Source organism: Mesocricetus auratus, unplaced genomic scaffold (genome assembly GCF_017639785.1).
Source record: "Mesocricetus auratus isolate SY011 unplaced genomic scaffold, BCM_Maur_2.0 Super-Scaffold_100676, whole genome shotgun sequence".
Lineage (NCBI taxonomy): Eukaryota > Metazoa > Chordata > Mammalia > Rodentia > Cricetidae > Mesocricetus > Mesocricetus auratus.
In genome coordinates, this window is record NW_024429266.1 from 88,232,432 (window position 1) to 89,385,864 (window position 1,153,433).

Below are 1,153,433 nucleotides of genomic sequence, written 5' to 3' on the forward strand. Positions count from 1 at the left end.
GCAGAAAGAAATCAAGGTTTGGATATCCCTTCTCTGTACTAGGAAGCCGTTTATCACTTGGTCGGGTTAGCTTCGCTCTCCTTTCCGCTGTCCCCTTCTCCAGGCCAGGCAAACGAGTCTCTTGCTCTAAAGCAGGTCTCCCGGGGTCAGTTCGCTCTCTCGCGGTCAGACTGTCCTCTCCCCCTTTACTCCTGGGAGCACGTCTGAAATTGTTTGAAGTCAGTGACATTTCCGCGCAGAAGGAAAGGCGAGTAGGCGAGATGGGTGCAGGTGCGGGGGGAGCGACTCAGCAGGCGCCCGGGGCAGCTCGACTCCTGCAGGGTGTGGAGCCCGCTCAGGGCACGTGGCTCCCGGCGGCTGCCGTAGAGAACAGAGGCCGGGGATCTGCCGCTGCGAGCACCTCCCGTCCGGATCCCCAACTCAGTGCCCCCCGGGCTCCGGGGACGCTCTGGCTCTACAGCTCCCTGCGGCTAAGAGAAGCCTGGAGGCACCCGGCGCGGGCCGACGGAGGCGGTGAAACCGGTGCTGCAGGGTCGGGTCCCACGGATCAGCGCTCCCCGGGGCCACAGAGAAGAACCCCGGGGCCCTGGGGGCCGGGGTGGCACAAGGTCCTGCGGTGGACGCGGGCTGCCTCCAGTGTTTGTGCAGCTGGGATCTCCGCCACCCCCGTGAGCGACCCGACTGGCACCGGCGAAGACCTGCGGGGAGGGGGAGAGAGGAGGTTAGGGTGATCAAGAGGTGGTGAGTGGTGGCGTCCATGCTGGGGGTGGGGGTACGGATGGTTGGGGGAGTCGGCCTCCGGGCAGATCTAACAGGGAAATGCACTCGGGTGTTTTCCCCTAGCTTTTCCCGCAAGCCCTCCGGCAGCAGATGCCAGGGTGGCGGCGTCCCCGGTTGTGGTTTCTGGCCGCTGGGCAGTTTCGCGGCTCCTGGTCGAAGCTTGGGGCCTGCCAGGGGCTCGACCTCTCGGTAACCTGGGGCGCACAAAGTGCGACATACGGTCACCAAGCTCCCTCCCTGGTTTGCAGTGCTAGGTTTCTTGCCCAGGTCCTGCGCTGGAAGAGCCAAGCCTCCCTCTCTCCAAGCAAGCTAGGTTTGCCATTCCCGACGCCAGGCCTGACCGTCTCCTACTGGTGGTGGCCCGGAGAGGTCACCCACAGACTCTTTTAGGAAGAAGCAGTTAGGCCCACGGTGTTGTGGACACACTGAACCAGAATCCCCGCACTGTTTTCAATCCCAGGGCCTCTGGATGGCTTGGGTGGTGAACTCGGTGTCCACCTCATCCCTCGCCACGTTACTACCCGTGGGCGGTGGGCGCAGGGAAGGACCTGTAAGTGGAGAGGCCGCCTTCCCTGGGGTCTCCTCTGCCTGTCACATCTGCATTTATTTAAAGCTCAGCTGGTGGTCCTCAGTCTCCGGAATGCCACTTGTGGGCCTGGCCCAATACTACTTGGGACTTGCGTTGATTAGCAAGCTGGTCTTGAGGGTAGTGCTGTGGAAATATTTTGGAAACTAGAGGTACAGACTATTCAGCATGTCCCCATCCTTCCAGTCAACCTAGGCTCCCAGTGACTCCTAACTTCGAGAACGTTCTGCTTGTAGAGACACTGACAGTTGCCGTTTAAAGTGCAGTAGTTGAGTGTGTTACTTTTGATGTTCTGTTCACGAGTAGCACAGACCTCAGATCTCTGGAGGTGCCCTCGCTGAATCGCAGAGGAGGAGATGAGTGCAGTCAGCCCATCTTAAAAGCCTGTAGGTAGTACTGGATTATTCACCTTTCTCTGTGTGAAACTAATACGTTTTCGCTGGTGCAAGCCCATACATTACATGAAGAGCTTGGCCTGCCTCGCTTAGAATGCTACACACAAAACATTAAAAAAGGCACCGAACAACCTGCATTGGAGAACCAACCCGAGGTGCAAACTCCTCAGCGGTTTGCTTTCCAGTCCGCGAGACTCTTGGAATGGCAGAGTTAGTCAGGAAGGGAAGATTGGAAGCTTTCTTATTTTATAAGGTTCAGGAAGTTTGGTCTGATTTTGCCTTTGCCTTTGGACTCAGCATAACTAAGGATGAAAATAAGCCCTCTCTGTATTTCGATTGCTTTGGGAGGAAAGTTGTTTTAGTAATCTGGGAAAGAGGAACCATGTGCTGAGTCAGCAAAACTTCGGCACTGGGCCAGCTCAGTTCAATAATACTGGTATATGTAACATACACACTCTATATACCTTTGTGGAAGTAATCAAGAATATATTGGAATTTTCATGGCATAAGACATGCCCGCAACGCCCATTAGCAGCTGAGAAGCTAGGCTGAGTAAGAGCTAAGCCTTCTGACACGTGGAAATACGTTCTAGACAAGTAACAGTTGCATTTACTATGGGAACAAAGGAGAAATGCAACTTTCAACACAAAATGTGATTTTTTTCCTCAAATGCTCAGGTTGTACACTGTTTAAACATTCCCTCTGCCTGTCTTTGTGTGACAAGAGTTCAAGGTGGCTCCAGTGGGCACAATCTTTATTTTTAAATTTTCGCATCAATAAAATTGTTTCTCTAGAATGTCTCCTTAAAAGGCTGCTGGTAGATCCCACTAGGACCTTGTTGACCTGCCGAGCATGAAGCCCATGTGTGTGTGAGAGAAATATATGTGTTTTAAAACCACTTGGAGGACACAACTCCGCAGGAATGATTGCTTTTAAACATTCAAAGGTTAACCTGAACTTGAAAACTGAGAGCATTTCTACTGTGAAATCAAAGTCTACGTTGCATCGTCAGCAACAGATACTCAGTATTTCTGGGAATATTCTTCACGGTTCTTCTAGATCTTACAGTATGGTTGCAATGGGTGTGACTTAAAGACAAAACAAAACAAAAAACAGTATATTGCATCAAGAAGCAACCCAAAGCTTGCTTCTATTTCCTTTGTTGCCCTAATCACCTCAAAACCTCCGTTAGTATACCATTTATGATTTTAATCGTTTGGGATATAGCTGATCTTAAGTTGTTTCAGCATAATGCAGAAACATCAGGATATGAAGTGAAAAACTTAGTCTGACACCCAGCTTCCAGATGTTTGATGCTGTATAGACAAAACATCAGAATGACTGACTGGATTTTTTTTCTCTCTCCACAATCCAGATGGTTTAGGGCCTGACATCTCCATAAGGAAACACAGTTTCCTTTCTCTAAACATTGCATCCTATCTTGGGTATCCCACCTCTGGCATGGTTTGCACCTTTTCAACTACAGAATGCCAGGCCTTTTGGAATGTAGCAGAGCAATCAGTAAACGAGATGATGATTACGTACATGTTTAGGTGAATGTAGTCCAAGTCTAATGTGCTCCAAGGCAGGGGGTAGGACAGGGTGGGATGGTAAAAGAGAAAGATCTTTGTTCTCTGGGAGAATGGTGTGGCTGACGGGACACAATTTTCCAAAACTCCATCCGTGGCATCCCATAATCTTACATGGATGAAGCATAGCACCCATCAGGCCGCAGCTTGCATTTGCCCATTATGCCACTGCATGGTGAATGGAGGCCTCTTTCCTCCACAATTCTTTGAGGACCATTGTCAGACGCGTGGATGTGATACTGCATTAAAACCATGCAGGAACACTGTGTGGATCAAGCAGGTGAAAATCTATATTTAGGATGGGGGGAGAGATCAATCAAAGAAAAAGAGGCCATGATTTGAAAGACAGCAGGGGTATGTACATGGGAGAAACTGCATAGAGGAAATGGAAGGGAGAATGACATAATTGTGTTTTAATTTCAAAAACTAAAAGAAATTATTAAAAGGCGAGGCCCGCTGAGGGCTGAAGCTCCGGGTGGGAGCAGGGCTTTCTTTTGAAAAGTCAGCAGTATGGTAGACACTACCTCGAAGTACACCGCCGACAAGCAGGTTTCATAGAGCGTTACTGTATTTTACAACTGTCAGGCTTGGGGGTGATGGCAGGCAGCACGATTTTTTTTCCTTCCCACAAAGTCCCAGAGATTTAAGATCATAAACAGAGTCATAGCTGGTCCAAGTGTCTGCCCTGCTTGAGGAAGAAGGGCCCTATTGGAGAAGCCTCCCATGGAATTAGCAGATGAAGTCAAATTAGAATGGAGTCTGGGCTGCTTATCAACCTCACATTGCCTGACTACAGGAGACTGTTTAGATGATGAATTTTGATGAATGCTAAAGCATTGTTAAGACCTACCACTTGACAGTCACTGAAAGAAAAACCATACTGTTTAAACAGGCCTCCCTACAGCTATGAATCAAGACCTTGAATCAGAAGATACAGCATTTTATCCTGGTCCCAAACCAATTTTTTAAAAATAGTTTACAGGAATCTCATGGAATATCATAGTTACACACATTGAATAGTTAAGAGATTGGAGAGTCAAACAGGACTCTTCAGCACCATATAAAACAGAAACCGATTTATTTTTTCTAGGTTGCTATAATTGGATATTTTAATGACTATTTTTTTGTTTTGGTGACTCATGAACTTGAACACTAAAATGACAGACTTGGGCCAGTGAGACAGTTCAGGGACTTAAGGCACTTGCTGCGAAGCTTTATAAGCTGAGTTAGACTCCAGAGTCCCACATGGTAAGAGGAGATAATTTGACCCTAAGTTGTCCTCTAACCTCCAGATGTTACAGCATCCACTCCCCCCCATACACACACATAAAAAAGCAATAAAATTTGAGATAAATAAATAATAAAGTTGACAGAGATGGAACAGACCAAGGGAGCATACAGGTCTCTTTGGTTCTTTTATAGAAAACTGAGTTAGCAACTCAAACTATGAACGCATATCGAAGGCCTCACAGAAGTTAGAGGAAGGGTCAGAAATAGACTCACTGAGTTCCAACTGTGACTCACAGAGTCCAAGATTCTCTCCAGGGCAGCTTGCTTTCATAAGACAGCAGTACTCCAAGTTACAGACTCCGTAGCATCCAAGAATGTGACAGTGATTGTTACGGTTAGAAGCAGCTCCAAAGGATTCGTTTGTTACACATCTAAGAACTATAAAGCAAAGCCAGAACGAAGCAATGTTTTCCTCTCTTTGCCTCTGGAGTAAGACTATTGTAAAAACTAGAGCTAATAAAACTGCTTCTTCTTCAACCATTTGTCCAGTGGTCCTGATGGTGGCAAAAGGCAGCTTAGCTTTTTTTTTTTTTAATAGAGAACTTACAGTGCTTGGAAGAATGGCATGTGCAGAAGGTCACATTCATTTTTCTCTGACGATGACAAGTGACTTTGGTAAGGAAGGGGGAGGAGGAGAGTTACAGACACCCAACTCGACTCTTGACAGAAGACATGGGTGTCAATGGTACTTCACCAACCCAGAGAATCTTCACTTCCTACTGCAGTCGCCTGTTTGAAGTGACAGGATGCAGGGGAAGCTGGAGGGTGAAGGATAGAGGTGGGCAAGTCTGGGAGATGCTCTGCTGACAGAAACGTATATAGCAGTAGGAGTGTACATCCCCAAGTCTGAGGATAGGGCATCTCCATAGGCCTTCGCGGTATAAGCCAAGGAAATGGATGCAACAGGATGTTAGCTTATGCTTTCATGCTCAATTTCATATTTTAGTCAATGTTTTGGTTTTTGTTTGCTTGTTCAAAATAGGCTTCCACTATGAAGGCCCAGCTCACCTAGAACTCACTCTGTAGATCAGGCTGGCCTCAAACTCACAGAGATCTGCCTGCCTCTGCCTCCCGAGTGCTGACATTAAAGGTTTGTGCCAGCATGCTTGGCATATTCAATACAAATAGAACTGTAAGAACATTACTTTTAAGGGGGGATGTTGAGAGTCCTCCATGGGCCTTGGGCTCAAGCAATGCAAAGGAGCAATTAGAAAAGACGAGAGTGAGACCAAAGCCTAGCACGTGGAGTTGAGACGAAACTGCCTTTGGTTGGATTGGAGGAAAGCGGTCCTGGCAAGGGTTTTCCTTCAAGCTAATTCCAGGTCAGTCAATGCCATCTAAGAAGCAGGACCAGATCAGAATCTGGGGAGGAGGATGCTGGCAGAAGAGGTCTGATAAACTCTACTCTCCTTTTGAGATGCTCAGGAGAGTGACCAGAGCACAGCAGAAGTTAAACCAAACAAAACCCGAGTGCCTACTTACCTCTTTAATTTACTCTCCCAAACAGATCATCATTCGGGCTATTCCCCTGAAGTCAAGCATGAAATCTATTTAGCTGGATAGCTACCCATTTCCTCTGACCTGAGAAAGAGATGCCCTGTTCTGTTAAAATCTCCGGAATGCCAGAATCCAGGGAAAACTGAAGCCACATGCTTGGGCCCACAGAGACACCCCACCCCCCATGCCAGAATGCCAAAGGCGCAAAAGCAATAGACAGAGTGGACTTTCAGCAGCATCCAGCCCAGACCTGTTGCTGTCAGGTCATCGGTGTGGATCGCCCACCTGTTTGAAATGGACTCTTGCGCTGTCCAGAATTTTCTTTAAATCTCTCTGATGCCTAGGGCCCTTTGATAATTTTGAAAACACCATGTACTGCTTCTCAGAATAAAGTGTTTGAAAGGATAAATTATAATAAAGTAAAGTTACCAATATAGTTTTAGAAGAAACTTTATGATCTGGTGCTGGTATTACAGTTCCTTCTTTTTTTTTAAAGATTTATTTATTATATGTACACTGTTCTGCCTGCATGCAGAAGAGGGCACCAGCTCTCATTATAGATGGTTGTGAGCCATCATGTGGTTGCTGGGAATTGAACTCAGGACCTCTGGAAGAGCAGTCAGTGTTCTTAACCTCTGAGCCATCTCTCCAGCCCCTACAGTTCCTTCTTTATTAACACATTAAATACAAAAATCTAGCAGTGCACCTAACATTTATAATGCTGAAATAATGGTCAGCGTGAATAACAACTCAAGACAACAATAATATGTTACAAAGGTGTCCACAATTTCTGCTGCTGACCAAGTCACACATGCTGCTAGTTTGTTGCTCATAGCCAGTTAAAAGAAATCTTAGTTTTTAAACAAAGCTTGCAGAAATGAATATGTGCATCTTCTACACCCAAACTTTTGAATTTCTGCTGTTATTTGGTGGTTAGAACCCCTTAGAAGGAGGAAGAACAGCCCTTCTGACCATGCCTTAGTGGTAGGCTGTAAGTTGACATGGACTTTTTATTGGATGATACTGGACCCAAATTTGGAGTGTAAATGTTGAGCCTGTGCTATAGAACCTTGTCCCTAAGGTGGAAGTAACTCTATATTGTAATCCCAGAGAGTTGAGAGATTGAGAAGCATCTCTTACACTGAAGACACTGGAAGGGTGTCAGGGTCTCCTGCCCCAGCAGGGAGTGCAAGGAAACCAGAGCCATGAAGGACTTGATAAGGGTGCTTGATAAGGATGAACTGGTTACCAAATGAGCCCAGAGTTGATTCAGACCCAAAAGTGAACTTTAGATAGAGTTAAGGAAGGAGACTAGCCTACTGCCTAACAGCAGGGCCCTTCCCCTGGGAGCAGAGCAGATATCCACCCTCCAAGTCCCGAAAAGAATAGTTCTCCTGAGGAAAGCCTAGCCTCAGTTGCCTTGCAGGGATCCCAAGTGAACGAGCAGGTCCCCGAGGAGAAGGAGGAGAACCGCACTGCCGGAAGAGAGGAGGTGACATGCAAAAGTCAGAGCAGCCTACAAACTAGAGCAGAGACAGGGATGGCACCACACGAATATTCATGAAGGTCAGGCAAGGTGACAGCTGATCACTGGACCTTCTCTCTAATATATCTGAAAGAAGAGTCTTTCCCAGAATATTCAGAGCTCTCATAAATAAAAAATAAGAACACAAAAGATAAAAGCGAAGCCTGAAATTTATTGGTAACCGGAAGACTCACCAGGAGTTTCTTAGAAGTGGAAGCCAAAGGCCATCAAACATTTAAAGATGACCAATGTATGTAACAATCAGTGAAAATTCACCCATACACAGATCACATAAGAGCTAAAAACAACAACAACAACAACAACAACAAAAAACCAAACACCTGTACTGTGAGTATAGGAAAGCCTGTAGAACAACAAACTCCCACACACTGTATGTGTGGGACTGTAACTAGGCACCAGGATAAAATATCAATATACTCATTTATATATTATCACATTCTTTATGTCGTCCAGTTGGAAACAAACAACCCAAACTGTAGCATATTTATACAACACATGCTCATACAGCACCAAACCCAAAATAAACCATAACTGCACAGAAAGTGGATGAGCCTCATAAACACATTGCAGAGCAAAAGGAGCCAGACATGGGAGTGCATACCATGCGCTTCCAATCATATGAAGGACAAGAACAAGCAGGACGAATGTGTGGCAATGTAGGCCAAAACAGAACCTGCCTTGGCGGGACTGGATATGGATTGGGAGGCGGTACAAGGGCACCTTCTGTGGTGGTGAACGGTAAATATTATCGACTGTTGGAAAAGCGATTTGCAAGCGCCAAGTCCAGTTAAAAGCAGCCCCTGGTGCTATAGATCCCCTCCGGCTCACTGCGGTTTTGTGTTACAAAGATTACTCTCAGGCCATACGCATGAAGCAGGTTCAAGAGAAAGCTGCAGATGCACAGATCTCTGTAACAGATAGACCTAAGATGAGCTTGTTAAAAATATACGAAGGGCTGGGGATTTACTTTGCAAGAGGACAGATAGACGGACAGGAAGCAGATGGAAAGGTATCACTCCAGGGAAATGTGAATTAAAATAAGGACATCATGCAAATACATCCCCATGACAATGACTGGCTTTCAGCAAGGTGACTAGCACCCTGGGCAATGGCACTCTCCTCTTGGCTTAGTTACGGTGGGTTTCTATTGCTGGGACTAAACACCATGACCAAAAAACCAGTTGGGGGCGGAAAGGGTTTATTTGGCTTACACTTCCATGTCACTATTCATTATGGAAGGAAATCAGTCAGGACAGGAACTCAAACAGGGCAGGAACCTGGAGACAGGAACTGGTGCAGAGGCCACAGAGGTTGCTGCTTGCTGGCATGCTTCCCCTGGCTTGCTCAGCCTGCTTTCTTATAGAACCCAGGACCACCAGCCCAGAGCTGGTACCACCCACCATGGGCTGGGCCCTTCCCCATTGGTCATTAACTGAGACAATGCCTTACAGCTGGATCTCATGGAGGTGTTTCCTCAGCTGAGGCTCCTTCTTCTGATGACTCTAGTTTGTGTCACACAAAACCACTCAATACACCTATGCTGCAAATGGGACCACAAAGTGGCATGGGTCAAATTGAAGGCCAGTTGTGTTCACTGATGCTGAACAGGTGCCTATATCAGACTGGGGCTCTTCTAGGCTGGTTTAGGAACCAAACTAAGCAAGAACAGGGATATTGTCTCATGAGACTGTCCAGCTCTGGGAACCCTATTCCAAATGGTTAGATTTCTCCTAGGGTTTCTACATAGTTCTTTATGCAAAGCCCTGCTGTTATTCTGGCTTGATTAAAGAGAAAGAGGAGAGACAGTTGATAGACTGTAGTGACTGTGGCTACAGCAAACTGTGTACTTGAAAGTTCAGAGAGAGTGGACCTTGAGTGTTTTAGTCACACCATATACACATGCCTACACAAAAAGAAAGAAGGAAAAGAAAACAAGAGAAAAGAAAGACAAGTTTGTGAGGCAATGCATTTGTTAAATAACTTGGTTTGGTCTTTCCACAATGTACACATATACAAAAAGTATGTGTTTGTCTATGTGTATGTGTGTCTCTGTGTAATTTTTGTCAGTTAGGACCTTTTTCTTTTCAAATATAACAAAGTCTGAAAAATTCACACAGTTATACAATATATTCATGTATTTTTCCTTTTATTTAAAATAGTATTTACTCACATAATATATCCTAATTATTTTTTCTCCTCCCTCTACTCCTCTAAGTTTTCCCCCACCTCCCCTCTCATCCTGATCCAATTCATTTCCGTCTCCCATTAAAAAGGATACTAAATGATGATAATAAAAAATAACAAAATAAAATAAAAACTGTCACATTGGAGTTGGATTAGTCAAACAGAAGGAAAAAAGAGTCCAAGAGAAGGCGCGAGAACCAGAAACCCACTCAGGGATCCCATAGAAACACTAACCTGGAAGCCATAATATGTGTGTAGAGGACCTGGTGCAGACCATTGTGCGTGCTGCCTCGGTCTCTTTGAGTTCATAGGCGCTTTGATCCTTTTGATTTAGAGGTCTTTGTTTTCTTGGTGTCCTCCTTACCTTCTGGCTCTCACCCTCTTTCTGCCTGCTCTTCCACGGGGTTCCCTGAGGTCTTAGGGGGATGATTTGAGGGAGACATATCATTTAGGGTCAAGTGCTCCAAGCTCTCCAACTCTCTGTGTAAGTTTGGCCGTGTTCTCTTTGTTTGTTCCCATCTGCTGCAGGAGAAAGCTTCTCCGATGATGGCTGACCACTGATCTATGAGTGCAGTAAAAGTTATTAAGAGTCATTTTATCATTACATTTTTTTAAGATCAGCAGTATTTGGTTTTACCCTAGGTCCCTGTTTAATCTTGTCTGTGGCTCTTGGTCACCAAAGCAGTGTCAGGTATTGGTTCCATGTTGTGGAGAGGGCCTTAAGTTAAATCAGATACTGGTCGTTTACTCCCAAAAACTTTGTGCCACCATTGCCACAGCATGTCTTGCAGGCAAGACACCATTGCCAATCAGAGGGCTAGTGGGTGGGTTTGTGTTTCTGTTGTTTTTGAGAGTGTGAGTGCTTTCCTGTTCCAAAGACTCTAGAGCGTAGGGCTGAAGGTTCTCTGTGAACATCAGCTTATCTTCTTCATGGGCAGTGAGTCGTGTAGGTGTTGTTTGCAGCAATGGGGCCTTGCTATCAGTTCGTGGAGAGCAATCTGTTGTCTTGGCAACAACCTGGGTTGTCTGGGGATTCCCATGGGACTGCTTTGGCCAACAACTCAATTAGATGTAATCCAGTCCCAATACTGGAAGCTTTATTTGGTGATAAGAGGTGTCCAGTTGGGGCTCTGTCCTCCCTAGTATTTGGCTATTTCAGTTAAATTGCCTTCATACATGTATACATTTTAAGAAGCTTCTACTATATTAGGTTTCTATACTACCCTCCAAATGGCCCTTAATTTTAACTGTCTCTCCCCACATTTCCTCTCTCGTTCTTCTCTCCCCTCCCCCTCTTCAGTTGATCCTCCCATTCTAGCCCTCATCCATCCATAAACTATTCTATTTCCTTCTCCTAATGAGACCCATCTGTACCCTCTAGTCCCTAACTGTGTACCTGCACTCTGTGGTTCTGTGAATTTTAGCTTGCTTATCATTGACTTAGTTCCTAATATCCACATATAAGTGAATACACACCATATTTGTCTTTCTGGGTCCGGGATATCTAGCTCACTCATGACTTTTTTTTCTGAACTAAATAAAACCCATTTACCTGCAAATCTCATGGCATTTTTTTAATGGCTGAGTAATATTCCATTGTGTAAATGTACCACATTTTCTTTGTCCATTCCTCTGTTGATGAACATTTAGGTTGTTTCCAATTTCTGACTATTACGAGTAGAGCAGCAGTGACCATGGCTGAGCAAGCGTCTTGATGGTAAGATGAATTCTCCTTTGGGTGTATGCCCAAGAGTCAGTACAGCTGGATTTCTGTCTTCCTGGGGAACAAACAAACTGATATCGATAGTGACTGTACACGTTTTCAGTCCAAACAGCAGTGGAGGGGTGTTCCCCTTACTCCACATCCTCTCCAGTGTGAGTTGCCACTTGTGTTATTCATCTTAGGCATTCTGATGAATGTAAGATGAAATCTCAAAGTAGTTTTGATTTGCATTTCCCAGATGTCTAAGGATGTTGAACAATTTCTTTAAGTGTTTCTCAACCATTTGAGTTTCCTCTATTGAGAATTCCGTTTAGATCTGCACTCCATTTTTTTAAGTTGAATTATTTGGTTTTTTTCTAAGTCTAAATTTTGAGTTCTTTATATATTTTTGATATTAGATCTCCATTGGATGTGCAGTTGGAAAAAATCTTTTTTTCATTCTGTAGCCTACAGGAATGATGTTGTCCTTTGCCTTACAGAAGTTTTTCAGTTTCATGAGGTCCCATTTTTTAATTGTTGGTCTTAGTGCCTGTGCTAATGGTGTTCTTTTCAGAAAGTTTTTTCCTGTTCCAGTGAGTTCAATGAGTTCCACACTTTCTTTTCTATCAGGTTCAGTGTCTATGATTTTATGTTGAGGTCTTAGAGTCATCTGGACTTGAATTATGTACAGTGTGATAAGTATGGATCTATTTACATTTTTCTACAAGCAGACATCTAGCTTGACCAGCACCATTGAAGGTGCTTTTTTCCTGGTTATATTTCTGGCTTCTTTATCAGGTGCCTATAGGTGTGTGGATTTATGTCTGGGTCTTCAATTCAATTCCATTGATCAATGTGTCTGTTTTTGTGCCAATACCATGTTATTTTTATTATTACAGATCTGTAGTACTACTTGAAATTGGGGAAAGTGGTACCTCCTGCATTTATTTTATTACTCGGGATTGTTTTAGCTAGTGTGTGTGTGTGTGTGTGTGTGTGTGTGTGTGTGTGTGTGTGTTTCTATGTGAAGCTAGAACTTGTACTTTCAAGATCTGTGAAGAATTGTGTTGAGATTTTGACGGAGGTTGCATTGAATCTGCACTTTGCTTTTGAAAGGATGGCATTTTTACTATATTAAGCCTACCAATCCCTGAGCACAGGAGATCTTTCCATTTTCTTATACATTCTCCAATTTCTTCCTTCAAAGACTTAAAGATTTTATCAAGCAAGTCTTTGACTCACGTGGTTAGAGTTACCTCAAGATATTTTATATTATTTGAGGTTATTGTATAAGGTGTTGTTTCCCTGATTTCTTTCTTAGTCCATTTGTCTTTGTATACAGGAGGGCTACTGATTTTTGTGAGTTGATTTTATATCCAGCTATTTTTCTGAAAGTGTCTATCAGCTGTAGGGGTTTCTGGGAGGAATTGTTAGGGTCACTTATGTATACTATCATATTATTTGCAAATTAAGATACTTGGACATTTTCCTCTCCAATTGGTATTCCCTTGATCTCCTCAGTTGTCTTATTGCTCTAGTTAAGACTTCAAGTACTATATTGAATAGATATGGAGAGAGTGGACAGCCTTGTCCCTGATTTTAATGGAATGGCTTTGAGTTTCTTTCCATTTAATTTGATGGTGATTGCTCTTACTGTTAACTGTCATTATTATGTTGAGCTATGTCATCTAAGAAAGTAATAGATTGATGTAATTCTATTTTGCTGTCTTGACATTTTCTCCCAAGGACTTTCTCCAATGGGGAGAGTAATGCAGTTGCACTTGGAGAAAGAGTATGTTGAATGCCCATAAAAACAAATTCTGGGGTGCACAAGACAGAAGTTTGCAGGGGTCTAGTGTTTTGGGTGCACGGGGAGTCAAATTAAAGGAAGACTTGGCAGAATTCTCTCTCAGACTGAGCAGATGCAATGGCGGCCACATGTTGGGAAGTATCACCCTCCAGTGCTCTGCAGAGCTTTGATCTCAAATAGGGGAGCAACTACAGCTCAGAACTGATCTTTAGAAGATGACTGTAGAACAGAAGATATGGGAAGGAAAACCAGAAAGACGGCTGAAGAGGAGGCGAGAGGATGGGGAAGAGGGAACAAGAACAAAAGGATGAAGGTTTGGTGGGCTATGGAACCCTGGGGTGGCTGTCTCCAGATTAGACCGCCTGCCTTCTCCACCCTCGGCACCCACCTTCATGTCTGCCCCCTTAAATCTCAGGCCAGTTAATGATGCTGACATGGCTGGACTTGCCTGTGATAGGCTATGCTGCTCTCCTTCAGGGTTGAGTGGTTTCCCCAGGCTTCTCACACTCAGGGAACTATGAGGCTATCTGCCAGATGGTCACAGAAGCATCAAGGCACACACCAAACAGGCCAGTGGCTCTTAACCATGTCCTTTGTGCCAACTATGCACTTCGCTGGGTGATAGGGACATGCTGTGACAACACAGAAGAGTCCTTGCATGCTGTGTCCTACAGCAGTGGTTCACAGTGTGGTCCTGAGACAGCAGCATCATTGTACTGCGGACTAAAGGGAAGCTCAGACACACACGGAGACTGAGGGTGTGCCCTTGCTCCATGCTCAGAACTCAGGAGGTTCTTAGATGCTTAACGTGCAGACACTACTCATGAAATGGCATGCAGCTTTTTGTCTTCCAGTTGGTTTATATGGTGGGTTACATTTATTAGTTTAGGAAGGTTGTACCTTCTGGGATGAAGCCTACTTGATCGTGTGTATGACTTTTTTTTTAATGTGTTCTTGGATTTGGCTGGCAACTATTTAGAATTTTGCAACTGTTTGTCACAATGTATGCATAAATCAAAAGTGTGTGTGTACATGTGTTATTTTTGTCAATTAGGACATTTTTATTTCATTTAAAATTTATTTTATTTTTGTATGTGTATGAATGTTTTGTCTGCATATATGTTTGTGCACCAAGAGCATGCCTGCTGCCCTAGTTGGTTAGAACAGGGTATAAGAATCCATGGAATTGGAGTGATAGACAGTTATGAGTCACCATGTGAGAGCTAGAAATGGAACCTGGGTCAGCAACAGGTGCTCTTCACTGTTGAGTCATCATGCCAGCTCCTAGAACATTTTTAACGTGAAGGAGGGAGGAAAGGAGGAAGGGATGGAGGGAAGGAAGGAAATGGGGAAGGAGGGAGGGAAATAGGAAGGGAGGGAGGGAAAGAAGAAGAGAGGGAGGGAAAGAAGGGAGGGATAAAGGGAAAGAAAAAGAGAGGGAGGGAGGGAGGGTGGGAGGGAGGGAGAAGGAGTTTGTCCATGCCATTTGGAAAATTGAGACAAAAGAAGTCACTGTGGAAAGCTCTCCTGGACCCCAGGGGAGAAGGCCACCTCTTTCTTTTGAAGAATCAGGCACCTGCAATGGCAAGACCACAGGTGTAGCCTTGAGCTACACTCTGCAACCCACTTCCACCTGCAAACAATGAGTCAGTCCTGGGGCCTGACTTGTGGACCCAGCAGAAGAGGCAAGACTCCAGCTCCAGGGGGCCGGGTGAAGGGGATGGAGGATTATTGGGGGAATTAAGAGGGAAGGCAAAGTGGGGCCAGTGAGAGTCCAAGGCCCAGCCTCCCAGCCTTTGTCTTCCAAGCTCACCATTTAGCAAGTACTGCTGGCCATGCCTCTGTGCTTCCCTTGAAAAGTGGTGTCAGGGTGGACAGGCTCCAGTGACTTACAGCACACAGCAGGAAGCAGGGCTGGGGACTGGACATTATGTGTCACTGTCAAAGGATTTTTTTTCTGGTTCTAGAATTTTCTCAGAAGATGCAAGTAATGAATCTGCTGCCCTAGTATTTACCAGGCTATGGGTCAAAGTGCCAAGTTTTCATTGCCTCATGGCAGTTCAGACCTGACACAAAATATGAAGTACAAGATACTAGCCTTTTTGCAAACAAATGAAAAAATAATGTTAAAAAAGATACTCTTACTCTGAAATCCCATTCCTGTTCTTGGGTCTGTTCCCTTGGCTTAGAGATTTGAGGGGATTGCCTTGCCAACCTCATGCTCATCGGTGTCATTATCCACTGTTCCAGATTAGGTAACTACTGTGAGTAGAATTGTATTTACTGTAGAAGGACTGTGTGGGAACTCATAAGAATTGTCAGCGGAAATGGCCCAAGTCTTGACACAAAACCCCAAGACACCATGTACTCATTCAAATAACGTTTACTGAGTCTCCACCAGATGCCTGGCACCATGAAGCTGTTGCTGACACAGCTGAGAGCAGAAATAGTTGCTGCTGCCCCAAAGATGCGCAGAATCATCATCATCATCACCATCAATCTTCCTTCAACTTTTTATTTGTTCTTTGTGACTTCCACGTACATCATGGATCTCAGTCCCATTCATCTCCCCATCCTTTCATACCTGCCCCCTTGCAAGCCTTCCTCCCTGTATGCCATCCCTCTGAAACCCCAAACTACCTCAGGGACACTGTGGTTTAGCTTTGGATGAACAGGGACACACAGTGGGGTATCTGTTCCCTGTATGGTAAGAGCATTCGATTGGTGGGGATGAATGGGCCAAGAGTCTTCAGTCTGATCTGGCCAGGGACAGCTGGCTATGAGCTAAGAGGCCCAACTAAGGGGTATTTTTGGTTCTGGGAGGCTGCCTAGGCCCAGGTGGGGTCGAGGATCCCCAAAGGTGACGTCACAGAATAGGTGGAATTTGGGGTGATGTGGGAAGTGTGTAATCTGAGTGACTGGAAGCAAGGAGAAATTGTCTCTCACCTTGACCTCCCCACACATACAAACCAAAACAAAACAAAGGACAAGAGTTTGGCTAATGTTGCTCCTACTGGGTGACAGACATACGTAGTCCCTGCTCTTGACCAGCCCCAGAACATCTTCTTGTGGGTGATCTGGTCTTTCCTCCTTGCAGCTTTGAAAGCAGGCAAGGCTGGCCATTTTGCAGACACAAAACGGAGGCTTCCATGGCATAGGAACGCAATGTAGAGCTACTGTCTGGAAATGATAGAGTCTAGGGGGCCTTGGCTGGGTTCATGTTCTCAGCCAGGTAAAATATTAGAAGATAGGGGGAAGAAAATCTGAAGTGCCACAGGTTTCAGCAGAGAACCCTCATGCACCACAGACAGGGCTGGCAGTTAAGAAAGGCCTTTGTTGGGGGTGAGGAAACACACACAGGCAGCAGACACAGAGGAAGAAAAGACGCTCTGCAAGTAGTTTCTTGCCCTCCAAGCCCATCCTTTAGCAGGTCCTGCTGGCCAGACCTCAGTGCTCCCCTTGAGTACTGGTGTCAGGATAGGCAGGCTGGGGGCCGTTAAAGCCACTGAAGAGTCTCCCTCTCCTACTTTTGGGTTGGTCAGTTTGAAGACAGATAGCATGGTGGATTGGCCATGTCAACTGTTGTGAGATCAGGCCTTGACCTTGCTGAGCCAGTCCGTCAGCACAGTGCCTGCTGGTGACAGACGTCTCTAGTCAGGAGACTGAGGGAGAAGCTGGCCGTCTTGGGGGATTTGTCACCTTTATTTTCTAGCAATGGCCCCTCTCCCTATCTGTCCTATCTGTCCATCAGAGAGTCGGTCTACCCTGTGGTCGATGGGTAGTACATGGAAAAGGGCCTTTAGAAGCCTTGTTTCTTTCCCACAGGTACAGATTTATATTTGCAAAAGCACTCCAGCAAGAAGGCCCTCCATCATTAAACCCAGAAGTGAAAGTTTGCATCAAACATGGCAAAATACCCCTGAAGATGCCCTGGGAGTGAGGCTTGTGTTCAAGGCCTGTCCCAGCATGCTAAAGAGAAGACTGGGAAGCCTTTCCTTGATCCCCGCATTCATGCTACTCTGGTTCTCTTCTACAAAGGGAAGAGACAAAGGGATTCCTGCTTCTCAGACTGGGCCAGTTTTAGGCACCCAGGAAATAACATAGCTGTGCCCATCATGTGCTTCTGCGGGTGGGGTCAGCTGTAGAGGATCAGCCAAGCAACTGTTTTAAGCTTTTTGGCCACATGCAAGTCTCTGTTACTACTACTGAACTGTTGTTGAGGCGTGAAAGTGGCCACAGATGTGTGTGAATGAATGGGCATGACCGAGTACCAGCGCTAAAACGCCTATCTCCATGTTGAGATCGTAGAACGTTGTTTTGATGATTTTTATCAACCTCTAAAAGTGCAAACATCATTCTTAGCTTGTGGACCCTACAAAACAGGTGTTGGAGCCATGAGCAGTGGTTTGGGGCCTCCTGCTCTAGAAAAACAAATAGATGGCTCAGTCAATTCCACTCCTCAAACTGGGTATCTGGGATTCCTCTACATGTATTATTTCCCCCTCTGTGTTAAACCTTACTTACTAATGCTTTCTTTTAAGAAAGAGGCATTCTGGAAGGAGAAGCCTATTAAATTTCAAATGCATCCACCTCGAAGTTGGTGAGTTCAAACTTAAATTCCATGGGGTCTACGGCCTTTCATCAGTCTGGCTCACAGTGAAGTTCATCGTTACCAGCCTGGCCAATAAATGAAATTTTAGCAATACCCTGTAAATACTGAGGAATGGATAAGTGAACTTTCATTCTAACTTGAAAGATGGATGATGCCAGCAGGAGGGGCTGGGAGCAGGCCCTGATGACGAGACTAGAGCAGCAACAGAATGACCCTTGTTGACCTCCAGAGCAGTGTGGCACTCAAGTCCACTAAAGCCTCGGGCAGCTAGCAGGCTTGAACCAGGCAGAGCCCGGGGAGTGCCAGTGTCTGTGCAAACTGGAAGCGTCCCAAAGCCATGTACAGTGCCTGGAGAAGCAGCATCAAGCCCAGTGGACTCTGCTGATCCATTTCAGCAAAGCAGTATAGTTCTTGCCAAGGAAAACATTAGGACTTGACAAGCTCTGGCAAGTCCCCGAGACATGAGTTTGTGTGGCGTAAAGTTAGAAGGGCCTTTGGGAAGACAGGGTGAATCTGAACAGACCATGGGAAAGTGAAGCTTCTCCCTGTACAGAAATGCCAAGAAAGGGCTAGAAGAGGATTAAAAAAAATAGAGACCCAACCCTTTGCCTAGTCCTCTTACACTGGTCCAAATTTCCTAGCCAGGCACATCATAAAATAGCAAAGGACTCGATGATGTGGTGTGTATTACTAAAACAATTCAGGTTTGTCTTTGTGACTGCAGTGAAAGTATCAACTGGAGTGTTTACTGCATGGCCAAGTTCTTGGGGATAAACAAGTCAATCAAGGGGTTCCATGTTGCTGTAGTATTTTCTGTCCTGCCAGGTCCCGCCACTGCCTTGCTTTAGCCCCAAGTAAACACACAGACGCTCTATAAATTATGAAACTGTTGGCCATGGCTTGGCCTTCTTATTGGCTAGCACTCTCTAGATTATTATCCCATATCTGTTAATCTATGTATTGCCACAAGGCTGTGGCTTACCCTAAACCAGGCATGCTACTCCTTCGGCAGCATCCCTGCCTGCCTTCCCTTTCCCAGCATTCTCCTGGTCTGGTAGCCCCACCTATCCTTCCTGCCTGGCCACTAGCCAAACAGTGTTTTATTCCTCAACCAATAAGAGAAACACATACACAGAGGCTTGCTCTCTCACTCTGAGTCTCTCTGTGCAGAGAAATATTAACAACCAGCTACTGAGTTGACCCTTATCTCTTTCTTACGGACATTTACATCAAACTCGATGGGTCTCAAAATAGCACATAAAGGTACCAAAAAATCGATAATTTAATCTCTGGTTAGATAAACCAAGCCGGTGTTCTGTGAGATCTCCCTAATGATAATACGGGGTATGGGTCCCTGGCATACTTACCCAGGAGCCCTAACATGAGAAGGAAGTCCCGAGACAGACTGAGTTTCCATTCAAGCTGGGGTGCTGTACCTGCAGCAGTGAAGGATCACATTTGGGGCCAATAAGAATCATCTTTAGGTAGGACCTGGGAAGGATGGGGAAATATGGGGGGGAGTGTTTGTTTGTTTGTTTGTTTGTTTTAAGACACAGTGTCACAGCAGCCCAGGACAGAACCCTAGATCTGGATCTTAACTGCCTTTTTGAGTTCAGGAAATTATTTTATTGCACCATGATTTGATTTCATCAGTCATAAATCAGGGAGCCACAGGCACTTCATCGATTTGTTGAGGGTTAGTTGAAATAAAATGTGTAGTTCAGCTATTACAATGTCGTGGTTAGCTGCATTGCAGCACACTACATGCCAGTGTCCTAAGGAGTGTTTGCTGTTGTTACGTTTTAACAGCAGCTTAATAAAACTATGTCTAGCTGCTACTAATTAGCAAGACTTCTACTTTCCATTGTCCAACCTCCTGTTTCCTGACATCCTATCGATTCACTCCTCAGATTAATATAGGCAAGTTCTCAGTAAGGAGGGATGCAAATAGGTATCCAGGTGGGTATGGCCCAAATCGGCATCCATTCTCAACAAATTGCTTTGCAGTCTCAGCTTTAACCATTCTTGGCAATTTTGCATTTTAATACAGAAAATGTTGTTGTGAACAAGGTCTTATAAGTTTTTTCCTATGGAATTTCTGGGTAACTTCAAGGCTCTGAGAAACACTCAGTTCAAGCACACATCTCTGTTGGATCCTAGACTAACAGGACTTCTGTTATGGAAAATTCAGTGGGTCAGGGGAAAGAGGCATGACAGTCACATCTTCAGTAAAACAGTGAGGCCTGCGCTAGCCTGGAAGGCCTTGGGCATATTGAGGAGAAAAAGACAGATGGGCGTTGGTGGCGCATGCCTTTAATCCCAGCACTCGGGAGGCAGAGGCAGGCAGATCTCTGTGAGTTCGAGGCCAGCCTGGTCTACAGAGCGAGTTCCAGGACAGCGTCCAAAACAATACAGAGAAACCCTGTCTCAAAAAACTGAAGAGAGAGAGAGAGAGAGAGAGAGAGAGAGAGAGAGAGAGAGAGAGAGAGAGAGAGAGAGAGAGATGTCTTTAGTAGAGGTTTGGAAGTGGAATACACAAATGAGACTCTCAGAGAACCTTGAAGAAACTTGGTTCTAGAAATGCTCAGTCGGGGTTCTTTCTCTCCTGAAAGTCACTGATCTCTACAGCTTAGTCCAGTCAGACTCCGATCCCTCCGGAGCCAGATTTGCCATCCCAAGCCCATCAGTCACTTTCAGCAACCCAAGTCTCTTCTCACCCTCCTCTCTCATTCCCTACACATTTTCCATCTGGACTAGAGCGCCCGTGCAAGCTTGGCTGGCGCCAGGCACTGCTCACATGCCTCCCTCAGGAGTTATGGTCATTAAGAAATTCTCATAACTTGCACATTGGCTCCAAAGCACCCAGGCTTCCCTGTCTGTCTCAGCAGCCGGCCTTCGGCCGCCACCCTCCCTCATCGCAGACCAGGCACCTTCCTACTGTGGGAATTGCCCCGGCTTCTTTCCTTCTCCTCTTCCTTCCTCTGTGGGCCTTCCTTTCTGGAAGTCTAGCAAGGGCTCAGGGCCAAGGAGAAGATGAATTATAACGCTCAATCAGTTCTGCTACATAAAGTGTGAATGGCCTCAGAATGCTAACCTAACACGTGTCTTACACCAGGCGCTTCCACTTTCCTTTTCTAATTTTAGCCCTCTTCCTTCAGCCTCACACAGTGACATTCAGGCAGCAAAGTGAGCGGATCTAGTGGGAACCCTAACACACACACACACACACACACACACACACACACACACACACACACACACACACGCCCTGCACATTATTGCCACCAGTGAAGAACTCTAACTAGGGACTTAGTAAGGGGACACCAGTTCACTGGGTACCTAAGCGTTCCTTATTCCCTGAGGTTTGTTATGCATTTTAAAGTGACAAGCAGAGCTTCTGAGGCTTGGGTGCTGAGAAAGATATGGCTTGTGGTGTTTTACTGTGTATCCTCAGGCAGTAGCTAAGGAGGGGTTTCTTTCCACGGTGTCTGCCTTCTGGGGAAAGTCTCAGTAACACATGAGAATGCTACTGTTTCTCAGCCACCGTATTTAGATTTGTCCTCTTCCTCAGGGACCCACATGGAACATCAGAACAGGGAGACTACCCCTGCAGCTTGGAGACAGTGGTTGCTAAGGGCGGTGCTGCGTTACAGGTAAGTAGCAGATGAACACAGAACAGGCTTAGGCTCCAATCCAGAGCTCACCACACAATTCACAATTCCCCATCTGTAAACATGGGGCTGGAGCTACTTAAGTAACAAGAACACCCTGAGACAATGTAGCCAAGGGGTTAGAACATCACAGTTTGCTAGTCATTTACCTTTCCTGCTCTTGGACTGGCAGTCATCATGTTCAAATGGTTGAAAGTAAATGGCTCACCTAGAAGCTAATGGAATAGGTGCCTCCATCAGGATGGTGACAAGTCACCTTTAGGACACACACGTTTTAAAGAATAATGGTATTGGTTGAGAATTTCATTCGGTTTGTCTTGGTCATATTCATTCTCCTCTCCCTGGACACTTTCTCTTCCTAGGTGTGGTCCTCATGGAGAAGACAAGAGCACATGGGGGTATTTGGGTATCTGGTTGTCCGGAGCTCAGTCCACTCAGCCCACCGTTTGCTCTCTGAGGCTGCAATGGACATTCCTTGCAGTTTCAGGGACGTTCTTCCCAGTCTCAGGCGTCTCCACGGTCAGAGCTTCTAGGATAGGCAGAACTCAGGGTTGCCGAAACCACGGAGATCTTCCTTGGGTTTTGAGCTTCTTGTTCCTCTTCTGACAAACTCACCACAGCACACACTTAATATTAGCAGGACATAAAGGTAGCTTCAAAAGTTTCCTCAGGGCTTTGGGGAGGGAGATTGAGATATTTGAAGAGGATTAAAAAGCAGAGCCTATGGAACCTCTTGATAGTCAGGTGAGGCAGGATGGATGGCTCCCATGCTGTAGCAATTTTTATTCTAAAAACACCAACATGCTGCCCATCCCAAGCAGGGGAAGAAACCACCACTGGAGGCAATTTTGCCTGAGGCCAGGATTCTCTATACATGTGACGTGTAGTCCAATAGTGTCTAATGTCCAAAACCAATTGGTAACGGTGGTTCTCTTTAGTTTTAATAACCTTGATTGAACATCAGGAATAATCATAATACCAGCAAGGCAAAATATATAGTTTTGTGGAATCAAACCTATCAGTGATGTTGTCTTTATTCATTTTTAATTAGTTTGTGATTGTTTGTGTGTGTGGTGAGGGGGGTGTTTTGAGACAGGTTTTCACTGTGTAGACATATTTGTTCTGGAACTCACTCTGTAGCTCAGGCTGGCCTCGAACTCACAGAGATCTGCCTGCCTCTGCCTCCCGAGTGCTGGGATTAAAGACATGAGCCACCACCCCAACAAGCTTTTAAATTACTTTTACTTACATGCACACACACACACACACACACACACACACACACACACACACACACACACACACACGGGAGTTAGAGGACAACCACAGCACAACTCCTTTTGCTATGTGGGTTCCAAGAATCAAAATTCAGGCCATCAGGCTTGGCAGCAGGCACCTTATGTAGCAGCATCTTGCCTGTGAACCTGTAACAGTGACCACACTCTTTGGGCATGGTTTCATGTGCGGATGTGACCTGTTTAAGGTAGAAGAGGTGGGGACAGAACCCCCCTTGGGTTGTGGAGAGCATCGGAGAGGCAGGGTCTGCATCCTTCGAGCAGGGATGTCATAACAGTTACTTACAGTTACCTGTGTGAGTTCATCCTCAATAAAACACCTATTTATCATTTATCTTGGGTCTGGTGAACTCATTTAAACCTCACCTTCAACCTTAACCTGCTTATTGGTCTTTGTTTAAACACCTAATTGTCTTCCACAGACACCACATGGAGCAGCGTAACAGAAACATCCATTCATTGTGATCTGGAGACCAGCAGGCAGCACATCACAGTGTTATAGACGGGCAGTAGATGAAACACAGAGCAGCCTGGGCTCTTCATCAGAGCACAGCTCAAGTAAGGCAGAGAGGTACGGCGTTTGGCGAGGTCTGCACTGATGACCCAGATCACACAGCACAGGGAACCCAAAAGGGAGAAAAGGGGGTTCCCCCTCCACCTCCGACGTTACAGTTTATACATCATTGTGTAAAAAGATGAAGCTTACACATACCATTAAGAAAGCCCCTCCTGCTGCAAACATCTCCCTAGTTGGCCCTCAATGACAGTTGGGGTGCCATCTATAGCCAGACACACACTGTGGCCATGTCCTGTGCTTCTGAGCCTGTTTTTGCTTTGTGGGGAAAGGCTGGGGTAAATATCATGACCACACAGATGGGGATGCCTGCCAGGGTTCCATCTTCAGTGGGGTTCTTGGGCTGGATGCCACTACTTGTTCCTGCTTACGACCCCTTTTCCTACCTACCTCACACCTCTAAGCCACCCTCTCTCCCATCACCTCACCCCTCACCCCCAACATGATGTCACTGTGCTTTCTTGGGATGCTGCTACTGCTGCTGTCTCCTCTTGCCTTTACCCCGTGTTTCTTCTCTGGCCAACACCCCATCTTTCCTCTGCATTATGAGGACACTCTCTCCACCTCCTTTTACACAACCCCCTGCTCCGCCGCCGCCGCCCTGCCATGATCTTACCACTCAGAGTCCTCTTTTTGGTGCCATTTTAATCTCCCCTTCTGTGGGAGCCCATCTTTGTGGATCCAGCCAACTTGCCTGATTTGTACCTGGGAGGGGGAGTGTAAGGACAGTAAGAGAAAGACAGAGATACAGGATAGAGTCAGGAGGGCAATTCAGTGAATACTGAATGCCCCAAGTTTATTCACCATTTTTGAATACCCCAACCAAAAAGGGGAACATGGTATCATGCACACGGAACAGACTTTCTTCCTTAAATCTCCAAACATTTGGTAACCACACCTTATCTGGCCTTGAGGGTCAAGATTAACCACACTTCATACCAAGTCTGTTGTTATTTAGATAAGACATCCGAGGCCAATATCAAACATCCTACTTAGATGTTTAGACACGTCTTAGACCTTCAGGTCTTAAGACTTACAAAGGACAATTTTGAACTCTCTGCCTTTGAGTCAAGATGAAGCAGAGCCGTCTTTATGGGCCCTGACACCCTTCTCTACTGATTCTTCCTCCATGACGATCTGTGGACTCCCCGCTGAGGAAGCTTTCCTTGCACAAATCACTGTGAAGTTCCCTGAAACCCTGTACTTTTGAGACCAGGAGAGTCTGACCCAGGGAGGTGTGGTTTCCAAAACCAAATAGTCGAACTTATTTTTCTTTTGTTCTGTTAATTTCCACTGAAGGAGCCAAGAGATTTTTCTTAGCTTTTTTTTTTTTTTTGGTTTGCTATAATCGTGAGAAAAATCAAGATGTATAGACTTCTGTGGGACCCTATTTCTCTCTCTCTGCCTCTCACAGCCCTCTCAGCTTCCTTTCATTCAGCCAGTTCTTCAGGGGTAAACAGCAGCCTCTCCATTGCAGAACCCAAGGGCCTCACCTTCTTGGGTCTCATTGAAACACAGCAATGCTCAGCCTTTCTCTGACCTCGGCTCCCCATCTTGGCTCATCTGACCCTATTGCACCGGCCTCGGCTGTTGCTGTGGCTGCTTTTGACGTAGACATTCCTTGGAGTTCCACGTTCCATCCATTTTGGTCCATTTTTCCCCCTACTGACCCATGATAATTCTTCATAAAATTCATAAATCCAGTTAAAGCTAGTGTTTCCCTTTTTTATCTCTCTCTCTCCCCAAATGTGCTTTGCTCAAGATTTCCTCATCTGTTGTTGACACACACGGGCTTCTTCTGAGGAGCCCTGAAGAGAAACCACTGGCTGGTGGTTCTCTTCCTCCCACCGTACCAACTGGTTGTGAATGCACACCGTCTCTGTCTCTGAACGTCCCTTCCTACTGACCTGAGTTATCAAAGTTGGCTGTGGTCTGCTCACACCCAGTGGCATTTCTTCTCAGCTCACCCTTGTTTATCAAGGCTTATTAATAAATGCACAGATAGATTATAACACCACTCCTCGGTGATCCACCTCGGTCTCCATAGTTCTGGTATCTTTAAATAGTGCCAGGGGTTTATGAAGACCTTTGGAGCTTGCTAAACAAGGGCTTCTACGTACCCTATCTCAACTCCTCAACTTTATTCCCACCCACCATACACATCACATTCAGTTAAGACTCCATTCATGTACAAGCACAAATCATTCTCCTTTCTGGAAGTTCTATTCACCTTCCAGAGCTCACCACTTCCAAGAAGCTTTCTCCTATCTATCCAAACACAGATCACTTTGACCGCCCCAAACCCACATGGCAATTTGTTTGTAGCTACATCACAGCACAGATTTCCACAAGAAGCCAGTATGCTTTTGTAGTGTCTACACCTCCAATGAGCCTAAGATGTGGGCATACATCGAGAAATCGTTATCAGCAGAATAATTTGTTATACTGTCACACAGAAAACAGCAACTAGCATGTCAGTGGCAGGCTGTCTGCAGTGATTGCGTCCATGTTTTTGTACATTAGTTTCTTAGGATCCTAGGTCAGACCTAGCCAGGCCCATTTTAGTAGCCCTGCAACTTCACTCCTCCCTATTTCCCTCCTTCTGGGCCTAGGCCTCTCTGCTTTTTCATAGACAAGTTTCAATCTTTGCTTCTACCAGCCGCCATTTAGTCGAGAAACGAGATTCAAACTAATTCTTCCTTCCTTTTTCCGTCTAAGGATGGGCTTCACCTTGCAAATCACATGAGTGCTAATCTCATTTCTCATTCCTCCTCCCCCAAGCACTGTAGCATCCAAAGCGGTGAAAAGCAATTTTGGAGTTTGGAAAATGGACAGGGCAGTCCTAAGGAGATGAGCCAGCTACAAACGTTCTCTGGAGCCCCCAGCAAACAACCTTTCGGACGAAGAGGGCCTCTGAATCTTCAGTCCAAGTCTCATACCTGCGCAGGCGCACAGCCCACCACAGGCGGAAGTGGAGCTAGCATCGCCACCTTCACCCCTGCAGGTTTCCATGCTAGCAGAGGCATGAGGGTGCTGCACGTCCTAGCTGGGGCTGGAAGTGGTTTGCATACAGCGAGCAGAGTTATGTCATAGCTATTCTCTCTAATCCGTATGAGGAGTTTCAAAGATTTAGCTGACAGAGTAAGTTAAAAATAAACAAACCAACAACAACAACCAAACTTAGGGGCAGCCTTTTTGCTGGCTTCCTGCCAGGGATTGAGGCGTTGAGGCAGCCAGTCCTTCCAGAGGAGAAAGACAGCTGCAATGTTCCAGGTGAAAAGTCAGCGAATTTCCACAGATCCTGCTGCCAGAGACCACAAAAGGTTTCAGACAACGGCTCAGCTGATGATCTGTGCGGGTGAGCGCGTGCGCGCGCGTGCGTGTTTGTGCATGCGTGTGTGTGTGTGCATGCATGTGCGTGTGTACGAATGTGTGTTCCTCTTAGAAGGTAAAGGCAGGGAGGGTAGACATAACAGAAGCTGCAAAGTGTCCTCACACGGCCGGCCGAGCAGGCAGGGGTGTACTTACAGTGCAGATTAATGAAAATGTTTCGCTGGCAGGAGGGGTTTGATTGGCCCGCTGTAAAATTGCTTGCAGATTCGAAAACAGCATGTTTCATTTCAAACTCGTTCTCTTGCCATACATTAGCACTTGTCAATGTAACCATTAAGCGCAGGCAGTGCAGAAATTTAATTACAAAACCATTTATTTTATTGAAAGAAAAATAAACTCAAGCTACCTCAAATGCATTAGGTAGGTTCAAAACATGTTCAGCTGATAACACCCAAGGGTAGGGAGGCTGCTGCAGGAATAAATGCCCCTTTCATGTGTGCTGAGGCCTCGGTATTAGAAACAGCTGCCTGTAGGTCGCTCTTTATTTACATTCAATTATGAATTAAAAAACAGCTGATTTAATGAAGGGACCTTTTTATATCTGAAGTCACTGGGCTGTGGTACCCATTCTCGTTCCGTTTTTTTTTTACCTCCCTTTTTAATCACTGGAATTAAAAATGTTAATGAAGCGAACAGAACTTTTTATTGAATGGGTTTCCCCTCCCTACCCACCCTGGAGCCCCATCTCAGACCTGTCTTTAGTTCCCTAATAGTGGAAGAATGCAAGGTCTATGGTATTAAAGGAAGTCACAAAAATGTGCTAAACACATCAGAAAGTCTCCAATCTGTATCTTATTTGTGCCTCCTGGCCTCTTCCCCACGCATGTCTTCCCCGCAGTGGGAAAGCCGGCAGAACACAGCTCTCTGGTGAAATACTAGATTTGGGTCAAGTGGTGGACTGATGTCACACTCCAAAACGCCTCTCCTTAGCACTAATGGGCTGCCGATAAAGAGTCTGTTATACTATTCTGCTGGTGGTTGGGGAAAGAGTTATAGCCTCAGTGGTTTGGACTGATTTGTCCATTTAAAGCCCCCCTCGCCCCCCCTACCCCATCTGAGATATCTACCCACAATTTTGTAGACATCTCCTCATGCAATCCACCCAGAGGAGGGATCTGGAAAGAGAAGTTCCTTTTACTTTAATTTCCCCGGTGACAATATGAACTTCTAAGATTTCAAGGAGCCATCATTTGCTCATATGTGGGGCCAGTGGGGGAGGGGGGAGGCTCCCACTGAAAGAACATTTTTAGCTCTTTTAACTAAACCCATGTACAGCAGCAGACTTTTGTGACATTGGCCCAGTGATGGTCCAGCATGTACCCATACCTCCTAGGAGGGCTTCCTGACCTTTTTCAGTCAGGGGGCTTGGACTACCAGAGCATCCTGGAGAGCCACTGCCAGTGCTCAAGGACACCCACATCATGACTTACAACAATGCCTCTCCGTTAGGAAAAAGAGACATTCATTGCCAGAGTGATGCCAACTCTCACCTGGATACATGGCTGCCTCCGGCCCAGCTGGCCTGTCCTGTCTAAGACCCTAGGAATCTTAGAAAAAGACATTCAGAAATAGAACAACTTACCACTCCAGACAGACAGTCCTTAACCAACAATCTTTTGTTTGGAGGATAGGTAGGAAGGCAAACCAAAGAAGCCCCCAAGTCAAGAAACCTTCATCAAGAAGGCGTTACCTTAAAAGAGGGGGAAAATAAAGTGCTGGGGAGAGAGCAGTGGCTAACTCACCACTGCAGACATCCCAAGCATGGCTAATGCACCTAATGCACCGCTGCAGACATCCCAAGCATGGTTAACTCTCTGCTGCAGACATCCCAAGCATGGTTAACTCACTGCTGCAGACATCCCAAGCATGGTTAACTCACCGCTGCAGACATCCTAAGCATGGTTAATGCACTGCTGCAGACATCCTAAGCATGGTTAATGCACCGCTGCAGACATCCCAAGCATGGTTAACTTACTGCTGCAGACATCCCAAGCATGGTTAACTCACCACTGCAGACATCCCAAGCATGGTTAACTCACTGCTGCAGACATCCCAAGCATGGTTAACTCACTGCTGCAGACATCCTAAGCATGGTTAATGCACCGCTGCAGACATCCTAAGCATGGTTAACTCAGCACTGCAGACATCCTAAGCATGGTTAATGCACTGCTGCAGACATCCCAAGCATGGTTAACTTACTGCTGCAGACATCCCAAGCATGGTTAACTCACTGCTGCAGACATCCCAAGCATGGTTAACTCACCGCTGCAGACATCCTAAGCATGGTTAACTCAGCACTGCAGACATCCTAAGCATGGTTAATGCACCGCTGCAGACATCCCAAGCATGGTTAACTCACTGCTGCAGACATCCCAAGCATGGTTAACTCACTGCTGCAGACATCCCAAGCATGGTTAACTCACTGCTGCAGACATCCTAAGCATGGTTAACTCACTGCTGCAGACATCCTAAGCATGGTTAATGCACCGCTGCAGACATCCCAAGCATGGTTAACTCACTGCTGCAGACATCGTAAGCATGGTTAACTCAGCACTGCAGACATCCTAAGCATGGTTAATGCGCCGCTGCAGACATCCTAAGCATGGTTAACGAACCACTGCAGACATCCTAAGCATGGCTAATACACCGCTTCAGATGTCCTAAGCATCTTACTCCACTCAGTAAAAGTCCACACTAGTTTCCCATGGTTCTGCTGATGTCTCTTCCCACTTCAGCTTGGAGTGCTGGAGAGGCTCGTCAGGGGTTACAACTTCTATTATGTGTACATTTGCTATTATACAATGTTTCCAGACCTGGGTTTCAGACAGGGGCATTAAAAAATATATCCAACTTTAGAAATGGCATAATAATAAAAAATTTTAATTAAGTAATGCAACAGATTCCTTAAGAATGATTCTATTGCTGTTGTTTTGTCTTGTTTGTTTTTCAAGGTTTTTCTGTGTAGCCCTGGGTGTCCTGGAACTCACTCTGTAGACCAGGCTGGCCTCAAACTCGGAGATCCACCAGCCTCTGCCTCAAGTGCTGGGACTAAAGGCATGTGCCACCACCATCCTGCACTGCTGACTCCTTTTTTATAGTCTTGTAAGTAAGAAGTCTCTTTTCAGGGGACAGACTAGATTTCTTCTCCTGAGAGTGTTGTGACAAAGTAGATGAAGCAGGCATATCCTTCCAGAACACCCTGTGGCCCAAAAGCGAGAGGAAGGAAAGATGGAGCAAGTCTCCATGCAGAGGCCCTCCTGGGGGAGGCTGAGAGGAGAGCATGCTCCGGGAAAAGGGAGGTAGATGTTGTACGTAGAACATCTATCTCACAGTCAAAGATACTCCTTTTCCCTAAGGGTCTTTGGAACCCAGAGCTGGGTCACGAGAATCCCCCTTTTCAGGCAGGCTAGTGACAGCAGGGCCAGTCCTTCAAACGGAGCTTTCTCTCCCTGGTCTTTCATCTTTACTCAATGTCTTCTTCTGGGATCCATTGAGCTGAGCTGATAACATAATTATAGCATCTAGCTATAGCCGTTTATTGACATCTGTATCTTGAATATTTCCTACATGCTGGGCACTATGCTTGCATTGAAAGAACACTCAAAATGAGGAGAATAGCTTTTTAATCATGTTTTATTCAATATCATGGTATTGCATGGTTAACATTTATATATCTTATCATGACAGATGTCTGCTGCACTTAAAACCTGAGTTGTAGCCTTAAGTCTGGATGGGAAATAGAATTAGTAGAACATTACGTTCTTCTGATGAATGGCTGAGTGAGTGAACTGGAAGAATAATCAACAGAAATTATCCTGTCTGAAAATAAGAAACAACAACAACAAAAAAAGATTTGGGGAAAAAAGAGAACAAGTTTCAAGTACATGTGGGACAATGTCCAAAGTATGTAGTTAATTACAGTTCCAGATGGAAAGGAAAAAAAATGAGGCAGAAATATATGTGAGAAAATACTGACTGAAAACCTTTCATATTGAAACATGTAAATTATACATCCCAAATCACAATAAAACCCAAACAGCAAAATTATGAATAAAACTTCAACATTATTATTAAACCATTGAAAACTAGAGGCAAAGAGAAAAATCTTGCAAGGACCAAAAAAAAAAAAACATGATACATACAAGGTAATGATGCTACGTATGTCTGTGGACTTATAGTGAGTGGGAAGGAATGACCAGTAGGCTGTACTGTCCCAGGTTTTTACACTCTGTGATGAGATACAATATTAACCAAGTGTACAAACCAATGTCAGATCATTTAAAAAGGAATTCAAGATGCTGTAGCTAAAAATATTAGTATGTAAGTTAAAACAATATAAAACACATTCAAGCCATCCAAAAGAAGTAAAAAGGGGGCGTGGACAGAGGAACTAAAGGCAGACGAACTAAACACTGTGCTACTAAAAATGTAATCATAAAATCATATTCATAATTACATTAAATGTCAGCTTGGTGTTCTTGTGGGACTCCTAACCACGGGACCAGTGTATCTCTGGTTCTTTTGTCTGCTCTTGAGACTCTTTTCCTCTTATTGGGTTGCCTTGCCCAGCCTCAGTATGAGGGCTTTTGCCTTGTCTTATTGTATCTTGTTTTGTCCTGTTTGGCTGCTGACTCGTGGAGGCCTGATCTCTTCTAGAGAAAAAATGGAGGGGAAGTGGATCTGGGGAAGAGGGGAATAGGGTGGAGCTGGGAGGAGTAGAGGGAGGGGGAACTGTGATAGGGAAGTATTGTACGAAAGAAGAATCTATTTCCAATAATAAAAAAGCAAAAACAATGCCCTCCTCTCCCCTCACCCCCAATGGGGGGAAATCCTTCTGTGTGTATGTTTGTCTGATTGGTTGATAAATAAAGCACTGTTGGCCAATAGGAAAGCAAGATTTGTGGGACTAGCAGCCCAGGAGGATTCTGGAAAATGTAGTCAAAAGGAGTAGGTCACCATGTGATCCTGGGAGGAGAGAATGCAAGTCTGGCATTCTCAGTAAGATAAGACCTTATAAAAATATATATTGGTAATTATGGGTTAATAATTAAGTCAGAGGTAGCCATTAAGAAACCATAGCAAACAGCCAACAGCTTCATAATTAATATAGTGTCTTGTGTATTATTTGGGGACAGAGACAGCTGCAAGACCCAGGCGGCTGGCTGGAAGAGTACACGTTACATGCCCCTAAGTATCCAAATAAGGGGACAAGATTACCAGGACAGATTTGTTTGTTTGTTTATTTATTCTTCTGTCATACAATACATCCTGACCACAGCCTCCCCTCCCTCCACTCCTCCCAGCCAAATTTGTTCTTTAAACACAACTCATTAATATACTGACCAAGGAGATTAACTTGAAGAGTCAATTAGCAAGGCAGCACGATAATTCTAAGTGCCCATGTGCCTAAAAATAGAGTTTCAAGTTGGGCCTAGTGGTCCAGTCTCAGATCTTAGTGACTTGAGAGGCCGAGATAAAAGGACCATAAGTTCACAGCTAAGCCTGGGTAATTTAGTGAGATCCTGTCTCAAAATAAAAGTTAAAAGAGGATTTGGGATATATATAGCTCAGTGATAGAGATTTTGACTAGCATGAGTGAGGTCCCGGGTTCAATCCCCACTGCTGGACAATAATCCCCAAAATACTTGAAGCAAAGGTTGACAGAATAAAAAGAGAAGCTGAAACTATTTCAAGTCTAGTGGGGTAAACAATCCCTTCTTTGCCATTGATACAACACAGACAAAAGATTCATTGAAGTAATAGAGGGTTTCAGCAACTGTGTCAGCCCCTCATCCCAACTGGTATTTAGAGAAAATAACCTGTCTGCTGGTTAATATGAGTTCTTCCCAGTGGCACAAATCCATCAAGGGAGATTCTAGACTGGTAGAACCAAAGGGTTGAAACAACAGTATTACGTGTCATAATGTGCTTACACTAGTCTAGGTGCCGGTAACTTAACAAAATACAGGAAGACAAGGTTCTTGTGTCATGATATGTTACACAAGAATCAGACACACAAACAAAAGGCCATATATTGGTTCATGCTTTGCACCAAATAAATTGAACATTGTGATATGAGAGATTCTGAGGACAAGGAGGGTGTCAGAATGAAAAAGAAAATCAAAAATACTACAAGTGTTGTAGGATATTTGAACACACCCTTCTTTCCAATAAGCTAAGAAAAAAATCCCAATTAATATTTATTTGCTATTGCAAATAAAACACACACTTGGAAGCAATATGTAGACCAAAGAAGAAATTAGAAGTTATAGAGTATTTAAAACTCAATGGCAGTGAATACACAACAAATATTGTGACATGCAGCAACAACTAATTCAAAGAAATTTTATGACTTTGGATTTTCATGTAAAAAAAGAAAGGTGTAAAATTAATGACATTTCATCCCAAACCCAGAGTAAATCAAAGTGGATAAATAAAACATTAAATGAATGAACAACACAATCAACCTAATATGAAACAGACACACAACAAGGAAAATTAACTAAACCTATTGGTTCTTTCCAAAGAACTATACCCTCTTCCTAAGAAGACAGATTTGTAACACAGCTCAAAACCAGAAAAGACAAATTAGTAATGTCAGGAATGAAGAGGAGACATCACTATAAACGTATACAGATCTTAACAGAGAACTTAAGAATGCTCAAAAGAACTTTATACCGATAATTTCCACAAAATTACAAAAGGAGACATTTAAATACATATGTATAATACTAATACTTGGACAAATTGAAATGGAAAGTTTGAATTCTAGACTCTAAATTTTATCAACCATTCAAACAAGAAATAATACCAAATGTATTCAAACTCTTTTTTTAAAACTGGAGTCAAATAGGTTATACTTTGCAGTTTGGTTTATGGGACAATTAATATTCTAGTGCCTAAATATAGCCGAGATGTTATTTTTTTAAAATGGAATATGACAAGTTCATGACTCCTGTCATGAACACAGATACAAAAACAGTAACAGTGTAAGCAGATTAAAACCAGTAATATATTAAAAATAATAATATATCACAATCCAAGTGGGTTTCCACAAGGAATGCAAGGTTGGTTTAATATTTAAAAAAAACAATCAAAGTAACTCACTGTACTAACAGAAGGAGGGAGAACAATTATGCAATCATTTCAATACCTGCAGAAAAAACATTTGACAAAATTGAATGCGTATTCAATATAAAAACTCTCAGCAACCTAGCAAAGAACTTTAACCTAATAAAAATAATCTTAAATGATATAACATTGAACACAGTTTTCCTTGCAGGTTTGGAAGTAAAGCAAGAGGGCCTTCTCATCACATCTCTTTGTTCTTAGCCATTGCTCTAACACAGTGGTTCTCAACCTTCCTGATGCTGCCACCCTTTAATACAGTTCCTCATGTTGTGCTGACCCCCAACCATAAAATTATTTTTGTTGCTACTTCATAACGGTAATTTTGCTTTGCTTCTGTTAGGAATCATGATGTAAATTTCTGATATTCACCTCTGTGGGCCACAGGTTAAGAACCATTTAAAGACCAGAAAGAATACAATTACTCCTGGAGAAACATCTAAAGATTCTATAAAAATCACTACAAGGCCTAGGATATGGTTTTTATAAGGTCCTATGTTGCAAGATGAATATAAAAACTAATTACATATTTTATAGGTTTGGCAGTAAACATTTAGAAAGTGACGTGTAAAGATTAGCTTATAAGTGACAAGAATACTCATAAACTTGAAAGAAGGAAGGGAAAATAAGAGTCTCTGCTGTCACTCTCTGCCTGTAGTGTAGTCAAGGTTGAAAACGGAGGGTAGATCTAGATACCTTAAAGTGTACAGCATGTAGAAGAAAACCTCTTATGAACTTGGCAAAGATTTTGTTCAACTATGGCACCAAAGGCATAATCCGTGAAAGAAAAGATAAACCTGGCCTTCACCCAAATGAAGCAGGAAGCCGAGTAACATGTTCTTAATAGCTTTACAATTTATGCTTACACAAGTCACACAGCAGCCAGTGGCAGAGGCTAGAAATGAACTCAGAGCAGTCTGTCTCCAGAATCTGTGTCTGTATACATAATGTTCTAGAATAAATTATGCTCCAGTTGCAAGCTGCCGTGCACGGAGCAGACTCCGGCAGCACTGCTGTACCTTGGGACTAATCAGTCCGGGATGCCTTCAGCTGTAGCCTCCTCCTGGCTCTGGGGCAGGAGTGCTGAAGCTGCAGTGACGCCCAGCTTTCAACAGGTCCAGCAATGCTTCATCACCAAAGAAAAATGTTATGACGGAGGTTTCGACAGACTGTCTCCCCTGAAGCCTGCTAGCCTAATCTTGATGACTTATTTCTGCTGCAAACAAAGGCTGTCCATGTGACTTGTGTCACCCCAGGGGCTGCACTCAACTGAACAGTTAGGCAAGAACCTGCTCCATGGTCAGAGTAGTTCTTGGAGGCATGGAGGTTTGGTTTGAACTCAGGCTGTGTGGGCCCTGACCAGCTGGGTGTACTCTGCTTTCTTCTTTTCTGCCATGTCAAAGTGAGGACAAAACTCACAATAGGCTTCAATAAAACTTGTTGGAGAGATGGCTTGTGGATGCCTTTCTGAGTATTTCCTATTTGTCTGTGTTCTATACTCCAGACCTGAGATGGCTATGGCATCACCTATGTTCCCTAAATCAGTACATACACCTCTCTTTAAAGTCAAGGCTCTGCCTCGGTAGATCTGGGATTAAGTGCTGAGACTCCTTGTTCTTTAACAAACTTTGAAGTAATGCTGGTGCTGCTCACACATGGACCACACCGTGACTGGCCAAAAGACATAAGTTCCCAAGCACAGCGTCTCTCTTCCAAGTTAGAACTCAAGAAGAAGGTGTCTCAATTCTTTCCCTCCTGGGAAGAAAGACTTGCCTAATTTATTTCTACTCCTTTGCACATTCATTTGCTTTTGAGAAAGTAAGAAAGGGCATCCTGTGTCCGTAGGAATGCCACCAGGCCAACTAGAGAACTTGGATCCCTGAGGTCAGGCTCATCACTTGCTGCCTGGCATGGTCTGAATAATTGTGCTCTCCACCTACCGGGTTCATATATTGAAATCTCTTCTCTTTTCCTCCCTGCCCCCTCCTCTCCTCTTCACGGGGTAGGGGGTATATCAGACATGAAGGCAAAGCCTTCACCCAAGGGATTAGTGTTTCTGTAGAATGGGCCTCCGAAAGATCCCTCACCTCTTCTACCATGTGAGGTCACATCAAGAAGGTGCAGGCTATGAACCAGGTGCACACCGGACACCAAATACATCAGTCCCTTCATCATGGACTTCGAACCCTCTAGGATTATGGGAATTGTTTCTGCTGCTCATTATCTACCTGGTCTGTGGTATTCTGTTGCAATAGCCTGCACAGACTAAGAAGGGTTCTTAAACAAAATGATGCATGTGCATTTTGAAGGCCATGCCAAGTTTTGCCTGGGGAAAGTGAAATAGTGCAGGCTACCTTCTGTTGGTCAAACCCGAAACCCCCTAAAGATATTGAAAGTGTCTGTTGAATGTCCTCCAAGGTATCACACACGAGATACGTGGATGCTGCTGCTACCCTGCCCATGCTCTGCAGAGAATTCAATGAATGCAGGGCTTCCAGCTTGGTATTTGGCCCTAGACCACCCTGGGAAAGTGTTACCTACCTACCTTTTATTCAGACCACCCTGGGAAAGTGTTACCTACCTACCTTTTATTCAGTGTAGTCGTATTTCTCTTGCTGACACTCTACTGCACCGTGCGATGGTAAGAGATATTTTTTTTTTGCTTCCAGGGGACTTCCCACCTGCTCAGAAGCAGAAGGTCTGTAGCTAAGCAAGGGGAGTGGGTAGTGAAACCGTGGGTTATGCTTCATGCACTATGGACCACTATGTGCGGAGGGTCCAGACACTACAGCCTGGAGGAGCTTCATGGAGGGAGCTGGGCCAGGTTTGATGGACAGGAGCGTAGGGTGAAACCAGATGCTGTGAACCAAAATCAAGGAGAACTATGCGAGGAAGCCTGAAGGTGGTCGGGACACAGTTGCCCACGTTTCAGACCCTTTCTGGCTGAATGCTTCCCTTACCAGTGCCCGGCCAAAAGTTCCACAGAACATTTCCACCTTGCTGTCGGTCAGGCTGGGGTAGTTCATCCCACCAAAGGGAGGAGCCGGAGGATTTGACCTTAAAGAACAAGACGGAGGTGGAAAACAAACAGAAAAACCCAACAATGCTTGAACTTTCCATTCCAAGAAAGAACACAGCCACCAGTAACCTGGAAATTCAATAGAACAGCAACAGGAACTAGACCGGTGACCTGTGAAGCATCTCCCACCATTCCTAGGGGACACAGCCTTAGGAACGGGAGTCTGCCTGCTGTAGCTGATGCTAGGGTTAAAGCTCTAGGCCTTCTGGCCCATGGAACCATGGTGAGTTCCTGCCACTCTTCTGCCTCAACAAGCTGTGAGGTCATATTTATTAATATGTCTGTGAAAAAATGCCTTAACTATTTGGCAGAAGATGGGGGGAACCTGGAAGCAGAGTGGCTGGAACCCTCCTAGATGATGGGGTGCTCTTTACAAGAACAGGGAGGCCTACCCCCCTTAGGGTCAGCTTCCAACTCTGGAGAGATGCCTAGAGCCTCTGCCTGGTAGGTAATTTCTTTGGCATTGCAGCTGAGTCATGAAGAAGGCCATGGGGCAGGGGGCGGGTGCCAACGACTGGAGAATCAGAGCCACACTTACGGGCGAGCTTCCACAAGGACAGCCATGAGTCCAGCTCTCACTGCTCAGAGCTTCTGCTCAAGATGACTTTGAGGACCTGCAGATTTAGGGAAAACATTACAATGGCAGGAACAGCACTGCAGTCACCTGTTATAGATTCTTCTGGGTTATGGGACATATTACTAACACATAATGGCCAAGAATTCAAAGCCTGCTCACACTGGCTACGCCCTCGCACAACATGCAATAGTTTTCTGCAAAGTCACTGTTCTCAGTTCCCCACTGTTTTCCATCTGGGGTCCTGTCTTCAACTCTGACTACCATAAGACCCATGAGGCTTTCCAACTCTATGTTCACGATAAGCTTGTCTTTCTCCATGGCTTGATTATCCAAACTGTAAACCTTGGTAGATTTAACATAAGCAGGGCATGGACAAGAATACTAAACTAATCAAAGTGGGAAAATTGACCTTTCTTGTATTTTTTCATTTTATTTCATTGCTTATACTATTGCTTATTTTTTACTTACAGAAGAGGGTGTAATTTTTTTTCAAGGCTTAAGTCTCCCAGATCTGAGTTCAGCCTATCATTTGCTGATCATCTGTGGTGTTACTTTGTTTATGATCTAAGAAATAAAGCTTGCCTGAAGATCAGAATGCAAAACTAGCCACACTAGTGAGTCACAGAGGCCAGGCAGTGGTGGCACACACCTTTAATCCCAGCACTCAGGAGATAGAGGCAGAGGAAGCTCTGTGAGTTCAAGGTCACCCTGGGCTATATGAAATGGATCCAGTCTAAAAGAGAATCAGAACTCACACAAAGGTGATCCCAGCACTTGGAGTCACACACCTTTAATCCCAGCACTAGGGAGGTAGAGACAGGAAGGGGTGTGGTCCGGCAGAGAGAGGACTATAAAGCGGGAGGAGACAGGAAGCTGGCCATCAGTCTGAGGTGTCGGTCTGAGCAGCAGTTAGTCTGAAGCAATCAGTCTGAAGCAGTCTGAGGACAGGATCACCCTTTCGGTCTGAGGTAGAGGTAAGAGCTAGTAGCTGGCTGCCCTGTTTCTCTGATATCTCAGCTTTCTCTCCCATCCCCATACCTGACTCTGGGTTTTTATTATTAAGACTTATTAGAACTCATGGTTCAATCATCTACCCAGCAACACTGTGTCTCATAATAAGGGCTCCTAACTATGTCTTACCAGTGGTTGTGTAACCATTTCATTTTGATTCTCAATAGATCGGAGTCTCCTTTAGAGCAGTCATAAGTCATGTGCAAAGCTAAATGAAACTGTACATGTAACACTACACTGTTGGGATAGAGCCTAGCACACAGAAAGAGATGATACATGTCAGATATTGCTGTCACCACCACCACTGCCATCAGTATAATACCATCATCATCATCATCATCACCACCACCACCATCATCATCACCATCACCACCACCACCATCATCACCATCATCACCACCACCATCACCACCACCATCATCACCATCATCACCACCACCATCACCACCACCACCACCACCATCATCATCATCATCATCACCATCATCATCATCATCACCATTCCTTGCATCACACCAGAGAAGGGACTTTTATTTTCTCTAACTATCGGACATAGACAATGGATAGGAGCTAAATAAGAGCTCATTGAACTGTATTGCAATAATACAGTACCAAGCAAGCTGAGTGGAGGATTGAAAAGTGGCATAGCGTTAAGGTCAAAGGCAGAGTGTCGATGTGGCCTGGTGACATAGGCCTGCAACCCCAGATGCACTGGAGGCGGAGACAGGAGGATGTCCACTTCAAGGCTGCCCTGGATAATTAGAGAGACCCTGTCTCAAAATAAAAGGGTTTTCTTTTCTTTCTTTACTTTAGACTGGGGATACAGTTGAAGCGTCTGAGCACTTGCCCAGCAAGTGTGAGATCTTCAGTCTTTGTGACGGAAACTAAGTGAACAAATAAAAAGCAGGGATCCACAGACGCCATATTCGGGATCCAAATGCTGGCACCACCGTTTGAACCAGTTGGCCATCCTTGGGGGACCTTTGCTTCCTTGACTGTGGTGTCTCACTCCACAGGTTTGTGATGAGAATTAAGTGGGTGATTATCCGATGGTGCCCAGCCGTGCCTGGGCTGCAGCAAGTCTCACATAGACAGACATTACCAAATAGGATTAGGGAGAAATTTACCTTAAGGAAAAAGAAATCCCAAATCCTGATGACATCGAGAAGACTGGTGATATGTTTTGATTTAAGAGACGAAGTTGCTTTTTCTTTTGGTTGCAGACAAGCTTCATGTGTTAGTTTCATGCCCTTGTAGCTCATTGTCCAGACAGATGTAGACAGGCTCACTGTAAGGTCTGTATGTTTATAGATGTATGTACTCAACCTCTCCTCTCCCTTAGGTAGGGAATTTGTGGGATGCCTCCTTCATCCTTTTAAGACCTGTGTGAGTACAGTAGAAGTCAACACTTACCACAAATCTGCTGTCAGCTGGACAGCTCTCGGGGATGGCTACATCCTAAGACGGCAGCTGTGGAGAATGGAAGCCCCTGATCTTACCTCAACCTGGGACAACTCCACAGATCACCTGGTCCCAGGTGCCCTATGAGGTCAGCTGAGGCCACTAATGGGGAAGCATGCCTACCAGTAGCTCTGGATGGGACACCTCCCTCCCTTCCAGTGGGACTGTTAGGGATGCTCTCTCATAGATGTCCTGCCCACTAGAATCCACCCCAGGAAACTCAGCGTGGAATACCAATTGAGGAAAATCCATTTGCTTCCACTCATTCTGATTTTACCCCTAGTGTATACTTACCCGGATTCTATCTATATCTAACTATAGTCTGATTTTCCTGGGACAGTCAGTGACTTGAACTACTAAAACATGTCATTGCCCCAAGCAGAGCCTTTCACTTTCAAAAAATTCCAAGTTTGAACAATAAGTTACACAGGACACCGCCATGTCCCCAGGCATCATTGATGGTGAGGAGAAACGGGATCATGTTGATAGAATCTGAACTTGCCGGGTTTGGACCTCTTCACAAGCATAACTTGGGGACCTCAGCATCCTTGAAGGCTTTATGGGCTGTCCCTATCTGCCTTCCTCCCCAGGATGTCTGCGTGATCTTAGGGAACCTACACACTTCCTCTTGATCAAACTGTAGCTCAGCCCTGTCTTTAACCTCCTTTGAGTTGGGCTGGTAGCCTGGTGTTGATGGCTTCCACACCTCTCCAACTGCAGAGTTCTACAGCTCATGGGATCAGATAACCTCTGAGTGCGTCACCCCTGTCACAGGCCCAGACAGCTGAGGGAGGCACTCTGGATGCTCATTCAGCCTGGGGTCTGCCTCTGTATTTCAACTCTTTCTTCAGATATCGATAGCTCATTAAATAAACGAATGGCATTCACCTTATCCAGTACCTTCCCTCGGCAGAAGAGCAGACCCTGTTTGGGTGTAGTCTGCCTCAGTTTACCTATAAAGCTCAGTCTAAGAGCCTCCAATTATATCAGAAACCCTTATTTTTACCAAATGTAATGGCTCACCCCCACCCCAGAAGTTCCCTCACACTCTATGGGAGTGAGCTGTCACAAACAGATGTAGGGAAATGGTAGTGCAATTCTACCTGAGCCAGGTCTCTCTATACAGACAGACCTTGCTTGGCACAGAAGTGCAGGGACCATAAAAGTGACAGAGTAATTGAAACCATACAAAGTAACCTTAATAATCAGGAGGGGAAATCACAATTGCCCTGTGACCTTTAAAAGTTTTGGTCAAAACATTAAAAAAAACCCTTGCTGTTGGTTATAAATGCAGGGGGAAATGAAAAATTAGTAGAAATAATGATGATTTTATTAGCCTATAACTTAGAACATTAGAAACACTGATAATTAAAGTGTTTTATTTCTGTGTAAAAAGCGTATCAAAGCTAGTTTGAACAGCCCCTGCCTTCTTCCTCTCTGCATATACCACGGTAGCAAAAGCAAGCATCTCTCTTGCCCTGCAGAATGGTGGTGCTTTGCTGAGAGTCTATCAGCCTCTGGATTTTTGTCTTTGCTCTTGGAAGGCATAAACTCCCCCAAGAGGATTCAATGGCCTATAGTCTTACGCTGGCTTCTCTTCCTTTGGGACCACTTCATTTTTTTTTCTGGGATCCGTGGTAGCCTGTATCTGACACCCACCAATCTATCAAGGAACCCACTTTGCTTAACAAGGTTCTTTCTCCATCTACATATCACCACCGGTTTCTCTCAGTGCAGCGGCTGCTTTCATCGGTCAAGCCAAGCCGTGTCTTTAAATACCAGTTGCTGAGCCATAGAAGAAGAAAGCACCGGACTCTACCTTCTACCCCTACAGTGATGGAAACCGAGGGATGTTGAGGCGACAGCATCTTGTTTGTGGCAGTCATTGGACGCTTCTAGTGTGGCTTGGATCAATCTTTCACACACGTCCTCCTCATGGTAACTTTGCTCTGTTACCCCGTTTCCAATCCCATGCGATTTCTTTTCCAGCATGCCTCACTTTGTTTCTTTGTTTTAGTTTTGATTTTGGAAGCTTACCTTCTAGGACCCATCATACACTTTTTTTTTTAACCTCCACATGTCTTATCACTGGGAGACAAGGTGGTCTTACCAGCTCCCATTTTGCTGTCTGTGCTTGAACTAACAGATGTGCGGCAGCCAATCACAGGAAGACGCTGAAAGAAGTGACGTATTTGGTCACGCCCTGGTGCGCCGACACTGTTTGCCTCATGGTTTGCGTGCTGATGGCGAAGCAAATGGTTAACCTCACAGCACAGGCTCTCTTTGCATGGAGGGATATGTTTCGGATTAGTTAAATACCAGCCCCTGACAGCTTGGTTCAAATTGCAGTCGAGCTGGTACTTCGTGCAGTTACAGTTAATGCACTGCGGGGACGGCAATTTGAGCAGCTCGTTGGAAGTGATATTAGTTGGCAAAGCCGAAACTCTCGAATATCAGTGCTGGCAATGCAAGGAGTGTTTTATTAATATTATTTACCAAACATCTGTAGTGCATTTACAGCCCTGTGCTGCAGCCTCCTTGTGGTTGAGTGGGTCAGCCCTGGCAATGAATAGTGAGCAGAAACTACAAATAACAAGTGAGACCATCCCAGGAGGACATCTAGGTCTCTGAGCAACTCCGATGAGGAAATCGCCACCAAGCTTCCGTACAACAGGTAGCATGAGCCAGGAACAACCCTTTGCTTCCAGGTGGTAGGGTATTGGGGTTGTTTGTTTCTATAACATAATACCCCATTCATTCTAACTGATATGAAATGCTTAGGCGAGAACCCAAGGAGAACAGGAGAGCCTGATGGATTCAGAACCCAGAAGCTGTCGGCTGAGTCTAAAAACATCCATAACTAATGAGAGTTCATGTCTTGATGGGAGGGCTGGTGGTCTAAGGAAGCCTGCTGCAGCACCACCTGTGTTCCTGCTGCCTGCGGAGGTCAGGAGAAGGTGCTGGGTCCTCTGGGACTGAATCTATGAATGGTTGTGAAGGACCATGTGGGTACTGAGGACTGATCTTGGGTCCTCTGCAGAAGCAAGAGGTACTCTTGGCCACTGAGTCATCCTCCCTTCTTCCCACTAGTTTAGTTTTTATTTTTTAGATCAGGGTCTTACTAATGTGTGTGTAGGTGTGCATATGGATGCCAGAAGACAGCCTTAGGTGTTGGTACTAACCTGCCATCCACTCTCTCTTTTGAGTCAGAGCCTCATTGGCCTGCAGCTCACCAAGTAGGTTAGGTTGGTAGTGGAGCCCCAGAGACCCACCTGTCTCCACGTCCCCAGTGCTAGGATGAGAAGTGCAGCCCATCACAGCCTGCTTTCTTACCCCTGGGGGTCTGAACTCATACCCTCATGCTTGCAACCACTTTAACAATTATGCTACCACTCCAACCCACCAAGGATTGGCTTTAAAAAAAATTAAGACCCTCTGGTGGTATAACCATCTCCTCCACCCTCCTTCTTCCCTTTGTGTGTATTTACTTGTGGGTTCATCTGTAAAGCCTCCCACCGTTAAGACTTCACAGCTTATGTCCCGAGCTGCTATCAGTGTTGTTTCCTTTTATTTCCTGTACATTGCTCCCTGGATCTGTAGGCCACATCCAGTTTGGATCTTGTTGTTCAATGTTTTGGCTCTTTTTGTTCTTTTGACCTTTTTGAGGGTCTTTTGAGGAGTCTTTTGAGGCTTATTCTTTGTTATGAGTTCCCAGCCTTAGCTGGGCTTATTTCTAGCCAGCTTTACTTAAGGTAACCCGTCTGCCTTTTCCCTGTGGGCTTTTATCTTTCTTATTTCTGTATATCTTACTTTCTTACGCTGTGGCTGGCTGGGTGGCGCCTCCCCACCCCATTCTCCTGTCCTTGTTCTCTTGCTGCTCCTCTCTTTCTCGTTTCTCCTTCTAATTATACTCTGCTCACCAGTCCCACCTTTCCTGGTTCCTGCCTCGCTATTGGCCATTCAGCTCTTTATTAGGACCGTCACGTGTTTTAGACAGGCACAGTAACACAGCTTCACAGAGTTAAACAAATACAGTATAAACAAAAGCCACACACCTTAAAATAATATTCTACCACAGGGTCTGATTCTTTCCGTCACGATAACCTCATAAATGGTGAGTGTCACGTCTTCTGCGCGGCCTGTGTCTGAGAACGTGCGGAGGGTGTCGGGGATTGACAACACAGAGACTTGTTCAAGGATGTAAAGAAAACTTTAAGCAGGCTCCAAAAAGGTTCAAGAAAACTTCCCAAGAAAGGCTCCCACCAGAGAAGCTTCTGCTCTCTCCTCTACCCTGGCTGGTTCTGCTCTGACCCCAGAAACTGATCTGGGCGTGGCAGAAGAGGCGGTTAGTCTCTGGACAAGGTCGAGCTCAGGGTGGTTTCTGCAGGCAGGCCTTTTCCAGGAACTTAATGCCCCCAGGCATTGTATTGTTTTTAGTAAACATTGTCTTACAGCTGCCTACTCCCAGGCAGAAGGGGAAGTGGGTCTCTGCTCAAGGTCTGGTGTTCCCACAGGTGAGTTACATAATCATCTACAACACACGCACATACACAGACACTCACATAGACACACATACACACACGCACATACACCATGACACTCACCAGTGTTTACTTCTAAGATTCTGCCTGGCACTCATTTCTTGGACTTTCAGAATGGTTCTATTCTATTTGATTCACCGCTGCAGTCCATATGGGAAAACGGGGAGGAATACTTGATTGTCTGCCCTTGAACTCCAAGCTTTGCCATACTTGGGTCAGTTTTTGAGCCCAGAATTTGGCAAAAACACTTAATCAAGGCCGGGACATTGTCATTAGCCCAACCTTCTTTTTGTAAGTCCTCTCACCCTGTAGAGGTTAAGCTAGACCCTGGGCATCTTCAGGACCTTTTCCCTCCCCAGGCTTTATCGGAGGCTGAATAGCAAGGCCCCTTTCTCCAACCCCTCACACTATCCTTTTGGGTTGCAAACAAGTCACCTCAAGCCCAAACCCACCCTGCAGGAATGTCTGGCTTGGGCCTGCTTTTGCTTGCTGCTTTGTTTTGTTTTTAACTAACACAGAGACTGCAACTAAGTAGGCGCCATGTTCTCCAGAGGCAGCTCGTACTCCCCACCTCTCAAGCATCGTGTCTGTCCTGTCCTCTCCAGCCAGCGTTGCACAAATTGAAACCCACGTTCCCTTTTCTTTTATTTCATGAGGACAACTCAAAGAAGCATGATAAAATGAGGCCTAAGATAATATTCGGTGGTGCAGGGGTTGGGGGTGGGGGGTGGGGAGGTATTTTCTTTATGGTCTGTTTGCATTACACATCAGGAAACAAGGTAAAGAAAGACCCGCACGGCAGGCTGGACGTGCAAGTCCAGTGCCAACAGCTAGAACTTTAAGTGGCTTCATCACACTTCCTTTTAGAAGACATTTCTTCTTTCCTTTACCTGAGGTACTCCAAGAGGAGATACGCAGGTGAAAAGATGGGAGGAGAAACTCCAGTGGGCCAGAGCGGGCATGGTCATAGGACCGTGCTTCCCACTCCTGGAATGAAAACTTTTATTCTCACACTTGACTTCAAAACTTCAAAGCTGCAGAGATCCAAATGTTGTGGTGCTGACACAGGGAGGTACACACATAGCTGAATGGAACAGAACAGAGAACCCAGGCTGGAACTTATACCCAGACCAATGATTTTCAACAAAGATCCCAAAGGCTACACTGTGACGAAAGTGACCACTTACCAGATGGAGTTGGAAAATCTGGATATTCACATGCGAAAAAGTGATATAAGACCTTTATGTTACACTGTACACAAAAGCCAACCCAAATGGTTTAAAGCCTTAGGCATAGGACCTGAACCAAGAATCTCCTAGAAGGAAATGTAAACAAACAAAAATCACTCTATGAGATCAATGAAGCAATCTATACAACAGCAAAAAATATTTTCAAAGTATCTATCTAATAAGGGGTTAATTATTCCAAAATATGTAAGGAGGTCCTGCAAACTCAACAACATTAATACACTGATTATGCAAGGAACTCAATATTTTTCCAAAGAAAGCATACAAATAGCTGCCAGTTCTAAGGAAAAGAAAAAAAACTGTAATCACTATCATCGGGGAAATCAAAACCACAGGAGATATCATGCGATATCACCTGTTAAGATAGCTATTGCTTAAAACATACAGCCATAAAAATGGAAAATAGCAAATCCCCGTGAAATATGGAGCAATCAGAACTTGGGAGCCCCGTGGGTGGGAATATAAGCGCAGTTGTTATAACAGAAGGGATGGCAGCTCTTCAAAATTTAAACGTAGGACTACCACAGGGTCCAGCCATCTTCTTTGGGTGTATCTCCAAAAGAAAGCATGACCTCAAAGAAATGCCTGCACCCCCATGTTCACTATAGCATCGTTCCCAGAGACAGACAAGAGGCAGAAATAACCCTGTGTCCTCAGAGGAATGGACAAAGAAGCTGCTATATCCATGTAGAACCTGTTCAGTCTACAGGGATATAGACTAGAAGGGAATCATGTCATGTGCCACCTCGTGGATGAAGCTTGAAGACTTGAAGACATCCTGCTAAGTGAAATAAGCTGGTCAAAGAGTAGTATCTGAGTTAGACATCCAGAAGCAGAAAGCGATGGCTAGAGACTAGGAGGGGGACGAGCTAGGGAGCTGTTGTTCAGTGAGAGCACAGTTTCAGTTACTCGAGAAGAGAGAATTCTAAAAAGCTACTGCACAGCAACATATGTGGAATACTGATTTTTTTCAGAAGTTATATTTCACATTGTGTATTTTACCACAGTAAAAAGGTATTAATAGAAGAAAAATGGTGCTGAAGAAGGCATAGCACCCTGTGTCTCTTGATGCCATGTAGGGTTCTTAAACAGATGGGTAGGGTCCTATTCTGGATCAGGAATTATCCCGGACTTCTGTAGTCACACCCAGACCGAAGTGTGGGCCTCCTTTTCCAATGGCTAACATATTCTCTCCCTCTTGTTCCAACCCAGTCTGCCAGTAGAGCTGTGGCCAAAAGTTAGATCAGCTAGACACTATGCAGGGGACAAGCTCAGTCCCTAACCCAAGCAGCCTTTCATTCTCGAGGTATCAGAAATTGAGGCAGAGAAGGTCCTTAATTGGGTAAATAAAAGAAACCCCTAGGAAGAAACAAAAAAGGATGTCACACATCCTGGCCACTTCCTGCAGTCACTTTCTGACAGAGCAGTTTGACTTCTGGAGGGAACCCCAGAGAGGCCTAACTCTCTGCTACGGATCTCTGCTGGGCACGTTGGCCCTTCCAACCCAAGCTGTAAGGCCAAAAGTGAACCCTGCCTCTAAAGGTCCACTGGCCAAAAGCTTCCTCAACCCTCACCCCAGGGAGGGCACAAGGTCTCCCCAGCATTCCCCAAACCTCTTTGTCAGGTGGACAAGTCTCTAGGAGGTAAACCCAGGGCAGGGACTTGGGAACCAGTCAACACAGTTCCCTCCCTCGCAGGAAAGTCCCAGTAGACATGTCACTCACTACCCCAGCCTCAGCTGCAGTAGGAGCTGGGAGAAGTAGCTTTATTTTCCTAGAGGAAGAAACACACACACACACACACACACACACACACACACACACACACACACACACACGTTGAAAACATCCTGTCAGGAGAACATGGATTTTTCTCGTCATGCTCCTTTTTTCAAACTGTGTGCCCTGGGTAGTCTCTCCAGACCTTGCTGTCAGTTCTGATGACATGCTATCAACCGCTCGATGGGACCCTTACAAACCACATCTGTATGCTGTGAATATATGTTTCTCTTATTGCTTGGTCAATAAATGCTGATTGGCCAGTAGTCAGGCAGAAAGTATAGGCAGGGCTACCAGACTTGGAATGCTGGGAAGAAGAAGACAGAGAGAGAGTAGCCAGAGAGGTGCCATGTAGCCCCCTTAAGAGTAACACGCCAGAGGATTATGGGTAAGCCACAGCCTCTCAGCAGTATATAGTTTAATAGAAATGGGCTAATATTAAAAGAGAGCTATCCAATAAGAAGCCTGAGCCATCAGCCAAACAGTTTTTTTCAGTTTTTATTTATTAATTTTAAATAAATTTTTATTTAAATTAAAAACAATCTTATTTTACATGCCAATTCCCTCTCCCTCCCATCCTCCCATTCCCCCCACCAACCCCCTCATCCCACCCCCATCTACCCTCATGCAGAGTGAGGTCTCCCATAGGGGATCATCAAAGTCTGCCACATCATTTGGGGCAGGACCTAGGCCCTCCCTGTGTATCTAGGTTGAGAGAGTATCTATCCATAGGGAATGGGCTCCTAAAGCCCATGCGTGCATAGAGATAAATACTGGTTCCACTGCCAGAGGCCCCATAGACTTCCCAGGCCTCCTAACTGACACCCATGTTCAGGGAGCTGGTTCAGTCCCATTCTGGTTCCCCAACTGTCAGTCTGGGGTCCATGAGCTCCCACTTGCTCAGGTCAGCTGTTTCTTTGGGTTTCCCCAGCATGGTCTTGACCCCTTTGCTCATCACTCCTCCCTCTCTGCAACCGGATAATTAGGATAAGCCTCAGTGTGTTTATTTGGGACTAAACGGCTGTGGGACTGGGCAGGACAGAAACTCCATCCACATGTTCCTTCAGTGGAAAATAGAGGCCAAGTCTAGTGCTGGGCTTGCCTTGTAACTCTGCCCCTCCTATACCTCAGTCTTCCATGGGTGAGGGGCACACAATTCCTGTCTTGTGTGACCTAGCCATTTGCAGATCCAACGAAGTGACTTAACGCAGGCTCTCAGAGCAGGTTCTGGCATTTGCTAAGTACAGCCACTGTCCAATCCGCTGATGCTTAGGGGCCCACAGAGTTCTCAAAAGCAATGTCTGAGCTAGCAAAAAGTCCAGGCTGCAGATCCCAAGGATGTTGTTACCTTGGGAAAAGATGCATTTCTGGCCAAGCTGAGGCCAGGAAGAGGTGGACTTTGGATGTTCTTGCCTTCACCCTAGAAGCTGAGAACTGGTACCGTCCTGAAGATTGGACTCTCTGTGTTCCAACTTCAGGGGCTTTGGGAACTGTGTCAGTCCTGAACTGTCACACCCCACATTTCCCTGGCAGGTCCTGACAGGCCGGATGTGGCCTCATTCTCCAGCAAGCTCATGCCAGGCGCAGCTCGATTACCACGGGGTCTGTTACAGAGCTTCTCACCATTATCACTTTCAGCTGCCAGATGAAGCGGGAACATGCCTTCCTCCTTCGTCCCTCCCGCCTGGTGTTTGCTTTCAGGGCAGCGTGACCTGGAGAGATGAGTTATCCATCCTCCGTCCTCAGGAAGGCCCTGCTCAGACACACCCAGACATCACCACTTACCTGTCATCCCTCCTCTGGGCACATCTCCAGAAGAATCCAACTTAAACAGGCACGTGGGGTGCTGACGGAGACTCTACCTAAGTGTTTAGTGTCCGGCCCATGCCATAGCAGTCTAACTCTCTGAAGGAATTATCTTTTCCTGACTAATGCAATGAGAAAGATTCAAAAAGGAAAACAAAAAAAAAAAGCCAAAGGAAATAGTAGAAGAAAAAAAAAGCAAAATGCGAAGTTTACCCTCAAGTTAGAGACATTAGAGACACCAAACTGGCCACCTTCCCTTCTGCTCCCTTCCACCGTGGTGTGGTCCTCTTACCTCGCCCTTCACAACCTCATTAGCTGCTCACTCCATGCCTCCTCCCCAGATGGAGCAGGGGACCTCAGTTCTTTCCAAGCTCAGGAAAACTCCCTTCTGTCAGACTACTGCCCGAGAGTAGGCACAGGGGAAACTTCATCTTTGAATAAACAAACCATTCTTTCACTCACTAAAGAGCTCCAGAGTGAGGCCTTCCAGGGCCTTTTGGTAGCTGATTCCTACCCCTCCCCTGGGTTTGCTGTCCCCGTGACAACACTCAGCTTTCTCGCTGCCACCAAGTTCCAGTCTGCCTTGATCTCCTGCCCAGGTGTGGGCTGCACCCCTACTGTCCCCTTTAACCGAGTTCAGACAGGCTGGAATTCTCCAAAAATGACCTCAGAGGAAACCAATGAGATGAACAAAGAGAATACAAACAACAGAACGCAGAGCAGAAGAATTCTTACCCAGATCGGGTACCCAACCCTAACACAACAGAGCCATGCCACCAATGGGCTAGTTCCGGGTCCCTCCTGCCAGAAAAGACTTCTATGTAACAGTTTGTAAAACTGTCCCAGTCCCCTAAGCAGTCATGAGTGGACATAAGTAAGGCAGATGGTATACAGGGCACAGTAAACAGCTGACACGTGTGTGAGCTAAAGCCAATGGGCCCTGTCCTAGTTTGCTTCCCGTTGTTGTGAACACAAGCAACTTGGAAGACAAAAGACTTCATTTTAGCTTACAATTTCCAGGTCGCAGTCCCTCTCAGAGGATGGTCATGGCGTGGTCTCAAACTGATCCAGAGCCCGTAGAGGAGGGTTGCTGCTTACCGGCTTGCTAAGTTTGCTTTCTTATAGAACCCAGGACCACCTTCCCAGAGAAGGTACAGCCACCAGTGGTCTGGGCCCTTCAGCATCAGAAAATGCTCCCACAGACTCGTCTACACGTCAATCTTCTACAAGTATTCATTTACTCAGTTGTTACTCCCTATTCCAAGATGACTCCAGCTTATGTCAAGTTGACAAAAACCTAGGCAGCACAGACTCCCAAACTGCCAAAAGGGAAAAGAAGGCAGTTGTTAGTATAGTCTTTGGAGAGCTGAGGCCAGTGGACATTGGGCACAGGTGCCTGGTTACAGCTCTGCCTCTGTCATTCTGGGCCTCCGTTTCCCCACTGATAAAAAGAGAAAGTTGGAATAGGTAACCTCCAATGTCCTTTCCACCTCCACTGCCCTCCAGTTTATGTTCCAATGTCAATCACCAGTTCTCAGAGGCTACCAAGCCCAGTATCACTGTTCATGGTAGGTCGGTGAGACACGCATGAACAAGCTCCCAACACAATGGCTAGCCTTCCTGAATGCTGAGCGGGGGACCAGAAAGCTCTGGGTCTATTTTAAGTGTACCAATACTTGCATCTCCTGCTTGCAACAGCCTGAAACCTGGCATCCGCATGGCACAGTGAGAGACAGAAAAACACCCAGGAAGATGAAGGAAAGGACAGGGTCTGAGGCAATGTAGTTTCACGGTCTGGGCTCTGACCTCCTAAATCAACTATGTAGTCTCTGGCGTGTGTCTCTAGCATCTGTAAGACACAAGACCCCAAACCAATGCTTATGGACAGAGGGATAAAGAAAGTGTGGTTTGTGTAGCCAATGGAATACCATTCTGCCTTACAAAGAATGGAAATTTTGATACATGGTGTAGCACAGATGACTCTTGGGGACCTTATTCTTACTTGAAATGGGACAAATGTGAAAGGATAAATACTGTATGACTCCACTCTATGAAATACCTAAAATATCCCAACTCCTAAACAGAAAATGGGCTAGAGGGCAGTGGACACAGGGGGACAGGGAGGATAGGATGGGCAGTTAGTGGGGACAGTGATTCTATTTGGGACAATGAAAATGTTCTAGAAATGGATCATAGTGATGGTTAGATGTTACAACACTCCTGAGGTTAGATGCTTAAAAATGGCTGAAAGACTAAACGTTATTAAGAATCTTGTAAGACCCTATTATATTGAGTGCTTTGTAGGTCAATGTATTTGACCTTTCCCACAATCCCATAGGGCACCTTCCCTGTCATTGTACCTGAATTTTAGCCAAGGGGACAGGGCCTCAGAGAAGTGACTCTCTAGGGGCTGCAAGCAGTGAGTGGCAAAGCTGATATCTAAGGCCAGTGAGCCCTGGGAAGAGGATGGAGGGAAATCTGAGACAGCTCAGAACAAGCTGAGACAAACCAGACCGGAGGGAGGGGGCACCTCCACCCATCCCTACCTGTGCCTGCCAGGTACCCCGAATTCCACATTTGTCCCTTCTCACATTTCACCCCGCATGTATGCCTTCCTTCTACACCTAATCAACACCTCCGTGAACACCACCACCTCTGCCTTCCATCTGTCCCTGCCACTCCCCACGCCACCCAGCCTCTCAGGGCTCTCTGGTGGGAGCTGGAGGTTGGTGGAGGATTCTGGATCTGTGGAGGTGCATTAGCGCAGAGGGAGAGGGTCTCATCTACTATGGGAGACCTGGAACAAGCAGGTTCCCCCGAGGTCCTATAGTAAGCTGGCTCATTACTGATTGTCCGCCCCCCCCACAGGAAAACCCCTTGCTTGGCAAGTGATTCTATGAGGTACCATGCAGGCTGTGGTGGGTTCTAGCCCATTCCAGTGTCAGCTCACCAGCTCACCACCCATAAAGTCAAGGCAGTGAATTTTCTTGGTCTCTATTAAGGGCCGAGGGACACTGACTTCCACTGAGACAGGACAAACATATCTGCGCTCAAACATAGCACGTGTCTGAGTCACCTATCCAGGTGCAGCTTCTGAGACTCTGGACTAGTCTGAAGTCTTTGGAAACTCTTCCTGGTGAAATCACCAGATGCCACAATTCTTTCCACCTGTGCCCAACCTGCTCTCCCGAGCCCCGCATCCCCTGGCATTTTGATTCCTAGCACCTGAGCCCAGGGTGCTGACTAGAAGTCTCCAGAAGATGCCCACTGATGAGCTGTGACTCCTCTTGTGGAACCCTGAGCAACCGACACCAGCCCCCAAAATGAAGCCCACAGGGGTTGCAACCACAGCATAGTGGAGGGGAGAGATTTTTAAAGTGAACACCCCTTTAATCATATCCAGGAAACGTGATCGCTACCAGATGGTGGATTCAAAGCACAGGCCCCATACTCCAGGGAGTCACTACTGCCTAACAGGGAGGACTCTGGTGTCTGATGCCTGCTACTAGCTGACTCTGCCAGCTGTGTGATCTTAAGCAAACTGTGGCTGAAACCAGAGATGACCATGATACCCACCTCTGTGTCAACCAAGGCTATATTTTTTTCTTAGCTTGGCATTTGGTGCCCCCCCCACCAAACTTGAGCCCTGGGCTTCTCTACTTCTGAACCTTACTCATTTTGATGCCAATACATCGGAGATCCGAAACTGGCTCCTAGTTCTGCCATGCATGATTTTAAATAGCTTCCCTGGGACTCATGTACTGCAAAATTTACACCCATTAAAGCGCATCGTTCAATGTATTCAATGACATTCAATGTATTCAGAGTCGATCACCATCATTGCTTTTGGAATGGTATTTCATAACCTTTCAAATCAAGGGACGGTTTAGCCCCTCCCTTGCCACCAGTTTCCCCACCCTTCACCTCTTCTAGACAACCTCGCATCTGTATCTGCATACTTAACATAAATAGAGTCATGTGACACACGGTCATTTGTGATTGGTTTCTTTCACTTATACTATGGGATATATATTGTTTTCAAATTTCACCATGTCAGATCACATGTCATGCCATTTATTGCTGAACACTATTCCATAATACAAATATAGCAATATATATATAGATACATATTGCTATAAATATATATATGTATATATTGCTATATATACATATACATATATATATATCAGTCCATCAGTTGATGGACTTTGGGGTTGTGACAAATAATGTTATCAATTTTGTTTTTGCTTTTGAGACAGAACCCCATCTATCCTTGTACTTACTATGCAACCCAGCCTGACCTTGAGCTCTCTGTCCCCTTTCCATAGCTGCCCAAGTGCCGGGATTACAAGCATTCACCATCACACCCAGCACTTCTATGTTTATGTTCTTATTTATCTCAGGTAGGTAGATACCTAGACATTGCTGTCAAATAAGGGAACTCTTGCGTAGATCTTTGAGAAGTGTCAGAATGACATCCAAGCCAACACAACTGTCTAAAATACTCCAGCAGCCTATGAAGGTTTGATTTCTCAACATTTTTGCCAATGTCAGTTATTTTTCTTTATGTTTTTGATTATGCATGCATGAAATGATATTTCATTGTGGGTTTGACTTGCATGACTAATGACAATGAATCTCTCATTGTGTATTTATTGGCCAATTGGGGAATCTTCCGAGGAAATTATCTATGTAGAACTTTCGCTTAACTTTACTGTTTTAAAAATTGTATTAATAGCATTCTTTATACATTCTAGATTCATATATTTAGATTAAATACACGATTTGAAATTTTTCTCTGTTTCCCCTTCCAATGGTATCTTTAATTTTTTTTACATCATATGTATGTGTCTTTGTGTATATGTGTGTATATGACTATGGGTGCCTGCGAAGGCCAGAGGTGGGGCAGCAGATCTCCTGGAGTTGGAGTTACAGGCAGTTATGAGCCACTCCACTTGGGTACTAGGAACCTAATTCCAGGCCTCTTTGAGAGCAGAAGTGCTCTTAACCACTGAGCCATCCCCCGGCCTTCAAATGCTTTAAAAATTGATGTCATTAAGAGTAACTTTTATATGTGATATAAAAGTCAGAGACAAGACTATCATAACTTAAACATACCATGATTTCATATCTTGAAACCTCAAGGGAACCTCCTAAAACTTGTTGTAAGCAAGAAAATTCAACAACAAAATTAGCCATAAAGTAAAAAATAGTCTTTATACACATGTACAATGTTGTAAACAATAGCCTTTATATACATATACAATGTTGTAAACAATAGCCTTTATACACATGTACAATGTTGTAAACAATGGCTTTTATACACATATATAATGTTGGAAACATTAGCCTTTATACACATATACAAATAAGGACCAGTTAGAAGGCACACTAAAGGTCTTAGAATCAATGGCTACTAAAATATAAAATGGCTGACAATAACCCTGATAATGTGTACGAAATGCATGAAGAAAGCTTCAAAAACACTCCCAGGGACAAAGGGGAAGTAGAAAAAACTAAACGGTATATCATATTTCAGACAGGAATAGTCTTCATCATGGAAATGTCAATTCAAAGCTCTCTGGAGATACCTGTAGGACCTTTTCTGTGGAACTAGAAGAGCGGCTTCTAAAGGTCTATGGAAGTCAGATGTGGTGGTGTACAGCAGTGACCCCAGTACTCAGGAGACAGAGACAGATGACCCCTGCAAGTTCTAGTTAGCTAAGGCTACATGGTGAGTTCCAAGCCAATCAGAGCTACATGAAGAGAATGTCTCAAATAACCAAAACACAAATTAAATAGTTTTAAGAAAGTTCATTAAGAACTTTTATTAACAAACAGTGGGACTGGAGTGTCTGAGTGTATAAGAGCGCTAGCTGTTCTTCCAGAGGACCCAGGGTTTGTCTCCCAGAACCCACATGGCAGCTTGCAACCATCTATAACTCTAGCTCTATGGGATCTGATGCTTTCTTCTGGCTCCTGCGAGTGCTCCATGCTTGTGACACACAGACATACATACAGGCAAGACACACAGAAAGGGGGTAGGGAGAAGAAGAAGGGAAGAAAGAAGGAAAGAAGGAAGGAGAAGGAGGAGGAGAAGGAGGAGGAGGAGAGGGAGGGGGAGAAGGAGGAGGAGGAGGAGGAGGAGAAGAAGAAGAAGAAGAAGAAGAAGAAGAAGAAGAAGAAGAAGAAGAAGAAGAAGAAGAAGAAGAAGAAGAAGAAGAAGAAGAAGAAGAAGAAAGGGCACCGTAACAACTAGGCTTCAAAGAGTAATAAGCATGATGAAATCATTTTTGGAGAACCAAGAACTCCAGGCTCGGGTTGTTTCAGCCTTAGCAAACTGAAGGTGCACTTACCATTCCTAATGGGGCTTGAGCTCCTCCTCAGTACAGAGAGGCACACAGGTTAGATGGTGTCTAATCTTGCTTTCAGTTCTAGAATGTTCTGATTTCTTCTGTTAGAAGACTCCTAGTTCAAATATTCTCTACCTAGTTGCCATATCCACTCTAAATAAGTCCAGGGAAGATCAGTGTGGCAAGGGTCCTAATCGTGTTTTGGAACACAGGCTATCTTCTGGGGACCTTGGAAGTCACTTTGTCAGGAAGTGGGTTGGTTAATCAGTCTCTGTTCACTATGAGAAAAGCAACTTGAGAGAGTGTAGTAGCTATATTTCTTATTGCTATAGCCAAACATCTGACAACTTGAGGAGAGAAGGACTGATTTGGGCTCAGTTTGGAGTGTCATAGCCCTTTATAATAGGGATGATGGCGGGACAGTGAACACTGGGTCACATCATGTCTGCAGTCTACAAGAAAAGAGAGGATAGAACATGTGGTCCAGCTACCAAACCTCAAGGCCCACCTCCAATCCTCACATCCCCCAGTCAGGCTCCACTTCCTCAAGGTTACACAACCTACCAAAATGGCACCACCCTCTGGGGACCAAGTATTTAAATGCATGCGACTTTGGGGACATTTTACATTCTAGCCACAATAGAGGAATGTTTCACAGTGTCTGAGGTACTTTATGACCTGGTGGGACACAGAAGCTCACATCATGGCAGCCAGGAAGAGGGAATAGCTACACTGGAAACTTTCCATTTGTATCCTTTGTTCTGCCCAGGATACTCAGCCTATGATGGAAAGTTGACCATGTCCATAGTTCATGTGCCTTCACTACTAATCTCTTAGACAATTCTCAATGCCGTCAAGTTGACCATCAAGATTAACCATGACAGTGTTTCTCTCTCTGTCTCTCTTCCTGTCTATGGAAGGGTCTTGCTGCAGCCCCTGCCTTAGGAGTCAGTCGAGATGGGAGACAGGAGAAGACAGTGACCAAGAGAGCCACAGAAAAGTGAGACATCCAGGGCAGAGAGAAGAGAAAACACAGACAGATGGCAAGCCCTGCAGGCATCTTACCGAGTCCACTCTAAGAGGGTCAGCCTCTGGGTTTTGTTTGTTTGATTGTTTTGTTTATGTTTTTCCAGACATGGTTTCTCTGTGTAGCCCTGGCTGTCCTGGAACTTGCTCTGTAGATCAGGCTGGCCTTGAACTCACAGAGATCCGCCTGCCTCCACATCTTGAGTGCAGTGCTGGGAGTAAAGGTGTATGCCACCACTGACTGACAGGGGTCAACTTCTTTTATCTGATTTTTTTTTAAAAGTACATTTAAGCAGAGAACAAGAGGAAGGTTCAAGACAAACAGCCAGACTGGCATGGAATTCAATGAGCCAACAGATTTATCCGCGGGAGAAGAAGTGCATTAGGGCCTTGTGGGCTGGGTGTAGTTTTTGTCACCTTGACAGGAGCAGAACAGTTTGCACAAGAAGAAAGGGAGAGGGTGGAGGGATGGCAAGGTGTTAAGAGTGCTTTCGCCTCTTCAGGAGGACCTGAGTTCGAGTCACAGCACCTAAAGGCAGCTCATAAACAGCTGCAATCCTGGTCCCAGAGGCACAGACATGCCTTTCTGGCTTCTGCAGGCACACATATGCACACACACACACACATGCACACACACACGCACACACATAGATAAAAATTTTTTAAATTAATCACAAAAATGAAGAAGAGAAAGTGGAAAACCATCTCTGCTCTACCTAGCCAGGAAAGGCTTTTCTAGGAAGGCAAGATAAGAAAGCATCCCTTGAAGGAAAGGAAAGGGATACTTGGCAAAAGCTGTTACATTGTTCTTTTCCCCAAACCCATGGAAGAGCGGCAGAAAGAACAAGTAAGCAACTAGCCTCCATGTAAAGACGAGGGAAGGACTGGGAAACTAGAAAAGAAATGCTGGCCTACTATAGTCAAACACAACAGAGGTTCTGCACCTGCCCTGACAACACCGAGTACATTGAGCAACTTTTCCCAGAGAGGGTGGATCAGTAGATTCCCTAGTATAAGCCCCTGTCTGGGAGTTTTGGAGGTAACATCTGGGGACCATTGAAGTTCCCTATGTTGGGATGTATTAGGCATCTGGGGGACTCATAGTCTAACCACCTCCCATCATACGTCACCTAACCTCAGAAAAGCAAGTTTGGGGTTGGAAATATGGCTCAGTGGTTAGGAATGCAGGTTGCTTTTCCAGAAGACCCGAGTTTGACTCCCAGCATCCATGGCAGGTGGCTCAGAATCTTCCGTAACTCAAGCTCCAGTCGATCCAATGCCTCTGGCTACTGGGGGCACCTGCACACAAGAGGGCAAACCTGCATACGTGTACATATAATTTTTAAAAAGAGAAATATAAATTACAGTGTCATTTTGGTAGCGGTAGGGCAAAGGTTTGTGTGCAGGTCAACTGAAGTCGTCACTAACTCCTGCTCTGAGCTCAGCCTCGTGCCAACAGCAATGGCGATCAGAAACTTAAGCGTGAGGATCGCTCTTGCTGCTGGGAAGTTTATATCTGCAAAAGAATTCCATATTGAAAAACGAGTGATTTATATAACTCACCTAAGTCTACAATTAAATATAAACACATGGGAAAGAGGAAAGGAAACAGGGGTTTGAAGGGACAAAGAAGAACACCCTGGGCAATGTGGAACTTGGCCCCATTATGTACTTAAGAGTGAGGGCTCCCTCCTTCCTCTCTGGTCCAGGCACTGCAAGCCTGACCCAAAAGCGTAGGACTGGAAAAATCAGTTGTCTTCTAGAAGCTTAGTGGTGGAGCCTTCAGGGAAAGCTATCTCCAGTCCTATCTTTTCCAGTGCTGTTTGTTTGAAAAGTGGACAGAATCTCTCCCCCATCCCCGTGATAACCGCCAAAATCCAGAAAATAAATCAAAGCCGGAGTGGTAAGGATGGGCCTGGAAATGAAGTTAGAGTAGCTAGGCTTGGTGAAGATGGACAGCATACCATCCTTCTCCCCTCCCAGAGGCTGCTCGGTCTGGGAGGGAGGGATGGCAGATGCAGCTGCACTAATGGATCTGGGGACAGAGCTTCGCCCTGACACCCCACCCCACCCTTCCCTCTTCCCACCGGCTCTCCAAAACCCTTTTGCAGATGGAGCCGTTCAGTTCCCAGAACCAGTCTGGAGCAACGATTAAAAGGCCGAAATTCCAAGAACCCTCTTCCCCCTCCTTCTTTGCATTTTGGCAAACACGCTACACCAAGACCCAGTGATTCATTTAAGAGCGGCAGTCATAACGCCAGAGATGAACGAAGGATTCTGCCGGGAATCCGGCCAGTCCTCAGAAATGTGGTCGTTTGAGGGAGAAAGATAGGATTCTGGAACATTCTCTGTGGGAACTTTTCGTCCCTGTAGGTGCTCAGGCCTCCCTCCTTTCTTGCTATTCTTTCCTTCATTCCTCATTTCCGTAAACAAGAACCATTTCCTATTTCTCACAAGTCATATACTTATAATGCCACATGAGAAAGAAATGGTACCCTTGGAATCCTCTAGAACCAGATGACCCAATGGGTCTTCCCTACAACACGCACGATGCTCTGGGTCTTTTGTCATTTCAGTCTTTTTTATGTGTACGTGTGTGCACATGAGTATATATATATATATATATATACACACACACACACACTTTATTTAAAAGAACCCTAGAGCCAGTAAAATGTCTCAGCAGGTAAAGGGCCTTGCCACCAAGCCTGAGAGTCTTGAGTTTGATCCCCAGGACCTGTATGAGAGGAAAGGGAGAGAGCCAACTCCTGTAAGGTACCCTCTGGCTCCATATGCATGCCGTGGCACACAGGGATACACAAAATAAACAAACAAATGATAAAAATGTAAAACGAAAACCTTGCATCTGCAAGACATACCGACGATATTTTCATTTTTCTAACCTTTCCACAGCACATTAGGTAAATATGGGACTTCTATATGAGGATAAAATGGGCAGATATAATTAAATTGCAGGCAAATCTCTTTCTTGGGACTTTCAAATCTAAATGTGAGCAATGACTACAAATAGCTTTTCTAGTCATCCAACCAATTTTGCCTAAACCAATTGATCTAATTGGATCAACTATCAGTCATTAAAAATGACATTTGGTGTGATTTTGTTATACAACTGGGAAGGAGTTTAAATGATTGGTCATCACTACTGTAAAGAAGTTTCTTTTATGTCCGTTGTGGCTCATGAACACAATTTCTCAGTCTGTATAGCTCGTAGGAGGCAATGGGACTGAAGCATAGCAGAGTCTCAGGCTGATACTAGACAGTACTGAACTGAAGTCAGGAGAGAAAACCAACAAAAGAAAGCAAACATATTTCTAGAAGCATTGTATTTTATCTATTTATTTAAATTTGCATTATATTTATAATATTTTGTTCAATTACAAAAAATAGTCTTATTTGATATTTGGTTAAAAATGAACACAGAGAGCTTTGAATCACAAAAGATTTGTCAAGTTGGTTTCACTACATACACTTATTTTATTACAAAGAGTATTAAAACTATAAACATGTGGCAATGACATTGTCTAGGGGAGTGGCTATGAAGATTTAGGGAGAAAGGGAATTACGGTGACTGAAAAGGAAAGGACCTGTACCCGTGTTTGAAGAGGTATTGATGGGTTAATATTAAATCTCTGTAGTATTCATAGCTCATTGGACACATTCAAGCAGAAACACAACAGTTTTATTTCATAGCTGAATTTTCAGTGAACCAGAAATCCCACCTCTTGCAATTACTAATTTAAGTTTATGATTAAGAAAATTGCCGTAGTCAGTATGTGTCTGCTTTGTTGGTCTTGGCTTGGCCCTTCCTTTTACCCACAATACTCTTCTCCCCCGTCATACAACGAGAGAACAGGGGTCCAACACTGAGATTGTTGGGAACAAGCAGAGAAAGGGGCTCACTGAACATGTAGAGAATGAACGATGGCCTTGAGTCTAACCAGGCCTTGGTCCTTCTGATGCTTGCTGGCAGCTGTTCCTTCTACTCTCGGACAGAGTCAGAAGGGCCAGAGCCCACCCAGAGCTCAGGCAGAAGAGGTAGCCTCCTGCATAGTGGCCCGCTTTGGTGTCGCTATGGCTGAAACTCTACAGTGAGCACATCCATCACCACAGCACTCCCCAGGGGTTAAGGACAAGCATGGAGGGTTGACAAGAGGAAAAAGGATGAAGGTAAAGAGAGCCCAGCACAGGGACCTCCCCACCGGACCTTGCCTCCCCAGAAGTGATATTCATACTACTTCGAGTCAAAAACACTGCCCTGGGACCACAGAGAAACACAAAAATATTCTGGAAAATCTTAATGAGAACTGGCAAGAACCCTTGGCTCCCAGGAAGTCTCAATTTTGTCCGAACAGATAAGGGTTTCCCAAAAGAGGTGCAGGGAGACAAGGAGGGACCTCTGTGGTGTTCTATGTACAGGTGGCTCATTCAGAGAGACTTGGGAAAGAAAGTAGCATATTCCATATTGACAAGTGAGGAATCTAAGGTAAGCGTGCTCAAAATTACAGTGCCAGTAGCTACAGGTTCAAGTTCAAGGTCATCAGGTGTCAAGCCTGGGCAAATTCCCTCTGTATATAAATGATGGGCATTTATCCCAGGGTGAGACACAGATCATGCCCCTGGTCACTTCTACTGGGCCCAGGCTTTTCATCATCTGGACTCCAGATGATGCAGGGCAGACACCTGTAGGGATGCTGTGTCAAGGATCCCAAGAAGTCTACTGCTGAGACTTCCAGGTAAATATGACCAAGAAGTCCACTATCTATAAACTTTATAATAAAAAAATTACTATCTTAGGTAAGTTCTTGTTGCCAGCACACTCATTACCTCCATAATTCATTTTCTCCTTAGAAAGGATCTATTTGCTTCTCTGTTTTTCACAAAACAGGGGTGCTCCCGTAATTATAACTGTCACCAGAGCTGCTGACAACCAGGAATTCTGCAGCCTAAAGACAATTTCCCACAGTAGACGACTTCTCGCGGGTCCTCATCAAGCCTTGCAAGGCAGTCGGTTCTAAAGCAAAGACAATTGTTTCTTACGAAATAGACAATTTTAACATGTTTGTGATGTTTCATTCTTGGCTTTTGTTCATCCTCTCTTATAAGTAAATTTATTCTTAACTAGATGTTTTTGAATGAATTATTCTCCTATTGACCCAATTAGACAAGGAAATGCAAACTGACCAGGGTATCTTCATGCACATACACATTTCTACACATCAAGATGATGAAATTGAGGTCTACTTGGAAAGATTCCCAGTTAAAAGGCCATTTGGATAAACTTGAAAGAAACAACTCTTTTTCTCACTTAATAAAAGGTTTTGCAGAAAACACTTTTGGCACCTCAAGTTGTCTTGTTGCTAATCAGCTATTATTATAGGGTTTATACCGGCCTGTGTGCCAGAAGATCTTGGTCTCGGTTACATAAGCAGAATGGTATTTCAGAACCTCATTTTTAAAAGGCATTAGTCACCACTATAACAAAACACATGCTCTGGACCAATAAAATTTAATGTCAAATAAAAAATACTTGTTTACATGCATTTTTATTTGCCCTTATACAAAAGAAACCATGTTCTCCTTAGATCACTGGGTGCTGTCTCCCAGTCCTCTGTTGAATGGGAAACCCACCCATTCCACCTTCCTCTGGAGAGAAGGCTAGCTTCCTGGAGAGCAGGGCAAATTCAGGAGTGAAGACGTTATGATCTGAAACTTACCGTTGACTCTCCCTCCCCACTCGGCTGATGAAGTCAGTGGAAGAGGCCGTTTTTAGACAGGGTCCTGGAATGAGATTTATCATATCTCTGCCCAAATCTCACTCACTTGTGGACTTTTCGCCAGAGGGTTCATCCCTCTCCGCTAGCAGTGAAACAGTTGCACACAGTGTGACGGAACAGGAACAAAGGGTGGAGACCCTCCGCCCCAACCCACCCTTTTTGCAGGATCGAATCAAATCCAGGGTCTTGGGTTTGTGAGTACACACATAGTTTACCCATGAGCTTCACAATTAGACACCATTTCTCTCCATTCAAGGGAATTTTCCTAAGGTCCAGTCCGGAGGAACCCTCTGCCCAAACAATCAATGCATTTAAGATTCCCCGCATGGTCTGGGGGAGGGGCTGTAGAGGTCCAAACCCTCGCTGCTGAGTGGCTATTAGTGGTTGATTGTCGATGGTGGAGGGACAGTGGCCCCAACATGACACCTGGGCAATAAAACAGAGCTGGCCCGGTGACGGTCCAGGAGTGGGAGAGACTACCCTGAGGATATTAAAAACAGGAGAACTGGCCCCGCCCCTTGCTAGTCCCTGTAAGGGCTGAACTAGTCAGGGCAATGCTGAAGAGCTCACCCTAGCCCTGAGGATGGGGGAAAGCTGACAGGATGGCCAACCCTGTAACTCCCCAGGCCCACCCCGACATCTATGATCTGCGGGAGGACATGATTTGGGTCCTGCAGACCCAAAGCTGCATCTCCACGACACAGGGCAACAATAGAATATCCAAGAGGAGCCCCAGTGAGAGTCCAGCATGGATAGTGTAGCAGAAACCAGAGACCTCAAACCAGACCAATAACTCTTTGCAATGAACACTTGCAAATAAAGCCATATATATAGACAAAGCGGGAGGGGGGGAGTCAATCCCTTGTCTTTAGAAGTGCAGTCCATGGTGGGCTCCTCATGCTCCAGTATGGGTAGCACTAATTGGCCTCCATGAGTTCAATAAATAAATATGAAAGAGGACATGGAGTTGGAAGGGAGATGGGGGGTACTCTACGGGGAGTTAGAGGTGAGGGAGTGAGTGGTGGATATGATCAAGATGTCCTTTTTGTTGTTTTGTTTGTTTGTTTTCTTGCTTTGATTTGCCTGTTTGTCTTCTAGAGAGAGAGAAAGGGAGATGGTGTGAAGTCAGGTGTGTGGAACGGTGGAGAAGATCTGGGAAGAGATGGGGAGGGGAAAATCTGTGACCAGAATATACTGTGAGAATTTTCAATAAAAGGATACCTTGTATATATGCATAAAATTTTCGAGGCATAAATGGAAGTTCAAAAGAAAAAAGGGAAAGGAAACATTGCTCTTTAAATTTAACTTTTTATTTCATCCATAAAAAAAAATGAAACCCTCAGGGTAGAGCATTGCTCAGGTAAGACACAGTAGCTCTATCTGGTACCTTCAGACTCAACTCTCCCTTTGCATCAAATTTAATCTTGCCTCGGAGAGTCTCAGGCCAGCAGTTTCCAGTTCTCATCTGATACTTGGTTTGGCATGTTTCTCGCATGCACACACTATAAGCCTAAAAGAGGATCACTCATGGATCACAACCATTTCCTATGGATAACATTGCTTTTGGTGCTCTAAAAAATAATTAGGAGTTTAACTTTTTATTCAAAGTTTAAATAATTCACTACATTAGATTTATTAAGTAGACATCAAAGCCTTAAAAAATAAAATTAATTAAGCTTATCAGTGAAAAACAGGGGGACCACAATGTCAAAGAAACACACCCTGGAAGGCATTTTTTGTGTGTGCAAACAAGTGCAGCCACTGCTAATTTTTCTTTTCCTTGCCTGGAAGCCTAGCAAATTCTAGACAACCAACTCTTCGGTCAGGGTTCAAAAAGTGAGTGAAAAAAATAAAACTAAACTGACACCATTTTTTGCCCATGATGTCATTTTCTGTCTCCCAAAGCCCGTGGGGCTGATTTTGATGTCGGAGTTCGGGTAACTCTGCAGTGACAGCCCCAAACGTGTTTGAAGAGGAAAATACCCTTTCAACTCCACAGCACTCATTTTCCCCCGTGAAGACAAATACAGCTTGGGCTGAAATCACTTAGTGTCAATCAAGGTAACCAGATCAGCTCAGCGTTAATAATGAATTCGATCACGTGCCCCTGTGGAGAGAAAAGTGTGAGCTAGCTGAGTCCTGCTTCCATGTGACACCCACCAGCTTCTGTGTCACACCACGATTCTTCCAGCCCAGCTGGGAAGCAACAGAGTAATTTAATCTGCCACCCACTCTAATTGCTAAATTGAGAGAATTGTCAGGGTTGCCAGAATAGGGCCCTCCAAGCACTGGGTCCAGACTTGGTAGTTAGCCTGTAAACAGGGCCATTATGAGGGGGACACTACGGTTTTTCAGGGTCTAAAGTTTGTACAAATTGAGGTTTCTCTTTAAGGAAACAAACAAAAAAACCAACTGGAAAAACAGAAAATGAGATGCAAGAAGCTGGACTTTAAGGGGGCTTGAAGCAATGAGAAACCTGCAAGCTAAGCTCCCTTAGCATCAAAGGGAAGCCACCTTTGGTTGTCATGGAAACCAAGAGTTCATCAGTCTCCTGCCTAGATCCTGGATTCTGGATTGTCTGCTTCCATGGTAGTATATTCTCTCTGCTCTTGTGGAACTACTTGTACTTTTCTACATTTTTCTCAGATAAAGACAAACTATGCTGTCTGGGATCATAAGTAGAGCCACTGCCTACCCGGAGCAGATCTCACATAAATGTTGGCCTATATTGCTGACAGGTACCAACCTCCAGTTGGTATGCTCCAGTTATCCTTTTATGATATTGTCTTTTAAAAGTTATGGGTGCATTCCACAAACACCCTTATATTCTCCTTGTGACCTTCAAAAAAACCTCTGAAGAGAATGACCATGTGTAGGAGTGAATGCCACAAAGCTACCCGCCCAACAGAGCGGGGTCAAGGTAGAGATAAAAGGAAGTGAAAGGAAAAGGGGCTTCCCTTTTTTCTGCTGGAAGCCAGCCACGCTTCTGACTCCTGGTCAGTGCGACACTCTCTCTCTCTCTGGTAAATAAATATATTGTTTTCCCTATATAGTATCGAGTATCGTTATAACCATGGATCCTGTCACCAAAAGCCAAATGACTGAACGACCGAGTTGGTGGAGGACAAGAAAACAGTCAGCTTTCTGGTGAATCAAATACTGCTGGTCCGGGTTAGGATTTGTAAGCAAACTAAAATCACTCTCAACACAAATGAGAAAAATCAAACAGAATGTATTTCCTAGGATGTCATAGTGGGTCAACATTTCAAAACAGTGTTCAATTAAGAAACTAGAAAGAGAAAAATATGTGACCATCTCAACAGAAGCAGAAAAATCATTTCATGAAATGTAACACCCACAGCAAAGCAGTTCCTGCAGGCTGGGAAGACTTTTCTCCCTGAGACAGAATGTCAGCTAGAAACTTGAGCAAATGTCACATCCAAAGATGAAATACTGTAATTACTGCTTCTGGTGTTCGAAGTAAGAAAGACTGTCCGTGACGGTGAAGTCATACTGACCTGGGTGTCGGTCCTAGACAACTGAAAGATGAAAAAAAAAAAAAACAAGCAAAATGTAAAGATTTGAAACTAAAATATTAGTGTGGGCGTGCAATAAAATTATATTCCTCGAAAGCTTAGGCGATGCATCTGGAATAAACTACTGGGAGCAGAGTTTGTTCAGTTAGAAGGTCAAACACAATGTTAACCTGTGAAAACTCCAGCTTGCTTCTACTCTACAACTGGTACAAAACATCATGAAAAAGACCGACTGGTGAAAACACTACAACTGCAAAACACCTCAAAATACTCAAGATCCAACTGAAGAAAAATGACAAAGTTTTATCAAAGGGCATACAGGAAAACCCCGGTGAGTGAAGAGAGTGTTTGTGCATCCACGTAAAAAGATGCTCGCTGTTCTCCAGTTACTCTGTAAATCCAGTGAGCTCAAGATCAGTTCACAGCTGGATGTCCAGCGGACTTATAAACAGGGCCTAGCACTCCCCTGGAAGAGGACTGGCACACTCCCTGAGGCCATCTGGGGGAGCTGGAGAAGAGAACATGCTGTTCCCAGTTTCTGAGGCAGACCTGGAGCAGCTGGTTGGAGGGTGGGTGAGAAGGACACACAGAACACACACTTTATGACTTTAAATGGCACGTGATGTCGATAAGCACGGAAGCTTGGCCTTTTGGTTTTTCCCAAACTCTACCATGAGAGCCAGGCTTGAGTGCCAGCCATGGTGAACGGCCAGGAGACGCCTCCAGGAGACAGGAAACCCTCAACAGGGTTTTGTCCCCAACGTAGAAGTCCACAACACTGCCAAACTCCAGGATGATTTTACAAGCCACATTAACCAGATCACGATCAAGTTCAATCAATTTCTGCCATATTGCTATCATGCTCCCCCTCCAGCCTGCTGCACTAAACACAAAAGAAATGACAATGAGCAGGCGCCGCACGCCTGGAGGCACTAAAACCACACAAACAGGCCTTATGGGATGCCTGGCTAGCATCACTATTCATCCTCAGGCCCATCTTCTGCTGGAATACTTGAGAAAAGTAAATGAGCACGCTCTCCCCTTTCGAACCCATGTTTTCGAAATGTCAGACACAACCGTCCATCCGCTAAGAGGAGCTGATGGGAGACAAACCTGGCCACTGTCTGTCATAACACCAAAACAAAAACGCAACGTGAAACAAAACATCACTATATTGGTATAAGGACTCAAAAGCAGCTCAACAGAATAGGAAGGGAGCCAAGCAGCAGAGCCAGGAGGATATAGGCGTGCATGATAAGACAATGTGGAATGTCACATCGGTGGCAAAGGAATGGCCACTCAAAGAATGGCATTTGTCCATTTGGAGAGATTAATTCACATCGTTGCATTTAGTTATTCGAAAATGTAAGCTCCGAAGGACCAACGCTGAACACACAACGAAGAGATGCGCAACATCACGAGAACACAGAGAACGTGACGTAGGGAAAGCCTTGAGGAAGCCTGTAGGGAAAAGCGTTTCAGTTTTGCTCTGTCACCTCTTAGAACTCTATCAAAGGAAATTGCCATAAATGTATCTGAAGAAATTGATCTGATTAGGAAACGATATTTGCTCCATTTCAAACAAAGAGTTGGAGTTCAGAATATCTAAGAAACTCTGAAAAAAAAAGATAAGTGGTCCAATAAAGAAATGGATGAAAGATATGAATTGGTCATTTGCATAAGAAATCTTATCCCCAAAAGAAAATAAAGCATGCATACAAAATGAGCTATGATATGCTAAATATCAAATAACTATCACTAAAACTCAGGGGAGTTGATCCAGTAACTTAGTGAATTCCCCCAGGGAGGTGACAGCCAGTGAGACCTTTCAGGAGGGAAGAGGTCACTTCTACCAGGACAAAAGTCAGACATGGAAACAGTAAAGGCCAGTCAGGCTTGAGTTAAGGTTGCAGGTTAAGCAGTACAATAAAGCTGGAGCTGGCTGCAAAGTCTCTCACGCCAGCTTAAAGAGCTGGGCTTTTTGTTCGTTTGTTGTTTGTTTTTTAAAATTCAGGATGCAAAAAGGAATCCCTGAGTGACTTCAAGAGGTGTATGAATAAAAAATGAAATCTGGGGGGTTGAGGTGAGTGCTGAAGAGATGATTCAGTGGTTGGGAGCACTGGCTGCTCTTCCAGGGGACCCAGGTTCAATTCCCAGCGCCCACAGAACAGCTCACAACTGTCTGTAACTCAAGTTCTGGTGGCTCTGATGTCTTCACATCAATTTACATAAAACAACAAAAAGTTAAATAAACCGTGTGTGTGTGTGTGTGTGTGTGTGTGTGTGTGTGTGTGTGTGTGTGAGAAGCGTCTGACTATTTAACCCAAGGTCAGGCAAGACAAGAGCAAGCAGATGAAGCCCCGGCTTTACTAGGAAGCTTACCCTTATGATAGAGGTACCCTGTGTGGGAGCAACAAGAACCCTCTGCCAGTCTGAGTCCGTGCCGGTGGGGGCAAACACTGTGACGTACAAAGAGCAAATGCAAAAAGAAAATCCTGTTAAACAATTTATTCCCCATCTCAACAGTTGGGAGCCTAAGAAACAAACAGGAAGAGGAGGAAGGGAGGCCATTTGGCAACTCTTTTACTGATCAAATAAGCTCTTAGGAACATCCCTACTGTGGAGACTGGAGAGAAAATTAAGTTTTACAAAGGCCAGTGTCACCCCTGGTTTGTAGTGGTTTCAATTGTAAGATAATTTTCTTGCTAAAACTTTTCTTTCCAACTACAAGGTCAAAACTACACCCAAGTTGGATGAATGAGGTTTTCAACAAAAATGTCTTTTAAATAGAGGGGGGGCTGCAAGCGGAATTTCTGCCCCCACTCTACTTTAATTACGGTAACAGTATGACAATTCCTAACACCTTTCATGTGAGGTGATCAAAAGCCATTTTATCACACGCGTGCTTTTATTTATATGAAGAAAACCTCTCCAGATTTCAGTGAGGAGGTGCGATTTATTACATATTTGCATCAAAGCTACCAACTCGGACACCCGACAGCAAGTCATATTTTACCAGAAATGAAGCCTTAAAATTTTACTGTCATAAGGCTCCCAGTTCCCGGCTGTATTTTAGCATTCCTGCCAAGCTTGCCAAGAGGGAAGGGCGCCTTGAACTTTCCTGACCCTGTTGTGTCAAACACATCTTCCATGTGCTTCGAGCCCTGCCTAGCTTCTTTTTGACAGTCATGTCTGAAGTTTAAGAAATTCTCCACAGGAAAAAACCCTCCAAACTCAGCGCACGCCTTCACTCACATCTGGAGCCAGGCACAGACCTCCCCACCCCCCACCCAGGCTTGGCTGCCTTTTCCTGACAGGAACGGGGAATGACCAGGAGCTCGCTCTCCTGGGCCTTAGTCTTTTCCTTCCTTCTTTCTTACCCTACTTCTCTCTGCCTTTAGAGTTCTCTTCTCCCTTCTAGGGCTCAGAGTCCTTGAATACACTAGAGACCCCGATATACCAAGAGCTCCACAAATATTTCATCAACCAAACTAGTTTCCCAGCAGGGTTCAGGGGGTGGTGACCCCCCATCCTCAGAGGCCTCCTTGTGAAGTCCAATGGCAGGGTAGAGAAAGAACATGGCCGTGTTAAATGCGGAGACCCAGAGGTGAGGGCCATGTTCAAAGCAGCCCGAGCATTTCTGATCTGCGGCCAGGCTTCTGAATCACGGGTCCCATGGCCTCTCAAGTCGGCCATCTGGACAGTCCACAGCTGACGGCTAGCTAGCGGGTTACGGGCGGAAATCTCCCTCCCTTCTTCCAATCGGCAACACGAAGCATGATCGCTGGTTCTGGAATGGCAACGCTGAGAGTGGTGTCTAGAGCTCTGTGCAGCTCTCTGGGCAGAATGGGAAAGGGCTGTGGTCAAGCAGCAATGTCCTCCATGAACACAGAGGAGAAAGTCGATCGCAACAGTCCTGTTGGTCAGTGCGGACAGGGTTGTTCAAAGGACACCCGGCTCTTCTCTTATCCATATGGTGCTACGGTAGGATCTGGAGGACCCAAGGTACCCTCTCCTTCTCATGGCCGGCACACTGGCTGTTGGAGTCCAGAGTTAAAGCCCAAGTAGTGGGAGGGTGAAGCTGAGATTGGCTGTCTGGTTTGTTCCTTCAGCACGTTAGACTTCATCAGTTGGTGGTTCAGGCGCTTAGGACAGAAAAGAATAAAAGCTTCAGGCCATATAAGGGTCTCTTGCAAGAGACTTCTTTAAGCCACAGCAAATAACAATGGCGGCCAGGCTTAATGGGAGAAGTAGACTCCACTTCTTAAAACGTGTTTATGTGTGTGTACATACGTGTGTATACTTTTAAATTAATTTATCTATTGCATGTATATGCTGTGTCTGAGAGTGTGAATGTGGAGGTCACAGGGTAACTTGCGGCGTTATTGGCCCTTTCCTACGACCACGTGGGTCCCCAAGATTGAACTGAGGATGGCAGGCTTCTGCGGCAAGCCCCCTCACCTGCTGAGCCAGCTTGCAGGCCCCAGGTTCTTCTTGATGGAAGGTCCTGCACCTGGAGGGACACAAGGAATGGCTGACCATCATCTTTGCAGAGAAGTTGCCCTAGTTTTTATTCAGCCCATTTGATGAGCTGGAAAACTGGTCTGAAAAAAATCATATTATGAGATAGGTAAGGGGTTATGTTGATGTTCCTGAAGATCCATCCGTAATTTAAATTGTTTATATGTCACTATAGCTGCTTACACTCAGGTGTGTTCACAAACACATATTTAGTTAGTATCTAAATGTTGTCAAATGTGATCATTTGTTAGATTAGTGACGATCCTCGTGACTATCAATAAATGACAGCGTTAGAGGGATTTTTACTGTTGTTGACTTTGAGAATGCAATGGGAAATAGGAGATCACAAATACAATGAAGATGGCAGTTTCTTTCCACGGCTCTCTTGCCCCTTAAACAGTGCAGAGCAGTGAGGGGTAGAGAGGGAAGTTACAAGCCTGGGCCCAGGAGGGTCCTCTGAGTGCCACACACCCAGCTTTCCTTTAGGGCTTTTGCTCACTTGCTCAAATCATTTTGTACCAAATTATACTGTTTGGTCCCCATGACGTGGTTGATGATAAAGGATTTCTTTTCTTCTTTTCTTCCTTCCCTCCCTTCCTCCTTCCTTCCCTCTTTCCTTCTGTGCTTTCTTCCTTCTTTCCTTCCTTCCTCAGTTCCTTCCTTTCTTTCTTTCTTTCATTTTTAAGCTACTTTTCAGACAGAAGCCAGCCTGGACCCTGTTCTGGAAACAACATCAAGAACAATGTGGCAGAGACCACTGGTTGAGTTCACTTGTTATGCTCGGCCATGTCCAGGAGACACTGTTTTGCTCTGCTCCCCTCCAACCACCAGCTCTTACAATCTTCCCACTTTCTCCTTCTCTACGGTCCCTGAGCCTGGTGTGTGTAGGTGACACAGATGTCACTCTGTGACCCAGCACTCCACTGACACTCTGTACTTCGTTCAGTTGTGAGCTCACAGGACCAACCCTCTTGCCATTGTTCTGTTAATGGACACAGCACCAAACCACCCTCTAAATTCATATCTCTAACCCACAGATCAGTTCAGCTCTCATCAGGGAAGTGTCTGTGTGCAGTGAATGGTGATCAGTGAAGAAAGGAAGGACTCAGTATTTTTAAAGCCAGAAGACAATTCATGTGGTGGTCACCACGGTATAGTGAGCGAATCGCTTGCCATGTGAAGTTAACTGAGGAGAAATACCATGAATAAAGTCACAGACATCATGTCACAGTCACAAACATGACTCCGTAGAGGATGTCAGCCATTGTTCCAGCACATGAGTACTGAGAACATACTATGTCCCTGTGTTAACTGCTCAGAAAAGCAGACAGCAGGCCACGTCTCCAGTACCATCTACTGCATTTCACTATATCCTCCATGGCACAGCCTAAAACACGGTAATAAAACATTAGAAATAACAAAGGAGATGTATGTCGCACTTAAAAATAAGACACTGCTCCACAGCTTCAGCCTATCCTAACTACTGTTTCTACTTTGTCAACAAGGAAACTGAGACACAGAGAATCCAGATGACCCCATGCCTGTAGGCTGGGACTGCTGCTTTCCTGGTCTGGTTCTAGAGATCTTTTTAATGACCACGACATGGCATAGATGGCAACTTAGCAGCCTGGGGGAGCTGAGGACAGGCCTGAGGATCAGTCAGCAATGTCGCCATGGCGAGGACGAGAAGAGGCTTTGAAGGACTGGAGGACAGGGGCCTCCTGGGGGCAGTGACGTCAGCTGGGCTGTGATGGAGCTCCACGGCAGGAGTGTGTTCAGAGTGAAAAGTCCTGTGTCTCTTGATGACACCGTTACGGACAGCCCGTGTCCTCTCTTCAGAGACCTTCCCCCGGCAACACTCACTGAACCTGAATCCAACTCCAGAGTCAAGTTCCCAGATGTGACACAAATAGAATCTGGAAATGTGAGACGGGAAATCATGGTCATGAAATCCCCTTGTTGTTATCGCTCCTATGTTTCAGTTGTCTGAGTTCTCCTGTCCCCTCATACCAACCCCCTCCCATGTTTTTACAATAGTGAGGACAGAAGGGTCACTGGGTTGGGGAGATAGTTCAGTCCAAAACAGAAAAAAAAAAGCTTGATGACAAAGCAGGAGGACCCGAGTTCAGATCTTCAGCACCAACACAGAACGTAGGAACCCTGGCAAGGCAGAAACAAGAGACTCTCGAGTTGGATTCAGGTTCAGTGAGTGTTGAGGGTGACCCTGCTCGGACACCCCTTGGGGGAGGGGGTGAGAAGACACAGCAACAAAGACTCAGGTACTGAGGGTCAGTGAGTGGCAGAGCAAGCGTGCTGCAGACTCTTACTAAGGAAGCTAGGCCTGCCTTTACACCCCCTCCCAAGGCTCCACTGGCTCAGGCGCTGACTCTGCTGCATGTCCTTTCCTCATTGGTGTCTCTGGGTCAGGTGTCTCCCCATCAGCAGTTTCTGGGAGTTGAGGCAGGCTTGGAGGCGTGGCTCAGGGAAGCAGTGCCTGCCCCGCGTGCGCATGCTCATGTGGCCTGGCCCGTGCACTGGGGGGCGTGGCGACTGCGGCTTGTGTAGACTGGCCTCGGTTTCTCCTACAAGTGAGAAAACCTGTTTCCTAAAATAAAGTGAAGAGCAATAGAGGAAGATACACAACACCAACCTCTAGCTTCCAGGTTCCTGTGCGCACATGTATATAAACACACTTGTATGCACATGTGCACTTAAGAACATGCACACACCACAGGATGGGGGAGGGAGGGAGGAAGAGGACAAGGGGCGACGGAAAAAGAGAAAGATATTACCTGGTAAATGAACCTGTGGCCCAAATCCGATGTCTGAAAGAATAACAGTCTTCCTCATCAGTGAACTCTCAAAAATGCCCCCCCTCCAACGTGTCCATCCTGCTAGTCCTGGGTCCACAATGAAACTGTCACACAGAAAGGACAGTGAGACACATCTAGTAACCCCTGAACTCCAAAAGAGGCAAACATTCATTTGTCAGTCAAATGGCACTGGAGTGAGAGACACTGAATTTGAAATTAAATCTCATCGCCGTCTTAAAGTCACCAGCAGGCATTGGTACCATCATCTATACAATAAAGGAAGAATCAAGATGAACTCTGAAGGACCCTGGCAGCTGGAACCTCCCACCCCCAAGACTCTTCTGCACGTAGTGGGTGGTGCCTGTTCTGTTTGAAACAGGGTTGCACTGGCAGGCTGTGCTCTCAGAGCTGGAAACTGGGCATCCGGTACCCAGCTCAGGCATGCCTGTATTCCCATGGAGCCTCCTGGTTTAAGCATTTTCATGCCTCACTGCAGGATCTCCTTTGTAACCTGAAATGAGATACCTGTCTCCCTATTAATATCCTCACACTGTCTGAATGCATTTTCAAAGCTCATGGGGCTTGGCCACCTGTGGACCTGGCTTTGTTACTGTTGGTTGGAGTCTTGCATATTTGACTTAAAAACTAGCACTAGCACAAATGTGGGTTTATCTGAGCAGGAAAACATGACATAGAAGGAATGGGTAAATTTCCTTTGCAAAACAGACAGCTTTGGATGTGTTTTCCAGGCTGGGGATTTGCACGAACTTGAATGAGCAGCCCCTGTGGTTCTCAGTAGGCAAAGTGAGTGGCAATGAGGTTACAGGGAAGGCAACAAAGGAAAGGGCACTGGACAGTCACTTGGATCCCCTGGTCACTGCTCATCTCTGCATGATTCTTCAGTTTTTAGATTCTCTTAGTCCCTATTTCATTCTGTCATCGCAGTGCTGGGTAGAAGAATGGACCACAGACAGTTTGCTGTTATGGAGAGGAAGCTGAAGATTTGGGAGGGTGGACTACCACCACTACAGACACACACACACACACACACACACACACACACGCACGCACGCACGCACGCACGCACGCACGCACGCGCGCGCCCTCATTGCCTCCTACTGAAGCCCCCTCCCTCTTGACGAAGCTCCTCCCTTCTGATGAAGCCCCTCCCTCCTGCCAAAGCCCCTCCCTCTTGCCAAAGGCCCTCCCTCCTGCTGAAGTCCATCCTGGGATTTAAATGTGAACTTACAAGAGCAGGCAGGCTGCTTTCCTCATCCATGTGACTTTAGGGCTTGGCATGCAAACTCCAAAACATGTGTTGAATTTCCTAAACTCCAGTTTGACCAATGAAAGAGACTGGCCTTTATCAGTTTACTCAAATAGGGACAGAAAAAAATTTGCCTAACTCCTCCCAGTCCCCAAGGGTCCCATACAGTTTGTCTTCTGTTAGGTTCCAATTGCTTTCTTCACTTGGCCTCTCTGACCCTCTTCTATTCCTTTAGCTATGCCAGACACACTACTTCTTCCTCAGGACCTTTGCACTGGAGATTTTCTCTTCCTCTTCCCCAAAGCAGTCTGCTCTAACTTTCTCCTTTCCCTCACGTTTTATAAAGCTGTTATTGCCGTCTGCCCAAGGCTTGTGTGTGAGCATGCCAGCCAGCCACTCTCTGCCCCAACATTTATTATTTTTGCCATCTCTGTTCCACACAGTGACATTTTGGCTTCCTGTAGACTCTTCTTATGTTGTATGGGTATTATTTATCATCTGTCTATACCTATTAGGAGGTAAGAGTTTTTAATTCACTGATTTATCTCAAGGACTTATCACCATGCCTGGCATTTACCAGACAGTAGTAAATGTTACCCAGTGAATGGATGAGTTGGTGATTGGATAAATGGATGGATGAGTAGGTTTGTAAAATCACAGTAAATGCTTATTTCATGGAGACATTTTGTTTTGTTTGTTTGTTCCTTTGTTTCTGGCATATCCAATGCATCCAAGGTAAACTGAAACCAGATTGCTTAGTGCTACTGGGTCACTGAGATTAGGGACTAACTATGCTGTCTTTGCCCAAGGGAGGGGAAACTATGGCTTGGGTCACTGATCCTGCACTGACCTTTAACCCCAGATGTGGTTCTTGGAAACAGGAATGGAGGGCAGACTGCAAAACAGAAAGAGCCATTTCTCATGATGGCTATTCAGAGGGACTCCCCGCCCAATCGGAGTGAGGGTGTCATATACAACAGTCCTAGATGTCAAGGAAGAGTCAGGCTGTGTGCCCTCAGAGCCAGTGAGGGACCAGTACAGGTGCTGAGTGGGGATGCAGGAGAGATCTGATGGGTAGGTGTCTTAGGTAGGGTTTCTATTGCTGTGAACAGACACCATGGCCAAGGCGGCTCTTATGAAGAAAACATTTACTTGGGGTGGCTTACAGTTCAGAGGTTCAGTCCATTATCATCATGATGTGGAGCATGGCGACATGCAGGCAGATGTGGTGCTAGGACAGTAGCTGAGAGTCCTACATCTTGCAGGTAACAGGAAGTCTACTGAGACACTGGGCAGTATCCTGAGCATAGGAAACATCCAAACCCACCCCTACAGTGACACATTTCCTTCAACAAGGCCACACCCACTCCAACAGAGCCAAACCTAATAGTGCCATTCCCTATGAGATCATGGAGGCCAATTACATTTAAACTACCACAGCAGGTGTGGCTTCTCCTGAACCCAAGGAAGCACTGAGCAAGGGTTTGGTGGGCAGGATAGAAGGAGGAATTCCCAGAAGCTGTGAAATCTCAACCAGGATGCTGAGGCCAAATGCAGGTAAGCCAGGGACATCTGTGTGGAGCAAGCCTTGTGGATGGGAGCCGAAGCCCTTAGACTGGTCAATTGGCAGCATCCAAGAGGAAGCAGTCAGAGCCCAGAACCAGGTAAACGAATCCCCGGAGACCAGATGAGCAGCTGAGGAAGACTCAGCCAAACACCTTCCTTCAGTATCTCCTACCTAGGTCTGTACTGGATGGGGACTGAGGACAAGCCACACTGGATGAAGGAGGTGGCCAAGGCCAGGCACAGCTATGGAGAGAGGAGGGCCACAGGGCAGAGACGCTGAGCAGGGCTGACTCTGGTACCCAAAGGCTTCTTGAAGAAGATGGCTGAGTCCAGATCCTCCTTATTTGACAAGGCATCACAGAGAGCCACAGGCTCTCTGGAAGTTGTTGGTTTAAAACTGGACAAGTCCTTACTGCATCCATTCCCATCTCCTGAAGGAGAGCACAGGGTGGGGGAGGGGGGCCTGAAGCTGATGCACGCCCTCCCTCCTGCTCCATTCCCCATCACACTGGTCTGCTGGAACTAAACTTCAGAAACAAAAATGCAGCATCCCTTCACCTCTCCTCCCACTGAGCCGAGGGGCCAGCTGCAGCAAGAGCGTCCTGTGTAGAGATCCTATCGGCCGCGAAGAAAGCAGAAATATTAGACGCGGCTAAATAAGAAAACACAGATTATTGCTGGAGACCCCTAAGGCCTACTTTGACTGTGCCATAGTTTGTTTTACTTTTCACAGAATTTATTTTGGCTGCAGCCAGATTGATGGTGATTATATCTGAAATCCCTCCCACATATCTGTCACATAAACACTTCGTTTAATTCACATTTGTAAAAATCTACAGGCCAACTGGGAGCCGGCTTTTGGATTAATTAGCAGACATTAATACTGGGCATCTTGTCACTGAGGGCCAACCTGGTGACTTTCTCGGGAGTCTGAGCCTGTGAGCCGGATAAGAAACACCAAGGAGGGAATAGAAAGGAAAGAAAAAACCACACTGTAACTGACCTGACTAGGGAAACAAACTCCCCGCCTGCAGAGTAGACTGAAATCGTCCATCCCGAAGTAGCCAGAAAAGGGGGATTCACAAGCGTCTTGAAGTGGATACAAAATAAAGCCCTGCTTCCTGGAAGGTTCTGTTCATACCATCACTAGATCCAACACCTCCAGGGAGGAGGAAGGGCCTTAGGGGCCAGGGCTGGGAGGGAGGCCCCTGACTGAGTACTTGAAGGGAGTTGGGAAACTAGGACTCCTAACAGCCATGGCTGTGAATAGAAAGCCCCAGACCCCTTTCCCTAGTGGTTACCCTGGATCTGCCAGCTCCAGGCAGGATTTCCTCCTGTCTGAAGGGAGTGTGCCCCTAACAGGCTGCACATGCCCAACAGCTGCTGCTTTCCTTCTGCCACTGCCGCTGAGACAAGAAAGGCTTTATTTCCTACAGGTTTTCTAATCTGCAGGCCCCCTGGCTCCACAGGCCTGCTCTGGGCATGGTAACTTAGGGCCTCCGGGGCCAAATTCCCCTTTGCTTAGAAAGGGCTCTTTTCTTCTCCCTATTCCTTTTGCTTTCGATTTAGGGTGGGGCTCCTCCACCAAGGGAGCTGTGCTGAAAGTGCCCTGGGCTTGAGCAGCGGGCTGTATGGTTCTCAAATGCTTTCCAGATACACTTTCTGCTTCAGGAAAGTTGTTCCCTTCCTCCGTGGATAGGCCCAAGCCTGGAAGAACTCTATCAGCCAGAAAAAAAAAATGTGTGTGTGTGTGTGTGTGTGTGTGTGTGTGTGTGTGTGTTTATGTGCATGGGGTGTGTGTGTATACATGCATGTATGCACACAAGCTTGTGTAGCTTGTATATGGTGGCCCACACTGCTTGGGTTTCTTCCTACATCGATTTTCATACTAGTTTTCTAAAACAGGGTCTGTCACTGAACCTGGAACTCACCAATTAATTGGCCAGGCGTGCTGGCCAATGAACTCCATCCAGGGACCTTTGCCTTTCTCCAGCTCTGGGGTCACTGATGCTTGCTACTATGCCTGCTTTGAAGCTCATGCTGGGCGTCTGAACTCAAGTGCAGGGACAGGCACTCAACCAACCAGCTCCCCAACTCGATCTGTGTCCCCAGCCGAGAATAAAAATTACTGAATGCTGAAGCCTTTGGACTATGTGTACACCATCCCAATTAACCCCAAATCCCAGCTATTGAACCCTATGTGGGCCCATTTCACAGAGGAGAATGATTAATGGTGAGGTTGAATGATGTGCAGGTTTATTCCAGTCTAGAAGGACCCAAAACAGGGCGTGAGTGCCTCCTTTGCTGGGACCTGCTTCTATACTCCACCCTGATTTCCAGAAGGGGCACAGGGTCTGGAAACCTGTCACTCACCCTGTGCCAGAGGGACATCAGACCAGAACCAGGTCCCCAGGCCTCTGCTTCTCTCTGTGTAAAGGATGGGTGTGCAGCATTGCCCTGGGCCCTGGCTTCTCGGGCTGCTTGCCTCTATTCCAGCGTCTAACAGCCACAAGAACTGGGCCATCCCACAGTGCTCAACCTGCAGAGGGACAGGAGGCCAGAGACCCGCTTCCAGCCGTATCCAGTTACTAACCAAACACTTGTCTTTCTTCCCGGCTGAAACTGAATGTGCCTGCCTGCTGCTTGCCGTTCTTCACTAAGAAAGCTAGATTTTAACCCCTTACCAACAGCAGCTTTTCCTCCCCAGTGTACAAGACACAAGGCACCAATCTGTCTGGCTGATTCTGCTCAGACTTTAGACTTCTTGCAAGGAGAGAGGCTTTTGGGAGCCCAAGCAGAACACACAATTTTTAGCTTAGCCTGCCCTAATTTTTCACTGTTCTTTTTTTTTTTTTTTGTCCGTGTCACTTTGGAAGTGTGATTATTTCACCTCCTCTTAAAACAAAGGGTGCCCTTGTCTAGAGGGCAGGGAAAGGGGCAGCTAGTTTGGAGGAGGGTAGAGGAGGGTGGGACAGGGCGGGGAATCAGTGTCGGGGGTCACCCTTGGTGCAAGCATGGGTATTCTCCAAGGTAGACACCCCAAGTGTGTAGGATGTTTCCATCTACACCATTCACAGGGCTGGGAGACCATTAACTCTTTGTCTTCAGACTGTCTTCTAGGGAAGAGACCATCTTAGTATTTTGTGCTTTTGACTGAAGATTTTTAAAAGCTATCCTCACCCAAAAAAAAGCACCACCAGGGGGTAATATGTAGCCACAATGAGAACCCCAATACTCCCCACCCCAGGGTTGAGGACATTAGTGAAGGCGAAACGGCGAGTCAGAGGACCAGTTGTCAGACCACATTGCCAGATGCAAGCCTTCTGCCTTCAGCACAGACTTTTTCTATAACAAACCCACTTTGGGGTCATCCATCATTGCATAAGTACACACCTGGGAGACGGGGGACAAGTCCCCATTTTTTTCTGGTTTTGTAAATACGGAACTCATGTTTCTCCCGATTGACATCTGCAGAGGAATGATCGATTAGAGCACCTTCCCTCCCAGGGCAATTGCAAGCAAACTGGTGCAGACTTCTGCACCCCACACCCCACAGAGGAAGCAAGCCTCCCCTGCCACAGTCTTCCTCCTCTGAATCCTGAGAAGTGATCTTGCTGCAAGCTTTTCACCCAGTGAAGCAGAGACTCTTGTTCATTGACGACTCCGTAAATAGGGGGACCAGGAGTTCGGACACAGCACTACTGCTAGGAGGTCTCCTCCTATCACTAGCAGTGGAGACCAGAGGTGATCTGGTTCAATGAACAAGGACTCTCGAAATGGAAAGATCTGAGAGGGCTACTGGCACTGCTGCCCAGCCTGAAATACCAACTGACCTGTTACATGTTGGCACCACAGAGACATCTTTCCTTGGGTTAACATCTTCTTTTTTTATTTGATGATTTATTTTTATGTTATGTGCATTGGTGTTTTGCCTGCATGCATATCTGTGTGAGGGTGTTGGATCCTCTGGAACTGGAGTCACAGACAGGTGTGAGCTGCCATGGGGATGCTGGGAACTGAACTGGGATCCTCTGGAAGAGCAGCCAGTGCTCTTAACCACTAAACTATCTCTCCAGCCCTACTTTATTCTTACTAAGGCTGCTCGTTCCAGAACAGATTTCCCAGGTAGGAAAATACTCTTTGGAGTGAACATGCCCATCCAACACTTTCCACATCGGACCGGAAGAAAGTCTGTTATTGCACAATCATGGCTTTCACTGCATGTCAAGCATGGTGGATGCTGGATAAGTTGTCTAGACTGTGGAGTCAAAGCAGACATGGCCTTGGATTCCATGAGCCTATAGTCTGTCTCCTATAGAAGAGGTTCACATAGTCACTGCCACTGTGCCTGGGTGGAGAGTCCCTAAGAGCCAGGAGCAAGATCATGAAGACTTCCCATCCTGCCTTTGAGAGATGTGCTGGCTAGTTTTATGTCAACTTGACATAAGCTAGAGTTACCAGGAGAGGAGGGATCCTCAATTTGAGAAGTGCCTCCATAAGACAGGCTGTAGGCAAGTCTAGGGCATTTTCCTAATTAGTGACTGATGAGGGAGGGCCCAGACCATTGTGGGTGGTGCCATCCCTGGGCTGGCGGTCCTTGGCTCTATAAGAAAGCAGGCTGAGCAAGTCAGCAAGCGGCTCCCCTCCATGGTCTCTGCCTCAGCTCCTGCCTCCAGGTTCCTGCCCCGTGTGAGTTCCTGTCCTGACTGCTCTCCATGATGAATGGTCATATGGAACTGGGAGCAAAGCAAACCCTTGTTTTTGGTCACCATGCTTCGTCACAACAGTGGTAACCCTAAGACAGGAGGGGAGCCGCAAGCTGACTCTTGAAGGATGACCTGGGGAGGAAGGGTGCTCCCTGGAGGGAGAGAGTCCTGTGGGGAAAGGTCACGTGAGGTGAGCCCCCACAGAGCAGTGAGGGGAAGCAGAGGAGCTGGGGCAGTGTTGACAGAGTGTCTTAAATAACCCCCCAAACAGGCAAAGGTGAGATCCCTCCCGTGGACACAGAGCCCCTCCTGATGGCAGTCTCCACATCCAAGGGGCAAGTGTGACAGTGACCTGTGACCTGTGGGCAATTCTAATTGTGCCGAGTGGCCGAAACTATCGGGGCTGGGCATCCCTAGGCTGAGCCTGGAGCAAGAAGAGGTCCTGTGGGACCGGTGTGTCCCATGCTCCCGTGGGAGGCTCTGTGTGTTGGGCCGTTCCACGGCTGCTACCTTTACCTGCTGGAGTTCTCGGCTAGAGGCCTCCATTGCTGTCATTTGCGGCTGACAGAGAAGCACATATCTGGAATAGCTGTGCTGATGGCAGGCCTGACACCCCCACTCCTGCACACCCACCCACCACCTCAGGCAAGCAGCGCCTGCAGTTTGACAGGCTGCTTCAGCCTCCCACTTAATTATACTGTCACACAAGCTTCCAGAGACTCCACGAAGACAGTTTTCTGAACGAAACTTAATTCTCCTCCCAGACCATTCACCAGCTCCACTCGCCCGCCCCTCGCTTAGGGCTCCAGGGAAAGTTTTTTTTGAGTCTGACTGCCTGCTCGGTGTTGAAAGAGGGTGGCAGGGGGAGGCTCCCCCAGTCACCTCCCTTTGTTTTCCAGTCTCTCAAGGCTCAAGTTTCTATTTTCTGTGCTGTACAAATGGCAGAGGTGGAGAAGCCACCATTAGCAGAGTTCTGGAGAAGAGCAATTCGGGGAGCGCGGGTGGGCGGGGCCAGTTTTATCCGCAGGCTTCGCACTTGTCCATTAATCACCAGGACCCCCAGGACCCTTAATCTATGTGACCCCTGCTGTTCCGAGGGTCTCCTCGAATATGATCCATCGCACGGCCTTCTCAGAGTCCACAGAGCTCCCCAGGGCTTCTCTTGCTTGTCTAGGCAGAGTTTCTTCTTCAACCCACGCTTGGTTAGGGGAAAGGCCCCCTTTCCACTCATTCCTTGATTCCACACTTGCAGTGTGGAACAACGTTGTTGAAGGTGCCCACGACCCTCCAGTTTTAATCCCAGCATGCTCCCGACTCCACGGGTTCTGCTGTCCTCTAACTCACCATTGTCTCTCCCCAGCACCCCTTCCCATGCTCCTCCTCCACCTCCTACCTCCGTCTCCCCCACTCCCACCTCCTCCTAGACCTTCCCCAAGTTCACGCCCCACCATGCCGCACCTCCCTGGACCACCACCCCACAACTGATCAGGGCTCTAACCTTGGCCAAGACTTCATTCGCATAGCACGGCTCAGTAGCTGTGGTACCCCTTAAATAAATGTCATTACCGTTGACAAAAGCTCACGTGTGTAGAGATAAATATATGTGTGTTCTGGCTCCAAGTCACCCTAAGTAAAAATGACTACAACACAGCTTTAGCTCCGCGGACTTTTTTTTTCTTCTTTTCAATCAATATTGCCTCCAGCTAGCAAATGAGGAAGGAAATCACTGGGAAATGCATTATTCATGAGCTCGCCAGAGCGCTGATGACTGGCAGCGATAAGAGCCCCAGCGTGAGCTGGGCGCGGGCTGATAGCTCCCTATCAAGTCAATCTATCCAGCTTGCTTCCTGTTTTCCCGAGCAGGAGAGCGGCTCTCATCACTCTTCTCCTCGCCTTCATTTAGGAGAGTGGGCCGTGCACCTGTGGGAACTGAGTTTGTCTACTGCCGGGGTCACGACACGTGGTGGGGGGAGGGGAAGAGGGAAGCAGGATGGTGCTCGGGAAGGAGCCCCTGATTTCCTTCAGGGGACAAGCTGATGAGAGCTAATTAGAGTTCTGCCTTGCTGCTCTTTAACTCAGTCTTTAACACACGGCCTTCTCCTCAGCGTGGGAGATTACCTCTCGGTTCCTGAGAAGTCCCAGGAAGAAATCTCCGGGTGTTCATCAATACGGAAGGAGCTCTTCCCTCAGTGGACTTTTCTGAGAGGGCCCCAGAAGCCTAAACAGAGAGCCAAGCTTAGGGTACCCTGTCCTGTGTGCGCCTAATTCAGCGGCTGCTAGGGGAATGAGGGAGCGCTGAGGGGCAAGGACTCTTGAGGTTACCCAAGATCTTCTGCTCACTAAATTACCTAAGGTGGGGTACGCTACTCCACCTGAGCTCAGAAGCCCGCATTCCCCCATTAAGATGGAAAGTGAGGAGGCTATAAGAAAGGAGACCCAGATTGTTTCTGAAGAGCCGGATGACTTTTACAGTGTAAAGGGGGAAACCAAGGAAGAAGAGACTTGTTGGGTCCAAATTAAATTCCAGATCAACCTCATGCATAATTTATATACACCTGAGAAATATGTTATGTAAATGAGCCCAACGTTCCAGAGAGCTTCAGTCAATTCAACACCACATGCCTGGCGCTTATGAATCCCAAGACTGAGTATATAGATCATAGGGCCTTTCCAACTCTGCTGAAAACAAAATAAATAAGTAAATAAATAAATAAATAAATAAACAAAACCCAGCCACACCCAAGTTGGAGGATTTCATTTGCTCCTGAACCCCTAACAAGCTGGGAGATTTGTACTGAGAATGCAGAATTCACATCAGAGATCAATGGGTAGACTTCCAAAGCCGTGGGGGGGGGGTGCTAGACAGGACTGCATTCAAAGATCCCACCCTCCATCCTCCTCTGTACAATTATAAGACAGCCCAAGTGGTAGCCTCACCTTTTAGCCACGCAGAGACAGAGTCTCAGGTATGGGTGAGTCAGAGAGCAGCCAAGGCACACGGGGCCAGCAGCACTGAGTAACCATGAAATAAAAGAAGGAATAAGTGTCCAGCCACTCCTGGGAAAAGCCCATCTCCCCACTCTTTCTTTGCCATGTCGGTACCGATGTTTTCACAGACACGCAAGGCCGGGGACAAGGACCGGAAAGTACGACGATAGCCTGCTTACCAAACAGAGGAATAGTCGCATCAGGACCACTCTCCTCTAGCTGAACCAGGGTCCTCTAGATGAGCTACGTATCAGCCTGCCATTTATCCATACCACAGACAGCAGTTACCTGAAGGAAAGCCTTGCAGGAGGAGTCTCAGTCACAAAGAACCAGGATACCTCCCCCTGGGCAGTGACAGGAATATCAGAGACACGAATACCTTTCCCCAAGCCCATGTACCTTGTCCTTCAAAAGATGCTGTCCTTCAGCCTCGAGTCCACTCAGAGCCTGGCAGTTTGCCAGACCAAACCGTCTGGGAGCTGTGAAAGCCCACAGCCCAGGAAAGTCCTTGGAGATGGTTTGGTTGTTTATTTTCTTTGTGCATCACAAAGTGGGCGTATTTTGTGTTGGAATGGAAAACCATGACCCAAAGCCTCTCCTTCCCCGAATAGTCCCAGGATACATGTACTGCTACAAAACAGCATAGGATAACAGAACTATTAAAGCGATTCTAACATCACACACACACACACACACACACCATCAAGCCTACACATGGGTTTACCAGGACACTCTTTTTTTCTAGGAACTCTTCAACAGCAGAATGCATAAAAATAACTTCATTTTCAAATAAGACTGAGACATTTGTCATAGTCTTCTTATGTGTCCAGTGCACACTGGAATGTTGAAGGCACTGGTTTGTAATAACCAGACCTTAACTTTGATATATCCAGCATCTCACCTTTACTTAAGAATGGACATTTTCTTCTCTCTTAGCAAAGCAATACCTGCAGACTGAGATTATTTTAGCTAAACATATATCGGCCTTCCTCTTTCCCACTTGTCCCACCAAAGTTTCTTCTCCCCACCTCACCGAGATAAAGTTAAGACCCTAAAAATGTTAGTTGAGCAGCTCAAATCAGCCCCTTGGAACACCTGCTTGCCTAAGGCAGGTTTTAGCCTGTAGGTCGTAGTTTTAATGGTGTACCCTGACTATCCCATGGTCACTTCGCAAGTTTTCTTACCCCATGGCTTGCGTAGGCCTACCTCTACCCTACTCTATCTCATGTGCCTAGGTATGACAGTGTGCCAGTGTAGTGACCAGTCCCCCACTTTAGCAGCCATTACAGGCTAACATGTGCTTGCATGACCTTGCTGCTCCTGTCCTGGTCACTAGGAAGTCAGATACCCTCCTCGTGGCAAGGAGCCAATCGGAAGTTAGCTGGTGGGGCTGTGCTTTAGGGCTCTGGGTGTGCTTTACGGACAAGTGCACAACAGTGACATGCAGAACATAGCAACCGCTCTGGGAGGGCCTATGGACCATAACAACCAGTTGACCAATCAACACAGGGCGGGTCACCCGAACCTGGAAGCGCACCAATCCTGAGACTGTTTCATGCTGCCCTTTAAGATCCCTGCCTCGAGGTTGCTCTGGGTCTTTCTCCAGCCATTTGCCATGGTGGCGGGGTGAAGGGCCCGAGCTAATGGGGTTAAGCATCTACAATGAAAGACTCTTTGCTTTTGCATTGAAACAGGCCTCTTGGTGACTTTGGGGTTCAGAATTTGGGCACAACACCAGTTCCCAGGCTGGCTCCATGAGCTGGGTGGCTCCTCTTTCTCTTCCCCCCTGTGTCATTGCCACGAGACCATTGCCAGGCTGGCGGGTTGACAAATGAAATGACAGGTAGAGCAGAACTGAGTCACCCTTGTTAACCCGAATGAGGCCAGCCTGGATCAGTCAGGGACTGTCAGCCCACCCCTGGACATATGAATGAGCCTAGGAAAGAGGCAGGTGACTCTAAGTAAACCCAAGGGACGAGCAATACGCACTGATCACTGAACACCCCTTGTCATCATCACACATCATTGTGGAGGTGATGGGCAACTGACATTTCCTAATAGAAATAGCAAGGCCCGTGGCGTTGGTATCAGCTGTGTTTAAACCTAGCCACCTTGCCTGTCAACTGTCCATACCTGGGTATGTTACACAACTTCTTCAGCCTCCGTGTTGAACGAGGTGACCTCTGAATAGGAGCATCAAAACCAACCGAGGTGACACAGGAAAGTGCCAGAACAGGGCCCAGTCACACAGAAGGTGATGGACTTTCTTCTGTCTGGATTCCTGGTTAGCTGAGTACGGAGAACTTCCGGCTATGACTGCATACATTGGATTCTTCATTCATAGACAGGAAGAGCCTTCTGTTCGCTGTTCAAGCTTGGCGACCAGAGTTCACTTCGTGGAATCCATGTAAAGTGGAAGGAGAGGACCAGTTCCACAGAGTTGCCCTCTGACCCCCTCACACACTGTGACAGCACATGTGCCTCATCCTGCCTCCATATCACAATTCCACAGAGTTGCCCTCTGACCCCCTCACACACTGTGACAGCACATGTGCCTCATCCTGCCTCCATATCACAATTCCACAGAGTTGCCCTCTGACCCCCTCACACACACTGTGACAGCACATATGCCTCATCCTGCCTCCATATCACAATTCCACAGAGTTGCCCTCTGACCCCCTCACACACTGTGACAGCACATATGCCTCATCCTGCCTCCATATCACAATACAAGTAAATAATTACTAAGGCTAAAACCAAAAATGAATAATACACTTGAAACCAGAGCCCACCCGGATTGACCATGGGAAGAGGCCATCCTGATGTTCCCGTGTCAATGCCAGTGACCTTCCATGTCCTTTCTAACAGCCACAGGGAGACACACCGAGTGCACATCTTCATATCCTTTTCCTTTATCCCAAAGAGTAAGCATACATTAAATACCAGGCTACCTTTTCTTGTCGCTGTAATACCCCACGAGGAAGATTTATCTTGACACACAGTTCAGAGGAACACAGCCTATCACGGCCAGGGAAGGTGTGGTGGCTGGGGTTCCATCCATGTTGGCAAAGTCACGAAACGGCTTATCTGGAATGGAATGGGTTTATAATCCCCATGGCCTGCTTTAGTAGGCCTAATCCACCATCACCTACCACAAGAGCACCACTAGCTGGGGGCCAGGGGTTCAAAGCCTGTGGGGGATTTTCCACACTTAGCTATAGCATGATGTCATTGTAAAATGCCACATAATGAAGAAAGGCATAGCCAAGACAGTTTTCAAAACTGACATGTGATGTAATAATTCTGCACCATCAGTAAATATTTTATTTCCTAAGCCTCAGAGGTGACTATTGAAGAGAAAATGTATGTAATACATTTTTCTGAAACTGCAGATTCCCAATGACTAGGAGAGAAGCTTCACTGCCTGAAGAAAAAACAAAAACATGTCAGTTGTCTGAGAACTTTCCTTTCTGAGGTGTGCCAAAGCCAGGGAGCTCAAGCTGACCTGTAGACTCCAGAGAATCATCATGCAGAACCGTCTTCTAAGCCTGCAAGAGTTCAGGGTTTTGAATTGGTGACACTGGCCTCTGTGATGTCCCCCACTCCAGCCTATTTCTTATTCCCGGTGCTCACAGGGTATCAAACAACAGACACTGTCTGGCTTGGGCCCCACTTAAAGCTTACAGCCCCTCCTCAGGCCACTCCTGGTTTCTGAACCTCACAGTGAAAACAGTGAGGGAACGTGAAACAGCGTCTGCCAACCAGTCCTAAGGCAGCCACGCGCCATCGGCATGAAGCCCTCGCTCATAGAGGAAGTCATAGGGCCCTGCAGCGGAAGTCCATTTCCAGTTATTACCTCTAGACAAATGGATTTTAAATTACACCCTAAAAGGCTAACAGGCCATTTGTCTTTGCAAGTAATGGCAGAGAAATACAGTGGCACTGCTGTCCCCGCCCTGCAAGCGGGAGGTGTGGGGTGCGGAAGGAAAAACGTTCCAGGGACTGTAGTCAAAAAAAAAAACTTGGTTGCTTTTCTGGAGTGAGACTGGGACTTGGGGTAGGGGCTAAACCTCAAAGAAGAATTGAGGTACCAGAGCTGCAGAGAACTGGACAAATCCTGGGGTGGGGCAGGGAGGAACACTGGAGTGTCGAAGAGCAGACCAGAAAAAAACAAGTGATAACCACCACTGGCTCCCAAGCAGGTTGGCAACCTGGCCTTAAAGGTTCAAAAGAAAGTGGCCATCTCCCTGGCCAGCAGAGGGCGCTGCCCAGGTTGCCCGCACAGCCTCTCCTCATCACACCCAGGGGATGCTAAAAGGCAGGAACAGCCTCCCTCTGACAGCAGGCATTATCTCTGTGGTGTGTTATGAACAGGAAAACATTAAAGAAAGAATTCTAGCATTCCTCGTCCAAGCTCTAAAGCCTTTGTTTGCCTTATTAGTCGAGGTCTGTCAGCTCCTCAAGAGCTGAAAGGTCTAGAAGGTGAAGGAAGCTGTCACTGCATGGTTTCTACACTGACAGTCTGTCTCAATGCCATTTCAGCACATAGCCAGCCTGGAGGCACCAATTCACAACCCATCTTTCAGATCGTGGCCTCCCTGGGGTACCTCAGGTTCAGAGCCCCCCTATCTGGAGCCCAGGGAGTCATCCTGAGGCGGCCTCTGGGAACAAAAGCTGCTAATTTTCAGGGATGAAGTTATCATGGCCTCATATTGCTGGCTTCATCTACTTCCTCTGGGGAACTGCTACATAAGTATAATTTTTCCCTCTCCCTCTTGTCTTTTTTCCTGGAAGGATCCCACAGGAGCAGTCAACTTCCAACTGTTAAAAGACACTCCACGTGCTAACTTCAAGTCCCTCAAACTGGTCTTCCATACTCACAGATATTCCCAGCATTCAATGAATAAGCATTATGTGTGTCTTGAAGAGCTGATGTTAGAGAAGACACAGGTACATTAAGAAAAAATAGGGGGGCTGGAGAGATGGCTCAGAGGTTAAGAGCACTGACTGTTCTTCCAAAGGTCCTGAGTTCAATTCCCAGCAACCACATGGTGGCTCACAACCATCTACAATTCAATTGGGTGCCCTCTTCTGGCATGTAGGCAAAATACTGTATATGTAATAAATAAATAAATCTTTAAAAAAAAAAGAAAAAATAGGATGCAAAGTTTTCATGCATTTGCCAACAGAATGCAAAGTCCAAGGTAGTCAACTGTTCTGGAAGAAGCCAGATCCCTCAGTTCTTAGAGATCTGACTCTACTCATCTCAGCAGTTAGGGAAACTTCAGCGAAAATATAAGAAACACTTTCCCAACAAGACAAGTTGCTAACAGCATATTTCTCAAATTCTTTATGACAATAAGAAAAGTGGCATTCATGTGCTTGGCTTCATGCTAAACCCTTCATTTGGGTTATCTCCTTAAGCATGGCAACTACACAATTAGCCAAGACTAATACTGGAGGCTATCAGAGTTGGAGGAACCTGCCTAAAGTCACACAGCTTCAGGGTGCTGACAACAAGATCTAAAGTCAGCAAATATGACACTTGATCCCGCTTTTGCAGCTGACCATCTATTTAGACTAACATGGAGGAGTTGGGCATACTATTTCAGAGGTCTCCAGCTAATGCACCAGGCACACAACAAAACAGAGAAGTATCTCTAATAAAGATAAATCCAAGATGATTCACCCCTAACTACTCAAGTATGGTATTTTTATAGGTGGAAATTTTGAGCTGAGTTTTCCACTAGAATCAAGTCAGGCACAATGGAATCTGAGGAGCATTCCGGAAGGAAGCTCTTGGTATAGGTTCAGAGGGTGTGGACCTCAGGACTTTGCAAGATTGACACAGTTCTGTTGCAGGACCCATTTCTACAGAGGCAAGTGGCTTCTGGGTAGGCAGCCAATGAGAGAGATGACAGTCAAGTGTACAAATGGGGACCCAACTGAAGAGAAATCCTGTTTTTCCCATGGACTCCTAAGGGACTCTGGACAAAATGGCTGGAAAAGACAAGAACCCATTCTCACTTCCAAAAACTACTTCCTGGCACGGTATGCTAGCCCAACACTCTGCCCTCTGGAGCTGTCTTTATATTAAGAAAATAAAGGTTGGTTTGACCCACAGGATCAGGGGAGAAGGTAATACCCACACAGGAGGTCTAAGAGAACTCAAGGGAAAGATCACAATACAAGATCGTGCGGCTTTGGTGGGGAAATGTGCATATGTAGTGGGGAGAGACTCCATCTTTCTCATGGTCTATGGACCGCTGTGGACAACAACAGGCAGAATTACAAGTCCCTGGCTGGATCCCCGAGAACACCCAGCTTCTGATTAGCATTGACCTGAGCTTTCTTTGTTCACCTGCGGCTGAATGCTCACCACCCCCCACCAGTGGTCAAGCCTGCTTTCTTCTGCCCCAAACTCCCTTAAATCCATACTCAAGATGAGACCCCCAAAGGTACCCCAGGGTACCACTTAGTCAAAGATACGAAGTTGGGAAGACTTTTTAAAACATGTGAGCATTGCTATGTGTTAGGTACACCAACTAGTCAGAGCAGGACTCTATCACAGCTAGGTACTTCTTCTGCCTTTTCCATCTTAACCTTAGGTTTGTCTTCTCAAACATATCTGCCAAGAACTGCCTGCACGGACAGCACCAGCCTTTTGGCCCTCAGTCCCTCCTCAGACCTCATGTGCTTCTTCCAACTCCATGTCCTCCAACACAGGCCACCAAAGGACACGATATGGAATCACTCATTCTGGTCTCCAAGGTACAAGTCCATCTTTTGCCCTTGAATGTGCTCCCCCTTCTCTCCTTCTCTGACACCAACTCATGCAATGCATCCCTCGTCTGTCAGTGTTGGAATCTCTCCCGGGATCATCACTGATGTCATGAAGCCCTGCCTACACTCAAGTGTGCTTTTGACTCCTTCAGCCATTAGTTGTACTGCCCATGCCTTTGAGGCTGGTTGAGCATTAAAAGCAAGCTCTTTTTACAGTCCCACCAAGCAGGGAAGGGAGAGCATTCTGCAGGTGTTCAAACAAATTAACAAGTGTTTGATTATGAGTTGGGTCCCGACACTGGCAGTCTCCTCCAAAGATGGGGCCTTGGCTTCCTCGTCTGTATAATGAGACGCTGAGCTGTAGTCATGTGTCCAGTATTCCGTTAGACTCACCAGGGAACTTAGTCTCCACAGCAAGGGATGTTCCAGGGGTTACGGTTGGAGAATACGGAGTCAGACTCAACATGGATTTTTCACCTATTGTTTTGTTTCTTGTTTTCTTATCTTAAGCATTCCAAGTGATTTCAAAGTGTAGGCAAGGTTTGAAACTGCTGGGTAAAAGCATCAAAACAGTCCTGTGGAATTTCATGATTCTGTGGGTAGAAATGACTAGGATGGCATTCCCCATGTAGTCTTCCAAAGTAAGTCCAGCCCAGAGCCCTGGTGACACACGGGTATGTGAGGGCTCCACTGGAAGCTGTGCTGAAGCCTGTGTCAACACTCCATCCAGATTGTCACCAGTGCCTGTGGCGGGAGCTTCAGGGGCTCTGTTCTGCAGGAAGGCTTGTCTCCCAAGGACTCTCAGACCTAAATGAAAGGGTTAAGGCTTCCCACCAAATCAGTCATTCCCCACATCCCACAACACATTGCGTGCTCTTTAAAGTGTCAGGGAAAGTTCAGGATGGCTGCTGGCAGGTTGTGCCAAAATTCTTGCCCGAACATATTGGATTATAAAATATGTGGGTATGACAAGCATATCTGACAGATCGAATGCCTAGTACTAAAATGATGTTTAAAAGAAAGGCATGCTTTTTTTCACTGTTGTGGTTTCGGGTTTGGGTTGTTTTGTGTGTTTCCTGAATGTTTTTATTCTTTGCTCCTTCTTAAAATACTGTCCCGACTTTGAGTTGTGACATCAATTAAAAACTAAGCTAATAAAAACCCTAAACCCACAGGAACACATTAGAGGCCACTTAAGAAAGCAGGTTCCGGCTCCTTTTCAAAACCAGATCTCAGACACCAGACCATGCCCAGCTACAGGGCTGCATTATTCCCTGAGTCTAGAGTCTTTTTGTAACCCACGCTTACTGCGGGGTTCATAAATGGGGCAAATTCATATTCTCTCTCTCTCTCTCTCTCTCTCTCTCTCTCTCTCTCTCTCTCTCTCTCTCTCTCTCTCTCCCCTCCCCTCCTGCTCTCTCCCCAACGTGTTGAAACAAGCACAGTAATTGCATTACCAGATTTTCAGGGTTACCTTTTGGTTCAAGGGAGAGAGCCGAGCTGGAGCTCAGATCTGTAATTAGTGTAGGAGGGTAATTAGTGAAGCACAGCAAGCAACGCCTCTGTCTACAAGGGGCCCAGAAGACAGGTCTATTTGTTCTGTTTCATCAAACAATTTAATCAGACACTGAGTGCTTTGCTCAGAGGCCTCACAAAACAAATATTTGCTGATTGATTGAGTCATCAAACAACTGGTCAATTCAGTTAAACCAGCTCTCTTTGCTGTCTGGTAAGCCAAGGAAAGAAAAATAATTGACCTAAGTTTTCCTTTTCAGATGGCTGGCTGCTCTGCTGCAGAGGGGCTCAGGACAGACTCTTAAAGCCTTTCCAAAGTAAATAGCATTTAAAAAGCAATAGGCTGCGAAACGGAGCTCAAGAGACAGGTCTACAAGGGATGTTCATCCCTCGGCGGCAGGCACGAAGGCTCACATCCTGAGCAGTGTGTTCCCTGGGCAGCTCCCCCATGAGAGGTACGAGGATCATGTACCACTCCCCAAGCCCCAACCCCTCCCCCCACAGTGGAGTAGCCCCAGACCCTCCGGCATGCTCTCTAGGTGCCAAAGCAAAGATGCAGTTGCCTCCCAAGTGTGGACAGGATGCCAGCATCTCGGTGCAAAGGGGACAGCAAGACTATGCGCTATGTGCTACCTTGCCTTCTCTACTGCCTTTCCCACAGTTAGCGGAGTGCCAGGCCCCTCTCCACCCCTGGTGGAAATGCCCAGCAGGGAGCAGAGTGCTTCACCACACTTCTTTTTCCATTCTGGAGCCGCGGACCAAGAAGATTTGTCTGTGTTGGGGCCAGAAGAAAGCAGCTTGCCCCACAGCAACGCGGGACTGCAGCTGCATCCAGAACAGCTGCCTGGCGGCTCTCTGCCCGGACGGAGGAATGACAGGGCCACAGCTTTTTATAAAAAGTAACTTAAAGTGACATGATGGTAAAGTCCAAGAGTCCAAAAAAAAAAAAAAAAAAGGCAAACAGCCTGTCACCTGTGAGTGATCTCCTGAGCCGGGCACATTTTTGAGAAATCCATCTCACAAATCTTCTAGTGCTTAACTTGAAGGCCATTTGTTAATTTGGTAAACACGGACACGATATTGACAATATTTCCTTAATCCAGGCAGGAAGGAAGTATCTAGTGTCAGGCAACCCTGGTCCTCTCCAGTCCCCCTCACCTGAAGGCTGGCTGGGGTGCACCTGGGGGTGACTGGGAGGGAGGACCTTAGACAGGGTGTCGAAGAGCATGGGTCTATCCAGGGGCTGTTGAGCCCTCCATGTACCAGTACTCTTGCCTGGGGGTACAAGGACAGCCCACAGAGTCCCTCATATCAGGAGAGAAGCTTGCAGAACACAGAGGATTTCTTCCATTTCCTGACTAATTAAATCTCCAAGCCTGTCCTCTGGGACCGGCTGTGATGATTAATTTTATATGTCAACTTGGCAGGATATGATACTTAGATAGTTGGTCTAACATTCTGGATGTCAGGTGAGATTAATGTTTACATCAGCAGAGTCTGAGAATGACAGTATATACTCCAAGACCAAGGGCAGCCTTGTCCAATCACGTGAAGACCTTGTAAGAGCAAAGATTCATCCCCACCAAGAACAAGGAACTCAGAAGGCAGACTGCCTTTAGACCAGTCAGAGCTCTTCCCTGAGTCTCCTGCCTCCTGGTCTACCCTGCACACACGTATTGTTGGCTCTATCTCTTTGGAAAACTATGGGGAATAGTGGGTGTTTCCAATCTCATTTTACAGATGGGGAAATAGGTTCCTGAGATTGGGTGCCAAGACTGGGCTATTGTGACACACATTGATCATTTGGAAACAGTGTGATGAAGGCATCCATACCCAAGATGACATTATCTAAAACCAGAAATGGCCAGAGTTCAGAGGTCAGGCTGTTAGCTGCCATGTCAAGTACTGTCTTGAGTATGTCACTCTGTTCTTATTATAAGGTCGTTATCTGCTTCTGCTCCCTTTACCCATGGTGTCTCTTCACCAACCCCCCACCCCGCCCCCCCACTGGAAATTAGATTTCTCCTCTCTCTTTTTTTTTCTCTCAGTGCTACTACCCATTCAAGAAGTTGAAAATGTTTGGCTGTGTGGAGGCCATTATAGAAAACCACAGCTGATCAAAATGCAGTGTTATGGAGCCCAAGCTCAACTGATCCAACTACAACACAACCCTTGTGCCTAAGGCTGGGGGATCATTGTGGAAGAGGGGGGCAGAAAGACTGTGAGAGCAGAGGAAAAGGAAGTGTGCTCTGAGATAGCATTTCCTAGAAATTTCAGACGCTCTACACATGAACATAACTCATCCACGTAGCTGCCCAAACATGGTCTGTCTGGACAAGAATAACACAGATAGACATGCCAACATTTGAGGGGGGAAGTTCATGAGGCCTCAAGCCCCGACAAAGAACTACAGGCAACTAAGAAATGCTCAGAGTTACAGAAATGGTCTTCCCCAGTGAAAAGCACGCCAATTAATTATCCAATGCCAAGTGATCAGTTCTGAAAACATTTGTACAGCATAATATGACATATATATCATATATATAAAACCTGCAAATATATATATATTCAACTTGCTTAGTATATACAATGCATATATATATGGATATATATATATGGGAATACATATACACATGCATGTAAAAATAAAAAGAAGCCATGAATTTGAATGACAGCAAAAGGGGGGATACATGGGAGGTGTTTAAGGGTGGAAAGGGAAGGGTGGAAATGATGTGATCATATTGTACTTTAAAAAGTAGAAAATTGTAAGTAAGTATACAAAGGTAATAAATATAAATCACCTAGCCCATCACCCTCCAAGCAAAAGGAAATGTCTGTCTGTGAAGCTTCTGGTAGCAGCTTTTAAAATAGCACAGGGCGCAATGCTCTCAAACAAACTCGGAGAATAATAAAGCAGTTTTGTCAGTGGCTCCCTGCACATGTGTCTGGGATCTGTGAATGCTCAGATGTCCTGGCAATGGTAAAGTGCTGTCAACCTTGTTATTTGGGCTGTGGGGCTGAGTAACGCTGAGAGACACAGTACAATGAGCTAAAGAGAAGATCCCAGAAGGTCCAAGTCCAAAGTTGAGGCTGCTCCAAACTAACAGCAAGTTTAAGTAAGATGGTACAAGACTGAAGACCCTGAACATAAGTAAGCAAACATCAATCATTTACCCACTCCCATGCTTCAGATATGAGAGTCCCCCAATGGCTTGTGTGCAGAAAGCTTGGTCCCTAATGTAGCTAGCAGTGGAATCAAACCATTGATGTTTTCAATTTTTGCTTCACTACTGGAAGATGGTGGAAATGTTAGGATGTGGGCCTTGTTGGAGGAAGTAGGTGCTTCAGGGGAAACCCTTACAGCATGCCCTTAAGAGCTGTGCATTGAGCTTCGTGGTGGTGGCGCACACCTTTAATCCCAGCACTCAGGAGGCAGAGGCAGGTGGATCTCTGTGAGTTCGAGTCCAGCCTGGTCTACAAAACTAGTTCAGGGACAGGCAGGGCTATACAGAGAAACCCTGTCTCGAAAAACCAAAAAAAAAAAACCAAAAAGCTGTGTAAGTGTGTAAGCTGTGTATTGCCTCCGTCCCCAGCTCCTGCTTCCATCCTCTCCTCCCTTGATGGCGGCTGTACACTAGGCAGCTATGTTCCGCCATGTGCTCCACTTAGCTCCTCACACCTACAGTGACAGGGCAAAACAACCCTACAAACTTCAAGACCGTGAACCAAAGTAACTCCTCATCCTTTGAGTTGTTGAGGATTTCATTGTGGCAATGGAATGCTCGGTGACACATTCTCTAAACTAAACCCTTGAGTTTTCTTGTGAAACTTTTTTAATTTTTAAAACTTATATTTATTATTGTGATATGTATGAAAGAGTATAGAAGTGTATACATATGTATATCATGGTACACATGCGGAGGTCACAGGATGGCTTTCAGGACTGTCCTCTCTTTCCACTGTGGTTCTAGGGATTAAATTCATGTTAAGCTTGAGCTGCAAGCCATTCTACCTGCCAAGCCATCTTGTCGACCCCAGAATTTTCATAGAAAATAAATAATTTCCTCTCCTTTGTTAAGAAAAACTATTTTGTTGTGAGAAATCAGAAATGAAATCAAGATAAAAGTCTATAAATTGGGATCTCATGTGGTGATATATTATTTATGATTCAATGAAGCTTGCCTGAGGATTCAGAAAGCAAAGTCATCCTCAAGCTATAGAGATCAGACAGTGGTAGTACATGCCTTTAATCCCAGGACTCAGGATCAAGAGGTAGACAGATCTCTGTTAGTTCAACACCACACTGACAACATGAAATTGATTACACAAAGGTGATCTCAGTATCTGAGATCACATGCCTTTAGTCCCAGCATTAGGGAGGTATAAAAGGTAGGAGCAGGATCTCAGAGCTGGCATTCAGTCTGAGAGTTAGTCTTCAGCCACACTGAGGAGAGCATAGCAATCTGAGTGAATCTGAGGAGCAGTGAAGTTGGGAGCAGTTTAAGGATCACCCCTTTGGTCTAAGCTGAGGTAGAGGTAAGAACCAGAGGCCGGCTGCTTTGCCTCTCTGATCTTCAACTTGAAGCTTAAACCTCAATATCTGTCTCTGGGGTTTTATTTTTCATGCTACAGTCTCATGGAAACTGGAGGTGGGAAAAGTTGAACCTAATGAGACAAGAAAATAAAGGCATGGCGAAAGCAAGGAACAATTTTGCTTTATTTTTTCTCTCCATGAAGTCGGTGCACATAGTAGACTTACATCTCCTCATTTAGGCTTCTCCCTTGTTCAAGAGTAGCCAAGAATGAGGTTGCTAGGTTCTTATTATAGCAAACAATTCTGAGGATGGACATTTAAGCCAGATGTCAAGATCTTATTCAATCGTGGGACCATAGTGACACCAGTACAACTAATATGGTGGTAGGCAGAGACCTACCCTTGTGGCCAATGGATGTAAGATGTGTAAGATGAAACAGGAGTGTCAATCCCCAATTGTCAGAAACACTACTGTTTATCACACGCATGTCTGCTGTAGAAATCACAAGAAGCCTCAGGAAATTCACAACTTCCCTCTAAGGCCCTAGACCAGGAGCTCCATCTTTCTCCATCCCCTGGAATTGCCTAAGCACAGAACTAGATAATCAGTGCACTTAACAATAGCCTCCTCAACTCTTCTGCCCCCCCCTTGCTGTGGTTTGGACGTACAGTGTCCCCTCAAAGGTCCGGGAGCTGAAAAGTTAGCTCTCAGATAGCAGATCCAGTCATGGAAGGGATCATGAAGACCTTGAACTAAGCAATGGGTTCATCCCTTGATGGATTCAAAATCTCCCGGCATCATTGGAAGTTGGTGGAAAACAGGAGGTGGGATCTTGGAAGAAATAGGTCATAGGGGCATGCCTTCGGGGCTGACTTGTCCTATGGCCCTCTCTGTCTTGCACTCTGCTTCCTGGCTGTCATGAGGTGAACAGTCCGGCTTCACTATGCCCTCTCTGCCCTCTCTGCCGTAATGTTCTGTCCCACAACAGACCCACAGCAACCATGGACTGAAGCCTCTGAAGCTATGAAGTAACACTAATTCTTCTTGTACTTTTATAAGGTTTCTTCTTTGTGAGGATGTTAGTGGTACTGGGGATTGAACCTAGGGCCTCACACACTTGTTAGGTAACTGCTCCACCATCAAGTTACTTACCCAGATATTTTCTTTTATTTTGATAGAGTCTTACCAGGTTTCCCAGCTAGCCTTGAACTCATTCTGTAGCTCTGCTAGGTTTGATTTAACTGATGACGCTCTACCATAGCTTTCCCAAGTACTTAGAATTGCTAGCCTGCTCGATGTCTGGATTCTCCTTTACTTATGACACAGCATTGAGAAAGGTAACACCCTATTGCCAATATCAACAAACAATGTAAGAAACTAGGAATAGCCATCTAACGACCTGTACAGCCATTTGCTATATAGTGAAGTGGCATCTAGCCTTGTCAGTGAACTTGCAGTGGTGGCCACACCCTTTGGGTATAGTTTCAGGTGCAGGCCTGGCCCATTGTAAGGTAGAGGAGGGGCTGAATCATCTGACTGAGTGAACCCAGGGAGACTGGCTTGGTTAACTCTGGGTCGTGGAATGCCACGGCTGGCCAGCCTCTCAGGCTGATTGTGGGAATCAACCTATGTGGGCTCCAACTGAAGGCAGGGGTGGGGGTGGGGGTGGCATATTGGGGGGGTGTTAAGTGATTCCACTTATTTATTTGGGAAGCACTTACACAGTTGCCTCGGTCTTCCTGCTCCAGAAGACGAGATCTCTGCCCTTCCGATGTTCTCTTAAACCAAGAGAGTGTGAGCCAGCCCCTCCTCTATCTTATAATGAGTCAGGTCTACACCTGAAACCACGCCCAAAGGGTGTGGCCACCACCACAAGTTCACTGGCAAGGCAAGATGCCACTGCAACACAGCACATGCTCTCCCTCTTATACACTTCCTGCTAGCTGGTCGCCATGCTGGCTGAATAACAAGCATCAGCCCATTCCACCCTACACGAGACGAAGATAATCAAGTTCGGAGACGTTAAGTGGTTTGCTCTGACTTGCCAGGCATTACAGTACCTGCTTGTCTCTCCTTTAGTTCCCCGAGGTCTGCGATGGTATGTACCAGCTTGTGCTCATCCCAACCCCTAGGGAAGAAGCTCAATAGTTTGCACAATGAAGACTGTGTATACGAATAGCAATCTGGCACTCTCTAGGTTAGACTGTTTCTTGTGTGTCTAGATTTACCCCCAGGCAACCTTGAGTGACTTTGTAGGCCCCATGGGTCATGGATGAACCATGTGACATAGCCTCTTAGCCTCTAGAGCAGCCAGAGCCCTTGGACCAGTAGCTTCTTCCAGATCTTTTAGGGAAGATGCAGTCTCTTCCTCCCTAGCCAAGATGGGTGCCAAACGATTATCATTAGAAGGTAAAGATTCCCCCGTCAATCAAAAACTCAGAAGGTGGGCTGTCACCTTACCCTAAGCTATATTGTTCATCCAAACACAATTCTATAATATTTTTATATTGTTCTATGCCCTCTGTCTCCGGAGAATGCCACACAAGAGTCCTCATGAGCCACTGGTTTCCTGTCTTCAGCTAGAGAACCCCAAGACTTCCCTCCTCCTTTTCCAGATTTCGACTCCGGTTGGGGGATGGGGAGGCGGATGTTTCCACTGGTGCAAAGATGCTAAGCAAGGAGAAGGCCAAGGCCAGCAGCATCTGGCATTCCTCGCATGAAACCCGGAGGCTCTGAGCCTGATGCCAGGACGCCGCGATGCCTTTCCTGCCAGGAGATTATGTTCATTTGCACAGGATCTGAGACAGAAATTCCAAAGAGATGATACTGGAAACCGAAGGCCTATATCATATTAATAATACAGACAGGAAGGCTCCCTCAGCAGCTGGTAGCAAACATGTATTAAATAAAGAAAGGAACCTGGCTCTAGCCCAAGACCCAGCAATGCAGCCAGGTCATTTTAGATTACAAATAGGAACAATTAAACCTTATTGGGTTTATTATAGACTTTGTCTCTGGTTAGCTATTAGGTTTCTGCACTTACATGCTAATTTTTGAGTCAAGGAATCAGAAATCTCCCCAGATTAGGCATCTACCCACAACTCAGCAGGCTGCACAAATCAAGGAGTATTTATGCTTTCCTGAATGCCCCCTGCCCGTGTGGAGTGCAGGATTGAGAGGAAGCCGGTCAAAGGAGGAGAAACCTCCATGCTGGAGCCACAGGGGACTGTGGCTGGAAGACCCAGGAGAGGCAGAACCCACATTCCAGTGGCTCTAAAGGCAGTCTACCTGAGTACCTCAGCCCTCACCTTCCCCAGATCCAATTCCCACATTCCCATACCCACCGTTCCTCAACCAGCAGATAAACCAACTATGCTAACGTCAAAAGCAATCACATGGTGAAGCAATGTGGGCTGTGATGGGGACAATCAGAACCCGAGGCCTTTCATCTTTGAGCTAAGATTGGTGACGACCCGCCTTGGTTCCTCTCCCCACCGAGGTCACAAGTTGCGTGATTTTAGTTACTTGGCCTCAGCTGCCTCATCTGTGAAATGGGACTTCCTTCTGGACAGAAGCAAGACTATGGTGTAACTACCTCCTCCACACACTTCTCACTCTTAAGTCCACTTTTATTAGGGGACTTTTATTCTCCATTCAGGCTCTAGGAAGAAAGTGCCTTTGTCTTACAACAGCACATTGCTCATGACACTCTCGTACTGTGCTCTCAGAGTGGCCCTCATCGGGTCCAGGACAGGCATTTCTAGGTCATTCACAGAAAGAGAAACTGAGCCTCTGAAGTTTTATGTTTCCTATAAAAATACTAGACCAGCTGGGCATGGTGGCACATGCCTCTAATCCCAGCCATAGGGAGGCAGAAGAAGGCAGATCTTTTTGAGTTCAAGGCCAGCCTGATCTACATAGTGAGTTCTAGGCTAGCTACAGATACCGAGTGAGATCCTTGCTAAAACAACACAAATAAAACACCAGGCAAACCCAGAGCAAAGATCTGGGCTCTTGATTTCTACTTAAGCTACACATTCACTAACTCTGTACTGAGACCCACTTCATGCTGGGCCATTGGTTATGAATCTGTTCTATCTGAAGTTCCAGGTACTCTTGGGGTTCCTCAACCCTTCATTTACCCAGTGAACCCTGGAATTTCTGGGACCAGAGTCTCAAACTGAAAGGACCCTGGCCTCAGTGGCACATGTTGGGGTTTTGGAAAACGTCTCTATGTCTAAGAAAATAGAACACGCTTCTGTGAGCAGTTCAGCCAAACAGCTGGCTATAACAGCCCTGCCCCCATCCCCTGCCGTCTTAGCTTCGGCCCACGCACAATCCTCAGTCCATCTGATAGCTTAAGAGGTTTGTGTGTGTATGAAATACCTTTGGTTTCACTGCCCCATTTGAAAGCCCTTCTACATTTGAGCCCATGCTAACTCAGCAAGACAAGCATAGTTCGGTTTAGGGCTGGCAGGAAGGAAGACAATCCTGAATGAAATCCAGTTAGTTCACTGACAGCCAAAACAGCCTCTAGTGGGCTCTGTCTTCTTCCCATTCTCTCTCTCTCTGTCTCTCTCTCTGTCTCTGTCTCTGTCTCTGTCTCTCTCTCTCTCTCTCATACACACACGGAAACATATTCATTCACACATACATACACACATACACACACACATAGAAACACTCATACACATACATACACAGAGAAACACAGATACAGAAATACACTCACAACAGACAGAAGACACACACACACACAGAAACACACTCACACCCATGTGTACAAACACCTACCCGGCAACAAGGACTATTGAGCCACCCTCACAGTAGTGAGTCCACAGAGGTGTAAGACGTAGCGAGGGCCAGCAGCCACATGGAGCTCAGAGCTCTGGACCCTCAATCTACCTTGGCATCTTTGCCCCAGGAACTACTCCCTCTGGAGAAGCTCCTAATCACTGGCTCTGTGGTAACTGAGCTCAGACACAGGATCAGATGTCTGGAGGTCCCCACACTAAACTGTAGGGCACATAATTCACCATGATCCCTCACTCCAGCCTACACTTTATGTGCTTCAGGGGACACACAGCTGATGGTGAGAGAGATAGGTCCCTGCCAGGGGGCTGTGAGGTGAAGGATTGCTCTAAAATGGAAAAAGTTACTTGGGTCCAAAGGGGAGCAGCTGGTTCAAGGAGCTGCTCACAGAGGAGGAGAGGGAGCCATTCCAGGGGTACCCCACTCCAAGCCTCCGTTTCTGTCCTCAGAACCCCACAAGGAAGACGCACACGGCCCTTCTCTCTCTGTGGTTCAGGCAGGCTCCTCAGAACGGTGCCTGGGAGTTCTGACCCTGAGTTCTCCTGCCCTTGGGTCTCAGGGTGATCTGTCCCCAGGAGCACCACTAGGCCCGGCTACTGGGGGTTCTTTGCTTGCCCACAGGCACAGCCAGACAAGCCGAGGGTAGGAGCACTGCAGAGAAGCATGGTAGACACATCACTAACTGTTTCCAGCTGCCCCCGAGGACCCCGTGCTATATGAGGTGAGACCCTGCAAGGTTTCACTGTGGAGGCGAGGACAGCCAAAGGGCATTCCCTAAGCTTTTCTCTATGGTCTTCCTCCTGATGAAAGAGTCGCGGTTAAACCTTTATCTTCCATAAACACTGAAAATGTGGTTACCTTGATTTCCACGTCTCGTTTTCATTTTACTTAAAAAATGGCTTCCTTGCAGTAAAACATCTGATACTCTGGATGTTGGGCCGAAAACAGATGTTTCTCCATGTAATAGACGTCAGTGGGCCTCTGTGCGCCCGCCCGCCTCACACTCACACTCAGACACACGTGCACACACGTGTGTCTCGTGAAGAGCCAGGGCAGAGCTGGCCCCCAAAGGGCCGTAGAATACGAACAGCCTCAAAGTCACAGGGCTGGAGCCCCTGCAGCAGGGACACCTTTGAGTCAAGAGGTCAGAGAAAACACAAAAGCACCAACCAAAGAGGCCAGGAGGCCTGGGACAGCCACTGGGGCTTCTAAGTTCCTGTCTCCTGCAGCTTGGTGCCTTCCCGGGTCTTGTCAGACCCACAAGGGAGGAGGGAGGCACAGTTGAGCTCTTTGCTGTTTCTGCTTCTGTAGGAGACAGCGCAGGGTTTAAAACCAGGCAGGCACAGTAAAATACCAGAAAAACCCCATCTATTTTCTCCAAAACTTCCAACAGATTCCTCTGTCCAGCTTCCCTCCCTTATTTCCATGTCACAGTCTTAGGCTGAATAGAGGCTCACAGGGGCCCTAGACCTTCAGGAACCCCCCCACCCCCACACCCCGCCTCACACTACCACCAAGGGGCACCAACTTTATACTTCTGGCATCAGGATAGTCTTGTTCACTCATTTCCCCATGAGTTTGTCTCCCCACTCCTTCTGAAGGCTTCCCTAGAACTTGCCAACCCACTTGAAGCCTGTTGATGCTCTGAAAAAGAAAATGAATAATTATGAAAACCCCAAGGAATGGCATACAAACTGCCTTGGGTGTTGGGAGAGCTGGTTCTGGCAGGAAGGACTCTACTTGCTGGAGGTGGTTTTTTCCAGCTACACCGTGCCCCTCAGGATACCCGTCTCCTCCCCAGCCTGGTTCTCTCCATCGCATGCCATCTCTGTGTCTCGGGCTCCTGTAGGCTGCTCACTGCTCCCTAGGAGCTTCTGTGTTTCCTAAAGGCTGACATTCAGTTGCAAGGGTTTCCATGAGTCCATCTCCCTGACACAAGCTGTGTTTATGTCCATATAACCTCATTCTCAATAGGATTTGTGGAAGTTTACAGAAGTTCACATTAAGACGGGCAGAGGACAGCAGGGGGAAGGGGCTGTCATAGCAAACAAGAGACAACCAGGCAGAAATGTAAGAAGAAAAAGCATAAATCCTCACTAAGAAGAACTATAAATTTGACTCTGAGCTTCCAGATGCTCCAGAAAAGAAACAATTCTACCAGTTACGGGAACCACTGCCCTGCTAAGGTAAAATACAAACACAGAACAATCACAGCTATTCCCTGGGGCTGAGATTACAAAGTAGCTTCTCACATGGATTTGCAACTGGAATCCCAAGGGTTGTGGTAGGCTGTTGGTTTTCATCTTGAAAAACAAAACAAGACTAGATAAGCCTTCAGACGAAGTTCATTTTATAACATAAAGAAGGGATCCATGCTGTATTCAGGCTGCCAGAGGACATATCATCATCTATGCCCCGAGTCCCTCAAATGGCCCAGCAGACCCAGCAGGCACTGCAGGCTCACTGTTTGGAAATCTTGTCCCTCTAGGAGGCTAAGTCAGAGTTCCCACAGCCGGAAGCAAACAGACTCCTTCAGAATCTTCAGGACAGAGGAGGAGCGTGCTGTGTGGCCTCAGGTGATCTCATGCCCAGGCAAGCTTTGGAAACCAGGCCACACCCCGGCCCCTTACTCACTGGCCAGCCTGGGTGGTAAAACTCCGTCTTGGGTAGACAGCCTTCATTGAAAGTGGGCCCCCTGCGAATAATGGCTCTGGAAAGAGAAACAGTTGGGGACAAGAAACTCTCAGCTATGAGCTACAGGAATTTGGGAGTGGGAGGGAGAATCCCCCTGCCTCCATTCCAGCAATATGTCTCCCACCTCCGCACGGGCTACCCTGGCTCATCCTGTCCTCCCGGATGCAGGTGAGGCAGCTCTTGCTGTCTTCTCCTCAAAGAGAAGCCAGGTATCAGTGCCCCACCCACCCTGAAGGGCACAATGGCAGGGCACTACTCCTAGTCCTGCCCACCCCACAGACCCTGCTCCCCACAGGTCACCTCCACTCTGCAAAGTGCTCGAACGATCTCGCACACACACGAACCAAGCTGTTTGTCAGCTCATCTCACGTGCAAGAGCTAGATCCTGGGTTCAGACCCTGTGGCTCCTACCTACAACCCGTGTGTCCTCGGAAAGGTCTTCACTTGGTCAGAGGCCCATTCTCTTCACTTGTAAAATGACTTGGGGTCCCTGCCGAGGGCTCTGCCAGGCAACATACGCTGCATTGTACTGCAACAATAAGGGACCCCAAGTGTGGGAAGATTAAAACAGAGGGTTACTGTTTTCATTCAGGCAGAGCCAGATCCTCACCCAATTGTCCTCTGCACGAAACCTCCACAACATAAGCTGTTTCAAGCATGTGTCTGTCACCTGTCAACTGCATGCTTCCCAGAGACCACTCAGCCCATTAGCCCAGACTCATCACTTCCATGCATGAGCCGTCAGCCAAAATTAACCACAAGGTCCTGTCTCCAACAAGGGAGTATCCAAGGACAGTCATAGAAAAGATCCAGCTACAAGGAAGCCTTAAACATAGTGATGTTGAACAAGGTACTGAGAATAAAGAAAAAAATAGAAAGTCATATAAATCCATAGCCTGGCTCTTGCTGGAAGCTGGGTGAATGTCAGTCTCTTGACTTTTCTTCTGTTCTGTTTCTGGTTTTAAGGAAGAGTCCTACTTCTTAGCCTGTCTCTTCTTTCACCCTCGGTTTTCTCATTTCTCCTCTCTCTCTCTCTCTCTCTCTCTCTCTCTCTCTCTCTCTCTCTCTCTCTCTCTCTCTCTCTCTCTCGTGTGTGTGTGTGTGTGTGTGTGTGTGTGTGTGTGTGTGTGTGTGTGTGTGTTGGTTTCTCAAGACAAGGTTTCTCTGTGTAGCCCTGGCTGGCCTCAAACTCACAGAGACCCGCCTGCCTCTGCCCCCGCCCCTCCGGTGCTGAGATCAAAGGCGTGTGCCACCACAGCCCAGCCATCATTTCTCATTTCTATGATGCTTAGTTCTCATCTTGAGACTCACATCAGCCACTGCAAGAACACTGGATGCTACAACGGCAAGAGGCCAAGGAAGAGCCACCACCTAGCACACAGCCACACAGGACACACTTACACTTGCCAGAGAGCGTGTCCCAGAGGTTGGCCATTGATGTTTTCTCAGCTCCACCACCCTGAGGAGAGAACACTAAACAGAGAGACAAGAACGTTCCTCGGGGAATGAAGTGCTGAATCTTGATTCCAAACCCCTCTATCTTACATGGTGCCAATGTTCCTGCCCAGCTTGCTGGACTCAGGATGGGGCCCTGAAGAAGGGCAGTGTTTTAGGCTTGGGCTAAACGCTGACAGGTGCCAGGTCCTTTGGTATGTGTCCCTAGGAACACTCACCAGCAGAGTCCTTTGAAGATTGCAAATGATTCTCTCTGCCCCTCAGGGTCTCTCTGTCTCCCACCCCTAATTCTCATTACAAGGATAATGGACATACCAGCAGAGTACACAAGCCAATATCCTCCTACCTCCATCTAGCTCACTGGAAAGAAGTTGACAGATGCATCTGGGGTATGCAAGGCCTCCCTAGGCTTTCCCACTGAAGCCAGAACTCTGGGTAACAGCTCACAGCCGCACTAATCGTAACAAGGCTCCTTCTACCATTACCCCACTTTAATGCCAGCTTTTATGCGGGCATCTGGGGATGTGTGTGCTTACGAGCAATTTGTAATGAAAAAAAAAAAAGCCAACTTATAGTGGAGCTGGGAAGAGAGGGACCCAGAACACCAGCAAAGACGGGCCCCTTCACAGAGGCCGCCCCAGGCTCTGGGGACAGGGCAGCTGCCCTGGGATGTTTAAGATACCATTTGATCTCTTGCTAAGTCCCACATGGCTTTAATTTCCATGTGCTCTGAAAAAGAATGGAATTAAGAGTCAACAGATCCACTGTGTCTTTCATTAAAGATGGGCCCTTAATCTAAAAGGAGAAGGAGAAAGGGGGAATTCTACTCATGCAAAACCTACTATGTGCCATGACCGTCCTGAGAGCTTTACCATCTCATACAAGCCTTGCAGTAACCCACAGAATGAAGGTTTGTTATTATCTATTGTGGTGTGTTGCGAAAAATTAAAAATAAAATAGTCACAGTATTTTGTATCATATTCCATTGAAAATTGGAGTCATTTTCTCCATCCTTTGGATCAGGGTTGAGCATCTTTCTCTAGCCAGTGGGACATTCACCAACACCATGCAAGCAGGATGAATGGTCAAAGAAAAGACAGTACAGCTAGTTCAACCTTCAAAGCGTAGGAGTAGGCTATCTTGAACCATCAATCTCCATTGAAGATACCCAGGTATAAAACATTGCCTACTCAACCTACAGAATCATGGGATATACTCCATGCTTATTGTCTTAAGCTGTGTTTGGGGAAGTTTATTTTCATCAAAAATTGCTTGATGCAACCCTTGTGGTTCAAACAGTTTGAGTCACTTCTAGCTGGCGCATTAGAAAAGCATCAGAATGGGGACTTGAACTTGGGTTATACTCCATGTACTTGACAGTTTGTTTCAATCTAGAACACGCTATCAATGGAGGAAAATTTCCCTGAGGGGATTAAAAAAAAGCTAACTCTCCAACAACATGGTTACCACTCCATATTGAAGAATACTGGGACCCTCTAGTTCCCTGAAGCCATAGATGCTTGTGAGGACTTCACTTCTTACAAAGGACACAGCACAGATCTACCAACTTTTCTCCAGGGAGACTTCCCATAAACAGAAACTTCTCCTTAAAGAATTCTCTATCCTAACCTTGGAGAAAACATCTTCAAAGGGTTATGGCAACCCTGCTGGGCCTTCTGCCCCTCAGGCTAAGAGATCCACCTCTGGCCATGCCCTAAGAAGTTTAGTTAACCTTCAAGTGGGCCTGGGTCACTTCTTGCTTAGCAGTTAGATTGAGGGGACTCATTATGAAAATCTGCATTTACCTCATAAGGAAATTGTTTCTTCTATGACATCATGCCTAAGAAGAGCCTGTAGGAGCTCAAGGTCACCAGTGATGAGTTGGTTATGTCCCAGCAGTAAGCTCATGGCCACAGATAGCCACAGGAAAGACCTGGTAAGCTTGCTGGCATGGCCTTGGGCAGCCTATGCACCCTCATAGGAGCTCCAAATGCACATAAGGCCAGCGTTGCCTTTATCCTGATGCCGGGGTGATTTTAAACAGAATCCGGAAACAACAAAACCACTGGATGCATCAGGACTTCTGAGCTCCCTCTCAAGCGCCTGCCTCCCCCACTTTTGAGTGGGCACTAGCTCTTTCCTCTTGTAGTCTCATGTCTTCTGTTGTGGGCAAGAAGACCTCCACGGGGGCTTGCCTTCACCTTGGGGGCTGGTGAAATAGGGTCTCAGCATAACCCCGGCTGATTCAGACTCAGTAGCTCAAGCTGACCCCAAGCTCACATAGAGCCACCAATCTCATCCTGATTACAGGTGTAAGCCAGCACACCCTGCTTTGTTTCATTTTAATTATTTCTCATCCTCCACTTAGACTAATCTGTGGACAATGTAAAATTGGACTCTAATCAGGTCTGGAATTTTAGATATAAGCTCTCTCATCTACAGTGAGAAGGAAGATTGTACGTTAGTATATTTCATTACTTAAAAGGTGAAGTCTGAACCCGTTTTGAGATGCATAAGGAGAAAGAAATCTTTTGATATGATTAATGGGATACATATGGAGCCTGGGACATATGCTTGAAAGCAATTGTGTGCAAAGAAATTAGCAGCTACTAATTGCTTTCAGGAGAAAATTGCATCTTATTACAAACTATTGGATTTTTTAAAATGAGCTTCTTCCCAGCAGTGTGAACATCTGGATTCCCAGGAGCCAGAGGCACTGGCAGAGCCTCCCTCCAGTCCAAAGGCAGCTTCTGGCTATCAATAGCTTTGTGTAAGGGGTAGGGCAGACGGAAACTTGTCTGATAACTGATTTTACATCACAGAGCGAATCCACGGAGGGCCGGTAGGGAACAAGCAGTCCCTTAAAATCACCGCCACAAGTCTGAACTCAGCGTGACATTCCAACCCTCTGAAGCCTGGGCCTGCTGGCCTCTCTTCTCACCACCTTGTGTTGGAACCTCACCCAGTTCACAATGAATTCCTCACCACTGGAAACACTCTCCATCCATTCTTCTCTGATCTAATCCTGCAGCCTTCAAGAGCAACTTCTTCCCCACCTGCTCCCGGCAGCCCTCATACATAAGGGCCTGAGCCCCTCCCTAGCACCAGAGTGGATGAACTCCCGGCTGACTCTCCTGGGCCTGCCTCCTGCTCACCCTAAGGAAGGAGAAGGCGAGGCTAGAAAAGCCAAAGTGCAGACACCTTCACAGACAGCATCACATGGCCAGCAGGCACCCCATGCCTCTGGCTCATGTGTCAGGTTGAGGACCGTAGGTTTCTAGACCCCCTCCTGGGCTCTGCAGCACAGCAGGAAGCAGCAGGGCAGGAGCCTGGCAGGTCACCTTCAGCCACACTGAATGGCCTGTCCCGACCTGTGTGCAAGGGCCCAGCGAGTTCCACAGCCTTGATTACAAACCGCAGCCAAGCAGAGCTAACTGCTCAAGGAGAGGAGATGAGGCAGTCATGATGGAGGCATCTTCTGTGCCAGAGCACCCCACCTCTCCTGTAAGCATGAGTTCTCTGGTCCCCAGGTCGAGTGGCCCTTGAGCCCCAAATGAACACACAGACGCTGTATTAATCATAAATCTGTTGACTGTGACTAGGGCTTCTTGTTGGCTAGCTCTGTCTTAACCCATTTCTATCTAACTATGTATTGCCATGAGGCTGTGGCTTACCTGGTAATGCCCAGCATGGTGTTACTCCTCCAGCAGCAACTTGACTCTGTCTGGTGGGTTCACTGTGCCTACCTTACCCAGAATCCTCCTCCTCTCCTAGCCCCGCCTATCTTCCTGCCTGGCCAATCAGTGTTTTATTCATCAACCAATAAGATAAACATATACAGAATAACATCTCCCATCACTCTCCTCCAAATATAAGGAGATGGACAGCAGCTGTGTTGTCGGCCACCCAGGTATGTACTGTTTCTAACCAGGACTCTGTTGACACAAAAGAGGTGACCTGCCTTTCGATCCCTGGGCACCCCTGTCTTTCTCCTGCTCACGGGAAAGGTATGAGTTGTCCACACTGGACTCCAGAGTTTTTCCCTGAAGTACACACCCCACCAGAAGGGCAGTCACTCCAGCCCTTCACAGTCCTCATTCAGGCCAGCGGACTGAGCTCCCAAGTGCCTGTGGTCAACATTCCCTCTTGTTCCTGGAAGTTTACGAGACCCAGGCCACACACTGGAGGCCCAAGCTCCAGGGCCATCCTGGACAATAGCTCTAGGTCACCACTTGCAGAGGAAGACAAGCTGGACCTCCACAGAGACCCTACTCTCAATGAGCCCTGCCTGAGGCACATCTGACTCTCAGACTCTCAGACAGCCCATGACAAAAATGCAGAAATTGAGAGGACAGCCCTTTTCCTACCTGACTCACTCCTAGGATAAGCGAGTTTCTCTAGGGGATGGGGACAGTTAGCAGTTAGTGGAACTCTGAGGCCGACCCGCTATCTTCCACACTATGGTTTACATTCTGTGCCTGCAAGCCTGAACTCCACAGAGAATGGACCCATTTCCCAAAGCCCCACCATACTGAGCTACAAGCATCTTCCCTTCATGTGCTCCAGCACCAGGGTTCCCTAAATGCTGCTGGTCCCCAGCACCTCAGAGTCCTCTGCCGTGGGCTTTATGTTCACACCTTACTCTGGTCACCAAGGCCAGACTCCTGGCAACGTTCCCCACCAATTAATGGTTGTAATTTTAAAAAAAGCCAATTTCAAATATTATCAAAAGTTTAAAGTCCTGTGCATCACACATATGTGGTATACATATATATATGTATGTTATATATGTAGGCAAACATTCATAAACATAAAATATAAATAAATCTCTAGAAAAGTTCTGTATACCAAAGGAGAAAAAAAAAAGCAGTAACCTCAGAAAGAGAGGTATGTTTATACATCACAAATTTAATAAGTGCATCACATCCAGGATGTGTAAATAATCCATCAATAAGAAAACAGTTTTAGAAATGGACAAAAGACCTTTCTCCACAAGGAGCCACAGAAACAGCCAATCAACAAACACATACAAAGATGCCCAGTGTCACTGCGAGATGCCACCTCCCAACCATTCCTGTGGAAGCCACTGAAAATGAGTAAACAAGGAGCCGGTGTGAGCAAGGACATGGAGAAACTGAACCCTGTTCATTGCCAATGGGGACACAAAATGATGGAGCTGAGACGGCACACAGTGGTCCCAACACACAGTGTGACAGAGTCACCAAATGATTCGGCAGTTCCACTTCCAGGCATACACACAAAGAACTGAACATGCATCTCAATGAGATATCTGTGTGCCCATGATTACAGGACAGTCATGCATTGTACAAGCGTGGGCGCAACCAAGTGCCCTCACCAAATACCAAATACCACACCGTCACTTTGAGGATAGATTTCCCAGTCTCTGAAACTTGGAGAAACACATCTTTGTTGTCATTGTTTATGTACCACCCAGCACACTGTAGCTTGTTATAGCGGCCCAAATGGATTAAAATGCATACACAATGGATTATTATTCAGCTTTAAAAAGGAAGGGAATTCTGACACTTGCTACAACCCAGACAACCCTTAAGAACCCTATGAAAAAGGCAAACATTGTATGATTCCATTTACCTGGGGTATCTACAGCAGTAAAACTAACAGGAAAAAAAAAGTAGATGTGTTTTCAAGGTGGCGAGGGCAGAGCTGAGGAGAAAAGGAAATATGGGATTTCTGTTTAATGGTCATGAAACCAGTCTTGCCAGAATTCCCCAGATTGGATGAACAGCCACATGAGCATACCTAACACTACTGAAGTCCACACTCCAAATGACGATAAACAGTAAACGAACCAACAGCCATGCTGACAACTTGTGTTAAACCATCCCAAAACATGCCTCGGGCACCGTGATGTGTTCTCGGTACACCCAACAGCTACCCAGGACACTGTCTACTAAACACAGCATCATGAGCAAGGCACCAAATGCTTCCCGTCGGCTAGAGTAGAGAATGCCTGGCCACATCCTGTGTGGGGACTTTGAGAACCCGTTACCCCTGTCTGTGCTACCTTGGAAAGCCCTGTTTTATGCATGATTTGACACAGGCTTTTGGTTTTAAATGGCTATTCCACCCAAAGGCTTCTCTTTGGGGGTTTGTTTAATTTCAGATAAATAAAGCATGAGTCATTTTTAGTCTAATCATGCCCCCAGTATTGCCCAGGACAGGGCTACCCCCTGAGACGCTCTCCTGCTGTAGAATACAGACTGAGCTCGTTAACGGACAGTGTTGGGTTCAGAAGGGAGAGCTGCTGTCTTCTAAGATGCCTTCATTTTGAGGAGCCTCCGATTTCTTACCCATAAATGCAACAAGGGAGGACACAGCGTGCAGGTCAGTTGTGGACCCCAAGGCAAAGAGTTCCTTCTTCTCTAGCCTGATCATCTCTCACCCCTAGCACTGACTGCCATGACCCTGACTGTGGTGTCTTCTACTTCAGCTCAGGAGCCTCAAGCCTTGTTCCCAAATCAACACTGCCTCCTAACCAAGCGTTTCCAGGGACCACCAGCTCTGACTGGCCTGCCCTCCACACCTCGATCACCCGCTCTCCAGGGTGGATTGTCTCCGTTTTCCTAGAACTATCCTCTGATGCCCCTGGTAATTACTGGGCATCCAAGGCCCTGCCAGAGCATTCAGCTTCCCCAGTTCAGCACAGACCCACCTTGACTTGTAGCAACAAGGCCTCGGGTCCCCAAAACCAGAATGTCTGCCAGGAGAGCAAAAGAGGGAACCCTGTAAACAAGCATCTCACCAGGTCAGGCTCTGCAGACACCTTGCAAGATCTCCAGGCTCTGTAAGACACAGACGAAGAAGGAAAGTTGAGCTGGGCCAGGGATCCCCAGAGTCAGGGTACAGTGGAAGACAGGAAATAGAGTCTGAAATGCAGGAATGTTCTCCAGCTCTGGGTGACAGAACTTGCTGCAGCAGGCATGCTGATAGAAAGATAAACACAGGCTCATCTTACTCTCAAAGCTGAAAACAAAAGACAGGAAATAGAAACGCATCCCAGAATCCTCTCTGGTTCTGCTTCTTCTTAAGACAGAGGCAGATAATGTCTCCTTAGCACCTAGTACACAGCATCCCCCCAGATGCTAACATATAAGCCGCATGTGAATGGACAGACATGTGGGGGTGGCTGCCTTGCTAGAACCCCCTCTTCACTTGGAGCCAAAGCAATGGCTCAAACCCCAGCACCACCGGTCCTATTCCTGCAGACCTTGAGCGGGCATTTGCTCTCCCCAGTCTCATGAGCTAAATATGACAGTGTCCATAATTACCAGCCTCACCAAACAAGAAATACTGGATGACAGGACAGAAAAAGGAACATGCAAACTAAAGCTAATGTCTGATACTAACTGGCAGAAAATGCAGTCTTCCTCTTGAAACAGTTTACTGCCTAGTCCCCGTGTTGCCCGAAGCAGTAGCCACCAGTCGCCATTGTGCTGATACCTTGCTTGTACAAATAAAGCCTGTCTGAAGGTCAGAAAATGGAGCTTGCCACTAGCTAATCATAGAGGTCTCGAGGTCTGTACAGACAGACAGGAAGTAGGATAACTGGGCAGAAACAGGATATAAGCAGGGAGAAACAGGAAATATATTCACAACATACAGAAGGACATCCCCCATCACGCCGGGACTTTTGAATCCCTGAAATGTGTCATACAAAAAAAGTCACCTGTGATAAGTATAAAATCCACTTTGGGGCACTGGGAAAATGGCTCAGTCGGTAAGGCCATGTAGACATGACAACCTGAGATCCCCAGCATCCATCTGAAAGCCAGGAGCAGATGCATACTTCTGTAACCCAGATCTGGGGAGGTGGAGACCATTTGATCACGGGAGCTTGTTGACCAGAAAGTCTAGGTAATGAGCAAGCTCCAGGCTCGATGAGAGACCCCCCCATCTCAAAAAATAAGGTGGCTGGGTAGTGGTGGCACTTGTCTTTAATCCTAGCACTCAGGAGGCAGAGGCAGGCAGATATTTGGGTTCAAGGCCAGCCTAGTCTACAGAGTGAGTTCCAGGACAATCAGGACAACACAGAGAAACCCTGTCTCAAAAAACCAGAAAAGATTATGGAGAGCCATAGAGGAAGACACCTGTCAATGTGGACCTCTGGCCTCCACATGCACTCTCAGCCATACATGTGCATGTGCACATGTGCGTGCATGTACAGACGTGAACACACACACACATAATTATAATGGGAGTGTGTATGTTTTAATATAACCACAAAGGACACCTTGCTTTAAAATAATATAAAAGGTTATATTGAATAAAACATTACTAAAATGTCTCAGGGTCTTTTTGTCTTGGTTTGTTTTTTTTTGTTTTGTTTTGTTTTTGCATATCTTAGTGTGGCTACTGTGACATTTTCAATAGCATACTATGGTATTGTCCGCAGACAGCATCAGTCTAGATGGACCACAAGACACGGGAATAGCCAAACAATAAAGCATCACCAAGCACCAAAGTCAAGCTTGTCGGCTGAGAGTAGTGATTTGTTAGCACACAAGCACTGGCGAGTCTGGAAATGCAAACTATTTGCTCTTGTCTCCGTAAGCCTCTTCTCATGAGAAAAGCCAGCAAACATTCTGAACTCCTTGCAAGTCTCGGGAAAACCCAGCCCTACACTTCATCATTTTTCCCCAAAAGAAAAACATAAAGTTCAGAGAGGGTTGAGACTCAGCCAGCATCACACAGCATGAGCATTGACCAGCGTTTTCCATTGCACCAGTACGGCTTGTAGAACTCGTCAAACCTTTTTATATTAAGGTTCAATAATAAACTTCCATGATGTTTCTGGAAAATAACCACGTCTGCATTAGACGGATGAGAAATTGAGGCCCTAAGTGACAAAAGCAGATTCATGGCATCTCTAAGGTAGCTGTAACCCTGACCTTTCACCTCCTGTTCTCCTCCCAAGACAGGTTTCCTCCCCAGACTGAAAGGACTGCCCCCCCCATGTATCCTCCCACCCTTATTCAGGAAGAATTGCCCATGAGCATTCTTCCACCTAATTAAATAATGGCACCACGCTGATCCTTTCTTCAAGATCCAGGGGCACTGTTTCCTCTCTGCCCCAGATTTGCTTGGGAATGTTGATTTTGGAAAATGGAATGAAAAACACCTCAGCTGCAATTTTCAAATCAGCTGCAATTTTCAAATCAGAAACAGCCTCTAAATCCTCACTTAGCAGAGAGTGAAAGGCCTCGGAAGGACCACAAGAGCCTGGGACGGTTTCTCCCTTGAGAAGTGGAGCTTAGAGAGATAGAGAGGTCATCAATCCGCACATAGGTACCAGCCAGGTGTCCCAGGATGCAGACAAATAAGATGAAGCTTTACTTCTCTGTCATCCCTGATCTAACACAGGCAGAAGATGTTGAGATTAGCTGGCCAGGAAACTATTGCCAGACAGGAGCACACCAGAGTAGAAAAACAATAATCCAAGCTGGTTTCCTAGAGCAGCAATCTGACTGGGGTCTCAGAAAATGGCAAAAGCATTGTAGGCTACTCCTGGCAGGAAAGTGAGTTCATAATATGAGGACATGTGACCTAGGCTGAATGCTCCTTCCTGGGGCTCTCCCAGGCTGTTCCCTAAGCCCAGCATCCATGGTAACCCCCGGCCTCTCTTCAACCCATAGCACAAGCCCCCCAGGAGACAGCCAGGCAGGCATCATCACATTGGCTTTCCGAATCAGGAAAGCCACCCTTGAGGAAGTTAGCATCCTGACTGATGTCATCCGGTAATATCAGGGAACCGAAAAGGGCTGAATTCTGCAACTCAGCTTTGCCCTATCCACACAGCTCAGCAGCCATGCATGTGAGTCCAGACACAGTTTCCTGTACCTCCCTTTCAGCTAGTGCCCGACACCGCTCCAGGGCACCTTACATGTGTGACTGTGCCTGACACCACTCCCAGGGCACCTTACATGTGTGACTGTGCCCGACACCGCTCCCAGGGCACCTTACATGTGTGACTGTGCCCTGTGGCTCTGATCACGGGCCCTTTATCTTATCTATCTCCATAGAGCTCGTCTTCCCTCTCACAATACCAACCCCAGTGCTGGGCACACAGTAGGTGCTCAGCAGACTAATAGAGCAATGCAGAGATGGCATTACAAAAGAAAACCGCATTAGAGAAGGATTTCAAAGACCACTGTCACCATGACAATCCACAGACACTCATTGGTATGGCCACATTGGTAAGGAACACAGGCGGCTCAGGTAGCATTTCTTTCGTATTGTTCTGACCCGTAGAATGGAAGGGAAAGGATGTGGACCAGGCACCCAAGTGAATCCGGTGCACAGGGAGCCAGGCCTCATCCTAACACAGCACAGGAGCAGCCTTTGCCATCACCTCTGCTTGTCCTCAAATCCCCTTTAGCAGGTCCGCTTAACTACTTACTGCTTATTTTGCCCAACTGCTGCCTTACTAGCCATGGTGTAGCACGCTGGTTATATGGTGGTCCCCAACAGTGGGAACGCATGGTTGATAAGGCAACAACTGGACAAATAGAGAATCTAGTGTTGGCCTTTCCCCTTTCGTTCTGCTGTACACTATGACACATTCTTGTATGTTTTGTTAGTTCTGAGACTTCTACCTTGTAACTTTAGTTGGGCTCTAGTCACGTGATTCCTATGTCAGCACCCAAAGAATTCTTGACAGATAATTGATTCTTCTCAATGCCAAGCCAGAGTCTCATGTCCTTCAAAAAGCCCCCAAGGGTGGTGATATATTGTTTATGGTTTAATAAAACTTGACTGAAGGATCAGAACGCAAATCCAGCCACACTAGATTATCATAGAAACTGGGAGGTGGCGGCACACACCTTTAATCCCGGGACTTGGAAGACAGAGGCAAGACTAGGAGATGAGGAGAATGGTGGGAAAGATAGGCAGAGAGGCACCGGAAGGAGTAGCCATGTGAAGACCTGGCAGATAGGACTTGTCAGGCAATCTCCAGTAAGATAAGGCCATGTAGAAATACAAAGATTAGAAGTTATAGGTTAATAATTAAGACAAAGCTAACCAATAAGGAGCCCTAGTCATCAGCCAACAGTTTTATAATTAATATAGCATCTGTGTGTTCATTTGGGGCTGAAGTGGAAGGACTTGGTAAAACAAGAAAAACTCCAGCAACACATTAACAAAGAAGCAAAGGGTCTCATTGTGGCAATTAGTCTCCAGCCACGTCAAGGAGAGCATAGCAGTCTAGGATTCTGAGGCCTGGTGGAGGGCAGTGCAGTCTGGAGATGCAGTCTGAGGACATGATCACCCTTTCAGTCTGAGCATTGGTAGAGGTGAGAACTCCTTAGTGGCCAGCTGCTTTGCTTCTCTGACCTTCAGCTTGAACCCCAACATCTGTCTCTGGGTTTTTGTTTGTTTTACAACCAAGATCTCACTGTACCCCATTCTTCCTCCCAATTCCCAACACGTGCTATACATATAGCGAGACAAGCTACATCATAAGTTTTCTTTGTAATTATTTTATCAGTATGAATCCTCCATTCCCTTTAGTCTTGTGTTAGTGTATTAATTTCTTTTCTGTTGCTATGATAAGACACCACGGCCAAGGCCACTTAGGGGAAGAAAGAGTTTACTTTGCTTTATGGTTCCAGTGGGATAAGTGTTCATGATGGCAGAGTAGAGGTATAGTGGCTGGCGCAAGAAGCTGAGAGCTTGGATCTTCAAGCCACAAGCGTGAGGCAGAGACAGTCAACTGAAGGTAGGAGGAGGGTTTTAGCTCTGAAATCCCACACTGAGTGAGGTCATTCATCAAGGATGCTCCTCCTGAACCTCCCCATACAGCAGCATCACCTGGGAACCAAGCATTCAAATACAGGAGCCTACGAGGGCCATTCTCATAGAGACCAGCACAGCTATAGTTTGTATATTGAATGTGCCCAGAACGACTTGGTCCTGACCTTGATGCTGCCGGCAGGGGTGGGGTGGGGGTGTCTGCAGGTCATTGGGAGTTTGTTCTTGAAGGAGATACTGGGACATTAGCCACTTTCTCTTTTCTCTCTTTTGCTTCTCATCCATGAGGAAAGTAGTTTCGTTTTGCCACAAGTAACCGTGAAAATAAAAACACAGAGATAGATATTGGGATTCAAGCTTCAAGCTGAAAGATCAGAGAAGCAAAGCAGCCAAACCAGTAGCTCTTATCTCTACCCAGGCTGAAGCAATCCTCAACATGACTGGAGACCAAAATGCCCCAGACTGAATATCTGTTCCTGTCTTATAGACCTAAAGTGCTGGGATTAAGGTGTGTGAGCTGTTTCTCTTTTAAACTGGATCAACTTCATGTAGCTCAGTGTGGTCTTGAACTAACAGAAATTCATCTGCTGGTCTTGTGAGTCCTGGGATTAAAGGTGTGTGTCACCACTGCCTGGTTCTATGGCCTGTGGCTAGATTTGCATTCTGAACCCTCAGGCAAGCCTTAATAAATCATAAATAATATGTCACCACAACCACATGCTCAAGAATGATGGGTTGCCTTACCCCAGACCTAAAAGCAACAGGGCACTCCCATTGTTGCATCTGAACCTCCAGAACTGTGATCCAAATAACCCATCTCTGAAACCTTTTAAACTCTAGCAAACAGTAACTGTCCCCAGAAGACAGGTCCACTGGCCATTTGGAGGATGCAAGTCTATGCTTGAACATCTTTAAAAGAGACTTTCCTTTTTTGAGACAGGGTTTCTCTGGGTAGCCTTGGCTATCCTGGAACTCGCTCTGTAAACCAAGCTGGCCTTGAACTCATAGAAATCCATCTGCCTCTGCCTCCTGAGTATTGGAGTTAAAGATGTGCACCACCACCTCCTGGCTTGAGATTTTTTTTTGAGATTGGCATCAGGATTTCTAGCTCCCTTCTCTATTCCTAGCATTCAACTGTGTTCCATTTAAAATAAAAAGCATTCAAATAAGATAACTTCAAAGGATGAGTGACACACTCAGAACTCCTCCCTGCTGTCATTTTTCCTTGTTACATACTCTCTCTGAATTGATTGATGTGTCTCCATGGTAATGAGCACTTCAGCCTGAGACTTCTGCCAGGAACTTCTGAAAAAGTAGATATTGACTGAGGCTTGCCCACGGTGCATCAACTCCTACACCAATGAACAGGGCTGTGAGAGGACCCAGCCAGGGCCAGGAAGTCAGATGGGGATCCCAAGAATGTTTCATAAAACAGTCCTGACACTGCTGTCATTGCCCACTAGAACCCCACTTGAAAGAGCCCACTAGAACCCCACTTGAAAGAGCCCACAGAAGACAAAGACTTGTTTCCTCAGGGCCAGCCAGCCAGCTGGCCAAGATATACCCTTAGCCCTCCATGTTTTGTGCATTCTGGGTGGTTCTGGCTCTGACTCCTGGCTTCCCAGAGAAGCCTCCTGTTGAGCCTCCCATAGTCTCTTCCTGTGACTTCTTGGAAGGGAAAGGGGACCTTCACCTTTGCAATTGTATTAGGCTTCTCTGCCTCTGTCGCCACAGGTTGCACTTTTATCCTGAATCTTGGAGCTTCCTGTGTGCCACTGTCCAGCATGGCAGCCCTAGCCGTAGACAGAATGACCAGTATTTGAAACAGAAGAGACCTAGAGTCGAGTTCACAGGTCCTGCCTGGACCTCAAGGGCTCCGTTGCCTGGACCTCAAGGGCTCCGTTGGGAGCCGCTCAAGAAAACCAGGTGTAGCTCTGAAATCAGGCCCAGGAATCTCGTATGCTCCTAATGGAACAATAGTCCACCAGACCATCATCATCATGGTTCCTCCAGGTTCCACAGGCCCTAGAGACTGGCTTTTATCCCATATTAGACCTCATTTAGCATTGAGACATTTCTCTCTTGGCCTCAGTAATCTCCTTCAGCCAGAGTGTAGATGGCCAGTTTGTCACAGGGCTGAACCCTCACTACTGTCCCTTAAGATTCCCCCTGTCCTGCAGCTGCTGAAGGGGGTTTGAGACTTCCCCCTTGAGTCTATTTTTAGTTTTTTAAGGGCATCAGTGGAGTCCGGTCCCTGTAACCGTGGCGGTCTGCCTGTCCAGCAGCTGGCTCACTGATCACGCTCGCCTAGCCACACTCACTGCTCCTGCCCTCCTCCACACACTGTCACTGAGTTCTTGGGGTTCCTCCAGAAAGCTAAGAGGTGGGGATCACACAGGTCTGCCGCTAGTCCTTCCGACGACTGTTCTCCACCATCTCAGAAAGCCCGGTGTGAACGAGAAGGTCACACACTCTAGGGAGAAAGAAAACAGTGAGCTACCCCTTACCCTCTTAGTGGCATCCAGGAGCATGGGTGCTGTCTCCTCTTCAGAGGCCCTGTCTCTTCTCCAGATGCCCACCTTGTTCTGTGGGACCATTCCTGGGTATGTACAATGTTAGTCTGTAACGGTGGAGGCAGGTTTGAACACACAGCGTCCATTTAAAAAAGACTACCCATGTTCCAAGTATACATGTGGACATTCTGGATAGCTTCGGGGGCAGCCACAGCTGGGCAATTATTAAGACACCCAAGAAACCTGAACTCTGTGGACACTCTGATTTTGTTTGAACAACACTTTGTTCAGCCAGTATGCAGGTGGTACATAGTTATGGTCTTTTAACACACGTGGTCTCTCTCTCTGTAATCCTGGCTGTCCTGGAACTCATTTTGTAGGCTGACCTCAAACTAACACAGATCTGACAGCCTCTGCCTCCAAAGACTGGGATTAAAGGTGTAAGCCACCATGCCCCCACAGCTTTGGAATTTCTCACCAAGGATTCTGTGCTTTAGGTCTCTTGGGGCTAAACTAAGACAAAAACATGGGGAACCTGGACTGTAGGCATCATCTGCCATGCTAAACGCTGAAAACTATTGGACTTAACTGCATTCTATGTTTTGAGTATAGGAATATGCCTATATATCTTGTATCTAGTATCCTTCCATTGGCCAGGTAAACTATAAAAGTTCAACGAAGACTTACTGGTTGATAAAACATCAGCTCGTAGGTAAATTTATTAGAGATTGACTTGCCTGATCTGATGATACAGGGATGTCCACAACTACACACCCATTGGCCACAAGATGAGCCACATTTGTGCCCCAGGAGCCCAGAACATTGCCCTGAGATTAGTGCGCGCGCACGCGAGCGCATGTGCACGCGTGCGTGCGTGCATGCGTACACAGATATGTGTTGGAGATCTAGAAAGGGGGAATGTCAGAGGTCCAAACCCAGATATCCCCCATGGCCTGAAGGATTCTGATTCTACACTGGGGAAATAGATTCAACTGTCTTTGGATCCAATACCAGAGAGGCCCCTTACACAAGATAGACCCAGAGATACTGCTGTGGCCCCATGAAACCCTGGATAAATCAGATCCCTAGCAAGGGGAATGGAGCCAACAAAGCTCATAAAACACAGGAGACAGTGCAGATCTAAGTCCTGAGCAGAGCCAGCCGGCTCGGTGGCCTCGTGCTGTGATTGTCCAGAACCCTCAGTCGAAGCAGATGAGTCTAAACATCCAGCTGAGACTGAGTTTAAGACTCGGGACCCCCCCTTCATCCGCAGTGTTAATAGGAAGGCAATGTGGACAGGGAGCCAGCATATCCTTCCCACAGCCAAATAGAAGTCACTTAACAGTGACTGGCCCTGGGACATCGGTGTGCCTTCATCCCAAATTCTGAGGATGCCTGGCACATGCCACCATCCTGCTAATGGGACACATAGACTTTCAACATTCCTGCGGCCTGGTGTCTCTGAAGTCCTTGGTTTTGGGAAGATTGGAACCGCTTCAGAAGCATGAGTCTGCTGATGTGTGTGGGCACACACCTATCTGAGACACTAGAAGGGTCTTCATATTTATGCTTTTTTACTGTCCTCTCAAGACTTTCTACTGAGGCTACATTTTTCTGACATTTTATTGGAAGTAAAAGAGATACATGAATGTGCAGTGTGGAGTCACTAGCGTGTTCAGGATATACAGGGGACATTAAAGGCACTGTTAGGATTTGATGACAGCTGCCAAGAATCTTTTTTAGAGTCATAAATGAGATAAAGACAAAGTAATGAAGACAACATAAATAAAAAAAAAAAAACCTGGCATAGAGCAGGGACAGGTGTTTCCCCTGTTGGTGCTAACGACCCGAGGGAGTCTAATCATACAGGCCTCCAGAAGCCTGGGGCTCAGGGCTGTGCAGCCACAGAATGCCTCCCTGCTGATGTCCATTCTACCTATACATAATTTCCCAGGGTCGCATCCTGGCTTGGAAAGCCTCCTCTCCCATGGTCCCAGCTGTTTGAATCCCTTCCAACCTTCAGTAGAGCCCATTTCATCCCCAGAAGACTGCCTTACTCCCCTCTCCCTCCTCCCCCTCCCTTCCCCTCCTCACTCCAAACCCTTCTTCTCCTCTTCCCCTGCCCATCCCATCCTCTCTCTTTCTTCCTCCCCACCCCTCCCCCTTTTCTTCCCCCTCCCCCTCCCTACCTCCTCGCTCCCCTCTCTATCCCTTCCCCTGCCTCTCCCTCCCAGTGTGCTGCTGGCTTGCCCATTTCCTACTCTGGACCTACCAGTGGGTCCTGGATTACTTGACCAGCAACAGAACATTCCCTGGGTCCACAGCCAGGCACTCAGCTCATTCGGGGAAGGGTCAGCTGCACTCTTGTGAGTACACACTGGGTTTCAGCATTATGGTTTGAATGTCTCTACCAAAATCTGTGTTAAAACTTAATCCCCATTGTGAAGAACTAGGAGGTAAGATGTATAAAAGCCGATTAAGTCATGGGGGCTCTGCCCGCCTGAATGGATTGCTCCATTTATGGATTAATTGACTGATGGATTGGATATTTGAGACCCTGGAGAACCAAAAGCTGTTTGGTTCTGTCGCCTGTGTGCCTCCCTATTACCGTGTGACACCCTGTGCTGTCTTGGGATTCCACAGAAACTCTTCACCAGCAAGAAGGCCTTACTAGATGTAGCGTCTCAGTGTTGGACCAACCTCCACCACTGTGAATGGAGTAAGCCTTTATTGTCTATGAATCTCCCGGTCTCTGATGTTCAGGTATAGCAATTGGAAATACACGACTCACCCTGGACAGATAGACCAGGCCTTACAGGTACTGTAGCTCTGCCGTTCTTTATCCAACAGCTACCTTCTCTTCCAAAGGTGCTTCATTCTGAAACTCAGAATCAAATTCTTCTTCACCACACACCCAGGCTGCTGTCTCAATGGAGACACCCAAGGAAGCCCAATCACAAAAGCTGCGTGGCACACAGAGAATGACTTTTACCCATTTGTGTCTTCTTCATCCACTCGACTTATCTCTGTCATGCCTGATGTCATACTACTGGGGAATAGAGGGGGTGGGGGTTGGGTGGGGAAGCAAGGGAGAAGGGTTATTTAGTGCCTAGCCTGTAGTCAGCTTCCGTGGGGCAGCATTCAGATACCCCAGGAAACCAAGGGGGCATAACTGCTCCTCAGTACCCTGCCCTTGCCCAGGACTGCTAATGTCATGATGACCCGGGCAACACAGTCCCAGCTGGATTGGCACCACCCCTAGGGCCCGGCAGGGGGTGTAAGAGGCCTGCCCATACCCTCAATGAAGAAGTCGGCTTTTGCTTTTCACCTGGCTCTCAGGGTCTGCGCCCCGCCCATTGATTCTGAGCCTTCTTACCCCTCCCCCAAGAGGCTACCCACTTGAACTCTTCCCCTGCAACACTCCTCAAATTATTCCATAAAACAGAAACAGAAGGTGCATTGCCAAATTCATTTTATGAGGCCACAGTCACCCTGATACCCAAACCACACAAAGATTCAACAGAGAATTACAAATTTCCTTCATGAACATTGATACAAAAATACTCAACAAAATACTCATAAATAGAATCCAAGAACACATCAAAAAGATCATCCACCATGATCAAGTAGGCTTCATCTCAGAGATACAGGGATGGTTCAACATATGAAAATCTGTCAAAATGATCTGCCATATAAACAAACTGAAAGAAAAAAAAGCACATGATTATTTAATTAGACACTGACAAAACTTTTGACAAAATCCAATCCCTTCATGATAAAAGTCTTAGATCAGGGATACAAGGGACAAACCTAAACATAATGAAGGCAATTTACAGCAAACCAACAGCCAACATCAAATTAAATGGAGAGAAACTGAAAGCAATTCCACTAAAATCAGGAGTAAGACAAGACTGCCCACTCTCTCCGTATCTATTAAATATAGTACTTGAAGTTCTAGTTATAGCAATCAGACAACTAAAGGAGGTCAAGGGGACATAAATTGTAAAGGAAGAAGTCAAAGTGTTGTGGCATTCCTAACATCAGGCAGAGTGGTGGGGGCTGTCTGACTCTTTCTACCAGGTACAGTCTTAATGTGATTGTTTATACCCGTTCTTATGGTAGCATATAATCCCATGTTTAGTTGATGTCCTTGGGAGGCCTGCTGTTTCCTGAGGGGAGACAGGGAGGATGGATCTAGGGGTGAGGGGAGGTGAGAGACTGGAGGAAGGGGAGAGAGGAGAAACTGAGGTCGGGACATAATATATGAGAGTAGAATGAAAACATAGTAACCAAACAAACAAAAAATAAAGAAAAGTAACTAAGACAGTGACTGTCCGTAAATGATTTATTTGCAAACTCATTTTCTTATATACCTAGGGCCTCATAAAAATTCTCAGGTGAAAGGAGTCACAGGTGGAGAAAGGTAGGGACGCTCTGCCTAGATCGCAGGATGGGTGGGAAGAGAAGCACACGCAGAGGCAGTGAAATCTGCTCTGTGATTGTCACATCCTGAGACTTCCCTTCCAGGACACATGTGAACGGATACTTAGTGCAACAAGTCCACTCAGAGCACTGTGTGGGAAAGACCAAGGCCAGGGTGAGTCACCCCTCATTCCATGGCCCTCTCCACACAAGACTGTCTTGTCCGGTAGCCCTAGGCCAAGCCCACTGAGTGCGCACGGTAGACAGGAGGTAGGGAGATATTCAGCGCGCTTCTCCTTGAAGCTCCCCTCTCCATCCTTCCCAGAGATGTTAACAGCACACCCAGATGTGATGCTGTGTGTCAACACCTTCCACCCCCTCAACCCTTCACGGGATGACAAAACAAAGAGAAGCAACCCGGCCAGAGTCTTGGGTCTGCTCTTCACAGGAGGCCTGGTTTGTTTGTTGTGCTGAGCTCTGGGCCAGAGTCTTGGGTCTGCTCTTCACAGGAGGCCTGATTTGTTTGTTTTGTTGAGATGGCCAGCTGCAAGCTGTTCGGTTTGGGGCTAAGGGATTAGTATTGTTTTTCTTTCAGCATTTGATGAAGTCAGGTGAGAGAAAAGCTCCAGGGTCGAGGATGCCCAGGACATGGACTCTTTCCCCTCCCTCTCTCACTACGGCTGCACTGCAAGGAGTTTCTCTCCCCCAACAAAGGGGGAAGATATTGCCTTTCAAGGGAGGGTAATTCCTGGCTACAGACAGCTAGAAGTCTGTCTGCCTCATGGGTGAAAAGACTTCTAGCCCTGGGGCTCTACCCTACCCCCAAATACCCCCACCTGGTCTCCCAGTGGGAGTCTTTGTCTGGTGGGGGAGGGGCGTACAGGACAGGGACAGAGCAGGCAGAAGAGCAGCTCCTCTCAGGGCTGCCAAAAGCAGGTTCTCAGCACAGCCAGGGCACGCACCGAGGTCCCCAAAGACACTGTGTTCTCAAACCTTGAGCTACTACTATCTGACAAGGTCTACACTTCTAGTTCTACATTAGATGAACAACAGTTAAATTCTGTTTACTGATTCATCTGTGTGGGCTTTTCCTCTTGATTTGACCAAAAGTTCTTTTTGGGGTGGAAGTATTTAGGGTGGAACCAAAGAATTGGTTGAAAAAAAAAGATCAAATCATACTTGATGGAAGATGAAGCCAGATGATGGACACACAGGTGGATAAATGGACAACTGGATAGCACTTATCTTTCACGCAGCAGGATTACCTTGCCAGGGTTCCACAGGCATCAGTGCTAGGCTGCAAGAGCCATCTATTCTGGACTGATATCTTTAGGGCTGTGTTCGGAACCAGGCGAACAGCCCCAGGTCCGACCCTGAGTGGGGGAGTGTGGATCAGGGAAGTCCTAGCTACCCAATGGCGTTAAGAACGAGACAGAGACATCTTGTTATTTCAGGAGGGCTCTCAGTCAATACTGAAGACCACAGTTTATTCAAGCATCCTCTTAAATAGCTTTCCAAAAGCGGGGGGGGGGACTGGCAGAAGACATATATTATCATGTATATAGGGCTGACTAGGAAGTACTTCCTTTAACCCTAGAGATGGTCCTAGAGTGCATGTACACAAACCCTCAGACTTTCTGTAATGACACATCTCACCAGTCTTCAGACACATCCCACTAGTCCTCATGATGGGCGTGTGGCCTGTCTATTGTCACACAAACTATAGGCATTCTCCACTGTGGCCAGGTCATCCGGAGGTAACCATCCAACAACTAAAAGACAATAGGAGATTCGAGCTCCTGGAACTGAGCTGAGGTCTATGTCTGAAATGTCATATTTGGGCCCCAACACTACCTTTCCTGTGCAATCGCCATGCGCTAGCTATAGCTTTAGGTCTCTGGAATGAATTCATGACAAAACAAAAGTCATTGTCCTCATGGAACTAAGTGTTAGAAACCCCAAGTAATAAACATTTTAAAATAAAGACACACAGGATGTCAGAGTGGGATGTGTACTACGGCAACAACAGCCCAGAACGGGTGAAATGACTTGAGGTGGGGAGGCGGGTGCAGCAAATGGGGGTGACAGAGCAGGTGCAGATATGGCAACATTGAGCAAAGACCAAGGAGGACGAGAGTGGAGCGTGGGAATGTCTGGGGATCATTCAAGGACAGAATGATAGTATAGCTTGTCAGTTGGAGCATGCCTAGGGTGTTGAAGAGTTTCAAGGGTACTCTCATTGGCTAATAAAAAGCTGACTGCCTGTAGCTAGGCAGAATTTTTGGGGAGAGAGGACACTGGGTGGAGGAAGGGCAGAGTCTCAGGAGTCTCAGGAGTCTTGAGGAAGCAGGAAATAACCACGTCATACTGAGATAAGATACTGACCCACATGGTAGAACATAGCTAAAAATATGGGCTAATTTAAGATGCAAGAGCTAGTTAATAACAAGCCTAAGCTATCTGCCGAGCATTTATAATTAATACTAAGTCTCTGTGTCATTATTTGGGAGCAGGTTGGCAGGACAGAGCCAACTGGCAGTACCAACAAAAAACTTTACCTACACAAGGGTATCTGTGGCTGGGGTGGAGTTACTAGAAGTGGGGTAGGAGATGAGTTTGGAGAGGTAGAGTGGGGTGGACTAGCTAGATGATCCCGTAATGCCTCAGGGAAATGGAGAACGGACTAGAGGATGTTGAGAAGAACGGCATAATCTGTTTCTATTGGACTCCCTCTAGCTGTCTTTTTTTTTTTTAATGGAGTGCAGAGAGATAAGAGTGGAAGGCCACTGAACAGTCCAGGTGAGGGTGATGCAGTTCCAGCCAGGATGGTAACCGTACGGGTGATGAGCCTGGGTAACTAGGAGAATGGATGGGTACCAAGTGTGATAGAGACGGCTGAGGATCAGCCTTACAGGACGGAGGGAATGAAGAGGGCCAGCAAACACAGCCAAGAAGCAGCAGTTCCAGAGACTGAGAAGAAGAGACCGTTGTCCTGAGGCCGAGGAAGAAAACAGCACAGTAGAGAAAACAAAATACGTGAAACACAGGTGAGAGGACTAGACACTCCCAGAGCAACACGCATGGTGACAAATGCATGATGGAAACTGAGACACAAGGCTGGAAGACCCTGCCAAAGAGAGACTTCGAGGAGACAAGGGTTAGAGGCAAAACACAGAGAACTTTCTAGAGCTTTGTGTGTGTGTGTGTGTGTGTGGCATTGGGAAACACACAAAACGTTTTAGGTAAATTAGAAGTCACGATTCCACGTGTGTATGCTGTTAGGAAAGATGAGTAAGTAAGTGAACAGTTGAAGATGAGTGAAATGATGGCTGAAGTGATATCCATGACCAGAAACAAAAGCATGAGATGAAATACAGGTGGAGATGTTGGCTTAGCAGAGGCACATGCCAAGTTCATCCTTGATATAGTCAAGGAAACAGGACACTAGGGCGGTGTGGAGGGAGGGGGGGGGAATAGTGGCCTGACCATGAAGAGGGAAAGGGAAGCGAGATGATCATCCAGGAATGATGAAGGAGGAGGGCATTATGGGTTATAGTCATCACCTTGGTGAGTGAGAAAGCAATGAATTCAGGCCATAAGTGTGTGATAACCTGTAGGCATGAGTTGAAGATGAAAACATTCAACATAGTTGTGGTGTCCACCCCCACCCCACCCCAAACAAGCATGGATTAAACGGAAAAATTGGATTTAACCGTGGATGCGGCTTTGCAAGGAGATGAGGGGGACAGGGGCGTCAAAGGGACACAAAAGGCAGCGGTTATAATGATTGGCCGTCGAAGGTAAGTTGCATTCTAGAAAGGAGGGTTTCCGTTTTAGTAAGTGGGAACATGTGAGGTCTTTTGCTTTGCCAAGAGTGAGCTGTGGATGGAAAAAGTCTGAGCCTCCTTGCCCGGAGCCATCATTAACTAGTGGCTCCCTGATGACTTCATGGAAGTGACCTGCTTCTTGAACCTGCTCTCCTAATCAGCTCTCCAAGAGACGGGATGCAGCATATGGGTTGGCAGAGGAAGAGAGGTAAGGGGCTGTCATATTTTATTAAACTTGCCATCAGGCCACCATGGAGCACCCCATTCAGAAAAAAAAAAATAGTTTCCTGCCTCATCAGCCGGTCTGGCTTCACCAGGAGTAACCCCGGCTGCAGCCTGGACTTTGGCCAGGCGTCTCAATCCACCCATTGAGTTGAAGCAACGCCACCGTGCGGTTGTCCACCTGCCTTCCTGTAAAGTTGACCCCCTCCCCCTTCCCTCTCCCTGCCCCCAGTCTGTAAGCCCTACCTCAAAGTCATGTCCCCTAAGCAACATCAGAATCTCTGTCCCTGGCTTCCAGTAGCAAGTCCTTGGCTGTTCTGCCTCACTGCCCCCCCCCCCACTCTCCCTTACCTGCCTGGTCCTCATGAGAGGTGTAGATGGCCTTCAGCAGCAAGCTTCATCCTCCTGCAGACCCAGAACTTATTGACTCAGCCTCATCTAGCAAGTTCCAGATAGCAAGAATAGTAAACATCACAGCGAAACGCTGTGCAGGGAAGAAACTGATCTCAGCTCTGCTCAGAGCCGTATACACTTCCTTTTTCTTTGTCCCCACTCCCCGCCCTGCCCCCATATGTGTGCCAGGAGGTATACGTATGTGTAAAATATACATATGTGTATGCATACATGCATGTGGAGGTCAGAAAGTGATTTCGGGTGCCTACCCCCATCGCTGCCCACCTTAGATACAGAGACAGCATCGCTCACGAAACACAGAGGGTACTGCGGTTGTTAGACTGGCTGGCCTGCATGTTCGGGGTGTCCTGTTTCCATGCCTCCCCCATCCTCACCCAACCCCACTGTGTGCTGGGATTATGCCAACACTGGAGACCCAAATTCTGGTGCTGATGATTGCATAGCAAGTGCTTTACCTGCTGAGCCGTTTCCCCAGACCCTAGGGTGTTGAAGTCTTAAGAATGAACAAAAGTCTCTCTTATATATTAATCTCATTTCATTCTTCTAACAACCCTTAATAAAAAGCTGATACTGTCCTAATTTTACAGATGAGGAAGCCAGGATAATAAAGAACCACAAGGCTAATGTGTGATTAAACTAGAAGCCAACCCTGTCTGCTTCTAGAACCCAGTACCTCATGGGAGGAGCAAAGCCACTCTGAACCCACCGAAGACAGAACCGCAGGTTACAAATACACTGGAGAGCAGGCCCAGTGGTTGATGGGCCGGGCTCATCACATGACTTTGCCTCAGAGACGCCAGCTGACCAGCTAGAGCTTTGGAGAAGGGTTCAGAAGTTCCTTCCTCCAGTGGTCATCCTCAGGCTTCCCTGATGACCCATCCCCTATGTGCTCAGATGCTTATCTCAGACACCCATGGGCTGTCAGCCCAACTATCTGAAGCAAGTACACACACCACCAGCTGGCGCCATGTGTTCAGTCACTTTAGAAGAAAGGTAACTGTCTGGCTAAGTTCTGTCACCTGAAGCAGTGCATGCCTTTTCTGCATCAACATAACTGTTGGTGACGTTGCTTCCCAGACGGCGTTGGGCAACGTCTACTCTACAGACATTCCTCATTGTCACACCTGGAGGATGCAACTCCTGATATCCGGAAAGGTAGATTCCAGAGTTGCGAAGCACGCTACACTGTTCAAAACAGCCCCCTTACACAAGTGTTCCTTGGCATACAATGTCATCAGTGTTAAAGTTGCAAAACTCCCTTCTGGATCATGTCCTGAAAAGGAATGCACTGGTCCTCCCTTCTCCTCCAAGCTACAAGGTAAGATGAGAACATTCTCCTTGAGTTTACTTATTAGCAGAAAGCACAAACTTGATGCCATGACTTGGGATACAGCGTCTCTTTGAAAAGGCGTGTGTATTGGAAGTTCAGCCATCAGCTCACGGGTCATTGGGAAGCAATTCGACTTGGAGAAGTCTGGTGTACCTGGTAGGTGAATCCGTGAGCTCTTAATTTTGATAGGGTTGCTGGGAAGTGGGGGGAATCCAGGAGGTCAGGCCTGACCGGAGGAAGCTGGTCCCTGGGGATCTGCCTCTGTCTCTGGTCCCTTGTTTTCCCACTTCCTCAAGCTGTGTCCTGTATCCTGTGATAATCTACCATGCCTCAGGCAAAAAGTCATAGAAGCAACTGGTCTTGGACTGGAATGTCTGAAGTTGTGAAGCCAGAATAAATCACTCCTCTCTTACTTTATGTTGTACAATTTGTCACACCAATGGCAGGCTAATTAACACACCCAGGTGTGTTGGTGTCACCAAGGCAGCCCCAGTTGCTTATCTCCTAAACTGCCACAAAAGAAGTGACCTTGGGGAAGGATTGATATATAAATAAGGTTGTTTCTAAAATTAAAAAAAAAAAGTGGAAAAAAAGAAAGGAGAAGTGATCTTTCTTGTATGCAGTGCTCCTTTTGGTATGTATGTATGTATGTATGTATGTATGTATGTATGTATGTGTGTGTGTGTATGTATGTAATTATTAATGTATGTATAGTAGCTTAGGCTTCTCCACTTCACAAAAGGCTGGTCTGCAATGACAAGTTCCTAGAACTGCAAATGCCATTTGGCTTTCCATAGCATGCCCTAATCGAGGCAGTGGAATCCAGGAGGACAGCAATGTGGAAGTCTCCAAATGGCTTCCAGAGTCACCAAGCAGTCCCTGCCCTTTGGCTCACTTTCCTAGAACATCTGGTCATTGCCTGAGATGCTCTTTTATGCGAGGCACAGAGGACTTCAGGTAAGAGTGACTTGGTGGATTTCTTTCCTCCTTTTCTTCCTCTTTCTCTCTGCAGTAGCCCGTGGCATGCAGAAGAATGCCCCCCACCAATATCAACATTCCAGTCTCTAAAGTTCAGCAATTCCTAGCGCTAGAAAGCGGGCCCAACGCTTGACAAGCTCTCTCACTCGGGGATGCTGACTGGCCACCTCAAGCTTGGAGAAGGGCCATCCTCAGGCTCCCCGTGCTGCATGTCCTCCATGTGTTCAGGTACATGATCCCAATACCAAGTCTCAAACTACCCACAACAGCCTGAAACATGTGACTGTGTTTTGCTACCCAGCAGAAGGCATTGCTGCAGGTTACCCTGCTCCAACACCCCTTGGGGGAGGGGGTGAGAAGCCGCAGTACCATGGACTCAGGCACTGGGAGTCAGTGAGTAGCAGAGCTGCTGCAGACTCATTTATTAAGGAAGTCAGGCCTGCCTTTACACCCCTCCCAAGGTCCCATTGTCTCAGGCTCTGACTCTGCTGTATGTCCTGTCTTCATTGGTATCTCTGGGTCAGGTGTCTCTCCATCAGCAGTCTCTGGGTATTGAGGCAGGCTTGGCTCAGGGACAAAGTGTCTTCATTGGTATCTCTGGGTCAGGTGTCTCTCCATCAGCAGTCTCTGGGTATTGAGGCAGGCTTGGCTCAGGGACAAAGTGCCTGCCGCCATGCGGGCTGGCCTGGGGGAGGGGGGCAGGGCGACTGAGGCTTGTGCAGGCTGGCCTCAGTTTCTCCCACGCAATGTCATCACAAAGGTACTTGTAAGAGAAAGTCAGAGGACACACGAGTAAGACTGGACTGGTCATTGCTGGTTTTGGCAAACTGGGGGTTGTGGAAAGATTCTGAGAACTGGGAAAGAAGAAGGAATTCATTCTTTCCACAGCTTACAGAAGGAATCAGTCCTACTGGCACCTTGATTGCCACCATGAGACCCACTTAGGACTTCTGACATCCACATCTGTAAATTTCAGTTGTTCGGCACCAGATGCTACAACAGCCGTAGGAGAGGAGAATCACCAGGCACCCCCGCCCTGACCCCCCACACTTTGGCCTATTCCTCTTCCCCGTGTAGCTTCCGAGGTTCTACTTCTCTGTGAAGGTCTGAACCAGTTAAGAGGAGACACCTGGGCCAAGCTGGCCTCCGCAAAAGCCCTACCAGGAGAAAGGAAACAAGATTGGAAAGAAGAAACTGTGCTCTCACTAATCGGAGAAAAGAATGGGGTCCGGCGAGTCGCAAACTGAGGACCAATTCTTCCTAAGATGCACTTTCCGAAATGCACTGCACACTGCATGCCCCCTGGGGTTCTGTAAGAAGCTGCCCACTCTGCTCATGTGGAGGGCTGCTCATCTGCTTCTTCAGGGATAGCCTACTTCTCAACGGCCCAAAGCCGAGGAACCGGTCGGTATGAGTTAAATGGAGGTGGAATTAGCCAACACTCTAATTCCAAAGTGTTTAGCTTTGGAGCACAAAAAGTTAAACACCTTCTAGCAACACATTGTAAACATGTCAGTGTGTTTAACATGTTAACCGTGCTCTGTTCTCCTGCCCATGTGTTTAGAAAAGAAACAGGTTATGATGTTTAACTAGTAAATGGATGTATGTGCTCATAGCAGCTAACACTTTTTAAACACTTGTGGATGCTTAAAATTATGATGTGTTTAAGATTCGAACACGTTTGCTTTTCTACACTCTTAATCCAATGAGAGCTGGCCACGCTCTTAGCTGCTCACAGGACTTGTTCACCTTGCTGGGGCCAGTCTGCAGAAACTTCCTCCAGCTGCTGGCTGCCCTCTCTTCTTTCTCTGAGCGTTTTCGTCCACACATGGACCCCTTCTCAGGTGACAACATCAGGGACAAAGTGTAAATACTAGTCACTCTTCAGAGGATGTCTAGAACTCTGTTTAAAAGGGCTTTCATGGCGCCCTCTGTGGGACCTTACCAACTCCACTCTATGATTCAGGAAATGAAAACCGAAAAGACCTCAAGTCCCACGCAGGCCACACAAAGTGTGTGCAGGAGCAGAGCAGGGATGAGGCCAGACCTCCAGATGCAAACCAGGCTCTGCACACTTGTCTTCTCAATCTAGTCTTTCCAAACCGGCATCCAGGAAAGGTCATGACGGCCATCTTTGCTCTTCTTGGCATGAGTTTACACTACACAGTCATGGAAGTCGGTGGGAGAGGTGGGCGCCGATCTCTTTCCTCTGTCCCTCTGTCCTTCTGTCTTCTCTGAGGGTTCCAGGTATCTCTCCAATGGTCTCCCTTGCCTGCCTTATTCATCTCTTCTCCATGCCGTATCCTGCCTCTAGGCCTGACATTACCTACCAACCCTAACCACCCTGTTCCTTGCTAGTGTCTCCAGCCACCTTGGCCTCCTTTCCACTCCTGACAGTTCCTGCTCTGGGGCACTTAAATTGCTGTTCCAGGGCCTGAAAACCATTCCTTTCTTTGTCCTCTCCCATAGACTGTTTTGAATAGCAGAGCCTCAAAAAAGCTTTTTAGCCCAGGTCTGATTCCCCATTTCTTTGCTATCCTAGCCTAACACCCACAGAGTCTCCCACCCCCCCTTGTAGCACCTAATTACCATTTATTTAGATTTGTTTTCCACCACCGAGCTCAGTTTCCAGTGAGAATGGGTCTGTGGCTGTCTTGTTCACCATTGTACCCCAGCGCCCAATGCCTGACACATAGTTAGCACCTAATGAATGTGTGTCCAATGGCCAGTGGGACTTCCAGCTATCCTGTTAATCTTGAAGGAATGGAAAGAAAGGTCGCATTATGTGTTGGGGGGCTATGAGGGAGTGTAGATTCCCACCTGGTGCAAGCTGTTTAATTTCTCCAACTCACAGACTGGCGGCGGGCCAGGTGGGAGCTAGCTCAGCTCAGCAAATGTTTATGAAGCTGGCCAAGGGGTGAGAGCTCTGCTGGACATTCTGGCCGAGACTCCCAGTTCTTGCCCTCCAGGAGCTTGTAGCTTAGTGTGCAAGACAAGGCTCCAACACAACTTAGCTTAGGACAAGGCAAATCCAATACTGTCCCAAGGTAATTTAAAAGGTAAGAGATAGTGCAGAAGGAAGAAGTCACTTCAAAATCATGTAGGGGAGCTTCACAGGGAGGGGCATCTGGGCAGTGCTTACAACAGGCAGGACTTCAGCCTAACAAAATGTAGGGGCACAAGAGAACCCTCTCAGTGATACAGAAACTAACAGCAGAGACAGAGGGGCCTGGAACAGACCTCACGCACTTGGACCAGCTTAGAGCAACCTGGGTTCGAAATGAGAACATGACACAGGATGTGTGGACCAGGCACCATGGGGAGATTTATTCCAAACCTATGCAGTGGTAGCTAGTGGCAGGCTGTGTACCGGGAGGGATAGGTAAGAATCACACATTAGTGTGCATCCATTACTTTCCTGGTCACTGAGACATCCATGACAAAAGCAAACCAAGGTAGTTCACAGGCCATTGGGCAAGGCAGCCCGTTACAGTGACAACAGTCAAGAGACCAGTGAACATTGATGCTCAGGACCCCAGCTGGATGACTGATGCTGCCCACGTGTAGGGTGGGTCTTCCTTACACAGGTAAACACACCTGAAAGGAGGGGTAATCAGCTGACAAATTATAGAAAGGAAAGAGAAAAGTCTGGCGTGGTGTCACATAGCACACCTGTCCCAGGACATCAGAGGACAGAGACTGAAGAATTCTCACAATGGGAAACAAGATGCAAGATAAGGACCTACACCCAAGATTGTCCTCTAACCTCACAAGTGTTCTGGCATGTCTGAAGCTACACTCACACAGCCAATCACACAGGTACACAGGCAAGCACACAGGCACACACACACACACACACGCACATCACACAGACGTGCACACAGAGATTTTAAAAACGGGAGGATGAGATCAGGAACTGGTTGAAAACATAGCTGTTGATTAGACATAATGGCAAGGGGAAGAAAGAAACCCAAGGAGCATCCCAAGGCTGCAAGCCTGGGTCATTGGGAGCACGACACTCTAGCCCGCACAAAACCAGGAACCATGGGAGCCAAGAGAAGTATGCAGCTCAGACAGGCTCCCTGCTAAGCTCTGATGACACCTCGGCAAACATCTTTACAGGCCACAGGAAATGCGAGTCATGAAACTAGAACTTTTACAGGCCACAGGAAACTAGAGCTCGGGTTGATACCCACACACCTAGGACAAACAAAAGGAACTTACAAAGCAGCAGTCATTCTGGGACATACCCAGCCACCACTGCAGGAAAGGAGTGGGTGTATGCATGTGTAACTCTGTGGCAGATACATATTGTCATGTCTAATCGTTTTCTCTCTGTGTTTGGAGATTAGAGTCCCAACACGTAGCGGCGGCCCGCCTTCCTGGGTATTGAAACCAACCCATGAGCAAGCCCAGGGAAATACTAGAATAAGAGAGTATGGCGTTCAGATCTGGAGGTAGTGGCAAAAGAGCTGAACATTCTCTGGGACACAGGACAGGGAGACGGGGGAGGCATGGGTGGCCTCACCTACCCATGCACTTTCTAGGGACCCTGATAGAAAAGTCTTCCCATCTCTTCACTGATGACCCTTCTCAGAGCACAGGTTCTCACACCTGAGCCAGGTGTGCACACACGTGTGCACACTCCCACACTGCTACTGTCTGCATCCTACCTGCAGAGAAGCAGCTTGGACTTCAGAGTTTGACCGCAGCCTGCGAGCCTGGCTAATGGGAACTCTGCATGGGAACAACATACTCACAGCCAACAAGACTGAGCTCCAGAACCACTGCTAGCCAATTTGCCCCATGAATTAGTGGAGAGAGACCTGGGTCAAAGAGAAAAGAATGGGCTCAGGAAGGGAACAGTATAGGGGTAAATGATAATCAGGCTTTCAAAACCAACCTTAAAAAACTTATCACAGCCAGGATGGGGGTGGGTGGGTGGCACGTGGCTTTAATCCCAGCACTAGAGAGGCAGAGGCAGGCAGATCTCTTTGAGTATGAGGCCAGCCTGGTCTATAAAGCGAGTTCTAGAACATCTAGGGCTGTTACATAGAGAAACCCTGCCTTGAAAAAACAATTAACACTAAGAAAAATAAAGACGGCACTTATTTTCCGACAGTAACAGTCAACCTATTTTTATGACTAATGATTCTTGGGAAAACAGAGAACCCCAGACAGAGTGTGCCACCAACACTTTAGCGTATTTGGAATGGGCTTTCATTTTCCTTGTCCCCAGGAAGTGTACAATATCCGTCCTTCACACCCACCAACATCTGGGGTAACCTCAGTAGACGGCAGCAAAGCCGTACCCCAAGTGTGATTTAGATGCCATTTTTCCCCTGGCTTTCCATTTCTCTGTCATTCCACTGGCATTGGGTGAGTGGGGGGCTGGCTCCCTGCAGGTGGTCCTGGAGGCAGTTGGCTTTGGAGCACTCTGTGGATTCTCTGCAGTATTTGGAACCAGGTAACGTCTTGGGAGGTACATAAAAGTGTTTAAACTTGAGATTGAAAATAAATAAATCATTCATTTCCTGAGAACAGCATTACTCCGTGTATGGTGTGGGCTCAGATTTCAGCCGCTGATGCCCATCAGGACGGGGCAACTCTCAGCTGGTGAGTGGCGGGGCTGGTGAGTCTGTGTGCAGAGCACACGGGTAACTTGTGAGTGTGAGCTAACACAGCACTCAAGGGACAGTCATGGCCAGGGCAGGGGGCACACGGGGTAACTTGTGAGTGTGAGTTAACACAGCACTCAAGGGACAGTCATGGCCAGGGCAGGGCAAACTTTACCACCACTCTCGAAGGCACCATATCTGTGGACACTGTAGATGCTTAAAATGAGTTTACTACAGTTTAATCGATTTGTCTTGTGGAAGGGGCACACATCACAGCGTGCATAGAGAGGTCAGAGGAAACCACGTGGGATGTGGGACCCAAACTTTTGAAACTTCCGGAGGCTGCCTGCATTCCCTGGCTTGTGTCCCCCTTTTCCACCTTCAAAGCCAACAGTGTGCCATCCTCAAGTATTTCTTTCTTCATTTTCACTTCTGCAGTCACACGGTCCTCTGAAACTCTGACCCGTATTCCCCCCTCTTATGAGGATACATTGGACTGTCCAGGGCTCAGCTGGAGAACTCTGGGTACACTCCTGGCTCCAAATCCTGAACTGAATCTGCCCACAATGCTCCTTTACTATGCGACTCATGACTCGACTCAGGTTCAGACAGGTGTCTCTGGGGGAACCTTACTCAGTCTTCCAGGAGACCCATGTGTTTGCTTTTCTAACTGGTCTCTGACCCCACTCTGCAGGAGATGGCCAGAGGCAAGGGACCCTCTCCAAGTAGTGATCTTCCCTACGGTCTACAAGTGATGCACCTTGTCTTCTGAACCGCATATGAGAACTGATGGTGGAAATACTGTACATAAAGGAAACACCTAAATCTGTAACGAAAGGGAAATGTACAAGTAAGTTCCAGAACATTCCATGTATGAATAACATGCAGCCACTGTGAACGCTCTAGACGTAACTGCGCACCTAAACTTTATGATCATTTTAAAAGCAAACCGTGAGTTTAAAAGATCTCAACCCCGAGACAGACACACTAGAGGAAACTGGGCATGCTCATCAAATATCCATGCGGGCTCTTTATTCTTTTTCCTGCTGGCTACTTGCCTCTTTTTTATACTTATTACACTTTTTAAGTATCTGCAAAGAACAGGGATGCCTCGGCCACCAGAAAGCTCGCCTGGTGAAAACGGGGGAGGGAGACCCCAGGAAGTGACTCACTGTTCCTTGGAGGAGGGACTATGCCAGCCCTCTGGGATCTTCTGTGGCTAGCGAGTCCTGCTGCCCTGTGCACACAGATCCTAGGATTCCCTTCCTTCTTTGCCTCTTCCATGACAGACAAGTCAGGACTTCTGAGGAAGGCAGGGGGGCCCACTGAGCCATCTTGGACAATGGGGCTCAAGCTCCAAGATGTATCACTGATGTTAGCTACCCATAGGTTCCTCTTCAGGTCAGTAAGACATGATGGAGGCAAAGTCCGGACATGCAACGGTTCCCTGTCCTGCGGCGTGGCAAGGGGATACGTGAGGAACCAAATTTTGAGTAGGAACCCCGCAGCAATGAAGCAGGGCAGGTCTGAGGCCACCACGTTCCTGCGGTGAAAATGAGTGACAGCTAGTGTCTCTCTCTCTCTCTCTCTCTCTCTCTCTCTCTCTCTCACACACACACACACACACAGCCCTTTCGGAGATGGCAAGGGAGTCTGAACCACTTGAACAGCAGGAGGGAAACTATCACAGAGACATCTGTCTAATGCAGTGTTTCCACTTGAAGGAGTCCATCTTAGCATAAGAAAAAAGGCACAGGGTCAGAACAGAACCGTGAGAGGTCGGGGGCGGGTGGTGACCTTGAGGGAGGACAGCAGAGCTCACGTGGTATGAGAGTGCAGTGGGGAATACTAGGACTAGAACGGCTTAAACAGGGATGGGGGAGCGGCCAAACTTAGGATGTAGGGAAAATCCAAATAGAAACACACTAAATTATACTGTAAACTAATTAATAATAATAATAATAATAACCTCTCAACAGAGGTAGTACCCTGGATGAATAGACAGTGCTGCTCCCAGAAGCCAGGTGTCTTAAATACGAATCGCTGTGCTAAGGGTGGGCTAGCTCCCCTTGAGTGACTAGCCAGAGAGCCCCCCCCCAGAGGTTTTCAGAACAGCGAACGTTACTGCCATTGCTCTTGGTCAGCCACCAGAACTGGGTGGTAAGACCCCATTGCTGACGACCAACACCACATGCTCGGGAGGGACACCCAGATGAGTCGAACCGGAACTAAGATGGAAACCTCCCCACTGCTGGCTAGCGTTCATGGTGCCAGAAGGCGCTATGGAGGCTGCTGGGAGGGGAAGGTGTTGACCATCTCACCCAGCTGTGGATGCTAAAGACTAAAGTTCTGGCCTGCCCGGCAAGGTGCAAACAACCACTTTCTCACTGGATTTGGGGCCCACCCCACAGGAAGAAATATGCACTATAAACCAAGCACAGGTCTACGGTAGAGGGTGTTGCAAGCCTTGAGACGGAACTACTGAAGCAAAGCTGGGTAAACACTAGCCTAACTGCCTTCTAAATATTTATGTTCTTAGACTAGCGCAGCTATCCACACAGGGTGGGGAAGCTTGATTTGTGAATGGATGACAGTTGCTACTACGGAGATACGGAGGCTCCTCCTAACTGATCAAATGCAGAGAATAAATGACTGCTGAGTGCTTGATGCTAAACTGTACCCAGGGAACATCACAGAAAAGACGCTAGAACAATAGCAATAGCTGGAGGTGAGTGTGTGTGTGTGAGAGAGAGAGAGTGGAGAGTGTGTGTATGTGTGTGTGTGTGTATGCGTGTGTGAGTGTGTGTGTGTGTGTGTGTGTGTGTGTGTTGGAGTGGGGTGAGACCTTTGAAACATCTGCTGACTGTGACATGGCTGACGTAAGGTGAGGACGAAAGGGTGTGTCCACCCACACAGGACCCTGTACACGAAAGTAAGACACAAAAGTAAAAGGAGAACAGTTGGGAAGAAGGGAGTCTGTGGGACTGGACAGTGGATAAGAAAGGGTAGCCTGGGTGTATATGTTTATGATACAGTATACACACATATGCATATATAAAGTATGTGCATATACATGAAATTGTCAAAAAAACCCTAAATTTTAAAAAAAGCAATAGTCCTAATGTCCAGATTTGTGAACTCCACTTAGTAGAATACCATCTATCCTCTGACATTGCTTTTGAGAGGATACTAAAAAAGAGAGAATCCTCACACGGTTAGGTTTTAAAAGCAGGATACAGAAAGCAATATATAAAATTACATAGTATAAACTGAGGCCACACAAATAAGTAAGTATGTGAATAGATGTTCGGGAGGCAGGGGGGATTCTGCTATTCTGTTCTCACGATCACTACACCAAGCGGCTGGTGTTACTGGCCCCCCCACCCGTGTGCACTGTCCTTCCTGGACGCGTCTGAGTGGGTAGTGGATAATGTGAGCTCGGACAGGACTGCCTGGCTTTGCACGGTCCTTCCTCCTGCTACAACACCAGGTGCCCAGGCATGAATTTAAGTACTGAATGTGATTATTTTAAAGTCAGGCTTACGGTTCATTTGTTTAGTTATTTTTTAAAACATACATTTGAAATGCATTACCTTCTGGTCACCCCATGTATAAAACAAAACTGAAACTACCACTAAGGTCATATAGAGTGGGGTGGTTCAGGGGTAAAGTGGCTTTACAGTGTTCAGTGGTAAAGCATTACCCAGCATACACGAGGCCCCTGGTTCAATTCCCAGTTCTACAAGGAAAAACGGTCACACCTAAAGTTCTCATGTATTCCTAGTCCTCAGACCCAAAGACTGATCCCAAAGGTGCTGGCTGCCGGCCTCTGCCAGTGTTCCCGGACTAGCAACAATTGCCTTGTGGCCATGTGAAACCAGTTGTAGGTGGGGAGGAGCCCCCAGAGCCCTCCTCTCATCCCCCCCCCCATGGGCTCACCACCATTGTGACAGAACCCAAACCTGAGCCTTCATTAAGTCAACAGCTGCTTAAATCCCACCAACCAACTCCAGGCTTCAGTTTCAGGAACAGAAATGGTTGTTTGTTTTTGTTGTTTTTGTTGTGTTTTGTTTTGTTTTGTTTTGTTTTGTTTTGTTTTCAACCCAGCAAGGCTCCAAGTCAACTGAACTTCCACCTCCAATTCAGGCTTCAGGAGGGGAGAGCAACACAAAACCACACCCATTCCCTCTGCCTTCCCAGGCCAACTAACCTAAGGCAAGGCTGATCACCTTCCTTTATAGGATTTAGTAAACACAAAAGACACGACTCCCCACACCCTGACCATCCCTCCAGTTGTCACAACCCCAGGCAGCACATGATCTCTCTTCTAACATCAGAGAGTCCCATCAAGTGTTTCCCTCTGTCTACAAGAGCAGAAACTGGGGCTTCACTGCCCAGCACACCTGGCTCCTTACGGGGACAAGGCAGAACTTGTAGCAAAGCTTGCCAGTCCCAGGGAATGCGTGGTACCTACTTTAAAGGGGACAAGCCTCTCCTGGCTGTGCATGTTTTGTAAACTTAGTTTTAAAGATGTCTCCCTCACTATCCAATCAGTTATACTTAATAACTTCCTGCTCCATGCCCACTGAGGGACTTCCTCATGTTAATTGTTACTTGGGTCTCTGAGTCAAAGCCGGAACTTGGAGATACAGCAGGTTCTGCCAGCTAGCTTGCTCTGGGGGATCCTATATCTCTGCTAAAGTTGAAGTTATAGGTGGGACATGGTGCACCCTTGGCTTTTAGGTGGGTTTCTGGGGATCCAAACTCCAGTCCCCACATTATGTGGCAAGTATTTTAACCCCTGAGCCACATCCCCAGCCCTCTCTTACCCTCTTGAGACAAGCCCTTACTATGTAGCCCAGGCTATCTCAAACTCGTAATCCCTCTGCCTCTCTCTCCTGAGTAACTAGCCTTACAGGCATGCCTCAGCACACACAGTTTGTCATGTATCAGTCACACCCATGTCCACTGTGTCCCCTCCCCCTGGTCTTACTGCCTACCTTTGCCTGCATCCTGTCTCCTGCATTTGCGACTTGCGGCTAGACCTCCATCGCAAGCTGTTCTTTTCCCCTCCTTGTGCTAACTAACGGGCTTTGACTGGAGCCTTGATTGATTGGGTGACAGAGTAGCCAGGGTCTGAGGCACCCTGGTGACTCTTTGCACAAGAAAGAGGAGTCCAGGGCACATTCCAACCCTGTCAGCATTGGCTTAGCCCCTTGCGGTGTAAAATCTCACGCCTGGAGCCCTGCGAGCTCCCGGTACCAGCTGCAGTTTTATTGGTGGTCTGTGACTTCAAAGGCCTCTCCTTTTGCATGGCTGGCCCAGGCAGTCTGCCGAGCAGAAGGCCTGTCTGTGCCAGGGCACTGAGGAATCCCCTGGGAGCTGGACCCAGCTTGCCTTACCGCTTTCTTTCATATCAAAAAAAAAAAAAAAAAAAAAAAAACCAACTCTGTGCCGGCCAGGGCACACAGAAGGCAGCTGCCTGCTTAGAAGGCTTTTCATAGACCAGTGTGTTCCAGGTTTACAGGCAAGATTCTTCTAATGAAAGATGCGTTCACGGTCGCAGCTAGCTAAGGCGCTTTTCACATTAGAGAAAGCCCTCTCCAGCGTGTGGTCCGGGTGGCTCCGGATTCTCACTTGCCATCCCTCTTGCCCATCCATCAAGGAGGGAGACACGAGGGCCTGGCCACAGCCTCACACCTGTTCACAGGCTAAATATGGAGAGACAGGCGGCAGAACTCCTGGCAGACGGCATCGTTCAATCTACAGCCCTGGAGTCTCCCGGATGTTCTGACACTCAGCCAAGCATTGTATTCAAGATATACCCGGTGTCTGAATCTCCAGTCTGACATGTCCAGTCATGGGGGAAAGTAACCCAAGCCTCTGTGCCTCGGTTTCCTTGTGAGGACTAGTTAACAGTGGTGAAACACTCTCGTGGTCCCTGCTAGCACAGGTGCTATGCAAGTGCTTGCTGTTATTGTCATGCGTCCACATGTATGTCTCATCCTGCCTGCTTATTCCACGTGAAGACGCATGACCTGCCAACGAATGAGATGGCCGTCTTTCAGTGTTTCTTCTTTCTTCCCACTTCTCCACAGTACAAACACGCATCCCAGGCTGGCACGGACAGTGAGAGCGGCCCAGCTTCTCTCTGTCTTTACTTATTTGTTCAGTGAATTTGGGCAAGTTTAGTAAGCCCCGCAATCCCACTGCCTCCTGTGTAAAGGGGGCTAAAACAACTGGGTTCCTCGAGCCATATAGAATTTACATGGGGTTTCAGTAAAGCTACCATGAAATATGAGCAGAACAGTGCACCTGGCCTCGAGTAGGCATCTAGTAAGTATTCATTCTCCCCACAGCATGGAACATGATAGCTCCGTAAATGCGTGGTAGGTTGAGGTCCTTTCTGGACAGTATGTGTTCACCAGGGAAAAGGCATCAATGTAGCTCTATTCTCCATCACTGCCATGCCTTCCCCAGTGGCCTCACTCAGAATGCTGTCAGATAGGCTGATGGCAAGTGCCAGGTCTCTCCCTTCACACCTGGCAACATCTGGCACAGCATCTGGTACAGCTCCATGCACAAGCCCGCAGAAGCAGTCCTGGGCCGCCTGAAATGCTGTCCAAGGGAAGAGTGAGAGAAGCTACAGAAGGCGGATCGACCCTCCGCTCTGCCCAGCATCTCTCTGGAGATGGAGACTAACAGGAATGGAAACACGACAGAAGGGAAATACACAGCATTTTGAAGTCTGCCCACCTGGAAATCAAGCCACATTGAAAATCAATAAGACACTCAAGGCTGGGAGCTCAGAGAGCCGATTGGATACCTGTCCGGGCCTCCTTTAAAGTCGGGAAGCCTTTGAAGTTGCAGATGACCAATAAAAATACAGCTGGCGTTTACTGCTTCGACCCCTTCTGCCTTGGCTTTCCCAGCATTGCTAACACTGCACACGAAGCTACCCCAGGCAAGAACCTTGGCTCAGGACCACAGGGACCCTTCCTGCACATTCTGCCTGCAAGGGCAGGCCATCTCTTTGGCTCCACTGGTAAGGAATTGATAACAGACTAGGCACCTTCCCAGAGTAAACTTGTCAGGTTTGGGCCACTAGCGGCAAGGTCGAGTGTCCCCAAAGCATTCTAAGTTGTGGCGGAGATCCTCAGGAAAGCCAGCGCTTTCCCCATGGGAGACTACTGCTCCAGTGTGTGTTCTCACCACTGTCCCGCTCTGCATTTGTTTAGGGATGGGACACCAGAGACGCAGCAGCTACAGAGAGGAGTCTACAAAAGCAGAGGAAGCTACAGGGAATGGAGCGAGATCCTGACTCCCAAAGGAACCACAAGGTCTAAAGGGTTACTGGGAGTTCTCACTTCATTTCCCAACTCAATTCATAATAAATTCTGTGACCTTACTTTTCCTTCAGTAAGCACACAACAATTTTTTATTTGTGTATAGCTATTTCAAAAATTTTTTCGCATGAAATTCTAAATGCTATGTAAATTTTTAAAAATTGATTCTTTGTGGGTTACACATCATACATTCCGATCCATCCATCTCCCCATACCGTCATATCTGCCCTCCACCCTTGCAACCCGCCCAAAGACAAAGTTCAAAAGAAAAAACAAAAATGCAAAAACAACAAAACTAAGACACACACACACACACACACACACACACACACGTCTCTGTGTAGAAGTTGTAGTGTGACAGAATGAGTCACACCATATTCCATTGAGTCCATACACCTTTGCTTGTAAGCGTTCATTGCAATGTGTCATTGGTCTGGTTCAAGGCCTCTGGCTTCTGCTGGACCCTCAATACTGGAGTTCCTCTTGGATACCCTGTCATTGCCCTGTGTCCTGGAGACCCTGCGGATTTGAATCTACAGGTCCAGCCCCTCACTTGCTCCAGAAGTCCATAGATGAGTTCACTGTTGGCATGGGCCAACTCATAGCACTGGTTCTGGCCCTGGGTGGATCAGCCTACCAGCTTTCCTTCATCAACATCACTGTCCCAGAGAGCTCACCCACTGCATCAGGCAGTAAGGAGCGGAGCCCGTTCTCCTGCTCATGCCTCGGGCCCGGGTCACCTGCACCTGTACCACCAGGGCCAGCTCTACTGTTTGGCCAAGCGAGGTGCAGGGCCCACTCTCCTTGGAACTAAGGTTTATGGTCCAGTGAAGAACACGAGGCTCAGAAACATAAAACGTACGGGGAGAATGAGCAAAAGCCGCTGCAGAATGAAGGGATGTTATACTACACGGTCTATATAGGCGACACCAGGGCTAATGACCAAGCTCTGCTAATGTCAATAAACACAGAACTATTAGGAAATTCATTTATCAAGGTCTTGTTTATACTCCTATTTGTCAACCAAATTATTTGTTTGACTTGTGGCCTCCTCGGTTTCTTACGGTCACTTCTGTCATCAGCAGGGCAGAGCTGCCGGAGGTTCACACGTGGGCTCACGGAGCAGTAGCGGTCAGCTCGCGCAGGTTAGCAGAGCCGTCAGCCTTCTCAGAGGTCTGTCTTCAGTTAACGGCCACTCTTTATAACCCAATGACTGGCTGGACCCTAATTGATCTGCTAATCACTGCTTCCTGCTTCCAGAAACCAGCAAGAGACGCTGACCTCCGAACACCCTCCTGCTCTTGTGGGCTTGCCGCCAGGAAGCAACTGCAGGCTGAAAACCCAACAGCCGGGTTGAGAGGGGACTGGCAACTTTCAGAGAATGCCAGGGTCCTACCCCACCTGATTGTGTTCTCCATAATGTCACCTCTCACTGGTCCTCATATCCCCCATGCATCTGTACCTTGCCTTTCTCTTTGCGGGGCCCCCCCGTCCCCCCCCACACTAAAGGTCAACCTCCTTCAGAAAGTCAGAAAGCCAGGAAGGATTTGTCACTCCTCCACCTTCTTGGGGTATAACGGCCGTCTGCTCCACTGGCACCTTCCAGCTATGGCCCTGTACACTATCCTGGTCAACGGGGTAGGTTCCCAGAGGGCCACCAATCTTCCATGCCTCATGGTTCCGAGTTCTAATTCTCAGCCTTGTTCCTCCATCAGCACGGATGCATCCGTATGTTCAGGTGTAACGCTGGACTAACATAGCATGCTACTCAGTGCAAATGTAGCTGTCAATCGGAGGCTGGCCCCCAAGGCGTCCCTGTTTAAGGCCCTGCCCATAAAAACAACGGGGAATGATAATCAGGTTGGCAATAAGTAGGTCTTTGCCCTCTTTTGTCTCCTCCGCTGAACTAACTTCTGGGGCTCCCACCTCTCCGAGCCTGTGCTTCCTGTCCGGGAAATAAATATGAAATGATTTCTCCATTCCAGGTGACAGATCACAGTAGGTTTCTGAGTACCAGGCAGGGGAGCCCACCTCATAAAAAGTCAACATCCTTCATTACTTTGAAGGGAAAAGGGTGAGTGGGACCAAGGATTCCATTTCTCTAGAATCACTCGCGGTAACATCTCTCCTCAGCAGCCACCCTATGGATCCTGACAGATCTCAAAGACGAGTCTGGAAAAGGCAACCAGAATGAATCCCTTACCTTCTGCAAAAGGCTACTGTGCAGCCTGTCCCTTTGTAGTTGGGGGGGGGGAGGAAAGAAAAAAAGGAAACGTCAAGCCATCTTGGAAAAATCAGAATGCAGATGCGCCCATAATTGAACCTGGCAAGGGCAATAGAAAACTTGTTATGAGTGTTACAGGCACTCGCACCTCAATTAACCTGGGGGGCCGAGGAGCTGTTGGCTGTTTTGCACACATGTCTGGGCCAAGAGATCTAGGTGTCAGAGACACTCCACAATCTAAGGACCCAGGACCCCTTCTCCAGGCTTTGGAGACTCGGGCCCAGAAGAGTCGCCGGTCTCTGGTGCCTTTCCCGTGAATCCCCGGCTGCCTGGGCAAACAGGCCCACCCCAGAGCCAACCCAGCGTAGCCTTGAGGCTGGCTTTGCTCCCACAGCCACGACCTGTGCTGAGTTTTACTGTCCGTCATTTACCATTCTGACGGGGAAAACAAATTTAAAACACCTGGAAATTTATGTCTCTGATGGGTCGAGTTGCACTATTCCATTATATTAAATAATCCAGGCTGTGGGCTTCAAAGGAGGCCGGCCTCCTGGAGGCCGCAGGGGCACAGAGCCTTTGTTAGCTGAGTGGGAGCGGGTGGCAGGTCTCACCTGCGCCTGCGCGGAGCCCAGAGCAACCGGGTCCAAGCCCCCCTGCCCCCGTCCCCCAGCCCCGCTCCCCACCCCCCCGACTGCGCTTGCAAACTTGGACCCAAAAGGCCAGGCTGAAGGCCATGGTGACCCTTGGGCCCAGCCACTTAATGCTTTTCATTCTTCCCGACACCTGGCTGCACTCTCCACACCTGAGCGCACCTGGGCTTGGGCAGGTAAGACCTGCCATTTGCAAGGGCTTGAGTTCAGAGTCTGAGGTCTCCCCTTCTCAGGGAGAGAGGCAGCGTTTGCTGTCTCTGACTCAGAGAAAGGGTTCCCTCTCCTGTGTTAACAACACCTTTGTGGCAGGCAGCTGCACTTCCCAGCCACGCACCAGCCCTCAGACACGCCTATGAAACAGAGCTGAAGACTTGGAGTGAGCCCCTGTGCTGAGGGTCGGGTGGGTAGGGAGGTTGGGGGAGTGGGGGAGGTGGGGGTGTTACTTGTTTTTGTTTTGTTTTGTAGACACTCTGTAGTTCTGACTGTCCTGGAACTCATTGTGTAGACCAGACCGGCTTTGAACTCACCTGCCTCTGCCTTCTGAGCGCTGGGTTAAAGGCTTGCACTGCTATGTCCATCTAGCTCCTGTATGTTTGGCTTCCCCTCCTGAGGTGGAAATTCTAAGAACTCATAAAGTCCTAAAAGTGATTATGGCTCTGAGAGTTAGTACGTCACTGGCAGGTATAGACAAATCACAAGAGGACCAGTCCTGGTCTGACGTTGGTTGGGCTCACACAGAAATATGTAAATAAATTGTCTTCAAGGGAAACAGGGGTGGAGTCAGCACCTAGACAACACCCTTTTACTCAGGTTTCAGGTTGTAGGGAGCTTTGACACTTCATGCCACCCAGGATGGTATTCCTGACCAGAAGTGTCCAACGCTGTAGTCCTCAACAGTCTTCACATCTCAAGGAAGCCCTGGAGTTTTGAAGTGGTTTGTTCTGGCCCCTGGCATATGAGAAAATATCCCCCCAAGTCACTGTATGGACTCAAAGACATCCGAGGGCAGTAGTTGGAGACGGAAGAAGACTCCGGAGAGCTACTGGCCCAGGCAGGAAAGGCCTTCAGACCTGAGGAAGGTGCCGAGCATGGGCAGCCCATGGGTTTGCTCTGATGAGTGAGGAGTTATCTTGGACTAACCAGACAGCGTGGATGTGTGCAGCTGGCAAGCTTCCAACGTTTTCCTATCTTAAGGACTAATGATAATACTTGTTTACGCGATGGTTTCCAATGATCTCACGTGGTATCATTCTGCGTCATTTCATGAAGCAGGTGGGCGGGTGTTTGTAGCACTGCGGTTTAGATTCGGTATGCGCTATAACGCCAGTGAAACGGTTCTGCAAGCCGGTCCCTACTACCTTCCACAGTCTTACCCTCAGCCAGGTTGCTGTTAAGCAGTTCTTGCCCCGGGGGACGAGCAAACTTTTGTCGCTTGCTTTGCCAGCTATTTTATTTTTATTAAAGGCATAGCTTGCATTCCCCAATATAAATATAAATCTCGAGATGAAAGATTATGTTTGAAGGATGATTCCCAACTTTGAAACCACGTAGGTCATACTCACATAGAGTAAAATAACCAAAGTAAAGCACACCCAACTTGTACACTACCGTTAATTATGAGAATGCAATGTGGTTGATTTTCACTGTCATCCTTCACCTTTTCCTGTCACTTAAGACCTTTAAAACAGCATGTGCTAATTTTGAGTTTTAAGATAAGATACTTTGCAAATTGAGTTTTGGCTCAGCAAAGCACACAGGAGTTAAGATTCAGCTCGGGCCCCATCTGCATCATTGTGAGCTTCAAAATGGCACCAGTCCAGTTGGGGATGGCAATTACCAAAGGGGAGCTTGTACTTTAGCACCCCGAGGAAAGCCCCAAATTAATGGCTGTTAGCCATCACAATGGCCGATTTCTCAGGGATCACTCCAATTAGGATCTTCTCCGAGGCTTATGGCACCAGCCCTCCGACTTCAGACACAGAGCATCTGTGTCACAGCTGGAGCAGCTGGCTTGGAAAGTCAATCACTGCCCAACAACTGTGCAACTGATGGCCCATCAATCAGAAACATAAGGCGTCCGCTCCGATTATAAAGCACATACATTTGCTTGCAAATCTGCAAATGCGCTCAGCAGCCCCAGCACCTTCAGCACCCCCGATAAAGGGCAGCGCTGGTCATTCATTTTAGCCTGTTAAGAATCACAGCCTGGCATCCCTATGGGGAATGCTCCCGCCTCAAGAGTCTGCCTGGCAAGTCTCCCTGGTCCTTTCCCCACTGGTCCTCGAATCTCCAGTCATTCCCTTAGGCCTCCTAATACAGGTGGAGTTGGCTTTAAGGATTTTACAGACCCTGAAAACTGGCCCGCTGTCATTCTGTGAGAAGATGGCCATGCAGGCAGAGTTTAAGGCCTTGGAAAGTGGCTGTCCTGCCTGCCTGCTTCCATTGTCCCTTCCCTTCTAGCATCCCAACGTGGAAGGTACAGCACACACCTCTAATCCCAGTCATTGGAAGCCCGAGGCAGGAGGATGAAGATTTTGAGAGCAGCCTGTGATACTCAGGGAATTGTCAAGAGGGAGAGAGAGAGAGAGAGAGAGATAGAGAGAGAGAGAGAGGGAGGGAGGGAGGGAGGGAGGGAGGGAGGGAGGGAGGGAGGGAGTAGAATATCTTCTCCCTACATCATGGTTGGGCGAAGAACAGACTTGGCTGTCTTAAACACCCACGCATGAGGTGATTTCTGGGGTGTATTTATTTTTTCAGGCCCACTAAACATTGCTTCACACATTTCGGAAGTCCCTAGTAAGTAAACTTGAGTAAATACATGAACAAACGACTCGTGTCCAACTCTGCCCATTTGGAGAAATACTGCAACCACCCCTCTTCTTTCTATCCCCTTACTGACCCCTGGAGGAGGTGGGCAGGCACTAGGCTTTGGCTCCACTAGGCTGGAAAGGTAGCCCAGACCGTTTCATACATGTCTCCTAATAACTATGATAACAATTATTATATAACACACATTTAATCCCAGAACTTGGGAGGCAGAGGCAGGCAGAGCTTTGTTAGGCCGAGGCCAGCTTGGTCTACATAGTGAGTTCTAGACCACCCAGGGCTATGTGGTGTAAGACCCTGTCTTAAATGATAAGTAAGCATGTAAAGAAAAATAAATCGTATATGCAACTTAAGAGACCTGGAGAGTAGATTGGCTAATGCAGACATATTTAGTAGATGCTCCATGTTATTAAGAAGAAAGGGAAGGAAGGAAGGAAGGAAGGAAGGAAGGAAGGAAGGGAGGGAGGGAGGGAGGGAGGGAGGGAGGGAGGGAGGGAGGGAGGGAGGGAGGGAGGAAAAAGTAACATGCAGAGGGAGAAGGTTCTAAGAATTTCCCAGTGGTAAGGAGATACATCTCATCAGATTTAAAGTAGTCACTGAGTGCAGGCACGCTAAATAAACCTGGGCATCACTGTGGAAATGGAGGCCATTGGGCCAAGAGGATCCTAAAGATGTCTTGGACCTGATTCCAACAGAACTCAGGAAATGGCCATTCAAGGAAGCCTGTGCCTAGAGGCAAGATTCTCTGGTTGTTTTTCTTTTTAAACATTTTAAATCTTATTTTGTGTGTGTGCATGGGAGAGGTGCATATGTACCAGCTTGCAGATGGTCAGAGGGCGACTTGTGGGAGTCCTACCTTCTACCGTGTGGGCCCTGGTTATTGAACTCAGGTCATCAGGCTTGACAGCAGGTGTTCTTAGGGTGAGGAGTATGGCTAGACCAGGAAAGAGCAGGGCCAGCGAGCTGCCGCCGCCATGCTGGGGTGGGATGGTGGTCCAAGTGTACAGCGAACAACACCATCACAGCCTAAGCCGTCCATGGAGCCAGTAGACCCTCCCTGTATACCCAACCCCACATGTTCTTTACAGAAACTCTCAGATTCCTGATAGCTCTTATTTCCTTTTGCAACGAACACAGATTCCAGAACTTTCTGCTTTAGAGTAAATTGCGATTCCTAAAGAAACGGGTCTTCTGGAAGGCATCTGATTAACTTGCCGGGTGCTGTTTTTCTTAACTCTGTAACTTCCGGTTCTTCCCACAGTTTGTCCCCCTGGAAAGAATGTAGAGACGGGCTTTTCCATGTTTGAGAAACAGCACAGACTCCTGTTGGAAAAAAAATGAAATCTCCAACCTGGAGCCCCAGGCGTGAGTCAAGCTTTCCACAGTATCCAAACCTCTCCTTGCAACTTGAGAGGCAAAAATTAAGTTGTAATATTCCAGAAAATAGCCAGGGCCATTCAGAATTCTACTCCCGGATTCTTGGCTGGATCACAAACCAATGTAGAGGCAAAATTTAATTACCTGTCAGGAACTAAATAAAAAGTCCGCTTCATCCAATACTCCCAGTGTGCAGGACAGCTATGAAAGCAAGTCCAGCACTCAATCGATTTGCTGTTTACAGAGGCCTAAAGAGGCACCAAGACACAAGAGCGGGATACCTGGAGCTGGAAGTTTTCATCGTTGTTTAAATGCCTTTGCCGACGGCTCTGTCTTCCCCGCCTACACCCAAAGCCACTGCCTGCCCGTGAGAGACCTTGCATCTATGTCTTTAAAATATCCCATACTCTTCCTTTTCAGAGGTAAATAATGAATGGCCTCTAAGGCGAGGCCAAGGGCATTAGGTTATACATACACAAGAACACCCTCCTTTCTAGACAGAATTCTGCTTTGTGAGATCTGGTGTTCGGCATCACATTCCCCAGGCTGTCCTTACTCTCCGTAGTAACAGCCACCAGTGAGTCACGGGAGAAAGACTATCTTGGTACCAGTCTGGGAAGCAACGCTAGGTTCAATCCATCGCTTTAGAACTCAGTTTCCCACAACTGCCACCTGGAGAAACCTACCCTGCCCAGTCACAGAGCACTAGAGAACCTGGGTGTCAGTTGATGAACAGAAATACAAAATGTCCCCAGCAGGCTCATGTGTTGACTGCTTGGTCTCCTGCTAGTGCCACTGTTTTGGGAGACTGTGAAACCTTAGGAAGTACCGCCTAGCTGGAGGAAGGGTCCCAGGCGGTGTACCTTTGAAGGTTGTCCCTTGTCCTTTGTCTCTGCCTCCTGATCTTGTGAGGTAAAGACTCTAGCCATCATGATGGTCTGCCCAAGCGCATGGGGTCTGAATGCACCCTCTAAAACCGTGAACTAAGGTAAACCCTCCTACCCTTAAGTCACTAGCTTAGGAGTTTGTTCACAACTAAGTCATCCTACAGGTGTGCAAGAGCTGGGCCACCTAGACAGGCTTTCCCTATGCTGACCAGGGTTACTTTTATCATCTGGCGTTGAGGGTCAGAGGTCAGGGAAGCAATTACCATTTCAGGAAGGGGGTGCCACACTTGGGAGCTCCTTATGCTGGGATGAAGCTTCTACACTGGGCAGGAGGCGACAGCTCCCGGGAGAGCCTGTACTGGGCACTACCTCCAAGAGGGTTCTTCAGAAAGCAGTGCGGCCCGGAGATGAGCTTGACACTATCCTCTTCGGTGTCAGGAGAACCCAGAGGAGGTTTCAAAAGCAGCAGTTTCTCAGAAAGAAAGTCACACTCAAGACTAGAGGCAATAGAGTTTTTCTAAATCTTCCCTTCCCAGCCTGAAGTCAGCAGTACTGGTTTTCAGAGCCAGGTGAAGGGGAGCAATGGGATGGTGGGGGTGAGGGGGGATGAGGGGGGTGAGAGGTGAGGGGTGAGAGGGTAGGGGGTGTGGGGGTGGAAGGGTGAGGAGGCGGAGGGTGGGAGGCTGTGTGGGATATGGGGGATATGGGGATTGAGAGGGTTGGGGGATGGGGAGTGGGAATTACTGTTACACCTGGACGCACTGCTTAATGTCTCTGGACCTGAGTTTACTTATAAAACAAATCTGAAAACCACTGTGAGGATAACTTCTGAATCATCGTAGTTTCTCCTTTCTACCCAAGCACCTGAAGGACTTCAGACCCTCATTAGTCTCTCAAGTGAGGACACACATCAACTTGAAGACCCTGGGAACTCAGCATGAATGTTGGGAAAGTAAAGCAGGTTTTCCCCCTCTTCCTGCAGTCCTGATGTCCGGGCAGTGTCACGGCCCAGAGCAGGACTCCCAGAATCCGAAAGCACTAATGCCCCCATCCACACTTCCTCACAGACGCTGCAGGGGTGTAACACAGCCTAGCTGGAACGAAACCTGTGACTATACCACCTCTCCTGTCCAGACATCATTGCGGTGGCACTACCTACATCTCCATGCTCCTGCCCTTCACAGACCAGCTTCATGTCTGCTTCTTCTAACCCCAGAAGAAATACCCTGCTCTCCGGTCCTCCAGTCCACCGACATACAGAAGACCCAGGTGACCTGAGTATAGCTGGCTCTGTGCTGAGGATGGGATGAATGACATACACAGCCTTGCTTGCGTGCAGAGCATAGGAAGCCGCTTCCCACGCCTCTTTGAGGATCCGATGATCACGAAGATACCGAATTTCTAAATTGCTCTCCTTGGTGGGTTTTCCTAAACAGTGCTAATAAAATCTTAAACCCACGTGGCAGCCCCAATGCTCATCAACCATCCGCTGCCCTCAGGGTACACCAGTCTGTTTGTATTATAAATAAAGACTAAAATATGCAGCTCGCTCCACACAGGCTCCTTGGGGTCCATGGGAGGGGAGCCAGCCTCGTCCCTGCTGCCTGCTGCCCCCAGTTGGGGGAAAGCCGTCCCTACAGAGTCCTTGCCTGAAGGCAGTTCCCTTGGACGTTAACAAACCACTACAAGGACCCGCGATCCATCCCTGGAATCCTGGTTTAATTATTTAGGAGGAAAAGAGCATTTGCTTCCCCCCAGCTCCGCAAGCCCCCAGAGCCCGCGGAATCATTGTTCAATTCTTATTACCGCTGCAGGCCCCCCAGGCCCAGTGTTTGCAGAGACCTCATTTCAATATTTACCACTTAGATCACTTAAGGGCTGTCAGCTTTAATAACATTTTATCAATTGGATACTTATATTATTCACGGCTTCATAAAAATAGCAAGACCGGCCTTGGCATTTCAATCATACCCCCACTAATTTCGGTGACTGCTCAGGGATTTCATTTTTATTAACATTTAGATCGGGAGTGGCTGGTTCCCTTCCGATGCAGTGTCTGGGGCAGGCAGGCTGTGGGGCGCTTCCTCAGAGCTCTTCCACCAGTGAGCTGGTGTCAACCAGGACTCAGGACTAGTTCTCAGTGCTTAGGACCACTTGGAGGCGGGTGAAAACTCCCCCTTCCAGACTTTGAGGAACTGGTCCTGGATTCTCTCTCCTTCCCACTCTCTGCAGCATCTGCTGCAGGATACAGTCTAGACGCTCTGCTTCAACCCTGTCTGTCTGTCTGTCTGTCTGTCCACAGGTCACCTCTGCCATAAAGTCCTCCCCTGCTCTCTGAGAGCCTGCAGCCAGGCAGATGCTCAGTGTGTATCTGTGCAGCAGTGATGGCCCCTGGCTTCACCCCTAGAGCATATTCCAATGTCCCCATCTTTCTCGGGCAACGGAGATCTGGCCTCCCCTGAAGCTGCCCTTCTTTCTGCCATGACTCAGAAGCATGGACGTGCACCAGACTTCTGCATTTTGCTTTCAGAGAAAGCTGGTGACCTGATATCGGACTCAGAGGCATTTGCTGTTGCTGGCGACTGCGGGACAGTTTCGTCTCGGCCACAGCTCCAAAGATGTCATCCTTTCAGAGGACACACCACTTTGTGCGGTGGCTCCTTCATCCCCAGTGGCTTTCAGCGCCTATCACAGACTCTTTTTCTGCTCTCAGACTGCAGTTCCTCCTCTTGTCTCCCACAGTCTTCTTCTGCTCTGCTGAGGCAGCCTCTTCCCCAGGCTTGTGCTCCCTTCTGGTCCTCCTCAAACCCACTTGCCCCACTGAGCCCTACGGTGAGGTCCTACGTCCTGGCGTAAGGCCCCATGTACCTTACTTGCTCTCAGCCCCAGTTCCGAGTTTTCTATAGAACAAGCCCGTTCTCTGCCGTCAGGACTTAAGGGAAGTCAGTTTCTCCAAACTGCCCCCAATGAAGGGTTGCCATATCCCAACAGCCATAGCACAGCCAGTGCCAGGCAGAGAAGGGGCTGGCTTCTCCATCTCCCCTCTGGGAAGGTGGTTTGTGGCCCTCTCTTAGCAGAGTCCCCTGACCACACACTCCAGGGCTGCCGGCCTCAGTTTACCTCCGTGAGTGGCACTGTTAGTAAATATGTCTGTTGCTCTCTGACTTCCGTCTATCACAGGGTGTCGGGTGCCTGGCAGACTACAGGACTGTGTATGCCTGCCGTGAGGGGTGCTCTGTGGTAGACGTAACTCTGTGCCACCCAGGTTGCCTGGTTCTGTCCTCCCGAAGGTTACAAATTGCAGGAGTCATCGCTGAACAAGACCCTCCCACCCACAGACCGGTCTTTTGTTACTGACACAGGTGTTGATCCTTCCCTAGTCAACAGTTTAATTAAGTCCTTTGAAATGAAAGAGTCATTTTGTTCTTTGGGAGCTGATATTTATAGACAAACCTCCCAGCTTCCCCATACTAGAGGTGTTAACAACTTGAGGGCTAAATCAAATAAAAATTATAAAACTCATTTCTTCACTCTACAGAAATTACCAGCAAACACAGGACCCTCTGGACTCTGGGCTGCCTCAGGAAGCAGTTTCACGGAAGCCCCAGCATTCAGCACAGGCTTAGGCACAGGTACAGAGTGGCGACTTGGGAAGCATTGGCTGAATTTTGAACAAGTTATTACATTTTATTTATTATCTGGAAAAGGAATTGCTCTCTCCTTCCACCATGTGGGTTCTGGGAATTAAATTCAGGTCAGCAGACTTGGAGATAAGAGCCTTTCCCTGCTCAGCCATCTAGCCAGACCCATTTGTTGAATTTTGCATGGTTTGTTTCTCTGGCAGAGGCCACTATGGCATTGTGGTTAAGAGCCTAGATTGGGACTTGACTTGTAATCACCTTGTCACTCAGTTCCATGCCCTTGGGCAGGCTGTTTGACATCTCTAAGCCTCAGCTTCCACAGCTGTTAAATGGAAAAGCAGCACTACCCGCCCACCCCTCCCCAAGTCTATAGCACTGTCTTTGGAACACAGAAGCATATCTGGCACTGGCTACTTTGAGCAGAGATGGCACTAACAAATACACTCTGTTTCTATAGAGACCTTTGGCTTCTTTGAAGATATTCCTTAAATGGCTCAGTTCTGTTAAGATTAAATATTCAAAGCTCTGAGTTTGATCCCTGGAATGACACACAAAAAGAATATATTGGGGTTGAATTGGGTGTAATAGCACACACTTATAATCCTAGCCCTTAGGAGACTGGAGGATCAGGATTGCTCAAGGCCAGCCTGGGCTACATGGTGAGAGCTTATTTAAGGGAGGAAGGAAGGGAAGGGGGATGGATGGAGGGGGGGGAGGAAATAGTTAATCCCTCATTTGGGAAGTGAAAATCAAAATCAGAATCCACTTCATACCCACTAGGCCAACTATAATAAAGAAAACTGGAAAATAACAGTGTTGGCACAGCCACTGAGAAACTGGAAGCCTCAGGCATGGCCGGTGGGTGTGCTCAATGGCGCAGCTACTGTGGAAAGGTCTAGTGATGCCTCATGAAGAAACAAGGAACAGAACTTGGTGCTGCCTCTGGGAGAACAGGGCAGGAGGACTGTCAGGTCGGTCAAGATCAGCTTGGATGCATAGCAAGTTCCTGTGTCAAAAAGCAAACAGGCAACCATCACAGCGCTCTGCATCTGGGCTCCTCCAGATGTGTTTCAGCCTGTTCATAGACTGGGACACCACACGCTATAGCTTGCAGTTCCTTATGTGACATGTCTATAAGAGACAAATCCACAGAGAAAGGAGTCATGGCTGCTAGCCTCTTCCCCTACAATTTTGGAATACACCAATGGGCATGAGGCTTCTTTTTCATTTTCTTCTTCTGAGACAGGATCTAGGATCAGTCTAGACTATGTCGCTGAAGATGACCTTGAACTTCAGATTCTCTCCCCTCCATCTCAGGCTGAGTTCACAGGCGTGCACAACTGTGCCCAGGTAATGTGGTGCTGGACTTTGTGCATCCTAGGGAAACGACTCTATCAGCTGAGCTACATGCCTTATCCCCAGACATGGAGTTTCCACTTGGGTTGATAAAACTCTTCTGGTATTAGTGGTGAGTTTGTCCATCAAAGTAATTAGACCCAAATCCACTGGAATAGAGTCTGTAAAGCAGTGAGTTTTATACTACGTGAAGTATGTCTCAATTTCAAAAAGAATGTGGGTCCCAGTGACCCACACCCAGCCTTCACTCCTGCCATACTTGTGTAAGTATGCTTGGCATAAGGCCCCCTTCACCAACTTGTTGCTTGAGACCAGAATTTAAAAAAAAATCTTTTAAAGGCAAAGCCTATGCAATATAAAACTTTTCCCAATACTTCACAATTTGCAAACCACCTTCTCATTTGATCCTTGGAACTGCCATGAAGGCATCTCTTGCTGCTGCTAGTCTGCAGATGTAGAACACATTTAGAGACATGAAATAACACAGCCTGGATCCTTCAGCTAAGTGGATGAGGTTGAACTGATATTCTGGCCTTCCAACTCTAGCGCCTCCCGCTTTCCCTCCAACCAGACTCAAGCTTTATGTCATCATAACCAGGAGCCATTTCTAGAGTCCTAAGTTGCCTCTGGTTTCAGCCCTTAGCTTCCTCTACACACATAGCTTTCCTTGACATTAACCACCATAAACACAAGGGGACAGAAAGTCCCTGTTTGTTTCTGTCTGTCTCCTCCCTTTGACCTGTACATTGGCTCTACTCAGAAGGCTTCCCCTGAAGGTCTGCAACTTTACACATGAAGGTGAATGGATGAGATGCTAGGGGCACCCAACTTGTTGGGTCAAAAAAATTAAATTAAATCTAGATGTAAAGAAGCTGAGAAGAGCATAGCGAGCTCTCTGTTCTGGGTGTTGGGGTGTGGGGTGAGAGAAAGGAGGAAGGAGGGACCCCGGGAGAGCATTGCGAAGGAGAGTACAGGCTGCCTGGGACAGAGATAAAGCAGTGACGCTGTAATTACCAGGTGACAGGCAGCAGAGTGAGGAGGAAGGACCATTGTGTGGGCAGTGGCAGCGCATCCAGACCTCCTGAGCAGAGGACTGATAGAAGCTCAAAGGTACAAGTCGTCCATGTGGAGAGCTAAAACAAAAACAAATAAACAAACAGAAAAACACTTACTTGTGACACAGATACTTCGAGCAGTCGGGAGGCATGGAGGTCACTGTGTGAGAAATGGAGGCATGCCTAGAGGAGCTCATACTAAAACTTCTAGACACCTCCCACCCCGGCACATTATCCATTATGCAGATAGAACGTGATCTTGTTTACAAAAATAAGGGCTTTGTCACGTGCTTCTTTGGTAACACCAAACTGGTTCTTGCTAGGCTACGAGTGACCTGAAAGTCACCAGTGTTCTCTTATGTCACCCAGCCTCTGAAGTGACATCCTTACCAAAGTGCTTGCCGTCTTGCCTCTGCCTGAACCCTGGCAGGACAAGGTTGTCACAGGTGAAAGCCTGTCTTTAGAAAACCTGGCTTTTCCGGACCACGCCCTTGGACAAATCGAACATTCAGCTCATTGGTCTCTTTCCACTTTGAGAGCTGTTCAGAAACACCTTAGCTCATTCTCCCTCACGTGGCTTCCTGTTCTGTCTTCTAGTGCAACCCCAGCCCCTGCTCAATGAGTTGTCTTAGTAGCTCTCACAGGAATGGGGTCTTGACGCTCTGACCCATCCTAGTCACTTGATATGTGGTGTTATGTATGTGCTGTACCTCTAAATGACACCCTCGGCTCCACTTAGACATTTCACAACTCTTAGAAGGCACTTTAAGCACACATGCATTATTTATTTGTGTGTGTGCAGGGGGCGAGCACGTGTGGAAGTCAGAGAGCAGCTTGTAGGAGTCAGTTCTCTTCTATCATGTGAGTTCCAGGAACTTGGCACCGAGCACTTGGCACCGAGTGCTCTCTCCTGTTAAGCCGTATATGTGACCATTATGAGGTACTTTCTAGAGGAGAAAAAGTTTACAATGTGACATCAACATCTAACAAGCCTGGGAGCAAGCAGTAGTGACCAAGGAAATAGTTCTCCAATGACAACTGCAGGGGGCTGTTATGGTTTACACTAAACACTCTTAGCCAAAGAGCGGGCCTCTGAGAGGTGATTGGATCACGGAGGCAGGCTTCTGAGAAGTGATTGGATCATGGAGGCTCTTAACTCATGAATGGGTTCATCCGTTGATCTGGATCCCTTAATGGGCTATTTGGTGATGGTGGTAGTGATTGCTAAGAGGGGAGGTGCAGTCGGAAAAACTGGGCAATTGCGAGTATGTTCTTGAAGAGTAGTTTGTTTCTAGACTCTTCCTCGGCTCTCTTGCTGCTGTTGGAGGGAAGCAGCTTTCCCCTCTCCTTCCGGGACTAGTGAACCAGGCACTGACATTTCTAAAATGATGAGTCATATTAAAGCTCTTCTTAAGCCGATCAAACAGAAAGCTAATGGGACTCTCCAGAGACAGCCCAGGCACCTAAAAATGACCACCCCAAGACCTACAGACAATGGCATTGGGGAGGCTCTGCAGCAAGTGGCCAGCAAACCTTGGGGCCAGGATCTTTGTCTTGAGATTGGCGTTCTATGAAGGCCATCCAAAGGCAAGAACAAAGGCAGGGACACTTGAGCCTACCATCTGCATTTGGATAAGGGACTTGGTCTCTTCCAGGAGGTGTGCCACTCCGCCTGTTGATAGAGACTTCTGGGGCCCTGGTTCTGCAGCGTAAGAGTCTCCTTCCAATGGCTCTTGTCACCCTTTTGCTACACGATTGCTGGAGCCTCATGAAATCATCAGCACACTCTCCACCCTATCCTTTCATTCTCTTCGTCCTCCTTTTCTCCCACCCTCCATCCCAACATCCTTAACGGAACGTCCTCTCCACTATTCTCAACATCTTCACATCTCTTCCTTTTCCTTGACCCGGATGATTGGTGCTCCTGCTACTGTAATCACCTAGACGTGGGATTCCAAGTTGCTGAGAATGTTTCCAAACAGGAGGTTCGTGGTTGATTACCAATGTCACTCCAGGCATAGGAGAGAGGTGTCAAGGAATATGTATTTACACCGTAAAGATGTGTCTCTGCTTAAGGCGCTTTGATTGGTTTAATAAAGAGCTAAATGGCCAACAGCTAAGCAAGAGACATAGGCGGGACCTCTGGGCAGAGAGAGGAAACTCAAGATGAATCTAGATGCAAGATAGACACCATTGAGATTTGGAAAGAGTATGACATGTAAAATAGGAGAGAGGTAAAAGCCATACCATAGAACATAGATTAATAAAAATATGGGTTAATTTAAGTTCTAAGAGCTGGTAGGGCAAGCCTTCATAAAAATTAAAAAAAAAAAAAGGCTATGTATCCATGCTGTTATTTGTGAGCTAGCGGCCCAAAGGCAAGTCTGGCTACAGAGAGGAGAACCGCCACTGAGTGCTCAGTATTTTCAAACTAGTAACTAAGTCTGGCATCGGAGGGGGAAGAGCATCAAATGGTACTCGAAGCTGTTGAATTCAAAGTTGGTAGGACTCAACCCCTCCTACCAAAGCACAAGGCTGGGGTGGACTGCAACATATCAGGGAGGCATTGCCAAGCTTGAAGGAAAGGCAGAGCTCAGCCAGAGTCTCCAAGCTAGCACGAGGCTCCGACTGCTTACAACTCCTCCAAGCTGCACTGGTCCTTGGCTTTCCTTGGTTTAGATGGGAGAGTGGCAGATTCGGGAATGGCTCCCTGGAAGGGATTTTTTTTCAACGTCAAAAGGAGGATGCCGTGTGTCTCAAACCCCTCCCCCCAAACCTAACAACTAGAGAGGGGAAGTGAGCAAAGGTTTGCACAGGAGTGGATAAAGCTAGCAGAGAGACTGACTTCTATAATAAGCAACTGGAAAAAATATGTGAAATTTCACTGTGTATTTAAAGGGCTCCGATCACAACTTGGACATGGTCCTGCATATGAAACCTTGTAATAGGAACTGGCTGGGCTTGCTATATGTGTTCTTATTGTAAAAATACCACACCCTTAATGAATCGTTGGAAAGTCCAAGGAGGCCACCCGGATGGACCACGGCCAGGAGGAGGGCAGAGTATCTGGGAAGGATTGAAGTCTATCAAGGCATCCAAGCAGGATTTTATGCAAATATAATCAGCTCCAAAATCAAATCACAATTATTTAACCCATTATCTCTGGCCCTCAGTAATGTCAGCATGTTACCCTCACCAGTCCCTTGCCCTGTCTAGGAGAGGAGAAAATAAGAGTGTTTACTTTTATTATTACACATCCTGTTACAAACCCCACTGTTGCTAAGTATGTACAGAACCTTTAACTAAAGGAACTAATTGCAAGGCACTTTCAATATCTCTTGTTTTTTAATTTAATGCCCTCAGAGAGACATAATTGGGCTGGAGGGAAGAATTTTCACTGAAGTCATGAATTTGCTATATAAATACAAACAAGAAAGAAAGCTAATACAGTAAGGGAATATGGGATTAATTTTGAAATTGTCTGATTAGTGGATTGCTGCCCATCAATAATTGCCTTATATTTTCCCAAGGCCCTCTCTTTATTGGAGTTTGGCACTGCATCTGCCCACAGTCTGTCAATCAGCCTGTGCAGCTGGGAGGGTCTGGAGACGCCAGCCTGCTGGGGCGCCTTGTTAGACAAAGCAATATATCCCAGACGTGAAACCACTCCATCTCAAGTCAGCTGCTAACATCTTTACATCCAGTCCTCCTAGGCTGGAGTCTGGCCTCCGTGGGACAAGGTCGGACTTTTTTAGAGGAAAGGGGGGAAAATGTCACAGTGGCCCATTTACGTGTATTTTATGTCCCTGGGCTCTCGCGGAGTCTGAGGTCAGAAACACTTCCTCCTGCCAGCAGCCAGGTTGTTCGGCACTGTCATTAAGATGAGCTGCGCAACAGCTGGAATTCCTGAAGTCGGCACCAGCTTTGTGGGGGACGGCTAAATGTGTTTCCTACATTTGAAAATTAAGAAAGATGATCAGAGGGATAGGAGCAAGTACACAGATGGCAAGTTTCTAACTTAATTAATGCCGAAAATCTGGAATGTTCTTCAAGGCACCCCCCCCCAAACATTTCCTGACTCTCATCCCCAGGCCTGAAGCTCCAATCAAGACTGATCAGAGAATGGAGAGGAGTTTGTTGACTGAAGGCACCATAAACATCTCTTCAAACCGCACTTGCTATCACACACACACACACACACACACACACACACATACACACACACACACACTCATACAGAGTTGCAGCCTGGCTAATGATATGTTTATGCCATGTCCGTTTCCAGAAATATTTACGTCTCTCTATCTTGCCAGCAATCAGTCAAAATATACAAAATGGTTCGCATGCGGGGATACTTCCTTGGGAAGACAAAACATAAGAAGACAAAGATGGCTCAGACCATGCTCGCTTCTGCTTTGTTTTCTCTTTGCCTACTGTTTGCCTTCTCTGTTTGATAAACTGAACATTTGTTTTCAGCGGGGAGTTTGTTCTTGCTAAGTAGGAAATACATGACCTGGAGCAGGGTCCCTGTGGCGACGGGATGGGTTGATTAACTACTCAAAGGCACCATCCCCTCAAAGTCTAGGACCCTGCTTTGTCCGGTGGCCCGGACTAGTTTGGGGTAGCATCCTTCCTTCATCCTGTACTGTGGACACCGGTGGTGATGGCAGCCTAAGCGGGGATACACAGGGTCTAGTCCTGGACCTCCTCCAGCTCCGCCCCTGGCTGCTTGCTTTGGACAGACTGAGAGACACCAGGTTAGTCTGTAGGCTCCTGGATCTTTTAGAAGTCACCTTCCCAGGCACAGGACTCACAACTCCAGCACGACAGAGCATCTTCTCAACCCCTTCTAAGCTTTTCCAATCTATTATCCCTCCAAGAGCCTCCAGGTACTGGGTCCGTTTCTATTCCAACCTGAAGAAAGTCCGTTGCTTCTGTTTATGATCTAGGTCCTCCTTGAGAAGTGGTGACTGGCTAAGTCCCTCCCTCCTAATTCGTTTCCAGGAACTGACAGTGTGTTCTTCCCCGGAAGTGCTCACCGTTCCTCTAAGCTGTCATTGCTCCAGGCACAGGCAAGGTCCCCCTTTGGGTTTGCCCTTCCGTCATCTCTTGTTTCGCCTCTTCTTCCTTCACCAGTGACAACCTGCTTGTCTGTAAAGCCCAGCATTGATCTGATGGCTTCCTACGGCGTTCCCTCCACAGGTCCCAACATCAGCCCTTGCCGTCTCCTTCTCCTCCAGTCTTGTGCCATTTGTGGTGGGCAGATATCACTGTCCATGTGGATTGTTCCTTTCACGTGTATTGAGGATTTCCTGGTATTGTGTACCAGGCCTGATTCTGTCTGGAACCTGAGAGACGCTTGAGGGACATTTTCTTTGAGTTGTTTTTGTTTTTGTTTTGTTTTGTTTTGTTTTGAGCCATGGTCTTGTCATAGAGCCTTGGATGGCCTGGAACTTGCTAAGCAGAACAGGCAAGTTGGCCTTGAATTTGTGGTGGTCCTTCTACTTCTTCCTCCCCAATTCTGGGATTATGGGATTTTGTCGCCAAGGAGCACCTGCTGAACCAGTAAATTAATATGTGAATATATAAGGGAATAAGATCTCAGGAAATGCAATATTGTTCTCAATATCACATACACAATAACTTTCATGGGGTTATTTAAGAAACTTTAGTGTAGGGGGGACAGGGAGGGTAACAGTGGTTTGCCAAAAGAAAAGCACACAGATTGATATCCTAGATTATAGAGAGAATTCCTAGCTCCCCATAACTGCAGTTGGTTCTTTGTTTGTTTCTTTGTTTTGTTTTTGTTTTTTAAACCCTTTAGGGGCCTGACACCCAGTTCCCAAATAAATACACAGAGACCTTTTTTTAACTTATGAATATTCGGCCTTAGCTTGGATTGTTTCTAGCCAGCTTTTCTCACTTTCATTATCCAGTTTAGTTATGTTTTGCCTCTGGGCTTTTTACCTTTCATTATTCTGTAGATCTTTCTTCTTACTCTGGGGCTGGCCATGTGGCTGTGTGGCCCCTGGCATCCTCCTCTCCTTCTCCTTTTCTCTCTCCTTGCCTTCTTCTCTAGATTTCTCCTCCTATTTATTCTCTGCCCACCAGCTCTGCCTACTTCTCCCTCCAGCCTTGCTATTGGCCACTCAGCTCTTTATTAGACCAATCACGAGTTTTAAGCAGTCAAAGTAACACAGTTTTCAGAGTTAAACAAATGTGACATAAAAGAATGCAACACATCTTTGCATCATTAAACAAATATCCCACAGCATAAACAAATGCAACACATCTTCAACTAATATTCCACAACACAAAATGAGACTCGGGTCTAGTGGGACTGGAAGAGTGTGCCATGGGGAGGGGTACTGAACCTGCCTTCCTGCTTCTCTTCCTGTGAGTCCTGCGATGACTTCAATAAGAATGGTCCCCATGGCTCATATATTTGAATGCTTAGTCACTGTTAGTATTCAGGCATCTGTACTGGTGTGCCCTTGGGGTTCTGACAGGATATGCCCTCAGCTGCAGCCACTAAGAGCACCGCCTGTGTATATTCACTATGCTCTTTTTTAAAAGGGCCCTGCCCACCTCACCCCCTTCCCCTCTGTCTCTCTCTTCTCTTCTGCCACTCCTGTCCCCAGAGGCGGGTCTCCCCGCTCCCCTCCCCATTTCTCCCCCAATAAAAAGCCCCTCCACCCAAGTTCTGTTGCATGGTGTCTTTCTCTCATGCACAGCTTTTTAAAATTATAACAGTCACCAGGGAGTGGAACTATTTGGGAAAGATTAGGATTAGTAGATGTGGCCTCCCTGGAAGAAGTGTGTCATTGGAGTAGGCTTTGAGATTTCAAAATCCTATGCCAGGCCCTCTCTCTCTCTCTCTCTCTCTCTCTCTCTCTCTCTCTCTCTCTCTCTCTCTCTCTCTCTCTCTCTCTCCTGCCACCTGTAAATCAGAATGTAAAACTCTCAGCTAATGCTCCACCACCATGCCTGTCTGCTTTGCTTTCTTTCATAAGGACTGATGTGGTCATGATGCCTCTTCACAGCATAGGACGGTGACTAAGACAGGTCCCATCCCTCCTCTAAGAGTTCAGATCTAGCACTGATTTTTCCTTAACTCCAATTTCTTGCAGCAAGGGCTGAGACGGGACTGAACATCTAAACAGGACTTTACAACAGTCCTGAGACCCTGAAGAAAAGCCTTAGTCTACATGGAATGACATCTCCGACATTGTACGCAGCGCACAAACAAGAGCTTCGAGTGTGCTCTTTCTTGGTACGCTGTCTTTACCTTATGAGACAGGTCACTCTGAGGAAGGTGAGGTTGGGAAGGCAGAGGGAGGACTTTAAAATGGAGTTTGAACCGGTTTGCTCATGTCAGTCTTACTGTTGACTCAGGTTGGACACAAACACCACAAGTAAACGTTATGCGTGGAGGGAAGAATTGGAGTCAGGTCTCCCGGACGGGAAGGCTGAGGGGGCCTGGAAACACGTAGCAGCTCTGTCCCTACAGATGCCGTTGCGAGGAAGCCCTGCTCTCCAGCGTCAGCCTGAAGAAGATTGTGGGAGTCCACTTACATTGCAAACACGTGCTGTGGCTCGTGGTAAAACAAATGGCATCGCCTTCGACCCCCCCCCCACCCAGGGTTATCACTCTAAAATGAGTGAAGAGAAAGTTCTGAAGCAAAGCCGCTCCCTAACCATAAGGCCGGAACCGCGCGTGTGACTGATGATGTGACAACGGGGCGTGGGCCAGAAGAAAACAAAACAGCAATGTCAAGGTAACCGGTTACATATAAAGAGCTAGGGAGCAGCGTGCATATTGGAAACAGTTCCCACTTATCCACGTGGAACCAAACACTCGGCGGCATAAAGGCGGAGTAACGTTTGGCAGGCTCTCTGCGAGCCGAAGAAGAGGCATGGGAGGAGAGAATTCCTGAAAGGGACCCTAACTTAATCAATCACCCAAAGCGGGAGGCTGAAATACATCAAAAGGGCTCTATTGGCCCAGGCATGCACATACCGTATCAATCTCTGGCCCAAGCGTGGAGGCTCCAGGCATGGCCTCTCAAGCATGCCCAGAGCAGCCTGATTTTATTTGTAAACGTATGGGGAAGGCTTGAAACACAATCCCAGGCGAGGCCTACGGGCAGGGGCCATGTGAGTCGAGTCAGGACCAAGTGGAAATTCCCTTGGATTTATCGTCTCAATGATTCCATTCCTGTGGTGCTCATACTAAATCCATCCCCCAATGGACAAATTAGTGAGGTTCCATCTAAGAGGCAGAAAAAGGCCCAAGGTGAGAAAGAAAAGCCTGTGCCAGTGACAGAGGACTTGCCTAGTTGGCCTATATCTGCATGAACTCAACTCTCAGTGACAGAGACCTTTCTGGTCTCCTAGCTCAGCATTCAAGGGTCTGGCCCAACAGCTAGCCTTGGCTTGTTTAACTCCCTGAACATGTAAGCAACACCACCCAAGGCTTTTTAACCTACATAAAAAGAGAGCTAATTTTCCATGTTGCCTATTTTTCTCACTTTATATTACAATACCTTTAACCTTTGTTCTCTCCCTTGAAAATATTTTCATAGAAACTTTGTATGCTTTGAGGCAGCAATCAACATCTTCTTGAGTTCACTTCTCTCCGCTACATTTGGAATGACATAGTAGTTACATCCTGGGAAGAACTAAGAGCCATTCAAGTCAACTTGAGGTTGGGTAAGAATGAACCTTGCACCACAGTTGAGAATGTATTTAACATTCCCCAGTTCCTAAGTGGCAAGCTGATCTTGAGTACACTTTTTTTTTTTTTTTTTTTTTTTTTTTGGTTTTTCGAGACAGGGCTTCTCTGTGGCTTTAGAGGCTGTCCTGGAACTCGCTTGGTAGTCCAGGCTGGTCTCGAACTCACAGAGATCTGCCTGCCTCTGCCTCCCGAGTGCTGGGATTAAAGGCGTGCGCCACCAACGCCCGGCTGAGTACACCTTTTTAAAATACTATTTTTTCTTCTCTTTGCTCCCTGGAATAGTGTGGTCTTATACTCGGGCATCGGCTCACACTGGAAATGTGATTTCCAGGACTCCGAAGTGTGATGTCAACGGACTCCATCCCAGCTCTCCCCTCTGACTCACTCTTCTCTGGTGGGTAGCTGAGGGCACTTTTAGAATCCGGCTAAAAGAAAATGGAGTCGGGGACATGATTGGTTGGGGTTTGGTGAGATGTACTTGCTTGGTTCACAGCCTCCGCAATGGAGAACTAAGTCACGGCTAACTGCACTCCTGAAAAAGCAAAAGAAAGCCAAACCCTTAGTTTTGCTAAAATAATATCAAACAAATCAAAGAGTTCACGGGTCCTGGGAAAAAGCTGGGTAATCCTAGGAGACATGTAACCAAAGGCAGTCTACCCCAACTGTCCAAGATAATTACTTTCAATTATTTTGACATCTACTCTAACGTTCTCTTGACCTTTATCTCCACGCTTTCAAACAAAATTCTAATGCTTCATTTTTTCTTTAAATAAAAAAGAAAACCAAACTCGTGGATACATAAAACTTCCTTTACATAAGTACTCTAGTTTCTATATAAGAAAATACCTCTATTTGGTTTTGAATATTATAAAATTTACAAATTAGGTTGTCATGTAAATATTTTATTATGTTTCTTTATTTGTAATGTTAGATACTAGCCACTCAATTTCAGCCCATCTGTTTCTTCTCTCCCATTTTCTTTGTGTGGTTATGCTATTTTTGTTTTTGTTGTTGTTGTTAAATTGATGAAGTTATATTTTGGGAGGACTGAGACAGGGTTTCTTTGTGGCTTTGGATGCTGTCCTGGAATTAGCTCTTGTAGGCCAGGCTGGTCTTGAACTCACAGAGATCTGCCTGCTTCTGCTCCCAAGTGCTGGGATTAAAGGCCTGTGCCACCACCGCCCGGCAAGATGAAGCTATATTTTATAATGGGTTAACATCTTTGTAAACATTAAACTGAAGCATCTTAGCATCCTTCTATATAATTATTTCCAACTTAAAAGCTGAATATTTTCATCAAGAAGTTAAGTGCAAGAATATTCATAGCAAAGTCACTCATAGCATCCTTTTACTAAAACTCACCCATGACTGTCAGCAGTAAAGTGGGTAATCTATGATATGCAATTAAGCACTCTGTATGTATGATAAAGCATGAACTATTGTTGCATGCAACAACATGTGGATATGAAAAACAATATTTAACAAGAGATGAGACAACATAGCATGTGAATCTTACATAAATACATAAAGATATAGCTACTGTATTTACTTGGAAACTAGTAGAGTGGATATTTTGAGGGAGGAGCAATTACTATACAGAAACCTGAGGAAGGCTTCTGGTTGATAGAAATACTGTATTTCTGGGCAGGCCCTTTTTACATAAGTATATTCATATGCTTTCCCTGTAAAATTTAACAGTGTGTATATGTATAATTTCTGCATTTTCTATGTATATTCTCCTTCCATAAAAATTTAAATATAATTATAGGAAGTTACATATCTGATATTAAGTGATACATTTGACCTCCTAGCATCTAAGCTTTTGTTCTATTTAAAATATGTCTTTATCCCTGTCCCAAATCTCTGCCATTTCATTCCAGTTTCAAAGTATCTTGCTTTATATTTACATTCTCTCCTGTAATCAAAAACTCCAGTTTGTTTGGTTTACTCCTGCGGTGAAACAGATCACCCTGCACTGGCTGTTCTCCAGTTTTCTCTAGGAGGTTAAAATGCATCTCTTACCCATTACGAAGTCTCAAGGACACAACCACCCTCAAGTGTCCCAGGGTTTTACTTTAGGACCATAGCTTGACCAGCAAGAGGAGTCTCGGGTCGCACTTTCTCAAGAAGGTATATTCTGTCATCTTTAATCGCTGTGAGGCATGTCTGGTAAGACCAGTAATTTAGCTCCCACAAGTGCCTCATTTTCACTTGCCCACTTCTCCAAGGAAATCTTCGACGCTCAGCAGCTTTTGAATGTATTATCGCCATGGTGACAACTCTGGCTCAGTATTTCCTAGTACTTTTTCCTCATACAGTTTTATACTTTTAGGAGTTTTTTTTTCCCCTCTGAATTCTGTCTTTAAATATTTGTTTTGTCTGTTATTCCTGATGCCTTCTTTGAATAGTCTGCCTAGCCTGTCTCCTTTAACTGTCATTTCTCCCCCAAAGCGTTGCTCCTCGGCGATTTGTTCTCGTTTCATTTTGCTCCCACTTTTAGCTCTGTTGGTTGTCTTAGCTGAGTATGTGTCTCCCCCCCCCCTCCCCCCGGGCAGAGGCTATCTAAGGGATGCATAAGCATAGTATGTATTCTCCCCCCCCGCCCCCCCCCGCCGCCCCCGGCAGAGGCTTTCTAAGGGACGCATAAGCATGTATCGTTTGAAGAGCAACACTTTCTATCCTCTCCCTTTTCCTATGTGTTCTTTTCAAACACTGATCTGACAGGAGGCCCATCTGAAGTTGAGATGTTCTTCCTGTGAGTTATTTTTCCCATCTCTGCTTTCACAGTCGTCACTCATTGTCACCGGCATTGGCAAAGCCTCCTTTAATGAAGGACCATAACCCGTGTTAAGTCAATTAGATTGGCTTTCTTCACCTGTGGCCAACGTGCTTGCTTCTTCCCAGAAAGCTAAGGTCTCTTTGGGGAGAGGCTCATACTTTGTCTGGTGGCTGGCTGACGTGGCTATGGCAGTGCCAGCACTGCCCCTGAGGCCTCGGACTCAGTGCTCACTGCAATTACTCTTTCCTCTTCTTGTACAACTCAGTATAAAGATTGAGACACCCCCCCCTACCCATCCCACCTCTATCCGTAAAGCAGCTGGTATAAGTGATGGACCTCTCTGGTCTGACTCAATTCCAAAGCCTCTGGCCACTCTCAAATTTGAGGGCTATGTCTGCTACACAGGGGCTGGTGGACCGCTCCAGCAGCTGGTCCTGGGCCAGCAGGACATCTTGCTCTTCCATCACAACAGCCCTGACTAAGGAGGCAGCAAAGGCAAAGAAGGAAGAATTCGAGGATGACCCAGAGTTTGTTCTCTGCTTTCGGCTGATGGTGTCCTCTTTTAACCACACCTCTCTTGTAATATGTTCATTAAAAGGCTCAGCTCTGAAAAACTGAAGGGAGATGACCGGGGCACGGCATTTGAGATTGAACATTCTGCCTGAGTGGACATATTCTGAATCTACTGTAGCAGAAAGACCATGGACTTTGTCTGTGACTCTCATCTCTTTTAATCCATAACTGTTGTCAAAGAATACATCACTCCAAGAAGAATCTTGTGAAAGCATTCAGAAAATAAGTCTATACGTGATCTAACCTGTTTCCATTAATCCAAGAATTTTGAGTATCAAAGTGATGCATCAGTCTACAAATTGCCGTTCCTGAATCTGTACCAATCTTAGTGATGGAACTTGGAGAACCTCCCATTCACCCATTCCTTGGTCTCCGGAGGTCTTGAGGAGAAAATGAACAAATCTCCCACTAATTTCCCAATGCTTGTAGCAGATTAGTGTTGCCTCTGGAGATAGGAACTATATCTAAATTAGCATTTAATGTTTTCTTGAACTTTTATTCAAAACAGGGGACTATGTGATCTTTCACTAATAGATTATGGAACACAATGAGCTCATTTTTACCTGGGCATATGCACAAATATGTAAGTTACACACCACTCAATCATCCTTTTCCAGTGTGCACTTAGTAGATATGGATGCTAGTAGTAGGAATATGTTCTAGAGTCCACTGTAGATAAATGCAAAGAGCAACAATTTCTAACACTTTGTAAGTCCTTTGCTTATTGATGGCCCAGTGCTCTCCACAAAGGAGTTGAAAATGCATTCTAGAAGATAGACAGCCTCCTCTGTACAGGCCTAAGGTAAAATGTTCCCTAAACACACTAGAACATGATACCCGGAACTTTTGTTGGCTGATTTTGCATAATCAGGGATAACGCCTCCATTTCCATGTTGATACGCTTTTTTAAAATCATGCCAGAAGCATAATTACAAACATGCTCCTTTTGAACCATTAAGTGAATTTCAGGCTGATGCTACTTCACTCATAACATTTGACCATTCTTTCTTGAACTCTCTAAGTGGGCAGAGTCTTCGGAAAATAACCAGAATAATTCACACAAATGTGGTAAGTCTTGAAAAGGTTTGGAAGAGGGACAAAGTGACCAGAAACTGAAATAACTGGTTGGTTCTAAAGCTTGGGAACACAATCTTTTGTCAGTTGGGTGGGTTCTAATTCTGGATTTTTGACAAAATGAAGGGATCAAGTTATCAGTTATAGATACTTAAAGTAATGTGTATTATCACTGTACAATTTTGGTATAGGGATGCCCAAATTTTTGGTGGCATTAAAACATTTATGATTGTCTACTTACTTAAGTGAAAAAAGGGGGTAGGGGTCCCCAGCTCTTACTTCTATTAAAACCAAAAGAAGGAACAGGACTGATGCTAAGTCTGCCTCAATGGGGAAATCAGTCATTTTTAGCTATGTGAAGTTAATTGGAAAATGTTTTGCCCATTATCGCTGAGTGATCGTTTTCTAGCCAACTTTTGCTTTTAAGTATAATCATTATTGATCAAAATTTATAACATTTACTTAGCTTAACTGTATTCTGCTAATAATCATAGTAACTGGTTCAAAGGAAAAAGAATACTTAGGGGGCTTATAGATATGGTGCATTATAAATGACTATATTTTAATTTACGTGTAGATTTTGTTGCAGAGAAATATGACAGGGTGAGAAATCGTTTCTTTTAAATGTAAAGAAGTTGTGCTGGGATAAAATGCTATAGAAGAAGAAAGGAAACGGACTGAAGGAAAACAGAAATGGTGTGAACAAGGCATCTTCTACAAGGGCTCCCTTGCATATTTTGGCATGTGTCAAAGTATTGTGATAGTTTATTTTTGAGTCAGGCTCTTCCTACATCACCCTGGATTCTCTCTGTAGACCAGGTTGGCCTGGAACTCACAGAGATCCATGTGTCTCTTCCTCCCGAGTGCTGGGATTGAAGGTGTGTGCACCGTGCGTGATGCACTGTGATATTTAGACTTGGCCAGAGTTAGAACTTACGCAGTTCCAGGGGGCTCTTGGGCTGTAGCTTTCCAGTCCCTCATCTAGATCTCAGAATGTTAATAGTGAAGTTGAGACTAAAATGCGTGCTGTGTCTGCAGCCATTGGGGACTGTAAAGAGGAAAAATGAAAAGAAAAAAAGAGAAAGGGAGTATACATCAGTAGTTTCCTCCGTAGCCCAAAACATACCCAACAAAGGAGTCACCCACGCCGCTGGCAGCTGGTGAGCAGCGGAGTTGTGCTCTCTGTCCCGACTGTGTCACTTCATGTCACCGATGGGCAGAGAACCCACAAGCCGGCATGTGAGAGACGCACTGGCCAGCTGGGTTTTACACATTCCCAGCTGCACACTCAGGCCTGTGCCTCCTTGTTTGGCCAGTTTCCTTCCTTTCATATCTCCAAAGGTAAGGCTCAGGAGCCTTCTGCCCCAGCCAATGCCTTTCTCCGCTGGTACGTGAAGACCCTAAATGTCCCACTTCAGGATGTGGCCCTCGGCTCTGAGCCTGTGGCGATGGCTTCTCTGATACTTTCTGCCTCCTGCCATCACCCACAGCTTCTAGTTTGTCTTTATTAGTAACCTCTGCCTTCGAATCAAAGAATGTTTAAAGTAATTGCTGATTATTTAGGGCTTAAAACCAGACCACTATTGCTTTCTGTTTGTCCCATCCAAAGGGTGCCTTCCGGTCTGCTTTATTTCATTTTATAAGAAAATTAATTGAACACATTTACCCGTATATTTCCTTTTAGATTCATTTGTTAATTGCACAGTATCTACTAGCTTTTTCTTGGTTGCTCTAGAGATTTCAGCATGCCCCTTGACTTGCTAGAACCTGTTAGAAATTTCTATTTTTAATCAGTGTGAAGATTATATAGAATTCTTCGGTTCTCTTGATGTTAGCCTAGAGAAATCAAGCCAGACCAATCTGAAAACTTCCTGCTGGATGGCTATCATAAAGCCAGAAGGTGCCGTGCAGGCCACTGCTGGGGAAGAATGTGAGGAGCGTAGAAAAGCTACCAAAATAGTAGCCAGCAGCGGACCCGCTTAGTAGTGGGACAGAGGCAGTGCGGACCTCCCGGGCAAGACGTGCTCCCTGTGCCGTGGTGGTACAAAGGTTACGAGGATAACCACTTTCAGACTGGATTAAGACGCGTTCCAAGGACAGAATTCATCCCTGACGTGTAAAACTGGCCAGCAGCCCATGGATCAGGAGGTCCCAGGCTCTAGGGAGGAACTTTCTATTGCTGTCCTGCTACGTGGTCATGTTGTCAAACTGCCTTCTAAATATGTATGCTCATCCGTGCAGATTAGCGCCACCTTCAACCTTGGGACAGAGGAGGTTCTTCCTGCCACGGTCATCAGTTAATGCAAAGACTCCTAACCAGTCCAAGTGCCGCGAAAAAGATGACTACTGGATGGTCATCCCTAAAGGGGACGTCTGCGTGAGTCCTTCCTCCCTCCAAGGCTCAGGGAACATTGGGAGGAAGGAGCAGAAAGTAAGGACGGGGGGAGGGGGAGGAGTGCTCTGCAATGCTGCCTTGCCAGCGAATGCGCTGCCGCTACCATGACCTGAACAAGACCAAGCCAACAAGATCAGCCAACATTCCAACAGGCAGCGCTAATGGGACTTAGTAAGTTTCAATGGAAAATAAAAGAAAGAAAGAAAAAGGAGGAGAGATCGTGACGTAAAGGGGGGGGACTGCTGGTTGAGCCTGAAAGAAGAGGGGTGGGGGATGTAGGTATGGATCTGATCAAGATACATTGACTGCGTATATTAAATTGTCAAAAATATAAAATATATTCTGTTAAAAATTCTTCTGTTTTTCTTTATTTTGTCTCAGCATGTCAAATCCTCTGTGTCTAGCAATTCCAGTATACGTGGGCTTCATCGTATGCGTCTTATTTCTGCCTTTATTTTTTCCTGTTGTTTCCTCTTCAGGGTGGCTTATGTATTGTTTGGGTTTGTTGTTCGTTTTTTTAAATTCAGGGCTCTGATATCATCCCTTGAACTTAGCTGGGTGAATTCTTTCAGATTGTGTTCATTTCAGCAGGCATCAAGAACACGGTTATTCTAAGCCATACCCTTGGCTTGAGGATTCTTCGGTTACTCGGGTCGTATAAGACCAGCAGCAGGAAATGGCATTTTTTGATAGGATGCATTTTTCTTTTTTTTTTTTAAGTTGTATTTTCTAATTTTTCACTTTGTTTTTTATTGGAAGAACTTAAGACTCGTGATGCTACTTGTTGATTTTTTTGCTATCTTGGGTCACCTTTCTGACCATTCTGCAAGTGAATGCTAAATCCCAGCCTTCATTGGACCCCTGGTTCTCTGTTGCTTGCATGCACTAACCACTGCATGTTGTTTCTAGCGGCACCATTGTCTCTATGCTTAGGGGTGAACACTCTTTGTCCTTGGGTTTGTTTTTGTTTTTATTGCACATAGTGGCAGGTCTAATCCAGATCTTACAAAATTACTCCAGAGGGGAAAAAAATTCACAGACAAAACCTCCTGAGGACGACATCAGTGATGAATGGACTCACCTGAAACAATAGAGTCCATTGAAGCAGGGCGGCCAAACCTGCCTCCTCCCAGGACAGAGCTGATTTGTTTAATTTCTGAAAGGTCATCTGCCCCGGGAAGAGGAAGGGAATTCTGCATTCTTGCCGTCGGTCTGTAACTTCATCCTTGACAGCTGCAGGGACACGTGCACAGGGAGCCCCTGCTTCTTGGCTGGTCACACAAAACTGCTTGGCACTTTGCTTTCATCAAAATGGCCTGGGATGGGCTTTACATGCTCTCCACAGTGAAAAGCTGCTTTTGAGCTTTTCAAACGGCCAGACCAGGTACCATTCCCTTCCGGGGTCCAGAGTGGGACTGAGCTCAGCGCATCTAGTCCTGACGAGTGTGGTCATCCATCCTGATGTCGTCTCTGTGTCTAATCACCCTGATTTTAAAGCTGCAGTATTCTGTTCACCAAAGCAATTGACCTAGAGTGTCAGATATATCGAAAAGTCTCCTGCTTGTCCTGCCCGAAACTTCAGAAGGCCAACTTTCCTAAGATATAAAGGAAGCGAACCAGGGATGGTAGATACAAACATAACAAATCCTAGACAAGTACTTACATTCCTTTCTTAGTGTCCCTGATGGATATTGCATAATAACTACACCAAAGTGTGACTGGGTTTGTAACACATAAGGTTGGAGCCATCATACCATGTAATGGCACAACACAATAGAACAAAAATTGTACAAAAGAGTATCAGAGAGGGCAGAGTTGCACAGGAGTAATAACGTTTCTGTATCTCAGTGGTATTAAGTCAGTGTAGTCTGAAGTCAGTTGTGCTAGGTTAAGATACAGGTGGCCAGTGTGGAGAGACACTAAGAATGTATAAATCCAAACAAAGACATCCCGTGTAAGGAAAGCGGAAAGTCAACATCTGTTATAAATACAGATGTAAAATCCCCAACAAGCTACAAGCCAGCCAAAAGAATAATATATAAAAAGGATCACATATCATATAAGTTTCCCAGGATTTCTGTAACAACATATCAGAAATGAGTGTTCAAGTATCAGTTCTGGGAACTAAACGTCTGCAATGAACAGCCCCATTCTAGAACTGTCTTCCACCATGGTTCCATGGCATATGCCAGCCTAACTTAATTATTCACACATCATCCTCCCTAGGTCTGTCTGTGTGAAAAATCTTTCCCTTTTAAAATAATGTCAGTGATGGTGAATTAGGATGCATTTTAATCTAATAGGACCTTATTTTAACTAATAATATCTGTACTGATCTTATTTGCAACTGAGGTCATATTCTGAGGTACCGGGGAACAGGACTGCAAAATATAAACTTTTAAGGGCACAATTCAACCCGTACCATAGGTCTTGACCAGTGGAATTAGATTTGGATTAGCATTTGAAAATTAATTAATGTAACACTCTGTGTTAGAAGATTAGAGATCAGAATCTGTGTGAATCAATCTCAAGATGAAGGAACATTGGCGGACTTCAACATCCTTTACCAAAAAAGAAAAAGAAAGACCTTAAACCTCACAAAGTGCACGCACGTACATGCGTGCGCATGCACACACACACACACACTCATACACACATATACAAATGTGTACACATGCATACATGTGTGTTCACACACATATATGTGCATGCATGCACATGTGTGTTCACTCTCTCTGTCTCTCTGTCTCTCACACACACACCAAAACTTCTACAGCCAATATACATAATGATGAAAAAAACCTGACTATTTTCCCAAGATTATGAATAAGGCAAGAACAACCACTCTCAATTTTTTCTCAACTACATTCAGTCTCTAGTGAAATCAACTGGTTCCCCCCAAAATACACTAAAGAGAATGACTATTTATTTCTATTCAATAAAAGTGGGATCTCATACATAGAGAAATAGCAAGAAATCTACTGAAAACAAATGAGTTTAGCAAGGTTGTAATGTACAAGACCAAGACTATAATAAAATGCCAGAGGAGCTGGAGAAATGGCTCAGAGGTTAAGAATACTGGCTGCTCATCCAGAGGTCCTGAGTTCAATTCCCAGCAACCACATGGTGGCTCACAACCATCTACAGTGGAATCTGATGCCCTCTTCTGGCATAAAGATGTCCATACAGATAGAGCACTCATACACATAAAACAAAAAGTCAATCATATTTCTACAAACTTGCAGTGAGTGTACAGAAATAAGTATAAGAAACACCCTCATTTTTAATTGCACCAAAATGAGTAAAATGGGAATAAAAGTAACAAAGATGCAAACTTAACCTCTACAAACAACAAAACCATTTTGAGAGGCATTTAAAAATAAGTAAATGGAAAGACATTTCATGCTCATGATCGGAAAGCTTAAAATTGTTAAGATGACTACAGCCTCCAGCTGGTCAACACGAACAGTCAAATCCCTACTAAATCCTGAGCAGGTATCTTTGCAGAAATTTGTCCTCAAATGTGTAAGAAAACTTTGAAGCTTGCTCTAATACTGCAGTACCCAGGGTGTATGCTCTAATACTACAGTACCCAGGGTGTATGTTCTAATACTACAGTACTCAGGGGTGTATATATGCTACTGAGTATCACTTCTCTCTGATAGTCTCACTGGGCGCATCAACCACACTTCAGTGCAAGCCTCATGCCCAAAAGCAGTTGCCAACAGGAAATGGACTACTAGATGGTATATTTATGGACTTTTTCTTTCTTTTTGGCATCTTTTTGTCTGATTGGTCTTTTTGTTTAGATTTTTCTTTCTTTGTGTTTTGGTGGAGTTTTTGTTTCTTGTTTTTGTTTTGAGAGAGAAAGAACATGAAGTTGGGTGGGTAGGAAGGTGGGGAGGATCTGGGGAGTTGGGAGAGAGAAAATCATGCTCAAAATATATTGTATGAAAATTTTAATAAAAACAAAAAAGAGGGAGGAGTGTGTGGACTGACATAAAAGTCTGTGGGATAGAATTGCTCTATAGAGTAGAGACCTCACTCTATGGTTGACTGATTATTGACAATGTCATAAGACAACTATGGAAGAAATGTGATTTTTTTGACAACTTAATACTAATATCCCAAAGAATTAGTTTAGGCTCTGGCTTACTCCGTATGTAATCACTGTGTTTGTGAACTAGAAACCTGAGTGTCTGAGCTAAAATTATTAAACATCTTTTGAGACAGGGTTTGGCTGCAGCATGGCAATTTCTTTTAATCTGGCAATCCTACTTCTCAGCCTCCTGAGCAAGGGATTATAGGTATAGCATCGCCACACATGGCTTCAAATAATTAAAATCCTAAAAGAAAAGAAAAATCTGGTCATAAATCTTTGGGATCTTGGGCTAGGCAACAGTTCATTAAACACAAAGTAATATACAAGCCAAAAGCTCAAAGTAACACAAATTAAAAACAAAAAACAAACTATGTAAATTAAATATGGAAACTAAAAACATGCTTCAGAAAACATCATCAAGAAAGTGAAAGGACAGGCACTAAAATCGGAATGTTGGTAAAAGTTTTATGTCTGAAGAGAAGTCTTTCTATAGACTGCACAGAGAATGCTTACAACGTAAGGAGGTATCCTAATTAAAGAGTTACCAGTCTAAGTAGACATTTCTTTGGAGCAGAGATATGTACAGTCAGAAAGCACACAAAAACATGACATTGTCTGTGAGACAAATGTAAGTTGAAATCACAATGCCAAAACACTAGAGTGGCTACAATTAAACATTAGTAATCACAAATGCTGACGAAGATGTGAGAAAATGTAACCTGTACAAACTGCTGGCCAAAATGTAGGGCAGCTGGGCTTGATGTCTCAGACCTTTAAACCCAGCACCTGGAGTGCAGAGGCAGATGGGCTCTGTGGAGTCAAGGCCAACATCGTCTATATATAATGAGTTTCAGGCCAGCAAGGACTGCATAGTAAAGCCCTGTCTCATATTTTAAAAAATCAAATAAAATAAGTGACATGTCCAGAATGGCAAGCCACAGACACAATAAGTGGATTAGTCATCACTTGGAGCTGGGGTTGAGGGCTAGATGTGGAGCAGCTGCTATTGGCAGTAAGGCTGTCGAGGTGATGAAAGTTCCAGAGAAACTACTGTGGTAATAGCTGCAAAACTCTGTGACTGCACTAATGGCCACCACTTGTGCCTTCTATTATTGTTTTGTTGTGTTGTCTTTAAGGTGTGGTCTTGCAGTATAGTCCAGGCTGGCTTTGAACTCAAGAATCACCCTGCCTCTGCTTCCCAAGGGATGACAGTAGAGGCATGTGCCACCATGTCCAGCTTTGTCTGTATGTACCTTTTCTATGGGTGGCGGGTGTGTTGTGTATATTTGACCGCAGTAAAACTGTTAACTGAAACTAAAAGCACAGGGTCCAGTTTCTGGAGGTGAAGCGTGGCTGCAGACTGTTTTCTTTGGTCCTGGCCCTATTCTCCGGGGCCAGCAGACTGCAGTAATGAAGGGTTGGCCAAAGCCCAAAGGAACTCTCCTGCTCCGTACTTTGCTTTGAGCGATTTATTTTGAAATAACCCTTTGTCAAATTAGACATACACAGTCTAGTTTTGCATATCCTCTCCTAGGGGTTTTGATGTTTTTATCTTGGGGATGGAACAGACACGGAGAGTGTTTTCCTCTTTGAAAGATGTGGGTTAAGGGCCGTTTGTCAGCTTTAGTTTTCTTGGCCCTTGGACTCACATCCATTTTCAGCTACAGCAGCTTCCAGTATCAATCACACAGGAGCCAAGCTCTCCCTGAGCCAGAGCCCTCTCTCCCTACTGCTCTGAGCTTCTCATTTTCCTTTGCGGATGTGCAGCAGCTGCTCAGTGCTCTCAGAGGGCTGGAGTGGGCTAGGCAAAAGGAACCAGAGGGACAGTGAAGATGGGCAGGCTCTGGCGGCTGAGCTACCTGGGGCCAATGGCATGGCTTGCAGTTGAGGTCCACAAGTACAGGATGGGGACAAAGGGATGATGGGGGAAAACTGGTGTGATGAGGCACCATAATATACAAAAATTAAGTGTGCTGGGTGAGACCAGTTCTAAAGTAGTTTGTGCCGCTGTGTTTGTGGGGCTCCTTCATCACCTCCAGCCCTTTGGTCTCAACCAGTGGCTTCATGGGAAGCCTGGAAGCTACTGTGGTCACATGGGCAGCTGTCTTGCCTTAGCCAGGCATGAAGACGGGAACAATGAACCAGACTTCAGCATGGTCTCCATCACAACGGTTGCCATAGGGATTCAAAGTACTTCCAGTACAGTGATCCAGCTGTCTAGGACCCATCTCCTCACCCACTTGTCAACAGAAACCAAGAAGTAAAGCCTAGAAACATATGGGTAAATGGTGTGTGGTCAGGTGAGTACCGACAAGCCAGAAAGCCAGTGAATAAACACTGAGTCTTTTTACGTTTGCTTTTTCCTTCCCGTCCTGAGCTACCACCATCATTTCACACATCTTCTTCTGACGTGATGACTAAGACCCTGATCATGTTCTCCTATGAGGCTGTGAGCATCCCTTTGTGTTTTGTCTTTTCTGTTTCCTGGGCTCTTCAATCTTCTCTTCCTATTCCTGCCCTGGGATGGTAATCCTCAACGTACCCTGGGCATGTGAGATTTCTCTGTGCTCTATTTTCTACAGAAAGTGAGATAATGGAGAGCCCCAGATGAACACGCCTAGGGGAACCAACGGAAGAAGATGGAGAATATTGCTCAAAACCAGGTGGAATGGATGAGAGGGAGGATCAAGATGTCTGGATTGGCATCAATAGTGGTGGACATTTAAGGTCACAACCCCCAAGGAGAATGCAAAGGAAGGCGTTCACTAAGTGCTGCTGAGTCGTGTAAGTGGCTAGGAACTGAAGGCTGGTTATGTGGCACAAGGAGAGCCTCTGATGCTCAGCTTGATTTATGTAGCCTAGGAGTTCAGTGAGACTCTTCTGACAAGATTTAATCTGGGGTGAAATCGTCCCTGGGATCGATGGAGGAGTGGGGATGGATGTGAAGAGAGGTTGTCCCAGGGAGAAGGAGTGACTGCTCCGTAGCCGGAAGTGTGATAGTTATCTTCCTTGTCAAGTGGACTGGATTTAGAATTGCCTAGGAGACACACTTTTGCCAGTTTCTGGGAGGGCATTCTCAGAGAGGCACAACTGGAGAGCCTGGACGCAGGCAGTCCTATCTCATGGGTTAAGCTTCCAGAAGCAATAGAGAGGGAAAAAGAAGACAGCTGAACACCAGGATGCATTGCTAGCTGACATGTGACTCGCCACCTCATTGTCCACCCTTTAGACTCTCCTATCATGAAGGACTATGCCCACTTTTAAAGTATGACCCCACATGAATCCTTCCCCACATTTGGTCATAGTAACAAGACTCATCAGTTACCGAGAATGTGGCATCATTCTTACTCCTGAAAGATTTCTCCCAGGCTTGACTTTCATTTGTGAAATGTCAAAACCTCAAATAAGTAACACATCTGTGGTGGTTTGGAAGAAAACTAAGGGAATGCCACTATTAGGAGGTGTGGCTTTGTTGGAGAAGATTTGGCATGATTGGAGGAAGTGTATCACTGTGGGGGCGGGTTCTGAGGTCTCTTTTTCTCAAGCTTCACTCAGAGTGGCAATCAGTTGACTTCCTGTTGCCTGCACTATGTAGCATCCTCAGCCCAGCACCACGTCTGCCTCTGTGTTGCCATGATCACCATCATGATCATAATGGACTGAACCGCTGAAACTGTAAGTGTAAATGTTTTGTCTATGAGTTGCTGTGGTCATGGTGTCTCTTCACAGCAATAGAAACCCTAACTAAGTGACGTCATATTCCACATCTTAACCCTTCATCAGCACACACAATGGGCATACGGAACTGAGACACACTTCACAAAACAGTATTTATCCTCAGTCCTAGGCATCTAACTATGTTTATATGGGTCAGAGTAATCCCTTCAGGACCATATACCAGGGTTCCCAGCGACTGTTACCATAGACAGCGCTTTTCTCACTGTTGTCACAGAATCCCAGACAGAATGATTAAGGGAGGGGAGGTTTGGTGTTTTGTTTTGTTTTTGGTTCAGGTTTCATATTCAGTCCATCACGGTAAAGCCGTTATGGCAGGAAGCGCAGACAGCACAGGGCCAGAGCCAGAGCAGGTCCAACCTCCAAAAGCCCGTTTTAAAGGACCTGTTCTGTCATACAGGCCCCACCCCCTAAAGGTTCCACAGCCTCCTGAGAGAGTGCCACCATCTGGGAAGACAAGTGCTCAAATGAAAATTCTGCCAGGGATATTTAAGACTCCAACCTGGACCCATGATGAGGCTGATATGTAGACTTGATATGAAAATACCATCCATGCTACACATTTTATGGAGGAAAAAGTGGAAGAGTAGAAACAACTCCAGTTTGGCAAAACAGTGGTTAAGACCCCCAATCTATTAAGTTTCCGTAGGAACACACAAGGTCTGGGAAGTACATCAACTATAAAAGGAGCTACTTTTCACACTGTGGGTTTTTAATCTCATTACTTGTACATTTTATACCATATTGTGTTCCTTTTTAAATCAGGACAAAGGGTCATAAAATCATGACAAAATGGCCCTGAAGAACTTCAAGTGTGTTAGCTAACAATGACACCTAAGAATTCAGTCGTTTGGGGTATTAAAGAGCCAAACTACACATACTTGACCAAAGGAGATTCTTGTGCTCTAGCCTCAGGAATTCCCTGGCGGTTTGAAGCAGAGAATTTTAGAAAACCGTTTTTCTCTGGTGCTACCTTCTTCATTACTGAGGGACTGAACCTGGGACATGTGTTAAGCGATCCAAGGGGGCAGACATCCAAACGCAGGCTGTCTTACAGTGAGCTCTCTTCCTGATGTGAGGGGTGGAAAGGTTAGTCTGCAGTGACAGTACTTAATAAGCAACAGGCTCTTGTGTGTTACTTGAACGCTTATGGGAACCTGTCTTTGTGGGCCTTTTGTCGGAGCCAGCTGACTTGCCCGGTTCATGCCTGAGATGGGGAGTGTGGATTGAGGAAGGGTAGGTAGGTAAAGACGGTAAGAGGAAGACAGACACAGGATAGAGTCAGAAGGGCAATTCAGTGAATACTAGGGGGCCGGGGGGCATGACAGAAGACTTCTATTATCTTAAGGAGCAAACAGACTTACTTCCCTTAATCCTCCAAGCATTTGGAGCCACACCTGTTATTCGGCCTTCAGGATCAAGAGTGAACACACCTGAGCCCAAGTCTGTTCTTGTTTAGATAAGAGATCCACTATCAAGGCCTAAACATCCTGCTGTAGCCAAGCTTTAGGTCTTTAGGTCTTTTGACTTAAGACAGTTTTGAACTCTCTGACCTTGAGGCAAGATGGAATGGAGCCATCATTATGGGTTCCAATAAACTCTGCGAAATACTGCAATGAATCCAAAATTGTCCTTGGCCGGATTGCTTAGATAAAACAGGGTTCTCAAATTTTGATTCTCCAATGACGCAAAGTTATCACATATACACCCTGTTGTCTCTTTAGCTGTAGATCTGCCTGCTAGACTCAGGCTGCACAGCAGCCCAGGCCTGCTAGATGACAATTCTGTTATGAAAAGCCCAGTGGCATTTCACTGTGGCATTTAGATTAATACTTCCCTTACTTCAGTAGGAGGGTTTTTCTCCTCTGAGATGTTTGAGGGGTGGGCATCAGTTCTTATCTAGAGGCCTACTCCAGGGCAATGAAGCCACACATCTTTTCTGGGGGTGATTCCTAACTTCTAAATGGTAATATAATTAGTGCTGTTAGGACCCAAGTCTGCTAACTCTCTTGCCTAAATAAGAAAGCCAGCCTGTGAGAGTCATCCTTGCCCTGTAAAATGAGTGAGTGAGAAGAAATCCTATCTTTCTTCCTGTGGAATAGACGATGTTGGCAAGGAGCCCGGTCATTCAGGAGTTCTCCATGATCTGTTAATAAAACCTAACTCATAATTATGGCTGGCTTTAGGCAGGAGGCCAAAATGAGGAGACTGAATTTATTTCTGGTTTTTCCATCCCGTTCCTTCTTGCCGTTTCCAGTTTTAAGGCAAGTGTTAACTCTGAGGTGGGAGTTAGAAGAAACATAGACCTCCCTGCCTCCACCTGAGAACTCTATTAATCCAGAGTTAAGCCTTCTAAAGTCTCGTGGCTTCCAGCATGATGACACCAATGTTCTGCAGGGGCCAGCAGGCTGTCGAACTCTAAAATGCCCACAATATTGAACTTAATGAATCTGACAGGTGATTAAGTTTCAGGACCACTAGGCTGCAGACAAACACCAACGACACCTTCTTCATCTGGGGTTCCTGGCATCTGTCACAGGACCCCATCACAACTGCCAGGGAAATGTTCTGAGTAGAACTTTTAGGGTCACAGATCCATGCTTACCCACATTTTTTTCTTGTATTCCACAAAGCCATTCTCTATTTGCTTGTAACCTTTAGAAGAAATTGTATTCGTGTATAACCCACCTGGAATTTATATATAATTTTGTCCCAACTCAAAATACCACTTGTTTAATACTCTGCCTTTTATTAAGTTGTTTTATTTTGTCCTGTTTGTCCAGCCCCTCTGCTAAAATAACAGCTTTAGAATATGCTTTAATATTAGACATTTCCCTCAAAATTTCCAGATTAGTTGTTCTTTTGAAGTATTGTTTTGCTGTTCATATGATCTTCAAAATAAATTTAAACAAATAACAGCTATTTGATGTGGAATATTCCTTTACACTGTGTGAATATATGTCACTGTGATTGGTTTAACAAAGAAGCTGACTGGCCAATAACTAAACAGGATAAGGGTTAGAGACTGAGAATGCCGGGAAGAAGAGGGGCGGAGTCTGGAGTCTCCAGCAGAGACAGAGAGAAGCAAGATGGGCATGCTGTACTGAGAAAAGGTCCCAAGCCACATGGCAGATCATAGATAAGAAATGTATGTTAATTAAATTTAAGAGTTAGCTAGTAACAAGCCTGAGCTATTGGCCCGAGCATTTACAGTTAACAAAGCCTCCATGTGTCTATTTGGGACCTGTTGGAAGGACAGAAATTTCCACCTACAAGTTGGAGCTTCAGCAAATGTGTCTATATAATCTGCTTTTTACAGGTGCTAGTTTTGAAGCACTGGTGCTTTTAATTAAAAAAATTATTACTTCTTGTCTGGGTGCTTTTGTCTGCATATCATGTCTGCCTACTTGTGTGCTTGTTACCCACCGAGGGCATCAGATCCTGCCCCTGGAGTACAGAAGGTTGTGTGTTTCTATGTGGTTCCAGAGAATAGCACCCTGGTCCTCTAGTCTTCTTAGTCCCTGAGCTGCTTCTCCAGCCCAGAACTGGTCTTTCTTATAATGCAGAGCCTACCACTCAGGAACCTGGTAAACCTTAAAATAGCTACTCTTTATCTTTTTATATACTCAGTAGTAAAGTTTTATAATTTTTTTTTTTTTTGGTTTTTACGAGACAGGGTTTCCCTGTATTGTTTTGGAGGCTGTCGGTCCAGCCTGGCCTCGAACTCACAGAGATCTGCCTGCCTCTGCCTCCCGAGTGCTGGGATTAAAGGCGTGCGCCACCACCGCCCGGCAATTTTTGTCATCTTTTAAGTTGTTAAATATTTGACATTTTGCAGTGTATGATTATAAACAGGAATCTAGGGTCACTGCCTAATTGATTTTACAGTTTTTTTTAGATGTTCACTCATTCATTGACTTTTATTGAATACCTATTATACGTGGGGTAGTTTTCATGAAAGGGAAGCTGGGAAGAGTGGCATGTATTAGGGAATGCACTTAACCTCCCGTCTAAAGGAATGAGTTTTGCTCTTTCTCACATGGTGTGCAGCTCCAATGAGGCAGTCTAGGGGTATTTTGGCTTCTCCAAAGTACCAGGCAGAAACGTGCCATCTCCACTGAGCTCTCACCATTAACCTGCAGCTAGCACACCCAGCACTCCAAGCAGGAGAGAGCACGCTGGCCGCACCTGGCCTCTTCACTCCCTCTGCCTTTCCCAGAACCCGCTCCATGGATCCAGTCTGCCACTACCAACTGGCCAGACCATCTTCATTAGCTAATTCTTTGTTCTCTTTGATCAGCCTTCTCTTAGTACAGAAGAAATAGTCTTAGGGAGAGATTTGAGAGTTTATGACTGAATGCCATGGATTTCTTGGCGCTCCTTTTTGCATTATATTCACCCATTTTTACTAGTGGTCTCACCCAGTCTCATAACTTTAACTAGTTAAAGGTTTTCCCATGGACTTCAGTATACGATAGTTAACTGCCTGTCCATATTCTGTTTTAACTGTCCACTTGAACCAGTCTAGAATTACCAGCAAGAGAGTCTCTGTTAAAGTGTCCAGAGTAGGTTGATCTGTAGACATGTCTGTGAGGCTCTTAAGTACGTTAAGAGGTGTCCACTCCGGGCTGCGCCATTCCCTGGGCTTTGATTGAAGGTGAGTTGAGCTAGCATGCATACATTTATTACTTTCTTCTGACTACAGACATATGTGACCAGTTCTCTCCAACTCCCACCATTGTGACTTCTCAGTCATGCCATTGTGGTGATATATTATTTATGATTTATTAAAGCTTGCCTGAGGGTATGGAAAACAAAGCCAGCCATAAGCTATAGAGCCAGGCAGTGGTAATATACACCTTCAATCCTATTAGCCATAGATCCCGGTGGTGGTAGCACACACCTTTAAACTCAGAACTCAAGAGACAATCAGATAGATCTCTGTGAGTTCAAGGTCACCCCTACATGAAATTGATCCAGTCCTAAAGAGAAACAGAGTTTACACAAAGGTGATCTCAGCACCTTTGTATAAAAGGAACAAAAATCAGTCTTTTACCACTTTGAGGAGAGCATAGCAGTCTGAGTGAATCTGAGGAGCAGTGAAATGGGGAGCAGTTTGAGGATGGCCCCTTTGGTCTGAGGTAGTGGTAAGAGCTAGTGGCTGGCTGCTTTGCCATGAGGCCTATATCCTGGAATTGTGAGGCAAGTAAGCCTCTACCTAACCCAGCATGTTCACTTGGATATACGCTATTTTGATCACATTCCTTCCCCATTCACCCACAAAAAAACAAACAAAATACCCATATAACAACAGACCTCCCCAATCTGAGAAAACAAAGTAAAACCACATCAAAAAACTATCGAATTGTAACCAAATAAAAGCTCTCACACACAAACAAAACAAAAATAATGACTAAAACCCTGCAGAGCCCATTGTCCACTATACGTTGGTCAGTTACTCCTGAGCATGAGGCCTGTCCTGGAGTGGTCGACAGACTCAGTGTCTTTCTACTGGAGGAAACCGACTTTCCTTCTTCTAGCAGGTATAAGTGACAGTTCAGTTGTTACTGTGTCCCTATCTTAAACCACCCCCTGTGAGCTGGATTCTATTTGAACTGATTCAGGAATTTTCCTGACTTCTGTATCAAACTCCTATTTTTACACATTATTTCTTTTTTCCCTAGAAATACACAGAAACTCTCTTGGGTCCGTTTCACCTTCTAGCCATTATACTGTTTCACCCCCACCTCTACAGCCAAACTCTGCAAAAGAACTGGTTATGGCCATTGTCTCAGTAGGAGCTGCACTGATGATGGAGATATGGACGTCTTCTCCTAGGATGGGCTGTGTAGAGTTTCCACCACCACCTCTGAGATAAAAAGGGCAGTGGACATGCTCACTGCGATGTCCTCTAGGACAACGAGCACTCATCCCCTTCATGCTCATGAAGGCTTAGCTGTCAAGGGCTCAGAGCTGCCCTGGCTCCTCCAACCAAAGTGCCCAGGAGTAGGAGAAGCTTCCCGAGAGCACTCTGGGAGCTCACCACACTGTGAACCAGAGAACTGACTGAAAATGATAACATTACCTTCCAGTGCCAGCTGAGGACCAGCAAGCAGCAGAAAAAGCACACCAGGAGCGCAAGTCAGGCAGACAGGACTTCAAAGACACCGAGGTATGCTACTTAGAAAGCTGAGTGTTTGAGAATAGCTCTGCTACCAGGCAGAACCATCACGAGATACACTACCTCCCGACGACTACCACTGGCTGACTGTATTTTCCCAAACTGGGCATCCCGAGAACAAGAGAAACATTGCTGACAAGACTGCAAAGATAATGGGTGCTTACTTACAAATAAAGGATTATTTGCCCAAGACAAATGCACAGGGCTGGCCACACCTTGGTACTCATCCTTCACACTTTACCCAGGGAAACGGTCAGGTCCTTGTTCACACAAGTACTCTACTGGGCAAACCATGGCAGCAGCAGTTCTCAGGGTGGACTCCACTTACCGCATTTGACCCTGAACCATCATGTAACACTTACTTCTCCACTGAACAACAAGGGAGCTGGGGCACTTACTTTACCACGCCTGGGACACCTCACCTGATGCATGTTTAGTCTTTTTGAAGGCCATTTTTATCCTGATTCGAAGTTTATTACTGATGGTTAAGAAAGAATATGCCCCCTGTGATAAGCTAAGTTAATTAATTTTTGAAATTTTCAGAAGCTTCCCTCTTCCACAGAGGTACAGTTCCACAAATTACATCTTTAATTCAGTACGGTATCTAGTATTCAATCAATGAACACAGCACACCGAAGTCACCAGCCAGTCATTTATTGCAGGGGCCAATACACATGTTCTTCTGAGGAACATATTGAATCATTCACTTGATGGTCACAAACATGATAATCTCTTTTACTGGTATATTTTCACTAGGTTTGGTAAGGAAAAATAAAAATTATTAAAAAATTATGAATTATGTGCAAAAGTTCTAATTTAACAACTAATAAAATGGCAGGACTAAGGACTGCTAGTGCTAATGTGTCAACCAACACCATGCATTTCAAATAAAGAAGACAACACACCCAGGCACGAGACAGCAGATGCCAGCAGGGCGAAATAAAGCCGCCTGCTACAGACAGTGCAGTCAGTGAGGAATTACAAAAGGCAAGACAATTGCTGTCATATGACGTCATGTGACCACATCAGTGGTCTTTTTCAAAAGAAGTCAGGATGGTGCGACAACACTTCTACCTAGGACTCCCTCTCATCTGCTGTCTAGGTCCCATGAGCTTTGGCTTGTCCTTGTCAAACTGTAGAAATGAGGGGACATACTGGTGGTTTGGTCTTCAGTGGGAATTTACAGCACCCGAAGGAGGTCGAGAGAAATTCTAGACCGGGGGATGTCAATGTTGAGGACCTTCACTTCCACTCTTTCTCCAGGGCCCAGGCCCAGGCTCCTTCTCTTCTTTGTTTTAGACAGCTTTGCTTCTGTTATGTTTCGTATGGGAATCAGTCCAGACTTCCCCACTCCTATATCCACGAAAACCCCAAACATGGTGGCATTCTCCACTTTGCCTGTAAGAACTGTCCCAACCTGCAGATCTTCCAGACACACTATGCTTCTCTTGAAGTCAGGTTTATCAAAATCTACGAGGAAAGAGAGTAAACGTTAGTTTAACCAAGAAGTCACTATACTTGGCATTTGCTGTGTATTGATTAATACAGATGCCCAGATCAGCATGGGCCTTTGAGGGAGAAACTGTTCACACAGGCATTTACTTCTCTCTGCAGCCTGTGTCACTGATGTGAACGTGAACACAGTCTGCAAGGCTGTGGACAGATGGTCTCACTTTTTTTCCTGCAAAGGACCATCAGATTGGACCTTTGCTCGGTGACCACACCAGACAATCACAAATGCTCAGAAAGGGAGAGCTCTGGAGACATGAGAGGTGGTGCTAGCTTTCAACTCCTGGATTCTTAAATTGTTTCAAGGTGGTGAAATTCCCACTAGCTCTTGGACAAATGTGGGTGAAATCAAATGTTCTCTCTACTTCTTCCCACAAACTGTGAATCCAAGAATTCTTTCTATTTCAAACACATTTATTTAATCAGGAGGTACGGGCTTTTGATTGCCTGTGGCTCAGAAATCCACATCAGCCGGAGCGAGACTCCTCTCTTCCTCTAGTTCAGCTGATTGAATGTTTACTGCCTTCTAGCGTTACCTTGTAGTCAGGTGCTCTGCTGGATGCTAGATACAGAGACGAGACACCCAGGTCCCCATTTCACGGTCTCCCCCCCCCCCCCCCGCCCCTGCCCATCCCACTATACGCATTTCTGTTTGCCAACACCAGCCCTTAAGAAGTGAGCACAACTTGGGGCAACCATGGGTCCAGAGAAAATAAAACAAAGGCTTTGTGAGGAGAAGAGATGAAGAATCCAAATGGGGCTTGTGAGCTATCCACGGCCTGCGTTTGCTTCCACAGGCCCAGCCCCTTCCCATGGACCACTAAATGCTGACTCTCAGGACAAAGAACACATTCTAGCTGGGCTCTCCTTCTCTGAGTCCTCACCCTCCCTTCACCCAGTCCACTTCCGCTTCCTCCAAAGCTATCGGCTTTACTCTGATAACTGCTCACTTATCCTTTGCTTTTGTATTAACAACTGCTCACCTTTGTTTTCCTCCCTTGGTCCAACCACCTCAAGATCAGGATTTTTTAGGATAAGTTCCCCCACTGCTACTAAACAAGACAAAACCCTGTAAACCCCAAACCTCACTGTCCTCATTAAATACACTGATGTGAGAAGTAACTATGGAATTTTACCTGACAATTCCAAAGCAAGAAACCTCTGGTAATTTGACCCACACAGGGAGAGGGTTACTCAAAGCCAAGTGAAACTCAGGTGCCCAGGGTTGCGGCAAGGATGGACCCCAGGTCCACGAGGCAGGTTTTCATGCTGGGAAACTCTCTCCCACTCTTTTCCTTGCAAGAAGTCCAGCTGCTGCCAAGTCCCATGGGGCTCTGATCAGCAGCTCAGCTTAATTTTGCATGAAAACCAGAGTTGAGAACCACTCAACATGTTCCCCAAGACAGCCTGGGCCACTGAGAAACCAAAAGTCCTCCATGCACTATGCAAATTTTAACAATTTGAGAGCCAAGGCAACACATACAGTCAGGTTACTGTCACAAACTTGTTCCTAAGTAAGGAAACTAACTTGCAAGGATAGCTTCAATAAAAGGAATTGATTATGTCACTGAAGAAAAAAAACCCTGAAATCTGATGAGTATAAAGGAAAGAATGAGGCAATTAAGACAGGAAATACTTTTGAGAAAATGGAGAAAAGAGATGGAATACAAATACTATAACACGGAAATGCCCAAAATACTGTCTATCTCCCTCTTCCAAAGTATGACTCATCTGCATCTCCCCCTTGGGAATGTGTTCAATAGTAAAATGATAGTTCTCAAATACCTTGAAAATAGTGACTTAACCAGGGCAAAGATTAGCTGCAAAGTTTGCTTAAAGAGACCTATTTGAAACTGTACTTGTCACACTGCAAAGCCCAGGTCCATCTGTGTTCTGCCCAACAAGAGGCCAATTAAGGAAGGGCCTCTGCTTAGTTAGGTTAAGTGGGTGTATGCCTTTGTTTTGAGTCCCTACTGTAACTGAGATAATGAAGCAATCAACACCATGACAGAAAAACCAAGATGGACAGGAAAAGCCAGTACAGGCCACCTGTAGCGAAATTGTCTTTGTCAACCATCCAGGTAGTGTTTAGGCATGCCACCAATCTCACCCTGCGTGAGAGACACTGAGCTTAGTGTTCCTACAAGGGGAAGCCATTGAATCCACATGAAGACAAGCAGGCTTCTTGGCAAGTTTATCTGTGGGAACAGTCACTTTACATGAAGGACAACTGGAAGGCTTTGGTACCCACTGGTCTTATTCAGTGTTTTATTTTCTCCAGCTGCAATTCTGTCTCAAGGGGCCATTGCTCTCAACAACTATGGCTATTATACTCCCTTCACCCTCTACCTGCACAGAAAGCAGGAGCACTCTACATGAGAAAGTCGATCAACATGGAGGTATCATCCTATTTCTTCACTGTGCTAGGTGACATGGAATCCAGAGACCAGGAGGGCCGTTATTTTAGGAAGAAGATTCACTTTTGGGGGTGGATGGAAAGCTTTCCCTTCCGGCACTTCAGAGATAAGAGAGTTTATAGGACAGTCAGGGAGAGCAAGTCTCCACGCACAGTGATGCGTCTATCCTGGTGCACTGCAAATCAACATCGAGTGGGCAAGGAGTCAGAGCCCCGCCTCTATTGACTCCAGGTACCAATGCTAGTGACCGCCACAGACACACGCTGACCCTCAGCTCTCTCATGCATAGGGTGACAGAATCTATCTACTTCAGGCATTCATTCGGCTGCTGTAAGGGTCAAAGGCGGTGACGCGAGCCACACTCAGGCATGGGCTACAGCTCATGTTAACTTACCTGTTCGGAAGTCAAAGCTTTCAGGCTGACTCAGACCATCGATGATGACCTGTAAGGTGTGGGTGGTTGTCTCTAACCTTTCTGCAGTTTTCTCTATGCCTTCTTTCCCGAGAGATGAATTTATCTTGTGTTGCATTTCAGGCTTTCCAATCTCATGCAGTGTCCCTCCGATGAATGACAAAAACCTTCAGTGGGGAGAAAAGCCCAACGTTTATCACTAATATTACTTTTTATATTTCCTTGCACAGGTCATTTTCAGATTCTCTTACACCACTCGGTCTCTACGGAGAGTAGACGGTATGTCCTATGTTGTAGTAAGTGACTTAGCTGAGGGGTATGTGGGCAGGCTCGGAGGAGGCGTGTTTAAGCTCTAGTGCTATTTTTCAAGTGCCTGTCCACGGTTGGGCCAGGGACATTTTATAGTTTAGCGTCACATGCATATTTTCTGGATAAGGCTATCTACATTTACCTCATGTTTCCTACAATTTTCAGTTAGGAAAACATTAGAATTTAGATTGACAGTCAAATACAATGTATTGGTGATACCACAATCTAGTATGGCATGCATGTATCAGGTATTTCCGATTTTCACAAACACTCCTCACGTTCCACATCCTTGCTGCATGTGTACATCTACATGATGGGAAGCTGACCTGCCAGACTGTCAGTTTCAAGGACACAGATGCCACTGAGCCACACATAATTGAAATCACCTAAAAGCATGGAGTATTCAACAGGAAAATAGCAGAGGGCAGCTGGGTGGCTGCCTGCTCAGTAGTAGCATATGAAAACAGCATGTGTAAGAGAACCTGGACTCACCCCACAGCAACAGTATGGGGGCGTGTGAAAGAAAAAGTGATTTGTTTTTCAAAAGGAAAAATCCCTCAAAGATACAATCTAAAGTTGAATATTCTTTATACACTTTATATACCACATAGCTATAATGTTTGCCATTGCCTTGCTTGCACATATGCTACCCAATTGCTGAGCTGCAGGAAAACCATAATAACACAAAACAAAAAATGAAGGTTAGATGCAGTTCCCTCCAGTTTTATGTGAGTTCAGGGTCATGGCTCCCTTTCTTGATGTTCCTTGGCTGGGCATTTTTCTCCATCATTAAGCTCCATTTCCTATGATTAATGGCACTTTAAAAATGTCAACACAGTAATGAGACAGATAGTGATACTAGTGCCCTCGAATTCCTTCCTCTAAGAATGCCTCTGGAATACAGGAAGGGAAAAGGAAACTGCTGGAGGTGGTCTCTGGACCTGCCTCCCGTGGCAGGCACTGCACGGGGCAGAGGGGTTGCCTGTTCCGATTCTGTGTTTGCCTTGTGCTCTTCCTTGATACTCTGGTGCTGATCCCCTCATATCTGCTGGGGAAAGGCCTCTCACCTCCCACTTAACTAGGGTGTCTCTTGAGTTCAGATGCACAACCCTTCTACATTTCTAGAGCCCTATTGTTTATTTTAAAAGATCATCTAGCATCCAACAAGTCTCTTGAGGGTATATTTTAGTTAGCAGTCTAATATGAAGACAAAGAGTGACACTTCTTTGGGCAGGAGTACCATCCGGAGGCCAGGGAGATTCACCTCTTCAGCCTATGACTATGGCGTCCCCAGCAGGTGGAGAGGCAGCCTGTGTGGTGTTGACTGATGGACAGCAGCACCATGGGCTGGTGACAGGGCCCAGACGCTGGAGCTCAGACTGATAGGGCAGCTGTGACACCTGCTCCTTCGTTGGACAGCTCTTTTGGGTACTCACTAATATGGCTTTCCTGGGGTGCAACTGGTTACTGCTATGGCAGAAAACTTCCCGAAGCACCCACCCTGCAGGCCACTTGGAGTATTAAGATGTACTGTATATGCATATGCACAGGCACACATACGATGGAGAGGCGGTGACTGCTACAAAATCTCATCCTTATAAAAAGTCTGTGAAGAAGAGAATCGGTTGTTTAACCTGGGAGTGTAGTTCATATATCTCGTCACCCTCACAGAAGCCCGAGGGCAGTAGTCACTGAAATCAATAACAAAGCATCACGTTGCTTCCTGCTAATGCTCTGTATTGATCAACTCTATTTTTAAACAATGAAGGAACGAAGTGAAGTAGTTCTTGCATTTTGAACACTTTGTTAAAGTTGCCCAGGTCACAGAAAAAGCCAGCAAAAAGGAGGGAAACTGGGAGAACAGGAACTGTTGTATTTGGTAAGATAAAACACAACGTGTTGGGTAATATCTCACCAGCACAATTTAATGGAAGATCACTTCTAAACATTAGGCAGTTAACACCAAGTAAATCCCACTGAGAACTTAGCTTCTAAACGGACAGTTCTCACAAGTCAATGAGTTATTACAGCCATCGTCTTGCTTTCTCTACTGTCTCTGGAAGGCCTTTTCCATTTGCTAAGGACTGCTGTTGGAGCTGCTGTTTTTATTTAATATGTAATTTCATCCATCTTACTTAAAGTAAGAAAGTAGCATAAATGCAACAAATAAGCACATCATGTTCTTTTAGCACACATCTGCATGGAGTTAAAACACAGACCTTGCAGCAGAGAGCACGCTTACCCTTCAGACACAAAGCTACACTGCTGATGTTTTCTACAGAAGCTTGCAACAAAGGCCAGGCCTTCCTCCACAAAGAGAAAAGAAGTCTTTGTGAGATTTTTCCCTCAAAGAGGAAGAAATGCTTCAGATTCACAAGACTCCACAGATGGCCATCCAGATTCCCGTAATCATTTTCAGCACAGGGAGTTAGAAGCCAAGGGGCTTGTTACACAGAGCAACGTGACACCCTGCGGAGCTCACAAGAACCTCGGTGATATAACACCATCTCTCTCTCTCTCTCTCTTACACACACACACACACACACACACACACACACACACACACACACACACACACACACACACACGGGGAGGGAGGGAGCGCGGAGGGGGAGGGCACTCGAGCCATGCTACCATAGTAAAGTCCAAAGACTTTTATCCAATCATTTTACAGGGATTTCGTCAACAAGCAAAAAATGAAATGCAAGAGTGCAGCCATTTTGGAATGAAAGGAAACGTGGGGGGGGGAGTAAGTCGCAACTGGTAATGCATGGAGAAACTCGATGACACGGCTTTTAGAGTGGGGTTGTGTGTTAAATGGTGGGGCACTGACTCAAAGTCCAGCGATGGTTTGCTACTCTAGAGACTCCAGATATATAGTTTCAAATCTATCAGTGTAAAGGGGCCAGAAGAAACTTGAACTCAGTGTGCCACTGCCTAGTCAAGCTGCTGTACCAGGTGCACTGTGCACAATGAGTTCAGTATGGCTTGATGGAGACGGTGCCAACGTGGCTATATCAGATTATCTTGTGAACACCATCAGGTGACAGCCATGGGGACTGCATTCTCATCACTAAGAATCCTTCACATTTCTCCTGGGCTAAAACAAGGCACAGACCTGGGCCAGAATCCTTCAAAATCTGTGCTGGTACAAACTCCGAAGCAAGTGACGATCCGAGGAAAGCGCATTTATGGAAGGTCCCGGAGTTGCCAGCAGCTCCACGGAAGCTAACAGAGTCATAATGGAAATGGTATTTCAGTGGCTTTTCTTAGCATTTGATCAGCCACACAAAGAGCAGAGAACTCTCCATAAGAATGTACGGCTGACAAGGTTTTAAAATATGGTAGAGATAAGTATCCTGAAAAATAGACTTGCTGTGAAGACTCCCACACTCTGCCTTGGGAGCGCAGTATTAAATGGTATGCACAATCTGGACCAGAGAGGGGTCCCTGTAGGGTCTTTTGTGGTGACATTTCCAAAGTCTTCAGACTGTTTCCTGCATCAGGGAGCAGCAGCAAGTCACTGAAAATGGAGAAACTCCTGCCAGGGATTGAGGAATAACTGCGGGGCTTTTTGTGAGCACCTGCTCTCCCTCCTGCGGATGGACGAGACACTTCCTGGTGTCTAAGGGAAGGTTAGACAATGCGCAGAAGCGGAACTACTGTATGTCACAGTCACAGTCACTGCAGGGAGAAGCCGTTCCCTTGCAGCTGTTTCAGTAAAACTTTACATGCCTCTGCACTTCAGCACAGGGAATTAACTTCACTTAAAAACAAGTGCCAGTTAATTGTCTTTACAGCCTTCTAGAAGTTCAAGCATGAGGATGACCATCCATTTAGAGCCAGCTGAAGATGACACTCTCAGTTTAACCAAAGCATCTAAGATTGGTGAAGCAATGACCAGTGTCATAAAAGGCACTGATTCCTCAACATCCAAACAACTTACTGTGAGCCACATACTGTGTAAGCATCACAGTTTAACTTAAACCTCTACACACAATTTTAAAGAAACTGGCGCATCCTTCCACAAAGTGAGCTCAATGGGGGGGAGGGGATGAGGGCAGGGTGGCAGCATCTTGTTTGCCCCACCTCCTTCAAATATACAGTCCTATCTCAAGTGATGCGGATCTGCTAAATTCAAAGCCTTGTGAAAAGATGTTGAGGTCAATTAAAAATACACTGGAAAAGCATGCTCAGCTTTGTTCAGCAAACATTTATTTCATGTGCACAGATAGTACATTACGGAAACAGAGCCTTGGCCTTGAATAAGCTTCCAGAGGACTCGGGCAAGAGGAGGCCAGTTGGGACAGTTTCCGTCCTGCTTGTCCTCTCCAAGGCGGGACTTCACGTTCAGATGGGCACATACTTTCAAAGCACTCGATAAAACATGCATTTCACTCTCTGGAAAATCTCACTGCAGATGGAGCTTTGCAGATAAGACAATCAAAGCCCTGAGAGAAAGTGACCAGTGCAAAGAGCTGAAGCCACACGGTTGGAGCTCAAGTAAGTTACAGTCCTCCACATCTTCACGAATACTTCGACCCCTTGACTTTTGAGGAGCTTCAATGCAGACAGAAGATTCAGATTGCAGATAAAATTTGGCACCCAGAACTACTGCCTGGGAGCAATTTATTATTATTTTTTAAACTAAATTTGAAAGAAAGAAACTTTGGCTCTTTTTGAGTTATTGAGTAAGGGTTGAACAAAATTAAGTTAGTGGTTTCAAAGGCTGCAGTCTCTATATAGTTCAAAAACACTGTTTAGAATTAATATAATTTAATTTACTGCCTGTAAAGCCATAATGTGGATTAGTGCCTGTGACTATTTGAAAGAGAAGGGTAAATAAAGCAACAGTATTCAGAAGCATACAGGGGCCGACGGGAGGAAAAGCTGAAGCAGACCACTCTAGTGTCGCTTGGAGCAAGCCCAAGTGACAGGGAAAAACTAAGAGACAGATTCGTACCACAGGGCCAACAGTTAGTAACGTTACTTTCCAGAAACTAGCAGAAGAAGCTTATTAACATTGGCCATTTGAGTAAATCTCCGGCTGCCCGCTCAACGGCTAGGGACACCGCTACAGTGAGGAAGGGAGGTGGCAGCAGCTCAGTTATGATGACACAGAATTAGAAGGCAGGCTGAGACTCCAACCCACAGCTAGACTGGGAGCAGGAAGCTGAGGGAACAGGAGACAGAATCAATACCTGAGTGTCAGGCTCCGGATTGAGGGGTCTAAACTTGAGCAAGAGAGGACAAGGAGAAGGAGGAACAAATACTTGTATAATTCCACCGCTGGCCTGCAGCTCCCTCTTTGTTTTTCTCCAGTGGGAGTAGCAGGCTGTTCTACATATACACAGCAGAGAAACTGGCCTTCTCCCCAGTGCCGGGAGCTGGTATTGATATGAATTAACAATGCTGCATGTGCAAATTACATCCAGATCATAGAGCAGAACAAGAGCTGCCCCCACACCCTGAAGCTCGTGTGACTTCTCCATGCTTTTTCAATAGCACAGCTGACAGCACCTTCATGATGACAGCAAAAGTTAACAGTGGCCATTGCGGTCACTACCATGTTCCAGGAGCTAAGTATATGACACGCATTAACTTATATAGTTGCTACTCTCTAATTTAACAGACAAGAAAACTAGGGCCAGGAATCTGAGGTCCAACAGCCAGGATCTGGACAGGGAGTCTGAGGCTCTTTACTTCTAGGGCCCTCCACTACTCTGTCAGGAGCTTAATGTGGGCTGTGTGCTGGAACAATGTGTACTATATTTCTAGGAGTGCCATGGCCTGGCCGTCCATTTCTTCAACAGGCAGGTTCTCTTTCATCATCCCCCTTTTGTGATGGCACTTTAGGTACGCTGAGTATAACTTCCTGGGAACTACAGTGAGATATTTAGATTAAGTAAATGGTTATCTATTATTGGCTAATCTTCACAGTCTGCTTTCTCTGGGGACCCACTGTTTCCATCTTTCCGAGGCTGGGATTACAGGCTGGCCATTATACCCCATGTAGCACTTACTTGGTTCTGCATATCCAAACTCTAGTCCTCACGTTTGTGTGTCAAGCACTTTACACTCTGAGCTATGGCCCCACACCACCTATTTGCTTCACACACACACACACACACACACACACACACACACACACACACACACACACACACACACACACACACACACACCCCTTAAACTCCCTGCACTACATACAGCTGCTTGTCAGTTAGAAGCTTAGAAGCTTTGCTCCTAGCTGGTCACAACTTAGTATAAGGTCCCAAAACCTCTATAGACAGCTCTGAAAGAGCAGCTCAGGAAGCACAGAGGACCTTCACTAAGGGTATTCAGTACTGGGGTTGTGCCATCTGCGCCACGTAAGACAGGGCCTCCAAGAATTTCCTCAGCTGTTCTACTGCTAGCCCACAGGTGCTTGTCAGGATCCTTCTACTCACTGCATCAGATGGAGTTATTCTAGTTTGGGTCTTAAAAACCTACTACAGACAGGTGGTGGTGCACACCTTTAATCCCAGCACTTGGGAGGCAGAGGCAGGCGGATGTCAGTGAGTCTGAGGTCAGCTTGGTTCCAGGATAGCCAGGGCTGTTAAACAGAGAAACTTTGACTTGAAAAACAGTTAAACAAACAAACTAACTACAACTTCTCAACGAATCAAAAGTCAGAACTGCTTGATTTTTGCACATAAGTTCCTTCCATTCCTATGGAAGCAGGGTGCCATGCTTGTGATTATACTTAACCTAGACCTAAATGTTAAATTCACACTTGTTGATACTCTCAAAATATACTTTGCTGCACAGATTGTAAGAGACAGAAACAGGCAGATCTGCAGTAATAAGGCAACTTTCCCAGCTCCAGGACTTGAGTACTGAGCTGGCAGAAACTACTCTTTGTGTAGTGTGCTCACCTGGCACATGACAACGGCACCACACACCTTCCTCCTGCTACACTGGCTCTTCTGGAAACCAATCTCCCGAAGTTCTCCCTAATGGCCCCAATGGAAACAGCATACACTTTATCAAAATGAGTGCTGAGTGAGTCTTGACATGAAATTTCCTGGCATTTCTCAAGTTAAATTGAGAGCACGGGCGCGTTGGGGCTTAACTATCGGCTGTGAATTGGATTCTGAACCCAGCCTTCTCTGGGCCAGTGCCAGGTCTCATGTGATGCAGAGGGCTCAGCAGAACCTGCAGCCAGAGCTCCGTCCTCTCCTAACCAGAGAAGGGAAATCAGATATGTGTGTAGCTCCGAGACCAACCAAAATGGTAGGACAAAGGGAGAAGGGGCATGGAGGAGGCGGGGACCCTACCCACGCTTTCGCTGGGTCTGCTTCCACTCACAATGCAGCAGCAATTTTACTTACAGCTACAGTATCCAACACAAATGAAACTACACACACGTGGGTTTGTAAGGATTTCTCCACAACAAGAAATGCAGAAAGAAATGGCCTGTGACTTTCCTAGGCTTATTCGGTCTGTAAACTCTGAGACGGCGCTGGAAGCAGACACAATGCTCTGTGGAGATGCATGGGATGCTGTTTGGAGGGCTGACACCTTTTTGGCACACTGGGCTTCTCAAAGAGGTACTTAGTTGGCATGTAGATGAGGCAGGAGAGGCGGGAGAGGATGAGCCAGTGTGTTTTAGCAACAGCTCTGCTTGTACCTTGATCTCAGCAGTTTTAGACTACAGAATCAATTGTTGGAACAAAGCTAAAATTACGCCTTATTCTGTGAAAGGTCATTCGTATGGCTTCCTTTCCTCGGTGATCTCTAAAAGTGCGCTTTCACTCTCCATTCTGCCATTTATCCCTTCACACTGCTGGGTCAGTCTTTGGTGGGTGCTTTGGGTACAGGGGTAAGCCGGGTTCCAATAGTCTCTAGCTACCTGGAGCTCACAGCCTCCAATAACCAACCTTTAATTGAATTGCTACCAGCCTAACAAATCTCATGCAACTTTTCAGATGCATTTCTATGTTAAAGGTTCAAGAACAATTATAGAGGGTTAGAACTTTAACTACGCTATTACACTGTGGGATTTTTTTGTTTGTTTTTTGCCATCCAAGTCTATTATGAATATGTAAGAAAAAGTGGAGAAAAATACAATCAGAAGAAGGTGCTTAATGACAAAATTTAAATCTAATTCATTTTTTTCTTGATTTTATGCAAAAGGAGTCTTTTTTAAAGACCTCTAAGATCAGTTCAATATCTGTTTTTAAAGACTTATTTTTCTTGCTTTTTATCTATGTATATGAATGTGTGTCTTTATGTGTGCGTGTATGTGCATTGCATGTTGCTCACCGAGGCCAAGAGATCCCTGAGAACTGGAGTTACAGGTGGTTGTAGCCACCTGATGTGGGTGCTGGGAACTGAGAGTTCTCCGGAAGAGAACTTAATTACTGAGCCATCTCTCCAGCCCCTACCTTTTTTTTTTTTTTTTTAATGATTCCAGCATTTACCAGATGAATTTTGTTGGTGATGAGTTTATTCATCATTTGGGGTGTGTAGCATACTGCAACAGGGTGTGTAGAACAGAAACATGAATAGAGATGATTGATGTTCTCAAGAAGTCCACCACTGAAGGGGCACATAGCACTCTTAGATGCTGGACTGCAGGCCGGTAGTTAGCAAGTGGCTGCTATTTGGAGTTCACAGGTATCTTTAACAGGACTTATAAGAGCTGGCTCACGAGACAATGTCCAAGCCTTTGACCTGAGAAGCTGAAAGGATGACCAGAAACTATCTGATATGAAGAAGGCTGTGGCTGGAGCAAGAGTTCAGCAAAGATCCAGCTTTCAACTTTAAACATGCTGGACTGGAGCTGCCGAGGAGGCAGCTGGATGCCGTGTGAGCTGTAGAAGAGTGGTTTAAAATATGAGCAGGTTTAGGAGCCAGGCACAGTGATGGTCTCAAAGTCTTGGGAGTGAAGAGGTCATGGGGCAGTGATCACTCTGTATCTTTTCTACATCTCCCTTCTGCATCTCCTCCACAAGTGTCCCTGGTGTCCCTATTGTTCTCGTCACCCATAACTTATTACTGTATTTCATGTAATCTGTCAGTGACACTTATGGCTCCATTCTCAAAACCCACAGAGAATGTGCACATGGCTCAGCACGGCTCCTATGGTCTGGGTGTCAGCATTATCTCTTGACTTGGACACTGCACTTTGTCTGTCTGGTCTCCATGTTTCTTCCACTGTCCTTACAGTCCATACCTAACATAGCAGCCTTTTCATTGGGATTATGCTCCAGCTTTTAACCTAGCTACTGTTCTTACTAAATATTAAGACCCATTCCTTCTGATAGACTCAAGTTGATGGTGTCAAATACAGCAAGTGGTTTAAGGATGGTTTTGATAAGCAGGTCACTGGGTAAGAAAGTAATTTATTTTTTATTTAAAAATTATTTTTCATTTTATATACCCTAGTTCCCCCCTCCCCTTCTCCCATCCCCTGCCACCCACTCTAAGAATATAATTTCAAGAGAGGAATGAATAAGGTAGAAAACAAAAATGAGAGGAAGAGAAGAGTAAGAATTAGAGGTAGATACTTCTAAGACACTCGGCAATGAAAGGCAGGCACAATGGGTAGCTCTTAGCTGTCCATAGGAGCCACTGGGTCAAAGCATTAAGAAGTCTGAGCTAAATCAGTAAGCAAGGTGGAGGAGACAAGAGGTATAGGGGCAGTCCTAGAACTTCATAGCAGTAAAACACGTTATTCATCTAGCTGTTACTTCCTCACTTTCTTTAGAGGTAGGGCAGTCAGACCACTACAATAGCCAGGGCTAAGAGTCTTCAGCAGTGGCATGGAAGGAGTGAAGGTGGAAACAGAATCCCGAAGCAGAGCTGCTAGGAAAAGAGAGGGCAGAATGAATAAAGAGAGGGTCCAACTAGAAGAGAGTGTGGGGTAGCTTGAAGTGCTTCCGTGAGGAAGGACTGACGTCATCCTGTGAGTGGGAAACGACCTGGAAACAAGTTAAAGGGAAACAGAAGACAGTGTCCTTAAAGGGCTGACAGAATGTTGGTTTTCAGGTTCTAGGTTCACCTCTATCTTCTAGGGTGTGAGTTCTTCCACAATGTTTCATTAAATGCCATCAGTCCTCACACTTTCTGAAAAACCCCTTTTGCTTAGGTTCCTCTAGCTTCTTCTCTTAGCAAGGAAGAAAGCAAATAAATGTGGGCACTAATGGCTTGCTTATTTTACTTATTCTAAAGTACAAGGCAAAGAAGCTCTTTTTCCTGCAACATCCAGGAAACACATCTTGAGCAGACAGTATAAAACTCCCCCTGCTCTTGAGAACACCTATTTCATGCAGACCCCTCAATAAAACAAATAGGCAGAGCTTCACTTAGGAGACGGGGGATGTCTTCTTGAGAGGTAGGACAGATGCTATTAGCCAAGGATACAAGACAACCCAAGGCAGATACTCCCAATACTCACTTATGCTAAGGGGTCACCTTACTTTCTGTGAACACCACCCACTGTCTTTCAGAGAACACTTTTAAAAGACACGACCACATTGATAGCATTCAAATCTGGCTCCAGTTTTAAAAGTACAATCCAGTTAACAGCCTAGGCTTTGAGTGATGGTACATCCATCTTAAATCTTGGTTCTCCTAAGCTAAGTTATGTCAGGCAATTTGCTTTCTCCCTCTGAGACTTGGCCAGCCTGAAATGGGAACAGCAACAGCACCAATTTCCTGGGGTTGTTGTGAGGTATACACACCCTGGTCCATCTAAAATGCCTGGTAATGAGGAAGCAGTCAATGAATGTTTGTTCTCACTGGTCTATCAATAACTCCTTAAATTAGCTTTAACTACATTCTCTACTCTCCAACCTATTAAACACCATGTTCCTCTTTTTGTTCCCCCATCTACATGAACCTAAAAGACAACTGTGTGTGGAAATGAGCTCTCCTTGCCCCAGAGTTTAAATTCTGTCTTGTTTTAGTGTGTTCCTTTATAGGTACAATAAATACCTCTACTCATCTTTATGTTCTCCAGGCCCTACCACATTCCAGGAGGTGAATAAAGCCACACCAACAAAACCCATGGAGTAAATATTGGAACCATAAGTAATATGAAAAATTAAGGAAACACCAGGCTTCCCTGAGATGAGGGTATTAAAAGAAGAGCCATCTTACATAATAGGAAGAAAAACACTGATTCATATTCATTAAACATTCCCATTTCCAAGCTCATTGAGAGTGTTACAATTACAAGGTGTGGTGTTGTTGGAGAAGATGTGGCCTTATCGGAGGAAGTGTGTCACTGCGGGGGCGGGTTTTGAGGCCTCCTTTGCTCAAGCTACACTAACTGTGACACTCAGTTCACATCCTGCTGCCTTTGGATCAAGATGTGGAATTCTTAGCCTCTTCTCTAGCACTGTGTCTGCCTGCATGCAACCATGCCCACCATCATAACAGACTAAACCTCTGAACTGCAAGTCTCCCCAGTTAAATGTTTTCCATCATAAGAATTATTACGTTATGCACAGAGATTAGTGAAAAGTACACTGAAGTCTGCAATGTTCTTATTTCAGTACCTAAATAAGCTCATGGGTAAACAGATAGACAGATATGGATGGACACACAGAAAAGCAGGTGCACTGGTATGCTGATATCTAGATGCACCAGAGAAGAATTCTCTGCATGTGTCAATGAGTCTCACAATCAAACACAGGGAGGACAGACTGCAGTGGCATTGGTGGACAAGCTTCACGTCTGCTTTTCTCAGTTAGTCCTGAATCTTTATAACAGCAAACATTGTTGAAGGAAACAAGCCAATGGCATTTACCACAGTGAGCAAATACAAGTGACTTCAAAGCGCTCTATAAATCCCATATTTTAGAATGAAAGTTAAAGCAAACGGGTCCTAAATCCACTACTGTATTACTCAGTCAGAACCTTAGGAATTTTTGGTTATGTATCAAGTCATGGGCTTTGAACTGAGAGTTTTAAAGATAATTAAACATGCAATGGAAAGTTGTTTTGGGGTCAGTACAATGGGTCAGTGAGTGAGTCTTGCTGTCCAGCCTGGTGACTGTTCTGGCCTCAGGACTCACATGGTAGAAGGGGAGAGAGCTGATTGATTCTTCTTGCCAGTTATTCTCCAATCTCACTCCCCACATGTACATACAAATAAATAAACATAACAAAACATTTTAAAGTCATTTCCTTTAATCACTTTATATCAAGCTTCTCTTGTATTAAAATAATCTCAGCATTGCTCTCTGTTAATGTGTCCCCACGAAAAGTACATTAGACTCTAACAATCCAACAGATGTTAATTTTGTGGGAAAGCTGGCTGTCTATAATTTTAAAAAAGGCTTTGTCTTTCTAATAGCTCAAGTTAACACCAGGTACCAGTCAATTGAGTCATGCTAATTTCCTAAATAGAGAATGCCATGCAATTACCAGTCCACTGACTTCTCCCTAGAACCAGGACTTATTGGTCTGACACGGCTCCACAAGAACAATAAAATAATGTGGCTAACTCAGCAATGAGGAACTTCTGAAAACTGCTGTCATGTTAAGCATGGCCACTATGCCCACCCAAAGGCCACGCTGTACGGAACTCACTGTGCACATGCAGAGTTCTGGAGCTGGCCCCTGGCTCACCTGACTGCTATGTCGTAGGATTCCGGATGGATGCAAGTCTGGTCCAGGGGGTTTGGTGTGAGGGTGACATCTGCTTTGCTCTTCTTTTTGCCCAGCTTCTCACTGGTGAGAGAGGCAGCTCCCTGGCTCTGGCCTGAAGAGTCAAAAGGCTGACTACGGTAGTCAGGAAAAATCATGAGGAAAACAGGAAGTGGGGCAGAAAAGTAAAGAAACACGAATTAAACACACACTTAGTCCTCTGCTATGCAAACCACATACACAGCAACCATTCACTTCACAGACACTGCCACACTTGACTTAAAATACTATCAATACAATTTTCTGTTATGATTCAGTCCCTGCAACTGGCATTCTAGGGGAAATGAAGAAACAAATAAAATCATCACCATCACAGTAAGATGGCAAAGATGGTTTCTCAGAGCTGAGGACAATCAAGTTCCCAACAGAACCTACTGAATGCAGAATGAGACCACGAAGACAGAGTCACCCCTGGCACATCAACAGGACACTTCAGTATATCTATCTATTTGAGAAAAGACAATGGCTCCCAAGAGTAAAATCAAACATATCATTTAAAGATAGGGCGAGCCTCCCTGGGTGTGGATGGTCTCTTCTTTCTGGACTGCCAGCTCACAAAAAAATGACACGGAGACAGTAATAATTATGAAAGCTCAGCCTTAACTTAGGCATGTTCCTAACTAGTTCTAATAACCTAAATTGATCCATACCTTTTAAAGGGTTGGTTACTTTACTCTGTACTGACCGTCCTGCTTCCACAGCATCTAGCTCGCAACCCCCCTTTTCTTCTTCCCCGGGTTCTCTCTCTGCAGAACTCCCAGCCATACCTCCTGCCTAGCTTTGGCCATTTGGCTTTTTATTGCCCCAATCACAGCAGTGCATCTTCATGCAGTGTGTAACACCTGGGCTTTAGTGTGGTGTGGGGACTGGAACTTGGGTCTCCGTACTTGTTCTGCAGCACTGACTGAGCTGCCCCATCAGGCCCAGCTTCTGGGTTTTGCCATCTGCTCGGGAAGAAGTCCTACCGTCCTGTTCTGCTCGAGCCCCCATGCCTTTTGCTGTCGATTTACAGTTGCCCTCTTTACACAGAACTCTATGAGCTACCTGGAATTTACTTCATGCATCAACTCTCTGGGTTACATTTTTCTGTGATTTTATAGATCTATCTTCTACCAGTATATGAAATGTCACCTCATCATAAGCTAAATTCCAATTATGATATAGTGGATTTGAGGTTTTACTCTGTTTCACTTATCAAAATCCAACTGTTTCACTATTGCACTCACAACTGGGCTTTGCATTCTACCATCATATGGGGCTAATGTTAGTTTAACCTATTCCAGAATGAAACTGTTTCTGCATGAGCTTTACTACAATGTTGTGAAGAGAAAGAAGTATGCCTCAATGAACCAGGAATTCCCAAAGGAGCAGATGCATAAAGGCTATTCCTTCATGTCTATAAAACGCCTCTAAGTTTATTCAATTTCTTTGCTTCTGGGCAACTTGGACTAAAAGGGAAGGATTCAATTCAGCCTACACAACTGGTGACTGGTGGTCAATGTGAAGCCAGCAGTGCAATGTGGAGAGATCAAGTCTCTACTATTCCTTCTCCTGCCATGTTGCTGTCATGCGGTGAGCCTTGTTTCTGAACACATCAACCCTGGCCCTGCCACGAGACTTCTCACACTCGACGCTTGCTCTGATCCCTGCACAGCTGGCTCCTTCATTTCACTCAAAAACTTACTTTAAATAATTTTCTGATACATAATACACCCAAAGCAGCTGCTTGACTCCTGAGGACAATGCCAAATCCCTTCATTTTTACAGCACTTATTTACCATCTGAAACTACTTCTTCTACTGGCTGGCTTATTGTCCTTTCCAAGCATTAAAATATGACTGCATGAGAATAGGCAAATTTCTGCCTTACTGACTGTATTCCCAGCCTAGCACAGAACATACTCAACCCCTATGGGGTAGTGAACGGACAGTGGGCATCTAGAACTTAGCTGCCAGCAGGGGGGGTAACAAGAACAACAGAAAAAGCTGGCAACACCATCAGAGCTGTGGGCTTTCCAGTCACCTGCAGAAGGTGCGGACGTAGTCCTGGTTGATTCTGATGAAGCCAGCACACTGCTGGAAGGACTTTGGACCGAGTCCCTTTACCTTCTTCAGCTGTTCTCGGTTGATGAAAGGCCCATTTTTCTCTCGCCACTCAATGATATTTTTGGCTCTGTTGGCATTAAGTCCTGAAATATGCCTAAAAAGTAAAAAGGTAACATAAAACAATAGAAATAAAGTAAGAAAAAAGAAAGATCTCACCTAAAAAGATAGTGGTGCAAGTCACCTGCACCGTAACATCAACTGCAATTGCACACCGCCACATGTCTACATTTATCAAAGAAGGGCAGGAGACGATGCAAAGCAGTGACAAGCCAGTTGCTACTCATGATACCAGCAGAACAGAGGCAGCAACAGAGAGAGCATCTGCTTCTCCACATGGCTCACAATCTCTGCATTTCCTGACCCAGGGAAAGTGCATCCATCTCTGCTCAGTTTAGAGAAGGGCTTTGGTTAGCAGTCCTTACTAGACTCTTCCAGTCTGCTGGGTCCACTGATGTATAAAATTGAGCTACAGGGAGGGCTTCCCTGTGAATGGCATGGTTGGCATAAAGGCATGAAAACTGTATCAATAAGTAGTTTGTTTGGTTTTCATTAAAAGATTACTATTACAGAGAACCCTAATTCTACTGTGCAGTTCCAAGCATGGAATTATGACTCACATGGCTTTGGTAGGAAGGTGGTCTCTTAGAACGTAAAGGGTATTTTCCACTAACATAGTTTTGGTGAGAAGTGTCTAGATCCAGGAACTTCTTGGAGCACCAGCAGACCTGCACACCCAGAGCAAGAGTGTGAAGCAAATTAAGGAAAAGGAAAGAAAGAGGAATTCTTCTATAACTGCCATGAGAACAGTCAGTCAGTGTTGACAGGTGACATGTGTCATACCTTGGACCTTCAGAAGCCCTCACCTTTTGGTTACCTTCAGCTTTGACAGGTGCATGCAAGAGTCTAGGCTAGTGAAAGGCATCTATTCTGCAGCTGGGGACAATGGCACTTTTCCACACTAACCTTATTGAAGTTCTATCAGCAGCACTGATGCAATCAGTGGTTACCATGAACTATTTCAGATGCGCACTATTAAATATAATAATGTGAACTTTTGCAATTCTTTCTTTAAATGACACCTTCCTCTCTGGGTATTCTACAGGAACATATAAACCTATAGATTTTCTGTTTGACAACTTTATATACACACACCCCCTTCTCTTAGTTAGCAAGTGAAACTCTTGTCTCACCGTAACAAAACCTCAGAACAGATGTTGATGTCCACTCCCACAAAGCTGACACATTCTTCCACAACGCTGTCCAGGGTTGCCTTGAGTAAAGTCTGGGACACATCATGCTGAAAAGACAAAGATGAAGTGGCAATCAAAACGAAGCCATGCCACTCGCAGACTGTTTTATTTCTGCCCATATTTATTGATAGTTGACTAACACACACCATGGGAAATCCCTTTATTCCTCTTAAGCACACTGTTAACAGATGTAACTGAGCTGAAATTAAGGGATCTGTTTCCATTCTAAACCATGCATACACGTTCATATACTACACAGGAAACAGGGAAAAAACCTGATAGACTGAAGGTGTATCTTAGGTAATGATATTCTTGTAGATGCCAGCTTTAAAACTTCAAAATTTAAAAACAAACAAAAACATTTTATAGTATTCCAACCATAAATATTGAAATAAAACTGGTGGCAAATACCAAATAATGGTAAAGGTGCAGACCAGAGTGCTTGAAGCATTATCATCAAAAGTGAATTTTATATCAAATATATAAAGCAAGGCATTTTTTATGGGGGGCTTAATTTTGTGCCATTAAAATGTCACTTTACATAAAACTTAATCAGACATCTATATAATGCAAAAAGTGCATTGCCAGCCATTATAAATTAAACTACAAAGGAATAAAAGAATTAACAAACTCCCTAGGAACTGACCCTAGAAGAAACCGAACACCTGAGAAGACCTATCAGGAGATTCAAACTCTAATTCCTCCAATAAAAAGACCTTGTGTTCAGGTGCTTCATTGTTGAATGTGACTAAACATTTCCAAGAATAATTACTGTCAATACTTCTCAAAATCTCCTAAATTAGAGAAGGGCAGCTTCTACCTCATCCTACAAGGTCATTACTAACTTAACACCAAAGCTAGACAAAGACACCGCAGGAAAATGCCTTATGAAAATGGGTGCACACAATGCTAGTAAACCAAATCCTATGAGTATAATGGCAGCAGCTTACTAGGAACCCTTCTTGTGTAAGGGGTGGGAGCCATTCTGCAAAAGGTGCAGCTATTGGTTAATGCAATGTAGTATCATTAGATATACATTTCTGAGTCCTTATCTGTTGCAGCTCTGTCCTTTTCAATAAGTAAAGGTGTACTTCCCTGCAATTGTGGTAGTGACTAGGAATAAACAAAAAATAAGGTATTTTTAACTTTAAAAACTCCTACTTCGCACCATGGCACACACATAATGCACTCAATAAGAATGAACTCAAGAACCAGATACACTCGTTTTAAAATTGCAAACAATCTATGGCATTTTAACTTTTATAGCATTAGTGTAGAATGTTAGCTTCAGAGCAGAATGTCCCCACCATCTTGATCAGGGCACTGAAGCTGGAGCACTTCTTGCTCTTACCCTCCCAGCTGATATAATAATTCTCTGGGTTCTTAGTTGCCTTTGGAGGGCATGTGGGAGTTTAGTGGGGGTCCTATCTATGCAGTTATGGGGACGCTGTCACCCATGTTTAGGTGACGACTGTCAGGGATGCACTGTCTGGGCATCAGGCAAGCTCCTGTGAGTGGGCCTAAGTAAAGAAACTCACTGGTTCACTGCACTCATCATGGGTGGAATCATTGCTTTGGTCTGTCGCTAGTGCCCTATCTGGGTGAATAAACATTTGTCTCTCCAGAAAAGTTCACAAAAGCAAGAAGAACTTCTTCATAATCTTCCACCAGATACCCCAGTGCATTTTCCAAATAGCAAACATTACCACACACATTCACAAAACAACTATTGAAAGCAGGAAATTTATTGACACAACAAAATTATCTAATGCACAGCCTGTATTCAAGTTTTCTGATGTATTCTAATCATTTTTGTAGACAATTGTTTTACTCATCCAGAATTCAATTTGGGATCATAAACTAAATTTAGTTGCCTCATCTTTACATACTTTGCTAGTGATGGCTTCTAGTGATCCCTGAACTCTACTATTCATGCATTTCTGTAAGTTTCTATTGAGTATTGGGCACACTAATGACTCTTAGGCAGACCAATTACTATTAATGTTACTTCACCAGGTACAATGAGTGTGAATCTAACAAGCGAATGAACAAAGCTTGAGTGTACCATGTAGCTTCACAGCATTGCCCTCACTTACGTAAGACTGGAAAAAGCTCACCAACAGCCCACCCACATTAAATCTTTCCTAGTATTTTTGTGTTTTGCTACTAAATATACATTGCAATGCTGTTAGTCGCTTTTACACTACATGCTGGTAAATACCTGATACAAACAGCTTAGAGGAGTATATGTTTCAGCTCATGGTTTCCAGGGTGGTGGGGAGGTCATAACAGGGCAAAGCAGTTTATATCATAGCAATTGGGAAGCAAAGAGAGATGGAAAGGGACCCAGGACAACATACAACAGCGGTGACACCCCTGTGTTCCCTGCCCCACAACCTCATCCTTGTAGTTGTGTCTACACTACTCTTATGACAGAGGATGAAGCCTTCACTACACGTGCCTTTTGCCATCTATTTCATACACAAACCACAGCAGGTGGTGGAGTTATTAGACTATTTTCAGGACATGTTTTAAAAATCAGAGTTCTTTGTACAGAGTGACAGATACACAGTCTCAAACAAACAGGTAACATGACCACAGTACAAAATACATTACCTCTGATGGGTCCAAAGGAACGAAAAACAATAGTCTAAGCCAACCATGCTAGTCCTATTCCACATATTTAATGATGCTAAATGAAATGTGAGGGTAAATCTGCCAGGGGCTTAGAATGAGATGCAGGAATACAGACCATTAGGAGCTTTGCAACCTGTGACGGGACAACCTTGAGAGAATCCACCTCACTGAGGATGGTATACACAGAAAGACGGGAGCTCCAGAGTGAACCAGCTCTGGACTCTCTCCTTTGGGTTTATGGCAACGATATTTCCTTACTGCTTAGGAGAGAATAATAGACTTCCTTACTGTTGAAGCCACTTTGAGCTGAGTCACTAACATTTTTCTAACAAAAATCCTTATCTAGAGGCTCAAAGTCTAGCAAGAAAGACAGAGACAATGAAAACAAGAAGCATACTACCTTTGACCTTTGACAGTCCGGTGTTACTTAAGGCAATGTGACATCATCTCACTGAATTTTCACAACAATGGACAGGACGCTTCTATGATTTCCTTCACATAGTATGTTCACAATAAGACTATATTCTAAGGAAATGGCGATACAAATTAAGGTTGAGTGTGTTGTTTGTATGTGAACATGTGTATTCACACATGCAATCTAAGAGTCTACTACCCACAGGGGACTCAGACAAATACATGATAGAGCTACACAGTGACGTATTATGAGACTAAAAACAAACAAACAAAAAATCAATCAACCAACCAAATGAAAACCAGAGTAGTCCAACTACTTCTCCAAAATACCATCCACAAAAACCATCCACAGTAACCCTGAGGTAAAACATCACCCTAGCATCTCCTTAGGTAAGAATCTGCACAAGCACTACTGGCTACGCTCGCCAGGGTTAGCATCCTCTTCCACACTGTGCCCCTTCATTGGCTGAAGCAGAGGTGTTTGCCCTGCTCTCTCCCAGGCTCTGTGCTCACAGAGCTGTAGGTGCTGACAGCACTGCAAGTGATGTGTGTGCAGTGTCTCTCAGAACTCTGCTGAGGCTTGCTGAAAGCCAGGGTGTGACACACAGTGCTATCTACACTCACTGGTCCAAGACGCGAGGCCTGCTCAGGACTGACTGCTAATAATCCCCAAGGACTCGTGCCAGGAAAAATGGGCCATTCTATTTTCAGAGAGAAGTTACCCAACTCTGCATTTTTTTTGGCAAGTTATATGAATTGTATAAACAGACGCCTTCAAATTCAAGGACATACTTTTTGGGCCATTATATTTTTTACATAAACTTTATGAGATTTTAAAAGAGGATTATAAATGGTCATTTATGCTAGTCAGCTTTTTCGAAGTCAGAATCCACATTTTTATTATTACTTTACCACAAACTTCTGAAGAATTACTCATCAGACTGCTTGTTTTATTCTCCTCTGAAAGCATCAAAACTATCTCACAATTTTTCTTTTTTAAAGCCCTTCCGGATGCAATACTGGAGACTCAGCCTATAAAGCAACAAAATTTCACTTTACATATTTCACACTAAATTTCAATTTTATTCCCTTGTCGTTCTCTGGAACAGTATTCTTTTAGAGTCTTTGTTTTATCATCAGTCAGGTCCTTTTCCTGCCCTTAAACATGACCCAAATATAAAGTACAGCTGGAAACTAACATGCAAAAGAAGACAATGAAACAACAATACTGTACAAGGAAGTCTACCCCATTTTAAACAAGGCAAGTTTTCCCCCTGATTTTCTCATCTCTGCTCTGATTGACACATGGCAGTTTTAGAGTCATCGGGGGAGTGTGTGAGTGACCCATAAAGGAAAGAAGTGACAGGAGAATGGGAACCATTTGAGAAAACAGAAGAGAACACAATGGCTTTTATGAGGTCCTGTGAAAGAGGACAGAGGTCTCAGAGCCACTGCGTTCTAGCTTTCTCCCATCACAGAGAATTGCTTTTGCAACGAGACAACTGATTTTGCAGAACAACATGGACAAGAGTTCCTCCTAAACACATTCCTTAAGACACACCCACTCCACTCCACAAAGCAGTTCTGGGTTTACATGAGTAGACTGCTGGGTGAACACCTCACTGTGCTTATGGGGCCCCGGGATTAAGAGGGCAAAGGGCACTGGTCTTTCAGCACCAGAGGGATTTTCAGGATCTGGAAACAGACTGAAATATGGCCGGTGGTTAGGAGAGGAAAAAACAACACAGAAGGAAGTCCCTGCAAATCCTCCTGGTGAAGCATGGGAAGGGATGCTGGCAACTATTGATGTGCCGTAAGCACGCAGCTCACATAAGCTTTTACTATTTAGTGGGAATCAATTATTCAAGCCAATTTGACAGAAAAATCCTGGGGTCTACAACTTATTTGTTCTGCATAGGACAAATTGATAAATTTAAAAAGCCTAACCTTTCAGGGCATCAAATGAGTATCCACAGATGTTCAGAGAGATTCCTTCACTCTGCATGGCCCGACTCCTGTTTGCAGGACACAATGTGTACCTTTGGAAATCTCCATGAGGCTCACACATCTCCAGCAACTTTTCTGTTTGGCTTCATGGAATCTTGTCATATATACACCTTAATATTTGACAGCTGACATTAGGTAACAGGCAACACAGTACTATTATCTGAGATGAGGACAGTAACAGGTAAAGCCTACTGCTAATATCATATTTAATGTTAAGAAACTAGGTTTCTTACTATTGTAAGAACAAATTCAGGACACCCCTTCTCAACAGTAAACCTCTGAAGCCCAGCTAACATAGTAAGACAAGAAAAAAGGAGGTACATATTTGGAGAGGAAAAAATTAAATTGACCTTGTTGAAGTCACAGGAAAGATGCAGGACACAGATAGGTATATTAATATAAAGTTCAGTCACATTTCTACAATCAATGAATGAATGACATGTGAAATTAAAAAGACACCATCATATACTTTAGCAGTTCAGAAATAAAGAAGTTAGGTTCAAACCGAACAATCTACCCAAATACTTCCCCCACCCAACACCACCCATCTCTGTGTATACGAAGAAAAGCACAAGAATTTGGCAAAATATACTGAAGAATTTAGTGAGTGAACCTTATTCCACGTTCATGGAAAGGAGAACTCAATATTGTTAAGAGTCAGCTATTCTTGTTTTGAGCTATAAAATTCAAACCAATTCTTGTTTTGAGCTATAAAACCAATTCTTGTTTTGAGCTATAAAATTCAAATCAATACTAGTCAAAACTGTACCACATTACTTTAGGGATACCAAAGTGGTCTTCAGATTTATACAAACAAGGTAAGACTCAATGGCCAATATATTAGTGAAGGAAAAAAAGACTAGAGGACTGACAAGACCCAACTTGCTATAGAACTTTAGTTATCAGAAACAATGAGGTACCGGGGAAAACAAACAGACTAAAGAAACAGAAAGCCCAGGAACAGTCCCATACAAATGCGATGGACTGCTCTTTGACAAAGGAACAAAGGCTGCAACACAGTGAGCAAAGACCATCTTTTCAACAAGCTGTTGCTGTAGCATCTAGACACAGACAAATATTAAAGATGAATCTAGGCATAAAACCAACTCAAAGTGCATCACAGGCCTAAAACGTGAAATCTGGAACTATTAACCTCTTCAACAATCACAGGGAAGACATCTAAATGACCCGATTTACAATGGAAATAAACTGACAAGTTGACATCATTAATTTTAAAATCTCCTGTCCTGAAAAGAACACTGTCCAAAAGAGAGAGAGAAGACCATACACTGTGAGAAAATATTTGAAAAAGTTTAACAAAAAGTATAAGAATCTCTTAAGATTTGATAATAATTATTAAAAATGGACAAAAGACACATAGATGGTATGTAAGCAAATGCAAGATGCTTTACACCGTGTCACTTGGGAAATCCATATTAAAACGTTACCAAGGTCGGTCTGAACATTCAAATATTCTGTTCTGTGGTCCTCACCCAAATGAACTGAAGCTTACAGCAACTTTTCTAAAATGTAGATGCACCAAGACAGTAACATATTAACCCAGTAATAAAAAGTGAGCTAGCAAATCATGAGAGGACATGGACAAGCCGCCAATGTACACTGCCTGCCTAGTGTAAGAAGTGAATCTCAAAGGGCTACCCCCAGTGTATGACTTCAATGCACGCCCCGGTCAAGGCTGCTACATGAACAATGGAAAAATGTGTTTATGGCCGGCTGAAGGTGGAATGAACTGGGATGGCACAAACAACTCCTTGGGGAGGTAAAACTATTCTGCAAAATTTTACAATATTAGATATATGCCATTACATCTATGTCAAAATCTATGTACTTTAGTGATAATGTAGAAGTATGGGTTTATCAGTTATAGTAACACCACTCTGGTACAGGAGGCCAGTTGTTTGGGAATCTGCACTTCAATGCAGGGGAAAACACATGAGAGCTTTCTAGCTTCTGCACAGATTTGTTGTAAACCTAAAACCTCTGAAAATTCCTATCAGCTTCAGTCTGACTGGCTGCTAAGTTACTTGGCTGACAGAACAAAACTCTGAGGAAAACAAAATTTGCATTGTGTCCACCATATAAAGTAAAATAGATGGGTATACTAAGAAGTGAGCCAATGTGATCTATAACAGAGATCATTAGTCATTCAATAGACAACGACCTGGTATGGACGACCCAGGTGGCACAGAGGGCAGAGAAGGACTTTAAAGAAGCTTGAAGCTACTAAGAGGGCAATATGATTACAAACAAACCAACAAAAAAGCAAACAAACAGATAGAAAATGGAAAAGAATTAGTGGCTATAATTACCACATACTTGCAAAAATGTATCTGAAGTAAAATAAAATGAATGGAAGCAAAGTTATTAAGTTTAATAGTGGATTGAAGGAGAGATGAATTGGTGAACACAAAGATTAGCAGATATTATCCTACTGGAAAAGCAGGATTACAAGGAAGAGATGGGGTAGGGACAGGATGGTCTCAGTGGCCTGCAGGACAAAAATTAAAATGGATAAATGTGTGTCATAGAAACCTCAGAACAGAGAGAGTACAGAATAAAAATATGAGCAATTGACAGGGAATTTTTTTCAATTCTTTTGAAAACCATTATATAGATTCAAGCAGCAAGTTGAACCTCAAGAAAGTAAAGAAAACTATTTCTAGGAATATTGTAGCCAAGCTACCGAGGAACAAAGTAAAAGGAAGTTGGTGCAGGTAGTGCAGAGAGAAATGGTTCATTGTAGCATGGCTGAATTATCAGAAACAAAATAGACAGCAACAAGACACCTTCAAAGTGCATGATAAGGGAAGAAGACACAAAAACCCTGTCAACTTCAAATTTATCTCTCAAAGATAAAGGGGGAATAAAAGCACTTTCAGATAAATGAGAACTTGCTGCCAGCAGACCTGCAGTACAAAAAAAACGCTGAAGGGAATTCTTCTGAAGAAAGAAAATTGACAACAGATGGGAAATGAGTACACATATAAAATGATGAGTTTGTGTGTGTTCTGGTTTTACCTGAAAGATAAAGGAGCACTTATAGCAAAAATGTCATGGTATCCGGAGATACATGTCATATACGTGCCACATACATGCCCATGTCTATGAAAACACAGGAGGGGGAAAGTGAGGTAATGGAGATGGTTCAGTGACTGTCTGCCGTGCAAGCATGAGGACCCAAGTTCAGATCCCCAGCACCCACAGAAAAGCCAGAGGTAGTGCTGTCCTCTAGAGCAGGGAGATCCTGAGTTTCTCTGGCCAGCTAGCCTAGCCAAACTGATGAGCTCTGGTTCAATGAGAGACCCTGTCCCAATAAATAAGGCAGGAAGTAATGGAAGGAGACACCTGATGCTGACCTGTGACTTCCACACTCGTGTGCACGGCACACACAGAACTATAAATAAGTCAAACTCCAACCGAAGTCTCTAAACCATGGGATCAGAGAGCTGATCATTTAAGCTAACAGTTTAGAAGGGAACACTGATACTCAGCTCGGCTCTCTTTAGCTCAGGGTTCACAGCTCTACAACACATGACTGGGTATAAAACAGAGACTACTCTGGGGTTTGTCCACTGGACTAACAGTGCATGACTCCCCCAGATCCTTCACACCCCTGACTTTGAAAGAGGATTTTCTTCTATGTAAAGCTAGAATCGTTCTGGTCACAGCCTTCAGACCCAAGAACTCAAAGCAAAGGAGCACAGTTAGGTGGCACAAGCCGCCTAGTTAGCTGTGGGTTTGCTCCCATCCTTTCACGGTGCTGACCTCACCTTCTAAGTTCCCCAATGGTCACAGAGATCTAAGCAGGGTTCATAGCTTCTCTATGAACATGAAAATAAGAACAGAGTCTTCTTATGCTATCCCAAGTGCTCAGCGCTTACGTTTTAACAGCTCAGGCTTCCTTCCACTCTGTCCTGCAGCAGGTGCTCTCATGTCCCCTAGTGGATACAGGATGATATAGAGGAGAAAAGACGGGTGATGTTGGCTCAGGAAAGGCCTGTAAATCCTAAATGCCTGCCTTGCCCACAGACTTCTCCAAACTAAGGCTTTGTATGACCCACTTGATCATAACAAGGAAACATTAACTGGACCACATCTACCTGCCCCATGTGTGGCCACCCAGCTAAAACTTAATCTTGGCTCATGACATAGGCATGAACAAATACACACCAATTAGTGACAGATTCTGACCTGACACAACACAAAGGAGTCGACATTTCCACTGTAAACCTTTATTTTTAGCGATTTATGGCTTAGTTATAAAAGCAGGCTTCAGAAAAAAAAATGAGAGTGAAAAGATTAACCACAACAGAGAAATTTTTCCTTGTAATAAACTAAAAATAAAACCACATAGAAAATCTGATCTGAGACTATGGGAGATGGAGGGAGAACCTTTGTGGGCACGGATACCATGTCAGCCCGGTGTGTAACTGTCTCTCTGAAGTGACTCAAGAGGAAAGAACCAATGCAAGGTTTTTGTTGCTTCTGAATATGGAAATAAGGTTCCCCAATGATACCTCGAAGATCTAAAGACACAGGCTCTCTCCTCAGATGCGTTTCCCATACACTCTAGTGGCCATGCACATTGCTGTCTATCAACTGGCTTCTGTTGATCATTACTAGAGATGGTTTACTTTCCCCAGTGAAACCAAAGGCTGCCCTTGCCAGCATTTGATCCACGACAGCACATTTCCACAGAGTTGCAGTATAAATACAGAAGGCAAGGTTCCCTCTCTCCAAGCTGACACAGCAACATGGAGCCCAGGGGCGTCGTGTGGTCTTCAGTACTTCTGCAGCTAGCCCAGCTTTCCACACTGCAGCTAGCCTCGCTTTCCGCATTGCTAGAAGTGAATAGTGGGCTCTATAACTCTGCCCTCTCTTTTCCTGTTTTCATCTGTGTAAGGAGCATGGAATGCACACACCTATGCAAAGTGAATACCTTCCTTTTACTTAAGGTGACTACTGAATCCTGTCATCTTCATTTGGACTCTATCAAGCACCAGACGAGCTGAGGGGGTTTTGCTGAGTTTATGAGCCACCTAGACTACTCTCTGTATCTTCCCTTCCTAATGCCTTGCTGCCTGTTACATGGAGAAAGAAAAGGTCACCTGGGGGCAAATTTCTTGCCGTTCAGCCTTTGGATTCTTCTAATAGGAGTTGAGAATTGATTTAAAGAAAAAGAGTTGTTCTCAAGTAAGACTGGTCCCTGGGACAACTTGAGGGGATGGCAGCAGTATTACGCCCCTAACGGATATTAGAAAAACTCTTTGTAGCAGGCACAATCAACAGCAAAGTCAGTGTGAATAAAATAAAACAATAAAACTCGAGACATTTTAGCACGGGCCCTTGCATTCCACACTCACCAGGTCTTCAGGGGAACGGTGGCCAGCAAGGTTCCAGACTAAAGAGCCCCTGCTACTTCCCACCCCATCAGACAGCCTCTGGTGCTTCGCCCTCATCTTCCTCATGGAAGGCCAAGGAAGCTCAGCACCTCCCGTCTTTGAGCTCACTTAACGTCTATCATCTTGAGCTTCACTAATTTGACATAAATCAAGAGACAAAAGAAACTGGGGGAATCTGAAACCAAATACATAGAAATACTACCAAGTTCTCACCTGGGCAGCTCTCAAGTCAGTCTTCAGAACTCATTTACAGACACCCCTTACCACAGCCAGTGACATTATAAGCAGCACCAAATAAAACCAACTCAGTGCCACCACTAGAAAGGCCAAATAGCCGTGGACCCTGACAGGCAATTGGCAGGTGCAGAGACAGTCTGGTTTCCAGCATCAAAGGGTTGCATTTAGATCTATTATTTTTCTGGGCACAGTATGTTTGTTATCTCAGCTCCCAGGAGGTCAGGACATTAGAGTCTGAAGTTCATGCGCCATCCTAGGGAGGGCTGTGTAAGGAGACCAGGCTGTCTTTTCCTTTTTTCATTCTTTTTGAAAGATACAGTCTCTGACAGTTTCATGTATGACAATTAACCCTTTCCTAGCAGTATCTTTATGGGTCATGACAGGATTAGGCAAAAAAAAACAAAAATGAAAACCCACACCTATTTGTTTGTCTCACAGAGTGATGGCTTGTAGGGGAGGGGCAGAGACACTCTAAAATTCAGAAAAGTAATACAGATGTTACCAGCATTGGGAAAGGAGGACAAACCAACAAACCCAAGCACTCACAGGCCACCTAAGGAAACAGAACGCCTAAAGCAACTCTCAGTGACACTCACCACTTGTAATCCGGTCCTCTTGATTATGAGGGGGAGCCTGTGGTTTGCTTCTGAGTAGCATGCGGCTGGCATTCCTGGGATGGAGTCACATTGTGGGAAAAGGACAATTGTCTAATGTGGATGGAATTGGCAGTCACCAGGTGGCAAGAAGTTGGGTGGCCTCTAGGAAGAGCCCAGGCTGGTCTCAGGCCTTTAATGCAGAGGAGCTTTAATGAGGTTTGGAGCTTCGCTAATTGGGTCAACTATTCAACTGGGTGTGTGGGGGTGGGGGCTGAGGCCTTTTTTAGGCATTAGTCTGGGATGTCTATTAGGTTTCTAACTTATAAGCTATAGGTAGCTATGTTTAGGTTAGGGCTCAGAGATTTAAAGGATGGACCACCTGTTCTATAAATGGGAGAAGAACACTAAGTGTGAAAGTCTTAGAGGAGACGCAGTATAGCAGGACAAGGGTCCTGAAGCGTTGAGGCACAAAAGTGGAAATGTACACTCTGTAAGCAAGAGAGTCACCAAAACCCCGAGTATACTATAGTTGCTATGTACAAACGATACTGAGAAACCCATCTGTGAAAGAAAGGAGGTGACGTTCTGCTGGTTTATAAAGCACAGTCCCCAGAATCATCACATGCATCCAGTGGCATCCACTGGACCAGATGCTTAATCTGTACCGGCAGGTACTCTGTAGGTGACTCTGACAGGGAACCTACACAAGGCTGCCAAAGTTCACCCAAGTCTTCAAAGAAGATGCACTTTAAGCAACGATCTAGAAAACATTAATGCTGGTTGTTAGTAGATGCATACCATTTTAGGATACTGTCTGAGCCCATCCCCACCAAGCTGTGGTATAGGAAACATTACCTCTCCATGTTACAGGAGAAGAAACTGAGGTACAGGTAGGTTAGATACATAGTCTCTATTTGCAAGGCAATGGAGCTGAACACAGAGGCTCTATCTGTGGAGGCCAAGTGTTTAAACATGTTCCTATTAAGGACTCGGGTACCCCAGCTTGTTTGCTTGAGTTACAAAGAAAACCCACTGACTTTACCTGTGTTTTTTAAGGGTAAGTTTTAAAAATAATCATCAAAATACCTTTCTTGTTATAATATTTCCACTCATTCATAAGACTTGCTATGACTAAAGGTTATGATAGATAAACCTTTAAAATTCTGTATTACAAATCTTACATAAGTGGTAGCTGTGTACAATTTTAGGAGAAAAAGAAAGATAAGTGATTTCTAAAGAAACTACATAGTAGCAACTTGCTTTGACAGGGTACTAGTCTGATCTATCACTAAACTATAATTTACTTTCTCCTGTCTCCCTTCACTCTAATTTTTCTATCCTTCGTCACTAAGAAGGATCAATTGTAGCATTTTATCTGACATGCTGAAAATAATTATGATTAGCCACCTAAGCAACTAAACTATGAATGACAGATGTATTTCTTCCTTCAAGGAAATGAGTACTTTGGGACATTTCTATTACTGGTTGGTTCCTTCACAGAAGAACAGTGTATACAGAGGTGAACATGTACAGATGCACAAAGCAGAGTCAGGGAGAAAGAAGAAGAAAAATGTCTCATCAACTAGCATTTACTTGTTGGTCTTTCTCCTTCTGGGTAATTATATATGTCTTGGTGAGATTTCTAAATTTGATTTTAAACAATTGCATCTTTTTTTTTTTTAAATGGAAGGGATATGATGGCACACATATTTAGCCCCACAACTCAGAAGGTACAAACAGGTGGATGTCTGTGAGTTCAAGACCATCATGGTTTACAAATCAAGTTCCAGGACAACCAGGGCCACAAAGTGAGACTCTGTTTCAAAAATAAAACAATACAAAATCCAAATAAAAAAATGGGAAAAACAGAAATTTGTAATGTCCAAGGGTCTTGGTTAGATCTCAGATTTTAGAGCTAGAAAATCTTGCTAGGGATTATACCATAGGATCCAAGCACAATGAAGAGAAGCTGCACCTTCTACCACGAGAACAAATAACACCACACTACTTGGTTTAGCTATTCTAGAGCTACAATTCAAATGACAACAGTTTTCCCCTTTATCTAGAAAATACCTATAAAACAAGGGCAGAGTTGAAAGTCATCAGCTGAAACACAGCATGAATAAGTGCCGGCTGATGACAAAGTTGTCAGTGCTCAATAGCAAAACAGAAAAAAGAACAGTGTGACAAGTTTTTCAACAAGATAATTTCCCTTTAAATAACTGTCATTTACTATGTAATTATGACATCCCTGCTATTTTGATGCTAAGACAGTCCTTTTTCATCTTCTCGTCTCAAACCAGGGAAAACTTTAGATCTCCACAACCCACTGCCTTAGTTATATACTGCTGTGTAACAAACCACCCACAGCAAGCGCTTATCTTCTCAGTTCAGAATGGCTTAGTAGAGCCTCTCGGGAGGGTCTCCTATGAGCTTACCGTCAAGGGGCAGGCTGGAGCTACAGTCAGGCTAATGGTTCCTTGCACGATGGCTCACATATGTTACTGTAGGCAAGAAGCGCTGAGTTCCTGCCCCACTCGGGGGCTGCTGTCCCCATCAGAGGCACCAGTACTCACCACATGGGTCACAGCACATGGCTGCACATGACTTGGGAGCTTCCTTCCCAGGGAGTGAGCCACAAGGAAGGATGGAAGTGGTGTTAACTGAAGTAGAGGTTACCCCGGATAACTGGGTGTCAGAGACACACGGCCGCTTCCCTCCCCTGTGAAGCCTGGGTAGAGAGACGGGTGCAGTGGAGGAAGAGATGAGACCAGGATGTGAGTACCAGGAGTCAGGGACCAAGGGCAGGTATCCTGAACTCTGGAGGCCACTGTAGACTTCTAGATATTACCAGTCCATGAAATAAAGCATCACTAAGCTGAGGCTGTATAGCAGACGCAGTGGAGGAAATTAGAGAACACTAACCAGTGGCAGATGGACAGTCATTTAGCTTTCGAGACTTTAACTACTGTAGGTAAAATGATGTGCTTACCAGTCCTTACATCTGTAATTCTATGGGAGGATGGTGCAGCTGACATCTGAACTCAAGCTGGAAGGCGGAGTACCAGCACTCCTTCATGGAGCTATTCCCCAACCCTTTCTTCCCTTTCCATCCAGCCTGTGACAGAACCTTGCTAAGCCACCCAGCCTGGTCTCCAGCTTGTGAGCTGCTTGCCTTAGCCGATGGACAGTTCCTGCCACCCTGATCTTACATAAATTAAAATGAAACCTAGACCTAGTAAGACACAGTAAGTGAAGCACTCTTTAACACGGTGCTGTACAATGGAGAAAAATCCTGTCTATCCCCTAAGAACTTTTCTTTTTCACCCTTCACTGTTGTAGCTTAAGTGGCTTTGTTGTAGGAGGTCTAAGAAACCTGTCATTTTATCAACTTGTATAACATTTTTTTTCTATAATGTGGTGTTCCCTCCATGAAATCACCATGCTATTACACTACTCAGGCAGCCCCTCCCTGAAGTCTTGGAAAGAGAAGACTGCTAGCATCCATGCTTGCACTGGCGTGAACTTGTGCTAAGTTTTTAAATCATGTTTTCCTTTGTCCTCTCCTTCTTCCTAGGAACTTTTAATTTCTCACAGAAACTTTATGATGGCTTAGTTTTTTTTTTTGGTTTTACGAGACAGGGTTTCTCTGTATTGTTTTGGAGGCTATCGGTCCAGCCTGGCCTCGAACTCACAGAGATCTGCCTGATGATGGCTTAGTTTTTAATTAGTCCTTTTTGTTAGCAGTTTTCAAGAAAAACATCAAAGGTTATACAACACAAAGACAAAAATAAAATAATTTTTAAAAGTTCTTTATCCTCTTTGTTAAAAATAACAATATAAATGTGCTACTTGGCATTAGATTTCCTCTGAGTGTACTTCTCAGCCACCTAAACACTGATGTCTTCCACCTGAAGCCGGAAGCAATGCTTGGTATCAGTAAAAACAAGGAGAGGCCCTTGCTCTGTGGCTGCTCAGTGCACGGCAAACACAAACTTCTGACATAAAAACAAGGCCAGAAATCAATCAGAAAGAATGATGCAAATTTACTCAAAAATATTGTCACAGTGGCTGGGAAGATAGCTTAGTAGTCAGAGGTGTAGGCCACAAATCCCCATGACCCAAGTTCCTGGGACCCACACATAGAAAGGGAAAGCCAACTCCTGCAAACTGTGCTCTGACCTCCACATGTGTGTGGACACATACACACACACACACACACACACACACACACACACACACACACACACACATTATGTATAATATAAATTTAAAAATATTGCCAGAGGACAAAAGAAAAATAAAAGCAAAAAGCACAGAGCAAACTTTCTCTTCATTTTAGGAACTGAGGGCAATTGAAAAGTCACCGTGGGCCTGATAGACAGTGCTTCTGCTGCTTTTAACTGATATTGTAGAAAAACACCAACGCTTAGGGCTCCAAAGAATGACAGTTGTCTTTCAAACAGCTGCAAAGGACTTGACAAACATTTGTTGGAATAAATGGAATGTGTCTTGGCTTCTGTGGTCAAAATTTCTGGGACTCAGCTGAACATGATTTTGGCTTAAGACTTCCATGGTTTTCAACACCCCATAAACATTAACATTATTGATGCGGATCTGCCACTTGAAATATTCTACCCATATCCTCTCTGGAAAGGAATTCTCTTTTTACCCATTAGTCTCTGGTGACATATTTGTAGCACTTACAAATTTAAAAGGCTGTCAGAGTCTAATAATGGAGTCTTGAGGAGAGTCACGTGGGCACAGATCAGAAAGAACCAAAATTAATTTCAGAGGATTTACTGCATAGGCTAGGGGTCAGGGAGGCAGGTTTCTCCCTACAATGTGAAATTACAGAAGCAATACCTTTGGAGGATAAAGAGAAACCAGAGGAGGAGTTAGTAGTAGTTAAGACACAAAGCCCAAGTTAGAAATGCATGAAAGAAACCAATGCATGGAACAACATGGAAAAGACACTCAAGGTCCGTGACTTAAACCATGCCTGGACCATATCTGCTTTTAATGATGACTATTACAAAAGCAACAGACAAAATTGTCACCCACCGAGAACTCATTTATAAACCCTTTCCATCTGAACAAGGACTAAATATAAAGATGGAAGCTCTAGACCTTTCCTCCAGTGAAATTTAAGACAACACACAGGAAAACTACAAAGAATAGGTACTGGGGTTTTATTTTTCCTTGCAAACTGTCTATGGTACGCCTGTCACTAGAAAATGTCAGCAGCATGGGACAGATGTTTGCCTTAAGAAGGAAGCTGCAGGCCTGCACACTGCAGTGGGAATAAGACTGAGGAAGGGACTTTCTAAATCCCATAGACCCCCTCCAGAGTTCTGGCTTGGGATGCGTCAGCAGCCATACTGGATAAGACCTGGGCATTTATTCAAAGTCAGGCTATACAGTGCTTGACTTCCAAGGAGAGTCAGAATTAACAGGCCAAAGAATGGAGCCTACACAGGAGTGCAGCCTTTGTGCAGTGTGGGAATAGTAGCCAAGGGAACATGATGACTGTAAGGAAAAGGGACCAGTCAAAGAAACACACCCTGAGCAGAGCCAAAGAAACACACTTTGGCCCTGCAACCAGAACTAAAGAAATATACTCTGACCCTGAAAACCAGTGACAAAGGAACACACTTTGTCCCCAGAATCAGAGTCAGTGAAAGAAATGCACCCTGGCCTTAATCCTGTGCAGAAAACTCACCAATCCTTGAGCAGAGCTCTAGCCAATCTGATCTCAGCATTGAAATCGGACCAATCCCTACCCTGGAAAAACTTCCCCGCCCCCAAGAATCCCTATATAAATCCTGTGTATGTTCAGCTTGGGCAGTCCAGCTGCTTCCTTCCAATAAACCCCTTCCATGAGCTTTGGGTGAAGATCTTCTTTGGTGGTGACAGAGCAGAGGCGACCCTGGACAGAGCAGAGGCAACCCTGGGCAGAGCAAGCAAGGCTGTAACACTTTTGCCAGGGAAACCTTCCCTTGGCAGGTTACACCCTGCTCTCCACTCTCAGGAGCAGAGCTGAACTGTAGCAACTTCACCGGAGAAACCTCCTGCCGAGCAAAACTGCTACACTGGGTGAACACCCCTAGCTGGAAGACCCTGTCCTGCTGGAACGGAGCCGATACACTGAGGAAGCCTTTTCCTGAGGCTGGGCTGTAAGCTGCTAAATTTACTACAACCTGTAGTGGTCCTTGGCTCCCGAGCTCCAAGATACCTTTCCATCTGAGCTGTGTAACACTCAGTATTCTGTGGCTCCCAAACTCCAGGATACCTTTCCACCTGAGCTGTGTAACACTCAGTATTCTGTGGCTCCAGAGTGCCAGAATACCTGACCCATCCTGATCCGCCCGAAACGCTTACAATGGCCCTCACAGAGACCACTCCAGTTCCTGTGTTCTGTACATGGTATTGTTAGTCTGTTGTCAGGAGGACTTTGCTCTCTTAAGGACATCAGTCACTGGATCAGGGCCCATGCTAATGCATTACAGCTTTATTCTAACAAGCTGTATCTCAGAGATTCCCTTTACAACTAAGGCATGAATCTCCACAGGGATACCGCTGTTCAACCATGACACCCAAAAGACTTAACCCCAAGTGGCATGTAAAATATTTATTCCACCTTCCTCCATCTAAGGGGAACATGTGTGCACACAGACACACACACAGACATGCACACGCATGCATACACTTTTTTTTTTCACTAAGGAGGACCTATAAAGCCACCAGATACAGTCCCCCTCTGTGTGGCAGGTAGACACTTTCCCCTCAAGAGATCCTGGCAAAGTAGAGCCTGCTAATGAAGTGAGCCCTGCTCCATATGGCAGAGCTCTTGTCTGCTCTGGAAGACTGGATTTTTATTAATTCTTTGGGAATTTCACATAATGTATTTTGATCATATCCATCTCCTCTCCCCCAACTCCTCCCAGATTCACCCTCATCTTTCTACTCAGAGTTTTCATTCTCTTGGAAGGAAGGAAAACCATCAAGTCCAATTTGTAGTGCCAAACTATTCATGGGTATGGGGGCCTATCCTGGAGTATGGCTGACCTACCAGCGATTACAACAAGTTAAAGAAAATCAAGTCCCTGTCTCCCAGAAGCTATCGATGCCAATAATTCCTCAGCCAGTGCTGGGATCTGGTCTGACTTGAGCTTTCACGGGTCTTGTGTATGCAGTCACAGTTACTGGGAGTTCATGTGTGCAGCTACCCTGTTGTGTCCACAAAACAGTTTCCTTGAAGCCATATACCATGCCTGGCTCTTGCAATCTTTCCATCCCCTCTTCCAAGAAGATGCTTGAGACAGGTGTGAAACACACCTCTTGAGGGTTGAGCCTTTCACAGGTCCTTACTCTCTCTATGCTGACCAGCTGACATCTGGGCTGACTGCCATCTACTGCAAGAAGTTTCTCTGCAGAGAGGGATGAGAGGCACACCGATCGATGGTACAGCAGAAGTCATTTTAGCACTACATCCATTCACCATGACTGGCTTTTTAAGCTGCAAGAGAACATCAGACTTCAAAAAGCTGGGAAATATCTTCACTCTAAGAGGCATCAAGATGATAGGTGGAAGGAAACTAAAGATAATATTATAGCTAAAAAAATAAGATCATAAAAGGGCTATTAGAACTCGAATATATTTTCAAAAATTAGAAATAGGATTACCAAAATAATACTATTAGAAGAGAAGCTAAAGGACTCACTAAGCATAACAATACCACGACTACAAACCAAGAGTTAAACATTTACTTGTAAAAAGGAGAGAGACAAAGATATTCCGCAAAGCACATTCACTTAGTTGAGTTGGACCATAAGAAAACAGGGCCCATAAATACAGCAAAAGATGGTTTCCCAGACAGGACACTATCAGACGCTGAGAATCCCTGAAGAAGTGTGCACCCACTGAAAGGAAAAAGACACGGTAGCAGGAAGGTGTGAACAGCAGCAATAACATCTTAGTCACTGCCATGTTGCTGTGAAGACACACTGAGACCAAGACAGTTCACAGAAGAAAGAGTTTATAGTTTCAGAGTGTGAGTTCATGACCATTATGGAGGGGAGCATGGCAGCAGGCAGATAGCCATGCCACTGGAGCAGTAGCTGAGAGTTCACATCTTGACCTACAAGCATGAGGTAGAGAGAACAGTAACTGGAAATGACATGATGAGCTTTTGAAACCTCAAAGCCCCAAGACACACCTACCTCCTCCAAGGCCATACCTTCTAATCCTTCCAAATAGTTCCACCAATTGGGGACCGAGTGTCCAAATACAGGAGTCTATGGAGGCCATTCTAACTCAGACCATCAAACCCTGCTCCCTGGCCCCCATAGGCTTATGGCCATATCATAATGCAAAACATACTTAGTCCAACTTCACAGGTCCTCACAGACGTTCAGTCTTAACTCAGTTTACAAGTCCAGTTGTTTCTGTAAATCCCTGTAACACCAAAAGGTAGATCACACATTTCCAACAAAAACAGCACAAACTATACCATTCTAAAAAGGAGCAGCGGAGGCACACTGAGGAACTACTGACCAAAGCAAGAATAAAACTCAGCAGGGCAAACTCCATGTCTAATGCCAAAGAGCTAAGAGGGATCTGACCTTCCAATTTTGTTGACTGCAACCCACTGTTCTCTCTCGGGCTGGTTCTCCTTGGCAGGTGTCTCACAGCTCTGGCATCTCCAACATCTTGGGATCTCTAATATGATCAGGGTTCACTTTTACAGCCTCATACAATGGCCCCTCTAGAACTCCAAGCAAGACTCCCCTGCCACACATGTGGTCTCAATGGCTTTCCTGAACAGTGGAGGAAGATTCCGCAATCCCTTTACTCCTGTATCCCACAGGACTCCAAAACCAGAACCACATAGCCTATTCAGCCACGTTCAGCTGCCTCACTGGAATGGAACCTGGCCTTCCTTGACCTACATTTGCACAAGGTCTCCTTGTTGATGCTCTTTAGGCACAGATAATTCTTTAGCTCTTTTCATAAGCTACTGGCAGTTGGGGGGTGGGGTCTCACTCCAAGCTCACCACTCCCTTTTCTTGGCATTTGGTCCCCCTTCCCCCCTGTTCTTTCTTTAAGTTTTGGTCAGCACAAGCCTTGACTCCAACATTAAATTTCCTGATGTTCCTTTTTTTTCCCTCCACAAACTGTACATTTTGCATTTCTTTTTGCCTTACTTGCTATTTTCATTGCAAACCTGAATAGGAAGCATCACTATTTACCAAGCAGCAGTCAATTTTAGGATATCCTGAAATCTTTGCCAATAAAATTAGGCCAAAACTCTCCAATTTAGCCTCAGGGCAGATTCTTAGAACAAGGGCAAAAGCACCATATTCTTTGCTAAACATTGTCCCGTCTGGAACCTTCTGAGCCAGGCCTCCATTGTCCACTCTGTTCTCACTACTACTGTCTCCCAGGCTCCTACTTACAGCATTCAACTGCTTTCCTAATCCAAAGTCCCAAAGTCCTCCACATTAATTTCCCAAATAGCATAGTTAGGGCTGTCACAGCAATAGCCCATACCCTGGTACCAGCTTTGGTCTTAGTCGTTTTTCTACTGCAAAGAGACACCATGACCAAGGTAACGTATAGAAGAAAAAAGTTCACTGCTCCTGTTTAGAGTTTAAGGTGAGTCGATGACCATGACGGCAGGGAGCTCACATCTATATGCAAAAGCATGTGGAAGGAGGCTGCGAGCACAAGCCCGTTCACTGGGAATGGCACGGGCTTTTGAAACCCCTGGGCACTCCACCTCCAACAAAGACATCCGTCTCAATCATTTCCAAACAGTTCTACCAACTGTGGACCTGGATTCCAAATACTTGAGCCTTCGGGGGCCGTTCTCATTCAGGCCACCACAAGCGACAACAAACCAGACGCTCCAAGTACAGACTACTACTCTTCAAGGGAATGCAGATCAAATCACCATGGATATGACTGATGGTAGATAATAGAATGTGTACAGGAAAATCTCTAAGGAAAAATTATTTTCAATCCGAGCGTCTGTATCTAGAGAAACTATCATTCAAGCATCAAAGTACAATATTTTTCAACATGCCAAACATTTACACACCTCCCATAACTTTCCGCCAGGGTAGACAGGTGCCGTTTCCATCTTCCTAGTTTCCCATGTATAGTGGAGTACACGCTTGTAGTAAACTCTTTACACAGTCTACACGAGTAGAGATCACTCGGTGCCCTCCCTCTCCACCTTTCCCCAGGATTTGGAAATCATTGTTTTTAAAAGGGTATGTTTCATTTCTGAAAAGGGGTTTGGAAAAGAAGTGACTTAGCCTTCACGAGGTTGTTAAAATTTTTGTAACATAGTTCCTTTTTTTCCACAGAGTCGCCAAATTTCTCCCTCTAACCAGAATCTCCAAGACAGCCTCTTTTGCCAAAGGAAATACCAAGTATCATTTGTGATAGCAGGCATTAGGCAAACAAAGCTTCAGTGGAAGTCTATTACATCTATCACAGGATTATCAAAGAGTTTGCTTGCTGTTCAGGTTATGACTCTCAATACATTGCACCACACAAGCTGAGCACACCAGACTTAGAAACTTGAATCTAACATAACTTTACATGAGCAGTAAGCACACTGTTTCTGAGTATGAACACAACATGTGTATCAGGTTTTTGCTGTAAACAGCATTGTTTCTTCTCCACATCTCAACACATATAAAAGTCACAAGAAAATTAAGCAACCGGATACTGGTTAATGAGAGTATAAAGAACAATACCAGGAACAATAGGTATGGTTTTGGTTGCAGCATATAAACAAGAGGAGCAACTGTGTTTTGTTTATTTGTTTGGTCAGTTTTGGTTTCTAGAGACAGGGTTTCTCTGTGTAGTCTGGGCTGTCCTGGAACTTGCTCTGTAGATCACGCTGGCCTCGAACTCAGAGATCCACCTGTCTGTCTTCCGAGTGCTAAGACTAAAGGCATGTGCCACCAGCAAGCAAGCAGCAACTGTTTTAAGTGCTCTGTTCTAGGGGTATCAGCATCTATACATGTAAGTTAGCTACTGAGCACACAGATTTTGAATCCAAGTAGACTTAGCTTCAAATCTTGCCTCTACTATTAAAAGGTGCTGAGTTTCAGTTATTTTATAAATAATGAGGGGGAATATAGTCCCTACCTCACTGGAAATGGAAACGTTTAAAGTCCAGGGAGGCACAGGGAGAGTGCAACTTCAAAGCTACACTGCTTTATAAATTAACAAGGCTTCACTAATGTTCTGAAATCTTCTATATTAATACAGTTGGATATGGATAATTTTATTTCAACTATATAAATTGTCAGGGAGCAAAATTTGGGTAGAATACTAAAGTCCAAGGATATTAAAATTGTCATTTTTGTTCAATACAAGAGTATTCCTTATCTGCACTTATGCCTTACACAGCTTCAGTTTGGTGGTTAACCTTGGCCCAAAATTTAAATGAAAATTTTCAGGAAAAAAAACAAAACCTTCAGTTTCAAATTCTGCTCTCTCCTGCCTGGCCCTGGACATGGCCGCTGCTTGGTCCAGGCCATCTGTGCTGTATTTTCTGCCTGCCTGTGAGTCACTCTGGGGCTACCTTAGGCATCAGGTCACTTGTCCCAGCATCTTGGTGCTTATGCTCAGGAAACCCATACTCCTTCCACTTGTAACAGGTAATGTAGAAGAGAATTTATACTAGCAATTTACATATGCCAAAGAGAAGGTACAAAGTATTTCCTTCAAGTGTAAAAATAAATGTGAAATAAGGGATTTAAAGGGAAGACCATATTCACATGTTTTACAGTGTAAAATTGGTCCTCACCACTATTATTGTTAATCTCTCACCTTGTTCAATTTAGAACTTAAATTTTTAACATGGGTGTGTATAGGATAGAAAAAATAAAGGACACATACACAAATATATAGGGTCTGCTACTACACGTGATCTGGAATCATCTAGGGTTTTCCCAAACTAACTCTGTGGATAAAAGAATTACCATATTCTCAATGAAGGTCAACCCTGAACTTAATATAAGACAAAACACTAACCACTGTTATCTTAGACCATTGTCTCCCTGGCTCACACTCTTATAGGCATGCATGCTTCTTTTCTAAGGGTACCCCAGCAATGCTAAGCACGTACAGTAATACAAGTTAGGTAAGATTTCTGGAGTCAGGTGAGCAATCGAAGTAAAAACCCAGGCTTCCAAAGGCAATCTGAGCTGGGCATTAGGGTGTGTCTACAATCTCAACACCTGGAAGCCCAGACAGCAGTGTCTCAAGTTTAAGGCCAGCACGGGCAACAATGCAAAATTCTATTAAAACAAACCAACTAAAAAATCCCATAAAGCTATTACACATAAGCAGCCTTCCTATAACACAACAGTACTTTGCGGGGGGGCGGTATTTACATTTTCCAAAAGATAGCAGAGGGTCATAAAAAAGTACAATAGACACGTTTTCATATTAATCTCATGAGAATGTTACTACAAAGACATCAAATCTAGGAACAGCGAGGTAACTTGAAAAGGGAAAAGACTTTAGCAGCTAACAGCTTTATGAACTGGCAGTTCCGTATAAGACACTGAATTAAAAGTTCCTTTGAAGTTCCGTCCATGCCCTTTCCTACATAGTACACTGCCCTTGACATCGTCCACTGGTTAAGTAAGCAGCTGAATAATGTTAAACTATATTTGCACACTATCATATACCAAATAGGGTTGTATAACCATATGTAACACACTTTCCCATAAGGAACAAATATATACCATAGCAGGAGTATAGTTCCAAAACTTTTAGGTCCTTTATACCAGGAAAAGACAAACCCTTAAAATATTTAACTTTTTTTTGTGCTCTGTAATATGAGTTGCAAATTAATAAGTTCTTCTCAATTAGTATTGTATCTAAAAATGAAAACCTGTCCTGATCTATAGATGGCCAAACAAAGATGAGTGTATGTCAATTAAAGCAACTATGGAACAGAAGGATGTTGGGATGAATACCCATCAAATTCATTTTAGAACACATAAGAAGCATCAGTCTTGGAGGAAAAATAAAAGGCAAAGTGGCCTATCTTGGCCGAGTAGACTATTAAATTCAGATGCAGGGTTCTATTTAGTTTGGACAGGTCCCAGCCACAGAACAAAGTCAGTCTGTCCTAGTGCCATAACTGAATTCTACAAGTTAACAGCTTTTCATGAAAAGCTGCCATTTCAAAATGTCAATCAAATCTGAGCATAAGTGGGAACTCCTGCAGAAATAACCAGCTGCAGGTTTGAAAAACATTTTCCCCTGAAAGTGGAAACACAAAAGATGTTTGAATGGGGTCTCTTTTCATTCCTGTAACAGTAGACAGCCATTTTCACAACATCAAGGACAGAAAGCAGAGGACAAAATTGCAAATAATGTCTTGAAAGGGTTATTTGCAGGGGTGATGACTGATTCGAGTTACAAATGACAGAATTATTGGCAAATGGGTTCTCATTAATATGAAATTGTTTGTTTCTCATTACGTGATCATAGTCTCAGACTGTGTTTTAAATTACACTTGAATGATTATGCCACAAAGAATGGGCTGTAGACTTAAGTTTTGACATTTATTCTCTACTTGTTTATAGAAATTGATGATGGTATCCCCTGGCTTTCTGGGAGAAAAATCTACTGACTGAGGCTTATGAACATATAAAATAACCTACATCATTTTACTGCTCAGACTATCAAAGACAATAAAAACATTACAAATCAATATTAAACCTGTCTTCAGGAAGGATCCTCTTTTAGGCAATTACATAACAGAAAAATCTAAAGGACAAATTCTAAATAAGAAATATAGTTAGGTGGAAGGCCTGCCAATCATGTATCTTCAGTGGTATTCAACAGTAAAAGATCAATCAAAAAATAATGTTTAGAGTAGGAAAGGGAGTCTAGTGGTAGTGTCCATACCTTGTTAATTCAGGCCCTTGGTTTGATATCCAGCGCACACACGCACACGCACACACACACACACGTACATTCAGTACACATGAAGAGGGAGAAGAGAGGGACAGACAGAAAACGGTGAGGGAGGATGATTTATTTTTTCAAAAGAAATTGATAGATTACAGATCTTCCAAACAAAATCTCTTTGTATCACACTTCATTTTTTTCTTCATTTGCTGGCAGCAATTAGTGCAGTGTCAGTTGAGCGATGGTGACCCCTTCCCAACACCAACTGAATGGTCAGTCTGTGCAGCAGAGCTGGCATTGGTGTTGATTTTCTTTAACAGACATGAAGCAAGGCTACCACATTGTACACATCCTATTAGAATTCTGCAAGCCCCTAAGTTAGCTGTTTTTATTTACTTCCAAGACTTGAGAATCTTTTTGAGCTGCATTTATATATTTAGTACACCCTATGTTGGTGTCACTTAAATATAAAAACAAAAAGGAAATTAGAATCTGATCTACAAATAAATACTACAAACTGTTGGAACCAAAAGATGCTTTTGTATGGTATGGCATAACTCATTAGAATTTGTCTTTATTTTTTTTTAAGTTCAATTTTCTATTTTTCACAAATTTAAACTCCTACTATATTGTCCACACACCACACACACACACACACACACACACACAAAACCCCTAGCCACATTTACTTCAACAGCAGATTTAATTTTAGTAGGCATAGTCTAGTTAACACACTTATCATCTGGTCAAATAAGGATTCTTGGGTTTCACGCACTTGAGATACTTCCGAATTTCTCTTGGGCTTATGATCAGGGACAACAGAGCCCTAGATAAACACTTAGTAATATCTACAGTATTAAATATACAACATTGATAAATCTCACTAATCTCCCTTCTTTACCAAGAGTCGCAATTAAGTCACCATTTCAAAGAAATCTGCGCAAATGCATTTGATGCCAACAGACATGTTTCTCAACACGGACACTTGCATCTTGACATGATGGAGTCTTCTGTGGTACCTGGAGAACTTTTCACTTACTACTGTCACATTCCCAGATCCTCCTCAGAGAATAGCTAATATTTATCTCTGAGTGCTTTGAATTCCTGCATGTTCAAACAGCTGTATAAGGTCTGAGAGCTTGTTAAAAAAGTAAAATTGGCCACGGTGGAGAGCAGGAGTTTGTTACCAGTGTCACCCAAACACAGGCGTTGCTGTCACTGGGACATTACAAATGCAAATGGCTGACGTGGCATAAACTGCACACTAGACTTTGGTCAGAATGTCTAAAGCTATCACATTAGGCACCCATCTGCAGTCCCTGTTTACGGGATTGAAATATGTAGTCATTTGAAGTTCACAATATGTATACTGTGTTTGTAATAACTGCAGATTTTACAAGCACATTATTCTTTCCATTAGGATTAAAACCTCACCGAATAGCAATTTGTGAAAGAATTCTAGCAGGGCCCAGAGCCCAGAACTCTGACCTCTGATGAGATACTTGGCAGCAAACAAACTCTAGATCTAGGCAAAACATCTGGTTTGAGTTAGACTTCCTGAAAAAAATAGCCCCTGTACTGGGGAAACTGGTATTCACTCAGCTTTGTATATATACTTTGACTGACTCCAACATTGCTAAGGGGGAAAAAAGAGGAAGAAAAAGAAAGGACTCCACTAGATGCTTGTCAATCACGACCAAGCTCCTTGGTGGCCCCACCAGACTTAAGTACTCTTAATACACAGAATAATCTATTTCATTCCATATTGTTCAAGTTATTTTCTATGTTACAGCATACACAGTCTACAACAACATTAAAGTGAGTCCAACTTTGCTACTAACAAATAATGCATTTATTTAATGGCTATAGGAGAGGAATTGGTGCATATATTAACCTCCATTCTGTTTATATGAACAGAGGAGGAAAAGACAAAATCCCCGCACTTGAGAGCGGTAAAGTTTGGGAAGAAGTTCTACTTCGAAAATCTGATTTATTAAAAAAAAACTTGAAACTTGATCTTCTAATATTATAGTACAGAAAAAAGTCCTGCATTACTTAAAGATATGAAAACAACCCAGAGACAGGGCATGATCTAAGGGTTCCAGTCCTCTGCCTTTCTGCTAAGCAGTTTTAGGGAAACAAATGTGGCAATTCACCCACTGCAACGAACAAATCTCTAGTTTACTTCAAAGTCATTCAGGGGGCAGTTTCGAAACTGTCCCACCTTCTTACATAATAAACACATGGCCTTTTGAAAACATGTTCTTATATATGAGACTGAAGATGGTCCCAAACCACAAATGAGGCTACAGGCAAAAGCCTATCGAAGGTTGGTGGGCTGCCTCAACAGGCATGTAACAGTGAGATATTTCAGGACAGTACTGCCTACCTTGTTGGTGATTTATTTTGAGCATCTAGTAAAAGTCAATGTGTAACCCAATTTGCCCCAGGTCACACAAGATAATCATGGGAGCATGATTCAGGACCTGGGAGAGTTTTGTTAATCTTAGGTGGTGGCAAATTGACATTTTACCTTCCTATGTATCACCTTAATTTAATTATTACTTTTGTGAGTAGAAGCAAAAAAAGTATTCAAATTCTGCCTTTTGAAAGAACAGCATGGAACAGAAAGCAAATGAATAGTTGTGCAGTTTTCTTTAAGTACAAATTAACTTTTCCACTCATCGCCATTTGGAAGGACCCTACTGAATAGCTACACGTTATAACACATCAATATCCTTCTCTGAGAAGTATTAAGTTCTGCAAAACTCACCTCTACTACACTGCAGGGAGCAATTTCAGAACAAGTATAATTCTTTACATTCTGCTAACAAAGGTACAACTAACCAAACTGAAGGCAGATTCTGCACAAAGATCCTGAGAATTTGCACGATACTCATTTACCAGTCCAAGTATAACGAACACCATAATTCTGACATATTTATGACTGTTATTTACCAAGTTACAATATTTGTGTCATCTTAATGCTATAAAATTTTTAAAAATTTATATTTCTGCTAAAGTCTTGCTTTTTTCTATTCTAACATGAGCCAAGAAAAAAGAGAGAATCTTGTTTCTCTGAGTTTAGTTTCTTGATTGTGTAACTTCTACATAAATATTCTATTTGCCAACTTTTGTTATATGTAGCTCAAATTCAGCACCTCTTATTTCCACATTCTGGAGACCTGTTTGTACACATAATCTCTGTATTGTCTTAGTTCATGATAAAATTAACACTTCTCTAAAAATACTCATGCCATTCCAAAAAAAAGTAAACAAAGTCAAACAAGACAAACTCCTCTCATTTGAATTTAATTTTCTGAGACTACGTTGTAAAAGCAAAAATGCTTATTAGTACTTTCCCACTTAGAAATGAGATGAAGTAAATCTGTTTGGTTCATTTCAGAATAAATGGCACTGCAGAAACATCATTAAGAATGCATGCAGTATCACGAAACATGCACTCGTAACCACACGTAGGGAGTGAGTGATAAAATTTTAGAATAATCAGAATCCTCAATGCCTACTTTAGTTCTAGGTGAGAGATCACTTTCCCTCAACAACATGACCATGTAACCATCTGTACTTGGGATCAGAGAACAGACATGCCTATGAACATGACATCTAAAGAGTTTTCGTCATGTCTGAGGATGATAAAGCAGAAAGCCACACTCCCAATTCTGAAAGTGGAAAATGAATCCCAGGGAAAGGGACAGTGCTGTTGCTTCCCTGTAACGACAGTAGCAAGTAAACCATCTCCCTGGACACTGTGCACAAGGCAGAGAGCTGGACAACACTGAACAGAAGGAACAAGAAACAGAGCTGATTCTGTATTCTCAGACTTCTTTTATCCTGGAATTAAGCAGCCAACTCTCTTTCCAAAAGGCATAGAGAGAGCACTCCACGGCTAACCTTTTAGAAGCTACAGCCACAAAGGCACATTTATGAAATAAGCCCTGACTTGTTAAAATGTAATACTGCCACCACCACTGGAGTTTACCTTAGTGACTTAAATAAATATAAACAGAGTTATAAACACTATATGTTTTATAGGGTTCTATGACCCGGGGTGGGGGTGGGTGGGAGGGGAGTCACCTTGCTAAGTAACCTTATGGCAAATGCAAAAGGAAGCTAAATTTGGTTTGCTCATATTTTCTGAGTTCCCAAAATATAAGCAGCAGTGTGTGGAACTTCACTCCATTAGCTGGAAGACCACTCGTTTCATTTTGCACACTGGCCTTTCAGGGAAGCAAGAAGAAAGGGTAATACACAAGAATGCACCAAAGAACTCCAGGAGCGCAAGCAATAGTGTAACAATCACTTGGTTGTTTACCTGCATCTCTTGTGTTTTCACAAGAGCTTGCCAGAGATCTTTCCACGCACTGACGCTGAGGGTAGAAAGATCTGGAAAATGAGTTCTGTGACAAGCAGACACAGCTAGCTAGCCCGGGTGGCCAAACCGCCCAACAAGTTTCTAGATCAGCAAATGACTGTCAAACATTTCCAAATACTGCGCTAGTTGATGCTGTCCTGGAAAATGTTTGCTTAGAACATGCTAGTAGGTACTATCCCATAAACAGCTTTTCAAAGATACATTGTTTCAGATGTGTTAATATACTAGTGGAGATTTTGTAAAGTTTGAATATAGTTTTTGAGTCATCACCTGGAAGACATCATCAACAACACTTTATTTTAAATAAGCCCAGATTATATTCAGTTGAGTAAATTTTAATTGGTTTTAATTTAAGGTCCTCTAAAGTTAAGGCCAGCCTGCTGAAGAAAAATATTAAACTACCTAGAACCCTGTGTCAACACATGATGCTACTGGGAATGGTAAGTGAATTAATTTTCCAAGGAAAATTAATTACTTATGACTTACAGTTGTAAAAGCAAACAACGTAACTCTGGATTAGGGCACATTCAATTTCTGTTTGTAGTAGCGATTAAATTAATTTCATATAATTCATGGTATGTAATGGAAAGCTGAGCAAATCTGAAATTCTAGAAAATGACTGACAGAGAAAAATATATGTATTTATTAATCTGATTCAGAAATAAAGGCCATAGATGTTCATCACTGGATAATAGGTCAGCATTTTCTAATGGATTGACAATAACGGATTTTTAGCACAATTTTTGAGAAAGCATTACCAAACAGTAACATCTAATACAGAAAGTGAACTAGAAAGGTATTATAATATTCTATGATGTCTCCTGGCACCCTGTCCTCCCCCCGAGTAGGCCATTAGAATCAGGATCTGCACACTTTTCATTTATAACAGACTGATGTTTATCCACCTAAACTTGGAGCAGCTGAAATGTAATACAGCATTAAATGATTTGGGGATGAAGTTCTCAGAATTACCTGATAATCCAAGCAGTAAAGCGCCTTTGAATGGATCATCTGTGGCTCATTTGTGCGAACTGTGCACCTGAGCTCCACTAAAGCAACAGGTCGGGGCTAAGGGAACCCCACCACGGGCACAGCTGCATGCCGGAGAAAGCCTACATCACCTCCTACAGCTGCAATCAGGGCAGGATTAATCTCTTGGTTTTGGATTCCAACCTAGTGGTATACAGCTAGTGTTTTAAGTAAGGACTAAATCATGATGGTAACTGTAATTGAACAGTTTAAAAGCAGCTAAAAATGTTATTTTCTTGGTGTCATAAAGCTCACAAAAATCACATTCTGGTAATGACCCCCAAGTACTAACTGTTATCAGGAACCTGATGACATCACTTATGGTCTAATTCCCGTTAATAGCTGGGTTCATTTGGCTAGGCAAGAGGAAGACTTTTGACAAATACTTTTAAAGTAAAATATTTTTATGACTTACATTTTAGAAAAGAGACTGAACTTTAGATGAAAGACACATTATGAGCAGAATGAAAATATGTACTATAAAATATGTATTCCACAATTTGTCTTTTCACACATTTTAAACTAACACATTCCTTTTCTTAGTGTCTCATAAAGAGAATTACTATCCACTGTAGCTTTTAAAATATGCCTTCATACAGAGAATAATAATTTATATAATACCTTTATACCAGAGGGAGAACACTACCGCAGGTATCTTAAACTCCATTTCAAATGTATCAAGCCAACAAGCAGAGCAACAGAAGACACTCTTGAAAGGTACAAGGAGACCACACTGCAGTTGGAAGGGGCTTTCCTAAAGCCCCCTCCTCTCCTAGAGCGACGTCTCGTCTAGGATGTGACTGAAACAGGATTAGAAACATTAGGTTGTATTCTTCGTAAGATTGAGCGGAGCAGCAGCAGCAGCTCACCTTTCTGGCTTCTCCTAGAGCACAGTTTCCTCATTTGAAATGTGCTCTCTCTCAGCAGTGCAGAGCCAAGAGTCTGTTTATAAAAGGGCCTGGAAACGTCTCTACAGTAAGAGGCACATTCATGTTCCTTTCAGCTGGTAAAGCCACCCTGGAGGCTGAACCATCATTGCCCATGCAAAGAACTTTGATTTAACTTCATTTCCTTCCACCCCTGGCTTCACCGTCAGAACAGTATTCTAGGAGATGTCAGACAGGCAGCGGACAAGCAAGGATGGCCTTCTGGACGAGAACAAACCTTCCCTACATGTCTGCAGACTAAAACAACCTTTTCAGATGGGTGATGGGTCCTCCAGAAGGTAAGTGTTACTTCAAGACCCCCACTAGCACTATTCTCAGAAAACATGCATAAAAAGTCCCTCTGCACTCCCTTCCGCTTAAAATGCACTCAGAAGTTTCTTCAGGCAGCTCTCTTTCATTACAACCCACATTCATATTTCAGTAGAACGACTATAGAAGAATTGCTAATTTCTTATCTAAACGATGACGTCTGGCAAACATTATGTAACCAACTATAAATCTACAACAAGCCCCAAACACTAAAGAGCTAGTAATTACATGATTAGAAACAGCTTGATTAAGGGAGAGGGAAGGCAGGCTGTCAACAAACAAACAGCTGCTTCTTATTGACAACGCATTACCAGATCGTGGGTCCCGACAAACTAGGGAGTTTGTTTCTGTTGTAGCGGCTGTATTTGTTTTTAAGCATTCTACTCTCTTCTGCTCCCACCTCCAGAATAGTGAGTCAACTTAAACACTGGATATGAACCACAACAGAAGACTCAGATGTACACGGATAACAAGTAAAGCACTACAGACTTGGATAAAAGCCTCTAGTTAATCACTAACAGAAGCCTCACGTGCGAGCTCCAATTCAACTCCCAACGCCTGTCTATCTCTCCCTGGGCAAGACATTCTGTCACTTCTATTGGTGAGCGGCAGCTCAGGCCTCGCTCCCTCATTATGACCACTGCAAAGCTGCTGCTCTGGTCCTTTGTTCTGGAAGTTTCTCCTACAGCCTCTTCTGTCCTCCTCCCTCTGGGCAGACAGGAATGGACATGTTTCTGTGTGTCAGTATAAACTGAGTGACCTTGACATTCAATGATTCTATGAGTACTTGATAAGCTTATCACATGAATAAATAATTTGTAATAAAATGGATTCTAAAAACAACAACAAAAGGGCCAAAGATTTCTAAAGTCCATGGAATTTACTTAATGTCTCCTAAGAAACAAAAGCACACTTTCATAGCCCAACCTTCAGGCATTTTCATGCCCACTTGTTCTTTGTCTTTCTAGTTCTTCTAGGAAACATATAGGTATCCTTATTTTCCAACAAAGCATGAAGAAGTGGAATTATTTCCCCAAGGAGACATGGCAAGGTAAAGCCATGATGCCCTAGGCTGTGTTCTCTTCACTGAACCACGCTAAAAAATGAGGACGGTGCCATGAGGATGTTTATGTAATTTCAGTTTAAGACAGGCTCTGTCTGTGTAAGAATTTTAGCTCTCAGGGAAATTTTGATTAAACACACCCTGAATTACAGCTATTCAATTGCAAAGATGGGCATAGGTCAGTGAACATATACAATGATTAACCAAGAATTTTAATTTAGAATTCAAATTTCCTTTTACAAACAGAGTGATAAATATAACATTTCCCACAATTTTCCCCCCTCCTGTCTCACTCTCAATTTGCAGGGTGACAATTATTTAGGCCATGCTCACAGAGTAGACTCGGTAGGACATGGTCTGTATTCTACTGCCATCACAAGGCCTGGGAGCAGCTCATGTTGCTAACTTTCATTAACACATCCACAAATTTATATATTAAAAAGCTGCCTAAATTTGTTAACGCACATCTTTGTAAATTTCAAGTTATAAATGATGGCTGGATCACTTTTTTTTTTTAAAGCCTGACTGTATTTCAAACTGGGGAGTGGGGCGATTGAAGTAACCAGGAAGCTACTTGTAGCCTATCAGAAAGAAGAAGTGCGTTAGTTAGGCAAGCAGGCCTGGCAGCGTACAGAGAAGAACTGAAGGTGCACTAGGAATCCAGCCTTATCCAGGATCCAGGCATCAGAAAAGAGATGCTCTGCACTGAGCTGTGGTGGGTACCTAGAGAAGACAGACTTCCAGAATTAAAAACAACTCCCAAGAATACCTGTTAAATTTCAATCTTCTAAAATGTAGCAAAAAGAAAAAAATTATGGAGAAGTCCACTTTTACTAGGTCACATATTGCCCAACAGTGTCTTCTTCCAAAATGGTTTTGTCTACTAGTGAGAAGACACGGGAGATGGAGAGATGCAATTAGTGTGGCCAAAATAACGCTTGCCTACTGCCCAACTTCTTTTAAGATTAAGTTTCTGCCTCGGGTGGGGCTTTCCTGATGGTCACTGCTGAAGAGGAAGCTGCAGCAGCCTGCCATGTCTGGGCACACACAATCATGGGGACAGCTTGGCTGTGACGACTGAGCAGCATCTGCTCAGGTGCCAGCACCCTTCCTAGCCACACTTAGAGACGCTGCAGCCCACACTGCCCTCTGCATTCTCAGACGCCACGAATGACGTTTCTCCTGCCCTTGCCAACTCTTCCCGGAAGGTATGTTATGGGGTGATCATTTCTGGAGTGAATTTAGGACTCTGAGGAGAAATGTGGTCTGCTGGCTCCCAAAGACAAGACAAACTAGAAAGGGCATTGTTATTCTTACTTGGTGGAAACTGGTGATGTCTCAAATATTAAATGGCTTCGTTTTCTTGTCAATACAATGCCTGACTGATTTCTAATTTTATTTTATTATTTTATTTTGTGTACTGGGAAAATCTGGAAGATGAATGAGTCTTTCAGAAAATGCCCAGGAAGGATGACCTACTTTCACTCACCTTCCAGGCAGACTCACATCGCTACATTATGCTGGATGTGGCTTGGCTCCAGTGAAAACAACCTTCCTCAGCCATTCAATGGCTGTTTATGAGTATACAACAGGAGCTTTATAAGCACTCTGAGCTTGTTAGATGCTCAGGCCCCCTTCCGACCTCACTCTGTAGCACACACACCTCTGTGTGGTGGAAGGCTCTCAGCTCCTCTCACAACTCCCCTCCAGTCACAAATACACACTTGTCAGGGGCTCCTGCAGGAGACTTTCCCACTGTGGTTGTGTGCAGACGTACAGTAGGAAGAGGAAGACCTCCGACGCCTGACTTTCCCCCAACTCCTGTCTGCTACTACACAGTCATCTTCATTTACTCAAGCATAGAGGTGTCAATTTATTCCATCAAGGCCTCTTTTTTAAGGTACACACAGGGGTTTGGAAACTGTTGAGATAGGCTACCTACTTCCCTAATGGCCCCACACATAGATTCTCAGCCCCACCTTCCCCTGGAGGTCACTGGCAAGGACTGTTTGGCTTAGATTCAGTAAGAGCTCACAATAAAACAAAGGAAAATTTCAGGTTTAAAATGAGACAAAAACATTACAGGGAAAAAGAAAGAATTGTTTTGTAGATAAGCTTCACACTCTGGTGTTGAAAGTTAAGGTCCACAAATCAAGCGTCAGAGCTGGGCTGTTCCCCTGCACTCTCAGTGAATCACGCTGCGGTTAGTTGAAAGTGCTGTTCACATCATAAATTAACCACCTCATTTCCTTCATCACCAAAATATACACAGCACCCCCATACAGATTTGTTTTAATAAAAGTAATAAAGGCAGCCCGGAGGCCATGGCTGTTATGACATAATCACACCTCTGAGATTTAAAAGCACTCCTTTGCACATCATGCCTCAAAGTCTCTGCCCCCAACAAAACCTAACTGAACTCATACCTTCTGTGCCCATTTATTCCAAATAAATAAGGAAACAAAAGATGTAGACACATTAGGAAGACTTCTCTTTCAATTACACATTTGAAAGCATACAATGCTAAAACTGTACAACAAACAACACAGATATCTGCTCTTGGTTATTGCAAAATATATCTCATCCCAGTCAACAGTGTCCAACAACATCGAACAAGCAGCACGCTCACCTCCAAGCAAAGGTGTTTCCTAAAATCAGGCAACACACTCTCTCCTTCCCGAGGACTGAAAGAGGTAATTCTCTACAACTCCTAGCAAATGAACGTTCTTGCTAACAAACAGTATCAAACAATGAGAATAATTGAGAGGGAAAGAAAACTTTCATAAATTCACAGTCTTCTGGGCTTGATCCATTTTTAGCTCCTTTGGATTCCTCTCTTAGACTACCAGAAAGATACTGCAATGCAACTGTCCACAAAAGATGGATTTGGTAGTGTCGCATGCTACTGGTGAACTCACAGTAACTCAGCGTGTCCAGCTCTCATGCACTGTGTCATTTTGCAGACACAGGGTTCTTTTCTAGAGGACCATAGATTTAATGTGTGCTATCACTCTGCTACTGATGATGCCTCCCTTTGGATGTAAAATGGAATGGATAATTACCGGTGCAGCTTTTTAAGGACCGTGGTTAACAGCCCTCCACATACAAAGTTATGATTGACGTTTCTGAATGTGCCAGATATCATAAATTCAAAATATACCATTTTACATGTCCAGTTCAGAAGTGGTCCTTTTAATATTTATACATTTTCTCTCTTTTCTCGGTATTAATTAACTAGTACAAATTTATAATCTTATAGTTCAGGGAATTGAATCCACGACATTCCACACTCGAGGCATGTATACCACTATACCAACAGCCTCCCAACTACCTCCCCATGAATATATTACATTGCAGACAGTTTTCTGCCTAATTTAAAAATTGTGTTCAAGATTCTCCATGGTATGCCAGTAACTAAGACAAAATTATATCTATATAAATACCTAATTGAACATTTTAGAGTAATCTTAAAGCAACTTAAGATCACACCCATCTAAAATAACCTTTCTATGATTCCTATTCAGCCTCCGGAGACTTGGTCTGACTAGGGGGCAATGAGGGAATGAAGCAAAGACAGAGGGACTGACACAGAGAAACAGGAAAGTTGGGACTAGGTGGCCTGGGTTCTGTGATGAAGTCTTGGCATTCCAGAAGTTTAGCATGTTTATTATATTGAGTTGAACCGAGGTGAGACTACTACATACAGCTGAGCGAGGGGTGGCTATTCCATACAAACAGGGAGGCGGGGCTTATGGTATACAGCTGGATCAAGGGGACAGGTTTGTCTAATCGTGGTAGGGGCAGACTCCGTAGTGGAGCAGTTGAAAGCATAGAAATTATGGATTCACCAGACTCAGTATAAATGACAAATGGTGTTTTATTGGGGGAAGAACTTACACAGAAAACAGTGATTGTCACGGCATTGCTGCTCCAAAGATACAGACCCTGCCTCCCCATGCTCTCTGCGACCTCAGCCCCACCCCATCTCCGATCCTCCCCTTAACGGGTCATGTCCACACCTGTAACCACGCCCAAAAGGCGAGGCCACTGTTACAAGTTCACAGGCAAATACGTTGCTACATAGCAGTCTTCCATCTGTAAACATCTGTAAACTATGGTGGACTTTTTCTGCACACACTATCAACACATGCTTCACTCCAAGGGATGGTTTTTATATTTTCTCTGGGTCCTTGACATGGCTGGCTCAAGTCCACAGCACACATCCACTCAGCACATCACACACTCAGGGCTTCCTCTGCTCCCAAGGTTTTCAATTGCTGATTTTAAGTGAAACTCACCATAAGGAAATGATGTTAGAAAGCATCTTTAGAAGACATTTTATGACCTCAGGTTATTGGGTAGATGGCAGATTCAGTAAAGAAAGAATTACTTTCCTAAAAGTTTAACTAGTATTGCTGCCATGTACTGGACATAAAGCACTGCTATGACAAGGAGACAAGAATAAAGTGGCATTAGTCGTTTAAGTCACTACCTCAGCTTTGGGACAAATCACACTTAGAAGCATGTAAACAAAGCATATGAACTAATCCAAAGGCCTGCAGTCTTCGGTGGAGGAAAATCAGCAAAGCTCAAAATCAGAGGAGACCACATGTAAATGAGACAAAACATCTTCAGGACATCAAGGTCTTAGCAAATAAGGCTCTTTAAAAGGAACATGCCCATCATAACTTACTAAAGTGGGGTATGAGACGGGAAGACTTTATGACATACTAAACTCATGCCGTTCGTCTTAAAGAGTGATGAAAACACAATGGTTGAAGAACCTGCAGACATACACATGCATACTCACACCATGCCCCCTTCTCTCCCCCCACACACCCCTATGGCAGTCAACATCCTGATGGGAAACAGTTCTGATTGCAAAGGTAGATTTCTACAGCCAAAGAGCTGAACTCATTTGTAAAACAAACATAAAGGAATGAGAACTTTTAAGGGTCAAAATGTAAGACTAAAGGATAGGAGGATTTTTAAAATATGTTTGTCTGAATGGCATTTCATAAATGTATCTCGAGTGCGTGCGTGCGTGTGTGCGTGCGTGCGTGCGTGCGTGCGTGTGTGTGTGTGTGTGTGTGTGTGTGTGTGTGTAAATGGCTATGGATAGTAGAACATTTACCTAGCATGTGCGAGGCCAGTGAGCTTCTCAAGTCCCTCTTCCATTTCCTTGCTTAGGCCATTCCTCCTGTGTATGTGTCTCCTCACACACGCTGCTTCCTCCTTCCTTAGCCTCCAACATCTCCCTCTTCCAACTCTCCCTTCAAAAACAGTCTAGTTTTGACCTTCTTTAAAGATCTGTAAATGTGTGTCTCTATCAGGTACATTTCTCATTCAGTCCTCCTGTCATAGTCAAACTATTCCTGTTATGGTCGCCACTGAACTTTTCTTTATATCAATTTTATATCTTGAAAATTTACTTGCCAATAAATAAAACGTACATATTAACGAGGTTCTAGATGACGCCTGACATATGCATATTCTATACATTTTTTAATCAGGTTTGCTGTATCTATCTCTTCAAATACCATTTCTTTATGGAAAAAGCAGTCAGAAGCCCCTACTTCTCTACCAATCATGAAGTACGCATCTGCTGTCTGTGGTCTCCCTCTGCACCAGGGCACCAGTGCGTCTTCCTTAAGTTGAACGTAATACTCCTCACCAAATCCTTCCCATTTCTCTCTCCCTCCTTCCATTTGAAAGATGAGACATTAAAGGTGTGTCTTCAGTTATTATCCTGCTTACTCCCTGTAATGGTTCATAGAATGTTGTTTGCTTCCTCCGATGCTTGGGTTACCTGATGGGAATTCCTGATTATCCTGCTGTTACTGTCCCTGTAATGTGCAGTCAAGATACTAGCAGTCTTATGAAAAATCCTATTCTGACTCAGTAGCACTCAATGGAGTCTGGGAGGTTTTGAGGTGGCTGTCTTGTTATAATCTGGGTGCTTTCTGAAAACACAGAATCTCGCTGCACACCCCAGATGCACTGAACCGGGGTTTGGATTTTAACAAGACCTCCAAGAGGCACACAGGGGTGGGGTTACAGCACATCCTAGATGAAAACCTGAGTGGACTGGACAGGCTACAAGGCTCTTCCCCCAAATTCCCTATCCATAGGCTTGAAATAACCAATTCCAAGGAAGTACCAACAGCCTATGGGGTCCCACAGGGCCTGGGTACTAGAGTCACAACACCTGTTGCCATGGGAGACCAAACCCAGACCAAGCAAAATAAAATCTGAGGAGTGTGGCCTAAGCTGGGTTGTTTTTCTTTTTAAAGTTTTCCTGCTCAACCCGAACATTTCTAGTTCAGATCATTTCAGAGTAAGAGAAAGGGTTAGTGCTGCAACACTAATGGTACAGGCTACGCAGTCAGATACAGATGCCATCCCAAAGAAGTCCTCAGCGGCCCTGTAAATGGAGAGAGCTCTACAGTTACCAAGGTGTAAAAGAAATATTTAACCACAAAATTCACTGAAGATGGTTTCTGTGAACTCTTTCTCAGGACACTATCAAAGCAAGCACTAAAGACTATGGAATTCTGTACAAGATTAGGTCTCAAAGAAAAACATCTATATTAGCATTATGAAAACAAACACAACCTATGATAATACATTTTTTCATTTTCATTGGAAACTGAAAATTATTTTGATTCTATATTTAAAAAATCCTCTTAACTCTCACACATTTAGACACAAATATATGACAAATTAAAAAACTAACTGAAAGTCAAAGTTCTCAAGTTAGGGCATGTTTAGAATTTGACCCAATTTTTCTGCATATTTTTGGTAGTATGAAATATTTAGCAAATGTGCTAGAGTACAAGACAGTGGAAGAGAGACTGTGAACACCCTCCTGGTGTGCCTGTCCCCGATCCCTGCTTCTCCCCCTCCAGCTGCATTCCAAGGAGCTACAGGCTTGAGCTCCTGTCTTGATACATGTCTACCCAGAAATGCAGAAATGGCAGGGCTGTTCATTACGTTTCAGCTGTATGCTCCCAAACACACTCCACAACTCACTCTCTTCCTCTCCGCCCCCCCCCCCCACTCTGTAGTATCTCCCAGGAGATACTGGGTCATTTCACTGCAGACAACACTGTCAGTGTCAGTATATTATAGTAGTTTATCTTTCCATTTTCCAGACAAAGGACACATGTCTGTACATTTTTACTACTATAAATAGTGCTTCAAGAAACGTCTTGTGCCTGACTCCTTGCACCAACACGAGGGGATTTTCTAGGCTATACACTTCTAGGCACAGGACTGCAGAGTTGAAGTGTCCACCTGCAGCTTCAACATTGGCTCTCTGAGGGGTTGCACCAATTTACACACCTACAAGAAATCGTCTGGTGGCCCATAGAAGATTTTAGATTCAGACGTAGTTTAATTTTTCCTTTTATGGTCACGTTTTAATATAATATGACTCATGTTAACTAGTTTTTAAACACTGAAAATATAACTCATAATGGATTTAAATGTTAATATACAAAAGTCGGAAGAAGTAGAAACTGGTTTTACTACCAAAGTTAATGACATGCAAAGGTCAAGCAAGCCCCAGATAAAGGAAAGTAGAAATGCCACTGTTAACTCAAAGTATTACTTGTAAGAGGTTCTTCAAATAATACTAACACTTTACACCAGGGTACTTCGGTATGTATGCATTGCCTGAAAAAAAATTGAAGCTAATATTTCAGTGTAGGGAGCTTAATTTACCCAGGTGTAAGAAAATTACCCAGGAGATAATTTTTATGTATGTGAGTGTTCCATCTGTATGTATGCCTTTATGCCAGAAGAGGGCATCAGATCCCACTATAGTGAGCTATCAAGTGGCTGCTGGGACTGGAACTCAGGACCTCTGGAAGAGCAGTCTATGTTCTCAACTTGTGAGTCATCTCTCCAGCCCCAGGAGCTAATTTTTAAAACTAAAATTTTTAGTAATAATGAACAAATTCTAATATATGAGTTTGGCTCACACTGTGTCAAGGTCAACTACTTGTTTACATTTAGTTAAATCATAATCGAAGAAAGCTCTGACGACCAGGCTCTTTTAAATGTCTTTTGTAAATCTGTAAGCAGGACAGCCTACTTAGCCAAGGGATGAGACTGCAAAATCATTTTGGCAAGGAATTTACCTAGACAGCTGTCTTAGTTAGGTTTCTACTGCTGTGATAAAGACCAAAAGCAACTTGGGGAGAAGCGTGCTTATTTTTGTTAGAGGTTACAGTATATTATTAGGAGGGACCAAGACAGGAGCCTGGAGCAGAGGCCATGGAGGAGTGCTGCTTCCTGCCCTGCTCCTCATAGCTTACTCAGTCTGCTTTCTTATAGAATCCGGTACCACCTGCCCGCCCAGGGGTGGCATACCTCAGTAAACTGGTCCCTCCCACACCAATTATTAATCAAGAAAACTTGTCTACAGTCCAGTCTAAGCGAGGCATTTTTTTTTCAATTGAAGGTCCTCTTCCCAGATAACCCTAGATTCGTGTTAAGCTTACACAAACCAGTCAGCACTGTGGCTAATGCCTTGGTTTGGGAAGTGTTCTGTTTCACCTCTGTCTTATTATCCGCACTAACACTGGTAACAGTAACAACCTAAACAAGTCACCCAGATAGCTACTCCTTGACTCAAAGGAGTCTCCTTCTATAATGATACATTACTCTAACAGTAACAACCTAAACAAGTCACCCAGATAGCTACTCCTTGACTCAAAGGAGTCTCCTTCTATAATGATACATTACTCGAGAGTTCAAATGTGTTTTAAAATAGCTAAGCAAATGACATCAAAAAGATGAGAAGCCTTACTTACCTTTATAGACCTAAACAGCATTACACCTAGTAAGTGGCCCTGGAGGTTAACTAGAGGTGTCCAGGTGCTTTCTCCATGAAGAGCTGTCTGTTTTGTTTTAATTTACTTGTTTGTTTTTACTCAGAATTGATCCCACAGATGAGGAGAGGAGAACATGCAAATTGCTACCTGTGAGGTCCTACCAAGAAGACAGGCAGCACCATGGCAAGGAGACTTTCCTTTTACAGTGACCCTTCATGATCCTCAGGAGTGAGGAATGGATGGTTTGGACAACCATTTCATTCTGTAACGTCACCAAATGATCTAACAGGCAAAAGTGGGGAGGAAAGAGGGCTGTTGCAACTCCTTGCTACTTGACTGGACAGACGCTTTACCAAACGTAGGTGCTAATGAGTGGGAAAGTGGAAGAGCACAGTCCCAAGAAGGAATAAAGAACCAGTAAATCCAACTTATTTAAGCTTAAGCTCAGGGTATGACAAGGCCAAGTTAAGCCATCATTCCCCACATCCCACACAGTCCAACCCGGACAGCCCTGCGTCATCCCCCTCTCGACCGGGAGTGTTTTCTTGGGAGTAACACCAAGCCACTTTCCAGCAAAGTCTTTAGGGGTCAATCAAGGATATGTTGTCATTCGACCACAGTGGCTGCCTTGCTCTCCAGAAATAATGACAGGCATGTTTTTAAAATCAACTCTCCTCATTTTCTCAGACAAGAATTGGAGCACTGCCGCAAGGATTTCAGCTGTCATTAAACCAAAAGCATCTTAGTTTCCACTGAAATAACACCGTAGTTCTGCTATTTCATCTAACTTTCTGCGAACACCTTTCATTTTCCCAGTTGGCAATGTTTATATGGCTGGTCTCGTGTTTTAAGGCGGGATGAAATTTACATCAAAATCACAGAGTGGTCCCAAGTAAAAGAAAAGTCAGTCCTACTATGATTGTAGTAGAAATACATTGTACAAAGATGTAACATTATGTGGTCCATAGGCTGGGATATAGAAAATTTGAAAATCTCTCATCATATCCAGCCTGCCAGGAATTGTCTTCCACAGAAGTTCACAGCTGCCTTCTGCCTTCTGAAACTCAGTTACCACTGCATTATCAACTCTGTGTAACTTGAAAACATCACATCAAGAATGACTTCTAGTGTTAATAAATCTCCCTTAAAAACCTCATTTGTTGTTGTTGTTGTATTTGAGACAAGGTCCTGCTACAGTACCTAGGGAAGCAATGTACTCTTATAAGTCATCTTAGTATCTGGGATGATAGGCGTTTGCAAGTTTATGTGGCTCAAAAGCCTAAACTTTTAGTGATGCCATGAAACAACAGACAGGCTCTAAATATATTTCACTAAATGTTTCAAATAAAACAACATATAAATGTCTACAAATCAACAAGGAAATAACCCAAACTTTTAAAAGTAAAATATGTAATTATCATACAACATATATGGCAAATAATTTCCCTAATGTATTTGGCTTCACGCTTTTGTGTTAATAAATGACTTGCATGTGTTCTGGGCTATAGCTCCACAAGGCTTTTTCTATTATTATTATACTATTACTGTATAATATACTATTATCATGTTACATTATAATTATTACATAATTATACTATTATTTGTGCTTAATATCTTTCAGAAATTCCCAAGTTCTACTCACTGACAGGATCCCTTCTTACTTTTGCAGCTACTCACAGAAATAAGCATTTCCCTGGCTACAGACTCATGTGCATATACCTTTTTTGCCATCTCATGGGATGTGAGATGTGGATACACTGGGGGTTGTTAAAAAAACACAGTGGGTTCAGTCTAGCATCTTAATCACTTTCATCATTTGTTAAACTATGTGCCATCTCAATTAGTAGGACTACTTCTCTTAGTCTCAGACAAGTAGACCCAATTTGGTAAATCTCTCCTCGGATTATCTCCTAGGCATCTCAAATCAACATGTCCAAGGTGGAACTAATGATCTTCATCTGTAAAGTTTCTATACCAAGGCATAAAACATATATCAGAACAAGTCTTCCAACAAATGCTTACCAGTTTCTCTTGCCCTACTTACCAAGTATTCCCTACAAAACAGATTCCTTTTCAAGTTAACTGTCACCAACGTTGTCTAAGCACCCTTATCTTTCACATGGACTAGTAAAAAGCTACTTTAATTAGTTCTCTTGCTTCTCCTTGACTCCTTTTATTCATTCTCACTAGACCTGACAAGTTAATGTTTAAACACAAATCATCCATTACCTTGATTAAAATCCTGCTGTGACTTCTCAAGTGCTGTTGGAATGAACTGAAAGCCCTTTGAAACTAAAGACTATTTCTGAATTCCAATCTGGAGGTCAGTCTTCCACTAATGACTTAGACATGGTAGGCTTCCTAGGTTCCATAAGTCTGAAACATTTCTCTTTTCTATGACCTTGAGGTGTTCCAAAACTTCAACTGCATGTGTTACAAAATCACTCTTTAGATACCAGGCATTTCTAGCCACCCCTTAATGACTATCATTCCAAATGAACAACCCCAGTTAAACATTTGTGTTAGTCAGACTTTTACCACTGTGAAAAATATCCAGGGAAAACTATTTAAAGAAAGAGAGATTTATTTGGCTCAAGGTTTCCGGAATTCCAGTAGACCACGAAAGGGAAAGAATGGTGGAGCAATGTGACCCACCTTTCATGGTGTCCAGGAACAGGGGAGAGCATGCAAATGCTGCCTGGGCCTCCCTTCTCTACTCCTTTTTCTGTACTCTAGTCTATTAGGTGGTGTCACCCACAGAAAGAACACACCTTTCCCACATTAGCCCTCTCTGGAAGTGTACCCACAGACATATCCTGGTATATAACTAGTCTCAAAGACTCTCTCAACCCCATCAATAATAAACATCACAGGAGTAGTTAACTCTACCACCAGCCAGCATAAAATGCTCATACTCTCAGTTGAATCTCAATGTATGTGATGTGCCAATCCAAACTTTGCCACCATGTGATTCTGGGGCACAGAACATTGTTTGTTATATTGCTTATATTGCTAAATGATGGGGTGGGGCTGAATGATTTCTAGAGTTTCTTCCATTTCTGGTAGTCACAGGTGCCATGACTAATGTTTCATTGCTCAAATCCCGTGAAAATTCCAGTGGGAAATACTATATTTCAGATCTAAGAAGGATTGCCTAATTTCCAGCACTTAAGAAACTGAGGCAGGAGGATTTCCATGACTTTGAGACCATCCGAGACTACCTAACTTCCAGGCCAGCCTAGGCTACAGTAAGGCCCTGTTACCAAAAACCAAAACAAATAACAAGGACTACTTAGGGGGTGTGGTAGGACAAAGTCTTGAATATTGGCCAGGCTGGGCTCAAACTTATAAACTTAAGGACCCTTCTTGTCTCAGCCTCCTGAGTAGTTAAGTTCAAGAGTACATCACACGAACAGTTTAGGAAGGAATTTCAACAAAAAGGAGAATACTTTTGACGAGTCTTCTGGAATCCATATACCATAAGCTCTCTATATATTCTTATGTCACCATGGAGCCAAGTTGCCAAGGTTTATTGCAGCCCTCAATCATTTAGTGCAAAACTACAACCTCAGTATCTATAAAATACAGTATCTACAAAAACCACAATGATGACAGCATTGGAGAAACAAGTAGAAGACTTTAGACTGTTCTGGGTCAAAACCAAAAAACGAATAATGACCAAATAGAAATGAATGCATAACAAGTCACAGTAAATACCAAAGGCTTCTCCTGGGAGACCAGAAACAAGCAAGAGTTCATTCTGATTTAAACAAAGAGCCACATAGTCCAATGGTCCACAATCCCTCCATTTTTAGAACAGTGTTGAAAAGATTTGAAAAACTCTCCAAATCAAGTACCTAGTTGTACCTGATGTTTCTACACCACCATGCCTGGCCTATTTTCAAAATGTTTAAATCTGGCGTTAGCCAATTTTGAAACCCCATCAAGATAAGTCAGAAAGTGTTCTCTCTTTCCCTGACAGTTGAAACTTTTAACTACCTTCCTATCAACTGTAACTTTTGAAAAGCTACTTCCAGTAATGGTTAAGTACAATGCCAGGCTTAGGCATACTCTTTGTATTGATGGATTTCAAAACTTGAATGATCCACACTGCTTTACCTGGTACATTCCAACTCCAATGTGCTTCGGCTCAATTTTCACTAGCTCAGCTAATGGATCTTGAACACGCCTTGCTATGGAAACTGGGGTGGGGGGAAGGGGAGGGGAGGAAAACAGAATCAGAATCAGAAAACAACTGTGACTTAATGTGAAAAGCAGTGCTCAGGTTATAGCAGGTTAGTTCCTCATGATACAAATATTTAATCCTATCCCCCTAGTACACACTTCCAATTTAATTACGTTTCAAAGTTCTCTCTCTTTTTCTTTCTATGCAAAAAGAAATGAATGCAATACTTCAGGCCTAATTGTATCAGCAGGACCACAGACATTATTTATTATTATTTTGAGACAAGGTCTCCTTCTGTGGCCTTGGCTGGAACTTACTATGTGGCATGATAATTCTCCTGCCTTAGCCTTCTAAATGCTGGGATGATAGGCATGAGCCACCACACCTGGCTAAGACTCCCAGGCATTATTAAAACACACATACGAAGGACTACAGATTTGGAAAAATAAACAAAACATTTTGTTCCTTTTCTCACACTAATATCTCTTCATTCTTTAAATAATACATAGGTACAGTGCTTCTTGCTTTAAAGAGTATGGGGATATTTGCTTCAAATAATCTTTCATTGTTATCAATATGACACATCTAAATATTCTTATTAAAAGTAGACTGGTAGTAATAAATGGATGTAAGAATATTACGAGAACGCAACCATGCTATACTGGCTAGTAAAAACACTTGGGTGGTTTACATATGACTATAGGGTAAACTGAGTCTGCTACCTGTTGGCTCTAACCACATCCCTTTCCACACCATCACAATTCATGATCAAGAAACCTGGAAGCATGGAAACCTACTGCAGTAGAAGTTTCGTAACACATACATATAAGAAAGGAATCTAAAAGGAGTCACCAAATAAAAGGGGTTACAACAATGTGCCAAGACATCTTTTGCCACCAATTGTTGACTCATTGGTCAAAGGGGTCCCATGGAAACCTCCAAACATCACAGGCTACTGCCAAGGCTATTGGTTACTCTCCACAACCTCATGGTAAGGCCTTATTGCTGAAAACAACACTTACATATGCCATCTAACACGGAGAAGTCCCGCTGCAGTCTAACTAGAAGCTTGCCCCCTTCTGACTGGTGTTCATGGTACTGGAAGGCACCCTGAATACTACTAGAGGAGAAAGATAATAATATCTCTCAACTACAAACACTGCTACCTAAAACAGTGATGTCACTACAAGACTTGCTGGTGTGACAGTGGCACAAGCATTATAGGAGTAACCAAAATACTTCATGGTTCAATTAAAGCCCACTCCATGAAATGGAGCCCAAACCTGACACTGCTGATGTAACCAAGAACCTGAGACTGTGTAGGTCATGGGCCCTGGGGGAAAACCTAGTAGTATTATTCTGCTAAAAGAATATGGCAATGGAATGACTCCTAATGTTATGCTCATAGATCAGTGTCTTCTTCAACTCTCATCAGAGAAGCCTCTTCTTGCAGTAGATGGGGAGTAAAACAGAGCCCCACAACTGGACAATGTGTAGAGTCCTAAATAGGATGTCTTGTAAGAGCCAGAGGTGATGGATTATTCCAAGGAAAGTGTCTTCCAAACACAACAGTACTGATGTATATACGAATGCACAGAGATTGTGTCAACACTTACAAGACTTGCACAGGTTCAAGCCAGATTGGGCTCTGGCACTGAAAGGACATGGACTCCTACCCCTAACCTAGAAGCTATCTGCAATTGATACCTACTGTCAAAGGAAAATCAGTTTTCTCCAACAAAATCTCACTGGGTATATTAACTGTACTTCAGAGCAGGTCCCCAAACCCAAGAGTAGTTAGCCAAAATAAAACAAACATTATTTTTATAGACTTTTTGTCTCATTTTGCTGTATTTGAACATGTTTTTAATCTTTTGCTTATTTTGAGTTCCATATTTGGAAACAACTTTTGCGTTTTTGTGTTTGTATGTGTGTTTATTTTTTGCTTGTTTTTTTAAAAGACAGAACATGAAGTCAGGTGGGTAGGGTAGAGAGGATTTTGGAGGAACTGGGGGAGGGGAAAACACAATCAAAATATATTGTATGAAAAGAATTCATACAAAAGAAACTTCAAATATTCCTTTATCAAAAGCCTCCATTCCTTTATCTACATCATGATTTGTATCAAAGCAAAATTATTTCCAGGTATAGAGTTAAAAAACCTAAAAAGTCAGTGAAAATAAAGGAAAAAAATAAAACTTAAATTAACTTTTAAGAAAGTAACAAAGCTATTCTCCATTACATAAAAAACTACTCTAAATTTGTATTTATACCCATTAATTTCCCTAGATGTCTCTAAGTCTCTAAGTCCACTTACAAATTTTCACTAATCCATATCATAGACACCAAAGCAACCAAGTACAAATAAAAGAAAGGCACGCTATTTAAAGCAATGCATTACCACGACAGCCTCAATAAGAAAGAACAGTCAATTGCCAAGCTTTCTGCATTAAAACAAAAATCTACACACTGGCACTGAATTTTTTATCTTTATGTTGCCAAGGAAATACTATGATGACCATTTTATAATAATTCTATTTTCCTTATTATTGAACTCTGGAATTTAATTTTAATAAGACTTTTATGTTATATTTTCACTAATTCTAGAGTACTGCCAGGTATTTAAAAACACGTTTTTCAAAATTCCTAGTATTAGTTTAATGTACATGAATGTGCCCAGTCTTATACATGGGGCATTGCTTTTACATTTTCATGGGTATGTAAGATATTTAGTTTGTCACATATGCAAATCCAAACTATCACAATCCTATGCCATGTGGTGAAGCATGGCTGCTCACCTGCACTTCTCAGGTTAGGGTCCAGCCCGGGCATCTCTTTATTAGCTTCAGGACTGACGCTGTAGATGGAGGCCCCTGCTTCACTGACGATACTGAGAAGACAGAAAGGGGGAACATTATATTCCAAATGATCCATGTGGTCAAAGAGAAAAAAATGAATGAAACAAGGGCATTACAAGAAAATACCAAGGCAAGGTGCTCTCTTCAGAGCTCAAGGAAACCTGCATTATCGACTATTCTACCATATAAACTAGCACTGAGATATGTGTGCCTGCTTTTCTTGATAGCAAATACACAGGCTTAGCTCTCCTGTGTTTAGGCGGCCTTCTGACTGACATGTATGAATTCCACCTGAATCAATCACCCTAAGGATCTTGGAAGTATACAGTCATAGGTGTGGCAGTTATGTGCATGGGTGGACATGCAGGAGGGGCACTGTCAGAACGCTACAATTGTCATCACCTGGCTCTAGTTACCACGGACATGAAGAAAGGTCAGATAGGCTACCTCCCCATTTCAGGAGGGCTGGAGCCATCCTTTCAGTAACCCTGAAGCTGTCACTTCAAGCAGGTACTCAAGCAGTCAGTTCATCGTCTTCTTAATCAATGCACCACACAAATCATCCTCTTTCTTTCCTCTGTGGCTCCAAGTACTTTATAAACCACAATGAGAACAGACTCGAAGACACCATTGGTGCAGTGGTTGGCAGTGTGTGGTTCATCAAACATTTTAAATTAGAGCAAAGAAATAGTATGCACTTTTCAGCACCCACAGGACCATCAGCTCTGTCACAAGACCATCCAGGTGTGAGGATTCAAAGTATCAGGTCACTGTTTAATTTTTATTCTTCTTTTAGCAATCTCTCTTATTCTGGGTTCCTCAAACTCAACTTTAACCATTGGAGACAAACTTTGATACAGTTTAACATGTTGCCCTTTGCTAATAATCAAACCCTGAGAAATCAGATGGAAAACTCTTGATTGAAATGTGACAACTGTAAGTCACTAACACTTGAGGTTATTCTGTAGCAGCAGTTCTCAACCTGTGGGTCTCAGGATATCCTGACATCCTGCATATCAGATATTTACATTATGATTCAGAACAGTAGCAAAATTACAGTTATGAAGTAGCAATGAAATAATTTTATGGTTGGGGGTCACCACGACATGAGGCACTGTATTAAGGAATGCAGCATTAGGGAGGTTGAGAACCACTGCTCTAGAGTCTGAAGACAGGAAATAGGAGCGCTGCTGGTGAGAAGCATGGATGCTCTTTGTTCCTCAGTAACACCACAATCAAGACAGCATAAGAGGTAGCAGAGCAAGCGTCCTCTGAAGCACAAACCAAGTCCTCCATGGAAATAAGCTTATTAGCGAGCTAGATCCTAATTATAGGTAGGCAATGTGTTCAAGGTTACAGCTGATGAGCAACTGGGCTGGATTTGTATGCTGACCTGCGCGGTCCCCATATGTGAGCTCTGGGCCACCACAACTGAGTGGTGGCACAACTACTCTCATTAACATGAGAACCTAGTTCTCTGGGTCCCTCTCCTGAGAGCCACTTTCCTAACAGCAGATCCCAAGAATACATACCTCACCCCCATCTTCACCTAATACTCAAAGGGAAACTGAGTTTGTTTTCTTTAGAACCTAAAGCATGTCCAAGATCAAATGAGATTCCTTAATCTGAAACCAAGTTTAAACTAAAAGAAACTTGTGCTTTTTCCCTCCAACATAAGATCTAGATTATTCTCATCTTCTACTATGTAATGATCAAAGGTAAAATGCAACATTAAATAAAATGAGGTGAAGAAAACACAGGCTGGTGAAACCGGTCAGCAGATAAAAGGGCTTGTCACCAAGTTTGATGACCAACCTGAGTTCAATTGCCAGAACTCGAAGGGGGGAAGGGGTGTGTGGAGGGAGGGAGAGGGAGAGGGAGGGAGAGAGAGAGAGAGAGAGACAGAGAGAGAGAGAGAGAGACAGAGACAGAGACAGAGACAGAGCACCTCTGAAAAGAGTTCTCTGGCCTTCACCAGCAAGCCAAGGCACATGTGCCTGCATGTTCTCACAGTCATATGAATAAGATTTAAAATGTAAACCCATGAATTGAAGAATCTTGGTGTGGATCAGCAAGATGAAGCTACTGTCACATATTAGGAAGGATTTCACTTTCAACACAGCAGTTTTCTGGTTGGCTTTTGAATGACAAGGCAGTGAGAAGCAGGTTTAGTTAAAAGTACACGTGGAATGCTTGTGCTTGTGCACACTGTGCACACTCTGGGGTAAGGGGCTGATGAGGTAAGGAGATCCATGGTCTCCAAAGGTTATGAAACCACAGCAGGAGAAGACTACTCAGCAACCAGCTATGGAAAGCACCACTGCAACACAAACCAACACCAGCCCAATAAAGTCCTTTCTAAAACATTTCATATTGACGGGACCCATTATCAAAAGAAAATAATATTTTTTTAAAAAAATCTTTCTACAAATGTACTTTATATCATTTCCAGAAATTTCCAAAGTTGTAATTATTTAAGTGAAGGGAACTTAAATGGTAAACTAAAAATTTAATTAACTGTTGCCTTTAGTAGCTGGGTACCTGAGAATTTGCCAAGTGATTCACTGTCTTTTGGAAGTCATACTTCTTAATAAACTGAGGGGAAACGGTTGCCAAAAAAATAAATAACCACTCAGATAATAAATATTCCTCCAAATTCCATACTGCTACTTCTTTTATTTTAAACAGAGGAATACAAAACAGATGTGACACATTGCACCCAAAGATTTTAGACTAACATTAATACTAAATCAATACAAAATGTGAAGACTTCCTATCCATACTTACTGAATAGTGCAAGGAGAGATGTAGGTACCTGTGGCTCCAACCACGCCCATTTTGGGCACAGTCACAGGTGCCTACAGGCATGTGGAATAAAGGCCTGAGGAGAGGGCGCTCACTCTCTTGCAGGGTTCCGGTTGGGTCTCGAAAGGCTGCGGAGACTAACCTGGGTTTTCGGGTTCTCACATAAGTAATTTCCCACAATAAATAACCAAAAACACCCTTATTCCACGTACTGTTATATTTCCTCTACAGAATAATATGGGCCCAATAAACAGTCAAGTACTAGCTATGTATCAGAAAGCTACATAATCTAGATGAACAGAGAAACCTTAACAGATTACTCCAATATAAAACATAGATGGGCCTAAGATGTGGATGTGTCTAAAATCAAAACAAATCAGAGTGGTGATAATTTTCCCAAGAGAACTTGCTGAGGATAAGAACTGTAATGCCCTCTCCCACCTTCCCATTCCTGTTCCAAGTTCAAGGGTAGACACTCAGCAAAATGCACACCAGATTTATCAGGCATTTACTGTTTAATGAAAGTCTCCCACTCAGCTACAGAGAATTATCCCAGTGGTCTGTAAAATTCAGAAATATGAAGAAAACATCAAACTTTGTAAAAGCATCATGTGTAAGTCTGATTAGTATATATGTTTGACCATAAAGCCAACAGGAATAACCTAAACTTATTATTTGGGGGAATTTTATGTGAGAAAGTTGCAAATGAACCAAGGCTTTAAGAATCTTACAGTATTATGAAGGTCCTTCAAAGTATACAGCTAAGACAAACACCTAAACAGAGACATTTGACATCTTGAGTTTGTAATATACGAAGGCATATTTTAGAAGCCGATAGGAGCTCCATTTTCCCAGATCTGCACACTAGTGTGCTGACTCACTAGAATTAAATAGGTAATTTTAGGAACATTTTACCTAAACACTATTTTGGGGTCTTCTGTGTTTTTTTATACTATAAAAAAAATAATAAGCCACACCTTCATAACCTAAAAAGTCAGACATCTACAATACAGAAACAATTATGTTCAATTCATTAAAAAATTTCCCCCAAAACTCTCTAGGTAAAAATGCTGTATTTTTTTAAATTTCTCAAGTAAAATTCAGTGATATTGTTTATGTAAAATAGGCCACAAATCCACAGCTGATTCTTTTCCTAAAGAGCTGCTTCAGCTTCAGATCTGCAATCTCTCAGCTCTAATGTGACAGACCACATGGACAGTCTTGTGAGTATGCGTCTCAGGGTCTCAGATCCTAAGAGAATGTGGCACCTTTTGCTTTCTTCTTTACAGAACTGAGATGAAAAGAGTCAGACCGTCTTCATGAGAAAAGGTTGGTCTCTTGGCTTTTCCTGACGTTAATAACAGTGTCCACATTCATTTGACAGGTACATGAAGTTTTAGCAGGAGTCTCTTCCCTTCTCCCCATTTTCCAAACAGAAAAACAGCTTTGCTGGTTCCTCTGATCTTAAAATAAGTTACTTGCTTCCTTATGCTAGTGGAAGAATTTAATTCAAAAGTAATTTAGTTAAATAAAAATGTAATTACTGAGATTTTAAAAAGTCAGTGAGGGCATGATTCCTCCACTAATACAGAGTGGTGTGTTTCTAACCATTCCTAAGACTGTGATCTAACATTTCAAGCCTAAAAGCAGTTCTCCCAAGACTGGAAACATTCATAGGGAAACGAATGAGTCCACGAATCTAAGTCCTAGGAAGCACTGAGTCTCTGATTCTGTGTCTCCTCTTGGGATCTTTTCCTGCTGTTTGTCTGCCTGGTTCAACTCCACTGTGCTAGTTTTTATTTTATCTTATTTCTATCCTATTTTATTTATTTTATTAATATCACTAAAAAATGCTAACAACATAGTGAGTGATTCCTTGCTCTGGCCATGAGGTAGTCTATCATGAAGTATGAATAAATAGTGGTTTTTATTTTAAAAACAGGTAATAAACCCAAAACTCAAGCTCCACTAACAGAAGGGGCTCTAGGACTGAATGCTCCTTTAAATCCCTTTACTTAGTGGGGCTTACCTCTTCAGAGAGTTCTCAGTTGCTACTAGGTCACTGTTAACACCAGGTTATCTTAGCTAGGCATGGCAGCACACACCTGTAACTTCCGCACAGGGAGGCTGATGCAGGAGGCTCACAAGCCAGTTAAGGCTATGTAGGGAGAGACTGTCTCAAAAACCAAAGGACAAAGCAAATAACAATAAAAACCAGGGATAACCTGTTATGATGAGGAAAATGATGGAGAAAAACACAAACACTGGTAAGGACATTTAACTATAAAGCTTAATGATAAAATAAAAACTTGAGCAAAAGTTACAACAACAATCCTTTCTTCTTGATTTAGCAATCATATTTTTAAAATTCATATGAAATAAATTAAGAATCACAAAAAATTAAATGGCACTGTTCACAGTCCAGAGGTAACCAAAAATAAATGAAAAATCAAAATGCCTATCATTTAAAGGGTTCAATGAATGGAAAATTATGCTGTCAATCAAAATTATTATCTAAAAAATTTTGACTTCATGTAAAATATTCATGATAAATTATTAAATGAAAAACTAACAATAAAACTATTTGGTCATTAAAAAGATGAGCTTTAAAGTATATGTATAAACAAAAAGAAAAAAGTTTCATGTACTAAACAGAAATTATTTCTTTTGTTTCTACAATAGCCAAGTAATAATTATCTGTAATTTTTAAAAAGCTTAAAATATAATTGCTAACTGATAAGGAAATCTGCGACTAAACAATGGCTAATATTTTGAAATTTAGCAAATTTAAAATATTCTATTTCAACTTAAATGTGGATAGATATATTGTGTTGGTAATGACCTCTGAGCACTACCTTTAGATTATTGTAAACATGGTATTTTAATGCTTACATACAAGAAAGGTAAAACTCAAGTTGTCAGTTTTACAAGCAGGCCACATGAGAAGCAAATACACGAAGGAAACTTTCACATGAAGGACAAGTTATGGAGCACTAAGTTTCCATCACAACTTATCCTTCATGATCGCCGAGGCTCCACTTGTCTCACTGATTGCAACATCAAACATGGGAATCCATACAGAAGCACCCCAGGAACGACATGGATGAAGAAAGCACTGCCAGTAGAAAGAGAAAGAAAATACACCTAGCCTCCACATTTCAACAGCACAGTGAGGTTGCTTTGCCTTTAGGTGTGTAACACGAGCACCATCTGGTGGTAGGCAAGCCAGGAACAATTCTTCAATTACCAACAGGGAAAAGTGTTTGAAACAATGGTATGGTTACCATGCGGAAGATCCATAGTAAGCCTGGGTGGATTCAGAGTCTACCACCCATGAGACCGCCACACACTCCCAGGTGGATAGCTATCAATTGTCTACAGAGCAATTTCAACAGAACTGAGTTCCCCTGGCTAATTTCCCTGCAGTGTCTCACAGCACAGTGAATGAAAAGAAGTCCAGGAAGGGCAGGTAGTTGAATTTGGAGTTTGAGGTTTCCTCACAGCACTAGCAATCAATCTTCTCATACTATTCACAAACAAAACATCAAGAAAAGGTAAATTAAAAGGCTGGGCACTGTGCTTAAGTACAGTCTTTCCTATCACAACAACAATGGGAATTTGTCTGCTAATAAGCATGATGAAATCACATTGCTATAGTCATTCTCAGTGAAGTTTATTTCAAAATGTTTTTTACTGTGTATCTAAATTTTTAAAAAATCAGAATCTTAGACAAACAGAAAATACTCTACCACTCCAATAAGAGCTCAATCCCGAGCAGTTAAAGCTCTGGCTAAAACAGTATAAGCAAGCCCTAAACGACTGGGAGACACAGCCAGAGAGCAAGTGGAGACTCACGCAATCTCAGCATTAGGGAGGCTGAGGAGGGCAATCAAGAGCGAGGATGAGGCAGCCTGGACTACTGCAGGGACCATAACTGAAAAATAAAACACAGGAAGCGGGGGGGTGGGTGGGGGGTGGGAGGGGGAGGGGGCACTTTAAAAGAGATATACAGAGACAGAAAAGATAGAGTTTGCAGTAATAACCCTGATCTCACACTTGCAGTTAACAAGGTTTTAGAGGTAACAATGGTTTGCATCACACTCTTCAATATTTTTTCCCAACTATTCACAACCCTGATCCCACAGACAAGAGACCTCATTTACTATTTCTGTGCCCTGGTTCCCCCATGACCTTTGCTCCCCCCCGCACCGCCCCTTTTGGAGCTCTTTTACCCCACCCAACACTTCTATTTCCCCACAAAAGGAACCTAAGCCTCTGTTCAGAGAGGTCACATGTCAAATGGCAACTTCCCCAACACCCAAGATAAGCAAGACTAAGTACTAATTCAGCCTACCGCCCTCCAAGAGTATCTCCAGGCCCTTGTGGAGCAGCCTCTACCAGCAGAATTCCTCCCCAGCCAAAGCTGCAAAGAATCCCCAAAGCACATGCCATGTAGAAGCTCTACCCCAGATCAAACCTCTTTGTAAGTGGGGACTTTGGAACAGCCTACGGAGTGAAGGAGAATGACAGCTCAGTGCAGACAGCTGCTCCTCTTCTTCCTTATCAATAGCCAGATCTTCACTATTCTAGGGTCACTGAGCACATCTAGCTCTGCTGCATTATTCTGTGTAAATATTTAGGAGAAATAACTCTTTTCAAGGATCTAAACTTCCACTGTTGTTATGGCAAATGAACCTGTTTATGCTATGTTCGTTAACTAACGCGAGCCTAAAAGAGCACAGGAATTTACTAGCATGTGGTACACAAACATTACAACCATAAAGCTTCTTGGGAGAACATATCAAGAACATGAAAGAAGTTTATTTTTACTCACATTGCCCTGTAATTTCCTTTAACTCTACTAGAACAGTCCTTAATTTAAACCTTTCTTGCAGTTACACAAACAGGGTACAATGAATGCACAAAAACAGCACTCTGCCTACATCTCCAATGACCTTCTCTTGATTCTAGAGTAGCAATTCTCAAACTTCAGCCTGCATCAGAATCAGCTGGACGGCCTGCTTAAACACAAATGGCTAGCCCCACCATCACAGGTTCTGCTCTATGGAAATGAGACTGCACTGCTAACAAGTTCCTTGGCAATACTGGTGCTACTGGTCCTAGGAACATGGTTTTGGCTTTATTAAGCACACTAGTTTTCTAATGCTCTGATAAAACACCACAACTTGCTTATATAAGGAAAAGCTTACTTATGATTTCAGAGGGTAAGGGTTCATTCACTGTGGCCAAATGAAGGCACAGTGGCAGGAGCAGGAAGTTGAGGACGTGCATCCTAAACTGCAGCAGAAAGCACAGTGCCCTGGGAATGAGGCACAGGCTTGAAGTCTCAAAGCCCACCTTTAGCAATATACTTCCTTCAGCAAGATCATGCCTCCTAAGTCCCCCAACACAGTGCCACCAATTGAGGGCCACGTACTCAAATGCCAGTGAGGAAGGGGGACATTTATCAATTAAACCATCACACTGAAGTATAACTTCCACTTCAAAAGACTCACCTGTCAGAATGCTTCTATCTCAAACAGATGCTCTGCAATTATGTGTGAGTTCACTTCTTAATTGGTAGCCCTAGGTTCCCATCAATATACCCTCTCCACATGCTTCCTTTTTGCACACTTCAGATTAAAGGAAGCATACAGTGCTTGGTCTTCTGTGACTACCTTGTTCTAGTGCCTCCCCCCTATTGCTGAGTAATATCCCATTGTTGCAAGTGTACATTTTTAATCCATGCTGAGGTAGACTGCTCCTGCTTTTTTGGTTATGTGAATACTGCCACCGCAGACACTTTCATATCTTTGAGTAAGTAAGCCATACCTCTCAGTCACCTTGAGTGTATTTCTCAATAGTAGAAATGTTGGGCTATAAGCTTCAGTCACCATCTGGGTACAATGCAGGGGAACTCCAGTCTGTTCATACCCTTGGTAATTCTTGGGGTTTTGTTTTGTTTTTAATCAAAACTACTCTGTTGGCTAGAAAATAGTATTATTAACCTTTTCTTTCTTCTTCAGTAAAACAATGAAATCTTTTATCACAGCTTAGTGGTGCAAATCTGTAATTCCAACTACTTCTGAGGCCGAAGCAGGGGGATCACAAGTTAAAGGCGAGGTTACACAGTGTGTCAAGGCAAGCCTGGACAGCTTAGTGAGACTTTGTGTCCCAAAATAAAGAGCGAAAAGGAGCTGGGGTGCAGCTTAGTGAGAAGAGCACTGGCCTATGAGTTAGGGAGCAGTTTAGTGGCAGAGCACTCACCTATGAGCACAAGGCCTTAGGTTCATCCCCAGGACTGTTGGGGAAATCTGTTGTTCATTTTGAATTGGCTTGGCTCCTTTTTCAATTTCTAATGTTCTCTGTTCTTAATACAAATCCTTTAACAGACATATGCTTTTCAATTATTTAAACCCATTATTAGTTTGCCATTTTATTCTCTTCACAGTGGTGAACTACAAAAGTTTTTAAGTTTGATGAAGTCTTGAACACTACACTTTGAGAAACATTGTTCTCAAGCTTCAAAAATGCAAAAGAAACCCCAAGTCCTTGGAAAATGTGAAAGCTTGTGCTCTTCTGTAGACTCAGAGCATCCATACACAATGTAACATGTTTGATGGGGGAAGTCTCTCTGTATATATGTTTGCCTGATTGGTTGATAAATAAAGCACTGTTGGCCAATAGGAAAGCAAGATAGGTAGGACTGGGAGAGGTGGAGGAGTCTGAGAAAAGGAGGCATAGTCACCATGTAGGACACGAGAAGTAAGAGGTTCAGACCCTTTCTCTGGTAAGAGAAGACTGTGTGAAAATACTCAGATTAGCCCTTATGGGTTAATAATTAACTCAGAGCTATCCAATGAGAAACCATAGCAAACAGCCAACAGCTTCATAATTAATTTAGTGTCTCCTGTGCTATTTTGGGGGTGAGACAGTGGCGGGACCCAGGCGGGAATCCCGCAACACATGTTATTTACAGCAACTTTCCTAGTTTGTCTTAGCAAAGCCTAGTCACCAAGGTTGCTTTTCTGTTGCTGTGATAAGCACCATAAGCAAAAGCAACTTGGGGAGGAAGGGGTTAATTTTAGCTTACAGAACATAGCCTATCATTAAGGGAAGCTGAGGGAGGACCCTGGAGGTAAGAGCATGAATAACTAAGGAGGAACACTGCTTATATGCTTACTGCCCAGGTTTGGTCAGCTATCTTCCTTCCACAGCCCAAGCCTACCTGCCTAGGGATGAACTGCCCACAATGCAATGACTCATCATTGCACACATCAATTAGCAACTGAGAAAATGTGCACACAGACCAATGGGATGGAGACAATTCTTCAGCTGAATCCCTTCTTCTTGGTTGTGTCAAGTTTACAACTGAAGCTAACAATGATATTATTTCAAGCTATCATCCTAAGCAGACCTTTGTAGGAAGAAGAAAGGATCAAACCTGCTATTGGTTTTAACTTACTACATAATAAAACCCCCTTCCGGTAGTATTTTAAACTCTGGAGACAATGCTGACAATGAAAAATACGAACTTCTAACTAAGCCAATTACTGGTCAGTCCTATGGCTGACACTATGCTTAGTTAAGATTACTAGGAAGAAAGACAACACACAACAAAGATTACAAGTAACCCATTATCTAAAGGGCACAACTGGTTGATCTTAGGGTGGCTGCATGTGTTGTTGTTTAAGTGCATTGCTCTTCTTCACTTACAGACCTTTAAAAAAAATTTTACATGCCTTTATCAGACCTTAAATTAAGAGTAACCAAGAACAAACAGAATTCACACTTGTCTATAGTGCTAACCTGCAAATACATAAAATGTTCCAAGATGCATTTGATTCAGGTAGGAACCATATTATGACAGTTTTACCCCCAAGGTGAAACCCAAAATAGGATGTTTATTCTTTGATTTATTTATAACCAAAAATGTAAATCCTAGGATGAAGAGACTATAAATGCTGTACTATTACTGAAGATACATATTCTGGATTTTTTTTTTTTTTGGTTTTTCAAGACAATAACTCTGAGGAACAAAAACAAAATTAGTATCACTTTCCTGCCTTAACTTACCAAACAACTATATGGCCCTAAAATGCTAAATGATGGAAGGAGAACAAGAGAGGAGGGAGGACAAGGACCTGGAACTGGAGCTCTTATTCCTGGGACCGCAGATATAAAGGCCACCAGGTACACATGTGATGGTAATCCCACCATAGACTAACCCGGCTTCTAAAGCTGCAGTTTCACAATTAGGTTCTTGATAAGCACAAGGAGTGAGAAAGAAACCCTGTCTGAACTCTTTCCATTTATCTAATGAAATCTAGAAATGATTATTAAAGCATCTCCTTATCCAAATAGCATTTTACTGTCATACCAAAACAGTCTGAGGGAGACTAGGAACACATAAACACACCGAAATCTTGGACACAGATTTTGTGAAAGCGCTCCCAAAAATAAGGGAACTGCACCACTCAGCAATTCATCCACAGACAAATGCCCTCAGCCTCCTTCAGGGATGGAAGGATCATCAGTTATATCTGTCTTCATCTTATCTGAAAACCCTGACATTTCCCAGCAGGTACAGAGAACAAATGGCAGGTGTCAGAAGGCCTTAGCGTCGCATGTGCAGCTGGAAGGAAGAAGCAGCAGCAGCAGCAGGAACTCACGGCGGGTGGCAGAGCCACGGAAGCTGCCTAGAGAGCAGCCTGTAAAAGCAAACCTCAGACACACTTAGATCAGTCCAGTGCCCGATGTCAGTCTCAGAACCAGGTGCTGTGTTGGCCATGGCGTACCTGCCTGGATAAACAGTCAGCTCAAGGCTCTTACAGACTGCAAAGGCATATCCATGCTCTGTCTGCGTAACAATCTGGCCTTTCTTAGGCAGAGAAAATTGTTGGAGAACTCTTTGTTTAGTCTACAAATGGGTATTACTTTCTCAAGGTCATCTGTTATTCTAAGGTAAATAATACAAATCTTTTATCCTTACATAATGTAGTTTGTGTCACTTGACAACAGGGACATGTGACAAGTACGTCAGTGAGCAACTGGCATTTCCTGACGATCACAGATCATACCTGCACCAACTGTAATGGCTTCAGCCTCACTGGACAATGTGACCTACGGCACCACTGCTGCATCCTTGACCAAAAGGACTTACTAAGCACATGACTACATATAGCTTTCTAAGAGTACAAGACCCATTCACTAAACTAACATATGTTCATATTCATGGCCATAGATCAAGTGTGCATCATAAACAACCCTAGTTTTGAACAGAATACCAACAAAAAGGAATAAAATGAATATCATCTGAAATCAAGTGGTAAAACCAAGATTTAGAAAGGAAAAAGAAATCCAGTCTCTGGATTAGCACTGTTCCACTCAAGTTCACCCTCCTAGCCATCACTCTCCACAATCTTCCCAAAACAAAATGGCAAGATGCTCTACTGCGTTCCCTCTCTGAGCAGGACCTCAGGAACTGTAAGGGTGTTGGAAGCTTAAAAAGCTGAAGATATTGGGAATAAACAGTGTTTGCTCAGGGAGGCGTGTTCACCATCAACTCATTAGGTCAAACACATCAAAAGTAAACTAATGCAAATTCCCTCAGCTCATCAGTATATGGTTAACGATACAACCCATCCATGGAAAAAGCAAATTCAGTATAATTTAGGATTTTGGACCCAACTAGAATCAACAAAGACCAGATTTCAAACCCACCTGATACATACCAACACCTTACAAGACAAAGCATAAATGAGGTCTCCATGGACTGAGGGTAGCAATGCTTTAACATGAAAGGACCTAAGCATCAGGAGTCAGGTGGCCTTCTAATGCCCTTGACACAGCTTTTCCCCCATGAATGTATCACTGATCTTCACGCATTTGCCACACATTTGTACCTGTTTTTCCATAGACACACCTCAGTAAGGCTTCCATGATTTTGTCTTGCTGCCTTAGCAGCTGACAAACACGGTTCATCAACAGCTACACAAATATCTCTTGCCATCAAACGTTCAGATCTTCTAAGGCTAGTTAAAATAAACGGCATGGGGCTGGAGAGAAGGCTAGGAGTGTTAGAGCATTTGTTGTGCAATCATAAAGACCCTAGTTCAAATCTCCAGCACCCACGTTAAAAGACCAGACATGCTGCAATGGCAGCGCTGAACAGGATACGGAGGGTTGCTGGGGGAAAGGGGGATTTTAGGGGAATGGGGGCCCCAAGTTCAGTGAGTGACCTTGCCTCAAGGGAATAAGGTAGACAGTGACAAAGGAGGACATTCTATGCCTTCCTCTGATTTCCACACATGCATGCAAAGGCACCCTGCATACACATATACACTACATGCATACACACACAAACACAAGCACTTTCACACACAAATAAAATACATACAATGAAACAGAGAAAAACACTAATTATCACAGAACTGCATTTATATAAAGATTAAAGGTATTCTCATACATAGTCTATAGTTCAAAAATTATTAAATAAAATTAAACCTAAATAAAAAATAAAGGTAATTTTTCTAAATTAATTTAATTTCTTGCTCACCATGTACTTTGCAGGTTTATATTTCCATGTCTGCTGTCTTTTCTATGCCCTTTACTGACTTAAATGATTCCAGACTTCCCAGAATTACTTGCTCTTCTGTTTTACCCATTCAAATGGAAGGGTCTTCTTTTCTTGCTTTCCATGAACCTGGATAAGAACCAGTTTGTGCTCATTACTAGCAGATGAGTGTGGGTGGAAAGACAGGGGGATGCCACTTGCAGAGATGTCCACTGCTCGAGTCAGGCAAATGACATTCACACGAGGGGACAACTGCTGTCCTAGAGTCAGACTGATGCCTATTGCAACTGAAACACAGGCAGAACAAAGACAAGCTAGACTTACATACAACCCGGGTGCTGGTGCAGGGTCACAGTAACAGCATCAGTGATCCAGTTACTTAGAAAAGCAGACAAACGAGGACACTTAAACATTACTAGGCTAAGGGCAGCCATAGCAATCTCCTTGATCAAACCAAAGCACGGAAGAATACCATGTTTACTAAAGTCACGGACCATTCTCTAAAACAAAATCAAGCCCAAAGACACTCCATTCTCCTCTCAAGCTACCAACATTTTCTAATGTCTTTTTGGATTTTCCTGACAATCTTAAAGCTTTATTTTGTTGGACCTAAATTTTGGCAAATAAATTTTATCTCAATAATTCTCAGTGCTAAGATAAAAAAGTGGCAAGAAAAAATGGGTGGGGGGCTATGACCAATGAAGAAGTAAACATACATTCTGTCTAATCTTATATTTTTGATTGTGAGCCTAGCCTTTAACGGCTGAGCCATCTCTCCAGCCCCATTCTGTCTAATCTTATGTTTACCTGTCTCTGGGTTACCTGCTCCACATAGTTAAAATATGACCAATAGAATTTCGCAGAACTTTTTTTCATATATACAGCATTACTAACAGAGAAAGTTATATATTATGCAAAACAAGAACAAGTATTAAAACACGAGAAATTTCCAAAGGGAGGAAAAGTTACAGCTGTCACTAACATGTACTTAATGCAATGTATAAAAATCTGTGATATAACCTGACCCTCGAGATTTTAAACTACAGACTTCCTGAGGCCCCAGAGCTGGAGGGCCCACCAACAGCAACCATGCGCAATGGCTGAAAGAACTTGTAAGATTATTTTAGTTCTCCTAAGTCTGATTTAAATAAGAGTCTTCATTCCAAATTTCAAACAACGTAATGTTGTCTCAAAAACATGACATTTATAACTATGGGCTGCCATTAATTTTTTAATATTAATTTCAAGTTTTCTAACTCAAACTTTTAGAAATTGAAGTAACATTATAGTCTTTTGAGATCATATTAAAACACTTATAATCATATTCCAACACAGTTTTCATTTCCAAATTAAAAATGAAGAAATTAGAATATAAACCCAAGTCTATAAGATACTATGTTCACTCTGACTTTTTTCCTTATAGAATAGTGGCATTTTTATGAACAATTTTAACCAATGGAATGCTAAATGTAATTTAAAAGTGACTCTGTGGTGGTTTGAACAGGAATGGACTTATAGATTCCTGTGTGTGAATGCTTGACCCGTAGGGAGTGGCACTTGTGTAGTGTGTGACCTTGTTGGAGTAGGTGTGGCTTTGTTGGAGGAAGTGTGTCACTGTGGAGGTGGGTTTTGAGGTCTTATAAGCTCAGTCTGCCCAGTGTGTCACAGTCCCTTCTGCTGCCTAAGGATCAAGATGTAGAGCTCTCAGCTTCTTCTCCAAAACCATGTCTGCCTGCATGCTGCCATGTCCCATGATGATGATAATGGTCTAAATATCTGAAACTGTAAGTCAGCCACAACTAAATCTTTTCTTTTTATAATAGTTGCAATGGTCATAGTGTCTTTTCACAGCAACAGAAACCCTAATTAAGATCAGCCCTTCCAAGACCCCAACCTCAGCGAGTCCAGCTTCAGGTGAGATTGGGTCTCCGGCGGGACGCCCCCCGGGCAAAACACCCATCCCCCTTGATCTTCCTGGGCGCTCCTGGCATCCAGAAGACCCGCCCACACAGGAAAGACATCAGCCCTTCCAGGCCCCAAACCCCAGCGAGTCCAGCTTCAGGAAAGACATCAGCCCTTCCAGGCCCCAAACTCCGTGTCAGCATCCCCAGCTTCAGCTTCAGGAAGGAAGGAGACCAGTGCAGACGGAAAGACCCCACCAGCACCCACTGGAAGAAGAGATGGGAAGAACACAGAATAAGAGCTCACTCAGCAATAGAAAGACCAACATGACCCCACCAGAATCTAGGGATCCAACACCAGCAAGACCCGAAAAGCACTACATAGATGAAGAAGAGGAGACAGACCTTAAAAATTATTTCATGAAGATGATGGAGACCCTCAAAGAAGAAATGAGAAAATCCCTTAAAGAAATAGAAGAAAAAAACAAACAAAAAAATCCATGAAATGGGGGAAAAATTCAAGAAATAAACAAATCTCTCAAAGAATCTAAAGAGCACCAAGAAAAAACAACCAAAAAAATGAAGAAAACAACTCAAACAGTTGAAGGATTGAAAGCTGAAATAGAAACGATAAAGAAAACATGGAATGAAGTGATGCTGGAAATAGAAAAGCTGGGTAAACGATCAGGAACTATAGATGCAAGTATCACCAATAGAATACAAGAGATAGAAGACAGAATCTCAGGTGTTGAAGACTCATTAGAGGATATAGAGTCGTCAACCAAAGAAAATCTCAAAACCAACAAATCCTTAACACAAAATATCCAGGAAATATGGGACACTGTGAAGAAGCCAAACCTGAGAATAATAGGTATAGAAGAAGGCGAAGAAATACAACTCAAAGGTACAGAAAACATATTCAACAAAATCATAGAAGAAAACTTCCCTAACCTAAAGAAAGATATGCCTATGAAAATACAAGAATCTTACAGAAAACCAAATAGGCTGGACCAGAAAAAGAAGTCACCTCGCCATATAATAATCAAAACATCAAACCTACAGAGTAAAGAGAAAATATTAAGAGCAGCTAAAGAAAATGGCCAAGTAACATACAAAGGCAGACCTATCTGAATTACACCTGACTTCTCAATGGAAACGATGAAAGCCAGAAGATCCTGGACAGATGTCCTACAAACGCTAAGGGAACAAGGATGCCAGCCCAGACTACTATATCCAGCAAAGCTCTCAATTACCATAGATGGAGAAAACAAAATATTCCATGACAAAGCCAGATTTAAACAATACATATCCATGAACCCAGGTCTACAGAAATTGCTAGAAGGAAAACCTAGATCCAAGGAAGATAACTTCATTGACAAAGACACAGGCAATATATAATTCCACTTTACAAAACACCAAAAGAAAAAGGGAGGAAAAACTACACAAAATAACTTCACTAACAATAAATCAAGCACAAACAAGAATCATCAATCAATGGTCATTAATATCCCTCAATGTCAACGGCCTCAACTTGCCTATAAAAAGACACAGACTAGCAGAATGGATACGAAGACAGAACCCTTCCTTCTGTTGCATTCAAGAAACACATCACAACATCAAAGACAGATGTTATCTCAGAGTAAAGGGTTGGGAAAAGATCTTCCAATCAAACGGTCCCAAGAAACAAGCGGGTGTAGCAATCCTAATATCTAACAAATTAGACTTCAAATTAAAATCAATCAAAAGAGATGAAGGACAGTTCATATTCAAAGGAAAAGCACATCAAGATGAAGTCTCAATTTTAAACATCTATGCCCCAAATACAAAGGCACCTACATTCGTGAAAGAAACATTACTAAAGCTCAAAATGCACATAAAATCTTACACACTAACAGTAGGAGACTTCAACACTCCACTCTCACCGCTAGAGAGGACCTCCAGACAGAAACTTAACAAAGAAACAAAAGAACTAATAGAAGTTATGACCCAACTGGGTTTAACAGACATCTATAGAACATTCCACCCAAATACAAAGGGATATACCTTCTTCTCGGCACCACATGGAACCTTCTCTAAAATTGACCACATAATAGGAAACTTAGCAAACCTCCACAGATACAAAAAAATTGGAATAACCCCCTGTATCTTATCAGACCACCATGCATTAACATTAGAATTCAACAATAACACAAATCGCAGACACCCTACAAACTCATGGAGATTGAACAATGCACAATTGCACCATCCCTGGGTAAAGGAACAAATAAAAAAAGAAATTAAAGACTTCCTCGATTTCAATGAGAATGAAGACACAACATACACAAACTTATGGGACACTTTGAAAGCAGTGCTGAGAGGAAAGTTTATAGCACTAAGTGCCCACATGAAAAAACTGGAGAACAGTCATACTAGAGAATTAATAGCACAGCTGAATGTTCTAGAACAAAAAGAAGCAAACTCACCCAGGAGGAGCAGACGCCAGGAAATAATCAAATTGAGGGCTGAAATCAATCAAGTAGAAACCAGGAAAACACTGAGAAGAATCAATGAAACAAAGAGTTGGTTCTTTGAGAAAAAAAATCAACAAAATAGACAAACCTCTGTCCAAACTAACCAAAAGACAGAGAGAGAGCATGCTAATTAACAAAATCAGGAATGAAAAAGGAGACATAGCAACAGACTCTGAGGAAATCGAGAGAATCATCAGGGCATACTTTGAAAATCTGTACTCCACAAAATTTGAAAATTTAAAGGAAATGGACAATTTCCTGGATAGATATCACTTGCCAAAACTAAATCAAGAGCAAATAAACAATCTAAACAGACCTATAACCCCTAATGAAATAGAAGCAGTCATCAAAAGTCTCCCAAACAAAAAAAGCCCCGGCCCAGATGGCTTCAGTGCAGAATTATACCAGAAATTCAACGAAGAGCTAATTCCAATACTCCTCAAAGTATTCCACACAATAGAAGCAGGAGGCTCACTGCCAAACTCTTTTTACGAGGCTACAATTACCTTGATACCCAAGCCACACAAAGACACAACTAAGAAAGAGAACTATAGACCAATTTCCCTCATGAACATCGATGCAAAAATACTCAATAAAATCTCGCAAACCGGATTCAAGAACACATCAGAAAAATCATCCACCATGATCAAGTAGGCTTCATCCCAGGAATGCAGGGATGGTTCAACATTAGAAAATCTATCAATGTAATCTACCATATTAACAAACTGTGAAAGAAAAACCACATGATCATCTCACTAGATGCTGAAAAAGCCTTTGACAAAATCCAGCACACCTTCATGATAAAGGTCCTAGAGAGATCAGGGATAACAGGAACATACCTGAATATAATAAAAGCAATATACAGTAAACCAACAGCTAACATCAAACTAAATGGAGAGAAACTCAAAGCAATTCCTCTAAAATCAGGAACAAGACAAGGCTGTCCACTCTCTCCATATCTCTTCAATATTGTACTTGAAGTTCTAGCTACAGCAATAAGACAACAAAAGGAGATAAAGGGGATACAAATAAGAAAAGAAGAAGTCAAACTTTCACTATTTGCAGATGATATGATAGTTTACATAAGTGACCCAAAAACTCCGCAAGGTTACTCCTAGAGCTGATAAACACCTTCAGCAATGTGGCAGGATACAAGGTAAACTCAAAAAAATCAGTGGCCCTATTATATACAGATGATGAAGTGACTGAGGAAGAAATCAGAGAAATATCACCCTTTACAATAGCCAAAAATAGCATCAAATATCTGGGGATAATGTTAACCAAGGAAGTGAATGACCTGTATATCAAAAACTTTGTGTCTTTAAAGAAAGAAATCAAAGAAGATACCAGAAAATGGAAAGATCTCCCCTGCTCTTGGATTGGTAGGATCAACATAATAAAAATGGCAATCTTGCCAAAAGCAGTCTATAGATTCAATGCAATCCCTATCAAAATTCCATCACAATTCTTCAAGGACCTGGAAAGAACGTTAATCAACTTTATATGGAAAAACAAAAGGCCCAGGATAGCCAAAACAACCCTATACAATAAAGGAACTTCAGGAGGCATCACCATACCTGACTTCAAGCTCTATTATAGAGCTATAGTCCTGAAAACAGCTTGGTATTGGCACAAAAATAGGCAGGTAGACCAATGGAACCAAATTGAAAGCCCTAATTTTAACCCACACACCTATGAACACTTGATTTTTGACAAAGAAGCTAAAACTGTACAATGGAAAAAAGAAAGCATCTTCAACAAATGGTGCTGGCATAACTGGGTACTGGTATGCAGAAGACTGCAGATAGATCCATGTTTATCGCCTTGTACAAAACTTAAGTCCAAATGGATCAAAGATCTCAACATAAGTCCAGCCACACTGAAACTTTAAGAAGAGAAAGTGGGAGATACTCTTCAACGAGTTGGTACAGGAGACCACTTCCTAAACATAACACCAGTGGCACAGGCACTGAGATCGACAATTAACAAATGGGACCTCCTGAAACTAAAAAGCTTCTGTAAGGTAAAGGACACAGTCAACAACACAGAAAGGCAGTCCACAGAATGGGAAAAGATATTCACTAACCCCACAACTGACAGAGGGCTAATCTCCAAAATTTACAAAGAACTCAAGAAACAAGTCTCCAAAACACCAAAGGATCCAATCAAAAGGTGGGGTACAGAACTAAATAGAGAATTCTCAATAGAGGAGGCTACAATGGCCAAGAGACACTTAAGAAAGTGCTCAACATCCTTAGCCATCAGGGAAATGCAAATCAAAACAACTCTGAGATACCATCTTACTCCTGTCAGAATGGCTAAAATCAAAAACACCGAAGACAATTTATGCTGGAGAGGATGCGGAGAGAGGGGAACACTACTCCACTGCTGGTGGGAGTGCCAACTCGTACAGCCTCTTTGGAAATCAGTATGGAGATTCCTCAGGAAAATGGGAATTAATCTACCACAAGACCCAGCAATTCCACTCTTAGGGATATATCCAAATGAGGCAAATTCATACAACAAGGGCATCTGCTCCACTATGTTCATAGCAGCATTATTTGTAATAGCCAGAACCTGGAAGCAACCTAGATGCCCCTCAACTGAAGAGTGGATAGAGAAAATGTGGTATATTTACACAATGGAGTATTACTCAGCAGAAAAAAACAATGGAATCTTGAAATTCGCAGGTAAATGGATAGCACTGGAAGAAACCATCCTGAGTGGGGTGTCGCAAAAAGACAAACATGGTATGTACTCACTCATATATGGATTTTAGACATGGATCAGGATAGTGCCAGTCTGCACTTCCACTGATAGAGAGTCTGGGAAACAGGAAAGAACCTAAAAGATATGCATGTATGCATAGTACCCAAGAGAAGAGGATTGAGGCAAGATCCTCTGAATGAATGGGGAATACGGCGAGGGGTGGGGGGGAGTGGGAGCTGGGAAGAAGAGAGGGGGAAAAGAGGAAGAGAGAGTAGGTCATGGGGGAACAGGAAGTTGAGTGGGAGGGGGTAATAGGGGGAAGAGGGAATCATAGGATCGAATACAGATCAGGCACCAGAGTGACCTCTAGTGATCTAAAGGGATAACACCAATTGGCAAGCTAAGCAATAGTGGAGAGACCACCTCGAATGCCCATTCCTGATAATGAACTTGATGTCTATAACCATTCGGGAGCCTTCATCCAGTGGCTGATGGAAGCAGAGGCAAACACACAGTTAAACACTGAACTGAACCCAAGGAACCCAGTGACAGAGAGAGGAGTGATGGGTAAATTGGCAAAGAATGGGCTGGCAAAACCAGCAGAGACAGCTGATCTGAACAGGGGAGAGCTCTTGGACCCCAGAGGGACAGTGGAGAGGCCAGCATGGGACTGATCTGGACCCCCCAAATGTGAGTGTCAGCGAGAAGGCCTGGGCAACCTTCTCGCTGCCCTGGAATACAAACAGTCATCGTGTGCCCATAGCACAAAGAGGGATGCTCTCTCAGCCTGGACTCTTAGGGGAGTGCCTGGACCCTACCCAGAGTGAAATGACAGACTCTAGATATCCCCTATGTGGAAGGATTTGGCAATAGGGTGGGAGGCTGGGGGGGGGGGAGTGCGGGAGGAGGGGAGGGAGAGGGAACTGGGATTGACATGTAAAACAAGCTATTTAAAATTAAAATAAAAAATGATAAAAGGAAAAAAAAGAAACCCTAATTTAAAACACTCTTTAAGATAAAACTTATCTATATCCCAAGTCTTTGTAGGAAAAGAAGGGAAAGAACAGTTATAGGCATGCCACAATGGTAACCAAAGATGTTAGTTCCTCCCCCATGCTCACATGAGAGAAAGAAAGGGAAAGCAGACAGGAGAAAGGCCCATTCATTTTCAACTTTGGATAAAGTGATGTCTTAGGCTGCTCTTCCAGAGAACATGGGTTCATTTCCCAATGCCCACATGGCAGCTCACCCTCCGTAACTCCAGTTCCAGGGGATCTGAAACACTCTTCACTCTTCTGGCCTCTGCAGGCACTGCATGCAAATAAAACTTCCATATATATTTTTTTAAATAAAATAAATCATCTTTAAAAAATTAACCATGATATATTCGAATACAAACTAGTGATGCTTTGTAATGGGAAACAGCGTGGCCAATCAACATCGAGCAGCCCACTCATCTGCTCCTCTTACTCCTAGAGAACATTTGGAAAGTCAAACAACATGTTTTTTTCACCCAGAACAAATCACGCCTTTACTGGCGAGTTTGAGACTATTCATTTCTAATTACATCTAGTAGATTAGAAACAAAATGTCACATATTAGGAACATGCAGAGACAGAGAAAAACATGTGTGTCTAATGTGTATGCTGTGTTTCAAGGTTTAATTTCATTGCTTTTCCATATTAAGTCACAAAAAAAACCACCCACCCAAACACACACACACACACACACACACACACACACACACACACACACACACATGCATGCACTCGCATGCACACCCTGCCATTGAAATCAACCCACTTTCACATACGGGATGCTAATAGTACTGTTCTAAGAAAACTGCAGGCTGAGCTGCCTCCTGGACCGAGTACCTGCTCAGCTCAGGTGAGGACCTGGGCTCCTCCCAACCACCACAATGAAAACAAGGCATACAATTTACATGCTGTATACATCAACTTACTGTCCTTTTCGAAAGCTTTCTCACAAAGAACTGTTTACATTCTCTATGCCACACATAGCCTAATATCAAGAGAGCAATGTCCATTAGTCTAAGAGTCACTGATCAAGGCACGTATACAAAAGCCTACCAAGCAGCTGGGACTTGCCTACGAAATGGCTCACAGGGGCTCCCAAAGGCAGTTCCCACACTGAGTTGGCAGCCACAGCTAGAGAAGCCTCCATTTCAGGAATGTGTCTAAATTTGTTCCCCGAATTGTTTCTTGTCAAATTAAAATGTCAAAAATTATTCTATCAAATGATGTCCCTAAGGGACCCAAAGCTCAATCCAAAGAGCAGCTACCAATTAGCAAAGAGGGGCTTATGAAGGGAGGGGGTGTGCATTTCTATTAGTATGTGAAATTAGCTGGGCCCAAAAAGGAAAGTTTCATCTCAGCAGTTAGTTTAAGTGCTACTGATAGCTATAATCACACGCAGGCTGCAATTCCAACTGAAAGGCTTTTCAAATGAACAAACACAAAGAGAAAGGATTATACAACTGTAAGAAGCCAAGGCTAGAGATCCAAACACGCCTGAGTATTGTGAACTCACAAACCTGAGTCAAACGAAGCCTCATTCACTCTTCTGACAAGGTCAGTGCGCCTATCCCTTAGCACAATAACCAATTGAATTTTCATGAAAAGAATGTGCTTGGAGGAAATGAAATCCCCCACAAGTCACTTTGTGTTGTCTACTGCCTTCTGAGAAGAGCATTCTCTCCTCCTCACCTTGTTTACAAAGCTGCCCATCACTCACCTACAGGCTGAGGTGTCCACTTGTGGGCAGGGACTGTGTGGACTGTACAGAGACACACTCTCTGACACTCAACGCACTCCCAGGTCGGGGTGAGGTTTTTGGTACATTTATAATTTAACCACACAAGTACAGGAAAAATATCTATTATTATCTACAATCGTCCTTCCAAAACTTCTAAAATGTTATTTCGAAGGCCAGAAAAAGGAAGCTCAGGACAAAATATAAGATTCTCAGAATAAGAGTTTATACAGAGCATGCTTGAGTGATGCCTAACTTACAGTGCAGCAAAAATCTTCCGAAGCCATGCCAGATCACCTAGAGCTCCTCCCTGTGGCACAGGGCAGGGCTGACAGCAAAAAGCTCAGGGGTATGCATTTCTGTGCATACATCCCTTTCATAAAAAGCCCCTTAACTTGAGTATCAAACACTTCTCTCTGCTGAAGCCTTTTAAGGTCTCTTTCCGGGTAGCAGATTTCCTGGCTCTGTGCTCAAGTGATGACAAACAGACTGTTTCCTATTCAATCTCTTTACCTCATCAAGACTGCGAGGACCCAGTTATGTAAAGAATTATTTTCAACAGCCACCTTCAATTACAAATGTTTGACACGATCAGACTTCAATGCCAATCTCCTTTCATGTTTAAATCCCCACACAAGGGCTCTTTGAGACACTCAGCATGGCTGTTTCCTCTGCTCTCCCTTACCCTGCAAAGAGCCTGAAGTGCACTGCCATGTCTGTCTCTAGCAGGGCAGAATGGAGAACCACAGCCTTGACAAAGGGGCACTCATGTTAGGACACAGCTTTCCTATGTGCACTTCCAACCCTGAATGTTATTTAAAGAAAGGAAACAACATTTTCATGGGATTTATCCATTTCTCCAGGCTTTCCACCTACAGAGCATACATGACCTGTATGTACTCAGCATCCTCCTACTGGTCCAATTCCAGCTGTACAAACATTCAGTATAGTTTAATAAGGAAGAACAGGTACTGTTCACTCAGTGACAAGGCAATCTGCATCTATGCAGGATAATGTCATCAAGGGGACAAGTTTTACCCAGTAACAGAAGGTACCTTAAAATGTTTAAAGAATAACTTGTTATTGGCACACCAAATTCAGGAACTTTTAAACTGATATGTACTGAGCTCTTTGCTATTTGTGTGGGACCACTGAGACTTTAGACTCGAATTTTAGGCTTCCATGTTATGTGTGGGTCGGTTCAGAAAAATCTACTTTTCTTAAGGATTTTCAAATCCACATTTCCTTCTCAATGCATTTTATTATACACAACTTGGGAGCTCACCAACTATCTGATCCAAAGTAAAATTTTTGCAGTGCAAAGGCATCAATGGTAAAGCAAATGCTTGCCTCTCCTTTTGTGAACTTTTAACTTTGGCATGTCTGTGGAGAATTTTTGAAAGAGAACAATACTTTTCCTTGTGCCTATATCATATTTATGCTAATGATGGAAACAGGAGTCCTTCTTGTTATGTGGGGGGAACAGAACTTACACCTTAATCTAAATGGAGCTTCTGTCCGGGGAAGTGAGAAGCAGTACAAGCCCCACGCTGAGATGGTCCAGCCAAGCACACAGCACGGCTCACAAGCTCCCGCTGCAGCATACACGTCCTCTCAGGAAACACAACCGGAAAGTTAGCAGCCCAGCTCCGTCCCAGGTGCCTTCCTTGGGGGTCACATCACTATTCTGTCACAGCAGAGCTGCAGTCACAGGACAGAACACCAAATGTGGCAGGCAGACTTCCCATTTCTTCCCCTGCATCCTGCATAGTAGTGCGTTAGCCCGTAGGTAATCCCCAATGACTGTTTCCTGACATCAGCTAAGATCACAGGCTCAAAAACTGTCAAGACAAGGACATGACACACAAACCTATTACACACTGAAAGATCCACTTACCCAGAAGGCGCAAAAAACAAACAAAAAACCTGACCAGTTAATGAAATAAAGAGTTTCAAATAGCATGGAGATAAATTATGCTCATGTTGAATTCCAAAAATGTTAAAGAAGATGAAAGATTTGAAGGAGGCATTATATTCTACAACTTTAATAATTTCTAAAACTATTTAAAATTTGAGGACATATACAAAACCAAAGTTTCCTTCTGGAGAAGGAGAGGTTGGACTAGATCTGAAGGCATTCTGGCTCCTTTCTCACTCTGTAAGTGAGCTAAACAAATTCCTTAATGTGGAGAAACGTACAAATTCACCTTAGTGTCATTCAGGAGTTTCTTTCTGTGCTCGAAGGAAAAGGCTTTCCGACTTTCAAGTCAGGCCTTCTGACCACTGCCACCGTATCTGAACGGTGAAGGTGAGAAGCCTGCAGGGTAGGAGAAACAGCTGGGATTTAGGGTCTGGCCTCCAGTCTCCCTTCCCCTGGTTCTTTAATCCATATTAGGCTGCAACTGGGTTTCCTAGATACATTCAGGGTATTGCTGTGAAAATTAAGTGAGAAGAGGTATATAGGTACTCAGTATGCAGCAGTACACTCAGTGGCTATTAAAGAGTTTACTAAAAACAATCTTTATCCATCTCTAAGCACATCACGGTATACACAACACACACACACACAAACACAACATGACTTACTATCCAGTAAAAATGCTCAAGTATAAAGTGCAATATCATCAACTAAGGGCAAGCTTTCTGACTTTTTAAAAATCATAATAACCTTTATTTATACCCAAAGAAACAAACCATCTGACACTCTTAGTAGTTTTCCAGGCATGGGGCACATGCCTGCAATTCCAGTGTGCAGAAGAAACACCAGTGTGAGGCCAGCATGGGCCATTTGGAAATGCTGTCTCCAAATTCCCAGTTTAGGAAAAGAGACCACATTCTACACATGGTAAACTAGTAGGGAATAAAGCAGCGAGAGAGACACTGTGGAAAGCAGAGAACAGCATAACACGCAAGTCTAAACAATCCAGACAGAATCCCACAAGTAAACAAGAAACAAATGTGAGAAAAGAATTACCTCTAGCTCATCTATGAGAGGAAGAGGGAGAAGATTATTTTACCAGTACACTTGTCTCTTAAAGAGAAAAACACAAGCAAACACCATTCAGAAACATATTCCAACAGAGATATTTCAGCTGACTTTCATGGTAAAATGAGGCAGGAAAGTCATTTTCTTTCATGCTTACAAGAATCCAAGGCTAAGGAGAAAACAAATAAGTCACACTTCTAAACGTGGTGAAAAGAAAATGACTTGGGAGAAGCTGAGACTGCTCCCATCCTGCTGGCTCCATCACTATGGAAACCAGTGAATTGTCCAAGATGAGTCAGACTTTCCAAAGGAAGTATCTGTTTTCATCTCAGTGTCTCCGAGATAAATACTTTCCAAAATGTTCCACATTCTACTTAACCCACTAAAAAAAGTTATTAACAACTTCCTTACATTTACAGATTTTATAGCACTGGCAATTTCCAAAGCATTTTCAACCAAACATTCCAGGTCTGTTTTAGGTGATAACTAGCTAAGAAAGACTACATTCTTCACCACACACCATTATCCAAACCTCTAGTCTCTTTAATTGTTAAAGGTAATTGTTTTCTGTGTAAGGAAACACACTGCTAAGTAATGACAGACACCTGGACATTAAAGGCAGTTCAAAGTAACCAGTCTGTGATAGAGTAGGAGCAAACGCAGATCAAGCCATATCCTACTATACATAAAATGTGGAACCTTGCAGAATTAGACATTTCCTACTTGCTACCGAGAGCCAATGGTTTCTAGAATCTACTATAATTATACAACTAAACGATGCACTGGCTAATAAGAATACATGTGTACCAATTTCTAAAACCTATTACTAGCCTACATAATGAGGAAACTGAAGCAGTTCAGAGGTCATGGAACTATGAAGGTTATACAGTTACTGATACAAGTAGGATCTGCAGGTGTCAATCTGATCCAAGAGCCCAGATTCTTGGCCATTACTCTGAACTGCTTGTTCTATTCAAATATAAAGATCTTGCGTGACCCACAGACTCCTGGAAAGCAGGGATTATATTTTCATTTTACTAACTAGATAACTGAAATGAGGGGAGATTACGTGGCTTATCCAAGGTCAGCCAGCTAACAAGGCACAGAGGAACGGTACAAACTCAGAGTTGTACAGCTCAGAGGTATATGCTTAGACTAAAACGTTGGAATGACAATGGCAAAGCAATGAGGGAAATGTGGCTTAATGATGTTTGAATTCATTTAATAAAATGTTTAGGTAGTACTTCTGCAGAGTGTTGGTGAGCTGGAGACGCTTGTGACTCACCCCGCTTTCTGGGAAGCTCCTGTGTGGGAGTCTAGGCTTTTCTGCAGTCACAGTACACGTTACTAGCAGGCTGCATGTAGCTTTAACTATCAAAACAAGGACTCCCTTAAAAATGCAGAGAGAGAGAGAGAGAGAGAGAGAGAGAGAGAGAGAGAGAGAGAGAGAGAGAGAGAGAGAGAGAGAGAGAGAGAGCGCTGAAAGATATTACAAAGTGTTCTGAAGGAAAAGGCAGTTTACAAATGAAAACATGCTAGCACTGTTCCGTCGTGGAGGTACATGAATGAGCATGTGACCATTCCCCTTTGCATCTGTGGAACTCCACATGTGAACAGGTATTCACTAATCCTTAAGTTTACACAAGAACAAAAGCCAATAGTTAAAGCTACATGCAGCCTGCTAGTAACGTGTACTGTGACTGCAGAAAAGCCTAGACTCCCACACAGGAGCTTCCCAGAAAGCGGGGTGAGTCACAAGCGTCTCCAGCTCACCAACACTCTGCAGAAGTACTACCTAAACATTTTATTAAATGAATTCAAACATCATTAAGCCACATTTCCCTCATTGCTTTGCCATTGTCATTCCAACGTTTCAATACTTAGCTCTGGTTTGACATTTGTTTTGTTAACATGCACTCCTTTGGGGAGTGTTCCCACTGTTTTCTGATATGCTTGCTGAATTTCAACTTTTTCTCTCAGTGAGAATTCCCACTGAGAAATGCTCTGGTGGGAGGCCAGTTTAAATAACAGGTAGGTTACAGTGGGGTAACTGGGAGCCGGATGAGCTCTAGAAAAGATGAAAGCTACTTCAGAGCAAAGAGGAGCTGCTTCGACAGGCTTTGAGCAAGTCTACCCGCTCAGCCTCGCTGCATCAATTTGTCAGAAATCGCCTGCTGACTCAAAGGCAAACTTCACTCTCAACTGAGTCTTTGAATACATATAGGGTTTCAGAAATAATTTGGTCAATCTTATTTAACATTTTTATTATGAGTAATTTATGATAGAAATTTATGTCTAGACAACTCAAAACAGCTCTTGGTGATGAGAAAGTGCAATAATAATTTAATAGGCAGGATTTTAAAGTTATACAAATAGGGTGTGTCTTAAATTAACAGTGTCTCAGATTCACTGAAATGCATTCATGTATTTAGCCTCCACAATAATCCTATTAGTATTGTTATTGCCCCCATTTTTACAAGTTGGAAAACTGAAGTTTAGAGCATTTACCTAGGGATACAAAACTAGCAAACTATCAAAGTTGGCCTGGAACACACAACTCTAACTCTGCTCTATTATACCTCTGCTAATTAGCTCAGTTGACACTGCCCCTTCAAAGAGTTTCCTAAATATCTAAGCAATTATCACCATTATCACCTCTCAATTTACTTGAACACTGCTGTTTGAGGGGATCTCAAGAAAAATGAGTCAGAGAACATGATCAAACCACATGTGGTGGTTCACACCTGTTCTACCAACATTTGTTGGGAGAGACAGAGAACGATCAGGAGTTCAAGCTCAGCGTTGGCTACCTGGCAAAGATGCCAACATGAGATCCTACATCAAAAAAAGAGACAGTTTTGTACATGGATCTCAAGCAAAGGTAGCCGCTGCAGTCAGTTGCTTTGGGAAAGAGAATGGAGAGGCTGGCAGAGACTCCAGCCTCAGGTCATGCCTCTCACTTCCTTAATCCACAGCATCTTGCTGAGAAGCAAGAGGAAGGATAAAGTAGCAATCTTTTGCTCACACTTCTACAACATGCCCAGGCTTTCTTCGGAATCAATCAGGGAAACAGCCTCTTTATGTTTCAGATGGACTGTAAGGCCATAGCTTGGAAAGGCACAGACCATAAAAGAATGCCTGGAAGCTGGGAGTTAGTGGCGCATGCCTTTAATCCCAGCATTCGGGAGGTAGAGGCAGGCGGATCTCTGTGAGTTCAAGGCCAGTCTCGTCTACAGAGCAAGTTCCAGGACAGACTCCAAAATACAGAAAAACCCAGTCTCAAATAAATGAATGAATGAATGAATGAATGAATGAATAAATAAATAAATAAATAAATAAATAAATAAATAAATAAAACAAAATGTCCAGAAAGGTTCTTGTATCAAGGAGTCGGCCACAGTTAAAGAAGTGCGTCTATTTCAACACAATGTCTACAAGGCTTACATTAATGAACTAACAAGTTACAACATTAAAAGTGAGCTTTTAAAAATGTTTAGGTGGCATTAAGCATTTTTCTCAGGAAAAAACAGCAGATTTGGCTTTATCTACCCAAGGACCGAAGAAGAGGTGGCAGCAGCCTAAAAAAGTGTAAAAGAATACAGAAATTTAATATAAGAAGTAAAAACTTAGGCTCGCAAACTACCAAACATTGTTCAAATAAATTAAAGGGGATCTATGTAAATAGAGAGATAATCCGTGCTCATCAGGAAACAGGAGGGAGGAAGAGATACGGTCCCATCCCCTTCATGGGCAAACCTCTAATGAGCCAAGACTAGGGACCAGGACCCACCCCTAAAGCTTCTACCACTTGCCGAAGTATCACTCTGGGAGCTATGGCTTAACACATGTAGCTTTAGTGGACGCTCACCCAAACCTTAGCAGTGGTTGCTTAGAGCCAGAAGGAGGGGGAATGGGGACCAGGAGGAAGTGATAGCCAAGGGACACAAGGGCTCTTCTTAAGATGATCAAAAGCTTTCTAAATCAACGGCTGTGACAGTTACATTGCATGTGAATATATTAAAAATCACTGGATTGCATATTTCAAGTGGAAGTATACTGAACTGTGTACTTCAAATGGAAAAATACTATAAAGTGTGTGGTTTATCTCAATAGACTACTAGTTAGAAAATAACTAACTTAGGCATTCAAAAACAAAACCAAAAAAGTAAAAAACTCACCCAAACCTCCATCAACCCTAAAATAAAAGACACATGTAGCTATGCAAGGCAACACCGGAAGTGAACAAATCACTTTGTTCAGACAGCTATATACACGGGCATTTATCAAAACAAATGTAAAATAATCATGAGGGAAACGCAAGTCCCAGAGTAGCACAGGGAACAGGGCTCTACATGTAAAAAGGAGCCAGTTACACAAAATAGCAAAGGAACCATCAGCATAGAACTCAAGAGAGGGAGGTGGCTGCAGGAGAGATGGGAAATGTGAAAGAAGACAGACGAGGCTTCCAATGGCCTAATAATGTTTGTCTTAAACCAAGTGTTGGGCACACAGTCCATTACACACCCCACTCCCTTCCTTGTTCCACTGATTTCTTTTAAGACAGCACTGAGTAGCAGGCTGACCTCAGTTCTGTGGCTGAAGATCACTATGAGCTTCTGGCCTTCCTGCTTCCATCTCCCCAGTGATGAACCTCAGACACACGCCACCACACCCAGTTTATGTGGTACAGCAGAGTCAAACCCAGGACCTCCTGCATGCTAGGCAGGCACTCTTAGCTACCTTCCCCAGTCCCTGTATGACATTTTCAAAACATCTTAAAATGTGTAAACAATACGAGGTTTTAACTTAGACAGCATACCATTTACGTTTTGTATTCTTCATAGCCCTCTGAGGGCTAAAAGTGTGTGTGTGTGTACACATGTGTGTGTACACATACAATGTATGCAAACAACAGAAGGAGTAGTTTAAATGAATTCAAATCTAAGACTGCCAAGTTGAGCAAAGCAGTTACTATCTGAAGGAATGAATAACGACCCACTGGAATAAACGATCACCCAAGTCACAATTACATAACAGATACAGTGTAATGAACATTATACATTAAGTATCTCCGAAGAAGTATATACAAAGCTTTGGGGGAATTTAGAGGAGGGACGTTTAATTGAAACCTGAAATACCTAATAGGATTTCATTGGAGTGGAATGCGCAAGAGGCTCTGAGGACTATGGTAAGACTGTGATAGGTAGGGATGCAACAAGGGTACTGCAAGAAAGAAACAGTAGAGCAATAATAGACACCATACATCTAGTCACTACATAAAAACAAGAGCAACTCATGGTTATTGGTTGTGTACTACATCCCAAGAACAACTCTTGGGTATTTTTAGTGCCTTACTCAATTTAATCTTCAAAACGAAAACAATCCTATAAAATGGATAATCTTATTATTTCCACTTCATAGATGAAGAGACTCAGACACTGAGGAATGGGTGGCAGCACAGTGAAGAAGTCACAGGAAGGATGTCTGCAGAAGAGACAACGGATGAGGGCCATGCATGTACATAACTAACTGTGAGGGAGAGCTCAAGCGTGCACGGAACACACGCTAACAAAGCAAGCCACACTACTCAGAAGGGGCCGGAGGCCAGCCTGAGCTAAAGAGCATGCTGTCTTACAGGATGGGTAAGGCACATGGGACCAGGAAGCTAGAATTTGGGAGTTGCTGATGGGCTGAAGTCACATGGGCACTTGACACGATTTGATCGACTTTCACGTCCTCCGAGCGTAGCAGAAACTGAGGTTCTCAATAAATATTTCCTTAATTGATGAGGAGATGAATTTTGATAGTCAGAACAGAGCACAATTGTCTATTTCCTGAAGTACTAATCAAGGCGAAAACAACAGTGACACTACAGTACAGTCGACCATTCGACTGTGGACAAGAATTCCAATGAAAGCACTTCACTTCTATAAAATGCCAAAAAGGCAAACTTCCAGCAAGATGCGGAATTCAAGAAGACAAATACATTTTACATCCCCGTGAAGCACAAACCTGTCAGATCTCACTAAGGAAAGGTAAGCAAGGACAAAGTGGGGGAGGCAGTAACATAAAAGATGAGTAGAAGCAAATCAAACCTGAAAGATCTGAGACACCGCAGAAGCCCAGCACGGTCCTGAGATACCCTCAGACCGGCTGTCTTTATCTACTTCTTGGGTCTCCCTGCCAAGATTCAGGAATGAGAAAAATGTCAATCCCTGATGTGAAAAGTTGAGTCAGGGTCCCTAAGAAAATCTTCATGAGGAAAAAGTAAGTCCCAGAACAGTGCATGCAACAGGGTTCTATTTGTAAAAAGGAGCCATCAGGCAAAATAGCAAAGGAATAATTAACACATACAGAGAGAGAGAGAGAGAGAGAGAGAGAGAGAGAGAGAGAGAGAGAGAGAGGGAGGGAGGGAGGGAGGGAGGGAGGGAGGGAGGGAGGGAGGGAGGGAGGGAGGGAGGGAGGGAGGGAGGGAGGGAGGGAGGGAGGGAGGGAGACAGAGACAGACAGACAGAGACAGACAGACAGAGGCAGAGGCAGAGAGAGAGATTGGGGAGGGGGAGGGAGAGGGAGAGATCTGTAGGACAGACAGGAAATATGAAGTGTCTTTCTGTACCCAGCTAATTTCTTTAAAATCAAAACAGTTATTCTTTGGTTCAAATTTTACCTATTGCTTTTCCCACTGAAGTATACATCATCTAAAAGTGACATTTCTTAGTGAAATTAGACATAGGACAGTCTCAAAGGCTTGGCAGGTACAGAAGACTTGCCAAAAGAAGAGATAAAGACAACAGGTGCCTGACTTCCTCTTGTATGAGTAGTGAGTTCTAATTTAAAAGTGGCCCAGGAGCCTGAAGAGAAGTCACTGAATGCTACAATTAGAAGCCATGGTTCCAACAGGCATGAGTGAGTATTCCCTAAGTATTTCTTGTTACTGAAGATATAATACAGGCTTCTTTGCATTTACAGAACAGCAAGTTCTGGCAATACCGACATCTGAATTTTAAGTCAGAAACACCTTAAATACATTACTGAAAGTAACTTAAAATACTAAATGAAAAACGACAGTTTCAATGGAGGCAGCAGCACGATTTCAAAATCTCGAGATACCTAATTCAACCCTGTAACTCACTGAGGTAGGTCTATCAAACTTCTTATGGTCCTTTGTAGTCCTTTGAGTCATGAAAATCACAAGCTGAAGGGACAAACAAAATGTTTTAAAGAACCATAGTAATTTTAGGTAAATAAAGCACCTACGTGTGGTGCCCAATTTCAGTTGTGAACTTGACTGTAAAAGGCAGAGCTGTAAGCACTGCAGGGGGAGGCCTGCAAGTGTCGGGGAGGGGACGACTCACGTGAACGTGGGCAACAGCAGGAAGGAAGCCAGAAGTGGATACAAGGGAAACGCAGGAAACTAGATGATCATGAGCATTCATCTCTTTGTCCTCACTGTGGTCCCCACATTACCTTATACTCCAACCTCCCACCTGCCATAATGGACCCTTGTTCCTCAAGACAAAGTAGACATACGAATCAGTCAGAAATATACTGATAACTGCTAAGCTGGTGGTTCATTTGCAAATTCAAGTTGCTTACTACCAAGCAGGTAACAAATATCACTTCCTAATCCCTGGCTATAATCACCCTTGTCAATCTAGAATAACTTGTAATTAATATAACACTAGGATGAACTTAAGTGCTTTAACTATGTTGATCACCAATAAGGTGGAATACATAAAAACTCAAAATCTTCAATAAAAAAACTAACCAGAAGAAAAAAAGTACTTTCTAAGGAGCACTGGTTCACTATAAGCCAAAACAACTTCTTGTGAGGCATGATGAAGCACAATTATAAAGCAACTGGAGGCTGAAGCCATAATCATGTTTGAGGCCAGTCTACATAGCAAGACCATCTCAAAAAACAAGACAGCAATCTATCCTACACAAAACTATTAACTAGAGATACAGGGTTGGTTGAAGGCCAACGGAAAGAGAACGTTTCTATCGTCAGCCTTCACCCTGTTACCTCTTCTTTAACATGCATCTTTTCTTACCCCAGAAGCCGCTCTTGTAAAGGCGGAGAGTCACACGTGGAATACGGCAATGATGGCAACAAATTCCACATCGCCTTTTTTGGCAGGTGAGTTAGATGTACCTCCCCCACCTGCCTGTCTTCATCAGAGTCTGACTTCCCAGTAAACTGCACATATGCTCACTGAACTAGGCTATCTCCTTTCATAAAATCTGGAAAGAGACCTCAGCAGCTCATTTTGTGTTGATCACTACAGAGTGTCAAAAAGAATCTATTTTTCTGGAAAAGGCGATTATTAAACTCCTCCATGTCACTCAAGTGTGGATGTCTTATAGTCTACAAGCCAAAATATTTTGGTCCAATAAACTGCCAAGACTAGGTCTTGGTTGAAATATATTTTCACATCACATGAGAAAAAAATAAGCAGATAAGCACACAGAAAATTATAAAATATAAAAATATGCCGGGTGTTGGTGGGGGAGGTACATCTAGCTCACCTGCCAATAAAGGCAATGAGGAATTTGTTGCCATCATTGCCATATCCCATGTGTGGCCTTTAATTCCAGCACTCTGTGGAGGCAGAGACAGGCGATCTCTATGAGTTCGAGGCCAGCCTGGTCTTCCGAGCGAGTTCCAGCACAACCTCCAAAGCAATACAGAGAAACCCAGTCTTGAAAAACAAAAACAAACAAAAAAAAGTAATTTGGGGGTTAAGGAAATGGCTCTGCAGTTAAGACAGCTTACTACTTTTTCAGAGGATTGAGTTCAGTCCCCAGTACCATCACACAGCCCACAGTGCCTTGTAACCCACTTCAGGGGATCTGATACCTTCCTCCAGCCTTCTCGGGCACCTGTGTGCATACACACACATAAACTCACACAGGCACATAAAATAAATCTTTTAAATGTATATATTATATGTACACACACCAATTTTCCAACATTTTACTTGCACACAAATACACATTAATATATAATGTTAACAAGAGATCTTACTATAATAGATATTATTATAATCTATTATAATAGATTATGAAAGCCCTTTACAAGTCAGTGTTTATGCTGGCATGTTCAAAATAAAAGTTTGAAGGCACATAAACTTTACTTCCTAAAGCAGGCCATAATTTCTATTTTCTATTATTTGGATAAGGAAAGGCTACAGTTAAAAATGATGGGTATAAACCCTGGCAAACTGGTGAGAGCCTTAGAAGAAAACAGCTTTTACATGATTCTTAGGTAGGAACAAAAACAAAACAAGAATCAGTTCAAAACTTAGCTATAAGAAGTTCTACCCTCAGACACATGGCCCCCAAGAAACCCCGACCTCTAAGAGATGTATCTACAGGAAATCTATGCCACAACACACATGGTCAGCCTTCTCTGGATCCCGATTCCTTTTTTCCTAGCCTCGCAGTCTGTTTCCAATGCAAACAGGCTGTGACGTTCAACTGTCAAAAGATCTCTGGAAAAGATACTGACACTGCCTTTTATTTATCCTGTCACAGAAGTCCGAGGATTTTCTTTGACCACCCTTTTCAACCTTGATAACCAAGGTACGTGCTTGCTCCACTGACCCATAGCAATGTTCTGCTCTGAAAACCCTCACTCACCGGCAAGCATAAAATCAGACTGGGAGAAGCACAGCTGGAGGAGCATGCTCTTAGCCTCTCATTTACTCCTGTCTCTGGCTCAGTACTGTCCCCATCACTACCATCACTACCACCACCACCCCTACCACCCCACCCCCACCTCATCCCATGAACACTTGAAACAACTGCTTTAAATGTCGTTTAGTGCAGCATGCAATAGCTTGTAAAAGGATGCAAACCAGCTGAAACATTTGACAGACAATGTTAAATACCAGGGAATTCCTATCAACCATTTTACTTTAAAAGGAGCTTTGATGTTGGCTATCTTTCATGTACCTCTTTCATGGTACATTAATAAAAGAAGACGGAGCCGAAGTAAATCAAGACCCAAGGTCACTGATGTCTAGAATTACAGCACTATAGGTACCTGATGAAATGCGGATTAACACTGCATGAGTAGTGAATAAATAAAAGTACCTCAACCCACCAATCAGGCAAGCTTTACAAGCGCTTCTGAACTTTCTTCTGCAACTAGACCTGCGACACCTTTAATCCTCCGTGTCCCGGAACCTCATTATCATAATGTGAACCCAAATGTTAGGGTCCCTTCAATATGCAAGTGCTATGAAGCAGAAAAGTAGTGGGAATTAAGTTGGGTGTAATCTTAGAAATGTGCGGATGTGGGGAACTTAAAAGTAGTATTTCACTAAGTTAGGAGTGCCTAATACAAAGATCCAGCCACATAAAACACATTAGGATCAAAACCTACCATACCATTCCAAAAACCATAAATAAGGTGGATTCAAGAGCTTGATTTTCAACTCAGAAGTTCTGCTCCCTAAATCTACAAGGCCTACAAGCCAAATGAAAAGGATCTTAATAAAGGATTCCTGCAATTCTGAATCATTCTAACACAAACTGCAAAGACAAAGAACCTAATGCCTCAGGGTGACCCACACAGGAGCAGTAAGAAACAACCTACATGCTTCTGAATGATCAATGGAACTTCCTTTTCAAAAGTGACGGGAAACTGCAAGGTGTCCAATGTCCCAGAAAAGAATACAACGTGAATGAGAACAGCTATCTCAAAGTATAAGCAGTTCCACCATTTATCACCGAGCCTCACATGGAATTCACATACAACTATGAGCAAACAGAGCTAAAGCTACTCAATCTTCTGTCCCTGTGTTCCCTCTAACACAGAATCCAGCACGACTGCACTGGACTCTATGAATGGCTATTAAAAAGGCCTGAAAGGCAGGTTCTCCATCTGCTGTAATACAGTTAGTTCCCAGTACTACCAAGAATCCCATCGACGGAAAGGTAATAATTCCACTCACCTATTTATAACCATTGGAGTCTTTAAAACTATTCTTATAGTCAGCTAACATCTCCAGAATGTTATTTGAAAGTAGCAGAAATTAGTGCTTATCTGATATGCTTACTCTAAGAAATAACTGAACTACAGACATGAAACGGAGAATTTACTATTTTTAAAAATCACAGTAAAATGTCAGATTACAAGAATGTAAAATGATGGATGCACAAACTGAGACTGAAGATAAAAATATAAAATAATTGTTGAAAACAAGCACCATTTCTTCTATAACCCAGAGGTTATCAGAAACAAAACTCAAAGTTCACCATGGATTATAGTAACGCTGAACACTTTGCTGTTTAATTGACATCTACATTCTGTTACAGCATGTACACTTGTCTAAATAGAACATCTGTTTTGGTTACACTACACTGTATCTTTGGCAAGAACTTACAATAAAAATAACAAAAACAATCAAGAATCTATATTGGAACTGGCAACAAAAGCAGATTTGTAACCAAAAACCTTAAGATGCAAAGTGACCATCCCTGGGCTCTAGGCCAGTTCTAATCTAAGTCAATAAACAAGGATCTACAAGAAGGGATGGAGTTAGGGGTGGGCTGGAGCAACTCCTGCAGATATTTAAATTGGACTTTAAGACAAAAACACATGGGTTACAAAATTGATAAAACACATTTTATTTTTATCAAAAACTGTCAAACTGAATCCAAATCTAAACATTATTTTGAAAAAACTTTCCTCTTATTATGTATTCCTTATGCCTCCTTTCCCACTCTACTTTGCTGAAGCTGTCTATTTAGCTACATGTGTTTAAAAGCATCCTGGCCTTTCAACAAAAGGAACAGAATTTTATTTTTAATTTGATTCAATAGCACAAATATTCCAATAAGAAGCCTTATTAAGAAGAGTCCAGTGTTTATGGCAAGTGTGGGAATGGAGAGAATACTGAGATGTCAAAGGAAACAAAATTTGGCAGTGTCTTAATATCTTTCCAGGCTGTGACTACAGAAAAAGCAGAACTGAAATACTACATCACCTTACCTTGTCATGACTTATAATGACCATGTTGAGATTCATAAAACAATTGAGGCCATTCCCAGTTCATGCCAGACATGGCAATGCATGCCTGTGGTCTAAGCATTAGGAAGACTAAGGCAAGAGGATCACAAGTTTGAGCCCAGCTAAGGTACATAGTGACGTCATGGGATGTCCTTCTTAATTGCAGAGAGAGCTCCCCATGTTAAGCAGGGAAGGAAATGTAGTCATGAGGAAGAAGTAAGAGCAACCACGTTTCCTCACACAAAAGAGTACCGACCTCATAGCATCATGGGATTTACACAGCTAAACACATCTCAGTTGTACAGCAAAGTTCACTAACTCATTAGAAGGCAAATTTCTTTCAACTAAAGCAAAAGGAGAAGGTTCAGATGGTTTGTATTATTTGAAGGAATCACTCACAAACAGAAATCAAAGAAAACTTGGAAATCATCCAACCAAAACCTCTAACACTGCAAAAGTCATCTATCCAAATGACAGTTCACACAAGACTGTTTCTAAAACCTAAAGCCCTTCAAAAATTTTCAGGTACTGATTCTAGCATTCACAGATTTGAGCCGGGCGTTGGTGGCGCACGCCTTTAATCCCAGCACTAGGGAGGCAGAGGCAGGCGGATCTCTGTGTGTTCGAGGCCAGCCTGGTCTACAAAGTGAGTTCCAGGACAGCCTCCAAAGCTACAGAGAAACCCTGTCTCGAAAACAAAAAAAACAAAAAAACAAAACACAGATTTGAAAAGCATGCCTCCAAACGTGACTGTGATAACCAGCCCCATATATGTGGCAAGGCACTGCGGCCCTCACACCAGGCCTTAGTCAACATTCCTTGGGGAGCCACATCGCCACATCTTGCCCACATGGTCTAGAAAGGCTATCAAAGAGTGTGGCTTTAAAATGGGAAGTGCCCACTAGTCCAATGTTTAATTGATAAATGTACACCCACTTCCAGCGGTTACTGCTACCATGCCTGTCAAGAGCACAACCAACAGTCAATTTTCAGAACAGCAAAATTACAGTCATTTTTTTTCCAGTTTCCATAGTACCGCAGCAATACACTGTGCTTTCACAATGTTAGTTATAAATCCAACCAAAACATCAGGCAATGTTTCATCTGTACAAGATAATGAAATAAAAAGCAAAATCTTTCTTTTCTTAGAGAGGCTGTCCTATTTTAATTGCAATCCTTTCTTCTTTTGTGATACTTGTTACAGTCTTCAGCACTGAAGTCATCTATTTCCCATGTCTGAATGAGAGGTGAGTAATTCTACTTTGTCTTGGTCATTGCTGAGGCTTATAGCAATCAGAATTATCTACAAGCAGTTTAGTACTCTTTCTCTTAAGATAATCACTAAAAGCCTTTTATGTTATACTTAGCACATAGGAGAAGAAAAGGGAAAGCATTTGAGCCTTAAGCTTTAGTCTCAGAACAATTTTTGATATCCCCTCTTACATACATCCTTGGCTGCTTACACTTTTTTCGGCTTTGTTTATGTCTTTGTTAAAGTCATGCTTGGCAGGAAGTCTGCAGTCAGTACATACAAAGTGGTTTTCACTTTTACTTTTTTTTTCTTCCTAGTGGTAAAGCCCTGAAAGTCAATGTAGTCTATTCAGAGCATGATGGAATATTTGCATATAAAACAGCATGATTACATACATAAGAGCTAAATCAGATATAAATGCTAGCAGATGTCAAAAGAAAAATGTTTGACTGTAAAAGAAAATTTGTTCCAATCTTAGTTTGAGCAGAGAAAACTCAAACTCTTTAAAAAAATTACAGCATTCTTAATACACTGCTTAAAGCAATTACCCGATACATTTTAATGGACATAAGACTTAATTCATGAGCCAATCACCCAGTTTTGATTTTCTAGGATAACAATTTTATAGTTTCTTTTGAATAAAATCCTACTTCCAAAAGTTCATCTCAGTTGGTTTACTAGAAGGCTTTTCTCTTGCAATGAAATCACAATAAACCAGGATATGCCACTAACCAAAGTCTTTAAGAAATATTTGTTGGCATGAAGGGTCTTACTGAGAAAATTCTATCACTAATTTAAATTTCCAGGAACCCTTGCAAAGGGCCAAGGTTTGTGGTGGCACAGGTATAGCCTAGCAGTCTGGGTCACATGCACTGTGTTTGTGAACTGATAACCTGTTAGCTTTCATAGCGAGATCTTCCAAGTTCTCTTTCTAAAAACTTTCCTCCTGCTCACTAAAGAGTATTCCTGGCCAACTTTCCCTCCCAGTAGCTTTCAAGGTTTAAAAGTTTTTAAAGCGTTGCCATATTTCATACAGCAATGATTCCCAAACTTGCCAGACTATGCCACTAAAAATAAAAGCACACTGCATGCCACAGCCCAGTATCTAATCCATACCTGCAAATTAAACGGTCATGAGATGATGCTCGGCCTATTGCATAAGATATGCATTCTCTCTTCAACTAATGGACGGCAATCCACATTATGAAAAGCTGGCTCTAGAGAGTTCACATATATGGCCAAATCAGAACACTCAAGAGTAGAAGTCTGAACGACACAGATGAATTCACACATGCCTTCCTTCAGCTTGGGGGTGGCTTTCTTAAGTCCATGAAGAGAGCATCTCCTCTACCTGAGACCTGCACTTGGCGTCCTGCTCTAGAGTGTCACTTATCACTAATCCATACAGCATATGTAAATCCATGCACATTTATCTGTAAGTTTTCTCCACTAAAATGTAAGCTTCTAGAGCAGTGGTTCTCAACCCTCCTTTTAATACAGTTTCTAGTGTTGTACTGATCCCCAACCATAGAGCTATTTCATTGTTACTTCATAACTGCAATTTTGCTATGTGAGGATTCCTAACGTAAATATCTGATATGTAGGATATATGATGTGTGACCCCCAGAGGGTTACGACCCACAGGTTGAGAACCACCGCTCTGGAAAGAAGGTACTCTGTATTGTTCATTGCTTTCATTCATAGCATACAGAACTGTGCCTGTGAGTGTGGGTGCTAAGTGACACGTCCTGATTGCACGGAAGACAGCACCCATTGTAAGATGTGTTTGTTAGGATAAAAGTCACAAGACAATCACAAACATTTGCCACAAAAACTGGCCATGTCTGGGTATCAGGGAGAGAAACTGTCTTTTGCGAGGTGGATCGCGGCTCTTGTTGCACCATCATCTCAAGGGAAGGGCATCTCATTCAGTGCATGCTGTGCCAGACGTCTTCATGTGGACAGTATCTGAGCTCCTTCTATGTTCCCTGGACTATGGAGACCCTTAGAAGCATGCTTTGGAGAAGCTGACCACTCCTTTAAGGACAAAGGAAGAAAAATAAGGCAGGGAGGGCAAGATGAGGAAGAAACAGAATTATTACAAGCACAAGTTTATGAGAGAGAGACTCAAAAAAGACAGAACTGTGCCCAGAAGAAGTAACGGGCCCGCTTTTGAATAGAGACAAGAATAATGGGATAAAATGGGCCTGGGTGCAAAAGTGTGTATGTTAGGCTTAAAGAGATTCTGTCTAGGGGTCCAGTAAAAGTAGCCAAAAGCCTGATCCCTAAACAAGTCACAAGTGGCCCAATGGAGCAGATACCACAGACAGTTTCCTGGTGGGTGGAATCTAAGCAAACAAGCAAATAGAAAAATTCTTGAAAATATATGTGATCCATCCAGAGGGTCTAAACTCCAGATTACGCCACCCCCACTTCCTAAAAGCATCTTTATTTTCCTATCCCTGTAAACTATGAGGCCTCCACTTAGGGAGGATCAAGCTACCGAGACTGGAATAGAAAAGAACACCAAGAAAAAGAGGCAAGGCCAACCATAACAAGAGCAAGTTCCTACAGTAGTGTTTTCTGGAGGGAAGCAGGCCTGCTATAACACTAACTCATCAACCATGGAGCCTTGGTGACCGTAGTGGAGAAACAGTTCACTTGCTGAAATGGCATGGTTGTAATGACTGAGAAAGAAAGAAAAGACTCTGATGTCCTCCTATTCAGTCAGGGATGAACCTGAATTCATTTAGGCAGGTTAAATAATGAGTTGGGATTTGGTAGAGGGGATCCTTCTCCACCCTTCATTGAGTCTAGCTGACTAAATTTGAATTTGGTTGCAAAAATACTTGTAGCATGAACACATAAATAAATAAATAAATAATAAATTAATAAATAAATAGAAAAATCTATTAGAATATGAATGCCAATCGCTGAGTAGTAGATTACAGAATAGTTTTGTTTTCCTTTGTATTTTTATGAGTTAAAAAAAACTTTTCTTTGAACAAAGTTACAAAGAAGAAATTTTAGACTGGCAGAGAATAAAAGCTATGCCATGTACGTATTTCCATAGGTGGATTATAACCTGAGCAAACAAGTAATTCTGTAGACTGTAAACTAAGGTGGTTAAAAGTGATCATCTTCAAATTTCCTTCTATGATCCGATTTCTTTGGTGCCTAAAACCCCAAAAAATTAAACTTAAAGGAAATTTTAAATAGAAAACCAAATGACTTTTCTTTCTGAGCAGTATGAAAGATTACACAACTGTGTTAACCTGTTACAACTAGAAGTCATAAATAAAATAGGCATCTGAGTCAACATGGAGGAGATGAAGTACATGCAGACAGTTCTGCTGTGAAACTCATGGCTGACAGCATGTGCTGAACCCAGTGATTTTTATGTTCCCCCAGGAACAGTAGACAAAACCGGACGTCCACCAAAAGTGTTAAGTAGAGATTTCTACCACTGGAAGACTGGAAACCAAAGGGGTTAAGCCCTTGCTATAAGGGTGAAATAGAAATTATTCATTACATCCTGCACCCTGAAGACCACAGTGAAAACAGACTGTCTCAAATCTTGTTACAGACATCACTTATGAGAATACAGAGTCTTAAGTCAGTGTTCCAGTTTGCAGGTTAAATTCACACTACCTGGGTGGTCAGAAATCAAACAACCCTCCAGCTGAAGCAAATGCAAATTTTTGAAAATATACACAATCAATCCAGATCTTAGTGAATTCTCACAAAAAGAGCCCCTGGAAACCAGGATTTTCAGTAGAAACTAAACAGCAAAGGCAACAAAGGACCACAAAGAACCAACAGATATGACAGATGGCAGAATGACTTACTCTCACACAGACTATGAAACTCCAAGCTTTCCATTACTAAGGAGACAAAGGCAAGCCTCATGAAGAGCTAAAACCTGGAAGCAAGATTAAGCAGATGAAACACGTGAAAGTAAAAATTAAATATCGATTCTTTAAGCATTAAATGACACATTTAATGAAGGTTATTAAAACGGAATTTCAGCTGGGTGGTTGTGGCATGCCTTTAATCCCAGCACTTGGGAGGCAGAGGCAGGTGGATCTCTGTGAGTTCGAGACCAGCCTGGTCTACAGAGATACACAGAGAAACCCTGTCTTGAAAAATAAACAAACAACAACAACAACAAAAATGACAGACTGAACTTCTGGACTTCATCAAAATTAAACTATTTTGCTATTCCAAAAAGAAAAAGTCAAAACTAGCATGTATTTTATAAAACATACCTAGTAATGGACTTAAACATAAAAATAAACTTTAATACTTTCATTAAACAACAGGAAATAAAATATTTTAATTTAAAATGTGTTCTTATATTTATTTGAGGGGAATGTGTGTCTACGGGCACATGTGGGAGTCAGAGAGCTTTCCACTCTGTGGGGCCTGGTCAAACTCAGGCACCCAGTGGGCCGCCTCACTGCATCCCCGCCCCACACCAAGCTGCCCCCAGCTACCTGTGACTCCAACTCCAGAGGATCCAATGCCCTCCGTGGACACCATCATTCACACGGTACATACAGAGACACATATAAATTAGGTTATTTTTTTTATTTAAATCCTTAAAACTTAAGTAAGTACCAGTTACACGTGCTAGACAGATACGGTACACAGAGTCAATAAAAGAAAAAGTGTGTGAAGAGGCCTTGAATCTGGGAGCAAGGGCACAATGAGCTGTAGTTCATAATTCAAAAATGCTCTATTTTCTTCCAATCAGATCTAATCCTTTGAGTGCCCTAATGGTGTAATGTTTCTAAACAACAGAGCCCTAAATGGCAGGTTTTAGGAAGAGGGAGAAACGGTGTACAGAGGTGACCTGGGACAGTCTGCCGTGCCAGCATTTCTCAGTCAAGAACAGTGATGAGATGCTTCTTTGGATCTTCATTCTGGTGCTAGAATGTATTCAGTATGTATTGCAAGTATAAGAAAATGTCTTCAGAACAAATTCATTTTAAAAATCTGTATTACATTTCTAGAATGCATTTCAAAGAAATAAAGGTATGTGGGAAGACCAACACATGAAATATTTGAGCTAGCTTCATTAAAATGATCATAACTAGGAAGCTTCAGTTGTCAAGTAAGGAATGATGACACCTGGGTGCAATCGTACAAAAGCCGTGTGTAAATGTGGGCTTGTTGACTGACATGGGAAGATGACAGCATACTGAGAAAAGGCACATGAATCACACAGTGGGGACTCTTTCTCTTGCCATATTACAAACCACATACATACTAGAATAATCATCATGTAAGACATAAATTACATTTTAGGCAATGGATTTGAAATTCTACCTCATAGCCACATTCTCCAGCTAATCTGCAGCAATATATGTACTTTTAATGTTTTTAAGTTGACTTTTTCATCTTAAAGTCTTTTATTTATTTCCCAAGTGAATTAATCTTTTAAGGCCCATCCAATTCCTATAATTGTTAATGTTTCTAGAAGGACCATCAAGTTACCTCAATCAAAAAAGTTAGGATTCCTCAAATTATGTTTTCCTCCGAGTAAAAGTTGCTAACCCACTGGAATGAAAGGGGAGTAAGCTTCAGTGTGTGTTTCCCAGGTGGCTGCCGCCAGTGCTTTCTTCCTGGTGGGATCTGGCCTGGTCTACACCTAACTTCCAAACCTCATGACCAGACCTCACTACAGCTCCTCTCTTTACTGCCTTTTATCACACTGTACATTCTCAACCCATGCCAATTGCTAATAAAAGAGCTCACTGGAAAACAAAACTGTTTCTTCTTTTTGAGATTTGCCTGCTAACATCCATGTACAGAGTAAAGCTTTTGGTGCAGAAACATAAACACCAAGTCAAACAACAGCACAAACTGTGCTGCATTTATAAACACCAGGCTTGGAATGACCTCACGCATCTGTACTGCTCCAAAATACACACAATGCTGTGACATAGAGCAATCTGTAGCCTAAAGCTTGCCAACTGGAGATTAAAACATAAGATATCAATATTAAACATCAGCTCCAGTTATTTCATAGTTTAATTATACAACCCTATCATATCATAATTTTATTTCCAAAATCAACATCTCCCTTTGAGAAAATATTAAGTCTATAAAACTCTAAATGCTCAAAAATATAAAAATTTTTAATGCTGACATGACACATGTGAAAAATTCCACAAGTGCTTTTATGTGATAGGTCCTGGTCAAAGCATAAGTAAGCACATTACTTTTAGGCTTTGTGTATAAGGTGTAGAGCTTGTAACAGGCTATAGTAGGTAAAGTACTTGCTCAACCATGAGGACTTGAAAGTGGATCCCTAGTACTCATGTAAAAGCCACTCATAGAGCCACGTGCCTGTGACCCCAGGGATAGGTTGAATGGAGATGGGAATCCCAGGGATTTGCTAGCTGGCATATCTATCCCAAATGTCTAGTTCCATATTTAGTGAGAGATTCAGTCTCAAAAGATGGAGTGGTTGGATAGATGGTTCAGCCATTAAGAGCACGTGTGGGTCTTGCAGAAGACCCAGGTTCAATTTCCAGCAACCACATGGCAGTTTCAGAACCAACTGTAACTCTATCTCCAGGGGATCCAATGCCCTCTTGGGGTCTTTCTGAGCACTGCATACGCGCGCGCGCACGCACACACGCGCGCACACACACACACACACACACACACACACTCCTACGAGTAGACCTATAAGTGACGAGCTTAATACAAAGGCATCAGAACACAATCCTTTGATTTGAGAACATGTCAGTGAAGCAAACACTGCATATACATAATCAAAATGTCTCCTAATGATTGAGCCATTTTTACATTTCACCATTGTTATAAAAAGGGAAATGCTAGCATTTGCCAAAAAATATACCAGTGTAAGATTAGGAAATACTTATGTGGCAATACAACTTGAAAGGAAGCAGTCAACAGTAAAGAACAAGTGCCAAGGAGACTTGGTAGAGCATGCAGCGAGCTCTGCTCAGTCTAGGGTGCTGACTCACCTCTGTTCACTCCTGCTGAGGAACAAGTCAGTGGGGAAGTCAAGCCGCAGCTTTTAAAGACACTGGACGCCCATGGAAGCACAGGAAGCACGGGGCAATTCACCGAATTCAAACCACGCTCACCAGCGCCAACATGAAACCACCAGAGAAGCTGAAGCAGTGTGCCAATTGATCAGAGGCGCCAAGGAGAAGAACCGGAAAGAGAAATGTCTGCACATAGGCCTGCCCGCACACTGAGAAGCACCACAAGAAAAACGCCTTGTGGAAATGTCAGGGAATACTATTTTGACTAGGCAGAGATGTTTATGCTGTGGAAGATTACTTTAACTCTGCAAAGGTGTACTACATTTGTTTGATGAGGTTAGGATGGGCTGCATTTGTTTCACCTTGCCTGCCTAAGGCACCTGCTTGGTCTAATCAAAAGCTCAACAGCCAATTGCCAGGCAGGAGAGGGATAGGCTGGGCTGGCAGGCAGACAGAGTAAATAGAAATCTAGGCTCCAGACAATGAGAGAAAGAGAAGAATGAGTGAGAGAGAGAGGAGGATGCCCAGTACCAGTCAGACAGACACAGAAAAGTAAGACAAACAGAAGGAAAGAAAGAAAAGGGAAAAATCCCCTAGGCAAAATGTAGATAAAGAGAAACAGGTTAATTTAAGTTAAAAGAACTAACCAGAATCGAGCATAAGCTAGGCTGAGCACTCGTAACTAACAAGTCTCTGTGTTAATGATTTGGGAGCTGCTTGGTGGTTCAAAAGAAAGCCAAGTACAATGAAGACTCCAAAATATGGGAACATTTCTAAATGAGAATCCGCAAGTGACCACTGGCTTACACATTCCTTCTGAGATCGTTACATTACCTTCATCATTAGTGAGCCAGGAGTGGGGGTTAAAATAACCATTGCAGATGCCTAAATCAACTATTTTTTTAATTCTTATTTTTAAATTTAAATTAGAAACAAGGTTGCTTCACATGTCAATCCCAGGTTCCTCTCCCTTTCCCTCCCCTCCTCCCACACCCTCCCACCAACCCCCCCAATACCCCCTCATTTCCCCAGGAAGTGAGGCCCTCCATGGGGGGTGTCCGTAGCCTGTCATTTCATCCAGGGCAGGGCCTAGACCCTCCCCCAAGAGTCCAGGGTGAGAGCACATATCTCATTATTGGATGGGCACCCAAAGTCCATTTGTATGCCAGGGATAAATACTGATCTACTACCCAAGGATCCACAGATTGCCTAGGCCTCCTCACTGACACCCACATTCAGGGAGTCTTGATCAGTCCCATGCTGGATTCCCAGCCATCAGTCTGGGATTCAAGAGCTAACCCTTGTCAGGTCAGCTGTTTCTGGGGGTTAAACCAGCCCAGTCTTAATCCCTTTGCTCATTAGTCCTCCCTCTCTGTCACTGGGTTCCTTGAGTTCAGCTCAGTGTTTAACTATTTTAATAAATTGTTTAGTAGGTTAAAAACAACATGAGTGCCTACTACAAGTCATAAATATGAAAAACACATCATTCTATCATAAACTATAAATGACATCGACATCTCATGCATTTTCAACTTTAAATATGTGACCAATTGAACCCCAGTTAAATTCTGCCACTTGGAGCCAGTTAATTTTTTTCCCCTTTGGCAGAATCATCAACCCGTGCATGATTTCCCCCTGGTAAGAAGTACAGGGTTTACAAAGAATCAAGAGTAGGGACAGAAATACATGAGAGGAGGTGAGTGGTTATGACATAAGTGTAAGACGGGATAGAAATCATGGCACATTCTAACTTATGGCAGCAAATTAGGACAAAAGACACTGGAATGATGGATAAGGAATGTTCTAGAGGGTTCATTATGATGTATTGGAAAGATTTAAAAGCAGATGATAAGTATCTGACAAGGTTATAGAAACACATAAAATAAAGTACAAAAAAAATGACAGACAGGGAAAGCATGGAAACAAATATGGAAGTCACACAAGGTGAGAAAACAGGGTTTTCTCAGACACTTTAAACTGGCAATGACCACAAAATGAAATCAAAACTGAATTTCCTAAGGCAAGTCACTCAGGCAATTTATAAATTCTGGTTAGAATCTGTAACATTTGAAGATTTCAAAGCCCCTGAGAAGGGGCCAGCAAACAGATTCTACAAGAACACTAGGGAATAACACTCTATGCTGAAAAGAGCTAGGATAAGAAGCAAAAGGGTGACTCAACTGCAGAACAGATACTACAACACCCCACCCAAAGGTTAAAAGCTCTACCTGACAGTTTCCAATATTCTGAAAAGGGACAGCAGAAATGAACCGTGAACAACACTCTATGTACGTGTCAGGGCACAGCCATTCTAACACAGTACAATGGAACTGTACATTTCTACAGTGTCTCTGGAACACAGCTTGGTAAATGACCAATACCGCAAACCCATGTGTCCTCTCGCTTCTACTAACTTACACATCTCAACTAATGCATATACCAAATGGCTTAGCATGAGTCACAGTTGTTTAACAATCACTGATTTTTATTCCATCGTTTAACAAATCCAGATGTGTGTGGCCTGTGGCTCATTTTTCCTAATATATACTGCATAAAGTTCAATGAAGGCATGCTCCATGAGCAAATTCAGATCAAATTTAAGATGTTTTCACCATTTTATTTTGGCATTTTTGAGACAGAGTCTTACTGGGTAAGCCCAGGCTATCCTCAACTTATAGTTATCTTCTGAGTTGTATTTGTAATCACTACAACTATTCCTGAGATACTTACATTCAATTAGGATGAGCTGATAAGAGGGAACTTGGCTGCAATAAACATAATCAGCTAGATCCAAGGGGTTCAATCAGCTTCCCAAAGGTCCTGGTGCCCTTTGTAGTTTTCAGAACAGGGAAGACATGCAGGATGACCAGGCCAACTTAACAGCGGCAAAGGGCACAGATTTAGTTACCTTTTCAATCTGCTTCTTTCCTGAACCACATTCCCACAATGCATTGTTTTCCCTGACTTTCTTTCTACCTGTTCGCTACCCTGACTACTTACTGGCTTCTTTGACTATGCCCTCAGCACATGGATGACTAACTAGCCCCTCCGTTCAGCCTTTCTTAAGGGAATCCTAGAGTTCTTCTCTTGGGAGGTTTGCTTCTATTTGCTTTGTTGATCCTGTCTGGAGCCTGCTCATCAACTGTTCTGCTACTCAGTTCTCACCAAGCAGAGGTGGATGGATGGCTCTAGAACAAGCCTCCTTCAGTACCAGCCACCGAATTTCTCTCTTCCAGAACTGAACTCTAAGGACTTCTTACCCACAAGAAGGGTAGCCTTAGCTGTGTGAAGCCCAGAGAGGAAGAAGAAAAATGGTGAAAAATGAAAGCAGAACTACTCTGAAATGCAGGGTGAGGCCGAAGAAGCAGGAGCATAATTCACAACAATCTCCCAGCCAACTGTCCGCCTGTATGGGACGGGAATGCTTCAGGAAGAGAAAATGAGAAGAGAACATCAGAAATGCTTCCATTTGCAACAGTTACTTTGGCTCTCGGTTCCAGGTAACAATGGTTCATAGGCTTAACATTCTGGCAGAAAAAGGGTAAGCTATGCAGTCAGTGGTTGCTAATCAACACTTAACTAGAGTCCTCATATCAAGTACAGTCTGGGAGACTCTGTGGAGTGAAATGAGCTCTGTAGGCTGCTGGGAGTTTCCAGGGTCTTGCCCTGCTCTAGTTACGCCTTTAATATCCTTATTAACAGCAAGAGGTGGTTTGGGAGGCAACAAGACAGATGCTTTCAAAAAGGAAGGGAAAACACATCACAAAAGGAGCCTGAAAAGTTCCTATCCCCCGAGAAGGCAGGTCTTACTGTACTCACCAGTAAACAACATCCAGTGGTGCAAAGTAATTTCTCGTTATCAGGTCAGCAAAGTATGCTTCCGTTTCCCGGCAGGCAGTTCCATTTCCAATCACCACTGTGCTGCAGCTTCAAGAAAGAAACAGAATGAAAACTTGAATGAGCGCAAGGCTCACTCTGAAATCAACCAGAGAAAGCATACAAGATGAACAGTGTTAGACACTGCTCTTACTCTCGAGTATATTCATGCAACCTCTCCACTACTCTAGACTAACACTGCCCTGCATTTGGGAAGGGGAGGGGGAAGAAACAGTTTACTGTCATCTTAAGAACAGACAGGCAGTGTTTTCTCGTCTATAAAGAGCCAAAGTAAACGTAAGTAAACAGGGCTCATTCCAAACCATAATAAAGACACACAACTAAATCATCCAATGTTAATTTCTGAAGTTCCTAAGTAACACAGTATCCGTTCTTCAGATGGGGGGTATCCTAAGGGAGGGAGGAGGTTGTAGGGAGGATTTCCCAGGTACCCACATCATTGCCTCTACTTGAGAGATGGCAAAGAGAGGGAAAAGCACTTCCCTACTGTCTCCACACATGAGTTCTTGAACTACTGGCTGAGCATTGTGTACAAGGTTCCTTCTTTCTCCCCAGGCATTTCTCTTAATCCCACGTTCCAAATTAGGAGCTTCAAAGGTACCTATGATGGCAGAGCCATCAAAGCACTCAACAGGGTACTTATCTCCTTACTTGAAATCCAGCAAAAGTCTCTTGATCTTCTCTGCCTCTCGGAAGCCTTGTCCACAGTGCAGATAAACCACATCAGTGTGAAGAATCTGACCTTCAAAGGAGGGTCGGAGGGCGGGTTGTAAAAAGACTCACTACTGCTCCTAGTAAGCGAGTCTCAACAGGAAATGGAACTGGCAACCTGAGGGTCTTCTTGAGAGATGTCTCAGAAGGTAAGCATGCTTGCCACCAAGCATGACACGCTTATTTGGATCCTGGGGCCCACACAGTGGAAGAAGAGAGATGACCTCTGACCTCCAAGAACAAGGGCACATGCACCCATCCACACAATTTAAAATGTAACAAAGATCATTAAAATGCAGTCTAAATCATTCATACTCACTAGATCAGGCTCTCCCTAAGGATTCAGAAAAAGCTGCTACCTTCAAAGTAAAAGAACTCCACTTCCCCACACAAAACCATTACTAGTTGGATATTATGCTAAGGCACCTACAGGAGAAATGGTTTTCAGTAATGCCTAATATGAACAGCAGTTACAGTTCACACTCAGTTACAGCTCACACTTACTGGATGGCTGCTACAGATCAGGCTCGATTATACTATTCTTTTTCTTTTAGTTGTCAATATATAAACTTGTTTATGCTGTCAATTTCTTTGAGAACTTCGGGCTTTTTCTATCTTGCATTATACATAAAGTATTTTATTTTTAAATTAAAATTTTTAGTTGACTTAAAAAGTTTCAGGGTGATCACTCAATGAACAGAGATAAATGAACTAACACAACCGGGAGTTAGTAAAAAGGTATCACAGGATAATCTTCAAGAGAGTTGAGGGTAAGAAATGAGTGATACAATCTAGCACTAAGAAGGCTGGGAGAGTGCTTCAAGCTCCAGGTCAGTTACCCTCACCAAAAATAGTTAATGAAAAGGGGGAAAAGAAATAAGTATAACAGAAAGATCAATGAAATTTAAAGTAAACTATTTGTAAGAGAAAATGCTTTTAACAGTATCAATTAAGAAAAGGAAAATACTAATATATTACAAATAAAGAAGCTGTATAACCAGAGCTACAACAGTTTCAAAAGAAATGGGACCCAGAGCAAATGAAACAGAGATTACACAGACTGAGAAAACACTTGTGCTTCAAATTCTAAGAACAACTAACTACAAACCTGAAAACTCACCTATCTACAAACCCAGAAGAATGGAGCATGGCCAAGTGGACGTTATCTTTAAAAAGAAGTGCAATCTGACATTCTCAAAACAAATCAAAATACCTAGCTGGGCCCAGAATCCCAGTACTCAGAAAGCTAAGTTGGAAGATCTCATCTGGGGCTAAGTAGTGAGTTTAAGGCTAGCCTGGGCTATGGAGTGAAGGCATGTTTCCGAAACAAAACAATAAGGAAAACATCTAAATGCTGTAAGTTATCACAGTAGTACAGTAAGGGACAAGCATCTCAGTGGTTGCAGGAAAAAAACTGATATTGTCAATTCTTCCTATATGTGGGAAAAATTAATAGCAAAACAAAAAGCAAAATCCCATGGCTGTATTTTTAACAAAGGTAACAATTCCCAAAAAAGCAAAAAGTCAAGCAGATGGGAATGACACGGCTCAGCTGGAAGACATCTCCAAGCGGCATCTGAGGCACAGAGCAGAAGGGAGCAACAGAGGGTGGGACGGCCCAAGAGAGGAGGCGTTCCCACGCTGGAGAGCACAAGAGCCAGCATGAGAAGGAGCCCACACTGGCACTGACCCAGTGCAAAGGCTGCCCAGGAACACTCAAGACTGAAAAACTCATCCAGAGCGTCAGAGTGAAAAGAAAGAGCTAGAACCCGATTGATCAAAAAAAACCGAGCAAGTCAAGCACAGGATGCAAAAGACCCAGATTAAAGACAGAAAGCAACAAAGCCCATTCCAGAAGTCCTCGGGTCCACTGTCCACCCTGCGTGACAGCTGACATTTCTAGTGACTTGGGCAAACAGAAGAGAAAGGCAGGTTTTGTTGCTGTTGTTTTCCAGGAAAGTTAGTTTCAAACACCACAAAGCCTTTCCAGACCCAGCTCACCTTCTTGATGGTACCTGAAATGTAACTTCATGTAAAACTAAGCAAAACAAAAGGACAGCAAAGTATATATCAGGAAGAAGCCGGGCAGTGGTGGCACACGCCTTTCATCCCAGCACTCGGGAGGCAGAGGCAGGCAGATCTCTGTGAGTTCGAGGCCAGGCTGGACCAACAGCCTCCAAAACAATACAGAGAAACCTTGTCTCGTAAAACCAAAAAAAAAAAAAAAAAGTATATATCAGGAAGAAAATTTAAGTGTACCATAACATGCCCACAAAACAGAACAAGATATATGAAAATGAGATTTTTTAAAAAATAATATGAGAGAAACTCTGAGTGTAATACATATCAGAATTGTAAAACCACAGGAATGAAAGAACAAGAGTTAATGTCATACGGGAGAAAAAGAAGTTCTGGATTCAGCACCGAGTGTGCCAGCACTGGACAGTGTGGAGAAGACCAGCACTGGACAGTGTAGAGAAGACCAGCACTGGCGTGCACAAGAGAAGCACTCCAGAAATGAAAACCCAGCCTATGGGACACAGAACAGATGTCCTCAGAGAAACAAGGCAAAGAGATATCAAAGACAACAAAATTAAAAGTGAAGACGCAGACCAGAAAATTATAATGTATAACTATGTACCAAATAGAAACTATAGAAAACTAAAGAATTCAAGAAAATGGATTTAACAACGAACTACAGAAAACTAAGTAAAACATTACAAAACAGAAGAAAAGGAGAACTATAATAATACACTGGCAACTGAAGTAGAATTCAGGCAGACACATATACACTGTTAAACACAGCACACAAAAACGCTGAAAATCACAGAGAAATGTTATCACCAGAAGAAAAAGGATGCATTTATTTATTTATTTTGGAAAGAGTTTCTCTGTACATCACTGGCTGTCCTGGAACTCACTCTACAGACCAGGCTGGTTTTGAACTTGACAGATCTACCTGCCTCTGCCTCTGCCTCCGCGGAGCTAAGACATTACTTTTTAAAGGGAACACTTATAAGAGACTCTAGGCTCATTACAGAGGGTAAAAAGGTATCAGTCAAAAAGAAAAAGAAAAATAGATGACGCACACCCTTAACCCCAGCACTCAGGAGGAGGCAGAAGCAGGCGGATCTCTGTGAATCCCAGGACAGCCAGCGCTGCACAGTGAAACCCTGTCTCAAATAAGAACAGGAAAAGTAACAACATGGGGCTTTTCAGGCAATATGAAGGTGTTCTCAAATGAGAACACAGAAATGCAGAAAGAACAGTCACAGGAAGGATAACTACACGGGACAGGAGAAAAATATTAACTGAATATTCACAGCTGTAAAATGTCTGATTGTAAAGAATTAAAGTTGAGAAGAGCTAAAAGTTCAAATCTGAGCACCTGGGTTATATATATGGTTCAGTCGGGAGAATGTTTGCCTATCATGCACTGGGTTTGAAGCCCGGCACCACAAATGCAAGCTATGATGGCCCATGCCTGTTGTCCCACACTCAGGAGGTACAATTTCTCCTTAGCTACCTAAAGAGGTCAAGGCTAGTCTGGGCTATATGAAAGTGTGTCTGACACGCATCTCTCTGTGAGAGCTCTGATCTAGAAGTAAGGGAAATACTCTGACTCCCACAAACCCATAAGCAGACAATTTCTACATCTCAAAATAAACATTATTTACAAGTCTCCATGAAATCTATAAAGTGAAACTTAGGGCCCCCAACCAGCTCTTGTACTTAAAGCTGAAGAACTTACTAGTAGGAGAAATGATGGCTAGTTTGCACCCATGTTTGTAACCAGGGTCTACTCCCATCAAGGTGCGACCCGGAACAGGACTTGTCAAAAGCAGCTGGCGGAGGTTCTGCCCAAACATCATCACCGATTGCTTCTCTGCGTCTGATGTCAGTTTGGCTCTTAGAAATGCAGAGGTGAGGGGAGATGAAAGAAAAAATACTTAGTTTTTTATTCAATCAAATTTTCATTCCAGAAAAAGAGCACAGTGTGTTCTGTGCAGTTAACCACAGGGAAAACACCCCATCTCTGAGTTACACTGAGTCTACTTTTGCTAACCATAGCACATGACACCACAATTTTGAAGTAAACTGTCTGAATCTTCATACCTACCTTCTCTAGCTGCTCTGTTATATATAAGTCATAAGTTAAATATGTATGTATACACATGAGAAAGAGCCTGTAAAGATTTGCAGGTCAAATGAAAGCTTATCGGATCATTTAAAATATAAACACAAGAATGACAAGGCCATAGGCTGCCTCCACCATTATTTAGTTCAATATTTTGACTTCCAGTCTCAATGTCATTGTGTATATTCCTCTCCACATCCAACTCCTTGTCATTCTCAGACATTCGACAATGCCATAGATCTTGACAGCTGGTACAGAACCATGCCTCATGGAATACTGCCTCTGTTTTATCCAGAAACTGTTAAAAGTGTCATTTTAAGACTTCACAGGCGAAAATACAAGCCTATGATAGGCTTAAAGGCAACTGGAAACCTCAAGTGCTCAATGTATCATCTTCAAATTCATAAGAATTATGCCATCACAAGTATTTCTTCTATACTGAACCAAATAAGAAATAAATGTCATTGGCCACAAGAAAACTGAATACAAAGCAATTCAAAGTGTGCTTTGTGTCTCTGTGGCGAGGGACTACATATGTCAAGATGTGCACTGCTACTGTCTGTTCTGTCTGTTTCTCTGGCTTAATTTTGTTTGTAAAGATCTTCTCTCATCTTCTCTAACATGACACTGTAATTATCTGACTTCCTAAAACCAATTTTTTTTAAAAAAATCATTATTTCTAAGTCTTCATTTTGAACCCAATTTACTGTGAAATTGCTGGTTGGTAGTCTTTTCAAGGAACCATGATTGGTTTAAGAAATACAAAGCTGAAAGGCCACGTGCCTGCCTGAAGATCCTGCATGATGGAAGAAGCCGACTACTAAACAGGAAAGGCTAAAGCAATGGGAAATGCTACGTGAGATAGGAACCTGTGCCAGGAGCAGCTCTGATGAATGAGAGCTTCACTAACAAAGGTGGGCATAGTAGATGGGTGACTGGGAGAAGATACCACACACCATGAAAATGGCTTTGAAAGTGAGTTCACGTGCTAAGAGAAAAAGAAATAACAGACTGTGGGAGCCACAGATTTTATTCCATTCCATCCTGACTTAAGGTCAGAGAGTTCAAACCTATTCATGATCCTCAAGGCCAGATAACAGGATGTTTAGCAAAGGGTGTGGTTACTGGATGCTTTGAGAATTAAGAAAGTAATTCCACTCATTTGTTTCCTGAAGCATGGTGAGGAAGTCTTTTGTCCTCCCCTTTTGCTTTGGGTATAAAAGTGCTAGGGAAAATAAAATTCGGGGCAGCTACAGTATTTACTGAGAGCTCTCCAGACTCTATCTTCTGTTTCTTTTCTCAATCCTCACTCCCCGTTTCAGGCACATTTCAACAGGTCGGCAGGATTCCAACAAAAGACATAATAACTGGAGAGATGAGATAAAACCCGATGGCACCAAGTCAGCAGGCTCTTCTGAAGAGCCTCAAGTTTACCTTGGACACAAAGACCTACAGGGAAAAATTTTAGGAGACTACTGTGAAATAACGAGATGGGATTTTTAAATGGTAGTGTGGGGCAGAGAGATGGCTCAGTAGGTGTAGTAACTGCCAAGCGGGCATGAGGGTGTGAGCTCAGGTCATCATCACCCACATAAAAAGTCAGGCATGTAGACTGAAGGCATGCACCTGCAACCATAGCTAAGAACAGGAATGAAGTATTAATAAAAACAAGACAAATTTTTTCTGAATTAAAGAAACAAAATAGTTTTCTTGAAAACAACAGGGAAGGCATCGCTGCCTTCCCTCATCAGCTGCTGTCCAGGTGAGTATTTCTAAGGAGACCCAGCTCTGGGAAATATCTGCAAACTAAGTAGGAACTGAAAGGAGCTATATTGCTCTACCATAGGCATTTCAGAAGAGGAACACGCTCTTGCTTACCTACAATGCATATCAAAATGGACCGTGCCCTATAGAATCCCACACCACACTGCTCAGTTGAAATGAAATCATTCAAAGCAAAATGTCAAAACACCAATGGATGCTAAATGAAACATGGAAAAAAAAAACATGCAAAGAAGATGTACCACATTGAAATTTTACATAAGATTATATTTCCCTTTAAAACAGAAGGCTCAATGGTTCAGATCACTTGCTCCACAATCATGGCAATTGGAGTTGGGATCCTAGGGATGTCTTGCAATGCCTTCACCCCAGCATCAAGGAGGGTGTAGACAAGAGTATTGCTAAGGCTTGCTGGCTTCCAGCCTAGCTCAGACACAAGTCCCAGGTTCGGGGAAGGACTTCCACCCCAAAGGAGCACATGCAGGTCACAGGAGACACCCACAACCTTCTTCTTGCCGCCGTACACATGCAAGTGTACCACAGCTATACACTAACACGCAGCCACACACACACAGATAAATGAATAAATAAAAGAACAGGTCCCTTAAAGCTTATGCCACAGCACAGAAACAGCAGCCTTACATCACAGAGATGACACAGAGTTCCAAACACAACAGGATGTTTAGGGGCCACCTAGACAACAAAGGTTGGAGCAAGCCAGGGTGGCAGGGAGCAACAGAAACTGAGCAGTGGGGACCCTCATCTTTATGATGTTTGTTCCCTGCTCTGGTCACTCTGAACTCAAAGACCAAGTGTACAAGGGAGGAACAGAAAACCATCAGTCCCTAGGAACTTCAGAGCTGACCACTCAGCTGCAATACCACCATTCCCAGGAAGCCTGGCTGAAGCTTCAAAAAAAGTGAGGACGCGGATGAGCTGATCTACAGCACACATGAAGGACCGCATGAAAGAAACCATGCAGTCTGGAACCTAACTACCAATACAACAGCTAGAGAAAATCAAGAAAGAAAGTGAGGTTCTGCCAGCGCCAGACTCTTCCATCTTCTCGGCTAACTCCCATGAGCCCACTGGCACAGTTCCTTAAATCACCTCCTCAGTGCTTGTCACTGCTCATCCAGACAATTCCCGCTGGGAGATGAACGTGCATAATTGCTCTCTCTCCTCAGAGCAGTAAGAGTGTCTCACTCTTCACAAGATCCTTATGCTTTCTTTGGCTCTGTTACCTCCAGAAAATGCTTCCAAGTAGCCTCTCCATTAACTTCTCAGTTTGTCTTTCCCAAGCCAAATGTCTAATCGATAAAATCATGTTTGGCTTGGTTGCCAAACTGCAACATCAGCAATGCAGAATTGGAAGGGTGTGGACACTAAGGGTTCAGGACTAGACAGTGTATCACAAGAAGAATGCTGGGAGATGTATGCATGAGAAGGAATCTAAAGATTAAAACCAAGGCTCACACTGAAGACCCGGTTTGACTACGTTCTTTGGCTTGGTTCATGCTAACAAACATTTACTCCATATTTCATGAAGACCATATTTGATGGTAAACAGTACACACACTTAAACAAGATACATACCTGAACTCTCTACAGAGGAGAGGAACAATAAGGCGTTTAAAGGAGTCATCCAGTGAATTACGTAAGATCTGCATTAACTCTGGCCGAGCGAAGCCACGTGGTCTCCACCTACAAGAAGGAAAAGCTAATGATAAAATGAAGTGACAATGAGGGACCATGAAAGGGCGCCTGGATGCGAGGAGCTGGGGAACAGGGAGAGCCTTTACCGAAACCACAGGAGGATAATCTGGGAGAGGCTGTCCTGAGGCCGTGGTGTCTGAAATGTATCATGTGGCATGTGGAGGGGAGCATTTTTTGAGGGGGAAGACTGCTGACTGCTATTTTGTTTGGAGGGTTTTTTTTTTCATTTCCTGAGACAGGATCTCTCTGTGCGTAGCACTAGAGGCCCTAGAAGTCACTATACAAATTATACCGCCTTCAAATTTGCTGTGACTGTCCTCTCCAGATATTACTAGTGAAGGCTAAACTCCTGAGACAGCTGAAAGACACCAAAACATCCTTACAGCCCTAGAGACTGAGTTTCACCCTTTCCCATTCCACTTGTGGAAGCCCTCATGTGAGGCATCTACAGATGGGGCTACAGAGAACATCAGGAATAGATAAAGATGGAGGGGATTACAGAGAACATCGGGAATAGATAAAGATGGAGGAGGCTACAGAGAACATCGGCATTAGATAAAGACGGAGGGGACTACAGAGAACATCGGGAATAGATAAAGACGGAGAGGGCTCCAGAGAGCATCTGCATTAAGACAGTCATACAGTAGACATTGCCCTGACTCCCTATCCACTGTGACAAGAGAAAGTTGCAGAAGACAGCCCCACAAAGGGCTTGAACTGTTAGCAACTTGATCTTCTAGTCCCCCACCTCTAGGACTGTGAAGAAAGTAATTTTTTGTTGCTCATGCCACTCAGTAGTGTTTAGTTGTAACAGCCTTTCCCATTGCCTTACCTCTTCCAGGAGAATGAGGAGGCTATACAGAGAACCTGGGTGAACCTTGTTCCCAGGCACTCTTTTTCTAAGTAGCAAATTTTGACTTAAACCTTACATATCTCAAACTTAACAAAAAGCCAGTGCAATTCAATGTTAGGTTCTTCCTCTAAAACCCAAGTATCTGTCCTAAATGGACCCTGCTCTCTCTTGCCCGCTTCTGGACTCTTAACTTCACCTCTTACACCGTCTGCTTTTCCATTTGTTGTGCAATACACCGGTCAGGATATTTGTGTCACTGACAGTAGGGTTCTCACCCTCTTCTTTCCCACCTCTCACATTCTCAGAAGAGAGGGATAGTGGGAATACTGTCCAAAAGCTTGGCCCAATTTAAAAGTAAGCACACGTGATAAAAAGAAAAAAAAATAAAACCCCCACAGTGAATCCTGCTGAAATACATTTAAAAAAATAAATGAAATCTTCATTATTTTAGCTCAAAACTCATAAAATCAAAGCTAGCCAATTCTACAAAGAAGGGGAGCATCTCCGACTTTGTGGCACCTTTTTTTGGAACCTTATCTGGGTACTGCTGACAACTGACCTCCTGCCAGCAGCATGTATGCACACTGTCTGACCTCCTGCCCAGGACATACCATCTGCCCAGCAGCATGTACGCTCACTGACCTCCTAACTACAGGCTCTATGTTTCCATCCACATTCAGTATTTCTGCATTTGTCCTTCAACACCCTCTTCCATAGAAGCCATTAGCAAAGTATGAATAGCTTTTTAATATAGCTAATGTATCTTATGGTAATCTCCTCTCCATAACTTAGGCTGGAAATGAAACTTCAGAGAACACACACTAAAGATCACACAATAGCAAATAACTGAATCTCTTCCAAAGGATGTTAGGTCAGCAATATATAGTTTCGTCTTCCGGTTTAAACAAATGGGCTTTTAGGCAAGACACATAATATATCATTCTTTCTACCCAAATCTCTGTCATGCCCCACAGTCCTCCCTCCATGAGAGGTGGGAAGGAAAGGATAAGAATTAGACACAGGTCCCATGTCACTTAAACCTAGAATGTTACCAATAGACTTGTATTTCCAGCATTTTTGCTTCCCAGGTTTGGGCACTACTCTGCAGGCCATGGGACCTTCGGGGAGTGGGGACTGGCTAGAGAAAGGAGGTCACTTGGGAGACTCTGAGGAAGGTACTTCCCCTGCTTCTTGCCTACTCTCTGTCCCTGGGTCTGAGGCCCTGAGACTAGCTCTTGCTCCCCCGCCATCATACGCAGTGTTTCTGCCCTGATGGACCGACAGTCCCTGATGCCTGACCCAAAATAAACCATTCTTCTCGTTAGTTGTTTCTGCCATGAGTTTTGGTCACCGTGATACAAAGAGCAGCACACTGCTTTCAAGGAGACAAGCATTGTAGCCAGGCATGGCGGTATACACTTGCTAGTCTAACACTTGGAAGCTTGGGGGCAAGAAGACTACCGGTTCAAGGACAGCCTCAGATACATAGTGAGCCCACTTGAACCACATGAGATTCTGTCTCAAGACAAAAATAGACACATATACAATGTATACCAAAAAAATACAAAAAATAACTAAAAGATGTAGAACACCTAAAAGTACAGATAAGGGCAGTACACTATATTTACTAAAAGTAAAATCTGAGACAAGTGCCCTTAACTACACACAAACGAGCTCATAATGCTAGGGCATCAAAGTGACAGCATCCAATTGGGATGATGAGGCTAAAAATATGGTAGTGACCACATCATGAAGGCTCTCACACATCAAGCAATGGAGAGTGGCTAGTTAGAAGAACATAGTTCTAGGTCGTGAGTCAACAATGCTAGAAACAGTGCTTAGACACTAGAAGGCTAACAGTGACATCTTGCTTAATGAATACATCCATTGTCTACTGTCTATAGGGATGGCTCCCTTTAAGCTCCAAAGTTTTACCACTGTTTTCCAAAATAGCTAAAAATTTGTATTACCTCTCGTCTTAAAGCCATAACCCCTGGTAGAGCTTTCAAGTCACAAGACCCTACTATAGCCTAGAGCACTCTACTCTTCTCCTGGTGAATAGCCCTGGATGTGTTTCCATTGTACCTGCTCAGAGGTCATTCAAGTGACAAGAAAGTCTCAATTCTGAGCAGCCAAGCCATTAGCCACTTAATTAGATACCTTGCAGATTCTGCAGAATGCTCAAACCCATCTGCGATGTGTCACTGCTAGCACAAGTCTAAACTGCCTTCTCTGCTCTTGGTTCCTTCTAAACAATTCTCTACTATAGTAAATGTGATCTCAAAAACTGGTCATGTTCTACGGGACAAAAGCAATTCTTGTCAAACAAAAGAAAACTGAAATAACACTGTATTCTACCTGACCTCAGTCGAATAGAACTACCTATCAATAGCAACAGAAATGACAGAGAGTACAAACTCCTGAAGACTAAACAATACACTACTGAATAACTCAATCACCAAACAAATCAACAAGGGGAAAAAAATCCTAGTACTGAATGAAAATGAAAATACAACATATCAAGACCTTCCATGTCTAGATCAAATCTATGATTAAGGAATCACGGGTCCTAGAGAGGAAACTAATGCTGTTATATTAAATGGCCACAATGTCAAACTGCCTTCTAACTACTCATGTGTTGCTTCCAGCTTTAGTCAGAGAAGCTTCTTTTTGCAGTGGAGAGTGGTGAATGACTCAGAACATGTCACAGTGCCAAGCGAAGCAACTGTGACTGCTGTAGGTGACCTCCCACCCCACCCCCACTCAAGGCTCAGAGAACATCCCAGAAAAGTGGATCGGAGATGAGTACAAGCTCAGAGATGAGGAGAGCTGCAGAATGCTGGCTCTGGACATGACATGGCTACTGCTAACATCAACTCACATCAGATGTGGCTGCCTGCACAACATCAAGCAGTCAAAATTCTAGCATGAAAGGGGAGTGGCCCCATCTTAGGAGGAGCTACGGAGGTGGATGACTATAAGGGAGAGGCAGTCGCTTTCCTTTGAGGATGTCACTGGTAAATTGTCCATATGCCAATGGATGGTCCCACATCCACGTTCAGATGCAAGGCAGGAATTTGGCTCAGAGGGTTACTAATAACAACAATAACAACAAAAGAGGCCATGAAGTTGAGAGGGAGACAGAATAGAAGACATTAGAGGGAACTGAAGGAAGACAATGATGGGTTAATATGATCAAAATACATTGTATAAACATGTGAAATTATCAACAAATAAATAAAACATATTATTTAAAAAAGAAAAGGATAATTCTACAGAAAAGCAAAAGACAGAGCACTAAAACTTTCACACTAGAGCTAAGGAGTAAACCATTTATTACCTTCTCAGATATTTTCTTCTATGCACATAAGCAGATGACTCATCACCACTGAGGTCCTATCATAAATGCTTACCACAAACCATGTTTGGATTGTTTGGGGTTTGGTCTGGGGGTGTTATTTGGTTTGGTTTGATTTTGCCTTTTGAAATAAGGCCTCATTCTACAGTCCAGGCTGGCCACAAACTCACAATCATTTGGCCTCATTCTCCTGAGAGCTAACAAACTGTCTTTTTCACCTTGCATATTTCCATCTCAACTTTAGTTCCATCTCCATGCTTTTTTTTTTTTTTTTTTTTTTTTTTACAAAATACTATTGCCTGGCTACAGCATCACTGCTTAAGCATCTTATCTACCAACACAGACTCCTGCTTTACTTGATGGCTGCCTTCATAGCATTATTTGAAAATTCAGCAAGTCGATCCTTGATGAAACTGGTTTTAAGCAAACTGGCTTCCACTGAGCTGAAGGAGACTGCTAATTCCTAGGGGACATCTGGTCTAAATTTTCAGTTAGATTCCCTGCAAGCTCTCCCAAGAGGGTTAGTAATCAGCATATACAAAATTCAGCAATGTGAGTAACTTTATGTGTTGGCATTGGCTTTCTCAACAAAATGGTAGCTATAAAGATCTGCTATAGCAATCAAATGGGCTGTTGTGAGGCTCAAACACATGAAGCAAAATTTAAACTAAAAGACAAAAAACTATACAAAAATAGCTGGCATCTTCAAAGGTTCTATTAACAGATGAAAAGTTTAATTTTAAAAATTAAGACTTTTTTAAACACACCCAATAAGTTTAATCATTATTTCAATAGCCTTAATGTACAAAGTATTTTAGATAAATCACATAATTTGTTCAATTGTACTACAATATGATATAAATTGCATTAGTGTTTCAATTTTTAGTGTTTTAAGTGTTTCAATTTTTAGCAGATAAACATATCAGACATGATATATAGGTAACATTTTTGTTATTTTGGTTTTTTTTTTTCCACAAGGAAGAACATTCAAGTGGCATAGCAAGGTACTTTATATATCACCTAATAATAAATATGGATTCTGAAGACTATATTAAGTAATGATGTCATTGTGCAAACCTCACAGAGTGCGCCTATATGAGCCTACAAGGACAGACTATTGCATGCAGACTGTGAATCTGAGGGTTTGTCATTACATTATATACTATATCAAGTATAACAAAATGGGATTTATAGATGTAAACACACAAACACAGAACAGGCACAGTAAAAGTATGGTTTAGAGATATACCTTACAGGGTGCTTGTGGAGGTCACGCACTCACATGGCACTGGCAGGTCTCTAAGTGTTTGTGGGTGAGCCAGCAGGCACCAAGTGATGGTATAGGCTACAGACATGATTCCACACTTTGAATACTGCGCTTTTTTTTTACTTCAATAAAACAGTTTGAAATATAACAAAGCTACATGAAAATGTTTCCTTTATGCTCTCATTCTACACATTTTTTCTACTTGAAAGGTTTATTTTCCCTACTAAGTATTTTGTTGCTGTTGCTAACAACTCACATATTAGCTGCGGGTTACACTGTGTCAGAACCATCAGTATTGCTGCTTCTACCTCCACATCTTGTCAGTGGAGGATCTTCAGGGCTGTAAGTCATAAGAAGCTGCCATCTGCTAGTCCACAATAACAGGGTCTCCCTAAAAGCCTTCCCAGGAGCCTGGGGCTCTCTTTGAGGGAGTGCTACCTGTTGGTGCTGGGGCTCACACTTTTAGACTTTCTGAGAAGACCATTGAGGCCTACACAAGCTTCTATGGCATCATTCACTGTGAATTTACATGGGCATTCTTTTTTATTTTCTTGCAGCTACTTTTATTCTTGGAGCTTCTTGAGTTTTGAGTTCAGTAAGCAACAGGGATTTTTTGACTCCATAATAATTACAGAACTAAAATCATACCCATGTTTTGTCAATGATCATTTTATAAAGCGCATGACCATACTGAATTAAAAGTCCTCTCCTCAGAGACAATCATCATTAATAAGTCTTAGTCCCTTTCATGGATTATTTCCTATTTAGGTATATGTCTCCAACATACTTATTTCTTTAAACATTAACTTATTAGACACACATAGAGGACAGCTTCTAAGAGTTGGTAATCTCCTACTAGGGACCAAACTCAGGCAGCAAATACTATTACCCACTGAGCAATTTCTCTGCCCCATACTTATTTTTTAATGCAAAATGGAGATAATATACATTGTTGTCACTTGTTTTTAACATAGTATATATCTTTTCATATCAATATACAATAATATCAGTATAGTATTTTGGAAAGCAAAATTGATGGGAAAACAGACCTGTTTTGTATGCACCACCTACAGAATTCATTCTTCACTCCATCAGAAATGTTGACCTTGACTGTCAGTATCTTCAGGTTCTCTCCACGGTTAATGGCTAGAATCTAACACAAACATATGGCAAAGACCGATGATCAATGAAACGATGGTAAACTTTGCCAGTCTATATTTATAAAACAAATCAACCGCCCATCTAGCCAAGAACAGTATTGCTTTTATTTTTTTATTTACAAAAGAATGTATTAGAAACAATTTGTACTTCCTTCAAGCAACACATCTCTCAAATAAAGAAAATCATAACAAGGGCTGGGAAATGAGTCAGCTGGAAAAGTGTTTGCCACACAAGCATGAGAACGTAAGTTAAGATCTCCCAAGCCCACATAAAGGCAGAGGACAGAGACTTGTGCCTGTAATGACAGCACCAGGGTGGCAGAAACAAGCATGATCCTGGAGCTTATTGACCATTCAGCCTAGCCAAACCGATGCGCTCCATGTTCAGTGAGAGACCTTATTGCAAAAACTAAGATGAGAGGCTGCAGAGATGCTCAGTGCTGCTGTCCGGGCGACTAGAGTTGGGTTCCCAACCCCCACATCAGCCAGCTCACAACTGCTTCTAACTCCAGCTCCAAGGGATCCTACTGCATGCATCAAGCAAGCATGTGTGGTGCACGTGCACAAACACACTCAGGCACATGCCCTAAAATCAACTGATACATTAAATTATGTCAACTGACTAAAAACAGCTCATGATCATCTCAATAGAATCAGAAACATTTGATAAAATCCAGAACCCCTTCCTGATGAGAAGACTCAACAAACTGAGAGAGTTGAGCACATTTTCTTAAACACAGAAATCAGAAATCGAGGCAGAAACGGAAGCTACAACTCTGTAGTGGGATAAGGCAGAATGACTACAGAAAATAACGGTAAGGAATAGAGACCAAAGTCAGCAGAGGAAGTGGGTCAACAGTGAGAGTAGTGACAGAAAAAAGCAAGAATGCAAGGTCTCCCGGAAGGATGCAGAGGCAGAGGTATAAATCCAAAAGCTAAGGACTAATTTGCAGAAGGAAGGAAGCAAATGCAGGTGAACGATTAACGTGGACAACAGCAGCTACAACAGTGCTGTTTTCTCAAGGTCTTTGGGCATCTGTCCATCTGTCTTCCGGGGGATTATATGCAGACATAATTACATGGAATTTAAAAAGTATGGTTCACCACCTCAGAGACTAGAAACCGTAACCAGCAGCTCCCCTTATGCACACAAGACCCTAAAAAGTTCTGAAAACACCAGATTGTTCTCCAAACTAACATTCTAAAACTACTCTGCTTTCTCAGGCTTGAGTACTGTCAAATCCAGGAGACTGTATCAATCATAAATTTAAATTCATCCACAAACTCAGGTATAAACTTTACAAATTATGTGTTTCATCACCTATAGCAGATCCAGTGCACAAAGAAGTAAAATAAGCAACGTTAGACAAAAAGGAACAGGAGCTGGAGAGATGATTCAGTGGTTAAGAGCACTTGCAGAGGGCCAGAGTTTGGTTCCCAGCACCCACATGGAGGCTTACAACCATCTGTAAACACCACTTCCAGGGAATTCAGTGTCCTCTTCTGGCCTCCGTGGGCAAACAGGCATGTCATGTGGTGTGCATACATACATGAAGGTAAAACATTTATACACATAAAAATTAAAAAGCATTTAAAATAATAGTGAACTATTTCAAGTCTCTATACTCCAAAACCCATCACAATATAAATATTCAAGAAGTATTTGTGGGATATGAAGACTCTTCATGTCATGTTACAATGGGAAAAAATTGAGTTTCACGTTTGCATAACACATCTTTCTTGAAAGTTACATAGTAATAATCAAATAATTATCACACAAAAGTAAAGAATTCTAACATGTTTCATTGACCCCTCTACACAGCTGTGAAATGCAGATAGGGAAAAATACATTTTAAAATGATTATCGAGAACTTTCACTTTGGGAGAATATTGGCAGCCTCCTAATTCAAACCACCACCTTGCCTCTCAAAAGAGCCATAAAACCAATAAAAAGAACAAATGAAATAACAGGACATCTTTAGCATTCATAGGACACAGAGAATTAGACTGGCACCAGATTTCTCAAATATAACGCAGCACTCAGGTTTTGGGACAGCCGGTTCACAGCACTGTGAGTCACTAAATACCATACACATGAAGAGAACACATTTTGTACTGTGGACATTTTACTACAGGTCATTTAAAAAGAGAAACGAATTATGACTCCCCACAAAATAAAATCTATAAGAGCCTGACTCCACTTGAAATATTAGTGTCGTTAAGGCTGGCAGGAAAACACACACACACACACACACACACACACAAAACAATAGCTCAAAGCCATAAAAAAGGAATAAAGAACACTGGCTATGGAAACTAGTTATGTAAATAGAAAAACCAGTGCTATTGTAATTTTCATTTGCAACACCTCTCCTGCCACCATGCTATTTAAATTACATTCTGCATAGTGCACAGCCAATGACCACTTTTAGTAAAATATATAAATATTGAGGTAGATAAGCTGAAAAATAAAATTAGAAGGCTGAGGTATGGTGACTATGGCTTATAAAACCAAATGAGACCATATACACTGCATCCTAGATTGGGCATTGGACTGTAATTGTTTTGGGAATGATCTGTGCTCACACCTAAGCATACCGAAAGCAGGGTCTAATGGACCTCACCAGACAGAAACAAGAAACGTGGGTTATCACACTGCCAACTCTATAAACAATTTTCAGTGTCACTAACTTCTCCGGGTCTTCAGTTCTCTATTTGTGAAATCAGGAAAATGTGACAATATTTACAAGTTTTATACACACTAGTAATAAAATAGCTGACATAAAACATCTAAATTCTTAATAAAGTATTATCATTATTGCTACTATCAGAGACGGTGTTCTTAATTACCTGGTGATGGTGGATGTTTCTTATGTTGCAGGAAAAGTTCTGGTAAAGTTGAAACTTACCAACATCTTTTTCATTTACTTTTTTTGAGGATACTTTTGCAAGAGATGACTGGATACAAATGTATCTATGTTGGCACCTGATCAGATACACAAATGTTAAAAAAGTTATTTATGTGTACATTTTACAAATTTATATGAAATGAAGGAAAGAAAAAAAAATTAAACCATTACCAAATGAAATGTGGTTAATGATGCCCAAATAAGAAACTGGCACTACTACCCCATCAAAAGGACTCTGCCAGCTGGGCATCTTTAATCTCAACACAGGGGAACTCTGTGAATCAGAAGTCAGTTAAGTCTACATAGCAAGTTCCAGGACAGCTAGGGCTACACAGAGAAATCCTGTCTCAAACATATAAGCAATCATACTAACATACACCCTGAAGGTCAATTTATGCATCAACACAACATCCAAAATGTATTTGTATCTATGAACACAGAAGACTGAAATCACTGATAGGAATCAAACCAATCATCCAGGCACCCTTCTCTCATCAATCAGACAGTCATAATCAACTTAAAGAGAAAAGGAAGGGGCAAAAGGAATACCAGGACAATTTGTAAAACTGGTACACTGGGCTAAGCAGTGGTTCTCAACCTGTGGGTCTCAACCCCTTTGGGTCTGTGTATGACATATTTACATCATGATTCACAGCAGCAGCAAAACTACAGTTATGAAGTAGCATTAAATAATTTTACGGTTGGGGGTCACCACAACATGAGGAACTGTATTAAAGGGTCACAGCCTTGGGAAGGTTGAAAACCACTGGGTCAGATGTGGGCAGCACCCCATGATGGGGCATGGATCCACACAGATGGCTGAATAAAAGGGAAAAAAGAAGAAAGTCAGACAGCACCACTTTCCCTTGCCCAGGTTTCCTGGCAGTTATCATGTGACTAGCTCGGCTCCACCACACCCTCTCTACCAGGACGGCCTGAGCTCTTTGAAGCCGTGAGTCAAAGTAAAACTATCTCACCACAATGATAACAAGATGAACCAATGTAACAGGTAAATCCCAGAAACAAATTACAAGCCTAGCACACACAGCATAACTAACATGTTTACAAAGCAATGGTACCTACTCTAAAGGAACATGAATCCCTCTCAAACACACACCATGTCAAGCACTGGTTCTAATCAGAGCCTCCACTGGAGTATCTGAAAATAAAGAGACAAGAAGGCAGGGTTCCAGGGCGCCTTCCCATAGCCCAATTAAAACAACTTTAACTACTTTACATATTAGGGTTCTGTTGTTTGAACAAAGAATTCTAGTTTAAAAAAAAAAAAGCCTGAATACCAGTTTTAAATGAACACTGGGTTAACACTAACCATGGGACTTTAATAGCATGAGTCCCACAAAACAGAAAGCCACCAAAAAAAAAAAAAAATTAACTTACAAGTTCCGAATGAAGTCGAGCGTATCTTTGTCTTTAGCAATCATGTCTGCTAAAATGTGCTGTACTCCTGTTTCAATATCCTTGAGCTCGGAGAGTCCTTTAGGAGGGAAGATGGAGACCATAAACAGAAAGTATAAGATTGGCTGTAATTAAACACATCAAACTAAATTCCAGTTAATATAAAATCTTACATTAACAAACAGGACAGAAAGGCATAATGGAAGTGACTTACATCCACACCCAAAGAAAACATATCACCAGAAGCAATATGTAGGCTCTTTCCTAACACACTGATGAATACACAGCTTTGGACTCAGCTGGTTGACTTTTGGCTCTACCAATTAACAATTCTGGGACCTGGAACAGATTATTTGCCTTCTCTGCCTCAGTTCCCCGTAAATATGGAGCAATCATTATTTCCCTCATGTAGTTACAAAGATTAAATGTTGCAAGAAACATGTATTTATCAATCATATCCCAAGATATGGAATTTTATAGGTTATAAAAATTTGCCCTTTTAAGCAATGTTATTAATACTGCTATTTGAGCAAGAGGCATTTCCAGGTTGTAAGTGACCCATCTGAATTTCTCAAGTCTCACAAAGACAATGGTAGATGTTCATCTTCACAGTGAAACGCCTACAGGCAGTCGTGAAATAGCTATAAGCACTTTCCACAGAAAGGTCCGTGCGGCATCAGCTCATATGCTGACAGAAATTTGAATTGTGTTCCTTCATTTCTCTTGTCTTTATTGTTCTAGTCGCATTTCACATTGTTGATTTATATCAAGACTTAAATTACAGAAACACTGAGTGTCATGTGTATGTTTTCTGCAAACACAGTTTTCATGAGTAAAAGGTAGAAAAACCAAAGAGAACAGGAGAACAAACTTATTCTGGCATAATTAATAAAGATAAAAATAGCCATGAAGTTGTGTTATAATAATTTATGGCAACTACTGAAGTAGTACTGTAAAGAAACATGAATTGAAATGAATAAGAATTCTATTTACATATGAAAAGAATCTCTATATGAGGAAAAATTCAGTGACAAATTACTTTTATAATACGGAAACCTGTATATGTCAAGGATATAGAACAGCTATAGCACACAATATATATTCATGTGCTACTATTCTCCCCAAATGGCTCTTGAGCTAAGAAAGGTATTTATTCACTAAGCACTAAGCCCCAGAGCCCCAAGCACCTGAGAGTGTCACTGCACAGAGAAACTGCAATAGCAGGGCATAACTTGGTAGGAAAAGAGGCCTACAATGACAACCACTACTGAGAGCAGCAAAGAAAGTGCAAGCGCACATGGGAGAGCACCATTAGGAAGTCCTACCACTCAGTGAGTCTTTATAATCAAAGCAATGCTCGTCTAAGGACTGTCCTTGGGTCAAAGATGCAGACTCTTAGACCGTGGGGGCATTGCAGATGGCTCTGACAGAAGCCTTTTAAAATCACTGCTAAGGAAAGCCCCCCAGTTACCTCTCTGGAGGAGTGGTTCTCAGAGGGAGGTGGGCATTACCAGTCATTTGGACAGCCTTTTCATATTGCATGCCTGCTTGCTCTCGTCAAAGACTGGAGAAGACGCCTGCATGTTGGAAAAGTCCCACTCCTGGTTGCTCCAAGGTGAGTATTTCAGTAAAATTGACAAAAAAGGGAACGGTGAACCAGAAAATCAAATCCTAAGACCTATACAGTGACAGAAGCTGAGACATCTGGAATAACAACTGTGACTGTAAAAGAGACTGAAAAGCTGGTGTTTCTACGTACTTTATCTGTACTCAGAGCACCAGAAGAGCCAGCAGGCCCATCGGCACAGAGATTCTCAGACCCCAGCACAAAGCCCAGCAGTGGTACAGTACAGGTTTTCATTCAGATCAAGTTCTCAGTCTGTGACAAATAAGGAATATCTTCTACTGAGATACAAAACCAAACCAAAAGATCTGGTTTCTAAAAATATTTCTCTGAGGAATAATGGGAATTATTAAAATACTGCTTTAGAAAAAACACTATTAAAATTGAGAGTGATCATCTATATGTGTAGAGCATAAAGAGTGAGGGGGAATAAGGAGGCAGAAACAAAATTTCAAACAAAATTTAAAAAGCAGCATGTAGTGGTTTGAAAGAGAACCCCAGTCAGTGGCCTTGCTGGAAGAAGTGCTCACTGGGACAGGCCTTGCGTGTTTAAAGCCTCGCCCAACACTTGGTTTGCTCTGTGCTTCACCCTTGTGGTTGAAGATGTAAGCTCCCAGCTTACTGCTCCTGCAGCCATGGCTTCTGCACGGTGCCACACTTTCTTGCCGTAATGGACTCTCATCTCTGTGGAACTGTAAGCTAACATAAACTCTTTATACCAGAAGTTGCTTTTGATATGGTGTAAGTAAGTAGGAACTAATTATAATTCTTTGTATTTGAAGTTAAAATAAAGCCAAGAGAAAGTCCTGCCCTACTGTGTCTGTCAGATCCACAGTGATGATACTGGCCCTGGGTCAGCCATAAGATAAGAAGTGTCACCACCTGGTGCCAATGATAATGTATCCCACATACCACCATATGTGACAATCAAAAGGGATATGGGTCAGGATTTATGTTTACATCATAGAATAGTGCTGCTCTTAGCTCATCCTGAGATGCACCTGTGCAGTAGGCTGAAGCTCACAGAGACTCCTAACTAATCAAAGTGTTGAGAGTAAGTGACTGTGGGGTGCTTCCCCTTAAGTGGACCCTGTGTATCTACCCCACAAATGTCAGAGAACAGGAAAGGGGGCAGATAGGGAAGGGTGCTGTGAAATGAAAGGTCTGGGACAGGACATGGCCTTGGTACTTATGACCTCACTGCAGTTATGGAGATCTGCACAAGGTCAAGCCAAGAAGACCAGTCACTTTTCCAGCAAGCACCAGCAATGGACACAGTGAATTACGCAACAAAAACACAAAAAACAAAAACCAGCAACAAAGGACCAAACCAAAAGGAGGTATCATGGGGGATGAAGATGGGAGGAGCACATGTTGAGGGGATCACAGAGGAGTGAGAGGGGGAGTTAGGGTGGAAATGATCACTGTCTATATGAATGACCCTGTCAAGGAACAAAAGAATTTTTTAAAGAGAGATGGGTATCACAGGTCTGTTTGGTAGGAATGCAGTATACGTAGGAACCAAGGACACTGCTGTACCAAAGGAAACAGAAGGCAAAGAATCAGCCACAAGGAACCACAGACCGCAAATGTCTCCAGGCACACAGACTGTCCCCACCGACCACACTGAATCTCAGCACTGGGCTACTCAAGCTCGGCTGTCATTAAATAGGAAATGCTATCAACAGAAGACAGCCCCGGATCTGCAGGAAAGGCACGCACAGGGACCTGGGTCCAGACACCAGCACCCTACCCAGAAAGGAAATGGAATTAGACTTTGTAAGATGGTAATTGAATAAAACAAAGTACAGCAAATCAAAAATTAAAAAGCTAAATGTAAATAAATCATTAAAATGTAACTATAAATAAGCATTAAAAATTAAACAAATTTGGGCCTGGCGTTGGTGGCGCACACCTTTAATACCAGCACTCGGGAGGCAGCGGCAGGCGGATCTCTGTAAGTTCAAGGCCAGCCTGGTCTACAAGAGCTAGTTCCAGGACAGCCTCCAAAACAATACAGAGAAACCCTGTCTCGAAAAACCAAAAATAAATAAATAAACAAAAAATAAAATTAAACAAATTTGGATCGTGCTTATTTTAATCCATCTCTAACTTTAAATAATCCTTTACATTACTGTCCTTTCTCAAACATATTGAAATGTATGTTTCTGTGAACAGACAGTTTGTACTTTACAGACACATAGACTCAATTTTTAAAATCATAAATTCGCATCTGCTGGAATATGGCTAATACACTGTATTTCTCTAGAGTCATGTAAATGCTATGGATTTTGTTAGCACAGACTGCCCCCTGTTGACATGTACATCTCCCAGTTTAAAGAATCAACAGAAAGTCAAACAGAAACTAGAACTAGGATGGAGAAAGACAGGCTAGAGTTGTATTGGCTAAATAAGCCTGGAAATCTAACGTACGTAATGAGGATTTCACTCATTATATATAGCATGCTGTAGTTTGGCTAAGAAAATAAATTTTAGGTGCTCTTATCACAAAAAGAAGAAGTAGCTGTGTGAGACAACACACATATTAGTTTTATTTCAGGTCAGTTTTCTCTACTACAAAAACCACTTAATTCTGCATATGTCTCAAAGCACTGTATATCTCAATACAAATAATTACTTAAACATGAAAGAATCTATTTTTTGAGAAATCTATGATTTCAGCTTTAAGATGAGGCAAAAAAACTGCAAATTCAAATCCAGCCTGAATAGTAGGGCTCCAATGAACAACAATCTTTCAAATCTTTCTGTTGTGCCCTGTGGCATTCTCTCTCATACCCAAAGGCCAGAATACATTTGGAAGCCAATTTTAGAAAAAAGTCTCATTATTTAGAAACAGAAACATAAGAGCAGGCTCCAATTTGTACTTTGTATGTTTCAGAAGTGTTAAAATTCTTTTGTGAAGAGGAGATCTAAGTTACATGTTTAAAAAAAAAACAGAAATAAAACAAAATCTTTGGAAGATAATAGAAGAATCTTAATAATCTTGGGATATGGAGGGATTTCATTTAAAAGTAAAATTATCAGTTATCTTAAAATATTAATGCTAAAACCGAGACCTATTTCCCAAAGATGGCATTAAGAAGGACCAAGGGGACACGTGTCTTGAGGATATACTTGTAACTGAAGAAGAAAAGTGGCAGAGGCATGACTAGAGTGGGGAGGTCATCAGAGGCAAAAGGTCAGCCAGGCAGGACCTGTTAGACTCACCTGCGACAGTCATACAGTCATTAGTGAAAACATGTGTAATGCAAATATTTGCGTTCAAAAGCTAAGCAGCAGCAGGGCTGACATCTTGCAGGAAGCCAGTACCTTTAACATCAGGCCTGACGTAAGACAACAGGTTGAGCTGCCCTGGGCTTTCCAGCAGTGTCCGTGCTGCTCCTTCTAGGCCCAACTGCTTCGCTCTCTGGGCTTTGGTGCCTTTGCTCCCCGTTTTATACGGAGCAGACTAGGGAAAAAGGCAGAGAACATATCATAGGAGTCTGTTTTCAAAGCCAAAATTACAACGAGGCTACAGGGCTAGAGGACATGCAGAGAATGCCACAGACATCCTTCTCTCTGCTCTGCCCTCTCCTCTCAGAGATGAATTCATATTAACTAGCTAAGACTATGGGGGTGAGAGTGTCATATCATTATCTTTCTATGTGTTTAATTAGTTCTTTGTTTGGATTTACTCATTAAAACCTCCATCATCTGGATCTTGAGTTTCCTTACTCTCACCTGACTCCCAAGCCTTCTTCCTCCTGGTCCACATACCATCACCTCCTGATCTATTACTAGGCTCTCCCTAGCAGACCTGAGGCCTTTTGAATTTCCCCTATAGTTTCCCGATCATTCTTTTCTGCCTGTCCTCTAGATTCTGCCTCCTCACCTAAACTTCAAATGACTGTTTCCTAGTGGTGAACCCTGACGTGCTCAGCCAAAAACCCTTCCTAAAGTGAATTCTTCCAGGCTCATGGCTTCTCACAAAACCCTACCACAGAATCCACGGAGCACCAGCCTCGTACTGTGAATAGCAAATCCCCTATAGAAAACATAGTAGTGCTTCCATGCAGCCTATGTACTGTGAATAGCAAATCCCCTATAGAAAACGTAGTAGTGCTTCCATACAGCCTATGTACTGCTGCCTGTAAATGTAAGTCATCTCCAGACTACTCACGAGTAAGGCAATGTAAGTGCTATGTGCGCACTTGCTAGACCACATTAAAAGGCATGTGCCTGCTTACTAAGACCATGTCCTTCAGATACTCTCCACCCGTGCTTGACTAAGCACACAGACGTGAAGCCAACAACTAACCAAGGTACCAACTGAGCCAACTACAGGCTGAAAAATTCAAGTCTTGGTCTCTGGCTGCGCCATCGCCTTTGCATTCCACTCTTGTACAACCTACTCTGCTTCCTTAAGTGACTAGAGACTCCTTGAGGTCAAGAACTATTTACTACCCTACATGTAAACCCAAGTTCCTGACACACACGAAAAGGCATTCAGCAAATATGTATTGACGAAAGGATAAACCCTGATGAATTAAATAACAGAGGTCGATGGCTTTAGTTTTTTATGGCATGGTCTTCTTTAGTGATAAAAAGATGCCAAATCATAAACATTCAGGTATTACATTAAAAGATAAAGTTCCTTACCACATGTTCTAGTTCTTCAAATGTTTTACAGTTCAGCAAGGCTTTCAGCAAGCACTCAGACATCTTCCCCTCCTTCTTAATTTTCTGGATTGTACTATGAACCTTCTTTGCAACTGCCCTGAAATTAAAAACTTACATAATAAATACAACCTATATGTCCAACTTTTTTTCTCAAGGCTATCATCTCACAGTACAGAAAAGGTACAGGGAAAGTAAAAAAAAAAAAAAAAAGGTATCACAAAACTGCTTTTTCTTTGACTCAGTTAATAGTAACTTTGCCCAAGTACTTTAGTACGCATTTCCGAGAAAGAACAATGTATAAATCACAATAAAATGATCAGTATTGGGTAGTTACCTCTGATCTATCACTATGCTCTCCCTAGCAGACCTGAATGTTCCGGGCTCTCCAGGCTTCTCAAAGTCTCACACTCAGAAATGCTTCCTATCAGTTACCCTGTAGTTTCTTCAAGTCTGGGCTCCTGTGGTGTTACCTTAAGGTTAAACTCTGAGGCCTCCTGACAGGAATATCATACAAGTGAGGCTGCCCTTTCCACTACATCTCATTGAGAGACAAAAGATTTCAGTGTAGCCTATTACTAATGAGAAGATGACGTGTAGTTTCTGACATAAGCATCCTCTTTTTCCCTTTGTAACCAACACATGTTTTATGTAGGGACACTCTGAGACCATCTTATTCCTCACTAAACTTCGGATGTATTCATTGATTTATTCATGTCACTATAGACTTTGGTTTCTTATTTTTTATTTAGTGGTTATAATTCGCCATTGTGACATACCCAGCTCAGATTATTACTGGCTTGGCCAGAAGTAACTCTTTCAAGCTAACTGCTCTAGGTTTTTGACTTGTCCCTCTTACTCTCTGGGTACTTCTTTACTCTCTACCACAAGATATCCCAGCTCATCTTTTACTTTCCCTCCTGAGTGCTGAAATTGTAAGAATGTCACTTGGACAGCTGACTATTTGGACTATTAGATGTGCTCACTGCTACTGGAGCGATGCTGCTCAGGACGGGTACATCTCAACACATAAGTGATTCCTAAATACCATTCCCCCAGGTATTACACAGAGCCAGGATTCCATGGAGAAGAGCTGATTCTAGAAATCAGTGCAGATGAATCAATACACAGATGGGGCAAGGGGAAGGGTAGGCCCAGCAGTTCCTCTAATTTTCAATAATATTTTTCATTGTGAATGTGCAATTCTGCTGTATAATGTCATACTGACTGTTCTTATTTACAGAATCTGCCCAGCAGTGGTACTGGGAGCATAAAGGAGCTCAGAATCAACATATACACTAACCCAAGGCTCTTGACTTCAAGTTCCTGCTGCCTTGATTTCCCTACAGTGCCAGCCCAGGATAAAAATAAAGAAATAAATTCAAAATATTCAAAGTAGAATTTCTATTGAATGCTTATAGTTTTGACTATCACGAGGTTGAGAAATTAAATTACCCTATTGTAGGTTAAAGACTATCTATACTGGCAAAAACTCTCCATTTGGGGACTGTGGAGTGGCAAAAGGACAGTGTTATACAAGCTGTTGAAGACTTAGAATAACATTTTCAGTTTCCTATCAGCAGTCCTGATTCTGCCATTATAGCCAATCACATCAATGAAAAAAGATGCTGATCAAGTCCCATATATCCACACCTAAGCTAAACATGCAGCATCGGGATTCCATGATCTAACTAAGAAAACAGAGCTGACTTACTCTGGCAAAAGAGGACTGCACTTAGATGACAATTAATAAAAACAAAGCACTGGGATTCTCCAAACAGTAATTCCTTCTTCTCCTTTCCCCTCATGCGCTCAGAGCCTCTGTCTCCCACCTGATCCACCCCTCCCTCAGGTTTCTTACCGTAGCTCGTCTAGGGTTTGGCGAACTTCTCTCAGGGAATCAGCATCGAGGTTGTTAATGAGCTCTTTTCGATAGCGTATGATGAAGGGAATTGTGTTGTCATCATTAAAAAGGCGTATGATGTTGGCACAAACCCAAAGTTCAATATTAGTTCTCTCAGATAAAACCTGCAAAGGAAGAGAAACAGTAATTCAAAATACTAAGGCCTGTAATCCCAACACTTGAAATTCAAACTAGAAAAGTCATCCACCTCCAAATCTTTTTTTTTTTTTTTTTTTTTTTTTTGGTTTTTCGAGACAGGGTTTCTCTGTGGCTTTGGAGACTGTCCTGGAATTCACTTTGTAGACCAGGCTGGCCTCGAACTCACAGAGATCCACCTGCCTCTGCCTCCCAAGTGCTGGGATTAAAGGCGTGCGCCACCAACGCCCAGCCCACCTCCAAATCTTAAGTCTGATTCATTGTAAGAACCAGTCAATTCATCACAAAACATTTCTTTATTCTCTTCATTTCTTCCACCCCACAGTACAGTCTTGTTCTATGTCACTGAGACAGCCTTTAACCATTCTCCCCGCAGTCACTCCAGTCTCAATATTCCTAGTTCTGTAAGGAGCACGGTGAACACTCCTTTCAAAATATATACTAAGTCATGGCTTCTAACTGGTCAGAACCATCACTGCTGTCCCAAAGCACTTGAAGTCCAAACTCTACTGTTGGACGGTTAAACGGGAATTAGCAGTTTTGGAAGCTTGAGGGCAGCCCCCTCCCTCATGGTTGACTTTGGACCCACCTCCCATTTACCTGGTAATCACAACTTTCCTTCTTTAGGTATCTTGGCCAAAAAAAAAAAAAAATTCCACCTCTGGCCCTGGGAGATATGATGTTCTGATCTGCCCTAATGATTAGACCATTGCATTCTGTTGTTCCTTCCATGAGAAGCTAATCTCAGCTGGCCCTATCAATCATCATTCAGGAATCTACTCCCCAAGCCCCAGAAAAGATGATACACCTGAAAACATGTAAAGAGGTGGGGGGAATAATTATTTCCTTAATAAGATAACATACTAACCCTTCTCAAAAGCCCCACCCTGACATACTAACTTCCAGATTGTCAGTGTTGAGCATGTTTCGAGTTCTATAAAGCATTTCTTTCTATGTCTTTTTCTAGAACCTAAGCATGCTTACCCAGTTGAGGTATGTTTCCGTGACAGACTGGGCAGGCTTTCTCACTTATTCTCTGCAGGCCACCACACCCTTCAGCCATTAGCTGCTTGCCAAACTTCATTGTTGAACATGATGGTTTTCTTAGACCCTAACTAAAAACGCCTCTTAGGCCATGCTAATTCAGTGATAATCAAAACATTTAAAAAGAAAAAGAAGTCCCAGGGAGATGCTGCCAGATATTTGTTTCCACTTTGTGAAGATGTGCCTATATTTTGCCTCACATGCCTAAGGCACCTAACTGGTTTAATAAAAACCTGAATGACCAATAGATAGGCAGGAGAAGCTAGGCAGGACTTCCAGTAGAGAGAGGAACTCAGGGGATGAATCTAGGCATGAAGATTTCATCAGCCACACAGAAAGGGGTTGGTCGTACAGAATGGAGGAGAAGTGAAACGAGTTAATTTAAATTAAAAGAGCTGTTTGGGAACAAGTCTAAGCTAAGGCCAAGCTTCATAAGTAATAAGAAGTCTCCATGTCATTAATTGGGTGCTGGAGGTTCAAAGAAAGTCTGACAAGAAAGATCTGCTACACCCAGGACTGAAAAACAGCTCAGTAGAAACGTGCTTGCAGAGTCTACAATAAGGCCCTGGGTGTAATTCGCAGCATCGCAAAACAATGAAAACCAACCCTCTTCCCAAAAAGCTAACTGGGAAGGAAGCCAGGCAGCACCTGATCTCTCCTTGCTCCAGCTCAGCAGCTCAGCCAACTTGCACCTGCTACACTTGAGAGTCCAAGGGCTCTGTGGACTACAGCAGTAGTTCATAGTCTGTGGTCCTCAAGCAACAGCATAAACGTCATCTTCGACCTTGCTGAAAATGCAAATTATTAGGTCCCACCTAGAATACACTGAATCAGAGATCCTAGGGAAGCCCTGACCATCCTGTGTCTTAGACAAATGAGGTAAACTACAACAACAAAGCAGAGAGCAGCCCTGCAGGCTATGGAAAGACGCAGCAGGGAACTGCAGACTTTACTTTTAAAGCGCTTGAATCAGTCATTTATTTATGTACTTACTTATTTGTTTTCTTAACTAAAGTAGACATGCACCTATTAAGAGAGCAGCCCTGCAGGCTATGGAAAGACGCAGCAGGGAACTGCAGTCTTTACTTTTAAAGTGCTTGAATCAGTCATTTATTTATGTACTTACTTATTTGTTTTCTTAACTAAAGTAGACATGCACTTATTAAGGAAAAAGTCAGAAAGAGCTGGGGGGACGAGATACCCTAACTGCTACTTTGTGACTGCTGCTTGATGCTGACACAAGGCTTACCATGTTCTAAACGCTTACACATTCAGCATTAACTCACTTAAAGTATATGAGATAAGACTTAATATTCTCATTTTATACACAAAAAAACTTGAGCCCAAGAAGTAAATTGCCCCAAGTTCCACTAGCCATATTCCTCTTCAAAAATTCAATTTATATGCAAAGCAAAGGATTTATCAGTCAAAAGTACAAAGGACTTAAATTGTCTGCTCTTCTGAGCACTGGAGCAGGTAAGACAGAGTGCCTGTACACTGCCCTCTAGCTGTGAGAAACATCTGAAAAGATGCCTTTGTCCCAAGAACACTAAAGGGGAAAGCCCATCTCCTCAATTAAAAAAATGAACATCTGGGCATCAGCAAATCACCCAGAAACATCTGTACTTTAGAAGAGTTGACATCAAATTCAATGGCTCACTAATGAGTAAAAGTGAGAGAATTTTCCATTCAGAATCATTCCCAAGCCAGCAACTTCAACAGTTCCTTTTTGAAAAGCTGTTCACCACCTGACCCAGAGAGCTGATTATGTCACTGTGTCACAAATGCTTTTGTAAAGACGGGAGTGGGGGCACCTATATACACTGCCAGAAATCAGAAAAGAGGTTACAGGAGAAGAAGGGGGGATTGTTTACAGCCTGGAAGTAGCTTGGTCATACTTTTGAACATCCTGAGCAACCTCATATATGTATGGAATACAACAGAGTTTGTTGATGTTAAAGCCTATAATGAATACTATCAACTAGTCTATACTAATAAGAAAAAGCACTACCTTAACCTCTCCCAGAGCAAATGGGCTGCCTCTGCTTTCACCTGTAATTAATGCAGAAAATGGCAGTGAGGTTGCCGGCTCAGAGACGCTGGCTCTCTTTTGTCTCTGTCTTCACTTACATCCTCTCTTACCATCTCTTGAAACAAAGGGAAAAGAGCTAGCACAAAGGGTTTGCTTGCTTTTCTACCTAATTGAGACAATGTTACTAAGATCCACAGCTGTTCTAAGTGCCTCCGTTTACCCTCAAAAGGAAACTGTATCACAGCAGCAACTGCGGCAGTTTAACAATTCCAACATCTGACTGTGCTGGGCACTTTGTCAATTCTTATAAACACACATGTATGGATATAAGGAGCTTTCGCAAAAACAAATTTCCCATATTCACAATTTGGGAGGCAGATGAAAATGGGGAGGTTGCTTCTGTTCGAGAGAGCAGTCCTCCAACCCTGGCCAGGAAATAGAAACTATGTGTGAACTCTAACGTCTAAACACTGATCAAATGTAGGCTATGGGCTTGCCCTCCTCACACAAAGATCCTTGAAAAGCCAGTGGAGTTTCCAGAGTTAAGACACACACCTCAAGGGAAGAACAGAAGACCAAGGCAAGGTGGTGAGCAGGGCCGTGGGAAACAGCGCTCAAATGGGAGCAACAAATGACCCTGCCAAAGTGTTCAGTTAGTAATAACAGTACCTCTCCCTTCTGGACAAGGCACTATCCAGGGTTTGCCCCCCAAACTTGGATATATATTTTGTGGAAGACGGTATGCATATTAAAGACACTTCTTTCAGTCTGATCTTCACATAAATATTCAAGACACTGTCCCCTAATACACACACAGCTGACTCTGACTTGTAGTATCTGCTTTCCTCATTTCCGTAGTATTCTCAGCTACGTTTAGAAGAAGCAATACAGCAATTCCACAGACAAAACCATTTTCCATCCCATAAAGGTTTGTTTGCTTAGTTTTGTTTTGTTGTTGGTGTGGGGAGCTGAGATTTACAAAGCATAAAAAAGGAAGTCCACACAGAAAATAAGAACTAACTGGAGAATTAAAATTAGGGAAGGGTTTATTAAGTTAAATTAAAAGAAATAAACATGTAAAATCCTACTTGATTATTCAGGCAAGTTCTCTACCTGAACTATGCTCAATTGTAACAAAGCTGCCAACAGGCTGCTCAGCAGAGTAAGACAGTTCTACCACCACCCTCCAAAGCCACAGACAAGGAGCTAAGATTCCCTGAGAACAAGGGCTTAATCCCGACCAAGAAGCTATCTGCAATTGATATCCACTAACAAAGGAAAAATTCACTTTCTCCAATAGAGTCTCACTTGGTATATTAACCACATTTCAGGGTAGGCCTCATGCCCAAGAGGAGTAGGTGCCTATCAAAAAACTAACTCAATGGTATTTTTATAGACTTTCCATCCCATTTTGCTTTGGGCACCTTTTTGTTTTGTTTTGTTTTTGTTTTATTGTTCTTATGCATGTAGATTTCTGGCTTCTATTTTTGTGGTTTTGTGTTGGGGATGTGTTTCTTGTTTGTTTATTTGTTTTCTAACAAGAGTGAAAGGGCTTGGAGCTTGTGTGTGTTGGGAGGATCTGGGAGGAGCTGTGGTAAGAGAAAAGAGTGATCAGTATGTATTGTATTTAAAACGTGTTTTCAACTAATAATAAAATCACTTCCAGCCGGGCGGTGGTGGCACACGCCTTTAATCCCAGCACTCGGGAGGCAGAGGCAGGCGGATCTCTGTGAGTTCGAGGCCAGGCTGGACCAATAGCCTCCAAAACAATACAGAGAAACCCTGTCTCGTAAAAAAAAAAAAAAAATCACTTCCAATTAACAGGAGGGAAAACTGCTTAGAATGTAAAGGAAAAATGAGCATATCTATATCCTCCAAGCAGGCCAAGGCCATGAAATGTTCCTAAGACCTTAAAGAGAGCGAGCATTTTTCCAGCTGCTACTGGACTGAATAATGGTGGTATGGAGCCTAGATCACAAAGTCTACTATAAATAAATGGCAAACATTATTACCTTTCAGCAATTACAGACCTGTAAGCAAACACCTGAGATTACAACAGGGGGCGTGTGTGTGTTCACAAGAGTCCAGTCATCACCAAGATTCATAACTTTACATCCTTTACACTTATCTCTGGCCATACTGCCATAAAAGACACCTGATCTCACCTAAAGCTGAACCCTGAAGGACATCCTTTTAGCAGCCTGTTCATACCATCCTCACAGAATCCCCACCCAACACTCTAAATAAATAAATGTAAAATTAAAACAAAAAGAAGTTTCTATCCCTTGTAATCTAGAGAAAAATAGCGAGGGCGCATCTATATTCATCTCTTCTCCCATGACAAAGAAGGGAGGATACGAGAGAAAGCAGTGTCCTACTCTGAATGACTTACTATCATCTCTGGAAGCTCAGAGACTTCAGGGACTTTGAAACTCTCCTTTCTTCCTCCTGTACACTGTCAACTACCAGAGGTAGATCTACCTTGGGAAAAGCAGTAAGTTTAGCAGTGTTCAGAAAGGGCAAGGCAAGGAAAGGGGGACACGCCCATTGCCCCTACAGCTCTGGACCAAGGATGGAGTTTAAACAAAGCCTTCAGAGTGCTTCGGTGTGGGTGGCCTATGACTCGTTCTGTGAAAGCACTGCCTTATAGATTTGAATGAACAGTGCAAAGGAAGACCTTCTCAAAGACTCTGAAAGGCACGCTTCAGTAAAAAGACAGAGAGAGCTGTAAGGCAACACACTCGATTCCTCAGTGTACCAAAGATATGAAACATAATGACTAAAAACTACTGGTGACATCTACAGGTAACAGAAAAAGCAACATAGCCCAGAACATGACCCTCTGAAGAACAAAGGTGTCACACAGCCACAGTCATAGGACCCCAAAAAGTCTTGAACTCTACAGCAGCAATGTATAGAAAGGAGTCCATTTGAGATGACCTCAGGACATACAGGAGAATAGCCCTCATCTACCCGGATGTGGCCCCAGAATGTGTTGGAGCACACAAGGTTAAGGCTCACTGCTCTTGAGCCTCCTTTCTAGTTCCCTCTATCATGCCCAAAAGCAGCTAAAAAGGAAGGGTGGGGGGCAGAGAGGAAAGGCAAGGAGGCATCCTCAAATTACAATTACTAAAGAACTTGTCTTTGAAGTATTATGGGTCTTGTTCCTCATATACTGGATGCATGAACAGCCAATGACCTACCTCATCACATATACTGCTTCTACGGAGAAACACAATCCAAACTCACCACAAAAATTTAGCAATGAGCCTTCAAGGCCTCCATCTGTTGGTGTGAAATACCTATACCATGATGTGTAAGGATGTACCAGGGCAACCACCTTTCTTGACTGAGGCAGTTCTTAGCAAAAGAGCTGGTGATAAGCCAGACTGCAAACCAGTATAGCCGAGAGTAAGACAGTGGCCAAAGCTTGATTCCAGAAGTCACTGGCAAACTGAAAGAGCGAATTCAAAGCTGCCAGCACTTCCCTTAGTGAGCAGCCTGTGTGCCCGCCCAGGCCCCACAGCACACAAGTGAGTGACACAAGGCTGCACTTACCTGTACTATGTCCCAGTTCATTTCCACCTCCTCTTTAACGCTGCTGGCACCTTCAGGGAAGGTGACAGGCCTCCCCTGGGGACACGCTTCGGTCTTCATCCTCTTTAAAGGAGACTGATGGAATGTGAAGTCGTCTTCACTTTCTTCCTTCTTGCACACGTCTCCCCATGTGGTGCTTGTTGATGGCATCTCCAGGTTGCTATCCCCACACTCTGAGGGGCTGGCTTGGCTGGTTTCCTCATCAACTTTCAGCTTTTTTCTGGCCCTCTGAGCTGGGGGTTTTTGTTTTCTCGCTGCAGTTTTCAGAGTCTTAGTTGTACTCAATTTGTGATTTTTCTCTTCCAAATTGGCATTGCCAATAGCTACAGGGCTATTCTACGGAATCACAAAAAGAAAGCATGAGAATTACAAGACTGAAAACCAACTGCCCTGGAATATTGCTGAGAAGTGAAAAGGAACAAATTATCAACACATGTAACAGCAACTGCAAAGAATCACATACCTGTGTGAGTGCGTTTACATAACTTTCTCAGCAGGGCGGAGCTGAGGTGAGTAGGTGGAAGGAGGGCAGTGATGTGGATATGAGAGGGCGACGTGAAGCCCGGGGGTGGTAGCGCACGCACACCTTTAATCCCAACACTCAGGATCTGTGAGTTCAAGGCCAGCCTTGTCTACAGAACGAGTTCCAGGACAGCCAGGGCTACACAGGGAAACCCTGTCCCAGAAGATGGATGGATGGATGGATGCTAGATAAGTAGATAGATGATAGATAGATAGATAGATAGATAGATAGATAGATAGATAGATAGATAGATAGATAAGAGACAGGCGGGGGCAACATGAGGGATCCTTTCGATGGTTGTACAAACCCACATATTTAATAGAACTGTACAGTGCTAAATACAAATACCCACACAGAAATAAACACATGGAAAACCAGAGAACTGTAAATAAACGAATGATTTTACCAATGTTAATACCTTCATCGTTACATTTTAATATACCAACATAAGGCACTAAAATTTTACCACTGGGGAAAACTAGATAAAGGGTATATGTAATCCCTCCCTGTTGTTCCTTATAATTGCATGTGGATGATTTATAAATAAAGTTTAATTTCATAAAACAAGGAAGTGATATTTCTACATGTTCCAGAAAAGCAAGATTAAGTTATAACCATGGGCTGGAGTGTGAGCTTGCCTGGCATACATGCCTAGCACATGATATCCAGCATCTCATGAAAACTAGACATCGTAGTCTGTGCTTGTAATCCAAGAACTTAGGAGGTAAAGGCAAGAGAGATCGAAGTTCATGGTCACCTCAGTTGCATGCTGACCAGACTTAGAATAAATAGATTGACTTGTTTATCAGAAACTGATAAACAACATAATAAAATCAAAACCAACCATCTAGAGGGAGAATAGCATTCACATACTTGTGAAATTCAGCAGACTACACCTGCCACCTGCTCAGACAGAAAACGGGGGCTGGAAACAGAGCAGCAGCAGCCAAAGGCAGGAATTTGTCTTCTTTTGTTTAGTTTTGTTATGTTTAACATGGGGTCTCACAACTATAGCCCTGACTGCCTAGAACTCATTCCCAGACTAACTTTGAACTCAGAGTAATTCTCTTGCCTCGGCTTCCCAAGTACTAGGCTAACATCATGGTCAACATCCTTTTTCTTTGAGAGGTACTCAGGAGCAATCTGAACCACCATTGCTCCCTACCAGTGTGCCACACTACCTGACAGCCACCTGGGGTGGTAGCAATGATACAAAGAGGTACCCTTAAGGAGCTTACAGCCGCAGGATGGCTTGTCCGTCACTCAGGTGACACAGATGGCACAAACACAACTCACAAGAACATTTCACTCAAAATTAAACTTCTAACACTAAGTACCGAGAAGCACAGTAAGGACACTTCTACCCAATGCCAACCACCACACGTCCACTTGAAAATGCACAGGAGACAGCGCTTGAGCACTACAGCTACACTCAAAACATAATGGATCCAAGCAGAGACAGGAAGAGGAAATGACTGAGTCTATAAGTTGTAGGAGTTGGCATTAACTTAAGGATGTGTCTATCATAAAGGAAGCTGTCAAAGAAACAGGAGGGGAAAAAAACCTACCCCCAAAAAAAAGAAACAAAAAAAACAAGTATCAGTTTTCTTCTATCTATAATAAAGAGAAAAATCAACAAACATCCTGAGTGTTTCATTCCCAATGATAAGAGCCTGCTGTGAGATGGCTGCTTCAGACTACCTTAACTCCACAAAATTACAACCTGCAAGTGTCACTGTGAGGACCAGAGCCAAGACCACAGGAGGCAATCAATAAACCCAAATGGGCTTGTCTAATTCCCCTCCTCAGGCCATGCTCATCAAGCAAGTTTCTAACTATTTAATTCCCTCTTCAGCCTCCACGAAGGAAAGTGCTGTCTGTAAGAGTTTTGAGTGCTTTTGATGACTATTCCTAAGTATTAATTATTAAACTAGCACTCTATGTATGCACATCACTCCTGCAGGCATGGCTGATATAAAAGTACTCCTGGGAGGTATATCGGCTTTTGAACTGCTGACTTAGAAATCCAGTTGCATCACTCACTATCTGTGTTCTAGGAGTAAGTCACTTAACATCTTTGCCTCAGATTTCTTATCTACAAAATCAGGATGGCAATCACAGCTATTCCCAGTGGTGATGAGGGTCAAGCAGATCTTCAGAGCGAAATGGCGAGCACGCTGCCTGGCTAACAACATGCACAGGTATTTGCTGACATCACCATCGAAAGCAGCATTTCCACACTAGCCCACCTCCTTGAAGAGGACACTGAAAGTGGCTGAAGATACAGTTGCTAGAATGGTGAGTGTTCCTGAGACTGACAGGGGATACCACTGCCCTGAAGTGTTTGCCATTTACACCATCTGCCCTACTCTCTGTAAGGAGAAAGGATCAGCCCCTCCCCATCTGGAAAATATGGTGGCCTCCCCCACATCCAGCAGCCACCTACCAACTCCTCCTTAACGGCTACGTCTTTTGACACATCATCCACCTGTGCAGTGTTCTTCTTTGCCCGCCGCCCAGGCTTTCGGTTGGGTTCCTTGGTGGCAGGCTGCTTACGGTTTCTGGGGACCTTCTTCTGAGGTTCCCAAATACTATCTTCCTTGTCGTCTCCTTCAGATCCAGATGACCTAAAAGTAAATTGACAGGAGAACTTCCATGGAAAAAACAATGAAACCAAATGACAAAGGTCAAAAGAGGTCAATGTTTCTTAAATGATAACTGGAAGCATGTGACAGAAGATGGAGTTATATGGGCATAGGGGGTGCACAATTATTGCCAAGAACTGAACAGTGGCCGGCAACCAATGTAGACATGCCCTCTTCCTACCACCCACTGTCATAGGTCTCTCCACTCTTCCTCCCCCACATGGGGAGCACACACACACCAACATGACACAGAAGAGCAACCATTGCCTCAAGGCACTTACTGGGTCATGCCGCACCATTGTCAATGTGAGCCTTTCAATCTTAACAGTGTAAGTACTTAGGTTCCTAAATGCCAATCAAATCCATTTAGAATGTACTAAGTTATTCAAACCAATGAAAGGACCGAGAAATAGCTTTTAAAACATCCTAAACTGCATAAAAAAGCCATCACCGAGATCCTTCAACTATTTTATCAGCCCTTTTTCCTTTCACAGAATAGATCTGTGCCCTGAACAGACTGGGTCAGGTGCAGCCACACTGCTTTTCTACCAAGAATCAAACCCACATCAGGAGCAGATAAGGCCCAGCCTTCCACCCATCTGGTTCACTCTATTTCTCCTCCAAAGAGGTCAGTAGAGGTGGGAAGAATGACTTGAGATTAATCAATGAGGCTGTCTGAGTTCCTGAATGGCCTCAGCTTTGTCTGGAGGCAAAAACATCACTGGATAAATTCTGAGCTGAATTGTGTCCCAAGAAAGAAAATGATAGCAGGCTCAACCACCGACATCATCAAAGAGGTCAGTAAGCACCCTGAGACTAGGCAAAACAAAAACAAAATCACTCAAACAGTAGAGTCAAAGGGAACTATCATTGAAAACCTGTGTTCTGTCAGGTAGTCCTCTGAGTACTTGGAGGTCTGAAGGCCAGAGGATGACAAGTTCTGACCATGGGTACACACACACACACACACACACACACACACACACACACACACACACACACACAGTGGCAAATTACTGTATAAATTAAGAGCTCTATCCTAAAGCAATGTAAACAACAGCATGACCTCCTTCAGCCTGGTTCCACTGTAATATTGTGTAATATGCTCAGTTCGCTATTTTCTCTCCTGGATCACAACATGAGCTCAACAAATAGCTGTTGCATGTGTAAAGGACACGTGTCTTCAACCCAAATGACTTAAGTTTCTAAATGACAGAATCATTACTCCTTAAAATAGTCACCATTCCTGCAACAACATGCTACACCAATATGCTTACAACTCAGAGAAGAAAGAAAATTCATCTTTGGGTTCCACATTCTGGGCCTGTAGTTTTGCTCTTCTTGGCAATGAGGACATCTGGAAGAAGCAGAACATGAGGTCAGCATGGCATGGGGAGTTTTATCACTTCGTTTGACTACAAAATGGTTCTCCATTCAAAACTAACACTCCAAAAGCTTTGCTGTCAGAAATGCCACAGAGGGGAGAAAAATGTAAGGTTTATTCACAGGCCCAACACTGGCTTTCCATAGGAAGTAGCCAGCTGCTCAGAAGAAGACCCCGAGGCCTTCCACTGGTTTCAAATACCTTATGAATATGGGGCCTTTTTTTTTTAAAGACAAGATTCTGCAGGGTAAAACGTATTTTAGATTTAAATGTTTGAGTATTCTGTAAGTATCATTTTATAGTGACACTACCAGTCAACAAATTATAAAGTTATCTATTAAAGTATTTATCAAATATAAGAAATATTTTTCTCTCTTCTGTATCCCTGGTAATATTAAAGTAGAAGTGTCTTCACAAAGTTAGGAATAAAATGATGCCAATATACTGAGTAAGTAGCAAGATTATTCCTAAAACAAAACAAGCATCCTCTTGCAATATAAATGATTAACCACTATGCTACCAAAAATATTTACCATATTCAAAGGCTCAGCACATCTAAGACAAATAGCAAAAGACATCACAGAACACAATAAGTAAATAAATTTACTTAAACTGACAACATTTTTTATCCCCAAAAAATGTTTGTCAAACCATAAAAGCTAGATTGGCATGTTTAGAATCTTTGAGACAAGTCCCTGGACCCATGTGATATCGTAAGCGTCTGGTTTTAACACCACTTGTAGAGGAAGTAATACCTCAGACAAATATTACAGGGATTGTCACAAAGAGGAACATGATTTCCAGCAGTTCCATCCAGTGAGCACAGAACAGTGAGGCAGACCGTGCTAGGAAGGAAACAGAACAGGGAAAACAGCCTCCTGGCATCAGACAGGACACTCTTCCCCTCTCTTCTCTCTCTCTCTCTCTCTCTCTCTCTCTCTCTCTCTCTCTCTCTCTCTCTCTCTCTCTCTCTCTTTCTCTCTCAGGATTTCTATGGTTATGGAGATTATCCTATCTCAAGTAAGTATTTGAGGTAGCTATTATCACAAGGGAGCAGGCAAATAGGATTTCTTATGGACATTTTACCACAATAAAAATACAATGTAAAAAGCGGACTGTATGGGAATGTGGCACACCTTTCTTTAATCCTAGCACTAGGGAGGCAGAGGCAGGGCAGGCCAGCCTGATTGGTACAGAGTTTCAGGCCAGCCAGGGCTACATACTAAGATCCTTTCAACAAATAAATGAGTAAATAAATAATAAGAGGAAGCTGGTGTTTGACAAGGACATCACTTCAAACCAGGTCAGGGAAGAGCATGCATGCACTCTATAATGATAATAAGAGGAAACTGGTGTTTGACAAGGATGCCACTTCAAACCAGATGAGGGAAGAGCATGCATTTACTGTATAATGGCAGCCACTCCTCTGAAGGAAAGCAAGTATTTAACCTCCACACCCTCCTGGGGGGGGGGGCATGTTCTAACATATCAAATGACTTTAAAGTTCTACAAAAAGAAAATGTAACTCTTCAGAGTGTTGAGTAGCATGAGAAAATGCAGATGCCTCTAGGCATGTCTCACACCCCAAACCCAAAAAGATAAACAGATTTTACTACATAAAAATTAAGATCCCAAGCCAGTAATTGGGGCATTTTAGAACCAAACCAAATTAACCTTTAGAATCTCCTTTTAAAAAAAAAATAACGTTTTTAACAGTTAGGAGGGAAGGAACAAAGGAAGTAAGGACAGACAACAGAAGTGATTCCAAGGGTGTGGGGCCTGGGGCTGGGTATCTCAGTCTGACAAAAGAATCTTTCTATGTGCCCTAGTTCACAGGTTACTAGGCACCTGATCCGCAAAAAAGTCTAGAAGGTTATTTCCCAGAACAGAGTCAATGTCCTAGTTTGTTGTCTATTGCTGTGATAAACACCACGACCAAAGAAACGTGGTGTGGAAAGGATTTATTTCCTCTTACAGCTTATAGTCAGTTCATCAAGGGAAGCCAAGCAGAAACTCTAGGCAGGCGCTGGAGGCTGAGACCTCAAAGGAAGGCCGCTACTGGCTTGCTCCCAGGCTTTCATTCCGCTACCTTCCCTGTACAAGCCAAGCCCATGTGCTTAGGGATGGCATTGCCCACAGTGGGCTGCCTCTCTTCCAGAGACACACCCATAGGGCAATTAGATGGAGGTAATTACTCAACTGGGGTTCCTTCTTATCAGGTCTGTAAAACTGGGAACCAAGTTTAACCACCACAGTTAGTATATAGATTAGCCATGGGCCTTTAAAGTTTTCCCTAAACACATACGTTGAACCACCTCTTTAATAAGTATCCTAGAGCCAATGAAACATGGAAAATTAGATAAGACACAAGCATCTATTTACAAACAGGAAAGACAGATGAGAAAGGAAAATACATATGAACACAAGCAATTTCAGGCAGACCTATTTTAGAAAGTATAAGCAGAAAAAAACTAGAAAGTATTACTACATTTGCAAGCATCCCCTCAGAAATTTATACACTCCACTTTAAAGACCTGTTTCTCCACTGCCACTCCTCCCATGTCTACATAACTTGTTGGGATAACCAAATCTCAATGACTGACATTGAAGTGCAATGATTGCTTGAAGTGCAAATAGCATAACATATAACAGGGATACATTCTGAGAAACACATCATTAGGCAATTCTGTCATCTGAGCACTTTCTGTAGTTGTGTATGTCCTGTTGGCCTCCATCCCAAGCATCAATAATCAGTACAAGACTGTACCTATAGCACCTACTTATTAAAAAATCCTAATTCGGCCGGGTGGTGGTGGTGGTGGTGGCGGCAGCGCACGCCTGCCTCTGCCTCCCGAGTGCTGGGATTAAAGGCGTTTGGACTACTGCCTGACTTGGAGACCCTTTTTAGCAGCTTCCCTGAGGAAGCTAACACAAAATACCCTGTTCATGCTTAAAATGTTCAAATCTGCTAAAATTCTGACAATATTTACACACATTTTCACAATCAAGATAATGGATATACCTATATCCCCCACCAAAGAGCCACTTGGAAAGCCAACACTGAGAACCCTTTTCTCCATCTCCAATACTCAGTCTATTAGTAAATCACATGAATTCTTCCTCCAAAATATATCTTATTTCATCGGCATCTCCAGTGAGCCCCTAGTTTCTGTCTTCTATTGCTATAGCAGAGGAAGAGACTGGATAATTAATTAGGACAAAATTCCTTCTCACAATTCCAGACACTGGGAAACAGGCCTTCTTTCTGCATCATCCCAATACAGAAAGCATCACAAGGCCAAAGAAAAGAAACTTTTGGCTGAGCTTCCTCTGCCTCTGCCTTTTATCCTAGTGTCATCATGGGGCCCTACCCTTATGGCCTCGACTAATCCAAATCACCTTGCAAAGGTTCTACCTCCCTGTCTATCTGGGGGTGACAAGGGTGCTACCTCTCACCCCTTAGATCTCAGCATCCTTTCACCTAAAATGTGCTTTTATACCATTTCCCTCTTCTCTCCTGGATGCTGTAGTAACTAAAACAGCCTAAAAGTATAATAAACTCTGTTTCCTGTCTGTTCTTCTCAACTCAGTAAATTCAGGGAAAAGGGAAACGCTTACTTAAGTATCCGAGAGCCCAGAATTTAATAGTACTGATCTATAAATATTCACTGAATAAATACGTGTGCAAATATTGTCTCTATAGAGAAAAGAAACACTTTTCTATCACTCTTAGGCAGTGCCACACATTACATTCCCCGCTGCTTGGAAACGGTGGTGGCACATAAGAAAGATCCTATTCTTTTATGATTGGGAATATTCCCTCTTCTGGATTATTTTATCTCTGCGGGGGTGGGCACATTCCAAATTAGAGGCTGGTGTGATTATCACTGAGGAGGTACCATAAACTAGGGAAAGTGAAAATAGGAAGAAAAGACCACACACACACACACACACACACACACACACACACACACGCACGCACGCACGCACGCACGCGCACACACACACACACACAATTTAGAAGGGGAAACAGCATTTAAACTTCTAGAAGAGAGAACTCACTCAAGAGGAATCTAAATGTTTCCCTGAGGGAACGAAAGGAAGTGCTTCAAATGTTAGCAGACATCCTCAAGTGATTATAATAATAGTAATAATAATAATCCTGCCAGGCAGTGGTGGTACACGCCTTTAATTCTAGCACTTGTGAGGCAGAAGCAGGCGGGTCTCTGTTCGAGGTCAGCCTGGTCCACAAAGAGAGTTCCAGGACAGCCAGGGCTGCACAGAGAAACCCTGTCTCAAAAAAAAAAAAAAAAAAAAAAAATCCAACAACCAAAAACCTAGCAGGAGAGTTGCATACAGCTCACCCTGGCGATGAGAAAGCCCTGCTGCATTATGAATGAGAATCGGGAGACTCAATGGGATGATACTTTAAAGGTACTGGGCAAAGGTCCTAGAACTCGGAGCCACAAGTACCAAAACTGTTCTCGTCGCACACACAGTAAAGACAAGCTGCCGTGCGGGAAGACGGAGGAAAGTTGCCTAGCCTTCTCATTCATCCCTGTCCTCAACTGTTGGAGCGCCCCCCGTGTGCCCAGACGCTTCTGACGGCGCAAGCGATTCTGAGACGGTGCTGGCGCCCTCACCTCCGACTCTAAGGGGTTAAGACGCAAACAAACAGAAACAAAAGTTGGCCCTGGCTTTCTCGCTCACACCTGCCACGCGCCAACAGCTGCAGCAATTAAAGGACGCGCTGGGAGATTTTCCAGGTGTAGACTGTCAGACAGAGCGCTGCTGATACCTTTTTTTTAAAAGCTGATCTCTCCCAAATGAACACTTGTAACGTTAGTGGCCCTCAAACTACCGGGGCGCTGACGCAGATTCGGACCAGACCGAAGCATTACCGCCAGGGCAGACATAAAGCTCACCTTCCGGCGCGGCGAGTCAGTAGACCAGAGTTCTGTGACAGAATCTTCCGGTTCCCGCCGGAAGTTTTTCAAATGCCGGAAGTCCCGCCTTGCCTTCCCGGAGCGGACTACCGGGGCGGGGCGGGACGTGAGCCAGGCGGGCCGGAGAGGGGCGGGGCGCCCGGGAAGGAAAGGGGCATGGGCGGGGCGTGGGCGAGACTGCAACTTGAGTCTGCGGGGCATTTGGGTACGCCCCTACCCAAGGGAAGGAGTAAAGGCTTGCCTAATGTGCGCCGTCGTCTTCGCTTCTTTGCCTTCCTTTTTCTGGCCTCTCTTGGACTACTTTACGCTCTTCTCACCCACCCTTGACTTTTGCTTTTTGGGTTTGTTGGTTTTTTTTTGTTTGTTTGTTTGTTTGGTTTTATGGCAGACTCACTCTATGACCCAGTTCAATCTAGAGCTCGCCACGTTGCCCCTGAGGGCCTCGATCACGCCTCAGTCGACTTGTCTAGGCTCATTTTTTTTTTAATTGCATCATTCATTTGTAGTGAGAAACAAAAAGGAGTTAGGCTCTATTGTTACTTTAAAATGTTAAGTGACGTCCACAGGGTGTTTATAGCATATTTATTTTCTAAACTCTGAAATAAGGGGTTTTGCACCACGCTATGAAATCTCTGAATTTTTCCACCTTTGGTAAATCCTCATTCACCCCATGGGGAAACTTACTTTGTGAGAGACATTAGCTGGAGAGTCATCTGCATCTTACTCCGGTCTCAAGCATTTTGGTATACTGCCAAGTACATACACTGGGAAGCCAAGCTCTCTTAAAAACTTCCTAGAAGATTTGTATAAGTTGCCTTTTGCCTTTGGACCTGCTTCCCCAGCCCATCTCTATCCAACCTCTTAAGATAACACAGCACACTGGAAGTGATAGCCACTGGATCGTTAACTTGAGGCAAATGCAGATGTTTCCCAGAGAGTGGGAGACCCTGCCCTATTTCACATTCAGAGTCATGGAAAGCTCAGTGACTACAAGCCTGATAAACTAGCTAGGCACGTTTTCCTTTGCATTCAATATCCCTGTTTTCCTTGCTCAAAACATAAAAATAGAGCTGGTGATAGAGGTCAGGTGATCCATAAATGTACTTGCCAAGGAAGTCTCATAGCCAGCCGGGTTAGATTCCTGGAACCTATGTAAAGAAAGAACCAACAACACAAAGTTGTCCTCTAACACAAATAGCTTCTGCCCTTTTAATTAAATTAGACTTAAATAACTTTGTCCACAAGGAGGCAGATTTTGTTTTGGTTTGGGTTGGGATTTTTTGTTGTTGTTTTGTTTTGTTTTGTTTTTGTCTGTTTTGTTCACATCAAATGCCTAGGCTGTTGCATAGTTCCCATGTGAACAGAATAACAAAAGCTATATCTTAAACAACAGAAAGTGCCCATGCTGCCCTCTGGGTTAAGAACAAGCCTAACCCACTGTGATACCCTGAATTCCCCACTGTGATACCCTGAATTCTACCTTCCCCCCACCCCCAGTCATTCCAATTTAAAAGCTATAAAGAATTCTCCAGCAATTCTTCCTGCTTACCTTGAATATATCTCAAAGTCATTCCCCAGAAGAAATTACAAATGACTTGTCTTTTTCAGTGACATAATTTTTATCACACCCACTAAAGTCTTAAGCTCATATAAATAACCTAAGAAGGCGAGTTTTATGTTAGAGAATGAAACTGTTGTTAGTCTAGATTAGAATTTCATATATCAAGCAGAGCATGGCCTGGAATCCCAGCACATAAGAGGTAAGGGTAGGAGGATCATCCCCAGCTACATAGTGAGTTAGGGACCAGCCTGAGCTACAGAAGGTTCTCTCTCAAACAATAATTTCACAGGTCAGCCGGGCGGTGGTGGCACCTGCCTTTAATCCCAGCACTTGGGAGGCAGAGGCAGGCAGATCGATGTGAGTTCAAGACTAGCCTGGTCTACGAGAGCTTGTTTCAGGACAGGCTCCAAAGCTACGCAGGGAAACCCTGTCTCAAAATGATGATGATGATGATGATGATTTCATTGGTCAAAGCCCATGGATGGGTTGACAAGACAGCTCAGGGAGTAGAGGTGCCTGCCACAAAACCTAATGAACCCGACTCCACACGATAGGACACAAGAGGACCAGCCTAGTCAAGTCGCCCACTGACCTCCACACATGTGCACTCACACAGACACACAAAAATATAAAAGTAAAATGTAATTGGAAAAATGTTAAAGATGGATTTGTTTTCAAAGAGTCGAGAAAATGTCTTTCTTCTACTAATCTCTCATTACCAGGGACTCTGGTAATGAAATGCAAGGTATTGAAATGCCCCGGGAGTGGGCTTTGCTGTGGATCCATCCTCAGTGAACATATGTTTTGCTAGATAATTTTTGTGTTAGGAAGAGCACAGGGCTCTTCTTAAACAGTAAACCGAGTTGTGCTAAACCATTGGCCACCTGGGATTGCTTAGAGCATTGTTTTTTCTTCTTAACATCCAGGTTTTTTTTCTTATTTTTTTATTTTTTCGAGACAGGGTTTCTCTGTATCGTTTTGGAGGCTGTCCTGGAACTTGCTCTGCAGACCAGGCTGGCCTCAAACTCACAGAGATCCACCTGCCTCTGCCTCCCGAGTGCTGGGATTAAAGGTGTGCGCCACCAACGCCCAGCAATGTCCAGTCTTATGTTGCCTGTTGCAATTAGTTCTAGGAGCTCCAAAACTGTCTGCTGGAATCTCAGTCTGCTCCTTGGTTTACAGGCCTACAAGATTGCTAGGAAGAAAATGCAGGTGATAACTCTACAATGTACTGTTTGCTATTCAGTTCCTTTTGGGGTTGCAGTGTGCTAGACATTTCTAAGATAAGGAAGATGGTAAGAGTCCAGATCAATGACTGTTCTACAAAGTATTTCTCTTTCTTTCTTCTGTTTGTTTGTTTTTGAGACAGGGCTTCTCTGTATACACCTGGCCGTCCTGAAACTTGCTTTCTAGACCAGAACCAAGCTAGCCTTGAACTCAGAGATCCACCTGCCTCTGCCTGCTAAGTGCTGGGATTAAAGGTGTGACTCTACTAAGGATTTCTACAGGATTCATTCACTAAAGAAATTTGAAAACAATTCTAGAAACTTGACACAAGCAAAGCAAGACAGCTAGATTCATGGCTTGAATTAAGTAGGTAAAAGGCACACTACACAATGGGGAGGAGAGTGTGTGTTGACCCAGAATATTGTTAAACCTCGATCAACAACAGGATTATTTGCCTTCCTCGTGGGATATAGAAAAAAATATTCTAAACTAAAGTAATAAAACTGGTAAGGTTTTAGACATCAGACATCTGGGAAAAATAAAAGTTGGGGAAGAATCATCTAAAATAATATGTCTGGGTGGCTTACTCCAAAGGCAAGCGAGACTATCCAAAGGACATTCCCCATGGAATTTTGCAAGAGAGCCACTCCCACCACAAACTGTCAAGGGGAATTTGTAATCTCCCTTAGTAGAAGCCAGGTCCCACCATTAAAACCGTCTTCTCTTGCCCAATCTCTTGTTTACCTTTGGATGTTAAGTACTGAGTTCCAAGAAATTCATTGGTTTAGACTCACAGCCTGGGATACTTTGGACACCCACCTGAGACTACAAAATAAAGTTCTGAAGTAATTAGAACTCTGGGGGAATTTATTTGACTGTTGTTTATTTTATCATTCCAAAACATACCGCTCACTCTCCCATGGTGCTCACTGGTCTGTTACCATTTGTGTGTTATTGTCTTGTTTGTCCAATCTTTCTCTGGGGAGAACATAAAATAATATTAACAATGTACCATTATTGGATACCCGCTTTATGCCAAGAACTAATTCTTTTTGCATGTCCCTGTGTATTTAATTCACATATGAACTAAAGGAGATTTTGTAATCTCATTTTTATATATGATAAAAAGACAGACTAAAGAAAGTAAGATAATTCATCTAAGTTTACATGTTGATACTAAGCTGTAGACCCTGGATTTAAATTCATTTATCTATTTTGCTTCCTAAGAAATCCATATACCACCAACCTAAAGCAAAAACTGTTTCTGTGTCAACTCTGGTAGCCCCTGAATGTTTTGAATTTTGAGTTGCTCCATAAACACTGAACTTCTCTGGCACTAAATAAAGTCCTATCTACCCTTTGAAATACAATGAAACTGGGTTCTTTATTTGCTTAATTCTTAAGGTAGGCACAGCTGGTCCATCAACTGAATTTTAAAACTAGGCCTTGATTATTTTTAACATCTGCCCCATTTTCTATCTGTATGGTAACTAATAATGTTTGATAAATAATTCTCATTAAACTAGTAGACCAACCCCTAGACCAGAGTGAAGGAAACCTTTCCTCATACTAAAAACCTGGCTGAAACTCCTGCTGCACAGAGAGTAGGGCCATTGTTTAAAATATACTGGACTTTTGAAGATGCAAAAAATAAAAAATTGTCCCTAGAGTCAATCACTTAGTTTGACGATTGATTTTGGATATCAACTTGACTCAGTTAACAGACACCCACTATACAGAAAGGAATCATTTTTGTGTGTGCCAGTCAGCATGTTTTCCAAGGACAGTGACATTTAACTTGGTAGGCAGAAGAAGAACCTTCATATGATGTGGGTGAATACTATCCAATTGTCTGTGGGTCAGAATAGAACAAAAAGGTGAAGGAAAAAGGAATGGTCTGTTTTTTGTAGCTGGAGCATCCCTTTTCTCCTGCCTGGGATGCTATACTATATTCCAGAGTCTCCGCCCTTGGAATCCTAGGACTTACATCTGTTTGCCCACCATTTTTTTCACTTAGATTCTGAGGCCCTTGGATTTAGAGTGAGCCATGATTCCTGCTTCCCTGATTGTCTGGACTGTAGATGTACTATTTCAGGACAGTCTCTATAACTGCATAAACCAATTCCTGTAATAAATCTCCTGTCTGTCTATCTACCTACCTAATCAATATCAATAATAAAGGCTCTGTTTCTCTGGAAAGACCTGATGACTATACATAATAATAATGGAACAGTGTTTCAAGTTATACAATACACAAATTGAAATGGGTCTTATTTCATGAATGTGCATATTAGTTCCCATTCCATCAGGAGTTCTCAGTCCTAGAAAATAAAACAAATTGACCTCAGTGAACTCCTTTGAATAATTCAGTCCATAATTTAGAGATTTATTGAAAAAAATCTAAGAGGTTGGTACACAAAACTGGACTACCTCTGTCTCACAAGTGAGAAAGGGATTTCTTGGCACACCTTTTCTAAGTCTTGTTAAGTAAACAGGACTGATAGATGGGGAGTTCTCAGACTTGGCCTGGGGCTTGTCATGTTATTCTTTCGATAAGACAGGAAGCAAGGCTTTGATCTACAACTGACAGTCAAATATTAAGACCAATTTTTAAACAATATATGCTTGTTAGTCTCTCCTCTAAAAGAAGAAAGATTCGAGGGATCAAAATCTTGAGACTTGATTAAATGTTAAACAGATCTGGAGGCGGCATAGGTTAAACCTAAAGAAGCTAATTGTGAACCTTTTTAAGAGATTGGAATCAAAGGGATTACATGTGTTTAAATTTCTCACATAAAGTAAGTGTTGAGGCCTACACATTGAATCATATTATAGAATGTAATTTCTATTTGGAGCCAACAACTTTGAATTTGCAATGTTTTATCCCACTTCATTTTTATATATATATACACCAAAGTATTTTGTACTGGATAAATTAGAAACAAAACTAACACTCACAGAGGCTGGAGAGAGGGCTCATCTCTTAAGAGCTTACTTACTGCTCTTCTTCCAGAGGACCTGAGTTCAGTTCCTAGCATCCACCTGACAGCTCACAACCATCTGTAAGTACTGTTCCAGGAGACCCAATGCCTCTTCCGATCTCTGTGGGCTACTGCTCAATAAAAAGCATAAACAGTAGATAAATTACTATACCTAGTGTGGGATCCACTGTCCCACTCATCGCTTGTCTGACAAATTCGAATGCTAGGAAGCATTTGGTTGGTTGCAACTAGACATATACAAGTTCCTCCTGGCAAATTACTCATTAGGGACTACCTCAGAGGTCTAAATTCACTAAACAGTCTGAGAACTAAGAAGGAGAGCTCATTCAGATCCTAATGCTGCCATGGCTGGTTGAGTTGCAGGGAATAGGTGAATGGCAGCATAGTGAGTGTGGACTGACTTGAGTTCGTTTGATCTAGACTAACCATAAGGGGACGTATCTGGGTTTTCTGTATATCTGAACTGGATTTTAGATATATCTAGTAGTTTGGGCCCAAATTCCAACTTAGTAAACTTAGTAAAGATGACTCTGGAAATAATTTACTTGAGAGACTAGAGAGGTGATTCAATGGTTAGGAGCCTTGCTACCCTCACCAAGGACCTGAGTTTGGGTCCCTCGCCTAGTGTCGGGCAGCTCACAATGGCTAGTAGCTCCAACTCCAGGGGGTTCTGATGCCCTTTCCTGGTCTCTGTTGGAACCTGCACATGTGTGTATACATACACAGGGACACTCTCAAAATAAATAAAAATGAAGCAAAATTTATTTGAAATGTATTTGAAACATTCAGGAGTTCTTATAGTAAAAATTTTAATACTAAAGCATTCGTACAGTAACTAGAATTTCAATTTAGGAAAACACTATTTATCAGATTAGTCTATGTCTAAGTAAATGTGGACTTTTTTTAAAGCCAAATTTATTAAGTTATAATTTACATAAAGTAAAACTCAACTTGGTCTTAGAGACAGAGTCTTTCTCTGTATCTCAGTCTGAATCTGAACTTGTGTTCTCTCTACCTCAGCGTTCTGAGAGCTATACAGAAGTACACCACCATGCCAGGCTGAAATTCAACTTTTTATTCTAATAAACACATACAGTTGTATAACCAACAGTACCCTGTGTCAAGTTATGGAAAATCACCATCATACCCCTACACACACACACACACACACACACACACACACACACACACACACACACACATTAAATACATAGTACATTTATAGTTTTTAATATCTGGCAGAATAGAAATATAATAAATGGATAATTGTAATTCATCACAGGAAGCTACCAACATGGCAGCACATGCAAAAAAATTCCCCTTTGTTTATATAGAAAATTTGAGCATATCCAAGAGCCCTTCAAGAGAGTCACTGGCAGGTGTACTCAAAAACACCTGTGACTTTCCCAACACCAGCACCACTGCAGACAAACATTCTTCATACAACGATGGCCTAATTTTATGGTGAACTATGATAAAAGTACAAGTTTAAAAATGCATTAACTTATCAACATAAAGGAATGGTTTCAAATAGTGAAAACTGACTTCTGGAGGTGTGGATTGTAGCCTAAGTCTATAATAATATAGATTATAACTTATAGCTTAAGCTATAAAATGGGTATGTTTAGACTGGACCATGATCTGAATATGAAGACATCCAGATAGTTCACCTGGAAACTGCTATTGAATGCTGGAGTCAGACTTTAGAAGAAGGAGGAATTGCATATGTAAGGGCCCTCATAACTTCCTACAATGAGATTTGTCAATTTGGGAATCCCAGGTCTACAGTTCCTGTAACTGTCAGGCCTGTTTCCAGAAGTCATTAGCTAATGTTTCTCAACTTTTATGCACAGAGTACTGTCACCGTCACCAGAGACTCTCTTATATGGTGATTCCCTGCCCCCACCTCCAGCTCTTCATTTTGAATTCTTGTTACCTTCCTGGCTTTGTCTCCCTCTTTCACTTTTCTGGCCATAGGGAGCTATTTTGTAGCTTACATTTTCACCAAAGGATGGGCAGGAGAACCTCAAGAAGTAGTTTGGTTCTTAAATCCCCCTCAAAAGTCTATATGGCAAAGGTTCGATCCCCACAGTGGTGCTACTGGGAGCTGCTGGACCCTTTAGGAGGTGAAACCTAACCAGAAGTCTTCACATCAGCGGTTTATAGCCTTGAAAGGGCTGCAGAACTTCTGTCTCTGCCCTTGCTTGTTGGCCATAATGCTGAAAGCCTTGTCCCACCACACATCCCCATTGTGACAGGGTGTCTTACCAGAGGTCAAAAGGCAATGGGGTCAATGGGTCATGGTTTAGAACCTTTTCTCTTTGTGAGTTGTCTCCAGTGTTTCTTATGCTATAGGCCAGGTAAGAGAGTTACAAACCATCACACATATAAGGCCATGTTAGAGTTATTTATTTAAACTGGAGCAGACTAGTGCCTCAGGAAACCTCTTGGCACATAGCTCATACAGAGTTTTTAAAGTCAAAACCCAGAGTGACATTATTGCCAGGGTTAGCTCAGGGGGAGCTGGTGACATTTGTTTGTGCTATATGTTGAACAGATATTTTGGTTATGTATTTGCACCATGGTCAGGGTCATGGAAAGTCCCTAATATGTTGTCAAGGTGGATGTGACTGTTCAGGGTCAGGGACTAAAAACCACCTGAGCAGACATAAAGTGAGGGTAAGATCAGGACAAGATGGCATGACTTCCGTCATTTCAATTACAGTGACAGGAAGCTGTTTAGCACATGGTAGCTGTTAGGTGCTTTGTTCAAAAACAACTGAAATTGTGTTTGTGTGATTGGGCTTTGAGGATTCAGCAAGACTTCCAGTAATAGTCAAGTATAAAAAAAGTCAACAAATCTCCATCAAAACCCTATAAAATGGAAAGAGAAGCCACCAGAAAGAGTCATTTGAAGGCCCTTTGATATGTGCTACAAATCTTCCCTCCAGCTTATCATCTGACTTTTATTTGTTTGTTTTCCTAGCTATTGGCATCTGCAGTGACATTTTCTTACAACGATTTTTCCATCTGAAACAGTCCGTGTTTATACCGTCAGCCTCTGAGATTCGTGTCGTATTTTTAAAGGGCTTCTCTTTCATCGAGGAGGCCCCTTAATCACTGGAAGACAAATCCAAGCTAGTCATTATCTTGCATGAGTTTCTCCCAGTTGTAGTTCTAGCTTCTTCATGAGATTTGTTGGCATCCTGGTGGGAAATTGGAATGATGTTCCAGTCCCTTGGTTTGGGGGAAATAAAAACCACTAGTTTTGTTAGCAGGACACTTAAAATACTGTCCTCACGTGACAAGTTCCTCTGCTTGATCTATCCAGATGCCAGCTGCACAGCTCTCCAGGCTCACTGCCATCTGCTCCCTCCACCCCATCCTGCCTGGGTTCCAGATTCTTTCCAGAAAGGTGCTTGAGTCTGGGACTCAAGGGCTCACAGGAGCCAGGCAGGCTTTGTAACGTGGAGCTCTACCCGTGCTCCTCATGGAATCTACGCCATTTAGTCAGATTCCAATGACTGTGGTGTGACTAACTTACCAGATACCCATTTTCAACCCCTGGCTTAAAGGGCATCTTTCTTTTTCTATTCTTTCTTTTTTTCTTTTTGTCAATTTGGCCCAATTCCAGCCAGATGTCCTATAGTAGATTATATGAGTCAAAGTCTCAACATGACGAACTATTTGCAAGGGCCTGGGACTGAGTGAGGAGATCACAGGGGAAGGAAGAGAAAAATACTACAATCCCTGGACAGGAAAGGATGAAGGGAGGGAATGCTTACTACAGCTCCAGAGAGTCTTGTACAATTGGCCTCGTTGGGAGAGACAGTGACTTTTGGTCTAAGGACACAGCCAACCTGGATTGTTAAGAACAGACCAGTAAATAAATGATACCCCTATGTCAGTAAATACTGTCACTATTCCATCCTCCTCTTTTGATTTTCCGCTTGAAACCTGCAGGAACCAGACCGAGAAGAAACCCAGTGGACAGAGTTGTTCCAGACGGCAGCCTCCTCGGGTAGCAGGGAGGCTGCAGGGAGGTGCCAAGCGGCCGTGGAAGAGCACAGAAGAGTCTGGCACGAGGCTCATGGAAGAGTTGTCTCATGGCGTGGAACGTGTGTGGCGGGAAAAGAAAAGCCACAGTGGACCAGGTTGCTCAGTGACTCCCGAAGTTCTTGCATGAGAGGGAGCTGGGGTGTGGCTCTGCTGGTAGGGCACTTGTGTGTCGTGCAGGAGGCCCTGGGTTTGATATCAAGCATCACACAAAGCCAGCCAGGGTGGAACATGTCTTTAACCCCAACATTCGGGAGAGGAGGCAGGAAGCTCAGCTCAAAGTCACCCTTAGCTGTGTACCAAATTCAAGGCCAGCCTGGGATACACAACACATGGAATCCTGTCTCAAACAAGAAAGAAACAGCAAGCAAAGACAAGAGCAGCATTTATGATGTAGTACTTAAGTAAGAAGCCCAGCACTCGGGAGGCAGAGGCAGGCGGATCTCTGTGAGTTCGAGGTCAGCCTGGTCTACAAGAGCTAGTTCCAGGACAGCCTCCAAAAACCTCGGAGAAACCCTGCCTCAAAAATAAAAAAAAAAAAGAAGACTACATACCCTGTAGATTGGAACACATTTCTATTCTTTAACTTTGGAAATCACTGTAAGAACTACTTCATGTTTGTTCCACGTTAAGATATCAACTTCTCTTTTTCTTTTTCTTTGCAATGCTGAGGATTAAACTGAAGACTTCATCATGTATGCCTGGCAAGCATTATATTCCCAGCCCTAAATTTTCAATCAAGTTAAAGAATAAATTTATGTAAAATTAGGTCTGTTCTAGAAATTTGAGGTCTAGCTGAGAAAAATTAGGTCTACTCTAGAACTTTTGTCTACACTGCAGCTGCATAAACCACAGAGTTTGTTCTTTTTTTAAAAGATGTGTTTTTTTTATGTATACAGTGTTCTGCCTGCATGTATGCCTCCATGCCAGAAGAGGGCATAATATCTCATTACAGATGACTGTGAGCCACCATGTGATTGCTAGGAATTAAACTCAGGACCTCTGGAAGAACAGCCAGTGCTCTTAACCTCTGAGCCATCTCTCTATCCCTGTTCATTTTATTTTGAGATTTAATGCTTGATTTGGTTTGCCCTGGCCAGTTGTTTAAGAGTGAACCACAAAAGCCATTGGAAAGTGATGCTAATTGCCCTGGAAGCTGCCCTCTTCCACACCCAACTAGCACAGACTTGGATTCCATTTCTAAGCTGCAAATCCCTTGTCTACTCTATTTGATGTTATTACTGCTTGAGACTTGACGCCAGCGACTCTTACTTCTCAGGGATACTGAGATTAATTTTGCTCACTTAAATATGGCCTTATGTGTGCATATAACCTTCAGCGTGGCTTGGGGAATGGCTGTTTGCTCGTGTAAATACCACCAACAGGCATGCATCTCAGCATCTTAGTGACGTGCCTGAGTCTTCTGATCACTGCCTGCGGTGTGGTCACCTCACTGTGTTTGAGCGATCTTGGTAACATGACTTATTGGCAAATGTGTTGGCACCAATTAAAGTGTTTTTCCTCCTCACTTGCCCCCCAACACAGATGCTGCTCAGGGTTCTCCTGGAAGTCAGAATCTAATCAAAGCAGAACATCATAGGGACTTATTCCTTGACTTGTGGCAAACTTTAAGGTAAAGAAGGGAATGGGTGAGTGTTACACTGAACTTAATGGAAACCAGTAAGAATCAGGTTAGCATTTCCAGGAGACCTGTGTTTTTGGAGTAAGGGGTGACATCAGTTGGAGATTGTCCCCGGCCAGCTACCATATTGAATTTTTTATGAAGAACAGTACCTTGCCTGTGTTGATTCTCCTTCATTAAGAACAAGTGAGAAACAGAGCAAATCTACACAGTGTAGTGGGGTTCAAAGGACTTCTGTCCAGTTCTCCTTTTTAAAATTAGAATCTATTATCAAAATGTTTCATTTATTAATAGAGTTAGCTTAATTTGAAATTCAAGATATAAAAGAAAGTGCAATAGAAATTCTGTCAGCTCTGTCGTTCCTTACCTGCGTATTGTATTCTCCAATCTACCTCACTTCTTGAGATTCTTTCCAGAGAACAAAACAAAACAAACATATATTTCAACAAAGAATCAGAACATGTTTGCCAGAAAACATTACACCGCTGCTAGGTTGGGGTAGACAGCAGAGGACGTCATGTTGGAATGACCCGTGTCATCTTCCCTTCACCCATTCTCTGAGTGACATAGGAGAACACCAGCTATAGCAAGGCGCTGAACAAAACTGGGTTTAAGTTCCATTTCCAACAATACTAGTAACGATAGGCAGTTCTGTCCATTTGTTTTGCCTTCTTTAAAAGCTTGCATTTATTGGTTTTTGTTTGTTTCTTTGTTTGGTTGGTTGATTTTATTTTTTGAAATGGGTCTTCATTCTATAGCTCAGGCTAACAAGGGACTTCCTGTGGAATCCAAGATAGCCTCAAACTCATGGTGATTCTCCTGTCTTAGTTTCCTGAGCACTGGGTAATGGATATGGGCGACCACACCCAAAAATGCATTGATTCTTAAGTAGTTTTCTACTAGTTAAATTGGACTCTGACCTGACAGAGCACGTGAATCTGGAAGACCTTGAGTTTGTTGGTTTTGGCAATGAAGTGATGAAATGTAGGTTAGGTTCCATCCATTCCTAACAGGATGATATTCGGGACCTCAGGACAGAGGCAGAGTAGAACCACCCAATTAAACCATTTCTGGATATCTGAGTCTCAGAACATTATGATATATGCTTAGGTCATGAGGTAATTTATTTCACAGCAACAGGAGGCTAACACACGAGTCCTTGGAGGGTCCTTGACAAACCTCAGTGTGTCCCAAGGACCATCGGGGGAGGGCACTAGAACTGGAGGTCCTGTTGAGTGGGCATCGTGGTTTGAATGAGAGAATGGTCCCCATAGGCTCTTATACTTATATTCTTGGTCCCCAGTTGGTGGAACTGTTTGGAAAGGATCAGGAGGTGTGGTCTTGTTGGAGGAGGCATGTCACTGGGGAGGGCTTTGAGGTTTCAAAAGCTCCCACCATTCCCAGTTATCTCTCTCTGCCTGGCACTTCTGGGAAAAGATGTAAGCTCTCAGTTACTGCTCCAGGGTCATGTCTGCCTGCCTACTGCCATGTTACCTGTCATGACGGTCATGGACTCTAACTCCCTAAATCTGGAGGGCCCTAAGAAGTTCTTCTCTAAGATGCCTTGATCATAATGTCTTATCAGAGCAAAAGAAAGGTAATTAAGATGGTGAAGGGACTGGAGAGATGGCTCAGAGGTTAAGAGCACTGGCCGCTCTCCCAGAGATCCTGAGTTCAATTCCCAGCAACCACATGGTGGCTCACAACCATTCATAATGAGATCTGGTGCCTTCTTCTGGCCTCCAAGCATACATGCAGAGCACTATGTATAGATAATAAATAAATAAATAAATAAATAAATAAATAAAAGACAGTGAGGAGTGCTCTTCAGGTATCTAGGATGAGGGAGTCTAACAAGGTTTCCAGTTTGTGTAGAAGAGACTTGTAGGCGATGAAGGGCAGACATTCTGTATGACCTGGTGGGCAAAATGCCAGTGGAAACATGTTCAGGGTCTCATCTCAGAGTCATTGTCTAGAAGTCACAACTGACCCACATGAGAAGGGTGTCCTTAGGGAACAGCACTGGCAGACAGGTCTGAAGAAAGGGGGGGGGGCTTCATGGCGCTTGGCAGTGTTGTTGCTGCGAAGTCTGTGTGGGGAAAGAAAAGTTAGTTCCTTCTGGGCATCTGAAGGCCTTTCCCCGTTTGAAATGCAGTTTTGGGACACAACCCGAGTTTTGTGGTGGATCATAGACGAGCTCTTACCTGAAAAATAAAGAAATGTTCTCTCTGCATTAAGCTACAAACCACCAGCATTGAGGATTTCTGAGGAGTACTGCGTTCTGAACAATGACGGGATAGATGTCATCCTGGAAGGATGGCGTTTTCCCCAAAGCTGTTAGTTACGTCTGCACTGGTGTCTGGAGTTTTCAATCTTCCACAAGCACCCTCTGGGCTGTGAGCTGCCCTGTGAGTAGGTGGTGGAGAGGACTTGCTTCCTCTGCAGGAAGAAAACACTGGCACTCGGAGACATTAAGTGGTTCGCTCCAGTTCTCACAGCTGGTAACTCGTCAGACAGGGGCCTGGAAACTTGGGTCCAATCCCTGCCCTAAGAGAAATATCATAAGGAAATTGAGCTGTAGGTGAGGAGATGGGTGTAGGAGACAACCAGAGGAACCTTTGATAGACTTAAGCTAATTAGAGCAAGTAAACTGTGGAGGAGGAAGCCAAGCTTCTCCAGAACCCTTTCCCAAACAGAGCTGTCCACCTGCCTCTTCTCAACCACGCCTATGAACTCAAGGAACAAGTGTGTGTTTGCTCCTTCTGAAAAGTGACTAGTTGGGCAGTTCCCTTTCTGGGTAAAGGACAATTATAGGAGAGAATTGGAAGGAAGCATAGTTTTCCCAAACTCTGGGATATAAGAGAGAAATAGGTGGTGACTGGGAAACTTAGAGATTTAAACAATGTATCCCTGTGGTAATATTCTGACTGTTGACTTTTGTTTCCTTAAAAGCTTAACTGGTGCTCATTGAAAGTTTGTTTTTGCTTTTTGTTTTGTTTTGTTTGTTTGTTTCTTTCTTTGTTTGTTTTTCAGAAGAACTAGAGGGAATGGTGACTCTATGACTTTGCTTCCAGTTAATCTACACCTGAGACCTCCTGGCCCAGTACAAACAAGATAGATATGCCTTTTCCAACATATTCTGTTTTCTGGACCAGACTGGGTGGGCTGGGCCTCAGAGATGTAGGCTACAAAGGGTCAAAAGCAAGAAACTGCAAAGCAACTCTAGCTCATACCTGTGCCAGTCACCAGACCCAGGCTGTAACAAGCCCAGGGAGTGACCAGTAATCCCAGAGGGACTGAACAGCTAACAATGCCAGTGACAGGAAGGTCACTGCTGCTCTCCTCAGCCAACCTTTGACCTCATTCTAGAAATTCTTCAGGATCCGAACAGGAGGTAGCAATTCCTAGTGCAGCAAACATGGACTCAGATAGGTTACCTCCACTCTGTCCCCCACACTTCAGAACTGTGTAATTATGTGCATAACATCCCCTGCCCAGCATTTGTTTACATGTATACAGTTACTGCTTATTTTAGGTGGTCCTTATGGGATTCAAGAGAGATTTTTCTTATTTAATTAGCTTGGGATCCAGTTCATAGTACTTGTACAATAGGCATCATTCCTTTGTCCCCACTGTCCTTTGTCACCTCTTCCAGATTTTCCAGCTACATGAGTCACTCTTATAAAGGAAAACATTTAATTGGGGCTGGTTTAGTTTCAGAGGTTCAGTTCATTGTCAACATGGTGGAGAGCATGGCAGCGTGCAGGCAGACAGGGTGCTCAAGTAGCTGAGAGCGCTACACCTTGCAGGCAACAGGAAGTTGACTGGCTGTCACACTGAGTGAAGCTTGAGAAAAGAGACCTCAAGGCCCGCCCCCACAGTGACACACTTCCTCCAACAAGACCACACCTCCTCCACAACACCTCCTTACAGTGCCACTCCCTTTGAGGGCCATTTTCTTTCAAACCACCACATTCAGAGTCAGGGTCCCTGCATTGTATCCACAACCTTCCCATTGGTGTGACAAAATACCAGTGATAATTAAAACCTTGTGGGAGTCAGTCCTCCTCATGTACCGTGTGGGGTTCCAGGATCAAATTCTGGCCATCCAGTTGGGCAACAAGCATCCTTACCAACTGAGTCACTCTGCCAGCACAATCTACAGTGTTTCCAGGGGCTCTTGAGCCATCACTAAAACAAACTATATCCTAGATCATAAAGCAAGCCTCAATTTATATTTAAAATAATATATAATATGCTATATGACCATGATGTTCAATAACAGAAAGACATCTGGGACTCTCTCCCTTCAAACTTGGAGCTCTCTTTCTATTATTTATAAATAATTCATGGATCAGAGAAAATATGTCAAGGGACATTAAAAATATAGAACTAAATGAAAATTATATAACTAAAGCAGTCCTCAGAGGGACATTTCAGCCACCACTAAATACTTGCATTTGAAAACAAGAATAGGGGGAAAATCCAAATCACTATCATTATAGAGTATTGATGCAAAAAATCCCCAGAAAAATACTGTTAAACTGGACACAGAAATATATAGAAATCAGTGTCTTATTTCCAAGTGGACTTTATTCTGGGAAGAAAAGGTCTGTCCAACATTTTAAAACCGACCAATGTAATACACTATTTTAATGAAAAATTTCCCCTTTTATTGTATGCATATGGGTGTTTTGCCTGCTTGTACATTTGTGAATCACATACATGCAGTGCCTGAGGAGGCCTTTAGTGGTGCGTGCCTTTAATCCTGGGTTCCAGAAGAAGAGATAGGCAAATCCCAAGTAGCAGTGTGAGAGGGGGCAGGGGCAGGGGGCAGGGGGAGGGGCTTGGGGAATCATTGGCCAGGGGGCAGGGGGAGAGGAATCATTGGCTGGAGACTGGGGAGATGGCGCAGAGATTAAGAGATTAAGAGATTAAGAGCACTACTGCTCTTGCAAAGGACAGAACTTCAGTGTTCAGCACCTACATCTGGCGGCTCACAACTGCTTGTAGCTCCAGCTTCAGCTCCAGGGGAAATCTGATACCTCTGGTCTCCTCAGACATCTGCACTCATACACAGACACACACACATACACACACACACTCACACAAAGAAGAGAAGAAGAAGAAGAAGAAGAAGAAGAAGAAGAAGAAGAAGAAGAAGAAGAAGAAGAGAAAACCTCAGCAATTATAAGTGTTCAGTTTTTTTTAAATCATGGATTATAAAATGTTAACATGTGCTTAAAAATGTAGAGAAACTAAGCAATACAATTTCTTGGGTCTGCTTTGACTAGGCGTCTACCCGGGTCTCAGCCAATAGTCCTTAGCTATCACTGCTGTGAAACAACAGTGAACCCTGTGCTGACATCATCGTAAAAGGCTTGCTTCTCCGACCCCACCCTCCATCCACGTGCCCTAATGCATTTGCTGTTGATTTTTAAGCCACGGCATGTGCAAGAACAGAGGAGAAGGAGAGAAGAATGCACAGCCTTTCCGTCCCCAGAGACAACCCACAGCGACCAGGCACACTTTGTGGCACCAGGGTTCATTCTTACATGACCGCACTCTGGTTCTCACCAGGCAAGTGTGAGGTGCATGTCACCAGTCTGCGTGGAAGCTTAGGGATTCGAGGTCATGCCCAGTGAGGACATGGGCTTGGGTCACAGTTCTGTTATTACCACTTGTCAGCTCTGGCACCTGAAGCCCGTGGCTCGGTGTCATTTCTGTTGCAGCTTGCCCTCTGCGAGACAGGTAAAAAGCACTCCTTGGCAGCCATGCTAGGAAGATGCATATGTAGTGGTTTCTGTTAGGTGAAATGATGGGACAACTTAACCTCAGCTGCGCAGGGAAGCTGGCAAGCCGTGTCGGTTCTCACGCTTTAGTATTCATTGCTACACAGTTTCCTTGAGGTTTTTCCCCTGTAGCCTTGTGTCTTACTGCAGGAATGAGCAGAGTGTAGGGGCTACTCAGGCCTGGGCTTGGGGCTGTCCTTAGTAGGATGCTGGGCCCAAGGAAAATTCCTTTGTGTTCCATGAGTCACCTTAGGGGAAGAAGTTGCTGTCAGCTGGTGATAAAGGGATTAAGAGTGGAATGTTCCCCAGGGAGGGCAATTTCTGAGAATTACTTGTGCCATGTACTGTTCCTACCCATAATCCCACATGCCTGTCATTCTGCATGGGCTACACTCAACTATATACATGGAGGCCCATGAAGAGGTGGGTAGTTTACTCAAGGTTCCGGAACTAAGTCTCTGAGCATCCAGCCAGATTCATCCAGCACACTGGGCTATGTTAGAGGGACAGGCACTTCAGGCCAGCTGTTGGGTTGCCCAGGTGACAGTCCTGAGAGGTATCAGCTAAGTGCACACTAAGGACCTCTGCCTCTCATTCCTTCATCCATCCAACATCCACTGGGAGCCTCATGTGTGGAGAAGATGCTCCAATATCCCAACGAATTTCACCCACAGCCCCTGATTCAGGGAGCTTGCTAGCAATGGGGCAGCATTTCTGTTTTCTGTCGCTCATGGCAGACTGTCACAGGCTGTGGACTTGTAAAGCAAAGAGGTGTATCTGGTCTCAGAGTTCTACTCCAACATCAGGAGAAGGGGCTTCTTGTTTGACCAAATCAAGGCTCACACAGAACTTCACTTGGCAAGAGACAGAGCAAACCTGTGTGTGTGTGTGTGTGTGTGTGTGTGTGTGTGTGTGTGTGTGTGTGTGTGTGTGTGTGTGTCCTCTTATAAAGACAACAGCATTGGTAGGGGCAATGGCTCCATAGGTCAGGTGTTTCCCGTGGAAGAACGAGGACTTGGGGTCAGATCTCTGGCACCCACACAGAGCCTGGTGTGGCAATGAGCTCCAGGTTTAGTGAGATAAAATAAATAAAATAGAGGTAGAGAAAAATATCTGATGTTAACCTCTGGCCTCTTCATACACACACAGAATGAAGGAAAGAAAGAGAGAGAGAAAGAAAATCTTAAGACCCCATTATTCAATCGGGAGCTCCTCCCTGCTGCCTTATTTAATCTTGGCCACCCTTATTTAGGTTCCATTTTTAAACAGCAGGGTTGACTCCAGTTTCTCTCACTTGGCTAATCTCTCCCAACAGGGATCCAACTCACTAGTTACTTTGCTGGGACAAGATGCCTGACCACAGCAACTCCAGTAGAGAAGGGCTTTTCTTATGAACAGGGATTCAGTCCATGATGGCAGCAGGCACAGAAGGCAGCTTCTCACATCACGTCCACATTCAATGAGTAGAGAAAGGGATTCTGATGCTCACTCACTTTTGCCTTTTTATTTAGGCAGAGACCGGCCCCAAGGGATGACGCAGTCCTCATTCAAGGTGGGGCTCTCTTACTTAACCAAATCCTTTGGGGGTGGGATGGGGCAACTGCTCATACACATTCTTAGAGGTATGTTTCCATGGTGATTCCAAGGCCAGTGAAGCTGACCATCACAGACTACAGTATGAGTTCTGGAATGGAGCAGCCACATTTAAACAGGAAAGAGAGAAAGGCCACAGCAGACCCAGGTTTCAGGGGTCTAAAGCTTAAACACTTGCAATAGCTCCTTTTAGGAAGTTGACTACAAAAGAAGGAGCAAAAATTGGCAATGAGGACTGAGTCTATAAGTCAGAGGTAGAGCAAATGTTTAGGATGTTCAGAAAGGAAGGAAGAGAGGAAGGAAGTAGGGAAAGAAGTAGGAAAGGAAGTAGGGAAGGAGGGGAGGGGGAAGGGAAGGAGGAGGAGGGGGAGGGAGGCAGAAAGAAATAGAGGAGAGGGGAGGAGAGGGGAGAGAGAGAGAGAGAGAGAGAGAGAGAGAGAGAGAGAGAGAGAGAGAGAGAGAGAGAGAGAGAGGGAGGGAGGGAGGGAGGGAGGAAGGGAGGGGGAAGAGAGGTTAACCTCTGGCCTCTTCATGGGCACACACCACACACTGGGTGAACACCCATTTTCAGTTGTCGGTGCAGTTAGTGGGAAGTTTGTCCATCCTCTCCTCCAGGCCCATTCCCCACCTCTCCTCTTCCAGAGGGTCTTTCCCCTCCGCATTCAGCATCAGCATCGTGCCCACTGAATAAGGATGCCTTTAAGAGAAGGCCAAAAGATAGAACAAAATAAACTGAAGAGAAACCAGGAGGTGTGCTTTTTTGGGGGGGTGACGTGGAGAGCTCAGATGTCATGGAAACCAGGGAGAGAACATTCCAGGGAGGGAGGGGACCCCGCATTGTCTACTGCAGGGCATGGTTCGGTCAGGTGGAGACTACAAACCAGGAAATGGGAGATGGTGCGGTGAGCACAGTGGGTGGGCTGAGTAGAGGCAGCATAGAAATGGAGACAGCAAAAATCAGGAACGTGGGAACTGGGAGCAGGAAGGAGGGGGTTGAGTGGCGACAAAGAAATGTGAAGCAAAGGGTTAACATATTGAATGCTCAAGCCTTTGATCCCAGCACTTGGGAGGCAGAGCCAGGCGTATCTCTGTGAGCTCGAGGCCAGCCTGGTCTACAAAGCTACACAGAGAAACCCAAAAGATAGATACGAGGGTGCATATCCAATCCCAGCACTTTGGAGGCACAGCAGTAGAAAGATCAGAAGTTCGAGGCCAGCCTGAAAAGTAGTGAGGGTCAAGGCAGCCTCTATACGGAATGAGATCTCATCTCATAACAACAGCGTATCTGGGGGAAAGAGAGGGTGGTGGAGTATGGGTGACAGGAGAGCCCATCGCACCCTCCTCCTGTCTCAGCTCCTGGCTCCGCTGCCTCTTCCAAAAGCTCCCGCACAGATAAAAAGAACCCTTTCCCTTGCCCAGCCACCTTGCAGATGCTCCACACAAGATGACGGGGCCTCCGGAACCCTCCTTAGACTCAAGTCTCCATACCCTAACCCGTTCATCCTTGCTTTGGACTGTGGTGAACTGGGAGACTACCCAGCTAACAGAGAGAAGCCAGAGCAAACCAGGGCAATTAAGGGATGGTCTTTTTCCTTAGCTAGGCTCACAGCGGCGACTGTGACAGCGTCCACCAGAGGGCGCCGTGGGCTCGCAGAGCCGGGCATGCATGGCGTGCCAGGCCCTTTCTGATTCCATTGATGCCAGGGACTCATTTGAACAAACAATGGAGAACCTACAAGAAAGCTATTGATAACGCCCCCCTTTCCTTTAAATACTTCTAGAGCAAACGTTATCAATACAAAAGTGTCCTTTTGATTGACTCTTGACACCCAAGTAACAACCCTACCAGTAGCATTGTCTCAGAAGGAGCATTAGGTTACTATAGTAAATAGTGCGCCCAATATATTTGGGCGTCCCAAAATAAGTCATGCTTGAGCCTCTGAACCTTTAAACCTTGTGTGTGTGTGTGTGTGGGGGAAGTAACAGATTAAGACTGTCACCAAATAACTATACCACGAATAAAGTGGTAAGAAGAGGAAGTGGTTGAGAGTTCCAGAAGGAGGCTTCTGCTTGGACAGTGATGTCCTGTTCGTGGAGGACCAGACTGTGCTAGACACAGGAAAGCCAGCGGAAACATCTACTATACACTCGTACAGGTGTCAAAAGCCATATGCTGATACTGATCTATCTAGAAGTGTTAGTATTCAAGATGCACAAATAATGAGGTTACGCCAGGCAGGGTGGTGTACACCTTTGCTCCCAGCATCCAGGAGTCAGGAATTGGAGGATCTTTGTGAGTTACAGACCAGCCAGTGCGTTCCAGGCCAGCCAGAGCACAGTGGGACTCTGTCTTGAAACATCTCTCTCTCTCTCTCTCTCTCTCCCTCTCCCTCTCTCTCTCTCTCTCTCTCTCTCTCTCTCTCTCTCTCTCTCTCTCTCTCTCTCTCTCTCTCTCTCTCTCTCTCTCTCTCTCACACACACACACACACACACACACACACAGAGGTGGGGGGGGGGAGGGTGGTTAAGCCTTCCCCCATCCCTAGTTTTTCAAGACAGGGTTTTTTTCTGTGTAGCCCTGGAACTCACTCTGTAGATCAGGCTGGCCTCGAACTCACAGAGATCCAACTGCCTCTGCTTCCTGAGTGCTGGGGTTATAGGCGTGCGCCACCACCACCTGGCTTGGTTTAAACGTTTTAATCATCAAAACAACACAAGAACTCCACAGTCCCTTTGGGAGTAAGTGTATCATTATCATAATATATTATGTATTTTATTATAAGAATTATATTATACTGGTATAAGGTCAGTTTAATTTAGAATCAATAAATTAAGACAAGCCCAGACCTTGGTTATGCAGAAATGTCGCTACTAAGAGGTTAAATGTAACTGACTTTGTCATCATTAAACAATGCTGTATTGGTTCCAGGACAACAATGTTTGAGTATTTATTTACTTATTTATTTATTCTGTAGTAAATTTAACTAGGATGTTTAATTCTTGGGTCTAGACCTTTGATTAGTGTTCACCCCCTTTTTTGTTGTTTTCTTTTTTTTTTTTTTGGCAAGTCTCGGATCTCTTTATGACCCAGACTCCTTATTTAATAACAATAAAGATAGAAAAAGTTCTCTGTCACATCCTGTAGGGAAGCAAACAAGTCCCTTCAGCTCTATGGCTGTCTCCTTAGATTGTCTTGGTTCCAGTGTGGCATTAAGGGTCTTTGGGGCTTGTAGAGTGACATATGAAGGAAAGAAGGGAGCTTGGTGGCGGAGGACATTGGTTCCCATAGTGGATAGGATTCCCCATGTCTTCTCTGTGTGGTGGCTCTCAGCGTCCCAAACTTGCTGTGATCATTGCTGGGACCATGCCCCACCCCTTTTTTGGCACTTACCGCCTGAGCTATTTATTCACCACAATGGATACAGACTGAACCGATTATTTGAGAGTAGTGTCTGTAGTAGTCTCCAGGGCTGAATATTCCAGAGACTTGCCCATCCAGATAGCAGAACTTCCTAGCCTCCTTACAGTCAGGTGAGAGGGATCATATTCCTGGTTGTAGCTATCGGCTGGTGAGTAGCAGAGACTTAGTGGTTTCCCAGAACTATTTGCTTGTGGAAGACCCTCCAGAGGACCCTTGCTCTGTGCCTATCACCAGCTATATGAGGGATGCTAGGTGGGGCAGAGCTCCTACAACATGCTGCTATCTTGGCATCCAGGGATTGCTGATCGTATCCCAGCAACCAACAGCATACCTTGACTAATAAGCAAGTAAACGAACTCAACTAGTCATCTCCTTAGCTGAGGAGGAGTTAGTCAACAACCATTTTCTCCAGAGTACCCATCCTAGAAGAGTGTGTGCGTGTGAGTTAGCACGTGCTTGTGTGCATGTGTGTGTGTTCTTGAGGATTGAGTCCAGGACTTCCCACATGCAAGACCAGGCATCTATGACTGAGTCAATACCCTTTATGTCTGGATCTATTACATAGCAAGTACTTAGTAAAGACCTTTGGATTAATACAGAGTATTGAAAGGTTCCAGACATAGCACAACATATGAGAAAGAAGCAGCATAAGGGACATTATCTCCATGTGGCGTCCTAGGTAGTGGGCTGTCATTCCAGGGAACTATGGAAAGAGGGTGCCAGGCCACTGCTTCCCTGCATCCATGTTTAATCTTTATAGGGTGACCATCGATCCCTCTATCTCCTTGCGGGTTCAAGAGAGTTCAACAGAGTTCAGAGTAGGGCCAGAGCCAAAGTTAGCCATGGTGGACCAGGTAAAAGCCAGAGCACAGACACGTGAGTCTAGGACAGAGTTGGGAGTGTGCCAGAGTGGGTGGGAGCTGGGCTGGGGCTGGGTTGGCCAGGTGGTGGGAGGCTTCTGTTACTGTGCCTGAGCACATGCTGTCCCCAGGGCCAGGGGCCTGAATTCTTTTCCACGTGGCCTATGAGGGATGAACGATAGACCCTGGTCATGGCGACCTTTTCCAGGCCCAGTAAGTGTCTATAAACTGCAAGGGTTGGTACAGCAGCAGGGGCACAGAAATTAGCACAGGCCTCTAAGGTTCTGGCCCCTCCTTCCCTGCTGCCTTTAGCAGACCTGAACACCTAGGGAAGGTTTCATTCTTGAGCAGAGTACAAATTATCTTCAGTTGCGAATCTCTCCGGTCCCCCGTTTCCAGGTGAGTGTGCTGGGGTGAAGTTACAGAAGAGAAAAGCATCCATTTGCTATCCTCCCCGTGCCTCCCCAATTCGGTTCTAGGGACTGAACCCATGGCCACCCTGAATCACACTAGGTAAAGGCTCTATCCCTGGGTTATACCCCAGACACCAAACTGTTTTTTTTTTTCTTTTAAAGAATCCATTCTAGCAATACTTCTCAACCACAGGAATGTCCAGTGCCTCTCTAGGAAGCAGTTCAAATCCATCTTCTAGCCCCCCGGGAACTGTTCCCACCGCCTGGTCTCTCCTGTTCTTACCTGACTAAGCCATGCTACGTTCCCCTTCCCTGGTTGTTCATGGTCTGTTCTCTTTGCCTCCTGACTTTCCCTGTCTGCTGCTGAAGGAATTCTGGCTCAAAGGGCCTGGTAGGGATGCTTTCCTAAGTTCCCCCAGGCAAGGGATGCTGCTCCTATTCCGGGAACTATTGTTGCAACATGGACTGTACCGAGCTATTAGTCCTTTCCCCATGCCCCCTCCGTCGTCCTTGTTACATTCTTACATCATCTTTCTTCTTCTCTTCTGCCCCCTCTCAAAGATTATGAAATATCTAGACTATTGTTACAATCCAAAAGGGCATTTTACTCAGTTTATATACAGTTGCCTCCCTGTCCTTTACATTGTATACTGGGTCAAGAGAGGGATTAAACCATGAAGTAATTAGGATCAGAAATTTACATCCTAAGCCCTAACTGGTATGGTCCTGTTTTCCTTTGCATCTGGAGTCTGAAGCAGGTTATTTTAGATAAATCTCCCCTCCAGGTAAATTTAATAGTGCTCCCTTATATGGCAGTGGCATACGCCTTTGACACCAGAATTTAGGAGGCAGAGGCAGGAAAATCTGTGGGAGTTAGAGGCCAACTTGGCCTACAGAGTGAGTTCCAGGACAGCCAGAGCTACATAGTGAGACCCTGTCTTGAAATCCGGGGTGGGCAGTGGGGGGAGCTTTGACAAGCAGGTGTCTTATATCTTCTTGCGGCTAAGCTGGAGAGTGGGGAGGTGGGAGATTCATTCTAGAACAAGGATGTAGTAAGAGCAGTGTTGGCATGAAGAACACCAGCACTCTCCGTTTTGATATAAAGCTTCATCCAATACAGTATTGGCATTTATTATTATTGTTGTTGTTATTATTATTTTGGCCAAGTGTTTTGTATTTCCAATGCAAAAGACCTGTAACTGAAAGTAGACTAATGTTGTTTACACTCTGGAGTGGCAGTCTGATTGCATACATGGGTAGTCTCTTAAGAAACAGGCCTTTTCTCCCCCTATAACATTAACCAGGATGCAGGCAGCAGTAATGGAAGCATGCAGCTTATCTGTTTTATGGTAGTCATGGAGATGGCAAAAGACTCCTATGTTTTAAATCTTTAATATGTTTGCCTGTGGGAAGCAGGATGTGGGAGGAGAGGGAAGGGGGATGAGCTATCCCAAAAAATCAAATTCAGTGTTTCTTTAGTTTTAAACTTATTTCTTGTTTAATAGGCCCAAAAGAAGGGATTTAGGCCAATGATTTTCAATCCCAAGTCTATTTGCTTGTCAGATAGGGTCTAATGGACAAAATTGGGGAGATGGTAGGACACACCCACCAGTTAAGCCAGGAACACCAACTAGTTAAGTCGGGATCTCTAAGTTTAAGAAATCCTTGATTTACAGAACTGCCCAGTAGGGCAAATGAAGCGTTCCATTTAGGTATAAAGCTTAATGGGCGCCAATAAACCTAGTAAAGCAAATTGTTACGTTGTGAACTATTTAAAATGATCTAAAATTGGCATATTCTGTTCATCCTGGAAATTCATATTACCTTTTATTTAAAAAACTGACTTACATACCATTTTGTTTAATGAGCTTTTTGGCATCCTTTAAACTTAGACATGCATCCCTATCGTTTTTTAGCACCGGGCCTGCTTCCTAAACACACATTCTGAAGATAAAGTCTCATTTGCCATTAGCTTTTACTGCATGTCCGGAAAAGAAGTTTTAAAATTATTATTTTTTAAGTGTCACTGATCTTAAGACCATAATCGTTCCCAAGGCTGCATTTTTAGTAAGTTATCCCATGCAACAGGGCTGTTTCCGACGAATATCAGTAAACTGGGGGGGGGTGAGGGGGCGTGACGGCACGTTTCGACTTTGGGAGGAGATCCGCCTAAATGCCAGTGAAACTCCTGAACTCTTTTTTTTGGGGGGGGGGGTTGCACTGCACTTGATATTGCGTTCCTCGAGCCTGCCTCTTGCCTCATCTTTAAGCCACAGGGAATGATAACCCTTTTCCACACAGGAAAAAGTGAACGGGTTGCAGTTTGTACATTTCGGTCTCCACTTATCAGCGTCTGCAGATAAACACTCAGTCTTTCACGATCCCTACGAACAGTCGAACTTGCCTTGGCACACGGGTGAGGGCGGAGGTTTTCTTTTTCCACTCACCCAGCCCGGAGCTGCTGGACCAGCCCCTTCCCGGGCGCAGGCTGGAAGTTCCCGCTGCGCGGCGCCCCGGGCCTGGCGCGCTCCGTCCCGGCCCTCCCAGGTTCCCAGTCCTCTCGGCTCAGGGCTGTCCCCTGCTCGCCTCCTTCCCCGGTCCCGATCCCGGGCGGAGGAAATTCTTCCCCAGAAGCCTAGGGCTGGCCTCACGTGACCAGCCGCCGCCAGCGCGGCTTCCAGAGAGAGTTTAAAGGTTACGGAGGAAATTAGCATGGATACAACCACCAGCCCCCAGGAGGGCGCAGCCGGCTTTCCCGCAATCGGGACGCCCGCTGTCAGCGCGTGGATCCGAGCCTTGTCCCCCCTTAAGGGGCACACGAGAGGTCCCGCATGTGTAGGAGGAGTCACTTTGAGAAATAAACAGACACTCGAACCGAGCCGGGCCGGGGTTCTACCAGGCTTCCACTTGTCAACAAGTTCTCGCAGCCCGAGCAAGTCAGGGACAGATCCCAAGAGGGGAGAGCCTCCCCAAGGAAAAGGAAGAGGAAAATTAGGTTTCAAAACTCACACCCAGCAAAAGAGCTCAGCAGTCCGGGTGGCCCCTCCCCCATCGCGCACAGCAGAGAATCCCGGGACAGAGTGACAAACAGGCCAGTTCTCCCGCGGGCGGCTGGTGACCGCCGCAGCACAGGCGGAGTTGAGAAAGGTGCTGAGTTTTCTAGGACATTGCGACCCCCTCCATTCCAGCCAGGGCTCTAAAACACAGTATTGGCCTTCGAGTGCGGGAGAGATGCTCCCCCCACCCCCGCTCTCTGGGTGCCGACCCCGCTCTCCCAGTGCGGACCAGAGGCGCACAGGCCAGGCCTGCGACTCTCGCCCCCGCCTCCCAGCACCGCCACCCTCCCGGGGCCCTTTCGGAATCCTCCCTCAGCTCCCTCCCGCGCCGCCGCCACCGGACCGGGCTGGCCGACTCGCTGCTGTTTTCTGCTCAGCTCACTTTTCCCGTATTGCTCCCCCAACCGGCAAAACTTTCTATTTCCCCAAACACTGTCGCGCGCGCGCGCGCGCGTGCACACACACACACACTCACACACACACACACACACACTCACACACACTGACGTCTTTGCGCATTTCCTGCATTAGTGGGAGGGTGAATCGCTCGCACGGCGATCGAGGGAAGGAGATCGCGGGCTGAGCGGTCTGGCGGGCGGCGAGCCGGCGAGCGGGCGGCAGCCGAGAGCGCGGACGCGGGGAGCGCGGCGGGCGGGCGGGCGCCGGCGGCCGGGAGGAGGGGCCGCGCTGAGTCGCAGTCCCTGCCCCGCCGCCGCGCTGCGCACCGCCGGGTGCCGGCCTGCGCCCCGAGCCCGAGTGGCGGCCACCTCTACCTCCCGAGCCCGCGCGGATGTGAGATCCTGGGAGCCGGGCACCTCGCGATAGCCGGCTGCGGCGCTCCACTGCTTGGCCCTGGTGGCGGCGGCCGGGCTGGCTGTGAGGCTTGTGGATTTTTAAAAAATTTGGCTCCGGGGAGGACCATTTCCTCTCGACATGCATCCCTCCGGATAGACTGCACATCCCTCAGTCCACCCTCCGCCCCGCGCCGTCCGAGGCAAGCGCTGGGTGGGCGAAGAGGATCCGGGTTGAAAACTGCGCCCCCGGTTTTCGTCCCCGCCCCGTCCCGCCTCCCCCGCCCCTCCACCTCGGGACTCGAAATTGCCGGGGGATTATGTTTCGGAAAGGTAGGTGAGCGCCGGGCGAGGCGCCTGCTTCTTCGCACACGGACCCAGAGAACCAGCGAGGAGGCGAGTCAGCCCCCGCGGCTTGCAGCGGAGGCGACAGCTCGTCTCCTCCCGTGGAGGTGTCGCCGGTGGTGGTGGGGGGGAGAGACTTGCTCCAAAAACGGACGTCTCCAGCTCTCCCCCTCCCTGTTTTCCGTTAGGAATCCGGCGAGGAAATACATGCACTCGCTGAGAATCGCCGGCGCCAGGACGCAGCGCCACAAGGTGTAGCGAGAGAGTGGGGTGGGGCGAGAGGGGACCCAGGAGTCCCCCAGGCTCCCAGCGTGCCTGCTGCCTGCTCTTCATTCCTGCCCTCGGGGCGGACGGAGTGACCCCGGCTCCAGTTCCCTGCCCCGACCATGGTAGTGTTCAATGGCCTTCTTAAGATCAAAATCTGTGAGGCCGTGAGCTTGAAGCCCACAGCCTGGTCGCTGCGCCATGCGGTGGGACCCCGGCCACAGACTTTCCTTCTGGACCCCTACATTGCTCTCAACGTGGATGACTCGCGCATTGGCCAAACAGCCACCAAGCAGAAGACCAATAGCCCGGCCTGGCACGATGAGTTCGTCACTGATGTGTGCAATGGGCGCAAGATCGAGCTGGCTGTCTTTCACGATGCTCCTATAGGCTACGACGACTTCGTGGCCAACTGCACCATTCAGTTCGAGGAGCTGTTGCAGAATGGGAGCCGTCACTTCGAGGACTGGGTGAGTCCAGCCCCTCCACGTTCAGGAGCCCGGGGTCTGAGGGAAAGACTTGCTGACCCGGGATTGGTCGTGGGGCTCAAGGGTGTGTGGTTGTGTGTGCATATAAATCTCAATTTCCTTGAAGAGGCGCATTTTATTTCGTAGCTGGAGAGGCATACACATTAGGATAAGAAAGATGGGATTTAGCAGGTGGGCACTATCCCCTGTCCCCTATGTGCCCTCCCGAAAATGGGCAGTACAGGGTGCTTGCAAGTTGGGAGAGCCCCAGAATGCAGGTGCATAGCTTGTCGGAGGGGATCTGGTACCTTCTTCTACAAGTGGATGGTGGGCTCGCTGAGTGGCCGTGTGGTTGGGTCTTTCCGTCCTTGGAGAGGCACGTGGAGCTCAGACTGGAGGTTTCCTGTGCATCCTGGCGTTGTCCTGGGTAGCCCAGTGATTAGTTTTATAGATTCCCTCTGGTAGGAAGCCTCCTTGTTCCCAAATCACTGGTTAGCTCATCTGCTGACCTACAAGAAAAAGGTGTGAGTCCCAGAAGCATTAGGCCAGCTTAAGTTTTGCCCATCTGTTTAGGATGCTGTATTAAAAAAAGGTCTCTGTGGTTATAGAAAGTCAGAACTTTGCATCTTAAGATGACATGCGTCCATGCTTTGATTGCCAAGACACTGTAGGAGCAAAAACTATTTCTGAAATTGTGTTCATTGTTAACTGATTACACTGTCAAGTATTAGGGATTTGGGGGAAAAAAAGGCCTTGCCAGTATACCTTAAACTGAATGCATTCAACCTTGGCACTTGGACAGTTAGAGAAATCAGTCTTCCCCCACCCCCTCTCTTCTCGGAGAAACAGTGTTAAATTGGGAAATAAATAGCTCTGTCTTCAGGTTTGTTACATGTTTCTATCTGGAGCAAGTGTTGCTATGGATGAATATATTTTCAAGATTCTTTGGTTTGCACAGAGAGCTGTCTGTGTTGCCTCATGAAGAGCTGCAGAGGAATCGCTTTCTACTGAGACCACAGATAACTTCATGAAATCTTAGGGGTCAGAGGGTGCACATGTCCTTGGCATATCACTTTACATAATATTTGTAAACATATTTCTCAAGGACAGGGAGTTTTAGGGGGAAATGGAGAGGAAAAGAAACCCTGCTCTTTTAATGCTCCTGACTGTGATAGAACCTTCCGGGAACCATGGTTACTAAAGGGGCTTTTAGGGCAACTCTTAGTAAGCCACATGAGCTGAGCTCCGGGAGATGTGTGTGGCTTCCACTTTGGACAGCAGGCAAACCACAGGACCCTGAACTCTGCTTTCCTTTCCTTCTGGCTCGCTGTCATTTTTCTGTTATCCACGATGATGCCCAAAGGGCCATGGAGGGGATAGCTAACTTCAGAAACAGACCTGAGTGCTAAACATCTGTGGTTTTGCATAAAAAGGGGAAGAAAACTTTGTCTCCAGTGGCAGGAAGGTGGGGCATTCTTGCAGGAGGTGCTAAGAGGGCATGAGCAGTGGGCAGAGAGCAGTGATGGTGAGCAGCAGGTCTGTGTGTTTCCACATGCTCCAGTCTGAAGGATGCATCCGAGTGTCTCTGGTAGCTGAACTGGCGTCTACTCCAGATGCAGGGCAGAACAGGATGCTACCCTCTCCTCTCTGCTCTTCTAGGGAAGTGTGCACCGGCGCTCGTTGCTTGATAGTCATTCTCCAAGGTTCTTACATTTATGCTGGATTTGGCCCTAGACCAGATCTTCTAGTGCACAGGTAAAATTTCCAGACAAGGACATCGAGTTCCAGAGAAGCTAAGTGGGCACCCAAGGTCACATGGTAAACACAGGTGGGTTGGAGGTTGAGCCCTTGCCTCCTATTGCTCAGTGTTTGCCCAGTGTGGGGAACAGCCTGTCTGGCTTCCCAGGCTATTTATTAGCCCTGCAGATTCATATGCTGTGGCCCTGACATTTTTATTGTGTGTGATAACGTAAAGTGCTTTCAAAATCATTATCTCTTCTGCCTTGTAGCAAGTGTGAATTGGATATGACAGGCATTGGACAGATTAAAAACAAGACAGAGAGCAGCCCAAAGAATGAATCAAGTGCTGGGGCTGGTTCTGACTGAGGGATGCTCTTGCTGCTCTCTGAAATGACTATGCGGACCCCAGCAACACTGTCCACCGGCCTGGAAACGGAGACAAGTTGCAAAAGGGCCACCTTCCCCCGTGTCAGTCACCCAAGTATACCCACCGCATCACAGCTGTAGGTAGAATTTCCTGGGCTTAGACTTTGTGCTCCCTACTTGGAGGAGATGAAGAGGCATACTCGTTCGTAGGTATGGCTCCAAAGCTCTGCTGGAAGTAATCAGATGTGCAGGATGTGAAGGAGCGTATACAGCTTCCGGCGGCTCCTCTCTTTACCGTGGAACATCTCAGCCAGCCATGTGCTGGCCTGCCCACTGGTGTGATCAAATTCTACTAGGGAAGCTTACCTTTCTAACTAACCCAGGGATATAAAAGAGGCCACAGGTTACTCTCAAGGAGCTTGCATTTATTTCTCTAGGGAAAGGACACTTAAGTAGTAATTCGGTTCCAAATGAGTAGTACTAAAATAGTTTGGTCTTTCATAGACAAGAGCGTGCTAGGAGGGTTGGGAAAATCCAGGAAGGCTCCTAGAAGGAGGCATGTACATCGAGTGTAAAAGTGTAGGTCATATTCAAAGGCATACCTATGGAGGATACAATGTGTCAGTCATGGACACTACCACAGAAAGGCATGGAGAGCTCCTACGCTCAGGGCTATGGGGATGGATAAGCATGGCTGAGCTGAGGACAAGACAGAACCATGTTACCCAATTTAAGACTTTTCATTTGGCCGGGCGGTCGTGGTGCACGCCTTTAATCCCAGCACTCGGGAGGCAGAGGCAGGCGGATCTCTGTGAGTTCGAGGCCGGGCTGGACCAATAGCCTCCAAAACACCAAAACAATACAGAGAAACCCTGTCTCGTAAAAACCAAAAAAATAAAAGACTTTTCATTTGACTGACACCTGAACGATAATTTAATACAAAAAACCCACCCAAACAAACAAACAAAAACCCAAACTGATGCTTTGTGCTAATCTTTCCTCAAGCCCCACTTTGTTGTGTAGAACCCCAGGGACGGAACTGCAGAGTAGAAGAATATTTAGAGGAGGTGTGGTTTTAGAATGTGAAAAGTCCAGGCTGTGGGAACTGTCTTCCAGACAGGGAAGAAAGACATTTCAGGTTGTGACGACAGAGGGGGCTGCTGTAGACACAGTTGGAGGAGGCAATGAGAAGGACGGATCCGAGCTGCATTTCTGATGAGCTAGATGAAGACTGACTTGGGTGTGCATAGGAGTTCCTAGGGGAAGGTACCAGGAAGATAGGTTTCCTGCCCTGCCCCCTCAGAGCTGTTGATTGCGTGGTTTGAACTAATGGCAAGGAATCTTCATTTCTTAGTGGTCTGTCCTTTGAGTTGCTTGCTTTGAGAACTATAGCTAGAATAGCAATTGTGGTAGGAAGAGGGGCTTCAGATTTGGTGGAGGCCAGAGGTTGGTATCAGAATGTTGTTCACCATTGATGTCCACGCTGTTTTTCCTTCACTTGTTTTTATTTACTTAGCATGCACGTGTGTGTGTGTGTGTGTGTGTGTGTGTGTGTGTGTGTGTGTGTGTGTGTGTGTACAGAGCTCAGAGGACAACTTGCAGGAGTATGTTTCTCCTTCCACCCCGTGAGTTCCAGGGCCCAAACTTATAGCCAGGTTCGACAGCAGGCACTTTCAGGAGCTGAGCCATCTCTTCGGGCCTCTATTTTTGAGACAAAGTCTCCTCACTAAACAAACTAAAAGTTTGTTTCCACTGGTTTGGTTAACCATCCGGTCACTGGGATCCACCTGTCCCACCTTCTAGGCAGGGTGCTGGGGTCACAGACCTCCAAGGCAGCACCTGTCTTTTGCGTGGATCCTTGGGGATGGGCAACAAACCCCATACTGGCTACGTCACCTCCTAGTCCCAGATTTCTTAAAAATAAGACCTGTAAGGATAACTGTGTCAACTATATACTCTTTATTCATGTTTGAGGCAGAGGTTGGATAAGGGCTAAATGGTGGCTTTTGCTTAGGGGATTTAAGCTAGGGAGAAGGCTTTGAGGTCAGCCTATGGGTGACAGCTGCTGGTCCCTTTACTCTCTGGGTTTTCCCGCTTAAAATGTACAGACTGAGCTGGGCTCTCTCTTGAACATCTGTTCTGTTGGCAGACATCTTTAGTTTGTGCCAATTCCTTGATGTATCTTGTCACAAGTCCATCCATCCATCCATCCCTATCTATCTATCTATCTATCTATCTCTATCTTTATGGTCTATTTAGTGCTTTTAGAGATAGGGTTTCTCTTTGTAGCCCTGGCTGTCCTGGAACTCACTCTAGCCAAGGCAGGCCTCGAACTCAGAGGTCCACCTGCCTGCCTCTGCCTGGCACAAATGCATTTATAATTTAGCGACTATGTCTGGAGGTTCTCACCCTTTGAGAGGGAGTCAGTTCTTTCTCCAGAGTGTCTGTCTTCTTTCTGTCGCTGGGATAAGCTACTCTGACCAAAACCAACTTGGAGAGGAAAGGGTTTATTTTACTTTGTGATCCATCAGCAAGGGAAGTCAAGGTAGGAGCCCCGGTGGGAACGGAAACAGAGGCATGGAGGAATGCTGGCCACTGGCTTGCCCCCTCTGGCTCACACCCAGCTGACTTTCTCATGTAACTCAGGACCACTGCCCAGGAGTGATGCCACTGGTAGTAGTCTAGGCCCTCCTGTTTGGATTGGCGATCAGGAAGATATAGCACAGACACAGCACAGGCCAATCTGACGGAGAAGAGGTTCCTTCTTCCTGAGTATGTCAGAGTGATGACTGAAACTCCCTGTAACAGCTGCAGAGAGTCCTTGTTGGGACTACACTATTTGGGTTTTAAGGCCACCTTTCCCCTGACCTAATTCTTGCATGACCTTTAGCAAGCCATTTAACCTTTCTGAAATTTGTTTTCTTCCTCTCTAAAAAATCTTATGCCTGAAGTGGTGGTTGTGGGGGAATTGAGTTTATACACACAGTGTGCTTGGATCATTGCCTGGCCTTCAGTATCTGCTCAAGGAATGTCTAATAATTGCCATGTTGAATCCCCCAGCCCCGGAAAGTGTAGGCTAGTGGACTGGATCTTCCTCGTCAACAAGAATCACCTGGGGGAGGTTCTTACAGCACCAATGCCAGGGTCCAGCCGCTAACTGTTCTGATTCTGATATCCTATGGACCCTGGGGCTATGGCCCTGTTAAATAGGCCTCCTCATGATGGGGTCTTTGTACATCACACAAGGACATATCTCAGTCTTCTTAGGGAATTTCTGAAAAATTTCAGCATCATTTTTTTTTCTTTTTAAGACAGAATGAAGTGGAAATGGTTTATAAAGGGGGCGTGGCATGGCTAGAATTGTCTAAGATCCCTTTGTAGACAACTTCCTTATTCCTGTGATCCTTGTCATCTAATTCAATATGGCTTCCCTTGGCATATAGGGTATCGTCTAACCATTTTATCAATTACTTCTTGGTCTAGGGCTATCGTATGCAGATCCCTGCTTCATGGCAGTCAAGCATTATCTGTGCTCTGTGTGTGTCCCTGTGTGTGTGTGTGTGTGTGTGTCTGTGTCTCTCTGTCTCTCTATGTGTCTCTGTCTCTGTCTCTGTCTCTCTGTCTCTGTCTCTCTCTCTCTCTCCCAGCACCTAACCAATGTAGTGAATAACTGAGACTCTCTTCTCCCCGGTGGTTGAGTTCTTACTGTATTTCCCAGATACTCATGGGTTATGACTTTGGCCTTGTGACTTAAGCCCCAGATGCCTGTTTCTTGGTTTGTAAAATAGGAAGATGAGAATTCTTTCCTCCTGGGGTTATTGTGTGAATGAAGTAAGGTAGTCCTATGAAACTTGCAGCAAAAGATCTGGTCACATTGAATTTCAGCAATTTTGTTAATATCTGAAGAATTATGTGTCAATGTTCATGGATTTAGATGAACATCTTAAGATGAACATATGGCCCAGTGAAAGATACTTTTCTCCTTGCTCTGCAAATGTGTTTTTATGAAAAGTCTTGGTAGTCTAAAAATAAATTTAATTTACTTATACTTAACAATTTTTCTCTTATTAAATCTTTGGGAGTTATATATTAAGTGTCGACTCCTCTCAGATCCATCCTCTTCCACACCCATCCAACTTAGTGCTCTCGTTTTTTCAAAACTCATCAACTGCAGTCCATGCTGCCTGCTTACGCTTAGGAGTGTGGGCATCCCCTGGAGCATGGTGGACCAGTCAGTGGCCATACTCTTAAAACAACAACAACCTGCTTCTCCCTCAGCAGCTGTCAATTGCCAATAGCCCCTCATCTTTTGAAAGCAATTTAATTACCTGTGATCATATTGCTTTGGCAGACCTAGGAATCACGGCCATTGGAGACAAAGTTTCATTACTTATAGAGGATGATCAGAAATAGGAGCATTTAGGAGCTAGTGTTTGGTTTGACTATGCCAGCCTTATCTAGCTTGAGGATTTCAACACATCTTTGATGCTGTTAGCTTTAGATTCCTGTCTCCAGACCATACAGAACGTGCAACTCCAGAACTTATATGTAGGCTTTTCTTATCTTCAGTGTGTATAACACATCTAAAAACCAGTACGTATGGTATCGTATGCCCAATTCCTACCTCAACCTAAGCTCGTTTTCTTCAGCTCAAGTGATGTCAACTCTACCTTTCTCCATCTAGGCCCGTAGCTAGGAAGTTCTGTCCTCAATGCCCCTCATTTTCACCTCCATGCCATGTTTAGCCCACAGCAGCAGCTTCTGCCATGTCTGCCATAAGAATAGATCCTAAGTGTCAGCATTTTCCATGTCTCTCATGGGCCCAAGTCACTAATGTTGTGTCTGGATTATCTCAGCAGTCCCCTAATTGGTTCCCCCTTGTCTGAACTTTGTCAAAAAATAAATCCCTCAGGAGGGGAAAAAAACCCAATTCCTTCCTGTAAGACAACCCAGCCAGGCCTTCTGGACCTCTCTGGCTCGGTGCCTACTGCTCTTCACCGTCACCTTGTGCGAGTCCCTAGTCACGAGAGCCCACGGGTCCCCTTAGACACACTCAGTCTCCCTCCGATTCTCTCCCATTCTTCTAAAATGTTTCTTCCACAAAGAGCCTCCTGGGTCAGACATTTATTCAAATGTAACTTTCCCAGTCAACCCTTTTCTGGTGGTCTTATCCAAAATGCCACTCTCCTTCAGGACTTGTGATTTTGTTTGATTATTTGATTATTGTTTTGAGGCCAAGCTTTGTTGTGGAGCTTGAGCTAATCGCAAGCCCTCAGCTCTCTGGCTTCCACCTCCCGAGTACTGGGGCTTCAGTCACCATGCCTGGCTTTCTCGGACATTTTGCTTCTCTAGTTTCGAAGGCTTGTTAATTTTTAAGGTAGCACACGAAAGTACTGGGTTCTCATCATGACATTTTTATAGGTATATGCCATTGTGCTTTGATTGTGTTTCCTCTCTGTTTTCCATTTTATACACTTCTTATATTTTTGGTTGTGAGCCTAGCCTTTAACGGCTGAGCCATCTCTCCAGCCCTTTATACACTTCTTTACATGGCTTCTCTTTTCCTTGTCTTTGCCTCTTACACTTCATACTTTTCTTATTCATCTTACCTAACATTGAGACAAAGTTCTATAAATACAGACGTTTTTATTCATTTCTGTCCTCTCAACAACCCAGCCAGGGCCTAGTGCATTCGTGAATGCAGTCCAGTGGTAGATATGGGGGTGTTGATGAGACAGAAGGGGTGTGTGGCGCAGTTCCTACCTCTGGGGAGCATGGGAGTTTGACATGTGTTTGAGGAGACTAGAATGGCAAGCATTTGAGCATACCTCGTACCCTTTTTATTGTTGGAGACTTTCATACATGCCTATACTGTGTTTTTTTAAATGAAACTCGTCTCTAATTCCCCTCCCCCCAATGATTCTCCTACCCACCACACCACATTCTGTTGCCAGTTTCACATGGTCAGTTTATAAACTCACTGACTGGGTCCACTTAGTGCTGGCTGTATGTTCATGGGTATGGAACCATCTGCTAGAGTACAGCCAACCTCTTAGTGCCTGCATCCCCCAGGAAAACTACTTTCCTTCTTCAGCAGCTATCAATCACCTCAGCTAGGGGGTGGGGCTTCATCAGCTAGGCATCTGTCTGGCTTGGTCATGTACAGGTCCTATACATATAGTCATAGCCACTGTCCCACTGGAGGCATCTACTCCGTTTGACTCTGAACCATTGCTCCTTCCTCTCTTCCATAATGACCCTCGAGTGTTGCAGGGAGAGGGTGTGATGCAACCGGTCCATTGAGAGCCGAGCCCTCCACAGCCTCACATTGTCTGAGCGTGGTCCTGTTGATCTCCATCTCCTGCAAAAGGGAAGTTCTCTGGTGAGGGTTGAGAGGTGCACCAGCTTCTGGCTTTGTACAAACAACCCCTTTGTACAGTTCAAAGAGAGGAGGAAGAATTTTATGGAAGTCTTTGAAGACATCAGACAGGAAGGTGTGTTAGTATTTCCACAGGTCAATCCACACTATGCCAAAGACTTTTTACCAAGTCTGAAGTTTCTAAAAGTGGGAGCTGGGTACCCTCTGAGTACCCAGGGCCTGTACAAGGTGCTGTGGTAAGAGGAAATACAGAAAGACCACTTGCCCTTATTTGCAGAGTTTAAAAATCAACTTTAAATTCTTACTCGTATGTTATCTACAAACAAAACAAAACAAAACACCCAAAAAAGAACCCTTGAAGTTGGCAGTGACAAGTCATGAAATTTGAGACACCAGCCCCTGCTTCATGGAACTCACTGAAGCATGTACCTGCACAGCTTCCAGGGGCTTCACAAAGGCAGAAAGGACTCCAGAGCAGGTCTGCACTATTTTACATAAATAAAAGCTTCACTTGGCAAAACACATTTCTCTCCAAGTTCCTCTGGGTATATATGGGCTTGTTAAGTAATTACAATCTATTATAATGTTAATCAGCAGAGCTGCACCTGGTTGAAATTTAGTTTTCTGACAGAAACCATGTGAAGTGGCCAAAAGCCTTTGCTGAGCTGAGAGAATCATGAGGCCAGGAACGTACTGTGTCATTGTAACTCACCCATATCCAAACAAAATAGAAACTCCAGAGGGAACAGGTTTGGACTCTATAATATCCTGCCCAGAAGAGAAACTCAAACCTGTCCCCAAACCCCAGCGCTGCAAGGACCTCCTGCCTCACATCTTCACATCTTATCTCCATCTCCTTGAAGTGTTATGGGGGTCGCCTTTAAGCCAGCTGTGTCACTGTGTGCCTCTAACTCCAGCCAGCATTTGCAAGGTGGGGGAAGGAGGAAGCACTTTTATTTGGCAGCATGGATATACACTCACTGAGTTTGCCACCTGGGAAGTATTTAAGGATGATGGGGGATGTCCTTCTGTATATATGTTTGGGTTGATGAATAAAACAGTTTGGCCAATAGAATCAGGAAGATAGGCAGGCCTAGGAGGCGAGGAGAATTTTGGGAAAGCTAGACAGAGAGACCGCAAAGAGACTCCATGTAGCTGAGGAAGTAGTAACAGATCTGGACCCTTCTCCAGTAAGATAAGACCATGTGGAAATACTTAGATTGATAGAAATGGGTTAATAATTAAGACAGGGATAGCCAATAAGAAGCTCTAGATATCAGCCAACAGTTTAAATATTAATATAGTGTCCATGTGTTTATTTGGGACTGAAGAGTGGTGGGATTTAGAAGGACAAGAAAACTCCAGCAACATAAGGCCAAAAATATAATCAACTCAAGAAGGGTTAGGAACAAAAACCATGGCGGGTGAATCTAGAATTTATTATTGGGGAGGGGTTTGCTTTCATGTTGCCTGCATCCATCCTCCTTGAATAGAACTGCCAGTTTGTTTCTCAAAGCATAGCATCCCTTCATGCCAGCCTCCTTCCCGGGCAGATGGAAGCATCTTGTGAATGGGAAGTGTCATTTCTCGCCCATCTGATGGCTCTCCCGAGTGTGAGCTGTTCAGGAAGTCTGGGAAGCCCACTCACCAGTTAGTCAACGGACTCTCGAGAGATTCCCTCTTCCAGGCCTGTCTTGTAGGAGTGCCCATCTGCCCATCCTCTAATCCAGTGAACTCATGATGCGCTCTTAGAAACTTAACCATCCAAGCACAAAAGGAAGATGGTGGGTGTGGTGGTTTGAAAGAAAATGGCCCCCAGAGGGAGTGTCACTATTAGGAGGTGTGGCCTTGTTCAGGGAAGTGTGTCACTGTGGAGGCAGGCTTTGAGGTCTCATATATGTTCAAGATAGCACCCAGTGTCACAGTTTACTTCCTGTTGCCTGCCAGATGTAGAACTCTCAGCTACCTCTCCAGCACCATGTCTGCCTGCATGCCACCATATCCCACCGTGATGACAATGAACTGAACCTCTGAAACTGTAAACCAGCCCCAATGAAATGTTTCCCTTTATAAGAGCTTGCCATGGCCTTGGTGTCTCTTCGCAGAAACAGAAACCCTAACTGAGACAGTGGTTGTGCAGAAGATGCTGAGCACTGGCCAGCGTGGAGTAGTCATTTATTATTCTGGCCTTCCTTTCATCCATTCAGTGAATGTTTACCGAATGCCTCCTGTGCTGGGCACCAGGTCACATGAGCACATAACCTAGTTGGAGACTCTGTGTTTATCAAGGAGCATCAGAACCATACTGGTGTGTAAACTCACAATTGAGAGGAAGTACATCGTGCAGTCTCTCAGAGTGTGGCAACATCTAGACCTACCTCTGCAGGGCTGGGTGGGCTGATATTTTCTCTCCCCAGGGAACTTATTGACTCTGATGACAACTGTCAGTCATTGGCACTGCACTTACGTTCTGCACATGTGTGAAGTTGGGTGTTAGCATAGACAGATGCTTTTTTGGGAGCCTGTTGACAATAGTCTTGACTGATCTCTCAAACCCTGCATGTTGGGCTTTGACTCTGGCTCAACCTACCTCCCCATAATATTTTGTCTCCTTCATTCCCCCAAAGTTGACTTGCTTACTCTGGAACACTGCCTTGTCCCCCCATCTTTCCCCATTGTTGTTAAGACCACAAAGCTACTTTTCTTAGTTTGCCTCTCTACCTAGAGTCAAGGACCACAAAGAGTAAATTTTGATTTAAAATGATCTGTCTTTGTGTATTATTGAGCGAGAGATCCATCAGGATCTTCATGAAAACAAACCAGGAAGCAAGCAGAATTTCTAGAATGTAAGATCGATGACCCTATGCCTTTGCCTTTTGCATTGATGGTTGTTTCAACCATTTTAAGTAGCTGAGAGACTCATCCACCAGCCATTGGAGACAGAACACAGCATCAACCAGTGTTTGTCAGACTGTCTTTTAAGGAGTAGGAGCCTTGTGATGTTTTCTGGTCTCAGTGATCAAAGAGGCTAGGAAATGTTACAGTGTCAGATGTACCTTAGGGTATCAGAGATGTTAGAATCACAGCTGGGCTGGGGAGGAGAGAGAGATCAGTAAAGTGCCTGCCGTGAAGTTGCTAGAATCTGATTGGCTCCATTAGTACCAATGTAAACCGCTGGGCTTGGCAATGTATGCTGGTAGTCCCAGGGCTGGAGAGGGAAAAACAGGAAGTCCCTAGGACCTGATGGTCCAGTCTAGCCTAATGGATGAGTTCTAGAGTCAGTGAAAGACCCTTTCTCGAATAATAAGTTGGAGCTCAACTAAGGAAGGCACTTGGCATCAACCTCTGGCCTACACACACATAATGTGTACTTGTATGCACCTGTGAGTGTGGACACACACTCACACAGATGATGACCCAAAGCAAAGGGAGTTGTTTACCTCAGCATAGCCAGACATTTCCCAGATGTATTTTTTATCATGAATTCTAGTATTTGTGAGACATCAAGAACTAGTGCTTTGTGGACATATATATATATATATATATATATATATTCAAATGGACTTCTTGGGAAATGAAATCAACACCATTTTGTGGAATAGTGACTTTGAACAATGGTGGGAACACAGGGAGAAGGGGATGCTAATAAGCAGAGGCTTCCAGGAAGAGTTTAAGCCAGGCCTTGAAGAAAATGGGATCCAGACAGACAGGGGAGTGGGCCAGAAGACAAGTAGGCTTTGACATTTTGAGCAAGGGTGGGGGCAGTTGGGATTAAAGATAACGATGAAAGATGGAAACCCAAGTAGCAATTCAAACATTAAAAGCACACATACGTGGACAGAAACTAAGTTGAAACAGTAGAGTGAGTGCTCATCCATTCTTCTATTCATCTCTCCAGGCAGATATTCAATAAGTATATACTGTGTACCTTCTATGTTCTAGGAGATTTTCTAGGGGCAAGAAGTTGAATCAAGTCACTTACTATACATTAAACTTGTAGTTATTAGGAAATCTAATGTGAGGGCTAACCTCAATCCTCCATGTTGCAGTCCAGCTATTTTTTAGCTTACTGATAACCTGCTTGTGATAGAGAACAATTTTTTTCATCAATTGCACATCCTTTTGATTGTTAAGCTGAGACTTCTTTAGATAATTGCCCATAAGTAACAGAAGTAAACATGACAAGTTGCTCTTCTTACCATCGTTAATGGTTGTTCTTAGACATTAGTTTTTCTTCTCTTTTTCAGTTATGTGAAGTTCTTTCCTTCCTTCCAAGTATCTGGGTTTATCGGGACTAGGAGGCTAGGAATAGGAGGCTGGAGAAGGAAGGCTAGAATCAGAGGGTTGGAGTAGGTGGGTGGGTAGTAGGGCTGGGTAGGAGGGCTGGAATAAGAAGCCTAGCTCTTCTGGTTTTGTGAGATGGAGAAAATTCATTTGACTCCTTGAAACCTGTGTTAATTTATAGGAAGTGTTAATAACTGTCTTCTTAGCTATTGCTGTTGTAGTAAGAGTTACGTGTAGATGAAATACGTGAAGAAGTTACTCTGTGCCTGCCCTGCTGGTGAGTACCTGAGAGCAACCCATCTTTTGCCTCATAAATATTGAGGGGGCCTCTACCACCCAGCTGCATCCTCAGTGCCACATCATGAAGCAGATAAAACCAGTTTGTGACAGTAAATATGGCCAACCGGACAGGGTCTGAATCACTTAGGAGGACAGACTTCTGGGCACACCTGCGAGGGAGTTTCTATGTTGGTCTAATTGAGGTGGGAAGATCCTCCCCTAAATGTAGACAGCACTGTCCCAGGAGCTGGAGGCCTGGACAGAGCAAAAGGGAGAAAGTGGGCGAGCCCAGCCCTCATTGCTATGTGCCTCCTCCCTCCAAACGCTGAGTGTGCCGCTGCCTCAGGCTCTGGCTGCCACGGCGTCTCTGCCACGATGAATGTTTTCTCAAAGTGTGAGTCGAAACAAACCCTCCCTTCCTTAAGCTCATTTTGTCAGGTATTTTCTGGGAGCCGTGAACCCCTCCCTTTGTCTCCTTTTGCGCCCCTGAAATATCCATCTTTTTTTTTCTTGCAGCCACCCGGAGCCCAGATTCCGGATGAAATACAGGATGCCCAGTTACTTTGAATTTCAGATAAACAGCGAATCCTTTTTATTTTTAAGCCAAAGATATGCCCTAAATATTCCTCGTGGCATGCTTACACTAAAAAAGTATCTGTGCTTACCTGAAAATGAAATGTACCCGGGGGTCTTCTATTCTTACAGTGGTGTCCTGAGTCCATGTTCCCTACAGTACTGGTAATTAATGAAGGATGTCCACGAGCAGGAATGAATTTTTGTGCTTGTCATCTTGTTCCTCTGAGGACAAAGGTAGGGGACAATCAGCTTTTGCTGAAAATAATCCTAGCAGTAATCAAAATTAAGAGATGTTCTTGAGTGGCAGCTCCCTTCCATATCCCACAAAGCCACAGTGGTCACCTCTGTCCTCAGATGTGTTACTTCGGTTGCTCTTCTTGCTGTTATGACAAAAATACCCAACAAAAGCAACTCTCTTGGTTTTATTTCCTGTGGCTGTGTTAAAAATCCCCTGACAAAAGCAGTTTAAAGGAGAAAGGGTTTATTTAGTTTACAGCTTTAAGATTACAGTCCATCAATCCTTGAAAGTAGCGAGGGGGAGAATTGTCAGGGGGGGGGGGATTTGAGGCAGCTGGTTACAATGTATACACAGTCACGCTTTGAATTAAGGCTCCGCTGCTTGTGCTCAGCTCTCTTCCTGCTTTTTTTCCAGGCTATACCCAGCCCATGAAAAGGCACAGCCCACATTCAGGGTCTTCCCACCTCCAGGGACATAATTAAGATAATCGCCATAGACGAGCCCACAGGCCAACCTGATCTAGACCATCCTTCCTTGAGACTTTCTACATTGACAATGAACCCCAGCTGCCACAGAGACTTAGGGAGAAAGGGTTTGTTTTGGCTCATCGTTTGAGGGTACAGTCCCCTAGGTATGGAAAGCGTGGTGACAGGAGCATGAGGCAGCTGGTCACACTGTGCAGTCTCTGAAGTCGGGAGGCAGAGAGAGCTGAGAGCTGACTATTGGTGCTCATACCATGTTGTCTCTTTATTTATTCTGGAAACCCATCCTGTAGGATGGTGCCTCCACAATCAGGGTGTCTTCAGAAACTCCCTGATAGACATGCCCAGAGGTTTGTCCTGGATGACTCTAGATCCTTCCAATTTGATAACAGATGTCAACCGTCACCAAAGGGGTGGTTCAGTTCATGCATTATCCTGTCATTTGCCAATGGGACCCTCCACCTCTCTTCCTACAGTGACAGTCAGGGCTATGCCTGGTCACAGTGACCCTACTGTCTGTTAGCTTAGAAAGAATACCTTACTTGAGCTCAGGTGACTGACAACTGAGTCACGGAGAAGCTGTCGAGACTGGCTAGTGTACGTTTGTTAGTTTACATCTAAGGAACCCAAAGGACTTCCCACTCAGGGTGAGGGGTTGTCCTCCTCCCAGCCTGGATAACAGACCCCATTCTCCTCCCCTGGCCAGCCAGCCCTCCAGGGCCAGTGGCATAAACCCACCTTCCTTTCTTTCTCTGCCCAGTGTCTCCCTTGACTTCCCAGCAGGAACTTTCCCGATGGAGCCTGGTCTTTCATGACCTCCTTTTGCTTTGCTTTCTACACCCCAATTCTGAGAGCACCCATCCCCGTCTCCCCTTTTCTGGGCAGCTCCTGGCTCCCACTCCTTTGGATCACAGCAGTGTCTATCCACTGTCTGTGCCTCTGTCGGGCAGTTTATGGTGGGGAGCTTCCTGCCTCTTCTCCCTCCCCCCACCCCAGGCAGGGGAGATTTCTCACAGGAAGTCCTACCGTCTGGTGCTGTCACTCGATGTCCTGCCTTGTGCACAGATGTTGGACTGGTTAGATAAAAAGTTCACGTAGCTACTTAAATAGTATAGGCTCTGTAGTTATTCGTGCTCAAGGGTTTTCCTTCCTTTCATAAAAAAATTGGAATGTGGTGTTAAGATTACATTTGGATGTTTGCACACATACACACACTTTAAAATTTGAAAAGCCAAGGGAAATGTGGATACTTTTGGGTGATTTCAGTCATTTATTCAGAACCTAGCATCACCTTTAAAGTTGTCACTATAGTGATAACGTTAGTGTCGGCGCGGCTGAGGATGAAACCCAAGACTTCATGTATGCAAGGCAAGTGCTTGACCACCAAGCTACATCCCAGCCCTAACTCTACTTCTTAAAGCTGTATTGAGTTTATTTTAAAAAAATGGAGCAGAAGGCACAGAGTGTTACTTCACTACACACAGTTTCCTCTACTGTAATTATTAAAGTGTATATTTTTAAATTTAAAAGTTGAGAAGGATGCAGCAGAGAGCCTGGTGTTGATGCATGTAACCCCCTGGTTACCTTAGTGCCGGGTTTGTGGGTTTGCATTAGAAGGTTGGGGGATTTAATGTCTCCCTGGCCACCGAACCAGCTGTATGACCTATGGACCAATTGCATAACCCCTTTTATTTCTTCATCTGTAGCACAAAGCCTGTCATATCTAAGTGTGTTGTTTGGAATAAATAGTATAGTGTATACAAAGTGCTTAGAGAATGCTTGTCGTATGATAAGCACACAAAAATGTTAGTTATTAGGACTCTATTGCGAAATGTAAATTGTGACTTCTGCGGTTTGAGACTTGATAGTGTTGTTAAGGAGGCCGTCTGACTGAACTCCGAGTGTCTGATTATCAAGCGTGGGTGTAGGGGGTGCCTTTCATCCAAGGGCTACTTCTCAGACAGATGGGAATTCTCATTATAATGACTTGCATGGAAATGACTGTGGTTTGCCAAGTTTGTATTTGCTGCCCGCTTTCAAGCATTTATAGGCCAGTATATATTCTCAGAGTGCTGCGTTCACAGCTAGCTTGTTTATTTTTTCACCAGCCTGACTCTGCTACTAATGAGCTCTGTGACCTCGGGGAAGAAACCTAACCTCTCTGAGCTTAAGAGCTCCTCCAATGTGAAGTGGGACAGTCACAATGGGTCTTGTCACATCACTGGGTTGTAGACCTTTAAAAAAGAAAGTCACACACATCTAAATTCTAATGAGGGACACTTTGGGATTCGGGGAGAGAAGTGATACATTTTCATTCAAAGTCTGTAGGCAAGGGCATGGAGGCAGGAGAATGTCCCTTGGTGGGGACCAGACTCAGAGTTGTATGCCAGGTTCATAAGCATTCAGGTTTTTTAGCCCAACTATCGAATAGCATTGCTGGGGGAGGGGGCAGCAAAGATTTAAATGTGCTTCTAGGATTCTGGTGGTGTAGAAGGCACCCTCCCCACCCCAGCAGGAGAGCATGGTTTAAGCCACCTTATCCCTACATGGCTCTGAGAGTTTCTCTTTATCGCTGCTTATCATGGCTGTGTGCAGGCGCCCTTACAGCCTGACTATTTCAGGGGAACAGGGGAGGAAGACGGATAAGACAAGGTTCCAAAACAAGCTGGGGTGGGGTGGGGGGTGAGGTGGAGCCACATGTCTGTCCCCTGGTGGGGGGGGGGTTGCAGCAGTGGCTTGGCCTGAGGAAGCCTTTGTGCCTAGACAGCAAGTTAGGCCCCCAGGCAGGAGATTGACAGCTCAGATGGGTGCCCCTGAGCCCCAGCCTGTGTGGCCTGTGTGTGCTCGCTCAGCTCAGTGGTCTACTCTGTAGTGCAGGGGGCTGGGTCCTGCTCTGTTTTGCACAGGGATGACACAGTGGGGACCCCAACAAGGGGTTATGGGGTTCACATTTGGAGAGACTGGTACATCTTCAGTCACAGGGAGACCAAGATGTGAGTAGAAGTTCCTCTTGGCAGCACCCTAGCAATAAGGCGCTTCAAAACTTAAGATGCTTGTGATAGACACTCTCAGTTCCGTTTCAGTGTCAGGGATGTGTGTGTGTGTGTGTGTGTGTTACACTAATACTATGTAAGGTATCCAGATGCTGTTTGTTTTTGCTGGTGAGATGGCCTTCTTCACAGAAGGGTTGATAACATAGCCTTCTTCAATGGGATCTGGGTTTTAGGGAACTCGGTATCATTTATTTCTTCCTTTCCGAATTTAGTCTGTCTTTCTTCTCTCTCCTCATTTTCTTGCTAACAGTCTCTCCTGGGGATTGAACCTAGAGTCTTGCACGTGCTAAGCAGGTTTCTCTGTCACTTAGTGACATTCCAGCTCTAATTAAAATAAATCTCAAATGGCAATTTTAAATACAAAAATAGAATGTTATAGTCATTATCACAATTCCTTGCATGAAGGTAAGTATTCATTTCTAGACCCTGTGGGGTTTTTTTTCGTGTGTGTGAATATATTCACGTGTGTGTGTATGTGTGTGTGTGAGTGTGTGTGTATGAGGAGTTGATGTACATGTGTGTGCAATACATGTGGAGACCAGAGGCCAATGCCAGATGTCTTCCTTGGTCTTTTCCCACCTTTTATGTTGAAAAAGAGTCTCTCACTTGAATCTAGAGTCTACCTGCTCTGCTAGTCTAGCTCTGGGGATCCTTTGTTTCTGCCTCCTAAGTGCTGGGATCGTAGGCAGCCACCATACCTGCCTGACATTCACATAGACTCTGGGGATTCGAACTCTGGTCCTTAAACTTGCACAAGTAGTACTTCACCCAGCAAGGCATCTCTTCAGCTTCTGTTTTCTTATTGTAAATTCCAATTTAGGAAGAAAAAAAAAGCCAGTGTCCCAGAATACTCTCTCACCCAGCCTGCTCTAAGGTGAGGGAGGCAGAGGCCAGAAAGTAAAGAAGGTGGGCTCCCTGCATTCAGTATCTCACATGTTGAAACTCAAGCAGTCCTACAACCGCTGACATGTTAAGATTGCCCATGGAGAGATGTGAAAGCTTCCCAGAGGGGATTGATGTTGACCTTAGTCCTAAAGGTCAGGTAGGGTGGATCAGATTTGCATGCATGTATCACGCTTTGCCTGGCCACTCTTCAGTACTGAGTCTCTAACAGCTGGGGTTGCAGATGGGCCCCCAGTGAACTGAAACCTTCTGTTTCCCAAGAGCCCCCATCTCCTGAAGACATTGAAAGTGGCATTCAACATCAGACAGTGGTGCCTCTGGGTGTCCAGGGGCAGAGAGTTTAGTGTTCATGGCCTGTGGTATATGGTTGATTTCCCTAGCACTGGCTGCTTCCTAGCCAGCCTGGGACAGCTCTGACTCTTCTGATTACTGTACAGAGACTTTAGAGGATGTGGTGTTTTGACCCTTATCCATTGTGGGACTATACAATGTTCATGCATTTCTTTAATAATATGTAGTTTCTCTCATTTTCCCCTTCAAACTAGTATGGTAGTTGTCTTAGTCATTGTTCTGTTGCTGTGAAGAGACACCATGACCACAGCGACTCTTATAAAGGAAAGAATTTATTTGGGGACTGGCTTACAATTTCAGAGACTTAGTCTATTGTCATCATGACAGGCATAGTGCTGGAGAAGTAGCTAAGAGCTACATCCTTATTGATAGGCAGAGAGAGAGAGAGAGAGAGAGAGAGAGAGAGAGAGAGAGAGAGAGAGAGAGAGAGAGAGAGAGAGAGAGAGAGAGAGAGAGAGAACACTGGTCTGGGTATGTGCTTTTGAAAACCTGAAAGCCCACTCTCAGTGACACATTTCCTACAACAAGGCCACACCTCCTAATCCTTCTAATCCTGTCAAAGAGTTCCACTCTCTGGCGACCAAGCCTTCAAATATATGAGTCTATGGGGCCATTCAAACTGCCACAGTAGTAAATAATGCTTTCCTAGTTTGGCATTTGAGAACAAGACCCAAGGAAATTATGTGATGGCTTGGTGACTGAGCAGATGGCCAGCACCCAGATCTTTTGGGTTTTAGGATAATAATATTTAGTTAATAGGGGCTATTAATTGCACATGACTAGGTAGCCAGGACCTGACTCCAAAGCTATTGATAGCAGAACTATTGTGTGTAGATTGTCATCATTCGTTTACACACTGGAAATATATTCAAAAGGCAATCTAGTGGTCAGAATGCCTTCTTCCTTCTTACTGTCCCTTTTCCTTCTCCGTTTTCCCTCTTCTTTCTCTTATGGACTGTCAGTTGTGGGAAATTCCCACACATTGTTTTCCTTCCAAATGAAAGAATGAAAAAAAATCCACTATTGCATATCACATATTCATTAATTACTCATTTATAAATGAAATAGTTTGGAAGTCAAGTGATTTGATCAAAGTAAGAAAATGGATATGGTAGACATAGAAGATGTGAAAAAACATCCTGAGTCCTAGTAGGGTCACTGTTATAATCCACTGTATCCATTACACATCCATCTATCCATCCATCCATCCATCCATCCATCCATCCATCATCCATCCTTACCTATCACTCATCCATCTGTCCTTTCTATCATCCATCCATCCATCCATCTGTCCTTATCCACTACTGATTCATCCATCCACCCCAGTTGGTTTATTGGTCGTATAGTTAACACCACTGACGTTTTTTTTTTTTTTTCAGAATATTTAGTGTAGTAAGAGTTTGACTTGATCTTTCAGTATGTTGCTCAGCCTTGCCTGAGTCTGAGGTGAGTGCCGTACTCTCTGTACTGACAAAACTTGAAACCTGTCTTCTTGGCTGCAATAACCACTTTACCTGCCCATGAATGGTTGGTCTCTCTATGTGAGAAGGACGGTTAAAGCTAGCAAAGAGAGGACTTTTGTTTTTTCTATAGTTGTGTCTCTTTTTGTCCCCATCGCTTATAGAACTCTGTATCAGGATATGACAGCCTTTGTGATTCTATCAGCCCATTGGAATGACTTGATTTTGGTTATTGTTTTTTGAGAAAGGGTCTCTGACTGTCCTGGAGCTCACTATGTGGATCAGGCTGGACTTGAACTCAAAGAAATACACCTACCATTGCCTCCCAAGTGCTGGCATTAAAGGCATATGCCACCATGCCTTGTCTTGGCTTGATTTCCTTTGAGTTGCAACAGTTCCACTGGAGCAGGGGTCCCCAGGTTTTGTCCCACACAGTCAGAGGTGTTAACCGGAAATACATAACGTTCAGGGCACACTCAAGTTAGATGGAAAAGCGGTGTATTGGGTGCAGCCCAGGGCCCTGCAGAACTTTGTACAACCTCCGTCTGATTTCCGCTTTCCCTAGATGACCGGGGTGTGAGCAGTGTTTCCAAACTCATTTCATCATGCAGCGCTGTCTGGGGGACAGTACTTAGAACTCTAGATGTCATCTGGTAAACACTTTCGCATAGTCCTCCTCCTGTCACTTAAAGCAAACAGTACGTACCCAGGCTGTGGATGCAGCTAATGTGCTCAGTAGGAAAGAGTCGTCATTCTTTTTTGCGAGTGGTTTTATTTTTCCCTTTTTTTTAATCATAAAGGCCAATGTTTTGTTCCCTTTTGTTTTGTTTGGTTTGGTTAGGTTTTTCAAGACAGGGTTTTCTGTGTAGCCCTGACTGTCCTAGAACTCATTCTGTAAACCAGGCTGACTTCGAACTCAGAGATCCACCTGCCTCTGCCACCTGAGTGCTAGAATTAAGGGCGTGTGCCACCAATGCCCAGCCTGTTTTGTTTTTTAAAGTTGAGCCTTGCTAGGTGTGGTGTGGTCACATCTAGTTCCAGTGTTCAAGAGGTAGAGGCAGGCTGATTTCTGTGAGTTCAAGGCCATCTTGGTCTACATACCAAGCTCCAGACCAGCCAAGGCTACATAGTGAGACCCTGTCTCAAAAAGAAAAAAAAAAGTAGAATCCCATGTGCTGTTGCAGGCAAAGAAAGAAGCCTAGATTGTATAATTGCTTATATGTGAAAATGGTGCAGGCAGAGGCTTTGATGTTCTAGGAGTTTATTCTTGTTGTGTCTATGGCAGTGACATTTGTAAAACAAAGCTGGCTCTGCCCTTCTGGAGGCTGTTGATATAGAATGGCACGGGCCAGGGCCAGACAGGGTTCAAACTCTGCAGCCAAGGTAGACCTCAGTGTTTGGTTGCAGAGCATTGTCCTTGGGGCTGACTAGGAGACTGGGTTTTGGTGCTCTGTCCTTCGTCCTCCAGCCTCTCCCAGGCTCATCTGGGATTCCCTCCTTTCTTGTGGCCGGGAAAATCATTCACAGTGAGCTTCCCAGCTCTGTCCAGGGCTGACATTGATATTCTAAAAAAATGTTATTTTATGTGTATGGATTGTTTTGCCTGTGTGGATATCTTTGCACTACATAAATGTCTGGTACCTATGGAGGTGTCATATCCCCGGAAACTGGAGTTACAGATGGTTATGTAGGTGCTGGTAGTTGAACATGGATCTGCTGGAAGAGCAGCCAATGCTCTTAACTCCTGAGCCGTCTCTCCAGCCCCTGAGGCTGGCATTTTAGAAGAGTTTGAGGAGGGTGTATGCTTTCTCCCAGAGAGCAGCGCTGTCACATGTCAGTGACAGGTAAAGATTGCTCAGGGGACTCTTGAGCCAGGCCCCCACTTGTGACAGGGTTCTGACTGAGACCACATTCTCTCGAGTGCTCTAGGCTCTTTACATAGACTTCGAGGGCTGGGTCAGGATCCAGCAAGCTCTGCCCTATGGACATATTTCTTGATTACATCTCATTTTAGGCTGAGAGGTTATTAGTGCTTTTCTACTAGGAAAAGGAGGCCATAAATGACTGAGGAATTTTATGGCTCTGCCCAAAGCTCAGATTAGAAACCAAGGAAAAAGAAAACTCCAGCTTCCTGATGGAAAGTCAAATGGGAAAGAGAAGGCAACTGTTGGAGCCACCGGAGGAGAGTCCACAGCAGCACCTGCCCTGGTGTCCTTGACAATTCAGGGTCACCCCCTTCTCTTTCCCTCCCCCCTCTCATTTTTTCTTTCTTTGGTCTTTGGCTTTATTTCAAGCCTCATTTCTGTCTTTCCTCTTTTTTTGAAAATTTCATACACGAATACTATATATACATCATTTCTATTTCCCTCTCCAACTCCTCCCACGCCCCTCTCCAATTCATGACCTCTTATTCAATTATTACTACGTATACATATGTATATATAAATACAGCCTGCCCATCCCATCTAATGTTGCTTTTATGTGTTTTTAGGGCTGGCCTCTTGGGTTTGGATAGCCGGTCAGGGACTCATCCATAGAGACCACTGATTCTCTCCCAGCGGACATTAATTGCCTATAGCTCTTCATCTAGGGACGGGGCCTTGCAGGATTTCCTCCCATGCATGTTGGCATGTCAACTGGTGCTGTCATTGTTCACCTCACGTTTAGGTGACCGTATTGTTGAGATGTCATTGGTGCAGCTTCCCTGTGATGTGTAGGAGACACTATATCACAACACATGTCTTGGTCCTCTGACTCTAACAGTCTTTCCACCCCGCTAACCCTGAGCAGTAGGTGTAAGGCTTGTGTTGTTGATGTATCAGTTGGGGTTGGACACCTCATGGTCAGTTGTTCTCTGCAGTTGACCAGTTGTGGCTTTCTGTAATGGTCTCTGCTGCAAAAAAAAAAAGCTTCTTAGATCACAGGCAAATATGTAAATCTGTGGGTGTCAGGGTGAGGGCTCAGAAATTATAGGGTGAGGGTTCAGGGAAATGGCCATAGTAGGTTCTCATCTAAGGTCCTTAGCTTCAACAGCCTTAGGTAGTTGGCTGGGTCATCCTGATGACCTTGAGGGCAAAAGAAAGCAGACACTGAGCCTTCAGTCTGGGAAGTGGATGAGAGAAGCAATTATCTTTGGTAATAAGATTTTCTTGTATGTATGTTACATTATGACTTTTATCAATCCAGTCCACCCACCACCACCACCAGTGCATGTTTGTGGGTATATGCAGGTGTTTATGCCTATGCAAGTGTGTGTGGAGGTCAGAGGTCACCTCCAGGTACCTTTATCATTTCCCACCTTATTATTTCAGATGGGGTCTGTCACCGAATCTGGAGCTTACTTTTCCTACTAGATTGTCTAGCCAGTGATTGCCCAAGACCCACTTGTCTCTGCTCTATTCAGTGCTGAGGTTATAAATGTGCACAGTCATACCTGGCTTGTGTGTGTGTGTGTGTGTGTGTGTGTGTGTGTGTGTGTGTGAGAGAGAGAGAGAGAGAGAGAGAGAGAGAGAGAGAGAGAGAGAGAGAGAGAGAGAGAGAGAGAGAGAGAGAGAGAGAGAAAGAGAGAAAGAGAGAGAGAAAGAGATCCGAATTCTGGTCCTCATGCTTGTACAATGTGTTACCCATGATTCTATCTAGTACTGCCATTTCTACTTGCCTTCGGCCATCTACATACCTGATTTTTAATCTGGTGCTGTATATCAGAGAAGGAAAAAGGAAGGAGTGTGATGGGTGTTCCTGAGGTTGGCCAGCCCCAGAGAAAGCAGGCAAAGCCCGGGGACCGGACTCCACCATCAATTACAAACACACAGTGAAGTCCAAAACATTACACGTTGCAAAAAAAATCAGGACTGGAATGAGCATACATTAAGCAGTCTCCTTGCTAGCAGATGTTTGCTTGGGCCAAGAAACTCGGGGAGTCACTTAGCGTTTTAGCCTATGCCTCAGTTCTTCTCAGCTGTTTTCCTTGCTGTGGTTAATTTGCTGGCTTTAAGTCTTCATTTGCTCTCTTTATCCTGTCTTTTATTAGAGGGTGGTTGAGAGCATTTGTGTCCTCTTTCGGGAGATAAATACAGTCACTTTCATTGGCGTTTATCATTTCAGAACTGGAGTGTATCTAAATGAATCATCCCAGATGCATTTAATAAATGATTCTCCTGGGCATTAGCTAATTTTAAACCGGTTTGACAAGTTTCAAAGTCCATTTTGGGGAAAACTCAGTGATGCATATCCAGGTTGGGTTGCCACTTACGCCATCTAACCCTGCTTCTTTGCATCATGCTGGTCTACTGGGCATGGTTATCACTAATCATCAAAGGTGGGGCAGAGGGGAAGATGGGTCCTGGCTGGGCTGAAGGTTATGTGTGCACCAAGAGTTCAGGCCTGTGCTTAGCACCTGCATGCACCAGGAACTGGAGAGTCGAACTGTGGCTCCCAGATGGGTCTGGAATTGAGTAAGATGCAACCTTCCACCAGGAAGTCTCCAGTCCTGCAGCATGGGCTGACTGGGGCAGGGCAGGCTCTTGGGATGAAGGTAGCTCCTTCTACTTCAGGCAGTGGCTGGAGATATTTCTGTCTCCTGAAGTCGCCACATGCTGAGCTTCTGCTTTGACAACTCTGCTTGGTGTCAACAATCATGGTGGTGAATGGACATCGGTTGCTTCGTTTTGGAGGAGATGAGCATCACAGTAGGAGGATCTTGGACTCAAGAAATTCAGTGGGTCCCTAGATAGCCTCAATGAATGTGTGGGTACCTAATCATTGTCAGTAGAATCCCTGTCTCTAGGTTCTCCAGACTCAGGATGGACCCAAAGGTCTCTATAGAGCAGCTGTGGACTTTAGGTGGATCACCTGGATTAGTCCACAGCAGCCTGTTGCTTGCCTACAAAGAAACTAAAAACGGACATCAAGACAAGTTTGGCAATTTAGTAATACCTTCACAGTGTGTGAGCATGATCCCCTCTTATCACATGCAGTTCAGAATGTGGAGGAAAGCTGAATGTAAGACTAGGGCATGGATAGAGAGTACCAGGTGCCTACTGCGAAGCAGGTTCAGATCCACAACCACAGGGAAAGCTAGAATCGTGCCAGAGGTCAACTTGAAGAGCCTTTTGCAATTGCTCTCTACCTTAGAGACAGTTTCTCACCCTGAAGCTGGAACATGCAGATTCAGTTGGCCTAGCTGGCTGGCAAGCCCTAGGCATCTTTCTGCTTCTTCCTCTTCAGCCCTGGGATTACAGGCTGTCATCACCATGCCTGGCTTCCTAATATTTACTATATGGGTCCTGGGGGCAATCGAACTCGGTCCCTTGTGCTTACATGGCAACATACACTTTCCAAACTAAGCCGTCTCCCGAGCTCTCTCTTGTTTTTTTTTTTTTTTTTTTTTTTTTGGTTTTATGAGACAGGGTTTCTCTGTATTGTTTTGGAGGCTGCCAGTCCAGCCTGGCCTCGAACTCACAGAAATCCGCCTGCCTCTGCCTCCTGAGTGCTGGGATTAAAGGCGTGCGCCACCACCGCCCGGCTTCTCTCTTGCTATTTTTATAAGGTGTGTATTGATTATACAAATTAGTGTATTCCATTGTGACATGTATGTGATGTGCTCGGTCAGATTTGTTCCCTTTCCTTCTTATTCACTGTTAGTGAGACATATTTATTGTGATAAAAGGTTGTTACAATGCAAAGGGCAGTGGACAGCTGAGTCCAAATTCCACACAGGTGACAAATCAAGGCAGCACGTCCTTCTGGGTCAGTCACCATGACTGAGGGAAGGAATCAGGTATGCTCATCTCTTCCTTTTTCTTCCCACTTTCCAGGTCATTCCTTCATTCAACTTATCAGTATGGAGCACCCACCATGGGCTATCATCATGCCAGGCCTTGGGGACAGGATATATGAGGCCATTTATGTTTAAATCAGGGAACAGATAAACAAAGGGACATTGTATAGCATGAAAGGCACCACTATAGATGTCATCCGAGCACCCAAAGGGGCCCCAGTCTAGTCTTGTGGGGCTGGGTGGCTTTTGGAGATGATAGTTTTCAAGAAGACCTGAAACTAAGAGCAAAGTGACTGCTATGAAGCGTGGTGGGCAGGAGTGATTTGGAAGCATGAGGACAAGTCAGAGTTTGTCACCTAGAATCTGCCCTCTTCCCTTTCTTCTTACTGACTTAACCGTGGAATCACAAGAGGCCTCTTCAAGTGAATAGTGACTTGGAAGTTTGGTCTTTATACCTAGAGTAATAGAGGAGCCAGGGAAGGATTTTAAAGCCAAGAAATAGCCCTATTAGCTCCAGATTTTATTTATTTCCTGGAGACTGGACTAGCAATAGATTTTTCCTTTTTAAGTTGTGACTATTTAGTTAGTTACTAATACTGTGGCCTAGCTGGGAAGTCGGTCCATACTTATAATCTCAGTACTTTGGAAGGTAGAAGCAAAATAATCAAGATTTCAAGGTCACCCTAGGCTATATAGTAGCCTGAGGCCAGTCTGGGCTACATTAAACCCTGTCTCCAAACACATGCACACAATCATTTCTCTCACTCCCTTTTCCTCCTGCCCCATCTCTGTCTCTCCAAGTTTCTGTCTCTATGTCTCTCTGTCTCTCTATGTCTGTCTGTCTCTCTCCCTCACTACTGTAGGCTGTAGTCAGATTATAGTGACAGGGACATGGCTTCTGGAAGGGCGCTGGTTTCTTTGGTCAGCACTTTAGATATGGTTGGGACATTCTGATTAAGAGGCAGCCAAGGGGACAGTTGGAAGACGAGTGAAGAGATGAGAGGTGTGAGGGGGTTTGGGACCTGGTGGAAGTCTAGCGGTGTCTGTTCTCGTCTCTGCTTCTACAAGCCCAGTGTCAGCTTTCTAGTACATCGTAGAAAGCTCAGCCCAACAGGTTGCTGGTCTGTCTACTCACTGGGAGTGGAGCTCTATTCTTTGGCCCTATGCAAGGAATTTATACCAGTTTCTCCCCTTTTTACCTATTCTCTTTTGGGGTTGGAGCTAAATGTATGTGTAATATCAAAACTTACGGTTTTCTTTTTTAAATCTCCATTAAAGACTAGTAGTGTATCTATGTTCAAATGTGTTCAGAACATTCCATGCAATTTCTATAAATTGCATCATGATGTTGTTGTTGTCTTTGTGTGCTAAGGATTGAACACACTGCCTAGGTCCTTGCGCAAGCTCAACAGCGCTTCACAGCTGAGCTACATCCCCAGCCCCCAGATATTCCTAAAGCGTCTCTTAAAAAGCTGTAATAATAAAACGACACAAAGCTAAGACTGACAAATTTTATTTTGGCACTTGTCACTGGTTGTGATGTAGGGTTTTGGTACTGTCACTAAGAGATCAGGTTTAAAAAGTTTCCCCAGTGCTGTTGTGTTCTGTAAACTGCAAATGTTTTGTAACAGATACTGCCAAAAGAAAAACGCGTTTGCTAGTTAAGGTGTCCAGAGAGTTCCAAACTTGTGTCCTGTTTTATGGGCATCAGAATACATATGCGTGAGTCAGAGCCTTAAAACAAATATTATGCCAGGATGTTTTCTAGATGAGAGCTAAGAGGGCAGAAGGTGCATTGTAGGCAGCAATTGTAGAGCATCTTCCTTTTAAGATAGCTTGTAGTGGCATCTTGCCTTGCCGGTGAACTTATAGTGGTGGCCACACCCTTTGGGCATGGTTTCAGGTGCACACCTGACCCATTATAGGGAAGAGGAGAGGGGTGCCCCCTCTTGGGTTCCAGAGAGCATCAGAAGCACAGAGACTGCATCTTCTAGAGCAGGAAGGCCGTAGCAGTTATTTACTCTTACCTGTGTAAGTTCTTCCCTGATAAACACCAGCTTATCATTTATCTTGGGTTTGGTGAACTCATTTAAAACCCTGCTTTCAATGGCTAACTGCAAAAGCTGCCCAGAAGTTCCCTGGATTATCTATAACCCCCACCCCATCTCCCTGAGGTTTAGCTCAGTCCCAGTGAACCCTGGGACTTTTGCAAATGCAGCACATTTTTCAATTCTAGAAGATAGAGGAAGAGGAACAGGACTTTGGGAATGTGTGAAACCTGAAGCCAGTGCAATGAAGAGATACATAGTCCTCTTGTTTGTGATCTGTTCCCATCCCATCATCTCACATTATCAATAAGACACATCCTTGGTGAGGCCTTGACAAATAGGAAGTTCCTTAGTCTTGATTTTGATTTTGGAAGAAAGGCTTACATTGCGTTTAAAGACGTAACCATGTCATACAGGTTTCATTTGTTTGTTTTTTCACTAATAATACCTGACTTCTACATGGTTGACTGGATATTGTTCAAATTTTCAGACAGAGACAGAAACAGAGAATGGCTTATTTTGGATCTGAAGCAGTTGTGGAAAATTTTATCCTGAAAGGATAATTTTTCATAAATACCTGAGCAGCAAATGGCAACGTGGCAATGATAAAAATCTACCCGTGGCCTTCCGTAGTCTATCCTACAATGCCGGTGCTAAACTACATGCACACCTGTCATTTCCAAAAGAAAAATAAGTCATTGGAAGCCTTATTTATTTCCTCTGGGTTTGAGATCTAGTATTAAAACTTGACCTCTTATCGACACGAATTCACAAACTTTATAGCATGCCTACTCTGAGGAAGTCAGGGTTGCAAGGGAGAACCCTGCATTCGGTTTTCAAGACAAGTGGGTGAGCAGTACGTGTGTGTTCAAATCTGAGTCCATGTAAGGGTCAAGTTGATGGTGCAGAGAGGAAGCCGTGCAGCCCTGAGGAGGTTGAGTTCATAGGTATATGGGTGTGGCGGTTTGGGAGGTCTTCCTGCAGAGGCTGCACTGGAATGATGGAATGGGCTGCATCAGTCCTTGGAAGGCGTAAAGGTGCAGTGCTTGCCTGCAGAGGGAGGCTGCTAAGAGTACGGAGCCTAGGCTTGCAGATATGTGTTACACCCTACTGTGGATTGTTGCATTGACCTCTGTGGGCCTTTTTATTTTTCTTTATCTAGTTTCCCTCTGGCTGGGACAGAGAGGGCTGGTTCAGCTCAGCTCTTCCAAGTGTGACCAAAGGACTATGTAAAACGAAGGTGATGTCCTAGTAGAGCAAAGGACGAGAGGAGTTTCTTTTCCAAATCTAGGCTCAGCCTGTTTTAGACCTTTATTTCACGAGTTTTAGATCCGGGAGACATCTCCGGGATGAGGAGAGCATTTTGAGAGTGGTTAGGAACTTGAAGAGAGTGGCAGAAAGACAGACTCAGATATAAGTAGGGTGTGCTTGGATGAAAGGTTAGGTCATAGGTCTGGAGCTGTCACTCGCAGATTAGCACTTACTGCTCACAGAACAATAAAAGTCGCCAGGTAAGGCGTGGGGACTGCATTAATGTTCATGCTATGTGACTTTATGGGGTTTGGATGCTTAGACCCAGCAGTCATAGTGGAACCAGCACCAACGCTCTTCCCTCCAAGTCAGGAGATCCAGTGTGTCAGAGGTGACAGGATGCTGTTCCATATGTTCCTCTGACCTTCCCTGGGATTTTGGACGGAAAAACAGGGTCACACTCCTGCTATCTCAACCAGGAGCTAACCTGTGGCGAGATGCTGACTCTCCTCCTTTAGGCTCCAGTCTGTGACTCTGACTGATATTTTTATGGTCCTTGGAGTTAAACATTAAAGTTGGACTGTTTACATGTTCCGAACACGGCAAGCCAAACTGGGAAAGAAAGATAAAGACAGTCTGAGAGAACACAGCTGAGCTTGGCCATCGAATGCTTGCACACACACACACACACACACACACACACACACACACACACACACACACACACACTCACACCCAGACTTGCAGGTTAAAGGCATCTTGCTGGTGACTGCTTTTCAGGAGAGCAATGAAAGCTGATAGCAAATGTGGATAACGTAATCACGTTCCAGCACCATCTATAGTTCAACCTATGGATAGAAGGAAGATGTGGTTTGTCCCAAGGCAGGCAGGATGAAAACCAGGTTAGCACCTAGCAATTAGAGTGGATGTAGATACTGGAAAGTTCCGCAGCATCACACGGGCTCTTCCTTCAGCAGACGTTTATTGACTGTGTTCTAGGCCCTGCATTAGCTGTTAAGGCTCTGATAACTTAGGTATTGCAGTCTCTTAAGTGTCCTTTCCAGACAGAGCCTTTTCTTCACGCAATCACTCGAGCTGCTCTCTATTTGTCTGTCACTGGGCAGTGACTGTGATGTCATGTCAAAGGCGGTGTGGCTACCCTGGGCTCTCTCTGGATGCTTTGGAAATGGCCATTTGGAAAGTGGTCTTACTAGACATGTCTATTAATAGTTCTGACCTCCTCGGAGCACACAAGCAGGAATTCATGATGTTCATAAACAGAGGTGTATCATATCTATTTTGGTTTTAGTGTTTATGCTGGTGAGGAAGGCCCCACCAAATTGTTAGAACGATCGTATCTGGGGGAATATTCTGGAGTATATCTGACTCTGCTAGTTAATCCCCTTCTTAGCCTGAGGTGAGACCAAGAGGATCAGAACTTGGGTTATTTCTTAGTGAGTGTCAAAAGAGCCAGGACCGCATGAGTGGACACAAAGGGACACTGAGAGTGGAACACCAAACACTAAGACCTGGGAGGTCTGTGCTGTCTGTACCCCAGTGTCAGCATGGCTGGTTTCCCTGTGTGCAGAGTTAGCAATCCCCAATCTTGTGAGACACAGTGTCTGAGTTGTTCATGTCACCCTGATGACATCCTGATGTCTTAAGCCGTCAGTGGCCTTTGCACACGCTGGCTTCTCTTCTCAGCTGCCCTGCCATAACAATGTGGACAGAGTTTACCCTTCCAGGAATTCCTCATGGGGGAGAAACTTGGGTTTCATTTGTGTTTGCAAAATGTGGATGATGGCCTTATGAAAATATAGGAGTGTTTTTTTTTTACTTAAACAATTATGAATTGTTGTGTTGAATTTAAAATGGCTCTATGAAGTCACCACTGGAATACAACAAACTATATATTTAGCCACAATTTTTAAGTTTGAACATGATAACTTGACTGAAAAATTAATCTCACCCTGCCCCACCACAATAGGTTCTAGTGGTCATATGAACTACCTGTCTCACAGTATAGACAGTGTTGACAGTGTTAAGGAGATATCTTGACTTTCAGATGGCAACCTGATTCTTGTTTTCTTCAGGGTGAGATGGGTCTTCTAGCATCCAATAATGACTCTTCATTGGTAGACACATGTACAGAACCATGACGTCTTAATGGAAGTCTGTCTGTCTATCTATACTCTATCTATCTATCCATCCATCCATCCATCCATCATCTATCATCCATCCATCCATCCATCCATCCATCCATCCATCCATCCATCCATCCATCCTGCAGTCCTAGGACTTGAACTTTGGGCTTCCCTTATGCTTGACAAATACTCTAACACTCAGCTGTATTTCCAGCTCTCTTTATTTCTTTGATTTTTTTTAAATGGGGAAAGAGTTTATCAAGCTGTCCTTTATCCTCTTGACAAATACAGCCAAGATTTGATGTCCTAGGGGTGTTGACTAGCTTGGGTAGGGTCAAGAGGCTTGTCAGAGTAAGTAAGTTCATACCCAATTGTTGCAGACTCTATCACTGCAGGATCTCTGTCTCTCAGGAGTCCACTTTGATTTTCACAAGGGCTGAGCAAGTCCTGAAAGGTAACTCATTGCCAGAGCAGCCCAGCTGAGTTTTAATTGATTCTAATTAGCACCCCTGTGGACTGGAACCATTTTCCCCCAAGGCATCGGCCAAGTGGTTCTAGGAAATGTGAGATGTCTTTCTTTGGACTCACCAAAAGGGTGAAACTATTTTCAGATTCTGTCTCTTCAGGTCCTGCCTTTTTCCAAAATAGAGAAATGGCGAGCTAAAAATGAATAAATAAATAAATAAATAAATAAAATAAAAACAGCAACAACAACAAAAATGGGCAAAACCTGGGGAAGAAGGTGTCAGGCCACTAGCTGTAGACAGAGTTTCTGTTCTGCCTGGTTCCCGCCACCCTTCAGCCCCAAATAAACACACAGAGACATGTTATTTATAAACTGTTTGGCCGATGGCTAGGGCTTCTTACTGGCTAGCTCTCTTTTAGTTATTAACCTGTTTCTATTAATATAAGTATTTCCACATGGTCTTATCTTATTGACGAAGGCTTCAGCATGTTACTCTTTCATCTGCTAGATGGTGTCTCCTCGGTGGCATCTCTCTGCATCCTCTCCCTAGAATTCTCATCTCATAGCCCTGCCTGTGCTGACTGCCTGGCTACTGGCCAATCATTGTTTTATTCATCAACCAATAAGAGGAACATATATTCAGAAGAACAACTTGTATTCTAGATATCACTGTGGGCCCAGGATTACAGGGGAAGGATACCATGGTCTTTGCTCATAGACTTATTCTCTAGTTGGAAATAATGAGAACTTGAGTGTAATCAAGTCATTGTGTTTCTTTTCTTTTCTTCCCTTTTGAGATGGGATTTCATTTATCCAAGACTGGCCATGAATTTGCTGTGTAGCCAAGAATGACCTTGAATGTCTGATCCTCCTTTCTCCATCTCCCAAATGCTGGGATTACTGCAAACCTGGTTTATTCAATGCCAGGGCTTGAACCCAAGGACTTCTTGTATACTAGTAAACATTCTGCCCACAGAGCTACATCCTCAGCCCATATTTTTGTTTGATCAATAGTTTTAAGGTAGGGTATTTGATTGACTTACAGTTTTCTATCCTTTCACCCAGGCTGTCCGGTGAAGGGATTATGGACTATGCTACCATTCCTGGCTAAAGTTTCGCTTCTTGGAAGTAATGTGTATGACTGTCTGAGAAATGAGTTATTAGACCTAAGGTAGTATCCTGGTGATTCCAAGAGAATACTGTCTAAACGAACAGTCACTTGTCCCCTGATGTCTTGAGTGTCCCCTTAGTCACCACTGCGTCCAGTGTCTGCCTTTAGTGGGATCTTCCTGAGTTCCCATCCCTTGTCTAGACATACATTTCCCACTGATCTCTGGTTCTTGGTCATTTGTGGTGGGGACTGGAAGAATGTAGGATGCTAAATCCACGATCCACTAGGGCAATGATTAGCCTGCAACCAGAGAGCAGCAGCTCGGGGTGGAAAGGAAGAGGAGGCTGCGTCAGAGTGGGACAGACGGTGATGAAAAGGGATGGCCTCTTCGTTCCCTGCTATCTGTTTAGTTAGGGCGGTCTCTGTCTGCCTAAGGAGTGTGCCCTCAGGAACGTCCACAGGGGCCACCTGGCATATATATGAGCACCAGGCAATGAGTCGCCCTTTCAAAACTTTTGTCATTTTGTTTGTAGCGGATAGGAAGGTCCTGGGCCCCAGTGAAGAAATGAAAGATGGGAGGGAGAAAAGGCAGTCATACTGTGAAGCTGGGCTGGGGGTTTGCTACCTGAGTGTACACTTACTCCTGCACCCCGGAAGGATGGAGATGGGGTTTTAGGGAGCCGTCCTGGACCCCTGGCTACCTGTCTGCATGTGCGGCCTCGGATCTGTGGCAACAACCTGTGTTGTTGCTTGACCCCACCCAGTTATTTTCACCACCCAGTAGTGACATGTGATTGATGGGCCCAGTCAGGCTGGGGCTTTGGATTTCACACACCTGAGTCCCGGGGCTCAGGGTTTGGGGGCTCAGGGAGGGGCATGGGCCTGCCCCTCCTTCCAGCTGACTTCCATTCAGATAGAGCTTTTGATCATACATACAGGGAGGCCTCTGTGTATGTGTGCGTCCTGTGTGTGTGTGTGTGTGTGTGTGTGTGTGTGTGTGTCTGTCTGTCTGTCTGTCTGTGTGTGTGGTTGTGTCTGTGTGTGTGTGTCTGTGGTTGTGTCTGCTTGTGTGTGTGTGTCTGTGTGTCTGTGTGTGTATGTGTGTCTGTGTGTCTGTCTGTGTGTGTTTGTGTCTGCTTGTGTGTGTCTGTCTGTCTGTCTGTGTGGTTGTATCTGCGTGTGTGTGTGTGTGTGTGTGTGTGTGTGTGTGTGTGTGTGTGTGTGTGCCTGAGATGAGGAGGCACCGGGCTTGTGTGCCCGGCAAGCCCTTTGGTCATTCCAGTAGAATGTGTGGAGTTGGCAGCGCTTTTGCGGTACACCATGCAGAGGAACAGAAGGTAGAGCGTCACAGGTGAGAGGAGGCCAGGAGGATGACAGCCCATGTGGCTCTGGCACTGCTTCCAGCAGCTAGTCCGGGCTCCCCGGCAGGGCCCGCCTTCGGGGGAGGGGGTCGGAAAGTGGGCCAGTGGCGGGAAAGCAGCTGAACTGAGGTGACCTCAGCACTGCCAGGGGCTCTTGGGTAACTCACGTTTGGCTGAAGGGAAGAGCTGGGCTTCTTTCTGTGTGAAAGATAAACACCATCGGCTCTGTGTTTGAAATGGACAACATTGTTACAAAGTTGACCAATAACCAAGCCTGGGACCTGGTCAGATCCTGTGTTGTTTAAGTAGGTGTTTTTACACATTGTGGAATACAGTGGTTTCTAATTTGAAAAAAATATGATAGCCACATAAGGTGGCACGTGCTTATCATTCCAGCACTTGGGAAGCTGAGGCAGGAAGAGTACCATGAGTTCCAGTCCAACCTAGGCTATACAATGAGACTCTTTTAAAAACAACAAAAAGGGAGAAGGAATGGCTTAGGAAATGTGGTTTGGTGGTAGAGTGCTTGCTAGCGCCATCAAGGCCCTGGGCGTCCGTCCACCCTTCTCTGGACTTGCTCCTGGGCATGGTACCCTCGCTGGAATTCTCTGGCTTTTCTTGAGAAGACATAACTGCTCTGATTCAAACAATGGCCTTTGTGCCAGGAGGGAGTGCCAGGGAGTTAATTAAAACGAACAGAACATCTGCCAGGTTTCCTAGGGCAAGAAAAATAGTTTTCTTTTCCCTCATGCTCTTGATAGCACCCTGCAAAGTACAGACATTTCTTTTGTGTCATTCCAGGTTTGTCATTTGGCAAGTATCTGTTGAACTTCCATTGTGACTTCAGATACTGATTAGGCACCAGGGATGGAGTGGGATGGGCAAATCCTTGGGGCGGGGCATAACCGAGAAGGCAAAGCTGCTGTGCAAACGTACGAAAGGACCCCAAACCCACCTCTACGGTGACCAGGCAGGGTGCCACTTAATATATATCACTTAGAAGTTAGAGTGCCTGCCTATAACGGAAAACCCAAATTAGCAGAAAGTTAGTGGTGATATTTACCCACTGTTGGCAGATTCTCAGACTACTCGAGTGGGGAAGGGAACTTAGGGGAGCCAGGACGAGATGCTGGGAGCAGTGCCAGCCATTCGGGCAGCCATCTTCCTGGCCTTTTGTCACCTGTGACACTCCACCTGCAGCCAGCAGGTTACCAGCCCTCACATTTCCTACTGATAGCAAGTAAGTAGGATTTACATGACATTCCACAAATACACTAGGCTTTGGCTCTTTGTAGTTTTGTATTCGACTATCTCTAGGATGTGGCCTTCATCCACATGGCTCAAGAAAACTGTCAGAAACTCTAGCTATGACAGATTTACTCTAAGTGAAAGGAGAGGAAGGCATTCTTTCTGGCTTTTTGTATTTTTTAAATATAAGTATGTGTGTGTGGTGAGTGTGTGTGATATGTGTGTGTGTTGTATATGTGTATGTGGTGTGGTGCATGTGCATGTACATATGTGAGTATGTGTGTAGTGTTCATGTGTGTGTGTATGTGTGGTGTGTATATGTAAGTGTGTATGCATGTGTGTGGTGCATGTATATGTACATGTGTGTGTATGTGTATAGTGTCTTTGTGTGTGTATGTGTGCTGTGTATATATGTGTGTGTATGTATGTGTGGTGTGTATATGTAAGTGTGCGTGTGTGTATGTGTGGTGTGCATATGTGTGTGTGTGTGGTGTATATGTGTGTGTATGTATGTGTGTGTGGTGTATATGTGTGTGTATGTATGTGTGTGTGGTGTATATGTAAGTGTGCATGTGTGTGTATGTGTGGTGTGCATATGTGTGTATGTATGTGTGTGTGGTGTATATATGTGTGTATGTATGTGTGTGGTGTATATGTAAGTGTGCACGAGTATGTGGTGCATATATGTAAGTGTGTATGTGCATGTGAGTTTGTTCACCGATGTCCCTGGCAGCACTACTTTCAGCACAAACAGAGGTACATGCATATGGAAGCCAGAGGTTAATGTCAGGTGTCTTTCTTTACTGGACCATCTTACTTTTCAAGATGGCACCTCTCAGTTCCACTGAGCCTGGAACTCACTGATGCTGTTGTCTCTCTGGCTAGTGAGCTCCAGGAATCCCCCTGTTTCTGTCTTCCAAGTTCTAGGAATACAGGCACCACCACCCTGCCCAGGTTTTTACAAGGGCACTAGGGGTCAAACCTCAGGTCCTCCTGCATGTATAACGAGTACTTCACTGAGTCATCTTCCCGGCCCTCTGTGCTTACTTTAATGGAAGATCTGGAAGTACAGTATTTAATCTAGATATTTATGTTCACGGCTAAAAAGTATCAGTCACGAAAGGGAGGGGCAACAGACGCTTTGGAGGAGGACTAGTAGTCGCTTGTCACATGTTGACTGCTGTGGTGTGACAGGCTGTGCTCTGCAGGAGCATGGGACATGGGCTGGCTGATAGTTGAATGTGGCTGCCTGAAGCCCTGCACACTGCAGACAGGGCCCCTCTGCTGTGCTGTGTATATCTATAACAGAGCCTGTTTAGGGTGGACTGGAAGCTTGGATACCTCCTCCCTACAGAAGAACCATGACTGCCCGGGAGTCCCAAGGGGCAGCTTATACTTCACTAAGTTTTGTCCGTCATTATTATTTTAAAAAGTGAGAACAGGCCATTTGGCAGGACAATTGGAGAGAACCACATAGGAAGTCTTTAGAATACACTCTTAGTCTTTTTTACATTTGTATGTGACATCCGCAGAGCGCACGCCTGTCCGTGTGATGTGACAAGGGGAGACGAGGCAAGTGGGACACAGAGACACGTGGGGGCGGGGCAGAGAGGAACCTGCACTGCTCTCTGCTTTGTCCTGCTTGACTCTTACACCTGGACCCCAGAGCGGCATCAGCACCTCCGTTTCCCCTTCCTCTCCCCTCCTCAGCGTTTGCAGAACACAGAGGCAGCGAGATGACACGAGGCTCTCTGCTCCCAGCCACAGTCGTTCTTGGGGCTGGGGATCTAGCTCGGTTGGGAGAGATCTTTGTGATGTGCCGAATCCTATGCTGTATGATCCCTACTAACTCATAAACTGTGTGCCGTGGTGCCCCGTGTAATCCCAGCACTTGGAGAGGGGAGGTAGAGGGAGAAAGATTGGGACTTTTAAGATCAAGGCATTCTGCAGCTATGTAGGGGGTCTGAGGCCAGCTGGGATCACTTGATACACCGTGTGTGTGTGTGTGTGTGTGTGTGTGTGTGTGTGTGTGTGTGTGTGTGTGGTGGGTCAGCAGCAATAACAGTACATAAGCAAACAAAAGGAGCTGGGAGGTGGCCTAGTGTATGAAAGCACTTGCTGGGTGAGCCTGATGACCTAAGTTTTGGTCTCTGGAACTCAGAGCCTAGGCCGCTCTAACCGCAAGCTCTACCACTGAGCTTTGTACCAACAGTGATTGACATGAAAACGTGTGTGCCCGTTTGCTTGCAATCCCACCTCCAAAATGCTCTACAAAAACATGTGTGAGGGTGTTAGCTGGTGTCTGAACGGACCTTGTTGCTCCGGGCCATACTGTCCATTCAGGAGCTGGGAGAGAGGATTCTAGTTTCTAGACACTTGGGCAGCTCAGGTGTAAGCCGGACTGCCTGGAACAAGAAAGGTATCCTTAATTAAGGACAATGTCCTGGTAGTTCAGGAATGACCCTGAGCCTTGACATGCCAGGGTGATAAGCCTAGAATTACACGTCACCAAGAGAGCATTGGCCTAGCATGTGATGAGTCTTGGCTTTGATTCTGGGCATCACGAGAAGAGAAGAGAAGAGAAGAGAAGAGAAGAGAAGAGAAGAGAAGAGAAGAGAAGAGAAGAGAAGAGAAGAGAGAGAGTGAGAGAGAGATAGATAGATAGGGGCAGTCCAATTGTGGTAGTCCTCCGTGTGCAGTCAGTGACCTACTTGGAAACCAGATGAAGGGGCAGCTGCCAACCATTACGGTGCCACCCCTTGGAGATGGAATGCCCACACAGAGATATGTACGTGCCCCCCCCCCCAGTTTGGGGAACTCTAGCTCTCTCCTTATAGGAATGTCTATGGGAAAAGTTTTCTGTTCTCTGGGTCCTAGGAGGTGGGAAGTCCTCTGACTGGGCAGCGTTACATTCACACCAACATCAGTTTGACTTGGATAATAATGCAACCTGTTCCTCAGCCCATCCACATAATTATAGGTGAGGAAATTGCTTGGAGAGGTCCCTGAGCAGTTAAAGGCCAGAAGGAAATATTTTCAATTAATTAATGAGTGGGCAGGTTAAAAAGTTTCAGTATACATTAAAAAAAAAGAATTCTCCAGTGTGAAATGTCAGAATTGCTTTCTTTTCAAAAGAGAAGAAAGTAAATCTGATGTTCAAAATTTGTTTTTTAAGCTCTTTTCTCCTTCAAAATATTATTTTAAAGTACGTTTAGGCTTACTTCGACTTCCCTACTCAACGCCAAAATAAGGTCAAATAAAATAACTAGTTTACAAACAGTCAAGGATAGAATTAGCGAAATGAAGAGAATTTAACTTGGATAAATATCTTACACATAACAAATAGAGCGTCGGTCTGGGCTTCGTTGCTGGCCGGTGCCTGAACCACCAAATGATTGTGTTGATTTTGTGGGTTTCTTGAAAGAGACCAAGCATTTAGACGCTCCCCAGCTTATGTAACAGTGCAGCTATTGCATAGCTAAGGAGTCAGGAAAAGCAAGGAGCAGAGAACAGGCAGAAACAGAGCTTCCAAAGGAGGCTGGAGAGCTCACTCTCCCGTTTGTTGTGGTGAGTTTACAACTTTACCTGTGGTCAGTGCCCCTTGATCCCCGAGTCAGTGTGTCATAGCTAAAGGGACTGCTGTGTCAGAAGGCGTCTGAATGGCCTGGGGGGGGGCACGGTTCATGAGAGTCGCTGCCTTTGGGGAGCTCACATTTCAGAGCAGATGGAATGGTGTGGGTAAAAATGTAAGAGGGGAAGGTGAGGGAAAAAAAAAGAGCGTGGCATCTTTGCAGGGACAAATGAGCCATGGGTATTCCTTGTCTCAGGGGAACCTCATAAAAGAAACGGGCTAGAGAAGACTAGGAAGCTGGGGGATGCTGTCTTGCTCTTCCAGAAGTGTGTGATAGAAGCCCAGAACCTCAGTGATGGAAGCACATTGGGAACAGAGGTTAATTCATAAAGAGAGATGTCCCAGGCGTCAAGCTAACACACGCAGTGTAAATGAAACAAAGGCCAGCCACGCCTCCTTAACTAGGGACTCTAGAATGTGGGATTGAATATGAGAATGTTGTGGAGGGAAGAGTTGCTGAAGTGAAGGCAAGGGCCAGCAGGCCCTCCATTCTCTTCCATGTCCTTACGGTGAGGCGGAGGCATTGGAGTGTCAGGGCCGTTGTCCTTGTTAACCTTGCTTCTTCTCCAGGAGGTAAGGCTGCACCCGTGACCAAAGGAGCAAGCGGCTCTGGCTAAACCCGAGGTCACAGAGCCAAAACAAAAAGACATGAAAGTGGGCTGGGGACTTGGTGGGAGGAGCAAAGAGGGCCCAGGGATGAGTGTGGCCAGAGTGCATTTTACATATGAATGGAATTGTCAGAGAATAAATTAATTTAAAAGTTGATAATGTGGGGGCTGGAGAGATGGCTCAGAGGTTAAGAGCACTGGCTGCTCTCCCAGAGGACCTGAATTCAATTCCCAGCAACCACATGGGGCTCACAACTGTCTGTAACTCCAGGTGGTCTCAAGAGATCTGACACCTTCTTCTGGATTCTGGGAGCACCATGCATGCATGTACTGTGCAGACATACATGCAGATAAACCATCCATACACATAAAGTAAATGAGAAAATAAATTAATTAAAAAATAAAAGTTGATAATATGATTTGTTTTGTTTTTGTCTTCTGAGACAGGGTCATCTATACACAGACACATATACATACACACGTACATCATATATATATATATATATATATATATATATATATATATATATATACACATACACACATATATATCCCAGACTAACTTCATTCTCACTCTGTAGGTGAGTGAGATTTTGTTCCTCTTGTCTTTACCCCTCAAATGCTGGGGTTGCAGACATAAATCACCATGCCTGGCTAATGTAATAGATCTTAAATAAGGACTTATGTCGTTAAGTGTATCAATGACTTTGCAATCTCTTAATTATATTTATAGTTTTAATATTAAAAATCAATAAATGAACACAGTAAAGAATTCAGTAGTGAGCAGGCAAGTGGTTAGAAGTCTTCTTATCTCAGGCTCCCCTTCCTTCCCAAGAGGCTGGCGCCTTGTCTATCTCCCCAGAAATATTCTGGGCAGATTACACGTGCGTCTTTGCTTCTTTTGTTATCTGTAGGTTTTACAAATTGTTGTTACACTCATCTTGGTTTACTTGCTTCCTTGTAGTGGTTCTACCCAGGGCAGCCATCCATGGTTCAGTAAATACTTTAGCCGGTGTCTTCATGAATATTTTGTTATCTGTAGGTTTTACAAATTGTTGTTACACTCATCTTGGTTTACTTGCTTCCTTGTAGTGGTTCTACCCAGGGTAGCCATCCATGGTTCAGTAAATACTTTAGCCGGTGTCTTCATGAATATTTTGTTTGTTTGCACAGACCTTCCCTTAACTTCCCTACAGCTCTTGTCTCTGTGACTTCAAAGGTCAACTTAGAAAGATGCCAGAGGTGGCCGAGTGAGAAGAAATAGTTGTTAGGGGACAGATGTATCGCTCCTCTTAGGAAACATAGACCTGGACATCACCAGTCCCTGACCACAGTTAGATGAGGAGCAAGGCACGGCTGATTGGAGGACGCGTCTTCCCTCGTGGTGGGGAAATTGGGGAGTGAGAGCTTCTGGCCTGCTGGTTCTCTGCAGGGGGAGCTTGTGGTTCTGGGCAATGATGGGTGTAGATAAAAACTCCACCGTTGAAAGACTTGGCTTTTTTAAATGTATTTTTTTTTAAATCCCATGGGTTACAGATGAGCCCTTAAAGAAAGAACTGAGCAAGGACCTACAAGTAAGAGAGTAGTGGGAGTAGGGGACTGAGGACGTAGAGGGTCCACGTGGTTGCTCCTCTGAGCTCAACGGGTTCAAGTAGAGAGACCAGTATACTTGGGAGATGAGAGGGTGGACAGCGGAAAAACCGTCAGAGCATCCTACTCTTCCCAGGGTTTAGGATCAGCTTGGCATGGGGCCACACTGGGTATACACAGTATACCAGTAGGGACACTACGTACTTTATGTTTTCAAGACAGCCATCCTGGGAAAAGCCTGAACTGGGTGGCACTTGCTTCTCTGTGGCCTAGTGTTAGTCTTATTTAAAATTACCTGCACGAAGGCTATGGTATCCGAGGTCATGTCTGTAGTCCATTAACTGCATGGGTAGCATCATGTTTCAGGGCTAGGGGAGAGAGACATATTGAGCCCCGCAGGGGATGTTGGGAAATCAGTGACCGTCCATTGCTGGCCAGGCCTGGTGGGTCTGTGTTTCTACCCTGTGGATAAGAATGTCCCATTTGCATTTCCGTGGCAGGGGTAGTCCTTTTTGCCACCCTCCAGCTCTCTTTCCTCACAGGAGCAGGCTGGGTGCACCTGTTGCTGGTTGGCTGTGTCCCCAGAGAGACTGTGGATTTTTGTTGTGAGTCAGATGTATTATTTATGGCCACCACACTGGTAGACACCAACAGACAGATTGACCCAGGCTTAGAAGTGTTTCCTCTCTGTCCATCAAAGGGCTTTCTGGAATGTTCCCCACAAGTTGGTTTTCAGGCTGTGAACGAGAGAAGAATGCATGATCTCCCCAGCCTCCTCTTCAGCTGTCTCTCTCACGTAGGCTTTTGGTTCAAATGTCCCCTTGGTTGACTTGAAATCAGTTCAGTGTCAGTGCTGGCATCTTGGTGTGGCATCTATGTGCTCTTCCTTTGGCATGCAAAAAAAAAAACCTATATCAGCTGTCCATCTCCTTTCTCCTTTCAGGGAGTCTAACTTCTGCTGGCTGGTATTTGAAGACATTAACTCTGTGAAACAGAGCCTTATGCTAACTAAGGAGGACAAGGTCAAGGTTTTGCTCAGGCTGAGAGCCTCTTTCCTGTAGTGGACTCCTGCAGGCCAGCCACCTGCTATGACATTGTTTCACATGCTAGTTGGAGGACAGGTGAGAGAGGTGGGGAGCAGGTGACTTGAAAGCAGTTCAGTCCCACTTTTTCTGGATACAAAGAGCAGCTCTGAGGTTCTGTTAATTGTGTTATCAGTGGCCATGCCTTTGGAAAGGGACGTTTCAGGGCCAGCAAGAAGCTGCAGTGGGTAAGGGCGCTTGTTGCCAAGCCTGGTAGCCAGAGACCAGTCTCCAGGACCCATGTGGTGGAAGGGGAGAACCGACTTTCAAAACGTCCTTGTTCTGGACGGCCACATGCACAACGTGGCGCATGTGTGCGCGTGCACACACACACACACACACACACACACACACGCACACGATAATTTTTTTAATGGTTTGGTTGGCTCTGTCTTTTCGTGCCCAACCCCGCCCCCCATCTCCTCTTGTAAGGACAAGACAAGTCACTGGATCTAGAGCTCACCCTAATAGCCTCATCTTCACTTGGTAATACCTGCAAAGGCCTTATTTCCAAATTGGGTCACAAGCACTGGGATTGAAGGTTAGGGCTTCTGCAAATTTTCGAGGAGGGTACAATACAAAATGTAGCCCAGGATACTAACTTCCAAGTTAGTAGAGAAACTGATGCAAAGCAATGGAGTTGGTTTGAAAGGAGCACAGTGCTGTTGTAAGAGCCCAAGGGAGCACTTCATGGTGTGTTAACAGACGATACACCAGCACCAAGGATGCATCTATAGTGTGATGTCTGCTCTTTAGTTATGGAGTTTCTGTTGACGTCTCCCTGGCTTGTGGCCTTGAAGAATGGGTAGAATTTTGGTTGCAGAGAAGAGGGCAGTGAAGGGCTTTTTAAGTTGATTGTGTGCAAAGTTGCAAAAGCACTGTGGTTAGGCCTGGAAAGCAAGGTGCTTCCAAAAGAAATGGGGTGGGAGGTAGGGTGGGAAGGACTGGAGAGTTGTGTAATTCTTCATTAGACCATGGTAGTTCTGGACAGCCTGAACTGAAGAATGGTTGTGGGCTGAGGAGCTAGAGATAGAATGTGGGGCAGGTGGAGTGTGTGTGTGTGTGTGTGTGTGTGTGTGTGTGTGTGTGTGTGTTGCAGGGGGAGGTTGGTATAAGACAACAAGGCATCAGTATGTGACAGTTGGCCAGAGGAAAGCCACCCTTATTTGTGACTGTGACAGGGCTTTCTGGAAGAATGGTGTGTCCTTCACATAGGATTAGGAGCTCAGATGGAGGGTGAGTTTGGAAGGGAAGATACCGAGTGTGCTTGCAAATGTGTTGAATTTGAGATCATTGCAACCAGGCCCAGGTAGAGGTGCCCAGCACCAAGTCAGAAACTTGAGCTTGGCATTGTGGAGGAGGGGCCAAGGCTAGTGGAACAGTTGCCGGTGTGACACTTGAGATCTCAGGAGTGCTGAGGTGACCTAGAGAGAGAGTGGACAGAGGCAGAAGAGAGGCTGGGCAAGGCCCAAGTCTGGGGAAGTTCGCCTAGGTGGACAGGTAGAGGGGACGGAGGTGAGAGGAACAGATAGCCTGCCTCACTCTAGCTGAGAAGAATGGAACGTGAGAAGCTCCTCAGATCTGAGTCAGGAAAGTGAGAAAGCCCTCACCTCTGTCTGAGACGGGCAAGTGGGAAAGCCATCATGTCTGCCTGAGAAACCCATCTTGAGAAAACTCGCCCCGTGGAAGAGCTTAAGGAGAGGTGGGGTGAAGACAGTCAGTCAGTGCTGATCGACTCTTGAGAGATATCACATCGAGCAGCAAGAAGGAATGGGAAGCAGGGCAAAGGGAAGAAGTCCCTTAAGTCAGATAGAGGATAATTAATTGATGAGGTAAGTGCAGGAAAGATGGCATGTGGGATTGATAGCGGAGAGAATTTAACGCAGAGTTCCAAGGGAGCTTTAGGGCTCCTAGATATGGGTTGTCATGCAAAAGAAGTCTCAAGAGTGGAGGTTTTAATCCAAAACGCTCACTCTTGCAGACCATTCTCTGCTATTCCACAAGACTGAGGAATGGACTTGCTCACCCATGGAGCAGCCGTGGGGACTGAGGCTCACCCTTTGGCTCCAGAAGTTTCCCTGGAAACTTGGGTGTGCCCAGGACTCAGGGGTAGCTCTGCTTCCTAGGTAGGATTTCTGTAGCCCAAGTACTGGAGTCTTGCGGCATGTGCCATCTTGAAGACAGACAACCTGGAGGAGGCTGCCCTGGAAATACCTAGTTTCTTCTGTGACCATTTAGGGCAGCTCCATGCTTTCCCCCTTGCCTCTCCTTCCCTGTGAATGTCAGCTTCTGTACATAAGGTATGGGGCAGGAGCATGAGGGTGAGGTCGGGAGTGTTGGGGTGGGCCTCAGTACTAAGTCAGTCAGGAGTGTTGGGGTGGGCCTGAACACTAAGTCAGTCCAGTCCCATTTAGTGTCTGGTAGATAAAAGAGGAGGGGGTTTTCTGCTTTTGTGGGACTTCACGGGATGCAGAGCTTGCTCTGGCCTAGGAGAGAAGGCAAGAATTCTCTAGGACACACACACACACACACACACACACACACACACACAGAGAGAGAGAGAGAGAGAGAGAGAGAGAGAGAGAGAGAGAGAGAGAGAGAGAGAGAGAGAGAGAGAGAGGTTGTCTGTTTCTGAAAAGAAGATCCAAGTCATTTTGGTAATAGTGGTAGAGAAAGGTTCACAGATGGTGTGGGTGGGTTTCAATGGACTGTTAGGAGAAGTGATTAAGAAATGGCATCGGGGAACATCTGTATTGAACCCCTTCCTCCCATGGGGGAACATCTGTATTGAACCCCTTCCTCCCATGGGGGAACATCTGTATTGAACCCCTTCCTCCCATGGGGGAACATCTATATTGAACCCCTTCTTCCCAAGGCACAGGCGACATTGAAGAAGAGGGGGCAGAAAGATTCTAAGAGTCAAAGGTAGTGGATGACTACAAACAAACACAGCACAAAACACCAAAACAAAACAATAAGGCCCAGTATCTTCCAGACACAGCATGGTTGTGACAGTACAATGGTTGTGACAGCATTTGTAAAACCCATACAGGCTCAGCTGGTCAGTGGTGGCACACGCCTTTAATTCCAGCACTCGGGAGGCAGAGGCAGGGGGATTTCTATGAGTTCAAGGCCAGCCTGGTCTACAGAGTCCCAGGACAGTCTCTAAAGCTACAGAGAAACCCTATCTCAAAAAACCCAACAAAACAAAGCAAAAAACCCCCACACAGGCTCAATCCAGACAAAAGCTCATCATTGATACAGGAGGTGGCACAAAGTCGTCCCCCCACCCCAGCTGAAGAGCTGTTGGCAATGAATAAATGCTGGGAGGGGGGAGTCAGTTTTCTGAAGGATGTAGCCCCAGTAGATCAACTGTGCTCAAGTGGAAGGCTATTCACCCAAGAATATATCCACAACAAATTGGACTTGATGGAAGATAGGGGGGAGGGAAGGTGGGAGAGAAGGAGGGAGGGAGGACATAAAGTTGCATGAGTAGGGAAGAGGTGAATTGGGGGAAAGCATACTGTATAAAATTCATAAAGACAAATTGAAAGTGAAGGAAAACAAGAGAAATGGTATGGTAGTTAGTTAGATGGAGGAAGGGCACGCTTCATGCTGTGTTCTCGAGACAACCAGGCTAAGGGGGATTTATGTCTGGGGCGGGGTGTGGGGTGTGGGGGGTGTGGGGTGTGGGTGTGGCTGGGGGTCTGTGACCAGGTGAGGTGCCTGAATTACTCAGAGATGTGACTATCATGCTGGAATGTGAGGATATCTTTTCCCTTGAGAGTAAACGAGAGCTATGGAAAGGGCTAGACTTGTGTGTGAAGGTGGTTACTTTGGGAAGAGAACAGGATTTCTAGACCTTCAGTGTGCCTGTGAAGTGCCTAGCCCTCGCGCACGATGCCCTGGCCATGTTCTCTGTCCCTTTGGACCTCATGGAAGAGATGAGGAGTTCTTTCTTAGTGTGTCGATCTTGGGGAGTCAGGGAACTTCCTCCATAAGCTTAGATCTATTCTTCAAGCCATGTCATACTCATCTTATCGGGAAGCCTAGAGATTTCCCAGTCCCCCTCCTTTTTCTCTCTCTGCACCCGTGTTCCCTTGCTGTTAGCCTCTAACAATCTTGGTAATGTTCCCTTTTGCATTTCTCCCTGTTCCCACAATGCCTGTAATGAAGCCCTCACCACCCCCAGAAAAGACCCAGGATTGTACTGCAGCCTGAGCGCTGCTGCCTACGTTACAGTTTCCCTTCCCATCCCCGCAGGGAGGTGGTGTCTACTGGGAAGCAAACACTCCATGGTTTCGCAGAATAACTGCCCACCAAGGAGCACCGTGTAGAAACCCCGAAATAACAAGAATAGAACATGTGCCATGCTTGTGGGATGGAAGGGCTCATGGGGGAAGAGGTGGGGAGCAAAGAAAAGAAGAGAATTTTAATGTCAGGCTGACAAGAGTTTATTATACACATCAGCGGTTAAAATAATTACCTTTTAAGAAAAAACAGTAGAAGCAGGTTTTCTGGGGCCCTGTTAAATACCAGCCCGGGTTCTTTGCACTGGGTGTGCTGGGGCCCTGACAGAGATACCTTGTTTTTCCCAGTCCCTGTGAAGGGTTTGGCAGGAAGCTGTGGAGGCACCCTCGTTCCTCCTTGCCCTTGTACGGCGTTTCTGTCGGGGCGCTCTGTGCCTCTGCTCTGACTTCTCCGTCTCTCATCTTCATTTTGGTATTTGCCTTCCCTTGGGGCTGTGTGGTGGGCGACAAAACCAGTCGGCAGGCATCATCTTTTCATTTGCTTGGAAACATTCAGGCCTTTTTGAATAAGCTGAAGGCATGACAGGAGTCTGTGGGGGTGAGTGGGGGCCCGAGAACCCGGCTCTCCGTTTTCCATCCAGCTGGGGATCTCTGCATGGGACGCAGAGGAGGCTGCTTCCCGGAAAGTTGCTGCCCAGCGCAGTTTGACCACCATCATGTGGCATGATACTCAGAATGATGAGAATCACAGTATTCCAGCAGAACCAACGATAACCAGAATTTTAGAGCATAGCGTTCCAGTGTCAGCATAGAAGCTCCAATGGCCCCAGCCAGGCAGTGGAGGACCAGGAAGTGACTGCTTGCTTGGACTTTAGAGTTAGCCATGTGATTCCTGGCTCCCACCATTGAGCACTTGTTCTTTTCCTGAGGGAGATCTCTCTCTTTCTCTCTCTCTACACACACACACACACACACACACACACACACACACACACACACACACACACAGGTCAACCAGCCATGGGCGCCATTCCTCAATCATCATCCATCATTCTTGGTTTTTGAGACAAGGGCTCTCACTGGGCCCTAGAGCTCTAAATTTAAGCTAGAATGGCTAGACAGCAAGTCCCACGGGATTCCCTAGCCTCTGCCTCCCCAGCACGGGGATTATGGGCGTGTGCTGCCCCACCAACCTTTTTCATTGGGTGCTGGGGAACGAAGTCAGGCCCCCTTATGCATGCACACAAACATTTTGCCAGTAAACTATCTCTCTAGCCCCTCCCCCATTTCCCTTTTGTTTCCAACTTCCTTCCCAGCCTTGGATTTATTCTGTACCTGTCAACACGGCATATCTCTGGTGCAAAGTGAAAGCAAATTCCTTCATGATCGATCTTCCATTAATGAGCGTAGCAACATTGGACATTATCTATCCTGGAGATTGAGTTTATCCCACTATTACAAGTGAATGTTGCTGAGCCAGAAGCTGCCAATAAAATGGATGTACTGATAGTGATTGCATTCCTCCTACAAGAGCTAGTGCCCTACCTGTGTGCACCTGCAGCGATAAGGAGGAGAGTGCCCCCTGTTGGCCTCACCCTGCCCTCCTGACTGCCCTAGTCCTGTTGGCTCTTGTTCCTGGGGCACTAAAGAGCTCTGGCCCCTCAGACAACACTGTACCTCTTGAAATGGGCTTTTTGGCTTTGATTCTTGGCCAAAATGTTGGTGAAAGCTATCTTTATTATTCATTTAATCAAAACAGATAAGGACTAAAAACCAATGCAACACAGATCAAAACCAGAGTAAAAGATGTTGACCAGAACCTCCCCCCAATAAGAGCAAAGACGTGGAGGGGCGGAATCTAGTGTGCGCTCTTCTCTTCCTATGGACTGGAAGGCACCATGGAGGCTGCATCTCTCTTCCTTCTTTACTTTAGCATGGCTGTTCTCAGCCTGTGCATTGCAGCCCCCCAAAGAGACCACCGGAAAACACAGATACTTGCATTGTGATTCATAGCAGTAGCAGTTAGAGTTATGAATCAGCAACAGAAATAATTTTATGGCTGGGGGTCACCACACCACGAGCAACTGTATTTAAGGGTCGCAGCATGGGGGGGGGGGGGAAGGTTGAGAACCGCTGTTCTAGGGTGATGATGACCTCACTCTTTAGGTGGCTTCCTCACAGGTACAGTCTTCACCTGGGTGTCCTAGTGGCTCAGCTCGCCAGCTTTTGTTCTCAGGAGGTGACTGGCTGATCCTGGTTTCGAATCCCTTCCCTTGAGCTTCCTATTTCCAGAGTGAGTGACCTACACCAGCTCCATTGACCACCCCAGTTCCTAGCAAGTTTTTGTTGCTGAATCAGTACCCAGATGTCCCTGCAGGAAGTGGGGATTTGTCCCTTGATTCTTCACTCACTACCGGTTGAGTGTTTCTCATCCAAAATGTTTGGGACCCAGAAATGGTTCAGATTTTGGAGCTTGCTAGGTTGGAATCTCTGCATGGACTGTGCAAGGTTAAACATCCCTAATTAAAACCCCCAAAGTGTTCTGAGTTATGTTGGTAGAAGAAAAAAAGATGGATTTCAGAGTGATGTGGCTTTTCAGGGTAGAGATTCTCAACCTGCATGTGGTTTTCTTTCTTTTTTAACATCAAGAGAAATTGAGCATATTAAAACCCATGTGCACATCTTTTCCAGCCAGAGTGAATGGAAAGCAGTCATTTGACAGGAGAGAAAGGGGAGGGGAGGGGGGAGAGCACATACCATTGAGTGGCTGAGCTCATGCCATCTCCCTGTAGATTTTGTTTCCATTTCCAGGCAGCTAGGGATGGAGCGGACCTCATTTGGTGCAGGCTTTCCTATCCACCAGTGCTCCATTGGGTGCCACATACAAAGGTGATGCTTGGCTGCAGCTTGGGCAACCCAGGCTCATTTTGTGGGCAAGCTTCTGGAAAAGTGGCTAAACTAGGGTTTGATATGTGGCTTACAGCTATAGATTTATGCAAAAGTACCCAGACGAGGAGAGGAGTATATGCAGGGACTTTGAGGGGGAAAAGAGAAGGGAGAAATGTAATTAAAATCAGAGAGAGAGAGAGAGAGAAATAGAGAGAGAGAAATAGAGAGAGAGAAATAGAGAGAGAGAAATAGAGAGAGAGAAATAGAGAGAGAGAAATAGAGAGAGAGAGAGATTAGGTGAATTGGTGGGACTGTTTTCTTCCAGAATCCCATCACATTTAGAGTCTTATTTTGGTAAAATTAACACTCTGACTTGGTATACAATATGAATCTCTAGCTGGGGGCATGAGTGAAACAGAAAGGGCTTTGGGGGTGGGTAGCATGCTTGTGACCAGAGGGGATGCTTCTCCCTGCTGGGATGACAGGCTTGAGTTTGCCCAGCAGCTCCACTAATGGTGTGGATAAACAGCAAGGTAATGGACTTCCCAGATATGTGAAATCCAGCAGCTGCTGCAAACAGCAGTGAGTGAGAGGCGGGAGGGGGGGTAGGCAGAGAGAAAGGACACATGGGAGCGTGCCAGTTGTGTGAGCGAGAAGCCACAGGGGTGAACCCAGACTCTCAGACCTGGGTATGACCACAGATACATTCTTGGAGCCCATCTAGACAGGCAGCCGATCTGAGACAAGCGTGGGCGTGGTGCAAGGATTCTGGACTACGTAGGGACTGGTTGGGTGCACAGATGTGAGCCCAGCAGAGCCGGCATAGAGGGTATAGGAAGACCATGTGGTGTCCTCCCCTTTGCAGGAATCATTGTTCGTGAACTTAGGCACGCCAACAGAAGGTTCAATTCATGGATTAAGGGAAGGCAACAAGTCACACCTTGCCAGCTAATTACCTCACTTTTCATAAGCTGGCCTCCATCTATTTTTATTTGTAATAAGACAGCCTACAACTCAGACAAGTGGTGTGGTTTGCTATTCCCACAACATATCTCCCCTCTCCCTAGAAGCTCTGACTCATGCCATTCAGCCCCCTCCCTTCTCTCAGCTGTCCCAGCCCCTCCTCACAAGCCCCACCCCCCAGGAAAGACACCTCTGGGGTCACTGCAGCCATTTGCATTATCTTTCTTGGGAGCAACAACTTACTGTCTGTCTCTTTATTTAAAAAAACTTTTTTGGACAGGGTCTGGGCTATTCCAGGTAGCCTAGGCTGGCCTCAAATTCATACAGCCCTTCTGCCTCCCAAGGTCTGGGTTTACAGTTGCATGTGCCAAGCTGGCTATACTCACTGAGATTTTTTCCCTTGCTTTCCTGCCTGTCCCTCTAGATGCTAGCAAATTCCTTTGGGCCAAAGTGGGCCTCTTTATCCTCACTGTCCCCATTTGTTGTGGTGACACTATCAGGACTCAAGAAACACTGCCTGATAAGGAGGGTGAAGGAGTCACAGTGAGTTACTAAGCAAAGGAAGGAGGAACGGCTAGGTAGCCTTTCTTTGGGCTGCCACACAGGGTTCCTTTGTGTGTCTGAGGGGCTATCATGGTGACATACTGGTGAACTTTCCCAGCAGGACCCAGCCAGTGGAATGGCTCCATAGACTGTCCTTGTACATGGGGCCAAGCCTGGTTTAGCCATATGTGGAAATTACTTAAAGCTGACCCAAAGCAGCCTGGTGTGTGCTTTATGGTCCCGAAGGATTTTTAGCACATTAGGCATGCGTGTGTGTGTGTGTGTGTGTGTGTGTGTGTGTGTATAGTATGGTGTTGTGTGACAAAACTTTCTCTGGGGAGACAACACACACATCCACTCACCCCAGATAGGGGACCTCAACAGACCAAAGTATGGATGCCACCAAAGTCCAACTTGGTGAACCAGTGAGTGTTACTGGGGTTATAGAGAAGTGTGGATGAGAGGTTACCGACAGGAGCAGGCTCAAAGACAGCTGCGTCACCAAGGCCCCACCCCGGAACAGGGGACAACCCACAAAGCTGAGAACCTGGAGCACACCGCACAGCCTGCATGCAGCTCAACAGACTGGAGAGTGTGGTTTTCAAACGACTCTCTGGTTCAAGCCGCTTACAGGCAGCATGGCTAGTTTCTGCCTCTTGGCTTCATTGTTCAGTGAGGGATTCTCAGCCTTTTTTTCTTTGTTTCTTCCTCTGGCACAGAAGGGCCTAGAGAATCTGGTCAGTTTCAGGGGCTTCCTGAAGCTGTTTGAGTTGTTTACTTCCTGTTTAAGGAGCTTCCTGTAGGAAGGGTTGTTTCAGTTTTGGAGGAAACTGTTACACAATATGGGACAGCTTAAGGTGTTACAGGTCTGAACCTTCCAGAAGCAGGGGCTTAGGTCAGATTGCTATTACCACTGGTTGAATATGGAGGGTGGGAAGAAAGGGTACCATCTCAGCATCATGGAAGTACTAGTATGGATACCTGTCCTTGGGTCTGGAGTGGGGGTGACGATCAACAGCCCGATGAGGGATGGAGGCAGTGTAGGGGATTGAGAAGTCCAGGCGGTAGGCAGGAGGTAGGCAGGCGGTAGCTAGCTAGCTCTCTGGCTCTCCTGTGCCTGTCAAAGGGAGGGCAGGCCATGGTCAGGTTCCGCCTGCTGAGTTGCAAGGCACAGGCCATGATGTGGATGCCTGTAGCAGTGCCGGAGAGATGGTTCAGCAGCTTAAAACCATCTGTAATTCTGGCAGTCTTAGGAGATCTGACATTTTCTTCTGCAGATACTCACACATTTACATCAAATAAATATTAAGTTATTTATTTGTTTTTATTTTATGTGCATTGGTATTTTGCCTGCATGCATGTCTGTGTGAGGGTGTTGGATCCCCTGGAGGTGGAGTTACAGGCAGTTGTAAGCTGCCATGCGGGTGCTGGGAACTGAACCCAGGTCCTCTGGAAGAATATCCAGTGCTCTTAACCACAGCCCCAGTCTTTTTCTTTCTTTCTTCCTTCCTTTCTTCCTTCCTTTCTTCCTTCTTTCCTTCCTTCCTTCCTTCCTTCCTTCCTTCCTTCCTTCCTTCCTTCCTTTCTTTCTTTTTAACTAAGTGGATCTCTGCAGTTGACTAGTCAGATTGAGATAGGGAAGGGGGATATGGTATGGAATTTTGGAATTTTCCTTTCAAACAGCCTCTGTGTCCTTCACGAGAACCAGGATCTACCGGTCCCTGCAATGTCTGTGTCTGATGGGGACTGGACATCTATCCCTAAAGAGCCATGTGTGATGGCAGGCACCTTTAATCCTTGCACCTGGGAAGCTGAAGCAGGAGAATCTAACATTTGAGGCTAGCTTGGGCTACACAGTAAGACCCTGTTGCAAAACAGCAACAGCAACACAACCAAGACAAACAAAGGAACAACAAACCCAAACCCCAGAGCATCCTCAGGGAATGGAAAATTGCAATAATGGTTATGGTAGGGTACCAGAGGAGAGAGGCAGTGTGCAGAGCTCCTATAGGAAGTAGCTCTGACCCAGGGTGGGATGTCTAGGAGAGCTTTGGCCAGGATAATTGAGCTGAGGTACAAAGGAGACCTGGGGGCTGGTTCAGTGAAGAAGAGATGTCTGAGGTAGAGGGAACAGCAGGAAGAGTGGGACACAAGTCTACTTTCTTGTGACCAGTTTCTTCAGGTGCTGAGGATCATGTAGAAGATGACACCGAAGTTTGCTCTGTGATCTTAAATGCCTCTATTTCTTTTTCTTTTTTAACAAGACTGTTTTTTTTTGTACAATTGTTTATACAAATCCAACAAAAATTATTTTGGATGATTTTTTTTGTTTTTTTGAGATAGGATTTCTCTGTATTGCTTTGGAGACTGGCCTGGAACTTGCTCTGTAGACCAGGCTGGCGTGGAACTCACAGAGATCCACCAGTCTCTGCCTCCCTGAGAGCTGGGATTAAAGGCATGCGCCACCAATGCCCGGGTTTTTAATGTCTTTATTTCTTAAAGACAGAGTCTCATATATAGACCAGGCTAACTTTGAACTCAATAGATAACCCAGGCTGGCCTTCAACTCCAGGTGATCCACCTGCCTTTGTGTTATTAGTGTTGGGATTACAGGTGTGAGCCAGCATGTCCCAATCGTCTCTGATCCTGAACGATGATTATGTCACAAATGGATGCTGTGAGATGAATTCTGCCCGTCCCCCTCAAATGTTACATTGAGACCCCAAACTCCTTGGTTTCTCAAAATGGGGGCTGTATTTGAACGTAGGCTCTCTGCAGTCAAGATGAGGTCATTAGTGTAAGCTCCAATCCAATATGATCAATGTCTTTCTCGGAAAGTGAAAAGTGAAATGTAGACATAAAGACAGACACAGGGAAAAGATGCTATATGGTGTGGAGGCAGGGTTAGAGTCATGCTTCCATGAATGATCAGAGGCCTGGGTGTCCCAGAAACAAGTAAGAAACTCCTTCAGTGGCTCCCGAGGGAGTGTAGCCCCCTTGGCCTTGGGCTTCCTGCCTCTAGAAGTTTCAGAGGACACAGTTCTGTTGTGTTGAGCCACCAGGTAGTGGTTCTTTGCTGTGGCGGACCTAGGGAACTCGGGTCCTGGTGAAGGACAAGGGAAGGGTTGTGTTGAAGACCAAATGAAGATGTTTATACCCAGGACAAGGCCTGGATCGTAATGGCCACTCTATTAATAGTAACTATTGTCTCCTGGGAGGAGAAAACAGGGCAGGTCCTGTTTTTGTGTGGCATTGGGTTTGTTTTTGTGTTTATTTTTGGAAAACCTGGAAATACTCAAAGGTTACATTGGACACACACACACAAACCAAAAAAAATTTTTAATGCAGATATGTCATAGAGACCTGAGAATACACTAACCGTTGGGAGACTGATCCCAGATCCCTCTCCAGGGGGTAGTTTTGCTGTCTGGATGGGTTAGCATGGACCCTGGCAGGAAACTACGGGCCTGAGTACAGAGGGGCCCTGAGAAGAGTCAATGAGCCGAGAAAGCAAGTTCATTCACTCCTCAGTTCCTTTAGGCGTAGATCCAGGTGAAAGCAGATATTTCATATGGTCCGCCCAAGTGCTAGACTAGCGAGGGCTCATCTTTCGCCTGAATACTCAGAGGCACTGGTAAGTCGGGTCTGTTTCCTTCCTTCCCTCACCATCACCAGGCAGACGTAGAGGTGAAGAATGCACTTGGAATGGGCATCACCTGCTGAGGATGTGGGGCTGTCTCTACCAGCCCGCTGAGGTGCGTGGAGATGTGTGCCAGTCACCGAGAGATGAATGTGGGGCTGTGGAGACTAGCCCTGTCTCAGGAGCTAGCAAGGAGGCTTTAGTGTCAGCTAGCCTTGGGTCCTAGTTCTAGCTCTAGGGTATGGTCACTTGTCTTTCTCTCAGTGCCAAGTTTTCATCTGTGAAACAGGAGTGTGACGAGCAGTCCGTACAGTCATGACTGGATGAGACAGTGTCTGTAACCTGCTCAGGTGGTTATGTCATCCATAGTAGGAGGTTTGCCCAGAAAAGCAATACTCACGGGTGTGTCTGTCCTGAGCCTTCACGGGTTCACACTTGCTGAAGGCTGGCTTCAGAGGTTAATTAAAGTATCTGGCTTTGCACCTGCTTCTGCACCTGCTTCCCTACAGATTTGTTTAATAGCACTTGGACAGGATTTAGCCGTGTTGGTATCCAAATTACAATTATTTCTGTTGGTAGAATCTCCTTAAAAAACAAAAAAACATATAACTCTAGAGGAGGGCAGGGTCTCTCGTAAATCACAGATGAGCTTCTGTTGTTGACTGGGTTGAGGACCACCTGTCTCTGTCCCTCCTCCTTTTCCCTCATGTGATGTCCCAGAAGGAGCCATTTGAATCCCTTATGTTAGGCGCAGAAAGGCCCAACGCCACTGAAAACTGACATTTGAGAGACGGGGATTGTTCTACAGGAAGACCTCTGAGCCTCAGGGCTCCTCAGAGCCACTGTCTGGGGACAGTTAACTACTTAGGTGGACAAGGGCCTCCACAGTGACCCACACTCTGTTGGAAGTGTTGAACTCCTGGGGCTGAATTTCCATGGTTTTTGCTTGCTTGTTTATGATAACGATTATTCTGTCTCACCCGTCTGAGTTGGGGGCACAGTGATTTCTGCTGCGTTTGAGTCTCTAACCCACAAATACACAGATAACTGGGAAGCTTTCTGAAGGCAGGGCCTGTGTAGAACCTCAGAGAATTCCCCACGGGAAGGACACATGACTCCTTCTGTCCCTGGGATGGTGGCCTCCTCAGACTTTCTTTTTTTGTCCTATGTAGAAATCTTCACTTTTTTATGAAATTCTTTCCTGGAACATTTATTTTGTGTCTTATTTAAAAACAATAATTGGGCTTCTGTTACATTCTTTTGGAAACTATCTGAGCTATGCAGCCTGTTCATTCCTCACTGACAAAAAAATACTCTTTTTCTTTTTCCCACATGCTTACAGAAGGTAAAGTCCAAACAACTTGTAGTATATTGCTGGTATTAAAATGACAAATGATTGTTCAAATGTCAAATGCAGAGTAGTACAGATATAAACTTCACTCGGAGTCGGGGCGGGGGGAGATTATTTTGGAGAACATTATTATAACCATCCTCCATCCATCCATCCATCCATCCATCCATCCATCCATCCATCCATCCATCCATCCTTTACTTAGTTCAAGGTCTTGAGACATGGGTTGGACACACCCACATAGACAAAGGTCAAGGAAGTCCTAGTAGGGAACCTCAAGAGGTATGTGTGATAATTGACATTTTTATCTTCATTTCTTCTCTGCCATTGTCCCTCCCAACCAAGTGTGTGTGTGTGTGTGTGTGTGTGTGTGTGTGTGTGTGTGTGTGTGTGTGTGTGTGTGTGTGTGTGTGGCTGGAGATCAACTCTGTGTATCATTCTTCAGGAGCCTTCAACCTTGATGTTTGAGGCAGGGTCTCTTACTGGCTTGAGTTCACCAAGTAGGTTGTACTGGTTGACCAGTAACCACCAGAGACCCACCTGCCTGTTTCCTCAGCACTGCTGTTACAAGTGCACACACGGCACTGTGGCCAGGTTTTCTCAATGTGCATTCTGGGGAACTGAACTCAGGTCTGAGAGTTGTAAGGCAAGCACTTCGCTGCTGACTACCTGTCACCAGGCATCTGCTTCTCTTTTCTTTTGTTCTGGTTGTTATGAAACATTTCTTACTTTGTTATGTTTTTCTGTTTTCTGTTTTTGAGACAGGGTCTCTCTGTGTACCCCTGGCTGTCCTGGAACTCAGTTTGTAGACCAGGCTGGCCTTGAACTCACAGAGATCTGCCCGCCTCTGCCTCCCAAGTGCTGGAGGCACCACCGTTGCGCCACCTGGTCTGAAACTTTTTAATTCTCCTGCCTCAGCTCCCCAAGTGCTTAGATGACAGAGGTGTGCCACCATATCTGCCTCTTACTGGTTTATGACTAAACATAGAAGAAAACGTATTTATACCTCTTAAGTGTAGTATATGTCAATGGAACTGAAACTATCAGCTTAATTTGTAGGAGTTGGACTTTTTGGTTTGTATATTGTCTGGTTTTCATAGTTTCTTTATCTTCCCCTTTCTTTTCCCTCCCTCCCTCCCTCGCTCCCTTTCTTTTTTCTTGAGACAAGAGTCATGTGCAACTCAGACTGACTTTGAATTTTCAATGTAGTCAAAGGTGGTCTTGAACTCATCCTCCTCTTGCCTCCACCTTCCATGGATGATCACCACACGTAGCTAACATTAGATAACACTGCATCCCACCCCCCTCAGCAGTGAGTGGGCAGTTGGAGAAGCATGGATAAGATGTCTGCTGCATTTTATTAGCCATTGTAGTTAAAGCAAAGTTCAGAGCTCCCATTCTAAAGTGGCATTTCTATATAAAATGTGACATGGCAGTTTGGAGAGCTTACATTGCCTTGTATTATGGTGTGGCCTTTATCTGCAGGTTCACTTGATTTGTAATGTTAACTCTGCTGGTTACTGCCTAGGTCTCTTATCTACTATCTGCAAAGTGAATGTGATATATTAGTCTTACAGAGTTTTTATAAGGAAGAAATGCTTGGTATGGTGCCTGATGTGTGGGTGCCCTATAAATGTCAGTTTCTTTCTTCTCCTTTGCTTGTCAAAGTGACTGGCAGTAGGCTTCACCTAAATGCTATGCCTAGGACAGTTGAGTACATGCTGCAGATTTGGCATGCACCCCCATGTTTAAGGACTCTGAAGAGGGCACAGGCAGTGGGAAGTGTTTAGGTCATTGGGTGTGTTGTCCTTTGAAGAGATTAAGGCTGTGATCTTGGGATTCATTTCTTCAGAGAGCTATCGCTTATGAAATGGGGGTCATCCCATGCATTTGGCCCTTTTTTCTTACCGCCATTTCCATTTCTGCTCTTCTGCTATGTTCTAATACCACCAGGTACTCTTCCTGGAGGCTGAAGAAACGAGGCCACCCAGCTTCTGAGACTGTGAGCTTTGTAAAATCCCCAGCCTCAAGTATTTTGTTTGGTAACAAATGAACTGTTGCAATACCATATTTTAAGATTCAGTTTAATTCTTGCGTTTATTGAAAGGCTATCAGATTTGTCTTAGGATGACCAGAGATTTAAAGGTGGTCTTGACCTCGCCAATGGGCTTACAGTGCCACCTTATGTAACTATCATAATTCCTAGCCTGTCTTTTGCTCCTAATTTGCCATCTGTCAAACTGAAGCCTGGTTGGTCACTTCTCTCCCTCCAGGCAGCTGTTGAAGCATGGATGAGATAAGAGGGATGAAGTCTAAATCTTAAAATTGCCAGAGACTTACTTACATTTGGAAATGTCAAAAATTAAATTTCAGTTCCTCACTCAAGATCATGTTGTATCTTTAATACAACACGTTTAATAGTTAGCATCATTGCCGTTGGAACTGTGGCTCTTGGCTCCACATAACACCAGGGGCCCGAACTATCAATGTTCTCCCAGGACATCGTTTTATGTCCAGAGAAGCAATAACCTTCATGTTACCTGCTTACGACTCTGGTTTGCTAAACAAACTGGCTGAGACTTCTTCCCAAAATAAATTTACCTTGTCAGGAAAGACAGGAATGACTGGGTATGGGCTTTGGTGCCCATCAGAGAAGGTTGGATGCAAACCTGCTGGACCACCCTGCCCCTTTTTGTTCATAGCGAAAGCCCAGTGAGTGGGAGGCATGAAAAAAATCTTGAGGTTTGGCTGTCTTATTCCCACTGTCAGATAAACCTCAAAGCTCTGGCTTCTGGAGTGATGGGTGGGCTTGTTTTAGTTTTGTGGTTAGATGGCATTTGGCTGTGGAATCATTTCCTTCAGCCAAATATCCTTGACTATCCCAGCATGATGCTGGTGTAGGTAGCTTTCCCAGGTGTAATTCCAATGATCCACAGAGTATCAAGAAGGTCCTTACTCTCAGATCAAAGCCTCTGACCTGATTAAGCCTTCTGTCTTGCCGTGGAGCACAGGGGAATGAGATTTGTCCAGGGCTGTGGCTGCCAGGACTCTGGGGCTTTTTGAAGATGGTTCTGAGCTGGGCTTTTATACCTGCTGTCAAATGTTGCCAGCTAGATGTCTGTGCCTGGCTCTCTGTCCCCATTAACTCCGTCCCAGAGATCACTGTGGCCCATGAAAGGATCTTTGGTCTTCAAAGTTGGTCCTTGAGGGCTAATAAAGCCTTTCTTTTAGGATTTCACCTGCAGAAACATGTCGGGGTGAAAGCTAGGGTCTCAGGTGGGGGCATGGGAAGGTATGGAATCTGGAGTAGAAAGACCCCCGCCTGGTTGGGAGATAGTGCCTCCCAGCTGCTGTTGTAGCTGGCAAGAGAAAGAGCTTCACGGGATTGCACTAGACTCTCTGTGGAGAACCCCCTTCCTCTCAACAGAGGAAATGAATGCGCACTCATGGCGGTAAGAAAGCGAGGCCTGTTTCTCTTCAGCAGCGTAGGAGCCCCTCCCCCCACTTGTGTTTCTAGCCTCACTCTGAAGTTCTGCTCATCATCATTCAAGTCCAGTGGTCTTCCAGCAGGGTGTGTCAAACAATCCTGATTGAGAGAGGTTTGGATGTGTGGGCTCTGTCCTGGCAGGGCTCTCAGACAGATCCAGACTGGCTGGCCGTTAGCTCTCAGGATCTCTGCTTTTCATGAATTCAAAGTGTGCACCTGTCACAAGCTCCCATGTGCCATCGCAGCCACGTCCTTCTCCTTGCTGATCCTGAAGAAGAAGCTGGCTCCATGACCAACTGGCCCACTACAAATTAGATCACAGCAGAAGGAAATTGGGAAACTGCCTTCTATATGTAAGAATGTTTGAGGGTGCTGCAGGAATTGATCAACAGCAGAAAGTAGCTTCCATTGGAACTGTGTCTTTTAGTTACCAAGTTGCTTTCTCCTTCCTTAGGCTTATGAGGAAGGATTTGGGGCAGGGAGTGGTTAAGTATTTGGTTCATGATCCTGAACTGAGCAGACCATGATGCACATTAACCTGGTTGGTAGACCTTTCCCAGGCTAACGGGAAACACAGTTCATTTTCTCCTTAGACTTGGGAACTAGAACCCCTCCTAGGGACAGGGGACCTAGGCAGCAGAATTCTGTGACTTTGTACCTGTATTCCTCGCAGCCCAGCACATTCTGAAGCCACATCTATGACTGTTACTCTGGCTTTCGATGAGTGCAGTGGAAGTCCCTATGGGTCACAGTTCATTATCTTGCAGGCTCATGGGTGCCTGCTTGGACCATGGGTGCCTGCACTTGCCAGGCCCGTGGATAGCACAGGCCTGTGTCCCAGTGCCTGCTTGTTAGGTATGATTGCAAATACCTGAGCTCGTGGCTGTACAAAGAGGAAGGGTCATTGGGGTTCACAGTTGGAGAGTCTTGAATCCATGACCAATGGCTCTATTGCTCTGAGTCAGAATCTTTGCTGGAGTGCAGGGCAGGAAAATCTACTCACTTTATGGTTGGGAAGCAAAAGAAAAATAGAGGAGACCAGTGAAGGCGAGGATGTAATAACTTCACTAGACCCAAGATAAATGATAAATGGGTGTTTATTGGGGAACACTTACATAGAAAAACACAAAGAACCACAGGAGAGTTTCTCTGCCCCTCCTACTGGATTGGCTGACCCACCAGAAAGAGCGAGCAAACAAAAGCCATGCCCCAAGCTTCCCTCCTTTGCTTCCATCCACCTGAAGCCACACCCAAAGGGGTGTGGCCACTGTTACAGGTTCACAGACAAGACACCTACAGACTAGGGTCCCACAGTCCCCATCAAGAGCCTGCCCTCAATGACCCGGCCACCTCCCCCTAGGTCCGATGTCTTAAAGGCTGCATCAGTTCCCAATGATAACTCTCATGGGCTTTGGGAGGGCAGTTAAGATCCAGGCTACAGAGCATCTCTGAAATGAGGAAGCTGCCATGTCTTCCTCTTCCTCTCATCAAGATGGAGTCCCAGCCAAGATTGTAATTGTTAGCAAACATCTGAATTCTCTGGAGAGGCAGGAAGGGTGAGTGGATAATAACACCTTATATCTCCATAGAAAGCTTTATGCTTTCCAGAACCATTTAAACATTGATTATCTCATTCCAGCTTCAGAACAGCTTTTATTATCTCCATTTGACAGATTGGGGGGGTGGGGGTGGCAGAGAGAATGTGTCACTTACCCAAGGTCACAGAGCAAATTGGCAGCAAGTTCTTGGCTCTTGTTCTTTCCTCCCTGCTGGCCTCTTCTTGGGGGAGGCTATGTCTCCCACACCCCCTCTTAGCCTCTGCTTTTCAGGAGCTTGGAACAGGGAGGATGGAGGATGGACACGGCTTCTCCAGCTTCTCTTGTCTGTGGGCCACAGTTCATGACGACTGTGAAAGAAAATGGAAACAATTCTTGTTTCCTTCCCACACAGGCGAGCTGAGAGTCTGCTTCTGACGTGACAGCCGGTGGGGACCGGGAGGTGGCTCCGACTCCCGCCTTCTCCTTGGTTTCTGGCTGCCAAGCTGGGGAGCAGACCCAGAATCCCAGGCCTGATGGTCCAGAGAGCCGGCTCCAGGCAGCACCCTGCAGCAGTATCGGCTCTCGTGGCCTGAAGGTTGCATTGGAGCCTCTGCTCCAATTCGGCAAACACAGTGGGCCTTGTCTGTAGCAAGCAGTGTGTGAGAGCGCCAGCCGTGCTGTGGGGGCCTGGGTCCAGTTCAGAGTGTGCTTCAAAGGGCATCCCCGCCACCCTCCCTGCATACCACATACTGAGCATGACATGGAGGACTGTCAGGCTCCCTTTGATATTTTTCTGGGCAGAGCTAGTTGCTGACTTGTGGGCGCTCCAGTACAGGAGGGCACAGAGCAAAATCACTGTCTTTGACAGCAAAGGTAGCATATGTGTCCACAGAAGCCTATCTACATCTTGAAAAAAGAGTTAGAACATATCGTTTTCCCCTCCCCTCCCCTCCTCTCCCCTCCCCTCCCCTCTTCTCTTCTCCTCCTTCTTTCCCCCATTCCTGTAAGTCCAGGTTGTCTTCAAACTTACCATCCTCCTAGACTTCTAGTGTTGGGACTTTAGGCATGTGATCTGGCTTAGACAATACCTCACTGTGCTTTATGCCGAATGCATGACCACATGGCTAGCGTTTGACTAGTGGAATGAGGTTTGAAGGGCCCTCCCCCTTAGCCAGTCCACAGAATCTCACTGGACGAGTGTCCTCAGTGCCTAGCCCTTCAGCTGGCTTGGATCAGTTATCCGAGTGGTGTTGGCTATGGGGCGACGGTGGCAAAGCTGCAGCAGGGATGAGCCTGGGTCTCCAAGTCTCTCCTTGGATGAGAGCCTTTCCCGCAATGGGAAAAGCATATGTCCATTACTCCAACAGTTCCAAGAACAGAGATACTGGCTTGAGCCAGAAACGTGCAATCAGGGCAGGGTTTGGGGATCTCATTGAGCTGGATCTTCCGGCTCAGTGCTCTTGCCTGGAGCCCTTCTGGGTGTGAAAAGTGTAGGGGACGAGGCAAGGACTCTGGTCCCTCACTTTAAAAAGGAAATTGTGATGAGTTCTCTAGGGTCTGCCAGGGCTGGGTAACTGTGTGCTGGTACTAGCACACTCAGTCGTCAGGGTGGCAGCTGTTTTTAAGCAGGCTGAGTCTTCTACACTGGGCATTTCACTCTTCTCGAGTTAAAGCCAGAAGGCTGGTGCATTGGATCATGCCCGAGTTCTTGCAGATCTTGGTTATTGCCCGTTAACCATACTCACCTGATCTAGATCTTGGAGAAGGTCCCACTCTGATCCTCAGCATGGCTCCTTTCCTCCCTTGCTGGGGCTCTGTCTGAGGATAACTACTGTACCATGTGGCTGACGGACACTTCGGTTTCCTCCTGAAAATCCGTGTCAGCAGCTTTCAAACCTCAACTCCCTCAAAGAAATAGTCTTGGAAGTAGGACAGTGCTTCAGTTGGCAATGTCCTTGCCACCCAGCGTAAGGACCTGAATTTAACCCCCAACACCCATGTGACAGCCTGGCACATTCCTGTAATCCCAGCACCGGACAGATGGGTCGGAAATCCTGGACTAGGCTAAATTGGTGAGCTCCAGGTTCAGTGAGACCCTGTCTTACAAAATAGGGCGAGGGCTAGAAAGACGACTCAGTGCTTCAGAGCCTATTTTGCCCTTGTAGAGGACCGGGTTCGATTCCCAGCATCTACATGCTGGCTCACAATCACCCGTAACTCCTGTTCCTAGGGATCTGACACCCCTCTCTGACCTCCATGGGTACTGGGTATGCACGTGCTATGTGCACATCCATATAGACAAAACATTCATACTCATAAAGTAAAATGAACACAACCAAAATTATAAAGTAAAGTGGAGATTGATGAAGATATCCAACGTCGGCATCTGGTGTCCTCGTGCAAGGTCATGCCTACCCACATGTGTACACACGAACACAGATATACACACATGTACATGAGTATCTTTACACACCCACGTAAAATTAAAGAAGATCTCAAAGCAGTTCCTGGCTTTATTAACTGGGATATTTTGACTTCCTCCAGTAGGAAGAGATGGTACATTTGTCCACTGAGCCCATGTTAATTATTCAATAAATATATTTAGGGCACTGCCTAGGTCCTGGGCATTCTATCTAGGTATTGACCCCATCGTTCCTTATATCAACCTGATGATGTCGCTGCTGTCAGTACCATCGCCACATGCCAGGTGAGAAAACAGGGCCTGAAGAGATGGCAGAAGAAGCCCTAAGTCTTCCGACCAAGAGGCCAGGCTGGGATTGACCCTGGAAAGCCTGGCTTCAGCTCTGTGCCTTGAGCCACAGGGATACATGGCCTGTCCTCTGGGTCCCTTCGAAGTGCCTGCATCTTCGTAAACGTCTAGCACATCATGTTGTGTGAGTCTCCCGTTTCAGAATCACTCTAGATGGCCTCTGCCAGCTGAGCCCTGGTTATTCTTTTAAAAACTGTCTCTCATGCTTTCCTCTGGAAGAAGCCTGCCCATAGATTAATGACCCCGCTGCCAGGCTCCATGCCAACACTCCCAGTCCCAAGAAGTGGCAACAGAAGGCTCTGGACAGTGTGGCTCCAGCATGGCCCAGAGTCTGCCCAAGTCCACAGAGCTGCTGTCGGGAGGATTTACAGCAGTGTTAACTGACACTTCGCTCTTGCCAGGACCTATTCGACTATCAAGGCCTGACTGAGATCACCCCGCTGCCCAACGCCTCCCTTCCTGTTTCAAGGCCTGCAGAACCTCACCTGCCAGAGTTCAGGGGTTCCGAGGCCCATGGGACCCAAGCCTGGGGCTGGCTTGGGAGAAGGGATGCTTCACCTTAGATGGGGGAGTCTGGCCAGGAAGCATCCAGTCTCGTAGCCCCCTGTTACCAAACATTCTCCTTGCTCCCTGGTCCTCCTCACAGTTTCCATGCATAAAAAGAGGGGTGAGGGCAAGCAGCAGCAGCACGCATGGGGCAGGATATCCATCTGCTCTGTCTGCTCCCTCGTCCATAAAACAGAGATTTAAAAAAAAAGAGTATCTGATGCCTGGAGGAAGTACTGTGAGGACCAAAGTCACAAAAGCTGTAGGGAAGTCACCACAGTGCTGCCATAACACAAGCAAGGAGTCATAGACTTAGTGTCCAAGAACGGGGGCTCAGGCCAGGCTCCTTGACTGTAAAGCCCTGCTTTGCTGCTTACTACTGTGTGACCTGGGGTAAGTTCCTTAACATCTCTGGTTCTCAGTGTCCTTATGTGTTCAATGAATGTACTCAAAGTCCTTATGTAGTAGGCTCATGGCGAGATTTAAATGAATGAGTATTTGTGAAGCCCTTGGAGCAATGGTGCCTCAGTACATTTTTTAAAAATATGTAAGTGATTAATACATATTGACTCTCATTTCAATCATCATTCAACCATTAATAACTTTATAATAGCTGCAGAACAAACACTGTTGTTTCATTGGCAGATGAAAAATTAAAGAATGGGAAAATAATGCATCTTCATACTAGTCTCTGTGTCCCGTATGGTAGTGCTGTGTATATATCCTGATGCCTGAATAATGTTATGAATTTGTGTGTGTGTGTGTGTGTGTGTAGACCAGAGATCAATATGGGTCTCTGTCTCTCTCACTGTTGTAGTGTTGTGACAAAACACTATGTTCAAGGCAACTAATACAAGAAAGTATTTAATTTGGGTGTTCACAGTTCCAGAGGGTTAGAGGGTTAGAGTCCATGACCATCGTGGTGGAGAGCATGGAGGCATGGTGGTAGGCAGGCAGGCAGGCAGGGTGCTGCAGTAGTAGCTAAGAGCTTGCATTTACTCTACAAGCATGAGGGAGAGGGAGCTAACTGGGAATGGCTTGAACTTTTGAAACTTCAAAGCCCACCCCCAGGGACATACCACCTTCGACAAGGCCACACCCCCTAATCCTTCCCAAATCGTTCTACCAAATGGGAATCAAGCTTTCAAATATATGAGCCTATGGAGGCCATGCTCATTCAAGCCACCACATGCTCTGCCTAAACTCTTGAGTCAGGGCCTCTCATTGAATTTGAAATTCGCTTAATAGCTAGACTGGCTAGCAAGCAAGCCCTTAGGGTCTTCCTGTGTCCACCCTCCGCCCCCGGTGCTAGGATCACACTGATGCACCACCGCGCTTGGCTTTTCCTGTGGGTGCTAAGCATGTGCACGAGGGTCTTCACACTTGTACACACTCACACAGAAGCACTTCACCGACTAACCGTCTCCTCCCAAGGCCATTGTTCTGTTATGAAACCCCCGATGGAGGCCTATCTTATGGGTAACTCTTCTTAGCGGGTCCTGTGGAGCCCGTGGCCCTGTGTCCTGGCCATCTCTGCCCATTTGGATTCACTCATGACATGCCGCACCTCCAGGGACGTGTTGTTCCCTCTGCTTGGAAAGGCTGCTCGCTTCTGGCCTGTCTGCAAAGCTAGCCGTGCTCATCCACACAGCTGCGCTGCCCTCCTCCTGCTCCCGTCTGCTCGGCTCTCTATTTGTGGGAGGGTTCTCATGTATTGGGAGGTTTTCAGCATCTTCGGGGCACTCCTCTTTGCTTGACGGGTGAGGACCTTAAGTCATTCACCTTTGTGCCACTCTGTGTGTCTTCCTCCCCGAGCCAGGAAGAACATTTGGTGTCATGCTGGTGCTACCACTCTCACCTTGCCTGCTGTTTCTCTCATGATTTCAGAGCCTTCCCACTCTTGATAGATGCAGCGTGGGCCTGGCCTCATGACACAATCCTACTGCCCCATACCTCAGTTACCCCCGTTGGTAGGTGGTCTAAAGTGACCCTTTCCACCAGTGCCTTGGGAAGTTGGCATGAACATTGATGCACACGTGAGTTTGGGATGGATTTCTGGACACGCAGTGGGTACCACTGTTTCCGCACATCTTGCCCTTCGATGCACCAGCCCATCACCTTGCCAGGTAGGAATGGCCATAAGGAGAGCGGAAGCCCCAGGGAGGCTAAGCGCATACACTTCCCCTTGCCTGGCGTAACTGCACAATGCCTGGTGGTAATGGACAGCCGTAAAGGCTCGTGTGTCTGGTTAGCTGCAGGGCCGTGTGTTCTCCCACTGTGTTCCTGATTGGACTCGGCTCACTGAGAGCCAGCCAGTGCTAATCAGGTGATATTTCTGGACGAAACTGCAGCCTGAGGACAGATCAGTGCCGTAGCACGGGCTTGTTACTGAAACCCCAAACCGGTCACCACTCTTTAAACAGGAATTCATGAATATTTATGGATCGAAAGATGAAAACGTCCATAAGCAAGAACTTGGCAGGCCAGAAAAGGGGAAGGAAGACAAGCCTAAAACCTGGGTACGGAGTCTCCTGATGACAAATGAGACACGAAGCTAGGACACTCCTGCTTCCTTGGGAATAGGTGAGGGGCTGCTGACTGCCATTTGCCAGCACCTGTTTCCTAAGCGGGTCTGTGGTTTTAACAGAGGGACTCCAGGGGCATCTTTGTTTACCCGAAAGGAGTTTAATTCTCGACAGCATGGTTTGTAAACTTGGATCTCTTTAAAGAGTAAAATGTCTCTTGCCTGTTGTCCCTGCACTGAGAAAAGAGAGGGGTTGTCAAGGAAGAAGTAGAGAAATACATTTGCTTTCATAATTAGTTCATGGACAAATGGAACATGTACTCCAATAATTGAATATTTCCTCACTGAGAGCTGATAGGCCACAATACTTTGCGAAGTGACTGGTTAGTGGCAGGTAAAGCAGGTGAGGTCCCAGCACACGTATAATGAGCCCTGAAGGAAAATGTGGGCCTAGGATCCAAGTGTGAAGGGGAGGCTTGATGTCTAGTAGCTTGCCTGGGGCGGGGTTGCTGGGAAGGCACAGTGAACCGAGGAGATGGAGTGTTCAGACAGAAAGACTCAAGGGTCCTGAGCTGGGAAAGAGCCTACACAGTGTTAGGAACACTTAACACTAATGCTTATCTTTCGGCTTCCTTTCTGTCCTCATCTCTCCCTCCCCTATTTTGTTGTGACTCAGTAGTAGGCTTTCTTGGCTCAAGAAGCACCGCCCTGTACATGGGAAGGGCGTGACTGTGTGACAATATGAGGTTCCAGCTTGCTCTGAGCGAATACCTTCTAGGCTTAGGGACAGTGGGCCGTGAGCCTGTCAGGCCCGTCTTGGAATCCCTCTTGCGTTCTTGGAGTCTAGTGTCTGTCTCCCACAGCATCAAGGTGGTCCTGAGGCACTAGCCACTGACCTGAGAGGCCAGCGACTTTCACCTGTGACTAAGACAGTGGATGCATTGCTGCCAGTGTGGACATCGGGGTCATCAGACAGCCACGGGTCTCTCACCTCTCAGCTTCTGGACTCCCAGCACCTGCAGCTCAGCTCTCTCTGGCCTTCACTCTTTCTCCTCAGCAGTCTGGAACTTTCTCTTGATACAAAATGAGGCTGGGCCTCACAGAGCTTTGCCAAAAGTGACAAGTCAGCGTGCAAGCTGAATAAATAACTCACTCACTTAGAAATACTCGTATTATCATCACCACCACCTCCTCCTCCTCCTCTTCTTCCTCCTCCTTCCCCTCCCTTCCCCCTCCTCCTTTTGCAGTACTGGGCTGGAATGAAGAGCTTCACAGTGATCTGCAAGCCTCCTTCTGCCGGCTGCCATTACGATCTGGTGTGCACTTGGATGTCACTTGCTCTGGCTCATCGTCACGTGTTTGGTCTTGTCACACAAGCCATGTCTCTTGGGCCAGGGTTAAACTCTTGTTGGAAGGGCACTTGTCCTTTTCTTCAGATGCCTGGACACCCCAGGTGGTGGTGGGCCTGCATTTTGTCACTTGCTGACTTCTGGAGTCTCGGGGTAGCTCAGTCTTTAAGGACGTGCTGTCTTCTCATGGTGAACCTTGGCTCCTCCTATTGGATGAAATCCCTCCGGTCCCCCTTTCGGGTGCGTTGTCTTCTGAAAAGCTCCTGCTTGCCACTCCCCCCCCACCCCTCCCCAATACTTGGCTTCTGTTCTAGGATCAAGTATGGTTTCCATAGAAACAGTCTAGTGTATTCTCAAGAGTTGGATCCTGTCAGAAATAAAATCTGAGTGGTGAGGGGAGGAAGACGAGGTGAGTTGGGAAAGGGAGGGCGGTGTACGGGAGGATGCTGGGAGCGTTTGGATTTCCTTTCACCACCACCTCAGGCCTCACTGTTCTGAGGTAAACATGTCACCATCTTATGGAGTCCTGGGATGTAGCACCTTGCCAGGATCACATGGCTTCTCAGCGATGGAACTCTGTGTGTGTGTGTGTGTCTCTGTCTCTGTCTCCCGAGCTGTGTGTCTCTGTCTCTCTCTCTGTGTCTTTTCTTGGGAGCTTCTTAAGTTGAGGTCTCTCCCTGGGACCTGAGGCTCACTACTTAGGAGAGCCTGGCTGACCAGCCAGCGGCAGGGATCTTCCCACGCCTGCCTCCCCAGCAGTGGTGCTAGCAGTGCCCACCACCACGCTTGTTTAAAGTGTGGCTTCTGGGGACTGAACTCAAGTTCTCCTGCATGCACCGAGCACCCCCACCGCCACCCCCATTCTGGGCCTTTTGTACTCCGGAGCTGGGGCAGACCCTTCCGCATCACAGTGCTTCACTTCCTGTGTAGAGGCAAATGCTCGCCCTGGTCCCCGGTGAGTGATGGAGTTGAGGGCACCAATGTTTTGCTTCCCACGATGGCCCATGCCACCTTGCTTCTCCCAGGTCTGCCCCCTGACTGTTACTCCAGCTTTCTTCCATCCTGCTGTGTCTCATCCCACACTGGCTGTCTTCTTGGCCGATTCATTTGTTGTGTCTTCCTTTTCCTGTTTGGTGGCAGGATGGAATAGTATCAGCTGGAGACAATCCTAAGTTTGTAAAGCCTATTGTTACTGCACCCCCTCCTCCCCCTCTTCACACTCCCGTGGTCCCTCTCACTCCCAAACACCCTGGGCATTCCCTCCCAGCTGGATACTCCGAGATCTTTGTTCCCAGTGCGCCTAGGTCTTAAGTCACTGTGCCGGTCTTGAACTTCTGAAGTGACTCTAAACTCCTTCAATTCTTCCTCAACTTCCTGTACTTGTCTCTTACCTTCTGTTGAACAACGGCCAATAACACCGGGATCCTTGGCAAGGGCCGCCTCTCCCTTTCAAAGGTCAAGGCTGGTACCTTGGGACAACCCTGCCGTCCTGAACCTGTCCAGAGCGATTGGTTGAAAAGGACATAAATCCTGCTGTGTTTGTCTTGGGACAGGCTGGCTCAGCCCAGCATCATGTGACTTCTGGGAAGCAGGAGAAGTTGAATTCTGTCCCTCTCGGCTTCTTTTTACAGTGTCCAGGTCTGCATGTGCTCTCACGGGGAGAGCTGGCCTTGGGAGTGAAGGAGCGAGACACAGACAGCAACGTTTTGTCCTCTCCCTCTTGATCATTGGTCAACCTGTGTTTTATCCATATTTTCTTTCTGCTTGCCTACAAGTGGACAAAGGTGCCTGAACATAAATACACTGTGCTAAAGAGTTTGGTTTACATCAGGAAAGCCACCACTGAGTTCCTCCTTTTTTTTTTTTTTTTTTTTTTTTTTTTTGGTTTTTACGAGACAGGGTATCTCTGTATTGTTTCGGAGGCTATCGGTCCAGCCCGGCCTTGAACTCACAGAGATCCGCCTGCCTCTGCCTCCCGAGTGCTGGGATTACAGGAGTGTGCTACCACCGCCCGGCAAGTTCCTCCTAAAACACATTTCCAGACTTAGTGCACATCTGTGGGAGCATCATGTATCCCTTGTGTTGGGCATCTTTGGCTATGGAAAGGAAACCCTGAGTTCCGTGTCTTCACTGGGGATGATGGCATTGAAGTCATGGGGAGGGGCTGTGAGAGATCGTGCTCCAGCTTCTGCTTCTGTGCTTGGGGACTCCCGATGTCAAGGAGACAGCTGAGGCTTCTTCTACATCCCACTGGCCTGGCCATTTTCTCACACTCATGAGCGCTCACTTAAACAAGCGAGAGCCAAGCGGCAGGAATGGCATTATATGATTGTCGACTGTGGGTAGAGGCTGGACAGAGCTCAGTCCAGAACACCAAGCCTTGTTCATTCTCTGGGGATACATGTATGTCCCAGATCCTCTTCATTTAAAGAAATGTAGATACCTCGTCCACCCCCACCCCCAAGAAACCACCAATGACTGCTTTCCAAGAATCCCTTAAGGGTTTATTGTCTTTGTCAGTCTTCAAAGATTGTCAGCCTTGCAGACCAAGATGATGGGTTTGCCAGGTTTACAGCCTCAGCAAAGCTGATGTTTGGATGAGAGGGCTGTTATGGGGCAGCCTGTGCCCTGCAGTGTGTTGAGTGACATCTGTGAGTCTCTGCACATGAGATTCCAGAAGGTCTCTCTCCCTAGTTATAACCAATAGCATCTCCAGACATTACTGAATGACTCCAGCCCTGACGAAACTTCTCAGTTTAGGTCCACTTGGTTAGCATATGAGAGAGGCTCCAGTCTTTTGAGAGGGGGTGATAACGGCCACTAAGTGCTTGCCTGTCATTTTATGAAGTCAGTTTATCAGTTCAAATTAGACCATCTGGGTTGTAGATGTTCACTAATCCACTTTGAAAGCAGGCTGTGCAGAAAGCCTGTCTCTAATGCTAGAGTCAGGCTTAAGAAGATAAATTCAGTGATTTCATATTGTTCTAAGTCCTGGGGACTATTCATGGTTGTTATGTAATGAAAGTTCTGTGTGCCAGTGAGTTTACAAACACTGAGCTTAAAGTCAAACCAATTTCTTTGCTTTGAAACTTCCTAGGCCCTTTAGTATGCTAATGTGGCTTACAAGGTTCCTGCAGGGTTGATGTTTAATGTTGGTGACTAAAACTTGTGGGATGTGTCTTGATACCATTTCACAAAAACTGTTTTGTTAACAACAGGCATCATAGGATACCCTGGCCTGTAGGTAGTATTGGAACAGTGCTACTGGATACTTTGGAATTTCTTGACTTGGCTGATTGTCTTGTCTTCACCTATTGAACACCACCTCAGCCTCAAGCTTCGCCGTGGTTGTATTAAAGTGTTTAATCTGATTGAAATCTAGTGTAAGTGATTGATTTTGCTTATCTGGCTACTAATTCATTATGTTCACTTCACAGTTTTATTCCCAGAGGGCAAACTATGAGTCTTATTTTAAAGTGTAATAGGAATATAAGTGGAGAGAGGAAATTCATGCCACTTATGTTGATAGAACCATTTTATTGCTGGGGTTTCTTGTCCTGCCGGGCCCTGCCACTTCAGCCCCAAATGAACACACAGAGATGCTATATTAATTATTAAACTGTTGACCTATGGCTAGGGCTTTTTATTGGCTGGTTCTGTCTTAATTATTAGCTCATTTTTATAAATCTATGTATTTCCATGTGACCTTGGATTACCAGAGAATGCCTGGCGTGTCCTGTCTTCCCGGTCTCTACATGGCTTTTCTCGTGGTCTCTCCCTGCCTACCTTTCCCAGAATCCTTCTCATCTCCTAATCCCACCTATCATCCTGCCTCTATTGGCCAATCGGTGTTTTATTCATCAACCAATAAGAGAAACACACATATATATAGAAGTACATCTCCCATCAGAGAAGTACAAACAGGAACAGATATCTTTGCAGCCTGTATCCCCCAAGATGTCGAGGACAATGGTAAGGACTGTTTGGGGATCTTTCATTTTCAAGGGAGGCAATGGTGAGCCTGGGCTCTTGATAAGCCAGTACCCAGCACGGATGGAGAGGTGATAAGCCACATTTGAAAAGATAGGGTTGGGGTTCTAAGTAGTAGCTCAGAGTAGGGTCCTTCTAAGCCACAGGCTATAGATGTCAAATGCACATGGTTTGCAAAGATTTCTCCATCCCCTTGTGCAAACTAGATTAAACAAAACCACAATCTACCTCTACCAAAAGACAATTAAAGTTCCCAGCTTGCCTATAGGGAACTCATACATGGCTTGTTTGCTGGAATCCCTTTCCCAGCATCATGGAATCCTCAACAGAAGCTATATTCTTTGCCTCCTTCCTACCTTCACCAATGGCTTCATGTGCTGCGTGTCAGAGAGACAGGCTGGAGGCGGGTAAAGAATTGTACAAGGTGATCCAGGTAAAGGGAGATGGCCTGAAGCCTGGGAGTGGCTGTTTCTGCACCCCTCTGGGAGTTGAGATGGAGTAAGGGAGCTGTGTCAAATAAGGTGTGTCATTGTTGGCTGGTAAGAGAACTATATGGAGGGGGTCAGAAGAATTGGCATTGCCCTTGGTAATGGTTTGGGAAGCAGTGTTGGACACCCCCCCTTTGTTTTTTCTATGAGTAAGAAAAAGAAGAGGAACTAGGATAGTGAGACCATAAAGATGGTAAAATATCATAGACAGACACCTTTGGTATTTGGCCACATGGTTTCTTAGATGTGTCCCTACACACTGAATCTCAGTAATTCTTGTTTTTTCTTTTTCCTTGTTTTCCTTTAAGCACCAACCCCCCTCATAGTAGATCTGGCATTGAATTCAGGTTTTGTGCATAGCAGGCAAGTCCCGTAACATCAAGATGCTCTTCCAGTATATAAATACTAAAGGTTGCTGTTCGTTCAAAGCCGGTAATCAAGTTGCCCTTGTAATTCTAACTGTCCTTATAGGAGAGCATTGCTCCATTTGTTGAAACTTGATTTACAGATCCATGTATCGTTCATTCATACCCTTCATCATTCCTGACTGTGATGGCTGTGCCATTGGGAAGAAAATTGGTTATCTTTATATATGCCAACAGCCTAGAATTTACTGTTCAAAAATTGTCGTCACCATTAATTCCCAGAATTAATCCTGAGCCTGAGTGGTTTTGGAAGAACAGGTAATTGCCTGGGTTTCTCAGGAAGTCAGCCTGCCCTGCCCGGCCTTTTTGGAAACAAGGAAACCAAGGCTTTATAAGTTGCCAAAGGTCAGCCTGTTGTTGTTCAGAGGTAGACCAGTTTCGAAGTCCTGAATTGACCTGGGGAAGCATGGCACACCCTCATGGAGAAGTGAAATAACAGCCGAGGTTACGTAACCCAGGATAATAGTGTGGAGAGTGTCACCGACATCGCAGACATCTGTGTGATGGCATGCTAGCTGCTGTAGTAAAATAGCTGTCGGGGCATTCAGGCCGCCAAGACGATTCAGTGGGCTTGCACCATTGACGGTGGACACAAAACAGAGGGTGGCTCAGGTTTAACTTCTCAAGCAACACAGATGGGCAACACACCTTTCATTCTTATGAACTGATGGTTCTCAAACTTCCGGGTCTTAGGACCAAAATTTAAATTATGTAAATGGCAACCTTTCAAAATTATTGAAGACACCAGAGTTGACGGTTTCAGAAAGTCTGTTTTTGTGGGTGATGGCTGCCAATATTTATGCGTAAAATGGAAATATATACATTTTAAAAATTAATTTAAAAATAAGCCCATTGTGTGTTAACATATAGAGTGATTTTTTTCAAGAAAGGTAATTTGGGGCAGCAACTGTTTTCCTCTATTGCTTTCCACTGTATCATTATTTCTGAGACAAGATGTCTCACTGAACCTGAAGCTCATTAATTTGGCCAGTAAGCCCCAGCATATTCTTGTCTCAAACTGTCCAATGCTGGGGTTTCGGCATGCTGCTATACTTGGCTTTTTTATGTGGGTGCTGAGATTCTGAACTCGGGTCCTCATGCTTGCATAGCAAGTACTTAAGTGACTGAGTCACCTGTCTAGTTCCCTTGAAACATGCTTCTGCTACTTTGTACTATGTATTTATGTGAATGGTATTACTATTGATGAAGAGCTATTAGATCAAAATACTGACTAGCTCTGAAAAATGTTGAAGGTGCTCTGTGCCCTATAGTATCAAATATGTGGCTAAGATTTTTGAGACAGAATCTCATATAGCCTAGGCTGGCCTTGAATTCACTATTTAGCCAAGGGTATTCTTGAACTTCTAATCCTCCTGCCTCTACCTCCAAAGTTCTAGAATTATAGGCACACAGCACCTTGATCTGTTTTATATGGCGGTATAGATAGAACCCAGGAATTCATGAATGCTAAGTAGGCACCCTACCAACTGATCTACATCTCCAGGTCTCAACCAAGATTTCTTTATGTAAAAATAAATGAACATAACCTATCTTTTAGTGTACAAATATACCTTTATCTTCAGTGGTAAAATTATGTGCATACCAATAAATTTATTTTAAAAGGAAAAAAAAGAAACATTTTTTTCAATCAAAGTCCATAGAAGCATGGCATTGTTTAATAGTTTTGAACACCCCCTAATATCTGGCCTATAAAGTCAGGTGGGTATGTAAGTTGGCTTCTGCATCTGTCCTGTTGTGACCTATCACCATTCTTGTAGCCCATGGAGTCTCCCAACAGTGGAAGGAACAAAAAAGAAGTCTATTGGGGCCATTAGGAGGATGGTTTTAACCTCATGGATCTTTGAAAAGGTCTCAGGGATTCCCTCTGCACACACAGGGGACTTAATTCTTAACCAAGGCCCAAGAGGGTGTTGGATCGTGATGGATTTCCCTCGAGATCGGGGAAGAAGAGGGAAAACAGACCGCAATTGTTCCTCTTCCTGGATCCGTCTCTTGGGAGTTGTACAGTCTTGAGTGTCCTGAAACCCAATGCCAGATTTGGTTCCTTCCCATTAGAGTTCTAATCCTGGTTCATGTGTGTAACAAAGGCACCTCAGGACTGTCTTCTTTAAGACCCACTATGCATTGCAGTGCTAAGTGGCTAGCAGGTACTCTCTCTCTTGATGAAGGGAAACATTTGAGAGACAGTGTCTGCCCTCTCCAAGCTCTCAGTCCATATGGCTTCCATATGTGATTTCTCTGGTCCTAGAGATTCTCAGTAGAAGATGTGAATCCTCCCTGTTTTAAAAAAATCAGCCTTGGAAGCGAGGCCCCTGTGAGAGCCAGAATCCAGTTCTCATTCACTTGCAGGGCAGTAATTAGAGGGTGCCTGCCTTCCAGGACCTGAGGCTGAAGTGTTAATTTTCAGATGTGCTTCTGGGTTTCGGGGGACTTGGGCAAATGAGTCCTGCTTGGGGCTGTTCATGGTGGGAGGGGTATTCTCCATTTCCTAACCAGTTGGCCATGACTCACCGCTCACTTCTGCCCACTATGGCTTCCCTGCTACACAGGACTACTCACTGGTTTCTAGTTTAGCATTCCAACACACGTACTTTTAATTTTTCTCATGTTGTGGTGACATGGCCTGTTCTTTGAGGTGCCCCTTCTTATAGTTCTTGTTTCCTAGAGGCTTAAGCATTCTGGAGTTTTCTCTTGCCACTGCTTGGCTTTTGATGCTGGGCAGTGCTGGCACCCTAGCTATGGAGTTTTGGTTCTTGACACATTTATTTTTCTTAGAAAAATATTGAAGGTTTAGAGAATCAGATACAACCTGCCTGTCCTTGACCTCTGTCATTATTGCCTAGATTTCCAGAGCCATCTTTAGGCTTGACCTCTGTCATTATTGTGTAGATTTCCAGAGCCATCTTTCGGCTAGCTGTGGGAGACATAAAGGGATCAGAACTGATTCTGGATCTGACTTTGCTGCTTGCTAGCCAGGCGACCTCCTGCAAGTCACTTAACCTTTCTTTGGGGAAATGGGATTAAGAACGCAAGTAAAGATTAAGTCAGAATCTACATAGCTACAGATTTGGCTTGAGCATTCTTGTTAGTCCACCTGCTGTTTGCTGGCCAAATATTCAAAGTAAAGTTATATACCTGGATGAGCAGGCACACACAATCCCCTCATCTGCCCAAGTGAAGTGGTTTTTTTGTTTTGTTTTTATGACCAGGCATATAACTTGATTAGGCAAATAGTACAATTGTCTTATGGGAAGAAAACTGTTAGTGCAAGAATGGTTACTTATCTATTTAGGCTACAGCATCTTACTCAGTGCAAGCCAAGTGCAAGGTGCTTTGAGGGAGGTAGCCAGCCACCTTGGAGGTCTCAAGAGAATGAGCTATGGATTGATGGTGGGAGACACATCACGGCAGAAAACTCTGGTTTTCCAACCAGGGCTCATAGTGGGAAATACTTTGCCTCAATCTGAGGCTGTATTACAGGGGGAGACACCTGGAGGATGGGGTTCTGAACTCTGCTTTAAAAGGTAAGAGGATTTGAACCAGGACAGGGGGAATTCTAGGCAGCTTAGAGGATTTGACCTAGCTTTTCTATAGTATCTGCCATTCTACCCAGATGTACTCGCCATCATGAGCCCTGTTGACATTGATGTCTTGATTTTGCACTGGTTTCTGTTTCCTGTCTCTACAGTTTGGGCATGCATTTCCATAGGGTACCAGAAGTCTGGGAAAGCAGGAATGAAGGAAGCTGCTTCTGACTTGGCTGGAGAAAGTGATACTGTCTAAATACCATGCTTCTCTGTCTCTGTCTCTCTCTGTCTCTGTGATTTGATACATTTGGGAAAATGATCTCATATTGTTTAGAAAACCCATAGAAAAGCTATTCTATACATATTAAAGGCACTGTCCATTTTAACTTGAAGAACTAAGGTCAAGGTTAGGGTAAGAGCATGATCTTTCTCTCTCTCCCTCTGTCTCAATTTTAGGGGGCTTTTAAAAGCAAGACTTCAGTTGTCTACCCATTATCTTCATGTCTCGGTGGCCAGAAACCTTCCCAGAGGCTGGCGTAGCGAAGCAATGTAAGCAGTGACATTGTGGTTAACCGCCCCCTTCCCAGAACTCCCACATGAAAACACTCACACACACTTCACCTAAGTCCTCCTGCCTGCCGCTTGCGTTCCTAATGGCGAATGTGCTGCTGGATGACATTTCACGTTACAGTTGTAATGTCCACATCGCAGTTCAATCTTTGCATCATCACCTCCCAGGCTTCTCGAATGTTTGAGCTGGGAGGAAATCCTCATTATAAACGTCTCACTTACAAATAGGGAACTGAAAATGAGGTCGTAAGTCCAGCTTCTCCTTAGCAAGTCACAGTACTTTTCTGAGTCTCAGTTGGTTTTCCCCAGCTACTCCTTCCCGAGGTTTCATGCTGATTGTTTCTCGTGAATTCTGTTGTTTATTATGCAGAACAACTGTGTGAGAAGACCATCACCTCTTCCTTACAGTTGGTGAGATTGAGTAGCGTTGAGACATTAGTAGATAATTGTGTGAAGGTGTGGGCTCGGACGCAGCGGCTCCCAATCAGGGTTCCTAAGCAGCTGTGTTGTTCCCATTTCCTCCCCAACTCCTTTCGGCCTGTATCTCTTTTCTCCCATCCTTCCAGGTTCCTGGCATTCTCCTTGCAAAGGTAGGGTTCTGATGGTGGCTGCTGAGGTGACTCTAGGCTCTGGAGTCCATAGAAGGTGCAGAAAAGCCTTAGTCTGTGGTTCAGGATCCTTATCTGGGGACCTACAGAGCTGAGGCCACATGGCTCGCTCAGGAGCTGACGGGTGGTTAACTCAGACAATCGGGGCCGTGGAAGGCCCAGTGCAGTCTGCCTTTGAATTGGCTTGTGAGAGAGAAAACAGATGGAAGGTTCGATGAAACCCACCCTCAACCCAAGCATCTGGGCTCCTAGCAGAGGTCAGTTACTGAAGAGTGGATGCCTACTGGATAGGACATCTACTGTAGACATGATGCCATGCCGAGGACTCCGATCACCTGTTTCTGTCATATGCAGTGTGTCCCTTTTGGATTTTTTTCTGTCTGTTTTGTTCTTCCCTCCTTATAGCAGTGGCTTGAAGAATGCTACTCAGGTCTAAAGATGCTGTGATCACTGAGAGTTTTATGTAGTAAAAGGACACCTGCACACCAACGAGTGTGTCTGCTTGGGATTATCAGAGTTGCTGGAGGCTTCACCCTTCATAGGAGCTGTGTGTTGCTGGAGTTTCTTGTCCCACCAGATCATGCCACTTTAGCCCCAAATGAACACACAGAGATGCTATATTAATTATAAAATTGTTGGTCAATGGCTAGGGCTTCTTACTGACTAGCTCAGTTGTAATTATTAACCCATTTCTATTAATGTAAGTATTTCCACATGGTCTTATCTTACCGGAGAAGGGTCTGGACCTGTTATTCCTTCCTCCTGGTGTCTCTTCCACTTCTCTCTCTGCCTATCTTTCCCAGAATTCTCCTCGTCCCCTAGTCCTGCCTATCTTCCTGCCTCAATTGGCAAAACAGTGTTTTATTCATCAATCTATAAGAGAAGCATATGTACAGAATGACATCCCCTATCAAAGATGAGTTTTCAAGACTCCACAGAAAATATTCCAAAGTACTACAGTCATCTCCTTGACTGGCCTGCATGCTGACTCCAAACAGGCCAGGGTGAGGCTAGGGAGTTGCTGTCGTTACCCTCTACAAGAGGAACGATGTTCTCTGTACCTCATTGAAGGGCTCAGTTTGGCAATGACATGAAATCCATTCACAGTCCAAGCATAGATCAATGTGGAGAAGATCTGTGGGTCATGAAAGAATATTTCCTCTTTTTTTTTTTTTTAGGAAACTATTAAGTCATACTCTTCTTGGCCAGCAATACTGACAAGAATGGGTACTGTTGAGTCCATTGGTTTATACTGAAGTAGGGCAGACAAGGACACATGGAAAGCATGCATGAGAAGAACAGTCATGGTGCTGAGGTTGCCAGACCAGAGGTGCTGCTTGGGACTCAAGAGTATAAATGGTTTGACTGTCAAGGGCTCTACCACTTTGTCTTTCTAGATGAGAGATTCCTGACAAAAAAGTTTCTATAGAAACAGAAATAACAACCAAAACATTGTGTGTCTGTCCAACAAATTACAGACGAGATAGATAGATAGATAGACAGAGTTGTTATTTGTCATGTATGTGGATGAGTGTGTGTGATGCTGTATGGCTGTGTGTGTGTGTGTGTGTGTGTGTTCGTAGACTTGTGTGTTCCACCAGACTAGCCCACTTAGGCATGTGTAGAGGTCAGAAGTTAATACAAGGACGTCTTCATTATTCGAGACAAGATCTTGCTGTTTCAGCTAGACTTCCCAGTGAGTGGGATCCCAGGATACACCTGTTTCTCCTTTCTCAGTGCTGGGGTTAGAGACACATGCTACCAGGCTGGCTTTCACACAAGTGCTGAGGATTTGAACTCAGATCCTTATGCTTGTGCAGCAAGCATCTTACCATTGAAGCCACCTCTCCAACTCTGTAACTTGAGATAACCTTTCACATTCATGAAACATAATGTGTGCAAACTAAATTTCATGCGTATGAAAGATCATGTGGTGGTGACTAACGAAACATTTTTGAGGGGAAAGAAATAGGGATGTGCAAAGACTAGAAAGATGCCACCAGCCACCAAAGTGTGGATCAGGTGTCTCCAGACTCTTGACGTCTTATTCAAGAATGAAATAAAAGGCCACACAGATTGCAAAGTAGTGAGGAAACTTTATTTTAAGCAGAGCAGTAGTAACTAGTAAAAAGGAAGACACTGTCAAGAATGACAGATGTCCACACGTGTGAACTACTTAAGGGCCCCTTGTCTAAAGGGAAGTGTGTGGTTTTGGTGATTCTCCATTTTAATCAATATAGACACATCAGGTTATATAATCATTTCTCTACTGTGCGTAATGCATAGTTATACGATGGCAAGTGGGGGAATCTCTCTATTTACTTAAAAACACAGTTTTTGCTTATTGAACACGCACTCCAAACCAGTTCAGGCTGGATTGCCCTTTCTGATATTTTTACCTGAACATAAAGAACATATGACTGAATAAAATTCACTTGCCCGTATTATTGTTATTAAGGGAAACAGAATTGTATTCCAGTATTTGGAGCGGAGTGTACATATGCCCTATGCAATGCAGGTGAAATCCAATGTTGCCAACAGGTTGCTAGGTAGGTACATTGTTTGGAGAGGTTGTGGCCATAGCTCAAGCCAGTGGAGTCCAAATTGCTAAATTAATCCCTCTGCTTGCCTGCTTTAGAATCTTGCGTGCTTTTGAATGAGGAAGAACGCTCAAAAAACTGCTGTAGGTTTTCTGTGTGGAGAAACTGTGAAGACAGGTAAGACAGTGAGTTCGTTTGGGCTAATTGATAGTTAGCACTTGTCTTTGTTTTTTTTGTAGTTGTTTTTGTTTTGTTTTTTGTTTTTTGATGAGAGGAGGATGCTGTGTCGAGAGACCGAGGTGTGGCTTAACAAAGGATGCAGGACGGTTTTGCCCAAATAGACACATGGTGTCCCCCCATCCTCTAAGGATGGCAATCACGTGTTAAAGACATTGCCTACCTTTTGCAGTTCACTTCTTGGACCAAGAGAACTCAACTCAAAAAGAAAGCAGTCAGCTCCCTGTGGTTTTCCCATCAGAGCTTCGGGACCAGCACTTCTGTGATCTCTGCAGTCTTGAATCACAAATGTGGGGCCTGAGAGAGATGCCCGAAGGCACAGAGTAAAATGAGTAATGAACATTTGTCTGGAAAGATTTTGTTTACCGTAGCCCTTCTGGAAACAAAGTTAGATTTCTTTAGTTTTCACACTTGTTTTAAGGATGACGGAAAGATTTAGACATTAAGTGTTTTGGTTATGAATGTAGCATTCCTATGCAGGAGACCTAAGCCTAACAATCAAGGGTCTTTGAACTCCTGGACTTTGTTTTCTTTTTACTATTACTGGGGGCTGCCATATGGGATGCAAATAAAGCTTTGGTTTATGACCTCCTACTTAACATGGATGCTCTCCCCAGCGGTCTGTCATCACAGTCTTTGAAATTCCACCCTTAAGAAGCCTTTCCTGGAATGCAAACCTTGTTATGGCCAGGCTCAATTACAGATGTCTCAGAGAAGAGTCACACATCTTACCGGTTATTTGAAGAGCCGAGCACGGGAACCTGATGCTAGCTTTACCTGAGACAAACTGTTATTGGTGGAGAACAGAGAATAGAGGGGTCTCAGCGCATCCCAGTGCAGGCAAAGGGTATATCATATGGGGATACTGGGGACAGGTGTATCTCAAGGCCTTGGGATATCAGTGGGCCCCAAATGCCCTTGTAAGCTCATCTTGCCAAGCTGATGAGAAATACTTGGATGTGCTGAGGCTCATCCTGTGTTGGTAGCAACTTCCAAGCCACTCAATGCTTTGGAATTCCTGTCTCACTTAACAGGGCACTGCTGCATGTCTGAATATAATGCTACTGGCTGTTCCATGTGTTACTTAGGCTTATGGCATTTATTGGTACCTACCTCTTTGAGAAAAGGTTTCAAGTCAGTCTGTGTGGTGTATATTTTACAAACAGCTTGACTGGGACAATGGTAGTACTCGTAGGGACATCAATATCTTAGATGTCACTTTTTCCTTCTATTCCTTTAGTGTCTTGCCTTGGATTCTGGAGTCAGAGCTAACAACAAATCTGTTATTTCCTCTTTATCTGTTTCCTTGTCTCCTTTATTGTTGTTGTTCGGGACCACAGAAGAGCAACAACTACATGCTCAACACGGTATGTTATGTGTGATGTAGGTGGAGAGGGTGAGAAGCTAATTCATTATCATCCATGCACATCCTGAATTGGGCATGATTTCCTTCTTAGAGTCAGAAAGTAACGATTTGGGGCTTTGAAGTCTCTTCAGTTTTACCACATAGCATGAAACCCATACGTCAGACGAAATCACTTCCCAAGTCAAATATCACTGCTAATAGTCTCTTTGATTGAGATGGTTGGGTTAAGAAAACTCTATTCACTACATATATTTCTTCCCAGGACACACCTAGTTTTAACTTTGTCCAGTCTTGCACGAGATAGGAAAACCATGATCCAGGACAGGAAAAATGCGTGGATTTATTTACTGAAACAGGCAGTGGCTAGTGGTTGGCTCCGGCATCATTCTCACTGCTCCCTATGGCTTATCTTAGCGACCCATCTTCCCTCAGTGCCTTTCTGAGGGTGCGCTGGACTGGCTGGCGAGGAGTCCCATCAAGACAGAAATTCTTACTTACTTACTTACCATTGCCCTGCTGGCTGGCCTGGTGAGTGCTCAACTAATATGAGCTGTGTGTTCCTTCACTCACTCACTCAGCAAGTGTGTACTGACAGCCTGGTCTCTTCTGGGGACTCATAAAAGAACAACACTATGCAAGATCGTTATAAAAAACTTACTTTTTAGAAAAGGAAGAGGATAACTACTAAGCAGTAATAATCAATAAGGCAATAGTCCATAGGGTTGTGCGAGATTACATGATAAAGGTTATGGATGAAGAAAAACTACTGAGCATGGTGAAGTGTGTTGGAACTCTCTGGGGTGGTATGGGGTGGACGGGCACTTTAATCTAGGCTGGTTAGCACCGGCCTCACTGAGAGGGTCAGGTATGAGCAAAGAATTGATGGAGGTAATGGGGTCAGTCAAGCAGCTGGCCTGAGATGTTCTTCGAGTCATCAGCTACATGTGTCAGAGAAGGCTTTCTGGGCAGCTAAGTAGCTGGGCAGAATTGCTCAGGACTCAAAAGAATGCTGCCTGGATATTTTGGGTTTCTTCTCTGCTGAGTCCCAAGGCTGCCAGGACCCTCCCGACTTTGCCTTTTCAGAGCAGTGGTTTCCCCAGAGTCCACCACAGGGTGTTGTTTGAGATACAGACGTTTCGGGAGAGCCTCGGTCTCTTGGGCGTACTTCCTGGAAGGCATGGGCAATCCCATGGTTTCTGAGTATAGTGGTTAGGTGGCACAACGTGGGACAGACGATTGAGGCTGAGTGACTATGAAGGGGTTAAAAATGTATTTTCAGGTTGTTAAACATTCAGCTCTGAAATTCCACGTCTCTAGTTAAAGCTCATTTAAGTAGCTATTGAAGTCTAGAAAGCTAGCGTGTTCCTCCATGTCAAGTGACTTTGAGTGGTGGCAGTCAGCCAGTGACAGAAGAGAAGAGATGGCTTTGTGGTTCAGGTTGGGCTGGAGACAAGCCTAAGGGGAGACAGGTGCTCAGGGCTGGGTGCCCTGCCTGCCTTTTTGGAACAGCAAGCCTTTATGCCCCAACTAGCATGTGTCAAGATCACCCAGAAGCCTATGTATTAGATTCTCCAGGAACAGCCTACCTCCCTGTGTAGGCTCGGAGAGCTCACACTCCAGTGGCTGTGAGTATGCTCTGCTCAGTAGAGCACGCCACTGACCCCTCCTTCCCGGGACTGCTAGATGAAGACAACCCAGGCTTTGTCCCATCTGAGAGCAGCCAATGCTGGAAGACGACTTTACCAGGGTCAAAAAGTTGACCTTATTTGTATCGTCAGAGGCAATTCTGCAAGGCCAGCCTTGCCATGGGGCTTCTCTTTGGTTTGGCTGAGACCATTGCAATGATGTCTCTCTCTGCCTTTCCCTGCTTCCATCATTCTGTCTACAGGGACTGATCCTGGGGGCAGCACCCCAGAAAGCCTTTGTGTAATGTCCATCACAGTCACCAGTCCAGGTCAGAATCTGCTAGAAAGTGCCTGTGACATGGACATGTTCCTTGGAGCCTAGGCCGTGATACACTTGCAACACTGCGTATGGTTCACCATCTCCGTGGCATGGTTTTGTTTCCCTGCCCTTCCCCCCCCCCCCTGCTTTGTATCTTAGAGCTGAACGTTGTTCTCCTTGATGTGGACTCGCCGTTGGCTCTGTTGAGTCCTCGGGGAGTGTCAGTTCCTCATGAACAAGTATCAGGTGCTGTGGCTGCTTCAAAGGGGCATCCTCATTCCTGCCACACATTCAAGCCCCTAGAGAACCCAGAAAGCTAAACCACTTTCTTCTCATTGTCTTGTACGTTGCCCTCCATGGAGAGCTGGAAAGAATGAGCCAGTGGGAACATTAAACGATGGATAGATTCGAACCGGTTGCCTTGGGTGCGGTTGGCATTCACTGGGATAGGGTCAATTGGGTGGTGGAAGGGGTGCTACATGGGGGAGGGGAGACCCTCGCTTGGATCTTGGAGAATGAAAACCCACTGGGACAGAACAGGGGTGGAGGCTCCAGCAAGAGAAGATGGCTACTCGGGAGGCAAACTGCCAGCTCCCAGGGGGTGGATGGTGTTCATCCGTTTACCACTTCTGTGTGCTGTCAGGAATCTAACCTGGCCATGAGAGTCTCCCAGCATACTGTGGGGGCCCGGACAGTTCCCCCAAGAGCGTGGTTCTGCCAGCCCTGCCAACTCAAGACCAAACGTTCCTCCTACACAGCTGTCTTCCACATGAAATCCTGCCTGGGAGGCGGGTGAGCCAGCAAGTGAGCGAGAATGAATTACCCGTGGCCCACGGCTTGGCTGGCATTCAGGCTGCCTGCTTGCTTGAGCTTTTCCTTCGTCTCTTGGATAAATCAGGAACTCGGAACACTCCTCTCGGAGTCATTCCGCCCTCCCCACCTGGCCTGCGCCTGGCAGAATGAATGCCTGCGAGGCCCGGAACGCAGCGTGCTCACACATACATCACCTATCCGGGTTCCATGTGGGCAGCCTGGGGAGACAGGGTGATAAGCAGTGTCCCCGCTCACGTGACAGGAGTCCCAGCATGGGGGTAGATTTGTCTAGGAATCTGGGTTTCCTGGGCCAGCAGAGGACTCTCGGCTCGCCTGTCTTTCCTGGGCCTCTCTCCCTTTGCCTCTGGCACGGAGATGTTCCCTGGGATCTGTCACCACTGGGCCTTCTCCCACCCTGCAGCTGTCATGTGTATAATGTCAGGGCTCAGAGTGTGCACTTTGACTCCGTGCCCCCTCCACAGATCTCCCGCAACCCGCCTGAGTTTCTAACAATCTTTTCGCCTCTCAGATCAGCCTCCCTCACTCTGGGCACCAATAGTCTTGCTATCTGCTAAGCTGTGTGTGCTTCCAAATGCTCTGTGGACATCACCCCCCAAGCACCCCAAATTCAACAAGTCTAAGAGGGAACTATTTTAGCCCATCGCTAACTGGGGCTTCCCCACCTCTCTTCAGCTGCACCTCTGTTCATCTTGCTTCGACTGTCTGGACCTCTGTGGCATTCCTTGGCCCCTTGCTCTCTGTCTCTTCCTGAAACCTATTTGTTGTTTCCCAGAAGCCTTAGTGCCCCCTGGTCATAGCCTTTCTGCAGCTTCCTGGAACCTTTTTCTTGACTTTTAAGAACTTCCTATTAACTGGCCTTGGGACCACCAATCATTCCTGCCTCCAGCTTCATTCTACAACTGTTTCAAGGGTTATAGTCTGAATTATGTCAGTTAAAACCATTAATTAATTCAATTTTAATTATGTGATTTTCTTGCTCAAATCTACAAGGTTGTCTCGGAATTTGCTCGGCTTTTATGATTCAGTGTCTCTAAACTCGTAGACAAAAGTACACCTTGGCCAAAATTGCTTATTTGCTGTTTCCCGAGGCTTTCTTGGCCTCCCCTACAGTTTCCTTTCCTGCTGCACTCTGTGCAGTCCAAACCTTCTTTGGAGGCATGTCTTCTAGGACCCTTTCCTTTGTTTTGATTGCCTTTTTGAGGGAGAAAATACTTTAATCCTTTAAATGACGGTTCTGCCTTGTTTTGTGTTGAAATCATACTGAATCTTGGGAAGTGTCAGTGTGAGGTTTTATAAAAACTTAAACTGATGCTAATGAAGCTTAGATGTCTGGTTATTACATGGGGCCTATGTGATCCATGCACTTGCCTTTGGCTTAAGAGATGTTGTAATAGATGTGACACCTCTTGCCCTTCTTGGTGTATGCAAGGCCCTGGGTATCATCCCTGGCATGGGAGAAGAATGCAGGTAGGGAGGCTTTGAGTGATGGTGCATGCCTCTTTCCCCTAGGAGGAGGAGGAGGAGGAGGGAGCCCACATGTTCTAGGCTAGTCTGGACAAGAAAGCAAGACCCTGTCTCAAAAATAACAGCAGCAGCAGCAGCAGCAGCAACAACAACAGCATCAGTCCATGATAGCTCCTAAAGTTTCAGGGCTGGGGATCATGTTTCTGGACACTCAAAGAGGGGGACATTCAGTGTCAATGCCTGCACATTACTTACATGGCTTCAATGCAGTTGCTATTTTATGACCCTCACAGCACCCCTGAGCAATAGGTTGCTTGTGTATTGTTTCTATGAAGGAAATTAAGGGACTTAATTGGTCGTCTAATGGTCCGAGGGCAGATGGAGGCGGAGCTGGACCAACATGTTCACATGACATTATGTTGCTGTCTTTGTCTAGACTATTGAGTTCTGGTTGGTTGTACCCTCGGGTGAGAATGTCCCAGGTGGAAACAGAAATGACCATCACAGCCCCGCCCTTCCACTTAACAATTGACACCTTAGGGACACAGAATGACAGAGAAGCTTGTGTTTTCTGACAGCTAGCAGAATTCAGTGGGAGGAACCATCTCTTCCTTCACTGTGGTACCCAGGGTGCCTGGTGCTCTGGAGCGGAGCGTGGCTCTCAGTTAACGGAGGAGAGGGCTACACACTCAGAAAAGCTGAGCAGAGCATCCAAGGTCTTACAGCAGACTGAAACTCATGCTGTTTGAATTACTCTACGTTGTTTGGGACAGCCGGTGTCTTTTCGTATCTAAGTAATGAACCTGTTTTTATAGTGTAGCATCAGCTCTTGTACCATTGCGAAGGCCCCAAAGGACATTGCTATGTTCTTATTTTCCTCTCCCTGATCCCCTTTAATGGCTTGAAAACTCAATACCCAGTCCCTTTAAGTTCCATTTCTTTTCATCTTCTTTAAAAACTTGATATGGATCTCAAAAGCATCACGTGAAGTAAGAAGCCACCATTAAAGGCTGTCAGATCTCATGTTCGTGAAGAGACAGAACTCTAATGTCAAAGACATACGTGCCTGCTGGATGGGGTGGGCCCGAGGCCAAAGGAACATGGAGGAATCTTTTCAGGTAACATTTTCCTTTCTCTCTTGAGTTATTATAGATTATTCATACTTATCAAAACCTTTGGAACTATACTCTCAAATGGGTCCATTTTATGGTATGTAAATTATACCTAATGCTAACTACCCAAATGCTCAGTTCCTGTTGAGGTCTGAATGACAGTGGGATTGACAACTTGATGGACATTGAAACTGTAGGCTGTGATGAGCTAAAGCTTGGTGAAGCCACTGTGATCTAATATTGAAAAAAAAAAACACAGAGTATTAAAGCCATTCAAGAATAGATTACCTTTCCCTGGAAAGTGATTAAACTGTCCTGGATATGAACCCAGGACCCTTCCGCTGCCATCCTACCTAAACCATGTCACCGGGCCACAACCCTCTCTTCCCTTGGGCTAGGTCGGAGGCGGAAGCTGTCCGGGAAATGTAGCAGCTGGAATTGAGGCAGAGGGAGAGGTGCCGAACGAGATGGCAGAGCTCAGAGAAATAAGCGATTCTGGAGGAAGCTGTATAGCCGCCACTCCCATAATGCTGTGCCGCCAGTGCTTCCCCAGCCAGCGGAGGGGATGGGAGGGGCCTGGAAGAGTCTGGCATATATGGAATGTAATATTCCTCATTGTCATTCTGTCCCCTGCTTATTCCTCCACCAGGCCATCTTGTACGGATTAGGACACACTTAGGTGCTCCCTTCCTTCCACTCATTGTCCCTCCCCAGGGAAGTCTCTTTGGGGACTCTCCTTCCAATCTTTCTCGTGCAAGCCTTAGCATTCCTCGCTCTCCCCAACTCCCAGGCCCTTCCAGTTCATTCCAGTCTAGGAACTGCGCTTTAGCTTGTAGCACTCCTGCACCCAGAAATGCGATGGTTTCTTCCTGCCCAACTCTGCGGCTACCGGGTGTTGTCTCTGACACAACTGCTTGACAATGAAGCGGAACATGGGCAGAACAAGAAGATGCTGTGTAACGCACAAATTACACGGCACTTTCTGAAGTGCTAGTCTGCTCAACGCCAGGCTTGACTGCCAGAGAACTAACGGATGCTTTCGGTTGTCCGCACGGCGTTTTCTGATTTGAGACACCTGATTAAAAATATATGAATTGCAAACACTTGTATTCTTTCTGAAATGTGCTGAGAGAGACAGAGAGAGAGAGAGAATTGTTTACCAATTATTCCAAGGAAACAATTATTCCAAGGAAGGCTGTGTGGTGTAATTAAGGTGTTGGGAAGCCAGTCTCGGGGATGCCAGATACTGTGGCCTCTGTGTGTGCCTGTGGGGGGGTCACTGATGAAGGGGAGCAGGTTCCTGCTGAGTTGCAGGTGAGACCCCAAGGGAGACATGGAAGGCTTTTAGCCATGCAGCAAGGAGGGAGGCCTTCTTTGCGTTGGGAACTCAGAGGGAGCAGCCTATTCTGGCAGAGGGCCAATGCCTTAGCTCCATGCAGCTTCTGAGAATCATTTCCTCGCTCTTGTTTATAGTTGGCGCCCAGTGTACACAGACCTGACGTTTCTCGGGTTGAAAGTTGCACACAGCGCCCCATCAGTTGTAGGAAGCAAGACAGGGTCTCGAGCCACTTGAGGACAAGTGTCAGGCTCTTTCTTCAACTCAGTGCTGAAAGTACCAGGCCTGCCTATGACAGACGGGCAAAGGAGGAGGGCTCCGAGCACGCTAGCAAGGCCCTGCTTGAGCTCCGCCTGCTATCCGGCTTTCACTGGGTCCCCAGCCAGAACCCACCGATCAGCTGGGAGACCTTGCCAGCGCAGCCCGGCAGACGCAGATGGCATCTGCACATTTTGGGTTTGTGCCCAGCCTTGGCCAGTGCTGCTGACAGGCTGTGGGCTGTGGTCTCACAAGGGCAGGTTCAGGAGGTGGCTCAATGCTAATGTAGCATGTGCTGGATTCCTGGGCAGGCGGCCATGACCGAGAAGCTGCACAGGGCTTTGCTGCCCCAGCAGCCTTCCTCCCTGTGGGCCTGTACAAGGTCTCTGTTTTAAAGAGTGCTGAGTTCCAAGCTCCCTGAAAATGCTCAATATCTGCTCAACACCCCCCCCCCCCGAACACGTGAGCTCCAAGGGATGTTGGGAAGATGTGCTGGGGTGAGATTGTGCAGGGCTTTCTTCTGTCCTGATGCCAGGTGCCTCCTTCTCAAGGAGTTTTGGATGTGAAAGCAAAAAGCCCAAGAAGCAAAAGCAAGAATGTACAAATGGGACCACATCAAACCAAAAAGCTTCTGTCCCCACAGCAAGAGAAACAATCAACCAAATGAAAGGGCAACTCGGGATGTGAGAAAATATTTGCAGACTGTGTGCACAATAAGAAACTAACATAAAAAGATGCAAGGAATCCATACAGCTCACTGGCAGTAAAACAAACAAAGAAACGAACAAACATAACTCATCCTAAAAAGGATAAATCCATGGACCAGAGAGACAGCTCAGCTGTTAAGAACACTGGCTGCACTTCCAGAGGACCAAGGTTTGATTCCTAGCACCCACATGGTTTCGAATTCCAGTTCCAGGGATTCAGTGCCCTCTTCTGGCCTTCACAGGCACTGCACACATATAGTACATAAACATAATATCCACGTGCATGAAATAAAAATAAATAAATCCTTAAAAAAAAAAGCAAGCCAGGCGTTGGTGGCACACACCTTTAATCCCAGCACTCAGGAGGCAGAAGCAGGCGGATCTCTATGAGTTCAAGGCCAGCCTGGTCTATTGAGTGAGTTCCAGGGCAGGCTCCAAAACTACAAAGAAAAATCCTGACTCAAAATAAATAAGTAAAATAAAATGGCAAACCTTAGAGCTACATGACCCCTGACCCCCGAAAGGAGACTGTGTTCACCAAATCTTTCTGATGGGAGTTCACTGACTTTCTTTTGAAAACCCACACCAGAGTCTTCTCTTCATTCAGAGGGTCCAAGCTCTAGCTGTAGCTACCGCATAGAGCTTTTTATACCAGAGAAACAAAATAAGGTAAGTCTGTCACATACGTATGTACGTACATACATACTTACATACATACAAGGACAAAGGACCTGAAAAGACATTTCTCCAAAGAAGATAAAGTAAATGGTTAACAGGTATCTGAAGTGAAGAGTTTTAGTTTCAGTAACCATCGAGAAAAAGCAAATTAAAATGGTGGCGAGTTACCCCATCATTCCTGTCAGGGTGCTGTTGGCAAAAAGATAGCGTGCTGGTTGAGATGCAGAAAAAGGAAGCCTTTCAGTAGTGTTGGCAGAGCCTTCAAGAGTTTAAAATAGATTTCCCATATGATCCGGTAATCTCACCCCTGGGCATGCAGCCTCATGAGATGGAAATCACTACTTCCAAGAGGCATCTGCACTGCCGCGTGGACACACCCCGCATGTCGATGGATAAAGAAAATGTGGTACGTATAGACCATGGAGTATTATTCAGCTTTAGTAAGGAAATCCTGCCATTCGTGACAATAAGGGCAGACCCAGAGGTCATTATGTTAAGTAAAATAAGCCATTCACTGGGAAATAAATTCTGCTTAATCTCCCTTGTGTAGGATAGGAAAATGACAAAATTGTAGACACCGAGTAGAACGGTAGCTCTCGGGGCTCAGGGAGTTGTGAATGAGAGATGTTGGACAAAGGATGCGTGCGGACCCGTGATTATAAGATAAATAAATTCTGGAGACATAGTGAGTAGCATGGCAATTCTAACTGAAAACGGTGTCTGGTGCCTTTGAACTTGATGACAATTCTAATGGCAGGAAGGCAGCAAGGTCTGGTGGCCCTGTTAGAAGTTTATTGGAGGTGCTTTTCGTTCGTTTATTTTGTTTTTGTTGAGACAGGGTTTCACTATGTAGCCCCGGCTGTCCTGGAACTCACTCTGTAGACCAGGCGGGCTCAGGACTCCCAGAGATCCTCCTGCCTCTGCCTCCTGAGTGCCGGGGTCATATGTGTGTGCCACCACACCCTGCTAGGTGTATTTTCAGACATCTTAAGTCTATATCCACCATGAATATCACGCTTCACCTCTCAGATAGGACGCAGTGAGACTTAAGGGACAACTTGGTGGAAGTCCTCCTCTTGGCTGTCTGTCCCATTCTTGGAACACACAGAGATCTGAGAGCCTTCAAGGTCAGGCTGGTGCGTGGTTGAAGTTGGTAAGGAGAAGGGAACCGGGAGCTGCTGATGTAGGAAGTTAGCTCATCCCTTCCCACCGAGCCAACTCGGCTTTATCTTTCAGCTCCTGCCTGGCCTGGCCACATCTGTATACGTTTATTTATTCCTCACATCCGTACTGTGGGCGTGGCTACCTCCTCCCCCTCCATCTGCTTCTTTCAAAACGTTGCCCCCAAGCGGGAGGCTTTTTAGGCTGTGTTTAGTCCGGATAGTTTGAGCCAACACATCCATAGAGCCTGAATCCGGCTCTGGTCCCAACACATCCATAGAGCCTGAATCCGGCTCTGGTCCCAACACATCCATAGAGCCTGAATCCGGCTCTGGTCCCAACACATCCATAGAGCCTGAATCCGGCTCTGGTCCCCGCAGATGTTTTGTCAGCTTGTGAGCTGCAGACGTGGAAAACTGGCTTGGCTAGAACGACCTCATCCCCGGGCCTGGTAAAGGGCGCAGAGACCTGAATGTACAGGAAGAAGCCTGACCCCGGGAGCTGAGCGGATTGTGGATTTCGCTGTTATTGTTTTTAGATAGTGAGTGCAATAAAAATGACATCTGGAAAAGAAGCAGATGGCCCTGGGTTCAAATCCTGAGCCATACCGAAGAGCTCTTCTCCAAGCAACCTTGGGCAACTGCTTGATGTTTGTGAGATTAGATCGTTGGTCTGTGAAAGGCAATAATGACATCACTGTGCGGGTTATGAGAAGTACCAGACACTGTATTCACCAAGTTCAAGCTCAGGACCAGGACCCTAGGCAGCTGTCAGTCAGTGGTAGTGATTGTTACTGGGATTCTCTGTGAAGATTGCTCTCCAAAACCTTTCCTAGAGAAGGCAACGTTTTCCTTCCGCTTCGGCCACCATCAGGGTCATGTGGAGGGTTTTAAAACTGACCGGCCTGCTTTTTTAATCCTGGCCTTTCTCCTTTCAGGCCATGCCCTAGAATATGTTTTTCCGAGGTCCAGGACATTGCCCTCTGGCTTAATTCAGAGGCTCGAACGTATTGATCCGAGTTTCGGGCAGCAGCATGGGGTGCCGTGGAGGGGCGAGGGAAGCGAGGCTTTCTGGTCAGGAGGTGAGGCTTGCATGGCAAGAGGCTCGTTTTCTGGGAACTCGGGCTCAGTGGCATCCTACCATAGTTCCTGCCACTGTCATCATGGAAGGCACTCCTGCATGCTGTCCTCCCTCCCGGAGCAATGCCGGCGGCAGGGTACAAGGCCCTGGGGAGGAGGCCCACAAGATGGACGGTCTGTCCCTCTGCTCTGACTGTCCTGTGGAGTCACGCTCTCCGTGTGCTCAGTGTTCTGTTTCCCGTCTCATTCCGGCTCTAACCGGTCTTTCTTCTCTTGCACCCTGCTGGCATCACTACCAGCCTTATAGAGATCTGAGCCCTGCACCTGGCTGTGATTTAGGATGCTTTCTGGTTGAGGTGGGAAGATGAGAAGGATCCACATCTCTGTGCTTGTGATGTGAGCCCATCTCTGCCCTTAAATGGTGCTGGACATGATATTGAGGATGTCCTCATTTTGCTCCATAATGCCAGCCTGTTTTTGTCTCTGGCAGCTGGTGGAATGCCTAGGAGGCAGAGAGCCGGGCATGGCCCACCTTCTGTGTGTGTCTCCATGGACACGGATAACGCGTGCGCGCCCAGCAGCAAGCTTCCCCAGCACCTGAGCAGTGGTGAGATGGAGAAACCCCAATGCCATCAGGGCCCCGGGTGAGAATCAGACTTCTGGCTTCTGTGTTTTAGTTTGTTCAGCGGCAGCCCCCTTATTTTCCACCGTAGTTTCGCTCTTTTTAGTGCCAGGCCACTGTACTAAGTCAAATGGATGGCCTAAGTGGTCATTACGGATGGAATCACAAACTTTAGGACTTTTACTCTGCACGGGGGTTTTCTGTCATTCATAAATGAGTATGGCAGCTATGTGCCCACTAGTGATAGCTAAAAGAAACCAGACGATGGGACTGAAGGAAATTAGGCAGTAATCCTAAATACTTCTACCTCTGTTCCCTTCCCTGCAGTGATCCTAAATACTCCTATCTCTGCTCCCCTCCCTCCTTTATTCTCCTGTCTTTTTCTTTCCTTATGGCCTTTATTTGTCTTTGCAGTGAAAACTCTCAGCTGTATCCGAATCTGTGACTCAAATATCTCTATTGTGTGAGGATGCTTAGGTCATTCCCCCATCCACCTCCCCAGCACACACCTCTCTTCTAAGCAAAGACTTGGGTGGCCAGCCATCTGTGTGCGTTTCATACCTCAGTTCCCAGAAGCTGCTCCCTCAGCCATCTTAACATCCTCGGTGTCTGGAAGGCACACAATGGGTGTTTAGTAAACGTGTGTAGTACAAGAAATAAGAAAACTGCCAGGTGGCGGCGGTGGTGGTGGTGGTGCACATCTTTAATCCCAGCGCTCGGGAGGCGGAGGCAGGAGGATCTCTGTGAGTTTGAGGACAGCCTGGTCTGTAGAGCGAGTTCCAGGACAGTCAGGGCTATACAGAGGAACTCTGTCTCAAAAAACCAAACAATCAAAAACCAACCAACCAAACACAGCAAAGCAAAAGGCTCCCCTCTGTGTTTGGGAAATCAAGGGCGACTTCATCTCACCTGCATGACCCACCCGTTGCGAGCACTCTCCCCATCGGTGTGTCTTATGGAGACGTGGGCAGTGTGACTGTGCTTGCCTGCACTTTTGTGGCTTGTATCTGGGTACAGTGAATCGCGCTCTAATCCTGCAGGGCACCGCAATCTTCTCCATGGTACTCAGCGCCCCTGTTCTTGTAGTGCTGCAGAGACAGCTCGCCCAGCTCTCACTAGCTGTACCTCTTTCCTGCCTTGTCTAGCGATTTCTTTTCAAATTAAAAAAATATTTTATATGTGCGCCTGGTACCTGTGGAGGTCAAAAGAGGGCGCCAGATCCCCTGGGGCTGGAGTTACTGATGCTTGTGAGCTGCCATGTGGGTGCTGGGAATGGACCCCGAGTCCTCTGGAGGGACAGCTGTGCTCTTGACCACTTCTCCAGCCCTCCTTAGTGGTTGCTCGACATGTCTCTTCTCCCTAGGGAGACAGACTTCCTCATTGTCTCAGGAACATGTCATCAAATTCCTTCCCTTAAGCTTCCTCTCCTGGTCCAAGGCCTGGAACGCTCCCCTCTATCCCTGCCCAAGCCCCTCCGTAGTCCTCTTACTGTCCCGGGCTTCCTCCTGAAGTCTCTCGCCTCACAGTTCACCGATTACATGCTTCTCTGATTTCTCTAGTGCTGACCCGTATTGGATCTGACCCTGCTTCGTTTTGTGTGAACTCATTTCATTTCTTCTGAGACTGGAACCTCTGGGGGCCAGGACATTTGTTTCTTATTCTCTTACATCTTCATAGTACAAAGCATGAAGCAACTGAGTAACTATTTTTTTTTTCTGTCTCTACTTTCGAAATAATTGTGGTCAGATACACACAGTAAAAAAATCTTACCATTGTAATGAGGGGGCACAGAGAGCAAGAGGGAGAGAGAGGGAGGAAGAGGGAGAGAGAGGGAGAGAGAGAGGGAGAAGGAGAGGGAGAGGGAGAGAGAATGAATACATGTGTGTGTGGTTCCTCAGGAGTTTTGTTTTTATCTCCTGTGAGACAGGATCTCACTGTACCTGGAACTCACTGACTGTGCTGGCTGGCCAACAAACCCCACACATCCTCTGGTCTCTCTCTGCCTCCCTAGCTTTGGGATTACAGGATGAGCCGCTCTACCTGGCTGCTCTATGTGAATGCTTGGGATCCTCTTGCTTGTGTGGAGACACTTTACTCATTGACACATTTCTCCAACTCCCCCTCTTTTAAGTAGTAGCTATCTATCATTTTCATATCGCTAACGATTAGTGGTGTTGGGCATCCCTTTCATGTGTCTACTGGCCATTTGTATTTCTTCTATGGAGAAATGTCTATTCAGATTCTTCATTTGTGGTCTGGGAGATGGCTCAGCCGGGAAAAGATGCTTGCTACCAATCCCTGAGACCTACATGGTGAAAGGAGAAAGTGCAAGCTGTCCTCTGACCTGGATGCCTGCTGTAGACACACACAGACACACACAGACACACACAGGTGCGCACACACACACACACAGGCGCACACACACACAGGCGCACACACACACAGGCGCACGCGTGCACGCACACACACACACACAGACACACACACAGACACACACAGGTGCGCGCACACACACACACAGGCGCACACACACACAGGCATACACACACACAGGGGCGCGCGCGCGCGCGCATGCGCGCGCGCACACACACACACACACACAGACACACACACAGACAGGCACATGCGTGCACACACACACACACACAAAACCCAAGTACTAAAAAATAAAAAATATTTTTTGCTTTTTAAATTAGGCCTTGTTATTTTTGTTACGTAGTTGTAGATATTCTTTATATAGTCTGGACATTGACACTTTATCAGATAGGTAGTTTGCAACAACTTTTGGTATGGAATTTATTAATAACTACTGACCGAGTGTTGCAACTGCAGCTAGTGTTGCAGATGCCAGCTGGCTGGCAATCTGAAGTGATTTTTTTTAAATCTGTAGATAGGAGTCAGGGTATTTTCCATACCTAATATCCTGCAGACTTTGCAACAACCCTGTGAGGTGTGTGGAATCTCTTCTGTTTTATGGGTGAGGGATGGAGACTCAGATTTATGTGAGGTTCCCGAAGCCTGGCAAGTTGCAGAGCTAAGGTGTGTGAGAGAACCTCTGTCTCTCCACGCTGCCTGCTGGACCTGCAGGCTTCACGAGAGAACGGTGCAGGGGAACCTCACACAGGAAATACTCCTCATTCTTTTTGTCTGGATTTCCTTCAAGAAACCCCTTTGCCTGGTTAACGGCTGCAGCAGCATCACTGACTACAAAATGCCTTTGTCTAGGGTGGTTCTCAGTATAACTGGGGTACCCCAGGGGCTTTGCTCAGTTTCACAGGGAAGTCACAGGCTCTCATGTCTTCCTTTTCATAATCTCTGCTCCCCTACTGCTAGCTCAGGTCTTCTCCAAGAAGCTTGTCCACATTCATTAGCTTAATTCAAGAGAAGTTGGGACAGGCCAGCCTTCATGCTGGACAAGAGGTGAGGAGGCAGTCCTCGATGAGCAAAATACAGTTATGGAAGAAATAGACTGCAAACCATACAGTGATCTTTGGGTCATGAGTTGTCTTAGCCCCCGCGTCTTCATTTACTGGGGACTTGAATGATCATCTGTGGCATGTGGCTTGGCACTCCATGGATGCATTCTGATACAAGACATGGCCCAACTACTTGGATGGATGCCCAACACGAACTAAGAGGCTATTATTCTCTTTGAAGAGAGATTCTGCTAGGCATGGACTGACATTCAAACACTGTGAATTCCCTATTTTAAAAGTTGTAGCTCGTATAATGAGCACCAAACAATGAGTAGATTTTTGAGCACTTTAATTTACCTAAGTGTGTGTGTGTGTGTGTGTGTGTGCACGTGCGTGCATATGTGTGTGTGTGTGTGTGTGTGTGTGTGTGTGTGTGTGTCAGAAGGTGGAGGAGTGGGTGGTGGTGAGGTAAACCAGGTTCCCCAGAGCTATGGGGTCCAGACTCGATGTGATCCCATGTTGTCCCTTCTTTTCTCTCCCATGCTGCGCTGGGCCTCCTGGCCATTAGAAGACGGGACACAGGTTCACCAAGGAAGGCAGAAGAAATGATTTTGACCTTGACAGCTTCCCCCAAGCATTTTCCTATAGCCATTCACAGAAGTCAAGACTCGTGTGAAAGTGTGGGGACACCAGACCTTGAGCAGAGACCCACTTCCCCTTCTGCCTGGGAATAGGCAGCTGTAAGACAATGTTTTACTAAAAACATGTTTACTAAAAACAATACAATGCCCAGGGCAATAAGTTTCTGGAAAAGGCTTGCCCACATTAACCGCCCTGACCTCGACCTTGTCCAAAGACTAACCGCACCTTCAGACCCACCCACATCCACCTCTGGTGTCAGAGAGAACCAGCCAGGGGAGAGGAGAGAGCAGAAGCTTCTCTGGTGGGAGCCTTTCTTAGGAACTTTTCTTGAACCTTTTTGGGGCCTGCTTAAAGTTTTCTTTACGTTGTTGAACGAGTCTCTGTGTCATCTATCCCGACCACCTCGCTACATTCTCGGATGCAGGCTGCACAGCAGGTGCGACATGAAAGGATAAGGCCCTTTCTGGGGAAAATGCATCTGCCATATTCCAGGAAGCTGTACTTGCCGATAGCCGGAGTCCTGGCATGACTGACTTTTCTAGGCTCCTAAGAACACAGTGGATAATATATTATCTCCAATGATTCCTTTGCCACTATGCCTAAGGGTTGTTAGACATACACTAGAGATATTTTATAAATCTCACTATTGTCTGGCCCCAGAATATTTTCATCCTAAAGGAAACCCTGCCCTTTTTTTGTTTTGTTTTGTTTTTCAACTGGATTTCTTCGTGTAACAGCCCTGGCTTGTCCTGGAACTCACTCCGTAGACCAGGCTGGCCTCAGACTCACAGAGATCCTCCTGCCTCTGCCTCCTGGGTGCGGGGGTTAGAGAGATGCACTATTACCACCAGGAACCCTGCACTTCTTCAGCAACCATCCCCATCTGTCTCTTCCCCAGCTTCTGGAGACTTAATGTGCTTTCTGTCCTGGTTTCTGTTTATAGAGCCTTGGGTTTCTGTAGATGGGCGCATACAATCTACAGCTCATGTGCCATTATTTTAAGCACGCATGGTTCTTCTTTCCCAAATTTTGTTTTAAGCCAGTTTAAGTACTACAGTCTTGGCAGCTGAGTCCCAAGATGAATCCACCTTTGGGGGCAGAGCCAGTGAGCTGGGCATTTACCTGGGGAAATTATGTGCCACCTTTGAGCTCTTGGGGATCATGGGAGAGGGACGTGTTCCTTGTTTGGGGGGTCTTGGGCAAGTTATTATTTCTTTGCCTTGGTTTGTATGCTCTGTAAGATGGGGATATAATGCGTCATTTCTGAGGCTGGCGGAGGAAAACATTAGAATTGTTTAGAATTAGAACAGTGCTTGCCTATGGGAGTTGCCCAGAATGGATTAATACGTTGTACTTAGTGAGTATTTGATGTCTGTGTGTAGTTTGAACCCACACCGTTCACAAGGCACTCACAGAGGCCCTTTGGTGGTTTTTCTCCTTCCCATCCTCCATCAGAGTAGGCCTGAGTGTTGCTACCAGATCCATGCTGACTAAATCACTCTTTGCTTCTAGAAACATCTGCGGGTCTCCATACCTAGAGCCAAGAGCTCTGACTCTTGAACTCGGCCCTGAGGAACCCTGCAGCTCTCTCTCCTTCCTTTGTGGTTTCCTTTCCATTTCCTATCCTGCTCTGCATGCGAATTCCCTGCCGTGTCCAGCGGTGTCCAGGCTACCCTGCCTTCCAGGCGCTGTGTCTTTGCGCATGCGCTGCTCTCCCTTGGGAATGGTCCCCCACTCAGCAGCACCAGGTACGGCTCTGCTCCTTCCCTTCCCCCAGTCTTTCACCTGTCATAACAGCGTGAAAATCATAAGGCCTTTTGGAGACTTATAAAATACATGCCAGAGACTCTACCTCACCCACAATCATGTTAGCCGAGCTGATGTATGCGGGCGATGTCTGGCAACCGTTCAGTGTGTTCAGACCCGGACCATTCGTACACATAGGCTGCACATTCCTCGAGGGCGTACCATGCCTTTGTAACCTCTATAGAGACCCGTTTATGTCTAGCAGAACACCCTACCTGGGGAAAGTTTTCCTATTATTTATGAAACTGAAATAAAATGCTATCCACATTAACCCAGAGTGCTAAGCGTGTGGATATGCAGTTTCTGTGTGTATCAGTGAATGCTATCATCCACTTTTATATTTCACTTACATATGTTGATACAGTATATAAAATCTTTACTTGCCATCAGGTACTAATTGGGTTTCTTACCAGTTGCTGTGTGTAGCCCTGGCTCCTCTAATCTAATCAAAGGCGACAGCTCTCTGAAGGAGGCTCTTCGGCAGCACTTAACACTAGGTTGGGGAGACAGAATTTGATTAATTCCTCCCTGATGAATGTAATTGACTTGAAAATTTACCAAAACAACATTTTTGACAATACAAAGGAGTGAAAATCTCTTGTTATTAACCTCTGGATGTCCTCCTAGCTCCTCCCTCCAGACCATGGCGAGCTTTCAAAATGCGTTTCTCCCATGTCAATAACCTGCGCTTATTGAGTGGTTGTTGTGTGCTGTTAGCCTGGTTTCACTCAGATTCTGCTCCATTCCTGTTATGAGGCTGATGGTATTGTCCCCATGTTATAAAAACAGGAAATCGAGGCATGGAGAAGTTAATTCATCCGAAGCCACGAGGCTTGTAATTAGAACATCTATCTACCAGCTGAAGAGTCGTAACTCTGTGTTAGAAGGCATTCTCCTTGTCTTCTTTCCCGTATCCACAGAGACAACCCACCTGTACCTCCCTCCGTGTTTAATGGCCCACCCACGATATGGGGACCCCCCGGGGGGGGGGAGCTGAGATTTCTCACATCCTTTCATTGTCTGCTGCTAGGACTTTACCTCTGTGAGATTTTCCCCCCCATTTGTGAATCTAAGAGCTGGTTTCAGTGATCTCCATTATTCATTCGGTACATTCTGTGATTTTAGGAATTAAACACTACAGCGAGGACCGGCTTTTTCCGCAGGTCCTTCTCTCCTCCTGCACCTGCAGGCGTATTATCTTTCATAGCCTGCAGGCAAGGCGGTCAAGTCACCCTGACCCAGGCACCTCCCTCACCCCTCCTCCGTATGCCTGTGGAAACTGCCAGCCAGCTGAGGGAGAGTCCTGGTGGGGTGTACTGGGAAGCAAGGACTCAGTGGGTTATGTAAGCCATTTATGATCCCATCCGCTTTAATAGTGTTTGTATCCTTCGAACTGCAGAGGGCGGGGCTGTTGTTTACAGGGCTTCCTTGACCATAGGTTTATGGAGAGGGTCCCAAAGGTTTATGGGTGCTCCCCGAGGCCATACACATTTAACCAGGCCCGTACCTTTTCCCTTCCTTCCTCCACTAGCTTTCTTGGCTAAGGCAAAGAGGTAGGACTAAGTTTGTGTGCCCATATGAGGTGTATATGCTCCTGTCACTTGTATGTCAGTCAGTGAGTAATGTCTGGGTCACCTGGGAGCACGGGGCAGTGAGCCCAGAATCACAGGGAAGCTAATTAAGGCAGACTTGTGGGCTCTACCCACCCCAGAGCTTCTGAGTCTGGTCTGGGTCAGAGCCTGATACTTGCATATCTAACAAGTTCCCTGGAAGCCATGGGCCCGGGAATGATCACATTTGGACAGCCAGGGTGTTAGAGAAGTTCTGCAAAGATTATTTCATTCCCTTTACGTCTCCAAACGGAGCCTACATGGAGATATTCTGGCAGTGTTTGTAGATGGAATCTATGTCCTGGTATCCCAATAAACTTGAGGAATAAGTGAGTGTCTTTTCCACATACTGGCATGGTTGCGGATGTTGTGGTGTGGTTGGCTATGATTCGGGTTGCCCCCAGACCACCTTGTGGTTGAGCCAACCTGACTGGGCTGTGCGTTTTCTACTCACAGACCCTTCACAGTTCCACCACGTCTCTCTCCCTGGGTGACAGGTTGCCAGCACCACTCCCTGCCTAGAGCTTCAGTTCAAAACTTTATTCTTGTCTATGAGTGGCTGCTTGGGCGATATGTATGTCTGCGCATCATGGTCGTGCAATGCTCACAAAGGCTGGAAGAGGGCATTGGATCCGCCTCCCCCCATCCCCCGGACTGAAGTTACTGCCAGGATTCAAATCTGGGTCCTCTTGAAAAACGGCCAGTCGTCGTAACTGCTGATCCATACTTGCTTTTCTTATTAAAACGTTTATACCTATAAAAAGGATAATAGAATAATGAGCTCAGTGGACTAGATTTTCAGCACTGCTGTTTCTTCATTCTTGCACAAGTGTTCTTCAGACATCCCCAGACATCCCAGTACCACCCTCCCAAGTATTTCCCACAACATGGGGTACTTTTTTTTTGCATAACCACAAAACCATGACCACAGCTAACAAATCCAATGAGAGTGCCTAAGTATTATTTGAATATTTAATATCTTCTCTATACTCACATCTCCCCAGTTTAAGAAAAAGAACAATTGCAGTTGAGTTGGGAGCAAGACAGACAGGCACATGGCCTTCACTGCTTGCTGCTTTTCTGTTTGTGACTCTGCCTTCGAGGGCAGGAGTGGGGTCTGCGATACTGGGAATAGATGCTCCTAGTTGCCCAGCGCTAATGAAATTGGCTAAATACTCTAAAATAGGAGTAACGGCGGTGGGATTGGATGATTTGGGGGCAGGGGCCGTGAGCTGTTTCGAAAGGCAAAGAGGCTGGGCATACGACTTTTAGATCAAAGAGCAGCTCTCATGTGTTAGTATGTGCGTGTTGGAATGCATTTGTAGAGAGGCTCTATTGCCTTGGCGAGGAGAGAGAGCTCAGCCCTTACACCCTTGGCCATAGCTCTCTGTGCTTGGGACCTGCGCTCTCTTTCTTCCCCGCTGGTTCCTTTTCTCCATCAATTAAAAACCCTTGAGCTGGCGATAGAAAGTATTGTCTTGCGTTTGTTTCAGGCTCTGAGAGCACATGTTCACCTAGTCCTCTTGGGTGGCCTGGTTTGTCTCCAGAAGGACGATAAATAAATAGTGATGGCTGTGCCCGCCCCCAGGCCCTGGCCGCCTGCTCATCCTTCACGTAGGTGTTTTGAACATGTCACAGACTCCCTTTTAGCCTCCCCCTCTAAATCAGAGGTCCCTTGCTGCAGTTTAAATGCCATGGTGTACCCGTGGCTGGGGCTGACGCGGACTGGCAAGAGAAGCTGTCTTGCATCACACAGCGTCAGCTGTCCCACCATATGGCCTACGGCATGGTACTGTGTGGTGCTGCCAAGGGTAAGCCGGGCAGAGGACTGAAGCACAAAGCTGCCAGGGCTTCATTGGACAGGGTCCTGGTTGCTGGTTGCTAGGAAGGAGTTCAGGGTCTTTTTTTTTTTTTCTATCTTCAAAGTGGAGACCCAGGAGGGGCTCCGGATAGAGATGCTGTAAGTGGTCTGGTGGGGGGCCTTGGGAGCGTGCATGGATGACTATGTCACTTGTGTCCCGTGAGTGATCTGGCACTCTTTTCTGAGCACTAAGGGCCGGCTGGCTGAACAGGGCCCTTGCGCTTTGATTTGTGGTCCTCCTATGTCCTCAGAGTACCAGCCATTTAGTGTGCTTTCTCTCTGTCTTTTTTTTTGTTGTTGTTGTTGTTGTTTTTGTTGTTGTTTTTTTGTTTTTTTGTTTTTACGAGACAGGGTTTCTCTGTATTGTTTTGGAGGCTATCGGTCCAGCCCGGCCTCGAACTCACAGAGATCCGTCTGCCTCTGCCTCCTGAGTGGTGGGATTAATGTCTCTCTGTCTTTACCTCCTTCAGACTGGAAGGTCATCAGGCATGGTGATGCTGGTCATCTTGTAAATTTGGGACACGTTGGCACTCAGTAAATGCAAGTGCATTCCCGAAGTCCAGAAAAGTGAGGACAAGGAAGTGTGTCTTTGGTAAATTAGGTTACACATACGATAAAAAGATAAATCTGAGGCAGTCCCCGGTGCCACAGTATACCCAACCTGCTCAGACGGTGCTTCACGACACAGTAGCAGTGATGGATGCTGCTCTGTTGAGAAACAATCATTTATCAGCATCGTGTCTTCCTCCCAGAATGCCAGCTCCTCCAACCATTAGCATTAGCTCAAATTTCTTACAGTCGTTATTAGGTTACTTCATGATATGCCTGTTGTAACTACATCTTAATTGCTCTTCGGGACCTTGGGCCGTGTAAGAACAGCATTTGCTGATGCTCTCTTCCCATCCTCGAGACACTGGGATTTGTACATACGAATGGGCACCCCGAACCAGTCATCCTGGCCTTGGTGATATTTCAGAAAAGGCTCAGAGTGGTTCTCTGTGGGTTGAGTGGAAGGAACACTTGGGTGCTGGCTTTGCTAGGGTTTGTTGGAATGGCTGGTTGACCCTGGGAAGAGTTGAGGATAGATGGGGAACCGGGGTAGGAATCAGGTTTCATGTAGACAAGAGGAGACTCACTGCTGAGAACCATACAGTCATGGCTAAGCAGCTTGGAACTGCGACTTCCAGTTGCATACCAGACATGGTTGGAGCCACCATGGGCTGTGGAAACTGGCCATGGGGGAAGTGGCAGTGGAGTTTGTCAAATGTCATGCTGACTGTTGTCTCGGTGAATGAAACCGATAAGAGTGAGTCAAACGAAGAAAGACAAGCATTTGTTTATCAGAGGGAGATGCATCCTTCTGTCTAGGCTCTCGGACTTTAAAAGCTCAAGGCTCCAGGCACCAGGTGACAAAGCCAGAGGAAGGAGAGGATGGGTGACTCCTGCCTCCAGGCCGTTAGTGGTCCAGCAGAACAGGAAATACTGGGCTGGACTAGAAAGGATGGGGAAGTCCAATGTTTTAGATTTGGACAGTAATGGCCATACAACCTCTTTAGAAAATATTTTGACAGTGTCCTAAAAAGCTAACCATCAACTGCCCATCTGATCTGCTCACTCAGCTCTTAGGTATTGACCCAAGATAAACCAAAGCTATTCTGAAGATCCCGTCACTCCAGCACTGCACTCCAGTGCTATCCTGACCGCAAGGTCCTCAGCCTCTCACAAACCAGGAAACTAAGTGATGTGCACAATCCCTCAGTCTCTAGTGTTGCCCTTCAGAACCCTGTACAGGGCTGACTCTTCATAGCAGCTTTATTTGAAATGGACCCAAACTGGAAACCAACAATGCTCGTCAGGAGAGAATGGGTGTACGCACTAGTCTATGCATACAGTGAAAACAGGTTAGCAATAATTATGCGGAGTAGAAGAAGCCAGGCACCCCCCTCCCGCAAAACAAAACAAAAACAAAAAACCAAGACATACTGTATGATTCCGTTAATAAGATATTCTAGAAAATACAAACTAATGTGTGGGGCCCACAAGTAAAACAGCAATTGCTGTGATACAAGGGGAAGCGGCAAGGGCAGGGGAGAGGTGAAATTCCGCAGCCTTGAGTATGGTGGAGGTGTGAGCATGTGCTAAAACGTACCTGGGATTACTGTCTAAATGTACTCTGCTCATCTTGTCTTCAGTGCATTTCAAGAAAACTGCTAAAAATAAAGGTGGCAGCTGGGAGATTCAATGCAGTTTGATTAAAAAAGCCATTTTTCCCCTTTTTTGTGAGACCCTTGCCCTTTGATGTTCCCAGGGGCTTGGCTCCATTGACCCCTCACCTCAGGGCACCAGAATCTAAGAATGCACACATCTCTTGCATGAGATGGAGCAGTGCTTGTATAAAACAAATGTATGTCCTACCATATATTTAAAATCGTGCCACATATTCTGCCTTGCCTTGTGTCGAAAGCAGTGGCATCAGCTGACCGTGGATGGACTGAAACCTTTGAAACCAGGAGCTGGGGTAGATGTTGCCTGCTCTTCGAGATGTCAATGCTGGCTATTTTATCCCAGTGGCAAAAACCTGGCTGACACAGTATGGGTGAATAAACACTTGAAAAATAATTATGAACTGTGGCTTGTTGAATTTGCCAGCGTGGAACCCAACAGATACAAACCGACGGCACATCCCTACTCCTGAACTGTAATTAATTTATTTCCGTGGAAATGAGAAGAGGAAAGAAAAATCAGATATCCTCCTGAAACTGAGGAAGGCAGGAAAAGTCGCATCAAATCTAAGCTTATTGAGGGAGACTGGATGGAGGCTTAAGCTGAAAGAGCTAGAAGAGGTACCTCTGGGGACCAGTTAGAGGAGCACTGGGGGTGAACGGTGAGGGGGGCTTCGCTGAGCAAAGAATATTAAGGAAGAAAGGGAAGGAAGAAGGAAGGGAGGGAGGAAAGAAGACTCAGTGAGTTGTATTGATGGACAGAGAGGAGGCCAGCGTGGAGAAGGTCATGTGTGCAAATGGACCAGGACAAACAAGACTGGACAGGCCATGACAAGGGGAGCAGGCTGCCTGACTCTGTCCTGGCTGCTGCACGTAGGCACTGGGCAGCCTTGTGTTCTGCGTCTCTCTTTTTGTTTCCCACCTGTAAAATTGGAACGATAATTATGCATCTCATAGCCGTACAGTGAGCAAGCTCCTTGGTTGGCCCTCCCTCAGGGCTTTCAAGTGTGTCGGCGGAACACCTAGAGTGGTGTTTCTTAAGGTGTCCATTGGCTCCTTCCCTCACAAACTTCAGGGTTCTGTCCAAGTGATGCCCTGTGTGAAAAGCCTTTCTGACCATCAAGTCACGAATGAAGGTCTACTCAGCTACCACATAGCAACAATATGCGTCCCTTTGTCTGTGTGGGGTTCCAGACATCTTCCAGCTAGAACGTAATTAGCTTTGTAGACTCCATGATGATAGGTAGGGCCTTTGGTCAGTGTAGAACCCTTTGTGGAATCTCATAGGGACTCAGGACGTTTTGCCACAACTGTGGTGAGCCATGCAGCTTTGTTGGGCCTTAGTCTTTTCCTCTCTACATTATGGAGGTCATACCTTTAGGCCCTGGGGCTTTTGTGGGGAGTCAGGGAGGGACATGATGAAACCAGCCGGAGTAGGGTGGTGTTAGATCTCACAAGAAGTGGGTGAGAGAGAGAGAGAGAGAGAGAGAGAGAGAGAGAGAGAGAGAGAGAGAGAGAGAGAGAGAGAGAGGGCTTCTGAGAAAAAGAGAGGACGGAATGGCTGTGGAGGTGCCTAGTGGAACCTCAGGAGATGTAGCAGCAAATGGCAGTGGATTGAGTCTGTGTACAGTCTAGTTCCTGAACGCCAACTACTTAAGCTCTTCTCGTCGTTAACCCAGTGCGGAATGTTACGGGATCCTAAGGGAGGAGCTTGTTTTCGTTTTACGTTGTACTTCTGATCTGAGCCACCATCTTAGCCCATTTTCTGTTTGCATAACAGAATATCTGAGGTTAAATAATATACACAGGATAGAAGCTCATTTATCTCGGAGTGTGGAGACCTGCGAAGCCCAGGACCATGGTCACATGCTTAGCCCCTGGTGAGGGTCTGCTCGATGCCTGTTAACATGTGGGCCTCATGTGGTGAGGCAGCAAGACGACAAGTGGTCCCTTCCCATCTTCTGTTGAAGCCGCTAATGCCAACATAAGGGCCAGCCCTCATCAATTCCTGATTACACCCCAGAGATCCCATGCTCAGAAACCAGGAGCTTGGGGATTCCATTGCTGATACATTGGTGAGGTTACTACTTAAACCAGCAGAGCCAACATTACTCCACCTGTGCCCCCCACTCTTGACAACATAGCACATTGGCTTTATTGAGGTACAAGTCACTTAACTTAGAATTCACCCTTTCAAAGTGTACCATTTGGGGGCTTTAAATGCTGTCACATCTACGCAAACTGTTTGTTACCTCAATGTGTAGGACATGTTTATCACTTCAAGGAAGAGCAGTCCCTCACCGTCCATCTGTCCCCACCCCTTGTCACCCGCTAGCCCAACTTTCTGCCTGTTCTTTGATATATTCTGCAGGAAAGAAATCGAATATGTGATGATGTTGCCTGGCTTCCTTTGCTCAGTATCTTGTCTTTAAGGTTCGTCCCTGTCAGGGGAGTGCAAGTCCGCGTACTCCAGGGATCAGTTCATTGGCCTCTGGATAGTTATTTTCCTAGGCTTTTTTTTTTCTAAATAAGTCTGCTATGAATGTCCACATGTCAGCCTTTGCCCTTCATACTCATGACTTTTGAGGCACAGCACACGTTGTACCTCCCACGTGCCTCTGGGATGAGAAAGTGGGGTATTCTCTAGTTGAAGGGACTTTCCAAGCCCCGCCCCCCATGTTGCGGTACTGCGCTTTCTCTGTGCCTTCCCTGTCATCCCACATTGAAATCCGTGTTCCACACACATATGGGAAGAAACCACACCAGGGCAAGGCAGTGTTGATCTGTGGCATATGGGTGGGCTGTGGGGTCGTCATTTAACCTGTCAAGTTCAGTTCCACTGTGAAGGGCAGCCAGCCCCGGGGACTGTGCAGAAGGAGCACATTAAGCTGAGGGGGTGGGGAGCCAAAGAGCGGAGCTGACACGTGTGTCAGAAAGGGAGCCGGCCACATGGCTCTGATTTAGCCATGTCAGAGCAGGGCTGGGAAGAGCTGGGTGGCTGGTTTGCACCATGAGGCTTCCTGTGCTGCCTAGCCTTGGGGACACTTAATAGGCCTCTCCTTGAGCTACTGAGGGAACCAGGGTAAGAGGAACTGAGAAGGGTTGGTGGTCCAGTCTAGACAGCAGTACCAACTCCACAGCGCTCTTCCTTTTAATTTAAGATGTCAGTTATTTGATTCCATAACCAGGACACCTCCTTTGATTCAAACATAGAGGTGCCTTGGTTATGAGCTCAGTAGCTAGCTGGACTGGTGAATGATTGTGGGGGACATCTGTGTGGCTGGCTCTTCCTCCAGGGTCTGAGTTCATGCTCCTGCATAGCTTCAAGAGAAGGGAAGGGTTTCTTTGGGAAATCCTGGGTTAGGCATCCTCACAGTTCCTGCCCAAGACCATCTAGCAAGCACCCGCTATTCTTTGGTGAGCCTCTACAGTATGAGTTTTTAGATCTTTCGGAGGTACTGAAGGCTGGAAGCACCCCTGCAGCCCATTTAGGAGGAGGAATAACTGTGTGTAAATGAGCTTCAGTGACTGGCATCCGAGAAGAGGAGGGAATCTAGGAAGGTTTCTTGGAGGAGGCAGCATGTGAAAGGTAAAAATATTGGAAAGAGAATGTTGTGATTTTATGTGGACCTTGGCTTCCTTCCAAGGATGGAGGCACCTCACTGCAAGCCACTTTGTACATTAAAGTCAACATGCATACATAGAGGATTGAGACTATAAAAAATGGATGAAAGAAAGAATAAGAAAAAAGCAGCTGATTCCGCTGGCCTTGTTCGACACTGGGTTTTGTCTGCGTGTGTTGGCAGTAGGGGTGAAATGAATTCCAAGTTTATTTCACAGATCACCTTATAAGGGGAAACTCTACTTCTAAGGAAAGTCACAATGATTTTTTTCTACAATCATTTTCTTGTGTGCGAATTGACTTAAAGGACTTATAAGCATAAGACATATCAGCAACTAACACCTTGAGAAGCATAGAGGGTCAGACATGGAGATGTGACACACTAAAGCTAATTCATATGGTTGCTAAGCTGGTGATGATGGAAAATGAACCAGAAGAATTTTCTAGAAGAGCACACAGGGGACCCATTCCTGTAAGGGCCAGACCTGTAAGGAGGGGCACCCTCCCTGGACATATAGTGACTTTATACCTAGCTAAAGGATGCGTCGCCCTGCCTTGTCATGTATAATTCCCATGCCTCGAGTTTGAATGTGAGATACTGAGTATCTTGTCACTCAAAGGCCAAAAAAGAAACACATGTCCAACACAGGAGTTCAGAGCTGTCCTGTCTCTGTCACCAGTGCTGTGTAGAGTGTGAATCTTTGACCCATGTTCATGGAGACACTAAAGTACCCATTCTGATCCCTGACTACTTTGAAAGCAATTTGAAGTCTAAGTTTGCAAAAGGAATATTCAAAGTACAGGTAGGATTCCATATCAGCAAGTGGCTTTGTGACTAGTGCCGACAGCTGTCCTTCACAGAATTGACAGCATTTACTCTCTTCCCAAACACTTCCTTACTGTGATAGCTTATGCTACTTGCACAACTTCCAGGAGCATGTGCTGTTCTCTGTATTTTGTGTGTTTGGGGGGTGTAGATATACTCTGAAGCCCCAGCCCAAGGGAAAGTCTAGCTGAATCTCGTCTCCTGTGGCCTGCTCCTCCCTTCTCTCACGTCTCCATGGTGGTTGGGATGGTGTTCCAAACCTCTCTTGACTTCCAGCAAGTTCCTGGCCTCCTGTTTAGGATAAGAACCTCCCTGTCTGATTTCAGACCTTCTCTGATGGGCCACAGGCTGTCCCAGGGTCATGGGTTTGGTACCCTTCCTCCTGCAGACAGTGAGGGCTGTCTACAGCCCATAAGTCCTTTCCAAGAATCATAAAAGTCGAGTCCAGGTCTCCCTGTTTTTAAAGCCTGCCTTCCCCTCAGGACCACCCAGCAAGTTCCTGTTTTTCATCTGGGAGATCTGCACACCAGGCATCTGGGAGGGTCGGGGTTAGCTGGGCTTCCAGCATGCAAGCTGACCTCTCACCTGGGACCTTGGATGAGTGTGTGCTCCTCACAGTTACGCTCCCGGGGAGTCGCTGCCGGATGCATTGTGTTTTACCATATCCAAAATACTGTAAAAAAAATATGTTAAGGTTTGAAGTCTCATCAGCGGAGGACAAAAAGAGGAAGAGGAGGAGAAGGAAGATGACTCGGAAGAACTTGAGATTCCTGTTACCTTTGGCCACGAGGGTCCATCTACACTTATTTCTGTTGGCAGAGACTGTGTAATCTGGAGGTTCTGCCAAAATGGTCCCCGAGTGTTGGAAAAGCTGGTGACCAACTGAATCATGTTCAGATTTACACCCAAATTCCCGCCCTCGTCCCTCCTCAGTCTAACTGTTTTGCTTCCAGCTGACCTTTGTCACTGGGGAGTAGGGTTGGGTGATCTGGGCAGCTGCAAAGTTGCATTCCCATGGGCTTGGAGGGAATTCCCCTCTCCTACGCCAGGGCTCTGGTTTATTCTTTGTTGCTCTTGAAGCCTCCTACTTAACTCCTGGCTGTACCTTAGGGTTGACCTGCACAGGGGATGAAAGGGGCTGCCTAGGATATTTACTGTGTGTGGTTGTGCCCTTGGCAGCCCAGCTGGAGCTGCATGGATAGTTCTATTTCTTCTGTCTACCTAATAAATGTCACCATTGAGTGATAAAAACCCAGATACAGACAGATACTGGGGTTCAAGCGGAAGATCAGAAAAGCAAAGCAACTGACCACTAGATATTTCTTACCTCTACCAAGACTGGGGTGATCCTGCCCTCAGTGTGGCCGCAGACTGACTGATTCCTGTCTCCTCCTGTCTTATATTCCTCTCTAGTGCTGGGATTAAAGGTATGTGCCACCACTGACTGGCCTCTATGGCTGACTAGTGTGACTGCTGGGATTAAAGGTATGTGCCACCACTGCCCGGCCTTTATGGCTGACTAGTGTGGCTAGTTTTGCACTCTGATCTTCAGGCAAGCTTTATTCATTAGATCATAGACAAAGTATCATCACAGGTTGTCCTGTGGCCTGCACATTGCATGGACAAGGAGAGAGCTAGAGCCCACGACCCCATTCAAGGGACCACCCAATGACCTAAGACCCTTTCAGTGTCCCCCACATTAAAGTTTTTCCATTCCTAAGAGTGACACCCAGAGAACCAGGCCTTTAGCATACAGACCGTTAGGAGACTTCAGAGTCTGACTGGAATGGTGAAAACACTTGCTCCACTTAAGCTCTACTTGTTTGATTCAAGATGGGTGGAACCCTAACTTATCAGAAGAAATTCAAGCGCATGTTTCACTAAAAGCCTCTAAATGAAGGAGGAAGATTTGAGCTCACAGGAAGACATGCTTATGGCAGACAATTAAGGCCAAGATAAGGCCTTAATTAAGGATAAATTGATTAAGCAATTGGCTAATACATCTTCTGACTGGCTTCTGTTGCAAACAGAGTTCAGTTTTTGAGCATGGTCCATGTGTATACAGTGGCATGAAAGCTTGTATCTACATCTCAGATGTGTGGAGGGGGAGAGGCCGGACCTCCACACCTACCAGGTGAACTCAGACCTGTGACAGAGTGAAAGTGGGAGGTGACCACAGATCTCAACTCTGTAAGCCTTTCTGCTTTCTTCCCCCTCACTTTTACAAAGTTGGAAGAACTTCATTGGTGAGTAGGCAATCCAGAAGTAAGGTTAAATAATTACTTCTATGCTAGAAGCCTAATGTAAAGATCAGTATTCTTTTAGGAGTGGAAAGTAGTATTCAGCATGCTGGAATAAATTAGGCTATTATTTTTAAGTCAACGTTAAGACTGACACATATATAAACACTTGAAATTTCTCCCTTTAGATTTGTGATTTGCTGACTTCTTGCCTCATGACTTGCCTTGAATGCCTTGTGGATGAAGGAACCTCTGGCGTCCTTCAGATGTCTGTCACCATGAGGAGCAGACATGCCGAGGAGCCTGACCCCCATTGGAGCCACACCCTTCTTCCTTGTGGCTCTGGTCTTGGGCCAGCTGAAGGGCCAGCCCTTGAAACCTATCACTCACAGGGCCTGCTTTCTTCAGGCCTGGATGGAGAGAACGCTTTGCCCTTCATGTATTCTGGAGCAGTGAGAAACTTTAAGAGAAGTCTGCCCACGTGTTTCTAATTAGCTTTTACTTAATTCTTCACTGTTTGCTTTCTTTTTTAAAAATTTTTTAAAGGAGATTGCCTCATGATTAATATGTCTAGAAAGCAGGCTTTCTGAAGAGATTTTTCTTGACAGCAAAACAAAGCATAACATAATGCCTATTGAAAGGTGGGACTGACGGCCAGAGAGTTTGAATGGTGGGTTGTAGACATGAGGTGTGCTAGACCTCGGGCGGTGCTTCATTTGGACCTCCTGACTCAGTAGAGCTGAGGGTCACTGCCTCTGAACCAGCCTCTTTCTGGAATTCTTTCTTCTCACCAGAAGGCTGTGAGAGGTGCGGCAACACCTCTCATGGTCTGCTTCCAAAGGTCTTCATTCAGTAAACGAGCTCTCTTCGAGCCACTGCCGCTCTCCTTTCTTCCTCTTTCCCTTTCCCTTTTATTTGGTGGTGGGAAGGGGTTATGAAAAAGGTCAAGTATCTTGGCTGAAGTTCTGATGATGCTGGAAATACAGCTTTGGACCATTGACCCCTACATCCCATTCTCAAAGATGAGGCCACCCAACAGGATCTTGGGCTCCCTTACAGCTCCTTCCCAGAACCCGGCTCTTGGCAGGGTTTGCCTTTTAAAACATTAATGCACAGAAGGGGATTTCCCCCCTCTTCTGGACACCTCCCATCTCCCGCTTCTTCCAGAAGGCCCTACTCAAGTTTGGGAAATGGAATGACATTGGGTAAGTGGAAGTTGCTGAAAGAACTAAGAACCTTATTCCAGTGAACTTGCAGTTCCAGAGGTCTTTTCTAACTGAGGTCCCCCATCCCTACCTCCAGGAAGCAACTGGGAAAGTTTAACACAGGATATGGGGAAGCTACTCTGGCAAACACAGTAGTTTCCTTGTGGTGTGTTGGCTGTGCCTAAACTGAACCCATGTTTATAGGGATTTGAAGCCTTGAGCTGCAACAGACAGAAGTGAGGTCTGTGGATGCCAATGTCAGTTAAATCTCCCTTTTGCTCTAAAATCCAGGCCAGGATAATGAGCCAGAAGGAAGAGTAGGTTGTTAGCTAACTGAAAAAACATGTTTTGATTCCAGTCTCATTCTGAGGCCTGAGTAGAACACCATCAACTCTGAATGAAGACTTGAGCAAGAAGCCAACCTGGGACTTTCTTGGTGGAGTTAAGAGGTCAAAATGCATTTCCGGGTTGGTCCCATTCTTCCTTCTAGGCTCCACTGCTACTGCTTAACTTTGTGTAGAGCCTTGGGACATTTCTAGAGAGTTAACAGAGACCCAGAGAGAGGCATTGTGGAAAATCACAATACCATAAAGAAAGGGCTAGCGGCAGTGTGGCACAACCCCAATATTAAACTTGTGCATGTAACCTCAGACCCTTAGGTAGCTTAACAGGTCAGGGTACTTTTTGGTCAGAGTGAACAATTTATCTTGGACTTCTTGAGTCATACACCATAGATATCTTTTCCATTTCTACTCAAATCCTAACAGTGTCACAAAAGAGAAATTGTCTATTTGGTCTTTGGATTTGCTTCCCATGTGCATGCATGAATAATTAAGGAAATAAATTGAAGACAGATAATAGTTTTCTCAAGTAATCATCTCTTTCTGGAAGGAAGGCAGTGAGGATGGGCTCAGACCCCTAACTGGAGGCACCCATGTTCTTTGTAGCTGTTTTACAAAAGTGAAAAGTCTACACAGCAATGGCTCCCTTTAGCCAATCCCTTACTGAGCAATTTCAAGCCCTTTCAGAATTCAGAAGAGTGTGTATTTTAGCAAAATGCATTGTCTCAGCATCTTTATTTTGCTTATTCAAAACTTTGGATCTTTCTTCTCATTCATCCTCAGGGTGTTTATGTAGGACAAGAACATGCAGTTACCCAGGCTCAGGCTGCACAAAGAACTCAAATGCTGGTGTAGCTCTTGTAATATTGAACTCTATTCCATACAGAATTGATAACCAGAAATACACTACAGGGGCATTTTTCCTCCTCTAGTCATTATGTCAAAATTTTATTGAGGGTCAGAGGAATGGACTTACAAAGCATTTGTCTTTGCTCTTGTCACGGTGTCTGTGGCTTTGTTGTTATTATGGTGTGTGGGTGACCATGGGGAAGGGTTCAGGTATTGACTCCTTAGATGGATGGATATACGGACAGGAGACTTAAGGTTTTCTTTTTAGGAGGGATTTTGATTGTTTTGCTATGTAGCCCACACTAGTGTGGAACTTGCAACAGTCCTCCTGCTTGTGCCTCCCAAGTGTTGGGCTTCCAGGCATGTGCCATCATGCCCAGCTAAAGATCTTCCTTGATCTGCAAACATCATAGTACCAAGTATCACCAGATCATGGTGAGCTGAAACATCACGTGATAGGAAACTTCTGTGGGAAGAATAGATCCAAAGAGCCTGATTCAAAGCAGAGAAGTTAACACTACGAGAGCTGGGTCCCAGCAATGTTCTGGAGAGGAGCTGTTTGTTGGCAGTGCCACCAGTGCCCTGGAGAGCAGCGAAATCGTTGGCCAAGCCTGGTGGACAGTTATCCAAACAGAGATTCCCAAGATCACGGAGAAGGAAGGGATGCAGAGGAGGCCCAGCTTTCCACACCTTTCTCGGCCAGATGTTTCCCAGTGGGTGGACGTGACCTCACAGTCAGTTTGACAATTCTGGTAGTGGAAGGAAGTCAGAACAACAAAAGGGACTCAGCAAGCTGCTGCATCACTCCCTGTGCTCTTCGGGAATGCTTTCTTCCTGTGCCCTACCCTGGTCTGACTCTCATTATCTCCAGTGACATCTGATCGACTCCAAATGACACGGTCTGCAGGCATCCCATGGGGGATGGTTTGGGAAGGGTCAGCAGAGAACCGTATCACATTTCATGAGTGGGCCTTTCATGGCGCGATCCAATTCGGTTCAGAGATACGAGTTCTTTAAGCGTTTGTCTGTCTGTCTGTCTTATGCACTCTCCCTTTCCCTCCCCCCTCTCTCTCACACACTCACACACACACATACACATACACACACACACACCTCTTTTCTTTCACAAAATCTTAAGTAACTGATGGTTGGCTATGGGGTAAAGTGGATAATGAAATTGTCAGGGACAGTCAGCCAGGGAAGTAACACAGAACAGTTTTTTTTTTCTTCTCACCCAGAGCCCCATCTGGATAATGGGCCAAACAGATGGATAAGGGAATGGGTGTTGAGCAATTACGTGCTTCTTTTCTTTGTGTTTATCCAAGCCTTGTTTCCTTCATTTTGCCAGATGAAGGGCATCCTATCTCTACCTCTTCTGAATATCTGTACCAATCACAATATTGACCATGCAGCTTAACCTGAACTTTACGTCTGGCTATCTGTTGCTGTTTCACACACCTAGATGCTGTGTCTGCACAGAGTCTATGTGACACCCACCCTGAGTCAGACTTCTTTCTATCTCAGTGTGTCCAGGGTGGGGCTTAGCTACAGATATTTATTGATCATCTGCTTACTCTCCCACTGACACATTCCTCTTGTCAAAACCTCGTTTTAGTGCTTGGCAGATTCAGAGCCACTTTGGCAAGAGAGCTGTGAGGGCAAAATTTAAGGTTTTTTTTTCTCCCCATGTATTGGTGAACTGGGCAATGGTTCCAAATGTAAAATTCTCTAATCAGATTAGCCCATTTGTAACCTACTGGAGACTGGCTGCATTTTGTCTGTGTGGGAGCCAGCAAGGCCCAGCCAGTGGTGACAGTGACTTCGTTTGCACACTGCTGATGGTCTTTTTAGTTTTGCCCATCTCTTTCCTGAGTCAATCTCATCTCACGGAGCCCATTCTCCTCCTTCACCATAGAGCAGTTGTCTCCCTTGCTGCTTCTGTTAGTTGTTCCGGCTTTACAGTCGCACTGTCGACTCTGTGGCCAAGTTGGGAGGAGACTGTGTTTGAGCATGTGAGCCTTTGCTTAGTCTATAATGTGTATACCCACATCCATATGTTGGTTCTTGTGTGTCTGTCTATGTGCACAACTGGTTGTGCATGTTTATACCCACGCACGGTTGCTGGTGAGTAATCTGTGAGGGTGACTCCGCATCTAAGTGGGATCTGGCAAAATCTTTTTAAATCCAGAAGTTTCCTTCTCATGGACATTAAGTTTGTTTGACCCACGATAAGGGTTATTTTCTTTTTAAAAGGTGTGTTTGTCAGCTTGCTGGCATTATGATGAATTATGCAAGGTAATTAACCTCCAAGGGAAAGGTTTGTTTTAGCTGGTGGTTTGGGGGTTCCACTTGATGATCAGGCAGCTCTCCCTCTAGGTCTCTGGTATAGGTGCCAGATAGCGAAGGTGAGCGCGCACAGCAGAGCCAACTGCTTAACCCATGGCCAGGGAGCAACTGAGGGTGAAGACGGGGCTGGGGTCCCACTGTCTACCCCAGAGGCATGCCTTCAGTGACCAAAATGCTTCGCACTAGGCTCCTCATCCCAAAGATTTCACCACCTCCCAATGGCCAGCTCCCATTGAGACCCTAGCGATGGGCTTTTGCCGGTTTGCCTTCAGAGGGAGACTTGTCTTATGAGCATGTGTTTTGCTGTGCTTTGCATCTTAGCTAAGGGTCCAGGCCCAGATATCGATTAACTTGGGCATTTTTAGAACCTGCTGAGTGCATGCTGGCTTCTAAGTCTTCCAGGTCCAGCACCGTGGTTGAGAGATTGGTGGTGTGGGGGTTGGGGTGGGGGGTGGTAGGAGAATTTTGAGAACAGATCACCTGCAACCTGAGATACTATACTCAGGCTGTCAGTCACTCACGTGGACACTCTCAGATGCCCGGGCGATGTGTGCATGTGCACTTCCTAACACTCAGGGGTTTCTGGAGGTGTGGATGCTGTCAGAGAGTGTGTGTCTCAGTCCTCTCTCCAGGACTGCAGCTGGGTGAGTCATGTTCCGTTGTCCCCCCCACACCCCCACCACCATGGAGTTCCATGGAGCTGCAGCTCTTCCCTGGACAGCCTAGAAGGATGATCCAGATTCATGGGGCAAGTGGGGGCCAGGCTTCCTGTGTCTGAAACATCCCGTTGGATGTGGCTTTTTCTATTTTAGGGGTGTGAGGCTGCTATTTTGTTTCAGAAAGATAGATTTTGCCTGCCTTTTCACTGAAGTAGTTTATAGTCCTGAGAATTCAGACGTGTGCTGTTCCCTTTACTGTGTTGCTGGGGTTTGGGAGAGAGAGAGAGAGAGACCCCTGTTTTCCCAGCTGCATGGAGGTCACTGGAGTTTTATACCTTCCAAGGAGGACCAGGGAGGGCACAGGGCGGTGCCAGCCCCCAAAACCACACAAACACCCTGTGATTTAGGCAGGCAGCAATTAAGGTTATCTCTCCATCTTAGGTGGATGATGAAACTGACAGGGACACCGGTGCTCTTGACCTGGCCACCAGCCCCATCCAATGTGTTGCTGCTCCCTCCTTCCTAAAACCCCAGGCTCCTCACCGCCGCCACACCACGCCACGGGGAGACAATGAGGCCCTTAACCAAGGGTGAAAGAGACCAGCTGAATCAAAGCAAACACAGGCTTTCTTTTTACACATTTCTTCGGAAGTCATTAAGGAATCATTGAGCTGATTAATGTGGGTGGAAAATATTTAAGTTTGGTCATTGTTTAGGCTGGCTGGTGCGATTGCGTTGGGAACTGGCTTGAAGGAACTTCAGTAGTATCCTTTTAGCTCTGGGGTACCCAGGCCAGGTGACCTCTAAGTCGAGCAATGATGCTGGGTGTGTGATTCGGGTATTCCCTAGTGAACGATGAACGTTGGGGCTGTGGGGGGGGGGTGATCAGTTCACAGTTCCCCTGCCAAGCTGTCTTCCTTTCCTGTGTTGGCCCAGATGGTGGTGACCTAGGTGGTTTGAAACTTCAGGAAAACAAAAGGAAGGGCTCAGGAGGAAGGCAGGGCGGGAAGAAGCAGGCGACCGGGATGTGTTTACTTGGACTCCTTTGAGGCGTTGGATTTAGGTACATCCTAGTTCTGGCAGAGGTTGCTGGCTGTCTGCTGGGGAAGAGCCTCTCAGACGGCTAATGACAGGTTCCTCTGTCTTGGCACTGCCGGTTCCCTCCTCAGTGGGTGGGGACAAGGAACCTGTTGGCCACAGGTTGACCTCTCCCTCCACAGTCCCAAACAGGTGTCTGCGAGACTCAAACACAACACCACACATGCTCCGCTCTGCTGCCCAGAGAGCTGCCTTCTGAGAGCCGCCCATTGAGACTGGATCCTGGCCGTCTGGCCCTTCCTTCTCCTGTGCCTTTTCTTAGAACTTTTGTTCCGGTTCTCACTTGCCTAAGTCACAAGGGAGGTTGAGCGACTCTATGACGTATGTACGTGTGTGTGTGTGTGTGTGTGTGTGTGTGTGTGTGTGTGTGTGTGTGTGTGTGTGTGGTTTGAGGATGCAGTGCCTGCCACCAGTGGCTGACAGCCTGTGCCTTGAGCTCTCCAGAGTCCCTAGCTAGACAGATTTCTCTAAGGTCCCGAAACTTGCACAGACTACTTGGAGCACTGACGATGGAACCGCTGCTCCAGCTTCCTGGTGACTTGCTTGGTCCCTGACATGAGGGTCAAACTGCAGCGCCCAATTCTGAATGCACACCATGGCAAGGGTGGCCCCTCCTCAGCTTTTCATTCTCTCAAGAGCCGTTGGTGATGTGATTGTCCCCATTTGACAGCAGGGCAAACAGAGGACAGGAGAGGCCAAGTGGATTGTTTAAGCCAGGAGAAGATGTTATTGGGTAGCAGAACCAGGGTAGCATCCAGAGACCTGGTATCTCATTCTATTCAGTGTTTCTCCTTCACAAAGCCAAAGGACACAGTAGAAGTACCAGTGTGTGTGTGTGGAGGGGGGGGGAGTATTGGGAAAGAAAGGAGTGGGAATTATGGAGAGATGTCCAAGGGTCACCATGAGCGAGAAATGCAGGAATGAATTTCCTAACAAATGCGGATTTTATTACCCCATCTTTATCTTTCTCAATTGCCTTCCTAGTAGGTTGACCTTATTCTGGGCTTTCTCCTTGATCCAGGCTCTTCCTCAGCAAGTTGGCAGCCACCACCTCTCGACTGTGCTTGGGACAGTTAAGTGGCAGCAGACAGTTCACTTATTGGTACATGAGTTGAGCATCTGTCATGTACTCACACAGGACAAATCTGCGGCTTCCTCAGAACAGGCTTGGGGCAGAGAAGGCCATGGTGGGGCTTTGGGGTCAGCACTGTGGAGAATAAGGGTGGAGCTGAAGAAGACAAGTGTTCGAACCCCTGACTCCCCCTGCCCCCCATTTCCTCTAGCCCCCAACCCCCACCCCATCTTGAACGGGAGCAATACAGTGAGCATGGGCTCTTCCTTGTTAGGTATTTAGAGTTTGGCACATTAGCATGGATTGGTAAGTAACTGCAGGTGACTGTGTAAGTACCCAGGCCTGAACCCGAAAGCTTTCTGGGATGGGGCAGTGCTCTTTCCCGGAAGTCCTGAGCTTTGCAGCTCTGCTTTAGGTCCATGCTCTCTGTGTTCAGGCTTCCTTATGCAGGCCGCAGGAGGCTGTACAGCCCCAGGTCTTTCAGGTAGTCCTTTGAAGGTCTGCCCTGACTCTCAGGACCTACAGCTCTCCAACCATGCTCTCGGACAGCTGGAGGCTGTGTCCACAGGAGAAGGTTGTCCAGGTTCCTAAGGGTGAAGTTCCACGGGAGTGGGAGTTGAGATGTCATCCATACTTGTTCCTCTTGGTCAGTCATGTGACACTGGGTGAAGATGGGGACAAAGGTAGCATGAGTCGCTGCCCCTGAAGCTTCACCTTCTTCTGCTCAGCCTCTCAAAAGCAGGCATTGATACCCCTGGTCCTTCCAGGAGCTGAGGAGAAAAAGCTGGCTCCCTTTGCAGATGAACAGCTGGCTTTGACAATCACAAGGGGCCAGGAACGGACCACAGCCTCCTCTGCCTTACAGCAAAAGACTTATAACAAATGGACCATGCTCTGTTGCCTCCCCAGGAGCTGGCTTCTCTGTGCTAGTTTGTGCCTCTGCTGTGATAAAACATTGACCAAAAGAAACTTCAGGGAGAAAAGGGTTTATTTGGCTTGTAGCTTAGAGTCCATCTTCAAGGGAAGCCATGGCAAGAACTCTAGAGACAGGAACTGAAGCAGAGTTCATGGAGGAATGCCGATTGTTGGCTTACTTCCCCTGGCTTGTTCAGCTACCTTCGTTAGACAGCTCAGACCTACCTACAGTGGGCTGGGTCGCCCTACGTTAGTTAGCAATCAAGAAGATGTCTCACAGAATGCTCACAGGCCAATCTGGTGGAGGCGATTTGTCCATTGAGATCCCCCCTCCCTTCCCAGGTTTATGGAGGTTTGTGTCAAATTGACAAACTAGCTGTCATACCCCATTCTCACCTGGAAGATCAGGACTTAAATGATTCGACTGCTTGGTGCTCCTTGATATAAACCTTCTAGAATTCTGTTGCAGGACTAGTCCCAAGTGGGCGTTTGCCTTAGGGAAGGCAATGTTTCAGAAATGCTGGGGACCCCTAAGTGACTGCACTCTCATGTGCTGTACAACAGCCTGCCTCGGACATGCAGCTCTGCAAGTTGGGTACTCTCCTTACATTGTTGATGGTGCCCAAGGCAACTGGGGGATTGACGGTGCTGCTCATCTAGGGGCCTGTCAACTCTGCCTTAGAGGATGGAGCCCCCTTAGGAAGATTCAGGGCTGGAAGAAGCAGGCTTTTGTCTGCCTGGCAGTCCAGTAGGTAGGGTAGGGTCCTTGCCTGGGATGTATTGCAGCTGGTACCCTTTCCTTGGTTGGGTTTTTGTTTTTTTTTGTTTTTTGTTTTTTTGGTTTTTACCAGACAGGGTTTCTCTGTATTGTTTTGGAGGCTATCAGTCCAGCCCGGCCTCAAACTCACAGAGATCCGCCTGCCTCTGCCTCCCGAGTGCTGGGATTAAAGGCGTGCGCCACCACTGCCCGGCTTGGTTGGGGTTTTGATTGGCTTGTGTGCCCTGAAGCCTCATGGAAGTTGAATTGGAGTTGTCCTAGTCACAATGACAGTGGCATGCCATGCCAGCATAACTTCTAGCCTTCCTCTTTGTAGGTGTTTCTTAAATGTATGTTAGGTTGTGAACACAGACAGCACAGAATCCCATGGGAGAAGGGAAGGGACAGATAAAGGCAGGCTGTGGCATGGCCTCGGTGACTGTGCTCCTAGCTTTTCTGTCATCCACTCTCCTCCCCTCTGTCCTGGGCTTTATCAAGCCCTCCTTCTCCCTTCCACTCACGTGGCTCTCTCTGCTCTGGGGAGGGCTGAGTGTTAGGAGTCAGGCATGGCCCTTTGTGTGACCTTCCAGAGCAGGCAGTATGAGGAATGGCATCCAGCCAAGACCGTGTTTCTAAGTCCCAGGCCCAGGGAGACAGTCAGGCCTTGGCTTCTGGAAGCATCTGACTTCCCCCGCTGCCTCCTGGTCAATGAATCCAGCCGGGATGCCTAGTCACCCTGACTCTAACTCCCTCCCAGAGAGGTTGTACAGCCCCCCAAGAGCCAGCACACCCTTTCCCATGGGCCACTGGGCCCTGGCTCAGCTCCTCCTGTTCCTGAAGCTGTCTTCAAGGTCAGGGTATCAGGTTGATCAGAGGAAGCACAGTGACACAGTCCCAGCAGGGTGTGGTCAAGGAAGTTGTTTTTCCTAATGGTAAACAGGATAGTTAAAAGCAACAATAGGAATGGAGCTACTTCACGGGTATTCACAAGTGGGCCCCTCTGAAGTCTGCGGGGTCTGCTGGGTGTGAGTCCCAGGAGCGCAGCACTGGAGAGTTTTGAAACTGCTCTCATATGGCAGTTAGTTAACCTGCTGTTCCTTCATAAGGCTGTCCTTTGACTCTCATAATCAGAATTTATAGCCCATATTTACACATGAGGAAGGAAGGCTTATAGATCTTAAGTGAAGCCACTGGCTCATGGTCATGTGATAAAGAAGTATGTCAATCAGGCTGCTGGGGTGGGGCGGTGTGTGACTTGCTACGGAGGTTACTCTGAGGGTATGGGCATGTCTCTGTCTATGTGTGTTTGTGTATGTGTATGTGTGTGTGTGTGCCCACCTGGGACAGATGTGTAGGCATGGATTCCATGCAGATGCGCACAGCATTTGAAGCTAATGAAATTCCCCTAATAGCAAGAGCCTTTTCATACTTCCCTAAGTGTTTGTGAGCATTCTGTGTTTGTTTATTTAGTTTTGTCTTTGAGACAGGGTCTCTTGTAGCCTTGGCTGACTTCCTGAGACCATGGAGCTAAGGCTGGCTGGAACCTCAGATCTTCCTGCCTACTCCTTCTAAGTGCTGGGGTTACAGGGTGTGTGTGTGTGTGTGTGTGTGTGTGTGTGTGTGTGGTGTGTGTGTGTATGTGTGCGTGCCCACATATGCGTGTGTGCCCACGTATGCGTGTACATGCGCATGTGTGTGACTATGCTTGGCTTCTGCAAGCATTTGAATTAGAAGTGACTACCCCAGACATTTCTACATGACTATTATTTCCATATCTCCTTAGAAGATGAAAAGGGAGTACTGAAATGATTCCAGTGTGGGATGCAGAACATCAAAGAAGGATTAAAACCCAGAGTTGACCCCTTCTCCCCATTCCCACAACTCTGGTCCAGTTCTGACATCTCCATGGATAATGCAGTGGCCTCCTAATTGGTCTCTGCTTCTCCCTATGACCTCTCTCTGTTGCCCCAGCTGGCATGAACTTAGGTTACATTATTTATCTGCTTGGGATCTTATGGTGTGCCTTCATTGAGGGTAGTAAAACCAACAGCTTCTAAAGCTGGGCCCAGCTGATGCTCTCCACTCCCCAACCCTACAGTTTCGTTTTGTAGTTTTGTCTCCCAAAACTACTCTACTACACTCTTGTTCTAGGCGGGTTCCTGGTTTTGTGATAGCTCTTCTGTCACCCAGGATCACTCCTAATCTGACTCCTCCCTTCAAGGCTCTGTGCCAGTGTGCCCACAGTCAGCCTCACCCTGAGTTGTCTCTTTAAAACCACAGTGTTCTCCCATTGTCGCCCTCTGTCCCCTGTGCTTATCTCAGTCTAAAGCAGTGGCTCTCAACCTGTGGGTCCTGACCCCTTTGGCAAACCTCTGTCTCCAAAAATATTTACATTACAATTCACAACAGTAGCAAAATTACAGTTCTGAAGTAGCAACAAAAACACTCTTATGGTTAGGGGTTTCACCACAACAAGAGGAGCTGCATTAAAGGGTCGCAGCACTAAGCTCGTTGAGGACCTTCTAAGACGCCGTGCGATTTGTTCAAGGGTGGTAACCTCTCTCGTCCTTGTTCCCCAGTGTAGCCTGAGTACATAGAGGGATCTGGCACATAGAAGAAGACAATCCAAACAGTTTTGATGAGTGTGTGAAATCACGCATGTCCAAGAGGAAGTCACAGCTCAAGCCCTGGGTTTCAGCCCCATCTTTTGAGTAAAATCAAAGGTTGGCACAGATGTAGGAAGCAGAAGAACTGTAATATACTGGGTGTGACACTGAGTCTGCCCCATCCCTGAAGAAAGGGCAGATGCAGAGAAGACAAATGGCAGTCACCCCAGCCACTCATCGGCAGAGGTGCGTTTAATCTCAGATCTGTCCTCCAGGTCAATAATTGCACCTCTGTGGGGATCACAAGCACTACGAATTCAGTAGACACCCCTTCCCGCCATGCCAGTTGTGTGGAATCCGGGTGCTGATGTTCAGCTCAAGTTCTAAGCCTTGGTCCTCTGCCACAGTACGGTGTGAGTTGGGTCCCTAGTATGTTTTTTTTTTCCTGGGAGGTTTGGGGTGACTGTGACAGCATCTGCAGGGTCCTTCTCTTTTGAGCCACATTGTTGCCATTTCTTAAGCTTCAGCTTAAGCAAATGGCAGAGCTTAACTAGCCATGGAGTGAGTGAGGCAGTGGCGGGGGTGGGGGTGGGGGGTGGAGGGGGCACCAGCGGGATGCCAGAGCTGAGTTTCAGAGCCTGATCCCCTTATAGTTCTCTTCTCAACAGTCAGCCTCAGCTGGTGCTCATGGAATGAGGGTGGCTTGCAGAGGAGTGTGGTCAAGGCCAACCTGCTGGTCTTTTTCTCTACCATGGTCTTTTTCTCTACCAGTCTCCTCCCGGAATGAGCACCCTATTACTCATTTTAGAAAGGCATTGTTCAGATCTGTGGGGGCAAAGGAGATGTGATGGAGTGTGAATTCATGCTGTTGACCTAAGGAATTTCTGTTTTACTCATGGAGATTAGCCGCACCATAGGAAGTTAGCAGCCCAACCCAGTTAGAGAGCCCTGTAAGGTCATACTGTCTAGTGATGCCATCAGTGTTAGTTTGTGTGAGCACAATATATGATGCTTATAACAATGATTAGGTTGTCACACTACTAAGTTCTCAGGTTAGATTCTATTGTTACACTTTGACACATGACTTCATTATACATTGACAAGTCAGGAACACAAGTATGATCTATGAGCTACGTGCTGGGCATGATTCCTTGGCTGGAGGTGTGGAAGTGAAAAATCACTTATGTGTGTTGTGTAGTAGGATTTTTCTTTGGTCTTCCAACTCACAGATAATGACAGGGAGAGTTCTTATTAATGGCGAAAACTCAGCCTTAGCTTAGGCTTGCCCCACCAGCTCTTATAACTTAAACTACCCTGTTTTTATTAATGTACATTTTGCCATGTGGCGTTTTACCTTTCTTTCATCCTGTATGCATGACTCCTTCCATGTCTTGTTGGAGTTTCCCCTGCTTCTCAGTTATCTGCTCCTACTTCCTCTCTCTGCCAGAGTCCCAGCTGTACCTCCTGCTGAGTGATTGGACTTTCAGCTTTTTATTAAACCAATATATATCTTCACAGAGTGTACAAATATCCCACAACATTTCCCCTTTTTTTCTTAATAAGAAGGAAAGGTTTTAACTCTAGCATAGTAAAACTATATACAATAAGAAAATTATCAGATAAGAATTGCATTGCAATGTTCAGTCCACTTGTATTTGGCATATTCAAATAAAATGCTTCATTATCTATCTTAATGAATTTAAAGCTTTATACCGAAACATTTTCTATCATAACTTGTATTATCATCCCCAAAATGTCTTGAGACCTCAAAACATTTTCTTAGATAAACAACTTAAGCTTTTATGTTTCTCAGCCTTGTACACTTTATACCTCTTTTGTGAGTTTCTTTTCTAAAGTTGGCAACAAGGAAACCTGTAACTATTAGTATCTCGACTCCAACCCATTGAAGACTCAAGAAGGATACAATGTTACCTGAGTAAACAGGAAGTGCAGAGCAAGCAACTTTTAAAACTATAGAAAGGACAGAAAGAGCTGGCTCCCTGAAGAGTTACCCCCTGCAATGTTGGGGCATCCATATTTGGCCTACAGGCCTAGAATAACTGACAGATTTTCTGTGAAGCAGGAAATTTTCAAAGGACTGTCCAATCTTGTCTTGGCAAAGTTTGACAGTCACCTTTGTTTGTGTCTTGCATGTCCAATTGGACAGCATACTGTCAGCAGTCGAGGCAAGGGCAGTTTCTTGCCCAGCGGCTAACTTTACCTCAATGAAAGCAGACTCTATATAGAGAATTTTCAATGTCCATCATTGTTCTTTGATGAAAATTGGTGCTGCCTGGAGCAGACATGTCTCACTGTCAAGAAAAGCCTTATGTTAGCAAAACATCTTAAATTCCCTATTCTGTAGATCTCTGTAGTGTTTGGAGACCATCTGCCAAAAATATATCTCTGTTTGACTTTGAAAACATATCTAACATGACTATAAGTTTGGTTGTTATAAATGACTAACTATTAACCTGTATTTATTATCCTGGATAGCTTTCAAGGACTAGAACTTTATATTGCATTTTTAGGTGGGCTGCATAATTAAAATACCTTAAGCAAGTGTAGAAACATACAATATAACAAAAATAACCTTAAATTTGTACAAATATACAAAAATCTATACCAATGTAAAATATTTGAGACTGGTGGTTGCTTGAAAGTACATTCCACAATTCACCCTTTTATCCCATCATTTCTATACTATATTTTCCCTTCAGAAAAAGGTACCTGACTCTAATCTTTGTTCAGCTTTCTCCATGATCATTACCAATAACAACTTGTAACTACCCCCACCTAAGTGATGACAAGCATCTATAACCCACCAAATGGCCCCAAACCTCCCATCCCACCTTTAGGAATGTGGAGTTGTGTTCTCTAGACTGCTTCCTGTTGTCTGGGGGTAATGGCATCTTTAGGGGACCATGAGAAAATTAAGATAATGCTTAAGTCCTGGGGGAACTAATTTTTGTTTGTTTGATTGGTTGATTGTTTAGTCTCCGTGTGATGGGAAAGTATAGAGTTTATCTGAAGCCTTGGATGGACAGTCTGTGAGGCTGGACCATCTTAGTTAGCAGCTTTGAAGTTGTTCTGGATGCAGAATTTTGAGGAAACTTACAACAGAGGTATTGAGAGGCTAGATCACCTGAATGCTTGTCTTTATTGGTGTCTGGTCTTTTTTTATGTGAAAACATATAAACTTGGAAAGATAACATAATATGTGCTTTAACACAAGTATGGAGTGTGCTGTGGGCACAAGTCAGCTAAAGGTGATTTTTTTTTGTTATTGTTCTGTGTCTGAGCAGATGGTAAAAGCCATCTGTTAACTTTATAAATTTGTTTGAACTGCATAACCAAACTATAACATAAATCTCCATCCATGCCATATGAAAGGATGACATGTAGCAATAAGTCATGAGAATTCAGGAGCTATCAAGTTTTATCATGTCTTATCCAGTCTCAGAACTATTCCCATAGTGGATGAATCAGCATATATGTCACCTGTCCTATTATCTTTCTTGGTTTCCTTTTTCACGTGTGTAGTCAAGATTTTCAGGAGGTCTTCCTCAACAAATATATATATTTTTTGGTTTTGGTTTTAGATCTTCATTAACTTTGAAAAGAACCATAACTTTTTGTTTCCTGTGGAAACAAAGGCATAACCTCTCTCCCAATGCAACACATTTCCTGACTTCCATTCTGAACAAAGACATCTCTAAAGTATATAGGCTGATTTAATTCAGCAGTCCCTTCCACAGTCCAGTGTCTCTCAGCAGCTGTTGCTCTCTGTTCATTAGCATTAAAAATTCAAAATTAACAAAGCACCATATAACACCCTGTGGTATAATATTTTCCATCCTTACATGTCTAGATTTTTAAAAATATTACTTCACTCTCTTTTTAAATATTTTCCTATGACTTTCTTGTACCTATTTTCTTTAGCATTTAAGCACATTTTAAAGCATAATCTATCTTTTCAGAGGTTTTCTCAGTTTGGACCTGACTTTCTGATCATCTGCAGTGCTCTCTGACTACAAGATAAACCTTAAAATGTTAGACTACTGTCCTGTGACTCTGCTTCGTACATTTCATGCTAGAGACTGGTGCTACCTCCTTGGTTTCATGAGAGCCTACTCCCATGCCAGTGGGTACTAGCCTAGGAGCCACATTTACCCGCCCCAGCTCTGGGAATGTTGTGTCTACCTGTGGCAGGCATTTGTACTCAGTGCTGGCTACTCAGCTGCTCAGCCACACAGCAGGGTCTCTTAAAAGGTCTGTGCCTTTGTATGCTGAGCAACGGTGGTCACCAGGAAGCTATGTGAAGAAGTTGCTCATTCAGAATTTTTTTTTTTTGCTTTCTCAGGCCTTATGTGGGTATACATAGCCCCACATTGGGTGCCATATGTAGTAGGATTTTTCTTTGCACCAGCTCACAAATAATGACATGGAGGATTCCTATTACCTATGAAAGCTTGGCCTTAGTTTAGCCTTGTCCCACTAGCTCTTATAACTTAAATTAACCTGCGTTTATTAATCTACATTTTACCACGTGTCTTTGTTTACCTTTCTTTCATTCTGCATGTCCTATGCCCTCCATGTTTCATTGTATCTCCTCTGTGCCTTAATTATCCCTCTCTACTTCCTCTGTCTACCCAGAAGTCCCGCCTATACCTCCTGCCTAACTATTTGCTGTTCAGCTCTTTATTAAACCAATCACAGCAATACATCTTCACACAACATACAAAGATCCCACAACAGTGTTGTCTTTAAGAGAAACGAGGACAGTATGGTAAACAGAAGATTACTCTTTGTAGACTGAGGAACACACACCTGACTGTAGATTTTTGTGACAGGAGTAGCATCAGATTTGAATTCAATGGACCTGGGGTTGTATTAGCTTGCATGGTGGAAGGAGATACCCATTTGCCAAGTGAAGGAAGTAGATGTCCGTTTTGCCATAGTCCACTGTCACCATTGCCTACTCAGGGGACATCAGGGGGAGGTGAGCAATTAAGAGTGTGCACATATTCACATACAAATAAACTCCAGAGTCCATTTGGTGTTGCTGGTATGTAGATGAGTCTAGAGCTGACCACTTGGGATGGGGTATCTTAGCAGGGAGCCTGTCACTGGACATAAGTTATTCCCCTCCTTTTAGCAGCCATTGGCTGCCTGTAGGTCTTCATTTAGGGGTGGAACCTTGTGACATTTGCACTTCTATACTGGCATGTCAGCTGGTGTTGTCATTTTGAAGGTTTTGCTTAGGTAGCCATATTGTTGACTTCACGGGTGCAGCTTCCTCCCTGTCATGTCTAGAGGATGCTGTCCATCAGGTAAGGGCTCTGGTTCCCTCTTACAATCTTTCTGTCTCCTACATGTCTTCTGAGCCTTAAGTTGTACGGGTTGCATTGTTGATGCATGATTCGGGGCTAGACACCCCATAGTGACACTGTCTGCTTTTGAACCCGTGTTCCTGCTGTAAAAAGAAGCTATTTTTGATGAGGGGTGAGAGCTATACTTATCTGTGAGTATTGGATAAATATTAAGAATGAAGGTAGAAATTCTACCTGTTTATGAAAATGGTAGTATTAGGGTCTCCTCTGAGTTCCATGGACTAGTCATGGGTCGTTGGCTAAATGTGCAGTACCAGGCATGAATTCCCTCCTATTGAGCATGCCTTTAGTCCCTTGGGTGGCTGTTGGTTACCCCCAAGATAAATATGTCACTGTCACATTCTTGATGATATCTTACTGGCCTAGTCATTGCTGTTGTCTGTAGGCCTCACAACTGGGGGGGGCAACTCACTGCTTCTCTTCTTTGACAGCTTGCACATTGCCTTCCAATACTATGAGAGATGTCTTTAGGGTGGCTTCACCAACAGGCGAATGGACTGTGTACACTCTCACTCACATCACCGAATAAGCTTCATCTCAAAGGGCTTCATTCTTGAACTCAGGATTTGCTGTATAGGTGGTCCACTTGCAAACTTTTTTGCTTTTAATCAAGACCTGCCTGTGAGACATACTAACTCAGATGATCTAATCAAAGCCCCACACAAGGCTTTGATGATGACATCCAGCCCCCAGATGTCTCAATGCTTCTCCCATCACATTCTGATTCTATTTAAAGAAGCCCATGTGTGAATTCAGGGCTGGGGAGAAGCTTCCTGAGGTGGCCAACTTCACAGTCTTTGTTCTAGATCACTTCTGAACCAGAATTCTCCAAGAAAACTCTTACCACTCAGTGCCAACTTTCCTCCTCATTTGAATGTCCTCTATATTAATGTGAACATTCTCAGTGCATTAGACAGAATGAAAGAGCATTCAGAACAGTGTGGCCCAATGAGGAGAATTCAGGGTCTATGGACCGGATGGGTACCAGGAACTTCTGGTGGCTGTATATTCTGTTTTCTGACCAGGTTACTGGCGCCATTTTCTGTGAGCATATTCCACTCTTGTCTAAAGCGAAAAGAGAAAATCTGTGAGAGAATAATCGCTGCAGACTCAGGGAAACTGCTTGCCCAGGGCAGGGCAGATGGAAGGACAGCACCAGAGAGAAGCATGGCAGGTTCTTTAACACTGCCTTCTAGGGTTTTGGTTGGGTGCCCAGCTCCTTGGAATTCTTCCTGTTATGCTTCATAACTCACATATGTTTTACAAATATCCTTTTGTGTGCATCAACTGTTTAATATTAAGCTATATGAAGGCATAGATGGGGGTTGTGAAGGGTCTGTGGTAAAAAGAGAACACTGCTTTGACTCACTTTCTCGTTTTACTAAGGACCCTGTATGAGCAGCAAGGCCCTCAGAACCTTACCCTGCTTATCTGGGAAATGGGGATGCCCCACACAGTTAGTAATAGAGCTGAGATTCGGAGTGTGCATCTCACGGTATATGGCTGTGAGCCCATCAACATAGAGCAGTCAACTACATTGAAAGTGGATGGGGCAGGAGTGGAGGTCTCAGGATGAACCTCCATGAGGAGGTGAGGTGTCAGGTGGGTTTCAGCAGCAACTTGATGTCTTCCCTCTCATAATGAAGCCCTAGAGGCAATGTCTGAAGAGTATCCCAGGGAAGTGTGTGATTTCAAAGTCTCAGAGAAACTCTCGCAGATAGACCCCCTTGCCTACCTCATTCTTCCTCCCAAGAGATGATGAGACTTGTGCATCTGGTGAGTGGCAGAGCTGAGGCCAGAATGCATGCCCAACACATCCCGGAGGCGTACATGCACGATATCTAATCACTAAGAGCTCCCTGTAGGAAGTACTTCGTTTTCAGATAGAGAAACTATGTCCTAAAGATGTTAGTTAACCCCATTAAGCTCATACTGACTTAAGACTGCTATGAGCCTGCATGCCTCACCATGACGGCATCCTTAATTCTACAGTTGTTCCCCTGAACATTGCCATTTCCTCACAGGGCTGTGGGAAATTTGGGGAGAAAAGATGATAACAACAACAGCCCAATGCAGATATCACAGTAAAGGTGCTGGGCACGGGACAGCGTTCAACCCCCTGGGCTTTGAGACAGGCATGCAGGTGTCTTCATTACGATGTATGGATAGGGGAGAGATCTGGAAGGTGGCTTTGGATATAAGAAGGGAGTCGGGTAGCTTTTAAACTTCATCCTCTTCATTGGTAACACTGGGGGAGAGTCAGGACAGGAGGGGAGGGGATGTGTTGAACAGTATTTTGTGAAGCCCATGGCTGGTAGGAAGGAATGCAGCTTTGGTCCTGAGACATTGGTGCTAGGAAGAGGCTTTTGAGTAGTGAGGCATGAAGAAGAAAGTATTACTTTAGAGAGGTGTGTCATCTGGCCGTGCAGTCATGCTTCTGTGGAGATTGGTCTCCCAAGGGGATGGGAGAGAGAGGGAGGGGGAGAGAGAGAGAGAGAGAGAGAGAGAGAGAGAGAGAGAGAGAGAGAGAGAGAGAGAGAGAGAGAGAGAGAGAGAGAGAGAGTAGGTGAGTGGAATTTTAAAAAGTCCCGTTTCTACTGGTCACATGAATGTTGCTTTTCAGATGTGGGAGGTTAAGTCATGGTTTGGGCTTCTAGAGGGTTCTCACTTCTGTCTGTTTCTCCTTTGAGACGGAACCTCCACTTCTATGCAGTGGTCCCTCCCTCTCCACCGCTCCTTTGGTTTTCTGCATCCGACCCCACCCACTCCAGAGAGGCCTAGGATCTCCATGGTGTTTCATCATCAGTCCTGTGGCTGTCTGTCCTGCTGGTACAGTGCCTCAGGCTAAGCTCCATTCCACTGTAATGGGATACGAATGCAGAATTTTCCTCTTTGTGTCATCCATCTCAGTGAGATGTCTGTTCGCCCTCTCAGTGGCCTGCCCCTCTATTTGCATAATGGCGAGAAAACAATACTGCCACCTAGTGGGAGTTCAAAATGTGACCTTTAGTGCTCCCCCTCCTGACCTCAGCCCAGAGTTGTCATTAATATTTCAACAAATGGATAGTGCTGGGCACAGTGTTCTCATTGCCATGTGCGTCTTGGGGTGCTATTCCACGTGGGTGGGACTGAGTTCTGGAAGCAAGTTCGGAGAACCCTCTCCCGTGTCCTCGACAATGCCTCATGTCAGACCTGTGATGTAGGTGCCTGAATCACTTTACCAGGGAGACAGCCAAGGCTCAAGGTTAGGTAGCTTAGACTGTCATGGAGACCTAACATATGTCCAGTGTTCTGGGCTACCTGAGTGCTACGAGAACGATCCTGATCCAGTGACAGAGCATTAATCAGGTCATAGAAGGGAGACCCGTGTACACAGAAGTGTAAGATTGCTTGGCAGGGAGGCAGGGTCTGGATCTGGGGCCTGGAAAGTTGCATGGGCAGAAATGCTTGGTAGGTGAAGTAGGTTTGGGGGAGGCCCTGGTATGGATATGCCTCTGCAGGAAAAGGCCTGGCTACAGCAGGAGTCATGGGGGAAGGACGGGGTAAGGAGCTGCTCACAGCTAGCTGTGGGACTCTGGTGAGTTACTGTGACTATTCCCGGGATCCATTGGTGCATAGAAGAGGAAGATGTGCGTGAGAGAAGGAATTTAGAGGATGCAGAATTGAAGAAAAAGCAAGCAAGGAAGGAAGGAAAAGAATGAGGGAGGGGAGGAGGGAGGGAGGAAGGAAGGGAGGAGGAGGAGGAAAGGAAGGGGTGGAGGGAGAAAGGATGAAGAAGGGAGGGAGAAAGGGAAGAAGGAGGGAAGGAAGGAGGGAGGACGGAAGAAAAACTCCCTCCAGTTCTACCCTTCACCAGAAAACAAAAATGAAAGTTTGGGATATTGATAGCCCCTAACCTCGGATTTCTTTCAACTTAATGATGATACGGAAGTTATATACTTTTGGTAGAAGACCTAGTTTGAATTCTGAGCCTTGATCTTCTCCTGGGCTAGCATTATCTCAGATGACCCTGTCTCACAGGGCTAGTCAGGGATAGCAATCATGGCTCCCAGTCAGCCACAGGCTCGTGACCGGAAACAGCCGATAATTGGTGTACTGTGTGGCTAAGCGGTGATGCTTGGCATCTTAGGTAAAGCAAATGCTTTTGACTTGTAGTACTCATCTTAGCTAGGATATAACTCTGTGATAAGTCAGAGCGTGGATGCTGGGATTATAGGCATGCACCACCATGCCTGGCTTACTATGGGCAATTCTGAATATATACAAACAGAACAGTGTAATAAATCCACTTCCTCAGGTTTCGGCACTTGTCAATACATGGGTGATTTTATTTTATCTTTATTCCTTGCCATTGTTTCTCCCAAGTTGATTATTTTAAATGAAGTTCTAAACAGCCCACGGGCTTCTGTAAATATCTCTGGATCTATCTCGAAAGATAAGGACATGTCCAAATTTCACATAAGCCACTAGGCCACCATCGTACTTTAAAGAGCATGAGTTCCTTCATACCACTAATCTGTAAGCTGTGTTCAGGCTGTGTCAATTGCCTTAAAACCCTTCGCCATCTAATGTGTTTAAATGATGACTCTTCATAGTACATCGGATTGGTGTTCTCGGAGTCTCATTTTAGCCATAACTTTCTACCCCTTCCCATTGTTTTGGTTTCTCTTTTCCTTTTCTTCTGTTGAAGAAGCCAGTTGTTTGTAAGGTTCCCCATACTTTTAATGCTGCTGATTACATCCTCACAGTGGATCCCAACCTATTTCTCTGTCCTTGCATGCCTTATAAAGCAGTAGTCAGTTCCAAGACTTGTGTCAGTCCGTGTTGATGTCTTGACCAAAAGGCTAGGGCTCCTTGAGTCAGGGCAAATGGTGGCACAGGGCAGGGTGGCCTTTGGCTCTCAGACAGAAAGAGATACCTCGTGTGTCCCCCCTTTGATTTGCTATTCCTAGGAACAAGTGGAAAACAGAAGAGGCAAGTTCAAACCCCACATGGCTGGTTGTAGGACCCCTTTCGTGGGGTCCCTGAGACCATCTGATGCCACCATCTGGTCCCCTCAGTCCCCTCAAGCTACTTGCTTTCACCATAGGCTGTGGCTTTTTCCTCTCAAAGTAGTGTGTGTTTGCTTGCTTCCTTGAAGTAGTATGTCTCCATCTTAGGGAAGGGACTCCCAGAAAGCTTTTCTTCCTACTTCTAATCCCGTTCAGCTACGGACACTGCTGGACCACCGAGGACAGCTTAGCTGTCTCAGATCACTTTAAGGGAATTGCCAGAGCATGTGACAACCTTGCATCCCAACTCCAGTGGAAGATCACTTAATCTCTGACCTGGAATCTAGCATCCCAGACAGACCCTGGGAGCCCAGCTCCAGTCACGTTTTTCTTGAGCGATTGTACTGAGTTTTTTGGTGCCCTTGATTTGCCTTCTTTCATCTTAAAGTGGAAATAATGTGTTTGCTGTTTTCTATTCATCAAACGCTCCTGCCTAGGGCTGCTCACTGCTAGCTCACACGCAACATCGGCACTGACACGATCGTGAAACAGCGGAGACTGGACCTGCGCTAACATCCCAGCTCAGGTGAACACGTGATTGATTGTCTCTGGACGTTCAGGGATATCAAACAAGGTTCTTCCTTATCGCTTTCCTGGGCTCATTGGAGGCCAAGGGCAGGGTAATCTTTCATTAGACATGTTAATCTCATTGTTGGAAAGGATCACAGGTTTCGACCACCCCTTCCCTCAAATTCCGTTGTTTAAAGACCATGCTCTAAGCCCAAGATGAATGATCTCCATTCTCTGAATCAACAGTGAATGAAATAAGGCTGGAGCCCAGTCTTTGGTCATATCTGCTCTCACATCCCATGAGGACCCCACAGAAAGAAGGAACAATGAAGAGTGGGTATCTTCATATAGGCAGCCAGTGAGGTGTGAGGTAGCTCTCTCCTGAGATTTGCCTCCTGTAGTCTCTGGAACTGAGCTGTGAGAGGGATAATTTCTTTATTTTTTTATTTAGATTAGAAACAATCTTATTTTACGTTATCAATCTCAGTTTTCTTTTCCTTCTATCCTCCCATCCCCTTACTGCTCCCCAGGGAGGGTGAGGCCTTCCATGGGGGATCATCAAAGTCTGTCACATCATTTGGGGCAGGGCCTAGGCCCTCCCCTGTGTATCTAGGCTGAGAGAGCATCCCTTTATGGGGAATGGGCTCCCAAAGTCCATTCATATACTAGGGATAAATACTGGTCCACTATCAGAGGCCCCATGGACTGTACAGGTCTCCTCCTAATTGACGTCCACGTTCAGACGGCCTGATTGGGCCCTATGCTGGTTTACCAGCTATCAGTCTGGGGACCATGAGCTCCCCTTGCTCAGGTCAGCTGTTTCAGCCTGGTCTTGACCCCCTTGTTCATCACTCCTCTGAGAGGGATAATTTCTTGACCCAGTTACCAAAGCTTCACCCGGTCTCTTCTTGTCCTCTGATGGACATCCTCTGACACTAGCCCATCGAGAAGTCACAGGCTTAGCTGGCCACTTCCTGGCATCTATATTGATCTTGGAGACTATACTTAAGGTCTTTCTTAGAGGCAGTGAACTATAATGAGACAAACCCCAGTCAGGCTTGGGTTGAGATCCCAGCTTCATAGCAGTGTAATGCTGGGAATGGAGGACCTGAGGTCCTTTATCTTGTAAATGGGCTGACAACCCCTACCCCAGATCCTGCTTGGTCACTCTCAGTGGAGCAGCTCTAGCCTGTGGCATGTATGGCATGTTTAATCAATGGCGGCCATTGTGTTTGTGGGAAGACAGTGTGGAATCTTGTCTCCATGGAAGAGGGGATGAGTGAGATGTGGGATAGAAGGCCAGTGTTTGCAGGATAATGCATGCTTTTGTTTGGCCCGCAGAGGGGGCAAAGATGGTTGTTTTTCATGAAGTATTGATTTTTCTTTTTCAGAAGCTATGAACAGTTTTGAGATAATCAAGTCTCTGTCGTATAATCCTTTGAGTGTGTTTTGGTCCATTATGTTATACATACATACATACATACATACATACATACATGCATACGTGTATGTGTGCATGAGCATATGCACTTGTGCACACGGCAAAGGGGAAGAAACTCTGCAAACCTCTAGCCACCAGCTAGCATTTGATTTCTGACAAGCCTTCGGCCAGCCGCAGTTTCCCCCTGTGTGAGTGGAGAAAGCAGAGTGGGTACCCAACAGTTCATGAGAAACATCCCCTCAGATGACCTGTGCAGGTACTTCCTCTTTATTATTTCATTACTTTTCGTCTTGGCGAATTTTGCTCTTACAGTTTCAAGATAATCAATTTATTCTCGTACGCCTTCCCCACCCAAATCGGATTACAAATATAAATAGTCGCGTTGCTGGCCCATTGGACAGCATGCTCTTGAAGGCTGGTGCTTGGCAGCCTGGTTTCCCCCGCCCACCCCAGTCAGGCTGGGGCTGTTTGTTTGTTTTCAGTGTCTGAAATGCACGGAGTGCTGGTATGGCTTCCACCTCCTCTACACGCAGCCATCTCAAACCCCTTTGTTCTCCAGTGGCAAAGGACAAATGCTGGAGGTTTTCATTAGCTGTGGTAAGAATGCCAGTTCCCTCAGAGGCATAGTCCTGAGATGCTACCCCATGGTTAGTCTTTTAGTGTAAAATTTCCAGAATAGCCATGTTGTGATGCTGTGTACGCACATGCACACATACACACAGTCATACACTCACACATATATAAGCAAACACATATACACACATACACACATAGACACAAACACACACGCGCACGCACACACACACACACATATGCATGCACTTACACACACCTCCCTCTCCAGACTTCCACATATTCCTTTACTGTGGATTCTGCTTCTAGGAACAAAAAGTCACTGCTGGCTGGGCAGTGCTATTGGGGAAACAGAACCCAGCAGAGGTCCATAACTGTGGCTTTCTTTGCTATACCTTGACTGTGACCTCATGCAGAATCCACACCACTCTGCATTTTTTAAACTACATTTTCCACCTCTGATTGCAAGGAGGTAGTTTTCTTATTGTTTAATTGTCCTCCAGTGATGGGAGGACAATAAACTAGAATGCAACCTAGGCTTCATGCTAGCCAGGATCTTGGTTCTCATCTTCGTCTTCTAGATGTGGGGATGCTCAATGTCCCACTTTTGTTTTCTGGTCACGCATTTCCCTCGGTGTGGGTGAAGAACCGCAAGCATTGGTGTTTTTCGGGAGCAGGGGGTGGGCAGGCTTTTGAGTCCTACTCCGGACTCTCTAGGGCTCAATTCGTACAAAGGGGCCCAGGTCTCTGAGAGCAAAGTTGCAGAAACAGCAGGGTTCTGCAAATGAAATGTCATCCTGTCGTTGGGCCCTATTGACTCAGCACTCAGGAGGCACAGTCAGGAGAATCACTGTGAGGTTGGCACCAGTTTGGGCTACAAAGTGAATTTCAGACTAGCCTGGGCTACAAAGTGAGACCCTGTATCAAAAATGCCAAGCCCCCACCCAAAAAAAAGTCACGAAGGTTACTGCTGCTACTGTCCTCATTTCTATCTTGATTTTCAGGCTGTGACTTTGAACTGTGTAGGAAACAGTTTTCATCTGCTTTTGCTCAAATGTATGTTCATCAACTATTGTCCTGCTCCCGATATCTTGTCATCTGTATCAGGATACTGTTTTGCTTGCCCTGGAGGACCCGGGAATCTCCTTGACAAGGAGATAAGGTGTACTTACATTAAAAGAAAAGAGCCAGCACAAAGCAAGGAAGTCCGCGCACAAACATGAAGCATAAACTTGATTTGGAGGAGCAGGGGGTTCTGGCATTGGGTCGGGTCCAGAACAGGAAAGGGGCAGGCTGGAGGTAGAAAGGAAAGATACGGAGTGTCCGTGGTCTGTCGAGGAACACAGCCAGACTAAGCAAGGAAAAGGGAAGGATTGGGCTGGTTAGGAAGGACTATTACTCTAGATTTCCTTGGGAGGAGATTAAATGATAATCAGATTAACTGGGACTTAGTGAGAGGAAAATCGGTCAGTAAGCACCCTGCTGGGATTTTTCCATCAAAACCTAGCTTTCCAGGGTGAAAGATGGTGTGGTAGATGGAATGAAAGAGAACAGTCCCCCCTGTAGGCTCATAAGTTGGATATTTGTTCCCCAGCTGGTGGAACTGTTTGGGAAGGATTAAGGGGTGTGGCCTTGTTGGAGGAGGTGTGTCACTAGGGATTGGATGTGAGGTTTCCGAAGAATTTCACCATGCCCAGTGTGTCTTTCTCTCTGCCTCCTGCTGACAGATCAAGCCGTGAGCTCTGGGCTTTTCTTGCTTCCATGCCTGTGCTCTGCTGCCATCATGGACTCTCACCCTCTGAAACCATAGCCCAATTAAATGCTTTATTGTATAAGTTATCTTGGTCATGGTGTTTTATCACAGCCATAGAGAAGTAACTAAGACAGATAGGGTCTCTTTATGATGTAGTCCTGGGTGTCCTGAAACTTGCTATGTAGGCCAGGCTGGCCTCAAATTCACAGAGATCTACTTGCCTCAGCCTCCTGCTGGGATGAAAAGCACGTGCCGCTATGACTGGTTATTTATAAATAATACCTTTCCATTGTAAAATTTCAAATACCAAAGTACGTTACATGATCAGAACTTTGATTTTGTAACAGAAAAAAACATTCTGTGAGCCAAACAGGAAATTTAAGAGCAGCTCAAACCCAATGTGCAATGTGTGTGATTAGCATCCAAAATGGCGGTTGCTCTTCACTGGGAGGGAGAATGTATTTACAGAGGAAGGGACCCTGGAGAATGTTCTAGAATAATGATATTGATCCTTGTCTTTTTTTTTTTTTTTTTTTTTTTTTTTTTTACTGTGGTGTGGGTTACAAAAGCGCATGCATTTGCCACATTCAGAGAACTGTATTTAAGTTTGGGGTGTTGTATTGCATGTAATTGTGCCTCGAAAATGAAGTTGTCTTTCAGTCTTTTTCTCCCAGTCTTCAGGTAACATCAGGATTAAATGCTGAGCTTGGGGCTGATGTACCATTAACTTCTATGACTTGCTCATTCCTTTGTGAACAAAAGCAGACAGCCTCAGAATAATGGTACTTTGCTTTTATGGTATTGGCAATATTGATGGCTAGTAATACTAGTTTCCCTAAGTAGTAAGGCATTTCCTTTCAAATAACACTATCTGTCTAAGAATGGTTGCGCACACCTTTACCCAACACTCCAGAGGCAGAGGCAGGTGGATCTGTGAGTTCAAGGTCAGTCTGGTCTACACGGTGAGTTCTAGGCTAACTGGGCTACACAGTGAGGCCTTATCTCAAAACCATAAAACAAGAACAAAATTTACCATTATTTAAGAAAGAAGAAATGTAAGCAGCAAGCATATGCTGGCCAACATTTTAAAAAAGCTGGTAGAGTGAAGAATACTTTAAGGAAGGCCAATGGAACTGAAAAGTGGGTTTTATAGGAGAAAAAAAAATTTAAAAATCGTTCACTCAAAATTGCTTGGACATCACGTCAAGTTCTTCTTGGTTTCGTTTCCCGAACCCATGAGGACAGTTCTCCTCAGAGTCAGTGCATTAAGTGACGGGGCCAGTGTTGGGGATCGTTGACGAGATCTGTGGTAGCCTGGAGCAAAACCAGTGCATCCCAGGAAACCGAGCAGATCCGCCAGGAAGCCGAGCTCCGACCTCTGCCTTCCCCGTAGCAGCGGACAGCTGGGAGGCAGCCAGCCGTGTCTGCTGCAGTCAGGGGGAGACAAGGGTCACGAGGCAGCCTTGGGTCCTCTCCTTTGCTCATTTGTCGTAGCCATCCCAATACCTTCTAGGGAATCTACTGGCGAAAGGTAACCACCAAGCCTCCTTGTATCACGTGAGGAGCACGCGCCTTCCGCCTCTGCCACTCACAAAGTGGCGACTACCCATCTCCTTGTGCCCAGGTTCCCGTGTTTTGCACAGACACACTCTGCTGTCTTTGCATGGAGTCGGTAATGTCGTGGGACCTTGATTGCGGTCTTCTGATTTTTTTTTTTTTGTATGTATTCTGCTCCTCCTTGCCTTCTGTGTTCCTGTGAGTGCTGGGCTGTCTAGCATTTCCTGTTATGCCTAGTGAGGTCACCCAGGAGAATGGGTCCCGAGACTCCAGGAGGAGTCCCAGTAACGAGACAGAGACAGTTCAAGTGACAGTTGCTGTTTGGCAGCCTCCTCCGGGGGGGGGGGGGGTTCCAAGAGAACCGTGACGTCAGTGAAGTGTGCTTTCTCTACCCCAGCTTCCGTTTCTGTGCCTGCCCACTCCTTTTCTGGCGTCTGTGTTCAGCCATTTTATCTTTAGGTTCCTCCTGCACACTGCCTAACGCATGGCTGTCAGACCCGGAGCAGCCAGGATCTTTCTCTGAGGTGTGGGGATAGGCGTCAGCCCCCAGCTTCAGATGGGAAGGAGGCCAGTCTGTGTGGGAAGAGGTGGGGCAGGAGACAGGTGTCCGAGTGTGTTATGAAATAGCAGCAGTGAACGCTCCTGGGGGTTCACTGTAGAGTGAGGGGCCCTACACGCTTTGCACGTCCTCTAGGCATTGAATGCTCTTCATAAGCCATAGATGGAGCCGCTATTTTTAGCTGTTAGCTAGCTAGCTAGTGAGTTTTGGGTACTGAGGAGTGAAGCCAGGGCCTTATACGTGCTTGGCAAGTACATCGCTCCGACACAAGGTATTCACTGCCGTTAGTCCTGTTTTATAGGTAGAGAGACTGAGTGTGTACACAGTATAGCTTGTATGAAAATCCCACGGAGCTAGTACAGTCAGGAGTCAAACCCCAGGCCAGCCTGGTTCCAGAGCCTACTGTTTGCCATGAAGCTAGTATTTCTCAAACTTGCCCAGTGAGTCACACAAGACTTTTGGTTCAAGTTCAGACTTCCAACTGTGTGGAATGGCTCACACTGTAATTCCTGACTCAGGAGACTGAGTGGGGAGGAGCAACAGGAGCTACCCCCTCCGCCTCTGATCCCTCCCACCCCTGCTGCCAAATCTAGATTACCACTCGACTGAAGACTCGTGCATAGGTTTTGGAACTGTCCACTGGAGTAGGGACTCTGAGGGACATTTTCCTGCGGGCAGCTATAGGAGCAGTTACACGAGGCCGTGAAGAGAGGTGTTATGCTCCAAGCTGGGAGAAGCAGGACTTCTGTGAAGGCCCTGCCGAGGGTGCACTGAGCCTCTGCCATGAGCTCATGAGCCTGGACCCCAGCCCAGGTTTAAGGGCTTAGCCAAATGCATTTCTGGGCACAGCTAGGTGATTACACCAGGACTGGTGCTGGCATGGACTTGGAGGACAAATAGAGTGACCAGGGGAATGAAAATGTAACAAGAGGCAGAGGGGGCGAACCATGGCAGAATGTCGTTGGTGACTCCCAACCAGGCACTGGGTAAGAATGTCTGAAGTAGAACCGGGTTCAGCATGAGCTATAGGGCCAAGTGGTTTCTTACCCGGGTGTTTCATGGGGCTTACAGGAGGACCAGGTAACAAGATGGATACATGTGAGAACTTTCTTCAGCCTCAGATTAGATATGCAGCTGAAAGAGGGATGTGGAAGAAATAAATCATCATCATCAGAATTTCTCAGGGTGCAGGGGTGAAACTGGGATGAGGGAGGAGAAGGAGACACAAAATCTCCAGGATGTGCAGAACACACACGCGCGCGCGCGCACACACACACACACACACACACACACACACACACACACACACGTGTTCCTGTCTCTGATTTGGAATCTCAAATTTACTACTCGGGCCTGTGGTATTTTTAGCCCTGTTATCACAGGGCACAGAGCGAGTTTTCAAGGGTTGTAGGATGTACCCATTCCAGTGTCCTATGTGACCCCATGGCTGCTCACGGTAACATTTTTGTTCCACCAAAATACAATGACAGGAAGTGGGGCTGCAGGAAACGGCTACTCTACCAGGGCCTCCGTCGTGGTACAGGGTCCTCCAGGATTACCCGGGTCCTGACCATTGTGCCTGCAACCTCGAGTAACCTTCTGCTGTGGCCACTTGCTTTTATCTTCTGCTGGGGGACAGTTGAGAGATACGTGAAACTTTTGGAAGTTGATTTTCGAATAGATGTCTCTGTGCTCCAGTGGCTTCCACGGACATCTCCAAGGATGGTACCTCTCTAGCCAAGCGATGTCATGGTCCCGGTGGTGCTGGTGGAATGGGGGAATGTGGTGGCATAGCTCTCAAGAGAACTGAGGCCCATAGCTCATGGAAAGGCCCGAGGTCAGTACCTCCTTTGCAAAGGAGACCGAGCAAGCACCCGTTGGAGTCCCTCTAACTTCCACACGTGGCCTCTTATCTCACTTTGGTGACAAAGGGAAGGCCAAGAGTGGCAGTTTCTGAAAAGGCTTGTGGCCACACCTCTGACAGGTCACGAGGCCTGAGGAATAGGGAGAGTCATTCTGCCTTCTGCTTTCTCCGACTTAGTCCCAAGCTCTCTGTATCCTTTTACTATCCCAGCTGGTCCAGAAAGTGTAAAGAAAGTCCCTCTGCCAAGAGTGGAACCTAATACCAGAACACTGGCTTCCAATGAGGGCGGCAAGCTACAGCCCTGCCCAGTAGGCGTGGTCTCCCTTCCAGCTTTGGGCACCCCTTGGCCAACCAGATCAGCCTTTCCTCTTTTCATACCCTCCCTCTGCCTTCATTTCTTGAGGCATGGGATCACCTGATTGATCTAGAGTAACTGAACTTAATGAGCCTGCCTTCATACTTGCTGCATTTGATCATGGGAGTTTGTCTGACTGACCCCAGAATGGTAAAGGGTTGCACTCTCCTTAAAAATGACCCTTTCCAGAGACGGGCATCAAGCACTCAGTCTGCCCTGCTCTCACTGATGACTGCAAACTGTCGCTCTAGGAGCTTGCCACCTGGCACTGCATGAGAGTCCTGCTCCAGCAAATGCAGACCGTGAGGCCTTTCTGAATCTGTCTTCTATCATCCACCAGGATCTGAAGCCAAGTCCATGGCGGGGTGGGGATTGTGGTCTGTAAGTGGCCATGTTCACATGGGTGCTTTTTTGAAACATGGTGCTCAATAAATGTTATCATGGCTAGCCACTAGCCACTTCTCACCCCTTATACTAATCCAAAGGGGTCTCCGGTGACTGAGTATGGTGTCCAGTACCAAGCTGGGGTTCATGTCCCACCTTGGCCACTTACCAACTGTGTGTAGCTTTGGGCGATCCACTTTAACCTCTCTGTACCTGGGTTTCTTTCTTTGTAAACCAAGGGATAAGAACAGTTTCTTTATCCATACTTGTTTTTAGGATTCCATGCAAGGATGCTTCTTATAACCACACTCATCCTGCCGTGAGCATTGATTTTAAAGGCGGGGAATGTAATTTCTGCATTTGCTTAGATGTCCCAGGTGGATGGGAAGAGGCTGAGTAAGGAAGAAGAAAAAAATGCCCGGCCTACCCTCACCTCTGCCTTCGTGAAACCTGAGAGCTGACCTGGGGTCCAGGTGGTCACGTTTTTTTGTTGTTGTTGTTGTTGTTTTTGTTTTTTCTTACTGTGAGAGTTGCTAAGCAACCCACGCTTCAGCTTCCGTATACCCACTGTACTGGTGTCATAGAGCAACCCTGAGCTCTGGTGCCCACTTCCTCATTCCTCTCCTATGTGCTCACTTTGATCTCTGCGGGCTGTTAGCCAGTCCCAGGTTGCAGGTCCTGGATCGAAGCCAAGCACTCCGTTCTGGTGGACGCTACCAGCAGCCATCAACAGCATCGATGATTCTTTACATTTCCTTGCGGGTGTACTTGGAACCAGGATCTGGGCTCAGCTGAAACCTGCCACGGTTGTCAAGGACAAGGGCAAGGTCTCCTGCTAAGTGGTTACGGGTCTGAATGGAATGCCAGGCAACGGGGATTAGAAGTCATGAATGTTCAGATTGGTTTTGTGGCCTGTTTCAGGTATTTGTTATGGGTTAAATAAATAGACATGAGGAGGAATATATGTAGATCAAATTCACAGCCAACCGACCTACCTCCCCGTGCCCGGATTCGGGTCTTCCTGGGAGCCTGTGCGCCTCCTATTGCCGTGAGTGGCAGCTGAGGATGCTGCTGTAGACTCAGAGAGAGACGCAGATGTTTCAGCTTGCTGCAAATGGAATTGGTGAGCAGTCAGTGCAGAGCGCTTCCTCAGGAGTATAGCATCATTGATTTATGAATTATGACCCTTTTAAACTCTCTGCTTGCTTTCTTAGATATCGACGTTTTAAAAAGTGATTTCTCTTGTGGGTCCCTTTCAGAAACCACACACACACACACACACACACACACACACACACACACACACACACACACTCTCACACACACGGCACGATATTAACTCTTCTGCCAGAATAAATGGAGTGGAGCACTCGGGCTGGCATTTCCTTTGAATAATGAATTATGCAGGGAGTGAGTTCTGTGTTTGGAAATGGAAAATGTATTGCCAAGATCTAGCGGAAGGAACTGAATTCTGGGCTGGGTTTCTTATCTTCTAGGGAAGATTTCACCAGCTGGGGTGAAGCAAGGTGCTCGCTCCTTCCCACCCTGGCTTTATTCAAGTGCACACCTTCTCTGTGGATCGTGGTACCTGGGGAAGAAACAGCACATTGCTGTCACTGGAAATCTCGGGAAGAACCTGAGTCTTCCCTGACAGCCTGCTTCCTTAAGGGAGACCAGGGATGGTTTCTGATCATTCATTGTTCTCTCCTTTTCCTTCTGAAGGTCCAACTTCCCCCGTTCACTCCCAGTGCTGGTTTTACACTGGGATAATACTAGCCCCATGCATGTCTAATAATTTGAAATATTATCCATAACTATAGCCACCATCTATTGATCACCTATGGTATGCTGTGGAGGAAGGGCTATAATTGCCCTCTTCGTCTGCCCCTCCCTCCTCCCCTCCCTCCCTGCCTGCCTGCCTCATCTTTTCCCTTACTCCTTCCCTTCTTCTTTTCCAATAGAGAATCTTAAAGTAGAAAGTTCACGATCGTTTTTGCTGCTTTATTGTTTCTAAGCTCTTTCCTTTCATCTCTGGCCTACCCACCTGTACCTGCTTGGCATTGTGCTGTGTTGGCTTCTCATGCAAAGAGCCTGTGTCCATCTTTCTGCAGGGGTGAGGCCAGTACCTTGTCCTGTTTTCAAGATCCTCCACTGGGAATTCCTGAGATCTCCGTGGATGGGCGGATTGGGTCCTGTTGAGTGGGTTCTGGTCCTCCTTAGCTACAGTGTCTGTTGCCTGGGGGCACATCTTCCCCTTGGATGCTCTTGTGGCACCTTGGTTCATGCTCCAGACTATACGACCTTCTCTTCCAACCTCATCTCATTCTCCACCTCCACGCCCACACGATGCTCACCCTCGGGTCTTAAGCGTGTGGACCATTTGCCCTGCCTGTTGCTTGCTGCATGGTCGTGTTGGCCTCTCCCCCTGGCCCAGACATTACATAGTCTGCTACTTTATACCATGCACCCTGACTCCCTGAGCTCTGCATTCTTCCCCAGGGGCCTCCATCCCTTCTCTTCTGACTATCTGCTGGCCCTTTCCTAGTTGGCTAGGAGCAGAGTGGAGTTAGGCAGTACCAAAGAGGGTTCTAAACATCTGTCTTGGCAGAGCTGGGCTACTTGTGAGGCGCCACAGTGAGGATGCTTTTGCAACCTCAAGAATATGGGACAACTGAAAGCAACAGGAAGGCAAACACTGCTCACCCTGCATCCCTTCCACTGTAGGCCCACTGGCGTCTCTCTGGCAACAGCAGTTAAGTCACCCGCCTTGGCCTATGCTGTGCCGTCAATGTACTGTGACTTTCCTCGCTCTACTTGCGGCATCCCAGTTACTTCTTGGGTGTTGTCTCTGGGTCCCAGGCCAGTGCCAGCTTCTGACTTCTTGTCCCTCTGTATACCAACAAAATGGCAGGGGTCACCTCTAGAGTGGAGAAATTAGTAGACCATGTAGCCTTTCTGTGCCTCAATTTCCTGGTGGCTAACAAAGGATCATGGCTGTTTCTGTTTTTCTGAGACGTAATGGACACCGAGTGTGTTGGTGGCCCCCGTTATGCCAATAAGCCTCAGCGGAGAGCAAGCCGTGTGTGTGTGTGTGTGTGTGTGTGTGTGTGTGTGTGTGTGTGTGTGTGTGTGTGTGAGCAGTGGCTACTACCAAGTCTCTTCTTATTTTATTACTATTGCCAAACTGAAATGATAGTCAAGTTTGAAGTTGTTGACAGAGCACTGTCTCTTCTTGACTCAGGCAATGCAGTTCCAGGCAAAAGAGCTTAACCTCCCTTGCCTCAGCTTCACCACCTGTAAAATGGGTTATCTGATAACCCTGCTTCCTCATGTAGCTGAGAAGATGAAGAGAGTACACGCAGACAGTGCCCCCGAGAAAAGTGGGCAGTAGTTCCTTGCAGCCATGGCTGTTTATGAACAAGCATTTCCCTCAGGGTCTAGGTCAAGGATGGAGGAGAGATTTCAGAGCCCATAAGGGTTCTTTAACTGTACAGATAAAGATTGCAGGAGCATCAAACTCAGCTTGGCTGAGGTAGCCTTGCCAGGAGGGAGAGAACAATGCTTGCTGGGCATGATTGATGTCTTTATAGATGGCCAATGGCCGCTTGCATGAAACAGGTCGAGCAGGTGCCATTATCGTCACTGTCCAGGTGAGCAGGGACTGGAGCACTCATTCAGGTCACACAGCTCAGGGGTTTCGGAGAGGGAGACATAAACTTCCAGTGCCTTCACTTCCACTGAAGTGGCCACGATTCCTGGCTTGCCCAAGACCGTCCAGTGTACCCCAGAAGCCCCAGTATAAAGTTGTGTAGCTCCTTCTGCTGGTTCAGCAGCCTTGTTTCCCAGGCGACAGCTGTCTTCAAGGCACCAGGCTAAGGTCATTGTTGCCCTCCGTTTACGCCTCATGCAAACTTGCAGAGCTCACTAAACTTTCCGAAGGAGATGGAGACAGTGAGCTCTAGAAGGCCTCACTCACTGGAAGGCAAGTGTTTGGAATGACTGGTGCCAATGCACATCCTTTCAGGCGTGGGGGCAGCATGTCAGAGCTCCGGTTTAGCCGAAGCCCATTCTTTCTCTCTTGAAACTACAGTGGGTACCTTTGGAGCTTTAGGCTGCAGCGTTGCTGTTCTCCCATGAGCTTCACCAGGTCTAGACGGAGGCGTCTGGTGCCCTTGTAGCATTAGCTAGGCTTTCGCTGCACGCTGCTAGTGCTGGGCTCTTTGAGTTTCTTGCAGGGAATGGAGGCTTGTCCTGGTCTACATTTTATCCAGTACTCCTCTGTGGACTTTGCAGGGTGCATACTGTGACGGATGGGACATACTTGGTGTCCTGGGTGTGTGTGTGCGTGGAGGGGGAGAGCAGACTTACTGAGTGTGATTTCTCCAGCACTGATGTCAAAGAGTGGGGTCACTCGTGCCCCTGAAGCACACAGTGGGGTCCAAGGAGGTCAGGTGGGTGAGGTTTCAGAAGGTAGATAGGAACAAAAAAATAGGTGTAGAAATTTTTCTTAAAAATGGGAATTAGCTCGTGTAGATTATATAATATGAGTTAGATTTTAGTATGCCCATTTTATAGATGTGACAACCGAGACTCCCCAAAATTGTCAGCTACTTCATAAGTAGCAGAGCTGTACTTTGAACTGAGAAACTGATCTTACCACTGAAACTTAGCACTGGTCTCCGCTTTGTCTCCCACTCATGTCCCCTGTACTTGTAGCATCCATGAAGATTTTTGTGTTGTATGTCCAAATACTGGAAGGTTTTCTTTAAACTAATTTATTTAGTTTTCTTTTTTTTTTGATACCGGGTTTCTCTGAGTAGACCAGGCTGGCTTTGAACTCACAGAGATCCACCTGCCTCTGCCTCCCGAGTGCTGGGATTAAAGGCGTGCGCCACCAACTCCCGGCGACTGGAAGGTTTTTCTAAGTCAAAGAAACAGGCTGTTAACACGCCTTTGAGCCTCCTCGCTTGACAAATGCACCTTTAGAAAGATAACAATAAAAAATGTGTAAAACTGGGACTTTACGGCTGGAAGCTAGCAAAATATTAAATTCTATTTGCACATTTGATGAGTATAAATTATTTTGACTAGCTTTTATTGCTTGAGTCTGTACTCAAGTCTTGAGTTTATGAAGTCAAGAATTTGTAACATTGTTTCAAGTTATATATAAATCAGACTGGACAAAAGTATCTCTTCTTTCATGTGTGTTTTCTGGTGTGTGTGTGTGTGTGAGAGAGAGAGAGGGAGGGAGGGAGGGAGGCAGAGTTAGAGGCAGAAGCAGAGGGAGAGGGAGATGGAGTGAGTGTGAGTTCTGGGGTTGCCTACAGCTAAACTAAACCCCCTCATATTTTTTCCCACTGGTTTAAAAATGTAAGCATTTTAATTCATTATTGATTTTCTCTTTCCTCTTTTTCAATTCCTTTTTGTTAGTTGATTTTGGTTTTTGAGACGAGGTCTCACTATATAGCCCAGGGTGGCCTTGAACTCACGGCCATCCTTCCGTAGCTCCCAAGTGCTAGAGATACAGTAATATACCACCACACTGTGCCCTAAATTTTCTTTCTCTTCTGGGCTCTGTCATGATTCAACTTACATTATCAGTGATCTAAAGGATCACCTTGTGGAAATATAGGTATATTCAAACTATATAAAGTATATTGTTAGGGCTAGAGAGATGGCTATGTGTTTTTCCAGAGGACCCAGGTTTGCTTCCCAGCACCCATATCAGGTAGTTCACACTGTGTGTAACCACAGCTCCAGAGGGATCCACCTCCTCTGGACTCTGCAGGCACCTACACGAGCATACACACGAACACGTGCATGCATACACATATGCCCACGTGTGCATACACATGCATGCACATAATAAGCTGTGTCCATTATCAGCAGGCTGCAGCTCAGTAAAAATATCGTAAGCCTTTAGTGCCTGTGTGTCCATGCTTCTTGGTCACAAGGCAGGGAAGCATAAGGAGAGTGGGTCACAGACTTGAAGGTGGCTAAGTTGAGTAGTATTTTCCTATAATTATCCAGGCTGGGCAGCACAGGATAGGTGAAAATGTAGTTGCTGGGTGGGGGAGGGGGGATGAGACTGGGTAGTGCTCAGGCCCCTTGGAGCAGTGCTCTGGGTGTTTCCGAGAGACAAGAAGAACAGGACGAGAGCAATGGAACATAAAAACTAAGGGTCTGATGATTGCAACCCAGCTCCTGGTGCCCAGGCAGAGAAAGCACTTCCTAAGGGCTCCAGAGAGTTCAGATGACTTAATTATTGATGGTGGACCCAGACCGGTCTGCAACAGCTGGAGCCCAGCCAGACCTGTAGCACCAGGAAGATTTTAATAGATATCGGGAGGGAACGCAGGCAGTAAGAACCATGCCTGGGCTGGGGTTCGCGGGCAGTCTTCATTCTTCCAAAGCAAGGACCAAGAGAACAGGATGGGGTTACAGTGGCTGCCAGCAGGCACCAAGTCCACACTGGAAGCTCTGTGGGGGTTTCCACCTGGAGGCTCAAGTCAGGACAACTAGCAAAAGAAGCGCTCAGGTTGAAGCTGCTGGGAGGAACTTGGAATCGAACTAGCATCAAGGCTGCCTTTTCTTCCTTCTGTCAGTCTGCATTGACTGGCTCCCCTGCACCTGCATTCTGCCAGGCATTTCCAGGAGGCGATGAGGCACAGCTGCGGCCCCCTCCCCAGCACATACAGGCAGAACTCACTGTGTGCCAGAAAGAAGAACAGATCATCGTGATATGTTAACGCTTAAGGCAATCCAAAAAAAAAAATGGGTTCAGTGGGAGGCTAGGCAGGTCATTTACTTGCCAGCGCAAGGGCTTGAGTTAGATTTCTGGCATCTGCATAAAAAGCTGGGCATAATAGCACATGCTCATAAGGCCAGAGCTGCGAGTAGGATGAAAACAAGAGAATCCCTGGAGGTCAGAGGGCAACCAGTCTAGCTTAGTTGGTAATCTCCGGGCTAATAAGAGACCTTGAGATAGATGATATATCCAGGGAGGACACCAGAAATTAATCTGTGGCCCCCACACCCATGCATACCCACACTCATCCACACACGGACATGAACACACATATACACAGTACACACACAGACAGACATGCATGCACACGTTAAAAAACAAAACAAATGTGATGATCTCTAGCTCAGAAAAGATCTTGTCGGGGCTGGAGAGATGGGTCGGTGAGCAAGAGCACTTGCTGTTCTCACAGAAGACAACAGTTTGGTTCCCACACCCACATGGACCAACTAACAAAGGCTGATAACTCCAGGGCTAAGGGATCTGGTGTAGTCTTCTAGCTTCCTTGGGCCTAAGCTTACAGGTGGTACACATACAGACATGCAGACACTCATGCATACACATAAAATAAATCTTTTTCTAAAAGAAAGAAAAGATCTCCGAGCCAGTTTAGAAGCTGGGGAAGCTTTCGCTTGGGAATGTCATCAGTGGCTGTCTGAGTGGCTTGAGCAAAATCAGAGTGAGTGGCAGACAGCTGAGCCCTGACTTTAATGCTGGTGTTCTGGTATTCATGAGCTGCCTCCAGTTTTATGGAGAATGAGGCCTGGGCATGCAAAGCTTAAGAAGGCATAGGCAATGATGGAAAAAGCCTGAAGCCAAAGAGTAGCCAGGACAATTTGGATTATTTTACAAAGGCCACTTTCAATGCTTCATTGGAGATTGGGCGTGAATATGATCTCAGAGACAGATTTGAAAAATAACTGGAGAAAGAGAAACAATTGGAGGGGCACTCTGGAACATTGGCAGAAGAGGCTGAATTGTGCTCCCTCACCCTCTGCTGGAGGATTGCTGGATGTGTGGGTGTGCAGGGGTGGGGGCTAGGCAGAGTGGGGCTGGGGTAGATGGAGGATGCCTCCCAAGTTTCCAGCAGGGGTGATGTCCCAGATGAGGGTGTGGGAGCAAGGAGAGGAGGGGAACCTACAGTTCCAGAGATGAGTTTTCCTGCAAAGGGAAGCAAAGCCCCAGGGAAGAGGCCTCTCTGTCCCAGCTGTCTCCTGGCTGTCACCAGTGGTTGAGCTGCTTAGCCTGAGGGAGGCTGTGAAGTCTGAGGGCGATGCCAAGAACTGGTCCAGAAACACAAGTCCCAAACCTGCCACTTATGTTGCCCTTAGGTCCTGGCCTCTTTCATGCCTCTTCTTCCCCTTCCGGGATGATCGGGTTAATTATATCTCACCCAGGCAGAGAGTAAAAGCAAACACTCTTTCCTCAAATCTAAGCCATGTTTTTACCTTCAGCCTCTAAGAATTCCAGATACATCTTACAAAGGTGGCTGTTATACTTAATTTGCAGCATTTTTCTTTCTTTCTCAGTAATACATAAGGTAGGAGACCATCTTACAGTGATGGGGCTTCGGATTGGGTGAACCACTGTAATTAACGTGAGTATGTTTTGCAAACCTCAACGGAGTGGACTATTACAAGACCTGTGACAGCTTGCCTCCCACCAAAGGCAGAGGCTTTGTCTTCTGACATAATCTTCCCCACAACAAACAAATTAAAATGTATTATGGCACAATTCTAAAAGCAAATGGCCCAAACCCTCCAGGGAGTTCAAATTACTTCAGAGTGCTCCATCCATCGGGCCCCCATTCACAGCCAAGGACTTGACAGATCTTTAAAAGCAGGAAGGGTTGAATGCACACAGGGCCTCCCTTTGTTTCCTTCATGGAATCCAGGCTTCAGACTTCTGTGAGAATTAAGATCACTGCACATAGAGCTAGAAGCATATACACCACAGACACTAGAGCATTCGATTGTGTTTTCAAGGGTTGGGTTGGGCTGGGTTCTGTCCTCTGCACTAGGGCAGGTTTCTTTTCTAGGGTAACCTTGCCTGTTGCACAACAGTTTTAATCACAGGTCGGAGATAGGTCTCTGTTTGGTGTTGATGTAGTGATGGTGTCTCATCATTTGTTGACTGAGGAAGGCTTTTGTGTTACATCATCCATGAGGAACCTAAATCAGGACCAGGCGGGTAATTGTTTGAGTAGTATCTGGAGTAGTAGCCACGCACATATATGCTTATTTTGAACATCTTGAACATCAATAAGGTACATCTTGAGAGGTGGTGCTAGATTCCAAGCAGGGTTCCAAGGTGATTTAAAAAGAAATTCAAACTTTAAAATGGTCCAGGCAGTGGTAAATCTTAGAGGAACCATTTTTTCACTTTGTTTTGATTTGGTTTGGGGGCAGGGTTTCATTGTGTAGCCCTGGCTGTCCTGGAACTCACTCTGTAAACCAGGCAGGCCTTGAACTCACAGAGATCCACTTGCCTCTGCCTCCTGAGTGCTGGGACTAAAGGCATGCACCACCACCGCCCAACTGAAGAAGCATTTTTGATAAACAACACGATCCCTGAAGACAAATGTGAATGTGTAGACACAAGATCACAACATTTGGTTTATATGCCCAAGGTCTTAATGGAATAAGACGATCTGCTCATTTAGCTGTGGACATGTTGCATTGCAAAATCATCCATGGAAATTAAGTCCTGGGATACAAATGTTGGATAAGTGCTTTGCTTTCTGCTTAACATTACAGGAGTTGTACTGTCCCTAAACACAGCTGACTTTCCTGAGTCCATCTTCCACTGGAATTTTACCATGTGGACAGTCTGAGCTCCTGTTGGGCATGGGTTGCCATGACATGCTTTTCCCACTGTCCTTATCACAGATGGTGGATAGGGGCTGCTGGAATCCCTTTGGCCCTGCTCGTCATGTGTGTCTTAAGAGAGCAGTCATAGCATTCTTTGAACTTTAATCCCTCTCTGGTCCCCAGCTGTAGTTGACTGCTAATATTTATTGATGCTTTGGAAATGGCCAGTGAGCATTCTTAGCCATAAGGAGTGCTGGCTCCCTTGTTGTAACTTACAGTCTATTTAGGTCAAATGGAACAAATGTTTAGTAATTGTTCCTGAAATGTTTCAATAACAGAGTGCTTCCTCCCAAAGTATTGTGCACACTGTAAACTTAGTTAATTTTATAAAACATATTTTTAGGTGAAGGGTCCAATAAAATAGCCTGCCTAAACCTGCCAAGATTCTATAGAGACTTGTTTTATGGACGAAGCTGGGACTTCGGATTCCCATGTCCCTGTCTTTGAATAGCATTGGCCCAGGCTTCAGATGCAGTCTTACAGTATCGTGTTTCTTCCCTGTCTCTGGGATGCCTAGCCGCCTAGTCTGTCAGTGGCTGTCCATCTGTGTACCCTGTCCTGCAGCACCTAGGTCACTGTCTTGCCTGATGGTTCCATGCCTGACTCTCAGGAGCACTCAGTGCAGACACTCAGTTGTTGGAGAAAACGCTTGGATATAGCCAAAGCCAAGAGCTATTGGGGTGTTAGAGGAGCATCCCAACCCTGACCAGATACTGGCTACTAAACACGACTGCTGGCTATTCTAAAGGCCTTCTAGGGTGAGAGCCCATGGCATCATGGGGCGAGGCAAGCCAGAAAAATCTTGTCCTGTTGAGGACCAACTCCTCCTACATTGTGCCATTGCTTGAAGTGGCTAGGAAGAGGACTGGGCCCTGGGGAAGTTCTGCAGGTTGTCCTTAGAAACCCATCAACTGCTGGATCTTAGAGTAGGTGGGAGGGGAAGGGGAACATAGTCCTGCTTATATCCTGTTATTCAGGATAGAGGGGTGGGCAGAAAGGGAGTGGGCAGAAAGGGAGAGGGAGAGGGAGAGAGAGAGGAGAGAGAGAGGAGAGAGAGAGGGGGAGGGAGGGAGGGAGAATAGAGGGAGAGATCTCACTCTTAGTTCTCCTAGGTACCTGGAAATATAGAGACTGGGGGTTCACATCTGTGGATTTGGGCTTGATGATATTTATGTGGAAATTAGCGATACAGGAAGGCTGGCCAGGAACCCACCTGGATTATTTCAAAAGCTTCATCTGTTCATTTCCTTCAGACAAACGAGTTTTAAGCCTTTTAAAGACTGCTCACGGAGTCTTTTGAGCATTCAGTGTTTGTTCTGCTTTACTGAGAAGGAAATGACAGTTCTAGGAACTCTTTCTAGAATGAGGCTGTGTATATGGAAACAAAGGAGAACCCCCCCTCACACGCACACACATGCACACAAACCCAAGTCAGAGACTCAGTACTTGGAATAGCTGAGCCAAAAATATCTTGTTCTTGTTCTTTTTAGATACTGTTCTGAACACTGGTTTTAGACATTATTATGATCGTTAATTTTTAGACAGAAGGCAGAGGTGCACAGAGGGTAAGTAACTTGCCCAATGTCGCACAGCTGGATTCCAAGCCAGTGTGGCATTGCATTTTCTGTTCTCTGATGCTATACCCACGAGGCCTACTGAGAAAGTTTAAGTCTGGTGAGAGCTAGTTACACAATCAGAACTGTACCCACCCTTCTTCATCAAGGTCTGTGTCGTTCTTCATGTTCATCCCCACTCATAAAATGCATATTATTTACTTGCGTCAACTCTTGACTTTTCTGCCTCCTTGGACCATGACTTCTGGAGAATAAGAAAGGGTCCAAGAACACAGAGTCTGTCAATCAAAGATGCTCAAGGAGAGCCGTTGTGATGCAGGTGTGTGTATCACCTTACTGATTGTGTCACAACTCTGCTGAAGTACACAGAGAGAAAGGGCCATTGGAGAGCTTGCCCAAGATTTCACAGCCACCTGGTGGGTTTTCGCCCAGGCATCAGAACTCTGCTCTAAGTTAGAAGATGCTTGTTGATTTGGACTTCAGGGCTAGCTTGAGATGCAAGCGTTTCAGGGTCCATGGAGGCGAGGCAAGGGAGTTTACTCCAGCCTGCAAAGCTGTATGCGCATCCTTGAGGAAGGAGACCATAGGATCTCCCTGTGGCCCCTGATTCAGTTCGGTGACACCATATGCTTGAGAGACCCCATGAGCGAGGGCCTAATGAACAGCACTGTGTCCTTTCCAATCCCCACCCCAAGCTCACCGTCACCGTCCCTTCTTGCTGCCACTTGACTACGAACATAGGACGTGGGTTGGCTAGAAAAGGAACTGCTGCCACTTGACTACGAACATAGGACGTGGGTTGGCTAGAAAAGGAACTGCAGAATTCGGGGTCTCTTACTCCGCTTGAGTCATTCATCAAGGAATTAGGATTTGAAATTTGTGGTAAAATACACATGGCATGAAATTTGTTACTCATTTTTAGGTGTGATATGTTGTCAGTTTAGATGCATGGCCAACATCCCCACAAAGCTCTTTACCTAGTGCTAATCTGTGATAATTCCTCATCATTAAGCAGCCACTCCCATGCTCTCCTCTCGCAACCACTCTTCTGTTTTCTGACTCCAGGAACTGGACCACTCTGAGTCCCTGAGGTAGAGGAATCACAGGGTATTTCTCCTTTTGTGGTTGGCTGGTTTCAGTTAGCTAGTCCCGGTGTCTTCCTCTAGCTGTCTTCACTTTGAGCACAGATGAGGCTGGACTTGAGGGAACCAAGAGGACTAGGGGTGGGTTAGGGACCCAAGAGCCCAGGTGCCTGTGCCGGTAGGGTCAAGCTTGCTACACACAACATCAGGGAAGCTAGCTTAGTGTCTGCATCTCGGGAATATTGTGACTAAGAAGTGGCTGCCAGTGGCCTGGAGCAGCTTTCAAGAGTTTTCTATAGGCTTGGGGGGCTGAGGCAGAGTGGATGGAGCACGCACTCTTGGCTCGGCCTGGCAGACCTGTTTTCACACAGAAGTGAGAAGTGAGAACCTCGTGGACGGATGGGCGTGGTCCGTAGCTGTTGCTGTCTACGAATGCTGACTTGCTAAGAAACAGAACAATAAGCTGGGTATGGTGGTTTAATCCCAGAGGCGGAGGCAGGTGAATCTCTGAGTTCAAGGCCAGCCTGGTCTACAGAGTGAGTTTGAGGACAGCCAGAGCTGTTACACAGAGAAACACTACCCAAAAAGAGGGGGACTGAAGAGTCACTTTGGAAGTGGAAAGGTACAGATGCCATTAAGCAAATCCGGTCTCCATATCCACCTGCTTAAGGAAGGACCTGAGCATGGGGACCCTGTCCTGTGGCTCTGCAGTCAAGCCCAGCTCTGCTCCTGTGCTATGGCTGTGGCTTTGCACCATCAGTGGCATATGGGGCCTCATTAGAGCTACAAACATGGGGACCCCACTGCAGACACCCTGAATCAGGAGCTGTAGGGATAGAGTCTGCTCTTAAATAAGGCCTGCAGGTGAGTCTGGTGCAAGTTCACGTTTGAAAGGACCCGCCACTTCCTCCCCCCACCCCAGATTTCACTTTCTCTCCCCACCCCCACCCACCCTCACTGCTTTTTAAACATTCGTTGCTCTAGCCAGACTCATTTTCCTTTTGAAAACACGAAACAAAACAAACAAAGCAACAGAGCATCTCCTCCTTCAGGCCTCACTGAGCGGTAGGGTTGTTCTCAGAAACCCACACATCTTCCAAGGCTAATCTCAGGTCACCTAGGTCAGGCCAACCCCTCCTGCTTGCTTCCTCTTCAGTCTTATGGTGGACTTCTTAGGGGCTGTCCAATGGCCAAGAAACTGGCCTGGTACCCCAGGTAAACAGGATAGATAACTGGCTAGTGATCTCCAGTTCTTTCTCTCCCATTGCATTAAGTGTGTCTTTGACCGGTGCCAGGGAAAGGCACATGGCAGGCATAGCTTATGTACCTGGTTTGCTGATATTTGTAGGCTTGGAGGCTAAAGAAACAGAACAGTTACAAATCATTAGGGGAATTTTGTTCCTGTCATCTCTGATGGAACATCACGATCAACACTAACAACCATGAGGAACTGTTATTCCCTGGGTGTCCGACTTTTCACATCATTAGAGGAAACTCAACAGGTGCCACCAGAGTGTCAATTTAGCAATTATCACTCCTCCCTGGTTTCCTGTTTGCTTACCGTCTGGAGAAGGTGAAGTCTCCAAATGCAGCCACCCTCCTTCCTTCCCTGAGCCAACTGCCTGGGAAATGCTGAGTGGGAGCCCTCACAGTGTGTGTGTGTGTGTCTGTCTGTCTGTGTATGTGTGTGTGTATGTGTGTTGAGACAGCCATCACAGTGTGTGTGTGTCTGTGTGTATGTGCCTGTGTCTGTATGTTGGGGGGAGCCCTCACTGTGTGTGTGTGTGTGTGTCTGTGTTTTGGGGGAGGCCTCACACTCTGTGTGTGTGTGTGTGTGTGTGTGTGTGTGTGTGTGTGTGTGTAGCAGTGAGGATTGTAGCTGTACATGGCCTGCCCAGATGAAGAGGTGCTCAAACGTTTCTTGTTTTACATAGAGAAGTGTGACTTTGGGCTGGGAGCTTTGGAGCTCACTTTGGGATGAGCCATGTGAGGTTCAATGAGGGGAAGCAGCGTTTGTCTGTCACTGATTGCAAGTAAGGCTGAGATCCTGGCTCTCCTTGTTCTTAGCCTCGTGTTTATTCCTACATATACCTGGTGGCATGAGTTGAATGGTTGTTTAGGTGTCTCCTCATATCCCCTTCCTCAAGAGAGACCAGTTTTCTTGAGTACTCTACCTGCTTCAGTCTTCCCACAAGCTAGTACCTGACAGTCCTAATGCTCACTGGTGATGTGTTCTCTTTGTGATGTGTGTGGGCATGGGGCTGAATGAGCTTCTTGGGGGAAAGGATTTGGGTTAGATGCATGTAGGACTAATGATAAGGACAGGGACCCTCATCCTAGTCTAGAAACTATAGGCATTTGCTCAGGTCTCCTGGGATCAAGAAGGGCGAGTCCACAGGCTTATGTTAGCGGCTGGCCAGTTGAGTGGCTTGTCCTGCTTTGTCATCCTGTAGCAGGACTACTGGTAATTAGGTGCCATTCAGAATTGTTCTTGATACTAATGGCCACCTAGACTGTGCCCTTGAAAATCGTTCCGAGCAAGGACTATGTGGGGAAGAAGTCACCGTGACTTCCAGGAGCAGAGAAGCCTGCATCTCCACACAGATGAACTCGCCATACAGTCTTTTTTGAAGTCATTCCATCGTTAGGTTTGTAAGAAAGGAAAAATCCCAAAGAATAGCATCATAAAGAAGATAAAAGTCTGGGTGGGAGCCCAAGGAAGACAGGATGAAGCTGTACCTAGATCATCACATCAGTGGTGGTCTGAGTCTTATTGTCCCAGATGGCAGCATCTCTGTTCCAGGAAGCAAGATGGAAAAGACCAATAGTCTGTTTCAAAATATGTGTCTTTCATTTTATACATGTGTGTGTGTGTGTGTGCCTAAGTGTATGTACATATGTGCACAACATGCATGCAAAATCATGGAGGTCAGAAGAGGGCAATGAATCCCCTGGCACTGGGGTTATAGGTGTTGTGATACACTGTGTGGGTCCTGGGAACTGGATCCCAGTCCTCTGGAAGAGCAGGAAGCTTCTGAGCCATCTTTCAGTCCCCTAGAAAAGAATTATTTTATCATCATCATCACCACCACCACCATCACCATCTTTATTACCATTATCATCATCACTATCATTATTTTTGTGGTGTGTGTGTGTGTGTGTGTGTGTGTGGTATGCCCATGCAGAGGCCAGAGGGCAACTTTCAGGAGTTGGTTCTCTCCTTCAGTGGTAGGTCCCAGGGATCAAACTTATGTCATCATGCTTTTGTGACAAAGCAAGTGCTGGACCATATTGTCAGCCTGAGGAAAGGATTATTTTAAAAATATTTTACTTAATTTATTTTTAAATTCATATGTATTAATATGTTTGGATCAAATCCACCCCCATTCCATTCCTCCTATATCGTCCTATTACTTTTCCCTCCCAACTTTTTGTGCTCTCTTTCCCCTTTTTACAAAAATACCCTCTGAGTTCATTTAGTGTTGCCCACATGTTCATGGATGTGGGGCTATGCGACAGAAAACAAGTAGATTCCCTGAAGAAAACAGACTCTTCTTTCCCAAATAGGCATCAGCTACAATGGCCTCCCAAGTAGATGTAGGCTTTCACGAACCTCGTCCTTGCTGGGATTTTGCCTGACTTGATCTTGTACAAGTCTTTCACTTATTGGTCGCAGCCTCTGTGAGCTCATGTGTGCGACTGTGATGTCCCATCTGACTGTTGCTGGACTTTCTTGTCCCACCTAGTCCCACCATGCTTCATCCCCAAATAAACACATGAACGCTATATTAATTATAAAACTGTTGGCTGAAGGCTATGGCTTCTTATTTGGTAGCTCTGTCTTAATAATCAACCCATTTATATTAATCTAGGTATTTACATGTGGTCTTATCTTACCAGAGAAGGGTCCGAACCTGTTACTCCTTTGTGGTCTACATGGTGACTGTCTCTTTGCCTGTCTTTTCCAGAATTCTCCTCATCTCCTAGCCCCACCTATCTTCCTGCCTCCATTGCCAGTGTTTTTTTCATCAACCAATAAGAGAAACATATATACAGAAGGACGTCCCCCATCATCTGACAAATACGGCTTCATTGTAGACGTCTACTCCCTCTGGGTCTTAATATTTCCATCCCCATCTTCCACAATGATCCCCGTCTTGAGGGAAATATGTGTGATACAGGTGCCTCACTTAAAGCTGAGTACTCCAGATTGGCTAGTTATGGATCTCAGTGTCAATTGCCATTTACTGCAAAAAAGAAACCTTTCTGATGAGGGTCGAGAGATGGACTAATATGGGATTAAAGATAAGAAGGGGGCAGTTTTATTATTATGTCCATTTGGCAGAATAATAGCACTTGGTTCTCCTCTAAGGCCTGTGGCATAATCAGCTGGGTTTTCAGCACCAGACATTGGTTTGACTTGTGAAGCAGGCCTTAAATTTATTTAGAAAGTAGTAACTTCAGTGACGTCTGTGCTACTATTACACCATTGGGCATGTCTTGCCAGGGACTATGTTATTGCATCTCACAGGGTTCACAGCTTTGGTAAGACTGATCAGTTTTCTCCCCTTGTGGCCTGCATAGTACCTTCCATAACTATTAAAGCTAGCCTGGGTAGATGAAGCTTCCAGGTCAGTACTGACTTGATTTCTCCATGTCCTATGATTCAGCTATATGGCACCTTCAGCCATAGGGTCTTACTGCCAAGTTCTGAAGTGTGTCCAAGAGCAATGACAGTAGCCCATAATGTTTTGGGGTGAGAGTCAATGGGACCCCATTAACCAACAACTTACAAAGAGGTAACCCATCCCTGGCACTGAGCTTTTTATTTGATAGACTATGGTGCCTTGGGGAGGTATTGTCCTCCCACATTATAGGGTAACTATTTAAATTCCTTAGATGTATGTATGTATAAGTGTTTTAGGAAGCTTCTATGGTTTCCATATGTCATGTTCAAAGGTCTTCAGTATTGGTTATCTCTCCCTATACTGTCTTCTATACCTCACCCTTCCTGTTCCATTAGTTCCCTTCCCCCTTCATAACACCTGTGCTCTAGCCTTTTTCCTTTAAATCCTGACCCCCTTACTAGGCTCCTGCCTGTGGGCCTCTGATTTGAAAACACATATGTAGAACATCACAGCTAGCACTCACATGTGAGAAAAAATATGCAACATTTATCTTTCTGGATCTGAGTTTATATCATTCAGAATGGACATTTCTACTCTATCCATTTACATGGGAGATTCATAAGTTCATTTTTTTACAGCTGAATAACATTAAAGTGTGTATATTTTCATTGTCCATTCATCTATGGATGGGCAACTTGGTTGTTTCCATCCCATGGCTATTGTGAATAGAACGGCAATGAATATGGATGAGCAAATGTCTCTGTAGTAGGATACAGAGTCCTTGGGACTATGCCCAGGAGTGGTGTTGCTGGATCATATGGTAAATCTATTTCTAGGTTTCTGAGGAATCTCCTCACTGGTTTCCCTAGTGGCTGCACCAGTTGGCACACCCACCAACAGTCACTTAAGTGTCCCCCTCTCCCCATATCCATGCCAGTGTTTGTTGTCCTTTGTTTTCTTGACCCAAGCCATTCTGTCTGGGGTGACATGAAATCTCAGAGTAGTTTTAATTTGCATTTCCCTGATGGCTAAAGATGTTGAACATAAAAAAAATTCTTGGCCATTTGGCCATTTGTAGTTAATCTTGTGAGAACTCTGTGTTTAGTTTCATGCCCCAATTTTGGATTTTTTTATTGGTGTTAGTTGTTTTAGTTCTTTGCATATCCTAGACACCAACCCTCTCTCTGATGTATAGCTTTTTCCATTCTGTAGGCTGCCTCTTCACTTGAATGATGGTGTCCTTTGCTGTATGGAAGCTTTTTAATTTCAAGAGGTCCCATTTGTCCATTGTTGATCTCAGTGCTGCAGGGTGCGTTTCAGAAAGCCCTTTCCTGTGTTTATAAATTGAATCCTATTCCTTACTTTATCCTCTGACAGTCTTAGGGTAGTGGGTCTTATATTGAGGTCCTCGGTCCCTTTGGAGTTATGCTCAGGGTGAGGGATAATAATTGAATTTCAGTATTCTGCATGCAAACTGCACAGTTTGACCAGCACTGTTTTTGAAGATGCTCTCTGAGAAAATTATTATGAAAGGGCATTTTAAAAGCAGTACAGCAGCTGCCAAACATGTAAACTAAATGCACAGTTAAGATTCTATTTAGCTCATTTATGAATGGGGTGACTGGCCCAAGGAGGAGCTGAATGTACATATGCAGGGCATCAGGACGGTGGAAGAAAACCTTCAGTCACATGCAAAACTGATCAATATCCTCAGACTTCCTCTCCATGGGATGCGGTGTATGCTTCTAGGATCTGTACTTGGCCTTGTTGACAGCATTCTTTTCCTCACGGGGTCGTAAAATGACCCAAAGAGAAAGCAAGAACAGGATAACACGGAGGTTTGCCTTGGATGGAACTCTTTTAAAATTTCTGTTCATTTCCAAGCCACATAATGTGTGTGTGTGTGTGTGTGTGTGTGTGTGTGTGTGTGTGTGTGTTACAAGATGCAGTTGAAGTTGCATGAAGAGAAGACAGCTGACTGCTCTTAAGGAAAGCCCCTGAAGTCATCATGTGTGTGTTTTCTTAGATCCTATGGCCAGAAGTTAATCACATAGCCAGCCTAGGTTGTGAGGCTGTTAGGAAATGTGGTGTGCATGTGTTCTGTTATATAGAGGAGGGAGACTGTTTACAGTGAGTGCATCCAGTAGCCTCTGCCTCAGTTGTCATCTGTTTTTCACTAAAGACAATGAGAGGTAACTAGAGTATGTCATGTGACCTGTGGTACGTCTATAGAGTGGAATATGATATAGTCCTGAAAAGGAAGCAAGGGTATATGAATTGATACAAGGATATCCAAGATCAATATACACCAAAACTCAGGCACAAAAGAGTGTGTACAGCAGACTATTGTTTAAGTTTGAAAACAGATGAATATGCTTATTAATAAGTTGATGGCCACTGAAAAGGTTAAAAAAAGGCATAATAGTCTTCTGGTAATTTAGGGCCAGACAAAGGAGGGAGATTCTCTGACCTTGCATTAAAGTTGTTTTATGTTCTCCTTGAATTGTGATCATGCCCATGTGTTCTCAGTTGTTGATAAAACAAAACAAAATGAAACAAAACTCACCATCTCCCAGTGATTAAGAAAAATCCAAATTGGCCTGTGTCTGGAGGTACAGATTCTAAAATGTTAAACAAAAAAACCAGATTGCCCAATTGTGAGGAAGAGGAATGCAGAGTCTTACAATACCAGCATAGGAGAGAGAGTCATTTCCCTCAATTCCCTGAACTCTTTTGTGATTCCTGAGTTTCATACCATGTGTATGGGCATGTTTTAAACACTTAATGATATCTTGTTAAAGTTATTGTGCGTGTGTGTGTGTGTGTGTGTGTGTGTGTGTGTGTGTGTGTGTGTGTGTGTGGCTGTGACGACTAAATGAATTAGTGGAGCTAAAACCACCTGTGAGAGCAGGAGCTGGCATGGAGGCGATGGCAGGAAGTGATAGTAACAGTGTGTAACCGGCAGGTTGTGTAAGTTAAATGTGTCACTGACCTTTAAAGCGCCCAGTGTGGGGATTGCCACCCAGGTAGGTGGCATCATGGGAGCCCCTGTAGAAATGTTAACGGCATTTGTTCTTGTTTAACTTGCAATGTTAATGGCAGGGAGAGTCCTGTGAAGCTACATACTCTAGTGAGCGTGAGCGCCAGTGCCCCGATCGGATACTTCAACATCAACTGGACATATTAGAGTTATTGAGCCTTGTCAGTGTGTGAAATTTTTAAGCTTGATTTTAAGAGGAAAAAATAATACAGAAAAGACAAGACTGAAAGAAAATGGCCCCTGAAATTCTAGGGTTTCCCGGCTCTGCGAACAGCCTAGGAATGAGGCCTGTTTGCACTGGGGTTAATATGTGTTTATAATTGAGTTCCAGTATTGAAGACTCCAGGGAATTCTGCATGACCTCACTGCTGTGTTAATCACCAGCCAGGAAGCCACACACCTTCCTTCTGCACTTATCTTCCTGGACTTGGGGGCACAGCTGCCTCCTCCAAGGGCCTGGGATAGGCCTCACTGGTTTCTCTTTGCCAAGGCCTTCCTGGCCACGGCTGTGTGTGTGTGTGTGTGTGTGTGTGTGTGTGTGTGTGTGTGTGTGTGTGTGTGTGTGTGTGTGTGTGGACCTTGAAGTGACTCTGTGAGTGCATTAGCGGGGAAGGGCAGGCCAGGGTTAATGGCTCCAGGCAGATGGCTCTTCTATGGAAATTCGCTGGTAAGAAGCAGATGCAGATGCTGATGAAGGGCCATATTTCTGAGCAGTGATGACATACAGACATCCTTTGTGCTTTCTCCTTACCTTCTAGCCCTGTGCCCAGCCCCTTGCTACACACTGTGTGGCCCTTGAGAATATACAGCTGGACGAAACCCCAGAGCCAGCTCTCCCCGTCACGGACAAGGAAACAGGTCCATTGAAGGTCAAAGAGGCCAAAACGCAAGCTCCAGTCCTAAATGTCACCCGTGACAGCTGGGGGAAGAATATAGGCATAATAGGCACTTCATCAAGGCCTATCCCAATTCCCCACTTTCAGAATAGACATGACCTATGGGGCACTTTTCAGGATCTTTGAGTTAACTGAAAGCACCCCACACCACCCTGTTCCAGAATGCCTTTGTGGGTTTGTAGCATAAATGCAGCCACAGCTGAGATTAACTGAGTGTTTGTAAAATCTAAACCTCCAAGAACGTGTACAGTCAGTGAAAAAAACCCAGTAGAGTCTGTGTGTGTCCAACATGAGTCATAAAGAAATGAACTTTTATCAGGGAACAGAGCCTGGGGCAGGGTGATCAGAGATGAGCAAGACTGGGAATGAGAAAGGAAAGGAGGTGAATGGGTAGATTTCAAGTTCTGGTGGCCTAGAGGGCAACCTCCTCCAGCCATCATCATGAAGAGCTTGCTTTAGCTGGGACCCTAGAAAGACTGTGGTGCCCGGTGACGAAGAATCTCAGAATCCCACCTCATGTGTGTACACACATGCATGTGTGCACATAGACACACACACACTCACACACATGCACACATACACATACACAAACACAAACACGGAATTAAGGGGTCATTTTCCTAGAGGACTGTGGACTTGTTTTGGAAGGATTCACACTCACTGCTCATTAAGGGGCTGTCGGGGGACACCAACAAAGTGTTTCTCCCGTCACACAGTAGCCTGCAGTTTCCTACTGTGACTGGAGGTCACAATTCCGGCATCAATCTGGATCTGTTTTATCCCAGGCACCACTGCTGGGGGCTGACTGCTTTGTCCCTTCAGGGGGATTTTAGGAATCTTTTGTGCCGGGAATGGAGAAGGCAAGTAGAAGTCTCAGACAATCTGTGTGGTTCGGGAAGGAATGAAGAGCGCGGGTGGCAGAGTTGCTTGCCGGGAGGGCGGGTTGATTCCTTCAGACCCCAGGAATATTTGGGAAGAGACTTAGGGGACAAGAATGGTTGATGCTGTGGGTTGCAGGAATATCCTAACCCTGATGAGCACTTTCTCCTCCACTGGGGTGAGGGTAGAGGGAGGGGAACCTCCGTATTACACTTCATTACAGGCTACTGGAATCCTGATGGGCTTTGATGAGACCCAAGAAGGTATCTTGGGATAGCAAACGTACCCAGGTCTTCGAGGCTGGGGTGATGTGATGCCTCCCAAAGCAACAGGGCACGGCTTTGGGTATCATCTTGTGTCTTTTAGGCTATAGAGCTCTACATGACATGGCTCTGAGCCACTGGTTCTGAGCAAGTCTGAGAATTGTGCCCAGCCTGTCTCCCATGTCCTCTACACAGGACAATGGCCCTCTAGTATAATTTGTTCCCCTATCCAGAAGCCCATTGCTGTTTAAGGAGGTACAGATTTTACAAGAGGGTTATGTAGGAAATGTGATCTCCCCTTTGGTTTCTCCTTGGTGGTTCAGGGTCGATAAGATGATTGTTATAGTGTTTACCAATGGGCACACATGGCAAAATGTTGAATCTAGAAAGCAGCATACTCTTTGAGCTGACTGTGGCAGGCTTGTTGATTCTGGAGTATCTTGAATCTTCCCCTTTCCTCTGTGTTATGTCGGCCTGCCATCCTCTTACTTGACTCTTGTCCAGTAGAGTAGTTTCTTCCCTTCTTGCTTTCCAGTTGTCCCATTTGCATATGTGCATACTTGCATGTATTTCATGTATGTGTGCACTTGTCTATTTATGTATGTGTGAGCTATGTGCATCTATGTGTTCTTGGGAACTCAATGATTCTGCTATCCTGGTTGGCCATCAAACTCTGAAGAGCTGCCCATTCCTGCCTCCAGGTCCTAGCTTTCCATGGGGGTGGTGGGTTTCTAAACTCAGATCATTATGCTGCTCTCATGACAAGCGCTTTATCAACTGAGCCATCTCCTCAACCCTGGTAATCGTTGCTGTTCAATCCTCCGTGTGTGTGTGTGTGTGTGTGTGTGTGTGTGTGTGTGTGTACGAGCACAAGTGTCCTTGACATCAGATCTCATTGATGTTCCTGCTCCCACCCTCCTGATCACCCTTTGTGGCTTCATGGAGACAATTATTGTGTGTATCCGTAAGTTTTCAGCCAGAACTTCTACCAACTCTCCTGTCCCCACCCCTTGTAGAAAAGGTCTGTTGTTGACAGAGAATTCCTGATCACACACTATCTATCTATCTATCTATCTATCTATCTATCTATCTATCTATCTATCATCTAGCTATCTGTATCTATCTACCCACCTGCCTACCATCTATCTGGTTTTGGAGATGGTTTCTCTCTGTGTAACCTTGGCTGTCCTGGAACTCACTTTGTAGATCAGGTTGGCCTCGAACTCAGAGATCCACCTGCCCCTGCCTCCTGAGTGCTGGCATTAAAGGTATGTACCACCTCACCTAGCCAACTTTGTTTCTCTTATGTGTAAGAAAAGCCAATGCTTGTTGAGGAATGGCAGATGCTGAAAAGACACATGCCACTATTTGTAGCTACCACGAATGAAGCTGGTCGTGTCTGGTTCTGCTTCTGCCAGTTCCTATTTAGGTGGGCTTTGGTCAACCATCAGGTCTCAGTTTCTAGGCACCACTTCTCTGATACACAGTCACGCCAGGGTTATAGATGCCAGTGCCTGAAGATGGGGGCAGGGCCCATCCCAGCGCTTCTCGTTTGCCTATTTGCTCTTCCCTTACGTGGCCTTTATTGACCCGTATGCTGCTGTTATGTTGTGCTGACACTGCTCTGAGTCCCAGGCCAACTGTGATTGTGGAAGGATGGTTGCTTTACATGACCAGGCTGAATTCTATCTTGGCACCATTTCCTGGACAACAGTCTGGTTTGAGGGTTTGGAGCTCTGTGCTGATGTTCTGGTCCTTGGGAAATTGACGCGTGCCTCTCTTTGGGGATGAGACCACACGGCCTTCCTCCAGGTATCCATGTGGGTCACCCGACGGCCAGAGGCATCCTTGCCTTCCTGTGTCTCATGAGGAGATGGAAGCAGTCTTGTGGCGTTGGAATTCCACACTTCCTGTGTAACTCTTGGCTTGTGCTCATTTGGCCTTGTTTCAGCTATTCTTTCTTTCCTTTTCTTTGCCTGCCTGCCATACTTGTGCTGCAGTTACTTCCCAGGTGCCAGGCCCTGGTCTTTGCATCACTTGCTTTCTGCTCTGCTCCTCATCATCCCCACTCCTTGTCCTCAGCCACCCTAGCACTTCTCCCTGGCGGGGATGTTGGCCAGGTGGTCCCTTTTCTGCCTTCCAGTGTCTGTCTTGTATACCAGATATTTCCATCAAAATCCCCTTTCCCTGGTCCAGAGAGGTTGAGCCAGCCCCTGACTTGAGCAAAAGGTGGGTTTAATCCGCTCCAGAGGCATTTTCTAAAAGGATAGCAGAGCGTTGTGAGATTCCACGGAGGAGAACCATCCTTGCCATCACCTCTCTGAACTCCTATGAAGATGGCATTTCTGAAAAGCCATAGAGAGCTGGGGACATTTTGTTTTTCCCCCGGTAAAGAAAGGACTGTATCCCGGATTCTTAGGAGGCTAAGCTGACAGGATTGCAAAGCCAAGGTCTGCCTGATTTACAGAATGAGTTCAAAGCCACTGTAGGTGCAACTTAGTGAGACTCTGTCTCGAAATTTAGAAAAGAAATCGAAAAGAGAGCTGGGTAGAGTGCGTAAGCGTCACAAAAATCGAAGTAGAAAGCAAAAACAAAAGACTCAAACGGGAGATGGCTCAGTCAGTAAAGTGTCTGCCCTGCGAGTCTGAGGACCTGAGCTCTGATCCCCATCACTCAGGTAAAAAGCCAGGCACAGACAGCCGCACATCTGTGATCCTGGGGCTGAGGAGGGAGGAAGAGACAGGTGGATCCCGGCAGTTAGTCGGCCAGCCAGTGTAGACAGTGGGTGGGTTCCAGGTTCAGTGAGAAACTCCATCTCAAAAAATGAGGTGGAGAGTGATTAAGGAGGACACTAAGCATCATCTACTTCTGGTCTCCAACTGCGTGGCATATGTGAGCATAGACACACATGACACACACACACACACACACACATATGCATATAGCACACATATAAGACTCACGTGATAGGAAATATAGGGAGGGTGTTAACTCAGGAGCACGCCCCCATAGAGACGGACTGGCACCCCTCTAACTCCTGCTCACGGCCCTACAGTACATTACGGTAGCAGTGGGTAACCTCCCAATGGGCTTCTCGGTTCATATATGTGTGTGACAGAGCTTTGCAGTCTGCTGACTGCCAAATTTCAGATCCTCAGATAACTTTCAAGTTCTGCCGACACGGAGGCTCACCCGGTTTTTATGGCCTGTCTGATGTCATTTTGTGAGCACAGGAGACGCTGGGAATATAACCCTGCCTTTTAAGGCAAGCCTGGTGTTCTTTCTACCTACCCTCCCGAGCAGAGAACCCAGGAAGATGCCTCTTGCCTGCTCTTTGGGGTCTGGGCATGTTAGAGTCACAGTGGCTCCGTCCAGGCTTCCTGGAATTTCTTTCGAAACCCTGAAGCTGGGTGGGGTTTAAACAGTCTGGTCTTCAGAATGCTATAGGAGAAAAGAGATGGTGTGTGTGTGTGTGTGTGTGTGTGTGTGTGTGTGTGTTTGTGTGTGTGTGTGTTTGTGTGCTTGGGATTCTGTGGCTTTCTTCTGACCCTGCAGTAAGAGCTGCAGGATCACTTTGCACATTCAACTGTCCTGTGGAGTATGATTTGTCTTGTACCACAGAAAAATTTAAATTCTGGTTTTTATATTTTGTTGAGGGGTGGGGGGTGGGTAATTTTTGTGTATGTGTGTGTGTGGGTTTGTGTGTGTGTGTGTTTTGTTACATTGAGATGTTACTTCCAAACGCTTGCAATTGAAGTTTTAAGTGAAAATCAGTATCTTGCCACTTTGGAGATTTCTTTCATTTTGACTTCAGAGGATGGATGGATGGAATGTATACACACACACACATACACACACTACCCCTACCCCGAATTTAAAAGTTGACTTTCATCTGAGCTGTAAGGATAATGTTTATGATATTAATGCCCCACCGGAAGATTTCGAAAAGGAAGAATAAATAATTTGAGGTCTCAGTCATTCCAGATGGAGCTTAGGAAGAAGGCCAGGCCTCTGTTGAGCGCATCTCTCCAAAGCTGTTATTACAGGAGACTATGCGCAGGGTTCATCTAAGGCTTGGGGAGTGAGCCCTCTGCCCTCCTTCCATCAATTCCTCCCATCTGCCTTATCTGGTTCCAGGGCCAGCATCTGGAGCCAACAGTTTGAATTCAGAACAGTAAAGCTTCCCAATAAAGCTGCTGGCCCCGGCGGAGAATGACCGCTGTAATTTTAATATGAGGAGGTGGAGACCTGGTTTTGATCTTTTTAATGCATTGTTTTCCCCTTCACTCGGCTTCAGCACTCACCGCACATGTTTCCAAAACATGTCTAATGATAAAAACCTGTGTCAACATTCTTGCCTTGGCTACCAAGTGTATCCAGTAGCTTGGGAGAGGCCAGGCTGACTGCCGAGGAAGAAATCACGTGAGGCCGGTTATTGCGATGGCTTGAATACTGGCACGGGCATTTGATGACATTTGTCGAAGACCCTGGGTGGAGGCAGGGAGGCTGAGAGTTGACTGCATGGAGGTCTGCATTGAGAGGGAAGTCTCTCCTCCCAAACAAAGCAAAGGGGAGGGGTGTGTAACAATAACCAGATCGAGCTGTGCTCTAGGATACACAAAACTATGTACTTTATGTTAACTGACTCCTCAGATGCCTATGAGGTGTGTATGGGCAGAGAGAGAAAAAGACATGGAAAGAAGTGTTGACTTGTTTCAGATCACAGCAAAGTGGGGCTTGAGCACAGCCTCTTTAGCTCCCACGTCCCATGCTCAAGTACTGTGGGAATGTCTGTTCCCCTAGCCTTGAGAATTCACCTGCCTCAGAGAATGGCCCCCTTCCCCCGCGTGCCTGGTGGGTTCTGGTGAACACTGCTCTTATGAGTCAAGGTCTGTAGCCTGAATCCAAGAGGACACATTGTCCCCAGCCTCTTTAGCCACAAAGCTGAGGGGCCAGTATGTTCCTAGTATGTTCCTAGTATGTTCCTAGTATGATCCTAGTATGTTCCTAGTATGTTCCTCCAAGCCTGTGGTTTCGGGGATGGCTCTCATCTTCCAGCACACACACACTCTCTCTCTCTCTCTCTCTCTCTCTCTCTCTCTCTCTCTGTCTCTCTCTCTCTCTCTCTCTCTCTCTCTCTCTCTCTGTCTCTCTCTCTCTCTGTCTGTCTATCTGTCTCTCTCTCTCTCCTCCTCCCTCCCTCCCTCCGGCCCCTCCTCCCCCTTTCCCTCTCCCCCCACTCTCTCTGCCACACTAGTTGATAGCATGGATTTTCACATTCTTGGGCCTGGGATGAGAGATCCAGGTGCCTAGAAGGCAGCACACATGTACACACGGGGTGTGGGAAGTTAAGGGACAGAGGTGGGATCTGGATGGTACTCCATCGCAAGCTGGGCTGTGAAATTGTTGGACTCAGAGCCTTGAGAGCCACGGACCAAAGCAAAGCTTTGAAAGCAGTGGGGATGTGGGATGGAAGGCAACTCATAATTCATTTTTCCTATAAAGCTTCAGGATAGCCCTCCGGGCTAAATAAAGAACAATGGCCAGGCTGCAGGGAGACAGGAGCAGGAGGAAGCAATTGCATCAGGATGAGGCCAGGCTGTGTCCCTACACGGCCTCCATACAACTGAATGGATATGGAGGATGGGGCGTTTCCATGCAAAGCTCCAGTGAGAGTAATGGGGGTTGACAGTGATGCCTGCTTTAGGGGTGCAGAGGGAACCTTGGATGCAGCCCTTTCGTGAGTTGAGATGAGGTCGGCAGTTAAGAAGGGTGTTAGGCAAGGGAAGGGGGTCAATCTTTAGTGGTACCCCAGATGACCGTAATAAAAAGTTTGGATTTTCTTGCTATTACATTAATTAACTAATGGCAGTTTGTTGAGAACCTTTTAAATACCTAGAAGTGTGTCCACATGCTCTTGGTAGCAAAAGGAGTATCTCCTGGGCCCAGCAACGACAACATCAAGAAGTGTGTGGGGAGGGTTGGGCTTTAGCTGAGTCTTTGCCTGCGAAGGACCCTAATGCTGTGAGGGAAGCAGGTTCCTGAGGGAGGTGGGCCAGAAAGTTTTATGTGGACCTTCTCCAGTGCAGAATCTGTGAGAAACAAAGTGTGTTCAGGAGAGGCTCAATGCCAGAGCCCTGGCGTGGTCAGATGGCAGTCTGGCTGGAGCATGTGGGGGTGGGAGCGCTGGACATTTCATCTGGGGCTGCTCTGCGGAAGGATGCTAAGTGAGTGGTGTGGCTGTGGCGGTAGGAGCGATGGAGCTGAAACTCCAGTCTTCAGTTTTGTTGCTTGAAGTGAGGCCCTTAGGAGACGTGTCACCCCTGGATCTGTCAGGACACAAACAGCACTGTGTTTTCTCAAACTGACAGTTGTGTCTGTTCATCTGCCTGATTGTCCTGACAATTCTGTTTGACACAGGGTTGTTGTAGATCTTGTCACTGCCCCCTGCAAGAGTCTACATCTGAAGCAATGAAAGTGCGAGAGATTGCAGTGGGTCCCTTAGTGGCGAAAGCTCGGCAGAAAACGTGGCTTTCTGGGTCTTTATAGCAGCAAGCTCAGATCTTAGTGGGCTCTTTCACCCCTGGAAAGCCTTTAACGCCTTGTGACAGACCCTTCTAAGAGGTCACAGAGCAAATGAAGTGGGGAGATAGATGGCTTGGTCATTGCAGGCATCCACATGCATGTCTGTGACCCTAGCACAGTAAGGGGAGGATACTGGCAGATCCCCAAAGCCGGCTGCCAGCGGTCTAACCAATCGGTCAGCACCAGGTTCAATGAGAGACCCTGTCTCAAAAAATAAGGTGGGGAGTGAAAGAGAAAGACACCCAGTCTTTGAACTATGCACATAGGTTCCCATGCTCCCACATGCCTGTGTGTACATACAAACTAAGAAACACATGCACATGCAGGCACACGCCATTACAGAGTCAGCACATTTAAATCTTAAGAGGCGAATGGATCGTGCTTGGGGTGGGGGAGGTGGAAGGGGCATCTAAGGAGAGTCCGGGTAACCCACCCTGCAAGCCCCCGCCTCCCTTCATCTGTGATAATCTCACAGGGTGCAGGCAAAACATCATTTCGTAGCGTTTAGAAACCATTGATTGGGGAAACTCTGGAGGTACACCACTTTATATGTTCTCTACATCTAACCTAACATTATATTTCTTCGCATAGAACACGCAGAAGTTGCAGTGATGATTCCCCAAGTCCCAGATGCTAAAGGAGGCCCTAAGAGCGTGGCAGCCCGGTGTGGAAGAAAGTGAGGAGTGTTGACTAAACAGAGCTGGGGTGCTTCAGCCTTTGTCTGCCTTAGGGGCTGTGGAGTGACTAGAGAGCAATAAGGTTGGTTAGGGTCCCCCCCACAAATCCTGTCTATGGAGCCTGGTTTTGGATCATCGGTACCAGTGACCCGAAAGTCCCTGACATGGTTGAATGAGACTGATGGGGGACTCAGGCATTGTCAGGGTGGGCCCCAGGAAGGAGCACACTTGGAAGGAAGTGGAAGGCTGACTTGGATGCTGGTATGAGTGGGTGGGTAAGCTTAATGGAGAGCTAGACACTTGCTGAGCACAGAGCACAATACAACGTCGTATCAGGGAACTGGATGTCACCTGGTGGTACTTTTGAGGGAAGTAATGGGCAAGAGGCCTCGTGATAGTGGTCTACTGTAGATGCGTTGGGCATGTTTCTATACCCTGGGTGGATTTGTGTTGAGAGAATAAGGGCCCATCTAGGAACTCCCAGGCGAAGGCTGTGAGGAACGATACTGGAGTGGATGGAGTCAAAGCTGGCAGGATGGCCTATGAAGAGGGCTTTGAGGGCTTGGAGGTTGGGTGGACTGAAGAGGCAGAGTGTGGGGGAAGGTGTAGATGGCTCTAAATGAAGGTCATGGGAGAATGGGCTCTAGAATGTTCTGGCTTTTGTCCAGTGCTCTTCCTGAGCTCCATGTATATCTTTGGAATTACATATCATTGGTTGTGTATATCAGATTTGTGTGTAAACAAAGACCCATAGATCTGGGGACATTAACTGTTCCTGTCATCTCCAGAAGGGAGAATTATGATCTTGTCGTTTGGGGAAGGCCACAGCATTTTAAGAGCTGCTGGTTTTCAGAGAGTGGACTGTGACTTAACTTTGGAAAGATGTGCTTTGGGCTGGTAGGAAAACTTAGGAAGTCGTCCCAACTGTCTACCTGGAGAGGGTGGCAGCCGGCGAGGCCCAGGGCCTGCAAGGGCAAGCCCTCTGTAGGGTCAGCCCTGCCTGTGGTGGATGAGCCCACTGTGGGGTGTGGACGTGAGCTCAGCTTCCGGGACCTTCCACACAGCGTGGGTGGTTCATTCTCTTTCTCTGGGTTTGCTCGTCCTGGCACGACTCTGGATGGCAGTGAGCTTTGTGCCGTGGGATCCATAACCTGGTTAACCGACATGACTTGTCAGTGTGGGTGGTGGTAGGGGTGCATTTGGGGATGCTGTGGGGCACGAGGTATGACTCTCTGTTGCTCCCTGAACGTGTTACGTAATCAGGGGGCTTCGTCTTTTTCTGCCTTAGTTAGAAGTGTTTGCCTCTTACTCTTCTCTCATTAAGAGGGTTGTCTCTTAACTCCTTATTTTGGTAATAACTCCCATGTGCAAAATTTAAACTGACATTAATAATTACCCTTATCTCTCACTAACGGACCTGTGATTGATAGGTAACAACCAAAATAAAACGTAGTTACAGATAAGCGATTATCTCCTTGGGTTCTGTTACTCAATTCTTTGTGACTGTTGCTCCATCCCTAATTGCAGGCACCATGCTTGAAGCTCGAGGAGATGAAGATGAATGGGACCCTGTCCCTGAGGAGCCCAGGCTCCTTCTGAACTTATTTTTCCATATGCAGCGTTGTACCCCGAGCGACTTGGCAAAGAAGGGCTTAGCTGTGGCTCTGAGCATTTGGGTAGATTCTCAGGGCCTTGATTCTTATGGTTTGAGAAAGTTGCCCTTGGCAAACACATCCTTCTCATGATCTTGAGCGACACACCTGGACCCATGATGTTTACCGTTGATCACTCGATCTTCTGCTCTTTCCGAATCAAAGAAAACTGGGATTGGCTGGAAAATATTTTATCACGATGAATTTGCTTTCTCAGATGAGTCCTTGAGGTTATTGTAAGTCTTCAAGCCAGGAAACCTGCTGTTCATTGATAGGTTAGTGAACTAAACAGCCAGAGAATCAGTGTGGGGCAGGTGGCTCAGTTGGCAAACTACTTGCCATCATTTAAACACGAAGACCCGCGTTCCCAGAACTCATGTAAAAAGGCTGAACACAGAGATGAGCATCTATTATCCTGACACTGGGGTATAGGAGAGAGGAAGATATATAGCCTTTGCTGGCCATCTGGTCTAGCTGACCCAAGCCTTGGGTCCAGGGAGAGACCCTGACTCAAAGAAGTAAGGTAGAAAGTGATAAAGATACCCAACACCAAGCTCTAGGCTTCATACACATATGTATAGACCCACAAACATATACACGTGCATATATGACACATACATAGGTCACACACACACAGTGTCAGAGAATAACGAGGTTATCTAGGAAGTAGAGTGATAGACTTTCTCATATTTAACCAGTTGGGCACCAGGGTGTATGCTACACTCTGAAAAAAAATCACCTGATAGTAATACAGCTAGAGAAAGGGGCAGAAAGTGTCAGACAGCCCTGGCAGTGTGGCTTACATGATGCTCTGAGCCTTCCTAGGAGAGCAGTTTTCACTGGCCTGTAATGGAGCTCCTCAAATGTCGCCTGTCCCTTTCCTTCAGCTGTAGCTGGCAGCGGAAGAGGCAGAAGCTCTGGAATTTACCTCCATCCCCACCCTGGCAGAGATTATACTCAGCAAATGCCATGCCCGGGGTCACAGTCCCTGGAGTGAGTGGGGTGAGCTTTGCCCTCGCAGAGTATGCTCATTGTGTCATTGGATTTACCTTGGCACTGTGCCCGGTTGGGTGGCTCGCTTAATGGCTTGGAAGCTGCCAAGCCTCCGTCTAGCACAGTGCTGAGTCTGCATTCCTGGCTTTTTACTGGGCGTAGCCCAGTGGGACACATGGAGATGGTGAAGTAGTCTTGAGGCCACCAAAGGGGGCCTGAGCTCACTTTCAGCTTCATCAAGACAGCTCCGCTAACGGCAATGGTTCCCTTAGTCCTTCCTGACTGTGTGACAGCCTCCAGAGTGGAAAAGCACCTCCCTGAAGAAGAGAAGGAATGGCGACAATTCTCTCCAAAGGCCTTACCAACCGTGGCTCCTGAAAGGACATTAAAATTCCTATCACCGGTGGGGCAGCGGTAGCTCACGCCTTTAATCCCAGCACTCGGGAGGCAGAGGCAGGTGGATCTCGGTGAGTTTGAGGCCAGACTGGTCTACAGAGCGAGTTCCAGGACCAGGGCCGCACAGAGAAACTCTTATCGCAAAATAAATTAATAATTAATTAAAATACTTATCACCTGCTGCATTGGCCTGAGAGGACAAGGACCAAGGCCAGGGAGCAGGAGGTCACTCATCTCCTCAAAGGGTATGGGGATGTCCAGAATGGACTGTCGATGGAGTTTCTTTCCAGCCTGGTCCTGCAGCCACTTAGTCCCAAATAAACACACAGAGGCTATATTAATTACAAACTGTTTGACCGGTGGCTCAGGCTTCTTACTGGCTCTGTCTTAATTATTAACCCATTTCTATTAAACTATGTGTTGCCACGAGGCTTACTCATAACGCTCTGGCATGTTACTCCTTCCACAGCTTCCTGACATCTCTTTTGGACTCCTCTCTGCATCTCCTCTTCCCAGCCTTCTCCTGGTCTGGTAGCCCCACCTATACTTCCTGCCTGACTACTGGCCAATCAGTGTCTTAAACCCATAAGAGAAGCATGTATTCACAGCATACAGAAGGACATCCCCCATCACCTCTTCTTTTCTGTCTAAATAAAGAGGAAGGCTTTAACTTTAACATAGTAAAATTGTACATAACAAAACAAGCCAACAGGAGAAGCATGTATTCCCAGCATACAGAATGGACAACTATGGCTGGGCTTGGGGGTGCTAGTCCCTTTGTCTCTCCATGAGGCAGTATCGTTGGGTTGTTGGAGAGGACTCTGCTCTTCAATCAAGGCCATTAGAAAAACCCAGGGTATACACCTGTGGAGCACAGACCAGTGGAGGTATTCAAATTGACAATTTCCTCTCTCCTGCACTCCTTTCCCACTCCCTCCCAAGCTTTCCCTTTACAGTTTATGGAAGACTTCAAGCACACTCAAAAGGCAATCTGGAAATAACCCGTTTTCAGCTGGCATCTAATGATTACCAACCCCCTCCCCTCCTGCCTGTGTTTGTTTGCTTTAGTTTTTTAAATTATATTTGTTTGTGTACATGTGTGCCCTGGTACATGTATAGAGGTCAGAAGACAACTTGAGGTAATTTGTTCTTTCTCTCTACCATGGGTTCTGGGGCTTGAACCTAGGTTCATCAGCAAGGACTCTTACCTCTTGCTCTACCTCACCTGTCAAGGGTTTCTTATGTGTTGAAAGCAGCATCTACTTATGAATAAAGAGTTCTTAGGATTTCTGACAGAGAGTTCTGTCTTTTCTTCTGTAGAAGACGAATGGCCTGATATTTGGTCTGCATGAAAGTCTGGGAGCCTAGGAAGCAGCTGCCCGAGCAGAAGTGGGCTGGGGGAGGTTGTATCAAGGGGTCCCAGAAAAGATAGCAGCCAGTGTAGTGTGCCCCTTGATTGCCTGGGGTCTTTTTTTGTTTGTTTGTTTGTTTTCTGTTTTTTGTTTTACGAGACAGGGTTTCTCTGTTTTGGAGGCTGTCGTCTAGCCTGGCCTCGAACTCACAGAGATCCGCCTGTCTCTGCCTCCCGAGTGCTGGGATTAAAGGCGTGCGCCACCACCGCCCAGCTTGGGCATGGTCTTTTAAAGGGTCCTTTGCACCTGAGTACAGACTACATAATCATGGAACCCTGGGCTGACCAGGGCACTGTCTGAGTGCATTCTGCCAGGTGACAGGGGCAGGCCAGAATCATGCCTGAAAAGACAATGTCAGTGGGCAGAAAGTAGAGAGGGTTACATTTTAGTTCTCAGCTAGGATCCACTTTGTGTTCAGTCTGGGACCCTAGCCCGTCATGCTGTGCCACCTACCTAGACTGAGCATAGGACTTTTCTGTGACAACCCAGGCTGGTAGTTCCCTCACAGACATGCCCAGAGCTTTGCCTGCTAGGTGGTTAGATTCTCTCAAGTTGATAGTATTAACCATCACAGTGCCACAGCGGGAAAATATGCCAATGGCCCTGGAGCTTTTCCACAAGAGCGAACTGGGAGTAACTCCCTCCATCACAGCAGCCTGCCCTTGGCGCTGGCCCCCAGTCCTCGTAGCTAGCACACCCCATGTGGTGTGTTACAAGACATACACACATGCACCTCTGTTGGGGGGCACCTGGGAAGGGGCCAGGCAGAAGTTTTGCAGCTCAGTGTCTGGGATGTGGAGCCCTTTACAGCCCCTTCGGCTTCCTCCTAGCAGAAGTTGGGGGTTCGAGTGGAGGGGGAGGGGCATGCAAATTCGTTGGAGCAATAAAGGCAGCAGACAGTCTCTCCTTGCCAGGAAGTAGCTGCAAACTAACTTCAAAGCTGTTTCTGCTTTTTATTTTTTCACCACACTGACTTCACCTTGCAAAGAGGGCCGAGTTCAGTGGTGCATGAGGTCAGGGTTAAGATGAGACTGACATCTGCTGAGAGAGAGAGAGAAAGAGAGAGAAAGAGAAAGAGAGAGAGTTGGGCTGTGTTTCAGCTTAAAACAAGATCTCTTTGAAAGGCAGAGAAAGCTAAACCGAAGAAAAAGCTTTTAGGTGGAATCTATCCGACCATGTTTGCTTGGTGGTGGCCCCAGGGAGGAAGGAGGTGAGGTGGAGGGTTATAAATGGAGGGCAATGTATGTTTGTCTTCCTGATCTCTGTGTGTCTGAGGTCCCCAGTGCCGGTCCATGTTCTTCTAGGTGCAAGGCTCAAAGCTCAGATACACATACTTCATGCAAAACCTTTAGGGCCAGGGTTGTAAGGAAGCCAGATGTCACTGGATTTTAGGTTAATTTAATATGTATTTTGTATGTTACCCCCAAACCCCAATAGGCCCTCAGGCATGCATTCATGGTCATGCAAATGAACACTGATTTAATTGCACAAATACATAAGTAACTATTTCCATTCAGTGGAATAGATACAGATAAGAAATGGCCTTGTGGGCTGCTGACAAGGCTCAGCTGGTAAAGTTTGCTGGGCTTGATCACTTGAGTTCTGTTCCCTCAGTGGGGGAAAAAAAAAGAGCTGATTCCTGGAAGTCATTCTGTGACCTTTACACCTGTACCATGGTATATGGGAACATGTATGTTTCCTCTCTGTCTCTCTCTCCTCCCTCCCTCTCTCCCTCCCCCCTTCTTCCTCCCTCCCCCTCCCCCCACCTATACACAAGAGTAAACAAAAAAATAGCCTTATGTCAATTTGGGTCAGGTTTTGTTGCCAAATTATTTTGATTCAATTTTGTTTGTTTGTTCTTGTTTTTCAAGACAGGGTTTCTCTGTGTAGCCCTGGCTGTCCCGGAACTCCCTCTGTAGACCAGGCTAGCCTAAAACTCACAGAGATCCACCTTTCTCTGCCTCCTGAGTACTGGGATTAAAGGCTTATGCCATCACTGCCCAGCTGGTTCAAATTTTTAAAAACAGAAGAGCAAAAAACAAAAGAAAACAAAAATTTAGACTTTTTGGCCTTCAGGAAGCACGAGCCTTGAACACCTGCTCCTGCCTCTACCTCCTGAGAGCTAGGACTTCAGGCTTGCACCAGCACACGTGTGTCCCAAACTAAGCTCTTACGTGTCACGCTTTTGTTGGACCTTCATATTTGTGTGTCCAGTTGTCCTCAGCACTATCACCTTCCGCTGCACAAATCCTGGCCTCAGTGCCCACACCCGTTCTGCTCTGTCCCCGGGCCTCTGTTCAGGAGAGGACTCTTCCATGTCTTTCTCTGGCTGGAAGTTCCCAGGCTACGCTGAACGTTCCTCATCTTCACCTTGGACCTTCCACACAACCCCTCAGGCAATCAATCCTTCAACCTATGCACAAGCCCTGATGACGTCCCACGCCTTCCACCATGTCTGCCTCTTCCCAGCCACCACTTCCTCTTGCTTGGGTCATTGTAAAGACTACCAACGTGGCCACCTTGCTGCCAAAGGCTTACCCCCATTCTCACCACACAGCGTAAAGACAAGTTATTTTAAAGTGGGAGCCGCAGCATGCTCCACACAGACTCAGCTCTGGCTCCCCAGTGCCAGAGAACTCGGGCACACACCCTCCTGGAGCCCAGTTCCTGCTGCTTCCCGTAGATAAATATCATCCTGAGGACAAAGGCCAAGCCTTCACCCACCCCTGGGCCTTTGCACAGGCTCCCTTTTCTCCCCGAGATAAGCACAGGCTGACATTGTCAGTAATCAGGAAGACTTTCCTCTTTGACCTTGGGTAATTAACCATCTCCAAACTCAAACTGTGAACTGGCCTCTTTGCAAATAGAGCATAACATGATGGAAGTAAGAGCCAACTAAAGTTTCAGTACCTACGATGGGCATTGGCTAGTATAAGGATCGACTTCAAGTTTTAAAGTTTTATTTTCTCTGAAAGGCTGAGAATCTCCTTTATGCTTGGGACGTGGCCTCCTCTCACTAGGTTAATTGGCAATCGTACATGGCGTTAAGTTGTTCTGCGAGCCTGGATGGGATCTCTTTTAGCTCATTTCATGTGCTCTCAGGACACAATCTATAGAATAGCAGTCTTACCCGTGTTGGTCTAGATAGCTTGTGGAAATCCAAAAGCCAGCACAGAGATATGATACCCTGGAGAAGCTTTTTGGAAAGCACAGCTTTGGCCGTGCAAATTTCAGAGCCCATTTGCTTTGTCTGCTCTTAAGGAAGTATTTTCCCCTTTAGCTGACTTGGTGTGAGCTTCTGAGAAGGGTGAGCAAGTGTGTGTCTTGCTGCGATCGCCCATTTGTCTGTGAGGCCACAGTCTTCATAACCAAGACCTGGCTGGATAAGGAGAGCTGTTCATTTTCAGAAAACAGAGAGTCCCACTTTCATATATAATTTGTACCTGAAATCCTATGAGTTCACTTAGTTATAGAGAAAGCCAGCTGAACATTCGAACATGTCATTATGGGTAAAAATAGGTTCTGTCTCAGAAAATGGGAAACTGTGCCACACTTCTTATTTATATCACCCCACAGTTTTCACTTAAATGTAAAAGGGTTTTTAAAAAATTGGCTACTATCATATCACAGAGTCAAGGGATGGCTATCTGACTCAGGGTAAAGTGCCATTGACTTTAACTTGCCTAATAAATTCCCCTTTACGTGATGCAAGTCTGAGATGTGTGCTTGGTTTTCTTAGAGCCCTTTCTCCTGTCTTATTGCGCATCCAAGACAGATAAGAAGAGAAAGTATTCCAATGTATGGTGGAGAAATGAAGATGGTAGCCTTGACTGCCACATTGGGGGGGGCGAGGACTGTTTGCCCACATCATAACAGGGATATTTATTCACCAATCAGTGAGGTTTACAGGCTATGACAGTTTGTTAAATAAAAGGTATAAAATATGGAAACAAGGGGCTGCAGTACCCCCCACCCCTCCATGTGCAAATACATAGGGGTGCTTGTGCGTGCGCACACACACACACACACACACACACACACACACACACACACACACACACACACACACCGAACAACCTCACCATACAGAGAAGGGCATGTGATCAAAACAAAGGATTTTAAGTTTAGCTCACTTCTTAAACAAGTATTTTTATTTATGTATATGTTTGTGTCATGTGTGTCTGGTGCCTGCAGAAGAGGACATCAGATCCCCTAGAACTGGAGTTACAGGTGGTTGTGGGGTGCTGGGAACCAGGTGGGGGTCCTCTAGGACAGCCACTGCTCTTCACTGCTGAGCCGCGTCTCCAGTCCCAACCCACTTGCCTTCTGCGTCTTTCCCTTGTTCTGTTTAGACCACATCTAGCTGAGGAGCACACTGGCCTCTCTCCCACCACTGAGGAGTGAGCAGACCTGTTACCACTGACCTGAAAATTAAACTTTTGTGATCATGCCCGATTTTCAACTTATATCCTCAAATTAAAGAAATTGAGAAAGCTGAGCTTCTGATTGCTAGCTTCAAGAAGTTTGCTTTACAGACCTGAATGAATTCCTTAACCTCTTTGGGCCTTCATTTCTTTGTTTGTGAATAAGGGGCTTTATTTACATAATATTCTTAAAAGAATAACTGTATTTAGTTTTATCCAAGATTTCTGGTAGAAGCTAGGAGAAGAATAGAAGGTTTACAAACTTTTCATGGACACACACACACACACATTACCTCTTTCTCTATTTTTCCATAGATCTTTTTTTTCTTTTTAGTTGTGAATATCCCTCGCACACTTGTCTTCACAAGATTGAATCACAGGACACATCTTCCTTTATAAGCTAATTTTAACATGTAATACCGCATTGTGAATAGTTTTCCATGCTATTAAATATAATCTTAAATATTTTTGCATGGTATGTAATGACTTGAATAGTCTACCGTTTGCTCAGGTTATTGGCTATTAACTAAACCATTGCTTGTGGGTTGTAATGATCATCTTTGTAGTTAAATCTTTTTGCACATGTGTGATTGGGATCAATTCCCAAAAGCAGAATCGCAAGGTCAAGGGCTTTTTGTTTTGCTTTGCTGCTGTTATGTGATGCCAGAACATTCTTTACCAATGTTGCAGCCGTTTGCACTCCATGGGCACGCTCTTTCACAAGTGTCTCCTTCCCCCTTATTCTTCGCAGCTCTGCGTAATATCATCTCAGGTGACATGTTTTGGAAATTTCCATTCGGGGTTTTCTTGAAGCAAGTGTGTTGTTTGTGCCTTTGCCCACTCCACATTCCACGCACACAACAGAGAAAGGGAAAGAGAGGAGGAATCCGTTACAACCGTGTGAGGGGAAAGAGCACGCCAGCACACTTACCCCAAGTCTCTGGGTATTGCCCCACAATGGAGGAGACTAGATGTACTGAGGGGCCTCCAGGCAGAACAGTACAGATCACCGCGTCTCAGCTTGTGGGTTGTAACCCCAACAGGGGTCACATTAGATATCCTGCATATCAGATATTTACATTACAGTTCATAAACAGTACCAAAATTACAGTCATGTAGTATCAACGAAATGTTTTTATGATTGGGGGTTCCCACACATAAGCAACTGAATAAAAGGATCCCAGCATTAGGAAGGTTGAGAACCACTGGCTGGTGGGTGGGTGGGTTTCTGCATCCTAGCATAGAGACAGCTTCTCTGTCTGTATCACTCTGAAAAACTCCAGGCCAGAAGAACACTTACCTCAAGGGCAGGAGTGAAAACAAGTGCCAATCGGAAGACCTAGCTGTAGAGATGTACATTCCCCGAGCTCATTGCTGAAGGACCTGCAGCCAGGCTTACTCCTGGGGTGAAAATTTTGGAAGGTCCTTTGCAAAAGAAGTGGTAGAATATTTGGGAGAGAGCTGGAAGAAAGGCGTGGAAGTTTTCCTCTTTCCAGAAGGCAGCATTTCCATGCTGTTCCGTAAACCATGGCCAAGAACACATGAGAGGAGCTGAAAGAGACCACATCCAGGCTGTCAGGACAACGTAGGGCCGTGCACAATTGCCAAATAGCCAAGGGGGTAGGGGGCTACTTCCCAAGCATAAAGGAGATTCTCAGGGCTCCCTGCTATAAGGGAGAACTCCCCTATCTGACCCAAAGGGCAGGTGGGAATGGCATTCTTCAAAATGTACCAAATGTATTTACCAGAAGTAGGAAGGAGAGCCACAAGGAAATAGGAAGGCATATGCACAAACCCAATGTATTATTAGAAATAAGTTCTGTGAAGGGATTATAAGATAAGGTCAAGGAAATCTAGACTATGGAATAAAAACGTATTTACATGGCCATACACCTAAGCCTCAATTCTACTGGCCCAACATCCAAGTGATAGGTGTTTTAGAAAAAGAGTGAAAATGAAAAAGAGCTCGTGACAAAGGATTAAAAGATAAAATATACAGAAGGGTGGCTTCCACAAGCTCAGTTTCAACACCATGATCAAAAAAAAAAAAAAAGCCTCCCTAAGGCATGTCACTGTGGAGTTTACCAGCAGCAAGGATGAAGAAGGGCCCCAGACTTGCAGAATGGAACCCAAACAGGCAAACAGTGCCTTGCACTAAGCTACAGTGGTTGATATCAGAGCGTATTGGCCGTATGGCTGTTAAAAGGAAGTTCTGACAGATTTTTTTTTTCAACTTAGAATTTGCTATCTAGTCAAACCATCATTCACTTGTGAGGGCAGGCATGCTGAGTCTTAGAACACTGGCTTCATGCACTGCTAATCAGCACTGCAGTCAGAACACACTTTCCTAGCACAAACCCAGAACAAGGGGGAATGGATCCTGACAGCCCTGGCTACACCCAGCCGAGCGATGGACAGATGTGTAGCACCGTAGCAGCCCAGAGAACCAAATGAGGAGGGAAGTCACGGTGGAACCTCAGCAGCAGGTCAAATCCTAACGAAAAGGATCCTGGGGAACCTGGGGCAGCATAGAAAAGCAACTGGCAGAACAGATGATGAAGACTCCATTTGAATCTGATGATAGGTACACGGTCCACCGAGTGGCCGCTGTTGTGCATGTGATAAGAATATGAATATAGACACATATGCAAGTATACAGATAAGTAGTTTATAAAGCTATCCTATGTAGACGATTTAGTTTTCAGATTTTAGAACCACTATGTAACGAAGCATGGAGCTTAGCTGTGGCTAGAGAACAGAATGCCTGCGTTGTCATGGGAGTAAATCACAAAGGTGCAGGGAAGGGGGGAGCTGGAAGCACTGATGTTTTCTGGTCGATGTGTAGCGTCAAGAGATAGTCTGGGGTTGGTGTGATGAGAACCTGATATTTTTGATGGTCTTCTTCCAGTTCTAGAAAAATAGCAGAGCAAGCGAGGGGTGTGCGCGTGTGTATGCACGTGTGAGTGTGTGCGTGTGTGTATGCACGTGTGAGTGTGTGAATGTGTATGCGTGTGTATATGTTTGTGTGTCTGTGTGTGTCTCTGCGTGTGTGTGATGTTTGTGTATGTCTCTGTGTGAGTGTATATGCATGTGTGTCTGTGCATGTGTGTGTGTATCTGTGTGTGTGTGTGTGTGTCTGTATCTGTGTGTGTGGTCAAGCTGTGAACCCCACACATACAAGACGAGCCTATACCACTGACCTTGAGCAACTTCCTGGGATGTGAGAATTAGGACATAGAATGTTTTGTGACCAGAGAATGAGGAGGGAGTTGGCTGCTGAACCAAGTCCTCATCTGTCGCAGCAGCAAGACAAAGAAAACACCTGAGTAAGAAGCCAGGAGTTTGAGGCATGTATTATTCAGAGGTGTGGCAGTGACCGTGAGAAAAACTTAATTAGGGATTATTAAAAATCGGACCCTCTTAGGAGTGAGGGGGCAGAAGACTGGCCTCTCATCTCAAGCGGGCAAGTAAGTTTTGATTTCTAAAAAACAAGCATGTTGTTACGATCAGTTTGGGTTATATTTTAGTTCTAAATAATGCAGACATGCATGGCTCAAGAGGAAAAAAATGGCCAGTTTGGCAAGCATAAGGGAAAAGACCTTATCTCGCTTTAATTTATGTTTCTTTGTGTTTTTGAACCAAGTCATTTCTAAGTGTTTCTGACTCTTACATTTCACGCTTCCATGATCTTTACAAAACTGTTCTTAGAGGACGTGGTTCCATCTGTATGAGGCAAAGCAATAACAAATCAGACTTGATATCCAGAATTCCGTCATAGAGGAGTTGCCCGGGGCACCAATTGCCTGCTATTGTATATCCCGCATCCTGTTGTACTCAGGGTCTGAGCTGCCAGACTGATGTGCTGTGGTTTCATGTGCTTTGAACTCGGGTTTTCTAAGAGGACAAGGCAGGACCTTTGCTTTCATTGTTGTGTCCAAGAAGTGTCACTCTTTGTTAGTTATGAAGCCAGTGCTCAAGGGACAGCTCACTAGGAGACGAAATCAAAGCAAGTGCCACACAGCTTGTAACAGACAGTGTTGGGATTTGAACCCAGGCAGGCTAGTGTCAGTGTCTGTATGCTCCCCCACTGAACTGTACTGGTATTATGTGAGAAATAGGAAAATAAAGTAAGCGTGCATCTAAATGTGTAGTCAGACTGTTTGGTTGGGACCGTTGGCTCCCCAGTAGAGACACAGAGAAAGCTCAGCTGGTGGCTCAGGCTTGTCTTTAGCTACCTCTCGTCACTCACAGGAGCCCATTCCTATCCATCTGTGTGCTGCCCCTCAGCTCCTGAACCTCATCTACGTACTGTCCATCCCGCTTTCCTGCCTCCTCCGTTTCGCCCCATGTCTCCACCCTTCTTCTTCCCAGCATCCTCTTTGCCCGGAAATACTGCCTAACTATCGACCGCTCAGCTTTGTATTAAACCAATCATCAGAGTGACACTTCTTCACAGTGTACAAAATGATTATTCTACAAGGTAAATGCACCCGAGGGGAGAGACTATTCCCACAACAAAATGCAAGCTAACAGCAAGGAGCTTTTCACGTCAGCGTGACCAAGGCCAGGGATTATGTTTCCTGTTCTGTTTGCACCCACCACCTTCTGCTAGGGCCGGCATTGCCATTTTCTTCCAATGTAGAAACACTGTGCCATGCATCATCTCACATGCTCCCTCCTGGCTTGGCAGCTCCTTCCGATGTTTGCTGATCTCAGACAGCCTTTTTAGTGCACATCGACTGCTTTGTTTTGAGCCATCTCTGTCACCAGAAGAAACTGCTAGCTCCTCGGGACCACCTCTGTGTTTCGGAGGTTCTTTCCTGCCAACTTGCCGCCTTTGAGCCCTAAGTAAACACATGGACACTGTATTAGTTGTAAATCTGTTGGCCAATGACTAGGGCTTCTTATTGGCTAGCTCTGTTGTAACTACTAACCCATTTCTATTCATTTATATATTTCCATGTGGTCTGGGCTTGCTGGAGAATGCCCAGAGCTGTTACTCCTTTGGCTGCCTCCATGACGACTCCATCTGCCTACGTTTCCCAGAATTCTCCTCATCCCTAGCCCTGCCTATACTTCCTGGCTGGCCAATCAGCCAATCAGTGTTTTATTCATCAACCAATAAGAGATGCATATATACAGAAGGACATCATGCATCGTCTCTGGAAAGAGGAAGCAGCAGTTGTCAACTTGAGTTTACTGTATCTGTGGCCTATCTAGAGCAATGATGTGTCATGCAGGCTTCTGGTGAAGACAATGTGAGGTTCACAAGGGCAGGTCACTTCTCGCTTGGCTCCCGTGACCTGGCTGTGGGTAATGGGAAAAGCAGGATGCCAACCAGACTTGAGGGACACTTCTTAAGGTGTGTCTGGTAACCAAAGCCCGCTACACTCTGGGGATAAAAGGTTAGAACAGCCAATGCAGTTAAAAGGACATTTCATGTTGTAAAAAGGTGCTAATTTAAGACTTTATATCAAATGATCCTGAATGGAATTTTTAAAACAAAATGGTTAGGAATGGAGAAGAAGACCTGATTCTGGTCTCTGTATCCTGCGTTGTCCGTCTCATGGTCTCACGAGGAAACTTCGACTTCCTGTTGGCCAAATGTCCTGCTTGTGGGTGGGAAGATGGCTCAGTGGGAAAGCCTTTGCCTCATCAGTGTGAGACCCTGAGATGGACTCCCCAGAATCCACATCAAGCCAGGCAAGGTGGTGTGTTCTGTAAGTCCATTGTTCCTACTTCTCGATCAAAGACAGACGGGAGAATCCAAGGAAGCCTGTGGGCCATTTAACCTGGCGTATGCAGCAGCACACCCTGAGAGCTCCTGCCTTGGACAGGGTAGAAGGAGAGGACCAACATCCGAGGTTGTCCTCTCACCTCCGTATGTGTACCTATACTAAAACACTCATAGATATGGGAGTGAGTCCAAATAAATTGAAAAGACTTAAGAGAAACATTGAAAACAAGAGTTCCCCATAGACAGGCTCCATATCTGGAGTGTGTGTGTACACCCACACATGAACACCTTAGCTTAGCATAAAAGCACACTGCATCTTGCCATTCCCACTTCTGAATCCCAGATATCAACAAGCACGTTTAATCTGTCTGTCTGTCTGACTATCTAGCCTTCTTGAGTATATTTAGGTTATTCAGATCACCAAAATTCACCACAGAGCATTTGGCAAAGCTGTCCCACTTTCGCTGTGAGGAAATGGAGATCCACACAGAGAAAGGGGTTTAAATAACTTGGCAGACTCTTGCACCTACACGTTGGATGTGTTTTTTCTTGCTATTATTGTGTTTTGATCACAGACGACAGGAGAGGGTGGCTCAGCTGTGTGCCTGCGAATGTGTTTGCGTGCGTGGGTGGCGTGTGAACGCATGCACCCACGCAGGTAGGTGTACATTATGTCGTGCGACAGATGTGCTCGTGAAAGAGTCTGAATGAGTCTCTTTTATTTTTAAAAACGAAACATGGAAGTTTAAATGCTCCAAGGGTGGAAAGATGATTATTTAAAGGAAGCTTATGGAGGAATCCTTATGTGAAGGGAAGACTTCCCCCCTCCCCTTCTCCTTTACAAAGAGCAACTTCATTGAGAATCAACTCTGGTACCACTAAGAACGGCCATTTTGAGTGCATAGCTTGACGCATTTCCTCAAATGCACGCACTCACCCCATCACCAGCACATTTGACACTGGGAGAAAAGTTTCATGTCCCTGGAGGCTCTTCTATGTCTCTTGGCAGTCATTGGTCACCTCTACCTTCAGGATGTAGTCATCCTTGTGGTTCTTGTCACTGTAAATTAGTGTTGCCTGTTTCAGGACCTTACATAAATGGAACCATATGGTGTTTGATGTCTTTGGCACAGCATTCATATGAGTATCGCTAATTTATTCATTTCTATTGCTAAGCAAAATTCCATTGTGTGATGTAGCACGGGTTGCTTATCCTCATACCTGCTGTGGATCATGGAGTTGCTTCTAGTTGGGTGGGGCTCTTAGGGCATGGGACTGCTGTGGACATTTGTGTACAGATTGATGTCTTCAAAAACAAGTCACCTCCATCACTCACCTGTGCAGATCCAGAGTTTGTGTATGTTGAAGTGACTCAACAGGACATGTGTTTGTTTAGGCAATGTGTGCAAACATCTCTTAGTATTGGGACTGTTGCTCCTTGAAGAGCACTTGCCCAGCATTCATGAGGCCCCAAGTTCAATCCCAAGCACTGCACAAACAAATGCTGACTAGATAGATCCTGCCCTGCAGGGATGTACACAAAAGCCTATACAATATCTGTGTGCGGGAACAGGGTGGGGTGGGTGCACTAGAGGATGTCAGGTCTCCTTTTACTGCCCTTCATTTTAATTTTGAAACAGGGTCTCTCACTAATCCTGAAGCTCATGGTTTTGCTTAGGCTTGCTGGTCTGTGACTCCAGGGCACTACCTGACTCTGTCCTCCCATAAAGGAGTTATAGATGTGTGAGGCTATGCTAGGTTTTTTTCACATCGGTGCTGGGGATTTGAACCCAGGTTCTCCTGGTTTCATAACAAACACTGATATCCACCAAACCATCTCCTGTCCCCTGCGTAATATCTTTACACTGCAGTGAGAGTCATTTGAGAAAACAAAACAACAACACTAACAAAAAACAATCCCCCTTCCCTATTATTTTATGGAAGCAGTTACTATGGTAGTCCATTATATCAGAGTGGAACCATGAAAAGCATTTCATTACGGGTACCCCACAGCCCCTTGACCAGTCTTTGTGTGCCGTTAATAGAAGGGGTAGCACGTTCCTCCCCAGATGAAGAGCCACAGAATTAGCTGCTGGACTCCAAATCGGCACTTTGGAGTAGCTTCAACATCACCCATTGAAGCGCTTTGGTGATGTTAATCTTATGTTTGGATTTTTTCGGTATCATACTATTTGTATACGGTGCTCTAAGGGCCACATTCCCGTCCCCCTTCCCCACCCCTCTGCTGCCATGACTTGATGCTTTGTACTTTCTATCAGGTGCCGGCTGCCGGAACGGCCTTGCTCCGCCTGGTCACTTCTTGGCCAAGAAGCCCCGAGACTGTGGTGTGCATAAGTGTGGGAGAGAGGCCCACACTGAGGGATACAGACTTGGGTACCGAGTCTTTCTTTTACTTTCTCTCTTTCTCTGATGTTGGGCATTAAACCTAGGCCCTCATGAGTGTTAAGCAAGCATTTTACCACTGAATTATAGCTTCTTTTTTACTTTGGTGTGAATGTGTTGTATTCATGTATGTGAGCACACATGCACATGCACACGCACACACATGCACCAGCACACATGTGTGCGCAATACACACTCATGTGCATGCACACACACACATACAGACACATAGAGGGATAGGAGTTTGATGTCATGTGTCCCCCTTCCTCCATCATTTTTCACCTTAACTTTTTGAGATTGGCACCTCCCTCAACCTGGAGGGACCCCCTATTGGCTGGCTAGTCAATGAGCTCCAGATATCCTCCTGTCTCTGTAGTCCCTAGCACTTGGCTTACAGATGTTTGCCCCCACACCTGGCTCTTAGATGGGTGCTGGGGATATGAACTCAGGTCCTCATGCTTATACAGCAGGTATCTTAGTGACAGAGCCATCTCCCCATCTTTTTCCTTTTGATTTGGAGTCAGGGCCTTACAAAGTTGCCAGGGTGGACCACAAGCCAGTCATGGCCTAGGAAGGCACTGACTTCATGGGCCTCCTGCCTCAGTCTCCTAAGTATCTGAGATTACAGACCAGAACCACTAGGCTCAGTTTCCTTTCCGGATGGTTCTTCTACCTCCTACACCAAGGAAGGAAGAAAAAGAAATAAACATTTAATTACGAGAGTCCCATTGGTGGAACCAGGCTCTCTCCCCATCTCTCCTTCCCTCCAAGCTTGGTGCCTGGGGATGGTTAAAAAAGAGGAAGTGAAACTCAGATGGCCTGGGCTAGGCCTGGGGGAAGTTTGTCTAGAGACCTCAGGTGAAAGTAGGCCTGTGGTTAGGAGGAAGTCTGACTGAATGTCAGGCTGCGTGGCTCTTGAAACCCTTGGCCCACTAGACACAAGCATAGATACCTGTGGGTCACAGAGGCCTTTGGCCACCTAGACTCAGGCATAGAAACCTGTGGGTCACAGAGGCCTTTGATTCCCTAGACACAGGCATAGAAACCTGTGGGTCACAGAGGTCTTTGACTCCCTAGACACAGGCATAGAAACCTGTGGGTCACAGAGGCCTTTGACCCCCTAGACACAGGCATAGAAACCTGTGGGTCACAGAGGCCTTTGGCCACCTAGACACAGGCATAGAAACCTGTGGGTCACAGAGACCTGACAAATATTTTGCAGGTTGTTGGCCATCTACTCACCAGTGGAGTTCTGATATTCAAAACTACTTGGCCCAGAGTTCCTGATAGATGGATGTGGGGTTCTGGAAAGATCATTGGCCTAAGAGTTAGGAGCTGGGGAGGGGGGCAGACTCTTTTTGAGTTATGTGTAATACTCAGGGATACTTGCTGACTCTGATGTCATGAACAGGTGTGCCCTCATTGGCATACTGTAGGTACACTGACTACTTCTTCTCTTTATAACCTCAGCTTTTAAATTGTTTGTTTACTTGCAGTGCTAGAGGTTGAACCCATGACCTTGTGCATCTAAGCAAATACTCTACTGCTGAGCTTTACTGAGACAAGAGTCGTGTTATCTTTCCCAGGGTTTCCTTGAACTCTCAACCTTCCTGTCTCCACTTTGGGAGAATTGAGCTTACAGGTGTGTGCTACCACATCTGGTTCTTACTCATAGAGCAATGCAGAATCTGTTACCTTACAGGTAGATTATGAGGAATAAAAAAATTGGCCCACAAAGGGCATTAGAAATGGTCAGGCACCACCCAGTAGTTCATGTAAGTCATTGCTTTCGAAGCCCTGCTGCTGCAAGGGTTTCTGGGTAGTTGCTTCTGTCTCTGTGGAATTTCCCTTCAATGGAATGAATGGAATATTCACACAGACTTTCCTCTGGGCTCAGTGCAGTGCTGAGGGTGTTCAAGGCATCCCTCTGCCTTAGGAAGGTTGGGCCTGGGAAGCCAATGGTCAATGCAAAGGATAACGAAGACATTGGAAATGGGGTTGGGAAGAGAATACCCTGGGTAGAAATCAGAGAAGCCTCTGTGGGCTAGGGGTAGCAGGGCCCAGGAGCCTGACCTCGGAGTGGAGGCAGAGTCAATGCCTTTCGTGATGTTGGGCATCGCTGCAGGAAGTTCAATGTACCTCTTTCCTATCTGAAACTGAGACTGTCATTGACTTTGCAAGAGCCCCAGGAAGCCGAGACACGTGAAGGTGTCTGAAGCAAAGTAGATGCTCAGGAAACCTGTGATCATCTCTTCTCCCTATCTGTCATGGTACCATGGGTCTTCTGGTGCCCAGCGGTTGGTCTTGCCTGCCCTTGGATTGCCCCCAGGGTGGGGCCAAGGCCTTTTTGATAGTCACGGTACCACTAAAAAGTCATCTGATATCCTGTAATAATATATAGTCACGTCAGGGAACACAAAGAGTCTTGTATTTATTTTGTGGGCTTGGGGTGGGAATATTGGTAGAGTAGAAAGAGTTTTGAACTATAAAGACTTGAAGACTCTGTGTGTGTGTGTGTGTGTGTTGTACTTATGTGTGAGATGACACTAATGTAGAGAGAGGTCAGAGGAAAACTTGTGGGAGTTAGTTCTTTCCTCCCACCATCTGGGAATGGAACTTAGGTCTCCAGACTTAGTGGCAAGGACCCCTACCTGATGAGCCGCCTTGTAGACCCCACTTGCTTTGGGCCATCTAGCCAGGCAGTTCTCTTTTCCACACACGGAGGATTTTCTGAACACCAAGTGCTTTGCATTCCTGTCTCATGGAATTTCCATGACAACCCATTTCACAGATGAAGCCAAGGCTCACGGAGAGGAAATAATTGTCTGAGGTCACTCAGCGGGGAAGAGACAAAACAGGGATGCGGGCCTGGTATGAAGCCAGGGGCTGTGGTCATCTCCCCCACTGTTTCCTTGGCTTCTGGCCCTGGCTAGAGGGGAAGCCAATGGTGATTTAGCTTGAAGGAAGATAGCAGTCCAGGAGAACAGGAACGTAGCTGAGAAGTCTATCAAGGAGAGGTAAGATGTCTAAAAAGATTTTATGGCTAGGGCTACATCTGGAGCACGTGGAATGAGCCTGCATTGCAGAGGCGATCTGAGATGACCTGGCAACGGCTGGATGGGGACAGGCCTGGGAGCTCACATTGCTTCCTTATCTGGGCCGTGAACCACGGGCAGAGTCTGTGATGAGATGAATTTGGCTGTGAAGCTGGACCCCTCTCTACCACCCTTTGTACTCGGCTACCCCTCTAGTCGCCCACACTGAAGCCCTGCCACCCTGACTGGAATCTCAAAGCCTCCTCGTCTGGCTGACTGGGCCTTGGCCGGAGCTCTGCAACCATCTGCTCACACTGCAAAGCCCTTTGTTCCTCTTGGCACACTTAATGGCTTAATTTCTATTTTTCGGTTGGGAAATGCGGCTCACTAGCATCGAGGGAGCAGTGGGTGCTAAAACGGTTTCTGATCGCTATCTCGAATGTTCATATCCTAATGCATTTTACTGTCCATGACCTGTCCTCCCTGCTTTGAGTCCTCACTCCCCTTTTGCAGAGATAGGCTCTGCGCCCGCCTTTGGATAGGCCTCGCTGCCCATCTCATTCCTTCTCTGTCCTCCTCCTGCCTTGCACAGATAACATTGTACTTCACCAATACGGTCTGCAGTCGTGGGAAATCTTTGACTTGGAGGATATGAGAAAGTGTTTCATTTTGTTTGGGGGCTAGCAGAGATGATCTCATCTCCAAAAGGCATACATTATTTGAATTCCATGCTCGAGGGGCAAAGGGGCCCCTGATCATTTTGAACTTTGGCAGGGACGGAATTCTGGTTTAGTGCTGTTTAGCAGGGCCAACAGCTGGCTTTCCTGTTTGTAATTCCATGCCAGAGCAGGGGTTTGTTTATGGTGGGGGTCGCACTAGCATCAGAGAGCCCTGGGGGAACTTTGTGCATTTCAAATCGTGAACTCTTGAGATGGAGTGACATGGAAAAGCCTCACATGGGATCCCCAGTTGGGTATTTGGGTCGAATCTGGAGTCCAGGCTCAGCCAAGTGGATTGTGTGGTGTCCCTGAGCGTGGCCCAAGTCTGCTCCCTGTCCTCCTTCACTCTCTGACAAGAGTGTGTGAGCTTCCTCCAGTCACCTCACCCACGGGAGATCGCTTGATACAAATGAACACGTGAAGCGGATAGATAGTGAATGACCTCAGCCATGAGGGGTTTATGTCTGACTGTGCAACAGGGCTCCTGTGTGGCTCTAGAAACCTTAACTCTGCAGAGGGTATGGGTGACCTGGAGAGAACATCTCTCCAACTTGAGTTTCTTTGCCTCGCACAGGTGCTCATATTAGATATTCATTGTATGGGCTCCTTAGCCTCCCTCTCCAGGTCTCGTGCAATGCTACTTACTTCAGTCCAAGTCACAAGTCTGTTTTCCTCTCTGGGCATGAAGGCTTGAAGGGGTGAAGGACACAGACTATGCTAGAATCTAGAGCCTTTCCTCACCTCTACAAATGGGTATTGGGGGTTTTCTGGCCAAGAGAAGTGAGCTGAGGTTGGGAATGCGGCTCAGAAGATAACTACACAGGCTCTGTGCTACAGTTTAATAAAAACTGTGATTAGGATGTGTCTGGTGTGCTGTGGGAACCCAGAGGAGGGAGGAACGCAGCCTGATGGGAGTACCTGGAAAAGCTTCAGACAGGAGACATTCGTTGTCCTTGACCTTGACGGAGCAAGAGACGTCTGCCACACTGCCTTTTCCTGAGAACTACTCGCTAAGCATGCACTTGCTCCTTGCTGGGGACAGTTGGAAAGTCACAGGAAGGGACAAGTATCCATTGTGAAGCAAATCCCTCCCAGTTTAAAGCCACTGACTGGGGCTCCTTTTGGGTGTTTGGTAGATGTTTGGCCAACACTGATGCTCCTTCACTCCTAACTCACCTAGCTCTTGGCGCACTGCGGGCTGATGAGTGCATGGAGCTGTGGTTCAGGGTGGAAATGTGGGACCTGCAAGCTGCACTAACACACCCACTGTCATTTTCTTACTTGCAGATTGACCTGGAGCCAGAAGGAAAAGTGTACGTGATCATCGATCTCTCGGGGTCATCGGGCGAAGGTAGGGGAGCATGACCTCTCACCCTTGACCTGTTGTGTTGAGGCTTGGTCTTCTGTGGCCAGGACATTAGCACAGTGACATTTAATTAGTTGGCATGCTTTAGCAGGAGAAGGTTGTTTTGAAGATGCTGTGCCCGTGTACCGAAAGGAGCCAGCCATCTGTCACTGGTGGAGCAGAAGGAGATTTGGACTTGCCGAGAGGCCAGTAACACAGGCATTTCCAAATGCTGTGTGCAGGGCAGGTGCCAGCGGAGCGGCACTCACGCCCAGGAGGCTTCTGGGAGTTTGTGTTGTGCCTGGTGAGAAGGAAGTAAAACCAGTTGGTCTAACGGTATTCAGAAACGAAACAAAGAGCGTGGCAGACTTTAGAATCTTACACTTTGAATCATTTACAGACTCATTTTACTAGTCACCTAAAAGGCAAGTGAAGCCAATGAGACGAGACAACGTATAGGTTTTCTCTGATATTTATGTTTTTCTTCTTTTTGTACCCTCTTCTTATGGATTTTTCCCCCTTAATATCTCTTAAGGGCAGAATTGTCAAGTGTGGTGAAGACCGGACAAGCGAGGTCGAAGGGAAGGCTAGAAAATGCAACCTTGTCCAGACAGGTGCAAGGCAGTTATGGTCGACTTAAGCACCAGACTAGATAGGACTGAAATGTATTGGCTGGCGCTGACTTTCCTTTTCTCCTCTCTGTGGGCAGGGAGTCAGAACAGTTGGTGACGCGGCAGAGAGACTGGGAGACAGTAACTGAAATGGTGTTTGGGGTCTGTGTCTTTAAGTGAAAGGTGGGACATTCCTGTCCTTCAGCTCTCCCAGATGGTAAACTTGGCTGTTTTTACAGACTCACACTAGATCATAAGCACGCACACGCATACAGTCTCTAGGTAAAGGTTGTAAAGGGAGGAAACTTATGTAAGTAAGGTCAAAGGCAACAGGCCAGTGGTTCTCAGCCTGTGGGTTGCAACCCCTTTGAGGTGGTCACATATCCGATATTCACATTGCAATTCATAGCAAAATTACAGTCATGAAGTAGCAATGAGATGATTTTATGGTTATGGTCACCATAACATAAGGAACTGTATTAAAGGGTCACAGTGTCAGGAAGGTTGAGAAGCGCCACTCTAGGTGAATGATGCATTTGAAAGTGGCACCTGATAGCTTTCATCTGGCTTTATTCATTGTCAGTTTCGGCAGGTGTCCAGAGTATTTCCATAATTATGTGCATATGGGGACCACACGAGAGCTGGGGCCTCTTTTAATAGATTTTGATGATTTGGCATAGGTTAAAAGCTTCAAGCATCCTTCCAAAATTGGTTTCTTACATATTCTGCTCTTTATTGCAATCTGTTTGGCATGCCCAACTTCCCATCTCTGTTGTCAGCCAAGAATAGAATACACTGTTGAAGAATTGAGGGGTTAACAATATGTAGTATGAAATATTTAAGACCTACAAAAATGAAGGGAAAATAAGCCAGCCAGTTAGGAAAAAGCAACCTATCGATACCAGCACAGGCGGTGAATGCCCAAGGTCTCACCTACTCTGGAGGCTGAGGCAGGAAGATGTCTTGAGCCCAAGAGATTGAGGCCAGCCTGAGAAATAAGAAGATAAAATAATAACACAAACAAAAGAGTGAAGGCTTGTAGTTGCCTTAAATATTGTTAGCAGAGTATGTGAGACTGGCTTATCAGACTTGAGAGTTTACAATAGCATCCTGATTGTAGATGTTGGAAAAAAAGTTTGATAAACAAAAATCAATTCCCTCTTTCCTGTTCTTTCCCTAACCTTAATTGAACATGCATTTCCTGTGCCAAAATGCTGGGCAACCAATGGCAGGCTTGAATTATTTTCTTTCTCCTTGAAAAGATTAACGGCTTGCAAAATTATAAACAGCATTTTTTTTTACATTAGGGAGAAAGGAGATGGACAATGAATGAATAAATAAATCAGAAGCAATTGATTTTTTTTCTTTCTTGTTTCTACGCTTTATTGCATGTGAATAACCGAAGCAATTTTCACTGGGTTAAATTCTGAGTCTATTTTTTTAATCTCTTTCATCTAAAGAAAACAGAGTTTACTTTAGAAACGCTGACACATGCCAGCATCTGTAAAGTACTAGCATGTGTTTCTCTGAAGCCAAGAGGACTCTGTTTTCCCTGTGCTGGTCTGGGCTTGGGATTCCCTTCTGTGTGGTGGGAGGACACTCCGCAGTCCCGTGCTATGCTCCATTTGGGCTATATTCGTCTGTGCCCTGCGCTGAGAGGGCTCTCTGTCTGGTGGCAGTTTTGGTTGTGGAAGGGTTGTGAGGGTGAAAGAGAGACCCAGAGAGGGATAAACCACAGCCAGACCACATGAGAGAAATACCAGAGGATCAATTGTCAGACTACCCTATTGACTGCAGACTGGATTCTGCTCTTCTTGTCACTCCCTTTCTTGGGTGCAAATGCTAATTGTGCTCTGAGGAAAGCTGAGGGGAGAGTAAGAAGGCCTAACTGAGGTTCACCGCTCGCTCTATCCCTCGGCCACCGACCTTGCTTCAGCAGCCCCTTCTCCATGCTCCAGCACCGTCAATGGGAGGAACAGAGCCATAGACGTGGCACGCATTTTACAACCATTGCAGTTTCCAGATAGTCCACAGAAGAGGTGGGGTGTCAGGCTCCTTTCCTTCCTAGCATGCGGTCAGGAAGCTTGGGTGTTTACATCCGCTGGAGCAGGATATAATGTGATTTCTGACCGTCTAATAAAATCCAGCACTAGCGCATCCTGTGCTGGTCACCATAATAGGATTTGACTAGCGTGTGCTTTGGCTAAACCACGGAACCTGACCCCAGATGTAAGGGAGGTCAGGCCAGATGACACTGAAGGTCGTTTCTGGTTATGTGATGTTATTCTTCAGTGCAATTTGAGTAGACATCTGTCAGTGCTCGTGACCAAGGAATGGGTACTATCTGCCACTGGTAGAAGGAGCTGAAGGAAGTGGTCTTTTTGGACCATGTGTTGTCATAGATGTTTCACTGATACCACACAGAATTTTTGTGTGAGTCACAGTCTGAGGCATTCCTTACTTTGGCATTCATCATGAATAGCAACAATTTGGCTCCCTGGTAAACCTGGCACTGTTTGGCTCACCAGATAATTAGGTCAAAGTGTAACTAAGCTCAGGTAACAAACATCTAAACAGCAACTTCATTCTCAAATGTGTAGACAATAGTTTCTTGGTGCGTCTGTAAGTTATGATTTCCGCCTTTGCTGTCATTTGTGTGTGATTTTTTTATTCGCTATATTAACATGGCAATGCTTCATTATTGGCGGGAGATGGTTAGGGTCTGCTTCTGCTGCTCTGCATCCAGGGGCAGTGCTCATCTCAGAGCCTTCTGAGTCTAAGCCGCAATAGAAATTGTAAGAAGTAGGCCCCATCGGATGTCAAGTCCATGTCTGCAAAAGCTGAATGACTTTTGCCCTACAAACACCACACATAATATACACTTGAATCCCATCCTGGTGGGATACTGGAAGTGGGAGTTAAGAAGCAAGGCCCAGCCACGCCTCTTTTCTGCAGTCACATGATGCGGACGTGCCTGGTGTCTTCCCTAGGAAAGAGCATGGCCCTAGGAGTCCACCAGACCTGGGCTGAAATCCTGGCTGTTGTGTTCAATAGCTTAGTTTTGGATTCCTTACACGGAAGATGGGGGTGGGGGCCACACACTGTGAAATTTCATATGGACATTGTTTTGGAGATTCTATCCTTTCCCCCCAGTGTCAGCCTAATTCAGACTGAAGTAAACCCGGGAAAGGTGCTATGGAAGGATCGCTATGAGAACAAGGTCTTGGGACCGTGTTTATGCATACAAATCATATTCAGAGTCTGGAGATCCAAGAGCAGGGAGGTGGGTATCGTTCATCAGACTTGCCTTGAGAGCAGCAGGCAGGGTCTTCAGAGAAACAACGGAGGACAGGTTTCTGACTCTGGTGTGGAGTGCTGGCCCGGGCCAAGAGCAGAGCCTGTGAAGGAGGTGACTAGCAGGACATGTGGATGTATGCCGGGTCTAAGAGATTACTTCCTGTAGGGCTGAGACCCAGATGTAGTTTTACCCCATCTTTCTTCCTTACCCTCCCCCAAATGAAGCAGCTCCCAACTAGACACTCCGCAGCATCCCAGAGCCACTGGTTTGTGTCCTGAGTGCGTTAAGGCTAACAGCTTCTCTTATTGGAGCCTGGTTCCTCCCGTCACCTTTCAGGGCAGACTGGGAACACATGGCCTCTAGGCTCTTGCTGGCCCTGGGGAAAGCCCTTCATCTGTTTGAAGACAGTTGTTAAATCTCTCTTCTTTGGGGCAGAATCCATCAAATCCTTTAGCCTTTTGGCAGGTGTGTTTTTGAAATCTCACTCCTCTTTGCAGCCTTTGAGTGGTTGCTCAAGGAGACAGATGTGATGAAACCAGCCTGGCCTGGCTCCCAAAAGACAACGCGTGTGTAGGGATTTTCACCTTACCAAGTGCTTGACACCGTCACCCTCACATGGAAGTGGGGTGCTGAGAGGCCAAGTGATATACTTCAGACCACGTTACATGCTCCCCCCTACCCAGTCATCTGCTCTGTCAGAGCCCTGATAAAGAGTTTTCAACATGGAAATGACCTCCTGATGTTATTATTTTTGTTCGTTCGTTTCTTCAGAAGGCTTTTAATAGAAACACAAAGCCAAAGTTCCTAGCTTTTAATCCAAAGGTGGCCCCAGAGTCCCTTTCATAAATACACAGATTTATTTTTCATTCCTTAGAAAGGAAAGCCCCCGGTCCCCTTCTCATGGATGGCTGGAGCCCTCTCCAGATGTCTGTAATGTAGACCTATAAGCAGGTGCTGGTTTGAAACTAGAGCTGACATAAACCAAGCAGGACAATGATCTTGGCTATTGCTCTGTCCTTTTCCTTAGAGATAGTCTTATGTTCATGGCAGGCATTCAAGCCTTTAGATGGATCCTTGGCTCTGCTGGGGAGGGGAGGGTAGCATCTCCAGGTTCCATAGTCCTATTGAAGAATTTGGCCTTTCCTAAATCCCGTGTTATTTAATGAAGCATGGTTGTCAGAGAGTTGCAGGGAGCCGCTTACTCAAGTGAAGGACACCCACCAATGCTTCTCAGCAAACGTGCTATGGGGGGCAGGGAAGGATGTGGGAGATGGAAAACAATATTCAAAGAATTGGAACATCACTTTCAATCAGAAACACGTGTCTTGTAGGAAGAAGGCATCAAAGAACAACACAACACATGTATATTGCATTCAGAGCTGGGTGTGGCCATGGAATAAACTGGAATGGGAATAACCCGGCAAAGCTTCAAGGGATCGTAGGGGCTTATACTGGAAAGGATGGGTGGAGTAGACCTCACAGAGGGAGGGGAGAGGCCTCTGTGAGCAGACGGGGTCCTGTTATAATCCAAGACAGCTTAGAGGCCTTGAGTATTTAGGAATGGCGGGATAGGCAGGATACACTAAGTAGACAGAGTGTGCACTCTCTGGGAGCATCCAAACGAAAAGATAGTTCTCAGCATTACAGGCAGAAATTGTCATGCTGGGCCAGCAAGAAAGATGGGATCCTGTAAATGATTAATCCATGTTTGAAAATCGAAGGCAGTATTTCTAGGCTTAACTTCACGATCAAGACCTCTTTCTCTCTGTGATCCCCAAGGAGTAAAGGAGTGTTCCAGGTCATGTTTAATCACCTCCAGGTCACCGGGTAGAGGCCTGGTATAACTATGGCACTGAGCGTTTAGAAGGTCGAGGAGAGGCATCCCTCTGTGGCTTTTTCACATCCCCTCTCTCCCCACTTAGACACCTGATAACGGTCTATACTGATCACTCTACCATCTTCAGGCTCTTAGCCTCCTCTCCTTCCTCCTCTTTTTCATGTCCCCTGGGTCTTGTGCATGCTGGACAAGTGTTCTACCACTGACCTATGTCCACAGCCTTTCTGAGGTGCCCCAAATGAAGCCCAGCATTCCTATGTTTTCTTTTCAGTCTGATCAGTTTTAAATATGAAACATCACTTAGGATGTTAACCGGAGTCTCCATCTTTCCAAAGCCACACCCAGCTAAAAGGTGCTGACCTCTCCATCTCCTCTGTGGGATGTCCCTTAGGCAATAGGACTCTGGTTATGCTCACCTCAAGTGCTCCCTAGACATCTGTGGGTGTATCAGATTTTCCAGAAGTGCATTGAGTTCCAGAGAATAGAGAGTGCATTCAGATGTGCTAAAACCATTCATCTCAAGATCTGTACTCCTCCTCCGGACTCTCAACCTGGTGTAACTACTTGTAACTTCTGACACACCGACACTCGGATCCTTTGTTGCCTAGATTTGGACGCCCCTCTTTGCCCCAGTGCAATCGGTGTTTATTCCTAGAAGTGATCTTCTGCACGGGTGAGGTCGAGGACTCAGCTGGAGATCAATGAGCCCAACCCCTGCCAAGATGTCCTTGTATCACAAAGAGCCTTCACCAAAATGCTCCGTGAGAAATAAGTCAAGAAACCCCTTTTAAATGGGTTTCCTTTTAAATGGTCTCTAAAAGCACAGCAGTTCCTCTGAGATGAATCATCCAGTTACCAACACCAAATGCCAGCCATCAGCAGACGAAAACCAGGACTGAACCGGGAGAGAATGGGGAGCCGTTCGCTCAAGCCTCAGTCCTGTCTGCCATTATGTCAGTGTGGATATGGATGTGTATTCTCCCTTGACTGCACGCTAGTTTTGCTACTGATTTAATTGTAGAAGGGACAGTGGTATGGAAGAAATACATGGATAGAAAGGGTAGGTTTATGATGGGTCCTTAATGAAGACATGGGCTCCTTCTATCCTCCCATCCTGTCTCCCTTGATAGGTATCATTTCTGCATCTTATAAAAGAGGTTTTTGGGGGAAACCATGTTTACAGCTCGGATCATATTTGCTTGAAATGACCCATAATTGAATCATTCACTGTTGTTAATGTCCCTGTGACTTGGCTTGAAAGAAAAGGGTATTTCCATTCATCTAACCTAATTTAGAGAGTTGTCTTTCTGGACCAATTATTCTATTCTTTTATCTACTTGAAACTGGTCAGTGCTGACAGCTTTATTGCTGTTTCTATTACCTCGCTTTGTTGAAACACTCACACTTTCACAATCAAACACATTTCCCATTGTTAATCTAGGTGTAATGCCAAGGCTCTTGTCGTCTCTTTTATTGTAAACCTTTGTTTGTGCGAGCAGGTATAGACTGAGGAGCCATGAAACACACACACACACACACACACACACACACACACACACACACACACACACACACAGACAAAATCTCTCTTGAACTCACTCTTCCTTATAGTTTCAAAAGAATTCATTAGTGGAGGCCAAGGGTGCCCATATCACAGAAGATACTGCCTTTTGGGCTACACATCACCATTACTGTTAGTGTCAGGAAAGCCTGGCAGCCATTTGATCTATGTTGGTACCATCTGGGCAGAAGATACCAAAGCTTGTGAAGTCACCAGTCTATGAATATGAACCTTGAGACAGGAAGTCACAGGCACCAAGTGAACACCATAAACACCACAGTAGGAATGTCACAAGGAAAAATAGTGAATCCACGAATCAAACTGCCAAGGATGTCTTTCACTGACACATTGGGCGCCAATCGAAGGTGTGGGTGTGGTGATTTCACAAGACCCAACAAGATAAATGATAAATGGGTATCTTATTGGGGAACACTTACACAGAACAATAAAGAACCACCACAGCTTTCTCTGCCCCTCCCTCCAGTCAGATCCACAACCCAAGAGAAAGAGAGCCAGTGAGAGAGACCACGCCTCACACTTTCCTCTTTCCACTTCCTTCGGCACGTGAAGCCATGCCCAAAGGAGTGTGGCCACCATTACAGGTTCACAGGCAAGACTCTGCTACACTGCCTTTTCCATGGGGATGGATTTCTAGGCCCATGAGCCTCTTAGCATGAGTCCCCACTGAAGGGCAGGTCTAAGGAACCTCTAATTTTAATGTATCCCATTGCCTCCTGAGCAGTAACCGTGTAGACAGCAATTGATCTGGGACTCCTTGTCCCTACCATCTGTGATCTCTGTGGATTCAGTGGATCAACTCTCTCTCTGTCTGATAGGGATTTCTGGAGTCTATTATGATCCCTAGCCAGAGACAAGTCACTGTCCCTCTATGTAAGGGAGCAGTCACATTTCCACCTAATTCCTTTTTTATTATTTCTAAATAATCTTTAAATAGCTCATACACATAAATTATAAATTAGACAGGGAAATTTTCCTCTCTTTCCAGATTTCCTTATCCCTTCCCCAGAGATGATTGCTATTCCAGTATATCGTTACAGAGACATTCTGCACGCACACAAATGCTCACACACACACACACACACACACACACACACACACACACACACGCGCGCGCGCGCGCATGCACAGACACACGTACACTCACACAGGACAGAGGGGATGGGGGGATGTGAATGTAATCTTCAAGGGATTTCTCTCTGCATTGCTCACTGCTGTGCCTCAGGACTGAGTAACTGTCATACAATGTGCATCTGATAGCTACATGTCTGTATAAACCAAATATATTCCTGCTATTGAAAATTTTGATAAATCAAGCCCTAGCGTGGATCACCTTTGGGCAGGGTCTCAGAATATAGTACAGGATATCGTTTCATTTTAGGCAGGCCTTGTGGACTGCAGGAGATCATTTGAGATCAGTGCTTGTGGCTGCCATTTGTTGGCTGTCTGCACAAGGGGGGAGCCTTCTGTGGTGGGCGAGCGTCCTATTGGTGGCCTCACTGCACCCTTTCCTACCAAAGGTGCAGACGTGCTGTTGCGCTGCTTGTCTTTGCCTACTTCTGTGAGAAGGACGTGCGCTCCTGAGACTGGGGAGCTCCTTACCTCTGCGTTCTTAGGACCTTAGACACTCCAATGGACGAGGCTTCCAGTGAAAGAGACAGACAATGAGGAAAGTGGAATATGAAAGACGTTCATTCTCATTCGTGCATGGGGGCTGCACAAAACCAACACAGAGCGAGTGGCTGCCAGCAGTCAGACATGCTTCCCGGGCCTGCCAGTGTGTCTGTCTCCTGACACTAGCAATAATGGTGATGTGTAGCGGGGCAGCAGGGATGAGGGGGTCTTTCCTGCTGCAGGAACCAGTGGTCTCCACTGGGGAATCCCTTTGAAACTGTGAGGAAGAGTGCGTTCAAGGGAAATCACCTTCACTTTATGGTTGCATGAAAGTGTGTGTGTGTGTGTGTGTGTGTGTGTGTGTGTGAGTGAGTGATTGGTATCCTCATTTTATTTCTCCTTCACATTGAACTAATTGCATGATTCACCAATAAAGAAAACAAATGTATATTGAACTGGGCCTAATGGTTCATGCCTTTATTCCTAGTGCTGGGGAGGCAGAGGCAGACAAATCATTGTGAGATCAAGGCCAGCCTGGTCTACGTAGCAAGTTTCAGGCCAGCCATGCCTACCTACCTGTCTCAGACAAATCAAAACAATTGCATATACAGAGTCCCTTGTCTCCTAGGCACCATGGTAAGGGCCACAAAAAAATGAAAGGGGTAGAGACCTGGAGAATGTCTGGCAACAGGCCGTGTACCCTGTTTAAGCCATGTCATCTCTCTGGACACGGGGTGAGGATGTGCTGTGTTTCAATTTCCTATCATTTAAGCACCGCCTCCTGGGGGGCAGAAGGAGGTTAATGTGACTCTGGAAGTAAAGGAAGCATGCAAAATCTAGGAAGTAAACAAAACTTATCAGGCTTAGGGAGCTTTCAAACTTTCAAAGGTCATTCTCCCCATGCTATATAAGCAGTAACAATGGCTGGGCAGAGATGACCTTCCTAGTGCAGGAGATGCCTGCGCATCACATAGGAGCTGCATGGACACAACATTTGTTGGGCTTTGCTAAACAAAGTGGGGCAGAAAGAGAAAGAAAATGTTCAAGGCAGGGTGCTATACAGAGATTGTTACCCAAACAGAACTGCCATGCAGGTTTTGTCAGCCTTGCCTTTACATCTAGGGGAAATGAAGCTTTGGGGTTTAATGACTGAATCAGTCGGAGATGCTATGCAAATGTAGACTCTGACTGGGTGGGCCTGGATGGGGCTGGGGATGCCGTGTGGTTGACCACCCCCAGGAGATGCCCATGCTGCTGGCCACCAGACCACATTTGGAATAGCAAGAGGCAGGAGTCCTGGGGTCCCCTCCACTTAGCAGGTGGCTGTTCTCATTGGAAATTTCCCACTTCCTTTCCTCCCCAATAGTTCGCCTGGAAGCCAACGCCATGTGTGTCCTGTTCTAGTCTCACATTCTCCTTCTTTCCTGGGGAGGAGGCTTAGAAGGTGCTGAGAAGCCAGCAGCAGGCCAGGTAGTGCCTTGGCTGTGCTTTAGTGACTGTAGTGGCCTTCACAAGAGCAGAGTAGGCAGGATCAGTGTTCTGCTGGGCAAGGGCAAGCACCAGTTTGTAGCAAGAAAACAAAGCCCCAAGGAGCCTTCTGGAAACCACTCGTCAGGATATTGGATGTTTTTGTTTTTGTATTTGTTTTTCTATAAATACCCCCAAAGTATCGAGTGGTGCTTAAATTTGATCCCACAGTGCTAATTTTCTCCTGGTTCCTGTGGCTTTAATTAAAGAAACTCACCCAGGGACCTTGCTAGAACTTACATCCATGTGACCCTTCTCTGATAGCAAGTTGTACTGTTGCTTTTCATGGTGGGTAAGAGTTCTGCATGAAGGGTTGGGTACACAGTAGGGGCATAATTTTTCCTTGTGCATTAAATGGATGTGTGGCTAAATGAAAGTTAACAGGCAAACAGGTTACTTTTAAAAGAGAGCCATTGAGGTAAGCAAGGCGTTTGCCTGACTTTGCCTTGGATAATCATTTGTTTCGCATTCCAGTGTACAGTCGGTTTCAAGGGTGGGTGTGGACCTGAGTGTTTAAGCTTTCTTTCAGTGCCAGGTACTTGTTAGGGGGTCTTGAGGTACCTCGCTGCCTCCTCATACACCAGCCCCCCAATTATAATGCCCTGCCTCTCCCTGTTTATTCAGTTACTTCTCCGTGCTTTTAAACTGCAATGAGATTGCAAGTCTGCCTTCCCACACTGGAGCGTGCCACCTGCGCCTGCTGGTCTTCAGCTCTGTTTTTGTCCCCGGCGTTCTTTTCACGGATGTCCTTGTCTGTTTTTATTGTGTGTGTTAGAAGGAGAATTCAGGAGAGGCCCTGCCTGGCCCACAAGCCACAGCCAGCCACATACCCTTGCCAGTCTTCTAAAGGGTAGAGGAAACGAGTAGGCAGACTAACGGGAAAGCAATGAATCCTAGCATTTATTTTCAGAATACTCTTGTTTCCTAAGAATGTAAGCAAAAGAGGAAATGTTAGAACTTGAATCTTGAAGCCAGGTGTGGTGCCATGCGCCTGTAATTTGAGCTACTGCAGATTGTAAATTCAAGGTGAGCCTGGGCTCTACAGGGAACTGCTATCTCAAAAACGACAAATAAACAAAGATTTGAACATCAGCCTTAAAGCACTATCGAAGGACTTGAATGCTTCCAAATTATGTGAGCCCTTCCTAGGAAGACTTTGTGAGTGAAGTAAGGGTTTCCTGTAGCGTCAGTGTTTGCTCTTCGATCCCCGTCACATCAGTATCATATGGATGGAGCTTGCTAGAGAGTGGTCCTTGGTGTGCATTGATGGAGATGCCCTGTGAGAAGCGAGATGACAGCCAACGCCCCGCCTTTCAGGGAACTGGCCTTCTGCCCTGCTTACCCATGTGCGCCATGCAGTAAGGCGTTTTTCTTCTCAAGATTAGGAAACCCTTGCCTAGAAGCTACGCAAGTGAGAAGAAACTTGGGTCTTCTCAAGAATACGCTGTATTTTGGGGAGCAAGATCCTCATTAGGTGTTGGTGTACTGCCCTAAATGGGCTAAACACAGAGTACCCATAGGATGTAGGACACCCAACTCTGTGCACGTCAAAAGCCTAAACCTCAAAAGCAGCTATTGGTAGAGCCTTGTCCTTCAGGAATAACAGCCATTATCATCTTCATCAGAAGCATCTGTGACTGCTCCGGAATGACCCTTGGGATTGAGCCTATTGACATCGCCTCACAGAAGGAGGACTAAGGAAGGGTCAGTAGACTGTCACTGGAGAGCTAGTGATGTCCTCCCGTATCCCATTTGTATAGAATTCTGCCCTATATACTGTGTGTGCTGTATATTCATTCTATATAGAGTATACTACATATACATACATACATACATATAATATTTCAGCAGCTAGAGTATACAGTAGAAGCTTCCTTGACAGGGTACTCCATCTGTGCAGCTATGCTGGGGTGCGACTGTTCAGTGATGTGGCTGCAAGGATGAGTTGCTTTTGCTTCTGTAAGCAACTCCTCACCCATGTTCTCCAGAAAAGCCAAGGAACTCACTGATTCACCAAATGGGACCGTGATGGAATCATACTGTGATCTGTCATGGGTACCCCATCCAGGGTGACTAGTCAACTTGTTTGAATCTCCCCAGGAAAAGCTCACGCAACAGCAACCAACAGGCCCAGCCTGGCAGGCGGCTGGGCTCTTGCTTTCTGAAACCTCCCTGTGCATAAGGAGTCCACAGTGGCTTTGCAGGAGGCAGCGCTCCAAGTCTGCACATGATGCTTCTAAAAATATATCTGAAAGCCAGAGGAATGGAAGTTGAATAATTGAGTTAAATGCTATGATGCAGGATTTCATTAGCAGAGAGCGAAAACGCATTAAAATCCTCTCGTTATGTCTCATTGTTTGAACACACTCTTTGGTAATATTTCTAACATTTTGTGCTTGAAAATATATACATATGTATGTATGTATGTATATATGTATAATCACCTTGGGAAGCATGTCAACCAGCTTAGGTGCTGGGAGGCTCCAACTAGGACTAGAGGTTGTCTGACTAGTTCCTAATGGTCTCAATTTTCCGAAATACAATATATATATATGTATATATATATATATATCTTTCATTGTGAGAACAACAGTCACTTTTTTCTTACTGTTTTTATTTTTTATAATAAAAGGATGGAAAGCAATGTAGTATTTCAGTAATTGCACAAACCTTGTAGTCTAAGCCACAGCAAGCCTGTCTGTGTTGACTCTGCCTTGCCTGCATAGTCACAGGCAGTACGGGATCCAGCCAGACTTAGGAGACATTTGTTACATGAATTAAGGGATGCCTGTGGTCCAAGTGAGATGGTAAGGCTGTGGAGGGGTTGCAGATGCTTGGCAGGTAAAAGCCCTTCATGAAATGTCCCTGCCTGCTAATGGCTGCGTGTACATTTGGCCCATGTGCTATTTGGAGGCTTAAATGGATGACCATCAAGAATTGCCTGTAATCGGTAGGCTTGGGGTCACTGGGGTTGCTGTCACAGCCACCGGGACTTGGAAGACAGACATCACCTGCTTAATTATAGATGTCCTTCCAGCTTCTTGACCTCTTCCTGCCTGTAATTACAGCTCTCGAAGCCACTCCACTGGCAGGTTATCCAGAAGCACCTTGGCTTGCCTGCAGAGGAATCTTATTGTTTTGTTTTGTTTCATTTTTTAATTTTGAATCTTTAGAAATTCAATAAAACAAGGAACTTTTAAATATAACATTCCCTTGTTGTAGCTCACAGACCTTTTTGTTTTTGAAGACCAAACAAAACAAAAAAGATTTCTTTCTTTGACTTAAGGGGAAAAACATCCCTCCATGATTTGTTACTTTGCTGTCACTTTGTCCTTAACTTCAATCAGCCCTTCCCTCTCCTCTTTGCAGTATTTTAACTCTAAAATTACGTTGTCTCATGCGTTATGCGTGTATAAGGCTGAGTTTAAGGCATGCCCACTGCCCACTGTTTAGCATCCCCTGTGTGGGTCTTGTTTGACCCTTTCCTCCCCAGTTATGACCCTCAATTTTGTATTACTGTTTTCTTGCAGTTATCTATGAAGTACCTGCCTATACACATATTTTAAATAATAAGTTGTTTATCTTGGCCTTTATTAAATACTTTGTATAAATGCTTTCTGATTAATTTAACATTATGCCTTCCAGGCTCATCCTCATTGGAATGTGTGACTATAGTTGATTCATTTTTGTCTCTGTATATTATTACAGTATATGATTGTGTCAAACTCATTCATCCATTCTTCTTTTTGTGGATGTCTTAGTTTCTTTCCTGTTAAGGACTGTACTATATTTGGGCATGCTTGAATCCATTTGCAGTTTCTTTAGGTTATTTACCAAGAGGCTGAATTGACGGCTCAGTAAGCAGATGTATGCCACGATATATTGTTTTTGTATCAATTGACATTAATGACAGATGAATTTACAGTATCCACTTGCTTATATTTTCTTAATAATTATCTGACTAAAATATTTATTTTGTGTGTATGAGTATTTTGCCTGCATGTATGTGTGTGTACCGTGTGTATACCTGGTGCCTGTTGTGACCAGGAGAGGGCATTAGGTCTCCTAGAACTACAGTTACAGACAGTTGTGAGCTGCCATGTGATGCTGGGAATCAAACCTGAGTCCTCTGGAAGAACAGCCAGTGCTTTTAACCACTGAGTCATCTACGCACCCTGTGTTATCAGATTCTTAAACTACCATTATAGTTTAAAATTCTTATTATCTTTTCATACATGAATGAATTTTATTTTCATCAAATTCACACTTCTCTCTTCCCTTCTGACTTCTCCTATGTCCCTCTCTCTTCTCAACTTCATGTCTCTCTCTCGCACACACATTTACGTGTACACACACACACACACACACACACACACACACAGACGCTCCTAAATATTGAGTCTCATGTTGTCCACATGCATGAGAGTGCACGGCTTCAGCAAGAGGCCCCACCACTGAAGAAAACTAGCTAACTTTCTCTTGCCTGGCAGCCGTCAACTGCGCATAGCTTCTCAGCTAGGGTTTGGACCTCGCAAGCTCCTCATCACCCATGCAGGCATGTTGAATAGATTGACCCTGTGTGGGTCATGTGTAGGGAGTATTGCTGCCAAGTGAGTGCACGTGCCTGTCATGTCCAAAGAGGCTCTTTTGCAGCCCGTTTATCTCACAAAGGGTGAGAGCTGGACTAATCTATGGGCACAAGGCTAAATACTTAGAAGGTAGTCGGGTACAATATGAGTTTAGCAAAATGGCAGTAGAGTTGACCTCTCTGGCCATGAATTCTTAGTTTTCAGTACCAGGCGTGAATCTTCTCCTGTTGAGCATGCCTTAATAATCTAATCAGGTAGCCGTTGGATCCCCGGGGATATCTCTGCCACTATTATATTAGCGGGCATAGTTTGCTAGGCTAGTTGTTAATGTAGTTTAAAGGGTTCATAGCTGGGTAAGGCTACTGGCACCTTTTCTCTCCCAGCAGCCTTTGCAACTCTGTGCAAGCTGGCCATCGGAGAGGAGGCTTCCAGACCATACTGTAACCTTGGTGTCTCCGAGTGCTGTGAGCAAAGTGTGAATTTAATGTCTTCAGCAACAGGGTCTCACCCTCGGGTTCCAGAGGACAAACCAAGTGCAGTGGGAGCCGTCTGCCTTGTTCAGGGGATCTCTCAGACCCCTCCAAGCAGCAGCTTGAAGGGAGATATCCCATGCCTGCGGTATTGAAGTAATTCTGTTCGCCAATGTGGTTTTCATTGGTTATCTCATGATTAATGATACTGTGAGCCTTCAAACGCCTGCAGGGTTTGGATCTTCCCCCAGAAAGGGCCCTTCAACTCCTTTCGTGTCTGTTTTCCCCTGTCCTTACTGTTCCAGAAGGCAGTTGTGTGAGTGGCCAATACCTTCCCTAGTTTGTGGTTAATCGTTTCACTCATAGTGGTCATCTGATGCACAGACATTCAAAGTATGAGGCTTGGAGGATCTTGAACAAAACATTTCACATGCTTGGGCTTCCACATATGTTTCTGCTTGGGTAGATGAGTCCGTCGATGTATTGCCGCTCAGCTGCCCACGCCGGCACAATGAACAGACGTGCAAGAAAGCTTGTGTGAAAGTAAAAAACGCACACACACATTCTAGAGGGAAGACTAGCTTCCTTCCCACATCGTCACGCTGCCTCCATCTTTATGCCTAACTCACTCTGGGAATAGTAGTCGTTGGAGCTGTGATTTTACGTTTTATTTAGTGCTTTGTGAAAGCATTTCCTCACCTAGACTATCAGCTCTGGAAGATGGGCATTTTACCTGCTTTGTTTACCACCGTTTCCTAGAAACCTGACACATAGTAGATACTCAGCAGATGTTTGTTTGGTGAGTGATAGAATGGTTTGTGTTAGTAGTGACCAGGTTATTATTGCTCTGAAATCACGCAAATGCTGTCCTTAGCCCCATTCCGTTAACTTGCGGGCTTATATAGTATGTCAGTCAGCGTGTCTCTTTCCAGAGTAGAGAAGTGCACCCTTGGGAGCAGAGTGCTCAGATTTTAGACTTGTAGCTAGGGCCCCCTGATGGGCTGGCACTCCTCTGAGGACAGATTTCCAGGGTGAGGCCAGAATTTCCCAAGCTATTTTCTTTACCCTTCTCTATGGCTGCCGTCAAGATTGCTGCTTTTACAAACACTCTTGGCTTTTGCTTTGTTGCTATAGAAACCGGAGCTGGTAGTTGGGGGTGTATGTGTGGAAATGTGTATGTCTGCGAGTCCTGGGGAAAGGGGGTGTCTTGGAGTTGGTGGCTGTGGGAGGGAACAGCCAAAGATGGACATCCCCGGAAGTGCTCTTGGAGGCCCCGCCCCCTTGAGGGCTCTCTCTCCAGACAGCTGTGATTGGGCCCGGTGCACACTTGGGGAGCAGGCTCACTTTTGGAGCTGTGGGGCTCCCTGGCATGCGTCCAACCCTTCAGCCAAACATCTGGAAGCTTTGACCCCTCCCAGTGCCAAAGCCGCTGGGCCCTGGAGACAGGGATCAGTGACCTCTTCTTCGTTGTCCCTTAGCCCGTGTCCCAGACAAGTGTTTCTCTGGGAACCCGGAAGGCTGGCCCTTGGTGCCAAAGCTCAATGTGCTGTTGCCGTTGCACTTTTACTTCTGCTTAAAGGGTGGGGACAGAAAAGGGCTCGGGCTTGGAGAGCAATGAGAATTTGGCTTTTCAGGAAACCGGTATCGAAATGGAGTCTCACTTCTTCCTTCTCCCTGCGAGGACAAACAGCGGACTGAGCTGCTAACCCTACTGCAGGCTGAACTTGACATGGGAGGCCCTGGTGCCCTTGAGTCTAATTTGGGTCTAACCTCTGCGGGGAACCTTGGCAACCTCTGAGAGGTTATTCTGAGAAGGTACATGGTGGCCTTTCTAATGGATGCGATTTATAGCACACTGGGTGTTCTGAAGACAGTGAGGGGAGCTCGTGATGTGTAATCGATTGGGAGTGAATGTGCCATGTAATGACCTGTTTCTGGAGTTCTGCTTTATTGGATACACAGTTACTATTCATTGTAACATGCACGCGGACACACACACACACACACACACACACACACACAGAGAAATGCAGAGTGGAAATGCTGTCAGCACATCTCTTAATAATACATGGCCTCTTGTTACTTGAGATCAGACCCCCTAAGAACAATTGATTTTCAGTGTCACGAAAATAACCTGTCTTTTTATCAGACCTCCTCCTCGTACACTGTGGGACATCTGAACTGTTGGCAAGAAGGAAATTATCATCTCTCCCTTTAGTAGACATTCTGCTTTTGCATTTGTCCCATGGTGAACCTTCCCAGGTGGTACGAAGGAAATTGCCAGGTTCGGAACAATAGGATCCTGGAAATTAACTAAACGTCTATAGCTAGGGGTCGTTCCATCCCACTCTATAACTGATGATAAGAGGTCACAGTCAAGTTTTAAAATTTGTATATATTAATGAGGATAGATGTTAAAAATAAATGGTTAAGTAAAGAAAGAATGATATATGCCATTTGCATCAAAAGATAAAAGAAATGTGGGCACATGTGCACATTTGTGTACACACACACACTCACTCACACATACACACATATCACACACACACAATCCTGTATATAGTTTACCCAAGAATAGTGAGAAGGAGACTAGAAACTTTTGCTTTTCCCCTATATTTTTTAAGTACTTATTTTTCTTTTAATTATGTGTATGACTGTTTTTCTGTGGGTATGTGCACATGAGTGCAGGTGCTTGAAGAGGCCAGAAGAGGGCACCAGATCCCTTGCAAGCTTCCTGGTGTGGGTCCTGGGAAGTGCGCTTGGGTCCTCTGCAAGAGCAGCAAATGCTCTTAGCTTCTGAGCCCTTGCTCCAGGTCCTCTCCCTCCTACGTCTTTAAAACTCGTGGGTATTGTTGTCTTGGCTTTGTGTATACTTAGAATTTGTCACTCTAAATTCTTCACGTTGACACTTTAGTCTACCATGATCATCTCTTCTCCCAACAGCTGCCTCCCGGCCTCTTGTGTAGCCTGGCCTCCCTATAGCTCCACATAGAACCTCTCAGCTTTTGGTGGCACCTGCTCTCATGCATGAAGCCAGTCTGGGGTGGTTCTGAGACACAGCTCTGTTAGCTGTGTTAGCAGATGTCAGGAGTGAGTGTACTGCAGTGTGCTGGATGACATCGGACATTTCCCTCCTGAGAAGCCTGAGGGGTGGGGGGGTCTTTTGGATTTGGTCTTCTGTTATCCTATGTGTTAACTATCCTAGCAGATCTGTCTCTCTCTCTCTCCCCCTCCCTCCCTCCCTTCCTTCCTCCCCCCCTCTGTGTGTGTGTGTAAATGTGAGCAGGTGTGGTCGAGTAATGTGTGTGTTTGTGTGTTGGGAAGGGTGGGATATATATGTGCGTAGTATCTTGTGCACCCCAGCTCCAAGCTTGGCTGAGACAGGCAGCGTTCACAATGAAAGCTCTGAGCCCCTCCTGTCTGCTCTGACTAAAAGCCATTTTGAGAATCAGCCTTACTGGGTCTCTATTCTCCTCCAGGTGTTTTCAGGTGCTGGCCTCTCTGTTGGAGCCACACGGTTGGAGGGAGCAAGCAGGAGCAATACGTGTGGTTTAGGAGCCTGGGAGCGTAGGAGAGTAGGGAGTTGGCCTGGTACACTGTTCTGGTACTGTGTTTTGGGCCTGTAGAAGTTGGGTCTGCAGGAGGAAGGTCCTGATAATCTTATTAGCAGTTAGCCCTGACTCTACCATCTAAATTCTGGAAGACTATAACTTTTCAGGAAAGGGGGTGGTGCCTGGGGGCCACTATTTTGTCTGTAGAATGTGTCCTTTGAGGCTTCATACACAAAGAGGAAAATTGACCAGCAACTTCAAAAGGATTAGGAAACAGAATGGCATGAAAACATACTATCTGGTTAACAGCACTTCCAAAGAGCCAGTGACTATTCCACCATGAATCAGGACTCCAGGGGGGCGTCCAAGAGCTGGAACAGCGCCTGCTCTTCCTCCATCCCTTTTACCACATTTGCTGTGCCCTTCAAGGCCAAGCTAACTCTGGGATTCAGAGAGAGTCCTGCTGCTCCTGCTCTCGAGGAGCTCACAGGTCCGTTGTAGCAGTGGGCATGCCAACAGTAAGTACAGCAGATACAGTTGGAAGCTCACTGACCACAATTCCTACACTCTCCAAGAATAGACCAGCCACTTTAGCTATGAATAAATAATGCCTAGAGATTCAGGATGAAGACATTTCCTGATGGGGAAGGACAAATGGCCATAGGCATGACTTTACCTGGATATGTGGGAGACAGGCTTTGGGACCAGCATTAAGTGGCAGAGAGGATCTGTGTGCCTGGGCTAGTCTGAAGGGGCCTCCTTGCTGCGCAGTGGGTGAACCATTTCAAAAGCTACAGAGAGTTGAAGTTTGACCTTTTCAATGGTCCATTTAGACTGGCCTCTCATTTTTCCAAATATTGTATAGTTGCGTGGGGAGGATAAAAAATTGATTCCATTATCTGCAGGTTCAATCACTGAGTCTTGTAATAAGTGGGCATCAAAGGGGGGAAAGGTGCACATATTTATTTATTGTATGCCTGAGCATCAGGTGAGCTTAGGAGACAGTAGATGATTTGGGGGGGGGAGATGAATGGGCCTAACAAGGGCAGGTGACACACTACACGCTTGTTGAGGCCTGGCATCTCCTGCAGTCTCCTGTGAACTAGTTTAACCTTCCCTGGTGGGCAAGGCTCCTGAAGACACAGATGTAGCAGTTGAGTTTCTTTCGGAGGGACTGTCCTTCACCTGAAATACACATTGAACTCCAGGAATCTCCTCCACGTGCATGCCCTTCCTCAAATGTCCTGAATCTGAAGTCCAGGGTGACCTGTTTTGGGGTAGCATTTCCAGGATCCCTTCTGTGGCAGTCATAAAACAGCCAGTTGTAGGTAGAGGGGGATCCCAGGTCCGTTGTAGGTGGCTGGAAGGAGAAATTGTAAGCATGGTTCTGACTGGTGGTCCTAATGGGCTGAAGCCTGTGACATTGTCCACATAGTGTTCTGTATACCACGTTAACACAATTAAATAAATAAGGTCCACAGCCTTGCTGCAGTCTTCAGAACAATTTGGTATCCCCAAAGCCCAAGAATAGCTAACTTGGTGGCTTAGTTACCACCAAGCCACCCAGGTGTAACTTTTCTTCTTGATCTTTTCCGGCCCTCCACAGTTTTGGGGAATAAAAAACCTGTCACCAATAGGCAATTCTTCGAAAGAAGCGTAAAAACATTGCAGGGGAAATATTTCCAAAATGTAAACTTAGTTGCCTTTTTAAAAGAGGATATATTGATCATAACTTAAACATTCAATATTGTGAACATTTTCATAATCACCAGTTACTGGCTTGCAGTCTTGTGAAGTGAGGGGTATGTAGTCTGTGTCCAAGTCACAGGACCCAGGTCATTTTCTTCTGTTACCCCACACCACTCCTCAGGCTTACTCTCTCCTTGGGTTATGTGGCAGCTTAGGGTTGACTTCAGCCTCTCTTTTTGGGAGAAAGAACTTGTTTTTATAAGCATTGATTGCTGCTCTCCATGCAGAACTATGTTCGAGGCTCCAGAGCAGTGGATCTCAAACTCCAGCATGGGGCAGCATCGCCTGGAAGGTTGATAAAATGCAGCCTGCTGGGCCCCGCCCAGAACAGGCTTTGTGGTTCTGAGGGGTTGAGGGAAGAACAGACTTTTCATTCCTAGCAGGCTTAGGCAATCAGAGACCTCAGGACAGGGGAACCAGCTTTGAGGAACTTGTGTGCAGGAGTATTTCTGAAAGTAATGCGCATAGGGCTATCAGTCATTTACGCAGGCGCGTGCACGCGCACACGCACACACATAGGTGCATAGTCACACACTAACTAACACATTATCTGGGGAAATTTGTAAAGGAGTGTCAGTGATGTAGAGTGTCCAGCTTGACCTGTATTGACATCACTGAGTGCATTTTGTTTATAGTTTCAGTGGGTTTGGTCTATGGCTGCTTCGCCCCATGCACTTGGGTAAAAACATCACACTGGTAAGAGCATGCTTTGGAATAGTGCATTTCATTTCATGACCAACCAGGAAAGCGGGTCCTGACATGTTGTTAAAATGCAGGTCTTGAATATAAGCCTAGGAGGGGCTCTGAGATTCTGCTGGTCTAATGGACTCCAGGGGATTCAATGGGTACTGGAGAATGCTTCATATAGAAACACTTCAAAGCAGTGGTTCAAACCCTGTCTGCACAGCAGATTCAAGATCTTGGTGGAGAAATGAAGAGGAAGACGGAGCCTTACCACAAAATAAATACACAGAACCTCTGAGGGTAGAGCCTGGAACTAGGCAGAGCTCCGCACAGGTGGTCTGAGTTGAGAATCATGTTCTCAAAATTGGGAGTTTGCATATTTAATTGACTGGTCCTCTGTTTGAAACAACCCCTCAGGTGATACCAACTGATAGCCCCAAGGGAGAAGCCTTTAAAAGGCTGGGGGGGGGTCCTGCCCATCTACAGCAACTAAAGTCTTTATAAAAGAGGCGCCAGAGAGCATTGGATCGGCTTACCTCTTCTGTGATACATCACCATGGTGCCCCTCTGAAGCAAAAATCACTATACTCCAAATCACTGAACCCAGTGGGCCTTTGGCCTTGGACTTCCTAGCTTCTAGAATCGTAAGAAAGCATTTCTTTAAAAAAAATCATGAAATCTCTGGGGTTTTGTTATAACAACAGTAATGGACTAAGACAGCTAGTCATTAATTTCCAACCATGTTTTTGCATTTGAACTACCTGGAAAGCTTTAAGATATATATATTTCCTATAGAATAGTTGGTTGTGGGCTGGCAATGCAGCTTACTAGTAGAGCCCTTACCTATCATGCTCAAGGACCTGGGTTCGATCCCTGACACTCCCAAACAAAAAACTATATCTGTACCCTCATATGTCTAGGTAGGGTAACTGTGAAAGCAATGGTGCTGGGCTGTGCTGTCCAAAACGCATACCGCCTAAATTTGACTATGAAATGTTTTAATGGAAAATCAAGTTCCTCCATGATGCCAGCCACATTTCAAGTACTCCTTCACATGTGACTCCCTGCAGATAGAGGGCATTTCCAATGCTTGCTGAGAGCTGTTAGACAACCCCGGAGTCTGATGAGACTAGCCATGAGGAGGTGGGTCTCCAGGCCTTTCTTATTGTGTAGGTTTCATATATTCTTAAGAGTTTCCAACAAAAGCAGAATGTTCAGGGTGGATGGAGGCCTGGCGGTGTTTGCGCGGTGGCCTCAGGTGTGGAGCGAGTGTGCCCAGGGTTCTGTCTTGCTGTGTGCCTGCCACTCCATGACCTGGGCTTGGTTTTCTCTGGCGTGGCTGGTACCTGCCCTGTTCCTCTCGTGCATCAGGTAAAGACCCAGAGAGAAAAAGGTAGGCAGAACTCTGAAAAACGCCCGGCACGCTACACATGCAAGGGATTTGTTGCTTTTTCTCTTCCTAAGGTCTGGCTTCCATGAGGGCTTGGAGCATAGTTGCCAAATACAGCTAATAAAAATCCAGGAGGCCCCATTAAATTGGAATTTTCAGCAAAGGATGAATAATTTTTCATGTAAGTATGCTCAAGCAATATCTGAGACATAGAGTAAAAATTATTTGTATTTTCCCTGGCGGCTCTACATTGGGGCCTTTTCTCTAGGCGTCTTTCTTGTTTTGTGCTGTAGATCTGCAGGGCTGCTTTGTTTGAGTCAATTTCTCTGGTAGTCAGTGCCATGAAGGATACCAGCCCCACAGAGAGGATTGCTGTGTGCCTTCAAAGCCGTGTGGAGGTGCATCTCTCTTTTCATTAGGAGCTGACTTCTGCATCTGAGGGCTATAGTTTGCCTTGTGCTCTTTGTTCATTAGATTTACATGTGAGGGCTTTCAGGTGCAGGTGCGTGTGTTGGGTGGGACAGTTGGGCGCCTGTTCCTTTCAGGTGTTTTGCGTCCTAAGCAAGCAATGGACTCTGTCTTCCCCTTGACAGGAAGTGTAATGATAAAGGAAGCCTGGTGTTAGCACCCTCTAGTGTAGGGGCTGTGCACCTGTGGGTCTTAGAGTGCATACTAACCAAGCACCTCCCATAAGAACTTGGAAGGTGAACATACTTATTTTGCTCAGTTTCGGGAACTGCACTCTGTCATACCAGAGGAGGGCGTGGCAGAGACGCATACATCATGGTAGATGGATAACAAAACAAAACACCATCAAGAATAGGCCAATGTTAAAACATGCTAGTGCCTCCAGCAAGTTCCCAGTGACCTTTCTCCAGCTGGGCCTCGCCTCCTGACCTCTCTGCAGATGCTGTCTCCATCAGTGGGTTAAACCACTAACTAGCCCAGAGCTCTCAGGATCTAGTCCTCTCTAGAAACGGCCTCACAGACACACCCAGGGTGAACGTTACTATCGCCTAGGCCTTTCTCTATCTCCTGAAGTTGACAACGGGGACCATCACACTGCCCTCTTTTGAAGGGGTAGGCTTTTGGGGCCCTCCCCAGTTTGCAATTGTTTCTGGATGTTCTTGCTACCCCAGCTAAAGGGAAGATACATATATATATATATATATATATATATTTAATTTATTTGTTCTTATTTTATATATATTGGTGTTTTGCCTACCTGAATGTCTGTGTGAGAGTGTCAGATCTTAGAGTTGTAGACAGTTGTTAGCTGCCATGTAGGTGCTGGGAATTGAACCGGGGTCCTCTGAAAAAGCAGTTTGTGCTCTTAACCACTGAGCCATCTCTCCAGCTCGGAAGATATAATTTTGTAGGTTACATTTATCAACGTATTGCATCTACATACACAACTCGTGCCCAACATGCATACACGCCCTCGTCAGATCTCACTTGGGTCAGGAGTGATGTAGATAGACCCACATGTCACTTTAACTACTCTCAAGTCCCTGTGTTCCACCTGGGGAGTTTCTTCTCGGTCCAAGCTTCATGTTGAAATTGTATTGGGAACGTTTTCAAAGCACTCAGGGTAATTCTGGGGCCCAGCATGTCTGCAGAACGCCTGTCCTTGGGTCTCAAACACCAGAATTCCCTTTCCTGTTGAGACATACAGTTGAGTCAGTTGATCTTGGGTACCCAGTAATTCGACGGAGAGAATTTACAGTAAGTGTGTGCCTGGTTGCTTATGTATCATCCTGTCTCTCTGCCCCACCCCGGTCCTCCTGAACCATTGCATTTGAAATAACTGGTAGAATCTTTAGCCATGTGGTTTTGTGTCTGTGGTCAAGGGTAGAAGGAAGGTTTTAATGGTGGGTGATCCAAGTTTTATAACTGAGTCTAAGCTGATAGAACTCTTCTAGAATATTTGATAAATACTTCAACTGTAAAAAGTCAATGGGCAATAATTCAAGTTCACTAATAGCTTTAGCCCAATGTAGCTGGTACTAAATGTTAGGTCCCATTGTTCTTGTCATTATGATCAAGTTACAGTGAATGCCAACCGTGTCCTTAGGGAACAGAGGATTAGCCGAGGGAATCAAACACACCGAGTTCTATGGTCCATTTTGAGCTTCTGCGTGTAATACTGCTAATTGCTGCTAATAACCATAGAAACCACACAGTGCTACTAATGATGGCTTAACATTCTCCTTCCCCTGATTCACCATTTATTAAATAATTACTTTTGTCCCAGACACTGGGCACAAAGTTGCCCCAAGTGAAGAGAGGTTGGAGCACTCTTCAGGGATATGCTTAGTAACCTTGCTTTGTTCTGCACGTGGCCAGCCTCTCGGTGGCCCGTTTTGGTCTTTGTTGGGATAAGAAGCTTTTAGCATCCTTACCCATGAGGCCAGGTATTTGGGTCTGCTGTGCACTTCAGGCCCATGGCACCTGCTTCCGAAGGACCCTCAGCCTACCTGAGTTTTTTTTCTTTTCTAGGAGTACTAGAGGCTTACTCTGCTGTACCTGGCTGTGGGGCTGGATGGGTAGCTAGCTAGGCTGCGAGAAAAGCAGCTTGAAGGCACTGGGGGTAAAGAGATGGAAGTGATCCCCAAAACAGGTCTGATCACTGTTTCAAGAAGAAAGGTCCTGTGGGATCCCAGTCAGCCATGAGTGTCACACACTGTGGCATGTCTGGGTGTCCCTAAGATGCTGCTGTCTTAATGAATAGAATTGTATAGAACTGCTCCCTCTTCTCCTATTTCCACATTTCCACATCAGCTATTTGACTCAAGCATTTAAACTGCTCTTTAGTCAGAAAATATTGTGCAGTCCATGTTGTGGGGTAGGATGGTATCTTCATTTTTCCTATCAGACGTGCAGATCAGAGTTCTTCCTGCTCTTGTATTTACCATCGTGGTAGCGGCTTTGGTATAGAGCAGGCGTGGAGATACCTGGTGGGCAGCTTCTGGACTCGCCCACACTTTGGCCCTGTCGCTTTGGTAGGTTTCTTTAGCTGATTCAAACCCGAGATGACGTGCTCACCTCTCATTGGCTTGCAGTGACTCAACGGAGGGAACAAAGTTTGGGTAACCAGTCCATGGTGTGACATGAACCCTGGGTTTTGGAAGAGAATCTGACCAGCAACACTTAGAAGAGGGCTGTTGGGCACACAGTAGGTCTGATTCTCCAGGCTGTTATAAAAGATGTTTCTCAGAGTCAGGCCCCCAAGTGATCTGTAACTTCCAGGATCCTCTCATGGCCTGTGGTTTCTTCAGGAAGAAGAGAGCAAGTGTCTGAGTTACCCACCATGGGAGACCACCTTAGTAGGAAGCCTGGGCCTGGCCAAGGCTCTGTCCTCTTCCAGGAGCCACTCATTTTGTGTGTGGCCATCATCACTTTAGGAGTATTACTGCCCTCCCTGCTGGGGACAAATCTAAGGGCAAGCCGACTCACATGCATGCTCAGCTGTTGCCCAGGCCGCTTATCTGAAATAGCGTTTGAATGGATAAAGCCTTTTACCTGTTGGAGATTAAATGCCCCGGGAAGCCTGTGGTTAGATAATCTAGCACAGAGGAAAAACACTATAAATAATTGCTCCGTTGTTCCGTGCCACTTCTCTTGATGGGAGTGAAAGCTTGCTTCTCCGTGGTGAGCACAATAAAAACATCTTAGAGGAGGAGCCGGCTTGTGTGCCTCCTCCAGAGCCAATGATTTAGAAGCGACTCTCTATGGGAGATTAAATAGGATTCAGGTAAACAGCCAAAGGTTTACATGGGATTAAGCTTTAAAAACACCATCCTAAGGGGGTATTCTCCAGAGAAGAGATGAGGGAGCAGAAGCAGCTCCCCCTCTCCAAGCCGGGTCAGTGGCAAGGACTTAAGGGATTAGGAGGGGAGTCCCTGAACCAGAGCAGAAGGCAAGCTGGTACTCAGAGGGAATTCAGAGGTAGAGACAGACCTCTCTCCCCTACGGCATCCTCCCCCATGGCAGCAGGAGGACCTTGGACCACCCAGAGCAGGCACTCCACCCCTCTGGCATTTATCCGCTTTGTAGGCAGCAAGATATCGTATGAACGACACAGACAGATCTCTGCCCCTGAGAAATACTGAAGACAAATCATACTCGGCTAGAAAAATATAAATTCTGAGGAGGAAAAGTGAAGGGAAAAAAAAGGGCCGAATGTGAGTGAACTAGGTGGTGGGGGAGGGGCCCAGGAGATAGGAAAGCTGGCATGTGGGGAGTTATCATCATGCAGGGGAGAAAGATAGCCAGGAGACAGAAGACAGGGAGAGCAAAGGCCCTGCCCGGAAGAAAGCCAGTGTGGGCGGAGAAGGGGATTCGGGAGTCGTAGGGCAGGAATGAAGTCTAGGGAAGGATCATAGAGGCAGCTCCCTGGGCCTTGTAACATCACAGTTAGGAACTTGCAAAGGAAGGTGGAAGCCACTGTAGGGCTTCGGGCAGAGGCGTAGCTTGATCTGAAGTTTGACATGACCCTCTGGCTTCTTAAGAATGGATAGTATGAGATGGTGGTGGGACCAGGGGAGGAATAGGAACCACTGCTATGACCTAGTCCAGTGATGCCAGTAGCTAAATCAGGGTGGTAGAAGAAGTAGATTTTGGATATTTTTGAACCACATACAGTTGGATTGTGTTGATACACTAGAAGTGGACTGGGAGATTCGGGGAAAAGTTAAGAATATCTCCAAAGGGGTTTCTTCTGAGCAACTGGAAGAATGGACTTGTGACTGACAGATGCAAGAGACTTCAAGAGCATGGTGTCTCATTTGAGCTCCATTGTGGACATGTCTAACTTGATGTCTGGGTGCTATTGAGCACCTTCTGGGTTTGAATGGTGGGTCATGATGGAGAGAACTCATAAACACACAGGTAGCCTATGGAGCTGTGAGTCTGGAGGGGAGAGCATGCTGCCTGGGACCTAGGGGCATTCTTAGTGAATGTGTCCTGCTAGCCTGTCTTCTTCTAAAGGGGAAGCTGGCACAAATGAATCAAGGCTTAGACTCTTCAATTAGTGGGATTAGAACCCAGCTCAAACAATGGTCACCCAGATACCCATTCTTGTTTTGTTGTTTCTTAACAAGACAAGGTATTTTCCTGTAGCTCAAGCTGGCCTTGAAACCGCTACCTTCTGTAGAATGCTGAAATTGCAATCATGAGATGGCCTTGAAACCGCTACCTTCTGTAGAATGCTGAAATTGCAATCATGAGATGGCCTTGAAACCGCTACCTTCTGTAGAATGCTATCATTACAATCATGAGACACCCTTCATCACAGCTTTACAATAGCTGCGAGATGGGAAGAGTTCTCTGGGACTCACACACATAATAAACTGTCTTAATATGCTGTGCCCACTCTCCAGCTTTCCATCTCCATTCCCAAATGCCATTCAGGAATGGTGTGGATGTTAGGCAATCTGCTACTAGCTAATGAAGAGATAAGACAAAAAAATTGAGATGAAGCATTTAGAAATATTCATGGCCATTTGCCACAGCCACAGCACCCAAGGACAACAACGATAGATTCATATTGATGAGCAATGTGAGCAAAAAAGCAGATGATGATCTGGTAGGTGGCTCATCTGTGCTATGAGATACTCATGCAAGGTATAGGTCACGAATGAATAAACACAGGTCCTCTACATCAGGCTGCTTGAAAGGCTCTGTTCAAAGCAATGCCGTCCAAAATTAGCTTCTGGGAAGTATTTGTTTCCACAATACTTTCTCTTTGCTAAATGGTATCAGCAGCTGCTACTCATCCCTATGGGTCAGGGGCTTCCTGAAGGCTGGGGCTTCCCATGAGACTCCCCACATTTCTTCTCTGAGACTTCTAGTTACTCCAGACTATCTGAAAGTGTAGGGTCTTTGGGGTTGTGGCTCAGTGTTAGATCACTTGACGGACTTGTATGAGGTTCTAGAATCAATTCCTGGTAGTGACCAAAAATAAAATTCGTTTTAAGAACAGGAGAAATAAGTGGAAAATAAAGTATATGGTCTGGAAGTATTTAACAGATGACTCTAAGAGCCCCAATATGTGAGTCTTTCATCCAGACTTTGTGGGCCAGTGAGGAGATACATTTTGTCTCAGTTGGACACATCTGTTCTAGAAGGGAATTTTGGAAGGGTAAAGATGTTGGCCAGATATCATTGTCGTCCTTCTCATCAGTCTCCCTTCACTGTGGCATGGCATGGGGCCGCGTCTCCCAGCTCACGGTATTGTTGGGTGGTGGGTGGTTGGTGATGAGTAGCTAGTAGAAGACTCGGTGTGGAGGCCTGTTCAACATGTTTCTGTGACGTCACACCACTCAGGTGACTTCAAATTTTGAGTCCAGTCCTGTGGCTCTCAACTCCTCACCCAGAGACGTGAAGTAGCCTATATTCTGCCCATCCCTTAGTCAGCATGCTGGATCCCAAACTGCTGGAGTCACTCTCGATGTTTCCACTGGCCTCCCCAGAAGGCCCCATTCCTGTTGATGGTGACAAGCAGCAGCCCCCGGGGGTTTCTGTAACTGTTTGGTTTGCCCTGAACTTGGCTGCCCTCTAGCCTCCCACCCTACCATCCAGGGGCCAAATGATCACCCTAACCCTACCATCAATGGTCCTGAATGATGGAGGCAACACAGCTGGAAAGGGCTGCCAGGCCCCAAGCACATCCTCCTGACATTTGGGCAATGCTTCCTAGGGCTGTTTGCCCAACTTGTCACTTGCATCTTAGTAGGTTGCCAGTCGCCACTCTCGCCAGACTCCCTGCATCCCCCCCTCAAGAAAAATAACATGGGGTGATTGAGGAAGGCGTGGGTGAGTCAAATATTTAACTCAGGTACAGCACTGGGGTTTTTTTTTTCTTCTTCATTAAAATGCCATCTTAACCCCTGCCTCCAGGTTCTAAATTCCTGCTGATTAGCTGCAGCTGGTGGCTTGCAGTTCCAGCAAGATGCATACCACTGTTTACAGAGAGGATTCTTGCTTTCTGCCTGCTGCTGGCACTGGGTCTCAGGTTTCAAAATATGCCACTAAACAGATGGCCGATGGAGATACTTGGGAATGAAATGCCTCGTTCTGTTTGCTTCTGGATGATTTTGATTTAGAGGTATAGCTTACGTCCATTTAGCCCACATTTATATCAGGCAAGAATATCCTGTCTTGTTTTAGATGGAGAACACTATTTTAATTATGAAGAGAGTATATATGTCTGTGCATAATTGTCACATGTTGTGTACATGTATTCAGAGCTTCAGATGGGTGCACCTGGTCTCCTTGTGTCCCCTCAACTGCTACAGGAGTGGCAATGAGAATGTTGTGGGCACAGGGAATTGGTGGGCATTTTAGGTGGTTCCTCCAGCTGAGCCCTGGAGCAGAAATAGTAGGGCAGAGTAGAAAAGAGACGCAAATACAGACTTCTTTCCCACTAGGGAAGATAATTCTACTGTTGAGTCCAAGATTCAATGTCAACACCAAAGAGCTTTACAGATAATTTATCCAATCTCTCTTAGCATTTAATGTATTGATTGAATTGAGTTGTTAGGATGCAATGTCAGCTGGTTCGACACCCACAACCATTCTGGATTCCTCTAGTTGAGGGACAGGTCTGCTGCTGTCCATTGAGTCTGAGGACCTTGAAAACCCAGGACTAGAAGGCAGATGAAGCCTCCAGTGGAGGCGAGCTCGTGATAGACAATCTATATTGCATTTCAAGTCCTCATGAGAGTGATTCTCATTTCTGGGAAGAGGAGTTAGGTAGAAGGAAGGTCAGTTCGGGGCCGGAGCGATGGCTCAGTGGGGAAAGCACTTGCTGTGCGTACTTGGGTAGCAAAGTTTGGATCCAAAGCACCTGCACATGTGCATGCAAGCTGTGGCCTGCCTGTAATCATCACACTCAGGAGGCAGAGACAAGCAATCTCCCAAGCAAGCTGGCTCACTCGACTAGCCAACTGATGAGCTCCAGAATCAAGAGAGAGACTGTCTCAGTACATAAGGAGGAAATGGCAGGTACTTGACATCACTCTCTGGCCTTTACCCACATGTACACACATCCCTATTAATACACATGTGCTACACATGCAAACATGCATACAGACATGTGCGCGCGCGTGTGCGCGCGCGCGCACACACACACACACACACACACAAAGAAAAGGAGTTAATTTTATTATTCCTCAGCCAGAACAAGAGTGGCAGGAGAAGACAGGGACTGAAGACAGAGTGTCCCCAACTAAACTGCTGCCCTGCGGGAGTGTGAGCTCCACGTTCATGCAGCCGACTTTCGGCCAAAAAGAGGTTCTGGAAATGTCATGGCGGCTGGAGAAAATGAATATTCATACTTGTGTTTTAGACACTGAATGGCACCTCTTCTGTAGAAAGCTCTGAGTCTTTTGTATTTCCGATTGTGCTGGATAGATGTTAACAAATATGCAAGTGTTTATTTGTAAGTGTGACAGGTAGGTTTTTATAATTCTAAACGAAGCAGCTTCTGGCATCTGGTAGCAACCCTAGGAATCAGTCTCTGTGGATGCCAAAAAGCCCCATCTATTCTCCAGGTTGTGGCTTCCTTGTAGGGACGCAAGTCACCTGACTCCTCCTCCATCTCTGAGTACCTGCATGCATAAGAAGACATGGCAGTGGCTCTGAAACCAACTGTGGTCTGACAGCCCTTGCTTCTCGTTTCCTTTTCGTTTCCCACCATCTTCCCTGAGTGGCTGTAAGTGCAGGGCGCAGCAAATTACTCCCCACTTTTAAATCTTTCAGCATCTCCTCATCCGCAAATACATCAGTCTAAATTACTTGATCCAAATCCAAACCGCCACAGGACCCATGCAGGGTTTTTCCAGGTCGTCTCTAAGCCTTAACCTCAAAGTTAACAATGTAGCCACACCACTTTTTTTTTTTTTTTTTTTTTTTTGGTTTTTACGAGACAGGGTTTCTCTGTATTGTTTTGGAGGCTATAGGTCCAGCCTGGCCTCGAACTCACAGAGTTCTGCCTGCCTCTGCCTCCCGAGTGCTGGGATTAAAGGCGTGCTCCACCACCGCCCGGCGCCACACCACTTTTTAGAACACCATGCTCTCTCTCTTCCTCTAGTGCTTTCCGACCATTTGGGGTAGACTATGAATGCCCCTTTTGGCCATTTCCTGGATAGGCTGGTCCAAGTTTAGTTTAGGCTGCAGTTCACTCTACTCTCTTACTCTCACCACATTGGCCAATCACTTTAACCCTTCCGATACTAAGCCTATGCAGAAGCTACATATTCTGCCTAGAGAGTTAATTTTATGTGAACCAATGACCTCTCATTCTTTATATTTTGCCTTCTCTTGTAAACAGCATATTAGATGCTGGGAAACTAATACTGACTGTGTGTATGTGTCTGTCTGTCTCTCCCTGTGTTAGTGGTCTCTCTTTGTGTGTATGTGTGTGTGTGTGTGTGTCTGTGTGTGTATGTCTGTCTGTCTCTCTCTCTGTATGTCTGTGTCTCTCTGTGTATATATATGTGTATCTGTGTCTCTCTGTGTGTGTCTGTGTCTATGAGTGTCTCTGTGTGTTTGTCTGTCTCTCTCCCTGTGTGTGTGTGTGTGTGTGTGTGTGTGTGTGTGTGTGTGTCTGTGTCTCTGTATATGTGGGAGGGGGGTGGGCAAAAGTCAGCCTCGGGTGGTTTCCTTGGCATTGTCCCTTGCTGGAACTGACACTCACTGACTGGCTAAGCTGACTGATGGGTCACTGAACTGCAGTGAGCTCCACGCTCCACATCTTCAGCCTCCTCACTAGGGTCACAGATGTGCAGTGTTGGGCGACAGGCACTTCAGCCGCCGGCTTTCTCCCCACCTCTCATCTTTGTCATGTAACTAGACTTTCTAGACTATCAGTGTTTAATGTAATTACTAATTATATTTGGGGTTAAATTTAGCATTCTTAGACTTTGACCTATCTTTAGATTTTTCTCCTTAACTTTTGAACTGAATTAAATTTTTTTCTCTGTTTACTAGTTTGGAAAAATGGGAAATCTGTTTTTCTAATAACTACCTTGGAAATTTCCACTTAAATATGTCTATTCCTATGTGCCAAGTTTTAAAGTTAATCAGAATTCTTACTCTCTTTCCGGATAGTACAAGGACCTTCAAATAATTTCCATTTATTTTCACCATGTTCATTCTGTTGATGAAAATTATAATTTTATTAAGGGAAAACTTACAAATAATCATTGTAGGCAATGACGTTAATGTGATTGTATTTATGGATGCAATACTCTTTTTTTCTTTATATTTTGGACCATCCACTTGTAGCCATTTCCTTCTTAAAGTCTATAGAAATGAGCTGATAGAAAATACTTAACTTGAAAATATTTTTAATCATAGAGCTTTTTATCTTTTTATCCTTTCCTTTTCTTGTTACTGGCTTTTTTTTTGTTTGTCATTTTTAGACAGGATTTTTCTGTGTAACAGCCCTGGCTATCCTGGAACTAGCTCTATAGACTAGGCTGGCCTTGAACTCACAAAGAACTACCTTTTTTTTGTAAGCAAATATTGTTGTGGAGCAACACATCCACCACCTTGCTTCGGACCACACAGTCCCCTGAGGCCATCATCTTGGCATATGCTTCGCTAGGGAGTTGTTCTGTGGTGTTGGCCCCCCTTGACAATGGCAGAAGGTTGAAGAACAAATTAAGGATTACGGAGACTACTCCAGGGGAAAATGATGCTTAGAAAACTATCAGTGCAAAACACTTGGACGTTTTTCTTTCCTGAATTCCCTAGCAAGTTGGCTTAATTGGCATGACTCCCCATCCTGGTTTGCTTTCTGTTGATGTGATAAATAGCACAACCAAAAGCAGTTTGGGGAGGAAAATGTTTATTTCAACTTAAGGATTCCAGTCCTCCACAAAGTGAAGTCACTCTATCAGGATAGAAACGCAATGGAGAAAGCAATAGAGGAATGCTGCTTACTGGCTTGGTCCCAGGCTCACCACTTTATACAGCCTAGACCCACCTGCCTAGGGATGGCATTCCCCACAGTGGGATGGACCCTCCTACATCAATTAGCTGTCAAGAAAATGCCCCCACAGACATACCCACAGGGCCAGCTGATGGGGGCAATTCTTCCATTGAGGGTTCCTCTTCCCAGATATGGCAAGTTGACAACCAAGATAAGTCTTCGACCTGGGAAATCTACATATAGGTAGCATTGGTAAGGAGGCTACTCGACCCTACCAGCTGGAGTTCACAACTCTGCGTATTGCTCTTGGCCCGAAATGAGCTTTCTATTTTAAAAGCTCGTCAGGGCCCTACTCAAGCAGCTGATTCCAGGTCATCACCTCTAGCAGGACAAGCTTCTGTGGGGACAAGCAAGCTCCGTTCACAAGAACTGGGCCACAGTGGATAAAGCTGGCTGTCACTCAGGAAGCATCAAGGTCTTGCTTGTGTTCATCTAGCAAAGCTAGACTGAACAACACACTCCACAGCAATGTGTGGTAAGGAGCCATCATGGCTCAAATATGAGGCTCTTTGGGATAGTGGGTTGAAAAGAAAGGAAAAAAATCCTTCATATTTAATTCATATTTGAATGCATTTTGCAAACAGACTGTCTCTTCTCTTCAGCGTCTTGGGTGTGTACATGCATGTTTGCTGTATTCCAACCCTACCACTTGGGAACTCCCCTAAACAGATTGCTCGTGAATAGAGCCAAGTATGGATTTGTATTTTGTTGAGATTAACTGGCCATTGCATTTGCATTGACCAAAGCTGGCATGCTACACAGTAATTGGGAGAGGATTCTGAGGCTCCTGGAGGATTCTCCAGGGTTGACTCTTGGCTGGCCTCTGGGTATGTATGGGAGAGCATCCCATGAAGGCCATTACCATCCCTGCTGCTGCCTCAGCTATGGCCGATGCTCTTGCAGGAGCCAGCTGTGACGTCTAGAGCGCCTCATCCTACAAGGGTCAAGCCATCATGACTGACTCCCTCCTCCTCACATATCTGTGTGGGGCTTTGACTTGGTGAGAAGAGTTAAGCGCAGTGTAGCGTCTGCACATTTGTAGCCAGTCTCCTCTGTGGCTGAAGGTGCACACACAAGACTGCAAGGCCCCTCTGCTCTCTCTCCATCTCTGTCAGCTCTCTGGGAAGATTTCCTCCCATTCCTGTCAGGTCAAGCTTGAAGGATAAGCTGGGCTGCCCTGTCCAGTCTTCGGCACGGCCATTGTGAGGACAGGGTGTGTGGCCAAGACCCACATTGAGGAGTGTGCAGAAGACTCCTGGCCTCCTCTGTCTGGGTGATGCAATTGGGGTCTCAGAATCTTTCCCTTGGAGGTTGCAACCCTTCTTTTAGTTCTTTACAGAGCTGAGGTGAAAGGGGGAGAGAAGGAGGAAGGGGGAAGGGGGAGGGAGAGTTGGAGGGAAGGATGGAGGGAGAGCAAGCTTGCACTCTGTTTTGGAAAGGCATCTTAGGGTCTACAAAGCTTCCCTGTGTCCTTCTAAGGATTGGCACCATTGTCCCAGCAGTCATCTCCAGAGCAGGTGGCCCTGTGCCCTACCACTGGGTTCCTCTTCTTGCATCAGGTTTTGGGACAGTTGTTTATGCAAATTGTCATAAACCCAGGACTGCTATGAACATCTGGATGGATTCCTGGAGATCAGTGTCTGGAGGCAGAGGGAAGGCTCTGAATTCAAGTTCCACCTCTGTCAACCGGCATTCACTGCTGCTTTAGAGAAGGGGCACCTCTTCTCGTGAGCTCGCCATCTGGGAGGATGATTGGAACCACAGCTCCGTCTTCCTGCTGGATAGATTAACCCCAGCACCGGTGACCTTTCCAAGGCTCACTGTGTAAAGGCGGGGAAGACTATCAGGAAGGAACCCTAGGTTCAGATTCAGCTTCCTCTGCTTCTAGGCCTTCCATCCTAGGCAAGTTGTTTGCCCTTTGAGACCTCTTGTTTTTGTACAGATAAAATGAGAACAGTAACTGTCACAGGGAGGATCCTGCCTCAGTTCCTATGACAGTGCGGCGAGACTAAAGGGAGGGAGTGTAGGCCCTTACTGTATCGAATTATATAGCTATGAAGCATCTGTATTTGCAGCCTGTTAGTGACTGGGCAGGCTGGCAGTGTGACTTTGGAGCTATGGGCCTGTAGCTCTTCCAGTGCTTTAAAACAAACAAACAAAAAAAATCCTGACTACGTTTTCCAATTTTGAAAGTAACACATATGACAAAAGGTGAGAGGGTGGCAGGTGGGGCACACTTTTCTGAAGGTGACTTGTTCGCCTCTTGTTTCTTTCTAGAAACATCTGTGCAGTGGGTACATAGACATGACCACACAGAAATACACACAGATACTTATATAAGCTGCGTGGGACCTATTATATGCAGGCTGTAATTGCTTTACTAAGAGCCCAGATGATGGAGATCCTAGGCTAGCTTGGAGGGTATTGAGTCACAATGAACTGAGAGATTCTTTCTTCCATCTCAGTACTCGTGGATGTTGTGAAGTTTTCTTGGCTTGGCAGGTCCCACAGCCAGTTTGCCCCAAATAAACATACAGATGGTGTATTAATTATAAAACTGTTGACTGGTGGCTAGGGCTTCTTATTGGCTAACTCTATCTTAACTATTAACCCATTTCTATTAATCTATGTGTTTCTACATGGCCTTATCTTACCGGAGACTGCTGGGTGCTTTCTACCCTCCCAGCCTCCACATGGCAACTGTTGTCTGCCTACGCTTCCAGAATTCTCTGCATCTGCTATCCCTGCCTATCCTTCCTGCCTGACCACTAGCCAAACAGTGTTTTATTCATTAACCAATAAGAGAAACATATACACAGAAGGACATCCCCCATTACATGGATGTAAATCTGATGCTGAAAGCTGTGCCCACTGGTTCAAAACTTTCAGGATTAGCTCTTTCAGTTGGCAGGATGAACCTCTCCTCTGAATTAGGTTATTAATACTGTGGTTTTCCATTGGTCCACCCAGTTAAATTTAATTATGCTATGCGACTTCCACATAGGATGGTGTGTGTGTGTGTGTGTGTGTGTGTGTGTGTATAAGAAAGGGACCTGACAAGCCCCCCCTTTTATAGATCTGCCAGAATACAGCGCTGTACTTTGGAAGGCCATGCTTTCAGAGACCCTCCCATGACATTTATGTTTGCAGCTCATTCTCCTGTGTCCTTGGGGGCAGTTTTTGCTAGTCGGGTTGCAGAGGGTGGCTATATGGATTATAAAAAACATACATCTTCCTATAGACACATCAAGCAAGGCCAACTCCATCTTTAAATAAATCAGTTCACCCACAAGAATCTGAAAATCTGTTAGATTGTATTTGGCCCAGCTGGCTGTGGAAGCAATGTATTGTCAGTTCCTACCCAGATTCCTTTACTGTTGTTAACAGATGGGATTTAGTTCTCTAGAGAAGGAAAATGCTTCAAACATCCTAAAATGATGATTTTGGGGTCAGAACAACTTTTACCATTTTGTGTTATGAGTGAAATGGCTTTACTTATTTTTTTTATCTAATACACACATTTGTGTGGTTTGGTATATGTGTGTTTTAATATAGATACTTTACTAAAATGTCACGAATAAGACAATTTAAAAAAAGTGTCATTCTGTATGCAGCAAGAATCCCGTAAAGAAACCCATGGAGTTATGTGTACTTTGTTGTTGTCAGAAAGCTGTTTGTGTGCATTAGCCTTCTGGCATGTGTAGTCGGTCCTTCCTGGCCTATCCTGCATGGGCTCTGCGATGCCCCTGGAGCCTGGCTCCCCGGATGGCCCCTAGGGTGTTCAGTGAGGTGAGTCCTCTCCTGAGCCCTCCAAAACTTCTACTGATGGAGACCTTTCTGTGCCTTTCCCTGTCCAAGTTCCTAGCTCCCCTCTAAGCAGTGGCTGGAGCCCTGGGTCCCCCAGTTCTTGTCTGCCTGGTGCTGGCTCTCTTCAACTCTCCTGAAGACACATTTGTTTCACAGCTGTTTGCTGTCTCAGATCACAGTGTATGTGCATGAAAAGGACTCAAGGAAGTGCTGAGTAGGGCCTGAGTCTTAAAGGAGACCAGTTCTCCTCTCTGTATATCAATGCTTGAAAACAAAAAGAGCATTGAAACCCCAATCCTGTACAACCTGGCATTCAAGAGCTACCCTCCCGTCTTGAAGAGTGCACACAAAGTATTGAGGGGGAGATAATTCGGAAATGAGTCTTAACAGCACCAGCGAAGAAGACGATTTTGGCTTCTTAACGCCTCTCTGGGATGAAGCAATAATCTAAAGGAAACACTGTGCTTTGAGCATCCGGGCTTTTTATGATGCTTATAAAGCTTTGTCTCTAAATGCCAATGTGCTGAAACCATGAATATTAAAGATTTACCAGACATCCTTAAGTGTGTAGAAAAGGGATTCTCCTTCCCTTATGGTCCTGGGCACCAGTAATAATATTAGTTGTAATAAATGGTATCCTTTGATAGGCTCTTTGTCTATTCTTCTCCTGTCTTCCTATGGGGCAGATAATGTCACTGTCCTTGAAGCCTTTTACATGGGTCGGGATTAGAACTCGGATGCGTTGCTCTTTGTTGTAGCCTCAGTTGTCTGGTGTTGGTTGATAGGGGTTCACCCTGTGGTAAGGCAAAAGTCCTCACTGGCCAAGGTTTTCAAGTTCATTACTGCTCAGGAGGCAGACCTGACCCAGCAAGCATGCACAGTTGTAGAAAGCCAGCTTGTCAGGTTGGACTTGAGCATTTTGGCCCTAGCCAGCCACACAGATGGCTTCTCATCTGAATGGAACATAGATGGTGGTCTGCATTGGGAATCCGGTAGCCATAAAGGTGAGTCTGGAAAGTTTGATCTTCCTTGCCTGAGCACACTTCAGTTTGATTGTCCCAGGGTCAGTTGGAGAAAAGAGAGACCATTATAGAAAGTTAAGAGGAGAAAGGGACTTATTGTAGCAGACAGGACGTCTTGAGAGATGATGAGGTGTTCTGAACCCCTTCTCTGGATGGGAGTCTCAGGAGCAATCCCCCTCAAACCATATTAAATAACTGAACCACAGAGGAACTGTTTCCAACAGGAAGCTGCTTCCTCTGAAGCTGCTTTTCCAGAGCCATTTTGCAACTGCAGTGACTCGGGTGTCCCACAGTCAGGTAGCCATGACTGGTCCAGTCCATGCCACAGCTGCCGGAGCCAACCCTGCAAACCGATGTCTCAGGCTCACCTCCTGGCACCCATGAAAGCTGGTCCCTAAGTGACTAAGAAAACCATTGTACAAAAAACAGACCGTCTGGGCTTTGCTCACGGAACAAACAGCAGCTGCTACTGAGGTGTGCTCTCCCTTTTTTGTTTTCTGAGTCTCACTGGCCAGACTGAAATCGTCTCTGGAAGTTTGGCTACAAATGCTCTTATGGATGAGGTTCTGGCTTTCCATCCCTTTCAAGGCTAGTGTACATACAAAAAGTTGATAGAGTGTAGACAAAAGCCAGGGTTATTCCTTATGACTACGATCAGTAGAAGTAGACCCTGTTTCCAGGCTTGGCAGAAGAGGCCAGAATTGAAGTTAGCTAGATTATAAAATAATTGTGAACCTTTTGTGACTTGAGTGGACAGTGCCATCAACGGGTAGCAGAAGGTCGCAGGTCTGTTCCGTCATTTCCTCTTAGCCTCTTCTGCAGCTTTGAAACTGGAGTTACCATATCCTAAGGGAAGTTCTCAAGAACCCCAGGCTTATTGGCTACTACGAAGGGAAGTCATACATTACAATGCTCCTATTGCGTAGCATGCCAATGCTGTAAACTTCTAGATGGGATACAGCTTTCTTCCGAACTTGCTTGACCACAGGAAAGTGCCACTGCCTGAAAAATGCAGAAGTGGTATTTCCCAGCAATGGGAAATGCTCCTCTGAAGAACAAGTGGCTGGCACTGCGGGGAAGAGGCTTCCGGTGCCCTTTGACACAGCTCTGCCGGGAGCCATTACCAGCACGGGGATGGGCTTTCCGAAGTGCATGGGGCATCAGTCCCTCAGAGACAGCCCAAGGCGTGGAGCCCCTGACCTGGTGGACAAGAAGAGTCCCACAGAACTCCATCTGGCCTATGAGTCACCCCCAAGGGCTCCCTGGAGCAATCATAATGTGTTTATTGTAGATCGTTTCTCATTTGTATTGATCTCTCGCAGAAGCAGGTGACATTGCTCATGGAAAATCAGAATAGGAAGCCTGTGGTCTCTAATGAGAGTCGTGAACAATGGACAGAGCATTTCAGATGCAAATATATGGGGTACCTGCCTTGAGCGGGAAAGGCTGACTGCATTTCCTAAGGACTTGCAGCTGGGTCAGCAAAGCCTCATTGGCAGTGACAACCAGACCGCAAGTGAAGGTGGGCAGCAGGCAGCCTCTGGTACTCAGACAATGCAAAGGAGGACAAGAGATACTCAAGACACAAAGACGGCTCTGTAGCACATCCCCCTCTGCTTTGAATTTTCGGCTGTAAATATCTGAGTTTGTGGCACGTGTGATTCTGAAGTGGTTTGTTGGGTCGCACGGTGTAAGCACGAGGCAGGGCCGCAGAGAGCCCTGAGCTCACAGCCATACCGTTAGTGGACTGACTTTCAGTATTGGGCAGCTGAGGGTTACACACAGGAGCAGGCTTAGAAGTCAGCCATACCGTTAGTGGACTGACTTTCAGTATTGGGCAGCTGAGGGTTACACGCAGGAGCAGGCTTAGAAGTCAGCCATACCGTTAGTGGACTGACTTTCTCAGTATCAGGCACCTGAGGGTTACAGACTGGAGCGGGCTTTCTGGAAGGTGGAAGTGTCATATGCATAGCCTCTGACATGTTTCTGGCTCTTTCCATGTTTATATGTTTTGACTGAACCTGAAGTCATGGATAGCAACTTCCTGTGTATACATTGGTCTTGAAGTCATGGGATAGATAGTAGCTTCCTATGTGTATGCTGGTCTACTGCTTAATGTCCTACTTATCATGAACATCAGATATGCACAGGACTGCCAGAGCTGGGCAGTCGATAGTCACTGTCTTTCCCCTGCTTTTGTGCCCTCTGGGATCAAATCCCTCAGCACAGATCCCCTTATTGGAGGCCTCTTGTTCTCTGTAAGCACTTTAGTAAGTAGAGGGCTAGCTTTACTGCTAAATCCCAGCTTTTCCTAATATCACGGAGCCCGGCACTTGCTTCTCTGTCCCGGAGTGATTACTTATCGCAATCATCCGAAATGGGAATCTACCGCACATGTGCACTAGGACTCTGAGGGATAATCATTTAATTTTGACAGTGAGGATTTAATCTCTTAAGTTTTTACTAGGGAAATCTCTGTATCAATAGTGGAAAGAATTACATAATTCCTCTGCCCGTGTCTAGATTGAAGAGGTATCTACTGGCTTAGTCAGATTTCTGTGACTGTGACAAATACCTGAGATAAATCAACTGAAAAAGAGCAAAGGTCAATTTGGCTCACAGTTTTGGAGGCTTTGGTCTGTGGCTGGGTGACCTCGTTGCGTTGGGGCCTGAGATGAGACAGAGCATCGTGGGAGGGAGATATAGCAGAGGCAGCTGCTTGCTTCATGGCTGAGAGCAAAAAAAAGAGGAAGAGGAGGGGTTGGGTCAGGCCTCATATCTTCTCCAAGAAAATGACTTGATAGTCTAGCATTTTTCCCTCCATTCTCCCTTCCTAAAATCTCTGCATCTCACAGTGGTGTCACAGGTCACAGGTTATGGGCTAAGCTTGCAACACACGGGTCTTTGGGAGACATTCAGGATCCAAACCCTAGTGTCTGCTTCTGGTAAGTTACAGCATCTATATAATTGTCTTTGTTTTCTGTGGAATATTGATTCCCGGCCCCAGTTGTCGCCATGGATACCAACAACCTGTGAGTGTCCAATTTTTGGAACATTTAAAGACTATTAAGTATGTGTTGAAGAGTGTGGGTGTGCATGTGCCGTGGCACGTGTCTGTGGGGGTCAGAGGACAATTTGGGGGGGCTTCGATTCTCTCCTTTTAAGGGAGGGACTCTTTGGATTTTCACAGAAGAAATACATTCAGGTCAGTGCTCACCTCTGCAGAATACCTGTCCAGCACATGTTATCAGCTCTGTGTGGGAGCAGAGCTTGTAAGAGGCAGGGGATAGTAGAAGATCTGAGTGATGTCAGCCCCAGCCCTGGAATCCCTGGCAGATCAGTTGACCCTTGGAACTGTCACCTAATATGTGTGAGTCCGTGAGTGCTTCTGTTCACGCAGGTTCCAGTTGCTCAATAGAGCAAGAGACTCTGTTGTCTGGAGACTTGGGGAAGGGGATGGGGGGGGGCCAGAGAATGGCTGGAGTTTGCCATGGGCACCATTCAGTTACCCTCAGGTAGTAGAAAGGGATTCTGACTAAAGGAATGTACTGGAAACTCATTTCCTTGCTAAAGACTTAGTCTGGAGTACTGGCCTCTGCCAGGGCATGGGTAGATGAGCCCAAATTATACTTCTTCACCATGGACTGTCCACCATGGGACTGAATTCTAGTAGCATCCTGTGGGGCCATCTGGCTACAGGATGTCACACACTTGAGCAAGGACTCCAAGTGGGAGAGGTGTTAACTTCTCCGGCTTCTGCAGCAACCTTGGCTCTCAAGAGCCCTGGAGCAGGGCTTCTCCTGGAGAGAAAAGGGATCGGGACACCAAGCACCTGAAAAAGTGAGTGTCCTCTCTGAAGGCCACTGTCATCCTGGGCTGCCTCCTTGGCCATCATAGTCGCTGGGCCTCTGCTTTTCATGACGATGACATTTGCATATGTTGCTCTGATTTCCTGTCACCATGGCAACTGCAGGAGCTCAGGTGTGTGTGTGCAGAATCTTGTGTGCGGGTTTCTTGCTTCTTTCTGGTAGCTTCTAATTCCAGTCCTTTCTGTCCAGTCCTTGCTGCTGCTGCCTTAACCTGAACCAAAACACTGTGGTGACTCACATAGCTGATGAAGGATCAAGCCCCAGTAAGCCCTTTCCTGGCCCTGCCACGCACATTTTCAACCTCATCGGTCACCCCAGAAGCCCTCTCCCCAGTTACTCGGGCTCACAAACATACTCTGTACCTCGCCACACACCGTCTTTCTCTTTGCTAGTTCTCTTGTTTCTAATGCCTTCCCTGAGCTCATGGCCTCATGAAACCTCAGTTCCTCTGATGTTTTGCTGCCCTGTTCAGAGAGAGGGCCACTTGCTTTAGTTCTGGTGGCCCTTGTGTGCATTGATCCCCAGGCTCGTTTATATCTGATGCCTCTTTGTTTAGCTGGATGGACGCAATGGACAGCATGCTACCATCCTTTGTGTTTCTCTTACTCGCCACTCCAGTACTGGACACATGGGGCTCAAGAGATACCCAGTGCTTTCTTTTTCATGAGAGAACAGAGGCAAACAATTAGGAAGACAAAACTTTTACAGGGCTGTGCTAGAGAGTCATTAATGAAGTCCAGGCAAGCTGGAGCTACGGGGAAGCTGGGAAGGGTGGATGGGATGGTTTTCTGCTGTTTTGATGATATAAACCAAATGAAGACTTTGATTGTCTGCTTGGGGGGGTGGATTTTGAAAGGCAGGGTGGCTTAATGGATCACCTGAAGGAGCCTGGTACTGAGGCTCTTGGCTTTCTGAAGGCCAACACTTGTGTTTATATAACCAGAGTGGGTGCAGCATGGACTTAAGCAGCATCAGCTCCTTGATGGGCTGTGGGCTCACCGGCACTTGTTGATTGCAACTGGATCATCCTCATGGCTTGTGCCAGTGTGGGATGTAGGTCTATGTCACTGCATTCTTTGCACAGAGAGTGACAGACATGTAGAAGTCAGCAGTGGGACCCTTGAGATGGCTGTTGCTGAATGGCCTCTTAAGGGCCTTGACTTAGCCAGTTCCCTGGGAAGGTCGGCCTGGGTCTCCTGCCCTGTCTCGTTTCTGTTCATGCTGCTCTTCAGAGAAGTGTTGAAAAGGCTCAAGTTGGGTTCTTCATGGCCCTCAAAGAACTCGGAAGACCATATCCACATTAAAGTTCAAGTATGGGACAGTGGGAAGGGACAGCTGGAAGGGGCAGATGACAGAGTATTCAGCTGAGCAGTTGTGGACAAACAAAAAGAGGCGGCATGTTCCCTCCGGGTGTATAGAGACTTGGCCATGAAGATGGTGGCTGTCCAGATGGGCCAGTGTGATGGGAGCTCACAGGCAGAGATCGCCTATCATAGTCATCTTCTGTCTTTCTTGTCACAGCCTGACACGTGTCCTTCCACTTCAAGCCTCCCCAGTACCTTCTCTCATCACACCCATTGATTCCCGTGTCCATTCCCTTGACTCATAGGTTCTGTTTTTAGTGACCAGCCAGGCATATCACTAGGACCAGTCTGTTCTTTGTGTGTTCATGGACTCTTAATGTTGTGTCAAGCATAAGGTGGGACACCCTGTAAAGAGTGGGACCCTGGTATGTCACCCAAGTTTCCCTGCTTCAGCCAATGGACTTCTGACCTCTGCAAGTCTCACTTGACTCACTGGGAAAGTGGATATAAATATACTTCAGGCCTAGACCTAATACATGTACATGTGCATCGCTCTGGATCTAGCATGTGTTCAATAAACACTGCCCCTCCAACACTGCTCCTCCTGTCATCTCACAGGATAGATACATCATACCTACTGCAAATGCATGCCTAGTAGTTAATGGAGATGAGCTGTGGTGTCAGTTTTTATAGGTCTCCTTCAGAATCCCGATTTTAGCCAACAAGCACTCAGTACCAGGATTGATGAATGAGCTTAGAATCTGCCCCCATTCCTAGTGAATAAAGAAGTTGGACAAAGCAAGATTAAGGGAATGGCTTGCTTTGCTAAGCAGTGAATGTCAGAGAGAAGAAGTTGAAAGTCCAATAAAATTAATGGGATAAATTTGGGATAAAAGAGACAGATCGAAAGCTCTGGGAATTCTTACTGCATCAACAGTAAAGACTCTCCCATGGGGCAACCTGCATAGCACCAGGTTGAAGCAATGGCTTTTAGTGAGTCCCCCCACTTGGTGGTGTAGGAGTTGCCTCATCTTTAATGTGTGGGTAGTGATGCCATTGTGTGGTGTGTCTGTAAGAAAGGGACTCCACTGTGTGTATGAAACTCAACTTTGCCCAGCACAGAGTATTTCCTCCCCATATCTCTTGGAAGCAACAACAAATATCTACCTTTAAGATGATCTCATCAGAGGCTGGGGAGGTAGCTTACTTTGTGAAGTACAGACTGCATGAGAGCATAGGGATGTGAGTTCAGATCCCCAGTATTCATATACAAAGCTAAATGATGTTGTGTATACGTGTAACCCCAGCAGTGGAGTAGAGACCAGTGGGTCCCTGAAGCTCACTGACCAGCCAGTTAGCAGAATTAATGAGTTTCAGGTTCAGTGGGACCAAGGGTCTAAAAAACTGAAGGTAGAGAGCAATTAAGACACCCATGGTGTCAACCCTCTGTGGCATTCATGTGTGTATACATCCACAGTAGCAAGTACATGCACCACACACTAATAAACACACCACATACTTAAAAAAAAAAGTAAAAATGAATTCATCTATGCCATCAAAGCATTTGGCTTCTCCTGGCTAATCTTTGGAGTGTCATGTGACAGTTGCTGATTGAGGGTGTATGTTGCTGAGGGTGTATGTTGAACTGTACCTTAAGAGGAAGGGAGAGGCACATAGGTGTCACTCAAGAAATAAAACGATTAAAGCCTTTGTTTGTAGAGTGGTTTCTGTTTCTTTTGTTTCTGGTCACTGGTACTCATTGCAATAACTTTGGGGTACAGGCAGCTATAGCAATGGTGGTTTTCCTTGAGTGCTGTGCCAATGATGGTAATATTGACTGGGGTATTTCAGAGATCAAAATCTAATGAGACTTTAACTCCAACAAAGCTGGTACTGTATAGTAGGAAGGCCTGGCTGTCACTGTTCACCCTGATGGCATCTGGCTAGCCTCGGGATGGTGTAGGTGATCAAGACAAGAGAGCCTAGTGGTCATTTAAAAGGGAATCTAAGATTATAGTCTGAGTTTCAATCCTTTTCCTATTGTAAGACATCAGGAAACGCCTAGTCAATTCTTTGCTACTACGGTTCGTAAGGGAAAAGAAGAGAGCTCCGAGTTCATGCAAAACAATCATGTTTAATTCATCATTTGGTAGAAGTCATTCTTATGGCATGTGAGGTGAATGATGTCAGCTTTTCCATCTCAGCTGGAGCGAATGTCACTGGACTCTTCTGCTGTGCTTGGCACTGGGGAAACCCCGTGGAAGAAGTCCTGGCTCCTAGCCCAGGACACTGAAAATCAGGAATCTTCTTAGACAGGCTAAATGCATGTGGGTGTAGCGGGAACACTGTGGTGCCCAGAGAGGCTCGGGAGCTGTGATGCTGAAGGTGGAGAATATGGACAAGGGATTCTAAAGGGGCTGGCATTTGAGCTCTAGGGAGAGTTCAGCGTGTGGCCCTGCCTCCATAAGGAAGAATGCCTCAGGAGGGTGTGCTGGTCCTTTATGATGGCTGTCCTGATGTATACAACCTGGGAAAGGCACCCATAAATGGATGCTTGCTGACCTTGTGAACCTGGCTATTGTGGCCGTGTCCCAGTCACTTAACATTGTTTTAGGTGCATGTCAGTCATGGTTGGTTAGTTGTCCTTACTCTGCCTACAGACAGTCTGCGCAAGGGAAGACACTTGGAAGTCAAGGGCCTGAAGTGACTGTGGCTGGGAAGGCATTCTGGAACCCTTTGACTACACTGTATCTCCTGGACAGCATTGTCTCTGAGTTCCAAAGGATTGTCTTGAGCATAAGTATCCTTTCCTCTCCCGAGTTCTCTCTGGACTCCTCTTTCAGGGTCTCTGATAAATTATATTTACATATTAGAATCAAGTAATTGGCTTTTTATGGGCAAATAGCACCATGTGCACATCATCCTAGTGAAGATGGCCGGTTTTAAGTCATTATTCCTGCCTCTTAATGAAGAACACAATACTTTGATATGAGCAAATTGCAGAGAAAAACATCTGCGGTCAACCAAGATTTGGGACGTGTACAAAATCTGTGTGTTCATAAGTCATCAGAGGGACCCTACATGTGTCCGGGCCTGCTTGGTCAGCATTCGTAGGAAGGGCATGCAAAGGGAGGTGGTCATTAAAATACGGTTGTATTGATATCTGTCGGTCAGGTTTTTATCACTAAGAGACACCATGACCATGGCACCTCTTAAAAAGGAAAGCATTTCATTGTGGCTGGCTTACAGTTCAGAGGCTTAGTTCATTATCATCATGGCGGGGAGCATGGTGGCATGCAAGCAGACACGGTGCTGGAGAGGTAGCTGAGAGTTCTACATCCGGACTGGCAGGCAGCAGGAAGAGAATGCCACACTTGGGTGTGGCTTGAGCATCTGAGACCTCAAAGCCCACTTCCCTAGTGATGCACTTCCTCCAACAAGGCCACACCTCCTAATGTGTTTACTCCCTATGGGCAAATGGGAGCCATTTTTATTCAGGACACCACAGTATCCCTAAATGTGATCTTAGAACTACCTCACATTGAGGCCCAGTGACGGCTCAGTGGGTAAGGCGCTGCCTCTGTGCCCACCTGAGAGCCTGAGTTTGGAGCAGACCATGTATAATCCCAGCGCTCTTATACAGAGATGGGGGCAGGGATGGGACAACCACCTAGAGGCTTCCTTACAGGCCAGATGGCCTGAAGTGCTCTTTGCAACAGAAGAAATAACAAAAGAGACCATGCCTCAAGCAACGTAGACAGTGAACTAACTCCCCAAAATTGATCTCAGATCTTCTCTCTCACACCGTGGCATAAGTGGGCCTATACTGCCACATGCATAGCCAAAGTCTCACACACATCACATCATGCATATACACACAAACATCAATAGAAAAGAAATATCTAACATTGTATGAAATATATGCTCTGGTCTAGAAATCTGCCCTCTCAGGAAGGAAGTGTAGGACTTTCAGCTGTTTTCCTGGCTTCCTGTCCACTGGTCTGTGTGATCCTGGCCAGCAGTCCCCTGCCTGACTTGTAGGTGGTGATCACACCTTTCAGACTCCATAGGAGCATAGCTGGTGACCTGTCCCATCCGATCAGGTTTCCTACCTTGTTCGGTGCTAAGAAGTTGTATAGGTCAAAGGGATGAATGGTGAGAATTACAGAATGACACACATGGGAATGTTTATGGGAAGCCAGGCAACATTGCCCAAGATACTTGCTAAATGTCTGGAAGCCCACTTTTCCACAGCCACATTCCACTGCCTCCAGCCACACAGTGCCTGGATGAGCTAAGAGGAGTCAGGGTCAGGTCATGGTGACAGAATTGGGAGGGACATTGCATGAAAGTATATGATTTCAGAGGACTGCTTCCTCAGCCACCAAAATAACTTCTCCTTGGTTGGTTTGAAAGTCCATCCTGAGAGATCCAGTTCTGTAGCTAAGAGCTGGCTTCATTAATAGTCACCACTGACAGGGTGATGAGAGGCCCACAGAGGTGAACTGGCTTAGGATATGCATCGGCCCAGTCTCTGTCGTCTTTGATATGTCTGACAGACGTTTCTTACCTAGAATTTACCAACCTTATCTGGCATTTGCATGCCTAGGAATTTATGCAAAGGGCATAAACAGGCAAGTGTACAAAAGCTGTGTGGAGTTTTCTATGTAGCCCCAAATGCGAAGCGATGCATAGCAGCTTAGCTCTCCTTTTAGTATATCTAGGTACACTTAAACAATAAAATATTCCCCAACTATCCTGTTGTAGGTATACATTTAGTGTTTCAAAGATTTATTTTCTAAGTGTGTATATATGAGAGTGTGAGAGAGAGAGAGTGAGTGTTGTGTGTGTGTGAAAGAGTGACTATGTGTGTGTGAGTGTATGTGTATGTAAGTATATGTGTATGAGAGTTGTGAGTGTGTGAGAGTATGGGAGAGAGTGAGTGTATGTGTGTGTGAGAGTGTTGTGTGAATGTGTGTGTGTGTGAGAGAGAGAGAGAGACAGACAGAGAGAGAGACAGAGACAGAGAGAGAAAGAGACAGACAGACAGAGAGAGAGACTGTGGAACTGGACATCAGATCTCTGGAGTTACAGAGAGTTGCAAGCTTCCCGATGTGGATGCTGAGAACCAAACTTGGGTTCCTCCACAGACGTGTCCTGATCTTAAGGGATGAGACATCTCTGCAGCCCCTCTGCCAGGTGATATGAAATAGCATCCAAAGGAGGCACTCTGACTCTAAAATGCCATGTAGCATCACTAAATGACAAGAAATAGATTCAAAATAGTGTGAGCTCATTTCTGTAAAATAAGTACACAAATAGAAAGCAGGAAGTTATGTTAAAATTATTTCTGGATGAGCATGAGTAACTCGTAAGTTTGTCTTTATTATTTATACTTACAATGAAAGAAGCATACATTAATGGTATCTGAATAAATAATACAATTTCAAAGGTCACCCCCTCCTTCCTTCCCTCCCTCTGACAGGTATACACAAAGCTGTATAGCTTTGGCTGTTCTGGAACTCACTATGTAGACCAGGCTAGCTTCAAACTCACAGAGACCCACCTGCTTCTGCCTCCCAAATGCTGGTGTTGTAGTAAAGGCTTGTGCAAAGGTCAGCTTTCTTCCAGTGCCAATGTTTGCTATTGCTGCATGGCAAGCTACCCTCAACCCCAGTGGCTTTCAGCAAGAACCCTCCCTTCTCTCCCAGTTTCTGTGGCTGGGTGCTCAGGAGCTGCTGGCTCAAGCTCAGGACTCTGAGGGTGCAGCCAGTCTTTCTGGCTGGTAAGATGTGACTGGCTCTGGGGAACTGGAGAGTTCTGGAGATTCACTTGGTTGCTGGCAGGAGGTCTCAGTTGGTGTCCCGTGACATGCGAGCCTGCACATGGCTACTTGGCTCTTCTCACACGTAGTTGCTGGTCTCTGCACGATACACATGTAGATGCTGGATGGAGTCATGGGGCTAGTTCCTGAAAACATACACCATCATGCAACTCATGCGTGGGCAAGTTATCAACTTCCGTCTCCCCTGAGGGTAGACGTATACCGGTCCTCTGCTGAAGGGAGAGGGGGATGGAAGAATTGTGGGACATATCTTCATGGAGTCGTAAACACATGAAAGCCATTTTCAGTCACTGCATGCATGGTGCTGATCTAGCCTCTGGGCTCCATCTTCTCAGTGGTTAATTGGGAACAGTCCTTTAGGATAAGAGTTTTGACTGTGACATTAGCATGAGCTTGGGTGACTCTGGAGGAATAGAAAGCCACCAGTAGGATGGAGACAGATCTTTGGAGCATTGGGGCTTCGTTTTCCTATGTTCTGCTCCTGTAGGCCTAATACCTTCTATGTCTGTTTGGTTTGTTTACCTAACAGGTTATATGGAGAATGAAATAAATGCATCGGATAATGCATTATCAACTACAGAATGGCAAAGCACGCTGTTTGTTGCTGTCACTTCTCTGGGGAGTACAGTATAGATGGGGAGGGGTGGGCCATAGACAGAGGGAATTGAATCCTGTGATAGGTGGATTAGTGTTTTCCAAGTCTGTTTCTGACACAGAGTGGAGAATCCAGTCTTCACCATAAACTGACACGAATCCAGGATGATAACAGAGTCACCGTGTATCCTGCATCTTCGTTAGAATACTAAAACCCAGGGAGCAAAACAAGTCAGGGTGACAAGAATCCTCTAAGCTTCCCAGCTTGCTGTACATCATTTATTGGTTCAGAGGAGAAGTGTCTACTCCTAGCTCCCACAGTGGCTACTTTAGGCCTGGGAGATGCAGTCAGTCACATGGGCTAGGCTCCTCCCAAAGACCTGTGTCCAGCAGGACAGGCTGACTGGCAAGTGTCCTGGTGGCCTTGTTCCCTGAGCCTGGGTTTGAGCTTCAGGAAATCGCTTTCTCAGCTGGCCTGATTCCCTCAGAGGTCACAAAGCTCTGAAAATTTTATGTCTTTGGAAATTAAATTCTTTTCCCTCCAGTGATGTTTATGGGCTCTTAGAGTGTTGGGCAAAGATAAAGCCAGGCAATTGCATTCAGATGGTTGTAATTTCCACTCCCCCTTTCTTCCAACTCTTAATGGCTCATGCCACAGTTTCCATAGGCCCTTTCAGGAGCAGCAAAACCTGAAGTTAGGGGTGCATGGAGCAGTCTCTTCTGGGGGTGCTACTTCCTAGCAACCTGGCCACTTGCACAAAAGGCTTATGCTAATATTGTAAGGATGCTGTCCAATGGGTTCTTGATAACTCCCCTCACTTACGCTTCCAGTGTGAAGCAGCTGTAAGAGTCCTTGTGCCTGTAAGCCAGACTGGACTGAGAGAGCTAAAGTATTTACCCAATAGTGACCTCTCTCTATGTATTACACAGTAAACGAATCGGTTCACTTTCTCATCAGATCCACTGGCCTAAATAGGAACTGTTGCTTCACATAAAACACTGCACCCCAAACCCCAAACAAAACCCACCACAAAACACCAAGTGTTTGCAAGCATGTAGAGAAAGGAAAGCAGAACTTTGTGTGTGGCTAGTAGCTAGCAGGCCTCAAAAATGGCGTGGCTGCTACTGATTTCTTGATACATAATTTTAAAAAAGGAATTAAAATTTGTGTCAGCAAATCCAAGAACTGAGGGCAGGGATTCAAGCAGACATTTGCACACTGCTTTGGGTGACATTCCCAGTAACCAAAAGCTAAAATAACTCACGTGGTCATTAAGCAGATGAATAAGTTGTGTTATGAGATCCAACCTCCAGAGGAAGCTTCAATATGGTTGAACCTTGAAGACATGCCACTAAGTGAAATAAGGCAGTCACAAAGTTACCAGTATCAGTCATAAAATAACTAACACTGTGTGAATTTATTTATCTGATGTCCTAGAGTAGTCAAAATCATAGAAACAAAAAAGACTAGTGGCCACCAGGGGTGGTACAGTGTGGAGAAGGTAGAGGTACCATTTGGTGGGTTTGAACATCAGTTTGGAAAGATGGAAGGAGTGGCCATAGTATAAAAATGTAGATAGCTCTAATGCTACTGCATAGTATGCTTAATAATGTGAGCATTCCACAAGGATGACCCCAACTAGGAATCTAAGCAATAGTGGAGAGGCTACCTTAAATGCCCTTCCCCTATAATGAGATTGATAACTACCTTACATGCCATCCTACAGCCTTTATCCAGTAGCTGATGGAAGCAGAAGCAGAGTTTCACAGCTAAGCATGGAACCAAACTCCTGGAATCCCGTTGTAGAGAGGGAAGAGGGATGAGCAAAGGGGTCAAGACCAGGCTGGGAAAACCCACAGAAACAACTGACCTGAACAAGGGGGAGCTCATGGACTGCAGTCTGATAGCATAAGACTGAACCAGGCCCACCGATTGTGGGTGTCAGTTGGGAGGCCTGGGCAGTCTATGGGGCCTCTGGCAGTGGAACAGTATTTGTCCCTACTGCACAGATGGACTTTGGGAGCTCATTGTCCATGGAGGGATACTCTCTCAGCCTAGATACATGAGGGAGGGCCTAGGTCTTGCCCCAAATGATGTGACAGACTTTGATGATCCCCCATGGAAGGTTTTACCCTCCCTGGGGAGTAGATGGGAGTGAGATGGGAGTTGGTGGGGGGCATGGGAGGATGGGAGGGAGAGGGAACTGGGATTGGTATGTAAAATAAGATTGTTTCTAATTTAAATAAAAATTAACTTCAAAAAATTAAAAATAGAAAAATGTGAGCATGCTGAGCTTTATATAATTCTGTTCTAGCATAATAAAATAATGTATTGATAATTGAGCCTCGGTCTAGCATTGAGATACAGCAATAAACTCAACTGACTGCCTGAATGCAAAGAAATTTCTCTTATTTTCTCCCAACAATGTATAGAAGTAAACACTTAACAAGTGACTAAGACAATACAGGGATTGCACAGGGGCTTGAAAATGATAAAACTGAATAACTACCATTGTAGGAGAACCATGTGGTGTCCTCAAGAGGACAGGGTCCATGAGCAGGGGTGGCCAGGAAAGGATTCTAACAAATTGAGACCAGGACTAAGCCCCGAGTGAGTAGGAGCTATTTGCATATATTTGAATACCATTGAGATTGCTGCACTATGTTCAAATGGCTACAAGACCTAGAACTTAGTATGTATTGTGCTTGCAGAACAGCAATGGCTATCCTGAGTGTTCTAAATTGGATTGAGATGAGCACAAACAGCACATTGATTTTTTTGAATGCATAATTGTGCCTCACTGGTTACCAAGTGCTGCTTTGGCCTGGCGGTGATTTCACCCACAAAGTATATTAGCCAGCTAATATGTTTCTCATTTAACTTTTTCAGGGACAAAATATGATAATGTTTGCCACTGGCTCTTTTGGAAAGGCTTTGTATGCATTTTGGAAAATGATTATCTATAAAAATCAGTTGAGTGCCGATTTTTTCATTTACAAGATCAGCCTGTTTTTTTCTCTGGGATACTCAGGCTATGTATTCAAAGCTCTCAATGTGGAGTCAGAAGGTTCTATTATACCTGGCTTGGGACAGAAAGAAATATGCTTCTGTGACAATGATGTGTGCTTACAGTTTCTTTGTGTTTAGAGGTCCCATTGTGTGTTATAGACATTCCCCTGTCCTGTTGTTGCTCAGACTTTTCTTTTAAAGTCTTGGAGTGAAAACTGAGACATCCCTGGGAGATTTTGGAAATGCATTTGATTGCTAGAAGTCTGCATTACACTGGCCTTGGTTCACAATGATGCTCCGAGCACTGTCTATTAAAAACCCTGTCGTCCAGCCAGGCACATCTCATAAAAATACAGTGACTTAAGAGTTTGAGTGGGTTGTTCTGTAGTGTGATTTATAAGAGTACCTGGCTTCCTTTGCATTAGGTTCCTGAAGTGTTGGCCAAGACAATGGAAAGAGCTTGATTTTCTTGGTTGTAGATTACATGATGTTTGAGAATTTTGAATACTAGCTAGAAAGTTGTTTCACTCTTGTTTAAGCCTTCAACTTTCTCAAGACTTTCCCTCTTGAACTGGTTGTAGCACTTTATTGGAATGGAGAGTTTCCCCAGTGGGGTAATGACCAAGGTGGGCATTGTGGTCATGGAAGACCACAGGGTTGACCTCTCTTCTTTCCTCGTACATAAGAGAAGCCAGCTAGTGGAATCTATTACACAGTCTCTGCATGGCATCTATACCTATAACACTTGGTACACAGTTGCAGGAATTATATTCCATCTGGAAACTCTTACCCAAGGTCTGCAGGATGCCTAGCTCATTCTGTGCTAAGGGGCTATCTATGGTCTATAGAGCTGGAGAACATTGCCCCAAGGAACTTCAGTTTTTCCGTGAGGAGCCAAAACATGGACAAATAAAGTAATCAGACAAGAGCAAATGAGTCAGATCGGGATATCAGACAAGAGCATTTGAGTTAATGTCCCGAGGTTGTGGGATGCGTGGCTAAATGGGAAGTCAGAGAAACTAGGTAGAAAGTGGTTATTGTGGGGATGAGAGGTAGCAAGGGTTCTTGAAGGATGTCATTCTTGGATCTGGTCTTTAGGACTACTTATAACTGAATGGCCCTGTGTCTGGCCTAGGGATCCTTCTGGAGACTTCACCTGACCTAAGGTATATAATAGAAGTGTTAACCCTGACTTGGCCATGTATGAGAGGCATTCGTACTATTCTCAGTGTCCTCTGTGTACTCATTCGGGCTGATGGGTGTGAGAAGGGGGAGGGGACCAGTGGGCTCAACAAGTATGGCTGGTGCTGGAACAAGGAACTCAGGGCTTTTACATCCAGGCTCTCCAGGCCTTGCATATGGTAGTGTTCACAGTGATTTTTAACAGATGGACACACACAGCCTGTAGTTTCCTGCATATTCCATCCAATCACCACGCTGTTTTCCAGAAGGTTCCAGAAGGGATAGAGTTCCAAATAACTGCATAGAAAAAAAAATGTTAGCCAAAACTGATTTATTTCAGTATGTGCTGTTAGTATTTTTGTTTTGTGCAAGTGACTAATGATGGTCATGTTTTTGGTGTCTGAGTCCCCAAAGGAATGGGCTGAAAGGACATGAGAGGAACTTCCTTTGAAGAAACCAGTGAAAAAGTGGCCCTATGGGGAAACCCAACCTGAAATAAAATACCCCAGGGTCACTCAGTTCAGAAGTTATTCTTGATATATTAATAGACACACAACCTTGGCTTTAAAAAAAATCAAAATTCCCCTTTGTTGTTATTCCATTTCTTCTCTTGAGATGTGACCTTGCCGTCCTACAGGAACAGAGCCCTGGATAGCAACACCTGGACCTGTGATGATGCTGAAGCTCAGAAAACTTAGTTGTCAATAAAGCACAGGACGTCAATTAGCTCTTTGTCACAGTGTAACCCCTCATGGTATGTTATAGCATAGCCTCCAGTACTACATGGAACCTGGACACACACACACAAAAATCTAGTCACTTTTTTGTTTTGTTTTCTGGAGTTGAAATTTAACTGGGCATCTTGTATTTTCCTTTAGTCAATTTGGCAGTTCTTTACAAGTTGTTTAGGAGATCCTAGACACACGGAAAAGGACTTAAAATGTACAAGGTAACATAGCACAGTTGTTCCAAGTCCTGCGAGTCCAAACCCTCCCCTTTGAGGGATGGACTAAAATATCCTCAAGAGCCTTCCCAACTCCTACTCACCTTTATCCTGACCTACTTAGAAGGCTAAGGTGTGGCCTGGCTAATGTTTTGTGTGATTCATGTGAAATAAGGCAAAAGTAAGAGACAAAGTTTCACCAAAACAAAAACAAAACAAACAAACAAAAAACCACTTTTCTTTTTTTTTAAGTCTCTTGAGAATGCAAAGTCTATTTCACGGGAAAAGGGCAGTAAGGCCAATAGTAGATAAGCCTGGCTATCCAAAGACTGCGATCTCCCTGCCTGTAGTGACCACCATGAGGATACCTATGTGTCCACGCAGGGCAGATTCCAGTGTGGAAAGGGGGAAGGAGGTGTTTCTTAACTCGTCCTCCTCTCCACACTTTGGAGTTTAACTAGGACTAATTTCAAAGTTCTGTCACAGGTAAAGCTGGTTGAAAAGCACTGCATTTAAGGTCAGGGTTTACTGAGGACTGCCCAGGGGCCAGTGCCTTACTGTGAGTTCTCTTTTCTCAGAGGTTTTATCGGGGTGAAAAAGATCAGGAGACTTCTTTCTTGACAGGTGGCTCGCTGGATGACTGCATGGCTGACCCACATCCCTTTGCCACATGATCGGTCCCTTCCTTCTGACCAGAAGCCCTCCTCCTCTTGAAGCTGTGTGCAGGGCATGCTCCTGAACAGCAGGGACCTTTGAGGGTGGTGCTGGGCTATAAATGTGTTGGGGGAACCTGGAGCTCTCAGAGCTGGAGAAGTAGGTTTTGGGAGACCTGTATATGAGGCCTGGAGAGTGAGTACAAGGAGATCCCATAATTATGCATATACTGGCAGTGGGGTGCATGTTGCTTCAGCAAGCCTGGGAATACCCAGGACCACTGGCTGTGGCCAATGTTAATCACACCTTTGATGCTTAGGTGTATTGTTTCCTATGGCAACAACAGATCCCTGTTAGTTCAGCCTGATGCTGGGGGTGGGCAGTTGCTGCAGCCTAGCTCACACTGGCTGGGATAAAACCTCGGGCTGTGTATTTTCCTGACTGATGCCCAAGTTCCAGGATCCCCTCATTCCTCTCTACCACATTCCATTCTAACCCAGTCATGGAGTCTAGTACTGAGGTTGGGGGCGGGGCAGGCATGCTAATAAATGCTTTTCAGGTCAAGCCGAACCTTGAACGAGGAGTCCATTAGATTCCACAATCGATACCCAGCTTCTAAACATTATGTATATTGATGAGCTGATTGCTAGGGGACTTGGGCCTGGGGAATTGGAACCTATTTGACTAGGCCAAATTGGTTGTTGATGGGGCATAGTAGACTGTGGCTTTAATAATCCCCCGCAGGCATCCTGTGGCTTAGTAAAGCACTGTGTGAGCTCAGGAGAGCTCACGGCAGGGGTGGGGAGTGGGAGGGTGGAGGGGGTGGGGGGAAGGGTGGAGAGGGTGGGGGATGGGGGTGGGTGGGTGTTGCCTGCTTTCCTGAAAGCCCAGCAGAACAGGATTCTCACTGGGCCACGCAGTGCTTAAAGGGTAGATGGGCCACTGGCCGGGCCCTGGGTGAGGGGCAGGAGTCCGAATCGCTGCTGGGATGGACTCACAGGGAGACAGACTGGGAAGGGGTGCAGTGAGACTCCACAGCCTGAGGACAGGGGTCCTCCTGAAGGGCAGGTAGAGAGTAGGGCTCGCCCCTGATCTAGGAGCACACCTGCATTCGAGAACTGTTTTCAGGACTTATAGATTGGTTGAGACATGGCTCCCAGAGCAGGGCATCATTTCGCTGATGAACTTTAAGAGACTGGCTGAGGGGAAGTGTGTGTTAATAACACAGGGCGTGGTGTTATTACAGCAGGGCTGGGGTGGGCACTGCTTCCTGTTTTCAGTACTGCCTCTGCCACCTGAGTGTCCCAGGTAGGGAGCTTGGCTTGGCGTAGTGTGGCATAGTATGTCCAAGCCTCGGGTAAATCTGACTTAGCTGGACCCAATACTTCTTTGGTTCCTCCCTATGGTAGCACAAGTTCTAATAGGTCTTCATAATACAAACCCAGAGTCAGATATAGGGGAAATGCTGGGAGATCAGAGAGACGAAGGAGCAAAACCACAGCCATCTTACCTACTCAACTTCCCAGGCAAAAAGAGACTGAGCTCCTGTCTCTTCCCGTCTTAACACTTCCCCTCACTGCCCAGCCATATCACTTCCTGTCTGTCTGAACAGACCTCCAGACCTCTATGGTTAACTAGTGGCTAGCTCTGCCCTCTGATTTCAGACAGGCTTTATTTGTTAGAGTACATAAACAAGGTATCACCACATACTGTCTCTCCCATGGCTCTAGCTGGGGAAGAATCCTGTAGGTCAGTGTCCTCAACTTTCCTGATGCTTCAGTACAGTTCCAGGTTATTCGGTTGCTATTTCCTAACTATAATTTTGCTGCTAGTATGAACCATAATGTAAATGCCTGATCTGTGACCCCTCCAAGGGGTCGAGACGCACAGGATGAGAACGCCTGCTCTAGGTGATAGCTCAGGATGCCCAGCTGGCTGGACTGCTGCACATCTTGTTTGGGTCATTGGTAGCCATGGAGATGCTGAGTATGGAAAGCCCCGTTACAGGGCACGGGCAGCTCTTTGTGGGACAAGACACCGCCACATGGAGAGAACAGGTTCCTAAAGACGGGGAGTTAGAGGCAGTTGGACTAATTAAGCAGCTACGGATTTCCGGGTCCATAATTGCTCTAAGAGACTCTGAAGATTTAAAACTGCATACTTACCGAATAGAACGAATGCTTTTGCAGTTAAAGCAAGCTGAGCCCCATTTCCCTATGTGGTGCTGTGTCTGAGCTTGATGGAATCTGGGGCAGGTGGATGGTAAAGGCTCCCAGTATTGCTCCCGGGAATCTCTCCTCTGAACATGCCTCGGGCTCCTGTGACTCCATTTATCCCTTCTGCTGGACTAAGTTGGGGATGGGGGCAGAGTATGGAATCCTGACCTGGAGCTGCCTCTGCCCTATAGCAGTGCTTGGCATTGGTATTCCAGCAGCCTCTCAGTTATCTGGCTATGTGACAGCCCTCCCTGCAGAGGCCTGGGGCCAGCCCTCACTGGAACATCTGTTTTGTTCCCAGAAACTCTCTAGAGACTGGTCACACCCTCCATGTGGCTGGGAGAGTAGTTTGCAGGGCCTCTGCCCGCCATCCTTCCCTAGGGGGCTGCAATTGAGTTTCCACTTGCTAATCTCAGTCTAGGGAAAGTGGTGGGTTGCTTGAGTGAGGGTCTAGACAGTGTCTCTCCATAGTACCATGTAGGGGCTGGGGAGGGAACCTGCTTGGCTCCAAAGGGAGGTAGTGGAGGTACATGTGTGGTTATTGCCTAAAATGGCAGGACCTCTAGCAGAATTAGATAAGTGGAGGGAGGGAGATAGGGAGGGAGGGAGGGAGGGAGGGAGAGAGAGAGAGAGAGAGAGAGAGAGAGAGAGAGAGAGAGAGAGAGAGAGAGAGAGAGAGAGAGAGAGAGAGAAGCAAGCCTCAGATGTCACAGAGTATCTGACTGAGAATAAAGTGGACAGGCTGTTGGCAGAAGAGAGACAAATCAGCCCCCCATTGAGTGACTCTCAGGGAATTAGAGGCAGGCAAATTGGATACTGAAGGAGTATTTGAATGGGCCGGTTGTGTCTGGAGGCCAAGATTGTTCCCGAAGCCTTCCTCTGAGCTCTCTGAAGAGCTCCTGGTGCTAAGTCTCCCATGGAGTCAGAAGCAAATTGGACTCACTGACTTTGTCTCTGAGAGGGACGAAACTGGACGGAGCACATTTCTGAGGGCTTCATCTGACACCCTTCTTTGTGCTGGAGGTGGCCTGAAGGTACGGTGGATCCTGTCTCACTGGCCAGCTGCCTGGGGTTCCCCCAAAGCTATTGCTCTGTCTTGTCCAGGGAAAAGAAAGACAAGGTACTAGTGTGTCGTGTGCTCGTTCTAGGGTCAGAGAGTTGTTGTCTTTGGATAGCATGACCTTGGTCAAACTCCTTCAGCCTCTGGGCCTTCATTGTTTCACACAGAAATAAGCACCTCCGTGCTTACCACACAGCCCCGAGCCAGCTCAGCGGGCTCCCCTTTGTTAACTACTGAGAAATATATCTGTCATGTGTATTAATAACCCAAGTATTTCATCTACAGCAATCTTTCCTGCCTGCCCATTTATTTTTCTTCCTATGAATCTGCCTCAGTTTACCATTCCCAACTCTGAAGGGGGTGATGACAATCCCTTTGTTTGGGGACAGGGAACCTTAGATTTTTTTTCCAATGCAGGTTGATCAGAGGTAGAAGTCAAGATGCCTGAGCACTCGGCCATGCCACGTGCAAAATGGGAGGCACTTCCTACATCTCCAATTATGCTCCATATCCCCCAGTTTCTAAGTCTCACACCAACGGGTCTGCTTTCTGGGTCCTGGAGGAAGGTAAACAAATGAATAAAATAACTCCTCAGTGCTGAGGAGAATAAATGCCAACGAGGCAACCAGGTCCAGGGCTGTATGGAGGGAGAGTGTTCTGGGGCCAGGAGTTGCATGAAGTGACCAGCTCTTCCTCTCCCCTTACTGTACCTGGGATGGCACTTTCTGACATGACCTGGGAGCAGAGTTGTCACTGCTCATCAGAGCCAAGACAGGTGAGAGTCACTGTTAGCTCCATCCCCTCTCCCGAGTGCTTGGCTACCATAAGAGCATCACCGCTTCTCAAACGGAGACCTGTGTCCATGTGACCTTCGCGGGTGACAAGTTCAGGCTCTGACTCCATGTGAGCGCTCGGCCGCTCCAGCCAGCTGCTGCTGTTGGTGATGCTGCTATCCGTGAACCTGTCCCCATTCTCCGAGGTCTAGGGGACAAACTGGGATGGACAATCATCTTTCCCACCGAGGGTGACCATCACGCCTATGGGATGTCTCTGTTTTCTTTCTCAGGCCCCCAGGTTTCTCAGCACCAGTCAGATGGGGGAAAAGACAGGATGGAGCTAATGAGGTCTCACTGGGGCAAGGAAAGGGCCGCTCTGGGACAACATTGCTTCATTTTCTCGGTGTGGGGAGAATTAGCCGCCAGGGTGGGCAGCAACACAGCAAGAGGGGAGCAGGTGGGCTGTGTGGCAGGATGATACCCCCCTGCTTGCTCTCATCTGCTCAGGCAGCTTCTCCCTAGACTCTGATTTCTGTGTCCAATCGATCGGCCACTCTTTGTGCCATATAAGCACGCATGACTGAGCCTTGATCTTGAAGCCAGCCAGCCATGGAAACTTCTGTCTCTCTCTGTCTTTTGAACTTAGAAAAAAGGTTGGTGAGTGGGAAAACTGCTCGGATAATGTTGTCATTGGGAACCTGCTTCTTTCTATTAAATCCTGCGCTTATTACTAATAATACAACAGTGCCCCTCCCATCAGTCATGGATTATCTGATGTTTTACAAAGCACTTCCACAGTCATTATCTTATTTGATACTCAAAATACAGCTATTGAGATAAAAGATAATTGTTCCCAGGAAACTGAGGCTCAGGTTGGTTTATGAAACAGCCAGAGAGCACAAGGAAGTGGGCAAAAGACACGTAATGGTTCTTGTTTTCTTTTTCCTTCCTTCCTTCCTTCCTTCCTTCCTCCCTGCCTTCCTCCTCTCCCTTCCTCTTTCTCTTTCTTTCTTTCCTTTTGTGCTCTGTTTTCTTACTAGAATCAATACTGACAGTTTGATAGGCTTGTTCACAATGCAGCAATATTCACCTGGTTGTAGACAGTATGATTTAATATTAATAGGATTCTTTAGGTGTGGCCAGTCGATAGCTGGGTGTCATGACAAGATAATTTTGAGGATAGTTCTGTTGCTCCTAAGTGCATGGCTGAGAATGCTTCAAAGATTAGAATGAGGTTAAAATGGTGAAACTAATAAAAATTCAACATGAACAAATCTAGGGAAATTAACCTGAAAGCTTTATTCTCTCTCTCTCTCTCTCTCTCTCTCTCTCTCTCTCTCTCTCTCTCTCTCTCTCTCTCTCTCTCTCTCTCCTTCCTCCCTCCCTTTTTCTCCCTCTCTCCCCCCTTAGCACACACACACACACACACACACACACACACACACACACTTACATACACATGTACATGCACACATGCCAGGTTAGGTTTTCCTGTAAGGTTCACTTTCTGTGCTGAGCTAGGCCATCCAGGGAGGAGTTCCTAGGGCCATGTTTGTTTGACTTGCTGTGTGAGTGTCCTCTCTAGGTCTCTCTGCCCATCTCTCTCCTTCCCAAGCCACTACCTGTGACAAGGTGAGACAGACACATAACCAACCACAACTTAATTTTCTCCAAACCCGAGCTAGGCTCTAATTCTACATGCAGCTTGGGGTTGCCATGGAGACAGTCTGCTGCTCTTTCCCTTAAATAGAATCAGAATCACACTTCTGCCTATGTACAAGGTAGGGGTGGCAGGATAACATGTCTGTAAAGGCCCTTTCCAGTAAGCGTGGCCCCAGCCGAGTAGCCAGGGATGTCTGGAGCAGGGCCCTGAGACTCACTCCGTGGCTAGATTCAAAGCAAACCAAGAAGCGTGTTTCTTGTGTTAATGATTCTGGGGATATCGTTGCTAAATTGTTCCTAAAGGATTGTTACGTACAACTAGAGCCTTACCATAAAAGCATCTTTGAGGCCATTGCCCTGGCTTCATGCAGAATGGAAGAAATGTATTTAGCCCCGAGGAGATGGTAAAGTTACGTAGTTTTTCATCTGTGGGTTTTTCTCTAGTCTCTAGTCTCATAGTCTGGAATTCAGGGAAGGTACTTCTCTATCAACATTAGGAAGAGGTTAAGTAACTTCTCTTAAAAAAATAAAGAAGAAAGAAAAAACACCCTTTCTCTTATAAGCACCTTGTCCAGCCTTACCCCTTCATATACCCTTGCTCACCCAGCCTCACCCCTTCATACAGACTTGCTCACCCAGCCTCACCCCTTCATATAGACTTGCTCACCCAGCTTCACCCCTTCATACAGACTTGCTCACCCAGCCTCACCCCTTCATATAGACTTGCTCACCCAGCCTCACCCCTTCATACACCCTTGCTCACCCAGTGTCACCCCTTCATACACCCTTGCTCACCCAGTGTCACCCCCTACACCTTGCTTACCCAACCTTACCCCTTCGTACAGCTGTGCTCGCCCAGCCTCACCCCTCTCTACACCTTGCTTGCCCAGCCTCACCCCTTCATACAGCTTTGCCACCATTCCGCTAGGAGTAGGGGAATTCATTGAGAACAGGAATCATGAAGCAGAGCGTCGCAGCATAATGCTCTGTGAGCTTTGACCTGCTCAGAAGCCTGATGCTCGCAGAACCAATATGAGCCTCTTGGGAAAGTGGGTCATCAAATCTCAAGTGGTTTGAAGCATTCCCTGGAGGCCATGCCGCTGGACTGTATGGGCCCCCCTGTTCCCTCCAAACCCTGGAAGCCAGATGAGAAACCACTCATAAGGAGTAGTCCTTGTTAATCCTGCCTGCCATGATTCAATAACCTACTTTGGGTTCTACTCTGGGACTCTAGCCTCCACTAGGCCCATCAGTGACTGGGCTGCTCATATTAGTTGACCTGAAGGAAATGGGAGCATCATGGTGCAGGCCGGACAGCTGAATGGTCCCGTATTGCTTGCTAGCTTCATTACTTCAATGTCTCAGTTTCTAGTTTCCTCTCTCAAACACAAGTGGCGATGGTATGGCCAGGGTGTGGCTCTGGTCGGGCACTTGACTGGCATGTGTTAATCACTTGGTTCAGTTATCAGCTCTACCAAAAAGAATGTGCAGAGCAGTGAATAATGCATTGGTATTTTCATTCCTATTTCTGTACCCACTACCCAGTCAGGATGGTGGTAATAAGGCTTTATGACAATGGTGTGTGTGCTGGTCTCTGGTAAGTCTCAGAGAACGGGTGCTGCTATTGTCCCCACCTCCTGCCCAGGACAGTGATTTAACCTTAAACTGACCAAGAAACTAGAGATTGGGGCTGGGGTTATATCCCAGTCATGGAGTACTTGCCTAGCCTGTGAGGCTCAATTCCCAGAGTTGCAAAACAAACAAACAAACAAACAACAAATAAAAAAAGAGTGAAGAAACTGGAGGACTTTCGGTTTGCCTCAGGCCTGAGGGAGTATTTTCCAACTGTGGTAGCTGGGTTGGAGGCAGTGAGTGTGTTTTGGAGTGTTCCCTTTCCATCTGTTCCACTAGTGAGTGGGTCACAGTCGTCCCATCGGTCAGAATAAGGCCAGTGATAGTGTGGAGCACTTTGACAGTGTTTTCCTGATCTCTCCGGGTCCTTACAACACTGGAAAATGTAAGCAGAGAGGGTGGCTGGTGGTGTGAGAGGGAGAGGCTTTGGGTGCTCTGGTTGGGGCCATGTGGGTGGCTAATCGGTAATAGACTGTGACCATCCTTCTCCAGGAAATGCCCCCTGTAGGGACAGCGAATGCATTCCAGGTACAAGGGAGGAAGAGAATCACGTGCCTGTGGCCACTCCTGGTAGTTGTGAGAGGGGAGGGGCCACTTCCTGCTGAGGGATCAGAAGCTGGGGTTCTGCCAGATGCTGAAGGGCCCTGATTGTGGTGGGCTGAGATTCTCGACCCAGCCTTTGTGAGAGAGGCAGGCTTCTGACAGCTCCTGGCAGGAGAGATAATTCAGGAGGCTGGCAGGAGCCTCTCTGGAGACAGTGAGAGACAGGCTTTGCAGGTGGCATGGGGCGGCAGGGAGCTGAAAGGAAACGCAGCAGCAGTGTCTGGACCGTCTGTGGTGTCACTGAAACGGAGGGACTTACTCTTGACATCTGGCTTCGGCTGAGTAGAAGTGGGACACGTCAGGAGGTTTCTAAGACTGGGATTGGAGAAAGGAAAGGGTTCGAGCTAGGTGTCCTAGACACGACAAAGGAAACGGTTCTAGTGTTGCAAAGGTCCCTGTTCACCTTTCCCATCTGCTGCCTGCATGTCTTTTGGGTAGTTCACTCTTGTCCGTACCAGAAAAAATAGTTAGGAAAAGTTCAAGTCCACTTTTCGCTGGGCATTCAGGATACGGTGACAGTGGGGAAAAGTTTGGAACTGGAGCTCAGGGGCCACTTAACCGAGAGCTTGACAAGGGCCACTGTCCAGTATGCCTCCTCTTCCAGATCTATAGGAAGTGTGTGGTCACCTTGAAGGCTGTGTAGGAGAAGACAGTGAGGCGACGTTTCCAAGAAACTCTTTGTGCAGCTGTGAAGATGGAGGTTCCTGTCCCGCCTGGTCCCACATAAACACACAAAGACTTAACATTAAGTATAAAATGTTTGGCCAATGGCTCTGTCTTAATTATTAACCCATTTCTGTTAATCTATGTATTGCCATGAAGCTGTGGCTTACCCATAGTCCAGCATGTTACTCCTTCAGCAGCATGGCGTCTCTTGGCCGCCTCACTCTGCCTGTGTCCCCAGCATTCTCCTCATCTCATAGCCTCACCTCTCCTTCCTGCCTGGCCAGTGGCCAATCAGTGTTTTATTCATCAGCCAATAAGAGAAACACATATACAGGAGGACATCCCCATCACAGCTGAATGTGAATTCCTGTCCTGTACATACTCTTTATCCAGCTGTCCCTTGACAGTGGAATTCTGGGATCCCTTCAGTTGGGCGTGTCTCACTTTGCTGCCTATAGCTTGGCCTGGTCTTTCCAACTCCAATTATACATTCCAACTTGAAGACCTACTTCTGCGTCAGTAGACCAGTTTTTCTGTCTAGCTGTCTGTGTGCTCATTAACCCATTTCAACAGGACTGTATTGAACATGATCCAGCCTGTTGGGGATATAGCCTGCAGGCTTTGTCCCTGCCATCCAGGCATTTAGGTATGTTTGGGGAAAGGAGCCAGGTGTGTAAATAGACACCAACACAGTGCTAACCTTTCTTCTGTTTGGATCTGGAATATGTGTGACACAGCCAGCCAAAACATTAATGTCTATTCCTCTGGTGCTAGAAAGACAAAGGTCCCCACCTTTTTTTCCCTTCCCATTTCATTTCATGCAGAAGGTATTGAGAGTAGATCTGTGATGTACTTATGTAATGGAGCCTAATACTTTTTTTTTCTTCAGTGGGCACCATTAACAATGCTAAGAGCTGTTAGCGGATACAGTTTCCCTTGTATGCGTAGCTAAGCATGATTCAAGTTCTATTCCTAAAATAACTTCTTGGTTATTTAAATAATATATACATATATAGCATGTTAGGTTTTGTGGGGGCATAGAGGGGTTTTTTGTATGGTTAGAGAGATAATAAAACCACATGTGAGTTTCAAAAAAAAGACACAAGCCAGCTTGGAAGTCAATGTCAGAGTGCTTTTAGAATAGCTGATGGGTGGATGGTGGGTCCCATAACTGAGTATGAGAAAAGCAGCAGAAGATGTGGCAGACTCATGTTCACACATACGGTGATGGGGGCTGTCCTTCTGTATGCTGTGAATATATATTCCCCGTATTGGTTGATGAATAAAACTGTTTTGGACAGTGGCTAGGCAGGATTTATCCAGGAGGCAAATCCAAACAGAGATAGAGAAAGGTAGTAGGCAGAGTCAAGGAGACGCCATGTAGCTGCTGAGAAAGCAAGAGGCTCGTGCATCACTGGTAAGTTGAGACTACGTGGAGATACACAGATTAATAGAAATGGGTTAATAATTTTAAGAGAGAGCTAGCCAATAAGAAGCCTGAGTCATAAGCAAAACAGTTTATAATTAATATAGGGCAGAAGAGATGTCTCATCCATTGGAGGCTAGGCTCACAACCAAAAATATAATTAATATAACCCTCTGTATGTTTATTTGGGACAAAAACTTCTGTCTTCAGTATGGAGCTAAATATGTCTTGGGAATGTAGTATCTAGAAATCCAGTGGCTCCCTAGATTTTGCATATGGAGAGTTGTTCTGTGCTCTGTGTCTGGATTTGGGAGTTGTTAGAATATAGATAATATGGAAGTTGTAATGCTTGTGGTGGGTCATCTTCACAGTCAACTTGACTGGATTTAGAATTGCCTAGGAGACATACCCCCAGGCATGTCTGTGAGGGCATTTCTGGAGAACTTTAACTGTAGAGAGAAGACCCACCCTTAAAACAGGTGACACTACCCTATGGGCTGGGACTCTAAGCTGAACAAAAAAGAAACAAGGCAGAAGGGAGCTGAGCACTGTCTCTTCTCTCTTTGTGACTACAGACATGGTGTAACCCATGGCTTCACATTCCTGCTGCCAGAATTTTGCCACCATGGTGGACTGTGTCTCTTCAGACCACAAGCCACCAACAAACCCTTCATTAAGTTGGTCTTTGTTTTGTTTTGGCTTTTTTGATCGGGTACTTTACTATAGCGACGAGAAAGAATAACTAATGCAATGGTCTAGGAAGGATATGTATGGAGAACCTTCCAGAGAGCCAGCCCAGTGGAGGGCAAAGCCCAAGGAAGTGCCTGTCTATGGGGCAGGTAGGAACAGAGTCTAGCTTACAAAAGTGATGACGGTGAATTAACAGGAGGACCATGAAGGAAAACCTAGAGGTGGGAAGTGGCCTTCAGACTGAAGGGCATTATCAAGATGGAAGAGGGGTGAGGATAATTGCTGGACCCCAGTGCTCTGGGAACAGTCAGGGAGAGATCACATGACTGCACCGCCTGGAAAGAGGGGATAGTAGAGGTGTGGGAGAAGTGTGGAGAGAGGGTGCAATGCCATACAACGTGAGGAGAGGGCCCAGGACAGAGTTTGGGGGTTCATTTTGGTTTTGCTCTTAGAAACTGGACAGAGAACCTCAGTCTTGCTGTGTAACACTGTACCGTTTGAGCTGTTACAGTGTGAGATCCCCCACTTGTGTCCAGCTGCCTCCTCAAGCCCACCTTGGTCCCTGTGCTTTCCACCCAAGCCTGAGGTCCAGGGTCCCCCTGCGCTGTAGAGTACTGGGGCACATTGAGCTCTGGGAAAGTTTCACTGCATCTTTAATTAACAGCCATTTTCTTCAAATAATAATGCAGATGCAAAGGAAGAAAACACCCTTTCAATTGTTAGCATAATTAGGCTACAGAGATTAGCCCAATCTCACTGCCTCTCCAGAGCTCTCCAAGGGTAGATAATTCATGTGCATGGAGATTTTCCCAAATGTTTTGCCTCTGAAGGATTGCATGACTGCCTACTCGCGCTGTTTTTTAATCATGGCTGCCAGCTCTGGGAACACTTGTTTTCTGGATGAGCCTTCATCCCCTTTCGGGGAATGAGGTCTGCAGCTCTGTACCTACAAAAGCCAAGCCCCGTGCTAGAGCACACCCTGTTGTAGGCACATTCTCTGTCTCCGTTTTGTGTTTGCTGGCTTCTGGGGTGGTATAGCTCAGTGGTTTCCAAAGGGACACATTAGTGGTGTGTGAGATGGATTTTAGGGAGTTCAATCCATTTTTAAAATGGGAAGAGAGTGACCCAGGAGCAGCAAGATGGCTTAGCAAGTGAAGGTGCTTGCTGTGCAAGCCTGAGCTGAGGCCAATTCCTAGAACCCATGGTGGAAGGAGGAACAGCTCCTGGTAGCCGTCCTCTGACCTCTACATGTGTGCCGTAGTGTGTGCACACGATACGTGCACAGCCACCCACGCTCACACATCATACACAGATGCATGCCTTATGAGTGAGTTTCTGGCCAGGGAGACATCTCAGTGCAGGGGGTTGCCGTCCACACGGGAGGAGGAGGAGGAGAGAACCAACTCCTGAAAGTTGTCCTCTGACCTCCACATCCAGAAACACACAGACACAAAGGAGAAATGGATGCAAAGCAATGTTAACATAAAAAAAAAAACAGAAATTGTTAAAGTGCACCATGCATTGGGAATAGCAATTATTTAGTGGAACTGTGGTTTTTAGAGATATACATACGCGTGCGTCTTGAGTTTCATTCTATGTATGCTATGCTATGAAAAGTAATGTTCTTTTTCAGTTCCTACCTATTTTTCTGTTCATTGGAATAATGTAGAGTGTGTCTTCCTCCTCCTCCTTTTCTTCTTCCTCCTCCTCCTTCCTCCTTCCTCTTCCTCCTTTTCTTCTTCCTTCTTCTTTCCCTTCCCTTCCTCCTTCCTTCTCCTTTCTTCTTCTTCGCCGTTGCTTTTTCTACCCACTGGTATCAGTGGTCCCTGTTTGAAAACATCTCTGAAGATAGCAAGCATCAACCACAATGAAGATCTACGGGTGTCTTTTCAGTGGTCCGTAATCCCATCCAAAAGAGATGGACTGTGACCCTGTTTCTGGCAGGTGCTAACCCTTTGGATGCCAGCGCTCTGCCCCAATTCACACCAGACTATGTGCAAAGAGCTGGCTTGTGGTCTCCCATCCTCACCGGGCCTCCTGTAGCCCATGGCTCGCAGCTCGTATCATCTTACTAGAAACGTCCGGTGGCTGCCCCACCCACCCTTGGCTGGAGCCCTCACCCTTGCAGGCTTTGCTCCATGTCCTGGAACTCTGCAAGTACATCATCTATCACGTCTTCCACTCTGACAGACGCTCAGAGAAGGGCCAGGGTGGCTCTTTTCTCCAAAGCTTTTTTTTTGTCCCCACCAGCCAGGCTGCCCTAGGTCATAACTGTCCATGTAGGTTATTGTAGCATTACCCTTCCTTTCCCTTCCTCCACGTCTTTGAGTTGCCCTTTAGTTGAGGAGAGAGCCCAATGTGCCAAGCGCAGGGTATGTGGTGTTGATAAGCAAGAACTTTAGCATCTGACATCACTGGAGGGTGGTGGAGGGTGGTTTTAGGCCTTGGTTTCCAGAATTTGGACAGCGAGGCTGTTTGGTGCGTGGTCTGCATTACAGGCTGAGATGTAAGTCTGTGAGTTCCAACAGCAAATGATATTCCTCATCTTCACGTTCAAGCCATTGAGCATAATCAGATTAGGCATTTTTAAGAGTCCATATGTTCCATCTAAGATGGAAGATTCATCAAGTGTTGCCTTGTTGACTTGGCATACGTAGGAGGAGACAATGAAAAGCACTGTGGAGGACTAGCTGGGAGCACCCAGCTTTGCAGAGTCATACATTCATGCCCAATCGGGAACTCTTGGCTGGTCTCCCCTTTCTTCTTTCTGCTTCCCAGCCACTGGAGAGCGTGCCTTTTGGCTGGATTTATTACAGTGTGTCTTAGACCAAAGGGATTTTTGTTCTTCTCCCCACACCTGAAATTCTGTACAAAATAATATAAAATAATGGAGGAGGAGGGCACACTGTGCCTTCAGTCCCGGGAGTCTTTATTTATTGTTTTGTTTTTGTGTGTGGGAATAAATAGATTTTTTTTAAGTGTTCAGCCAGCACATCCGCGGTTAGCCTCCGAGCACATCTTAAGATCCACGGCATGAATTTGCAAGAAGATAGGGTTTAAATATTAATAAGATTGGGAATCATCTGCTTGCTATGAGCATTTCAGAATTCCTAACGCTCCAGTGAACCCTAAAGAACTCAGCCCCTCACCGTTAGCTTTGGGGTCCCTTGGCCATCCAGAAACAAACCCTTTCTTCCTGAGGAGCCAGCCCAGGAAAAGTGAAACACACCACAGCTATTAGAGGTACAGATGGAGTTCAAGGTCTCCCTGGGGTTGCAGCGATGGCAGGCCCCTCTCCACATTTCCTGGTGAGCCCTATGGAAGAGTTCTGGGAATGCCTCACTTATGCCTGCCTTCTGTCCCAGAGGACACGAGTAGACAAGAGAGATGTAGCCTGTATGAGTCAACTCACATTTTGTAAGGACCACAGGGGACAACAGAAGCAAAGACAGGAAGCACCAGGATGTGTTAGAGAGCCGGAGTAGAGGAAGCTGCTGCCCCGGAGTTCTTGAGGCTGCCACGTGCAAGCGTGCATGTTCAAATGACAAGTATGACAGATTATGTAGGATTAAGGACCAGAAAAACGGTTCAGACAATAACTGAAACTGGAGGAGAAAAATCACCATATAAATCATTTTTAGGTTTCTATAGTTACTTTAAAGCCAGATGATTCAAATTCAACCCAAATCCCCGAAGCTTTCATGGTCTGTATGTAGTAAAGGAATCTGTCCCCCGGCTCAGGACGAAGGGCACGTGCAAGGGTTGCAGGCTGGAGTCCTCTGGGGCGGCCCAGAAGGGTTGTGGTGGGTAAGGTGCCTGCCAGCCTGCAGAGAGCTGAGCATGGTGGGAGAGGTGGAGGGCAGTGTGAAGTATAAGCCATTGTTGCCTCTCTGGATGCTCTGTGTCCTCCAGGGAGGATCTGTAGTTCAGGGGAGGGAGGCTAGAGGAATGCACAGAACAACTGTACTCTAACTATGGCAGAGATCGCAAAGTTTCAGCTGTCTTCATAGGCTTCCATGCTCGGGGAGCAAAATCTTGCAAGGCGGTGCCTGTGTCGCCCGTGCACATGTACACATGAATGCACGCGCGCGCGCACACACACACACACACACACACAACCTGAGAAGAAAGCTTAAAATCCCAACAGTGTTTAGACAGTAGAGTTTTGAATGATTCTTCCAAATTTTCTTTAGTGATCTCGTGTAGTGCTTCCGATGAAAATAATTTCACATGATAGGTAACATCAGGAGACATCGCAGGCCCTTAGGCAAATGAAGGCCGAGCACAGAGAGGTGGTGTCCACAGTGAGAGGAACTGGGTTATGGTGAGCCTGAGCCTGTGGAAGGCTGTGTGGTGGCGGTGGGAGACCTGGGACTGGCTAGAGATGGGAGAGGGTGGAATGTATACACTGCTTCAGAGACAGCAGGCTACTCGGCGTGGCAGAGGCCACAGAGGCCGTGGTGGCCCAAACAGGATGGCTAGCCCCTCTGAGAAGGTGTCGGGCTTGATAAAAAGTTTCATTTTAGCTAAACTGAAAGGGTATCGGGGTGGGGAGAGGATGTGGGAAGGGGGACAACGCCAAGGGTGATGACTTAGACCCCAGACGATGCGGCGCAGCCAGGCTGTGAGGTAGCCGCTGAGCTGCCAGAATCCACTTCAAACTCAGGAAATGTGGATGGGCTGGCTGGAGGAACCCCAGCCACCGGCCAGGCTTCAGAGATCACTTCCTTCCTGCGGCGTGCTCTTACCCAGCTGGCAGAGGAGACCCAGGACAGCCAGTGTTGCTGAAGCTGCAAGCCTCCGCCCTGCACAGGCAGGGCCACGGCCGCTCGTGTTCACACCTCAGTTTTGGCTAGAGCTTGGAGTCCCACCTGACAGCACCTGTCCCTCGTGTCCGGCACCTCTCTGCCCTGGGTGGATCGTGTGTTGGGGAGCACTAAAAAATGTGTGATAGGGTCGGCTGCCAGGAGATGAAGGCCTTAAGGAAGCTGAGGGAAGTGGTCCATGGGGTCCATTGGCGCGTGGTGCGTTTTTAAAGCCCAAAGTTTCTGAGATGGTGAGGTGAAGGCTGAGGGAAAGGAGAGGAACAACCATGAGACACCTGTATGAACACCTCCCCCCATGACCCTTCATGCTGGAGAAGACAATATGGGGGTCTCTGCAAGGGACGTGTACACCCATCTTTACCACCGAGGTGGGCCCTCTGCCAGCCTTCCTTAGCCATGGGAAGGGTGGGGAAATGGATGCAGAGGAAGCAAGGGGCTTGGGACCTGCATCCATCACTTTTCTCATTGCTGCAGCAAAACGTCTGGCTAGGGGAGGGAGTGAGGACCAGCTTCTCTGGGCTCACAGTTGAAGACGACGCAGTCCGTCATGGCAGGGGAGGCAATGCTCACATATGTCTGTAGGGGTGGGGGGATGATGCTGATGGGGAGCATGAGGCCATGCTCACATATGTCTGTAGGGGTGGGGGGATGATGCTGATGAGGAGCATGAGGCCATGCTCACACATGTCTGTAGGGGTGGGGGGATGATGCTGATGTCTAGTTCTTTTATTCAGTCCTGGATCGCAGCCCATGGAGTAGTAGTGCCCACTTTCAAGATAGGTCTCCCACTTAAAGTGAGTCTAGAAACTCCCTCAATAGAAATGACCAGAGGTCTGTCTCCTGGTTGCTTCTGGGTCTTGTCAAGCTGTCAGTCAATATTAACCATTCCAAGACCTGACAGTTGGCTTCTGCCCTCCTGGCCCTGCCAGTTTCTGACTGATCTGGCAAAGTGTTCACTTACACACTGTTCAGACAGACCCTCTCGTATCTCAGAGCTCACAGCTTCAACCTGAGTTGAGAACCCAGACTTGACTCACAGTGTGCAGGCAAGAGCCCGCAACCTCTCTGCCAAAGAGCTGCTTCCGTGTATCAGAAGGGCATCTGCTTGAGGGGAGAAATTTGGGAGATGATGGCATGCACCCCAAGGCCTCAGCTTCCTGCTCAGTGGTTGTCTGCACGTGGAGACGCAAGTGGCCCAGCTGCCTGGCAGTTCCTCAAATGATTAAACACAGTCACCGGGTGGCCTGGCCATTCCACTCCCAGGTAAAATCCCAAGAGTCATGAAAACACATGAGGGTTCGCGGCAGCGTTTTTCACTGTAGCCAAAAAGGCAGAAGCAGCCAAAATGCCAGTCGCCTTTCAAGTGGGTGAATGAAACGCGGAATGCTAATACAAAGGAGGCTGCTGAGTCATGAGGAATGAAATGCTGACCCAGGTGAACCTTGAAAACGTTAAGTAAATGATGTCAGACATGAATTGTAAAGTATACAATTCTCCTCCCTGAAGACAATCTGTAGCCACATCAGGTGTACAGTTCTGGGACGCAGATACTCGCAGGCTAGGATGGGGTGTTTGTTTGTTTTTCTTGAGGTAGTAAAGCTGTTTTAAAGCTGACTTTGGAATGTCCTCGTCTGTGACTATAAAAACCCATCGGATTGTGCATTTCTCTAAGTGGGTAAATTCATAATATGTGATTCATTTAATTTAACCAAATGATCGTCCCTACTGCTCTTCTCCTCCACTCCCACATAGCCATGGCCTTGAGAACCGACCAGGCCTTCTGATTTTATTTTCCCTCGGCGTGAGAGGGCATGTGTGGGTATGTCACTCGGCAAACTCTGAGAATGTCTGGAGACAGCCACCTGCAAGCTATTCACAAGAAGCAGGAATAACTGCTCAGGTGGTGGTCTTGGGAACCAAAGAAGATGGAAGGATATGGGCCACTCGGAGGTGTGAGGGAGGTTATGTTCCCTAGAGCAAGGCTCCTATGGAACTCTTGAGGTGCCCGTGCAGAGGGATCTGGCCCAGGGATGGTGGGAGGAGTGGGAACTGAACTCCTGTGGCTTCTGAGAGAGACACTGGGCAAGGATTGCCAGAAATTTTAAAAGACAAAAACAAAAACTGGATACATCACTGGGCTGGGCCTGGTGGTACATACCTTAATCTTAGCACTGGGGAAGCAGAGACAAGCAGGTCTCTTGTGAATTCAAGGCCTGGCCTCCATGCTGAGTTCCAGGCCAACCAGGGATGTACAGTGAAACCTTATGTTGAAAAGAAAGGATGTTATGGGTTTGGAGAGATGGCTCTGTGGGTTAGAGCTGCTCTTCCAGAGAACTGGGGTTCCATTCCCAGCACCCACATGGCAGCTTACAAGCATCCATGTAACTCCAGTTCCAGGAGATCAATGCCCTCTTCCAGTCTCTTCAGGTACCAGGCATGCAAGAGGTACACAGACATATAGGCAGGTAAGGCAGGCATACGCTGTTCTATTTTTTAAAGGAATACTTCCTATATCCTAGAAAATTGCTTATCGCTGTTACCCCCGTATTCCTTTTCTTTGCTTTTTATTTTTTCTTTTGAGACAGGGTCTCATGTAGCTTCTTTCTCTTGGGTGTGGGGTTTTCTTTCTCTTGGGTGTGGGGTTAACAGGTGTGGACTAACACACCTGGCATCATCCTTTCTTTCTACCTCTCAGGGGTTAACAGGTGTGGGTCACCACACCTGGCATCAGCCTCCCTTTCTGGACTAGGAAATGTAGTCACTGAGCAGACATATCACCTGCCCAAGGCCACAGAGTTGCTAAGTGATGGAGTGTGGCACTCAGAGACCAGAGCAAAGCTGGTCAACCCTGATACATTGAGATTTCTCTACATATATCATTATAGAGCAGATGCAGAGATATTAGGTCAACACCCTCCTGTGCTGCTTTGGAAGGGAGACATCTTCGTATTGATGCTTCTTCCTGCTGTAATGCCTACTAATTTACAAAACGGGTGCAAAATACATTTTCTTTTTTGCTTTGGGCTGAATTAATTTGAATGTATGATATATAAAGGCAGTTAAATAGTTTCTAGATTGCTTTGATAGTTTACTGGTAAGGATTGAATTATAAGTAATATAATTATATTCAGATTCTCCCTTACCTGGGGAAGATGGATTGAGATCCAAATGATATTTCAGGTGGACAGGGCTCTTTGATCTCAAGAACGGACCCTTTCTGCCCAGGAGGATCCTTCCTTCATGGGACTGTATTTTCTTTAGGGTCCTTCATGGTATGAATGTGACTGCTAATGAGTTGAGGTTTTGTTGGGAGGTCAAGTTAGAAGATTAAGGTGGGGATGGCATAAGTGTTGACATCCATTTGAGATTATTGCTGACTCCAGAGAGTTTCTGTAGCCTGGATCATTAAAATCTATAGAAGTTGAAACTGTAGAGCCAACTTAGCAGTTAAAAGAGTATGTATTGCTCTTGCAGGAGGACCTGAATTCAGTTCTAAGCTCCAGTGTTAGCTGGCTCACAACCACTTGTAACTCCAGGTCTGGGGGACATGATGCTCTTTCCTGGCCTCCATAGATACCTACACACACACACACACACACACACACACACACACACACACACACACCAACACACACACACACACACACAGAGAAACATTCACACATAGACACACAGACACATACAGATAGAGACACACACACACTCTCAAATGCACACATGCAATACAGAGAGTTTCTTAAAAACTAAAACTAAAATGAAACATCAGTAAAATTGGCTCAAGACAGAGAGCTATTGGGAGCTGCTGTGAGGTGCTGTGCTGTCCTTGTTGCCCCCTGACTTGCTGAGAACTGGTTTTCTTTTCTATCCTCCGCACTACCCAGCTTTCAGACAAGAGGTCAGGACGTGGTGCAGAGCACAGACTAGTTTCTGGATCAGTTTTATATGGGATGGGAAGCTTTTGACTTTCTACTCTGAGTCCTTCATGTGATGTCACTGGTGTCTCTCTACTGACTGACACCTTCTGGGAGGAACCATCGTTTATCATGGTAGCAGTGAACACCAGCAACAGGGACAAAGCTTGCTCCAGACACACGTTTTCCTACTTGATGCACACAAGAACCTGGAAGGGACAGGTACCCTTGCCATCATCTTTGTAGGCTCTGAAACTGGGTAATGGCCCATTCAAGCAGCTTACATCCTACATCATCCTCTCAGAGCTACTGAGTTCCCAAAAAAGTCCATAAAATGGTTTCAAAAATCCCTGTTAACCTTCCCATTATCTTTATGCTCAAATCTGCATATACGTCAATATGTGTGGATAAAATGGTGTGACATTTTCACCTAACATACATGAACCCTCCGAAGTATTTGTACATTACTTATATAACATATTTGAAATGCAATGTAAACAGTTGTAATGTCGTATTGTTTAAGGAATAATGGCAAGAAATGAAATCTGCATATTTACTACAGATGGAAAAATTTTAAAGCTATTTTTATTGCAGTCAGATGAGTCTATGGCTGTGGATGGAAACTGGGGTTAGAGAGCCAACTCTGCCGACCGAGCCACTGACTGCATGATGTCTAAAGCAAAACTGCCTTGTACTTAGGGGCAAAGCTTCTAAAGCAGTGCAGAGAGAGAGAAGCAAGGCCTCTTGGCCCCCGTTTTGAATTCCTGGATAGCCTACCATCTACCTTCCCACTGGCCCTTATGCTTGAACCCTGCCTCCTGGGTTGCTCCAGGATGGAGGGGGTGACTGGTCTCTGCTGAGTAGTGGCTCCCAGGGTGCCTGGCTCGTGGGTACTCACCAGGAGGCAGGAGTGGATCTCCAGTAGAGCTGTCCATGCTGATCCTCCAGCTGGTGTTGCTAAGCAGCTGACTCTCTGTTGCCTGGAGATTATCATGGAGTTGAGACAGCATGCTGGCAAGCGTGTGTGTGTGTGTGTGTGTGTGTGTGTGTGTGTGTGTGTCTGTGTGTGTCTGTGTATGTGTGTGTGTGTGTCTGTGTGCCTGTATCTCAGTGAGAGTCCCCAACGTTCTGTTAACCCCTGTAGCTTGAGGGAATGTCCTATTTATTAGAAATGACAAATGCACAAAGGACCATGTTCCAATATCACCTGGATGATGGTGTATATGACTCTTTTTCTGGGGTTTATAAGAGAGGAGAAAATACCACAGCCCTTCAGTAAGACCAACTAAAGCAAAGGAACAGAAACAGGAAAATGCTTGCATGGAGGGAGGAAATGCTGGTTTTAAATTCCCTTAGAGTGACTGTTTCTCTGGGAGAAGCACAGCACTGGCCCCCAATGAGTAGAGAGTGTGACAGAGTCTGTGTGGGGAAGACCATGGCACTGCCTGTGCTGTAGAAAATGTGAATGCTATGAGTCGCTGGTCCTGGAACCTTCACCCCTTCCTGATGTTTGACAACTTTCAGAGCTGGTCATAGTGGTTCAGGGTAAAGTGGAGCATCTAACCAGCTACATTGCCTACGGGTGTGTTTGTGTGCCCAGACATGTGCCCTGCGGTTGTCATTTCCTCCACGGCAGAGCAGTAGCCAGGGATTTTTATACCAATCTAGCATGTGTGCTCGTGGCCTGGCTGTGTTCTCAGCTCTTTCTGATATGGTGGAGATGGAAGTATGAGATGCATAAATTCTGCCTCAAGAGAAGTTGAGGCGACATGAGTGAAACCGTGGGGGTGTTTGACTGAATTCTGCCTTCTGTGGCACCAGTGTTGAGGCCAGGGTGTGGGGGTAGGCAGGAAGCTACCCTCACACTTCAGGGGTTGGGAAGGCTCTGGGAGGAGGTGGGGCTGACCTTGGCCTTGAGGATAGATAGTTACGAGCGGAGGAGGCAGGGGGAAGTTCTTGCCAGAGAGAGCCTAGAAAGTTCATGTGGTGTGGTGTGGTGTGGTGTGGTGTGTGCGTGCGTGCATGTGTGTGTGTGTGTGTGTGTGTGTGTGTGTGTGTGTGTGTGTGTGTGTGTGTGTGTGTGTGTGTGTGTCCGTGGGGGGTGGGTGGAATATAACAGAAATAGGGGAAACAAGCTGAGCAGAGCTATGTTGCTCTTGGGTGTAACAGCAAAAGAAGAGAGGTACCATGGGAGGTTTGAGGAAATGGGAATAAAACAACGTTTACACTTGACTTTGCTTGGATTCTTGGCTCCTCAGAGATGCTGAGAGAGACGGTTGGTTGGTACTCCATCCCTGGACTCTGGCTTCCAAAACAAATGGACCCAGTTTTCAAGGCTGCGTCCATTCCCACAACTTAAGTGTGGCAAGAACTTTTTACACTACCAGATGTCATGGTGCTCGCTTTTAATCCCAGTGCTCTGGAGGCAGAGGCAGGCAGATCTCTGTGAGTTCCAGGCCAGTCTGGTCTACATCTCAAGCTTCAGGCTAGCCAGAGCTATACATTAAGACCTTATCTCAAAACAAACAAAAACCACCCCGCAAACCATCCTAAAAACAAACAGCAAGGGAACAAATAGCGGAACACCTTTTTCACGGCTGGTGAATGAACAGTGGCATTGGCTGCTCATACCCACCTTGGCCATTTACTTCCTAATAATTTGTATCTTGGTTTTTCTCAAGAGGAGGGAGTTATGTGCTTTGACTTGGGGAGAGGTAAAACAAATATAATCACGGCTAGAAAAAAGACCTCCTTGTACCATATAAAAAACTTACTTTCCAGACCAGCTATTTGGAGCAAGAAGCTGAAGGGTGGAAGGCAGAGGAGGACCCTGGCCCACTGAGCCATCCTGCATTCAGAGTGAGTGTTCCACGGAAGTAGGATAGCTCAGAGACTGGAAATGTAGGCTCCATGATGGGCAATCCAGGCTCTACCACCGTCCTACCCAGGGAGCATAGAGTAGTCATTAACTTACCAAAGAGAATAAAAAGATCCACCTGTGCCGCCCCATCGGATTGTTGCGTGATATGTCACTGGGTAAACACATATAGAGTATATGGAAAGTTGTTCAGCGCAATGGATATTCTCAATGAATGCTGGAGCTGCTGCCGGTGCACTCTGGCCTCCATGTCTCTGAGTACTGTCATCTGCACTAATGTCGGTGGAGTTCTACACAAGTGGGTTCCTGGGAGACGTGAGGCTGTATGCAGGCCTTGGATGAAACCAGACATGGCAGCTGGCATGACTGAGCTTCCAAAGTCAGGCTGAGCAGTGTAAAATCCATCAGATCTCTGGTGGGGGAGCAGGGGGAGATAGGACAAGATGACACTCTAGGTTTATCCACCCACAGGTACAGGGGTGGCCCTGAGTGTAGAGGCCCAGGGAGTCGATCTGTGAAAGCCATGGCTGAGTAGCCAGGGTGCATAGATAGAGTCCAAATAAAAACTGAGGATGCTGAAAAGGGTCAAGAGAGACAGTGATTGACAGAGTGGGCTGCGACTTTAATGGTACCCAGATTGCTTCCAGAGTGAGCTTGCTAAGCCCTTGAAGTGGAGTGAAACATCTGGAGCATGGTTTGGGGCAGCCAGGTAGAAGCCTGCTTTTAAAATGTCAAGTGTCTTATTTATGAGCTTTAGTTCTAGGAGCAAACGTGTTGTCCTGGCACGTCACCACCTGTTCTCTTCCAGCATCTTGCATTTTGATCATAATTATTACCAGCAAGTATTTACTACATATTGAGATCCACCCACTTGAGCCCAAGGGACAGTCTGTGCCATTTGAACACGGGTGATACATTAATGACTTTCTGATGATGTAATAAAATAAAATAACCCTGACAAAAAATCAACTTCAGGGAGAAAGGACTTACTTTGGCTCTTCATGATTTGGGGTGGAGGGGTGCTTGGTGGCAGGAGCATGAGGCAGCTGGTCACTTTGTACCACAGTCAGGAAGCCCAGCTGACTTTGTCCTTTTCCTGCCATCCAGGACCCAAACCCAGGGAATACTGGCTCATGCCTGAGGAATGGGTCTTCGGTCCTCTATCGCTATATCTAAGATAACCCCTCACAAGCATGCTTGGGGGTGTCTTCTAGGTAATTTTAGAGCCTGTCAGGTTGATAACCAATACTAACTATTGCAGGCAGCTCACGGGCTAGACAAGGATTGATAAAACTGAAGTCATACCTCTGAGTTAGTCCTATGGGCTTGATGAGAGAAAGCTACTTCTCTCATCAAGGCCTTCATGAGCTGTCAGTCCTGAGCAGGTTCCCAACAGTGGGTACCACTTTGAATTAGGATTTTAAGGTTTTGCCATAACAGCAGGAGGCTGAGGTAGGGCTTCAGTGGTGGTAAGGTGAAACTAACTTAGGTGGATACAGTCAAGCTGAGGGAATTCTGCAGCATGGAATGTTCATGCCACCCACTTTGGGATGGGAGTTTCTAAAGGAATATTGTGCCAGTTTCTTCTACATCCAAGGAAACTGGGGACTTTATATCTCACAGGCATGTGCGGTATAAATAACTCAAGCATTCTGAAAAATGACAAGGTTGGCAGGCATGAGTTTTCTTTCTGCTGCTCAGCAGCTGACTGCCAGGGCTTGCAATGATATGCATGGAAACTTGGCTAGCTAATTTTGAATTTTCCTTCCTCTAGGGCCCAAGCCAGTATGATAGGGTCAGGGAACTGAGAAGGAATAAGTAATGTTTTTATGCTGCCACCATACATAACTACCCAATTCAAGCAAGGCCGCTGTGAGTTCTAATTACACAGAAAGGAAGGAGCTCCTTTCTGAGTTGTGTGCACACTAATAAGGGTCCTTTGTTATGATGATGCTGGTGCCATTGCAAGGAACTTTGATGATGGCAGTCTTTGTAATGATGGTGGTGGAGTAATTTAAGTGTGGTAGTGATGGCAGCTGTTGTTGCAGTAATGTTGATGGTCATGGTGGAAATTACAATGATACTGGTAGTGACAGTGGTCTTTGTAGAGTGATGGTGGTCTTTGTAGTGATGATGGTCTTTGTAGTGACAGTGGTCTTTGTAGTGATGGTGGTCTTTGTAGTGATGGTGGTCTTTGTAGAGTGATGGTGGTCTTTGTAGTGATGGTGGTCTTTGTAGTGATGGTGGTCTTTGTAGTGAATGGTGATCTTTGTAGTGAATGGTGATCTTTGTAGTGATGGTGGTCTTTGTAGTGAATGGTGATCTTTGTAGTGATGGTGGTCTTTGTAGTGATGGTGGTCTTTGTAGTGACGGTGGTCTTTGTAGAGTGATGGTGGTCTTTGTAGAGTGATGGTGGTCTTTGTAGTGATGGTGGTCTTTGTAGTGAATGGTGATCTTTGTAGTGAATGGTGATCTTTGTAGTGATGGTGGTCTTTGTAGTGAATGGTGATCTTTGTAGTGAATGGTGATCTTTGTAGTGAATGGTGATCTTTGTAGTGATGGTGGTCTTTGTAGTGAATGGTGATCTTTGTAGTGATGGTGGTCTTTGTAGTGAATGGTGATCTTTGTAGTGATGGTGGTCTTTGTAGTGAATGGTAATCTTTGTAGTGAATGGTAATCTTTGTAGTGAATGGTAATCTTTGTAGTGAATGGTAATCTTGTTTCTTTGTAGTGATGGTGGTCTTTGTAGTGAATGGTGGTCTTTGTAGTGAATGGTGGTCTTTGTAGTGTTGGTGATCTTTGTAGTGAATGGTGGACTTTGTAGTAATTGTCTCCAGTTGAAAGACAGGCTAAGGTCTAGAAGGATTTGCACATCAGTGCTTTTCTTTTCTCCCTCTCTCCTGTTTACCATTGTGCCTCTTGTCCCTGAGTGACATAGGTGGATATGGCTAGAAGTGTTTGGACCGAGAAGGGCTCCAGTGGACCCCAAAGCATGAATGCTTGGGCTGAAAAGTGGAGCACATGACAGAGACGGGCACAGAATGTGTCTATGCATAGGGCAAGCATGTGGGACAAAAGGGAGGTAAGAGATCGTTTGTGAGTTGATGAGTTTAGATATGTTTGTCTTGCTGTTGGAGCCCAGAAAATGTCTGTTACCCTTTTCATTGCTGTAACAAGACACTGGACAGAAGCAACTTAAGAGTCAGGTCGGCATGGCAGAGCAGGTACATGGTGACAGAAGCCTATGGTGGGGCGTCTCTTGTGGTGACCAAAACAGAAATAAAGAGTTAGGATCAGAAGCAAGGCCAGGTTATAAACCTCAGAGGTATGAGCTCAGTGACCTACCCCCACTAACCAGGTCCAGCCTCCTGAAGGTTCTGCAACCTCCCAACATAGTCAGGAACTGGGAACTAAGTTTTCAGACATACAAGCTTGTAGAGGAACATTTCACACTGAAATCACAACAAGGACTAATATTCATTCATACACACAGACACACTCACAGAGACACATACACACACACAGAGACACATACACACACACACACACAGACACCACTGTGATGGGCCAGACTCTGTGCTAATCACTTCCGTAAGCATCGCTTGGTTGGATCTTCACAGCTTCCTTGGGGACCAGGAGTCAGTATCTCTGCTTTAGATAGTCAAAAACTATTGTATAAGCAGAAGAACCACCTTCCTCGAGGTTACATAGCAAAGAGATGACAGTCTAGGTCTCTCTAATCTAGACAGCTGTGGCTGTTTGGAGCACCCACAGCAGAACCTAGACCTCATGCTCATAGGTAGCACCCATCTATAAGTGTTGGCCCAAGGGTGCACCACCTGTCACGTCGCTTCAGATGAGGAGTGCTGGAGAAGGAAGTTGTCTTCAGAACTGTGCATCAACAGGAAGGCAGTCTCTTGGGGAGAGCTAGTTCTCCTTCCTGCGGCAGCCTTGGATGTTGGTCATCTCATTAAATGGGAAGCACGTAATTGCTAAGTGCTGGTGGATGCCAGGGGAAAGGTACCACTTTGTTCTTCCATTAGATGTAGAACTACTTCAGATGGCGTGTGAACCATCTAGGGCGTTTCACGGGTGCATTCCTTCTGAGGCAGCTGGTGGTCATTGTGTCACCTTCAGGCCTGGTTGGTGTTGATTGATGGGCTCCAGTGTCCTCAGATTTTGTGCCTAGAGCTGGGGAAGGCTGTCCACTTCTAAATGTCATTTGAAGGGCTGTAAGGTAGTACCCATAGCTATTAATTCCTTGATGTCTAAGATCCTCTCTTTCATCCCTAAAAGCCTTTCTGGCTCTGATTCTGTACGGATCAGGTTCTAGAGCAGTGGCTCTCAACCTTCCTAATTCTGCAATCCTTAATACAGCTCCTCATGTTGTGGTGACCCCCCAACCATAACATTATTTTCATTGCTGCTTCATAATTGTAATTTTGCTACTGTTATGACTCATAATGTAAATATTTTGGGGAGATGGAGGTTTGTCAGTGGGAAGGAGGTCATGACCCACAGGTTGAAAAACCACTGTTCTAGATTAGGTCAAAATATGATAGCATAAACGGTGATCTCTGTACATTGAGCTTGGGGTATGCGATCTGGTCATGGGCACAGTTTGAGATTCATAACCTCAGTGTTTTACACTGAGACAGAGTGTTAAGCGGTTCTGGGTATACCCATGCTCCCTTTTTTAGCCCCCACTGTGTGCAATATATGCTGACCCCGAGGAAGGGTGAAGTGTTCTCTGTGGAAGAGAAAACACTTCATGCTCTACCACCATTAAGCTCTGCTGCAGCTGACAGTGCCCCTGGCCACCACAGTGGCCACCTGGGGCTCCTCCAGCAGCGCTTGGCTGCACCTGTCTCTGTTGTGTTTCTGGTCCTTGGTACTCACTGTAGACGGAGCTGGCCTTTTGCTAACACTCTACGGTTCAATTTGGAATGGAGCGTTCTTTCTGCTTTCCCCTTTTAGAAGGGATAGATTTAGCCCTGGCACACCAAACACAAGCCCTCCCTTTATCTCCAGGGCTCTTTCTGTCCGCCCCTCCTCGGGCGGGCTATTTACAGACTTGTCATGATCGCTCATCATCTCGTCATCCTACCACGCGGGTCAGTCCACCAGCGAAAAGAAAGGGAAGAAAGGACCCCACGCCAACGGATTTGGGCAGATGAGCCTTACATAATGCGTGCTAAAAATATGCAGCTAATTGGACTGGAAAAGCGAAAAAAAATGAGTTGTGCCTTAGTCTGAGACACCAAGGAAGAGCAGAGGAGCAATTCCTCCCAGCAAAGATGCCCACATATAAACAATTTTACACTGGCGCGTACTCTCCATTTGGTGGCTTTGTAACCACGCTCAGTTCCCACTTTGTCCCACACCCCCACCCCAGGGGGACCAAGTTCAGATAGCAGGAACCAGGACTAAGAAAAGATGTTGGGAGCTGCTGCTCCCCTGGGAAAGAGTGGAGTGTCTACATGGGTGACTTGGTGGTACGATGCTAAATAATGGTCCCATTTTGACTCCTTCCAAAACCCAGCGCTTAGAGAACTCAGTTTTTCGGATGGTTCTCTTTGCACTGGGCATCAATAACTAGGCATTGGCCATTTTTCTGAGAATTGCATAAAGAACTGTCTTTTAGTTCCATGCCTACGAGCCTCCCACCGCTACCTAGCCTTACTCCACCAAGTATCTCCTCACCTCCGGCATCTTTCATCCATTTCTCCTGGCCTCTTCCCTCTGCCTTCTACTTGTTCCGTTCTTCCTGACGGCCTTAGATCGTATTTTAGTTCATCTGGTTACTACATCTCCATGGACCATGCACACCCGAGTTTATGGTCTGGATCTAATGCGTTGTGTCCTGGATACCTGGCATGGTGTCTAGACCAAGGTGGATCCAAGTGCTTTGCTGTGGAATACATGAACCAATCAGCAAATCAGGGGGCAAACTAAAGGTTGACTTTTGTCAGTTCTAAATAATACAATGCGAGGAAAGCCCATTAGTTTACTTTGGCAGACAGGTGACACACCCAATTCTGCTCATCAGTCACCTGATTACTGTGCTGTATAACTCCCCACAAGGGAGGACCCACAGAATCTAAAGATAGCAGAACAGGATGCCTCGGGGTGGGGGAGCGAGTTTAAAAGGGGTGGCCTTCAGTGATGGCTAAACACACGCAGTAGAGTGTCATGTAGTGTTAACAAGCATGGAGATGCTCGGCTACTGCCTCTCTGCTTAAAGATGGGGTGAAGGCTAAGGGTACTCAGAAAATGTGACCAAAATTAAGTGGTTAGCGACAGATCCAGAATAGTGCCTGGTGGTTCACTATGGACATGCAATAAATGTCACACACATAGGAGATGACTCTAGAATCCAGTCCTGACCAAACGCTGCCCTGCCTGTTATTGGTAAGACAGTGGTTGTGCATTGCTCCTTGAAGCCGGACGGTACCCCCACACTCACGCAACTCCAATGGCGCGAGGAGGGGGTTCTGCTATCCACCTACCAATGTAAATGCCAGTCACAGAGTCTGAAGAGGGGCCTCACAGTTGGCAGGTGCTCAGGAACTTGACTGTCTCATGACTGACTGGGAGGAGACCACCATCAACAGCTAACTCATGGCACCTGGCATCTACTTAATGTAACTGTTGTACAGTTGGCTTTGCGGGACACAAACATCTGTGACTACTAAGGAGAGTAAAGGTGAGAGAGCAGAACTGTCTGATGGGTAGTTTGTCAGGAGCTGGCTGAAGGGGATATTTGAGGAGCCGAGTGACCTGCTGCCCGCTGCCCTGCTCTGGGTCACATTGCCTACGGGTTTAGCAGAAAGCCAGTCACCATGCTTGTTGCTAGGCACAGATGTGTTCCTGCGCCTCATGTAAGTAACTGACTTTTATATCAACTCTATGAGATTCCCACAGTTCCCAGTTGGGGGTTGCATAGCAAAACTAGACCATTATACAGCTTGCGTAAGATGTAACATGCTTTAAGCTTTTTTTATTTGCTTTCCAGTTTATTTGTACATATTTGTGTGCATGCGTGTGAGCATGTGTGCGTGCATGCAACCACAGAGGCCAAAAGAGTTGGATTGCCTGGAGCTGGAGTTCAGGTGCTTGTGAGACACCCAGCGTAGGTCCTGGGAGCCACACTTGTGTCCTCTGGAAGAGCAGCATGGACCCTTCATTGTGATTCACGTCTCCGGCCCTGCTTTGATTGGCTGGTCTTTATTTACTTTAGATAGGCTCCTATGTGTTGCTCAGGCTGGCCTCAAACTCCTGGGCTCAGGTAGTCTTCTTACTTATAGGCACTGTACTTGCTGGTTTGGGATTTTTATTGTTTTGTAACTCCATGAGCTCTTATTACTATCATGCAGTATAACATATAACAACTCCAGTGTTGCGGTGTATTGCCATTAGACAAGTGGCTTTGGTGCTTCAGGCATACCTGGCTTTGTTCCGTGATCTGCAGCAGGGAAGTCACTGCAGAGTATCTTGACTTCAGGGGGCTTAGAGGTCAGGTAAATCTGAATGTCAGACGTTCAGAATGTGATCAGATGCCAGGAGGAATGAGATGAGGGAAACACAGCTAAATCTGGTTGGCCCTAGTAAGTAGCTCCCCGCTGGCACTCCGCTTGGAGCCACGTGTGATGTTCTGAATGTCACTGTGTTCCATCAGGAGCCCAAGTTCCCCACACTCCGTGTCCCAAAGAGTCTATAATGAATACATCATCGTAGGCAGAGGACTAAACTCTGCTAAGTTTTCATTCAAGTAGCACAGACAGGAAAACGCCCCCCCCCAAGTGTGCAGCTTGCCACATCCTCACAGAGTGAAGGCACCACATTCTCCGCGTGCAGATGGAGAAACCCAACCACGACCGACCGGTCCCCGAGGTGCCCCCTCCCACCTGCTTGGCTTCCAAGAATTGGAACGCTTCTGCTTCCTTTCAAACATGGAGCAAGTAGGTGCCTGTGGCACGCCCCTCTCACACCTTCCTTCTCTCATCCAGCGTGGAGCTTCTACCCTGGGGGTACGCCGTGTGCAGCTCATTGGTTTTCATTTGCTAGACTGCATCCATCCATCCTATCAGTGGGGGCGTGGCGGCTTTCTGTTTAGCGGCAGTGCAAAAGACACAATGCCACAGTGAATGCTGTAGCTTGTGGTGTCGGTGCACAGATGTGCACACTGCTATTGAGTGTGCAACGAGGAACAGGATTGCTGAGTCTCAAGGCCAAAACCTTGGTAAATGTCCTGTTGCAAGCGACTGACGGCTCACACACCCACCGTCCGGTATCTGAGACCTCCAGCTGCCGCGTACGCTTGTACACTTGCCACACTGGGTGTTGTTCACCGCTTTCCCGCTTTTAGCTGTCCTGATTTGTTTAGTTCACATTATTATTTTTTAATAATTGTGGTAAAGTAGATACAACATTAGACTTGCCATTTGGACCATTTCGGTACAGTGATCTTTAAACATTCCTTTTTGGGAGCAGTCATCACTACCACCCATCCTTCGTCTCAACAGACGAGGAACACCACAGCCTTCAAACACAAACTCATTCACCTCCTTCCCCATCTCGCCAGCCCCTGGCAGCCATCATCTACTTTGTTCATGTGGATTGAATCGGAACAGGTAGTCATGCTGTTGGTCTCGCTGTAATCCAATGGTTTCACTTTGCATGGTACCCTTGGGGCTCTTAGTGTTCTAACCTGTTTCAGGATTTCCTACTTTTTAGGGCTGAATAGTACTCCACCATGCACAGACCACTTTTTGTTTGTCTTTTGAGGGACATTTGGGTTGTTTCTTACTTTAGGTTACTGAAGTTTGATTGAATATTGTGGTATAGTATTTGAGTTCCTATTTTCAGATCTTTCGTTGTGTGCGTGTGTGTGTGTGTGTGTGTGTGTGTGTGTGTGTGTGTGTGTGTGTGGCCTGCTGGTGTTTTTGTTGTTGTTTCTATTGTGATTTTTTTTCATTTTTAAAAGGTTTTGAGTCTTTACCGGTCTTGAGTTCATTGTATAGTCCAGTTTGGCTGGGACTAGTCATCCTCCTGCCTCAGCTTCCTAAGTACTGAGAATGCAGGTGTGCCACCATCCCTTACCTACATCCTCTTACAGACTCATCCAGGACTTCATCTGGGCTTCAGCTTGTGCTCCCCTGACGGCTTTGCACTTCTCTTGTGGACTTCTTACCCATGTATTTGTCGTTTGACCATCCCCTTTTATAAGTGCCTGCTCCAGTCTTCCAGCCATTATTCTATGGGATTGCCTTTTTTTTCTATTGGCAGGAGACGTCATAGATTCTAGGCATGGGTCTTTGTTGAACATGTGGACTGTCATACCTTTTCACTTCTTAAGAACGGTTTTTTGATGAGCAAAAGTTTGCAGCTAATGTAGTTGAATTGGTCTTTTCCTTTTGTGGTCTGTACTTTTTGTCTTGCAATTAAAATAGCATCACCTGTTGCCTGAAGGCCATAAGGATATTCACCAGGATTTTCCTTTTAAAAAAATTCTTTCAAATGATGCTACTGTCCTGTCCCCCTTGCTTGTCTTTTCAATTGGAAGTAGACTTTTGACCCCCAGGGTAACTAGGCTGTTCATAGCACGAGTGTAGCAGTCGGCAGCATTATAGCAACATCTTGTTAACTTTGGTCAAGGAATTGGAGAAGCACAGCTGCTTTCTGCCATGTTATCCTTCCCTTCCTTCCCCTTCCCCCTCCCCTACCCCCTCTCCTCATCTCCCCACTCCTCCCTTCTCATCCCCTCCCCACCTCTGCCCTCCGCTGCCCTCTGATCCCCTCCCTTCCATTCCTTTTCCCTCCCCTCCCCTGTCCTCTAACCCTCCCCTCCTCTCCCCTCCCCTCCCCTCCCCCCCCTCTCTCCTCATTTCCCTTGTTTTGACACATGGTCTCATGGAGTTGCAGGCTGCCCCCAACCTCATCAGATGATGGAAACTGGACTTGACCTCCCAGTCCTCCTTCCCTGTCTCCCAACTGCTAGGGTTCCAGGCACGCACCACCCTCCCGGCTCATACTCACTTTCCTCGAAAGCGGAGTATGGGTTGTAGTTGGTGAGTTTGGCTGTTTTACAAACGCCCAGTGTGCCGCTCTGGAGGTCTTTCCACCGCACGACGGCTGATCTAAGCAGCCAAGCACGACGGTGGTCACTCTGCACCCTGTTCCCCTGGGATACTCCAGGAGCCCTTGCAAGCCCTAGACTGTAGTGTAGCTGCCCGCACATTCTCCTTCCCGCATACAGTGCCCCGTCGTTCTGGCTGGGTGTTCGTCAAGCATCCCTTGTGTTTGTTGCTCTTAGAATAATCACATTTTGATTCAACCTGATATAATAAAATATGAGCGTGAGAAATGTTTCTTTGAAAACTGAGTCTGAGGGAAAGAGAGAAAAAGAATTGCTAATAAAACTGTTGGATTCTGAGCAAGAGAACAATACAGGAGTAGAAGCACTGAAGACAGTGTGCCGACAAGTCTGAGTTCATCTTACTCGGAGAGCATCACCAAGCTTTCGCTCTGCTGCAGAGACAGGGACACTGAGGACTGTGAATGGTTGGTTGTCTACAAGAGACAATGCTGAACTCCAAATGGAGGCCGGGCCTTGAAGACCTTGGCTGCCCGTTATTGCCAAATGAGTGTCCACATAGGCTTTTGTTTTCTAATAAGTGTTAGGGGTTTGAATGTATGTTGTCAGTTAAAATATTTTAAGTGCTTATTTCCCGTGATTTTTTAAAAAATGAATTGGAATATTATTAACCTAACACTGCTCCATGGTCTATGAATGAGAGAGGCAGAGGGAAGGGGGCCCCTCCGCCCTGGAGGGGACCTTGAGCTACGAACATCTTTGGAGTACTGTTTCATCTAAAAGTCAAACAAAACTATTAATACTTCCAAATGTGTACACTACTCCAAGTTTATACATAAAATAGTAACACCCCCCTGCCCAAAATCTCTCGATGAGATCAGGACGTAAATGAACAAGAAGAGCCTTATTCACCTGCTGGGTCAGTGTGCATTTGGAAGCCTTGGGAGATTTAAGATGATCCAGCCTTACCCCTGCCTTGGAGAATGGTGACGCCCAAGATCTGAGCCCTGATATAGTCATCCAGGGCTTTCCATATGCACTGCTGATGAGACCAGTGTTGAGTGTGGAAGGTTGTCTGTTTGCCAGCCAGTATGTGAGGCTTGCTTCTGAGAAGGTGGCACTGCGGGCCAAATGTGCCCATTCACGGCAAGGACACCACAGTGACCTCCTAGAGAATGGGCCCACCACGGGCCTCCTTTGTGCTCATTCATTTTTAGTGTTAGCTGAAGATGTCATTTTATTGAAAATGGTGTTTGCTTATTCTCCTCCCCCTGCCCCCCCCGCTGTGCCCCAGGCAGAGCAGGAATGTGCTTCGAAAGCGAGGGGAAACCTTTGGGCCGGCTGTCACGCCCGAGGATGAACTGCCTGAGTCACTGCCTCGGTGGCAGCGAGCCAGGCGAGGACTCATCCAGTAGTGCCCCTGCCCTCTCCAGCTTCCTCCAACTTGTTTCCTGTCAGAGAGCAGCCAGAGAGAAACCAAAAACCAAGACGTTGGCTCTCTTGTGCCCCCTTGTGGCCAGGCGTGGTGGAAGGCTTCAGAAAGAGCAGCCAGGTTTGTAACCTCACAACAATGTGGGGAATCCAACCCGGTGGCCCCTGAACTCACTTCTTTTTGCATAGTCTTTGGGTTGTGTGTCTTTTCCCTTCCTCCCCTCTATCTCCCCCCCACACACTTTTCTTTTCATCTCTAAATATATGGCCCAGGTTGACATCACACTATAGCCTTCCTGCCTCAGCCTCCCGATAGCTGGGGTTAGAGACAAGGACCACCTTGTGTACCTCGTCATTACTTCTTAATAGCCAAGCACCCCACAGCCGCATTTAACTTGGAGGGGGAGTAGATTTTTTCGACTGGAATTGGGAATGTCTTCTCTCAGTTCTGACAGACCAAACCACAGCCCATTCTTAATAAACAGGGCAGGGACCAAACCCACAAGTTCTGCTGATGTCACAGGTTCATGCTCCAACAGGCATCTACCCAACACCTACTGAGTTGTAACATGGAATCTCCACATTAAAACCGGAGTCAGATGCCGACATTCGGAATTCCACAGATACTTGGGCCTTCTTATATGGGATTCTTTAGCAAAGACCATAAAAACAAACTTTGTATTAAAAAAAAACAAACAACTGTTCACATTTGCATAGAAGAAAAGATTAGACTTCTTGTCTGCATACTCCTTTCAAACATTTCACTTTTTTAGTTATCTGTTTTGTGTTTTTGTTTGTTGAGATAGAGTCTCACCCTATAGCCGAGGCTGGCCTGGAACTCACGTTGTAACTCCAGGCCAGTCTTGAACTCTAAGTGATCCTCCTGCCTCAGCTCCCCAAGCACTAGGATCATAGACACACATCACCAATCTGACTTTAAATATAGTTATATAACTGGGCTTAAATAAAAACACAGGTTCAGGTGTTATGGCAAATCTCATGAGCGTCCCAGCCACAGCAGTGTCTATCACGGAGGTCCTCTACGTAGTACCCTTACTTACTGCTTCCTGTTTCTTGACGTGTAAGTCAAGCTACGTGGTATGGGTAGGGGATAAAACCTGATGGGTCCCACGTTTTTGGTGGTTTGGTTTTATTCTTCTGAGGCGCATGCCACTGTTCCAACAGCAGCTCCCTTCGCTGAGTCCTCCTGGTGGGCGTTTAATGGCAGTAGCCCGCTGACCCTCGAGGGTAGACACACTCCTTTTCTAGACACCAGAAACTGTATCTTAGCAAGAGAATCTGGGAGTGGTATGTGGGTTCTATTGGCAGTGTCACTCCTGCCTCAAGGGCATCCATACTTGACCACCATTAATGCAACTCAGGGTCCCAGTCTCTGTCCACTTCCATCCTCTCCTCTACACCTCCCTCGCTCCCTCCCCCTCCCCCTCCCTCCCTCCCTCCCCCCTCCCTCCCCCTCCCCCCTCCCTCCCTCTGTCCTTAGTCATCCCAGGAATGAGGAATGATTGTCTCAGTCTACACCTAACCATGGGCTCTGAGGACAGGCGTGTGTGTAGTACACACTAGGCTGTGGGGGAAATCCTTACCCTCTGTGGAGGTTGTATAAATGGAGAAACTGTGTGGACAGCCTGGAGGAAGGGGTTCCATCTCTCGGTTCACCGTATCTTGTGGGATGTTGAGAACAGGGTTAACTACAGTTTATCCTCAGTGAAAGGACACAGTGAAAGGGACATGCCTAAGGACCGAGGAAGCATGCAGATGACAAGCTTGTCACATGAGTTAGAATCCATTTCTTTTATTCAGCCCTTAACTGTCCCCGGATTGGAGGGGGTAGGAGGATTATCTCCCTTGTTTCTGTGACTGACTTCTTAGAGACTTTTTGGATGTGTTACTTGTCACTCACCAATCTTAGCGGCAGCTGTTGGTACAATTAGTCAAGTTTATCTACTCTGATTTATATCCCTTCTGTAAGGATTCAGGCATTATGCTAGCCCGCCCCTGTCACCTGGCAGAATGCACTCAGGCAGTGTCCTGGTCAGCCCAGGGTTCCATGGTGGTGTAGTCTGCACGCAGGTGCAAAGGACCCTTTAAAAGATCCCGCCCACTTACATCCTCTTTTTCCTCTCTGTCTTCCCCCTGTTCCCCTGGGGACACACAGGGTTTTTCCTGTCTCCCTCTTCTCTTCTGTCCTCTCTCTGTCTCTCTGTGTGACATCCCCCCCCGCATGTGTCCCTTTCACTTATCCCTCTGTCTGTCTGCCTGGCGCGTTTGTCCCCTGCCTCGGTCACCCTCGACTGAGGTTCCCCTCACGCTTTATCCTAACACCTTCCTCTTGTGGGGATTCCTGAATCTGTCGTCTTCACCCAGGCTGCCCTTTCCCGGGCGGCTTTGCTTTCAGAGCAGAACTCACGAGTGTGCAAATGCACTTCCGTTGAAGACACCTGCATTTCCTCAGCCAGCTTTCTCTTGCTGGTTTACAAGTGTCCGAAACATTGGCCTGGTCCCTGAAGCACTAGATTGTGAACCCCTGAGAGCACAAACCAGGCCTTTTCACTCAGTTGGGTCTGTCCGGCACCTCTTTGGTCACTGTGCCCTCTCGTGGGCTTGTATGACTGAACCTGCTCTCTGGAATCCGGCACCCAAGGCTCCCTGTGCACCAGCTCTGACCTCAGCCAACCCCATGGTCCTGGTGATGTCTCACCCAGAGCTCACATGGCAAAAGGAGGAACTGCCAGACTGAAACGCTTCCCTGTGGTTTCTTCTAGGAAAAAAAAAAAAAAAAAAAGACAATTGCAAAAGCCAAAACCCAAAGCAGCAGGATCCAGATCTCAGGCATTAACCCCTCTGAGTCTGTTCATCTGGTCCCTTGGGGTGACAGTTGATAACAAGCATTGGAGCTCTTCAGGGATTGGGCAACTCTCTAGTAGTGGCAGACAGGAGGCAGGCACGGCTTCCTCTGGCTCCCCCGCCCCCTGTAGCTGTGTACAGCCCAGCCTGAGCACTGACCTCAGGTCATCTGCTTTTGTCTCATGCCAAGTTCTCCTGGAAAGGGGCGTCTGGGTACCTACCTTGACCAGATTTCTAAGCCTTGCAGACCTTGTTTCCAAGTCTATGTCATTAAGAGAAAATACAATGACCTAAAGCAATGTTTTGCTTAAGTGAGCGTAGCTTGCAAAGGCATTTTGGTAGATGGGTTTGCTATATGTTGTTGTAGGCATCTGCTGCCATTTCTGGGGTGTGGCTGTAGTCCAGCCCTTAACCAGGCTGGCCTGGCAATGAACTGCCAGCAAATATGTACAAAGCAAAAGCATGCTCTCTCTGGCCCCACGTCTAACCTCCCAGAGGTGTCGTATTCTGTTACCCTCATGTCTTAGAGCTCACCTCAGCATCCACTGCCTTTCTCTTCTCCTCCAGAATTTTCTGGCTCCTAGAAACTGGTGGTAGCAATACAAACTATGGGCTTCTCTACTGTGCAAAAGAACACAGGCCTTACTTCCAGTTCATTGCCTGGCATTTGCTTTGAGTATGCCAGCCCTAACCCTCGGCAGATTGTGTTTCTAGGAGTTAGAAGAGAGAACAGCTCCGGGGAAGTTGGGGCTTAATGAGATGGATCTGCACATGGTAAGCAAGACAGGCTCCTGAGAGTCATGAAATGATAAGTACCCTGCCTGTATTTGTTTTTCTTACCTACGAAACACACACACACACACACACACACACACACATACACACACACGAGAGAGAGAGAGACAGACTTGGTTTTAATATTTAATGCATATGGCTAGGAATACATGCTTATAATTGATAAGAAAAACATAGAATGGTTTTCTGGTTTTTGAAATGTTTGGAGATCTCTGGCTTAGTAAATTCAGGTAGGATGGAAAAGAATAGAGAGTAGCTTGATGGGTTAGAGAGCAAAGATGATGGTTTATGTCCAGGAGCGTGTCTACATATCCCTGCATATAAACCCATGTGCCCACACACATTAGACAACACATATTTGCATACTCACGGGCACTCATAAAGACTTAGATTGGCTCGATAGCCCATACTCACATACCATATACACATCACACAAACAAATATGGACAAGGCATCATACGCAGCTCATTCTCTTGAACACCCTCACCTTCACTGAATAAACTACAGTGAGTGAAAATCTATTAGACACCAATTCCTAACTGAACAAATGACTTACAGATTCACCCAAAGCAGGGCCACGTGCTCCTGCGGAGCAAAAGCGACATAGATGCATAGTTAATCCGTCGGCAAAGCCTGGAGTAGCTATCTGGGAGCTGGTTTGCCCAGTCTTCATGACTGGGGTCAGATGAGCTTTGAGAAGCCAAGAGTGCTTCATAAAGATTTTTTCCCACTGGGCGCCTTTAACCCCAGCTCTAGGGAGGCAGAGGCAGGCGGATCTCCGTGAGTTCAAAGCCAGCCTGGTCTACAGAGTTAGTTCCAGGACATCTAGGGCTGCACAGAGAAACCCTGTCTCAGAAAAACAAAACAAAACAAACAAACAAAAGGCTTTTTTTCTCCTGGATGGGTACCATCAATATTTTACTATATGGTACAAGGTGATCTTAGGGCAAATGACAGGAAAAGATGCGTCCAGCCTTGGATATCTAATGATTGGGTTGAAAGATGACAAAGTCCTATGTGAAACTTCTGCAAAACACTGGACAGCCAGGCAGCTAAGTGGGAGAAGAGACATGAACGACAGACTTTGGAGAAGGCACAGACAGCTGAAGTAGAGAGAGTGGGAAGGGGAGATTTAGCTAGCAGAGTTCATCTCTTGAGAGAATGAGAGCTTTCAGAGCTCAAGTCACTCATCTGAGGCAAACATACAGAGCAGGATCCACAAAGGGACTCCACGTGACAGAGGTTATTGACTAGACAACTTTGAAGGTCCACTTGAGCTCCGGGATTTGAAGCTGGCCTGTTCGCCTGCTCCGGCTGGCGTTTGCTGGAAGGCAATAAATTAGCTGAGTGTGGGCAGCTTGCTTGATGGGCTGGAAGGCTCTTTGCCACCAGAGAGCTTTAGTTTTTTTGTTCTCTGATTAGTAGGAGAACCAGGCAAGAGGCTGCTATAGGTAACTGAAATCTTGTCTGAGTTGACGCCATCTTTGCAAAGAGCTATCAAAGCATACTCTTGGAAAGCAGACACAAGTGCACTTGGCTTAGTCCAAGAGTGAACACTCTAGCTTAGAGAAAGATGTATAAGAATCAGACAATCTTAATTTTCCCTACTCATCCAAGGCAATCCCTATAAGATATTGACTCTCTCTCCTTAGTGTTATAAAATGAGTCCATGTGCTAGGCAAGTTAAAAAAATTAAAGAATTGCCTTTGGACAAAGATAATACATATCTATCTGGATGTCACTGAGATGCCTCAAAAAACACAGATGGAGTAAAGTATTAGCATCATACTGTCATTTAGTGTGATTTTTAACTGGTGCAATATGAGAGAAAAATGCTAACTATGAGAAACCTGTTTCTCCCTAGAATTCATTTAAATGAATTGAAATTAGGAAGCTTCTTATATATTTCATTATTGAATAGTATTGATATATTTCATGTAGCATGTCATGTTTGAGGAACCTTATGATGAGCCCTTGTGTTGGAAAAGCCTGGGCTGGTCCAAGATATGAACTTAATAAATTACTGGTAGGTGAATGATGGGGAAGGAGAATTAGGGTTTGATCACAATCCTGTTTTTTCCATGCTTTGTTAAGTAATATATTTTTTTCTGATATGGCAGTTACCTCTTGAGAAAAATCACTTTATCTTGAAACTCAAGTTTTTCAACAATGAGATGTGTTATAATGTATTATATATATTATAACCTACAATTAAACAAGTGCATATACATATAAACTGGAAGCACCAACTCTTAAACCTTACTTAAATAGTAAAAGCCATATATGCTTTGGATAAGACATTTCACAATATTTGAGAGGGCTTTAGGATATAAGTGTGGCCCAGAGTCCCCAATATCCTACACCCAGTCCCTAGAAGTGGTCTGTTGTTGATCTTTTATTTTTGTTTTTAAACATACTAAAAATATGTGTGGTTTGGCTTATCATTTATTTTTAGCTGTTTCAACTTTTCTGGCATGTTTTAAGCTGGTAAATTGTTTTAGCCAGAGAGAGAGAATGAGAGCACAATTGCATCTTGGACTGTGGACTCTGAAATAGCGAACTGGATGGTTTTCAGACACTATTGTAGGTATCTTACTGCTTTTAAATGTTATGGGAGGGAAATTCCATGGCTAAAGGGTGCAATTAAATTTACCCTGAACCATGCCAGTCTAGCAGTCATAAAACCCTGGGTTGAGCCCCCACTTCCCCCCCCACACACAAGCAACTGCCACAATCAAACACTAAGCCAAACCAACATTTGTTCATTTATTCCTCCATTTAAAAAATATTTCGTATGTCCTGTGTACGGAGACCTCGCTCAGCCAGTGAGAGGGCAGAGGTCCCTAGTAAGAGCTGTATGCAGATACACCTGTAGAGGATGTGTGCCAAGAGAAGGCTCACAAGCATTCTCAGTAGACCTGGCTAGTCAGAGACTTAGGAAGGGCTCCAAAGGACGTGTGTGTGTGTGTGTGTGTGTGTGTGTGTGTGTGTGTGTGTGTGTGTGTGTGTGTGTGTGTGTGTGATGAACCTGGATTTCCCACAAGGGCTCAGAATTGTTGACATCACACAGACCAGGATCTCTTCTTTCCAGAAACTTCTTTCCCCCTTTAAATGTTTTTCATTCCACTATCCAAAATGAGTTTGAGGAGGACACGGGAACCTATATTTCTCTGCAGGTACCAGGATTTTAGAACCTGTCACTGAGCTATGCTGTTTTTGAGTCCCTCCCCTGCCCTCTGGTGTCCTCTTCATCAGCATAGCTCCTGGTTTGCAGAGCCCATGGGGCAGCAATGAGGAAGCTGTGTGCAGTAAACACAGGGTATCCTGGAGCCACCATGTAGTGAATCTGTCCTGGAGAGAAAGGCAACACATAGGACAGACTCAGCAGAGCCAGAGTACAGAACAATACCTTCTGCTCTCACTGTTGATAGGTTTAGTAACACAGGTCCCGAACTGTGACTTGGTTTATTCAAACACAATGACAGGGGTGTTGACTGAGTTGGGTATGGAAAGGGCCTAGGCATTCTGGGTCTATTCTGGTGCTCACCCACCCTGACATCCCCAGAGGCTGTCACATGCTTACGTGTGCCTGGATGCATTAACTGAAAAGCTCTGTAGGGTGAATCACTAAGTCAATGACTCAGTGCTACCCTTGATTCTGCTTAGCTACTGCAGATCCATTTACTGCATCTGGACTTTCTGTTTGTTTGTTTGTTTGTGGGGGAGTCTCATAATGTAGCCCAGGACTGCCTCAAACTCAAAAACCTTCTGCCTCAGTCTCCAAGGCATGCACTACCAAACCTGGCTATCATAGTTCTTAAGATTTATTTATTTATTATTTGCTTTCTTGTTTATGTGTATGTTTGTGTACCTGCATGAGTTTGTGTGTACCACATGTGTGCAAGTGCTCACAGAGGTCAGAAGAGGGCGTTAGATCCCCAGGAACTGGAGTTATAGGTGGCTGTGAGCTGCACATAGGTGCTGGGAATTGAACCTTGGTCCTCTGCAAGAGCACCAAGTGCTCTTAATTATTGAATCATCTTTTCTAGCCTTGGCTGTTAGAGATTTTGCTGTTGCACATGGTGTCAGGGTGCCAGGACCGTAGAAAAAGGATCTGTTTGACCTCCTCAGCTGGTGTCGTTGACATTTGAACTCTTGAGTTCGGCGCCTTTGAGTGAGTGCAAGAAGGCTCCTCGAGTTAGAGAGGTGGTAACACTGCTGTATACAGTTGTCAAGAGTCATCTACTTGCCAAATTGTATCTATGCATTCTGCCTTATGCAGATTCTTTCTCACTTTAAACAAAAGGCTTTTCTCAAGTGGCCTCGCGTATAAGTCCTTGGACATTTAGGTCAATTTCCAGTTTTGATGATCACACAACGGTGACAGAAATGTTCCATAGTCTAGTGGTGACACTTGTCCCATGCCCTCAGGCTGCATCTTCAGAGCCCCTTTTCTTTCTGTGAATGGAAAGAGAGCCTCCCGCTCTTCCTGGAGTCCTCCCTCTTGCCTGGGACTTTCCTGTGGCTGAAGGACAAAATTAAGTTTACCCTAAACCCTGCCTGTCTGGCCTGCATGGGACCCTGGGTTAGATCCCCAACACCAATACAAACAAGCCCTAAGCCAAATTGACATTAATACATGTACTCCTCCATTAAAATGCAGATTTTACACTTCCTGCCTATGAGCCAATGAGAGAGCAGGGCCTGTCACAAGAGCTGCATGCAGAAGCACCAGTAACTACACGGCACTGAATCCGTCCCTTAGGCAGGAAAATGACTGGCACCCCAGTGCACTAGACTAGGGTGCATTCTGGGAGGCTTTCAGTTTTCCCGTAGGACCTATGGGGAGTGACACTACACAATAACCACAGCCACCACTGTCACTGAGTATCTTCTGTGTGACAGACACTATGGTAAGAGCTTTCTAGGAGTTGTGTTCAGGCCTCACATTACCTGTGAGAGGGCTCTGCTTTATTGGATTCTAGCCCTCTGTTGGAAAGCTTTTAATAAGGGCTCTGTTCCTTAATTGGAAGAAAATGGCCTCAACTGGTAGCCCTGGCTGAGGAAGATGCTTGGATAAAGGACTCCTTCATGACCTAAACTTTTACCAAATAAATGACCTAATGTACAGAGCATGTACAAGTTACTCTGGGTTTATTAATGCCATTAGTTTCCCATCTGCAAGGATGGGGTAACTATGAGACCAACAGAGGCCTCATCAGGGCATAGATAACTGACTAAGTCACAGCCAAGGTGACCAGGGTTGATAAAACCACTCTAGAGAAAACAGGATCCCTTATACTTTAGTTTTTCCATGTGTAGGACTTGGATGACTACCATGACTCTAAGATCTCTACCTGCTACCATGACCTGGTACCACTCACTGGAAGACTGCAGCATCCTTGATGAGATCATTGTGACTGTAACTAACCATGCCAAATGGCCTGCCGGCTTTTCGACTTGTTTTCCGGCCCACCCTCTTGAATCTAATAAAGTTGTATGGGAATAATTTGAGTTACGAGTGACACAAGTCAGAACATTGGAATGTGCTGGCTCAGCAATTCCTGGGTTTGGTAGGGATAGCTGAAATGCCTACCCATTTGAAGGGACAGAAAGGGGAGGGTCAGGAGACAGAGCTATCCAACCCCAAGGACATCAGCCCTCCAACTCTTCAAAGCAGGTCGGAGACAGTGAGAGAGCCATCACACCAGCCAGCTGCCCCTGGTCTTAATGAGAGTCATGATGGAGCCCCGGGAAAGAGCCCATTTGCCATGGAGGAGGGGACGACAAAGGTACCAACATGATTTTCTGGGCTGATAATACTTCCCCATCTGTTTCATGGGGCTTATGTGAATGAATGTGAGTGTGCTCTTGCTCTGGAACAATTCAAGGTGCTACACCGCCCCCCATGCCTTAGCTATTGCTGCCCCCCGGAAGAGGCTCAACTCTCATATACCAGAGGTACATGGTGTCATCTGTAGATGCTTTGAGCAGCCAGGAGCAGCAGAACCTCTGTCTGATAGGACTGTTCAGCAACTTCATGGGCCCCAGGCTTTGAGATGACCAACTGCATGAGGATCTCCCAATCGCCAAAACCATCTCCTGTCACCATAGGGTAGACATAAAGAAAACTCTGTGAAACACTCTCCATGACTTAGTATATTTATTTGTACTGTAAAAGTTGCCATAAAAAGTATGGTCTGAACATGTAGGCAATGGTCTTCAGCAAGGAGAGATGAAGTCGTGTTATATGCTGCCATTGTGGACAAACCTTGAAGACACTGTGCCAGGTGAAAAAGCCAGTTCCTGCATTTTGATGTATATGCTGTCACTGAGTGCTTCTGAAGGTTTTCTTTGTAGCAAACTCATGCCTATTTTGTCACGTGGTCTTTGGCACCATCTTTTATACTCTACCAGTTTGCTGGTTGACCTAATTCCTTTCCAAATGAGGCAGTGAAGTTTCCTCGTGTGCCTCGATGGTATTTCTTGAGGCAGTTTCTATAGAGTGAAAAATCAGGGAGAGTTTCTTGGGAGCCAGACCACCATCGAGTTAGACTTTCTTGTAGTGAAATTTACATTCCTTTTCTAACCTGTTTCCTCCAATATCAGTTTGGAGGTGAAAGGTACATGGGATGCAGGAGGCGTTAGAGAAGATGGGTTAACCCATCTTTCTGTGGTCATAAAACTCCCTTCCAGTATCCCAGCATGCACACTCTCACATCTACAGACACCTTACGTGAAAGTGCCAGGCACTCCAGCTTGGAGCTGCCTGTAAATGACGACTGTTTTCAAGGCTTACTATGCAAAGCAATCACGTGTTAGTGTGGGGGGCTCACACTCAGCACATGGATGTGGCGTGTGGACACACAGACCTTTTGTGCATGTTGGAAATGGTTCAGACACAGGCGAAAAGGCAGGAATGATGTAGCGACAAGCTAACTGCCCCATGATTCAGGGTTGACACATGGGATGCAGTATTTGCTCTGGGCCTCTTTCATTTGCTTTGTTGAGATGAAGCATTGCACACAGCACAAGTCTCCTGGTGCCTGTGGAGATGGCTCTGCCCCTTCTCCTAATGGTGGCAACTAGGCAGCAGTTGGTGGGGTTTTGTTTTGTTTTGTTGTTGTTTTCTCACAGCTGTGTGGTTTCCAAAGTAACCTATGTATATGTATTGCACACCCATGGGAAATGATGTATTGTATTATTCATTGGAAGCATATTTTTAAATTTGTAATTCAATTAAAAACAATCTTATTTTAAATACCAATCCCAGTTCCCTCTCCCTCTCATCTTCCCAGGCCCCCACCAACCCCACATCCCACCTTCCATTCACTCCTCAGGGGAGGGAGGGTGAGGCCTCCCATTGGGGGATCATGGAAGTCTGTCTCATCATTTGGGGCAGGACCCAGGCCCTCCTTCGTGTATCTAGGCTGAGAGAGTATCCCTCCATAGGGAATGGGCTTCCAAAGCCCATTTGTGCACTAGGGATAAATACTGGTTCCACTGCCAGAGGCCCCATATACTGCCCAGGCCTCCTAACTGACACCCACATTCAGAGGGCCTGGTTGGTTCTTACGCTGGTTTCCCAGTTGTCAGACTGGGGTCCATGAGCTGCCACTTGCCCGAGTCAGCTGTTTTGTGAGTTTCACCAGGATGGTTTTGACCCCTCTGCTCATCACTCCTCCCTCTCTTCAACTGGATTCTAGGAGTTCTGCTCAGTGGGAAGCATACTTTTTAAAGGCAACCTTGTGTTCAAAGATTGGTCTGTAGTGATATAAAGCTAGTCCATACGTGTTCACTGCTATCTCATATCCCCTCTAGGACACTATCATGTATTTTTAATCCATTCACTTGTTGATGATCGTTTTTTAAAGTTTTAAGCTTTTTACTGTCACGGAGTCTAAGTGTACACCGTTTCCCTGCTGGGAATGAATGTTAGCTTAGCCAGTTGTGATCAAATTGCCCTTCGCCTGGGTCCTAATGGCCCACACCCCCACTAGCAGCCTACAAAACTGTGCTATGTCCTTTGCAACACTACATGACGTAAAGACTGGGGTTCAGTTTTTGTCCCCCCCCCCAAGAGGTCATAACAGGACAGCTCTTCATTTGAATTTGGATTTTTCAGGTCATGAATAACTTTGTGTTCCCCAAGAAGAAACTGTTTGTGTCCTCTGCTTATTTTTGTTTTTCTGTCTTCAGTCTTCATCTTACTGGAAGGTAAGAGCCTTGGCTAGACGCCTGACCAGAGGGTGTTAGTTCATTTTAAGTCCCTTCATAATCATAAGACAAAAGTCTTGCTGTGTCTCTTCTTACTCTTGAGTTGACCTTTCCTGCAGTGTGGCAGCCAGCCTGTGGCCCTGGGCTCATGCAATGATTGGTTCAGGTGGTCACCATCGAGCCTCCTCCTTCTGACCTGTTTAATTCCTTTTGTCAAGGTCCTTGAGCCAGTTTATACTGCTGTATCTAGGCTAGCACAGAATGAATGCTCCCAGTAGAACAAGTTCCCATTATTTCTCTTTGTCAACAGTTTTTGGATTTTGTTTTTTTTGTTTTTGGGAGGGGAGGCCTTTACTTTTATGGGTTTTAAAATTAGTTTGTTCTAACTCTGAGAGGGATCTACCGAGTTTTGGATGGGAAATGCAATGATTTTATTTTACATTATTATTTGTTTGCTTGAAATCTCTTCCAGAGTTTTATGAAATTCCCTAAAGAAATCCTTAGGGAATATCCCCCTGACTGAAGGCCGGGGAAACCTAACCAGATGGCTTTCTATAGCATTAACATTTCTGTTTATTTTGTGTTTGAGACCGAGTCTCCCTTTATACCCAGGATGGACTCAGATTTTCAGCCCTCCCGGCTGAGCCCCAAGTGCTAGCTGACAGGTGTGTGTGTGTGTGCCTGCGTGCGCGCGCGACCATGCCTGATTTGTAAAATGAGTTTGACCAGAGACTGCTACTGCCTGCAGCTCCCCACCCCACCCCTGCACCCCTTTAGTGGAATTAGTATGTTAGCCACAAATAATGCTTAATTTTAAAATTAGAAGTAAAAAGGGAAGGCCACTGAGTGTCACAGATGGGGCATTTACTTGTTGCTCTGCGGAGGGTACCAGCCAGCGTCTGGCTTTTAGGCAGGCGCATTTGTCGTTCTAATTTGAGTATGAGGAGCTGCTCGTGAAGCTGCTGGCAGACGCTGAGTTGCACTTGCTGAGAGCTCATTTATTTCTGCTTCTCGCACTCTGATTTTGAGGATTGTTGATGAAGACGTCACATCTGCACAAGGCGCTCTGGCTGGGGGAGAAGACAGCTGTCAAGGTCATTGCCAGAGTTTATTCTCGATGCTGCTCCAGTTTCCCCAGGAATTGCCAGCTCCTCTGCCCGAGGACGCCCCAGGCAGTGTGTCTCACAAGTCATTTCCAGCTTGTGGAGAAGGAGGGTGGTTGGGGGTCAGAGGGTTCGTGTAGGATGCAGATCAGCCTTGGGTCTGCCCGTGCATGGTCTTTTGTTCTAACTTCTCTTGGCTCAGGGTCCAATGCTTTTGGGGACTGGGAGCAGTGTCTGCTAGATAAGCCTGAGGATTGGTCCCCTCAAGAACTAATGGGACTCGGTCTTCCCAGTAAATACCTTGTGGCATTTCAACTCCAGGCTCGTGTCTTCAGCCTTTTGTCGGCTGGATGTGGCTGAGATTTTCTTCTGGGGGCCGTATTCACTTGGTCACTGTTGCTGTTTGGATGTGCAAATGTTCTACACAGGCTCACGTGTATAAACACTTAGTATCCAGCTGGTGACACTATTTTGGGGAAGTTGGAGAAACATTAGGGGGTGGGGGAGGTCTAACTGCAAGAAGTGGCTTGCTAACAGGCAAGCGAGCCAAAACCTCCCTCCATAAATCGCTTCTTTTATGTATCTCATCACAACAATGAGAGCAGTAACTTGTACAGCCACCACGACAGCCTCAAATGGAGTCACCTCCCATCCTGTCATGTTGTGTGTCCTTGACTGTGACTGTGAATTACACTTGTAAGTTTCTTAGGGTCCAGACCGCAGCTTCAAGCCTGGGTCCTTCAAAAGCAGCAGTGTCACCTGCAATAGGTTTCCTGCGGACCTGATTTTTTAAAAAGACACAGCAGCGCCTCACCTGGTGTGACTGGGATGTGGCCCTGGTGTCTGGCTGCTCCACCTTCCCAGGGGATTCTGATAAGTGACCGGGACTAGGGACTACTGCAAAGGCCAGTTTTAACCTAAGGCCCTAGAAGGCAGTAGCTCTGAAAATGTCACCCAGAAAGTGGTGTCCCTTATAGCTGGGTCCTAACAGCTCCCTCAGGGGAGGGGTGAGAAGGCACAGCATCAACAGCAAAGATACCGGCAATCAGGTAAAAAGCAGACTCACTTATTCAGCAACGGGGAGAGCCTTATATACCCTCCTCCCAGCACCCAGGCTGCCTGCAATCTGTTGACATTGCACAGTCGCCCCTCATTGATTAGGTATTATCAGGACCTCTGACAGTGCCTGTTGTTGCAAGGCCCTCGGGCAGACTCCAGCTGGTTCATCTTTGGGCTGATAGTTTGACCTTGATTTCTTCCCTGGAACTGAGTGATATATATGCCCACGGTGTTGACACCTGCAGCGAGGCTGTCCGGGCCCAGTGGAAAGCTTTTTGACATGGAGCTACATTTAAGAGTTGACCACTGATGTGTGCCTTGGCGTCTCCAGTTCTAGCCAGGCCAGACCACGCAGAAACTAAGAAAGTTGGGGTCCTAATCTAGACAGTGGACTCTAAGCAGGAGGTGAGTGTTGCCTACATACAACCTACGGAGAGTGGTTTTAATTTCCCTGTCCTGCCTCTGAGTTTGTGCCCTGCTGGAGCAAAGCATTGACAGAGTGACTCCTCGAACTGTACCGTGTGACAGCCTCAGGTGATCCAGGCCCTCCAACAATCAGAAAATTCTAGACAGGAGAGCTGAACAGAGATTATAAATTTCTGGTATTTTTTTTACTCAGATAAGCCAGGGAAAGTCTCGAGGAAGGGAATTCAGGGAATTCAGCCAGGGGTGCAGAGCGAGGGGCCTGGGTCCTCAGCCCCCAGTGTTCATTTGGTCTTGCTCTGCTGACCTTGGCCCTAAACCTCCATGCACAAGTCACAGTGAAGTTCTCACTCTTTCTCTCACTTTCTCTTCCTGCCTCCATAGGAGAAAGCCCCCTAAAGTTGAAACTCATAAAAAGCACTCCCTATCTTGGCTGAAAGCAAGCACTCTGGAGGAGTTGGAACTGTTTGTGAAATGTGTTAGGAAGGCCCCAGACTCCCTTGGTAAGAGTTCAAATTAAAGCAACCCAAAGAACCCCTATTTTACCCTGAAATTGCTATGTTAAAGTTTAGGTTTACTAAATAGTTGAATTAAGGTATAATTATTAGCATTACCAAACCATTCAGTCACTCTTCGAGAGCACGAACCACAGGACGCCCTCCTATAGCCTTGAATGCACATTTAAAGGGAGGTTTGATTGATAGAAAGCCCATCGACACTCGCTCTCTGGGGACACAACTCTTGTAGAGAAAGAAACCCGAGAAGAGCTTTGTTTGAGTGATATTGTGCCACAAAACACCAACACCCCGTTAGACAACCATTTTCTATTTGCAAGGAGCTCAGAAAATACCTGGGTAAAACCCAGCAAGCCAAATAAAGCTGTAGGTTTAACTTTATTAACAGCCCCATAGTGTCAGTGCAATCAAATATCCCCTCAACACATACTCTTCTTTCTTCTTTTATTTTTCCCTCCCCCTTCCCCATCCCTCCCCGTCTACCTGAATGTCTGCCAGATGTGTCTAACCATGGCCTGCCAGCCGTATGTGCCCCAGAATAGGTACAAAGGAGACCAAACACAAAACTGTAGGTTTACTTTAAAACATGAGACTTTTTTTTTGCAAACTCTAAAACTATTGCTCGATTCTTGAGTATGAACTTTGTAAATGATAACAGCATACCACAGTGTCAAAAGGTCGACCATGCCTGCTCCCACACTGTAGATGCCTCCGAGAATCTCCAACTGAGCCATCGCCCCCGAAGAAGAGGAGGAGGCAGAGGAGAAGGAAGAAGGAAGAGGGAGGAGGAGGAAAGGGGAAGAGGAGGGAGGAAGAAGAAAAGAAGGAAGGCATTAAGCCAGACATTTGCTCTGTGTTACAGGCAGTTGCTAGGTTGGGAGTTATTGACTTGATCAATGCCCCATCCCTAAACATCTCTCCCGATCCTTGCTGACAGGAATGCCCCCTCAACAAGGGCTGTCTATTAGAGTCTCCTGAGGAGTCTTAACCCAATCCCAGTGGCCATCTCCACCCCAGCAAGCATGACTCAGTTGGCTGGCCAGCCCCAGACACAAGTTTATTCTCCAAGTGGGTGTATTGTTGCCTGGGCTGAGAGTCAGGGTCACAGTATATCAGTTCTCGGGATTTTTATGTATCTACTGAACCTCATTTGGTAGTTGATGTAGGCAAGGCTCAGAGTGGGTCCAAATTTCTAAGAAGTAAATGAATTCCTGGGCATGGAAGTTTGTTACCTCCCCTCCTACTATCATCACTGCCTATTACATTTAAGGAAACATATTTAAACATCCTTTTCATATATCACTTTTGACTCTTGGAATGAAAAAAATGTAGTTGCCATGAAATATTTTCTTATCCTAGGTGAAAGGCAAAGAATATAAGCAACGACAACACAGATTCCCTTGAGCCCAAGAAGCCTAGAAATTCCCACCCCCCATGAGTTTCAATGTGGTTCTTGAGTTAAATTCCAGAGGAAGCATTACAATGTTGTGTGAGGACCAACCAAAGACTTTCCTAGGGTCACTAAAATGGAAATCTCTGAAGACAGGCACGGGCAGGGGCTTGTAATAGAGAGTCACTATTTTATAGTGAGAACGGCTCCAAAGTGTCTCACTGCGGAGACCTAGAAAGAAACCGGTGACCAACAAGGACTTTGCTTCAATGTCCCAGGGTTGGAGAGATACAGATTGCCACTGATGAGATGGTGATGACACACAGGTGGTGACCCCAGAGAGTCCTGACAAGCCATTCTAGTCACTTGCTCAAAGAAAGAAGAAAAAAAAATAAGGAAGAAAACTAGTGAAAGGAGGAAAGGGATTGCTTATGTGGTATAGGCTCATTGGGGAGGTCTGGGGGTACGGTCGAGAGCTTCCTGTTTACACAATGAAGGAACAAAATGAAGGGCAAGAAATATGCGTAACTGGGGTGAAGGAGATGACTCGGGATAAATCACTTTCCATGCAAGCGTGAAGGTCTGAATGTGTGCTCCCAGAGCCCAGTTACAGCCGGATACAGTGGCACCTAACCCCGGCTCTCCTACAGCTGGATGGGACAGGAGATAGGAGCTAACGTGACAGACAACTGTAGTGACTGAGAGACCATCTCAGATAAAGTAGAGGTGATGACCAGTGCCCTGCCCCCAAGGTTATCCTCCGATCACCTCCCCTCACACACAACAAGAAGTGTGCATCGTAGAGCAGTGTTGGTCTAACTGGTCTCTCGGATGCTTATCTCAAGTCTGTTCTGTGGGACTCTGCAAGCTCTCTAGTCATTGTCACAAGAGGTGGCTTCCTGGCTCCCACTGCAGGGAGGAGGTTGCTCAGTTACCTTCATGGGGGAACTCTTCCCGTCAGGTAGATGTAAGGAAGATAGTCTCATTGTGAAGGTGGGGCTATGTGGCTTCCCATTCTGGGAGCCTTAATTAGTCTTACTTTGATGTCTTTGGTCTTTGAAGAAGACAAGAGAGGTTAGGCTTTATTTAGGCCTAAAGAGGCTTTGTATCACCAGTTTTTAGACAGCCACTCCTTAAATGATTAACTTGTCTACACGGAGAGCAGAGCAGGAATGTGACCCAAAGCTTAAGATAGTAAAGGAGACCAGATACCCAATGACGGCAGAGATGCCAGGCCTCAGCCTCCAGTTAGTTCCCCTCTGGCCATCTGCAAACCGAGGTGAGGAGTCAGTGGTTGGCTGCCTCCCTGGCACACAGCAGTTGCTCTGGGGGCGGGTGCAGAATCTTCTGTTCACTGGCACTGTTTCCCCTTTGGTGTGCATGGCTTTCAGTCAGCCATTTGCTGAGTTCCGTTTATCACCCGCTCACCCTGTAGCTCAGCTCCTTAGCAGATGAGAGAAGCTGACCTCGGGATTTCCTTGGGACACCTAGAGACATCGCACTTGACATCCCCAGGGAGCTGTTTCCCTGCAGGTGGCCTTAGCTACCTCGACTGTGGGGCTCTGAGGTGATTCCCCCTTTCTTAGCAAGGATATTTCCAATGATTCCTGTGGGCTGGGAGACCACGGACAGCCCAAGGCAGAGGTCCCTGAGCTGTGCTCAGTCCTGGGCCTGTCTAGATGTCCTGAGATCTTGTTGGAATTACAGATCCTCTGACTCTGAACCAGACCCACTGAACAGAAACCCTGAGGTGGCATGCCCATCTGCTTCGAGAGGCCTGCAACACTCAAGTTCCAGAGCCAGAGGCATAGCAGGGTGTATTGTGGTGTGTGGTGTGTGTGTGAGAGAGAAAGAGACTTCTCCAGTCACATTGGGGTGTCCTCTATCTGCTGAGTCACACACATTTAATTCTAACTAGAGAGGAATGGTCTTGAGTGAAAACACCAACCCTCATCAGTGCCTGTCTCCCACATGGGAAGAGTTTTGGAGCAAACGGGGTGTTTGTGTGTCTCGGTGGTTCGTGGCTGAGAAACAAACAGTTCTCCAACCCATTTCCTGACACACCTTCGTGATGTTACCAAAAGGCGACTGTACATGTAGAGCAGACAAAAACCGAGGGGTTCCTTACACTGAAAACTAGATACCGAGGCAGAAGGCCTTTATGTGCTGTTGGACGTTTTTGGAGAAAAGATAGTTCCCTTGCAACCAAGTAACGCTTTTTCAATATTGAATTGTCCGTTTAGTCCTTAACGTGAAGATATGCAATAGGATGTAACGGGAGCCTGTACACAGTGGCATCAGTTCAGATGACCGCGCCCAGGCAGCTCCGCTCTGGGGGATTAGAAGACTAAATAGTTTGGCCTATCTAGTTTAAGCATGCACGGAAATAGGACATACCCATAAAGGGTGAATATTAGCTCAAGATGTATGGCCAAGACTTGTAGAAGAGAAAAGAAATGCATAGACTTTGAGTAGGACTGAAAAAATTACATGGAATGGTAACACCTCAATGTGTGGTAACATGAAAGAACTCTTACACTTGGAAACAATCAGACAGCAGGAAGTATGTGCACTTACTGTGCTATTGTGGGTCCTTCGTGGATTATTAAGTTCTTTAGAACCATGGATGGCTTTTATTTTGTGAAAAGGCATTTCAATCACATTGAATGGAAAGCAAAAATACATAGTGATTTTGAGCTATAAGCAGACAGACTGTAATGTTCTTTTCCCTATTGTTGTCGATGCTTGGGTGTTTTATTCAATTAATAATGATTAGAACTACTAATATGAATGAGGGCATTAGGGGGAGGACGGGGAAAAGATCCAAAAGGAATCTTAAGAGTTCTTTTCCTGGAGTAAGTGACTGTCTCTCTGAGCAAAGAACAGTGAGCATTTGATGTTGCTCATTAAATGCTTAATGGGCGAATATCAAATTGAACAGTAAAGACTCCGGGCACTATGTGAGTTCAAAGAAGAGAGGATCCCTGTGGTGCCCTCTGATGAAAAAAATTCTCTTGCAAGGAATATGTGTTAAAGGATGGGAACGGGGGGAGGGAGGGAGGGAGAGAGAGAGAGAGAGAGAGAGAGAGAGAGGGAGGGAGGGAGGGAGGGAGATTGAGCTCTGTGTAGAAAGGGAGGAAGATGATGAGAAGCTAGGAGGAAGCATGGAGCACCAAGGCTTCCAAAGATGGTATTGGAGAGAGGTACATGAGTGAGGGGTGAGCAGGAACCACAGGAGGAAAAGCCAGTTAGGGAGGGAAGTGGGCGTGGCACCTTCTGCCCGGCTCCTGAGGATGGTCTAGTCTGCTGATCGAGTCCTGGCGACCAGCTGTGTAAATGTTTCAGGTACTCTTTTATACAGCCTCCCAGCAGCTCTTCCCACGACACAGCAGGACTGAGAATGAAAGTAGGTCCTTCCTTCCTTCCTTCCTTCCTTCCTTCCTTCCTCCCTTTCTTTTTTCCTCTCCTTTTAAATCGGGCCACTTAAGTTGCATACAGTAAAACTCACTCTTTCTGGCATGTTAGTTCTGTGTTTTGACAAACATGTGCAGTCATGTAAGCTACTACAATCAAAACTTGGAATATTGGGTATACAAGTGGACTTTGGGCGCCCATCCAACAATGAGAGATGCACTCTCACTCTGGACTCTTGGGGGAGGGTCTAGGCCCTGCCCTGGATGAAATGACAGACTATGGACACCCCCATGGAGGGCCTCACCCTCCCTGGGAAAATGAGGGAATACTGGGGGGGGGTTGGTGGGAGGGCATGGGAAGAGGGGAGGGAAAGGGAGAGGGACCTGGAATTGACATGTGAAGCAACCTTGTTTCTAATTTAAATTTAAATTTAAAAATAAAAAATAAAATATAAAAAACTTGGAATATTTTAGGCACCCCCCAAATTATCCTGTTCTCTATTCCATTTCATTACTTAAATCCCCTGCCTGCCATCAGCCCCTGGTAGGCTTTTCAATTCCTGTCCTTTACTTTCTCCAGACTAAGACTTCAATAGACTCAGAGTCTGTATGGAGGCTTTTGACACCCCCCCCCCCCCCCACACACACATTAGCATCCTCAATTCATCCCCATTTTCATTTCTGCTCCTTGTTTGTTCCTTTCTGTGGCTGGGCTGAATTCCAAGGCATGCATGTACATCAGTCCTTCAGTGAGGAATTAGTTGGTCCCTCCTTTATTAGTGGTTGTAGGTAGAGCCGCTACAAATATCTGTATATAGATTTCAGGGTGAATGTAACTTTTCATGTTATTCGAATACATGAGCAGAAGTACGATTGCTTTATCTGATTTTATGAGATAGTCTCCAAAGTAAAAAGAGACATTTTGTGACCTGACCAGCAAGCAGAGTCTGCGAACCATCCCCCCCAAGAACTTCTGGTCTAAGACATGTCAAGTTTCAGTGACCCTCATGCAGAAGTTAACCAGAGTTCTCCTTGGCCGCTGATAAAGGGAAAGGATTTTGAGTTTTTAAAGGCACCAAGGCCCTTGGTGCAGGAGGAAGAAGGTCACCCTATACTCCTGACTGGGCAGCAGGGAGCTACAGAAGCTACTTCGAACCTATCCTTGACTGAGCCTCTCACCAGAGACCATAGCAGCTCCATTGTGGAGGCGGTGAACTCTCTCTCTCTCTTTCTCTTTCTCTTTCTCTTTCTCTCTCTCTCTCTCTCTCTCTCTCTCTCTCTCTCTCTCTCTCTCTCTCTCTCTCTCTCTACATGCACGCTCGCACACACACACACACACACACACACACACACACACACACACACAGGAGCTCCTGCTCTGCTGTTTTAACCCCTCAGGTCTAATGTTACAGTAACAGGATTTGATCTGAGCTTCGCAATCATCAATCTTCCTGTTAGCTGCAGAGGTCACTGTGTGTGGCCTGTGGCATGTGTAACAGAAATAGTAACTTCAATCCTGGGAGTCTCGGGGCTGAGGGCTGACTGTCCTAGAGGAGAGAACAGACTCTCCTCATGGCTTCTCTGTCATCTACTAGTCTGGCATGCTGTCATGGCTGTGTTTGTGTAGTCTTGAGCTGGCTTCACTGTAGAGGGAGTTTCCACCCCTCTAGGTCCTGTAGAGCTTTAGGTCCAAATAAACACACAGAAACTTATATAACTATAAACCGTTTGGCCGATGGCTCAGGCTTCTTATTGGCTAGCTCTCTCTCTCTCAATTATTGACCCATTTCTATTAAGCCAAGTATGTGATCTTGGCTTACCGGAGAATGCCCGAATCTACTGCTCTTTTGGTGGCTACATGGTATCTCTCTGGCGGCTCCTCTCTTGCCTTCCTCTTACCACAATTCTCCTCCTCTGGTAGCCCCATCTATACTTCCTGCCTGGCTACTGACCAATCAGCTTTTTATTCAACCGGTAAGAGAAACATATATTCACAGCATGCAGAAGGACGTCCCCCATCAGTTCTCCATGTGAAGCTGTGCTGGAAGGCACGGGCTCAAGTCCTTAGCGGCACCCTGGGCTTGCTCAGTGACTCAACAGTTACCTTAACTGTCTTCTCTTTATTTCTCCTCCTCCAACTCCTTACCTTGCCATTCTCCTGTTACCTTTTGTCTTCTTCCTTTAATCTCCCAGCTTTAGTCTAAGCTCACTCTTCCCTCTTAGGTCAACAATAAACCCAACTCTGTCTGCTCCCTCGGATCCCTGCCCTGCTGCCTCCACACCGATTTTGAAGGAGCCATACTTTTTTTTTAATTGGGGGTGAAGTGGGAGCTAGGAAAGATAGCCTCACTGTTTTATCTCAGGCTAGCCTTGAAGCTCACAGTGATCCCCCTGCCTCAGCTCACTTGCCATTATGCCCAATTATGATTTTAATTTTAAAAATTATTGAGAGTTCAAAATTGCCTCAGCAAAGAAATAACTCAAGGAAAACCAGAAAGTTAATTCCTTGTGGTTTGGTGAGTTGGGGCCAGTACTTAATTTTCAAAAGCCTTATGATCCACAGAGTGGCAGGGCGGGGCTACCTGGATGTGAGAGGGAGGAGTTTCAGCTCACTCTATCCTCTATCCTCGGAATAGCAGGCCTTAACAGCACTGGAGGGTGGGGGCTTCTCAGTAAGTAAGTTATAGTAACTGTGACTCAGAAAGGCTGGGTAGCGGATTTGAGGAGGAAGGGGACATCTGATCCTGCTTCCACAATCGCCAGCTAACCCTTGGGGCCAAGCAGACACACAGCCAAGACTTGTAGCACTGCACCCCTCAGGAGGGCTTTAACACGGCACTTTATGAACATGACCAACGGGCAGGAAGCAGCCCTGGTGTGCATAAGCTCCACAGCGCTCCAGTCTGCAGTGCTGGAGAGTTCCCTGTCACCCATCCTGGACCTCACTAGCACAGCACAGACTGGGACCCCTCCCTTGGCAGATGTCCAACTTGGTTACTTCCCCAGGCTGAGAGTCTGAGGAAGTTCTTATTCTCTTTGTCCCTCCTGGGGATGATGACTTTTCTTGGATACCAGACATTCCACTATGACTCCGGCAGGTAGCTGACCAGGTAAAAGAAGGAATACACAGGAGGCAAGCCGGCTTCCTAAGTGATCTCTCTCTGCCATGCTTGGCACGTTCACGGTGCGCTTGGCCCTAGGAACCCCTGGCCCATGGGGCTGGGGTATGTCTGCCTCATTGTCCCACTGTCCTAGTCATTCAGAAAGGAAGGAGGAAAGGGTTTATGCTGAATTCCAGATGTTACTCTTGAGATGCCACCAGCACTCTCCTGATGAGATTGCACACCAAGGCAGCACGCATGCTCCTCCCAAGCCATCACTTCTGATGGGCGCTAGGACTCTGGAGGATACACACAGACCTATCTCTCCCAAGAAGTCCTTTTCCTGTTTTGAACATGAAGGGTGTTGTTTTTTTAATGTATTGTGTGAGGACAATATGTAGGGCATATTCTTTGGTACCACATAAACATTTACTTAATATCTAAAACTCACTGTCATGAAACATTTGTTCCCATGAAAACAGCACTGCCCATTTTCCTCGTGGAAAATAAGAGGCACCACTGCTTCATGATTCAGAGCTTCATTTTGTTTGTTTTTTTTTTCATCCATTTGACATTGGATTTTTGTTTTGTTTTAACCTAGCAAGTCCGTATACCCCAAACCAGGGAACTATTGAAAGGCAAACTTAAATGGGATCCCAGGAGTTGAGCTCTGGCATTCCTCAGGCCCCGGTGTGACTTGGTACTCATTCCTGTACCTGGCAAGGATGACTTAATGAACTTTTCTTTAGCTCAACGTTTTAATGGGAAACATCCGTTGTGGGGAGAAGGCATGGCGGTTGGAAACATGAGTTGGTTACATTGTAATCAGTCAAGAATCAGATGAATGCCTGTGTTCAGCTCACATGGACCCCAGTCTATGGAATGGTGTCATCTACATTCCGGGTGGGTCACCCCCCCCCTTGCTGGAGATACCCTCACAGATAGATCTAGTGGCATGTCTCCTAGGTGATGCCAGATCCAGCCAGGTCGATGAGATGAAACAGCACAGCCCTGCTCCTTCCAGTCCAGTGTCTGAGCTGGCCATGGTGTCTCCCTCTCTTCATAGATAAAAAGCAAAAAAACCCAAAGCCTAAAAAGAGTAATGATTTGTATAGAAATTTCAAGTTTGCAACAAAGACAGAAATCCGACCTATGCCCTGACACCCACTTCAATTAAACTACAAAAAATCCGAAGCCAGTGGTGGGAGCTCAGGAGGAGACCTGCTTGGAGAACCCCTCCTGTATGCCTAGGAGAATAATCCTGTAGAAACAATAACAGTGGTGCCTTGGGATGGCTGCTGTGTCAATAACAGTGGTGCCTTGGGATGGCCGCTGTGTCCATGGTCCCATGAGTTTGGTAGTCCCTCCCACACACAGCCTGACATGAGTGCATTTCCTGTTGGTTTTTTATAAAGTGAAAAGCATCTCTAGAAGGCCAGTGTTGAGGGATGCCCGTGACCTCGGCTGAGAGGCAATATTCAGTTCTGTCTGCTTGTGTGCGGGAAGAGACATGGTTGGTTGGCGTGAGGACGGCAAAGATGTTGATCCTTCGATGACCTGCCTGCCAGCAAGAACAGTACAGTGTTTGGTGGCATGGCAGGCCTGCCTCTTCCTGAGTCTCCAAACAGTCTTGAAGTCTAGAAGGAAGGACCATCCCTCCCACCAAGGAAAGGGGACCGAGTAAACTTATTTGCACAGAGTAACAGCTACACAGTGCATAATCCTTTTTGGGTTTTGGTATCACCCGTTTGCGGACTCTTATAGGTGGTTCTCCTTGTTGGGGCTGCTTGATATTTACTGGTGTAAAAGGTTCCAGGAGTTTGACATTTGTGGACTAATTGGAGGACGTAGAACACATGCCTGGGATGTACTGAGGTTTGGGGTATCGTGTGTGCCCTTTGTGGGTTCTTGTTCTTTTATACCAATTAGGTTCCCTACTTCCACAGAGAGTTCCACAAAACAATCATATGAAATGCCAGACTTTCCCTAACTTTTGGGGACCCTTTTTGCTGTGTGGCATATAGAGTCATAAAATGAGACATCTAGGAATTTCCTGGGTCCTCTGGGCAAAGGGACAGTCACACCAGCTGAGTAAGTATGGTATAGTGCATCTAGAGACAACGGTGATCAGAGAGTTAGAGGCGTTAAGGAACACCTGGGTTCACTTGTCCATTTCCCAAGCTAGGAGCCTGGGCATGTTTTTATTCTGGGTGTGCCTCCTGAGCATATTGACTTTTCCTGGATACGAGAAATTCCACTGTGACTCTGGCTTGTAGCTGAACAGGTATGGAACTGAGCAGGTAATGGAAGAAAGCCAACTTCCTGTTTGACTTTGCCCTCTTGTGGTCAGGTACAGTAGTGCATACCTGTGATCTACTCTGGACATGAAGGCTGAAGGATTGTGCATTCTGTGTGTTCTGCCTCTCTCACTCTCTCTCTTCTCTCTGTCTCTCTCTGTCTCTGTCTCTCTCTGTCTCTGTCTCTGTCTGTATGCCTCTGTCTCTGTATGCCTCTGTCTGTCTGTCTGTCTGTCTCCCTCTCTCTCCCCCCCCCACACACACACACTTCCTTCCCGTGTAAGTTCTGCCTGCTGGTGTGTTTGTCCTTTGGCCACCATAGGATCTGCTATGGTCCCAACTCACGCCATATTTTACTTATCAATATCCACCGGGCAGTTGAATAACAGCTTTGGAGAGCTGCTTGTTCAGTTCCCCTGTCTGGCTTTAGACTCAGTTATTTGGCGTTTGCTTTTGAGTTGTAGGCATTCCTCCTAGAATTTGGACATCTGCAGGTCATCAGGTGTGTATTTTGCAATTATTTTCTTTTGTTCTGCAGTTTCAGTGATGATTTCTTTTTCTGTGAGGTTTTCTAGTCTCATATAGCCCCAATTGTCTATCTTCACTCTTGTTGCCTTCTGGATGTCATATCCAAGAAATCATTGCCAAGATCAAATGCTAAGAAGCTGTTGTTGTAATTTAAACAGCTCTTGAGAGAAAGACACCATGTTACAGGGTTCAAGCAGAGGTTTTTTTTTTTATTAGGGAAATGGATTATAAAAAAGGGAAATGGGGAGACTGGACTCTGGAGACAGAAGTAGCAGGAGGGAAGAAAGAGGGGAAGAGAGGGGGAGCAGACAGAAAGAGGGAGAGAGAGAATGATTGGAGGTGGGAGCCTAGTGAATATGCACAGGTGGTGCTCTCAGTGGCTGCAACTGAGGGCGTATCTTGTCAGAACCCCAAGGACAGGCCAGTACAGATGCCTGATAATGACAGCTTTTCATCATGTTTTCATTAAATCTTTGAGTATTTCATATGACATATTTTGATCATATTCACTCCCACTCCTTCCCCTTAACTCCTTACAGATATACCACCCCCCAGTGACACCTCCAACTTGGTGTTCTCTGTTATGTTTTAATGGCTCATCAAGTCCAGTTTATCCTGTCCACATTCCAGTGGGGCCATCCACTGGAATATGGTTAACCTACCCGTGCCTGCACCCTTAAATAAAACTGCACCTCTCCCTGAGAAACCATCAACTGTCCATAGCTGTAAAGTTAGGGATGGGGCTCCTTCCCCTCTTCCTTCCCTGCGCTGGAATGTGTAGACTGACTTTATCTTGTGCAACCCTAACACAGATGACCACAGCTGCTCAGAGCTTGAGTGCCACAGTTGGGTCATGCCCCAAAACACTGTTTGTTCCCTATCATGCCCAGCCTCGGGCTTTTACAGTAGTCTTCTGTTCCTTCTTCAGAAATGGTTCACTGAGTCTTGAGGGGAGAGTCATGTAGATGTCCCACTTAAGGCTGAGCATGCCCGTGACACTGTTTTCCTTCTCTGTGTGATATGATAAAGCAATGTTCATGTATTTACCACATTACTGTTTAGCTGCCCAATCACCAATGGGCATTTAGGCGGCATGTGTAGAAGGAGGTTTCTCCTCCAATTTGCCCCAAATAAACAACACAGACGCTATATTAATTATAAAACTGTTAGTCAATGGCTTGGGCTTCTTACTGGCTAGCTCACTCTTATTTACTAGCCTATTTCTATTAATCTAAGTATTCCCACATGGTCTTATCTTACTGGAAAAGGGTCCAGACCCGTTACCCCTTCCTTGGCTACATGGCATCTCTCCGCACTCTCTCTCTGCCTACCTTTCCCAGAATTCTCCTTGTCTCCCAGGCCTGCCTATCACCTGCCTCTACTGGCCAATCGGTGTTTTATTCACCAACCAATAGGAGAAACATATACAGAAGAACACTCCCCATCAGTGGCATCTTTGCTGTTGTAAGCAATGGTACATCAAACCCTGGAGAGCAGACATCACTTCAAAATCCCGATTTCAGTTCTCTGGGGTGTAGACCCAGAGCTGGGGGTGCTGGTCCATGCAGCAGTTCTCTTTATAAGGTTTTGGAGGATTTCCCTACTGCTTCAGACAGTACAAGAGTAGCCCTCAGCCCAGTTCTAGGAGGGAGCCTCTGGCTCAGTTCCAACTTGATGTCTTGTAGGGAAGGTATACAATGTCTTCAGCAAGACAGTCCTATCCAGGAGTGTGACCAGGACCAAGAAGAAGAACAAGAGCCTCTGACCTCCCTGGCCAACAACTCTTAAAGAACTCCTTAACTTTCTGATACTGACAGTTTTGTTTAATAACTCATAGTTTTGGGAGTGGCATCATCCAGCCATGCATAATTTTGCACCTCCCCCAAGTATACATTTTAAGTTGGCTTACCACATAGTAGGGTTTCGCGTGGCTTCCTCAGTTAACTAGTTAACTCTTGAACTGTCATCCCTTGCCCCCATCCTCGGACTTTACTCTCAGCTTAAGCTTTTTCCACCCATCCCTTCTCCCAGAAGACATCCCCCATCTGCAACGACCTCATTCTTGTTTCCTGATCTCTACAGGGTCTCCCTTTGTAGCCCAGGCTGGCCTGGAGATTACAGCAATCCCCTTGACTCAGTCTCCTGTGTGGTAGGATTGCAGGCCTGAGCCTCCAAGGCCTGTTATCTCCCCCATACATTGACATAAAATCTAACTTAAGAGTCAAGGCAGATAGATAGATAGATAGATAGATAGATAGATAGATAGATAATAGATAGATGTGCTCAGAGGCTGAAATAATAGAGATATTTGAGCAAGTTCCATTCAGACAGACCCCAGTATGCAGGAGTGACTCTTGTCCGCATAGTGACCTGCACAGACGCCTCCCTTACACTTAACCTGGGTGACTTTATAACATACCACCAGTCTCCATGACCCCTCCCATGGGTATCTGAACATAAATACAGTTGACTTCCTTAGTTGCTGTATTGTCCCTCTGAATCAGATCGGGACACAGTTTGGGACATGTGATTGAACTACTGGTCGTCTCTGCAGAAAGCTGAGAGGTCAGGCTCTGGGGGGAAAACTCGCCACACAGCTATGGCAGAGTTCCTTGGAAAAAATTGGATTAGACTTCTCACCGTCTTAACTGAAAACAGAGTTTTCCAGGATACAAATATCTGGCAAACTTGCAAATCTGATTGCATCTTAAATGTATTAGGAACTGATTTACTACTCTAGTATATTCTGGAGTGAGTTTTATGAAAGAAGTAAATGATGATTTTTTTTTGGTTTTGTTTTGGCAAAAAACAAAAAACACCATCCTGAGATGCCAGGATTGGGGCTTAGACTTTGTAGATCAGGTTTGTAACAAATAATTCCTGTCACGTAGATTGGATCTTTAGTTATTCACTTTCCTCCTGTGAAAACGAGGGGACACTCAGGGCTGGTGAGAGGCCTTGGTGATTAAAGGAGCCTGATGCCAAGTCTGACATGGGTTCTATCCCCGGGACCTGTGCGGTAGAAGGAGAGAGCCAATGCCTGGAAGCTGCCCTCTGATCATCACGTGCACACCGTAACTATGTGTGCACACGCATACATGCACGTGTATGTGTGCAAAGGGACCCTCTGTGTCAAGTCACCAGGGGTGTTGCTGTGGGACCTGGCCATTGGGTTAAGGGCCTTGCATGTGGCGGGACAGGAAATGATGGGCTCTCTATACTCAGGGGGGAGTTGGTGTCAGTAGGGACATTTTGAAGCAATAGCCACCAGTTAACAAGGAATCCCAAGGAAGCAGATGACCAAGAGGTCAAAGTGCAGCGGGCAGACCCCCCCATCTTCGTCATCTCGGGCTGTGCTAGCTCTGCAGCCTGGAAACCTTAAGGCAGGCTCCCAGCAAGCATGGAGCAGGCCACCTGGGTACTGCAGCTCCCTCAGCACAGCCGGCGATTGTTCCTGGGAGTACCTTTTCTCTCCTCTGCCCTCAGTGGCCTAACTAGATGCTCTTCTGTCTGTACTCTTGAGCTTTGGAGGATCCCTCTGTTTTCTCGGTGTTATCCCGCCCTCCGTCTTTCTGACCTTTGAGAAGGATCGATTGTGGTAACCTGAGGATGAGGGACAAGGAAGACTTACTAGAGCCAGGCAGCAAGTGATCAGGGATTCCCAGCACCAGCTCCCAGCCACACCACGTGCCCAACGGCATGGCCCCCATTTACTGAGAGAGGTGCCTGCCGAGACCCGTGGCAACGGACCTGCCTCTGACCTGTCCGGGATCACACCACCTAAAAGTTTGCTAAGATTGGAACAGTAAACGCTTTGACCCCCTTGACCATCAAAACCTGTAGGTTGGGCATGAAGGGATGGGACATCTGGGAAGCAAGAGTCTGCAGTGGGTTGGACTCTGAGGACGCAGGCAGACGGGAGAAGATGTGCATGTGTGAATTCTGGGTCTGTCCCCCGATGCTCACTGTTTCCAGGTGAACACCTAGCAGCCTCAGAGCCCTCAGCCATTCTGGCAGCAGAAATGCTGCCTCCCACCTAGCCCACCCCTGCCCGAAGGTCGGTGTTAGCGTGCACAAACCCATGAGGTCGCCTTTCTGCTTCTGTCTCTCTGCAGCTCCTAAAGACAATGAAGAACGAGTGTTCAGGGAGCGTATGCGGCCCAGGAAGCGGCAAGGGGCCGTCAGGCGCAGGGTCCACCAGGTCAATGGCCACAAGTTCATGGCCACCTACCTTCGGCAGCCTACCTACTGCTCCCACTGCAGAGATTTCATCTGGTAAGTTCCTCGCTCCGACTACCTCTAGTCATAGCTTCTCATGGGGTGGGAGACGATGAACCTCAATCCAAAGTGTTGATGTGTTTAGAAAAGGTTTTCTTCTGGGCATGGTGGTGGTGCATGGCTTTGATCTCAGCACTCAGAAGCAGAGACAGGCAGAGCTCTGTGAGTTCAAGGTCAGCCTGGTCTACATAGCAGTTCCAGGTCATCGAGACCTACACAGTGTGACCCAATAGAGTGGAGGGGAGGAAGAGGGGGATGGAAAGAGGGGAGGGAGGGAGAGGGAAAGGGAGAGGGAGAGGGGGGAAAGTAAAAGGGAAAAAAGGGGAAGGAAGGAGGAAGAGGGAAAGGGAGAAGGGGGGATGGAGGGGGAGGGAAAGACAGGAGGGAAGGGAGAGGGCAAATAACGAATGAAGTAAAGTTCTTCAAGACAGAAGCACTGTGTTTTAATTTGAAGCAAAGGAGATATTTCTCTAATAACAATCCAAGTGTGCTGTGTGTTATTAACTTTAGGAGCTCCATCTACAGTAACTGTGGCATCTTTCTTTAGAACTCTGGTTTTAAAGTTGAAAAGACACCTGGGTAAGGAAAGAGTACTCCTTTCCTTGATTCTCACCACAGTGCGGTGTTGGCATGAGCCAGGAAGAATTGGACAGCAACCGTACAGGTTTTCCTCAGTAAGACAGCTGGCTCAAGGGTATGAGGTTTGAACGTTTCACAGGAATTAGATTCTGATTTTAAAAAATACGTTTTACTGTGCATATTAAAAAAGATAAGAAGCAGGCTTTCTGGCACATTCTCTGAGTTCTTTGGAGCTGGAGTAGAAGTCCACACACTGGGAACCAGTGAGGAGAGCCAATGGGTCAGGTTTCGGTATGAACATCTGAATTGGGCCTCTGAGGCACTGTTGGTTCTAGAAGTCATTAGTGGGGCTAGAGAGATGGTCCAGCAATTAAGAGCACTGCCTGCTATTCCTGAGGACCTGGGTTCAATTCTCAGCACCTACACAGCAGCTCATAGCTGCCTATAACTCTGGTTTCAGGCTATTAAACACCTTCCCACAAACATGCATGCATAAAAAACCACGAATGCACATGAAATAAAAATAAATTAAGTTGGGGCTGGAGAGATGGCGCAGAGGTTAAGAGCACTTGCTGCTCTTCCAGAGGTCCTGAGTTCAATTCCCAGCATCCACATGGTGGCTCACAACCATCTATAATGAGATCTGGTGCCCTCTTCCGGCCTTCAGGCACATGCAGGCAGAACACTGTACATAATAAATAAATCTTTAAAAAGTGATAAAATAAATTAAGTCATTAGTGTTGTTCTTCATTATAAAGCAAGTCACCGAGGTTAGCATGGCCACTGGAAGTGACTTAGCTTAGACGTGTAGACTGCCCATAATTCTTGACAGGCTTTGGGATGCCCAGGGGTATGTCAGTCAATGGCAGGCCTTACCTACTATCACAGAGCCCTCTGTGGGCATGCCCTGGTGCTAGGAGTTGAGGGACGCCCTTTTTATCCATGAGGAGGGGGTGTTTAAATTGACTGGCTCCTGCCCTGAGCAAGCAGGATCATTTGTGGATTTCTAGAGCACTGCTACCCCCACGGGTATAACAAGAAGCCAGATGTCAATGCAAGCAGGACTTGTACCTGCTTCACAAGTGAGGCTGTCCCTGTGGCCTTCTGGGAGGCATTTTTAACCGTCCAAGTGGCAGGGAAGTCACACTGCTCAGCGGACTCCACAGTACTCGGTACAACACGGGCGGTGCCCGAAATTGCGTGACTTTGTCTGTTTATTTTTTGACCTAGTAAAATTCCTTCTTCTTCCTTTCAGGGGTGTCATAGGAAAACAGGGATACCAATGTCAAGGTAAGAGGCATTTTTATGACCTTATCTTTTGGAGCCTGTAGTTCAGTTAAGATTAGAACCCCTTCTGGAACATTCTTGCAAGGTTGAATACGTGTAGAGTCTTTGTTCAGTTCATTGTCCTCCCTCTCGAAGTGTGACCCCCTCAACTTTGCCACTGCCTGGCTGTCACTCCTACCACATGTGTGACATACGCCACAGAAGCACCGCCTATCTCCTGGCACCCCAGTAAGTGCCCTCTGCCAGCACTGTGGCTGCAGTAGCAGAAGGCAGGACTGCTTTGATTTTGTTTCTTTTATTTTCTACTAGCTGTAACACTTCAATTAGAGGATCACTGGCATCTCCTGTCTTCCTTGGGTCTATGTGTTCGCCCTGCTCCCCCTTCTCAGGCTCTCTGAGGGCCTCTACCACCGGCTTGTTAGTAGCCCTGTGTGGTTCTGTCTTACTGGTTCTCTTTGGGTGACTCCTACCATGGAGTCCTTATTAAACACTAACAGCTCACTTGAGGTGCTGGCGATTGCTTTTCTCGAGATAACTGACTACAAATGCAAGGCCAGGCTGTACCAGTAGGTGGAACCCAGATGTGGTCATTTCAAGACTTCCCTCTAGTGAGAACTGGGTGGCCATGCTGTGTCCCTGGAGAGTGTGACTTCAAGCAGCCCTTGAGGGGTGGTTGTGCTGATGGTTGCAATGATTTGGGACAGTGTGTGTGCAGACAGACACCTTCTTAACTACCAGTGACCCAGCAGCCTAGGCCAGGTTTCGTAGACTTACTAAAGTCAATGGAAACTTCTAAATGTGGCACATGGTGATCATATGCAGGTTAGCCTAAGAGCGCCTGTGTTACACGCTGCAGTCTTGACACCAAATAAGTAGTCCTTGCGACACGGTCCTGAGTGGAGAAGGAGGGACAGTGCGGAACCTTTAACAGAGCTGGGCAGCAGGGTGCTCCCTGACCTTGGCAGATGACAGCGGGAAAGCTGAGCAGCCTCCTCAGAACTTACCAGACCCCTTTGAGATTGCTTTCATCCCTCTTCAGGATGTTTAGGAAGCCCATGGTCTTGACAAGGGTTTAGATTAGATTAGGACATTGTCTGAAGGACATGTCTCCACCGAGACCTGATAAAATCGTGGGTGAATTCTCGCTTCCTCACTCGGGCTTCTTATGTTTCTACCGTTTACAGTTTGCACTTGCGTCGTCCACAAGCGATGCCATGAGCTCATTATAACGAAGTGTGCCGGCCTAAAGAAACAGGAAACCCCTGACGAGGTAAATATTTACAACACTTGGGTTTCCTGCTGTCTTCCTTACCAGCCTCTCCCTTCTCTGTCCCCTGGTGTGGCTCCCCAAGGGGACACTGTCACTCTGAGACCCTGCATTTGTCTTCATCGTACTTAGCAAGCAAGCATGAAGGGTAACCGCTACCTGCCAGCTTGAAGCACCATCTGCTGAAGGAACACAGCGCTGAGTTAATTTTACCAGGGTGAAGTACCAGCCCAGAGATGAAGACCATGAGAGAAATGTGGGGGTTTATTTATTCGTCCATTTATGTATTTATTAATGCATTTTCAGGACAGGGTCTTACTATGTAGCTCCAGCTGTCCTGGAACTCACTTTGTAGACCAGGCTGGTCTGTGACTCACAGAACCTCCCCAGTGCTGGGGTTAAAGGTGCACATCACCACCACCTGGCTTTGAAATGTAGAGTCTCGTTTTATTACCTCGTTGGGACTCTGAAATGACACAATGGCATGTCCGTGTGCAGGTGATAAGCAAATAGACCCGTGTCTTAGTGAGGTCATCGGAAACTGAAATGAACAACCCAAGAAGCAGGTAGGAGACAGAGACTGGAGTGATGTCACTGCATGCTTACCACACCCTGACTCAGGAATCACTTTAGCATGTATTATTTAACCCTATAGCAACCTTAAGGAGGTAGCTATTACTGTCCTCGTCTTGGCATAGAGAGACTAGGAACACCAAAATGGTCACAGAACTTGTCCAAGACACACAGTTACTCTGAGAAGATGCCGTGTTCAAACCCAGACAGTCTGTCTCAGATTTTGAGCCTTTGACTCCTGTCTCTTAAGCTTAGAAATCAGTGTCAGTCTAGCTTTAAGGAAAATTCCCAGCACTACGGGGATTTGATATTCTACAAGGGAGCCGGGTTTCCTCTAAGAATCGGGACAGTGGTACCACAGTTAGGCTAGAAGACCTTCTTCCTGAGAGAGATTGCAGGTGTGGTGGGGAGTATGGAGGTGATGCGTGCCCAGCCAGTGAATTTCAAGGTGTGCTTTCAACTCCAAGTGCAGCGAGTATTGTATAACCGTAAATCACTAGAACCAGGCCAGGGGAACCCTGGGAGGACTGGACACCCGGGTTTAGAATGAAGAAGGCTTATATATAATCTGAGTTCCCCAAAATGACTTACAGAGTCCTTCTACCCACTTCCTAAAAACTCTCAGCCAAATAAGGAGTCTCCATCTAGAACATGCATGGTGGTATGCACCTGTAATCCCAGCACTAGGAAGATGGGGTCAGGACAAAAGTTCAGGGTTATTCTTGGCTTTGTGGTGAGTTCAAGGCCAGCCTGGGATACACAAAACCCTGTCCCAAGGAAGGAAAAATAAAGTACAACCCAGAAGCTGGTTCTGCTGACCCTAGGTTTATAGCCTACAGGACCTTGTTATTGCCGTTGGTTTCCCAAGATGATGGAGAGGGAGATAGTGCCTTTACCGTCAGACTTCCTTCCTATGGACATCTCGTAGACTATTTACTGGGCACTTCCTGTGTGGTAGGCATTGTGTCCCATACAGTGGAAGCAAAGGGCACATAAACCCCGACTTCATGGTTCTCACAGGCCTCTGTGCCCGGGAACCTCGGGTTTCCGCAGCTTCCCCTCACTTCCTGGAAGGGAAGCGCCCCATGAGACTCTGGGCTTTGCGCAGTGTCCAGCTGAGATTGGAAGCACACAGTTCAGTGCTTCCTTTTGTCTTTCCTGTCAGATTGAGTGGGACGTCTCCAGCAAGGCATGCTCCTAAATATGGCATGTGTCCCCAGAGACAAAATGGCCAGGGTCTCAAGAATGGGATTTCTTAGTATGGTAGAGTGGATTGCCCATCCTGGTGTCCCCATCACAGTCTTGCGCATCTTTTGTTGTTGTTGGCTTTTCGAGACAGGATTTCTCTGTATTGCTTTGCAGCCCATCCTGTAACTCTCTCTGTAGACCAGGCTGGCCTTGAACTCACAGAGATCCACCTGCCTCTGCCTTGCAAGTGCTGGTATTAAAGGCATACACCATCAACACCCGGCTTTTGAGTCATTATCTTTAGTGTAATGAGCATGCATGCATACATCTGCACACACCATAAACACTTGCAGCCCCAAACGCTTCATTTCCCACGTCCTCTACTAAAACATGCTCTACTTTGTCAAGCCTGAAGCCAGCTTGGGCCACATAGAAAGATGCCATCTCAAAGTAAAGCAAACAGCTCTGATGAGGGCCTTCTTGGACCTTTTCTTTTCCACCATGAACACTTGGCCAGTGGCGTGTCTCATGATCTAACAGTTCACATACCCCTAGTTGGTGCGGTAAACAAGAATGCCCTGTCTCTGTGTCAACCTCCCTTTCATTTCCTTTAATCTTGCAATGCTCTCTCTGCCCTGTTCCTCCTCCTCTGTTTTCTCTGAGAGTCCTGCTCATGTGCACTCCACAGTGTGTGTGTGTGTGTGTGTGTGTGTGTGTGTGTGTGTGTGTGCGTGTGGTCTTTGTGTTTGCTTCTCCATAGGACTCTGGTGTGATCTTTCATGTGCCTCTCATTATCTTCCCACTGTTCTCTGATACCTTGGAGTCTTTATTGATCCCAACTGAGATTCACGTGTGAAGGAGATATTAGTAGTATTCTGGTTCCATGGAAGGACCGGCCATTTCTGGGAGATGAATGACTAGGAACTCCACAGGCATGGCCTCATAGTTACACTCTACTCAGTGTCTGTGCCCAGCTGTCATTACTCCCGAGTCCTCCAAGGAGGCCTTTCCACTCCACATTCAGCTGACGACCCAAGGTACACTATACACCATCCCCTCCCTGATGCTTAGTGTCAGAAGAGCCTCTTCCTTCCCATGGTTTCCTGCCCCGTCTAGGAGAGGCTGGTTCATGTGGCTACTTCACCAGATTGACAAGGAGTAGCTCTAGAGAGATTCTGAGAAGACATAGGGAAGTAGACTGTGCCGGTTGGTGACTCTTGGCTCTGTAGACCCCTTCATGTCCCCATCTCTCCTCCTACATTATTTCACTGATCCCATCCTCCTGTGACATCAGGTGGGGCAGGGGGAATATCTTTATTTTCCAATTGAGAAATCTGAGGTCTCAGGAAACCTGAGTGAGACCTCATTAGAGATTTGTTGGCATTGCTTAGGCCACTGACCAGACACCTAAGTTTCTGCCTGAATTCTCCCTGTCTATTCTGACTTTCACTTTTTAATAATGAGCAAGTAGCAGAACAGTAGAATAGAGCCCCGATCTCTGGAATCAGACTTGTGGGGACTGAAGCCTGTCTTTGCATCTATTAGATGTTTAGGCATGGTTCTGAATTCAACACTGCTTTCATTTCCTTGTTGGTAAAGTTGAGGAAACAGTAGGCCACCCCATATCATGGTGGCAGAGTTTAAGGCAATGGTGCCCACCTATGGACATTACTCTGATAGTCATCATCACCTTCCATATTGTGCTGCAGCCACGTGTTACTTTCTGGGATCCTTGGTTCAGCTGCTGGAAGCTTCTCTTCCCTCAGCTAGACCTCTGTGCACAAAGCAATGTTGAAAGCACACAGTGACATCTTGTGAGTGACTTCAGTGTGAGGTGCTCATTGCTAAATGTGTGTTACAGTTGTGCAGGGGACCGATGTCTTGGAGGGGTATGCGTGGGAAGATGTTTCTTCTCCTGCTTGTGAATTACAACGACTTCAAAAGCAAAAGCTGAGCTAGAGAAGAGATTCCTTTCGGAACCTGCAATGGCATGTGCCTTTGGAGGATGGGATTCTTTAAGAGCCCCTCCAGGAATCCAGGGAACAGGGAACTTCCTGGAGATGCTGGGTGCTGATGTTGTGTCTTCCCAGATGCTGATGCTGTGTCTTCCCAGATGCTGATGCTGTGTCTTCCCAGATGCTGATGCTGTGTCTTCTCAGATGCTGATGCTGTGTCTTCCTATCCCTGCAGGTGGGCTCCCAACGGTTCAGTGTCAACATGCCCCACAAGTTTGGGATCCACAACTACAAGGTCCCGACGTTCTGTGACCACTGTGGGTCCCTGCTCTGGGGCCTCTTGCGGCAGGGCTTGCAGTGTAAAGGTAAGTCTCTCCCTGACCCCTCAGCCCAGTACCCACATGCCCCCATTTTTTCTCCTTTTTGTAAAAACATTCTGTTTGTATAGCATTGCTTTCTAAAGTGGGTTCTAGATTTGGCTGTAGCGTTAACCCTTGATAAGCCATTGACCATCCCCTGACCTTTTAAGACCTCCCTCTCTCTGAAGAGAGTGATCATGAGTGTAGAAGAACCATGACAAGGAAGATGCTAGCAACCTGAGAAAAGCAAAATGGAAGAGTTAAAGAAAAGAGGCAGTGGGCCGGCCAAAAGGGAGAGCATGTTTTTAGAGTTAGGTTATTGAAGGAATTGGCATAAACTGGTGGTTTTCTCTCTCCAGTCTTTGTTCTGAGCTGACTCTTAGGGTATAAACATGCTTGGGCCTTGTCACCTGAGATGTCTGAATGATCCTCTGTGGGCTGTACATAGATGGCCACATCCCCATGGCGGAAACTGAGCCTCAGACATGAAGTGACCTGTACACAGCCCCCAGCTTATCAAAAGATGTGGAACTTGACCCTTGCAGCTTGTAGTCCTCCCTATGCTCCTGAGATGCCACCCGCAAACTGTCGGTTCCATTGAGTGTGCTGAGTGGCCCCAGTGATCACCCATGGACGCGAGAAGTGGTAACACATTCAAGAAACCTGAATAAAGGGTCTAGTTGTAGACGGTTCAATGTGCCCACAGTGTTCAACAAGCACGGACAAAGCAAGGTATTCACATGGAGAGTACTTTTAAATCAGGTTTTATTTTTTAATCCTGATTATATCAATAAATAATAACCATTAAAAAATAGAGCATAAATAAATAAATAGCATATGGACAAACTGGTCACTGAAGCGACTTTACTGAGACATTACAGACATCGTAAATCATGGTTGCAGTAGAAATAAAGAAGAGAATTGCAAGATATTAAAGGACTAGTTCATCGTCTATAGTGACCAGAACAGCTGGGAGAATAATGGAGCAGTCTCTGCGATGGGAGCTATGGGAGGGAGGTCAGGGTTGGGGCCAAAATGATAAATTTGAGCTGGGGATGGGTTGTCCTTGAGGAGCATGCCCCTGGTCATTGACACCCAGTGAGTGGATGGGGTTGGTCAGTAGCTATAGAGAAGATGTCACCCTCTGGCTAAGGACCTCAGTGTGGAGAGATAAGAGTCAAGGATGGACCTGCCATGGCCTGGGGCAGTGGATTCTAACATAAGTCTGAAAAGACAACAGGAAGGAAGGACCAAACAGATAGGAGGGAAAGTAGCAAAGACTGGAGGGAGAAACAGGCCACACGCTAGACAAAAGCAGGGAGAGAGATGAATGCCCCTAAGATCTTCCCTAAGGTAAGAAAACGTTCGTGAACCCCTACTGAGAAGGCTCTCAACCAAAGTGAGAACACAGAGGCAGTGTTTCCAGGATGCTTTGCAGCCAGGAAGAAGATGATCACTGAGAGGCTAAGGAGACAAAGAGAGAGGAGACTTTTAGTATAGTCAGTGACCCATGTGGGTCCCCATGGAGCCTGGTGTAGTTGGAATTTTCTTTGGGCTGCCAACCAGCTCCCAAATAAAGACACAGAGACTTATTATTAGCTATGAAAGCTCAGCCTTAGCTTATGCTTGTCTCACTAGCTCTTATAACTTAATTTAGCCCGTTTCTATTCATCTGCTTTTCCTCAGGGCCTTTACCCTTCTTTCATTCTGTATGTCCTGCTTCCTGCTTCCTTTTTGTCTGTCGCCTGGTTGGCTGGCCCCTGGCACCTCCTCCTCTACCTCCGCCTCTCTCTGCCTCTGTTGAGCTTAGATTCCTCCTCCTCCTTAATGTCTCTCTGCCTGGAAGTCCCACCTGTACCTCCTGCCTAAATTGGCCATGTAGCTTTCTATTAGACCAATTACCTTAGGCAGGCAAGGTAAATAAATGCAACACGTCTTTACACAGTTAAACTAATATCCCATGAAGGCCTAGTCCTGCTTCTTGCTGTAGGCATGGCTTTGCCCTGACCTCCTGCTCTGCAGGCCCCCATCTCTTCACCATTGTGGACTCAGCTCTGGTGACACTCCTCCTAGGAACAGGTTCCAGTGTTTTCAGTAAAAACAGGTTTCTTCAGAACTTGAGTCTGCGCAGACAGACCCATGTCGCTTGCCCTGGTCACACTGTGCCTTTAACTTGAAATTACCTGAGCCACATTTGTGCAACCATTGCACGTTTGCTCTTTCAGGCACTGCCCTTTGTCTGCTTGGGGTGTGGGGAGAGTACAGTTATATCTTGCATGACTTGGTGGCAGGGATTTGGCTTAGGAATGTTATTAAGAGGCTGCGTTGCTGTTGTGGGACATACTGGCAGACAGCGCTGGTTGGGTTGGGCCTAAGTGATGCACCTGAGTGATGTCACCTTCCAGGACCCCGGTTGTCCGTTGTGTGTGGTCAAACAGTGAAGGGAATGTCACATGCTGTGTAACTGTTGGATGACAGAGAAGCAGAGAACTGATTTTGGGCAGTGAGCACCAGGTCGTACAACCAGGAACCTGTCAGGAGCTGACCTTTCACCTTCGGGCTGTCCTTTCCCTGCCTTGACCACCACAGAGGGACCAGGCTCACACAAGTACTGGGCAGTTTAGCCTCTCAAGAGAGGACAGGAAAATGCTGGCTCTAAGCAGGCAGATGGAAGGGTCCACTCCTGTCTTTGCCTGCCATTCCAGCTGAGCACTGTCTGGGGCCTTTGGCCGCCTCTCACTCTGTAGAGCCCAGAAGCCATTACCAGCACCCTCGAAATGTGCTACCAAGGTTCAGGTTACTACCTGTGTGTTGCCCTGATGTGTGCCCTCGTCTTTAGGCCACTTCAGCCCTTCCATTCCCCATTTCCTTTCTACCGGAGCACCCCCACTTCAGTACAGCCACCCCCAAAGTCCGAACACACCAGGAGGTGAAGCCAGATCCCCATCACAGGCTGAGGTCTGGCCTGCAGGGCTTTGCCAAAGCCCTGAGCTTGATCGAGCCTTCAAGGGTCCCCTCACTGTATCACAGCTGTGCACCGAGGCAAGAAGAACGTGTACTTTGGGAAGGGCCTAGCTTTGAGATTCATCCCTGGCCCCCGGCTCTCTCTGAGATCCATCTTAGTAACTGCCGTGGTCCCGGGCTGCTCGCCTGGATCAAGACGCATGGTATCTGCAGGAGGTAAAACAGAGTAGCAGAATTCTAGGGAACCTATGGTTTGTAGAGACTATGGGTTGGGACAAGCCCTCGTGGTCCTGGTTTGGTTGCTGCCTGATTTGGGGGGTGACATGCAGGTCACCACCTGCCCTTCTGCCTTCTGAATATAATAGAGTAAATGCAGCCACCTGCCTCAGAGGACGGCTGTACGGAGTCCCACAGATAGACAGGTGCCTCCTCCTCCTCCTCCTAATTCTCCTGACCCTCCCCCTCCATCATTTTCTGAGACAAGGCCTAGCCTGGAACTTGCAATCCTCCTGCCTCAGCTCCTGGGTGTTAGGTTTACAGGCATGTGCCACCACGCCCACCTCCGCTTTCCTTTTATACAAAGGTACTTTGGATATTTAAAAACACGAAAGACCTTTTATCAGCTTCAAGATACAGACCTTTGTTATTTTTTAACAACTGGACCCCTTGTCCATAACGGTGTTTTCATTTTTGTTTTTAGAATTAAGTGCGCACTGGTAATATAAAGATACATCCTCACTGTGAGCAATTCTCGCAAGACGTAAGGAAAATGCGTGCATATAAAACCGTGCGCTTGTGTTGTCTTTGTACTTCCACCCGAGGCGTAGCTGCTGTTAAAACATTTGCCTTAGGTCTCTCCAAGCCTTTGTGTGTGCATTTGTGCCCACCTGCAGGAGCTAACTCACCCCAGCAGAAAGAGCCCATGCAGGCCCAATTACATCCTCCGCTGTGGCTTGCTCTAAAAGGATATTTAATAGCCTGTCCCTTCTGTCCCTTTAGTGTCAGCTCGGGAAAAGGTGAAAACAGGAAGAAAATCCCCCAAATTGTAGAGCATAATACAGAGGATGCAGGTCTGTGAGACCGAATCCCAGGCTTGTCTATGACGGCCCTGCTGCTGTGACCCCTCCTGCACACAGTGGGTACTCAGCTCACCTAAGGAACAGGACAATAGTGGCTCTTTAAGATACATAAATTGGAGCCCCACCTGGGCAAAGTGGCTCTGTTTCTTTTTGGCAAATTTCATTTCCAAGAAGCCAGTGCAAATGAATGTTACCGGGCAGTTGAGGGCTATGAGTGGGGAGCAGTTTGGGTCTATGGCATTGTTTGGTATTCCCTCATAGTGCCCCCCAAACCTCCCCGGTGTGTGTGTGTGTGTGTGTGTGTGTGTGTGTGTGTGTGTGTGTGTGTGTGTGTGTGTGTGTGTGCCCCTGTGTGTGCATGCATATGTGAGTGTATGTGCACGTTTGTGTGTGTGACATAGGTGGCTCATTGGACCACATCATATGAATGTAGCTCAGGTATTCTGTTTCCACTTTGCCTCCAGGAGCCCGTGTTCCCACCTTGGATACCTCAGTCACCCACTGCCCCCATCCCTTGGTAGCTTCATTCCAGGCACTCGGCTTTTCAAAGCCCTTTCTCTTCCTCTTCCTCAAGCTGTCTTGAGTTGACTGATGTGTGATTGGCTTTTTTTGTCAAAAGAAAAGCAAAGTCCAGCCCCACTGCTCTTCCAGAGGTCCTGAGTTCAATTCCCAGCAACCACATGGTGGCTCACAACCATCTGTAATGAGATCTGGTGCCCTCTTCTGGCCTACAAGTGTATATGGAGGCAGAATGCTATATACATAATAAATAAATAAATAAATAAATAAATATCTTTAAAAAGAAAAGAAAAGTCTTATTTACAACCTCAGTTCACTAACCTGCCTACCAGAACCCACCCAGGGGAAGGACTGATCTGACATTTCAACACCAGAGGGCGCCAGTAGTTAAAGTGTGCTGAATAAGTTAGTTGCCTCGGGGCAAGGGAGTGCTGTCCAGGGTTGTTGGGCAGGACCAGAAGAGGTGCATGTTGATGAGCTGGGATAGGCAGAAAGCCAAGCAGAGGCAAAGACCTGGGCTGTGATCATGCTCAGGCCTTCTTAGAGTTCTCTGGTCCAGACCCAAGGGCTACGGTGGGCTTCTCCTCCTCCCCCACCACATGTCCCCACAGTGATTTCATCCTGGGACGTCTGTTCAGCTGGAGGTTCTGTGCTGTGCACACTCCAGGCCAAAAATCGTGCTCTATGTGGCAAGCCAGATGCCAAGCTCCACCTGCTCAGTTTCATTCTAGAAGCAGGTTCTATTTTTTAATTGCTTTACAGACCTTAGATTTTTAGGGATGTTTGGGTTTCAGAGCAGAAATGTAGAGATTCCCCACAGAGCCTTGTCCCCACACCTACACCAACACACCATTGTCGTGTGACGGCCACAGTTTACTTTAGGGCCTAGGGTGGGCATCGAAGATCTGTGAGACTGGACAAGTGTAGGGTGACGTGCTTCCAGCATTGCAGCACAGGAGGCAAGAGAAAGACATCGCTACCCTAAAAGTTCTCTGTGTTCTGCCCACTCTTCCCTCCCCTTAAACCCTTGTGTTGCTCCTATAGTTTTGCCTTTTGCAGACAGGAATGGTACAGTGTGCAGCCTTTCAATTCTATGCTTTTATTTAGTAATATGTGTTTAATAGTCTTCATCTTGTTCCGTGGTTTGATGTCTTTCTTTTTAAGGCCAGTCACTAGTGAAGGTCATTTTCCCACCTTTAGAAGCGCTTCTTAAAGGCATACACATTTGGAAGATTATAAATACAGCTGCCAAAACCACCCATGTATGTAGGTAGATTTTTCTCTCCTGCCTGCCAGGTCCCAAATGACCACATGGAGACTTCTTAATAATTATGAGAGCTCGGCCAATAGTTTAGGCTTGTTTCTAACTAGCTCTTGTAACTTAAATTAACCCATTTCTATTCACTTACTTTTTGCCTCATGGCTTTATTACCTCATCTCTGTAGTGCCCATGCTGCTTCCTCTGAGTCCTGGAGTCTCTTCTCGATCCCTCCTTCCTTCTTCTGGGCCTCGAAAATCCTGCCTAGCTATTGGCTGTTAAGCTTTTATTAAACCAATAAAAAAGGTACCTTGTAAAGATAGATCTTTACAGTGTACAAAATATTATTCCACAACACATGAGCAGGTTTTTGATGTGGACATAAATTTTCAACTCATTTGGGTATAGTGACTTCCAGGTGTTAGATTGTGTGTGGTAAAGAAAATGTTTTATTTTGGAAAAACAAAAACAAAGAAACAGCTGAGCTGTCTAAGTAGCTGAAATGGCTGTGCCACCCTGTGCCACCCTCCCCCTGCCTCTCAACTATCAATGAATGGGTGCTTTTACATCTCACATCTTCACCAGTATTTGATGTTGTTGGTGTTTTTTTGGATTTTGTCCATTTTGATATTAATAGGATGATGTAGTGGTATCTAATTGTGTGTGTGTGTGTGTGTGTGTGTGTGTGTGTTTTGCATGCACATGGGTATATGGGTATGCATGCCCGTGTACACATATGGAAATGAAAACAGGACTTCAGGCATCTTCTTTTATCACTTGTCACCAAATTGCCTTGAGGTGGGGTCCCTCTCTGAACCGGAAGCTCACCATTCTGTCTAGACAAGCTCCCAGGAGCTACCTGTCTCTGCTCCCCAATGCTGAGTTCACTGGAAAATGGCAGCCATGTCCAGATTTTTACTTGGTTGCTAGGGACTTGAACTCAGGTCTGTGTGCTTGTCGAGAAGGTGCTCTTACCCACTGAGCCATCTCCCCATCCCCTCTGTGCTGCTAGTTTTATGTCAACTTGACACAAAAGGGGGGTCATCAGGGAAGAGGGGGCTTCTATTGAGAAAATGCCTCCAGGAGGTCTGGCTAACGGCAAGCCTGTCAGGCAAGTGATGGATGTGGAAGGGCCCAGCCCCTTGTGGGTAGGGACAAGCCTGGCACTATAAGAAAGCAAGCTCAACACGCTGTGATGAGCAAGCCAGTAAGCAGGACCCCTCCACGGCCTCTGCATCAGTTTCTGCCTCTGGGTTTCTGCCCTGTGTGAGTTCCTACCTCCCTTTCCCTCCATGATGAGCTGTGCTGTAGAAGTTAAGCCAAATAGACCCTTTCCTCCCCAGGTCGTTTTGGTCATGGTGTCTCATCACAGCAATAGGAACCCTAACTAAGACATCCTATAATTGAATTGGTGATTCCCTAATGATACACAGCATGCACAATACCCTCATATATTTGCCATCTGAGGATCTTTGGTGAGGTTTCTGCCCACATATTTTGTCCATTTTAATTGAATTGTTCAGTTTTGCGTAATGTCTGTTTGGGGTCCTAGGCCTTAGTAAGGGACATACTTTGCAAATAGATTTCCTCAGTCCTGTGGCTTATCTTCTCCTTCCATTGATGGTGTCTTTTGCATTGCAGAGATCTTGGATTTTAATGAAGTCTAGCTTACCACTAGTTTCTTTGGTAGGCCAGGTCTTTGACATCATATCTATAAAGATAAGTATACCCAAGGTCATCCAGATGCCCCTTCCTGGTTGTTTTCTGGGAGCTAACATAGTTTTGCATCTTATATTTTGACCTATTGTCCATATTGAGCTCACTCTTATAAAGAGTGTAAACTCTGTGTCTGAGTTGAGGGTTTTGTTTGCCTATTTGCTTTGTTGTTACATGTGCATGTCATCTTTACCATTTGTTGAAAGAACTATCTTCACTCCTTTTATATTGTCTATGTTCCCTGGTCAACTATTGAATAACTGTGCTTTTTGCGGGCCCCTTTCTGGGCTCTAGGTTCTGTTCTAATGTCCACTTTCTTCTTTTGTTAATTCCATACAATCCTGGTTACTAAGACTTTATAATAAGTCTTAGAATTAGTGTCTGTCCTCTGACTTTGTTCTTCTCAAGCATTAGGTTGACTGCTCTGGGCTCTTTTGCCTTTCAGGAATCAGTTTGTTGGGATTTTATCGAGTTTATGAGTCAAGTTCAGAAAAGCTGGGCTTATGACCACATTGAGCTTTTATATCAGTTTCCTTTTCCATTGAAGAGATAAGACATCATGGCCAAAGCCACTGATAAAAGAACACATTTAATTGGGCTCACAGTTGAAGAGGGTTAGAGTCCACGGAGGCGTAGTGGCAGGAACACCTGATAGATCACAGTTTGATCTACAAACAGGAAGCAATGTCTTTTCAAACCTCAAAGCCTGCCCCCAGTGGCAGACCTTCAACAAGGGCCAATCCTTCCCAAACAGTTCCGCCAACGGGAGAACCAAGTGTTCACTCATGAGCCTAGAGGTGTCATTGTCATTCACACTACCAATGCTTGCAATCCATAAACATGGAGTGAAGCTCTAGAAATTTAACCCTTTAGTTTTTTCAAGTCATAATTTTATAGTGGTCTTCATATGGATGTTATGTATTTTGCTTGATTTTTGTATAAGTATTTCATTTAGGAGTGCTAATTTAAATGGCAATTGCTTTAGTTTTAAAATCCATTTATTCATTGCTAGTATATAGGGAATTGATTGACCTTATTTTATATTAGCACTGTATCCGGAACCTTATTATAACCAATTATTGTCTGTAGGAGAGTTGTCTCTGCATCTCTCTTTTCCTCTCTCCCCATCCTCCTTCCTCTTTCCTTTCTCCTTCTTCATCCTCTCCCTACTTCTTTTTTCTCTCCATCAGTTTCTAGTCTTTCAAGTTTTCTACAGACCCATTTGCATCTGGAAGACAGCATTTGGTTCCTTCTCTTTTTGGTGTGCACTCCCTCTGTGTGCTGTGTCTGTCCGTCTCTGTCGTTTAGGATCTCTAGAACAATGCTGGAAAGGATTAGTAAGGGGAGGCCATGTTCCAAATGTTGAGCCCGATTTGCATGCCTGATATAATTCCACTAGATCATGACATTTAATTCTCTGCTGTTAGATTTAATTCACTGTTAGATTAATTTTGCTGTTGCTTTGTCGAGGAATACTGTCGACTATTTTTTATCGTTTTGCTGAGAGTGTTTGCATAGAAGATCTTACTTTGTAGTTTTTCCACTGCCTTTTCTAGTTTTGGTATTCGGGCTTCATGATGAGTTAGGAAATATCTCTTCCGCCTCTTATTTTCTACAAGAGACTTTAGAGGATTGGATTTTCTTCCTTCATTTGTTTTGTAGCCTTAACCAGTGAATCAGTTTGCACCTTGTGACAGAGCACTTGCCTGTGCCGCAGGAGGCCCAAGGACAACAATTGTTTTTCCTCTTTCTCTGTTCCCTCTCCCTGCCAAGAGGCTCAGTGATTTGCTAAAAGATGCAGCTTTTTTTCTGAGTTGACTTTGCATTTTCAATTCAATTGATTTAGTTTTATCTTCTCCTTATTCTGAATTTTACATGACCTTTTTTGTAGTTTCTTAAAAGCCTATATGACTGGTTTAAGGTCTCTCTCTCCTAACATATACACACTGCTGCTATTAATTTCCCTGTAAGCACTGCTTTGGCCGAGTCTCATTCACTTTGAGAAGCTGTACTTTCCGCTTTAATCAGTTTTCTCTTGGGGGGTCTTCCTGATTAGTTGGCAGTGTGTTACTCATGATTCTCCAGTTGTCTTTCTGTGACTGATGCCTAGTTCCAAAATCTAAAATCAGACAGTGTGCAAGCACTGTCAACATTGTTGGAATAAAATTTAAAGGTGTAGCTTGGCCGTCCTACAACGTGAACTCCCGTTACTTAGAGCAGATGCTCTGAAGAGGATCGCCTCCTGTTTTGTTGCACTGTGTTTCCTTGATGTTTTTACTCCCTTAGAATTTCAACTTCTGTGTAGAAGTTAGAGATCCTCTCACTTTCCCTCACAGCAGGGTAACAGTTTGTGTGTACTCTCCGATGACACAGTTCCTCTCTGATTGACATTTTGGTTGTGAGTCTAGCTTTTAATGGCTGAACCATCTCTTTGGCCTGTTTTGCCATTCTTTTTTCTTTTTTTTTTTTAGATTTATTTATTTATTACTTATACAGTATTCTGCTTGCATGCATGCCTGCATGTCAGAAGAGGGCACCAGATCACATTATAAATGGTTATGAGCCACCATGTAGTTGCTGGAAATGGAACTCAGGTCTTGTAGAAGAACAGTCAGTGCTCTTAACCTCTGAACCATCTCTCCAGCACCCCTGCTTTCCCATTCTTAAAGCTGTAGTTTGCTGTGATGATTGCCCTTCTCCTGGACCTCATCCATCCAACTATTGTGGAGAATTCCCAGGAAGAAGCCCTGATTTTTGTAGTGCAGCTGTTTTGGGTTCTTGACATGGCAATGAGGAGACAGGTGTTCTAGTGGGAACAGGCTAGGTAGCTGGGCGATTGTCCCTACTTCCATGGCTCCAATAGTCTGGAACTCCTGCCACCACTTCAACTCTAGCCTCAGACCCATTGTAGGCACGGTCTAGCCTTGGTTCTAAAGCCTGCTGTCCATTTGGTAGCACTGGACCATTCCTGACATCACTGGCCTAGCATACAGCATGCTTGCAGCCCCAGAGGTGTAGTACAGGGATGGATGTCTCTGCAGCCATTACTCCTCTTGAATAGCTATCGCCTGCCCATGCTTGAGCTCCTGCACCCAGTTGCATTCACGTGTACCTCATCTACCGGTCTATGACAGGCCAGAATGTAGAGTCACGTCTTTCAAAACAGTTAGTTTTAAGGCATTCTATGGCCCAGCATATGGTGGGTAAACTGAACGCTTCATGTGTGCTTGACCAGTGTGTGTCTTTTTGTTGGGGTGACATAATCAATAGAATCAACAATATCCAGGTGATCTTTGCAGCATTCAGTTATGTCCTTGGTGATTCTCTGTCTTCATGTCTGTTCCTCTGGTAGCTGAGCATCGAAGTCTCCAGCTCTAATAGCAGGGTCATCAATTTTTTATTTCATTTACTGGCTAGATCTTGATATTCTCTTGCTAGGTGCACACATATTAGGGATTCTGTCTAGCTGGTGAGATGACTTGTTTAATTACTGTGCACTGTCCCTCTTTTACTACATTGGCTTTCCTTGTTCTAAAAATGTCTGTATCTGAAGTTGATGTAGTGTGGTACAGGAAGCAGATTCATTCCAGAACCCTCATGGAAATGGCAAGAGATATGACCAAGAGCCCCTATGGATACTGAGAACTGCAAATAGTACCAGACTCTATATATGCTCTGTTTCTTCCTATAGTATACCTATAACAGAGTTTATAAACTAGGCACAATAAAGGCTAATAACAATAACTAGTAATAGGACAGAACCCTTGTAACAGTCAGCTGTCAAGTGCCAGTATCATTTCTTTGCAGTTTGGGGACATCACTGAGTAAAATAAGTGCTGTCATACCCTGTGTGATAGTTTGGATTTTAAACATCTCCCCAGAGGCTTGGGCCACTGTAGTGGAAACCTTTAGCAGACATGTTTCGTTGAACTGGCTTATTAGCCATAGTTTCTGGTTTGATAATTCCAACATCCTTGTCATGTCAGAGTCTAGATCTGTTGCTCCATCTCTTCAAAGTATTTTACATGTTTCATTATGTTCTGTAATTTGTCTTCTTGGTAACCAGATGTTGTATCTTAGGTCAGAGGAGGGGCAGTAAGTGCTCCATGACATAGTGTCTTATAGATAGCTTGTACCTATGGAGTGTAAACCCCACAGTGCTCCTAACTCCTCTGACCTCAGGTAAAATAGGATGGCTGGAGTGGTCTGGACTTCAAGTTTCCCCAGAGTTAGTTAGAATCTGATAAAACACAGCAATAAAACTCAAACAAGTCTGGGTAAGATCAGCAGAAATGCTCTGGCCTGTTTTGGGGTTCTTTGTTTTCTTCTGGCCCCGTTGAAAGTTGGCTGAGCGGCTCCTATGACTACCAGGGAGCTCCCTGGATCATGTGACCCACAACAGAGTGGTGTAGAGACCATATTTGTGGCATCCATTTGGGCCTAGAATCAAGCATAGTCCAGTGAAAACAAATTGGTTCTTACAGAGGCAGTGTCCTACACCCTAAAGGAAATGTAAATGTGACCTCTGCTTGTTCTTATTTCATGTGCACAGGAAAAGCGTGTGCGTGCACGCGTGCATGTGTGTGTGTGTGTGTGTGTGTGTATGTGTGTGTGTCTATATATCTGTGTGTGGGGGGGTGCAACTAAACATCTTCCATACATTCTCTGCAAGGTGGCTGACAGATGACTGTAGTTCTCTTCATTGGGATGGGTGATGGTTTTTACTTGTCCATTTTTATTTTTCTTCATTTCCAACCTCTGTCAGATAAACATGCAAGACTTCTGTCATTGGGTGAGGGTCACGTTTTAGGCACAAGTATTGGATGTCTGTCCTTACTGTTTCCTTACAGTCTGCAAAATGAATGTTCACCGTCGATGTGAGACCAACGTGGCTCCCAACTGTGGGGTGGACGCCAGAGGAATCGCCAAAGTGCTGGCTGACCTCGGCGTCACCCCAGACAAAATCACCAACAGCGGCCAGAGGAGGAAAAAGGTAGGGGCCACTGTTTGGGGAGCTTTCTCTGGACCTGCTTCTGAGAGTACTCCAGAATGGGGGTGTGAGATTCCTAGGTTTAGACTTCTTGCTCAAATAATCAGAATATCGTGTGTGTAGAGAGATATAAAGAGGCCAGGTAACATGGAAGTCTCATTATCTCTCACAACTAGGGGGTGGTAGAGCAAACCTTCAGAGTTATGTGTGGGTTAGGGAAAGCTTGGTGGTAATTTGGTTTCCTACATTTCAGTGAAACCCTGGGTTCAACTCTCAGTAACACAGCAGAATAAGAAGTTCACCAAGAAGGCAGGGACCTTGAAGTCCCTTCTAGAAAAAGCATGGCCCCCTAGACCAGCGGTTCCCAGCTTTCCCAATGCTGCCACCCTCTAATACATTCTCCATGTTGTGGGGGCCCCTAAGCATGTAATTACTTTCATTCCTGCTTCATTACTGTAATTTGGCTGTTGTTGTGAATCGTAATGTAAATATCTGTGTTTTCTGATTGTCTTAGGCGACCCCTGTGAAAGGGTCACTTGACACCCCCCCCCCCCACACAGACCAGTTTTTTCAGACAGCAAGCCATGGTCTGTGCCAGCTCTCGAACTAAGTTGACTGGGAAATACTTAAGGACACATGGCCTTCTTAAGAGACCAAAACCCTATATATCCATATGGCCTTCCAAGTGTCATTAGGGACCACTGGATTTTCTAATGTATTGTTTTGACCAGTCAGAGCCTAGAGATGTAAACAGAGCTAAAGGCATCTCCAGTGGGCTCTGCTTCAGCAATGACACCCAATCTAGAAAACTCAAGAGGCCTTTGGAAAATAGGTTATGAGAGAAGCAGAGCTGTGTTATCCAGACAATCGATGCTGATGTGAGTGGTTAGGGTGTGGCCCCACCCACCAGGGGCCAAACTTACCCAAGCGCTTTTCTAGAAGAGCAAGTCTGCCTGTAGGTGCCTCACAGCCTTCATCCCTCAGTGTTCTCTCTGCACTTGGCCTGAAGTACCCTCCAAGGAGCCTACGCTTCTTGCACTTCTTGTTAAACCTACCAGTGTCTTTTCCCTGGTGCCCCCAGAAAAGTCTTTTGCCATTGGTGAGAAGGACCGGATGACCGTCTCTCCTGTCTTCCCAATGAGCAAAGCTGTTTTGCAGGCCTTTCAGAATCCATCCTCTCCCTGTAAACTGTGAGGCCTTATATATGGGGTAGCTTCTCTAGGTTCTGCAGGTTGGGGAGACAAAGAACAACACAAACCCTTTGTTTGGTGCCCCAAGGCACTGGAGTTGCAAAGCAAAGTGACACTAGCCAATAAGTGTCCTGAAGAAGCAGGCTGGGCAAGTGCCAGTGCCCCTCCGATGAACACCAGAGAGACACGGCGCGAGACCGGCTTTCCCCTGCTGGGAGTATGACTGTCGTTCACTGCCAGGAGAGGTTTAAAGGGAAACACTATGCCCTCTCTCTTCCATGCATTTACACAGACTGTGGTTCCAGTGACAGGTGCTGTCTACTGCCTTGCATTTACAGACTTGAGTTTGTGGACTCCCGATGAAAAGGAATGGAAAAAATGTAGGGACAGGTGGAGAACAGGCCCAAGGACTGTCATCCAGCTATAGTCACTGCAGTGACAGTCCTGATGCAAAGCTGGAGAAAGCCAAGTGGTAGTTTAAGTTGTGTGGCAGAGAAGGGAGTTGTGTTCTCAGTCTGCAGGCATCTCAGAGGCTTTGGTAGAAAAGATCCTTGGGAAGACCAAGAGAAGAGGGGTCAGAGACCCATGTGATCTCCATGTTCACGCCGGCACTTAAGCTGGACATGCCAGCCCCCATTCCAGGAAACAAATGTCACTGGGGATCTTCTATTAAAATGTGCCAACAGACTTGACTACACCTGAGAATATTTACACTTAGCATCTGTCATGTGTAGTACTTCGAGGCGGCCACTAGGGGCAGTAAGAGTACCGGAAGTCTGAGTAGAGAACCCTACATACACGATATGCACTGGCAAATGCAGTTATTGACATAAAAGTGGTTAAGATTGCCAATAAACACCAAACAGGTGATAGAGCCGGTCAGTATCCCACTGTGTTGGTGAGAGAACCTGCCTTGTATGGACAGTTGTGAGGGTAGCGATGGGGAGAGGAGTGTGGGGGGAGGGGGAGGGGTGTTGTTACTGAAAGACTAGAGCAGGGCTTTGCCTTAAAAGGTCACCTGACTTTGGAGAGAATAAATATTAAGGCAGTGGAAATCTTGCATGTTTTGTTTTCTGTTGAATTGGCCCACGAAACCCTGCACACCCGTTCTCCGTTTGGTGAATGCTGCTGTGCCCCTCGTTACAGATCTCTGTATGGTCTGACGTCACCGGCTTCCTTTCTGATGACTCTCCCATCTTCTGTCCTCTCTAGCTTGTTGCTGGTGCTGAGTCGCCACAGCCGGCTTCTGGAAACTCTCCAACTGCAGATGATCGATCCAAGTCAGCGCCCACCTCCCCTTGTGACCAGGGTGAGACTCTGGGGTTTGCCCCTAACCTCTTACCTCACCACCTGTTAATCAGCGAAGCCCGCAGACTTACGGGTCGGCGCACACCGCTTCCTTGTTGGCATGGTGGTCGTCCTTGCGTGCTAGGAGGCTCTCTTGAGGGAGCTAGCCGGAAGTTCCCTCCAGCCTAGGGTTAGAGGCGTGTGTGATGCTATGGTTTGTTATTCCCTCATTTCTCTTCCGGGTTTCATGTGTAGACAGGAAGGAAGTCTTGTTCCTTTGTCCATCACTCTGGCCTTCTCTCTGGACCTAGGTGAGTCTGCTTGCTTCACAGCCCTCCCCTTAACTCTAACCAGGGTACCCCAAGACTTCAGATCTGGCTGAGTTAAGGGGAAGGTCTCCTCTCCCGTTCTTTGGATGAGCAGATGGGGATAGAAGGATGAAATTTGAGAAGCAGGGGGGAGTCAGCATTGGGCCTGACTTTCCTCTGGCTACACATTGGGTGTCTTTCCTTCTGACTGGATAAGCTTCAGACAGCAGGCTCTTCATGCATAATACGCATAGGAATAACTTTACAGAACCTAAGATGCTGGCACTATGCATGGGTTTCTGTCTGAGGCCTCCCTGCTGGTGACAGATGGGTCCCAGACATCCCTGGAAAGAGCCATATGTACCTGGGAAACAGAACTAGCCTCGCAGCATGGTGGTTCTTCGGTGTTCTATAGCCCTTCACGTGATCCTTGTTTCTACTGTCTCACCTGCATCGACTCTATCCTGGTGCTCAGTCCAGGTAACTGGCTGGGAAGTGGAAACTCAGGGTTAAACATGCTTGTCCTGAGGCCAAGAGCTAAGATGGTAGCCAGGCCAGGCCAGGCCACTGCCTCTCCTGTGCTATGAAATCCTCACTGGAGGTTATTACTGTGGCATGTCCCTTCTTATTTAGGAGTGGGCAGAACAGTGTTGATGTCATCTTCCAGTCTTGAGACTAAAATAATTGCCCTCAGCTCATCTTCCTGTGACCCTGGCTTACTTCCTATGTCTTTATTTCATTCCAAGAGAGATTTCACCCATTCCTAAGTAACCAGCTTACAGATTCCATCCTGGGCCAGTGGAGATTTTGCAGGTTCCCCCTTTTCATGTCAAAATATCCTGGAACTTCAAAGATATGGAGGACCACAGTAGAGTGAACCACCCACGGTTCACATTCACCCGTGGTTTCCAGGCCCGTCTCTCGACTCGTGCTGTCTGCCTGGGCCTCCCGGGGCCTTTATTCAGAGAGACTTACCAGGCCAGGCAGGTACCATGTTTCCTTACCTGATATGAGAACTAATGGATGGGAAACTCTTTTCATATGCGTATGTGGTACTTATATATAACTACCACAAACTGGAGATGGTTCAGGCTCTGTCTCTCTTCCATTATAGGACATCTTCCTCAAACTTTAGGGTTTTAGGTCATCTGTGTTCTATCTTCCAAGATGCTTTTAGCAACTGAGGCCTGATGAGACAAAAAGTCATACTTTGGAGTGAGTGACGTAAGTAGCTAGGCAGCTGCTGAATCTGTCACCACGGGAATATCTGTAGACTAGGATGGTGTCCTTCCACCCCAATATGAGTTCACTCCAGATCCTCTGCATGACCCTTGTGACTAAAGACCTTCTGGACAGGAGGCAAAGGCCTTGCTACCCAGAGGTGCTGCTCACTCATCTGTCTTCATTCCAAGGGGCAAACACTCTCTACTCCTGTCTGTGACCCCTGTTACTCATGAGAATCTTTTACAGTAGGATCATGTCTAGATACCCATTCTACACAGATGGATACTCATTTTGGTGGATGTGTGTCTAGCTGTAATAGACCCTCTTCAAACAGAAAAGATCAAAGGGCCTCCCCGGCACTCTCATCCCTAAGTAATTTGGGTCACATACTCCAGAAAGCTGCAAGACCATCTCATAGTTGTGAAACTGGACTGTAGAATTCCTGCCCCATCAGAGATAAATTGGTGACATGTCATTGTGGGGAGCTCTTCTTTTGTTAATGATAAGTCTGTGGTTCATCCTTTGAGGTAGCTCTGTGTGGGACAAGTACTCCGAGTAAAGCCAGCATCAAGGCCGAGTAAAGACCTTTCGAAGACAAAGGCTTCCTAGTCCCTGCGAGTGAATGATTCTGTCACCAGTGATGATTGTGAGCCTGGCTTCTGCGTGTTTGTTCTAATCTTCAAAGGAAACTTGAAGGGAAGGGAGCCTGTCGCCTCTGAGTCTGCAGAGTTCCAGGGAACCCATAAATTCTCACCCACACTTCCAGTCACAGTCAAGGTTGCTAGGATGCCTTCAGAGACCTTGGGTGGCAGTGGACCCTGCCAGTTCAGGAACTTTGTCCCCCTCCCTCCTCTCTCCAGACTCGTGCCTTCTTATACATTGGGCACCAAAGGAAATGTGTTGGACAGATGAAGGGGCCTACAGGAAGGTGTCCCTGGATCTGCCCCTATGAACAACTGGAGGGGGCTGAGAGCTCATGGGTTCTCCATATTGAGTCTTGACATAAAGGGCTCGTGAGGGGTGTGCTAACCTAGCGTCTTCCCCTCCTTGTCCCTAGAACTAAAAGAACTTGAAAACAACATCCGGAAGGCCTTGTCGTTTGACAACCGAGGAGAGGAGCACAGGGCATCCTCATCTGCCGATGGCCAGCTGGCAAGCCCAGGCGAGAACGGTGAAGTACGGCAAGGCCAGGCCAAGCGCTTGGGCCTGGATGAGTTCAACTTCATCAAGGTGTTAGGCAAAGGCAGCTTTGGCAAGGTCAGTGGCACCCGTGTGTCATGGTGCTGCCTTGTTGTGGGCAGTCTGGCCTATTCTTGTCACCTTTTCCCTCCTTTTGGAGTGGAAATGGGCTAATGCCTGGCTGATTGGGACCCCAGTCCTGCTCTTTGGTTGGTTGTGGGAATACGGGCACTTTCTTCTCTGTAGCATTCAGTTGTTCTCATGTGTCAAATGGGCAAAGTGGAGGCAGGGAGGGGCACGCCGAGGGGCTTCTGTGCTTGGCACGTGTGCCTCTTCCCACTGTGAGGCCCCTCCTGTGCAGAGAGCCACCTGGAATTCTGCTCTCTCGGTAGGAAATCCTTGGGCATGAACCCTCAGCCACTGTCCTCAGTGACCTTCAGTGTCAGAGCAAACCTTACCATGTAGGACTTCGGGAGCTGAGTGTCCTTTGGCTGATTTTCCTGGAGCTTACTAACCGTTCTGCTCCTCCTCTCCATGTGACAAATGAACTGGAGAATCCTGTGATGGATCCAGGGCCCCTGTCCCTGAGGACATTTTCCCTGCTCTCCACTGCCTCAGACACCCTGTGGGGGTTGTGCCTTCCAGTATCCCCAGTGATGGGCTTGGTGAGATGCAAAGATGTGACTCTAGAAAGACAAAGAACCCAGGAAACTGGGGCACATTTCTGACTGCCCCCTTCTTCAAGCTGTACCTGGGGCTTAATTGGAGTTTGGGGACCTTTTGGGGGGACCTTGTGAAGCAGAGACCTTGCTTGGGGACCAGACAGCGCTAGGAGTCGTGTGCTATCATGTGTCCTGGGCTCTGGGAAGCAGTGATCCTAAAGTCATCCCAGGCAGAGCTGAAGGCCTCTTCCACCATTCCAGAGCAGCTCTGAGGGAAGGCTCTGCGAAGCCCCCAGGCACAGGGCCTGCTATGCAGACACTCACCTGTCCCTATCTGTCCTGAGATCAGCTGGCAGGGGGGCCTGGAATTTACTCAGATGGCAACTGCTGAAGCAATCACATTCTTTTAAAACTCTTTTAAAACTTCTGCTAAATCAGAAGCAGACCCAGGACCCCTGGCTTACTCTGAGAGCAGGGCTGGGTTTGAGTTTGAATAAGAGTCTAGGGAAGGGAGCATGGTCAGAGTTTCAAGGCTTGCAGGTGATACAGGCAGCATCAGAGTTCTGAGGACTTAACTAGATTCTTAGGCAAACTTGAAGCTGTCTCAATAAGGTTTAAGTCAGTTTTACAGGCTGTGTTGTATGGGGTGGCAAGTTCCTTGGGGTATGTTCTTTTCCCTTTGACAACGACATTACAGTAGTTTACTTCAGAGTCATCCAAAAGGAGAAAGACCTGGGACTGTGGGAGATGAATGAAAATACCCTTTGATGGGCAAATGTCAAGAAAGTAGACCTACCCATCAGCAGTCAGGGGAAGGAATTGTGTTTTCACCTGCAGAGCTGTGGAAAGACACTAATAGCAAACACAGGGCAGGTTTAAGTACACAAATATTCAGGAAGAAAAGTGACAGACTGTCATGGAGGAGGCATGGAACGCTGTCTAGAAAGCAAGAGGTCTGACTTCATGATCCTATGTGTACCGGCTTAGGGGAGATAACACAAGCCAGCAACTAGCAGGAAGAAAAGGAATTCTCCCCCAAAGTGACTCAATTAGAAAATAAATACTCCAGAAAGTTTGACTGCAAGTTGAAAACAGAATCAAGATGTTATCTCCCACTTGCTAAGTCAGAGAAAGCAAACAGGCAAACAAAAAAGTTGCTAGTATAAGTGACCTGGGCTCATACTAAATCTATGGTACACACTAAAGTGTCCTACTGGGTGTGTGAGTATACTAAATCTATGGTATACACTAAAGTGGCCCACTGTGTGTGTGAGTATACTAAATGTATGGTACACACTAAAGTGGCCTACTGTGTGTGTGAGTATACTAAATCTATGGTACACACTAAAGTGACCTACTGTGTGTGTGAGTATACTAAATCTATGGTAAACACTAAAGTGGCCTACTGTGTGTGTGAGTATACTAAATCTATAGCACACACTAAAGTGGCTTACTGTGCATATAGCCCCCTTAAAAATCAGGAAATGTGTTAAATATTTAACCTTTTAGGTCCAAGAATTTCTATCTCAAGGATGGAAGGCCAAGGAAAATTTTAAATTGTGTCCAAAAGCTCTCAGCGCAATTTATATAGAATTTAATTTGGCGTAGCTTAAATTCCCAAAAGGAGGGAGATAGCAGAAATAATTATAGTGTTTGTACTCTGAATATCAACAGTCATGGTAACCATGGTGACCTTGTAGGAAAAGCATAAAATGCTGCTGCTTCTGAAAGCCCTGCATTTGTGTGTAGCGTGGTGGGGCACACCTATACTATCTTCACTTGGGCGGCTGAAGCAGAAGTGTCATGAGTCCAAGGCCAACCCGAGCTACCTAGTGGGGACTGTCAAAAGAAAGGGAGAAAGTGTGTGTGGTGGGGCTGGGAGTGAGAGGAGAGGGGTGAAGGGGAGAAAGAGACGTATTTGTTCTCTGATAATTACAGTATCACTAGTGCAGATGAAGATATGAATAGTTACTTAACCCCTGTACATTGAACGTCTCTTACCTGAGCACTGCGCCGGAGATTAAAAGAAGAAAAAAGTTTAGTAGCTGAATTAGGTGGGGTGGATTCCCTAAACATTTAGAACGCTGATTTCCCAAACATCTTCACTCAAAAATGAAAGGGAACAGGCCATCGGCGTTTAGATATTTGGCATCATTTGATTCCACGCATAGGCTGACCAGATGATTCGGATCTGCTGCAGGTCATGCTGGCGGAACTCAAGGGCAAGGATGAAGTCTATGCTGTGAAAGTCTTAAAGAAGGACGCCATCCTCCAGGATGATGACGTGGACTGCACGATGACGGAGAAGAGGATTTTGGCTCTGGCACGGAAACACCCCTATCTAACCCAACTCTATTGCTGCTTCCAGACCAAGGTATGCTTACAGAAGGGGCCTGTCTTGGGTAGGATTGTGGAGCATAACACATAGCATCTTGATTTTGTCTGGTACCAATTTTTGGCCATTGGCATGCTTCTTTATATGGCAGAGTGAATTTTATCCTTGTGGAGATAGGGATGCGTTTGGACATAGTCTTCTTGGAGGGGCATGGGACTTTTCCGTCTAGAGTGCCCTTGTGCAGGGACAAGAAGAGCAATAGTGCATCTTGCAAAAATGTAGCTTCACAAAACCAAATGGCTAGCCCCAGTGTTGATTCCTTGGGAAAAAAAAATACAACAGGTATGGTGTGTACTCAGCTCTGGCTCCTAACTTTTTATCAACAGTCAAATCACTTCTGGGTTGATTTCAGCTCAAAAGAAAAGGAGCAAATGCTACCCTAGTCCTTCTAACTTGTGTGATGTCATAAGAGATGCCAATCTATACATGTTTGGAATTCCACGGAGAAAATGCAAGCATTTTAAAATTTACCACCTAGGTGCCTGACCTCCAGCAGGTGGCAGTAAAGGGCCGGAGATCTGTACGGACATCATGGAGGCCCCCTCTTCTGATTTGCTATTATTCTTAGGGAGGAAAGGCACATTTTCTTCATAAAATTCTTATTTTATTTTCCATTTTGGGGGCATGTGTGGGAGAAGGTCTTCTAGGATGCATTATGGATTTGTAGTGGTTGTCTTTAGAAGGCAAAGACAGTATGGATCTAGATCCCTACCTCTTCCTGCCTGGAGCTTAGGTAGTGACTGGTTGCATTCAGAATGAGCAACATGGGTGCTGGAGCTGTGTGTGCATGTGTGTGTGCTCGTGTATATGCACGCGCGCACATGCACATGCTCTTGCACACATGTGAGATGTCTGGCTGTCTGGCATACTTGTCACCATTTTGTTCTCGGTGTCATTCTCCCTGCTTAGAATTAAGAGAATTCATCATCTTGTCACTCAGAAACCGTTTATTCTGTCTATATTGAGTGTTTTCCGTATGCTAGGTCCTGGTGAACAAGACCCCATGCCTGCCCTCAGAAACTTTATGGTCTCTTTGGTACAGTTCCCTGGGCTGGTCCTGAGAACCCTGCTTGTTGGAGGAACTTTAAGAACAGAGGCCTCTGAGGCCTTTGCTTCTGTTCCACAGTCTCAGTACACATTTGTTTATTAGAGTTCCCCAAGAGTCCTGCAGTGTGAAAAGAGATTACCTCAGTTTTATCCACTATTGCTCAACTTATTTGGTCCCTAACCTCATGCCCCCAACCCCCACCACACACCTAGTCCACATTGAGCAACGCTGGCCTAAGGGGAGTTTCCCCACCCGCCGATCTCTTCAGAAATGAGAAACACCTGAAAACTGTCCCTCCATTCTGTGGCTTCTCCTTCAGGGACGCCAGAGTTGCTTTCTCTGTGAAACGTCCTCAGAGAGCCCCACTTTGTAAGACTCATTGCTTTCCCAAGCAAGCCTAGGGTATGGCTGGCTAAGCCTCGCTTTTCTTTCAAATGCGTGTTGTGTAATTCCAGACAGGCGGGTGTGAGTTCATGTGTGTGTACAAATGCAGAGTCCAGTGTGGCAGCAGAAGCCCAGAGTCGGGTTCAACTTGCTTCCCCCCACACTAGAACTTAGCTGTAGTGTTTTTGTTCTTGAGATGGGACCTCATTTGGAAGCTCAGCTCCCCCGAGCCTGAAACTTGTGGCGGTCCTGTTTCCACCTCTTAAGCCTTGACATTCCAGGCATGAGCCACCGTGTCCGACTCCTTTAGAAGTTAATCCAAGGCGAAAGAGAAATGTATCAGGTCCCATGTGTCCTTATTGTCCATGGTACTTGTCATTTAGGCTCACGTTCAGTATGTGCTTTCTGTCACAATCAGATGCTTGGAAGTTTCTTGAGTTTTGTCTTAAAAATAATAATGACAATAAGACTCATTTACTTTAGTTTTCTCTTTCTACCACTGAGAAAATTGTTTCAGAGAAGTAATAGTCTTTTTTGGGGGGAGGGTCGGGTGGGTATGTATTTGGGGCCAGTACTAGGGTTTGAACTTAGAGTCTCATGCATGTTAGGCAAGAGATCTGCCTCTGGGAAATGAGTAGGAGGTTTTATCGTCCACAGGCAGTACATGTTGGCAGTCAAAGCTGGTACCTCGTCTAGCCTCTGGGATTGGTCCTCCAGTGAGGCCTTGATCTGGTGTGACTGTCCGCTGTGTCTGAGCCAGCTAAGGGTCACACTGATCTCTACAGGACCATCTCTGACTGAGGTGACTGTGTAGGAAAGGAATCATGTTACTGCTCCTTCTATGAACTCAGAGCCAAAAGGTCAGGAACCTAAAAGAGCCAGGTCTAGCCGTGAAGGCTCTGTGGGGCTCCTTTATATGGTGGCTCTTCGAGAGCCACAATTGGAGGCCTGCTTGGTCGGTAAATGAGAAAGGGTGATGGATCCTCAATGCCACTGTTTTCTACAGCAAGCACTCACTGAAGAATGTCAAAGCCAAGGTTTCTCTTTGGAACACAAAGCGGCATTGAAGAATGCCATGAATTTTATTTATGGCCAAAGAAATGGACTGTCATGGTTTTGAGGGTCTGGGTGGCTGGAGGGGAGAGAAGGAACTTCCTCTACAGTTCAGAGATACACTAAGGGGAAGGCCAATGTCAAGTAGTCACAGGAACAAGTTGGCACCTCTTTTAAATATCATGATAATCTTTAATCTTTAAATGATAGTCTTACTACATGACATTGATTTACTAATAAAAAGAACTCTATGAAGAATCATATCATAGACCATGTCTTAGTAAGGTTTTATTGCTGTGAGGAGACACCATGACCATGGCAACTCTTATAGAGGAAAACATTTAATTGGGGCTGGCTTACTGTTCAGAGGTTCAGTCCATTACTGTCATGGTGGGAAGGATGTTGGCACACAGGCAGATGTGGTGCTGGAGGGGCAGCTGAGAATTCTGCATCTGGATCCACAGGCATCAGGAAGAGACAGTGAGCCTCCAGGCCTGACTTGACCTTCTGAAACCTCAAAGCCTACTCCCAGTGGCACACTTCCTCCAACAGAGCCACACCTCCAGTGCGTCTGTGGGGGCCATTTTCATCCAGATCACCACAGACCCCAAATTTAACTTTTAAAAACTAACTTGTCAGGCTGGAGAGATGACTCAGTGGTTAAGACCACTGGCTGCTCTTCCAGAGGACCCAAGTTCAATTCCCAGCAACCACAAGGTGGCTCATAGCCATCTATAATGGGATTTGATGCCCTCTTCTGGCATGCAGGTATATGTGCAGATACAGTGCGCACACATACATAAATAAATTTTTTTTAAAAATCCTGACTTGCCCTTTACTGGCCAATAGTCATGGTTTTAAAGAATGGCTGTTATCCTCCTAATTGAAGTAGATGTTGGGTGTGGGGTCACCAGCAGAACAGATTCTCATGGGTGACTGGGTCTAGAAACAGGGACTTATTGCCGGCTCCTGCAGTAATTAGCACTAAGTAATCCTGTTCTGGGTGGACGCTCAGAAGAGGGCTTGGAGCTGCTATCCATCAGGGTCCAGTGCTTTTGAATGGTGAGATTTGGGTAGGACTGGGAGCTGAAGGGCAGCTATGGTCCATGGTCAGCTTTTAGTCTTGCTTGCATGTTGTTTTTCCTGAAAAAGTCTGGTTCTTCTGCCCCTAGGTGAGCCTCCATGTGGGGATTTAATGAGAATGATCCCTTTAAACCCAGACATTTGGATGCTCGGTCTCAGGTTGGTGGCAGTTATGAGTATTCTTTCCTGCCAGCCTGGGTCCCAGCCTCCTGGAGCCCCAAAGAAGCCCACGAATGCTGTATTAGTTATAAAGCTGTTGGCCGTTGTCTTGGGCTTCCTATTGGCTAGCTCTGTCTTAATTATTAACCCATCTCTATTAATCTACTATTTTCACATGGCCTTATCTTACTGGAGAGATGCCTTCCTCACATCTTCTCTTCCCTGGGCTCACATGATGACTCCTCTCTGTCTGCACTTCCCAGAATCCTCCTTGTCTCCTAGTCCCACCTATCTTCCTGCCTCATTGGCCACAGTGCTTTATTCATCAACCAAGAAGAGAAACATATGTACAGAAGACATCCCCATCAGGTGGCGCTGCTTGAGGAAGTTTAGGAGCCGAGTGTGACTTTTTGGGGAGAACTGTGTCACTGGGGGGTGGGCTTTGGGGTTTAGAAGCCTCTCTAGTGTCCTCTCTCTGCTCCCAGCTTGCAGTTCGAGACCTGATCCCTCAGCTTGTTGCGTCTGCCAATGTGTCTTTGCTCTGCCATCATGGACTCTAACCCTCTGGAACCATATGCTCAATAAACTCTTTGTTCTTGGGCTGCCTTGGTCATGGTGTCGGGGTTTAGTATATAGGAAGACACAGCTCTCCTAGAGACTGCTTTGAGAACTTGCTGGTAAACTATGCATAGCTTTAAGCTGTGTGCTGTGCACAGGTTGACTGGTAGGCTTGGAAGAGTGTAAATTAAGGGACTGTGTCTTACATGGCAACCAGGGGTGATGGCTGGGCAGACCCATTGGATTTAACAGTGATGGTTCAGTCAAGTCTGGTGGCTGTAGCCCATTGAATGGCCAAGCTAAATTCAAATGGTGGCTTGAGATTTTTCTATACTAAGCCATTCTGTTCTTGGTGAGTGTTCTTGGTGAGTTCATAGGCTCTGGAAGATGAGGTGCAAATGAAATGCCTCCAGCATTCCAGTGGTAGTGAGAATGGGCAGCTAGGCTAGTCAATAAGGCCACAAATTACATTTCCATCAAATTCAGCCCTTGTGTTAGACTTGAGCTCCCGCTGAGTTGTGTGCCTTTTGGTTTTCTAGAGAACCTGAACCAGGCTGGGGAAGCTACAAAACTGGGCCTTGAAGTAGGGCTAACATCTAGAAGAAGGCAGGTGCCAAGAGACGGCCTCAAAGTTCTTTCTAGATTTCATTTTGACATCTCCCCCACACTGGGCCTCACAATTCCTGTGTCCTACTTCGTTGTAGACAAATGGCCCAAGGAAATAGGTGAAGTTCAGGGGGAGGCAGGTGTATGCTGAGAAAAGAAGAAAAAGAAATTCTTGGAAAGTCAGAGGCTGAAGGGACAGAGACAACAGTGCTGTGAGGCGTCTTTAGGTGCTTGAGGTGCCATCCTCGGCTCTAAAAGACATGGCCTACTCCAGGTTAAAACTTGGTGGAGAAGCTACTTTTTCAGAACTTGCCTGTCCCGTTGGCCACTAGGGCTCAGAGAGCCCCTAAGAGGTAGATTTGTTTTGATTTTGTGGTTAACAGAAAATTAAAATCCCCAGGTCCTTTCAGAGTCTCTGTGTTTGGATTTTTATGCTCCCCAGTTGCAAAGCCACCCTTTTCAATCGGATCCCACAAAACCCAACTGGGACAGTTTCACCCACAGTGTTGCCTCTTTAAAACTTACAGCTCTGCACGCTGTACCCGTCCCCCACCCTGTGGCATTTCCTGCCAGGCCTGGGAAGCCAAATCCTGGAGGACTTTGCTGTGAAGGAAACAGGGCTGAGCTCCTACAGGATCTCTGCTGGCCGGCCTCTCTTCAGCCCTAGGGAACATGCAGCACGGAAAATCCTTAAAAAGCAACTGGAGATGTTTGTGCAAGTGTGATTTAACCATCTCTGTGGGCATGAGGAGAGCTACCCAGAACAAGTGTGGACAACAGCAGGGAGAATTTGTAGTTTCAAGGAACTCCAGTGTTTGTTTTTACTTTTAACAGAATAGCAAACCCTAATGGGGGGGGGGTTGAAGGATACAAGACAATTGATTGCTAGAGTTTTAAAAAGAGATGGCAAATCTAATATATCAAGCTGACAAACCCAAGAGAGCCGAGAAAGCAAGCTGAAGTGTGGGCCGCCGTCCTGCTAGACCACATGATATGGGAGGTGGCAGGTCCTGGGAGGAGTCGGAGGGGTCTTGACCTCTTTGGTGGCTGTCTCTGGAAATAAAATTCTGAGACTGTTCAATACTGCCAGTTGTTTTTGGATTATCAGCCCTCGGGGAATCAATTTGCTTGCCGGTAAAAGATTATAAGTAAGCGATAGGGTTGGTAATCTTTAACAGGTTGAGATGAGTGAGTCTGCGTGGATGCTTCTTCCTGGCCTCGTGTGACATAATTCTTATCCAAGTGATCAAGACTCTAGGAAAAACATCTTCTTTGATGGCACTGAACAGCAATGTCATTTCTTCTGCTAGGTCAGTTCACAATTCAGGGGGCCTGTGGCCTGCAAGCGACTGAGGGCTTAAAGGGACTCTCATAGGAGGTTCAGTGTTTAAAATCATTGAGTGATAATCTCTGCCGCCCCAAGGAGGACTGAGAGATGAGTCTGTGGAGGGGTGAAGAGGGAGGACTTCAGCAAGAAGAGGGGACAACACAATCCCATGCCAAGCAGGTCTGTGTCAGTTAGACTTTCTATTGCTGTGAAGAGATACCATGTCCACCACAACTCTTACAAAGGAAAAACTCGGTGTAGCTTGCATTTTCAGAGGTTTAGTTCATTGTCATCATGGTGGCATACAGGCAGATATGATGCTGGAGATGGAACTGGCAGTCCTACATCCTGATTTGTAGGCAATAGGAAGCGGTCTATCTCACTGGGTGTGACTTGAGGACACATACCTCCACAGTGACAGACTTCCTCCAACAAGACCATACATACTCTAACAAGGCCACACCTCCTCCAACAAGGCCACGCCTCCTAACAGTGCTACCCCCTTTGGGGGCCATTTTCTTTCAAACCACCACAAAGCCTGATGGTTGTTGAAGTCTTGAAGCAAGAACTCACTCTGTGATAAGAAACAAGATTATAAAGTGCACTCTGCTCCTGTGTCTCCACCCTGGGCCAGACATGGTGGAGTGCTGCCTCTTAATCTAGAGGCTGTTACATCAAGTAACTTATTGCATGTCCGGGAACCTTACGTCTGAATTGAAGAGCTGCCTTCAAAGGCTTCCACTTACTCAACTCATCTTCCATTGACCCTTCTCCCTTTATTTCCACCTTCTGTTGTGATAAAATGAACGTAAAATTTATCGTCTTTGGCACAGACCTATAAACCTAAAACTTGGAGGCTGAGGCAGGAGGATAGAAAGTTTGAGGCCAACCTCTGCTATACAACAAGATTGACTGAAAGAAAGAAAGAAAAAAAGAAAAAAGGAAAGAAAGATAAACAAGCAAACAACTCCCTCCCCACAAACCAACCAACCAAACAGCAACAAATACCTTAACTCTGGGAAAGTTACTTGTGGTGGTGGGGTCCTCACCTGCATGTGAACATGTGAAGACAGAAATAAACTTGGAAAAGGTTCCATTTTTGAAACAAGGGCTCAGTCACTGGACCTGGAGCTTCTTGTTTTGGCTAGAGTAGCTGGCCTGCAAGCCCCTGGACTTTGCCTGTCTTGCCTCATCCAGAATGGACTAGGGTGGCGCCTCATAGTCTTCTATTCAGTTAAGGTGTGTTGAGCACCTACTATGTGCCATGTTGTGAGGCATCACATTCCCTGTCACAGGACGTAGTAGTGGCCAGGGGAGATCATGGTCTCATCTCATGGGAGCATGCTCATTGTGCCATAATGTGGAAACCGCTGGCTTTATTCTAGTTCTCAAACACAGGGTTTTGGTTTGGTTTTGGTTTTTGAAATAAGATCTTACTATGTAGCCCTGGCTGGCCTAGAACTTACTATGTAGACCAGGCTGGTTTCAAAATCATAGAGATCCAATTGTCTCAACCTCCTGAGTGCTGGGGTTAAAAGTATGCTCTATCCTGCCAAGCTCAATAATATTTGTTCTTTGTAGAAATTATGGAAAATTCAAAAAGGACAAAAAAATAATTCAAATGACTATCATGTGTGTTTCCTGATTGTTTTAAAATAACACATATTTACTACATGCATTCCTAAAATTGGCATCAGTCATATAGAGTTCCTACTCTCTCTGCTCTCAGGAATCTTCAGTTGGATGATTTCTAGGCTTCTAGACTATGTAAGGGCCCCAGTGTAGAAATTTTGCATTGGAGGTTGCAGGTGGCCACGAAGGCTTGGCTTCTAGTGGGGTTGATCAGAATCTAGGGGGGAAGAGTCTGAATCTGTCCCTCAGTGGCATGCGGGATGCACTGGTCATCTTTGCGCCGAGAGGGCTGGCCCAGGCCTCTCAGAAACAAAACCACCTGTGCCTACTTCTCACAATTACTGATGTAAACTTGGCTGTAGCTTGTAAACATCCCATTGACACTGGCATAATACAGACTAAGAGCTAAGCGCCTTTAACATATGTGCGGATGTGTGTCCTAAGTGGGTGTGTCTGGTGTGTTTTCTACCATGAAGGGATGTACTTACCCCTTCTTCCAAGCTGTTTGCTTATTCTAATGCTAACTTTCAAACTAGGTCTGGTGGCGGTGCTTCGGTTGAGGTGGGGTGTGTGTGTGTGTGTGTGTGTGTGTGTGTGTGTGTGTGTGTCAGGGGAGGGCACTCAAATAGACCCCATGCATGTTGTGGCAGGGTGTGGCCTTCATAGTCAACTTGTTCCATGTGGCAGAGCAGCCCTGCTTTGTCCCGCTTCACATGTGAAGATTCCAAGCAAAGCGGAGATAGAATTCAGGTCACAGTGTCCCCTTTGCCTAGATGGCAGTGATCCTGGGGGAGAAGAGGGTTACTATGGGGAAGGCCAGGGGAGGAATGGACTCTGCCTGCTTGGTGGGGGTGGGGAGAAACACAGCTTTAGGGAACAAGCAATTTTACAGGAATAGACCCTGCATGCCACAACGTGCAGGAGCAATAGCCTCATACTGGGAAGTTGTGAGAAAGGCAATATTATGGGAGAGATTCTGGCTAAGTGCTACAATTATTAACGATGCCAGGCAGAGGTCCAGGCTCACACTGGAAGAGACCGTAAAGATGTTCTAGGAAATGGTGACTTTGGAAAGGACAGTTCTATGCAATGAAAAGCAGGAACACGGAAGGAGGCTGTTTGAACAACCCAGGAGCCCAGAGGCCATGAGAGGTCTTGAAGGACGAATTGGCGTTGTCCTCTGTATCTAGATGGCCAGCCTGCCTGTGAAGAAGGCATAGTATCCTACTGGCTGGTCCAGAGCTCTGGATTGATGGGAGATGAGAACACAGGCTGCTGCCAGCTATGGTCAGTGACAGACACACTTCTAAGATGCTAGTTGCTCATTTCCTAATTTGAATGAGAAGTTTCAAGTAGAAATCTAAAACTAGAGACCAAACAAAGCCAGTTTCCTGGTGCTTGACGTCAGCTCTCCCAATCTCTCCCCAGCACCCCCATCGATTGGATTTCAGGGTTTACCTCTTTTTTTAGAGTGACTATTTTTAGATTGGTGTTGAATTTAATAGTGGTGTGATGTTTTCCACAGAGAGAGTCACATGGGGCATTCTACGGAGAAGTTTCTGCCTTGTCTATTGAAATTTCTCAGCTGAAGCAATAGCCTTTCCTTACATAACCTGGACTTTTTGTTCCAGTGGGCTCTGGTACTTCAGATAACCCTGCTGGCCTTTCCTACTCTGACTTTGAAGATCTTGCCAGGTGGTGGGTACAGCCCACTAGGCCATTTGAGTTCACAGTGCCATATTGATTTGTAGGGACCATGGTATATCAGAAAGAGAGCACTATGTATCAGGAGTGCCCATTCCAAGCTAGGTGGTGATGGCACACACCTTTAATCCCAGCACTGGGGAGGGAGAGGCAGGCGGATCTCTGAGTTTGATACCAACCTGGTCTACAGAGTGAGAAACCCTGTCTCAAAACAACAACAACAACAAAAAAGACTGCCCATTCATTCTTGCCCTGGCTTCTGCTTCTGAGGCTTGCATGGAGACACTTCTGTGGGCTCTGAGTTCCTTGTTCATAATCACAGATGGCAAAGGACACGGGAGCTCAGAATATGTGATTTGTAAGATTCTACCCAAATCTGACATTAAGGGTTTGCAAATATGACGTCACCAGGAACCCACAGTTAGGTCACTCTGGTTTTACCCAATTGCTAAGACATGAAGGGGATAAAGACATTGATAAGATCATCACTGGACAGGGTTTCTTACTGTTTCTTTTTCAAAGTTCAATTCAGTAAAATATCCTTCCTTGGCCAAGGCCTGTCTATCTCTAAGACTATTGCTGTTTTTCTTTTGAATCACAGTTCCAACTCAAAGGTATTCTCAACGACCGAGAACCCTGTGTTATGAAGCTCTGTGATGAACTATAGTTGTCTAAGTGAGGCACAGCACAGTCTCTAACACGCAGTGGGTGAAAAGAATCTGTTGGTTTCTATTAAGAGTCCCGGTATCCTTGGTGTAGACGGAGCCCAAGTGGACATGGGACTTTGCTGAGTATCTCACCACCACACTTCCCTTGGGTGTGTGTGTATTCATCGGACAACCATTCATGAAACAGAATTGAGACATGACTGTTAGGAGACCTAACCCTGGGCATGTGGTTTCATACAGAAAAAAAGATGGACTACTTATCTCCCAACCTGAGCCCGCACTGTTGTTTCCAATAGCCTTGTCCCAAGCTCCTTAGCCTACCTAGCGTATAAGAAGCACATGATGGGGAGGGCAACAAGCAAGACACGACTGGTCCACTTCTTCCCAGAAGCTTATCCAGTTAGAGGACACACAGCTGTGTTACACCAGTTTTGTTATTAACCCCAAGACCTCTTTATAAATTTGCAACTGTCGCCGGCTGGTGTGAAAGCTGCTTTTTTGCTCCCCTATTCCTAGGAGTTAGGGATCTTGTCCTTCGGGTTTTTCAGCTTCCTTTGAAGGCAAATGCTTATTTTTCAGATCCCAGGAAATTCCTGCTGGAGCCACTCTGTTTCTTTTTCTTTCTTTCTTTCTTTCTTTCTTTCTTTCTTTCTTTCTTTCTTTCTTTCTATTTATTTTTCAAGGCAGAGTTTCTTTGTATTGTTTTGGAGGCTGTCCTGGAACTCACTTGGTAGACCAGGCTGGTCTTGAACTCACAGAGATCTGCCTGCCTCTGCCTCCCGAGTGCTGAGCCACTCTGTTTCTTATCCCCAAGGAAGACCACATTTGGGGATTCTCTCATCAATACAGAACTCGTTGATATTCTTATTTAGCTCTGGAATGTTTCCCCCAGAGGCTCCTGTATTGAAGGATTAGTCAAGTTCATAGGCAGGACATTGGGAAGGTGACTGAGGGCCCCAGACTTAATTTGATAGGCCGTTGGGAGATGACAGACACTCAGGAGGTGGGACTTCACAGAGACAGTGAGTCCTTTGGGGATGTATCTTATCCCAGCTCCTCATTCACACTCTGTACTTCCTGCCCCGCTGTGAGGTGAGCCTCCACGATGCCATCTCCTCTTGCAGGGATATTGTATACCACAGAAGCAAGAGAGCAGGGTGAGCGTGGGCTGACACCACAAGCCAAAATCTGTGAGTTGATTTTCTTGGGCATTTTGTCACAGATGGTCACTGGTTCTAGTCAAGAACATCATGACAAATGGAAAGTAGAGAGGGGGTCATCCAGTGGCTAGTGTTTCTCTTCCTCTGCGGGGCTAGCCTTGGCTCAGTGGTGATAGTATAATCAGCAACCCCAAAATGTCAGGGTCAATTCCAGGCAATTTAAATCCTGCTAACTCAGTCTTCACTTTCACCCTGTGAAGTAGGCACATCGTCCTAAAGAGAGGCCATGTAGCGGAAAGTGGTAGAGCCTGAATTCCAACCCTGTCAGTTGGCTTCCAGAACCTTCATTTTGTCTGACCGCCCAGAAGAGGCTAGAGTCCTGAAGATTAACAGTAACAAGAATCCCAAGAGGCCAATATGTAACCGAAATGGCAGCTGGTTTATTTATAGTGGGGTGACCAGACTCTGTGTGCCTGTAGCCCAGGGAACTCTGGGATAACTGTTCAGGACTGGTAACTTGGGCAATCAATGTTGAACATGGGAAGCAAGAGGATAAGCAGACTCTCTCTTTCTGGAATGAGGATGTCACGGGCAGAACCAATAGCACGCTGCATCTCCCACTGCCCCACCCACCCCCTTACTGGAACATTGTGTTTTTACCATGATGTTCTAAGGAGAACATGAGGCTTGATCCCAGGCAAAAAGAATTTTTTGCCATTAGCGCCTTTAGTTGGGTGGATGTAAAAATGAATTCCTTTGCTGGGTCAGTACTCTATCTGTGTGGGATGATCAGCAATGTGTAATCCACTTTGGAACTTTTGTGTGCAGGTTGCTAGGGAGCTAAGCTCCTTACCTGATAGGATGTTAGCCTGGACCTGCCAGCCTGGGGCTGGGTTTGAGCCTCACAAGTCTGCTGTTCCCCCTGCCCTCCAAAAGGAGTATGGAAGGGGCAGTGTAGGAAGAGTCTGAGCATCTTTGTTTTCAATGATCTGTGATCATTTGAGTTGTTTTGGGGGCAACAGCTTAAATCCAACTTATTTTATCATGCTCTGATTTATGAAGATTTTCTAGGTTAACCAGTGTTATTTATCACTGAAAACATACTGTGGTCACCATACAAAATACTAGTATATTGTTGAAACACTTCTATAGTCATATTTATCAAGTTTTATTCTTTTGGGGAAGTTTATTAGTGATCTTGGAAGCCACGTTAATCTGGAAAAAAATAGTCCAGTATCATGGGAACTAGATAAAGCCTGTGCTCTAGGCACTGGGTAAACATGGGAAGTTGTTACTTGCTAGATGTAATAGACAGAGACAGGTAGCCTTCCAGACTATTGGAGGTGTCAGGTAGGTGCTTCCGGTTGGGAAGTTCTTGTTTGCATTTCCATCTATAAATTATGCAAGTTATTAAATAGACTTGAAAGCCCTAATTGCCACATGCCCCTTCCAAATGCTGGCCTGTGTCCTATGGATATGTGCCTGGTTGTACCACCCCATCACCTCCATTCCAGCTAATATCTCCTTTCCCTGGTGTCTCCAAAGTAGCTAATATAAATTGTGTGTGTGTGTGTATGACATTTTTTATAGTACTTACCATGTGTCTGTCATTTTAAAAGCTCATTATTTGCCATTGACAAATCAGTACAGTGGTTGTAGGAGTCAGGTGTCCTGAGACCTACCTCCTCACACATCACACATCTAACATCTGATTTGAGCTAAGGTGGTCTCTGCTCCATTTCCTCAGCAGTTCCTGCTCCAGCAACTGCCTCAGATGATCCATTATTGACTTTAGAGACGTGATTTCACCTCTTCCTTACAGCCAGTTCTGTCTCCCCTCCTTTCATGGATAATTACACCGAGGTAGGAGTGGATATTTCAAAGTGCCGTGAAGACCCCATTTGCTCACTGACCTTGGTCTTTCTTCCTCCCACTATGGCCTCCTTCGTCCCCCTGCCCCAATGCCAGGATGTCAGGGTAGAGGTTCCTGGATCCCGTGACAGGAGGCAGAAGCAGAGCTGAGGTTGCACAGGAGCAAGCCTGTGCATGTGCACTCAGTGCAGAAACATCATGGAAAGAGTGACTTAGTGTGTGTGTGTGTGTGTGTGTGTGTGTGTGTGTGTGTGTGTGTGTGTGTGTCTGTGTATGTGTGTGTGTGTGTCTGTGTGTGTGTGTGTGTCTGTGTGTGTGTCTGTGTGTGCGTGTGTGTGTCTCTGTGTGTGTGTGTATGTCTGTGTGTCTGTGTGTCTCTCTGTGTGTGTGTGTGTGTGTGTGTGTGTGTGTGTGTGTGAGGGGTGAGGGCTGGCACATTTCTTACAATGTTGGCTAGCTCCTGGCCCTTAAAGTAAACAGCTACATCATCCTGTACAGAGTCAGGAAAAGGAAACTTCAAGAAAACAGCAAACTCCTGCAGCATTAAAAAAAAAAAAAGTAAGTAGAGGAAATGATGTTTAAGGGGGATTTTCTGGGGTCCCTGTAATAGAAGGATTTGCAGCTAATGACCCCCTTCCCAAGCCAGATGTCTGAGTAAATATTTCCCACACTGCACCTCTGCACCTTCTCCTAAATGTCCTTCCCGTGACATAAAAGAGGGAAATACATCCCCAAAGCAAAACTAGAAGATCCGGTGACCATGTTAAGCTACTTCTAATGTAGGGAGTTGTAAAAAAATGTTTTCATGTAGTGGAGTGGTGATGGCGCACGCCTTTAATCCCAGTACTCAGGAAGCACAGGCTGGCAGGATCTATGAGTTCAAGGCCAACCTGGTCTACATAGTGAGTTCCAGGACAGCCAGGGCTACACAGAGAAACCCTGTCTCAAAAAGACCAATGATAATAATAATAAGAAGGAGGAGGAGGAGAGAAGAAAAGATCTTTTCATGTGTAAAACAGTGGAGGCCGCCTAGCCTACTGCCTCCTAAGAGCCTAACATCCTAAAGTGACAGTGGTCTCACTGGTGGCTTCCTCTTCGAAGAAGATGAACAGAATTCCCAACATCCCCAATACGGAGAGGACAGCACTGGAGAAGCTCCCAGATGTGTGCACACCGAGGTTTCCAGGGGACCTGCTGAAGATCCAACTCATTCTCACCAGTCCATCAGCTGACCTTGTCTAAGGCCTGTGTTAGGCCACAGCGGGAGTCTCAAGAGGGTTTTTCTGGCTTGCTAGCTGGGCTTAAGCATTTCCTGTCATCCCAGAATACCTCAGGGCAGTGGCATTTGACAGTGCAGGGTGGGGGCTGGGATGTAGAAGATAAAATTTTCAAAATGGCTTGGGTATTCCAACCGCACACGGGCCGTGGGAATTCCCCGGGCCTGCCCCTTCTCCTGTTGCTGGTATTTCCGAAAAGTTCTTTGCATCCTTGAGTGTTATGCACTAGATGAGAGCAGCTATACTACAGATCTGAAATTAACGTCTCCTGGAGTCAATGCCATGGGACTGTCTCAGGGCAAATTATAATTATGCCCAACCAGAAGGAATTTCCCATCTAAACAGTGTGGCTCTATCCTCCTCCAAACCCACTGCTTCTCCTTGCCACACCCAGCATGTTGCCACCCCTTGCTGTCCTTGTTGGTTTTGTCGTCCACAGAATGGGCACAGTTTTCTTTCTGAAAACAGTCTTCAATTTGCATGTCCTCTTCTCATTGGTGGGAGCTTGAGTGTCTGCATACTCCAGAATACACTGAATCCGCCAGAGTGCATGCTAAGTTTGAGCACCCGCTGTGTGAATGAGGTAGTAAGCTCCGTGCACATGGGGATGTGTGTTTAAACGGGCTTCCCTTAGTTCCCATTCTGGGTAGTAGCAGAAACGACAGCTTTTAGGAGGGGTAGCCATTTAGAATCTCCTTTGAAATCGGTCATTCATGGAAGAAGTTTTCAAACCTGATCAAAATAGTTTGCCTACTTTTGCTACCGTGTCCTGCAAGTCAGGGTACCACTCATAGCCTGTAAAGGAAGATGCTGATCTCTCTTGGATCTTAACCTGCTCTACGTCTACGGTCTCATTCTTTGATTCCTGGAATTCCAGCCTGCAAGCTCCTGCCCGCTCCTGTTAGCACGAATGATCCAGCCCTGTCTGTCTAGTTATGCTGATGTCTCCCCTCTCTTCTTCTATCTCAGTTCTCCTCCAGACCCTTCCATCCATCCATCTCAACTCTACTATCCGTGTATTCCTCTTCTTACACCAGCACCTGGCCTTTTAGATTTGTGCGTACCATCAGGGCTTGGTGGTGCATGCCTTTAGTCCTAGCATTTAGGAGACAAAGGGAAGCAGATCTCTGTGTTCAAGGACTGCCTGGTCTACATAGTGAGTTCCAGGACAGCTCTCAAAGTGTGTTCCCTAGTTCTTTGCGTGTTACTGCCTGACTTTATCTCCATGATACCTGTGGGATGGGCGGGTGTGTGTGTGTGTTTCTCCTCTTCCTGGGACTGTTAATTCTGGGAAGGGGAAGAAAGGGCAGCCTTCACCCCTGGAATGAGCTCTCCAGCTCCCTGCCTCTTCCTGAGAAAGCCAGCGTCCCTTTCCTACAATGAGCTTGTCACCAGGCCACCTCTTCACTCCAGCCCTCCAGACCCTTTCTCCCTGCTTGTCTCCAGCTGTGCATTTTATTAAGACTACCATCTACTTTCTTGCCTCTCAAGTCTCCTCAGAAAGTTGCCCGATGGCTTGGGCATTTGTATTTGCTAAGCTGAAACCTACTCGGGCAATGATGATGTGTTGACAGCTGGAGTCATATTGGCTGGAGTAAGAAAGTCAGAATTGGCTGATTTATGAAAGGATCTGTAACTCTAGACAGTCCTAATCGGGAAGCTGAGAAAGGAATGAAACACTTTAATCCTTTCCGAAGTCTCCTCATCGTTAAGAACGACTCTAATTAGTCATGGATAAAGTTTCTCTTTCAAGGTGTGTGCTTTTAGAGATCATACAATTTCGCATTTTCCAGCGTAGCATCCACATCCGCGTCTGCCAGTGTTTGGGAGCTTTGAGAAAAGAACTCTTTGCCAGAGAACCCATCGTGCACTGGAGCAGGACAGTATGGGCTGAGGTAGTTGTCACCTGTGCTACTTTAAAGGTCAAGGCTTCATTTAACTGAGTGGAGCCACCTTCTCAGAAGGGACAGGGCCATCTCATCCTTGACCAAACGGAGGAGTGGAGCCCCAGTGGCCTCCCCTCAGGGAGCAATGGCCAGGGATCTAAAGGAGGATTTACAGTGACTGGCCATTTCTGGGAGGGCAGGAGATGAGAAGGGTGAAGCAGACATTCCTTTTGGGCTTAGATTCATCATTTTCATCAATCGTAAGGATGGCACATCACAAACGGTTCCTCGGAGAGCAAAAACAAGGCCAGACAGCCATCTTTTTTTAAAGTTGTATTTATTTATTTTGCATATATTGTTCTGCCTGCATGTATGCCTTCAGGCCAGAAGAGGGCATCGGATCTCACTACAGATGGTTGTGAGCCACCATGTGTTTGCTGGGAATTGAACTCAGGACCTCTGGAAGAGAAGTCAGTGCTCTTATCCTCCTAGCCATCTCTCCAGCCCCCCAGGCAGTCATCTTTATCTTCCTCATGAGGCGTGGTGGTGGGAAGGGCCGAGATGAGAACTTTCTACAGCAGAGTCCCATGCTCTATCTTCTGACAGCCCTCGAGGGTGGCTTTTGCTACCAATGAAAATTGTGCTGGCCCTTATGGCAGGGTTCTCCAAGGAAGTCTTCTTAGAAGATGGGTTGAATGGCAAAGTAGAAGTTGCACTCTTAGAGACAATTAGAGAGGCCAGAGAACTTCAGTTTTTAAATGTAAGGGAAGTGTTAGCCATGCCTTGAGAAGTATTGCATGACAGTTAGTCCCTTCTTACTGACTGGAGTTAGCTCTGCTGGGAGTTGGTGTGTATGTGGAGGATAGAGGTCAACCTCAGATGTCATTCTCCAGGTGCCACCTACCTTGTTTTCTGAGACAGCCTTACTGTGACCCAAGCTCGATGATTGGGCTGACTAGTCATCAATTCCCAGGGACCCACCTGTCTTTGCTTCCCAGCACTGGGATTATAAAGGCCATGGTGCCTCAGTTTACACACAGGGGCTGGGGATTGACCTCAGGTCCTAATGTTTCCATACAATACATTACTGACCAAGCCATTTCCCCTACCTCAAGAGCGTTACTTTTAAGATGAACTAGCAAGTGACTGCCCTGGGCTCTACTCTAGGACTGATAAGACTAGGGAAGCATTCCTCTGCTCTCACATTTACATCAAGGCAGTAGGCAGAACAGGACATGACACGGTCTGGTGTTGAGCCATCAGAGTTCCAAGCTGTCTGCTGAGTCAGGGCCACCTGGGCATAGGACTTGGCATTTCAGCTGAGCCGGGTAGAGTCTGGAAAGCCATGGAGTTCCTACCAATGACTCAGAAGGGAAAGGGGACCCTACTGAGAGAATACCTGGGGAGTCACCAGTGTGAGGATAGCCGCAGTTCCTCAGCCTCAAGACTATGTTTCAATGTAGAGAGAGCCACATGCTCAGATGACATTATCTAGGGTTCCCTACAGTCTTATATTAACATGCCTAGAATGGTCACCAAAGCTCAGCAGATGGTCCAACCTATCAGCAAGGACTTGGTTCAAATCATTCTGGGAATGGCAGTCAACACTGAGCTTTCAGAAGTTTTGCTTTGAGGGAAAAAAAAAACTTAGTGTCTTAAGCATCCTGAGATGAAAGCTAGTCTACGAGAGCTCAAACTCTGGGTATGTATACTTTAATGCTATCTCTAACTACATTGTCATAGCTGACAGTAACATGAGCAGAGCCATGATGGAAATGGAAGGGATGACCCATTCTGACACCTGGGGAGGAGGGTCCTAAGAAGAATACACAGTCCGTGCAAAGGTCCTGTAGCAGACACGTTCCTGGCCACACAGTCCAGTGAGGAGGTCACTGGCTGGAAAGGGGAATGAGCTAAGGTTGGGTCGCCTCAGCTGGTTACTCTGGAAAATAAGACAACTGAATTAAGACTAAGGGGAAGTATGTGCCATGCGAAGGCACCCCCATGGTAGGATTAAGGCACATGATGGAATTCCCTTCAGGCTGGTGCGGTCATGGAAAGCCTCCTCCAAGAGGCCATGTGGACGATTCACCATTCATTACCCTGGCAGGAGAAATGGCCACAAAGCCTAGAGGAGAGCTTGTGCTGTAGCCTCGAGGAAAAGACAGAGGCCAGAGCAGTGTTTAGTCAGTCTCACTGGCAGAGAGAGAGAGAGAGAGAGAGAGAGAGAGAGAGAGAGAGAGAGAGAGAGAGAGAGAGAGAGAGAGAGAGATCTGCAAAGCCAAGGGAAGTCTGGCGGCCCCACCCCAGGGAAACCTGGCCCAGCACGGCCGAGAAGCTAACACTCAACCTCTCAAATGCTACCAAGGCCCAGGCCCTTCATCTCTGGAGCCACGGCCCATGCACTGGGCCCAAGGCTTCTGTTTGCTGACTTTCTTATGCCCTTGACTTGCTGAGTGTCATTCTTTCAGGGCCACAAGCCAGGGTTCCTCTAAGCCACAGATGCCCCCAGAAAGAAACCTCCTCTGAGATCTACAAGAGGCTTTCTCAGCCTTTCTGGACTTGCTGGGACCCCCTCAGCTGGAAGTGGGGGATGGGGAGCTGGGGTGGCTTTTCTAATGGAAAGTACTGTTGAGTTTCTGAGCCAGGAAAGCAGCTAGGACTTGAAGATAAGGAGCCCAGGCTTCAAGCCAGACTCATGTGTGAGCAACCCTAAGCCTTGCTTCCTCCTTACATCACTCATTAACCTGCCTGGGAGAAAAGCAGGGAGGTGCTGTTACCCAATGACAAGGCAGAAAGGGATTATCAGCTAATGTGCTTTGGTTAAGTGACGCATTGTTACATAAAATACTCAGGAGGGGTCGAATGTCCCCCAGACTAATGCTCCTGTTCCTGGGTTGGTAACACTATAGCTAGTATTGTTTTACTCACTTGTCATTTTTTTTAAGGGATAGAAAAATACCCGAGTCATTACTGAGCCAGCAATCACACTTTAGAAAGAGATGGCTTCTGAGAACAGGATTTTGTGTGTCTGATGTTCCTTCTCAGGCCATCGTTCACCTTCAGAATGTGCTCTAGGTGACACCTAGATTCCTGGAGCTCTTTGGAAGGAGGCCTTTGGCAGTCACAGAAACGGTCTTAGAGACCATGGCCCCTGCACCAAAAAAAGGAAACCTTCCACTGGCTACAAAGACGTGTGTGCGTGTGTGCGTGTGTGCGTGTGTGTGTGTGTGTGTGCATGTGTGTGTGTGTATGTGCATGTGTGTGCATGTATGTGTATGTGTGTATGTGTGCATGTGTGTGAGTGTGTGTGCATGTGTGTGTATGTGTGTGCATGTGTGTGTGCATGTGTGTGTGTGTGTGTGTGTGTGTGTCTGTATGCTGCACTACCAGAAAACTAGGGGCCTGTTGAAGGAGGATCTGGAGAGATGACTCAGCAGTTGAAAGCACCTGCTGCTCATGCCTAGGACCCCTGAGTTGAATTCCTAGTCTTCATGAAGCCACTGACGACTGTCTGAACCATCCATTCAGGAGGATCTGACGCTCTGCTCTTGCATCTATGGGGAGTGGATGCAGGTGATGCATAGACATACATGCAGGAAAGCACCCATACACATCAAATAAAAATAAATAAATGTTTAAAAAATGAAGGCTGGCAGTGGTGGCGCACGCCTTGAATCCCAGCACTCTGGAGGCAAAGGCAGGCAGATCTCTGTGAGTTCGAGGCTAGCCTGGTCTACAAAGCTACACAGAGAAACCCTGTCTCAGAAAAAAAACGAAGAAGTGGAGGGAGGTTGGGTGATGACCTTGCTAAAGGGGTTATTTTAAATTTGGATGCAGGAGTGCACCCAGGGGCCCACTTCTTGCCTCACCTCAGCTGGGAATGCAGAAGGAGAGTGCTTGGATATGGCAAAGGCAGCTAGGGCCCCTTCATATTTATTTATCTTCTCTATAAGCCTTTTATACTGTTGGTATAATCTTGAGGGGAACAAAACCAAATGGTTACATAGCATTTAAATTTCTTTTCAGAGAAAAGTGGAGGCAAATGCCAAATTGTTGACATTCCCAGACAAAGAGAGCCAATGTTGGGTCTTGGCACAGTAGGTTGGGGAATTTTCTGAGTGTGATATTTGAATACAGACATCTGAACTCGGGGGGGGGGGGGATGTTTCTCCAGATCTTATCGTTGTACAATGAAGACTTGTATCAAAACTGTTTGTCCCTACCACATGTTTACTCACCAATGGGAAGGATATCTCGCGGGCCAAAAGTTCAAGCTGCAATGCACTCCCAAGTGGTGTGTGAACTTGAAGTGAACTGGTTGCAAAAGAGGCTCCAAAAAACGAAGTGACAGAAGGTCCTGCCTCTGCAGCAGTCCCCTGTCCCCACTAGGGTTCCTTATGAAGAGATTTGAAATACCTAGAGAGAGGAAATGAAGGGTGGGAACACCTCGGCCAGCACACACACACACACACACACACACACACACACACACACACACACACACATACACACATATACACACACATACATGTATATATACACACATATACACACACATACATGTATATATACACACATATACACACACATACATGTATATATACACACATGCACACATGTATATATATACACATACACACAAACACACTCACTCACTCTGATATTACTCCTGACACCCTTGTCGTGTGCATCAAGCTTGCCGGGTTAAGCCATTCTTTATAATAAGTCAGATTTCCCCTGCCAGCGTCAAATGGGGAAATGTCAGAAGTTAAGTGATTCATTTAGTTTTTGTTGTTGTTTACATTACAGATTAAACCCATGGCCTTATGCACATGGGGGAAAAACATGACCATTGTGCTATCTGCTCGTCCCTTGCCTACTTTGTGTTGTAAGACAGAATCTGTCTGATTTTCAAGGCTGGCCTTGAACTAGCTGTGTAGCTCAGCCAAGTCTTGTACTTGTGATTCTCCTGCCCCAGTCATGCAAGTAGCAAGCTGAGCCTCCCAGCCTGGCTCTTGGAATTATTAGATGCTGGCTTGCTTTGACTATTACGACTTGTTGCCATAACCGAAAGTTGTGACTACACAATTCTGGATTTTACTACGTCTCGGGGAATGTTCACTGAATGCATCCAACATCCCAGTGAGATGCAGTCTGTTATGGAGGGAAGAGTGTGATTTAACTAGCTGTATCGTGTATCATGTTGTACAAGCTATTTAAACTTCTTGGGATTTCACCTTCTTCGTCTCCAAAGTGAAGATAGTGGTGGCCCCTGGTCGTCCGGCTAGGGAGATTCAGTAAGTAGCTGGAGTGTGGAGCTGCCAGGAGCCTCAGGACACTTGTAATTCATTTCTCTTTGTACTCGTGTTTGTGTCCGCTTCGACTTGCTTCCTTCCCAGCTGTCTGTCTCAGCGCTTCCTGCCGAAGCGGCAGTCCTAGGGACGTAGAATCTGTCCAGTTCTTCCCTTTTCTCTTCATCATGACACTTGGCCTGGATGAACTTCAGGTCCCCACACTGGCACTTCGGAACCTTCTTGCTGGGGCCGAGCTTGGGCCTGTCCCTGATTGTTTATAGGGGTCCAGGTCATCAAACAGACAAATAAACAAAAAACCCAAACCTACTTCATCCCCAGGCTCTAAGCGTGCGTTCTAGATTGGCTCTGCCTTCCTCCTCTGAAGCCTATGGGCTGCTGTCCTGTTGTTTACTGGAGAAATAGAGAGACAACGTCGAGGTCTGGTGGAGGTGCCTGCGAGGCCTGCTCAGCTGTGTGCAGGCCTTGACTTCCAGTTCCCTCCATAGCTGTCATCTTCGTAGACGCACGGGGAACACCTGGTTAGCACCGCATCCTGTGGATACCTCAGATGTCGTCCCTACACAGATGGGTCCTTGTCTGTGTTTCACACCTATGGGAATATCGCGGAGGGGGAAGTGTTTGGGTTGAGTGAATGTCTTAGGAAACTCTCTGAGGTCTGAGTGTCAGTGTATGCTGTATGGATCTGTTCTCTGTGACCGGAAGACTCTTGAAGGCAGGATCTCAGCACTGCCTAGATTCTACTCTTTTATCCATTTCACAATAGGTACCTGGGCAATAGTCAATCCATTGTGAAGGCTTGGATAGTATGAATTCACCAGACCTGCTCTCCCATGCTCTCCAAGACCCAAGGGGCTCCTCTCCCCCAACATCCCCTTTAACGGATCTCATCCACACCCGTAACCACACCCAAAAGGCATGGCCACTGTTACAGGTTCTCAAGCAAGATATCGCTACACCATTGAACTGAACCGGACCTTGAGGGTTAACTATGGTTTTAGCTGGTAGAACTGGAGAGCCAGAGGCATTCCTGGGGGTGGGGAGGTGGGTGCAGGAACTGGGAAGGGTAATTATCAATCAGGCTGCAAGTTTAATGGCCCACAAGAGTAACTGAAGGACAGACAGACAGCAGACATCTTGGAGTATCTTAGAACACGTGGTCTAATCTGACTTCAGTTAGGCCATTTGGCTAGTTTGAAGATTCAGTTCCTCCTTACTGTGTTCAAAGTCATGCAAAACAGTAGAGCCTGGGCCTGGAGAGCCTTGCTTGCACAGGTGGCAGGAACTCCTGCCCAGGACTTCTGGGGACAGTTAGCGGAGAGCCCACCCTGAAGCCATCTTGGACTGTTACTAACTCTCCCAAGGGGATGATGCCTCTGTTGAGTTCAGACTTTCCGAACGGATTTAGAAGAGTTGAGTAAAAACCATACAAAGAGATCTGTTTAATGCTAAAGAGGGGTACAGACTCGGGCAGACAGTGTGAAGGACTTATTCGAACTCGCCCCCCCCACACATTTCCTAACCATATCTTTTGTACTCACACAACTGCTCATTTCCCAAAAGTTTGCAAAGTGACTAATCTTGATTACAATTCAGACCCTACCCTATATCCAGTCACAGCCAAAACCACCATGGGTACCAGGAATGAGGCATTTGGGAGTTACTTGAGGGTGTTTATTTCCAGTAGTCAAAACCAAGTCATTCCATTTAGCTGACATATTCTGCCTTGTTGAAAATCATTTCTGTCTGCAAAAAAAAAAAATGTAGGAAATACTCATTTCCTAAGTAGTTTGTGTCTCACAGGTCATCAAGTTCATAGCGGAGATGTTGTCTCAGCTTCTCTATTGATACCAGTTGTCAGGCCAGAGGACTTAGACTAGCAAAAGTAAATAGCCTTGTTCTCAGCACTGAGTATATGTCTTTACCATTAAGATTGTTAAAGCAAACTAGGCAGTGGCGGCTGAGGCAGGCAGATCTCTGAGTTCTAGACCAGCCTGGTCTACAGAGCAAGTTGCAGGACCCTCTCCATGGGAGGGTTATACCTAGTATACTAAAAGCTACCGGAAATGGTGGAGCCACGTTCCCACAAGACATCTCCTCTCGTCCTTCAAAGCATTAATGTGCCTCAGCCTGACTGTGGGCTTCCTTGTGGACATCTCGCCGTAGGCCCTAGTCTGGTCAGTGTTTGGATTCTCAGGCATCCATTTCAACACTTTTCTTCTGTCCTCTCTGTGTAATTGTACACACACACACACACACACACACACACACACACACACACACACACAGCAGAGAGAGAGAGAGAGAGAGAGAGAGAGAGAGAGAGAGAGAGAGAGAGAGAGAGAGATGTACCTACCTGTATATGTGGAAGTCAGAGGACAATTGTGAATGTCATTCCCCAGGCACCATCTACTTTAAAAAAGAAAATTGTGAAATGTAACTCACCAAGTGGACTATGCTGGCTGCTGAGCTCAGAATCTGCCTGTCTCCACCATCCCAGTGCCTGGGTTACAAGCATGCTACCTTGTCTATCATTTTTACCTGGGTCCTAGGGATTGAACTTCGGTCCTTGTGCTTGCATTGAAAGCACCCTTCTGAAAAAGCCATCTCCCTGACTCTCTGCTGTACTTTTAAATGAAAGAAGATCATAGTTACAGAAGTCCAGAAACCATGCAGCTTCTCCCCAGTACATGCCTTTGCAAGCTTCTGAATTGTGGCGGGTTCCAGAGAGACACCCTCCTGCCTGCCCCCATACCCTAGTCTTCTAACTTCATTTAAAACTCCCAACACTTAACAGCCACATCCAAATTCAACACTTGCCCGGGGAACACTCTGGGACCTTGGGTGGAACAGCTCTGCGAAGGTGCCCCGGATTATTGCCGACAATCTGCCAAAGTTGTGTTCAGTCAAACAGCGTTGGATTTGTACTTTTACTGACCCAGAGCCCTCTTTCATCAGAATTATGTCCTTAATCTGTCCTAGGACCATTGCCACAATCATATCACTCTAATTATAGCCCCCTCAAATGTGAGATGTTATGTAACTCAGAGCTTGTTTGGACTTCTTATAGGCATGTTTATATGGTAAGAAAAACAACTCTCAAGCCAACCGAAGAGGGTATGACTCTTCATACATGCGGTAATGATTCCAAGGGTTTGTTTTTTTTTTAATATTAGAAAATGCCCCATTGATATTTTAAAAAATATATTGCATTACTGAAAAAAACCTTAAAGGGCAATTACATAGTGTACCCTAGAGATAAACTGGTCAAAAGGCAGGTGCTACCTGGCAAGTGTTATGGGAAATAAATATCCACTAAGATTTTTCACTATTGCTTAAAAACAAAGCATGCCGGATTATGTGTCTCTGGGGTAGAGTTTGGGGTGACTCAGGTGACATATCAGAAAAAGTATAATGAAGGGGGCAGCTGTCATTTCTGAGTGGGCCTCTCAGTCTCCAGATACAAAGAATCAGAAATTAATTTCTCTGTGTCCATAAATCATTATAACCCAGGGATGGAGAGATGGCTCAGCAGTTAAGATCACACACTGCTTCTGCAGAGGCCCAGGCTGGGTTCTCAGAACCCAGATGATGCCTTAAAAGCATTTCTAATTCCAGTTCCTGTGGGTCTTTACCATTTCTGACATCCTTGGGCTCCTGCATGCACCTGGTATGCATTCATGCACTCAGGGGCACACATATACACGCGCGCGCACACACACACACACACACACACACACACACACACAAAATTAAATCTAAGAAGTACCTTAGTGGAAAGACCAAGAATGTAGACACACCTTGGTTCCGGGTGTGCCCACAGTGTTGAGTGAATAATTGAGAAATTCTGAACTTAACTTTGTCTTCTTATTTAATGGGGAAGATTTAGCTGCATGAAACTGTTAGAGTGCTTGAAGTATGAACTCTATGATTTATAGTGAAAGTCACTATTGGCACAGAGTGGTCTAGAGGACCTGGATGAATCTTGAGGACAGGTGTAAGCAGGGGGTGACAATAGAGGAGTGTTCTGGGGTAAGGGAAGGAAGTGAGAACACTCTCCTGCCCCCTAGTACTCCTAGAGGCAGGTTGAGACCAGATAATTGGAAGTTCTGGATTCCATTATGAAACAAGGCCACCTCATCCATGAACATAGAAATGTATTGAATCCCACCTGATCCCTGAGCTTTGTGAACAAGTCCAAGCTGGTCATCAGCACCAGAGTTCCCTGTCTCAGGTGGCCGATGGCCCTGCAGTCATGTACTCTGGACTGTGTGGCAATTGTTAGTGGGCTCGTCACTCTCTGCATAGTGCCTCAAGGACTTTTCCCTGCAAAGTGCTCAGGCAGTGACTCTGTTGGTTTTTCCACTCCATCTGCACTATTTCTTGAACCTTCTGTGGGGTTTCAGGAAAGGGGAGCAGTGGCCTTAAGAAATCTTAGCTGGGACTTTAGGGATTTTGGTTTTAAAATGATCAGTGTTTTTCTTTGCTTTTTCTGCTAGAGACATTCATGTAATGAATGCTGTTATATTTAGTGATAATACGGTTCCATGTTTTCACATTCTGTATTTTGAGTGAAGGATGTTACACATTTAGCATGTTATCAATATCATTTAGTGTTTAAGGGCAAAATCCTATAGGACCTTGATGAGCCCACAGCTCATCAGTAGGAATGATAGTAGAAAAGATTTCTCTATCTCACCAGCCCTAATTTATGCTAATTTGCTTTTAAACTGTCAGCAAATCCATAAATTATGGCAAGAGCACTGAATTTCCATCTACCTTGAGGTGAAAGAGATGCTAGGGTTGGAGATGTCTCAGTGTCCAGGAGCGTCATCTTCTCTGCAGGCAGCATAATTTGTTAGAATGTAGGTATTGAGCAGCAAGATAGCCTCCATGGAGAGCAAAGACAATGCCTTAGCCACAAGTCAGAGTCACCGCAGACATCCTCAGCGACCAAGGAAGATGGCATCTGGGGGTGAAGGAAACCTCCCTTCTGATGGAGAGGCCAGTGTCCTGGCCACCAACCAATCAAGTCGTGTCTGGGATTTATCCTGGTGGGAACGCTGATTGAGAACCCCAGGGCAAGCCAGTCCCCATGGGATCAGTCCATTCTTTCCTGGCTGTCATTTTGTAGCCCTCAGGTGTGGACTCTGGAGTGTGTCTAACCCTCGGGTACAAGTCCTTTTCCCAGCAGCGGGTGGCGTGTCTGCCTCCACAGCACGGCGATTCTCCAAGAATGACTCTTAGGCCCTTTGCCTCTTAGCTGGGCTGGGCATGGTGGCATGCTTCCGTAGTCCTGGCAGTGGGGAGGCTATGGCATGGGGATTGCTTGAATGCTAGAGTTCAAAGCCAGCTGGGCAACACACTATGATCCCGGTTTGGGAGAAAGAAACAATTGGTTGAGAAAGAGTGAGCACACAAACATTTCCATCAAAATTATCCCTCTAAAGCAGAACTCTGAGACCTAGGTGATTTGGGGGCATTCTTCTGAATATTCAAGTTGAGACTCTCAACTTTCAGGTTTCTTTAATATAGATATCACCTTGGAAAGTGGAAAGATATCAAGTATATAGCAATCTTTTAATCTTCCTTTTTATGTGCTGGAGAGATGGTTCAGTGGTTAAGGAGCATGCTATGCAAGTGTGAAGGCCCTAGTTTGAATCCCCAGAGCATATCTAAAGCTACGTGTCTATAATCCCACACCCACACGGTGAGATAGAATGGAGTCTGAAAACCCACAGGCCAGCTAGCCTGGCATGTGTAGTACAGTATCAGACAACAAAGAAGCCCTACTTCAAACAAGAGAAACTACGAGAAACAACACCCAAGGGCGTTCTCTCACCTCCACATGTGTGGTGCATACTTTCACGTGCGAGTGCACACACACATGCATGCACACGCACACACAAATGCGCGCACACACTTGCGCACACACACATGCCCTCACGCACGTGCGCGCGCGCACACACATTTGCACACACTTAAAATAAGAAACAGATGGTTAATTTGGGTTCCTCTGCCCTTATTCAGGATCGACACTGCTGCTTACAGTTTTGAGAGAGGGGCGGCCTTAGCTGTGTCAGCAGCACTTCGGCACTCCTCTGAGGGGTGACACTACGAACAAGTGCCCTTCAGGGATCTTCTTAAGAACAGCATCTTGGGGCACTTTGATAACCAGAATCCCTAGGATGGGATTTAAGTGTGTGTGCCACCCTCTGTTTCCAGCCACAGCCTTGTAGGGGCTAGAATGGCGCTGTCCCTCGTCACTGACCAGTTCACCACAGCTCCGTGAGCTCACCACAGCTCCGTGAGCTCACCACATGCCAGCACTTCTCAGCTCCGTGTGAGGAAGGGCGTCGGGCTACTTTGCCTGCACATCTCCTGCAGCGAATTCCTTTTTCAGCCAGGAGAGATGGAGCTGATACTCAAAAAATGCCTGAAGAAGGAATCCTATGGCATTTCCTTTAAGGAACCATCCTTCCCAACCATCTTTACCCCTACTCAGAGGCGTTTCAAGGCACAGGGTTAGGAGCAGGCTGGGCCAGGTACATGGACTGGCTACAGTGTTCACCCAAGTGGGCTACTTTGTCCTATAACCCCACTAAATACTAAGCTGCTTCTAAGTAGCTGTTGGAAAGAGCAGAGCATAGACTACTTAGTTCCACTTGGCTGAGGAAACCCCGGGGTGCTTGAACCTCTTGTTAAGGGTTGATAAGCATAGGTGATATCTGGTGGTGCATCTGCTTGAGCTGGGAGAGAGGAAAAAGGAGAGGCTTGCCTTGGAAGGCATCACCTGGGAAATCCTATTCTCTGCCTGCCTGCCAGGCTGCCAGCCTCATGGCACCGTGCAGGCAACAAGAGGAGCACACGTCTGCTCATCCGGTGCATGTAATTTGCCACTGAGAGGTCATGCTAAAATTCAGAGTCGTTGGTCACATGCTGAATGTTAAATGTTTGGAGAGCTGTGCATTTCACAACACCAAATTTAACCAGGCCAGACTCTGGGAACTGTGGACTGTTCTAATCAAGATGGTCCCTGTGTCCCTCCCCTTGTTTACTGATGTAACTAATTTATTTCTGAGTAAGGATACTGGGCAGCAAGGAGGGGGAAGTCTTTTTTCCAAGGGAGGGCGTGTCGTGGCCTGAAATAAATTCCATCAAAGTATTCCCGTAAATGGCTAACCATTGACCTACCTAAAGGAAGTTTATTGTCAAGTACCAAGAAGACCTGGAGAAATGGAAGCTGGCTTTCCAAACACCGTTCTCTCTTGCCTTTACAAGAACCAGATGAGAATAAAGAAGTCCTCTGAAAATTAGAAAGGCAACATACATACAGATTATCATCAAGTGTCTTAAAGTTCATATCTTTTTTCTTTTATGTGTATATGATATACATGTATACATATGTGTGGAGGCCTAAGCTCAGTGTTGGGTATCTTTATCAATAGTTCTTCTTCTTGTTTTTTTTTTGACAGTTCAGTCTCAGTGAACCTGGCCCAGGCACTTCTACTGAGACACCACTGCACACTATATGCCACTGGTTGCAAAGCAGGCTCCCACCCCTCGAGGCACATGCTACTGGGCTCCCTCTAGTCCCACAGTATACAGGGCCCTCAGTCTAGCAGGCCTACAAATCCTTTAAGCCTCTATTCATAGAAGTGGCCTGAGATAGGTCAGCAGGAAACAGGCCAGCATGTGTCAGGTTGATGCAAAGCCATATACACACGTGAGCCTGCCTGGCCAGCTGTGAGCCTAGGCCAGAGTCCAGCCTTGTGCCTAGATTGTTCCTGCAAGGTCCTCAGGTGAGAGGGACCTGTGATACCTTCCATGGAAAGGACTTTCTGTTGTCATAATGGCTTTAGCGGAACCTTCTTACGGGAGTCCCTGTTGCAGGGATCCGGAGTCTCCCTCTGCTTTCCCTCTATAAAACCATCTGAGTTCTACCTGCTGCAGAACTGAGAGACCGCCTCATCTGACACTTCTTGTTAACCTTCAGTGAAATCCTGTATTAGCATTCGAGACAGGCTTTTGCTTTGTTTTTGAGAAAGGATTTCTTAGCCCTACCTGGCCTTGAAACTGCAATCCTCCTTTCTTATCTTCCCATGTTCTGGGATTAGAGAAGGCATGTATCACCACACCCAGCAAGGTCTACAACAGATTTCATGTGATTTCTATTTCCCCATATAACTATATGGCTTTAGGGACAAAGACCAGGGCAGGTCCTTCCGTCTAAGTAAGCAGCACAGTGTTGTCTAGGTAGATTCCCTGAGAAATGCCTAAAGCATTGTCATGGCCAGTGCAGAAGGGTGGAGGAAAAACCAGTGCCTACTGCCTGATGGAGACACTGGCTGTCCTTGCAGCACTGGGAGCATGTCCTCCATGGGTCTCTCACGCTGCCCTCGTGGCCCTGTCCATGGTGCGATCGAGGCCATACTCCTCCCTGGGTCTGTAAAGTCATTTCCCTTACATCGTGTTTGCCTTTCACAAGAAAAGAACCGATGTGAGAAAGCTTGGCAGAGGCACTGCCACCAAGACTCAAGCCCTGGTAATTTCTTCTGGGCTCTTTGTGATTGTAGAGTTTATGAAATTTAAGTAAACACTCGTCTCTAATCCCCAAGCCGTGAGAAGCCGGCAGAGGGTTTATTTGCCAAGCCGTCCCTGCATGCCTGTGCCGTGGCACACCTAGGCTCCAGTGTTCTGCTCATTAGGAGGTGTCCGATTTCAGCAATCACCTTGGGGTTGAATGAGTTTAAACCATGCAGGTCGCAGTGGAGGGGAAACTTTATGTCTAGTCTTCTGGCTTCTTTTCCTACCTTCCCTGTGTTCATGCCCGCTCTCCTTGCCCCTCCCCTGGGAGCTGGATGGATTATGTAATGTTAGGTGTGACCCCAGGGTGGGAGAAGACAGGTCTTGTTTCCTTCTCACTCTCCAGCAGGGCCTCTTGTAGTTCCAAAGGTGACGGGGACACTACTACCTGTGGCCTGGAAAGAGCATGTCTTACTGGACTTTCTCTCTCTCTCCCTCCCTCAATCCCTCCCTTCTTTCTTTCTCTCTTCTCTTCCTTCTTTTCTTTTTGCCCTTCTCTTTTCTTTCTTTCTGTCTTTCTTCCTTTTTTCTCTTTTTCCCATCCTTCCCCACCATCTCTCTCTCTTTCTTTCCGTCTCTCTTTACTTTCTTTCTCATGTCCCTCCTTACAAAGGTGGATACATCTCCTATTCCATTCTTTGTGTCCAAGCCTCACTCTTTCGTAAAAGTGACCATGAACATGTTCTTTCCCTAAGCCCACTGAGCCAAAGCATCCATGCCCTCAGGTTCACCAAATCCTCATCCACATTCCACTTCCTCTCACCTTCACCTCATGGGATAGGGTCGGGGAGTTGGGGGATGGTGCTCTATGCATCATTTGAGGGTGGGAGATTTCATTTTCTCTAAGGAAACCCAGCTCTTAAGTTAGGCAAGATTGCTGTTAATACTGAAACGTTTCTAGATGGTTCCATAAGAGCTAAGCTGATAGTAAGTCTTCCCTGCAACTATAATTGTCACACCACCTGCAACTTTCCTCTCCTGTCATTTAATACTCAAGGTTGACCTCCCCAAGAAGGACAATGCATGTGCCTTACAGGTAGGTGGTGGACACCCCTGGGGTAGATTGAGGCAAGGGGACCCTGAGCTGGTTTCTGCTGTGAAGGAGCTGTCCTTATACTTCAGTGTACTAGACACGTGCTGTGGCTTTCTCTCTGCACCATGAATGTGGAGTTAGGAGATCAAGGAGCCCAGAAGTTCTGTGTACGGTGCCGTGGAGGACCCTGGGATATGAGGCCGTACCCTGCACGCTTCCATCAGTTGCTGGTTGACAGGCAGCTCTGGCCTAGTGGGAGGAAACTGGCACCCAGCATTTCAGTTTCTGTAGACTTCTTCTACTGACTTCCCTGGAGACTTTCTCGCTCAACATGCATTGTTTCTCCTTTCCCCTCTCTGCCTCCACTTTCCCGGAATCAAGCGAGAAGGAAACAGTGGTGTGTTTCAGCGGGAAAAGATGACACCTGCCATCTAGTGTCACGTTGCTTTGGACGCAGTCCCCTCTCCTACTGGTTCAACCGACCTGTTTAGACCATTCAAAACGTTCAAGTGATCAATCTCCATGATCCTATGTACTGGAAACACTCGGGTAATATCAGAACAGGAATCTCCTATAACTAGTAAAAGAATAGAGCAAGGCTGCAAGAAACAGGAGAAATATACAAAAATCAACCCTCTTTCGATATGCAAGCAATGAGTGATACAGAAGTGGAATTAAGAAATTACCTTCATAATGACAGCAGAAAGATTTAAAACACTTAGAAGTAAATTTACCAATAGAAATGGAAGAGAGCTATGCAAAAAAAAAAAAAAAAAAGCAAACACATTCCTGAGGGGAAATTAAGAAGCACTAAATAGAGAAATGGTCTGTACTTACAGAATTGAAGAGTCAGTGTTTTTAACCTGGCGTTTCTCCCCAAACTGATGTATACAACACAGTCTCCACTGGTAAGAGTCTCAATGGATTTTTTCCTGTAGAAACTGACAGGCTGCTCTTAAAATTCTTAAGGAAATAGAAAGGACTCAGAAGGCGCAACACTGGAAAGAGAACAAAGTAGATCTCATATTTTCCTGATTTCAAAATGTACTAAAAACCCGTAGTAACAACGCAGTGTGGTAGTAGTCAGGACTGGCTACGTAGATCAGTGGAACGGAATTGAGACCTTAGATTTGTGATCATCGATTTCCTCCTAGTGCCAAAACCATCCACCAACTATGAGACTACCATGCTTGTTTTCATCTTACTCTACAACCCAGAATTAACCCCATGGGCAGCATGCCTTATACATGACTTCTCGCCTAGTTAACAAGGGGTAGAATATTGAAGGCTGCAAGCAAGGTAAGATGTGCAAGGTTGTCTTTTTGTCAAGACCCTCAGTGGTTGAGATGTGAGGGGGGAAGTATAAATATGAAACGTATCCTTGGATCTGAGGAGGACGGTGTTTGTATTGTACCTTAAAGAATAAGACTAGGGAGACGACTGGGCTACTAGAGTGTTCTCTGGTTTCTTAAAGCCCCTTCCTGTCAGCACTGCTTTCCCTATATTCCATAGGCTTCGATATGATATGCTTTCATTTTCATCTGACTATTGCATTTGCTTTTATTTCTTTCTTGATTTCCTCAAGGCCCCAGTCCTTACTCAGTAGCCTAATGGTTAATCTCCATGAGTTTGTTTGTGTTCTAGAATCTCCCCTGCTATTGATCGGAGGTCTGACTTCACTGGGATCAGGTGGAAAGTAATGGATTACTTCATCTTTCCTGTATTTGTTGGGACTTGATTTGTGACCTAACAAGACAATCTATCTTAGAGAAAGCTTCATGGGCTTCCATGAAGAGTGTGCATCCTGAAGCATTTGGGGGAGTGTTCTGTGGGCATCTATTAAGTCCATTTGATCCACAATGCCATTCTAATGTTTCTAACTATAAAGGATTGAGACTGGCATATTGAAGTCTCCAACTGCTACTGTGGGTTGCTAGAGTATCTTTCCCAACTGTCTTCAGCCCCAAATGAACACACAGATGCTATATTAATTATAAAACTGTTGGTTGATGGCTAGGGCTTCTTATTGGCTAGCTCTGTCTTAATTATTAATCCATATGTATAAATCTATGTATTTCTACATGGCCTTATCTTGCCAGAGAATGGCTGGTATGTCCTATTCTCCCAGTCTCTACATGGCATCTCTTCTCGGTCTCTGCCTACCTTTCCCAGCATTCTCCTCGTCTCCTAGCCCCACCTATCTTCCTGCCTCTATTGTCCCAACAGTGTTTTATTCTTCAACCATTAAAAGAAACATATATATATATAAAAAGACCTCCCCCATCAATTGTGCTGGGCTTAATCTGTGACTCTACATTGAATAGTACTTATTTTATGAAATTAGTGGTTGTGGTTGTATATATTTAGCATCGTAATGGCTTCTTGGTGGATTGTCCCACTAGTATGTATCAACTAGTCTCTAGCTTTCCACATGAGTTTTGGTTTGATGACTATTTCGTCACATAGTAGAACAGCAAAACCTGCTTGGAATTTCCTAGGTCCATTTACTTAAAATACCTTCCCCACATCATTATCCAAGGCAGTTAGTGTCAGCATTTTGTGGTAAGGTGAGTTTCTGAGAGACAACAAATGGATGATTCCTGCTTTTTTGTGTCTTTTGGTTGAGGGGAATGAGACCATCAATGTTTGGAGCTATTATTGAAGTTGTTTATTGATTCCTGCCATTTTGTTGGCTTTGCAGTGTTTGAATTTTTTTCTTCCCCTTCTTCCTCTCTTGCTATTATTCTAGTGTGGTTTATTATTTCCTGTGGCCTCATGGGTGGATTTGTTTTTCTCTTCAGTCTGAAGAATCCTTCATGTATCTTCTATACAGCTGGCTTATTCGTCACAAATTCCTTTAAGCCTATTTTTATCATGGAAAGTTTTTATTTTTCCTTCAATTATAATCAAGAGTTTTACTGGGCATCATAGCCTGGGTTCGCAGTTAACTGTCTTTCTGACCTGGAAATACATCTGTCCAGGCTCTCCTGGCCTTTAAAGTTTCTGTTGAATAATCGATTCTTATTCTTATGGCCCTGTTTTTATATATGACTTGGTGTTTCTCTCTTACTGCTATCAGTATACTTTTTTCTGTATAATTAGCATTGTACTTCCTTTATTTTGTGTAGTTAGCATTGCACTTCCTGTATTTTGTGTAGTCAGCACTGTAATTATAATACGGGGAGGGGTGTTCTCTTCTGCTCTTGTCTGCCTGGCATCTCTTTTTCTAACTGTGGGAGATTTTCTGTTATGACTCTTACAAGAATGTTTCCTATGCTTCTATATTCGATTAAATGTTTGGATATATAAGATACAGTGTTTCTGTTAGCCAAAGGTTTCACGATGGTACATATGTCTTGTGTTTCCCACTGGTGTCTTCATATTTCGTTAGCCTTCTCCTTTGTTGATTGCTCCAGTTTCTCTACCTGGTCTTCAAGCTCAGACACCCTGTCTGCTCCTCGGGAATTCCCGGAGATTGTAAGCCCTTTCTGGATAGTCCCCCCAGACCTTGGGTTCCACCTTCCCCTCTTCTCATCCTGCAGATGACCAGGTGGGTGTGAGGGACACCACTTCCCTTGGAGTTTCTGCTCTTCCTGGATAGCTGCTGCTGTTTTGTTGAAGACAGGGTCTTACTCACCACGTAGCCCTGGCTGGTCTCATTATACAGACCAGGCTGGCTTGGAACCCACAGAGCTCTTCCTGCCTCAGTCTTCTGAACACTGGGGTTAAAGGCGTGTGCCACCATGCCCAGCCAGGCCCTGGGCAGCTTGGTTAGGTAGGTAGACCTGCATGGTGAGGGCCTCCAGCTGGGCTGTGCTGCTCAGCTTTTTCCTCTTTCCATGTAGGGCTCTTCATTGGCCTACTAAGTGTGTTACAGTTCTTGTCCCTTGCAGGGTAAGTGCTCACTGTGTGTAATCCTCACTGCTTTCTCTCAAGTGTCTCATCAAATGGTGAGGCTGCTAGTCAGCCATCTTCCCCAGAAATCCCCGTGCATCAACACGGTTAACACTTTTGTTTTTAATTCTGTCATGTACCAGCTTCATCCTCTGCCGGTAGAGAGTGGATACCCTATGTGAAGAGTGGTAGGTGGAGAACAATTGTGGAGGATAAAACAAAATAAAACAAAATAAAATCAATCTCCAATCCTCAGGGAAGCCTACCCCCAATTTAAAATCCCCTTGATTTCAAATGGGCATAGTATCCCAGGTTTGAGTGTGTCCCTTTGAAATCTATCAGCTTAGTGTCAATCAGAGCTGAAATTCTGGGCTAGGGGCTTACTTAGCTCAGTGGTTATATTAGCTCATTCAGCTCACACTTGCCTTATGTGTGCGAGGTCCCCAATCAGTCCCATCCCTGGACCCAGCCGCTCCCTGGAGCTGTCGTTTCTTTCACCCATCCACTAAACAGAAAATTCTTTCAGGACTGGCTTGCTCTCTCAGGCCAAGCATGTTTCTCAGAATGACACTTAATATGTCTAATTGTTATGTGCCAGGCATTCATAGTTGATGGTACAGGAACCAGGTGCTCAGTTCCCAAGGGCTTCACTCCAGGCTCTCCAAGTAAGTACACCTCATATCTCAGGCCTCAGTTTGCTCATCTATAAAATGGAAATAAGCTATTTGTAGAAGTGACCCAGGATTGCCAAGTTAGTAGGAGGCCCAACTTGCCGGCACTGTGTTTGGAAGTCTTAATTACATGGGCTGTTGCCCTGGGCCATCTTTGCTATTAATATCTCTGGGTCCTGTCCTTTAATATTTGTTGTCTTTCCCCTACTACATTGCTTCCCTGTCAGACTTTTATGAGACTTTCCGTTCAGATCTTGACTTCCTATATGTCATCTGCAGGGCTTGTATGGTCCCTGCCCCAAGCCTCTTCTTCCTTCCTCTCTCAGAAGGTATTGTGCTAAGACAAAAATTGGCAGCAATTTCTGAGTGTAAGAGTTTCTAGTTTTAGCCACACCCCCCCTTCTCGAATCTATTCATCGAGAGCCTTCTTCTAACTAGGCACGGTGCCTCCCAACTATAATCCCAGCACTTGGGAGCCTGAGGCAGGAGGATTGCTATGAGTTCTATGCCATCCATCCTAAACTTCAGAGCGAGTCTCTGTTTTGAAAACAGGACAAGGGTGATGAAGGGGAGTGAGAAGAGGGTGAGGGAGGAAGGGGAAGTGGGGGGATTGGGATGAGTGGATGAGCAGGCTAAGTCTGAAGAAGGGATGCTGGGGCAGTCTCCAGGTGCAGGGGCTTCGGAGCTCAGACTTTGGAAGTAGATCACCCAGTTCAGGGTCTTAGCTGACCCCACCCCTTAAGAGGAGGTATTTATATCGCCTCTTTACTTTTAAAATTTATTATTTATTTGTGTGTGTCTGTGTGGGAGTCTGTTCACATATGTTCATGCTCATGTCATTGCCATAGAAGCCAGAAGAGATCATCAGACCCAACCTCCACCTCCCCCTGCCCAGAACTCCTGTCTTCTGAAAGAACAAGTGCTCTGTAGTTAACTCCTAACTGCTGTATATCATCTTTAGTTAACTCCCCGGTCCTGTACACCGTCTCTTCCATGTGTCGCTTATGAGGACCAAGACACAGAAGCCACAGTGACATTATTTCTCCCTCCCACCAAGTCACTTCATTTGGTGGCCACAGGAGATGGGAAGTTTGTCACAGCTCTCTTGGGAACATAAGAGTGTTCTCCCCACCAAGTTCCCCTGAATTCCGATCTCCTTTTATTGTAGTTTAAAATTATTGTTGTAGAGCACTGTAAAACAGAGTAAGCCTTGGAGTAAGGAAACAAAGACTCCTTTTAAAGCCTTTTGTTGGCTGAATGGCCGCATGGCTTGGCATCTTGTTCTGCTTGAGTTTATGTTTCTTAACTCAGACTCAGGCTGTCGAGAGTTTAATTGGCTCTGCCACAAAAAAACCGAGAACTGGTACCTGGCTATGTACCTCTCCTGCCAAGGTTCTGTGGGAATCCGATAAACAGCCACCTGTGGAAAGATCGGAGCGTAAGTGCCACAGGTGGAATTAGCCAGTGGTTCTTTTTGCACTGACTGAAATGCAGGCGTGGGAAAAGAGCCCCAACAGCAGTGACAGGAAATGCAAAATGTAGACTCTGACCCAACCCAAGTCCGTTTTCTCAGTTTGTAGCAGAAAAAGAACAGGCTAACTGCCTGCTTTGCTTATTGATCTAGAGGGAACCTCAGGGAACCACAGGCTATAGACAAGGCTGGCCGGAGGGCCCGGTGGGACACTGCTGGCTGCTTGTCCTGGTAAGACACAAATGCCCAGGATGTAGTGGCTCAGTAAAGAGGTACTCAGTGGCCCCAGCATCCAGCCAGCCCTTAGACACCTGGGAAGAGGACCCAGGCCCTCACTGGGTAGGGGTAGAATGAAATATTTCCAAAAGACCCAAGTCATTGTTTAGGAAGCTAGATAATTTGTTTGATCAAATCAAACTTTAACCAAAAAAATGCCAGATGATGTGAATTTTAAATCCCAGATCCCAATTTGGAGATAGGAAGCAGTGGTGGTGGTTGGGGGGGGGAGAATTCCCTAATTCTGTGGGTTAGGTAGCAATGAATAACACTCATGCTCTTAAAATGGTAGGCATGAATAAAAGTGTTCTTCCCCAAGTGCAGACTCAGTTTTCTTGTGGCCAGGAGAATATTCTTCTGCACCTGCCCGGAAGCAGGAGCCTCAGACCAGAGCACTTATGTCACTCAGGGACTAGCCTTGTCTTGTCATGCACCTTGTTTAAGAGATAAGCAATTTTGTTCAGTTCCCAGGCAAATCTGAGAGGCAGCTCATCCTTGGCTGTTTCCCTCCAAGTCTTTTGGTATCCTCAAACCCCTGTGTTGGGTCTGGGCCACCTGGCTGCTTCTTGTATTTCCCACCTTAAGGCAGCATCTGAATAGATCTTAAAGTGAAAATGCAAGAGCTGTAAATATTCAGAGCACAGACAAGAGGTTTCTGATTGCTGTGGATGCTTCCTTATTGCTTTCTGCTCAGGGTCAGAGGTTTGCAATATTACCAGGTAAAGGAAGCAGCCATTCAATGTGAATAAACTGAATTTACTTTGTTAATTACTCTGGTTTTTGTTTGTTTGTTCGTTTGTTTGTTTTGAGAGAGTCTTGATACATAGCTCTTGATGGCTTAGAACTCACTGTGCAGACCACACTGGCTTGGAATAAAGAGATCTACCTGCCTCTGCCTCCTGAGTGCTGGAATTAAGTGCATTATGTCATCACCAATCAACCTATTCTATATTTTATTAATGAATATGAGAGCATTCCTTTGGCTCTGAATTACTACTGGAAGTCGATAGAAGATCCTTTTGGGCCAAAATGGATTTTCTCTGAAGAACATCATCTTTCACTACAGAAATGCATTACAGAAATACAGTCCTCCAGAGCTTAAGCTAACAAACGGGATGGCTGGTGTAGCCAGTTCACCCACAGTCATGGCATGGGAGTCACACTGGCCAGCCCTACATGAGCATTGCCTGCACAGCTCAGGAGCCTGCTATGCTGGAGCATCAGTGCTGCCCAACCTTTCACGCCACCTGCTGTGGATGAGGTTTGCAGTGGGTCTCAGAGTTGCCATGCCCCGGGTGACCACACACACACTGACATGTCCCGGGTGACCACACACACACACTGACATGTCCCGGGTGACCACACACTCACTGACATGTCCCGGGTGACCACACACACACACACACACTGACATGCCCCGGGTGACCACACACACACACTGACATGTCCCAGGTGACCACACACTCACTGATATGTCCCGGGTGACCACACACACACTGACATGTCCCGGGTGACCACACACACACACTGACATGCCCCGGGTGACCACACCCTCACTGGCATGCCCCAAGTGATCACACACTCACTGAAACTTTGAGGGAGATGGTCAAAGCCAGGCAAGGTCAGTGCTACCCATTTGTGTTAGACACGCGAGGAAGGCATTGCTGCCATGTCCCCGAAGACCAGTGTGGCAGAGGATTCAGGACCGGATGAACCCTGCATGTGCATCGCACTCCCCTCCACCCTCCTCATTGGCGTCTACATCCGTGTTCAACCCAGGGACCCAAGGAGATGTGGGTAACCCTGTCAGTCTTACAGTCAGATTGAAGATTTGTTTTTTGTTTTTCTGTAATGATTTCCTCTTCATTCTATTTCTTTATTTAAAATTTAGTTTGTTTTATTGTCTCTGATTCCGTGGAAATTCAGTCCTCAGTGGTCAGTGTGTTACTGGGGTTAGCATAGTGTCTTAGGGCCATGCTGTCAGTCAATTTGTGGAAACTGAATCATTCCTTAAAATGGTCCCTGCAGAAGGGCTGATGTGGCAGCGCTCAGCGGTGGAACACACGCCTAGCGTGAACACGGCCCCGGGTTTGACCTCCAGGGGGATTCGTGTTTAAGATGGGGCACACACTTGCCCAACATGCACAGGGGCCTGGACTTGATCCTCAGCATGACCAAAAGAGTGGGGGGGGGGAGGGAGAGCTGGTGAGATTCTCAACATCTGACACTGTAAAAGGGACGACTCTGCTTCCAAAGGTAGCCGGGCCTGAGTGTCTCCTTGGCATCCACCACGATTCATGAAGCTGAGACTTAGATTCTTCCTTTTGGTTGTCAGGGAAGATCAGGACTAGCGATCAGTTTCCTGGACCTCAGCACGGTACTAGCTTTCCTGTGTCCTGTCATCACCCTGCCTTCCTCATTCATTCATCCTTCGAGGAATAGTGTGCTGTTGAGTCTGGGGCAGTGGGATTAGCAAGCTAGACAGAGGCTCCCGCTGAAGACACGGTAGGAGGCTCTCGAGGGAGCCTGTTGTGGTCTCCCTGTGGGCACTTCCTGGCACAGGGATGGTCTTGCTCCATCCAGTCAAACCTCTTCCTGCAAGTGGTTCTCCTTGGCAAGCCATGTGTCACGAGTGCCCCACTAGGTTCCTAAAACTGTGCCTGGGAGCCAGACACAAAGTGGGAACTGAGGGGTAAGTGATAAATCTTGGCAGGGTGATTCCTGGAATTCTTTGAGATATGCAGAAATTAGTTTTCCTTAATGGTAGATCGCTTTCCCCGCCCACCCCCTTCTCTTCCTGTATTCTTTCCACTAAGTTAAAAGGGAAAGGATGAAATGTACATTTTCTGCATTTAAACAAAGACACATAGATATTCAAGCAGTTCCTCCGTTTTACTAAAAGAATGCCCAGTGGAGAAAGTGAACGTGTCCCTCTCTGCGGACATTACCAAGAATCTTGTAGTTAGCTATCTCAGCCACTAGATGGCGACCGTAATTGGGAAGGCATGCGGTTGTGTGTGACTTATCCAAGCCTAAGAGGAGACAGGAGACCTGAAATGGTTGAACTTTTTGTGAGGTGAGCAAACCTGTGCCATTCTAGGAGGACACACTTTGGAGCTTCCGGCTGCCAATATTGGCAAATACTTTCCTTCATATACAAAGCTCTAAAGTTAGACAGAAAAAAAAAAAACAGATAAAAGCAGGAGTAGGGCTAACTTAAAAAAAAAAAAACAACAACCTAGATCCATGGAAGCTTGAATGTGTGAATATCCTATTTGATATTGTCTGTTTTCCCTCTAAAATGAAGACAAGTGAAATAATTCCTAAATTGTGCTGCGCTCCTGAGCCGACTCTGGTCTCTGGCTGCTATCCTAACCCACCTGGTGGGGGATTAGCTCATCTTTGAAAAGAGCTGTCTGGGGCTCTGGGAACCAGGCCAAGTTTGTTTGTTTTTTTCTTTCATTTTAAATAGGAGTCTAGCATGCTCCCAGGACAGAGAACTCAGTCACTGTGACCATCTCAAACCAGGGCAGGAAAGGCTTTGTCAAGGGTCCGGTCAGGCAGAAGGTCCACTCTGTTTCCTTCACCGGTGTCCCTTGATCTGTCTCTATGGGAGCAGCATTTTCCTACCAGACTCCAATAAGACTCATTAAGGAACCTGAGGAGGGTGGCCCATACCTTTTAATGACTCTACACAAACTCCCTCCGTCTGCTAATAACTGTCCCGGGCTTGAGTCCTCAAATTCTCCATTGGCTAATGGTGTTTTATTGTCTGTGAAAATCATTAGCTGCCTTTGAAATACTCATTTCTTTGACAACCGAAGCTGCCTAAATCCAGTTTCATGGGTTTTTCTTGCTACTCCTTGGTATAGCCTCCAATTAATCAGATTTCTTTGTACCGATGCTTTCTTTAATGAGTGGTATTTGGTGATAATGGAAGGGAGAGCCTAGCAAGCAAAGGTTTGAACCTAGCCCAAGGGTTTCAGATTAGCATCAGTGGCTGTACCTGAAGCTGAATCTGCCTGACTGCTATCTTTCTTCTAGATTAGATGGAAGAATTAGGGAGACATTTTCCTACCGGTGTTTATGCTCTGGTTCTGATGACAGTTCAAACAGTGGAAACTATAAAATGTCACATTGTTGGCCTAAAACAGGTAACGTAGTTCAGAAGGCAGAGCTATAGTTGCAATTTTAATAGAATATCTCTTATTTATGGTTTGGTAAGGTCATCATCTAGACGAAATGTCTTAATCATCTCTACCACCAGTATCCCACTCCCCACAAGCACCCCAATATTTCCTCTCCCCACTCCATGTACCCCCTTTCCTTTTTAAAGATGTGCTTGTTTAATGTTACATGTGTGAGTATTTTGCTACATCTGTGTGTGCGACATGTATGCCTGGTGCCTGCAGAGGTCAGAATAGGGTGAGGGATCCCCTGGAAATGGAGTTACAGATGTCTGTGAGCCACCATGCTGGGAAATGAATCCAGGTCCTCTGCAAAAGCAACCAGTCCTCTTAACTGTTCGTGTCGGGCCTTTAACTTCAAAATCAAGATCTTGTTTCGTAGACTCTCAATATGTACCCTAGCTGGCCAGGAACTCACAGAGACCTACCTGGCTCTGTCTCTTGGGTGCTGGGATTAAAGGTGTGTGCCACCACACCTGCCCTCCCCCTTTTGTTAATGAACATGCAAAGACAAATAAGATAATGCCTCTGGCTTCCAGGAGCTTCCAGCTTCTAAGATTAGTTTTTTAAAATATATATAATACATATTTATTATACATTGTGTGTGTGTGTGTGTGTGTGTGTGTGTGTGTGTGTGTGTGTATGTGTGTCTTTTGGAGGCCAGAAGAGAGTATCAGATTTCCTGGAGCTGGGGTTACAGGCAACAGTGAGCTGCCTCCTGAACTTGGTCTTCTAAAAGAGTAACAAGTGCTCTTAACCCCTGAGCCATCTCTCTGGTCTCTAAGGGATCAGAAACATTTTTGAGAGAGGGGTAGGAAGGGAGGAAGGAAAGAAGGAAGGAAGGAAGGAAGGAAGAAAGAAAGGAAGGGGGGATAGAGGGAGGAAAGAAAGAAAGAAATGAATTAAACTACTTTCCTATAGCAAAGTTATCATTAAATTACTATTGTATTTCCAATCTGTAGGTGATCATGATATTTGATTCCAGGAAAGTATTCTCCCAATTTAGCGACTAGAATGGACAGATTGATTGGTGCTTTGGCCTCGCTGTCTGTCTGTCCAGAAAGCTTGCTTGCCCCTGGCTTATGCAGATGGAGCTGGTGACTCTGAGCATGCCCTTTAAGACAGTTTTCCTCCTCCTTGCCTGCTTGTCTGCATAGGCTCAGGGTTCCTCCTGACTCTGCTATTACACAGTGTTCTAAAAAGCTAGGTGATGAGGGTCCAGTTTCCATTTTGGACCTTGGCTTTCCTCTGAGCGAGACTGGGGTAGCAGGGTACGACCTAGAGGGAGGACATAGAAGAGGGAAGGGGCTTCAGGGATGTGAAATGATGAGATCGCTCCTATAGCATTGGGTGAAGGGGACGCGTCATCTGTGGACCTCCTTTGTCTTGATGAGTCTGTTTCCCTTTGCCAGCCCACCCATGAGAGGATGCCAGCTTAGCTTCAGTCATCCCCAGTGAGGGAGAACTAGGGGCCACCTGTCTCATGCCATATATTTGATATGCATTGCCTTTTTTTCCTTTCTTTTCCCTCAAATTTGTGAATGGGAATAGATAAGAAAGGGTGGGCTTAGGCACCGACAGCCCTTTGACTTTGCAGTTACCAGGGGGAAGGGGCCAGGAAACCATGGGCTGCAGTTAAGAACGCTAGACATACAGTCATCCAACCACCTTATATTGCCCGTTACATTTTCTTCAGACAGATTTGGAAAATAAGTTATCTCCAGCTCATAGGGCACAGTTTATGAACTCTTCTGTCTTCCCCTCTACTAAATTTCCCATTTGGATGACCACAGCGCAGCAGAAGTTTCTGTCTGTGCTGGTAAGTGGCAGGCTGCTGTTGTTACTGGCTGACCTTTGTTATGAGTCCATGGGAACCACATCCCAGGCTTCATTGATGGGGTGGGATAGTTAGCTCTGTCTCAGAGTGAGCGGGAAGTGCCTGCTGACTGTCGTTTTGGTTGGCCCGCTTCTAACCAAGTTGGTAAAGTTTGATCTCATCTAAGTAGAGATTCATGACGAAAGACAACTGTTGATGGTTGCATCGAGTTCTGTGACCATTCAAAGAAATGGCAACGCTTTTATACATGGTCAGGAGTTAGAACTGCTATACTCTGCCAGGTAGACAGTCTACATGATAAAAGAAAAAAAGATGAGTAATTTTTAATTACCTTGCTTGCAAAATAGGTGGGCATGACTGAGGTGCTCAAGAATGTAGGCTACTAAATTATTCAAAAATGCATGCATTTGAATTGTCTATTAGTGGTCCAAGCAGTATACTTCTTTCGAAAGACAAATTTCCGGTTGCTCATTAACACCAGCATAGTAGGAGGGGCAGCATGTAGCACCGTGGCAAAGATGTCTAAGTAGCATGAATGAAGGCGTGGCTCAGTGGCCATCGCACATGAAAGAATGCGAAGAGTTTATCACCATACTGTGCTTGAATAAGTGCCTAATTACCGATGCGCACTATGTCGTGAGACTCTGTCCGTCAGAACAGTTTGGCTCACCTGGTTCGGTGTGGCGGGAGAAGAGTGGTACTCAAACCATTGCTTTAAAACTGAGAGCAGTAGCCCGAGGTGGCATGGGAGAGTCCTCCCTGCCAGACTGAAGGTAGACTAGCCCGAGGTAGTGAGTTTTTCGTGTTGGCCTGGGCCTTGCTGCCTGGCAATCCTGTTTGTCCATTCCACCTGTTTTGGGTATTCAGATTTGTGCGCATCCTGTATTTGAAACGTGAAGGACAGGCGTGCCATGATGCTCTGAGATAGAAGGGCGAGTGGCAGGCTGTGCTTTGGAGGCATACTGCTAGCATCTAGCAGATGCTCACATGATACCCACTCAAGACTGGTGTTCACAAGCCTTTGTCAACACTTCTGGTTACTTTAAAGCAGATCTGGGAGATCCAAGGTAGAGAGGAATTGATCGCTCATCTCTAAGAAACCAGTCAACCTAATAATTACTTAGCTGCCCTTCTGACATGGCAGACCAATGGTGTAGCTCGAGGTAAAGAGAACAGTAAAAGTCACATACACCTGGAAATAAGCCAGCTTCTGGGGTGCCTGCTTAGTTCCCGGCATTAGATGCTCCTAGGTCAGTATTGCAAAATTATGTAAGAACACACACACATGTCTTGCGTAACTCCATGCTTGAAGGGAGAGTTTCCGTACTGGCTCAATGAGCCTATCCTTAGCTGAAGGAAAATGCAACCTACAACTGAAAAGCCTTTAGTGGTGTGCCTCCCCCTCACACGGTTGATAGGTGGGTTAGTAAGTTACTGTGTGCCGCTTGTGACAGAACACTGTGACAAAAGGCAGCTGAGGGAGGAAGGGGGTTGTTTCAGCTTATAGGTGACAGCCCATCACTCAGGGAGCCAAGGCAGGAGGCACGTAGAACAGGAAATGGGGCAGAGGCCATGGAAGAATCCACTTAATTTGTTTGCTCCTCTGCTCGCCTTCAGTTGCCTTTCACATACATTCCAAGCCTACCTGCGTAGGGATGGTGCCACTCACAGTGGGCCGGGCCCACCTACATCAATTAGCAATCAAGAGACTACCTTGCAGATATGCCCACAGGTAAGGAAGGGTCATGCAAGAGTATAAAACTTAGTCCAAACCAGGAATGAGGAGAAGTCATTTGTTTGGGTGAACCCCTTGAAGAAATCAGTCGTTTAAACTATGAGCCTGCCCATTCTGCTAGTAAAGGCTTCAGGAAGATGCAGCAGGTGCTCTCAGAGTCAAGATCTTGAAAACGGTACTCCATTGGGCATCTTGCAAATGGCGTTCACTCACAATGGTAACTCGGGCAGTGTCAGCTGTGTAGCATGAAACTATGGTAAACACATCAGTTGGTAACTCTAGTTGGTAATTGTTTATAGGTTGGCTATTACCCACAAGGACTTAAGAACTGAGAAAACCCATTTGGAAAACATAAAGGCAAAATACACACCACCAGGTTAAATAATCATATCAGCTATCAGAATGTAAGGTACGGCATAAGATTGGCAAATTAGAATCAGATGGGCAGTGAAGGTGTCTCTATTCATTCACAAAAGGGAAAGTAGCCTCGGGGCTGCCTTCCTTTGAAACCGACATCACCAAGGAGGAGAATGGAGAGGGCAAAGCTGGCAGAAGGAAGGGTTTGGAGCCCTCTCTGAGAGCCATTAGAAGCACCAACAGCAGGCAGCCAGGGGTGATGGCGTCGGGTATCAGTTCCAGTCAGGAGTTCTGGGGGAATCTGAGTGAAATTTTTTTTATAGTATACTTTGTTTAATACAATGTTTAACTATAAAAGTTAATACAGTTTTGAAGTTTAGATTCTGTAAAATGTCATTTGCAGAAAACAGTCCAACACACGAGACTAATAAGAGAAGCATCATTTAAACTAATTTACAATTGAGAAAACAAGTTTTCTAAATTCCATTAAAAATATACATCACAGTGACTTTGGAGCTAGGAAAAGAAGTGCATTAACTTAATTATGCTTTCCCCTTCCGCAGAGAGCAGCCACGAAATGCCCAATTTATTTATCAATCTTTCAAAAATACTATAAACACACAGGAGGGGACACAGAGAATACAGAGCGGAATTTTAAATCGATTTTTTATGTTAACATATAAAGTAATGAATGCCCTTATGACATCTTCCTGTATATCCATCATTATACTCTATTCTTATTCGTTCCCCTCCCTCACTCCCCTCCTCCATTCCCACTTCCCTCAGATTGCAATTTTATATTACTGTCAGACTAACGTATGCCATTTAAAGAGTGAGCCCTACTTGAGACACCACCTTGGCCGGGAGCTGGTTAGAGAGGTGGGATTTAGGGTTTGATCTAGACACACAGACTGGGGATTTGGATGTATAATTTCCAGGAATCTGGTTTTGGAAAGTTCCCGTTTGTATTTTCTATGAACTGAAGTTTGGAAAGCACCTATAAATTGGCCTTTGTTCTCAATAACAATGGAGATGGAGACCTTGCAGGGAAGTCTCCTTGGGAGACTGTCTTTGGCAGCCTCTTCTGCGTTTCCATCCACCTGCTAGTCACTGTCAGCACATGCAGCATGAGAGCCCACCCTGCGCCCCACCCCACCCATGACCCTCTCCCCCCAACCCAGCCCATTACCGACTGTTGAGAAGCTCTTTAGCTGTTGCTGAAGTAATCTCTAAAGATGCTGACCACAGGCCCCAGGTGGACTGGGAAGGGCCCTGCATTCACGGTGTACTTCTGTAAGGAGGGGCTTGCATTTTTTTTTGTTGTTGCTTGTTGTTTTGTTTTATGTTTGGTATGCGTTTTGGAGAAAAATACTGAAATCAAACACAATAGACACCTACAATGATGCTTATGATTTAACTTATTTGTGTGTTTCATAGCCTCTTAAAAATCAGTTTTCACCATTTTGAGCATTTCATTTTATCAGACATTTGTCATAAAATTTAGATTTTTCTGGACATCCATGATACCTCTATAAAAATAACATGAGTGGAGTAAAATAATGTTGAACCCTAGACACATACTCTTGACTCTTCAGTCCATGCATGTTAATTTTGGATACTTAAATGTGACCTTTCTAGACAATCTCATTGAGTCATTGAGGGCGACTCCTAGTGTAAGGGAAAGAGCTATGGCTTTGAAACAAGGAGACTGGCCTCAGATTCTGGCTGAACAGCTTCCTTAGGCCTAACTCCCCCATTTCTTGAGGTAGAACACTAAAATGTAGATCTTAACACCTGCTTGCCATAGTCTGACATCTCTGGAAAAGTAGTTCAGGGTCAGTAAATGTTAATATTTGCTTATTAACCATTTTCCCATTTGCCTTAGGCTAGAATTTCTAAAATGAGGGGAGGGGAAGGAGTCTAAGGAGGTTTGATTCCAACAAGAGGTCTTTCCCTTGTTGGCAAACTACATGAAATGCAGGGATGTCTGTGTCTTGGTGGTTTGCTGCAGATGGACTAGTTAGACCCTAATCATTTTAACTCCATTGCGCTCTTGAGTCCCATCTCCCCCTCTGGAGTCTTTCCTAATAACTAGTTAAATGGAGTCCATCTTTAGTGTGGACTCTCATTATACTGGAGCCTCTTGTTCTTCCAAGTGGCCTTTTGAAAGTTCTCCTTAAATACAAGCTAGTTGACTTGAACTTTGTCCATCCCCAAGCCCCATGGAACTATGGAATGACAGCTTGCCAGTGAGATTCCAGAGCTCATGTTTTCCTGTTCTGTTCAAGAGCCTGGCGCCTGCCATAAAGACAGCCTATGTTAATAGTCTCCTTCAGTACCTACTGTTGAATCTCCCTTTCATAGGCGGGGAAGTCAGTACTGCAGTTTGCCAAGTTCGTCATGTACTCAGGATGTAGCAAAATGTGCCTCGAACCCCAGTAGTCTATAGCCAGAAGTGGATTTAGATCATTGCATCATATAGGTAGAGATGAGGATGGGGAAAAGCTGTTGGGAGGGGGGTGACATCTGGTGGGGAGAGGCTGTCAACAGGTATAGATATGGACTACAGACAGATCATAGGCTATTCAACTTAGGTTTCCATTCCCTCCCCCAAATTCATGGCACTAACAAATCTGCTATGGAATGGATTTCTATACTGAGAGAGGCTACCCTCCTAACAGAATTGTCAGCCTGGAGTCCATATCAAAGCTTGACTCCCATCTACATCCTGAAGCTATCACCTGCTACGTCTATACCGGCCCTCTCCAGATAGCTAGGAACAAAAGGCCTGTGAACAAATTAAACACAGGCTGTTTTTATTCTGCTTCTGCAAGCCCCGTGCCTGCTTAATGTAGCACATGACGCTACCTGGGGCTCTGTTCTCTTATATTTTAAATAAATGCGTATGGGAATCTAGCACCTCCTTCCACTAGAACAAGAACTGTTCCGAGGCTCTATTGCAGCCGATATTTACAGCTTTATTTTACGGCATCGTTCACCGTTCAGAGCAAGCCTGGGTGGAAATGTGGTGATCAAAGTGCTTGCTTCCTCGCCGATTGGCCTCCAGTTCACGCTCTGCCTGCCAGCCAACGAAAATATTAGTGAAGCGCTATGGAGATGCTCTTTTGCCCGCACACAGACACTAGCCTTGCCCCCCTTGAATTCTGAAACATCGTCACGAGGCCTTTCAGCATCCACAGGCTCGACCTCTGTGTGTACATTCATGTGCCCGGTCCACGTTGCCAATCCCTCCCATTAGCACCTTTGCGTTTCGTCTCTGCTCAAGCAGACGCTACATGAAAGGGGACGGGGCAGAGTGGAGATGTCAGGTCCACTTTCTTGCCTCCTTGAAGCGGTCTCTTTGGTTTGAGGCAGCCATGCAGATGAATCCAACAGCGCCGTCTATAACACTAAAGGGCGGGTCCGGAAGATGAGAGGCACAGTTAACGTCAAACCACACTTATCAAGACCTGGGAGGAATTTCAGGCCTTTGATTTGATTCCTATGACCTTCCGGTTGTACAAACACAATGCACAATGGTGTCAGTTATACAGTCAGTGCTTTATGAAGGCTGGAGTTGATTGGCTGAGCCCAGTACAGTGTTGAGCACGGTCTTAGGGTCTAAGCCTAGGTTCTGAGAGTGGTGTTCAGACCTATAGAAGAGACATGTTATAATAAGAAAACCTATGAAACAGACATGTTATAGTAAGAAAACAGAATCAGGAAATGTATGCAATAGGGCCATAACGGGAAGAGGAACAAATAAAGGGTCCATGAACCCCCAGGTCTGTTTTCAGAGTATTAATGTAGAATTCAGGTTTAGATAGTAAGCAATAGGTTTGTGCTGGCAGCCCTGGTCAAGGTCTGGTCCTGCCTGTCATTGTCCTGGCTCTGGTTTGTCTTGTAAGGTGATCTGATAAGCAGTCAGAATTGTGTGGAGTTCCCCAGCCTTTCACCATTTCCCAGCATAGGGATTTTGGGGCAATTTCAATGATTTGGAATTCATTGCTTCATTGTCTGATGGCACAAGAGTTATAGGGGCACAACCAGATGCAGGCAACACAGCCCTGGCAATTCTAGGCGACAGTCCTTGCTGTAGAAGCTGTCCCTTTGAGGGTGTCTGTCTGTCACTATGTTGTATTAGAAGAACACTGCATACCACTGTCTAATAACTTCTCTTCTAGTCGAATTCACTAACATATGAAATTATCAGAGAAAACAGAATAAAATGAACTTAGAATCACCAAGTCTTTATGTTAGAAGGCTTCCTGACACCTGCTTACTCAACTGGTTGCTAGCCACTACTATTCACAAGGTGCTACCTGGGGACTATGAGCATAAATGCATATTCCAGAGGCCAGCACAGAGTCAGACACTTTGAGAGAAGTCTGGTCTAGTAACCTGTATACTTGAAAATGCTTCCAAGGCATTCTGACACACAGCCAGGTCATCGAGTCCAGCCTCTCCATTAACAGCGGGTATCTCTGTGAATAGCACTGAAGAAGTATGATTACCCGACTCTTCATGTTGGAAGGACCTCAGTGCAGAACAAAGCGGTGGGACTCAATGTTGACAGGGTGTTGGCAGTATAAGGAGACTTGGGTCTGCTATAACAAAAGAGGCCTTGATGACTCTATTCTGCTCATTGGTCTCAGCATGGCTCGGTGACACAGACAGAATCTCCTTGCAGCACACAGTCTTTCCAGTGATTTAAGCATTCCCCTTCAATGGGCCCTTTTGTCTGGTAGTCCGTGTGTTTATTCAGTTCAGATGGTCAGCCACTAACACAGAGCTCGCTGAAGCTTGCTGTTGCCACATCGCTCCTCTTCACCCTCCCATCTGCCTTCCTCTGAATGAACTCAAGGCTATCAGGCATGGTACCCGGAATGGACACCATGCTGACCCCTGCTCTGACTAGCAGAATCCAACAGGGGCAGCAGGAACACTCTGCATTCCTGTCTGTGACCTGCTTCTTTGGAGACCCTTCTGAGAGTCCTCAAAGCCCAAGCTGGTGATGACAGAATGTTCTGTGGCAGATCAGGAATGGGAAGGGTCGCTGTGGTCACACTGAGCCTGGTGCCTGGTGAGTGCATACTGTTAGAAAGACATCTACATCTGCCTTTTGATGTTCTAAGTCAAGAAAGAATGTTTTACAGAATACACAGATGAGAGCTGTATAGACCACACTGTGTGTGTGTGTGTGTGTGTGTGTGTGTGTGTTGGTGTGTGCCAGAGTGAGTGTGATCTTTAAGATGAGCAGTCATTGTTCTCATAGGTACAGTCAACCTGTCACACTGAAGACTGTCACACTAAGCCAGGGAAGCATGAGGAGGCTGCTTTCCCTCTCTTCTTCAACACAACTGCTGCCATCTAAGCAGGTTATAGCCCTTCCCACAACTGAAGGGAAAGACTGATGAGCCTTCTTTATTTGAGGTCAACTTCCCAACCCTGCCTGGCTGTAAAAACAGCCATAAGCCGCTGAATCCTTGGCCCTAAACAGGGCATCTCTGGCATCCCTTGCAAGACTCGGGACATCATAGAAGATGGGGCAGAAAGATTTCCTAAGAACCGGAGGCAAGGGACACTCATTCAGTACTGAGGTGCTACACCACATAACCACACGATTCTACAGATACAATTCATAAGGGGGAGGTGCCATGAGTACCAGCCCTGGCCACTTGTGTCCTGTTGGTACACGGGAAGGCATGTGCAAACAGATGAGATGGATGCAGGCTTGTTGAGAAATAGCCCAAGTTCATGGGAAGAGTTGGTAGAACTTGACTAGGCTGAGGAAATGAAGTTACAAGAACACCTTTGTTCCTATGTTTAGGACGACTTTTAAAAAGCATCCCATAATTGCTTCAACCTTGCCTTCAAACAGCTGATGACTGGCTCCAATGGGCTCCAGTGCAGCTCCCCTTCTCTCTCTCTCTCTCTCTCTCTCTCTCTCTCTCTCTCTCTCTCTCTCTCTCTCTCTCTCTCTCTCTCTCTCTCTCTCTCTGTCTCTCTCTCTTCTGCTTAAATTATTTCTCGGCAACATCAAAGAAATAGTCGTTCTGTGTCACCATATTGTGCAGCAAGCACAGACCAGATTCTAGGGCTCCAGTTTTACTACAAAGCGTGAAACTTCTACAAGATGACCTGGTCTCCTCATTGGAGACGTGACTGAGGGAGCGTGTGGTAGATTCACTGCTTTCCTGGAGTCCAAGTGAGTAGCTGGAGACAGAGGATGTCGGCCAGATGCCATGGCTCACCAGTGCCAATTACTGAAGAAGGCCTCCAGTGGGGTGGAACCAGGAGGAAGCCAGGATGCTGGGAGGAGGCAGCTGGACTGGGGCACGATGCTCATCAAACAATGGAGGAAAAGAAAGGGCTTCCGTGAGTCTGTCCCGTGGTGTCTTCCATGGATGGAAGGGTTTCTGTCTAACCTCTATCTGTCTCCGAAGAGGAAGCTGGGGACCAGTACACTCCCTTCCTGCCTGACCATGGAAGCAGCCTCTCTCCTGATGACCAGCACTGCTGAGGTGTTTGTAGTTGGGGCTGGTTCATATACCGGCATAGCCTTGGAGAAGAGCTGTCTCTGGGTGTGCTGGTGGCCCCTGTGAAGAAGTATCCTCTGCTGGAGTGGCACTGTCACACTCTCCTCTCCCCACCTTCTAAACCCAGGCGGGGGGGGGGGGTGTAGGGGGCAGGGATTTGAGGTTGGTCTGGGGCTAAGTGTGGTACTATCCGAAGGAGGGAATGTTTGTTTGGGTTTTATTAGGTGAGTCGATTTGACCCAACTGTGGGTCCCTTTGAACTTGAACTTGAGCCTGCCCTGTTTAGGTTAAATAATTAGAGCTTTAAACAGTTGGAAACAAACATCTCATTATAAGTATCATGTTTGTACCTTCTCAAGTAGTAGACTGTAATGTGAGTTTTTGCCATTTAACCGACTCTAGTTGAGTGACGGCTAATAAGTGTGAGAGGATCTCTTCTTTCCTGGGAATTAGCTTGGCTCCATCCTCTTGAACACAGATGGTTGTGATGAGAAGCAGTCTTCTTGTCTATGTACAGGGATTTAAAAAAAGAAGTCTTTCCATTTGCAAAAATATGGATGAAATTGTGGGATGTTAGGAGACGTCTAGTAAGACAAATATAGAAGAAAAGCGCTAAATGATACCACTTATGTGATGAATCCAAATTACTCAGGCTGATAAAAGTGGAGAGGAAGATGGTGGTTGCCGGGGACCAGGGAAGACAGAATCGGAAGTCAGCTTCAGCAGTGTAAGATGATTACATTCCAGAGTTTAGTCCCTACAGATACTGTATTAGACACTGAGGATTTGCCAGAGAGAATGGTTTCCTCTTCTTGCGCGCGCGCGCACACACACACACACACACACACTACTATGGCATTTAAGGTAATGAAAGTGAAAAAAAGATGGAGTAAATCTCTTTTTTACAAACAGCATCTCATGTGGTTCAGACTGGCCTAAACTCCCAGTGTGGCCAAGGCTAACTTGAACCCTGACAACCCTGATACAGATGTACATCACCAAACTTGCCTAAAGGTGGAACAACTCCGAGCTGTCTTGCTTCCAATGCACTGCTTCCAAGATGATTTTCCTTCAAGTCAGCTATAATTGTATAACTTTACAACTTAAAAGCTTTTCAGAATTCCTATTCTCCTACTTGTGTTTCAGAACTTTCCCCTGGCCCCAGACTGCAGTCCGTCTCTACCTCGGTGCCCTGGATTTACGCACTGTTTCCCCAGGAGCCAGGCTTCTTTGGGGGTGGTTTCGTTTTTATTGTTTAACGGGGTTACCCTACCCTCTTGTTCCTGTGTGTTTCTTTCTTTTCACCTCCATCCTCGGGGCTGTGCCCTCACCTCCAGACTTTCCCTTCCTCAGGCCTCACATTGTTCAAGATTGGGCTCTCCTCCAAGTCAGGTGAATCTGAACCAGATCCCATAGCAATGGTTGATTCCATCGGTACCCTTGTATTTTGGAGAATAGATAGACCAACTTGTCATGTGACTGTCTCTCATAGTGACCTATGCATGGTAAGGCCTAAGTGACAAATATCCAAGAAGATTCAGGCCAGATCCCCAGTTTTCACAATCTACTCAGATCCTGGAGAGTTCAGTACAGAATCATCTAGTGTCTAGGACTTTCTAGTGTCTCTGTGCTTTCTCCTGTTGCCATTCCTAGCCCCCGGATACCAAAGTCATAACTTACACAGCTTTCAGGCTGAGTATTCAAGAAAGACCTGCTGAGTTGATGGCATAGAGCAGTGGTTCTCAACCTATCTAATGCTGTGACCCTTTAATACATGTTGTGGTTACCCACAACCATAAAGTTATTTTCTTTGCTACTTTATAACTGCAATTTTGCTACTGCTATGAAATGTAATGTAAATATCCATGTTTTCTGGTGGTTTTAGTTGACCCCTGTGAAAGGGTCATTTGACCCCCCCAAGGGGTCTCAACTCGCAGTTTGAGAACCCCTGGTTTAGATGATGTGAGCATGAAATGGGCAGAGAGAAGCTGTTTAGAAAGGTGGAGTGAAGGGCTGGGCTGTCGTTCAATAATAGAGCACTTGCCTAACATGTGTCATTCAATAATAGAGCACTTGCCTAACATGTGTAAGTCCACGGTTTGTATCTCTAGCACTGGGTGGGGATGCATATACGGCGAGGACCTGTGACTCCCTTGGGTACACTGGAAAAGCCATTTATGTCATCATAAGTTCATCAGAGGCAGACTGTCCCAAGTCTAGTCTCCTGTTGTGCCCTCATGTGAAATCAAAGTGAGATAGGATCTTTGTACTTATAAACATCTAACAAATGGTAGAGAACATATGTCCAAACAAACCCACTTGGCAGAACACACGGTGCTACCGAAGGGATGACACCTCTGTCTTATCTATCATACCTTGAAGGGTAAACGGGGCCCGCAGGCTGGCATTAACATTGAAGGCAAGAAAGTGGGCAAGCTGGAAAAGGGAGGCCAGTGGGAATTTCAAAGCCATGATGTGGTCTTTCCAAATGGTTGGTCACTCTTTCCCTGTTCTCACCCCAAATGGCCATGACACATAATCTCTTTGCAATTTTCATTATTTTACTTGCTATCACAAAACCGTAACACTGAGGTAGTCAAGGGAGATTAAGGGAGGTGGGTGTAGAATAGGCTTTGCAAACCTTTGCTTACCTCAGAAAACATATTTGCTTACTTTACCAGGAAGTTGGTTTTTGGTTTTGTTTTCTGTGGGTGCCAAGAGGGGATTAATGAGTAGCCGCTGGCTTTGCCAGCTTTCTTTTGATTTCGGTTTATATAATTAAGCAGTTCCCAGAATGACTTGAGCCTCTCCCTCTGCATCAAAACACCCTTCTCAAATGCGTCAGAGGTCACCAGCGATCCACACTGAATACAGGGTGGGGAAGGTAAAAAGTGTACCTTGCTTTGTGGCATCTCTAATGTGTAAAAAGATCTGTAGTTATGCTTTGGGGGAGCACATAGGAGCTGTGTGGGGAAGAAAGCAAACCCAAAGAAAACTGAGAATGCACTAAGGTGGATCCTGAGCTGATCTGTCCAGAAATAATAATGTGGGAACACCTGGTTCCTTTGGAATTTCTAGCAACAGGGACATACATGGCATGGGCACTCAAGAATGGGTGGTGGTGGCACATAGCTTTAACCCCAGCACTCAGGAGGTAGAGGCAGGCGGATCTCCGTGAGTTCGAGGCTAGCCTGATCTACAGAGTGAGTTGCAGGACAGCCAGGAACACACAGAGAAACCCCATCTTGTAAAACAAAACACAATGCAAGCACTCAGCACAGATGCCCTAGGAGCCTACTATGTGCTGCAACCAGGAATCTACTCTGTGCGAGCCGTGGTCCCAGTTGATGGGGAGGATAGGAGACAAAACTGGGGGTTAGGCTAGGGTGACACTGAACTTCTGATCTTCCTGCCCACACCTCCTGAATGCTGTGTGCACAGTACTAGGTTTAGAACTCAGAGTGTCCTGCAGCACACTAAGCAAGCATTGCACCAGCTAAGCTACATCCCAACTCTATAGCACTTACAGCTATTAAAGAGAATTTCAAGCATTTCTCTTTGGGGCCTCTAATTCCCTTAAAAAGAAAAAACTTCATAAGAACCAATCCAGAACTGCCAATAGCCCCTGCCTTCCTGGAGCATACAGACAACGTTAGTTACCGTTTCTGCCAGTGGGAGAAAACATCACGGCCAGAAGCAACGTGAGAGCGAAAAGGTTAATTTCTGCTTACAGTGGGTGAGCCCATCACTGAGAGGTGCCAAGGCAGGAGCCCGAGGCAGGAGCTGGAGCAAACCCATGGAGGAGTACTGCTTACTGACTTGCTTCTTGTGGGCTTCCTGGTCTGCTTTGTTACAGCACCCAGGACTGCCAGCTCAGTATTAGCACACTGCCCGAAGTGTGGAGTTTCCCACCCATGCTGCCCCAGCTGTCATCAGTGAAGAAAATGCACCAGAGACTGGCCCACAGGCCAGTCTGGTGAGAGCGTTCTCTCAGTTGAGATTCCCTCTTCTAAAATGCCTGTGTCCATTTGACAAGAATCTAACCAGTACATAGATACTAGGGAAATCACTGTCACACAAACACAGCATCCCCTGGGCTGAGTGTTGTGGCAGGGGACACAAGACAGATGGGTGGGATCTTGTCAGGAAAACCAAGGACAGCTTCCATGAAGGAAAGATGGCTGCATTGAAGTCTTTGCGATACAGAGATACGGGGAACTCGTTGCGGGAGAGAGCAGGGGAGGCAGTCCAGACAGCAAGAACAGGAATCAAGGTTCTAGGGCAAAAGGAATAAGGGAAGCTGGAAGGCAAATGACTCAGAAGATCATATGAGTATGGCAAGGTGTTTTCTACCTGTCCTAAGGGGAACACAGGCCTTTAAAGGAATTAAGATGGGCTTGGCAGGTTACTCAGTGAATAAAAGCACGTGGCTGTGTAAGTGTAAGGGCCTGAGTTTGAATCCCCAGCACCCGTGTAAGATTCTGGGCATGTCTGCACATGCTTGTAACTCTAGTATTGGTGGGAAGAGGGGCAGCTCCCGACATTGCCTTGGTCTGCTCTATCTGGAAGAGCAAGCTTCCAGGTCAGTGAGAGAATTCCGGTTCAGTGAAAGACCATCTCTCTGGCCTCCATGCATGGGTACATGGTTCTACATACTCGCACACTCATATGCATGTACAACATACTCACAACATGCACGCACGCACGCACGTGTGCACACACACACATGCACGCACACACACATGTATTAATAGTGGTAGGGTGAGAGGAACAGATTTCAAGCAGAGTCCCTCTACCTTGGGAATGGCCAGCATTAAGACGGGAAACTGAACTAGCTGTAGAAACATTCCTAGCAAAGCAGAACTCTGGACAAGAGATGAAAGCTGCTCGAGTCACAGAGACATGAGCATGGCAGTGGTGGAGACCAGAAGTGTGCAGCTGTGAGAAATGAAAAGGAATACTAACCAGGCAAGAGCAACAGTGGGGGAGGGGGATTTGGGAGAAGGTACACTAACCAGGCAAGAGCAACATTGGGGAAGGGGGTCCGGGAGAGGGGGATTAAAGATGACTACTGGGGTTCTCACTTGAGAAGCTGGCTGAAGGTGCAGACTGGACCTCAGACAGGAAGTTCTGTGTGAGGACCAGCTTGCCAGGGAAGATGATGGGGTCCGTTTCGACATGTTGGGTTGGAGTACCTGAAAGGCATCCGGAGGGGGATCAGATGCTGAGATGTGCGTCTGGAGCTCCCAGATGACGTCTAGGCAGGAGGGCGAAGTATGTGAGTCATCCATGCAGAGAGCCATGTGGGTGTGCGTAAGTAAACTCACACCACCAGGAAGGCCCGGCACACAGCCTTGTGAGCTCAGGGCTTCATGGCTGTAGGGAGAAGTCTACAAAGAGGCAGAGGCGACACAGAAAAGCAGAAAGAGACAGGGGAAAGGAGACAGACTCAACAGTACGAAACCAGCCTGAGGACCCAGGGAAGCGATGTTTGTTGTGAGAGAAGGTGATGGGGGAGAAAGCTGGAGAAAAGGCTGGGAATGAGATGCGCAGTAATAATAGCTGTTAGTTCTGCCAATGACAGTCAGCCTGGCTAACCCATACGGAGCTCCAACTATGAACTGGGCATTTTAACATACAGTTTAGGGTTAGGGATGTAGCTTGCCTAGCATGCTCAAGACTCTCAGTTTGAACCCTGGGTACTTCAAAAGAACAACAACAAAAATAAAGCACAATTCTATAAGGCAGGCACTGCAGACCCTCACTTTTGCAGGTTGGAAAGTTGGGCACAGAAAGATGAAATTCTTTGCTTGAGGTCAGGCAGCCAGTGAGTGATACAGTTGTGGGGGGCACTCCCCTTTGTCACTCTGCCCTCAGGACCACGTGGCTAATGTTAGGATAGACCCTACAACAAGAAGAGAGGGAGAGTTTTCCCTCTAGAGATTTAGATTCTTCAAATCCTCCATTGTGGCCACAGCCCAGGCTCGGGGTTGGTGACTATCAACTGGACACTTTGGTCGTTATTTCTGGTGGAATGTTCAGCTGATGGGAGAGTATGAACAAGCAGTGTATCTGTGCTTGCCTTGGGAAAGGCTGACCCCACTGCCTCTAGGGCAGAGGCTCTCCAAGTGTGGTTGCTGGACTGGCATCATCTCCTGAGACCTTGTTAGAGATGTCGATATTCAGGTTCCAAATCAGAAATGGTGTGGTCTGTCAGCAAGGATCACTGCTCTCATGAGACTCTTGAGTGATCTTGATGCTAAGGATGCTTGTTCTTGAAGTAATCCCCCCCTTTTTTAAATTAAGTTTTAGTGCACAAAATAATAGGTGTCACGAAGGCATTTCCATACATACATCATTGTATTTTACTCGTATTTAGCCATTATTATTACCCACTTGTTAATCCCTTTCCTTCCCCTTCTTGGTCCCTCTCTTGCTTTCAATTTACACACACACACACACACACACACACACACACACAGAGTTAAATCTAGAGTCCACATATAAGCAAAACCATTTAACATTTGTCTTTCCTCCCCCTGCTGTTTTTGTTTTATTTCTGTTACTATGACAAAATGTTCTAGTGAAAAGCAACTTAAGGAAGAAAGAGTCTGTTTTGGCTTCTACATCCACTGTACAGTCCATCGCAGCAGAGAATTCATAGTAGCAGGAGCATGAAGCAGTCAGTGGCATCCACATTTAAGGTAGAGAGAGACAGAGACACAGAGAGAGAAAGAGAGAGAGAGAGAGAGAGACACACACACACACACACACACAGAGAGAGAGAGAGAGAGAGAGAGAGAGAGAGAGAGAGAGAGAGAGAGAGAGAGAGAGAGAGAATGGTGCTGTGCATTTTCAGTCTGAGCGTTCCCACCACCGGAATGCCATCAGGACAGCTCCCTGGAGACGTGCTCATGTGTTAGCCTGAACTAGACTGTCCTTCAATGAGAGGTCTCATCCACCCCAGGTGATTCTAGACTGTGCTAAGTTGACAAAACTAACCTTCACACCCACCCAGCTCTCTTGTGCCTCCCCACCTTCCTTTACATCGTTTCTTGATAAAGAATGTCCAAAGATTACCGTTTATTGTCAAGCAAAATCCATGCACAAATATCACAAGACAAAGCAGGGATCTGAATGAGTCACCCACCCACAGCTGCTGCTCCTCCTTGGAAAGGCCTGTGCTCCACCTTTTCTTTCAGTCAGGCCATTCCCAAGGAAAGCCCTGCCTCTTGAACCAAAATACTCCTTTTGATTGGCTAGCGGACTGGCGGCAGACTCCCCATAACACTTTCTTCCTCCCACATAGACCCTCTTGTAGTTAGATGTCAAATGCTCTTTGCATCCATTTTCCTCCAAATGACACAATGTCATTCTCTTCTCTGTGGCTGAATAAAACCACCGTGTGTATGTACCCCATTTTCTTCATTCTGCTGTTGATGGATGCAAAGGCTGGTTCTGTGTCTTAGCTATTACGAACAGGGCACAGATGTACTTGGATGTACAAGCTCTCTCTGGTGCGCAGATGCAGAATCCTTCAGGCTCACACCTGGGAGTGATCTGGCTGGATCTTCTGTGTGTAGTTCCATTTCCAGTTCTTTGAAGGACCTCCATACTGACTTCCACAGTGGCTCCACCAGTTTGCACCCCCTAGCCAGCAGAGTATACACCACTCTCCCCCATCCTCGCCAGTAGCTGTTGTGCTTGGTACAGTTTGCTTTCTTGATGATAGCCCTTCTCACTGGGGTCAGAGGGAATCTCAATGTAGTTTCATTTGTGTCTTAGAAGGAGTCCTTGAAAAGAAAAAAAGAGAACAACTAATTTAGTAATCCTTAAGTTTTACTGTTGTAAAAAATACTTTGACATCCTTAGCCATTAGGGAACTCTGAGATTCCATCTTACACCCATCAGAATGGCTAAAATCAAAAACACCAATGACAGTTTATGCTGGAGAGGATGTGGAGAAAGGGAAACACTTCTCCATTGCTGATGGGAGTGCAAACTTGGACAGCCATTTGGAAATCAGTATGGCAGTTTCTCTGGTAAATGGGAACTAGTCTACCTCAAGATCCAGCAATTCCACTCTTAGGCATATACCCAAAGGATGCTCATTCATACAACATGGACATCTGTCAGCTATGTTCATAGCAGCATTATTTGTAATAGCCAGAACCTGGAAGCAACCTAGGTGCCCCTCAACCAAAGAATGAATACAGAAAATGTGGTACATTTACACAAAGGAGTACTACTCAGCAGAAAAAAAAAACAATGGAATCTTGAAATTTGCAGGCAAATGGATGGAACTAGAAGGAACTATCCTAAGTGAGGTAGCCCAGTCACAGAAAGGCAAACATGGCATGTACTCACTCATATATGGATATTAGACATAGAGCAAAGGATTACCAGCCTACAATCCACACCTCCAGAAAAGCAAGACAGCAAGGAGGACCGTAAGAGAGACATACATAGTTCCCCCGTGAAGTGGAAAGGGACAAGAGCCCCTGAACAAATTGGGAGCCTGGGGGGAGAGGGAGGAAGGTAGGAGAAAGAGGAGGAGAGAATAGGAGTAGGGAGGAGAGCATGAGGGATCAGGAAGATTGAGTGGGGAGAGGAATAGAGGAGAGCAAGAGAAGAGACACATCAATAGAGGGAGCCACTATAGGTTTAAAGAGAAATCTGGCACTAGGGAATTATACAGAGATCCACAAGGATGACTTTAACTAGGAACCTAAGCATAGTGGAGAGGCTACCTTAAATGTTCTTCCCCTGTAATGAGAATAATGACTACCTAAAATGCCATCCTAGAGCCTTTATCCACTAGCTGATAGAAGCAAAAGCCAAGATCCACAACTGAGCACTGAGTCAAATTCCTGGAATCTAGGTTCAGAGAGGGAGGAGTGACAAACAAAGGGGTCAAGACCATGCTGGGAAAACCCACAGAAACAGCTGACCTGAGCAAGTGAGGACTCATGGACCCCAGTCTGACAGCTGGGAAACAATATAGGACCAAACCAGGCCCCCTGAACGTGGGTGACAGCTAGGAGCACTGGGCAGTCTATGCGGCTTCTGGCAGTGGAACCAGGATGTATCCCTAGTGCACGAATGGATTTCAGGAGCCCATTTCCCATGGAGGGTTACTCTGATGGCCTTGATACACAAGGAGGGCCTAGGCCCTGCCCCAAATGACTTGACAGATTTTGATAATCCCTCATGGAAGGCCTCATCCTCCCTGGGGAGTGGATGGGGGTTGAGATGGGGAGGTCAGTGGGGGGCATGGGAGGGGGAGGGAACTGGGATTGATATCTAAAATAAGATTGTTTTTAATTTAAATAGAAATTTATATAAAAATATCTTGACAGAAGCCAGGTGGATGAGAGTCTGTGGCTTCCCCACCCTGAGTGGACATCAGGATCACTGGGGGCTTCAACAGTGGTTCTCAACCTCCCTAACAAACAGTGACCCTTTAGTGCAGTTCCTCATGTTGAAGAGACCCCCCAACCATAAAATTGTTTCATTGCTTCTTCATAACTGTAATTTTGCTACTGTTATGAACTATAATATAAATATCTGATATGTGACCCCTGTGAAAGGGTCATTTGATCCCCAAAGGGGTCATGGCTCATCTAAGCCAGTGGCTCTCAACCTGCAAGCCATGATGGAGGGTCATTGCGAGGAGCAAGATGCCTTGTGTCTCTTTCGCCTCTCAGACCTCCACTAGCCTTGCTTTCCCTCTGGTCTGATCACCTTGATGTCCCTAAGTATGTCAACTCTGTTCCCATGTTGAAGTATCTGTCCCTGACTTGTTCTAGTAAGGTCTGTCTCCTTCTAGACTCTTCCCTGGTTTTCCTGGTCTGGATGGCACCCTGTGTTGTCACCTTGCCCAGTTCCCATGGTGCTCTTTTCCCCCTACTCGGTCCATGTCCCATCTCCACCCCGTAGGCCACCAGGACACCAGCTTATACTCCTTCCCTGATGCCCTGAAGAACATCCCACATGCTAGCTGCTTAGGACAAGGTGAACTGTGTAAGGTGGATTCAGACTTCTTTCTCCTTAAGTCACCATAGATACAGATAAGGAGGGGCTGCCCTCTGTGGCAGGTGATTGTGGCTCAGCTCTCTAGGTCCTGTGTTTGAGGGCAGAAAGCCTATAGCAGTGGTTCTCAACCTGTGAGTCTCCACCCCTTTTGGGATCAAGCAACCCTTTCACAGGGGTCACCTAAGATCACTGGAAAACACAGACATATATATATACATATATATATATATTTACATGATGATTTGTAACAATGGCAAAATGACAGTTTCAAAGTAGATGAAATAATTCTGTGGTTGAGGGTCACCGCAATATGAGAAACCATGTTAAAGGGTCACAGCATTAGAAGGTTGGGAACCCTACTGTAGGGGGCTCTCTGCATCCTGTGGCTCTCTACCCAGCCCCCAGAGTTGGGATTGCAGCCTTGCATCGTACAAGCAGCTTATGTGCTGCTGGAGATGTAACCCAGGGCTTCGTGGATACTAGGCAAGCCCCGTACCGACCGAGCTATGTCCCCATCCCCAAAGACAGAATTTTCTGTAGCACTTGACACCCTGCCTCGAAAGCTTGCTCCTATGTTTCACTCTGGAGCACTCCATCAGGCCACTTGAGTCCTGGCAATCTGTTGGGATCGCCGAAGGAAAGCTAGTCCCAGCTGGGTGCTGCTGTAATGTGGCTTATGTAGCATGTTCTCCTCTCCTTCCAGGACCGCCTCTTCTTCGTCATGGAATATGTAAACGGTGGAGACCTCATGTTCCAGATTCAGCGGTCCCGAAAATTCGACGAGCCTCGTTCCCGGTTCTATGCTGCTGAGGTCACGTCAGCTCTCATGTTCCTCCACCAACATGGCGTGATCTACAGGTAGCCCCTTCTCTCTCCCCTCTCCTGAAAAAACACAAGCAGACTCCTCCAGACACTCTAGCTACCTCTTTGGTCCCTGCCCGGCTGGTCTTGCAGCAACTGGCTTTAGCTTAGCGTTTGTTCCAATTTGCATACAGAGGGCTGGGGTGGAGTGGGGGGGGGCGCTGTTTGTCACTATTAATGTTAGTATTTGAAAGGTCCCAGGAGGTTTGGCCAGCTGTTTGTGCCTGTTCTGAGTTCACGCGCAGGGGTGACATTTGCAGCTTGACTGTGTGATCCCGAGGGAGCCTTCACTCCTGTCTCCCCCACCCTCTTCCTTGAACATCAGGGCATTCTCTTGTCTTTTTCCTCCTGTGCCACGAGCTTCCTCCTCTTCCTGATCTCTTGCCCTTTCCTGAGTTTGTTTGGCTTAAGTGTCTCCAGTCAGTAGACTCTGGGAAGGAGGAGTCACGTGGAGAGCTGGAGGGTTGTGCTCCAGGGGTGGGGGTGGGAACTAGACATTATCCAACAGGAAGTGACTTTTTTCAAATTGTCCAGTCCTTTATTTATTGCTAGTAGCTCAGCCCCCTTCCAACATATCACACCACACACACACACACACACACACACACACGCACACACACATACATACACACACTCACACACACTCACACACACACTCACACACACGCACACACACACTCACGCACACACGCACGCACGCACGCACACACACATACACACACACATACACACACATACACACACTCACACACACTCACACACACGCACACACGTGCGCACGCGCACACACACACATACACACACATACATACACACACACACACACACACACACACGATTTCCAGTAAAAGGGCAAAAACTCGTTATGCAGGCTCTTCTGTGAGGTCAGGAATTCTGGGAGGGAGGAGTAGATATTTAAAATTAGCAACAAGGATGCTAAAGTTGTTTTTTTTTTTAATGACTATCCATTCCTTTGCTTGGCCTTTGCATCCTCCTTTGCTAAGAACCGGGTGACGGAGTTGCTGCTTCGGCTTAGACCACGGTTAGGCTCGCACCTCAGCGCGTCTGACCTATTCTTGACTATGTATTCTCTAAAGTGTTCTGGTCAAGCTCTCCCCAGGATTCCCTTCCTCCTGCCATTCTCCAGCTTCATAAAGTCAGGGCAGGGGTGTGGCGGGGAGGGTCCGTGTTCCACACTCTAGACCAGTGGTTCTCAACCTTCCTAGCTTCAACCCTTTAATACAGTTCCTCATGGTGTGGTGACCCCCAGCCATGAAACCATTTTGTTGCTACTTCATAACTGTAATTTTGCTACTGTTGTGAATCATAATATAAATACCCGATATGCAGGCTCTCTGATATGCAACCCCTGTGAACGGGTTGTTCAATTCCCCCAAAAGGGGTCTCAACCCACAGGTTGAGAACCGTTGCTCTAGCCTGTCCTGTGGGGATCCATGTCCGTGCTTCTTGTTGCTGTCTGGTCCATACCACACAGCCTTGGAGTCTGGAAACAACCTGTCCTCGTTAGTTCCCAGCTTCCCCCAGGTCTTGTGTTCGGTGTCTCACCACGCTGCTGTGGAGATGAGAGCTGAGCCAGCTTCCCGTCTGAAGTCTGGGTTCTTCTTCCAAGATCATGTGCTGATTGACAGAACTTTTGTTTTCAAAACTTTAGAGTTGGTGAGGTTCACTTGAGGCTAGCTGGAGAGAAGGGCTTGCATTCTCAGAGTCTCTAACCTCAGAGATGGACTAGAGCCGCCTCTCACGGGTTAGTGGGCCCAAGCAAGGTGATGGATAGCCCTTTTGATAAACTCAAAGGCAAGTTTGAGTATATCTATAAGATCTGTATATCCATCATGGGCACAGGTGGACATGAGCCCAGGATTTTAAGAACAGCCTGAGCCAGCGGTGGTGACGTACACCTTTAATTCCAGCACTCTGGAGGTATAGGCAAGAGGATCTCTGTGAGTTCGAGGGTGGTGTGGTCTGTAGAGTGAGTTCCAGGACAGGCTCCAAAGCTACATAGGGAGACCCTGTCCCAAAAAACCAACAACAACAACAACAAAACCACCAGCCTGGACAACAGCCCATGCCTCTGCCACATGATATGTCATCACCTCAGCCCAGGATTGACATCATATTGCCTGTGTTGTGCTGTGTTGTTGTTTAGAGATAACTCACAAGTTTACCTACTTGGTGGGGAGGGGAAGGGAGCATTCAGAATCTGGTTGACTGGGGGTCACCTTTGGTTCTGTTGGCTGCACGCACCATTGGTCATGTACAAGGCTTACACTAGTGGTTCTCAACCCATGGGTCACGACCCCTACAGGGATCAAATAGCCTGCATATCAGATATTTGTATTACTGTTCATAACCATAGTAAAGTTATAGTTATGAGGTATCAACAAAATGAGCTTTTTGGTTGGGGGAGGGGGTCACCATTACATGAGGAGCTGTATTAAAGGGTTGAGGCATTAGACAGGTTGAGAACCACTGGTTTAGACCATTGTATGAACACTTCGCTCAATTGCAATCTCTTCTAAGGGCCATTTCTTCTGTCTTAAATTCTTATACTACATGTTCTTGTACACAGTAACTGGTCAAAATCACATCCATATTTATAATGTTCCTCAGATAACTTTACTATCTTTCCACTATTCTATTTCTGTGAAGAGACACCATGGCCACAGCAACTCTTATAAAGCAAAACATTTAGCTGCAGGCTGGCTTACAGTTTCAGAGGCTGAGTCCATTTTCATCATGGTGGGAGAATATAGGGGCACACTTGGTGTTGGGGCTGTAGCTGAGAGCTTTTAAATCCTAATCTACAGGAAGGCAGAGAGAGAGAGAGAGAGAGAGAGAGAGAGAGAGAGAGAGAGAGAGAGAGAGAGAGAGAGAGAGAGAGAGAGAGAGAGAGAGAGAGCGCACAACTATGTCTGGAGTGGGAATTTGAAACCTCAAAGCACACCTCCTCCTACAAAAACACACCTACTCCAACAAGGCCACACCTCCAAATCCTTCCATCACTTAATCAACTGGGGACTAACCTGAACATTTTTGAGCTTATGGGGCCGTTATCATTCTGACTATCACACGTGGGAACGACAACTCTAGAGAAATTCCCTTCTGCCTTCAGGATAATGAATGACCTGTACCCCAGCTTCATGCAACAGTCCCTCCCTCCCAGCCTGTCATGATGTTATGCTTCTCCTAAACACGATGGTATCTCTCTAAGTCAGTGTTTGGCAGAGCCTTCTGCTGACCTTGTCCCTGTCTCTCAGAGCTACACCCAAGAGAGTGTTTATGCGGAGTGGCATAGACAGCACTCTGCTCATGGAAGGTATTCGGTGTGTGCTTGCTGTTCTGGCATGTTCTGTTCTAGAACTTTCCAGTCCTGGGCTTGCTGCTTCCTAAGGCTGTATTTCCCGAAAATCTCTGTTTGAAGCATTCCTGACACGCACTGCACTTTTTTTTTTTTTAACTCAGAAGGCCACCTCATTCCTTTCTATGTCTTCCAGTACAGACTCAGGAGGAATAGGGGATTGCTATGTCCCATGTTGCCCTCATCCCAAGCTCTGGCAAGGGTCTGAGGTTAACACAGACAGGCTGTCAGTCTTGATCCTGCCTGTTCTGATGCTGGGCAGCCATTATATTGGGGGTGATATAATGGTCAAGGGGGAGCAGGGGGTCTGTGTGGCAGATAGGCAAGGCCAAGTTGTGTGGCCTTTACTGTTGAAGTTAACATTGGGTTTTTCATCTTTCCCACTGAATTTTTTATGTACACTGATTAATAGCAAATTGGCCAGTATTCAGTACGTAAGGGAAGGGGTCACGTCTCTAGCCAGTGGCTCATATTTAAAAAAAAAAACCCAAGTTGGTAGGCACAGCTGCCTTTCCCTGTAGTCCCTCTTAAACTCAGGCTGTCGACCCCAGGGGACACAGGACTGTCTCTGTGTCCCTGGCTGGCTATTTTATGTCACTTCTCCGTGGCACAGGAGAAGAATGCATCCCAGCACTGGTTCTCCTCATCCTCACTGTGGCCGTTAAACATCTCTCTCCCACTGAGATGGGAAGACAGCTCAGAGATTAAAACACTCGCTGTGCAAGGGTGAGAACTGAGTTCAGACTCCCAGAAACACACATAAATAACATGTGTAATTCTCCTCTCAGAAAAGGCAGAGATGGGGTCCCCGGGGAAAGCCATATTGCTGCTTTATGAGTTCAGGGACAGCCTGCTTCAATGAATAAGGTGAATGAACAATTGAGTGTGATTACTGGCCTCAAACTCGGGCATATGGACCTACACATGTGCCCACACATGTGCAAAAGCATGCATGTGCACACGCACACACACACTCATACTCACACTAAAAATGAAAGAAAAAGTTCCTCTTCCAAGCCCCTTGCACGCCTGTGAGAAGTGGGTTTTCTGGGGCGAGCCAGCCCTCTGTCAGCTGACCTGGGGAGCGTGCTCTGCCCCTGCATCGTGCTCAGCGTATGGCAGTGCCCCCTGACTGTCAGGGATGACACCTCTCCCTGTGATGTGCGAGAGAAAAGGGAGCTTGTGATCTGCCTGGAAGGATAGGGTTAGGGTTAGGGTTAGGGTTAGGGGTTAGGGTTAGGGGTTAGGGTTAGGGGACAGCCAGGAGGCCCTGTGTAGGGGGGGGGAGTAAAGATGGACAGTGCAAATCTTCCCATTGCTCTTCACGCTTTATGCCTCCATGTCCTCACTCTTAGAATACAGCCTACAGTTGTACCTATCCCATAAGGCACCGGGGGGTTCCATGAAAATAGAGCCAAACGTAAATCTGATCTTAAACTTCCAATTCATTCTCGTTAAGAGACAAAGAACATCGGAATCTTTCATCTGACGCAGGCTTCTAGGATCACTTTACAAGTGAAGCGTGGAGTCCTTCTTACCCAATGCCCCACTTCCCATAAAGGCCAACTTTGAAGATGATGAGTGTGTTAATCACAGACCAAATAAAAGTGTAAACAGGAAGACATGGCATCGCTTTCCCCATCATGAATCTCATGGCTACCCGAAGGCCGACGAGGACGTCTGCTTCCGGGACATTCTTTGGGCAGTATGGAGCAAGTGCGGAACCTCTTGATGACTGGTTTCCATTTGAGGAGCTTAGAGAACACCATCCCCAACTCCTTCGTGAGATATTTGGGGTGACTGGAAGGCAGTCAGATGGGTCGAGGCCATGAAATCAAGGACATGCAGCAGCCACTTCGTTTACCTAAAGTGTCATGAAGGGTTAACGTTGAACATTCTGAGCACTAAAATTTGGTCTTTGGCGTGCAGGAAAGGAAGTTGTAAGCACTCCTCTTTCTTAAATTCTCCAGGACTCTCTGTCTTAATGACATTTTAACATCGCTCCCAGACCTGTCTTCCCCAGTGTTCTTGAAACTGTGCCTCTCTGGAAAATGCATGCTAAACTGTGATATAAAAAGGGGGCTAGCCTTCTCTCCTAGTCAGGGTTCTCTAACAGAACAGAACTGATAGAGTGAGTATAATGTATTGGAATGGCTTGCCCGCTGTGGTCCAGCTAGTCCAATAGAAAGCCCTAGGACCCAGTGGTTGTCCAGTCCTTGAGGCTGGATGTCTCAGCTGGTCTTCAGTATATGTTAAAATCATGAAGAAGTAGGCTTTAATGCCAGCGAAGGAATAAACTTGCCAGTGAGAGTGAGGACCAGCAGGCAAAAAGCAAGAGCTTCCTTCCCCCGTGTCCTTTGTGTGGGCTGCCACCAGAAGGTGTGGCCCAGATTTAGGCTGGATCTTCCCACCTCACATGATCTGATCAAGAAAAATCCCTCACAGGTGCACCCAGATGCTTGGATTTTAGTTATTTCCAGATGATGTGGTAGTCAATTTGACATCCAAGAATAGCCATCACTTCTTGCATTGGTTCCTAGAATTCCTGTACACCATTGACACGGTAGAGCATCTCCCTACTCAGAGGTCTCTAGTTAAAACGGTGTTAATAATTAGAAGGTCTGACATCCATTGACCCTCATCTCATTTCGGTGTATTATCAGTTTATTTAAGGCCTAACACAAAACAGCAGTGTGGTGGGAGACCGGTTCCCCAGACTTGCCAGGTTTGTGTCACCAACAAACAGTGTTTTCCACTGTCAGCTTTCCCCAGCTTCTATAGAAAGTGATATTTCAATATAAAATATCCCCAAATCAAAGGGTTGAGTTTTTAATGAGTCCCAGGCACCATGGCAGGACTTGTGAGTGACTGTTAAATCAAGGGCCTAAAAGATCATATGACCCCACTTCTTCATTTTATAGATATGGGACCTGGAACCCAAACTTGATCAGTAACTCACCAGGTTTATACAGTGAGTTAGTGGAAAGCTTGAATGTTATTTTAGTCAGGTGTAAATACAGATAAGGCAGCAGACAGCTCAGTAAGGTGTTCAGACAAATACAGTTTCTTTCTGCCCCCCTTCCCTTCCAAAAAAGCTTCTATTGTCAACTTCCTTAGCTTTTCCTGCAGTCTTTTGTATTTCTGGATGGGATTATTTTATTGTACCTTTTCTGTATTTTAGGTATTATCTATTGACTTGACACTGTCTAATAAGACTTTAGTCCTCCTTGTTGACGACCACCTGATCCCACCACTCTATCCCATAAACTGCTCCCAACTCTGCCTCCTCTCACTATAGTCTGCCGTATCTTACTAAGTGACGATACATTGCACACCTCATTAGGACTGTTGAAATGTCTTTTGGGAGTGTGTCATGAGGTATACTATAATTACTCTTCCCCTGCTGCATGTTATTTGTGTTTGCTTTCCCTGGAGTTGATAATTATGTCTTTGTGCTCTGTGAGCTCATTATTGATTCAACCACAAACTCTCCACAAATGCCCACATCATCCCATAAGACATCCATTTGCAGTGGGTGTCCTTCCTAGTTCATATTCTTGGGTGACTTTCTCTCGTTGTCATCTAATCTATTCCAACATGAAGAGTTGTCTGCTGTGCTAGCTGTGAGATGCCAACCCTCTTCTCTGTTATCTGATTCATCTTCTTCTGGCTCCTCTTTCTTGTATCCCATGTCCTTCTCTCTCTTTTCAAAAATATTCTATGTCTATTCTTTGAAAATACCATACATGTATACAATGTGGATTCCCACAATTCAGTGAAGCAGCAAACCGAGTAGTTTTCTAGTACTATATCATTTTAGTTTCCTTTCTGATTCTGTGAAAACCACAACACTGTGACCGAAAAGTAGCTTAGGGGAGGAAAAAGTTTATTTTACTTTATACTTCCAATTCACAGTCAAACATTAAGAGAAGTCAGGGCAGGAACTCAAGTTAGTAACCATGGAGAAATGCCACTTACTGGTTCATTCTCTGGCTTTCTTGTAGCCATGACCACCAGCCTAGGGATGGTGCCGCCCACAGTGGGATGGGCCCACCCACATCAATTAGTTATTAAGACAATTCCCCACAGGCATGCCCAGAGGCCCATCTGATCTGTGGAACCCTTCGAGGCTTCTCTTGTCAGGTGACTATACAATTGGTCAGCCTGCCAATCAAGGGGAAGAGAAGCGTTCAGACCTCCCCCTTACACCTGAAACCAATTCTGTCTTTATCTTCAAATAATGAAGGCTGAAACTGGGTTTCCTTCAAAATTGAAGTCACTATCCTGTTGTTGCCTAAGTCAGGACTGCCTCTGGCGTCATCTTGACTCTCAACCCTCGTTTGAACTTGCCCCCCCCCCAGAGATGTGTTCAAGTCTTTCTGTCCCCAGGATTTCAGAATCACCTGGTGATGTGGTCAGGTCTGCTTTGATCTGTTGTGCAAGCCACCCATAGATCTTTTCACTTTGGAAAACCAAACCCTTCAGTTCTGGAAGGTGCAGTGTTTTCTTTGCAGGGTCCCTTCCCTTCCATTACCCGTCTCTAAAATTACCTCTTGGTTATGGGACTAGTCAAGTTGGGTTCACTGTAGACTAATCAGGATGACTACTTAGAGTGATTGCATTGCCTTGAGAAGACTCCTGTGAATATACAACGTATACCCCATCTTGGATGCTTGAGTACCCTTTGGGACTGAGTGATGCAACTAGTTCTGTCGGAGCCAAGTGGAGGAAGAGGACTGGAAGACCATCCTGAGGTCTCTGTTTAGTCCTCCCATCCTCACTGTTTGGTACTCACCCTCGGAGTCTGGCAACACACTGATTCCCTTCTCCAGAAAACAAGACTCGGAGTGCAGGTGAAGGGATGGTGCCAGGCAGGCCTGACCATCAGGGTTTACAACTCCACCTCAACCAGCTCTCATGTCTCCCTCCCCATCTCTCTGGAAACAACTTACTGAGCTCTGAAGGAGGAGGGATGGAATTCCGCAAGATAAATTTTAATTTTTCTTCATTTCCCTCATTGCTGGCTCAGGCTCAGGACTCAGCTTTTATTTATTTATTTTTTTGCCAGATGAATCAATCCCACCTTCTGTGAGCTTCACGCTTCCAAAACTGTATGGTTATTGCTTCTTATTATTATTACTCTCCTTAGCTTTGTGAACAGCTTTGGGAAAGAGGAAAAAAAAAACCAGTAGTAGGTGTTCTACCTACCCTCTTCATCCAGAGGTCGGTAACTACACCACCAGTAATAACCACGGCACCGCCACAGGCTGCCTGGGGTTGCTATAGTTACTGTCCACAATATTTGTGATGCTTCCTAAGAAAGCACTCTCACCAGATCCCACCACCTTCTCTGCCCCTGTCAGGCCGCCCTGTCCCTGCCACTGCCTGTCTGTGTCTCGCATGGGAAGCACAGCTCTGTTTTAGAGACGGCACCGAGTCTGGGGTCAGAGACCCAGAGCTAAAGGCTGGGTCAGCCCCATCTTTGTTGTGTCTTCTCAGCCAGAATCATCAGACTGCTTGGGATGTTTTGTGTTTTTTTTTTTCCACCACGCCATGGGAATCATAGCATAAACCAGTTTGGACTGTTTTGAAAATTACATGAGAAAACATCCGCAGAAAGTGCTGTGCACAGCCCTGGGCACCTGGAAGATTCTGTAAATATTAGTTGGATAGATGGGGGAATATTGGGTTTTGGAGTCAGAATGTCTGGAACAACCCCTCCCCCATCCAAATTCATATATTGAAGTTTCAATCTCCAAGCATGACAGACTACGACTCTATTTGAACATAGTGTCTTAAAAAAAAAAAGCAATTATAGTTAAGTCAGGATGGGTTCCAGTGCAAGGCAACTGTGGTCTGCAGAAGGAATGGAAACCAGGAAAGTCCAGAGGAAGGACCGTGAGAAGCGTTGGAGAAGATGGTCCTCTGCAAGCCAAGGAGAACATCCTCGGAAGAAATCAGCCTGCCAGCATCTTCACCTGGGATTGCCACAACTGAGCAAAATCAATTCCTGACCTTCAAATTATCCAGTTCTTGGAGACCCTCACAAACTAATACAAAGGAGCTGGGCTCGAGCACCTAAATTGCCGTTCACGCATCACATTGTGTCACTGAGACACGGCCTCATGCGTCAAATGTGCTTGTGATAAAATAAGAAGAGCAAGATGGGGTTGGCATGGGTTGTTTAATAAGCTAGTGGACAGAATCATGCCTGTGGAGGTGGTTTGGGAACTTGGCCGATGAGCCGTCTGTGATGGAAGGCAGTGTTATAAGCCTCTGTTTGGACAAATGGGCTAGTAGGTATATGAGTTCTGTCGTGAGAGTAAAGTGCCCATCTGAGCAAGCCTCAAACTCAGCATGGGACAGTATTCCAGAGAAAGGAGCCAGCATGTGATTACAATCCATTCCTGTTCGAGTAGTGCTTCTCATGGTTCTCAACTGATGTCCCCACCCTTTCACACAGTTCCTCGTGTTGTGCTGGCCCCCAACTGTGCAATTATTTCGTTGCCACTTCATAACTGTCGTGAACCATAGTGTAAATATCTGATATGCAGGATATATGATATACAACCCCTCGTGAAAGGCTTGTTTGACCCCAAGGGTATTGTGACCTACAGGTTGAGAACCACTGTGTCAGAGCCACAAGACAGGAAATGTACAGTCATTACTTAGTATGTACAGTGGCGAACTTCCAGGATCACTGCAGATACTAGAGAAACTCAAGCATTGTATGCAAAATGGAGTCTATTGGCAAATAAAGTACATGTTTACTCTGTAAACCCTGTCATCTCTGGGTTCCATACTGCCTAAAACCCTGTAAGGGCCTATGTAAATAGTTGTTATATTGTTCTGTTTAGCAGGAATAAAAGTGTATGTTTGGAACAGATGCAGTTTTTAAAACCTATATATGAGGCCACTGGCAGTGGGTCCAAGACCTAACACTAATGCACAAGCTGACTTAGTGGAGCCCATTCTGTATGGAGAGATACCTTGCTCAGTCTAGAAACAGGGGTGTGGGGGTGGAGAGGTGCCTTGGTCCTGCCTCAACGAGACAGATGGGACAAATTTAGTAGACTTCCTAGGGGAGTCCTTACCCTCTCCAAGGAGCAGATGGGAGGTGGGGAGTGGGGGACAGGAAGAGAAGAAGGAGGGGGAACTGGGATTGGAATATAAAAAAATAAATTAATAAGAAATTTAGAAAAGGATATTAGATTAGCAATAGATCAGGGACATAAAGAGAAACAAGTTACAAGTCAAAAATTGTTAGTAAAAATGAATTAATAAAAAAAACCTCTTTTTGCCTGTGAGGTTGGGCATTTCCACAGATGCAGGACTCATGGATGTATCTGGAAGCTGGTTGTGCTGATCCCTGCCCTGACTGTAGGCCGAGAGTGGGAACGGCCAAAAACTGCCTGCTAATAGGGAAACCTCAGCGTCTGCCATTGGCGTCTCCATTTTCTGTTGGGCTCTGTTTGCCACATTCATGAACCGAAACTGCACGCCCTTCCCTGAGCCCCTCAGCAATGTGCACTTCAGTCGTGAGACTCTGCAATCCACCCCCCACCCCCTCCACCAACGCCTTGCTGACAACGGAAAATGCATCCCCTGATAAAGGCATGCTAGGTATTCTCCCAGAGTCTTGAGAGAGAGAGAGAGAGAGAGAGAGAGAGAGAGAGAGAGAGAGAGAGAGAGAGAGAGAGAGAGAGACCGAGCTATGCTTTTATGGGTCCAGATTTATGACAGGGTGAGACCATCTTTAGCCCTAAACTAATTTCTCATCAGTGTTTCCTACTAGTAATAGTATGTGGCAAAGTCACTGTGACATGATGAGAAGGTGGGGGGGCTGGGGGGAGGGGCAGGAGGGAGAGCACACACAGGGTTGGTTGGAACCAAAGGCCGCATTTACATTCCTCTGAGGAAGCCAGGATGCTGCTAACCAGATCCAAAGTGGGATTCTGAATTTCGTTGACATCAGAGATTGAGAACAAACAGGAAGTGTAGAGCCAGCAGGAAATTCCTGATCAAATTTGTCAGGGTTTGAGCTACTAGTATGTGTTCAGAGACAAAATGGTCAGGGCCTCCTACATTTATACGTGACCTGATACCGAACACAAGATGGAGAGCCCGGTGTCAGGGTTTGGAACATGACTCCCACTACCCACTCTGCATCTTTAGCCTTTGGTTTCTCTGTCTGGGAAGTCAAGGTGTTAACTCTTCCCCACTGAGATATCATGAGGATCACACAAGTTAATACCTGTGAAGCGTTATGGTCCTGTCTGGAACAGAACACACACTAAGTTAGTGGCTGAGTGTACAGTTGGTAAAATTCACATTGTTCTCCCAAGTGTCACCGCTGATGTGGCCTGCCAGCTGGCAGACTAAGGAAAGCATCTCATCTGGTTAAGTCTTCCAAACAAAGATATCTTTGAGGCTCTGAGGTGTCGGACTTGACCTGTGAAGGGGAAGGTGGACAGCTGCGTGTTTCTTTATGAGCTCACAGAGCTGTATAGAAGCAGGAAGCTTGGAATGAGCGAGCGTCACTGCAGTGGACTCAAACAGAGTCTAGATTCTCCAAGCTTGAGTCATACAATTTTGTTTCTTTAAGGCCCTTGGCTAATGATTGAGCCACTGAAAATGGGAATTGTCTTAGCAAACAATTGGCTGCTTTGCCAGGGTAGGCAAAGTCTTGTGTGAAAGTCTGAGGTAGCTCAGTGGCCCTCCCCATTGGCTGTGTTTGTTTTGAAGTGACTTGGGTCACAGGAGAAGGGAACAGTAATGACATCACAGTGAACAGAGACCATAGGGGCCATTCTAGTTGCCTCTGATTCTTGCTGCGGTCACGCACTGTTGCTGCTCCCCCGTGACCCTTGTCCAAGTCTGTACTACTGTTCCTGCCCAGTTGCTCTTTGTAAAGCAAGAACCTGGAACACTTGGTTGCTGAGAAGCATGTAAGGACTGTGCCGTCTCAAGATAATGTCTGGAGGTTCTAGGGCCTCTCACACAATAGCAGCCACAGCCCTGGGGCTCTTGTTGGCTTTGTCATTGAGAAGCTTAGCCACTGGGACTTGCACACAAGTCTCTCTCTGTCACAAGGTGATGGTCCCCATCTATCTTCCTGGCTACTTCTCCCAATGGCCTTCTCTCTGTGCCACCTCTGGGGCCTAACAAGTGTGGTTTTTGACTGACCGGTGACACATCCAGGCACAGCAGGCACTCATTCCATCCTGGGTGGTAACAGTCTCCACACAGCCTGCTTCCTCTGAGCTTTGTTTAAGAATATCAGAACTTTTCCTAGCCTAGCCTGTAGTGGGTTTTGTTTGCTTAGCTAGCTCCTTCTCATCCTTTAAATGGTAGCTCGTTTTCCTTGGCCCTTTCCAGCAGACTTGGTCATTTCTTCCTCCGTTCACACTGCTTCTGCTACAGTATATAAAAGCAGTGCTCTCACTGAATTGTGTCTGTTTCTTGGTTGAATGAGCCTGGAGGTATTCCTATCATAAATTGATGCTTTCCCCTCATGAACCACAATCTCTCAATGTGTATATTTAGTTTACAAAAATAAAACAAAGCAAAGAGGCCTACCTGCAAGGAGGTTGGGGGAGAGGAGTTCACCGAACATAATGACCACAGGATAAAGATTTTCATGGCTTCTTGCTGGACCAACATTTTCCGGACTTTGTTTCCAGTACACAGCCCTGTGCCACATGTCCTTCTGTCCCTTACTGTGTCTAACTGATGCAATGCTACTGGGCAAAGAACACCAGGGTAGAACCCAGACCAGAAACTAGTAAAGCTCTGTCTCAGCTGGGTGGCCTTGAGCAAATTATTTTCCTTGGAAGGGCCTCAGTTTCCCTCCCCATACAACATGATGGCCAGACAGGATGAGTTAGTTTTGTGATCCAAAGACTGAGAATGCCTTGACCACGACCCAAAGGCAGATTACAAAGTGTTCTCACTATCTCTGTGAGATCCTGAAAAGTTGGTATCCAAGATAACTCTTGGGAGGGTTCAAAGACAAGGCCCCTGATTACTAAGGTTCCTTAGAATGTGTAACATCATTTGATACCCCCTTACACACACATCCAGTTTGCCCACAACTGTCCCTTATTAACAAAAATGAATAGTTTTTCAAGGCTCCAATGTAGCCAGTTTAAGAGTTTACTCCAGTGGTGATCACACTACCTTCAGGAGCTACAATTGGTGTGTGTGCAAGGACGTCTAGCCATGGGCAGAAATGCACGCTGGTGAAGTCTCGGTCCTCACAGATGCCTCCCTCTAGGAGGCAGGGGTGATGTTTGCTCCTTTGCTGCAAATATGCTCATTTGCCATCTCTTGAGGGAGAAGGTTGTTGAGAAGCCACCAAGGAAATGCCCGTGTTGTCCTGACAGCAGGTTAACAATGGTTGTTAAGGCCCTTTGGTATGTTAGGTGTGCTTCAGGATGCTCTCTGGTAAGGACAGGAGACATCCAGTCTCTGCCCTCTTGGCCCTGGGGTGGGAACAGCAGACAATGAAACAAGCCATAACAATAAAAACTGATAAGTGTTATGATAGGGAAAATATATGGCCCTGCCAGAGAAACACAGTGAGGTCCCTGGGCCAGCCTAGAGAAAGTCGGGGAAGGCTCTGGGGAAGAATCTCTGCCAAAGAGGTCTGAAGGGATAGGCAGGAGGTGGCCAGAGGAAAATGATGTGGAGGGTGGAGGGCAGGGTGTGGAAAGGGTTCGTGGGGAGGCTCCCAAACAGACCGGTGGGCCTGAAGAACTAATATGTACTGGAACTCAAAGCACAAAAGGCAGCGGGCAGTGAGAAGAGACCTGGGAAGGTGGAGGGGCTCTGGAATGAATGTTGCAGCATGACCTTGGGATGTGTCGTATGTGGGAACTAAGTGATACACATGAAGAGATGGGAGAAAAATTTTGAGGTAGCTAGTCCCCCTTTACATTTTTTTTTATGCAGGAACAAATCGAAACTCAGACTTGTCCAAGGCCACTCTGTCTCTTAGTGACAAAGGCAGAACTTTGAGTCAGGACTCCAGGGTTCTGATGATGTGTGCTGATAAACTAGCTCCCAGTGAAACAAAACAAACCAGATTTTCAGCATTTTCTTATTTCTGTGGTGTAAATGTTCTCCCTGGGGCCAGTTTCCAACTCCCAGTATTTAACAACCAGCTCACCAAATTCCTGAAAATTTTGTAATATGCTCCGGTGAACTGGTACATCCGCCGCAGGACCCAGTGAGGAAGGGGTCCTGTGACCTATGTCCTCCTCAGCCCAGTGTCAGCCATTATAGAGTAATTATATCCTAACAGTCAGTAGATGCTGTAGATTGAGTTCCCTGATCTACCAGAGAGCCATCATTCGCCGTTTACTGTATGCTACTTGAGAACATTTCCCACTGTCCAGTAGGCAGAAAATGTCCCCAGAAGACAGGCAGTGAGTGCTGTCCTATACTGTTACCTCACAGCACTGGACTTCATTTTCAAGGCCATGAGTATTCAGCACGTTTAGAACAGTGTTGACTTTAAGAGCATATGGTGTTTTGTTATTATTTTTTTTAACTTTTTTTTTATTTCGACTGGAGAGATGGTTCCATCAGTAGTGTGATGGTTTTGCAAGCACAAGGACCTAAGGTTCATCCCTGGGGCCCACATAAAAAAAGCCAAAGCTGCCGGGCACGGTAGCGTGTGCTTGTAACCCAAGGGCGGAAGAGGCAGGGCAGATCCCTAGGTGCATAGCCAGCTGGCCCAGCCTCATGTCCAGTCTCAGGGCAGTGAGAAATCTTGTCTCAAAAGAAGAGGGCGATGGGGAGGAGGAAGAAGCAGCACCTGAGAAATATCAACAGGGCTTGCATACACATACTCACACACATGTACGTGTCAGTTTGATTAGATGGAGAGAACCCTTGGAAATGAGCACAACAGACCTGGCTGTGTTTGAGGGTAATTACAGAGATGATGAGACGGTGACCTAACCCCTTGGTGGAGCCAAAACTCGAATAGACATTTGGAAGGTGATGTAGCCATGGAAACTGAGGCCTCGTTGAGAAAACAAAGTCATTGGGGATTTTTTTTGAGACTAGGTTTCACTGTGCAACAGCCCTAGTTGTCCTTGGAACTAGCTCTGTAGACCAGGCTAGCCTCGAACTCACAGAGATTCACCTGCCTCTGTGCTAGGATTAAAGACATGCGCCACCACCGTCCAGCTGGGGCATTTCTTTGGAGGATGCCAAGAGACCCTGATCCTTTCCTTATCTCTCCCTCCCTACTTCCTGACCACCATGAACTGAGTGGTCTCTGTCACATGGTCTTCTACCTTACCTGAGGTGCAAAGCAACAGGTCCAGCCAACACTAAGCCCAAACCCCTGAAATCATCCCTCCTCTAAAACTGCTTTTCCTGGGTGTTTTTTCAAGGCAACAAAAACATCTAAGACAACATCTAAAGTAGTATGATATCTTGTCATAACCAACAGATACTTTGTTGAAGTTCCCCACATTTACCTAATATCCCTTTTGTTTGCTTGCCCCCAGGATCTCATTCAGAATAGCACATCACACAGCACTCAGCAGGCGCGGGTTCTTAGGCTGCTCTCGACTGTGACAGTTTTTCAGAGTTCCTTTATTGTGGCGATCTTGACAATATGAAGGATGCTAGTCAGCAATTTGCTCACTGGCTCAGCCCTGGAAGCTGTCTGGTGGTTCTCTTGTTGTTAGACTGTAACTGTGGCTCTTGGGGAGCAGTACCTCAGGGGAAAGACCACCTTCAACACAACTAGGGAAGGACCCTGGTGTCCCTGAGTTCATGCTGACTGTGTGTGTGTCCCCTGGCGAGGGAGAGTCTGCCTGGTTGCTCCCTTGTAAAGCTGTTGTTTTCTTCCCTTTACTCTGTATTTTTGGAAGGAGATTTGTTTACAAAGTCCAAACTTAAAAGACTGAGGGCTGTATTGAGTGCAAAGTAGTTACCTACATTACTGAGAGTTGTCTTCCATGAAGATACAGTATTTTGTTCATTAATTTATAGACATATGGATCCAGTACTACTTTACTTTTTGGCTTTCACGGTTCCATTTGGAACTGTTTCCATCAACTCCTATGTTGCTTGCATGCGTGTGTATGCACACACACACACACACACACACACACACACACACACCGTTGTGGGTAGCTTCTTTGTTATAAGTACTTCCTTATTTCCCGATACTACAATATGCTGCAGGCTCCTCGTGCATCTTTGTGCACCAATGCCAGAATCAGCCATTATTTTCCCAAGGATCCTTGGATTATTAGTTACCTGTATCCTTTTAGCCACTGGGGTTTCATTTGTTTCAGGTCCTCTCAGCTGGCAAAGCAAGGAATTATATGCATACTGACACATAGATATAAACATATCGACATTTCTAGGTATAAAAATGTCTGTCTGTGTTCAGCTACATATAAGTTTGTACAAACGTCTCTGTATAATCTGCTATCCATAGGTCATTCTTTCTAGCTCCCCTTACCTGGAAGCTCCCACTCTGATAGTTAAAAAATAAAACGTGAAACGACTGCAGAATTCTCAGGTCTAAATGGACCACAAATACTGCATTCTCTCCTCCAAAGGCTCGGGGCTCATTGCAGAAGAGGGGTGGGCATGGAGTCAGAGGCTGTGGGTGAGTACAACTGAACAGCATCTCCTGGACATAGCAAGGTAGCTGCACATATAACTCACAGTGGATCTAACAGCACAGTCCAGACCAAATCCCAGTGTGATGAGGGAAGTTGGGCACCTATTACGATCATCAGCCAAGGCATGATTGACAATTTTTATCTTCTAGGAAAGGGTCAGTTTGCTCGAAAAGTGTAGCCCTTGTTAGGAGGACTATGTTCCCTTGGGAGGGCACACATCCAAGATTATCTGGGCAACAAAAATTGACATTGGTGGCACAAAGAGGGGGAGTCCACGGAGTAGGTGGGAAGGGAAGAGGGGTGGATCTGGCAAGAGTTGCAGGAGGGAAAGTGACTATGATTAAATGACACACAAAATTCTCAAAGGGATAATGTTCAAAGCTGAAGAAAAAAGAATAAAACTGGCTCCCGCCATGTTATCATTTGCTTGGTCATTCCTAGTATTTATCTACATGTGTTACTCTGAGCACTGTAGCCAGGTACCTGGCAGAGACAACTTGAGGGAGAAAAGTTGTACTTTTGCTCATAGTTTCTTAAGGGTTCAACCCACCATGGCAGAGAAGGATGGTAGCAGGAGTTTGTACCGGTGACCGTTCACATGGTGACACGCAGGAAATGGAGCCGGGGTGAGAGCCGGGACCAGGATAACCTTCTGAAGGCCACTTTTAATTGCCTACTTCAGCCAGTGGCCCCCATCTCCTACAGACTCCATACCCTTCAGAATAGCACCATGGACTGAAGGCCAAGTACTCCAATCATGCACCTATTGGGGTCATTCCAGATTCAAAGCGTATCATGTATAGTGATACCAGAACTGATAGCCCAAGTGGATGTGGGAAACAGCTCTTTCTCCTTGCACACTAATTTGGTGCTACTATATCAGAATATCCCAGACTAGGTGGCTTAAACCACAGGAATTAATATTTTCTAAGATCAAGATACTGACCAGGTTGGTTTTCCATGGGGGTAAAGGGGCAAGAGAACCAACTCCCCTTCCCACCCCCCTCTCACCCCCATGTCTATTCCTGTGGTTGTCTTTCTTTTTTTTCATGTACAAGATACTTAGTATCTTGGTCCTACCGCCCTGTTTTTAGAAGGAAAACAGTCAGATTAGAATACAGTCCACATGGATGGCTATATTTTAATTAATTCAATGATTTCTTTAAAGCCATCATCTTCAAATACAGTCATAGTCTGATACACTAAGGGTTAGGACTTCCATGAATAAATTTTAAAGACATAATTAAGTCATTGGCAAGTATGGAATTTATGTACACTTTGCTTTTATGTTGTTTTACAGATTCTATTAATTAATAGAATTAATTAGTTAATACCCTTCCTCCCTAGTGCCCTTTGATGAATTTACAATACAGATTATTTTGTCACACTTTGCATTCCATCCTGGGGTTCCTCTATCTTCCTCAATGATTTTAAATTTGTAGGCATTGAGGCTCAGTATTGGTACTGTGAACTTCTGTGTCTTTTTCCTTTGAATATAAGCTTCAGGGATAATCTTAGATATCAGAATATATCTGCCAATATCTGTTAATTCTATGTACGGTATTTCTCTGTTCAAATTGTATTGAGTCTGTAGCTTGAATTGGACAGAATTGACCTCATGATGTGGTGCCTTACAACTGTGAATTAGTAACACCTGTCCGTATAAGTAGCCTTTGATTTCCTTCACCTTCTGTTTTCATACAGAAGCTATTCATAAATTTCGGTAGGTCGGCAGTCAATATTTAATTGATATGTGCTGTTACATTTCTTACATGGAAGCATACAAGAAATCAGTTGACTTTTATATGTTAACCTTCTACTGGCTTATCAATTCCAGGATATTTTGATTGATTCTTTCAGATTTTCTGTATAGATGATGCTAAAATCTGTGAGCTCTGTGGACTCTTTCCCACTCTAATTTTAATCTCATTTCCAGCTTTATCACAGTGACAAGGATTTTCAGTACAACTTTGGACACCAATAATAAGGGAAGAAAACCTCATGATTTTAGTAGAAAAATAGCCTAGTTTTTTTTTCCACTAAAATATGTGGGTAGTTTTTTGAAGTTGTTCTCTGTCGAGCTCAGGACAGTCTCTTCCATTTCTAGTTTGCAGAGAGTTTCCATCATGAATAGGTATTCAGTTTTGTTAGATGCTTTTACTTTATCAGTTGATAGAATTTTTCCTCTTTAGGTGTCTAGTATGTATAGTGGGTTACATTGATTTCTGGAGGTTAAACCAGCCTTGCATGCTTAAACTAAATCCTTCTTGGTTGTGATATTTGCTCCTTCTTGTACATTTGTATCTGTTAATTGCACTTTTATTTTTGGCAGTGTTTTTGTCTGGTTCTAAATTAGGAACACTTTGGCATCCTAGAATGAATTGGGAAGGTTATAGATTAATTGCACTTTTATTTTTGGCAGTGTTTTTGTCTGGTTCTAAATTAGGAACACTTTGGCATCCTAGAATGAATTGGGAAGGTTATAGATTAATTGCACTTTTATTTTTGGCAGTGTTTTTGTCTGGTTCTAAATTAGGAACACTTTGGCATCCTAGAATGAATTGGGAAGGTTATAGATTATTGATTCAGCTGAGTGTGGTAGCACGTGCATCAAAGGATTGAGGAAGGAGAATGGCCATGGGTTCAAGACAAGCCTGGGGTATGGAGTGAGTATCAGGCCAGCCAGCACTATTGCAAGACTTTGTCTCACAAAAACAAAACAAAAATAAATAAATAAAAATACAACTTTTAAACAAATGGAGAGCCAATCACATTGTTTTTCCCCTTGTATAAGACTTAGTAGTTTATTCCTTTCAAGAAATTAGTTCATTTCATTAGTTATCAAACTTGTGAACATAGGATTATTCTTAGTGTTCCTTCATTTTAATGTTCACATGTTCAGTCTCAGTGACAACCTTGAGTTTCTCTCTTTCACTAAAAATCGAGTATAGGTTATATTTTAAGAAGAAATTAAGTATAATAAAGCACAAAAATCACCCGAGAAAATAAGCCTCGACAATCGAAGCAAATACTGATATCTGTTATACCCTCAAACACCCCCACACTCTCCTCTGAGACTCTGGTAGGCTTGGGGTATCCACAAGTGCCCATGCCCTTCATCACCCACCCCACCAAAAACGGACAGTTTTCCACAAGTCCTCTGGGATGTTGCCTGAGGTTCTGCAGGAAGGGCGGGTGTGTGGGGCCACCCGTGCAAGGACCTTCACCTGAAGCTCAGGGGTCAGCTGTCTCCTCCTCAGCCAGTGTGCAGGACAGGTCCTTTACCGCCTGTCAACCAGCAGCCCTTCTCAAACTCCCATGACTTTAGCTTTCTTCAGCCTTTACAAGAACCTTGTGTCATTAAAAAGCTCCTCTGTACCCTCATCATTGATAGCCGAATACTGTGCCCATCATTGATAGCAGAATGCCCCTTCTCATTCATAGCCTTCTGCTATGACCAAGCTTTTATTTTTAACAAGAATTCTTGTTCCTTCATTTTCCATTTTCTCTTTTGTCCCCAAAGTTTCCGCCTCTGCCTTTCTTTAGTTTTATATTCAAATGGAATCGTGTCTGTAAGGATGTCCATGGGCATAAATACTGGAAGCCATATTTCTCCTCAGCTCTGGCGCCCTGGGCAGAGATGAGTCTGTACCTGTGCCTTATGTAAGCCTGGATGTAGCCTGGGAGGCCTTTCATGTTTTCTTAGACTGTGTTCTGTTAGCCATGGCCACGGCCAGGCTTTTCGGCAGAGATCTGCTTCCTGGGATGCTCCTCTCCTGCAGAGGGTGTTTCTGGCTGATGGCCAGGAGGCTGATGTAGGCCTCCTCCATGGGCATCAGGAACACCAGAGCCTCAGTGGCCAGTGAGCAGCTTCAGGATGCATGGAGATGCCTGGGGGGGTGTCACTGTCCCTGGAGCAATAGATACATGGAGTCAGGCTCAGGGATCACTGGGCCGCCAGCCAGTGAGCTGAGGAGGGCTGCATTAAAAGCAGACACCACAGACAGGACCATGAGAGATGGTCTGTGGGTGCTGAGGATACCTGACCAAAGCTAGGCTTCTTCCGGCCACACAGCGGACCACAGAAGAATCTGTGAAAAGCAGAAAGAAGAAAAGGTGTCCATGGTCCGTGAGAGCATCCCTTGGGGTTTGAATTCAGACTCTGACATTTAAAAACACATAAGAAGTATTTGCTTGCTTTGGGGGAAGACGTTACAGTTTTCTTAGGGTGATTTGCATTGCTCTTTCCCATTTCAACAGTCTGTAATTGCACTTCTTCCAGAACTTTGTTAGTGGGAGTTTTCTCGTCCTCATTTATCCCTCCATCGTGTCATGTGTCGTGTCCCCCGTGCCCCTACCCATCCTTTGGCAGACAGTGTCTCAACAACCCAGGCTAACAGACTCATGATTGCCTTCCTCAGCTCAGCCTCCCAAATATTGGGATTACCGGTCTGAGCCACCACATCCAACTGTTTGGTAGTGTTCACCAGAAAACACACCATTGTTAACGTGTCGAAAGCTATTGGGCCATTTGCCTCCTTCTGCAATTTAATGTTTTAGGGGCTGGAGAGGTAACTCAGTTGGCAGAGTGTTTGCTTAGCATGTGTAAAAGCCGCAAGTTCAGTCCCCAGCAACACGTGAACCAAGTGTGGTGGTTGCCTGTCACCTCAGCACTCAAGAGGTAGAGGCAGGAAGATCAGAAGTTCAAGACCATCTTTGGCTACACAAGACTCTTGTCTCAAAATTTTTTCACTACATTCAAAGGATGTTCAAAAGCTCACTGTGCATGTTCATCTTTCTCTGGATTGCTCAGCTCAGTTCCTAAACAGAGAAAGAAATGCCTTGTGTCCCTGGCATTGCTTGGAGGGTCACACTGCAAAACTCAGTTTACTTCAGGAATATCAACTCCCTAGGCCAGTTGGTGCACACCAAGATCCCGGTCTGCAGCTTGTGGAACTCCGTGAATATTTCATTGTGCCCCGTCTTACTCTGGGTTCACAGGATCCTCAGTTTTCGCTAGGGCCTCGGGGGCCTTTCGGTGGCGGGCCGCATATGCACGCCCGCTAGATGGTCTCGTGTTTCTCCCGCTTAGGATTCCAAAGGAAACGGAGCAGCTGTTTCTATCACATCTGCCTTCCACACCTCCACGCTCAAGTCTGGGCCACCATGGGGCAGCCAGCCAAGTGCTCAACCCAGACCCCAAAGGGGCCACATCCAGTCCCCATGAATGCATTTCCCTAGTTTTTAGAAAAACTTAAATACTGCAGTTTAGACGTTTATCTCTAGCAGCGGTGGTGGCTCATGTCTGTAATCTGAGGGGGCGGGTGAGCCCACCTTTCTATCTCTCATACACATAGTTTATGTCTTTTCGCTCTCTTCTTTAGCTTTGCTAGCCAGCCAGAGGTCCACTGAAATAAAATAGATGTTTTCATTAGTTCTTTGAAAGTTCCAAACAACATCTTTTGAAAATATTCACCTCCTCCACCCACCCAAACTCTCCTCAGATCCACTCCCCCTCTTCCCTTCCCGCCAAACTTCGCTTTTGTCTTGTTTTCCTTTCAAGACCAATCTGTGCTGTCCCAATGTGGTCTTCCACTGGCAAGTGGCAGTTTACCGGGGACTACACTCTTAGAGAACACAATCTCTCCCTTTCCCAGCAGTTAACAGCTGCCCATAGCTCCACAGCTAGAGCTAGGATTGTACGCCCAACTCCCTTCTTCACGGCCTGGGCTGGGCTCGCACAGGTCTGGTGCGTGCCGTGGCAGCTTGTGAATTCATACATGCATCTGCCCTGCTGTACACAGACGATAGGCCTCCGCTTGTAATTGCCCACTCCTGACCCCTAGTTCTTAGTGATCCCTGAACCTGGGCCAAGGGAGGCGGTGTGTGTGCTCCCTTTAGGGCTGAGCACCCTATAGCCCCTTACTCTCTGAGAAGCATGTTTTGATCTTACTGGGTTTCTCTGGTAGCTTCCTGTTCGTAATTTCAGTGATTGATGCCCTAATTTTTGTTGGTCTACTTCTGCTTGCTTTAACTTTTAAAACATTGCTCCTTTACTAGTATCTGGAGATCTAGCTTATACATTTTAAGTCTTATTTTATAATCTGTCCAATGGGGCCGGAAAGATGGCTCAGCCGTTTAAAGGCTAGGCTCACAGCCAAAAATATAGTATGTCTAATTATATAATGTGTAAATTTCTCTTTAAAGAACTGATTTTGATAAGTTATATTTTCACTTTTATTCACTTACAATTTTTCTTGAGACTTTGACTCATGTATACTTCATAAGTGTGTTACTTAGAATGTTTTCATCTGTTTCTGTTGCTAATATCTAATTTTATTTCAGAATCATTTTATTCTTTGTTCATTTTAATGCTTTTAAATAAAATATAGACCTCTGTGGCCTAGACTATGATGTATCATGCCGAGTATTCCCTGCAAGCTTAAGGATTTATAGTCTACTTTTGTTAGGTAGAACAGTTCATCAATATCAAGTCAATCAAGGAAATTTATCCCAGCCAGCTATATCCACATTGATTTTTCTGTGAACATGGATCATCACCACAGTGGGGATTTATCTTTCACTTTTTCAGTTCCAGCATTTGTTAGTAGTTAATTCATAGGGATGGCATTCACTGACTTTTTATGATCCACCCATCAACACATCCATGGTTTCTAGCATCTTCAGAAATCTGTGTAATTGTCACTGTAATTGCCTTAGAACATTCTTACTACAGCCATGAAGGAAACTCCATTTCTTTAAGTCATCATTCTCCATCTTTTCTATGACCTTGGAAACCACTTTTCTACTTTCTTTATAATTGCTCCTATTCTGAACATCTCATGTAAATGGAATAATACAATATGTGATCTTTAGTGACTGGCTTCTTTTAGTTAACATGGTGCTTCAAAATCCATCTTGTAGCATGTATCAGTAATTCATCCCAGATGGTGGCCATCCTTTCCTTGTGTGGCTATGTTATGCTTTTATATTTACTAATTACTTAATGATCACTTGAATCACTTCTGCTTCTATGATAAATATTAATGTATACATTTTGAGTAAACCTGCATTTTTCTTTCTCTTGGATGTGTATCTATGTGTGACTTGCTAAGTCAAATGTTTTGTTGTTTGAGAAATTGCCCGACTATTTTCCAAAGTAGCTGTCCACATTAGTTGTCTATCAACAACAAATGAGGGGTCTAATTCCCTCAGATTATCACCCACACTTGACATCATCCATCCTGCTTATTCAGTGGATTATATATATAGTGGTTTTAAGTTCTATTAGTGTTTGCCTTTATCCATTTTAACTCTGTTATTGGATACCTAGCTGCTTAGCATTTTAAGGTCATTTTAAAGAATTGACCTCTGTATTAGTCAAGGTTCTCTAGAGAAACAAAACTAATAGAATGAATCTATGTACATATAAGTGGGATCTATTAGAGTGGTTTTTAGGCTGTAGTATGATTATTCCAAAAATGGCTGATGAAAAGTTCAAGAATCCAATAGTTTTTCAGTCAATGGGCCTGGATGTCCCAGCTGGCCTTCAGAATCCCAGTGAAGTAGACTCTAATGCCAGTGAAGGAATGGACTCACCGTTGAAGACAAGAGTGAGCAGGCAAAGAGCAAAGCTTCCTTCCTTCTTCCCTGTCCTTTATGTAGGCTGCCACCAGAAGGTGTGGCCCAGATTTAAGGGTGGGTCTTCCCACTTCAAATGATTCAATCCAGAAAAATCCCTCGAAGATATAGCCAGCTACTTGGGCTTAAGTTAATTCCAGATGTAGTCAAGTCTACAACCAAGAAGAGTCATGACAGCCTCTTCATTAATTGCAGTGGTGTTCTTCCTTATCCCTCGTTCTTTGTTATTAACATGTGCTAATGTATGCATTAATGGGATTCAGTGTGGTATCTTCACCTATGCATACAGAATGTGCTGATCAAATCCAGCCTTGCTTTATCTTCCCTCCTCAGTTTACCAGTATCACTAGTCCACCTTCAACTTCCTTTAAAAAATGAATGAATGAGAGAAAGGAAGAAAAAAAGAAAGAAAGAAAGGAAGGAAGAAAGAAAGAAAGAAAGCTTTCCCAGGTAGAAGAGAAACCATGCATTGTTAGCATTGCTAGCCCTTTTATATCTGGCTTACTTACCATGACATAGTGTCCTCTGGTTACATCGTAAGTCTGCTTTGTCTAAAACTAAGATAGGATTTCCTGTCTACTTTCAGAAAAAAATGCAGTTTCCACAGATTATATGGCTTTCTTCTTTATTAGTTTCTTTTTCTCTTTTCTTTTATCTTATTGGGACCTTCATGTTATAATTGGTTTCTTGTAGACAACACACACACTTACACACACACAGAGACACACACACACACAGACACAGAGAGAGAAAGAGCAAGAGATGGCCATTTGTAATTGCAAGATGTATCTAATTTCAAATTTGTTACAATGTGAAAACAAAGTGTGTCCTAGAATCTGTGACATAATCAGTGCTCTGCCCCGCCCTGCCCCGCCCTGCCCCGGGAAGTTCTGGGGATTAAGTAAGACAAAGCATTTAGCTGCTTAGCACATTATTTGGGTTGGCAGTAAGCACAGCTATTTGCCACTACTACGATTGCCATCTAATTGCTTCATGGAGCTCATAACTGATTCACACATTCCCATTCCATCTCTGCAGAAAAGCTGGGAGCAATTACCCCAAATGCATAGCAATATAGTTCTCAGCTGAGGGTTTATTTATTTATTTTTGTTCTGTAGTGTATCTAAATACAAAAGGACTCTGAAGTCAAGTGGCCTTGTGTTTAAGTAGCAGGCTGTCACTTACTGACCTTGTGAAGGCCTCTTTGTCTCTCTGAGTTAGAGTTTCCTCACCTTAAGATGTTTATATTGGCACCTTTCTCATAGAATGTGATCAGATCAAGCTGTGGGTATTATCACTACCACTTGTCATCAAATGTCCCCCTGCAGGCAGAGTGCTCCTTGTACCTGATCCTCCTGTCTAGGCTTCTTATATGGACACTTGGGACCTTATGAAGAGGCTACATATAATGAGTTAAACATTAGCAGAGAAAATGCCCTGAACCTCATAGGCAAATCTCTACAGTTAAGTTTTCCAGTCACAAACTTGGGCCTGGGAAAGGATGTTGTGTTCTGGTAGGTGTCATGTAGGGGGCTTCTTTCCTGCATGGACTGGGACATTAATTCCCTGAGTAACAATGGCAACAGGGAGTGTGACGTAGCAACACGGAAATGTGACAGTAAGCATCCTTTCTTACCCACTATAAACCAGTGGATCTGGAAACAGTGTCAGCACCCTGTCCCATCTCAGCCTTGACTGTTACGGATGCCTGAGTTGGATGACCATGCTTCATATCTGTAGTTTTCACCTCAGAAATATTCTACATACTATTCATTTTCATTTGTTTATTTTTTCTCTTACATCCATTTTCTGGATCTATAGATTTGGCTCAAAGGGAAGAAATCGTTGTCTTTCTTCTGCAGACAATTTTTTACTGTCAGAACAACTGCCAGCCTGAGCCTTTGGACCCAGACAAACCGGGAAGAGGCACTGACAGAAAAATCCTGAACTATTTGGCTCTAGTTCACAGGAATAGTGGGTGCCCTGTGAGGAAACTTCCGAGTTTCCTGTGGTCAGGGGGCTTTGTTGTAAATTCTGAGTCAAGGCTGTGATTTTCCCAGAGACTGGACATTGTTTAGACACATGGCCCTCCTGGAACCCAAGGCTCCTGGGAGAATCGGAGTGTTCCCTACTTTCCAAGGGGTCACATTTTCATGTCTTATGAGTCACTGAGAATTCCAGTGAGCTTGTAGCAGCTCAGAATATGTATGTGGACATGTGGATATGTAGTATACATGCAATATGTCTTAATATGTGTATTTGGAGAAAGAAAAATGGCAATATATGTTTTATATATTTCATACATGTGTGTTTGTATAGAGAGAGAATTATAGCAATTTTCTAGATTACTAAGGCCTAGGAGGCAGACTTTTGGGAAAAATACTTGAAAAAAATGTATGTAGATATGTGTGTGTGTGTATGAGAGAAAGAGAAATATATATATTGGAATACACACACACATATATATTATATATATATTATGTATATACACTTCAAGACCCTATTTCCTAAAATCATGTGTCACAGAGGATCCCCAGGACCCCTGGGCTGACTAGACTCTGGCCTGTTCTTAGGGGCCCTCTTTGGGGGTCATGCTCCTGGCCCATTGCCCCACCTGATAAGGCTCCCGGAGGAAGGTAGTTGCAGCTTCAGTGCCAGGTACTGGCAGCTTCTACATGGATAAAGGAGTAGAGAAATGACCTATCTCCATTGCTATTAACCCCCAGCAGAGTTGTCTGAGCTCCACCATCAGCTGAGACTAACTCCTAGCCTCCCGCACTTCTATCTGCACATGCTGCCTTCCACTCCCTCCAGGCTCCTGAGAAGTAGTCACCGTTGCTGAAGAGAGTCTGAAAAGCCAACTCTCACACAAAGAAATGTTTATTCCTTGAAACGCAGTGGAAAATTTCGACCCAGCCAGGACTGCCCTGAGATTTATACAAGCCACCAATCACATGGCAGGAAGGACAAAATGAGGAATGCAAAGCGCCCAAAAGCCCTTTTGCCTGTAGGTTACCCAGGATGCTCTAGCTCAGGAGGGAGCCCTTCATCATCTAAGTGACTCGTGTGCGTGCACCATCAGTGGGAAGTGCTGGCGTGCAGGTCCCTCGGTTGTGGAAATATCTGTGTACATCACTGCTCACTCCACAGATGCTGTGTTCTCTGTGCCAGGCTGAATAATAAGACAGTGCTCTGAAGCAGATTGCATCAAGGGTGAGCTATAATTAGAACCTCTCTGGAACCAGACCCAGGCTAGTTTCTTCTCTGTAGCTAGCACCCATCCTAAAGGATGCTCCAGGGAACTCATCTCAGAGAGGATGTTGCAACCCCTTGCCTTCTTTTCTATTATCCCTGATACTTGCTTCTTCACCATTGCTTTCTTTTCAATAAAGAGCAACCAAAGCCAGGCGGCTGTGGTACACACCTTTAATCCCAGAAATTGGACAGATCTCTGTGGGTTCAAGGCCAGCCTGGTCTACAGAGTGAGTTCCAGGACAGCCAGGGCTATATAGAGAAACCCTGTCTTGAACGCCCCCCCAAAAATATTCCTCAACATTCAGAACTTGTGGCTCCTAGTCAACCAAAGGCCAAAATCTTTAGAGGGCAGGGGCTTGCTTTGTAATCTCACAAGAGTAGGAGGATCCGAATGTAATTTCCTCAGAAGGTCAGTGAAGCCATGCCTAGTAGCTTTGGGGAGTTCCCAGTGTGGGTAGGGATTCAGTGCTTGCTCAGTCTCAGAATATTTTGCCACATGTGTTGAATTTCCAGCTAAATTGTCCACCCTTGGATAGCAAGGACCCTGAGTTCTCCTCTGATGTGTCTGGTTTAGGGCTGTGCAGAGTTGGACAATCAGTGTGTGCTACCAATCTGAGAAGCCTCGATTCTTTGAGGAACATCTATGTGAGTAGCGTGCATAGGTAGGTATAAACTGTGGCAGTAATCTATATCATAATCTACAGCATCACTCTGGCCAATAAGCCATTTGGTAACCATGGCCTGACTGTTTTCATCCTAGTTTTCAAATAAAATTGGATGACTGAGAGAGATGAAAAGGAGCTTGGTGTGATACTGAGACAGCTTGGTCCTGCTGGCCTCTTGGGACAGTTCTGAAATGAGAAAGTGAAGTACTCTGTTGCTGTAGTTTTCTTTCCAGCATGGTCCCACTGCTTCTCTCAGACCCAAAGAAACACGCTGATGCTATATTAGTTATAAAACTGTTGGCCTATAGCTAGGGCTTCTTATTGGCTATCTCTGTCTTAATTATTAACCCATTTCTATAAATCTATGTATTTCCACATGGTCTTGGCTTACTGGAGAAGGGTCCAGACCTGTTACTTCTTTGGCAGCTAGGTGGCATCCCTTCAGAGTCCCTCTCTGCCTACCTTTCCCAGAATTTTCCTTGTCTCCTAGCCCTGTCTAACTTCCTGCCTCTACTGGCTATTGGCCAAACAGTGTTTTATTCACCAGCCAATAAGAGAAACATATATACAGAAGGACATCCCCCTTCAGTACTCTGCATAGGTGTTCCCTAATCCTATCCCACAGAACTTCTACTCTGTCCCTAGCTGATGTCAAGTGATATCCTCAGTTGTGGGGACTTAGCCTGTGCCAACATCCTGCAGCCCTCTTCTGCTTCCTAGGCAGGTGTATGGTCCACACTTTTGCTCCCACTCCCCCTGGGGTTTGCCAGGGACTTTTGTTTGTGACCTACCAAAGAAGCTGCTTCTGAGAAGGATGCCTGTTGGAAGAGAAATGATCCCTGACAGACGGACAGGGAAAAAGTAGAACATCACGTCCTGAAATTAGAGGAAGGGGAGCAATGAGTGAGACATGCACTGGAAGCTTGGTTCTGAGAGGGAAAATAGAGTTGGCCAGCAGGAAACCATTACACTTGGGAAGCCCAAACGATTGCATGGTGTGTCCTTCTGTCATTGAAAGGATCTTAATTAGCATTTCTGTTGATGTGAAGAGACACCATGGCCATGGCAAGTCTTACAAAAGAAAACATTTCATTGGGACTGGCTTATAGTTTCAGAAACTCAGTCCATTACCATCATGGCAGGAAGCATGGTGACATGCAGGCAGACATGGTGCTAGAGAGGTAACTGCGAGTTCTACATCTGGATCAGCAGGAGGCAGCAGGAAGAGACAGTGACCCACTAGGTCTGACTTGAGCATTTGAGACCTCAAATCTAGCCCCAGTGATACACTTCCTCCATAAAGGCCACACCCACTCTAACAAGGCCACACCTCCTAATAGTGCCACTCTCTGTGCCCAAGCATTCAAACACATGAGTGATTGGGAGCCATTCCTATTCAGACCTCCACAGAAAGGGAAGCCAGAGCCAGATGGTAGTGGTGCCATCTTTAATTCCAGCCCTCAGGAGGCAGAGGCAGGAGGATCACTGTGAGTTTGAGGTCAGCCTGATCTACAGAGCCAGGACTCTACCAGTCCAAGACAGCCAGGGCTACACCAAGAAACCCTGTCTCAAAACACAAAAACAAAAAGAAACCAAAGAGGGGGCTGAGACAGGAGTCAAAAATGTCTAAGTGGAGCTGGCAAGATGGTTCAGAGCATAAAAGGTGATTGCTACCAAGCCTGAGGTCTTGAGTTCAATCCCTGTAACCCACATGGTGGAAGGCGAGAACCAACTTCCAACAGCTGTCCTCTGATTTCTGCTTGAGTGTCGTTGTGTGTGTGTGTGTGTGTGTGTGTGTGTGTGTGTGTGTGTGTGTGTGTGTGCGCATGTGGGGATGGCTTTGAAATGATTGATTCTGAAAGAAATCTCACACCAAGCCTGGAGATCAAATAGTCAGATCCCTTGGTGCTTCTCGTGGTGCCTTGTGGGAAGACTTGCCTGCAGCCTGGCTATGGGATGCACACTGTCTTAGTTATGGTTTCTATCGCTTCAGAGAAACACAATGACCAAAAGGCAAACAGGGGAAGAAATGGTTTATTTGGCTTGTTTCCAGATCACAGTCCATCGCTGGAAGAACTCAGAACAGGCACTCAAACAGGGCCAGAACCTGGAGGCAGGAGCTGATGCAGAGGCTATGGAGGGAGCTGCTTATTATTGCCTTGCGTCTCCTGGCTTGCTCAGCCTACCTTCTTATAGAACCCAGGACCACCAGCCCAGGGATGGAGCCACTTACTATGAACTGGGCCTTCCCCAGTGATCACTAATTGAGACAATGACTTACAGCTGGATCTCATGGAGGCATTTCCTCAACTGAGGCTCCTTCCTCTCTGATGACTCTAGCTTGTGTCAAATTGACACACAAAACCACCCAGTACACACACCCTGCCTCCACACATAGCTACGTACTGTTTCTCCTTCCTGACCTTCCATTTCCTCATTAAAAACTGGGGTAGGGAACTGGTGAGGTGGTTCAGCAGCTAAGAGCCCTTGCTATTCTTTGAGGACCCAGTATCAGTTTCCAGCACTCACCTGACAGATAAGTTTCAGGGGACCTGATGCCCTCTCCTATCCTCCAACACCAACCACACGAGTGGTACACAGACATACATGCAGGCAATACACTCCTACACATAAAAATCATTAAGAGTTAAAATAATTTAAAACTCAGGTGGCAGTAATGCCTTTGTGCTTGGTGGTCACGGGGACTGTTGACAGAAGAATGCTTGGGAAAAACACATAGAGGTCTGTGACTGTTGTCCCTTTAAACATCTTGACATGGAGTCAGGTTACAGACAGGCACTTGAGGGGTGTGAGGGTGATGCTGAGGGTACAAGTGTCCACCCACCTGTGTTTGATGAGTAGTGTCACCTGGAGTAACTGTGCAAGCTAAGGAGCATTGCTAATTCTTGATCCTGTGAAAAGTATTCCAGGCTGGCTGGCAACCTCTCCCCCGTGAGGTCAATGCCAACTCTAATGGTCTGCGAAACTGTGATGCTGAATTACACAGGACCAGGGGATTGATTAACGGGAACACCCAGGGGAAAAATATTAGTAAGTGGCATGGAAGATTGAAGGATAAATTATCCGAGACAGGTGATCTCAGAGTGTCAACGGAGAGGACAGTGTTGTGTAGTCAACACCCATTGAGGCTCCTCTGTGGTTCTGTCATTTAAGAAGATAAAGTAGCCGGGCAGTGGTGGCACATGCCTTTAATCCCAGCACTCGGGAGGCAGAGGCAGGCAGATCGCTGTGAGTTCCAGGCCAGCCTGGTCTACAGAGCGAGTTCCAAGGCAGGCTCCAAAGCTACAGAGAAACCTTTCTCAAAACCAACCAAACAAAGATCGGGTAAGAGCTCTCAGAGAGCAGTCAAGCATAGCTCAGAGAGATCCATATGGATTCCCCCCACCAGGGAGAATGTGTCAAGGTGGAGAAAGAAAGTACCCAAAGTTGACCGAAGATTTGCTCACCGCTATGTAGTGCTCTCAAGTTGGTAAAGAAGGTTTTCATAGCTTATCAGAAAAGCCCAGAAGACAGACTAGCTCCTGGCTGTGGTGGGAACTCCACATGGATTACAAAAACACGGTGTGATCTCGGACTGTAAGCCAAGTGTTGAATGTGACTATTAAAATGCAGAGGCAGCCTGTGATATATTCAGCAAGTTGAGATGTTTTCTTTCAGCTCCGCCAAAGGAAGTTTGATCCCCAAAACACATGGGAGAAGACTGACACCTGCAAATTGTCCTTTGGCTGTCACATGCATCTTGTGGTACAGTCAGGTGCATGCATGAAAATACACACACACAAATACATGTAAATAACTTTAAAAAGATTTATCTATAAGTGTTTATACGGGAGGGGTATGTACATGTGAATGCAGGAGCCTATAATGACTGGATCCCCAAGAGTTAGAGTTACAGGCAGCTGTAAGTCATGCGATGTGGATGCTGGGACCCAAACGAGTTCTCTAGAAGAGAACTATATACTCTTAACTCTGGAACACCCCTCCGTGTGTGTGTGTGTGTGTGTGTGTGTGTGTGTGTGTGTGTGTGTGTGTATGCACCCACAGAGGTCAGAAGGAGGCATCAGATTCCCAATTGCTAGAGTTCCCTATCTTTATGAAATAGACTATGCTGGTGCTGGGATCCAAACTCCAGTGCATGCTCTTAACCACTGAGTCATTTCTCCAGCCCCTAAAGTAACACAAGGCAAGGTCAATGAGTTAGTATGTGATGCTTACTGCTTAGTAGTTGGCTCCAGCAAAGAGATTCTGAAGAGCCAGAGGCAGCCTGAGGCTCTGAAGCAAGAACAGGAGAAGTGGCCTTAGCCAAAGCTAGCCGTGGAAGGGATGGCACAGGGAAAAACACCTAGTTCTTCTTAGGGAGATAGCTAGGTATGAAAACTCTGCCATCCGAGGCTTAGGAATCAGCCCAGACACTGCCCCGGGAGCCTGGGAACCTCTCCTATAGTGGGACTTGATCTAAGATCTTCTCATTCGGGCAACCTGCAGCAGATGGAGCAAATGCTCCTTCTTGGGATGCTGGCGAGGAGATGGGATAGGAGTAGAGGAGGAAGTGCTGGGATCCACCCTCCCAGGAGAGCAAGCAGCCCTCCAAGGTTTTCCTGTCTCTGGCTTGAAACCCTGCAGTCAACATGATAAAATTAGCAGAGCTAAGTAGGCAGATTTGCAGGTTTTGAGGCCTAATTGGTGCTGTTTTTCTCCAGTCTTGACCTAACTGGAGTTCACTGGGTATGTAATGGAAAAAAAACAACCAGCTTGATATAAAAATGCAGGAAATGCCTCAATCGAGGTTGATTACAGCAGCAGCTTTCCTTCTGTTATTTTTGTAGAGGAAAAAAAAAGAAAGAAAGAAAAACAAGGCTCCCCCGCCCACTCCCACTGCCCCTTCCTAAGCAGTAGAAACAAGTTGGACAGTTAGTTCTTTTTAGGGCATTCCTTATTCTGGCTAAATGTTGTCACTTAATCTTTACACATGAGAAAAGGAAGGAAGGTGTTAAAATCTTCACCAGTAAAATTTCTGTGAGTGTATACACACAGCCACTAGTTCAAAGTTAGGCTGATAGACCTGGGGAGGTTCATGAATTCCAAATTCTTTCCATGTCTGGCTGTCCAGGATAGGTTCAGGGTTCTTAGCATGATGCCTCCTTATGTCCAATGATGGAGAAATCATTGCTCACAATTGCTTTCCTAGATACATTACCATTGCTTAGCAAATGAAGTCACACTTGCTAAGATGGCCTTTCAAGCCTGACTGAGAAACACATGGACTGTTCTCAAAGAAGAAAATGTTTGGTTCAGGCTGGGGTGTAGCTCAGGTGGCAGGGCGCTTGCCTAGCACAATGTCATTTGGTCCCCAGCGATGTTTTTCATGATCCTGTAATCCCAGCACTTGGGAGGTGGAGGCAGGAAAATCGGAAGATGTAGGTCATCCTTGGACACATAAGAAGTCCAAGAGCAGCCTGGGCCTGTCCAAGATTCAGGAGGTGGGGGAGAAAGAAAGAGAAAAGAGAGAAGAGGGGAGGGGAGAGAGAGGGAGAGGAGAGGAGAGCTGGATTCCCATCAAAGGGAAACTGATAGGGACAGATGAGGACACATCATACACTGTGTTGGTAGCACTTATGTAGGGCAGCTTAATGTTGGCTTCAGGGCTGTTTCTGTTGATTGTCGATGTCTGTAATGAAGTCTCTTTTAGAATGTACCAGTTTTCACTTGGTGGGTACCCTGGTAATCTTCAGGTCATGGGAAAATTAGGAGATGCTAGGGTCCACCTCTGAGGCCCTGAGTCTCCTTTGTTAGTAAAATTCCAGGAGATGCTGGCAGGACTACAAAAGACTTAGGAAACTCACTTCTCCAGCCCAGGTAGAAGCCGGGTTTGCTTAAGTACCTGCCTTCTTTGGGAGAAAATGTGCTGAACTCACTGTCGACACTCTGTGTTGAGGCGGCCATTTTTCTTCACCTCTCGATGAGAACAGGTAATCCTTGCAGGTACCCTAGCACAGAGGTGCCCAGACATCAGGGATGACAGCTACCAATGTCTGGAGACTCATGGGTGGTTGGAACCTGGCAGAGACGGGGAGAGGTGAGGGGGGGTAGGGAGGGTTGTGCACTCGAACTGAGAGGATGGAGTCATAAGGTTTCTATGATTCTGCCATGAACAGGATGACCCCCACAACAGAGGGCTCTCAACACCAACTACTGGACAGGGCCAAGGCAGACAACTCCGGCTCCAGCTCCCAAGTTAGGGTCATGTGATTGTTCTTGGCTTATTTGTTGCCAAGGACCTTAGGTGGAACACAGCCAGATGTACAAGTTGGCATATCCTTCAGAGTCTACTCAAACTGGTGGAGGCTTTTTAAATCCTCAAAGGTCAGAGAAGGCAGAAGGCAGAAACTTCCACTTGTCGTTTCCTTTCCTTTCTCCAGGCGACAAGTTCTTAGGATTTAGTTTCTTAGAGGGTATTGAACTTGCTTTCAAAGGATACCTCCATCTTTGAAAAGCCAAACAGCTCTTCCTCCCCTGCCCCCCATAAACGTTAAGTCACAGAAAATAATTAATCTACACTGTAAAAACTAGAACAGCCTATGTTCCTGATTAGCATATTAATGTTAGCATACATATTAATATTAGCATGTTAATAGCAGTTTTCTATCACTTGTGGTCTGTGACTGGGAGATGCTTTGCTTATCCAGAAGGCAGTTAAAACCCCAACTTAGCCAGAGAGGAAAGGCCACCATCTAAGTCAGAACAGTGTTCCTGCGAACCACTTGGATCCATTACCCCAAAGGAAAATGATTTCACCACATAAAGTTCACTACGAACTAAGATGTTTTAAAGTCATTTTTACCTCCAAATGTTGATTTAACCAGCGTGTGTTCACTTACCCCCCCCCAGCATGTTTTACGAGGCATTTATACCAGTTAGTGGTTCCGTGTTCTTGGGGTTTAAAAGATCAGGACTACACAGGTAGATGACTTTCGTTTCCACCTTGGCGTGCTCATTGTAGACATTGCATCGTTTATGGCATGTTGGAGCCAGACTACCTTGAACAGTTTATGGCATAAGATCAGTCTGGAGAAGACTGTCCCCAAGTTCTGCAAAGGGCTCCTCCCTGCATTGACAGCAGGTGGCCCGGGACTGTCTCTCCCAATCTCTGATACCCACAAGCAGATTCCTGCAATCTCTTACCTGATGTGTGCCTCCTCCCCACCCCATACAGGAGGCCTGAAATGCTACAGGTACCCACAGGGAGTTTATGAGACCCGGCACAGTCTTGATTTATAAGGGAATGTCTGAAAAACACATTGGCCAGTTGATTGATGGAGAAGTGTTGAGAATGCTCACTATTTTTCATTTATTTATTTGTTTGTTTCTGTTTGGAGACAGTGGTGGTATTATTTATCATCATGTAGGACTATGTCTGGAGCTCATGTGCTCACCATTTGTTTTTTTTTAATTTAAAGAAAATGAGATTTATTTACTTTTGCTTTATGTATGTGGGTGCTTTGTGTGCATAAACTTCTGTGCACCACATGCAAGCAGTACTTGAGTAGACCATAAAAGGGTGCTGGATCCCCTGGAACTGGAGTTCCAGACAGTTGCCACGGTGTGGGTGCTGGGCATTGAACATGGGTCCTCAGGATGAGCAGGCACTCTTAGCCACTGAGCCAACTCTCTAGCCCACCATTTTTAATACAAAGGTCGATAGCACTAGACATTCAGAGCATGTCAGTGCATGTATTCGATATGAAAATAGGTAAGCATGCACAGCTTCAGGGGCTTCTACACATAAATATGTCCCCAATCCATGTATGGGAGAAATATGTCCCCAGTAGTGCATCTGAGCCTGATTCTGTTTTCTTTTTTTCAAATATATAATTTATTTTATGCTCATCGGTGCTTTGCCTGCATGTATGTCTGTGTGAGGGTGACAGAAGCCCTGGAACTAGAGTTACAGACAGGCGTGAGCTGCCATGTGGGTGATGGGAATTGAACCCGGGTCCTCTGGAAGGACAGCCAGCGCTCTTAACATTGAGCCAGCACCTGATTCTGTTTTCTCTAGTCCTACACCAACAAGCTCTTACCTCCATTGCTAACTAGAAGCAGCCTCGTCAAACCAGTTGTTCTTCATGGAAAATTGGTTTCTGTCCTCCCTAAGAGCCCTTCACCAACTACCTTGCCACTGGTCAGTGTGATAATACTGTTGCCCAATGTTCGTGGTTACCGAACTACTCTCTGGCATATACCCTTAACCTTTAAAAAACCAAGGTGACTCAAGTTCACAGGGAAAAAAAAAGTGAGTACAAGGAAAGGGAAGGCTTTACAAAGGAAAACACTCGAGGCTCTCTGTTTTCTTTTTTTGTCTGTATGCCACTTAAAGGAAACACAGAGTAGAAAGATAAGCGGCTCACACACTCTTTCAAGTCTGAAGCTGTTGCCTCCAACTGAGGACCAGTAACTGGTCTTTCTGAGGCAGAAATGAGGGTCCACGAGAAGATGAGGATGAAGAACTGGGGGAAGGGTGTCCAGCAGTATGCCACAGGGAGGATGACCGAGCTGAGCAGATAAATACTTTTACCTGTTTACAACTGCTGGACCCTGTAGGTCAACAGCGAGCAGGGTGGTTTGTAGGTTCTAGTTTATCTTATTGGATCTTCAAGGCTCTAAGGTATTTAGTGGAAAGGATTGTGCCTTTCCAAACCCTGAGTTGTCAGATAGCTAATGAAAAAACAGTTGTTTATAATGTACATTATTAATTAAAGGGAAACACACCCAAAGTGGGATTGAGTTAACTCCACCCAACTGTGTTTTCCTTTGTTTATTTTGGTTCTGTTTTATTTGTGTGATGTTAGGCTTAATGGTTTGAGCTCGGAGCTTTGTGCACACTCGGCTCAAGTGCTCTAAGCTAAGCCACACCCAGCCCTTAGCAGTGACGTTGGACTGTTTGTTAATGAAGAGACACTAATGTCAAATGGATGGCACTATTGTTATTTTCATTTAGGTGTTGTGTCTTTGAGACATATTGACTACCATCAGAAAATAATCTGGAGGCATTCCCTTTTTAGGAACTGTTATTTTTCTCATGTGCATGGGTGTCTTGCCTATATGTATGCTGGTGCACCGGATGTGCACAGTATCTGTGGGGGCCAAGAGATGGGGGCCATCAGATCCTTTGGAAATGAAGTGACAGATGGTTAAGTCACTGTGTGGGTGCTGAGAACCAAGAGCCACATGTGTTCTTAACCACTGAGCCACTTCTTCAGACCCCAGAAGATCTCCTGTTAACGAATAGCCAATGCAGTCAAATGATATTTATATAAACATTGAGACTCTCTTCCCCCATGAAATCTTACTTGATCAGTTTGCTGGGCTCTGCCCTATAACTTTATGCTTATTCTCTATAATTAGAGACCTTCATCTATGATGAAAATGATCTGATAAATCCATGGCCTTTTGAGTTGGGGCTTCCTTGCTCCCAACATGTCATCCCTGGATGCACAGAGAGAGGGCTTACTGGTTAAGTACCCTGGATGTTCTTCTAGAGAATGTAGGTTCGATTTCCAACATCCACATAGTGGCTCACAACCCACTGTAGCTCCAGTATCAGGAGATTCAATGTCCTCTTCTAGCTTCCATGTGTACCAGGCCCGCAAGTGGTGCCTCATGGGTAGAAAACCCATACATAAATAGTAAAATAATGTTTAATTAAGAAACTATGCATCTCACTGACTTGCAGTTGCATTTATCCAAATATTCATTGAAATTTCTTTGGGAAGGTATTTCAGGAAATGAACAGAGGACCCCTGTGGCAGCTCATCCATTATGTAGAATTCAGTAATCCAAAACCAGCAGGAAAAAAGGCATGGCCATACTATTCTCTAGAAAGATCTTTCAAACAAGTCGATATTAGCAACTATGGACATTCTAGACGACAGTGACTAGATTGAAAGTAAATGAGTTTATGAGAATCAGGTTGTCTGAGAGGGAGAAAACTTCTGAGGTCTGGATATGGGACCAGAGTTTGTCTGTGACATGTAGACCAGGAGCAGGAGGAGGTGAGCAGGAGGCTTGCCCTGGGTCTGGGGTTTGGATATGGGATCAGAGTTTGGCTGTGACATGTAGACCATGGTGAAAAGCTAAGCAGGAGGCTCACCCTGGAGATTCATGTTTATCTCTATGTCATGAAGAGGTAAACAAATTAGTCACTTCATTAAGATGAATGCTACTGATATATGGACTATTTTCAGTGTCTTTGGGTAGTTTCTTTCCCCCAAAATCCATAACTGCCAATAAACACTAACAAAACTAGCCTTTAGCAGCATAGAGATGCTTCTGTGAGTAATGACACCCCGAGGAAAGCAAATGTTCAGCCGATGGCATGAGTCACTCTTAACTCACTTTAGATCAAACAATCACGAAACTCAAGAATCCATCCCACGCCATGAGATTACTGCCACCATGAAATGGATGTGGGTTGAAATCCAGTTGCCTTTATTGTGTGTCAGCAGAGAGTTGTATTAAATGATTAGAAATTACCTCAAGATAGTTCATCTGTACAGATTCAGGCAGCAAGCCCGGCACTGCCAAGCTAAGTACTATTAATCCAGCAGGTCGGGGCTTGTCGGGTGTGTTCCAGGAAGTAATGCTTTGTGAGTTTGGCATCGAAGTTTGAGCACAGGCAACATTAAGTTTCCAGGAGAACAATTCCTTAACGGGTCTTTCTTTCAGTAAGTAGTCCACAGTGTCCGCTGTCTTGGAGGCAGACCCTGGTCTACCCAGAAAAGCTCCCTGGGTCTCTTCTCAGTCCTTGTTCATTCTTAGATACTAAGAGCTTACTGTGTCATGGAGGGGTGCTCTCGGGGCAGAATGGTAAGCCTGACTGTGTTCCCTTACGCCTTTGAGAGTCTCAGTGCCCAGTAATAACCTTCCCATTTCCTGTGATGAGTTCTATGGCAGGGAGGGTCCAGGGGACTTGGACCCATAAGAGGGGCATTGAACCTCACCACAGGAAGTTCACACATGCTTCCTGCAGGAAGTGATGAGAGTCGCCGGCTGGGGAGGAGAAGAGCTCAAATCAAATGCTTACATTTGCATCTTTTGACACTTGTTCAAGTCCATTGGTCTCATTTAATTTAGTAAAGCATTTCCCTTCAAAGTGTTTTTGTCTTCATTTTCCTGTGTTCTGCCTCCAGTGGCATAGTACAAATGCAGCTGATGAAGGTATTTGACAAAATGGGGTTACCCCCGTTCCCATGAGCATTCATAATGGAGGGTGGAGAGAGAATGGGTGAGTGTGGGGAGACCAGAGGCATGGAGGCAGGGAAGCAGCACCCCAGGGCACAGGCCAGGGTACCCCAAGAAGGGCCACAGGAATTAGGAAGCACACTGCATTGGTTTGGTTTTTGACACACTTGTTCTGGGTGTTGCTGAGCTCAAAATGTAGAGTCAGGGTCAGAGCTATTTTAAGTTCCCAGACCTTTAGCCTCAGAGTTGAGGAGCACATAGGAAAGAGAAAAGAAAATCTCAAGGGTCAGAAAGCCTGTAGACCTGGACCTTTGTGGGTCTTCTGCGACTTTGGTTTCGATTCTTTATTTAGCTTTCAGGTTTATGCATCTCGGCATCGTTGATCTTTGCCCCTGAGCAATTCATCTTTGATATTTTGTCCACAGATGATTAAAATCCAGGATTCTCAGAATCTTTTTTAAGACAGGCCGTTGCATGACGACGCCTCTGCATTGTGATAATAAACTTAGTACTTTCTTTTATTTTTGAAGCTGGAGTAGAAACAACTCTTTAGAGCCTATTTTTTAAGTAAGTATAGGAGAGTGTCATTGTGCCCTATTCTTAAGCTTGATTCCTGTCAGCCTCAAGGTCACTGGTTCTCAACCTTTCTGACGCTACAACCCTTTAATACAGTTCCTCATGTTGTGGTGATCCCAACCATAAAATTATTTTCATTGCTACTTCATAAGTGTAATTTTGCTACTGTTAGGAATCAGAATGTAAATATCTGTGTTATCTATTGGTCTTAAGAGACCCCTGTAAAAGTGTCATTCATGATCCCCTTTTGTGGGTCGGGGACCCACAGGTTGAGAACTCTGTTCTGAGTGTTTATGATAAGTTGAATGACTAACATTTCTCCCTGCCTCCTCTCAGTATGGAAGCCAAAAACTTTGCCAGTGTTGATCATGTTGGCCACTGACTGCTTGTATTTGGCTCAACCTTTACATATAAGCCATGCACACAATAGGGGACTAACAGTTACCTGTGCTATGGGGATGATGGCCGGCAGGGCCTCTCAAATCTCAAATGCAGGACACTGCTCCTCAGATAGTTCCTATTTTATAGTCTTGAGTAGTGAGACACGGTCATCACAGGTACCATGCTAGCAAGGAAGTCAAGAGGATTTTAGGCCGACTCGAGGTGAGGAATTTGGTCAGGTTCCTCATAATTATAGCTCACTTACGCAGCAAAGTAGTTTTCTGGAAAACCATGAGGCAGCTCCAAGACACACCAGGAAAGCTGGAAAATCAGTGGGAAACGAGTAGGAACAAGGAGATTAGAGACAGCCATGCATCTTAGACATGGCCAAGGGAGTCGTGGCCTTCATGCCACTGCCTCAAAAACCACAGAGTATCAAAGTGGTCTGGCCGCTTCCACAGCACTCACATAGAGGTAAACTCAGGCCTGTGACAAAGTTTGCTAACAAGGCAAGTGAAGACAAAACGTGTCAGTAGGGACAGCTGCCATCCTACAGTTCCAAGCTACTCCTCTGGTAGGGACAGCCACCGACTTACAGTTTCCAGGCTACACCACTGACGCCTCATTTAGGTTCCTCGTTTGGGTTTTGTCTCTTGATTTTGTAGCTGTTGTTTGACTTGTAATGTAGTTAGTCTAAAAAAGGGGCAGACATTTAAATCTGCCTGTGGTGACACACACACACTATTTCCCTTGCTAGAGGAGAGTAAGAAAGCAGACTTTTTAATGTTATTTTGGAAACTGCTTATGAACAAGAATTAGCCTCAATACTTGCCAAGCACCGCTCCATGCCAGGAATGGCTTCAAATCTTCCCATTTAATCTTACTTAGGCATCGCAGGAAGCTTTTGAAGTGAATATTGTTATCTGCGTTTTATAGAGTAGGGACCTGAGGCTCTACGCGATTAAGCGATTGCTGTCATATGTCATTAATGGCAGATCTATGATGTGCAATGTTCTCCTACTCAGCTTTGTCATTGTAACCCCTTAGTGGCATCTGGGCATTCCCATCCCTGCAGTTGGTTTTTCTTTTTCTCTAGCCTCACGTTGAAACCTTAAAATGCTGTTGCTTTTTTTTTTTAATTCTTTTGGTCTTTTGTTCTTTTCTGCTGTGGGGGCTACCACCCAGCTCCCAAATAAATACATGCAGAGACTTACTATTACTTATGAATGCTCAGCTTTAGCTTGGCTTATTTCTAGCAATCTTTTCTTGCATTAACCCATCTACCTTGTACCTCTGGGCTTTCATCTTTCTCTTATTCTGTATATCTTACTTTCATCTTACTCCGTGGCTGGCTGTGTGACTCAGTGGCTGGGTGGCTCAGTGGTTGGCCCCTGGCATCCTCCTCTCCTTGTTCTCGATTTCCCCCTCCCAGATTTCTCCTCCTATTTACTCTCTCTGCCTGCCAGCCCTGCCTATCCTTTCTCATGCCTCACTGTTGGCCGTTCAGCTCTTTATTAGACCATCAGGTATTTTGGACAGGCAAAGAATCACAGAGTTAAAAACAAACGCAGCATAAACAGAAGCCACACACCTTTACATCATTAAACAAATGCTCTACAGCATAAACACATGTAACACGCCTTAAAATAATATTCCACAACACACCCCGGGTCCTTTCACCAGTTTCTAAGCATTCTTCACCCCCCCCCCTACACACAATCATGATTGACCACGAGGAGTACCGTCAAAGCTCAGCAAGCTGACCCGAGTTTGACACCTGGGTTCTGCACGGCAGAAGGAGAAAGCCAACAACTCTTGCCGGTTGACTTCTGGCCTCCCTATGCGCGCTGTGGGACAAGTGCACACACGTGTGTTCACTGTGCACACAAACAATAAGAAAATGAGTAAGTGTAACAAGTTCAGGGCCAGAGAAGCACACACTTCTGAGCAAAAAGTTCCAGAGATGACCAGAAGAGCAACTGAGCAGCCAGTATGTCCTGAGAAGCTCCTAGAACCTGGCAGTGTGGACCAGGGGAAAAGACAGAGACTAGCACAAGCGACAGCTCTCTTCGATCTCGTCCACCACCCAGTCAAGACCAACAGAGAGGAGGGGCTCTACACTTTATTTTCTGGGGGGTCCCTGTTCCTATATTAGTTTTTAGGGCTCTGGGGGATGGGGTTCACCTTCATAAAGTTTTGTTAGTCACCTCTAAAATTTGAGTGATGGCAGGGCGGTGGTGGCTCACACCTTTAATTCCAGCACTGGCAGGTCAATCTCTGTGAATTCGAGGCCTTGGTCTAGAGAGCGAGTTCCAGGACAGCTAGGGCTGTTACACAGAGCAACCCTGTCTCAAACAAACAAACAAACAAACAAACAAACAAAAAAACCTGTGAGGACCCATGTCAATCAAATGAGCTCACTAGCCAATGGTCAGCAAATGCAGCCATTGAGTCTCCTCATTGTGACCCTAGCCTGGGCATTACATCATGTGTCTTTTCTCATTCTAACATATACATACCATGAGGACAGAGACCTTGTTTCCATGGGGTCAAGAACAAGTGTGTGTCATACGGTGGTTACTCTGTAAATTCTTTACTGCATGGCTGAATGACTCATCCCATATGAGAGGATACAGGCAAACCTATCACTCATGGGCCGCCTCTATCCTAAACCTCCTGAGCCCTACTGGCCCTGTCTCACAGGGATTGCAGCCAGCCTTGGCTTCTTATTGGAGAGCAGCACCCCAACCCTGCCTGTGCCTGCCCCTTCCCCCTCGCCTCTCCAGGGCCTAAGGCAGACTCCACAACTCTTTAGCTAGATGTTGTAATACTCACCTGGAGTTGCTGGCATTTGGATTTATTAGTTTAATTGTTTTATAGTTCATACTTGTGCCCGCAGTGATTTTCCACTAAATCGGAACATTTGTTTCTAAACGGAGCAGGTATGGCTGTGGGTGTTTATCTTAACAGCAAATCTCTGGCAATACACCTTCATTACCAGTCATCACAGATTAGAAAATTAATGTCTATCTGTATAAGCTCCATTATGGACTGTTAGTGCATGAAAATGGTAATTTTGTTTCAGCCTGTTGAGAAGACAAACTTCAGTACATCTACTTTTGAATTTTCTGGAGTAATTGCTTTCATAGTTGTTTCCATAAACTACCAGGTTGGTTTTTTAAAAAAATGCAAAATCAGGAAGGGCCTGACAAGAAGTATACGTTACTTATAAAGACTTGCTTGTTGATTTTAAGTAATATATACACTGAGTATACATGTATTACTTAGAATACACATAAAAACATATAAATCTAAGCAGTTGTTGCATATAATTGTACTCTATATTACACATTTAATTTATTATGTGTTTATATACACACATATATGAGAACTTACAGCTCCTAATATATATATATATATATATATATGCTACACAAAATTGCAACTTATCTTATTGAAAATATACTTTATTTTATGTATGCCCTATTATACAGAGAATAAAGTGAAGCTATATCCTTCAGACAGCATGTGTAATGGTAGACCCATTGGAGTGTGTCATCTACTGCCGTAGTAGCCACCTGAATTTGCATAAGGTACAATCAATGATGTCTGTGCAAAAATGAAATTGCCTAATGGCACACTTCTCCAAACATGCCCCCTCGTTGAGCAACACGTAACTGTGTATATGACTAATAAATGAGACAGACAGATTGAGAGTTGTGTGTTGTCCAGGCTTATTCTCATACTACATAAGTACCTATTTTATTGTACAATGATATACATTATATATATAAATAACACAGAACTCTCACTCTCGGATCTGTACCTCTGTATTTATTAATAATATTGTATATTCTACACATACCTCATGTTTATTATATATATAATATAAAACATGATATATAAATACCATGGTACATATATATGGCAAAAGGCTACACTGTACCATATCCAGTTAAATATCTAGCTGGCTGTCACTTAGGATTCATGAATCAAAGCTGCCTTCACTCCACCAAATGAAAGGCTTCCCACTGGGCAGTGGCAGACTGTGTTAGGAAACAGGATGGTATGGAGAAATGGCTGACATCAAGCCACTATTTTGTAAAGGTTAAGTCAGAGGGGACTTCCTTAGTAGCTAAGATTGGCTTATTTGAGAATGTGGCTGTAATTCGTCTCCTTCCCCTCTCCCTCCCCCTCACCCACCCCCTCCTCCACCCCACCCCCAGGGAAGAGCAGATGGGCAGTGTGGTACTGGAGACCTTTTCGATCTGGTCTGTTAGCACAGGAGACAATCATGGCTGTCCAGCCTACAGCCCGTGAGCCAGGTGCTGCCCGAGACATAAAACCCAGCATAAATTAGAAACCTAAAACATTGAGACTTTTCTTGTATTTTTGTTGTTGTTATATTGATTGTGCAGTTCTCTAATGTGAACTTTGCAGATGATAGTGTGACCAGAGAAGTCAAAAGTCCATTGCCCTTGTAAGAGACTCTGTGAATTTCGTTTTTATAAATAATACTAGCTGAGGGTTACTATGCTACAGAGCTAGAGCTACCAAGAGAGAGGTTGAGAGCTCCCTGTGGCCTGGCACATCCTCACAGGACATTAACCTCCTCCCTGGTTTCCAGTGAAGTGTCCCTTTGGGCCATCACTTCCCATGACTTTTTTTTAAATCTTAGGATAGAATGTTAAGGGACTTCCTTTTCAAAGCTCCAAGCCATCAACGGTCACCTAAGTCACTTTGTGTTCTTGCTGAGAGATGTCATTTTCACAAATCTTGCCACTTTTCTCTACTTCGTTTGACTTAATCCTACATGCTAGCTTCATTTAAGAGAATGCCGGGCGTTGGCAGCGCACGCCTTTAATCCCAGCACCAGGGAGGCAGAGGCAGGCGGATCTCTGTGAGTTCGAGGCCAGCCTGGTCTACAGAGTGAGTTCAAGGACAGCCTCCAAAACAATACAGAGAAACCCTGCCTCAAAAAATCAAAAAAAAAAAAAAGATTAAGAGCTAGAGACCCTAGCTAGTGAGAGATCACTGACTCAGGTCTGACAAATGGGGATCCTGCATAAGACCAAACTAGACTCCTTTAATACAGGTGACAATGGTGTGACTGGGACAATATATGAGGTCACTGGCAGTGGGTCCAAGATCTAACTCTAATGCACAAACTGACGTAGTGGAGCCCATTCTATATGGAGAGATACCTTGCTCAGCCTAGACACAGGGGTGTGGGGGTGGAGAGGGGCCTTGGTGCTGCCTCAACAAGATGATGGGGCAGACTAATAGACTTCCTAGGGGAGGCTTTACTTCCTCTGTGGAGCAGATGAGAAGAGGGGAGAGGGGGAACTGGAATTGGAATGTAAAAAAGAAATTAAGAGCTAGAGTGATGGCTCAGTAGTTAAGCACACTTACTGCTCTTCCGGAGGACCTGGGTTCGTTTCCCAGAACCCAAGTGGAAGCTAATAGTCCTCTGTGACTCTAGTTCCAGGGGATCTAGTACCTTCTTCTCACCTCTGTAAGCACTCAGCACATGTGTGGTGCCCAGATATACATGTTACCCAAACAATCAGACACATAAAATAAACCTTTATTTAAAAAATCAAAATAATGTACTCCATGCAGTCAGGATTTATACTCACCTTCAAAGCTGCCTGAGCATGGTTAAAACCGTACTTTACAAATATTGGGCCTTGTAGTCTCTGAGTACACCACACCCTCATAACACTTCTAGGACCTGAACAATGCTTGTTTAAAAACCTGAGGTCAAGCTAGGCGGTGGTGGCGCACACCTTTAATCCCAGCATGTGGGAGGCAGAGGCAGGTGGACCTCTGTGAGTTCGAGGCCAGCCTGATCTACAGAGCTAGTTCCAGGACAGCCAGAGCTATCACACAGAGAAACCCTATTTCGGAAAAACAAAACAAAAAACGAAAAACAAACCCTGAGGTCGGTTTTTCCCCAAGCAGAGAAACACCTTTCTCCATGGAATGAAACTTACTAACATCTCACCAATACCTGCGCTAGTATTGAGGACCATCCCACTGTCGCCGCCCCCAAAGCTCTTCTCTCCATTTCTGATGAACGGTACGGAGAAAGTCCAAACACTTCTCTGAGGAGGCTGTAGAGTTTAAGAATAGGGGTGGGTGAGTAGTGGCCTGTAAGACAGGGTAAGGAAGGCAGTGGCTACCAGGCTTGCCCTTGAGGAAGCAAGGCTCCGTGACTCCTTCCCAGTCCACAGGGTGCCTGGGGAAGCTACATTTGAAGTCCCGCGTGTCTACCCGAGTGCGGAGACACAGAGCTAGCACAAGTCATCCGGGAGGGCCCATGGCTTGGGGAAGGAAGGATTTTAATGAAAAGACAGTGCAAACAAAGGCCCAGTGTTCAGATGCCGCCTGGGAGCAGTCAGCTAGCCAGCCGGAAGCCATGAGTCTTGGTTGGGTGAAGGGGGCCCAGAGCACAGCTTCATAGGTAGCTATGGAGGAAAGCCAGCAGGGCATGGGAAACACAGAACCAGCAGGGATGCTCTGAATGGGGAGGGGCAGTCTTCCCTTGGGACGCTGATGCTGATGCCGCCTTGCCTGAGAGTGTCACTCGGGGCCACTTGCAGTTACTACTTTCCTTTCTTACTTTCCCTGGGGCGTTCTGGAACTCCCCTCCCATCTCTACATTCTGAGGTCCACGACTGTATTCTTTGATAAGGCTGTGCCCTGTGGCAGCCTTGGCGTATGAAGTCTCTATTGGTCTGATAGGACAGTCCTTAAACATGTAACTTCTGCTATCATGAACTAAGTCACAGGACTCTGCTTTGTGTCTGAAGTTCCTATGTGTCAAACTCAGGAGGGCCACAGGCATGCTGTCAAGTATTCTGCTACTGAGATTACCCCTAGCTTATTTATTATTTCCAGTTTGGACTCTCAAAGCTGGGAAAGAAACAAATCCCGTTAAGGCAGTGTTTTTTAGCCTGTGGGTTGCCACCCTTTTGGCAAAACTCTATCTCCGAAAACATTTACACTGTGATTCATAACAGTAACAAAATTACAGTTTTGAAGTAGCAGGGGAAATTATGGTTGGAGTCACCGCAGCACGAGGAACTGTATTAAAGGGTCACAGCTTTAGGAAGGTTAAGAACTGCTTTAAGGACAAATGCCTTTTCTCCCTGCTAAAGAGACTCTGAATCTCTATCTCTATCTTGAGGAATGCTGTCACTGACTGACCATTCCCTTGGTTACACTTCTGCCTCAGGACTCCCAGGTGACACAGCCTCCCTTCCTTGCTGCTCTGTCACAAGCACTAGTGGCCCAGCATTGTGCTTGTTCCCTAGGCCTGTCCAGTCGCCTTCTCAAACTGCTCACCTTCCTCCTAGATCTCCCACAAGTTCACTTTCCCTACAAATCTTCCCACGAAGTCTCTAAGGTGTACACCAGGCATTGGTGGCGCACGCCTTTAATCCCAGCACTCAGGAGACAGAGGCAGGCGGATCTCTGTGAGTTTGAGGCCAGCCTGGTCTACAGAGTGAGTTCCAGGACAGCTTCCAAAACAATACAGAGAAACCCTATCTTGAACCCCCCCCAAAAAAGAAGCCTCTGAGGTATCTTTAGACTTGGGGATACCTGTAGAACTGTTGGTCTGCCTTTGACCTCACTGCGAAGCCTACAACTCTCTGGCACACAATAAACGCCAGGTAAAACCATCAAATGGAACAGCTTCGATTTTTATTAACTCCCTCAGACTGTCTCCTCCTTGATGAAGATGAGAAATTTTAGCCTGCCTCGCCCTCTCAAGATGTATCCCCTTGCTTAACTCAGACCTACAAAAACAAATATAATACCTACTGACTCATAAGTGGATACCAGACATAAAGTAAGGGACAACCAGCCTGCAGGCCACAACCCCAGAGAGCCTAGGTAACAAAGAGGACCCTAAGAGAGACATACATAGGTATCTGCCTAGGAAAGGGGAAAAAGACAAGACCTCCTAGGTAGATTGGGAGCATGGGGAGCAGGGTGGGAGGGTGGACGGGGGAGAGGAAAGGAGGGAAGGGAAGTGGGGGAAAATGTATAGTTTGAAAAACAAAATAAAACTTCAACACACACACACACACACACACACTTCTCATCAGCTGAAACACAACACACAGTCCAAGGCAAATGCCTCTCAAAGCCAAATTAAACAAATAATGTGAGCCTTCTTTCCTTAAATAATAAAATCTGTTTTCTGACCCTTCAGAGGTCAGTCCATTTTCAGCTCTCTGGCTTTTCAGAGTGCCTCCGATAGCCTCTAAGTAGCTTGGGTGACCTCCTGCTTGCAGGAGGACGTGCCTTCCCAACACCCCCTCAACTTGTGCAAATCTCCATTTGTGTTTCCTCAGCTCTTTATGGAGGTCATGTGACCTGAAAGCGCTGACCGCCTCCTAGCACGTGGGTCTCTGTGTGGCGGGACGTGGAGGATGGACACTAGCTAGTTTTCATAACGCAGGAGCTTCAAGGGTCATTTTCTGGCTTTCCTGTCTGGAAATGCTGGTCCTGCGCAGGGTCATGCGGACCACTTCCCCCAGAATCCAGACATGGCCCTAGGAAGGTCACTCCAGGTTCTTTTGCTGGCATGGGCCTTTCTGTGACGTTAGAGGGTTGACTGGACCAAGAACTACACATGCCTGGGACCTAAAAAAGGCAAAATTGTAAGTTGCTTCCTTCTGAGGGTAGTGGCTTGTCTTCTGCTGTGGGACTAGCCACCCTCACTCAGTGCTCTGGCCTTGGTTCCAGGTTTCCTTCTACACTCCCAGGATCCACCTTGAGAACAAGACTATGTCTTCTCCCTTAGTATCTCCAGTGTCCAGCTTAAGAATGTAATTGGCACCCATAAGCTCACAAGGAGTGGCACTGTGGGGAGGTGTGGCCTTATTGAAGGAAGTGTGTCATAGTGGAAGCAGGCATTGAGGTCTTCTATGCTCAAGATACCTCCCAGGATCTCAGTTAACTTCCTGTTGCCTGCGCAAGATGTAGAACTCTTAGCTACCTCTCCAGTACCATCCCACCATGATAATAATGGACTGAAACTCTGAACTATAAGCCACCCAATTAAATGTTTTCCTTTATAAGAGTTGCCATAGTCATGGTGTCTCTTCACAGAAATAGAAATGCTAACTAAGATAATGAGCAATGTGACTAATGACATGACGAGGGATGGGATACTAGGCATACATTTCATCACGGGCCTTGGAGCCTATTTCCATTCCAGGAGACACAAATAAATACTCATTTACCATCAGAATGGGTCAGCACATTACCCAACAATAGGAAGCTAAGCATGTGCTTTCCTTGATATGAACTTTTTAAAAAGATGTATTTTTGCTTATATGCGTATATATGTATGACTAGTCGCAAATGAGTTCAGGAGTCCAAAGAAGTTAGAAAATGGTGTCAGATTCTCTAGAACTGAAGTTATGGGCAGTTGGAAGCCACCTGTGGTGGATATTGAGAATCCAACTTGGGTACTCTACAAAAGAAGTATAGGCTCTTATCCACTGAGCCATCTATCCAGCATCTTGCTATAAATTTGTAAGAAGCCATTGGCTAACCACACAATCAAGTAAGTTATCCTGCAGTGATTCCAAATCTTCATCCCCAGGTACGTCCCTAAGTTATTTGTGCTGGCTGTAAACCTGCCAAGATTTTCATCTGTCAATAGAGGAGCTGATGGTTCGCTCTCTCCAGATAAGCCTACGTAGTGAAAATGCCCTCGTCTGGCTTATCAGTTCCATCTTATAAATGTGTTTCCATGAGTCAGAAGCAACTACCTGGTGGTAGCAGCGGTGCTCTCTGTCCCACAAAAGGGACACGCTGACTTTTCCTCAGGCAACATAGCAAAGTGGTTAAGCACATGGAAGTTATTTCCTGCCACCTGTGTGTTAGGGATCTGTTAAAAAATCTCTTCAGATCCCCCCCCCTTTTTTTCTCGTCTAGAAAAATGCCGATAATAGCCCTTCCTGGAGGGTGTGGTAGTGCACACATCTAGTCCCGGCCACTGGGAAGGGGGAGGTGCGAGGAACTCCGGAGTCTAAGATAAGCCTGGGCAGTCCATCAAAAAAATAATAATAATGACAAAAGCAACAATCCTTCAGGCTCATAACGTGGGAATAAGTGACATAATACATGTTAAAGACTTAACGCTGAGCATGACATAAAAAGCATTTGGAGAAAATCCTCTTTTAAAAGGCAATTCTCGGGGCCTGGGAATAGCCCTGGCTGCTCTTGCAGAAGATGGGGATTTGGTTCCCAGCACCCACATGGTAGATCACTGTCATCTGTAACTCCAATTCCATAGGACCCAGTGCCCACTTCTGACCTCTGTAGGCACCAGGCATGCATGCTGTATACATACATGCAGGCAAAACACTCAAGCACATCAAGTATAAATCTCATTTTTAAAAGACAGCGAGGGCTAGAGAGATGGTTCCATTGGTAAGGAGAGTTTGGTATCCCATAACCCATGTAAAACAGTGGGTACGAGGTGCCACATACATATAAACCTACCACTGCTAAGACAAGAGGATCCCCGAGGCTTTCTGACTCTAAATTTATTGAGAGATCCCGCCTCAAAATTATGAGATGGAAACTTACTGAAGGAGCAATCCAATGTTAACTTCTAACCTTTACACCCATAAGCACCCGCACACACAAGGCAATTCTTTGGCTTCTAAATGATTGGATTTTTGTATGAAAAACTACAGAGCAGACAAAAATAAATAGATAAAAATTATCTATTTTTATTATATGTGGACAGTGTTTTGCCTGCGCGTGTACCTGTGTGGAAGGTGTCAGAACTCCAGAGCTAGAGTTACAGACAGTGATGAGCTGCCATGTACGTGCTGGGAATGAAAGGTTAAATCATTTCTCTCGGGCTTCCTACCTAAATATGCCTCTGTTTATGGTGAGAGATAGACCTCACTTGCCCCCCTGCTTGGCCTCATGTGACCTTTGAGAGACTGGGTGTTTTTGAAAGAAAGGGTATTTCCTTGCCTGGGAGGATGCTGGGTGGATAGTGCCAGTCACCCATCAGTGTTTGCAACAATAGCCGAGGGGCGTTTGACCAGAGGGCAGTTTGACAGTACTGGAGAAAGATTGCCTTTCTCTTGAGCATATTGTGAAACATGAAGGTGTTAAGTAACTTGTGCCAGGAGCATCTCCATTCCCATCTGATAACCACAGCCAGCCCCAAATAAGCAGTTTCTTCACCACCTCCCTCCAGGGGATGCTCTCTGATGATCCAAATTCTTGGCATCCCTGAAGTCATTTTTCTGATCCCTGTCATCTGTGCAGCACTGAGGTCTGACATCTGTGGAATGAACATGCTAGGGGAATGGAGCATCACACACAGCTCCTGGGAGCACCCAACTCTCCTCTTTCGGGATCTCAAGTCCATGCAAAGTCATTTCCCCCACTTTCTTCTGGCCTCTTGAGTCATGTGCTAACCATTTTCTAAGTGCCATGTAGTTTATTTAAGGAATATGACCTAGCTTTATGCTTGGGGAAGTTGCCATCAGATTAGAAGAACAATGTCCCAAATGGGAAACATGATAACCTAGGGACTTCATGAAGAGGAATTCAGGGTTCCACTGACTTTCAGCACTTCTAAACCCCACTCACTTCTCAGATTTGACTTACATTCACCCCTTACCCCCACCTAGAGATTCCTACCTGACACCACGTGGGAGAGGCTCCTGGATACCATGGGCTGAGAAGTTTGCTCCTGTCAGTCCTGGCTATTAACACCCAGGCAACTCCACTCCCAGGGCTGGCCCACAACACTTTTTATTCTCTTTCCAGCAGAGGCAGAAACAGAAGGGTCCTGGGGCTTGCTGGGGTTGTTCTCACTGGGTTAAGTGGAAAAATCTCCCCTCACCTTGGTGACTTATGCAAAGTAGGATATAATAAATACTTTCCAAATCAAAAGTTGCTATGTAATCAGCATCTTACCCTATAGCTGGGGATGTGCATTTTCAACTTGGATTCTTCAAAGACCCCCAAGAAAGACAGAAGTGCTGCTAGAGAGAGCATTCACTCATCATTCCCTCCTTCAATCATGGAAACAAAGCCCCAATTTAACACATGCGGTAATGAACCACAATAATACTCTGGGATATTCTCTCTTATCCAGATGAGAAGTAGCGGAGTTAGGGCTCACAACCAGAACTGTCTCCCTTTGTACTTAATCATCGGAAACGGGATTGTGGGGGCCACTGGGCAGCTTGCCTCACTGCATGGAGAACTAATGACTTCTGTTCATAAGCTACCATCATACTGGTCTTGGATTCTCACACAGCCACGCTCCGGGAGAGGTGAAGTCACAAAAGTCTTACTCAAGCTGCCCTAGCCGGGCGTTGGTGGCGCACGCCTTTAATCCCAGCACTCTGGGGAGGCAGAGGCAGGCGGATCTCTGTGAGTTCGAGACCAACCTGGTCTACAAGAGCTAGTTGCAGGACAGCCTCCAAAGCCACACAGAGAACCCCTGTCTTGGAAAAAAAAGAAAAAAAAATAAGTGAACAAGTTGTCCTAAATCTTACTAGTGCTCTCTTGCAGTTGGTTCTTGTCATATATCGAAAGCATTTACCTGGAACTGTAACTCACAGGTAGAGAGCGTACTTAGCCTGCAAAAGGTCGAAGGTTCCACTCCTATCCTCTCAGAGAGAAAAGGATCAAAGCAAAGCACAAAGCTAGCACATCGGGCTGGTAGATGACCAAGTGACTGATAGCACACACACCTCTTACAGAGGGCCCGAGTTCTGTTCCTGGTACTCACATCAGGCAGCTCACAGCCACCTGTGACTTCAATTCTAACATATCCAAGGACCTCTTTCTGGCCCTGCAGGCACTTATGCTCACATGCAGAAAACCACACATAGATACACACATACATACAAAATCAAGTATCTTTAACAACATTTCTAAAACATATTGTTTTTAAGACAGTCTCACTGTGAATTCCTGGCTGACATGGAATTCATGGATGTAGGCCAGGCTAGCCACAAACTCACAGAGATCTGCCTGCCTCTGCCTCCCAAGTGTTGGGATTAAAGGCGTGTGCACCACCATGCCTGTACTTTTGTTCAAGGTACAGTTTGACCTTGTCTTGTCTCATCACCAAGACAGATGCTTTTATTATTATTGCTTGTTTTTATTTTATGAGCACAGTTGTTTTGCCTGCATGTGTATCTGGGTGAAGGTGTCAGAACTCCTGAAGCTGGAGTTAAAGGCAGTGGTGAGCTGCCATATGGGTGCTGGGAATTGAACCTGGGCCCTTTGGAAGAGCAACCAATGCTCTTACCACTGAGCCATCTCTCCAGCCCCCAGGACAGACTGTCAATATGAAGAGATTCATACACTGGCTTTCTGTATACCACCAGCCTTTATCTACCACACAGCAAGCTTGTTTTAGGGGACACCCCCATTTTCCCCACCTTACCAGTAAAGTGACAAGCATAGTTTTGTAAGTCAAGCTTCCCCACCCTGTACACACTCACACACACACACACACACACACACACACACACACACACACACACACACACCCCGAAACTAACTGCTACCCTTTAATTTGTTTTTCTCATCAGATGGGCTTTATAGAATTTTTAAGTATATTGTTTGGGAATTTCCTTTCTGGACATCCTTTGGTTTTTCTGGAAGAAGTCTGTGCTCCTGCCCCAGGGGAGCCTTGGTTATGCCATCCTGCCTCTAAATCAGTCCGTCCCTGACAGCAGATGTGACCTCTTAGGCCCTGTGGTTCCCTTCTTGCCACAGTCTTCTTTTCCCAGCCCAAAGGAATTTGGCTCTTAGTACCACACAGAAAACCTAATTCATCTGACACTCCCTGTAAGGATGATCACGGGCAAGTTACCCCTTTCTGAGCCTCAGTTTCCCTATCTGCTTTCAAAGGTGGGTTGATGATGCCGAATGTTATGGGGTTATTTCAGCTAGGATTCCTGTATCCTGATGATACAACAGATACTTCAGGCCCTTTCCGAGTGGCTTCATGATCTGAGCCTGGCTATCTTAGACTTGATCATGGTCACTGTGACTTCCATTAGAATGATGATTGTCAGCTAGAGGTCCTATCAGGGACATCCGGCATGTCTGGGAACACTTTTGGCTATGCTAAGTAGACAAGATTAGTAATAGAACCAGAGACGGTGCTAAACATTCTGCAGTTATCAGGGCAGCCAGCACACGGGAGAAGTTCCTCCCCAACGTGTGCCAAGGGTGAGAAACCCTACACCAGACTGGGGCTGAGGGCCTCCTCTTACTCTTTTGTCCACAGTCACTATCCTGTGGTTCTCTGGACAACCAGGGAAAGGAGTGTGGTTCCTGAGAAGTTCTCACAGGTCTTTAGTCTAGTGTAGAAAAAATTAAAGCTGTTTGGAGGGTCAAAGGTTATGTTCAGGGATGCTGCCTGAGGGACACTTCTGGGAGTGACCAAAGACTCTGGAGGCACTCAGAACCAACAGTATTTGTTTTCATTTCTGTATATGTGTGTATCATGTGTGTTCAGATACCCAAGGAAGCCAGATTTGTGGGCAGTTGGGAACTGACTGATGTGGGTGCTGGGATATGAATTGAGTCCTCCAAAGGAATAATAAGCACTGTTACCTACTGAACCATTTTTCTAGCCCTAGGATAAAGCAGATGACTTAGTGTTGCCCCTATACAGAGTCAGACAAAGAGATATGAACCCAAAGTGTAAATACTGAAAAGGAAGAGATGATATGATTATCAATGGTAGACTATTTGAAAAGTCCGGAAGAATCCGCTGAGGAACTTCGCAACAAAAACTAAGAGAACTCAATATCATGGCAGGAGGCAAAAGAAAGATGCAACAGAAGATGCAATGGGAAGACAGAAAATACAAAACAGTAGTGTGCATTCTTCAGAAGTAAGTTTGGGTACAGTTAGCATCGCAACACCATACTGCAGTGCTTTCCGTCAGATCCAGGGTTCTGTCTTTGTCATCGGTGAGTCACTGACCATTCCTAAGGCCTCATCCTTGTCTTTATGGCTAAAGGTGGCTGCTAGCACCGTGTGTGCTAGCCTCATGAGGGACAGGAGAAAGAAAAGATTCTGCCCATGTGATTGGCTAGAACTTAGTCACCTCTCCACGCCCAGCTCCAAGGAAGACTTTGAGCTCTAGTTTATAATTACAGAGCGTTTAAAAAAATCTTCCTTTTACTAAGGAAGCAAGGGTATATTGGGACAATTAGCAACCTGTCATAAAATATAGCAAGAAATACACAAGATCTATATGAAAAAAATCACTAAAATCCTCCTAAAGGGCACAAATAAGACTTGAAGAAATGGAAAGACAAACACAGTTATTGGCCAGGAAGATTCAACATCATAAAGTATCAATTCTCCCCAAGTTAATTTATAACTTTGAACATGTTCCCAATAAAAATAGAACCAGGATTTAAAAAAAACTAAAGAGACAATTCTAAAGTTCATATGGAAAAACAAACAAGGATCTGAGAGCTAACACATTTTGAAAATGGAGAGAGAGCAGTCACACAGAGCATTAAAGATATTATAAATCTATAATTATTAAAAAGTGTGCAGTAGAAAAGTGTTACTGAGAAAGGGGCACAACAAAAACTCCATTTGCATAGGGAATTTGCCATGAGTATTTGGGAAGAATGGAATTCCATTCACCGAGGGAGAGATGGTCATCAAACATTGGGACTGCTTCCAGATTCCTGAAAACAAGGAGAGTTGGAGGTGTATCTCAAACTTTTGTTAGAATAAATAAGTGCCCCCAAAGATTTGTGCTTATAAAAGAAAGCTAAATAAATGGAGAAACAGTGGCAGAATACATAGATTACTCAAAAAGGAAAAAAATTGAAGTCAAGATATAGAATCCAAAGCCCATAAAACTAAATATCCACTCAGCTACATAAAAATAAATGATACTAGTCAAACCTCTGTGAGCCCCATCCAAAGTCAGGTAATAATTTGAGGAAAATTCTTTCAGATTTTATTCTACACCACATCTGTGTTCTAATGGGAAATGGCTTCAGAGAATCAGCAAAAATGACACAGCGAAAGCAAGTATACACAAGAATGCAGCACACACATGCACACACACACACACACACACATGCATGCACACACACAGCTACCTCTTAAACATATGAAAGAAATGCTCAAACTTCTGCAGAAATGCAAGAACCCAGTGAGATACTGTTAAACCTAGCACAGAACACACAACTGAAGCTTGGTAGCACAGCACGTTGGTGAGAATGTAAAGAGTCCAGGCAGTGGTGGCGCACGCCTTTAATCCCAGCACTCGGGAGGCAGAGGCAGGCGGATCTCTGTGAGTTAGAGACCAGCCTGGTCTACAGAGCGAGTTCCAGGACAGCCTCCAAAGCTACAGAGAAACCCTGTCTCAAAAACCAAAAAGAATATAGAGAAGTAGGCACTGCCGTCTATTGCCAATGGAAGGTCAGATGTTTTAGCCTCTAATGAGGCAGCTTGGTGATACCAACCAAAACCCACATTCCTGCTTCACATTCAGAAACGTATAGGAAGTGCACACAGTTCCTTGACATACGTGTAAAATGTCACATGCATGAGATTATTCACAGCAGCAGCGTGGGAAATAGTGTAATGTTAGAAGCATCTTAAATATCCCCTGATTAAAAATGATAGAGCACTATGCTGCCATAAACAAAGATCGAAGGAGCTTTCTAATGAGTCCAGTGGACAGATCTCTAGTACATGCCAAGTAAAAAATGGCATTCTTTGGGAAGTACCCCTTTTGTTACAGGTAGGAAAACAAGTGTGTATTCACATTTTCTCATTTCTTTATAAAGTGTGACCAACAGGGTACACAGGAAATGAACACAAAATGTCAGGAGAATCTGTACCCACAGGGGAGATTACTTCTGTCTGCCCTAGCATTCTTCAGATTTCTGTTTTTGGGACACGTGGATATATATGATCAACTAAAAAGGAAAACATGAATGAAATTAGCAATAAAGTGAGTAACTAAAGGTTATCACATTGCTTCATCTATAGGGAAAGGGGTGGTACTAAATATTCTAGTCTAAAACAATGACCTTAGTCCTCTAAAAATAAAAAAATAACAATAAAAAGGTCCCAGCATATAGATGTGCTCTTGTGTTTGAGGACTGAGAAGATGGGGTGGGCAACTGGGCAGTTGTCTTTCTGCAACGCTATCGGTCATGTTTGCTAAGAACTTGCTCCGTGTTAGTCTGGTACCTGAGGCAGCCATTGCTGGAGAGGAGAAGGGAAGAAAACAGGGATCACGCTGTCCTCCATTGCTTCCTTCCAGCATCTCTCCCCTCCTCCGCATGGGGAAGGACATCCTGGCTTTCCTCTTCCCTTCACTGGCATGGACAAGCTTCCCTGGTGATCACATCTGCTGCTAAAGCCCCACCCCACACACACACACACACACACACACACACACACACACACACACACACACACACACACACACACACGTGCTTCCCCTGGCAAGGGGGGAGCCAGAAAAGCTTTCCCCAGAGGGATGAACACTTTGTAACGAAACTGAAGATCTCCAGAGGAATAGTGTTCTCATAGCAGCCAGGCTGGTTCCCTGGGAGGTCTTCTAAACCTTCTGTCCCAAGAGAAAAGGACTAGAAGTCACTCTTTCTGTGTTTGGTTTTGTGTGCAAAGTTAAGATATCTGAGTGGGACTAGGAGGAAGTGGCCAGAGTTAGGATTGCATACATCAGTGGCTACAGGGTAGGAAGGAGTGTTTTGACTAGGGCCAATCCAGGTCATAGCCAAGGGCGCCCATAGGACTTGCTCATATCCGACAGCAGCTGGGCCAGCTTCTTCCCCAGGGAGAAGAGGGGGCAGGAAGCAGAGGCCAGGGAGGAGTGGACCAGAGAAAGAAAAGGGAGAACAGGGCCTGGTGGGTATCTAGACTGTTCCACATGGCAACCTGAGGCACATCAGGGCAGACTCAGGCTGGCTTGGAGTCTTTGGACGCTCCTCCACTAGACTCTCCTCCACTCGTGACACACTGATGTGGCCGTAGACCAGCACCTTGCTCAACCCACATCAGAGGAGCTGTTTCTTGGCTGGTAATTAACACAAAGGCCAGGCAGTGATTGTGCACGCCTTCAATCCCAGCACTCGGGAGGCAGAGGCAGGAGGATCTCTGAGTTCCAGGGCAGCCTGGTCTACAGAGTGAGTTCCAGGTCAGCCAGGGCTACCAGGGGTTAACACAAAGGGCCAGTCCTGGACAATGTTCAGAGAGGTTGATGTTAGAGCACTTAGTCCTCAATGAGAAGTCATCATCAGCCCCCTCCCCTCGGGGATCCACGAGGGTAAGGAGGTAGAAAGACGGTCAGAGACAGAAGCGATGGGCTATTTCAAGACAACAGTGTCTTCCGGACTGGGGCACACGTGCAGTCAGAGGCTGTGGCAGCTTGCACAAGGCCTGCCCAGGTCCCAGCACAGAGAGGAGGGCGTGGACACAAGGCCCCACCCCTTAGCCAAGAAGCTATCTGCAATTGGTACCCACTGGCAAAGGGAAAATCAGTTTTCTCAGAAGTGTCGCTGGGTATATCAATCATACCCCAGGGAAGGCCCTATGCCCAGAAGTCATTGGTCAACATAAAAGGAATTTAAGGGTATTTCTGTTTCATTTTGCTTTGTTTCGGCATTTGCTGTTTTGTCTTATTGTACTTCTGCTTGTTTGTTTTGATTTTCATGTTTTCTTTAAGAGAGCAAGATGGTAAAGTTGGGTGGGTAGGTTGAAGTGGTTGAGGGAGGGGAAAAAGCATGATCACAATATATTGTATGAAGAACTTTATTAACAGAATTGTAAGTCCCTACAACAAAGGCTTTGATGGGTGCTTTGAGAGCAGGGACTGGGGTGTTAGGAGGAACTCTAGCTAAGGTATGAGAGTAGCATGGGGCCAGGAGAGACCCTGATCACCTGAAATGAATCACTTACCTCCCTGCTGATTTGGTAGAATGCTTAGTCATATAGCAGCCATTGAGAACTCAGGTTCCAAGCAAGAATGCTGGACTTGGTGATCAGAGGTGGGTGGGTAAACACGGTCTCATCCAGAATCGTTCTTTTTACTGGTTTTATAGTCCTTGCTATTGTGATCTTTGTGATGGTCACGTGGACCTTGTAGAGGCAACTCTGGGCATGACAGCATGGAGGAATATTTGCCTTAGCCGGTCCCGAGTTCCCTGTAATAAAATTTCTGTAAGGCCTTCCAGGTCTCTCCAACTCAAATGTTCCATGAAGGAAGTGAGTCGAATAAAGACTTTCACCATTCACACACTTCATCCTCTTAGTCTTTCAAACAATCATACAAAGAGTGGGTGACCCCAACGTAATGGATAGGAGACCAGCCTAGCAAGGTGACTTTAGCAGCCTGGACCCCAGCCTGACATTCCTCCCTGTTTTCCCACCCCAGTCAGAGCTAAGCCCTGCACTCCCTCAGTGCCAGTGTTAGGGTCAGGACATAGCCCCAGGGGCCTAGCTGGATGGCTGGACTCTCTGTTCTGTATTTGGGGACCATTTGCTTAGAGTAGCATCTTTCTATGCTCTTTCTTCCTTCTCAAGGAATCACAGCTGTAAGCAGAAATAGGGTCACAGACACAGCATGGGCAGGGCCAGAAGCACTTCCTGCCCCATCTCCCCCCCAACATGGGTCCCGTGGGATGCCTGGAGCTCAAGTTCAGATGCCAACAGGCGCAAGAACGCCACCCTTCCTGGCCTTTGCTTGTAGGGGAAGAGACTTTCTTTGCGAGGCCCACCTCAACAGCCCAGTAGAGCTGCTGTGAGGGGCCCAGAGTAGGAACCTCCAACCACATAATCTAGATGTTTCTATGGGGCCAGAGCTGGGCTTTCCAGGGGTGGTGGGAAAATCCTTATCTAGGACTCTCGGTTTTAGATAAGAAATCTCAGAACCCTGGAGTGTTAAAACAGGCCACAGGGGAGTCATTATGACTGAGATCAGCCTGCTCCTATGACTCTCACCTCTCCTACACAGAAACATCTGAATCCAGGTTATTCCCCTCACCTGCTACCCACAGAAGATGGGTCTTGCACAGGCACCATGCCCCTGCAGCAGGACTCAGTCTCCCTCAGCATGGAATTTTAAATCCCTCCTGCTGATACCCCAGGCTCTGTAGGGTTGGCTCTAATATTATCTAACACTTCTCAGGATCCCTGATCTCTGGTATCCCCACCTTTGCCTCTGCCTCCCTTCTCCTTTGGTCCCTCTCTTTGTGGTCTGTCCAAAGCTAACTTCCGTCTACCCCTGGGGACCACTGTCCCATGGTTATTCTGACTGAACACTCTGGTCTCCATCATTTCACCCTTGGAAATGAAGCTACTCAGACCCCTGTGGTTTACTCTGATTTGGTGATTTAGGATTTTTTTTGTTGTTGTTTCTTTGTTTGATCTGAGACAGTGTTTCTCTGTGGCTTTGGAGGCTGTCCTGGAACTAGCTCTTGTAGACTAGGGTGGTCTCGAACTCACAGAGGTCTGCCTGCCTCTCCTGGGATGAAAGGTGTGCCACCACTGCCCAGCTGATTTAGTGCTTTGTGTATGTCACCCTGTATCCCAAGTTAACTAACTTGTTAAGAATGTGGGAAGGGGACCCATGCATTTCTTACAGCAGGGTCTAAATGGCATGAGTCCTAACCTTAATGCAGCCAGGAGGCTGTGAAGGATCCTATCTTTTGCTAAGGAGTTGTAAGTACTGCTGAAGATTGACTAGCTGGGAGATACTAAGGTTAGTCTGTGGCAGGTCAGAACTTCTCCCTAGACTCCCTTTACTGGAGAAGGTCCCTAGGGTGTGTGTGCATCTCTCCAACTCGAAAAGACCCCATTGTATGTGTGAGGCTAACCGTGTGGCCTTGACCTGTCTTACAGGGATTTGAAACTGGACAACATCCTTCTAGATGCAGAAGGTCACTGCAAGCTGGCTGACTTCGGGATGTGCAAAGAAGGAATTCTGAACGGTGTGACAACTACCACCTTCTGTGGGACCCCTGACTACATAGCCCCTGAGGTAAGCCCCAGGGCAAAGAGTTAGCTTCTCTCTCTTGGTGTCATGGTTGAAGCAACAATCCAGTGCCATGCATCTGGGGATCACCCAGGGGTGTGAAGAGAAGGCTCTAAAGAAGCAGGGTGGATTCTGGGAGTAAGAAACAGGAAGGGAAATGGTTGAGTGATTTCTATGGAAGAATGAGTTGGTAGGTACCGAGAATGGTATAGGTGAATTGAGAGTGACAGGCTAGTCCCCATGTGTTGATGAAAGTTTTCTGTCTCGCCAGGGTCCCGCCACCCTTGAGCCCCAAAGAAACACACAGACACTATATTAATTATAAAGCTGTTGGCCAATAGTTAGGGCTTCTTATTGGCTAGCTCTGTCTTAATTATTAACCCATTTCTATTAATATATGTATTTCCACCTGATCTTGGCTTACTGGAGAATGCCTGGTGTGTCCTCTCTTCCCGGGCTCTACTTGGTGACTCCATCTGCCTATGTTTCCCAGAATCCATCTCCTAGCCCTGCCTATACTTCCTGCCTGGCCAATCAGTGTTTTATTCATCAACCAATAAGAGAAACATATATACAGAAGGCCATTTCCCATTACCCATGCTTGAGTGAGTCCTTGCTAAGGTATCATGCCTCCATCCTAGTCCATAACTAGCACCAGAGCTAGACATAAGAGAAACTGGTTGGCTTGTAGGTGAGTTTTCACTTCTTCCTAATGAGAACAGTGAAATTCCACTGAAAAGACAGCGAGTGGCTTCACTGGACATATTCCTCACAGTAAAACCAGGAGTGCTTTGCCATTTTCACTGAGGTAGCAAATCTACAGGGTAGGCACATGTGAGGAGCAAGAAGACAGTGGAAGCAAAGGTCAGAGATGTCCACTGTGAACCTCACCAGGGGGTTGCCTTGTGTTCATTTCATGCGAAAGTTGAGGGAATAGTGTGCTCACCAGGAGGTGGCTATTTGACTTGTGTCCTTCCAGAGCAATCTGACCTAAACCGAGAGATACTTAGCAGGGGTGATTCATACTTAGCCATTTAGCCATATATCCCCATAGACAATTAAATTTGTTTGATGGTTTTGAGACACATACAATGGGAGAGAGGTGCCGGTCCTGTTAAGCATCCCCTGTGTGGAGAGGTTTCCTTCCAGTGGGCATTGTTTGAGCACCTGCCAGGCAGAGCTATGTGAGTTTGGGAATTGAATGAGACTCTGGTTGCTCTTCTAAGGGAGGTTTTGGTCTAGACAGAGTGACACATATGTAATCAAAACAATGGCACCCAAAAGAGGAGAATGCCTCAGGGATCCAGAAGGCTTCGTGGAACATCTGGAATTGAGAGATTGGCTGGAAGAGAATACATTTTCAGTTTCCTTTAACCACCATAGTGATGAGGAGAGCATTGTTGGAAACAGCAGGAAGGATCAGGGCGGGAACCATGCAGAGAAGGAAGGGCCACATCTCCGGGTTGTGCTTCCCCTCAAAGCGGCCTTGATGCTTTCACTCTGGGTACTCTCAGTATCCAGCACACAGGTTCTAAATACTGGTCTTTAGAATGCATGGATGAATGAATGTGACATTTCAACATAAGCAAAAGCCAAGGGATGACAACATCTTGGCCATTCCCAGGAGACTTAACATAACTAGAGGGCTGGTGAGACGGCTCAGCAAGTAAAATCGCTTGTGATTGGCAGCCTGAGTTTGAACCCTAGAACACCACTTAAAGGTAGAATGGGAGAACCAACTACTTAAAGCTGACCTCCACCATGATGTGTGATCTCTACACACACACACACCACTCTAACCAATAAAACAAAATTTTAAAACAGTAGAGATAGAGCAAATGCTTGCAGAGATGAACAAAATTGGGATAAAAGGAGCCAGAAATATAATCTCAATCCCATAGGATCTATGAACCTACTATGGGTGTCCTTGGAGGAGAGTCTTCACCATGTCCATCCCAAGAAGAAGGCGGGTCACAACAGCCCATATCAACAGGCTAAGCAGGGCCTTCACAGTGCACACCCAGCAACCACATAAACCAAACCCGATTGTGCGAGACTGTAATCCCTGCACACAGGAGGGGAGAAGCACGAGACTCAGGAGTTCAAAGTCATCCTCAGCTGCATGGGAAGCCTGAGGCTACCCTGAGCTTCCTGAGACCCTGTGTCACAAAGCATTTAAAACATTCCAGTCTTAGTGAACTTGAACTGGACAGCTGGAGAATGTTTATGTTGCATCTTTCTTTCTTGGTCCTAGGGGTGATATTGTTAGATACCGTTTCCCTGTATGTCTCCTAGAATTAGTGTTGATTTTCCAGAACATTTCATAGTCTCCCATTCACTTGAGCTAACTGTAGATATGGAACACCTGTTGGGTTCACTCACACACATGGGTTTGTAGCAGCCTTAATGGCCTCTCACTTGGAATTTGAGCCTATGTGTCTTTGATCTGAAGGTCTTGTACTTCCTCTTTTAGAATACTCAAATAAGAAAATGTTCTAAGTGCACAGAGAAAGATTCACTTGGTGGATTTTTATATAGTCACTTATACCTTTGCTTATATTGCTATACCTCCAGTGAATGTCTGGTGATGTTTTTCTTTAAGAAAAATGAACATTGCCTTTGATTTGTTGTGCCAATATTCAACCTCCAGTTTTAGAATTTATTCTCAATGCCATATGAATTGATAAAGTCTTACAAACAACAAGGAAAAACCAGCAAACAGGGAGAGTAAAGGGATGGAGTTTCAACAATCTGTCCACAGCTCAGACAACACGAGTGGGTCCGGGGAGAGCTTGGGAGTGAAGCTTGTGGGATCAGAATCTCAGGGCTCCTTGGAGCTTTGATCTTCTACAAGCAGCAATTTCAGCCTCTCTGTTAATAAGTTTCCTTAGCGAGAACAGGAGCAAGGCAGCCTGCAAGGAGAAATAAAGAGTCTCCCCTGGGAACTCATTCATCTTCTTCACTCAGTCTTTTTACCATGAGAAGCTTCCATTCATATCCCTCTGTAAGCCGATGCCACAAGGGTCAGAGGGTTGACAATAGTTAAGGATCCTGCCCAAGAAAGACACGCACTTCACAGTGAAGGAGGAACCCAGACAGCCTCCATGTGAAGTGTCCCACTAGCAGGACTCTCGGGTGAGCTTAGCACAGGTCCCATGACTCTTCCTGCCCACTCTGTTCTTTGTGTCCATTGCAAAGAGTTGCTAGAGCACTGGAAATGGCAAGCAAATGCTGGTCTTTCAGTAGGCAAGTGACATCTGGCCAAGAGAGATGCCTCCCTCAACAAGGGCTAGCAGGACGGTGAGATGAAATTATGTCCCCTGAACACTTACCACAGTACCCAGCTCACGACAAGGACCAGCTAAGTGCAGTTCCCTCCCTTGGTCTCTTCACCGTTGGGTTATACCGTGGGTTGTGAGAAACAGTCCAGAGAGCTGAGTCCAGACCTGCCCAGAATGTCCCCGTGTCCCCTTGATGAAGTCAAGGAGCCTTTTGAACCTTGGGATCCTGCCTTTCCCATGGGAATCCTAATGCCTGCCCTGCCCATCTATCTCAACAGGCTGCCTTAAGACTCTAATGGGATTAAAGGTGGGAGTGCTTCGGAAGGCAAACGCCTTAGTCGAGTAGGAGAGGCTAGCCCTGAAACCGGAGCCACCTTCTGAGGGATCAGCTCTGCCAAGCCCTCCTCTCCCGACTCCTGCCTCCCTCTCCCTCTCCCCTCTGGCATCTTTCAGTCCCTCTTCTTTCTCCACACCTGGTCCCTCCCAGCTCTCGGTCACACCTGGTTCCATCAGGCCTTGTACCTGCGAGCTCTCTCTCTCTCTCAACCCTTGACCCTGCCGAAGGGCCAGCTTCCAGACCAGGTACCATCCCATGGTATGCAAAGCTTTACCTTCCCCCCAGCTCCATTGCTGGGAAGGCGATCAATGGAGCCAAGGATAACCGGGGCTGAGCCTAAGAGGAATTCTACAAACCATTCCAACAAAAGCAAGGCTCAAGAGGAACCTGGGACGGCTGAATAAGGCTGCCCTGTCATCCCCACGTCCCCACCTAGTCTGCGCGTAGACAAACCACCAAGTCCCAGAGGTGCAGACGCCAGGCGTCCACCCAGAAGTGACTAACGCGGTTCACCTTGTCTGCTAGAGCCCGTGAGCTGCAGGGGTAATGGCGCACTGGGTAGGATGTACCCATTGGTAGGTGTGAAACAGTGGCTGTGTCTTGAGTGTGTGAATGGGATGGCCACAGCCGAAGGCTCGGAGAAATGATGGGGAATAACTTCCTGGTACTTCCCGGATGTTCCAAGGAGCAAGCTGGCTGTGTAAAAGTGACCAAAACTTCAGTATTATAAGGGACGTGCCTACAAACCTTAGGAACAGGCAAGGGTTAGGATGTGGGAAGGCAGGAGAATACCTAGGAAGTCGAGAAGTATTTCTGGAGGAAACAAGGCACGGGCATGACCTTGAAGGACAATAAACCAGTGGTGAGCCAGGCTAACAGCTAGATCTCAGGAGGTTGAGGACAGCCCAGCTTTGGCTGGGGCCCCAGTCCAGTGCAGCCTATAGTTTACAGAGAGCCTGCACTGGGCACTGGAACGAGAAAGCCCACAAACTAAGGAAACAGATAAAATACTCTAGAGGTACCTGCAGCCTCCCACAGTCTTCTTCATCCCAATGTGACATGCTTCTTAGACTGTGTGTGTTCTCAGGGGCCTTAGATTCTTCTACCGAATTCTTTCTGTTTAGCCCCAAGTAATCTGGGACTGCTCCAGAAAACGGTTTAGGATTTCCTACATGGGTTCATCCTGAGTTATTTCTCTGACTCTATCCATTTGGCCAGATAAGCAGTGGCTGGGAGGAGGGGACACTGCTGAGGCTGGGTGGCCATTGTCAAAGATAGAATTCAAAAACAGTCATAGAACTGACTGAACTTTGGCTTTGCCCATGGAGATAACGTTCATTCCCGAAGTTGGCCCAAGGAACAGGCCCTGGGATCTCTAAAGTCTGTTAAGTGAGAAGTTCATTGGTGAGACTCCGGAATCCAGGAGGAATGACAGAAATGGGTATTTTACTGTCATAGGCAAGAGCATAGTGGTCCTTCCTGGGTAGAACAGATAGGTTACAGAAGATGTCTTTTCTGTTATTTCCTTCCCTGGAGTACGGGGCCCAGGTAAACTTAGTGTTGTCACTACTTAAGGAATTACAGCTCTCTGGTTCAAGCCAAGCATGCCCTTAATCCCAGCACTCAGGAGGCAGAGGCAGGTGGATCTCTGTGAGTTGGAGGCCAGTCTGGTCTACAGAGTGAATTCCAGGCTAGCCAGGGCAACAAGGGGGAATAAAGAAAAAGAAAAAAAGATTCTGGTCTCCTTCCCACTTGGGCAGTTGGCATCTACCGCTCCTGCCCACGCTCTCCTCCGGCTCACTCTCCCCTCCGGCTGTGTGTGACAACAGGGACCTGGGCTGGCTGTGCATCCCTCTCAGCATTGCCTTTTGAAGTTGACATCCTGCTCCCCAGCCCCGGGGCTCAGTGTCAAACTGTGCTGTCTTCTTTTGAAAGTGGCCCGAAGTGCAACTCTGGAACTGGAACTTTATCTGGCATCCAAACAAAGAAAGCATCTTTTGTTTCCACCAGAGGTTAGATGGTGGATGCTGGCTGTAGGGAGAGGATTGTTAGCCTCCCACATTCCATCCCTCCTCCCACATTTAGTCCTCCCTGGAGATGCTGAGGTAGGCCTCCCTCTAAGGTAGCATAGCTCTGCTCTATGGTGGAGCAAGTTGGAAGCAAAGGTGTGAACTCAAAGGTGTAGACCTTCCCACGAGAGTTGGTGGCAGGGGTGTTGCTGGGACAGGACTCTTGAGTGACCGTGCACCATCTGTTTTCTGGACAGATCCTGCAGGAGTTGGAGTATGGCCCCTCAGTGGACTGGTGGGCACTGGGGGTGCTGATGTATGAGATGATGGCCGGGCAGCCCCCCTTTGAAGCTGACAACGAGGACGACTTGTTCGAGTCCATTCTTCACGATGACGTGTTGTACCCTGTCTGGCTCAGCAAGGAGGCTGTCAGCATCCTAAAAGCTGTGAGTCACTGTCCCTCACCTGTCGCTCTGCTCTCTGAGGGTGTTCTCTCCACCACTTACTCTCCCATCCCCTCTGGTGTGTGTGTCTGTCTGTCTTTCTGTCTGTCTGTGTATCTGTGTATCTGTGTGTGTCTGTGTGTGTCTGTGTGTGTGTATCTGTGTGTGGCTGTGTCTGTGTGTGTATCTCTGTGTGTATGTGTGTCTGTGTAGCTGTGTGTCTGTGTGTCTGCTCACCAGTTTGCCCAAGGCAGAACCACGTGACCACCCAGGAGCCTTGACTTCAGCCCTGTCTTGCATTCCCCTTCATACCACCCCAGAGTTCAGCAGTTAAACAGCCACATTCATGAAGCCAGCCCTGTTCAAGGGCCCTGGACTAACAGTCTTCATTTTATTCCATATGTTTTATGAAGAAAGTTGGCTGTCTGTATGACAGATAGGGAGTTTGCAGCACTTGTCATAACTAATAGAAGTCATGACATTCTTTTAGACTGACGAGCATTTCACAGGAGTCTGGAATCACACACGCTCCCCTGCCTCACTCCTTTATGTTCCTCCACCTTCCATGGCTCCCACGTCTCACGACTAGGGGCTTAGTTGCGCTTCTATGCTAAAACCGGTTTTGCTATTTCTTGGTGGCGTTTGCCCTGGGTAGCCTCTTCTTGGTTTCCTTTGCTGCCTCTTCTGTCTCTCGCTGGACAAGGTGCCCTGCTGTATAGGAGGCTTGCTCTATCCCCACGCTCACACCTCTAAGAAATGAAAACTCCCTGGAAATCCCTTCATTCACCCCCATAGCGTTTGCTGCCTTCCACTATAGTGTGGAGGATTGGGCATGTGGCTGTAGAGTGTAGAGCGCACGCATGAAGCCATGGGTTCAATCCCCAGCCTTGCATAAGTCCCTCAGAGTAGCACATGCTTGTCATACCTGCCCTGGGGAAGTTGAGGGAGGAGAACGAAAAAGTTCATGGCCATTCCTCAGCTACACAGTGAGTTAGAGGTTAGCCTGGGCCACACGAGACCTTGTCTCAAAAACAACAAACAGCATCAGTGAGATGGTGTAGCAGGAAAAAGCACTCGCTCTCCCAAGTAGAGCAACGAGTTCAATCCGCAGAAGCCATGTAAAAAGCCCCACGCAGTGATGCAAATCTGCAATCCAAACATTGCCACCCTGAGATGAAAGCTGCAAACAGCCAGAAGGTCCCACAGGCCACCCAGCCTGGAGCACTCACAGCCTGGCCCAAACAAGAGAGATCCTGCTTCAACACGGTGGAAGGAAAGAGCAGACTCCTTCCTGAGAGTTGTTCTCTGACCTCCTCGTGCCCGACTGCATTCACCACCCCCAGAAGTAAACTAATTGATTTAAAGGTTATATATTTGTAGTCTGTTTCCTCCCACAAGAATGGACCCCCCCCCCCGCCCCTGTGGGGCAGGGCAGGGATTTCGTCAGATTCTCCAGCAGATACACCTGGGAGCCGCAAGGCACGCCCGCACATCCTAGGCTCTGCATGCAGTGTTTGTTGCCACATGGAAGATGGCTGCCCCTCGGTCTCTGTGCTGTTGTCCTCTTTGCCCCAGTTTACAAGGCGAAATGCCTTTGGTATACGAGGTGATATGGCAGGTGACTTGGAGTTTGCTTGAGAGCCACACCTGTCTTGGGCGTGTCCACTCCCTGCCTCCAGCTGAGCCCAGGCCTGCAGCAGTGAGGACTTCCTTCATAGGAGCTGCCTTTCCAAGGGGCAGCTAGAAGCCAGCACGGTGTAGCATCGCTCTCCGTGGGAACTGATTTGAACCCCTTCCCTTAAAAAGAATGTGCAGCCGGACAGTGGTAGCACACGCCGTTAATCCCAGCACCCAGGAGGCAGAGGCAGGTGGATCTCTGTGAGTTTGAGGCCAGCCTGGTGGACACAGAGAGTTTCAGGACTGTTATATAGAGAAATCTTGTCTCAGAAAACAAAAACAAAAAGAATGTGCAGGTTGAGCCATGCCCTTGTTTCTGGCTAGGGTTTCTCACTGACCCCTGAGTTGAATGAAGCCACTGATGTAGTCCTGGGCCCTGCTCTATCTGGACCCTACCCAGCCCTGGGCTCTCGCTTACTTGAATAACGGAAACACATAGTGAGTCTTTTAAAATGCCATAAGTACAACATGGAATGCTGTCAAAGGCCTTTGTTTTGCCCCCATTCCCACCTTCCTATCCCCTCCTCTCTGTACCTCATGGATGACACAGTATGGAGTTTTGTACAACCTTCCAGAATTTCCCTAGGTGTATGCCAAGATGTAGACTCAGATTCTCACTTCTTTTACCTTTGATTGCTGGAACAGAATTCAGAAGGCCCTGCAGAAGGGGCTACTGCTTCTTCCACTAGATGCTGCGACTGCCTGTCTCCGTGCTTAGGAAAGCTCTTGGGGCAGCTGTCACATGGGGTCCCCCACCAAGGACTACTCCAGAGTGCTTAGCTAGGGTGGGGATGTGAGCCTTCTGCTCTAGCCCTTAGCTCCCCACCTGGTCCCAGGCCTCTGGTCCAGCACTGGAGAGAGCAGGCCTATGCCTGGCCGACACCAGCTCAGCCTCCTTCTGAGGGTCCTCTGCCCACACAGAGGCCAAGTGTGAGTCAAGCCTCACTCTCTCTGTCTCCCTCATTCTCTCCCCCTCCCTCCTCTGTCCCCCCTCTGCCCCTCTCCCTCCCTCCCTTCTTCCCCCCCTCTCTCCCTCTCTTTTCTCTCTCTCTCCCTCTCTCCCTCTCTCCCTCTCTCCCTCTCTCCCTCTCTCCCTCTCTCCTTGTATGCCCACATAGCACCGTGGTTTTGACACCCTCCGGACACATATCCAGCAATGTTTGAGATACTAGAGTTGACACAGTTTTGGAGAACATGGGGGGTGCTGATGTGCAAAGATACGTCGAGATGTGTCCTTGGAGGCTGCTGAACAGCCTGCAGTTCACAGGACAGCCCCCCAGCAAAGAGTGTCAGTAGCATTGAGCCGGAAAACTGCTGACACCTGGGGCAGGAGAGGTGGCTCCGTGGTTAGGAGCACGTGCTGCTGTTACAGAGGCCCCAGGTTTGAATCCTGGCACCTGAGTTGAGCAGCTGACACCCCGTGTAATCCCAGCTTCAGGAGAAGGATGCTTTCTTCTGAGCTCATCAGGCGCCGTGCTCACAGCTGCACATCCCCACACATAGGTACCTACACGTAATTTAAGTTAAAAAATATACTATAGAGAAGAAAACTGTTTACCTGCAGAGACTCAGGGGTTACAGGTCATGCCGTGTTGACTGCTTAATGTCTGAGTGAAGAGCTCTGGCCCAGGAGGTTACCCCAGAGCCTCATCCCGAGTCTTCTGCCTCCTCTGCTAGAAGAGGGAGGTGGGACAGGCTACAAAAGGGAGGAGTCCTCTGCTTTTCTCTGGAACCCCTCCCCCTCTCCCCTTAGGTTGTCACTCAGTGTTTCTAGCCCATATTTTCTAAAACTCTGTCCTCGGAGCTATGTCCCTGGAGGGTGTTAACCCATGGGGAGGTGGTTCAGGATCTAGAGAGGTCATTTGAATCATTAAACAGAGAGCAGCCCATTCAACAGTAAGCAGCCATGTCACTGCTCAGCACCTCCTCCTAAGCCTCTGCCCTCAGCCTTCTGGTCAACCTTCACAGCTCACTGGACACCCTGTAGGAGGCAGGGATGGAGCCTGTACTAGGTGAGCATGTCACAGGCTCATCAAGGGGTAGTGACCTTTAGGCAGCTCATAATCTAGATTGACAAGAAATGGGGTGCTCAAGCTAGCTGCCTAGGAATCAGCATTATTTTGATTGTGTCTTGGAGAATGAAATGCTAAGGCGCTGCAGGGGAATGCTGAAAAGTAGGCAGGATGCAAATTGAGATGTCACCATGTGCTGAACAAGAGTATAGGCCAGTGTGGGACATCTGAAGTCATCAGGCAGGAGTGACTTCTTAGACATGTGATGAAGGAGATGAAGGTCACACGTCTCCCACAAATTTGAGGCTTCTCAGCACCGCTCCCCATCTTCTCTGTGGTCTCGTGACAGAGAAAGTTCAGGTCATGACCATGTAGTTTGGGTTCAAGGACACCAGGGGGACATGGTAGGACCCTAACCCCGAAGCCTAACCCTTTCCCCATTAAGAAGCTCTCACTTGCTGGTGAATCTTGCAAGCCCACCTTAGTCTGTCCTCTCAGGTCCCTTTGTAACTGAACTTTGCCCTATAAAGCATTGTACTTGATCTCTAACACACACAGGCACAACACAACACAACACACACACACACACACACACACACACACACATACACCTTTATTTTTGGTGCTTATCAAAAAAATGTTTAGGTTTCTATTGGTATTCAGCTTTTGATTGATGTTATGTTTATTCCTATGACTGACTGGTTTAGTCGAAATGAGCTTGTCATGTAGCTAGACCATGGAAGCCTGCAATTGTGAACTTACTTATCAGCAACCAAAAAGGAATGGATTTTATCTTTAACTTACATAGGCATTTTTTAAGTGTGTGTGTGTGTGTGTGTATGTGTGTGTCTCCATGCTGGCTTTGCTTCTCTCCCTGTACCACGTGGGTCCCAGTGATCCAACTCAGATTGTCAGGTTTGATAAAAGCAAGTGCCTGCCTTTATCCACTGGGCCATATTGCTGGCCCCTACACGGGCATTTTTGAATGGCAATTGCAAATTCAAACTAAAAAAAAAAACATGAGAGGGGTTGGGAAAGGAAAGAGATGGGAGATACATTTGATTAATTTGTCTACATTTGCATACATTTACATGCCTTGCTGTGAGTGACTTATCAGATCTCAGCCTCTGCTGAGAAGACTTGAACATCTGATGCAATCAGAGAATGGGAGTCAGTTCCTAATCTCAATTCGGTACCTTGCTAACTGTGCATCTTTAGCCCAGTTTAGTAACCTCTTATAAGGTTGCCCCTTATAAAGTAGAAACAGTAGTGGTACCTCATGAAGAGATGAATCCATATCTGTCGGATGTCCAGAATGCTGTCTGGCACATGCTACATACGCTACATCCTATTCAAGGGTGGAACACAGTGGGAGTGAGGCCCCTGTTGTACAAACACAGATGTGGGAAGCAGTGTGGAAGATAGTTCCTATGACCCATGCCCGGGAGCCTCAGTAATTCTCTGCTGCCCTCCTCCCACAGTTCATGACCAAGAACCCCCACAAGCGCCTGGGCTGTGTGGCAGCACAGAATGGGGAAGATGCCATCAAGCAGCACCCATTCTTCAAGGAGATCGACTGGGTCCTGCTGGAGCAGAAGAAAATCAAGCCCCCCTTCAAGCCAAGAATTGTAAGTGGGGCTCCCAGCCCTTCCCCTCCATGGTCGGCTGTGCCAGTCTCTGTGGGCCAAGAGCAGCCTGGGGTGTGGCTGAGAGCTCAGGGAAGAGTCCCCCCAAAGAGTCTGAGGCCCTAGACGTCGACTGTCACAAGTATGGCACCTGCAGTACGGTGCTCTTATCTCAAGTGTTGTTTTTTTATTCCGACCAGTTATGATGATGCTAGTTTTCCTCGTGACACACAGATGGCGAGGTGTTTTGATAGAGATGGGGTTGTGCTTTGGAAGCGTCCATGTAAAGGAAACTATCAGCCAGACGCTTGCCGTGGCGCTTAAATGGCAGAGCATGAAGTGAGATTCAGTGGCTGTTGCAAGAAAGGCTGACCCAAAGTCCTGAAGGGAGGCTAGCCTTGTGTCCTGGGTCCCTCACGGTCCTAGCTCTCATGTTCCTGTCCTCAGCCTGCTCCAAGGCACACCGTGGGCTGCCCTCCTTGTACAATGCCAAGCACAGGTGACTGGTGGCCATCAAAGGGAAGTGGCACTCAGAAGCTGGACAGAAGACCCGAGCCAAAGGCTGTGTCCTGCAGCTTGACCATAATCCCAAGGGAGAGGCGTTGTAATTCCATTGTTTCATGAGGTAGTCAGTCCTTCAGACTGAGAGTCTGGGCAGCCAGTTTCAAGCACCTGGGAGCTGAGGGATGATTCTTAGACAAAATCTCAGACCCATGAAGCTGGCGGAAGCCCTGAGATCATCAACCAGCCATGGGTCACCATGTTCAGTCAGAGGAGACCTTCCTCCCTCACCATGTTCAGTCAGAGGAGACCTTCCTCCCCCAGCTGCAAGGACAGAAAAGACCCTCAAGTGTTCTACAGGTCCCCTGGGAGGAATGAATCTTAAAATATTCTGGAATGTGGTTGCCGACTTGAGACAGAATCAAACGCTTCAGGTCGATCTGTGGTTGGTGCCAAGGCTTGCTACCATTCCTACTTTGCTTTCTGCTTTGGTCTGTGTGGCTCTTGAGAGACACACAGCTTGAGACAGGCCAGGTTTGGGGTCCATTTCTCTCTGCGAACCTCTCTTCCACTTTAGCCCATTTCGCCATAGCTTGCCCACAACCCCACCCCACCCCATGCCAAGCCCATGCTGTGGATTTTGTCCATAAGAAAGGTTTGAGGTTCTGGCTGTTAGGGCTAACAGAGCTCACCGCACATGCCAGCCTACCTGATGGCTTGGCCTGGGGCCGCTACAAGTAGTCTCAAAGGATTGGATACCTGACAGAACGTGTGAAAGTGGGTCACCAGAGGCTGAGAAGAAACCGAAGGATCAAGCCTGAGGGGTGAATTATAATTTCCATGTAATCTAACTTAATTAATCCCTAGAGAAATGGGAAACAGAACTATTTTAACAGTTCAGGCCCAACTAGCAAGACCAGGGGCCGGTCAGATGTCATTGCCATCCATAAAATGGCTTGGACTTAACATTGAGACTCTAAGTCAATGTTTTCAGCCATACTCAAGGAGGACCATCAGACCCGGGTGAGAAACAGGCATAGCCTCTCAAGAGAGTGTGGTGAGGAGGCCCAAGGAAGTCCCCTGGGGCTATGAAGGGGAGCAAAGGCTTGTGCGGGCAAGGGAAACCAGTGTTGTAGAGAAACTCCTAGAAGGAAGGAAGAGAGGAAGAACTTGAACCTCTACTCACAAAAGATGTTTTAATGAATGGAGTCATCGGGACTAGGTGCCCCCTGGGATTTAATATATAAAAGGGCAAAAAGAAGTGACCACCGGCCTTTCCTAGGTACTTTTACTCAAATCCAAGGCAGGCTCTGGTCTTCAAGCAGTGTTGGGAAAACCAGGTTCCTAACGCAGCTCTTAAAGCCCCATGGATCCCGGATGTCCTCTCTGGGTTTCCAGTCTTTACACTGGGATGTGGACTCTCGGTATTCTTGTCCTTGCATGGCTTCTGTGGGTCCCATCACAAGGCATTCGGAGAGGGAACCACACCTCGATCGGTGGCTACGCCACCCACCAAGTAAAATGATGACAGGAGGGTCATGAAGAATAGTATGAGGTGACTATGGGCTGGGGACCTAGGACAGAACCCACATACTGAGGAAAGGGGGAAAGGGTGGGGAGCAAATGGGAGTAGGCTACCATGTGACCATGTGTCCCACTCCACCAATGAGCGGGCTTCACCTGGGCTCAGGCAGGCAGGCAGCCCCTTCAGGTTGTCCCTAGGCAGGTGTGATGATGTTCCTGTAGGTAAGGAGCTCCCAGAAACCAGAAAGAGGAAGTACTCCCCTAGGACTAGGATCAGCTGGGGTTCCACATTCCCCTGAACCCCAGTGCACAGGAGACAAGAATTTTCCTTACTCCAGCCTCTGGGAAACCTCCCCCTGGGACTAGAAACAGGACCCTGCCCAATTCCTTTACTGGGTGACTCACATGAGCTTCTGTTCTGGGAACTTTCTTTCCCTGTAAGAGTATGTTAAAAACAAAACAAAACTGGGCCACGTAGAGCTCCCGATATCCATCTTAGTTTCCTAAAGCTGTCTTCATTCACCTTTCCACGGAAACTGTCGTGTGTACGCGTCCCCAGTGTGCTTCAGACTATCATGCTGGAGGGCCAGGGAAGGAGGGTTCAATCGGCTGGTTTGTTTTAGCTGAGATGAAAAAGTTAAGACATTAGGGAGGAAATAAGATTGCGCAAGAGGTGTTTCTGGTTATACTTTGGCTGAATCCTGTGGACTGGTCAGAGCTACCAGTCCTAGGTCTTGAGAGACTTCATCGGGATGTTTAAATATCTGATCACACTTCTGTCCTTGGCACTGAAGTATCTCTCATAAATGCCAAATTTGTTGAGTGAAAAGAAAGGAGAGGGAGGGAGGGAGAGAGGGAGGGAGGGAAGGAGGGAGAGAGAGAGAAAAATAGAAAGCTGTTACCAGAAAGGTGTCCTAACTCTGTCCCAAGCTGAAACTCATTCCTGCTACATGGAAATGGCATTAGCCTGTGCTATGTCTGTGGACTCTAGTCTAGCGGAAGATGCTGAATTAAAGCGATTCCATGTATCACCTGGGAAAACCTCGCAGGATCAGTGTAGCCAACTAGCATAGGGATGTCTGCCAAGACCAGAGCAGGGAGCAGATCAGCTCTGTCCTCCATTAGCAGGTGTTGCCTTAGGCAAATGCAGTCACCCACAAGTCACTGGAGAGAGACACTGCAGCTCATCTCCAGAGAGTCCTCCTGCTCGTCAGAGGTCAGAGGTTCCATTACAAGACTGACTTTCTTGTGGCTTAAGGTGTCTTGTAACTTAAGGACATGTCATTTGACTTCCTAGGAGAGCTCAGGAAGGTAAGACTTGACAACTGAACAAAAGTCAGTTCTACACTGAGAAGCAGCCATGAGGACAAGGGACTATCAGACAGGACACTGTGAAGTTCTTGGATCCTGTCTTATGAAGAGATGTCACATGAAGGGATAGGTACTGTGTGAAGAAAAGGATAAAATCTCTGATCAGATAGCACCAGACTTGTGGGTGTTGTTAGCACAAAGAGACATTGGGCATAAGCTTAAACAAGCCAAGGAGACAGGTTCAGAAAAGTTCCCCACCCCCACCTCACTAGACACCTTAGGGGAAGTGTGGTCACTTCCCCTGGATTTCTTCTCTTTGGAACTAACTCCACTTATTCTCCAGCTATGCCCCGCTGACCATATACCAGAATGCCATCATTCCCCAGAAACCCACTCAGTAGCTACTACCTCAGCTCCCTTACTAAGTTACCTGGCAGGTGACCCGCTGGTGAATTCAGGGAAGAATCAGTTTTGGTGGGCCTAGGAATGGCCATACCATCTAGTCTTGCATTTGAGAATAGCGATGATCTAGTATATTGTGTTTCCAGAACTCTTAAGTCTCTTCAAACCCATGATATCAGGCAAACCTGCCTCCACCATGGCTGGCTCACCTGGAGACTGGGGCCCTCTCACACCCACAGGGGCTGAGGCTACTTCAGAACAGATTCCGACCCAATCCCCATCCCATCCCCTCCACAGGAAGCCTCCCACCTCAGAAGATGTCACCAAAGAGATTGTTCAGATCGGAGGCTGGAATTTGGCCTCTGGTCAGTTTCCATCACATACCTCCACTGGCTGATGTCCCTGCAGGCTCTGGCTTCCTGACATGTTTTTGCTAAGCTGAGATTCCTGTGCCCCTGGCGCCTCAGCCTCCCTGTGTAACCTTTGCTCTGATTCCCCAGAGGTTAGGAGTGCAGTAGGGTTTCCAGCCTTCAGGCTGTTACCCCTTTATGTCAGCCCACATTCGGTGACCTCTGCTTCAACATGGCAAGTTCCTTCTCGTGTGTCTTCTCAACTCCTACATGTCCTCCCTCCTTGTGTCCCCTGTATATTCCTCCTGTCCCAGCTCTATGCACACTGAGCTGATTTTATGCAAGTGATATGCCATCAACACCAAACCCAAAAGCCCTACTGCGTAGAATCAAATGAACAAAAGCCAAAAAAGAGTCTGATACTAGAGGCAATAGCCAAGTGTAAACACTTTGTCTCATTGGAGACTTCCTTCCAAGATGGCCGTGCTGTCTAATCAGTAATGAGTCTCTCTTGTCTAGCTTTTGTGTTCTTGGTAGACTTATCTTTTGGGGGAACTGTAGGGAGGAAGAAATGTATTTGGTATGGCTGACACTGCAGATTGTGGGGCCAGTCAGCTCACTCTAGGCCTACATTTGGTACACCCCCAAAGCATTAGACTCTGAGATCACAGGCTCCGGGGCTTCACCAGTGGGATGGGAGCAAGCCAGTTAAGAGGGAGAGAGCTGCCTCCTGCAGAGTCCTAGCTGTCCTCGGTGAATGCCCAAGGTGATGAGGGAAATGCCGGCCGAGTAAACTTTTCTTTGTGTACGTGTTCTCTCTTTTCAAGTTTGCTTCAGTGTGAATGTCCCTCTGTAAGGTAAGACTTCCAGAGTGGGGAGTTTCTCCAGGTAGGTGAGCCCACAGGCCCGATGACATAGAGGCCCCTTTCAACCTCATGATTCGTCTTTCATTCAGCCATCCACGCTGCATGGCAGGACCCGATGGAAGCCCCCGCTGCATGCTCCTGCATGACTGGGCTGTGCTGAGAGAAAGCCTGGGAAGTGGGCGCAAGAACTCACATCCTCACTTAGCAGTCCCAGGAGGAGCCCTGATGGACAGGCATCCCCTCCCCCTGATGCTAGTCTACCTGCCTAGGGACCCCAATAGCAGGACAGCAATGCAAAGGTCAATGAGGCACGGTCATCATCTTCCATCCTGGTGGGTCAGGACCAGGGCTTTGTGGGGTCCTTCACTAAAGACACCTCCAAGACAATGTCCACGTCAAAGTGAGATCTCTTGACCCTTAAGAGCTATTGACTCTTGCAAAGAGCCATGGGGTCTCTGACCCAAGTCTAGAAGCCATGGGGGAAAGTCCACATCCCTGTTTTTGGTAGCTCGCTTAAGTGATGGTGTGATACAGAAGACAAGGGCCCCATCTTCAGACTTTCTTATCATAAAATGGAGTGAGGATAGTTCTCTCATGGCACTGAAAACAGGACCTGTAGCCAGCCTAAGATGCTGGGTGTGTCCTCAGCTTCTTGGGGAAGTTTAGTTCCATTCTCTCCCATCATGACTCCCTTCCCATAGTCTAAAGGCCCCCTTCCTCTCTCACCAAGGCTCCAGGAAAACCAAGAATTAACTATTACAGGAAGTCATACGATGTTTGGACTTGAGAATCAGACACAACCATGGCCTTCCACTATTGCTGGAGTTTCTTTCCCACCTGATCCAGCAGTCGATTGGCCCCCAAATAAACACACGAACGCTATATTAATTATAAAACTGTTGGTCAATGGCTAGGGTTTCTTACTGGCTAGCTCTCTCTTAATTATTAATTAACCCGTAACTATTAATCTATGTATTTTCATATGGTTGTGGCTTACCATAGAATGCCTGGACCTGTTACTCCTTTGGTGGCTACATGATGTTCCTTTCCGAGGCCTTCTCCTTCTTTTTGTAATCCCACTTATCCTTCCTGCCTGGCTATTGGCCAAACAGTGTTTTACTCATCAACCAATAAGAGAAACACATACACAGAAGGGCATCCCCCATCATTCCACTTTGGCCTATGGGCTCTTAGAATGATGAGCACTGTGTCTGCTACCCAACAAACAGGATAGTGAGAAAGACCAGGAAGAGTTCAGATTATGGGGTGGCACCACCATTTAGGGCAGTAGCTATTAGAAGTCAAAATGATATCCTAAGAGTAGGAAGAAATGCCACTCAGGAGTCTATGCTGAGCCTCTGGGATTAATTCTGATGCAGTCATTGGTGCTACATGAGGGTGACTCAGTAGATGAGGGATTCTCAAGTCTTTATCCCTTGCAATAGTGCCAAAGGTTCTACAGTAGAGTCACTTTGTTTTGATAATAGAGAGAGCTATATAAACCAGACTGGACTGGAAGTAGCTATGTAGCCCAGGCTGTCTTCAAACTCCTAACCCATCCTCCCTCAACCTCCCAAGTACTTGGGTTATAGGCATGCCCTACCACATCTGGCCCAAGTCACCTGTCTTTTCTCACCACATGTATTAACTCTGTCTTCATTCTCAGTAGTGTTTTGGCTGAATGCAGCTGTGTGGCTTCCAGTGTCCTGGCTTTGGCATGGTAGCTGTCATCAATGGACACCATTCCAGGGCACAGATATCCAAATGTCCCTTAGACAAACAGCTATAGTGGTGAAACCCGGACTAGCCATTTGTGCCATCTGAGAAGTCTGACTGCAGGAGTATGGATTTCTGTGACTGTGATGAAAGACTAGGCATTACGTTAATCCTTATAAGCATCCCAGGAAGGGTTCGGAGCTGGTCTAGTCAGTTCTGGGCTTGATTGGGTGTTTCTCTAGGCTTGTGAGTCTTCCTTTATAACTTGATGGATGTTGGGTTGGGTTGTACCTTTATGAGTTCATCAACATAGTATTTATTGAACTTAATCTCCTCTTTACCCCATCAGTTCTTGAACACACACATCACACCCCACGTCTATCTGTTGGGAGCATGGGGGTGGGGGATCTGTGAAACTAAATGTGATGGAAAGGGAGCGAGGCAGAAGAAATCAGGGCCGGCTGCCTGGAGAAGCCAAGTCTGGGCAGAGAAAGACGAAGATAGTTAAGGAGAGATAGCTTCAGAACACTTCTAACCAACAGGATTGATGGAGCCCACCCTTGGTTCTTTCTCTGCAGCCCTGGAGGAGAACATTGGCAGCAGCAAGGCAAAAAAAAATCTTCCACCAACACTCTATGAGCAATACATAGAGAGAGAGAGTGCATGAAGAAACTGACTGGAATATGTAGGTGCTAATAGTGATTAAAAGATCCAGGACTCCACTGACACAGCTGAGGAGAAATGTTGTAAGCCTGGACTTTTCAAAGTTTACAGGACAGAGAGAATGACAGGGTGAAGAAGAGGACCCCACCAGACAGGCTGGGATCCAGGTCCTCCACAATCCCAAGAGTTTTGTCAGGCCATGTCCCACCCTCCATCTTGCAGACGGGGTCACCTTGCTAAAGGAGCTTTGTCCTCCTGCCTGTGTCTACAGAGAGCTCTGAAGGATGGTCCAGCAGCCAGGAGTGCAGAGACAGTGCCCAGAGGCTGGCTTGGGTGTGGCAGAGGAGGAGTCCAGTCCTGCAGTCTTTAAGGCCTCCAGCTCACCTTTGCTGTCTGTAGAGTACAGGTGCATAGGCAAACTGTGCACACTCATGTCCCTTCATGTTCAGGCCTTAATGTTCAGGCCTTGAATTTCCAGCGAATTGTCAGTCGCCACAGAAAGAAGCCCCCCAAATCTACTTTTGTTTATGGGGTACAGATGCCCTGTTTACTCCCATTGTGCTGAGGAGCAAGTGAAAGACTTGGATATATCCTAAAAGTAATATTCAACTGGGTGTAATGGCACACACCCTTAATCCAGCACTCAGGGAGGCAGAGGCAGGGTGAGTTCAAGGCCAGCCTGGTCTTACAAAGAGAGTTCCAGAACAGCTAGTGCTATTAGACAGAGAAAGACTGGCTGGGGGGAGGGTAGTATTCAAGCATGACTGTAGAATTCTGGGATTTGACCAGTGTACCTCAGGGTTGTCACCTATGATGACTTCACATCAACCTATCTTTTCAAAGTGAAGGGGCTTGACCGCAGGCATGCTAGCCATCTTCTGGCATGTTTTTCTGGATTCTTACTTCTGAGACCTACTCCACCTTGAAGGGTTTCCATGGAGCACAGAGTGTCTTTAGGCATGTGAGTCCAGATGAGTCCAGATTGCTAATGGCTGGGCCAGCGAGGCATGAAACCTGCCTTGCATAGAGACAAGCCCTACGGAGTATGCTTGTCAACTGCAATGACCCTCAGAGTGAACTGCATCTTTCCCGAGACTATAGCTAGCCTTCCCCCTCCCCCCACAGCATTCGGCAACAACAGAGCTTGAAGTCTTCCCAAAGAAGCATAACACACTTGGACCCTAGGTACTGAGCTGGGCCCAAATAATCCAGAATGGAGTCATCCCAAAATATGGGACTCCAGAATTACATGCTCATTCTATATCACAGGTGGTAGGCTAAGGGGGAGGCACTAGACACCTGGGTCCTGGTCCTGCTGTTTGCACCACTCTGAACAAGTTACAAGGGCTCTCTACCTCCTTCTGATGAAATAGGGGCTTAAGTAATCCCCCATGGTTCCTTACACACCTCCGTGTCAACATGCTTCATGAGGGAAGGAATTTGCACGGTCCTCAAATTTCTCACAATAAAATGTACAATAGACTATATACCATTTTGATGAATTCTAAAAATGTTTGTACCCGTACATATCTGTCTGCACAATGAGTACAGGGGACGCCTCCACCCTCTCCAGAAGTTCCTGGTTCCCTGAGCGCCAACCAACCTTCATTTACCTTTTCTAAAAGAAAGATTCTATCCTCCTCCTTTTGAGTGTGTGAGTGTGTTGTGTATGTGGTGTGTGTGTATGTGTATGTGTGTGGTGTGCATGTGTGTGTTTTGTGTGTGTGGTGTGTCTGGGGGTGTGTGTGTGCATCTATGTGTGGTGTGTGTGGTAGGCATGTGTGCATTGTGTGGTGTATGTATGTAAGTGTGTACTGTGTGGTGTGTGTGTGATATGTATGTTTGTGTTTGTGTGTTTGTATATATGTTCGTGTGTGTGTGTGTGTGTGTGTGTGTGTGTGTGTGTGTGTTTTCCAGGGATCAAATTCAGATCCTCACTGGCATGGCAAGCATTTCACCAGCTGAGCTTCCCCATCTCCTCAGCACGTCATCGTCCTCATGTAACTGCTGTTTCAATTTGTTTTCTCAAGTTTTACATAAGTGAAACCACACAGCGTGTCTATTTTTTCTTTGTGTTGCATCTTTCACTCAGCATGGTGCCTTTAAGGGTAGGGCTCTCATTTTTAAGTTTTTATTAGACACAAGAGTCCAGTGTATCACCTTAGACCCATGGGCCAAGGTTAACAATTGCTTCTACTGAGGGGGGTTGCCGATTTGTTCAGGGGTGTGTTCCCCCACACTTAGGATGCCTCCTGATACATAGCAGGTATTTGGTCTGTTTGGGGATGAGTGAATATACTCTGTAGATCTTAGAGATGTCCACAGTGCTTGTCTACTTAGGATTTCTCTCCCAGGTTCATCTCTAAATTCTCTCCTCACCTTTTATGGCCCAAGGCCTGTGCCAGTCTATGCCTGGAAGCGTAGGGTAATTAGAACCTATATTAGGAAACCTGAAATTGCCATTGAATCGGGAGAGAAAGTGGGTGATCTCACCTTGACATGAGAGGCACATATTTGAATGTTTACAGTTCCTGTTTCAAAGCCAGCAGGCAGCACGATAATAAATCCCAGGCCAAGAGGACTGATCTCTCTCCAGCACACTTTCATACATAGTTTCCCTCTTGAAGACTCCGGCTACAAGCAGCAGCAGCATTCAATTGAAACGTCATAGTAAGTGGCAAAGGTCGCCACAGTTAGCTCAGGTTTGCCACAGTTTGCTGCCTGCTTCCAGCTGGGGACAAGGGCTCCTGGTGTATCACCAGCCTCGGGTGTTACTGCTGCGCGCCCAACCATGTGCAAACCTACACGGCAGAGCTCTGCTCCGTGGCCTTGGGTGGTAACCCTTCCTACAGCTGTTTATCTGTGTTTTACATACCAAGTCTCTGGGCCCCCCAGGACCTTCTTGCCAAACTTCAAGATCCACCCAGTAGTTAATCGGTTCAGTGGGAAAAAAGAAAACCGGAAAAGGCATAGGTTAGGATGGGGTCAAAGAGAATAGACTAGACACAGCATTGAACTAGAATTCAGAACGCATCACAGGTAGTACAGGAGTGATTGCATGACGTGATATGTACTGGAACATATATAAAAAGTCCCAAAGAGCTATGAATTAGGTACATGCTGCTCCCATAAAGTGTAAGAAATGACTGACTCCAATTTTTTTAAATGCTTATTTTACGTGTGTTGGGGGGCCGGTGTAGCTAACCATATGCATGTATGCAACACGTGTGCAAGAGCTCACAGAGGTCAGATGTCATGGAACCGGAGTTTCAGGGGGTTGTGAGCTGCCGTGTGTGTGCTGGGAAGCAGACCCAGGTCCTCTGCAAGAACATTAAGTTCTCTTAATCACTGAGCTTTCTCTCCAGCCCCAAGACCCAAATCTTAATAGTCGTGGGGACTGAACGCACTGAGCGGAGGGAGGTGAATGCATTTTCCTTTCAATGCAGCCGCACACAGCTGGCTGAAATCATGGAAGCGGTAGCATTGGCTAGGCAGAGTTCTTGTAGCCAGTACATATATCTCCACATCCATGCCTCCTGGCAGGTACTACTCTGAGGCAGGATGGCTCCTGCCAGGGTACCTAGCCCCAGGCGGAACAAGCTGAACACAAGTCCTGACTCACTGCTTGCTGACTGGCGGAGGGCACTATGAGCGAGTCGCTTAATGCCTACAAGCCTGGCTCCCGTTCCCGTAGTAGGATATAGCGGCATTCACCTCCCCTTAGAATGGGTACCAGCTTCATGTGTCAAGAACCTAAGGCACTCCATGCAGGGTCCACATCCAGCCAGGTCTGTAGCTCTGAGATTTATCACTATTTCCCACATGAAGAAACTGATGCTGTCCCAGGCGCCATGGCAGAGAGAAACACTAGACAGATACCCAGCCACATGGAGCTCTGGGCTATGGAAGACAGCCACCGACTGGGCCATCAGTTAGCCCCGAGTGCCAAGAAAGAGGAGTCCAGGCATGGAGGAAAGAAGGCGGGGGGTGCAAGACAGGACCAATGGCTTTGGGGCTGGTTCCCCAAGAAAGGTCATTCCTTTCCCATGTGGCACCAAACACCCTCCCTTTGCAGCAGGTCTCAGAGCTGGTGGCAGCACCATGAAAGGGGATTAACCCTCTCCTGCCCTCAGCTCTGCTCTTGAGGAGTGGGAAATGGGGGCCTGGCACTGTCTGCTGGACTCTGGGGAGTTCCTTCAAGCAAAGGGAAGTTTGCACAGCAGGCTGCCTTGCTCTGGTATTGTTGGCTTTACTGGGGCACCATGGCCCCGAGGCCATCTGTGAATTGTAGATCGAGTTCTGTTCATGTGCACTGTAGTAGGGCAGTGTGGACTCAGTTGACACTGTACAACTCTTAGCTGGGCCTTTATACTTCTGTTGCCAGGTTTTACAGTCAAATTACCCAAACCAAAGTGTTCTCATGGATGCTGGGCAGGCCTAGGTAATTAGTTGTGGGCACTGCCCACCAAAGCCTCTTTCCCAAGAAGAGGGAAAAGGTGTGTCTGGAGCTAATAGTCGCAGACGTTTGACACCACGTGGTCTTCATCCAGGAGGAATCCCCTTTTTTATTTACAGCCTCCCCTATGGGGGATAGTATAGTCATGGAACCCCGAGGGGTTCCTCATGCCCTGGAGACCTTCTGGGGCTTTCCCTGTGTGTGTTACTCAGAAGGAGATGTGGTACCACAGAAAGTGTCGGCTTCAGTCAGTGAGGCTCCTTGCAGTCCTAGGACGATCCCAGAATCCTGCACGTAAGACAAGTGCTCCACCACCAAGCTTGACCTCAACTCCAAACCCGTGTACCCTCCCCTCGAAAACCTAAATTTGCCCCTACATACAACACAGCTGTATCCTGTTGTATGTTCCTGAGACTCCAAATTCCCTCCTTGAATCAGTGACCTCTCCAGGTGTGAGATCCTGATGTCAGAACCTGAGTAAAGTTTTATTGGAATGCTACCCGGGGTCACTCTGTTGCATCATGTCCGTGATGCCTTTGTACTACAAGGGTGGAGCTGTAGTATGGTTTCAACAGATATCACATGCTCACAGAGCCTAACATGTTTACTATCTGGCCTTTTAGAAAAAAAAATATGTTAACTCTTGCTTTAGGGAGTGTGTTAGTCACCTTTCTTGCTGCTGTGACACAAAACATCTGACAAAATAACTTAAGAAAGAAAAGGTTTACTGGGCTCACAGTTAGAAAGGACACAGACCACCATGGCTGGGAAGGTGGCAGGAACAGGTGAATGACATACTCACCTGGCTTCCTCCTCTACTCCCTTGTATTCAGACCTGGGCACCGGCACAAGAGGTGGTGCCTCAAACGTTCAGGGTAGCTCCTCCCCTCCTCGGTTATTTCTCTGGGCAAGCACCCTTGCAGACATGCTCAGAGACCTGAGAGGTGTCGCTGTCACAGTCTGGGCCCCAGCTTCCCAAGCCCCACTTTATACTCTATACATTTGCTTAGAACGATCAATCCATAGATTGTAGACCGTGGCGGAAGCACGTTGAAACTATCCTTAAGTCTCCTCCTCTAACTAGATGGCAAGGATCTGATTCCTGTTTCTGTGCAGCAGAAGCCACCGGGGAGTGGTGGATTGGGTCCCACCTCCTTTCTTCTGGAAGTTTCCAAACCAGCGCCATAGTTTTGTTTTTTGTTGTTGTTGTTGTTGTTATTGTTGTTGTTGTTGTTTTGTCTTTTGTTTTTTTTTTTTTTAAAGATCATGCCAACAAGTGTTTGAGGTTCTGAGACCACATGCCCTGCCCTGTGATGGAAGTTGGTGGTTGCCTGCGAGGCCCAGCCAATGCAGAAAGAGCAGTTGGCTGAGCCCGCTTGCTTTTGCAAACAGTTGTTGGGTGTGAGGGGAGGAGTGGGTAATCCTGGGATCCTTCCTCCTCATTCTTCTAAAGTAACCCTGCAGATGGAATTTCTTTTAAAAAATGACTAGTTTAGCAAACAGTAACTAGGAAGAGGGGAGGAGGAGATGTGAATTCCATCCAACAGCTGACCTGACAGAATTCAGCTGTGGTTAGTTGTTCAGAATGGCTGGCGGGCTGAGGCAGTTTGGTTCATTTCAACAACACATTTGCAGCCAGGTGTAGTGACTTAACACCCGTAACCTCAACCCTTGGGAGGTGGAGGTAGGAGGATCGGAAGTTCAAGATCAGCCTTGGCTACCGAAGACCCTGTCTGCAAAAATAAATAAGCATGCATTAATTAGTTAGTTTTAGTTAGTTAGTTAGTTAGTTAGTTAACATGGCCTGGGTGATGTCTCATCATCTAAGTGTGGAGTCTGCAAGCGTGATGACCTAAGTTCAGGCCTCAGAACCCGAGTGAAAAGCCGAACGCAGTGGCACACACCCACAGTGCCTGCACCCCTAAAGTGAGGTGAGAGACGGAGACAAGAGGATCAGCCAGAAGCTCCCGGGCCAGCTGCAGAGCACAGCGACGAAACAAGAGGCCGTGTCTCAACAAGATAGCCAGCAAGGACCTACTCCAGAGAGCTGACATCACACCTCCACATATGTGCACACACATGTGCATGTACACAGATACCGAATTTAAATGTGCAATGGATATGCTATTTGTGTTATATATAAATGCATATACTACACATGTATATATTATATACTTGCATATAAATACGCATATATGATTATCCCCCAGGCATGGTGGGTATCCCTGGAGATGGAGGATGACTCTGAATTCTAGGACAGACAGACTGTGGAGTAAGACCCTGTTTCAAAAAGGAAGTGGAAAGCTGGGTGTTGGTGGCACATGCCTTTAATCCCAGCACTCAGGAGGCAGAGGCAGGCAGATCTCTGTGAGTTCAAGGCCAGCCTGGTCTACAGAGAGAGTTCCAGGACAGCCTCCAAAACAATACAGAGAAACCCTGTCTCAAAAAAATAAAATAAAATAATAAAAATAAAGTAAAAAAGGAAGTGGGGAGGGGGAGACAGAGCGTGCACACATACATGCTTGCGATGCCCCACAGAAGTAGGCTGGAGAGGAGAGCTGCCACATTGTGGTGGGGCATGGCCCCCATCCGTGGCTCCCCCAAGCCCCCTTTTCCCTCTTTAGACCAGGGAGTGGCCAGGAACTGAGTGAAGGGTTCTGATTTTAGCTGCTGTAAAGCCCATTGTTTAAGTTTTAAAGGGAAAATGGTGTTGGCTTTTCTCTCCCAGCCAAGGCTCCAGCAACTTTATGAAATAAGAGTGGCAGTGGCGGTCACAACCCCGGGAACTCTGGCCCATTTGCTTAGGAGACAGATAGTTGTCTGAGACTGAGGTGGCTAATTCTGAGCATCGGATTAAAGAGGAGAAGAGTGCAAGTGGGGTCACCTCTGGGAATTGAGAAGACCTAAGGACCCGAGTCTGTGCTCCAGGCAGGTAGCATCAGGGCCAGACTTACATGTTCCCAGTTTGTCTGGCTCTGCTGCACCCGGTGTCCCGGGCTCCCAGCATTCCGTGTGTGTGTGTGTGTGTGTGTGTGTGCACATGTGCATGTGCACGTGTGCTGTGTGTGTGTCGTTCATAGAAAACAGCATCTGTGGTGTCACAGGAAGCTGTGCTGAAAGCAAAATCTGCCTTTTGCCGTTTGCTTTTCTTCATGTCACCTTGCTTCAGAAAGCATAAAGATGGTACAGTGTACATACCACTGCCATGGATGTTATACTGGGGAACGTGGGCGGGGTACAGTGTACATACCACTGCCATGGATGTTATACGGGGGCGGTGGGGGGGCAAGGCACAAAAGGCTCTGTTTTGTTTTATATTTTTCTTATTTTCTGTTTATTTTTTGACAACATTTCTCCCGTCCCTCCCTCCAAATCCTCTCCTCTGCTCCTCCCCACTCTCCTTCAAATTCATGGCTTCTTGTCATCAGTGGTTATTGCATGCACATATTTATCTGCATATATATTCCTAAATGTACCTGGTTAAGAAAGGTTCTTTTGAGTGATCACACATTTGACTCTTTGCTGTAGGTAAACGCTGGTCACTTCTAGATTTAGTGGGCATGGAAGATGAAAGGACACTGTTACCAAGAAGTGACACCAGACAGAGCCTCTCCTTGGATCACCCAAAAGATAATGCTGTTTGTTCCATCCCAGCGATGGTTTTGATCTGTGTTTCAGAGGGACCCTGCTAATGGTGATGGTTTTGATCTGTGTTTGAGAGGGACCCTGCTAATTATTTACTTTGTTCAATGGCATTTAGTGTTCCCACTTGAGTGTACTTAGTCTCCTGATCCCTATAACAAATACGTGGGGGGCAGTACGAATGTCCCTGTTTTATGAATGAGTAAATGAGGACACAGATAGGACATATTTGCCCAAGGCTAGAAGTGTTGGTAGTTAGAGAATGCAGAGTAAAATCTAGGGCGTGAGATGGCTCAACAGTTAAGAGCACTGGCTGCTTTTCCAGAGGTTCGAGTCCCAGTACACACATGGCAACTCACAACCATACAAATAGAATCTAGATTAGTGGTTCTCAACCTTCCTAATGCTGCGACCCTTTAATACAGTTCCTCATGTTGTGGTGACCCCCAGCCATACAATTATTTTGCTGCCGTTTCATAACTGTCACAATGTAAACATCAGATATGAAATTCTGTGGGGGTGGAGACCCACAGGTTGAGAACCAGTGATCTAGGTGGTCAGGCAGAGGGCCTGAAGGCTAAGCCACTTCTCAATGGCTCTCAAAAGTGTTCACTGGTAAACTTTCAGATGTCTCCATTTTATTTTATTTTATTTTAAAGGAGTCCCAAGTATAGATGGAAGGGGAGAAACTGAAAAGAAAACGCCCACAGTTAGCATGAGCTTCAAGGAGCTCATCCAGAACTGTAGGCTCCTGAACAAGCTTTTTGACATCAAAAAGGCTGTTTAGAAACTGATAAGAAAAATAAAGTGATCTGCCCCTCTCTACATAGTCTCAACCAAGCTGTGCATCGGACTTACTCAGCTTCCAGGGTACAGAGGCTGAGCCCCACCACTGTGGAGCTGACTTCCCCGGGTCTGGGGCAAGACTTGGCCTTCTATACAGCTGTGTTTGTTTTTGATAGACCAAGAGCTCCTGTTACACAGTGACCAGGCTGTGCAGCTGTAGCTGGGTAGAACACGTGCTGAGCATGCTTGAAGCTATGGGTTCTATCTCCAGCACCCTCCTGCACACACACACACACACACACACACACACACACACACACACACACACATACACCACACACACACACACACTCACATACACCACACACACACACACACTCACATACACCACACACACACACACTCACATACACCACACACACACACACACTCACATACACCACACACACACACACAGCACAAACACCACACACACACACACACACACTCACATACACCACACACACACACACACATACACACACACAGCACAAACACCACACACACACTCACATACACCACATACACACACACACCACACACACATACACACACAGCACACACACACTCACATACACCACACACACACACACACACAGCACAAACACCACACACACACTCACATACACCACACACACACACACCACACACACATACTCAAACCACACATACTCACTACACATACACACAACACACACAAAACACACTTCCACAGAAATACATAGCACACATGTATACACCACACACACACACATCACACATACACACCTTGCACACATACCACACACACATACTTAATATACACACGTACACACAACACACACATACATACAACACGCATACAATATACACAAAATACACTTCCACAGAAATACGCACAACACACACACACACACACACTCAGCACACACATACACAAAGGACAAAGCTAAATGAAGCAAGGCTGTGATTGTGTGTGCAATGAATTCTCCCACAAAGAGAAACATATTCAAAATACAAAGATTAGGGCAAGAACTCCTTACTTTTTCATAAAGTTCACTTAGGCATCCCTAATAGTTCATGCCCAGGCTAGACCTCAGTCTAGGTAAGCGTACTCTCTGGACATAGCACACGGGCCGTATTGGTTAAGGCCATCCCGTGTGGATCTGGAACTAAGCTGCTGCTCTAGGCCCTGTTGCTGAAGGTTCCTCTGTGTCTGCCCCGTCTTGTGCCAACTTGAACATGGCAAAATAGACTGGCAGAGAAACAGTCCAAGACAGGCACACGGTCTCCAGGCACTCAGGAATAGCATGTAGGAAAATATGGGGCTATTTCTAGATGGATGCTGTTTTTGATATTTTTACACTCATTATTAATGTGTATGGGGGCGTGCAGGAGCATGAGTACAGGTCCGAGGCTAAGTGTCAGAAGTTGGCCCTTTCTTTCCACCTTCTGGCTCCTGGGGTTCCAGTTCAGGTCTTGGGGTTTGGCAGGAGGTGCCCTTACCTGCTGAGCCTCCTCAGCAACTCTGAGTATACTTAAATCAAGGGTCTAAGTTTTCACGAGAACTCACTTGTGGCGGTTTAGAGAGAACGGTAAGTCACGTGGGGCCAGTTAGCTTCAGGCGTGTGGAGAAGTGCTCTAAGTGCGTGTGCTCTTCCACTGCGCAAGCTCCCAGTGTCGTCTTCATAGACGAGAGTTTTGGAAGTGAGTGCACACCGGAGGCAGAGGCCGGCAGGCAGGTCTCTGAGCTGAAGGTCACCCTGATCTACAAAGTGAGTTCCAGGATGGTCAGGGCTACGTAAAGAAACCCTGCCTCAAGAGTCAATCAATTAATTAATTAGCTAATTAGTTAATAAGGAGAAAGCTGTAAAGGGTTGTATTTAGGGAAATTTCTAACTTGAGAGCTAACTTGAAATTCTGTCCCAGCCCTCATTTTAGCTAGTCAGAGCTCTGGAATAACTCCCCCCTTCCCTTTAATTTCTTTTTTTTTTTTTTTTTTTTTTTTTTTTTGGTTTTTCAAGACAGGGTTTCTCTGTATTATTTTGGAGGCTGTCCTAGAACTCGCTCTGTAGACCAGGCTGGCCTCGAACTCACAGAGATCCGCCTGCCTCTGCCTCCCAAGTGCTGGGATTAAAGGCGTGCACCACCAACGCCCGGCCCTTTAATTTCACATAGCAGCATGTGTGTAAGTGGATTTACATGTGCTCTGTTGATGAGCATGTGTTTATAATGAGCATGTATGTCAAAAGACCCAGTTCACGGATAATGAGAAAGAACTTTCCTGATTGAAATTCCTGTTTTTCATTTTGGAACATTACTGAAAGCTGGGGGGGGAGCTTAGAATACTGACATTTCAAAGCAGAGGGATTGGATACCTGAAATAAAACTAGCTCAAGCTCATAAACGTGAAGTTATCTCCCGTTGCCAACTTTGCAGCGGGTACCCTCAAGGACTATCAAAGAGAAATGCGGCCCGTCTGACACATTAGAAGAGCCAAACGCAAGAGGCAGTCCCTTGGGGACTTGGGGAGAGGGAGATGGGAAAGAGGCCGCTGTTTCCAGCCACAACCTTGAGGCGTACTTTCCTAGCTCTACACTGTGCTCTCTTGTCAATGTCACTTACGCCATGAAGAGGAAGAGCACGAGAGGGACCAGCAAGACAGACACTTGAGGGCCAGCCCCGTGACACAGTCGGTCAGAGCACAGTCATCAGCTAATCTGGACATCAGATTAGGGCAGAGGCAGCCCAGCTCCCCCAAGAGCTGGCATTAAGAGCGCAGTGTGTGAGAGCTATGAGACAACCATCCTCACCGGACAAAAAGTAGCCGGAACCCATCTTGTTGCTGACCGTGTTCTGCTGTGCTACTCAGGGGACCTCCTAGTCTGAAGAATAAGTCGGGTCCCTGGGGCTTTGTTTCTTGGGTGGAGTCTCTCAGATGGGGGGAGCTATAAAACTGCTTCCCCTGAATTCTTGCACCATCCCACCGTAGATGCCAGAAACATGCCTCCTCCTTGGAGTCAGATTTGGATCTCCTGAGCCTAAGCTTCCATTACTGAAGAAATGCCAGAGGAAGTAGGAATTGCTTTCCTCTAACGTTGACCTCTCACATACATACCCATCAAGGCACTGAACACCTTTGCCTTGATGGAATTTCCCCAAACCCTAGCTGGTTACTGTTCCTTTCTTGTAGTAGCAATTAGACAGCTAACTCTGTGCCCGGAGGGACTAAGATAAGAGAGCCCATCAACTCCCATTCATAGGCCCCTGGGGCTGGGCCCTTGTCTGGGCTGTCCTTATGAGTCAGACGTTAGCTTCCACCCCACTCCTGCCTCCACTTCCCCATCGGACAAACCCCTCTGGCAGAATGGCAGCCATTGACCATTCTGGGCAGTCACTTTGCTGGGTTAGATACGAGAGGCTCATTCATCTCTTCCAACAGATGCCAATAGCTGTCAATCAATGGCAGGCATGGGGCAGAGGATGAATGATGAGTTCAAGCCCATCCCTACTTGTATAGGGAGGCCCACGGTATGTGAGAATGGAGAATAGTGGGGCGTCCACCCAAGGCTCCTCTCAGACCACTAGCAGGGGACAAGCAAGGCTTCCTGAAGGAAGGGCATTCACACTAGATGGGAAAGAGAAACGGATGAGGACCATAGACAAGGAAGAGAGAGGGTGTACTCCATCCAGGCAGGAGGTGAGCTGGGCAAAGGACTAAGGCATGAAGAAGCTCTGTGAGTGTGGGGTATCACAGATCAGCGGTGCCCAGAGACGGTACCAGGGTGCACAGGGAGAAGATCCTATAGGACTTAGAAGTGAGCCAGCGTAGGCACTTGGGACTCAGTTCTCAGGGTTGGAAGGCGCCGTAGAAGAATCTAGAATAGTAAAGAAGGTGCCGAGACCTTCAGGAAGGCCTATTCAGGTAGGATTTGGGGATATAGAGAGAATGAAGGATAGTTCCAATGTGTTTATCGTGGAAAACACCTGAGAGGTGTGTGATATGGGCCCGTGGTACATGGTACCCACAGCTATCAGGTGCTCACCCAATACATGTGGCAGGCAGCCTGTAAGGTATTGTCAACACCACAATTTTGCAGACGCAAAGACAGTGCCCACAGAGCTTAGCATCAGTGTCCTATAAGCAGGGGAGGACAATGTCAAGGACGGTGGTCTTTGTTTTTCTCCATGCATCCTTCCCTGAGTGTGGCCCAGAGGTTGTGGGAAAGGCTGTGTAGAGGACGGAAAGTCTGTGGAGTCAGAATGATGCTCCTGGGTCCAGTGTCACTTCTTGGACAGCACAGTATGAGCACTGGGAAGGCACACAGACTGAACAAGGACAAAGTAGGCATTATCTCTGAAAGCCTGAGTTTGAACCATAGAGGTGAGTCTTGGGTGTACTATGAAGAAAGCAGAAGTGTTGGAAAGAATACAATTAGTGAGTGAAGGAGACAGTCTCAGCCCTTTCTGGTTTGGGGGATGCAATGCTGCCTAAATGCCAGTGACGGGGGAGAGGGTGCTTTGAAAAAAAAGTCCCAAGCCTCCCATCTTCAACAATCAGGAATTGCATCCCATGGGGCTGTTATCTATTTAAATTGGAAATGGGTAACTAATGTGCACCTAAAATGTCAGGGCCAGGCATCAAGTTGTGCAAGGGGCTGTGGCCAGTCTGTAGCGATCAGCAAAGATGGCATCCCTCGTATGGAGATGTGACTCGGTGGTAAGAGTGCCTGAGTGTCATGTGCAAGGCTTGGGTGTGATGCCCAACAGTATTCCCAGATGGCCTGTGGGAGGGGGAAATGGCATATTCTTCTGAATGCACTTGGGTGATTCTGGGATTGCCTCGAGAAACCCAGAACTGAGCTAAATGACTCCCCCAGCTAGCTCATGATGGAATCATCTCTGGATATAGCAGCAGAGCCCAATAACCAATGAGCTGTGAAGCCTAGACACACTGGAGACTCTCGCTCCATTGCTGTGCCCGGCTGACCTCAAGACAGCAAACCAGTTTCTGTGACTAACAAGCATTAATCTGTCACTGATGACCAACTGATGAAATACGAGCAATTAAGTAAGCAAGGACAGCCAATGCCACAGAGCAAATGGGTTATCTGAGGTTCTTTATATATACCCTGCCCTCCTTGGTGACTAGTTGAAAGGTTGGGCCAGGACGGAGGTGTCCCTGCCCTAGAATCTCAGCTTATCCTTAGCTATGTTCCAAATGGATCTTTCCTCCTCTGGGAACCCTTCACTCTGGCCATTTGGTTGCCCTTCGTACAATGCCTGGTACTTCACAAGTTGTGGCCATTACCTCTCTGCCACCCAAACTCCCTCTGGCTGAGCCCTTTACCCAACACAGCCCTCCCTATCCTTTAACTTTATGACTCCTCCCCCTCCACTGGGGGGATCCCCAGGAGAGCCGCCCCAGCCACCATTGCCCCACAGCCAGCTTGCATCACCCTAAGGACCAACTTTGTCACCCGTCTCTGGAGCAGCTCTCTGCTCAGGTCTTCCATTCCTCTGACTCTGAAACCCCAGGAGAACAGCTAGACCCCCCATGGAAGACTATACTATGTCTGAGGTTCCCTGCTGAAGGGACCACAGATACCCCCCCATCACAGATTGTGTTTCTGGGCACTTCTTGCCTCTTCTGTCTTCTCTGTCCTCCCTCACAGTCTCCGAGACCCAAACTGTGCAGCTCAAGACCAAAGAGGCAGCATCAGTCAGGACTCATTGTGCTAAGGACAGAGTCGCTCATCCTGTCCCTTCCTGCCCATCATTATGTCTAATCTGGGCCATTGGGCTGGCTCCTCTGCCAGCTTCCCCATGCTCTAGACCCTCTCACTACGATTCCCAACTATCTCCCTGTTTGCCTGTGCCAGCCCCTTCTGGCTTTTTTTTTTTCCCCAAAAGCCTATTGGGTTCTTCTAAAAAAATGTTTCTCCTGGTTGACCTTCACCCTTGTCATGCATGCCATCCCATTCCTGCAGGGCTCACATCTCCTGTAAGTTCTACTAGGGGAGGAGGTGTCATGTTAAGACCTGGATATGAGTCTGGCTCATTCCCAGTTGGGTAACCCCAGCCAAGCCACCAAACCCCTCTGAATCACAGTTGCCTCCTCTACAAAACCAGAATCAAGATACTTGCCTGGTCTAAGGGTCAAATGAGCAAAGGAGTGTGGAGATGCATTGAAAAGTTCTGGAATAGTATCTCCCAACTTCCCTGTAGAATTTTCCTTTCGGGAAAGGCTTGAATCCATCATTCAGGAGCTCAGGATGGAAAGTGTCAAGTTTGAGGACCGGGTTTCTTTCTTCTAGCATTTCTCAGAGATTTGAATTTGTTCGCATGCCTGGGGACCATCCAAACACAGACTCAACATACGGCTTTATCTCAAAGATACTTTTTCTCACAGGCTAATTGTTAGCATCTTTAAGGTTACAGGTTTCCATTAAGAATAGCATGTTTCCTTATTAATCATCCTTTAAATAATGACTGACTTTTCTATAAGGTATACCGCATCATCTAGGCCACTAACCAGCTAGCCAGTGTACCAGTTGACCAATGTCCCAAAAGGCACTGCTGGAGGGCCTCCATCCTCTCCACTGTACCCCATACTGCGCTCAGTACTGTGGGCTTGGGATCGAAGGCCTCTATGGTCAGATTCCAGTCTTCCCTCCTGGCCATCCCTCACTGGGCTCTGATCCAGGCAGCTTGGCAGACCCATTGTTCTGTGCATACATGTTGTATGTTCTTGACCCCTGTTTTATCCCACCTTCTGCACATCTATACTGACATGTTATAAACCATTCTTCAGGTTTAGCCAAACCCTGACTTCTTTCTCTGGAAGTTCTTTGTAGCTAAAACAGCACAACCCAGACAAGCACACTCGGCTCTCTTAGGCATCTGCAAGCCCTTAAAGGTAGGGTATTGCTGACACTTCCTGACCCTCTCCCCAAACCAGAATATGTAGGTTTGTTTCTTGTTTTCTGCCCTCTATCCAAGCCCTAGATAGAAACCAGGAGCCACATAGATTTCCCCTGGGAGCTTGAATGTCTAGCTGGCTTGTCCTTCTGAACTGGGGACTAAGGTTCTCTGACTAAAATTGACCAAGAAAAGGACTATATGGTCTAGAGCAGTGGTTCTCAACCTTCCTAATGCTGCAATCTTTCAATACTGTTCCTCACGTGTGGTGACCCCAACTATAAAATCATTTATCTATCTATCTATCTATCTATCTATATATATATATATATATATATATATTAGCTTTTCAAGACAAGGTTTCCCAGAAGCTATGGAGCCAATCCTGGAAATGGCTCTGTAGATCAGACTGGCCTTGAACTCACAGGGATCCACCTGCACCTGTCTCCCAAGTGCTGGGATTAAAGGCGTGCACCATCACTGTCCAGCCACAAAATATTTTTGTTGCTAGTGTAAATATCTGTGTTTTCCAATGGTCATAGGTGACCCCTATGAAAGGGTTGTTCCACCCTACTCTAGAGATCACAACCCACAGGCTAAGAACCACTGGTCTACATAAAAGTATGAAAACACTGCAAGCCTGTGTGCTGAGTCAACATTGTAATAATGGCCAAGCCATGGGACTATAAAGTAAGGTAATGATGAGGGCAGATGGATGTCAAAGAAGGTGTTCCTGCGTCCTAATGTTGGCCCATCCTTCTAGAGTGGTCATATGAAGTAGATAAGGCAGGGCTATCAGGTCTGTCTCTGTGGGGAGAAAAACACTGGAGACTTTGGGCAGATGGATTTAAGTTTGTCCCCTGGGCACAACAAGGACTGTCTTTATGGAAATGGACAGTTATAGAAGATACCACAAGGGAACAGGAGTTGGAGGCTGTGCATCTTACTACACACACACACACACACACACACACACACACACACTCAGCCCGTGGAAATCCCACTTCCCTGCTTTTCCATCATACTCACGCACCCTCTTCCTTCTCACCTTAACTCATTCTTGCTCTCCTCCTCTTCACCTCTGGGTCCTGGGGCCATCCATTATTACCTCATTGGAACAGCCCTGTACCTGCTCCCTGGTAGCTAGAGGCTCGCTCTGGCAAAGGCTGGTCATCTTGATGCCCAGTCTCCGTGTGGGAGTGGGGGGTTCCCTTGAGAGGGAAGTCACGCCTCAACTCAACACCTTCTATTTTCTCTCCACAGAAAACCAAAAGAGATGTCAATAACTTTGACCAAGACTTTACCCGGGAAGAGCCGATACTCACGCTTGTGGATGAAGCCATAGTGAAACAGATCAACCAGGAGGAATTCAAAGGCTTCTCCTACTTTGGTGAAGACCTGATGCCCTGAGAAGCCGCTTCTGGTGGAGTTAGCTTGACAATGAAAGGAGGGTGCTGAGAAAAATCCCATGTTGCAGAGGCTCAGAAGGTCTCAAACTATTCCTCCACCCCAGAGCCCCAGTCCCATGTCCACTCTATTTATTGCAATCCCTCACCCCAGTCCATGTCCTTCCCCACCCTCCAGTGACCAGAAGGCACTCTGGGGTCTAGACTCAACCAGGAACACAGATGATCTGAATGGCGTCTGCTCTGCGGGTAGCTACGTACAGTGCTGGATTTGGATTGTCCGTCATCCATCTGTAACCCAGAAGCAACTTCAGTTCTTTTATTACAAGGGAAAAGCAAACAAGCCAACCCAACGCAAAGACTCTGGCTCTGCCACTGGATATGGAATCCCGACTCTTCTCTTTTCTCATTCCTCCTGTTCCCCAGCCTGCCATCCCCGCCCTTCTACCTAGGACAAGAGACTGGTACTTCTTCCATGTGAAGGCGGGTGCCCCAAGGCGTGCCCTTGATGGGAGGAGCCTGGGATGCTCAGGCTGGCCAACCATGTCCGTTTGCTCTGGAATTGCACATTCCTGCTTAGCTTTTTTTGAGCATGCCAAAGTTGTGTATGTTTGTATCTCATAGAAGAAATCATTTTGATTTTTGAACTCTTAACATTTCAAAAAACAAAACAAAACTGTTACCAAGTTCACTTTCTAATTGGCCAAAAGATAGACATCCCAGTGGGAAGACAGGTAGATATTAAAGGGCTAATCCACAGTAAGAATCCAGTCGTGCAAAGTTTATTAGTAATGCTTTAGTGGCACATGAGGGCTATGCAGAGACAGCAGAGGAAACTCTAGCTTCTCATCGTCAGATTTCTCCCTGAGCGCAAAGACCACCAGAGCAACAGCCTAGACCCTGAGGTTCCAGAACTATTCAGCTCCCAAATTCTCTCTCCATGTTTTTTCCCCCAAGTTCCCAGCATAAACTCTGTTTTCTGTGCACTTCTACAAAACGGTAGTACCACTTGTGGTTTGAAACATTCAGTATGCAAAATGAAGTATTGGAACAAAACTCAGCCTGGGCCAGGCAGAAGGTGTGAGGGGACTGATGAGCAAGTGATTTGAAGACTGACAAGGTAGTGGGATGTGGCCAGAGTTTTGGTGACATGTGATGGCAACTCGCGCACGCGCGGACTCTAATGGACTGATGTTACCTCCTGTAGATACGCTGACAGTGTTAGTCTTTGATGCCTAAGGGTTCTCTGTGGCTTTGTGTATATGTTCCCTAAAGGCCGTTTGATTACCTGTTTTATTGAACTGATTTAGCAGGGAATGGAATCCATTCCAACTGTTGCACGTGGATTTCCCAACTGCCCCCAAATATATATACTTTGTGAGTGGCAAAGTGGCACTATTGAAGCTTTTTGCCTTTTGTACATTTGAGATTTTTTTTTGTATATAGTGTTTGCTGCAAGGCCTGTGGAATTAATTCATTGAATATAGAGGTATCAACTGCTGCATGTTCTGGCATCTTATAAAACTTTAGTCAATGAAAGAATAACTATAATAATGTCCAGGTGCAATCCTCTTATCAACTGTTGGTTCAAGTTACACAGAGAGAGGTCTGCTTCTTCCTAGGGAGGGATGGGGTCCTTTCTGTTAATTCCTTTTGGATTGAAGATGTAACCATATGATGAGCTATATTAAATTCGCACTTGGTTCTTCTGAGCTCCATCATACCCCGATAGAAATGGCAGATGGAGAGGAATGTTCTCCATAGTGGTTGCCAAGCTTGGACAGTGACTATTTTGAGCCCATACTCAACGTGTCCCTATTTGCATCTGGCTGGTTTCAGCCCTCGTTACTGATTGTGACCTTCGGTTCTCTTCTGCTTTTTTTTTTTTAATGAAAAAAACTCAGGTGTAACTGTGATCTGTTCTTATGATGATTGCAAATATTAAATACTATGCTGTATGGATCTGTATGTTTGGCATACCAGGGAACTGATGAAGAACACTAGGTTAATTTAATTTATCTTCAGTGACTTGACACACTGGGGGAAGACTATCTTTTGGAGTGGCTAACAAGCACAGAAAGATCTTCATGGTGGTATCATCTCATTGTTTAGAAAAACACGATAATACGCCCATCATTCTCTCTCTCTCTCTCTCTCTCTCTCTCTCTCTCTCTCTCTCTCTCTCTCTCTCTCTCTCTCTCTCTCTCTCTCTCTCTCTCTCTCTCTCCCCAGCTTCCTTACTGTTGCGAACATTGGACAGCCAAGGCCAACATCTAGTGGCTGTTTTCTAAGGCTTGGTGGTATTCACGTGACAGTAGGGGCTAGGCGCTTCTTTTCAGCCAACTGGCACCGTTGCTGGGAAATCAAACACAATACATTCCACCAGCAAGCAGTAGGCAGTCAGCACCCTGGCTCCCTTTCGGTGCCCATAGCCGGCTGGCTGGGATACCTCTGGCCAATGCGGTTCTCACACTGGCAGGTTTGAATTCAGCAGAGTCCTACACTTGTATAGGATGTATACTGAGTCCTTTCAGGAAGAACTTAGTCCAGGGAATGTGACTTGGCGGTAGAACTCTTGCTTGCTGGTGGAGAGCCCTGTGCTCAGAGCAAAGTCAGGGGATGGCCACACTGATACATTTCTGCCAGTTCCTTCTTTTTTCAACTATCACTCTCTTTCTTTTAGAGAAAAGAAAAGTGAAAAAACAAACAAACAAACAAACAAACCAAAAACCTACATGAAGGATAGTATCTCTTCCCTTCCTCTCATTGATGGACTTTGTGAAGTAGAAACATATTTTTTCCTCCAAAGGTGAAAACATGATTCATTTTTGCTTTAAAATAATAAAAGAAGGCTAAAAAAAAATTACCTCTTTTTAAATGATGTGCAAGATAGTTCTGGCTAAATAGAAAACCTTTAGGGGTTTTACTTTGTGTTGTGAAGCTTTCTTTGTACATTTTTCCCTTCCTTTCTGGATGTGACTTTAATCCATTAGTGTCATAATTCATTGTACACATTATCGTGCCAAATGTACTGTCCTCAAAAGGGTGTGAGCGTGTATTGTTCCAGAACGTAATAAATATGATGACGTTAAATCCTACTTCTCCATCCCAGCGGGATGGCTGTCTCCTTGTACCTTTCCTACAGTAGAGACCAGAGCTGCTGGGATTAACTGTTCCTCCGTGGTTAGAGCTTGCCTGCATGAACCACGTCCTGGGTTTGATGCCCCAGGACCCACAAAACTCAGCGCCATGACACACATCTGTAATCTCAGCACTTGTAGAGGCAGTATGGCCAGAAGTTCAAGGTCATCCTCTGCTACATAATGATTTAGGGGTAGCCTAGGCTACAAGAGACCTTGGCTCAAAAACAAACAAACAAAACAAAAACCAAATTCTAGAATGTTAACTAACCCCAGTATTATGGGGCATACTTGTAATCCAGCACTAAGAAGGCAGAGGCAGGAGTATTATGAGTTCAAGGTCAGCCTGGGCTACATAGCAAAACTTCCAAAAATAGAACAATTCTACGGGTGAGAGAGATGGCTCAGTGCATGAAGACTTGTTACACAAGCCTGATGACCTGAATTCAGTCTGTGGGACCTACGTTGACACAGAGAGAAATGACTCCACGGATTGCCTTCTGACCTCCACATGTGCGCCTCGGCATACATGCCTACCACACACACACACACACACACACACACACACACACACACATACACACACACATCAGAACATGCACAATAATTTTATTTTATAAGGGGTGTATGTGTGTGTGTTTGGGGCAGAGGCCATGTGTGTGAAGGTTAGAGGTCAACTTTGTGGAATGGGTTCTCTTCTACCTTTATGTGGGTTTTGGAGTTGAAGTCAGTTCACCCGGCTGACCCGGCAGGCAACTTACCAACTGAGCCATCTCACCTGCCCTAAAGTCCTTTTAAGTTTAAAACCTTTCTAGTCTAAAACCCACAGGGTTTTTAGCTTCCAGTTTCTCCTTTGTAGGTATGTGAAGGCTGCAAATGATTTGTTTGCTCAGTCTCCTGGCATACCCCTGCTTGCCAACCAAAGAGATAAAGAAGATCAGATGTGCCCCTGGTACTTGGTGGTGGGCATCTTTCCCGTACTCAACCTCTGGGAGACTGGCAATGAAGCTACGGGCACCTGGATTCAGTTGCTGGGCCTGAGGCTGCACACCTTAGTTGGTAGCATGGTTACTTAGCTTCCAGGAAGCCCTGGATTCAGTCAGTAGGTGCCTATAGACTGGGTGTGGTGGCACATACCTGAAATCTCAGGATCTTGGGAGTGGAGACAGAGGACCAGAAGTTCAAGGTCATCCTTGGTGACATAGTAAGTTTGAGGCCAGCCTGGACTGCCTGAGTGCCTTGACTCAAAAACCAAAACAAACGCAAAACAAAACAACAAACAAATAGCCAGAATACCACCTGACAGAGACTAGATCTTACAACCAAAGATCACTCAGACCTCCTCAGAATTCTGCCTGTGGCTGCTGCTCCCAATCCCAAGGGCCAGGACATCCCTTACAAACCGGGAATTCCTTAAACTCATCTATGGATGGATTTGTTCATAGGGCTCTTGCTTTGTTCCCATGTATATCCCAGGCCAACGTGTGTCTGTGGCCATGCTAGCCACTCAAGGCTTTCTAGGTTCTACGCTGCTTAGATCCTTTCCCACCATGTCATGCCTGTAGTTCTGCCTCTACAAAGTGGAGTTTGGGGTGATGGTAGTAGTTCTTAGTTATGTTTGGCAGTGCTAGGGATAGACTCTAAACCCTTATATATGCTAGGCAAGTACTCCACCTTGACTTAATCGTAGCACTGAAGAATATTTGTGACAATCTGTCCCCTTCTCAGGGCACAAAACACCTTTATTTTATTTTATTTTATTTTATTATTTTGGACAGGGTTTCTCTGTGTAACAGCCTTGGCTGTCCTGGAACTCACTTTGCAGCCTAAACTGGCTTTGAACTCAGAAGTTCATCTCCCTCCCTCTCCTGAGATTAAAGGCATGTGCCATCACCACCCAGCCACAAAACATTTTAATATATTTTATTTTGTAGTGTTGGAGAAAGGACCCAGGGCCCTTAACACTACTTTACCAGGAACCCCAGATGACCTTTTCAAAAAGCTCCAGGTACTTTGGTGTGTAATCCTAAAAGGCCTTCTCTGTTTCTTCCTCTCAGTTTGCTTAGCTGATGGTGTGAGCATGGTCTTCAGGCCCACCCCAGGAGAAGGGATTGCTTGTCATTTAACTTTCTTCTCTGACTCAGTCAAGTGTTTCCAGGTAAGTGACCACCCAAGGAGAAGCAAGCATCCAATCAACATATCTATCTTATCATGAATTTAAACAAACAAACAAAAGGAGAAATATTAAACTCTTACACCAGAGGTCATCTCCAACTTGGGAGGTGAGGAAAGACACAGGGAGATGTGAGTCAGGGTTTCAGATAAATCAATTGTGGTAGCCTAGGTCTGTAATTCCAGCAGCAGGGATGCTGGAGCAGGAGAATTACAAGCATTTGAGGCCTGACTGGCATGCAGATTAAGATTCTATCTCAACAAACAAATGATAACACATACCTATAGGTAGAGATGGGAAGGTTGGGGGCTCCAGGTCATCCTCAGCTACTTAGCAAGTTCAGGACCAGCCAGGACTATAGAAGGCCCTGTCTCAAAATGGATTAAGGTCTAGAGACTTGCTATATGACATGGGCTTTGGTTAATGCAACTAGAAAACTGCTAATGGTGGCTGGCAGTTCTTGTTCCACCCTCCCAAGAATGGAGTGGGCAGAACAACATAGGGTATTAAAAAAAATGTGACTTATGAGTATCTTGGGAGCAATGGGATAAAACCACTTTAAACAGACTGGCACATATATTTAAATGAAGTCTTGGTGGTAGCTAGATGCTCAAATTTACAGGGTTGAGAAGCAGGAGCAGTCCTTTGCAGAGAGAGCCTGTGGGTCATAGATGTACACACCAGATGTCTGGAGGCTGGAACTATCAATTCCCATTTGCAGCTCAAGCATGAAGACTTGGAAACTGAGATGGGAATGTGTCTTCTCTGCCTCCAATCAGGGTTGAGTCCTAGCTACCAGCGTGAAGGAAGTGTAGCTCTGAACAAAGACCTCAGACACGGGGGAGTTTGGTCCAATGCCCCCGAGTCTTGAACGAAGTTTCATCACCATCTTCCTTTGAGCTCTACGGTGGTCTGTGAGCTGTGCATATGCTGCTCACATGGCCGAGGCCTAGCTAGCAGCACCAGACAGGGCTAGAAACAACTTCCTTGGGGGAAATGTTGGCTCATGAGCTAACATAAAAGGACCCAAGAAGGAGGACACCGCTGGTATTGGAGGTAGGTAGACAGGCAAAGATACTTAAAACGAGTCTCCACATTGAAAACAAAAGTTGGGCCTAGTGGCCCCGGGTGCTAGAGAAGCTGGCCCCAGACACTACCCCAAAATACAAAGGTTTCCAAGGACTTCTGTGCTTGTCCCTGCCAGCGATGTGACTTCCATGCCTGGAGTTGAAGAGTCTTCAGACCCACCCCAAGAAGAAGGGCATGTTTATTATGTATTTCCTCTCTGATTCAGCCGTAAAGATGACCCTAGGCTCAAAGCCTAGGACGGCAACAACAAAGTCCAGGAGATTAGAAAACTCAAACAGGTAGGCAGAGGCCTTCGGCATTCTAGGAAAGTACATTTTAACCAGTAAGAGGATCACCAGTCAGAACAGAAAGGGGACCAAATGTGTAACAGTGTCACTCAGTGTCACTCAGTAGGAGCTTTAGATATGGACCTGAGTGGTAACGTCCAGTGTTTCTTCTCTGAGTAGAAAATGATCCAAGGACTCTGGGAGACCTGACAACATCTACTAACATATTTTTAAATAATTACAAATAGTAATAATTAAAAAAAATGAGCCGGGCACGGTGGCTCACATCTTTAATCCCAGCACTCAGGAGGCAGAGGTGAGAGTCTCTGATTTGAGACCAGCCTGATATACAAAGTGAATTCCCTAATCAGGGCTGCTACACAGAGAAACCCTGTCTCAAAAAAAAAAAAAACCAAAAGAAATAAACAATAAAACAACAACAACAAACGTGCCCCCCTGGCAGCAGAAAATGCCATTGGCTCAAGAAAGTTGTGCTGGTTAATGTTTGTGTTGAGTTGACAAACACCCTAGGGTCACCTGGGAAAATCGAACCTTAACTGAGAAACCCCTGGCGCTGCTGCTGTTCCTTGAACTTCTAGTAGTCAGATGTGACAAATCTTTCCTCTGTAAGTTATGCCAGAAGCTACATGGAGAACAGGCTGAGATGCCTTTATCCTTCTCTCCTGGGATGGCACCTGAGATGGGCCCTGGGGGTCCCCAGTATTTCCATGCGGGGTTTCGTTTGTTTGCTCTTGTGACAGGGTCTTGCTATGTGGCTCTGGCTAGCCTACAACTCACAAAAATCTGCCTGCCTCTGAGTGCTAGAACTAAAGGTGTGCACTGCCTTACCTAGCTAAAAGCAAACAAACAAAAAAACTAAAGATCTGGGTGGTGGTGGTGGTGTATGCCTTTAATCCCATCATCACTTGGGAGGCAGAGACATGCAAGAGTTCAAGGTCAGCTTGGTCTAAAGAGAGTTCCATTCCAGGACAGTCAAGGCTACCAAATGAAAAAAAGAAATACAAAGGAAAGGGAAGGGCATGGCTGGTCTTAGGCATGGTGGAGGGGAAAGTTTACTGTAGATGTGTGGGAGATCATAGTCAGGGGCAGGGATATCTGGGGAATTCCAGAGTGGACATAACCAGACCAGGCTGAGCTGGGCCATGTGGGGGGGGAGAAAGGGGAACCAGGTGTTGTAGCCAGGAGGTCAAAGATTTAAAAAAAGGGGAGTAACCAAAATGTGTGGATGATATAGGGAAGAGCCTCTGGGGAAAGAAGGGTAGCCAAGCCCCTGGGCTGGAGAGCCCCAAGTTCATAGTAGGGGACTAGATATGCCTGCCACACCCGGTAACAGGTAGGGACTGAGGGACGCTGGGAGAACCTGGAGGCCAGGTCTGCTTTGATGCATTAAATAGGCACCTCAACCATTTGTCTGCAGTTTGAGACTTAAAGCTACACAGTGAAACCCTGTGTTGAAGGGGCGGGGCATTTATTTTTGTGGAGAGGAGCATATGCCAGGTGTGTCAGTGGCACACACACACACACACACACACACACACACACACACACACACACACACACATACACACACAGAGGTTAGAGTTCAGAAGTCAACATCTCCTTCTACCATGTTCCCAGAGGTGGAACTTTGGTTGTCTGGCTTAGCGACAAGTATCTTTACCCACTGAGTCATCTCTCCGGCCCTCCCAAGGTAAGCCTCACAAGATGGGCTTAGGGAGTCAACCCCAAACAAGACTTGGCCTCAGCGGTTTCACCCTAGGCGCCTCTTTCTGACATCCTACCTCAGGATGAACAGCTGGGAAGAACGGCCTGCCACCCCACAGGCTTTCTGAACTGCGTGACGGCCTTCTCATTAGTTACCTCTTCCCATTACTCCCAGAGCCGGAGCAGCTGGAGTCCTCTCCAGAATGGCTTTGCTTACTCACTAAGCTTCAAATGTTTGCCTAGAGCACTTTCAGAGCTGAAAGTCTTCTGAAAAGGCCTTTGATCCACTTGAAGGTGATTCTTCTGCAGAGTGAGTGGCGACTGGGCTTCGACTCCAGTTTCCCTTCGCAAGTCTGTAAAAAGTCGGTGAGCTAAAAGGCTAGCAGGCACAAGGGCTAGTAGTGCCTCTGCTAAGATTTTCCTAGATAAGCATCCCGACCGACCCTTGGTCAGCCTATAGCTAAGCGAGGGGTCAGAAGGTGACCGATCTTCACTTTCTAATTGACTCTTCCCATCCCCCCCCCCACACACGCCTTCAGCACTGCCAGAGACATCCTCAATCCAACCCTCATCTCAAGGGAGCAAGGCATCAAGGAGGTTTTGGTCTTGCAAACTAACTAGTCCAGGAGAGAAGATAGGCCTGATGCTTAAGGCCCAAGGCAGACCAGCAAGACAAAGAAATTCCTGTGGGCTGTTAACACTGGGGAGGTGCCCAGAAAGGGCCAGACTGACTTACCTAGGTGGACTTGTGGAGGAGGCAGAGGAGAAAAAGCTTAGCTAGACAGGGGCAGAGGAAGACCTCATAAGGAGTTGTTCAGTATTACACAGCCTACGAGAGTTGGGAGCTTGTGGAAACTTGTGGCAGATTATTATTTTCAGGTGTGTGACTTTTGTTTATGCTGCATTTGTTTAACTCTGTGAACTGTTACTTTGCCTGTCTAAAACACCTGATGGTCTAATAAAGAGCTGAACGGCCAATAGCAAGGCAGGAACAGGGATAGGTGGGGCTGGCAGGCAGAGATGTAGATAAATAGGAGGGGAAATAAGGAAAAGGAGGCAGCAACGAGAGAACAGAGAGAGGAGGGAGACAGGGGCCAGCCACCCAGAGAGTCATGGAGTAAGAAGGCAAGATATACAGAAATAAGAAAGATAAAAGCCCAGAGGGGAAAGGAAAACAGGTTAATTTAAAATAAGAAAAGCTGGCTAGAAACAAGCCAGATTAAGGTGGGCACTCAGAACTAAGAATAAGCCTCCTCTGTGTGGAATCCATTTGGGAGCTGGATAGTGCCCCCCCAAAAAATAGAAAACATTTCTTACAACAGGAACTAAGCTCCAGGGGGGCTCTCTGCTCCCTTCATCAGCCCTAGGATTATTTACAGTGACTGGGACAATATCTGAGTGCCCAGGCCATTCCTGGATGAAGTCTGTGTATCCTGAGAGTTCAGTCCATTCAACGCTCTCCTTAGCAGAGCACATGGAAGTCCCCTGAGGTTGAGTATGCCCAGCCTCAGTGCAAGGACCCAAGTTCGGAGTGGAGAAGTACGAGCCTGCTCTCAGACCCCCGGCACACTGAACAGGCTGCTTTGAAGAACTCTGCACAGTCCTACATCCATACCCTTCTCGAGATTATTAATGACTTCAGTTTAACATTTATTTATTGCTACATACTGTACGTGCCAGAAAGTAACCCCTTAAAACTTTATGAAAACCCAGACATGGCATTGTACACTTATAATCCCAGGACTAGGGAAGGAGAGGCAGGGGTCTCAGGAGTTCAAAGTCAGGCTCGGGTACATACAAAGTTTGAGGCCAGCTCGAGCTACCTGAATCCTGTTCCAAAAAGAAGAAAGGAAAGAACGAAAGAGAGAAAGGAAGGAAGAGAAAGATTCCTAGATTTAGTGATGTTTTAAATAACTTAAGATTTTTCTCCAGGTTGTTTGTGGGTAACAGGGTCTTTTGCTAACCGGGGGAGTTGGGACAAAGGAAATATCATACAATCTTTAGAGGGAGGGGCCTCTGAACTCAGCAGCGAGGGCAGGGACTAGATAGGATGGGAGGTGGGGCTGATCTGTCTCCTGGGGCAGCCTCAGTGTGTGACAACGATAGGCCACATCCAGTTTACTTCTGAAAGCAAGGGGATAGCGTTAGATCTGGGAAAGAGTTGGGAGGCGGGGAGAATGAGAGGTAAATGTGATCCAAATACATTGCATGCAGGTATAAAAATCTTGAAAGAATTAATGAAAATATGTATTTTAAATCGTATAGAATAGATTCAGCCAGTCTTATCCGCAGCTCTGTGGATTACACTGACCTTCTCTCCGAAGCCCCCTCCACCCAGCTCATCACTTTTTCCTAGCCCCCAACTCCAGCAGACAATCCCTGGGAACTCATGAGCTCTGCGGCAGACCTTCTGCTATTGCCTCTCTACACCCTCTGCCCCATTCCCAAGGGACTAAGCAGACCCTGGTGGAACACCCTGCTTTTCGCCCTCCTCCACTCCCCCATCTCTCCTAACCCAACCCCATTTCTAAGCATCAACTCCCAAGACATAGAAACACATTTTATGGCCTGGCATTGATGGCGCACGCCTCTAATCCCAGCACTCAGGAGGCAGAGGCAGGTGGATCTCTGTGAGTTCGAGGCCAGCCTGGTCTACAGAATGAGTACCAGGACAACCTCCAAAACAATACAGAGAAACCCTGTCTTGAAAAACCAAAAAAAAAAAAAAAAAAAGAAAGAAAGAAACACATTTTACCTGGAACCCCCGGTGGCCACACCATCAGAATCCCAGAAGTATGTTCTACCAGGCAATCAACACACAGCTGCCACACTGTGCTAAGAACCAGAGAGGCCAACAGAAACCCAGGAACAAAATATCTGTCCAATAATGATAGGACCAGATACCAGCACCTAAAATTATAATCTTTCCAAAGCCAGATGCTTAGACACCAGCATGAAAACACCATCATTAGCCGGGCAGTGGTGACACATGCCTTTAATCCCAGTACTCGGGAGGCAGAGGCAGGCGGATCTCTGTGAGTTTGGAGACTAGCCTGGTCTACAAGAGCTAGTTCCAGGACAGCCTCCTAAGCCACAGAGAAACCCTGTCTCAGAAAAAAAAAAAAACCACCATCAGTAAGAGGCAGAGCAATATGTCACCACTAAAGTCCAGAAACCCCACCACAGCAGGCCCTGGGTATTGCAACATAACTGAAGTGCAAGACAAGGAACTTAAAATAGCTTTTATGAAGATGATAGAGGTCGTTAAAGAGGAAATGAATGAATCTCTTAACTAAATCCATGAAAACACAGTGGAAGAAAATGAAAAATCATTCAAGACCTGAAAATGGAACTAGAATCAATAAAGAAAACCCAAATTGAGGGAAATATGGAAATATTTAGGAACTCAAAAAGGAGCCTAGCCAGGCAGTAGTGGCACACACCTTTAGGGAATCCCAAGTACTCGTGAGGCAGGAGGAATCTCTGTGAGTGAGGTCAGCATGGTCTACAGAGTGAGTACCAGGAAGCCAGGATTGTTACACAGAGAAACCCCATCTGGGAAAACCAAAATAAATGAATGAATGGAACCTCAAAGGTAGGCCTTTGAATACAAGATATGGAAGAATGACTCAGGCACTGAAGACACCATAGAAGAAATGGACACCTTAGTTAAAGGAAATCTTAAAACAAACAAAAAAAAATCCTGGCACAAAAATTCCAGGAAATCTTAGACACTATGAAAAGACCAAATCTAAAAATTAATAGGAATGCAGGAAGGAGAAGAAACCCGAGTCAAAGGCCCAGAAAATGTTTCCAACAAAATTCTAGAAGAAAATGTTCCATGAGTTAAAGTTGGATATCAACCACAGCAGAAATCTTGCAAACTGATGGGAACTGAACAGTTCTCTATTGAATAAAAAAGAAGCTAAAGACTTTCTAGAATTGAATGAAAATGAATACACAGTATCCCCAAACTTACAGAACACAACGAAGGCAGTTCTAAGAGGCAAGTCCATAGTGCGTACACACACACACACACACACACACACACACACACACACAGGATGGGATCTCACACTAGTAATTTAATAGAACTCCTGAACGCTCTAGCACAAAAAGCTGTAATTACATCCGAAAAGAGTAAGTGGCAAGAAATAATCAAACTGAGTGCCGAAATCAATAAAGCAGAAACAAACAAAAAATAAGACCAAGAAGCAATGAAACAAAGAGTTGGTTCTTTGAGAAAATCAGTAAGATTGATTGACAAACCTCTATGTAAATTAACTAGTTATTTTCTTGCATCTGTTGATATTTGCTTGTTATCTGAGTATGCGTTCAAGTTTGGAGAATGTCCCATAAGGTACTGAGAAGAAGGTGTATTCTTTTGTGTTTGGGTGAAATGTTCTATAAATATCTGTTAGAACCATTGGTTTATAATGCCAGCTAGCTCCAGAATTTGTTTGTTTTTTGTTCAGGTGACCTGTGTAGTCAGATATTGAGGGTCAATATGGTATTTAAGCTAGTTAATTTGCACAAGGCAGAGAGAGAATATCTAAATTGGAGATGGAAAGGGGGACATAACAACAGACACTGAGGAAATTCAGAGAATCATAAGGATATTCTTTAGAAGCCTGTACCCCACCAAATTGGAAAATCTAAAATGGATAATTTTCTTGGTACATTCAATGTACTAAAGTTAAATAAAGATTAGATAAGCAATTTAAACAGACCTATAGCCCCTTGTGAAATAGGAGTAGTCATTAAAAGTCTCCAAACCAAAAAAATCTCAGGGTCAGATGGTTTTAGCACAGAATTCTACTAGACTTTCAATGCCAATACTCCTCAAATTCTTTCACAAAATATAAACAGAACAAACATTACAAAATTGGTTTACAAGGCCACAGTTACCTTGATACCCAAACCACATAAAGATCCAATAACGAGAATTGCAGACCAATTTCCGTTATGAACTTAGATGCAAAAAAAAATCTCAATACAATACTTGCAAATTGAATCCAAGAACACATCAAAAAATCATTTACTGTGATCAAGTAGGCTTCATCTCAGAGATGCAGGGATGATTCAACATATGTAATCCACCATATAAACTAAAAACAAAAATCACATTATTATCCCATTAGATGCAGAAAAGACCTTTGAAGAAAACCCAACATCCCTCATGATAAAAGTCATGGAGAGATTAGGGATACAAGGGACCTATCTCAATATACTAAAGGTAGCTTACAACTAGCCCATAGCCAATCTCAACTTAAATGGAGGGAAACTCAAAGCCATTCCACTTAAATCAGGAATTGCTTAATATACTTAAAGTCTTAAATAGTGCAATATTTATTTTATTATATTTTTATGCCCTAGAAGCCTGTTTTCTAATGAGAGACAGAAAGGGAGTGGATCTAGATAGAAGGGGAGAAGGAATTAGAAGGAGTACAGGAATAGAGGGAGGGGAAGCCATACTCAGGGTATATTATGTGAGAAAATAATTATTTTCAGTAAAAGAAAAATGTATAGAATGTATTTGCACACAGAAATATCCATCTCCTTACTCCGCGTGTGGGTGATAGTAGACACTGCCTGAGCAGTTACAGAGAGGCATTTCTATTTGTGTGAGGCTGAGATGTGTGACTTTGCTGCAGAAAATGATTTTGGGATAAGTCCGTATGAAGTAGAGTTGGCGTCAGTAAGAAGAAGTTTCAAGATTAATAGAGAGGTGCGTTCAGTGTGGGTGTGGGGTTTCTCATGAGAACCACCATTAAATGGCTCCAGTGGAAAAATAGGTAGTATTTCTGGAGTGTTGTTAGTGCCACGGAGCTAGTATAAGACCATTACCATAATCTTGAGCTAAATCTGAAGCAAGGTTTAATTAATACTAAGATAATAGACTCTGGCCAGGTCCATTCTTAGGGTCCCACAAAATGGCAAGGAGTCACATTCTGCAGAGGTTTGTAATTATAAAGGCAGATCCATAAGGCTAACCATCAGGTCCAATTGGGCAAGCATAGGTCCAGATGACTTTTCAGCCTAAATACCTCCACCCACGTGTGATCAAGCACATCTGGCGCAGTTGGGTCAAACCAAGTTGTTTAGGGGAGTGAAAACATGCGGCTTTACCTAAATAACGCCCTCTAGCACGGCCCAGAGTATCTGTTCCTGGGGTAAGGGATAGGTTAGAGGCATTTTGTTTTATGGATCTCTTGGGCACAGTAATTAAAACTTAAAATGTAACTTTGACTCTCACAGTGTCTGAAGTTAAATCGAAAAGGTTAGTAAGGAACTTTTTTTTTCTTTTTTGCTAAATGAGATCTTTTCTGAGGCCCATGGGATGGGATTACAGCTGATAATGTAAAAAGCCCTCAATCACAAAGATTGCACCGGGAGACTAAGACACAGTTTCACTGTTAATGAAGTTTTATTTTGTTTGTGAGACTCTCAGGAAATGGAAGGTTAGTATCTGAGAATGGAGCAAGGCCATCTTAAGCACAGTTTATTTGAAGTATCTCTGAATAAAGAGATTGTCTCTATATAAGCAACCTTTACAGAAAATGTTGGTAATTGTGCTGGAATTCTCAACTCTCTGTTGGCAAGATATTTAACCAGATTCCAGGGTGAGGGGCTCATGCCCTTCCATGTTCCTTTCATTTTCACTATCTTTCTTTGAATTCGTTAGCTCGGTTCATTCATTTACATGTTCATTCTCTTCCAAACTTGCATGGACATTGGCTACTTTGTGCTGGCCAGTAATCTAGGCCATTGGTTCTCAACCCATGACTCACAACCCCTTTGGAGGTCAAACAACCCTTTCACAGAGGTTGCCTGAGACCATCAGAAAACATAGATATTTATATTACAATTCATAACAGCAGCAAAATTACAGTTAAGAAGTAGCAACAAAAGTAATTTTATGGCTGGGGAGTCACCACAACATGAGGAACTGTATTAAAGGGTTGAATCATCAGGCAGGTTGAGAACCACTGCTCTAGGTATTAGTGACAAACAATCTCTACAGGCTTGTGTGGGGTTGGTATGTAAACAGACTAAACCAAGCAATAAACATGATCGTTAAGTAAATTATGTAAATAAAAAGTAATAAATGATGTAATGTGTTGGAAAATCCAAACTGTCCTGACTGCTTAAACAATAGTATAAATAGCTTAGCCCACTTAAATACTTTTTATGCTATCAATCAAACTATTTGTTGAATAAAATGTGTCTTAACCTTTGTCCCTTGGAAAATACTTGCTCATAACAACTTTGAATACCAGAATTGAATTTAGAATGTTCTAGATTCCTTACAAGTACCAGTTTCCAGGGATGCAGATGACCTTGGCTATAAGGCCCTCCTTCCTATCCCCAGCTATGACTCACACGCTGCAATGTTCAGTTACCACAGCTAGGGTCCATTCAAGCCCTCGGTCAGGGGGAGTGAGGCTGGGGGTTGGATCATCCTGGGAAAGGCGAAATCTGTGGAGGCAACTATAGCAGACTCTGGGTCTGAAAGCATGGACTCTCCCATCCTGGTCCAAGCTCTTCCTCTACTCTCTAGGGTTGTTCCAAAGAAGCAGTCTGCTTGGAGAGAGGACAGAAAGTCAAGGCTGAAGGATCCTGAGTGTGGGGTGAAGTGGATGCAAATTTGCCTAAGGCTATATTAGCTTATACCTGCAATTAAGAGAATGAATGAATGGAGGAACCAGTGAATTTCCCCAGCCGTGGGAGCAACTTAGGCATGGCAATGAGCTAGGGGCTCCTGGTAGTCCCTCTGCCTTTGCTGTTTGAATAACTAGGCTGACCCCGTAACTTGGCTGTTATAAATGTGCCGTATTAAGCATGGGTACTTAGATACCCCTGATGTGTGCTTAGATTCCTCCAGGTCAATAGCATGGAAGTAGGGCGTCAACCTGACACAAAACCAGAGATACTGGAGAGGAGGGACCCTCTGCTGAGAAAATGCTGTCATAATACCATGCTGTAGGACATTTCCTTGATTCATGATTGATGGGGGAGAGCCCGGCCCCAGGAAGGTGGTGCCATCCCTGGTCCTGGGTTCTATAAGAAAGCAGGCTGAGCAAGCCATGTGGAGCAAACCAGTGAGCAGCACCCTCCATGGCCTCTGCATCAGCTCCTGTATCCAGGATCCTGCCCTGACTCCCTCCAATGGTGGACAACCATGTGGAAGTATAAGCCAAATAAGCTTTTCCCTCCCCATGCTGCCTTTAGCGTTGGTGTCTTTTCACAGCATGGTAACCCTGGCAAAGATATCCCCTTCTTTGTCTCTCTACTTGCCATCCTAGAACCCTGCCTTTTCTTTTAGGAGCCTCCATGCTAAGTTCCTGTAAGAACTGACTTAACAATCTCACCAGCGGTAGATAAACCTCCTTCCCCTTCATCATGACAGCGCTTGTTTCTTTCTTTTTATTTCCCCCTGGGAGATGGGAGAGTGGGCGAGGGATTTGCTCTGTAGCCTCAGCCTCCTGCCTCCTTGCTTGTTTCTTGCTGATTGATAGTTATTCTTAGTAGGACAAGCTGGAGCCTCATTGGTGTTTTAATTTGCATTTTCCTTTACAATTAAGGAGAATGTACTTTCCCCCCTATTTATTGAGCTTTTTCCCATTTATTTATTTATTTACTTGTTTAGTGTGTGTGTGTCTGTCTGTCTGAGTGACTGTCTTTGTCCATCCACAGCATGTGTATGGAAGCCAGAGGACAACTTTCATAAACTGGTTCTCTCTTTCTACCATGTTGGTCCTGGGTCTTGAACTCAGGTCCATCAGGCTTGACAACGAGCTCCTTTCCCTACTGAGCCATATCACCAGTCCCATTTGTACCTCTTTTGAGAAACGTCCATTCAATTCACGTAACCATCTGTCCGTTAGTTCGTTTGGTGCTTAAGCTTTTAAGTTCTTTATAAATTACACACACTTATCCTCTGTCAAATGTGTAGCTGGCAGAGACTTTTCTTCCCTTCCATAGACCGTATGCTGGCTTCGGTGATTGGCTCCCTTGTGGCACCAATCCCTTGGTATTTCATGCAATCTCACTCTTCAGCTCTTTGCCGTTGCTCCCTGGGATATTTCAGTAGCATGCAGAAAGCCCCTGCATATACCTTAAAGTGCTTTCCTCCAGCACTTTCAGGATTTCAGGTTTTGGAGTAAGGTCTTTAATTCATTTTGAGTGGATTTTTGTCTGGAGTGGGTGTCTGGGTCTGCTCTTCTTCGTGACGAGTCAGTATTTGGGGGACCATCTGTTGCAGAGGCTGCCTGTCTCCAGCATGTGCATTCTGATAACCTTTGAGAACAATCAGGTGGCTGTAACTGTGGGTTCATTTCTGGCTCATCTACGAGTCCTGTGCAGGTTTTATTTCAGCAGCATAATTTGAAATTAAGCACTGCAACAACACCTGCATTCCTCTTTTATGCTTCCATGTGAATTTTAGAATTTTTTTCCTTCTACTTTTCTGAGATAACTTGTTTTTCTTTATTTGAGTTTTTTTTTAATTTTGTTATGGATACCTGAATGTATGTCTCTGTACCTCATGTACTTGGCTCCTGTGAGGGCCAGAAAAGGGCATTGGAGCCTCTGGAACTGGCATCACAGGACAACTCTGAGCTGCAGTGTGGGTGCTAGGAATTGAACCTGAGTCCTCTTGAAAAGCAATCAGTGCACTCACCCACTGAGTCAACTTTTCCAGCCTATAGCTGGAAGGAGTTTCCTTGCAGTTGTATGCTGATCCAGGGCCATAGTACCTGGGCTGTGTCACCATCCTTGTCTACACAGGCACTAACACATGTTGACATTATTTCCACATTTACCAAGCTCAGCTCACTCATTTTTATTGCTCTCTGTGAAAGAGTGGGTGGAGATGGTCGTGGAGGGGGTGTGGGTGGAGAGAAGAATGGCCTCCAACAGGAGGAGAAAGATGAAGAACGCAAAGGCAGTGACCAGAGGTAGGCTGTTGACGGCTCAGGTGAGCTGAGGACCCCAGCAAAGTCACTGACCCGGCCCCTGCAGCCATTAGGTAGCTCTGAGGAGGTGTCTCTTCAAAGAAAGGATGAGAAGCCAACCAGACGTTAGTCACTGAGAAGCGAGGTCCGTGACACAAAAGACACAGGGGAAGTCCCAGCGGAGGCTCAACCCGAGTCTTCAGCTTCCTCCTTGGCTTCCCGTCTTGGCCAAGGCTAGTGCCTCTAAACTCAGGGCTGTGCCACCAGGATTAGGAGTGATCCTCATCTGACCAACCAACACAGCCTTTCAAACCTACGGGCCTTGCTTGCCACTCCCTCATTCCCTGAGTGTTTTATCTGCCTTCTGAGTGAGCTTGGAGCGAGGAATTCCCTGAGGAGGACAAAGGTGTCTGAAGACAGGTGGGTGGGACCAACAGGAAACTCCGCCTTCTAACTCCGCTCTCCCAGCTGACTGCCCCAGAGGCTGAGGGTAGGGCAGAGCTGGAGGCTTCAGTGAGGCTGCCGGGGTGGGAAAGTAGGCAGGATCCAGTGAAGGGTCAATGGCCCGGGCCAGGAGTGTTGATTTGGGCAGCTGGGTACCCCATTGCATGCTGGGAAACACAACCTTCTGCATTCCCTGCTATGGTTCTGGCCCCTGTTCCATCTGGAAGGGATAGAGCCCCACTTGTGCCTCCTCCCGTTGGAGATACGAAGACTCTGAGACTGCAGGAAACTATACAAGCCACACAACCGTGTGGCAATGGGGCACAAGTGTACTTAGTCACTTGTGTCTGGGGCCGGTTGGGGCTGAAGATGCAGCCTCTTCCGTGTGTTCCTAGTTCGCATCTCAACGCAAGCTTATGGATGCTTTTGCCTTATCTCCGCAGAGGCGCGGGGCGTCAGTGAACTAAGACGGAGCTGAGACTTAGACCTGCGCAGTCTCTCACACAAAACCGGAGTCAGGAAACAAGGCAAAGGCACCCAGGGTTCTTCTCTCTCCTTTCCCAGCTTTCTTCCCATGCCACCACTGGGCAGGGTCCTGAGAGCTGGTCTTCCAGTCCCACAAAGCCCGCATCCTCTGCCCAGACACAACGCCCACCGCTAAAAAAGAAAGAAAGAAACCATCCCCATGGACTATTCAAAGCAGGAAGCCCTTTTCAGTTCACTGGAAAACAGGAAATGCCTCCAAAGGTCTGAAGCCTTTTTAGCGGCTGCTCCCTTCATGCAGGGTCTGTGTCCCCAGCCAGCTGCTGGACACAGTCTGGAAGCAGAGCCACCCCAACCCCCAGCCCTGAGAGTGTGTGATCCTTGGTGTCACTCCTGAGTTCCCCTGTCCTCCCGAAGCTGATCATCACCCCTGCTCAGCGTGTTGGATAGCCTGGAGACCCGCGAGGTTGCCCTGGGTTCCAAGAACGCTACACAAAGCACCAGATTAAACCAGTCAGTTTTGCAAGAATCAAACACTGGTGTGAATGCAAACCTTGCTGGGTCAGACTGAGATCTGTATGAGACTCAAGACGGGCTGACCCCCTCCCCCCACAGCAGAGGCTGATCCCCAGGAGAGGCTGACTTCCTAGCACTTTCTGGGGTTGGCTTTTCCTCTGCAGACTGACTCTCTCCCTTTGACCTTGTAGAGAACTAACCCTTAATTCCAGCAGCCTGACACTGGCCAGAGGCCAAGCTCAGACACTTGACGGCCTCTTAGTCCTTCTCGGTCCTTTATTGAACTCCTATGGAGCACCAAGGGATGCGAGCCCAGTGCAATCCCCGAAGCCCCTACAGCCCACGGGAATCCGTGCGGAGTTGGGGAAAGGGGAGGATATGTCCAGTGTGAGGCCCTGCACAGTGTCCACTGTGATGACTGACTGACCGTGGACCAGTCTCCTCACCGTTAGACCGCAGTCTCCATGGTTTCCTCCACTAACGGATAATGTTGTGGTCATTATCCTTGGTGGAGCACGCCAAGAGTGGAAAGGCGGAAGTGGCCCTGTTTAGTTTGAGTTTGGTGCTTGTACTTGGAGGAGAAGAGACATCCAGGCTTCTGTGTGGCCAACGGGGTTAAAGGAATCCCTTGTATTTCAAAGTCATTTCCCTGGTTCTACCTCATATTGCAGGGCCCCTCATCCTGCCTCAGGGAAAGAACGATTGGCCGCCAGCTATTCAGGGTCCTTGGAGGGCAGACATACAGACCTCTGTGAACATAGATGTAGGTTGAACAGCAAGGTCAGACTCTGGGTGTGTGGTAACCGAAAAGTCAGAAGGATGCGATTTACAAATAAGGCCATCCAAGGCCAAGTAGAGAAGCTTGCTGCTTAGTGTCCTGACTAACAGCAGAGATGGAGATGGGTCAGCTGAGGAAAGAGACCATGATTGAGGAACCCGTGGCCCTTGATGCTGCTTACTGATGCTGCTTACTGACTGCACAAGACCTGAAAGCCTGCCGAGAAGAAGCAGCAGGCACTACACTGCCTGGGTACCGACTGTGTACCTTTACCTGCCGTAGTCACCGCCCTTCACCAGTCCTTTGTCCTGTATCTGCTGAGAGGAGGACCTGAAAGACACAGATTCCTATTGGATAAACCTACTAGGGGAGGTAAGAGTAGAACCAGAGGAGCAACCCTCCAAGTGAGGTCTTTTTGTGACTTCATCTTCGAACTGACATCCCATCAAGTAAATCACTCCACCTTTGGGGAGGGAATTTCTGGGAGGTAATTTGGAGGAATCTGGGAGGGCCTCTCTTTCTCAACTCTGTCTCAAATGTCTATGACACTGGATTTAAAAAGAATATTTCAACCAAAGTACATCATAGAAACTTTAGGGGAGAAGCAGACATGTGATCCTAGCTGTCTTCTTTAAACTGCTCCCTAAAGAGATTTATAGAAAGGTACAAGGACTGGAGAGATAGTTCAGTGGTTAAGAGCACTGACTACTCTTCCAGAAGACCTGGGTTCAGTTCCCAGCACCCATGCAATGGCTCACAACAGTCCGTAATTACAGTTCCAGGGGAGCTGACGCCCTCTTCTGGCCTCTGTGGGCACCAAGCATGTATGTGATGTACAGACAATACACTAAGGCAAAATACTCGTATACATTTAAATGTCCAAGAGTACCCCTCTTATGATTGACAGGACTCCAGAAACAAGAGCTTCTTGATTCATAATATTTAAGAATGTGGAAGGGTTCTGAGGTCAAGAAGCTGAAAATAGCAGGTCTGGAAATACAAAACTTAGTGATGGCTGACTTGGAAGGTCACAGAAGATCCACCTGTGAGAGACCTCCCAGCAGGCAGGCCTAATGGAAAGCCTCGTCTCTAGCTAAGACCTGCTCAATACCTCAAATGAGGGGAGGTTCCAGACTTCAACTTTCGTTGTCTTGGCTGTTGTTAGCAGGTTTGCATTGTCTATATCCATGTGCTTGCTATCTCCGTGCATGTCTGTCAGTACATTCGGGAATCACGTGCACATTCATGGATGTGTTGTATGTATTCATGTTTGTGGATGCTTCTTTTGGCAGGTCTAGGGGTAGTCCGGGAAAGGACAGTGTTGGCAGAGACCACTAACACCTCTACAGCTGTGTATCTCTAAGATCCTCTCCGCTCTCAGCACAAATATCAGATATTTTCATCTTCTATGGGAACTTCCTGTTTGGTTTCCTGTTGATCTTGGGTCTTCTTATTTTTTTTTTTAGAATGTCTTTATTTTGTTTTTTAGTTTGCCCAGTGAGGCACTGTGGTTCCTAATTACCTCTGAGAAAAGGAGAAAGAAGACTGTTGCCCCAGGGGATCACCGGACTTGAAGACTCTAGAAGGAGAGGGCAATGTATGCATTATCGTGAACATGCTCAAGTGTCCCTCCTAGCTGTGTGCTAGCCAGAGGTTTCGGGGAGAGAGGGTACCTGGACTGAGGTTTGTTGGACACAAAAATGCCATCAGTTCTATCCCTCAGTTTGCTTCTGTCTCTGAGGTCCCCAGGAGAGAGCAGGCTCAGCCCAACCCTGGGCATTCTCAGCTTGCTCCCAGTGTCATTTGCCATGGCAGTCCCCTTCCTCTGAAGAGAAGGTCACCTGGGGCCTGCTCCCTGCTGACCTCTTGCTATACGTCTTTTCCACCCACTCTCCACTCATCCCTTATTGCTCTTTCAAGTCCTCACTAAAGATGTGAAGGTTTTTTAAAAAAATTATTTATTCATGTGTTTTGTATATATAAGTGCTCTGTATTTATGCACACCAGGAGAAGGAATCAGATCCCATTACAGACGGTTGTGGGCCATCATGTGGTGCTGGGAATTGAACTCAAGACCTCTGGAAGAGCAGACCAGTGCTCTTAACCACTGAGCCCTCTCCCCAGCCCCAGTAGAAGCTTTCTTATTGTCCATGATGCCCTTCCCTTCTTTTCTTCATGGGCTCTTTCTCTGTACTGTTTCCCTTCCTCACTTTGGATCTAGGACTGCGGTCAAGCCGCCTTCTTCCTTCCTTCCTTCCTTCCTTCCTTCCTTCCTTTCTTTCTTTCTTTCTTTCTTTCTTTCTTTCTTTCTTTCTTTTTCCTCCTTTGGTACCCTTTGGATTTCCTTTATGATCCAGGCATTCTCCTGCTGAGCCATGAACTTAGCCCCTTCTTCCCAATGTCTTTGGATGCTCCAAGAAGACATGTCCTGTTACTTCTCCCCCCTTGGTTTCACCTGCAAGACTAGGACCAAGAATGGTTGGACACAGACAACTCTTTTTTTTTTTTTGCAGTTTCAGCTCCAGCATCACAGCCATCCAGCTGTCAGGAGCTGACCACCCTTTTCCTACATCCTTTCCGGGCCCAGCAGGGAGACCTTTGCACTATAACAAAGTACAAACTTTCACCCACCCAATCCTGGAAGGTGGGGTCTGAGGCAGCCTGGAGGAGAGGGAGTCCAGACAACTTCTCCAATCTTGCTTCAGGCTGAACTCTACCATAATATAAAAGAGGAGATCCCCACCACCGAAAAGGAAAGCAGGTTACTTCCTTCCAAATGCTGGTGGCTCAAGAGACCTTCCCTTCCCTTCCCCAACCTTGTATAAATATAAGCTAGCATTGTGATTTCCAAATAAGGCCAAGTGTAAAAGAACTCTTTGACTCCGCCCCTTACCGGATGAGGTCAGACTCTGAGGAGCAATGCTTAAAGGTGACTTCTGGACCTAGAAATGTGACACCCGTGTGTCTTCCTATAGACAGGATGTTCCCCAGGTTCTAGCTGAGTTTCTGACATGGTGGGGGTCCGGTAAGTATCTGAAGGACTAAGTGATACTTAGGGAGAGCATTTGAAGGACTAAGTGAGACTTAGGTTGACTCGGTGGGGGTGGGAGGATGCAGGACTGAGAATTACACAGGACTGGAGTCAGTAACCTCTAAGTTGTTTACCAGAGTGAGGAGATGGAGCTCAAGGCAGCCATTTCCCTGATCTCCCCATTTCTTGGCCCAAGCCAGAGGGGCTTCTTGAAATGAATGACTGTGTGTGGTTGGGATTGCTTCTCTGGGCCCAACTCAAACAAGCAACATTCTTGGAATCTTGTTCAGGCAGTAGCAGGTTCAAGAGTTCAGGACACCACTCGGGGGTTGAAAAAGACCATGTCTTCAACCTTATCTCTACGTAACACCTATACACCCAGCCAGAGCACACACCTTTGTCCCACAGGCTGAGGTCCTCCAACCCTCTGCAACCTTGATGAGATTTTGCACTGTAAGCTTATTGATTCACATTCCCCTTCAGGGTCTTTTTCTTCCTCCCCTACTGGCCTTTGGAAACTTCCCTACCTGGAAGCCTCTCTCCAGACTGTAGGCAGGAACTCCTTGACCAGGCCAACATCAGTGATTTTGTCCTGTCATGGAAGCACCAAGAAAAGTATCTAAGATGGTTATTTAAAATATTTTCTTCGGGTGCTGGTGGCATCCAGCTCAAGATCGCTGTCTTCCTCCAGCCCGTCCAGGTTTGCCCTGGTTCTTGGTATCCGCCCCCCCTCCAGTGCCCACCCCTTCCCTCTTTATTTCAACATCCCAGTTCCTGTGACCCTAGATCCATTTTGTCATATGGTTCAAAGTTTCTTGCTTTTCATCTCAGCTCTTCCCTTCTAGTCCTTAGTTCATTGCTTCTCTTTCCTGAGTTCTTTCCATTGAGACTTTTACCACCCACACAGCCACCCATCTAACTGGTCTTCTAGTTCCTGCCCCAGGCCCCTGACTTTTCTTAATATCTCCCATCCCTTCCACCTCTGTGGCCCCCATGCCCTGCTCCTATTTGACCTTGGAGTCTTCCAGCATGTGACTCTTGTGTACCCCGGTTCTCAGCCTCCATTGCACGGTCCCATCATTTCTCAGTGTGCCGTCTCCCTCTTAACCCAGCTAAGAATCCACCATCATTGTAAAACTCTCCTCCAAGCATGCCCGGCTTCCTTGCAACTCAGGGTTACTCATCCAGCAAAATCCTAAACATGTTCCACACTGCTCATCAAATTCCAGGTCACTGGGTTCTTCTTTACATTCATGACCACAAAACACAGTAGAACTTAGCTTTTTCCTGGCAGTCATAGGATGGTGCTCAGCTTCCTGTCTTCCTCCAGAACTGGATTAGTCAGTCCCTAACCCTTTGGCTAAAAGTCTGACAGCTTCTCACCCAGATCCCTCCCACTTTGAACTCATGACCTTGTCTCATGCTTCTTGCGAAAAATAAAAACTGAATTTCTCATTTCCCTCGTCTCCAAAGCTTATTACATAAGGGTAACTCACGCAATTTTGATAGCCATGATAGTGGATATTCTTAATTTGCTCCCGGGGTCTGCAGGGCGGAGGCAGTGAGGCAAGGTCTTGTGTATCCTAGGCTAGCCTTCAACTCACTACGTAGTTGAGGAGTCCTGATCTCTACTTTCCCTGTAATGAGATTAAAGACATATTGCTATTATGCTCTGCTGCTTCTGGTTTTAATGGAAAAATTTATAGTTCCAACATTAGGTGTGATACTATAGATAACTGAAAGATTTTTTTCATGCTCTTTTCTTCTTTTTATTTGTGTGTGCTTGTGTGGGGTGTCTGCAGAAGTCAGAAGAGGGCACTTGGACCCCCTGGAGCTGGAGCTGTAGGTGGTTGTGAGCTCAGGTCCTCTGGAAGAGCAGCAAGTGTTTTTAACCATGGAGCCATCTCTCCAGCCTGCTCATGCTACTTCATAAGACAGTTTGCTGTGAGATCTGTTCTGTTTCTTTAATCTGATGGGAGTTGTTGAATGTCAGATTAAGTACATTCTAGTACTTAACTAGACTCTCTTTGACTGATGAGACTAAGTGGGAAGTACCATAATTCACTGGTCATTGGGGGATCTTACTTGTTACATTCTGTTACCGAAGCAAAACTTCAGTAATATGCTTTGTATATTTAACTGGATTCTTCTTTTTAATTTTGGGGGGTAGAGGTGGGGATGGAGGAGGGCTCATTGTGGTGACTGATCCAGGGCCCTATCTAGATTAAATTTACACCCTACCACTGAGTCACTCCTCCTATTTCTCTCTTTTCTTCTGTCTGTCCTCTGAAACAAAATAATTTATTTTTCCATTCTCTAAAATGAAGCTTTCATGTGAAAATATCCCTTCCTGACGTCTTTTGAAGATGAAGGCTTTGGATCACTGATTCACCTTCTTTCTGTCTTACTGTTTTTTTTTTTTTAAGTTTTCACTCATGGATCGATTCCTTCTGTTTATATTATATTGGGAATGCTCTTCATCCAGGCTTTCCAATTTGGCATTGTCTGTTTTTCACAATGTCTTTCATGTAGGTATAGTATTGAACCAAATATATGAGAACTTATCACAGAGCTGGGCATGGTGGCACAGCTGTAATACTAGTTCTTCAGGAGCCAGAGGCGGGAGGGTGACAAGTTCAAAGCCAGCCTAGTCTACAGAACTCGTTCTAAGACAGCATGAGTAACTTAGTAAGACCTGATCTCAAAATGCAAAGTCAAAAGAAGCAGGGGCTCTAGCCTGATGACAAGATGTTAGTCTACATTAATATGTCTCTAGGGATCTTGGTTCGAGACCCCGAACCATGGAGGGAGAGATCTTATACAGCAAGAACTGTGCTACTACCGATTGAACCCAGGGCCTTGTACACACTAGATAAATGTCAAGAAATACAATTCAAAAATTCCAATTAAGTTCAAAGCGAGCTGAACACTGACTTGGCATTCATGAGGCCTGGGGTTTGTCCTTTAGTGCTACATGTGTGAAACAAGCAAGTTTCATTTCAAATAATATCCTTAGCAGCATCAAAGAACTTACCAGACACTGAGAAATGGTTGGGAAATGAGGGAAATCAGAGAGTTCTAGCCACATTAAGCTAATCTCCCCCTGGATAGTTTACTTGGGCAGTGGTGACGCATGCCTTTAACCCCAGCATTCGGGAAACAGGCAGTCGGATGCCTGTCATCTGGAACTCAAAGCATCCCCACCTTTAATTTGGGTTAAAGTGATTCTGGACAGGTTATCTACATAGGACACTGGCAGAAGCAACTGAAGAGTCACTGGGGAAGAAGATAACATCACTCTACATATTAAATGATTCCTCAAAATAGTGTAGGCATGCTAATGACCAACAATGAATCAAGGTCATAAGGAAATAGGTGAGTGTAAACTCACAGGAGCAACAGATGTAGACCACCCACCTTTAGGAGTTAGGAGAAGAGCCTTGCAAACCCCATAATGGAGAGGGAAGAAAAACATAGAGGTCAAAGCAGGAATTAAATAGCAAACAAAAGCGTGAGACAGAGGAACTTATCAAATGAAAAGGAGCTCTCTGAAAAGATTAATAAAATTGGTGAGGCTTCAGGGTTGAGCTCCAGGCGTGTCAACTCTGAAGTCCATGGACTACATGCCACCCCAATGGCTGTGAAGATGACCCAACACAAAACCATAAACTTGTTTAAAACCTGCTAAGGAGTTGAGTTCTGTCAAGTCTTTTCCTGTAACTCAATTGTACTTTATAGATGACCATGTCATGATACAATGTCAAGAGGTTGGACATACCTACAGGGTCCAGACCAATAGAGACAAAAACAAAGATGAGCACACATGACAAGCACTCAAAATAAAAGGAGGCATTTGTGTTTTTCAGCTGTTACAAAGATAATACAGTGACGCCTGACATCGTGGAAATTCTGTAAGCATATTCAAATGTGATATGAAATAAACTCTTGCAAAATACAGCTTACTAAAACAGTCTCCTCTCTCTCTCACTCATCCTCTCTGTCTCTCTCTGTCTCTATGTCTCTCACACACACACATTCACAACACATTCACACTCTCAAATAAACACATACATACACATTTATATATACACACACATAAACACATATATATCCACATGCTCATGTGTGCATGTGCGCGCGCACACACACACACACACACACACACACACACACACACACACACACACACGATGTAAAAGAAATCCTGAAACAAGCCATAGACTATCAGGTAAAATGAACCTGCTGATGGCTCAAAGGGGCAAGGCACTTGCCCTTCGGAAGTCAATCTGCAGATCCCATGGGAGGAGAGAACTGACTCCCGAAAGTTCTCCTCAGACCTCCCATGCATGCTGTGGCAAGCAAGCACCCACATTTATGCACATATATTATACACACACACACACACACACACATGCACGCACACATACACGCATGCACACATACATGCATGCACACACAGTGATGGTACATAAATTTTAAAAATGTTAGATGAAAAAGCTTCCCACAAATGAAACCCTAGCCTGTGAGTGGCACTAGGTTCTGCCTACCATCAAATGAATGAATTATTGGAATCTTTTTGTTGTTTTGAGATGGTGGCCTCAGATGGTGGTCTCATAGTTGGTCTCTAAATTAATAAATTCCCCCTGACTCAGCCTCCCCAGCTTACCACAAAGACCAGTTTAAATGGATGAAATCTGTTTTGCTTTGTTTTGAAGACAGGGTTTCCCTGTGTAGCCCTGGCTGCCTGAAACTTACTCTGTAAACCAGGCTGATCCTTACAGAGTTCTGTCTGCCTCTGCCTCCCAAGTGCTGGGTTGAACACGTGTACCACCACTACCTAGCTCATATTGTTGTAATCTTATTATGTAAGCTTTCACAGAAAACAAAAAGAGCCTGTAACGATCTCATTTATGAAACTAACAAAAATAAGACAAGTGTAGATGGGAGAAAAAATGACAGGTTCATTTCATTCAAGAAATACAAATGCAAAGCTCCTTAACAAAATTCTAAAACCTGAATTCAGGCATATATGCGTGCATAAATGGGTATACATATATACATAGACCTGATTGCGTTATTGTGTGGATTTGTTTTCTTTTACTGATATATTTTCTGCATTCTGCTTCCCCGAGGCTTTTTCGCTGTCCTCTGCTTGCTTTTGTTCTGTTTTACCTCCTCCACACCTTACACTCCCTACCTAGTGCCTCCGTTCCTGGGACTTCTGTCTTATTTCTCTCCTGTGATTTTCGGAGCCTGGTTGTGTGTTAGGTATAGCAGAGTGGGACTCAGCACCGTGGCGTGTGGTCAGGCAGAACTCTTGGAGTGCAGCTTACCCCTGACCTGCAGACATACTGCCTGATGCTCTGTTGTGTTCTTCCTTCATGAGCGTCCTGCCCCTTGGCCTCCATTTTCTTCAGATTCCTTGGATCTTTCTCTATGCAAAGAATGGGATTTTTTTACAAGGTTGTTTTTGTTTGGTTTTGCCTGCGTGTGTTGGTGTGTACCTACCATAGACGCCTGATGCCGGGCACTACAGCAGTGATTCTAACCTCTAAAGCAAGATTCCTTTAGGGGTCAAATGATGCTTTCACAGGGTCACCTAACTAAGATCATCAGAAAACACAGATATTTGCATTATGATTTAGAACAGTGGCAAGATTACAGTTATAAAGCGGCGACAAAAGTAATTTTATGGTTGGGGGTCACCACATCTTGAGGAACTGTATTAAAGGGTTGCAGAACTAGGAAGGTTGAGAACCACTGATCTAGAGTAGTGGAGCTGGGAAGTCCAGTGTGGCCTGGAACAGAAGGCACCAAGTGGCCCAGGTTGGTCTTGAATTGCCAGCAATCTTCCAGCCTCCGCCCCTGAATGCTTGGATTGCAGACATGTGCCACTATCCCAACTTCCTCCTCATTCAGGACAGTCTGTAATTTTAGTATGTCCTCTCAGAAATGCTTTATTTTATCTAGCTTATACTTAGGATATATTTCTGCCCAATATTTTGATCACCATTTAATTGTTCAAAAACTTTCATCTATTATCTCTCAAATACTATTTCTCCATTGTTCTACCTTTCTACCTTACCTAGATACCTTTAGGACTATTCAGGAGAATCTTAATTTATACTGCATCTTGTTTTGTTTGGTTTTTGACACAGGGTTTCTCCTTGCAGTCCTGGCTGTCCTGGAACTCTTTCTGTAGACCAGGCTAGCCATGAATGGAGCAATGCTCCTGCCTCTGCTTCCCAAGGGTTGGGATTGAAAGTGAGCTACCTGGCTATATTGTATCTTATTATTGCTCTTTAATTTTTTTAACTCTTTGCTTTTTTTGTGTTACAAAGTGGATTTTCACAGTACTTTCTTACAGTTCACTAATTACCTCCTTAACTGTCTCTGGAATGGGCCTTCTGTGTTTTTTTATTTGATTGTTACACATTTTTTAAAATAATTTCTAATGTTTCTGATATAGACAAGTGTTTATCTGAACTTTTGGAGTTAGGTTTATGTATTTCAGAGCCTTTTTTCTTGTTTAAGAAATAGCAGTGCATGTCATATAACACATATTAAATAACATAGTAAGTTCTGGAGTGGTACATCTTGATTGTGCATACTGAGATTATAGTGAAAATATAAAATTTAAAATCAGGATGTATAGTTTCATATTGGTTCAAGTTCTACCCCCTACCACCAAGTAAATTCAGTTTAAATCATATTTCACCACCAAATGAATTATAAAGAAAATTTTTAGTAATTGGAGTTTTAGAGTTTCAAAATATAGAGTGAAGCTATAAATATTTATTATTTCTTTTCTTTTTTGAGACAGGGTCTCACTATGTAGCCTTGGCTGTCTTAGAGCACACTGTGTAGACCAGGCTGACCTTAGACTCAGAGATAAGCTCGACTCTGCCGGAGTTCTGGGATCGAAGGCATGTGCCACCTTGCCTGACTTATTTTATTCTCTTAGTAGTTACCTGCAACCAGTTTATATTTGCTTATATTTTTTGTCATCAATGAAAACCATATCTTATTTATTTGCTTGAACATCCTGAAGTTCTTATTTCAAAGTATCAGATTGTCTTAGAAGAACAAATAGAAACAAAACAGATTGGGGGGGGAACATGAGAATATGAGAATAAGAAAACAAGAAAAATCAAAAACACAAAAAGTAAGCTGGGCGGTGATGGTGCACGCCTTTAATCCCAGCACTCAGGAGGCAAAGGCAGGCGAATCTCTGTGAGTTCGAGGCCGGGCTGGACCGATAGCCTCCAAAACAATACAGAGAAACCCTGTCTCGTAAAAACCAAAAAAAAAAAAAAAAGTACAATATTTTCAGATAAGAGATTTTGCAATCTCAAAACAAAAATGCTGGCCCTTGGTGACATATGCCTGTCATCCCAGCACTCGGGGCATGGGGCATATGGAGGGGAGCAAGAGGAGCATGATTCAGAAGCACAAACAGTAGTCTGGGGGGTCTTGTTTTACAAAGGAGAAGAATATTTAAAGACTGGAGGGTTTTATTCTCTCTCTCTCTCTCACTCTGTCTCCGTCTCTCTCTCTCTCTCTCTCTCTCTCTCTCTCTCTCTCTCTCTCTCTCTCTCTCTCTCTCTCTCGTGTGTGTGTGTGTGTGTGTGTGTGTGTGTGTGTGTGTGTGTGGTTTAATACTTTGTTTATATTTTTATGACAGTTTTTCACTGTGTAGCCCTGATTGGTCTAGTATTCACCATGTAGACTAGGGTGGCCTCAAACTTTTAAGCAATTCTCCTGTCCCAAGTCCTGGAGTTGTGCCATAGTGTCTAGCTTGTGAGGGGGGGTATTAGGGATAGTAAATAAATAACCAAAGCCAGTCTTTAATCCCAGCACTCAGAAGGCAGAGACTGTAAGATCTCTGAGTTCGAGGCCAGCATGGGCTACAGAGTGAGTTCCAGGACAGCCAGGACTACACAGAGAAATCCTGTCTCAAAAAACCAACCAACCAACCAACCAACTAAATAGCCAGTAGCATAGAGGTACAATAGGATGTCTTAACAAACCTCCATTTTATCAAATCCATTCCAGAGCTTTTCTTCTGATATCCCAGTTGTGTGTATGTTGGATATTTGTCAGTGTGTCTTATCTTTTATACTCATTTCTGCTTCCCCTCATTCATCTCTTACTTTCTGAACTTCAGCTTAAAAATAAAAACAAAACAAAACAAAAAATTCAAGCTGGGCATTGGTGGCACATGCCTTTTATCCCAGCACTTGGGAGGCAGAGGCAGGCGGATCTCTATGCGTTCAAGGCCAGCCTGGTCTACAAGAGCTAGTTCCAGGACAGGTTCCAAAGCTACAGAGAAACCCTGTATTGAAAAACAAAGAATTGAGTTGCCTGAATTCATTTGTCTGTGTCTAGGCTATTGCTTAGTTTCCCAATGAAGAGACTAATACTTTCTTGTGAAGAAGTGATCTTTTCCTCAACTGGCTGTACCCAAAGCTGGCTTTGTACCTGTCCTAACTGGTGACCACTTAGTTTAGTAACCATATGTCTGAATGGCAGCCAATTGACCTCACTTAGGAATACACGTTTCCCATGCCAAAGGTCAATCGTTTTCTAAACACATCTACCTCTAAAGATAAAATCTTCAGTCTTCTTTCTTTCCTTTCTATTCTGAGACCCTGCATCCCCCAAGAGCAGCATGCACATTCACCTTTTGGCAATAAGTCACAGCACCTTCCTCTAACACCCAGGCAGTTGTAAATTTCAGATATGCACTAGCAGCTTTTAGAATCCTGGTGCTCTTTCTAGCTGTCTAACTCTCTGCTGAAACCTAGCATCATTTACCATCTAGCTACTGTCCCTCCATATTGTTATTGTATGATCATACTAATTTAGGAATTCTTGTCTGCCAGCACCGTTCATTACATCTTCCCTATGTCTACTTACTGACCTTTTTCAAAAATCTCTGGACCAGTGTCCTCTTTCCCCTGCTTTCTTGCATGGTTACTAACACTTCACTGAAGGCTGGAATTTGTGGCAAACACAGTTTGGAGACTGGAGTGCTTTCTCTAAAGCAGGGGGCTACGGACTATGGCCCACAAGTAAGAATTGCCGTCTACTTTTAAGACAAAGTTTATCGGTGTACAATCAAGGTGGTCATTTCCGCATGCCATATTGGCAGAGTTTTAATCATTTTCATAGAACAGTACAAGACTCCAAATATGTACTGTCTTAGTTAGGGTTTTATTGCTATGAAGAGACGCTATGACCATAGGAACTCTTATAAAAGGAAACATTTAGCTGGCTTAGGGTTTCAGAGGGTTAGTCCATTATCATCATGGCAGGAAGCATGGTGGCATGCAGGCAGACATGGGGCTGAGAGTTCTACATCTGGATCAGCAGGCAGCAGGAAGTGAATGAGATGCACGTCCTCCAACCAGGCCACACCTACTCTAACAAGGCCACATCTCCTAAAATGACCACTCCCTATGGGCCTTGGGAGCCATTACTAGTCAAGTCACCACATTTACTTCCTGATTCTTTACATAAATATTCATCAACCTCTAGGACAACATATGCTCTTTTCTCTTTTTTTCCTGTCATTTTTTTCTATTTTCCCATGTTTATCAAACATTTTATTAGATCAAATAAATAAATTATCATCTGTACATCCGGGTTACCCTTCCCTGGGATATTCTGTTCCTGGTTAAACATACGGAATTAAAAGCACTGGGTGCTCTTCCAGAGGACCAGGGTTTGATTCTCAACACCAGCATGGTAGCTCACAACTGCTTTCAACTCTAGTTCCAGGGGAATCCAACAAATTCTTCTGGACTCTTCAGGCCATGTACGAGTGTAGTGCACACACATACATGTAGACAAGACACTCATAAACATAAAAATAAAATTAAAAAATTATGAAGTAGTATCAAACCAGACACATACAATTTGGGGAAAAAAAGATTTTTCTTGTTTAGGTTGGATACTCAATCATGTGAGGATGTAAATCTTTAATCTTTTATTTTGCTTTTTTGTTTTGTTTTGCTTTTCAAGGCAGGATTTCTCTATGTAACAGTCTTGACTGTCCTAGAACTCACTCTGTAGACCAGGCTGGCCTCACACTCAGAGATTTGCCTGCCTCTGCCTCCCAAGTGCTGGGATCAAAGGAGTGCACCACCACCATCCGACCAAGGAAGTGAATCTTAAGGAAAGGAAGCAGACAGATGTTTATTTGCTCACCCAGCACTGTTCCTGTACCAACCTTGGATGACTTCATGGAGCCAGGATACTTGTAGGCCTGGCCACCTGGAAATCTCACATAGGAAAAGGCAATGAGGCTGTGAAAGTAGCCACTGAGACAGGCCAGCACCACACTGTCTGTGTCATTGGAGAACCCTGCTAAGAGAAGGTCCAGGGGAAGGGTGCCAAGAGGAAAAAACCTCATCACTGTCAGCAAGTTGTGGCACACCTTCTTTGAGAGAAAAGTGCTGAGGGAAGCCCATCTTAAGACCCCCCCCACCAAGGGTCTAAACTGGAATCTATCATATTCGCTTGCCTAGGGAGGGCTTACTCCCCAAATGATAAAAACCCGGTCCTCACTTGGAGATTAACACTTTCAGATGCTGGAAAGGTCACGGGGGAACGATGGTGGGTTAAGAGCTGGGAAAGTCTTGTGTCTCCAACATCAGAGTGGAGGGCTCATGAACAAGCCTGGACTAAAATACAACCAGTGACTGACTAAGCAGGTTGAATGTCACCTATCTCTCGCCCCAGGACCAAAGAATCCAGTGCTGCTATTCCAGTGGTGTCACTGTTACTGTCTATCAATTCTCCAGCTCTCTAGGTAGACATTAGACCAATCCAGAGGACTCTTTCAGTACTGGAGAATCCAAGATTAAAGAGACTGTTGCAAAGCTCAGGCTCTGATGTAGTTCCATATTCAGGAGTACGCGACAGAGATTCCCAAAGCTGTGATTTCAAATTGAGAGAGAGACAGCCATTATACTCTGCTTTAACAGAGGCTGGAGGGCCTGTGTCATGGCCGATGCTGTCAATTTGGAGGAGGATCCCTTCCCTGTAGAACAACAAAACTGAAATTGTCCAACGGGCTTACCTGATAGAGTCCCTCTTTTTGTTGACATGGAACTCGATCCCCTAAGGCCTACTTTAGTCAAGCTAATCTGTTACCACACAGTTCCTAGCTTGGTGTAGGGACAGAATCTTTAATGCAATATAATCCTACATTTAATTCCATATGTTTAACCAGGAACAGAAGATCACAGGGAAGGGTAACCTGGACATACAGAATATAATTTATTTGATATAATAAAATGCTTTATAAACATGGGGAAATTGAAAACAATGACAGGAAAAAAAGACAAAAATTAAGACTCAGCATATGTTGTCCTAGAGGTTGATAAATATTTATGTAAAGAAAGAATATTATACATTATTTAACAAATTACCACTAAGCAAATTATGCCCAGACCCAGAAGTTTAAGACACTGTAAACATTAACATCTTCCTCTCTGTGGCCATGACTTTGGCAATGACTTGACTGAGTAGTTCTAATTCAAGATGTTTCATGAGGTTCGACTGGTCAGGGATACGGTGTGCTTGCTTTTTAAGACTCTGTAATTGGAGAAATTATTTCCAGCAGCTCACAGGACTAGCAAGCTTGTTTGGTGTTGGTAGGAGGCCTCTGTTCCTTACCACATGGTCTATAGGATGGCTTAAGTATCTTCATGATGTGGGTGGCTCCTTCCCTAAAGCAAGTAAACCAGGAGAACAACAGAAGCCTAAAATATCCCTTATGATAAGCCTGGATGTCACCCACTGTCACTTCCACAATACCCTGTTGGTTGGTCACACTGTCCATCCTTTTCAGTGTTGGAGACCACAAGGGCCAGGATTACTACAAAGGGGCAAAAGTAGCCAAAGGAATAATAGAAGAAAATTTCCTAGGTGAGAAGTTATTAGATTCCAGATTGAAGGGTTCTTCAACTTTCAATCACAGTGGATAAAATAGACCTTTATTAAGTGTACATGATTGTTAAATTTATGAAGATTTAAAACTAAAGAGGAAATTTCACAAGATTCCAAGAAGCAACATAAAAGATGTCACATGCAAACGTGTAGAATCACTGTGGTATGTTTCTCAGAGGCAAGATTACAGGACATATAATGCCCTATATAATGAATGAGGACATAACAGAACAAAACAAAGTAATTAGAAAGTCTAAAGAAAGAAATTATTTAAACCTATAGTTTTATTCCCAAGAGGGATCATTTATTAAATGTTAGTTAAAAAAATAAAAAAAACAAAGTTAAAATTCCTTTCTCAGAAATCCTGGGGAAATGGGGTCCAGGAAATAAGGAATTCAATACAAGGAAGAGAAAAAGGTCACCAGAATGATGGAGACAGGGTTGCCCAAGACGACAGCGATGTGCCAAGTGTAGAGGTCAAGCAGACGGACTTGAGAAAGTCTGGAGACTCAGAAGGCTGCTCCATGCAGAGCTTCTGGGGAGAGAACTTCTGACACATCGAGAAGTGCCACACAACCCTCACTGGGGTTTGAGGTTGAATCGGTGACAAATTCTCCGCTGAGTGTGAGAGGAGATTTCCTCTCTGCTCTCTGAAGTTTATTCCCTGGGGCAAAGAGACCAGGATTCGCTAGAGAGAAAGACACTTAAATGTATAAGATGCAGAAAGATTACATCAGAGGTATGTGGTGAGCTGCTGCTGTGTAGCACCATTCGGACAGGTTTTGTCCTTCCGTGGGTGAGTGACAGAATACGGGCGGTTTGGGGGGCTTGGGAGTGACTACTAGAGGAGAGGATGGCTCTGCCGCTTCTTTGGGTTTTGATCAGCCTCGAGGGGGAGAAATTATTTGCAGTTCCACCAGGTGTGGTTAGATTCCTTGTTTGGTTGACTTCTCTGAGCTAAATGACCGGACCTCAGGCTGCTGGTGAAGGGCAATTGTGTTCCCAATTGCAGCCTGGCCTTAATGAGGATGGGGGAAAGTAGAAGAAAGCTTCTACATTTACATCAAGTTACTCAGAACCTCCCCACCCCAGCGCAGCAAAACAAAACAAAAAACTCCCTCGAAAATCGCCAATATCATTCCAAGAAATAAGACAATGGAAAAATAAAAAATAAGTACCGGTTCCAGAAGAAATACAAGACACTGGAGGAAATTCAAAACAAATCAGAGCTTGCTACACATCGCCACTGGAACTAGTGTTACAAAGTTATATACACAAAATCCCAGACTATTGGTCTAGCTACATTTTAGGAAGACTGGAAGACTGGCGGACAAAAAGTGTGTGCCTGCATGATGAGACCAGTGATAAAAAGACAGCTACAATCTATGCTTTCATAGTGGGAAGTCAATGGCTATTATCTACAATAGGAAAGTCCACTAGTAGAAACATCATCATATCATGTTGAAATACCAAGGAAAAACCATCGTGAGCAACTTGAAGTCTGTGCAACTGGTTACCTTTACCAAGCAGTAATTAGTGGAAAACACAAAAGATATGTCACTCAAGCCGGGCATTGGTGACGCATGCCTTTAATCCCAGTACTCGGGAGGCAGAGGCAGGCGGATCTCTGTGAGTTCGAGGCCAGCCTGGTCTACAGAGCGAGTTCCAGGACAGCCTTCAAAGCCACAGAGAAACCTTGTTTCGAAAAAAAAAAGTCACTCATTTTTGTAGTAAGCCTTATAACACTACACTATTCTGTCTCATACTCATATACATTTCTATGAAAATAAAGCTAAAAACCTATTAAACCCAAGAAAGAAGACAAAGTAGGAAGTGGCCAATTGTGTTGGACATTGAGAAGCAGTTAAGAAAGATAAGAGCTGAATAGGAGATATCACACCATCATAGAGCCTGTGGATTATGTGTGAGACCCTGGGTTTCAACCATAACAGCTCTCTTTCTCTCTCCCTCTCCTTCTCCCTCCCCCGTCTATCTCTGTGTATCTCTCTCTTATACCAGAAAAAAAAGAAAGAAACCAGTATATAGTTCATTAAACTTGACAACCCATAGTAGACACCACAGGGAAAGAGGTATAATCAATAAACACAGGAAGATGTTCTACTTCATTCATAACTAAAGACATTTGAATTAAAGAAATGCCCTTTGGCTATATCTTGGCAACTGAAAAAAATACAACAACGTTGGAGGATATTGGCAGCTTCAGACTTGGCAATGGCCATGTGGATTAGGCAAACCCCAAAGGCTAGCTTGGACTGCCTATGAAGGCACATGGAGTGCCACCTTTTGTGTAAGCCTCTCTTCCAGGATTTCTTTACACTAACGGTATACTCCTGCAAGTGTACTGTCCCTGTGGAGGGCACTCCTTGGAAATAACACACATGTCTCAGTACAAAACTAGCTAATGGCACTGCCTTCCCATGGAATTCTATTTGCTGCCAAGATCCATGAGCGCTCAGGTGGGGTAGAGGACAAGGTATCTGAAGTTACTTTTTAAAAAGTTTTTTTGAGGTGTGTGTGTGTGTGTACGTGGGAGTATGTACATATTGGGAGACCTGAGCTTGTGGAGTCAGAGGTTAACATTAAATGTCTTTTTTAATCATTCTCCTTTGGCTGGGGGAGAGGGGACGACAACACTCTTCCTGAACCTGGAATTTGCTGATTAGGCTAAACTGGCTGGCTAACAACTCCCTGGTGGCCCTCCTGTAACCGCTCCCCACACCAGCACTTGGGCTATAGGGGTGTACCACCTAGCGTGTTTTGATTGTTTTTTACATGCATTCTGAGATCAAACTCGTGTCCTCATGCTTGTGTGGGAAGAATTTTGCTCATACTAACAGTATTTATAACATGACACTGTCCATGCAGCCAGTGGAGACAAGTGACATCCCTGATGCTCTGGCACCTATTTGGGGGCCAATAAAAAGTCTTCCCTAATTTCCCTATGGAGCTATAAGGTCAAGTAGTGACCTTTCAAGGTAAGATATAAACTGCTAAAATGCACGGGACAGGGAAGTTCAGTGAGGAGTTTTAGAATCTGGACCTCGTATTGCTTTGTTGTTTCTACTGATCAACTTAGTCGTGGTGACATGCGATCAACTGTAATTTAGAAAATTACAGTAGACTATAGTAGTGTTTTGTAGATTTTGTATACTGAGTAACTTTAAATAAGCTTTCTTTAAAAGTTATATAACTCATTGGCTTTAAAAAAAATCTGGAACATAATATCCTCCATTTCCTTCCCTGGCTGCCCTATGCTTTCCTGACCCAAGAAGGTGTCAGCTGGTCAGCTGACCTTTAAGAAGTCAGTGGACTTGGGTGCCAGTCCTGGCTCTGCTCCTCACTAGTGGGTGACCTTGAACACAGCCCTTAGACTCTCTGACATGATGCCCTCAGCCATCTCACTGGGGCACAGACATTTCCTGTGTGTCCCGCAGGGACCGTCAAGGACAAATGAGGTAACCGTGGTAGAAAGCCTCAGCCAATGAGAGGCCTTTTATTTTGCAGAGGAAGATCCTCCCAGAAGTTGCAGCATTCGGTCCTCAGGTCTCCATGGTTGTATTTCCCCCCAGTAAGCCTCAAGTGCCTTTTTGAGACAGGGCATTGTCCCGGGGGCTGATGGCCCATACTGACTCAGTGTGCTAGCTGGTCTTAATCAATTTGACGAAAGTTCAAGTTATCTGAAAGGAGGGAACCTCAACTGAGAAAATTACTCCATAATATCCAGCTGTAAGACATTTTCTTAATTAGTTATTGATGGGGCAGACCTAGCCCATTGTGGTCTTCTGGTCCTGTGTTCTTTCAGAAAGCCGGCTGAGCAAGCCATGGGAGCAAGACAGTAAGCAGCGTTCCTCCATGGCCTCTGCATCAGCTCCTGCATCCAGGTTCCTGCCCTGCTTGAGTTCCTGTCCTGACTTCCTTCAGTGATGAACAGTGATGTAAAAGTATGAGCCAAATAAGCTCTTTCCTTCTCAACTTGTCTTTTGGTCAGGGTGTTTTGTCACAGCAATAGAACCCTTAGCTAAGACACTCAGTCTCTCCTTCCAGGAGCTCAAGAGGGGTTCAGTCAAATGTGAGACATAATGGCAGAGTTGCTATAGGCAAACAGTGCTAAGATTCTGAAGAGCCATAGAAAAGGTGGTGTCCTAGTCAGAGCTCCATTGCTGTGAAGAGACACCATGGCCATGGCAAATCTTATAAAGGAAAGCATTTAATTGTGGCTGGCTTACAGCTTCAGAGGTTTAGTCCATTATTGACATGGCAGAAGACATGGTGGCTTGTAGGCAGACATGATGTTGGAGGAGCTGAGAGTTCTACATCCAGATCCATAGGCAGCAGGAAGAGAGAGAGCCACCGGGCCTGGCTTGGGACTTAGAAACCTCAAAGTCCACCCCTAGTGACACACTTCCTCCACAAGGCCGTGCCTCCTAACCCCTCCCAAGCAGTGCCACTCCCTGATGACTAAGCATTCAGACAGATGAGCCTGTGGGGGCCGTTCTTATTCAACCACTGCAGCGGGCATTTGTGCTGCCTCCCTGAACTTGTTAGAATTTTCCTGTAGAGAGCTAGGAGATTTCTTGGTTGAGTTTAAATTGCCATCAATTCCTCACCTGCCTTCGGCAACCCTTGGAAACCCTTGCCTGGGCGACACTGGAGTGGAGCCTCAGATGGTTCCTCTCAGCTGCCTGTCCTACCAGAAAGCATTTGTGGAAAGTTACGAACTCCAGGTTCCCATGTTGTCCTCCCAGTAACATGTGTGACAGGATGCATGCATGGGATATGTGTCCTGATACACGCAGGACTCAGTAAGTTTTTAGATTTATTCAGAGATTACATTAGGGGATGTTCCTGAGTATTTTATACGGCCATCAGCCAGTACCAAGTCATGACAAGCATTTTCTTCTTTGTACGAAGATATTTTCCCCCACATATTGTGGCTAAGTAGATATAGTCTCTAGCCAGTCAGTAGCAGAGCCAGGAGTACACTCTGAGTGGCAGACTTGCATGTTCACTCAAATTGGCTTCACTGAAACCCTGGAGAATGGATAGGAAGTGAATTTATCTGAATATAAGATGGTAGATTTGAGACTTGGATGTCTTTGGGGTGTACCACCACTCCCTCACTGGGATTTTGACCTGGTGGATGAGGCCAGGTCCTAACTGGTAGTGGGACAGACTGTTGAGGTAGGGCATCTAATTCCCTGACCTGGGGTTTCAGATCTGCCATTCTGGGCTTAGGGTTAGAATGTTCCAGAGAGCTAACTAGAAGGAAATCCCTTTCCTTCTGTAACCGTCCTCACCAGGTGACCAGGTATATGTTGTCGACACACTCCTCCCTCTGTCTTCTTATTCCAGTCCTCTATCTGTCTCCTCAACCCCACCCCTCCCCTGACCCCCTCCCCTACTCCTCCCCAACGTGGCAGAAATTCATCAAAGCAATGATCCATGGGCCAAAAGAAACCCTTCTTCTTTCAAGCTGTCCCCCCCTGGGGGTGTTTGGTCACAGTAGCAGAAATCTAAAACAGATACTCTTATGCAGTCCCCATCCACATTGCCTCCCTAGCTGCCTTAGAATGTCCCCATATTTGGATTGAATTGTGTCCCAGGATGGATACCTAACCCCTGCACCTGCAAATGTGACTTTATTGGAAAATCACCACCGTCAGATGAGGTCACTAGCATTGCCTTAATCCACTTAACACTTTGTCTTAATCTTAGAGACTAGAATTGGAGCTAGCTCAGGGGTAGAGGGCTAAATGTATGCATTCAGTCTCCAGGGCTGAGAAAAGAAAGGAAGGGGAGAGGGGGCAGGAGGAAGGAGGAGCGCAGGGGAGAGGAGAGAAGAGAGAGAGAGGAGGACCCAGATGCAGACACAGGAACGTGTGACGACAGATGCCGGTGTGATGCAGCTGTGGACCTCATTCCAAAGGGACTTTCGCCCACCGGCACCTCAATTTTGCACTCCAAGGCTCCAGACCTGTCATAGGATGTGCCTCGGTGCTTTCAGCCCCGAACTCTACAGTGCTCGGTTATGATAGCCCTGCATAATGAATGTGTTTCCCTCCCCCCCACGCCCTGCCTTCCAGGAATGCCAAGTAAAGGGAATCGATGGAACCCTTCCTCTTCTTGTCCTTCTCATCTGCCTTCACTCTGTGCTGCAGATTTGAGGCAAACCTGCCTTTACCTGCTGGCGTGAAGCTTTGCTCTCCCCAGGACTAGAGGCAATCTATTCTCTTATTTGCCCCTTACGAGCTCCCAGCCCAGCTTGCCCGCACGTGCCGTGCAGGCAACTTCTGGTTGTCCAACCCAACTCTCGTGACCTCTCCATTTTAGAAGGTGTTCACCTCAACCTTCTTTTGCTCCTCCTCTGTCTATCCCTCTTGGCATTTTCTCCATCTGGAAATCTGATGCAGTTCTCCTGCTCCCTCAGACCCTGACCCCAGCTCCTCTGGCCCCGCCCCTGCTCCACCAGCCCCCCACCCACCAATCATCTGTCTGCGCTGCTCTCAGTGGATGAGGCCCCTCTATGTTTGTTGCCCAACAGCTGCTGGCCCAGATCCTTTGCCGAGTCTTGCTACAAGGGCTGAAGACAGGCAGGCTGCTGTCCAGCCTCTGTCCTATGGGTTCCCCATTCTTTGACAGAGGGTGCTTACTGAACAAGTCGAAAGCCTTCCAAATGCCCATGACTTAGAACTCCGTCTCCCAGCATCTCTCCAGGTTCCTCTGCTGATTCTTGGGTGGCAATGTTTGTCGCTAGGAGAACCAAGGCTGAGTTTGCACCCAGCATGAGCCTTCTGTAGTTGGAGGTGGGGCATCGGTTAACTATTGAGTGTTAACACGTAACCTATGTAGATGTCTCCTTCAGAGCCAGTGTTGTAGAACACTGTTTTCCAAGCATGACAGCCATCACCATCCTCAACAAAGCATCTGTGACCATGTGTGAGAGATTCCCTCCCCCTGAGCCAGTGTGGCCTAATTTAGAATGATGGCTTCCCTTCCTTGGACTCAAGACTATTGCCTTGCAGTTTCAGAGTCTGATAATCTTGATATCTGAGGTCAGTACCACCTGACTCATCACTAGTCTTATATAAATGATGACTTACAATCTGCATGGTGGTCACCAGCACCCTGCTTTAAGAGCTACCACTATAAGGTCCTAAGGCGTAAGGCGCTGTCTCTATAGTCCGTAGCCTGTAAGCTTTACGCATACTCTGGTGATGGGGTTACAGAAAGGAGCAATGAGGAGGTGTAAGAAGATATCTGATTGGCTTTGTCTTTCCCTCACGGCTTCAGCATGGGCCCCTATGTCTGGCTTCTTTTTCCTCTGCCTGTCATAGACTTGCCTATGTCCTTTCGTGGGATCCCTGGAGGCCTCAGGAAAGACCCCTCCCCCACCTGTCCCATTCTGCCAGTGGAGAGATAAAAGCACCTACTTCCCAGGGTGAGCTCCTCAGAGCTCACCGCTCAGCTGCTCCCATGATGCCAAGAAGGGGAAAGGTCTCAGCAAGATGGAAGCTGAAACACAGGCAGGAAGAGTGCCTGAGGGACTCGTGGTATGGGGAAGGACATCGGTTCACTAAGGGAACTCAGCTCTTAAGACCTGGCTTGCCTACTCCTGTTGTAGGCTTCTCATGGACAGCTGCTGTGGCGAAGCAGGGGACAGACTGACAGACAGACAACCAGTCCTCAGGGCCAGACAATATGGCCTATGGGTAGGCCTGGGAGGGCCTCTGTGTGGGCATATGTATAGCTTGGTGTCTGTGTCCAGCCCTGGAGCACCTGTGCGGGACTGTCTGTTAAGGCCGTGGTTCTCAACCTGTGGGTCACAACTCTTTTGGTGTTCAAATGACCCTTTCATAGGGGTTGCTTAAGACTATCAGAAAACACAGAGATTTGCATTATGGTTCATAACAGTGGCAAGCTTACACTTATGAAGTAGCAAAGAAAATAATTTTATGGCTGGGGGGCGTGTCACTACAACGTGAGGGACTGTATTAAAGGATTGCAGCATTAGGGAGGTTGAGAACCACTGTGTTAAGTGGAGACAGGGTGCTCTGGCGTCTATGGGGCCGGAGGCATGGTGATTATGCTGTGGAGTGTGGCTGGAGTACTAAAGCAGTTCTCAGTGTGAGCAGACGCAGGTCCTAGCCTGATACTCAGGTCATCCCCAGCTTGCAGCAGGGGGTCTCCCCAGTGCCTTCTCCAGTCTCACTGGGCACATGTACATGGTCAGGTGACTTTGGGCTGGTGACTTCCCTTCTGTGTCTCATTCTATCAGACATCAAGGGAGCTCTGACAGCAGTTTGTGGGCAGTAGAGCAGAGCACATATGTAAGGCTCGCTTCCTGCTGTGTCTCTCGGACTTCTGCGCCTTGGTGGAAGAGTGGCCTGGATGAGTAGGTGATCTGGACAGCCATTGCCTAGCTGTACCAAGGGACCACGCTGTACTGGGGACATCCCCGGTGTGTGTGTGTGTGTGTGTGTGTGTGTGTGTGTGTGTGTGTGTGTGTGAAAGCAACAGTGACTCATCCCTCCCCTGGAGTTGCATGCATTCTAGTCAGCCCTAGTCCTCTGCGCCGGGAGCCTTGGGCTTGGCTAGCCAGGGCAAAGAGGAAGTAGGAGGGAGGAGAGGACCTCATCCATTCATCCTCTTTCTGGGGCCATCCACAGAACTATGTGGTCCTTCCAGTAGAGCCAGAAATCTCATTCACAACCTGGGGAGGCCTAGAGTAGGTGGAGCCGACAGTGTGTGGGGTTGGGGGCGGGGGTGGGCAGGTGTATGACCATAGCCCAGAGTCTGGCCTGTAATGTGTCAGCCCACCACACAATAGCTGTCCCGAAGCCTGGCTTCTGAGAAGCCTAGCATTTGAGAGACCTCCACCACGTAGCTGCTGGGGAGCCTTCTTTTCTCTAGTTCGGTAGCTAGTCAAAGACAGGTGAACAATAATAGGCACCAAGGAGAAAATACCCCACATTAACTGCCCACAGTGCTGGGTTTAGTCCAGACAGACAGCAGGGTGTAAAGACAACACAAAGCAGATGCCAGGAAAAGCTGGAGGACCAAGAAGGTGATCCTCAAAGAGTCACGGGTGCTCAAGGTGATGGTGCTATGGACAGCTCTGAGACGGGGAGGGGAGGCTGCAAAGCATCCATCAGCCATGGGGATAGAGTCTCCATTTTTACAAGATGAGAGGCTACAGAGGGGCTGTTGGGGGTGGCTGACAAAAACTCGATCATAGTCTACTGAGCTGTACACCTCACATGGTTACAACGGCAAACTTTGCATTTTGTGTGCTTGGAGTGAGTATAACCTCATGGTTTTATTGTCGTCATCACAAAGTCAACTCAGACTGGCTCGCTGGCCCTTTCTTTCCTTGTCTTCTCCAGCTCAAACATGCCCACACCTCTTAATGGATGGCACTCTCTCTTAGATCGGCAGGTGGGCTCAACACACTCCTGTCTTCATTGTACAAACAGAATGCTTCACACACTCACATATCATGCTTGCACAGGGACCAGGTTTTCACAGGGACCAGGCTGGCACAGAGACCAGGCTTGCACAGGGACCAGGCTTTCACAGGAACCGGGCTTTCACAGGGACAGGCTTGCACAGGGACCAGGCTGGCACAGGGACCAGGCTGGCACAGGGACCAGGCTTGCACAGGGACCAGGCTGGCACAGGGACCGTGCTCACCTTTTCTGTTTCATTCCAATTTTAGAGCATGCACTGCTGGCAGGAGGGGTCCTGAGCATGTTCCCACAGTGTGTTAGTCAGCCTTCTTTTACTAATACTGCACCGTGACTGGGAGAACGTGGTGTGTGGTCAGACAAAGTGTGTCTTCCTAGGGCTTGAACTCAAATCCTCAGCCTAACCCAATGAGCCATCATCTGTCCTGATATGAACTCCTTTCCTTCTTCCTTCCTTCCTTCCTTCCTTCCTTCCTTCCTCCCTTCCTCCCTCCCTCCCTTCCTTCCTTCCTCCACCCCCCTCTTTCTTCCTTCCTTCCTTTTTTCCTGAATACTTCTACTTTTGCTTCATTATTTTGAGGTTCATCAGTGTCGTGTTTACTTCTCGTGGCTGAGCAGTATTCCCTTGTAGATGTGTGTGACTGTTTGATTATCTATTCTCTTGATAGACTTTGTGTTGGTGGCAGTTGGGGCTCTTCCAAATACAGCCATTGTGAGCATCTTTGTGAACACATATGATTTCATTTCTCTTGGGCAAAGACTTTAGCAGTGGAGTGGATGATTTACATGGTAAGATAGGTTCAGCCTTCTGGGACACTGGCGAACTGTTTGCAAAGTAATTGTTCCAGTTTGCAGTTCTTCCAGGAGCCATAAACGCCAGTTGTCTCGCCTCCCCACCAAGACTTGCCACTAAAATTAGTTTGGGTTTTCAGTGTGGTCTTAATTTTCTTTTCACTAATGAATAATGACTTTAATTTCTTTTCATGTGCTTATGGGGCATGTGCATATTGTCTTTGTTGGTGTCTGTTGACACTTTCTTTTGTTCATTTTCAATTGAGCTGTGCATTTACTACTTACAGGATTTTTTAATTATTGTATTTTATTTATTGTGTGTGTGTGTGTGTGTGCGCGCGTGCGTGCGTGCGTGCGTGTATACACTGCATTTAGAGTGTGAGGACAATTTTGGGGAATCAGTTTTCTCCTTCTAAGACCTGGGTGTTGAATTCAGTTCAGCAGACTTGGTGGTAGGCACCCTTACCTGTAGAGTCATCTTGCCAGCCTGATATTGCTTTAAATTAGAGGACAGACTGGAAAGACTTGCTGTCTTTAGGATAATCAGCTTCCTGGGTCTATTTATGATTTCAAAATATTATGTAGTAACATTGTCATTTTTTAGTGTCTCTTGTTGGATTTATTCTTATAGATACATATTCACTAATGATATGTAAATGAGATCTCTTCAGTTGCATTTTCCAGTTATTTGATGCTGGGTATAAGAAGCATTACTTGGGTTGGGTGTGGTGTTGCATACCTTTAATCCCAAGGATGCAGATGCAGGCAGATCTCTGTGAGTTCGAGGCCAGTCTGATCTACAGGGTGAATTCCAGGACCACCAGAGTTGCATAGAGAGACCTTGTCTCAAGAAACAAACAGAAAAAGCATAAATGACTTTTATTTATTAACTTAATAACCAGGTACCTTAATGAACACTCTAGGCTTTTAGAATATTTGTCTTTAATAATTTAAAACTTCACTCCATTGTAGATGGATTTGGTTTTCTCTATCTCTGTCTCTGCCTGAGTTGTTTCTTCTTCTTCTTCTTCTTCTTCTTCTTCTTCTTCTTCTTCTTCTTCTTCTTCTTCTTCTTCTTCTTCTTCTTCTTCTTTTTCTGAGACAGGGTTTCCCTGTGTAGCTTTGGAGGCTGTCCTGGAACTCGTTCTTATAGACCAAGCTAGTCTTGAACTCAGAGAGATCCACCTGCTTCTGCCTCCCAAGTGCTGGGATTAAAGGCATGTGCCACCACCACCCGACGTCTTAGTTTTTCTGAGGTTTATCCTTCATTTTTTTTCAGAAAGTTTATCTGTATTATTTTATGTTTTATTTCTTTCTTTTTTTCCAGTTTGATTTCTCTTCTAGTAACTCCAGCTATCCAGATATTTAGCATTTCTAATAAAAAGCCCTATCTCCTATTTTCCATTCCTTTTTTTTTGCTTGAGGGCTTCTAAATCCCATCTTCTGGTTTATCAATCCTTAGTATGACCCTCACTACTTATTCAACTGCTGTGGATATCATATAAACAATACAATTATATAGCTATATTTTTTTCTTGACTCCTCCTATATGAGGTTTTCCAGTGGTTTCCCATTTGAGCTAGGGCTTGGATTCTTTTTGTTTTGTTTTTGTTTCTGGTTTTTTTTTTGGTGGTGGGAGTGGTAGGGGTGTTGGCTGCTGTGTCTGGAAGTAAAACTGGAGTGAAGTGAAGAAGGCCAGGTCATAGACCTTGTGGGTTCCAAAAGACTCAAGCAATGGGAATGAATAAATCCTAAGGTGGGTGGAACAAATCTTAGCTCCTGAAAACCACAATCCCCACCCAAGGACAGTTTAGTTTTCAGTCATAGCACAAGCAATACCTAGAGCCCTCAATATTTATTTGTTTGCCATTTATTTATTTTGTGCTTAGGATAAAACCTAGAGCCTTGGGCATGGTAGGCAAGTGCTTTAGCACTGAGCTATATCCCCAGCCGCCTTATTGTTTGTTTTGAGACAGGATCTTACTGAATTGAACTCACTGTGCAGCATGGGCAGGTTTTGATTTACCATCCTCTCGGATTACAGGACAGTGCCACCAGGCTGAGTTCACCATGCTATTCTTAAATTCTCATAAAAAATGTTTCATTTCTAACTGCTATTGGAAGGAAGAAATTAACATAATAGTAGTAAATATATAATGTCAAATCCGATCTGAATGATGATCTTCATATCAACACAGCCATAAAATAGGCTGTGCACTAGACCAGTAAAATCCTACACTGAAGTTGATTACCTCATGGTTCCCCCTGGGTCAGTCTTGGGAGAAAAGGGCTAGAAAGATGCAGATCACACCTTGTAATTCCCATCTCAATAGCCTTCAGATCCCCCCACTAGGCTTCCAGATTGTTCACTTGGCTCATTTAGGAGAAAGAACCGCATGATTATCTCTGCTCCGTTCTATTGAATTTCACCCCTGCACTTCTTCCCAGCTCTTCCGGGAGAAGTGGCAGCCTAAATGTTGGATAACGACAGTTACTGATTTGGTCTCATGGGAAAGTAGGCAGGAATGTTGTGATGTGTCTTTCTACAACTAGCTGCCTGGGCAAGGGTTGCTAATCTTACTCTACAAACCTCTCTATATGGCTCTTGATGGGGAATGTCCTTCTGTATGCTGTGAATATGTTTCTCTTATTGGCTAATGAATAAAGCTGTTTTGGCCAATGGACAGGCAGCATGAAGCCAGGCAGGAAATTCAAACAGGGATAGAGAAAAGTAGTAGGCAGAGTCAAGGAGACTCCTTGTAGCTGCTGAGAAAGCAAGAGACCTGGGCATCACTGGTACGCCAAGACCTCATGGAGATACACAGATTAATAGAAATGGGTTAATAATCTAGAGAAAACTAGCCAATAAGAAGCCTCAGCCACCAGCCAAACAGTTTATAATTAATATAAGCCTCTGTGTGTTTATTTGGGACTAAACGGCTGTGGGACTGAATAGAAGAGAAATTTCTGTCCACAGGTTCTTTTCTATCCTTAGTTTCTTTCACACAACTCCAGCCAGAAACTGAGAGCTCATTTCTGGGACAGGTAGGAAGCCTCATTATACTTGGAGTCTATGTCATACTTCAGCCCACCTTTTGCCCAAGGCCAGCACTTGTCAGGAATTTTTATTCCTTTTTGGACCCTGTTCTGTGAGGCTGAAAGAGAGACAGAAGTTATCAGCAGTACAGGAATCCATCCTTCCAGGATTTGGTAGCCACACCATCCATTGCCAACGGCACTCCTTAACCTTTGACAATGAACATTTTCCAGCCCCATTGCCAACTGGCTCCCACCCTGACATCCCATCTTCTGGCCCTGTCTCTGCAGCCAGTAGAGTCCCTAAATAATGCTCAGCCTTGTCTACCACGTTTAATATAACGCCTGGCACTTGGCATACACAAACGTGCACACATGTGGATACACACACACTCACACACTCACACACGCACACACACACAGGCACGCACACATACGTGGTGGAAAAGTTAAGTGTGTATGGCCACCCCCTTTCCTTTCATGGAACACTGAGGCATGAAGTCATTGACCCAAAGTCACATAGCTCATGTTGGTTCTATGATTGCCATCAGGCTGGCCTGAGTCCCAGGCCCTGCTTCAGTGTACGGAACAAGGCAAAGTGGCTTTCCTTGGCATGGCTCCACTTACACACAGAAAGGCAAGCTTCACTTTACAAGAAAGCTGCACTGGCAGCCTGTCCATCTCCCCTCCTTATCTGCTGTCTATCTCGCTTACCAACAGCAGTGCTGTGAGCATAGCTCTTATTAAATGAAGCATGAGATGAAATCACGTCTTTAAAGCCTGTTACCTGTCCATTTCCTCAGGGCAGCTCTTTATTAAGTAATTTCTCACATTTTCCGAGTGAGTCAGTCAGGGTGATGAGCCAGGGAGGAGAGAGAGAAGAAGATGGAGAAGGCCAAGAAAGACGGACTTCGTCCATGGGAGGAGAGCTCGGTGTTCGGGGAGGGGCTTGAGAGTCTTTGGAGCTGAATATGCTGTCTTCTCCAGAGAACTGTGGGGAGCATCACCAACGCTGTCATTAGGAATGTGCCCTTCTGAGCTACTCCCTGAGCGATGTTATTTTCCCCTGATAGATCTTAGCTGGGCCGGAACCCTGGGTAGGAAGGTGGGATGTTTGCAAACGAGGGGAAAGTGCACGCAATACTAGAGGCTATGCTGAGTCAGGCCTACAGAACTGAAAATGGCCACGGTCGTGTCACCACTGCTGTCAAGACTTGGAGAAACACAGAGTAAGCCATGGAGGAAAACCTATAAATAAGAAGGAACAACAAGCCTGGGCCCAAGACGCTAGGCTGAGTATCACCTGGCCCTCGGGTCTTGAAGGTCCCTTATATAACAATGGCTCTCTCAGCCCCTTGAAAGCCAAGCAGACCTCTTGCCTGGTCCCAGGTTCCTGATGATGCTCTCTAGACAGACTTCTGAGGAGAGCTGCCTTGCTTCCGTATGTTAAGCACAGGTAGGGCTCTTGGGGATGACTTCATCCTGAACTCAGTGCAGATGAAACACCTTCTGATAATAACTCAGAGTTCAGAGCCTACTGGTCACCCAGGTGGCCCTCTGCAATTGTAATCATGGATCTTGCATCTGGATACCTGCATCCTGTTTCCAGTTTCCTGTCTGCCTTTGGTCAAGTGTCCAACATCCAAGGCCTCAACTCTAAAAATGAGGAACACCATAGAAATCACACCTCCTGGACACCCCCAGAGTAGGGCTGGGACATTCCTTAGGGCACACAATTGGTGATCCAGCCACAGACAAAAGGACAAGAGACATACAAGGGCAGTTCCAGGCTAGCAAGGGAGCAGGTGTGCTATCTCTAACCTCGGGATGCTAACTGTGTAGGATTTCTTACCAGGTCTCCAACCCTTTCCCAACACCCTGGGCAGCACTGGGCTCATCCTCCTGCTTTATTTCAAAACCTCTTGAAGTCATTGTCTCACTCTGGCTCCTGAATGGAGAGGTTCCTCTCTTTGTTCCTTAAACTTGTCCTAGTTGATCCTCTGGCCCAGGTTTCCCTCTTGCCAGAGCAACCAATAGTGCATGTGGCCAGTTCTAGACCCGCTCTCTACCTTCTAGCAACACAGGGCCCAGTCCATCCCCCAAGAAAGCTCCTCTGCGTTCTGGGCCTCGCTCCTGGTTTTTCATGCAGCTTCACTGGCTGCTCTCTCAAGCCTTCCGTGCAGCTTCTACTTCATATTCTCGGTCTGTGAATGTTAGATGATGCCAGGGTTCTCTTCTCCATCCACACCCACCCACTCTCCGATTGACCTTATCCAGTCCCAGGTTTTGCTGCTTAGAAGCTGATGATACCAAATGTATGCGTAAGTCCAGGCCCTTCTCCCAACTCCAATGTCCCTTTGGATGGCATTTCCAACTAAATTTATCCAGAAAGGAAAAAGAAACTATCTCCATCTGCTTCCTGCTCCTTCTTCCTCTCCTGTAGTTCCCCATTCTAGCCACCTTTCCAATTACTCGAGCAAAGCCTGCAGTCGTTCTTAATTTCTCTTGTGGGCATCATCAATGTCCTTAATTCACCCCCATCCCAGTAATCCATCAGCAACTCTTGTCAACTCACACGGCCCACTCCCAAATCACCTGGATAATACTCAGAGACCAGCAACAGCCTCTCCACGTACTGTTCATCCAGACCCTTGTCCTCCATCACACCCGCAGCCCGGGTCTTCCTGAAACAAAAGTAGGTTGTGCTGCCCATCGGCCAAAGCCTACAGAATGTTTAACTCAAAGTGAATTGAACTATAGACTTCAGTTGATATCATGGTTTGAGCGAGCAATGTCTCCCATAGGCTCCTGTGCTTGAACACTTGGTCCCAGTTAGTGGCATTGTTTGAGGAGGTTGTTGGGACTCTTAGGATGTGGACATTCACCGGAAGAAGTGTGTCACTGGGGTGGGCTTTGAGAGTTTGTAACATGGCCCCACTTCCCCTGCCCTCTCCCTTTCCTTTGTGCTACTAAAGTGTGATATGCAAATGTCGTATGGGTGAATAGGGTCAAGGGGCCTGATACTCCCAAAAGAAACTGTCTTTATCAAACCCATCACTGTGTACAACCTTATGCCAGTAAAAGCTGTCTGTTAAACGATAACCACAAAGGCGTTCACATCACTCCCCTGTTCTAAGCTCAGGCAATGCTAGTCCCACCTGGGACCCCATCTCCCAGCCTCTATGTGTGCCAGCTACATGTCTTTGCTCTACCTCAACACAAGCAAATTCCCAGCTTCTCACATCCAGAACTTTGCATTTCCTCTTCCTGTCGCTTGGAAAGTTCCTCTCTGGTGTGTCCTTGGTTTGTTCCCTTAGCTCTCAACTGAAGCTCAGTCTGTCCATCGAGCATGATGAAACATGGTGCCACCTGTCACCATCTGTCTGTCTTAGGTAGGTTTTCTGTTGATGGGAAGAGACACCAGGCCCAAGGCAGCTCTTGTAAAGGAAAACATTTCACTGGGGCTGCCTTACAGTTTCAGAGGTTCAGTCTACTATCAACATGGTGGGAGCATGGTGGCGTGCCCGCGGACGTGGTGCTGGAGAGGTCGCTGAGAGTCCTACATCTCTAATTTAGCGTCACACTGAGGGAAGCTTGAGCAAAAGAGAGACCTCAAAGCCAGCCCCAACAGTGACTCAGTTTCTCCAACAAGGCCATACCAACTCCCACAAAGCCACAACTAACAGTACTCCCTTAGGGAGCCATTTTCTTTCAAACCACTACACCGTCTGTCCTTTGCTGATGCTATAGTCTTCTCTCTGGGAAGATTGACTAGTGCTGTATTTCCTATGGGTCTTTTTTTTCTATAGCTCAAACTTAAAAATAAAACAACACACACACACACACACACACACACACACACACACACACACACACATTGAAACTCAGAACTGGACCATTTAGCCTGTCTTCCTGTCTCCTTCTAGCCCAGAGCGCTTCCAACTTCTCATAGCAGCATCCTCTCCTATCGGTTGGTAGACTCAATAAACTTACAGCTCAGCATAGTCTTAGTGATTTGGGCATCTTCTAGATGGCCACTATGCCTCTTTCCCTGGACATGCAGAGTCCCTGCCTTTCTTATATAGGGTAACCCGCTTGTCTGACTCCCTACAGGAAGCTCCGGTTTTAGGCACATTGGCCACCTTTAATAGACGGCTATGCAGTAAATCTGGGAGACTTGAACAGGCCTTCTTGCCTCTCTCTGCTCATACCTCCCCTCTGACCCTACATGGGGCTTTTGTTGTTGATGGTGCCTTCCTTTGTTAGAGCAGAAACGCCCTAACTGCCTAATGCAGGGCTTCTCAACTTTCCTACTGCTGTGAATTGCTTCATTGCTACTACATGACTGCAATTTTGCTTCTGTTATGAATCATAATGTAAGTAAGTATCTGACATGCATCATATCTGATGTGTGACCCCTGTGAAAGGGTTGTTAGACCCCAAAGGGGTCGTGTTCCGCAGGTTGAGAACCATTGGCTAAAGCACGGTCTTTGGTGCCTAAACAGTATCTGGTTAATATTTGTCAACTTAACAAATTTAAAAATCTTAAAACAAATGACCAAAGGTTCAAAAACCCATCATAGTAGATGCAACACAGGAGGAAGAGGGTGGCCCAGGCACCCCAATAGTTGAGTGTGACAGAAGAACTGGTGTCTGTTGCCAAGGGGATGAGGAGATCCCGTGTCACGACAGCTGTGTTGTTCCTAAACAGTATTTTCTGCTGGTGGCTCAGCCTCCCTGAGATGTGCACCTTAGCACCTCTGAAGTTGTTTCCTGTTCTTCCTGTCTCTGTACCTTCCCCAGAAACATCCTTCTGAGTTAGCCCACATAACTCCTCTTTGGTTTACAAACAGAAGGCACCAAGCACACAGAGACTAAAACAATTGACCATGTTGCTTATAGTTTTTTGCCTACTTGTTTTCCTGACCAATCTCAACTTGTTGGGAGAATCAAAAACAACACATGATAATGCTGTCTCCAAATCTTTGATGTTATAAATACCAGCTCTGCTAACTTCCTCAGTCCTGTTCCTGGCTGTGACCCCAGCTTATGCACAAGTGTAAGGCATATCTTTTAAATACTAAATTTGTCCTCAGAATAAAAAAGGTTACTTACTGCTAATTGCATCTGAATGTATTTTTATTAGTATCACTCTTAAAATTACACTTAACAAGGGCAAGGAAAGATGGCTCAGTGGATAAAAGGCACCCACCGCCAAGTCTAAGGTCTTAAATTCAATCCCCAGGAATCATAGAACTGATTCCTATAAGTTGTCTTTTGATTTATACAGCCAACATGGCACAACCCCCCATACACACACACACACACACACACACACACACACACACACACACACACACTTTAATCAGGTTTTTGTTTGTTTATTTTTTATTTGTTTGTTTTTTCTCACTGTGTAGCTCTTGACTGTCCTGGAACTCACTCAGTAGACCAGGCTGGCTTCAAACTCACAGAGATCCTCCTGCCTCTGCCTTCTGAGCGCTGGAATTAAAAGCATGTGCCACCACACCTGGTTTAGTTTATCAGTTTAATTATTCCTAATAGCAGAGAGATGATGGGAAGGCATAAATCCAGTTCCTCTCAATTCTGGCTGGAATCTTGGGAGTGACATGTTAAGAAAATATCTTGTTGAGGGTCAAGCATGTAGCTAATTTGGTAAAGTTCTTCTTGCCTGGTGTGTAGGAAACTGAGTTCGATCCCAGCATAGAATAAACTGGGTATGGTGTTGCACCCCTCTAATCTCAGCACTTGAAGTTCAGATGTTCAAGACCCTCTGTCACATGGCAAGTTTGTGGTCAACCTTGGCTACACAAGATACTGACTCTAGTCTGGCTCAACCTGAGGCCAGTGATAAACAAATATCTGTGAATGGTGCTGGGCATCTGTCTCTTCTGTTGAAGTGTCCCATGTTTCCCAGTGCTCAGCTAGTGTAGAGAGACTCCCAGTTCTGAAAACTCCCTGAAATGATCTTCGCTAGCTATGTATACCATGAAAAGTCATTTCCCTTTGAGTCAGCATCCAAGAATCTCAACGTCTGCAAAGGGACAAACTCAGCCACATTGAAGTGTAAATGACTGATAACCCTTCCAATTAGACACTCTAGTCCTGAACAGGAGGGGGCCAAGGACACTTCTGTACCCGTTCCCCCCTCCGCCTCCCCCCACATCCCATGGTGGTGTCCAGCTGTTTCCTTTAAAGCCTGTTGCATTTCTACAAGGCACTCTTCATAAAGACAGAGAGATCCAGGACCACGAGATCCAACTTCTGAGCTAGGCAGTGTCCCTTTAAGTTGCTGCTCAGATTGGGCAGCATCTGACAGGAGGACCTTTGAAATATTTATCTGTTTGTTATTTATCAGGGCAGGGGGGAGGGAGAAGAGGTCCTGGGAACTATGCCCAGAACCAGAGAAAGTACAGGGAAAACTAGGCTCAATTTGTTTGAATAACTTCTACTGTACTCTTTTTTTTTTTAATGATAAAAGTAACAAATGTTGACTAGAGAAAACTTGAAGTACACACACAAAAAGAAAGTATAAAGAAGAAAATAAATTGTCTGCATTTCCACCACCTAGTGTTAACAGGCCACCATGCTGTCACATCAAGTTCCTAAATGTGCACACATGCACCCATGTAGTTACATGCCAAGCTGCATCCTCTGCCTTCCCCATGGATGGTGTATTACAAGTACACCCCTGTGTCACTCAAAGTCGGTTGTTTTGTGTGTTTGTTTTTGTTTTTATTCTGAGAGACAGAGTCTCACTATGAAGCCCTGGATGACTTGGAACTCACTATGTCTATCGGGCTGACCTTGAACTCACAGAGACTTGCCTACATCTGCTTCATGGGTGCTAGGATTATTTACATTTATTATTTTTAATAATGTATTTATTCTTATTCTGTGTGCATTCACGTTTCACCTGCATGTCTATCTGTGTGACGATGTAGCATCCCCTGGAACTGGAGTTACAGATATGGTTGTGAGCTGCTATGTGGGTGACTGGGAATTGAACCCAGGTCCTCTGCAAGAGCAGTCAGTGCTCTTAACCACTGAGCCATCTCTCCAGCTCTGTATTTATTGTTTCTAGGTGCATGTGTGTGGAGGGTGGCACACAGGAGTGGAGTGCCCACAGAGTCTAGCAGCGGGTGTTAGATCTCCTGGAGCCGGGGTTACAGTTGACTGTGAGACCCCTGGCAGGACGCTAGGAACTGAACTCAGGTCCTCTGCAGGAGTGGCATGTGCTCTTAGTCACTGACCCATCTTTCCAGCCCCACTGAAGTTCTTTTAAAACATGATTTGGAGTGACTCCATGATAGTCTCTTGTTTTTTATCTCACAATTTAGGTAATTCATTATTCTGTTATTGGATATTTAGGTTATTTCCAAACTTCCATTTTTATGAAGAATAATGGGGCTAGAATTGATCCATAAATCTTCTCATATTTGTAATTAATACTTAGTTTATCCATAAAGATGACATAGTACAAAGAAAGGTGAATTTGGTTTTGTCTGCTTGCTTGCTTTTTGGTGGCTTTTAAAAAATTAAGGTAAAATTAATATAAAACTCATCATTTAAAGATGTCTTTTTTTTTTGCTGGGCGGTGGTGGTGCACGCCTTTAATCCCAGCACTCGGGAGGCAGAGGCAGGCAGATCTCTGTGAGTTCGAGGCCAGGCTGGACCGACAGCCTCCAAAACAATACAGAGAAACCCTGTCTCGTAAAACAAAACAAAAAACCAAAAACAAAACAAAAAGATGTCTTTTTTATTGTTTTTTTGAAATAGGGTTTCTCTGTGTAATAGCTTGGCTGTCCTGGAGCTCACTCCATAGACCAGGTTGTCCTGGAATTCATTCTATAGACCAGGCTGACCTCAAACTCATAGAGATCTGCCTGCCTCTGCCTCCTGAGTGCTAGGATTAAAAGTGTGTGCCACCAGCCCTGGTTTAAAATGTATTCTTTCTGACACAATGTTTCCCAAAGACTACTACCATTCCAGTCCAGACATTTCCATCGCCCCAAGAGGAACCCTACTCATGAAGCTGTCAGTCCCATTCCTCTCCTAGTATTGGCAACACCTTTCTTTTCTGCACTAAATTCCTCAGAGAAACAATCGAAAGGAGGACAGATTCATTTTGACTCATTGTTTCAGAGGTGTTGGTCCACATCGGCAGGCACTGATTGCTTTGGGCCTGGGGTGAAGCATATGGAATAGAATATGTGCTAGAGCAGAACTCATCTCATAGTGTGAGGAAAGCAGAGAGACACAGGAGATCCAGGAACAAAGTAAAGTCCCCAGGGACATGTCCTTAGGAACATGCTTCCTTAACTAGACCTTACTCCTAGAAGTTTCTGTGACTAACAATGTCATCGCTTATGGATTATGAGTCTGTCAAAGGAGTAATCTACTGGTTGGGTCATAATCCTCGGGGTCCGATTACCCTAGAAATCATTTGGGGAGACATATTATAAACAAACGAAAGCAGGTCTTCTTCCAAGCTTTTAAACATTGGCTCAGATTTTAAAAAAAAGACTCTAAAGCTTGCATGCTACATTTCTATGGCCAACATACACATTACGTTTATTTTCCATAACTATATTATATTCAAGATTCTCAAATCTACGAAAGTTGGATAGGAATAGGATGAGTACCCTGACCTCCGTCACTGCACCCACCTTTGGGTACAGTTTGCACGTACACATATTCTCATAAATACTCTCTCATGTAATTTACACCCGTGTGTATTCTCACATTCTCTCCCCTCCTCCGTCTACACTCATACTTTATGCTCGATTAAATGGGTTGTGAACATCAACACCAAGGTCTCCCACCCCTCAATACTTCCATCCGTCCCCTCAGAACAAGGATATCTACTTCTGCAGGGCCGTGACGCTCTAATTATGCTTGAAAGATGTGATATTCAGCATGTGTGCGTCCTCCATACACACATGATAGGACAGATAAATTAGATGTGGCCACATCAAAAACCTACCACTACCTGCTCTCTCCCTCCCTCCGCAGATTGGCGTGTACCGTTCTTGTGCTAAGACACACCAAGACTGGCATCCTGATTCATCTGTACTCTAGGTGTGTGGCTACAGGAAGTTTCATAAGGCTTCAACGTAAGATTGCTCCTGTGCAGAGATACCACACCCAGTCTAGGCACAGGGATTTGGGGATGGAGAGGCTCCTTGGTCCTGCCTCAACGAGATGATGGGACAGACTTAGTAGACTTCCTAGGGGAGGCCTTGCCCTCTCTGTGGAGCAGATGGGAGGTGGGGGAAGTGGAGAGTTTGGGAGAAAGGGAGGGAGGGGGAACTGGGATTGGAATGTAAAAAATAAATAATAAAAAAAAGATTACTCCTGTGCAAAACCTGAGCTTTCGATCATTTAAAAGAGATACAGTATTGGAAATGTACAGCAGATAGAAGGTGTTCAATCATTTAAAATGGTGTAGCTGAAATGGACATTACGGATTAGATGGTTCCACTGTACAGATGAGAAAACTGAGATTCAGGATGAGAAATGGGGTCCTGCCACCGTAGCTGCATTTGAACTCGTGTTTTTGCATTCATGTTGGAAGTATACTGCTATTACCTGAGGTGTCCGTCTTATACAGCCACAGTCCATTGTAGTTGAGGGTATGGCTAATTAGTGTGTCTACATGCTTTGGATTGACAGTCCTCTGACTTCTGTGACAAATACAATCCTTACTTCCAATGGATGGTCACAGGTGATAGTCCCCTGGTGCAGAGACCAGCAGCAGGTATAGGCATCCTGAGTTCCAGGGTACCTGGCCTTAGGAACCTAGACAACTGCTTATTCTTATATCACTGTCCCTTTTGTATCTCTCAAAACACGTGCAAAGATGCCAAATGAGCCAGAGGTGACAGTCTCAAAACATCCCTCCGAAGATACCTTCTTAGTTACAAAGGGAAACAGGGTCACTCGACAAGGGAGATTGCCAGTGGAAACCACCTTGAGTTGGCCTCAGCAATCATTGAGTAAACTGGTTTCATTTGTCTCCCACAGTACTGCATGGAAGGACACGACATCACCTCTGCAGTGTGTGTGCCTAAAACATCTTCAGGGACAATCCAGACTCTATCTTCTGAGTCCTGTTTAGTCAGGATTCTTCTTCTAGGCCACGGATGTTGTAAAAGACAAGGAAAGTAGGCAGCCTGTGACTGTTGAAGAATGCTGGCGATCGTGGCAGCTAATTATAAGATGGGATTATAGATTAGTTTGTGTATTAAAGAGAGAGAACAGACAGGCATGGAGAGGTGGCTTTTTGGTTAAGATCACCTACGACTCTGGCTGAAGACCAAGGTGGTTCCCAGCATCTACACAGCTGTTCACAACTCCCGTGACTCCAGATCCAGGGTGTCCAATGGCCTCTTCCGGCTTCCTGCAGACATTTGTACCTCTGCACACATGCAGGCTCACACACATACACACAATGAAACAACAAAAACAAATCTTAAAAATTTTTCAGAGAAAAGGTATAATCAAGGAAGCGAGAGCATTGCCTGTGTGTTAACTACCATCCTATCACGTTTAGTTTCCCAAACATAAACCTTTGTGGTCTTTCAGAAGTGTATCCTTGTTTCTGAGATGATAGGCTGAGGTACTGAGGGGTGGAAGACCATGGCGTTGATATTTTCAACCCATTTAACCGAAAAGAAAGAGTGAGTGCGTGTGTGTTGGGGGTGGTGTAACATGTAAAATGCCAGCCAAGGGTGGGGTACAGCGAAGGAGGTGGGGATAGTCACCCTAGTTTTTCAACTTTCCGAGGTCTGAAAACTTTGAACATAGTGAAGTTGTGAAACATAAAAGCAAGTTGCATGTAGGCCGTAGAAATGTACTGCTTAAGTTTTAAAGTGGTCCAAAGATGTAATTCTTAACTTTTAGAGAAAGCTACCAGACCGGGCCACATGACGCCCACACTTTTGGGCATGGTGGCAGTTGGTGCAGCTCTGTGGACTCCGCCTACTTCAATGGATCCCTATGCTCCCCAGGGACACATGCCTAGGTCCTCCCACTAGTGGGTGTGGGAGCAACTACCCAGGAAAGCCTTGATGCAGGAGGACTTTTTTTTTACTTCAAACTCCATATGGAGAATAGAAGGTTCTGGATGAACAACCCTCAGAAACTTACAGAGTAGGCTGGGTTATCTGCATAGCTGGCTAGCCAGGGTGCCCATAGGTGAATCAGAAGAATTAGGCTCTGCTGGGTGGTGATGGCACACGCCTTTAATCCGAGCACTCAGGAGGCAGAGGCAGGCAGATCTCTGTAAGTTTGAGGCCAGCCTGGTCTACAGAGTGAGTTCCAGGACAGCCAGGACTACATAGAGAACCCTGTGGAAAGCCAAAATAATAATAGCAGCAACAACAACTGAGCTGTACCTCATCTCTATCCTGCCTTTAACAGATGGGAGGCTTCTGGAGAGCACAGACTACACATACACCTTATGCTCTTTGCAGAGAAAGGAGTTTGCCAGGAAACATGTCATTGTCAATAGCCATCCAAATAACATTCTAGTAATCTTGACCACATCCATGTATGACCAACCATGATAATTATGTCTTTAAAAATTGCCTCAGAAGTCTATGAGATACTTGTGGCCAATCCATTTGCCAATGGTACTCATCATCTTAGCCAACAATTTGCCCATATCTCTTCAGACTAGGGCAAAGGACACACCTCACGTCCTTGCAGAAAGCCATGGCACTCAATTGGCCAAAATGAGTCTAATTAGGAGATGCGTACACGCCTCACCAGACATCATTGTAAACAGGATAATGTCTTTGTCATTGGTGTAGAAACAAAACCCCAATTCTAGTCTTGGCTCTAGCAGTGACTCAGTCTCCAAGGCTGGGTGATGGGGAAGTCCTGTGTATATGTCAATAAAGCACTGTTGGCCAATAGGGAAGCAAGATAGGTGGGACTAGGAGTCAAGGAGTATTCTGGGAAGGAGAAACACAGGGAGTCACAATGTAGCTGCCATAAGGATAAGAAGTCCAGACCTTTTCTCCAGTAAGAGAAATACTTAGATTAACAATTATGGAGTAAATACTTAAGTCAGAGCTAGCCAGTAAGAAACAAGCAAGGCCAACAGCTTTATAATTAATACAGCGTCTTGTGTGTTATTTGGGGACTACAATGTAGCAGAGCCCAGACTGGTGGGGGAAAACCAAAGCGGCTGGCAAGGAAAAGGCTTCACTCAACAGCTGGGTGAGGCCCTTATTCCATCTGAACCTTCAGCGGGTTTATTGGTCAATTATAGATAATTGTCTGCAGCCAAGAGCACAGTATATGTAGAGAGAGCTGGAAGACATTAAGGAGTTCTGGAAGACTACCGTCATAGTCTATCATTATTGTTTATCACCTTGCCTTCCTTCAGACGTTTCCTTGCCCCTCACTTAGTTCTTAGAGCTCTCAAACTGGCTTTCCTAAAAGATTTTTGCCCTAGAACATACACAGCTGAGACCTGGCCTGAGTTGTAGGCTTCCACAGGAAAAAGAATGTGTGTCTTAGTTTGGCTTCTATTGATGTGATAAACACCATGGGCAGAAGCAATTCAGGTGGGACCAGGGTTATCTCAGCTTACACTTTATAGTCCATCACAAATGCGAGGCAGGGACCTAGAGGTAGGAACTGAGTCACAGACCACCGAGGGGTGCTGCTTCCTGGCTGGCTCCCCGTGACTTGCTCAGCCTGCTTCCCTATCACCGCCCCCTCCCCCAGAATTACCTACCCGGGGGTGGCACTACCCCTCATCAGATGGACCCTCCCACACCAATTATTAATCAAGGAAATGCCTTACAGACTTGTGTAAGAATTGTCCATTGGAATTCCTCTTCCCAGATAACGCCAGCTTCCGTCACATTGACAAGAAACAAACGAGGACAATGGGCATTCCCTGGATAGCCCCGGAAAGATACTAGGAGTCTCTTCCCTGGAACTGCTGTTAGTGGAGTAAATGGCAAGTGGCTGTGCATGTCCCTGCTGGGGGAGGGGCTGGTGGGAGGGAAGATGGCAGGGCCAGCATGAGCCACGTGACTCTGCCCAGAGGAAGATGGTTCCGGGAGTGAGCAGGAAGGGCCTGGGTCAGGGACTGAAGGAAGGAGTCCTGGCTTGGGCTGTTCGGCCCTTTCCTGCCACGGGAGACATGAGAGTCACTGGGGCATGAGCCCCACACTCCCCTTGCCACCCGATGAGAGAGGACCTCAGAAACCACCACCGTGGCTTCACCAAGTGAAATGAAAAAGGTGTACGTCAACACTCCTGCTTTCACTCTTCCCGCGGCCTTCTTTACGTTCCTTTGGTGTGGGGATGACGTGGGCAGGAGGGGCCCAGTGTTCTGCTTTGCAACAGAATCTCGGCTACCTGGATTCAGCGTGACCCGCGTAGACGGGTGCCGGTGAAGCGGCTCACCTCCCGGAATGCAGCAGGCCCCATGCTGGACAGTCCGGATGTTCTAGACACTGAGGAAAAGCCGGGTCCTGCACTGGGCAACTGAGATAGAAATGAAAGCAAAGCAGATCAAAAAGTCCACAAGACCCCCACACCCCCAAAGCACTTCTGTAACAAGCAAAGGGGCAGGAAAACGGACAGGTAACCAGGAAGCAGTGTGGCGCTGAGGCAGCCCTGGGTGTGGATGAGGACACCCCTGACTGGAAGGGCACTCACGGGAGAGAGGGAAGGGCAACTGAAAACCAGCCACTTTGATGAAAAACGATTTTCACCTGGGGCTGTGGGCTAAGAGCAGCTGTCGCTTCAGAAATTGCCGCTGCGATCTTAATCTAAATGCTAAACAAGAAAGAGTCCGAAAGATACTGTGGAAACAATACAAGGTGTAGGGGTGAACTCCCAGAATGAAGAAAGGGGTCTTTCTCACACTGTTGCAGTCCCTCCCTGTGAGGGCCTGTGAGGTTCCCTCAGATGCAACCCTGTTGCTTAGCAGCTCCCAAGCTCTTGTTCTGGCCTCCAGCTTGGGTCCTGGCTCATGTTCATCTTCTACTAGTCATTTCCTTCACTCGAGAATGACTCGTTTTGTTCGGTGTGTATGTAAGGCGAGCTCTTGGTTCTGTTCTAGGGGTTATGGATGCTCAGAGAGCAAAGCAGATTAAACAATGCTCCACAGGGCTTTTAGTGCATAAAGAAACTTTACTGTATGTCTCGAATGAGCATCAGATGCTGCGATACACTTTTAACTACAGAGAGAGCAAAGTAGAAAAGACAAGGCAACACAGGGTGAGGGGTGATTGATTGCCTGAGAAGATTGAACAGGCCAGGCACGTGAAGTTCCGGAGCGAGAGGACCAGACAATAGAGACTGAATGCAAAGCCCTACAGCAAGAGATCCCAGCAGACCTCAGGGGCCACGTGGCCGGATGGAGAGAGAGGCGGTCAGAATGACATGCTCTGGGACTTCAGGGGCCATGGAAAGTTTGCTGGCTTCTATTTTAAGATAGACATCGCTGTCAATAGCAAGAATGGCATGGCTTGAGCTAATTTTCATCAGATTGCTTACATCGAGATGCTACCGTATGGGGCAGAGGGAGACATGGCAGCAGCGGGGCCAGAGTAGCTGGGGTGTACATACATGTGACACAGTATGTACTCCTGCTCCTGCTGTGTCTCAGCTCAAAGCCCACAGGCTGTGCTAATGTGTGGAATGTGGTTATGAAAGAAAGAAATCCAGGACGATCCCAAGACTCTGGGATAGGTCATCACCGCCAGAGGGGAAGATGAGAAGGGCCAATGGTATTTGGGAGAGAGCAGAAAATTGGCTTTAGGTGTTTCGAATTTGGAGATCTCTTAGTCAGAGGTGCGGGGTGGGCAGTTGTGTCTGAGTGAGGAATTTGGGGAAGTCTTCCAAGCCATCACTTTGAGGGTCATCCAATTTAAATTATTTGTGTATAAGTCTGTCCATGTCAGCATAAAGTCTTAGTCATCTTTGAAGTCCCATACAGCTCAGGAGTGGCTTGCTTACACCGGTGGAGACTCATTAACTTTTATAGAGCATGCAGACATAGCTAGAAAAATAAACTCAGGATTAATTTTGTTGTGATGACAATAGTGTGCCTTCCCTTCCCCACAGCACGAGTGAGCACACACACACACACACACACACACACACACAGAGAGAGAGAGAGAGAGAGAGAGAGAGAGAGAGAGAGAGAGAGAGAGAGAGAGAGATGATGGCATGAAGTACAGCTCCAGAAGAGGTGACCTGGCTCTCATTCTGCTGCCTATCCTAGCTGACTTCTGTTGGGTCATCTTGGGTAGGTTACTTAACCTCTCCCAGCTGCTTCCCCTATCTGTAAAACGGGAGTGATCTTAACAACCAGTTCAAAGTGCATTTTTGAAGCAGAATGGTGGCTGTGTGTGTAAAAATGTACAAAACCCCTTAAACAGGTAATATTATCAGGTTGGGAATCATCAGAGATAGGAATGACGGGCATCCATCCCTGAGCTTATCTCTTAGTCCATCGGAAGGACTTCTAGTCCGCCTTAGATCCCAGCAACTGGGATTCAGTATGTCCCCACTGGGCTAGCCTCTGCCTGCCTGGATCCTCCCCACTGTTAAACGGCTTAGGTCACCACAACATCCCCGCCCTATGCACATCACCCAGGCACCCTTCTCAACCCCTTCAGCCCTGACCAAGTTCCTCCCTAGTCACCCCCTACAGCAATGGCCTCCAAAGTGTCAGTAGTTGTATGGTAATACAATTAGGCTAGAAATACTTAAGGATTTACTCCTACTTACTATCAATTTGAAATATAGAGACAATGTTTTCAGCATAACTAGTCACCGGTAACATTAGAACCACAATGAGACACCACTGTCCACTGGTTAGAATAGCTTAGAGTGATACAACGCTTGGAGCAGCAGCAAATAACTCTGTAACAGTAGTATTATCAGTGAGCTGGCATGGGTGCAACTTTTGAGTTCTAGTTTTGAAGTTCCATATAAATATGCATTCATCATATGGCGCAGTGATCTTATTTAGGGGTATTTATCCCAGAGAGATGGCTCAGCAGTTAAGTGTGTTCTGCTCTGCCACAGTCTTGAGTTTGGTTCCCAACACCCATGTATGGTGGTTCACAACCACCTATAATTCCAGCCCCAGAGAATGCAGCTCCCTTTGCAGGACTCTGCAGGCACCAGCATTCATGTGCACATACCCATACTACATGAACACACACAAAAACATAGCATTAAGAATAAAGTAAATATTTTTTAAAAGAAGAAGAAACTATGTCTGCATGCTTCTGGTAGCTTTAATCATAATTGCCAAAACTAGAAGAAATTCATGTCTACTCATGTCCACTGAGTAGACAAAGGTCATAATCTGTATGACAGATGGACTACTACCCAGCCATAAAAAGGGACAAAGTATGGGTAGTGACAAAATAACAGCGTGGATGAACCCTAAATGTATTTTATCAGTGAGGTAATCTGAAACCAAGAGGCTCCATGTTGTATGGGTCCATTTATTTGACATTCTGCAAGAGGAAAATCGATAGGGGTAGGGAAGAGATCAGAGGTTGTTGTCAGGTGTTGGGAGGATTTGATGACCAAAAGGCAGTGTGAGGGCATCTAAGGGTGAAGACACAGCTCCGCCTCATGACTAGTGACTGATAGAAGCTCTGTGGGTTGGTTAGAACCCAAATAACCATGTACAAAAAATTGAACATGGAAGGGTGTAAATTTAAAAAATAAATAGAATGTGGGCTGAAACTCAAAACAGGACAGAAAGTATGACAGATGAACCTAACTATATTGCAAATAAGTGATGTCACCACACGGAAGCGGTGGTGAAGAAAGAGCCCCAGTAACCAAGCCATCACTATGCTCTGAAAGTATGCAATGAAAGGAAGTTAGGCTGTGAACAAATAATGTTGTTAATATATTTGTGTCTCACAGACACAGGGGTTGGCTCTTCCGAAGACGGATACTCAGTTTCAACAGTAAGTTACTGTAGACAAGGAGATCCAGGCTTGGGGCGGCCAGGAGACAGGAGGCCAGAACAGACTCAATTGTGTTGGATCCAGAGGCATCAGCATGAAGTCATGTTTGTTTGTGGTAAAATAGAGTGTCGGGCTGATCATTTTAATCTTTTTAATTGTACAATTCAGTAGCATTCAGCCCCTCCACAGTGTTATGTAACCATTTCTAGAATTTTTCATCATCCCCAATACACTGTAACAAAGACACAGTAATTCCTTATTCCTTGACCCTCACTCACCTCTGTTCTACTTTGTCTCTGCGAAAGTGTCTTTTTGTACTTAAAAAAATTGAAATCACAATATAATTGCATTGTTTCCCTACTTCTTTTTTCTTCCCTCCAGCCCTGCCTATGCACCTTATACTGTATTCTCTCAAATTCATGTCCTCTTTTTCTTTAGTTGTTGCTACAAACGTGTGTGTGTGTGTGTGTGTGTGTGTGTGTGTGTGTGTGTGTGTGTGTGTTCCTAAATACATAAATACAACTGGTTTGGGCTGTATAGTGTTATCTGGCTATCTGCATGTATAATCTCAGTGCGGACTACTTGGTATTGGATAATCACTATCTTTTCTGGGGAAGATCATTTCTCCCACCCTCAGCATTCCCTGACCGCCTGTACTTCCTTGTCTAGGGCTGAGCCCCGTGAGCTGTCTGCTGATGATGTCATTGTTCAGGTCTTGCTTAGGCAGCCATGTGGATGAGACTTCAGTGTAGCTTCTCTGCTCTTTTTAGAAACGCAATCACATAGCAAACTTCCTGTTCCTCTGGCTCCCTAGGAGGGTCTTCCCCCGTCCTCTTCTGAAATGATCCCTGAGCCTCGGGTGTAGGAGTTATGTTGCAGATGTATCAGTTGGGACTGAGTACCACAAGATCTCATGTTCTGTTCATTTTGATCTCTTGTGGTTTTCTGTAATGGTCTGCATCTGGCTAGACCCTGGCAATGGGTGGGCACCGTCTAGCTGGGCAGAAGGGTTGGCTTTGGCATGGTGAATGTGTCTTTTCAAGGTACCTCGTGGAAATAGAGTTGCAAGACCCTTTATCTTCTGTGCCTTGCTTATGTCACTCTCTGGGATCATTCATGCTACCACATGATCAGAATATGCTCTTTTCTGAGGCTAAGTAATACTAAGTTATGTGACTGTATCAGCGTGTTTATCTTTTTTTTTGCCTATGATGGACACACACAGACAAATAAATGAGGGAGGGCTGGTTCAGTGGGTAAGAGCACTTACTACACAAGCCTAAGGATGCAAGTTCGAACTCCCAGAACCCACATAAAAACTCAGAAGTGACCCCAAGCACTTGTAATGTTGGTGCTGTGGGGGTTGTGGGGTGAGACAGGAGGGCTGCTGAGGTTTCCTGATTGCTGTGAATAGACAATGGGAGGGCTGCCCAGCATTTGTTGGTGGCACTGAACTGTACCCCTCAAATGATTAAGATAGTGTGTTGCATGTTAGGGGTATGTTACCCATTTTTTTAAGGGCTGCAGAATTTGTCATGTGGGTCTGTCCTCTCTTCCTTGGGCAAGTTTCTTGAGGATAAGACTTTTCCCCACCACGTGGTCAGTCTGGGTCATACCTTGTTCTATAAGGCAGCACCGGGTTGGGTATCAGGTCAAACACAATTCACAGATGGAGATCAACAGAAGAAGAGGAAGGTCAGGGTGCCGAACAGGAAAACCTGCACTAGGGGCAGCTAGTAGCCAGGTTTCATTGAAGATTATCTTCAGTGAAGGTTATCTTTATCTTGAAGAGACCAGACAAGACTTCCTTTGGATCTCTGGGGCTTGGCGACTCAGGATGGGGAGTAACCAGGGAGATGCATGATCCCTCTCCCTTCGCCATCTCTGCCTGCCCAAGGAGTCAGCCTGAAACTGTGTGTTCTTTGTCTGTGTGAGTTCTTCCTGTAGGGCTTACACTTAACCCTTCTGCATAGACAGGATTGTGTGTGCCAGTCTACAGGCCCCACATTTCAAAGGCTTAAAACCTCTGAGGCTAAGCAATGTCACATGTCCAAAAGTGAGTTAAAACATGGGAGGGATTACATTGTCCCTTTACATTCCTGGGCCCATTTCCAGGATTTCAACCAAGTGTGGAATGGGAGCTTTGCAGTGGTTGGGAGGTAGGCTGGACTGCCTCTACTCTTAGCTTATGCTGACTTCTCGTCACATGAGAAACAGTACAGGGTAATGACTACTGGCATAGCGCCACGTGTTAAGAAATCTAGAGATGAGGTAAAGTATAGGGGAAGAAAGGTGAATATAGATTCTGTGTAAACACTGGGACATTCTGTTTAAGGAACTGATTACTCTTGGATTTTTGGTTCTAAGGGGATCCTGTAGCCAATTCCCCTTTAATACCAAGAGATGCTTGTGTGGTCCTCCAGCAGGCAGAGTGCTGTCTGTCACTAGTGAACACTGAGAGTCTACTTCTGTGTCACCCAGCCCTCATCGACACCCCTTCCCTCCCCCTATCCTCATCCACCTCCCCACACGTACATACATGCACTCAGTCTCCAGAAGGCAGGTAAAACCGGAGGCTGGATGACCTAGTCCCAGACACTCACACACACACACACACACACACACACACACACACACACACACACACACACACACACACACACACGCGCGCGCGCACGCGCGCGCTATCCCACCAGGAGAAGAGAAGAAGTTTGCTTGGGTGCAGAAGTCTCCCTGGAACCTTGGAGTCTGTTTGTCTCCTGTTGCTCTGTGCATTTCAGGCAGGATTGCTCACTTAATATCCCTCCTTCTTCTCTGGGTGAGGAACTCATACAGGCTGCCTGCCTTGGGGGTAGGGGTGACTCACTGGCTTCCCAGCAGCTAATCAACAGCCAGTGGAGAGTGATCCCTGGGTTGTTTCCCCTCTGCCACTACTCGGAACCAGAATCAGCAGCAGCTGCAATCCTGGAAGATGAAGAACACATTATCAATAACAGGCATTTTTTAAATATGCATTTTGTTGTTCGTTCGTGGTTGATCGGCTGTTCAGTTTTGTTTGAGACAGGGGCTCACGAGGTCCAGATTGGCCTTAGTATGTAGCTGTGGCTGGCCTTGAACCCCTGATCTTTCTACCACCTCCAAGATGCTGGGTTATAGTTATATGCTACTCCCCCTGGCTTTGTTTTGTTGTGTTGTATTGTTTTGTTTTGCGAGACAGGATCCCACTTTATAGCCCAGTGATGTGGAAAGTCATAATATAACACAGGCTGGCCTCAAATTGGCAGCAATTTTCCTGCCTCGGCCCCTGAGTGTTGAGACGGTGGGCCAGAACCACAATGCTGAATGGTTTGCGTGTTTAAGAAAGCAACAGAGACTGGGGGCTCAGTTGATAAAATGCTCGTGGCACAACTATGAGGACCTGAGTTCGGGTCCCCAGTCCCCTTGTAAAAAAAACCCTAAATACAGAGGTGTCTGACTCTAATCCCAGGGCTGGGGAGTCACAGACAGGATGAGTTCTTGCGTTTGCCAGTCTAGCCAAACCTATGAGTTCCACGGGTCAGTGAGACAATAGAGGAAGACGCCCAATATCAACCTTAGTCTTCCACGTGTTCATCCACACACACAGACCTAACGTGGGCACACACAACACACACTTGTATATCCATGCACACAGACCTGACGTGTGCACACACAACACACACTTGTATATCCACGCACACAGACCTAACGTGTGCACATGCAACACACACTTGTATATCCACGCACACAGACCTAACATGTGCACACGCAACACACACTTGTTTATCCACGCACACAGACCTAACGTGTGCACACACAACACACACTTGTATATCCACACACACAGACCTAACGTGTGCACATACAACACACACTTGTATATCCATGCACACAGATCTAACGTGTGCACACACAACACACACTTGTATATCCACACACACAGACCTAACGTGTGCACACACAACACACACAATTGTTTTGGGTTTTGTTTTTTTTTTAAACAACGGCTGGGGCTGATGAAGCAAGCCTATCACCCTAGCTTATCAAGGGGTTGAGGTAGGAGAGTTGAAAGCTCAAGGTTTGCCTGGGTGAATTAGGGAGATCTTGTCAAAAAGTTAAATGGGGGTTGGGGACATGTGCATTCATGAAGCCCTAGGTTCAATCCCCCCATGTTGGGAAGAAGGGGAGAAGCAACCACAGGAGTAGGATTTACTTTTTAAACAATGTAGTGCAATCTTTATTTAAAATTGGTTTCTTAGCAACAGTTAAAGAATGATGTAGGATCCGGGTGGTGTTAGCACACGCCTCTAATCCCAGCACTTGGGAGGCAGAGGCAGGTGGATCTCTGTGAGTTTGAGGTCAGCCTGGTCTACAGAATGAATTCTAGGACAGGCTCCAAAGCTACAGAGAAATCCTATCTCTAAAAACAAAAAAGGAATGATGTAGAAGACAGTGAGCCGCATCCACCTATGTCCATAGCTTCTGAGATTTGGGCTGCATTTGGCCTTACACTAGTTTTATCAAACTATTCTCTTTCTACATAAATTCACAGTACTTGTGACTCACCCAAGACTTGCTTCCCTTTGGGGATTGGGAGTTTCTGGCTAGGAGGAAATAGATGAATTCGTTCATTTGTTCAACAATGATTTACTTGGCTAAGTAGCTTGTAAGCCCTGAGCTCCCTTCCAAATACTGTAGAAGACGCAAGGGAAGTGAAACACTCATTACACCTTCCCTAAAACATCCTCCCTGGAGAGAAGTCTTCCTGCCCCTAGACCCGGTGAGGAACCAGACCCAGAGAAGAGAGACCTCAGGCTCCGGCTTTCACTTTCTTAGGGCCACTCTAGTTTCACTCTACTGGACAAATTCCCATGCGATGTACCCTGTCCAGATTGTCCTTGCCGTGTGAGCAACTGCTCCCCTTGTCTTGCCTACATACCCTTGGATGCCACCCTCCACAGACAAGAGTGACTTCCAACCGTGACTTCCCAAGACCCAGCCGTGCCAAAGAACGGGCTGTGGCCCCAAATGAAACAAGTCAGTTCAGCACACGGAGTGTCCCAGCTCAGATTTCTCTGTTTGCAGAAGTTAATCCTTTGTTATTGTTCAACATTACCATATTATTAAATCCGGGCAGACCTTAACTGGCATGTGAGTGCTGGTTGAAATGATGGATTTTCAGCATTGGCCGTAATTGTGTTCTGGGGACAGAAGCCAACACCTTGGTTTGCCTGGGTGTGGTGGTAGCAGCGGTAGCCTGGGGCCATTCGTCAGGACCTGGGGAGGGCTGGTCAGTCCCATAGTCAGGTGAGTAAGTGATGCAATGATAACTAAGGACACCTGCTGGGGAAAGTTGGTGCCTTCTCTAGAGTCTAAGTGCATGATGGTCCAAAGAGAAAATGCTTCTAATATTAATGGGAGAATACCAACCAAAAAACTTCTCTATCCCTGGTTCTGAAGAGCACTATGACAAACATGTTGTGAAGACGCTAGTTATTCCAAAAGCTCATCTGAGGCCTCCATAGCCTCAACAAGAAAACTTGTGCTATACCCACCTGGGGCCCCAGAGAGAAAGCACACACAAGTAGGCTACCAGCATCTCGCAAACCTTCAGAGTCCCTGGGCACAAAATAGCAACTGATTGAGGGACCTGTGTTGACCCCTTGTTTTCCTGGGGGGGAGGGGAGGATCACTGCCATAAGCACAAACTCATTGACAGGTTGGGATTTGAAAATGTGATCTACCAAACACAGTGCCCTGCTACTGCCGAACAGGAAGACATTAAGGTAATGGTGGTTTTAGTTCTGACTTCCTGCACACAGTATCTCTTGTTAGGGCCATGTTATAAGTATCTCTTGTTAGGGCCATGTTATAACTCCCTCTTCAGCCGTCTCCCTGTAGAAACGTTGCTTCCTCCCCTCTTTATTCATGGCTGCTCACTTCTAGGCAGCACAGTGTGAGCTTCTGTAGTTGAGAGGGTCAAAGGCAGAGATCTTGCAGTTCTTGAATTTCCCAGATCATCTTGGCACCAGTACCAAACAGATCCTGAAAAAGTGTCTTGGAACTGAACTGAAAACTTCCTCCCTGCCTGCCAGAGACCCTTGACAGCTGCCGAAGTCACCGCTTTGTAGCTCCCTTCAGCCAATGCCTAACTCAAATTCTCTATCTCACGTTTCAACCAATGCCTTTTGTCAAATAAACGGTAGGGAGAGGGGCGGCCTCTTCCCACCTTTGTCCTCTGTGTTCACCTGGCTGGCCACCTAGTCCGCCATTACTCCCCTCTCACCCCAGTCAGCTGCGGGAGTCAGCTGACCCAAAGGTTTGGAGTGCAAGAGCAGGGCCAAGTGGATTTGTCAAGCGGCTTGCACCCTTACTGCTCTGCCAGGCTCAGTGAAGGACCAGCCCCCGCTGAAGGGCCTGTGGCTGGCTGCTGGTTGGAGCTGACCCTCTGGAGAAAGACCTCAACAGGATAGGATGCCTTTTGTTCTCTGGGCCTCTGCCCAAAGTAGAGCTGATTTTCACTCCGTTTGCCCATTCTGTATTTTAAAACACAGGTGGAGAAAACATGAACTATACATTGATTCAATTCCTGATCGACATGGAAAAAACTATAAAAACAAAACAATTATATGAGCTATCTTATGGCCAGAGGCACATGGTAGCTTGGGCTCCCAGGACCCCACAGCCATGTTTTACAGAGTAGCCATCCGGGTCTGTAAATGCCCTGACTGTCACTCTCTCTCCCCCATGGCCTGCTGACATGTAAGGAGTGGGAGCTGGGCCCCGGGAGCTGCACGGTATGGAACTGCCGCTAAGAAAGGCCCAGAGTCATTGCCCAGGGCTAAAATGAGTCATCAAGCAATCCAGAAGAAAACCTGTTAGTGGCAAAGCTGTACTTCCTGTGCCCAAAGCTGCACTTCCTGTGCCCACGGCTGTACTTCCTGTGCCCAAAGCTGTACTTCCTGTGCCCACAGCTGTACTTCCTGTGCCCACGGCTGTACTTCCTGTGCCCAAAGCTGTACTTCCTGTGCCCACAGCTTCTGAAGGAAGATTCTGGCCGAGTGGGAGGCGTGCAGGAACCCCCAGGACCTGGGGTAGCTCCGGGTGAGTTAGGAAGGACAAAGTGTCTCAGAAGGAAGCTCGGGACATCGTTCACACATTCTTCTCTCGTGATTAAAGAACCCTGCATATCCACAGACAGATGCCGCTCCAGGCCACCCCCTAAAAGTGCTACATAATGGAGGGACGTCTGAATGTAAATAAAATGTGTGTGAAGGATTTCAGGTCAAACGAAAATTTTAATTTATATATTTCTTACTTTGTTTTGAGACAAGGTTTCATTTTGTAGCCCAGGAGGACCCGGAACTAATTCTATAGCATAAGCTTGGCTCAAACTCACAGCAATCCTGCCTCAGCATACTGAGAGCTGGGATTATAGGTTTGCACCACCATGCCTGGCTTCTTGAGTCAACTATAAAGGATTTTTTAAGCATACCCCCCACCTTTGGTGATAGGAATATGAGGATAAAACTCGAGGTCTTGCACATGGTAGACAAAAGGGGCAGGTCTTCTACCACTCAACTGTATCCCGGGCTCTTAGCTTTCCAATGCCCTGGGTGACAACTGACAGCTGGGGACAATTGTCACAGGTACCTATTCCTGTAAAGAAACCCTAAGATTTTTTATCCCAATTTGTGCCTACAACTAAATCGTTCTGGAGGGCCACTCTATCTTCAACAAACTCTATGGCCCAGTTGACCAGAAAGTACCTAGTTCAGAGTCATTTATGGCTTATCTGGCCACAGGCTGTCACTGCCCTAGACAGGAATTTGATCATTTGCCAATCTTTATAGAATAGTTCTTAAAAAAAAAACAATCCCAGCCAATCCCAATTCTCTGAGGTAGTAGAAAGATTTAGTTCAGGCCCTCCCTCTCTCCCTCCCTTCCTCTCTCTCTCTTTCTCTCTCACTCTCATATATATCTATATCTATATAGATGATAGATAGATATGCGTGACTCTTACTCTCTTCTCTCATATATATTTCAGCTATATCATATATCATCTATATGGCTCTTATTCTTCTCTTATATGTCTGGGCTCTCTCTCTCCCCCTACATATAGGGTTTCCTATACCCAAAGTAGCCTCAAACTCAGTATGTACATAAAACTTGAACTCTTATTCTCCTCACCACCACTCCTAAATTCTAAGACTGTAGGCATGGACAGCTATGTCCACATTACACCACACCAAGCATCAAATCCATGTGCATGCCGCATGGGAAGCTCTCTACCACTGAGCCACATTCCCCAGTCTCTCTCAGATCTCTTTAAGATATAAAAATATACTTAGTGTTTTCATGCTCATTAGATAGATCTGTCCAGGAAGAGAGAAGGGACTTATGGGAAGAGCCTGGGCCTTTAATCTGGAGAAAGAACCTCTCAGCATGGGAATGGACAAAGTCGAACACATCCCAGGCAGCAGAACTGTGTGAAGTGCCTTAGGGGGGACAGGGGAGAGCTCCTGCCATGGAAACAATCAAAGAAAGACAGCATATGTATAGTCTGGGGGCACGAAAGAGCTGTCTGTATCACTATGGATGGTTGATTCTCAAGATAATTCCAACCTATGATGGACTGAAAGTTATGCTCCCTCCAAACAGATATATTGAAGTCCTAACCTTCAAGTATAGTATAGTATAGTATAGTATAGTATAGTATAGTATAGTATAGTATAGTATAGTGTAGTACAGTATAGTGCAATACAGTATAGTATAGTACAGTATGGTATAGTGTAGTACAGTATGGAACAGTACAGTATAGTACAGTACAGTGCAGTATGGTATAGTACAGTACAGTATAGTATGGTATCATGTAGTACAGTATAGTATAATACAGTACATTATAGTATAATATGGTATAGTGTGGTACAGTATAGTATAATACAGTACAGTATAATACAATACGGTATAGTACAGTACACTATAGTATAGTACAGTGCAGTATGGTACAGTACAGTATGGTGCAGTATAGTATAGTATAGTACACTGTGATATAGTACAGTAAGTATATTATGGTACAGTATGGTGTACTACAGTACACTGTAGTATAGTAAAATGAGGTCATGAGGGTACCGTCCCCACATCCTTCCCTAAAAGAAGAGAAGTGTGATTTCTGTAGATTATGCCGACAAAGACACCATCCAAGAGTCATCGATTGCATGGAGGTTAAAGAGATGGGGTTGAGTCTACGCCAGCCTGACATCTCACAGGAGCCCTTGCAGGAGATGCCCTGAGTACTATAGAACAGAAAGAAAGGGCTGGGTGTGGCAGGGGCATGCCTGCAATCCCAGCACTTGAGAGGCACAGACAGGAGGACCAGGGTTTAATGCCAGTCCTCGCTACACAGGAAGTTTGAGACCAGCCCTGGCTAAGGGAAACACTAGCAAGAAAGGAATGAAGGGAGAGGATGGGGGCAGGGAGAGAGGGATGGAAAGAGAGGGAAGGAAAGGAAGGAGAGAGAGGAAACAGACAGGAAGGAAGGAGAAGAGAGGGGGAGTGAGGGAAGGGGAGTGGAGAGGAGAGTAGAAAGGGGAGGAGGGTGAGGGGAGGGAGGATGAGAGAAGGGTTTGTTCTCCTTCATGTGCCAGCATCAGAGGTCCAGATGGGAGGCATCAAATAAACTCTGCAGGAAGCCAAGTAGCCAAGGCTAGCCCTTTGCATGGAAAAGCATCCATGTAGTACCACTGTTGGTGAGACTCCAGAGACATTAGAAAGCTCCTTCTTGAGGTTGGCGAGAAGCCTCAAGGGCTTATTGGTTAAGAGCATAGACTGTTCCTGTAGAGGAGCCAAATTCAGTTGCCAGGACCCAAGTCTGAAACTCTGTGTCCAGGGGAGCAATGCCTCTGGTCTCTGTGGGTACCTGCACTCACATGCCTCCACACAGACACACTTGCATGCATGTAGTTTAAAATAACACAAATTAATCTTGCCAGTTGTGGTAGTGCATGCCTTTAATCCCAGGTTAAAATAAAAGTGTGTGTGTGTGTGTGTGTGTGTGTGTGTATGTATGGGGGGCTCTCCTGCGCCTCCCCCAGCAGATACCATGGCACCTTGCTCTCCCAAATGGTTAAGGAACACTGCCAAAAACTCAAATCCAGGACATTAAGTCACCCAACCTCTAAGGAGTCGTCATGGAAAAGAAAATTTGAATCTGGCTATTTCCCATGTTTATTTCACTTTTTAAAGACATTGATTATTTTTAAATTATGAGTGTGTTCCAGTGGGTCTCATGTGTGGGTCTGCAGAGGTCAGACACATCTGATCTCCGGGAGCTGGAGCTAACGGGAGACTCGGAGCTGCCCAGTGCATGCTGGGAATTGGACTCAGGTCTTAACAGTCAGGAGCCTTTTCTCCGACCTTTTATTTCACTTTCACTCTTAAAGTACTTTTAAAGTTACAGAAAAGTGGGGGGGGGGGATAATATAAAGAACACCCTTACTTTTACCACCTAAAATGTCAGCGAAGATTTCACATTGCCTCTGATCATTTCATTTTCACACAGAATCGGATGGGTCAGTGCCTTTGCTATTGTGGCCCCTGTGACTGTCCTAACAGAGCAGTGTGGCTTTCTTTTCTCATCCAAGTGTGAATTAAATCTAAAACTATGAATCAAACAGGAACACCAGGATATTTTCCGTGTCAAGGGCTCTGCTCAGAGGGTCTCCTGTGTCTGGGGAGACTGGCTTGGCAGGGAGGCTATGTAAGTAAGTAATTGGCACAAAACAGCCAAAGGCCCCGATGACCCCAAGCTGGGTCTCCTCGGGCGGGCGGGACAAGAGGAGGCCTGCGAAGGCCGCTTCCTAGAAAGGCCCGCCCAGGCTTCCTCCTCAGCTTGGCCCTTCCTGCAAGCCATTGTCGCGTTGGGAGGACCAAGCCAGCCGGCCTTGCAGGGAGGCATTTCCGGGAGGCACGGAGCAGGCAGCCTGGCAGGGCGGGGCCCATCGAGAGAGGAAGTGCTTGCCGAGGAGTGGCACGTCGCCCTAGGCTATGCCAAGTGCCCTGCTGGGCATGGGAAGGGGACTGTGCCACCGCTGGGACCCCAAAACAGACCTTGAAGGCATAGAGCAGAACCGGGGGCGTTCTGTACTGCTTTGATTCCCACAAGTGAGGACAGTATTTCTTACCTCCTTACGCATTGTCTTAGGGCTCTGTGTTGAGAAAAAAATTAATCACTGCATTCATTCACTCACTCACTCACTCCACAGTTGCTGAGCTTCGTCAGGGAGTAGGGAATGAAGGACAGGAACATCCCCTGCTATCCTGAAGCTGCCCTTGTCGCAGACAGGCTGACAAAGACTGGCAGACATAGTAAGTACAGCATGCACGCTGTAGCTGATGAGTGGTGCCTGGGAATGGATGGGTAAGCAGGGAGCGGATAGCTCCCTAGGAGGAGCTTCTGGGTGGAGAAAGGAGGAGGGACGTCACCCAGCTTGGGAAGCCTGCCTTGGCAGAATGTGAGTGTACAACTGTGTAGCCCCCCACCCGTGCCTGGCTAATCACGGAAAGAATGGCGGTATCTGTTCCAGCTCCCAAGATTGCCAGGATACATTGTATCCATTTTGCCACAGCTGCTGACATCCACAACACTTGGACACAATTTATCTCTCCAGTCGTGTTCCCTCTAGGGCCTGCAGCTCAAAGCGGGTGGGGGACAGGGGGCTATACCAGGCTTCAGACCCAGGCCGTCTCCTGGAGTACAACACCTCTTCCTCCCCTGTGTCCACCTGACACACTCACTCTTCCTCCGAGATTCTATGCCGCATCACATCCCCTTTATCCACCCCCCCCCCCAGTTCTGCTTCTATGACACTTGGTGCAGAAATCCACTGGCCATACTACAGTGATGCACCACACCCTGGCAGGCTCCATTGGCTTTGACTGGCTATGCCCCCCCCCCCAAAAGAGTTCTTAGTAGCCAGTACCTGCCTGGTACAGAGTAGGTCTCAATAATGGGATTCAGAACGGTAGGGCAAGCAGTGCTTGACTTCTCTGGTCCCCAGTGAGGGCTTTGGAGACCTTCAGTGGATAGCCTCTTACCATGCTTCTAGCTGTCTAACAAACTGTATTCACAGACTTGGACTCCTAGGATGCAGGCTTCCCGTGGCCAAGAGGCCGGTGGTGGGGAAAGCAACTCATTTTCGTTACAGAAAATGACTGGCTCAAGAGGCATTGTGTCCAAGAGAATAGAAGCAGCCACCCCTCTCCCTGACCCCACCCTTGCCCTGGGTGCCAGTCTGGGCTGGCTACACAACTCCTGGAAACCCTGGTCATCAGCGTGTTTCCTCTCCCGCCCCCGGGGGACCTGAGCACTCCTGGGGCCACGGCGCCTCTGCAACAGAGCCCCAGTTCTTATAAACATGTGCTGGGCCTGCTGCTTGGCTACCACTGGCCCTCCCCCACCACCTGGCCGTCGTTTGAAAGATCCTCACCACCGTCCTTGTCTTCTGATTCCTGTCTGCACAGTCCTGATCCATGCCCTTGCCCTGTCACCTAGATGGAATGGAATGTCTCTGACTCACACCTTAGAGTGACCTGCTAAAGTTCCCTTTTCAGGTCACCTCTTTGCTCAGAAACCTGTAAGGGCTTGCCCAGAGGGCAAGGTCCAAACACTCAAGACCAGGATTCTAGGTTCTCTGCAGACTGACCCTAATCCTCTGGGTATATATATCTCTGCTCCCTTTTGCTAGGTTTTTCTAGCAACGGGCCAGTCCTGAGCTTTACCTACCTGAAGGCTCTCCCACTCTCCTGTAGCCCCCAGGCCCTGAGGATCCCTAGCCTGCACAGACAGTCTCAACTCAACCATTTCCCACATATGTGTCTCTTACCCCTGTAGCGGGGATTTAATAATCAGGCACACACCCCCCCCCACACACAAAGTATCAAAGGTCCCTGCAGCCCTAGAATGTGTTTTGCTGTTCCTTTTTCACATTTGCCTCAGTTTTTCATCTATAAAGTAAGAGCCCGAGGTCCAGACCTCACCCTGCACCAGTCTGTGCTGTGACACAGTAGCCTAAAACACGGGCTGGGAGACCGAGAACGTGTTTACCAGTGGGAAGAGTCCAGACCCTCATCTCCTGGCTCCCATAGGGGCTGGGCTCCCATATCCTGGTGTTCCAAACCCGCCTCTTGAAGGGGGATGGGTTGACAAGTAAGTGCATTGAGCTCAGAGCTTCGATGTTTGTTCTCTAGAGAACCTTGTAAAGGCGTCCGGAAGGAAGATCACTTGCCACCATTGAGCCCTGACAGTAGGATGTCAGTTATCAGGGCAGAAAGAATGGCTGGTACAGGGACCATCTCCTTGCCTTCCTCTGGGTAGATTCTCATCAGCTCTAGATTAGGGGACAGACAGAGGAGACAGAAACCATTTACGAAACTGAAAACAAGAACTTATCGCCTGCTCATCCGAGGCCACGCAAACCTCATGTCCTCAACTGCTGTCCTGAGAAGAAAACCTGTACAGGGTTTACCAGGTGGAGGGAAGCAGCTGCCACTCAGGTTGGCAAGGCTACCCAGGGCTTCTGCTCACACTGTGCTCTGGTGGGGAGAGTAATGGGAGTAGCTTGTCAGTCTCTTGGGGCAAGATGCCTGCTGGGAGGTAAATGCTGCTCCCATGAGGATGGGGTAGAGGTAACTGTCATGGAATGCAGGTGGGTTTCAAGTAGAGAAAGTGGGTGTGGGGGCGGATGGAAAGGGAGGAAGGGATGAACCTGCATTAACTGAGCAGCTGCTATGTGCCAGGTACAATGGTAGACACATCTACATCTATTGCATCATCTGGTATCCCAGCAATCCTGGAAGGCAATTTTACAGGTAACATCTGTAACGGGTACTCTTCCCTTCTGCTGCCTGGGTCCCGTTGCCACTTTAGCCCCCAAATAATACACGAGACACTGTATTAATTATGAAGCTGTTGGCCCTTTGCTATGGTTTTTAATAGGCTAGCTCTGAAAACAAAATCTAGGGATTGTCATCTGTTTATACTCGGTTCTTTCTCTAAAAGTCTAATTTCCATCACATTTACCATCTTCCTTATTTTTGGGCGCTCTCTCTCTTGTATCCTGACCGTGGTTGGGGGCCATAGAGTGCTGACCTGACTGTTCCTTCCTTTATCCCCTAAATCTTCCCATGTACCCGTGACCACACCCCTTTGTGGTGTGGTCAGCTTCAGGTACTTTGTCTCTCCCTACAAACATCTCCAAACATCTCCTCCTCCTCCTTGTCCTCCTCTATCTTTTTTCCTTTGCAGATCTGACTATAAAGTTATTTGTGTTAATTACAGGCATGGTCTATGAAAATAATAAAAAGTATATGTAAGTGAATGAAGAGCATATCTAGTCCCTGTGGTCATGGCACAACACTAAGGCCTTCAAGTGTGTTGTAAATTCCAGGTTTTGACATTTGTTTGAAATATATGTAATAATCCCACATTGTGTGCGCCATTTTCTACTTGCTTGGTGACCTTTGCAACAAAAATATTCCCATGCCATTAGAAATTCTACAAAAAGCATCTTTTGTGCCTTCCCAGTGTTCCAAGTAAATGCCGCTAGTTTCCAAGTCATTCCCCGACTTCTGGACATCTGTTTTCCTTTCTCTCCAAATGATGAATAGCATCGTTACACCAACATCTTTTGCCATATTTCTTTTCTTTTTTTAGGAATGAGTTATTTTTATGTAACTTTAGAACAAACAGATTTGGGAGAAAGAGAGGTTATTTGAAGATCTGTTTGAAAGCTTCCCAGATCAAATGATTCAGGTTCTCGGAAGCAAGGGAAAAATCTGGGGTCAGAAGGTCAGGGCACAGGTGCAGTGCTCCCCAGGCATGGGTCATCAGAGTCCTCCCCAAGACATGGGTCATTAGAGTCCTCCCCAAGACATGGGTCATCAGAGTCCTCCCCAAGGCATGGGCCATCAGAGTCCTCCCCAGGCATGGGTCACCAGAGTCCTCCCCAGGCATGGGTCATCAAAGTCCTCCCCAGGCACAGGTCATCAGAGTCCTCCCCAGACAGGGGTCATCAAAGTCCTCCCCAAGACATGGGTCATCAGAGTCCTCCCCAAGGCATGGGCCATCAGAGCCCTCCCCAGGCATGGGTCATCAGAGTCCTCCCCAGGCATAGGTCATCAGAGTCCTCCCCAAGACATGGGTCATCAGAGTCCTCCCCAGGCATAGGTCATCAGAGTCCTCCCCAAGACATGGGTCATCAGAGTCCTCCTCAAGACATGGGTCATCAGAGTCCTCCCCAAGGCATGGGTCATCAGAGTCCTCCCCAAGGCATGTGCTATCAGAGTCCTCCCCAGGCATGGGTCATCAGAGTCCTCCCCAAGGCATGTGCTATCAGAGTCCTCCCCAGGCATGGGTCATCAGAGTCCTCCCCAAGGCATGGGTCATTAGAATCCTCCCCAGGTATGGGTCATCAGAGTCCTCCTCAAGACATGGGTCATCAGAGTCCTCCCCAAGACATGGGTCATCAGAGTCCTCCCCAGGCATAGGTCATCAGAGTCCTCCCCAAGACATGGGTCATCAGAGTCCTCCTCAAGACATGGGTCATCAGAGTCCTCCCCAAGGCATGGGTCATCAGAGTCCTCCCCAAGGCATGTGCTATCAGAGTCCTCCCCAGGCATGGGTCATCAGAGTCCTCCCCAAGGCATGGGTCATTAGAATCCTCCCCAGGTATGGGTCATCAGAGTCCTCCCCAAGACATGGGTCATCAGAGTCCTCCCCAAGACATGGGTCATCAGAGTCCTCCCCAGGCATGGGTCATCAGAGTCCTCCCCAGGCATGGGTCATCAGAGTCCTCCCCAAGGCATGGGTCATCAGAGTCCTCCCCAAGGCATGGGCCATCAGAGTCCTCCCCAAGGCACAGGTCATCAGAGTCCTCCCCAGGCATGGGCCATCAGAGTCCTCCCCAGGCATGGGTCATCAGAGTCCTCCCCAGGCATGGGTCATCAGAGTCCTCCTCAAGACATGGGCCATCAGAGCCCTCCCCAGGCATGGGTCATCAGAGTCCTCCCCAAGGCATGTGCTATCAGAGTCCTCCCCAGGCATGGGTCATCAGAGTCCTCCTCAAGACATGGGCCATCACATCTCTCATGCTCTCCCCTACCAGATGGGGACAGAGAAGATATTTCATCTTACTCATTCAGATTAAATGGAAAAAAATCTAGAGGAAATAGTTCTGGATGATTTCACCAAAAAGAAACGACAAGTATATGTGGGGCTATGCTGCCCCTGATTTGAACATTTTATGACCCACATATGCTTAAAGTAGCAGAGGAAATCCATCCATATGGAGAGTTGTGCTAAGTTTCTGATTACGGGGTCAGTCGTTCTAATTTTTATTTTAAATAGTTTTGTTTCTGGTTTTAAAAGCAGTGCTGACTTATTGTGGAAAACATTAGAAAATAGGAATAAGGAAAAATCCCATAGCCTTTCTCAAATGGTTATTATCAATGTTAGGGATTGGGAGTATTTTTCAGTTCTCTCTCTCTCTCTCTCCCTCTGTGTGTGTGTGTGTGTGTGTGTGTGTGTGTGTGTCTGTCTGTCTGTGTGTCTGTCTGTCTGTCTGTTTGTGTGTGTATGTGTCTGTCTGTCTATCTGTCTGTCTGTCTGTGTGTCTGTCTGTCTGTGTGAGCATGGTGTATGTACATTTGTGTGCACCCATGTATGCATGAGCAGAAGCCAGAGTCAAGTGTCAGATGCCTTGTGTTACCACTTCTCACTTTATTCCCCTGAGATGTTACCTGTAAAATTGCCTTCCAGGATTGCTGGGATACCAGATGATGCAATAGATGTAGATGTGTCTACCATTGTGCCTGGCACATAGCAGCTGCTCAGTTAATGCAGGTTCATCCCTTCCTCCCTTTCCATCCGCCCCCACACCCACTTTCTCTACTTGAAACCCACCTGCATTCCATGACAGTTACCTCTACCCCATCCTCATGGGAGCAGCATTTACCTCCCAGCAGGCATCTTGCCCCAAGAGACTGACAAGCTACTCCCATTACTCTCCCCACCAGAGCACAGTGTGAGCAGAAGCCCTGGGTAGCCTTGCCAACCTGAGTGGCAGCTGCTTCCCTCCACCTGGTAAACCCTGTACAGGTTTTCTTCTCAGGACAGCAGTTGAGGACATGAGGTTTGCGTGGCCTCGGATGAGCAGGCGATAAGTTCTTGTTTTCAGTTTCGTAAATGGTTTCTGTCTCCTCTGTCTGTCCCCTAATCTAGAGCTGATGAGAATCTACCGAGAGGAACCCACCTGGAGCTAGGCTGGCCCTCATGCTCCTCCTTCTCTGTCTCCCACAGCCCAGCTTTTGACGTGAGGGCTGGGATTCAAGCTGGAGTCTTTCTGCACAGCCAACAGTCTAACTCTCCGACCTACCTCCCCAGCCCCTTCGGTTTCTCCTCTAAGGCATCTGGGTACTAGTATAAAAGATATAGTTGCATAAAACTAGAATTTGTGTTATTTATGCCATATCTCATTTGTCTGCAAGCATTGAATTATAATCATTATGTCCTTTTCTTTGAAAACATCTTAATAGCTATGCGATTTCAAGTCGAGCATTATTAACAAGCTAAGCATTCTTTTACTCATGACCAATCAGATTTTCATTTCTAAACATTTCCTATTAATAACTCCATGATGAACATCTGAACATCTGTGAATATTAACCTTTGCCCTCATCTCCGATTACATCCTTCAAACAGATCCTTAAAAGTGAAATTACTAGGTCAAAGTGTACTGCATTGTTAAAGCTCTTGATACATATTGCCAAACTTTGTTCTCAAAAACATCCCTAGGACAGAGGAAGATGGAACCAGACCCTGTCTGATACTGATTATTAGAGACTATAAGTGAGTCTAGCAGCTGGGCATTGGTGGCTCACACCTTTAATCCCAGCAAAGGCAGGTGGATCTCTGTGAGTTCAAGGCCAGCCTGTTCTACATAGTGAGTTCCAGGACAGCCAAGACTACATAGAGAAACTCTGTCTCAAAAAAACCAAAAACCAAACCAAAACAACAACCAAAAAACCTACTCTAGCATTTCATAGGCAAAGTATGCTTGTTTTCCTTCTGTTTCTGTTGTCACAATTGAATCAGGGTTTAATGTATGTCAAGCACACATTCTAAAACTAAGATACACCCCTGACCCCTGACATATATATATACACATATATACATACACACACATACACATATATACATACACACACATATATACATACACACACACACACACACACACACACACACACATATATATATATATATATATATGATCCACTATGTGGTTGTTGGGACTTGAATCCAGGTCCTCTGGAAGAGCATCCAGTGTTCTTAACTGATGAACCATCTTTCTAGCCCCCTAGTTACTTGTTTAATTATGTTTGGGAATTGTCTGTTATTGACCCCTAACTACTTGTTTTTAATCTTAGAATATTCTCATTGTTTTAGATGACCTCTGTATGTATATTTTAAGTGTTTCAGTCCTGTCCCAATAATATTCATTCTTGAAGATGTTTCTAAACGAAGAAGATCTTTCAAAAGAGGAAGAAGAAGGAAAAATCTCCATTTTATAGACAAAGAGGCCCCAAGTCATTGTAGGACATGAATTATTTGAAGTCAGTTAACTGGCAAGTGTCTAGCGGGGATTTGACCTTCAGTATGACTTGTTCCAGAACTCTTAATTAGAGAAGGAAGATGATAGGAGGGGGAGGTTAAGAGCCAGTAGCTGTGGAAGTCTTAACTGTGGGAGCTGAGCATGTTGGGTAGGACCACTAAAGGTCGGCTGTTGGCGGGACTGACACTTAGGAGGGCTGGGGCCTTAGGAGCAGGAAGGATTCTGGTCTGTGGCCAGCTGTGTATCTTTCTAATCTTTGCCTTGGGCTCAGGGCTGAGTTCCTTGCACCCTCCCTCTCCCTTCAGTGACTCTTCAGAGAATGGCCTCCAGCCATGTGCCAGAAAGCTCTCCAGACCTGTGGTGCACACAGCAGATCACGCTTTGATTTGCCCTCTACTGCATACCCTCAAAGCTTTCAGGGACTCCTTGTGAGCCTTGTGTGCTCTGCAGAAATGGCAGGGCCTCAGAGGCAGCGTCGTCAACCAAATGCAGACTCCATGGCTTTCTTTTTTTCGTCTGTGTGGATTTTTTGTTTGTTCATTTTTGGGTTTTGAGGTAGCTCTGGCTGCCCTAGAACTGTCTGTAGACCAGGCTGGCCTGGAACTCAGAGATACGCCTGTCTCTGCCTCTGAGTGCTGGGATTAAAAGTGTGTGACACCACCAACCTGATGATTTCTTTGATCTTGTCTTATCCAATCACCACATATTTATTCCTCCCTGAAATTCTCCTGACCTTTGCTGACTGATAGGAAAATAAGAGGGAGAGAGAAGGAAAGAGAGACTAGGTTCCTCACCCCCCCCCCACTTCCTAGGGTCAAAGCGGTTGGGAGACTTCTCCACCCTCATCTGTCTCTGTCTCTCTGTGTCTCTGTCTCTCTGTGTCTCTGTCTCTCTCTGTCTGTCTCTTTGTCTCTCTCTCTCTCTCCCTCTCCCTCTCCCTCTCTCGGCTCTACCTGGATCTAGCTGTAGGGAGTTTAAAACGGGTGAAGGTACAGATTTATGGAAACCAGGATGACAGCCTCAGGGGGCTGCAGAGGTCACAGGGATGAGGAGAGCTGTGAGGTTCTGCAATGCAGATGAAAACTTGACCAAAGAGCGAATGGAAACGACTCATAGAAAAGAAGGAAGGGGCCTAGCAGGATGGCTCAGTGTTCAAAAGATGCTTGCCACACAGCCTAATAGTGTGAGTTCGAGTCCCAGGTCCCATGCTGGAAGGGAAAACGTGACTCCTAAGAGCTGTCCTCTGACCTCTACATGTGTGCACAGCATACAGGCTCCTGCACACATACACATCACACATAATAAAAAATAAAAATTAAAGATAAAAAAGGATGAGGAGACAGAACTTAAATATATAGGATATTTTTAAAGTGTTATATTTTGTTTGTTTGTTATTGTTGTTGCTGCTGCTGTTGTTGTTTTTTGAGACGGGATTTCTCTATGTAGCCGTGGCTGTCCTAGAACTCACTTTGTAGCCTAGGCTGGCCTCAAACTCACAGATTCACTTTCCTCTGCCTCCCAAGTGCTGGGCTTAAAGGTGTGCACCACTACTGACCAGCTCAAAGTGTTGCATATTTAAGGTTTGGTAGCTTTAAAAGACAATTTTCCTAAGCAATAACAAAAACAGTAGCTCACACAAACACTCATATAAAGCATATTTGGCAGCAGTAGAATAAAGGACTGAAGCAGTAAAGAGGGGTTGTGTTATTTACGTTCTTGCATATGTGTGGTGTTCACACCCGTGTGCACGTATACTCTTGCCTGTGTGAACATGGAAGCTAGAGGAAGACGTTGTGTGTCCTGCTCTACCATGCTCTACCATGCTCTACCATGCTTTTGAGACAGGATCTCTCATTGTACCTAGAGCCAGTCTGATGGATAGCAAGTCCCAGCTACTCTCCTGTCTCCACTACTGACAGCCCTGGGGTTGCAGACATGTACATGGCTTTGCCCAGCTTTTTACATGGGTACTGGGATCTGAATTCAGAAATTCAAGCTTGTGTAGCAACCACTCTTATCCACTGAGCCATTTCTCTAATCTTGGTTTAGATTCTTATGTGTAAATTCAAGGTAAATAACAGATTAAGGCTATATATTTGTGACCCAAGAACACTTGAAAATAGAGATTTAGATAAAAAGTGAATATAGAAAGTAATTATTAAGTCATACTTGATTGATCCAAAAGAAGGCAAGACAAAGGAACCAATGGGATAAACAGAACATAAACTATACAAACCAGTTATTAGTTATAACATCCCAAATGGAAAGAAATGAGATAATTATAAAGTCTGGGTCTGTGATTGGTCCCCTGAATAAAGGGGACTGAACTTAGGGGTTCAGGTTGGCCATTCAGATTAGAATATCAAGTTAAAGGAATGATTAGACACAGGGTTCAAGTTGAAAACAGATGTTGGTTCTGACAGCCCAGATGATGAGTTGAAGAAAGAACCAGCTTCAGGAGAGATGTCGATGTTTGGCTTGTTGGTCAGGTCCTCGGGGAGGGAGGAGACCAGGCTCAGGAGACGTAGATTGTATAGGGATGGGCTGACCCAATAGCACTGTGCAGTCTTTCACAGATCTCATCCAACCCATAAGTTAGGCATAGCACTTCCCACTGCTAACAGCCTCTTTGTCCCAGATCTCTGGCCGAGGTCAGGCCAATTCTGGGACTTTGTCTCTCTTACTCTGAAGAATGCGGTGTAATATCCTGCTTACCGTGTCTCTGCAGTTCCTACTCTAGAGCCTGGGCCTTAAGCATGAACAAAACAATCTCCATGAACACCAGGAGCTGATGATCTGTGTTAAAGACAGGCAACTAACATTCAGTGAATAAATGGTTCCAGAAAGCAAAAGATGGGCTGTGAGAAAGACTGACCTGGAAGGCTGGGGCTAGAGGACAGGAAGGGACTGAAGAGCAAGTAGGGGAAAGGGAACCCTGAGCAATGCAGTCCTTAGAAGGGGCATGGTATGCCAGGGGATAGGACAGGAGCCGGGTGGGTAAGCAGGGTAAGCCCCGGGATTGAATATATCTCAGATGGGAAGCCATTGGAGGCCATAGTGGAGAAATGACATACTCTCTTTGGAGGTCATGAGACTGTGACGACTCTGGCTGCACTGTGGAGAATAGCCTGTAGCTACTGACAAGAGAGAAGCAAATAGAAGAAAACAATGGTCTAAGAGATAAGTGCCCTGGATTCCTCAATATGCTTTGTGAACTGAGATGTTTAGATGCGTCAGTCATTTAGTCTAATCTATTTGTGTGGTTATCTGGTTGTAAACGGCCATTGGAAACATCTATACTCTTTATGTCATAGAGGCACGGTGGGAATCAGTGATAGAACGTTTAAAAAGTTACTTTGGCAGAACAAAGGGCCATGCAAGAGCAAAGGCTGTGCTTATCTGCCCTCCTCCTCCTCCACACACTGGACACTTGCTAATCCAATTGGCTAACTGGGATCTGTAAGATAATGGGAGTTAGTTTCCACTGAGAACATTGTGGCTTCTAAGACATCATTCACACTGCGGTTGGTTAACTGATTTGGTTAATGAGGCCAAACTCAATCGATGGGATCCCAGGGCCAGCCAGACTCTTCCCCTCTGTCCCCAAACCAGTGAAGGCTTTGAATAGGGTGAATGGAGGTAATTCCATCTAGTGCCTCACCATGGAGGCCACCCACCCCTAGGACAAGAAACAGGGCTATATCTGACACCAGGGATTTGCTTCAAGCTACCCCACTGACTCTCTTCTCAGGAAGCAATTAGTGGGGGGGGGGGCAGGGATGGGTGGGTTATGGGGTCATCAGAAACCCCTCAGGAAGTGTCCAAGTGTTACTTGTGCTATTGTTTTTGCCTAAGGACTCCTGTTGTCAGAGGATTGAGAAATAAACCCTGTAGCATGTTAGAAAGGCCGCAGTAATTAGTGGTGTTCCTCCAGCAATGTCACCTGTGCCCAGCCTCAGCCTTACAGGCCAGATCTCAGAACAGAGACTTTTTTGTGGTTGTTGTTTAAACACGCACATATATAAATCTACACATACGAAACAACCAGACATAAAAAAAAAAAAAGAAAACAGACATTGGTATGATGATGTAGGTCGATAGGAGAAGACTTGCCTTGTGTGCAACAAAGTAAAATTTAAAAAAAAAGCAAGAAACCAGGTGCCATCTGTCAGTAGGCTTCAGGTGGGAGTCTAGTTCATTAGAAACAAAATCGCCACAGACTTTCTGAAGCCGGCAATTGTTTCTCCAGTTGACAGACAAGGAAATTGGTGTTAAGAGAAGTTGGTGGAATCAATTACAGTCCGTGTAATTTTTTTTTTTTTTTGGTTTTTCGAGACAGGGTTTCTCTGTATTGTTTTGGAGGCTGTCCTGGAACTCAATCTGTAGACCAGACTGGCCTCGAACTCACAGAGATCTGCCTGCCTCTGCCTCCCGAGTGCTGGGATTAAAGGTGTGTTCCACCAATGCCCGACCCATGTAATTTTTTTTCTTTTTCTTTTCTTTTTTTTTTTTTTTTGTTTGTTTTTCGAGACAGGGTTTCTCTATGTAACAGCTCTGGCTGTCCTGGAACTTGCTTTATAGACCAGGCTGCCCTCGAACTCATGAAGTCATAGAAATCAACCAACTACTGCCTCCGGAGTGCTGGGATTAAAGGTGTCGCCGAGTCAGTGTAATTCCAAGAAAGCTCTCCAATCTTTGGATTACTGTTCTGAAATGTCTGCTATGCCTCTCTCTCTCTTCTTATGGAGGTCAGTGTTCCCCACATCCTGGGACCCTCTCAGGCCAGGGATCCCTGGACATAAACTCAGCTCTTGGGACTGGTTTGCCACTCTGTCCTTCTGAAGACGAAGGAGCCATCAGCCAACAAATACTGAAGGCCTGTGCGTGAGAGACCTGGCAGAGCCAGGAGTAAGATCCAGTTGTCATGTCTGCCCAAATGGAAGGCAGTGTTGGCCACAGAGGAAGACGACAAGATTGAGAGAGGCAGAGTATGGTACTGTCGCCGCTGACTCAGCCACCACCTCCTGGAGCCAGGTGGCCTGACTTCTTTGTCTCCTGGCTCTTGATCTCCCTGGAGCATGGTAGAAATGGGTGCTGTTAATTAGGGAACCAGGACCGGCATGATAGACGGAGCACAAGCCACGGAGAGCACGTTAATCATAGTTTACTATAGCGAGACTGAAAGGGGGGAGACAGACATACAGACAGAGAGAGGAAGATGAGAGAGAAGAGATGATGAGAGAGAGCGGAGGACCAGAGAGTGTAAGCAGGCAGGGGTCTGTCCTTTAAAGGGGTCCTTTGCCCCTGCGTACAGACTGGTTCTCATGAAAACTCTGGGCTGGCCAGAGTGATGCCTGAGTGCATTCTTCCAGATAACAGGGCAGACCAGAATAATGCCTGAACCTTTCAGTGGGGGACAAGGCCGTTGGATGTGCCCAACACAGCCTGCATGTAGGTCAGGTCTGTTCAGGTGATTCAGGCACAAGCCACAAGCCTCATTTCATCTCCAGAACTGAAGCTTGCAAAGTGACTGAGGCCTGGGTGGAAAACAGCCAAGCCAGCAGAAAGGGTTTCTTTCTAGGTGAGGAGAGGTCCTTGCAGCAAACCATAGAAGGGTAGATAGTGGAAATATTGCACAGCACACCCTAATGGCGGGCTGGGCAGACAGTTCCACTGGGGTAACAAAGTGACTAGGTGTGGAGCAGGCAGGGAAGGAGAGATAGCAGAAAAACCTGCCATTCCAGTCAGGTTAGTCATCCTGCCTGCATCTCTGTCAACTCTACTTTAAAACTATAACCAGAGGCTTACCATGAAGCAGAGAGAGAGGCCCTTCCCAATACTTAGAAAATCCTTTTAAATTTTAATTAAAAACTGATTTTAAACCATCTTTAAAAAAAACTAACTAAGTTTGAGGTTTATTTTTCTGAGACATGGTTTCTTGTATACCCGGTTGGCCCTGAATTTGCTAAATAGTTGATGACTTTGTCCTTCTCATCCTACAGCCTTCGTCATGGAGCCTTTGTTAACCTGAAACTCGCTGTGTAGACCAGGCTGGCCTGGAACTCACAGAGCTCTATCTGGCTCAGCCTCCCAAGTGCTGGGATTAAAGGCATGTACACCATACCCCGGCTGCAAACTAAGCCTTTAAATGTATTGAACTTGTGTAACTTCGGTATATATAACTGGCCGTTTTCAGTTCCTTCCCAGAGTCCTTTATCTTCTTCATACTCTGCCTTTGAAAACTTATTGTGGGAGCTCCAGATGCAACCCTCCCCCACATCCCCATCCTCACCTACCCTCCAAGAAGAGTGGAATTGTTGATCCAGGATGATTGCTATGAGACTAGCCTACACTACAGGGTAAGATTCTGTCTCAAAACAAAACAAAACAGACTGTGGTGTAAGGAACACTAGGACATGGGATCATCATACCCACAAGAGTTATACTTTATGGTGCTTTGGGCTACTACACTTGACCTTGTCTCTAAGTCAGTGAGGTGTCATCTTTTCTTTCAGACGAGGAAGCTGGGCCTCAGACATATTTGTAGAAAGTTGAACCTGAGTGACCCTAAGAAGTGGAGGCTTTCAATTCCAAGCTCCCTAAGCTTTTAGGCCAAAGGAGGACATTGGGTGTGGATGCTGACCTTCACAGACTTGAACTCATCCAGTTTAAGCACTCAGACTTGTATACTCCACTATTTCCAGTGCCCATCATTTCTTCCTCCACCGTGCAAGGAAGAGTGACTTCCTTTGCTTTAGCAGAAAAACTGATTCAGGAACAACAGGGAAAGGGGGATCTCTCTCCTAGCTCCTTCTCTGCCACATTTCTCCAGCAGCCCGACTCCACACCCATCGTAGTGCCTCCCTAAGGTAGAGCCAAGACATCAGTACTGTCATGAGTGACTTAAGGCCACCAAAACTGCTGAGCACATGACACCTAGCTGCCTCTCCCTCCAGTTCTTCGTACACAGAAACCTGGTGAGCTCTGCTGTCCCCCACAGGGAAACAGCACTCGCTGGACAAGGCCTCCTTATCTAACTGATCAATCAGCAGGTTTGTAACCAGTGTGCTCACTGACACCTTTACACTCAGTAGAAACTTCTGGAGATGAAAAGATATTCACTAGGAAGGAGGAACAGGGAACGAGAATAAAAAGGGGAGGTGGGGGAGGGCCTACACAGGGAGCACGGGTCAGGGTGTGTGTGCTCCAGGTGGGATGTTTAATGAAAACCTAAAGGGTTCCAGGTATCCCTGATATCCCCTCTCCCAGCCCCCAAGCCTCCCCCCTGCCATGCATACCGACACTTTGAGACACTTTGATTTGCCTTTGACCCATTTACCATCCCTAGGATGGCACAGCCAAGTGCTGCTTTGCTCAGAGGACTTGGCTCTCAGAGGGTCTAGCGCTCACGAGAATTTCCCTCGGTTGTGAATGAATGCTCATTGTGCGAAAATGCCAGCAGAAAAAGAATGGAACGGGGCTTGTAAAAGTTGTGCTGGACAAAAACAAGCTTTTCTCCTGAAGGCCATGAAGTAGCTTCCTGGCTAACCTAGAGCAGGGAGCTGCGTGGGCCAAGGGGCACCTGCCGAGTAGCCGCTACTTGGCCAAAGGGATGCTCACTCGCTGCTGTACTTAGGCGTCATTCCCGCCTCAGCGGTCACCGAGTTGTCAGGGACAAATGCAAGGTGGGAAAGCTGGAATGCTAGTTCTGAAAGGCGAGGGTCGTGTCCAACTCACACCGTATAAGAGCAACCACAGCCCACTCTACACGTCTGGCAGAAACTAGCAAGAGCTAGAGATCCAAAATGGCTGATGACAAGACTCTACCAAAGGTTTGAGAGACTTCTATAGGGCTGGCCCTTGGCTTTGAGTCTGGAAGAAAAAACTCACTTGCCATCTGCTACCCAGAATGCTCTGCTTCTGCTTCTCTTATTAGGAAACTCCTGGTCACCCTTCAAGATTCAGCTACAATGTCACTTTTTCTAAAGTCTTTTCCTAGCTTCTCTCTCCGTCTTCTATTTCTAACCTGTCATTTCTCACCCTGAGTTCTTAGACAGGCAGGCTTTCTAAACTTCCGAGGTGTGGTATTTTACCTGTCGGGACATCTATCTCCAATAGCAAACTGTGAGGTCTGTCTAATAGGTAGGACTACATGCTGTCCATCTCTCTAAGGTGAGTGTTAACCACTGTGATGAGCATGGGCTCAAACCTCAGGTACTGAGATATAGAATGAGATAAATCATTTAAGCAAGAAGTGGCAAAAATGCAGTCAAACGGGATAGTGCCTCAACAGAATATGAAAGGGGAAGCTTTGGAATACTGTGTTATGTCAATGCTATTATTTTATTAGCTTTTAAATGGAGTGTGTACTTGTAATAGGTATAATTAGCTTGAATCATCTATGGGTTATTTTTCCAGTACTTTTATAATTATGGCTCTAATTATTCTTTAAAACCTTGCCACACAAGTTTCACTCTGTAAGATATAGATTTAGGATGAACTCTGGACTATCTATCCTGGAGTTATCTGCTGAGTTACCTCTAGCATGTTTTTAGGCCAGGAAGCATCTTACCTCCATAAATGATTGTAGGAGTGAACCACACAAAGCTATCTGCCCATGAGGGCGGGGACAAGTAAATTAGCACAGGTAGATATAAAAGGAAGCAAAAGGAAAAGAAGTTCCCTTTTTTCTTGGAAGCCAGCCACGCTTCTAACTCCTAGCTTGTGTGACTCTCTCTGGTAAATAAATATATTGTATCTCCTATAACATCGGCTATCATCAATATCTGGTGTCAGAAGTGGGATTGTAAGGTATGTCAGTTACATGTTTTATATTATAATATTGGAAAAATTGTTCCAATTTACTGGAGACGTATGCTGGAACATTGTCAGTTTTTATTGTTTTAGGTATACCCATAACAGCCATCACCTCTAAAAGGTGTGTAATAACAGAATCAGCTTTTTCAGAGCTGAGGGTCTATGGTATGGTGTACATATTTCAAACTGCCAAATTCTGGGAAGTGAAATACATCAATTTGCAAAAGTTCATTTCTGTGAATACCTTTAGCATTACAACCTGTTGGTAACAGAGTTTGATTGTAGAATGAGCAAGTGGGGCAATTTCTTACTATTTCTTTAGCTTGTTGCCAGGTGATAGAAAAATCCTTCTTTAAACGCTTGCTGTTAACATAGTGTTTCTTGTGAAATTCTGAAGCTTCCAACACATTACCTATTAATAAACGATCAATTTCATCATTGCCTTGTGCCAGAGGACCTGGCAGACCTGTATGGGGTCTGATGTGTGTTATATATATATATATAGTATGAGTCCTGTTTCTGATGGTTTCCTGTAACTGTAAAAACAATGAGGTTGTGACTCTCTCTGGTAAATAAATATATTGTATCTCCTATAACATCGGCTATCATCAATAAATGACTAAATAGGACTCAAATTAATTTGCCAAAATAGAAATAATTAGAGGAACTGATCTACCATGATGCAAAATCAGCAGTGAATGCAGAGCATGCCCTAATATCTAAAGGATTTTAAGCATCCATGTCCTCTGTTCTCCCATTCAGATTGGGCGCTGGCCATATTGGGCACAACTGGCCTTGGACCCCCAGGGTTCATATTCCAGAACCTTCACCCCCCCCTGAGAAGACCAAGAGAAAATTTTCAGTGTTTAAAATCTTACGTATTTACAGACACATTCTCCACATTGTGTTCCTGGTTTTCTTCAAAGGGCAAAGACAGGGGTATGCACTCAATTTGTGTGGGAGCTTGTTTCTTGGCGTAGCACCTGCAGAGATACGTGAACATGAGCGAGCGTGTATACAGGTGCTATTAGGAACACACTGTGTGTGTTTCAGTAGTTGCCATCTTTATTTTTCCTCAGACATCTGCACCTCATAAAGGCCTAGTTTCCACACTCACTGTGATACAGATTCTTATGCAAGCCACTGGAGACCATGAAGGGGCAAACATTTCCCACTCTGTTATTTATCACATGTTCATTTTATGCCAGGTACCCTGCTGGCCATTGAGGACGCCAATATATATTGCCACCTAGTGTCTCTATCCCTGTTTCTTCCTGCCCTAGCCCTGAGGTGTGGGGGTGGGGGGAAGAAAGGTCTCCTCCCTCCCTTCTCCCTCCTTCTTTCCTTTCTACCCCACCACTTGTTTTTGAACACAGGTACAATCTCTCTCTGGCCACAGCAGGTGCGTCTCTCTTTGGTACCCATGTGTTATCCTTGCAATCACCAGACTTGTCCCTTCCAGCTGAAATTCTTGGGGTTCCAGAAGGGCTTCTCCTTCTGCTGCCCCTTGTGATCTTCCCTCCAGGGACATGGTCACCCTTTTCTTCTGAGGACTTCTCGAGGACATTCCTGCAGACAGCCTCCCGTGAAATATTCCAGGTGAAGCCCATCTTGTGGATTCCATATCTTGTCCCGAATATCATGTTTCCTATTAGACCTTTTCATACCTAAAAGACATACCTACCCACCCACCGCCACCTACCCAGACAGTATCTCCAAAGATCATACACTAATCGTCACTAATGACTGTTCTGTGAAGGGTAGCAAGATCTATTCACCCTGCCATGGGACAACTCAGTTGGACCAATCCAGCTTCAGATCTTCTACAGAGTTAGTTGGATGAGGCCTTTGTTAAGGCTACCTAGAAACTTCACTTGTCTCTCTATCAAGTCTTATTACCTCTGTTATGTCACCAAAGTGTCTCCTGGGAGCATGACCTAAATAAACCTCCATGAACTCTCGTCTTGCCCCTTAGTCAGAGTCCAGGGAGTTCAACCTGTTCCAGGCTGTGATGCAAGCAACTGGAAGTCACCTCTCTATGTGGACACAGCCAGCCTTTCTGCACACCCTGCATCCCCCCAAGCTCCAGGAATGTCCACGAGCTCCCTATGTGGTCTTTCAGAGCCCCCAGACACTGGCCTTGGAGACAGCAGTGCCTGTTTTCCATGATGCTGACAACTGCCCCTGGAAATCACAAGCTCCCTTGAGGTGTGCGGTGGCTAGGGAAAGTTCTCGAAACCATTCTCCAAAGCTTTCTTGTGGTCTTCATTTTGGAAACGGGGGCAGAGGGTGTCTGCTGTTTGAGACCTTGGTTTCAATAGGGATCAAAGAGGCTCTCACTTCAGCATCCTGTTACTGGTCAAGGCTACTCCAACTAGCTGGGGGTCACTCTAACCCCTACTCTGTGTCATTTTTGTCACCCAGTCTCTGGGCAGGGGTGGTTGGACCCAGCATCATCATTTTTAGTGACAAGAGAAGTTTCATTTATGTGCATGCTTTTTCCAAGGTGGGGCTAACATCTCTTTCCTACTGGCCATCCTTCTCAAGTGAGCGTTACTTTAGCACCTCACATGTCAAACCCACAAGCCTGGCCAGTCCAGGCTGAGCCTCTCCTTGTCCTAGGAGTGGACACAGCTAGGATCCTAGATTTTCCTGCCTTTCATTCTCTTTCACCCCCCCACCCAACACAACCAAATTCTTACATAGCTCTTTTGCAGAGAGAATATGGTTTGCACTCAGTTTTCATATTTAAGAGAGTCTCAAGAGTATATTCATTATTGACCTAGTTTGCTTTCTTTTGCCATAATAAACACCATGACCAAAAGCAACTTTGGAGGAAAGGGTTTATTTGGATTATGCATTGAGCCAGATTACAGACCATCACTGAGGGAAGCCAAGGCAAGAATTCACACAGGGCAGGAACCTGGAGGCAGGAAATGAGGCAGAGGCCATGGAGCAGCGCTGACTCCTGGCTTGCTCTCCACGATTGAGTATCTCACTTTTTTTATATGACCCAGGACCACCTTATCAGGCATGGTACCACCCACAGTGGGCTAGGCCCTCCAACCATTAATTAAGAAGACGTCCTACAGACTTGCCTAAAAGGCACTGTGATGGAAATATTTTCTCAGTAGCACTTCCCTCTTCCCAAAGGACTCTAGCTTGGGTCAAGTTCACACACACACACACACACACACACACACACACACACACACACACATACACCCTAACTAACCAGTACAATTTACCAGTACCATTGGTAAATATATTCATTCACCAATTTAAAAACTATTGTGAGGAAACAAAAAGTATTATCACTTAAAGATTGTCTACTGGTTTCAAACGTCTTAAAAGGGTGAGCAAATGTACATTCATAATCTAAGGCAGACAGTGTTGTACAAATGGGCTGGGTCTCCTGGGAGGGAGGGAACTAGCCTGGCGTATTGTCTGCCATGGAATAGCACAGCAGAGTGACTGTGGATCAATGACTCCTCCATTGGCTAAATGACATGGGTAGAAACTGCTACACCTAGACCCATCAAGAGAAGCTACTGGCCTCTAAGTCACTGACAATCCAGGTGTAAAGGAGCAGTAGTGGGATTGGTGTAATCAAATAGCTCCATCAGGAGTCACTTAATCGAATAAAATCACAGAACCTCTTTAGAATGACAACAAATCCTGAGTATATGGGCCAGAAGTCATAATGTTTAATAACATATATAGCACGTGTCTAGGAAATGACCTCAGGATGTTGGTCAAGAGTCACACACAAGAGGATGATAGTCTGGTACCAGAGTTCAAGGTAGAGGTTGAAAATAGAAAATAGGTTTTGAAGTTGGTTTGGTGGCACATGCCTTTAATCCCAGCACTCAGGAGGCAGAGGCAGGTGGATCTCTGTAAGTTTGAGGCCAGCCTGGTCTACAGATCAAGTTCTGGGACAGGCTCCAAAGCAATACAGAGAAACCCTGTCTCGAAAAACAAAGCAAAACAAACAGAAAAAAAATAAGGTTTTGTTTTGTAAAGTCACAGAATAGGTTGGTTTTATTTGGAATGCAGCTCTGTGTGTGTGTGTGTGTGTGTGTGTGTGTGTGTGTGTGTAGGGGTGGATGCCTATTTGAGTAAAAGTAAAAACCTTTCATGTTATTGTGACAAGATAACTGACCAAAGCAACTTAAGAAAGAGTGGGTTTCCTTTAGATCACAGTTTGAGGGGACCAGCCATCATGTTGGGGATAGTGTAATGGTGAAATGTGGTGATGGCATGAGGCAGCTACATCAAGGAACCAGAGAGAGAGAGAGAGAGAGAGAGAGAGAGAGAGAGATGAATGCCGTGTTCAGCTCACTTCCTCCTTTTTATAGTCTGGGTTTCTGGGTTTCCAGTTCATAGAGTCTGGAAACACCCTCATAGACAAGCCCAGAGTTGCGTTTCCAAAGTAATTCTAAATCCAGTCAAATTGATAATGCAGATTAACTCTTGGGGGTGAGTCAGAAAGGTTTGTCAAGGGGAGGAGCAATGACCTCTCCCAGCTAGCTCTTCCTCCCATCTCTACTAACTCCCTTGTCCCTAACAATTTCAAACCAACTAAATGGTCAGCCTGCAATCAGAGGGCTGTCACCTGAGACAGTGTACTCACAGGACAGTGGCAAGTGCAAGTTTCTGTGACTTTGAGTATCTCCTTCCATTTCTGAGTCCTAGGGGTCATTCTTGTCTCTCTTCCTCGACCATATTGTGGCAAGGAGCTGAAAGTCTGTCAAACACTACAGCAATAGCCCAGCCTTCTATGGCCTCTTCTGCTAAGTCCTAGCCACTCCAACCTGATTACAAACCATATCCTGGGTCGTGTCTGTCACTCTGACAGGATTCCTGAGTCATCCTCACACCTTCCTGCTACATCCCAAGTAGCTGCTCTCTGTAGGCTTGCAGGGTTAGTTAGCCTTTGTCAACAGCTCATCCTTCTAATGGGACACTCAACACAGAAGGGAGGGAACCAAAGGCCCAGGCACATCCCTTGTTAAAACAAGTAGGCAGTCCCTTGATGTCACAGCTGTTGACTCCAAGCAGTGCAGTGGGGAGCCAAGAGACAGGACACACACACACACACACACACACACACACACACACACACACACACACACACACGGGTGGGGATGGTTTCCTAAGGGATAGGTCATCTGTGCTGCCTTTAAGCTTTCCTTCAGGATACCTTCTGCTAGTCTGTGGCCCTAACATCAGTGCCTCTAGAGAGATTTCTCTAAAGCCAGGGGCGCTACTCCCCCACCCCTACCATCTATTTTCAAGCTTGTCCCCCCTTTTAGGTCTCCATGGATGTTAAAACTGCAAAGAATGTTGTAACTGGCTTACACTCTTATCTCCGTACAAAGGTTGTTGACTGAATTCTGGAAGACATGTTAAGAGACTTTAGGTAGACCAGATGGTTCTGCTCTGTGCAGGGCTGGGGCCTTCTAGGAATCCTATAGGCCCATTTCATGTATAGGTTAAAACCCCAGTTAGAAAGAGGGGGTGCTGGCACAGGGAGGGGCTGCATTAATGTGGCTGCTGTGCTCCTGAGTGACTTTTGTAGTATCCTTTGCTAGGGATTGAACCCAGGGCCCCACACAGGCTTGCACCTCCAAGTCCTTCCTTTCCTCTTAAAAATCTCCCAAACGAATTTCATAACCTATTGAAACATCCCCTGCGGGTTACAGGGATTGCTTAGTCACCTGTCAGGCACAGCTCAGGATTCGGGGCACTTTGATGCTGCCAAAGTACTTGTTTTTTTTTTAATTGTTTTTATGACTTTCTCCCCCCTTCCTCTATTCCAGTCTCAAGTGATGTAAATATGCTTACAGTTTATTATAACCATGTCTAATAATTTGCATTTCTCATTAAGACAAATAAATGGGTCCACTAGGGTTGTCTGGATGGAGAAGTGCCGTAGGAAATCACCCACCAGCTTCTTTGAGTGAAACAAATGAATGGTCTTTGAGATCCCAGTCAGGTATGTCGATTGTTCTCCAAGTTCTCAAGTAGAGTGTCTCTCGTTCCTGATTTCTCTACTCTCTGGGTTCCTTCGGATACCTTCCCAAGTCTCCAGAAAAATGCCTGAAGAGTGCCCCTCTCTCTGTGTACCTATGCAAACTCAAGATCTGCTCCCTCCACCCCGACACACACCCCGTTTCTGCTAATAATTTTACTAGGAAACGTTGGTGAGAGAATGATGCAGTAAGTAGGGGATTTGGGTCCCAGGACGGCTAGCTTTGCAGGTGCTTGCTTCCTGGGGAATTCACACATGTGAAGCCCTGGGGCTTTTCCCCCAGGCCTCGCTTGTTCTTGCAGGAGATCTCCCCCGGGTTACCTAATCAGGAAATGAGAAAGTGTCAGGGCAGGAGCACCTCACAGTGGAAAAGGTCGAAAGAGCTCTCCGCCTGCTCCTGAGGGACTGGGGATCCACCACTTTCAGCAGGTGGTGGTATCATTCGATAACCCTGGAGCTCTAGAGGGCAGATCCAGTGACTTGGGGTGTTCTATCAACGCTCACCCCCAAGATCACACCAGGGAACCCATGGTGATGCTGGGTTATTTATTGAGAGTTGGCAAAGGCAGGCGGGAGAACTCCAAAGCCCTCTTCTCTAGTATGCGCAATAACCTAACAGCCTACTGCAGGCACCTCATACAACCCACAGTTTGAGGTTGAGGAAAAGACACCGCAGGAGCAACCCTAGACAATTATTATTTTTATTATTTTTGCCACATTTTCTCCCGCACCTTTTTCCCCTCCTGCCTCTCCCGACTCAGAAGTCAAGGTCAGCTGCCCTTCGCCAAAAAGAACGCACCGCCCAGGCTGGCAAGCAGTCAGGGTCCTGGGAATTATTCCCACCTGCCAGAGGAAGCCACACAGCTGGGGCAGGGACGCCTAGCAGCACCTGTGAGTGTCGCTGCACGCCCCCGCGGCACGTGGGACCCCGACCCGCGGTCCTGCCCTGGCTCTCGGGGAAATGTGCTACTGAGAGGACACTGGCGCGAAGTCACAGTCTGGGCTCCGTAGCCGACCCCTGCCCCTACTCAGCCCGGCGCTAACTGAGCAGACCACAAAAACAAGTCGGCGATCTGCGGAAGGAGGAGGCAGGGTTGGGCAAGCGCCAGAGGAGCACAGCCGGGAGAAAGGGGCGGGCCCGGGCGAGGGCAGAGGCTGTGGCCGCGCCTCGCCATTGGCCGGGACGAGGCAGCCAGCGGGCGGGGGAGGAGCTTGACTGTCTCCCCGCCCTAGACACGCCCATTCCCCGCCCCCGGGCCGCTGTGGGACTCCCGCGCCCCTCGCGCCCTCCCGCGGGCGGGCCGTCCGAGTTTTTAAAGTGGGCTGGCAGCCGAGGAAGCCGGACATTCGAGAGCGGCCGGTGCACAGCTTCGGAGTCCCCAGCGTTCCGCTCCAGCTCTCCTGAGGCGGCCGTACAATCCTCGGCAGTGTCCTGAGACTGTATGGTCATCTCAGCGGCCGCACTCGCCTGACCCCGGATTCCTTCCAACGCGCTCTCTTCGAGCCATCGTTTTTGTTTGCTTGTTGGTTGGTTGGTTTTGTTTTGTGACATCCCAGAAAACTGACCCCTGTCTGCGGATAAACGGACCTTCAGGTCCCCTATCGCTGCTCTCTCCTTTGGCGTCTTACAACCTCCTCCCACTCCTTTCCCCGGCCCCGCCTCCTCCTGCAGGTTCCTCCCCGCCACCCCTCTCCTCCCTCCTCCACCGCACCTAGCCAGGCGTCCGCAAACTTCCACCTGATTGTGCGGGACACTCGGACCTGCGAGCACTAAAGACCTTTCACACCTGCCGGGGCCACAGAGAGCCGCCGAGGGCCACAGCAGAGGCAGCGGCTGCAGCCCCTACGGGCCTAAGGAACCCAGGTGCTCCGGGTCTCGGAGGGACACGGCGACAATGACAGCTGACAAGGAGAAGAAAAGGTAAGCGGGCGTCGAAGCCGGCGACCAACTCGGTGCCAGGCAGTGGCGGAACCGCGCGAGGCGGGCGCGACCTGGGACATTTGCGGGAGAGGGTGCGGGAGGTCTCGGAGGCCGGAGGACCGCTCTGGAGGTGGCGGTGGGTGGCTGAGCGAACAGGTGCGGGCTTTAAGGACGCGCAGCTGCGGCTTCGCAAAAGAGTCGCGAACCCGATCGTTCTGAGACCTTGAGTCACGGAGAGGTGGCCCTGGAGGTCAGGGGTGCTTCCGCGGCGCCTTCCAAAGTCTGTCGTCCCCAGAGCACCAAGCTTCCCCAGCCAGGGGTTTGAAATGTTTCTGGGGCTGATGCCCTCGACTTTCTCGGGGTTTACCTGCTGAGCAGACACGCCTTTCTTTTCCTAAGACCCTTCAGGTCTTTCCGAGAACTCTCCTACGCGGGCTCTGCGCCCCAAACTAGCAAGGGACAGAGGGCAAAGCGCGACTCGGGGGCGCGCCCTGGTCGGAGAAGCCGGAATGCGGCCAAGTGCCCTGTTCCCGAACGCACTTAAGTTTTAGAACACCCCCTTCCCTCGCCCTGCTTCTAGACTCCGCCAGAGAGTGGGTAGTGACCTGGATTGCCCTGCGGGGGCAGGTGTCTTAGTGTGCAGAGAGAGGACGGCGACACCGGGCCTCTCCAAGTATCTGAAGAAGACAGAGAAGGGCAGCCACTAAGGCCTGCCCTGGCGAGCCTTACGCACTGGGCGAGAGGCAACTCCGGCCAACTGGCGCTGTTCTAGCGTTCCCTTCAATCAGCCCCGGATCAGGGACACCGGGCTCTCTCCGAGCCTGGGTGGGAGCGCACCATGCGGCCGCGCAGCCCTGGGTACACCCTCGCCTCCTGCAAAAGTTTGTGGCTGGTCGCCTGGTCCTTTGCTCCTGTCTTGACCGGTGCGAGCCTTGGGCTAGAGCGTCTAACACTGAGGCTGCGCACCTTCTTGGCTAGGGTGGCCAGAATCGAACGCGTGACGGCAGAGTGGCGCGAGCCGCGGGAGATCCGCAGGCAGGATGGAAAGGACTGCGTTGAGGACTCGACCCCAGAGCACATTGGCTTTTGTTTGGACTTCCACTTAGGGACCCGAGCCAGGAACAGTGTATCCTCTGGTCGAAAGCGACGACTCCCACCTCAGGGCACCGATAAGGATTTGATAAACGCGAGCGAATCGCACCCGTCCTGGCCGGGCGCCCGCACCTTTCGCTGGCGGATCGCTAAGGGGAAAGCATTGAGTCGAGTTCTAGATTCCCCATTGTCGCCCACCAAACAGCTCTGGGGTGCTGTGTCCTTTGAGGGCAGAGAAGCAAGGGAAAAGACTCCAACTGTAAAGTCAATCAAAATGCAGTCATAAACAATCAAAACCGCGAAGTCAGACAGCCCAGAGCCGCTGGGGGAACTTACTGAACATTTTATTACTGCGGTGCCTATGGGTGACTGTCGCATTTGCAGAGATGAGGCCTGATGGTAATCGGTGTGAAGTGTCATCTTGCTCTTAGGTCTACCAATCATGGGAAAGGCTGTTTCCATACCCGACTTACAGAGCCTCCTTAGCAGAGGGCTGTTGCAGGATACCGGGAGCCCCAGTAGGAACAGGAAGAAAGTTGCATAATAACACTACAAATTATCGATGAGAGCCAGCGGCTGCTTTAAGAACCAGTGAAACACACTGGCCGCCTGTGAACCTCCTAGGAGGCCGCTGCGGGTGGTGTAGCACCCTAGTGGTAGCCTGGAAGGGATTTTTGTGTGTGTTAAGGAAAGTCAGGGCAAGCCTTGTGCAAGTTCCTCACTGCCCAGTGCCTGTTAGGCCAACGGCACTGAGACTCTGGTTGTATTGGTTGGCTTCTTGGAGCATAGAGATGTATTTAAAAATTGTGAAGCAGGACATTGATTGCTTCACTAAATTGTTGTGAGCTGCAGGGTTTCCTGGATTCCACCCACTAGTGGTTCTGAAAGATTTGTATTTTTATTGGTTTAAGAGCTGTTTCTTCTCTAGAACATAGTTGAACATTTTCACTATTCATTCTAGAAACAGCCCCTCAAGAATCCAGAAGGATTGCTTTTTTTCCCAAACATTCCTGTGTGGGTGGATATATTAATCCATAACAATGAAGAGTCGGCCTTTAATTGCTGACTGGCTAACAGGCTTTGGCAGAGGGAACTATGACCAGCTCTGTTGAGTTTAGATGAAGCAGAGGCGTCACCAATCCTCCAAGGCTCCTGACTCTGGGAAGAGCTAAGCGTGGATGTGCTCAAGTAGAGATTTGCAGGGCGAGTAATGAAGGTAAACGGAAGCCCGGCCCCAGGATGGCCAGGCCCTAAGCCAGACTCTGGTCCAAGCACCTTTCAGGAGTACTCTCTCCTTGATGCCAGGGCACATGGAATTGTAGACACCTGAGCCTTCAAGTTTCCAAACTGTGGCCAGCTTCTCACGCTGGCCAGAAAATGAAACCAAAGGCCATCATTTGTTCAAGTCAAGGAAACAATACAGGATGGGTTTCTCAAGCTGAAGCTTTTTTTCTAACAAGAGTTCCTTCAACACTTGTCAGCATTTTTTTTTTTTTGGTGTACTACCAGAACTATAGAACACTAGAGAACTGTTATGTAACACTCACAGTTCCGGCACTTTAAACTGTACTTCATGTGTACAGCTTTCATAGAGACTTTAGAAGGTGTTGAGACTTAAGGTTCGTTTTATTGTGGCCCTTTAAGATGATTGTGTAAACAGTATGAAGTCATAAAAATATTTTGTCTCTCTGGACAAGGCCCAGGGAAGGTAAAATGGCCCCTCTCCTCACCAGGTAAATTAGGGCTGATAAGAAGCAGAACTCTGGTTCGTTTACAGTCAGTATGTGGTCAGCAGACCCCCAGCCCTGACATGCTTCTAGCCACTGAGGATTTCCAAAGAGTTAGTGCAGCTCACCACCACCAGACCCCTGAGCCTTCAAAATGGGAGATTTACTTTCCTAGATAATTGCAAGAGCCTTCCAGCTGTGACAGAAATGAAGTCAGCCAGTCAGTTGGCGCTACTTTCTGTATCTACAAACTTTGAGAAATGTAAGCTTGGGTGGCTTTTCTTTATTTCAGGTAGAAAGAAAGGAAAAACAAAAAACCCTGCTACTCTGGTGGACTTCACTGAGCAAAACCAATGAAAAGACCCTCCTTAGTTCCTGGATGTACTGGATGTAGCAAGTTGCTTTGTGAAGTGGAGAACATTCCACAGCTGCCAGATTGTTGTATGGCAATGTTAGGTGTTTTCAAGGGGATGAAAGTCGTGAGATGGAAACAGTCCACTTTATTTACATTGTAAATTGATTTCTCTGTCACTGCTTCTTTGCCGTGTGTGTGTGCGTGTGTGTGTGTGTGCGTACACACACACAGTGATTCCCAGTATTCTAGGAATCCATGGCATAAAGTGCTTAGAATTAGAGGGAACCAAGCAGATAATTCTTAAAGCTCCAGGACTTCAGCCCAATGCATTTGAAGTACTTATTGTGATTAATTCTTTCAGCATTTAGGCTTTTCCTCTTTTGAGGAATCTTTTCTATTCAACACTTATTTGCTTTGTCTTTGTTTTTTCAATCTCCCCCAGTTCTGTCCTATATCAATATATGGTTTCCCTTTCCATCTTACCCTGTGATCTCCCCTTAGTTTTGACTGTTGAGCAAACTAAGGCAACTTCTACCCTGCTGCTGAGTCAGCACTGTCTTCTCCCTGTATTCTTTACCTGTATCCCCCCCCCCCTGTCTCCATGTTGTCGATTCTCATGATTCATACATGATATTAAGTAGTAATAAGGCAACAACAGGCCCAGGGCAAACACTCCCACTCTGAAAAAACAATCAAACAAAAAATGCTGAAAACTAAGAAACTTTCTTTCAATTGCTTGGTCTGTATTGGGGTGCAGAAAGGACCACACAAGAAGTCTTCAGTGCCGGCACCCATGTGCTTTTTCTTTTGTAGGGTTCAAATATTTGAAACTAAAGAAAAGAAACTCTGGAGTGGCATTTCACTTGGTAACTACACACTTATCTAGACACATTGATATAAGTGGGGAAGCTGGCTCACAGTGTCCCTGAAATAATGAAGGGTAGATGCTGGACACCAGCATAAACTGGATCCCAGAGACAGCCAGTGTAGAAGGTAGCACTTGGGGGTAAAATAAGTAAAAACATGGAGGCTTCAAGGGTGTTCTCCATTGTGAACTTTGGCATCATAGACAAAATGACTACCACATTTAACTGATGTATACATTTGCTTTGGGCGAGGACTATGGAGAGAGGACTCTTGTAGGCCTCCGAGGCCTCCACAGTGACAACTTAGAGGTTTCTGTTTCCATTGAGGGCGACAAATGGAGCTGACTGACTCCGTGAGGACTGAAAGGGGAGTGGGTTCCTTTCCCCAAGCTTTACAAAGCGTAGTATTCCATCTCTCACATTCTATTAAGTGCATGTTTGTTTCTTTGGGCTTTTTAAAAAGTTAATCTTGATCTTCCCTCCCCATGAGGATTGAATCCAGGACTCTATACATGCTGGGCAAGCAATCTCTACCACTGAGCTCTAGCCCTATCCCTTGCTCAGCTCCTAGCCGCCTTTCAAAGGAGCTGTCCTTTGGAAGAGGCAAGGTCTTCTTCCTGATTGTCTTGGTTAGCAGCCTAGAGCTGAGTTTTAGGATCTTTTGGTGGAGGCTGCAGACTGTCTGCGCCCACATCTCAATGCCAAGGTCTCTTCTTGTCGTGGGGAGTGCCCATGAAAAGAAATTTACACTCACATTTTCCATTATTCTCCGCTCTCTGGGGATTCTTTCGTACCCTAGAAATGGATGTATTCTTAGGAGAAATGAGCTGCTACATTCGGGAGGGCAAGCCAAAAGGCCCAGCACTCTGCTTTCCTGTGCCAGCAATGTCCTCAGAACTTTACGTGGATTAACTTTCTTAATCCTTGTAACAACCCTGTGAGATAAGCCCTGTCATTATCCCCACATCACTGATGGGAACTCAAGTACAGCAAGGTTGCAGTCCAACATCCCAGGCAGTGCAGGAGAGCTGAGACTTTGCTTGGGCAAAGTGTCTCCAGAGTCCACAGCTTTACCAACTGTTCCATGCCTCCTGGCCCTACCTAAGAGGCCTATAAAGCACTTAATGCCCTGTTCTGAATGTGGTAAGCACTCTATAAATGATAACTTCTTTTGTTGTGTTTATAATTATTATAATGACTTTCTCTCTTGTGATTCATCCCTTGTATCAAACCTCACACACAGGCAGGAACTGCAGATCCAAAGGGTATTCCTGGAACTCCTGGAATTTCTTATTTTTTTATGGATTTTTTTCTCTCAGCTCGAACAGGAGACAGTTCTCTATGGCCCCTAGAAGTTCAAAGCTTTCTACCCACCCTTTGCTGGTGGCAAGACTTCAATAACTACTCAGTCTTCAGACTCCATTGTGCAGGGGAACCTGTTAGGCGCTCTTCCTCTGTGGGTTCTGAAGAACCATCTACAAATCAAGATGAACAGCACTTCCTCTGAGCCTTTGATCTTTTGAAATTTCCAGCACAGGAAGGAAAGAATGGATGGGGGGATAAAGAGTGGTTATGATTGTTGTGATCATATTTTGTATTTTTATGGAGTCCTATCTCTACTGAGCACCACTAGTCCCTGTACTAAGAACCCTGAGGTCTTTCGGAGTTTACTTGTCACAAGCCATGATTGCGTTGAAACATGTCATAACAGAGGGCGGGGCTGCCACGGTGTGTGTGGGGGGGAAGCATCTGTGAATATATGCAGCTAACAAGACTACTTGCCATCTTCAAGGAGAGTGTGTGCAATTTGGTGTCATCTGTCTGGCCTTGCTATTTGAAAGACACAGACCGGATCTGAGAGCATGCGATTGAGGAGAAAAAAAAATGTCCTGAGTTCCTCTGAGATCCCCCAAACCAAAGAGATAAGTTTGACAATGACCAGAGTGTTATGGACTTCTGAGTAGCTTTTCTTTTCCTGATTGCTCAAGAAATACTGGTTTGCTTATGGCCTCAGGCTGTTTCCAGGGGCTACCAGTACATCCTTAAGGCTCCTGTAATATAGTGTCACCTACCAGAAAGCACACAATTCTTTAAGGCTGTGAGTAATGTGTATGCCAGACCCTAGGGAGCAGACACTTTCTCATACAGAGTGAGGTTTCAGAAAGAATGGCTTGCTGGGAAGTAAAACAACCACATGAAAGCGTGTGCGTGCGTGCATGCGTGCGTGTGTGCATGTGTGCGTGTGTGCGTGTGTGTGTGTGTGTGTGCGTGTGTGTGTGTGTGTGTGTGTGTGTGTGTGTGTGTGAGCGTGAGCTGGCTCAACACTTAAGAGTACTTACGGATCTTTCAGAAGACCTGGTTTTGGCTGTGTGCTCATAACTGCTTCTAAGCCCAGCCCCCAGGGATCTGATACCCAGGCTCCACAGGTACTGCAGTCACCTGCATATAAATGCACCCCCCATAATTAAAAACAACATATGTAATCTCCATCTGTCATTTTCTTAATTCCACAGTCATGGAAATGGACTGTGAGAAGTTTCCTGTGTTCCCCCAGTGACACTACACTCTCACTGTCACTCTTCTAGTGACAACTTTCAGGTTGAAAAAAGAAAATTAAATGTCATAGGTAGGTGCTCGAAATCAGAAAACTCGTGATTTTCACCCGGTTAGATTATGTAACTAAACACAAACATGGATCTACTGTGGTACCCTATTGACCATAGTATTTATGAGCAGTTGTGGGTCTCCACCCCTCTGTGGGGGGTCGAATGACCCTTTCACAGGGATCACCTAAGACTATCAGAAAACATAGATCTTTACTACAACTCATAACAGAAGCAAAATTACAGTTATGAAGTGGCAACGAAAATTATTTTGTGGTGGGGGGGAGTCACCACAATATGGGGGACTGCTATTAAAGTGTTGCAGTGTTGGGAAGGTTGAGAACCACTGTTTTAGACATTTAGCCCTGCTGCCCTGTGGGCTACCCCCAAATGCCGGGCCTTAGCCACTCGCACTCTTATATGTAAATGAGTAATTTTAGTGGCCTCTTCTGGACTCGTGTTGGTTTGAAGTGAGAAGTTAGTTGGCCTCTAACTGTGGGAAGTCAGTAGTTTGCTAAGAATAAAAGGATACACAGGCTTCATCTAAGAAAGTTAGGAATGTTTTATAAGTCCCGCTAAAATATGTCAACTACCGTATGATTTGGGACCGGTAATAACTCAAACCACGATGCTGTGCACCTAGTGTTCTCTGTCTACTGTTAACAAATACACATCCTTTACTCGTGATTAAGAGCTCCGAGGCTGTCATCACTGCGTGAGATTTGTCCTGACCGCCTCTTGTTATGGGGAAACAAGAACAGCACATGCTCACCTTTTTGTATTTGGGAACTAGAGCTGCTGAGAGAACCAAACCACATCATCTAAAGTCAAATCTAGAGGTGTACCTAGGTGTGGCAAGGCTGGGCCCCCGGATACCGCCTCGGGCTCCTGGTTTGGTTTGGTTTCATTTGGGGGGCATAGTTAGGAACTCAAAGGAGCGACAAAAACCACAGCACTAGCTCCTCTCATTACTAATGAGTAATTACAGCAAATATTTACAGGCCTTCTTCCTACCTTTACGACTTCCTGTTGCTGAAGCACTTTGGAGTGTTGGGAAAGATTGTTCTGGAAAATACGTCATACAGGGTTGCAGGGAAAGAGTGCCTTTCAACACACACACACACACACACACACACACACACACACACACACACACACACACACACAGTCCCTTGGCTTTGTTTATGAATTCCATGTGGGAATAGCAGAGAATTAGGCCTGAGAGAGGCCGAGAAGCTCACTTTTTTCCAAGTTCTAAAAGCCAGTTCTCTAGGTGAGTGAGAAAAGTAGACATGGTGCTTGCAGAGCAGCCTTGAAATAATAAGACTGCACATGTTTGTAAAGTAAAACTTTGGGCTGAAGCATAGCCATTACATAAATACTTATACGACCCATGCAACCTCTACAATATTTTATGAACCTATGACCCCATCATGCTCTCTGAATAGAAACAGTAGTACTTAGCAGGGTAAATAAGATATTTAAAGTATGCCACATGGGCAATTCTCTTAACTTCTAGAAGGTCTAATAATGCTTACTTCCTATATAGTCTTTTTTTTTTAATCAGTCCAGCGAAATAACTTCTCAGTAGGTGTCTGTGAGCCACTGTACCCTTGTGTTTCTCTCTGGTGTGTCCAAGAGTTCCCAGATGCTATTTTAGAATGGCAGCTTTCACTCCAGCCCTGGCTGAGGTCGATGGAGCTAATTTTGGTGTCTAGGGTAAAGGGAGAGAGAGAGAGAGAGAGAGCATGTGTAGAGCCAAAAGGCTTTCTTGTCCCAGGCTTGGAGCAGTGTGGCGTTACCAGACACACCACATTTCACCTTTAGAACCTTTATTTGTGTGCTTGCACAACAAATGTTTACCTAGTTATTACGACAAGGGAAATATGAAGGTCACATTTCACTGGTGACAAGGGAGCGTCTATAATTGTAACCATATCACCGTGTAGCAGGAGTCTCTTTTATTCTATACCCAGGACTTAAGGGGATTAATGGTGGGTGGGGCATAGAAGCCAAGGCCTTTTTCTGGCTTTATTACTGGCATTATGGTTTTTTTTTTTGGTTCTGCCAGTGTGCCCCACCCATTTGGTGAAGCCTTTTGTGGTGGTCAAGGAGCCAGAGGGAATCCTACTGTATTCTGTGACACCACTCTGGAGTCATCTGGCATTCTCTGGAAATTGGTTACCAATGCATTTACTTAGAAAAGCCCTAACACTGGCATGGTTAGGCTCCTGAAAGATGCTTGCATGATACAGATACTGCCCTGTTTCAGGCCTTCTCCATGGTCCTGGGAGCACAGCAAATTTTCCTCGTGGCAAGGGGGTTCTATGCTGACTTGTGTGTTTCTCTGAAGATCTCAAGGATTAGTTTAGATTCTCAGAGCCTGAATGAAGAGGTAGGAATATGACCCAAAGTCCTTTCCAACGGGAACCTATGTGATGGTTGACCTTGCTGGCAATTAGGAACCCACTCCGGGTCTCCCACTTGTTCCACTTTTACCCATGATGCCTCCTGAGTTCTGGTCACAAGCCTCTTTCCTCTGCCAAAAAGGCATGCCATCGTACTCATCCCTGCCTGTTCTTGTACACTAGTCCACGCCTGGTTGGTTTTCCTCTCTTTTTGCTCAAATGGCTCACGCTTTTCCTATCATGAGTCTAAGCTCCTTCCCTGTAGTAGAACCCCATAGTCATTTCCGCTCTGCCACTAACCCCTCCAGTTAGCTTCTGCTTATGTTTGCCAAGGAGGCGATTATATTTCCTTGTTATCTAATGGCATTTTACTTGTTCTTGCCTTTCCAAGAAGATTGCACATTGCTCAAGAGCAGGGATGCCTGATTTTCTGGTGTGTTCTATAAAACCTTGATCCTTTTTCATTTCTCTCTGAAATCATGTTCCATTAAAAAAATACAGAAATGCTCTGTTGGTGTCCCTGGGGTTAGTTACAAAGCCCATTTCTCAGGCCCAGATGTCTCCTTCCACACAACTTGTCGTCATCCATTTCTGCTTAGAAAGAACAAAAAAGAAAAGAGCTGGGCCTGGACCAGATGAACAATATTTGCGATCAAATGCAAGGAACGGGCAGGTTAGTATGTCAATGCCTCACATCGAGGATGCACAGTTCTCTAAGGCAGATGCCAGCTAAACAGCAGAATTCCCCAGATTAACTCAGAGGTCAACCAGTTGCCTGGTGGGAAATTTGTGCAAATAGATACCAGCCCTCTGAGGGCTTCTTCCCTGGCAAGCCTTCTCTGGTCAGCAGCACCCTGTAACCCTGTATCAATTGGGTCGTCAGTCTGAATTTTTTAAATTTGCATCACGATCTTAAAACTTGTTTCTCATCTCCATTTTAGGTGCCCTGTAGCTGTTTGTAGTGGGAATTCGGGAATTTGGGGAGCTTAGTGAAGGGAGATGGAAAACACAGGCTCAGATCAGCTTACCCCATCTTTATTTGATAGTCATCATGCGTGATGAGGCTTGTGGTAACAGTGGCCTTGTACTGAGCATGTGTGTTTGCAGGGTATCTACTCATCTGGGGACTGTGCTGCACAAAAAGATCACAGTGAGGCATTTGACCAGCTCTGACCTATTCAAATGACTCACGTGTGGCGGTTGACATTGATGAGTATCCTAGCTGCATTTTTAGGATGTTGCCATCTTGTTGTTGGATGTAGGATGTTGTGGAGTAAGAAAGCAAAACTAGTCCAGATAAAGCATTGAGCCAGAAGATGGACAGGAACTGAGAACTGTGTGTTGTGCGAAGTTAAAAGGACACGGCGATTCAAGAGAGCATTACTTAAGACCTCAGCCTCAAAGATTAGAATTTGGGTTTGCACAGGCAGCAACTATAGGCTGCCCCGGTGGAGATGGACTAGGACTGAGCAGATGGCAAGACAGGAGTGCGCAGGCCTGGGCTGGCGAGTGCTCCTTCCAGCGCTGAGTCGGTGACTCTCCCAACAGAAGAGATGGGGCCTGGACCTGTGCTTGGGGACAGGGCCTTCTCAAGTCAGGTTGATGGAATCTTTACCCTTCCTCTCCGGGGACAGGAGAAGCTGTTCAGATCACTGTTTTTATCCTTCTCCCATGAGCCTAGCTAGAGAGTGAACACCTAGGAGTGCCTGAAGGAAGTCTTGGTGGTGCTCCATAGAAATGACCTCAAAGCACAGCACCCACGGGTCTTACGAAACCGGCTGTCATTTAGGTACATGTTTCTTTTTTTGCTTGCACAACTACTTGGGAGTCATAGGTGCTAGAGTTCAGAATGGAAGCCAGAAGGGGGACGGCTTGCTATTACCCTAAAACCGCAATGCCTTATACCCTCAAATTCTCACTCTGATGGCAAAGCCTCTGTCCCCTTAGGCATTTGGAAAGGTCATCCACTCCAGCCCTTCTTGCCATTTCTCACTGGAGAAAGATAAGACAACCCTTCAGCACCTACCATGTGAGGGAGTTCCGCAGCCAAGGCCGAGTCAGACCACTCCTTTAGTCGGTCTCTCTACTGGTAGCTCTGCATCACACATCGTGCCCAGAGTGCTCTGGGCAAGGAGCTCCGTGACCTTCTCCTTTTCTGTTATGTAGCTGCGCCACTCCCTAAAACCCAGCTCCGATGTTCTGGGTCCCATGGTGCCAGGAGAGTGGGGGCAGGGGGCAGGGCATCATCTTTCGGAGTCACCTGGGTAGGACGGTCCGTCGGAGCCCAGTGCTCTCCGCAAGCAGGTGTAACCTTTTCCCCGGAGGAATTAAGCACTTAAGGTCACAGCTGAACACTTGTGGGCCACGAGTCAGTCAAAGATCTCAAACCCCTGGACAGGATCCCACTCCAGGGACAGCAGAGGCCAGCAGCTCTGATCCTGGCTTCATTAGCTTACCCTACCCAATGCTGCTTCAAGGGAGGTTAAAATTTAACCTCACGCTGACAACTGTACGTCTCAACTCGTAGTTCTTTTCTGTCCCCAGAAGTGGTTGTGGAATGGAGAGGCCGCTTTCTCAGTCCTGGCTGGTCTGTTAGGCCAGGTTTGCTTTGATGTGCCTGCTGTGCGAGCTTCGTGCCTGAGCCCAGAGATGGGTCTTCTGGGGCCAGGGAGCCTTAATCACCTTGCCAGAATCAGAGAGGGGCAGGAGGCAGTGGAACTTTGCAGCACAGCTCAGACTGAGACCTTGGGCAATCCTCTGGAAGCCTGCAGGAAGCTCTAAGAGACCCTAAGACCAGGAAGTGGCATGTGCCCACATCATGACACATAGTGTGAGTCCAGCGTCTACATCCCCATCACTCTTTACAGGCCCCAGGGAGGAAAAAGGAAGCTGCCTTAGCCAGGTTCACCTGGGACTAGACATCTGCCAGCCTGTGAATGACTCCATGTTGATACATCCGTGTTTATTTTCTAAATGTGTTATTTCTTCAATGTTTAAAAAAATGTATGTGTATGTGTTTATGTTTGTATGGGTGCAGGTACCTGCAGAGACCAGAAGAGGGTGTTGGGTCCCTTGGAGCTGGAATTACAAGTGGTTGTAAGCTACTGGGCATGGGTGTTTGGAACTGGGCCTGGATCATCTGAAAGAGTAATATGTGCTTTTAACTACTAAGCCTTCTCATTAGCTTCCTTAAAAATAAATTTCCTCCTTTACTTTTCCGGAACTTCTAGCAGGTTCTGTCTGGTCTTGGTCAGTGAGATGCTAGGGTCTAGGTATATCTTAAGCTGGTGTGGCCCCCTTGTTCTGCAGCTAGCTCGAGGCTGTGGGGAGAGCTGGAGGACTAGAGGAACCAGGCAGCTGTCTGTACCACTGAGCATGGATTTAGCAACACTGAGCCATCTCTGAAGCACAGTAGAAACTCCATTTCATCTAGATCAACAGGTGTCTTGATGCTCCAGCCACCTGTAGCTCCTTGTATGGGTACAACTATCATAACAAGGGTGGTGACTTCACCTTAATTCTCCTTGAGTTAGGTCTCTAGGGCCCTTGTTTATTTTGGGGAGTGACAAGCTTTCACCCACTTGAATTCCTTGGCCTCCAAATAGTGTCAGAATGACCACAATCCTTCTGTGTTTCTCTGCTTTTGTTTTGCCACACAGATTCTAAATGCTCTTGGGGCCACCTTCTCTTGTTTTGTGCCCCTGGCAAAGCCTACCCACCCCATGAAGCTCAAAGACACTTTTGGGAGTGTTTGGGAGTCTGAAAGATTGTTCTATACTGCTCTCTGGTCTGTGTGACCTAGGATGGAGATTTCACCCTTAGGTGTGTTTCCCATGAGTGCTGGACGTATGTGAGGCTCTCTCTGAATACCATTAAGGGATTAAAACCAGGTAATGTTTTAATAAGACCACACATTTTAAAAGCATACTTAAAAAGCTCACTTTGTAAACATTATCTCAATGGAAAGAACTTTGAAAAGTATAAAGTACAAACCTTCAAGGCATTGTAATTAAAAAGCACTGCAATATAATCATTAGGCATATTATTACCTCTTAAAGGGAACTGACTCTTTGGAAGGAAGCCTTGGTAGAGTCTAAAAGGAGATTCTGGTCTCCAGGCCCCTAAGTGTCCCCCTGTCTGGGTTTTTTTGGGCCTGTGGGTGCTTGCCAATAATGACATTGAATTCAGTGATATTTTTGTCCATACCCTGGGAGCAAGGAAATCTGAATAATGCCAAGGGGCTGAAGAAAGCCCTGCTAAGTATCAGATCATACACCCTCCAAGCTTGGTGTGTCGTGACACCCCCCCGCCCCTGCCCACACCCCACCCCACCCCACGCAGTGGAGAAGGAGAGAGCACAGGCCAGTGTTCATGTCAAGGGTGAGGATTCCTTCGATGCAGCACACCTAATCTGTAGACTCCAGGGATGCTGGTGCCGCAGCCACACAGGTCGTACTTGTTGCTTTATGCCAGAGAGAGTAAATAACAACCTGGAAGCAGAGGTGAGTGTGGGCACTGAAAGCAGCCTTGGTCTCCTGCGTGGCTAGAAGTGAGGATGAGACTTTGGGTGCAGATGCCTGGCTGTGCTACACACTGACCGTGAGACTCGGCAGGTCACTCAGCTCTGGCCTCAGACCCATCACCGTCAGTAGCACGTCTGAACCACACAGCTTTGAGTTGCTCTCTTCAGCCACACCCGGGAGCCTGGGCAGCTGACTCGAAGCCTCAAGTCTCAGCCTAAATATCACCTCCTCATGGAAGCCTTTCTTGACCTCCCTCGCCGACCTCCAGAGTTGTCCTGTTTCTCTCCTAAACACTTCCCACGTGTTGTAATTTGCGTGTCTGCTTCTATCTGTCATGACCCTCCCCTGCCGGGCTAAACTGTGAAGGTGCAGGCTCCGCACGTGCCCTGCTCGCCATCCTAGTCCTCAGAGTGTAGGACAGCCTGAGCATGTTGGTGTTTTCTTAAATATTCACTCAGTGAAATAACTGCTCTGATGTTGCTGGGGCATTGCCTTCGGTATTACCACTACAGCTGTTTGGTGTTTTACCTAAGGCTGATCTTGTTTTTGTTTTCTGAGGTAGGGTCCTGCTGTGTATGTAGCCCATGCTGGCTTCCCATGTGCTGGGATTACATGGGTGCTACCATACCTGGCTCTTTCCAAAATCTCATGATGCAAACTTAAGGAATTGTTGGTTTTTAGCTTACGGATGAGGTAATTGAGGCACAAGTGTGTAACGGCCATGGTAGGGATTAGCAGCGCCTATGTGACCAGATTCCCAGCCCCCAGACTATTTGCAAAGGCCCATGCTGCCTCTCTTGGCACCTTAGTTTTCTGTTGTGGCGATGTTATTGTTTGTCATATTTGGCAATGTTTACAGCAGACAAGTAGGGGCCATTGTGTGCTGGTAGCGTCTGGGAATGCACAACAGAGTCCCAGGGGGCTGGCCACTGCCGCTCTTACCACAATTAGAAATTGTAAGGCCAGGAGCAGCAGTGGGGTGGGTGTTACCCCTACACAGCAGGTTCTGTGTCTCCGTGGGGTGGGGTGGGACTGCCACCACCACGGCCCCACGGACGCCTACGCTGGCCCTCCTCCTCACATTAAAATATGGACTTCCTGCGGGGGGAGATGTGCCATGTCTAACCAGTTTTCTCGGAAGAGGTGGGGTCTAGCCAGCTAGATGACCACCCCTGGCCTCAGTTTCCCAGAGCAGATAACCTCATAGCTCTCCGGGCTACTAGCTCCACTCTGAAGGGGATTTCTGATGGCCTGGCCTCCTGTCTCTAGGGAAGCTGAGGGTTATTGGCAGGGGCCAAAGAAGTCTCTCCATCTCTTATAGCTCTCCCTCTCCAAGAAAATATTCCATTCGGTCAGGAGTTGCTCTTGGGCCTTGCTCAGCCCGTCTCTGTGAGCGTAGCAGGACAACACCCTGCCAAATAAAGCTGACTGAGGTGTGACACACGATATGATAGAGGGTCCCCAAAAGGAGAGAGCTGGATGGCCGGGCGGGGCCATGTCTCCATCTCCTGATGATCCAGGCTTCTGGGGTGGGAGGGAGCACCTAGACTGGAAAATGGATGTTCTGATACCATCACTCAACAGTGGCGGGGCACTACCCCTGTGGGTCAGCTCTCACCTCCAGGGGGTGTCTGTTATGTTCCTTACCGTTTGGATCAGAGCTTAAGAATACAAACCTCTACAAAGGAAGTAGGGGGGAGGGCATTGCTACTGTGATTCCTATACACGAATGTATATAATGTGCTCAGGCCCGGTAGTGACTTGAATTGATTGACACAGGCTGCCTGAAAAATACTGTGTGCACTAGAAAGCCAGGGAGGCCTCCAGAGAAAGAGGCTTAAATTGTTGAATGAAGTCATGCTGCACTGGGGGAGGGGCTAATCGTGCTGTAGGACAGAGGTGAGTCACAGTGCAAGGGTGTTGGGGAGTCACCTTGAACTTGAGCCAAAAAAGTAGAAATATTGGGACTGGAGTTTATCTGCCTTCTATCAGGTACATCAAGTTCTGGATGGCCACCCACTGGCCAGAGACATGATGTGGACAGCTCTGCTCTGCCGCCCGCCCTGGGAAGGCTTTCTGCTGGCTTCAGCCCTGCTGAGCAAAGTCCGCTTGCTCACTGGAGTTCACACAGACTCCTTGCCAGGCCTGCCCAGAATCCTGTCTCCTCTGACTTCCTGTGTTCTTGCATAATATTTCAATGGCTGGCCCCAGTGCGGGGGCAGCTCACTGGCCCTGCTGGATGGAGAGTAGGATGTGGAGGGAAGATGGGTGACATTTAAATTTAACCCATGGGTTCTCTTGAGGGCCACAGATGCAGAGCCCCTCAAACTGCTTGGGAGATTTTAGCAAGAAGGGAGTTAGGGGAGCACTGCAGACACATACACGCACTCATTTGCACGTGCCCACACTCCCATCTTATATTCATGTAACGTCTCTCCTGTAAAATCGTTAACGTAGTTAAATAGTTTCCTTCTGATCATAAAAAAATGAATTCTTTCCATAAGGTTGCCATGCAAGAAGCCTAAAGGTGAAAATCATCAGAATCCTATCACTCCAAGACAACAAGCTCCGTTAACACAGCGAATACAGCTTCTCTGGTGTCAGGAACACTGGTACACAGCTATGGGACATTGCTTTTATTAGCTGTGCTAAGTTCTGCTCAGGGGTACATCTTCCAGGCTCAAAAAGCAAGTGGTAACCAGCCCAACAATTATCTTCAAACCTGAAAAGCAACGTCCCTCCTGACGTTTTGACCAGTGTGCTGGTTGTCCCAGAAGAAACTGCAGAAATAAAAGGCTATGTGCCATGTAGGCCTCTCTGTAGGCTTAGAATAATTCACTTGATTACACGGGAGGAGACTGTGCTGATGACAGCTCCAAGGGCTGGGCCAGGTCTCACTTTGGGGAAAACGATCTTTGAGGAGGACCAAGTGTGCCTTAAGCAAGGAACCCACTAGCAGGTAGAACAAGTTTGCCTTTGGTGGTTTTCCTGTGCCGAAGATTTCAAAGAAGCTCCATTTAAATTTTACTTGGCAATCACCTTCCTGAAAATTTGTGACACAATCCATATCTTTAAAGAAGTGACCTTCCCTTGTCCGGTGCTATTATTATACTACAGGAGCTTGGAAGCATCCATAGTGCTGTTCAGATTTGCTTCCAATTTATTATTGAAAACAAAAACGGGCTGCAGAGACGGGGCTTCTACCTTGCATCTGAAAACTGTACTTTCTTAAGGGTGGTGATGAGCGTGTGCCTTTCACATGCTCAAAGGGTGACAAATCAGCAGTAACCATCAATTTGAGGAGGGCTCCCAACCTGGATTTGGGTGTCTATGGCATTTGCCTGTTTTGAGTGTCCTTTAAACTGGATTAACCATCTCCCAAAATGGTACTTGGGGTTGTACCCAGGGCCTCATGATTTGCTAGGAAGTGTTCTACCACTAACACATCCTCTGCCAAATACACACACACACGCGCGCACACACGCACACGCACACACACATATACATATTTTTGGAAATAAATACATACATATATACATATGTATGTATATATAGGCATATATATGTGGGGGGGATATATATTTTTTTTTTCCAAAAGTTCCAGTTTGAGGCCGGGCTTAATTACTTGCGATTGGGAATTGCTTGTAAGGTTTGCTTTTAAGTCAAGACAAGTGTTTCCTAAACTCTCTAAATCAAAAACTTCCTAAATCAAAAAGCAGCAGAATGACTCTTGGCTTTAAACACATTTACTTTAAACCTTTCAGGCATCTTTTAAAACAAAAGCTTGCTACAAAATTTGGCACCAGGAGACTGTGTGGATTTACCTCATTTTGTTGATAGTTGCCTGCAAATGATCTATTGTAACAATTTGCATAATTACAGTCTCTCCTTCGACTTATTCACCCTGCACTCCCTATTCTAGATTTTCTGGCCAGACTGTTATTACATCAAATTCCTTGATGTTGCCTTCCTGAGGAATGATGGGACTAAGAGTTAAAGAGAGGAACTTACGATCTTTGCTTTTCAAAATTCTCGGTATGAACTAAATTAGCGAGCGAGTTTTGAGACTGCTCTCTTTTCTCGGTCAGTACCTGATTTTGCGGGGGGGCTGCCTGGTCACGCATGCGCATTTGGGAAGCAGGAAGGGCCAGGACGCCTGAATCGGCAGTCAGAATTATGAAACAGGACTTTGTTAAAATTGATAGGTCTGTACAATGAACGTGCGGCAGCTGTTGGCATGGCAACTCCTACGTGGCAAAGTGCACGGAGCTCGCAGATGACTGTAGCGGTACTCCGTGTTAATTTGATAAATGGCTTTTTTAATAGTAGTTTGTGGGCTAATGGAAAGGTTGAAGCAAAGCCTCATTAATGGGAGGGAGGATGGGGCCTTTGAAGCCACTGGGTGAAGCCGGACAGCCACAGCCAAGTCTCCATTTTCAGCTCAGTGTCTCTGTTCGCAGGAGACAGCTTGAAGTGTGACAGACCCAAGGACAGTAGGGAGCTGCCCTGAAAGCAGGCATCGGCCCTAATTTTCAGTTTTAGGCATGAAGAGGTTCCAGGACCCTTCTTACTCAACGTGTTTACTGTGTGTGGGAGTTTGTGTTAGGATACCGTAAGAACTTCGCATTGTTTTTCCGTAGAGGTGATAGGGCAGGGGGCGTTATGGTGGCTGGCATGTCTGGCATACTTTAGCCGTGTTTGTCTGTTTGTTTGGGTTTCAGTTGTTTGTTTGGGTTCTGAGAGGAGTTGTTTGTTTATTTTTTGTTTCTGGTTTGTTTGTTGACACAGGGTCTCAGGGTCTCAAGTAACCCAGGCTGGCCTCAAACACCCTATACAGCTGGGGATGACCTTGAACTTCTGATCCTTCTACTTCCAACTCCAGAGTGCAGGATGAGGGTCATGAACCGTGTACCCAGCTTTGATTGTCATAATAGACATTTTACACTGGGCACCCCCTACACTTGTGGCTTGAGTAGGACTGGACATCACTGGCCCATTGTTTATGCCTGTGAGGCAAAAGAGACTTTTCAAAGTAGTGTTGGGGAGTCAAGGGTGTAAGGAGGGACCTTTTACCCTGGTAATCCTTCCTGGTTTAGCATCACAGATAGGTCTTAGTGTCCCTCTTCCAGAGAGCAAGCATGCTGTCATCTACTATAGGAACCTGGCCCATTTTCTTTCCTGTTCTTGGAGTGGGGGGGAATCACCAAACATCTTGCCAAGTGCTTGCTTAGGGCTTTGAATCATTCTGCTATCTAGTTTTTCTACTTGAAGTAATCTATAAATCTCTCCAGTTCCCCACTCCTGGGATGTTAAATTAGCAGCCTAGACTTAGAACTTATGAAACATCTGCTGTGAGCCTGAAGCAACAGCCAGTGTTTGTAGTAGATGGAAACCTAGCCTCTGTCCTCATAGGGAAGCACTCCAGGACTCTTACTGATGTATCTCTTCCTTAAAACAGGCTTCGGGACTGGGGCACACATTCTAGCCACACGGGGTTCATCTAAAGTCAGAGTGCAGGCTGGGGTTGGGGGGATGGCTTTAGTGATAAAGAGCACCGTGACTGTAAGAGGATCCGAGTTTGAGCTCCAGCACCCATGTGAAAGCATGGCCCTGCGTGTCTGTGACCCCAGGCACTGGAAGACAGAGACTGGCAGATTCCAGGAGTTCATTGGCCAGCTGGTCTAGCCAAAATGGCTAGCTTCAGATGCACTGAGAGATACTGACTCAAAACAGAAAGGGAAGAGTGATGGAGAAGAGATCAGAGCCATGTGCATTCACACATAGACACACACACACACACACACACACACACACATCCCCCAAACACCTCTGGGTGCTGGGTGTCCTCAGAGTTTCTTATTGAAGAGAAGTCTGAGGTTGTTGCCTACCTGTTAAGTTCCCAGGAGATGTTGACAGTCAAGACTTGGAGAACTGGTACCTTATACTGACACTGAGAAATGGGGAACAAGACAGAGAGAGGCTAAGTGACCTCAACACTGTGGGTGACCGAGTTTGAGCTGGAATACGGGTGGGGGCGCTAAAGCACCTGGTGTTTCTATCATATCAAAAGTGGGCAGAATACAGTGCTGGACACCCCCCTTCTGCTACCCCAAGGGTACACAGTCTTAACCTGTTGTTGCCCAAAGGTGGCCTGCCGCTCACAGCCATCCCTACTCATCATTGGAGCTGACACTTGTTAAAATCAGCCAATGCTGGCTAGAACAAAAGACTTCATCTAGGCCTCTAGTCTGGGCTGCCTCAGAGGGAAGTGGTTGGTAACTTGGAAATGGATGGGACATGGCATCCCCAAATTGTGCTAGGCCTGGGCAGATCCCAGCCAGAGTCTGGGACTCAGGCAACACAGGGCACTTAAAAAATTTAAGACACGGATAGAGTTACTAAAGAGGATTTTGTTGTTGTTTTGCTTTGCTTTTTACATTTTCAGTTTTTTTTTCTTAACTCACATCTCCTATGTTCCAAACATTCCACTATTTAGCACTAAGTATAGTGGCAGATATTAAGATCATGCTCAATAAATACTTGCTAAGAAAGGTAAACACAGCAGGTGCCAGAGGCAGCTATGTGCAAATATGATGAAATCTTCAACCAAAGAGCAGGAGAGATAAACAAGATCAAACAAGAAGATAACACCTTGGATTTACAAGACACATTTGGTCCCAAAGTCGTCTTCAGATTTGTATCTTTTCTGTGTTCTTAAAAAATAAAATGAATGTACACGTACATACACACAGATGCATATACATAGACATAATAAAAATCTTAAAAGCGCCAGGCAGTGGTGGCTCATACCTTTAATCCCAGAACACGGGAGGCAGGGTCAGGCTTATCTCTGTGAGTTCGAGGCCAGCCTGGTCTATAGAGTGAGTTCCAGGACAGCCAAGGCTATTATACAGAGGAATCCTGTCTAGAAAAACAATCAAAAATCTTAAAAGAAATTTTAAAAAATTAATGAATTGTAGTGGATGTTGCCACTGTTCTGTCCCCAGGATGCTTGCTATGTGTTTTCTACAAGGAGAGGATGAAGCCAAAGGGGGGGGGGGGGTTGTGACCTCAGGGGTCTCCCAACCAATAGCTGTGACTCTTCTGGCTTTGGCCATCTTTCTGATGTTTGTGTCAACCCACACGATGCCTAGTCCTCATTATGACCAATAACAAATATTTAGTCTGTGACTATTATGTATACAGGGCCATCTCTTGTCTTAGTAACTGTTTATAAGGAGCTTAAAAGCAAGGGCGGGGCTAGGGGGCAGGGCTTAGTGGTAGAGTGTTTGCTTAGCATGTACAAGGCCCTATGTTTTTGATCCTTAATGTGGGGTCAGAATGAAAAGAGCCTGACAGGGCAAGAGAAACTATGCTTTTAATAGTGGTGTGTGTGTGTGTGTGTGTGTGTGTGTGTGTGTGTGTGTGTCTGTCTGTCTGTCTGTCTGTCTGTCTATGTGTCATGTCTGTGTGTGTGTGTGTTTATGTGTCTATGCCTATCTGTGTATGTGTGTTTCTCTCCCTGCATCAATTACTTAGTAAGGCATGTGTATGGTTTTTACGAGACAGGGTTTCTCTGTTTTGGAGGCTGTCGGTCCAGCCTGGCCTCGAACTCACAGAGATCCACCTGCCTCTGCCTCCCGAGTGCTGGGATTAAAGGCGTGCGCCACCAACGCCCGGCTGTGTATGGCCAATATTATATGCAAATATTCAATGTATTAAATTTATCTCTAAGTGCAAATTTAATTTATGAAAAGATATAGCATCCATGTCTATTGGGGAGGAGAGGTGACTGGAAATGACTGTTGCAGGTGACCCAGAACACATTCAGAAGCACAGGTACCCTCCTTTGGCTACAATACACCCTGTGGTGATGAAGAATTTGGTAAACCAGTTAGGATGAAACATGCACATCCTTGGGCAACTCCAGATATCATGGGTTTTCCACATCACATTTTATTTTATATTTAAAAATTGTTTTCAATTCCTGGGAGCCAACGGAGGGCCTCACATATACTAAGCAAGCCTTTTTCCTCTGACATCCACCCATCATGATATTTTTTAAAGTTGCTTACTAAAAACAGTTCCATCAGTGGGAATCTGATTGCAGCTTGTGAAAGACTTCACAAGAGTGGCAGAGTCTCCATAATTCAGAGCCATTTTGTTAAATGTCAAGACTACAGAAACTTAAAACTGCTTAATATTTCTGCTTTATGTTGCAAATGGGTTGGCCTGGAGCCAGACTCACAACCTTCCCCGGGTCTCCTCCTCCTGTAGGGTACCTTTGGTTGCTATAGTGTTGCTACAGTGTTGGATTAAGCAGATAAGGCCTTTAGTACAGAGGTATGTTCAGGGACTCATTTAAAGAGATGAGAGCAGGGTGTAGTCTGGGGTGGGTTGAACTTTACTGATGGAGCAGGGAAATTTCCTAAGGTCAGGTCTTTGTCAAAGCCCCCTTCTACTTAAAAGCCCACCAGGTAAGATCTCCTAAGACCTGTTGGATCCAGTGCTCTCTGCTAGGCAATAGTTTTGTACGCTTAGGTTGGACATCTAGAGGTAGGGGTTGTGGAAACCATTACTGAGTTAACATCAGAATATTAATGTCCTTTGGAAGTTTTTAGATCATTACCTTTGGAGGAAAAGCTGTTTTGTTGTCCATTGGAGATGGGAGGGGAGCATAAAGCAAAATTCTGCCTACGTGGGTGTTTTCTTGGGGCCAAGGGACTGGGAGAGGTACCAAGGGTGTGCTTCCTTTATGGTAAAAGTCCTGCTCCACTGGCCTCTGCTTAAGAATATCCTGTAGGCAGGTGAAGGGTGGCATGACTCATCTTGTGGTGACTTCCTCTTGGTTCAGCCAAGCCTAGCAAGTCAGATCAGTAGAATAGGCTATCTGGGGCCAGTCAACCTTTCTATTGGTCAGCAGCAAGACTCTGGCCTGAGTGCTGGGTGGTGCCAGGCAGATGTTGGAGGGTGAGTTCCATTAGCCATTTCCTCTATATGTCCCAAGTTGTATAAAACTCCATTGTGTTGTGGAATACTTAAGGACACTGTAAAGATGTGTCTCTGCCTAAGGCGCCTTCTGATTGGTGTAATAAAGATCTGAATGACCAATAGCTAGGCAGGAGAGAATAGGTAGGAGAAAAGGAAGAGGAGGAGGAGGAGGAATCTAAGCATTTGGATTTCACCAGCAGACCCGGAAGCAAGTCAGATATGCCTACTAAGAAGACATAACCAAGCCACGTGACAGAATGTAGATTAAAAAAAAGATATGGGTTAACTAAGTTATAAAAGCTAGTTGGGAAAAAGCCTAAGCTAAGGCCAAGCTTCCATAGTTAATAATAAGTCTCCGGGTCATTATTTGCTGGCCGGTGGTTCGAAGACAGTCTGACAAGAAAGCTTGCCACACCCTGGGTTATGCACTCTGACTTCAAGTGCATTTTATGTCCACCCACGACTGGTGTGTGCATGAAAATTTCAGTGAAAAAAAACCCTGAAATTCTATCGCCATGATTTTTTTTCAGAATTCACACTAGATCTTTTTGTTTTCAAAACAAAGACCAAAGAGGTAGTAGCAGAAATCCACAATGCTTAAGGTTGGTGAAAGCTACCCCGCTCCCCACCCTGCTAAAGAGATAATCTCCTCACTACTGTGATTGGTCCCAACAGAGAAAACTGTGGCTATTCTTCCCTAGGGGGAGTCTGACTTAACATAGGTGCTATTTTGGATATCTGAGAACAGAGGATGATCAAGATGAAAAAAAAAATGTCCTATGCCCAGCTATCTCCCCCTTCCCCCCAATGAGAGCAGTCTCTTCTCCTTGGTGGATTTGGGAGCCACTTGAATTTTGTCATTGTTGTTCACCAGCAGGGAAACAATTTTTACTCCAGGGTGAAGCTGGGGAAGGAAGTATAGTACTTTTCCTCATTGCCTTCCGGTCCCAGGTGTGTGTCATGACCAGCCACTGGGGCCGCTTCACTGAGTCTGAGGGCTGAGGTGAATCTGCAGGATGGGAGGCCCGTGAATGGGCATGGGTGCAGAAAGGAGTGGCTGCATCACCTGCCTGGGGGATGAGCCACCCATGTGACGACTTCACGGTTGTGCAAGAATTGGGCAACACTTGGCCAGGGTGGAGAGGCCTTGGCAAAGGCGTTTTCACTCCTGATAGATTCCTATCTCCTCCATGGGGGAAAAACAAGTATTAGGAGAAGATCTGTATAGCATCTTGGAGGACGTTGATTGCCTTTGCAGAAACCAGTGGGGTTTTATTTACTAAGCACCCGAGATAGGGGGAACATTGGGCTGAAGACCTTAGAAGATTAAAGATGATATCTCCTTTCTTTCCTGTGGTCGTTATGGGGAAGTGGGGGGGTGAATAGAATGATTCAAGGTAGGGGACAATCAGTGCCAACCCAACATATGGGCTCGGGACAGATGGTTTTAGAATTTCTGGAGAGGAGTCCCAGGGAACAGTGGTATTAAGCTTGCATGTTTTAGAGACTGAGTGCCTGAGTTCAAGGCTTGGATCTACCTCTTATCTGAGGGTATCTTGGGAAAGTGATTTAAACACTCTGTGCTTACGTGTTTAAACTACAACATGGAGGCCATAAACCTTACTTGAATGAGAGGATAGTGGCTTAGTCAAAATAAAGGTCAATCCTAGCCCCAAGACACTAGAGGAAGGGCTACACTCACCTTGAGGTTTTGCTTAACCAGTCTTCAGGTCTGCTTCCTTATCTGTATGGGAAAGGGATAAGGTCAGATAAACCCTAACATTTTGTGTATTCTAAAGTGAGATGATTCCATGGTTGAATAAACGTTAGCTGTCTGTTGTATGTTCCGGAACTGCACTGGGCATGCTTAGATAGTAAAAAGCAGACAATAGGGATCCCTATTCTTAAGATCTTGTCTAAGTAAGGAAAGGACACTGATACACAGGAGAGCATCTGAGAACAGTAATTTGAGAACAGCAAAGCTTGGAGACATAGCTGCATAGATGATTCAGCTATCCAGAGCACTGACTGCTCTTTCAGAGGGCTGGAGTTGGATTCCCAGCACCCACATGGTGAGTCACAGCTGTCTATAAGTCCAGTTTCAAGGGATCTGATGCCCTCTTCTGGCCTCCACACATGAGCTCCAGGCATGCTTGTGATGCATATACATAGATGCAGGCAAAAGATCTATACACATAAAACAAAAGTAAACAAAGAGCCCAAATATTTGAGGCAAAAACATTGAGTTGAGTAGACTTGACAACAACTATCCAACTTGTTTGTCACACTCCAGAATTCTGACACTGGAAACATCGGCATTAGCATTGAAACTATAAAAAACAAACAAACAAAAAACCAGCCACTTATTTGGGACTTAGACCAAATTTTATAATAGCAGTATAGACTGAACATGTAAAGTGGTCCAAACTTGTTCCTTATATATTCTCGGATCGGATGCTCATCCTATCAGAACAACGTTTCTGGCACAAAATAGGCACAGAATTCATTTTCTGATGGCTGGGGGAAAATCTAGGGCTCTACATCTTTCAATGCAACAGCAGGTGGTGTTCTGAGCCCCGCCTCTAAAGGACAGTGCACAGACAAATCCCAGCTCTCACCATAGCTTAGAGAAGAACTTCCTATGGTCCTATGCTTCCTGGGCCAGGTTTTTCTAAGTTGAATTCTTCCAGTGCCTAAGCTTTTCCTACCATGGGGGAGGGGAGTATAGACATTCCCTCCCCTGCGGTGTCTACATCTACATTTTGAGGAAACCCACTTGAATTTGTTTCATAATAAACCAAACGGTAGTTCCTCAGAGTTCCTATGCAAATTGGCTGACCCAGGCAACATGGGAGTAGTCCAAAGACTCCTGATGGCCACAATAGTGGGAAAGACAATAGTTTGGTTCATCTCGGAGAGCTGGGATAGGTAAGCAAGAAATTTTGATGAGTGAGAGGAGGCCATTCAGGAGATAGATGGGTGGAGGCCTCAACTACCTCCAAGTTTCCATGCCACCCCCACCACACACACACAGAGAGGGTGAGAGGGTGAGAGGGAGAGAGGGAGAGAGGGAGAGAGGGAGAGAGGGAGAGAGGGAGAGAGGGAGAGAGGGAGAGAGAGCATTTGGGTCTGGTGTTTTATTCTCAGGGAGGAAATGAGACGGAAATGGCAGGCGAGGTGGGTGAACTCCCTGGTCTTGCCCACTCACTGATAATTCCCGCTCGTGGCCCGAGAAGTCAGAGATGGCCTGGTGACACTACACACCAGCAGACCACAGCTTTCTTCTGAGTCTCCTTCCTGGTACAGACCCTAGAAACCCTGGTGAGATGCAGAACATCACACAAGGACACGCCACTCTTGCCGTGAGATCACCCCTTCACACAGGCACCCCACGCAGAAGGCAGGATGGATGGAACCATGGGGTTCAGAGAAGCACAGGGATCTGCTGCTGAAGCCCTGTGCCCAGGACACAAATCTGCCTTCCAGGAGGTCTCCTTAAACACCGTGCTCCCAAATGTCACCCTCGTCTCAAACCGTTCCCTCCCCTCTTTGTCCATAAAAAAAGTTATATTCTTCCAAGTAAGCAACCTCCAAGTATATGAAATAAACATTATTTCTAATGAGCTTCTGGGAAAGTGCTCACCTTTGAACCCGGCTGAGGGTTACAGAGGGAAGAAAAAGTCGGAGGAACTCAATGGAGCGCTAGAACTTCCTGGGGTTTTTAAGCTGGGTTGTGTATTACATTTCTTTTCCTTAATAAGGACAGTTCCAGAACTCTGTCCGGGATAATTAGGCCATGTCTGAAAGTAGAGGCCTAGGATTGGTTACTGACCCTAGTTTAGGGATTATTATCTGGGTGCTAGGCAACAATAGGGTAGGAGGCCCTGTTTCTAGAATGTTCTTTCTTTCCAAGGACTCTGGATCTTTTCTGATGGTCCCCGTGGGGAGTCTGAGACAGGGAGACAGACCTAGGAAGCAACCAGATGGTATTATAGGAGGCTAGCAGCTGAAGGGGACGTAAGACTGAGCAATTGTCTGACCTGATACAAGCTTGTTTTCCCAGAGACCTTGCCCCTTCGAATAACAGAAATCATTTTCTGAAAGACAGGTTCTCAGCCTGGGTTGCCTCTGCCTGCTTGTCTGGAACACTACATGTCTTAGTTTTCCCGAACCTCCTCCTCACAGACAAGAAGTTCACTTCCAGCCACGGGCATAAATCATTCCCAGAATGACTTGCATCTGACTAAGGATGTGTAGCTACAACTCTAGCAAATCCCAGTTAAGGAAGGTCTCGGAACATTTATGCCCTGTAGCAGGAATCGTCCTTTCCTCTTCTTAACACTCTTTCTTTATGCTGTCCTTTAATGCTTTCACTCATGCCAAAGCCAAATAGGCTGTGTCACACCGCTGCTGTCCTCTAGGACCTGAGCATGACTGGGGCTCCCATTCCGCTAGAAAATGAGGCCAAAGGTTTTCCCAAATTTAGGAACGCCGGTGACCTTTGCTGAGCCACAGGTACCACTTCGTGCCATGGGCTGTCTTTTTAAATTTTTTCCTTCGTGCATAGATGTCTTCCCTCGACAGAAATGATCCCACGCATGTCTAGCTTCCTTCTGTTGAGTAGGGGCCAGCCTTTACAGCGAGTCACTCCAGCACGAGCAATTTCTCTGATGGCTCTGAGGTCTGCTGGGGGTTCTCTAGAATTGGCAACGTCCTGTGACCTCAGAAATCTTGGCTCTGGCAAGGCTAGGTCTTTGCAGTAAAATGGGCTCAATGCCCATGGCGATAATCTCCTCTTGTAATATCCACACAATCATCTCGTTGTCTAAGTGCAAGGAAGGCAGAAACAGAAGACATGCCACAATAGGGTTGCCCGTGGCTCAGTGAGCCAGTCTGCTCCCAGCTGAGGGCACCTTGGGACACCTCAGAGCTTCGATCCCATCACCCTGAATGTCATCTGACTCATAAGGTGTGGGCTTATGTAGGATCCTCCCCAGGCCTGACAATGCCCTGTGTTCTGGCCAACTCCTGTTTGTCTATTGAAACTCAAGAGAGAAAGCCCCTCAGCAACTTCCCCTGGTAACGTGTGCCCCTCTTTTGCCCCCAGAACATTTGCTGTTAGCTTCTGCAATAGCAGCAGCAGCTCCAGCACTTGGGAGTGCTCCCTAGACACTGGGCACTGTTCCAGAAACGTTACAAATGTGGCGTTTCTTCCTCTCTAGTGCTCCATGGAGCAGAGACCTGTAATGAAAGCTGAAGTAACTTGCCCTAGTTCAGAGCAAGCACTCAGGCCTGCAGGCCCAGGCTGCCCAGCTGTCTGCTTGTCAGGCTAGTTACTAGGCCTTTGTCCTCTTAAAGGCAGAGGCCCGTGTCACCACCTCATAGATGTTCAGTAAGCCAAAGCTTACCACTCACAAATACCTGGTGGGATTTAAATTCCAAAGAGCCATGCAGCTTACAAAGCCACAGAAATGCAAAGGAGCGCTTACTTTTCAATGTAGCAAAGTCAGGGCGATGTTTATCATTTGTTGTTATTTTTAAGTTATATCCAGAGAGAGATGTAACAGCACATCCGTGGAAATCAGAGGATAGCCTGCCAGAGTCAGTTTTCTCCTTCCACGCTGTGGGTCCCAGGGATGCCTCAAATCTTCAGATTGGTAGCAAGTACCTCTGAGCTGTGTCGCCGGTCCAGGGATGGCACTTTAGGACTCCGGTTGCTTCAGAACTTTTTTTCTAGGCAGTGTAGACAGAGCTGTGGGATTTGGCAGTCTGCCATGGTGGAAAGGATGATGTTTCTGTCAGAATATTGGTGGCCATTAGAAGTTATTTCAATGAAGCCAAAGTTCTGTCTGGCATCTTAAAAATAATTAAGGGAAGCAAGCAGGAGAGCAGGAAAGAGTAGTAGTTCCAGAGAGTTGAACCTTGCCTTAACCCATTAGCAGGTCTTGGACTGTCCTAGACAAAGCTAAGTGACAGCTCAGACAAGCCTCTGGGGTCACACAGCTTCCCCCTCCCCCAACTCAGGTCTCCCAACACACAGGGTCATTTTCCAAATGGTTTGGTGGCACACAGTGCTACCTCTGAGACTGCCGGTTCTTAGTGGGCTGTACAGCCTCTCTCTGCCGCTTTGTACACGGCAGGATTGGTAGGATCAGCCGGAGTGAGCAAGTGGTGTTGCTGTGTCATTACCATTTGCTATCTCCTCCTGATGCAGGCAGTACTACAGGCCTAGAAATCGTCCATGCTTCAGCAGTTCCGGGGACCCCCAGCTGCTTGGCCTGGGGACAGATGAGTATTGAGTCTTCTTCTCTGGGACTAATGGGTGTAAACAGTGTTGCACAGAAAAAAAAATACGAACTTGTTTTCTTTTTGACTGCTGGGCTAGATAATGATGTCAAAATGACATTATCCCTAATAAACGTGATTTGCAGAGAGATCGTTGACCACCCACCCTGGGTAGCAGAGACTCGCATTAGCAGGTAGACTGATAAGGGAAACAGCTGGCTCCACCAACCCCTCCCCATGACACGTGTATCTAGATCTGGTACGAATCGAAGGCTGGGGGTGGAGTGCAGATTTTTTAAAAAAAGAGAATCAGGCTAATAGAGGGAATTTGTGTTAAGTGTTGGCTAGTCCTTAAAACTACTTAATGATTTTGAGGTGGTTGTGGCGTTTTGCTTGTTTTGGTGGTGTTTCTTGGGGTGGAGGGGTGTTGTGTTTAGGTGCTTGTGGGGTGTTGGCTTATCCTACCTCCCTCCGAGTTACATCACCAAAAAAGGTAAAAAGATAAAAGGTGGGAGCAGTGGGCAAGCCCTAGCACCCTCCCTGTCAGGAATGACTCTGAGGAGGGCACCCACACATGTGACATGGGGAGGCTCTGGACAATGGACCGTTCTGTCACATCAAGTTGGGTTCTTAGAAAGGGGATGGGGAGACGGGGAGGCCCCTGTCTGGGCTTGTTCCCCTGCACCAATGGGTGCTGACTGGCAGCTGGCTCACTGAAACACCCGGATATAAGTAGCAGGCACAGGCAACCACCCCTATGTGAAAATATCCCCAGGATATGCGGATTAGTTAGTTCCCTGGGGACAGTTGAGTCCTTGGGTATCAAATAACCTGGCCATGAATAGTACCACCATTAAATCTCTTTACCAATACATTTATCTCTATCTATCTATCTATCTATCTATCTATCTATCTATCTATCTACCTATCATCTACGGCCATACCACCCTGAATGTGCCCGATCTCGTCTATCTATCTATCTATCATCTATCTATCTATCCATCCATCTATGGCCAGGTAGTACCAAAGCATTAGAATTCTGCCTTACTGTCCCCATGGCTTGGAGGAGTGTTGCTTGTCTAAACCTCACACCAGCTGACCGTGCCATCTCTGAAAGAGTTACTTGATGCTAACTGTTGTGTGTGGGGTGTCTGATTCATAAGATTGCTGTTTTGCCTGTCCCTCAGAGGAGACCCCAGGATAAGGAATGACAAAGGAACAAAGGGGCCAGCAGCTCACAGTTAAGTGACACAATCAAACCTCAGTGCTCAGCCAGGGCTAGGGAGGAAGCATCTATGAAGACAGGGTGGAGGGCCAGGAGAGCCTCAGCAAGGTGGCAGGCTACGCTGGACCTTAAGATTGAGGGCTTGGAAGGTCAGAAGGAAGGAGATCTTTCAACTGAAGCAAAACAGCCTGGACCCAGCTGGGTGGCAGAAGGGTGTGGCATTTGGGAAGGCACTGCAGGCTGGCTGGAGCAGGTACTGGGGCTCAGATGGGGGGATCCCAATCTAGAGAACAAGAATGGGTCTAGGAGGCCTCAGAGGGCACACTGAGTGTGTTCCATGAGGGCAGTTGTGAGCCACTTCCTGTCCTAATGAGGGAAATAGCACTCAGGGAGTGGCTTGGGAGAAAGGGCACTAGGTTCCTGAGCTGTTCTCTCTGAGGTCTGATGGCGATTGCGTTCTTCTTGATCCGTAACAAGCAGGTGAGGCCCAAAGAGACACGGGTGGAAGACAGGGGCAAACATCTGTGGGAATAATACCCACGCAAGCCCCAGAAGGCATAGCCTGGGTAACATATTGTGTCATCCCAAGGTGACATATGTGATGTGCTCTGCAATTCAGAAAGAATACCTCGCCAGGGTCTCTGTGGACCCAGGCAGAATCCAGCCTGTAGGCATCTGGTCTACCGACCCGTAATAGTAACCACACCCCTTTGGGTGTGGTTTCAGGAGGACTGAAGCAGAAGGAGAGGAGTTTGAGGCTTTTTTTTTGAGGCTTTCTTTTGTGTGCTCTTTCTGGCGGGGGTGGGGGGGTGTCAGTGGTTCTTTGTATTTTTTTTCTGTGTAATTGTTCCCCAATAAACACCCACTTATCACTTATTTTGGGTCTAGTGACATAATTACGTCCTCGCCTCCACCAGCCTGTGGTAGCCCAGGCATTATTATCGCTTCTAAAAAGACTTTAAAAGGCTTCTAACAAAGATTCATTTCTCCTGGCTTCAGTGTCAAGAGAGATTCTCATATGTACTGTCCCATGTGGCCAACAGAATGGACAGGATGGAGGCTCCTGCTGCGCCGTCTACCACGGCAGCCTCTGATAGCTTGCTTGGCAGCGTATGTACACATATCGGTGTGCGGTCCCACTCTGACTTGGCGCCTTACCCCTGCCCTTCGCAGTCCCCTGGCTACGGCCGCTGTTCTTTCCTGGGGGCACCTGTGTCCTTCCTTTCGCCTTTCTTCCCTCACCAGCGCCGCCTCCCTGTGACGTCCATAGCCTTTTGGACTTTCTCCTCACACTCCTCCGGTGTTGGCTGAGTAGCATGCCAGCCCTCTCTGCAAGCTCCCCATGACAGAAGAGTCATCTCCACGTGCTGCTCGGTTGCTCGGGGACCCAGCATGTGAGGAGGGACTCATGTTTGTGGAATGAGTGGAGGGATAAGCTATGGCCGGGGAAGGCAGCCTGGTTTCCTAAGTTGTCGGGTTTACCATTTGACAAGAGGTGGGGGGTGTGGGCTCTTGGCATTTCCCATGGCTTTGGATGACTTCTTTGTAAAGGAATGGAGCAAAGCTTCCTAAATATGCACAGACAGTCAATTCTCATAGGAACAAGAAGGGACAAATCTGGGAGAAAACAAGTGCCTGCCCTGTGGCCATGAATCAGACCGGAATGCCACACGTGCGACCATGTAAATAGGTCCCAAACCTGAGCTCTTTATGGCAGAATCAGAGTCTCCATCACCTGTTCCCTCGCTTTTCCAGTTTACTTTGTTTTTGTTTTTTTAAACAGGCTCTCATGCAGTCCAGGTCAGCCTTGAATTTGCTGTGTAACTGAGGATGGTCTTGAGCCCCTGATCCTCCTGTCTCTGCGGATTACAGACATATGTTACCATGCCTAGTTTACATGGTTCTGTGGACGCAACTCAGGGCTCCTTGTACATGAGGCGAGCGCTCTACCGAGTCAGCCACATCCTCAGCCCTGTGAATATTTCCAATAGCATATGGAGAAGCTGATGAAAAGGTCAAACAACTCACATTTTTTTCTTTTTTAAAGTTAAAGTGCCTGAAGTAAAGAAAGGATTGACCCTTATAATCATAATCTGTATTTGAGAAGAGTTGCGGCCAGCAGCCAGCCATTCCCCTCAAGACCCCTCCCCTTCCCACCTTTCCCCCTCCCTCTCCTTCTTTTCTACATTCTAATGTCTAACACTTCTAGGGGAATTTCTGCCCCCCCTCCCTGCATATACCCTCTGCTGGCCCCAGAGGCAGCCCAGCTCTGTTTTCTCATGACACAGTGATTATTTTTGGCACCACACATATTTTCTCTAATGTTATTATTACCTCCTCCGCCCTTCTGGTGGCCGTTTGAGGAGCACTCAAGTTTTTTTGGCAATTCCATGTAAAATCAGAGGGTTAATTTTAGTCCTGTGGCGAACACGGACGGGAGAGAGGGGCAATGCCTCCTCCTCCTGTGCCATCGCGGCACCCTACCCCCACCCGAGGAAGAGATGAGGTTCTCCACGCCTGCTCGTGAAAAGACCTTGCTTGGCTGTGTGCTCCCCTTTCATCCACTGCCGGGCCTGGGCTTGAGGATGCTGCTATCCAGAGGTGACGTTGGGGTCTGCCCCCTCCCCGGGGCTGGCATCTTAATGACTTGACTTGGCGGCCTTAGAAGAGCCTCATTCAGAGCAAGCTCACTCCCCGCTCAGCCTCTGCCCATAGAGTTCTCTTGTTCCAGCTACAGGAGGAAATGGAGATTTCCAAGTGGGAAGCAGCCTTCCTTCCCAGTGCTTTAACTCTTCCCTGCAGGGCAGAGAAATGACAGAGCACGAATGAAAACCCTTAGCTGGCCCAGCTGCACTTCCCCAGCGAGAGAGGAGGGAGTGTGGCTGGGGTCTGAGGCTGGAGGCCAACACAGCTGGGATCACTTTCTCTTTCCCCCAGAGGGTGGAAGGAAGAGAGTGAAGGACACATTTGAAGAGCCTCACATCAATTGGCGGGCATTTACCCAGTTTATACAGAGCTAAGGTCCCATGAAGAACATCCAAGAGAAAAAGATGGCATGTCTCTGCTTCACGGTCCTTAATAGCAGCAGGGCATGGGCACAGAAATGCCAGCGAGACGGGGCATCCTCTAATGGGGCAAGAAGTGCCCGGGGGATCGAGGACCAAGGATGCTGCCAGGGGAGACAAGGTGTGGGATTTTAAGGAAGGGGAGAAGAAATAAATGACAGTGGCGGGAGAGTGACATCAAGCAAGCTTAGAGACGTTTCCTAAGGAAATGTACGGAGTGAATGGGATTCTTCCTGGCAGAGGAGAGGGTCCAGTCCATTCGATAGTAAGTAACCCTGACCAAGCACTGCATCAGGTGGCAGACACCAAATACTGTGTCTTTGACCCCAAGATCTTTCAGTTTTTTCAAGACAGGGTTTCTCTGTGTAGCCCTGGCTGTCCTGGAACATGCTTTGTAGACCAGGCTGGCCTCGAACTCTCAGAGATCCGCCTGCCTCTGCTTCCCGAGTGCTGGGATTAAAGGCGTGCGCCACCACTGCCCAGCCTGGCCTCAAGATCTTAAGGGTCCTGGGATTCTTTCTTTTGAAAGTGTGTGAGGTCACAGATCAGCAGCACCCATATCAGCTAGGATAGTGCTGGAAATGTAGACCTCAGGCCCTTTTCCCAGACCTCCTGAACGTAAAAGGGTGAGGGATTCAGGTCCCTAGTGTTCTGTGTGTTCAGTGTAGGTGACATCACATACCCATGTTGGCATCTCTAGTTCACACCCCAATATTTATTCAGAGGGGACAGATCACAGGTATGTGTGCATGCAAGCACATACATGCACACACACATGCACACAAACATGCACGCACATACATGCATGCACACACATGCACACACACATGCACACACATGCATACACTTCTACCTTTGACATCTCTGCACTAATAACTGTTCCCGGGTGGAAACTCCTCACTCCCATCATGTGCTGGATTAGAGTTCTTAGGGAGGATTTAGAACAGTGAGCAATGTTGAGGAATTTGCACAGCAGAAATCACTGAGGTGGTTTTTATGTCTTCATTTCGTACTGTGTGTGCTTTGGAGGACTCTGAGAGAACCGGGGTGGGGGCCCTTCCCAGAAGAACATGTCTCCGTGAGGAGAAATAAAAGAACAGCACAGGGCTGACTGTGCTGTATGTGATCTCGGGGGCAGGGTGATGTGGAGGGGTCAGGCGGGGCTGGGCCTTCCTGGGAAAAATGGACGCCTTGTGGAGGTGAACAGAGGCGCAGCACCGCATGGACAGGCTAAGGCAGCGGAGAGGGAATGTTCTGGAACGCTGTGGGAAGTGCCGGTGGCTAGAGCTAAATCGTGAGGGACGCAGGGAACTGGTCAGCTGTTCTCCACACCACAGAGCCTTGCTTCATGCTGGGGAGTCCACGCTACACTCGGGTCTTCATGCTGGGCAGTCCACGCTACACTCAGGTCTTCATGCTGGGGAGTCCACGCTACACTCGGGTCGTCCTCTCTCTCTCTCCTTCCGCCCTTCCGGTTTGTCAGCAACCCTCTTAGCTGAAAGCCATGCTGTGAGGACAGACTGCACTTGCAGTGTGACATGAGCCAAACCGCAGATTGTGTTGTTGGGGGCTTGTGGGATCCAAAAGAAGAAGGCTGTGGGCACACGGAAGCCCCGAGGAAAAACCCTGGAGCCCATCTGGCAACAGCTCAGGCAAGGGGCTTATGTCCAGGCCTAGGGAAGGGGCCCGAAGGAAGTAATCCAGGAAGAAAGAAATCTCACCAACACATCTGTGCACAGCAGGCACTGTCCCTGCGTCACTCCCTCTGTCTCCACTCGTTCTCTCTCTCTCTCTCTCTCTCTCTCTCTCTCTCTCTCTCTCTCTCTCTCTCTCTCTCCTCCCCCTCCCCATTTCTCCCTTATCTTTTCATCTTTAGATAGAGATCTCTAAACAAAGGAAAACTTACCCTCCGAGGCATATTTGCCCCGACCTAAAGCAGGTGGTGACCCCGTTGCCTATGTTTCCAGTGGCTCATCAAATTCAGTATCCTTAGAGGGCTGCAAGCTCCATGTGCCCAGTGAAGGGAAGCCTTCTGAGTTACAAGGGGGCAGGGGCTGCTTGTTGGCATTTGCGGGAGACAGCCCCACTGTGAAATGTGGGGTCCGTGGACACACACAGGTATGAGTGCTAGCTAGCTCCACCTCTGGGTAAGGAGTGCTGAGCATGCCAGACTCCATCTCTGGGTAAGGAGTGCTGAGCATGCCAGACTCCATCTCTGGGTAAGGAGTGCTGAGCATGCCAGACTCCATTCTGGGGGCTGCATCTTCATGCCACGTGACCTGAGGCCATACTCACTTCATGAGACTTGAGGAGTAAATCAGAGGCAGTAGGATGAGTGACCTTTATCAAGTGGGAAGAATTGCCTGTGGTTACTTGTTAGCTGTAGCAGCTAGAGTCTGCACAGTGGTGGGGGTCAGGCAGTAATGAGTATCGGAGGCCAACAAAGAAGAAGCCTAGACAGACAAATGCCCCACTGCTGCTTGCTGTCTCTTCTCTCACAGGTAAACCTCTAAAAGGCCTCTCCAGACCTCTCTGTGTGGGGAGAGGAAAGAGGAATTCCTGACCCGCAAGGTGGCCATCGTCTCAGGACTGGATTAAAGGCGGCCTCCCATTTCTGTGTTTTCGGTCATCTCTTCAGATCTAATGAACAGGAGAAGCATATGAGAATGGGGCCTAACATGGGAGTGCAGGCACCCTTGGTTTTCTTACCTTCTGCTGTCTCCTTCTGCAACCATTCAGGAATGAAGGCTATAGTAGTGAGTCTGCTGATGTTGCTACATGTGTCTACTCAACTGTGATGACATAGAGTTGGCAGGGAGTTGGATACATGCCATTTTTATTCTAAAAACTAGATCACAAAGCAATCCATGATGCATAGGCACGCGTCATAGCTTTATTTACAATAGCCAAGTGTTGGGAACCCTAACTAAGCGACGGGAGTCATGCAACTAACTAAACGGCAGTAAGGGAGTCTGGCAGAGCACGGGATCCCTGTTCACACAGTGTGCTGTTGCTGACTTTTAGGAATGTTTTGAAGAGCATTATACACACTGTTAAGTAAAAAGGTCGAGGGGAAAATCCATACATCCAGTGAGAGCCCTTTCTGTAAACATTTGTGTGTTTTCCAAGTTACCTGTACCAAATACTGGCCTTGCCTCCAGGTTACAAGAGACACATGATGAAGGTCTCCTTGCCCTCATGTCATGTGCCTAGAGCTGGGTGTGGCAACTCTTGGTGAGTCCATCAAAATACATCCGAGATGTTCCATCCATCGCTATGTGTTTCCATTTTCTAAGCTTCCGTTTTCCTCCTCTCTAGGATGGAAATACTGGTAGCTGTTGCTTCTTGCCTACAGTGTGAGATTTACTTCCTTGGAGATTATACATAAAGTGCCTTAGAAGCTGTCTCATGATCCAAATGTGAAGTGATATTATTCGCTGATACATCAGTGGTTAGCCATTGTCATAGGCTATTCAGATTGCGGAAGCAAAAGCCACAGCCTGGGAACCTTTTGCAAACAGCAGAGATTTATTGCTCGAAGTCCTGGGCGCTAAGCAGCCAAGATCAAGTTGTGAGCCCAAGCACCCGCTTTCTGTTTGACACAGTGGCTCCTTCTTTGTGGCTATATGATGGAAGCTTCGAGGGAGCCATTTGGGCCTGATTTACAAGGGTATCAATCTCATCCTGAGGGGTCTGCCCTCACGTTGGAGGCAAGGATTTCAGTATGAACTTTGGAGACCATAAAATTCAGAGCAAGATACTCTGTAGAGTGAGGCTAGCCCAACAGCAGTTTGCCACAACTCCTCCAGTCCATCCATGCCCACCTTTCCCAGCAGGGCTGGGGACTCCACACGTCCTAAGGTGCTGGAAGGAGCTGGGTATCTGGGTCCCCAGCTGGGCTGCTCAGTAATTGAATCTGAATCTGCTACTGCCTTCTGCAAGGCTGCCTGGGGCTGGGGAGGCCAGCGTGATAAGCATCTCCAGTCAGCCCTGTGCAGAATTGACCATTAGAGGGCCAAGTGAGGTGAGCCCCAGCCATTGCTGTCAGCCCTGAATGCAGTCCAGGCCTGCTGCTCCAGAGATACTGACCCTCAAGAGAGGGTCAGGCAGCTGGGGGCTACTAACCTCCCGGTGAGAGAGGAGGCTGGGCTGAAAGACAGTGGTCTGGACTCTGCCTTCAGAGACAGGGGCCTGAGAGCTCCCCCTCACTTTAGCCACCTCGGGGGTCACTCCTCACTCCTGTGTGCCACTCTGGGTTGTAAGTCCTCTCTTCTAGAACAGAGAGCACCCTCCCTACAGAGGGTCTGTGTGTCTGAGCGTACTCAACGTCTCTCTCCTCCTTGTTCAGGTCTCCTCCATCCTTCCTGAGTTTGTAACTTGGTATTTTCCATTTTGACTGATAGCTTTTCCTTCCCTTTGTAAAAGACACCCTTGACCAACCGACTGACCACTACTGCCTTTGTCTAGACAAATGCCAGAATGCTCCCAGAAAGGGGGCCATCGGAACACTGTCTCCATGGAACACATTCTTGCTAGTCTTTAGAGTTATGCCCTCCCCCAGGAAATTCTTGTGAGTTGTCTTGCTGTGCTGAGTACCTCCAGTTGGGCAAAACCTTATCAGTTGAGAGCACATTTTATTCTCCCCAAGAACTATGAGCTGTCCGCAGCCTGGTCTGGTGACTGAAAGGGTGGGTTAAGTTGGGGAAGATAGCCAGGGGTTTAGAGTGATGTCGACACTATTAAATATCGTAACTGATACTCTCATGTGGCTCCCACATTAATTCCAAAATGACCTTCCAAAATACTTAGAGCAGTGGCCACCTCACCAGAATAAGCCTAGCCCTCTCCTGGGGTGACTCTTGAAATGGTCACCACATTTTGTGTGACAGTGCAAATCTCTATGCCATCATTTTGAGCTCTTCTGATAGCAATGGCATCTAGTAGATGGGTAGCCTGTCGGCCCCCAGATAATATCTGTTTGGCTTATGATGGTGACTTCAGATTTGCTAGACGTGATGGTGGCAGGCACCATGTAAGGAAGAGGGGGAGTGTGTGGCTGGGTCTCAGACGTAGATCTGGGCTTTAAGACCCCGGTGGCGTTGTGATAACGGGCCCAGATATCTGTACCAGTAAGAACTCCAGGGGATTCTGCTGCAAGCTGACACTGAAAATGCCTATTTTGCCACACTGACAACAATAACAGCACCCTCAATGTAAATGGACCCAAAGGAATTATCCAGAAAAAGCATTGTTCTCCGGAACTCCATAAACACCGGTTTCTTTCCCCCTAAGTGTATGAGAAAAAGAGTAAATTGTTTGTATTTCCAAGATATCCACAACTCCCAAGTTGCATACACAATACACACAAAGATCAACCAAGGGACCTTCAAAACCTGACAGTGGTTGCTAGCCCTGGCTACATCATGATGCCCTGTTTGTACCTCACACACCAGACCCAAATCTCAGGAGCCAGAACCCTGGTGAACAGCCGAGATGAAAAATCCCAGAGGCTTTGTTTCTGGTTCTGCTCTGACTTCACCTGTGATATAATTAACTGCTAAGCCCAAGGTCCAGTCACTCTTGATCCTCTCTGGGACCTGAACTCGGTATTTTCTTTTTAAAAAATATTTATTTTTATGTGTATGACTGTTCACGGGCTCCATGCAGGGCATAGGATTGTCTAGGACTGGAGCTCTAGGTGCTTGTGAGCTGAGCTATAGGTGGTTGTGAGCGAGCTGCTGTGTGGTTGCTGGGAATTGAACCCAGGACCTCCAGAAGAGCAGCCAGTGCTCTTAACCACCGGCCCATCTCTCCAGCCCAAACCCAGTGTTTCTCCCATCAGTCAGTTCTTGTACAGCAGTTTCACAAACTTGTCAAAGAGTCTGCCTCCTTACCAATTTCATTTGCCCCCTATTTCTTGCATTCACAGCCCCCTGTGATCTGGTCTTATTAGCTTAGAACCTTGGGTCAGAACAACAGGGTGACCCAAGCTGGTTTAACAAGCCTCATCCATCTCCATGACCTACTGAAGTTCACTTGACTTCTTGGTCACTTGACCTTATAGGGCAATAGACATATGGCTTAGATACCTGATGACTGTAGTCACAGTAACAGTTAGGAGTCTAAAACTAACTGAGGAACCAACTTCCTTGATGGTGTTGGAGACAGCAAGGCTCCCCTTCAGGCTCTGGTCCTTTGGAGGTCAGAAATAAGGATCATCTGGGCCAAGGGTAGGTCACTGTGGATAAATGCATCAGGGATCCCCTGCCACACTTAGAGTGTCATGCGTTCTGGCCAAAGGTTGTCTTGCCTGGTTGAGTGATAGTGTCTAAGTTCATCACTTCATATTCCTTTGATTCAACTAACCAGATCTAGAATATTTGGGAAGAAATTATGTATGTGCTGAATATGTACAGCCTTTTTTCTTATCAGCCCCTCAATAATACAGTGTAATAACTACTTACAAAGTGCTTGCACCGTAGGATACATTATAAGACATCAAGAACTGGTTTAAAGTATATAAGAGGATTGTACAGGTTCTGTGCAAACGCCACACTCCTTATAAGGGCTTGAGCATCTGAGGACTTTTGATGTCTGTGAGGGGGTCCTAAAGCCAGCTGTCCACTAGCAAAGGACCAGTTGCACCTATACTGGTTGATTGATTGAAGGATGCTTCTGAACAGTCAACTTTGTTTTACTGCTTAGTTCTGAAGTGCTTGCTTCATTGACTTGGGATTAAATCTTTCAGAATCATGTGTGTGTCGCCCCCCCCCCCCCGCACTCCCCGCAGGAGCAACTGATGATAAATGAATGTAGAGGGGGCAGAAAAGCTCCAGCAAATCAGAATTGGCTGTCATCATTGACTGCAGTATGACGGGGGGGAGGGGGGGATATGCAGGTCTTCTTGCTGCAGAACTGGACTCCCATTGGACAATACCGCATTGCGATCCAGCTCTACAGCAATGGGCGCTTCTTGTGCTCCGCCTTCCTACTCCTCCCAGTTTCAACTCCAAGACTGGTTCTACTCTCTGGGTTCCAGGAGTTCCCTATGGTTATTGGTTGCTGATTCAACGACAGAGTTGTCCCAGCCCAGCTCCACGGAGTCTCAGCCCTCCTCTTCTTCCCATAGTGTAGATAAGGATCTGCTTTGTATGAAAGTTTGTAATGACACTGGCCATGTGACAATGGTTCAATAGTTTCCTTGCTGTCAAGGAAAAGTTGAGGGGTGGGGTGGGGCAGTGGTTGGTACCCAGAAAAGCTAGGATTGAGAGAAATATTTAGTCTCTCAAACTCCTGTCTTTAGGGTTATTCTGAAACTCAAATGAGATTGCCTATATTTCTTTTAGAAAATATTTTCCAAAGTCCTAAGTTATTATAAGGGCATGGTCATTATCTTTCAAGATTAGCTGGAATCCTGCTGCCCTGAGTCCCTGTCCTTGCTGTTAACATATTTGTCCCTATTTATTAGTTCTAGTTAATGATGCCAAGTGTAGCTGTTGCCCCATGACTAGACTGCTTACTCATGGAGAGCAAGGCTCATGGGCCTCATTCACTCTCTAGTGACCACAGGAGCCTGCACAGGCCCGGCAGGCAAATCTCAGTGTGTGTGAAGACGGGGGCAGAGTCACATTTAGGTAGTGAGTTTCATGCACCACATATTACACAGGGCCTCCTCGTGGGAACGGGAAGAGTCACCAGGGATGGGAAGAGAAGCTTCAGAGAAAAAAAGAAAAAGCATTGTGGTGTAAGAAACTACCAAGTCATTTCTAATTATCTAAACATTTAGGGTATGACAACTATTTAAGAGAAGCCAGTGGATTCTAACATGTAAATTTCAGGAGTGTCACTCATCTTGGAAGAAAAGTATTTCAGGAAACAAAATTCTTTGTCGGCCTAGGAAGATGCCCAAATGTGACATGCAGAACTGGTTGGGATCTGCTTGCTTGACATAGTCCTGTACCCCAGCAGCCTGCTAGATGACAAAGGACAGGTGTTACGGCAGAGTCTAAATGCAACAGATGCTCATGGTAGCCAGACGATGGATCTTCAGTCTGCCGTGATAGTTGCCAGTGCCAGAGAACCTTCTGGAGTATCACTTACCTCATATTATCCTGACAAAACACAGAGTCTCCTTCCTGTTTACAGGTGAGGGAGGCAGAGCCCAAAGAATGCAATTTCTTTTCTCCAAAGTCAGATGGGCAGGACAGCACTGTGGCCAATGTACAAGCTTGAGCTTCTGTTACTCTTATTCTTCGTGTTACTTACCCTGATCTTCAAGGTCACTAATTAAACAGTTTCAGTGTTACAGTAAAAATTTCCCTACTTTTCTAAGAGTCAACAGCAGACATCTCTGGACTATGTCAAGGTTAACTAGGGAATCTAATTAAAACCAAGCTGGTTCTAGGGTGTCAGTGGGGAAACAAGGGAGCTAAAATGAACCAAGGGCCTGCCACAGGTTCTCAGCCTTTCTTCTTCTCAATGGTCAAGATGGGGAGGTTTCTTCTTTCTCACCAAGGAGCAGGGTACTGTCCCCGACAGATGAACTTTGAAAAAAGTACTGGGGTGGGCATGGGGTTACAGTTTTATCCCTGGCTCTGCCAGCCACATAACCTAGTTGTTCCTCAGTTTCCAGGTTCCCCGAAATGGGAACATGGGTACGGCCTGCCTGCTTCCTCACATGGTTGCAAGGATAAAACTAGGAGCCTGCCTGCTCCCTCACTGGAAACTCTCCAAGGGCTTATGCAGGTGTTCTGGTTTTAAGACCTTGGGAAAATGGCCTAATATGTTCTGAGCCTCAGTTTCCCTATCTGTAAATTACACAGCGTCTACTGAGCTGTGTCTGGAAGAAGAGTGTAATGGGGTGATGTGAACTCTTCTTGGTGCAGTGGCCAAACCCATGGTGAATTAGTGTTTGTGTGGTTGAAGGAGTGTGGCACACCTCAGATCTCCAGAACAGAACCCTGCCTCTAAGTAGCCTCTTCTCCACAGCTCTCCCTCAGCCGTGGGGGCTCTTCTTCTCTAAGGTGAGGGGCTTTGTCCATGAAGGAGCTGCTGCTGCTAATACACATGCTGTGATGACTTATCCACCCCAGCATGGCTGCTTTAGATGTTTCTAAAGACTAGGTCATGTGTCAGGAAGTGTGAGGGCTGGTGCTGGAGTAGAATTCAGCATCTCCTCCCTGGATCTCATGACCCAGAGTTGTAGGATTCCACTGTAGGCACCCCTCCTGCCTGCTTTTCCTACACCAAGAAGCCTGGGAGCCCTCAACACATCCCACCCTGATGAACTCAGGATGAAAATGCAAAATCTAGGGACCAGTGAAGTCTGGTAGAAGACGCAAAATCTCCCAAGGGGAGGGTTCCTAGAGGGTGAGGCGGTTTGGGTGTGGAGGTGTGGGGTTCCTGAGATCTGAAAGTTAGGGAGAGTGGAGGAGAAAGGGAGAGACGAGGAAAGCAAGGGGTGGGGGACACGAAAACCCAGTTCCCTCACCTCACAATTCCTCACAAGGTTCTGCTTGACCATCCAACGCGTAGTCCATCTATCCAGGGATCTGTGACTGCCAATGAAGCCTGCTGGAAAGTCAAAACAGGGCTTCTGCCTCAAATCCGCAAGGGGGTGAGAGGCACGCCAACATTCCAGGAATCCCCAAATAGTGATTTTCTGTACAGATAACAAGAGGCTCGAAGCAAACAGAGAGGGAGACCAGCCTCTGGGTTTGGCAACCTCAGAAGGGAAGGTAAAATGAGCCAGGCTGGAACTGATTAGATCAAGCCTTGACAGCCACAAAACACATTGAACATCTTCTACAGAAACACAAAACAAACTAATGTCTTTATTATACAAGTAATCTATGTTATTTATAGAAACACAAGAAAACATAGATAATCAGTAGGCCAGGGGTGGGGGTTCTGCAGCTCTTAACAGTCACTAATGACTAAGTGCCTGGATTCTAGGGTTGCCCTGCCCAGGGCAGAGTTCAAGTCTCCACTTATCAGCTGGCAGCCACAGGTGGATTATTTATTTAGCTCCTGTGGGCCTGTTTTCTCATCTGTAAGTCAGGGGGTGCTAATAATTGCTACTCTCGAGGCAAGCTGCAAAGTTTGAAGTTGCTAACGTGGTACTGTCTAAAATCGTAACTAAACTATATCAAACTGTGTGGTTGTGACACTGTGACCATTGTAAGAGTGCTTATTGTTTACTGTATTTCCAGCTGTTTTCCTGGATAACATAACAGAAAATGTTCCGTGTAATGCGTGCATTTTTCTGAGGACACAGTTGCTCTATCTGTTGACAGGTTGTCTTTTTATGGACAGACCATCTTTTTTTTTTTTTTTGACTATTAAGAAAATGCTGATTGCTTATGGTGGGGTGAGCCCAGTGCTAAAGGTTTCACACAGATGATCACATAAGTCCTCACAATAACTGTCAAGTGGGTACCACTGAGGGGATGTTACATGCCTTCGTAGCTGAAGTTTATGGAGTTAGCCAGCAGAAAAGTTAAGACTTCTGGCCTAGGTGTTCTGACTCGCCCATGCAGCATTTGCACCGACTTCGTAAGAAGATCCCCTTCTCTTTAGGACCTCCTGAAAGTGGCAGGTTTGGGTGTGTGTCTTCCTCCTCCCATCCTGCAACAAAGAGGATAACAAGAGTTGGTCTGGTAGCCCAGGCCAGCGGGGTTTGTGCGTGCTGCCTTTTACCCCTAGTAGGCACACGCTTTGTGAGTGTGAACTGAGGTCTCTGCCTCGTGCTCTCTCTGGGCTTCACTGGCGCCTTCAGCCTCTTCTATGACATCCCTCTCAGATCCCAAACAGGACCAAGGCCCAGGACTGGGCTTCATTTTTACTGGGTGCATCTTACCTGGGAAAAGAGAACCTTGTCCTACAGAGCTTTTGACAACACTGTGTGTTCCACTGACCATAGTTTCTTCATTCCTCCCTTTCCATCTCTGGATTTTGACCCCCTGCTCCCAAGGCCTGTTAATTAATTGAATCATCAAGTCTTCATTGAAACCCCACCCGTGTGAAACCAAGTTCTGGCCAAGCCGTTTGAGAAGACACCAGTACCCACAAAAGCAGAACCAATAACAAAAAGCAGCTTGTTAGAAGTTCCACTGAGCCCAGATTGCTTCAGGAAGAATGACTTTACAGTGGACAGGGGGATGAGCGTGGCTCTACCAGGAGTGTGATAGGATGCCAGTGATATTCTGGTGACTAACCCCTTCCTTCTTCACTTAGGAGCAGCTCGGAGCTGAGGAAGGAGAAATCCCGAGATGCTGCAAGGTGCCGGCGCAGCAAGGAGACCGAGGTCTTCTATGAACTGGCTCACGAGCTACCCCTGCCTCACAGTGTGAGCTCCCACCTGGACAAAGCCTCCATCATGCGACTAGCTATCAGCTTCCTGCGGACACACAAGCTCCTGTCCTCAGGTGAGGCTGCCAGGTCCTGCCTGAGGCTGGCATGCCCCTAGGCCTTACCCCGAGACATAGTACTCTACAAATGTCCACCCACTAAAAGGACAACAATGGCCTTTAGTTTTGCATGAGTTTATCTGTGTGTGAGTATGTGTATGTGGGTACACAGAGGTCAGGGGACAGCTTTCAGGAGTCCATTCTGTTCTCCCCTTCCATCATCTGGGTTCTTGGGCTTGAACTCGGGTCGCCAGGCTTGGCAGCAAGCGCCTCTGCCTACTCAGCCATATTGCGTGCCTCATCTATTTATCCCCTCCTTCTAGCCGGTTACACAGGCCATGCAGCATCTTAGAACCTTGGTTTCATTGCCTATAAACTGGAATTATCCGTGCTTACTGTAGCGGTGATGGTCATAGTGTAGGAGTTAATGGGGACAGTGGCTTAGCTGCACTTGTTCCTGCTAGGACAGCCCCTTAGATGACAGTCTCAGGCATCACATAAACTCAGCCAGGCAATGTGTTTTCCTTCCCCTAGAATCTCTTCAACAATGGTCCATAAGAGATGTATTTTTTTCCTCCTTTCTCAGCGTTACATTCTTCAAATGTAACCATTTCCTGTTAGGCTCCACCAGGAAGAGGAGGCAGCCTGGGATTTCCACTTTCAGATCCTATGTGCAGTGCTGTTGAGTTTATCGGTTCTGCAAGGAAACTGGGCAGCATGTAGCAGCCAGACTGGCACTACCGGGAAGTGTCTGAGGGCATGAGCAAGGGAGGCCGCTGAGGAGGAGCAGAGATTCTGTGATTCAGTTTTCCTGAGTGAGTGTGGCGCTCTGGGGGTGGACTCCTTCTGCCATCCTGCATCAACATAACTATTTTAGGAAAGAGCCCCCCGCTCAGAGGGAATCCAGTGTGAGATGAGGAAGCCAGACTGGCCGGTGCTATTCCTGTGCACAGGAAGGATATGCGGGAAAGACCTTCGGAAGAGAGGATGGCTGCTCAGGGGGCCCAGAGGCTAAACCTGTGCTGCAAGGCCTGGGTGACTGTGCTGTCACTGAAGTGAGCAGACACTGGGGGGGGAGCAAGGACAGCCAGCAACAGCAAGCACTCGGCTAGTTGCCGGTGCAAATGGCTGAGGGCAGAATGGGTTAGGGCCCTGCAAAGCCTGGATTGCCAAATAAAAGACAGACTGATGGAGAATCAATCTAACCCAGGCCACTTGCATGCCTCTCTTACGCAAAGGTGTGTCCTGCTGGAGAAGCGAGAGGAGAGAGATAGTGATTCACAGGACTCCGTTAAGCGGGTCAGGCAAAGATGTTGATGAGGGCCAGGGAGTCCATGTCCCAGGGAAGCAGCTGGAGACTGACCAGGACTGGCCACGAGCAAGCCTATGGGCAGGAGGTTCTCAGAGCTGCGTCTGTGCCTTGCTCTTGTAGCAGGAACACATTGTCTGTGCCCGTCCTCCCGGAAGCCTGTGTGTTTCCTTCAGCGGTTGCGAGACTGACTTGCTGAGGTCTCGGGCAGCGCTGGATCTGCTCGGCAAGCCTGAGTCCCGGTGCAACCCCTCCCACACGCCGCGTGCTCGGTGAAGCCACAGACACAGGACCAGACATTGCGCAGCCCAGCCCAGGAGCTCTGAGTGTTGACGGCAAGGACTGCCTACCCTCTAGACAGCCAAGCACGGACCAGAGCCATGGGCACATCAGCTCTAGGGCTCTCTGTCCCGCAGAGAGAAAAGTCCGAAAACGATTTTAAAAAATGATTTATACTTTAGGTCATCTGGTCCTGGTATTCCGAGCATACCCAGGAGAGGAGGTGATTGATGGCTTAGCTGGCCTTTTCCTCTCCCGTTTCTCTGCCAGGCCTTCTCTGGGCCAGTTATAGAAATTATTAGAAATAGAATGCAAAGCAACCTTTTCCCTCCCCTTCCTTCCCCCTGTTGGGGTCTTGCTTTATTGCCTCTGCCTCATTTCTTTGAGGCAGGGTCTCTCATTCAACCCAAAGCTCACTCTTTGGCTAGGTTGGCTGTCCAGCAAACTCCTAGGATTCACCTGTCTCTGCCCCTTGTGGGCAGACACAGCCAAGTTTGGCTTTTATATGGACACCGAGGACTTGAACTCAGCCCTTCGTGCTAGTGCAGAAGTGTTTTCTATGCACTTAACCACCTCCCCAGGGCCCTCTTTTTTCCTCTCGTTTTAAAACATTGTTTTGTTTTTGTTTTTTATTCTTTGAGACAGGGTTTCTCTGTGGAGTGCTGGCTGTTCTGGAGCTCTTTTTGTGGGCCTTGAACTGTCTCTGCTGCCCCCCAAGTGCTGGGATCAAAGGCATGTGCCACCACGCCCAACTAAATAATTGTTTTGAAATTTTACTTTTTGCATATGTGGGGTGTGTGTGTGTGTGTGTGTGTGTGTGTCTGTCTGTCTGTCTGTCTGTAGGTGAGAGGACAACTTTTGGAAGTTGGTTCTCTCTCCCTACCATGGATTCTAGGGATCCAGCTCCTAGGGCCAAGCCATCTTGTCAACCCTGAGTCAGAGGTTTTTTGTTTTGTTTTGTTTGTTTTCTACATGACTAAAAGATTACAGGATCTTTGAACAGATAGCCTCCTGCATCTGGAGCGTTAGTGTAGCTGTCATCTCTCCCTGCAATGCTGTACACATCTTTCTCTCACTGGGACTATTTCTTTATAACACAGAGAGAACAATGATATTCACCTGCAACAGTGTTGAATGGTTCGAAAGGCCTTAGTCTCTAGGCTGCTGCACAAGTTATAGATTGGAAATGATTTCCAGGAAAAGTGCTGGCCTTTTGGAGAAATGTAAGAGAAAAACCAGGGTGAAACTATTGTCCTTGGGCCCAGTGTTGCTGCATGCATACACTTTCCAAAGTCAAAACAAACTGTGAGCTCATTATCGAAGTAAGCTGAAGTTGTACACCTCAGAGTTCAAACAGCTACAGAATACCGGGTTTTGGCATTAGAATTTCTTTACTTAGTAACACACTTCCCTTTGATTTTCACAGTAGGCTGTTGTGTGTGGGAATGTTGGAGAGGAAGCCTCGACACCGAGAAATCCAGGCTGTGAGTTGGGACCTTGGTTGAGATCTCTATCACAGGAAGCAAACTGGAACAATGGCTTTATGACACTCTCTTCCACGCTGGGCTGGGGACAGAACACATTCTGGCGGGGCCATGAGTGGAAATATCACTTGATTGTCTTAAGTTCTCTTTCGAGATGAGCCCTACACTCTGGGACTGAGGGAGCGTCACTTCTGCAATCTAGGGGCTTTAGACCACAGGTCAATGTGCAAAATGGGCTTTTCATTCTAAAACCAATCTGAGGCCTCCCCAGATTTCTACTTGGTCAAAATGCACATTTCTCTTTATTGTAGAGCTGGAGATCAACACAAAGCCAGATTTCTAGAGCTGAATGTCAGGTTTATTTTGAATTCCTGGCATTTGCCTAGTGAAGGCACATAGTCTCCACAGGAGATGGTGACAATGTCCTGATCCCCAAACTGCTCAGGGAAAGATGTTAAAATTCAGGACATGCAATTTTAAAGTTTTCACCATGACCTCTCCATCAGGAAAAATGGGATGAGGGGACAAAATTACGGCAGCAGATGAGGTCTTTGTGCCCTCTTCGGCCTCATGGCCGGACCTATTTTTCCTGGTGTTCATCCCAATTGTCTTACTGTACCAATCTCTGGCCCTTTTATGCCCTGCCTGGAAGAAAGCCAGCAAGATGATTCATGCCAGGACGTCAATGGCTGAGAGAGCCAGCAGTCCCTTCAAGAAATACTAACCTTGCGGACAGCATTCCCCTAAAGCAAACAGTCTAGTCAGTCAATAGGTAGCAACTGAACGTGTCAACTGAACGTAGCCCCTCGTAGCATTTTATGGGAAGGGAAGATGGGATGAGCAGATATGGAAATAACAAAATAAAAATCGCCAGTGGTGGACTTCTGGGGTACACCAGGAGTCCTGCGAGATCAGGTGAGATCTATCCCCCTGCCAAAAGTGTGAAATAGCCCAGGCCTGCCCGTGGTGGAGTATAAGGTATAAGTGATGATGCAGTAAGTGGCTGGTACTCATTGCCTTGTGGCTTGTGCGGTACCGGATTTGCTGTCAGTGGCCCCAAAGGGCATGCACAGTCAGTGGTCCTGGGACAGGAGGCACTCCAGAGGCAAGGGCTTTGTAAGGAGAGACCCTGCAGACGTAGCTAAGCTGCAAGCGCCCTTGGAGCAGGAAGCCTGTATCTGACCTTGTTAGGAATGGTCAGTGTCTTGAAGGAAGTGTTGAGAGGGATGATCCCGGTAGAGTAAGGATCCTAGCCGGCCTCACCGCTGGCACAGCGGGGCCTCTGAGACCCAGTCAGAAGTCTGCCCTGCCACCTGCCCATTTACCTGGCACGGCCAGCTCCTACCGTCCTGGTGTGTGCCACCCAGCATGGGCGGGTGCTGCCTTGAAGGAAATGAGTGCTGCTCCGGAAAAGGTGCTCCGAGCCCTCGTCACTGCACATATCCTGGCTGCGGGGAGTCATCAAAGCCTGTTTACTGGCGCTATTTTTAGCATTAAAGAATCTTGTTGTGCCTCAGCGGAGACCACGCTCCTCCTCGGCGGAGGCGGCTGGTCTGTACACCCCAGCCCCTCTCTGAGATTTGAACCCTGGCAGGTCTGGGGAAGCAGGTGACCAGCATGTCGAACCCAGCCAGAACCTTAGTGACTTTCTCTTCATTGTTGTCAGGGTCCCCAGCCAGTTTAGACGCCTCTCAGCAGATGGCTTCCTTGGAAGTCTGTTGATCCCTGAAGGGGTGGGATCCCCTCATCCTCCCCAGGACAGGACCGCGTGTGTAATAGGTGGCACTGGGGACCCGGTGACTAGGACAGACAGAGAGTAAACTCTCAGTAACTGTTCAGGGAGTTCCTCTTCCCCTGCGCCCAGTGCAGGGTCAGATTTTGACATTTAGGGGGAGACCAGATGTGTACAGTGGTACAGCATCGCCGTCTGCAGTAGCGATGAGACATGGGGCGCAGGAGCGGCGGACATCTGCCTCCCTTGTCCGGGCTGGGAGTGACTTGGCCACATTCCTTGGGAGACTCTCTGGAGGATAAGCAAGGTGCTGCAAGAGCAAATAGTTCCATTGAAGGAAGAGGCCACGCCCGAGCCTGGCTGCCCCAGGGTCCCAGGGAAGCGGGGGACGGGACGGACTACTGTGTCCTTGACCCTGTAGCCATTGTGACTTCAGTCTCTAGACGCTCTGTTTCTCTTCGCTGTCCCAGAGCACCCTGCTCCTTCCTTCCCTCCAAAGGCTGGTCTATCCGCCACTGTAGCCAATTTCGCCACCTCCTGGAAGTAAGCAGACTGGACACTACAGAAAACAAAGCCGCTTGGCTATGCTAGGCCTGTTAAAAACAGGAAACTTTAAGCAGAACTCTTTTCCCTGGGCCTAGTTAACCCAAATGGGTTGTGTTGGGATTACTCCAGGTTTTGAAGTCAGTGTTACCACTGAGATCAAAGACACGGAAGAGAAAACAACTTCTCTGTAGGCTTCAGGGCTGGTCTCAGCTAGTCTGGAAAAAGTGGCCCTAGTTAGTGTAACCCGAATGCAGCTGACACCCTCTGCTTGCCCATTTCCTAGATCAGGTGCCCCTGCCCAGATGGGCTGGTTTTCTCTATACAGGGGCTAGTGATATAACCTGGAGTCGAGATAGCTCGCAGCAAGCGGTTCCTGGAGCAAAAGCTTTGACACCTCCTGAGCATGGTTTAAAAGGGGGGCAAGATAAAAAAGCACATCCAGGTCCCCTGAATTATGAAGGAAGCTGAGAATGGGCCCCTCTAGCACCATCCTGGGGTGGGGTGTAGTTTCCTCACACTGGCAAGGGTCTTGGGCTTGGCTTAATTTTTCAGCGACAGTTTCCACATTTTTTTTAAAAACTTGGCACAAAGCGCCATAAATGTCCGAGCAGTCCCAAGCCCAGAGATTCTTAACCCCAAGGAGGTCCTGATGCACCCTGGTTACCCTCTCTCCTGACACTCCTGTTTAAACATGGATGCTCCCTAGCGGCGCTAACATTAGCAGCTGCTTCACTTGCTCCCTGGCAGTGAGCTCATCCTCATGAGTCCAGAAAACTAGTCAGCTGCCAAAGGGAGGAGGGCACCCAGTGTGGCACAGGGAGGTGGTAGGAGGCTCTAGCTGCCTGAACTAGGTGTGAAGAGATGGCATTGCCTTCATTGTGTCTCATCGCTTTGGTAAACTAAGGGAAAGTCACCAGGAAAAAAAAAAGTCCCATTCCAGCCCTCTGCAGAAGTGGCAGGATCCCCGACTCTGGCTTGTTCAGTGGTTCTGTGCCCTGAAAAGTAGCTGGTCCCCAGCAGGCCCACGAAAGCCCCTTCAGAGGAGCATCTGCACATCCGGGGCTGCTCTTCCGATGCTCGCATTCGAGGGTTCACAGAAAGGAAGAAAGGAGAGCCAGGCAAACCCAGTGTCCTTGCTTCGACAAGGGTCTTTGATCTTGACTGCGCAGTGTAAGTGATGTCACTTGCCAAGTGGCCCAGCTATCTAACTGCATTTTATGCTCCCTGGAAGAGTCTCCATCTGAAAGACTCCTTTTACTTCAGTGAATGTTAACTATCCTAAGTGGCAACCTACTCTCTTAAGCCCCTGGTTCTGTAAGTCAAGGCAGGCGTTCTTGGACCAATGCTTGTGCTAGATGAATACGTATCCTTATAGATGCTGTTGCTCCTATTCTTTGAGTCAAGGCCATATTATATAGCTCTGGCTAGCCTTAAACCCACTTTGTAGACCAGGTCAGCCTTGGACTCAGAGATCACCTGCTGCTGCTGCTGCCTCCCCAAGAGCTGGGATTAAAGGCGTGTAGTACCACACCTGGTTGAATGCAGATTTTCAAAGCACATGTACATTTGGCATTAAATAATGAATTAGAAGAAGGTACAGTCTATAGTCTGAGGACATCAAAGGGCCAGAGCCTGGGAGTTCTTTTTGTCTGGACAAGGGCAGAGCCTGTATTTTGCAGATAGCAAAGGTGGACTCGGTAGTGCAGGGTATACGGAGTACATGGTTTGGAGTAGCTCCTTTCCACGTTAGCCCAGCATCTGCCTGTGTAGTCTTCCACCTGCTCTCTGTTTTGTGCCTCTGAGTTCCATTCTCTTTAAACTATTCTGCATGTTATTCCCAGACTGATGTCCCCAGAGCAGTGCTTTGAGACGCCACCTCTCTCTGAGTTCCATTCTCTTTAAACTATTCTGCATGTTATTCCCAGACTGATGTCCCCAGAGCAGTGCTTTGAGACGCCACCACTCTGCCCCTTGGGCTGGAAGAGGGGGTGCTTCAACATGCCGGGCTTTCTTTACTTGTCCAGTCTCTGGTACTGGAGGATGGCGCTTCTCCATCCAGCTGGGCTCTTCTCAGTCCTGGGAGGAAGCCTTACCCCGTGCGTTTCAGAGAGCAGCCCAGTCCTGTCCAGACCGACAAGCCCCTCTTTCCATCCTAGTGTGAACTCTGTCTCACGAGTCTTCTCCACCCTACTTCTTATGTCACCCCTCACCCCTGCAAACTGATTCTCTTCCTCTGCCCCCTGGAGCACTTGCTCCCTGCACCCCTACTCATGTGCCCCACTGTAGCATGTGCGAGTGTTTATTTAGCTCTGTGAGGGGTGCTGTGCATTCTCCACCTTGGCTCTGAACAATGTGAGGATAAGTAGCAATGTCTTAGAGGAAGCAGATGGGGTAAAAAGCTCACAATGGTTGATACCAAGGTGATGGAACTCACCATTCCCGTTTTGTGTCGACGAGGAAACTGGTGTTCAGTTAGCAGTTGCTCCAAAGCCATAGGCGAGTGGGAGGCAGCTCTATTTGACTGCAAAGTCTGCAAGATGGTTGGGCATGGCTACCCCATTCAGTCCCTGGGGCTTGCCAGCTTTCTCGACTTCACAGCCTGGGGCAAATGGCTTCCCTCTTGTAAGTCTATCTCTGTAAAATGAGGGTAGGAACAGTCCCTACTCCGTGAGTCATGGTAACTCCTGTGCTTAGTGCAGTGTCTGCCTGTGGTTATTGCACACATATTATGTGAGCAGCTACCATCACCGTTACCGCTGATACCGCAAGGACTGTTACCGCAACAACCATGCTGTCCCAAAATCGTTGTCAATGCGCTCTAGGTGTCTCACCTAGTGTCCACTCATCAGGCGCGTGGCAGGCACTCGGATAGTTGGCAACATGCGTTTCCCAGGAAGTCTACCTGTGCTCTGCAGCCATGCCTGGCGGTCCTCTATCCCTCCAGTCATGTCTGTTTTAACACCACACTCATGCGTGTTGTCTATCCTCTTTCCAGTCTGCTCGGAAAATGAATCCGAAGCCGAGGCCGACCAGCAGATGGATAACCTGTACCTGAAAGCCTTGGAGGGTTTCATCGCAGTGGTGACCCAAGACGGTGATATGATCTTTCTGTCAGAAAACATCAGCAAGTTCATGGGACTGACCCAGGTGACACCCTCCTCTACCTCATTCAAAAGGGACAAATGTCTTCATTTGGGGGACAGAAACTACTGGGAGGTCCTGGCCACCATCTCTTGACGTCTTACCCATGCCCATCCTGATGATTACGATTCTTGGGCCACAAGCCGTAGGAGCATGGTCCCAGCGGCATGGGGCTTGACATTGCTGTGGCCATCCTAGCAGATCTCTTAGTGCTGGATTAACCTGGCAACCCTTATGAATCAGGTCCCTGTCACCACCAATAGCGCCGTTACATCTGTAAGTCCATGGACCTAATATTGGCCAGAGACTGTCAATGACCACTCAATTCTATCTTCCTCCTTGTCTCCAATTCTAGAAGTTATCCCAGCTTCCCTCTTGGAATCTGACCTCATTATCAGGAGTGACAAAGTCTGCCCTTGCTTTTAAAACAGGTAGAACTAACAGGACACAGCATCTTCGACTTCACCCACCCTTGTGACCATGAGGAGATCCGTGAGAACCTGACTCTCAAAAACGGTAAAGTGTTCTTCTACGTTTGCGTTCTTCTTGTGGTCCCCTCCCCCGAGCCTACTCATGAAGGCCAGATGGATTGTGGTATGGTGCCGGGAAAACCGACACCCATAAGCTCCAATTGGACTAGCTCGAGGGTGGATGTGCAGCCTTTGAGTTGAGATTGTATGACCCAGGACTCAGAAAAGCTGAGGACACCCGATGACATGCTACCAGGGTACTCCTTCAGGTCAGGGTGCCATCTCTAGGAGGTTTCATCACCTGAGATCAATTATCTCTGCCAAGTGATGCCACCCAAGCCAATAACTTCATCTACAGCAGATTATTTATGGGAGATGCTACAGACGTCTTTTGTTGTATATCAAACCAACCAAAACACAGGCTTACGCAATCTCCCAAGTTTCTGTGGGTTCTGTGGGTGGGTCTCTTGCTTTAGGTGACATCAGCTGGATTGTAGTCATCAGAGGCGGACCAGGCTGAAGTGTTCAAAGTGGCTCACCTGTGCCTGGTAGCTGGGACACAGTGACCGCAGCCCACTCTATGGGACTTCAGAGTAGCCTTTTTCATGAGCGGGCTCACAGAACAGTCATCTTACGTGGCAGCTCGGGACCACGTAGCTCCCTTCTCCCTGCCAGCTGCAACAGTAGAAGCGGACAGACCTTCCCAAGCCTGAGTCCTGAAACTGGGATATCGTCGCGTCTACCCCTATTTTGCTGGTTAATGCAAGGTTCATGCCTACCCTGGCTGGGTGTGTGTCAGGAGGCATGGACCATAGGATCGCCACCAAAAACTAGCTGTTACAGGAGCCCCGTAGCGAATGGAGCCTGTGACGGTGAGACTTAGATCAGAAAGGTTTGATGGGGAGGACTTTAAAGCTCTGTTGCCCTGATCTCTGTGGGTATCTAGCCAGCGTCAGTGGTACGAGGCTCACACAGGCAGAAAGTATCATCTGGCTTCATCTCTGATAACATTCAGCAAAAAGCATGAATAAGGCTCTTCAGAAGAACTAAACCTCTGGGGCTGGAGAGATGGCTCAGTGGTTAGGAGCACAGGCAGCTCTTCCAGAGGACCCCAGCTCTGTGACTCCAGCTCCAGGACATCAAGTGGCCTCTTCTGGCCTCTGCGGGCACTTACAGCACGAATGTGCACACAAACACACAGATCAAAGTTCAGCAAATCTTTCAGAACCAAACAAAATGAGCTACAGCTGTAGGCAGCTGTGGCACCCCATGACTTCCAAGATCCTCTCTGAACTCGAGCACCTATCACGGGGCTGGACAGACTGCCATCCCCGTGACACCATCCTTGTAACCTGTCACCACGGTGGGGCGTGTGCCCATCTGACCTGAATAACAAAGGCAGCGATACCACTCCTGCAAGGTCTTCTCATCACCGCTCGGGCCGCAGAAGCTGGTGTTTTGTTGACTCACCTCCACTGTTGGTACAGAGCACTGTAACCCTCACTTGGGCTTACAAAGCTTTGTAAAATTATAGCCACCTCCCTTTCCAATGCTGCCCTGGCCTCTCACCTGGATCACTGCTTTCTGTCCAAAGCCTTGCCCAGTTGGCTCCCAGAGTACACAGGCTGGGAGCCACCATGAGACTATTTAATGTCTTGTGCTGCTGAGAAATTCTAGGCTATATAGAATGATTCATTTTCTGTGGTGAAGGGGGCTATCATAGTGCCCCCTCCAGGATGGGATCTTGCAGTGTAGCCCAGGCTAGCCTCAAATTTGTAATCCTCCCTCCCAAGTCCTAGGATCACAGACATGCGCCAACATACCTGGGTTTCAGAGGCACTTTTGTTTAAAAACTTTTATTGACTCTCTATGGATTTCACATCATGCAGTCAGATCTCACGTATCCTCCACCCCTGCCCCCACCAAAACCAAATTTAAAAGAAAAGCCAGAAACAAACAAAAAAAAGCAAAATGAAGAATCTAGTTGTGGAGGCTGTGGTGAGACACACAGTTCTATTTACGCTTTAGCCCACTTTTCTTGCAAGCTTCCAGAAAGCACTTTCTTTAGACTCTCACGGCTTCTTTACTCAGAAGTCACTGGCCCCTGCGCTCTTGGTCTCACTTCAGTGCTGACCGAGGCCTCAGGTTGATTCTGTGACCCGAACTCAGTGTCTCACTCCCATACTGCTCCGTTCCTTCTTTTCAAGCCAATGGCAAAAGGTGAGGCCGAGTCCAGGACTTTCTAGCATTCAGATACACTGGCTCACAGCTAAGTGCCGTCTGCTTGTCCGAGTAGAACTTTATGTCTTTTGATTCATGGAATTTAGGATCAATCAAACTCAGTGAGTCGGCAAGTCTGCATAGACTCGACTCCATGGTTTAAAAACAGAGGGTCGGGGGACTCCTGGAGGAAGAAAAGACGGGGTGACAAGCCGTAGAATGCTTTGCTGGTAAAGTGGGAGGCCTCAGACATTGTCCCGCAGACAGTTGGGAGCTCCTGTGAAAATGTTTAAGCATACTATGGAGCGCCAGAATGGGGAGACTCTGGTGGTTAGCAAGTTAGGAACCCACAATAGCAGCCCAGACAAACAGCCACAAATGAATCTCTTGTCCCTCACTTCTAACCCTGGGGGCTCCCCCAGCACAGTTACAATTCATCATACACTAGCCTTATATAAGAACTGAAATCATAAGAGGCTTAATTATGAAACAGTTTTATCAGAACATAATGCCAATCTGTCACTTAGTGGGTTCCCCAAAAGATAATTGAGTCCAGTTCAAGGGTCCTGATTCTTTGGATACACAGCCCTTCTGTACTAGACTAAAACTAAGTCAAGTTCCTCAGAGGTGTGGGTGCAGCTTCAGCTTCTCCTAGAAAGAGCAGTGTGACAATTTGAAGGAAGGCTCTAGGTTGCTCTGTGACGCTAGGCCTTGAAGGAATGGAGATGGCGGTATGGACACCATTCACTTAGACACACCTGGCCTTGTACTTGCCACTCTGCCTAACAAGAAGCAGAAAAACTGGGCAGGCACTGGGGACTTGCATGGAAGAAAACATGCCGTGCGTTCTTTGTCTTGGTGATTTGTTTAATCCTAGATGAAAGGTGATCTAACTGATCCTTGTCAAGAACGTCTTTAGGATAGACTTGTCTACCCAGTTCCAGTTAAAACCAGGTGTGTGTGTGCATGTGTGTGAGTGTGATGTGTGTGTGAGTGTGTGTAAGTGTGTGTGATGTGTGCATGTGTGAGTATGTGAGAGTGTGTGAGTGTGCATGAGAGTGTGTGTGAGTGTGCATGTATGTAAGTGTGCATGAGTGTGAGTGTGTTGTGTGATGTGTGCATGTGTGAGTATGTGAGAGTGTGTGAGTGTGCATGTATGTGAGTGTGTGAGTGTGCATGAGAGTGTATGTGTGCATGTAAGTGAGTGTATGAGAGTGTGTGTGAGTGTGCATGAGTGTGAGTGTGTGAGTATGCGTTCATTTCCTTCCCCCCTCCTCCTTGACACATGTCACCATAAGGAGAAAACTAATGGCACATTATCCAGAACATAGTGGTTCCGGGATGCAGATAGGATATATAGATTGTTCACGTTCCTGAGAGATGGGTCAGAAAGAGCAGACTGGAAAGACTGCCTCCTTGGAGTAACTATGGTCTCCCTCACACTTGTTGCTAGAGGACTAGGCCTGTCCCCACAGGAGGCTGCAGAGACTGGTCAGCCTTGCTGCTCTCAGGTGACAACACTGAGTGCACTGCGTGACTGCATGCTAAGTGCAGAGGGTACCAAATGAGGCGGCAGCCCTCGCCTAGGGGTGTTCATGCTCCTGGTGATGCAGTGACATGGGACCTTCTACTCAGCCTTCCCAGGCCCAGCACCTATCTCCCCAAGATGGAGAGAGGCACCTGGTTTCTGCCTTCCCGTAGCCCTTCCACTGAATCTGCACGGACCTGGTGTTAGCCAGTGGCCCCTGGGTGGAAGTGGTCATCGCTAGAAGTTTTACAGAGAGCTTCCTTGACACACTTCTGTCCTCTAATCTGACCACAGTCGAGCCAGGTGCGGCAGCCGAGGTACCGTTAGTCTTTAGGCATGAAGGACTGACTCTGTGTCCATGGCAGACCGCAAGCACCAGACTACAAACGGCCAGGAAAGGTAGATGAAAGTTGCCTAGAAACGTTGTGATTCGGGCTAATTCAACTGGTTCCCGTACCCTTCCCCACTCACTCAGGCTCTGGCTTTGGGAAGAAAAACAAGGATATGTCTACTGAACGTGACTTCTTCATGAGGATGAAGTGCACAGTCACCAACAGAGGCCGGACTGTCAACCTCAAGTCAGCCACCTGGAAGGTAGGCAGTGGGCCATGGTTTGGAGTCATGTGGCCCGGGAGCAGGGGGCTGCCTGAAGCCCTGGCCCTGCTTTCAGCACTCTCAGACTTTTCTGACTCCTGTCATTTGTCCCCAGGTCTTGCACTGCACCGGCCAAGTGAGAGTCTACAACAATTGCCCTCCTCACAGTAGCCTCTGTGGCTACAAGGAGCCACTGCTGTCCTGCCTCATCATCATGTGTGAACCGATCCAGCACCCATCCCACATGGACATCCCCTTGGACAGCAAGACTTTCCTGAGCCGCCACAGCATGGACATGAAGTTCACCTACTGTGACGACAGGTGAGGCGCTGGGAATATGGCGGGGCATGAGCAAGGACAGGGCGGGCCTTACCTGAGTGTGTCTGTGTGTGAGAGTGTACCTACAGCGCAGGGACAGGATTAGGACCTACGTGTTGTATTGCTGCCTGCAAGTTCCAAGACTTATGTCATTTTTACCAGTCCTGCCGGAGGTCCCTAGCATCATAGTTTGAAGTCTCCCATTAGACACAGCCTCAGGGGGTCTGTCTTAGGAGCTGTTCTGGTGTGATTATTGTCATTATTATGGTATGTGTGTATTTGTTCACTTACATATCTACTTTTCCGAAGAAATTTTCAAGGGCAGTTTCTTGTCCCACATGACAAGAGTCTAGAAGAAATTCTGTAAGTATTCTGATTCATAGGTCAGCCAGAAGTGTTAGGTTCTGTATAGTGACCCACACTAGTTGTGATTGACAGGTTTCACTCAGCCTTTACCCCTACGAGGTACAGTCTCATTCCAAGCAGCTGGCCTCCTTCTAAAGACTTCAATGTGAGCTAGGCTGAACTCTAATTCCTAATTCCAAGGCAATTGGGCATTCCTTTTGGGGGACCCAGAAGTGATAGAGTATGGACTTGGACTAGACAGCCTAGGCTCTCATGCATTTACACATGGTCAGTGTAAGCTCTTTTTCTAACCCCTTTTAAAGCTGGGAGCACACAGAAGGCTACACAAGGAAGGCATGCCATTTTTATTATTGGGGTTGTCATTAGGTGCAAGGCATGCATAAACTACATCAGTGTTTACTCCCTCCTGTCCTGCCTCCGGGATCTGGATGTAGAGAAGAAAGACAGTGAGAACAGATTGTGATGAGCAGAGGCTTTCACCAAGGGAGGGAAAGCCTGGTGAGGGACTGAGATGGGTTATGCCTAGCCTCAGTAAATGGCACGACCATGCCTGACCACCGTACCAGCCATGACCTCTCCCCTGCAGTGTCCCTAGTCAACTTTGCACTACCTGAAACTCCGGGCCACTCCTCCTGAAGTGAATGACTTGTTCTTGGTTTATTTCAGAGGGTCACTGTAAGAAGAGGTCACAGCACAGTGCCATTCCATAGCATAAGGAGGTCTTGTGTCTCGGCTCATACCCATCCCTGGCCTCCGCAAAGCAAATATCTTCTTCTAATATCCTATGCCCTGCCTGAGCAAGTAACCGCCTGGTCTTTCCGAGTAACGGGAGGCCTCCAAGGCTCACATGGAAGACCTACCAGCCTCAGGCCCAGCTCCTTTCTTTCCCTGTTAGACATCTATGGGCATCTGGTTCTGCCAGATCTGCTTTCCAGATTAGCTTAGATTCTTCACTCTGAGTCTAGATGGACCTGTGTGAGTTAGTGTCCTCATGTCAGGATTAGCTGTCACTTAAATGGCCCCATTTCAGAAGTTATGTAAAAGAATCCTTGACATATTCCTGTGTCCTCGTTCTGACTGCAGCAGAGTTAGTGCTGGGGCACTGGGAGGTAGTGTTTATTAAGTAAGTTTACTATTAAGTAATTAGGAAGAACACTACAACCTCATAGGGAGAGAAAGCAGAACTTCATCAATTAACCCTGATCGTCATTTTAATGTTGCCACTGCTGTTACAGTCGTGGTCCCTGGATCCCTGTTCAAGGGGAGGTTTTTCATCACACGTGATCCTTGACCCACATGAACATTCCAGAAGACGGATGGCGTGTGCTCTCAGCAGTCCTCTGAGATACCCTGGGAAGTCCCAATGCCTCATCCGTGTCACCAGCTTTGAGGTGAAATGGTACTTGGGACCCTTATCCAGCCACTTAAGGGTGGCCAGGGCTGTGGGTGATGTAACTGGAGATACCTCTGTATAGATCTCCACCATCACCAGGCTTCATAAGAGGGGAAGCCCTCTGACCTCAGATCACCTGCTGTCTGTAGATCACAGAAGAGAAAGACTTTAGAAAGGGAACCCTGAGACTTGGATTATTTTTAAGGTTGAGGGAAATATCCCCTAGAAAAGTTAGTTCAGTGCTAATCTGTTCATTATTGTGGGTTGATTGGGCTTTAGGTAAAAGCACTAGCCTTGGGTTAAAGGGGAAGGGGGTGCCACAGGAAATGGGTACCTCAAGGGACTGAAGACACCATGTACACAGAAGGGGGTGGAATACCACAGTGTCTCCTTCAGTCTGGCTCAGGACTGGCAAGCAGAGTAGATTCTCAGTTGAAGGATCCTGTGATATAGGGCGTTGCGAGTCATCGAGTCATTGTGGGGAAAGATGCTGTTTGATGTCTAAGGACACATTGTATTTCCGGCATAATATGTCCTTTCAAGGAACCTGTTGGCATGGTCCAACACACGCAATTCTACTGTGTTGGAGAGACCAGTGAAGAGGGATGCTAACACACAGTGCTGTACCACACTAGGCGTTTAACCGATTAGCAGATTAAGTATCCAGGGTACAGGCATAAGGGTTGACGAAGGGACTATTTTAAGTATTTAATCCCTCAGTGTTATTTCTCGATTGCTTTGGGCTGGGGGGAGAGGCTAGTTCTGTTTTCCCTGTGTTGGGATGGGGAGCAGTGTGTATGTGTGTGTTCATACACCCACCAACATACCCTTCTGAGAGAAATGCTCCAAACCCAGCCAGTGCCATTTTTACCCAGGGAATTCTCCTGGTTGGTGACGTCTGACACAAAGGGGGTTGTTTTCCCCTAGCGAAAGCTAGAAGGAAGCTGAAGAAAGGCAGGCAGTTCGAACCCACAGTCTCGTGTGAGGCACATCTGCCCTTTCCTTTGATTGTGCCTACGGTCTTCATATGTCTGATAAGAGAAAAAAGGGAGGGGGTCATAGAGAGGGACGAGAGGGAGAGAGGCAACTCAGGAGGTCTCTGATCATACGTTGAACGCTCAGGTTTCCATAATCGATCATTTTAAAAACACCCTCTTCTGATGCACCTGCCATTCAAAACGCATTTATGGTCCCTTAGTGGAGGGGGAAGGGTGCTTGATGTTCTCTATGAACTATTTGGGACAGTGAACACTTTAAAACCCTCCTATAACTTCTGCCATTCCCAGCTATGTGCAGGGCACAGTTGTGGCTTAGCCATTATCGCTTATCTGGAAAGCTTGGAGCTAAACATGCTTCAGATTTGAGAGCTTGGGGAAAATATTGTATAGATTTTACTAATTCAACCTGGAAATTCAAACTCCAAAGTGCTCCAGAACCTGGAACCTTTCAGATATCATGTTGGCACATGTGAGCATCACATTTTCAGATGAAGGGCACTCAGCTGCCTACAGCTGACTGCGATTGTCCAGATGAACAGGTTGTAAAGTCGCTTATCGAGGTTAAAGAAAAAATGTATCTTTCCTCCCCAGCAGTCATGCTCCCAGGGATGGCCTGTTATTCTCCAGTAATCCTCCTGCCCCAGCATCCCAAGTGCTAAATATGTCTTTATTATCAGCATAACAGATTCTCTTCTCCATTGTGCACTCAAACATAAGAGTTATTAGTCTGTTCTTAAAATACTAAGGAACTAATTCATGAACTGTTACTCAGGGACCATATCGAAACTATTCCATCAAGGAAGAAACGACTCCTGGTGGCTAGGAGTTCTGAGCTTGAGACACAAGCATCTTGGTGAGACCACAGTGAATTTGTAGTACGAAACAGGACATGCCATTCATCCAAGGAAGACCAAAGTCATTCCCAAATCCTTTACAGGGGCAGGGGCTGGGTTTTTTAATTCATGTGGACATGCCATCTAGTGGCCAAGTAGAATAACTGTGAAGAAAGTTAACTCGTCAAGAAGATTAGGAGTTTTCTTTAAAAAAAAAAAAAATAATCTTGTAGTCCCTGTGTGCTTTTGTGAGTCTTCCTGTTTCCTGGCTGGTTTCATGTGTCAATTTGACATAAGCTGGAGTCATCAGAGAGGAAGGGGACTCGGCTGAGGAAACGCCTCCTTGAGATGCAGCTGTAAGGCATTTTTTAATCATCGTGGTATGTGCTGCCATGCCTGGGCTGGTGGTCATGGGTTCTATAAGAAATCAGGCTGAGCCGGGCATTGGTGGTGCACGCCTTTAATCCCAGCACTTGGGAGGCAGAGGCAGGTGGATCTCTGTGAGTTCGAGGACAGCCTGGTCTACAGAGTGAGTTCCAGGACAGGCTCCAAAACAATACAGAGAAACCCTGTCTCAAAAAAAAAAAAAAAAAGAAAAGAAATCAGGCTGAGAAAGTCATGAGACACAAGCCAGTAAGCAGCACCCTCCATGGCCACTGCGTCAGCTCCTGCCTCCAGGTTCCTGCCCTGCTTGGGTTCCTGTCCTGACTTCCTTCGGTGACGAAGAGCACTGCTGAAGTGTGAGCAAGGGACTCGAGAGCAACCCTGTTTTGTCAAAACAATGCAGGCTATAACCTGGAGTCAGGTTAGTAAGTTGAGAAAATTTATGGTGTGGGGCTGTAGCGACGGCTCAGTAGTTAAGAGAGCATACTGCTCTTGCAGAGGACCTGAATACAGGGGCTGTTTGTCCCCCCCCACCCCATACACATAACTACATCTACTTGTAACTCTACTTACAGAGGAATCCAACCTCTGGCACCTGCACACACACACACACACACACTTAAACTAAATCATCTTTGGGGGGAAAAGATTCATGGTGAATTCATTTTATTCAAAGAGCTTAGCAACAATAAAATGAATAAAGAGGAGAGTTGAAGTCCATGAACAGAAACCAGTGGCTCAGCAAATAGAGGCACCTGCTGCCAAGCCTGAGGGCCTGAGTTCGACCCCCAGGACCCACATGGCTGAAGGGCAGATCCGACTTTCACAAGTGATCTTCTGACCTGCACACACACACCATGGCATGCACACCCACACACAGACACACACATAACGCAATTTTCAGGAGGAAATTACAAAGAATCAAAAGGTGTGAAGACTGCTGTGAGGTGCTTTAAGTCGAAGAATAAAAGAAGACATTTCAAGCAAATTGATTGTAGAGTATCATGTTCCTTATTGCACATTGGAGATGTTTCATAAACTGCTGCTTTTTCTATAGGATGGTGGTGTCTTAATTGAGGGGTTCTCTCTTGCAAGGACAGCGCATGTAGTCTGGTTGTGTATATAATTGATTTTACGTACTTTTGTGGGCCCATACCTCTCAGGAGTTATCATGTGCTTCTTTAGATCCTAAAGTTAGACTCTAATGTGCTCTGTATCCTTGTATCTGCTCAGCTGACAATGTTCTAGAATCAACCCTAACCATGTTTGTGTAAAAATACTTGCATGTTGTCCTGCCTCATCTGGACTGCTGGAAATGCCCTACAAACTCTCTCTGGAATCTCTATCAGAGTTTCCTAGCTCTCACAGTTCAAACTCTCCATGACCTGCTTCTCACATTTCTGTTGTACCGTTTGTGGGGTTCTGTCTACTGAAAGATGGCTGGTGGCATGCAGGGTAGGACTGGTCTAGAATGGAGACCAGGTTACCTTCCGGTGTATAACTTCACCCTCCAGACAGACAACACGCCACACACACACACACACACAGGGTTTGAGTTTTCATTAACCCCAGAATTGGCTGTATGGACTTCATATAACTGGCCAGTATTTTAAGGAGTGTGTAAGGTTTAAGTGCTATTACTTAGGGCAAATTATACAATATAGTATACAAATACAGTCTATATAAAATGTATTAAAATGAATAGGTCTTGATTTCTGAGCAGTGAGTAATCTAGATATCATTAAAGAAATGCATTGCCAATGCTTGCAAATGCACAGAAACGAAAAAATGAGTGTCTTAAGGTTTGTTAAGGCTTGGAAGGGAAGAGCAGACTTGAGTGTAAGCATTAGTAGTGAAAGCATTCTTGGGAAAACAAGTAGATGGTTTAAAAGTACTCAAAACCTTCACTTTCATAAAGAGTTCAGATACTCCATAGCCATCTTGTTTACATGATTAATTTACTTAGCAAACCTTTTACCTCTGTTGGAACATAGATAGAAACAGCACCCAGGCCTCCCTAATCTCCAGCCAGTGAGCTCTCAGGAACAGCCTGGGATGGATAAAGGGAGCCTGAGGCATGTGGCTGGTTTCTTCTGCCTCTTGAGGGGACAATACTCAGAAAATAATTCCCTCCCTAGCCTTGTTCTGGTAGGTCATACTATGTAGCACTTCCTAGACATGTATTTTAACATACCACACCTTACTTTGTATGCATCTGTGTGTACATGTATTATGGGTTCGCTTGCCTGCGGTCATGCTTTTGAAGGTCAGAGATCAACAGTGGGTGTCCCCCTCTGTCATTCTCTACCTTGGTTTTTGAAACAGGCTCTCAAAGTGAGCCTGGGACTTACTGTTTTGGCTAGACTGGCTGGCCAGTAAGCTCCCGGGATCTGACGGTCATTCCACCACCACCCCTGACCTCCAGCACAGGGGTTCTGAACAGACATGTTCAGCCATGTAACAGCTTTTTACATAGAGGCTGGGGATCTGAATTCTCATCTCCACCCACTGAGCCATCTGCCCAGTCATACTTGTAGACCATTTTAAGAATAAAGAGGCATTGTGGGCAGGGAATAAGTCGTCTCGCACACTATAGGCGCATCTTACTTTGAAGGCTGAAGTCAGTGTTTCTTGGGGTAACACTGGCCTCGGAACCAAGGAACCTTTTGACCATGCATTGTCTATTTCCCATTTTTCTTCCTCTCCTGCCTTCTGATAGCTGCCTGGCCTTGTCTCTACTCCCTTCATCCTTGGCCGTCTTCTTTTTCTGCTTGTCATTAAAGAATACGCTCTGTCCTCTGCTTCGAGAGCTGATGAATTACATCTTTTTACGTCGCCCTCTCCTCTCAGATCAGCCCCGAGTTGACTTTCAAGTTTACGGGTGACCCCCAGTGATTCTTCTCCCAAGGATCTCTAATTAGGGAGACAGACATGGTTGCTCTGCCCTGATGGAGAGAGCAGCTGCCCCTCTTATCAGAGCCCGTCCTTGTGCTGCCAGGGAAATGAGCAGGGACGGCCCCAGGGGCCATAGCAGTGACCCTATAAACAAGTTCAGTTCCTTAACCTCCCTGTGGCGTCCGGGTGCCTGCGTTGAGGGCAAATGGCCATTAGCTTTAAGATGGGGCTTCCTGGCTTTGTGACGTCTGGCGACCCGAAGGTTCTGCGATTGTGTTTGGGCTGTGTGTATTTCCCAGTTTTTACAGGAGTCTGTTTAAAGGAGAGAAGGGGGATATTAAATATTTATTTTGGCTGACAAGATAAATGAAGGCTCCTGGTGGGAAGATAACTGGCAAGTCTGAAACCTAGGTTTGTTTGTCTTCCAGAACTTGCCTATTGTGTGCCTCAGAATGGATGATACAGTAATTAGATAAAAGCATCTTATTGTGAGGCTAATTATAATATTTACTTGGAGCATTTTGATGGAAAGATCCTAATCGTGAAAGGAAATGGGATTCCTTCAGGAAAGAGAATTATCTCTTTCTTAGAAGGCCAGTGGATTCAGTATTCAGGGTTTCTAGAGAATTCTGCCTCTGCCCAGTTGGACTTAGCAGTCAATGACGCTGTAAGTGCTTATCTTGTCGTCACTGCAGTTCGGATTCCCAGGCAAAGTCTGAAATGTACTTGACTCACCGAGACCACCGTACGGTGGGGGTACAGGCAATCTACTCCTCTTGCCACTCTCCCCCAACTTCATCTCAGCCAAAGTGCCTTTGGGTGTCCGCTCCAGGGCCAGAGCCACTGGTGACATGTCCATGGCCCATGATCTACAGACCAAGTGGGTGATCCTTTTGCTGGGAAGACAGCAGCTGGCACAAATACTCAGCCAGCCTCTCACTAAGGACACCACAGGGCTGAATGAGCTGCCCTTAGCCTTCTGCTCGGTGGCGCTAACCTTTATTTGACAAAGACTGGGACCTCCGGCATTGTATGTAGTCAGAAAACTTACCTCTCCTCTGCTTACGTAATAGCAGGCGCCATGTGGGATGGAAGGATAGACTGCAGGTTATGATGGGCTGCTAGAGGTATGTGTGTGTGTGTGTGTGTGTGTGTGTGTGTGTGTGTGTGTGTGTGTGATACGTGGTGGGGCTGTGTGGACCCTTCCTGACCCCGGGACTTCTTAGATAGATCTGTGTATGTAGTGGAGTCCTCTAGGATAGGACTTCAGGAAGGGCAGGAGGTGCAGGGCCGGGGGACAACCCACAGTTGCAGGCCCAGTGTGCCGGGGTTTTGCTTGAATGAATAAATGGTGTGACCAGGTCATGTACTTGATACTTTCTCAGTTGAGCTTCTGAAGCCCCTGATTAGGTGCTCTGCCAAGCTCATCTGGCCTTCCCGCCTCAGCTGTTGGTTTCTTTTTAATTCAGAATCATGGAACTGATTGGTTACCACCCCGAGGAGCTGCTTGGCCGCTCTGCCTACGAGTTCTACCATGCCCTGGACTCGGAGAGCATGACCAAAAGTCACCAGAACTGTGAGTTCCTAGAGTACCCTGTATCCTTGTCATCTGCCCTTGAGGAGTATGGTTAACAGGACATAGCCTTGCTTCCTTCCTTCCCAGAGTCACCAACTTGGGTGGCAGATAAGGTAGATGGTCAGAGAATCACAGCTGCCACCAGCCTATAAATGCTTTTATGCAAGTTAAGAAAAGACTCTGGGGTCCTCTTCGGCAGTCAACGTTCTATACGACCCTCAGGGGCAGCCCTGAAGAGCATCTCCACAAGTCAGTGTATAACCAGCATGGGTCCATGCTGGTGCAGCAAGTACCTCGGCATAGAAGAGGGGCCTGGGAGAGTTCAGGAGAAAGTGGGCTTGCACTGGCTCAGTTGTAAGGGTAGAGGGAGATGGGGATAAGCAGAGGAGAGAGTGTTAAGGGAGAGGACTATCCAGACAGCACAGTGTGGGCATGTGGGGAAGTAGTCTGCACAGTGACAGGTCTCTGGAATGGAGGTGTCCAGTAGAACCTCTATCATGGAAACACTCTGTGTCTTCATAGGCCACGCATGACCTAGGTGGCACTTGAAATGTGGCTGATGCAATGAGACACTTATTCTAAGTTGAATTTCTAAAGGATGTAAGTCGCTTTACTTGGCATGTGGCCACCTTCCCGATGTGTGTAGTCTTCCCAGGGTAATATTTCTTTGAATCCATAAAACCCATCGCAGTGTAAAAACCTGTGCTTGGCTCTCTGAGGACTAGGACTTGGTAGTGTTGATCTCTTCCCTGAGGGGTCTTGTTTTGGAGGGAAAAGGAGGCTGAGCTCCCCAAGCTGGGTGGCCTTTAACTTAGCATCTCTCAGCGTGTCAGGACAATGCAAGCATCAAGAGAACGATCATCTCATAGACAAAAGTATATTTGGGAGGGAGAGCATCCAAGCATGACACTGGTACAGACAGGGTTGATGAGAGGGTGGGATAGGAGATTCAAATGGGTAAAACCCGAGAAGCTTCCTAGCAGCCATACTGACAACATAGGAAACGGATGTGTGGCTTTTGATTCCTAGTCCTGACTCTGTCTACCATTCTTCTGTCTCCTAGTCAGGACAGATAGAGCTCGGATCCACTAACTGAGCAGCAGGGGGGCAGGGGGAGGGAGGAAGGGAGAGAGAGAAGGAGGGAGGGGGAGAGAGAGAGAGAGAGAGAGAGAGAGAGAGAGCCCCCTTCTCTCTTAGATTCATACCTCTGTCTCCTCCTGTGACCTTTAGTTTTCCTCTGATCTACTTGACTCTGTCTACCATTCTTCTCTCTCCTAGTCAGGACAGATAGAGCTTGGATCCACTAACTGAGCAGCAAAGGGGCAGGGGCAGGGGGAGGGAGGGAGGGGAAGAGAGAAGGAGGGAGGGAGAGAGAGAGAGAGAGCCCCCTTCTCTCTTAGATTCACACCTCTGTCTCCTCCTGTGACCTTTAGTTTTCCTCTGATCTACTAACACAGCAGGAACCGTTATAGTATCTCAGACAAATTTCCCACTGTGATGTCAGAAAAAACAAACAAACAACCCCTCCAAAAAAACCAAACTAAAGACAACAGCCTCTATCCAGCCCCACTCAGGGACCCAGGGATGGCAGAAAGACACCACAGCATTCTCCAGCTCCATGGCTGTGACCCAGCCAGAGACTGCAGCCTTCTCTTGGAGGGCCCAGTGCTTTCATGTTCCCTAGGGCTCCCCAGTCCCACAGCAGGTTGCTAGAGAGACACAGCTGTGCTGTACTCAGCTCTGGCCTAGCTCAGCCACTGCCTCGGAGTCTGACTTCCTTTCTTCTCGTCCTTCTGAGTCAAGGGAGGCAAGGGCTTTTTTTTTTTTTTAATCTGGGAATTCTTGGAGGACAGTATTGTACTTTGTCTTCTGGGGAGGGGTGAACAGAAAAACACAGTCAGCAGGGGCTGGGTGGAAATAGACGTCTCACTAGGCGTATGGAAAGGCTCCTCCCCTTTAGAACACCTTGAGCTATAAAAAGAGCTAGGGGGGAAAAAAAGCTGGTCCTATCAGTTTTGAGGCTGACTCCTGGGGGAAATATGTTGGAAGAACTTTTTTGTTGGATTTTTTTTTTACTTAATCCATATGTTTAATCCCTAGCACACTTAACGATAACTCACAGTCTAAACAGAAAGCACGGACTCGGGGTTTTTGTTTGCTTGCTTAGTTGGTTGGTTTTGTTGTTGTTTCCCAATGGAGTTGGGTAAAGGCGCCCTTTGAGCACAGAGGCCTCTGCTTAGCCAAGAGCACTTTGCCAAGCCAAGTTTACGTGGGCTGGAAACAGGGCCAGTGTCAGGAGTGACCCTGTGTCTGTCTCCACCCCACCTCCCCTGCAGGAGTGTCATCTCCACCCCACCTCCCCCTGCAAATACAGTTGCATTATAGATGAGCACCCATCCCCTGCCAAGGCAGAGACTCAGGTTCGAAGCAGGTCTAAGTTACATGTCTCCAATTCACTCATGCGTGTCTCAGCCCGTACATGTTTCCCATCAAAATGCCTGGAGAAGCTCAGTCCTCAACCAGATTTAGATAATTGAAAATCATCCTTTCCAAATGGATTAATAATTTATACATTGTTACTCTCAAAGGAGGGGCTGGAGCGGTCTCCCTTTGCTGTGCTCTTAGGAAAACAAGATTAAAGGCCATAAAAAGCCTATCTCCCTACCAAGTAGCAGGCCCCTCACCAAGGCTGGCATTAATGAGATGATTAGGACGCTGGTGTGAATAAGAGTCTACTGGTAGAGCAGGCCCTTGCCTGCAATTACTAGAAACGCAGTTACAACCTCTGCTTGGTGAGCTGTTTCATCAAAAAGACTAAGAGCCTTGGATGTGGTTTGCATTAAGAACTAAGTGAGTTAGCTCCAGACTTGAAATCGTGCAAGAATCATTTCCCTGCAGCTAGGTGGTCTCCATCGGTGCCAAGAAAGGGACAGCAGAGAAGACCAACGTTCCTTCTTTTCCCAAGGAACCCATGCCTGTTTAACAAAGTGGCCATAGCAGGCTTTGCCTTCTCACTTGTTTCTGGGCTCCACATAATGTAGTCAGGGAGAACCGATTGCCCTGGGAATCAAAAAGATGATGACATAAATGCTGTTCCTATTGTCCTGTGCAATGTGAAGTGAGTCACGGCCTTCCTAGCCTGAGCCTCCTCATGTTAAAGGGTGTGCCATCCCTCCCTACAGTACAGTATTCCATCTAAAAGATTAGATTAGGATGACACAACAAATAATTTGGCTGCCTCTGATAATCAAAACATCATCTTAGCATTCAATCTAAAAGTTTCACTTCTAGCTACATGCCCGTGAAAAACCAAACTGTGTTCCAACAGATCTGGACACAGGTGGCTGTTGCAATTTTACTCACACCAACTGAAACCTCAATCATCCAGATGAAGGAATAAACTAGTCATGGTACGTCCATACAATGAGATGCTACTCCCTCATGAAAAAGGGAGGAGACACAAGACATATCTGCAACAGTGTGAACCTCAAGAACACGCCGATCAAGTACAGCAAAGCCAGACACATGAAATAAACTTGAACGACCCTATAACAAGTCTAGGGAGGACAAGAGACAGCGACAGAAAAAGATCCATGATTGTCTGGAATCAGAGGAGGAACTAGGGTTAGTTAGGCATCTCTGGGGGAGGTGCTGGTTACAAAGCTGTTCGCATTTGTCAACTAACTGCACTATATGCTTAAAATGGGTACGTTCCCACGGAAGCTAACTAACAAAGCTTGTTTAGGAAAGACAAAGTTGAACATGGGAATCTAATTTAGACTCTTAAGTCTGAGACTTTTGTGCAAGTCAGCAATAATGTTTAGCAAAAGGAGAGGTTTGGAAGGGCTGCAGTCACTGCAGATGTGAAACGGGTGTTTCACGTGCTAATGGTAAGCCACACCGTCACTTGTCAAGTGAGGCAACCGTGGCTCTGGTCTCCACAGGCATACTATGTACCGGGCAGGCCCAGAGCTAAGTGATGCAGGGACTTGAATTCCTCTCACAAGGCAGCTACAGGCTCTGCAGAGCAATGCATAATGTAATTCTCAGCCATTCCTGCCCCTCGCTGGTGCTGGTTAAGATTTTCAAGAGGGTAAGTGCCAAGACACAGAGATTATGATCGGCGTGACTGTGAACAAGGCCGTGTCCCTCTACCATGCGGGACCACTGAATAGGAAGGGAGCTTGGATGTTTTCCCATAGAGCCTCCAGAGACATTGCCTGTAAAGTTCTGAGTACTAGAATTGGGACAGTACCTAAGCATCGGACATTTTGGCTCGGGGAAGAGACTTGTAAACAACGCCTGTGTAGTTGATGAGGTGGGCAGTTGATCCTCCACAAGAGCAGCAGTAGCATCGTGGACGGTTAATAATGACAGCGATGAGCATTGCTGCTGTTCTCAATGCCACGTTTTGCAGGGGAGGAGACCACACCAGGATTGTTCCTTCCCCAAAGTCCCCAAGCCAGCAAGACTTCCTCATCATACGTCTCCCCAGTTTTCTGCGACCTGGGCACTTCTGGGCTTGAGCCCCGGACAGTGAACTCCCAAGGGATGAAAGTCGAGTGGACAGTTGACAAAGCTAGCAGACATTTCGGAAGTCGGCAGACGTTAGCGAAAAGAGTCTCTTGATCCCTTTTGAACCAAAGTGGAAAAACGCATTTGGAAATGGGGATGAGGACAATCTGGGATGTAGAACTCTGCCCCCAGTGATTTTAGATGGTGATAACACATGCGAAAGTGAGCTCTTAGAACAATCTTGGAGGAAAAAACCTCTAACTGGTAGTCTCAGTGGGTAGTAGGGAGGCAAGTTTAAAGAACTTCCAGTGGCCCAGGAGGAGGAGGCTGGGAGGAGACTACTGGTCCTGGATTATAGACCTTTCTTGACCTTAGCTGAAGGGATAGTTTATCTCACATGTCTCCACCCCCTAAAGTAACAGACCTAACAGATGACCTTGAAAGTTCAAAGGTCATGGTTTAAAAAAAAAAGGACCTCAGCTGGTCTTATGGCAACCCTTCGTCCCAGTTATTCTGAAGGCCGAGGCTTAAGAGTTGTTAATTTTAAGGCCTGCCTGGGCTGCAGGGTGAGTTCGAGGCCAACCTGACCAATTACAGAGACCTTGTGTCAGAATAAAAACCGCCGGTTAGGGATGTAACTCCATGGTAGAGCAGTTGCCTAGCATGGGTGAGGGCCTCTGTTGTTCCTTCACGGTCAAGGTGACGGCTGGCGGGTCTACATCCCTGCCACTGACCTTCCTCTGGGATGCGATCTAGCCCCTACTGCCCGCAGAGGGTGACGTCTGTGAGGAAAGTAGGGCGCTGCTCTAGGTTTTGCTTCCCACTGAGCTGCCTGGGGGTGTGATAACGGGGGATCGAGGTGGGGCGTGTTCTGAGGGGGCTTGGCAAAGCTGCAGAGTGATCGCTCCCATGCTGGGAAGGCAGTCATCTGCCTCCCTCCCAGTCCTCTTTTTAAAAGGAAGAGTTGGCTACAGTGACCTCCAGCCTCCTTCCCAGGTCACACTTTCCAGTCCGCGGTGTCTGCGTGGCAGCTCTGTCCGTCCCCCTCACCAGGCAGGTGGTACCCGCTGCACACTGCTCCTCCCCCCCCCCTCACCTTTGCCTCCTCTCTTCCCTAGTGTGCACCAAGGGGCAGGTGGTGACTGGCCAGTACCGGATGCTGGCGAAACATGGAGGATATGTGTGGCTGGAGACCCAGGGGACAGTCATCTACAATCCCCGCAACCTGCAGCCCCAGTGTATCATGTGTGTCAACTACGTCCTGAGGTGAGTAGGGGAGGGGCCCCCAATCCTCTCAGTGCCCGACCTCCTCCAAAAGCTGTTTGCAGAGGGGATCCCCCTGAGAAGACTTTATGCTGAGACCTTAGGAGTAGCGTTGTGGAGATCTCCCATCTACCTTTGGTAAAGCCTTGTCTGCTCAGGTGTCATGCCTCTGACTTGTGTACAGAGTAGTTGCTTGATATTCTGTGGGTGGGAAGCAAGACAGCTGCTTGTGCTTTTGGGGAAACTCAGATGCCATGCCTCCCCCTCCCCCATCCCTGGGAAGAACTCGAGAGGCAGTCATTGCTCATGCTAAGGAAACTGACATCGCGTCTGGGCGTCTTGTGCTCTGACACAGGCACAGTGTAGCCATCGGAAACAGCCCACAGGCAGAGGGTACTCTCTGCTTCTGCGGCCCAGACTTTGATTCCTTCCAACGTGACAACGGTGTCCCTGCCCATCTCCTTTTCCTAAGAGGTTCAGCCATCGGGCTTTCTACGTGTCTGGGGGAGCAAAAGGCTTCGGCTAAAACAAAAACACGCAGAAACCCTGACCAGCTCTCTCATGCCCTGTAGTGAGATTGAGAAGAATGACGTGGTATTCTCCATGGACCAGACGGAATCCCTGTTCAAGCCCCACCTGGTGGCCATGAATGGCATCTTTGACAGCAGTGGCGACGCGGCCGTTTCTGACAAGAGCAACTACCTGTTCACCAAGCTGAAGGAGGAGCCCGAGGAGCTGGCCCAGCTGGCCCCCACCCCAGGGGATGCCATCATTTCTCTGGATTTTGGTGCGTATTTCCTAGCCCTCTTAGACTGGGAATAGTCCTTATGGCAAGTCTCCACAGCCACACTTTCTCTAAACCAGAGCAACACTTGGCCCTTGCCCATGTGCCAATCCCTCCTTCGTGGTCAGGCTCTTCGAGGCGCAAAAGAACCGCAAACTCCCTGACCCCTGAGCTATTCGCCCTCATGAAGGGGCAAAGGGAGGCAGGCTATGAGAGGACTCCATTTTCCACCTGGCTGTGGGAGTCTGAGCTGAGGGAGAGAGGCCTTTCGGGACATACCCAGAGAGACTGTAGAGGCCCCTTGTCTATCACCTCAAAGAGAGTGCCCTTATTTAAGGAATGATAGAAGGAATAATGCCAGAAACACCATTGGGGAGAAGACTCAGGCCCAGGATGAAGGCCTCAAGGCTGTCCATATTAGAATGGTCGCCTGTCTCACTGAAGAGACATTGCTGTGGTCCAGGCAGAGTTCTCAGCTTTACTGACTTACTGGCGTACGTGGAAAGGCCTACCCAGTCCACACCCTCCCCCGAGGGAACCCTGACTGCGGGTCTTTGCTGGCACTTGACCCCTTTGATGTGTGCGTTTGAGAGGTCACAGGAGAATTGACACCTCAGGGAATCTCAAAGGGCACCCGGCCCTTGCAGCCCCCAGCTTCATGACGACACTAAGGCAAATGACCCCGTCCTTCTCTGGCAACTTCCTCTTCTGCATTCTGGAGTGTTCTGCAGGGGACAGCTGCTTCTAGTAAGTTAGTCATCCCTGAAGGTCAAATGCTTGTTGAGAAGGACTCCCTATGTGGAATCACGGCTCTGGTCAACAGCTCTTTGGTCCTAGACTCCAGGGTACTGAGAGTGTCAACCCCAGGCTCACTTTTAGGACCTTTGTGAAACTTCTGGGCTTCTTCCTCCCTGGGCTGAGCCTAGGACCTGGTCAATGTTCACCAAGCATGTCATGTCTTTACAGGAAGCCAGAACTTTGAGGACTCATCAGCATATGGCAAGGCCATCCTGCCCCCAGGCCAGCCGTGGGCTGCAGAGCTGAGTCACAGTGCCCAGAGTGAGTCCAGGAGCCTGCCTGCCTTCACCGTGCCCCAGGCGGGCACCCCAGGGAACACCACGCCCAGTGCCACAAGCAGCAGTAGCTGTTCCACGGTGAGTGCCACCCTCCGGGAGAGCACACAGGGTACGGGGACCCCATGCTCTGCTACCAGATGACTGAAAAGGCATTCTGAGAAGTGCTGTCTCCCTCGAGTTATTGCAACAGTCCCTGCAGTCCTGGGAGGGACACTTATCTGCCAGTGACTACCGAGTTGACTGCTGGCTCTTAGTCTCTGTCCTCCACCCCTATCGAAGTAGTGATGCCTGAAATTGCAGTGAGAACCGAGTTTGGTCTCTGCAAACAGAAGACTTCATTCATAGAGCCCTGCTGGCCACAGCCTCTATCCAATCTGTACCTCAAGACACCTTAGGACAGTGGTTCTCAACCTGTGGGTCGTGACCCCTGAGGTTGAATGACCCTTTCCCAGGGGGTCACCTAAGAAAACACAAATATTTACAATTCAGAACAGTAGCAATGAAAATAATTTTACGCTTGGGGGTCAGCACAACATGAGGAACTGTATTAAAGGGCCACAGCATTAGGAAGGTTGAGAACCATTGCTCTAGGAAGGGATGCAAACATCTCATGAGGAGACCAAGGTTCGAGAGGCTGGTGAGCAGATCTACTTCAAGCTGCGTGTAAATAGTAGCCCCCTTCATAGATCCTTGGTGGAATGAGGGCAGAACGAGCCAGGAAACACGCTTGTCTGCTTACATTGACCTTCTGGGGAGGGGAGCACCATGTTCTTGACTTGGTCCTCTCCTCCTCGGCCTCTAGCCCAACAGCCCCGAGGACTATTACTCATCTCTGGAGGATCACTTGAAGATCGAAGTGATCGAGAAGCTCTTTGCCATGGACACAGAGGCAAAGGACCAGTGCAACACCCAGGTAGGCCCTGTGCGGGTGGCAAAGCCTCCTGCATCCCTTTGCGGAGATCCCAGGGACGCTGCAGGGACAGGGAGCGTGTGCGCCATCACCATCACCCCCTCCTCCCGCCTTTTCACTGCTCAGCCCAGTGCTGCTGTTTTTAACTCCCAGCTCCGTCCCCTCCTTACTCAGAAGACCGCTTTTACACACATGCCACACCGAAGCCATGCCACCAAACCCGTAAGGAGGCACGTCCAAACTCTTTAACCAATGCAGACACTTTGAAAAAAAATCACTTCACACCAGGCGGTGGTGGCACATGCCTTTAATCCCAGCACTCGGGAGGCAGTGACAAGCGGATCTCTGAGTTAGAAGCCAGCCTGGTCTACAAAGCTAGTTCCAGGACAGCTAGGACACAGAGAAACCCTGTCTCAACCTCCCCTCAATTAAAAAGTCATTTCACTTTAAATGCTTAAAAAAAAAAAAAAGACTGAATACACAACTCAGGAGCACTTTTGCCAATGACAATTTATTGCACAAGGCACAAACATTCGAAGTGGATGAGGGGGGTGGGTGTGGTAACGGCCAGCACTCTAGGGCCAACCCTCACAACCGGTCTGTCTCAGACCACGTTCTCCATCCAGTGAGTGCCACTGTCCTGTCTGCAAAGTTTTCACTGCTCCTGCGCATCTCTCTTCCTGGTTGCATCTCTGACACCTCCTAGCACAGACGGGCAGTGTTGCTTCGGTACCATTCTCTGGGCACTAGGGACCTGCAGTGAGGAGTCAGTCCCTAACCGTCACCACAGCTTGTGTCTCTGCTTATGGGCGTTCTCTTGTGACAATGGGAACACTATTGGTGTGTGTGTGTGTGTGTCTGTGTGTGTGTGTGTCTGTGTGTGTGTGTGTCTGTGTGTGTGTGTGTGTCTGTGTGTGTGTGTGTGTGTGTCTGTGTGTGTGTGTCTGTGTGTGTGTGTCTGTGTGTGTGTGTCTGTGTGTGTGTGTATGTGTGTGTCTGTGTGTGTGTGTGTATGTGTGTGTCTGTGTGTGTGTGTGTCTGTGTGTGTGTATGTGTGTGTGTGTGTCTGTGTGTGTGTGTGTGTCTGTGTGTGTGTGTGTGTCTGTGTGTGTGTGTGTATGTGTGTGTCTGTGTGTGTGTGTGTATGTGTGTGTCTGTGTGTGTGTGTGTGTGTCTGTGTGTCTGTGTGTGTCTGTGTGTGTGTGTGTCTGTCTGTGTGTGTGTGTGTGTCTGTGTGTGTGTCTGTGTGTCTGTGTGTGTGTGTGTGTGTCTGTGTGTGTGTGTCTGTGTGTGTGTGTGTGTCTGTGTGTGTGTGTGTGTCTGTGTGTCTGTGTGTGTCTGTGTGTGTGTGTCTGTGTGTGTGTGTCTGTGTGTGTGTGTGTGTGTGTCTGTGTGTGTGTGTGTGTGTCTGTGTGTGTGTGTCTGTGTGTGTGTGTGTCTGTGTGTGTGTGTGTCTGTGTGTGTGTGTGTGTGTCTGTGTGTGTGTGTGTGTCTGTGTGTGTGTGTGTGTGTGTCTGTGTGTGTGTGTCTGTGTGTGTGTGTGTCTGTGTGTGTGTGTGTGTCTGTGTGTGTGTGTGTCTGTGTGTGTGTGTCTGTGTGTGTGTGTCTGTGTGTCTGTGTGTGTGTGTGTGTGTGTGTGTGTGTCTGTGTGTGTGTGTGTCTGTGTGTGTGTGTGTGTGTCTGTGTGTGTGTGTGTGTATGTGTGTGTGTGTCTGTGTGTCTGTGTGTGTGTGTGTGTGTCTGTGTGTGTGTGGGGGGGGTGTCTCTGAGTACCTGCTGGTGACAGTGGCAGTCTCTTTACAGGGCTCGTGAGGGAGGTAAAGGGAAGCTGCCCTTCGTGTCAGGAACTTGAGTGGTAGCAAGAATAGCATAAAGGGCCAGCCCACATACCAGAAGCAGGGAGCTTGCCTGACGGAAAGAGAGTGGAGTGAGAAGGCATTGCCGGCCAGGGGTGAAGCTCCCAGTACGGGCTGAAGGGATAAAAGCATGGGAAGGTCAATATCCAGACAGAAATCCTTGAGCCCTCCGTGGCAAATCAGAGTTTCCAATAGAAGAGTGTGGGTGGGGGACTGAAGGATGTGGGCTCTGCTCTCTCCTCAGACGGATTTCAACGAGCTGGACTTAGAGACGCTGGCACCCTACATCCCCATGGATGGGGAGGACTTCCAGCTAAGCCCCATCTGCCCGGAGGAGCCCCACATGCCAGAGAGCCCCCAGCCCAGTGCCCAGCACTGCTTCAGCACCATGACAAGCATCTTCCAGCCACTAGCCCCGGGGGCCACCCACAGCCCCTTCTTCCTGGACAAGTACCCGCAGCAGCTGGAGAGCAGGAAGTCGGAGCCCTGGCCTGCATCCTCAGTCTTCTTTGACCCTGGGAACAAAGGGTCCCTGCCCCCTTGCTGTGGCCAGGCCAGCACTCCTCTCTCTTCTTTGGGAGGCAGATCCAACACTCAGTGGCCTCCAGACCCACCATTACATTTTGGGCCCACCAAGTGGCCCGTGGGCGACCAGAACCCCGAATCACTGGGGGCTCTGACATTGGGGCCATCACAGTTGGAGCCTCCCAACACCTCACCGCATGTCTCCATGTTCAAGATGAGGTCAGTGGCGGATGCCTGGAGAGAGGGACCTCACTGGGCAGGGAGGAGATATCAGCCCACACCCACTAGTGGGTGCTCTGGAGTCTCACATAGGCTTCCCGCCCCTCCCCCATAGCCCCTCACTTTGCAGGCGGCTGGCATGCTACCCTACCTAGTTAGGGAACTGGTGTCAATCTTGGGGTCACCCCAAGGGTACTCTACTTCCCTGAGGGCACAGATAGGCATTTGAGAGGCAGTTTCTTCCTTCTCCCCATACCCCTGTGCTTCCCAGCATCCCAGGGGTCTACCCGAGAGTCCCTGCAGACCGACGCGTGCAGGTGCCAGCATTCCCAGAAGCTGGGTGTGTTGTCTGTAGCGTGTGTCCTTTCTAGTAAAGGACCCCAGGTGGTTCTCAGTGGGAGGTACTGAGCCAAAATCCTTGTAGAGACTGATGTCATCTAGCAGGACAGCCACCCATGAGGGCAGGGCTGGCCGAGCATAGCGGAGGTAGACAGGGGTGTGGGGGGAGGGCCAGGTGACTGGATGCTTCGGCATCTCACAGAAGGTGGAGCCTAGAGCGTTTCAGGCCCATTGGCGCTCAGCACTCTAGGTCCATAAATTACCTTCGTCATAAGTATTGGGTCCTGGTAAAGACACCAGGCAAGCGGGAAGCCATAGACTCTGTCACACCTGTTCTCTCTTCTGGGACATGGCAGGTCTGCAAAGGACTTTGGGGTTCGCAGCCCGTACGTGATGAGCCCAGCCATGATAGCCCTCTCCAACAAGCTGAAGCTAAAACGCCAGTTGGAATACGAGGAGCGAGCCTTCCAAGACACCAGTGGGGTAAGTCACCTCCTCACCGTGAGCACCGCGGGCGCCTCAGCCTGCTGGGCAGGCGGCCAGGCTAGGGCAGAGACGCAGACAGTTCGGGCCAGTGGTGAGCCCCGCCCTGTGTTTGCACCTGCTAGATCTGTGGGGTGCCCCACTCCCCCGGTCCTCTTCCTCCAGCTGCACACTTCACATCTGCAGGGGGACCCTCCGGGGACCAGCAGCAGTTCGCATCTGATGTGGAAACGTATGAAGAGCCTCATGGGAGGGACCTGTCCTCTGATGCCCGACAAGACCATCAGTGCAAACACGGCCCCTGGTAAGCAGGCCGGGACCCGGCGTCTAGTGGAGGGTCGGAGGCTCAGGGCCCGTGCCAGGAGTGGGCTCCAGATGCTGAGGTCTCTACAGGACCTCTGAAAAGAAAAAGCAGGCTGAGCGCTATCATCTGTCCCATCAGACGGCACCACACTCACTCTCTGGCTTGGACCCTCCAGATGAATTCACCCAGAAATCCATGCGAGGCCTGGGCCAGCCACTGAGACACCTGCCACCCCCACAGCCACCATCTGCCGTGAGCCCGGGGGAGAGTGCCAAGAGTGGGTTCCCGCCACAGTGCTATGCCTCCCAGTTCCAGGACTACAGTCCTCCAGGAGCCCAAAAGGGGTCAGGTGAGTGTTTGGGAGCTCACACTCTGCCCAGGGCCTGATGCACGCAGGTAGCCTGACTGGGCAGGAAGCTGGGAAGCAGCAGGATTGCAGGCCATGTTCAGAGCTTCTCTCTGCTCAGGTTTCAGGCAACTAGTGACAGCCCATATAGGGCTCTTCAGCCAACAGGGCTGCGTGAGCATGGACTAGCCAGGACCTGCACAGTTCCAGGCCCGAGAAGTGTTTGACAATAGCTTGTTCAAAGAGTCCCTTGAAGGCCCCCCTCAATGAGAATCTGAAACGAGAAAGGGCTCTCTGGGTGTGTATGGGCACAGAGAGAGGGGACAGAGCTGCAGTTAGTTCTGACTAATTCTGACTAGGGAGGCTTCAGGAGAAGGGCATGGCTAGTATGGGGAGGATGGCCTGAGGAGGAAGAAGCTTGCACTAAAGGGGTGCACAAAGACAAGCTTACTGCTCGGGGAAGGGGGGCTGGAAGGCTGTGTCTATGGGGCTGTGGAAGGGCTCCTCCAATGATCAGGTCACCTGCAGGTTCTTGTCCCCTTAAGATCGCAAGTCTGCGTCTCTTCCTTGGTTCCTCATTGCCCGAAGTGTGTGCACACAACATACCAGGGCATCTCTCTGAAAAGCATGTACAGGGGGCTCACTGACAGGAGGGTAGCCTGGAGATCTGGAAAAGTTCAGCTATTTCCACTGACACGCAGATGTGTTCCCATGGAGGCCTCCCTCCGCTAGACACAAACAATTTGGGGTTTTTTCTTTTTGGGGGGGTGGGTGAGAAATGCTAGAGCCTCGTCTGCAGTATCTAGTTGGGAGACATTTTATAGTTTTGTTCTCAGTTTGTGGAACCCCCAAATCCCTGGGCTTTCATATTCCAGCCCTGCTGTTTAGCAGCAGGTGGGCTGGCAAGCGCAAAAGTTTAAAGGAAAGAGTCATGTGTCACTCACCCCCTGGTATACACCTGGTCAGCAAGCAACAGCTTCCCCTGGCGGTTGAAACCCAAGGAAAAATAATTTCAGCTTAGATCATTTTCTGGCCATGACTGAGAAAAGGGGAAGCAGGTGGGCCCCAGGAGGGAGAGACAGCCGGGACATGGCTCTGTACCTAAGCTCCGAGACCCCTGTTGCTGTGCCTGCCTTCCTGGGGTCTCAGCACTGCTGATCCAGGGCACCTGAAGTTCCTGGCCTGGCATCTGGAGACACCTGCAGCTACCGCCAGTGCTTGGGTCGGACTTTTTAAATCCCCTCCCCTTCTCGCAGGCATGGCAAATCGACTGCTGGGGCCATCGTTCGAGCCTTACCTGTTGCCGGAACTGACCAGATATGACTGTGAGGTGAACGTGCCCGTGCCGGGAAGTTCCACACTCCTGCAAGGAAGAGACCTTCTCAGAGCTCTGGACCAGGCCACCTGAGCCTTTGGCGGGGCGCATTCCTGCCTGCCGCCCAGTCCTGCCGGCTTCACCTTCCGTCTGTGTTGCAACTAGGTATATTCTAACACCAGCACACTTAAGAGATGCGCTGGCCTGGCGGATCTGCCCAGGTCGCCACGCAGTGGCCTTTATCTGACATGCTCACTTTATTATCCGTGTTTTAAACAGTACATAGTTGTTTTACCGTCGATGAAAACATCCCGAAATTTTATAAGATTTCCCCCTCCCTCCCCCGAATTATCTCTAATTTATATTCCCCACAGGTTTCTCTCTCACATTCAGTATCTGTACTAACAAGCATGGAGGATGTTGGCTCTCCTGCTAGGGAAAGCTTTGGCTTCATTGTGGTTTTTTTCATTGTTGTTGCCAAAGAGAAAAGGATTTTTCCTTTTCTACGTTCCGCTGTGGATGCGCGCTATTTCTCTCTCTCTCACACACAGACCCCTAATCACCATCTTGTAAAATTTAGTGTTGTTTTTAAAGAGCCAGCTCTGTGCTCTGGTTCTGATACAGCTCATGGGGCAGAAAAGCAAATGTGACGGGTGAGCGCCAGGGTCACCTGTTACGCCACACAGTGGCCTTCCTGAACCGTCTGGTGGCGTCCCCCCATCTCACCGCCAGGTTCAGTGGATTTTTTTATTATTACTACTCAAAAGCAAAACTGAGGGGATTTTTTTAAAGGAAAATTTATATGGGTACTTTGTAATATCTAAAAACTTAGAGATGGAATCCTGCTCACAAAATCACTCTTAAGGTCTTTCTTGGGTTGTTATTTTCCTCCGTGTTCTGGACACCATAGAACTGTGTAGTGCCCCGCCCCCCCAAGCCTATACTAACCCTGCTATGGATCCTCTCTCTCTGGTGACCTTTTTGCTTTTGTGATATGCCACAAACAAACCCAGGGGTGGAGTCATTAAGGGCAAGCGTTGCAGGCTGTCTTCTGTCCCCAAGTTCCCTGTGCGTTATGTACGAACGCATTGTCATTGCTGCCACGAGGGCTTTGATGACACCTGGGGGATGGGAAGGGTGCGCTTTCACTCTGTTCGGGTGGCCTTGCAAGCCCTTCAAGTGCGCTGAGCTCGGTTGGCGGCACACTGGGGCCTTTCCACAGCTACCACGAAACGGTTTGAGTGGAGAATCACCAATAACGTAGTGACCCAGTTCTTGGAGCTAAACTGGGAAATGGTGCCAGGTCTGATCAGCCCTGCACTCCACCACACCCTGCAGCTTGCAGGGCACATGCCCCCCTCCCTCCCCCCCGCAAAGCTGAGGCTCAGCACCGCTTGTTGGCGAGCGGCAGGCAGACCTCGGGGACGGCCCCTGGCTGAGGTCTCAGTCACAGGTAGTGATGTGAATGGGTAGGAAGCCCTGAAAATAGTGTCCCCAGAGCACTTTGTAACTCACTGGGGAGGAGGGAGGCCGCCTTCCGAGTGTACGATGCCAATCAACAGAAGATGTTGTCGACTTGGGTACACAATAAAACTTTAAATACACACGAAGCCCATCAGGCCAGAATGCAGTCAGCCTAAAGGGAGTTACTGCTCAAACCAAAAATTAACTTTCAAAATCAATCTACCTAAAATTACCTAGGCACAGTGTTGTCCAAGGCGCACGTTGGTGCACAGTGTGGCCTGACACACAGGGACAGAACTTGAAGGGTTATTGACATGTAAATGATGCTGGTATTTGATTTCCTGTGTTGTTGCCTCAGCGTCGAGGGCATTTTCCCTTTGCAGTTTTACTAAAAATAAAACACTCTAAGAAAGATTCCGAGCTTCATATTAACCTTTCCTGTCAATGTAACAACTTCGTGAACATTACTGCATTGTCAAATTCCTACTGACGACATTATAACTGTATGGGAGCTTAACTTTATAAGGAAATGTATTTTGACACTGATATCTTATTAAAGTATTCTGATCCTATTCCCGCTGGTGCCTCTTGTTTCCTGTGCATTTGTCATGGGCTGTACCAGTGGAAAATAAAGTCCTTACCCAATGGCATATGGAAAATGAACATTGGAACCAAGCTGGACCAGATGATTGACACCAGCCCACAGGAAGTCTGGTGAAAGAAAGAAAACCATTCCACTTGGCTGGTGCCTAAGTCCAGACATTGTTCGCTATCATCTGTATTTCTGCAGATACTGTGTACTGTGTAGACCTAAGGGTCCTTTTCTGTGTAGGCTAGAAAGAGGGGAAGAAGCCATGGTCTCTACCTTCACAAATCCACACGAGGCACCGAGAAGTATGCTGGCCCTTGTGTCTTCTCTACATCCAGCAGAGGTTCCAAGGAGAAGGGCATCTTGGGCCAAGGTCAAGGAGGACTTCAGTGTGGAGTCAAGGTCTTCCTAGGTAGACCGTAGGTTAAAGAGAAAAAGATGGCTTCAGCCAGAGACAGAGCATAGCTGAAGGCTAGCACTAGGCATGGGACTGATGGGTTCCCTATTCTAAATGTGACTTCTGTCAAAGTCACTCTGCTGGTGATCAAATGGGTATCTTTCTGGAGTGATGGGGGGAAGAGGAGGAAGAAGGCCTCCCACGATCAGCACCCCAGCATCCTGTCTTGGTTTCATCGTTACCTTGGTGGCGTCCATCAGCCTAATGGATGCTGTGCGTCCACATCTTGCAGATGAGGCCAGGACTCGGTGGCTTTCACATGCCCCCATTCGCTTCTAGGATGCACACAGCTCTCACCTAGTGCTGCTCTCCTCTCGGGCCCCAGAGCTGGCTATGAGATATATCTTACGCTAGGGCCCATTTACAATTTCAAATAGAAAGGTCCTGTCTGAGCCAGAGAGCTGGGTCTGTGATTAAGAGCACTTGCCCTTTCAGTGGTCCCAAGCTGGATTCCCAACACCCACGTGGCAGCTCACAACTATCTAATTCCAGTACCAGAGGATCTGATGCCCATTCTGACCACCACAGGCACCAGTTATGCACACGGTGCACATATGTACATGCGAGCAACACACACATACCACATAAAAAGATAAATGACATTCCAGTCTCAGTTTAAGCCCAGAGTTTCTGGGTATTTTGCTTCTGGTCCACTTGGCTTCTGGACCTTGAGTTGGATTGTCTGGTCCCTGCCCAGGCTCCCCCTCACCTGCATCTGCCAACCGTAAACTTGTTGGTTTTTTGGGGGTTGTTTGCTGATCATCCATCCATATTGGGGAATGTCTACATGGCGGTGATGGAGGGAGCACTTGATAAAGGCAGACAAGAGAAGAAATGTTTGCAAGAGCAAACACGAAGGGAAGATGGGGTGGGTGCTGAGAAGCCAGTGTGCCGTGGGACATGGGCATGGGGGAGGGCATGGCTCAGGACAGGGGCAAGGGCAGCGCATCATTCTGACGAAGGGACAGCGGAGAATGGAAAGGGGGCATAATCGGGTGGGGTTAGTGGTGTGAAGATGATGAGCTAGCTCCTGTCTGGCTGCTTCCCATCCCCCAGGGAGCAAATCATGAGCTGAGAGAGAGAGAGAGAGCAGCTGTCTGACGTTTGAAGAGATACAAGTGTGAACTAGTCATATTAGAAGCTTGCGTTGATGGTCAACATCAGTGGTGTAATGTAGAGGCGTGGTCCCATGTGGACCTATTTTCCTCCAGTTGCATCTTCCTGTTCTAATGGAAGTAGATAGACAAAAACTTGAGTCTACCAGGGTGAGGGCTCAGTCAGGATGGTGCTGGAGAGGGACTTAATGCTGCAGAGATTGCTTGTGGGATGGTTCAGTGGCTCAAGGCACTTATTGGCCGAGCCTGACAGCCTGACTGGGTTCTGTCTTGGGGATGCAGTTCAATTCTCAGGCCCCATATGATGGGAGGAGAGAAGCCAGGCCTGCAAGTTGTCCTCTGACCTCCCCCCCATGTAGACCGCAGCATGAGGGTCCCCTGCCTTCCCATCACACACAAAATAAATAACGTTTTCAAGAGAATGTTCCAATAAGAATGCATCCCAATGGACTGTGAAATCTAAGTTGTGTGATGATCAAAGAAAAACCAGAGATGGGATTATGGCTCAGTGAACGTCAGAGACAGGGAGCCATGCAGAGGAAAGGCGAGTTCACACATATTAACCACAGGATATTTATTCTAAAGAAGTGGAAACACTGTAAGTTCATGCAAAGTCTGCACACGGATATCTAAGCATCAATTTTCATGATCACCAAGAAGTGAAACCGCCCGACACTGTAACAGGAACACACGCAGCTCAAAAGCAGCTATGGCGCAGCCGCACAATGGACCGGATGGACGCACTGAGCACTAAGAGGGAGCACGCGGGACTCAGGCAACAGCACAGGGCACCCCAGAGGGTTAAACACGGGGAAAGGAGCTGGTCAGCAGTGCGTTTGCCCACATTCCATGTATGCCGTGCTCTGAAAGGGGAAAAAACAACACTGGAGAACAGGTCTTTGTCAGAGCACAGAGGGTCACTGAGAGTTCTCTGATATGCTGGAACTATTTTATGAACTATAATTGTGAGGATTTATGTGCACGCACACATATAACAGAAGGGGATTGTATAATGTGTGAACTTAAAAACGCCATCAAGATTTGAAGTTTCAGAAGAGGCTGAAATAAATGGAGGAGAAGGTCTGGGGAGACTTGCCCAGTTGCAGGGGACAGTAGAGGTCAGGGGTCTTGGGAGAGCCAGGGAGGGTAGAAAGATCACCTAGAGGCTAGGTCTAGCAGCTCTGAGGAGAGACCACCAGTGGGAAGGGGGAAGGGGAGGAGAGAGGGTGAGGGGAAGTGATTATGAAGCAGATCAAGTTCCTGAGACTGCCCTGCAAAGACCTGGGGAGGGGAGTGGGAAGGGAGGGGGAGGGAGGGGAGGGGTAGCAGTTGTGTAGGACCACGGGGACAAGGACCAGGTGGTGACTGGTGGCTTGGTCTGTACTGCCTTCTGAGACAGAGATTTGAGGAACATCATGAATCATTGTGGTGGTCCCTCAGAGGCTCCAGTCTGGGACAGACCTCTGCTGAGTCTGAAGGGCCAGCATGGCAGAGAGCTTCAGATTCCTGAGTTATCTATGGAAATTTCCATGCCTCCTTCGTATCCTGTCACATGTAGGGGCCATCACACACATGCACTCTGAACATGTGGGTTTGTTTGTGTTTACCCTGTCTTCTGGCAGCAAGTGTAAGAGTTGCCAAGGCAGTTTGCTCCCTCTCTGTCTGATCTGGGCTTTAACCCCTACGAGGGGGCCCAGTACATGGACAAAGAGAAAAAAAAGGACACAGTTGCAGCTGGGAGACCTATTTGGCTCCAGACAAAGGACACTTCCCCAACCCTCATTATCCTGGGTGAGGCGAGGGCAGCTGAGCATGAACACTGACTGGGGTTCAGGAGCCTCATGAAGGAAGGGCTGGCCCAGTCAGGGCTCCAACATTCAACGCTGGGTGGTGGGGGTGACTCAGATTGGGCAAGTTCGCAAATGCAAAAACCTATGTGTTCGTTCGTTCGTTCGTGCTACTTAAATCCCAGAGCACTGACTGCACCAGCCAGGGTGGTGTCCAGCTCGCCCAGGTCCTGGGGCTAGTTCTGGGCACTTTCTATCTATGTGGTGGGGCTTGGGGGAGGGATTACAATGCTGGCAAGAGATCAGGACTTGTTTATTTAATGACATAACGATGTGACCCTGCTCTCCACTAAAGAAAAACAGGACTGAGCCAAAAGGAATTGGCAATGCTACTGTACTACAGGTAGTTAGGTAGCCTCCTCTACATTCTGTCTGTCCCTCTGTGTCTCTGTCCCTCTGTGACTCTGTCCCTCTGTGTCTCTGTCTTCCTCTCTCTCCTCTATCCCCCCTCTCTCTCTCTCTCTCTCTCTCTCTCTCTCTCTCTCTCTCTCTCTCTCTCTCTCTCTCTCTCTCTCTCTCTCTCTCTCCAGGCACCATACATAGAAAAATAAGAGTTGATTCAAAGAAAGATGACCAAAATGGCAGAGGGACTCTCAACTATGTCACCAAAATTAATGAAAATCGATGAGGACATTTTTCCAGAGAAATTAAGATTCAAGGAATCTCAAAGTCCCACCTTTGGATGCCTTGTGAGACACAGTAAATGGGGTTCTTCCAGAGTCTCCCCAGGATGGACACAGGCCTCCAGATGAGAACCTCATTTGGGTTTGTTTTCTTAGTATGACAAAGAAAGCATAGCAGACAGGAAGAACATGATGGCCAAAGAGATGTGGGCAGGTTAGCAACGTCCTTTCAGACCCGTCTAGGGCCTTTGTGCAGGCCATGCTGGCCATCAGACATGGCCGGCTCTGAGATCCAGCAACAAGTCACATAAGTGGAAAGGACGCTAAGAACCCTGAGGAGAGTCCCGAGAGCCCTCATGCCTGGTGGGTCCCTCCTCTGATGCCAGCAGACTGGTTCCCTGGGACAAGCAGTAGATGCAATATTTAGCTTACACCAAGAGATAGCATGCAAAGCAAGTGCACCATTAGCAGACACCCAGTTGACACTGCAGATGCCTCCTGAAGACACACAGGTGACCCAGCCCGTGAGAGAAGTCTGATTTGTCACATTATCATCTTTGGAGTACGTATCATTTCTTCACTCAGGGGTAGATCAGGATCTTGAGGAGCCCGTTAATAGCATATATCTCCGTGGCAAAAAAAAAAAAAAGACAGTATGCCTCAATGGCTTTTCCATCCAAAGGTCTCTACCTGGATGGAAGTACAGGAGAAACCTCAAACAAACCCCAAAAGAGGGAAATTCTTCAGGCTATCTTCACCACTATTACTCAGAGTGCCAGTTCTCCCTGAACGGAGATGTTGAAAAGGGTCTCTATCAAGGACAGCCAGAGGACAACTAAATACAATGTTGCTTCTTAGAATGCAACGCCAGAAACAAAGATACTTGTAAACGCCAAGGAAACCTGAATCAAGTAAAGACTTTGGTTCTAAATAATGTATTGTTTCATTCCAAATAATTGGTTCATTAGTTTAAAAAAATGTATCCTAGTAATGGAAAGTGCTGAGAGGAAAAGCTGGGGGTGAGTATAATAACCCATCATTATCTTTATAAAGAAGTAGTCCAAAAATAAAATTTGCTTTAAATAACAAGCCCTGCTAAATATATATATATATATATATATATATATTTGTGTAAATATACACAAAAATATAAGAAGGAATACAAAGCAAAAAGTATGCAAATGAGCAAGTTAAGTGAATACTAACTGTTAAAACAGCGACATTAACTCAAAGGAAGGGGATCTAAGTGGGCACATGTGGAAGTAATCGGTGGGGGAGGATGGCTCAGCAGTTAAAAGCACTGGCTGCTCTTGCAGAGGACCCGGGTTTGTGGCTCATAATCATGTGTAACTCCAGGTCCTGGGAATCTGATGACTTCTTTTGATTTCTGCAGACACACAGGTGGTGCACATACATGCATGTGGGCACAGTATACACATAAAAATTAAATAAGAAATCTAAAAAAGCAAGAAACCTGTAGTTTTAAATAAATACAAGATTTGCTTTAAGATTGACATATAGTAACTAATAGCACAAAGGTGCAAAGGGTGAGTGGAATTAAGTGGGGGTACACTCTCTGAATTATTGAGATAGTAGTAAGTATACTCATTGGATGAGGCCTTCAAAGGTGATGGGTGTAGATTGCAATCACCTGGGTGGCAATCACGGGAGATTCTAGAGTCATATGTGACAAGATAACTAGGGAAATTGAAATTATATATTTAAAAGTATGTGGAAAGAACAAAAGGCGAATAACGAACTGCCTGAGAGTGGGTGGGACATATAGAAGCTAACCAGTAAGATGATCAATTATACATGTTAGCTGTTACGTACAATACGAGCAGTAAGATGGTAGGATCAATTATACGTATTAGCTGTTATGTGCAACACGAGCAGTAAGATGATCAATTATACGTGTTAGCTGTTACGTACAATACGAGCAGGCCAGCTATCACCATTGAGTGGCACACATACACCAAGTTAAGAAAATAGAAAGAGGTTGCACCAGAGGCACGCCTTGTAAATAAGGGAGCAGATGAGAGAAGAGACAAGGACAGGAAAGACACAACGCAGATGCTAAGTGAAGAAAGGGCTGGAACCCACACCAGTGCCTAACGGGGCAGAGAGAAGAAAAGCCAAAACCTATGTGTGTGCTGGAGCAGCAATTCACAGAAAAGAAAGGGTCCACACCGTAGTAAGTTACAACCATGCGATATCTGCCTGTTGATTTTTCTTCTATTGCAGTGGTGTGGGGTCAAACTCGAGGCCTTGCCCATATTACACATGCTTTCTCCTAATAATATTTATATTTATATATGCTTGATAAGCCTACTAAGAAAAATAGAAAACCTACAATCCTAATAGGAGATTTTTATCATGTCACTCCACGACTGGTAGAACAAGTAGAAAATAAATGAGGGTCAAGAAAGTGAAGGCATTCATACAAATAGAGATGCTGTTTTCAAAACCATTATCTTAAACAGGTACTTCTCCAGAATATATAATGGATACTTACACACCATCAACTAGAAAGAAAATAACCCAATTTTAAAACAACCAAAAGACTTGAATAGACATTTTTCAAAAGAGGATAGGCAAATGGTCAATCAAGTTAGTCACCAGTCACTGCCATTGTCAGGAAATGCAAGATAAAACCACAATGACGTACCATCCATAGACCACTAGGATGAGTGGACAACACTGTTGATGGGTAATAAAATGTACGGGATCTGGAAACCTCCAGAAACTCTTCTAAACAGAGCTACCCCCGCAATCCTGCAGCTCTGCTCCAAGACACAAATCCCAGAGAATTAAAACACATTTCCACACAGCAACTTTGTACTCAAATGTTTGTAGCTTCGTTATGCATAAATATCCAAAGTCAAAGTGGCCCAGATAGCCACGGGCTGATGAGTAAGCAAGCTGCATGGGGTATATCCACAGCAGGGAATAGTACCGACTCCAGGAAAGTCAAGGGCTGAAGCATGCAAGAACCCAAAGAAGCTCACAGCATGCTGAGCGGGACACGCTAACCAGAAGGCCATGTACTGCCTGACTGCGTTCAGATGAAATGGTCAGAATAAGTAACCACAGAGACAAAAAGTAAATCTGTGGTTCCCAAGGACTAAAGGAAGGGGAAATGGTGATGGCTTCCCCTTGGAATTGTGGAAATGTTGTGGAATTGGGCATGGTTTCATAACCCTGTTAATACACTAAAAACTGCTGAACCATACATTTGAAAGGTAACTATTGTGGCGTGTGGATTTTTGTCCCTATGAAAATATAACAACGCAACAAGTTAAAGTGCATAACTAAGAAACAAGAGCTACTTGAAATATCCTTTTGCCAAACAAGTACAAAATAGGCATGTCGAGGGGTACACGGTAATTCCCTATGGCCCCAATACCAGCCCTAAGAAAGCTGTAACACATTTCAAAAGTTTCAAATTACTCAGAACATATTTCCTGACCACAGTGAAATTACGATACAAATCAAGAACCACAGGCAAGTTTAAGAATCACTAAGTATTGGAGTGAAGTAACCCATGGGTTGTAAGAAAGAAGAGAGAGGTGGGAGACAAAGAAGAGGGAGATGGGAGCCCCTGCAAGCTGCAGACATAGCAGAAAGGCGGAATGCTTGCCCAATGTGCTTAGGTGCCTAGAGGTTCAGTCCTTGGCCCTGCCAGAAAGAAAACCAGGTAGTCAAGCAGAGTGACTCACAGCACTCTTAGAGGCAGAGGCAGCAAGAGTCCCATGAGGACCAGGCCAGCCTGGCCTATGTTGTAAGGCTATCTCAAGAAAAGCAAAATAAAACAAAGAAAATTGGCATACATCTTAAGTGTCGATGGAAACAATGAAACAAAGCCCCTAGATACAGGTACAGCTGCACTTAAAGAGAAACAGAACCAAAGCCCTAAGTGTGACTCAGAGCCAAGGGCAGCCTGAAAACCAATCCTACTGTTGATAGTGAGAAGTTGGGAAGTCGCCACATTGTAATCTCAGCATTCAGGAGGCTGAGGCAGGAGGCTCACTGTGAATTACAAGGCCAGTCAGGGCTACTCAGCAAGGCCTTGCCTCAAAACAAAAGCAAAAGTTAAAAAGCAAACAGCACTTAAACATAAGATCACAACAAAAGAATTTAAAAAATCAGCAAAGCCAAAGTCAGTTCTTTGAAGATAACAATAAGAATAGTAAGCAACTAGCAAGATTCCTCAGGAAGAATCAGCACACATTAATAACAAATTAAAATGTAAAGTTAATACAATCATGTTGGGTCACTACACCACGTAAAATATACTAACTCAGGCAGAGCGGTGGTGGTGCATGCTTATCTCTACGAGTTCAGCTTGGTCTACAGAGTGAGTTCCAGGACAGGCTCCCAAAGCTACACAGAGAAACACGGTCTTGGAAAACCAAACAACAACAACAACAAAAAACCAAAACTACTAACTCATTGAAAAATCAAATTAACCAAGAATAAGAAGAATGTACTTATTGTCCTCTATTTAATTATTTATTCATTCATTTGCGTGTGCCTGCGTGCGTGCGTGCGTGCGTGTGCGTGCGTGCATGCGTGCGTGTGTGTGTGTGTGTGTGTGTGTGTGTGTGTGTGTGAGTATGAGAGGGAGAGAGAGAGAAAGAGAGGGAGAGAGAGAGAGAGATACCCACTGGGGCCACAGAGAGCATCAGATCCTTTGAAACTAGAAATATCAGGTGGTCATAAGTTACCTGATGTGGGTGCTGGGACCTCTGGCCCTCTGCAAGAACACTAAAGGCTCTTAGCCAATGAGCCATCTCTCCAGTCCCAACAAACTTAATTTCAATAAAAGTTTCCCGTGAGGAAAACTTCAGTTCCAAAAGTCTTCAGCATTTTATTCTCCCAGATATTTGAGGGATGTCACTCTAGCTCAAATATGCTTAAGAGACTAAAAAGGAAGAAATGCTGTGAAGACATTTAAGAAGCTCAGAGCAACAGAACAGGAAAGACATTTTATAGTCACCATCTCACACGCACATCTGTTCAAATACCTCCAACAAAATATCGACAATGCGTTGTGAACAAACTGGGGTTATTACAGCATTGCAAATTTATTTTAACAAAGTACAATGGATCCATGTATTTACTATATTAAAACAACACAGGAAAAACTTCTAACAGCAGATAGAGAAAATGTTTAGAAAACTTAGAATGTGTATTTTTTTTTACTTAGGGATTAACTTCTCCAATCTGATTAAAATTTTCACCAAAGATTACATTTAACAGTGAAAAAAATGGAAAATTTCCCCCAGATAAACAAGACAAAGACACACACAAACCCACAACCAACTTTAAATGAGACAGAAACGCCAAGATCATTTTCTCCAGCCCTGCTCTCACACTTATGACACACACTGGGAAGGGTTTTCCCCACAGACCAACCAAACAATTCCTCAGAAGACAACCACTCAATTCATTTCTGACACTCCCTGCCGGAGATAAGATCAGATCCCACCTGGTGAGGGCTCGGTCCCACAAGACATACCTCCACTTCCGAAGCCAGCAGCATAGATGCCACCTCTAGTTGGCTAGCACAGTCCGCAGAGGTCAAAGAAGCCACGGGTGAGCAGCCGGATGTACAGAGAGGTGGGGGTAGAGCTTGCCTGACCCTCGGGGACCTCCCAGTGTTCCTAGAACATGTTCCGCAGTCTGGCAGCTCCCTGAACCCTATCCTTTTGGAATTTCATGAAAGCTTCATTACTCTGTCATTATTAAGTTATTGACCATTGGTGACCAACCTTCATTTGGTACTGGTCCCTTCACTAGAGTTTAGGGGCTGAATGTTCTTACTATCTAATCCTGCCTTAGTCTTTCTGAGGCTCAATCCCAATCCTGAAATTATCTAGGGTCCCTCCAGATATAACCAATCATCTTAGCACACAATAGCTTCTCATCACTCTGAAAATTCCAAGGGTTTTAGAAGTTACTAGAAAAGAGGGTAAAGATTCAGAGTACATTTGATAGTATTATAGACGTTATATTAAAAGACCCGAGCAATGTTATAGTATAAGAAAAATGCATGAGCCAGGCACGGTGGTGCACACCTTTAACCCCAGCACTTGGGAGGTAGAGGCAGGTGGATCTCTGAGAGTTTGAGACCAGCCTGATCTACAAGAGCTAGTTCCAGGATAGGCTCCAAAGCTACACATAAAAACCCTGTCTTGAAAAGAAAGACTGAAAAGAAAATTCATGAGATTATAAATAGGAAGACATCATTATTTACAATTTATATGACTGTATACATACATAGTGCAAAAGGACCTGCAGATCCCACCGTGATTAATTAGTGGATTTTGATAAATTAGTGATTCAAATGTGACACACAAAATTACATTTTATGTATGCCAACTAGTGACTGGAAAGTTTCATTTTAAGTGAGTTATAATGCACTAACTCAATGGAAAGCAAGAGAACACTCGATCTGAAACTTTTGTGGAAACACAGCAGAGAGTGTCCAGAGGACAGCGAGGAAGTACAAGGTGGTTGAATCCACACTGCTGGGTGTTAGGGCTACGTTAGGGATAAGGAGATGGCTCAGTGGGCAGACTGTTCCATGTGGACGCTCAGGACCCGAGTCTGAATTCCCAGAACCCATATAAACAGACAGGGCCGCGCACGCACGCAGGAATCAGCAGTCCCCGTGCTTGTACTGTAAGTGGAAGGCACAGCAGAGTCCCCAGCAGCTGTGGGCCTGGCAGATGCAGCATTCTGCCCCAAGCAAGGTGGAAGGTGAGAACGTCCCCCCAAGTGTGTCCTTTGACGTCCTCACACAAGCGTCCATACTCACATATTGCTCACGCAGTATACTACCTACCTACACCTACACACACACACACACACACACACACACACACACACCCCTACTTCAAATAATGGTAATTCTGACAGTATGGTATTGGGTAAGGGGGGATAAAAGTAAGCCAATAAGACAGAATGGAACAAAAATGACCAAAAAAGACCTATTCATATATAGACATTCTATATGATAAGGGTGATGCTGTAGAGGAAAGTGGAAAGGATAGCCACGTAGAAAACCCACCTTGGCTCTTTGTTCTATATATAAAACATTCATACGCACAGAGGTGACAATGTAAAAGATGCAGCTTCCAAAGCATGATATGTTCATGACCAGCAAGCAGACCAGGCTCCCTTGAACATGAAAAGACCATCCACAGAATGAGCTATGATGCATGCATTTACATACAAGCAAAGGCTGGGCTTAGTGGCGCACGCCTTTAACCCCAGCACTTGGAGAGCAGAGGTAGGTGGATCTCTGTGAGTTCCAGGCCAGCCTGATCTACAGAGCTCTGGGGCAACCAGAACTACATAGCTAGACCATGACATGAAAAACATAGTAACATTTTTGTATGGGCAATTGGAGCAGAGAGTGATACTTACACTCAATGTACAGCTCAGTAGTTGCTAATAGGATGAGAAACCACTTTGTAGAATGGCTAAAGCTGGAAACAGACACCAGCACCAGGTACTAGAGAAGATGTGATTCAACTGGCGCTCCCCTTCATTGCCGGTAAAAGGATCAACTGGTGTGACCACCTAAGACAGCTTATTTAATTTAATTCTCCCCTTCCCCATCTCTTCCCCCTTCTCTCTCCCTCCCTCCCCCTCCCTCATCCCTCCCTTTCCTCTCTCCTCCCTTCCCTCTCTCTTCTGTCTCCTCTTTCCCCTCTCTCCTCTTTCTCTCCTTTGTCTTCTCTCTCTCCTTTCCTTCCTCTCCCCCTCCTCTCCCCCTCCCCCCTCTCTCATATGTGTTATGTATATTGCACATGCCTGTGCACCTCTGGATATCAGAGATCAATATCAGGTGTTTTCTTTATCACCTTGTTTTATTAGGGGACAAGGTCTCTCACTGAACCTGGAGCTCCCTGATTGGATAGGCTGGCCTGGCCCCTGAGATCCCTGTCTCTTTCTCATAGTACTGGGATTCCAGTCTTTTCCATGGATGCCTGGGATCTGAGCCCAGCTCTCTATGTGTGAGCACAAGCACTTTACCCACTAAGACATCTTTCCAGCCCCTAAGCATGCTCTTTCCCATCCAAGTACTAACCAAGTCCAGCCGTGCCTCCTTCTGAGACAAGACAAAACCAGGAATGCTCTGAGTGCTAAGGCTGTAGACCCAAGCAGGTCTTCTTACTTGGTTTTGAACTTCTAGGTATATCCAAGAGAAATGGGTACATTGTACATTGTACTTAAAAAGGGGGCTTTACAACTGGGCATTAGTGGCACACACCTTTAATTCCAGCACTCAGGAGGCAGAGGCAGGCAGATCTCTGTGAGTTTGAGACCAGCCTGGTCTACAATAGTTAGTTCCAGGCCAGCCTCCAAAGTCACAGAGAAACCCTGTCTCAAAAAAAAATGTCTTGCTTGGGTGTGCTTCCTTTATTGCATATGTAGATTCCTGTCTACTCCAGATGGACAGGACAGCCATCAGCTCTGGGTCTGGACTCTTCATCATTCTTTATGCGGTTTGATAACCGTGATCCTTTGCTGAAGTTCAAGAGGGAGAAGACACATTCTGAAGAGAGAGGCTATCCCTTTGGTTGTCTGAACATCATTTATTTTCACACACAAAATCTGTGTGTTTAATAGAAATCCAGGGGTCAGAGCTGGAGTTAACCTCTGATGACAGGGACCCGAGGCTTCTGCTCTCCACTTTTCAAGGGGATGGAGTGTTTGAGACTATCTCACTCGTGAAACCTGACTTGCTTTACTTCCGGGTGTCTGTGTTACTGTATCTTCTTCTCCCACCAGGTCCTGCCACTTCAGTTCCAAAGCTACATTAGTTATAAAATTATTGGCTGGTGACTAGGGCTTTTTACTGGCTAGCTCTGTCTTAATTATTAACCCATTTCTATCAATCTATCTATTTCCATGTGGTCTTGGCTTATCTGAGAATGTCTGGACCTTCTACTCCTTTGTTGACCACATGTCGACTGCGTTCGGCGGGCTTTCTCTGCCTACCTTTCCCAGAATTGTCTTCATCCTGGCCCCGTCTATCTTCCTGCCTCGCCAACGAATAAAAAAACATATGTACAGAAAGACATCCCCATCAGGTCTGTGTGGCCCAGTAAAGGAGAAGAGTCTGACAACAAATGGAATATTCTAAGGAGAGAGGAAGAATTTTGGAAATCCACACAGGGGCTGGTAGAACAATGAAGATGCTGAATATGGCAGCAGACAACCACACGGCTCCTAGTGGTGAGAGGGGAAGCAGAGGCCACATCCATAGGTGGGGTTTTCTGTCCCACCAGCCCACACCCAAACAAGCACACAGAGACTGAGGCTGGGTTGATAGCTTAGGCTTGTTACTAACTCTTACCTCATAAATTAACCCATGTTTCTTACCTATGCTCTACCAGGTGGCAGTACTTTTATTCAATATGGCATGTTCATCTCCTGTCTCCTCCACATCTCTCTGGCAACTCCTCCTTTATTCTCCCAGTGTTCTTTCAGTCTGGCTCTCCTGCCTATCCTTTTGCCCGCCTCACTATTGGCCACTCATCTCTTTATTAAACCACAGACAGTAATATACATATACATATATACATATATATAGTGTACAAAAGGATTATTCCACAACAAACATTTGATAAGAGGTAGGTAGACTATTAGAATAAGACAGGTAAGAACAAGGGTGGTGGCTGCTGTGGCACCTGAGCCATGAACAAGTCTAATGTATCGGGTGAAAGCCTGGAGATTTAAAGGAAAGACAAGACATCCAGTATGCTAAGAGTGTGTGTTTGTGTGTGTGTGTGTGTGTGTGTGTGTGTGTGTGTATGTGTGTGTGTGTGTGTGTTGCAAGGAGGGAACAGCCTTATATACAAACTTACAGCACAGTGGAGAAACCCCAGTTATAAGAATTTGTGTTTTCATAATTAGAGGTTGATGCCAATTGGGCAAGGCTGGTGCTGTAAGCCGGGACTAGAAAACAGGATGTACCTGTGGTTATTGGCTGACAAGCAGCTCACAGAGACCCCGTGGGGATTGGGGCCCAACAGGCTGCCATAGAAATGTGTCCATTACATGAACCAAGGACCAGGAACATTCTACAGTCAGGAACTGAACTCAGAAACTCCAGCTGCAAGATCCCAACAAAAACCCATGGTTGCAATTTAATTTCCCCCACTTCTCAGACCTTGAGACAGCAAAAGGCTCACTCCCTCAGTTCCCATGTCCCATATCCACTGTAACATCAAGGGATAGAAAGAGAAGGAAGAAGAATCATGGACCTAATTGACAACTCTATTCTGTCTGGCAAACTTGTTCCTGATTGGTACTTATTTTCTCACCTAATTTGCATATAAATAAACCAATGAGATCCATTTCCTCACTTAAGCCCTAAAAGCTTTGAGACAGAGTCTGTTTATTAATAACCTATCTTCGAGTGCCCTCTGGGTCACTGAGAGCTGCATTTTGCTTTATGAAATCTGTGTTTGCTCACCCTTCATTTAATATGGATTTCATAACAATGTAAGAATCTGAAAGAGAAGGAAAATCCGTGGCATGTCCAAGAGAAGAGATGTAGTTCAGTTTGTTGGGTGTTTGCCTATTGTGCACGACTCCCTAAGTTCAATCCTCAGCACCACAAAAGCCAGACCCGGTGGTGCACACCTGTAATCTCCACACCGAGAAGGTAAAGGCAAGAGGACCAGAAGCCCAGTGTCATTTCCTACTACACTGCAACCATCTCAGGATATATGAGGCTCTGGAAAAACAAAACCCGACATCCAAAAGAAAACCAGCAGCTGGCAAAGAGACTCAAGACTCATAATGACATCCTCGGTCCAAGCACACAACCTGACAAGCCTCAGATCCAGTTACAGATTTCCATTCCTCTGACAGGTACTGATTCACCTGAAGGATGTGTCAGCAGTATAGAAAGAAACACTTTTTTGTCACTCTGCAAGACTTGGGGGGCAACAGCAGGGTGCTATCTTGATAGTGAATTTGTTATTTAAAACAGAGCTATCCTGGGAACCTAAGAACAGAGTAGGAGACTGAATTTAGCCTGCCACAGCCTTAAGGCAAGTCACAGGCTGAGAGGCAGTTATGGGGAGTCAGGATGAGGGGGAGGGTGGGGCATGAGGGCAGATGCTAGCAAACCCAAATGTTCAGGTGGCAGAGGCTCTGCTCAGAGAGTGAAGTGTATGGGAAAGGTGGCTGCCTTCCCTGGCTGGGAGCTGACCTCATCAGATAAAATAAATGCAGCTTGATAGCCCTGATTCTGAGGCCAGCAAGGGGATCAACCTACGGAGCCATGTATCTGCCATGCATTGCTGTGGATTCCAAGGGTTCTGAAGTCCCTGCGGACCACTTGACATCCACAGCTGCACCCCTCTAGCAAGACAAGCAACACTTTGGACCAGCGGTTCTCAACCCATAAGTCTCCACCCCTTTGGAGGTCGAATATCAGATATCCCGTGTATAATTATTCATAACAGCAGCAAACACTGAAATTGTGAAGCAGCAGTGAAATAATATTATGGTTGGAGTCAGCACAACATGAGCTACTTAATGAAAGGGTTGCGGCGTTAGGAAGGCTGAGAACCTCTCACTGCTCTCACTGCTCTAGAGGAATTGGAAAGAATGAAGGCAGGTCCTCCACCTACACAGACCAAAGTTCTGTGGTCACTTCCCACAGTCACAACACATTTGGGAGACACTCCCAGCTAGAACATCAGCCACCAAAGGAGGTATAACCTTGAAAGGTGTAGCCTTGAAGGGTGAGAGAACCTGCCCATCCTTCAGGATACAAGGCTGTACCTGGTTGGTAAAGAGACCTTTGGTATGCAAAGCAGGGAAACACGGAAAGGCCTCCTCTAAGGAGCCTGAGCCCTTGCTTTCCTCATCTCCAACTGGTGATCCCACATGTCTCAGGTGTCAGCATCTGTCCCAGAGGGCTGAAAAGACCTGGGTAGCACAGGGGTTTGGTGCTGGTAGAGCCTGGAAAATGAGCTCCATGGGCAAGGTAGGCATTTTCTTGCCTCCTTATAAGTACCCTGGAAAATTCCCAAACATCCAGAGATCACCTGCTTTGTGCCTAACCCCAGAAGGCTAAGAAATTTGGACAGTGAATTTCTCCAAATTCATTTCTCTGCCAAGCACCAGAATGAAGAGCACTAAAATGCCAGAGGAAACAAAGCCATGTGTTCTCAGGTTCCTGATTTAAAACATACGAGAAAGAGAAACAAGCTCATGGTACAATTAACAAATAGACCAGCCCTTACTCGCTGGCCAAATATTGAATTTTCCTTTTAAACTTGAGCTAAAATATTCATTCTTGGGTGAAGAGACTTGTGGATATTGTCCAAAAGCTGTTCTAGGTCATATACTGCCATTAAAATTATGAGTTTTCAAACCAAATCTAAAATATTGGAATGACTTTCTGAGATAAAAAGTTATTTTATTTTGACATTCCATAAAGTAAATTAATTAGAGCAGTACCTCACTTCATTGTGGTGAGGGTAGTGCTGGCATTTTTATAGACTTATATCTATGTAATTATAATTAACAGAAGTTATTTATGCTTAGGTCTTATAAATAACCAGCATAAATAGACAAAGCTGTGATTTAGTCAAATAAATCCAGATAATATGAATGATACATTTTCCTGGCATTCTATAAACAGTGACTGGATTCATCTCCTAAGAAGTAGTCTAAATTTAGGCACAGTTTTAAAGCTGTCAGCTAAATAATTTGGGTTTTGTTTTTTGAAACAGGGTCTCACTGTGTGCCACTGGCTGTTCTGGAACTCAATTTGTAGACCATGCTAGCCTTGAACTCACACAGATCCATCTACCTGTGCCTTCCAGTGCAGGGGCTAAAGATGTGAGCTACCATGCCCAGCCCTCAACTAAATAATTTAGATAGCCTTATTCTTTGATTGTGGCCATTGTGGTGTGGTCTTTCTGGCTTACAACTGATTCCTGCCCAGAACCCAACATGGAGGACTTTGTAATAGTCCTTCCTGGATTCTCCTTGGGTGTGGCTGAAGTCTGGGATGGAAAAGACTCAGTCTCAAGGCTGCCTGAGCCTCCTATAGAAAGTTAGACCAGGAAGGACTGCCTGTAGGCAGAAGTTTCTGCCCCACCAACAGCTCCCAAATAAACACACACAAGCTTATATTAATTACAAATGTTCGGCCAATAGCTCAGGTTTGTTACTAGCTAACTCTTAACATTTTCAGTTAACCCATGTTTTTATCTATGCTTCACCACATGGCTTGGCACCTCTTCTCAGTACGACATGTACATCTTATTTCTCTCTGCATCTCTGGTGAATCCAGACTCCGCCGTTCTTCTTCCCATCATTCTCAGTTTAGCTCTCCTACCTAGCTTTATCCTGTTCAGCTATTAGCCAGTCAGCTTCTTTATTAACCAATAAGAGTAATATATATTCACAGTGTACAGAAGGATTATTCCCCAGCAGCTGCCTTGCATAGAAACTGACTCCTATTTTAGAGGCAACACTCAAAGGGTTAAATTTGTTGCTAGAAACAGAATCGCTCAGACCTGGTGCAGAAACTGAGTCCACAACAATAAGAAACCACGAGGCCCCTAGCAAAAGGAAGCCTTAATAGTGTTAAACTGCTTTAATGCCATTTAATTACACCCCAGGATAAAATTCCAGAACATTTGCAGGAATCTCAAAGTAGTTTGGTGGTTGCACCAGGCTTTTCCTTTCAGCCACCAACCAGCTCCCAATCATGACATGGAGACTTCTTATTAGTTAACCTAGCTTAAACTGGTTCTGGTTATCTCTTTTAGCTTAAGTTAACCTGTTTCTTCTTATCCAGCTTTTGCCTGGGTTTTTTTTTTAACTTTTCTTTCCTTCTGTGTATCCTACTTTCACCACTTCTCTTGTTTGTCTGGCAGCTGACTGGCTTCTTGTCCCAGGAATGTTCCTCTCCTCCTCATTCTCTTGTCTCTTTTTTCTCCTCCTTCTCCCATTTATTCTCTCTGTCCCCCAGCCCTGCCTATCCTTTCTCTGCCTAACTATTGGCCATTCTGCTCTTTATTAGACCAATCAGGTACCTTAGGCAGGCAAGATGAAACAAATGCAACACATCTTTACATATTTTTTTTGGTTTTTACGAGACAGGGTTTCTCTGTATTGTTTGGGAGGCTGTCGGTCCAGGCTGGCCTTGAACTCACAGAGATCCACCTGCCTCTGCCTCCCGAGTGCTGGGATTAAAGGCATGCGCCACCACCGCCTGGCACATCTTTACATAATTAAATCCACATCCTTACATCATTAAACAAATGTAGCATAAAAAGTGTATCACACCTTTACACAGTTAAAGTATTACATAGCATAAACAAATATAACATATGTTTACATAGTTAGAATAATATTCTACAACAGGTGTTAGTGACAGGCACCTTTACTCCCAGCAGGTGTCAGAGGCAGGAAGATCTCTGAGTTTGGAGGCCAGCCTGGTCACAGAGTGAATTCCAGGGCTACACAGAGAAACCCTGTCTCAAAAAACCAAAAGTACACAGAATCTAAAAAAGATAAAGCTAATAATATCTGGAGTTTGAAGATTTTAAAGAATTACATGCAAAGAAAGAGGAAAATATAAAATGAGGAATGAAAAGAAACATACATAAAATACAAGGAAAACTATTAAAATAATAAACATAATCATGTACACCCAAGAAGGTAGAAGGAAGGCCAAATATGTTAAGTAGAGATAGTAAAGTGTAGAAAAGACTCAAGTCAAACTCTAAAAATAAAACCCCCAATGTCCAGAAATAAAGAGACAGAACAAACAGGTGTGGTGTTGCTTCTCCTGGGGAGACTAATTTCATTTATCCCAGAGAGTACACTGACAGACTAAACAAACACTTCCATCCACATCTAGCTTGGTGAATGACCTGAAAGGATTACTTGCAGGAGAATGGGAAGGGATTACTAAACTGAGGGTTGATGACTCATGAAGGCTGTATACTGGAGATGCTGGTGCAACTTGCAGGCAGTTGTACCACTCGAGAGTCATCTTTCTCTGGCTGATTGTTTCTTGTTCACACAGCCTCAAGGAAAAACCTGGTGAGTCTTCTTGTGAGTTTTGTGACCCTGTTGTACCTCCCTCATCCCTCCATGAGGAAAAGTTTCAGTCCAAAGGAAAAGAGTTTCACAAACAGAAACGATGATGATGACAAAGCAACAAAGTATCTGAAATGAGATGGAAAAGATGGAGGGCGGAGAAGACCAGGATTAAAGGACACAAAGTTGCAGTATCAAATTTAGTAGGTTACTGCACACACAGCCTGGTGACCACGGCTGTCAATCAAGTATTTTAGTACCATTAAAATCGAGTTTTAATGATCTCACCACACACAGGAGAGGCAAACTGTGCAGGTAATAAATATACTAACTTAGCATGACTAATTTTTCTTATAATGTACACATAGATTAGATCAAAACATCACATAGTAAATACACATATACAAAACAATTACCTGTCTTAGGCTGTCTTGTTAGATTTATATTATTGTGATAAAACATCATGAACAAAAGCAATTTGGGAAGAGAGAGTGTATTTCATCTTATAGCTTATAGTCAATCAGGAAGAAAAGTCAGGGAGGAACGCAAGGCAGGAACTTAGAGGCAAGAATTAAAGCAGAGACCAGGGAGGGAGCCTTACTGGATTGTTCTTAATGGATTGCTCAGCCTGATTTCTTATACACCCAGGACTGCCAGGCCAGGGGTAGCTCCACTGACAATGGGCTGGGCCCTCACCATCCTCTCTCCCTTCCTCCCACATCACTTATAAATCAAGAAAATGCTCCAGAGCAGCAGTTCTCAACTTGTGAGTTGAGACCTCTTTGGGGGTTGAATGGCCCTTTCACAGGGGTCTCCTAAGACCATCAGAAAACACAGGTATTTTCATTACAATTCATAAGAGTAGCAAAATCACAGCAATGAAGTAGTGACAAGAATAATTTTACGGTTGGGGGTCAGCACAACATGCAGAACTATATTAAAGGGACACAGCAGTATGAAGGTTGAGAACCACTGCTCTAGAGACTTGACTCCAGCTTTGTTGACAAAAAAAAAGAAAGACATAAGCTTAAAAAAAACTTTCAAGGCCAAGGGAGAAAATAAAATGTCAGCAAAGTCAGTAAACAAAGCAAATTTATTTGGAGCAAAGAGAGAACAAGAGTACTATTGAGAAGATAGTAGCCAAAAGATTCCCAAAATGATACAAGCTGTCAGTCTACAGACACCAAAGTTTCAACAAAGCCCAAGAAAAACAAACATTATGAATAGGGAGAAGGGAGGGGACTCGGAGGGGAGACGCACTAGCCAAACCCAAGCATGAGGAGCAGAGTTCAGATCCCCCACACAGTAATGCCTGGTGGGTGTGGCAGTCTGCCTCTAACCCTAGGGTGTAGGGAGGGGAAGACAGAAGCCCTGGGGCAAGTTGGATGGCTGGATTGGCCAATTCAGTGAGCTCTGGGTTTAAGTGAACGATCTCGTCTCAGTGTACTAAATGGAGAGTAATAAAGGGAGACACCAGACATAAGATTCTGACCTTCACACACACACACACACACACACACACACACACAGGCTGGCAGGCACACATGCACATGCACACATACACACAAACAAGCCCATACATACACATACATGAACATTCTACACACATACATATGCCAAAAGGAATGACACCAAACAGCAGATGGTAGTTAATTTACATAAAACCAGAAACATGAACATTTTAAAATGAGAGAAATACATACCAAAGGGAAAGATTTTGTGCAGTGATTTTCATTGACAGAATGTCATCTTAGAATTAAAATTTTTCCGTATGTCAAGAACTTCAAGTCTTGAAGAACGAAATTGAAGAAGCTATCAGAAGATGGAAAGATCTCCCATGCTCATGGATCAGTAGGATTAACATAGTAAAAATGACCATCTTACCAAAAGCAGTCTACAGATTTAACACAATACACACTAAAATCCCAACATAATTCTTGACAGACCTTGAAAGAACAATATTCAACTTCATATGGAAAAACAAAACACCCAGGATAGCTAAAACAATCCTGTACAAAAAAAAAAAAACAAAAAACAAAAACAAAAAAACCTCCCAGAGGTATCACCATTCCATTTCAAACTTTATTACAGAGTTAAAGTTAAAGTAATAAAAATCAAATGGCATTGGCATAAAAACAGACAGGTAGCTCAATGGAACTGGATTGAAGACCCAGATGTTAATCCACCACCTATGGACACCTGACTTTTGATAAAGAAGCCAAAATTACACAAAGGGAAAAAGAAAGCATCTGCAACAAATGGTGATGGCATAACTGGATGTCAGTATATAGAAGACTGCAGATAGATCACCTTGATCCAAGTGGATCAGAGACTTCAGCATAGATCCAGATACACTGAACCTGATAGAAGAGAAAGCAGGAAATAGCCTTGAATGCATTGGCACAGGAGACAACTCCAGTAGCACAGACACTGAGATCAACAATTAGTAAATGGGACCTCATGAAACTGAAAAGCTACTGTAAGTCAAAAGACACACTAATAGGACAAAATGGCAGCCTACAGAATACAAAAAGATCTTCACCAACATCTTCACCAAAAATCTGACAGAGGGCTTATTTCCAAAGTATATAATGAACTCAAGAAACTGGACATCAAAAACGCAAACAATCCAATTAAAAATTGGGGCACAGATCTAAACAGAGAATTCTCAACAGAAGACTCTCAAATGGCCAAGAAACCATTAAAGAGTTGTTAATCATCCCTAACCAACAGGGAAAGGCAAGTCAAAATGGCTCTCACATCCCATCTTACACTTGTCAGAATGGCTAAGAAAATAACTCAAAACAGGAGCGGCCATTGTGTCTTCTAGCTTCGGGACAGGAGCTGGTCTGGGTTTCTTGGACTGAGGCAGGATCTCAGATGGCTGTGTTGGGTCCATGACACAAGGGAAGTGGCCAGAAGCCATAGGCCAAAGCCCTCGTGGAAAAACTCACAGGAAGGAAGAAACTCCCAGGAACTCTTTATGGTTATTACGTATGGCTTGAAACCACTTACTACTGACACCGCCTCTTTTAGCATCATGAGTTATTGCCTTCCCCTTGCTCTCAATTTTTGATTTGGTTTTCATTTCCCCTCAGTTAAAACTTCGTTCTCATTCTTGAACTCATATTTCTGAATACTTGGATTTTCTTTTCTTTTTTGTGACTACAGCCTAATATAATTCCATTATGGTCTGTCTTGGTTAGGGTTTCTATTGCTGTGAAGGGACACCGTGACCATGGCAACTCTTAGGAAGGGAAACATTTAATTGGGGCTGGTTTACAGTTCAGAGATTCAGTCCATTACTGTCATGACAAGAAGCATGGCAGCATGCAGGCAGACACGGTGCTGCAAGCTGAGAGCTCCACATCTGGATCTGCAGGCAACGGGAAGAGACAGTGAGCCCACTAGGCCTTGTTTGAGCTTCTGAAACCTCAAAAAAGCCCACCCCCCGGTGACGCACATCCTCCAACAAGGCCACACCTCCAATAATGCCACTCCCTAAGAGCCGTGGGGGCCGTTTTCATTCATTTGACCACCAAATGGCCAAAGATCATATTTCATCTGACACAAAACCTTTCAATTCTTCTTACTAATTAAATTTATTTATTTTACATGCAACTGTAGTTTCTCCTCCCCGGCTCCTCCCATTCCCTTCCCACTTCTCCTCTGCCCTCCTGCCCCGTACCATCTACTCCTTCTCTGTTTCTGTTTAATATACCATAGCATGACTGACACAAGGATGCAAAAATATTCGCATGATCCTGCAGGAGGATTTTCAAGAAGTCTGAAAGTCAGACTGTGTTTTCCGACAGTACCAGATCACGGCACCATCGTTATCACAGTATCTACACACTGAAAAGTGTGAAAATAATAGAACCTAATAACTACCATCCATAGTGATCTAGAAACTGCTTTAAAGTGATAAGGACTTTTTAAATGAAATTCTATGATGAATTTCTATAAAAAAAACAGTTCGTATTATTCAACTCTACCCTGTCTGCCACATAAGTAAAGTTTGTTAAAGGTCAAAGCAACACCCTGACAATTTCAACTGTAATTACCTCAGCACCCGGTATTTCCAACAAAAGATTGAGAACTACAAAGACTCAGGAAGGGGTCACTGTCAATCAAATACAAACCTTGTGCAAATCTTGATTTTTAAGAACATATTAACTTTATTTAAAAGACAAAAATGCAAGTTTTCATTAAGACATTTTGGTTGTTCTCAGCAACCCAGTCCCCCTCAGTATTTTGTTGATCCATATGTAGCCTACTCAGATATGCCTAATAAAAATACTTTATGATGTTTTAACAATGTTAGCCAGATAAAAAAATCACAGTTTTATGTATTTTTATCTTTTCATCATACAGATTTCACTTATGAGATAAAACAGACCATATTATTTAGCAGTCTCTTAATTTGACATATGACTATATATACACAAATGCAATTGGTTCATGTTTTTGGCATAGAATTTGGGGGAGGCCTCTATAATATAGGGAGAATAAATATAAGCAAATTCTGTGTCTTTTAAAAATACAAGTAAAACTAAGAAAGCATGGTTGAATTGTTCGAGTAAATGAGAAAGTTCAACCACCCAGTGTTAACAATGACAGCAGGGGCATCACCACAGATCCTACAGACCATGCTCTCGTCATGTCTCAGAAGAAATATTGTAAATAGGGAAAACCAGTGATCTTGAGATTGTAAAAGGAATGGACAAATCCTCAGGGTGGGGGGAACTGTGCTAGAGTGATGGCTCAGCAGTTAAAAGAACTTGCTGTTTTTACGGAGGACCATAGCTCAGTTCCCAATACCTGTAACAGAATGTTCCCAGCAGCCCATAATTACAGCTCCAGGGAACCAACACTTTGTGATCTCCATGGACAACCACACATATGCACATACGCACATGAAGATGAACACATAAATAAAATAAATATAAAAGTATAAAATATGTTAAAACTGATAGAAGAGATCAAAAGTTAAATGTTCTTAAAGAAACTTAATTCATAAGTCTAACAAAAAATTCCAGATTCAAATGCTTACAAGTGAATTATACTCCATATTTAATTAAGATAATTCAGGAACCTCCCACAAATTTTCCGTAGTATTGAAAGAGAAACGAGCTTTGAAAGAGTTCCTGAGATAAATATGACCTTAGTATCAAAATGTAACTTTAGAATATTTTAAGAAATACTCATAGATGTAGACGAAAACATGCTATACAAGTGAATGGATTTATTCATGCCCCTGGAAGTCCACTGACTTACACAAGAATATCTTTCAGTGTTGGAACCGTACTCATGCATGCTAGACCAGAGCTCTGCAACTGAGCCATGTCTCCTGCCTCAAAACAAGTATTTTAATACCTTGTGTGTCATATCCTCAGGAATCTCTTGGCTACTAAAATAATTCCTTCTGAAGACTAAGTCTGGAAAAACTAATATGCCTGTGGTCCTGGGTCACCACAGGGCTTAAGGAAGTCCCAAAGCGGTTGCCATCCCTGGAAGGCCTTCATCTCTTAATCCCAAGCCTCCTACCTCTTGTTGGTGCACTTTCAGCACCAGTGCCAGCCTCCAGTGTCCTCTCCTCATATCCTCCACCACATGTGCTGTTGCCATGCTCTATTGATGCTTTGCCTCTACCCGTGTCATAGGTTGTTGAGTATCAGGATTGTAGCTTGTGTCACATTTTACATATCCAGTTAACACCTGCATTTGAGTTTGGCCTCAGAAATCTCATACTTCTGATTTTTTTCTTTAATGATTTTTTTTTACCTCTTAGAAAAGATACAACAGAAAATGAAAAGGCAAGGCATCCAAACAGCATATATTATTTCCCTCATAATTTGTAGAAGGATGTGTCCCAAGACTCACCGTGGAGCCTGACCCAAGAGAGTACCAAACACTGCATTTTCACTGAGATACTTCATCTTTCAAGAGAAGTGCTTGTGGCATCTGTTGGGCGTATCCAAACAGCCACCAGGAGTATTCATGCCGTGGAGCTGCTATTAAATAAAATAAAGATTAAATACAATCAGTGTTATACAGTGACAGTAGAGCTGGTAGCTGGCAGGCACTGAGTCACTAAAGGGCAGGTAGCCTACACCGTGTGGATAATCTGGATAAACAAATAATTACTGTTCCAGGTAGGAGAAGGCAGGACCAGGGGTTTCATCATGCCACCTGAAATAGCATGCAGCTTGAGGCTTATGGACTGTCTATTTCTGGAATTTTCCACTTAATGTTTTCAGACCATGGTTATTGTGAATAACGGGCACCTAAGAAAGGAACACTTTGGGTGAGAAGGGACTGCTCCTGTGCTGGCCATTGTTGAGGGAAAGGATTGGTTACTAATTGGTTTAGAACAAAGATTCAAGAAGAAAACAGGGGAACAATGGAGGAGAAGGGAGGGAAAAAGGAAGTAGGGAGAGCTCTCAAACCAAATGAAGGCCCCCAGCCAGGCCACTCAGTGATCAGTTGTCTGTAGAAATAGGAAGCCCATAGTCACTAATATTCCTAGAGGGAAACTCGCAGTGTAGGCACTGTGCAATTGTGGGGGCTGGTGGGGAGGCCCCCAACAGAGCAGTGCCAACAGAAGCTGAATGGCAGCCCTGTGTATCATTTTAAATTTTGTAGTAACCACGTAGCGAGATGGGGAAAAAAGAAGCAAAGGCTAATTTTATTAACATGCGTTGGTTAACCCAAGATATAAAAGGATTATCACTTCAGTACACAACTTAAGGTGTAAACTATGACTAACAAGTGCAGTGGTTAATTTTGACAGGCAACTTGACTGGATTTCTTAACAAACAGTTCTGGGTGTCTGTGGAGGCATCTCCTGGGGTGATGTTCCTCAGAGGGGCTAATTTTACTCTGTGTATGGATTTTTGTTTTGGTTTTGGTTTTATTTTTGTTTTCTGGGCTTTTTGAAACAGGGTTTCTCTGTGTAGCTTTTGAGCCTGCCCTGGAACTCGTTCTGTAGACCAGGCTGGCCTTGAACTCACTGAGATCCACCTGCCTCTGCCTCCCGAGTGCTGGGATTAAAGGTGTGCGCCACCACTGATGCCAGCCTACTTTGTGTGTTTTATAAGTTTGCCTGGGAGACTTCTTGAACAGAGGCCTCTTGATTCTCCCTTAGAAATCTAATCCATAGATGATGGAGGAGCGGAACAATGCAGACAGGCTTTAATAGTGTTCAGCCACACATGATAATCTCATTATATAATGAAAAAACCTTTGAAAACTCCAACACCAAAGGTCCTGGAGAGGTCAGGGATAACAGGATGTAATAAAGGCAATATATAGCAAGCCAATGGCCAACATCAAACTAAATGGAGAGAAACTCAAAATGATTCCACCAAAATCAGGAACAAGACAAGCCTGTCCACTCTCTCCTTATCTACTAAATATAGTACTAGAAGTTCTAGCTACAGTAGTAAGACAACTAAAGGAGATCTTTGGGATACAAATTGGAAAGGAAGAAGTCAAACTTTCACTATTCACAGATGATGTAATAGTATACACAAGCGACACCAAAAATTCTCCCATGGAACTCCTACAACTGATAAACACCTTCATCGAAATAGCTGGATACAAGATTAACTCAAAAAAATCAGTAGCTCTCCTATATACAAACAATAATTGGACTGAGAAAGAAATCAAGGAAACAACACCCTTCACAATAGCCACTAATAATATAAAATATCTTGGGACAACTCTAGTCAAGCAAGCGACAAGAACTTCGAGTCTTTGAAGAAAGAAATTGGAGAAGATATCAGAAGATGGAAAGATTTCCCATGCTCATGGATCAGTAAGATTTTATATAGTAAAACTGACCATCTTACCAAAAATCAATCTACAGATTTAATGCAATCCCCATTAAAATCCCAACACAGGTCTTTACAGATCTTGAAAGAACAATATTCAACTTCATAAGGAAAAACAAAAAAATCCAGGATAAGTAAAACAATCCTGTACAATAAAAGAACTTCCAGAGTTCTTCCCTGATTTCAAGCTCTACTACAGAGCTACACATTGTATAGGCATTAAAACAGACAGATGGATCAATGGAATTGAACTGAAGACCTAAACATAAATCCACACACCTGGTTTTTTGATAAAGAAACCAAAATTACACAATGGAAAAAATAAAGTATCTTCAACAAATGCTGTTTGTCTAACTGGACATTGGTATGTAGAAGATTACAAATAGATCCATATCTGTCACCCTGCATAAAACTCAAATCCAAGTGGATCAAAGACCTCAACATAAATCCAGATACCCTAATAGAAGAGAAAGTGTGCAATAGCCTTGAATGCATTGGCACAGGAAACAACTTCCTGAACAGAACACCAATAGTGAAGGAACTAATATCGAAAATTAAATGGGATCTCATGTAACTGAAAAGCTTCTGTAGGGAAAAGGACACCATCAATAGGACAAAATGGCAGCCCACAGAATGAGAAAAGATCTGCATCAATCCTCCACCCGACAGGCATCTAATTTCCAAGATACATGAAGAACTCAAGAAACTAGACATCAAAAACCCAAATAATCCAATTTTTAAAATGGGGTACAGATCTGAACAGAGAATTCTCAACAGAAGAATCTCAAATGGCCAAGAAACACTTAAAGAAATGTTCAACATCCTTAGCCATCAGGGAAATGCAAATCAAAACGATTCTGAGATTTCATCTTACACCTATCAGAATGGCTAAGATCAAAACCACAAGTGACAGCTCATGCTGGCGAGGATGTGGAGCAAGGGGAACACCCTCCACTGCTGGTGGGCGTACAAACTTGTGCAGCCACCTTGGAAATCAACATAGCGATTTCTCAGAAAATTGAAAATTAATCTACCTCTATACCACTCTTGGGCACATAAACCAAAGGACACTCTATCCTATCACAAGGATACTTGCTCAACTGTGTTGATAGCAGCAGACCCAGGGAAGCAAGGAACAAGGAGGTCTTGTGGGGGATACTTGGATGTCCCTGGGAAGGGGAAATAGAATAGATTTCATTGGTGGACTGTGGGTGGATGGGGATGGGAACAGGAAGGACCAGGCAGGGGGATGGGGGGAGAAAATTGAAAGAGGAGACTGGAAAAGGGGGTCACTTGGGGGTGAGGTAGAAACCTAATGCAACTGAAACTCCCAGGAATCTACAAGGGTAAGCCCAGCTAACACTCCTAGCAATAAGGGATATGTAGCCTGACCTGGCCATCTCCTGACACTAGGCAAGAATTCCAGCGAAGGAATGGGACATCAACCCAGCCATGTAACATTCCACCTACCATTCATCCTGCCTACAAGATGTGCCTGGGATAAGGAAATTGTGGGAATGGCCAACCAATGACTGGTCCAGCCTGAGACCCATGACATGAAAGGGAGCCCATGCCTGACACTGCCTGGAGGGCCAGGACTCAGAAGCTGCAAAGCCCAGAGACCTAGGATAGAACCAAACATGACTAGAAAATAAAATCAATGTAATGAGGCTTAACGGTATTCTGCTATATTCATAGATTGGTGCCTCGCTCAGTTGTCATCAGAGAGGCATCCTCTATCAACTGATGGAAACAGAGGCTGACCCACAGTCAAACATTAGATGGAGTTTGGGGAATCCTGCAGAAGATGGGGAGGAAGGATCGTAGGAGCCAGAGAGGTCGAGAACACCACAAGAAAACCCACAGAACCAACTAACAGGCTCAAAGGGGCTCACAGAGACTGAACTGACAACCAGGGAGCCTGCATGGGACTGGCCTAGGCCCTCTGCATATATGGGACAGTTGTGTAGCTTTGTCTTCTTGTGGAACTCCTAACAGTGGGAGCAGGGGATGTCTCTGACCCCTTTGCTGGCTTTTGGGACCCTACTCCTCACACTGGTTGCTTTGTCCAGCCTTAAAATGATGGGAGGTGCCTAATCTTACTGCAACTTAATATGCCCTGTTTGATTGATATCCATGGGAGGCCTGTGCTTTTCTGAATAGAAAAGGAAGAGAAGTGGATGGGGGCAGCCAGAGGGGGAATGAGAGGCACTGGGAGGAATGGAGGGAAGAGAAACCAGTCAGGATGCAATAATAATAACTTAAAAATCAAAAACCTAGCCGGGCATTGGTGGCGCACGCCTTTAATCCCAGCACTCGGGAGGCAGAGGCAGGCAGATCACTGTGAGTTCGAGACCAACCTGGTCTACCAAGCGAGTTCCAGGACAGCCTCCAAAGCCACAGGGAAACCCTGTCTCGAAAAAAACCAAATAAATAAATAAATATAAAAAATCTACATGAAAATGTTGAACTCGATGTCGTTTAGTAAATTTACATGACGCAACTGCCACCTCAATCTATTTAAATACAAAACATTTCACAGCCCCCAGTTATTCCCCATTCTCCTTCTTCCGGTCCTTGCCCCACCACGAGCCACCTTCAATGACTCCCTCCCCCCCAAGTGCTGCAAACACTCCACTAGGTCCACCCTCGGACTTGGTCTTCCTGCATCCATGTCCCCAGCCCACACTCGAGCTATTGTCCCCCTTTCTGACCACAAGCACCGTCATCTGACGCAACCCTCGCGGCTGATTCTCTCGGTCTTGCCCTGAGCTGCAAGTCCTTTCAGGCATCATTCCTGTGCCGCCCCTGTGCTCACCCAGCAGTCCCAGCGTTCCGGGTCTCACACTGAAGGCTTTGACCTATTTTCAGTCGAGTTTTGTGCAGGGTGGAAGATAGGGATCCAGTTTTATTATTCTCGTGGATTTCCACTTTCCCCAGCAGCCCTTGTTGACAAGGTTGTCTTTTCCTTCAGTGTATACTTTTGCTCCATTTGTCAAACTCCAGGTGACTATTTGTATGGCTTTTTTTTTTTAGTCTTCTATTCTGCTACATTGTCTGTTTTTCATCCAGAAACCATGCTGGCTGTTAGTATCGCCATGCAGCGTCATTTGCCCTAGGTTTCTATGCGTTTCGAGCACATCTACACGGTAGTTCTGTGTGCACGCTGCATACACGCATATAAGACGCAGGCTTGGTGAAACAATTTTTTTTTTTTGGTTTTTCGAGACAGGGTTTCTCTGTGGCTTTGGAGGCTGTCCTGGAACTAGCTCTGTAGACCAGGCTGGCCTCGAACTCACAGAGATCCGCCTGCCTCTGCCTCCCGAGTGCTGGGATTAAAGGTGTGCGCCACCAACGCCCGGCAGGTGAAACAAGTTTTTTAACTTTCACACACGCAGTACAGACTGATACTGTCCAATTTATTCCATCTCGTTGAAAAAAAATACTTTTCACATCCCGCTGAACTGACTTCAAGACAAGCCTCAGTCATGATTTGGACCAGTGACTGGGAACATGGAAGAGAGTGTCCAGGCAAATGTGGTGTCACTTTGACCAGAATCACCATCAGGAATGAAGGCAATTCCAGATGTGCCTTTGTCCTTGCGGGGAAGAAAGGGAGGCTGGCTGGGAAGCATTCTGCCACTCGGCATCTCCGCAGTCCCAGGTTCCTTTACTAGCTAAGCACTTTAGTGAGAGATGATCTACTAAGACAGATTATTCTTGTGGAAAACTCTAAGAGTGGCATTGTCTGGAAAGGGAAAAAATAATGGTGTAGGCTTTAGCCGGAGGCAGGAGAAACTAAAATACACATGTAAACACTGATGGAATTACCTAAGCCTTCCTTGTGGTGGAAAAAAGGACTAAAATGGGTATATTTCATCTGAACCTCGATATCCAATATCCAATGCACCAGGCAGAGCAAGGCACCTAGACACGTCAGCAAAATATCGCACTGCTCCCAGCTCTTGGCTCTCTTCCGTAGGGCGTGGTCCTAGCTCCTACCTTTTGAGCCGAATGCTCTCCTCCGGGTACGGTACCCAACCCTGTGCACTTCACGTCCAGTGTGTGACTTGATAGCGAGATAAATGGAAGTGACAACGAAAAGGGTTCCCGCAAGCTTGCTCAGGGTTGTTTGCTCTTCCTCTTGGCCATGGCTCATCTCCAACCATAGATTCTTCCTCCTCCCAAGTGGCTGCTAAAAACACATAGAGTTGCTGGATGAAGCCTCTCTGATGACAATAGGGCTGGGCTGCTGTCTATGAGTATCCAGAATATCATTAAGAATCATTTCATTGGCTTTCCTCCCCCTTTGACCAGTTGTGTTTGGTTCCATCCTAGGTCTCTGGGCTGTCCAGCCTGTGGTTCCTGACCCTCCAGGCAGTGTCAAGCGTGGGCTCGCTCTGGTGACATGGGTCTCAGGCTGGACCAGTCATCGGTTGGCCACTCCCACACTCTCTGTTCCACCTTCACCCCAGCAGGCAGGACTAATTGTAGGTGGAAGATTTTGTGGCTGGGTTGGTGTCCCAATCCCTCCACTGGAAGGAAGCCGTGCCTGGTTACAGGAGATGGCCAGTTCAGGCTCTGTAGCCCCACTACTAGGAGTCTTGGCTAGGGTCACCTCCTAGATTCCTGGAAGTTTCCATTGCACTGGGTTTCTACCTCACAGCTGACTGGAGCAGATGCAGAGACCCACAGGCAAAAGTTAGGCGGGGCTTGGGGAATCCTGCAGAAGAGGGAGAGGGAGCGATTTTAGGAGCCAGAGGGGGTTGAGGACAACACAAGAACATGGCCCACAAAATCAGCTAAGCAGGGCTCATAGGGGCTCACAGACAAGTGACAACCAGGAAGCCTGCATGGGTCTGACCCAGGCCTCTGCATAGATGTTATGGTTGTATAGCTTGTCCTCTTGTGGGACTCCCAACAGTGAGAGTTGGGGAGGGGGGTCTCTGACTCCTTTGTGGACTCCTTTTCCTCCTACTGGAGCACCTCATCCAGCCTTGATATGAGGGAGGTACCTAGCTTTACTGTAACTTGATAGGCCATGTTTGGTTGACACCTCTGGGAGGCCTGCCCTTTTCTAAAGGGAAAACCAGGAGGAGTGAATGGGGGAGAAGGGAGGAGAGGAGGGAGGGGAAACTGCAGTAGGGATGTAATATATGAGATAAGGATAAGTAAGAATGAAATTAAAGAGAAGAAGATACATAGAGTGGAGCCGCAGCTAATCCAGAATGTTAATGAAATGGAGGTGACTCTGTGCTTTCTAAGCTGTCCGTGCTCAGGGGTGACTTGTTACCCCTGCAAGTGGAGGACCTGTACAGCCCCACATACAGCTAATGACAACACCCTGGGGATCACAGAAAGAGACACTGCAGAACAACATGGGAAGAGGAGAGAATGGAAGGTTAATTTTCTGCTCTCCTATTGACACATAAAATCATGATCACATCTACGAAAAGTACAAGGCGACAGTTGAGATGTGTGAGTTTTCCTCTGTGAGTTTACCATCTGATCGGAGTGACGGTGTTCTGGACAGATAAAATGGTCTGGCCACAGGGACAACCGAATGCAAGGGCCAAACAGGTTCCAGACCACAGGTTGCAGCAGCCCCGTGTGGCGAGGGACGACTGTAGTGTGGAGAGAATTATGAAGGATCTGTGTGGGGCCATGAAGGACGTACGCACTCGTTCAAAAGGGAGGAGCCACTGTAGACCAAGAAAGAACGCCGAGGCTGGGGGAAATCACAAGGAAAGAGACCATGACCAAGAACACATTTCTCACCTTGAAGACTGACATCTCGTGGTGCAACCGGCCTCGCAGAAATGAAGGCATTCTAAAGATGTCAGACTACTAAAACAATGGATCCCAGGCACGAATTTTCCTGTGATTCTCATGCTTGAAGAAGGAAAAGGCCCCGGCTAAAGGGGGACCGTTCCCTCGGATATTTGACACAGTTGGCACAACTAGTCTTACTGAGACTGAAGCTCAGACAGTGGTGGGTCAGTGGTGGGCAAGACCTTGATGGTTACTGCTCAGATATGCATCTCCCTGGCCTCTATCCCAACTTTAATCTCATTTATGGACTCGGAAGACGCTTTGGGGTATAGAGGGTCACTGATCTCTTTGCCCTTCTTCCCCATGGAACAAATCTTCTTTTCCTGCTTTTTACTATTATTTTGCCTGTTTTTCATCAGCTTCTTAAGGATGGGTAGCCAAATTTGGCTTCGTGGGGTACAGACCATGACCCTGAGTTCAGTAACAGTGAGACACACCCCAAGACTGCCTGCCTCTTTCTATGCCACCCTCCCAGGCTCACCTGTCTCTTAGGGGGTGACATAAACTGAATTTATCAGCTGCCTAAGAGTGGTAACCAGGTGGCAGTGCAGACTGTGCCATTCAAAGAGAAGTTCTGCCCAGAGAAGTCACTGCTGCCTCCAGATGTGAGGCTGCCTGTGGTCACAGGGTCTTGAGACAAGATGTGTTTGGTGGGTGATCCCAGCCCCTACAAAGTCTGACCTTGTTCCTGGTGAAAGAAGGCCCAGAAATCCCCACTTCTGGAATATTCCCATGGTGCACCTCATGGGCTGAGCACGATCTATGGAACCAGTAAGGGAACGAATGGGTTTTGCAGGAGAGGCAGGCTGGTGCTGGCCTGTATTCTCTGATGAGAACATTCTCCCACTGTTATCTCCTCTGGAATTTCTCACACATGGTACTGACTTTCACTCCAGGACAGTTGACGCTTAGCAAACTTAGTCTTGCCCCCAGTTGCTTCCAAAGACATTTGTGGCAGTTACAGACATCTGGGCAGCACAGCTAAGGTTGCTTTCCAGTAGGAAACACGGGTTGAAGGGAAAGCAGACAAAGGAGATAAATCAAAGACTAAAACAGGGTGTGAAAGAGGAAGACCATGTGTGATGGTGTAACTTCCCTGCTGCAAGTCCCCAGAGGGCAACGTCGATTACAAGTTTTCCAATTTCTAAAAGATTAAAATGCATGTCTTTGTGAAGCCCTGGAGCTGGGAAGAATTTTCTTCTGGCCCCTGTGTCATGGTCTGGAATGAGTGCCGCCTTCAATAAAGGTCCACGGTGAATTCAAAAATATACTTAAACTCCGTGATGGTGACTCATGGTACAAGTCAAAGTTCAACTTGTCCAGGGGGTGTTTGCAAGTCTAAAGCCATCTGATTGTCCATATTCCATCATTCTTGGATCAGAGACTTGGACTCTTTCTTTAAGATGATCTCCTGGTGTTGGCAACAGGACTCAGCCAGTAAGAACACTTGTACAAGTCTGATGACCTGAGTTCAATCCCTGGGACCCCCCCACACAAAAAAGCAAGAACTGATGGCAGACATCTGTAATCCCACACTCTTACAGAGAGATGGTAGGCAGACAGAGAAGAATTACCCAGAAGCCCGTGAGCCAACTAGTCTGGAATACACAGCATAGCAGAAAAGTTAAGGGAGATCATGCCTTAATAAAGTAGAAGAGTGAGCCAATTCCTACAACTCGTCCTCTGATCAACCCACAGGCACATGCCTGGACTCACACATAACACACACACATACACACACACACACACACTTTTCTTGTTGTTGCTTTCAAGACAGGGTTTCTCTATGTAGTCCTGGCTGTCCTGGAACTCACTCTATTGACCAGGCTGGCCTCAAACTCACAGATCTGCCTGCCTCTGCTTCCTGAGTCATAGGATTAAAGGCATGTGTCACCATCACTGCCTGGCCACACTAAGATTTTTAACTTTAAAAAATGCAAATGATATTCTGAAAAGAATAGCAGCCCTGAGTTTTAATCTTTGAGGGGAAAGATTTAACTAAAACTTTCATTAAACATTTAACACTTGGTCGGGGAACTTGATGTCTATGTGGATCCATCGTTCAAGTAGAGGAGCCATGAAACATCAGCCAAGTGCAGAGTGGGACCAGTGGTCTCATCACCAAGTTAAAGAAGCTAATCAGGTGTGGAGCCAGCACAAGCCTAGAATGGAGCTAACAAGAGCAGCCGGCTCCCAAAGGAGTTAGTTCTACACCTCTTCCAGTGTGGGCTAACCTCTGAAAGCCACATGCTCTGAAGACCAGCCACTAGCACAGTAGCTTAGAAAACTATTCAAAGCAGCCATTACCAATTTTTCACTAGGACCCCAACACTTACTGTAGTATCCAGAACACTGGGATCCTAGTACTAGTTCACAGCTTTAAAAAAAAATTGCATGGTCTCATCACAATGGGCTAGATTATGAGTTATGAGGTCTAAAACGAAAGTGCAGGCATGAGGGGGGGGGTAGAGCATAACAATGTTTTAAAAGGCTTGCCTATCTGTACTCTGAGTTGTCTTTGAAAATAGTTTCTTGCACTCACAAGTCTTTTGATGACATGAAAAGAAAGTTCTGAGGAATTCTCCTGTGTTTTTTCTCTCCCGCCTTGCTGTCTAGACAGTTCACTTGGCTCACCCCACAAACCCTAAGTTTGCTTTATTTTTCATACCCAAACAAGTACCACACTGAGTTTGACCATTCCAAACCATCACTGGCAACTTCAATTTAACTGATGGCAGATCAACTAATTCTAACAGGCCACCTCTGACCCCAAGAAGTTATATTATCCTTCCAGAAGTCACAACACGTGCTTTTCAAACTGGACTTATCCTTTGGCCAAATGAAATAATGAAGCTTGCCATCTTTCCATCAAGATCAATGGACTTGGAAAGCAACTCAAAATAGTTTTCAAGGTGTTAAGAGGGAAGGAGGGGCCCGCCAGAGCTCCTTCCATCCTCCTGTGATGTAGGACAGTATTACACAGTAGAGTGTTGCAGGCAACAGTGTAGGAGCTTAACCAGAGTGACTGCCACTTCCTTTGTCCAAGGAGTTGTATTTGATGTCACACATAAATTATTCCTTGCATATGTTTTTGTCATTTATTCTAGTAATTCTCCTAGAGCATTGTCCTATCCCCATTCTTAAGATTGGGGAACAGAGGCCGGGCGGTAGGGGCGCACGCCTTTAATCCCAGCACTCGGGAGGCAGAGGCAGGCGGATCTCTGTGAGTTCGAGGACAGGCTGGACTGACAGCCTCCAAAACAATACAGAGAAACCCTGTCTCGTAAAAACCAAAAAAAAAAAAAAAAAAAAAAAAGAAAGAAAAGAAAAGATTGGGAAACAGAGACCCTGGAAAATGTATAGACTCACCCAAAATGATGAAGCTTTCAACTATCAGGTTAGAATTTAATCCAACACTGCTGCCCAATGCTAAAACCCAAACTCTTTCCAATTCCCCAGGCTTCCTCACCATAAATTTTCCAAGAAAGCTGTAAGCTCCAGGACTGAATGTTATACCAATGAGGAAAGTCATGGGCAAGCAAACTCTGACTCAGTATGTCACATAAGTGACGTAATAGTTACAAAGTCCAGCAGTAGAACCATGAGATAATGAGTTCATCAGGACAGAAACAAGTCTGTTTGTATCAGTAGAGAGGAACCACTACTCTGGATGTCAGGTTAAATTAGATGATCTCAATATCTAAGGTTAAAAAATAGACTGATTCTAAGAAGTGAGGAAAATTTAAATTCAAGTTTCTTTTTTAAAAATGTAAAATAAGAACCTTATATATAGCCAGGTGTGGTGGTTCACACCTTTAATCCCAGCACTCTGGAGGCAGGGGAAGGTGGATCTCTGTGAGCTCAGAGGCCAGCCTGGTCTACAGAGTAAGTTCTAGAGCTTTTACACAGAAGCTCTGACCTGAGAAACAAACAGAGAGCATTATATATGATGCATCGTGTTTCAGGAGAAATGTGACAGAAGACATGACTGGTGGTGTGGAAGGGGTCACTACGTGAGGTCAGTGTCAAAGGAAAATGGATGTCAGAAAATGGAGTGCAAAGAGTTGGTTGTTTTGCCTCTCTATAAATGGAGGAAACAGGATATTCAAAAATTGCAGAGGAGGCTTAGAGATAACGTGGTACTTCCCCTAACATAGGAAGAAAGGCTCAGAAACATATACCGAGGCCAGTTACAGAGGATTTGAATGACTAAGAGATTTGCATTTTCGTTCCTTGCATTTGGGAACTATTGTGTCTTTTGATTTCTGTCTTTGCCCTAGATGGATCAATCTGAATCCTAAATATTGTCAAATAGAATCCAACTATGTATAAAAAGACTTATTCACTATAACTAAGTGAGATTTGTCCTAGGCTCAGCATCTGGAAAAGCAAATGATATAGAACACGGCAAGAAGTTAAAGAAGGGAATGGAGACACCGCTCAATAGTTAAGAGCACCCACTGCTTCTCCAGATGACCCAAGTTTGGGCCCCAGAATTCCCGTAGGGCAGCTCACATCCACCAACCTGTACACACACACACACACACACACATACACACACACACACACACACACACACAATTTAAAAAGGAAGCTAAGAAGAAAAGTCTTAAGTTCACATCAATTAATATAGAAAAATCAACTAACAAACCCAGTACCAATTCATAGCAAAAACTCTCAGTAAACTAAAAAATAGAGGGAACTTCATTAACTTTATTGAGAGCATCAACAAAAACCCTATAGATGATACCACGTTTAATGATGTTACACAGAGAAAGAGACTAGAAACAACATCACAATGTTCAATTCACTCTCACCTGTCCCTCTTAGTATCATACTTCAGGGATAGACAAATAAGAAGACAAAAAAATGACACTATTTTTCTCCACAGAGTTACCCATACAGTTAGATAAAACTTACACCCAGTATTGGAGAGACCCTTGTTAATACTATAATTCTGAGCCAAGAGAGTAAAGCTAATTTGTTAGGTTCATGGTACAGGCCACCAGAAGCCACATGATAAAATAAAAAATAAACTGACCAGCATGGAAAGCTAAACTCCATAAACAGCAAGTTTGGGCTAAGTTGATATGGATGCCAAGACACTTAGAGGGAAGGCACAGAACTCTTCAAGACGTCAAGTTACCTGTCTGTTTAGGTCATTTGGATTACAGCCTCCTCTACCCAAGGTCAGACCAGACATTGACTTCTCTGTCCTACGTCTGAAGGGGCATGACCTGGTGGCTGAATACTAATGAGCTACTTTAAGAGGACAATACATTTATTCAATCTTCTTTCCCATCTTCTAGGCTCAGCCCAAACAATGTATGCTTTTTCAAATGGCCACAATTCAACCCAATGTGTCCATGTTTTCTTGATGGTTGCTAGATATCCATCTGTCGCTATGAACAATTCAATAAATGAGACTATAGCTGTGTGCCAATAGCATGAGGTCCAACAAAAAATAAAGAGAATAGGCGGGGATAATGTGACTGAAGGGAGAGAGCAGGTATAGGGTCGAACAGACAAGCCTAAGCTGCGAGTCTTACACTGTCACTCTTGCCGTTCTAACAAGCGAGTTTCTTAAACCTCCCTGGACCTTGTTTCCTCACCTTTTACAATGAGAATGATAACAAATGCCTGCTGGTGCCTGCTGGCTGCTGGGAGACAAGACACATGAACTTAGCTGAAAATGCCCCATTCGGTGTGTTTACCCAGTTGGTAAGGTCAGTTGCCAATGCCTACTCCCTTCAGTGCCCACTGCAGACTGGGCAGAGGAAAGGTAAAAAGCAGGAGGATCCTACAGGATGCAACAGACAGCAAAGGCATCTCACACAGGGCATGGGTCTCGGAAAGCTCTTAAAGGATTTGGAGTAGGATTCAGAAAGGGGGGAGAACGTTGCCAGCCCAAAAGGGGGCACTCAAAGTTAGTTGAATGGATTTATGAATGAATGCATAGAGTAAGTAAATGAACAGTTGGGAGGATAAATTGAAATGCCTAAGAAATAATTTAGAAGCAGTGAGAGATCTGAGCATAAATGAGCATAAATTAAGGTAGTTAACCACTGATCACTACAAAGATGTGTTTCTGTAAGTGATTCATCCCATAGGCACCCATGTGACTCCTCAGGTATTTTCTAGAGACGGGCATTTGCACCCTCTTAACCTGCGGCAAGCATCTGTCTACAGAAACCGCACTGTGTCTGCTTTGACCCCTGGCACGACGCTATCTCCGTGACCTATCTGTGACCTGCACTTCTGGGTGAATACATTTCCTGTGCCCCCAGGGGGACAAGACAACTTTTGCACCTGCTGACACATTTAGACACATGTGTTATCTTAACGGCCACTGTTCTCTGTTGATAACCACCACGTCACCTAGAGTGCTAGTCAGCTTCCTCCACAAACCACAGGGCAGAAGATTCTCGTGGGAAAAAAAAAAAAGAGGAGTGCCAAGTCCTGTTAAGGTTTGATGTCTGTGTTTTCAGAATGAAGCTCTCAGGAAAGAAGAAAGTTCCGGGACACTAAGGACTAGATCTCTTGGGAGGTGCCAAGTGATGGGCTGAGGCTAGCAAAGGGGGGGGGAGCCTAAAGCTGTGGGTTCCAGCTTAGGACCTTAATCTCTGTTTGACCTTGGGCAAGTCATGTAACCTGTGTGGGTACCAGATTTCCAGAGGATGGCAGAGGTGGCTTCTAAGAATCTTGCAGCCTGGGCCTTCTGGAACTGGAAGTAAGGAGGTCTTATTTTCTATGCTGGAGAAAAGCAAACTTTCTTTTTCTGACCTCCTTTGTCCCCTAATGAATCAGGCAAGTAACTGGCTCTGTCATCAGAAAGCCAGTGGGTGACCAGAGTTCTGTCGATTCCATGTGTCAATTTCTTGGGGTTTTTTTTCCCCCATCCATAAAGAAAAGGGCACCAGAAGGAGGCCTCCTCTGCCTGCAGAGACTGCAAATGGGATTTCTCATCAAAGGCTGGCCCTAGAAGTGTCATCACGGGTTGTTAACAAACTAGACTTTGCCCGGAGATGACTAACCAGAACGGCAAGCTCATCTGATGAGGAATAAGAGTATGGCTGGATGGGACGGGTGCAGAAACAGAAGCGTGGTCGCCATAACAGCAGCATGATGGGCGGGGAGACGGCTCTAGCTTTACCTGCCTGCCAGAGTATGCATCCCCAAAGCAAGTGCATCACCACATCAGCGCCTCCAAGGGCAGCTCAAGGGGGCACTGGCCCTCCTGACTCCCAATAGGTTCCAACCCACCAGGCCCCGTGGCCATCCGCCGGGAGGCCCCCAGAGAAGGCAGGCAACAAAACAAGGGGCCCACAGCCCTTTTGTCATGGTGACTCTCAAAGTCAGCAAATGCTGCTCACCACAGTTTACAGGGGCTTGGGGGCTGTGGGTTCGTGAGCTGCCTAAGCTGCCGTCAATTGGATCCTGTGGTATGCAATCATTTGCCTTCGCTTTTCCATAGATCTCCAAGGGGCCAGGAGGTCCACGCCTTGGCCTAACGTCCTCCCTGTTCTGTGCCCCCTTGCCCAATCATCAATCTCACCACTGTGATCAGTCATGAAGCACTTGGTACATATAGTGCCTTACAGACTTCATGGGGATCATTTTATTTTCAAGTTGGGACAAGCCAATTATCTTTCTGCGAAATGAGCATGTAGCTTTGCGATCAGAGAGTGTGGCAGCCAAGAACTCTCCTATCTTGTGTGTGATGAAGAATGAAACCGCCACTCTTTCAGAGCCCCCGGGTGGACCTTACCCAAGCCAGGGACAAACGTCACGGGATTCAGGAGTACATCAGTCCACCTCAAAGGCCGGCGAGGGCAGCAAGGAATAACCGGAGCACTGTAGAGGAGATCTGAGACGCCCCACCTACATCGGAGTCCTTTGGTGACTTCCATTTCTCAAACAACTCCCTACTCTGCGCTCAGAATGCCCCTCCTTGTGAAATCACTGAATTTGAGATGGCAATCCTGTTTCTAGGAGAACATCCGAGTCAAATTCCCCTATGTATGAGGGACGTTTCCTTCCCCTCTACATGCCCAGTGCATCACAACACAGCCTTGGAAGGGGACATTTAAAATCCATAAGACATCTATAGAAAAGAGGCCAGGACAAACTGGGGGAAACAAACATACCAGGGCCACGTCACACTCTATAAAACATGCACCCAAATGCCCACTGATATAAGAAGGAAAAATAAAAACAGAGATCAAGAGTGAAATGATGTCAGGGTTATCCTAGAGGGCAGATTCCTCTTCCTTTTCCCCCACAGACCTATATTTAAATTCCCCAACAGTGTCTTCAAATTGTCTGCATGGCAAGCCAAAATGTATACAAATATTTGATAATTTCAGTGTTATTTACCTCGTGGAGGTCAGTTTTCTTCCTCAGAAAAGAGAGTCATGTGTCCACAAGGGCTTGTGTGGTGGGTCTGACTTCTGCCCACAGACAGAGCACTCTGGGGGTTCTGTGGATGAGGCAAGACCATAAGAATGTTAGTCAGGTAGGAGGCTGTGTCGGTTTTTCTTAGCCAGGAAAATGTTCTAAAGCCCTTATTCCAAAGGCAAACGCAGCTCAGGCACTAAAAGAGGTACTGGCCAGTTGTCACGACTTAAATATTAAAAGTATTGCTTGCCACACAAACCACTTTCAGAAATTGATAGGATTTTTAAATATAGATGCCAGGAAATACTGCTCTGAGTGTCTGAGCTTAGCCTGTCTCGGCAAGTAGCATATTCCTTGTTTTTCCTACAGTTTAACCCTTTCCAGGGTTTCTACCCAAAGTGCAAAGCTGAATTCAGTCCCCTGAACGTGTGTGTGGACCAGGTTAGAGTCGGGTTCCCTGGCCCTCTCCTTGTCTTCTGGTGTTCCCACCACTACCACCTCTTTGTTTTGTTTTGTTTTGTTTTTTCAAGACAGGGTTTCTCTGTATTGTTTTGGAGGCTGTCCTGGAACTCCCTCTGTAGACCAGGCTGGTCTCAAACTCACAGAGATCCATCTGCCTCTGCCTCCTGAGTGCTGGGATTAAAGGTGTGCGCCACCAACGCCCGGCCAGTGTTCACCTCTCATAAACAAGCCCCCAGGCACAGGCAGCCTTTGAAACTGAGCCTCTCCCCACTGAGATATTGTCACCTTAATGTGTCCTCTCTGGCCTCCACCGTGTGTTTTGAGGCAGGGTTTCTTGCTGAACCTGGAGCTTATGTTTCCATTAAGCAGCCGACAGGCAGGCCCCTAGGGTCTGCGTGTCTACACCTCCAGCACTGATGCTACAGGTGTGTGCTGCTATGCCCAGCTTCTATGTGGGTGCTGGGGATTCAAACCCAGGTCCCAGTCTTCACTTCATCCAGTGAAACCCCAGCCCCCACGGACCTCTCCCCTTTTTTCTGCTCACATTTTGTGGTTCTCTTTCTACCCATTACTCTGTTGCCCTTCAGCACTGGGAACGGGAACTCTCAGCCCCAGGCAAGCCAGGTGAGTACCCTAACCACTGAACGTCACTCCTCACCCCTAATTCCTCTCTCTTGTGGTAGAAGCTGAGGTCATGGATTAGAAGTCCTTCTTAACACGAGTGTTCCGGGCCTGTAAATTTCCTCATAGGCCCTGTTGGACCAGTTCCGTTTAGTCTGAAACACTAATTCTCGCAGTTTCTTATTCAACTCACGTGTTGTTAAGTGTATTACATAGCTTTCAGATATTGACTGTATTCCGATATCTTTCCTTTAGGGGTCCCTAACAATTCTACTGTGGTCAGAAAACATACTTTGCGTGTTTGCTTATCCGGAATCTTATCACTGGGTAAGGGGTTCGAAGTCAACTTTTTAAAAGTTTCAGTGATTTAGTGATAAGGTTCCACCCCAGAGTTTTCTCCCATCACTTCTAAGAACTGCTGTCATCCTTATCATTGCTTCTTTTTCTTTTCCTGGCTACCTAACCCACTTGCCTACATCACAAATCCTAAACAACTCTACATATCTTTATACAGTTTTTTTCTGTCTCTGGCACTCGTGTTTACTAAGCTTCTTTATCAAGTTTGGTAAATCTTGGGCTAACCAAGTCCATAAATCCCAGGCCTGTGAAATTATCTCCATAACCAAGAACACAGCTCCTGAGGACAGTTCCAGGTTGACTTTTAGCCTTTGTGGTTGGATTTTGTTCTTTGGTTGGTTGGTTGGTTGGTTGATTTTTGTCTCTATTTTTCTCAACTTGATTCAATCTAGAGTCACTGGGGAAGGGACACCTCAATTGAAAAACAAAAGCCTCGGGGGCTAGAGAGATGGCTCAGAGGTTAAGAGTACTGGCTAGTCTTCTAGAAGACCTGAGTTCAGTTCTCAGCAACCGCATGGTGGCTCACAACCATCTATAATGAGATCTCATACCCTCTTCTGGCATGCATGACAGAACACTGTATGCATAATAAAAATAAATAAATAAATCTTTTTTAAAAAAAACAAAAGCCTCTGTAAGACTGTCTAGATGTGGAGAGATCAGCCCACTATGGGCAGTCCTGCTCTGGGGCAGGTGGTCATGGGTGTGTAAGAAAGCAGGCTGAACAAGCCATAATGAGCAAGCCAGTAAGCAGCTCCCTCCATGGTCCTCTGCATCAGTTTCTGCCTCCAGCTTCCTGGAATGATGGGCTATACCTGAAATGAACCGTTTCCTACCCTTTGCTGCTTTTGCTCAGTGTTTTTATCATAGCTACAGAAAGGAAACTAGGGGACACACGGGGACACACACACATACACACACACACACACACACACACACACACACAGAGTTTATTTTGGAAAATCTTAAGCCATAGTTTTCCTCTCTTCTGTGGTGTTAACCCATGCGATGAAACACTTCACCACTATTTATGCTTTCCATCTTTTTCTTCATTTCATTTTGAATTGTTTGTTATGTTTAAAGTTCGCTTTTGTTGTTGCATCTCATAATCTACATTTAATTCTACTTGGCACATTGCGCTCTCATCTCCCATAGTTTCGTCTCTGGAAACTCAGCTTAGTTATTTAAAAACTATCTTCCAAGTGTCCACAATGTATCTATCTGATCTTTTCTTTTCAGCCTTTGAGCATATAGGATGGACATAGTCAAACTAACTCGTAACTTCTGCCTCCTAATTCTGTATAATTTTTGATCAGTTTCAATTGGCTGATATTTCTCTCCATTAAGGTTGAAATATACATAATATATATATGGAACTTTTATTAGATGTTAGAGATTGTGAGTTTTGTCTTGTTGTGAACTGTATTATAGTCATAGCCTTCTTTTTAAGCTTTGTTTTGGAGTACAGGTCTGAAAACCAGATCAGCATTTAGTTTAGGGTCAGGCCCTGCCCCTCATCTGCCATAAGGTAGCGTGGATAAGGGAAAAAAGCCCCCTCTATCTCCCATGAGCCCCTCGAGGTCTGGAGCAGATGGAGAGCTAGCTGTGCCTGAGGTCATGATAGTGAGAGGGCTGGCCCTTTCTCTCACCAGCTGCAGCTCTACAGCTGCAGAGTTGGCCGCCACACCTCGCCTAGGCTGGCCCTGGTGGTGTATGTGTGGGTGGGCCAGCCCTGAGGACATGGGAGCAGGAGAATGGTGCTGGAGAGCTCCCCCTGCTGGTGAGGAGGAGAGAGAGCTGGCGGGCTGACCAACCCAGCAACCACCCAGACCAGAAACAGGGCTACTATGACTTGGCACATCCCAACATCCACCCCATCTATGATCTGCTGGAGGATGTGAAGAGGCCAGTCCTGTGGACCCAAAGTTGCAGGATCTCCACGACACAGGACAACAACAGGATATCCAAGAGGAGTCCCTGTGAGGACCCAGCATCAATAGTATAGCAGAAACCAGAGGCCTTGAACCAGACCAATGACTCCTTGCAATGAACATTTGCCAAGTGGAGATGTCACACTACAGCTTCCACGATGAGATTTTTATTCAGAGATTTTGTTTTATCCTGGGGGAAGGGAGAGGTTTCAACAGTAAAAGGCAGATGGGAAGGGACAGGGAGATGAGTGACATGGAGTGAGATCCACTAAAAATCCACAAAAAGTTAAATTGGAAAGAAGAAAGGAAGGAAGGAAGGAAGGAAGGAAGGAAGAAAGAAAGAAAGAAAGAAAGAAAGAAAGAAAGAAAGAAAGAAAGAAAGAAGGAAAAGAGCTGGGCATTGGTGGTGCACACCTTTAATCCCAGCACTCGAGAGGCAGAGGCAGGTGGATCTCTGTGAGTTTGAGGCCAGCCTGGTCTACAGAGCAAGTTCCAGGACAGCCCCCAAAACAATACAGAGAAACCCTGTCTTGGAAAAAAAAGAAAAGAGAGACTATTTTGTAACTCATCTCCACAGCCTTGTGAAAGTTAAGGATTTCCAGTCTAGCCATTACAGATAAATATGTTCCTCCTCTCTGTGTGACTTCTGGCTGCTGTTCCCTGGAGGCATTCCTCCCCCCTCTGTTTTATTAAAATAGATGCTTTTCTCACATAATACATTCATATTATGGTTGCATCCCTTCCCTCCTGTCCAGATACATTATCTTTATATCTCTCATTAGAAAGCAAACAGGTTTCTAAGGGATAATAAAATAAAATACAATAAAGTATAATAAGATAAAAAACAAAAGCTAACCCATCAGAATGGAACAAAAGAAATCAACAGAAGGAAAAGAACCCAAGAAAAGGCACACGACTCCATCAGGGACCCATCTCATTCCTCAGGAGTCCCGTAAAAACTGGGAGGCGGGATACCCTGTGTAGGCCCTGTGCATGCTGCCTCAGTCTCTGCGACTTCCTGTGAGCCTCATTCTCCCAGTGCCCTCCACCCCCTCTGGCTCTTACACAATTCCTGCCTCCTCTTCAGTGGGGTTCCCTAAGCCTCGAGGGAAGGGCTTTGATGGACACATCTGGCCTAGAACTGAGTGTTCCAGGGTCTCTCTCTCTCTCTTGACATGATATCAGGCTGTGGGTCTCTGTATCTGTTCCCATCAGCTGCAGGAGGAAGCTGCCGAGCAAGGCACTGATCTGAGTGTAGCGGAATTAGGAGTCTTTTTTTTTTTTGCTATTTTTTTTAGAACAGTAGAACTTGGGCTATCTAGTCATAGGTTCTTAATCTCCCAAGCAGTGCCAGGTATGTGTTCTGCCTCATGGAGTGAGCCTTGAGTCAAATCAGATGCTGGTTATTTTATTCCCACAAACTTTTTGCCACCATTGTCCTTGCCTATTTTGCAGGTAGAACAATGGGTTTGTAGCTGGGTTGGTGTTTACGTTACTCTTTTTTTTCTCAATATATCTTTTTATTTAAATTAGAAACGTGAATGTTTCACATGTCAGTCTCAGCTCCCTCTCCCACCCCTCCTCCCTTGTCCCTCCACCAGCCCTCCCAGCCCCCTACCCAATCCCCACATCATTCCCCAGGGAGGGTGAGGCCCTCCTTGGGGGGGATGTCTAAAGTCTGTCATTTCATCCAGGGCAGGACCTAGGCCCGTCCCCATGTGTCCAGGCTGAAACAGCATCCCTCTATTTGGAATGGGCTCCCAAAGCTCATTCATAAACCATGGTAAACACTGATCTACTACCCAAGGCCCCAGTGATTTCTGTGGCCTCCTCCCTGGCACTACATTCATGGAGTCTGGATCAGTCCCCTGTTAACCTCTCAGGTATCAGTCTGGGATTCAAGAGCTCCCCCTTATCCAGTCAGCTGTCTTTGTGGGTTTCATCATCATGGTCTTGACCCCTTTGCTCATCACTCCTCCATCTCTGTCACTAGGTTCCAGGAATTCAGTTCAGTGTTTAGATGTGGGTATCTGTCTCTGCTTCCATCAGTCCCTGGATGAAGGTTCTAGGATGGCATATAGGGTAGTTATCAACCCTATCATCAAGAAAGGGCTATTAGTGCAGTCTCTCCACTATTGTTTAGTTTGCCAGTTGGTGTTATCCTTGTAGATCACTGGAGATCTCACTAGTGTCAGCTCTCTCTACAAGCCTATAATGACTCAACCTATTATGGTATCTTTCATCCTGTCTAGTGGTGAGAGTGGGGTGTTGAAGTCTCCCACTACAAGTGTGTGAGGTTCTATATGTGCTTTGAGTTTTAGTAATGTTTCCTTTATGAACGTGGATGGCTTTGTATTTGGAGCATAGATGTTCAGAATTGAGACTTCATCTTGGTTGATCTCTCCTGTGATGAATATGAAGTGACCTCCTTCATCTCTTTTGATTGATTTTAAAGTCTAATTTGTTAGATATTAGGATTGCTACCCCTGCTTGTTTCTTGGGTCCATTTGATTGGAATATCTTTTCCCAACCCTTTACTCTGAAATAACGTCTGTCTTTGAAGCTGAGGTGTGTTTCTTGTATGCAGCAGAAGGATGGATTCTATCTTCAAATCCATTCTGTTAACCTGTGTCTTTTTATGGGCGAGTTAAGACCATTAATATTGAGGGAAATTAATGACCATTGATAGGACATTCTTGTTTGTTTTGGAATGGTTGTTGGTGGTGGAATTGTATGTGGATTTCCATCACTTTTTCTTTTGCCTGTTGGTAAAGTGGGATTATCTATTGCCTATGTTTTTCTGGTAGTAGTTAACTTCCTTGGATTGGAGTTTTCCTTCCAGAATTTTCTGGAGAGCTGAGTTAGTGGATATGTATTGTTTAAATCTGGTTTTGTCATGAAATATCTTGTTTTCTCCATCTATATTGATTGAAAGCTTTGCTGGGTATAGCAGTCTTGGCTGGCATCCGTGGACCTTCTGGCTTTCATAGTTTCCATGGAGAAGTCAGGTGTAATTCTGATAGGTTTGCCTTTATATGTAACTTGGCCTTTTTCCCTAGTTGCTCTTAATATTCTTTCTTTATTCTGTATGTTTGGGGTCTTGATTATTATGTGTCGAGGGGATTTTTGGGGGGGTCCACTCTATTTGGTGTTCTGTAGGCTTCTTGTACCTTCACTGGCATGTCTTTCTTAGGTTGGGAAAGTTTTCTTCTATTATTTTGTTGAATATGTTTTCTGGCCCTTTGAGGTGGGTTTCTTCACCTTCTTCTATACCTATTATTCTTAAGTTTGGTCTTTTCACTGTGTCCCATATTTTCTGGATATTTTGTGTTAGGGATTTGTTGGACTTAAATTTTTCTTTGGTCGATGAATCTAATTCTCCTAGGGTATCTTCAACACCTGAGATTCTCTCTTCCATTTCTTGTACTCTGTTGGTTATGCTTGCATCTGTAGTACCTGACAGTTTTCCCAGCTTCTCTAGTTCCAGTATTCCTTCAGACTGTGTTTTTTATTGTTTCTATTTCAGATTTCAGCCCTTGCACTGTTTGAATTGTTTCTTGCAATTTTTGTTTTGTCTTTTGCATTTTGGATTGTTTTTTCTTCCATATATTTAAGGGATTTTCTCATATCCTCTTTGAGGGCCTCTATCATTTCCATGAAGTTATTTTTTATGAGCACTATCTCCCCCGCCCAGCCCTCTAGTCTATACCTAACCATTATGGTTTTACAAATTGTAGCCATAGTTATCATTTACTGAACAGAGAATATCCACATATAGGTGAATACATACCACATTGTCTTTCTTTCTGGGTCTGGGATACCTCACTAAGGATGATATTTTTTCTGACTTCAATAAGTTTACCTTCAAATTTTATTTTTTGATGGCTGAGTAATACTCCATTGTGTAAATGTATCACACATTTTCTTTATCCATCCTTCTGTTGAGGGACATCTAGGTTGTTTCCAATTTCTGGCTATCCTGAATAGAGCATCAATGACTATGGTTGAGCAAGTGTCGGTGTGGTAAGATGCAGCGTGCTTTGGGTATGTTTACAAGAGTGATGTAGCTGGATCTTGAGGTTGGTCAATTTCCACCTTCCTGCAGAACTGCCACACTGATTTCCACAGTGACTATTCAAGTTTGTACTCCTATCAGCAATGGATGAGTGCTCCCCTTACTCTACATGCTCTCCGGTATTAACTGTCACTTGTTTTATTGACATTAGCCATTCTGATGGGTATAAGATGAAATCTCAAAGTAGTTTTGATTTGCATTTCCCTGATAGCTAAAAATGTTGAACATTTATTTCTTGACCATGTGAGTTTCCCTTATAAGAATTCTCTGTTTAGATTGGTACCTTGTTTTTAAATTAGGCTATTTGTTTTCTTGATATCTAGTTTGAAGGTTTGTTTTTGGTTTTGGGTTTTTTTAGGTACTAGTCCTCTATCAGATGAGTAGCCATTCCATAGGCTGCCACTCTGAATGACAGTATCTTTTGTCACACAGAATCTTCTCAGTTTCATGAGGTCCCACCTATTGTTATCTTAGTGCCTATGCCAATAATTGGTGTTCTATTCAAAAGTCTTTTCTTATTCCAGTGAGTTAAAAAGCTATTCCTCATTGTTTCTTCTATCAGAGTCAATGTGTCTAGTTTTATATTAAAGTCTCTGATATATTTGGGGTTAAATTTTGTGTAGGGTGATAAGTATGGATCTATTTGGATCTTCCTACATGTAGCCATCAAGGTTGAACAGCACCATTTGTTGAACATGCTGTCTGTTTTCCAATGTGTATTTCTTGACTCTTTATTTTAAAAAATCAGGTGTCCAAAAGTGTGTGAATTTATGTGTGTGTTTTCAATTTGATTCCACTGATTGACATGTGTATTTTTGTGCCAGTACCATGGTGTTCCTACAGCTATAGCTCTAGAGTACAACTTGAAATCAGGAATGGTAACACCTCCCACAGATATTTTATTATTCAGGATTGCTTTAGCTATCCTGGGTTATTTGTGTTTCCATATGAAGCTGGAAATTGGCCTTTCAAATTCTGTGAAGAATTTTGATGGGGATTGTATCGAATCTATAGATTGCTTCTGGTAGTCAGTTTTACTATATAAATCCTACTGATCCATGGGCATGGGAGATCTTTCCATCTTCTGATATCTTCTTCAATTTCTTTCTCAGTCCATTGTCATCTGTACATAGCAGAAACACTGATTTTTGTGAGCTAATTTTGTATCTGGCTGCTTTTCTAAAAGTGTTTAGCTGTAGGAGTTTCCTGATGGAACATTTTGAGTCACTTATATATACTATCATATATGCAAATGAGGATACTTTGACTTCTTCCTTTCCTATCTGTATCCACTTTGTCTCCTTAAACTGGTCTTATTGCTCCAGCTGGAACTTCAAGTACTATATTAAATAAGTGTGGAAAGAATGGATAACCTTGTCTTTTTCTGATTTTAGTGGAATTGCTTTGAATTTCTCTCCATTTAAGTTGATGTTAGCTCTGGTCTTTCTGTAAACTGCCTTTATTGTGTTGGGAAAAGTAACACTGTATCCCTAATCTCTCCAGGAACTTTACAATCAATTTTATCAAAGAACTTTTCTGCATCTAATGAGATTATCATGTAGTTTTTGTCTTCCAGTTTGTCTATATGCTATATTGCTTTTCTTGATTTACATATGTTGAACCATCCTGCATCTCTGGGATAAAGCCTTCTTGATCACAGTGGATGGTCTTTTTGATGTGTTCTTGAATTTGGTTTGCAAGTACTGATAATCTTTGCATCTATGTTCATAAGGGGAAATGGTTCATAATTCTCTTTCTTTGAATTTTTTAATGTGGTTTGGGTATCAAGGTAATTGTGGTCTCATAAAACAAACTGGGCAAGGTTCCTTCTGTGAAATTCTGGTAGAATTCTTTGCTAAAACCATCTGGCCCTGAGCTTTTTTTGTTGTGGTTGGGAAGCATTTAGTGGCTGCTTCATTTCCTTGGGGGTTATAGGTTTGTTTAAATTGCTTATCTGATCTTCATTTAACTTTGATAAGTGGTATGTGTCAAGAAAATTATCCATTTCTTTCAGATTTTCCCATTTGGTGAGGCACAGGTTTTTAAAGTGTGTCCTAATGACTCTGATTTCCTCAGTGTCTGCTATTTCCCCCTGTCCACTTCTAATTTTGTTAAATGGGAATTCTCTCATGCCTTTTAATCAATTTGAGTGTTTGTCAACCTTACTGATTTTCTCAAAGAACCAGTTCTTTGCTTCAATAGTTCTTTGTAATTTTTGTTTCTATTTTATTGATTTCAACCCTGAACTTATTTCCTGCCATTTCTTCTTTTTATTTCACATGAACTATCAAGTTACTAGCATGAGATCTCTCTGGGTTTGTTTGTTTGTTTGTGTTATTCTTTATGTAGGCACTTAATGCTATGAACTTGCCTCTTAGAACAGCCTTGTGTCCTATAGGTTGTTGTGTTCTGAATTTATTGTCATTCAATTCTAGAAAAACTTTAGTTTCTTAATTTTCATCTTGAACCATCTTTCCTTCAGTAGTGAGTTGTTCAGCTTCCATGAGTTTGTAAATATTCCATTGTTTCCCTTGTTGTTAATATCTAGCTTTAATCTATGGTGGTCTGATCAGAAGCAGGCAATTATTTCAATTTTCTTGTATTGAGATCTGCTTCATGTTTGAGAATGTGGCAAGTTTTGGAGAAAGTTCCATAAGGTCTGAAAAGAAGGTATATTCTTGCATCTGGGTGAAATGTTCTGTAAACACCTGTTAGGTTACTGGTTTATAATGTCAGTTAACTCCAGCATTATTCTGTTTAGGTTTTGTCTGGATGGCCTGTCTATTGGCCAGAATGGGGTACTGAAGCCTCCCACTATCAATGTGTGTGGGTCAGCACGAGATTTAAGTTGTTATAGTGTTTCTTTTATGAATGCAGGTGCCCTTGTGTTTGGTGCATAGATGTTAAGAACTGCAATGTCCTCTTGGTGGATCTTTTTCTTTGATGAGTATGTAGTGTCCTTTTCTATCTCTTCTCATTAGTTTTGCTTTGAAATCTATTTTGTCAGATGTAAAATGACTATATAAGCTTGCTTCTTAGATTCCATTTGCTTGCAATATCTTTTTCCATCCTTTACCCTGAGGTGACGTCTATCCTCTTTAGGCTGGAGTTTTCATTGTGGTGTCTTCTGTAGATCTGGGTTTGTAAACAGATATTGCTTCAGCTTGACTTCATCATTGAAGGTCTTATTTTCTCCATCTATTTTGATTGAAAGTTAGAGTCTGTAGAACATCTATCCAGGCCCTTCTGACGTTTAGACTCTCCATTGGGAAGTCATGTGTTATTCTAATTCTAATAGATCTACCTTCATATGTTACTTGGTCTTTATCCCTGGCAGCTTTTCACATCCTTTCTTTGTTCCGTACATTTAGTGTTTTGATTATTATGTGTCAATGGGACTTTCTTTTCTGTTCTGTTTGGTGTTCTATAAGTGTCTTGTACCTTGATAGGAACCTTCTTTAAGCTAGGGAAAATTTTATTTCATGATTTTCTTGAAAATATTTCTGTTACGAGATTCCCGCCTGATTCTGCAGTCGCTTCAGAGCCCCCAAATAAACACACAAGACTTATATTAATTATAAAGTTGTTGGCCATTGGCTATGATTTGTTATTGGATAGCTCTGACTTAATTATTAACCCATAACTGCTAATCCAAGTATTTACATATGGTCTTCTCTTACCGGAGAAAGGTCCAGGGACCTGTCACTCCTCTGGCATCCTACATGTCAACTGCTCAGTGGGTCCATAGAGAAGAGAAGAGCAGAGAGTGATTTCCTGTTTGTCCCTGCTTTATATCCTGATTCTGCCCAGCTACGTCACTTCCTGCTTGGCCAATCAGCCAATCAGTATTTTATTCTTTAACCAATAAGAGAAACATATACACAGAAGGGCATCTCCCATCACCTCCTCTTTGCTGTCAAATAAAATGAAGGGTTTTAACATTGACGTAGTAAAATTATATATAACAAAACAGTTATCAAGTAAGAACTATAGTTACAATATTTAGTCCATTAACATTTAGCAAGATTTAAAGAAAACATTCTATCATCTATCCTATCTTTGTGAGTCTAAAGTCTATATGTGACTTATCTTTTATCATAACTAAGGAAAACTATAACCATAACTATCTGTCTTCAACTCCATCAAAGACCACAGAAGGATAATATATAAACTATAGAATTTACAGAGACATTTCACTGCCTGGACAGTCATCCAAAGTTCCTCTGTAACGTTGGAGCATCCATCTTCAGCCCATAGGCCACAATGTGTCTGGCAGACTTCTCAGTAAAGCAGGAAGTTTTAAAGGTATTTCCTATACCTTTGGCCTGGGTTTCTTCTCCTTCCTATATTCCTATTATTCTTAGATTTGGTCTTTTCATAATGTCCAAAGTTTCCTATATGTTTTGCATCAGGAATTTTTTAGTTTTAAGATTTTCTTTAACCAAAGGATTCATTTCTTCTATAGTATCTTCAATGCCTGAGATCCTCTCTTCCATCTCTTTTATTCTGTTAGTGAGACTTGTTTCTGGGGCTCCTGTTCAAGATTCTAGACTGTTCATTTCCTGATTTCCCTCAGATTGGTCTTTTTTTATTGATTCTATTTCTGCTGTAAGGTCTTGGACAGTTTTATTCATTTCCTTCTGCTGTGTTTCTGTAGATTTCTTTTTATCCATTTCCTCTTTAAGGACCTCCATCATATTCATAAAGGTCTTTTTTTGTGCTTCAGCTCTGTTGCAATACTCAGGGCCTGCTGTGGTTAGGGCTGCTGGGCTCTAGTGGAGACCCATTGCTCTGCCTGGTGTTGACTGTGCTTTTACACTGGTGTCTAGAGATATGGTTGTAGGAAGATTGTGCTTCCAGGTGCTGATATGTGGTCCTGCCTTTGTTGGGTGGGTGTTTTGTTCCTTGGTTTCTGTCCCTTTCCCTGGCTCTTAGGAGAGTGTGATGGATGTGTTATCGAGGTTCTTCTGGGATACTGATAGGTGTGATTGGTGTGTGTTGTCGGGGTTCTTCTGGGATACTGATAGGTGTGGCCCCTGGGGGTTCCAGGTAAATGTGTTGTTAGGTATTGGGAGGTGAGACTTAGGAATGGGGGTTGGCTAGAAGAGGGGTGCCCAGAGGGTTCCAAAGAATGGAGGAAATCAGGAATTAGCCCCCTGGGAATTGGCACACAGAGTGGAGAGAGACCATAACATGTGTTCTCTGTAGAGCTAAGTATGAGACTGTGGGATTGGACTTGGAAGAGTGGGAAGATCTGCAGTTAGCCTACCTTCTTCCTTGGCTGGAGTAGCCTGCGGATTCCCAAGAAAGGGTCTAAGATAAAGCAAGAAGTGGAGGGAGGGGAGCTAGGAGGGGAAGATCTTTGTGATCCCCTGGGATGGGTGTCGGGAGATGGGGAATCGGTTCACAGGTGTCCTGCTGCAGAGCTGGGGTGAGACTGGGGTATTGGATTCAGAGGAGCTGAGGGAAGGGTGAAGACCTGCAGTCAGTCACCTGCTTCCCCAGCAAGAGTCCCTGGAGTCCTCCCTTTTCACTCAGTGGCTCATTGATAGATGTCAGGCACTTCCCCAAGAGACAGCACCGATTGGTACACAGCAGATCGCTGGAGAAAGTGGGGCCCTCCTTTCTGTTCTCTGTCTTGTGAAGTCCCATCTTGACTTCCATAGTCTCGTAGCTGCATGAACTAAGGGAGATCAGTGTATGGCTCCTAATCGTCCTCCCAAACCTACAGTTACAGGTTTTTCTCCATGCATCAGCTATGAAATTTGTAGAAACCATCTTGATTATTTGAGGTAGGGGAAGGGACTTTCTATAATTACTGTCTTTTGCAAACTAATTTCCAAAGTCTTGAGAGTCATTATTTCATAGAATTTGTTGCTGCTGCTTAAGGCAAGAAATTTAGTTCACTTCCTGCCAAACTGCATTAGACAAAAGTAGAAGTGTGAACTGTGAATATCATTTTGATAGCTAGGACAGCAGTAGTCATCCCAAAGAGAAAAACACGAGAGTCAGAGTGCCAGGGGAGAAGAGACATGATCCACTGTAAATTCAATGACAAGGTCCATGTGATGATAAAAACCCTGTCCTAGCAGAGGACTGAAGTTTGGCTCCCAGCACCCATGTCAGGAAGGTCACAAGACCTATACCTCCAGTTCAGTTCCAAGGGTGACTCACAGCTGATTGACACCTCTGACCTCTGTGGGCATCTGCACTCACATGCATAGACCCACACAGACACACGTGCATATAATCAATAAAAATAAATCTTAAGAGAGATAATGAAGCTGTTCTGTGGGGGTGAATCAGAAGCAGACACATGTAGATTCCTCAGTAAACCTAAAGAAATGTTGGCGTTAGCAGAGATGGGGCTTCTGGTACTCGGAGTGAGGTTACAGAGTCACCAAATAGTAGACCCTGTGTAACTTGTGACTGCCTGGCTCTTGGGGACCAGAATCCTGTTCCTGCATCTTGAGCATGACTCAAGCTCTGTGCCCTGGCTGGGGTCTGCTCTCGTCACTGAGAAATATGGGACACAGTATCCAAAGCCATAAGTCACTTGACTTAAATGACACTACTCTTTCCTTATTGTGTACCTGCCTTTCTAGCCCAAGGCAGTTCAGTATACACAAAATGCAAGGAAGTGACTAATGCTTTCTAAAAGTAAGATATTAAAATTTAGGAACACTGGGATGGAGAGATGGCTCAGCCGTTAAAGGCTAGGCTCACAACCAAAATTTAGGAACATGATATGTAATATAGCATTCAACTATGTATTGTGTTCAAGAGAGTTTCTATGTCAGCATATCTAACAATTTAGAATCATGGTTTTGATTTAAAAATATGTGTTACTTGTAGTCCTACAAATTTAAGTAGAAAACTGTTTTCCTAAATTTATAAAGAATATGTACAGTTAATGTATTTTTGTATTCAGTATAGTTTTGGAAAATATGAGATATCGCAGAAGATAATGCTGGCTAGTCAAACAGATGAAATACTGAAAATTAGAGTACATAAAATTTTATGGTAGGGTTTGAGAAGATGGCCCAGTGGTTAGGGGCACTTACCATTCTTCTAAAGGTCTTGGATTCAACATCCAGGACCAACATGGAGGTTGACAACCATCTATATATAACTCCAGGTCCAGTGTCTCTGACACCTTCTTCTGGCCTTACAGGCATCACACACACATAGTAACACAGGCATACAGACAGACATAACATAACATAAGTAAGAAAAATATTTTAAGCAGGTCTAAGAACTTTAGCGGAAATTACATGGGCCCCTGTAATGTAACTCTAAATATTTCCTGTATTTCCAGAATTTTCATAACTTAAGATGTCAACTAGACTCGGTTTCCATTTTTAATTATTAATACAAAAGTTGAGATGTGAGCATGAATTATCTCTCATGTGTATTTCCTTAGCATGTTCAACACATGGGACATCCCAGAGTGCCCTGTAAAATGGACTGCTAGGAACTATTGCATGCTGGGAGGGCTTCACATTGCAAGGCCATTCTCTTGAGGCAAAACCCTCCAGAGTGGAAAGCATTTTCAGTCCTCATTTTACTGGAGAGATAACTGCAAATCCCAGCCAGGATGAGGTAGAACTCAACAACCCTTCACACCCGAGCTGGGTACCAAAGACCACTCCATGAGAAGCATAATCCGTTGTTTTATTTCCAGACTTTTCCAACACCACCACAGAGGACAGTTGGCAAAAGGCAGGGAGGCCAACCAGAGACTGACGGTCCCCAGGCAGGGGATGGACAAGAACTATGAGCTATGTCTGTGCCATTGGAATTGGACAAAGGTGACAGGCTTTGGCGGTATGGGAATGGACCACTTGGGAAGCAGATACTGGATAAATTCAGAGAGAAACGAGATCCCTGATCACTGTCAGTTTATACAAAGGACAGCAGGGAGTGTCGAGAAGGAGGTTTCACAGAGGAAGAATGGGATTGAAGTGACCCTGAAAGGTCAGAAAACTCTATCCCTGAACTCTGAGTGTCAGACAGAAACAGCAATTAAGGCACGAGAGGCAAAACCCTTGCTATAGTCATGGTGTTAATCTAGCTGAGTTACAACTAGTTCTTGACTTGAATCTCCTATGCTAAAAGAACTTAATCCCGGCTGTTTGTGATTGTGTGTGTGTGAGAGAGAGAGAGAGAGAGAGAGAGAGAGAGAGAGAGAGAGAGAGAGAGAGAGAGAGAGAGAGAGAGAGAGAGAGAGAGAGAGAGAGAGCTCGGTCGATCTAAGTCTCTAAAGCCAAAACCAATTCAGTGTGTGAATTAAAGCAGTCTCCTACCACCGCTACAATGAGAACAGCTACATGTTCAGCTATAGGAAGACCAAGGAAGCAACCTTTCACTCAGCAAGCAAAATGGAACCTTCCTCAAGTCAACCATTGACAGCACCTACACCAACCACACAAGGATATCAAAATCAAGTGTAGACACCCTTCTGTCCCCTGCATTTGGATATCCATGAGGCATCACCAAGGTAAATGGATCTGTCCAGTGTGTATTAACGAGTCCTGTGTTACTGAGTGTCTTCCATAATTTAGGATCTGGTCTTGCCTTGGAGTTACCAGGTTCTAGAAACTTAGTTAATCTTTCTTTTGTTCATCTGAATCATCAAAGGGATCATGCTGACAATTTTCCATTGCTAGAGCAGAACCCATTACAGTTGCTAAGAAGTTTTAATTGAGTTTATCAAATATAATTACTTGCCTCCACCCACCTCCTCCTCGGTTTGCCTCCCTCGATCTGGAAGAACCAAGTCTAGCTTTCACAAAGGACCCTTGCATGTTCGGATGACTTCCCAGGAGTCTTGGAGAGGCATAAAATGACACATAATTTAATTACTTTGGTCATTAGTCCTGGAGGCTTTGATCCAAGCCTTCTGTTATTCTGAGAGAGGGAAAAACTCCACCTCAAATTAAATATTTGCCATTTGCCTACAGTTTGCTGTTTCTTGTACACGTGACCCTGCAAGCTACAGTCTACAGGGCTTGGTGCCCCTTCTGTCCCCATTTGTCTCTGCCTCAGTTTGAAGAGCTTGAAGATCATATGAAAAGTCAGGTTTCACCAACACTTCCAGATCTCAGGGTCCCCAGGGGGACACACAAGGAACCCTAGCCTGTCTCTTACGTTCCATGTAAGCTCAACAACCCTCAGACCTTGAACTTCAGCAATGGGGCATTCCTGTCAAAAATGCAAACTAAAGAGCTCATCAGTTGTTTTCAGGCAACCACAAGCTGGCCAAGCCTCCCAATTTCTTTGAAGCAGTGTGGGGTTTAGTAAGAAAAAGTTGTAGCTTTTTAGCAAGTTGGCTTTGCTCACCTAGAGTGTGAGTGTGTGTTATAATTGCTCTCAAGGATCTAACAATATTGTAGGAGACAGGGGGGATGACTCAGCAGGCAAAAACGCTTGCAATATGGAGCCTGGTGTCATAGTGTGCATCTGTAACTCCAACACCTCCGTGGGGAGGTAGGAGGTGAAAAGGGAAAACTTCCTGGAAGCCCACAGACTAGCTAGTCCAAAATACAGGAAAAAGTGGCAGAAACAAGAGAGACCTTGCCTCGACAAAGAGAAGGCACCACCAACTCCCAAAGTTGTCATCTGACCTCTATACATACATACACTACGGCAAACGTGTGTCCATACTCTATCTCTCATACACAGAGAGAGATGTATATGTGTATGTATACATATAGCATGTGTGTGTGTATGCCTGTGTGTCTGTGTCTGTGCACACGCGTGTATCCAGCAGGATGGCTCAGCGGTTAAGGGAACTTAAGCTCAACTGTCTGCTGTCACAGACAGCACATGTGGTGGGAGGAGAGATCTGACTCCCGCCACCTTCATACGCGCACACGCATACACACATACACACATGTGCACTCACACGCAATAAATAAAAACAGGTGCAAAAAATTAAATCTTACATAGATATAGAAGAAAGAGACATGCGAGGAAGTCAGTAGACATAGAAGGCCAAAGAAAACAAGAGTCATAGAAATACGCGGGACTTCAGAAAGAGACACAAAGTTACCAGGCCATCCCTCTTTGGCTTTAGGGCAACACCACCCCCCAACGCACTCCCATTTCCCTCTCTTGATTCCGTGGTCACGCCAAACGCCTATGCCCTTCAACCTCTCTTTTCCGTTACCAGCTCTTTAGAGACTACACGGGCTGTCCGCATCTTAGAGCAAGGGGTTTCTCATCCTCACTGACTGCCCCTCATACACCACTTCCTCCTTTCATCATGAGGACTTGGCTTCCACAGGAGTGGCGACCACATTCCCCTCCAGAGCCCTTGGGCAGCCTCAACCTCAGTGCCGTCCAATCAGTCCCACACTGAGGCATCCATGCCCAACCCTGCCTTCCCTCTGGACACTGCCCAGAACTCTCTGTCTTAACCCCTGCCCAACCCCATATCACAACCACCACCCTTGTGGCTCCACTAACATTCTCCTCGGTGTCACTCTTGATGAAGTCCCCTCTTCCTCCCATCTGGCAGACGTTTGTGTTGTCCGTTCCTGAAGCTGGGCCTCGTGTAGCTAGCTCAGGCTGGCCCTGAACATCTTTTAGTAGGCAAGGATGACCTTCAGCCTGTGACCCTCGTGTCTCCAGCTTCCAGGCTCTGTCTGAGATTATAGCTGTGCACCACAACACCAGCATCGGTCACCACGCTTCTCACTTTACGGAAGGCTGAATAAAAATGTCTCCATCCCCGCCTCTCTCAGTCATCACCTAGATGCCCACCTGTGCCTGCCCTCAATCTCTGGCCCTTCTCCTCGAAAATCGCCCCGGGTGCATCGCTGTAACTGGCTCCCCCACCCACGTGTTGTCCTCTGTGACTGCCAGCTTCTGGGCTCTCACTAGCATCATTCCTTCTCCCTGTAAAGTGGCTCAGGCCTGAGTCTCTTTTGGTCCACTGTCGCCAGCGGCTGCTCCATCCTACAGCGGGTCTTTCTTTTATGGACACACGTATGTAATCTTCATGGAGCCCATAGCCTCAGTCTCCACTTTTATACCTCCAACTGCTTCCCCATCACAGATAATCCGGTTTCCACACCCCATCCTGAAACATTTACTTATATTGTTCTCGTATTCATAAAAACTCAGGAGTCAGATATTGGGGTAAAAGCTTGGTAAATCCAAAGAGTGGCAGAGGACTAATCAGTTGACCCCAACTCTTCATGATTCCCAGGTTGAAAAAGTCAAGAATCTCTCGAAGCCCCTCCCTGGATCTTCCTGTGCCCCCCATCTGGGTCCTCCAAAATCTCTATGGCTAATTCCGGTCAGCCAATTGCTGACTCCACCCTCTGATTCAAGGTAAACTTTATTAACAATCTTGGAGTGTCAATGAGAACAAATATCCTGCAACACCGTCCCACAATGGCACATAAAACTCAGCCTGTCTAAAGCCAAACTAGGTCTTTGAACACAAACTTTTGTGAGATTTATGTCTGTTTGGGTGATTGTTTACTTTTTGGAGGTTTTTTGTTTGTTCATTTGTTTGTTTTTGCTGTTATTGTTGTTACTTTGAAATGAGGTTTCATTGTATAGTTCCTGCTGGCCTAGAACTCGATAGGTCAGGCTGGCCTAGAACTCACAGAGATCCGCCTGCCTCTGCCTCCCGAGTGCTGGGATTGAAGGCGTGCGCCACCACTGTCCTGCAAACTCAAACTTCATTCACAGTCTTAGATACCTCATTGAGGGTGATGATGTCATCCTCCAGTTGCTCATACTAACAAGTCCGGGCTGATCCATTTCTCCTCTCGTATCCCATTTGCCAATCCATCGGGGACTTTCAGGGCTCTGCCTCCCAGATATACCTAAATTACCACCTCAGCCGTCATAACTCTGCTCGAAGGCAGCTGTGTCTTCAGCACCAGTCACCACGACAGTCACTGCTCCTGGTCTGGTGGTTGTTGGGAACGCAGTGACCAGGGTTATCAAAGCATAAACTGGTCCATGTTATTCATTGGGCAAAAACCCCAGGGGCGCTTCAGAGCAAACCCCTTACTGCAGGGGCAGCCACTAACCGTCACAGAATTGTTTCCGTCCTGCCTGTCTATGCTTCCTTCCAGCTCAGCGTCCTCTACTTGAGCCGCACTGGCTACCTTCCTGGTGTTTCCAGAACATTTTGTACATCCCCCGTCCCTCTCTCTCTCTCTCTCTCTCTCTCTCTCTCTCTCACACACACACACACACACACACACACACACACACGCACACACAACCACCTTTTCACACAGTCAACTTTTTCCCCCCTTTCAAGCCTTGGTTCATAATGAACTTTATGACCAAGGCATTTAAGATGCCACCCCAGGTCTAACACTCTCAACTCCCCTTTGACAAGGTCCTGCATCCTTTTCTTCACAATTGACGTGCGCCACCTTGTACGATGCTGTGTGTGAGCTAATCTGTTGTGTCTGTTCTTTGTTGGTTATCTTCTGTCACTAAGAGGAGTTATTCTCTGGTGCCTGGGTCTAGGAACAGTCTACTGTCGGCATTCGATGTATTTGTGAGACATTAATTGGTTCTTCACCAGTGGCCTGCCAATTGCCAAGAGAACTTTCCAGGCCGCACACTACACTGCTGACTGATGTACCCCCCCCCCGCCCACTTCCCTTTCATTTCCCTCCTCTATCTCAACAGCCCATCCCCCACCTCCTCACTAGAGCCTCGTTCCTCTCAGTCACCCACACCCACAGGCTTGACTACTCTAGAATCTAGAGCAGCTCTCAGGAATGCACCTTCAGACAGACCTCAAGCTCCAGACCAATTAACCAGCTGGTTGCCAGGGAACCTCAGAATCAGTATGGCCAAACATCCTCCTTTTCTGGAGCTGCCTTTTTCAGTGAGCACCATTGGCCCAATTAGCCAGGGCCCCGGGTCACTCCTCATTTTATCCTGCACATCAGTTGGATGCTCCAACCCTTTGGGCTCCCTCTGCCATCTGTTAGCCAGCTCTTACTTGAATGGCCATCAAGACCGCTTGCTTCTTTCCTTTTCATAGCAACTGTGCATCTTATGGAAGTGGATTATAACATGCGTGCAGTGTGTATACAACACATGCTGGTCCCGTCAGGGCAGGTGGGGATGCACTGTCTCTGCCTCGGGGGCATTCAAACTCCTTTCTAGCAGCCATTTTCTCAGCCATGGTTACCATCCTGCAGTGAGTGCTACAAGACATCTCTGCTTCTAATCTGGCTCCTGTGGCCTGTCTAAGTGTTATCCTTCAGTCAGAAGATAGCTATCTATGAAGAGACGTAAATGATATCTATGAAGAAAACAAATTGCCCTTGGAGGAAGTAGATATGAGCTCCCACGCCTAGCCAAGGAACTATCTGCAGTTGACATCTGCTCTCAAAGGAAAACATTGTTCTTGCCAATGGATTCTCACTGGGTGTATTAACTACACTTCAGGCCTTGTATCTAGCAGTAGATGGACAGCATAAAATGAACTTGATGGTATTTGTATAGACATTTGTCTCACATTGCTTTGTTTGGGCTTTTTTTTGTCTTATTGGTCTTTTTGCTTGTATGTTATTGTTTCTAGTTTGGTGTGTGTGTGTGAGAGAGAGAACGACAGAGACAGAGACAGACAGACAGAGAGAGAGAGACAGAGAGAGAGAGAGAGGGAGATGGAGGAGTAGACAGTGTGCGCGCGCGTGCGTGTGTTTGATTGCTTGCCTATTTGTTTTCTGAAGATAAAGAAAGGGTGTAGAGGTGGGGAGGCTAACTAAGGAGCTTGGTGAGGGAACAAGCATGATCAGAATATGTTGTATGAAAAAGTTTAAATAAACAAACAAACAAATGACACTTTTCCCTTGGGCAGGGGTGCCAAGCCCTTTGTAGAGGTCCTATAAGTTAGCTGCAACCCAGCCGGGCATTGATGGCACACGCCTTTAATCCCAGCACTCGGGAGGCAGAGGCAGGTGGATCCCTGTGAGTTGGAGGCCAGCCTGGTCTACAGAGCCGATTCCAGGACAGCCTCCAAAACAATACAGAAAAACCCTGTCTCGGAAAAAAAAAAAGTTAGCTGCAACCCAACCCTTTCCACAACACGCATCAGCAGTCTTGACTCTGCAGTCTCCTTGAAGGGCCACGCTGTTAAAGGCTGCTACTGCCTCTACCCATTTCATCCTGCAAACCTCAGGGGCCACATCCTTCCTCACGCATGCAGCATCCCACCTGGGAGCTCATCACATTTCCACATGCCTCTGCCTAGGCCATGACTTCGTGATCAGGCAATGACAGTGAACTTTCCCTATTGATTTGCCATGGCAACTATGAGGATAAAGGGAGGAAGGACTCCAAATTCGGAACTAGACATTAGCTATTGAGAAGCACAAGAGCCAGTGCAGATGTTCAAGGCCCCAAATGATGATGAGACGTTGAGGTTATTGCTGCCAAAGAGATGGGAACCACAACTCTGAAACCTTAGTTGCATCAATAATAAACAAGAAGACAACCAAAGCACCCTGCTTATGGGGGAGTGCTGACCTTGGTCAAGAACATCAGTGTTTGTTGCCTTTACCCAGAAGACTGTCCTAGAGTTAGGCTTTTACAAGCAAGTGATGGGTGCGATAGGCTGGGCCATCAGAAGTGACCCTCAGAACCTAACTCGCCTGCCACAGGACCTCCCATCTTGTAACCAGAATGACAGAGAATCCAGTGTGACACATAGAATTCGTCAAATCTAGGGCCCACTGCCAATTCTCCGGCCCCAGAATCAAAGAGATGCAAGAACCCATAGATAAGCTATGATACTCATGGAGCAAGATGTGGCAACCCTGTTCTAGAAACATCCACACCCAGAACTATGTGTACTCCTAAAGGAGCCAGCACACAGAGGGCTTCCTGTCCATCTCCACCTCCAGACTGCACCCTCAGCCGGGCGCGCCAGGAGCAGGGAGCCATGCAGAAGGGATTTGGACCAGATGTGAAATGCCGGTCTGTGATACACAACTCATCCTGGAGGCGGTCCTTTAAGCGGAGAAGAAAGTTAGCTTGCTTGACGCTTTAGAACAAAGAGCTGAGCACCTCGGAATAAGGCTAAGTTTTTGCTACTCTTCGCTGCTGAAGGAAATGTCTGTTGATGGGGAGAGGGGCCCCTTCCAGAACGGTCATGCTACGACACTCAATGAACACACGTTGGCTGTCTTCACTGAGAGTCTCATAGCAGGAGACCCCTTCTACTGGTTCCTGTAGGGAGGGCTTTCTATACCATGAACATGAAATCTAGAACCTCACTTATCCCTACACCTGTCTGTAGTCCATTGGGCGCTTAGGTTGGCTGTTGTTAAGCTACCCTGTTAGGATCTATGGCAGTGGTTCTCAACCCCTCGAGGGACAAATGACCCTTTCACACAGGCCACCAAAGACCATTGGAAAACACGAGCATTTACATTATGATTCATAACAATAGCAAAATCACAGTTTTGAAGTAGCAATGGAATAATTTTATGGTTGGGGGGTCACCACATCATGAGGAACTGTATTGAAGGGTCACAGTGTCAGGAACCATGGGTCTGTGGATTCCGTGGAGGATCCTAGGAGTGTGACAGGCATCAAGAGCAGACGCTAGACCAGTAGTTCTCAACCTGTGGGCCACAACCCCTTTGTGGGTCACATACCAGATATCCTGCAGATCGGATACTTATGTTACGATCCATAACAACAGCAAAGTCAAGAAGTAGCCGTGAAACAATTTTATGACTGGGGGTCATCACAACATGAGGAACTGCATTAAAGGGTCATAGCATTAGGAAGGTTGAGAACCTCTGTTTTAGACCCCTCTACCGCAACAGATGGGCTTTATCTGCCTTATTTCAACCCCACATAAAATGTCCTTTCAGAGAAGGCTTCCGTTGCTTTTTTAAATATCTGAAAGTTGTCCCTGAACTACCTCTCTTCAGGTATTTTCTTAATTTGGTAAGAGCTAGAAAAGACCATGAAGTTGTGTCAACAGCGGCCTATAGTCCAGAATCCTATTTGGGCTAACTTCCATGTTTTTGGGAGACTGGGGTTGGCCAGTTCTGAGACTGCTGCGACCTGAAAGGACAGTTTTCATTGTCTCCTCCATCTGATGCCTGAACTCAGCACCAGGCTGGGGTCAGGGCATAGGTCACGGAAGGTCAACGCGCTCAACGATGCTCCCATGTGGCAACCTCACCACACAGAGGAAAAAATGGGGCAGAGAGAGGGTGACTGGGGAGCAGCAGGATGGGGTGACTCTACCCCATCCCCAACTCCTCTGTGGCTCGAACACCTGACTCCTGCCAGGTCTCTGTCCACTCGATGTCTTGCCCGGCCTCTGCGACTCCCTTAGAATGAAAATGTACCCCTCACAATGCCAGCAGTATTCTCTTGCAGGACAACGGGCACTTATTAGAGACCTGTGATCCCAGGAAGACTGCAGCAAATAAATGTCACCATCAATCATACAAGAAGCTGTCTCAAGGGACCTGGACTAGGAGAAAGAGATGACTCGAGCTGCCTGTTTTAAATTCTAGAAACTTCTCTTCTATTTCTGTTCTCTCTCTCTTCCTCCTTCTCAGACAGAAGTCCTGGTTTCCACTTCACCAACAGAGCCTTCCAAACAGGGCTACATTTTCTTCCCACCTCCAGAACAGCTGGGTCCTGGCATTGAGGGACAGAACACCTGCCCTCAGCAGAGAGCCTCAGCCACGAGGAGCCTACTCCTTCAACTGGACCAATCCTACGGTCAGGCTAAGGAGGGCCTTCTGGAACGGGAGCCCAGAGTGCGAGCAGAAGGCATAGGAGGGTCCTGTCTGACTGTGGGTTCCACTTTCTTCCTTACACAAGTGGCCAGATGAACAAGGTCCCTTTGAGGACACCTGAGAGGCTCAACCTTCTGCCCATACCAGACTTTCCGCCATGACCCTGTCTATCTTCCTCAACACCGCCCATGCCAGGCTTTGGTGGGGTCGTCTGTGTCTCCCTCGACACCACGGTCCTTCTGGTCTCTCAGGAGCCTGTGTCAATTTTTTCCCACAGGATGGGGTTGACATCTGTCCCTGGGTACCTTCTTAGTCTCCTGTGTCATTCACGACAGCCCAGAACTCACAAGCCCCTAAACGGTCCCTTCCCCCTGGCCTTCCCCGTCCTCCTCATTATAACCACGTTAATTCCCCCAATGCTCATCTCTACACAGCCTTTGCCCAAGTAGTTGCAATGTTCCATAGAGTAGTGGGCTGTGACCAGGCCTCTACAACCCCCTCACACCAGCTTCCCCGTGGATATCCTTGCACACGTAGACACACAGCTCTTGTTTAAGCCAGAAGGGTGCGCCTACTGACACCTAGAACGATCCCTCAGACTCTGGCCCGTGTGTCTCTTCTCCCCCGTTTCCCTCCTGAGGTACCTCCCGCATAAAGCGTATGCATCTAAGTCCTTTCCTTCTCCCACCCCTCCCTCTTTCCCTCTGAACCTTCCAGGCCCATGGAGAGACCTGGCTGCCTTGAATGTACTCCCCATGTGTGGTCTCTATGGTCTACGCACTCAGGGTGACCAGATGACAGGTAGATGTCAGTATCTGCGGAAACTTCCTACAGGGCTAAAAGATCATCTCCCTTCTGCGCAGCACTGGCTGGGTCTTCTGCCTTTGCCCCCTCAACGACAGAGGCACCAGGATGCTAGGGAGCAAGAGGAGGAGGGAGGCAGAAAGAGAAAGAGGACAGGCCACATGGGATGTCATTCACTCTCAGTCCAAAGACCCCGAGAAAAGGGACGCTCCAGTCAGCTGGGAAAACAGCAAACAGAGCCACAACGGAGCCAGCTGGACACAGACCCTAGCCCAGCATCCACCATGCAACCAGGCAGAACCCAGCGGCCTTGGGGATACGCTTCTGTCACCCTGCAGTGGAAACCTGAGGGGCAGTGCTGCCAGTGTCTTGGGAAGGGGTGCCCTCTTTGTATATTTCTGTGTTATCGGCTGGGGGAGGCCTGCGCCGTTTGCCAAACCTTACAGGCAAGCACAGTGACCAGGCCTGTAAAACAGGGAGTCTTTGTCCATGACTGACACCCTGGCCTAGAGCCCAGCTCGGCCTCAGGGGAGGATTTAGGTCACAAGAAAAATGGGGGGCTGGGGGTTGGGAAGTGTTTGCAGCGATGGTGGCTACAGCCTTAGAAATCTGTCTCTCTGAATGCTGGGGAGGCAGCTCACCTCTTCCCGGGGCCACTCCTTTGCCCTCGGTGGAATTGGCTGACCTTACTTCTGCATTACACGGACTCGGAAGATAACGGTATTGGCTGGCCTCCTCAGCGGCTTTCAAAAAGCTATTTGGCAAATTCCCACCCTGATGGAACTTCCCCAGACTCTGCTAGGCTGTTACCTCTTTCTAGCCAGCTCGAATCAGCGTGCAGTCCCAAGCTCGGCAAAGGTTGGGACCCGTGCAAAGATGAGTGGGAAGCCCCTGGAAGCTTCCAGCACACCAGAGAGTTACCAAGGCCCCAAACTGGGACTGACTGCCAAAGCGAGCTTCTCAGACAAGGATGGTGTCCTGGCCCGCCGACACTAGGAGGCTGTTTCGGCTGTACAGTGAAACTGCTTGAATGTATTAAAGAGACCGCCAAAAGAAAGACACTGTCGTAAACTTTTGCGACCTTTCCACTTCAGCCGCCCTTTCTAAACTGCTCATTTTCATGAAAGTTAGCCAGAAAACCTGCCTCCTTGGTGCATATTTGTAATAGTTTTCTATCCCTGTGTCTTTTCATGAAAAGAGCTAACTGCTCACTCAGGCCTGGCTTTGAGCAAAAGGACCTTCTCCTTCCTGTTGGCTTTGCGCGCCATCTTCTGGACAAAGGCGGTACTGCTGCCAAGGAAGAGCTAGGCCCAGACTTAGTGCAAATCTGAAGCTAACCCTGAACACCAAGAAAGCAATAACCGGCTTCATTTTCTACACGAAAGCCGTGTTCAACTGCACACGTCTTTCCTTACTCGTTGCTTAACAGGCATGTGGCTGAGCATCTACTGCGTGCCACAACTGGCTGAAACTGGAGTTCCAGGCAACCCAACACCTTCACACTTACATACATGCAGGCAAAACACAAAAGCACATGACATAAAAATATTTTTTAAATGGGGCTGTAGAGATGGCTCCGAGGCTGCTCTTCCAGAGGTCCTGAGCTCAATTACCAACAGACACATGGTTGCTCACACCCATCTGGAATTAGATCTGGCGCCCTCTTCTGGCCTGCAGGGATTCATGCAGGCAGAACGATGTAAACGTAATAAAGAAATTTAAAAAAACAAAAACAAAAACAAAAACAGGTGAACAGCGATGCCTGTGTCTTGGGCTGCATTCTTTAGGGACTGGCTTCCTGAGAAATACCCACTGGGAAATGCTACCCTAGGCTTGATACCTGAAAACAAAGTCAAGATGAAACTCCTACTGATGCAGAGGAAGCCCAGGCACTCATTCTACCCTTGTCAATGTGAGCCTTGGTTTATTTCTCTGAGACAGGGTGTCACACTCACTACGCAGATGAAGATAACTTTGATCTCCAGATTCCCGCCAAGTGCTGGACTCACAGGCATGCCCCACCACGCCTGGTTTAGCATAAGCCATTTGGATCCCACCAGCAAGCAAAGGCAATGCCAAACCAGCCTAGAGACAACAACACCGGGACTGTTTAGCATCCATGTGGGAAGCCTTCCTCTAACTCCAATCATCACCCACCCCACCCCCGATTCTACCTCTGCAGCTAAAATGCTATTATCGTTTGGCTGAGAGGCCTTGTTTCTGGGGCTAATGCAAATATCCACGGGAAGCACTGTGTTTGAGTCACTGTCAGCAGTCTCCATGACTTTGTGTGTTCCAGTCAGTAGGCCGGATCTCCTTGGTTTCCTAGCACGAACATCAGAGCTGGGTCTGGGTAGAGCAATCTAAAAGACAGCGAGCAGAGAAGAGACACGGGCTGGGTGCTTTTATTGTGGCCAAACTCAGGCTCTGTGAAATCTTAAAAAAAACCCACAATCCTGGGATGACAATGGCACACCACTCCATCTTTCTCTATGTGTTGGGCTAAGCTCTGGAGGCTCCAGCCCATCCCTCTAAGCCGCCTGCAGGCACTCAAGGGCACAGCTGGGCTCTGGGCTACATTCTCCAACACACTTGCATACCCCAGTTTCAAGGCTGAGTACTTGGGTACCTTCTCCTACCTTGCTTCTTAAGCCCCATTGCCTGCCTCCTGCCTCTGTTTTCTGTTTTACCTGCCACTTCCAGTCCCCAACTCTTAGAGCTACATTCCTTGTAGAGCCAGAGATTACTCTGCACCCAAACCCCAAAGCAAAGCCAGGCGCATGTTGCTCAACACACCCCTGCAGGCTGGAAGGGGCCTCCAGGGGCCAAGTCCCACAAGCCCGCCGCTGCTGCTGCCTCTGCTGCTGCTTGCTTCCCACTGATGCCCCTAACATCAAATGCCCATGGCTTCACCCATTTCAGCCTGCCAGTGCCACCCCCAGGGATTCCCGATGACAGCCTGTGGCTCTCCTCCCTAAAACATAGACCTCCACAAATCTGAGGCCACGGGTTTGGATTGCCATCAAGGCATTCTCTGGAGCTAAAACCCTTCCCCCCTGCCCTCCCAAGGGTCTGTGGGTTCAGCCTCTCTGGGGGTGACCTGATCATTCTGCCAAGAGACAGGAATCCCTGGCGAAACTGAGCTACTGCTCAACAAGGACTAGCCACAAGAGGGCAGAGTTGGCCCGAGTGATAGCAGAGTTGCGCTTACCCACTCACACACACACACCCCACTCCCCAGCCCCCTACATCTCCACCCCGTCATCCCCATACACAGAAGGGGCGATGAAAAAGGAGCACTGGGTGGGATCTCAGGGAGGCTTTTTAAGGAAAGACCCTCATTTCTAAGCTGATCAAGGTCGGCCCCTGGAACCAAGACAGCTCGTTCATGAAAGGCCAGTGAAGAGCTAGGCCCACAATCGGGCTCACTCATGACAAGTTAGAAACAGCAGGACCCGCGAGAAACAGCTTGGGCTGCAATGCCTTGCCCACGTGGGCCCGGGTGTTCAGTGACCTACCTACTCTTGGCCTGGCTGGTGGCAGAGCTGTACTGTGCACAGCAACTCTGTGTTTGACCCAAGCAAGTAAGGGGGCAACGGACACTGGGAATTACTTTACACTCGGGCTGGAAGGAGTCCAGGCTCTTCCATCTTTAAGCGCTGAGATCTGGGATTCCAGCCTGGCACGGGCTCTTTCTGGCAGCGTTCCTCTCCAAGGGATTCATTCTCCCCCCTTCAGAAGCACCAAACTGACTCAGCCACAGGGCTCCTTCACTCTGGGGTCCCCCTAAACTGGTTCCGCTAGGATAAACCCAATATGTAAAGAGTAGCTGGGGTTCTATAAATTTGCATTGGGATAGAACAGCTTTGTTAATCGTGCAAAGTCCCTTTGCCGGATCTTAGTCCCAGCACTCAAGATGATGATGCAGGAGAATCATATATTTGAGGCTAGCCTCAATCATACAGTAATGCCTTCTCTCAAAAACATACAGAAGTAGGGCTGGGAAGATGATTCAGTCAGTAAAGTGGCTGTTGGACAAGCATAAGGTGTAGCATGAATAATATAAGACAGAGGTTGGGGTTCAAGCTGAAGATCAGAGAAGCAAAGTGGCCAAGGCACCAGAGAATTGTCACCTCTACCAATGCTCAGACTAAAGGATGTGATCCACCCAACCTCAGATTGCGCTCCTCACCGAATCTCAGACTGTTCCTGAGACAGCACTGAGCTCTTTATATTCTCTCTAGTGCTGGGACCAAAGGTGTGAGCTCTGTTTCTCTTTTAGACTGATTCACTCTCATGTAGCCCAGGGTAGCCTTGCACTCACAGAGATCCATCTGCCTCTGTCTCCTGAGTCCTGGGATTAAAGATGTGTGCCGCTCCTGCCCAGCTTCTATGGCTGTGGCTAGCTTTGTGTTCTGATCTCCAGCTTTATTAAAACATAAACAATACATCCCTGTAATAAGGCCTTGAGTTTGAATCCCCCCAGCACACGTGTAAAGAGCAAGCAGGTATCTTGTGCCCATAATCACAGTTTGGGGGTTTTGGGGACATGAGGACAGGGGGAATCGCTGGGCCTTGCTGGTCATCTAGAATTACTGAATGAGTGAGCTCTAAGCTCAGTGAAAGACCCTGTCTCTGGTCTCTACACACACACACACATGTACACACATACATGCACACATGTGTACACATGCACAAACATTTGTATACGTGCACAATATAAGCAAAATAAATCTTGTTTAAACAACAAAAGCCACATACCTATGACTGTTGCCCAACCTTTTAAAACGAATTGAACTTACAATGTGGGTCATCAGCTGCTGATTTGCCCACAGCAAGGTGAAGAGTGAAAGGAAGAAAGTGGCTCTCCTTGGGGTGTCCAGACCCAATGTGGGGGTACGGGGCTCCATGGCCCTTTGGTCTACCTGCGAATGTCACATTTACTAGTCAGAAGGGAGGCAGTGTTGTAGCTGGGCCACTAGCTAAACTAGCATTTGCCATGAAGAAGGCTGCGTCCACAGCAGTCATCCAACTAGGAAAATACCAGGAGCAGCCAGAGACACCCCAAGAGGTCTCTGCTGTCTGCCAACGCAGGCAGGGAGGCAGGCCATACATGTGTCTTTAGGGAGCATGAAGCCAAGACGGCCCCCTCTCTGTAGTGTTGCTCCATACTCCACAGAGGGAAGAGTTGCACACGGTGAGTGCAGTTTTCTAACGGGGTCAATGGCATGGGAGGCTTTTGGTGGCTTCCCAAAGGCAGAGCAGTGAGACAGGGAACTAACTCGCCCTTTATTGCCCTTCTTACCACCTGAAGCTAACAATCCCTGTGTTGTCTTTTGCTGGTGTGATTCCAAACTTTGCCTGCAGAGGGCGCAGCCGGGCCGTCACCGGCCCCGTGGTTCTGCTTTCTGATTCTAGGGCACCTTTCCTAAATGCTGCATGTGTGCCACCCCAGTGCCAAACACCTCGGCGGCTGTGCCACTCCAGAGCTCCAGCGGTGCCTGTGGCTAGTCCCTGCCCGCTGAGATTTTCTGTGGTGACTTCTGGCAAGTTCACCATCTCCTGGGCAACTTCCCAGAGAGTTTTGTTGGCATTCCTGCAAGCTTGCCGGTCTTGATGACTTCCTTGACCTTGACCTCAGTGCCTGACCACAGTCTCTGCTGTAAGGTTTGAATCTCAGCCTCTAGGAACACCTCTCACAATATTTTCTTTTCTGTGGCGCGCGCGCGTGTGTGTGTGTGTGTGTGTGTGTGTGTGTGTGTGTGTGTATGTATGTATGATGTGTGTGTGGTGTGTTTTGTATGTATGTTTTGTGTGGTGTATGTGTTTTATATGTGTGTGTTGTGTGTGTTTTGTATATATGTTTTGTGTGGTGTGTGTGTTGTATGTTTTATATGGGTGCTTTGTGTTGTGTGTTTTGTGTGTGCTGTGTGTTATAGGTTTTGTATGTGTTTTATGTGTTGTTTTGTGTGTGCGCTGTGTGTGTGCCTATGTGTGGTGTGCGCATGCGTGTGGGTCCATGTGATTAATATAGAAACCAGAGCTTGAGGCCCTGTGTCTCTCTCAATGACTCCACCTTAGTTTCCATGAGGGGAAACCTTCAACCCTGAACCCCTGTATCCAGCTAGACTGCCTGCCTGGCCAGTGATACACAGAGCTCCCCTTCGCCACCTTCCCAGTGCCGGAATCACAGACATGCACCAACATACCCAGCTTTTACATGGGTGCGAGGACCCAAACTCAGATCTTCATATGTGTACAGCAAGCACCTCACCACCACCATACGCCGGCCATCTCACGAACCTCAGCTTCCTGCAAGTTTTAAAGTTTTTTTTATGTGTATGCTTGAGTGTCTGCATGTACATGTGTGTGTCTTGTGTGTGCCTGGAGCCGGGGGAGCCAGAAGAGGATGCGGTACCTCTGGAATTGGAGTTGCAGATGGTTGTGAGCCTCCATGTGGGTGCCGGGAACCAAACCCGGTCCTCCATAAGAACAAGTATTCTTAATCACTGAACCACCTCTCCAGACCCTGCCTTCTTTGTTTCTTGTATTTCTCAACCTGCCATAACTGATCTTTCTTTGTATCTCCTCCCTTCGCTGTTGGAACCACTGTGGGTTCTGTTTCCTGGCTCTGATGGTTACAACACACACAGCCTCCAGGCTTCCGGGATGCTGCGGGCAGCCCCTTGCTCCAGGCTTCCGGGATGCTGCGGGCAGCCCCTTGCCTCCGCTCTAATGTATCTTCCTCCACAGATCCTCAGAGCATCTCTAGTCACTTCCTCTCCTGAGCATCCTTGTCTCAGCACGGTTGGGTTAAGAAACCAGGAATCACTCCCACTATCCCAAGTCCAAAGAGATCTCCTAATACAGGGACATTTGTGCTTAAATCCTGGTTTCTTTCCTGGCTATATAGCTATGGCTAGGGTGCTCTCTCCATAATGTGGTTTCTATCCTCTATAGATAGTGGTAGCGCTAACTTCTAGGCTGTTCTGAAACTTAATCACAGCACACCATGAAAAAATCTCCAGTGTCCAGCAAATAGTTAGCACCCAATAGCCATAAGCCATTGCTACGGTTACCATTATAACCCTCTAAACCAGGGCGGGAGAGATGACTCAGGGGTTAAGAGCACTGACTGCTCTTCCAGAGGTCCTGAGTTCAATTCCCCCACAACCACATGGTGGCTCACAACCATCCGTAATGAAATATGGTGACCTCTTCCGGCATGCAGGGATACATGCAAGCAGAACACTGTATCCATAATAAATAAATGAACAAATAAATCTTAAAAAATAATAACCCTCTAAGCCACTCCAGCACACCTGAGCAGAGTATCTCAGAGCTCACAGCTGAGGAACCAGGAAGGGAGGGGCTGCTTCAATGCAGTCACCTCTGACTGAATAGACTAGCAGGTCCCATAGGACAAAGCACTTCTCAGACTGCCTGTCCTTCAGATCACGCATCCCAACCTCTTCACCTGCGCTGAGCCGATCTCTCTCCTCCGGGCACACTTTGAAATTGTAAGTAAAATATAATACATGCACATTTTTAAAAGTCGGAATGCAGACGGCATAGTTAACAAGGAACCACTGCCAAGCCCGGCCCCTTGGCTCTCTAACCTCAGAACCACCTTTGGGAAAAGGCTCCTCTGTGTCTTCCTCAGACATGCTCTACACACGGATGATGGACTCGGCGTATTTTCACATTTCACCTTTCACACACTAGTGCCTGCAGGGTTGCTGGTGTTGCTTTTCTGAATTTTCTCTCTCTCCGAGGACCAGATACTGATGTAAACGCAGCTACTGTCTTTCTTTTTTTCTTCTCATAAAATATCTGCCTTGTTTTGTTTTGCTTGAGGCAGCATCTCATGACTTAACCCACCGTGGCCCTGAAGTCTCAGTCGTTGTATTTCAGCCTCCAAACTGCAGTGATTATGGCCTGCGCTACCACACCTGGCTCTGCTTAGCAGCTCCGACTTGGACGCAGCACTAGTTATCTGATGAGCTCCTTCTGATGAAGTTTAAGTGGCTCCCAGGCTTGCTGTTACAAACAAGGCTGTAAAAATCCTCTCTGATACACCAGCTCGGTTGTTGTTGTTTCACGATGCAGAAAACGCCTGGCATCTTACAGCAGAAGGCCCCAAAGATCACCTTTATGGACTTGCATTCAAACACGGGGGCAAGAAATCAAAACCCGCATTCCAGCCCAAATCCACTTCACCTGGCCGCTCCGCGAGCCCAGCTTCCCTGCAGATCAGGCTGCAGTAGCAGCACCTGGTTCGCATTTGCCTCGCAAGGGGGGGCATCCTGAGAACCAAGCGTGCGCGAAAGCTCGAGAGGGCTGTACTCACGCGTGGGATTCTTTGCCAAGCCGGCAACTGATGTGTGTGTGTGCTTCAGGATGAGTCCTCCAGCTTAGCACACTGTGTGCCCCGCCCCTTCAAAGAGCACCCGGCCCACCTGTGGCTCCCGCTGCTCCGCAGCCTAAGGCTGCCACTCTCCGAGCATCCTTCCATTTCCATGCCACAGACGGAACAACGGGGCTGGGCACCGACTCTGAGGCTGTCCGGCGACTACAAGCAGAGTCTCTGCATTAGTACCGGCATTAGTAGCCGGGTCACTCCGATTCTTCTCACCCTTGCAACAACTTGCAAGGTAAATCTCAAGTGACTTAGGACAAACAGGAAGGCAGAGAGAGTGGCCGTGCGGCCAGGACCGTGAAGGACCCCTAGCAGTTGTCATGAGTAAGCCGAAACCAGGAAGGGGCAGATACACAGCTGTCACCCAGGCGGTGATAGCAAAGCTATAGTTAAGATGTAGCGCTTCCGGGATGGAAAGATGGCTCAGAGGTTAAGAGCACTGACTGCTGTCAGAGGCCCTGAGTTCAATTCCCAGCAACCACACGGTGGCTCACAACCATCTGTAAGAGATCTGGTGCCCTCTGCTGGCCTGCAGGCATACAAACAGACAGAACACTGTATACACAACAAATAAATCTTAAAAAAAAAAAAAGCTTCAGAATGTTGACTACATTCTTAAGAAAAAAAAAGATGTGGCACTTTCTCCTTCTGTCATGTGACCCTGACCCTCACTATTGAAAGTGTTTTGTTAAAAGTTTTTATAAGACAAACGATGACAAGGTGTATTTCCCAGCCTTCTAGAATCTTCACACACACACACACACCCCACGGTTATCCATTCTCCTCATCGGGATGTACAGTTCAAGTCCTATTCATTTCCTAGAGAGTCTTCAACAGAGTCCCATGGATTGGGTGGTTCAGTCCGCTGACATTTATACTGAAAGCTAGACACTAGGGTCAAAGCATTGTCAGGCTCCGTTTTTCAAAACAATCAAACAAAAAAAAATGCCAGGACAGAGAAGGCTCTGATTCAAGCCTCTAATTGTTCATTTTACCCGTCAACTTGACCGGGCCCTGGGATGCCCAGTTACCTTGTTAGGTGTCATTTACCTGCCTAGCTTTGAGGGTGCTGATAGATGACACTAACCTTTAAGGAAAATGGAGTAAGAAAAGCAGGCTGCCCACACCCAGTGTGAATGGGCCTCATCCAATCCACCCAGGTCTTTAATAAAACGAAGTGGAAGGTTGAATGTGGCCGATTGCATTAGCGGGTTCCTGGGTCTCGTGCCCCTGCCCTAGGGCCTGCCTAGTTCTTGGGTCTTTGGACTGAGACTAGCAGTATCCGCCCTTTTGGGGTTTCAGTTTGCAGACAGGAGGCTACAAACTTTCCAACCTCTATCATCCCGTGAGCTGATTCTCATGTTTCTCTTCCTATGTTGCCTACTGGTCTGTTTCTCTGGGGAGCCCCACACAAGGCTTCCCTCTTGCTCTGAGCTTGCCTTGTCTTCACGGCACCCTGCAATGACATCATTCCAAGGCGGTGACTTCTATGAAGATCCCATCTCCAAATAAAGTCACATTCTGGGGTCCTGGGGACCATTCAGCACTGGAAACCGATTCATCCCAACATAATCTGTATGTGAACGGCAAACCTCAGGGATTGGAGTTCATCCAGTATGCTTCTGGAGCCAGCAGCTGCCATGCCAGTTTTCAACGCAGTCCTGAGAGGTAAGAAAGACCCAATCTTCACTGCGTTTGGATTTTTAATTTCTTATTACATACATTTACTTGGGGGTGTGTAGTGTACATATATGCCATGGCATAAATGTCAGGAGTCAGTTCTCTTTCTTTCTCTTTTCGAACCATGTGGATTTCAGGAATCAAATTCAGGTGACTGGGCGTTGCCAGCAGGCAGCCCTACTGACTGAGCTACCTTGCAGGCCGCACCCTGAAGCTCTTACCAGTGACCACCCAGGTGTCACAGCCTCTAACCTGAAGTGCCCTAGCAACTGGTAGAATGTGGCTATTGTGAGGATAGGGGATTATGATGGTGGCCAGAACCTGAAGAAGCCAAATGTCACTGTCTCAAAGTATGTCCTCTGGTCCTGGCTGGCAGCACTGTGGTCATCCAGATGGCGGCAGAGGACACAGAGGCGATGGAAGCCCGTGGGGCAGGAGAAAGCTGCCCCGCCCTCTCCAAGGTGGCGCCTGCTGACAACATACCTGAAGGGAAGTCAAAGGCTTCTTTGGTAAGAGGGTGTCCCTGGATTGTCCTGGCCATTCCAGAGGGGTGGGGGAGGACACCAAGCCTTAGAATCTAAGGGCGTGTGCTGTGAGATTCAGAGGCCACCAAGAAGAGCAGGGCTGTGTCCCATCCCCATACCTGGTACCCAGCTGCGGACTACTAACTCTTGGAGGGATCGTAAGGTTATATGAAACCGTCACTGTCTTTCTATATGAGGTCCTTTCTTTTCTCTGTGGATAGGTCACGCATGCAAATGGGTACACATATGTTGTCTGGTTCTCTCAACACAGACCCTAGGCTGCTTCCTCACTCTGGAGTCCCTGAAAGACCTGTTGCCTAACTGTTAGATAAAGTGTGGGAAATAGAAAAGTGACCTCCGTGGCGGCAAGAACCACTACCTAACCAGATGCCCACCTCACCTACCAGTGCCTTGCCTACAACGTTAGGGCGCCGCCCCTCCGTGACAATTTGCCTGCTGTACTTGAGTCTCTAATGCACTTCTAGCAAGAAGCCCTGCATACCCTGCTTTCTACAGCTTTGGTTTTGTTCTCTGTGTAGCCCTGGCTGTCCTGGAACTCGCTCTGTAGACCAGGCTGGCCTTGAACTCACAGAGATCCCCTGCCTCTGTCTCCCAAGTGCTGCGATTAAAGGCATGCACCGCCGCCACCACCCTACCTGGTCACTCTTTGCAAATACACCCAGGCTACTGAGGCTTGAAGCTGAGGGAGCGGTTCTGGGGAGCCCCACATCGACTCCACCATCACCCCACTCCTTCTTCCCTATCCTAGGATGCAGAACCCCCAAAGCTAGAACTGCCCCTCCTGGAAGAGAATGAAACCTGTGAGGACAAAGATTGCCCAGGGCCCCCTAAGTCACTGTCCCCAAAGTCTGGCCCTACCACCACCAAGGGTCAGGCTGGCGATGGGCCTGGACCGGAACCCACGGAGCTGCCCCTGACCTTTGAGACAGAGCACCACAACGCGATGGAGCTGGAGAAGGTGCGCATGGAGTTTGAGCTGACCCGCCTGAAGTATCTGCATCAGGAGAACGAACGGCAGCGGCAGCACGAGGAAGTGATGGAGCAGCTACAGCAGCAGCAGCAGCAGGCTTTGCCTCGCCAGGTAGTGGAATAGTGCTGAGGTCGTGTGTCCTTCTTCCCCCGTCTCCCGTCCCCCCCGTCCCCCGTTCCCTCCCCCCCCGTCCCCACGGACCCAGGTAAGACAGGGCTCACTGCGCCTGCTCCGCTATGCGCCTTCTCTGGCTGAGAAATGGCGAGCATCCATACAGCTCCCTCTAGCCTCTGGTACCTTGAGTCGGTTTGCAGGATGGTCTGAAACCGCCGTCCCACAGTTGGCTGACTCTTCCAGAGCTTCCATGAAAAATGAGATTCAAGTCCCCAAAGAGAGCCGAGAGTAGGAGGTGCTTAGAAACCACACCCTCTACCTAGCACCCCTTTTTGATAGTCTGTGTTCGATGCTCACCACGACTGGTTTCCCATCACCTTTGTTTCTCTTAAGACATAGTATCGGAGGAGACAGCCCCTGGGATCTGACCACTGAGTGTCAACAGAACCACCGCCTCCCTTTCAGGGCTGAGTTTTCTCTGTTGAACAGCTCGCCTCAGAACCAACTAATGCAACGTTGTTCTCACAAGAAATGTGTATTCAACCCCTACTGTAGGGACAAGAGTGCCCATCTGAAGGATTGTGATCCAGAGTGCTTGACCAGTGTACATGAAACCCCGGGTTAGGTCTCCAGCACCAAATAAAGCATATGTGGGGGGCGGCCAGGATCCCAGCACTCAGCAAGTGAGGCAGAATGACCAGCTCAAGGTGGCATAGCAAGTCTGAGGCTAACCTGGGCTATATGAGACCCTGTCACAAAAGACAAGTTGAGGTGAAATGCCATATAAGGTACTTATCACTGTGACCAGACCACTCTAAGGACTTCATGATGAAAGAGGTCACCACTTGAAAGTGGTGTCTCCTGGTCGCCAAAGTCATAGGGTCTGGGTAAAATGCCTGGCTCAACCGCTTTTGTGAACCACTTAACCTTGAACATATTACGAATCCCCCTTGAGTCTTAGTTTGCTCATCACTGAAGTCCAACCCATCTCACGGGGTCAAGGTGAAGAGTAAGTGAGAGAATGAGTGCAAGCCACCTTGCGATGAGCCCGCACATTACGTGAGTGCCCGGTAATGGTTAGATATTACCATTTTTATGAACTCGTGCAATTGGCGTCTTGACCCGCCAGCAGCAGCTTAAATCCATCACTTCTCAGTTTTATTGTGATGTATGACGAGCTCTGCTTCCCAGCTCTGAGTCATCCTTGGTTCTGAGAAGCTTGTCCTCGTCTAAGCTGTGGCTAGAATTGTTGAGAAGGATCTGACCCAAAGTAAATCCCACTGCAAGATCCCACCACAGGCCATCGGGGTCCCATCAATCAACACCAGCCGTTACATTTTCTCCAGCTCCCATTTCTGCAGCTTTCCCAAGAAACCAGTCCTGAGCCCGGTGTCAAAAGGCTTCCCGGAATAAGGCATTACTTTACCCAAATCATTGTCCAATTGACTGGTCAGTTCGTTAAAGAGAAAATGGGTTTTACAGGATTCGTTCTCAAGGAACTCATGCTGGCTTCCTAATTATTTTTTTCTTGTTCACAAGGTACCTGCTTAATTATACATTAAACGATATTACTGAGCCAAGCCACGCTTATTGAACAGGACATCTGGAATACATTTTCCTCTCCCAATATCTAGAAAACATTTGCCTTTCTTTAGAATTCACACACATTCCACGGTATTTTCCAATTCTTGTAAAGTCTTAGATATTTTTTCCTCAATATCCAAGGATGAAAATTGTTGCAAATTTGAGGCAGAAACTATTGAACTCAGGCATACTATTGGTACTAGTTTCTTGTCTGGTTACTGTGGCAGACACCCTGACAAACACAGTTGCAGGAAGGAAGAAGGGTCCATTTTGGCTCACGGCTCCAGAGAGGACCCCAAGGAGGCTGGTCCCACTGCTTCGGTCAGGACTGGGCCTCGGATCACTGTTTCTCTCAGTCCAGGGAAGTCCCACCTCAGTTCACCTATCCTAGATAACCTCCCAGGCATGCTTAAAGGAAAATTAGCGACCGCAGTCTCCTTGGTCCATGTCTCCTACATATTTCTCTCTTTTTAGTTTGAAAAATGTTTCTCCTTGCTGGATGACATGAAAATCCTTATCATGAAGCCCTCTGCTTCTTTTTCTTTCTTTTTTTTAAGATTTATTTATTTATTTAGAAGAGGGCACCAGATCTCATTACAGAGGGTTGTGAGCCACCATGTGGTTGCTGGGAATTGAACTCAGAACCTCTGGAAGAGCAGCCAGTGCTCTCAACCTCTGAGTCATCTCTCCAGCTCCAAAGTCCTCTGCTGCTTAAAAGATAGGCCATGGGTAGTGTTTTGAAAAGTCTAAAGAGTGGGCTATATGTATGTGTATATATATATATATACATATATATGTATAATATAAACAAGACAGAGTTCACTGTACAAGCATATTATACATAACTATTATATATATAAACTTACACATATGAACATATATGTATATATAAACACACACATACATACACATACCACAGCTTCCTTCCCCCCTTCCTCATTTCAGGCTAAAACATGCAGGCAGTAGAGTGTGGCAGAGGTCACACACAGAGCCCCAGCCTACAGAGCACTGCCTGCCCAGAGAACCCTGAATCTTTTCCTCTGCTCTCCTGCCTTCCTTGCTGCTCACCTCAGGGGCATCAGAACTGGAATCATTCCCTATCCCTTTAGTTTTATGTCTTGACAGAGTTGCCTTCTCATTTCTGTAGCTGCTTTCAGCAAGGATGTATCGAAGGTCTGGGCCCTTGGGAATAGCTTACGAAAGTGTTTTGCTAATGGTTCATCTACAAAAGACAAAACAAAACAAACCTGGAGTGGAGCTTGACTTGATTATGGAGGCTTCCATAGTTTTCTCTTTTTCTAAGTGGTTAGAAGGAGAGAGGAGACAAAGGGAGGATGAACAGATGGATGAATAAATTTAATTATAGTGAATATATCTAAGCTAATATTTCTCACTAGTTTAGGGCATCTCAGTCTTTGCCATTTAGCTGTTAAAGTATGACATCTTAAAAAATATTGTGGAGCAGAAACCGTGGAAAATTCTTTAGCTCAGACCAAAACTGATGACAGGTACAACAAGTCTGAGCCTAGTTACTGACTTTAGAAAAGAGAACTCACAGCCAGACCCATCTGAAAACCCAATTCCCCACACAGTCAGGGAGACTGTATCTCTCACTATGCTACCTGTCCCCAGAAAGAGCATACAAACCCCAGGATGGAGGACCACACTAACCACGTGACGTGTGCCAAGACACAGGGAGTCTGAGACACTCACTTGAGCTCAAGGGATGCATCTTCAGAGTGCCACGGTCCAGAAAACTAGACTATCAGGGGACAATATCCAAAGAATATTTCTAAGAGGGCTGGAGAGATGGCTCAGAGGTTAAGAGCACTGACTGATCTTCCAGAGGTCTTGAGTTCAGTTCCTAGCAACCACATGGTGGCTCACAACCATCTGTAATGAGATCTGGTGCCCCCTCTGGCCTGTAGGGATACATGCAGGCAGAACACTATATACTGAATAGTGAATAAATAAATCTTAAATATGTGTATTTCTAAGAACCAGAGATCTGGGAACCTTGGAGTCCTAGAGAACTTGTTCACATGGGTAACCCTGCTGGGCAAGACAGACAGAGAGAGAAAGGACTGTGTTGGCCTGGTGTCCAGGGTCAGGAGAGATAATGCAAGTTCAAGATAAAAAACGACCGAGATCCCTCTACGAGCCAGCGACCTCACTAGGAATTTTTTCCATTTATTTTCTCATTCTTCCTCGTGAGTTTGGGAAGGGAGTATTACTACTTGAGTGGCCTCCTTGAGGTCAGGGTCAGGGCAGGACTGAATCCAGATCTGGTGTTGCCAGCTCCGCCATCTTCTTTCCCCCACAGTTCTCGGGAGGCCTCCAGGACCTCTTGCTCCCCCAGAACCAGTTTGCCATGTTCCTGTACTGCTTCATCTTCATCCACATCATCTACGTTGCCAAGGAGATGGTCTTCTTTCTCTTCTCCAAGCATTACCTGTTCTGCCTGGCGGCCATATTGCTGTGTTTAATTAAAACCCTGTGGTCCTACTTCCAAGTGCCTTTGCTTCTTCCATCGCTGGGGATGTCCTCTGCCCACCACCAGACCCCTCCCCTCCCCTACTGCAACCTGGCGGGACCCCGCACAGCTGCCAGCCAGCTGCTGACGCCTACATGTGAAGGCACTTGGACAGGCACCTGCCTTGAGCCTGCTTCTCACTGTGATGACTATGCCTCCTCCCCAAGAGAGACCTTCTCCCCAAGAGAGACCTTCAGAAGTTAACAGGTTGGAGTTGGGGGTGGACCCTCAGGGAAGGCCCAGAAACCTTTATAGAATGATAGAATCGCATTAGTGACCAAGCTGGCCAAGTTCCACCCCATCTACTCATGCTCAGACAGTTTTCTTTTTCCCCTTTAAGTTGTGAGGTTAAAGTGAGCCCCTCCCCCAACAAAAATGTCCCTGTTGGCAGAATCTTGAGAACATTACTTTAGCTCACAAAAGAAACTGTAACAAAGGCTGTTAGTTCAGAGCCTGGGTCCTGGAAGCCTTCACAGGCTGGATTTCAGCACCCGTCCTCTGCAGGCCAGATAGAAAGTAGTGAAAAGCAGAAAATGGAGACGTATTCAATTTGACCACATTAGAAAGAGGGACAAATGAAGAGGTCCATCTTGGGGGGTCCTAACACAAAGCTCAGATTCAAATAGAGAGCCGGAGGTAATGCGTAATTAAACAGTTTGGGTGTGGCCCTGCCCCTCCCTATCTTAGCCATCCCCAAAAGGTCTGAAAATGGAACTACAAGAAATCTTTCAGGAGACAAGCTCCCCTATGGCCAGCTCCAGGCTTCAGTTCTCCTCTCCCAATATGAGACTCCCAGGGATGATAGGGGATGTTCTTCTGTATGTATGTTTCTCTTATTGGTCGATGAATAAAACACTGATTGGCCAGTAGCCAGGCAGGAAGGATAGGCGGGGAGAGGAAGGCAGATAGGAGAGACCCCATGTAGAAGCAGAAGGAGTAACATGCCGGGATGTAACCAGGTAAGCCAAGAGCATTGGGAATAGTTAGATTAATACAAATGGGTTAATAATTAAGAGAGAGTTAGCCAGTAAGAAGCTCTAGCCATCAAACAGTCTATAAATTAATATAAGACTTTGTGTGTTTATTAGGGGCTAATTGGCTGCTGGACCAGAGACCTCTATCTTCACAGGGAAATTCCAATTTCTTGCAATTCCTTGAGGTCTACTGCTTAAGTACTCTGGTGGCCAAAGAGGGGAGCACACATTCTTAGTTTAGAATATCTTCACTCCTGCCAATACAGTTACAACTCTGGGACATGTTCAAGGACCTTGACATGGGAACTGAGCCTGCATTACCCAGGTGGGCCCAATATCGCACCAGGTGTGGGGAGCCATCCTTCAGGGGCAGAGTGACGCACGGCCACATGTCAAGGAATGGGGGGGAGGGGCGCTAGAGAGGTGGCTCAGTGGTTAAGAACAGTCTGCTCTTCCAGAGGACCCAGGTTCAGTTCCCATGGCAGCTCACAGCTGTCTGCAACTCAGTTCCAGAGACATACATGCAGGCCAAACACCAATGCATAGAAAATAAAAAGTTTTAAAAAAGAATGTGGGTAGTTTCTAGAAGTTGGAAACATCTAGAATATGCATTCTCTCCAGGGTCTCCAGAACGAAACAGCCCTGGGAACCCATTTTAGACTTCTGAACTCCAGAATTATAAAAGAAGAAAGCCCTTCTGTTTTAGGCCACCAAGTCCATGGTAATTTGCTACAGTTACTACAGGGACCCCATAAGAGCCAAGACTTTGGACCCTCCCAGATACACAAACATGTCAGGGCGGCAGCACCAAGCTGTTGTCAAGGCCCATTTGACTAGAGACTTCAGACACTGATTAAATGGAGACACACTGACACCCCCCCACACACACTAGGGAACTTGGAGTAGGGAGTACCTAAAGCAGCCAGTGCGTCCCTTGGTAAGACAGGCAGGAAAATACAGCCACATCCCCAAGACCCAGAAAGGAGGAGAACCTGGAAGAAGTCATCACTGATTCTTTACAGGAAAACAGGAGGAACTAAAAATACCACACACACAACATGCCATACACACACACACAACCAAATATAACACAGCACACATACAACCCAACACACACACACAACTCAACATAACACACAATCAAATATAACACAGCACACATACAACCTAACACACAACAACCAAATATAATGCACACAACAATGCATACACACAATGCAACATAACACACACCACACGCACACAAAACCCAACATAAGACACACATACCACACACACGACCCAACATTTTGCACATGCGCACGCGCGCGCGCACACACACACACACACACACACACACATACACACAGAGACATACAGACTCTCAAAAATGTAGATATAGACATACTGACTTACAGAGATCAAAGTAAACAACTTCCTGTAGCAGGGCTGTTCTCAGCCTCCAAAGTAAGCAAGAAAGGGCTCAATGGGAGCCCAGAAGCAAAACCACAAGGCATGCACAACCAAGAAAAGAAGTTCAACTCTCCCAGCAACCCCCTTCGGGCCCTCATACCTCCTTTTGTAGACATCAGCTGCTCTGCTCCTACCAGCCCAAGCAGCAGGGTGGCCAGCTCTGGCACTGAGAGCCACAGGAGGGGATAGTGGCAATCACAGTGAGCCTGGATGCAGCTCTGCCCTCGATGACTCTACCCACTCTTCCCTGTCATAGAGCGGGGCCGTAAGAAGGATGGAAATAAGTTTCGGCTGGCTGGGTCCTGTGAGTGATACTCACTGAAACGGAGAAGAGTGGCTTGGGACCACACCGTCAGGACATATTAGCATGCTATTTACGTCCATGGTGACTTCTCATTCTCCGCCCAGCTCAATGCATCCATCCCCACTTAGGCCTGTGTGTGATAGGCACTTATAACTTGCAAATGGTAAAACTGGCATCTCTCATTAAACTTTCAGTGATAGAAATGCTTGCTGTGGGGCAATTCTCAGGATCACTTATTTGATCCAGGTTTCTGTCACGAGCCTGAGGCAAGGAGGTTAGGATAGCAAACTTGCAGGCCTGCCTATTCACCTGTCACAGAGGTGTGCACTGGGTAAAAGCTAAACGTCTTAAGGCCTTCCTGCCACTCCTGTTGCCTGGCAACACTGGACCTAAATGCTTTCATTTTTTCCCTAAGAGATAGATAAACTCATTCAAGTCTTTAAATTAGCATGGCACACCCTGGGTTATGCATACAAGCTCTCTCTTGCCCTCGGCCCCGGATCGAGTGTTTGAAGACTGATACCAGGAATCTAGGACCTGAGTTTAGGAAGAGTGTAACTCTGACTCAGGACAAGTCTCATTGAAATGCAAATCAGGAGAGACACAGCCACAAAGGGCAGGAAAGAGACACAGCTAAATGGTCACCAACCTAGCAACAAGTCAACACAATAGCAGCTCCAGGGTGCCTCCAGTGCCAAGTGCCCAGCTCAATGCTCAAGGAGGCCGGCTTGCCAAAACCCCAGGGAGGCAGAGACCTGGATCAAAACCAGCTTGCCGAGAATTCCAGGGTTCAGAGAGTCTTACTCTGAAGCGCACTCTTCCCAAGTTCCCACAACCCTGCCTGGCGAGACAGAGGTAACACAAGAACAGGTAAGATAGTTCACAGCACAGAGATCTCAGGTACGAAGGGTTCCAGTAAGACAAGAGCAGCCCTGGCCACCCAGGAGGGGGTTAACAAACCTGGAAAGGTAGGTGGGGAGGAGGAGAGAGGACTCACACACAAGATCGCACTGAGGTGTATCCTCTATTCAGAAGGCATGGAATGTTCTTGCTCAGATGAGTGGGGTAAAACCGAGACTTTCCAGGTGACCAGCCTGAGGCTGGTGAAGGCACTATGGACATGACGGGGGACTCCGGCTCCTGGCTCTTCCACCATCCTTATAACACA

General features: G+C 45.9%; 4 protein-coding genes and 6 long non-coding RNA genes across 15 annotated transcripts; 6 read left to right on the forward strand and 4 right to left on the reverse strand.

Moving 5' to 3' along the window:
* Nucleotides 1-237: 237 nt before the first annotated feature.
* Nucleotides 238-27,693, forward strand: LOC121137126. Its single transcript, XR_005874355.1, has 4 exons — nucleotides 238-741; nucleotides 21,563-21,644; nucleotides 23,380-23,528; nucleotides 26,313-27,693. It is a non-coding gene; the product is annotated as an uncharacterized LOC121137126 (long non-coding RNA).
* A 40,936-nt stretch (nucleotides 27,694-68,629) lies between these two features.
* Nucleotides 68,630-76,069, reverse strand: LOC121137210. Of its 3 annotated transcripts, XR_005874440.1 has the most exons (4): nucleotides 76,030-76,069; nucleotides 73,576-73,700; nucleotides 70,724-70,775; nucleotides 68,630-70,407 (listed from the first exon to the last, which is right to left on the reverse strand). It is a non-coding gene; the product is annotated as an uncharacterized LOC121137210 (long non-coding RNA). The 3 variants fall into 3 exon arrangements; XR_005874439.1 differs by lacking the exons at nucleotides 68,630-70,407; nucleotides 70,724-70,775 and adding an exon at nucleotides 70,791-72,699; XR_005874441.1 differs by lacking the exons at nucleotides 68,630-70,407; nucleotides 70,724-70,775; nucleotides 76,030-76,069 and adding exons at nucleotides 70,791-72,699; nucleotides 74,846-75,066.
* A 28,032-nt stretch (nucleotides 76,070-104,101) lies between these two features.
* LOC121136621 lies at nucleotides 104,102-104,985 on the reverse strand. Its single transcript, XR_005873663.1, has 2 exons — nucleotides 104,874-104,985; nucleotides 104,102-104,478 (listed from the first exon to the last, which is right to left on the reverse strand). It is a non-coding gene; the product is annotated as an uncharacterized LOC121136621 (long non-coding RNA).
* Nucleotides 104,986-188,607: 83,622 nt separating this feature from the next.
* Nucleotides 188,608-351,924, reverse strand: Srbd1 (S1 RNA binding domain 1). 2 transcript variants are annotated; one of them, XM_040737708.1, is made up of 21 exons: nucleotides 351,839-351,924; nucleotides 346,807-346,886; nucleotides 345,331-345,511; nucleotides 342,323-342,697; nucleotides 335,491-335,657; nucleotides 333,612-333,729; nucleotides 332,283-332,421; nucleotides 327,311-327,407; nucleotides 325,854-325,989; nucleotides 322,893-322,996; nucleotides 316,246-316,353; nucleotides 312,481-312,638; nucleotides 308,670-308,760; nucleotides 307,941-308,048; nucleotides 257,507-257,598; nucleotides 254,642-254,724; nucleotides 208,614-208,720; nucleotides 207,341-207,517; nucleotides 205,241-205,393; nucleotides 192,290-192,474; nucleotides 188,608-189,439 (listed from the first exon to the last, which is right to left on the reverse strand). In XM_040737708.1, the coding sequence occupies exons 2-21, from the start codon at nucleotides 346,884-346,886 to the stop codon at nucleotides 189,150-189,152; spliced, it is 2,949 nt and encodes a 982-aa protein (XP_040593642.1). In that variant the 5' UTR covers nucleotides 351,839-351,924; the 3' UTR covers nucleotides 188,608-189,149. The 2 variants fall into 2 exon arrangements, with proteins under 2 accessions (XP_040593642.1, XP_040593643.1); XM_040737709.1 differs by lacking the exon at nucleotides 351,839-351,924 and adding an exon at nucleotides 351,712-351,838.
* On the forward strand, nucleotides 240,268-243,057 carry LOC121136735. Its single transcript, XR_005873831.1, has 2 exons — nucleotides 240,268-240,588; nucleotides 241,026-243,057. It is a non-coding gene; the product is annotated as an uncharacterized LOC121136735 (long non-coding RNA).
* A 27,255-nt stretch (nucleotides 351,925-379,179) lies between the features above and the next one.
* Prkce (protein kinase C epsilon) lies at nucleotides 379,180-886,647 on the forward strand. 3 transcript variants are annotated; one of them, XM_040737387.1, is made up of 16 exons: nucleotides 379,182-379,606; nucleotides 379,807-380,352; nucleotides 574,487-574,550; nucleotides 694,367-694,526; nucleotides 696,364-696,398; nucleotides 697,580-697,665; nucleotides 701,614-701,743; nucleotides 714,124-714,266; nucleotides 716,666-716,762; nucleotides 719,330-719,529; nucleotides 722,314-722,487; nucleotides 785,565-785,719; nucleotides 847,471-847,609; nucleotides 853,488-853,676; nucleotides 858,844-858,990; nucleotides 883,407-886,647. In XM_040737387.1, the coding sequence occupies exons 2-16, from the start codon at nucleotides 380,005-380,007 to the stop codon at nucleotides 883,551-883,553; spliced, it is 2,214 nt and encodes a 737-aa protein (XP_040593321.1). In that variant the 5' UTR covers nucleotides 379,182-379,606; nucleotides 379,807-380,004; the 3' UTR covers nucleotides 883,554-886,647. The 3 variants fall into 3 exon arrangements, with proteins under 3 accessions (XP_040593322.1, XP_040593321.1, XP_040593323.1); XM_040737388.1 differs by lacking the exon at nucleotides 883,407-886,647 and adding an exon at nucleotides 863,903-863,932 and having other exon boundaries at nucleotides 379,180-380,352; XM_040737389.1 differs by lacking the exons at nucleotides 379,182-379,606; nucleotides 379,807-380,352; nucleotides 574,487-574,550 and adding an exon at nucleotides 597,594-597,624.
* LOC110342233 lies at nucleotides 459,059-468,856 on the forward strand. Its single transcript, XR_002384259.2, has 2 exons — nucleotides 459,059-460,975; nucleotides 461,208-468,856. It is a non-coding gene; the product is annotated as an uncharacterized LOC110342233 (long non-coding RNA).
* Nucleotides 886,648-944,587: 57,940 nt separating the features above from the next.
* LOC110342240 lies at nucleotides 944,588-947,488 on the reverse strand. Its single transcript, XR_005874184.1, has 3 exons — nucleotides 946,049-947,488; nucleotides 945,260-945,951; nucleotides 944,588-944,760 (listed from the first exon to the last, which is right to left on the reverse strand). It is a non-coding gene; the product is annotated as an uncharacterized LOC110342240 (long non-coding RNA).
* A 36,796-nt stretch (nucleotides 947,489-984,284) lies between these two features.
* On the forward strand, nucleotides 984,285-1,067,458 carry Epas1 (endothelial PAS domain protein 1). Its single transcript, XM_040737613.1, has 16 exons — nucleotides 984,285-984,873; nucleotides 1,029,249-1,029,439; nucleotides 1,037,767-1,037,918; nucleotides 1,038,344-1,038,428; nucleotides 1,042,606-1,042,724; nucleotides 1,042,840-1,043,045; nucleotides 1,051,381-1,051,487; nucleotides 1,057,121-1,057,268; nucleotides 1,057,838-1,058,052; nucleotides 1,059,016-1,059,203; nucleotides 1,059,928-1,060,038; nucleotides 1,062,136-1,062,635; nucleotides 1,063,331-1,063,457; nucleotides 1,063,644-1,063,761; nucleotides 1,063,937-1,064,110; nucleotides 1,065,364-1,067,458. Exons 1-16 carry the CDS (start codon nucleotides 984,848-984,850, stop codon nucleotides 1,065,513-1,065,515), a joined length of 2,619 nt encoding a protein of 872 aa, XP_040593547.1. The 5' UTR covers nucleotides 984,285-984,847; the 3' UTR covers nucleotides 1,065,516-1,067,458.
* Nucleotides 1,067,459-1,144,081: 76,623 nt separating this feature from the next.
* Tmem247 (transmembrane protein 247) lies at nucleotides 1,144,082-1,149,739 on the forward strand. Its single transcript, XM_040737045.1, has 3 exons — nucleotides 1,144,082-1,144,298; nucleotides 1,145,083-1,145,415; nucleotides 1,149,326-1,149,739. Exons 1-3 carry the CDS (start codon nucleotides 1,144,182-1,144,184, stop codon nucleotides 1,149,737-1,149,739), a joined length of 864 nt encoding a protein of 287 aa, XP_040592979.1. The 5' UTR covers nucleotides 1,144,082-1,144,181.
* The last annotated feature ends 3,694 nt before the right edge of the window (nucleotides 1,149,740-1,153,433 follow it).

Excerpts from the sequence above, each read along its gene's own strand:
- Srbd1 (XM_040737708.1), bottom strand. The coding sequence starts at position 346,886 with ATGTCCTCATTGCCAAGAAGAGCAAAACTACAGGCCCAGAATGTGGAA. Across the intron at positions 254,725-257,506 it reads CCCTAACCTGAGAAGTGCAG|TTTCCATAGCAAGGCGTGTT; the intron begins GTGAGCAGCCAT and ends CCCCCACCCCAG. Across the intron at positions 189,440-192,289 it reads AAGCTTTGACTTCCGAACAG|ATTTTGATAAACCTGACTTC; the intron begins GTAAGTTAACAT and ends CTTTCCTCGTAG.
- Prkce (XM_040737387.1), top strand. The coding sequence starts at position 380,005 with ATGGTAGTGTTCAATGGCCTTCTTAAGATCAAAATCTGTGAGGCCGTG. Across the intron at positions 574,551-694,366 it reads CTCGGGGTCATCGGGCGAAG|CTCCTAAAGACAATGAAGAA; the intron begins GTAGGGGAGCAT and ends GTCTCTCTGCAG. Across the intron at positions 719,530-722,313 it reads GCAAAGGCAGCTTTGGCAAG|GTCATGCTGGCGGAACTCAA; the intron begins GTCAGTGGCACC and ends GATCTGCTGCAG.
- Epas1 (XM_040737613.1), top strand. The coding sequence starts at position 984,848 with ATGACAGCTGACAAGGAGAAGAAAAG. Across the intron at positions 1,059,204-1,059,927 it reads GCAGCAGTAGCTGTTCCACG|CCCAACAGCCCCGAGGACTA; the intron begins GTGAGTGCCACC and ends CTCGGCCTCTAG. Across the intron at positions 1,062,636-1,063,330 it reads GTCTCCATGTTCAAGATGAG|GTCTGCAAAGGACTTTGGGG; the intron begins GTCAGTGGCGGA and ends GGGACATGGCAG.
- Tmem247 (XM_040737045.1), top strand. The coding sequence starts at position 1,144,182 with ATGGCGGCAGAGGACACAGAGGCGATGGAAGCCCGTGGGGCAGGAGAA. Across the intron at positions 1,144,299-1,145,082 it reads GGAAGTCAAAGGCTTCTTTG|GATGCAGAACCCCCAAAGCT; the intron begins GTAAGAGGGTGT and ends TCCCTATCCTAG. Across the intron at positions 1,145,416-1,149,325 it reads AGCAGGCTTTGCCTCGCCAG|TTCTCGGGAGGCCTCCAGGA; the intron begins GTAGTGGAATAG and ends TTTCCCCCACAG.